Genomic DNA, 1,153,433 nt, shown 5'->3' on the forward strand with positions numbered 1-1,153,433 from the left:
AAGACCGGGAGCTGACTGTGGCTCAGATCATGAACTCCTTATTGCCCAATTCAGGCTGTAATTGAAGAAAGTGGAGAAAACCACTAGACCATTCAGGTATGACCTAAATCAAATCCCTTATGACTATAAAGTAGAAGTGACAAATAGATTTAAGGGACATAGACAGAGTGCCTGATGAACTATGGATGGAGGTTCGTGACATTGTACAGGAGACAAGAATCAAGACCATCCGCAAGAAAAAGAAATGCAAGAAAGCAAAATAGCTGTCTGGGGAGGCCTTACAAATAGCTGTGAAAAAAAGGGAAGAGAAAAGCAAAGGAGAAAAGGAAAGACATACCTATTTGAATGCAGAGTTCCAAAGAATAGCAAGGAGTAGTAAGAAAGCCTTCCTCAGTGATCAGTGGAAAGAAAACAATACAATGGATCAGTGGAAAACAATAGATGGGAAAGACTAGAGATCTCTTAAAATGAGAGATACCAAGGGAACATTTCATGCAAAGATGGGATGGACCTAACAGAAGCAGAAGATGTTAGGAAGAGGTGGCAAGAATACAAAGAAAAACTGTACAAAAAAGATCTTCACTACCCAGATAATCAGGATGGTGTTATCACTCACTTAGAGCCAGACATCCTGGAATGTGAAGTCAAGTGGGCCTTAGAAAGCATCACTACGAACAAAGCTAGTGGAGGTGATGGAATTCCAGTTGAGCTATTTCAAATCCTAAAAGACAATGCTGTGAAAGTGCTGCACTCAATAATCCAGAAAATTTGGCAAACTCAGCAGTGGCCACAGGACTGGAAAAAGTCAGTTTTCATTCCAGTCCCAAAGAAAGGTAATGCCAAAGAATGCTCAAACTACCACACAATTGCACTCATCTCACACACTAGTAAGGTAAGGCTCAAAATTCTCCAAGCCAGGCTTCAGCAATATGTGAACCATGAACTTCCAGATGTTCAAGCTGGATTTAGAAAAGGCAGAAGAACCAGAGATCAAATTGTTAACATCCACTGGATCATGGAAAAGCAAGAGAGTTCCAGAAAAACATCTATTTCTGCTTTATTGACTATGCCAAAGCCTTTAACTGTGTGGATCACAATAAACTGTGGAAAATTCTGAAAGAGATGGGAATACCAGACCACCTGACCTGCCTTTTGAGAAACTTGTATGCAGGTCAGGAAGCAACAGTTAGAACTGGACATGGAACAACAGACTGGTTCCAAATAGGAAAAGGAGTTCATCAAGGCTGTATATTGTCACCCTGCTTATTTAACTTATATGCAGAGTACATCATGAGAAACACTGGGCTGGAAGAAGCACAAGCTGGAATCAATATTGCTGGGAGAAATATCAATAATGTCAGATATGCAGATGACAGCACACTTATGGCAGAAAGTGAAGAACTAAAAAGCCTCTTGAAGAAAGTGAAAGAGGAGAGTGAAAAAGTTGGCTTAAGGCTCAACATTCAGAAAACGAAGATCATGGCATCTGGTCCCATCATTTCATGGGAAATAGATGGGGGAAACAGTGGCTGGCTTTATTTATTTTGGCTCCAAAATCACTACAGATGGTGACTGAAGCCTTGAAATTAAAAGACGCTTACTCTTTGGAAGGAAAGTTATGACCAACCTAGACAGCATTTTAAAAAGCAGAGACATTGCTTTGCCAACAAATGTCCGTCTAGTCAAGGCTGTGGTTTTTCTGGTAGTCATGTACAGATGTGAGATTTGGACTATAAAGAAAGTGAGTGCTGATGCTTTTGAACTGTGGTGTTGTAGAAGACCCTTGACAGTCCCTTGGACTGCAAGGAGATCCAACCACTCCATCCTAAAGGAGATAAGCCCTGGGTGTTCATTGGAAGGACTGATGCTGAAGCTGAAGCTCGAATACTTTGGCCAGCTTATGCAAAGAGCTGACTCATGATATTTGGCAAAACTAATACAGTTATGTAAAGTTTAAAAATAAAATAAAATTAAAAAAAAATAAAAATTAAAATTTAAAAAAAAAAAAATGAAAAGACCCTAATGCTGGGAAAGATTGAGGGCAGGAGAAGAAGGGGACGACAGAGGATGAGATGGTTGGATGGCATCACTGACTCAGTGGACATGGGTTTGGGTGAACTCCGGGAGTTGGTGATGGACAGGGAGGCCTGGCGTGCTGTGGCTCATGAGGTCGCAAAGAGTTGGACACGATGATTAACTGAACTGAACTAAGAGAAGTCGAAAGTAACGATGGAGCTGACCATTTACAAGTTGAAATCAGGAATATAGAAGTGAAATTTGGCGGGGAAAAAGCTTCTTTTAATACTAATGAATGACAACCAAAGTTAAGAAAAAGATGTTTCTCATTTAGCAGCATTTCTCAAACATCAGACTAGTGATGTTAGGGGTTCACATCCTTCATCTCATTTAAGACTATCAATAACTCTTTGAAAGAGCATAACAGAAGAATTCACACTTCCCACACCCTCCCCCCTATAATCCATGACAGTGCAGAAGGCTGTTGAATTTCTTTTTTAAATAAAGTTTTATTGCAAGTTCATTTACATATGTGCTAAAACTTCTTTCTCATTATACCTGTAGGGTTTATTTTTTAATTTTTTTTAAATTTTATTTTATTTAACTTTAAAATATTGTATTGGTTTTGCCATATATCAAAATGAATCCACCACAGCTATACATATGTTCCCCATCCTGAACCCTCCTCCCTCCTCCCTCCCCATACCATCCCTCTGAGTCATCCCATTGCACCAGTCCGAAGCATCCAGTATCATGCATCAAACCTCGACTGGTGACTCGTTTCATATATGATATTATACATATTTCAATGCCATTCTCCCAAATCATCCCACCCTCTCCCTCTCCCACAAAGTCCATAAGACTGTTCTATATATAAGTGTCTCTTTTGCTGTCTCGTATACAGGGTTATTGTTACCATCTTTCTAAATTCCATATATATGTGTTAGTACACTGTACTGGTGTTTTTCTTTCTGGCTTACTTCACTCTGTATAATAGGCTCCAGTTTCATCCACCTCATTAGAACTGATTCAAATGTATTCTTTTTAATGGCCGAGTAATACTCCATTGTGTATATGTTCCACAGCTTTCTTATCCATTCATCTGCTGATGGACATCTAGGTTGCTTCCATGTCCTGGCTATTATAAACAGTGCTGCGATGAACATTGGGGTACACGTGTCTCTTTCCCTTCTGGTTTCCTCAGTGTGTATGCCCAGCAGTGGGATTGCTGGATCATAAGGCAGTTCTCTTTCCAGTTTTTTAAGGAATCTCCACACTGTTCTCCATAGTAGCTGTACTAGTTTGTATTCCCACCAACAGTGTAAGAGGGTTCCCTTTTCTCCACACCCTCTCCAGCATTTGCTGCTTGTAGACTTTTGGATCGCAGCCATTCTGACTGGTGTGAAATGGTACCTCATAGTGGTTTTGATTTGCATTTCTCTGATAATGAGTGATGTGGAGCATCTTTTCATGTGTTTGTTAGCCATCTGTATGTCTTCTTTGGAGAAATGTCTATTTAGTTCTTTGGCCCATTTTTTGATTGGGTCATTTATTTTTCTGGAATTGAGCTGTAGGAGTTGATTGTATATTTTTGAGATTAGTTGTTTGTCAGTTGCTTCATTTGCTATTATTTTCTCCCATTCTGAAGGCTGTCTTTTCACCTTGCTTATAGTTTCCTTTGTTGTGCAGAAGCTTTTAAGTTTAATTAGGTCCCATTTGTTTATTTTTGCTTTTATTTCCAATATTTTGGGAGGTGGGTCATAGAGGATCCTGCTGTGATGTATGTCAGAGAGTGTTTTGCCTATGTTCTCCTCTAGGAGTTTCATAGTTTCTGGTCTTATGTTTAGATCTTTAATCCATTTTGAGTTTATTTTTGTGTATGGTGTTAGAAAGTGCTCTAGCTTCATTCTTTTACAAGTGGTTGATCAGTTTTCCCAGCACCACTTGAATTTAAATATCACCCTAAGGAGAAGGCAGGGAGGGAAAAACCTTCAGACTTGAAGTTTAAATAGTTAGTAACTGAATTCACCAAAATGTTACTATTTTTTTGATGCAGCAGAAGAGGAAAAGAAAAATAAAGAAATATGTCATTGTAGTACATCTGAATACTTTTCTGGTCAAATAACAGGGAGGGAACACTGTCCATTCAACAGAAAACTGGATTAGAGGTTTACTGAGCATGGCCTCGCACATCAGAACAAGACCCAGTTTCCCCCTCAGTCATTTTCTCCCTTCAGGAAGCTTCCATAAGCTTCTTATCTTTCATCAGAGGGCAGCTAGACTGAAAACGATAATCACAGAAAACTAACCAATCTGATCATATGGATCACAGCCTTGTGTAACTCAATGAAACTATGAACTATACCTTAAAATGCTGTAAATACATGTACACATAATAATACAAATGACTGTTCTATATCATAACATGATCAAGTCAATATGCTATTGACCCAAGTTAAATAAACATTTAATTAATAGTTTTCCATTTATCAGTACATGTAGTATATCTCATGTGCCAGTTTTTTTATGCTACTTTTAAGAATTAATGATTTGTACATGTAACAAATATGTTCAATGTTATTTATATTTATAGAATGGATTTTTGGAAGTAAAATTGCTGGCTCAAAAAATATGCACATCCAAAATTTTATTAGTTAGTTAGTTCAGTCGCTCAGTCATGTCTGACTCTTTGTGACCCCATGAATCGCAGCATGCCAGGCCTCCCTGTCCATCACCAACTCCCGGAGTTTACTCAGACTCACGTCCATCGAGTCAGTGATGCCATCCAGCCATCTCATCCTCTGTCGTCCCCTGTTCCTCCTGCCCCCAAAATTTTATTAGCTACTACCAAAATATCTTCCAAAGAGACAGTACAAATTTATACTTCCAACAAGAATGTGAGAATGCTTACACTGTCCATAATAAACTTGATTTTTCTAAACTAAAAGAAAAATTGATATCACAAAATTTTGATGTGCTTTTCTTTAAATAATTGTGTTGGTTATTTAAAGGTTTATGTAAGGGTATGTGTGTGTATAGATTGCTTGTTCATATCCTTAACTCATTTTAAAAATTGAGTTTATTAGCTTTTCTCATCTTAAACTTATTTATCCATATTAATGATCACCCATTTTAATAGCTGGGGTCCTTCAGAAATTCTTAGATGCTTTAGAGGATGGCATTAAGTTTTGTCAATATTGATTTTCAGATAAGGAGAATTAGAAATAAGGAACTTTGTTAAGAGATAGGGAAAGGTCACATAAAGTAATAGCTAAAAGTAATAGGGACATTTTTTTCCTTTTCATCAAATAATTAATGTCCCATTCATACAGTGGAGAATATCTGTGAAGAAATTTCATCATTTTCCCCTTAAAGTTCAACAAGATGCTCTTTTACTTATTTTTTGAGTACTTTATAGTTAAGTATTTAAAGTTTATCCTTTCCATCCATTTGTGCAGCTTCTGTGCTAAAATATACAAGGTCAGCAAAATGCATCAAAGAGATTCAAAAATGTTTAGGTTTTTGACCTCTGAATATTTGAATAGATCATTTTTATGTACCCTGGTCTTAGATAAATGTCTCTTCCAAAATAAACTTCTATATCTTTCAGATTTGGTAAAGCAGTTAATTCAAGGCTATTAGCAACTTTCAGAAAAAAAATATTATGCCTGTTCTGACTTATTCATTAGATATATTTCCTCTGGAAAATATTAAACAGTATAAACTATTTTCAGGACAATGAAATATTATGTAACTATAAATATAATGCGCAATGATAACATATGAAGGCAGATATAAATAGACATTTTAAAGTTAGGAATAATTTCATTTTAGAGTATTTGGAAGAGATTGATTTAAACAAATAATGCTAGACAAGCCACCTAGTCAGAATATAACCTTTAAAAATATATTTAGAAATTGAAATGTCATGTGAGAGATTTAACTTGACTAATTCTTTGCAGACCAGGTATTTTTGAGACAGACGTCCATTTATTGATATGATCCTCTTTATAGTGATATCAAATATAGCATTGATTTTAAGTTCTCAGAACAAATTTAATATAATCTCATATATGAATCTCCTTTTATATGAAGACATTTCTGGTCCACTCTCAGAAAGTTTATCGCAATCTTCTCCTCAAGAAATGATGATAAGTTTCAAGAAACGTATTCACATGATCCAAATATGATTCCCTTAAAGAAATAAGCCATCCTGTTTTTGAAAGGGTACCAGTTTTTTTGAGGAAGTGAGATCGTACACTAAAAATAGCTTTTTGAAGTTTAAGAGCAGTAGATTATGCATTTTATTTTCAGTATTTCTTTTAAAAATGTAAATAATGTTTCAATGCAAAGGCAGAAAAGTGCAGAAAAACCCAACACGCTTCTAAGAGATGTTGAACACAGCTGGGCTGTGCACCACACTGTGAGTGGCAAAGCTTCGGAGCACTTTTTACCTTTGGAGTCGAACTGTGCAATCTGACACTTACCCAGATGGGAAAGCAGGGTGCATGACACTATGCATCAGTCTCCTAATCTGTAAAATGGGATCTTGATGCGTTTACCTTTATAAGTTTACTGGGAGGAGTACATGAGTGAATATACCTAAAGTCCATTTAATAGTCCCTGACAAGTGGTAGAAATTCTTGACACTATCATTTTAATTATTATTTATTTCTAATTAAGCAATAATGTGCTGTGATATTATTGCACCCTTTGTGATATTACTGCACCCTTATGGCAGAAAGTGAAGAACTAAAGAGCCTCTTGATGAAAGTGAAAGAGGAGAGTGAAAAAGTTGGCTTAAAGCTCAACATTCAGAAGACAGATCATGGCATCCAGTCCCATGACTGCATGGCAAATGGATGGGGAAACAGTGGCTGGCTTTATTTTTGGGGGCTCCAAAATCACTGCAGATGGTGACTGCAGCCATGAAATTAAAAGACACTTACTCCTTGGAAGGAAAGTTATGACCAACCTAGACAGCATATTCAAAAGCAGAGACATTACTTTGCCAACAAAGGTCCATCTAGTCAAGGCTGTGGTTTTTCCAGTAGTCATGTACAGATGTGAGATTTGGGCTATAAAGGAAGTGAGTGCTGAAGAATTGATGCTTTTGAACTGTGGTGTTGGAGAAGACTCTTGAGAGTCCCTTGGACTGCAAGGAGGTCCAACCAGTCCATCCTAAAGGATATCAGTCCTGGCTGTTCATAGGAAGGACTGATGTTGAAGCTGAAACTCCAATACTTTGGCCACCTGATGTGAAGAGCTGACTCATTTGAAAAGACCCTGATGCTGGGAAAGATTGAAGGTGAGAGGAGAAAGGGGTGACAGAGGATGAGATGGTTGGATGGCATCACCGACTCAATGGACAGGAGTTTGAGTGAACTCCGGGAGTTGGTGATGGACAGGGAGGCCTGGCGTGCTGCAGTCCATGGTGTTGCAAAGCGTTGGACATGACTGAGCGACTGAACTGAACTGAATTGAAGTGGTGCTCTGATATGGATATAGAAATCACCATCAGAGACACTAGAAATAATCTAAGCAGAATCCCTTGTTTACAGTCTCAGGGTTCAGATTGGTTAAATGACAGAAGCAGCATGTATTCATCTCCTGGTATATAGACCGGTGGGCTGCCCTGGTGGCTCAGCAGGTTAAGAATCCCCCTGCCAGTTCAGGGGATGTGGATTCAGTCCCAGGGTTGGGAGGATACCCTGGAGCAGAGAATGGCTACCCACGCCAGTATTCTTTCCTGGGAAATCCTATGAACAGAAGTAGCCAAAAGAGTTGAACATGACTCTCTATAGTCTATGGAATTACAAGTCAAACATGACTTAGTGACTAAACAACAGCAACAATACATACTGTTGCTTGTTGTCTCCATTGCTGTTGCCATGTAGGGCCACCCAAGATGGACGGGTCATGCTGGAGAGTTCTGACAAAATGCGGTCCACTGGAGAAGGGAATGGTAAACCACTTCAGTATTCTTGCCCATGAACAGTATGAAAAAACAAAATTACCAAGTGGCAAATCATAGTCTCTGTCAGCTAGAAACCCAGATATTTCTTCAAAGGGACATAAGAGCAATTTGCTATTATGCTTCTATTCGCTAGAGTAGTGATACACTGCTACCCTCAAAAGTATAAGCTATATCCCTGACATTGAATTTTCTTTGAATAAGATAGAGAACTGGAAAAAAATAAGGTGGATGGGATTCTTTTCAAGCTCCTGCAGCACATGCGTTGATGGTCTTTGCTCACAAGAATGTCATTGAACATGAATGAAGCATGCATGTCATGATTGGAAAAGTGGGCTAGGAAAAATGTAACTTCTCTGAAGTCCTGGTAGCTCAGTTGGTAAAGAATCCACCTGCAATGCAGGAGACCCTGGTTCAATTCCTGGGCCAGGAAAATCTGCTGGAGAAGGGATAGGCTACCCAGTTCAGTATTCTTGGGCTTCCCTTGTGGCTTAGCTGGGAAAGAATCTGCCTGCAGTGTACAAGACCTGGGCTTGATCCCTGGGTTGGGAAGATTCCCCTGGAGAAGGGAAAGGCTACTCACTCCAGTATTCTGGCCTGGAGAATTCCATGGACTGTATATAGTCCACGGGGTCACAGGAGTTGGACACACGACATAGTGACTTTTACTTTCACTTTCTGAAGCCAGATGATGCTTCTATGGCTCAAGGATATAACATGGCACTGTTGGAAAAAGCATTTGTGTTCAAGTGCCTGCATAAATCTAAAGACCAGAAAGAACAAAAGCTGCTTCTTGTTTTTTCTTGTTCCTTTATAATAGCAACTGGTATTTACTCTCCAGAAAAAATAATTTCCGTTAAGATTGACTGGATTGATCTCCTTGCTACCCAAGGGACTCTCAGGAGTCTTCTCCAGCACAACAGTTGGAAGGCATCAATTCTTTGGCACTCTGCCTTCTTTACAGTTAAGCTCCCACAGGCATATGTGGCCACAGGAAGACCATAGCCTTGATTATACAGACCTTTGTCAGCAGAGTAATGTCTCTGCTTTTCAACACACTGTCTAGGTTTGTCATAGCTTTCCTGCCAAGAAGTAATTGTCTTATTTCATGGCTGCAATAACCGTCCGCAGTGACTTTAGAGCCCAAGAAGTGATGTCATAGCCCAAGGATAATGATTTAAGAGTTACTAAATAATTACTGGGGTCAGGTACTGTATTTACCATTGAGGAAGGTGCAGATATATAGATAAAGCAAAGTTCAGCTTCCAAGAAATTCATAAACTATAAAAGTATACAAGGCTACTCACATTTAGTTACTTCTAAGGAACAATGAGACAATTATTACAAAAGAAATATTGGTAGTATTCTGAGGTGGAAGTCACTTTTTCAGGGGAATCTTCCAGAAGGAAGGGATACTTAAACTTACCTAGAAGATAAAAAAGAATTTTAATATATAAACAGAGGGGAGCATATCAGATGGAGTGTAGATGACAAAGAGAAAGTCCTGGTTACTCAGACATTCACATTTTGACTTCAACATAAATTGTATAGCTAATGGTAGGAGAGGAGGACATTTTAACTCCAGGTCTTAAGGAAAGTTTTTTTGCTGTGCTAAAGAATTTGGAAGAGACCTTGCTGATGGGAAAGACTGAAGGCAAAAGGAGAAGGGGCAGCAGGGGATGAGATGGTTAGATAGCATCACTGACTCACTGGACATGAATTTGAGCTAATTCTTGGAGATAGGGGAGGGCAGAGGATGTGCCCATGGTGTGCTGCACAATTTATCGACTAAACAACAATGACAAAGAATTTGGACTGTTTTTCTTCTAATGGGGAAACACTAAAAGATTTTACACAACAAAGATGACATATCAGAACTGTGCTTCTTGGGCATGCCCAGATGAACTGGTGGATCTGGGACAAAGATTAGTGAAAATACAAGCAGGAAACACAGGATAATCTGTGGCTGTAGGCTTCTTCCTGCTTTATGATATGTCAGAAGGCTGAGACTATATAACCCTTAGTTACTATATAAATCTAATTTCCATGTAACCCTGATGTCATATCTATTAAACTCTATGATTAAAATCTGTTTTCCACTCTGTCAGCACAACAGAGTGAATATGTAGTGTAGAAACTGGTGTGAGCACCATCGGAAAAACAGCTTTGCTGTATTCTGAATCTAGACAGAGGCTTACCTCTTAGTCAAATCTAAGGGGAAAAGAACATCGGCTGTGACAGAAGATATTGTGTTTCTAATGGTAACAACTAGTAAGGAAATTATTTTAATCAGTCAAAGTTGATAGAAGTCAGCGGAGAGATTGAAAACAATATAGTAAGAAGTTTATAAGATTTAAGGATCAATTAGTACCTTAAAAGGCTAGCATTTTTTTTTTGTTTGCATCATGTACCTAATATTAGCCTAAATTATAGACTTTTTATTTCATTTCTATAAAGCAAAAAGATTTGTTTTAAATCCGGGGTCAGAGGAACTATATGAAATCTTGATGACTTGTCAAAAACCATTTGGGCATATCTTGCAATTAGTTCTTCAGTTTAGTTCAGTCGCTCAGTCATGTCCAACTCTTTGCAACCCCATGAATTGCAGCACACCAGGCCTCCCTGTCCATTGCCAACTCCTGGAGTTCACCCAAACTCATGTGCATTGAGTCAGTGATGCCATCCAGCCATCTCATCCTCTGTTGTCCCCTTCTCCTCCTGCCCTCAATCCCTCCCAGCATCAGGGTCTTTTCCAATGAGTCTTAACACAGTTCTATTTCATAGTTGCTGTTAACTCCTACTTCACAGATGAGGAAACAGTTTTGGAAATAAAAGCATTTTTCCATATTCATACAGTTAGCAAATAACAGAGCCAAAGCTAGAACCAGATTTATGGGCTCTAAATCCCATATTTTAAATGTTCACTCATGTTGCCTCAAGTTCCATTAATCTACTTTACAAAAGAATTATAAAGCAGGTTATTTCAGTCGTTGAATTTGAGTCTGAGTAGCCAAGTTTATGTTTGGGCTCTGCTCCTGAACTTGGTGTGATCATATATGAATTGCTAATTATTTCTGGACTTCTTTGTAAGGTCATGATATGTGTCACCTGCCTTGTGGATACTGCTAGACTAATGGAAAAACTTGATATCATCTTGATCTTGGGTGGTGTCAGCCTGAAGCAGCTAGAAGTGAAGCTTGTTCCCAGACAGAGATTGAAGTCAGGGAACACTAAATCCTAGCCATAAGACCACTGGCCCTTTGCTTTGCAGAAAAGAATCCCTACAAAGATAGAAAATAGTGAAACAAGTAGAGAATTTATTAGGAGGAAAAAAGAGTACAGCATGTGTAGATAGACACATGGGTAGATTCAGAGATAATTGCCCCCTTGCGATAGTTTAAATCACATTTATGGAGCATTTCTTCTGGATTTCCTTTAACCAATCATCTAGCTTTGCCTGGTTTGGAGTTTGTATTTGATTTATCTCAGGGTCCTTCCATGAGTGTGCGTGCATCTCTTAGCCAAGATGGATTCTAGCAAAGAGGCCTATGGGTAGGTTGACATCACTTACTATGAGGTGATGTTCCCTCTCTTTTGACCTCCAAGGAGCCTTTCTGTGCATGTGTAGTCGAAGAGGTCTCCTGATTCTGTGAATAAGAAATATACGTGGTCTCTTCTATCTGGGCAGGGCCCAGCCTCCTCCTTTGATTGTCCTGCTGTTTTTGTCTTACAGTATACAGAAAATGAACTCCAGCTCTTTGTGCAGGGAGCTCATCTACATCTTGCCTCAAACTCATCTTGCAGTGTCAGTTAAGCTTAATATTATATAAATAATATCAATGTCTAATATTTCATTAAACATTAATGATAATAATATTGATTGGGTTTTCTGAAGTTTATATATTGCTATTAGTATGTTGCTATTGGTTCTTATGTTTAAATAGAGTTATTGCTGTCTGTCCAAAATATACACAATATCATTTTAGAGGCAGAAAACCAAATGTAAATGGTAGATAAGAAGCAGCTTGGGATATTGGTAAGCATTTGGTTTATAAGTCCCATAGACTTGGTTTGATTGTCAACCTAGACAACCCTGGCTGTATGTATGAAGGTAAATTACCTAATGTGAAATATTTCCATATTTACAAAATGAGGATATTAAAACATGTGGTTAAAGTTGTTTTGAGGATCTGAGATCCTGTACATAGAAAATCTGGCAAATAGCGAAAAGCAGATACTACCATAGTCACTAAATTAATTTTCCATTTAATTTCCTTTTGTAGATGAAAATGTCACAATGATGTGGCAAAGGAGATAGCTTTGGCAAAGAATATTTTATTTTCCTTCTGAAAAATTAATGACAACTAAGATCACTAAAAATTAATAACAACTAAGGGCCAAAATTCATAACGTCCACATTTTCAAGTCGTTTCTTGACCTTTACTATCATGTCAGTCCTAAGAAATGTAAAATTATATACTGACCAAAAAAAAAAAAGGAGGTGATGTGTTCATGTGGTTGAGGTTCCTTTACTACAAAGCAGTCTTATGTTTAGCTGCATAGATTATACAAGTTTTTTGAGAACACATGTATATAGAATGTTTGTATATTAATTTATAATCTGCTACAGGACTCATACTCTCTCAGAAATAATGTAAAAGGAAGTAATCAACAATAAAATTAACCAAAGGACAACCTCTTTTGAAGATTGCTCATATATGGTCTCAAGATCATAAAATAAATAATCTCAGGTCAGACCACTTAGTTTTATTCTGGCTTTTTTCTGCTACTTACATGAGGTTCCATCTTGTCATTCTTTCTGAAGCTATTTCTCCACTGATCTCCAGTAGCATATTGGGCACCTACCGACCTGGGAAGTTCAGTGTCCTATCTTTTTGCCTTTTTATGCTGTGCATGGGGTTCTCAAGGCAAGAATACGGAAGTAGTTTGCCATTCCCTTCTCCAGTCGACCACATTTTTTCAGAACTCTTCACCATGACCAGTCTGTCTTGGGTGGCCCTATATGGCATGGCTCATAGTTTCATTGAGTTACACAAGGCTGTGGTCCATATGATCAGATTGGTTAGTTTTCTGTGATTGTGGTTTCCAGTCTGTCTGCCCTCTGATGGAGAAGGGTAAGACGCTTATGGACACTTCCTGAAGGGAGAAACTGACTAAGGGGGAAACTGGGTCTTGTTCTGATGGGCAGGGCCATGCTCAGTAAATCTCTAATCCAATTTTCTGTTGAAGAGTGGGACGGTGTTCCCTCCCTGTTATTTATTAGGCCAAACTGTGCTAGAGGTAATGAAGATAATGGTGACCTCTTTCAAAAGGTCTCATGCAGGCACTGGTACACTCAGTGCCCCAGCCCTGCAGCAGGCCAGCACCAACACACACCTCCACTGGAGACTCCTGGACCCTCATGGGCAAGTCTGGGTCAGTCTCCTGTGGGGTCACTGCTCCTTTCTCCTGTGTCCTGATGCATACAAGGTTCTTTTTGTGCTTTCCCAGAGTCTGTTTCCCAGTCCTGTGTAAGTTCTGGTGGCTCTATGGTGGGTTAATGGCAACCACCTCCAAAGAGCTTATGCCATGGCCAGGTCTACTGCACCCAGAGCCCCTACCCCCACAGCAGTCCACTGCTGACACGTACCTCCTCAAGGAAAGTGAAAGTGAAGTCACTCAGTCGTGTCTGACTCGTTGCGCCCCCATGGACTGTAGCCTACCAGGCTCCTCTGTCCATGGGATTTTCCAGGCAAGAATACTGGAGTGGTTTGCCATTTCCTTCTCCAGGAGATCTTCCCAACCCAGGGACTGAACCTGGGTCTCCGACATTGTAGGCAGACGCTTTACCATCTGAGCCACCAGGGAAGTCTAACCTCCTCAGGAGACACCCAAACACAGTTCTGTCTCAGTGTCTGTGGGGTCTCTGGGACCTGGTGTTCACAAGGTATGCTTGAGCCCTCTGAGTTTCTCTGATGGTATGGGGTTTGATTCTAAACTTGATTTTGCCCCTCCTACCATCCTTCTGGGGCTTCACCTTTGCCCTTGGACGTAGGGTATCTCCTCACAGTCGTTCCAGTGCTGCACTAGAAAACAATAGAATGGGAAAGACTAGAGATCTCTTTAAGAAAATTAGAGACTCCATGGGAATTTTTCATGCAAAGATGGGCATAATAAAGGACAGAAACAGTATGGACCTTAAAGAATCAGAAGATATTAAGAAGAGATGGCAACAATACACAGAAGAACTATATGAAAAAGATCTTCATGACCCAGATAACCGTTATGGTGTGATCACTCACCTAGAGCCAGACATTCTGGAATGCAAAATCAGTGGGAAGCATCAGGTGGGATGCTTAGGAAGCATCACTACGAACAAAGCTAGTGGAGGTAATGGAATTCCAGCTGAGCTATTTCAAATCCTAAAAGATGATGCTGTGAAAGTGTTACACTCAATATGCCAGCAAATTTGGCAAACTCAGCAGTGGCCACAGGATGGGAAAAGGTCAGTTTTCATTCCAATCCCAAAGAAAGGCAATGCCAAAGAATGCTCAAACTACCACACAATTGCACTCATCTCACACATTAGCAAAGTAATGCTCAAAATTCTCCAAGCCAGGCTTCAACAGTATGTGAACTGTGAACTTGCAGATATTCAAGCTGGATTTAGAAATGGCAGAGGAACGAGAGATCAAATGGCCAACATCTGTTGGATCAATGGAAAAGCAAGAGAATTCCAGAATAACATCTATTTCTGTTTTATTGACTGTGCTACAGCCTTTGACTGTGTGGATCACAACAAACTGTGGAAAATTCTTAAAGATATAGGAATACCAAACCACCTGGCCTGCCTTCTGAGAAATCTGTATGCAGGTCAAGAAGCAACAGTTAGAACTGGACATGGAACAATAGACTGGTTCCAGTCGGGAAAGAAGTATGTCATGGCTATATATTGTCACCCTGCTTATTTTACTTATATTCAGAGTACATGATGAGAGATGTTGTACTAGATGAAGCACAAGCTGGAATCAAGATTGCCGGGAGAAATGTCAATAGCCTCAGATATGCAGATGACACCACCCTTATGGCAGAAAGTGAAGAAGAAATAAAGAGCCTTTTGATGAGGGCGAAAGAGGAGAGTGAAAAAGTTGGCTTACAACTCAACATTCATTGTGTATATGTACCATAGCTTTCTTATCCATTCATCTGCTGATGGACATCTAGGTTGCTTCCATGCCCTGGCTATTATAAACAGTGCTGTGATGAACATTGGGGTACACGTGTCTCTTTCCCTTCTGGTTTCCTCAGTGTGTATGCCCAGCAGTGGGATTGCTGGATCATAAGGCAGTTCTATTTCCAGTTTTTAAAGGAATCTCCACACTGTTCTCCATAGTGGCTGTACTAGTTTGCATTCCCACCAACAGTGGAAGAGGGTTCCCTTTTCTCCACACCCTCTCCAGCATTTATTATTTGTAGACTTTTGGATCGCAGCCGTTCTGACTGGTGTGAAATTGTACCTCATAGTGGTTTTGATTTGCATTTCTCTGATAATGAGTGATGTTGAGCATCTTTTCATGTGTTTGTTAGCCATCTGTATGTCTTCTTTGGAGAAATGTCTATTTAGTTCTTTGGCCCATTTTTTGATTGGGTCATTTATTTTTCTGGAGTTGAGCTGTAGGAGTTGCTTGTATATTCTCAAGATTAGTTATTTGTCAGTTGCTTCATTTGCTATTATTTTCTCCCATTCTGAAGGCTGCCTTTTCACCTTGCTAATAGTTTCCTTTGATGTGCAGAAGCTTTTAAGGTTAATTAGGTCCCATTTGTTTATTTTTGCTTTTATTTCCAATATTCTGGGAGGTGGGTCATAGAGGATCCTGCTGTGATGTATGTCAGAGAGTGTTTTGCCTATGTTCTCCTCTAGGAGTTTTATAGTTTCTGGTCTTACGTTTAGATCTTTAATCCATTTTGAGTTTATTTTTGTGTATGGTGTTAGAAAGTGTTCTAGTTTCATTCTTTTACAAGTGACCAGATTTCCCAGCACCACTTGTTAAAGAGATTGTCTTTAATCCATTGTATATTCTTGCCTCCTTTGTCAAAGATAAGGTGTCCATATGTGCCTGTATTTATCTCTGGGCTTTCTATTTTGTTCCATTGATCTATATTTCTGTCTTTGTGCCAGTACCATACTGTCTTGATAACTGTGGCTTTGTAGTAGAGCCTGAAGTCAGGTAGGTTGATTCCTCCAGTTCCATTCTTCTTTCTCAAGATCACTTTGGCTATTCGAGGTTTTTTGTATTTCCATACAAATTGTGAAATCATTTGTTCTAGCTCTGTGAAGAATACTGTTGGTAGCTTGATAGGGATTGCATTGAATCTATAAATTGCTTTGGGTAGTATACTCATTTTCACTATATTGATTCTTCCAATCCATGAACATGGTATATTTCTCCATCTGTTAGTGTCCTCTTTGATTTCTTTCACCAGTGTTTTATAGTTTTCTATATATAGGTCTTTAGTTTCTTTAGGTAGATATATTCCTAAGTATTTTTTTCTTTCCGTTGCAATGGTGAATGGAATTGTTTCCTTAATTTCTCTTTCTGTTTTCTCATTATTAGTGTATAGGAATGCAAGGGATTTCTGTGTGTTCATTTTATATCCTGCAACTTTACTATAGTCATTGATTAGTTCTAGTAATTTTCTGGTGGAGTCTTTAGGGTTTTCTATGTAGAGGATCATGTCATCTGCAAATAGTGAGAGTTTTACATCTTCTTTTCCAATTTGGATTCCTTTTATTTCTTTTTCTGCCGTGATTGCTGTGGCCAGAACTTCCAAAACTATGTTGAATAGTAATGGTGAAAGTGGGCACCCTTGTCTTGTTCCTGACTTTAGAGGAAATGCTTTCAATTTTTCACCATTGAGGATAATGTTTGCTGTGGGCTTGTCATATATAGCTTTGATTATGTTGAGGTATGTTCCTTCTATTCCTGCTTTCTGGAGAGTTTTGATCATAAATGGATGTTAAATTTTGTCAAAGGCTTTCTCTGCATCTATTGAGATAATCATATGGTTTTTATTTTTTAATTTGTTAATGTGGTGTATAACATTGATTGATTTGCAGATATTGAAGAATCCTTGCATCCCTGGGATAAAGCCCGCTTGGTCATGGTGTATGATCTTTTTAATGTGTTGTTGGATTCTGATTGCTAGAATTTTGTTAAGGATTTTTGCATCTGTGTTCATCATTGATATTGGCCTGTAGTTTTCTTTTTTTGTGGGATCTTTGTCAGGTTTTGGTATTAGGGTGATGGTGGCCTCATAGAATGAGTTAGGAAGTTTACCTTCCTCTGCAATTTTCTGGAAGAGTTTGAGCAGGATAGGTGTTAGCTCCTCTCTAAATTTTTGGTAGAATTCAGCTGTGAAGCCGTCTGGACCTGGGCTTTTGTTTGCTGGAAGATTTTTTTATTACAGTTTCAATTTCCGTGCTTGTGATGGGTCTGTTAAGATTTTCTATTTCTTCCTGGTCGAGTTTTGGAAAGTTGTACTTTTCTAAGAATTTGTCCATTTCTTCCTCGTTGTCCATTTTATTGGTATATAGTTGTTGATAGTAGTCTCTTATGATCCTTTGTATTTCTGTGTTGGAGTATTACTCAGCCATTAAAAAGAATACATTTGAATCAGTTCTAATGAGGTGGATGAAACTGGAGCCTATTATACAGAGTGAAGTAAGCCAGAAAGAAAAACATCAATACAGTATACTAACGCATATAGATGAAATTTAGAAAGGTGGTAACAATAACCCTGTGTACAAGACAGCAAAAGAGACACTGATGTATAGAACAGTCTTATGGACTCTGTGGGAGAGGGAGAGGGTGGGAAGATTTGGGAGAATGGCATTGAAACATGTAAAATATCATGTATGAAATGAGTTGCCAGTCCAGGTTCGATGCACGATACTGGATGCTTGGGGCTAGTGCACTGGGACGACCCAGAGGGATGGTATGGGGAGGGAGGAGGGAGGAGGGTTCAGGATGGGGAACACATGTATACCTGTGGCGGATTCATTTTGATATTTGGCAAAACTAATACAATTATGTAAAGTTTAAAAAATAAAATAAAATTAAAAAAAAAAACAACTCAACATTCAGAAAACTAAGATCATGGCATCCAGTCCCATCACTTCATGGCAAATAGATGGGGAAACAGTGGAAACAGTGACAGACTTTATATTTTGGGGCTCCAAAAATCACTGCAGATGGTGATTGCAGCTGTGAAATTAAAAGATGTTTGCTCTTTGGAAGAAAAGCTATGCCCAACCTAGATAGCATATTAAAAAGCAGAGACATTATTTTGTCAACAAAGGTCCATCTAGTCAATGCTGTGGTTTTTCCAGTAGTCATGTATGGATGTGGAAGTTGGATTATAAAGGAAGCTGAGTGCTGAAGAATTGATGCTTTTGAACTGTGGTGTTGGAGAAGACTCTTGAGAGTCCCTTGGACAGCAGGGAGATCCAACCAGTGCCTCCTAAAGGAAATCAGTCCTGAATATTCATTGGAATGGACTGATGCTGAAGCTGAAACTCCAATACTTTGGCCACCTGATGCAAAGAACTGACTCATCTGAAAAGACCCTGATGCTGGGAAAAATTGAAGGCGGGAGGAGAAGGGATGACAGAGAATGAGATGGTTGGGGGCATCACTGACTCAATGGACATGGCTTTCAGTAAACTCTGTGAGTTGTTGATGGACAGGGAGCCTGGTGTTCTGAAGTCCATGGGATCGCAAAGAGTCTGACACAACTGAGCGACTGAACTGAATTGAATATGAGGTTAGATAATTATAGTTTCAATTTCAGCTTGTTCAGTTGTTTAAAAAATAATGTAAAAAAGGACTAACATCTGCTCTTAAGGCTGTAGAGATTAATAAGAACATTTATGCTGAGTATATTATGCAATGCCCTTCCCAAATGCCATTGTTACTACCATAGTCAGGAACATCAGCAATCATTGTGGAGCCTCTCGTCTTATAGAAAATACTGGGCATGGGGCTGCCTCTGCCCTGAGTAGAATACTCCTTTGGGTTCAGTATGTAGTCATCATTTATTTGCTTGCCATTTTTAAAATCATTCTTCCCAAAATAGGTTAGAATGCATTATGTGTATTTGAAATTTCTCTGTCTTTGATTACAGACTGATGACAGTTTTCTATTTCTATCTATAAATGTCTTAGTCTGTTTGCAGTACCAAATTTGGAATATTTTACTAATTGAAATCAATTTACAAAAGCAAAATCAACTTTTAGCTTTCGAGATAGACCCATAATTTTTCACCTCTGGTTTCTCTGCATGCCAGAGTGCACACTTCATGGGCAAATCTCATTTTCCCTTGAAAATCTGCAGGCATAAATTTGCAAGCCACTTTCAAAATGTTGCTTCATTACGCCTAATCCTTTTTGGAATCATACTAAACTATTTGCTTCAATAATTTCCTTTGGGAACTAGTTCCGTGGGTTAACTCAGCTTTATGCAGAGAAGTATTTCTTTTTATCTATTCTTAATTTCTTATCTTTTAATTCTATTGTGCCTTACTAAAATGGAACATCTAATTTATATTCTCTGTGCCACTTATTCAAACTTAAAAATCCTGTGTGTGATTGACAGGATATATGCATATACTGATAGTTTGTTAAAATATTAAGAAAACATGTAAAAACAGCACAAATAGTCTACAACTTACTCAGAAACTAGACATCCAAGTCTTGTTTGTAGTTTTGTTTTTTTGCAATAGGGAATGGATTTTCCATAATAATGATTGAAGAAATAGTAATTAGAATATAGTTAATATAAATTTATATTTATGGCACACATACTATGTATCAGGCTCTATGTCCTATTCCCTACTGGGAACATGATCTCTTACGTAACATATTCTACAACATATCTGTTTAATAATAATAATGATTGACCATTTACTGAGAACTTATGCTAAATATTATTCTACAATAAATGCTATATGTACATTATCTCATTTATCCTTCCCAAGTGCCCAATGAAGTAGATGCAAATGTTATATTCAATTTATAAATGAAGAACCAAGACTTACAGATATTTAGTGTGCCACTAGCCGTTTATGGGGTCTCACAGAGTCAGACACGACTGAAGCGACTTAGCAGCAGCAGCAGCATTCAGGAAGTGGCAGAGTCCTTATTTGAAACCAAGCCTGTCAAATGTCAAAATTCATATTCTTACCCATTAAGTGGTAGTCTCATTTACCTTATGTTACTATTTCTAAGACACACTATTCGCTGGATCTATGTAGGTTAAACTGAGTACCTATTTACCATGTATGGCACCGGTTTCGTCAAGAGTATCCCTCAGAATGTCAGTACTGGAAGTTAGCAGGGACTCCTTCCAACCTCAGGTCTAAAACTGAGTCCTGCTGGCTTTGTCTCAGCGATGATGGCAAGAGCAGGCATGCCAGCGGAGGGGAGTAGAAAGGCGTTAAGGTCCCACATGAGGTCAGTAGGTTTGCCCTGAAGAGAGGTTTGCATTCTAAATACAAATGGATGAAGAGTGATTCCCCAGACACAGACTTGTTCATCTACTTGTTCCATGTATACCTTCTTGAGTTGGTATTTTAGGAAGCAAATTGTAAATGGGAAGGAGTTTCAAGGAGAAAATGTTTAACTAATGGAATAATAAAATCTAGAGAAATTAGGAGAATATAGTGTTGTTCAGTCACTCAGTCATGTCTGACTCTTTGTGACCCCATAGACTGCAACACACCACACCAGGCTTTCATGTCCTTCACTATCTCCCAGAGTTTGCTCAAACTCATGTCCATTGAGTCAATGATGCCATCCAACCATCTCATCCACTGTCTCCCCCTTTTCCTCCTGCCCTCAATCTTTTCAGGCATCAGGGTCTTTTCCAGTGAGTTGGCTCTTCATAAAAAGTTGCCAAAGTACTGGAACTTCAGTTTTAGCATCCATCCTTCAAATGAATATTCAGGGTTGAATTCAAATCTGCTTTGGCAGGTGGTTCTTACCACTAGCACCACCTGGGAAGCCTGGAGAATACAGTGAAAGTTAAGTCACTCAGTTGTGTCTGACTCATTGCGACCCTGTGGACTGTAGCCTACCAGGCTCCTCCATCCATGGGATTTTCCAAGCAAGAGTACTGGAGTAGGTTACCAATAGTAGGAATCTCTTAACACCAAATTTTAAAACACAGCAAAGCAAAACACTTTCCTAAAATTATTTCTCAAACTTAGATATGTGTTTTTTATTGCACAGACATTTCTATTACACATGAAAATCTCATGGCTTTCTGATTTTGACTCAGATTCAAAGTATTTAAAGAGGAAAAGCCAGATATAATGGGACAGAGTCCAAGAGATTACATTATTATTCACATGCAGATAACTGCACAGTGAATGGACTGTTAACGCTGAGGAGTGCTGTAAACCTCTTCTGGAAGCTTCATGGGTTGAAATGGATGGAAGAGTTTATGAAGCAAACCTGGATGCCTGTATACATTTTAAATTGGCAGAACAAATTTGAATATTTTCCTGATGGGAGGTGAATAGGCTTATCTGTGGAACCTTTTATTTATCTCTAGATTATGCAAACCTATGATTCTGTCATTAGACATTTTCTGAATAATTACTAAAACATAAAAGCTGCATCATGATTAAAACATGAAACATAGAAGATGTTTATCAGAAAAATTATCCAGATCTCTTTGAACTTAAAATTCCACAAGAGTAGATTCTTTTGAGATTACCTCCTGGGGAAAGCATGACTATCTAATCATAATAAAAGTTTTTCTTTCTCTGTTTACAGAATTGACTGATGTGGTTTTCAGAAAATCAGACAACTCAGAAGTTGAGAAAAAGACAAAAAATAAATGATAAGTTTGTAAAATGGCCTAAACTTTTTCATTTTATTTTTTCTTTATCTTAGTGTTTGAGTTTGAAGAAGTTGCAGACATTTTGTTGTTGCTCTTGTTATAATCACACATGAATAAATTATCTAAAAGAAATAAAACAAAATTATAAAAATTTTAAAATGAATAAACCATTTGGTGAATGTATTTGAATATTGGAAACCCAGAGTTCACACCAGTTAGTTAGATTTGTCTTATCAACAATGTTCGATAGCTTAAAGCTCATGAGATTATGAAGCTGGAACATCTCGGAGATTATTCTAAGTGTCTTATTTTTACAAATGAGAAAACTGAAACAAGACATCATGGCTTACCTAGGTGACATAAATTGGTGAAATTTTACTGGAAACCAATTGTTAGAATTCTCAGTTGACCTTTTTTTTCCTATGATTTTTTCCTATGTTTATTCCATTAAATTGCCCTTAATATGAAAAAAAAAATAACTTCTCCCTGTACTCATTATTTATAAGAAATGCTAAACAGTAAACATATGGAGTAAATGCTTTATAAAAAAAAAACAGTAATACACAAATGCTATTTTTTTTTTTACTGCTTTACTTAAAGATACTATTTAACTAAATGAGAAAAACAACTGGCTTTGTTTGGACAAGTCTGCCCATATATTAAATTTATGTTCTATTGTCTGTGCCAAAGTGATGAAAAGATTAGATCTGATTTTCATGTGTCTAAAGACTCAGGTGGCTACTGGTTTAGAGGTATCTTCTAAAAAATAACAAAATTAAATATGAACTAATAATAAAGGAGACATTTAATGTGTGTGTGCTTAGTTGCTCAGTTGTGTCCAACTCTTTTTGACCTCATGGACGTAGCCCATCAGGCTCTTCTGTCCTTGGGATTCTTCAGGCAAGAATACTGGAGTGGGTAGTCATTTCCTTCTCCAGGGGAATCTTCCCAACCCAGAGATCAAACCCGGTTCTCCTGCACTGCAGGTGGATTCTTTACTGTCTGAGCTACCAGGAAATCTCTGAACATTCATAATAATGCTAGCTAAATAGGAAAATAAAAAGAGGGACTAAAAGATCTAAATGCAGATGAAAGAAATTCCCCCCTCTCCCTGTGGTCTTTCTGTGGAGAGGCAGGGCGAATGTACTTCAAGCGTGTGTGTGTTTCAGAGCCAGCTGGTCTGATGACACATCCTGGTGACTAACTCTCAGCTGATGCAGGAGGGGACCTCTGGAGATCCCCAGAGTTGTGTGTCTGTGTAGCCCTATCTTTCCTGTGCTCTACCTTGCCACTTCAAGCTGACTCAGCTTCCCTGTACTTCTAACTCAGCATACTCCATGCAAGGAGACGACGATGTTCTTTTTAGGTTTCTACTTTTGTCGTTGTAGATATGATTTTTAATCATTCCAGGCAGTACACTGGGGCTACTGTGAGGCTGATCTTGTTTGTTTTCTGTGCTTTCCAATGTCTGAACACTATTGTTTCATATTTTTGTCTGGTTTTTCAGTTGTATCAACTGAAAGGGTAAATCTAGTCTCAGTTACACCATTTTGGTTGACAGAAAAAGTCCTTTTTATGTTTTCATGCACAACTTGTGACATGATCTAATTTACCCGTCTCTGACCATCTCTCTAAGCCTAGAGGAGAGTGAGAGATGGAAATATGATTCAAGACTGAGGAGAGTTCAAGAACTGCAGAAAAGAAACCCAAGATCAGGGATATATTTTCAGCATCTTATATAATGTTGACAGATGCTTTTATATTTTGTTATTGAAAAGCAAATGAATCAAGTTGTCCAGCTCTCTGTGCTCATGGGCTCAGTCATGTCTGACTCTGTGACCCTATGGACTGTAGCCTACCAGGCTCCTCTGTCCATGGGATTTTCCAAGCAAGAACACTGGAGTGGGTTGCATTTCCTTCTCCAGAGGATCTTCCTCTGGCTCAGGAATCAAACCTACGCCTCCTGCATTGGCAGGTATATTCTTTACCACTGAGCCACCTGAGAAGCTCTCTGTTGACTTTTCTCCTGTGAATTATTAGAACTACTAGCTTGAGAGAAAAATACAGAGATTGAGTTTCACATTGTTTTGTCTCCCAAAACCATCCTCCCATATGCACACACCACACACACACCCTCTTGTTAACTTTTGCTCTGTTGAGTGTTGCACAAAATACCAGAATTGAGCATTCTATTGAAAACTGTGAACTCTCTCTCTCCTTGTGCTGTGTTGTGCTTAGTTGCTTCAGTTGTGTCTGACTGTTTGTAACCCCATGGACTATAGCCCGCTAGGCCCCCCTGTCCATGGAGATTCTCCAGGCAAGAATACTGGAGTGGGTTGCCATGCCTTCCTCCGGGGGATCTTCCCAACCCAGAGATTGAACCCAGGTCTCCTGCGTTGCCAACAAATTCTTTACCATCTAAGCCACTAGGGAAGCCCAAGAATACTGGAGTGGGTAGCCTATTCTTTCTCCAGGGGAACTTCCCAACCCAGGAATTGAACTGGGGTCTCCTCCATTGCAGGTAGATTCTTTACCAGCTGAACTACTAGGTTATACAAACACACAAACAAACAAAAAAAAAAGACATTTGACAGAACTTCTCCTTCTCCCGTGAAGTTCCTTTGTATGTTTTTATGACAAGCTCAGCATCCATTTTTATTATCTCATGGCTTTTCTTCTCCTTAACTCATTTACAAAACATTGATGAATAAATTACCTAGTTAACCTCAACTGTTTTGGCATACTTCTATATTTATTGGCTAGAAAATCACTTCTTGTCTATTTTAGCTGTAACTCACAAGGCTTTTAAAAATTTTATTAATTTTAATTGGAAGGTGATTATTTTACAATAGTGTGTGTGTGTGTGTGTGTGTGTGTGTGTGTGTTTTGCCATACATCAATGTGAGTCAGCCATAGGCATATGTGTCCCCTCTCATCCTGAAACCCCTCCCCTTTCCCTCCCCACCCTATTCCTCCAGGTTGTCACAGAGCACTGGAGTATCTTATGTTTAGAAAAATGCATCCAGATACAGTTTTTGCTTTGAAACCGATCAATTGAAAAAGTCACAGGTAGACAATAATGATTTAAATGGTTGTGTTTCACATCTTTGATTTTTAGTGAAAAAGCAGTTAATATCTTCAGAGGTAAAGGGGGATATGATAAAAGAACACTATCTCTGTCCCTCAAAGCCTACAAAAGAAAATCAAATAAATAAAAATAAAAAAAAATGATAAAAGAGAATGCATTGTTATATATTTTGAAAAGACATAGTCAAAGATAAAAGAGAAGGTTTTAAATAACTTTATTGCTTAATCAGCTCCAATTTCCTTCCTATGCACAAGTTGGGGCTTCCCAGGTGGCTCAGATGGTAAAGAATCCTCCTGCAAAGTGGGAGACCTGGGTTCTATCCTGAGTTGGGAAGATTCCCTGGAGAAGGGAAAGGCTACCCACTCCAGTATTCTGGCCTGGAGAATCCCATGGACTGTATAGTCCATTGGAGTTACAAAGAGTCAGACATGACTATAACTTTCACATTCACAAGTTGGGAAAAAAAGTTTAAGGGATATATCATGAAAAATCTCCTCATTATCTGGCCCCTGCATTCAATATGGAGACAAATAGAATGAACCAGAGGAAAAGTTCCCCTTAAAATGAAGATCAGAGCAGAATATTTTGCATTTAGAATACATCCTAAAATCTTTGCTTGGCCCATAAAGTGTTACATGGCCTGATGCCTGCCTACCTTGCTTTACTATTTCAAATCAGTTCAGCCAAACCAATCTAGGAGCTTAGTCTTTGCCAGAAATGCTCTTATGCAAGATCTCCATATAATTAGCTTCTTTTATTTTTGTTTAGATCTTTATGCCAAAGGTGATTGTTTTGGCAAAAATTCATGATAAAATAAGCAGAATTCATTTCAGTTACTAAGTCTGAATAGAGCTTTCCATTGTAAGTTTAGTGATGGAAGAGGACAATGACAAGAAGTACTTCCATGTGGAAAGGGGAGTGCCAATGTGTCAGTTTCTTGGTCTAGCATGTGGGCAAATTTTGTGTCTAGGCTTGGACATTGAATCTTTTATTTTTTTTAAATTATAAGATAATTGCTTTGCAATGTTATGTTGGTTTCTGCATAATAGAGACCAACAACATGAATCAGCCAAAATTCCCCTCCCTCTTGAATCTACCTCCTACCCCCTCGTCCTACCCCTCTAGGTCATCACAGAGTGAATGGCTGGGCACTAAGTGTTATTTAGCAGCTTCCCACTGGCTATCTATTTTACATATGGTAATGTATATATGTCAATGCTAATCTCTCAGTTCATCCAACTCTCCTTCCCCTGCTGTGTCCACAAGTCCATTCTCTACATCTGCATTACTATGTCTGCCCTGCAAATAGATTCATCAGTACTGTCTTACTAGATTCCACATATATGCATTATTATATGATATTTGTTTTTCTGACTTCACTCTGTGCAACTGGCTCTAGGTTCATCCACCTCAGCTCAACTGACTCACATGCCTTCCTTTTATGACTGAGTAATATTCCATTGTATATATATATGCCACAACTTCTTTATCCATTCATCTGTTGATGGACATCTAAATTGCTTCCAGGACATTGCTTCTTGAATATGTTTAGTTGGAAAAAAATCCATTGATCTGCACAATTATTTCTTCTAGTTCCATGGAAAATTTCACAGGCATTTTGATAGGGATTGCATTAAATCTATAGATTGCTTTGGGTATTATGGCTATTTTAACAACTTTAATTCTTTCAACCAAGAGCATGGAATATCTTTCTTTTTTTTTGTATCATCTTCAGTTTCCTTTGTTATTGTTTTGTAATTTTCAGAGCATAATTCTTTTACCTCCTTGGTTGAGTTTATTCTTAGATAATTACCTTGTTTGATATGATTTTAAATGGGATTTTCTTTTTTGCTTCTTTTCAGATAGTTTATTATTAGTATGTAGAAAAGCAACAGATTTCTGTGTATCACTCTTATATCCTACAACTAACTGTAGTGGATTTATTAGTTCTAATAATTTTTGGTGAGGATTTCAGAGTTTTTTTATATGAAGTATCATGTCATATGCAAATAGTGACATTTTATTTTTCCCTTCCAATGGAAGATTTTTATTTCTTTTTCTTATCTGATTGCAATGGCTAGAATTCTCAATAGTATCTTAAATAGAAGTGGAGAAAGTGAACATACTTGTCTTATTTCTCATTTTGGAGGAAAGGCTTTCTGTTATTCATCATGATGATAATGTTAGCTGTGGGTTTGTTATACATAGCCTTTACTATGTTGAGACATGTACCCTCTAAACCCACTTTAATGGGAGATTTTATGGATTTTGAATTTTGCCAAATGACTTTTTGGCATTTTTGAGAAGATTACTTGGCTTTTACTCTTGATTTTGTTAGTGTGATGGACCACATGGTTGATTTGTGACTATTGAACTATGTAAAGGTCCTTAGAATAAATCCCACTTGATTCCTTTTTATATGTTGTTGAATCCAGTTTGCTAACATTTTGTTGAGAATGTCTATATGTATTCATGAAAAATATTGGCCTGTAATTTTCTATGAATGTAGTGCCTTTGTCTGGTTTTTGTATCAGGGTAATAGTGGGTTTGTAGAATGAATTTGGGAGTGTTGCAGTCTCTTCAATTTTTTTTTAATAGTTTGAAAAGACTAGTTATTAGCTCTTCTTAATATGTTTGGTAAAATTTTCCTGAAGCCATCCTGTCCTGGACTTGTGTTTGCTGGGTGTTTTACTTTATTTTAAATATTATTTTATTTCTTATTTTCTTAAAATTCATGGGTAATGATTGGTTAGTTTAAATTGTCTGCTTTTTCATACTTCAGTCTCAGCAGGTTTTATGTATCTTGAAATCTGTCCATTTCTTCTAAGTTCTCTAATTTATTGGTATACATCTGCTTGCAGTATTCTCTTATGAATGTTTTTTCAACCTTTGTGGTATCCATTATTTTCCTCTTTTAATTTCTTATATTGTTTGAGGCCTCTCTTTTTTTCTTCTTGATGAACCTGGCTAAAAGTTTATCAATTTTGTTTATCTTTTAAAATTAAAACAACTCTAGGTTTCATTGATCTTTTATTGTTTTTATTTTGTTCTCTGTTTCATTCATTCTCTAATGTTTATTGCTTACTTTCTCCTGCTGCCTTTGTGCTTTGTCTCTTCTTTTTTTTTCCTTTAGGTGGTAGATTAGGTTATTTTTCTTATTTCATGGGGATGGCCTTTACCACTATAAGCTTTCTCCTTATAACTGCTTTTTTCTGAATTCCATAGGAAAAGGCAATGGCACCCAACTCCAGGACTCTTGCCTGGAAAATCCCATGGATGGAGAAGCCTGGTAGGCTGCAGTCCATGGGGTTACTAGAGTCGGACATGACTGAGCGACTTCACTTTCACTTTTCACTTTCATGTATTGGAGAAGGAAATGGCAACCCACTCCAGTGTTCTTGCCTGGAGAATCCCAGGGACGGGTAGGCCTGGTGGGCTGCTGTCTCAGGGGTCGCACAGAGTTGGACACGACTGAAGCGACTTAGCAGCAGCAGCAGCATAGATTTTGGAGTGATGTGTTTCTGCTTTCATTTTTATCAAGTAGTTCTGAGTTCCTTTTGATTTCTGCATTGACTCATTGAGTTTTTAGTAGCATGTTGTTTAGTCTTTATGTATTTGTTCTTTTCCCATTTTTCTTTCTGTGGTTGATTTTTTAGTTGCATACCTTTGTGGTCAGAGAAAAAATTAACATAATATCCATCCTCTTACATTTGGCGAGACTTCACAGATTTAGGAGAAAATCTTATGGTTGCTATGGGGAAAGATAGGGAGAAGGGATGGTTAGGGAATTTGGGGTGGACATGTACACAATGCTATATTTGAAATGGATAACCAACAAGGATCTACTATATAACACATTAAACTCTGCCCAATGTTATGTGGTAGCCTGGAAAGGAGGTGAGTTTGAGGAAGAATGAATACATATATACATTTGGCTGAGTCCCTTTGCTATTCACCTGAAATTATCACATTTTTAATCAGCTATACCCAATATAAAATAATAAGTTAAAAAAAAAATTTGGTGAGACTTATACTGTGGCGTAGTGTGTGATCAATCTTGGAGACCGTTACATGTGCACTTGAAAAAAATGTGTATTTTGCTGAGATCCTTTAAGCTGTTTTCATTTTTTATATTTGTTACCTCTTGGTTGTATGGGAGTCTTTCTGCTATTTTCCAGTTTTTTCAGTGAGAATTGTTCTATATGTAGATATATTTTTGACCTGTTCATGGTAGAGGCAAATTCAAATCTTTTACTCTGCTGTCTTGCTCAGTTTCTCTCTATGAATGTGATGAGTAATTCCATCAGAACTATCTTATGGTTGGCTGCTAGATCTCATTTGTCCTCTGAAATATTCCCTCCTGTGGCCTCCTGCTCTAAAAGCTCAAGAAGGCTCTTGCTTTAAGACAGCAGCACAGGCTCACCTTAGAGCATCAGTGATGGGGAGACGCACCTTTGGTTCCAATCACCCTTGCCTATTTTACCTAGCTGAGCTTTAAAAATCAGGAGTTATTATTATTATTTTTTTAAATGCACACATAATGGAAGGAAAATCCAAGAGGATAAGGATGGGGAAAAAAGAAGCCCCTAGGACGCCAGAGCCTATGATGAATCCAACTGAATTTGATCTATTAATTCAGTGTTTTAGGTATTCTTATTACAATATTTTAGTTTTCACTTATACTATGGAATGTATGACAGGATAGAAGGTGACTTCTATGGGATGTATTATAGGATAGAAGTCTCAAATGACAATTGTACAGAAGCCTGGCCTAGAAGTATGAGTATTTCAGAATAGAAAGTAATAAGCCATCAGAAAAAAGCAATAGAAGTGCTCTTCTTAGTTAGTGAATGTCGCTCAGTCATGTCTAACTCTTTGTGACTCCATGGACTATAGATTTCATGGAATTCTCCAGGTTAGAATACTTGAGTGGGTAGCCTTTTTCCTCTCCAGGGGATCTTCCCAACCCAGGGATAGAGCCCAGGTCTCCTGCACTGCAGGTGGATTCTTTACCAGGTGAACCACAAGCAAAGCCCAGGAATACTGGACTGAGTAGCCTTTTCTTTCTCCAGTGGATCTTCCCAAACTGGGAATCGAATCCTCCTGAATTACAGGCAGATTCTTTACCAACTGAGCTATCAGGGAAGCCCTGATAGTCAAAGAGCAGAGAAGTGGCTTAGGCATGAAACTGTGACTGTTTACTATGCATGATTGAACTGGACCATTTGGATTCAACCAGTCAAACAAGTGATATTCCAGGCCTAATATGATTTAAGGTTGCTTAGGAGATAGTCACTAAAAACAAACAAAAAAACAATCCTACTAGTTTCTTTCCCTGAAAACCTCATCACACAAGGTCTAACCCTTCTGTGTTGTATTAAAGTTTTCCTGCTTTTTCTAGCAATAAATTCAGGTGAATTTTTGTTACATATCAAAGGTTTTATTTTTTCCTTATCAACTCAAAACATAATTTGTATCTAAAGTTGTATTATTGTATTCTAAACAGAATTTTTATTTATCTCCCACATATATATGCCTTTGTGTGTTTAATTATTGAATAACCGGATAATCAGTGTTTTAAATGTATTACACAGTGAAGGAATTCTCAGTAAGTTATTATGGAAGTACTTAGGATATATAAGTAGTATTTGGGGAAAATTGGTTGAGATTTTGAAATAGATTTGGAACAAAATATTTTTCACATTTAAAATAATAGAACAAAGACTCCTGTTATTCAAAATTTAATATTCAATGACTTTTCAGAATTCATTCAGATAAAGAAATGCCTATATTAGCAAATTGAATTAAATGATGCAGAAGTATAATATGTCAGTATATCATGGCCAGTTAAAGTTCATGCCATGAATAAAATAAAAAAAAGAAAAGAAAAGATCACTCAATGGTAACAAATACAACACTTTAGAGAATGAGGCAATTGAAAAACTACTCATGATATCACCGTACCAGTTACTAAATGCTTATGTTTTGCATAGTTTTTCAGTTGATTTTATGAGGGAAATTTCTAGTAGTGCAGTCAAATTATCTGAGAGAAAGTGAACATTTTTTCTACTCTTGTATACGTTTTATATTTCTTATTTCTGTATCTTGTCAAGTTACACCATGATCTTCTAGAAGGGTAAACCACAGTGGTGACACAGTGGGGTTGACGTCTTGCTCCTGATGGTAAATATGAAGGTACTTTATGTGAGCAAGTTGCATTCATGTAAGTGGGGAAATATGAGGATTATTCTATACATAGGATAGAGAAATGACCAGCTACCTCATTTTATAGATGTCTTTCTTAATATATCCAAATACATTTCAGATGCAGTAAAGCTTTAATTGTAAAGATTTAATTTATAAACTTGTTAGAAGAAGGTAAAAATGAATTTATTTACTGGAATAAGGTAGGCTGTTTACACCAGTATTCCTGCCTGGAGAATTCCATGAACAGAGGAGCCTGATGGGTTATGGTCCATAGGGTCACAAATAGTTGGACATGACTGAAGCAACTTAGCATGCGCACGCACACACACAAACATACACACACACACATACACACACACTGTTGCTGCTAAGTCGCGTCAGTCGTGTCCGACTCTGTGTGACCCCATAGATGGAAGCCCACCAGGCTCCCCCATCCCTGGGATTCTCCAGGCAAGAACACTGGAGTGGGTTGCCATTTCCTTCTCCAGTGCATGAAAGTGAAAAGTGAAAATGAAGTCGCTCAGTCGTGTCCGACTCCTAGCGACCCCATGGACTGCAGCCTACCAGGGTCCTCCGTCCATGGGATTTTCCAGGCAAGAGTACTGGAGTGGGGTGCTCTTGCCTTCTCCGATACACACACACACACACACACACACACAGGCTATTCTGAACAATAGAGGAAACTGAGAGTCTATAAAAAGAAAGATTAGGGTAATTTTACTGCTTTTATATGATAAAAATAACCAAGAAAATATTAAATGATACATAATACATAGTGAAAAATGAGTGTATTGCAAATTTCAGGCAAAAAACAAATTTACTTGATTTACAGATCCCATGCAAGTTAATGAGAAAAAAAAAAAAACTTATAGAAAATAATATATGAGTTATATGCAGATTATTTCATTGAATAAAAACTAAAGATATTAATAAATATATTAGAAACTCAGTCTCACTTATAATTAAATAAATGTAAGGCAAAATAACAGATAATACTTTAATCCATGATATTGGCAACTATTTAAAAATCTTAATGATATTTGGTGTTGGCACATAAATTGGCAAGCAGAAACTCTTATATTTCATGAAAGAAGCCAAAATGTACACTAGGATATGCCTTGCAGCATTATTTATAATATTAAAAAGCTAGAATATTAGCTAGGAAGTGGTTAAAAATTTTAATTGTACTTATCACATGTTAAATAGAATGAAGTAAAATCTACATGTTTTGACATAGTGATATGGGATCCTTTTGATAAAAATAAATAAGTAAATACTATATATATGCCACTAGGATGGGGGAGCCTGGTGGGCTGCCGTCTGTGGGGTCGCACAGAGTCGGACACGCCTGAAGCGACTTAGCAGTAGCAGCAGCATACACTCTATCATAAAAATACATTTCTAAAAATGTCCTTACTTTTAAGGAATTACACAGAGGAAACTGGATATAGGAATTAAATAAAGGATATTAGCATTTCATATCAAAGACTTTTGTAAGTATTTTCTGACCATTTACATGCAATATGCATTTTAATGTCAACAAGGGTTCTTTGAGTAATGAGATTAATAATCTTTTTTTTTGGTGTATCTCTGTATAATATTGTTTAATAGCAGAATAAAAATATAAAGATTAAAGTAAAAGTTAGCTACCTCAAATATTTTTTCATGAATGAATATTCTTATAGACATTTTCCCCCAACTGTCCTCTAGGGTAATTTTTCTAGATATTTTAAATATCAGAATTGTAAATTAAATCATCTATTAAACAATCTGAACTTGAAGTGATATTAAACTTGAAATAGAATTATTTTTATCTCATCTCTCTTTCAAATAGTATGTATTTATGCATATCAAATCATCCTTTATCATCACTAAACCATCATACAATTTTCCTGTCAGTTTTGTTTATTTAAAAGCACAAGTAGGCCCATTTTAAACCTCTGATCCCATCTTCTTCACTCCGTCTTGACCTTGGCTTGGAGGGAACTGGGGAATGGACCATTCTTTCCATCCTCTTTCTTCTTTTTTCTGGTACTGGAGTAGGAAGGATGCATCAGAGGAAAGAAACAAAGTATTTTCCCTGAAACCGAGCATGGAAGTGTGCCATTGTTCTGAGGTGTCTGAATCCAAAATCTCCTTGGAGCACATGTGTAAATTTTTTGGAATGTCCTTCAGAAGCCTCTCCATTACCCAGTTTCTTAATATATGAAGTCTAACTCCATTATCCTTTTCCAATCCTATCCCCTTTCTTGATAGAGTGGGAAGTGGTAGGCATCTAAACCCCACTGAGGCAAAGCACACTTGATTCTCCTAACTACCCTTCACTCTCATTCTAATTTTTTCCTTCTTTGTTACAGTGATGAAGACAAGAAGTGCAGGTTATACAAACAGATGCTGTTAACCAGCTAGTTCTCCTTTGATAAGATGGAAGGACAGGGTGCTGACTTCTATTGGGTCCAGTTCCAGGACAGCAAGATTACCATCCATTCTTATTTTCCACTAAATTCTCTCATAGTATCCTAATATGCCCCAAATGCTAGCTATCTTTTTACATTTGAGTAAGTCTTTGATGCTAGGGATCTGACAGTTTATTCTAAATCTCTTGTTAGATATAAGATTTCTTGAGGATATTACTAAGTTGATAGTGCTAATAGTTATTCTGTGCCTATAAGAGATGAAATGATAAGACATAAAGGCTGAAGAGATAAACTAGAATAAGATCCTGAAAAGTATTTATTCCACCAAAAAATGAGAATTTTGCCCTGAGAAGTCTCTTAAAAATCTAAGTTTACATGGAGTTTCAGAGAAGGAAAGTCATAGGATTTGTGAAATGATAGAGTTTAAAAGAGACACAAATGATACCCCAAATACCATTTTGGGAAACAGGCAAAATGATATTGCCATGTATTTTAATAGTGAAAATTTTAGCAAATTGGAGAGGATATTATTATTTCAATTTTTAGATATTGAGTAGTTGATTAAGATTTCTCAGCCTTGACATTCTGTACATGATGACTCTTTGTTGGGGGTAATATTCTATGCATTGTACATGCTGTGCAGCATTCCTGGCCTTTTCTCTCTAGGTGTCACAGATCCTCAAGCTGTGAAAATAGACTCCAGACATTGTAGCTGTCCCCTGGAGGTCAAAATTGCCCCAAATGAGAAGCACTAACATAGAGGATATGAAAAAAAGTGAAAATAAAAGTTGCTCAGTCGTGTCTGACTCTGCGAGCCCATGGACTATACAGTCCATGGAATTCTTCAGGCCGGAATACTGGAGCGGGTAGCTGTTTCCTTCTCCAGGGGATCTTCCCCAACCCAGGGATCGAACCCAGGTCTCCTGCATTCCAGGTGGATTCTTTACCAGCTGAGCCACCAGGGAAGCCCATAGAGGATATAACCAAGGCAAAAAGTTAGTTGGGAAATTTACTAGGATAGGGAAAAATTACCAGAGTTACATCAACATTAATTGTCTATGTAAACAAAGAACCATTTTCAAAACATAGTGAAGAAAGTCTACCCCAACAAAGGAAGGAAACAGAAGAGCATGGAATCATAAAATCATGAGGAGAGTTCAAAAAAGAAGTGGTAAATTATATGGAAAACACAAAAATAAGATAAACATAATCATTTTCTATTGATATTGCTGTTGCACTACAAACTTGGTGACTTAAAACTACAGAATTTTGTTTTCCTGTGGCAGAAGCATTCAAGGAAGACAAGGGTCTTGCTGAGCAAACATCAAGGACTCTTCAGAGCTGTATTTCTTTCAGAAAGTTCTAGGGGCAATCTGTCTCTTCACCCTTCCCAGTTTCTCGAGTCTGCCAACTTTCCTCCTTGGCTTGTGTCCCCTCTTCTGCATCTCTGAAGCCGGTAGCATTGCATCTCTTTGATCCTTCTTCCTTTGTCACATATCATATCTCTATTTCTGACCACAGCTTGAAAGTTTTCTGTTTTAAGAGTTTGTGCAATTATATTGGCTACTGTAATCACAGGATTGCTATGCGTAATCCAGACTACTCCCTTTATCTTATTGTCCTTAATTTAATAGCATGTACAAAGTATCTTTTGCCCTGTTATGTAATATATTCTCTGATTCTGAAATTAGGACATGAACATCTTGAGGGGGGATTATTTTGCCTTCTGAAATCAATGAAGGACGTTCAGATTTAGAGAACCCACACTACTCATTTTCCTTTAAGTTCAGATATGTTCTTATTAATAGTCCATGCTGACCATTTTTCAAAGCAAATGCAGTGAAAATGTGTGTGTGTGTGCTCAGTTGTGTCTGACTCCTTGTGACCCCATGGACTATAGCTGACCAGGCTCCTTTGTTCATATAATTTTCCACACAAGAATATTGGGGTGGCTGCCTAGCCATGGTCAAGCACATTAAAAAAGAAATCTTAAAAAATTAGAAAACTATTTCAATTAAAAATAAATATTATATATAAAATTTTGTGAGATGCAGATAAAGCTTTGCTGTGAAAAATATAATCTGATAGGTTTGTATTAGAATAAAATACAGATTTATATTAGCATAAAATATAGATTTATATTAGAATAGTGAGCAAAGAGTACATTTCAAGTAATTAAAAAAGAAACAGAAAATAAAAGATGGTAGAAGAAGAAGCAATAAAGATTTAAAGAGAATATGGTTGAAAGCAAGAATATATGAAAGGAGATCAGAAGAAAAGAAAGCTAATTCTTTTTTTAAAAAAAGCTTTTACAATAGAAAATTTTTTGGGAGTGCTGATCAAGAAAATAAAAAGAAAAGAGGTGCAATTAAAGAAAAATAAAATGCTAAAGGAAGGGGAAGTAGGGTGTGAGAGGGAAATGGAGTAGTGTGAGTTCCCTGGGAGGTTGGGTGGTGATGAATTCTCCAGATTTTGTCGAGCAATTTGTCTTAGAAAGGAGTAAACTTCATTGTAAGAAGAGAGAATGAGGAAGCATGGGTGTGAATGCAGGACAATTTGTTAATTAGGTGACTGAAAATTTACAGAATGCATTAACTTTATCTGGGAAAAATAAAGCAAAAATAATTTTTTAAGGTGACTATCAAAGGTTGGTAGGAAGTTTTGAGGTAGGAGGCAGATGGGTCCAGGGTAAAGTAATTGGAGATTCATTCCCTATTAACCAAAACTTCAAGACAGGAACAGCAGGATAATTAAGATGAGAAGGCTGAGCCCTGCCCCGACCACATGTTTCTTGTTCCTGGTCCGGAGACCTCCTCAACCATACCTGCACAAAAAGGGCTCCTTGCAGGCCAAAGGAAGAGTGATGTCAAGGGATGCTCTACCCAGATGCTTGTGGTAGGGTCTATCTTGGCTAAGAGATGTGTGCGCAAACATGGAAGGGTCCTGTGATGTACCAAATATGGACTATGAACCAGGCAAATCAAAATGATTGGCCAAAGGAAAACTGGAAGAAATGCCCTATCTAAGCGATTTAAACCACCACACGGGCCCAACTCAGGGACTCTCCCTCTGAGCCTGCCCATGTGTCTATTCACACGTACTGTACTCTCTTTCCTCTTAATAAACACTTTACTTGCTTCACTACTTTCTGTCCTTGGGTATATTCTTTTCTGCAAAGCCGAAGAGCCAGGGCCCTTGTCACTGACCGCTGATCTAGTAGTTAGGATCTGGTGCTTTCACCACCACAGCCTGGCCTCAGTCTCCAGCTAGGACCCCAAGTCCCACTCCAAGCTGCTGCAGGCCAAGGCCACTGGATATCATATTGAGAAAAGTGGAAAGCATATGAAATATTTCACTTAGGAGATCAAACTGTGGAAACATAAGAAGGTTGATGGACATTGTTGAGTAGCTAGCGCAGTTCTCCTTGATATCTTTGTGAGCTTAGTGTATTCCTGAGTAACTTTCCATAGGCATTCACCCAAAACTGTGTTACTGAAATGACACCCTGGGTCTGCTTGTTCCAATTTTGACACCTGGTTGTTGTGCAGGAAAGAATGGTGTTTATTTGCAAGACAACAAGCCAGGAACAAAGGGCAACTCTTATTCAGAAGACTGGAACTCCCTGATAGCATTTAGGAAAGAGTTTTAAAAGATAGCACTTGGGGTGAGGATTTCAGTCATGGAATTCATTCTGATTGTGAATTCATTCTCACTGCCAAGTGAGGTAACAGGGTGACTTCAGGAATCTCAATCCTCATCCTTCTGGTTTCAACCAGTCTAGGGTCTGCATGCTTGTGGTCAGCATGTGGTCACTATCCTTCACCTGGATGGGGTGGTTATTTTCTGCAGAACAACTCAAAAATATGCATCAGACATGCCTTGAGTAGTAACTAGGACTTTGTTTGATTGCTAAACTATAGTTTCTTGATTGCTTTTCCTTTGTTTTTGCATTTCTTCATTTCCCTAATTAGTAACTCCTTGAGTCTGCTCTTTGGAACTCAGGGAAGGCCTAGGAAACTAAAGCCTTTCCTAAAAGAGCAATGAGAGACCAGAGGGGCTTTTGTACCCAGGAAGGCCCCATAGGGTCCTGCGCCGTTTCAAGTTCCCCTTTCCTTTAATACTCCTCAATACTGAGGGGAACAAGGGTAGGATAAGAAAGGAAATAAGTTTTGGATGGAGAAGTTCATCATAAACTTGGTAGGGGAACTCAGTTTTTGGGGGGCTCAATTTCAGCTGCTGTGGAACACTGGGTCTAATCTTCCTTCAAATCCTATCTAAATTATATTCTACTGCGTCTAGATATAGATCTTTGTGATGCATCCTTAATGTCCCACTCTATGCCTGTGTGGGGGAGGAAAAATAATTTTTCCTCTACGTATCATTTTAGGTTCTTAACTGAGATCCTACCTCTCCCCCAAAATAGTAAGAGGAAAACAAATAGAGGTTTAATAACATGTATAGTTTCTGGATACATGGGAGATACACAGGAAAACTGAGAAACTCCCTGAAATAGTCCAAGACTTTGTTCACTCAGTCATGTCTGACTCTTTGTGACCCCATGGACTATAGGTCGCCAGGTTCCTCTGTCCATGGATTTCTCAGGCAATAATACTGGAGTGGGTTGCCATTTCCTTCTCAGGGGATCCTCCCAACCCTGGGATTGAAGCCAGGTCTCCTGCATTGTAGGGAGATTCTTTACCATCTGTGCCATCAGGGAAACCCTGAAATGGTTTACCACCTTAAATACCATCTTAAGTTAAAGACAAAAGAAGATGTTGGGATTGGGAAGTCAGTCATGGGAGGTTACCAGGAAAAGCACAGTAAACAGAGTAAGGTTGTTATGGGGATATAAATCATTGCCTGATGCATTGATGAGTTTCTACAGATTCATAGTCAACATTCTCTTACTAGCACAAAGAGGAAGACACTCTTATAAATGGAGATTTTCTTTATGAATATAAATATCTCCTGAAAAGGGTAACTCCTACTTAGTTTACATAGCTTCACCTTCATTTGCTGTTTCTTAAAAATAATCAGCTCAAAATAATCAGTATGCCAAAGAGGTGTATTTGGGTTGTAGGTTTTGCTCCCTCTCACCTGGAACCATAGACATTTTACATCTTTTCTTCAGACAGAGAATTTCATTCTAGAAATTCTGGCAGACATTTGTGTGCCCAGTCATTTCAGTCATGTCCTCAGACTCTTAGTGACCCCAGGGACTGCAGCTCTCCAGGCTCCCTTGTCTATGGGATCCTCTAGACAAGAATACCAGAGTGGATTGCCTTGCCTTCCTCCCAGGAATCTTCCTGACCCAGAGATTGAACTCACATCTCCTGCATTGCAGGCAGATTATTTACCACTGAGTCTCTAAGTCCTGCTAGTAGGCCATGGTTACATTAAATTCAGAAATGTTTAAGGTATTCTATTTCTAAGATTTAATTTAGGATTACAATTGTTCATTTAGCCTGCACATTATTACACAGGTCTCATTTTTGAACTAAGTGCTATTTCTATTTTTAAATCATTATTGGTCTCACTGCTGCCCCAAATATCATATTCATTTTGCGTCCATGCAACTGTTTAGAATCATAACTGCTTAATTTTTTGAATTTTTAAAAATGCTTTCTATGCCTTTTTCTTGACTATGCATATACATGCTGCTGATTGAAACAGTATCCAATCATAAACACATGTTACACAATCAATGATTTCCAACTTGAAGTCTGAGACAGTTGGTCAATGTAAACATTTCTGAATAATCAAAGTATGCAGCGTATTTTATTACTGTAGTCCTCAAATGGTTTGTCTGTTTTATCCACCATATTGATGTTTTTATGCTGTTGCTCTCAAGGTAGATGATTAAGAGTGTCTGCTATAAATTGTTTTTGATGTTTTGTGATCTCTTTTGGAAATAAAGTGAGTAATGGCCCAGAACTGAGGGGTTCTCAGACTGTGAGATTTCTTAGCTTTAAAACAAGGACAATCCTGGGAAAACTGATAAAATTGGTCATCCTGTCTGAAAGCCAAGCTAGATTCAAAGTTTGTATTATTTCTTTTTCTGGTCAGAATTCAATCTGTCACCAATTTGTCATTATTTCATTTTTTCTTATACTAATAAATATGATGGGCTTCCCAGGTGGCAGAGAGATAAAAAAATCTGCCTGCCAGTGCAGGAGATGCAAATGTGGGTTCTGTCCCTGGGTTGGGAAGATCCCCTGGAGGAGGAAATGGCAACCCTGTCCACTATTCTTGCCTGGAGAATCCCCATGGACAGAGGAGCCTGGCAGGCTACAGTCAATGGGGTCACAAAGAGTCAGGCATGACTGAGCACACACATCTACAATAAATATGATAGCTGCATTCATGTTTTCTACCTTATATGTGTGACTTCAAAAGTCTTACAAAATGTGCATTTCAAATGAGGTACACACACACACAAATTTAAGAAACCGGTTTGAAGAAGTAATATGTGTTCTGTAAAACTCACGCACTTATGTGTATGAACTTTTACAGAGAGCAACATCTCAAAAAGTCTGGAAGTAATTTGAGGTTGCAGACCGTGAAACCTTTTGCCTTAGATCTGAAGTCAAATGTCAAGACACTTTACCAGATTTGTCTGACACAAAAAAGAAGTGAATACATATATGAATTGGGGAAGCAGGGTATTGTTGACTTGCAGAAAGATATGCAGCATAAGAATTGTGAATTTAAGTTTTATTCAGAGTCTTACGTGGGACTATTGCCTGAAAAGACAGCTCTGAGGAACTGCTATGAAGAGGTGGGGGAAGAACCAGTGTGTGTGTGTGTGTGTGTGTGTGTGTGTGTGTGTGCATATGTATGTATATATATATTTGGCTAGGAAATACGTGTAGTCAAGCACACATTTTGGTGAAAGTTTACTGCTAATCTCAAAGAATAGATATCTCAAGCTAATGATTTTAGTGCTTTCTTAAGTATAGGAAGATAGAAGAATCTGTGGTCACTGAAATTCTTCCCGGGATATGCATCTATCTAAAGGCATGCTTCAACAAAGCACAGAGAGTCTCACCCTGTTTTTCATCCTGAATTCCTCTCCCTCTTGGGGTGCACGCTCAGTGGGCTGCAACATTACGCTTGTGCAATTGGATGATGGTAAGGCTCTTTGTCCTTTATGTTGTTACTGGTCACAGTACTATCTAAGTTATGCGAGAAGAAATTGTAGGGGTGGAACAAATTTCCCTTATTCCTTTCTAAGTTTTTTGGCTGGTCTAATAATTAAATTGACATGAGAGATTAACTGGAGAAAAAAAACAAAATTACTTACATACAGGTGTGCCATAAAGGTATGAAGACTCCAAAGGCAGCCAGATAATTAAAGCTTACATAACATGAGCTAAAAGAAGGGTTGGGGTCTGGGAATACAAAGGAGATAAAGAACATTCCCTGGAGGGCAGAGGGGATGTTTAGAAAACAAAGGTTTCTCTGTTAGGCAGGTAAGTTTCTGAGCTCAAAAGGTGTCTCTGGTAGTGGTTCTCTTCCTGGTACAGGCCCCCTTTCCAAAGAAAATGTGGGCAGCTGAAGGCACAGTAAAGAGCTTTTCCTGAATTTGCTGGGTTTTGATTGCCTTTAGCTCAGGATAATCCTGATGCCAAAGTGACATATTTTGGGGTGACAAATTCTGCTCCTTGTGGGGAAGGATGTAACTTTGGTATTACTGCCTGAGAGCCCACCTTCTTCCTCTGTATCATCCAGCTTCCTTCACTTCCTGGGACATTCCCTAGTAAACTTTCTGCTAAATTCTGCCACTTGGTGATTTTGGTTTATGAATGGAAACACACACACACACACACACACACACACAATTATACAGAAACAGGTATATTGTGCAACAGGTGTATTTCTGAGCACTGTGGTCAGAGAGGGAAAACTTTGAAAATATGGATAAATATTTACATCACTGAAAGATAGGATAATCTATTAGAAAGAAGACAGAAGTGATATTTTTAAACATCTTTCTTTTCCTTCACGGTAATTAATGCCAAGGATAACTACTGTTCTGGGGAAGAATGTGAGGATGGTCATGCCATGATTCTGCGTGAATCATTTTTGTGTGGATGAGATCTAAAGATTTCCCAGGAAGGATTAGTGACTTTTGAGGAGACTGGCTCAAATAAAAGTACCCTTTCTTGACATAGGAGAATGAAGGAAGAGGAGAAGATCTGTAACAGCATGTAAACAAAGAAAGTAAGGTCAGAGGAGAAGATTCTTGATAACGACAAGCTTTTTTGACAAGGCCCTCAAAACCCATCAAAGAGTTGATGGAGCTCCAATAGTGGCCAGGCTTGCAGAGCGGGAGCTTTCTTTGCAGAGAACACAAGAGAAACTAGTATCACCCAGTGACTTGTTTAATTTTCACCTCTGTTCCCTGAAGCGGGTGAATGAATGGGAAGGGAGACTCAGCACTACTTGTCATTGCTCTCCTCTCCCCGCCCTCCCCATCGCCTACCTTTTCATCTGGCAGAGGGTGAAACAAGGCAGGTGAAACAGCTGGAGAGATTCACATTATATAATACAGTTTCCCTGACTTGTGGGCATGTCCACAGAGTAAGCTAGATGTATGTTGGCTGGTAAGGTTAATTCATTCTTCTAATCATAAACCAAGGACCTAGGGAATTCCTTCCCATGATCAACATTTATGAAAAAGGCTGAATTTTTATGTGTATTTCCTCCTTCCACCTGCTAATTTTTAATCAGCAAATTCACAAATGACAAGGCCAGGCCATGGTGTGGCCTTATTTCTTATTTTGCCCTGGCCTGTTCTATCCCTAAATGTGAGGGCCTCATGATATCCAGCCTGTTTTATCTAAATCCAGAGAGTGCGTCTGACCCTTTCTTGAAAGCCCAATTTTTCTTCCTTTTTTATATTGATTTGTTTACAGCACTGCCTAATGCATTGATTTATCCTCTTACCTACTGTCAAAGCAGCCCTGTTCTGATGTTGAACACGGGCCATTTCAGGTAATCTATCACGAAGTGGCTCAACAGTGCCAAGTTTTTCTAAACTCCTTTTCTGAATGTTTTCTTACTCCACAGCAACCACTTTGTGGAGTGACCCCTGCACCTGGTGTGTCAAGATTTGATAACTAATTGAATACACAGTGATTTCAGTTTTCCACCTCAGACAGTCCTGATAATCAAACTGAGGCTTATCTCTCACAGCGGGTCCCATAAATTAGTTAGTCCATCAATCCAGGCTCTGTCAAAAAAAAAAAAAAAATAAAGGAAGGAAAGGAGAGAAAGAACTGTTAGCAAAATTGCACCCTTCTACATTTGTAGTCAACAAGCAAATAATCATCAGCACACTGATGCATGTTAGGAAGTGGAATAAATATAGCCCTCTATTGAAATCCTTGGCACGTAGAAGGAAAAGAAAGCACTCATTTGGGTTGAACACGTTTTACTTAACAATGAAGGTCTAAATCCCAATTTCATCTTCACTGTCATGAGCCTTACCTATTTTTATATATAACAGGCATTATTGTTGTACAAAATATATGCTTGTTACAGTATAAAAACAAGGTGATCTAATAAATCTGGGGCTGCGGGTCAGTTCTCTGAGATTCTGAAATGAAATTTAGCAGAAAGTTTACTAGGCAATGACCCAGGAAGCGAAGGAAGCTGGATGATGCAGAGGAAGAAGGTGGGCTCCCAGGCAGTAATACCGAAGTTACATCCTTCTCCACAAGGAGCCTGATGCCCCAAGATATATAGATTTGGGGTTAGGTCCTTGTACGCTTGATCAGTCACTATATACAGGATGCTCAGGGGGAAGGGCGTGACCTTGGCCAAGGTGACTATCCTCAAGTTCAGGACAGAATTTAAATGACAGCACTCCCAGCAGATGAAGGAACAAACCTATAAATCCTGAAGGGGGATCCCGGCTGCACAGCAGAGTGTTCACTAGATCAGGCTAATGACAGCTATAACAACCCAGTTGAAGCATCCAGACAGATGCAGGAATTTTAAAAAAATCACTTGGATTTCAGGTGAAATCCAAGTAAATTAACTATTGTATTTCTTTCCAAAATAAATACTGGTGAAAATCCTTGAATACAAATGTCCCACTATTGAATTCCTGATTATTTCAATCCTTTAAGCATACTTTGGTTGAGATGAGGGTGATTTGACTCCACAAGGTATATCACAAATTTTGCCTGATGATTTAACTAACTAACAAGCCAAAAGATTTTTGATAGCATCCTCAGGAGGAAAGGGCATTTTGAGACCTAGAGAATGGGCAGCCACAGATGTCATCATTTTCCCAGAGATTTTGTTGTTGTTGTTCAAGGAATATTCTAGAAATAGGTGAGTTTCCACAGACCACAGACTCACATTATATAATTAGAAGGTAGAGAGGGCATCAGTGCCTTGCACTTCATTAAACTGGAGATAATAAGTAAGAACAAGTTATAGGTGTTAGAAGAGTTGATTTAAATTAATTGGTTCATGGATAACTAGTGCTTTGCAAGAAAAATTCTATTATAGGAGGCAAAAGTTTGCTGTGAGAAAAGACATGGAGAAGACCAGATGGGAGTGATGTGGGCTGAAGTGTCTTTTGGGCAGGTCTTCTCTACCTCAACATGATTGACATTTGGGGTTGGATGATTCCTTGTTGTGGGGGGGTGCCCTATCCATTGCAGGATATTAAGCATCATTCCTGGGCTTTAATCCTGTAAACCAAAGACTATTGCCCACTATTCATTTCTGCATGGTTTAAATCACTAGCCACTGCACTCATTGACCAACAATGCAGCATGGAAGGAATTCAGGACCAAAAAACAGAATGTGTAACTCTGGGCTTTGGGAAAAACAGTTGCCTTAGATGTTAGATGTATATCTCAGAAAGAATTTTAAGGAACCAAGGTTTGGGATCTTCTCATACAGAGGAAGGCACTAATTTCAAAAGCTTGAGATATATGTTCTTTTAGACTAGCAGCAATCTTCCACCAAGATATAAGCTTTAGTGCATGTATTCCTTAGCCCAAAATCATATATATTCTGGCTTCTCCCTCTGTCTATCCAGAAGAGCTCTTTCAGATGTTCTGGGAGGCTGTTTCCTAGGCTATTGTTGTTGTTTAGTCACTAAGTTCTGTCCAGCTCTTTGTGACCCCATGGACTGCAACATGCCAGGCCTCCCAGTCCTTCACTATCTCCCAGAATTTGTTCAAACTCATGTTCATTGAATCAGTGATGCCATCCAACCATCTTGTCCTCTGTCATCCCCTTCTCCCCCTGCCTTCAATCTTTCTCAGGGTCTTTTCCAATGAGTCAGCTCTTTGCATCAGGTGGTCAAAGTACTGGAGCTTCAGCTTCAGCACTAGTCCTTCCAATGAATATTCAGGACTGATTTCCTTTAGGATTGACTGGTTGGATCTCCTTGCAGTCCAAGGGATTCTCAAGAGTCTTTGCCAACACCATTCAGTGCTCAACTTTCTTTATAGTCCAACTCCTACATCCATACACGACTACTGGAAAAACCATAGCTTTGACTAGACAGACCTTTGTTGGCCAAGTGATGTCTGTGCTTTTTAATAAGCTTTCTAGGTTGGTCATCGGAGAAGGCAATGGCACCCCACTCCAGTACTCTTGCCTGGAAAATCCCATGGACGGAGGAGCCTGGTGGGCTGCAGTCCGTGGGATCGCTAAGAGTTGGACATGACTGAGCAACTTCACTTTCACTTTTCACTTTCCTGCATTGGAGAAGGAAATGGCAACCCACGCCAGTGTTCTTGCCTGGAGAATCCCAGGGACAGGGGAGCCTGTTGGGCTGCCGTCTATGGGGTCACACAGAGTCAGACACAACTGAAGCTACTTAGCAGCAGCAGCAGCAGCAGGTTGGTCATAGCTTTTCTTCCAAGGAGCAAGCTTCTTTTAATTTCACGGCTGCAGTCACCATCTGCAGTGATTTTAGAGCCTAAAAAAAAAATTAAGTCTCTCACTGTTTGCATTGTTTCCCATCTATTTGCCATGAAGTGATGGGACCACATGCCATGATCTTAGTTTTCTGAATGTACTCTTCATAAAAAAATTAAATAAGCATGGTGACAATATTTAGCCTTGAAGTACCCCTTTCCCAATTTTGAACCATTTCATTGTTTCACATCTGGTTCTAATTGTTGCTTCTTGACCTGCATGCAAGTGTCTCAGGAGACAGATAAGGTGGGCTGATATTTCCACCTCTAAGAATTTTCCAAGTTTGTTGTGAGCCACACAGTCAAAGAGGTAGTCAGTGAAGCAGAAGTAGATGTTTTTGCAATTCCTTTGCTACATAGTCATATATATATATAAGAATATATATATATATATATATATATATATATATATATATATATATATATTCCTCGGCTATAGACCTCTGTAAAGTCCCTGAACAAAACTGAAACTCATATCTCTTATATGAAGCCTATTCCTTTCAATCAAGATCCACTAGATTTCAGTAGTAAACCGCATCTAGAATCATGATGTTCAAAAATGTTTCCAAATTGCCATTTGTCCCCCAGAAGTAAAATTACCTTCCACTCTCATCTTCCACTAAGAACAACTGATCTCAGAGAGAAACTATATTTTAATTACCCCCTCAAATTGTTTTAATCCTATTTTGTGTTGTCGTTGGCTATGGTTTTTCCTGTGGTCATGTATGGATGTGAGAGTTGGACTGTGAAGAAGGCTGAGCACTGAAGAATTGATGCTTTTGAACTGTGGTGTTGGAGAAGACTCTTGAGAGTCCCTTGGACTGCAAGGAGATCCAACCAGTCCATTCTGAAGGAGATCAGCCCTGGGCTTTCTTTGGAAGGAATGATGCTAAAGCTGAAACTCCAGTACTTTGGCCACCTCATGCGAAGAGTTGACTCATTGGAAAAGCCTCTGATGCTTGGAGGGATTGGGAGCAGGAGGAGAAGGGGACGACAGAGGATGAGATGGCTGGATGGCATCACTGACTCGATGGACGTGAGTCTGAGTGAACTCCGGGAGTTGGTGATGGACAGGGAGTCCTGGAGTGCTGCAATTCATGGGGTAGCGAAGAGTCGGACACGACTGAGCGGCTGATCTGATCTGATCTTAATAATAGTATTGTCTGTTCATCTAATGAATGTGTTCCTCACTTAATATTTATCATTTTTTAGGTCATAGTAGCTGTGAATGTAGGAGAAACCATCTAATTAGAAAAGATGGGAATTGGGTGCAGAAAGAATGAAAAGTGTAACGGAGAGAGTAGATGGCTGTTTAATCCTCAGGAGATTTGTAAAGTATTTCAGGGGTGGTTTATCACTGGAAATATCTAATAGTTGTATTCTAGAGGCATATATGATAATCCAAGTCTTTCTTGGACTACATGATTGGAGCTCAATAATTTCATTCTTCATCTGAATTTTTAATAGTAGTTTTGAATGTTATGCATATATTAGGCATCCTTTTCTCATTTTCCAAATGTGTGAATTGGAGTAAATGCAATTCAGTGTTACCTGATTCTAAATGGCTCTATATCATGTTGCATGAGACACTAAGACAACATAATGTTACATGATATAAAGGACATGTCAAATTATGCTATCACTTTTTTCCATTTCAGGGACAGCTTTATAATATTGTTTAGATTTATAATGCTATATGAGTTCTATGAAGCAGAAGTGTCCCATTTCCTTTCACACACTTAGAAAATAAACATTGTGCCAGATTTATCTGTTCCCACAGCTGCGTGTTTGTAAATGTCAAAGTAAAACATGTTACTTTAGATCAGAATCTATTATCATTCACAAGAATAAGTTGCATTTGTATAATTACAAAAAAAGGACAGAAAGCTAAAAAAAATTAAATTCTTCTAGAACATAAAGCAATAATAAAGACAATCTATATTTTACCTGGCTGTTACAAAGACTTTGCTTTCAAATTCCTTATGGTTGTTGGTGTTGTGTTCAGTCTTTGAAAATCCAAGTAGGTTTCTATTCCATTTTCTTTTAGCCAACGGAACTATTAAATATCTTTGTAGTGTGAATTGTATTCAGCTTAGTTCTTTACAGACCCTATTCCTCCTCCCTCGTATATGACCAGTTGAAAGCAGCATTGCTGCTCATTGTGTGTGTGCATTATGTGCTAAGTTGCTTCAGTCATGTCTGACTCTGTGCGACCCCATAGACGGCAGCCCACCAAGCTCCTCTGTCCATGGGATTCTCCAGGCAAGAATACTGGAGTGGGTTGCCATGCCCTCCTCCAGGTAAACTTCCCAACCCAGAAATCGAACCCAAATGTCTTATGTCTCCTGCACTGCAGGTGGGTTCTTCACCACTGAGTCACCTGGAAAACTGCTGCCCAAACTTCCCTGGTGGCTCAGACGGTAAAGCATCTGTCTACAATGCAGGAGACCCGGATTCAATCCCTAGGTTGGGAAGATCCCCTGGAGAAGGAAATGGCAATCCATTCAAGTACTATTGCCTGGAAAATCCCATGGACAGAGGAGCCTGGTAGGCTACAGTCCATGGGGTTGCAAAGAGTTGGACACGACTGAGTGACTTCACTTTATTGGGTTGGCCAAAAGTTTGTTCAGGTTTTTCTGTAACATCATACAAAAAATTCAAACTTTTTGGCCAATCCAATACATGACCAGAGAGAGGAACAAGGATATAGTATTTTGAGAAATGAGAATTTAAAATGTTCATCAAAATAATTCTTGAATTTCCTTTCAGTGACATTGGATTCCTTTCTGTTCCCCAAACCACACCTTGATTCCCATTTTTGACTGCATATTCTCTTCCAACTGAATATGTTCAATCTCAACTCTGATCAACTCATTCTGAATTTAAATACCATATTTTTCCTGGTATCTTAGATACGTTATAATTCCTCCTTTGCTGGGTCTCTCAGACTGCAATGCCTGTGGATAAGATTATGCCTTCCCTTTTGCTAGTGGCTTCCATCCTCAGCATCTGGTTTTCCAGGGTTCATCACCCACCCCTGCCACACTGTCCTCCCTCTGCTGGATGTAAGCTGGCTCAAGGGTGCATCTGTCTCTCAGTATTTCATATCTGTGTTGGGAGACAGTTCTCCAAGAGTCTGTTGTGTTCCTGTGTGTCTTTTGAGCCTAGACACCATCTGTCTTTGTTCCAGACTACCTTTTCAAGAATATTTGTATAGGGACCACTTTTGGAAAACAGAGAATTTCTAACTCCAGGGCAAAGAGGGATTGGTTTGTTGTTCAGTATAATACAAATAATATCTGCCCCTGGTGTAAATATCATATGGAGTACTGCTAGCTATAAAGCCCTGTGTTCTTTAAGCTCAGGGTTCCTCTCTTGTGATCCAGACCAATGCCTGTGAAAGTGTCTTAGTTCTCTTGTATCACCCTGTGGGTGCTGGGGCTTGGGCAAGTAGTTCAAATGCTGATTCTCTGGCTATTACTATTTCTGTGACTAGTAAATCAGCTTTTATCTCTGACTCAGGACTCTTGTTTCTCCTATTAGTTTACCGGAAATTTGGGCAGCATGCCTTGTTAGCTCAAAAGTAGGCTGAAGTCTCAGACCCTTCACACTCTTGACATTCTTGCCCAGGGAAAATGTTAACCTCAACTTCCTCACCTGTCAGTGGGTTATTACGCCTTAGACAATGCCCTCTTTTCTCTCTTCTCTGATGCTTCCCATCTTTAGATTCATCAGGTATGTGTCAGCTCAGAGTCAAATGAAATTTCAGACTCAAGGGTATCATCTCTGACTCTCCCAAATGGTTCTTTCAAAGCCTCTTCTTTCTAAGGTCATGCTGAAGGAAGCAGCATCCCCTCCTACTGGAAGGCAGATTATATTATGGAAGTATTTCTCTCCAAAGAGTCTTTTCAAAAATTTATTTTTTCTTCTCTAATCTGTTGAATTTTTGTTTTCTTAATCTAAGAGTATCTAAGAAGGACCCCAAAATAATACAATTACTTTTTGAAAACCTACATTGAAAAATGTGCCTTTTGACATACATCCTAACTGTTGCATTGGGTATCTATCACATTAAGGCCTTCTTTGAAACTGAAGCAAGAAAAATCCCATTTTTAGTTTCTTTTTATATATAGTTTAAAACATGCAGAACTTTATTATATTATTTAATAAAATATTTCTAAATAAGTTCTTGGAGCATTCATGGGAAATATAAACATCAAATTCAGACAAGCATTCACACTTAGACATGAGCGGAGAGAGAGTGGAATGGGAGAGTTCAAGAGGAAATAACTTCAGCTGTATTTGTAAGAAATGGGGCAGAAGTGGGGAGAATAGATAAAACATGAAGATCTGTTGTAGAATGGAACTGTTAAATATGTGGTATTTGCTATTTTAATCTCTGTAATGTTCTGTATCCTAGACAGACTTTAACAAGTAATAAGTAATGTTTATGGTTTGCTTGATTATTTCAGAATTACTATTTGTTTTCCTAATAATTGTGTGACACCCTATCAAGTTATATAGTCCTTGGAGCACACTTGTTTCTCAAAGTTCCTAATTCTCTAGTGTCTTTTGAGATTAAATGTTGCCATGGTTTAAGGCTGATGTCACCCGTATCATCTTTTCCCATTTAATTACATTCCTTCTTTATTCATACAAGATTCTTCTCTAATGCCCTATTTGTTATTATCATCATCATCCTCAAAATCATCTACTATGAAGATAATAATAGTAAATGTTTTTAAATCCTTTCTTTTTGTTAAGGATGACTATAAACAAATAGCTTATATTCATTTGTTTAATTCCGCTTGTAACTCTCTGTAAGGTGTGAGTCATTGTTATTCACCATTTATATACAGATAAACAGACACACAGAGTACATTACACAAGGCCATACAGAAAGTGTTAATCTGGGTTTGAACACAGGCAATATGGCTCCAGAGCCTGTATTCTTAATCACTATGGTATGGTACCTTTTCAAGTTATATAAATTGTCCAAATGAAACATAAGTGCATGCACAATTCCTAAGCATTAGAATAATACATATACAGATAGCAAAAGCTGAAATTCCTTTGCTTACCAGTTCCACTTCCCTCTGTAGAAGCAAACAATCACTTGAGCTTGTATCCTTAATTTTTATTAATCATACAAGCATGCACTTATATATAGCAGAGATGTTTTCTGCAATCAGTAAGATCATGGCATAATGTTCTGTAATTTAAAATATGAAAATACATATTCAGTTCAGTTCAGTCGCTCAGTCATGTCCAACTCTTTGCGACCCCATGAATTGAAGCACGCCAGGCTTCCCTGTCCATCAACAACTCCCGGAGTTCACTCAAACTCACGTCCATCGAGTCGGTGATGCCATCCAGCCATCTCATCCTCTGTCATCCCCTTCTCCTGCCCCCAATCCCTCCCAGCATCAGAGTCTTTTCCAATGAGCCAACTCTTCACATGAGATGGCCAAAGTACTGGAGTTTCAGCTTTAGCATCATTCCTTCCAAAGAACACCCAGGACTGATCTCCTTTATTTATTTTTTAAAATTTAATTTTATTTTTTAACTTTACAATATTGTATTGGTTTTGGCATATATAAACATGAATCTGCCACATGTATACAGAGGGATGGTTCGGGGAGGGAGGAGGGAGGAGGGTTCAGAATGGGGAACACGTGTATACCTGATCTCCTTTAGAATGGACTGGTTGGATCTTCGTGCAGTCCAAGGGACTCTCAAGAGTGTTTTCCAACACCGCAGTTCAAAAGCATCAATTTTTTGGTGCTCAGCTTTATTCACAGTCCAACTCTCACATCCATACATGACTACTGGAAAAACCATAGCCTTGACTAGACGGAACTTTGTTGGCAAAGTAATGTCTCTGCTTTTGAATATGCTATCTAGGTTGGTCATAACTTTCCTTCCAAGGAGTAAGCGTCTCCTAATTTCATGGCTTCAGTCACCATCTGCAGTTATTTTGGAGTCCAGAAAAATAAAGTCTGACACTGTTTCCACTGTTTCCCCATTTATTTGCCATGAAGTGATGGGACCAGATGCCATGATCTTCGTCTTCTGAATGTTGAACTTTAAGCCAACTTTTTCACTCTCCTCTTTCACTTTCATCAAGAGGCTTTTGAGTTCCTCTTCACTGTCTGTCATAAGGGTGGTGTCATCTGCATATCTGAGGTTATTGATATTTCTCCCAGCAATCTTGATTCCAGCTTGTGCTTCTTCTAGCCCAGCGTTTCTCATGATGTACTCTACATATAAGTTAAATAAGCAGGGTGACAATATACAGCCTTCACGTACTCCTTTTCCTATTTGGAACCAGTTTGTTGTCAAAGCTAGTGGAGACTGCATCTTAAATACACGCATAAAATGATAATGTCTTCAATGTGACTTACAGTTATTTCATAATTGAAGCAGATATGTGTGTTAGATTCAGTTGAAGGAAATTATAGAGGGATACTAAGTGGTTCTCTCATATGCGTCTTTCTTTGATGTCAAACACATACTAGAAATACTAGAAGAAAAAATGGGATGCCTATGGATTGAGCAAACTTAGACCATGTGGGCTCTTTCCTAATTTCTTTCCTCCCAAGACTGGAATGATCAGCCCAGTGTATACATCAATAACTATTACCCAAATATGCACTTATGAGGACCATCCATTAGCTGCACTTAAGAGGTAGTCAAGCTTAAGTGCTTGTCACATTGCCTTTTCAGAATCTTCTCATACTCCGAAGTTCAGCCTTGCAGGAATTTTGTCTGAATAGTGTCACTTGCATTCTTCATTTGCAAAGGGTTAAACTTTTGGACGAAGCACAGACACTGTCTCATGGATTGTCCTTGAGTAGGGGAACTTAACCTCTACATTATTTTTTGTCTTACCACCTATCAGTCTATCGTAGCTTTGTGCCAATTCTTGGTTGTCAAGCTCTTTAATAACCTTAGATGAAAGGTGTTCTAATAAATAGATAATATTAACATAATAATGTGAATGACAATAAAGAGATAGGAAAAATGAACTCAGATAACCTTTAATTAGGTTATTTTAAAATTAAAATATCAGATGAAGATCCCTTATAAGCATTGTATTTGCATATAGAGTTATAAGGATTTAATAGTGAAGCTGAGCACAGTAAAGCCTGACAGTTTTATCCAGAGACTTTCCATGTTTAAGAAAAGCCATAATACTGAGTTCTGTTCTTTTCTGTGGCAGTGAAACATGATTTAAGTGAATTCTGAGACTGGATCTTTCTGCTAATTTCAGGAATAGGTAGCATGTCTTAAGCAATTAAATAAAAATCCATTTTCCTTTAAGCTGATGGCAGAGGACAAGAGGGAGTCTTGTTTCAAAATAAGTTAAACATTTTCATATATTTGTGCTTACCACTCTGACAATGGAAAATAAAGTTTTCACATAATACCAGCTCCTTCAAGTAGAAATACCATGAGAATTTTCTTTACTTCACTAAAACTATCAGAAGCTAAAGAAAAATGGGCAGTATACCAGCTAATGAGACCTTATATTTGAAAAGAGTTTCAGACGGCTCACCCAAAATTTTCTGAATTATCTCATTTGAATATACAAATTTGTGATGTATTTAAACCAATTTAGATTGTATATTCTACTATTTTTCAATATGATACTGTTTTTGCCAGTTTATTATCTGAATGTAAGGGTAAGTGTGTGTGCTCAGTCACTCAGACTCTTGCGACCCCAAGACTGTAGCCCTCCAGGCTCCTCTGTCCATGGGATTCCCCAGGCAAGAATGCTCAAGTGAGTTGCCATTTCCTTCTCCAGGGGATCTTCCCAACCCAGGGATCAAATCCACATCTCCTGCATTGGCAGGTGGATTATTTACCACTGAGCCACCCAGGAAGCTGTAAAAGTATATAGTAAAACACTATTTTGAATTAGTAACAGACCAGATGATGGAAAGTGTACTTGGAAATTTATCTTATGGAATTTGAAAACTTTTTAGAGTACAAAGGTTCACTATATGCTATTTAGGCTTGATTATCAATGCTTTTTTAAAAATAAGATTAAATAACTAACGCTAATGGATACCACATGGTAGTTTAACTATTCTTGGTTCCATTAGCAACTCTGTGTTATTATACAAAGAAAATAACTCTGGCTCTATTTCCACATCAGTGAAATGACAATAGCGTATTTTTTTGCACCAATTTTTCTTTATTTTTGTTCTTTACTGCAGTGTGTTTTCTGATCAAGGGAAGGTGAGTATCTTGACTGTTTGGTATTGATGTTTGCCCCTCATCTATTAGCCTTTATTTGTCTTTCAACGAACAGCCATCGTAGGGCATTTATCATACAAGTGTGGCTACAGAAACTGTAGGGATTATCATGTTCCCTCAGGATTGTTGAGGCTCTCCAGGGAAAGCTCACAACTCCCCCATTTCTTTTCTGCTACATTCTCCTAAGCATCCAGTGAGAGGAGCAAACTTCAGATTTCCTGGAGTCTCATTAATTTCATGCCTTTCCCAGAGATCATCCTCTTGTCCAAATCGTGACAATTGCCAACCTTCTTGGAGAAAGCAGTTTAGCTACTCTTCTTCTGAAGCTCTTATTTGGAACTGATTCTATGCTGTTCTAAGCACAAATAGCGGTTCTGGTAGTGGTTTTGTTTGGTTTTCTTTGCCTCCTAAATGAAATATCAAGCTCCTGCAAGTGGAAATTTAACTATCTTCAGTAAAAAAAGAGACCGTTGGCATTAAAAGAGCAATGAGTAGAAATCAAAAACATATTGACACGTGCTTGTATTTCTTGGCTTCTAAGAATTTAATTTTAATAAATAATTATCCCTGCATATTTAAAGAGAAACTATATGATTTTGAAATTACGTCAGGTGGACTCAGGGTCCTCACAGTGTTCTGTTTCTCTTTCATGTACCCCATGTTCCTAAGGCTCCTGCAAGATCCCCAAGGGTTGTACTACCAGAGCCTGAGACTGAATGTGGGTGAAGGTCACACGAGGATGTGTGGGGTTGCTCTTCAAAGAGTGCACAGACACGGCACAGCTCAAGCATAAGCTGGGATCTGTATACTGTCACAGAAAGACAACCCTCACAGAAAGCAATTAAGAACAGAGAGGGTTTTGCAAAGCAGCCCTGGGTCTTCATAGGGCAAAGCTCTGCCTCCCCTGTGCCATTTGCTCCCACATCAGACAGAGGGTTTGTGTGAAAGGAAACCTTGCCTTTCTCTCTTTGTTCCTGGGAAACTGCCTATTTAGTCTCTGTCATCATAATGGCTGTGGTGGTGAAGATTGAGGAAAGAGAACAGAAAAGTCTGTTGATGCTATTTAATTAAAAATAAGATTACAACTTAAAAAGAACTGGCAAAACTGGGTCTCAGTAAAAATGTATTGAGATTCTGAATGGTCAGGAAAAGGGAGAGCATAAAAACCTCAATACTTATTAACAAAGTCATTATCCTGTAAGAAAAGGGACTGGATATAATATACCTGGGGCAGACGTTTGAGAAAACTGCTTTTAGGTATTATTTCAACAAGTTGAAATTAAAAAAAAAAAAAGTTGAAATTCAAGAGTAAATTGGTTATATAATCAAGGAAGGTGATCGTGGGGAGACTGAAAATAAGTGCATTTTAATTTTTTTCCTTAATGCAGATGTAGAAAATAAGTCCTGACAACTGAGAATCTTGGTGCAAGTTTAACAGTCTCTGAGGTATTTATTATTGTCACTGTCCTATCAAATGACTTTCTGTTTCTTTTATCTTGAATTTGAGAACCCTTTCTTAATTCTCTATAGCCCCAGGAAATCTGTTTTTGGATCTGGTTCCATTTAACTGTGCCTAAGAGTTGGATCGGAGAAGGCAATGGCACCCCACTCCAGTACTCTTGCCTGGAAAATCCCATGGACAGAGGTGCCTGGTAGGCTGCAGTCTATGGGGTTGCTAAGAGTCAGACACAACTGAACGACTTCCCTTTCACTTTTCACTTTCACGCATTGGAGAAGGAAATGGCAACCCACGCCAGTGTTCTTGCCTGGAGAATCCCAGGGACGGGGGAGCCTGGTGGGCTGCCGTCTATGGGGTCACACAGAGTCGGACACGACTGAAGTGACTTAGCGGCAGCAGATTTGCTTAATTAGTACTTTCCTTAGCATCAACACTGTAAACTCATCCAGAACACTTTGGGTTCTGTTTCTCAGGATGCCTGCTGTCTCCTGATTATGGGTGACATGGAGGAGCATTTAGATAGTGAGATCACTTCCCAAAGATGTATAGTAGTGACAACAGTTAGTGGAAAGGTGCTCCTAAAGTTCAGACATTTGGGTGGAGGGAGTCAGGGATCAAGGATTATGCTCTGAGCACTCTACCTTATTAAGTCAAAAGTAGTTGCATTGGTGCAAAGATTCAAGCAGTGGTCACCCAGAGGATAGGAGGGTGCAGAATAGAAGCCACTGGGATTGCCTGTTAGCTGTGTTCAGTTACGGAGTTAAGGAGTTGATTCTCAGCTACAGAGCCTAGAGAGTGAGCTGAAAACACAATAGCAAGCAGAGATACCACAAGGTTCTTCTAAGAAGAACCTGGACCAAGGCAGATGATGGTCTGGGATTAAATGACTCAATCACTGAAATAGCTGCAGCTGGTTGATGGACAGGATAAGAGTGATTTTACTTAGAATGAGGTATGTTGCAGGTGGGAACAAATAAAGGCATTAGGTGCAGAGCTATTTTCAAAAAAAAATTACTCTGAAAGGGAGAAAAATTTAGATTTTAGAGAAGACTTGGGTCTTAGTGATCTTGAAATATATACTTTTGTTATCATAATACACTAAAGTTTATTATATAGGCTTTTGTGATGAAGGGCTTCCCTTGTGGCTCACCTGGCAAAGAATCCACCTGCAGTGCAGTAGACCTGGGTTCAATTCCTGGGTTGGGAAGATCCCTTGGAGAAGGGAACAAACACCCACTCCAGTATTCTGGCCTGGAGAATTCCATGGACTGTATAGTTCATGAGGTGGCAAAGAGTCAGACAGGACTGAGCGACTTTCACTTTGTGATGAAGACTGCTAAATCATTCAAATCTATTTCACTTCCCTCCTATGCTTTTAGCTACATAGGATACTACGTTTCCTAACCTCCATGGCAGTTGGTGAAGCTTTTTGACTGACGTCTGTAATTGCACCAGCAAGGATATAGAGAACGCTGGGTTTCCGTGGTGGCTCAGCAGTAAAGAATCTACCTGCCAATGCAGGAGATGCAGGTTCAACCCCTGGATCAGGAAGATCCCCTGGAGAAGGAAATGGCAACCCACTCCAGTATTCTTGCCTAAGAAATCCTGTGGGCAGAAGAGCCTGATGGGCTACAGTTTATAGGGTCACAAAGAGTAGGACATGCCTTAGTAATTAAACAACAATGTGGAAGAACTAGTAGGACAGCCGGAATCGTCTACTTTAGTAATTTCTACTTTAAAAATACATTTTCAGTAAATCGATGGAGATAGGGAAGAAAAGAATGAAATATGCATCTATGTATTATGTGTGTCAAAAGCAGGGTGGAAAGTTAATCATCAGATGCCTTTTTTAGCATTTATGGTGAGGATCACAGGTGACTCCTAATTGGGTAGGCTCATAGAAAGATAAATCAGCAGAAAGATGTAATTCAAAGTATTTTCTCAACTAGGCTGGGTCCTGTATGGTCAGGCCACTCAAGGTGACTGTTCTCTTGCTCTCTGTACATCTGCTTGACCAAGGCCTGCTTCATGTACATGCTCTTCACATGACTGATCTTACTACATACTTGCTCCAGGCCCCAGCTGGTGATTGTTTCAATCAAAAGGGCAGTAAGGGGCATGCCTCATTGCTGGTTTCCCTGGTAACTGGTGAGCCCACCTGATATCTATTCCCCCTGTAACTGGCAATCTGGCAATCTCGTCCTCACCCCAGCCAAGACAGGTGCCATGTCCTGCCTACCCTCTGCTGCACATTGTGGGGTGTTGCTCCAGGACCTTGCTTCAAACATGTAAGCTCCTCCATCCATTAAACCACTGATATTTGTTTTCTCTTCAGTTGCCTGAAACTCAGCTTCATGCCAAGTCATAATTAGCTTAATGTTTTATTGGGTCACTTTTTCAATAGCTTCTATCCATTAAAGTTATTTTGGTCTCCAAATATGTACATATGTCCTTAGAGGTTATCCTAAAATAACAGGAGATAGTTCATAAAGTTTGAGCCATTGAATCGAATTTGATGTTTTGAATAAAACAAAGATCAAAGCAAATATGTGAATATGAATTTCAGACTGGTTTAGATAGAATGCCATTGGAAACAATTAACAAGAAGCATTCATTGGTATCCCAGCTTTATCGCAGTTGAAGACGTTTACTCAGGGCTCAATGAGGTCTCTTGTTTTGGGCGATGAAGTGGAGGTAAGGGAGGAAGACATGTCAAGAGCCAAAAAAAAGAAATGTTCCTTTACCTTATGCATTTTTATAACCCATGCCATTTTTGATAGCGTTAACTGACCTCTGCTTATTACAGTAGATGAAGTTAAACTCCTTTCTTGGGGGGTAGGATGAAGTCTTAGTTTTTAGATTCTAGTACAAGTATTGAATTTGTCTGCACACTCAAGGACAGCACCCTGTGTCACCTTGCACACTCAGGCATTTACTCTGAAATCGCCCGGGTGCCTATGATTTCTGTTCTGTGTTCAGACTGCAGCTGGCTTTCTGCCACTCACTCTGAGTGTTGAGCAGGCTTGTGATTGCCTTCAATCAGAATAAATAAGGAGATTACTGTGGCACAACAAATAAATTATGGGCTAAGTCCTGTCATAATAATAGTTTTCATTTTTATAACAGATTGACTTGGGAGATCTTGAAGAATTTGCAAATATGGTTTCCCCTGTTTTGCTGATAGGAAAATAGTCCCTGGCACCAGTTTAGAATTACAAGTCTCAGGGACCAAAGTTTAAAACCAACAACTCACATTTTAGAGATTTGGACTCTGTGCATTAGAGCAAGATGATAAAACATGACCAGGATCCACATCCTTCTGTCATTGGGAGGAGGTGGATTTGCTGATTCTGCTAAAGAAATACTTGACAAAGAATTATTGTTTCCTGTGTTGAGACTCTGAAAGCGTTTAGAAAATGCAGAATGTGAATCCTAAAAACTAATGGCAGAGGGTCATACCTAACTGCCATCTCCTAGGAAAATCTGGAAGCACATTTGCCACTTTGAATAAACACTTTTATTTATGGAGTACAATCTATCTGTCAACACACCAAGAGGCTCTGCTTGGTTAAATATTCTAATACAATTAGCAAGCTAATGTAATTGGCTGGCCTTAATAGACCTCAGCTCTACGGGCAGTATCACTAAAATTAACAGTTATTCTGGAGATGGGACCAAGAAGCTGCAAATGAAGCCAGATGTGCACACAGAGGGGCTCTAGACTCATCGGGATTTCCTGAGGGAAATAGTCATTAGACTGCACATCTGGCAGAGTTCTTCAGAAACCTGTGCCTCCTAAATGATCCTTTGGTACATGTGTTTGAAAATACTCCCCACCCCCACATCCATTTGAAAGGCAAACATACATATGATCTTAAATTAATATTTTCACTAAAAGCATTGCTCAAGACGACAGATAGCTTCCTAAAAGGAAGAGGAATGGAAACCCTCCCTATCTCCTACTGTTAGAGAAATTAAAAAGACATGTACAGGAGTAGACTGAAGAGGGTCGTCCACTCCTTGACACTGTGCTTATCGAGGAATGGAGGTCTGTGTTTCTTCTCCTTAAGTATGAGGAGACCCTGTGACTGTGTTGGCCAATAAAATATCGCTAAGTGATTTTGTGTCAGTTTTCAGACTCAGGCTCTAGATGTGGTGAGTGTCCACTTGGTATCTCTCAGACAGTCACTTTTGGAACCCAGGTGTGAGGAAAGCAAAGCAATGCCATTGGACAGGCTCCTGTAGAGAGGAGCTGAGGCCCCAGATTTCAGTTCTAGATGAGTTTTTTTTTTTAATTGGAGGATAATTTCTTTACAATGTTGTGTTGGTTGCTGCCCTACAAAATGATTTAGCCATGAGTGTGTGTATATGTGTGTGTGTATTTATATATATATGTGTGTGTATGTATGTATGTATGTATGTATATCCCCTCCTTCTTGAGCCTCCCTTCCACCACTCCCTCTGAACCCACCCCTCTAGGTCTTCACAAAGCATAGGGATGAGCTCTCTGTGTTACACAGCAACTTCCCACTAGCTATCTATTTTACATCTGGTAATATATATATTTTAATACTACTCTCTCAATAGATCCCAGCCTCTCCTTCTCTCACTCACTGTGTCCACAAGTTCATTTTCTACATCTGCCTCTCTATACCTGCCTTGGAAATAGGTTCATCAGTACCATTTTTCTAGATCCCATATATATGCATTAATATACAATATTTGTTTTGTTTTTCTGACTTCACTCTGTATAACAGGCTCTGCATAACAGGTGGAGCTTCCTCCCCCTCAGTTCAGTTGACTCAAATTCATTCCTTTTTATGGCTGAGTAATTTTCTATTTTATAAGTGTACCACAACTTCTTTATCCATTCTAGATGAATTTACATTAACAGCCAGTAGGAAAGTGCCATCTTTGAAGCTGTCCCTCTACCCTGATCCAGCTGCCCTGCTGCTGCTAAGTCACATCAGAAGTGTCCAACTCTGTGTGACCCCATAGATGGCAGCCAACCAAGCTCCACCATCCCTGGGATTCTCCAGGCAAGAACACTGGAGTGGGTTGCCATTGCCTTCTCCAATGCATGAAAGTGAAAAGTGAAAGTGAACTCGCTCAGTCATGTCTGACTCTTTGCGACCTCATGGACTGTAGCCCACCAGGCTCCTCCGTCCATGGGATTTTCCAGGCAAGAGTGCTGGAGTGGGGTGCCAGCTGATTTCATATGGAGCAGAGATGAACTGTCTCTGTTGGAGCCTTGCCCACCTTGCAGAATTTTTGACTCAAATAATTTAGCATTATCATTTTAAGCCACGCGGTTTGGGGACATTGTTAAAGCAAATGGTAGATAATTGGAATGATCCACAAGGAAATGTATCAGCAAACTGATATTTTCTCTTACTTCACAATTTCTATTGCTTTTCTTGATCTAAAAGTACATTTCCCCCAATAAAATACTCACCAGCTGTTTTCTCTAGGTCTGTGTTCCTAATTGATAGCTTAGAATCTCTTTTTAGAACTTGATTGCCAAACATGTTAGATCTCTAATTCATCTGTTGCCATTCACTCTCTGGATATACATCCCTTTTTTTGGCTTTCTGAAATTCTCCTCAGGGTAAAGAAGACTGCTGACAGCACCTTTGCTCATGATCGCAGAGAATGTAGAGAGGAAAACTTCTTATAAGAATTGAAAGGGCTTTAACTATGTTATTAGTAATTGAAGTATTTTTTTTCTTTGTGTGTTTTCTTTTTTGTTGAAGTATAGTTGATTTATAATCCATTAGTTTCAGGTGTACAACAGAAAGGTTCAAGTGTTTTTAGAAATTATACTCCATTAAAAGTAATTACAAGATAATGGCTATAATTCCCTGTGCTATACAATATATCTTTGCTTCTTATTTATATTATACCTAGTAGTTACTATTTTGTAAAATCTCATACTCCTATTTTGCCCCTATACACTTCTTTCTCCTCACTGGTAAACAGTAGCTTGTTTTCTGTATGAATGAGTCTGTTTTGTCTTGCTATATACATTCATTTATTTTATTTTTTAGATTCAACACATAACTGATACCATATAACATTCGTCCTTCTGTGTCTGACATTTCACTAAGAATAATACTCTGGGTCAATCGATGTTTCTACAAATGGCAGAATTTCATTCTTTTTATGGCTGAGTAATAGGCATCACTGACTCGATGGAGTCTGAGTGGACTCTGTCTGAGTGGACTCTGGGAGTTGGTGATGGACAGTGAGGCCTGGCGTGCTGCGATTCATGGAGTCGCAGAGTCGGACACGACTGAGCGACTGAACTGAACTGAATATTCCATTGTGTGTGTGTGTGTTTGTGTGCATACTTCTCACTTTTCTGGATCCATCCTTTTGTTTATGGATACTTCAGTTGCTTCCATATCTTGACTTTTAGAAATAATGCTGCTGCGATCACTGGGGTGCATATACGTTTTCAAAAGAGTGTTGTTTTTTTCTGGCTCTATACCCAAGAGTAGAATCGCTGAATTGTATGGTAATGTTTTGTTTGTTTTGTTTTCTGAGGTACCTCTATATTGTTTTCCATAGTAACGGCACCAATTTGCATTCCCACCAACAGTGTAGGAGCTTTCCCTTTTCTGTGCATCCTCGCCAACATTTTTTACTTGTAGATTTTTTGATGATAACTATTTTGACAGGTGTGAAGTAATATCTCATTGTTTTGCATTTCTCTGATGACTAGTGATTTGAACATCTTGTCATGAGCCTGTTGGCCAGCTGTATGTCTTCTTTGGAAAAATGACTATTCAGATCTTCTGCCTATTTTTTGATTGATTGCTTGTTTTTGTTTTTTGATATTGACTTATATGAGCTGTTTATATGTTTAGGGTATTAAGCCCTGGAAGTTTGCTTTTTGTTTTTCTTTTTGCCTTGAACATAGATCAAAAAATATATATTGCTACAGTTTATATTAAATTGCCTATGTTCTCAAGTAGGCATTTTATAATTTCAGATCTTATATTTAGGTCTTTTTGTTGTTGTTAATATTTATTTACTTATTTGACTGCATTGGGTGTTAGTTGAGGTGTGCAGGCTCTTCATTGCAGTGCATGGGCTTCTCTCTTGTTGTGGCATCAGGGCTCATTAGTTGTGGTTCATGTGGGGCTTAGTTGCCATGTGGCATGTGGGATCTTAGTTCCTTGACCAGGGATCAAACTCACGTCCCTATCTTGGAAGGCAGATTCTTAACTACTGGACCACCAGGGAAGTCCCACACACTATGTCCTTTGATTAGAGCATTTAGTCCATTGATAATTAGAGTAATTATTGATCAGATCAGATCAGATCAGTCGCTCAGTCCTGTCCGACTCTTTGCGACCCCATGAACCGCAGCACGCCAGGCCTCCCTGTCCATCACCAACTCCCGGAGTTCACTGAGACTCATGTCCATCGAGTCAGTGATGCCATCCAGCCATCTCATCCTCTGTCGTCCCCTTCTCCTCTTGCCCCCAATCCCTCCCAAGTATGTACTTATTGCCATTTTATTACTTATTTTCTGTTTGTTTTTGTATTTCTTCTATGTGCCTCTTTTTCTTTTGCTTCTTCACTTTCATTGAAAGGGAAGTTTTGTTAGTTTTATTTAATAGTTTTATTTAGTAGTATGCTTGTGCTCCTGTCTTTAGTTTTCGTGTATCTGTTGTAGGTTTTTATTTGTGGTTACCATGGGAGTCATATATGTTTGGACTATAACTTTATCTTCTTGTTTGAAACTAATAGTCATTTAGTTCAAACACATTTCAGAAGATATACCTTTTTCTCCCCTCCCCCACATCATGTTCCTGATATCGTATTATATCATCTTTATGGTTACCCTTTTACTGTTTATTGTAGTCATAGTTACTTTTACAATTTTATGTTTTTTGTATCTTTATAGCTTTAAAAAACAAACAAACAAACAAACAAACCATGGTCAATCCTGAGCCCATACTATATATTTGCCTTTCCTTGTGGGATTCTACCTCTCTTATTGATTCTTTCTTCTTTGCCACTTAGATGAGAGCTGTTAACATTTCTTTTAGGATTGCTTTTGTATTGAGGAACTTTTTCAGCTTTTGCTTGTCTGACAAGGTCTTTGTCTCTCCTTTCTTCTAAAAGATAATCTTATTGGGTAGAATGCCTCATTTGCAGGTATTCCCCTACAGCACTTCAGATATCTCATACAAGTCCCTCTGGCCTGCAATTTTTCTGCAGAGAAATAAGCTAATAGTCTTCTGGTAATTTCTTTGTATGTGACTCTTTGTTTTTATCTTGCTGACTTTAGAATTCCTTATCTTTAAATTTGCCATTTTAATTATGATATATTTGGGTTTGAATCTGCTTAGGTTTATCTTGTTTGGGAACCTCTGTGCTTCCTGTACTTGGATATCTGTGTCCTTCTTTAGGTTTGGGAAATTTTCAGGCATATGTTTCTCAAGTACATTTTTGATTCTCTTCTCTCTCTCCCTCCCTCTCTTATCCTTCTGGGGCCGCTATAACACAAATATTGGTATTCTTTTTTTAACATTTATTTTTAATTGATTGATGATTGCTTTACAACATTGATTTGATTTCTGTCAAATATCAAATGAATTAACCATAGGTGTACATATGTCCCCTCCTTCTTGAATCTCTCTCCTACCTCCCACCCGGCCACCCCTCTAGGTTATTACAGATCCCCTGTTTGGTTTCCCTGAGTCATACAGCAAATTCTCATTGACTGTCTATTGACATATGTTAGTGTATATGCCTCCATGCTACTCTCTCCATTCGTCTCACCTGCTCCCTCTTCTCCCCCACTCTTGTCCATAAGTCTGTTCTGTGTATCTGCATCTCCATTGCTGCTCTGAGAACAGATTTATCACGAATATCCTTCTAGATTCCATATATATGTGTTAATATATGATATTTGTTTTTCTCTTTCTGACTTACTTCACTCTGTATAATAGGCTCTAGGTTCATCCACCTTATTAGAACTGACTCCAAAGTGCTTCATTTATGGCTGAGTAGTATTCCATATGTACCACAGCTTCTTTATCCATTCATCTGTCGATGGACATCTAGGTTGCTTCCATTTCTTGGCTATTGTAAATAGTGCTGCAATGAACAGTGGGATACATGTGTCTTTTTCAGTTTTGGTTTCTTCAGGGTATATGCCTAGGAGTGGGATTGCTGGGTCATACGGTGGTTTTATTCCTAGTTTTTTAAGGAATCTCCATACTGTCTTCCATAGTGGTTGTATCATTTTACATTCCCACCAACAGTGCAAGAGCGTTCCCTTTTCTCCACACCCTCTCCAGCATTTATTGTTTGTAGACTTTTTGATGATGGCTATTTTGACTGGTATGAGGTGATACCTCATTGTAGTTTTGATTTGCATTTCTGTAATAATGAATGATACTGAGCATCTTTTCATATGTTTATTAGCCATCTGTATGTCTTCTTTTTTTTTTTTAATTTTATTTTATTTTTAAACCTGAAACACTGTATTAGTTTTGCCAAACATCAAAACGAATCCGCCACAGGTATACATGTGCTCCCCATCCTGAACCCTCCTCCCTCCTCCCTCCCTACACCATCCCTCTGGGTCGTCCCAGTGCACCAGCCCCAAGCATCCAGTATCATGCAATGAACCTGGACTGGCAACTCGTTTCATACATGATATTACACATGTTTCAATGCCACTTTGGAGAAATGTCTGTTTAGATCTTTTCCCCACTTTTTGATTGGGTCATTTGTTTTTCTGGTATTGAGTTGTTATGAACTGTTTGTATATTTTGGAAATTAATCCTGTGTCAGTTGTTTCATTTGCTATTATTTTCTCCCATTCTGAGGGTTGTCTTTTTACCTTGTTTATAGTTTTCTTTGCTGTGCAAAAGCATTTAAGTTTAATTAGGTCCCATTTCTTTCTGTTTTTTTTCTTTTTAATTTTATTTTATTTTTAAATTTTACATAATTGTATTAGTTTTGCCAAATATTCTTTCTGTTTTATTTCCATTACTATAGGAAGTGGATCATAGAGGACCTTGTGCATCCTCGCCGCTGCCAGCCCCCTACTTATCCCTGGAATGTTTGTCATAGCTTCCATCCCCAGGTCCTGCCCTGCATTGCAGGCTTGCTGGGAAGGCGATTGTGTGGTGTACTTTTCTCAGCTACTGACCTTACCCTCTGCTTAGTGGAGACTTGTGTGTGCTTCCCTTGCCACTCTGAGTTTGCCCTCTGTGCCATGGGGCTTGTGTGCACATCTGTCGGCTCCCAGAACCCACTCTCTAGTTGGGGTCAAGGTCTGTGATCTGCTTATAAGCTGAGAAGTGCAGCTTTCTTTGTATTCTGCCCTCTGGGTCCCCGCCTTGCCCAGCTCTCAGAGATTTTAAAGCTCCCCCTTGGTCCTACCTGTGAGGGAGCTTCCCAGGGCCTGGAAACTCTTCCTCCTTAATGACTCCCTCCCTTGGGGGCACAAGCTCCTATCTAGAAGTTCCCTGTCTTTTCCCTTTTTATGTCTTTATCCTCTCTCCTATATCATTCCAGGGAGCTTACACTGCCCCCATGGAGGCCTGGGGTCTTCTGTTGTCGCCTAGAGTTTGCTTTGTAGAAGTTGTTGCATATCTTGATGAGTTTTAGATGTATTTGTGTGGAGAAGAAAAGGGCAACCCCACTCCAGTATTCTTGTCAAGAGAATCCCGTGGACAGAGGAGCCTGGTAGGCTGCTGTCCATAGGGTCACAGAGAGTTGGACATGACTTAAGCGACTTAGCATGCATGCATGCAATGGAGAAGGAACTGGCAACCCACTCCAGTATTCTTGCCTGGAGAATCCCAGGGACAGAGGATCCTGGTGGGCTGCCTGCTGTCTATGGGGTCACACAGAGTCAGGCACGACTGAAGTGACTTAGCAGCAGCAGCAGCAGCAGATGTATTTGTGAGAACCTGGAGATCTCCCTGTCTTATTCCTCTACCGTCTTCTCACAATGCTGTCAATATTGGTATTCTTAATTTATCTGAAATGCCTCATACAGGTTTCATTTTTAAAAAAATTTTAATCTTCTGATGAGATGATTTCCATTATTCTGTCTTTCAGATCACTTATGCATTCTTCTATATAAGTTAGTCTGCTATTCATTTCTTCTAGTGTGTTTTTATTTGAGGTATTAAATTCTTCATATCAGATTGGGTGTTTTTATGTTTTCTAGTTCATTGTTAAATATTCAGTGTGTATATCTCTTGTCTTCCTTCATTCAGTTCATATTTTTATTACCATTGCCTTGAATGTATTCTTTTAATCTGATTGGTCATTTATTTCTGTTTCATTATTTACTTATTAGGAGTTTGCCCTTGCTTTTTAAGTTGAGACCAGTTCCTCTGCCTTTTCATTTTGCTTAATTTTTTTTTTTGCCTATATTGCAGTCTTGAAAGGGTTTTCATGTGTCTTTGTGAGTGGGGCCTGTGTGGGGCAATTGGCCTGTGTTGGCTCCAGAGGTCTAAGTGGTCTTCAATGAGCTACTTGTGTAGATGACTGCAGCTGGTTTTCCTCATTCCACTCAGACTCAGCCTCGGGGGCAAGTCCCCTTTGTCCCTCACAGCTGATCACTGCCTCCCACCTGCGCCATCCCTGCCTGGTTGTGGGGCTACATTGCGGGGCTATGGGCACCCTCAAGGACTCTCAGCATACATTCAGTGGGTGTGTCCATGTATTCTCCCTTTTTTTCTGGGTGTCCTCCTAGGGTACAGGTCCCAGCTTGATTGCTTTTCTTCCCTTCCTACATGGTTGATTACATGTGTATCTTTCTTATAGCTTTGGTTGTACAGAAGCTCTACTGCCATTTTCCAGTTAGTTTTCAGTGAGAATTGTTGTACCTGTAGATACAGTTTGATTCATTCATGTGGGGAAGTGAGTTCCATATTCTCTTACTCTGCCATCTTTTTTTTTTTTTTCTAATTTGTTTATTTTTTGGCTATGCTGGGTCCTCATTGCTACACCAGCTTTTCTATAGTTGCAGTGCACAGGCTTCTCATTTCAGCCGCTTCTCTCGTGGAGCACAGGCTTTACATTGCATGGGCTTCAGTGGTTGTGGTTCCTGGGATCTAGATCATAGGCTCACTCAGCAATTGTGATGCATGGGCTTAGGTTGCTTCAAGGCATTTGGAATCTTCTTGGATCAGGGATTGAACCTGTGTCTCCTGCATTGGCAGGCAGATTCTTTAGCACTGAGCCACCAGGGAAGCCCTTACTCTGTCATCTTGATCAATCTGCTATATTGCTTCATGTATTTCTATAAGATGTGAGACATCTTTGAAGACTCCTTACCATCTGAGCCACCAGGGAATCCCTTTGAAGAACACAGTCACATGTATAAATTATAACAATGATAACACTCTTACTAAATTAATAGGATTCATCTCTACACTTGTACCCTGAATCTTAGCTCTTGTAGATTCTCTGTGAATTATGACTTCCTCCATGTCCAACTTCTCTATCTAATGACATGTTCAAGTCTTTACCTTATTTTAAGTAAACTGATTGCTCCCTCAGCCTAGTTTCATAGTTTTTATTATAAACATTTTTAAAAGAGTAATTTCTGCTCTTGATTTATCTCCCTTATTTCTGTCACTGTTTCACTGATATAACTCTCAATGAGTCACCAATGGCCGTTTATACTCTGAGCCTAAAGGATTCTTTAGTTCCAGTATAATCTTCTGCATAGTAGTTAACATTGATAACCATTTCTTCCTTCTTAAAATACTATTTCTTTGACCTCTGTGGCATTGCTATCACCACGTTTTCTCTTATTTCTGTGACTGCTCCTCCTTCAATTTTTTATTCCCATCATATTCTTTTCTCTTTCTAGATGGTCCTCTTTATACCTGTGGCAAAAAAAAAAAAAAAAAAAAAAAAATTGCTCTGTGGGTCAGAACTCTCTGTTGAGTTCCAAACATTTATAACTACTTTCCTACTGGATATGTCCACCTTTCCCTTATTGAACTGGCATTTTTATCTTTTCCACTTCTGACCAAGCTGTCCTATCTTTTATGTTACCAATTTCAGTGAGTGACAACATTTTTATTTGTCAAAGAAAAACCAGGAATCAAGTTTGATTCTTCGCTCTCTGTTACATCTCCCAAGTTCAATCAATCACTAAGGGCTGCTTTTCCCATGCTCTTTAACTCACCCAACTGTCCACTACTTTCCAGTTGCAGTGTTCCAGCCCTAGCTTAGGCAGTCATCACCTAATATTTCTTACCGTGTCCCTCTGACTCCTTTATTGATCACTCCAGTCCATTTTTTTTTTCATTCCACTCAAAATATTCATTCTAAAATGCCATTCCCATAGATCAAAATCTTCTCTGATACCTATCTCTGATACCTACACCCTGTTTGAATGTAGGATCTTTCACATTTTCTGCTTCCCAGAGTTCCTTTCACTTTGCTTGCTTTCATTGGCTGTGGACTTTGCACAGGTACCCTTCAAATTCCTTTTCTAAACCATCATTGAAAAATATCAGTTTGCAGTTGAAGTCACTCTGATAAATGGCAGAGGGCTAGGTTACCTTTCTTCATAGACTGCTTTTCTGTGACACGCTGGGCAAACCTCAAGCTGTACCACATATAAAATGAGACCAAAATCATTTGAACTTTGACACAACATCTCTTAAGAATCCCACCTGTTAAGTTTGGAGCACCATTTATTTTGATTAAATATCCCTTTTGAACCACATCCTTCTGTTTTTCTCTATGAGACAGTTCTTAACTACATTTTGTGAATAATAGCAGCGTGTGTCACATTAAATTTTTCTTTGTCTTGTTTCTCTTTTCAAACTAAAGTCAGTCTGTTTCTGGAGGTTGCTTGTCCATTGACAGGACATACTAGGACACTGTGATAATCTAAATCCAGTTTCATCCAAGTAAGAATGTATTAATTCATCTTCATTTTCAGTGAGAGTCAACAAATGATAGCTGTTTTGTGGGTGTAATCTGATCTTTAGAAGACAAATCTGTATGTTTATTTATATTTTTTTAGGTTTGTATAGTTCAGAATGTGTGGTGGCAAGTTAAAATATATCTTCTCACTGATTTTTTGTTTACTCTTAGAGCTCAGGGTTTTAAATCAATGTTTTTAAACAATTCTAGTTACACTCCAGTGCAATAGCAAAGCCCAAGGAAAAGCTCAAAACAACTCAGCTTTCACTTATTGATTTACAAATTGAGTAGCTGATCTCATAAACAATGCATAGAGCCATACTCTGATGCAGATTTCTCTAAGCTTAAATTTTGCTTTTAATATCCTCATAGAATGATACTGTGCTAATTATAAATGTTTAAAAAAAGTTTTAGAAGTAATTTCTCCTCACTATAGAAAGTAGGAAATACAAAAAAAGTGAAAAAATATTAAATTTTTATATATTTTGTATGTATTAAAATAAGATCTGTTAACATTTTTAGTGTTGTCTTTTAGTGAAATATAATTTCTATCACATTATAAATACTCAATAAGTATAATAAAGGTTGTTGAATGAATGGAGAAAAGTATATAAATGTAAATAATGATATTTTCTCATGTCCTAAAGGTGTTCCTTAATATCACAATAACAAAGGCATGCTCTCCATTATATTAGTGATAATTTTCCTATAGGTAACATTTTTTCTATTATTAGGAATCTAAATAATTCCATATTATAGATAAGAGTAATTATGAAATAACTTGGGCTGTAGCTTATCTGCATTTTAAAATAAAGATTTTCTTGCCTATTATGTTTGAATATGTTTAAAAAGTTGTTGATATATATTATCAAATTGCTTTTCAGAATGATTGTATTTATTTCAAACAAAAAATGGTTGAGAATATCTGCTACATAGTAATTTTATTATATTAAACATTGTTATTTTAAAATATGAATTTCACGGCACAGTCATTTTATATTATTTGAGTTACAATATTTTTTTAGTACTATAGTTAAACATTTACCAATACTTTGACTTCTGTGGGTTTTTTGTGTGAACCTATTGACAAGATTTTTTTTCTAACACTTAATAGATACCAGGGACTATTCTGAGTGTTTAACATTTATTGATTTACTTGATCCTCACAACCACCTTTTAAATTATGAGATACCCCTATAATCCCCATTTTACAGTTGAAGGAAATAGATCACTGGAATGATTTCTGATGTTGTCTAATAAAATATAAGATATTTTTTGTTACAGATTTGTAGAAACTGTTTGCATATTGAACATATTAGCCAGGATAGAGAGATGTATTTTAAATGGTTCTCTATTACATGAATTTGGTCTTTTGTTAGTTTTACCAATACATTTTATTTTGTAAATTCATTCATTATACCATCAAGTTCATTAAAAGTTTGAGTTCATAGGGTTAATTATTTATACATTATCCCTATAATTTATGGGTTTTTTTGTTTTATTTTGTCTCTTTGTTTCTTCTGTTTATTTATAACTCTTATCCATTTGGAAATTATGTGCTATGTTAAATGAGAATCTCACTATATTTTCCCTCAATAATCAATAAATTCTCTACTGATTTTTAATACTCTATGAAGTATACTGAGCATATGTACATCTCCAGCTTCAATGAAAAAATTTTTTCTCTTACCATATATGATCATTATGTACCATCTGGATATATTATGCTCTCTTACACAGTAGCATAAATATGTATCTAACATATGACATTTATTTGTTCTATTAAAAACTTCTTTAGTTGGTGCTACTTATAAGTAATTCTGAAACAAAATGAAAATTTATGATCTATATATTTACATGATTTATTCTTTAATTAGTTATAGCTCTTTCATGCTTCGGTTATGTCTTAGATGAGCCAAGTCAACATTCATTTTAAGCCCAACATCTAAATGCATATGAGAATGCATGGGGGTGTGAAAGTTTTTATATAGCAAATAGAATGTCAATAAAGACAGTATTCTTGGAAATTTCAAGACGTCTAAAAATGCCCTCCAGTATTATTTAATGGGATTTATTTGATTAGTGTCTATTTAAAATTTGTGAATTGTATTCTAATTGTCACTGTTCAAAGAGTACTTCTCATTGACAGTGTGTTTATAATATGCCATTATAGTTCAGTAAAGATAGACTTTGATCATATGTAATGTTTTTCATGAAATAATGATAAGTAATCCATTTATTGTTTGCTTTATAATAGATATTGTGCTAGATTTTTAATATATAAACTTTATATCACTTTTATCAGTTTCATTTTTCATAACTACTGTAATCCTAGGTATATTTGTAGATACAGATATTAAAACATATAGAAGTTAAATAAAGAAGTAGATTATAAAAGAGGGACTGTCTCAAACACCCTAACTTTTATATCTCAAGGAGCTAGAAAAACAAGTCACACCCAAATTTACAAGAAAGACAGAAAAAAAAAAGACAAGAGGACAAATAAATAAGATAGAAAAACAAAAGAAAAAAATAATTGAAACCGAGTTGGTGTTTTGAAAAGATAAACAAAATTAACAGAACTTGAGCTAGACTGACTAACAAAGAGAAGAGGTTAAATAAAATCCAGTGAAAGAAGAGACATTCCAACTGATGACACAGAAACTAAAATGATTATAAGAGATTTTATGCCAACAATTTGGAAATCCCAGAACAAATGAATAAATTCCTAGAAATGTATAATATGATAAAATTAAATCATAAAGAAAGAGGGCAAGCAAACAGATCCACAACTAATATGGAGATTGTATCAGTATTCAAAAACCTTCCTACAAATGAAGAAAACCCCGGGACTGGATGGCATCACTATTGAATTGTACAAAACATTCAAAGAAGAATCCTTTGAATCAAGTCAGTTCTTTTCAAACTCTTCCAAAAAAGTCACACTACTCTAAGTGAGAGTTACTTATAAAGTAGTAGTTTCTAAAGTATTAATAGCTGATTACCAAGATCACTAAAGAGTTTTTAAAAGACAGAGATTATGAAATCTCTTACCCAGAGGTTATGATTTAAGTTGAGGCCTTGAATTCAGTATTTTAAAAGTCTGACTCTGACACAGAGTTGGTTTTCACTAATGTGATCGCCTCTTATGGACTGTTGTCTCTTGCCGAGAGAATGGTGGGCAAACATCTTTCCTCATTTTCAAGCTATATTGAGATATGTCTGGATTTAGCTAAGATTCTTCCTGAAAATACATCTCAAGAATCACTTCTGGGTTTAGAGATGGCTTCCTGAGTACTTATTAGATCTTTTTGTTGTGTACCATAGGAATTGACCTGTTTCTCTAAACCATTGCTATAGAAAAACTGCAGCTCTTTCTTCTCATAACTATCCTTCTTTTACAGTCTGAAACCAAATGATATAAAATCTTCTCCTTCCCATACAGTAGCTATTTAGGAATGAACACATTTTCAAGTTTATTTGTTTCCTTTTCAGAGTTTTCACTAATAATAACATGTAGAGAACAAAAAGAATGAAACAAAGTTCACCAACACTTTAAGATCACCTATCCAAGTTGTCTTCCAAGTGTAACTGTGAAAACAATCTTCTTTCTTACCCTTTAACTCCTCCCGAGAATTAGAGATAGCCAGACAAGCCTTCTAGCTATCATTTTATTCCTTAGATTAATAGATCACCACTCTTTAACCTCTTGGATCCTCTTTTTCATTATCTTAGACATTACCATAATTCACATATGTATGCATATGCTGTATGCTAAGTTGCTTCAGTTCTATCTGACTCTTTGCAACCCTATGGAGTAAGCCACCAGGCTCCTCTGTCCATAGGATTTTCCAGGCAAGAATACTGGCGTGGGTTGCCATGTCCTCCTCCAGGGAATCTTCCCAACCTAGGGATTGAACCCACATTTCTTGTGCTTCTACATTGGCAGGTGGATTTTTTACAACTAGCATCACCTGGGAAGCCCTCAATTCACATGCAGGGGCAAGAAAATACAGCACTGTGGGCCCTTGGCTTGAAACCAAGGAAGCAAGACAGTTTATCTTAAACACTAAAATGGAAATGTTAGCATCATTTGTGGTCCAAGAAGGAATCAATTCAGGTGATTTCAGGTTAATCACTTGCAAACTCTCATGGTTCTCACATAATGGAGACGTTTAGAATAATGCACTTTAGGAGTTGGTTAGGAAGATCCCCTGGAGAGGGAAATGGAAACCCACTCCAGTATTCTTGTCTGGAAATCCCATGGACACAGGAGCCTGGTGGGCTATAGTCAAAGGGGTTGCAAAAGAGTGGGGTACAACTTAGTGACAAAACAACAACTTTTGGAGTTAATGCACAATATGCAAAAAAAGTTAATGCACAAATATTCATTTGAGGTGGTTTCTAGATAATAGTTTCCTCTTTCCTACATTTTCTGGTAATCAGTGTCAATCAAACCTCACATTCCCTATTGATGTTTGATTTTGTTAGGTAATGCTAGAAACTACTCACATAAACATAGGGCTTTACATGCAAAGGAATTTCAAGAGAGGCTGGTTGATGATGTTTGTCATGTGTCAAAATATATTATTACATGCAAATAAGCCAACCAATTTTAAATACGTATCCTCAAAGACTATCTTCCTTCCTTCCTTCCTTCCTTCCTTCCTTTTTTTTCTCTAAGTCTTTTTGAGTTTTGAGGGTTTTTATTTTGGAAAAGAATTAAAGGAGAGTTCTGGGAAGGTGCTCTAGAGAAAATGTCTGTATAATAATCTGGCTACTGGTTATGAAAATTTGAAATCTTCAAATGAAATGCCCCATAATATGCAGAATATGAAAGTATTTCCAAAGTGATTTATCAACATAAGATACTTCCCAATTCTTACAATTAGAAAATCATTTACAATGGAAACACTTTATAATTCTTTATATTTCATTTTAGTACATCTCAAATAATATGATTTATTATATACAATGTATTTCTACAAGAAAATTATGTTTATACAATACATATGATTTCCCTTTTTGTCTTGCACAGGATTCATGTATATGTTCAGTAATTTTCTGTGCTATGGGGAGTTAAAGAAGTCTCATCCTCTGAAAGCTGATATGCTTGCTGGTGCCCCTTGTTCAGAAGCTGAACACCAGAAGAGTGGATAGATGTACAACAACTCCTTTTGACTGTTTTGTTTTGTTTTGTTTCAGATCTCAGGCTGAGAAACCTGTTGTTGCTTACAGCAATGTCTCATCACCTCCGCAATAACTCAGCAACTCTGTGCACAATGAGGTACTATGACCTTTTTTTTTTTTACTCTACTCACATGTTGGGATATAAGATTGTTTTTCTGTAGAAAGATTGCATTCCAGATCAAGCCCTCAAGAGCTTTTGAAATACCATTGTCAACACCTGGGTGAAGTAAAAGGACGGCCACAAGGTACAGTCTCTGAGAAAACATCTTGTTGTTCCACATCTCCCTCTTTTAGACAAATGTGTTTGTGACTTTTCTTTAAGAGGAGGATTCAGGAAGGCTATCAGTGGTCTAAGATGTCAGAATTAGAAGTGTTGTCCATTTAGTTGATTCTGAGAATTAAGCACTGATGATGGTGATTATCTTTTTCAAAAAATTAAACATGATGTCATTGAGTAAAACTGGACAACATAGCCATAGGAAGACAAAATGACCCACTTGTTCTGTACACTTCAGTTCTTGGAGTTGATACTTCTTTCAGCCTTTCTTGTCAGCTTATGCTTTGGCTTGATTAATTCAATTTGTTCCTCAGTATTTATTTGTGCCTGTTTTGTTCTCCTAAGGTGGCAAATTTTCTGTTGCAGTTTTTAAATGTCTCATCAATAAAAAGTAGTTTGGGATGTAAATTGACTTTGGCTGGGAGTTGACTCATCAGTAAAAATTGTTTTTGGACACAAATATGGCTTGGGTATGATTTGGCTCAAGTATGAATTTTGCATTATTTTAAAATATTGTTCTACTGTGAGATACTAAAGTTATAAACTATAAAGAAAATGTTCAATTCTATAATACTAAATTGAATATGTGATTGGCAATTAATATGTGCCCAACTTCCCACTCCAGTACTCTTGCCTGGAAAATCCCATGGGCAGAGGAGCCTGGTAGGCTGCAGTCCACAGGGTTGCTAAGAGTCAGACACAACTGAGCTACTTCACTTTCACTTTCACGCACTGGAGAAGGAAATGGCAACCCATTCCAGTGTTCTTGCCTGGAGAATCCCAGGGACAGGGGAGCCTGGTGGGCTGCCGTCTATGGGGTCGCACAGAATTGGACACGACTGAAACGACTTAGCAGTAGCAACTTGTATAATACTTCAAGTTTAGTTGAATATATGTAAGAGGCGTGAATTACTTTGGAAAAAGCAAATATATGGTTGATATGTCTAAAGTTACAAATACTTAAAAGTATAGAACAGTCTTATGGACTCTGTGAGAGAGGGAGAGGGTGGGAAGATTTGGGAGAATGGCATTGAAACATGTAAAATATCATGTATGAAACGAGTTGCCAGTCCAGGTTCGATGCACGATACTGGATGCTTGGGGCTGGTGCACTGGGACGACCCAGAGGGATGGAATGGGGAGGGAGGAGGGAGGAGGGTTCAGGATGGGGAACACATGTATACCTGTGGCAGATTCATTTTGATATTTGGCAAAACTAATACAGTTATGTAAAGTTTAAAAATAAAATAAAATTTAAAAATTAAAAAAAAAACAAAAACAAAAAAAAAGTTAGAGGACTACATAATGGAGAGTAGTGTTAGTTTTCAAAGAACATGTTTATTGATTCTAATTCTTGCATGTTCTCTGAGACCAAGTCGTGACGTGTATTTGTTATATATTCATAATATCTGAACATCTTTTTTGTCCCTGTTCTTAACCTCTGACCAGCAATTTTAAAATTTATGGTTTGTTTTCTAACTGGCTGGTGTCTTATAATATGCTAGTGATAATGACAATCAATTCTATGAAATGGAAGCTGAAACAGTGAAAACTACATCATCATTAGGCAGAAAATATTGAAGGGGGAGGGTTTTCAGAAGAATCCTGGGCATGAGATACAAAGATGATTGGGACAGGGCAGAGAAGTGAGAAGCTACTCCAGGCAGGAACGGGAGCAGAAACATAAGTCTTCGGTGGTGGAATGAGCATGATAGGATTGGAAAGTGTGGAGATGGATGGTCTGCAGTAGAAAGTGACTCCATACCAGTCATGGAATTCATAGGCAGAGACGTTCTGAAAATAAAATATGGGCTTTTTAGATTGGGTGTTGAAAAGCTTGATAAGTTAAGAGAAGCTTCTGTACAGACTCTGAACAAGGAAGAAGCACTGTCAATCAGGAAGTTTCTGGGAGAAGTATCTGTTTACAAAAAAAGTGAAAGAAGATATCTTTGGGTTCATATACAAGAATAAGCAGCACAGGAGATGGAAAAAGCTGTAAGCTCTTTCTCTGACAAGACAGCTTTTGAATAGTGGGCAGGTAGTACAGAACACTGTAAATGTTGAAATAAAGGGGCAAGTACATAAAAAAGTGATACTGAGTTGAACATTCAGATAAATATAACAACTGGATGTGTGCAAATTTTAAAGAAAAGGAGATAAAGGAGAAAACAGAAAGAACAGGATTTTGGTTCAGACATGAAGACAAAGGAAGGAAAAAAGCATATCAGATTGACTCAGCGTATTTTAAGTCCATGAAGACAAACATTATTCCTTATTCCTTTTTTAAAGTCACAAAAAATACTTTGAACCTGAAGTCACTCTGTATGTACTTGTTAAATGATGAATAAATAAATAAAAGGAGCCTTACCATTAACAACTGATGATAGTAGAATTGAAACAAAAGTGGCTCCCAGATTTTGAGATGGAATGACTAAAAGATGGGAAGCATTTGAAGTGGAGTGGTACAGTAGGGAAAATAATGGCCCTCAAATTTATATACCTGTTATGAGACCTGTGAATGTGTTAGGTTATATGGCAAAGGGGAATTAAGGTTGCAGATGGAATGTAGGTTGCTAGTCAGCTGACCTTAAATTATGAAGATTATTTTGGATAATCTAGGTTGGCCTAGTGTGCTCACAAGTGTCCTTAAGTTTTGGAAGAAAGAAGCAGAAGTTTCCATATCTGAGTGATGCCATGTAAGACAGACTTGAGGGGCCTCTCCTGGCTTTGTAAATGAAAAGAGGCCACAAGCCAATGAATGTAGGCAGTTTCTAAAAGCTGGAAAAGGCAAAGGAATAGGTCCTACTCTAAAACCTCCAGAAATGAGCCAACCCTACTGAAATGTTGATTTTAGTGGAATGTGACCCCTTGTCTCTAGAATTGTAAGAGAAATACACTTAATTTTGTTAACAATAGCAAACAGAAAACTAATGGAAATTGTGAGGGAGGGGTGTGTCAGGATTTAGTAGTGCTAGATTTGATATTTGGAAGAATGACTCTGTGATTATCTAGCTGGAAAGTCTTGGGGAAATTGCTTATCTTCTTAGGATATTACTTTCCTTATTAATGATTACTTTGGTACCCAACAAGACTTGTTCTTGATTGTATTGCTGCCTTTCTGACTGATTTTTCTCTGATTTCTCCTTTCTGTCTCTTAAAACTCTTAACTTGCTTCTGGTTTCCAGTATTTGGATTTCCTCATTTCTGATTTCCTTTTTAATAAATTGACTCTTATACTCTGGTAATTCTAATTGTCACATATTTTCCCAAACATGAAGCATGTTTATTTACTCAAAACCCAATTGTTTTTTCAAATTACTTCCATATTTACAAATGACTCCCTAGTACCATTAGAAGCTCAGCTTGTATATAAAAAAAAAAAGGAAAGAAAGAAATTACCATGTTCTCTTCCCCCTGAGATTCCTTTTAAGCATTTCAGTTTCACTTAAGCAAATGACTTTTAAGCACCTAAAATATCAATGTTTTGATCTTTTTGGGTTAAATTACATACTTTTATTCTTTCTCATCATCCTCATTGAGAAGAGGTCTGGAAAGGAAATTAACATTTATTGAAGACTCAGTATATGTCAGATATTGAAATAGATCTTTTCATCTTTGAAATGGGGAATTTTAAAAAGTGTTAAACATTTACCAAGCTTTACTGTGCCTTTCCAAACATTAACATTTAAACTAAGTCATTCATAACTTCTGTAGGAGAGAAGATACCAAATAGAACAAGGGTTGGCAAACTTTATCTGTAGAAGACTCATTAAGCCAAATATCATTTTTGTCTCATATTCTTCTTTGACTTTGGGTTCTTTGGTCATTTGTTTGTTCTTTAGCAACTTCTTTATTTATTAAACTGTATTGAAGTATAGTTGATTTACACTGTCGGGTTAATTTCTGTTGCATAGCAAAGTGATAGAGTTATATATACATACTATTTTTCATATTATTTTCCATTATGGTTCATCACAGGATATTGAATATAGTTTCCTGTGCTACATGGGTAGGATCTTGTTGTTTACTCATTCTATATATAATAGCTCTAGAAACATCTGTGAAATGTAAAGTCTATTCTTAGTACATGGACCATTCAAAAACAGACTCAATTTGGCCCAGGGACTGAGTTGGGCTTGCATACTTTAGCTTGACTTCCCTGGTAGCTCAGACAGTAAAGAATCTGCCTGCACTGCAGGAGACCTGGATTCCATCTCTGGATTGAGACGATCCCCTGGAGAAGGGTATGGCAACCCACTCTAGTATTCTTGCCTGGAGAATCCCCATGCACAGAGGAACCTGGCGGGCTACAGTCCATGGGGTAGCAAAGACCTGGACACAACTGAGCAACTAAGCACAGCCCTGTAGCTTGCCTACGACAACAAATAGGGCAATGATGAATTTTATCATAGTGAAAATATTCTTGCAACTCAGATTTCATTGAGGAAAAAAGCAAGAACTAATTCTAAAGAAATGAGCATTTTTACAATTAGCTATAGAACAGAGGAATGGATTTAAGGGATATTCCTAAAAGACAAGAAAGGGAAGTAGAAAGACCTTCTGGATCTGAGAGGTGAAGCCAGAGAAAAAGAAACTGAGAGAAATGCAAGTGGACATTAGAGCTCTTGTATTTTTTTGAGGTCTTAAGTCAAATTACAAGGATGGGGTAAGAAATATCGAGGGAAAGATTTCAGGAGACTGGAAATTGTCATGGACTCCCAATGTATATCCCCCCAAATTATAGCTCATTAAAGAGGTACCTTATCCCCAAATTATTAAATGTTGTAGAGCAACTTTGGCAGAAGGTGGTGGTTGACATGGCCTGAGTATCTCTTCTGGCATACTTAGTTGCTGATGGCTTATAGGAGATTTACAATATCCTAATGCCCTGGAAGCAAGCAGCAAGGTACTGAAAGGACAGGTAGTTAAGAAGAAGCCTGGTGGTTGAGATGAAGGGGTTTCATAGCTTCATAATAGTGGAATCTGTAAGGGACCATGAACTTCAAAAACTGATACACTTTTGATGCTCTGATAGACAAATTTAGCAGTAGAGTACCAGGGACCAGATCAGAGTGACTGTCTCCCAGAGGTGTCCACAGGACAGTGTGGTGGACATGATTGCTTCTTGAGATTCAGCCAAGCAATAGTAGAATACAAACAACCAAAATTTTCTTATATTCCTCCCATCATGCAGTGGGGATTATATCACCCTCCCCTTATATCAGATCAGGTTCTGTGAATGCTCTGACCAACATAACGTAATGGAAATAACGTGCCAGTTTTCATACCCAGGCCTTCTGGGGCAGGCACACTTTTCTTCCTGTCTCCTGAAACACATGCTCTTGGGACACACCCTTTGAGAATCTCCAAACTCATTGTTTTGAGAAGCTCAGACTACAAGAGAAAGCTTCATGCAGGTGTTCAGGTCAACAGCCTCAGCTGACCTGCCAGGTGCATCCAGTGATATAAGAGAGCCAGATCGGATGCCTAACCCAGTTGCTCTCTTAGACATATCTGTAACCTCAGTTGATTTCAGATGCTTCTATATAAGGAACCTCAAGTTATAACCCTCCAACAGAGCCATTAATCCACAGAGCCATGAGAGACAGGACAATAGTACAATAGTACAATAGATAATTGAATGACAGGCCAAGAACACCTCATCCTACATGGAGAAGAATTCTCCGGGTGAATCTCCTAACCCAGGAGTGGGCATTTTTATGAGTGAGAAGTAGTCATTTGTATATTAAATCACTTAGATTTCAGGATTAATTTTTACCCCAGCCAAACATATAGTTTCTCAAAAGATGTAGGCTTTGGAGCTTAGCAGTTATCAAAGTATGGTCTGCAGAACTGGGACTCCTGAACAACACAACTGTGAGGTCATAAACTAGTGGTAATTATGGCAACAATAGAAAACTAATACATTTGGAAAACTTTTATTTGTTACCTTAAGCTTGAGAGACATTGCTCATGACATCAGTGGTATTGCTAATGGATTTTATTTTTGACTCTGTGTAATGAAATGTGTCAACCAAATGGAAGATGTGCATAAATTATTCAACCAATATTTTCCAAGAGATGTTGGGAAATCATGCATGACTAGAAGAGCTATTCAAATTACAAGGTAAACTTGAGAACAAAAAAACTAACAAAAAATTCTTGATATGGTTTCCGATTACTTAGCTATTATTTGCTTTTAAGATGTTCTCACCCATTGAGTTGAGTTTTGTTATAGTATCAAAAAATACCCAAAATCATATGAAAAAACCATTACAATACTCCTTCTTTTTCTAATAAAATATATGTATGAGGCAGGATTTTCTAAAAATACTTCAATTAAAAGAAGATATCTCAGCAGATTGAGTGAAATATTATGAAAATCCAAGTATCTTCTATTAGGTTAGTTAGCCAGACATTAAAGAGGTTTGTAAAATGTAAAGGAATGCCATTCTTACCACTACTTTTTGGAAAATTTTATTTTTCATAAGAATATTTTTATGTTAATATAATGAATTTTTAGTGTTAATTTAAAATGAATATGCATTTAACATTTTTCTGTTTTGATTTCTAATATGGTAATTATCAATGACACACATAATCATAAAAGCAATACAACCCACATAAACACATTTTTTTAGGTTTCTTTTTTTAAACTTGAAGTATAATGTACAATATTATATCAGTTACAGGTGTACAGTATAGTGAGTCACAATTTTAAAGGTTATATTCCATTTATAGTTACATATCCTTGTAGCTTGTCTTATACATCATAGTTTGTACCTCTTAGTCTGCTACTCCAGTATTGCCCCTCTGCCATCCTGTCCCACTCCCCACTGGTAGCCACTACTTTGTTCTCTATATTAGTGAGTCTGTTTCCTTTTTGTTATATTCACTAGTTTGTATGGATTTCTTAATAGTTTTTAATGTGAAGGGGATCCTTAGATCAAGACATTTAAGAAACAATGCCTTCATCAATTCCCACAAATACACATTGCATATGAACCAGAGAGACTTCCTCCTACTTCTTTAAGAGGAGATGAGCTCTTTCTTCTCTCTGTGCCTGGGACATTTTAAGCAAGAGGAAAGGGAGGAAAATGCTTTCAGAAGGGGAAGCAGATTTGGTTTTGAACCTGAGCTTTGAACTGATAGAAAAAGTAAAGCTAAAAAACTCTATCTTAAACCAGAATTAACCAAGTTGTTTTTCATTGGCCAGGTTAAGTTTATTTACCTTGTACTCTCACTTCTGTTATTAGCAAAAACAGAATCCAGGATATAATAAAATCAATTTTAAAATTGTACTTTAAATTTTATCATTTATCATTTTTATACATCACTCAATTTTATCATTTATAAAAATGGAGAGAAAATATAAATTATACTTTTGCATTAATTTTTTTTTTATTTTAAGCCATTTATTTTGTTTTGGGGCATAGATGATTAACAATGTTGTGATAGTTTCAGGTGGACAGCAAAGGGCCTTAGCCATACATCTACATATACCCATTCTCCTCCAAACTTCCCTCCCTTCCAGGATGCCACATAACATTGAGCAGAGTTCCATATGCTGTACAGTAGGTCCTTGTTGGTTATCTATTTTAAATAAAACAGTGTATATCGGTCCATTGCAAACTTGCTAACTGTCCCATCCCTCTGGCAACCATGTTTGTTCTCTAAGTCTCTTTCTGTTTTTCATTTGTATCATTTCTTTTTAGATAACACATATGAGATATCATATGATATTTCTCCTACTCTGTCTGGCTTACTTCACTCATTATGATAATCTCTAGATCCATCCATGTTGCTACAAATGGCATTATTTCATTCTTTTTAATGGCTGAGTAATGTTCCATTGTATATATGTACCACTTCTTCTTTACCCATTCCTCTGCCAATGGACACTGAAGTTGTTTCTGTACCTTGGCTATTGTAAATAGTGAGGCAATGAACACTGGGGTGCATGTATCACTTCGGATCATGTTTTTCTCCAGATATATGCCCAGGAGTGGGACTGCAGTGTCCTTTCCTGGTGGCTCAGATGGTAAAGAATCCATCTATAATGTAGGAGACACAAGTTCAATCCTTGGGTTGGGAAGATCCATTGGAGAAAGGAATGGCTACCTACTCCAGTATTCTTGCCTAGAGAATTCTATGGACAGAAGAGCCTGGTAAGCTATTGTCCATGGGGCTGTAAAGAGTTGGACATGATTGAAGAACTAACACTTTCTTTCCCTTTCACTCTCATGGTAGCTCTATTTTTAGTTTTTTGAGGAACATCCACTGTTCTCCATAGTGGCTATACTAATTTACATTCCCACCAATGGTGTAGAAGGGCTCCCTTCTCTCCACACCCACTATAGCATTTATTGTTTGTGGATTTTTTGATGATAGTCTTTCTGGCTGCTGTGAGGTGATATCTCATTGTAGTTTTGATTTATATTTCTCTAATAATTTATGATGTTGAACATCTTTTCATGTGCCTCTTGGCCATCTATATGTCTTCTTTGGAGAAATGTCTATTTAAGTCTTCTGTTATTTGTTGATTGAGTTGTTTGTTTTGATTCTGTTAAGCATGATGAACATTCTGTAAATTTTGGAGACTAATCCCTTGTCGATCACATCACTTGCAAATAATTTCTCCCAATATGTAGGTTGTTTTTTGTTTCATTTATTGTTTCCTTTGCTGTGCAAAAGCTTTTGAGTTTAAGTAGGTCCCATTTTTGTTTCCATTATTCAGGGAGACAGATCAAAAAAGATGTTACTGTGATTCATGTCAGAGAATATTCTGCCTATGTTTTCCTCTAGGAGTTTTATAGTGTCTAGTCTTACATTTAGGTCACATTTTGAGCTTATTTTTCTGTACGGTGTTAAAGAATGATCAAGTTTTATTTTCTTACATGTAGCTGTTCAGTTTTTCCCAGCACCATTTGTTGAAGACACTTTCTTTCAATATTGTGTAGTCTTACCTCCTTTTTCATAGATTAATTGACCATAGACACATGATTTATTTCTGGGTTTTCTATCCTGTCCCATTGATCTATATTTCTATTTTTGTGCCAACAATACTGTTTTGATGACTAGCTTTGTAGTATAGTCTAAAGTCAGGGAGCCCGATTCCTTCAGCTCTGTTTTTCTTTCTCAAGATTGCTTTGACTATCAGGCTCTTTTGTGTCTCCATAGATATATAAGATTTTTTTGTTCTAGTTCTGTGAAATATGCCATTGGTAATTTGATAGGGATTGCATTGACTCTGTAGATTGCCTTGGGTAGTATAGTCATTTTGACAATATTTATTCTTCACAAACATGTTTGCGGATTGGCACTTCTTGCTTAAATAGCTTCTTATTGCCTTCTGAGTGATGTATAGATCCCAGTCTGGACACTGGCTAGTATGGCTGGTTTCTTGGCAGTGTTTTCTGCCACCAAAATTTTATATCTTGTGTGTATACTTAGATTCTTGGTGACTTTCTGTTTTCTAAATACAACAGCTTTCTTTCCTCCCAGTTCAGTTCAGTCACTCAGTCGTGTCCGACTCTTTGCGACCCCATGAATCACAGCACGCCAGGCCACCCTGTCCATCACCAACTCCCGGAGTTCACTCAGACTCACGTCCATCGAGTCAGTGATGCCATCCAGCCATCTCATCCTCCGTTATCCCCTTCTCCTCCTGCCCCCAATCCCTCCAAGCATCAGAGTCTTTTCCAATGAGTCAACTCTTCGCATGAGGTGGCTAAAGTACTGGAATTTCAGCTTTAGCATCAGTCCTTCCAAAGAACACCCAGGACTGATCTCCTTCAGAATGGACTGGTTGGATCTCCTTGCAGTCCAAGGGACTCTCAAGAGTCTTCTCCAACACCATAGTTCAAAAGCATCAATTCTTCGGCCTTCAGCTTTCTTCACAGTCCAACTCTCACATCCATACATGACCACTGGAAAAACCATAGCCTTGATAGACAAACCTTTGTTGGCAAAGTAATGTCTCTGCTTTTCAATATGCTATCTAGATTGGTCATAACTTTCCTTCCAAGGAGTAAGCGTGTTTTAATTTCATGGCTGCAATCACCATCTGCAGTGATTTTCAGTTCAGTTCATTTGCTCAGTTATGTCTGTCTTTGCAACCCCAAGAATCACAGCATGCCAGGCCTCCCTGTCCATCATGAACTCCCGGAGTTCACCCAGACTCACGTCCATCGAGTCAGTGATGCCATCCAGCCATCTCATCCTCTGTCGTCCCCTTCTCCTCCTGCTCCCAATCCCTCCCAGCATCAGACTCTTTTCCAATGAGTCAGCTCTTCGCATGAGGTGGCCAAAGTACTGGAGTTTCAGCTTTAGCATCATTCCTTCCAAAGAAATCCCAGGGTTGATCTCCTTCAGAATGGACTGGTTAGATCTCCTTGCAGTCCAAGGGACTCTCAAGAGTCTTCTCCAACATCACAGTTCAAAGGCATCAATTCTTCGGCACTCAGCTTTCTTCACAGCTCAACTCTCACATCCATACGTGACCACTGGAAAAACCATAGCCTTGACTAGACAAACCTTTGTTGGCAAAGTAATGTCTCTGCTTTTGAATATGCTATCTAGGTTGGTCATAACTTTTCTTCCAAGGAGTAAGCGTCTTTTAATTTCATGGCTGCAGTTACCATCTGCAGTGATTTTGGAGCCCAGAAAAATAAAGTCTGACACTGTATCCACTGTTTCCCAATCTATTTCCCATGAAGTGATGGGACCAGATGCCATGATCTTCATTTCCTGAATATTCAGTTTTAAGCCAACTTTTTCAATCTCCTCTTTCACCTTCAGCAAGAGGCTTGTGAGTTCCTCTTCACTTTCTGCCATAAGGGTGGTGTCATCTGCATATCTGAGGTTACCGATATTTCTCCTGGCAATCTTGATTCCAGCTTGTGCTTTTTCCAGCCCAGCGTTTCTCATGATGTACTCTGCATATAAGTTAAATAAGCAGGGTGAAAATTTACAGCCTTGAGGTACTCCTTTTCCTATTTGGAACCAGTCTGTTGTTCCATGTCCAGTTCTAACTGTTGCTTCCTGACCTGCATACCAATTTCTCAAGAGGCAGGTCAGGTGGTCTGATATTCCCATTTCTTTCAGAATTTTCCACAGTTTATTGTGCAGTGATTTTGGAGCCCCCCACAAATAAAGTCTGACACTGTTTCCACTGTTTCCTCATCTATTTCCCATGAAGTGATGGGATCAGATGCCATGATCTTAGTTTTATGAATGTTGAGCTTTAAGCCAACTTTTTCACTGTCCTCTTTCACTTTCATCAAGAGGTTTTTGAGTTCCTCTTCACTTTCTGCCATAAGGGTGGTGTCATCTGCATATCTGAGGTTATTGCTATTTCTCCCAGCAATCTTGATTCCAGCTTGTGCTTCTTCCAGCCCAGCATTTCTCATGATTTACTCTGCATATAAGTTAAATAAGCAGGGTCACAATATACAGCCTTGACGTACTCCTTTTCCCATTTGGAACCAGTCTGTTGTTCCACGCCCTGTGCATTTCTTTTCTGTCTTTCGATGCACGATACTGAATGCTTGGGGTTGGTGCACTGGGATGACCCAGAGGGATGGTATGGGGAGGGAGGAGGGAGGAGGGTTCACGATGGGGAACACATGTATACCTGTGGTGGATTTATTTTGATATTTGGCAAAACTAATACAATTATGTAGAATTTAAAAATAAAATAAAATTTAAAAAAAAAGTCCTTTTCCTTCTCATACACCCAAGGTTCTTACTTTAAAAAGACAATTATTTTGTCACCTGTTATGTGAAACCTACTTTGATTAATTCCCCTAAGATTTCCACCAACAGTGATTAATTCCTTCTTTCTCTGTCTTCTTTTATATTTCACATTTATTTCTAAATGGAACTGTAAAGTGTTTAGTGGGATTTCTTAGGGGGTGAAAGATGATGTAGCATGCTATTTTCTTGGTAAATGGTAGAATTCTACTTTTCCACTTTTGACTTCTATTGTACTTTTATTTCTTGTCTGCTCATCTCATCTGGCTACTCCATTCGTGTTGGCAGCAGAACTTTTAGTCCACCTGAATATGTCAGTTAAGATGGAATTACACAGGAAACAGAAGACGTTCTGTGAAACTGGGGACAGGTGAAGGTTGTTTATTTGTTAATTGTGCCCATTGCACGATAAATCCTTAGAGTATAGTATTCTATCTTTGTGTTCTAAGTACAGTTCTTGGCACAATTAGATGCAATGCTGAGTAAATATGTGGCTGATAAATGCCTTAGTGTTACAATGTTTGACCTGGATAATCTCTCACTCTTTTGAAAGGTCCTTCCAAATCTGTATATCTTTTTCTCTGAACTGGCTTTCTCATTTTCTCCATTAATTATTCTTTTTATTTCTGGTTTTGTTTTATTTTCCTTTGTCATTTTTGTATCTGGATTTCTTTCATTTTCTCTGATTTTTTCCTACATTTTAAAACAAACAAATGTACAGACTTCTAATTTAAAATGACACTCAGCAGTTTTCCCTGTAGACTTTCCTGTTTCTATTTTCCCACCGATGCATGCAAGGAGGTAAAGAGGGAATATTGCCTTAAGTAAAGATGAGCAGAGTACCTCTTGCCATTATAGTGAAGGTATATTTTAATTAAGGTAAATTATCAGGGGCCCATTCATGGCTTAAATGATTAGGTTGATGATGAAGAGAATTATGACAACCATAACCAAAGAGAGCCATCAAATATACTTTAACTATAAACACTTAGCAGTATATAATATTTACTAAGCCTTTAGGAAACCAGGAATATGGTTTAATGCATTTACCATCTGGGTCCAATAATCCTTTTTAGGTTGTTATAAATTTTTGTCATTTTATGAAAATTTACAGCAGTAAGCATAAGGAGATAATAAAAATATCTAGATTTGTTAATGTAAACATGGCAACATTTTTGGTATCAAAGAACTGTGGTATACAACCAGATACAAGGTGAAAGAATATTGTCACATATATTTTAGCAAAATGGGATCATCTAGGTTCTTGCTGTGAAATAGTACGTGGATGGTTAGGTTAAGGTCCTACTTGTTTTATGACTAACTGGTTGGTAATATGTTTTTTCTTTATGTTCTCACAAAGACATTTTTCACTCAGAACTTCTTTAGTTTTAAGAAAATTCATCTCAGATTTCACTTCTAGGAACAATGTTGCTCTCATTATTAAAGTCTAGAGTTCTGTTCTCAGACTTGTGAGACATCTCCTTCTGTCAGTTTTCTTCCTTTGGTGGTTTGGGTAGAAATATAAAAATTCTGAATTCTCATTTGTACACAATATATGTAAAAAACAAAATATAATGAGTGTCTTCAGTTTTCTTTTATACCTTCTTGAAAGGTGGTATAAAACTTTAGACAACATAATAAGAAAACTAAGGAAGGAAATATATCATCCTTCTGGACTATTCCATCCTATTTTCTCTATTCCTGTTTCAAACATCAGTGATGATAAGTGATGCATAATGAAGATTAATGATAAAATAAACTCTAAAATGATTAATAATCTCTAAAATGACTAACAATAAACTATATGAAGATATAGAAAAATTAAGCACAAAAGTTCCACAATGTAGCATGCATATAAAGGGCTCAATGGATGGATTTGGTAATAGCAAGACTGAATATGTATTTTATGTTTTGCAAAATGAGTAAAATTTCTCTCTGATACCAGGAAAAATTTAAGCAAGAATAAAAGTTATTAAATGTTAATTCTCACAAATATTTAGACCTGATTAAAAAAATTCAAAAACTAAAATTTGATCTGATGGATTCTGATCATATACTGAGGGTTTATACATGCCAGCATAATAGTGGTGCTGAGAAGACATTACTCATCTTTGTACTTCATCTTTCTTATTCTATTCAGAACAACTAATCAAGACAGGAAATGGAGTTTGCTGGAAAGGAGAAGGGCAAGGAGGTTAGTGGAAGCACATTTTATCATAAAAATTATGTAACTATAGAGTCTATACATTCAGTGATATAGGAGGATTGGAACCTGGAGCAAACTCAGTAGCAATGTGAACTCCAGACAGCTCTTCTTTTGTCATCCTGTTCTTGGTGATCACAACCACAGAATCACATTTATACTGGACACTGAGCATTTCGCTGGGTACCATTCATATAAAGCTATTCTACTTCTCGAATCTAAGTGAAGCTTTTCATCAGAATAAGAGTATAGATCTAAGATATGAGCATAGTTCTAAGGTCCACCTGTCTGAGCAATCACTGCATCAAGAGAGTTTTTCTCCTTCAAATAAGAGAAAGAATAAGTTGTTTGTTTTTTAAAAAACTAACCAACATGGAACCTACAAACAGATACTATAATACAAAAGATAGAAACTATAATCTTAAATATTCTTAGGAAGAGTATTTCAAAAGTGATTTTTGGTATAATCCATGATTATATGGTCTATACTAAGCAGAAGCAAAAAAAAAAAAAAAAAGAAATTTGAAAAGGAATGTGCAAAATAAAGAAGAATTTCAAGGAGACTAAAAGTGGAGTATAATTCAACTTATCATAGAAGACAAAGAAGGGATCTGACATTGCAGAAAATGAATTCATGATGTGGATGATAAACTTTAAAATAGAAATAAAAGACATAAAACTAAGAAAGGAAATGAAAATGCAAAGTGCAGAAAATGGCATCCAACCTAAAACTTTTCTTCAGAAGTTCAGAAAAATTACAAGGGAAAAAAGTTTAAATCAGTAATATTTACTACAAAAGAAACAACCATATACCTTGCTCCTAGATCATGACTGGATAATATAGTCACTCAGTTAATACTTGCTAAATGGTTGAATTAAGGAAAGATTAATTGATGATAATTACCTAAATGTTGTCAAATGATAGTTTATAAGCAAATAAGACCAGCAGGTGTATTTTACTTGGCTCGTGCAATGTCACTCAAAGAGAAACAGATTTAATCCAACATGTAGACAGTGTGATTTCATACCTTCTCTTGAAAAATTAGACTGTTTGGGTACACTTAGACCCCATTTCCAAATGGCAACCATTTCTTAAGTTTGAGTAGCAACTGCTCCCTTTAGGTAGGGCCTGTATTTTCTCTCAGGATACATTTTAATGTTTACATTACTTGCCTAGACACTGGAGTTATTGGAATTTATGAACCCTGCTTTACAACAAAGAAAAAGAATCAGTAAGAGCATATTAAAATGGCTTATAACGATGTAAGTATATCTGAAGAGAGGTCAATGAGTCTAGACACATTCTGGCAAAACAATTACAGAGATTTAAAACAAATTTTTACAAGCATCTGTGCTAAAAATATGGTTTCCTTACCAAATAAGAGAAGTCAGAATGAATTCAGAGTTTTACTCTTTAGCAATAAATATAGAACAATAATGGAGCAATAACTGCACAGTTTCAAGAGAAAATTTTACAATTTATAAAATATATACTGAAATTATCTTTCTGAATGCAACATTTTATAGCAGAAACAAAGAATTAAAAACATTATCAACATGCTACTGAAATATATATATATCTCTCTCTATATATATATACACACACACACATTTTACAGTGACATTTTAGTTAAGTAAAACTCAAGAATAGTGAATGTTTTGTTTAATGAGATGGAGATGAGCTCTGAAGCCATTTAAACATACAATTGCCCATGTAGCCATGACAATTATTACGACATATAGCCACATAGTGGCAAAATAATTTAAAACACAGGAAGTAACAACACAGACACACATGCCAAACTCCAAATCCCATACTAACAAATGTTAAAAAAAAAAATAGACGCATCATCAAAGGTCAGTGAAAACCTGCTGAGTTATTAGTTTTATATAAAAGGAAGAGATTCAAGAGATACCAATTAGTTCATGACTTTGATAATCAGGTAAATTCACATGAAAGACTTTCAAAAAATTTAAAGCTGAATAGTAGTGTATATAAAACAGTAAGCAATCAAAATAGCACATAACAGTGATGATCTTGCCTTACCCAAATGGGAAAATTCACAAAAAGAGAACTGTAACCATCTATAATCACAAAGCATCTACTGCAGTTATCATGACAACAGTTAACATTTATTGAGTTCAAGATTTATTTTTGAGTGCTGCAAATTGGGTACCTCCTTTGCACTAATGGGTTCACTTCTATTTGCTAGCCCATTGAATTCTCAACCCATATAGATGCTGTTACCCACACCTTTAAAACGAAAAAAAAAAAACAGAATTTGGACAGTTTGAAACAGTCCACACATATAGTACTTGATAGCATGAAAATTCAATCCCTAGAAACATCAGGCCACTCTTTCCATTAAGTGACATTCGAATTCCCTAAAAATGACTCAGTAGGCAAACTAATTGCAGGAAGCAACAAATCCAGAACTCCACCTGAAAGAGGGGGTAAATGTTTTCAGGTGACATTTCAAAAAGAGCTTTGAAATTGCTTTTTAAGTAAAAAATGGAATTTTGTTACATTTGTTTATACTTATTTTAAAGTCTAGTGTTCTTATTTTTAAAAACATTTCAGTGTGTGTGTATGTTTTGGGAGTGGGGACTATAATTAATTCAATGCTTAGGTCATGAAAAAAAAAAAACATTTACCTGGATCACTGTTCCCTCAAATCATGGTCTGCACATCATTTATGTTGTAATCTCTAGAGGGAATGATAAAAATATGTGTCCACCTCACCCCAGCTTTGGCCTCTTGAATTGAGCTTTATAGTGATGAGACCTAAAGGCTAAGGGTTTAACATGCTCTCCAGATGCCTTTAATGTGCATTGGAATGTAAAGACATGTATTTAGATAAAATCTAAATGAAGCTAGGCTTTTTCTGGCTGGATAATACTTATTCTAGGTTTTCTGTTATCCTTTTTGGTAGATATCTTCTAAAGTAGCTGCCAACTGCACTTCACTCCTGGTAGTCACTCCCTTGTATATCTCCTTTCTCAGTGTCAGCTGAACCTCATGACTTGATTCTGTTGAATAGAATGTGACAAAATAATGGGACCTCTCTTCTGAGATTAGGTTACAGAGAGAACATAAATTAGGGCTCCAGTGTGTTCTGTTCTCTCTCCTGTTCCCTTAGACAATTACCCTGCAGGAGGCCAGCTGCTTGTTGTGAGGCTGATTTAGAGGCTCAAGAGAGTGGGTTTGGAATCAGATCCTTCAGCCCCAGGCAAGGCTTGAGATGAGGGCAGTATCCAGGCTGACAGCCTGTCTGAGGACCTTGAACCAGAGGCACCAGCTGCATTGTACCCTGACTCCTGACCCACAGAAACTATGAGATAATCAATACTTAGTGTAAGGTGCTAAATTCTGGGGTAACTTGCTACACAATATATAACTAATGCTCCTTTGAGGCATAAACCCCATAGGATTGTTCATTAGCATTATTATGATCCCGCCTGTCTTTATATCCCTCTCTTTAGACTGTTACTTCCCTAACTTGTCCTTCTTAGGATCCCCATGACCTAGTTTCCTTGCCATCTAGTGATCTCTGACTCAGATTTGTATATTCAGTCAAGTCAACTTCTGGATTAGGTCAGCCTGGACAGTAAACCTGGTCTCTCAACTTTGAGATCAAGATGGACTGGCACAAGATGCTGCTATTTACTGAAGTTCTGAATGTCATTAAAATTCAACATCAAGTGTCTCCCTTTAACTGTATCCCAAGGGACCTTTGAAAGATGCCAAAATAGTAGTCTCCTTCCAAGAGGTTGAGTTGCTCAGGCCAACTAATTTTATAAACTTAGATGTTGTTTGAGGGTTATTCACCTAGAGCTGATAGTCAAATTCAAAATAAAGGATGAACCTTCTAAATGTGGAATGTAGAGGCTAAAAAAGTTTGATGGTGTATATGTGTGTGTGTGGCAGGCAGGTATAATAGTTTTTGGACATCTAGTCTTTTTGACACCCAACCATTCTGTAACATTTGCTATCACACCTAATTTGTAACAAAAATGCATGTGAACTTCATTTTGCAAAGCTTTATTACCACTAACCTATTTAACTCTCCTAGGATTTGAAAATGTTCTTTGTGTAGCCAAACTCCTAAAGTCATTGCCTCAGAGTAAATCTGTTGAGATGGCAATAAGATGATGTAGAGGGCATGGTACATCCTCTAAATTTCCCTGAAACCCGCTGAGCTGTGAAGACTGGGGCTGATGTACTCTGCTGTGGCTTGAACCTCTGCTGGGAGTACATGATTCACAGCGTTGTGAAACAATGCTGACGGAGGCTCTGGCCAAGAACCTCCCTATAGTATGTGGTGGCTAGACAATGACTTTGCCTGCCGATGCCAAATCAACTGATGTGCCCTGTCAAAACTACTAGTCAAGCTGTTTATTTGCCACTGGGGAGAGAAAATGACCTGAAGATTGCCTGGAGTTTGCGATTTACAACTGCCTTTACTGGCACCAACAAGACAGACTTAGAGCTGGAGCTCTTTACTTCAATCTTTTCTTCCCCAAGCTAGTACTTTGTGTTAACACTGTAGAATCGAAAACTTGGGCTTTGAGGTTACGTCAAAACACGCGTCAGGATTCTGGCCCCATCACCTATCAGTTCTGTCTCCTTGCCCAGAGTATTTGAATTTTCAGTCTCAGTTTTCTCATCTGTAAATGGTTATCAAAATAGTAGTTCATACCCGAGGAGTGAAAATAAGAGAGAAATACATGGAAAAAGCTTAAAATACTAGCTGGCACGCAGCACTTAATAAATGTTAGCTATGAATACTCAATTCTATAAAATTACCCATAAGCTTCAGTGAACAATCCTTTCTATAAACAATCATTTTAAAATTCCACTTATCTCTACTTTTATAGTTAGGACATTGAGCACTTTTGGAGACTACTGTTCTGATTAATGTTGAAGCCTTTAATTTTAAAAATTTAAAATGTTTTCTTAAAGTTAAAGGCAAAATTAAATATATGATTATGAATATACTGTTAGTACTTAACTATAAACTTGGGGTGTTTTAAACTGTATATTTCTCCATGTAGTTTTTAATATAAAATGTAAAAACTTTTACATTTGTGAATTGGAAATACTTGTCTATTGAAATTAAAAAAAAAATTGGTCCCTCTTTATATTTGAAAACAGATTAAGGGATGGAATGGGGAGGGAGGAGGGAGGAGGGTTCAGGATGGGGAACACATGTATACCTGTGGCAGATTCATTTTGATATTTGGCAAAACTAATACAATTATGTAAAGTTTAAAAATAAAATAAAATTAAAAAAAAAAAAGAAAACAGATTGTCCCAACCATAACGACTTTTATGTATTTTTCTTCAAATAAATTATTCTTACAGCTTTATTCTAATGAAAAAATTTTATATTCCCCCTCTACATTTGCATAAAAAAGAAATCATGTATTCATAATGCAGGTACATACCCCAAGTGTAGATGCTTTTCTTATGAAAAATTGGCAGATGTAGCCAGATGTTCATTTTTCTGCCAGCATGATCATCGTTTAACCAGGAATCCCAACTTTGTTTCTTCTTTTTTCTTTTCTTTGTATCCTCGGAGACAGCTATAACCAAACTACCTTGCTGCACGAGGTCAATGTAGTCAAGATGTCTTTTCATTATTAACGACGTCCACACCCTATATTTAGATAAGGTAATGCAGATTGGCAAGTAAGTCTGGATCCTTAGAGGCCTTGACCAGGTCAGTCCATTAGCCACAGAGTCTGGCTGATTAAATACTACTTAGCATTCTTGATTTAGTGGCATTTATCCTAATATTGGCATAAGGTCTTTGCTTATTTAGTTCAAAAAGAATTTTTAAACTCTATTGTATTTTGAGAACATCCTATCCTAGTCTATCTTCCTTGCAAACTAATATGTACCAGAGTCGTCATTGCAGTAACTGAACCTCCTAACCTTTTCTTAAAATAGAAATATAGAACAGTCTTATGGACTCTGTGGGAGAGGGAGAGGGTGGGAAGATTTGGGAGAATGGCATTGAAACATGTAAAATATCATGTATGAAACAAGATGCCAGTCCAGGTCGATGCACGATACTGGATGCTTGGGGCTGGTGCACTGGGACGACCCAGAGGCATAGAATGGGGAGGGAGGAGGGAGGAGGGTTCAGGATGGGGAACACATGTATACCTGTGGCGGATTCATTTTGATATTTGGCAAAACTAATACAATTATGTAAAGTTTAAAAATAAAATAAAATTAAAAAAAAAGAAAAAGAAATCTAGATAAAACTTTACCATCATTTCCATATATAATGACAGCATTCAGAACAGCCCTGGAACTTAGAACTGTTCCCAAACCAAAGATGTTTGGTAATTCTTCCAATTGCCACAGTTTTGGAAAGGCATTTACTCAGAAAGGATGTCAAACAATAGGTGAGTGTTTTAGATATATTCACCTCATAAGTGTATGAGATTACTGTGGATTCACAGCATATCGTAAAATAATAGACTATAATATATTTTATACCCACTGTAGCTCTATTATCATTCCCAAGAAGATGCATTGATTCTCAGAAGTTGATTCATTCATTAATTCAGTCATTCTATGATTATTTGTTAAATTTGTGGAATTTATTGAATTATTTGCATCCTATGATTACTATAGTGAACAAACAAGTCCTTTTGCTTTATGGAACTTACTTTTTAATGGGAAGAGACAAACAACAAATCAACACTTTATGAGTCAGATGGTAAAAAAAATGCTATGGGAAAATAAAGGTACAAGAAATAGAAAAGCAAGGAGGGTAGGAAAGGATGGTATAATAAATGTAGCTAGATGAAATCACTCTACAAAGGCACTGTTAGAATATGGGAGGAAATGAGGGGGCTAGTCATATTTCAGTTCAGTTCAGTCACTCAGTCATGTCCAACTCTTTGCAAACCCATGGACTGCAGCATGCCAGGCTTCCCTGTCCATCACCAGCTCCCAGAGTTTACTCAAACTCATGTCCGTTGAGTCAGTGATGGCATCCCACCATCTCATTCTCTGTCGTCCCCTTCTCCTCCTGCCTTCAATCTTTCCCAGCATCAGGGTCTTTTCAAATGAGTCAGTTCTTCACATCAGGTGGCCAAAGTATTTTTCAACTTCAGCATCAGTTCTTCCAATGAACACTCAGGACTGATCTCCTTAGGATGGACTGGTTTGACCTCCTTGCAGTCCAAGGGATTCTCAAGAGTCTTCTCCAACACCACAGTTCAAAAGCATCCGTTCTTCGGTGCTCAGCTTTCTTTACAGTCCAACTCTCATATCCATACATGACTACTGGAAAAACCATAGTCTTGACTAGACAGACCTTTGTTTATAAAGTAATGTCTCTGCTTTTTAATATGCTGTCTAGTTTGGTCATAGGTTTTCTTCCAAGGAGTAACTGTCTTTTAATTTCATGGCTGCAATCACCATCTGCAGTGATTTTGGAGCCCATAAAAATAAAGTCTGACACCGTTTCCACTGTTTCCCCATCTATTTCCCATGAAGTGATGGGACCAGATGCCATGATCTTAGTTTTCTGAATGTTGAGCTTTAAGCCAACTTTTTCACTCTCCTCTTTCACTTTCATCAAGAGGCTTTTTAGTTCTTCTTCACTTTCTGCCATAAGGGTGGTGTCATCTGCATATCTGAGGTTATTGATATTTCTCCCAGCAATTTGATTCCATTTTGTGCCTCATACAGCTCAGCATTTCTCATGATGTACTCTGCATATACGTTGAATAAGCAGGGTGACAATATACAGCCTTGACGTACTCCTTGTCCTATTTGGAACCAGTCTGTTGTTCCATGTCCAGTTCTGACTGTTGCTTCTTGACCTGAATACAGATTTCTCAGGAGGCAGGTCAAGTAGTCTGGTATTCCCATCTCTTGAAGAATTTTCCACAGTTTGTTATGATCCACCGAGTCAAAAGCTTTGGCATTGTCAATAGAGAAGAAATAGATGTTTTTCTGGAACTCTCTTGCCTTTTCGATGATTCAACAGATGTTGGAAATTTGATCTCTTGTTCCTCTGCCTTTTCTACAACCAGCTTGAACATCTGGAAGTTCATGGTTCACATACTGTTGAAGCGTGGCTTGGAGAATTTTGAGCATTATTTTACTAGCGTGTGAGATGAGTGCAATTGTGTGGTAGTTTGAGCATTCTTTGGCATTGCCTTTCTTTGGGATTGGAAGGAAAACTGACCTTTTCCAGTCCTGTGGCCACTGCTGAGTTTTCCAAATTTGCTGGCATATTGAGTGCAGCACTTTCACAGTATCATCTTTTAAGGATTTGAAACAGCTCAACTGGAGTTCCATCACACTAGCTTTGTATTTAGGATATGCCAATAGACCGGAGTATGACTGGCATCATGATACAGCAGATCAAGGAACAATGTTAAGACTAATGTGACTGAAGCAAAATGAACAAGAGGAACAGTAGTAGGGGATGAAATCAAAGGGTTGGAGTGAAGGAGTTACTTTGTTGAACACTGGTGAGAATGGTAAAAACTGCTACTAAGATGGAGCAGGCAAACATTGGAGAGTCTTGAGCAGAGGAGAGAGATGAGTTTTCTTATGTTTTATAAGGGATTGCTCTGGTTGCTATATGTGAATAGACTGAAGAATTTAGGGCATGAGAAGAGGCCAAAAGCCAATTACTAGTCTAAGTGGATAAAAACTGAAAGTTGGTCATTAGACTTAGCAGCATGATGGCCATATTCTGACTTTGACAAGAACTTCCCAGCATGGCATTCTACATAAGCAGACACTGATATGGACCTCAGCATCCTGGATATACATTAGAGATGCACCCCTGTGGAGGGAGAATAAGAAACCAAAATAGAGTAGAGGATGAACTTGAAACATGATGCATTTGCATTTTGATGCAGGTTCTAAAAAGGATTGGACAGTTCCATGGAGTGCTAAGAACATAATTGGAGTGTCAGGGGTGTTTTCATTGGGCTTAAGTATCTGGATATTAATAACCTGGTACAATCAGTCATTGGATGCATGCCCACTGGGAGGGGCATGTGCTTGGTTGGGTAAGGCAGCTTTCTGCAACTGAAGCAAACCCTGAAGTAGCTGGTAGCTGCAGGTTTTCTGTGCAGTGATCCAGGATCAAGGGAAAATATGAACACAAGAGAGTGGGGAATTGCTGGAGTGATGTGCCTTTGAAAGTGAAAGAAACTGGCATCTAGCTGATCTTTGAACAAAGTAGTGTTAACCAGTGGTTATCAAAATGTATGCATCTAATTATAAAGTGACCTATTTCTTTTCCCCATTAAATATTTCAGTGACATTAAATTTATGCTTATTAGAGGAAAACCTAGGGAAGGAAATCTTAGGTTATTTCCTACTCATTTAAAAAAAAGTCATTTTTAGAAGGTGACTCTAGAAGAGTTTCCTTTCATAGATCTCTCATCAAATTATTGAGTTTGGCAACCTATAACAATGTCATTCTGCCATTATACTTAGAATTTGAAGAGAAGTTGGAAATCCTGTTGGAAAAAATGTTTGTTTTTCCATTTTGTGAAGTTTGGCCTGAAAGCTTCTGAAACCTGTCGTAGTGGTATCACTTTACTACCACTCCCCAACCCCAGGACCTGAAACACACATTTCAGTGGTATAAGTGAGGTGGTATAGAAATCTGGAGTAGAGGAATAGGGTGACGTTCTGTGACTCCTACCGGGATGACGTATTTTTCTTATCAACTCAATTGCTTTTCAGCATAGAGCATGCTAGTCACATGAACACACTATACTGAAGAGAAATAAAGTATGTAACATAAGTCACGTAAATTCAAATTTTGTGTGTGGTAACTTAGTTATACCTTATTTAATGTATTAAAGTCCAAAAAAGACCTCCTAAGGACTCCCCTGGTGATCCAGCAGTTAAGACTCTGAACTTCCACTGCAGGAGGCACCAGTTCAATCCCTGGTTGGGGAACTAAGATCCCACATGCCACCTGATGTGGCCAAAAAATAAAAATCCTTCCTAACTTTGTAGTGGACATGGTTTTAAAATTTACATTGGAAATGAATAAAACTGGCAAGTACTGTGCTTTATGTGCAAGCAATTAAAATACTAAGAAACACATTTGTTGGAGAGATATTCACTCTAAGTGGGCTGCAGTCAGGCAGGAGCAGTTCTAGGAGAGATAACTAACATAGACTTGTAAACTTTTGAGAGGTCAGTGAAAAAGGACACAGAAATTCCTCCTCAGGAGGGCACTGAATAACACAGTTAGCAGTCCAATGAGAATGACAGTTGATGATCTCTGACTGTTTCTTTCAGCCTTAGGATTCTCTTCCAGTCTGTCCCAGAAGCACTGTTGGCTGATGGCTGATCTACTTTATTTCTCTATGCCTCATTTCTCTTCCTAATAAATTTGTGAATGTTCTTCTAACACATCTGGTGGAATGGTTGTAAGGAAACCCACCCGTAAAGATTATTTTCACCTAAAGTTTGGATTCAACTTAGTTCTATCACCTGACATTACAATAGCCCTATACTTTGTAAGCCTCTTTTTTAAGAAGTGAGAGAGAAATATACAGATGTGTTAAGAGCTTATCATTATTGGTTAATCAAGGTTGTAACCAGAAAGAAATCATAAAAGTTAAGGACTTTTAAAGACCAATTAGAGTTTGTGTTGGATTCCATTATATCCCCCATTTTATTTTAATCCATACCTATTTGCACTTTTCTCCATAATCACCAACCACGGGAGTTAGGGCATTCCATTCCATTGCCAGTAATGCACTTCTTGCTATAACATATGCAAGCCCTATTCACTCTTCAACTCACTCTCATTACATATTCTTCTGTTACTTCAGGTCTCATTGATCTTTTTTTATTCACAAATCCAATAGGATTTATAGTTTGCAGAAGACTCTTCTAGATTTAATTACACAAGGTCATGTATTGTTCACCAGAGTTTCCATTGTCTCATTTTATTCGCAACACCTACCACAGTGTTCTGCCATTAAAAGATCCCTGGTAATTGCCCTCTTAAAACACTGATTTAGTCATGAGGTTTCTAAAGGAACACTCTGTGCATCTTTCAAGGGCATAGTCCAGGTCCAGTTAGACCTGGACTTCTAATTAATTGCATTTCTAAGGAGTGACTGCAGTTTTCATTTTTCAAAGAGCTTTGGACTAGATAATTTGGATCAATTATCATGAAAGTAAAATTGGCAGACAGTATTTATTTATCTGTGGAACCAGAGAAAAGGAATTTAAAAAAAAAAAAAAAACCTCCCACAAAGGCATGCAATTTTCCTCTTTAACACAATCGTACAAGAGTTCAGAAACAAAATATAGCAAAAATAATTATCTACTTAAGAAATATTCTTTGTTGTTTCATGGTTCAAAATGGTAAGCAAAGTCATTCATTTAGAACTAAAATCTTGACAAATATTAACATAAATGATTGAATGTACACATGGATAAATCACCTCTGAAAGAGTTTGTCATAATAGTTAACCTTAAAAACATACTACTGTGAAAATTGAAGCATAAATAAAGAGGCATACAATGTCAGGGTGGTTGTTCCTTGAGGGGAAATGAGACTGGGGAAGGTTTAAAAGGTAATCCAATAGAATATGTATGATTTATTTAAAAAGGAACGATCTGGAGCAAATATGGTAAAAGAGAATAACATTCTAATTTAGGGTTAATTGGGCTTCCTTTGTGGCTCAGCTGGTGAAGAATCTGCCTGCAATGCAGGAGACCTGGGTTCAATCCCTGGGTTGGGAAGATCCCCTAGAGAAGGGAAAAGCTATCCATTCCAGTATTTTGGCCTGTTGAATTCCACGGAGTGTATAATCCATGGGTTTGCAAACAGTCAGACACGTCTGAGTGACTTTTACTTTCACAGGTATGAAAATTACTGTCTTATTCCCAGTGTTCATTTTCTAAGTTTTTGTTAAGTAAAAAATGTTAGTATCCAGTGTCTTCATGTTTCCTATTTTCAAAGATAGCAGTCATATTTCATTGTTAATTGACACTTTGATGAGCCAATTAAATCAGCCTAATATATATTAAGCACATAACATATACTTCGGAGAAGGCAATGGCACCCCACTCCAGTACTCTTGCCTGGAAAATCCCATGGACGGAGGAGCCTGGTAGGCTCCAGTCCATGGGGTCGCTAAGAGTTGGGCACGACTGAGCAACTTCACTTTCACTTTTCACTTTCATACATTGGAGAAGGAAATGGCAATCTACTCCAGTGTTCTTGCCTGGAGAATCCCGGGGACAGAGGAGCCTAGTGGGCTGCCGTCTATGAAGTCACACAGAGTCGGACACGATTGAAGCGACTTAGCAGCAGCAGCAGCAACATATACATAGAACACACTCTCAGAAACTTAATGGGGTGGGAGAATAAATAAATGAATTATAGGAATAAAAATGACTCAATGGATACTCAGTTCAGTTCAGTCACTCAGTCATGTCCAACTCTTTGTGACCCCATGAATCACAGCACGCCAGGCGTCCCTGTCCATCACCAACTCTAGGAGTTCACTCAAACTCATGTCCATCGAGTCGGTGAAGCCATCCAGCCATTTCATCCTCTGTCATCCCCTTCTCCTCCTGCCCCCAATCCCTCCCAGCATCAGACTCTTTTCCAATGAGTCACCTCCGCATGAGGTGGCCAAAGTATTGGAGTTTCATCTTCAGCATCAGTCCTTCCAATGAACACCCAGGGCTGATCTCCTTTAGGATAGACTGGTTGGATCTCCTTGTAGTCCAAGGGACTCTCAAGAGTCTTCTCCAACACCACAGTTCAAAAGCATCAATTCTTCAGTGCTCAGCTTTCTTCACAGTCCATCTCTCACATCCATACATGACCACTGGAAAACCCATAGCCTTGACTAGATGGACATTTGTTGGCAAAGTAATATCTCTGCTTTTCAATATACTATCTATGTTGGTCATAACTTTCCTTCCAAGTAGTAAGTGTCTTTTACTTTAATGGCTGCAATCACCACCTGCAGTGATTTTGGAGCCCCCCAAAAAATAAAGTCTGACACTGTTTCCACTGTTTCCCCATCTATTTCCCATGAAGTGATGGGACCAGATGCCATGATCTTTGTTTTCTGAATGTTGAGCTTTAAGCCAACGTTTTCACTCTCCTCTTTTACTTTCATCAAGAGGCTCTTTAGTTCCTCTTCATTTTCTGCCATAAGGGTGGTGTCATCTGCATGTCTGAGGTTATTGATATTTATCCCGGCAATCTTGATTCCAGCTTGTGCTTCTTCCAGCCCAGCGTTTCTCATGATGTACTCTGCATATAAGTTAAATAAGCAGGGTGACAATATACAGGCTTGACATACTCCTTTTCCTATTTGGAACCAGTCAGTTGTTCCATGTCCAGTTCTACCTGTTGCTTCCTGATCTGCTTATAGGTTTCTCAAGAGGTCAATCAGGTAGTCTGGTATTCCCATCTCTTTCAGAATTTTTCACAGATTATTGTGATCCACACAGTCAAAGGCTTTGGCATAGTCAATAAAGCAGAAATAGATGTTTTTCTGGAACTCTCTTGCTTTTTCAATGATCCATGGATGTTGGCAATTTGATCTCTGGTTCCTCTGCCTTTTCTAAAACCAGCTTGAACATCAGGAAGTTCACGGTTCATGTATTGCTGAAGCCTGGCTTGGAGAATTTTGAGCATTACTTTACTAGCATGTGAGATGAGTGCAATTGTGCAGTAGTTTGAGCATTCTTTGGCATTGCCTTTCTTTGGGATTGGAATGAAAACTGACCTTTTCCCGTCCTGTGGCCACTGCTGAGTTTTCCAAATTTGCTGGCATATTGAGTGCAGCACTTTCACAGCATCATCTTTCAGGATTTTAAATAGCTCAACTGGCATTCCATCACCTCCACTAGCTTTGTTGGTAGTGATGCTTTCTAAGGCCCACTTGACTTCACATTCCAGGATGTCTGGCTCTAGGTGAGTGATCACACCATTGTAATTATCTGGGTTGTGAAGGTCTTTTTTGTACATTTCTTCTGTGTATTCTTGCCACCTCTTCTTAATATTTTCTGCTTCAATTAGATCCATACCATTTCTGTCCTTTTTTGAGCCTATCTTTTCATGAAATGTTCCCTTGGTATCCCTAATTTTCCCAATCGATAATTTATCCCAATGAATATTAGGAATGGTAAGATCTGCAGTAATTTTAAAGGTGGAATGGAGTGTAATGGGAATCCTGGAAAGGATACAACCTCAAAAATGCAAATAGGAAACTCAGTATATGTTTGGGAAATAGTGAATCATACATTTTAGTTTAAACCCTGGAAGCAGGAAGAAATCAGGCTTGCACTCTTCCTTAGAGTATTAAGCATACATTTTGCCCCCCCACCCCCATACACTAGGAGAATTAAAAACTAGATTATATGCAAGTCACAGTAGGAAATAAAAGAAAATAAAACATTGTTTTCCATTTTTTTTTTTTTTGCTATATATCATTGTCCTCAACCAAAAAGAGCATCATAGTCATTTTGGAATTTTTTAAAAGAGAAATAGGGCAAGGATGAATTTTTGATTAATGAAAGTTATAAGTCAATCAGAAAATATTATAGCTCTCAACTTCTAAGCAGTAAATAAATTGGCAATATAACATTTAAGGAAAGATTGTTAAACATGAAAGTGTAAATTAACAGGAACCCAATTAGTAGTAAATTTTACTGTATCATTTTCAGTTCTTGCCAGGAAAAAAGTATGCAAAAAAGTAGTAATGCTTTTTGCTACTCAACTGATAAAAATGAATATAGGTATCTTGTAAACAGATTATGGTTCATTCAAACATTCAGTTGATGTAGATAAAATCAGAATAAAAACTAGTCTGCACATTATTAGAGCCAGTCTAATAGAGAAGTGTATACTGGCTACTGTAGCCCAGCGCTGTGTAATAAAACATTCAGCAATGATGAAACACTCTGTATTTGCATAATTCATATCAGCTTTCTATACAGTATTATAACTACTAGATATATGTGGCTATTGCGTACTTCAGATGTGAACAGTGTGACTGAAGAACACAATTTTAATGCTATTTAATTTTAATTGATTTAAATTTAAATGGTCACATGGAGGTTATTGGCTTATATATTGAGTAACCTACCTTATATTTTATATGTTTATGTTTTCAAGTGATTGAATTAAAAAACTTCCCAATCTAGCATTACTGTCAGGTTTTGCTAATAGGTGAATTCAGAAGTGATGTGTATTATTTCTGACTTTTTAAATAATGAATGCTTTGTGTCCTAGGGTAGATTCCAGTTTTGTAAATGTTCTTTGATGCACATAGTTCTCTGTATATGCACTGTTGTGTATAATATCAGACAGTAATAGCTCAGTTGCTGAAAAGAGAGTAGATGTGATTTTGAAGACTCTACAGATTAGTACTGTTATATTAGAAAGTCTGTACAGACACTGTGCATTTAAGAGTGTCTTATTGTAAATAGTTTTGGTAGGTTGCAAAATGAGAAACAAATGGTGCTTAGCTAACAAAAAAAGTAAGAACTGAGAGAGGTCTTTTTTCTAAAAATCTGATTAGCAAACAAGGTAACTTAAAGCTTCCTAGTTTTCTGAGAGGTAGTGAAAATAACTTAAGGATTTAAAAATATTTTTTATTCATGTATTAAATATATCTTGTGGATATTCATGCATTTTCATATCACTTGCTGTTGCTGCTGCTGCTGCTGCTGCTAAGTCGCTTCAGTCGTGTCCGACTCTGTGAGACCCCATAGATGGCAGCCCAGCAGGCTTCCCTGTCCCTGGGATTCTCCAGGCAAGAACACTGGAGTGGGTTACCATTTCCTTCTCCAATGCATGAAAGTGAAAAGTGAAAGTGAAGTTGCTCAGTCGTGCCCAACTCTTAGTGCCCCCATGGACTGCAGCTTACCAGGTTCCTCTGTCTGTGGGATTCTCCAGGCAAGAGTATTGGAGTGGGTTGCCATTGCCTTCTCTGTCATATCACTTGACTAAACAGAAAAGCAGGCCATCATTTCCAATGCTTTGAAATTCTGAAACCTGAAATTACTCAATACCTGCACCATTTAGTTTTGATCAGTTTCAGAAAGCAGAAAGTGATTTATTATGACAGTAATTGAATGGAACTCACTTAAGATTAGTTTCCTAAACTAAATATTTAACATATTCCTCCTTGTAACACTTCTCCAATCATGTGTTCTCTTTTCAAATAAATGCAAACATAAATCTAAGCTATCAAGGAAATAAATGACCCAAATATTGCCAGTGACCCATACATGAAGAGACTATCATAACAAATGAATTTAGATCTTTGAGGAAAAACATGTACATTCAGATGTGTTCAGGAAAACAGAATATAGCTACAAATAATATTAACAAAGTAGTGTGGGGATATTTCTGAAACAGCAAGAGCAATTTGAATAGTTTCTTTGTATTAAAAATAACTATGAATATTAAGTAGTTCAGCCATAGAGATTTGAAATGCAAAAGAAAATTTCTAGAATTTTCTAAACCTGTGGACCAAGTATAAATTATAATTTTTCAATAAATCTCCTGAGGATAAGAAATTGGGAACCATCTAGTGAGACCTGAACACTCATCAAATAGGTGTCAATAATATATCACATCTGAGACTTCTCAGATAGTGAAATGGTGAAGAATCCATCTGCCAATGCATGAGACATAAGGCACGCAGGTTAGATTTGTAGGTCAGGAAGATCCAGTGGAGGAGGGAATGGCAAGCCACCCCAGTATTCTAAATGTGATAATCCCACAAGGGAGCGTTGCAGGCTAGTCTATGAGGAAGCAAAGAGTCAGATATGACTGAGCACATATACACAAACTATAAAAAAGAGAACTTAATGACCCAGGTAACCACGATGGTGTGATCACTCACCTAGAGCCAGACATTCTGGAGTGTGAAGTCTAGTGGGCCTTAGGAAGCTTCACTATGAACAAAGCTAGAGGAGGTGATAGAATTCCAGCTGAGCTATTTCAAATTCTAAAAGATGATGCTGTGAAAGTGCAGCACTTAATATTCCAGCAAATTTGGAAAACTCAGCAGTGGCCACAGGACTGGTAAAGGTCAGTTTTCATTCCAATCCAGAGAAAGGCAATCCCAAAGAATGTTCAAAGTACCGCACAATTGCACTCATTTCACAGTCTAGCAAAGTAATGCTCAAAATTCTCCAAGCTAGGCTTTAACAGTATGTGAACTGAAAACTTTCAGATGTTCAAGCTGGATTTAGAAAAGGCAGAGGATCAGAGATTAAATTGCCAACATTTGGATCCCCAAAAAAAGTGAGAGAATTCCAGAACATCTACTTCTGCTTCACTGACTACATTAAGCCTTGACTGTGTGGATCATAGCAAATGTGCAAAATTCTTAAAGATATGGGAATACCAGACCACCTGACCTGCCTCCTGAGAAACCTGTATGCAGGTCAAGAAGCAACAGTTAGAACCGGACATGGAACAATGTACTGGTTCAAAACTAGGAAAGGAGTATATCAAGGCTGTATATTGTCACCCTGCTTATTTAACTTATATGCAGAGTACATCATGTGAAATGCCAGGCTGGATGAAGCACATGCTGAAATCAAGATTGCCAGGAGAAATATCAATAGCCTCAGATATGCAGATAATACCACCCTTATGGCAGAAAGCAAAGAAGAACTAGAGAGCCTCTTGAAGAAGGTGAAAGAGGAGAGTGAAAAAGCTGACTTAAAACTCAACATTCAAAAAACGAAGATCATGGCATCTGGTCTCATCACTTCATGGAAAATAGATGGGGGAATAATAGAAACAGTGACAGACTTAATTTTCTTGAGCTCCAAAATCACTGCAGATGGAGACTGCAGCCATGAAATAAAAAAAGCTGCTCGCTCCTTGGAAGAAAACTATGACCACCTTAGGCAGCATATTAAAAAGCAGAGACATTATTTTGCTGGCAAAAGTTCGTCTAGTCAAAGCTATGGTTTTTTCCAGTAGTCAAATATGGATGTGAGAGTTGGACCATAAAGAAGGCTGAGTGCTGAAAAACTGATGCTTTTGAACTGTGGTGTTGGAGAAGACTCTTGAGAGTCCCTTGGACTGCAAGGAGATCCAACCAGTCAATATTAAAGGAAGCCAGTCCTGATATTCATTGGAAGGACTGATGCTGCTGAAGCTGAAGCTCCAATTCTTTGGCCACCTGATGTGAAGAGCCAACTCATTAGAAAAGCCCCTAATGCCGGGAAAGATTGAAGGAAGGAGGAGAAAGGGATGATAGAGGAAGTGATAGTTGGATGGTATCACCAACCATATGGACATGAGTTTGAACAAGCTCTAGGAGACAGTGCTGCAGTCCATAGGATCACAGTGACTGAACAACAATGATATACACACACACACCCAAGCACACACAATGACATCAGATATTTTTCTCAGCTTCACTTTTACTGTTTTACTTCCTTGACCAGATTAAGATTATAAAATAATGCCCCAACGTGGAAACTTATATTCACATCAGTATATGTTTGCTTATGTATGAGTATGTTTGTATGTACATATATACACATGTGCATTTTATGTGTGTATTTTAAACTGGAAAATTACACCTTTTTACTCTATACTTCCCATGTCCAGGACCTATGGTTATAAAGGTTAGAAATATAGTTTGCAAAATTCAACTATTAAAAAGTAATTTGAGGAAATTCCCTGGCAATCCAGTGGTTAGGGCATGGTGTGGCCCAAGAAAGAAAAAGTAATTTGATTTTATGAGAACTTAGAGAAGTATTTTGTTGTATTTTATATAACCCATTAATATATGTTGTATTTAACATTAAAAATAAACTTACTCTTTTGTTAAAATAACTTAATGAAAACCTGGAAATCAGGCTCAAATGGTTTTATGTTCTTTCAAGGTCATATTAAAGTGTTACCTGTCAAACGAGGTCATCTGAATTTCTAAGGGAATGTGACTTATTTGACTTTCTGTTTAGGATTAATCAGGACCCAGATTCTTTAACGTTAGAGATTAACTTGGAGAAGACAGATAATATGCAAGCTATTTTGGTACAATACTCATTTATCGATTTCTGTCTTATAAAGAAGATATGTTCCAAGATTATGATTTTTAGAATCATTAAAAACAATCTAAACACATTTTTGCAAAAGTTTTTCCCTTATTATATGTCCTTTTGCATTCTCTCTTGAACCACCTTTGTCATCCTGCTGGCCCATCATTAGTGAGTCAAACAAAATTTTGACACATGCTCACTGTGATTTTATATGACAATTAGGCTTTTAACATTTTGTTTGAGATCACGATGATATGTTGGTGATAAGATTTTTAAAAGCTAATAGAATTGCATGGAATGCTTGGCACAATGTATCATTAGGAAAAAGCCATAAGGTTGCATGATATTTGAGGCTGAGGAAACCTGAGAAGGAACATCATCTCTGTGGGAAATAGCTTACAATTCTCCACATACCATCTGTTCATCACAGTCAATGCAATGACCATCAGAAGTAAGAGGAGGCAAATCTGTAAACTTCCCATTTAGTACTGTTTTTTAAAACTCTAATTATCATTAAGGCAAAATTCATTAAGTTATCTTTTGTGCAGAATAGTGGATACATCAATTTAACAACATGTCTCTTGCCTCCTGGGAACAGATTAAGATACATAGTAGTGATAAATCTAAGGGCAAACTGACATATACATAAGATTAGCACCATGAACAGAGTAAATGCATAAGATTAATATTTGTTTTCAAAAAAGAGAAAATGTGACTCTCACTCATAAGTTACAGAATGCTGTGGTCTTTTTTCAGTCTTGTGTCTGAATTATAACTTCCAGCCCCATTGTGCGGACTTAATCATGAAAGGCCACTGGAGAAGGGAATGGCAAACCACTTCAGTATTCTTACCTTGAGAACCCCATGAACAGGATGAAAAGGCAAAAGATAGGACACTGAAAGATGAACTCCCCAGGTCAGTAGGTGCCCAATATGCAACTGGAGATCAGTGGAGAAATAACTCCAGGAAGAATGAAGAGATGGAGCCAAAGCAAAAACAATACCCAGTTGTGGATGTGATTGGTGATGGAAGGAAAGTCCAGTCCTGTAAAGAGCAATATTGCATAGGAACCTGGAATGGTAGGTCTATGAATCAAGGCAAATTGAAAGTGGTCAAACAGGAGATGGCAAGAGTGAACGTCGACATTTTAGGAATCAGTGAACGAAACTAGACTGGAATGGGTGAATTTAACTGAGATGTCCACTATATCTACTACTGTGGGCAAGAATCCCTTAGAGGAAGTGGAGTAGCCATCATAGTCAATAAAAGAGTCTGAAATGCAGTACTTGGATGCAATCTCAAAAACGACAGAATGGTCTCTGTTCGTTTCCAAGGCAAACCATTCAATATCTGGGTAATCCAAGCCTATGCCCCAACCAGTAATGCTGAAGAAGCTGAAGTTGAATGGTTCTATGAAGACCTATAACACTTTCTAGAACTAACATCCAAAAAATGTCATTTTCATTATAGGGGTCTGGAATGCAAAAGTAGGAAGTCAAGAAACACCTAAGTAATAGGCAAATTGGCCTTGGAATACAGAACGAAGCAGGGCAAAGGCTAATAGAGTTTTGCCAAGAGAACACACTGGTCATAGCAAAAAACCTCTTTCAACAACACAAGAGAAGACACTACACATGGACATCACCAGATAGTCAATACCGAAATCAGATTGATTATATTCTTTTTAGCCAAAGATAGAGAAGTTCTATAGAGTCAGCAAAAACAAGACCAGGAGCTGACTGTGGCTCAGACCATGAACTCCTTATTGCCAAATTCAGACTTGAATTGAAGAAAGTGGGGAAAGCCATTGGACCGTTCAGGTATGCTCTATATCAAATCCCTTACAATTATACAGTGGAAGTGAGAAATAGATTCAAGGGATTAGATCTGATAGACAGAGTGCCTGAAGACCTATGGACAGAGGTTTGTGACATTATACAGGATGCAGTGATCAAGAAGATCCAGAAGAAAAAGAAATGCAAAAATGCAAATGGTTGTCTGAGGGGGTCTTACAAATAGGTGTGAAAAGAAAAGAAGCAAAAGGCAAAGGAGAAAACGAAAGATATACGGATTTGAATGCAGAGTTCCAAAGAAAAGCAAGAAGAGATAAGAAACCTTCCTCAGTGATCAATGTGAAGAAATAGAGGAAAACAATATAATGGGAAAGACTAGAGATCTCTTCAAGAAAATGAGAGATACCAAGGGAACTTTTCATGCAAAGATGGGCACAATAAAGGACAGAAATGGTATGGACCTAACAGAAGCAAAAGCTTTTAAGAGGTGGCAAGAATATACAGAAGAACTATAAAAAAAAGATCTTAATGATCCAGATAACCATGATGGTGTGATCTCTCACTTAGAGCCAGACATCCTGGATTGCAAAGTCAAGTGGGCCTTAGGAAGCATCACTATGAGCAAAGCTAGTTCATGTGTTGGAATTCCAGTTGATCTATCCAAATCCTAAAAGATGATGCTGTGAAAGTGCTGCACTCAATATGCCAGCAAATTTGGAAAACTCAGCAGGGGCCACAGGACTGGAAAAGGTCAGTTTTCATTCCAATCCCAAAGAAAGACAATGCCAAAGAATGCTCAAACTACCACAAAATTGCACTCATCTCACACACTAGCAAAATAATGCTCAAAATTCTCCAAGCCAGTCTTCAACAGTACATGAACCATGAACTTCCAGATGTTCAAGCTGGATTTAGAAAAGGCAGAGGAACCAGACATCAAATTGCTAATATCCATTGGATCATCAAAAAAATGAGAGAACCAGAATAACATCTACTTCTGCTTTATTGACTATGCTAAAGCCTTTGACTGTGTGGATCACCGCAAACTGTGGAAAATGCTTAAAGGGATGGGAGCAACAAACCACCTGACCTGCCTTCTGAGAAATCTGTATTCAGGTCAAGATGCAGCAGTTAGAACTGAGCATGGAACAACAGACTAGTTCCAAATCAGGAAAGAAGCATATCAAAGCTGTGTATTGTCACCCTGCTTATTTAACTTACATGTAGAGTTCATCATGAGAAATGCTGGACAGGATGAAGCACAAGCTGCAATCAAGATTGCTCAGAGAAATATCAGTAACCTCGGATATGTAGGTGACACCACACTTATGGCAGAAAATGAAGAAGAACTAAAGAGGCTCTTGATGAAAGTGAAAGAGGAGAGTGAAAAAGTTGGCTTAAAGCTCAACATTCAGAAAACTAGGATCGTGGTATATGGTCCCATCACTTCATGGAAAATAGATGGGTAAACAGTGGAAACAGTGACAGAGTTTATTTATTTATTTGGGAGGGGATGCAAAAATCACTGCAGATGGTGACTACAGCCATGAAATAAAAAAGATACTTGCTCCTAGAAAAGTTATGACCAACCTAGACAGCATATTAAAAAGCAGAGATATTACTTTGCCAACAAAGGTTGTGTAGTAAAAGCTATGGTTTTTATGGTAGTCATGTATGGGTGTGAGAATTAGATTCTAAAGAAAGCTGAGTGCTGAAGAATTAATGCTTTTGATCTGTGGTGTTGGAGAAGACTCTTGAGAGTCCCTTGGACTGCAAGGAGATCCAACCAGTCCATCCTAAAGGAAATCAGTCCTGAACATTCATTGGAAGGACTGATGCTGAAGCTGAAGCTGAAACTCCAGTACTTTGGCCACCTGATGCGAAGAACTGACTCATTTGAGACGACCCTAATGGTAGTAAAGATTGAAGGTGGGAGGAGAAGGGGTTGACAGAGGATGAGATGGTTAGATGGCATCACTGACTCAATGGACATGAATTTGAGTAAACTCAGGGAGTTGGTGATGGACAGGGAGGCCTGGCATGCTGCAGTCCGTGAGGTCACAGAGTCGGACATGGCTGAGCTGAACTGAATCATGAGAGGTGGTTGTGGACATTTTTAAGAAAAAAAATTTTTTTTCCCCTCTAAGTCAGAGACCCAGTGGTCTTAGTTGGGAATGTAGTACTAAGAACTTTGAGGGTAGAAGGGATCACTGAAAACTATACAACTTACTTTCTGTGCTTAATGAACTTGTCCAAGTAATGTGTTCCATTAATCAGGTTTGTCTCAGTTGCATTTTTTTTTTTTTTTACTGCAGTCTGTTTGTCAGTAATTGTGAAATGCTGCAATATCTTTTGAAATAGTTATTTTGAAGCCAAAATCTGGGTGCTATGTGGCTCACTGATATTTGGATGTCATTGCTTCTAGGACCTTTCCAGGGACAGAGCTGAGAAATTTAACTATGACCTCCTACTGATAGCTCCAACTTTAGTGCAGCCCCATAGGATCCTCCTTAGTTTTCCATGATTCATATTTTTCTCTGCTATTCCACATTGAGGATGAATAGAACTTATAGTGATGTCACCTCTTTCAATTCTTATATTATTAATATACATCTTTTCTTTCATGGTTAATCTGATAAGGGATTTATAAATTTATTTCCTCTCAAAGAATCAGCTTTTGATTTTAATTTTAATTTTATATTATAATTGATGTGCTAATTTCAAGAGTATAGCCAAATGATTCAGTTATCCATATACATATGTTAGTTCTTTCTCAGTCTTCCCATAAAGCTTATTGCAGAGTATTAAATATAAATCCTTTTTCTATATGGTGGGTCCTTGTTGATTATCTTTTGTATATAGTAGTATGTATACGTTAGAATCTGCTTTTGCTTTCTACGAAGGCTCATGGCAGAGACAAGGTGGAACTGCAATATGTAAGATCATGCTCTGGTATGTTTGGAGGATTTTTCTCTTCTTAGTTATGTGTATTTTGTTGTTTTTTGTTGTGTTGTTCAGTCGCTCAGTGATGTACAACTCTTTGCAACCCCATAGACTGCAGTAGGCCAGGATCCCTGTCCTCCACTAACTCCTGGAGCTAGGTCAAACTCATGCCCACTGAATCAGTGATGCCATCCAATCATCTGTCCCTTTCTTCTCCTGCCTTCAATCTTTTGCAGCATCAGGGTCATTTGCAATGAGTCAGCTCTTTGCATCACGGGGCCAAAGTATTGGAGCTTCACCATAAGTTGTTCCAGTGAATATTCAGGGTTGATTTCCTTTAGGATTGATGGGTTTAATCTTCATGCAGACCAAGGGACTCTCAAGAGTTTTCTCCAGCACCAAAGTTCAAAAGAATCAATTCTTCAGCACTCATCTTTCTTTATGGTCCAAATCACACATCCATACATGACTAGTGGAAAAACCATTGCTTTGACTATTCAGAGCTTTGTTGGAAGAGTAATGTCTCTGCTTTTTAATACACTGTCTAGGTTGGCCATAGCTTTTCTCCCAAGGAGCAAGTGTCTTTTAATTTCTTGGCTGAAGTCACCATCCGCAGTGATTTTGGAGTCCAGGAAAATAGTCTGTCATTGTTTCCAATTTTTTTCCATCTATTTTGCCATGAAGTGACGGAACCAGATGCCATGATCTTAGTTTTTTGAGTTTTAAGCCAGATTTTTTTACTCTCTACTTTCACATTCATCAAGAAGCTCTTTAGTTCCTCTTCACTTTCTGCCATAAGGGTGGTATCACCTGCATATCTGAGGTAGTTGATATTTCTCTCCCTGCAATCTTTAGGCCAGCTTGTGCTTCATCCAGCCTGGAATTTCACATGAAGTAATCTGCATATAAGTTAAATAAGCAGGATGACAATATACAGCCTGACACACTCCTTAACCAATTTGGAACCACTCTGTTGTTCTATGTCTGGTTCTGTTGCATCTTGACTTGCATGCAGGTTTCTCAGGAGCCAGGTAATGTGGTCTGGATTTCCCACTGCTCTAAGAATTTTTCACAGTTTGTTTTAATCCACACAGTCAAAGGCATTAGTGTATTCAATGAAGCAGAAGTTGTTTTTCTGGAATTCCCTTGATTTTTCTATGATCCATCAGATGTTGGCAATTTGATCTCTGGTTCCTCTACCTTTTCTAGATACATCTTGAACATCTGGAAGTTTTCAGTTCATGTGCTGTTGAAGCCTTGCTTGGAGAATTTGGGGCATTACTTTGCTAGTGTGTGAAATGAGTGAAATTTTGTGATAGTTTGAATATTCTTTGGCATTGACCTTTTTTGGTATTGGAGTGAAATTTGACCTTTTCCAATCTTGTGGCAAATGGTGAGTTTTCCAAATTTGCTGGCATATTGATTGCAGCACTTTAACAGCATTGTCTTTTAGGATTTGAAATAGTTCAGCTGGAATTCCATCACCTCCAGTAGCTTTGTTCTAAGTAATGCTTCCTTAGACCCACTTGACTTCACCCTCCAGGATGTCTGGCTCTAGGTGAGTGATCATGCCATTGTGGTTATCCGAATCATTAAGACCTGTTTTTTAAAGTACTTCTGTGTATTCTTGCCATCTCTTCCTAATATCTTCTACTTTTGTTAGGTCCATACTGTTTCTATCATTTACTGTGCCTATGTTTGCATGATATATTCCCTTGGTATCTCTAGTTTTCTTGAAGATATCGCTAGTCTTTCCCATTCTATTGTTTTCCTGTTTCTTTGCATTATTCACTTAGGGAGGCATTCTTATCTCTCCTTGCTATTCTTTGGAACTCTGCATTCAGATGGTTATATCTTTCTTTTTCTCCTTTGCCTTTTACTTCTCTTCCTTTCTCAGCTTTTGTAAGGCCTCCTCAGGCATTCATTTTGTGTTTTTGCATTTCTTTTTCTTGGGGATGGTTTTGATCACCACCTCCTGTACAGTGTTACAAACTTCCAGGTCCATCATTCTTCAGGTTCTATCAGGTCTAATCCCTTGAATCTGTTTTGTCACTTCCACTGTATAATCATAAGGGATTTGATTTAGGTCATATCTGAATAACCCAGTGGTTTCCCCTGCTTTCTTCAATTTAAGTCTCATTTTTGCAATAGGTTCATGATCTGAGCCACAGTCAGCTCCTGACCGTGTTTTTGCTGACTGCATAGAGCTTCTCCATCTTCGGCTGCAAAGAAGACAATCAATCTGATTTCGGTATTGACCATCTTATGATATCCATGTGTAGAGTCATCTCTTGTTTGTTGGAAGACCATGTTCTATGACCCATGCATTCTCTTGGCAAAAAACTCTGTTAGCCTTTGCCCTGTTTCATTTTGTAATCCAAGGCCAAACTTGCCTGTTACTCTATGTATCTATCGACTTCCTACTTATGCATTCCAGTCCTTTATGATGGAAAGGACATCTTTTTTTAGTGTTAGTTCAGGAAGGTCTGGTAGGTCTTCATGGAACTATTCAACTTCAGCTTCTTCAGCATTAGTGGTAGGGGTGTAGGCTTGGATTACAGTGATACTGAATTGTTTGCTTGGAAACAAACCGAGATCCTTCTGTTGTTTTTGAGGTTGTACCCAAGTACTGTATGTTGGACTCTCTTGTTGATTATCAAGGCTACTCCATTTCTTCTAAGGGATCATTGCCCACAGTAGTAGATATAATAGTCATCTGAATTAAGTCTGCCTCTTGCCATCCATTTTAGTTCACAGATTGCTAAAATGTTGATCAAGTTCACTCTTGCCATCTCCTATTTGAACATTTTCAATTTATCTTGGTTCATGGAACTAACATTCCACATTCCTATGCAATATTTTTCTTTACACTATCAGACTTTACTTTTATCATAAGACACATCCACAACTCAGCTTCATTTCTGCTTTGGTTCAGCCTCTTCATTCCTTCTGAAGTTATTTTTTCACTCTTTTTGAGTAGCATACTGGACACCTACTGACCTAGGGGGTTCATTTTTCAGTGTCATATATTTTTGTCTTTTTAATATTTTGATGTTTATGTGTTTTCATATTCAGTTATGCTGAGGACATGGTTTTTGTATAGTGTTTTTTTTTCTTCTTTTTTTGTACTGTTTTTGAAGGGATTATTGAAAAATGAATATGTTGAAATCTACTATTTTTTTTTAATATCTGGAAATCCAGAATGTAAGTTTTCATCTATTAAACCAATGATAGTTTAATAGTATTTTAATATAGATTAGTTATTAGTTATATTACTACCATGATTTTATTAATGAATATTTGAAAGACATGAATTATTTTTCTTTCTTTACAAAGTCTTAATAATTTTGGAATCATGGGTATTCTTTAATGAATTTATCCCAATATTCTGTCTCTATCATACAATGATCCAAAATTGTCATTTCCATTAATATCAGTAATAAGCCAAGTACATCTGCTATGTATATTATTATTTAATATTGTTTTAGAAGTTATTAAAAACAGTAATAAGTCTCGAAGCAGTAACAGAGATATACAAGTTGTAGAAGATGAGAAAAACACATTATTTCAAATATTATTTTTATATAATTAACAATTAACCACTTACGGACTTAATGTCTAGCATAGAAAGACAAATTAAATGCAGATATTTCAGACTTAGTTAAAATAGTAACAACCTTCTGGAAAATTACTAAAAATAAAATTTTCATTCATACTTTAGCAGAATTAAATTATTTGCATTTCAAAAGAAGAGATAAATGATACCAAAATCAATTCAATTCAGTTCAGTCACTCAGTTGTGTCCGACTCTTTGTGACTCCATGAACTGCAGCACGCCAGCTCTCCCTGTCCATCACCAACTCCCGGAGTCCACCCAAACCCATATCCATTGAGTTAGTGATGCCATCCAACCATCTCATCCTCTGTCATCACCTTCTCCTCCTGCCCTCAAGCTTTCCCAGCATCAGGGTCTTTTTAAATGAGTCACCTCTTCAAATCTGATGGCCAAAGTATTGAAGTTTCAGCTTCAACATCAGTCCTACCAATGAACACCCAAGACTGATCTCCTTTAGAATGGACTGGTTGGATCTCCTTGCAGTCCAAGGGACTCTCAAGAGTCTTCTCCAACACCACAGCTCAAAAGCATCAATTCTTTGGTGCTCAGTTTCCTTTATAGTCCAACTCTCACATCCATACATGACTACTGGAAAAACCATAGCCTTGAATTGACAGACGTTTGTTGGCAAAGTAATGTCTTTGCTTTTGAATATGCTATCTAGGTTGGTCATAACTTTGCTTCCAAGGTGTAATCATCTTTTAATTTCATGGTTGCAGTCACCATCTGCAGTGATTTTGGAGCCCCCCAAAATAAAGTCTGACACTGTTTCCTCTGTTTCCCCATCTATTTCCCATGAAGTGATGGGATTGGATGCCATGATCTTCGTTTTCTGAATGTTGAGCTTTAAGCCAACTTTTTCATTCTCCTCTTTCACTTTCATCAAGAGGCTCTTTAGTTCTTATTCACTTTGTGCCATAAGGGTGGTGTCATCTGCATATCTGAGGTTACTGATATTCTCCCAGCAATCTTGATTCCAGCTTGTGCTTCTTCTAGCTCAGAGTTTCTCATGATATACTCTGCATATAAGTTAAATAAGCAGGGTGACAACTTACAGCCTTGACGTACTCCTTTTCCTATTTGGAACCAGTCTGTTGTTCCATGTCCAGTTCTACCTGTTGCTTCCTGACCTGCATATAGGTTTCTCAAGAGGCAGGTCAGGTGGTCTGGTATTCCCATCTCTTTTAGAATTTTCCACAGTTTATTGTGATCCACACAAAGGTTTTGGCATAGTCAATAAAACACAAATAGGTGTTTTTCTAGGAGAAGGCAATGGCACCCCACTCCAGTATTCTTGCCTGGAAATCCCATGGACGGAGGAGCCTGGTACGCTGCAGTCCATGGGATCACTGAGAGTCAGACATGACTGAGCGACTTCACTTTCACTTTTCACTTTCATGCATTGGAGAAGGAAATGGCAACCCACTCCAGGGTTCTTGCCTGGAGAATCCCAGGGACGGGGGAGCCTGGTGGGCTGCCATCTATGGGGTCCCACAGAGTTGGACACGACTGAAGCGACTTACCAGCAGCAGCAGGTGTTTTTCTGGAACTCTCTTGCTTTTTCGATGATCCAGCGGATATTGGCAATTTGATCTCTGGTTCCTCTGCCTTTTCTAAAACCAGCTTGAACATCTGGAAGTTTACAGTTCATGTATTGCTGAATGAATATGTCAAAACTGAAAATTTGTTGAATTAAAAAGAAATGAAGTATTTTTAAAATTTGAATACTTAGTATCATAAGGCCATAAATATTTTCCATTGAATTTGAAATCATTTTGGTAAGTTAAATTAAAAACAAAAAAATTAATTTTGCTCTATTGCTTTATCTACTGGAGAAGGGAAAGACTACCCACTCCAGTATTCTGGCCTGTAGTATTCCATGGACTTCTAGTCCATGGGGTCACAAAGAGTCAGACATGACTGAGCGACCTCACTTTTCACTTGATGTTTACATACTTCACCTATTAGAATAGCTAATATTTTGAGAAAGGGTTTTAATAGGAAATACAATGCCAAAATTTAAAACATACTAGTAAAGCATTCTGTGATTGGAGCAGGACTAGTCTAATAGTGAATGTATGAGATAAAAGTACTTGCTAAGTTAAAAAAATATTATCTTGCAGAATATTTACTATGCTATGAAATTATCAATATTTTTTTCATTCTTTACACAAAATATTTGCAATGAAATTAGCATGTATGGAAGTAATTTAAATATCTTTATAAATGATATGTGCATTCAAAAAGATCTTTCAACTAGGTATATTTAAAAAAAATCTTGTTTATTTTTATATTTTCTAAAATTTATATAGTGAAATTAAAAATGATTAAATGTTTTGAAAACCTTTACCTCATTATTTTATTGCCAGATATGAGTCCTATTAATAATGAAGGATGTTCACAAGGATTAATTATATGTATATTAATTATAGTCTTATTTACAATTAGTAAGATAATTATGTTGGAAAAACAAGAGTTGTTATTATACATGCTGACATAACATTAAGCAATGTTACCTTTTAAAGTAAAAATTCAAATTTGACTTACTAAAAATTTCAAAATATTGAGTGAAAAAGTAGTGCACATCATTACGTATCATAGATAATTACAGTAAACAAAGCTGAAAGCAAAAAAAGAGTCTTGCATACACACACTAAATGTAGGCACTTCTGCATGGTTGTATTAAAGGTGATCATAAAACAACTTTCTGTATGAAACTTTCTAAAATAAACTATTTAATGTATTATCAGAAGTAAACCAGTAGATGATAATTTATTTAATAGAGTGGTAAATCAGTAGTGTCAAATGCTACATAAATTTTAGTGAAATAGGAATGGAAGTGTATCAAGTAGAATTTAATCAAGAAAAGGCCTGGAGAACCCTTTACGCTGGAGTCTGCTGGCTCGCATCAGTAAGCAGATGAGCCAGCAGTGAATGGATATTAAAGAGGAGTCTACTCTTAAAGAACTCAGCAGTAAAGGTGAAGGGTGTTAGGGCAATGGTGGAAAACATAGAGTAGTAATAAAGAAAAGTTTTGAGTCTAGATGAAATGCTGATGAAACGACCCTTGAAAGAGGAGAAAGGAAAAGAACTAGGAAGAGGACATGTGAATCATGATACGAAGTCCTTGAGGAAAAAGAAGGAAATAATTGGGATGCAGCATATGGGTGAAATACTTAGGTAAGAGGTTGGATACCTAAAGAAAGAAATGGACACCTTATCTTTGACAAAGGAAGCAAGAATATACAATGGATTAAAGACAATCTCTTTAACAAGTGATGCTGGGAAAACTGGTCAACCACGTATAAAAGAATGAAACTAGAGCACTTTCTAACACCATAAACAAAAATAAACTCAAAATGGATTAAAGATCTAAACGTAAGACCAGATACTATAAAACTCCTAGAGGAAAACATAGGCAAAACACTCTCCGACATACATCATAGCAGGATCCTCTATGACCCACCTCCCAGAATATTGGAAATAAAAGCAAAAATAAACAAATGGGACCTAATTAAACTTAAAAGCTTCTGCACAACAAAGGAAACTATAAGCAAGGTGAAAAGACAGCCTTCAGAATGGGAGAATATAAGAGCAAATGAAGCAACTGACAAACAACTAATCTCAAAAATATACAAGCAACTCCTACAGCTCAATTCCAGAAAAATAAATGACCCAATCAAAAAATGGGCCAAAGAACTAAATAGACATTTCTCCAAAGAAGACATACAGATGGCTAACAAACACATGAAAAGATGCTCCACATCACTCATTATCAGAGAAATGCAAATCAAAACCACTATGAGGTACCATTTCACGCCAGTCAGAATGGCTGTGATCCAAAAGTCTACTAGTAATAAATGCTGGAGAGGGTGTGGAGAAAAGGGAACCCTCTTCCACTGTTGGTGGGAATGCAAACTAGTACAGCCACTATGGAGAACAGTGTGGAGATTCCTTAAAAAACTGGAAAGAGAACTGCCTTATGATCCAGCAATCCCACTGCTGGGCATACACACTGAGGAAACCAGAAGGGAAAGAGACACGTGTACCCCAATGTTCATTGCAGCACTGTTTATAATAGCCAGGACATGGAAGCAACCTTGATGTCCATCAGCAGAGGAATGGATAAGAAAGCTGTGGTACATATACACAACAGAGTATTACTCAGCCATTAAAAAGAATACATTTGAGTCAGTTCTAATGAGGTGGATGAAACTGGAGCCTATTATACAGAGTGAAGTAAGCCAGAAAGAAAAACACCAATACAGTATACTAATGCATATATATGGAATTTAGAAAGATGGTAACAATAACCCTGTACACAAGACAACAAAAGAGACATTGATGTATAGAACAGTCTTTTGGACTCTGTGGGAGAGGGAGAGGGTGGGATGATTTGAGAGAATGGCATTGAAATATGTATAATACCATATATGAAACGAGTCGCCAGTCCAGGTTCGATGCACGATACTGGATGCTTGGAGCTGGTGCAATGGGATGACTCAGAGGGATGGTATGGGGAGGGAGGAGGGAGGAGGGTTTAGGATGGGGAACACATGTATACCTGTGGCAGATTCATTTCGATATTTGGCAAAACCAATACAATATTGTAAAGTTAAAAAATAAAATTAAATTTAAAAAAAAATTAAAAAAAAAAAAGAAAGAAAGTGAAAGTGAAGTTGCTCAGTCCTATCCGACTCTTTGCAACCCTGTGGACTGTAGCCTGACAGGCTCCTCTGTCCATGGGATTCTCCAGGCAAGAATACTGGAGTGGGTTGCTATTTCCTTCTCCAGGGGATCTTCCCAACTGAGGGATCGAACCTGGGTCTCCTGCATTGCAGGCAGATGCTTTATCCTCTGAGCCACCAGGGAAACCCCTAAAGGAAGGGCTATAAGGTGGAAAAAGATCAAATATTCAGTAAATATTTAAGTTGGGGCCCAAATACAGATGACTGTCATCCAATATTTGTGACTCTCTTTATAAGAGAAAATGTGTGTTGTGGTAAGTTGCTTCAATCATGTCCAACTCTTTGTGACCCTATGGACAGTAGCCTGCCAGGATCCTCTGTCCATGAAATTCTCTTGGCAAGAATACTAGTGCCATTCCTTCTCCAGGGAATCTTCCCAACCCAGGGATTAAACCCAGGTTTCCTGCATTGCAGGCTGTTTCTTTACCATCTGAACCAGGGAAGCCCAAGGCGTGCAGAAGTTTTCTTTCTTTCTTTTTTTTTTTTTTTTTTGACCTTCAAGTTTCTTGACTACTCTGTTTAGTGCTTTGGAACTATAGATTTCTCAGTCCTCAAGTTGATAACACAATATTTGAAAATTCTAACTACTGATAAGGTTTTAAGAAAGGAGAATTGTTGCATATTGTTATTTTAAGTAAAATTAATGTAACTATTCTGGAAAATAATTTGGAATTCTGAATAAAGTTAGAGACAGCACTTTTGAATTCTGCCCCACATAAACTTTCATATGTACAAGGAAATGGATATAAAGATGGTCTTTAGAGCACTATTATATTAACAAAGAAATGAAAAAACTTCATTTCCTAAAAAGGGAATGGAGGAACTATGATTTATTTACTAAAATACAAATGAAATACAGATACAAAAATAAATTTATCACATAAAATAATTGCCAAATATATACTAAATAAAAAATCAAGTTGTAAAAGGATACATATAGTATGATATAGTCAGTATCTTACTGATGATTATAAACATCTATTGAAAAAAACATAGAAATACATAGGGATAATTTAGAGAACGTTAGGGGTAGGGTTACCAATTAGTAGAAAGGGGAAAATGATAAGGAGTGGAGTTTTTGTTGCATCTGAAAACTTTTTCACTTAGAAATTTCTTAAATTTAAAAAATAATTTAAAAGTTATTTGCATAAGTCAAATACAGTTTTTAATCACATGAACATACTCTTACTTCTGTGACCCTACGTTGAAGACAGATGAACTTTAACTAAAATTATCACTCATTAATTGGGGACTTAAAAATTAATGTATAATATCAAGTATTTTTATATTTAAGATTAAGTATTCATGAAGTAATATATTTGAGAAGGTAAATGAGGCAAATCAGCATTCAGGTGGGAGGAAAACAAACTCCACCCATGATCTTTCAAAGAACTCGACTGACCCTCACCAAAGAACTGCTACTGCTACTGCTAAGTTGCTTCAGTCGTGTCCAACTCTGTGCAGCCCCATAGACGGCAGCCCACCAGGCTCCTCCATCCCTGGGATTCTCCAGGCAACAACATTGGAGTGGGTTGCCAATTCCATCTCCAATCACCTAAGAACTAGTGTTTTGAAGTTAAAACTCAAAAAAAAAAGTTTAAAAATCTGCTTTTGAAATGTAAATTAAATGATTGTGTTGTTATAAAATATTATATTAGGATTATTTACTGGAAGTTATAGACAGTTATAAACTCAAGGAAACACTGCTTAATAATGTAGAGATAAATCTATTTGAATGAATCCCAGTGATGGAGAATTTTATACATCCTAAAAAATTAAATCAATTGAATAATACTTTAGGCTAGGGTTTAGAATTTTATGGAAAATATAAATAATTAGTTCCTCTAATTCAAAGATTTCAAGATGTTTTTCTCTGGGGTGTATGAGTATGTATACAGATTCAGTGGATATGAAGGTTGTAGTTTAATTTGTATTAAAAATAATGGAAGTGATATTAATCCCTTACCAGTCATATCATTCACAAATGAGGGGAGGAAGAATATTGGGGTCAGGGAGTGGGAGGTAAGAACTATTGTGTGTAAGATATTCTACAAGGATGTATTGTACAACATGGTGAATTTAGCCAATATTTTGTAATAACTGTAAATGTAACCTTTATATTTATAAAAATAAATTAAAAATAAAAATGAGGAGAAAGAAAAGAAGAAAAAAAAAGGATTCTTTTATGTTTAGAGAAATGATGTTCCGAGGTGTTGGTACATTCTATTTCTGGAACTGGGTGGGCTTTCACAGATATGCTTAATTGTGATAATACATTGAGCTATCTCTTAATGATCAGTGCAGTTTTTTTTTATTTGTATCATACTTCAATTAAAAAAGAAAAGACTCTGGCATTTAAATTTTGCAAGTTCAGGGTCAAATAGCAGGTCAAAATAAAGTCAATGAAGTAGATCTTTTGTATAATACTGTAGGTGTGAAAAGTACCATGACCTCAAAAGTCATTAAATCTCATTTTTACTCTTCAAGATTCACAGATGAAAATCCCAACATGGAATGAGATAATGAGTCTGTAAAGCTTCTCTGAGGGCTTAATGAACTCAAGGAGAGAAAGGACATTTTGAAATTTCTATCACTAAAATATTAATGCCAATATTTAATCAAGCACAGTGATTTTTTCATAGGTTCCAATTTATATTGATCATAGTGATGAGATGGCTGACATTTCATCATTATCTGAGTGCATCTTGTCCATGTGTTGACCAAAAGTATTTACTTCTCAAGTCTGCATAAACATGAAACAATGGAAACAAAAGCTACAATATGGAAATGAGGGCTATTGTACTTTCAAATATGTAGCTAGAATAGAGTTACAAAAGTCCACATAAAAATTTTGGATATGAACTAATAACTGCAATTACCAACTTGATGCCTTTTGTGAAAAGCTTTATGAATTTTAATTTTATCTCCTTTCAGAACCACTTACCTTAGATATAACTTAGATTACAGCCAGCTATGATGTATCACAGCCATTTTCTGGGGCACATCCCCAGCATACTTTTAATGGAGGGCAGAGGAGAAATTATTTCCTTTATAATTTACACTGACTTGTACCAGAAATATGCTTGGATAATCCTAGAAGCAACTTGTTCTATGAGTTAATACAATTAATATCTTAGCTTCTTTCTGAAGGTATTGTTTTGAGAGCACCCTGATTCCTTAGACACTTAAGCTTTTGTCTAACAAGGCCATGCATTTTTGTCAAGACTTTTTAATAGAACAAATTCAAAAAATTGGATATTTAAAATAATAAAGTAACTTTGAATGTTCTTCTCCTTTTTAATAGTTTTTCTAGTCATCCCAGGGACATGTATCTGGTCCTGCTAAAATAGTGATAAAAATAATAGTTAACATTTGCTATATACTTTACATCATCACAACAATCTTGAAAGGCAGTTAGATTCATTCATCCTTGTTTTTTATGAGCTGTAAATTGAAAGTCCAGGCAAATAAGTAACTTTAAGGCCTCTTAAACAAAGTCCATTCTAATACGGAAAGTGAAAGTGAAAGTCGGTCAGTAGTGTCTGACTCTTTGCGACCCCATGCACAATATAGTCCATGGACTTCTCCAGGCCAGAATACTGGAATGGGTAGCCGTTGCCTTCTCCAGGGGATCTTCCCAACCCAAGGATCGAACACAGGTCTTCTGCATTGCAGACAGATTCTTTACCAGCTGAGCCTCCTGGGAAGTCAAATACTGGAGTGGGTAGCCTATCCCTTCTCCAGAAGATCTTCCCAACCTAGGAATTGAACCAGGGTTGCCTGCATTGCAGGCAGATTCTTTACCAGCTGAGCTACCAAGGAAGCCCAGGGATACTGGTGAAAACTTCCTGCATGTTTTCTGTTGAGAAACAGCATATTTAGCCTCTTACTCCAAAAGTTTAATTCCTAGGGACATCTTTAATTATGTCTTCCATGATTCCACCTGTCTATTCTAGTTGTATAAAAATTATATTAAAAATAGGAAAATAAAACCAAAGAAATAATATGTCCATGTTGTTCAGTCACCAAGCCATGTCTGACTCTGTGACCCCATGGACTGTGGCATGCTAGGCTTCCCTGTCTCTTACTTTCCAGAGTTTGCCCAACTTCATGTGTATTGAATTGGTGATGCCATCCAACTGTCTCATCCTCCATCATACCCTTCTCCTCCTGCCCGCAATCTTTCCAGCATCATGTGCTTGTCCAATGAGTTGACTGTTAGGATCACATGGCCAAAATATTGGAACTTCAGCTTCAGCATCAGTCCTTCCAGTTAATATTTAGGGTTGATTTCCTTTAGGACTGACTGGTTTGATCCCCTTGCTGTCCAAGGGACTCTCAACTCTTCTCCAGCACATTTCAAAAGCATCAATTCTTTGGTACTCTGCCTTCTTTATGGTCCAATTGTCACATCCGTACATGACTACTGGAAAGACCATAGCCTTGACTAAACAAACGTTTGTCAGCAAATTGATGTCTTTTCTTTTTAATACACTGTATAGGTTTGTCGTAGCTTTCCTGCCAAAAAGCAGTTGTCTTCTAATTTCCCAGCTGCAGTTATGATCTGCAGTGATTTTAGAGACCAAGAAGAGGAAATCTGTCATTGCTTCCAACTTTTCCTCTTCTATTTACCATGAAGTTATGGGACTAGATGCCATGATCCTAGTTTTTTTAGTATTGAGATTTAAGCTGCCTTTTTCACTCTCCTCTTTCACCCTCATTAAGAGGCTCTTTAGTTCCTCTTTGCTTTCTGCCATTAAAGTGGTCAGTCAGTTCAGTCGCTTAGTCATGCCTGACTCTTTGTGACCCCATGCACTACAGCACACCAGTCTTCCCTGTCCATCACTGACTCCCAGGGCTTGCTCAAACTCATGTCCATTGAGTTGGTGATGCCATTCAACCATCTCATCCTCTGTCATCTCCATCTCCTCCTGCCTTCATTCTTTCCCAGCATCAGGGTCTTTTCCAATGAGTCAGTTCTTCGCATCAGGTGGCCAAAATATTAGAACTTCAGCATCAGTCTTTCCAATGAGTATTCAGGACTGATTTCTTTTAGGATTGACAGGTTGGATCTCCTTGCAGTCCAAGGACTCTGAAGAGTCTTTTCCAACACCACAGTTCAAAAGCATCAATTCTTCAGTGCTCAACTTTCTTTATAGTCCAACTCTCATATCCATACATGACTACTGGAAAAACCATAGCCTTGACTAGATGGACCTTTGTTGAAAAGTAATGTCTCTGCTTTTCAATATGCTGTCTATGTTGGTCATAACTTTTCTTCCAAGGAGCAAGTGTCTTTTAATTTCATGGCTACAGTCACCATCTACGATGATTTTGGAGCCCCAAAATATAAAGTCTGTCATTGTTTCCCCAACTATTTGCTATGAGGTGATGGGACCAGATGCCATGATCTTAGTTTTCTGAATGTTGAGTTTTAAGCCAATTTTTTCACTCTCCTCTTTCATTTTCATCAAGAGGCTCTTTAGTTCTTCTTCGCTTTCTGCCATAATTGTGGTGCCATCTGCATATCTGGGGTTATTGGTATTTCTCCTGGCAATCTTGATTCCAACTTGTCCTTCATCCAGCCAGGCATTTTGCGTAGTGTACTCTGCATATAAGTTAAATAAGCAGGGTGACAATATACAGCCTTGACGTACTCCTTTCCTGATTTGGAACCAGTCTGTTGTTCCATATCCAGTCCTAACTGTTGCTTTTTGACCTGCATACAGATTTCTCAGGGGGCAGGTTGGGTGTTCTGGTACTCCCATCTCTTTAAGAATTTTCTGCAATTTGTTGTGATCCACACTGTTAAAGGCTGCATATCTGAGGTTGCTGTTATTTCTCCCAGCGATCTTGATTCCAACTTGTAACTCATCCAGTTCTCATTTTGCATGATGTACTCTGCATATAAGTTAAATAAACAGAGTGACAATAAATAGCTTTGTCATATTCCTTTCTCAATCCTGAACTGGTCAGTTGTTCCATACAGGGTTCTAACTGTTTATTCTTGACCTATATACAGGTTTCTCAGGAGACAGGTAAGATGGTCTGGTATTCCCACCTCTTTAAGAGTTTTCCACAGTTTGTTATGATCCACACAGTCAAGGGCTTTAGTGTAGTCAATGAAACAGAGGTAGATGTTTTTCTGGAATTCTCTTGTTTTTTTTTTTTTTTTAAATTTTATTTTATTTTTAAACTTTACAATATTGTATTGGTTTTGCCAAATATCGAAATGAATCCGCCACAGGTATACATGAGTTCCCCATCCTGAACCCTCCTCCCTCCTCCCTCCCCATACCATCCCTCTGGGTCGTCCCAGTGCACCAGCCCCAAGCATCCAGTATCCTGCATCGAACCTGGACTGGCGACTCATTCCATATATATTATATGTATTTCAATGCCATTCTCCCAAATCATCCCACCCTCTCCCTCTCCCACAGAGTCCAAAAGACTGTTCTATACATCAGTGTCTCTTTTGCTGTCTCGTATACAGGGTTATTGTTACCATCTTTCTAAATTCCATATATATGCATTAGTATACTGTATTGGTGTTTTTCTTTCTGGCTTACTTCACTCTGTATAATAGTCTCCAGTTTCATCCACCTCATTAGAACTGATTCAAATGTATTCTTTTTAATGGCTGAGTAATACTCCGTTGTGTATATGTACCACAGCTTTCTTATCCATTCCTCTGCTGATGGACATCAAGGTTGCTTCCATGTCCTGGCTATTATAAACAGTGCTGCAATGAACATTGGGGTACACGTGTCTCTTTCCCTTCTGGTTTCCTCAGTGTGTATGCCCAGCAGTGGGATTGCTGGATCATAAGGTAGTTCTCTTTCCAGTTTTTTAAGGAATTTCCACACTGTTCTCCATAGTGGCTGTACTAGTTTGCATTCCCACCAACAGTGGAAGAGGGTTCCCTTTTCTCCACACCCTCTCCAGCATTTATTACTAGTAGACTTTTGGATCACAGCCATTCTGACTGGCGTGAAATGGTACCTCATAGTGGTTTTGATTTGCATTTCTCTGATAATGAGTGATGTGGAGCATCTTTTCATGTGTTTGTTAGCCATCTGTATGTCTTCTTTGGAGAAATGTCTATTTAGTTCTTTGGCCCATTTTTTGATTGGGTCATTTATTTTTCTGGAATTGAGCTGTAGGAGTTGCTTGTATATTTTTGAGATTAGTTGTTTGTCAGTTGCTTTATTTGCTCTTATATTCTCCCATTCTGAAGGCTGTCTTTTCACCTTGCTTATAGTTTCCTTTGTTGTGCAGAAGCTTTTAAGTTTAATTAGGTCCCATTTGTTTATTTTTGCTTTTATTTCCAATATTCTGGGAGGTGACCCAGCAAATGTTGGTAATTTGATCTCTAGTTCCTCTGTCTTTTCTAAACCCAACTTGAATGGCTAGAAATTCTCAACTCAAATAACTGCTGAAGCCTAACTTGAAGAATTTTGTGCATAACCTTACTAGCATGGGAGATGAGTGTAATTGTCTGGTAGTTTGAGCATTCTTTAGTACTGCTTTTCTTGGGAATTGGGCTGAAGACTGACCTTTTCCAGTCTTGTGGCCACTTCTGGGTTTTCCAAATTTGCTGACATAGTGAATATAGAACTTTAATTGCATCATCTTTTAAGAGTTAAATAGCTCAGCTGGAATTCCATCACCTCCACTATATCAGCAGCAGTGCTTCCTAAGGCCCACTTGATTTCACACTCCAGAATGTCTGGCTTTGGGTGAGTGACCACACCATCATGGTTATCCAGGTCATTAAGATCTTTTTTGTACAGTTCTTCTTTATGTCAATGGTTGCAAGATACTCAAAATTTCTAGGTATTTCATTGTATTCTGGGTTCTACTCTGTTTAAAGCTCTGAATGTCCTTTTTTTCTGATCTTCATCTCCCTCCCTCCTTTTTTTTCAGTTCTTTCAGTTCTTCTACTGTGCGCATTAAGAGCAAACATCAATCATTAGCCAACTCCTCTGTGATCTCAGTGTTTTCCTCTCTTCTTGTTCTAATAAAAAAGCCATCTTTTCCTAAGTTAACTCTTCCCCTGATGTCCTCTCACGCAGTGGTTCTTTCTTTTCCTTCCACATCCATCATCCTCTTGGACCTTAATTAGAAAATATATCCTCCTTGTTCCTCAATACCATTTTCAGACTATCTTCCCTCTTTTCTTGCAAAAAACCTTTAGTTTTGAATAGCATATCACCAGACCATACAATCCAAGAACACCTCAATCATCTACCAACCCCCTGGTCACAGTATCTCAGACTTTGAAGATTTTATCTCCTGGTTCACTCCAGTGCTCCTCCTTTCCTATGGTCATAGTCTAGACAGTATATAACCTGTGATACAGCTTTTGATATTGTTAATTTTAATCACCTTACTCTCTGCCTGATACCTCAAATTTTTTAAGCTCATTTATTTTTTTCCTCATTTCATCAAATTTGTGACCACACGAAGTACAGTTGCAGTTTATCCATTGAGTTCTTTGCTTGCATGGCTTAAAATCTGTAACTCTTCATTATAGTCACTTTCCTGCCTGCAACTTTCCCACTTCCCTTTCATTGAATTTGTTTAGCAGGTATCCAATTCTTGTTAAATCCAACTGCAACATTCTACAAAGCAAAACCTACAAAACAATGCTAATATGGTTTTATTTTAAATCATGGTCTTAAAAGAATTTTATTACTGTGTAGTATCCTTTCCCGATTTCCCTAGTCAGTGTCTCTCTGCTATCCTGGATTGGTAGCTTCATGTTTATATCCTGTCTTCTCAAGCATTTACCATACCTTGCTCAGGCTCACCCATGGCTCAAGAAGAGAAAGTTGAAAAAAGCTTAACCAGAATAGATCTTTGACTAGTGTCCACCACATCATCTCTGCCTTCTGGCATCCATATATTTTGATTTTATTCTTGATGATATGGGTTAATGTTCTATGTTCCTATTTGAGGCCAACCACTCCATTTGTGCAGATACAGCCCCTCTTACCTGTTACTCCAGCATTTCTCCATTCTTTTCTTCACTGTACTTTCCCCGTCTCTACCAGATCATTCCTATCAGCTTAGCAAAAAATGCTATCACTTCTACCATCTGTGAAATAATCCTCTATTGATCTCACAGTCCCTTCCAGCCACCAGTTTCTCTGCTGTACTTGATAGCAAAACCCTTCTAAAGGAAGTCTGCCCCATTTTTCTAATTCCTACTTTCTGTTATTATTTGATACCATTCTAATTATATTTTTGCCACACCATTCCTTAAAACAACTCTTATAAGGCTGTCAGTAGCTTGGTTGACCACATCACATGTATCCAAGTCTGGACATCTTTGAGGGTGAAAGGGAGCAGGAATGATTATTATACTGAGGCATAAAGGGAGACTGCCTCAGGCAACTTTGACATATGGTCACCCTATCAGTGACCACAAGTTTGCTAAATCCAGTTGCCTAACATCAGATCTCACTTTACTTGACCTTTTTGTGGCATTAAAACAATTCATTAGTACTTTCTGTATGGAGCACTGCATTCTCTTGGCTTCTAGGTCACCAACTATAGTTTCACTCTTAATTCACTCACTGATTTTTTTTTTTTTTTTGTCTTCTTTGAAGATTTTTCCTCACATATACAATCTCCAGATTGTAGTTTGCTAGTGATCAGCCCTTAGTCCTTTTTTTCTCTACTATATTCACCCAGTTGATTTTCATTTAATTCTTATCAGTTGTACATCTCTACTCTGAAGACTCCACTGAACTCCAAACTCGCCCATCTAACTTCCTATTAAGTATTTACATTTAGGTGTATAATAGACCCCTTAGCTGGTAAAGAACCTGCCTGCAATGCAGGACACCTGGGTTTGATCTTTGGGTTGGGAAGATCGCCTGGAGAAGGGAAAGGCTACCCATTGTAGTATTCTGGCCTGGAGAATTCCATGGACTGTATATTCCATGGGGTCACAAAGAGTCAAATAAACTGAACAACTTTCACTTTAAACTTGACATCAGTGGCAATTTCTTCCTCCCAAAGCCTTGGAGTCATTCTTGATTACACTTTTTCTGATATATGTCCTAATGCATTTCCACCATCTGTGCTGTTATCACCCTGGTTCAGCACATCATTTCTCTCACTTGGATTATTGTAACAGCTTCCTTACTCATTCCCTTGTTTCTCCTGCAGCCTTCCTCACCATGTCCCACATTTTCATTCTGTTCTCAACACAGTATTCAAGATGGTCACTGGACATTGTAAACCAGGGCATGCCACTCTTCTGCTCAAAACTCTGGAATGGCAAACCATTTAATACCATCGTCAAAATCCAAATGCTTTAGTGGCCTTTAAAACCCTACCTTATTACACTCCACCCCATCTCCTATACTTTTCTTCCTTACCTATGCTGTTTCTGCCACTGACTTTCTTCCGAACACGAGTGGCACTCACTTCCTGTATGCTCTGCCCCTAAATTTCTGTGTGATTTTTCTCCCTTACCTTCTTGAAGTCTTTTCAAAATACCTTTGATAGCAAGGCTTCCCTGACCAACTTATTTCCAATTGCAACCCTTCCCCACCATCTATTATTGCTTCTATATTCTCTCGAACTGCTTCATAGCACTTATCTCTTCATAGCATGTAGCACTTATCTAATGGTCTGTCAGCTACACACCCATACCCACACTTCCACACACACCCTGGTGTGCCTCCTTCCACTGGAATGTAAACACCAGAAAGATAGCTTTTCCTGCCTTCTCTACTGCTTTTTCCCCTTTCCAAGAATAGTAGAAGCATAGTAGATACTGAAAAGATCTGTGCTGAATGAATATATGAATGACTAACCCAATATGGAGTGGATCAACAGCAATGACAACTACTATCACTGCTGGGCACATTTTAAGTAATTTTCATATTTTTAAATCTCATTTGCATAAATAAGAAAGAATTACTGAGAATATAAAGTCATTAACAGAAGTCATCTTTGAGTTTGACATTATAGAATTTTTTGCCTATTTTATTTTCATGCCTATCTCTCTTTTCTAAATGTTCTACTCTACACCTATCTTATGTTCTACTGTACAGCTATACAAAAGATAGATTTTTAGTTTTTTTTTTTTTTTTTGCTTTCCTTTTTATTTTTCTTATAATCAGTATCTCTCCTAGAGACCAAGATTTATTTTGGAAAAAGATATTTAAAAAGTAACATTTCACAAACAAGGAATAGCTCTTGACCTGGATTTTAGTTGATATGACGTTTGCTTACTATATTTATTCTAAACACCTGTTGTGAGTCTTTAAGAGGAAAAAAAAAATAAATGAGACCATCTCTCCATAAAAACAGTTGTTAGATAACAAGTAAGGCCTACTTGACCAGACACTTCTAGCTTGTATAAGGCAAGAAAAAGTTAACCATAGTTTCCCTGATTTCAGCACTGAAATGAAGTCATTAAAGAGTGCAAAATCTGAAAAGGATCAAATAAAAATCTCAGTCTCCCAAATTTCCAACAATGCTATATTTGTGATTTTAAAAAATGAACTGATCTACTCCCTTAAATGCAGTAACAGTTTAAAACACAAAGCAAAATTAAAATCTCACACACTAAAATATACTGAGGCCATTTTAAAATAGGCTTATAGACTCAAGTTTTGCTTAGAATATGACTTTGAAAGAATTGAAGCTAATTGAATTTGGGAAGTGTCAGGCACTATTTATAAGCAAAACCAAATGGTATGAGCTTTTCAAGCTTAAATCTGGTTTAAGCTTCAGTGAACTCAATTTACAAATTCACTTTTTATTTGCTGAATAAAATGTATATAGGGTGTGGGGGACATGATTTCATCAGCAACTTATTGGGAGTTTATACATCCTATTCTGTTTTTTCCAAATTATAGAAATACTTTTTAACCTTGAAGTAAAGATTTGAAGGGGAGGGATATAAAAAAGCAAATCAAACATGATTCAATTTGTCTATTAGTTGGAAATATTTTTCAGGAATGTAAATAGGGGAATGAAACACTTTGACATATTTTTCTTAGGAAGCACTTTAGGCCATGACTGCCAAAATGGTTGATGCACCTCGGTTGTTAACCTATTTAAATTGCAATTAGAAGGTGTCGCTATCATGAATTGAGATAGTATAAGCAAATTCAAAGGAGTCTTATTTCTGGCCCTGGACATCTGGCTCCAAAGAGCAAAGGCTTAGGAACAACACCATTCATGAAAGGCCAGCAAAATGAAAGGATTAGCAGGAGCCCTTGGACCCACAGTATGGAATGAAATGAGGGATAATGGATCTAAAGTCTTGGATGCCAGTAAAGAGAACACAAAATGATGGAAGAGACCAGTTAAAACGGCTTCCCTGGTGGCTCAGATGATAAAGAATCTGCCTGCAATGCAGGAGACCCAGGTTCAATTCCTGGGATGGAAAGATCCTCTGGAGATGGGAATGGCAATCCACTTTAGTATTCTTGCCTGGAGAATTCCATGGACAGAGGAGCCTGGTAGGCTACAGTCCATGGGGTCGCCTAGAGTCAGACACCACTGAGTGACTAACACACACACACACACACACACACCAGTTAGAAGGGCTGAGATGACATGCTTTTCTGATGACAGTGCACAAAGGAAATATACTACATCAGCGAATCTAGAGCCCTCACTACTATAGACTCTGTGTGCATCAGTTAATGGCCTTATCAGATATAATATCTTTTCTTTATAAAGCCTCACCCTTTGGTGCCACAGGAATAGGAGAATCAGAATGAAGATATTTTATTAGCAGCCTGAAGAAGAGAGACACCCTTACAAGAACAAGAAGTAGTGAGAATGCCATGAGAAAGAGCTTCATTCATCTTCTTTCCAGGAAATTTGCATATGTTCAGTTCACCTGGTCCTATTTATTCACCTTTCCCCAAAGACCATTTGTCCTACTTGTTAATGGTTTACCTGATTTATTTTAGGATCTGTCCCCCTTTCTTCAGTTCTTTGCCACAACTGGAAAGATGACTTCTTTATGGGTTCTGCTCTGTTGTTCCATTAGTGATCTCAATTTCCAGGTTCAGGTTAGTTTCATTACACTCACTAAACTGGGATCTGTCTTGATTTCTGCCTCACGTTTTCTGGGCCCCCGTATTGGCAAAGCTGTAACATCCACAGTTACCTAGGCAGCTATTCTAACTCGGGCATGAGCTTGCAAGAATGGGAGTTAACAACTTGCCAGCCAACCTTTAATACACAGGGGACTACAGAGTCCAACAGATAAATATTTATGTCTCTTAGGTGGGCAATTCAAAAATGCATTCCCCATGAAGAGATTTTTAACGATGGGAAATTTTAGCTACATCCAATCAAATATTCTTTCCTTCCTCCCTTCCTTCCTCACTCTATTTCTTCCTCCTTCCTTCTCTTCTTACCCTCATTTCTTTGTTACTTCCTTTTTCACTTTATTCTTTCTTGTAAGACTTTATTGAGATGGAGGATAATGGCTGCACAAAATACCATCTTAGAATGAATCTGAAAAATGAAATTAATGTATCAAGGTGATATGATTTGGAGAAAGTGTTTATAGTTCCATACACCAGGATTTTTGAGACTTCTGTTTGGATGTATATGTCAGTTCATGAATTGATTATGGTTAGAAAAAAACACTTTTCCCACTTGACCAATAATTTTTTCTTTATAACTTTACCTTTTATTATAAAAGTTTCAAACATTGAGAAAAAGAGAATTATATAATGAATACCAATACACTCATTGCTTGATTTAGCAACTGTTAATATTTGGCATGTCTGCTTCATCGATTTTTTTTGAAGAAGTGATTTTACAGTAAATTTTAAAAATCATGGTTTTCATCTCTATGTACTTCAGTAAGATATTACTAATAAATAAAACTTTATGCTAAATATCACCAAATACCTTTATGTATGTATGTATTTTCTCAGAGTAAATTTATTAATAATAGCTAAAAGTTGGAAATGAGCCAAATAAACATCCCAAAGTAAATCCATTAACACACTGTGGCATATTTATACTACAGAATATTCCTCAACTATAAAAAGGAACAATCTCATATATGCTAATATCAAATTTTTCATTTAAGTGATTGTATCAATCTATATTCCTGCCAGTACTTTATGAGATCTTCCAATTCATTTGCCACTTCTGGGTTTTTAGATTTTTGTCACTCTGATAACTATAATACTTAAAACAGTATTTAAAAAATAGAACCGGTATAGGAATACACAAATTGATGGAAGAAAATAGAGAGCCAAGGATAGGCTCACACTTTGGTGGAAACTAAGTAAATGCTACCCAATACCTTTATCACACCTACCAATAATACCATCTAATACCACATATTCCATTTCATGCAAAACCTCTTGATAAAATCAAATTAAGGATCAGATGAGATCAAATTGAGGATATCATGCATATTTAATTATTTTTCATTTCTTTTCATTTCTTTTAATGACTTTCTGTGGTAGTTCAGACAGTAAAGAATCTGCCTGCAATGCAGGAGACCTGGGTTCGATCCCTGGGTCAGGAAGATCCTCTGGAGAAGGGAATGGCAACCCACTCCAGTATTCTTGCCTGGAGAATCCCATGGACAGAGGAGCCTGGAGAGCTACAGTCCATGAGGTCACAAAGAGCTGGACACTACTGAAGCGACTTAGCACACAGTGCAATGACTATTTTTGACTTTTCACAAAATTCTGCCATATGTCTTTTATAATGCTCTGCCTTGTAGATTTCTGATTGTTTCCTCTGATGCTATTGAGTTTGTTCCTCTATACCTTGGATTTTGTGTAAATCAAAAATTAGATGTAAATAATTGATTATATTCAGATTAAATATTTTCAAGAGGAAGTTTCTTAGAGGATGTAGCATTATAATATTTCATCAGATTCCCATATGAAATACTGTATTTATTGATAGTCCATTCTCTAGTGAACACTACACTCAGAATTGGCAAATATCTCGGGAAAGAAGACCCATTAAATCTTTGCTCATACAGATCTCAAGCTCTTTCACTTCCCAACTTTTCTCAGGCATAGGACACTTTCTGACTGAAAAGCGACATTTCTCTTCAAGTAGTTGTCCTGCTTCCCTTTTTGTAATTAGTTAGCAAATGTATGAGTGATTTATTTTTGATGTGTTTTATAGATAGTGTTATTTTTATTGAGTTATAATTAGCATACAACATTATATTAATTTTAGGTCTCCAGTATAGTGATTTGGTATTTTTATATATTATGTAATGATCACCACAATAAGACCACTACCATCTGTCACCATACAAAATTGTTACAATATTATTGACTTAATTACCTATGTGTACATTATGTCTCTGTGTCTTATTTGTCTTAATTACCTTTACTTATTTCTTTCTTCTCTCTACCACCCTCCTGTTTGGTAAACATCAGCTTGTTCTCTGTATCTGACTCTATTTTTGTTTTATTTTATTTGTTTTGCATTTTTAGTACAATGACTTTTTGTATCATAAAGTTTCATAATTGATGTACCTTTGCTTCTCTTTCTTAAATACATTTACAAGGATGTTATCTTCCAATTTTCTTCTTATTGAATAAGCAAGCACATTTGTTGTTTAGTTGCTAAGTCACGTCCAACTCTTTGCAACCCCATAGACTGCAGTATATCAGACTTCCTTGTCATTCGTTAACTCCGGAGGTTTGCTCAAACTCACGTTCATTGAGTCAGTGATGCCATCCAACTGTCTCATCCTCTGCCACCCCTTTCTCCTCCTGCTCTCAATCTTTCCCAGCATCAGGGTCTTTTCCAATGAGTTGGCTCTTTGCACCAGGTGGCCAAAGGATTGGAACTTCAGATTTAACATCGGTCCTTCCAATGAAGCAAGCGCATGGAGCCTGGAATTCTGGAGCCTAATGCATGTGGACAGGGTCAGGTTTAACAATTTATTGCTTAATTATTTAATTATATTCATAGTGAGAACCTTAGGCATGCTGATGGTCAGATAACTACACAATGCAGTTGTTATTTTCTTAACCAACTCATGTTAAATAATCCAACATGTTCTGCATTCCAACCAGCAGTTTTCATTTAATTTATTATTTTCTCACTATCACAATTTTCCTTCTTGGAACTGTCCCACTTATTTTTCTTTTCCCTATCAAATTTATTTTTAAATCCTTTTCCTTAACTTTATGTTTCTTCTTAATAAGGTAGTGTACTTTCTTCATAAATATTCAGTGAAAAATGAAATTTCATTCTATGGATTTATCATATAGTTGTTAATTCCCAAACCACAACCTACTCCTTCCCAAGCACCATCTCCCTGCCAATAGGGTAGAGTTGTTCTTACTTTTTATATACTAATATATGTAATTTACTTATCCACCCAAAGTTGACTTTAATGTTTATTTTAATACAAGTTGATCAAAAATGTAATGTTCAGTTTTGGACTAAAGATGATGTCTTTATTCTGCTCAGGATTCTTGAAAATGGATCTAGCTATTCGGTCAGCATTAAGGAATCTCTTTCAGTAGAAAATCTTTTATTTCCATAGAATAAGATGTAGTTTCTGCTCTCAAGGAACTTCTGGCTTAGTGGTTATCAAAATCTTAATGGAATCATCAGCGTTAGCATCACTTGGAAAACTGTTGGAAATGCAAGATTTGGGACCCCACCTTAGCCTCACTCAGTCAGAAATTTTAAGGGTGTATCCCAAGAATTTGTGTTTATACAAGCCTTCCAGGTGATTCTGCCATATGCTGAAGTTTGAAAAATACTGCTCTAGCCTAAGAGATGGGCTGTCCTGGTGACTCAGAGGTAAAGAATTCACCTGCAATGCAGATGTGGGTTCCATCCCTTGGTTGGGAGGATCCCCTGGAGAAGGAAATGGCAACCCACTCCAGTATTCTTGCCTGTGAAATCCCATGGCAAGAGGAGCCTGGTGGGCTACAGTCCATAGTGTGACAAAAGAGTAGGATAGGACTTAGTAACTAAACAAGTCTTAGAGATACTATTATGTTAATATGCAAATAGTATGTTAGGTTGCAAGCAGTCTAAATCCCTTAGTGTAATTTCACTAATCATCCTAACTAAATTGCCTCCAATTACTTCATTCATTCAAAATGCAAATCTGAGTGACTTCCTTTGTCCTTTTCTTGGATCATTTGTGAAAAATATAAAAGTGCAAAAGAAGAAAATTGAAGGAGAAGAAACATAGTTTTTCCTCAAAAATATTGAAAGTGTATTTCCTTCTAAGTCCTTAGTTGTAAGTTTTCCTCTGTGAATTACATTGTTAAAATAAGGGACAGAATGATTACTATATCCATTTTCTTGAGCTACCAGAAAAAAAGTGAAATGACTAATAATACAGATGTCAGAGATGAAGGATCTGGGACCTCATATATCATCCAGTCTGTTCACTTGCTTGAACAAAATTGTTTCTTTCAGTGTATTTTCTGGTGTTTTGTTGAGCCTAATTTTTTCAACTGGATAACATATTTGGTTGTATATGAAGCAGACTTTTATACAAAGTCTATCTTCTATATATATAGATTAAACCTGGCATTTTTCTGTTTTCAATACATTTGGATTGATGGATCATAAGCACTTGATCTGTTGTGCTTATAGGGATATTTGACTCTTTCACTCCCCGTGGCATAACTTGATTCAGTCCTACCCTAATGCTCTTCTCAAAATGAGTTTCTCAGGTTGGCCTTCCTGACATATTCTTCAGTACTTTTTTTAGATATCTAGCTTAAGCAAAACATGCAAGTAGAGAAGCTGAGAATATAAAATGTGTGAGAGTATTTGCACCATTGAGATAAAAGAAAACCAAATGAAAGCGGAGCAAAATAAAGTGCCACTTTAATGGAATTTGACAGAATATTGAATTGCTATGAAAAACTTTAAGTAGGTACTAAGTGCTTAAGGAAGCTATTCTTTTAACACTGTGAGCAGATCTGCAGTTCAAGTGTACATGCGCCCTCCTTCTTCCCCTGCTCTTTTCTCTCTCTCCTCTTGCCAGTGTCTCCCCTGTATTTCTTCCCCTTCTTTCCTTTCTTCTTTCCCTCCTTCCCTTCTCTCCCTCTCCCTCTTCTTTTTTATGTCATCATTTATTTCACAAACATTTATTAAATAACCTATAAGTCATATCAAACACCCTCTTTCAACAACCCAAGAGATGACTCTACACATGGACATCGCCAGATGGTCAAAACCAAAATCAGACTGATTATATTCTTTGCAGCTGAAGATGGAGAAGCTCGATACAGTCAGCAAAACAAGACCAGGAGCTGACTGTGGCTCAGATCATGAACTCCTCATTGCCAAATTCAGATGTAAATTGAAGATAGTAGGGAAGACCACAAGACCATTCAAGTGTGACCTAAATAAAAATCCCTTACGATTAAACAATGGAAGTGAGATACTGATCAAAGGATTAGATCTGATAGAATGTCTGAAAAACTATGGATGGAGGTTCATGGCATTATACAGGAGGAAGTGATCAAGACTATCCTCCCAAAAAAAGAAATGCAAAAAGGGAACATGGTTGTCTGAGGATTACCTTACAAATAGCTGAGACAGGAAGAGAAGCTAAAGGCAAAGGAGAAAAAGAAAGATATACCCATCTGAATGCAGATTTCCAAATAATAGCAAGGAGAAATAAGGAAGTTTCCTCAGTGATCAGTGCAGAGAAATAGAGGAAAACAATAGAATGGGAAAGACTAGAGAGCTCTTCAAGAAAATTAGAGATACCAAGGGAACATTTCATGCAAAATTGGGCACAGTATTGGGCAGAAATAGTATGGCCCTAACAAAAGCAGAAAATATTAAGAAGAGCTAGCAAGAATACACAGAACTATGCCAAAAAGGTCTTAATGACCCAGATAACAATGATGGTATGATCACACCTAGAGCCAGCCATGCTGGAGTGAAAAGTCAAGTGAGCCTTAGGAAACGTCACTAGAACAAAGCTAGTGGAGGTGATGGAATTCCAGTTGAGCTATTTCAAAACCTAAAAGATGATGTGGTGAAAGTGCTGCACTCAATATGCTAGCAAATTTGGAAAACTCAGCGGGGGCCACCGGACTGGAAAAGGTCAGCTTTCATTCCAATCCCAAAGAATGGCAATGCCAAAGGATGTTCAAACTGCCACACAATTGCACTCATCTCACATGCTAGCAAAGTAATGCTCAAAATTCTCCAAGCCAGACTTCAACAGTATATGAACTCTGAACTTCCAGATATTCAAGTTGGATTTAGAAAAGGCAGAGGAACCAGAGATCAAATTGCCAATATCTGTGGGATCATCAAAAAAGCAAGAGAGTTCCAGAAAAAAATCTACTTCTACTTTATTGAGTATACCAAAGCCTTTGACTGTGTGGATCACAACAAACTGTAGACAATTCTTAAAGAGATGGCATTATCAGACCACCTTACCTGCCTCCTGAGAAACCTGTTGTAGGTCAAGAAGCAACAGTTAGAACTGGATATGGAACAACAGACTGGTTCCAAATTGGGAAAAGGGTACTTCAAGAGTGTGTATTGTCACCCTGCTTATTTAACTTTAATGCAGAATACATCATGCAAAATGCCGGGCTGGATGAAGCACAAGCTGGAATAAAGATTGCAGGAAGAAGTATCAATAATCTCAGATATGCAAATGAAACCACCATTATGGCAGAAAATGAAGAGGAACTAAAGAGCCTCTTGATGAAAATAAAGAGGAGAGTGAAAAAGCTGGCTTAAAACTCAACATTCAAAAAAGGAAGATCATGGCGTCTGGTGTCATCACTTCATTGTAAATAGATGGAAAGACAATGCAGACAGTGAGACACTTTATTTTCTTGTCTCCAAAATCACTGCAGATGGTGACTGCAGCCATGAAATTAAAAAACACTTGCTCCTTTGAATAAAAGCTATGTTCCATCTAGACAGTATATTAAAAAGCAGAGAATTACTTCACTAACAAAGTTCTGTTAAGTCAGAGCTATGATTTTTCAGTAATCATATATGGATTGAGAGTTGAACCATAAAGAAAGCTGAGTACCAAAGAATCAATGCTTTTGAACTATGGTGTTAGAGAAGACTCTTGAGCATCCCTTGCACTACAAGGAGATCAAACCAGTCAATCCTAAAGGATATCAGTCCTTAATATTCATTGGAAGGACTGATGCTAAAGCTGAAGCTCCAATACTTTCACAACCTGATGTGAAAAATTGACTCATTGGAAAAGACCCTGATGCTGGGAAAGATTGAAGAAAGGAGGAGACGGGGACGACACAGGATGAGATGGTTGGATGGTGTCACCCACTCGATGTACATTAGTTTGAACAAGTTCTGGGGGTTGATGATGGCCAGGGAAGCCTAGCATGCTACAGTCCATGGGGTCACAAAGAGTCGGACCTGAATGAGCACCTGGACTGAACTGAACTGAAACCTGTATGTAAAAGAGGGCTTTTGGAGAAGGAAATGGCAACCAATTCCATATTCTTCCCATGGACAGAGGAGCCTGGCAGGCTACAGGCCATTGGAGTAGCAAAGAGTCAGATTTGTCTGAGCGACTAAACAACAACAGCAAAGGGCTTTATCAGCTGTGTACCTTTAGATGACACTGAACATTGCTATACTACAACTTCCTTTTCTGTAAAAAATAGTAGCAACCTCCTAGAATTGTTAAATGACACCCTGCATGTGAAAATGTTTACAAACTGCCTCAACACATGGTAAAATTTGGGTGCCATCCCTCATTTAAACATCAAAATATTGTTGTTTAATAAGAATGATGATATTCCTACTTGAGATCTAATTAATAGTCTGTAGTAAGTGTCCTACACATCCATACTGTTGCATCTTTTAAAAAATATACAGCTATGGAGAAATATGTGTCTGTCTCTGTGCACACATGCATGGATGCCTGCTTGCCTGTTTTAGGAAGATTTGGAATATCCTAGTACTAAGCAAAGCTCTGGGGAATCACTTATTGAAGCTGGTTTAGTGTGTAACCATGCATTTCTAAAAGCCTTGAAAACAGTAGATTCAATGCACAAAGAAAATGTGCACATCAGATTGCCATATTTAGTGAATTTAGAAAGTCGGGGCTTCAATTTAAATTATACACAGGAGAAATTTTTAAAAATATTTCCTACTTTCTTGTTTTAAGAAATAGCTCTTAGAATTGAATAAGTATATGGTGTGACTTGATTACACATGTTTTTGAGCTTTTGGTTTTTATATTCAATATATTTAAAATATCATGACTATAATTTAAATCTTATTAATACTATTTTTAAAATTCAATAATAAAACATTTGAAAGACTTTTGCTTTGAAATGAGAACTATGTTTGTTCCCAGTGTTTGTATTACAGACCATCGCTCATTCCATTAATAATTATCAATCTTTTTTGGTGCATCACTAATATTGCTGGCGAAATGCTAATCTGAGCACATCTGGAAACAGAATGATCCAGTTGGTCAATACCCTTCCTTGGAAAAGTAACTTGAAGCCCTCCCTTACTTTTAGAAAATTTTTGAATAATCACTTGATTGGGGGATACCTGATGACTAATTCAGGTTAACCACCACAACAAAAATTCTTTTTTTTTTTTTTTCCTGCTACTATTAGTGACCTGCAAGTGAAAGTCACTCAGTCGTGCCTGACACTTTGCAACCCCATGGACTATATCATGGAATTCTATAGGCCAGAATATTGAAGTAGGTAGCCTATCCCTTCTCCAGGGGATCTTCCCAACCCAGGGATCAAACTCAGGTCTCCCACAGTGCAGGTAGATCCTTTAGCAGCTGAGTCACAAGGGAAGCCCATATTAATATAACTGAATGTGTTTCTGTTTGTTACTTGAGCAAATCTAACATGATTTTCTAGATCTTATGCTCAGTTGTGTCCAACTCTTTGTGGCTCCATGGACTGTAGACCACCAGGCTCCTCTGCCCATGGGATTTTCTAGGCAAGAGTCCTAAAGTGGGGTGCCATTTCCTACTTCACGGAATCTTCCTGACCAAGGGATCAAACCAGCATGTCCAGTGCCTCCTGTGTTGGCAGGCAGATTTTTTTTTTTTTTAACCACTAGCACCACCTGGGACCCCCAGATTCCCAACCTGGGGATCTGTCAAAGGGACTGAGAACCCCCAGAGAATTTGACTTTGGAAGCCAGTGGGATGTGATTACAGAACTTACACAGAACTGGGGAAACAGACTCTTGGAGGGCACAAACAAAATCTTGTATGCACCAGGACCCAGGAGAAAGGAGCAGTGACCCCACAAGAGACAGACCCAGGCTTGCCTGTGAGTATCCAGGAGTCTCCGGAGGAGGCATGGGTCAGTGATGGCCTGCTTCAGGGTAGGAGGCACTTAGTGCAGCAGTGTGGGCCTGGGACCTTTTGAAGGAGATCACTATTATCTTCATTACGTCCATCTAGTTTGGTCTCAGGTCAAAAAACAGGGAGGGAACACACAGCCCCACCCATCAATGGAAAACTAGATTAAAGATTTACTAAGCATGGCCCTGCCCATCAGAACAAGACCCAGTTTCCTCCACAGTCAATCTCTCCCTTCAGAAATCTTCCATCAACCTCTGTCCTTATCCCTCAGAGGGCTGACAGAATGAAAACCACAATCACAGAAAACTAATCAAACTGATCACATGGACCACAGCCTTGTCTAACTCAATGAAACTATGAGCATTGCCATTTAGGGCCACCTAAGACACACAGGTCATGGTGGAGAGTTCTGACAAAACGTGGTCCACTGGACATGGGAATGGCAAACCACTTCAGTAGTCTAGTGCAATGAACAGTAGGAAAAGGCAAAAAGATAGGGCACTGAAAGATGAAATCTCCAGGTCAGTGGGTGCCCACTGCAATTGGAGATAAGTAGAGAAATAACACCAGAAATAATGAAGAGACAGAGCTAAAGCAAAAACAATGCCCAGTTGTGGATATGACTGGTGACTGAATTAAAGTCCAATGCTGTAAAGAGCAATATTGCATAGGAACCTGCAATGTTAGGTCCATGAATCAAAGTAAAATTGAAGTGGTCAAACAGGAGATGGCAAGAGTGAACATTGACATTTTAGAAACAGTGAACTAAAAGGGACTGGAATAGGTGGATTTAATTCAGATGCCCATTATATTTACTACTGTGGGCAAGAATCTCTTAGAAGAAATGGAGTAGCCCTCATAGTCAACAAAAGAGGCAGAAAGCAGTATTTGGGTGCAATCTCAAAAATGACAGAATGATCACTGTTCATTTCCAAGGCAAACCATTCAATATCACAGTAATCCAAGTCTAGGCCCCAACCAGTAATGCTGAAGAAATGAAATTGAATGGTTCCATGGAGACCTACAAGACCTAAAACTAACATCTAAAAAAGATGACCTTTCATCATAGGGGACAGTAATGCAAAAGTAGGAAGTCAAGAGACACCTGGAGTAACAGGCAAATTTAGCCTTGAAGTAAAATGAAGTAGGGCAAAGGTTAAGACAGTTTTGCCAAGAGAACATAATAGTCCTAGCAAACAGCCTCTTCCAATAATACAAGAGAAGACTCTCAATAGGGACATCACCAGATGGTCAATACTGAAATCAGATTATATTATTTGCAGCCAATGATGGAGAAGCTCTATACAGTCAGCAAAAACAAGACCAGGAGCTGACTGAGGCTCAGATTATGAACTTCTTATTGCCAAATTCAGACTTAAATTGAAGAAAGTAGGGAAAACCACTAGATCATTCAGATATGATCTAAATCAAATCCCTGGAGGAGCCAAGATGGCGGAGGAGTAGGACGGGGAGAACACTTTCTCCCCCACAAATTCATCAAAAGAGCATTTAAACGTCGAGTAAATTCCACAAAACAACTTCTGAATGCCGGCAGAGGACATCAGGCACCCAGAAAAGCAGCCCAACTCTTCGAAAGGAGGTAGGAAAAAATATAAAAGACAAAAAAAGAGACAAAAGAGGGAGGGACGGAGTTCTGTCCCGGGAAGGGAGTCTTAAAAAGAGAGAAGTTTCCAAACACCAGGAAACCCTCTCACTGCCGAATCTGTGCCGAGCTTTGGAAGCACAGAGGGCAACATAAAACGGAGGGGAAAAAAAAAAAAATAAACAATTAAAAATCGCGGATTGTGAGCCCTACGGGAACTCCCCCAGCGGAGAAGCAGCGCAGACGCCTGCACACGGCATTAGCAAGCGGGGGCTGGGCAGGGAAGTGCGGCACGGGCTGTGTCCCTTAGAGTAAGAATCGGGCCGAATGTCCTGAGTGCTATCTGAGCGAAATAATTTGGGCTAGCAAACCAGACTGTGGGATATCTACCACGCGAAAAGCCAGCCCTAACCTAAGACACCGCCAGGCCCGCGCACAGAACAAAGGACTGAACAGAGATAGCCGGCTGCAGACCTTCCCCCTCCGGTGACAGGCAGCCAGAGCCGGAAGGGGGCAATCGCAGCCCCAGAGAGACACTATCTATAAAACTGTAAGCAGGCTTCTTTGCTAACTAAAACTTCTTGGGGGTCTGGACGGTCAATATCTGCCTGAGAAGGTGCGCCGGTTTTACACCCAGATAACCGAGTGGCGGGGAGGCGATAAGTCGCAGCATTGGCGCCCGCCAAACACCTCATCACCTGAGCTGCTCGACCTGGGAAGAACACAAAACGCAGGCCCAACCGAGTCTGCGCCTCTGAGGACTACCCGAGTGCCTGAACCTGAGCGGCTTGGACCTGGGAGCTCAGTCCAGGGCCGGCCTCTGATTGTTCCCGGCGGAACAACCTAGAGCCCAAGCAGTGTGGGCAGGGAGGTTACACGCGCCGTGAGCGGGGGCAGACCCAGTGTGGCCGAGGCACTTCGAGCGCACGCCAGTGTTATCTGTTTGCAGCATCCCTCCCTCCCTCCCCACAGCGCGGCTGAACAAGTGAGCCTAAATTTAAAAAAAAAAAAAAAAAATAGGGTCCTCCACCGTCCCCTTTGTGTCAGGGCGGGAACCAGACACTGAAGAGACCAGCAAACAGAAGAAGCTATAACAGAGGGAAACGCCTTGGAAGCTACAGGCCATAGATTAAAACCCTGTGGTTACTACGGATTACATAGGAAGGGGCCTATAGATCTTGAGAAATATAAGTCGGACTAAGGAACTGCCAAAAATGAACTGAACCCACAATACTCACAACAAAACCAGAGAAAGACCTAGATATATTTTTACTATTTTTACGATCAATCTTTCTTTCTTTCTTTTTTTTTTAATTAAAAAAAAATTTTTTTTATGTCCTCTATTGTCCTTTAATTTTCACTTTTATAACTATTACTTTGCAAAAAAAAAAAAAAAAAAGACCCTATTTTTTTTTTTTCTTCTTCTTCAGCAAACTTCATATATATATTTTATAATTTTTTGACCGTGGTTTTTTTTTTTTTTTTTTCTTCTTTTTCTTCTTTTCTTTAACATTGCATTTTTGAAATTCCAAACTCTACTCTAGATTTTTAATTTTAGCCTTTTGATATATGTTATCAATTTTGTACCTATAGTTTTTTTCATAATTGCTGTGACTTTTTTTTTTTCCTCTGTTTCTTTCTCTTCTTCTTTTATATAACATCGTATATCTGCAATTCCAAACTCTACTCAAGATTTTTAATTTATGCTTTTTGGTATTTGATATCAATTTTGTACCTGTATTTTCTTTATAATTTTTGCGACATTGTTTTTGTTGGTTTGTTTGTTTTCTCTCTTTATTTTTCTTCTTCTTCTTCTTTTTTTTTTTTTTTTTAACGTTGTATTTTTGAAATTCCAAACTCTACTCTAGATTTTTAATTTTTGCTGTTTGGTATTAGTTATCAATTTTGTACCTGTAGTTTCTTTATTACTTTCACGACCTTGTTTGTTTTTCTTTGTTCGTTTTTTCTCTCTTTCTTTTCCTTCTCCTTTTCATTAACATCGCATTTTTGAAATTCCAAACTCTACTCTAGATTTCTAATTTTTGTTTTTATGTATTTGTTACCAATTTTGTACCTTTAAGAACCCAATCTTCAGGACCCATTTTTCACTAGTGTACGAGATTACTGGCTTGACTGCTCTCTCTCCCTTTGGACTCTCCATTTTCTCCACCAGGTCACCTGTATCTCCTCCCTAACCCCTCTCTACTCTACCCAACTCTGTGAATTTCTGTGTGTTCCAGACGGTGGAGAACACTTAAGGAACTGATTACTGGCTGGATCTGTCTCCCTCCTTTTCATTTCCCCCTTTTATCCTTCTGGCCACCTCTGTCTCCTGCCTCCTTCTTCTCTTCCCTGTATAACTCCGTGAACATCTCTGAGTGGTCCAGTTGTGGAGTGCACATAAGGAAGTGACTACTGGCTAGCCCACTCTCTCCACTATTGATTCCACCTCATCTCATTTGGGTCACCTCTAACTCCCTCCTCCCTCTTCTCTTCTCCATGTAACGCTGTGAACCTCTCTGAGTGACCCTCACAGTAGAGAAACTTTTCATCTTTAACATAGATGTTTTATCAGTGGTGCTGTATAGAAGGAGAAGTTTTGAAACTACTGTAAAATTAAGACCGATAACTGGAAGTAGGAGGCTTAAGTCCAATCCCTGACTCCAGGGAACTCCTGACTCCAAGGAACATTAATTGACAGGAGCTCATCAAACGCCTCCATACCGACACTGAAACCAAGCACCACACAAGGGCCAACAAGTTCCAGGGAAAGACATAACAAGCAAATTCTCCAGCAACAAAGGAACACAGCCCTGAGCTTCAAGATACAGGCTGCCCAAAGTCACCCCAAAACCATAGACATCTCATAACTCATTACTGGACATTTCATTACACTCCAGAGAGAAGAAATACAGCTCCATCAACCAGAACATCAACACAAGCTTCCCTAACCAGGAAACCTTGACAAGCCACCTGTACAAACCCACACACAGCGAGGAAACGCCACAATAAAGAGAACTCCACAAACTGCCAGACTACAGAAAGGACACCCCAAACTCAGCAATTTAAACAAGATGAAGAGACAGAGGAATAGCCAGCAGATAAAGGAACAGGATAAATGCCCACCAAACCAAACAAAAGAGGAAGAGATAGGGAATCTACCTGATAAAGAATTCCGAATAATGATAGTGAAATTGATCCAAAATCTTGAAATTAAAATGGAATCACAGATAAATAGCCTGGAGGCAAGGATTGAGAAGATGCAAGAAAGGTTTAACAAGGACTTAGAAGAAATAAAAAAGAGTCAATATATAATGAATAATGCAATAAGTGAAATTAAAAACACTCTGGAGGCAACAAATAGTAGAATAACAGGCAGAAGATAGGATTAGTGAATTAGAAGATAGAATGGTAGAAATAAATGAATCAGAGAGGATAAAAGAAAAACGAATTAAAAGAAATGAGGACAATCTCAGAGACCTCCAGGACAATATTAAACGCTACAACATTCGAATCATAGGGGTCCCAGAAGAAGAAGACAAAAAGAAAGACCATGAGAAAATACTTGAGGAGATAATAGTTGAAAACTTCCCTAAAATGGGGAAGGAAATAATCACCCAAGTCCAAGAAACCCAGAGAGTCCCAAACAGGATAAACCCAAGGCGAAACACCCCAAGACACATATTAATCAAATTAACAAAGATCAAACACAAAGAACAAATATTAAAAGCAGCAAGGGAAAAACAACAAATAACACACAAGGGAATTCCCATAAGGATAACAGCTGATCTTTCAATAGAAACTCTTCAAGCCAGGAGGGAATGGCAAGACATACTTAAAATGATGAAAGAAAATAACCTACAGCCCAGATTATTGTACCCAGCAAGGATCTCATTCAAGTATGAAGGAGAAATCAAAAGCTTTTCAGACAAGCAAAAGCTGAGAGAATTCTGCACCACCAAACCAGCTCTCCAACAAATACTAAAGGATATTCTCTAGACAGGAAACACAAAAATGGTGTATAAATTCGAACCCAAAACAATAAAGTAAATGGCAACGGGGTCATACTTATCAGTAATTACCTTAAACGTAAATGGGTTGAATGCCCCAACCAAAAGACAAAGACTGGCTGAATGGATACAAAAACAAGACCCCTGCATATGTTGTCTACAAGAGACCCACCTCAAAACAGGGGACACATACAGACTGAAAGTGAAGGGCTGGAAAAAGATTTTCCATGCGAATAGGGACCAAAAGAAAGCAGGAGTAGCAATACTCATATCAGATAAAATAGACTTTAAAACAAAGACTGTGAAAAGAGACAAAGATGGTCACTACATAATGATCAAAGGATCAATCCAAGAAGAAGATATAACAATTATAAATATATATGCACCCAACACGGGAGCACCGCAGTATGTAAGACAAATGCTAACAAGTATGAAAGGAGAAATTAACAATAACACAATAATAGTGGGAGACTTTAATACCCCACTCACACCTATGGATAGATCAACTAAACAGAAAATTAACAAGGAAACACAAACTTTAAACGATACAATAGACCAGTTAGACCTAATTGATATCTATAGGACATTTCATCCCAAAACAATGAATTTCACCTTCTTCTCAAGCGCACATGGAACCTTCTCCAGGATAGATCACATCCTGGGCCATAAAGCTAGCCTTGGTAAATTCAAAAAAATAGAAATCATTCCAAGCATCTTTTCTGACCACAATGCAGTAAGATTAGATCTCAATTACAGGAGAAAAACTATTAAAAAATCCAACATATGGAGGCTGAACAACACGCTGCTGAATAACCAACAAATCACAGAAGAAATCAAAAAAGAAATCAAAATTTGCATAGAAACGAATGAAAATGAAAACACAACAACCCAAAACCTGTGGGACACGGTAAAAGCAGTCCTAAGGGGAAAGTTCATAGCAATACAGGCACACCTCAAGAAACAAGAAAAAAGTCAAATAAATAACCTAACTCTACACCTAAAGCAACTAGAAAAGGAAGAAATGAAGAACCCCAGGGTTAGTAGAAGGAAAGAAATCTTAAAAATTAGAGCAGAAATAAATGCAAAAGAAACAAAAGAGACCATAGCAAAAATCAACAAAACCAAAAGCTGGTTCTTTGAAAGGATAAATAAAATTGACAAACCATTAGCCAGACTCATCAAGAAACAAAGGGAGAAAAATCAAATCAATAAAATTAGAAATGAAAATGGAGAGATCACAACAGACAACACAGAAATACAAAGGATCATAAGAGACTACTATCAACAATTATATGCCAATAAAATGGACAACGAGGAAGAAATGGACAAATTCTTAGAAAAGTACAACTTTCCAAAACTCGATCAGGAAGAAATAGAAAATCTTAACAGACCCATCACAAGCACGGAAATTGAAACTGTAATCAAAAATCTTCCAGCAAACAAAAGCCCAGGTCCAGACGGCTTCACAGCTGAATTCTACCAAAAATTTAGAGAAGAGCTAACACCTATCCTGCTCAAACTCTTCCAGAAAATTGCAGAGGATGGTAAACTTCCAAACTCATTCTATGAGGCCACCATCACCCTAATACCAAAACCTGACAAAGATCCCACAAAAAAAGAAAACTACAGGCCAATATCACTGATGAACATAGATGCAAAAATCCTTAACAAAATTCTAGCAAACAGAATCCAACAACACATTAAAAAGATCATACACCATGACCAAGCGGGCTTTATCCCAGGGATGCAAGGATTCTTCAATATCCGCAAATCAATCAATGTAATACACCACATTAACAAATTGAAAAATAAAAACCATATGATTATCTCAATAGATGCAGAGAAAGCCTTTGACAAAATTCAACATCCATTTATGATAAAAACTCTCCAGAAAGCAGGAATAGAAGGAACATACCTCAACATAATCAAAGCTATATATGACAAGCCCACAGCAAACATTATCCTCAATGGTGAAAAATTGAAAGCATTTCCTCTAAAGTCAGGAACAAGACAAGGGTGCCCACTTTCACCATTACTATTCAACATAGTTTTGGAAGTTTTGGCCACAGCAATCAGAACAGAAAAAGAAATAAAAGGAATCCAAATTGGAAAAGAAGAAGTAAAGCTCTCACTGTTTGCAGATGACATGATCCTCTACATAGAAAACCCTAAAGACTCCACCAGAAAATTACTAGAACTAATCAATGACTATAGTAAAGTTGCAGGATATAAAATCAACACACAGAAATCCCTTGCATTCCTATACACTAATAATGAGAAAACAGAAAGAGAAATTAAGGAAACAATTCCATTCACCATTGCAACGGAAAGAATAAAATACTTAGGAATATATCTACCTAAAGAAACTAAAGACCTATATATAGAAAACTATAAAACACTGGTGAAAGAAATCAAAGAGGACACTAACAGATGGAGAAATATACCATGTTCATGGATTGGAAGAATCAATGTAGTGAAAATGAGTATACTACCCAAAGCAATCTATAGATTCAATGCAATCCCTATCAAGCTACCAACAGCATTCTTCACAGAGCTAGAACAAATAATTTCACAATTTGTATGGAAAAACAAAAAACCTCGAATAGCCAAAGCGATCTTGAGAAAGAAGAATGGAACGGGAGGAATCAACCTACCTGACTTCAGGCTCTACTACAAAGCCACAGTTATCAAGACAGTATGGTACTGGCACAAAGACAGAAATATAGATCAATGGAACAAAATAGAAAGCCCAGAGATAAATCCACGCACATATGGACACCTTATCTTCGACAAAGGAGGCAAGAATATACAATGGATTAAAGACAATCTCTTTAACAAGTGGTGCTGGGAACTCTGGTCAACCACTTGTAAAAGAATGAAACTAGAACACTTTCTAACACCATACACAAAAATAAACTCAAAATGGATTAAAGATCTAAACGTAAGACCAGAAACTATAAAACTCCTAGAGGAGAACATAGGCAAAACACTCTCTGACATACATCACAGCAGGATCCTCTATGACCCACCTCCCAGAATATTGGAAATAAAAGCAAAAATAAACAAATGGGACCTAATTAACCTTAAAAGCTTCTGCACATCAAAGGAAACTATTAGCAAGGTGAAAAGACAACCTTCAGAATGGGAGAAGATAATAGCAAATGAAGCAACTGACAAACAACTAATCTCGAGAATATACAAGCAACTCCTACAGCTCAACTCCAGAAAAATAAATGACCCAATCAAAAAATGGGCCAAAGAACTAAATAGACATTTCTCCAAAGAAGACATACAGATGGCTAACAAACACATGAAAAGATGCTCAGCATCACTCATTATCAGAGAAATGCAAATCAAAACCACTATGAGATACCATTTCACGCCAGTCAGAATGGCTGCAATCCAAAAGTCTACAAGTAATAAATGCTGGAGAGGGTGTGGAGAAAAGGGAACCCTCTTACACTGTTGGTGGGAATGCAAACTAGTACAGCCACTATGGAGAACAGTGTGGAGATTCCTTAAAAAACTGGAAATAGACATGCCTTATGATCCAGCAATCCCACTGCTGGGCATACACACTGAGAAAACCAGAAGGGAAAGAGACACGTGTACCCCAATGTTCATCGCAGCACTGTTTATAATAGCCAGGACATGGAAGCAACCTAGATGCCCATCAGCAGATGAATGGATAAGAAAGCTGTGGTACATATACACAATGGAGTATTATTCAGCCATTAAAAAGAATACATTTGAAGCAGTTCTAATGAGGTGGATGAAACTGGAGCCTATTATACAGAGTGAAGTAAGCCAGAAAGAAAAACACCAATACAGTATACTAACGCATATATATGGAATTTAGAAAGATGGTAACAATAACCCTGTGTACGAGACAGCAAAAGAGACACTGATGTATAGAACAGTCTTTTGGACTCTGTGGGAGAGGGAGAGGGTAGGAAGATTTGGGAGAATGGCATTGAAACATGTGAAATATCATGTATGAAACGAGTTGCCAGTCCAGGTTCGATGCACGATACTGGATGCTTGGGGCTGGTGCACTGGGACGACCCAGAGGGATGGAATGGGGAGGGAGGAGGGAGGAGGGTTCAGGATGGGGAACACATGTAAACCTGTGGCGGATTCATTTTGATATTTGGCAAATCTAATACAGTTATGTAAAGTTTAAAAATAAAATAAAATTAAAAAAAAAAAATAAATCAAATCCCTTATGATTATACAGTAGAAATGATAAGTAGATTCAAGGGATTAGATCTAATAGAGTGCTTGAAGAACTATGGACAGAGGGTTGTGACATTGTACAGGAGGCCATGATCAAAACCATCCCCAAGAAACAGAAAAGCAAAAAGGCAAAATGGTTGTCTGAGGAGACCATACAAATAGCTGAGAAAAGAAGAGAAGTGAAAGGCAAAAGAGAAAAGGAAAGATATATCCGTTTGAATACAGAGTTCCAAAGAAGAGCAAGGAGGGATAAGAAAGCCTTCCTCAGGCATCAGTGCAAAGAAATGGAGAAAACAATAAAATGGGAAAGACTAGAGGTCTTTTCAAGAAAATTAGAGATACAAAGGGAATATTTCATGCAACAATAGACATAAAAGGACAGAACAGTATGGACCAAACAGAAGCAGAAGATATTAAGAAGAGGTGGCAAGAATACACAGAACAATTATACGAAAAAGATTTTCATAACCCAGATAACTATGAGAGTGTGATCACTCACCTAGATACAGACATCCTGTAGTGTGAAGTCAAGTGGGCCTTAGGAAGCATCACTATCAACAAAGCTAGTGGAAGTGATGGATTTCGAGTTGAGCTATTTCAAATCCCGGAAGATGATGCTGTGAAAGTGCTGCACTCACTATGCTAGCAAATTTGGAAAACTCAGCAGTGGCCACAGGACTGAAAAAGGGCAGTTTTCATTTCAATTCCAAAGAAAGGCAATGCCAAAGAATGTTTGAACTACCACAAAATTGCACTCATCTCACATGCTAGCAAAGTAATGGTCAAAATTCTCCAAGCCAGTCTTCAACAATACGTGAACCGAGAACTTCCAGACATTTGATCTTGATTTAGAAAAGACAGAAGAACCAGAGATCAAATTGCCAACATCTGCTGAATCATTGAAAAAGCAAGAGAGTTCCAGAAAAACATCTATTTCTGCTTTATTGACTACACAAAGCCTTTGAGTACGTAGATCTCCACTTAATTGTAGACAATTCTTAAAGACATGGGAATGCCAGACCACCTCCTGAGACCTGTTGTAGGTCAAGAAGCAACAGAAATGGACATGGAACAACTAACTGGTTCCAAATTGAGAAAAAAGTCTTCAAGACTGTATAATGTCACCCTGCTTATTTAACTTCAGTGCAGAGTATATCATGCAAAGTGCTGGACTGGATGAAGCACAAGCCAGAATCAAGATTGCCAGGAGAAGTATCAATAGCTTCAGATATGCAAATAAAACTACCCTTATGGCAGAAACTGACTCTCGATGAAAATGAAAGAGGTAAGTGAAAAAGCTGGCTTAAAACTCAACATTCAAAAAACTAAGATCATGGCATCTGGTCTCATCACTCCATGGCAAATAGATGGGGAAACAATGGAAACAGTGTCAGACTTTATTTTCTTGGCTCCAAAATCACTTCAGATGGTGACTGCAGGCATAAAATTAAAAGACACTTGTCCCTTGGAAGCAAAGCTATGACCAACCTAGACAGCATATTGAAAAGCAGAGAATTACTTTGCTGAAAAAGGTCTGTCTAGTCAATGCTATGGTTTTTCTAGTAGTCATGTATGAATGTGAGATTTTTACTATAAAGAAAGATGATCATCAAGGAATTGATGCTTTTGAACTGTGGTGTTGGAAAAGACTGCTGGGGTCCAGCCCCGGCTGATCCAGGGTATTCGAAGGAGAGATGGCGTAGGCGACCTATTTATTTAAATATTTATCAAAGATATAAAGAGTAATAGAATGAGGATAGCTCAGTGAGGAAATTCAGTGGAGAAAAGAGGCTGAATAATTCAGCCGGAAGGTAAGAGAAAGAACGACATGGGGAGACCAAGTTTCAGTGAACAAGGCCCGCGCTTTATTTTTCAAAGTAGTTTTTATACCTTAAGGTATGCATAGAGGATAATGGGGGAAGGGGTAGAGTCATGCAGTAAGCCAGGCTTTCTTCCTGCAAACTTATCATATGCAAAAGTTCAGGTGATTTGCATCATCTTCTGGCCAGGAGGCCTGTTAACATTTTAAGACCCTTTCTTCAGAAAACTTATTTTTCTCTAAAGGTGATTGGTCAGGAGCCACCCTCCAAAAGCATTAGATAAAGTTGCATTCCTATAGGGCAAAGGTGTTGTGGGCTATAACAAGTAAAAGAATTAACTCAAGGGTCCAAGGTTACAAACATTGAGGCTACTACTTACATTTCTATACACCCATTATATCAAACAATACACTGCCAAGGCCACAGTAGGTAAGGGGTATGGAGACTTAGCAGCAAACATTGGCCCAATAAGTGAAAAATCCTTCACCAATACAATTTCTAATCAATCTTTTAACTACTCAAAAGAATCTGTGTTTATACAGTTTAGAACATCTTCTGCCTCTCACAGTTGGGAGGCTCTGAACAATCACATGTGGCCGGAAAAACCTATTCAGGCAGGCTAGAGGATTTCCAAAGCAGTTTGTAGGTTGAAACACTGTCGCACCCAGGAATTATTAACTGGAGCTGTAAGCTAACTCAGCCCCCCGTAAAGTCAGAGGTGTAGGTGAAAGCACAAAGCAGAAAGTAGGCAGACTCTGGTTTTGGGGGTAGATGCTCGAGAATTTCCAGGGGGACTCCTGAGGCTCGATCCCGCCTTTGCGTATGCCAAGCCTCCTTCCTCATGACCTTTGCCACAGGCGGAGTTCCTCATGCTGGCTCCCGGCAGTGATAGAATTCCAGTTGAGCTATTCCAGATCCTGAAAAATGATGCTGTGGAAAGTGCTGCACTCAATATGCAATATGCACTCAATATGCAATATGCCGGCTCCTGAAAAGCATAGAATTACTTTGCTGAAAAAGGTTTGTCTAGTAAATGCTATGGTTTTTCTAGTAGTCATGTATAAATGTGAGATTTTTACTATAAAGAAAGATGATCATTGAAGAATTGATGCTTTTGAACTGTGGTGTTGGAAAAGACTCTTGAGAGTCCCTTGGACTGCAAGGATGTCCAACCAGTCAAATCTAAAGGAAATCAGTCCTGAATATTCATTGGAAGGACTGATGCTGAAGCTGAAACTCCAATACTCTGGCCACCTGATGTGAAGAATTGACACATTGGAAAAGTCCCTGATGCTGGGAAAGATTGAAGGCAAGAGGAGAAAGGAATGATAAAGGATGAGATGGTTGGATGATATTACTGACTCAGTGGATGAGTTTGAGCAAGCTCAGGGAGTGGATGATGGGCACAGGAAAGCCTGGAATGCTGCAGTCCATGGGTTTGCAAAGTGTTGGACACAGCTGAGTGAGTGAACTCATTATCAACCTATTCATTCCAATTTCATTCAACCTAGTTCTTGACAAAGTATAATAACTAAGCACAACTTAGTTCTTTGACAAAACATTCAGTCAAACTACCACCTACTGGTCTTGGATCTCACCTTCTTATCCAGGTTTCTACCTGCCTTCTGCTTTTTCCTCTTTAAAAAATAAAAAAGTTTGCCTCCAGAACTGCTATCCCAGCTTTAGAAGGTCAGAAATACATTCTTTCTTAGTTTAATGATATAAGGAACTTAAGAAGGAACTAGATAATAGCTGAAGGGAAGAGAGTGGTATTTATAAATTAAGGTATCAGTGTACTGGTAAAATAAAAAGAATATTAAAATTGTGTTAATTATTCCTTAAAATATTTACAAAAGGAGAACATATTCAGATTTAAGTGGTACCAAAATGTGAAGTGACTTATATATATTGATCCCCAAACTGAAGATGCTGTGTAAGAAATCATTGCTGGAAAATTATATAACCACATTTTATGTATTTGTACACTATCTAATCCAGCATCTTTAATTGATTTCAATATGGTTAGTCATTCACTTTTCAGAATGTGACTAAGACAAAGAAACACATAATTATATCCTTAAGAAATCTTTCTCTATAATATTCTCCCCATGATGCAAATTACATATTTATACAAGCTTGATATCACTGGGACTTGGTCACAAACTAATAACAAAGTGTATGTGTGTGAGAGAGAGAGAAAGGGAAAAGGGAGAGTGTTTGTATAGGTATATTAGGATCCAAAAGGATGATTAAATGAATTTAAAAGTTGATTAAGTAGAGATTAAAATAGTTAAGATTTAACATACATATAAAATTATGTAGAATGCAAATACACTTGTTTATGCTTGTATATTTTCCACATTTAGTTTCAATTTTTTTTCAGGTAGAATGGCGTACAAAAAAATCTAGATTAAGGCTTTACTCCTTTTTCAGCATTTTATTAACAAGTAAAAGCTACACAGGTAGGTTTATTTTTATTTAATGTGTAGATTTTTCATTAAACAGAGTAAAAGGACCAAAGATGGAAAACTTACTTCTGTTTTTTGAAGTAAACATTTTATTGAGATATAAATCTTTAGAAATGCCCAAATCACAGTGTAGAGCCCAAAGATTTTTAACAAAGTGAACATAATCTTGTAAACAATTCCCTATGAAGAAATAGCACATTATTCTCATCACTCAAGCCCCTCCCATGCCTCAACCCAGGCTCATGCCCAGTCCTCCACAGGTCTGCCAGTACCAAAGAAACCACTATTCTGACTTCCAGCACTAGACCTGTTTCTGTTTTTGAAATCCATTTATCCATAAATCAAAGTATATAATTTGGCTTTATATTTTAACATTATGTTTGTGAGAGTCATTCAGGCTGCTGCTTTAGCAATAATTTGTTCACTGACTTTCATTTTTTTTGTATTTCACCATGTGAACACATGTATCAGAAATTATTTATACAGTCTCCTGGTAAGAGACTTCACATGTTCTCAGTTTGGGGTGATTATTAACATTATTACTAATGCTGTTATAAACATTATTTTACATGCCTTTCATGTACATATGTATGTTTTTTGTTAGGTGTTTTCCAAAAATGAAATTTGTGTATCATATGATATACCTGTGTTGGATATACCAGCTTCTAACAATTATGTAGCATATGCACATTTTTCTGAGTGTGATAAACAATTTTAGAAGGCAAAAGAACATAGGATTTTATGTATTATATCCTGTTCTTATTAGAACAGTGTCTCTGCGGTGAATTTTCCATGAAAAAGATAGCTTCTGCCATTAGGTAAACTGCCACTTCCCTCAGAAAGTAAATTGACTTTTTCTTTTTTTTTGAAGCAACAACTATGCAGTAAATTCAGTATCTAATTTCCTCTGTGAAATATTAACAAATGTTCCTGGCATATAATGCAGTGAGTAGTAAACAGTGAGTATTCATTAAAAATGTGTTCTTCAACAAAGAGGATATACAGATGGCAAATAAGCATATGAAAAGATGTTCAATATCATATGTCATTAGGGAATTGCAAATTAAAACAACAATGAGATACTACTACACATTAGTAGAATGGCTAAAATTCAAAACATCAATAACACCAAATGCTGGCAAGGATGCAGAGCAATAGAAACTTTAATCTATTGCTGGTGGGAATGCAAAATGGTACAGCCACTTTGGAAGACAGTTTGGCAGTTTCTTGCAAATGAAATATTCTCTTGCCTTATGATCTAACAACCATGCTCCTTGGCATTTACCTAAATGATTTGAAAACATATGTCCACACAAAACCCTGCACATGAATGTTTATAGTAGATTTATTTACAACTGCCAAAACTTGGAAGCCAGTGAGATGTCCTTCACTAAATGAATGGATAAACAAAATATTATGCATCCAGACTATGGAATATTATATAGCAATAAAAAGAAATGAGATGTTAAGCAATGAAAAAACATGGTAGAACTTTACATACAACACAGTTTAATAAAACATCAAAAAAAAAAAAATGGGCAGAACACCTAAATAGACATTTTTCCAAAGAAGACTTACAGATGGCCAACAGGCACATGAAATGATGCTCAACAGTGCTAATTGTTAGAGAAATGCAAATCAAATCACTTCACACCTGTCAGATGGTTATTGTCAAAAAGTCCACAAATAGCATATGTTGGAGGGGATGCAGAGAAAAGGGAACCCTTGTATACTGTTGGTGGGAGTGTAAATTTGTGTAACCATTATGAACAACACTATGGAGATTCCTCAAAAAGTTAAAAATAGAGTTGGCCTATCATCCTGAAATCCCACTTCTGGGCATATATCTGAAGAAAACTATAATTCAGAAAGGTACATGTATCACAATGTTCATTGCAGCACTGTTTACAATTGCCAGGACATGAAAGCAACTTAAATGTCCATCGACAGATACATGGGTAAAGAAGATGTGGTGTGTATATATATTTATATAAACACACATACACACACACACACACACACACACACACACACATATACATACAATGGAATATTACACATCCATAAAAAAGAATGAAATGTCATTTGTAGCAACATGGATGAACCTAGACATTATCATACTAAGTGAAATAAGCCAGAGAAATGCAAATATCATATGATATTTGTTATATATGGACTCTAAAAAATAATACAAGAGAATGTGTATGCAAAATAGAAACTGACTCACAGATATAGAAAGTAAAGTAGTGGTTATCAAAGGGGGAAGGGAAGGGGCAAAAAATAGGGGTATGGGATTAAGAGATAATAACTATTATGTATAAATGAGATAAGCAAAAATGATATATAACACAGGGAATTATAGCTATTATCTGTAATTTAATGGAGTTTAATCTATAAAAAGAATGAATCACTATGTTAACACACCCAAAACTATTATAATATTGTAAATCAACTATCACTTCAGTTCAGCTGCTCAGTCATGTCTGACTCTTAGCAACCCCATGCCCTGCAGCACGCCAGGCTTCCCTGTCCGTCACCAACTCCCAGAGCTTACTCAAACTCATGTCCATCGAGTCAGTAATGCCACCCAACCATTTCATCCTCTGTCGTCCCCTTCTTCTCCTGCCTTCAATTTTTCCCAGCATCAGGGTCTTTTCAAATGAGTCAGGTCAAACAACAGGAAAGGAACACAGCCCCACCCATCAACAGAAATCAACTATACTTTCATTAAAAAAAGACATTGGGGAACTTTAAAGGCATGTTGCTAAATCAAAGAAACTGATCTGAAAAGACAACATACTATATGATTCCAAATATGACATTGTGGAAAAATTCAGTGAAAGAATCAGTGGTAGCCAGGGTTTCAGTGGAAAGGAGGGCTAGACAATGAATAGATAGAGAACTGGGAATTTTTAGGACAACAAACTCTTTTGTATGATATAGTAAAGATATAGGTGGCTCCCCAGTCCCTGGGATTCTCCAGGCAAGAACATTGGAGTGGGTTGCCATTTCCTTCTCCAATGCATGAAAGTGAAAAGTGAAAGTGAAGTAGCTTCAGTCGTGTCCGACTCTGCAGGACCCCATAGACAGCAGCCCACCAGGCTCCCCCGTCCCTGGGATTCTCCAGGCAAGAACACTGGAGTGGGTTGCCATTTCCTTCTCCAATGTATGAAAGTGAAAAGTGAAAGGGAAGTCGCTCAGTTGTGTCTGACTCTTAGCGACCCCATGGACTGCAGCCTACCAGGCTCCTCCGTCCATGGAATTTTCCAGGCAAGAGTACTGGAGTGGGGTGCTGTTGCCTTCTCCGATAGTAACATTACATATTTGTTAAAACCCATAGAAAAAATCCACAACAGAGACTGAACCCTAATGTAAACTACAGACATTAAATATAATGTGTTTATGTACTTTGATCAATCATAACTAATTAACACACAAATATACCATGTAAATAATAGAGGAAACTTGACTGGGGTCAAGAAGGAGGTATATGAAAACTATGTGCATTTTCCAATCATTTTTTTTCTGGAAACTTAAAATTGCTGTAATTAATAGATCTGTTAATTTAAAAACTGTACTCCTATGAAAGCCCCAATATTTCCTGATCCAAGAAGAAGTAGAAGTAGCTTTTTTAACCTTTATGTACAGAGTTCTGCTTATCACCTATCCCCTGAATCCACTTTTAAATGAAGGAAGTTTGAGTTATTTCAAATGTAAGACAAAAAAGCTGTAAATCTCTTTGGGATAGTATGATTATGGAATTTAAAGAACAAAATTCTCATGATGTTTGAATGAATAACAATTATCATCCAGAGTTTAATCTTTTTAAAGTCCATTTACATGGAAAATGAATCATAATAAGCTGTCAAGCCCCAGGGAATATAATAAATTGTTACCATCTCTATGCTTTTGGGTGTTTTGTCATGCTCTAGTGCTTTCCACCTAGAAAACTTGTTGGAAATGTTTCTCATATTTTAGAGAAAGTACATTTAAAAAATTGAACTCCAGACTCTCCTAGAATATCAGAAATTTCCAACCTGTTCAACATCTTCCACTTGATATATAATTTTAGGCCCTACGTGTACACTGGAATAAAAAACAACCAATAACTGGAGAGAAGAAGGTTCATAATCAATCTAATTTTTAATACATCTGATTTAAAATTTTTTTTTCTGCTTACATTCTGAAAGAACTAAGAATGTCTGTACCATTTCATTGATGTGTATATCAAAGGCACAAGTGGCCTTTTAACCATGTAACCTCAGGAAATGAGCACTCATTGGTAAAAATCAAATAGATGTGGTTTCATGAAAATGTGAATAGTAAGATATAGAATGCAGAAAAAAATGTTCTTTATGCAATTTTGCTATAATGAGGATCTTAAAAGTGGGGCTGCTGAAGGGTAATAGAAGGTCTAAGAAAGGGTGTCCTCAGATGGGAGAAATTAGAGCATGTTAGTATGCTAATAGACATGATACAGCAGAGATGGAAAATGCATGCTGAGAGGAAGGGGTAGGCCTGCTGAAGAGATATCCTTGAGTAGGTGAGAGGGTATGAAATTCAGGGGCATGAGTCTCAGGATTGGCCTCAGATGTCAGCATGGACAACTGATTGAAAGTAACAGGAGAGAACACGGAATGTGTGGCTGCATAGGCAGGAAGGTGGGGAGGGAAAGTAGTAGGAACCTGTGGATGGTCTCTAATTGCACCTCAGAAAAATAGGAAACTCAGAAATCCATTAAATTATGATGACAAAGGACTAGGAGTTGGAAATTTGCAAAGAGAGGAGAATTTAGAAAGTTTGCCATAAGCATGGGAATGTAAATGGGAAAAAATATAGCAAGAAATACATCCTGTTGTGCATATTATTGGATTTATACAGCTAATCATAGCCTAAGTACTTTGTTTTGAATTCTAAGAAATAATTCTATTAAATAATCAGTACTGAGACTGAATATACAAATAGACCATAGTGAGACGACATATGACAATAGATTTCTGATTCACGGTGTCTTCAGTAATTGACCAGGGAATCAAACAACCATCTCTGCAGAATGGTTAGGACATGATGAGTGAATGCCACCTTCCCTCATGTTTTGTTCCCAACTTCAACTCAAGCAAAGAGGAAAAGCCAAACACACTTCACAAACCAATCACAAAAGATGCCCTACTCTAGTTAGCCAGTCTCCAGCTTATCTTTCTTTTAAAACAAACAAACAAACAAACACATGTATACCTGTGGGGGATTCATTTTGATATTTGGCAAAACTAATACAATTTTGTAAAGTTTAAAAATAAAATAAAATTAAAAACAAACAAACAAAAAAAAACTATAAAAGCTTCCCTTCAACCCTTCCTGGCTTGGTTATTGTTGTTCAGTCGCTAAGTCATGTCCAACTCTTTGCAACCCCATGGACTGTAGCACGACAGGCTCCTCTGTCTTCTACTATCTCCTGAAGTGATGTCAAATTCTTGTCCATTGAGTCCATGATGCTATCTAACCATTTCATCTTCTGCCCCCTATCCTATTGCCTTCAATTTTTCCCAGCATCAAGGTGTTTTCTAATGAGTCTGCTCTTCGCATCAGGTGGCCACAGTATTGGAGCTTTAATTTCAGCATCAGTCCTTCCAATGAATATTCAGGGTTGATTTCCTTTAGGATTCACTGGTTTGATCACTTTGCAGTCCAAGGGACTCTCAATAATCTTCTCCAGCACACAGTTTGAAAGCATAAATTCTTTGACACTCAGACTTCCCTGGTGGCTCAGATGGTAAAGCGTCTGCCTACGATGCAGGAGACCTGGCTTCGATTCCTGGGTGGGGAAGAGCCCCTGGAGAAAGAAATGGCAACCCACTCCAGTACTCTCGCCTGGAAAATCCCATGGACGGAGGAGCCCGGTGGGCTACAGTCCATGGGGTCATAAAGAGTCGGACACGACTGAGCGACTTCCCTTACTTACTTACTTACAGTCTTCTTTATGGTCTAACTCTCACATCTGTACATGACTACTGGAAAAAATGGTAGCTTTGACTATAAGGACCTTTGTTGGCCAAGTGATGCCTCTGCTTTTTATACACTGTCTAGGATTGTGATAGCTTTCCTTCCAAGGAACAAGTGTCTTTTAATTTCATGGCTCCAGTAACTCTCTACAATGATTTTAGAGCCCAAGAAAATAAAATCTGTCACTGTTTCCACTTTTTCCTCTTCTATTTGCTATGAAATGATGAGACCAGATGCCATAATCTTAATTTTTTGAATGTTGAGTTTTAAGACAGCATTTTTGCTCTTCTCTTGCAACCTCATCAAGAGGCTCTTTAGTTCCTCTTCACTTTCTGCCATAAGGGTGGTGTCATCTGCATATCTGAGGTTATTGATATTTCTCCCGGCAATCTTGATTCCAGCTTGTGCTTCTTCCAGACCAGCGTTTCTCATGATGTACTCTGCATATAAGTTAAATAAGCAGGGTGACAATATACAGCCTTGATGTACTCTTTTTCCTATTTGGAACCAGTCTGTTATTCCATGTCCAGTTCCAACTCTTGCTTCCTGACCTGCATATAGGTTTCTCAAGAGGCAGGTCAGGTGGTCTGGTATTCCCATCTCTTTCAGAATTTTCCACAGTTTATTGTGATCCATACATGGACTCAAATCTTTGTTTTTCCATATATTAGCAGAATGACTTTGATAAAGTTACATACTCTGAATGTTTTTCTCATCAGTAAAATGTGGTAATAATGTCTGTCTGAGGACTTGTCAAAAGAATATATAAAGGATACATAATTTTTATAAAAAGCATAGTGTGTGTGTGCATATCTACCAAGCCACAGTTATCTGATTTTTTTTTCAGTTAGAAGATTTACATGCTTGAAAAAGTTTAAACACTTATTTATTTGTTTGTGGTTGCACTGGTTCTTTTATGCTCTATGCAGGCTTTCTCTAGTTGTGGTGAGTGGGGTCACCTCTCCAGTTGTGCTGCACAGGCTCCAGGGCATGTTGGCTTCAGTAGTTGTGGCACACGGGGGCTTAGTTGCCCAGATCAGGGATCGAACCCATGTCCCCTGCATTGGCAGGAAGACTCTTAACTGCTGAACCACTAGGGAAGGCCCACACTTGCTTTTTAACAGAGATAAATTTCTGTCTTCAATTACTAGGAAGAGGAGAGTGCCTTGTCTTATTTATTTTATAGGCTCAGTATTTGAAGTTCTGGACACAAAGTGAGTTCCAGCATATTTTGAAAGCAAACAGATGTAGAGGGATAGCTCACCTTTCCCCCATAATCCACTGAGAATCTCAAAGCAGGTTTTCAAACTTCCCTTACACTTTGAGAAAGAGTTCTATTTAATTCAATGAAGTAGGTCTAATTCTAGGAATCAAATAACTGACTGAAAAAAGAGTGTTTGATAGTGAGTGTTAAGAACAAACTTTGTTTATGGGCTTCACCCAATGCTTTAATTGTTGGCATATGAAAGTCTCTAGGACTTACAGAAACTCATTAATTTCTATCTAGCTTTCACAATTGGCTCAGCTCTGTACACGCAGCGGCCGTATTTGCAGCATCTAAAACTTCCATTTCACAGATCCAATTATACTTAATTAGATTCATGAAAAGAAAAAATTCAATTCTCATTTGTATTCCATATGTAAACCGAATTACTATTCATTATACATATTTTACTAATTTTAGTTAAAAATACTCATGGGAATGTATATTGTTACAAAATTGGTACTTTAAAAAATGATACTATGATACAGTTTATATAGTATTATTTTTTCCACAGATGCCATAGAATATGGAATATGAGGTGCTTTTATTGATGCAATAAAAAGCAAACTTTTTAAAGGGAGAGAAGGGGATTCATTTGGATTTTATTTGCAAAATGTATTTTACCGAGTTTTCACAAAATAAAATTTCTATGAACTACCAACTATGATATTGCACGTGTGCTCAGTCACTCAGTCATGTCCAGCTCTTTGTGACCCCCATGGGTTATAGCTTGCCAGGTTCTTCTGTCCATGGGATTTTACTCCAGATGAATTCTGGTCATTAATTTTTTAAAAAATGTTATACAAATCAGAGGTATATTTGTTTTTAAATTTTTGTTTCTCTGTGCTAGTGCTAAGTCGCTTCAGTTGTATCTGACTCTTTGGAGTATAGCCTGTCAGGCTTCTCTGTCCATGAGATTCTCCAGGTGAGAATACTGGAGTGAGTTGCTATGCCCTTCTCCATGGGATCTTCCCGACCCAGGGATCAAACCCATGTCTCTTGCATCTACCTGTATTGGCAAGCAGGTTCTTTACCACTAGCACCACCTGGGAAGCCCTCTAGTCTTTCCCAAAATAGTTACTGATCTATGGGAAGAGTGGAGAAATAATCTTCTTTTAGAAAATTGACAATTAGAACTACAGATGATGAATATATAAAAAAGTATAATATCATATGATCTAGAATTATTAAATGAAGAAGGATGATCATAAAATGCTTCAACATTTTAAAGGATATATCACTGTTAACTATACACAATAAGTGAAGGCTTGTTTCTCAGAACAGTACAAGTATAGCTGAGCAAGAAAAGCTGTCTAATATTAAAAATATGTATTTTGGTAGAAAGAGCTCAAGTATGCCAGATGAAAGGATCAGTGTGAGTGTTGTTTTACCTGGTAAACATGGCAGTTAATGCCTTGATTAATCTTAGCAAAATGGATTTTCAAAAGAGGAATAGTATGGGATAGATTTGAAAGTTAATCTGGTCTTCACTGTACTCTTAGTTGTGTATATCTAACATATACATATATTGTATGTACATATACTGTGCTCTAAGCTGTGTATGTCTAACATACACATATACATTGCACTGATATTACATTGGCAATGTTAAGAAAAATACAATATGAAAAATATGAAAAATGAATGTTGGTAATGTATGTCAATGCCTTGCTATGATTTGGTACTTGACCTTGTGGAAAGCTACAAATAAACAGTGAAAATTATTCTAGTCTTCAGAGTTCACCATTCAACTATAAGCAGATATAAAAAAAAATCCTAAATGTGCCATAATCATTAGGTATTGCATCTTTACATGATTTTGTAGTGTTAGACCATTGTGACTGCTTAAATAAATCAGAATTAATAGGGTTCTAGCTTATAAAGTCTTTTGGTAGATGAGTTTTGAGAAGAGAGTTAAAAAGTGAACATCTCTCTGTATGCCTCCATTTTCTTGATTGGGCAAAAGGGCCATTCTTATTCCTGTCATTCTAATGCAAGATTAGCTTATTTTCTCTCACTATTTGGATGGCTGAGAATTAAATATTCCTTTAAGTCAGTGAGGGATACTTAAATAGAGCTAGTAAGACAAATGAAATCTCTAAAAGGAAGATCTATTCAGAAAATTAGCAGCTACATGAGTAACCAAAAAATTTATATCACTTAATCTATAAATAGTAGTAAAGGAGGCAGCTGACAACATATAGATCAGATATAACAATGGCATTAACTCCTGATGGACTAACGGCAAATATTAAGAAATGTGAAACTTCTTTTTCCTTGTAAACAAGCAAATAAACCCTAACAAATTAATTTCCCCCTAGATCTTTAAGATAACTAATTTAAGCTTAGTGAATTTTGGTAAATTGGATATTTGGGATAAAATTTACCTGTATCTTAAAAAGAAAAGCAATTTTACAAAACAGATTTGTTACTGATCAAGAAGACATAGGGATTCCCTACTGGCTCAGATGGTTAAGAGCCTGCCCGCAATTCTGGAGGCACGAGTTTGATCCCTGGGTCTGGAAGACCCCTTGGAGAAAGAAATGGCAACCCATTCCAGTATTCTTGCCTGGAAAATCCCATGGATGGAGGAGCCTGGCAGGCTACAGTCCACAGGATCGCAAAGAGTTGGACACGACTGAGTGACTACACTTTCACTTTTCACTTTCAAGTAGACATAAAAAAATAGTAATAATATTGTTACCTGAAAGAAGTGAGAGCACTTTTTTCTCCCTTTGCCTCCTGTGAGGGCTGAAGATTGTTCTGTAATGAACAAGCCCCGATAGTAGGATTTAATGAAGCATTCTGAAGAGATGGGATCTAACTTCACTGCAAACTTCAATCTTATAAAACCGAGGCTATGCATTTATCAGATGTCTGGCTCTTTGGAATCTAAGCCTCCTGCAATAAAAGTGTTGCAACTTCCTTCTCATAACCTTTATTTATACCCTCCTTAGAACAGATTTTCTGACTCAATAACCACTACCATGCATGCACAGTTACTTTATTTTAAAAAAAAAATGTGTCATTTCTGTCTCAGTGAAGCACTGATGAAATATTCAGAAGTTAAGCTAAGTAATAAAATGTTCATTTGGCTAGAGATAAGCTTATTGTTCACTGCCTTTTCCTTCTCACTGCTTGATGATCTGGGCCTAGATGCCATATTTTTTTTTTTTTCCTCACATGTTTACAGAATACTTCTGTGTTGTAAAGTCAGAATCTAATGAGTAGAAAGATTAACTTTTGGAGATTTCCTTATTTTTCCAATTCATTAAAATTGCTCCATTTAATTATTCTGAAAGACTATTAATAATAAATTTTTGTGATCTTGAACACTGTCTCTTAAAACAGGTTGAATGAAGATAAAGGTTAAAAAGGCAAGAGTGCAGACTTCCCTGGTGGTCCAGTGGTTAAAACTTCATCTTCCAATGCAATAGGTACAGGTTGAATCCTTGCTCAGGGAGCTAAGATCCCACATGCCTCCTGGCCAAAAAATAAAATAGAAGCAATATTGTGATAAATTCATTGAGGACTTTAGAAATGGTCCACATAAAAAATTATCAAAAAAAAATACAATATTTTTTAAAAAGTGTGATTCACAGGCTGTGTCAGGAAAACGAGGGCCCATTGATTTTAAGGTAAATTGAAGCGATCAGTTCTACCATTCCATTCAAATACTACTTAATTGAACAATATCAAAAATTTCCTTTAAAACTCAGTAAACTGCAAAAGAGTTGGATTCTGTAATGAGCCAAGCTGATATTCATGAGAACTGTGCCTCATATTTGCACCCCATCTGCATAATAACTAATACTGGAGCCACTCAACTTCTCTCAACAATCATGGCTTAATGAGGTAGTTTTCCACTTTAACTGCACATGTTTTTTTTTTTTTTTTTTCTCTCTCTCTCCACTTTGCATGCATGCTAAATAACTTCAGTCATGTCTGACTCTTTGTGATCCTATGGACTGTAGCCACCAGATTCCTCTGTCCATGGGATTCTCCAGGCAAGAATACTGGAGTGGGTCACTCATTCAATATCTCCAAGTGTCTGCCAGGAAAGCTAACAATTATGTATAAATACAGCCCCAGTTTTCCTAACTGCTACCACAGTGACTTTAGTTGGTCTTCTTTGTAGTATCTGGGATTTGATCTGCCTTCTAGCAGCATTTTGGAGAACTGTATTAGTTTCCTAGGGTTGCCATGACAAAATATCACAAACTGGGGTGTTTAAAACAGTGGGTATTTATTTTCTCCAGCTCTGAAATCTGAAAGTCCAAAATCAGGGTCTTGGCAGGGCTCAGCTCTCTGTAGGCTCTAGAAGAAGATCCATTCCAGGCCTTTCTCTCAGCTTTTGTTGTTGCTAGCAATCTTAGTCATTCCTTAGCTTTTAGATGTGCTGCGCTGTGCTTAGTCGCTGTTGCATCCAGCTCTTTGCAACCATATGGACTGTAACCCGCCAGGCTCCTCTGTCCATGTGAATTCTCCAGGCAAGAATACTAGAGTGGGTTGCCATGCCCTCCTCCAGGGAATCTTCCCAACCCAGGGACGGAACCCAAGACTCCCACAGTGCACGTGGATTCTTTACAGTCTGAGTCACCAGGGAAGCCCAAGAATACTGGAGTGGGTAGCCTATACCCTCTCCAGGGGATCTTCCTGAACCATGAATCAAACCAGGGGCTCCTGCATTGCTGGCAGACTCTTTACCAGCTGAGTTATCATCACTCCAATCTCTGCCTATATCAACATGTGTCCTTTCTGTCACACACAGACTCACTCTGTGGCCCTTGACCTGTCTTCTCTCTGTGCATCTCTGCCTCTGTGTCTCTTCTAAGGAAAGGAGCCATATTGGATAGAAGCCTGCTTTACTCCAGAATGACCTATCTTAACTCATCACATCTGCTATGACCTCATTTCTAAATAAGGTCACATCCTAAGATACTGGAGTGAGGCCTTCAACACATCATGTTGGGGGACACAATTTAGTCCATACAGAGGGCAAGGGGAAGTGTACAAAGTTCTTAGCTGTTCATTGGTTAGTTAATTAAGGACTATTTTTGTTGTTGTTTTAATATTGTTTATATATTTCTTTACTGCCTACTTTATTTTAGAGAGGATTGCAGGCATCTTAAAGAAAAATAAATAAAATAAAATTGTGATTAAAGAAAAATATAAATAGGACCAGAAAATGCAAAATATAAGTAAAAGTAAGATGAGCAAGAAAAGAAGATAAAATAGAGGTTATGGGACAAGAATGCAGTGTAGGGGCTACTACCCAGATCTGAGTTTAAATAGTAGCTTCCTTATTTACTGCCATTTGAACATGGGAAAGTCATCCAACTTCTCTTTTTCTCATCTGTAGTAAGAATAATCTTTGCTAATCAGCCTGAAACTTTTCATTCAGGATACAAAATAATTTTAAAAGTCTATTTTTCTTATCTTAGCACCATGCCTGACAAAAGATATGTAGTAAATGATAGCAATTTCTCATATGTTACCTTAAAATACACACACACACACACACACACACACATATTAACATTTTCATCAATATTATGAGTGTTCAAATTTGCCTTTGAGCTCCCTAGAAGCCATGGCAAAGAGGATTATATAATTGAATAAGTCACCATCACATTTGGACAAGGAAAAGCTCATTAGTTCTTTAGAGGAAGCCAAATTTTTAAACATAATTTCCTAGATATTTCCATGTGAGGCTTTATAGAGATAATTCTGAATTATACAGTGAAAATGTTCTTTTAAAAAGCTATTTGAATATTTTGAATGCTTTTTTTCCTTAGAATATTTTCTGTAGAAATTTAAAGCATATAGAATGACAATACAGATTATCAAAGAACTAAGATAATAGGGCTTCCCTGGTGGCTCAGATGGTAAAGAATCTGCCTGCAATGTGGGAGATCAGGATTCAATCCCTGGATCAGGAAGATCCCCTGGAGAAGGAAATGGCTACCCACTCCAGTATTCTTGCCAGGAGAATCCCATGGACAGAGAAGCTGGAGGGCTCAGTCCATGGGGTTGCAAAGAGTTGGACATGACTGAGCAACTAACACACACAGTATTATTTTACTAGAATTGCTGTTTGGTGGGATATGTAGTTTTTTTTTGTTTTTGTTTTTGTTTTTTTTTTAATATAGCTTTTATTCATCTTCAAATACCATTTTCTTCACTCAGTTTTTTGGAAGGGATGAAATTGTAGAGTTTGCATTTAGGTGAGATGAGAGTTTGCATAATAATTACCATGTTGATTCAACAACATTAGTCTTAGATTTCTGTCACTGATTTCATTCATTCTGTCACTGATTTTCATTCATTCCATAGTTAAGATGGTAAAGAGTCTTCTTGCAATGTGGGAGACCCAGGTTTGATCCCTGGATCAGTAAGATCCCTGGAGAAGGAAATGGCAACCCACTCCAGTATCGATGTCTGGAAAATCCCATGGATGGAGGATCTTTGTGGGCTACAGTCCCTGGGGTCACAAAGAGTTGGACACGACTGAGTGACTAACACACGACAGTTAGGTACCTCCTATATTTCATCTCTTCTCTGCACAGCAAATGGAAATAAGAATTTCTGTCTTCTTTGTGCTTACCTTCTAATGAAAGGAGGCAGAGAACAAAGAATTGTGTAAGTGGTTGTACTCTTGCATGAAGTTAAATAGGTTGCACCCCTGCCAAATGTTACCACCATAACCTTCCAGAATTCATAGTGTGTTTCTTCTCAATATCCTGGTGGAAATAACTTAGAAAGAGAGAGGCAGGGGTAGGGAGCAGTGGTGTCAGACAGGGTCTCAGAACAGGATTTCTTGTAGAGTTTTCTAGGAAAGATAGCCAGGAGTCCAGATGATGTTGATATTAGAGGCCATCACAAAGGTGGCTCTAATTCCATCTCTAATATCCCAGGCTGTGTGAGTCTAGCTCCCCTACATATGATATCTCTAAACTCCTGAGATAATCAGAAGTATCCACCTTCTAGGAGGGATGAAGCCTGGGGCAGTCAGGTTTTGTGGCAGTGGGAACATCATGGTATCTTCCATGTTGCCATGAAGTTAAAAATTTTTCAGAAATCTTGAATCACATTTACAGGGAAAGATTAGTGAAATACTATACTGCTGCCCATCAGTTTTCTGGCTTCCCACATGAGATCCATGCCAGTTACAGGACTCAGTCCTGTTCCTCTGTCCCTTATCTCTTCTCCCATGTCTAGCAGCCCAGTTCAAAAGTTCATTAAAAATCTCACCAATTTTTCCATTTCATTAAAAATCAAAATTACTAATTTTATTCATAATGTGACAAAAATTAGAAAATTTCTTCTCCTTTTGGGTAGAAGTTTGGGGATATTGAGGAAGGTGAGAAAATAACTTTTTACTTTTCCACATTCAGACTGAATTTTTCAGTATAACAGGCTAGTCACTTAGGGTCAGTCACTCAGTCATGTCCAACTCTTTCTGACCCCATGCACTGCAGCACGCCAGGCCTTCATGTGCATCACCAAATCCCAGAGCCTACTCAAACTCACATCCATCGAGTCAGTGATGCCATCCAACCATCTCATCCTCTGTTACCCCCTTCTCTTCCTGCCATCAATTTTCCCCCAGCATCAGGGTCTTTTCTAATGAGTCAATTCTTCACTTCTTCACATCAGGTGATGAAAGTATTGGAGTTTCAGCTTCAGCATCATTCCTTCCAATGAATATTCAGGACTGATTTCCTTTAGATTTGACCGGTTGGATCTCCTTGCAGTCCAAGGGACTCTCAAGAGTCTCCTCCAACACCACAGCTCAAAAGTATTAATTCTTCAGTGCTCAACTTTCTTTATAGCCAACTCTCACATCTGCACATGACTACTGGAAAAACCATAGCTTTGACTAGACGGACCTTTGTCAGCAAAGGAATATCTCTGCTTTTTAATATGCTGTCTAGGTTGGTCATAGCTTTTCTTCCAAGGAGGAAGTGTCTTTTAATTTCATGGCTGCAGTCCCCATTTGTAGGATTTTGGAGTCCAAGAAAATAAAGTCTGTCACTGTTTCCACTGTTTCCCCATCTATTTGCCATGAAATGATAGGACCAGATACCATGATCATAGTTTTCTGAATGTTGAGTTTTAAGCCAACTTTTTCACTCTCCTCTTACTTTCATGAAGAGGCTCTTTAGTTCTTCTTCTATGTCTGCCATAAGAGTGGTGTCATCTGCATATCTGAGGTTGCTGATATTTCTCCCAGCAATCTTGATTCCAGCTTGTGCTTCATCCAGCCTGGCATTTTGTATGATGTACTCTCTACAGAAGTTAAATAAGCAGGGTGACAATATACAACCCTGACGTACTCCTTTCCCGATTTGGAACCAGTCTGTTGTTCCATGTCCAATTCTAACTGTTGCTTCTTGACCACCTCAGGAGGTAGATTAGGTGGTCTAGTAATCCCATCTCTTTAAGAATTTTCCACAGTTTATTGTGGTCCACACAGTCAAAGGTTTTGGAATAGTCATAAAACAGAAATTGATGTTTTTCTGGAACTTTCTTGCTTTTCTGATGATCCAACAGATATAGACAATTTGATTTCTGGTTGCTCTTCCTTTCCTAAATCCAACTTGAATATCTGGACTTTCTCTGTTTACATACTTTTGAAGGCTGGCTTGGATAATTTTGAGTATTACTTTGCTAGTGTGTGAGATAAGTGCAACTGTGTGGTAGTTTGAACATTCTTAGGCACTACCTTTCTTTGGCATTGGAATGAAAACTGACCTTTTCCAGTCCTGTGGCCGCTGCTGAATATTCCAAATTTGCTGGCATATTGAGTGCATCACTTTCACAGCATCATCTTAGGATTTGAAATAGCTGAACTGGAATTCCATTAACGCCACTAGTTTTGTTCATAGTGATGTTTCCTAAGGCCCACTTGACTTCACATTCCAGGATGTCTGGCTCTAGGTGAGTGATCACACCACTGTAGTTATCTGGGTCATTGAGATGTTTTTTGTTTAGTTCTTCTATGTATTCTTGCCACATCTTCTTAATATCTTCTGCTTCTGTTGGATCCATACCGTTTCTGTCCTTTATTGTGCCCATCTTTGCATGAAATGTTCCCTTAGTATCTCTAATTTTCTTGAAGAGCTCTGTCATCTTTCCCATTCTATTGTTTTTCTGTATTTATTTGCATTGATTACTGAGGAAGGCTTTCTTATCTCTCCTTGTTCTTTGGATTTCTGCATTCAAATGGGTATATCTTTCCTTTTCTCTTTTGCCTTTAGCTTCTCCTCTTTTGTCAGCTATTTGTAAGGTCTCCTCAGACAACCATTTTGCCTTTTTGGGTTTCTTTTTCTTGGAGATGGTTTTGATCACTCCCTCTTGTAAAATGTCACAAACCTCCATCCATAGTTCTTCAGGCATTCTGTCTATCATATCTAATTCCTTGAATTTATTTGTTACTTCCACTGTATAATCATTAAGGGATTTGATTTAGGTCATACCTGAATGATATAGTGGTTTTCCCTTTCTTTAATTTATATCTGAATTTGGCAATAAGAAGTTCATGATCTGAGCCACAGTCAGCTCCTGGTTTTGTTTTTCCTGATGTGTAGAGCCTCTCCATCTTTGGCTACAAAGAATACAATCAATCTGATTTCAGTATTGACCATCTGGTGATGTCCATGTGTAAAATCTTCTCTTCTGATGTATGAACACGGTGTTTGCTATGATCAGGGCGTTTTCTTGGCAAAACTCTATTAGTCTTTGCCCTGCTTCATTCTGTACTCCAAGGTCAAATTTACCTGTTACTCCAGGTATCTCTTGACTTCCTATTTTGCATTCCAGTCCCCTATGATGAACAGGACATCTTTTTTGGGTGTTAATTCTAGAAGGTCCTGTAGGTCTTCATAGAACCATTCAACTTCAGCTTCTTCAGCATTACTGATTGGGCATAGACTGTGATATTGAATGGTTTGCCTTGGAAACAAACAGAGATCATTCTGTCATTTTGGAGATTTCTCCCAAGTACTGCATTTTGGCCTCTTTTGTTGACTATGATGGTTACTCCATTTTTTCTAAGGGATTCCAGCCCACAGTGGTAGATATAATGGCTATCTGAGTTAAAATCACTGATCGCAGTTCATTTTATTTCACTGATTCCAAAAATGTTTACGATTGCCATCTCCTGTTTGACCACTTCCAATTTACCTTGATTCTTGGACTTAACATTCCAGGTTCCTATGCAGTATTGCTCTTTACAGCATCTGACTTTACTTCCGTCACCAGTCACATCTACCACTAGGCTTTGTTTTCACTTTGGCTCCGTCTCTTCATTCTTTCTGGAGCTATTTCTCAACTTTTCTCCAGTAGCATATTGGGCACCTTCCAACCTGGGAGTTCAAGTTTCAGTGTCCTATCTTTTGGCTTTTCATGCTGTTCATGGGGTTCTCAAGGCAAGAATACTGAAGTGATTTACCATTCCCTTCTCTAGTGGACCACATTTTGTCAAAACTCTCCACCATGCCCCGTCATCTTGGGTGGCCCTACATAGCATGGCTCATAGTTTCATTTAATTAGTCAAGGCTGTGATCCATGTGATCAGTTTGGGTAGTATTCTGTGATTGTGGTTTCCATTCCGTCTTCCCTCTGATAGATAAGGATAAGACGCCTGTGGAAGCTCCCTGATGGGAGTGACTGACTGTAGGGGAATTCAGATCTTGTTCTGATGGGCAGGGCAATGCTTAGTGAAGTTGCTCAGTCCTGTTCCACTCTTTGCAACCCCATGGATTGTAGCCTACCAAGCTTCTCCATCCATGGGATTTTACGAGCAAGAGTACTGGAGGGGGTTGCCATTTCCTTCTCCAAGGGAATCTTCACAACCCAGGGATCTAACCCAGGTCTCCCACATTGCAGGCAGATGCTTTACCTCTGAGCCACCAGCAAAGCCCAATGCAATGGGCTTGCTTGCAAAGGACAATGCTCAGTAAATCTTTAATCCAGTTGTCTGTTGATGGGCAGGGCTGTGTTCCCTCCCTTTTGTTTAGCCTGAGGTCAAACTATGGTAGGGGTAATGATGGTAATGGTGACCTCCTTCTAAAGGACTTTGGCTGGAACTGTTGTATTCAGTGCCCCTGACCCAGCAGCAGGCCGCTGTCAACCATGCTTCTGCCAGAGACTCCTGGACACTCATAGGCAAGTCTGGTTCAGACTCTTGTGAGGACACTGCCCCTTTCTCCTGGCTTCTGATGCACACAAGGTTTTGTTTGTGCCCTCTAAGAATGTGTTTCCCCAATGCTCTGAAAGTTCTGTAATCAAATCCCACAGGCCTCCAAAGTCAAATTCCCTGGGGGTTCTCAGTCTCTTTGCTGGATCCCCAGGTTGGGAAATCTGTTGTGGGTCCTAGAACTTTTTTTTTTAACAGTGGGAGAGTTTCTTTGGTATAACTGTTCTGCAGTTTGTGGGTCATCTACTTGACCCATCAGTTAAGTTCAGTCAGTCGCTCAGTCATGTCCAACTCTTTGTGACCCAATGGATTGCAGCACACCAGACTTCACTGTCCATCACCAACTCCAGGAGCTTGCTCAAACTCATGTCCATTGAGTTGGTGGTGCTATCCAACCATCTCATCCTCTGTTGTCCCTGTCTCCTCCTGCCTTCAACCTTTCCCAGCATCAGGGTATTTTCCAATGAGCCATTTCTTCGAATCAGGTGGCCAACATATTGGAGCTTCAGCATCAGTCCTTCCAATGAATATTCAGGACTGATATCCTTTAGGATTGACTGGTTGGGTCTCCTTACAGTCCAAGGACTCTAAAGAGTCTTCTCCAACACCACTGTTTAAAAGCATCAATTCTTTGGCACTCAGCTTTCTTTATAGTTCAATTCTCACACCCATACATGACTACTGGAAAAACCATAGCTTTGACTAGATGAACCTTTGTCGGCAAAGTAATGTCTCTGCTTTTTAATATGCTGTCTAGTTTGGCCATAGCCTTTCTTCCAAGGAGCAAGAATCTTTTAATTTCATGGCTACAGTCACCATCTGTAGTGATTTTGGAGCCCAAGAAAGTAAAGTCTGTCAGTGTTTCCATTGTTTTCACCATCTATTTGCCATGAAGTGATGGAACCAGATGCTATGATCTTCATTTTTTGAATGTTGATCCATATATTCCCAGAAATCAATAACAGTCAAGAAATCCCTCTGTCTCTTTTCTCTGAGATCTTCCCAACCATTTTGTGTTCTGAGAAACTTTGAACCTCAAAGAACTATTTTGCTCTTGATATTCCAAAGTAATAGCCACCCCCGCCCTTCCTTATGACTTGCCGCTTTTTAAAAAAAACAAAATTGTTCTCCTTTCTCTTTGGTATGTTCCTCATTAGTAGATATTCTCCCTATTTCAATAACCTACATGAAATAATTGCCTTAATTATCTTGTGCATTATGTGTTTGCAACCACTATCTTTTTTTCTTTTTTTTTTTACAAAGTCAACACAGACTTTGATTTAGACAATTTTTAATCAATCACTCCCTTAGAAATTTTATTTCATAAAGACATAGAATGCGTGCTATTTTTCTTTTTTAAATTTTTCTGGCTAAGTTAGAGCAATAGACATATCTTTTCATTTACAGAAAATGCACACAAATTAGAATAGATTTGCTTTTTGCAACAACTTCTGTTTTATATCAATTTGAAAAAAATTCACTTTTTTCACAACTTCTTTTATAAGAAATATGTTTTGACTGGAGGTAAAATTTTATTTACTATATGTTAAGCCAACAGTATAAAAGTTCTTTAAGTTTCTTAAAAATGTGTTCAGGATTTTTATGATGAAACTTTTAGCCTGGAGAATTCTTTTAACCTACAGGGCAGTTAATCTTCTTTACCTAAGCCTGTATCTGTGCATAAATATGTTGATAGATTCTAACATGGGTAAAGTTAGAGAACCAGAGAGTTGTAATCCTCTAAAGAAATAGCAGCATTTGTTTCCATTTAATGGAAGAGTTATTTTTTCATGCATTTTTTAAAGGAGTCTACCCTGTTTTATTACTGGAATATCCTGAAAATTGTCATTTACAGATATAGATCATTTATCCTGAGTCATATTGTCAGTTCTTTGGAGAATCAAAAACCTGCACGTGAAAAGACAAATGACAATTCTATTTTAAAGTATTCAGGTATAGCTGAAAAGTATGTGTCCATATTAGGTAATTTAAAGTTGCCCATTTTAACAGCAGTTCTTGCTGTTGCTTTCAGGGCCTAAGGCAGTCCTGGACTTATTGGATCCTTATTAACATAGAATAATTCAACTGACTTTTCTATTTGTCCAAAAAGCATGGGGAGAGTACCTAAGCAAATGATTCAAGTGTAAAAAAGTATAAGACATATTTACCTATTTAAGAAAATTAGTATTTTGAAACTCTTTAGTAGCAATTTTCTTGTGCATAATACAATTGCAATGTAAACTATATATATATATATGCATATAAATGTACACACACATATGACAATATAAAAATTTACATATAAATATATACATACATATTCCAATGTTTTGATATATTTATCAGGGCCATTCGTAACTATTCATTAAACAAGACAAAACCAAAGGAACGTTTAGCCAGTGAGTGCCCAGTGCTGAGTGCCACTTTCATGCCACCTGAAATAAAACTGCATACCTTTAGGGACATTCCATAGCATTCACAGACCACCGAGTTCCGACTTTGCATCTGTTTTTTATCAATGCATTCATTGATTAGTCATCACAATGGGCAAGTTATGTGATGATTTCTATCGCCACTTAAACACCCCAAATGAGAACATTTTTTTCAAGCACAATAGATTTACCCAAAGAAGCAAAATCCAAAGGAAGCTTCTTGTTTAATCCCAGATGAAGATTTTTCTGACTTTATTTTAATTACCATCTTTAGTCATAAATTAGAAGAGTTTCCTCTGGTTTGTATGGTTTCATGGTCTTATAATTAATGTAGCAGGGCAGGTGCTCAAATATAGTGCTTCATGAAATGGGTGATACAAGAAATTAATATGGCAATATGTTACATGGAAGGATTCTGTAGTCACTTATGTGGTAAAACACTGTACACGCAGTTCACCTAATGGAAACCCATTGTCAAGGGTCTAGTTAACTACTCCATGTTATTGGTGCTTCAACAGCTATTTTGTGTGGCCAGAGGCCTTGAACAGACACTAACTCCTCCTGAGATTTCAGGTTCTATATGACAGCCTACAGAGTCACAAGCAGATGTAAGCTCCTGGAATAACTTCCCCAGCAGTCTCTATCAGTGACAATTTCCCCTGCTTTCTGGGACTTTCTCCTTGTGCACCCCTTATAAGTCTTCTTTGGAGGTTATCAGAACCCTGGTCTTTTTTATTTGATCAATCTGGCCTTAGCCCAGGAAACCCATAATACCTCCCCACTGGAATTTAATAAAGACATGAGCCCCAGGTCCTATCATTCTCTCTGTCTGCAATCTTCCTTGACCTCCCTATGTGGCTCCTGAAGACATTTACTTCCTCTAAGACTCATGAATAATAATATTCTCTATGTCAGTTTCCCTTGTGGTCTTTTGTTGAACCATCCAACACAGCAGATCCTACATTAGTGTTAATGTAACAAAGTCAGAATTCGATTCTCATAATGCATCTTCTAAAAACCATGATAATTCTTATAGTGACAATGTTTAATTTTATTTAAATGTATTTAATGTTTAATTTTATTTAATTATGGGTCAATGAGTTTGGGGAATTCTACAATATTACACTAGGCAGTTTCAGGTATAAACTTGATATACTCATATTAGCTCTCATCTACATTGGAGCTTTTTATTTATAAACACACTCAGGAAAGCAAACGATCTTCTCAGTGGCATCACAGGTCTCATAGAGGAATTTTAAAATTGTTAAATTTATTATTTATTGTATCTAAGTACAGTTGATTTTGATGTTGTTGGTCAGTGGCTGACTTCTTGAGACCCCATGACCTGAAGCACACCAGGCTTCCCTGTCCTTCACTATCTCCCTGAGTTTGCTCAAATTCATGTCAGTTGAGTCAGAGATGCCATCTAACGATCTCAACCTCTGTCACCTCCTTCTCATCCTGCCTTCAGTCTTTCCCAGCATCAGGGTCTTTTTCAATGAGTCAGTTCTTCCCATCAGGTGGCCAAAATATTGGAGTTTCAGCTTGCATCAGTCCTTCTAATGGATAGTCAGGGTTAACTTCCTTTAGGATTGACTGGTTTGATCTCCTTGCAGTCCAAGGGACTCTCAAGAGTCTTCTCCAGCACCACAATTTGAAAGCATCAATTATATGGTGCTCAGGCTTCCTTATGGTCCGACACTCACATCTGTACATGACTACTGGAAAAACCATAGCTTTGACTAGATGGACCATTGTCAGCAAGATGATGTCTCTGCTTTTTAATATGCCATCTAGGTTGGTCATAGCTTTTCTTCCAAGGAGCAAGCATCTTTTAACTTCATGGATGTAGTCATCATCCACATTGGTTTTGGGGCCCAAGAATATGAAATCTTGACACTGTTTCCACTTTTGACCATCTATTTGCCAAGAAGTGATAGGACTGGATGCATGATCTTCATTTTTTGAATGTTGAGTTTTATGCCAGTTTTTTCATTCTCCTCTTATACCCTCATCAAGAGGCTCTTTAGTTCCTCTTTACTTTCTGCTATTAATGTGGTATCATCTGGATATCTGAGGCTGTTGATATTTCTCCTGGAAATTCCAGCTTCTGCTTCATCCAGCCTAGCATTTCATATGATGTACTCTACATATAAGTTAAATAAACAAGGTGACAATATACAGCCTTGGTGTACCCCTGTCCCAATTTTGAACCAGTCCGTTGTTCCATGTCCAGTTCTAACCATTGCTTCTTGGCCTGCATACAGGTTTCTCAGGCAGCAGGTGATGTTGTCTGGTATTCCCATCTCTTTAAGAATATTTCACAGTTTGTAGTGATTCACAGAGTCAAAAGTTTTTACCGTAGTCAATGAAGCAGAAGTTGATTTTTTTTTTTAATTCCCCGTGCTTATTCTATGATCCAATGTATGTTGGCATTTTGATCTCTGGTTCCTCTGCCTTTTCTAAATCCAGCTTGTACATCTGGAAGTTCACTGTTCACATACTACTGAAGCCTAGCTTGAAGGATTTTGAGCATAATCTTGCTAGCATATGAAATGAGTGCAACTGTATGGTAATTTGAACATTCTTTGGCATTGCCTTTCACTGGGACTGAAATGAAAACTGACCTTTTCCAGTCTTGTGGCCACTGCTGAGTTTTCCAAATTTGCTGGCATAATGAGTGCAGCACTTTAACAGCATCATCTTTTAGGATCTGAAATAGCTTAGATGGAATTCTATCACCTCCACTAGCTTTGTCCATAGTAATGTTTCCTAAGGCCCACTTGACTTCACACTCCAGGACGTCTGGCTCTAGGGGAGTGAAGTGATTCACTTTTACATATACTTCTTTTCCATTATGGTTAATCAGAGAATATTGAATACAGTTCCTTATGCTATACAGTAGTAGGACCTTATTATTTATCCATCCTATATTAAGTAGTTTTCATCTGTTAATCCAAAACCCCCAATTCATCTCCCCCACACACCCCAATCCCTGGCAGCCACAGGTCTGTTATCTCTGTCTGTGATTCTGTTTCACAGTTAAGTCTGAGTCATATTTTAGATTCCACAAGTGATATCGTTTATTATTTGCCTTTCTCTGTTTGACTTACTTCACTTACTATGATAATCTCTAGGTCCATGTTGCTGCAAATAACATTATTTCATGATTTTTTTATGGCTTAGTATTCCATTCTATACATGTACCACATTTTCTTTATCCATTCATCTGTCAGTGGATATTTCGGTTGTTTCCATGTCTTGGCTATCGTGAATAGTACTGTTATGACCATAGAAGTGCATGTGTCTTTTCAAATTAGATTTTTGTCTGAATATGTGGCCAGGTGTGGGACTGATGGATCATTTGGCACCTCTATTTTTAGTTTTTTGATGAACCTTCATACTGTTCCCCATAGTGGCTGTACCAACTTACATTCCACCAATACATAGGAGGGTTCCGTTTTCTCCCTACCCTCTCCAGCATTTGTTCTTTGTAGACCTTTTATTTATTTATTTATTTTTGTTCTTTGTAGACCTTTTAATGATGACCATTCTTGAGTGGACTGAGGTGGTACCTCACTGGATTTTCAATTTGCATTTCATCACAGTGGAATATTTTGTTACTCATGATTTAAAAGAATCCATGTTGTTCAGATGGTAAAGAATCTGCCTGCAATTCAGGAGACTTGGGTTCAATCACCAGATAGGGAAGATCTCCTGGAGAAGGGAATGGAAACCCACTCCAGTATTCTTGCCTGAGAATTCCGTGGACAGAGGAGCCTGGCAAGCTGAAGTCCATGGGATCAGAGTTGGGCACAACTTTGCAACTAACACTTTCACTCCATATGAAAATCAGGATAAGAGCATTGATATGGTGATCTGATCCTCCAGTCTCTCAGCAGAGGCATCTGATAGTGTCATGGGGAAACCTAACTGGCCATTTGTGGAAGGAGGAATGGGTGTAGTAAAAACACTGAGAAGATCTTGAATTGAAATTCAAAAGAGAGAATTGATTGGATTAATCAATCACAAGCCAGTATAGGCAGCTCTACTCCAAGACACCTCAGTGAATGAGGTGGCTAGACTGGACACTTTTAAAATTAGAGGTCATCATGCTTTTGCATCAGATGACTTATTCCTTTTTCATAGCTAATTGGGCCAAAGACTGGTAGTTGACTTGAAGTGTGTGCCTTATTCATCATATTTTAAACTGTTGTATATACAAGGGTCACTTTCTGAACATTATTGTTTAAAATTGGACTAGTAGTCTTTCTTTTAGTATCATTGAAAAAAATTGACAACTTCCTCCTATATTTTAATCACTTGATATAACTTCTGAAGCAATTTTCTGAGGCCAGTATTGGTATCCATTAGTATTTTTGAGCTAAGATTCAGCAAACTGTCCCAGTTTAGTAAAGTGTCAGAGATTCAAAGTCTGTTTGGTTCCACGCCACAGCCAAAGTGTTTTTATCTGTCACCATCTTCATTTTTTTTTTTTTTTCCTGTGAGTTATTTCTTTTATTCAGAAACAGAAGCTGTGTGAGTGTTTTGGTGTAGCAGTGGCAACCCAGGTAAAAAACAGTGCTCCTTGCAAGGGCTAAAAACATCATTAAAAATCAAAGCAGTAGTGTTGATTTGTTAAAAATCAAATCAAAGTATTGACCTTAGGTCTTGGAAAGAAAAAAAAAGAGCATTTGGAAAGGTGTTACTGTATCAAGAAGCAGCTTATTCAAGGATGGATTGTTATACTTTCAATTATTTTGAATTGTATCTTTGTTCTTACACTCTCCTAATGTAGCTGTAGAAACTGATTTTGTCTTCAAAATTTGTGGTCCTCATTGTCACTGTCTGTCTGTGTCTCTGTATATTACCCCATTTTGTTCCTTTTTATGGCTGAGTAGTATTCCATTGTATATGTGTACCACTTCTTCTTCATCCATTCATCTATCAGTGGACATCTGGGTTGTTTCCATGTCCTGGCTGTTGTAAACATTGCTGCAGTGAACACTGGGGAGCATGGGTCTTTTTGAACTATGCTTTTCTCAGGATATTTGCCCAGGAGTGGGATTGCTAGGTCATGCGGTACTTCTATTTTTAGTTTTTTGAGGAACCTCCATATTGTTCTCCATAGTGGCTTTATCAATTACATTCCCATCAATAGCGCAAGAGGATTCCCTTTTCTCCACACCCTCTCTACCATTTATCATTTGTAGATTTTTTGATGATGGCCATTCTGACTGGTGTGAGTTAATACCTCACCATCTTCCTTTCTTGATTGCTATATAGCTAAGATCAACTCAAGGATAATTCTACACCTACCCTTCATGATTCTTTTGGGAAAGGAGTTGCTTCATCAGAGAAAAGTTTTGTGAGACAGAACAGATGCCCTTGTATCCTTCTTATTTATTTATTTTTTCCTCTGTCTCACAGAATAATCACTGGCATTTATGTGAAAATCAATATTATATCTATTGAACGTGGCCTTAAATACATAAGCAGGAAAAAAGTTGTTAGGGAATTTATTGACCTCTGTCCTGTTTTAGGTTTATTGTAAAATATATTCATCCATTCAATTTAGTCGGATCCTGTTCCTGCCATAAAATTGCCTTTATGGAAATATTAGACTGATGAAGAATCCCTGTTAGGAATATAGATGACTGTGATACTTAGAAGTCTTTCACTCCTTCCTCAAGATGAGGAATGGCTCCCCAGACAAGAAAAACTAGGTGTACCCAAGTTTAACTTCTTAGCCGACATCTAAAGTAAGGTCATATTTTTTTTTGGTAAATGAATTTGCTTATTATGCCTACCTCTCTTACTCTGTAATGTAAAAATTGTCTATCATGACTGTTAGCATTTATGCATTAAGAGGGTGAATTTTTACACAGAGTCACAGAGAAGAATCCACTCATCTCAGATTTCCTGCTATATTTTAGCTTCCTAGTTTTTCCCATGCATCCCATGGACAGAGGAGCCTGGTGGGCTGCAGTCCATGGGGTCGCTAAAGAATCAGACATGACTGAGCGACTTCACTTTCACTTTTCATTTTCATGCATTGGAGAAGGAAATGGCAACCCACTCCAGTGTTCTTGCCTGGAGAATCCCAGGGACGGGGGAGCCTGGTGGGCTGCCACCTATGGGGTCACAGAGTTGGACATGACTGAAGTGACTTAGCAGCAGCAGCAGCAAACTGCTTTTAGTATTTTGTGATGGAAAGGCGGGACTTAGTCCCATCACCAATACTGCCTTGCATTTGCATAGTTTCATTCTTTTAAGTCTTATATTCAAATGAGCCTTGTTTTATTGATTTAGACCATATATTGCAAAAAGGTTCTAGGACCCTGAGTATTCCAGTCCCTTGAATTGTGAAAAAACACTAGAGAATATATTGTGCAGGTACTCAGGGGCCTGAGAAATATTTGATCTTAGATAAAGAAATAGATAAAAGTCTTATTCTTAGAACTGAGTGACATAGCTCAACTTCCAAAGGATAATGGTGATTTAACCCAGAATGAAACGAAGGATGGACAGTCAAAAATATTTTTCTGCTCCAGCAAAAGAGATTTTGATGAAGTCAGGAAAGGCTTACTCTTGAGCCCCCAAAGGTGGCATACAGTTCTCACCAGTCTGATTGTACCGTACAACAGATCTGTCTACCCATCGTGATAAGCCATTTGTAGGAACCCTCATTTCTATAACATATATTCAAGCCTTCCAGGTAACATCTCTCTTCATTTTATTTTTGTCTAACCTAACAATTTGCTTTCGTTCAACAGATTTAATTTACTGTTTGGTTCCCAGCTATATTTATGTCGCCTGCTAGCATAGCCCCCGGTTTTACCACATAGATGAGACCCGAGGAAATGTTGCCTTTCTATGGCACTTAGCTCTGACTGGTAGCTGATATGGGCTCTACTTTCTCCTGCAAGGCACTTGGGATGTTTTCCCCCTGGTGTTTTGCCTATTTTAGAGGGTAATCTATATGATCCATTGCCACCATTTTTCCTACTCTCCTTCTATGCCCTTTTTCTGTTTCTCCTTTAACTGACTTTATTACCACCAAACACCTCATTTTTCAGTCTGGCTTTACTTTCTTTCGGTGTCATAAACTCAGGGCCAAGTAAGCTTGTCAGATACTTGGTAAACAGTTTTATCTTTAAATTCTGGCCTTTCTTGGGCTTTGGAAAGTTGTCTTCTTCTTTCTTTGTTTTTTAATTAGACTTTTAAAGGGCAGTTTTATATTTCTAGGAAAATTGCGCAGATAGTAGAGAGTTTCCGATTACATCTCCTGCACACACCCCTCCTTTCCCCACACACAGTTTCACCTATTAACACTTCTATTTGTGCAAACATTATTACAATTAGTTAACATTCTAAAAATTTTGTTTTTAATTGGAGGATAATTGCTTTACAATGTTGTGTTGGTTTCTGCCATAAGTCAGCATGCATCGGGCCCCTCTCTCCTGAATCTCCTGCCACCTCCCACCCCATGCCACCCCTCTGTGTGCTGTGCTGTGCTTAGTCGCTCAGTCATGTCCGACTCTGCGACCCAATGGGCTGTAGCTCACCAGGCTCCTCTGTCCATGGGGATTCTCCAGGCAAGAATACTGGAGTGGGTTGCCATGCCCTCCTCCAGGAGATCTTCCCCACCCAGGGTTTGAACCCAGGTCTCCCGCACTGCAGGTGGGTTCTTTACCAGATGAGCCACCAGGGAAGCCCCATCCCGCTAGACTGTCAGAGCACCGGGTTGAACTCCCTGTGTCATACAGCAAATTCCCAGTGGCTGTTTTACATATGCTAATGTATATGTTTCAATGCTACTCTCTCAATTTGTCCCATCATCTCCTTCCCCTGCTGTGTCCACAAGTCTGGTCTCTATCTCTGTGTCTCTATCGCTGCCCTACAAATAGGTTCATTGGTACCATTTTTCTAGATTCCATATATATGCACTAATATTTTAAAAACAAATATGATATTTGGTTTTCTCTTTCTGACTTCACTCTGTATACCAGGCTCTAGGTTCATCCACCTCACTAGAAATGACTCAAATTTGTCCGTTTTTATGGATGAGTAATAATCCATTTATTTGTAATAACAAATTATAAATTCTTTATCCATTCATCTGTTGATGGATGTTTACGTTGCTTCCATGTCCTGGCTATGTGAATAGTGCTGCAATGAACATTCAGGTACATGCGTCTTTTTCAATTTTGGTTTTCTTAGGGTATATGCTCAGGAGTAGAATTTTTGGGTCCTATGTTAACTATAGTACTGTGCACATTTATAATTCATTTTAATTAAGTGGGATCAGATGAATAGTTTGCCATTTAAATGCTAACTTTTTAAGGAAAGGAAGTGTGTCTTCTTCATTCACAACAGAGTCCTCATAGACTAGCTCAGTGTACAATAAATATTTGAAGAAATCATCTTCCTCATCACTTTCCTTTTTCCAGTGGTCTATTCTAGTTTCACAGATGCAGTATCTCAAAATCTTGTTGAAAATACAAATAACCATGTTAAAACTCATTTTCTGTTTTGAACTATCTATTTGAGAGGCTATGTTTGCTTTGATTTCTCTGAAACATATTCTTTTTTGAGCATTATTTTTTTTCTTCTACATACTATAGTAATATTAATCTTGTTGATAAGGGTGTATAAGTTCAAATAGAAATAAAACATGTGGGCACTGGTGAAGACACCTGTCTTAAATTATAGTAGATCTATTATTGTGCCCCCAGCTTTCATCTGGATTAGAAACATTTACTGTGCAATTTCAGAGATACTGTAGCTTGAGAAGAGTGAGGAGAAAATGAGAGCAGAATTTGGAAACTGTGCATCTGCAATGGAGAGTTTCTGTTTCATGTTTCCTAAAACCCTTAGGAGTTCTGTTTGGGGCCTGCCATGACTGCTCTTGTCAAAGCTAGTCCCTGCAGGGTCCCTTTTACTGAGCAGGAGGCTTTCTGTTCAGCGCAGAGAACAGAACTTTTCTACAGGCATCAGCTGGTTTGAAATGAGTCTCCTGATTGTCCCACAAGAATCCTCACCTCTAAATCTATCCTATCTGTCATAGATGTGGACAGGACTCCACTGGGGTTTGCTTTGGTCATTTGTTATGTAGATTGAAAGAGAAAGTGAAGTCGCTCAGTCATGTCCAACTCTTTGCAACCCCATGGACTATAGTCCACCAGGCTCCTCCGTCCATGGGATTCTCCAGGCAACAATACTAGAGTGGGTTGGCATTTCCTTCCCCAGGGAATCTTCCTGACCCAGGGATCGAACCCAGGTCTCCCACACTGCAGGCGGATGCTTTAACCTCTGAGCCACCAGGGAAGCCGCTTAGGCAAACAAGAGACAGGAAGCCCAACACAAGATAGCAACATTTTGAGTAAGGCCAAAATAGCCCAGTGCAGAGGTCTTATGAAGAGAGAAAAGGGTAAACAGAATTTGGCTAACTTTCTGGCTTTCTAGACATCTCAATTGAAGAACCAGACATGTGAGTGTAGATACCCAACACAAGTGAGTCTTTAGCAAGTACTGACTAAAATAGACATAGGAAACACCAATGACGGAGAAGGCAGTGGCACCCCACTCCAGTACTCTTGCCTGGAAAATCCTATGGATGGAGGAGCCTGGTGGGCTACAGTCCATGGGGTCGCTAAGAGTCGGACACGACTGAGCGACTTCACTTTCACTTTTCACTTTCATGCATTGGAGAAGGAAATGGCAACCTACTCCAGTGTTCTTGACTGGAGAATCCCAGGGACAGGGGAGCCTAGTGGGCTGCCGTCTCTGGGGTCGCACAGAGTGGGACACGACTGAAGTGACCTGGCAGCAGCAGCAGCAAACACCAATGAATACCATGTATCTGAGCCCTGTTTTTTCTTAAACTCTTTTAACTTCATTTCATGTTCTGTAGACTTTGTTGACATTTCTCATTTTCTCTGACATGGATCCCACTTTTCTTTTATTACTCGTGTGTCTCCCTAATGTAGATCATTCCATGGAAGTGTTAGAGAGCAAAAATTGCTCCCCAGGTAGCTCATGCTCACCTTGTCCTTTCCCCTGTCTCACATCCACTTAAAATATGACTTCCTTGTGTATTACAGGCAGTTTTTGATGTGCACAAGCTGCAGTCTTCTTCTATCTCCCAGGACACTAAGATGGAAGATGAAGTAGTAGAGGTGATGGAAAGGATCCAGACCTTTTTTGAAACTGGTGGTCTCATTTGCAGACATTAGTGATGAAGGTCTAAGGGCACCGTGATGGAGAGAGGTGGTTAATCAGCTCATCTTCCATAGCAGATCCTCGGCTTTAGGTGATTAAAAGTGTCATGGGCCTTGATTCTACTTTTCTCTTTTTATGCCCAAGACATGTGTTATGTATTTCTGTCTGGGGCCATCTTTATTCTGCCAAGAACTTGCTTGATTACTGGCACTCTGCATTCTCATTCACTATGAGTTAATTAGGTTCATCTCTGCAACCTGTTGGAAGTGGAGCAATTGCTGGGGTTTAACCAGTGATAAGGATGAGAATCTGCTTCTCAATTGGCTCAAATAATAACTTTCTTTTCTTCCTAACTTGATGCTCATTGAATTTTCATTAACATCCTATACCTACTAAGTTACAGAATAGAAATTAAAATACTAACAGTGTGGCTTCAAGAATATAACAAGGCATGTGTCTACATAATAGTGTTTACATAATCTCATGAGGTAGTTTTCCATTTTTACTATTTGTACTTTGCAATGCCTTTTTTTTGGGGGGGGGAGTGGGTTGGGGGATGAATAATAGAGGGTCACCATTCAGGGATCCAGATGAGAAATAAAATAGTTCAACTGTACTGGCATTATCACTGTCAGTCACTGGGGCTCCCCTGGTGGCTCAGTGGTAAAGAATCTGCCTGCCAATGCAAGAGATGCAGGTTCTATACCTGCCTGGCTCAGGAAGGTCCCCAGGAGAAGGAAATGGCAACCCACTCCAGTGTTTTTGCCTGGGAAATCCCATGGGTAGAGGAGCCTGGCGGGCTACAGTCCATGGGGTCCAAAGGAGTAGGATAGGACTTAGTAACTAAACAACAATTGATTACTAAAACAATGGACTTATGTAATCTTTTATTTGGTTTTTTAAAAAGATCAACCTAAAAGAAAACCTAACCATCTGTCATAGACTGAATGTTTGTGTACCCTCCAACCGTATATGTTGAAATCATAACACCCAAAATGTGATGGTATTTAGAAGTGAAGCCCTTGTGACATTTAGATAAGGTGATGAGAGTAGAGCCCTGATTATGGGATTAGGGTTCTTATAAGAAGAAGATATGAGATCAGAGCCCTCCCTCTCCCTGCCCTGTAAGGACAAAGAGAAGAAGGTCATCTGCAAGCCAAGAAGAGGACCCATACCAGAACCCAACCACATCAGCACCCAGTCTCAGACTTCCCATCTCCAAAAACATAAATGTCTATTGTTTAAGCCACTCATTCTGATATTTTGTTGTTGCAGTTGAACTAAACCAGTAGTAGTGCTTAGATATTAACAATAATATTATTTTGTATTGGCCTAAATATAAAATTAGAACCATTGATTTAAAGAAAAAGCTTACTGATAGATGCATAGCTTTAGAGTTATAAACCTTTCACTCACTCCTTAATCTATAAGATGGACCTTTTTATATTTGGAGGAATTTTAAAGGCAATTTCCCAGATCTCTGGTCAAAACTTCCCCAGATACACCAAAATATCATCAAAGTGGAAATTTACTCTCACCTTAATTCCTTGCATTTCTCAACAAAGCAAAGAAATATAGAATCCCACTCAATAAATAGCCAGCCTCAGCCATCAGTGTCTGTGCTGAGATACTTTTCCTCCAGCCTGAGAATCTTTGTGTAGTAGTGTTTTCCTGATTATGGCAGAAAGAGCTCTCTAAGTGACATTGAACCCAGGTCACATATGCAGTTGGCCCAAACTTTACTGTTAATCAATTGTCTTAGCCATTTTATGTTTTTTATCTAATTGTTTATTCGTGGGCTGAGCTAATACCTCTCAGCCAAGCAAATTTTTATGGCTCTGTGTATAATTTCTGAACAAATAGGGTATATAATGGCAATAAAAGTGCTGACACACTGCTTTCTCTAGCAGCATGAGTGGCCTCAGTATTACAAAGGACACTTTTATTGCGTCCTTATACCAGGTCGTTTATATGAAGCATGGATTGAAATATAATTTAGAAGTATGATGTTGGTACTTGAACCCCGTAGCTAGAATATGAAAGCCATCAAACAAATAAACAGACAATATAAATGATCCAGAAACAGAAAACAACTGATTCACCAAGGCCTCTAATAACTTAAACATGGCTATTAGAGTCTTTTAGAGTGCATGTCTAAATCAGGCTTTTGGAAAAACAAAAAATTTCCCTTAGTTCTTATCCAAATCACCTTTGAACTGAAATGTTAAGACAGTTGGGACTATAGTACTTTTGGCTTAAATTAAAGAAAAAAACTTTTTTTGTTAATAAAAACTAATATTGTGTGGGTGTGTATTTGTGTGTGTGTGTGTGTAAGGATGTTTTCTTGGGACACTAAATTTAGGGAACAGTATTATTGACCTTATCCATCCTTTCTATAATTTAACCTCAATATTTATATTCTTTTTACAAACTAGAAAGTAAAATAAGCAAGAGAATAGGAAAATGAAGAAGGCCATTTCTCTCTTTGACAGTATTTACTAAACATCATTAAAGTAGTTACAGCAGGCTCCAGGCATTGGGTGGCTGATTAGGAGGGTTGATTCTGAAATCTCACATGTTGATAAATTCAGCAAACATTAAAATGGACGGATACTGTAGAAAGAAAAGTAGGAGATGAGTTAGTAATTGAGTATTTTTATCTTATCTAAGGTTTGATTTATCACTCTCTCTTTCCCTCTTCTCTTTCCTGACCCTACTCCTACCTCAACCTTACTGATTACAGTAGGTGGAGAAACAATATTACTCTGGAAATATAAGAAATATTCACTTAATGAATGAGAGAGTGGGTTAGTGCAAGAAAGAGAATTAACTGGATTGGGGAAATGTAGTTTTCAAAATATCTTGATGTATTAATTCAGTATTTAAGGGAACGAGACTCCACCAATGGCAACCCACTCCAGTGTTCTTGCCTGGGGAATCCCAGAGACGGGGGAGCCTGGTGGGCTGCTGTCTATGGGGTCGCACAGAGTCGGACACGACTGAAGCGACTTAGCAGCAGCAGCAGTAGCAGACTCCACCAAAATTTTATATAGACCTTCTAACTAGCGCCATTTTTTGTTGTTAGCCTTATGCATCTTTTTTGAGCTCATCTCCCACCCTAAGTTTCTTCTTCTTTGTCCTATAGGCTGTTAAGTGCCTTTCTGCTGCCTTCAGGTTACTGGAAATCTCCTATTTTATATAAGTTTATGCATCTCCCTACCCTACCCCTCCTGTTTTTTCTCCTTCCCCCTCTATCCAGTCACATTTCAGAGAAATTTCTGATCTCTCAACTAGATGCTGTTTTTATTAACATGATTCACAGTCAAGTATAATAAATAAGCAACAATTTCCATAATGATATTTTGCATTTAAAAAATACATATTTTTTGCTTAAATGACTCTCTGTGTGAAAGTATATTTCAGTTAACAACTTATACATTTTTATTCTTTTCTAGCCACCTCCTGGCTCAGGCATTCTCTGTCATTCTATTTAATCAGTGTCTCTAGCCTCAGTGAAATACTAGAATGATCATGGACATTGGAATGCAGATTAAGCCTCAAATACCAGCTCCCTCAACAACTAGCCCAGTGACCTTGAACAAGTTATCAAATAACCTTTTGGGCCCTCTGCAAGAAGTTGGTAATAACTACTTTGTTAAAGTGGTTCAAAAAGGATATACATAAAGATACTCAAAGAGTACCTCATTGCAGGCACTTGATAAATATGGTATCTATTGATTAAATAATTCAAATTTAATGGTATCATAAATGCTAAAGTAGAAAAGTACTTGAGATCATTGAGTTACATCCTCCTTATTTACGGATGAGAAAGCTGAGATTCAAGAGAAGTCAAGTGTTTTACCAAAGTTCACTACGGGTTAGAATCTAGGGCTGAGGCATGATTTAATTAATGATGGTCATATTATTTTGCACACCTGCCCCTCAAAGCCCTGCCTCACTTTGAATTTTGCTGCTTTTTATTACTATGCCCTTCTACCCACACACTATTTTAGGACAATTCTCCTTTCCCCTCTCATCTTTGTTTTTCTTCTAAAAGAGAACTTTGTCTTATTATCTCATAATCATGAAGGTAACTGGATTGTTGCTCACTGAGTACCACCCTCCCTCTCCTTCCGTGCTCCTATCAGGAAGCAGTTGCACAAGTCTCTACTTTAGATCTGCCACGTTTGATTCTGTGTTTACATTGCTAATTTCTCCTGGACAATCAGTTCTTAATTTTGCCTCTTCAATCTCTTCTAACAGTTGAAGTGACCACCCTTTTCTAGAACATTTTCTAGAACATTCTAAATATTTCCTAGTCTAGGATATAAAATGCATATATTCATTTCATGGTAAAGTTAAATTACTTTCATTAAAACTTAAAATGATTAAACAACATGTTATAGATATTTCTAATCACAGGAAGATACTGGCTTCCAATTTTTTTTTAATCTTACTGCAAAACATTCTCCAAAAAAGATTTAGGTTGAAACAGTCAGATTTAACACCCTTCGGTTTCTGGATTTCTGTTTCTCTAATTGTGGTTCTACTGATTTTATTTTTATTTTCCTCAGTAGTCCTCTAAATGTCCAAACTGCCAGAACAACAACAACAAAAATATATAAAAATGCATAATTAAATTTTTATCCATTAAATTTTTTTTGAAAATCTAGAAATTATGTGTTTATCTTTTTAAAGAAATAAAACTTAAGATAGAGCTAAAGTTTTATCCAATCCCTCCACTTTTCTTTCTCTAAGAACAACCATTAACCTGAAGTTGGCTCTTGTCAATCTAATTCATGCTTTTTCCAATTGAAATACATACAGATATACATATAAGCCGTAATTACTGCTGACTGTTTTAAACAAATTACAATATTATTTTGGATATATATTTTGCATAACTAATTTTTTCTTTTCAGTATTTTATGTTTCAATCATGTGTTAAAACATGTATTTCTAATCTATGAATGTCAACTGTTTAAAAAGGGTTTTATGAACATACCAGGGTTTATTTATTACATCCAGTTTTGCAGCTGTGGTAAGTAATGCCAGGTGACCATTCCTGGACTTGTTTCTTTTTTGTACTCGTATAAGAGCAACTCTATGGAGAATTCCTAAAAGCAGGAGTTGCTAGTTTACAGCTATGACTATCTTAAACCTAACTACATATTGATAAATTGTTTTCTACAATAATTTACATTTCTACCAGCAGTGTAACATAATTCCCATTTCATCATCTTCCTTGACAATTCCATGTGATGAAGCTCTCTTTTATTCCTATTTTACTTAGAACTTTTTTTATTATTATGAATGCCTTTTGGATTTATCAAACATCTTTTGTTCTGTAAATATTGGAATGAGAGTATTGAACTTTTCTCCTTTCATCTGTTAATGTGGTGATTCCCTTACAACATTTTTTCTAATGATAAAACATCTTTGCTTGTCTGAAATGAATTCTTATTGGTCTTGATGAATATTTTTACATTCTGAAATCACATTGACAATATTGCCTTTAAGACTTTTGAACTTACATTTACATATAAAATTACCCTATCTTTTTCCTATCTTAAACTATCTTGTTTATTACAATAGTATATTAGTCCACACATTTTTATCTTTTTCTGTAGATTTGGCAGAAGTCACTCATAAAAATATATAGCTGAAGTATTTTTAAAAAATTGTCATGTGGAACCTTAAAATTTACAAAACTAACTTGAAATAGGAATTATATAAAAGTGTAAATATTAGTATTCCCATTTTACAGTTAGAGGTGTAGAAATTAGAAGACTTTCCTTATGGTCATGTGGCATTTACATGGAGAAGAAGCTAGAATTAAAACATCCATCTCCTCACCAAGGCACCATCTTCTTTTTTTTTTTCTTTAAATTTGTTGAAATACAGTTGATTAAGCAGAGCCGAAGCCATTTTGTTTTTACTCTTTTCTTTCAAGGCCTGATATGAGTACTCTGTCATCACTGAGGCCACAAGTGGCCAACTGAGTCTGCAAGTGATACCCTTTGATAGATGATCTCCAAAGAGCATAGTTCTGCAAGCACTTAAATGAAAAGAGCATTTTGAACCTGCCAGAATGCCCACATAATAGCTGGATCACCTTGCGGTGTTTCTGTACTTTTTTTCTCTAGGGAGGAACAGTAACATCCTAAAAACCAGAGGGATTTGAATTCTTACATCTGTTGTTTTCCGAGGTCTTAATTTCATTTTGTCATCCTCTTGATAGGGACCATCAGGTGGTGGCTGTATTATATGCAGACTTCAGAGTTTTATTCTCTCTTGCCACTTGATGAAAGCTCTCTTGAGAGAACACATGCAAATATACTCACTTCAGCAGCCAGAATTTAATCTGCAGCCCTGGTGTGTGGATTCTCCATCAGAGAGCAAGATTCACTAAATCTGTCTTCTGCTATGACTCTGGGGAAGCCATCACTTGTTATCCTGCCCGGTAGAGCATGTTGTAGCACCTGCTTTATATTGTACCTTGCCACAAAGTGTCCTTTCTGGTAGAACATCAAACAACCAAGTATTCTCATTTCTTCTCAGAGGAGTAGAGGGGATATGTACTGTTTTGAATCCAACTTCAGCTGTGTGATAAGGTCCTATGTCCACTTTTCTCGTGAATAAATGTAGAGAAAAAAACTAAACCTCATACACCATCAATCATCTACCTTCAAAGTTTGAATGACATTTTTCATCATTGAGAAAATTAAGCAGAGATTAAGATAAAATAGGATTTTGCAAAAGTTTTTTTACTTAGCTTGATTTTATTTTAAATTTCTAAAATCCTTGTAACTATATTTTACTATTTTCCATTTTCTGAAACTTATCTGGCATTTTGAAAAAAGTCAACATATATAAAATATTATACTTTCATATATGCTAGAGTATTTATTATTTGTAATAGGTCTATGAAAAGGGTATTTTTATTTCTAACTTACAGATGAAGAACTTTTAACTTAGGAATTTTCCTGGTGGTCCAGTGGTTAGGATGCCAAGCTTCCACCACAGAGGGGATTAGTTTGATTCCTGGTCCGGAACTAAGATCTCACATGCAGCATGGTGCAGCCAATAAAACCAAAAAATCCTTTAAGTAATATGCCCAAGGTCATTACAAAGCTAGAGAACTGCTCTTAATTTGTAGCAGACACTGTTAGTTATATATCCCAAAACATTTGCCCCTCTTCACTGTTTCTTTCTTGTGGCTGACCTGGGGTTTACTCTGATGTCCCTGGAAGCTCAGCTGGTAAAGAATCCACCTGCAGTGCAGAAGATCCCAGTTCGATTCCTAGGTCAGGAAGATCTGCTGGAGAAGGGATAGGCTACCCACTCCAGTATTCTTGGGCTTCCCTTGTGGCTCAGCTAGTAAAGAATTTGCCTGCAGTACAGGAGACCTGAGTTCGATTCCTGGGTTGGAAAGATCCCCTGGAGAAGAGAACAGCTACCCACTCCAGTATTGTGGCCGGGAGAATTTCATAGACTGTGTAGTCCATGGGGTTGCAAAGAGTTGGTCACGACTGAGCGACTTTCACACACACACACTTTTCCCCATGCTACCTACCATGTGCTAAGGAAAGGTAGCTCAATTTCTAGCTTGGGGCAAATTTGAGTCTCTAAGCCTACCATCAGTACCCAACTCTCCCTGCCCGAACTGGGTTTAGTGTTTAGAAACAGGGTGTAGTTCTGGTTAGTATGATACTAAGGAAGCTCTGTTGGGGGGATTCTAGAAAGATTTTTTATTCTTAAGAAAGAGCAGTTGCTGTTTTTCTTCTGCTGTGTTTTGTCTCTACATGTGATACAACTGCTATGGCACTAACTTTGTATCATTGAGAGGTGTTAGTGTGAGTGAGAGCAAGTTCTCTGAGAATGACAGGAGAGAACGTTTCTAGATCTCTGAAGGTGTGCTGTGTCCCTTGAATCCACCAACCTTGGAGCCACTTCAACTCAGACCTCCTTACTTAGAGGAGAAATTCATTTAACTTTGTTGAAGCCATCTGATCTATATCCAAAGTCATCCTAATGATACAAGAGCCAGGATTTCTGACTCAAATGCCAGCAAATAATTTTTCACAGAAACAACCACAACCGGTAGCCTCCTCGTGTGTCCATTTTTCACTGAATAATTATAGCTGTCAAGTAGAATTAGCATCATCCTTTAGAAACAGAGTTCACCAATTCAAATGCTTGTTGGAGCCAGTCAGTTAACCTAACTGGGGTGGGTAGGTTTTCGGAAGCCTGGAGAAGAGAGCAGCGACCAAAATAACCTCGGGCAAATTGCTGCCCAGTATGTCCAGAGCTACTGGATGTTTTTATTTTTATTTTATTTTTTGGATGTTTTTAAAAGAAGGCTTCAAGAGCAGAATTTTGACAGGGACAGTCTTGGTTTTAAAGTTTTGGCCACTGGTTTATTTTAAAAATATGCAAGCCAAACATAGCATGCATGCACTTTACATGAGATGTTTACTTGTGAATCTGTAACATCTACCTTAAAAGACTACCATTACTATCATATCTGTAATTTAATTGTGTCATACATGTGTGTTAGTTGCTCAATTGCGTCTGACTCTCTGTGACCCCACAGACTGGGGCTCGCCAGGCATCCCTTTCCATAGGATTCTCCAGGCAAGAATAGTGGAGTGGGTTGCCATTTCCTTCTCCATATATTGATATCAAATAATTTGTGTGATTTTTACACTAGCCTTCAAAAAACAGAAACCCAGCAGTGCCAAGGAGATGGTCCTTTATCTCCGCTCTAACTGGACCTAAGGCAAACTGTGGGATTTACCCCTTGAGGATGTTCTTTCTTGACGAATTATTGTATCTGCAGAAATTCTTGGTTCTCAAAAAAATAGTGAGTTTTGTTGTTGTTGTTGTTTGTTTTAATGGAAAGTTTTCTTTTATGGCTCCAAAATGTGCCAAAGAAAATTTTTTAAAGTTTAGAACTTTGAGAAGCTTATGGTAAGATTTTGAAATTCATCTGATGTTAGATTGAAATATCGCAGACTTAAGTCTTTAAGAACAGCCAGAGCTTCAGAAAGAATGAATTCAGGAAAGGGCTTCAGAATTTTAGGATCGCAACATGACATATCTTAGCCTGGAATAACGGTAGTGCTAAAAATATTTCCCTTTCTTTTTCTTTGCTTTTAAATTGTATTTTCCCTAATTATCGTAGCACACGAGCATTCTAGAACATCTTGCAAGTAGTAAAGATTATAAAATATCAAAGTGAATGTTAAAAAAAAATTGTCACCAGAGATAAGTAATACTAATATCTTGGTATAATTTCTCTCAGTATCCTTATTTTTTCTAAATCTTTATCTTATTTATTTGGGATCACATGACATAATCACTTCTGTACCTTGTTTTCTCATTTTAACATTATTGAATCTGCTGAATTTTGAGGCCAGCTTGATTTGTGATGGTAATACAGTTTTTTTTTTTTCCTCTAGACATTAGGATTTTTTAAATTTATGTCTGAAATTCAATTATTGTGCCAGCATGTACCTTACACTAATTTTACCTGGACTGCCCTTGATTTGTGGCAATAGCTCTCTTTGTCGCCTCATGAAAATTTCTTTTAAATAGTCTGCTTCTATCTCAGTTGCTGTGTGCTCCTTGGGAAAACTTCAGTATTAAGTCATATCTCTCCTGTTTTTCCTCTCTGAGCTTTTTTAAAGAAATAATTTCAGGGTTTCATTTGCCATCTGAGACATATTCAAGGTTTTTTTTTTTTTAATTTAAAATAATAATAATTCGAACTCTAGGTTCCCTCTCTTATAATATCTTTATATAGGTCCAGTTTTATCTTTTTAATACTCTATAAAGCATAATGAAGGAATATCACTTAGAAGACTGTTTTTTAAATGACAAGGTGAAGAGAGTGTACTCAGACCTCTTATATGTCCCCAGTAGCAAAAGGAAACAGCCTTTGGATACATTCTGCTAGTATTTACCCAGCCTGTTTATCTACTTAGTCCACATTTCCACAGGCAAGTAAGAATTGAGGGTGCAATGTAAACTCTTCCCACTTCTGGCCATCTGTGGTCATATTATAGACTAGAAAGTAATTGCACCTGAATTAAAGTTAAAAATTAAGAGTTTAAACTTTACAGTCTAGCACAGTAAGTTGATTACAGGTATTTATCTTCATACTCACATGATTAATTAATATAAAATGAAGCAAGGAAAAAGTTACAAACACAAAATACTTATGTATAAGTAGGACTAGAAGAATGACAAAGGAGACAGCAGCGGAAAAGAGATTTCAACTAGTTTGGGAAAGATATAAGATAGACAGTGAAGTTGTCTTAAGAATAGCAGAGAAGGCTAAAATCAAAATACTCCTATAAAGGGATAATGGTGAGAAAGTCTACCCATTAGAGCCATCAGAGAGTCTCAGGGAACACTTAAGGTCAGGAGGAGGCCTGAGAGAGAAAAATATGGTGAAATTTAGAAGTCTCTCTCCCAGTAGGATGCACCAGGAATACTCCCTTGTCCCCAGTCACTGCAGATACAGACTTCTCACTGAAGCAGTTAAACTGAAGGATTTCTTGACTGTGTAGCCTACAGAGGAGGGTGTGATAATGAGCAGGACTAACTCTAAGGGATGATGTGGGTAAGGATGCTTATAAACCGTGAGGTCTCCATGCTTCCTCACCTGTTGGTTCTCAGAAAGCAGATAACCAGGTAAAAAATGTGTAAGCTTTTGTTTTGAAACTCTGACCAAGAAAACCTAATGTTTTCATTACCTTTACTAAACTTTAGGTTTCTTTCTAACTACAGGCATACCTTGTTTTATTGTGCTTTGCAAGTTTTTTTTCTTTCCCCCCACAAATTGAAGGTTTCTTGGCATCCCTGTATCCAGAAAATCTATTGGTACCGTTTTTTGTTTTTCCAACAGCATTTTCTCAGTTTGTATCTCTATATCACATTTTAGTAATTCTTGCAATATTTTAAACTTTTCCATTACTACTTGTTATGGTGATCTGTGATCACTGATCCTTGATATTAATATTGTTTGGGGGCACCACAAACCACTCCCATGTTAAGACCGGACAAGGTTAATTGATAAATGTGTATGTCCTGACTTCATCACCAGTCAGCCATTCATACGCCATCTCTCCCCGCTCTTTGGACCTTACTATTCTCTGAGATACAGTAGTATTGAAATTAAGCCAGTTAATAACCCGACAACATTGGCCTTTTAAGTGTTCAGTGGAAGAAAGAGTCACCTGCGCCTGTCAAAAGTTAGAAATGATTAAGTTTAGTGCGGAAAGCATCTTGAAAGCTAAGACAGGCCAAAAAGTAGGCCTCTTGTGCCAAACAGGTAGTCAAGTTGTGAATGTAAAGGAAAAGTTCTTGAATGAAGTTAAAAGTGCTATTGTAAAGAGCACACAAATGATCAGAAAGTGAAAGAACCTAATTGCTGGTGTGGAGAAAGTTTTAGTGACTTGTTACAATTTCATGACAAAACTTAGCAACTTATGACAAATTGGTTTTTAATGCATGAGCAAAGAAATTGATTTCTTGAAATGGAATTTACTGCTGGTAAAGATACTGTGCAGACTGTTGAAATAACAACAAAATATTTAGAATATTATATAAACATTTGATAAAGCAGTGGCAAAGCTTGAGAAGATTGACTCTAGTTGTGGGTAAAATTGTTTCAAACATCATTGCATGCTACAGAGAAGTTTTTGTGAAGGGACGTGTTACTCGATGGCGCACACTTTGTTTTTGCCTTATTTTAAGAAATTGCCACCACTACCCGAACCTTTAGTAACCACCACCCTGACCAGGCAAGCAGATCATGTCAACATGGAAGTAAGACGCTCCACCAGCAAAAAGAATTACAACTAGCTGAAGGGTCAGATGATGGTGAGCATAATTTAGCAATTAAGTATTTTAAAAATAATTTTATTTATGATTTATTTATTTCTGGCTGTGCTAGGTCTTTTTGCTGTGTAGGCTTGTCTCTAATTGCACCTGGTAGGTTTAGTTGCTCTGCGGCATAAGGGATGTTCCTGGATCAGGGTTGAACCTATGTCTCCTGCATTGGCTAGCAGATTATTTACCACTGAGCCACCAGGGAAGCCCCCAATAAAATATCTTTAAGTGAAGGTATATACTTTGAATTTTTAGACATAATGCTATTGCTACAGTATACAATAGATATCCAGATAGTGTAACTATATCTTTTATATGTACTAGGAAATCACACATTTGTGTGACTTGTTTTATTGCAGTATTCACCTTACTGCAGTGATCTGGAACCAAACCTGCAGCTTCTCTGAGGTGTGCCTTTACAGGACTCTAACTGCTCTTTAGAAAATTTTATAAATTATTTCTCTGCTCTTTTGGGATATAAATCTTCAACAACCCAGGAATGTCTTTCTCAAGGACCTGGGATCCCTCCCTTTGAAATGTAATCATCAAAAATGATAATGTTCCTCTCTCCCAATGTCTGTGGGAGGGTCAGAGTCTGACTTCCACGGAGCCCGTTAGGAAACTGCATTGCGGGCAGATTCTTTATTGTCTGAGCTACCAGGGAAGCCCCCATTAGGAAACACAGATGGTCTAATCACATTGACTAGCCTCCTCCCAACTTACTTCAGTAGTTGGCCAGCAGCTCACCCTGTGCTTAAAACTCTCTCATCTTTTATTTCACAGTACTTGAGTTCAATCTCTTCCCATTATTGTAATAGTCTGGAATAGAGTCTTCTTTTCCTGTTCTGTTCTGTCCATTGTAGTTTTTCTTTGACAGTTCAAAGAGCTCAGAGTAAAGACCTGCGGATACTGAAATGTGTGAGGTCATAAGTGTTTTATTTTCATACTGTAGGAAGGCTCATTAGTGGCAGGGTCTGCTCACACACATGGAGCCTCTCATGTATCTCTCTTAAGTAGGTATCAGCAGCCAAGACTCAGTAGACATTTGAGAAAAGCTTCCAGTGATAAATAAAGAGAAGGAAAGCCCATGAGAGCATTTAACTAAGTGTACAGAGAGACAGAAAGTTGTATAAAAGAGTAAGCCAGAGGGGTAATGAAATTAGAGGGCTATGATTTGATTTGTTCTGGAAGAAGAACTCCATAATTCATTAGTATGGTAAAATTTCAAAGGTTTGAATTACAAGAATAAATATGGAATGGTAGCTTTATAAAAGATGTGAGAAAATAAAAGCAAGAATGCTAAAGACAGAAAGAACACATACCCCTCCATCCCAAAACAAAAAAGAAATGGAGAAATACAGGAAGCAAGAGAAAAGAGGAAAAATAGAAGAAAGGAATAGGTGTTTTAAAAAGCCTAAAAATGCCATGAGGCAAAATACATTAGAATCTTGCTAATTAAAAGATAGAGACTGTAAGACTATACTCTGAAAAAAATTAGCTTTGTGCTGGTTACAAGAGATAAAATATATGGATACAATAAAGTCAAAAGTACAGAAAAAAGATATGCAAGCCAAATACAAACCAAAAGAAAAGTGACACATTTCTTTTCTATAGCCTGTTTATATGCTCTTAGACCGAGTTTTTTAGTGGCGTTACTTAAACATTCTATATGCTATCAATTTTGATTTGTCAATCTATTACTGACAGAAATATATTAAATCTTCTATTATCATGGTTATTTTCTTGTTGTTTTTTTGTTTTTTTTTTCTTCATATGTTTTGAGACTACATATTAGGTGCCAGAAGATTAGAGATACTATGCCTTGTTAATAAATTTCATTTAAAAAAATCGAAATGTAGTGAGTCCAATTGTCATTAGTAACACATTTTTTTCTTAAAGTTTGTTTAAGCTGGTATTAACATAGCCACCTGAGCTTTACTTTGTTCATATTCTCCTGGTATGATTATTTATTTATTTATATATCCATCTTTTCTTAGACCTTATGTTTTTGATGCTTGTATTGTTAACAGCTTAAGGCTAAAATTATTTTTAATTTTACTGGATAATCTTTTTAATACACTCAGTATATTTAGAGATATTGTTCTACAGATATGTTTATTTCTACAATTTATTTTTGCATTTTCTAATTGTCTTCTTCACTGCATTTTTTTGTGATTTCTTACTGCTTTTTATTAGTAGGCAAGTGTAACAAGATCTAAATTTAAATAATATTTATAAAAAATAATAATTCAATGATTTAGGATTGTATTCATTCTGGACAACTTTTTTAATCTTAGATATTATTATCCAAGGTTTTTGTTTCACAAATGTTACTTCCAAAATCAGTAAATTTCATTAGTATTATTTTATACATCTCTATCAGTTTAAACTCATTCTTGATAATTTTTCTTGATTTGTAGACCTTGTTAAGAGTATAATTTTTCTTCCTCTTGACATTTTTACAAATTGTATCATAAGAAAATCCTGAGGGTAAGCTCTTGTTTTTTTAAGAAAGATATATTTTTGGATAAAACTTTATCTCATCTTTATTGTTGAATTATAGTTAAATGTTTTACAAATTATAAATTGAGGATATGCTCTCTCAGGAAACTGAGCACATTTTCCCACTGTGTGTGTGTGTGTGTGGGGCGGTGGGGGGGGGGGGTCATTGATTAGTCTGGTGTCTGACAAAATGATATCCCTTTCTAGTTAATCTGTTTTTTCCTTTCAGTTGTTTTTAATATCTTCTTTTTGACTCTGTGCTCTTTTGTTTCACTATTATGTATCCAAGTATGGATCTACTATTTATCCTGTTACCCATTTGTTATGCTCTTTGAATTTGTAACTTTATGTCTTTCATAAATAGGGGGAATTTCTCAGATGTTCTTTTTGCATGATTTTTCTACCCCATTCTCTGTTTGTTTCTTCTGGAAACGATTTCTAATTTAGACATGATTCTTTCCCTATTTCTCAGCCTCTTTTCTTTAAAAAAAAAAAAAAAAAGTTTTATTTATTTATTTTTGGCTGTGCTGGCTTTTCTCTAGTCGCAGCACACGGTCTGCTCATCGTGGTGGTTTCTCTCGTTGTGGAGCACAGGCTTTAGGGCACGTGGGCTTCAGCAGCTGTGGCAGGTGGGCTCAGTCCTTGCAGCTCCTGGGCTCGAGAGCACAGGCTCAACAGTTGTGGCGCTTGGGCTTACTTGCTCTGTGGCATGTGGGATATTTCCAGATCAGAGATCAAATCTGTACCTCTTGCACTGACAGGTGGATTCTGCACCACTGAGTCACCAAGGAAGCCTGGCCTCTTTTCATTTCCATCTCTTTGTCTTTCTAGGCTCTTTTCTGAGTATTATTATTGATCATCATTATTATGATGTTCATGATGCTTGAAACATTGTTATGTTTTTGGTTTTACCTTTTTTTTAAGGTTTGATATTTAGTAAGTCAACCGTCTGAATTTTTCTGACTTTTTTTATCTATACAGTCTCAATCCATGTGACTACTTTCATTGTTTTCAAAAATTGAGTTTCAATTTTAGATTTGAAGAAATTCTTTGAGGCTCAAAGTGTTCTGTGATTTTTATTTCTCTTTAGCCAAGAACTCTAGATCATTACCAAACTTGGACTCCTCTTCAGCTCTTTTTCTGGGACTCTTTGGGCCATTCTACTGCCATATATTTGAATCTTTAATCGTGTGAACAGAATTTTATTATGATTTCTAGAGGAGACATATATCTCATCCAAATTCCAGGCCAGGCAGTCAGGTGTTTTTTTGTTTGTTTTCTTTTTTCAAACTAGCAGTGAGATAGAATCTTTTCCCAACCATCTTCACTGAGGGTAGCTTATGAAACATCTTATCTTCATTTACCTTTTCAGTTTTAAGACTGAATGTTTCCTAACTCTTCAGGAGCTACTCCATGCACTTAAAGGGGTATTTATAATTGTATCCCAGTTTTTCTTGGTCTTTGGTAACTGGGGAATTTTCAGAATATTTAGTCTGGTGTTTAATTATAAATAGAGGTCAATATAATTATTCTCTAATTTGAAAACCATTTATATTTATAAATTTACCAACACCTGGACATTCAAATGTGTTTTAAATGAAAACACAATTAAACAAAGTATAGAAATATTTTTAAGATCCTCATAGGTTTGTTCTCTGAAGATTTTGCTTGTTTTTCCATGTGTCTTTAAGAAGCTAAGACTCCTTAAATAAGTTCAAGGTTAAAGAAAATAAACTGAAAATAAATTAGGAAAAATGTCTGCAATGATTTCTATTTCACAGAATAAAAGAGCCCCTGGGAATATATCTAAATGCATGAGGTAGAGAATGAGGCTAGAAAGCTCTAACCTCAAAAGTGAAAAATTCCTAAGTTCTACAGGTAAACAAAAGCTGCTGCTGCTAAGTCGCTTCAGTCATGTCCGACTCTGTGCGACCCCAGAGACGGCAGCCCACCAGGCTCTCCTGTCCTTGGGATTCTCCAGGCAAGAACACTGGAGTGGGTTGCCGTTTCCTTCTCCAATGCATGAAAGTGAAAAGTGAAAGTGAAGTTGCTCAGTCATGTTCAAAACAAAAGCTGGTACTTCTTATATTTGACTTCTGTAGCCCCTGCATGCCCCATTAGCATTTTAGAGCCTATTATGCTCTTCCCTTCTATATTGAACCCAGATAATGAAACGTCTTGTGGGACTAACCTGTCAACAATTAAGAAAAACACTCATTTTAAATGGTAGACACTTCCTGTCCTCTATTATTGAACCAGCTTCTCTAGTCTCCAAACTTACTTTTCTTTCTAATAGCCTGGGCTTGGGTTGTTTATCTACTGTTTTGGTTGTTTATCTACTGTAATAGTTGATTAAGGGCTTCCCTGATAGCTCAGTGGTAAAGAATCTACCTGCCAAGCAAGAGATATGGGTTTGATCCCTGCCTTGCGAAGATCCCGTAGAGAAGGAAATGGCAATATACTCCAGGATTCTTGCCTGGGAAATTACATGGACAGTGGAACCTGGTGGGCTGCAGTCCATGAGGTTGCAAGAGTGGAACCAAATTAGCAACAGACTTTTACTTTTTTCCATAGTTCTCTAAGTCTGTGAGTCTGTTTTGTAAATAAGTTTATCTACTTTTATTAGTAAGTCTTCCAAAACTAAAATTGGTTAAAGCATTGATGTTTTTAGCCTCTCTTTTTCCTCCCTCCCTCCCTCTTTCTCCATTACTTCCTCTCATCCCTCTACTTCTGTCTTTCATTTTCTTGCTTACTCTCCTTTTTCCTTGGGCAGATGGTGTTTATCCAGGAAGTAGATACAATAAAGAAATGAGGAGGGCATCAGTAGAAAGCAAATGATAGCCACCGTCACTAACTATCTGATACCTTTGAAATTTTCCCCTAAACCCTAATGTTTACATAGAGCAACCATTATATTCTTGATTTTGTACAATTTAATTTTGTCTTTAATATAGTTTATTTTTTAGAGCAGTCTTAAGATCATAGCAAAATTGAGGAGAACGTACAGATATTTCCCATGGAAACACTGCCCTACAAATGCCTCCTCCATTGTCAGTATCCCCCAGCAGAAAGTTACATCTGTTACAACTGATGAACTTTTACTGTCATTGTTATCACCCATGATGCGGTATATACAAGGGTTCATTCTTGGTATTGTACAGTTTGTGAGTTTGGAGAAAACTATAATGACATGTATGCACTATTACAGCGTCATACAGTGTAATTTCACTGCCCCTCAAATCCTTGTACCCCATATGTTCTTCCTACCTTCCTCTGGCAAAACTGATCTTTTTAATGTCTCCATCACTTCACTTCAGTCAGTCAATCATGTCCAACTCTTTGCGACCCAATGGACTGCAGCACGCCAGGATTCCCTGTCTATAACCAACTGCCAGATCATGCTCAAACTCATGTCCATTGAATCGGTGATGCCATACAGCCATCTCATCCTCTGTCGTCCCCTTCTCTTCCTGCATTCAATCTTTCCCAGCATCAGGGTCTTTTCAAATAAGTCAGTTCAACGCATCAGGTCACCAAAGTATAGGAGTTTCAGCTTCAGCATCAGTGCTTCCAATGAATATCCAGGACTGATTTCCTTTAGGTTTGATTTCCTTGCAGTCCAAGGGACTCTCAAGAATCTTCTCCAACACCACAGTTCAAAATCATCAATTCTTCGGCATTCAGGTTTCTTTATGGTCTGATTCTCACATCCATACATGACTACTGGAAAAACTGTAGCTTTGACTAGACAGACATTTGTGGACTAAGTAATGTCTCTGCTTTTTAATATGCTGTCTAGGTTGGTCATAGCTTTTCTTCCAAGAAGCAAGCATCTTTTAATTTCATGGCTTCAGTCACCATCTGCAGTGATTTTGGAGCCCAAGAGAATAAAGTCTCTTACTGTTTCCATTGTTTCCCCATCTATTTGCCATGAAGTAATGGGACCAGATGCTATAATCTCAGTTTTCTGAATGTTGAATTTTAAGCCAACATTTTCACTCTCCTCTTTCACTCTCAAGAGGCTCTCTAGTTCTTCTTCCATGTCTGCTATAACAGTGGTGTCATTTGCATATCTGAGGTTATTGATATTTCTACTGTGAATCTTGATTCTAGCTTGTGCTTCATCCAGCCCAGTATTTTGCAAGATGTATTCTGCATATAAGTTAAATAAGCAGGGTGACAATATACAGCCTTGATGGACTACTTTTCCAATTTGGAACCAGTCTGTTGTCCCACAACCAGTTCTAACTGTTCCTTCTTGACCTACATGCAGATTTCTCAGGAGTCAGGTAAGGTGGTCTGGTATTCCTCTCTCTTGAAGAATTTTCCACCGTTTATTGTGAGCCACACAGTCAAAGGCTTTGGCATAGTCAATAAAGTAGATGCATATGTTTTTCTGGAACTCTCTTGCTTTTTTGATGATCCAAAGGATGCTGGCAATTTTATCTCTGGTTCCTCTGCCTTTTCTAAATCCAGCTTGAACATCTGGAAGTTCACAGTTCACATACTGTTGAAGCCTGGCTTGGAGAATTTTGAGCATTACTTTACTAGCGTGTGAGATGAGTGCAATTGTGTGGTAGTTTGAACATTTTTTGGCATTCCCTTTCTTCAGGATTAAAATGAAAACTGACCTTTTCCAGTCCTATGGCCACTGCTGAATATTCCAAATTTGCTGGCATATTAAATGCAGCATTTTAACAGCATCAACTTTTAGGATTTGTAATAGCTCAACTGGAATTCTATCACCTCCACTAGCTTTTTTTGTAGAGATACTTCCTAAGGCCCACTTGACTTCATATTCCAGGATGTCTAGCTCTAGGTGAGTGATCACACCATTGTGGTTATCTGGGTCATGAAGATCTTCTTTGTATAGTTCTTCTGTATATTCTCCCTACCTCTTCTTAATATCTTCTGATTCTGTTAGGTCCACACCATTTCTGCCCTTTATTGTGCCTATCTTTGCATGAAATGTTCCCTTTGTATCTCTAATTTTCTTGAAGAGATCTCTAGTCTTTCCCATTCTTTTGTTTTCCTCTATTTATTTGCACTGATCATTAAGGAAGGCTTTCTTATCTTTCCTTGCTATTCTTTGGAATTCTGCATTTGTGTATACCTTTCCTTTTCTTTTCCGCCTTTAGCTTCTCTTCTTTTGTCAGCTATTTGTAAGGCCTCCTTACACAACTATTTTGCCTTTTTGTATTTCTTTTTCTCAGGGATGGTCTTGATCCCTTCCTCCTGTAAAATGTCACAAACCTCCATCCATAGTTCTTCAGGCACTCTATCATATATAATTCCTTGAATCTATTTGTTACTTCCACTGTATAATTTTAAGGGATTTGATTTACATCATATCTGAATGATCTAGTGGTTTTCCCTACTTTCTTCTATTTAAGTCTGAATTTTACAATAAGATGTTTGTGATTGGAGCCACAGTCAGCTCCTGGTCTTGTTTTTGCTGACTGTATAGAATTTCTCTGTCTTTGACTGCAAAGAATATCATCAATCTGATTTCAGTATTGACCATCTGGTGATGTCCATGTGTAGAGTCTTCTCCTGTGTTGTTGGAACAGGGTGTTTGCTATGAATAGTGCATTCTCTTGGCAAAACTCTGTTAGCCTTTGCCCTGCTTCTTTTTGTACTCCGAGGCCAAATTTGCCTGTTACTCCAGGTATCTCTTGACTTCCTACTTTTCCATTCCAATCCCTTATGATGATAAGGACATCTTTTTTTGGTGTTAGTTCTAGAAGATCTTCTAGGTCTTCATGGAACTGTTCAACATCAGCTTCTTCAGCATTACTGGTTGGGCATAAACTTGGATTACTGTGATATTAAATTGTTTGCCTTGGAAACGGACAGAGATCATTCTGCCATTTTTGAGATTGCACCCAAGTACTGCATTTCAGACTCTTGTTGAGTATGAGGGCTACTCCATTTCTTCTAAGGGTTTCTTGCCCACAGTAGTAGATATAATGGTCATCTGAATTTAAATTTGCATAGTGTGGTCCATTTTATTTCACTGTTTCCTAAAATGTTGATGTTCACTCTTGTCATCTCCTGTTTGACCACTTCCAATTTACCTTGATTCATGGACCTAACATTCCAGGTTCCTATGCAATGTTGTTCTTTACAGCATCGGATTTCACTTCCATCACCAGTCACATCCACAAGTGGGCATTGTTTTTGCTTTGGTTCCATCTTTTCATTCTTTCTGGATTTATTTCTCCACTCCTCCAGTAGACCACATTTTGTCAGAACTCTCCTCCATGACTCGTCCATTCGGGTGGCCCTACACAGCATGGCTCATAGTTTCATTGAGTTTTTCAAGGCTGTAGTCCATGTGATCAGTTTGGTTAGTTTCCTGTGATTGTGGTTTTCATTCTGTCTGTGCCCTGATGGAGAAGGATAAGAGGTTTATGGAAGCTTCCTGATGGGAAAGACTGACTGTGGGGGAAAATGTGTCCATAATATTGCCTTTTCTAAATGTCATGGAGTTGGAATAACTCAGTACAGAGCCTTTTCAGATTGGCTTCTTTCACTTAGTAATATGTATTTAAATTCTTTGCAGTCTTTTCATGGCTTGATAGCTGATTTCTTTTTAGTAGTCAGTGATATTGCACTGCTGGATGTACAATAGTTGTTTTCTGTCCACCTACTGAAGGATATCTTGATTGCTTCTGAGTTTTAGAAATTATAAATAAAACTGCTATAGACATTGATGTGCAGGTTTCTTTGTCTACATAAGTTTTCAACCCCTTTGGGTAAATACCAAGAAGGACAATTACTGGATCAAATGTCAAGAGTATTATTTTTAGTTTTCTAAGAAATCACCAAACTGTCTTTCACAGGGGCTGTGCCACTTAGCATTCTCATGAGCAATGAATGAATTCCTGTTACTCCAGATTCTCACTGGAAATTGATACTGTCAGTATTGTGGCTTTTCACCACTCTAACAAGTGTGCAGTGGTATCTCATTGCTGCTTTAATTGACATTTCCCTGATAACACATGATGTTCATATGCTTATTGTCCACCTTTCCTTTTTTTTTTTTTTTTTTTGAAGAGGTATCTGTTAATTGATCTATATATTCATCAGTTTTTTTATGGTTGAGTTTTAAGAGTTCTTTATCTATTTTGGATACCACATTTTGGAAGTATTTTTCTACTAGTCTATGGATTGTTCTTTGTTCTCTTGACATTGTCTTTCAAAAAGTGGAAATCTCATTAGAACTGAAACTGGAGCCTATTATACAGAGTGAAGTAAGCCAGAAAGAAAAACACCAATACAGTATACTAACGCATATATATGGAATTTAGAAAGATGGTAACAATAACCCTGTGTACGAGACAGCAAAAGAGACACTGATGTATAGAACAGTCTTATGGACTCTGTGGGAGAGGGAGAGGGTGGGAAGATTTGGGAGAATGGCATCGAAACATGTAAAATATCATGTATGAAATGAGTTGCCAGTCCAGGTTCGATGCACGATACTGGATGCTTGGGGCTGGTGCACTGGGACGACCCAGAGGGATGGAATGGGGAGGGAGGAGGGAGGAGGGTTCAGGATGGGGAACACATGTATACCTGTGGCGGATTCATTTTGATATTTGGCAAATCTAATACAGTTATGTTAAGTTTAAAAATAAAATAAAATTAAAAAAAAAAAAAAAGTGGAAATCTTAAATTTTAAGATTTTAAGTTTAAATTTTAATTTAAATTAAATAATAATTTTAATTTAAATTTTAAGTCCAGTTTATTAAGTCTTTCTCCTTTATGGTTCATGCCTTTGGTGTTGTATCTAAAAAGTCATTGTCAAGCCTAAGGTCACTTGGATTTTCTATGTTATCTTCTAGGAGATGTATACTTTACATTTAAGTCTGTGATTCATTTTGAGTTAACCTTTGTGATGGATTTAAGGTCTGTGCTAGATCCCTTTTTTCTGAACATGTATGTCCACTTCCAACTGCAATCTATAGCTGTCCATCCTAACCCATGGACTGATGGTGTTTCTGAATTCAACTATGTTGCTACTGATTTTTCTGCACCCTGGATCTGTCCATTTCTGATAGAAGGAGGTTGAGGTCTCCACCTGTGATGGTGGATTCATGTATTTCTCTTGGTGATTCTATCAATTTTGCCCTATGTACTATATTGGGATGCCCATTGTTAGTGCACATGTACCTAAGGATTGTTATGTCTCTTTGGAGAATTGCCCTCTTTATAAGTATATAATGCTCTTATTTATTCCTGATAACATTCCTGGTTCTGAAGTCTACTCTTTCTGAAACTAATATAGTTTACTTCCACTTTCTTTTCATCAGTATCATCCATTCACTTACCTGTGTGTTTATATTTAAAGTAAATTTCTTATAAACAATGTATAGTTGGCTCTTGCTTTTTAATCCATTTTTGAGGATCTTTGTCTTAACTGATACACTTAGACTACTCATGTTCAAAGTGATTAGAGTTGAATTAATATCTACCATGTTTGTTAACTGTTTTTTATTTGTTGCTTTTATTCTTTGTTCCTTTTTTTTTTTTTTTTTTTGTCTTCCACTCTATTCCTGCCTTTTGAGGTTTTACTTGAACATTTTATATTATTTCATTTTCTCTCATTTCTTAGTATGTGGATTATGTCTTTTTCACTTTTCTCTGCTGGTTGCCCCACAGTTTGCAATAATGAATCTAAGTCCACTTTTGTATCACCCTGTATCACTGCATAAAGTGAAAGTGAAGTCATTCAGTCATGTCCGACACCTTGCGACCCCATGGACTGTAGCCTACCAGGCTTCTCCATCCGTGGGATTTTCCAGGCAAGAGTACTGGAGTGGGTTGCCATTTCCCTTCCCCAGGGGATCTTCCCGACCTAGGGATTGAACCCAGGTCTCCCACATTGCAGGCAGATGCTTCACTCTCTGAGCTACTAGGGAAGCCCTGGTATTCCTGCATAGATAGTATGAATTCCTTATACAGACATACCTCAGAGATAAAGCAGTTTCAGTTCCAGACCACTGTAATAAGGCAAATCTCATAATAAAGTAAGCCACACAAACTTTTGGTTTCTCAGTGTATATAAAAGTGATGTTTATACTGTAGTCTATTAAGTGTGCAATATTATGTCTAAAAATGTACATACCTTAATTTAAAATATTTTATTGCTAAAAATTCCAGCCATCATTTGAGCCTTCAGCACATCATAATCTTCTTGTAATACTAATATTAAAGATCACTGATCACAGATCACCATAACAAATATAATTATATTTTGAGAATTACCAAAATGGGGAGTTGGTGATGGACAGGGAGGCCTGGTGTGCTGTGATTCATGGGGTCGCAAAGAGTTGGACACGACTGAGTGACTGAACTGAACTGACAGTCAAAAAGTGAGCAAAAGTTATTGGAAGAATGCTGCTAATAGACTTGTTTAATGCACAGTTGCTAAAATTCTTCAGTTTGTAAGAAAAAAATATATATTAATGGCAAAAATGTCAAGGATGCCTGTAAGAGTAAAATACTCCTAATGTTTCCTCTTATTCCTCATATCACTGCTGTCATTCATTTTACTTTATACATTAGAATATGTAAGCAGGGATGTGTGCACACACTTATATCATACATAAGTATACGTAATCAGATATATTGTTTATTATTATTTTGCAAACATTGTTCCTTGTTATATAAACTAAGAATAAGAAAAATAACAGGTTTATTTTATCTTCACTTATTTCTTCTTTGGGGCTTCCCTGGTAGCTTGGACAGAAAAGAATCTGCTTGCAATGCAGGAGACCTGGGTTTTATCCCTGGGTTGGGAAGATCCCCTGGAGGAAGAAATAGCAACCAACTCCAGTATCTTTGCCTGGAGAATTCCATGGACAGAGGAACCTGGTGGGTTACAGTCCATGGGATCGCAAAGAGTCAGACGCGACTGAACAACTTCACATCATTCACTTCATACTTTATCACTGGAGAAGGAAATGGCAATCCACCCCAGTATTCTTGCCTGGAGAATCCCGTGCTGTGTCCAGTCTACTAACAAGCCCATCAAAGACATTCTTCATTTCTATTAAAGATTTTTGATCACTAGCATTTATATTTGGTTCTATCTTAGAATTTCTATCTCACTACTTACATAGTCTTTGTATTCTTGCAGGCTGTCTACTTTATCTCTTCAAGCTCTTCCCAAAGTAATCATAATTATTTTCAATTCCTCATTTGATATTTCCAACATTTATGCTATATTTGATTCTGAGGCTTACTTTGCCTTTTCATATTGCATTTTCTACTTTAGTGTGTCTTATAATTTTTTTCTCATAGTTAGACATCATGGACTGGGTAAAAAGTAGTATAAATAGGCCTTTAATAATATTGTGGTGAGGTGTGTGTGTGTGTGAGTAGCTGTGCATTTTATAGTTCTATGATTAGGTCTTTCAGTGAGCCTTTGCCTCTGGGCTATGAACTTCACACATGCTTCTCAGGTTTTGCCTTTTTTTTTTTTTTTTTTTTTTCCCTCCCCTTGATAGAATGGCTGGGGTTAGGTATTTCTTGTCCCATAGGTTAGTTAGGCTCTGATAAATCCCCAGCAGGTTAAACTCTAGCTAAATAGTTTCTCTTGAGGGAAGATGTTAAAAACAGAATGCTTATGAAGAGATTTCCCTCTTGAGAGTCACTGTGAAAGCCTGGTCGAGCTGCAGGAATTAAACCTGACCCCATTGTTGGGGATTCTGATGACAGAGTCCTATTAGAAATTCCACCTCTCAGGCTTGCCCACACTGAGCCCCCAGCAGTCTCAATCACAGTTCACAGGTTCCTACCTCAGCACTGGTTCCAAGAAAGGTTTCTGTTCTGGTTTGGGTTGTGATTTTTTGTATTGGCCTGTCAGTTTCTCTGATTCAGGGGGCAGCAGTTTGCTTTGTGACCTCACTTCTCTTATGGATCTAAGAAGTTTTTGACTTTCACTTTATTCAACTTTTTAGTTGTTCTTAAGATGGAGTGATGAATTCTAAACCCCTAACATTCTGTACAGAAAACTGGAACTTATCACTGATTCTTCAACATCCCCTCCATTCAAGCCCCTTTCCATGAAATGTTGCAGTTCATCCTATCAAGACTGAATATATTTCCAGGTCCCTAGACTTGTGTTCGGAGAAGGCAATGGCACCCCACTCCAGTACTTTTGCCTGGAAAATCCCATGGATGGAGGAGCCTGGTAGGCTGCAATCCATGGGGTCGCTAAGAGTCGGACACGACTGAGCGACTTCGCTTTCACTTTTCACTTTCATGCATTGGAGAAGGAGATGGCAACCCACTCCAGTGTTCTTGCCTGGAGAATCCCAGGGATGGGGGAGCCTGGTGGCTGCCGTCTATGGGGTCGCACAGAGTCGGACAAGACTGAAGTGACTTAGCATAGCATAGCATAGACTTGTGTTTGGTCGTTAAGACTGAATTTTTCACTCTAATGTGTGAAAGAAACTCAACCAAAGCATTGTTAAAATAATTCTTTATGCAAAATTGCCAGGCATGCAAAGTTTTCTTCAGAGCATTCTAACATAAGCAGGGAGAAGAAACCATTTTATGAGGCTTTAACATACAGGGACCAATCAAAGTTCAGTTAGGCTTAGAAGGAAAGAGTAGCCAAAATATAGCTAATTTTAGAAATGAGAATTGAAGAATTATTCTTGTGGATTTGTACCCATTGGTCAGGCTGTATGGAGTTTAAATAACTCTGCAGTATTTGTTTACACATGGGAAGAAGCCAGGGTCAGGGTTAGTAGTTGAAGGGGAAGTCCCACTTGGTAGTAGGCATATTTTCTCACTTAGAAGATAATTGTTAGTCTAACTCTCATGCTGGGAAAATATTTATTTGGTGAATAGCTGACATAACGTACATTTATTTTGGTCTAAACAATCATACTATTCCAATGAAGTTCATTTTACCACGAAGATATTTTTTAAATGTGTAATATGTTGAGACACTTAAAAAGACATGGTCTGTAAGTGTCCAGTAAGTCTATTTTAACTCTAATTAAAATCTAAGAAACTTAATTTATTTCACTGAATCCCACCGAATTATTGCTAACATGGAAAGTTTGCATAAATAAAAATATATTAGAAAGGCCTTTGAAAAAAAAATACATGTATCCAATCAAATACTTTAGGAAATGCAAGTCTCTGAGCTCCTGGGACTTATCCTGCTCTTTCCTTTCCACATGTGAACCCCTGCCTCATCCAGGCTCCACTCCCACCCCATTCCGTGGCGCTCTGGACCACCACCTCCTCATCTTTCAGATCTCAGACCCCACATCACTCTTGTACTCTCTGTACTCCTGATGCACCTTACGTTCTCCCATGAATGTACTTCAGGGCCTTTAAAGCTACTTCCTGTTCATTGTTATGCACATTTACATATTCAAGAGCAACTAAATTGAAGTTTAAGGTTTAACATGTCATGTTGACTATTTCTAGTGTCATAGCACTAGGATTTAGCCTTTTGGAATTCTAGCTTACTGTATTAAGTTTCCTTTATTAGATGTCACTGTTAATAGGCACTGAGTTTAATTTTTACTTCTTTTGCCTACAAGGCTTTCAAAATAGAAGTTCAAGTGGTCTAGGATGAGTGAATGTCATCCAGGTAAAAACAGCTTTAATCCTTGCTTACACCTCATGTTTCTGCTTCCATTTTAGTTTCATCTTAGAAATTTCTTTTTATCTTTTTCTGTTACTCCTGCTTTTCAGAAAAATGTAAAAAAGTATTCCATATGGTAGTTTAAATTATTTTTGGTGAGGGAAGGGCGATATGAATAACAGTGATTATCAGAATACACAAACTCCTTTACACTCTCTCTCATACCAGCAAATTTCTAAATTTACAACATTAGTACTTTATATTCAGGAAAACTAAACATAGTTAACCTTGTACGTTGAAAGGTGGATGAAGGCTTATTAGCCCATCTTACTGTTTGAGTAAGCTTCCTGCACTTAGAGCTCTTAGTGACTTCTATTTGTAGTTCTTTTGAGGATCTTGTTGAGTTTAGGTATGTTCTTACTTGTAATATTATTGCTTGAGTGATAGGAGTAATTCTGTCCCTTTTTGTATAATCAGAGCAAGTCCTACAACCCTCAGGAAATGCTGCTGACATCTCACATGTATGAGAATGTGGTTAGAGATGGGTGCATTAAAGTGGGATGCCTACAACTACGTGGAGTGAACATCATTGCAGGAAAATAGTAAATATGTATTACAGTACAGGAAGAGAATAGCATAAACTGGAATTTATAAACTCATTCTCCATTCATTCAGTACCACAGATTTCACACTAAAAAAAGATCATACTTCCTGATTTGAAGTGAAAAGGAGAATCAAAAGATTAGAGTGGCAGAGTTTGCCTGAATTTGGTATCAAAAGTGGTAAAAAAATTGAAGGTAGGGGGAAACTGTAAATCTGGCTAAGAGCACGGTTGCTACAGGGCAGCACCTGGTGGGTGTGATTCTGGCGCCCCTGGAAGACCATTCAATAATGAAGAAACAGCAAACATTTGGAGGTAGGAGGGAAGGGTAAGTGAAAATTATGGGACCAAGATGGGGGGACATATTTATCAAGAGCCTGACTTCCACAGGCCAGATATCCTACTAGATGCTACGGGTATATGGTAAGTGAAACCTGTTTCCCACCTTCATAAAATTCCAGTCCAACATAGGAGATATTCATGAAATAATTAAGGGTGAGCATGCTACAAAGGAAACATGTATTTCCTGGCATGGACTAGGAGAATTATTTAAGTAGTCTCAAACTATTTTTACTACAAAATTTCATGTCACTCTAACTTTATCATTGATTGCATGGGTTTTAATATCCTAAAGAGTATCATTTTTGATCCTTTACTAAAGATGCATTGAATGGTTGCATGTGAATTCACTTTCAGAAGGCAGCATAGTTTCTGAACTTTTGGCTCATGTCACTAAAATGAACTTAATCTATTTTCTTTTAGCACAACATATACAAACCCACAGAAAATTTACTAAATTCATTTGGAACATCCATAATCCAATTTAGGAAAGTAGTGCTTGTTTTTTACTAAGGTATCCAATCAAATTATATACTCTACCCCAGATTCAGCTCACTTGGGCTTTTTAGAATGTTTCTCTTAGAATCCATTTGTGCTATTTATGGTAGACATTTCATGCCAGGAAGTAGGGTGGAAAGAAATCAAAAGAGATGAAAGAAACATTTTTTCTTGTCTAATTAACTGAATTTACAAATAGTTTCATGATGGTCTGATGTGATCTAGTCCCTTTTGTTACCTGAGGGTAACCAATGGACACAGAATTCGCCAGTGTGATGAGGTTCTTGTCTAAGTACTGGTGATTTTCTTATCAACAGCCTGTTGACAGAACCCTAAAAGGTCTCAGGTTGCCCATGATCTATGATCTGGCTGTTATGAGAATGCAAAATGTACTTTCTAAACTCAGGAGGTCATGAGGCAATGGTGGACAGAGTTATTTTGTTGGAGTATATGGACCCATTTCTTAGAAAGCTACAGATGCTTTGGGAAAGACCCTAGATTTGCTTCCTGAAAACTTTTCTTGTGTTCGTTCAGATAGTAAGGGATATTGAGGAAAATCGGTGTGGTCAATTTTCCCATATGTCTTTTCATAAATATGACTTCTATTTTCTTGCTGTTAACTTTTACATATAAGAATTTATATGATAAGCATGCCTAGATGATACACAGAAGCACACATACATTAAAAACAAAGTCACTTCGTTTTGTTTATGGTTTCCTTTGCTATGTAAAAGCTTTTGCATTTAACTAGGTCTCATTTATTTTTGTTTTTACTTTCATTACTTTAGGAGGTGGATCCTAAAGGAGATTCCTGTGATTTACATCAATGAGCACTCTGCCTATGCTTTCCTCTAAGAGTTTTATAGTATCCAGCATTACATTTAGGCCTATGATACATTTTGAGTTTATTTTTGTGTATGGTTTTAGAGAATACTCTAGTTTGATTCTTTGCAAGTAGCTGTGCAGTTTTCCCAGCACCACATTGAAGAGACTGTCTTTTCTTGATTGTATAGTCTTGCCCTCTTTGTCATAGATTAACTGACCATAGGTGGGTGAGTTTACTTCTGGGTTTTTTATTCTGTTCCATTGATTATATTTGTTTTTGTGCAAGTACCATACTGTCTTGATTATTGTAGATTTGTAGTATAGTCTGAAATCTGGGAGCCTGATTCCTCCAGCACATTTCTCCGCCCTCCCCCACCCCAAGATGGCTGTGGCTATTCAAGGTCTTTGTGTTCCCAAACAAATTAAACTTTTTTTTTTTTTGCTTTAGTTCTGTGAAAAATGCCATTGGTAATTTGGTAGAGGTTGCACTGAATCTGTAGATTGCCTTGGAAAGTATAGTCATTTTGAAAATATTTGTTTCTTCCATTACAAGAACATGGGTATATCTCTTCATCTCTTCATTTCATCTTTGATTTCTTTTTTTAGTATCTCATAATTTTTGGAGTATAGGTTTCTTTGTCTCCATTCAGTTCAGTCACTCAGTCGTGTCCAACACTTTGCGACCCCATGGACTGTAGCACGCCAGGCCTCTCTGTCCATTACCAACTCAAAGCTTACTCAAACTCATGTCCATCGAGTCGGTGATGCCATCCAACTCTCTCATCCTCTGTCGTCTCCTCCTCCTGCCTTCAATCTTTCCCAGCATCAGGGTCTTTTCAAATGAGCCAGCTCTTCATATCAGGTGGCCAAAGTATTGGAGCTTCAGCTTCAGTATCAGTCCTTCCAATGAATATTCAGGACTGATTTCCCTTAGGATGGACTGGTTGATTCTCCTTGCAGTCCAAGGGACTCAAGAGTCTTCAACACCACAGTTCAAAAGCATAAATTCTTTAGTGCCTAGCTTTCTTTACAGTCCAACTCTCACATCCATACATGACTACTGGAAAAACCATAGCTTTGTCTAGACAGACCTTTGTTGGCAAAGTAATGTCTCTGCTTTTTAATATGCTGTCTAGGTTGGTCATTGGAGAAGGCAATGGCAACCCACTCCATTACTCTTGCCTGGAAAATCCCATGGATGGAAGAGCCTGGTAGGCTGCAGTCCATGGGGTCTCTAGGAGTCAGACATGACTGAGCGACTTCACTTTCACTTTTCACTTTCATGCATTGGAGAAGGAAATGGCAACCCACTCCAGTATTCTTGCCTGGAGGATCCCAGGGATGGGGGAGCCTGGTGGGCTGCTGTCTATGGGGTTGCATGGAGTCGGACACGACTGAAGCGACTTAGCAGCAGGTTGGTCATAGCTTTGATCAATGCAAAGAAATAGAGGAAAACAATAGAATGGGAAGATTAGAGCTCTTTTCAAGAAAATTAGAGATATCAAGGAAACATTTCATGCAAAGATGGGCACAATAACAGATAGAAATGGTGTGGACCTAACAGAAGCAGAAGATATTAAGAAGAGGTGGCAAAAATACACAGAAGAACTATACAGAAAAGATCTTCATAACCCAGATAAACATAATGATGATATGATCATTCCCCTAGAACCAGACATCCTGGAATGTGAAGTCAAGTGGGCCTTAGGAAGCATCACTACAACAAAGCTAGTGGACATGATGACATTCCAGCTGAGCTATTTCAAATCCTAGAAGATGATGCTGTTAAAGTGCTGCACTCAATATTGCCAGCAAATTTGGAAAGGACTGTAAAAGGTCAGTTTTCATTCCAATCCCAAAGAAAAGCAATGCCAAAGAAGTTCAAACTACCACACAATTGCACTCATCTCACACACTAGCACAGTAATGGTCAAAATCCTCCAAGCCAGGCTTCAACAGTATGTGAGTTGTGAACTTCCAGATGTTCAAGCTGGATTTAGAAAAGGCAGAGGAAACAGAAATCAAATTGCCATCTGTTGGATCATAGAAAAAGAGAGGTCCAGAAAAACATTTACTTCTGCTTCATTGACTATGCCAAAGTCTTTGACTGTGTGGATCACTACAAACTGTGGAAAATTCTTAAAGAGATGGTAATACCAGACCACCTTACCTGCCTCCTGAGATATCTGCATGCAGGTCAGGAAGCAACAGTAGAACTGGACGTGGAACAACAGACTGGTTCCAAATCAGGAAAGGAGTACCTCAAGGCTGTATATTGTCATCCTGCTTATTAACTTCTATGCAGAGTACATCATAGGTAATCCCGGGCTGGATGAAGCACAAGCTGGAATCAAGATTGCCGAGAGAAATATCAATAACCTCAGATATGCAGATGATACCACCCTTATGGCAGAAAGTGAAGAACTAAAGAGCCTCTTGATGAAAGTGAAAGAGGAGAGTGAAAAAGTTGGCTTAAAACTCAACATTCAGAAAACTAATATCATGGCAAGCGGTCCCATCACTTCATGGGAAATAGATAGGGAAACTGTGGAAACAGAGAGAAACTTTATTTTGGGGGGCTCCAAAATCACTGCAGATGTGACTGCAACCATGAAATTAAGAGACACTTGCTCCTTGGAAGAAAAGCTATGATCAAAGTAGACAGACCCATGTTAACTCTTCTCTATTCCCACTGCATACTCATAAGTATAAAATGTCCTTCTAACTTCCTGCATAGTAACACTCTTCTGCTGGACCACTGGAAGTGATTTTACTTTCTGCATGCTGCTGCTGCTGCTAAGTCACTTCAGTCGTGTCCGACTCTGTGCAACCCCATGGACTGCAGCCTACCAGGCTTCTCCGCCCATGGGATTCTCCAGGCAAGAACACTGGAGTGGGTTGCCATTTCCTTCTCCATCTGCATGCTAGACAAAGGCATTAAACTTAATGCAGAAAGCTAAGACTGGCATAAGTTCCACAGTCATTGGGTCAAACCTTGCCAGATCCAATGCCTCTGCAAAGCTCTGTCTTCAAGCACTCATGGAGCACAGTTAGTAGTCAAGGGAGTTAGCAGAGGGCCTAAGAGGCACCCCACACACTTCTTGTTTTCTTCCTTGTCAAATAACCAAAGAGGAAATCTACCTCTTTTCATTAGGGTTATTACATCTAATTACAACACATACTGAGGGCTGATATTTGAAACTTGTAATAAACATACCCTTAGGATATTAACACTGAGCAAGATAAAAAATATAAGTATGGCATATGTTAGTAGCATATTACAGGTCCACTCAAATAAAAGTTTGAGTACATTTAAAAATGTTCATTAGAAATTTACATAAATTTACTCTCTGCTGTGCTGTTTTAAGAAAATAACACAAATGATAACTTACTAAAAAAAAATGTGTATTAGTCAATTTTGAAATTCAGACATGTAACATAACAGGCATCCTTCATACATCAAATGCTATTATTTATCTATTTAACATCCTATAGAGACTTATTTTAAATACAAAGTAGCTCTTTAGATGCTGAATTATATATTTTTAGAGTTGTGTGATAACATGTGCTATGCTATGCTATGCTATGTTAAGTCACTTCAGTCGTGTCCGACTCTGTGCGACCCCATAGATGGCAGCCCACCAGGCTCTCCCATCCCTGGGATTCTCCAGGCAAGAACACTGGAGTGGATTGCCATTTCCTTCTCCAATGGTGTGATAACATGGATGGATATGTACTTTGCTGTAGAATATTGAGTAGTTAGAATTGAGTGACCCATCACAGAACTACATGCAGAGTATAAATATAAACTGATAGTATTTAGATATGTATCTTTTCATTGGTGAGAGTGTCTTCCAAAGAGGTCTTCTGACCGTATTATTTCCTTCATGCCTACACATGCTATTACAATACTGATTCTTGGGTTCGGAAGATCCACTGGAGAAGGAAATGGCAGCCTACTCCAGTATTCTTGCCTGGGAAATCCCATGACAGAGGATCCTGGTGGGCTACTATTCTTGGGGTTGCAAGGAGTCAGACATGACTTAGAGACTAAACAATAACAATAGAATAAAAACTGGTATTATTCAGGGAATAAGCAGCTGACTTAAGATCAAACTGTGAGTCTTGGGCCAGAAATTAGGCTTCCAAATCACTCAAATCTCAGATCACATAAATTTCCTCACTGTGTTTTGTTTATTCAATATGCACGGCCTCTGCTCAAGCCCTTTACTTTAGGCCATTTCGGTATTTCCTTCTGACGCCCTCACCATGCGCAAGAGAGAACTCAGCACACAAACTCTGCTTGCTCTTTTAGATAATTCTCAGCTGATGTGACCAAGAATTATAATCTACTTTTAATGGCTTTATACATTTTATTTAGTCTAAAATTCTTTATTGAGAATGTCATTATGAAAATGGCCAGAACATTCTAAAATAAAGGTGTGCTGCTGCTGCTGCTAAGTCTCTTCAGTTGTGTCCGACTCTGTACGACCCCATAGACGGCAGCCCACCAGGCTCCCCCGTCCCTGGGATTCTCCAGGCAAGAACACTGGAGTGGGTTGCCATTTCCTTCTCCAATGCAGGAAAGTGAAAAGTGAAAGTGAAGTCGCTCAGTCGTGTCCGACTCCTAGCAACCCCATGGACTGCAGCCTAACAGGCTCCTCCGTCCATGGGATTTTCCAAGCAAGAGTACTGGAGTGGGGTGCCACTGTAGGACACCGCAAAAACTTAGATTCTAATATATTTTATCCATTCAGGTCTTAGTTTACATGTGTAGAAATAACTGGCATGATTATCAAAGTTGTCTCTGAGGATTAAATATGAATGTGTTTATAAGTATTTGGACATTGTGGTTATTTTTAGCTCTTGATCAGAAATTGCCACTGCCACAAAATGAGCTGTTTTCTTTAGTCTGTAATTTGAGAAACTATAGACAGATGCTCAAAGTATTTTTAAAATGAATACATTTCTCAGGCCTTTACTCTAGATTAAGCTGCTCCAGCTGCTGCTCTTGTACCTGCCACTGATTTATCCAAATCCTTTCTCTTATATTTAAATATTAGGAATTTGCCTATTTTAATGGCAAATGCCAGCTGCTACAGAAAGCTTTTTTTAACCCCTCCAGCTGGATGGCATAAATTGATTCAGTATGTATGATGAGAATTTATATTGTGCCTGACCCTGTGTCAGGGCTGTGTATTCTTTTTTGGATCTCCCTTAGTATGTTTTCTGTGCCTTTTTTAGGAAACATGTCCTGCTCTTGCTCAAATTATTTACTAAAGCATGTGTCTCCTTCTTACTGTAGTGCATGAGCTTCTAAAAGCCACAGTTAGTACTTAATTTATGTTTGTATTTACAAAACATCTTTTATAGTACTTCACAATGAATCCTTAATAGGAAGCTCTTGAATGTATCAATGAATGAATAGATAAATGAATGTAATTCCTTAGCTTCTTTTTTCTTGATATTTCTGCCTCCAAGCATAGCTCTTTTTTTATTCTTTTTTCAACATATTAGAGTGACACTCTTAAAATGTAGATTAGTCATGTGCAATACAAAATTATTTGTTTACTAAGGTCATTTTTATAATTAAAATAAGTTTCCTCCCACTTTTCTGACAATGTCCTCTTTCAGGCTTTTCTTTATTAGTCTGCTCTTTAAATGTAAATGTTTCTTAGGGTTCTACTTTTTGGAATTACATTCTCTTGTTTCTCCCATACTTCTTTGAGTGGTTTCACCCATTCCCATTTTCAATTATACTTATTTAAGAATAAACTTCAAATCTCTCATTCAGATCCAGATTCTTCTCCTAAATCTTCTGTTTATCCCATTCCCTATAGCTCAAGATCACTTGGATGACCCAAGGAACATCCTATTCAATATGTCCAACTCATCATCTCTGATACCTACTGCAGCTCCACATTGGTTTTCCTTTTTGAAATTTATTCTGCAGTAAAATGATACATGGAGCTGCCAGTCAGTTGCCCACAACAGATTCCTGGGCACTGTTCCTAACTCTGGATTTTCCCTTTTCTGCTATTAACACTGATATATTACTATGTCTCTGGAATCTACTCACCTTACTCTACTCTCAATAACACTTTACTACTTGCAGCTGTTATCATTTCTTTCAAATACTGCATTAATATCTACTAACTACAGTATGGTATTCCTCTGTGATAGACCCTGATCTCCTATCATGTACCCCATTAGAGCCAAGGAAATGTTCCTCAAGATAAAATCTGATGATGAAGATCCTCTGCTTAAAAGCCTACCACAGAGCCCCTACTGTGCTTAGAATAGCATCCAAACCCATTTATGATGTTTACAAGGTCCTTTGTAATCTACTATCTATTCACTTCTCATCTTCTCTCTTCACCAGTTTCCCCTAAGTGTGCTCACAATTTAGTTCCTGGAACACATTTTGCTCTCTCCTTTCCACATGTGAACCCCTGCCTGCTCCAGCTTCACTCCCACCCAATAGGGGTGCTGGAATACCCCTCCTCGTCTTTCAGATCTTGGACCCCATGTCACTCTCACACTCTGTGTATTCCCAATAAAGTACTTCTTGTTCATTATTTTCCACATTTGTATGCTCTTTGCTGAATCTTAGCTCTGTCTTTTATATTTACATTGCAAAGTTTCTCTTAAGACACTAAACGGTACTGCATGATAGTTAACATTTCATTGCATCTGCAGATACATTTGTGTTGTTACTTGCTCAATTCATATGATTTTATATATATATATGAAATAATTTTTAAAACAGATTCTTTATGATCTCATATTGGGCTCGTGCATACTATTTAATGATTAGTTGTGGTTAGCATCAAATACATAGCTTATAATTTCAGTAGGTCACCATTTAATATTTTGGAAAAGGGCATTTTTAAAATTATGAGAGATATACCAACTAAGGAAATATCACTTCATTTCTGCCAAAATTTTCTTAGATCCTGAGAATAACGTGTGCGTGTGTGCTCAGTCGCTCAGTTGTATCCGACTCTTTGTGACCTCATGGACTGTCGCCCACCAGGCTCCTCAGCCCATGGAATTCCCCAGGCAAGAATACTGGAGTGGGTTCCCATTTCCTTCTCCAGAAGATCTTCTGGACCCAGGAGTCAAGAGTAACTTTTAATTGTAGAATAATTATAACTTTTCAAATTAACCTATTCTAGAATTTCCATCTGCGATTTTAAAATACATTTCAGCTTAAGTACTGAAAGAACCTTTGTTCACTTTCCTGAGACAAATTGATGATCTACCTCTCAGCATTTCATAACATGATCCTACACACTTTAGTAGGTTCAGAATAATTTGCACAAGTGTGCATGGTTAAAAAAAATGACTAAAGATGAAAATGTGTACATTTTTCCATTTTCTCCTTTTGTTAGAGTAAAGCTGCTCTATTGTCCTTGAATAAGTCAGATTTCTTTTTGTATAGAAGACAAATGAGAATGGTGATTTAAACTGAGGCAGACGAGGCCTTTCCAATTGACAGCTATAACCTTGTATAACTAAATCTATCAGAGGCATCCTGTTATAGATAAAGTGCTGAATGTTTTCATTTCCTTTTTTGTAAAAGAGGTCAGAATGTCCAACTGGCAGTATCTTGGAGCCCAAGGGAGGTTTGTAATGTTATTCTCCATCTAGTAAGATGTATCAGGACTGTTTATTGAAACACAGAACAAGGTCTTGACTTTTTTTGACTTTTTACAAAACTTTACATAGAGATGGAGTAGAAAAATTCCTACCAAACTAAAGTAACTAGAACATATGTCAGGCTGACACATTTTGTGTGCTGTAAATCCTAGAATATGTTTAATTGAAAATATTTACTAATATTAAGGAATGGCAAGATACTTTCACCTTTGTTCAGTAAGTTGCTAATATGTAAAAATATATAAATATCTTCTTGAATATAATTTGCATCATTAAATTATTGAATTGAATGCATATGACATCTCAACAGTACTAAGGAATTTGATTGACAGATGCTTTCTATTTTAGTCACAAAAAAGATATACAATTTCAGTAAATAACAAAAGGCTTTTTAAAGCTCCCTTTAAAGAACACAAATTAACAACACTATGGAGAAAGTTTCCAGGATTCTTTGTTATGTACACATGAACCACTCAAAGTCAAAATATTGCTTTAAACTCATGAGGAAAATCAGGACAGAAGAAATACCGTTTGGAATCTCTACCAAAAAAGGATTCAGGAGGATCAAGATCACAAGAGTAACTAAAGGCGGCATTGCTAAGATAAGAAAATCAGCATTATGCCCTGCAAAGCAGCAGTGCCCTTGAAAATATAACAGCCTGGATTAGCTACAACTACTACATGGTGAAAAACAGAGAGATCCTGAAAACAGTTTCTATTCTTTTACAGGAGCACTGGTCATAACTGAGTGTTACCAACAAGTGAGGATAGAAATTCATTTCATGGAAAAGAACATATTTTTCCCAGAAAGAAATCATCTATTTTTTTTAATAGGATAATAATTAGGAAAAACAAATGTCTAGAATTTCCTCCCCCAAAAGATCATTATATCTCTTTTAAGCTGATAATGCATGCAAAATTTCAGCAACAGTTTGTACATCTTTTATCCTCATCTTCCTTTAAAAAAACTTACAAAAGTTCCCTTTTGCATCTTAAAGAGTTAGTCACTCAGTCATGTCCTTCTCTTGGTGACCCCATGGACTCTATAGCCCGACCAGTCTCCTCTGTCCATGGAATTCTCTGGTCAAGAATGCCAGAGAGGATAGCCATACCCTTCTCCAAGGCATTTTCCTGATCTAGTGATAAAACCTGTGTTTCCTGCATTGCAGGCAGATTCTTTACCATCTAAGCGACTCTCAATTAAAATTTCAGTGCTATCATTTAGTTGCTGCTACTTCAAATGGCCTATGTTTTTTTTAATAATAAAGAGGCTTAATACCCATAAATTAATTGAATTTATCACGTTCCATACAAAATTCTAAGCATTTCACAGGCAATTTTGGTCCAGAACTCTCAACCTTAAATATGACTCTAAATGACATTGCTTGTTTGGGATGTGTGATTTCTTCTGTTTTTGTGGTATATGTTCTGATTGTTCATACTGTAAAAGTATTGTTCATGAGTGAAAGTCAATTAGCTTGGGGGTGAATCTGGAAATCCAAAAGACATTTCTGGTCTATTTTTATATTACATATATGGGAGTTCTTAAGACCAAATAAATTATTTTTCTCTTTGCATAGAATGGCTCAGAGAAGAGAAATAACTGAAATTGATGGTAACGTAAATTATTGGAAAATAAAGAGGTCAGACAGGTGATGTTTTCTATTAATAGCTAGAAAGTTCACTTTGTATTTTAAAGATAATTAACTATCTGAAGAAGTTTCATAAATTTTTGAGCACTTGTATCTTTGAATTTATGGAAGGTAAAACGAACTGTAAGTAACACTTGCACATTTTGTGAAACTTGGAGGTCCCATCAACATCAAGTTTATTTTCCCTCAAGCTATATTAATCTTTTCACTTTTGTCATATTGTTTGGATCTTCCAGTTTCCTTCAGTTTTTCAAATTTTATCCATCTTTATCCCACAGTTCTTATTTTTATTTTTCCTTTGCTCCAGGGAAAGGAGCAAAAGCTAAGTAGCTCTCTATTTTTATTACAAATATCATTCTCTAAATGATCAAAAAACAACTTTTACCAGACATGTATGTGGTGTGTACATGTGACCCTATATTGATTTCTACTTTTTTCCCCCCTTACTGTATTGTAAGCCCTTTAAGGGCAGTGTCCATATTGCATTTTTCTCTATCACTCAGGCTAAGATGCTGCTGGTAGTTTCTAAATATTTTTAATTGCTAGATTTATAAAACAAGTAGACCTTGGATTACTCATCTTAATGAATCCTACCTCAGCGCATCAGGATGAATCTCACCAGGTTCGCAGCAACTCTCACTTTAAATTCAACATGATTTTAGTATTCAACAGCAGCTTTGCCTTGACCTTTCCTTGTAATTGCCTGAAGACATCTTCAATGATTACATGGTTCACTCTGAGGCATTCTCTCTTAGTGTCCTATAAATCATTGATCTTATGACTAAAAAACCGAAAAACTTAAAAGTTTGCCACTATTTTTAAATAAAATGACTGGGTTATTCTATCCAAAATCAGGGTAGTTGTGTGGATATGATGTTTAATTTTATATGTCAACTTGTCTGGGTTATGGTGACAAGATGTTTGGTCCAATATTGTTTTGGATGCTTCTGGGAGGGTATTTTGGGAACGGATTAACATTTAAATTGGTAGACTTTGAGTAAAGTAAATGATGTGATACCTGCCTGTTTTTCAAAAATGATTACCAAAATAAGGAATCCTTCACCTCCCATAATTAACCATTTTGTTGCTGCTGTTGTTATGGTTAGATCATTAAAACACTTCTTATAACAACTTTAAAGCACTTGATACAATATTGTTAACCATGGTTACATGCTGTAATTAGATCCTCAGAACTTATATGTCTTATATCTGGAATTTTGTACCATTTAATCAATATCTTCTGTTCTGCCTACTCCTCAGGCCCAGGCAACTGATCTTCTCTATTTCTATGAGTTTAATGTTTTTAGATTCCACATATAAATGTGACCATATAGTATTTTTCAGTCTCTGACTTATTTCACTTAGGATAATGCCCTTAAAGTCCATGGTGTGGAATTTGGTGGGATTTTCTTCTTTTTTAATGATAGTTTATATATATATATGATTGCTTACTTTAAAAAATGAATGAGAAATACAGGGGGTAGGCGATGGATGGGTAAGGAAAGTGAGGATGATAGATACTCTGAAAGAAAACTGATGAATAAGAGTTGTACATGAGTAACACAGGGTTGTCATGGGCTGAAATTATGTCCACTCAAAGTTCATATGTTGAAGTCCTAATTCTAGTATATATCAGAGTGTGTCTGTATTTGGAGACAGGTCTTTAAAGAGGCAATTAAAATGAAGGCCTTAGGATGGACCCTAATCCGATCTGACCTGGTATCCTTATAGGAAGAGGAAATTTGGACATGTGAAAGGACTCCCGGTGTGCACACATGGAGGGAAGACATGTGAAGATCCAGTGAGAAGACTGGCCATTTGCAAGGTAAGCAGAGACACCTCAGAAGAATGAAACACCTCTAGAACCTTGGACTTCTAGCCTCCAGAACTGAGAGAAAATGTGTCTGTTGTTTTAGCCACCTAGTTTGTGGGACTTGGTTATGGCAATAGGAGCAGACTAAGACCAGGTTATATGATTTCTGCTCTCTTTTGACCCTCCAGATGCAGTCCACTCTATCCTTTCACCAACAAGAGACTGACCCTCCCTACCTCAGCTCTGAGTTTCTGGTTGGTGTTGAGTATCCAGCTCTCACTGCACTCCTATAATCTTTTATTTTCTTTGCTCCTTTCACTCTGATATTAGTAAAGGCCTTCTGCTTTCCCATGTTCCTTGGTGCCTCAACCTCTCGTGTTCATTTCTTTACAATATCCCACACCACCTGAGATGAAGACCGTTCCTATTAGAACCTGACTGAGAGAGGGGGGCCTTGGGTGTGTGGAGTAAGTGTTGGGCAGAGAATATAAAGATAATATGCCATTTGGGGAAAATGGGTAAAAGTATGTAGAATAATTATCCTAAATTGGTGGAACTAAAGGGGCTCTCAGTAAGGTATTTTTAAGCTGATCTGATTCATGTGGGGAAGTAATGAACTGAAAGGCAGCAAAGCAAGTTCATTTTCGCTTTCTCACCCCACTTTCACTCCTGAGATTGTCGTGAGTCATAACGTCTTACATATCATATATATGTGTGTGTGTGTATACATACACATATATATGTATATGTGAAAGTGAAAGTCTGTCAGTTGTGTCCGACTCTTTGTGACCCCATGGACTATCCAGTCCATGGATTCTCCAGGCCAGAATATTGGAGTGGGTAGCCATTCCCTTCTCCAGGAGATCTTCCCAACCCAGAGATGGAACCCAGGTGTCCCACAGTACAGGTGGATTCTTTACCAGCTGAGCCACAAGGAAAGCCCCAAATGTATATGCATGTGTGTGTATTTAGCACTCTTGTATCAGTCAGGGTTCTTAGAAAAAAAATGGCAATTATTTAGCTAGTTCAAGAAAAAAAGAATATTATAGGACACATAGTTACTCAAGGAATCATCTGTGTGACCTTAGAACTAGGCTTGGAGGCTCCCCCTAGGCCCTAAAGCAGAGACTTCTCCAGTTTGGGTAGACCACTGAAGCCAAATCTGTGCTTATACTACCATCCATGCAGGTACCGTGGGCCCTCTGGGAGCTTTCTCTGGAAGCTTCTGTCTCCTGCACAGCCCTCACTTGGATGGACCTAGTCAACATCTACCACTTTGTCATGATCAGTTCTGTGGTTTAGGGTTCTCTCTGTTTTTCTAGCCCCTAGGTTCATTTCCCCCTTACAACTACTCTTTCCTCTATCCAGAAAACCTTTCCCCTTTTCTTGATCTGACTCTCTTCTTTAAACCCCCTGGGTCTTAGGCCAAATAGTGCTGCCACAGGGAATTCTTCTCTGAACAAATATTTTAACTAATACCCAGTGATTCTCCATCCTTTTATCCTATTTTTCATAGCAGTTATGACCATCTGAAGGGCTTCCCTGGTGGCTTAGAAGGTAAAGAATCTGCCTGCAATGCAGGAGGACTGGGTTTAATCCCTGGGTGGGGAAGATCCCCTGGAGGAACATGGCAAACCACTCCAGTGTTCTTGCCTGGAGAATCCCATGGACAGAGGAGCCTGGCGGGTCACAGAGAGTCAGATATGACGGGGTGACTAACACTTTCACTTTCATCACCATTTGAAACCACATGACTTTATTTTTATCAATTATATTTTGACAATCACTCCCTTAATATTTAAATTATATTAAATCAGTTCTAAAAGACTATATTATAGTTCTTCTCTGTCTTGTTCATCTCTGTTCTCCTAGCTCTGAGAATAATGCCTGGCATGAATGGATGCTCCCAAAATTTTGCTGAATGAGTAAATGAAGTACTCTAGAGGCCCAGGTGCAGTGTCTAACTCTAAGTCAGCTGCCTAGGAGTGAGAGAAAGACTTCTTATGGGTGCTAACATTTGAATTAGACTATAAAGAATGAGGAGTGTTTCAGACAGAGACAGAAAGATATCAGGCAGAAGGTAACAGTTGCTCAGAAGCCCAGAGTGATGAAAGGCACAGTGAGATGCTTAATGAGTAGCTCAGGGTGCTGGGAGCAGAGAGTACATGTGGAATAGGAATGTTAGCTGAGTCTAAAGGCTGCTGGGGCTCCAGACTGTCAAAGTTCTGTACATCAGGTATAAAGTGTATTTATTTGACATTAGGACAGAAGACTGAAGTCTTTAAAGTAGGAGTTTGATAGGAATAGAATAGATCTGGTTTAAGGCAATGATTCTTAAAGTGTGGCCTGTGTCCTTATTAGAGTTCTTAAGACACATTCAGGGGGTCTGAAAAGTTAATACTAACATTATTTGCTTTTTTTCACTGACTTGTTATTTGTATTGATGTTTGAAATGCAACAATGAGTAAAACTAGGTGTCTTAGCCCACATCAAGTTAGGAGCATCAAACTGTACTATTAGTCTTTATATTCTTGCAGTTAAAAAGAAAGAGCCACTGTCACTTAAGAATATCCTTGGTGAAATAACACATTACTAATTTTATTAAATCATGACTTTTCATATTCTGTGTTGGGAAATGGGACGTATACATAGAGCATTTTTGATGGAAACTAATATTGTTTCAGGAAAAACTTTTTTGTTAGAATATCTAGCTGAACTAGTTCATTGAAAATAATTTTTACTTGAAAGAATAACAGATATATGGTTATAAATACTTGGATGTTTGACAGATGTACTGCAAAAACAAATGAAGTGAGGCTGTCACTTCAAGGAAAACAAAGTATTTGTTGCAAATAATATTTGTGTTTTCATAGAAATATTGGAATTTTAGAAAATTTGTATTTGCCTCTGATATTACTGTATTCCTAATACTTAAAGTCATTTCTGATGAGATCAATGGAATTAAAGAATGCTATTTATTTGTAATTTATAATGAAAAGTGTCAACATTTCAAAGATTGGCATAATTCAATGAATTAATGTTTTCCAAAACACTACTGCATGTTGCTAAAACAAATACTGCATGGTAAAGTCCTTTAAAATGCAAGATAAATCAATGGGTTTTGATGGAAAAATTACAAACAATTAATATATTTTCAAATTTGGTCATTACATCTACCCTTTAAGACTCTACAACTTGTTGAGTTTCGATGTACTATCAAAGAATATTTATAATTATTTGAAAAAAAAACCTTTTTCTCTAATTATACAGCTTGTTAATCTATGTTCTCTACATAAATTTTAACCAAACAAATCTCAAGACTGAATGCCGCTCTAGATGTAAGAATTCCAGTAGTCTTCTCTTAAGCCATATATGAAAGAAATTTGCAAAAAGGTAAGATGAGATGTTCTTGTTAACATAACTAAAGTTAACATAGGATTAATGTGTTATTGTTATTTTAAAATAAATTAGGAACTAAATATTTTATAGGTGTTTCAACTTTAATTTCTAGTAGGAGCATTCTATGCCTCACCAGGTAAAGAATCTGCCTGCAACACAGGCGACCCAGTTTGGATCCCTGGATTGGGAAGATCTCCTGGAGAAGGAAATGAGAGCCCACTCCAGTATTCTTGCCTGGAGAATTTCATGGACAGAGGAGCCTGGTGGGTTAGTCCATGGGGTCACAAAAAGTCGGACATGACTGAGCACATTACACATTCATGTATACTAACTGAAACCTAGGCACCCTAGAACAGTGTATTTGCTTTTTCAACAGCCTGTTAGGAACTGAGGTAAATCTCTCATATACTTGAAAGTGAAAGTGAAGTCGCTCAGTTGTGTCCGACTCTTGCGACCCCATGGACTGTAGCCTACTTGGCTGCTCTGTCCATGGGATTTTCCAGGCAAAAGTACTGGAGTGGATTGCCATTTTAAGTAAGTTTGAGTTAATGTGGTAAAAGGACCACCAGTAGAATAAATATTCATAGCCGACATACATACAAATTTGTTGAGAGTCCTCAGTAATTTTTAAGAATTATTATGTGGTCATATTACTGACATTCAAGAACTGGTGTTTGTAGAAAGACATTCAGGAGAACAATTAGATAAGCATAGCCTGTTTGAATTGAAATTATTAAGGAGGTTGCTGGGGTAGTGATGTCTCCCTACAGAAAGAGACAAAATCATTAACTGCTGCTGCTTCAGGGAAAAGGAGGGGCAGGATTTGAAAGACTGAAAAATTTGAAAGACTGTGAATGAATTTTTAAAGCTGAACTCTTAGGTAAATGATGAGAATGCTATGAATTCAGAGAACCCTTTTTTTTTTTTTTTTAACTTTCTTCCTACAAAATTTTAAAAATATTAAGCTTGGCAGGATTTTTTTGATCCAGTTACTGAACATGTGGAGGATTCTCTTGAAGGAATACTGGAGACCAACTCATTTGGAAGGCTCTCCTGTTGTTTGTGAGCAAGAATTTTAACCTGGTGTTATTAATTAAAGCAATTTCTATTAATGGGGAATTCTGGATATATGGCAAATGTGGAGAAAGATTTTAAAACTTAACTGTAAGTTTCATGTTTTGTTGTTGTTGTTTGTTTGTTTGTTTGTTTTGGTTTTAGGGCAAAGGGTAAGGATATCCTAAAAGGAAAAGTTTATCCTAAAAGGAAAAGTTTATCCTAAACTAGGGTGGGACATGAGGTAAAGAGTAACGTCTCTGGGGGTGTTATTTTCCTCTCTGAGTGCCTTTGATTTAGAGTCTTGGGCCCCAGTTACAGTCTGTTGCATCTATATGAATCCTTGTCCCAGAAGACTCCTCTCCTCTCTTCCTCTGGCCATCTGGAACGGCCTCTCTGCACCTAATTGACTCCATCACTCTTCTTTTCCCATTTCTGAGCTTCCTGTTTCTTTTTTTTTTTCACCTTAAATCTCTGACCTCTCACCTTCCTTCTAATAAAATAATCACATTCTCTCTTCTCTTTTCAAATGCTTAGTCATTCCCTGACTTTAATGTGGCCATTTGTAACCTTCTCAACCCTCTTCCTAGTAATAGCTTGAGATGTCACTTATGAAATACCTTCTCATCTGATTCTTATGGTTTTATGTGAATTCATGGTCACCGAGTTAAACTCAGTATAAATGATGGCATGAAAAGGTAGCAGTGTTACCAATTTTTATAACCCAATGTACAAAGCATGAAGGACTAATCCTACTTTATAATCTTAATGTACCAAACAATTTATAAGGCATGTTTATCACTAGCTTATTACTAGATTATCACTAATATCATTAGTATCTTTTTGGAACTCACAACAGCTCTACACAGAAGGGAAATATTCCAGTGCTAATACTATTTCCTTATAACAGCAAGTGAAAAATAGTTCATAATGCCTCAGATTATATTTTGCAGAGTTTCTAAGGCTCAGGTTTTCAAAGCCTCATTTTAGTGTTCTTTTCCCTAGTTCATGACATTCCCAAGAAACTCAGAAATTGTTTAAAATAAGATGGATAAAATGAGTCAACCATTTACTAAGGTACTAAAATATATTAATTAAACAAATAGAAACTCAGTACTTTAAATTTCTTCCTTTTCATTATTCTGATTAGGTCATTAGCCCAAATTGGTGGTCATCTAGTCATTTTTCAGCATCTAATAATCCCAAAGGTGAGTCAGATCTTAAGAGCAGAAATGCCAAATGTATGAGAATGGTCCAAAGGAAAATAAAGATACACAGAATGGAGAAATTTATGTATGGAAAAAGATTAAAGGAACATGTGTATTTAATTGGCTCAGTAATAAATAATAAGATGAAAAGAATGCTATGAATATTTGAAAAGTGAAAATCCTATATCTGAGCTCAAAGTTGGTAGAAATAATAAAATATAATTAAGGAATAATCCAGTCTATTTTAGTTAGGAGAAAACAATGAAATCACCAAATAATGTCCTAGGGGAAATAATAAATGTTGTTGCTCAGTCACTTAGTCATGTCCAACTCTTTGCAACCCCATGGACTGCAGTATGCCAGACTTCCCTATCCTCCTCTATCTCTCAGAGTTTATTCAAGTTCATATAAATATTGTCATGCATTTTTAAAAATAAGCTATCAAAGAATTGCATTTGAATCATAAATAATTCCCAAATTTGAACATCCTTCTGTCAGTTTTCTGGTAAGCATATTTGCCTGGTTGACATCATTCTCTTGTGAACCCTTGAGACCACAGAAAACCCTGGATAAGTGCTCTGATAATGTATTCTAATGATAAAATATGTTAAAGTTGTACAAATTCAAGATTTTACTAGTGGACACAGCATGAACTATAAGCCACTGTTACCTAGGTACCAATATAAGAAGCTCTCGTCCTTATCCATGTATTCTTGGGGTATGTTTTGGGAACTATGTCATGTCCTAGAATTAAGCATCACCTGTGGGATCACTGGGGTATTCTGAAAATATCTGTTCACTCACTGAAGACTTTTAAAGGAATGGAGTGAGTGCGTTAGGAGCACGAACTGTGGTCTGAAATGCCAGTAGTGAGGCCTCTATGCTCTACTCTATGAGCAAGTGAAATTAGATGTGGATGTGTTTGGTGGTCAAAGTAAAGTCTGATGCTGTGAAGAACACTATTGAATAGAAACCTGGAATGTTAGGTCTATGAATCAAGGTAAATTGGAAGTGGTCAAACAGGAGATGGCAAGAGTGAACAGACATTTTTGGAATCAGTTAACTAAAATGGATGGGAATGGGCGAATTTATATCTACCATCATATCTACTACTGTGTGCAGGAATCCCTTAGAAGAAATGGAGTAGTGCTCATAGTCAACAAAAGAGTGTGAAATGCAGTCCTTGTGTGCAATCTCACAAATGACAGAATGACCTCAATTCATTTCCAAAGCAAACTATTCAATATCACAGGAGTCCAAGTCTATGCCCCAGGTACTAATGCCAAAGAAGATGAAGTTGACTGGTTCTATGAAGACCTAAAGACCTTCTAGAATTAACACCAAAAAAGCTGTCCTTTTCATCATATGGGACTGGAATGCAAAAGTCAAGAGATACCTGGAGTAACAGGCAAGTTTGGCCTTGGAGTACAAAATGAAGCAGGGCAAAGGCTAACAGAGTTTTGACAAGAGAACACACTACACTGGTCATAGCAAACACCCTCGTCCATCAACACAAGGGAAGACTGTACACATGGACATCACCAGAGTGTCAATAGTGAAAACAGACTGATTATATTCTTTGCAGCTGAAGATGGTGAAGCTCTATACAGTCAGCAAAAAACAAGACCTGGAGCTCACTGTGGCTTAGATCATGAACTCCTTATTGCAAAATTTAGGCTCAAATTGAAGTAGAGAAAACTATTAAGTCATTCAGGTTCACCTAAATCAAACCCCTTATGATTATACAGTGGAAGGACAAATAGATGAAAGGGATTGGATCTAGTAGGCACAGTGCCTGAAGAACTATTGGCAGAGGTTTGTAATGGTGTACAGGAGATGGTGACTAAAACCATCCCAAAAAAGAAGGAAATGCAAGAAGGCAAAATGGTTATCTGAGGAGGCCTCACAATTAGGTAAGAAAATAAGAGAGGAGAATGGAAAAGATACACAAACTGATTGCAGAGTTCCAGAGGACAACAAGGAGAGATAGAAAAAAAAAGAAAGCCTTGTTATGTGAACAGTGCAAAGAAGCAGAATAAAATAATAGGGAAAAATAGAAATCACTTCAAGAAAATTAGAGATACCAAGGGAACATTTAATGCAAAGATGGGTATAATAAAGGACAGAAATAGTATGGACCTAACAGAAGCAGAAGATATTAAGAAGAGGTGGCAAGAATACACAGAAGAACTATACAAAAAACATCTTAATGACCCAGATAACCACAGTGGTGTGATCACTCACCTAGAGCCAGACATCCTGGAGTGTGCAGTCAAGCGGGCCCTAGGAAGCATAACTACTAACAAAGCTAGTGGAGGTGCAGAATGCCAGCTGAAGTATTTAAATTCTAAATGATGAAGCTATTAAAGTACTGCATTCAATATGCCAGCAAACTTGGAAAACTCAGCAGTGGCCAGATGACTAGAAAAGGTCAGTTTTCATCCCAATCCCAAAGAAAGTTGATGCCAAAGATGGTTCAAACTACTGCACAATTGCATTCATTTCATGTACTAGCAAGGTAATGCTCAAAATCTTCAAGCTAGGCATCAATGGTACATGAAGCAAGATGGATTTAGAAAAGGCAGAGGAACCAGAGATCAAATTTCCAACATCCATTGGATCATAGAAAAGCAAAAGAAAACCAGAAAAACAACTTCTGCTTCATTGACTACCCCTTTGACTGTGTGGATCACAACAAATTGTGGAAAATTCCTAAAGAGATGGAAATACCAGACCACCTTACCTGCCTCCTGAAAAATCTGTATGCAGGTCAAGAAGCAAAAGGTTAAACTGGATATGGAACACTGGACTGGTTCCAAACTGGGAAAGGAGTACGTCAAGGCTGTATATTGTCACCCTACTTGTTTAATGTATATGCAGAGTACATTGTGCAAAATGCCAGGCTGGATGAAGCACAAGCTGGAATCAAGATTGCCAGGAGAAATATTAACAGCCTCAGATATCCAGATGATACCACTTTAATAGCATAAAGAAGGCTGAACACCAGAGAATCGACGCTTTCAAACTGAGGTGCTAAGGAAGACTCTAGAGAGTCCCTTGGACAGTAAGGAGATCAAACCAGTCAATCCTAAAGGAAATCAAGCCTGAATATTCACTGGAAGGTCTGATGTTGAAACTCCAATACTTTGGCCACGTAATGTGAAGAGCCAACTCATTGGATAAGACTCGGATGCTGGGAAGGATTGAGGGCAGGAGGAGAAGGGGGAAACAGAGGATGAGATTGTTGGATGGCATCACTGGCTCAGTGTAAATGAGTTTGAACAAGCTCTAGGAGATAGTGAAGGACAGAGAAGCCTTGCATGTTGCTGGGATGCAAAAAGTTAGACATGACTGAGCAACTGAAGAACAACAATAACAATTTAGGAAAGGGGATAAATGAAAAGAAAAACATATTCCTACTATTAAAGTCAAATTTGGGGGAGCAGAGACAAGATGGCATGTTAGAAATACTTGAGTTCACTTCCTCTCATGAAAGCCCTCAAATCACAACTAAATGCTGAACAACATCAACAATAAAGATTCAAACCTTCCAAAAAAGATATTCTACACTCAAAGACAAAAACGAAGTCACAGTGAGACGGTAGGAGAGGTCCTTTCACGATACAATCAAATCCCATACTCTCCAGGTGAGTGAACCACACACTCAAAAATAACTGTATTGCAGAGGTTCTCCCATGGGAGTGAGAATTCTGAGCCCCTCATCAGGATCCCTAGCCTGGGGTCTGGCCTCAGTAAGAGGAAGGCCCAGAGCATTTGGCTTTGAAGACTCATGAGGCTTGATCTTATGAGCTCCACAGGAATGAGGGAAGCAGAGACTCCATTCAAGGAGGGTGCACACAAGCTGTGATGTGCACTGGGGTCCCGGACACAGCAGTGACCCCATAAGAGTTAGCCAGACCTACCTGAGGTCTTAGGAGATCTCCTCAGGAGGTGGGGGTCGATGGTGGCTCACTGTGAGCCAAGGACACTGGTGGCAGAGACCCCGGAACACTCATCAGGTGAGTTCTCCCGGAGGTCGCCATTTTAGCACTGAGATCTCGCCCCATAACAGTAGTGCAGGCTCAAGTACTGGGACATCTCAGGCTGACCAACCAACAGAGTGGGAACACAGCCCTTCCTATCAGCAGACAGGCTGACTACAGTTGTCCTGAGCCAATAGCCACCTTTAAACACACCCCTTGACACAGCCCACCCACAAGTGGGCAGGACCAGTCCCTTCTACTGGCATAAGCCAATGGACCAAAGTCACCTATTCAGCTGATTTTTTTCCAGCAGAAACTTTACAGGCCAGAAGGGAGTGGCATGATGCATTTCAAATGATGAAAGAGAACTTATAACCAAGAACACAACACAGCAAGGCTCTTGTTCAGATTCAATGGAGAAATCAAAAGCTTTACAGACAAGCAAAAGCTAAGAGAATTCATCAATACCAAAGCACTTTCCAACAAATACTAAAAGGATTTCTCTAGCAAGGAAAGAAGAGGAACAATGAGGAACAAGAAAAATACAAATAGGAAAGCTAACTGATAAAGGCAAACATAGAATAAAAGTAGAAAATCATCCATGTACAAATATGATATCAAAACCAGCAACTGTGAGAAGAGAGATCAAATGCAGGACACTGCAAATGCATTTGAAATTTAGAGATCACAATGCTATAATATTAGTAATCAACTACAAGAGAAAAAAAACTATAAAAAGACACAAACACATGGAAGTTAAGCTGCATGTTACTAAACAAAAAGTGAATCATAAAGAAATCAAAGATTAAATAAAAAATATGTAGAGGCAAATGAAAACAAAACATGATTCAAACAGCAGTTCTAAGAGTTTATAGCAATAGAAACAATAAAACAAGAAAAATCTCTAAGAAACAATTTAGCTTTACACCTAAAAAACCTAGAGAAAGAACAAGCAAAACCCAAAGTTAGTAGAAGAAAAGAAACCATAAAGATCAGAGCAGAAATAAGTGAAATAGAAATGAAGAAAACAATAGAAAAAATCAATGAAGCTAAAAGCTGGTTCTTTGAAAAAACAAACATAATTGATAAACCTTCAGCCAGACTCATAAAGAAAAAGACAGGAGGGGGCTCAAAATAATATAATTAGAAAGGAGAAGTTACAGTGGACATCACAGAAATACAAAGGATAATAAGAGACTACTCTGAGCAATTATAAGCCAACAAAATGGACATCCTAGAAGAAATGGACGAATTCTTAGAAAGCTACAATCTTCCAAGACTGAATTGGGAAGAAATAGAAAACATGAACAGAAAGATCACAAGTACTGCAACTAAAACTATGTTTAAAAGACTCCCGACAAACATAGAAGTCCAGAACCAGATGTCTTTACAAGTAATTTCTATGAAACTATTAGAGAAGAGTTAACACTATCCTTCTAAATCTTTTCCAAACAGGTGCAGAGGAAAGAACACTACCCAACTCATTCTATGAGGCCTACATCACCCTGATACCAAAACCAGACAAAGATACCACAAAAAAAGAAAATGACAGGCCAATATTACTGATTCGCATAGATACAAATATCCTCAACAAAATACTAGTAAACCAAATCCAGCTATACCTTAAAAGGCTCATAATCTTGATCAAGTAGGATTTATCCCAGGGATGCAAGTATTTTTCAATATCTATAAAACAGTGTGATAAACCACATCAACAAATTGAAGAATAAATTTCAGGTGGTCATCACAATAGATGCAGCAAAAGCTTCTGGTGGGGGATCAAGACACATTAGCGATAAAAACTCTCCAGGATATGGATGCAGAGGGAATCTTCCTCAATATAACAAAAGCCAAATATAACAAACAAATAGCTGATATCATACTCAATAGTGAAATATTGAAAGCCATTAAAAAGAACACATTTGAATCAGTTCTAATGAGGTGGATGAAACTGGAGCCTATTATACAGAGTGAAGTAAGCCAGAAAGAAAAACACCAATACAGTATACTAACGCATATATATGGAATTTAGAAAGATGGTAACAATAACCTTGTGTACGAGACAGCAAAAGAGACACTGATGAATAGAACAGTCTTATGGACTCTGTGAGAGAGGGAGAGGGTGGGAAGATTTGGGAGAATGGCATTGAAACTTGTAAAATATCATGTATGAAACGAGTTGCCAGTCCAGGTTCGAAGCACGATACTGGATGCTTGGGGCTGGTGCACTGGGACGACCCAGAGGGATGGAATGGGGAGGGAGGAGGGAGGAGGGTTCAGGATGGGGAACACATGTATACCTGTGGCGGATTCATTTTGATATTTGGCAAAACTAATACAGTTATGTAAAATTTAAAAATAAAATAAAATTAAAAATATATATATATAAAAAAATTAAAAAAAAAAGAAAAGAAAAGAAAATATTGAAAGCATTTCCTCTAAGATCAGGAACAAGACAAAGATGTCCACTCTTTCCACTTTTATTCAACACAGTTTTGGAGGTCCTAGCCATGGCAATCAGGGAAGATGAAGAAATAAAATGAATCCAAATCAGAAAAGAAGTAAAACCATCACTGTTTGCAGATGACATGATGTAGAAAATCCTAAAGATTTTACCAGAAAACTACAAGAACTCATCAATGAATTTGGGAAAGTTCCAGGATACAAAAATAATACACAGAAATCTCTTGCATTCCTTTACACTGACAATGAAAGATTAGGAAGAGAAATTATGGAAACAATCCCATTTACCATCAAAAAATTCACAAGGGATACATGTTGGAGAGGGTGTGAAGAAAAGGGATCCATTCCTTCTACACTGTTGGTGGGTATGTACATTTGGTACAGCCACTATGGAGAACATTATGAAAGTTCATTAAAAAAACTGAAAATAGAGCTACCATATGATCCAGAAATCCCACATCTGGGCATGTATCTGGCAAAAAACCATAATACAAAAAGACACAGGCAGTGTGATGGTCATTGTGGTAGTACTTATAATATCCAAGACCTGGAAGCAATCTAATGTCCATTGAGAGAGGAATGATTAAAAAAAGGAAAAAAAAAGATATGTTGTAAAGGAACTAACTAATGCCATTTGAGGTAACATGGATGGATCTAGAGATTATAATTTCAAATGAAGTAAGTCAGAGAAAGACAAATATGATATCACTCATATGTGTAATCTAAAAAAAATTATAGAAAAGAACTTATATATAAAACAGAAACAGACTCACATATTTTGAAAACAAATTTAGGTTGGTTATCAAAGGGAAAAGTGGGAAGATGAATAAACTCGGAATATGGGATTAACATATACACACTGCTATATATAAAATAATCAACAGCCTACTGTGTATAACACAGGATACTCTACTCAATCTACCATGCTGCTACTGCTAAGTCGCTTCAGTCGTGTCTGACTCTGTGCGACCCAAGATGGCAGCCCACCAGTCTCCCCCGTCCCTGGGATTCTCTAGGCAAGAACACTGGAGTGGGTTGCCATTTCCTTCTCCAATGCATGAAAGTGAAAAGAGAAAGTGAAGTCGCTCAGTCGTGTCCGACTCTTAGTGACCCCATGGACTGCAGCCCACCAGGCTCCTCAGTCCATGGGATTTTCCAGGCAAGAGTACTGGAGTGGGTTGCCATTGCCTTCTCCTCAATCTACCATAACCTAACGGAAAAAAGAATCTGAAAAAAATGGATTCATCTGAATCACTTTTCTGTACACTTGAAAGTAACAGCCCACCAGGCTCCCCCGTCTCTGGGATTCTCCAGGCAAGAGTACTGGAGTGGGGTGCCATCGCCTTCTCCCTTGAAAGTAACACAACATAGTAAATCAACTATAGTCTAAAATAAAAATTAAATTATAAAAATAAATGAATGGAACGTGAAATCAGTTTTCCTGTTCTTGAATCAGGTTCACCTTTTTGTATTTTCCTTTTATATGCATCACCTTCTCCTTTTCTCTTTGACTTTTCTTTTTCTTGTCAGAAAGCAATGTTTGAACTTTTCTGAACCTGTTCTTTCCAAATACTCAAGCAGCCCTTGTTTCAGATTACATTAGTAGGTCCTCTTGTGTTATCTATAGTAACAAACCATGGTCTTCAAGGATTATTTATGTTTGTAGTTATATGACATAGAATACGAATTTTGATTGGGATACGGGAAAGATGGAATAACCTTACCATTTCTGTTTACCTTTACGTCCAACAATTTTGATGCTGTTTATGCTTTATAAATAAGTGTACTCATATTTTATTCCAAATTAATTGTGCTTGGCCATACAGTATTATGCTCATGAATTCATGGCATGCCAATTTAGTTACATACACTATTTAAGGTACTTGAGATAGAGAAATAAATCAGATGCTTTCTCTCCTCCAGATTAGCTCATTGTCTTCAAATTTATAGAACACTTATCACATCATGTTATCATTATGTGTCTCTAAGCAGAAGCATTGTATATCACGAGAAGATACAGGATAGAGCAACTATCCCAGTCCAGGTAGCAGAGAAGTCTCTCTTGATAGAGTATACTGTTTCAGTAGTAGCTTCTCTTTATGTAACAATTTCTGGCTGACAAATGTATTCTCATTTGATCATTTTGAAAGTATCTGTGGCATAGAGATTATCCATTGCTATGCTTTGCACTTCATAAAGTAGATGTATGACAGTTTATAAAACTAGTTTAAGATCACAAAAAGGACAATGCAATGAGAATTTAGCCTACATTTTCTGTGTAGGTAGGAGTACACAACTCTTCTCTTGTGCCATGTCTAGAAGCCATGTCTCTAGGCTTTTCTAGACTCCATGCTTTTATCATGGCTAAAGATAATACTACCTCTCAGAGGCCCTTATCTAAATGAAAACTGAAGAAAAATAATTTCTACCTGTGGCTCACATTTTCACCAGAGGCTCTGCTGAGATGTTCTTAGCATTGAGGGTAGGTGCATTCTAAAGAAAGATTGGACAACTTCCACCCATTTTTCATTCATTTACTTTGTACTCACCTAAGATCATGGTCTACTTTTCTTCATATGCACCCTGACATCCACCTTAACAAAACAAACATTCTGTCCTGTGCTTCAGCATGTCCTCACTGTTATTACTTCCCCTAGTGAACTGGTAACATTATTTTTTCATTTTGGGTAAATGTATAATTCTGAAGAAAGCCTAGAGGGAGATCTACTTCCAGTATAGAATAAAGACAAAAAGACAAGCTGGCCATTATAGCTCTGTGCCTGACTAGAGAAATGCATCAATCATTTTCTAAGTAGATGAGTAAAAATATTAAAAAATTTAGTTGAAAGACATGTACTTAGTATCTGTTTATGCAACTCTTTAACCCTCTGAAGAATTCATTCCATCTTTGTTGGAGGAAGAGAGAGCCAAATAGTTGAGAGCTGTAACTGCCTGGGCAGGTGGTAGTCTTCACTTTAAGCTTTATAGACACTGGTGTTTGAAATTGGACACCAGTATTTCATATTTCTTTCTATGCAACATCCTCATGTCTGTATTCTTACTCATAATACCCAGAGATTTCAGCCATTGGAATATTCAGTTTTTCATCATGGAACCTGTCATCCTGAACTGTCACTGAACAGTTGGGTTGAATGTCACCCTGCTCTAGGAGAGAGATTAAATGGCATTTCAACACAAGTGCTAAGTGTCTGGGGCAGTACAGGTATTTCTCAGTGGCTGACAGGATGATGTGACTATAGACTGCCTAAGTGAAACAGATTTGATAGAGCAGTTTCAATTATTTACCCAAAGAAAGATTTTGGACCAAATGCAGCCTCATCAAATGCAGTTCACTGAGTTTGAAAGCAGGTGTAAATGTAGTGGAACCAAGAACTGCAGACCATGTAATTTGAAAATGTTCATCATTCAATATACTTGGAAGACTATAGACAGGGGCTAGCCTGCAGCCTTGTTGAATAAGCCATGATTAAAAATATTGTAGTTTGGGCTTAAACTCAAAGGAAGGATAAATTATCACTGTGGTGCTTTGCTTTAAAAATGAAATTAAATGCATGATGTGGCAATGTAATAAATAATTCACATATGTTCTTAGGGCAAAATTTTCTTTTTCCCTAATTTAATTAGCTGAAAAGATAAAACTAGACATAATTTCTCAAATTTATTTACCTATCTTGACTTTGATTAAAAATTATTTTCTCCTATTTCAAAAGATGCCTTTCATTATTTAATCACTCAATAGATATCTGTGAATACCCAATAGTTGTTTGTCCTCCATAGAAAATATACCAGCACAAACATAATGGTGATAATGGTAAGAACTACCTAGATTAATAAATGGTTGTCTTCCCTCCTTGAGAGTAAAATGAGCTGAGTGAACTTACCAATAAATTCTAAAATAGCAAAGACTGTGAAAGAAAACTATCTAGCATAGCCTGCTATTAGCATGAATATCAGCTAGTATCACATTATTTATCACAGGAAAATTCCTGAGTTGCTTTTCACTTCTAAATAAATAGGCTAAGTAAATATTCTTTAGGTTCCACTGAGCAAAAGTCTTTTGATTTATGAAATGATATCGATCTACAAATCCAACATTTCCCAGGATTTTCATCATTAAATGCATAGTTATAAACACTGGGACTAGGTTATGAAGGAATAATTTGAAAACAGCAAAAGAAACACTTACTTCTACTCTGACCTCTCAAAACTTAGAATAACTGTCATAGGTGAAAATTTACCATAGCCTAAGAAACAAAACAAACTCCCTAATCTTTACTACACCTATGGCTGATTCATGTGAATGTATATGGCAAAAATCACCACAATATTGTAAAGTAATTAGCCTCCAATTAAAATTAAAAAAAAAAATGTGAGAGCCCAAAGTGTACATGCATTACTATTGATAGAAAGATGGTGCCCAGCGTCACTGCCTGCACACTGTCCAGGTTCAACAAAAATAAACCTTGTTGCACTCGGGAAATAGGTGCGCTTCTATATTGCTGGTGGGGATGCAAAGGATTCTATGCCTATTGAAGAAAATGTGGTAATACCTAACAAAACCACATATGTGTTTATCTTTTGATACAATGACCCTACTTTTGGAAATTGACCTTGAAGATATATCACACCAACAATGCAAAAAATATATTTGCACAAGGCTATGGTTTTTCCAGTGGTCATGTATGGATGTGAGAGTTGGACTGTGAAGAAAGCTGAGCGCCAATGCTTTTGAACTGTGGTGTTGGAGAAGACTCTTGAGAGTCCCTTGGACTGCAAGGAGATCCAACCAGTCCATTCTGAAGGAGATCAGCCCTGGGATTTCTTTCGAAGGAATGATGCTAAAGCTGAAACCCCAGTACTCTGGCCACCTCATGCGAAGAGTTGACTCATTGGAAAAGACTCTGATGCTGGGAGGGATTGGGGGCAGGAGGAGAAGTGGAAGACAGAGGAGGAGATGGCTGGATGGCATCACTGACTCAATGGACGTGAGTCTGAGTGAACTCCGGGAGTTGGTGATGGACAGGGAGGCCTGGCATGCTGCAATTCATGGGGTTGCAGAGTCGGACACGACTGAGTGACTGAACTGAACTGATAGGCCCATAGACATAGAAAATAAACATGGTTACCAAAGGGAAGGAAGGGAAGCATAAATTAGGAGTTAGGGATTAACATATACATCCTACTATATATAAAACAGATCACCAACAAGGACTTACTATATAGCACAGGGAACTATACTCCAAAGTTTATAATAACATATAAGGATAAAGAATCTGGAAAAAATAGATATATATGTATGTGTAACAGCCTGTTGTCAGGCTTTTGAGAATAATAAACATCATTTTCCCAATGCTGGGAAAGATTGAAGGCGAGATGATAAGGCAGCAATAGAGGGTGAGATGGTCGTATAGCATCACTGACTCAGTGAACATGAGTTTGAGCAAACACTGGGAGATAGTGAAGGACAGGGAAGCCTGGCTTGCTGCAGTTTGTGTTGCTGGGAACCAGGGTTATCACTGTGAAAAGAGAGACATTCGAATATAGAATGGGAGATGGTATTTCTATAGATTGGAATTGAAGGATTGGTATGAACTCATTTCCTAAAATACACATTTGTATTTGCATATGCATATCTATATGTGCACATAAATATATGCTACTGTGTTTATATTACATATATATTAATGCATGTATTTTTTAGATAAGTCCACCGAGTTGGCCAAGAAGTAAAGATACCTAAGAGCAGTGAACATACCTCGTGCTGAGGTCTTAGTCTCTAATACTATTCCTCACTAAAAAGAATGAAGACTTCAGAGGAAAGGCTTATTTCAGTGTTGGGACAGAGTAGGTACAAGATGATAAGGCTCATTTTGCTATATCAGAGCAAAGGAAGTTCCCCCCAAAATGATCAGATAATGACACAAGGACATAGAAGCCAGCTTAAAGGGACTCCAACGAATCAGTTTAGGACAGTTTGGACATTAAAATAATTAAGAACAGTAAAATAATCACAGAAAAATAGAATTTCATGTCCTTACCACATATGAACAAGATGAATAAACACGTAAATAAACAATGTAGAATGGAGTTTTTTTGCTTACAACAGAAAGTAATGGTTTCCTGAGAAAGGCAGAATATAATCATTATTTTTAATGATTATATTTAAATATAATATATTTAAATATATATTTAAATATAATCATGATTATATTTAACAATATAATCATTATTACCCATCAGGCTAAATTAGATCAAGCAAAATTCATCAATGAATGCTAAAGCAAGGAAAAATTTTGATGATCAAGATATGTACATGGACTTTCAATATCTCCCCATGGACTGCTTATTAGTTGCAAGAAGAAAAAACTAATTATACAGTGAGAAAATCAAATAACACTTGGAGCAGGTGGGTCACAATTAACACAACTAACAAGAGACAGATGGTTATACGTGGCTCCAGAAGTGATGCCCGGAGAAGGACACCACTTAACTATTCAATATTCCAGCAGAGAATGCAGATTCTTAGTTTAATCATGAGGAGTGAAAGTCACTCAGTCATGTCCGACTCTGAGATGCCATGGACTATATAGTCCGTGGAATTCTCCAGGCCAGAATACTGGAGTGGGTAGCCTTTCTCTTCTCCAGGGGATCTTCCCAACCCAGGGATCAAACCCAGGTCTCCTGCATTGCAGGCGGATTCTTTACCAGCTGAGCCACCAAGGAAGCCCTTAATCATGAGGAAATATTAGCCAAATACACAATGAGAACCATTTTTCCCCCCAAAGGAGAGATTATCTTCTTCAAAATATGTCTATATAGATAGGGCGAATGTAATATAGTAAAATGCTAATGACAGGTACAGTACATGAAGAATATAATGCTATTATTTTTATTTTCACAAAGTTTTGTTGCCTTGATATAATTTCCAAATCAAAATATAACAAAAAATTATAGTCTGATAGTCAACACTTCCTGTTCACCAGAATAAGCAACAAGAGAGGATTTTCCTTCATTGAACGAATTTCTCTTTGTTGACAGGAGAAGAAAACCAGGATGATCTGAGATTAAAGACAAACCAATCTGCCCCAAAATAAGAAATAATAAACAAATTGAAAAATGCCACTTTAACAAAGCTATATATCTAAGCTAATTGAGAAGAATAATTTAGGAAATCTCTGATTAATACTGTGGTTAGAAATTTTTGAAAATATATTAAAATTTTCATAGATATTATATAAACAGAGTAATCAGAGGATAAGAAGGTAATTCATGGAAATCTAACATATGTTTGCCAAAATTAAACAGTTTAATAGGAGACCTGGAAGATAGACTCAAGCAAATCTTTTATATCAAACGACAAAATTTCAGAGATGAAAAACCTAAGATAAAACTTAGGACGTATGATACAATACAAGAAACATGAAATGTAACCTTCTTCTAATAGCTTTCCCAAAAGGGAGCACAGAGAAAGTTAAGATGTATGTGTGAGACTGGGAGAAGAAATAAAACAAATATCAAAAAATTTCCTCTATCTGAAAAAAGTTTCATAACCTTGAAGACATCTACTGAATGCCTAGCACAACAAGTGACAAAAGTCCATATCCAGACCTATCACAATGAAAATGTAGAACACAAGGAATAAAGAAGATAATGAAATCTTCTGAGAGATATATCGAACAAAGAATATACAGATTTCATATAACAGACATAAAATCTTTCATAAGATATTAAATTAACAAAAGATGCCAGAATATAATATAGCACTGCCTTCAATATTTCAGGAGAAATAAACTTGTATCCACTCACTCTTAAATCATCAAATAAAACATGGGACGATAGTTGTATTTTTTAACAATTTACCTCCTTTGAATCAATTTTGAAATCTCAGCTTCAGCAAAATTGAAAATGAGAATTTAAGTAAGAGTGTTTCAAGAGACTTGAATAAGAAACAACAGTTAAACTAGATGGGAAATTAAAATGAATTTCAAGATTGTTTCCATGCATAAGTTCAAGAAAATAAGTTTATGTTCAGAAACAAAGTAGATTACATTATATAGAAGTACAACTTTCTTTAACCAGTAAGAAAACATAATAAATAAATAGAAACTCTAGGTAAATGAAAAACCTATGCAGTACATTTGTGGTCTAACCTTAGAAAAACAAGACAAAAATACATAGTTTTAATACAAGAGGGCAGTTATATGAATTATAATAAATGTGCAGTTGTGCAAACCAACTCCACATTCAATATGCAGAACTGTTCCTTCACACCCAAATTACTCATCCTGTCCAGTTTTAGTCAACTACTTCCCCACTCTTAATGTCTAGAAAACACTGATCTATGCTTTTCTCTGAAAGATTTGCCTTTTTTAATTATGCTAAGTGAAGTAAGTCAGACAGAGAAAGACAAATAGTGTATGATATCACTTATGTGTGGGGGTCTAAAGTTTTTTTGTATTTTTTTTTTTAAACTCAACAAACTCATAGAAAAGTGATTAGGCTGTGGGTGGGGGGAGGGGGAATTGGAGGAAGGTGGTCAGGAGGAATACACTTCCTGTTATAAGACACATCAGTACAAGGGTTATAATGTATAACATGATGCCTATAGGTAACAAATACTACTCTATGATATGTAGGGAAGTTGTTTAGAGAGCAGATCCTAAGCGTTATTGTCACAAGGAGATTTTCCCCTTATTATTCTCTCTACCAGATGATGGACGTTAACTAAACCTATTGTGGTAATCATTTCACAATATATGTAAATCAAATCATCATGCTGTACACTTTAAACTTATACAGTGATGTGTGTCAATTATTTCTCAATAAAACTGGAAAATTTGCCTTTTCCTGGACATTGTATAAACTCAGTCATAGAATATGTAACCTTTTGGGTCTGACTTCTGTCACTAACCATAATGTATTTGAGATTTATGTCTGTTATTGCAGATAATAAGAGCCTATTCTTTTCACTGCTTTATAGGATGGACATACCACATAATTTGTCTACCCATTCACCAGCTGAAGGACTTTCTCATTGTTTTAAGTTATTAGCAATTGTCAATAAAGCTGCTAAAATATTTGCATACCAGTTTTGTGGGTATACAAATTTTATTTCCCAAATGATTAATGATGCTGAGCATTTTTTTGTGTTTATTTGCCATTTGTATGACTTTGATGAAGTGTCTGTTAAAACAGTTTGTCCATTTTTATTGGATTGTTTTTTTATTATTGAGTTTTGAGAGTTCTTTATGCTGAATACAAGTCCTTGGTCACATATGTGACACGTAAGTCTTTTCTCCTAGTATTTGGTTTATTTTTCTTTCACTTAATAGAATCTTTCAAAGAGCAAAACAAAATTTTATAAAATCCAATTTTTTTTGCATCTAATAACTGTTCCTCTAACCCAGGTATCTAAATATTTTTCCCAATCTTTTCTAAAAGTGTTAAGGCAGCACCTTTTACATTTTATTGCTGTTCAGTCACCCAGTCGTGTCCGCCTCTTTGCAACCCCATGAACTGCAACACACCAGGCCTTTCTGTCCCTCACCATCTCCTGAAATTTGTCCACATTCATGTCCATTGCATCAGTGATTTACATTTAGCTCTGTGATAAATTTCAAGCTAATCTCAGTATAAACTGGAAAGCATAGAGTTAAGGTTCACTCAGATTGAGAATATTAAGAATGATATGATATCAGACCATGAGTTCCAGAGATGACTATGGAAAAGTTTGAGAGACTGAGGAGAGATGGAGGTTTTATTTGGATTAAATAGTGGAAGAGAGTCATAGGAAAATAAGAATCCTGTGGTAAGTGACCACAGTGCATTGTATTCCTTGTATTCACTGTGTAAACTATGAGGTGAAGCAAAGGTATTGATGGTCTTTTCTAGATGTTCATGTGTAAGGTGATGAGCATTCAGATACTCTAGGATCAGTTCAGGAGAAGGCGATGGCAGTCCACTCCAGTGTTCTTTCCTGGAGAATCCCAGGGACGGGGGAGCCTGGTGGGCTGCCGTCTATGGGGTCGCACAGAGTCGGACACGACTGAAGTGACTTAGCAGCAGCAGCAGAATCAGTTCATGTGACACCCAGGTCATTTTTGCCATGCCTAAGTCCTCTGCCTGAAACATCAGTCTCTCCTTTTGCTTCCTAGCCAGAAGAGTTATAGAAAGAGCTTAAGTCATTCTTTTGGTCATTTGCCAGAAGGGCATTACCTTTATTGCCACCATTATCTGCGGAGAAGCCCTACATGATAGAGTTGGCAAAAATAGACCCATAGAGGCTCTTTGTTCCTCAGTGGTTAATTTCAGGGCATGGTCACACTCTGAAACAGCACAAGTGTTAAGCCTCTGAGAGACAGATTTTGATCAGGTGGCAGTGGAGTACAAGAGATCTAGCAGGTGAATGCATCTCCTTCCTACCCCTGATTCAGAATATTCAAACTACTATGTAACTAATAATGTTTCTTATAGCCTTTCTGAAGATATTCCATGAGGCAGTACAACGAGCTGCATTTACCTTGACTAGCTAGCTAGGTAAATATCTTCATGTATTTGCTCTCCCTTCTTCCCTGCCATACTCCCCTTTCTCCCTCACAACTGATTCTCTGGGAGTGCATTCTCTGATAAAGGGTTAGCATGTAAACATTTGCTTCATACTCTGTGTTCTAGAAAACACAGACAAAATTAGTGAATTATGGAAGAGAAGAAAGTGTTTTCATCAAGACTGAAGGAGTTCCCTAGAAATTTATTTAATCTCTTATCAAAAAGGGCTGTTGAAGGGCCTGAACCATCACCTCTGGAAATCTAAATTCAGTTCAGTCATTTAGTCATGTCCAACTCTCTGCCACTCCATGGACTGCAGCATGCCAGGCTTCCCTGTCCATCAGCAACTCCCAGAGCTTGTTCAAAATCATGTCCATAGAGTTGGTGATGCAATCCAATCATCTCATCCTCTGTCGTCCCCTTCTCCTCCTGCCTTCAATCTTTCCTAGCATCAGGATCTTTTCCAATGAGTAAGTTCTTCCCATCAGGTGGTCAAAGTATTGGAGTTTTAGCTTCAGCATCAGTCCTTCCAATTAATATTCAGGGCTGATTTCCTTTAGGATGGACTAGTTGAATCCCCTTGCAGTCCAAGGGACTCTCAAGAGTCTTCTCCAACACTGAAGTTCAAAAGCATCAATTCTTTTGAACTCAGCTTTCTTTATGGTCTAAATCTCACATTCATACATGACCATTGGAAAATCCATAGCTTTGACTAGATGGACTTCTGTTGGAAAAGTAATGTCTCTGCTTTTAAACATGCTGTCTAGGTTGGTCACAGCTTTTCTTCCAAGGAGCAAGCGTCTTTTAAATTCATGGCTTCAGTTACCATCTGCAGTGATTTTGGAGCACCCAAAATAAAGTCTCTCACTGTTTCCATTGTTTCCCCATCTATTTGCCATGAAGTGATGGGACTTGATGCCATTATCTTAGTTTTCTGACTGTTGAGTGTTAAGCCAACTTTTTCACTCTCCTCTTTCACTTTCATCAAGAGGCTCTTTGGTTTTTCTTCACTTTCTGCTATAAGGGTGGTGTCATCTACAAATCTGAGGTTATTGCTATTTCTCCCAGCAATCTTGATTTCAGTGTGTGCTTCATCCAGTCCATTTCTCATGATGTATTCTGCATACAAGTTAAACAAGCAGGGTGACAATAGACAGCTTTGATGTATTCCTTTCCTGATTTAGAACCAGTCTGTTGCTCCATGTCCAGTTCTAACTGTTGCTTCTTGACCTGCATACAGATTTCTCAGGAGGCAGGTCAGGTGGTCTGGTATTCCCATCTCTTGAAGATTTTCCACAGTTTTTTGTTATCCACAGAGTCAAAGGCTTTGGCATAGTCACTAAAGCAGAAGCAGATGTTTTTCATGAACTCTCTTGCTTTTTTGATGATCCAACAGATGTTGGCAATTTGATCTCTGGTTCCTCTGCCTTTTCTAACTCCAGCTTGAATATCTGGAAGTTCACGGTTCATGTACTGTTGAAGCCTTGCTTGGAGAATTTTGAGCATTACTTTGCTTGCATGTGAGATGAGTGAAATTGTGCAGTAGTTTGAACATTCTTTGGCATTGCCTTTCTTTGGGATTGGAATGAAAACAGACCTTTTCCAGTCCTGTGGCCACTGCTGAATATTCCAAATTTGCTGACATGTTGAGTGCAACACTTCAATAGCATCACCTTTTATGGTTTAAAATAGTTCAGCTGGAATTCTATTACCTCCACTAGCTTTGTTTGTAGTGATGCTTCCTAAGGCCCACTTGACTTCGCATTCCAGGATGTCTGTCTCTAGGTGAGTGATCACACCATCGTGGTTATCTAGGTCATGAAGATCTTTTTTGTATAGTTCTTCTGTGTATTCTTGCCACCTCTTCTTAATATCTTCTACTTCTGTTAGGTCCATACCCTTTCGGTCCATTTTTGTCCCCATCTTTGCATGAAATGTTCCCTTGGTATCTCTAATTTTCTTGAAGAGATCTCTAGTCTTTTCCATTCTATTGTTTACCTGCATTTATTTGCATTGATCACTGAGGAAGGCTTTCTTTTCTCTCCTTGCTATCCTTTGGAACTCTGCATTCAAATGCGTATATCATTCTTTTTCTCCTTTGCCTTTGGCTTCTCTCTTTTTTTTTCTAGGCTGTTTGTAAGGCCTCCTTACACAACCATTTTGCCTTTTTGCATTTCTTTTTCTTGGGGATGGTCTTGATTCCTGTCTCCTGTACAATGTCACGAACCTCCATCCACAGTTCTTCAGGCACTTTGTCTATCAGATTTAATCCCTTGAATCTATTTGTCACTTCCACTGTATAATCATAAGGGATTTGATTTAGATCTTACCTGTATGGTCTAGTGGTTTCTCTACTTTCTTCAATTTAAGCCTGAATTTTGTAATACAGATTTTATGATCTGAGCCACAGTCTGGAAACTTAGCCAATGGCTATTTAGAGACTGGCAAGCATCAAAGTAAGGGGTTCCTTGGTGGCTCATCTGGTAAAGAACCCGCCTGCAGTGTGGGAGACCTGGGTTTGATCCCTGGGTTGGGAAGATTCCCTGGAGAAGAGAAAAGCTACCCACTCCAGTATTCTGACCTGGAGAATTCCATGGACTGTATAGTCCATGGGGTTGCAAAGAGTTGGATACGAGTGAGTGATTTCACAAGCATCAAAGTGGACAACAGTATCAGTACATGTCACATGTAACCAGAGGGGAACACAATGATATGCATATATATAGCACACCTTTCTAAAAGAGCAAATAACATTTAGGGAGAAAAATATTACAAAATGGGGAAATGGGGGTAAGACTCATGTCCCACTGGAATGTAAGTTGAAATAAAGGTTCTCCCTAAAGAAAAAGAATGCAGTGTAGTTTGGTTATTATTATTTAAATTCTTTGCACATGGAACATTCTCCTGGATAGATCACATGCTGGGCCTCAAAGTATCATAAATTAAAGAAAACTGAAATCATTTCAAGCATTTTTTGCAACCATAACACTATGAGATTAGAAATCAACTACAAAAATACCCTATTAAAAAAACACAAACACATGGAGGCTAAACCATATGCTACTAAACAATCAATGGATCACTGAAGAGATCAAAGAGGAAATAAGAAAACTACCTAGAGACAAAGGAAAATAAAAACACAATGATCCAAAGTCGATGGGTCACAGCAAAAGCAGTTTTAAGAGGGAAGTTTATAGTGACACAATCTTACCTCAGGAAACAAGAGAATTCACAAATAAACAACCTAACCTTACAGGTAAAGCAACTAGACAAAGAATAAGCAAAACCCAAAGTTAATAGAAGCAAAGAAATCATAAAGATCAGAGCAGCAATAAATGAAACAGCTGAAGAAAACAACAGAAAAGATCAATTAAATTAAAAGCTGGTTCTTTAAAAAGATAAACAAAATTGAAAAACCTTTAGTCAGACTCATCAAGAAAAAAAGGGAGAGGGTTCAAACCAATAACATTAGAAATGAAAAAGAAGTTACAATGGACACCATAGAAATACAAAGGATAATAAGAGACTACTATATGCCAAAAAAAAAAACCCCATGTTCTTTGACATACTCTATTTGCTGATATGCCAAGTTTTATGTAAGAGGATAGTGATATAAAACTTGTTTCTTGGAGTAGAAGAGTCATTAGAAATAAATTTATTCAATGCTAATAATTTCCACAGAATCATGATAAATATTTTAACAAGGTGTATACTTAACCTATCTTCATCTCATTAACCCTAATACAAAAGTGACCCCTAATGCTAAAAATGTTGATACAGTTACATATTTCTAGAACTACATTCCAGTAAAATTATCATCTACTTGTCCACATTACTTTTCTATACTTGTGAGCAAGGTATGTCATATCTAGCAGTTTAATCCAATACCCACTTATCAGCTCATGGTCCTTAGGTAACAGGTCTGGACTTGAGGTAGCTGGTCTGATCCTCAGGGTCTTACAAGTGGAAATCAGGTGCCAGCAGGGCTCCGAGAAGGAATGTGCTTCCAAACTCACTCAGGCTGTTAAGAGAACCGGCTTCTCGTGGCTATAAGGCTTATAGTCCTGTTTTCTTGCTGAGTGTTGGCTGAGGTGATTTCAGATCTAAGAGGGTACTCATATTCCTTGCTACTTGTTTTCCACTCCAGCTTCAATATTTGAAGTTTCAAAGTCAGTTCGGTTCTTCAAGTGCTCACCTCATTAGGCCAGGACCAAGGGAATGGCAACCCACTCCAGTATTCCTGCATGGAGAATTCCATGGACAGAGGAGCCTGGTGAGCTATGGTGCATAGGGTCACAAAGAGGCAGACATGAATGAGTAACTACACTTTCACTTTCAAGGAGGATAATTGCTGTTGTCCAGTCACTCAGTTGGATACTCTTTGTGAGCCCATGGATTGTAGCATGCCAGGCTTTCCTGTCCTTCTCTATCTCCAGGAGTTTGCTCAAGTTCATGTCCATTGAATTGATGATGCCATCCAACCATCTCATTCTCTGTTGCCCCCTTCTCCTCCTGCTCTCAATTTTTCCCAGCATCAGGTTGTTTTCCAATGAGTGAGCTCACCGGATCATCTTCCTTCACAAATCATATCACAAGTGTGAGATGTCAACGCATTTACAGGCCCATCCACACTCAGGATGGAGGAGACTGGAAAAGAATGTGAGTCCCTGGGATCACCTTAGAATGTGACCGACTCCCCTGAGTCATATAGGTAGGGCACTGGAGCAAAAGCATTACTTTTTATAAGTTCATTTAGAGCAAAGAGAAGTTCAGTTCAACTTTTCTAAAGCCCTTTGAGAATATTGGGGGTGAATCATACCTAGTGAGATTCCACCATTGTGGGGGCACTCTCAGTGGAAGCCTAAACTGCATTGCCTTTGTAGTTCAGAGAACAAGATGGGTCATGTAAAAAGAAACAGAAGATAATTCAAGTATAAGATAAAGTATGTAAATGAAATTAGAAAAATAAAAAAGCATTGTCTTTTGTGTTTTTTCTCTCTTGATTCCTTCCATTCTACTTTTCTGAGGCTTCCTGAGATTTGACATCGCTCTCCTTCAAAAGTATGTCTTTTATTGAACCATCTATGACCAGCTTAAATTTTAATTGGATAATCACTAAACATGAGTTAAGGAGGGCTTATAAAGATGCTTCCTTTATGCCTGCCAAAATAAATATTTTGAAAAAGGCCTTGAAAAACTTAATCAGAACACACAAATTTGTAAAGATAATGGTGATGATGGAGCTGCTGGTGTTCTATGTAGATTGGAACTTTATTTATTAAATAAACTGGACTCAGCTTAATGCTGGAAGGAAGCAACATAATTCTTTTTTTATAACTTCCATTTTTAATCAGCTCTATGGGGTGTACCTTTCCACCCAGAATGAAATCTAAGACAAGCTTGTTGCTCTTTTTGACACCCTCAAATAATATATTAATGGTTCTATTTTTGAAATAATAAAAAATTCTTCCAGTCCATATAATGTAAAAACTACAAACTATCATCCATGTTAAAACATCCCTCTTGAGCTTTCAGATAATTTGTGATCCAGTTATTACTGCTGTATAACAAATTACTTCAAAACAGATCTGTCTAAAGCAACTATTTTATCTTGCTTATTGCTTTATGGATCAGTAACTTGGGAAAGACTCAGCTGGGCAGTTTTCACTTAGGTTTTCTATGCAATTATGGTTATTACTGGCTGGGATAGTAGCCTTCTAAAGGCTCATCTGGATGGATAGATGTCCAAGATGGCACACTCACACCCTGCTGGCACTTGACACTGCCTATTTTCTATGTGCCCAGCTATGGCTGTTGAAAAGGATGCCCGCATGTAGCTATTACTTGTGGCTTGAAAAGTGGGCAACTGTTTTGAGTTCAGAGCTAAAAAAAAAAAAAAAAAAGGAATAACCCAGAAGACAGCTGAAAGCTGTGTTGCACTTATCACTTATCACTTAGCCTAGGATGTCATATAGCTTCACTTCTGCCAAATTATTTTGATCAAAAAAGTCAGAAGTCACACAATTCAAAGAGACTGGATATCCTACTTATTGACTACAGGATATCAAAGAAATTTGTGGTCATAGCTTAAAACCATGACAGCTCCTTCTACAAGTAGACATCTTATCCACCAGAACAACATATATTGACCTCATGTCAGTGGAAGTTCAGCTGTTTCCCAGTGCATCCTGTCTCCTCTCTTTAGCCCCATACACCAAAGTACCAACTGAGGCTAATCTAACCATCCCATGCCTTTTAATTTTACATCTCAACAAATGTTTAGGTATCAATCTACACATTCACGGAAATTCAGAAGCTGCAATGAGAAATCCTGTAAGCATATCTCTTGACTTTAGATGATGGAAGAGCATCCTTCTCCAATGATGTATGTTGTGTGTGTGTGTGTGTGTGTGTCTGTGATTGTGTGTACACTGATGCTACTATACTAGTAATCTTCTCTGAAGAAATCTCAGTAAGAACATTTTTAACCTGCATCTTGGCCTTTACTAATTCAGGCTTGAGTGGTGATGGCTAACTGTCCCCAGATTGATTCAAAATCTCTTATCATCTTATGAACTAAATCTGGCATTTCCTTGAAATAGAAATAGTATTATATCAGTCATTTCAATATCATATAACTGAACTATACTTCAATTATCCAGCCTCCTTATTTTTTTTTATACAGAAACTTAAAAAATATCTTGTCCACCAGGCTCCTCTGTCCATGGGATTTCCCAGGCAAGAATACTGGAGTGGGTTGTTATTTCCTTCTCCAGGGGATATTCTGAACCCAGGGATCGATTCTCTGTCTCCTGCATTGCAGGCGGATTCTTTACCACTGAGCCACCTGAGAAATCCAAAGTATCTAATACTGCCTCTTAATATACAGCATTTTTGAGCTCTGCTAGTTTTCTGGTAACATCTTTAGCATTTTCTACATATCAGTTAATTCAGTAAAGTTGCAAAATACACAAAAATATCTTGCATTCTGATATAATAACAATGAAAGATCAGAAAGAGAAATTAAGGAAATAATCTCACTTAACCATCACATCAAAAAGAATAAAATACCTGGAATAAATGTACCTAAGGAGGTAAAGGGGCTTCCCTAGTGGCTCAGATGGTAAAGAATCTGCCTGCAGTACAGGAGACACAGGTTTGATCCCTGAATTGGGAAGATCCCCTGGAGAAAGGAGTGACAACCCACTCCAGTATTCTTGCCTGGAGAATTCCATGGAGGGTCTGGTGGGCTATAGCGCAGGTCACAAAGAGTTGGACATGACTGAGAAAATAACACTTTCACAAGGAGGCAAAAGACCTATACTCTGAAGACTATAAGACAATGATGAAAGAAATTGAAGACAGCACAAAGAAAATGATATAACATATTCTTGGATTGGAAGAATCAATATTGTCAAAATTACTATACTATGCAAGGCAATCTATAGATTCAATGCAATTTCTATCAAATTGCCCATGTCATTTTTCACAGAAATAGGATAAAAATCTTAAAATGTGTATAGAAGCACAAAAGACCCCAAATAGCCAAAGCAATCCTGAGAAAGAAAAACAGAGCTGAAGGAATCAGGCTGCCAAACTTCAGACTACACTACAGCCATCAAGACAGTATGGTACTGGCACAAAACAGAAGTCTGGATCAATGGAACAAGATAGAAAGCCCAGAGATAAACTAACACACCTGTGGTCAATTGATCTATGACAAATGAGTCAAGAATAAACAATGGAGAAAAGACAGCCTTTTCACTAAATAGTGCTGGGAAAACTGGATAACTACATATAAAAGAATGAAATTAGAACATTCTCAAAATCATACACAAAGATAAACTCAAAATGGATCAAAGGTCTGAGTGTAAGACTAGACACTATAAAGCTCTTACAGTAAAATATAGTCAGTGTACTCTTTAACAAAAAATCACAGCAATATCTTTTGGGATCCACCTCCTAGAGTAATGAATTTAAAATAAAAATTTAAAAAGGAGATCTGATTACACTTAAAAGCTTTTGCACAGCAAAGAAAACCATAAACAAAAAGAAAAGACAGCCCAGACAATGGGATAAAATATTAGCAAATGAAGGAATCAACAAGGGGTTAATCTTCAAAATGTACAAACAACTCATGCAGTTCAATATCAAAAACCAAACAGTCCAATCAAAAATGAGCAACAGATCTAAATAGACATCTCTTTGAAGAAGACATGCAGATGGCCAAAATGCACATGAAAAGATGCTCAATATTATTAACCATTAGAGAAATGCAAATCAAAGCTACAATGAGGTATCACCTCACATTGATTAAAGTCAGAAGGGCCATCATCAAAAAGTCTATAAACAATAAATGCTGGAGAGGGTGTGGAGAAAAGGGGCCCCTTCTACTCTGTGGATGAGTACATAAATTGGTACAGCCACTATGGAGAACAGTATGGAGGTTCCTTAAAAACCTAAAAATAGAACTATTATATGATCCAGCAATCCAACTCCTCAGAATATATCTTGAGGAAAACTTAGTTTGAAAAGATACATGCACTCCAATGTTCACTGCAGCAGTGTTTATAATAGCCAAAATGCAAAAACAGATGAATGGATTTTAAAAAAACATGGTACATATATATTATGCAATGTTGCTCAGCCATAAAAAAGAATGAAATAATTCCATTTGCAGCCACATGGATGGGCCTAGATATTATCATACTAAGCGTAGTAAGTCAGACATGGACAAATAACTTGTGATATCATTCTTATGTTGAATTTAGTTTAAAAAAATGATATAAGTGACCTAATCTGCAAAATGAAAACAGACACAGATTTTGAAAACTTGTGATTACCAAAGGGGAGAAGTTTGGGGGAGGAATAGTTTGGGAGCTTGGGATGGACATACACATACTACTATACATAAAGTAGATAATCAACAAGAAGCTACACAGAGGGAACTCTGCTCAATATTCTATAGTAACCTATATGGGAAAAGAATTGAAGAATGAATATATGTATATATATATATATACACACACACACATATATACATATATATAACTGCATGTGTGTATATATATACACATATATATACAACTTAATCATTATATTTTACACTTGAAACTAATACAACATTGTAAATCAACTACACTGCAATAAGATTTTTTAAAAATACATTTTTATATGAAGAAACCATTGCCTCCAAATTTGTTGCATTTTCTGTCCTCTTCAAAAACAGTTTAAATGTTTTATTTATGATAGAAATATGCACATGAGCTTCAGCAAGCAAAAGTGAAGCCTTTCAACCATTCAAGTTGTCCAAAGCCAGGAGTCATCTTTTGTTTTCTGCATACAATTTAATTCAAACATTTATCTCCACGAGGCATTTAAGAACACCTATTTAACAGCCTTGATTCAGGATTGGGAGGTAAAAGAGAAAGCCTCAGCCTTCCAAACAGGAACACTTCACTCTTTCTGGCAGTGTGCTATGGTCTTTTCTTTGAACTTACAATATTACTCTCTCCTAAAGGAATCTGTTTTTTAAAAAAAGACCTTTGGAAAACTTCAATCATATAGTGTTTTTAGTCGCCAAGTGGTGTCTCACTCTTGTAACCCCATTGACTGTAGCCCGCCAGGCTCTTCTGTCCATGGGATTTCCCAGGCAAGAATATTAGAGTGGGTTGCCATTTCTTTCTCCAGCCAGGAGTTTTAATAGACAGTATCTTAATAGAAGATTAGATGTACTTTTAAAAATTTTATATTAAGATAAAAGTTTATTAGAGGCCATACAGTGTAATAAATGACTCATTATATTGGAGATTTACTTGAAATTAGAATAAGCGTGGATATTCATATCACTTATTTCTTTTCTAAAAATTCAATACAGACTGCACAAGGTATGAAACAGAAAACAGTCAAAGAGCAGTTCACAGCCCCCATCTTTACAGCTCCCTAGAGGTTTAGAACATATGCCAAGGAGACTCCACAGTTTATGTTGATCACATTAGCCCCTTGATACCTAAAGTCATCCATATTTTAGAGTAGTTGGTTTAGAATAACTTGATACTAATAAATAAAAAAATGACATATGCAAGAAATATTTTTCAAACTTTAATTTATCTAGAATGTGTATCATTTAATATGCAAGAACTATGAAATGATTCCCAAAGGAATTTCCACGGAGTAACTTTAAAATTCTTGCAAAGCAATGGAAAACATATTCAAGCTAAATGACAGAACACTTTCCTCTTGGGTTTCTAAGCTCATATTAATAATGTGACATTGGACATGTATGAATAATTTTTAGTGTTGCTCCATGCAGTAAACTTTATGTAAGAGAAAAAGGTGTGATTCTATCTTCCAGAGATATGACTTTAGAGGATGACACACTATTGATAGCTCATAAAGCCGAATGCTTCTGCTGATGGTCATAGGCCTCTGGAGAACAGGCAGAAGTTGCTATTATCATCTAGCAGGCAGATTTGATCATCACCAGTCTCCTTTTCTAAGAGTGTGTCAGAATGACTGAACTGATTCCTACAGAGCAGTTCCCTTAAACCTTCAAGAGGACCACAGTTGGGAGATCCATTTGAAAAGAGAGAAATCTTGTAGCTGTTGCCATTGTGAAGTAGCTATGTATCACTTTTATTAACTTCAACCCTACTGAACACTATTATATCATGGTGTGCATATTCATGGCCATCAAAATTATTGTACCACAATATAACCATGCCAGAGTCCTTTATTATTTCATGAACAGAATTGTGCTGCACATAGATAGCAGGAAAGAAAGCAAGCTTCTATTTGCTAAGACTGGTAAAGAAAGGTTCCCAGCAGAGAGATTGCTTACTAGTCCCTCCTCATCTGGAAACTTCCAATTCAGAGACAATATTGGGGTAGGGTGATTTAGGTATGAGGGCTTCCCAGGTAGTGCTAGTGGTAAAGAATCTGCCTGTAACGTATACGGAGTAAAACATACAAAGGAGAGGAGAGTACAGAGAAGAAAATAAAAATAAAAGAAAGATAGTGTAACCAAAGCTAGATACACATGAAAGATGCATTAACTCATAATATCAATGTGTGAGTATTACACAGAACCCAAAGTCTTTATGGAAATCTGTTTCACCATGAATTGGGGGTCATGCATAATGCTGTTTGTTTCAACTGAACTTTCCTTCAGAAGATAGTAGGCAGAATTCATCTTACTGTTGCATGTAATGGTCCTAAGGGGTTTGCTCAAATGAATGGCTTCTACATTAACTTTCAGCAATTGCATTAGAAATAAAAGCTTATAAATTATCCTGTGTGCTTCATGAGTATTTGTACACTCATAAGTTGTTTAGACATCTCCCAAGTGGTCTACTTATGTAATAGTGTTTTACAGGACACATATTTCCCTTGCAGAATACTCAGAAGACATATCTGGTCCAGTTTATCTGCCCAAAGTATTATAAACAATATATAATGGGGGTCTCATGAATTATTATATGCAGTTTCATTCATTTAAAGTTAATGCATTGTGATCATTGGCCTGGGACAGTAAGAGAAGTTTAAAAGTCAGCTTCTTATGGGTATATTTGAATTGAGTGGTATGTGTACATGTATGCTTACAAGTACATATGCATGGGTGGTGACACGTGAGGACATCTATTAAGCTTAATATTTTAGCACCATATATTAGTCTTTTTTAAAACATGAGAGCAGATTTTTATTCATTATAATGTTACTTGGATTTTTCTTTTCACCTTGTATTTCAGCTTATTTTTCACATGACACCTACATGGAACTAGTAGAAGGTAAAATAATGTAGGTGGTAAGAATTTTTAATCATAAAATTCAAGTATTTAAATATGTAATTTCCTTTTATTTCTAAAACTGAACTAGATTTAGTCTGGTTTATTCATCTCTGCTTGAAGGATGTCTGACATAGTGGAATACCATAGACTATGTGGCTTATAAACAACAGCTTTTCACCTCACAATTCTGGAGTTGGGAAGTCTGAGATCAGGGTACAAATATAATTGAGTTCCAGAGAGAGCCTTCTTCTGGGTTTCCGATTGCTAACTGCTTTCTGTGTCCTCACATGGGAGAAGAGGCAAGGAAACCATCTGGGGTATCGTTTATAAAGGCATTGGTTCTATTCATGAGAGCGCTGCCTTTATGACAACCACCTTCCAAAGGCTCCTCCAAATACCATCTCACTAAGGATTAACTCAACATAAACTTTTGTGGAAACACAAATATTCAGTCTATATCAGAGGGGAAAATTTAACCTTGTATTATCAAGGTAACTCACTAATTTTTAGTTTCAAACTCTGTTTCAAAGGGGAAAGGAGGAAGAAGGTATAAATTAGGAGTCTGCAATTAAAATATGGACACTACTATATATAAAACAGATACCCAACTAGGATCTACTGTATAGCACAGTGAACTGTACTCAATATCATAATAATCTATAATCGATAAGAATCTAAAGTGATCTGAATCACTTTCCTGTACACCTGAAACTAATAACATCATTGTAAATCAGCAATTTTTTCCATTAAAAACAAAACAAAACAAAACAAAACCACCACCACCACCACCACTCATTTTGGCAGTGTAGGTTTTCTCCTCACTGTTCCAGATAGAGGTTTTCTCCTCACTGTCCCTCTCCTCCTTAGGATGGCCTAAAAGCTCTGGCAGCGTCCAGGGATAAGCATATACGTTCCACGTTGCATGGCAGCGTTGCGCCTCCACTGCCCTCTGCTGAAACGGACATTTCTGCACATGACCCTGGTTGTGTCCCAGCATCTATGGCCGGCCTCTGTGTTTCTACGAGGACCTCCAATTTCCAGATCACACAGTTTGTTCAGTTCTTGTCCCTAGGCCCTTGCTTAGCACTGCCTCACTTCCAGGAAACAATAGTTTCTAAAGAGTTCATTTTTCTCTGTATTAGATTCCTTAGATTCTTAAATATTCTAGTGAGAAATCTGATTTTCCAACAGGGGCCTATAAGATAGATTCAAAACAGATGAATCTACTTTTTTTTTTAGTACAGAGGTTTTTTTCAGACATGAGGAAATGTAGTTTCTTATAAAAATAAATGGCAGGATTTACGATTATAGAAGTGATTAATTAATGCTCTCATAATAGATTAAAAAATAAATAAATAAAATGCACTGGCAAAAATAAGTAATCAAAGGAGACAAGATCTCCTGAATGGCCAAGTAAGGAGACTGGGGGACCCTCTCCCCAAGAAAACTACAATTTAACTTGTGAAAATTATTTTAAACAACAAATCAAACCAGCAATTATTCAAAGTCTCTGGAAATTATCCTAAGGGCAAACAGAAAATGGAGAAACATTCATTATAGAAAATCTACTAAATCTCCATAAAAACATAACTGCTGACTCTGAGCCATGCTCTAATCCCTTACCACCAGCAGCATCCTCTCCCCCACCCCCACCAGTTTTGCATTACAGAAGCTCAACCCTGAGTGTTCTATATAGCTGGCAAAAGAATTAAGAATATGGGACTCTCTCTCTCCCAGTATCCAGTCTGGGGATATGATTACACCCTCAAAAAGACAGTCTGTTGGTGTGTCTTGTCCCCTCCTGTCCCATGCTGCAGAAGTTCTATCCCAGCCAGTTATGACCGAAAGGACTAGGTCTCCATCCCCTTATCCAACCCTTACCTATGGAACAGAAGTTCTACTTCAAATGTTGTGGGAGTGATCCCTACCTGAGATTGCCTGTAGTGTGGAAGTTCCAGGCTAGAAGAGTCAAACTGAGAAAACTAAAGGTGGTCACTGCTCCTACCCTATGACCACTCATACAGTAAGGATGTCACTTCAGAAAAATTTAGCTTCCTACCAACCCACCAAGCTGCAGTGCAGTAGTTCTGGTGTTCTGTCCAGAATAAAGGCAGGCCATAGAATTGATGGAATCTGAATTTATTTCAAATGGAGCATAGAAAATTTATTTCTTAAGAGTACTGGAGGGCAATTAGAGAAGGTTCATAACTCCATGATACAAGCAACACTTTAGAGCAGCCAGAAGTTTACTAAACTAGGAAAGAATAACAAACAAAACCAAACGTTGGAAGAAGAAAGAAAGGAGATAGAAAATATCAGAGCAGAAACAAAACAGGGAATAGAAAAACCATAGGGAAAAAACCAATGAAACTAGGAGTTAGTGTTTTTTTTTTTTTCTTTTAATAAAATTGGCAAAGCTTCAGCTAGACTTGGCAAGAAATAAAGAGGACTCAAATGAAATTATTAATGAAAGAAGAGAGATGTTATAATTTATACCACAGAACTACAAAGGATCATAAGAGAGTACTATGAACAAGTCCATGCCAATAAATTAGGCAACTCAGAAGAAAATGATAAATTCCTAGGAATTACAACCTGCCAAGAGTGAATCATAAAAACAGAAAATCTGATCAGCCTCACAATGAGTAAGGTGATTGAATCAGTAATCAAAATCTCTCTCCAAAAAAAAAAGCTCAGGTTTAGGTGATTTCTACTGCTTCCCTGGTGGCTCAGAGGTTAAAACGTCTGCCTGCAATGCAGAAGACCTAGGTTCGATCCCTGGGTCGGGAAGATCTCCTGGAGAAGGAAATGGCACCTCACTCCAGTATTCTTGCCTGGAGAATCCCATGGATGGAGGAGCCTGGTGGGCTACAGTCCACGGGGTCACAAAGGGTTGGACACAACTGAGCGACTTCACTTTCACTTTCACCAAATATTTAAAGGAGAAATAATGCCAGTTCTTCTCAAAATATTCTAAAAATTTGAAGAGGAAGGAAACCCCCAAACGTATTTTTACAAGGCCAGTATAACCCTGATGCTAAAGCCAAAGAAGGACACAGTAAGAAAACCACAAGATAGTGTCTCTATGAATATAGATGCAAAATCTCTCAATAAAATGCTTGCAAACTAAATTAACCAGTACATATACTATTATCATGTGCGATTTATCCCTGGATTGCAAGGATGCTTAACAGAATGAAATTAACAGAATGAATGATAAAGTCATCTCAACAGATGCAGAAAAGTAATCAACAAAATTCAACATTCTTTTATGATAGAAAATTTTACTAATAGGTGTAGATTGAATATGGTGGTGATGGTTTAATCACTAAGTCGTGTCCGATTCTTGCGACCCCATGGACTGTAGGCTGCCAGGCTCCTCTGTCCATGGGATTCTCCAGGCAAGAATACTAGAGTGGGTTGCTATTTCCTTCTCCAAGATTGAACATACTTCAACCCAATAAAGGTCATATGTGACAGTCCCATAGCTTACATCATACTCAATGGTGAAAAGTTGAAAGTTTTCCCTTTAAGATGAGAAACAAGACAAGGGTGCCCACTCTCACTTCTCCCACTCAGCATTATACCGGAAGTCCTAACCACAGCAGTCAGGTAAGCAAAAGAAATAAAAGTCATCCAAATTTGAAAGTAACTAGTGAAACTGTGTCTGTGTGCTAATGATGTGCTCTTGTATATAGAAAATCTTAAAAACTCCACCAGAACACTTAAAACACATTAATGAATTCAGTAAAGCTTCATGATACAAAATCGACATACAAAAAATACTTGCATTTCATAACTCTCACATTAAACTCAGAAAAAAAGTAAAGAAAGCTTTCCCATTTACAATAGCATCAAAATAATAAAATACTTAGGAATAAAATTAACCAAGGAAATCAATGATCCCTATACCAACAACCATAAGACAATGATGAAAAAAAAAAAGATGAAAATAAATGAACTAATCCCATGTTATTAGATCATTAGAATTAATATTGTTAAAATGTCTACACTACCCAAAGCTATCTATAGCTTCAATGCAAGCCCAGTAAAATTGGGATGGACATGCACACACTGCTATATTTAAAATGGATAACCAACAAGGACCTACTGTATAGCACATGGAACTCTACTCAATGTTATGTGGCAGCCTGACTGGGAGGGGAGTTTGGGGGAGAATGGATACATGTATATGTATGGCTGAGTCCTTTCGCTGTTCACCTGAAACTATTACAATGTTGCTTGTTAACTGGCTTTATGTACTCCAATACAAAGTTGTGTTTTTTTTTTTTTTAATGAACAGAAATTTTCACAAAAATAGAATAAACAGTTAGTGATGAGTATATAATTAAATTGAAACTTTCATGTATATTCCTGATGGTAAAGAAAATTGTACAACTACTTTGGGAAGCACATTGGCAATTCTTCAAAATGTCAAAATGTTAACATAACCTAGTAACTACATTCCTGTGCATGTAGCCAAGAGAAATGAAAAATATGTCCACAAAAAAACTTGTACCCAAATGTTCACAGCAGCATTATTCATAATATACTACAAACAGAACATCCAAAATTCCCATCAACTTATGAATATATAAATATAATATGGCCCTTCACATAATGGAATATAGATAAAGCGAAAGTCAAATTTGCTCAGTTGTGCCCAACTCTTTGTGGACAAACACCAGAATACTGGAGTGGGTAGTCTTTCCCTTCTCCACGAGATCTTCCCAACCCAGGTCTTCCACATTGCGTGTAGATTCTTTTCCAGCTGAGTCACAAGGGAAGCCCCAAAATACTGGAATGGGTAGCCTATCCCTTCTCCCATAGTTCTTCCTGACCCAGGAATCAAACAAGAGTCTCCCACACTGCAGGCAGATTCTTTATCAACTGAGCTGTTAGGGAAGCCCAGAATATAGATAGTTCAGCCATAAAAAGGAATAAAGTACTCATGCATGCTATAATATGGATGAATCTTTTTTTTTTTCATTGTTTTAAAATTTTGTTTTATTTAACTTTACAATATTGTATTGGTTTTGCCATATATCAAAATGAATCTGCCACAGGTATACATGTGTTCCCCATCCTGAACCCTCCTCCCTCCCCATACCATCCCTCTGGGTCGTCCCAGTGCACCAGCCCTAAGCATCCAGTATCGTGATTCGAACCTGGACTGGCAACTCATTTCATACATGATATTATACATGTTTCAATGCCATTCTCTCAAATCATCCCACACTCTCCCTCTCCCACAGAGTCCAAAAGACTGTTCTATACATCAGTGTCTCTTTTGCTGTCTCATATACAGGGTAATTGTTACCACCTTTCTAAATTCCATATATATGCATTAGTATACTGTATTGGTGTTTTTCTTTCTGGCTTACTTCACTCTGTATAATAGGCTCCAGTTTCATCCACCTCATTAGAACTGATTCAAATGTATTCTTTTTAATGGCTGAGTAATACTCCATTGTGTATATGTACCATAGCTTTCTTATCCATTCATCTGCTGATGGGCATCTAGGTTGCTTCCATGTCCTGGCTATTATAAACAGTGCTGCAATGAACATTGGGGTACATGTGTCTCTTTCCCTTCTGGTTTCCTCAGTGTGTATGCCCAGCAGTGGGATTGCTGGGTCATAAGGCAGTTCTATTTCCAGTTTTTTAAGGAATCTCCACACTGTTCTCCATAGTGGCTGTACTAGTTTGCATTCCCACCAACAGTGTAAGAGGGTTCCCTTTTCTCCACACCCTCTCCAGCATTTATTGCTTGTAGACTTTTGGATCGCAGCCATTCTGACTGGTGTGAAATGATACCTCATAGTGGTTTTGATTTGCATTTCTCTGATAATGAGTGACGTTGAGCATCTTTTCATGTGTTTGTTAGCCATCTGTATGTCTTCTTTGGAGAAATGTCTATTTAGTTTTTTGGCCCATTTTTTGATTGGGTCTATTTTTCTGGAATTGAGCTGTAGGAGTTGCTTGTATATTTTTGAGATTAGTTGTTTGTCAGTTGCTTCATTTGCTATTATTTTCTCCCATTCTGAAGGCTGTCTTTTCACCTTGCTTATAGTTTCCTTTGATGTGCAGAAGATTTTAAGTTTAATTAGGTCCCATTTATTTTTGTTTTTATATCCAATATTCTGGGAGGTGGGTCATAGAGGATCCTGCCTTATAGATTCAATGCAATCCCTGTCAAGCTACCAATGGTATTCTTCACAGAGCTAGAACAAATAATTTCACAATTTGTATGGAAATACAAAAAACCTCAAATAGCCAAAGCTATCTTGAGAAAGAAGAATGGAACTGGAGGAATCAACCTGCCTGACTTCAGGCTCTACTACAAAGCCACAGTCATCAAGACAGTATGGTACTGGCACAAAGACAGAAATATAGATCAATGGAACAAAATAGAAAGCCCAGAGATAAATCCTTGCACATATGGACACCTTATCTTTGACAAAAGAGGCAAGAATATACAATGGATTAAAGACAATCTCTTTAACAAGTGGTGCTGGGAAAACTGGTCAACCACGTGTAAACGAATGAAACTAGAGCACTTTCTAACACCATACACAAAAATAAACTCAAAATGGATTAAAGATCTAAATGTAAGACCAGAAACTATAAAACTCCTAGAGGCAAACATAGGCAAAATATGGATGAATCTTGAAAATACTATACTAAGAGAAAGAACTTAGACAAAAAAGACCACTTCTTTTTTTTTTTTCTTTTTTTCATCATGATTTTTGCATTAAATGTCCAAAATAGGAAAATCTTTAGAGCCAGAAATGAGATTACTTTTTACATAGACCTGGGAGATAGAAGAGTAGAAACAGAATGAAATTCAATTTGAGAGGAAGAAAATATTCTAAAATTAGATTGAATTGATAGTTGCAAAATCCTCTGAATTAACTAGAATCATTGACATATACTTTAAATGGATGAATCATATGGTATGTAAATTATAGGTCAGAAATAGAGTTAAATAAAGTGAATAATTCAAATATTTGATGCTAGCATTTATGGAAAATTCTCACAAGACTATCACCTTTCTAAGAAAATTTTAATAACTACCTAATCTGGACAATAATTTTTATGAGGTAATTACTAATATTGTCCTCAGTTTACAGGGCAGGACACTGAAGCTTACAACACTTATATAACTTGCTGAAAGTCAGACAGCATTTAGGTGTTTAGGTTGGACCCAGCCATTCTGGCTCCAAATTACTTGCTTTGAACACATACTTCTGCTGTATTATATTGCTCAGAATGTAGATTTCCATTCTGTTCCTGTTACTTAGGGAAATCATATAATTACAGTAATATTTCTGGAGAATATGTTGTCTTCCAGCCAAAGCTAATTGGGACAAGCACTAATGTGAGAACACCCTGCCCACAGGGTCTTCTGGCCTTTGCCATTACCTGAAATGTTCTTGGCCTCCTTGCCCTAATTTAAATCCTGCTCAGTCTTCAAGGCCAACCCTAAAGCAATCTCTGGGATCACTCCTAGGCCAATGTGGTTGTTCCCTTTCTTGTCCCATAATATTCTTTATATGCCTGTAGTATACCTCTTTTCCTAGTACATTGTAAAAATTTGTTTTCATATCTATTTTTTCTCATTAGATTTAAAATCTCAAGGATAGGGAACATTGCTCTTTGTATTTGCATCCCTCAGTATTGCTGTTTGGAAAGCAGCAGGACTCAATAAACACTAATTAAATGAAAGAAGGGAGGGAGACTACAGAAGAAATCAAATAGATGTTAGTTTCCCTATCCTTACAGAATTTAGGATGCAGTTGGAAAATCATACACCAAATAGCGAATAACTACTCATACAAGAGAATGTCTAGAGGAGGTGAGCAGTACAGTTTTGATGAGGAGCACTGAATTACACATTTCTAGGCCATCTTGTTCATTATCCTTGTTCAGTGGTTAAGTCGTGTCCAACTCTTTGTGGCTCCATCGACTGCAGTACATCAGGCTCCCCTGCCCTTCACTATGTCCTGGAGTCTGCCCAGATTCATGTCCATTGAGTTGGTCATGCTATCCAACCATCTCATCCTCTGCTCCCCATTCTCCTTTTGCCCTCAATCTTTCTCAGCATCAGGGTCTTATCCAATGAGTTGGCCATCTAACACACATTTAAATCACAGACTTTGTTCTGGACAACACTGTGGTTTTCTAGCAATTAAATCTCATCGTCTTTCATAATTACTATGCAGCCAGGTGTTGATGCTTCATACTAAAGAGTAAAGTCAACTTCAAACTTGTCATTGTATCTACAAGTCAAGGTCAGAATTTTAAAGTTTTTGACTTGCCAGTTCTGTTTGAAAAGTATGTTACTCATTCAAATATAGGTTGAGCAAACCAGGGTTTCAACCCATTGGCATAGAGTTTGGAAATGGATTTTCCAGATGGTGCCTGGTTTAGTATTTTGAACTAAGCCTGCTAGCCTGGGAATGTCATTGCTTCTGCAGAAAATGATTTACCTGTGTGACTGTTCAATCAACAAATTATTTTTCAAATAAATCTAAAAAAGAAAATATTGTTCTTGCCAGGATGAACAAAACATTTTCTTCTTTTATACTGTGTAACTGAAAAGATCTGCCAAATGCAAATCCTTCTTTCCAAAATATGACTAAGATATAGTCAAACCCATTTTCTTCTTGGTTTTGAAGCCATATACCTTTACAATAACTCCCAAGTCACTAGAACACATTAAGGGAACCATCAGTCAATTGCTAAACAGCATATTTGATCTGCATTTTCTCTGTACCCACCAAGAATCCAATGTATTCTAGAGATACAACTGGCATGATGATAGTATTTCAAAAGTAAGTATAATTCAATGCAGAAAAAATGCATGAGTGTGCGTGAAATATGGAGCGCATTGACATAACCCAGGTATTTTATTTTCTTTCAAATTCTCTCTCTCTCTCTCTTTTTTTTTTTTTTTTTTTTTTTGGTTGAGGGTGCATGGTAAATTTGACTTTTAGGGAAATCACAAAATTATAGCAGAAGTATTGAGGTAAGGCACCTTCCTCCCAGCCAAAACTATGTCTAGGTGATGGTTATGGATGCCAGGAATATGTTAAAGATGTTCATTAAACAATCTACATTTAGAGATTTTTAAAGCAGATGAAATAAGAGGAAGAGAGTGTGGCACACAAAATAAAAAGATCAGTGAAAGCAGGCATGACTATGTGTGGCATTAGGTGCTGACACAGAAGGAAATTAGTGGTGATCAGAGATGGGGCCGTATGGCAGGGAGGAAATGAATAAAAGGTGGATCAGCTGTCCTGGCCAACTTGTGGACACATAACATAATGTCTTTTATCCATTTCCCCCCTGCCTCAAAAAGTTTGTAAGTGGAGTAGAGATGGTGTGGTCACATTGGTATTTCAGGTAAACCATTCTGGCAACGGTGTGGAGCAAGACTGTTAGAAGGTAAGAGAAAGAGGCTAAATAAAGATTGTGAGGGTCTGAATGATGAGGAAAGTAGTGGGATGAATGGGAAAGAGTTGACCTGAGAGGCTGGAAGTACATTTATCTGATAGGAGTATATGGTAGATATGATGAAAGATTTCTGAGGCTATCCTGATGGATGGTAGTGTTTTCACTGACCCCTCCATCTGATCATGTTTATGCTCACTAGTGGGATCATTTATTTTTACACTGCAGATTTTGAAAAAAAAAATGTTTTTTTACATAATGTTGCTAGATTATTTTGAATCATAAAGAACCTCCAGAGTTTTTTGACATGTTCATTTGTTCAAAACCAAATGTTATCAAAGAATCATGGAAATTGGTATGTAATCAAAATGTTAAGGGAGCAGTGTTTTGGAGATATATAATCACTATAAATACAAGCTTGAAGATCTCACACACAAAAAAAAAGTGAAAAGAAATCTAGTTCTTTCAACACTCTGGTCATGATTTCAGAAAAATGATGTTCAGATTTTGTGCTTGTCATTGTATAATATTAAAAACCCAGCACAGAAAGCCATCACACACAAGATACCACCTTGCATCAGGCAATCTTGACTACTATACTAAATTAAAACATGATTTTCATCATCTTCAATTTATATTATCACTTAGTCTTACTTTAATCATCAACAAAAGGAAGGAATTTTCACAAAATAGTCTTAGGGTCATGTTTAATTATATAATATTATTTTAGCATTAAATTCTGAAAAGCATCACTTGAAGAAGCATTTTACTAGCTCTTTGTATACTATAGGGCTTGGGATGCTAATGTAACCTTGAAACAAATCTTTCCTTCCCTCAAATGAAGTTAGAGATATCACATTTTGTCTGTTGCAACCTCTGGTGAGAAGCATGTTTCCTGGTGATTTTTAGGGTCTAAGCAGATATGTACTGCTTTAAGTGTAATAATTATGTCTGAATAACATATCCACACTTACTCTCCTTTGTAACTGTATCCTCATTCCTGCAGGATTACAGACACACTCACACCTTGTGCAAAACAGTAGTGTTGAAACTGAGAGTCACTTTGGTTCACTGTTATTCCCCCAACCCAAGAGTTAAAAAAAAAAAAAAAAAAAAAAAAAGATTTCCAAAGACAACACCGCTGCCTAGGTATGAAATAGTTATGCCACAGGAGTGAATTTCCTCAGCAATAGATAACACTGTCCGCAATGAAGGCAAGTTTAAATGTGTGAAATGTCACAAAACTGGCTTTGAAGTAATTTTCCAAACGTTCAGAATTTGGATGTTTATTCTAAATTGGTCATGAGCCACTTTCTTTTTGCAAACGAGACCCATGGAAAGTTTCAATTTCTACAGTCACTTTCTAAGTTACACATATGTAAAAATAATCAAAGAGTAGGAGCAGCATTTTCCTTTCATCCTTTGTAACTTAAAAACAGCAATGCAAGTTTGGCTCACGCACCACGCAAACTTTCATCTTTTACTGGAGTCCATTAGATCAAAAGGATAATGTTACAGAAAGATGTGAATGGATGGAAACAGGCTGTCAAAGAGTGAGTTTGCTCTTTTTTCTTCTATTTTTTATAGAAGTAGTTTTATTAAAAAGAAAAAAAAATAATAGGTATGCTTTAAATTACCACAAGTGAAGCCAAAGGCATATCATACATGTGTAAAACTGGCAAAATTAATGATAAAATTAAAATAATTCACATTCATAAACTTAAGAGGGGGAACATTTTTAACATTTGATTTTAATATACAAGCTATAAGATTTATGCTCAAATTATTTTATTTTAGTGTCATAGAGTGTGCTTTAAAGTGAAAATGATATTTGTTAAGTTCCCCTGAAGCTTCTGTCTTCTGTTAAGAAAAGCAAGATAGCCAAAAAGTAGAGCTTCAGTCAACATCAAGTGGAATAGCTAAGCATTTTAGTAAGTTTGATATTCTTCCACATTTGGCTTATTGTGATCCTTCAAAATGGTATGCACACCATAACATGAGAATTTGGACCATGTAGAATTGAATAAAATACTCTTGTACCTGAATTAAAACAAGTAAATACCTCTGAAAATAAGCCATAGAGATAAAGCATGTTTCTCTTTAAAAGTAAACATTAACACTTAACTTATGATAAAAGTAACTGACTTATGGCCAGTTTTGCAAAGTCAAGGGGTATGGTTTATACAAAACATTATATACACTTGTTCAGTTCAGTTCAGTCGCTCAGTCGTGTCCAACTTTTTGTGACCCCATGAACTGCAGCACGCCAGGCCTCCCTGTCCATTACCAACTCGCGGAGTTCACTCAGATTCACATCCATCGAGTCAGTGATGCCATCCAGCCATCTCATCCTCTGTCTTCCACTTCTCCTCCTGCCCCCAATCCATCCAAGCATCAGAGTCTTTTCCAATGAGTCAACTCTTCGCATGAGGTGGCCAAAGTACTGGAGTTTCAGCTTTAGCATCATTCCTTCCAAAGAAATCTCAGGGCTGATCTCCTTCAGAATGGACTGGTTGGATCTCCTTGCAGTCCAAGGGACTCTCAAGAGTCTTCTCCAACACCACAGTTCAAAAGCATTAATTCTTCGGTGCTCAGCTTTCTTCACAGTCCAACTCTCACATCCATACATGACCACTGGGAAAACCATAGCCTTGACTAGACGGACCTTTGTTGGCAAAGTAATGTCTCTGCTTTTCAATATGCTATCTAGGTTGGTCATAACTTTCCTTCCAAGGAGTAAGTGTTTTTTAATTTCATGGCTTCAATCACCATCTGCAGTGATTTTGGAGTCCCCCAAAATAAAGTCAGCCACTGTTTCCACTGTTTACCCATCTATTTGCCATGAAGTGATGGGACAAGATGCCATGATCTTCGTTTTCTGAATGTTGAGTTTTAAGCCACCTTTTTCACTCTCCTCTTTCACCTTCATCAAGAGGCTTTTTAGTTCCTCTTCACTTTCTGCCATAAGGGTGGTGTCATCTGCATATCTGAGGTTATTGACAATATACAGCCTTGATGTACTCCTTTTCCTATTTGGAACCAGTCTGTTGTGCCATGGCCAGTTCTAACTGTTGCTTCCTGACCTGAATACAAATTTCTCAAGAGGCAGGTCAGGTGGTCTGGTATTCCCATCTCTTTCAGAATTTTCCACAGTTTATTGTGATCCACACAGTCAAAGGCTTTGGCATAGTTAATAAAGCAGAAATATATGTTTTTCTGGAACTCTCTTGTTTTTTCCATGATCCAGCTGACGTTGGCAATTTGATCTCTGGTTCCTCTGCCTTTTCTAAAACCAGCTTGAACATCTGGAAGTTCACGGTTCACGTATTGCTGAAGCCTGGTTTGGAGAATTTTGAGCATTACTTTACTAGCATGTGAGATGAGTGCAATTGTGCGGTAGTTTGAGCATTCTTTGGCATTGCCTTTCTTTGGGATTGGAATGAAAACTGACCTTTTCCAGTCCTGTGGCCACTGCTGAGTTTTCCAAATTTGCTGGCATATTGAGTGCAGCACTTTCACAGCATCATCTTTCAGGATTTGAAATAGCTCCATTGGAATTCCATCATCTCCACTAGCTTTGTTTGTAGTGATGCTTTCTAAGGCCCACTTGACTTCACATTCCAGGATGTCTGGCTCTACGTGAGTGATCACACCATCGTGATTATCTGGGTTGTGAAGATCTTTTTTGTACAGTTCTTCTGTGTATTCTTGCCATCTCTTCTTAATATCTTCTGCTTCTGTTAGATCCATACCATTTCTGTCCTTTATTGAGCCCATCTTTGCATGAAATGTTCCCTTTGTATCTCTAATTTTCTTGAAGAGATCTCTAGTCTTTCCCATTCTGTTGTTTTCCTCTATTTCTTTGCATTGATCACTGAGGAAGGCTCTCTTATCTTTTCTTGATATTCTTTGGGACTCCGCATTCAGATGCTTATATCTTTCCTTTTCTCCTTTGCTTTTCGCTTCTCTTCTTTTCACAGCTATTTGTAAGGCCTCCCCAGACAGCCATTTTGCTTTTTTGCATTTCTTTTCCATGGGGATGGTCTTGATCCCTGTCTCCTGTACAATGTCACAAACCTCAGTCACATGTAAATCACAGCTCTAATGACATAAAACTTATTCTTAATATAATACCATTGATGTGAATCCTACTTATTTTTAAAATATTATTTTACTGACTTGACATTGGTAAGGAATTATATTCTTCAAATAAGCTCTTGAAAAGTAATGAAGCACATCCTGGATTCTAAAGTAACATTTATATTATATTTAATATAATGTATTTAATAGAAACCTTTACAAAATTTAAATGCCCATCAGTTCAGTTCAGTCGCTCAGTTGTGTCCGACTCTTTGCGACCCCATGAATCGCAGCATGCCAGGCCTCCCTGTCCATCACCAACTCACTCAGGCTCACGTCCATTGAGTAAGTGATGTCATCTGGCCATCTCATCCTCTGTCGTCCCCTTCTCCTCCTGCCCGCAATCCCTCCCAGCATCAGGGTCTTTTCCAATGAGTCAACTCTTCGCATGAGGGGGCCAAAGTACTGGAGTTTCAGCTTTAGCATCATTCCTTCCAAAGAAATCCCGGGGCTGATCTCCTTCAGAATGGACTAGTTGGATCTCCTTGCAGTCCAAGGGACTCTCAAGAGTCTTCTCCAACACCATAGTTCAAAGGCATCAATTCTTTAGCGCTCAGCTTTCTTCATACTACTGCTCAATAAAATCTATATTCTCCTTGTTATAACAGGCACACAGCTGGACTACATTTCTCAGTCCTACTGGAAATTAAGTGGGGTTATTTGCCAGAGTTCCAGCCAGTGGCCCTTGGGCAGAAGAGACAGATGCTGTTTCTAGACCCATCTCAAAGAAAGCTCATCTTACACTCTTTCAATCTGACTAGAAGAAAGAGGACCTGCCAACTTTGGAAGTCAGGTGTTGAAGAGGGGAGACGCCTTGTTGCAGATTGAGTCCATGGGCGAAGGTCACCTCATCATCCTATGTTCCAGCCTAATACTGTTATATAGACATGAAATAGACTGCTATTGTGTTTGGACTGTTACATATTTTGGAGCCTATTTATTATTGCATTTAGCCTATCCTAAGTAATACATCAATACTTTTGAATAAATAAAAATCTTGGATATAACACTTTTTTAAGGAGTTGGGATCATCACCAAATTCTTTTACAAATCTACTTCACAGTTTTTTCTCCTGCCACTAATATCCAACACCTCGCACTCCTCCTTACTCTGTTTGTATTTTTACCACATGTTTTCTTCAGAGTATAGAAATAGACTGAAATTCCCCTGTTGACACATCATGTTAACCTGCCTCTTTGCCTACATTTGTTTTCATATGTTTCTTTCCTTCCTGTCTCAGTAATAATAATTTTTTAAGAAAGCAAAAGAAGCAATTAGATTGTGTGGATAAAGACTTAACACAATCCATTGTTTTGTGCCCGAGAACTGGAACTTTATTTAGCTCTTTAGCTGTGGCTCTGCTGCTGCTGCTAAGTCACTTCAGTCGTGTCCAACTCTGTGCGACCCCATAGACGGCAGCCCACAGGGCTCCCCCGTCTCTAGGATTCTCCAGGCAAGAACACTGGAGGGGGTTGCCATCTCCTTCTCCAATGCATGAAAGTAAAAGTGAAAGTGAAGCCGCTCAGTCGTGCCCGACACTTAGCGACCCCATAGACTGCAGCCCACCAGGCTCCTCCGTCCGTGGGATTTTACAGTTAAGAGTACTGGAGTGGGGTGCTATTGCCTTCTCCAAACTGTTGCTCTGGTAACTAATAAAAATGATATTTAATCATATTCTCAGGCAGTACTGCTTATGACCAAAAAAAAATCCCCTGATAAACTACATCTGGATTGAATGTAACTTTTACTCTTTGTGAATATGGTGGCTCTTGAAACTGGCATGTCTTCTCTGAAGACTCCTCTGGGACAGATGCATATAGCATTCTTATGAGAGATGTCAGCTTATGTGGAGCATGAATCTTTAGTTAGAGTGACTCCCGCACCTCTTGATATGAACTCACATCCTAGCCATTAAGCTGTGATCTAAGATGAGGACTCAGTGATTCTGTGAATTGCCACATGGGCTGCTGCAAGGACTTTTTTAAAGGAATGCCTGATGTTGCCCTTCTGTAGAGCTGTCATTCCCACCCGTCTCTCTCAGAGCAGTCTGGCCCTAGTGTGGTCTATGATAGTCCTGTGAATCCAAATATTCAGTTGAATCAAGAGGGTCCCTGGTGAACTTTGTGTCTCTCTAATCCAGTTCCCACTCTCTGTTCCATTAGCCAATCAGCCATCCCTCCTGTCCTTCAGCAGGTCTCTGGAGACTTGTTCCCTTGGGAAGGTAAACGGCAGAATCTCTGGGGTAGGAGAAGCTAGACAGTTGTGTGTAGGAGTGCTGTACAAAAACAGGGGCTTGGTATTTGCATACTAATTCCTGTGGCTCCTGAACTGTCTTTTGCCAGTTGGCTTGCAGAATACTGGCAGAATATTGAACCCTCCCTCTCTGGTGAATTGGACCTGGCAAAAAGAAAGCCACAGAATTACGTGCTCAGGCAGAGCACTTCATAGTGAAAGCTAGTAAGCAAAGCCTATGAGATTCCAATACTCCTTTCAGCATTCTGCTCTTAAGTATGAGCAGAAAATTATGGATTACTCAGTATCTGAAGAAAGTCCTTAACAAAAATTCAAAGAACAAAATAAAAAATCTGAGAAAAGCCCTTAGTATAAAATGTATAAGACCAACATATACACATATGTTAACATACACACAGTCACACAAAACAATGTGAAGAAAAATTATGTCAAGGGAATAATCCTTCTAATAAACTATTATTAACATCTTCTGATAAATGAGATATTGAATCCTTAAAGCAAGAATGGGTTGCTATTATAAAAGAATACTCAAAGAACCAAAAAGGAACTCTTAAAAATTAACAACAACAAAAAGTGGTATCAGAAAGTCACAGAATGCTAGAACTAAGTCAAAGAAACACCCCATGAAGAACACATTAAAAAATCATAGTTATAAAATGTGTGAGAAAAATATAAGAAAATTAAATAAAGAGTCCAAAGGAGGAGATCAAGATGGCAAAGCAGGAGGACATTAAGCTCACCTCCCCCAACAAACACAGCAAAAATTATTGAATTAATGAATGTGGAGCAGTTCTACTGAAATTATTTAAAAGGAGTTAAAAATATTCAACCAGAAACATAAAGAATGTACAATAACAGGGGAGATATTACTCGAGTAATTACATCTGATATCACAGAGTTAAAAAGTCATGTAAGTATGAATAGTTATATAATAATGAATGGAACAACCTAAAAGAAATACATTTCAAAAACATATAATCTTCTAATGTTGAGTCAAGATAAAAAAGGCAATCTGAAATTTGACCATTGATTACTAGTGGTCAAATAGAACTTGTAATTCAGAAAAATTCCAGGTAACTAATGTCCAGGACTAGATAGCTTCACAGGGGAACTCTACCAAACATATAAAGAAGAGCTAATAGATTTCCCTCTCAAACTATTTCAAAAAATGAAGAGGAGGAATACTATCAAAATTCTTTCTCTGAGGCCACCATTACCCTGATTTAAAAAACAACATCAGGAAAAGAATATGAAAGGAGAAAATTAAGGCCAATATACTTGATGAATAAAGGTACAAAAATCCTCAACAAAATGTTAGCAAACTGAATTTAACAATATATAAAAGGAGCGCATCAAGGCTGTATATTGTCACCCTGCTTGTTTAACTTATATGCAGAGTACATCATGAGAAACCCTGGGCTGGAAGAAGCACAAGCTGGAATCAAGATTGCCAAGAGAAATATCAATAACCTCAGATATGCAGATGACACCACCCTTATGGCAGAAAGTGAAGAGGAACTAAAGAGCCTCTTGATGAAAGTGAAAGAGGAGAGTGAAAAAGTTGGCTTCAAGCTCAACATTCAAAAAACGAAGATCATGGCATCTGGTTTCATCACTTCATGGCAAATACATGGGGAAACAGTGGAAACAGTGGCTGACTATTTTTCTAGGCTCCAAAATCACTGCAGATGGTGACTGCAGCCATGAAATTAAAATACGCTTACTCCTTGGAAGGAAAGTTATGACCAACCTAGATAGCATATTCAAAAGCAGAGACATTAATTTGCCAACAAAGGTCCATCTAGTCAAGGCTATGGTTTTTCCAGTAGTCATGTATGGATGTGAGTGTTGGACTGTGAAGAAAGCTGAGCACCAAAGAATTGATGCTTTTGAACTGTGGTGTTGGAGAAGATGCTTGAGAGTCTCTTGGATTGCAAGGAGATCCAACAAGTCCATTCTAAAGGAGATCAGTCCTGAGTATTCATTGGAAGGACTGATGCTAAAGCTGAAACTCCAATACTTTGGCCACATCATACAAAGAGTTGACTCATTGGAAAAGACCCTGATGTTGGGAGGGATTGGGGGCAGAAGGAGAATGGGACGACAGAGGATGAGATGGCTGGATGGCATCACCGACTCGATGGACATGAGTTTGAGTGAACTCCGAGAGTTGGTGATGGACAGGGAGGCCTGGCGTGCTGTGATTCAAGGGGTCGCAAAGAGTCGGACACGACTGAGCGACTGAACTGAACTGAAAGAAAAAGAAAGGAATCTTGAGTCATTGATTATAAGAATTAATATTGTTAAAATATCCATATTACTCAATAAATCCACAGATTTAATGCAATGCCTATCAACATATCCATGACATTGTCACAGAACTTAATAATCCTAAAATTTGTATGAATCACAAAAGACTCCAAATAGCCAAAGCAATCTTGAGAGATACAAACATATCTGCATTATCACACTCTCTGACTTCAGACTATAATACAGAGCTATAGTAATCAAAACAGTAATTGTAGTGGCATAAAACAGACACAAAGATCAATGAAACCGTATAGAGAGCCCAGAAATAAAATTGTGATCAATTAATCTATGAAAAAGGAGAGAAGATTGTATAATGGGGGGAAGATAGTCTCTTCAATAAACAGTGCTGAGACAATTGGAGAGTGATATGTAAAAGAATGAAATTAGAATGAAATTAGAAAATTTCTCATATCACATGCAAAGATGAACTCAAATGGATAGAAGTCCTATATAAAAGACTGGAAAATGTAAAACTCCAAGAAGAAAACATAAGCAGTATGCTCTTTGACAGAAATCATAGCAATACTTCTTGGAACTGTCTCCTTGGGCAAAGGAAACAGAAGCAAATATAAACAAATGGAGATCTAATTAAATGTAGAAGCCTTTATACATTGAATGAAATCATTAGCAAAATGAAAAGGCAACCTACTAAATGCGGGAAATATTTGCAAATGACCTGACCAGTAAGGGGCTAATATCCAATATACATAAACAACTCATACAACTCAATATCTAAAAATCCCAAACAACCTAATTAAAAAATGGGCAGAAACTTGAATAGATATTTTTTCCAGAAAGAACATACAAATGGCCAACAGGCACAAGGAAAAAATGGTCAACATTGCTAACTAGAGAAATGCAAATCAAAAGCACAGTGAGATAGCACCTCACATTTTTCAGAATGGCTGTCATCAGAAAGACTACAAATAGCAAATGTTGGTGAGGATGTGCAGAAAAGGGAACCTGAGTCCATTGTTGGTAATAATATAAATTGGTGCTGCTACTATGGAATACAGTATGGAGGTTCCTCAAAAATTAGAAATAGAACTAACATATGATCTAGCAATTCCAATACTGTGTATATCTATAAAAATAAAAGACGCATGCACCCCAATATTCATACCAGCATTATTTAGATAGTAAGATATGAAAGTAACCAAGTGCCAATCGAGAGATGAATGAAGAAAGAAGATGTGGTATGTATGTATGTATGTATGTGTGTATGTGTGTGTATATATATATATATATATAAAAGAAGGAAAATATATAATACACATGTATACCAGAGAGAGAAAGACAAATACTGTACATTACTGATACATGTAATCTAAAAAATAAAATAAATAGATGTACATAACAAAATAGAAACAGACTCACAGATATAAAGGACAAACTTAGTGGTTACCAGTGCAGAGAGGGGAGGGAAGAGTAGGGAGATAGGGGTAGAGGAGTAATAGGTACAAACCATTATGTATAAGGTAAATAAGCTATAAGCTTACATTGTACATCACAGCTAAATTTAATATAGCTTTAAATTTTATCTGTTGAAAGTTTATAATTAAATAAACTTTATTTATTACATAAATTTTTAAAACACTGTGTTATACACCTAAACTAATAAAATTGGTAAATCAACTGTATTTTAAAAATAAATAAATAGAAAAAATAAGTCCTCAGAAAGAATGAAGAGAGAAAAGGAAATGGACAAAATCACATGTTATCATTCAAGAACATTTCCAAGAATTGTCAGATTGAAAGCCCTTGCTGACTACCTATAGCATGATTAAAATGGATCACACTAAGCCACATCATCATGAGGCTTCAGAATACTGGAGATGGACAGAAGACCTTACAGGCTTCCATGCTGGTGGGGGAGGGGAGAGGGCGTAAAATCCCTTGTAAGCAGGATATCAGAATGGCTGGGTCCTTTTCAGCAACAAAGTCAGAAACCAGAAAACAGGGGGTCAGTTCCTTTCAAATTCTGAGATAAATTATTTCCAGTACAGCATCATTTACCTAGATAAAATATCATCATGTAAGAAAACTTCTCATGATCTCATGTATATTTTCTCAGGAAGTTATTGGCACCTGTGATCTCATAATTAGATAATAAAGCAAGTAAGGAGAAAGATTTGGGAGATAAGAAACAAAGGACGTAAGACAGGACAGAGTCAAAAGACATTTCCCCAGGATAATGGTGAAAAGAGATCCTAAGTAGGAGTAATAATAATATAAATTAATATATGTACCGGACATTGATCTAACCTAAATTAAAATATTAAGGAACATGAGAGAATGAAAACAGACAAGTAAAGTGATGATGAAGAAGGGGTAAAAAAGAACTACAGTCTCATCCACAGTGAGCAATCAAAATATAATGTTTAACATTGAAAACCAATATATTCTGAGCATGTTATTTAAATTCCAGTTAGTAAAAGTAGGAAATGAAGGGTGATATGTGTACTGTTATTTAAAATAAGCCTTGTTTAACTATTTGACTCTTTACACCACTTGCATGCAAAGATGATGAAAATAGGAACCGAAAAAGATAAAGATTAATAGCTTGTAAACATTATACTGAATTAAAAGGGCATAAATGAAAATTTTCCTTTATAGCTCAGATGGTAAAGGGTCTGCCTACAATGCAGGAGACCCGGGTTCAATCCCTGGGTCAGGAAGGTCTCCTGGAGAAGGAAATGGCAACCCACTCCAGTATTCTTGCCTGGAGAATCCCATGGGTAGAGGAGCCTGGTTGGCTATATATAGTCCACGGGGTCAAAAAGAGTCAGACACGACTTAGTGACTAAAGTGAAGTCGCTCAGTCATGTCTGACTCTTTTCGACCCCATGGACTATAGCCTGCCAGGCTCCTCCATCCAAGGGATTTGCCAGGCAAGAATACTGGATAGGGGATACCGTCTCCTCCAGAGGATCTTCCGGACCCAGAGAGCGAACCTGCATCCCCTGCACTGGCAGCAAATTCTTTACCACTGAGTCACCAAAGAAGCCCTTCCTTTATGTACATTATTTGAAACTTTTATATTGAAAGATATATTCTTTTATATTTTAAAATTAAAAACCAAAAGGCATTCTACTAGGGAAATATTAACAGGCACATATTCTAAGGAATATGCCTATTATTCCCTTAGTTACCCATTCTCCAATTCTGTTTTGTTTGGTTTTCCTGACCTTTAAAGACATGTTTGAGGTCTTTAGTTCCATTAACCTTGTACATTTTCTCTATTACTTCCTTCTACTCACTTTCCTTTTCACCTTAGAATGTATGGTATATCACTTGATCAATATTTCCAATATTCATAATTTCCTTATAATGGCATCCTTTTATCACAGTCTCCTTACAAAACACCAATATTCAATAAATTTAAGAAGTTTCATCCATACCTGTACTACAGTTGCTCAGCAGTGCTCAAGATGCAAAGTATAAAAACAAGAGAGTAGTCAACACTGAATGCTTTCTTATTTGTTCATATGTTCATTTAAAAAAGAGTATAGAGTGTCTGTCTATTTTGTGAAATATACTAGATAAGGCAAGGCTATTAAAATAGCTATAGTCTTTGCTTCGGTGGAGCTTTGAATCTCTGAGAAAAAGCAGACACTACAGAGCCCATAATTATTTGTCAACTGTGATTAATACTACAATGACAAAGATTTAGTGTCCTATGAGGGAATGCAGCTAAGCAAAATAACCTAATTGTCTCTTCTTTCTCTGAAAACGTGATATGTAGGATTAGGGAAGAAATGGGTTTATATGGGATCTGAGAAAAGGAAATTTGAAAATTGGAATAATCTGAGATGAGAAGAAATTTCAGATGGAAGAACCAGCTTGTTTGAAGTCTGGACCAATGGTAGGACTGGGAGAGAAAAAGAACCAAAAGAACTACATTCTATCACCTTTGCTGCTGCTGTTGCTGCTAAGTCGCTTCAGTCGTGTCCGACTCTGTGCGACCCCATAGATGGCAGCCCACGAGGCTCTGCCATCCCTGGGATTCTCCAGGCAAGAACATTGGAGTGGGTTGCCAAACTATCACCTTTAGTTCCTGCTTATTTAACTTATATGCAGAGTACATCATGAGAAACAAGGGACTGGAGGAAGCACAAGCTGGAATCAGATTGCCAGAAGAAATATCAATAACCTCAGATACGCAGATGACACCACCCTTATGGCAGAAAGTGAAGAAGAACTAAAAATCTTCTTGATGGAAGTGAAAGAGGAGAATGAAAAAGTTGGCTTAAAGTTCAACATTCAGAAAACGAAGATCATGGCATCTGGTCTCATCACTTTACGGCAAATACATGGGGAAACAGTGGAAACAGTGTCAGACTTTATTTTTCTGAGCTCCAAAATCACTGCAGATGGTGATTGCAGCCATGAAATTAAAAGACACTTACTCCTTGGAAGGATATGACCAACCTAGACAGATCATTAAAAAGCAGAGACATTATTTTGCCAACAAGGTCCATCTAGTCAAAGCCAAGGTTTTTCCAGTGGTCATGTATGGATGTGAGAGTTGGACTATAAAGAAAGCTGAGCACTGAAGAATTGATGCTTTTGAACAGTGGTGTTGAGGAAGACTCTTGAGAGTCCCTTGGACTGAAAGGAGATCCAACCAGTCCATCCTAAAGGATATCAGTCCTGGGTGTTCATTGGAAGTACTGATGTTGAAGCTGAAACTTCAATACTTTGTCCACCTGAAGCGAAGAGCTGACTCATTTGAAAAGACCCTCATGCTGGGAAAGATTGAGGGCAGGAGAAGGGGACAACAGAGGATGAGATGGTTGGATGGCATCACCGACTCAATGGACACGGATTTGGGTGGACTCTGGGAGTTGGTGATAGACAGGGAGGCCTGGCGTGCTGCAGTTCATGGGGTCGCAAAGAGTCAGACACGACTGAGAAACTGAACTGAACTGAAATGATGTTCTGTACCTCTACCTGAATCACCTCCTTTCTTTCCCGCCCTTCTTCCACACTGTCTTCATCTGATGTATTTTGACCCGTTTTCCAGGATTCAGCTTAGAAGCTGCTTTTCATGTAACTATGTTTCTTGTCCCTCAGTCCTGGCTTACAGTTCCCGCCGCTGGGCTAGCAAGAACTCTTCTTCCAGTGCTTCTATCAAAACCATACTGCTTTATTTATCAAAACCATTTATCCTTGTCTGTATCATCTGTCCCTAAGAGCAAGGAGGATGGGTTCACATCTGACTTCATCATAATTTTATCCCAAGCATCTCTTTGATGTAAATTGGTATTCCACAATGATTCTCCAAATTATTTGGTTAAACACATCCAAATATGTATTGCATATTGGTGAAAATATGTATTGGCTTTGGTGAAATGTCTGATGACACATCATTTTACAACCCCCTTTTAATTACCCACTTTTAAATCATGTTAATATAACTATAGTTACTTAGATAAGTAAGTTCTGGATTAATCAAAGCATTTTTATATAAGAGAAACTGTCAACATATCTCCATACTCAAGTATTCCAGGCTCTAACAGAGTGTGGATAAACTTCATGATTACATGTTCACTTTAATTTTTGTAAGATGAATTAAACTATTTTACTAATGAAGTAATTGAAAATTTCTCGGGTTGAAAAAAATCCCAGTTATATAAAATTATTATTTGTTTTACTTGGAACATTTTAAATGTTTAAGAACATTCCCCAAAAAGTTCAGGTAACTAAAGGTAACAATTCTACATTTGTTAACATTCAACCTAATTTAAATTTAAATTCTGAAAGTGTACACTGTGCCAATTATAAGAACTTTGTTCTTAAAAGACTATTTAATAAGATGGTATGTATCATATAGCCATGTAAGCAAAAGAGAGTTTGACTTATAGGATGCATGAAAATATGGATATGAAATCACATATATAAATAAACAGTATTATTTTGACTAAATAAACTCTTATCTTAAATGGTCTTCAGCCAAACAAAGTGAACTTATATAAAGAGTATTATTCTAGTTGTAAAAATAAAATGAAGGAAAAAAATATGTAATAGGACTTATAAAAGAAAGATGAGTCCCATGCTTTTTATTCATAAGAAGTCATCTAATTTAGGAATACACTTATATTTTATATAGGTGTGTGTATACATATGTGTGTGTGTGTATGTTATATGTATGGATATACGTGTATATCTATATCCATTTACCTAAATAGGCACATGAATATGCATATATTTGTATGTGGTTCATGAAATGTCAAGTCTAACATATTCCAGTTAAATAAATGGATTTTTATGTGTCTGACTGGTTTTATAATAAATCAGGATGATGTTTCTTTGGATACGAGAGTTTCAGTTTGGAAAAAAAAGCTATAGTATTTTACATCTCCAACCATCAGTGTGTAGTGTCTGTATCTCTTCCTATAAAATTGCTGCTTGGCCAGGTGATTTCAATTGGTTAGTTGACATTCACAAATGTTATTCAAGCAATATTTTGAAAAATACTATCACCTTGGGGCTTTCCCACTTTTGCTACTAAGAACCCTGGGACTATGACAGGCAGGAGCCCAGGCTAGCCCTCTGTAGAGGAGGAATCAGTGGAAAGAACTCCCAGATATTCACATTCTCCCAACTATCCAGCTGAGAAGCCAAACCACAAGAACTACCCAGAAAGTCAGAGAATGCTGAAAAAGAATAAATATAAATATATATTATTTAAAGTTACTCGGTCTTAAGGTAACTTGCTATATAGCAAAAGCTAAGATAGAACCATACCTAGAAACTCAGCATTGCCAAACAAAATATAAGACATGTGGCTTTAGATGTGGAACCCAGAGGAAGCTGGAAAAGCTGTGAATATATTGTTAGTTAAAGCTAGACAGAACAATGGGTAGGAAACACTTAGTGAAGTCTGGAAAAATGGCACAGAAATATCTACAACAGACTGGAAAAATAGCAACCCATGTTATAAAGCAACAAAACAATTGGCAAAACTATTGCCTATAATAACTTGGAAGACAGAAAGTGTACCTAATCAACTTTTGGATTTTGGCTAAGGAAATCTCCAAACAGAATCTTGAAAGTATCAGTGGATGTGCATGGTTGTGTGTGAGCTGAAGAAAGAACTATTCAGTCTGCAAGAACTTGGAGGAGAGGAGCCAGTGTTTGCACGGCTGGAAAACAAATCAGTGTCCCTAGTTTGGAAAAATAACTTTCAGCATGACACAAGATGGAGAGCCAAAGGCAAAAATCAAAGATGCCACTAAAAATTCCCTTGTTAAAGCCCTCTGAAAGACTAAGCTAGATTAAAGGTCCATGAATCTAAGGTCTGCTCCATGCCAATTTGACACCTGGCCCAGAGCAGAAAGAGGTTTGTCCTGAAAAGAAATGAAAATAGGGCTTTCAGGGCTTGAAATGGACCTGAATCAGATGCACAAGAAACCAATCTTAGGCTTAACACATAGACATAATTCAAAATGAAAACAAAAAGGCCATTTGGCTCTTAAATTTTTTACTCATACGAAGCAAAGTGAGAAGTTCTCTCAGCTGCAAATATGGATCTTTTGCATATAAAAGAATATCTCCAATTAAATAAATTTATATTAAAAAATAAAATTAAAAAAAAAACATCTCACAGTGCAGAGTAAAAGAAACCAGAGGATGGAGCCCAAAGCAGTATAGAACTGCAAGGATTGCAGGGTATTCCTGAGGACAAAATTGGTCTCTAATTAGGAGTCATATTCTGCTCTTAGGATAGGGTGGATTTCAGAATTAGTACAAATCAATGAATGCCATGCTGGTCTCTACCTTTTGAGCAGTAGTATCTATTGTAGCTAACTTCTCTGTGTGCCAACACTGTATGATGGATGTATATAATGCATATAACTTGTCTTTTTAATTCACAGATTTCTGGATCAAGAATACATCCAAGGAGCCTCATCTGAATCTAGAACTACTGACTCAATTCTTCTTGCAGATGAGCCTTTTCAGGGCACTGGGATGGGTAGAAGCTTACTATATTGACTAACTGTAGCCAAAAAGCAGAGTATGCTACACTGAAAAAAAAATGCTGATGATATTTCAGAGCCTATCCCAGGAAGCTGTCAAGTCTACACCTCCATCCCTTGAACTTCAGTTTGGCTGTGACTTGCTTTGACAGTGGAATATATGTTAAAAGGATACAAACAAAAGTTTACAGTGGGATCGCATACTAGGGCTCCCCCTCTTTTGCTGCTGGCAATCTTAGGACTACCATGCAAAGAATCCCAATATAGCCTTCTGAAGATGAGGGACAATAAAGAGAGGTCCCAGCCACTGTCATGAGAGAAACTTTTTGCCAAGGTCTTGTCCTATGAGTGAGGCCATCCGAGACCACTCAGCCCTGGGTGACCCAGCCCAAAGAATTCTGAACAATATTAAATATTGACTATTAACAATTGTTAATTAATATTGACAAAATTAATATTGACAAAATTAAATATTAACTATTTCAAGCCATTAACATTTAGGATGGTTTGTTATTCAGCAAAAGATAAATAATACAGGTAATAATCTGTAGTCTGTGTAAAGCAATTATATTTTTTCTTAATATTCACAGTGCCCTTACTACTGGATTAATAACATAGCTTCCCAATATTGCTAAAGTGTTAGTTCACTTGTCTTATTTAACTGTAATTGGAACTTCTTGAACTCACCTTTTTCACTGCTTACAGCTAATGATTTGTCACAAAGTTAGTGGTATTGGTCTCGGATAAAGGACATAGTTCTCTAAATATTTCCTACCTACACAGGCCCGGAAGAGATTCTGAGCAGAGTGAAGCAAAGAGCAAAGCCAGAGCATGTGCTAGGGTGATTCTTTCAGAGTCCAGTGATCCTAGTTCCTAGCTCTGAAACAAGGATTTCTTGGCTTTGGAAAGTAAGGCATAGCATAGACTATCCTTAGTGATTTTATTGGCTAGGAACTTCTCAGGTGGCTCAGTGGTAAAGAATCCGCCTGCCAATGCAGGAGATGCTGGTTTGATCCCTAGGTGGGGAAGATCCTCTGGAGAAGGAAATGGCAACCCACTCCAGTATTCTTGCCTGGGATATCCCATAGACAGAGGACCCTGGCAAGCTACAGTCTGTGGGGTCACAAAGAGCTGGACATGACTTAGTGACTACAAACAACAACAGGCTAGAAACAGTTGCTAGAGGTGCCAGATAATTCTTGAAGAATGGATGCTCATTGTTAATTTAAGAAGTGTTGTCTAATCCCTTGCTTCTCAAAGTATGGTTCTCAGACCATCAGCATTGGCATCACATGAGAGTTTGCTACAAATTCAGAATTGCAAGTCCTCTTCCAGATACACTAAGTCAGACTCTACATGTTAACAGAATCCCTGGGGGACTGTGTATACATTAAAGTTTGGAAAGCATTGGTCTATTTTCTGGTCAAAAGCATACAGGTCATTCCACTGCTGCTGCTGCTGCTAAGTCGCTTCAGTCGTGTCCGACGTACTCAAAATTTCCCCAAAGCTACTAACTGAAATTGTATGGTTCCTTCAACTCAGAGTCCCTCTTTTGTTGTCATGAAAAAAATGAAGTTATACATGCATCATTAAAGTACAACAACTCCAAATTCCTTAGGGTGAATCATATGTAGTCATCTATGTTCTGTTGTTTCTGACTAATTCAAAACAGCAATTTTATAGGGTTCAACCTACATTTTGAGAAGCATAATAAAGTACAAAGGACATGGGTCTTGGAGCCATGCCTGACTACGTTAAAAATAAAAATCCCAGTTTCTCTACCTATTGGTTCCATGACCTTGGGAAAAATTATTTAGTCTCCTTGAATTTCAGTTGCCTCACTTGGAAAATATGGATGATAATTATTTACTCATAAAATAATCGAATAGATTCAATAAGAAAATATATGTGATTATGCCTAATGTGGGGCTTCCCTGGTGGCTCAACTGATAACCTGCCTGCTAATGCAAGAGAGGCAAGAGATGAAGGTTCAATTCCTGGGTTGGGAAGATGCCCTGGGGGAGAAAATGGCAACCCACTCCAGTATTCTTGCCTGGAAAAGTCCATGGACAGAGGAGCTCAGAGGGCTACAATCCATGGGGATCACAAAACATCCAACATGGCTGATGATGCACACACATGCCTAATATCACGACTGGTTCACACACACTAGTGTGTCTTATCCTTGGACTGAGATTTGGCTGCCAAAAGGAAAAGCAAAGCAAGATAATTAATGCAATCTGAAAAGTGACTGTTTAGGGGACCTGATTTGCAGGTCTCTAGGTCTTAACTCGGAAAGTGATATTTTGTATACTCGAGGAGGTATTTCCTAGTTATCCCCTAATGCTTTTTTAGTTGTCACTGTGTACTTAGGAAGACCCTTCCACTCCTTTTTAGGCTATCAGGTTTCTAGCTGATTGTTTTGCCAGGTTGTACAAAAGCATGCCCCACTGATCTGAAAGAACTGAATTTCTTATTCTTTTTCTGACTTTTTTCCCCCTTCATCAATGTGACCTTCTTTTTAGAGTGTTAGCAATGAACTCAGAAAAGAGTTTACACCAGGTGTGGGTTCAGATAAACAGATTTGTATTAATCCACTGAGTAATTGGGAACATTTCATCTAATAAGGCATCTTGCTTAGCTCATGCCAGCTGACCTATGTGAAAAAAAGACTTGCTATATCATCTGCTTAGAAAAGTAAATTTGATTGTGGACATACTTCCATAGTGTCATACTATATCACTAAAGGAAAACTGGGAGGTTAGGGTCTGCCCTGAAAAATACAACAATTTCAACTGAATTAATGTCCCACTGAGATCTTCAAATGCCATTCCTTAGAGGGCAGTTTCAAGGATTACTAGAGCAATTACATTTCATATTAGACTGTTCTATATTTTTATAAATGTAATTATATGAATTACATTTCATATTAGACTGTGTAGCTTCACACAAGGAATGAAATAAAATTGTCTATTCGTTTTATAGTTTAAACAGACTTGAAATGTATCAAGAGGGACTCTTTTCCTAATCATCCATATTAACAGATCCCACAGAGTGGCATGTTGAACCAAAAGGCAAAGGAGGAAATAAAACATAAAGGAGAAATATATGAGATTTAATTTTTAAAGTCTTACTTTTTGGAAGTTATATACAGGAAAACAGAGAGTATCAGCATTAGGATCAGGCAGAAATATAGGCTGGTGAGGCTGTTCCTAATGGGAAATATTCTATTAGTGATCATCAGTTGCATTTTGCATGGGCTTCCAGGAACACAGGACCTTTATAAATATGTATTTTGAATCTATAATTCAATTATATTTACCATAATCCTTGTTTAGAGAAAATTTACTACTTTAGAGCTCATGAAAACAATATAAATCTGTGTTTATTGATGAAGCAGGGCTGTAACTGCTCAGGAAGTCCCTAATAGAAAGACATCATCATGAATAACATATAGGAGCATAAACTGGTCATATAAAATGTGTTATTTACCAAGAGAAAAGTATTATCTAAAACTCTACTTTCCACAGGTGAAAAAAAAATGTATAAAGCACGTATATTCACATACTCTGGAAGGACACTGAAACATGTTTGAGTTACTACCAGGGGAGCCACTGCATATCAAGATCTGGCTTGCCAGACCCAAAATGAAGTTTGTTCTCACATTCTGGCCTCTATAATAAAGAGACAAATCAGACTGTGGTTGGCAGCAAATTGGAGCAGAACCATGTTGAATAAATTGAGAGTGAACAGAGAGAAGTTACTTAGAGAAAAGGCAAAACAACAATGCAACCAGAAATGGTTCTTGAAAATGCACATCAGATCAGATCAGATCAGATCAGTCGCTCAGTCATGTCCAACTCTTTGCGACCCCATGAATCGCAGCACACCAGGCCTCCCTGTCCATCACCAACTCCCGGAGTTCACTGAGACTCATGTCCATCGAGTCAGTGATGCCATCCAGCCATCTCATCCTCTGTCGTCCCCTTCTCCTCCTGCCCCCAATCCCTCCCAGCATCAGAGTCTTTTCCAATGAGTCAACTCTTTGCATGAGGTGGCCAAAGTACTGGAGTTTCAGCTTTAGCATCATTCCTTCCAAAGAAATCCCAGGGCTGATCTCCTTCAGAATGGACTGGTTGGATCTCCTTGCAGTCCAAGGGACTCTCAAGAGTCTTCTCCAACACCACAGTTCAAAAGCATCAGTTCTTCGGTGCTCAGCCTTCTTCACAGACCAACTCTCATATCCATACATGACCACAGGAAAAACCATAGCCTTGACTAGACGAACCTTTGTTGACAAAGTAATGTCTCTGTTTTTGAATGTGCTATCTAGGTTGGTCATAATTTTCCTTCCAAGGAGTAAGCGTCTTTTAATTTCATGGTTGCAGTCACCATCTGTAGTGATTTGGAGCCCAGAAAAATAAAGTCTGACACTGTTTCCCCTGTTTCCCCATCTATTTCCCATGAAGTGATGGGACCGGATGCCATGATCTTCATTTTCTGAATGTTGAGCTTTAAGCCAACTTTTTCACTCTCCACTTTCACTTTCATCAAGAGGCTTTTGAGTTCCTCTTCACTTTCTGCCATAAGGGTGGTGTCATCTGCATATCTGAGGTTATTGATATTTCTCCCAGCAATCTTGATTCCAGCTTGTGTTTCTTCCAGTCCAGCGTTTCTCATGAAAATGCACATGGACTCCACTAAATACACTTGTTTGGCCCTTATATTTGGGCTTAGAGGCACAGCTGAGGCCATCCATGTTAGTCCAACCAGCTGCTTCTCTAGATGAGAAAGTCATGTTCTAGAATCATTACAGGCTCAAATTCCCAACATCATTTAAGTTTCCTAGGTTCTACTCCTCACTGTAAAATCAATTTCAGCATTTTAATTTTTCCATTAAAATTCCCTAATAATAATAATAAATACTGGAGAATTACATATCCCTTAGTTTCCTCATATCATTGCTTCTGATACACACCAGTATCACAATATTTGTCATGTTCATATAAATCCTATCTTAATATGTATTTAACATTGTTGATATTTGTTCTTTGCTTACTCTCATTTTTAATTGGTCATAAAGCCATTGTGAAAGTTATACATCTGAGGTGATATTTAGTAATAAGTATAAATAGTTACATTATTATTGAGATAAAGCAATTCATTTGGTTACAGTCTGTAATCATATTACATATCTCACTTTGGATAACACTTGTCGATTTCTGTCTCTAACAAATATTTATTGAACTATTACTTATTATAAAACACTGTGTCAGGGGCTAAGTAGTTAGATACCTAAAGATGTATAAAAATATGGTGTAGGTTTCTAAAATTTAATAGAAGATAGAGGCATGTAGACAAATGATGTAAAGGAGAAAAAGAAGAATTGGGACAAGTGCTAAGTTGAAGCAGAACTTGACAGTAAATGGGCTCAAGTTTGCATGTTTGACACCTCCCATTTCTATCCATGAATATCTTACACTCTCCAAGGTGGCACAAAAAACAGTTATGGAAGCTGGAGCGAATGGAAATCGCAATCACTTCCTAGGGAACAACTGTAAAAGAGAAGTGTCCTTTTCCATTTTTACATATACCATTTGAACTTGGGTGAAAGAGTAATTGAACCAAATTACAGCACAGATGTACAATCTTGGGGTTTCATATCAGGTAGGATATTTTACAGAGAGGTGCAAGCAGAATGAAAGAAAACTGAAAGCCCCAAACCAACAAATGTGTCTGATTTGCATGGGTCCAACCGGGAATAAGTCCCTCTGGACACCAAATCATATTTCTGGGGCCACTGATGTATTTAATTAAAAATGAGCAATCCACATCCACTAAGGCTGAAACATTTTGATCCTTTACATGTTAATTCATGAAGATGGAACTTCGATAGGCTAATTATTTTGCATCTAAATATTCTGCTCTCTGACTCAGCAGGTGCCAGATTCTGTTTTACAACTATTAGAGAAAGTGGAAGTGACATGATATATTTTTGTGGCAACAGAATATGATTTCTGGTTCATGTCTTATTATTTATGTCTTCTTATTTATTGTGTCCACAATAAATGTGGACACAAGATCAGCCCTGTTCCCATACAAACAGCATATGGGTCATAATAACCTCAGACAACTCAACTAATGCATGAGCCAGGATAACCTAGCAGGGCACCTTTCTCTCAAGTGCACATAAGTGGGAACTGATGGGAAATACTTTGTTGTTTTTGCCTCTTCTCTATCAGCAATCATTTCATTAATTCTACCAGCACTTGTGTTTGAGTAGAGCCATGAAACAAACCAAACACCAAGATACTTAAACTCTGAACATGGCTGGGAGCTGTGGTCGAATTTTATTAAGGCCCACAGAATTTAAAAGAGATCTTTTTGAGAAAATTAGAGATACCAAGGGAACATTTCATGCAAAGATAGGCTCAATAAAGTACAGAAATGGTAGGGACCTAACAGAAGCAGAAGATATTAAGAAGAGGTGGCAAGAATACACAGAAGAACTGTACAAAAAAGATCTTCTGGACCCAGATAATCACGATGGTCAGTTTTCATTCCAATCCTAAGGAAAGGCAATGCCAAAGAATACTCAAACTACCGCACAATTGCACTCATCTCACACGCTAGTAAAGTAATGCTCCATGCCAGGCTTCAGCAATATGTGAACCATGGATTTCCAGATGTTCAGGCTGGATTTAGAAAAGACAGTGGAACCAGAGATCAAATTGCCAATATCCACTGGGTCATTGAAAAAGCAAGAGAGTTCCAGAAAAACATCTATTTCTGCTTTATTAACTATGCCAAAGCCTTTGACTGTGTGGATCACAATAAACTGTGGAAAATTCTGAAGGAGATGGGAATACCAGACACCGGACCTGTCCCTTGAGAAACCTGTATGCAGGTCAGGAAGTAACAGTTAGAACTGGACATGGAACAACAGAGTGGTTCCAAATAGGAAAAGGAGTACATCAAGGCTGCATATTGTCACCCTGCTTACTTAACTTATATGCAGAGTACATCATGAGAAACAAGGGGCTGGAGGAAGCACAAGCTGGAATCAAGATTGCCGGGAGAAATATCAATAACCTCAGATATGCAGATGACACCACCCTTATGGCAGAAAGTGAAGAACTGAAGAGCCTCTTGATAAAAGTGAAAGGGGAGAGTGAAAAAGTTGGCTTAAAGCTCAACATTCAGAAAACTAAGATCATAGTATCCAGTCCCATCACTTCATGGCAAATAGATGGGGAAAGAGTGGAAACAGTGGCTGGCTTTATTTTTTTAGGCTCCAAAATCACTGCAAATAGTGATTGCAGCCATGAAATTAAAAGATGCTTACTTCTAGGAAGGAAAGTTATGACCAACCTAGACGGCATATTCAAAAGCAGAGACATTACTTTGTCAACAAAAGTCCATCTAGTCAAGGCTACGGTTTTTCCAGTAATCATGTATGGATGTGAGAGTTGGACTATAAAGAAAGCTGAATGCCAAAGAATTGATGCTTTTGAACTGTGGTGTTGGAGAAGACTCTTGAGAGTCCCTTGGACTGCAAGGAGATCCAACCAGTCCATCCTAAAGGAGATCAGTCTTGGGTATTCATTGAAGTACTGTTGAAGGTGAAACTCCAGTAATTTGGGCACCTGATGCGAAGAGCTGACTCATTTGAAAAGACTCTGATGATGGGAAAGATTGAGGGCAGGAGGAGAAGGGGATGACAGAGGATGAGATGGTTGGATGGCATCACCAACTCGATGGACATGGGTTTGGGTGGACTCCAGCAGTTGGCGATGGACAGGGAGGCCTGGCATGCTGTGGTTCATGGGGTTGCAAAGAGTTGGACACGACTGAGTGACTGAACTGAACTGAACAGAATTTAAGATGGAAATAAACTTTAACAGATACTCATGTTGGAACTAGGAGAAAGAATCTTCCAGGGAATCCCAAGCTCTCCATGAGAAGGCACTGAGACAGCAAGGTGCATGGAGAGAAAAACAGAGGTATGGCTGACTCCAGCTCTCTATCGAGCAGCTGGTTCTTTGAAATTCCTACAGCCATGCATGTCTCACAAACACAATAGAAGGCACACTTCCTGAGTACTTCTGAGTATGATTGGAAAGTATTGCATTATTCTACCAAGCAAAGATGCCACTTTCTTTTCTGAGAGATCTGCTGAATTTAGAGATCACTAGAGGAAAGTTCTATATTTGAAAAGATGTTCCAAGCCAAAGCTTTCACTCTCTGAAATACTGTTTCTACCCTGGTTCAAATGGCAGAAACTCCACTGACCTCCAGGACACTGGATATGTCTCAATAATTTGATCAGCCTGTTGACTGATGGAATTTACAAGCAACATGCATATCTTAGAGAATGTTCAGAGGAGTTTAAGTTTGGGGCACAATCTAGTTAGTGCTGTTTTTCCAGCATGCTGATTATGTTGCTGTTTTTAATTATGCAAATGTACCAAGAGGCTTTGGCAGTGGGCAAAGGCTTTGCATAAACACTAGTTGACGTGAAATCATACACACCCATGCTTCTGCTCTCTTGTCATCTCTTCGTGTCTTTTTTTCAGTTCACATTCCATTACCATAGCAATTAAATACACATTTTGCATTTTCTAAGAAGTAACCCTCCAAATAATAATGGAAAGAAAGAAAGAAAGAAAATTAAAGGAAGGAAGGAAAGAGGGGAAGGATGGGGGAAAGAGGAAGGAAGAAAAAAAGGAAGCAAGAAATACCTTTCAAATACTCTTGTTTGCTTTTATTTTTCCCACTTTAGTACTCTATCTAGGAGCCACTGTTTTCCTTTCTCAATGTTTCAAAGATATTAGGGCCTTTTGCAACCAAGGCTTTTTAGGTATAGAATTCATACGAAGGCAAGTCCTAGGTGAATCCCATCCAAGTCCCCAAAGAACTCACTAGTAAGTTGTCAGAGTAATAAGGCTGTTTCATTGCATGGGTTATAGGAACAGCCTCTTTTATGTCATATCTGGATTTTATTGTAGACACCACACTCCAGGGTGGTAGCTGCCTAGGCAAGTGTGGTATCTCTCTTAATCGGCACCTCTTCTTTGCCTTCCTCATTGGGTACTGGGGTCAGGATGCCTAGCGGGAGTAAGGTGTCTTTTCTTACATTCCCACAGCACCTCTATACTAACACATATCATACTTGAACATGAATGTTTATTACTTATTGTTCCCTCTCCCTAGATTAAGAGTCTCTTTAGGGCAAGGACCACCTTGTATATGCTCTTTATCTGCCTATAAGAAGAGTGCCTACCACACAGCCTGGTGTTTCCCTGCATTCTTTAAAGAATGTTAGTTCCCCTCATTCATTCCTATCACTCTCTCTTTCAAGGTCTTCCTCTTTCTCTCTGTCTTTTCAGACTGAAAACTAAAGATCAGGATATTAGATTTGAGATTTTGGCTTCTATTTACTATTGGTAGGAACATCTAACTTTTCTAACTGTTATTTACTGAACATAAGAGAATCTGTCCATCTGGAAAGAGAAGACCTGAAGACCCAGGAGTTCCTAAGAATTAATTTAACATTACTTCTGCAACTCTTCCTGTGGTGAATGACTACAGAAGTAAAGGCCTGGTGTGCTTTTAGATCATGAAGGTGGATATTGGCAAGGGTATGGGAAGCTGGGGCTCTTATCCACTGCTGAGGGGAGTATACGTCTTTACATTATGGAAAGGAATTTGGCAGTATCTCTTACAGCACACACACAGAGGCATAATAAGTCTACTTGCAGCTTATATGCTATAGAAACACAACACATGAGCTCAAGGAAGCTTGCTAGACATGTTACTACTGCATTGCTTATCATAGAAATTATATTAAAAAATAAAATAAGTGTCCAAAAAACAAATCGATTATGTAGGAATAAGTGTGCAAAAAACAAATGGATTATTATAGGAATAAGTATGCAATGGCTAAGATGAATAAATATCTGTGTGCTAACATGGGAAGACATTAAATTACATGTTGTGAAAAAAGCATTTTGATATTTGGCAAAACTAATACAGTTATGTAAAGTTTAAAAATAAAATAAAATTAAAAAAAAAGAAAATTTTATATATATATATATATATATATATATATATATATATGATATCATTTCTATGCTATAAAGGGAAACTCAGAAACCAAACACATATACGTAATAGAAAAAGTATGGACCACCATTGATACATAGAGGGAAAGAACTGGTTGTGGATGGTGATAAATACTTTAGTCATATCTATAATAGTTGATTTTACAAGAAGAGTATATCTGTGTATTAGAAATGTTACTAAAATAATTTGTGATATCTTTGTTTAGGGTGATTTTTACAAAAAAAAATATAAATAAACCAAACTTTAGCCCTTAGAGTTTACAATTCTGTGTCTAGAAGTAGATGAATTGATTTCTGGGTTATCCACTGATTGCCCATGCCTAGGATTAGTTTATTGATAGAAACTGCTTGTTCACTTTCCAATATGCCTGTTTTCCATTTTGAGTGACATTCACTATTCTTTTAAGTGTACAGGACATCAAGCTACCCTCTGGTTCTTCAAGATGTGTGTACTTTGTGAGACCCTCCTTAAAAGTCATTCTATGCACAGATATCTCTACTCCAAAATTATTTCCCCTGTGTCACCTTTCTTTAGTTTATTGGCCTATGACTAGCTAGCCAACTGGATGCTTATATAAATAAGAATTAAAATCATCAATGTGATTATCCCACCCAAATAGCAACTATACATTTCACTGCCCCTTTGATGGCAAATGATAAGAAAAAAGAGAATCTCAGGAATGTCAGCATGTACAGCATGTACCCTAATTTATGGTTTCTTCCAATTCTGTCCCATCTAACACCTGATATTTAAAATTCAATAGTTTGTCATCTATAAGTTTAAACATTGGAAGTAGAGTGTATAGGTTTTCACTTAATTCCGTATTCTGAGCCTTGAGTGTACAGAGTCCACAAGACTTTACAAATGGACAGCAAGGTGTAAAAATATTACATCTTTATTTGCACTAATCTTTATCTAAATCTCATATTATTTTCTATTATTAATATATACTAAATGTACAGTAGTATTAGCAGAAACTGCCACTTTGTAACCAATAGAAATTGCATGTATTTTCATACCATATTATGGTTGTTGCTAATATGGCAAAATATTGTTTACCTTCATTATTACCTAGAAATTGCATTCATTATTAGATTTGCTGCCAGAACTTTACTTAGTGTGCTTAAAGCACATATATTATATGTTGCTTGTTGTGGTTTAGTTGCAAAGTTGTGTCCTATACTTTTTGAGACCCCATGGACTAAAGATGGCCAGGCTCCTCCATCCAAGGGATTCTCCAGGTAAGAATATTGGAGTGACTTGCCATTTTGTTCTCTAGGTCATCTTCCAACCCAGGAATTGAACCTGAATCTCCTGCATTGGAAGGTAGATTTTTTTTTTTTTTTTAACCACTGAGCCACCAGGGAAGCCCATATTATACATTACAGTTTTAAAAATATTTTAGCAACTGTATTTCAATGTAAATTATTTCTTTTATAGTATTATTTTTAAATAACATGTATTTAAGAACATCATTCTGAGAAGGGGTTCCATAAGCAGCCACTACACTGTTGAAGTGGTCCATTGCACAAAAATTTAAAGAACCATGACTTTAAATCATTGTTATTCATTGGCGCCACAGTACAAAGAAAGGATCTGGAAGCAATTTCCACAGTTAGGAGGCTACTTCACACATCTGGTAGCAGAGGAAATTCATGGATGGAGAGCAAGGTTATGAGAAGTTGGGGTCATCAAAAGGCAGAGTGGTATACTTCATCATTTACATTTTCTACAGGGAAGGGCGACCCTCCCCCCAAATTAGGAGGAAACAAACCTCAAACACACACTGTAAGATAAGACTTTTACTCCAGCTTCCTTGTTTATCCTTCCCTTCCTCCTAATACTTACTTTGATTATTCTATAGCTTCTGATGCTTCCAACATAGGAATGTATAAGAAAACAAAACCAGTAAAGATTAAGCCAAAAGATTTACAATCATGAGAGTAGCATTAATGAGACACTAACACGGAAATTAGAATAAAATAGCAACCACAAAATATTTTGCCTTCTATACCTGAATCTGGAAATTGAATCAATTTTTCCACCTTCCATATACCCAGAGAACCATAACTCCATTTGTATTTTGAGGCTAGTGAGGCCTAAGAAAAGCTGGTTTCTTTAGCATGCAAAGTCTGTTAAGACTCATCTCCACATCCACTCACATAGATCCTCAATTCCCTTCTCAAATTCCCAAATTATTTACAGGCACGTCAAGGTTAATTATCTGGTGTGCTTGTATGTGAAGTCACTTCAGTTGTATCTGACTCTTTGTGACCCTATGGACTGCAGCCTGACAGGCTCCTCTGTCCGTGGGATTTTCCAGGCAAGAATACTGGAGTGAGTTGCTGTGCCCTCCTCCAGGGGATCTTCCCAACCCAGGGATCGAACTGGTGTCTCCTACGTCTCCTGCATTGGCAGGCAGCTTCTTTACCGCTAGCACCACCTGAGAAGCCCAATTATCTGGCACCCCTGTCCATAAACAGTCTACCAGTTTCAGTTACCTCTTATGTTGGAGTTAAAAAGAGGAATTGTTTTCAATTGGTAAGAGCAAAGTCTTTGGAACCAACTGACCATTTACATAATTGTTAACAAGATATTTAATCTCTGCCTCCACTTCTGAATTTGTTAAATTAAGACAATAAGAGTGCCTGCCTCACAGGGTGTTGTGCGGATTCAGGAAAGAAATAGATGTAAAGAATTGAAATACTTCTTGGCATATAGTAAATATTCAGAAAATGCTAGTCATTATCATTATTGCCTACCCTATTTTTTCACACCTTTGCTAGCTCTCTCTGCATTCTCTGGCTTTCATAAAAATTAAATGTGGAGTATCTAGTATCTAAAGCCACCTCACTTCTTCTCAAAGTATGGATCTCCCTGGTGGTCCAATGGTTGGAAATCCACTTACTAATGTAGGAATGCAGGTTCAATCCCTGGTCTGGGAAGACTGCATATATGCCACGGGGCAACTAAGCCTGTGCACCCAAATACTGAGCCCATGGGCCTACAGCTGGTACTCTGCAACAAGAGATGCCACCATGATAAGAAGCCTGTGCATTGCAACTAGAGAGTAGCCCCCACTTGCTACAACTGGAGAAAGCCCATGCAACAATAAAGACCCAGCTCTGCCAACAATACATTAATTAAATTAAATTCAGAAAAAGACAACGTAAGGCACGAGTAGGCCCGATCATGGGGTCTCAAAGAATCAGATACGACTGAGTGACTGAACTGAACTGAACTGAGGCCTGATGAGAATTCAGAAAGCATTTATGCTTTACATCAACATCAGCGTTTCTCTAAAGCAAAACAACAATTCTTTGTTATCCTGGATATTCACTTGTCCCACTGATGTGAAAGCAGGGAAGTGCAATCATCATATTCATTAGGCTGAAGATACATATTCTTTGTCACACTCCCCAGTGATTAATTTCTCATTCACTTTCTATTTGTCTCTCTTTTATAAACATGCTCTTTCTGTCTTCTGGAGCCAAAGGCACTACTATCAAGCCTATGTTCTATTTTCATGAAAACTGCAAATAAAAATGATAAATATATATTTTGGCTTAAACCAGAATATTCCAAATATTGAGTTACTGCCCAAGCAATTTCCTATTAGCTGTATTCATTTGGGAAATCATTTATCTATGGAAACAATTTTAGCATATAAAACATATTTTCTAAATTTTATTTTATTAAATATTCCTCACCTTGAAAGGTTGAGATGCAATCTGATTTGAATCTACAAGTATATTAAGTACCTAATAAATGAAAAGTTACTGGTCAGGTGCAGTGTGGGATATTCATAATAAGTATTATTTTCTGAGCATCTTATCATTTGCAAAAGTATTTTCAGGTAGATTAGCCAAGTTCTCACCACCACTTGTTTGAGGACAGATCATTATTATTGCTATTTTTCAGATGATCAGAGTGGGCCTCAAAAACATTGCAGGCCTCACTCCTCAGTCCCTCATAGAGCTTCTATGTGCCAGCTATGTTTTTCAAACCCTAGTCTTTTGATTCTGTAGTTCTTTCTCTTCCCCATAAGAGTTCCATTCTACCCATTGATGAACATAGAATACATTAGAATATATAGGTCACATTGACACCTGACGTAATACAAGAAGTTAAACGGAGGTTCATAAAAATTACTATAAAATACAGAGGAACAAAATGTTTCTAGAGGCTTTGAAAGGCATTGTGGAAAGAAGGCATTTTATCTGGATTTGAAGGATTATTTGTGATTTTTAGTGCTAGGTATAATGGGACCTTGCTGCTGCTGCTGCTGCTGCTAAGTCACTTCAGTTGGGTCCAACTCTGTACAACCCCATAGATGGCAGCCTACCAGGCTCCCCTGTCCCTGGGATTCTCCAGGCAAGAACACTGGAGTGGGTTGCCATTTCCTTCTCCAATGCATGAAAGTGAAAAAATAAAGCGAAGTCGCTCAGTCATGTCCAACTCTTAGAGACCCCACGGACTGCAGCCTACCAGGCTCTTCCCTTCATGGGATTTTCCAGGCAAGAGTACTGGAGTGGGGTGCCATTGCCTTCTCTGATGGGACCTTGCAGAGAGGAGTAATTTTTTTGGTCTAGAGTTTTTGGAACATCAAAGGCTTTCTTCAAAAATAAAGCCGACTGATACAGATTGGGAAGGGCTATTAACCATTAATAGTAGTACCCTACATTCTAGGTAGGGATTCCCATGTGGCACTAGTGGTAAAGGATGCTCCTGCCAATGCAGGAGACATAAGAGACACAGGTTCAATCCCTGGGTTGGGAAAAATCCCCTGGAGGAGGAAATGGCAACCCACTCAAGTATTCTTGCATGGAGAATCCCATGGACAGAGGAGCCTTGTGGGCTACAGTCCACAGGGTCACAAAGACACAACTGAAGTGACTGAGCACACCATTCTAGGTAGTTACTAGTAACTGACACAAAAGAGACCTGATGATATTTAGAGATGCATGAGAACATCATTCTTTATGACTTGACTCAGTACAGAAGCTTCTCAGACTCTCAGAGGCACTCCATGTCTTATCATCCCACAGACTCCTCACTTGTTTTCCCAACCTCATGTCTACAACCATAAAATTGATTCAATTCCATAATATGTACTTGAATAGTATATTCATTTTATAAGAACAGATCTATGGAATGATAAAGAGCAGAAAAGGAAGCTGTTTAGGAGAGTTATGACCTAGTTAAGGACATTATTTTTATTTTTAATATACCATAGTGAGACCTTATCATGATACCTTGATACCTTTGGTGATACCCTACCATTTATTCAGAAACCTTCAGTTATTTCATGGAAGATATCTATTACTTTTGATTCTTCCTCCAGTCTTCCTGTCATCCAATCCAATGTCATTTTAGTCTTCCTTGTGTTTCCTGCACTTTATTCAGCAAGCATTTTAAACTAAGTTACACAACTAGGGATAGCCTGACCAGAATAGGGCTTTAATGATAGTCTTCTTGCACACAATGTGGATTAAAAGAAAGAATTATAATAAGTCTTCTTACTGATATTGTTTCCAAGAGAGAGAAGAACAATTCTTAACTAAAATTTTTATTAGTGATGATAGAAAGGAAAGGGGTACATGAAAAAGAAACAAGGAAGTGTAATTTACTTCCATATGATTTACAAGACTTAGCACCATAACGCAGACCTCCCACAGGAAGAATGCTAAGGTTTTGAGCCTGTCTGACTTGAACAACAGCTTCTGTCAATGGGGATTGTGGTGAGAAATAGGGGCATATATAAGCAGAAAGCAGATGACTAGCTGTAGGCATGTTCAGTTCAAGATGACGACAGAACATTCACAGAAAGATGCTCTTTTGGTTGCGTGCAAACAGGAGTGAAATGCATGGTTGCTGACATAGGATTCTTTAGCTGAAGGAAAGAGTAAAGGAAAGAAATGGGGTTTGAAGGCAAATCTTAGGGGAGATTGATATTAAACATGAGGGACAGAAAGGAGGTAGTAAAGGAGGAGTCAGAGAGACAGGGGGATAATCCAGTGTCCTGGAATCCAGCAAAAGGACAAGTGAGCGACTAGATGCATGCTGTAGAGAGAGCAAGGGTTTGTGTCAAAGTAGTCACTGCTATTCTGAAAGAGAAAAGCAATAGGAGAGTGGTGTAGCTCAAAGCTGCTCTGCTTAGGGTAGAAAAGGAGCTGCAGTTAAAGAACAGTAGTAGACCCACAGCACATCCCTCTTACAGTGAGAACTTCAAAATATCTGATCCTGTGGTTCTTCTTGGCTATATACATGACATATTATATCAATAAGCTAATAATCACATTAAGTGAGGACCTAACACTTAAAAAGTTGCCTTTCATTGAGTAGGATTTCAGTGTTGGAAAGAAAGCATATGATGACTTATCTTGGATTTGGATTAACCAATAGCAACCTAAAAGTTCATCAACAGAGGAATGAATAAAGAGGATGTGGGGTGTGTGTGTGTGTGTGTGTGTGTGTGTGTGTGTGTGTGTGTGATGAAATATTACTCAGTCATAGAAAAGGAACTAAATTGGGTCATCTGTAGAGATGTGGGTGGACCTAGAGCTTATCATAGAGACTAAAGTAAGTCAGAAACAGAATACAATTATGTAAAGTTTAAAAATAAAATAAAAAAATTAAATCAAAAAAAAGAAAAAGAAAAAATATATCATATATTAATACATAAATGTGGAATCTAAAAAAATGATATGGATGATCTTTTGCAAAACTGAAAAAGAGACAGATGTAGAGGAAAAAATGTATGGACACCAAAGGAAGAGTGAAGGGTGGTGTTATGTATTGGGAGATTAGGGTTGAAATATATACACTATTGATACTATGTATGAAATGCACAACTACTGAGAACCTATTCTGTAGCTCAGGGAACCCTCCGCAGTGCTCTGTGGTGACCTACCTAGGAAGGAGATTCAGAAAGGAGGGGCTGTATGTGTATGCATAGCTGATTCACTTTGCTATTAGAAGAAACTAACACAATATTGTGAAGCAACTACACTCCAGTAAAAAATGTAAAAGATTTGCATTTCTCTGATAATGAGTGATGTTGAGCATCTTTTCATGTGTTTGTTAGCCATCTGCATGTCTTCTTTGGAGAAATGTCTATTTAGTTCTTTGGCCCATTTTTTGATTGGGTCATTTATTTTTCTGGAATTGAGCTGTAGGAGTTGCTTATATATTTTTGAGATTAGTTGTTTGTCAGTTGCTTCATTTGCTATTATTTTCTCCCATTCTGAAGGCTGTCTTTTCACCTTGCTTAGAGTTTCCTTTGTTGTGCAGAAGCTTTTAAGTTTAATTAGGTCCCATTTGTTTATTTTTGTTTTTATTTCCAATATTCTGGGAGGTGGGTCATAGAGGATCCTGCTGTGATGTATGTCGTAGAGTGTTTTGCCTATGTTCTCCTCTAGGAGATTTATAGTTTCTGGTCTTATGTTTAGATCTTTAATCCATTTCATGCCAGTCAGAATGGCTGAGATCCAAAAGTCTACAAGCAATAAATGCTGGAGAGGGTGTGGAGAAAAGGGAACCCTCTTCCACTGTTGGTGGGAATGCAAACTAGTAAAGCCACTATGGAGAACAGTGTGGAGATTCCTTAAAAAACTGGAAATAGAACTGCCTTATGATCCAGCAATCCCACTGCTGGGCATACACACTAAGGAAACCAGAATTGAAAGAGACACGTGTACCCCAATGTTCATTGCAGCACTGTTTATAATAGCCAGGACATGGAAGCAACCTAGATGTCCATCAGCAAATGAATGGATAACAAAGCTGTGGTATGTATACACAATGGAGAATTACTCAGCCATTAAAAAGAATACATTTGAATCAGTTCTAATGAGGTGGATGAAACTGGAGCCTATTATACAGAGTGAAGTAAGCCAGAAAGAAAAACACCAATACAGTATACTAACGCATATATATGGAATTTAGAAAGATGGTAACAATAACCCTGTATACGAGACAGCAAAAGAGACACTGATGTATAGAACAGTCTTTTGGACTCTGTGGCGAGACAGCAAAAGATACACTGATGTATAGAACAGTCTTTTGGCCCTGTGGGAGAGGGAGAGGGTGGGATGATTTGGGAGAATGGCATTGGAACATGTATAATATCATATATGAAACGAGTCCCCAGTCCAGGTTCGATGCACGATACTGGATGCTTGGGGCTGGTGCACTGGGATGACCCAGAGGGATGGTATGGGGAGGGAGGAGGGAGGAGGGTTCAGGATGGGGAACACATGTATACCTGTGGCAGATTCATTTTGATATATGGCAAAACCAATACGATATTGTAAAATTAAAAAATAAAATAAAATATAAAAATAAATAAATAAATAAAAATGTAAAAGATAGACTCACAATAGGAAAGTAGCATTTACTGTGAAGGATTCTAAGCAACTACTTAGAAGCAAAACGTGGCCTAGTGACATGGCAGCCCATGCATATATGTTGGTGGCTTATTTTCCAAGCCCTTCTTTACAACTTCTTCCACTGATTTCTTATTTTGGATCTGCCTTATGCTAGCCAGAGAAAGCCGGGTGGTCACAGACTAGACACCATCACCATATCCCAAAGCTCTGTGAACAATATGCATATTCTGAAACCAATCAAACTCTATTACAAGAAAACCTGAATGAACCTTTTCATAACCCTCAGTCCTCATACACCCCAATCTTTTGATAAAAGGTATTATTTTTCATTTTGGTTGCTGATGATCTATCAAGGATGGCAACAGTTTCCACAGTTTTCTCTTTGATCTCTGCAGAGCTAGAATTCTAGATTAATTCTACCAGGTACCATGATATAAACTCAGCATTATTGAGTCATAAGCATTACCCTTTCATTTCTAACTTGCCATATGGGGAACATATATCTTTTCTTGCAATGATTTAAAGTTTTGATCAAATGCATGCCACATTAAATGTTTGCAGCCATATAGCGAACACATTTTGGCTATTTAAAACTCAGCCAAGATTTACAGGATAATTCCATTGCTGAAGTTATCCATGACAAAGTCACAGCAAAGCCAAAACTCCTAATACATATTGTAAAGTGTAATTTATTATGGTTCATTTAGACTTTCAAATATGAGGTACAATAGGGTTCTGGGTGGCGGGTGGGTGTACAAGATTTTGTAGTTGGCAATTTCTTCTGGAGAATCTATGATCTTAATATATTAAAAAACTCCTGCTTCTGTCTGTGAATGTTGGCACAACTGTCAGGGCTTGTGCACAGGCCTGGAATGTCCCACATCTCAGACGATGCTGTAAGCAGCATCAGGAGGAAAGTCAGTTTCCTTCCGTACATTACGAGAGTACACAAGCTTTGTCTCATGCTTAGAGATAACAGAGTTTGCTCTCTTTAAATTATTTATCAACCCACTGAAGAAGGGACTAAAAATAACTTGGGGTTGTATGTTCCTGTAAAGAACAGTGACTCCTTTTATATAATAATGGCTATATTTGAAAGCTTTTCATTCATTTACACATATTTATTGAACACTAGCTATGTGCAGGGACTCTGCTAGACATTAGGAATATAAAGAAAAAATTCTTCAAGGTCTTGTTTAACTGTTTGTCTTTCTGCCTGTAACAGGCAGCCTATGCCTATTTAACTCATTTAATGTTTCCATCAAAATCAACTTCTCAATTGATTTTGTTTTCCATTCTTGAGCACTTTTGCCTTTATGGAAATGTCTCCCATGTGTAGATGCCTGGAACTTAATGTCAAAGGGCAGATGTGTTTTCTATTTTGGCCATATGCCATTCATCATATGGGCACATCCATATTTCATATTGGACATCCGTATTATACGATATGCTCATGCCTTAGTGTAACCTTGGCTCACTTCCAGTGTTGCTGCTTTCTATTTTTCAGCACAAAATCTCTGTGGTTTGGCTTATTAAGTCCCAGATGTATTCATTTGGACTCCTTCCCTCAGGAAGCGTGGGGTCCCGGGGTGGTGGTGTCTGAGACAAGTGCTCAGAATTTCCTGTAATGAGTCCTGATTCTGGCTTCATGATGCTGTCACTTACCCCTCATAGGGAGCGATTGCTGCCAGGTCATTATTTCCATGCTGAAGCTGCTCCCTGCAATTCTATTTGGGAAGCTTCATACTCCAGCTTTCTATGTGGCATCCACATGAACCCATTTGAATTTCATGGTTGGAGAAATTTATTCATGAAACCTGGATTTTTTGCCTTGATGTGGTCCATTGATCTGTAGATCTTTAAACAGATATGGTAGGCCAGAAGCTACTGCTTAATTATACTCTTTTGGGAGAAGTGAGTTGAGTGGAGAAGAGGTGCCTGTCTCAAAGATCCCAGAGAGCAGAACTTCTGGGTAGATGCTTATAGAATATCACAGTATTCACAGAAAAGTGATTTATATGGATCAAAATAAACATGATCATTATTTAGTGTAGAGAAAAATGGAACCCAGGTAATAAGCTGGGAAGTACTAACTGCCCTTTGATACAATATTGTTCTGATGTCCTAAATGTTACTCTTTCTTTATCCATCTATATTTTTTATCTTTAAAGGCAGATTGAATTTACAGAGTCTCCAGGGGCAGAGAGGAGGAATAGGAGTTACACTATTTCATAAAGGCAGGCAGACTGCCCTGCCATTCTGACTTCCTCACAAATACTGCAATCATGGCAACTTTCCCTTTTATGTAATGTGTTGAGAGACTTATCAAATTTAACACCATGAAATATTTCATAGGAGCTGCAAGTTTATACCTCAAACCAGAATTCTTAAATGAAAAAAAAAAAAAAAAGGTATGATGTCATGTCCAAGTTACTAATTGAATTAAGCCTAGAGTGAGCTTCACAGAATGAAAATATGTTTAATAGTGGGAGGAGGGAAATGCTAGCCACATCATGAATCCTGTTCCAAAGATAAATTACAGTGTTATGACAAGGCTTGTGTTAATCTAACTATGCTCTCAATAAACTATTCAGTAGGCAGGCAGCAACCATAACCTGCCAGTTGTTGCTTTAGAGCTGAAAGACCTTTATTCCCTACATATAAAATAAAATATATAAATGTATATGTTTGGGTGGACAGTTTTATGTGGAAATCACATTAAAAGAGACTGATATACAATTCAATAATCGACACAGTCTCAACTGCAGCAACCACAAATGTCCAAACTCATGCCAATGGGAAAAATAGCCCTGATTTCCTTCTACCCAGATTCCCCTATAAAATATATAGAGAGAAGTATGTATTTAAAAGAGGAATGGAGAAGGGCATGGCAAAGAGAACAGGCAAGGCTGACATGGCAAGAAATAATGCATCTGTCAAAATGCCAAACAGGAGATTCATTCAGAAGACAAAAAAGGCACGGATTTTGTTTAGACAGTCATATTTTGAAAAGAAAAGGGAAAGGGAGGGAAAGGAAAGGATGGGAAGGAGAAAAAGGAAAGGAAAGGTGAGTTTATATGGGCCCCTTGCATCTGTTTATACTGACTCCATAGAAAATGCTTGACATTTCTTGACAAAGATGAAATAGAAGGGACCCAGGGGCCACATCTGCATGATGCCATCACTGGGGCCTCATGGGGCACCGGATGCCTCCATGCAACATTTGCTGAGTGGGATCATTGCTGCCCATTTGATTTCCCTGGCTTGTATGCTTCCTTCCAAATAGGTGCTTCCACTCTAGTTCTGAACCACAGCATGTTCAACACATGCTGGCTTATTAGTTCTGTCCCCTTCACTTTCCAAATCACCTGCCCAATTATCTCTTCTCCCTTTCCTTCTTTCTTAATTTACTCCACCTCGGATAAGTCTTCACTTAGGCCATTTGAGCTTACCTGTGTATTCAATCAGAGCTCAGGGGCAATGGCAACCCACTCCAGTGCTCTTGCCTGGAAAACCCCTTGGATGGAGGATCCTGGGTAGACTGCGGTCAATGGGGTCACGAAGAGTCTGACAGGACTGAGCGACTTCGCTTTCACTTTCACTTGCAAGCATTTGAGAAGGAAATGGCAACCCACTCCAGTGTTCTTGCCTGGAGAATCCCAGGGATGGCAGAGCCTGGTGGGCAGCTGTCTAAGGGATCGCACAGAGTCGGACACGACTGAAGCGACTTAGCAGCAGCAGCAGCAGCAGCAGCAGCAGGGACCTCCCTGGTGGAACAATGGATAAGAATTCACCTGCTGGGGACACAGGTTTGCTCCCTGGTCCGGAAGATCCTACATGCCATGGAGCAACTAAACCCATGTGCCCCAACCACTGAACCTGTGTTCTGGAGCCCAGGAACCACAACTACTGAGCCTGCATGCTGAAACTACTGAACCCCACATCCTCCAGGGGCCCCCAACCACAACTACTGGAGTCCACTTGCGTCAAGTCTGCTCCGCAACAAGAGAAGCCACCGCAATGAGAAGCCTATGCACCGCAACTAGAGAGCAGCCCCCACGTGTCACAACTAGAGAAAGCTGCACAAAGTACTGAACACCCAGGGCAGCCAAAAATAAATAAATGAAATAAAGAAGAGCTCAGAAATAATTTGTCTAAAGAACACGATCACTTCAAGTTTTCTTTTTGTGATATCTGATTCATTCCAGTTGTGTGTGTGTGTGTGTATATGTATTCTTCAAATCCTATACAATTTTTCTGTAATATATTTTTCAAGACTCTTTGCTAAGTATCTGCTAAGGCATTTAAACTAGCGTGGCCAAGAGAATAGTTTCTCATCCTTTTCTGTGTGGCCCTTGATATTTTTACTCATTATTGATCTCTGGGTTTGGTGTTTTATTGTTTTAAGGCCTTGCAATTTTTTTTTTAATTTGAACTCCCAAGTACTCATATTCATGTTATATCTGAGTTCCTTTAGCACAGTCTTTGTTAGCCAATATCTGTAAGAGTTTGTTTCCTTATATATAGACCACAGAATGCAAGGAAGAATTGCATTCTGCCTCATCTCCTTCCCTGCCTCCACTCCAGAGGCTCTGTGTAATGACAAATAGTGTTTATTTTTTTGTTTGATTAGAATTTTTAAGTGAAACATATTTTCCACAATAGGAAAATTATGAACATCACGGCATTTTTTTTTCTTTTATTCTTTTCTATCTACCCAATCCACCTTTACCTTAACCAATCTACTCTTACAAGAGTTTGAGGACAGGGGATGAGAGAATGACAATGGGGAGTACAGGAGGAATGCTTTTGTTTAATGATTTTATTCCCCATGACATGCAGGCTTCAGATCCACTACTACAGCCTCATTCTCATGACCAAGACAGTTTGAGCTCTAATGTTAAGAATCCATCTGTAAGAGACTGATGTTTGTTCAAATTTCTAGAGTACCAAGCAGCATAGTAAATAAACATATGAAAAGGTGCTTAGCTTAGTCATTAGAGATATACAAGTTAGATCACCACATACCTCTATTCACCAGAAGAGTGGCTGAAATGAAGAAGCAGACAATAGCAAGTGCTGACACTATTGTAGAACAGCTGGAATTGTCAGACACTCTGAGTGGGAGTACGAATTGGAAAAATCACCTTGGAAAAGCATTTGGTAATATGTACTTAACCAGCTGATCAATGATCTCAATCCTAAGCGCATGGCCAATAGAAAGACACATTTCCTCGTGTTCTGACAATACTATTTATAATACCTCTATGGAGAAGCGAACCAGACACTACGTATTGTACTCGGACAATGGAATGCTATATACATCATTAGGATGAGCAGATTATTGCTTCAGGAAATCATAGGAGTCAATTAAAAAGTATAACAGAGAGGTGAAAAGCCAATGCTGAAAAAGTATACAATGTACTTTGAGAAACAGAAACAAACAAACAAATGTGTTAGAATTCAGATATTGTTACCTTTCAGAAGATAGTGCCTGGGAGAAGATACAAGGGGAGTACTCAGTTGCTTGTCATATTCTACAGCTTGATCCAGGTACTGGCTATATGGATGGCTCATTTTGCACATAATTATACACAACGAGATGTGTAATTACAGTTTGTGTGTTTTCCCATTGGTATAGTATACTTCAGTAAAAATACCTAAAATAAAACAAAAGAATTTTGATATTTACTAATCATGTCCATTAACTGAAAATAGCAGATAACTTGGCAAATTACAAAAAAACAATGTTTTGCATAATTTTATTGAGGCCATACATTTTTTAAACACAGAAAACTAGTGAATAAAACTAGTAACTAAATATCTTTAAAGTGATGTGTAAAGTAAACAACAGCCACAAAGATACCAAAACTAATTATATTTTACATTTTTCAGCATTTTGGAAGAAAATTATTTTCACTTCATTCTTGAAACGTGTATGTTTTTCCTATCCTGGATGGAGAAAATTGAAGCAAAATTATATTTTCTTGGCTCAGAATCCTTAGAAAGTCACTGGGATTGGAAAGTAGATTAGTCTCATAATTTTGGTAGTTTAGTAGACATTTTCAGAAGTCAAAGGGATTTAAAAAGTAAACTTTACCCACTCCCCTAATTTAACATATTTGCCTGCCCATACTCATATTGTTAGCAATGTGGCTCATTTTAAATTCTTCACACATACATGTAATGAGTAATATTAAACTCCTTTGCCTTCAAACTGTGACATTACTGTCTGATTTACCAAGGTTCAAGGAAAAGAAGAAACCACTTAGTAGTGAATAAATCAGCCAAACTAAATCTTTTAATTTAATCTGATTCTGTTGCAATCACATAGATATGACAGAAATGAACTCTTATAAAAAAAGGAAAAATGACAGTAATTTTTAAATGTTTTGTAAAACAATTATAAAACATGTAGTAAGAATCTCCGTCTAACTAAAATGGTATTTTTAAAAAATGAAGACAGCCTAGCTATTTCCACCGATGAATAACTGATTGATTGTAAATGATACATTCCTATTATTAATGAGACCTGACAATTCCATTAGAGTAATATGCAACAACTTCACTTAATTCTCTTGATGAGCTTATCATTCATTTTTCCAGAGCTGAGGAATGCTAAACGAAAGCAAGAGTATTTAGAAGGTGAAATGAAGGTACAACTGTAAGGATTAGAAAGACTGTTTCTCTTCTCCTGGATCAAATGATGAAGAAGAATGTTGAGCTTCTAATCTATCAGGAGTTATGCTGTCACTTCTCAAGTAATCCATTAAACAGTTTTTATGGTTTGAATAGCTACATTTTAGCCCATCGATTTATTGAATATTAGTCCATTCTTTCTAATTCTTTGGAGCCAGATGCTTAAACCACTCAAACAAATCAGAGACCACAAGCCCAGGAGACTAAACTCTGTTTTATCCAGCTTAAAAGAAGAGCAATGCCCCCAAATTTACGATCTTCTAAGTAATCTGGGTTTAATAGGCTGATTCTGTGAGATTCAATGACTCTCTGTCCTTGAACAAATCACTCTACCGCTAATGAGAGCTGGTTTTTGCACTCTGAATACAAAAGTGCCTTGAGACACTGAAGTAATGATACAAGGTCACACCAAATAACAACTGGTTTCCATATGGCTAGATCCGTGAGGGTCCAAACAAGAATTCTATTAAGATAATAGCAGGAAATATGAGGGAAACACACGTGCAAATGAAACTACTAGAATTTGAAGAATACCAAATTTATTTTGCAATTTATTTAGCTACAAAAAGCAAAATACAAAAATTCAATTATATTCATAAGTGACAATTCCATTCCAAATGATTACTTACATGTCAATCTCCTTTGAGCTGTATTTATGTATTTGTCATTTTGATGGAAATGTATTGAAATTTACTTAAAACGTATTTCAGGGAAACAATTATTTACTCATTCACTCTCTTGAGAAAACAATTGTTAAATACTCGTGTTTTGTGCTAACTTCTTTGGAAGGAAAAATATCAAGTGAGACTTCATTTGATTCTCAAAGAGTTTAAGAACCATTAGTGGAGAAATACTTCCAATGTTGATTTTGGTTGTATTAATAGATTGAATTTATTTCTTTGTTTTGTTGTTACTATAAAGGATGCAAGAGAAGTATTTTTTTTTAATCTACAGAAGTGCAGAGAAAGTAGCAATCTCAAATGAATGACATGATCAGAGATGTTTTGAAGTAGGAGTACACATGAATCAGGCTTTCCAGGTGGTGTCAGTGGTAAGGAACCCAGCTGCCAATGCAGGAAACATAAGAGACGCAGGTTCAATCCCTGGTTTGTGAAGATCCCCTGGTGGAGGGCATGATGACCCACTCTGGTATTTTTGCCAGGAGGTTTCTCATGGACAGAGGAGCCTGGCAGGCTATAGTCTATGGGGTCACAAAGAATCAGACATGACTGAGGCAATGTAGCATGTAGCATGCAACATGAAGCAGGGGTTACCAGCATAAAAGTTTATGGATGACAGGAGAGTGACATAAAGGAACAAAGTTGGTGAGCCATTTATAAGAAAAAGGGGGGTGGTAGAGACTAGGGCAAAAGGGAAAGTGTGTGCTCTCTTTAAAGGGAAAAAACTTTCCTTAGTTTTGGTTAATCATAACCATGTATTTGGAGAAGGAAATGGCAACCCACTCCAGTGTTCTTGCCTGGAGAATCCCAGGGACGGCGGGGCCTGGTGGGCTGCCGTCTATGGGGTTGCACAGAGTCGGACACGACTGAAGCAACTTAGCAGCAACCATGTGTTAGAATCCCTATGTGGCAAAGTCATCTGATTTCTCAAGTAGCCACAAATCTGGATTTTTTGGTACCATCTCTATCCTTCCAAATTTTGAAAAATTATATATACATAAACATGATATATATTTATATGTAATTTGTAAAATTATATATAATATACAAACTGATTATAATATTTATATAAACACACATGTTTATGTGTGTACATATATACATACAATCAATTTTTAAAATATACCTAAAGCCCATATTTGAGCTGCATACAATCAACCTTCAATCTCAACACTATATCACTGCTTCAGTAAGATGGCTGAATGTAAGAAAATGGAGAAAAAACAGTTTTCTAGGAGAGAAAGCGATATGGGGGAAAGTAAAGAAAGGTCAATTAACATTAAGAGGTCTAAACTGACTCTGTGTGTGTGTGCATGTGTGTGTGTGTGGGCGTGTGTATGTGTGTGTGTGTGCGCACACGTGTGTGTGCATGCATGTTTGTGTTTGTGTACACAACGGAGCCAGAATCAGATACTGATGGCAGATTACATGGTTACTGAGGAACCAGAGATCAAATTGCAAACATCCGCTGAATCACTGAAAAAGCAAGAGAGTTCCAAAAAAAAACATCTATTTCTGCTTTATTGACTATGCCAAAGCCTTTGACTGTGTGGATCACAATAAACTGTGGAAAATTCTGAAAGGGATAGGAATACCAGACCATCTGACCTGCCTCTGGAGACACCTGTATGCAGGTCAGGAAGCACCAGTTAGAACTGGACATGGAACAACAGACTGGTTCCAAATAGGACAAGGAGTACATCAAGGCTGTATATTGTCACCCTGCTTATTTAACTTCTATGCAGAGTACATCATGAGAAATGCTGGGCTGGATGAAGTACAAGCTGGAATCAAGATTGCTGGGAGAAATATCAATAACCTCAGCTATGCAGATGACACCACCCTTATGGCAGAAAGTGAAGATGAACTAAAGAGCCCCTTAATGAAAGTAAAAGAGGAGAATGAAAAATTTGGCTTAAAGCTCAACATTCAGAAAACTAAGATCATAGCATCTGGTCCCATCACTTCATGGCAAATAGGTGGGGAAACAGTTGAAACAGTGGCTGACTTTATTTTGGGGGGCTCCAAAATCAATGCAGATTGTGATTGCAGCCATGAAATTAAAAGATGCTTACTCCTTGGAAGGAAAGTTATAACCAACCTAGACAGCATATTAAAAAGCAGAGACATTATTTTGTCAACAAAGGTCCATCTATTCAAAGCTATGGTTTTTCTAGTGGTCATGTAAGGATGTGAGATTTAGACTATAAAGAAAGCTGATTGCAAAAGAATTGATACCTTTGAACTGTGGTGTTGGAGAAGACTCTTGCGAGTCCCTTGGACTGCAAGGAGATCCAACTAGTCCATCCTAAAGGAGATCAGTCCTGGGTGTTCATTGGAAGTACTGATGTTGAAGCTAAAACTCCAATACTTTGTCCACCTGATGCGAAGAGGTGACTCATTTGAAAAGACCCTGATGCTGGGAAGGATTGAGGGTGGGAGGAGAAGCAGACGGCAGAGGATGAGATATGGTTGGATGGCATCACTGACGCGAGGGATGTGAGTTTGAGTAACGTCCGGAAGTTGGTGATGGACAGGGAGGCCTGGCATGCTGTGGTTCATGGGGTCGCAAAGAGTCGGACACTACTGAGTGACTGAACTGAATACCATAATAATGATCTTGGAACTTTTGCAAAAGCCCTAGAAACTGACAAAAAGTTTTCAAGAAAGGAGTGACTCAATACAATTACCTTGTAAGACTTACCAGATTAGAGACTCAAAACACAGAGACCTCTCAGCTTCCTAATGTACCAGCTTAGTAATAAAGTGGCTACAGCCGAGCTGAAATCATAACTATAGCATTAGAGAGGAAGAAATGGACAGAAGAGATACTGTCATGGAGCAGGACTTGAGAGTGAATAGATATAATGAAAGGTTTATAATAAAAGATGTCAAGATTTAGTCTCAAATTTCTTCTTATTTTTTTTTTTTTGCCTGTGAAGTCATAGAGACTATGTTAAGACAAAAGACTATGAGCTGATATGAAAAGATATTTATGGATTAATTTTAAGCATGTTCAAGTGGCAGCATTTGCAAAGTCCACTAAGTGGGGAGACATTTCTAATAAGTTTTAAGCCATAACTGAGGTGGAAATAATGTGAACCCATTTTCTTTTATTTCTTATTGTTTTTAAATATATAAATCCAATTCATGTTTTCAATTAAATTGAATTTTAAAATTCTGATTGATTACCTTTTAAGAACCAAGAAATGAGCTCTATAAAAACAACCCATACTTCCAATTTGGTTTTGAGAAGGTCTCCATTATTGTAGGTAAGTCTAGTAAAATATGACCCCTAAAAATTAACTAAACATTATGCTTTGAATATTAACTTTGTAGCATACAAAAGAAGAAAAGTATCAGTTTTCATATTTATTTTGTCATAGATCTTTTGAGATAATTCCCATGGAATTAATTTTTTGGCAAATGGACTTCTCTGGATCAGTTTTGGAAACTTTAGACTTGGGACCAAGCAACTGCCAGAATGCCTCAGAGAGACAGCACTATCATTGAACATTCTAAAGTATGTGGATTGATGAGTAACTGGAGTAGTTGTGAAGCAACTATTTTGAAAAAGAATATGAGCTTGCAACAAATAACATCTATAATCAGATGACTACAACAGAAACTGGTCATATTGACCTAATTTTAGTGCTTCTTCCAAATTGTATTATACAAACTTGCTCAGTTGGGAAAGCTGAGACTTGTTGTTTAATTGGCTATTGTATCAGAGTGCTAGGCAAAATATGGAGTTTTTTTTTTTTCTTTTATATTTTGGTAAGCACTCAGTTTTTCCTCTCAATCTGGAAATAATAGTGTTTCTCTTTTAAGTTATTTTCTAGAATTAGTTATTTGATACTTTTCTTTCCTTGTTGTTCTTAGATTTTTATAAATTTTATCTTCTAGAATTTCTTCAGGTCTTTGTTGTTGTTGTATTGTTTTGTGTATTTACTTTCAAGTAAACTTTTCATATCTTAATACCCATTTTGTATAGCTCCTGTTCCTGTTTAATGAGTACAGTTTGTTTCCTAAAACTATTACCTTTTTTTTTTTTTTCCTTTTTTGGAGGGGTGTAGTTTTCCTCTGCTATCTTCAATGACTCTCTCTTTTCTGATTTCTTCCTTTTCTCTTTTTCCTAATCTTTGTATTTCACATTAAAATCTTATTTAAATATCTTCTAATCCTTGTGTGTTTCTTTCTTTAATGGTAAGTGAAGCACTACTTCTATTTGCATAGTTGGGCTTTGTCCACTGGTGGTTTTATTGTAGAATAAACTTGTTTAGCTATTTCATTTCATTTGAAAGCTCTAATGACTGGCATCTATAGATTTTTTTCTCTTGTCCCAAGAAGTTTCCTTGAAATGTCTTTAATTCAGAGATTAGCAAACATTTTATGTAAAAGGCCAGAGAGCAAATACTTTATACTTGATCAGTTAGATACTCATTGCTGTAACTATTGCATTCTGTCATGGTAGTACAGAAGCAGATATAGACAATACAACATGAAAGTTGTCTCTGTGTTGAAAAAAGACTTCATTATAAATAGTCAACAGGCCATTGTTTTCAGTCCCTGTTTGAATCTCCTGCTTTGGGCTATAAATTCAAGTTCCAGCATTACCTCTAGTGAAAAAAAAAGGGATGAAACATGGCCACTTAATATGGTCTTCTAATAAATCCTTCTGTTTTCAATATGATATCCCATCCTCATCTGTAACTTGTGTCCTTAGGATTAGAGTGTCCCTCCCAATCCCCAGAAGGTAAATCTCCACTCCTTGGCTGTGAAGGGAGGTGGGGTAGGAAACTCTACAGAGTATGGGATATAGTCTCAGAGGCATTTCAACAGTAACCTGTTTTTACCATCGCTTGTTGCCCTGCTATCCAGCTGTACCTGGTGCCTTCAATCCAGAGCTTTTCCAGGGCTCTATATCATGAATGTGCCTTAAGGCTGGCCTCCCCCACTGATGGCTTACAGTTTTCTCTGATCCTTAGCACCACCCATAATTTAATAATTATCCATCTAAATGTTGTCTGCTTTCCAACACTGTGTTGCTGTATCTGTCTCACCTATATTCTTTGTGGGGGGGAAAAAAAAACAACTTTCAGGTTTTTACTTTCCAAAAATCCTTTAACTGACATTTTAGTAGAGATTCTCATGGGATTAGCAGTGAATATGTGTGATGAGTTTTCCATGTTTAACAGGAAATCTTCACAAATCATATATAGATATTTTGATATTCTGATCTTTGATATTGTGGTCTTAATGTTATCCAATTACAGGTGTAATCCCATTATACTCAAGAGCATATTTTTATATGTAGGTTTTCTTGATACTGTACTTGATACCATCTTGAAGATATTATGTATCTCTGGAATACAAGATTGCAAACTATGGTTTAGAGTTTTTACTCTTTCAAATTCCACAATTTTCCAAGTTTAAAAAAAAAAAAAGATTGCTTTGAGGTGGGACAAACACAGTTTTATTTATGTACCCCAGCTAGGGAATTTCTACTTTTGCTCATGCTTCAGGTCATGAAAATTCTGTACTTTCCAATAGTCTTATAAAATGGAGTCTATAATTTTATATGCTTTCCCACAGGCACAGGCTATTCCCTCAAATCTGAACACTAGTCAGGTGTTCATACTCATTTAATAGTTAAATAAAACGGATAAGCACTCATTCCACTGTGGGAAACCTTGAACCCTTCTAATGCAGCTTATCCCTCTCTCTCTCCATCTCTTCTCTATTTTATTCCTCTTTTACACTCTGTCTTATGATTCTTTTTCTATGTCCATTTTTTCAGCCCATCATTATTATGAGTCCTGTTAGTTTTCTATTTCTTTGTACCACATTACCACAACCTTGGTGGCTTAACACAGTACCATTTATTAGCTCACACATGTGCATACTTGCATGAGCTAGATTGTGTTTTATGCTCAAGGCTAAAATCATGGTGCTGGCTTTGATCTCCAGGAAAGAATCCACTTTAAAAGTTCATTCATGTTGGCAGAATTCAGTGCTTTGTGGCTGTGGGAGTAAGGTCCCAGTTTCCTGGCTGGAGGTTAGCCGTGGGCCTCATTCGATTCCTGAGGGCCATCACAACCCATCTCACTTCACCCCATTCATCTTCAAACAAACAATGGTGCAAATCCTTCTCAGGTTCCATGTCTCTCTGACTTTCTTTTTTGCTATGAGCCAGAGGAAGCTCCCTTCTTTTATAGACTCATGTGATTAGATCAGACTGACCTGGATAATCTCCCCATCTCAAGGGCACTAGATGATATAACGTAAGAACAGGGGTGATATTGAGACGTGTAAGCAGGTTCTACAGATCAAGCTGGGGCATCACTGAGGGATCATTTTAGAAATTCCATCTATTACACTTCTATTCATTTTACAGAAATGCCACTGGAAGGAAAAGTATGTAATAGATTTTACTTAAAGTTAGAGTTAGCAGAGAGGACCATATCTCAACACACAGACTAGATTATAATAGACTATCAGATATCACTGTCCTGAAAAACTTACTCCTGTTTTTCCTCATATCTCTATTTCATTAAAGCACCTCCATCATTAGATCTTCCAGTCTGGATAAAAATCTAGGTTACAGTGTTCTGTGGGTGGAAGTAAACAGTACTTACAGACTCTCTCAGAAACACTTCTCAGACTGTTGGGCAAGTGAGAAAGTTCACCTTTCATATCTAAATACACCAATTAAAAATGAACATTTTCAGAGAACAAGATGGTGGAGGAGTAGGTGGACGTGGAGTATCTCTCTCTCCACAGTTACATCAGGGATACACCTTCAGACATAGAAGTGCATGAAGAACACCAGCTGAGAGCAGTCAGGAGTACCTGGCCAGAGGAAAAGAATTTATAGAACCACACAAGACTTGGTAGGATGAAGGACCTAGGGGGAAAACAGGAGTGTTAGTAGGACTGGACCTGCCCTCAGTGGGTGGGGGAACTGAAGCTGGGGTCTGATTCTCACAGTGGGGCAATTGTCTGAATCAAAGGAGAAACATTTAAGGCTGAGAGTGAAGCAGCTGATCTCTGGCAGACTAAATGGAATGAGAATCAGACAGTCCTTGCTGCAGCCATACATACCCTGGACAGGGATGCAGGTCACCAGAAGGCACAGTGACTGGGAGTTGGAATTTAGGGATTGTGGAGCAATCCCAGGGCAAGGGCTGCTTTTGACTGTGGAGAGATGGATGGAGGGGGTGTGAGGGAGGAGATTGTGGTGGGAAATGCCAGTGGAGGAAAGCCGGGCAGCCTCAGAAGCAAGATGATACTGCTGAGTCACACATGGGGATGGAGCCATCACCATAGCCTCTCTGCCCCACACACCAGCATCGGCAGCTGAACAATAGAGAGGCTGGCCCATCAAACACCTGGTGCACTGAACTACAGAGTAGGACCCCATGCAGGGTGCCTCTTTAAGTGCCTGATGCACCGATCTACAGAGTAGGACCCCACCCAGGGGGGCCCCTCTATATGCTGATGAGCCAAACAACAGAGAATAAACCCAGGTTAGGGAGCCATCTAAGTGCCTGAACAGGAAGAGCTACAGAGAAAGACTGGCCAAAGAGGCCTTCTGATTGCCAGCTACAAGAGGCTCAAAAAAAGACTCTGGTAGGGCCATAACTCCTGCAGCGGACACAGTTCGTGTCCCTGTACACTTGGAGCCTCTAGGGTCCCAGCAAGCCAAGCAGCTGTACCACTTTAACACTCAACCCTCACTGGGGCAGAGCTGCCACAGCCAAAGTCTTGAGTCTATATACACATGGTCACTTAGGCCATGTCCAAGTTTGTGACCCTGTGGACTATGGCCTGCCAGACTTCTCTGTCAGTGGGGTTCTTCAGGCAAGAATACTGGAGCATATTGGCCAATACTGTTTTCCATATGCTTCTAGAGCACAATATTTCCTGCTGCCCTAGCCGCCAACTCCCCTTGAGAACTTGGTGCTGCCAGAACCCCTGCAACCCAAGCAGCTGCACCACCTCCACACCTGGCCCTCACTGGGGTCCAAGTCCTCCAGAGCAGCCTCAGGAGCAAACCCGAGTGCACAACCCACATGCAGAGATGGAAATAAAACCACAATTGAAACCCAGGGGCAGTGTGGCTAAGGAAGAAGACCCAAAACCTTCTCACCCACTGCAGAAGCTGCAGATTAAATCCACACAATCAACTAGGCACATTCTGTGTCTACAGAATATATAAAAGGATGTTGAGAGCTCCCACACTAGTTCTGATAACTATGGACATTGGAAGCAAGAACACACAGGAGTAGGGCCAGATTAGAATCTGAGCTGCCCCCACAGCAGATCCAGAGACCAGCACAGTGTTGGAGGACATCTTAGGGAGAGATCAAGCCCTGAGCCTTTGGAATGGGAGCTCTGATTCCAAGACCCTAGACTGCCAGAGAACTTATTCTAGGGAGTATCAAACAGTGAGTACTTACACAAAGGAAACCACTTGAATACAAGACCCAGCATCATCCAAGCACCAGTAGCATCCTGTGCAGGACACCTCATCTAAACAATAAACAAAACAAAAACACAAACCCAGTCATCAGCAAACAGGATTATCATCTCACTCAGCCTTGCCCATCAGAGGAAAAACAAGCATAAAAACAAACCAACAAAACAGCTCAGCACAAATCTCACCCTGGACCAAACTTAGGAAGACATAAATCAAAAGGAAAAAAGAATTCAACCTTGAAGACTGGGAAAAGGATACCTCAAACACAATAAGTTAAAAAAAAAATGAAAAGGCAGAGAAATACTACACAAATGAAGGAACAAACTAGAAACACAGAAGTCCAAATAAATGAAGAGGAAATAGGTAAACTACCTGAAAAACAATTCAGAATGATGATAGTAAAGATGATCAAAACCTTGAAAACAAAATGGAGAAAATCCAAGAATCAATTAACAAAGACCTAGAAGAATTAAAGAATAAACATACAGAGATAAACAAAACAATTACTGAAATTAAAAATACTCTAGTAGGAATAAATAGCAGAATATCTGAGGCAGAAGAACGAATCAGTGAGCTGGAAGATAAAATGGTGGAAATAATCTTTGAAGAGCAGAATAAAGTAAAAAGAATGAAAAGAACTGAGGATAGTCTCAGAAACCTCTGGGACAATAGCAAAAGCACCAACATTTGAATTACAGGGGTCCCAGAAGAAGAAGAGAAAAAGAAAATATATGAGAAAAATTTTTAAGAGATTATAGTTGAAAATTTCCCCAACACGGAAAAGGAAATAGTCAATCAAGTCCAAGAGACATAAAGAGTCCTATACAGGGTAAACCCAAGGAGGAACATGCCAAGACACATACTAATCAAACTAACAAAGAATGAATACAAAGAAAGAATATTAAAAGCAGCAAGGGAAAATCAACAAGTAACATACAAGGGAAACCTCATATGTTTAACAGCTGGTCTTTCAGCAGAAACTCTGCAGGCCAAAAGGGAATGGCAGGATATATTTAAAGTATTGGAAAGGAAAAATCTACAACAAAGATTACTATACATGGCAAAGATCTCATTCCAAATTGATAGAGAAATAAAAAGCTTTTCAGACAAGCAAAATTTAAGAGAATTCAATACCACCAAACCAGCTTTACAACAAATGTTAAAGGGACTTATATATAGTCAAGAAATACAAGAGAAGAAAAAGGTCTACAAAATCAACCCCAAACAATTAAGAAAATGGCAATAGGAACATATATAAATAATTACTGTAAATGTAAATGGATTAAATGCTTCAATCAAAAGACACCAACTGGCCGAATGGATACAAAAACAAGACCCATATATATGCTGCCTACAAGAAACCCACTCCAGACCTCAAGACACATATAGAATGAAAATGAGAGGATGGAAAAATATATTCCATGCAAATGGGAAGCAAAAGAAAGCTGAAGTAACAATCTTCATATCAGAAAAATTAGACCTTAAAGAGGATTATAAGAGATAAGGAAGGGCACTAAACAATGATCAAGGGATAAATCCAAGAGGAAGACATAACAACTGCAAATACCTATGCATCCAACATAGGAGTACCTCAATACATAAGACAAAAACTAACAGACATAAAAGGAGAAATTGACAGTAACACAATAATAGTAGGAGACTTTAACACCACACTCACACCAATTGACAGATCATCAAAACAGAAAATTAATAAGAAAACACAAGTCTTAAAGGATACATTAGATGAGATGGATCTCATTGATATCTTCAGGACATTCCATCCAAATGCAGAAGAATAGACCTTCTTTTGAAGTGCACATGAAACATTCTCCAGGATAGACCACATCTTGGGTCACAAATCAAACTTCAGTAAATTTAAGAAAATTTAAATTGTATCAAGCATCTCCTCTGAACACAATGCTATGAGACTAGATATCAACTACAAGAAAAAAAACTCCCCCAAAAAACAAAAACATGGAGATTAAACAATATGTTTCTAAATAACCAACAAGTTACTGAAGAAATCAAAAGGGAAATCAAAAAAATTCTAGAAACAAATGACAATGAAAATATGACAACTCAATACCTATGGGATCCAGCAAAAGCAGTTCTAAGAGGGAAGTGTATAGCAATACAATCCTACCTCAATACACAAGAAAAACATCAAATAGACAACCTAACCCTAAAACAATTGGAAAAAGAAAAACAACAACAAAAGAAAATTAGAAGGAAAGAGATCATAAAGGTCAGAGCAGAAATAAATGAAAAACAAAGGGAAAAAATAGTAAAGATTAATAAAACTAAAAGCTGGTTCTTTGAGAAGATAAACAAAATCGACAAGCCTTTAGCCAGACTCATCAAGAAAAAAAGAGAGAAGAATCAAATCAACAAAATTAGAAATGAAAAAGGACAGGTTACAACAGACAATGCAGAAGTAAAAAGCATTATAAGAGACTATTATGAACAACTATATGGCAACAAAATGGATAACTTGGAAGAAATGGACAGATTCTTAGACAAGTTCAATCTTCAAAGACTGAACCGGGAAGAAATAGAAATTATGAACAATCCAATTACAGGCACTAAAATTGAAGCTGTGATCAAAAATCTCCTAAAAAAACAAAAGCCCAGAACCAGATGACTTCACAGGAGAATTGTGTCAAACATTTAAAGATCTAATGCCTATAATTCTAAAACTCTTCTAAAAAATTACAGAAAAAGGAACACTTCCAAACTCATTCTACAAAGCCACCATCACCCTGATACCAAAACCAAACAAAGGTAACATAAAAAAAGAAAACTACAGGCCAATATCACTGATGAACATAGATGCAAAAATTCTCAACAAAATTTTAGCAAACACAATTCAACAATACATCAAAAAGCTCATACACCATAATCAAATTGGGTTTATTCCAGGGATGCAAGGATTCTCCAATATAGGCAAATCAATCAATGTGATATACCATATAACAAATTGTAAGATAAAAACCATATGATAATCTCAATAGATGCAGAAAATGCCTTTGACAAAATTCAGCACCCATTTATGATTAAAACTCAAAAAAATGGGCCTAGAAGGAATGTACCTCAACATAGTAAAGGCCATTTATAATAAGCCTACAGCAAACATTATTCTCCATGGTGAAAAACTGAAAGCATTTCCCCTAATATCAGGAACAAGACAAGATGCTCACTTTCACCACTATTATTCATGATGGTTCTGGTAGTCCTACAGGAATCAGAGAAGAAAAGAAATAAAAGGAATCTAGACTGGAAAAGAAGAAGTAAAACTCTCACTGTTTGCCGATGACATGATACTATACATAGAAAACCCTAAAGATAGTATCAGAAAATTACTAAAGCTAATCACTGAATTTAGCAAAGTTGCAGGATACAAAATCAATACACAGAAATCACTTGCATTTCTACATACTAACAATGAAAAATCAGAAAGAGAAATTAAGGAATCAATCCCATTCACCACTGCAACAAAAAGAGTTAGATATCTAGGAATAAACTTACCTAAGGAGACAAAAGAACTGTACACAGAAAATTATAAGACACTAATGAAAGAAATCAAAGATGACATAAACTGATGGAGAGATATTCCATGTTCCTGGGTAGGATGAATCAGTATTGTAAAAGTGACTATACTATCAAACAGTCTACAGATTCCATGAGATCCCTATCAAATTACCAATGGCATTTTTCACAGAACTAACAAAAAATTTCACAATTCATATGGAAACACAAAGACCCTGAATAGCCAAAGCAGTCAGAAAGAAGAATGGAGCTGGAGGAATCAACCTTCCTGAGTTCAGATTATATTACAAAGCTACAATCATCAAGACAGTATGGTACTGGCACAAAAACAGAGACATAGACCAATGGAACAAGATAGAAAACCCAGAGATAAACCCATGCACCTATGGGTAACTTATTTTTGACAAAGGAGGCAAGAATATACAATGGGGCAAAGACAGCCTCTTCAACAAATAGTGCTGGGTAAACTGCACAGCTATATGTAAAAGAATGAAATTAGAACACTTCCTAACACTGTACACAAAGATAAACTCAAAGTGGATTAAAGACCTAAATGCAAGACCAGAAACTATAAAACTCTTAGGGAAGAACAACAGGCAGAACACTCAATGACATAAATCAAAGCAAGACCCTCTATGACCACCTCCTACAGTAATGGAAATAAAAACAAAAACTAAGAAGTGGGACCTGGTTAAACTTAAAAGCTGTTGCACAGCAAAGGCAACCATAAGCAAGGTAAAAAGACAACCCTCAGAATGGGAGAAAATAATAACAAATGAAACAACTGACAAAGGATCAATTTCCAAAATATAAAAACAACTCATACAACTCAATACCAAACAGCCCAATCAAAAAGTGGAGAAAAGACCTAAACAGTCATTTCTCCAAAAACAAACACATAAAACGATGCTCAATATCACTCCTTATTAGGGAAATGTAAATCAAAACTACAATGAGATATCACTTTACACCAGTCAGAACGGCCATCATCAAAAAGTTTACAAACAGTAAATGCTGGAGAGGGTGTGGAAAAAAGAGAATGCTCTTTCACTCTGGTGGGAATGTAAACTGATACAGCCACTATGGAAGATGGTATGGAGATTACTTAAAAACTAGGAATAAAACCACCACATGATCCAGCAATGCCACTCCTAGGCTTATACCCTGAGGAAACAAAAATTGAAAAAGACGTGTGTATCCCATTGTTCACTGCAGCATTATTTACAATCGCTAGAACATGGAAGCAACCTAGATATCCATTGATAGATGAATGAGTAAAGAAATTGTGGTACATATACAATGGAATATTACTCAGCCATAAAAAGGAATGCTTGTGAGTCAATTCTAATGAGTTGGATGAACCTAGAATCTATTATTGGAAAAGGCAATGGAACCCCACTCCAGTACTTTTGCCTAGAAAATCCCATGGAAGGAGGAGCCTGGTAGGCTGCAGTCCATGGGGTCGCTAAGAGTCGGACACGACTGAGCGACTTCACTTTCACTTTTCACTTTCATGCATTGGAGAAGGAAATGGCAACCCACTCCAGTGTTCTTGCCTGGAGAATCCCAGGGACGGGATGCCAGGTTGGCTGCCGTCTATGGGGTCGCACAGAGTCGGACACGAGTGAAGCGACGCAGCAGCAGCAGCAACAGAACCTATTATACAGAGTGAAGTGAGTCAGAAAGAGATAAATACTGTTTTCTAACTCATATATACAAAATCTAGAAAAATGGTACTTAAGAATTTATTTACAGGGTAGCAATGGAGAAATGGACATAGAGAATAGACTTATGGACATGGGGAGAGGGGAGAAGAGGGTGATATGTATGGAAAGAGTAACATGGAAACTTACATTACCATATATGAAGTAGATAGCCAATGGGAATTTGCTGTGTGACTCAGGAAACTCAAACAGGGGCTCTGTATCAACCTGGAGGGGTGGGATGGGGAGGGAGATGGGAGGGAGGTTCAAAAGGGAGGGGATATGTGTATACCTATGGCTGATTCATGTCGAGGTTTGACAGAAAACAACAAAATTCTGTAAAGCAATTATCCTTCAGTTAAAAAATAAATAAATTTTTAAAAATGAACATTTTCTTTCTAAAAAGCATTTTGCTTTTTTTCCCTATCTCTACCATTTCAAACTACTTATATGGTCTTACTCTTACAAACTCTCTCTTAACCCCAAGATTTTTTAAAAAAAATAAGTGAATAGTGGATAAAATAATACATGTAAACTTCAGTATAGTCTCAGAAACAACTAGAAACAAATGTTAGTAAACACTGTTATTGAAGACAGAATAACAGTGCATCGTTTAGTATTTCTCAATTAACATCACTTAAAAAGCTGCCTATATGTAAGAGCACAGAGATGCATTAAAGTCAAATAGTTGATAATGTACTGTGCTTTTGTGAGACTGAGAATCAGAATAGGCCTTTCTTAATAGGTTAGACCTAGAGATCTGAAGTCAGATATGTGTGGTGATAGCCACTATAATTATTCTGAATTGTTGATGCTGTGCTCTGAACTTCATAGCTCATCCATGCCCATTTTGTTACACTTTGCGTCACCTAGAATTAGTTTCATGCCTGAACTGCTGCATCCCAAGATGGTAAACACAGCTCCATGGTCATTCCTTGCTTCACTAATGGCAACTCTGATCATGTAACAGATGTGAAGCTTAGTTAATAAATATATAATTATTCTCCATAAGGACAAACATTCTCCCTCCCCAGCCCCCTCTATACACACACACACACACACACAAACACACAACTCATATATATGACCTCCTGACTCTAAATCCAACAACTGCAAACCCTCTTCCCCACCCACTCTTATAAAATATTGTTTTCTTAAGTCATTGTCAGAGCACTGCATTTACTGAGTCAGAAGAAAATGATGTATGTTTTCCTTTCTGGAAATTTCAATATGTAGTTCTTTCCTGCTTCTCCATACATTTCATTTGTTGAAACTAGATGAAACACTAAATTTTAAATGTTGTATGAATTGATTAGGAAGAAATCATTTTACAAAATATATATTTTATGGTTACATTGACAGTAAGATTTTTATAGTGACTGAAGTGTTTTAAAGCTAATTGCGAAAAATGAATAATTTTAAACCATTTACCTTTGGTAAAATATAAAGGAGTGATTGGTTAATTTTAAAGACAATAGCAAAAGTAGGTTTTACTTAAAACATAATGATGGTTTTAAGTCAATTCCCAAGGTCCCAGAACTATTTATTTGCTTGGCTGTATAACACTGAAAGGCTTTTCACTAGAAATTATTAATGTTTTATGTTCAACTGAAGACATTAAAGAACAAATAGGTCATACCATTTTTAACCTCTATACTTATATTAATAGGAAAATGTTAAAGCCAATTGAAGTTGGCCCATGTAGTCATTTTGTGATTGAGAAAGCCAATTCAGGGTGATTCCAATATATGTGCAATCATTCCCAGCTAATTGCCACAGATGGAATTTCCTGCACACAGAAATCAGGGCTATTTTAAATATTAATATTCCTTCCAGGATGCCTTATTAGAAACTTATGTCAATCATATCAAAACTCCAATGACTTTCCTACTGGAAAGGTCTTACTGGATCAGGGTAGCAGACCCACATCAACTCTAAACATGTACAACTTATTTCAATAAAAGAAATCCTGTAGTTAAATTTGGGTTACATAGAACCACAAAGTGTTAGAGCATTTCAGGTTCTGTGCAATTACTGAGCTGATAAATGATTTAAAAATGTTATATCCTTATATCCTGTGAACATTTTAAATACTGAGTATACATAAAAGTGGAAATAAACCCCAAAATGTTTTAACTATTTTTAAAAAGTGGATAGAAAGAGAATTATCTAGCAGCCTGGGTAAAACATAAGTGCTATGGAACAGTTCAGGAAAATATACTTGAATTGCATTCTGCAATTTTCCTATTAAAAATTGAACGATGAAATGTCATTTGACATATGAGATATGACACAAGAATGGTTTGGGGCCAAAAGCCTGGCAAAACCCCGTTATTGCTAAGAGGAAGAAAATCTCACATAATTATTGAAGCAAAAGGGTGGGCATATTGGTGTGGAATTGCTTAGACTGCCTGATATCAACTAGATCTAGATCTTGACTTGTGGCCTTAAAAATGCTAGTTAAAAGCCTGTGGTGTACCCCTGCATCTGCGAGTAGTTTTGGAGTGTTCTCCAAGGCTGGTAGGATGGACACAGCAACTCACAGCAACTTAGTTTTAAAGATGATAAATATTCTCTTGGGTAGGGGGAGTGCTGTGGAAAGAAACTAGAAGCATGCATATTTTTGTTAGAAGCCAAGGAAATCTTTCAAGCAGGGAATTTGCTGCTCTCAGTGGAGGACTAGACTAATTTATTTGTCACTGAGAATTTCCTGTTTTTAGAGGATGACCAGCTAGGGTCCTAAATAAGAGACGCTAACACAGAGCACAGGAGTAAGCATAAATCTACCCATTCCTATGAGAGCCCCTAGTTTTGCCTCTAATATGATAACTTCTTGTCAGAGGTAGGGGGAAGTGAATGTATGAGGTTAGGGAGAGAACATATTTTTCTCCTTAAAATTTAGAAAAAGTGTCACAGAAAATTATATTTTCATAGAAAATACTTTCATAGAAAAATTATAATACTTTAATCAACTACCATTTATTAAGCCAGGTGCTTTTTATTCTTCACCTATCTGAATACTTACAAGCTGTCATCAAAGTTTAGATGTTAATAGTCTCATTTTATAGATGTGGACACATGCTTAATGAAGAACAACTTGCCCAAGACCACATATACACTGAATCATGTTCAAAGCTGCAATCCCAGGCTCCAAACAGTGGCCCTTTCTCTGATCTGCACTGCTGTCTTAGCTTTCTCAAAGACTCAAGAGTATACAAGACCCTTGAGTGTACAAACTCAAGATACACTTAGAGGAACAACAAAAAAGAGGGGGTATATGCAAATGTATAGCTGATTTAATTTGCCATACAGTGTAAGTGTTAGTTATTCAGTGGTGTCCCACTCTTTGCGAGCCCATTAACTGTAGTCTTCCAGGCTCCTGTCTATGGGATAGACCAGTCAAGAATACTGAAGTGAGTTGCCATTCTCTTCTCCAGGGGATCTTACTGACCCAGCAATTGAACCCAGGTCTCCTGCATTGCAGGCAGATTCTTTACCATCTAAGTCACCAGGGAACCTATGCAGTAGAAACTAATACAATATTGTAAGGCAAATATACTCCAATAAAAATTAATTTTTAAAAAGATGTACTTGTGTTTGCCATGTGGATGGAGATCTCTCTCATTTAATACATCCATCCAGTCTCTATGTAACATGTTGGTGAAATAAGATTTCTAAATTAATAAACATTTTGGTCAAAAGTCTGAAGTTTGGTATATTTATAACTTGGTTGTTACTGTTTCCTGATCACTGTCCACCTCTGTATTGTAACCTATTGTTTTTACTACAGTCATAAAGGTTGATGGCAATCATAGAGACAGCAAAACACAACAATAAAAACATAAGATATGTGTAGGGGATTACACTTTATAGATAACTGTAAACACATCAGCTACCCATTATCTGTAGAGGTGGGGGTACACCGTGTGCCAATATCTCTCACAGGGACTGAGAATCATCTGAAACTTCAAGTGAAATGGCCTATTTTTTATCAATTCATTTAGCTGATGATCAGCACGATGACTGTCAAAAAGCATTATTACCTACTCTATATTTTTAAACATCCAATTATTCTTTTTCTCTTCTGGACTTTCAGTTTCAAATGCACTAAAGTACTAAAGTTTGACTGTATTGATTATAGCCTACATTAATCTTTCAAAATAAGCACTAGATCTCAAAAGACCTCATTTGAATCAAGTATAAAGAACAAGTATCTGCTCTTTGGCATTCATGAAACAATATTTCATGCTTTCAGTATATGCACTTTAGAAAACTGTAAAAGCCAAACACTCCCTCTTTATCATTGTGATTAGACTGGTAAATGCTGTGGCAATTAACTCCCCAAATCCTTCAGGATTTACCCTTGAAAGAAAGAGCCAAGGACTTACATGGTGGAAAGAGAGAGGTAAGGTACACATCTCATGGTATGAAAACTCATGTTATCTTTTAGTGGTTGGGAAGAGAAGAACCTGGGCCAACTTTCCTTTGGCTAATGTGACTGAAGGAAACACACGATTTATGGGAAAATCCTAGGCTAGATAAAATTCACATCAGGTGCTATGTCTAACACTAATGTCAATTCAGATGGAACATTTAGGGATTTGGGGGTGATTTAAAATCTTTCTTAAGCTTTGACATAAATGCATTCATAGGTGGAGTAGAAAATGGAAAAGAAGAGGACAAAATACTTGTGTTTTGGAATTACTCAAAATTCTGATTCAGTTCTACGGCCATAGAAATCTTCTACGCGTGAATAAAATATATTTTCTCTGACAAGGTCCTACAAGAGGGTTTTCTTTTTTTCATGAACACCCAGGCATGAAAGTTTTCATATATTTATTTGTCATTAAACATAAGTTTAGTGTTTTGGCATGGCCTTTAAATACACATAGCTTGCAATTAGGGGCTTGTTAGCTTTTTCAACTTTAGGTTACAAAATGTTACCATGAATGAGTCTCTCAAATAAGACAGTTAGTCTCTTGATTCTAGTTTGACATTTTTTAAATATAAGATTATCATGAAGATCATCATTAATCAGTTCAAAAACCTTAATGCCATGGCCCCAAGGAAAACAGTTCACAATAGGTGACAAATCTATTTCCTGCTTTTTTTACATATGCCCGTGTTAAAATGATCCTTATTTTCAAATTTTGTGATCATAAATCCTTCAATATATTCATCATGAGTAGAAATACTTCATCTCTTTTAGAGTTGGGTTCATTTAAGTCAGTTAACGGTGTCGACCTAGATGTGATAGGGAAGTGGTAGGTCTTTTCCCTTGGTGACCATGTTATCACAATGGTGTTTAGGTCAGCCCTCTCTGCACTATTAAGAAGAGAATGAGTTTGTCTTTGGTGCTTCTCCTCTGATTATTTCCATTCTTCTTCCCCCACCTCTCCCATCTGCATAAACACCTGGCTTATACCTTCCTGGCCTTTAGGATAAATAGTATGAATGGCCCCTTAAACTACAATCAGTTATTTCATTATATTGTAAACATGGAAAGGCTCCTTATCTTTGGCTAGAATTGTCTTAATTTCTGTCAGAATTGGGTTTATTGGCCTGCTATCAAAAAAGTACAAACTACAGAGCTCATCTTCTTCACTAGATCTCTGTTGGAATCTGAGAAAGAAACATTGTCTATATGTTCTCATAAATTCATTGACTTTCATCTCTGTGTTAATCCTTCCACAGAAATTATGTCCTAAATTCAATTTACAGAATATAGTTTTACCATCTGTGTAGCCATTTTATAAGCAACTCTTTAGAGATAACTGTGTTTTTAAGACCATTATCTTTAATGAATATGTTTCAGAATATTATTTTTTTTACCATTTTGTCATCAAGAAATATTAGGAATTCTCCAGGAAACACCTAGGAGTCTCCTATCTGTCTACATTCACATGGCTATGACCACATCCAGAGGTTAGTGACCATTCACTTCCACTTTCCATATCTTTCTGTATTTACCCTTACAAAGAAGCAGACTTCAGAAGATGTTACTCCAGATCTCAAAGGGAATGATAAGTGATTCCAGGATAACAGGAGCAAGTCCATTAAGGTTTTAAAATAAACTCAAAATGAATTAATGACTTAAATGAATTAAAGACCTAAATATAAGACTGGATACTATAAAACTCTTTGAGGAAAATTTAGTCAGAACACTCTTTAACACAAATGGCAGCAGTATCTTTTTTGATCCATCTCAAAAAAGAAATGGAAATAAAAATAAACAAATGGGACCTAATTAAAGTTAAAAGCTTTTGCACAGCAAAGTAGTCATAAACAAAAAGAGAAGACAAATCACAAAATGGGAGAAAATATTTGCAAACAATGTGAATGACAAGGCATTAATAGCCAAAATTTACACATATCTCATGTGGCTCAATATCTAAAAAAACAAACAACCCAATTAAAAAATGGGCGGAAGACCTAAATAGACATTTCTCCAAAGAAGACATACAGAGGACCAAGAACAAATGAAATGATGCTCAACATTGCTAATTATTAGAGAAAAGCAAATCAAAATGACAATAAGGTATCACCTCACACTAGTTAGAATGGCCCTCACCAAAAAATCTACAAACAATAAATACTGGAGAGGATGTGATGAAAAGGGACCCTCCTACACTGTTGGCAGGAATGTAAGTAAACTGGTGCAGCCACTATGGAAAACATTATGGAGATTCTTTTTTTTTTTTTAGTGATTTTTTTTAATTATTATAATTTTTTTTTTACTTTACAATATTGTATTGGTTTTGCCATACATCAACATGCATCTGCCACGGGTGTACACGTGTTCCCCATCCTGAACCCCCCTCCCACATCCCTCCCCATACCATCCCTCTGGGTCATCCCAGTGCACCAGCCCCAAGCTTCCTGTATCCTGCATTGAACCTGGACTGGTAATTCGTTTCTTATGATATTATACATGTTTTAATGCCATTCTCCCAAATCATCCCACCCTCTCCCCCTCCCACAGAGTCCAAAAGACTTTTCTATACATCTGTATCTCTTTTGCTGTCTCGCATACAGGGTTGTCGTTACCATTTTTCTAAATTCCATATATATGCGTTAGTATACTGTATTGGTGTTTTTCTTTCTGGCTTACTTCACTCTGTATGGCTCCAGTTTCATCCACCTCATATAATGTAAATACTATACGTGGCCAGAAATGCCACTCCTGGGCACATAGCTGAGAAAAATCATAATTTCAAAAGATACATGCACTCCAACATTCATTGCAGCACTATTTATGATAGCCAGGACATGGAAGAAACCTAAATGTCCACTGACCGAGGAAAGGATAAAGAGGATGCGGTACCTACCCACAATGCACTATTATTCTGCCATAAAAAGAATAAAACGATGTCATTTGCAGCAACATGGTGGATTTGGAGATTATTATACTTAGTGTAGTAAGTCTGAGAAAGACAGTGTCATATGATATCACTTATATGCAGAACCTAAAAAGGTGATACAACTGAACTTCTTTACAAAACAGAAGCAGACTCACAGACTTAGAGAAAGAATTTATGGTCACCAGGGACAGTGGTTGTGGTTTGGGAAGGCTATGCACACACTGCTATATTTGAAATAGATAATAAACAAGGACCTATTATATAGTACAGGAAACTCTGTTTAATACTCTGTAATAACCTAAATAGGAATTTCTTTTTAAAGATTGGACATATGTACATGTATACCTGAATCAACTTGCTGTACACCTGAAACTAAAACATTGTTAATCAGTGATACTCCAATATAAAATAAAAATTAGACAAATAAATTAAAATTTAAAATGTGTCTGTGTTGGGGCTTCTCTGGTAGCTCAGTGGTAAAGAATCTGCCTACCAATCCAGGAGACATGGATTTAACCGGCAGTCTGTTCACAGAGCAACTAAAGTCCATGTCCCACAACTACTGCGCCTGTGCTCTGGAGCCTGGGAGCCTTAACTACGAAGCCCACATACTACAGCTACTGAAGCTCACACACCCTAGAGCCCGTGCTCCACAACGGGAGAAGCCACTGCAATGAGAAGCTCAGGAGCTGCAACTAGAGAACAGTCCCCACATGGTGCAACCAGAGAAAAGTCTGCAAAGTAACAAAGACCCAGTACGGTCAAAAATAAATACATTTAAAAAACATCTGTGATGCGATTAGACTCACCAACAATTACTGCATACTATAACAGATATCCAACAAGAGGGATTCTAGGCTCCAACATATCCTAAACTACAACTAAAACATTGTTAATCAGTGATACTCCAATATAAAATAAAAATTAGAACAATAAATAAAAACTTAAAAATTGTCTGTGTTGGGGCTTCCTGGTAGCTCAGTGGTAAAGAATCTGCCTACCAATCCAGGAGACGTGGTTTCAACCATTGCCCTAAACTATAGGAAAATCTGATCTCCATCATACTCTGCAATTGTGGCAACACTCAAATACAGTACACTTGGATCCTCACTCTCTTTTCAAGAGCCCTTCATGTGTGGTATCGAAGAGGATCCCTTGGTGAGAAATTTTAAGCCTTTACAACAGAGTCTCAGTAGGAAATATTAGATCAGCATTTTCATCCATATATTTTATGTTTCATATATTTCAGTTCACCCACAGAGCCTGGCACCTCAAAGACACCTAGTGCATATCAAGGAATAAACATATGAATAAGAGTGTCCTTGACATTTCTTTCTTACTATGTTCTTTGTGTCTGCTCTTCCTCAGCTTGCTACTTAGCATGTGCTCTTTCCTTCAAATACTTTCTTTTCTTCCAGAAATGGATATTCTTTGTCCTAGGTATCCCCAGGTGGCCTCTCTCTGCCTCTTGTGTTTATTAATTCTCTCCCTATGCCAGCTCTAGTCACTGCAGATGACTACTCATCTCTGACTGCATTCCGTCACCGAAGTCCAAGGAGCTAGACTATAACTTGATGATTAGTTCTAGAATGAATGAATTTAGGGCTCTGCATATGCTCTGAGAAAACTACAGTTCTAAAAGACACATGTATCTCAATGTTCATTGCAGCACTACTTACAATAGCCAGGACATGGAAGCAACCTAGATGTCCCTTAACAGGTGAATGATAAAGAAGTCGTGGTACAAATATACAATGGAGTATTACTCAACCATAAAAAGGAATGCATGTGAGTAAGCTGAGCTGAACTGGATGAACCTAGAGCCTGTTATACAGAGTGAAGCAAGTCAGAAAGAGAAAAACATATAGTGTGTGTGTGTGTATATATATATATATGGAATCTATTACAGAAAGTCTATTATAGAAAATGATATTGATGAACTTATTTGTAGGGCAGCAATAGAGATGTAGACATGCAGAACAGACTTGGGCAGCATTCCAAACATTTGACTACAGACTGTTTTCTAACATTTATTTTTCCCCATTGCTATTAGAAGACTTTCTAGTCTTTAAAGCATGGCCACATAAGGGTTAAAAGACCCTTTTCCCCAAGCAGGGTAGGGGTCTTACTGGACAGAAATTTGCTACCATCTGTACATTTCGCCCAGAAGTTTTTCCCCAGTGTGTGTTCCTGAGCCCAATGCTATAATCACAGAATCTCTGAGGTTGTTGTTGAAGAAAAAATGATAGATTTTTAAAAATATCAAGCCCAATGTGAAATATGGAGATACTCAATTCATGGGAGCTCATTTTACCATAAACATTCTGGAAGCACATTGCTTCCATAAACTTATTGTGGTCCAAGGGAAAACATGATATTGTATTTATGTTCGTCCAGTATTCTTGCCTGGAGAAGGAAATGGCAACCCACTCCAGTGTTCTGACCTGGAGAATCCCAGGGACAGGGGAGCCTGGTGGGCTGCCATCTATGGGGTCATGCAGAGTCAGACATGACTGAAGTGACTTAGCAGCAGCAGCAGCAGTATTCTTGCCTGGGAAATCTCATGGACAGAGGAGCCTGGTAGGCGCCAGTCCATGGGGTCGCAAAGAGTCGGACACGACTGAGCGACTTTACTTCTCGTCACTTTGTTCTCATTGAGCAGATCCTATATTTCCTGAGAAATATTTCCAACTCTTTCCATTCCTATTGTCACTTTTTTCTCTCAGTCTATCACTGTCCTACGAATTCATTAATACCACTCCCTTATTCCAAGCTTCATGCCTTTAGTTCATTTTCCACAATGCTGGTAGAACTTGGTCCTAAAAATTAACCATATTAGCATACTTCCTCCCTTTAAATATTTTGATTGGCTCCCTCTTGCCTAGTTAAACTGCTTTATTTATTGTAAGTCTCCTTCAAGCCTTTTATTTCCTAATAAGCATTATGAATCTCTAAGAGACATATGTCACAGTTATACCAATGCATTCTCACTAAAACTTTTCTAAAACAGCAATTGATTTAGGGAATTATTACATAGGAACACACAGGGTCATGCTATTCAACAGTAGTTAAGTCCAAACCTCTAAGTACTAATACACAAAATATGCTGGCAATCCCTTCTCAAATCTCAGCTCTCTAGGCTTCATACTCTCTTCAAACCTGCTATTCTCCAATAACATTCTTTGCAGTTTTGTCCTCACGTTTGCAGGTGGTATTATTGACCTCAAGCACTCGCCCCAAATCCTAAACCCACTTCTCCATCTACTCAATCTGCTCAACTTGGTAACCTGCTTATTCTTTAAGAAACAGCTCAAATGCTATTGTCCTCTGAAGCTGTTTTATTCTTCTATCTCCTGAGCAATGTGGGTACTTTGGGAGCTTAAAAGGAAGAATGAACTGTGTTCATACTTCTCATAACTTGTTCACATCACCAAGTGAAACTCTGTCTCCCTCATTAAAAACTAATTCCATATGGCAGGCATGGCCACCCTTCATCCTTTTTGTAGCTCCTTTTCTAGTTCACTGCCTAATATACAGAGATGGTGTGCAATGAAAGTTTACCACAATATTTGCTAACTATGCCACTGATAAAAGACAGAATGGCATGAGTCACACATACACACATGTGTACACATGTACACAGAAAAACTGTCTCCAAGTGATGTAGTTAATAACTTTTATCTTTGGGAAAGCAAGCATTTACTCTGATCCATGAATCTTCAGAAACTCTGATTTCCCTGTTTCCAATCATACACATCCTATACACTAGATCCCTCAGTAACCATAAACTCTGCAAAGTCACTGTAGAATATCCTCCTTAACAAGGACATGGTTGTTCTATTTTGTGGCCAAAGTCAATGTGACAGCAACCCCAGGTGACATGTAAGTAAGTTTCTTCCTGAGCTCCCCACCTGCAGCTCCTGTGCAAAAGTGCAAGAGGAAGCTCCGATTGTTTCTGTGAAAACCCACTTTGTCATTATTCATCAATGGTCCTCAAAGCATTGCCCACTTGTATCTCAGCCCAACACTCAATAATGATTTCAACAGAAGAGCAGCTGTTTTGTATTATATGCCTCTCTGTGAACGGCACCCAGGTACTGCCATTCCAATTTCTTTATGAACGTGTGAGAAAGCTGGCCGGTTGCCAAAGACAGCATCCACATGATTGTTTGAAACAACGCCCCAGACATAAAAAGAAAGAAAAAGAACCCCTCACAGAATGCAGTGTGTACAGTTTTGGCTGTTTTGCATATCCTCTGCAGCTGTGCATTCATGATGCTATATTTAAGCAAAAATCTGTGTAAAAATCGGTCACTAGGAGATGGAAGCTTAGTGGCCATGTGCATGGTTTGGCTGCAGTGGCTGCCAAGATTCTCTGCATCTGAACAAGCTCTGCCTGTCTTATAGTCAACTGGAGATCAGATGTGACCCCTTACCAGAATTTAGTATTTTCATACATTGTAGGACTTTCTCCAAAAATTAGCAAGCCCTCATTATTTTTTTTTTTCTGAAAAGGATTACTGTCACCTTGTGCTGGTTCTTTTAGAATCACAACTGGCATAAAGTTGGAACTCTGAACAGTCATTAAAGAAAAACTTTTGAAAAGTCCTATGTGTCAACTTAGTATTAACTTCTTATGCCCCACCTTTCTCACTCTGAGGAAACTGATCGTAAAGCTGTAATTAATGAGGAGAAGGTTGCTCAGTTGGCATGAACAAGACTGACTGCTTATCTTCAGGATGCAAATAAGGCATCACCAAATTCTCATTGTCAGCCAGAATAAATACTTCAGACCAACTCTGCTTGATAAGGAAGGAAAATAAAATATCCCATGAATTCATCTATAGATGAAGAAAGAAATATGATGATTAACAAAAGGGAAATAATTAGTTGGGTTGTTATTGGGTTGCTATAACCTGCCTTGCTTTTAGGATATGTAAAAGCTGAAAAGTGAAAGTGTAAGTTGCTCAGTTGTGTCCGACTCTGTGACTCCATGGACTGTAGCCCACCAGGTTCCTTTGTCCATGGGATTCTTCAGGCAAGAATACTTGAGTTGGTTACCATGCCCTCCTCCAGGGGATTTTCCTAACCCAAGGATCAAACCCATGTCTCTTATGTCTTTTGCATTGGCAGGCGGGATCTTTACCACTGAGCCCCCAGTGAGGCCCCCAGTAAATATGAGCTATCATTAAAAGTATGTCTACAGTATGTACTCAGTAAAATTAGCTCTTTTCATTGCCTAAATGACAATTTATTTGTTGATAATTTTAGAAGCAATTTTCAAAGTGTACAGAGTTTATTGTAGAGATGCCAAATTAATTTACTAAAATTCATTTATACAGATAAAATGCCATTTTTGAATATTTACAATTTCCACTAACAGATTTCTAGATAAGTTATGAAATAGTTGCTATGACTTGCTTTGAATTTTACAAGGGATTAAATTGCATATTTCGTTTTTATATGGTTGCTTTTTCTGAATGTAGCTCTGGGCTATGATTATCTAGTGTCACAGTTGACCGACTCTGTTATTTTTGTGAAAATTTAAGAATGTTTGTTTGCTGTTGGGTAGATAAAATCATTGAAAACTGACTGAAAAATAAGGCTACAATGGATCCAGACTTTGCAAGACATCCTAAAGTAGCCAATAACATTACTAAGCGAGAGGAACAAGAAGTGGCTGGAGAAGAAAGCATGGAGTGCTGTGGTACTGACCCCATTAGGGTCAAAACACCCTCCGCAGCTCCAGAACCATCTTCCCATTTTTTAATATGAGCAATCATTTTTTTTCAAAAACTTATAAATCGTTAAACAATTTTTCTTGAAACACTCCCTTTTATTCCATTCAAAAACAGACTGCCATCCCTAGATCCCTAATGTAAATAAATTCGACAAACATCCCTGGTGTCCGTAGGAACATTTCTATACCCGTACACAAGGTTTGACTATGAGAGCCATAGACTCTTTACTGTGAATAAAGGTATTAATATATTGAATTCAAAAGTTGCGTCAATATCAGTTGCTTTGAATACTCTAGCATGATGTCAGCCCCTCACTGAGTTCATCCTCTTTCCTTTCCTAGGTAAAGCTTCTTCCTTTAAATTCAGACGAGGATGTATTTTGCCTCCTTGGAGCTGGAGAACAGAAATATTACCATGGCCTTAACTCGGAGAGGATCTCTGGAACTGGGGAGGCCATCTGATGCGCTGCTGATTTATGAATGGCCCACAGAGAAGCAAAGTCATCACTATAAATGAAGACGTGTCACACAGAGGCAGGGTGGACTCTGACCACCTTTCCATGATAATTATTCCCCCCAAGTTCTTAGTTAGCCACCAGGGAAGCCCCATCTGAGACTCCATCCTGGCTTTAATTCATGGGGTTTGAATAAAACATTGCATTCTTAATTTATTGCATAAAACTATCCTTTGTCTTAATCCATCAACTGACCTCATGCGTACTGAACTTGCCCTTGACCTACCTGAAAGCTCAATGAGGTTGAGGATCCCTGGGTGCCCTAAAATTAAACACAATGCCTACTACATGCTATATATATGTTTATATAGCATATAAACATATGCTATATGTTTAATAAGTGTATGTTGAACATTACGTAATTTCTTCAGGCATAGCTCTTGGCTAAAGATTATAAGTTGAACTTCTCTTTGCTCTGGCTTTGTATTACACTCCTTTGGGGGAAAATGTAGAAAAATCAGAGAGTAAAGGGTGTTATCTTCACCAGGACTATGATAAAGTATTAATCAATTCCGTGTCTTCTGATGATTTCAAAATACAAGCAAGCAGAAAGAAATGAGGAGTGATGAGATGTAGTCTGCACAAAGAAGAGTTTTTCTAGATTACTGGGAGAACTGGGGGATGGGGAGAAGCAGCACTGTCAATCAACTCAGTGGTGACATGTGATTCCAATCTGGGAGCACAGCATCACTGAATCTGTTCCGGAGGCTTTGCCTCTTTTGCTTAGTGTTCTATGAGGAAAAGATGATTTTGCTGCTGCAAAGGCTGATCAGGTAAGTATCTGATACATTTACCTTCACAATCAGACTTATCATATATACTTCCTGGGGAAGAGTGAACCATACATACAAGATCTGGCCCAATATTTTTAGAAGTGTGGGAAGGTTTCTAACACTTACAGAACTACAATCTTATTTATCATAAACAATTTCCAATATCATCTCACAGAGAGATCATTGCTTGAGTTTCCTGAATGGCTTCATAACATATATCTGGCCTTTCTCTAATGAATTTCTGCACATCACTGTGAAAATTCATCTTATAAAAATAAAAGTTTTTACAAAGGAGGGTTCTATCTTAAAAATATACATGCACACATAAGCACACATGCAAATAAAATTAGTCATCCTCTACTGCCTACAGAACAAAACTAATCTGCTTTGTCTGGTGTGAAAGTGGAAGTGTTATTTCCTCAGTCTTGTTCAACTCTTTGTGACCCCATGGACTGTGGCCCGCCAGGCTCCTTTGTCCATGGAATCCTCCAGGCAAGAATAATGGAGTGGGTAGCCATTCCCTTCTCCAGGAGATCTTCCCAACCCAGGGATCGAACCTAGGTCTCCCACATTGCAGGCAGATTCTTTACTGTCTAAGCCACTAGGGAAAAATGTTGTTGCTGTTCACTCACTAATGAGTGTCCAACTCTTTGTGACCCCATCGACTGCAGCACGCCAGGCTTCTCTGTCCTTCACAATCACCTGGAGTTTGCTCAAACTCAAGTCCATTGAGTTGGTGCTACCATCTAACCATCTCATCCTCCTAGACTGGGAATCAGATGGATCTTAGTTCAAATTTGGACTCTGCATTTATTAGATGGTGAAGACGGTGCAGTCACCTCTCCTAGACTCCCTATTTGTGAAATGAAAATAGTGATTCTCACCTCAGGATTACTAAAAACTTCACTAAGGTAATAATATACAAAGGTATCCAGACATGTCCAAGCCATGGTTCAGTGTCTGGCATGTAATAAGTTCTCAGTAAACTATAACCAGTTCTGCTTTTCATTGTACAATTAGTATTATTATTTTGCAGGCTCACTCATTCTTTCTTATTCTACCATTTTTATGGTTACCCCATTGAATATATTATTTCATTTTTCTACTTATTCATTGTCCATTTGACTTTCTTCACTCCTTGCTTCACTCATATTATTACATCCTAGTCATAGGTAAGTATGACTATTTCTGCATGAGCTAAGATGGGTATTGTGATATCTGGTAACATTAATCAAAGTTAATATGCTGAGGCCAAGTGAAAGAGGTGACTGACCCATGGATTCAATCTGAGCAAGATCAGGTGGAGCAGATATGAGAAAGAACTATAACTATGGAAAGGAAGGTCCTGTGAGTGCTCCCTGGCCCTTGTCTGCTAGTTGGCTTCAGCAGGCCAACTTTTCCACTCCTCCAGAACACAGACAGCCACAGGCAGCTCCAAGGTTCTCATCTTCTCAGCTTTGCCTCATGAGGAAAATGAGCTTCTATTTTTAACTTATTCAAAATATCATGGAGAAAATCTGTGATTGGCTTACATGTGCCCAGTCCCAAACGAAAGGCCACGTTCAACAGAATGGACCACAAGTTGTATCTTAACACTATTCAGGTGTTCAGGCTTCACGTGGCTGAGAGAAGTGTGTTAGTTGCTCAGTTGTGTCCAACTCTTTGGACCCCATGGACTATAGTCCACCATGGTCCTCTGTCCATGGAATTCTCCAGGCAAGAACACTGGAGTGGGTTGCCATGTCCTTCTCCAGGGGATCTTCCTGACCCAGGGATTGAACACTGGTCTCCTGCATTGCAGGTGGATGCTTCACTGGCTGAGAGAAGAGAGTGTATCTAGAAGATGGCAGTTTTCTCAGGAACTAAATATTACAGTGTGGAGAATGAGTGAACAAATCCAACAAATTAAAAAGCATGCTCTATCAGAATAAGGCTTTGGTCCTTAGGAGAGGAAAAGGCAAAACAATGACTATCTACGAGCCAACTGTAGGCTTAACCACAGCTGTCAGTCAGAGCAGATCTGCAGAGCTCTATTTTGGTAGATCACATAGATAATAAAAGAAAGTCTTATTTGAGTAGTAAGCTTACAGTATTTACACTGTGGAATTAATTTGAACCCTGGGTTATTTTTTAACCCCATAGAGTTTAAGCTTAGATTCTGGTTATGTTGCTAAATTTCTATTTTAGTCACAAGAATTATCTGGGAATGGTAAGATTATCTACAGGATCTGTTGTCTACACATTAGATTAGATTGTGTTTATGTACATGCTTTACACTTTTAGGCATTTAGTCATCAAGATACATGTTTTCAGTCTATTATATAATGATGACTGCTTTTGCTGTACTCAATACAAATTATCTCATTATCTCTTGCCTTTTTTCTTAGACCATTGCCTCCCTATGAATAGTCAAGCATTATGCCTTTCTTAGAGACCCTCAAACAACTGATGATTATCTAATATGCATTACCACAGCCTGCAACAGAGGAAAAACCACAAGAACAAAAGCTCACCAATTAATGTCAACTTAGGGATCTTTCTCTTTGAACTGCACAATTTGTAAAATTCTTACAAAATTAACATTAATCACTGCTGTTGTAATTGCTAAGTCACGTCCAGCTCCTTGCAACTCCAAGGATTTTAGCCTGCCAGGCTCCCCTGTCCATGGGATTTCCCAGACAAGAATACTGGAGTGGGTTGCCATTTCCTTCTCCAGGAGATTTTCCCAACCCAGGGATGGAAGGATTGTCTCCTGCATTGGCCCGTAGATTCTTTACCAGTGAGCCATCTGGAAAGACCTACCATTAATTAGTAGCATGAAAAAATGAAATAAAGAAAAGAAAGGACACATCCATTAACTAATTATCAGTTCTGGAACAATCAACATTATTTTATTTAAAAGTATCTTCATATTTTTGTGAATGTACTTTTGATTGTTTTTGATATAATCACATTTTATGTCTAACTTTGTGTTCTTCTGAATATGTACTAAATATACTAACATTAAGCATCTGCATGTTAATGCACAGCTTTCTTAATTTCAAACAGAGCAACATAAATCATTGATGTTATTCACAATTTTCAAAATAATTTCTCTTTGTACATTATAATGAAATTAAGATATTTCAAAATTTTTCTGCTCATTAAGTAATGCTATAAGTATTTCACATATTTTTAATCTTATTTATTTTTTCCTTATTTTAGATTTATAAAGTGAAATTCTAGGTAGAAGTGTACAACTCTTCTTTTAAGAGCTGTTACCCAAAAACATGTTTTAAGAAGTAAAGTAATCCACTTCCCCCCAGCTTTAACTTTCTATTTTCTTCATAACCCATTGAAGTGACAATATAACTTAAAAGATTATGTCTTTCAAAAAATTCCTAGGGGACCATGTAAAAAAATAAAGGTCTCACAATTATTTTAAAGACCAGTACTTTGGCCACCTCATGTGAAGAGTTGACTCATTGGAAAAGACTCTGATGCTGGGAGGGATTGGGGGCAGGAGGAGAAGGGGATGACAGAGGATGAGATGGCTGGATGGCATCACTGACTCGATGGACATGAGTGTGGGTAAACTCTGGGAGTTGGTGATGGACAGGGAGGCCTGGAGTGCTGCAATTCATGAGGTCGCAAAGAGTCAGACACGAGTGAGCAACTGAACTGAACTGAACTGATGGTAGGCAAGATGTGTTATCAAACTGCAGAGGTTCTTCCTACATGTCTGTTACCTTATTACTTCTTATTCATTGACAGCTCTCCAAAAACTATACTTTGGAGTTGTAGCTGACATCCTACTTTGCCTATTTTAAAAAATGTCAGTGAACTGATGCATCCAGGAAGTTCTCTTAATTAAGCTGAAAGAATCCCTCACAATTTTAGAAGATTTGTGCTGGGGAGACCTTATTCTATCAAAATATTTCTATCAGAGACTTCCATTCATTCCTTAATGTCTCCCAAATTATTTAAATCAAGTTTACTGAAGTATCATTTAATTCTAATAAAATTGATCTCTTTTTAGCATCCAGTTCAACCAGATTTGAATAGCCATGTTTCTACCACCACCAGGAAGATTTAGAATATCTCCATCATTCCTAGAAGTTTCCTTAGAACCCTCTGTAGACAATCCCCTGGTCCCACTCAGTCCCCGGTAGCCAGTGATCTGATGGTACACTGGCAGTATAGCATTGTCTTTTCCAGAATGTCATGTGAATAGAATCATGCAGGCTTTTGTAGCTAGTTTCTTTAACTCAGCATAATGCTTTTGAGATTCAAACATTTTGCTGCATGTATCAATAGTTTGCTCTTTTTTATTGCTGAGAGTAATTCTACTATATGGATAAACACAATTTGTATATCCATTTATCAACTAATCGACATTTTGGTTGTTTCTAGTTTGTGGATGCTGTGAATAAAGCTGTCATAAACATTCACGTATTTATCTGTGGGTGGGAGTACTTTTTGATTTCTCTTAGGTATGTCTAGGTGTAAGAATACAGAATGTTGTGTAAAGTGTTATTTGAATTCATACAAAAATCATCTGCCCAAATCTCTTTAAACATTCATTCTGCCTGGTTTTCTCTCTCTCATCCCTTTAATGCTCCAATTATTCTTGTGTTAGATTGCTTAATATTGCCTCTAAGTCAGTAAATTGATCAGATCAATAATTAAACAGCTTGTGGGGTTTTTGTTGTCGTTGTTGCTGTATTTAACTTCAGTAAATCACAGTTTAGCAATGCCCTGATGTCAACTTATTTAATTTGGATCTTGGAGTGGAGCGTCCAATGACCTTTAATCTTTGATGGTCTCATGGTAAATCATGATTTTGTAGATTATCTGGATTTTTCATTAAAATGGAACAACACAGAAGCAGAATGCTTCTTCAAATGATTTTGTTGACACATCAATGCAGCTAAAATACAGCTCTGGACTTTCCCCTTCACATTAAGGTCAGAACAGTAAGACTATACAGGAAAAAAATAAGTTCACTCATTTTATTTTCTTTTTCCAGTTTCTATTTCATTCCAGACACTTTTGTTTTCTTTTTGTGTTGTCAAATTAAGAATACCCCAAGTTAAAATATTTTTTTAAGAAGGAACAGGAAAATGGCAATGTTTGGGAAGATGTTTTAAAATTCTCCTTGGAAACCATGTGATATTATTTTTCCAGTCAGATCAAATGACTTTTTGATGTGTTAACTATGGAAATTTTCCTTATGCCTTATCCAGCCTGGGATGTTGATAAATGATCATAGAGAAAGTATGTCAAAACATATGAGGAGAGACTTCTCATTGTCTTATAAATTTCCCAGCCAACATGGAAAGAAAAATAACACTGCTTTAACTCATTCTCTCATCAATCCCCAATACTACACAAGTCAGAGAATCTCCCTCTACAACCTTTGGCATATGTTTAAAATCCTGTTTCCCTATTGATAAATTCACAGTGGGAAGCCATTAAACAAGAGAAGAATATATACATGCTTTTTCATGAGTGGTTTTCTTCTAAAATCCAGCCTTTAGCCATAAAATTCTAGAAATCCCTTTTATTACCTCACATAGAGGCAACTGGACCCAAATACTTTTGATAATTCCTTACTAAAAACTGAAATGCCAATTTTATTTAAAATAAAATCACGACTAAAATATACTTAGCTTTAAGCTTGGTATGTAGGATATACTCAATAAACATTGACTTTTTTCCTGCCATTATGATAATTGTTGTCATTACTCTTATAACAAAAGATGGACTGAAACCAAGACAAGGATCAGCTTTTGAAGAGGCAAGGCAGAGTGAACTGGCTGTCCACCAAAGCTCATGTTTCCTCTTCTGGGAGGTGGCTATCCAGTCAGTAATTATATTTCCCAGACTCCCTTGTGCCTATGTATGATCAGTAACCTAATTTTCACCATTAGGAGGAGAAAATTAAACCTGTATTTCATATGTCTTTTTAATCTCACTTTTTTGGCTTTTATTGAATTTTACATTGTTCTATGATGAATTAGTGACTGCTTTCACATGATGAATTAGAAATTTTAAGAAATAGTCCTATAATATAAATGGTTTGAGTAGCACTTCAATAAAATATTGCTATTATCCCTTGCAGAAATAGCATCTCTTTCTGTGGTATTCTCAGGCACCTGCTTCTAGCTAAATAACTTATACAAGAATCCTCTCAATGAGACCTGACAGCCTCATCCTCTTCCACTCAAAGGATGAATTGTTTTAAACAACTTAGTTTAACACAAGGACTCCTTTGCAAGGAATATTTTTGGCTATCAGTAAAAAGTTATTTTCAAGTTTTCATAGGTTTTGAATTCCTAACCTTCCTTATTCACAGTTGCTATTTCTATCTCTTAAGAGTCTATTAATTCTTATTAATCATAAACAAAATATCCTTCTTTTCTACCTTTTCCTGAATTGCCTATCACCTGGCTCCTACCTCACAGGCCCTTTTCCACTTCCTCCAAAACTCCCAGACCCTTTACCAAATATAAAATAAACAAACTGGCTCCCATGGCTTCGGGTGTCCGACTCTTGAGGCTCTGCAAAGTTTGTACATCACATGTATGTCTTTTCCCACAGAAATTCTTACTTTAACTCACTTTAAATATCTAAACATTTTGAAAATTAAACAATTTTATGTCTTCGAAGTATGGTTGATACAATTACATAACAGCTATTTCAACAACTGGACTTTTCCTTCAACAATATGAGGAATGCTTATTCAGACACTAGGTTCTATAGAAAATGCAATATTTGAGCAAGAGAGGATCTCTTTTCTTCAAGTTGCTTTTAATGCCAGTTACCATAATATAGACTGGCAAGGGTCCTTATAACATCGTTATCAACATATTGCATTGTAATTACCTTTACATTTATTTTTATCTTTGTAATAGATGCTCTTATGTTCCTCAAATGCCACAAAATGTTACCTTTCTCTATCCTTTAAAAAATAGATATATTTTTATCTATGGTTCCTTCAACTGGTATAAAACAAACATTCAATAAATGTTTATTTTTAAAGCTTCTGAACTGCTCTTTTGGGAGACAAGAATCTTCACCTGAATACAGTGATAGAATATTAGGGCTGGTTAGCTATCTCCTCTCCCATCTAAGGGCTGATAACCACAGTCTAGTAAAACTACCAGGGTTTCCAGAGCCAGAGAACACACTGAAAATCCTTGCTCCACTCTTTAGTCTTGAGTGAACTTAAGCATACCACTCAGCCTGTTGCAGCCTCAGTTTCTTTATTTGCTAAAATCTACCTCTCAGGATGTTATTGTAGAGATTAAAGAATGTGGCAATTACTAGACCACAAATACAAAAGGGCTACTTTTCATCTGGTTCAATCCCAATTGTTTCATTCAGGCTGAGACTTAGCAAAGCAATGTGATATGTCCTGAAATTTATATATTTTTAAGTTAATGTAGCAAAGCTGGCCAGAAAATACTTATATCCTCAGTTTCAGTTTCGTGATAGCTCATTTCTTTTTCTAAGGATTATTTATCCCTCAGATAATTCTCCTAAGGTTTCAGATCAGATCAGATCAGATCAGTCGCTCAGTCATGTCCGACCCTTTGCGACCCCATGAATCGCAGCACGCCAGTCCTCCCTGTCCATCACCAACTCCTGGAGTTCACTGAGACTTACATCCATCGAGTCAGTGATGCCATCCAGCCATCTCATCCTCTGTTGTCCCCTTCTCCTCTTGCCCCCAATCCCTCCCAGCATCAGAGTCTTTTCCAATGAGTTCCTAAGGTTTAGGTGCCCAAAATAAAGTTCTAAGGAAAGATGAAGGCAAATTATAAGAAACATATCTGACATTAAAAATAAAAAGTCAAAGTCCTACAAAAAATCACATTGCTTGACTTTATAGGAACTGCTTCCTAATCTAAAATGTCCTTTAAGTTCTCATAGGAAGAAGGTAGTTCATGCTTTATGGAGTGGACCAGTGGAGATCATTGAATAGTCGTCACTAGAGACACTGGCATGGAGCAAAAATTATCTTAGGTACTGTAAATGCAAGGTCCTGAAAAAGTATATATATATAACATGGAAACATTCTGAAAATGTTCAGCTCAAGCTGTCATCATTCCCTCTGCCAACTTCCCATTTCCATATCTTGCTAGCCCAGCCTCTTGTCTCTCTTACTGAACAGTGTTCTTTCATCTTTTCTTTTCATTCAAACCCACTTAGTTGTGAGGGGATCTGGGAAGTAGTCAAGAGAACCAAAAACAATGAGTGTTTCCTCTAGACATGGCACGGACTACTGAAGAAAGACATTTTGGATTTAACACTGTTAGCTTGGAATTTATTAGAATCAAAGCAGATGTAGCATTATTATACCTCAATAACCTCTGCATAATTTAGAAGGATGCGAAGTGTGCTTTTTATGAGAAGGACGATGCCAAATGCTTACAGATGCTAAGATAGCAGTATTGGAGAAATTGGAAGCAATGTTATTGTCAAATCATATAAAAATGGGTCTGTGTCTAAGTGTGTTTCCATTTTTCAGCAGCAGGAAATGATACCACAAGGGAAAGTCTGTTCAGTAGTGAGGTAAAAGAAGAAAAATAATCATATTGACTTGAAGTTATGTTGATGAAGGAAAACTAGTGAAAAGAAAATATATAAAAGGGCAATGAAACTCACAAGAGGAGGCACTGGTCATAATTTTAATGCGTAAAACTTGCTATCCTCTGTAGCCAGTTCTGTGGTCCTTTCCAATTTCCCTACACATTCTATTACTCTGGTTGTCACCCTTTGCCTTAATATTTCTAGTCTCCATATACCTGCTTCTTCTCTTTCTTTATAGGCAGTGATATCAGCACACTTCAAGTTTGCCCATTACGACAAACAGGCTGCTTCCTTTAGAAAGGGCATAATCTCACCAATATGTGAAATCTTAAAAAAATCAAATTCATAAAAGCAGACAGCAGAATGGTAGTTGCCAGGGACAAGAGGGTAGGGAAAGGCAGAAATGTTGGTCAAAGGGCACAAAGTTTTATTTGTGGAGGAAGAGTGATTTCAAGATTTCTAATGTACAGCATGGTGACTATAGTTAATAATACCATATCTGATACTTGACACTTCCTAAGAGAGCAGTTCTCAAGTATTCTCACTACAAACAAAAAATATGGTAACAATGTGAGGTGATAGATATGTTAATTAACTTGTTCATGGTAACAATTTCACTGTATACATATAATTTACAAACAAAAGTTGTATGTATTTAAGATGTATGTCATATTTATATACACGTATATAATATATTTATATTTAAAAATATATATATGTCATTGTATACCTTATATACATAAAATTTTTGATTGTAAATTATAGTTCAATAAACCTAGAAGGAAAAGAAAGAGCTATTTTCCCAATGCATCCTGACAGGCCCATCTCAGAGCTTGTCTAGTTTTGTTTTTGTTTTTTTTTCTTTGGGTAAAGACACCTATTTCTGCTTCAGCCTCACTGACTTCCCTTCCTGAAGAAATCCTATAACGCTGACAAGCTCACTTTCCTTTGCATGTCCCTATATTTTCATTGGCCCTTCTACTAAGTGGAAAGCACCCAGAGCATCTTGATGATGTCACTGTGTTAAGGTCTAACAACACCAAAACCCGGGTTTTTGATATATTGTGTAATAAATGTTGGCTTGCAGGTAACTTTTTATACAAATTAATATGTTAAGTGGTCAGAAACAGGTTAAAATAGGTAACTTCCTGCTGCCAAGTTTGAAATTCCCTTTTCAGGGGTTTACAATTTTATCCTGGGGAAGCAGCAAGTATATGTCATGTCTCACACTGTGTATACTATTTTTGTGTGCTCATATGATGGACAAAGGGGCAGATTTGAGACAAAGGCTTCACCTGGGAGTAGTTGGGAAATGTTTTATAGACATATCCTCTAAGATTGGTCTCATTATTATAAGGAGAACCATTATTTAATTATTAGACACTTTCTATATGCCAAGCACACTCTTTAAGTATGTTTTATTATCAGTGTGGAAAAGATAGCACTGTGTCCTCCAGCACTAGAAAGATGAATGAGCCTATCACTGGTGGGAAACAGATCTGCTGAACCCAGGATTCTAATCTCTCTGCTTATAACACAGTTCTAAATCCCACTTGCTATGGCTCCCTGAGGCTCTCTGCTGATGAATCAAGAAGAGTTTACCAAATACAGGAGAGAGAAAAGGTCTCTGGGAGCTCTGCTCAAGAAGGTGTCCTTCATATTCTAGAAAAGTAAGCAGGTAGTGGGAGAATACATAGAATCATAAAGCAGGCACTTTTAAATTGGGTTTGAATGGTGAATGTATTTTGGCTTTGTAGCCATTGTTGTTAGCAACCTCAGTATTTTTCTCTTTCACTTTCCTATAAGAAAGGTAAAAAATGGGTATGGAAACAAAAAAGACCCCAAATAGCCAAAGAGATCTTGAGACAGAAAAACAGAGCTGGAGGAATTAGGTTCCCTGATTTCAGACTATACTACAAAGCTACAGTCATCAAGACAGTATACTATAGGCAAAGAAACAGAAATATTGATTGATGGAACAAGACAGAAAGCTCAGAGATAAAGCCACACACCAGTGGTCAATTTATTTACAACAAAGCATACAAGACTATACAATGGCAAAAAGATGGTCTCTTCAATAAGTAGTGCTGGGATATTGTTCAGCTATACGTTAAAGAATGAAACTAGAACATCTTCTAATGCCATGTGTTCATGTCCAGTTGATCAGCTGTTTCTAACTCTTTGTGACCCTATGGGCTATAGCCCACCAGGCTCCTTTGTCCATAGGATCTCCCAGGCAAGAATACTGGAGTGGGTTGCCATTTGCTCCTCTAGGGTTCTTCCCGATCCAGGAATCAAAGTCATGTCTCTTGCTATCTCCTGCATTGGTAGGCAGATTCTTTACCACTAGGCCACCTGGGAAACCCTTGTGAAACTGAAAGTCACGCAGACTCGTCTGATTCTTTGCGATCCCCTGGGACTATACAGTCCATGGAATTCTCCAGGCCAGAATACTGGAGTGGGTAGCCTATCTCTTCTCCAGTGGATCTTTCTGACCCAGGAATCAAACTGGGGTCTCCTTCATTGCAGGTGGCTTCTTTACTAACTGAGCTATGAGGGAAGCCCCATCCGCAACAATAAATTAACATCATACACAACAATAAACTCAAAATGGATTAAAGACCTAAATATAAGACCAAATACTTTAAAACTCTTGGAGGAAAATATAGGCAGAAACTCTTTTTGACATAAATCACAAAATATCTTTTTTTTGATCTACCTCCTAGAGTAATGAAAACAAAAATAAACAAATGGAATCTAAATAGACATTTCTCCAAAGGATACATGTGTGTGCTTAGTCACTAAGTTGTGTCTGACTCTTTGTAACCTAATGGATAGTATCCCACCAAGCTCCTCAATCCATGGGATTTTCCAGGCAAGAATACTAAAGTGGGTTGCCATTTCCTCCTCCAGGGGATCCTCTCGACCCAGGGAATGAACCCATGTCTCCTGAGTCTCTGGCATTGGCTGGTGGATTCTTTACCACTGAGCCACCTGGGAAGCCCCAAAGGAGACATGCTGCAGATTGCCAAAAAGCACATGAAAAGATATTCATATCACTAATTATTAGAGAAATGCAACTCAAAATTACAATGAGGTTATCACCTCACACGTTTCAGAATGGCCATCATCAAAAAGTCTACAAACAATAAATGCTGGAGAGGGTGTGGAGAAAATGGAACCCTCCTCCACTATTGGTGGGAATGTTAATTGGTGTAGCCACTATGCAGAAGAGTATGGAGGTTCCTTAAAAATCTAAAAATAGAGCTATTATAGATCTAACAATCCCATTCCTGGGTATATATCCAGACAACACCATAATTCAAAAAGACACAGGCACTCCAGCGTTCATCGCAGCCCTATTCACAATAGCCAGGACATGGAAGCAACATAAATGTCCATCAACAGAGGAATGGATAAAGAAAATATGGTACATATGTACAACACAATATTATTAGCCATAAAAAAGGATAAAATAATGCCACATTTGGCAACATGGATAAACCTAGAGATTATCATAGTAAATGAAGTAAGTCAAAGAAAAATATCATACAATATCATTTATATGTGGATTCTAAAAAAATGATACAAATGAAATTACTTACAAAACAGAAATAGACTCACAGACTTTGAAAACAAACTATGGTTATCAAAGGGAAAAGCTGTGGGGGGGAATGGGTACGTTGGGAATAATATATGCATATATATATATATAGCAGATAATAGGGACCTCCTATATAGCACAGGTAACTCTACTCAATATTCTGTAAAAACTTAAATGGGAAAAAAATCTGGAAAAAAAATTCTGTAGACTCCTCTGATCACTAGCTTTCTATCTCTAACTTCACTCCCAATATGGGACTTTAACAAAGTGTTGTTTTGTTTTGTTTTTTAATCAACAGCCTCCAGCTTTGTATATTTCACCCTATAATAAATCTGGTCACACTGCAAGCCTTTTTCCACATCATAGCCAAGTGAGGGGGTGAATAAAATAAGGAAAAGCCATCTTTCCAGACACAAGCTGTAAAGCAACCTTTGAGACCCAAAGGTCCTGGGCACCTATGGCAACAGGCAAAAAAGCCACAACTCCAACAGTACTTGCAATGTAAAGTTAGGTTTAAAGGATCTTAAGATTGACATGCGGTGGTTGGTGTCACACTTTGAAGAAGATTTTTGAAGCTGAATAGAAAAAAAAAAATTTAACATGACACAACAAACACTTTCAAAGTATAGACTCCCTGTCTCATCTGTCAAGGGTTGTTTTTACCGATTACCAGCTATTTTTAATGTATCAAGGCAGATTACCCTATTGATCATGGAGATAGAAGCTATTTCATGAAATTTTCTTGGCCCTGATCACTATCAAGTAATTACAGGAAATTACTTCCCATTGGTGTTCGAGAGGCTTCTTTCGGGGTCTATTTGCCCATTTAGACTAGTTTTGTGTGTCACTGGATTCTTGGGAGGTAATGGATGTGTTTTAATTACATTTGAATTGCCAGGCTTTGTGTCTAAGGTGCACATTTTTGCACTGAAAGGAAAAGCAATCAGCAATTTTTAATAAGGAAAATCTTTAGCTCTGACTTTGCTGTCACTACATATCTTACCAAAATAGTTTGGGGATGGTGTGGTTGACACTTAAAACATGCAGTGAGCTGCGAAGAGGGTAAATGTAAATATATTTCTCTATTTCTTCACAGAAATTGGTTCTTTGATGGGAGAAATTTTGTGAAGTGAGACTAATGATATTAAATTGTATCTGTAATCATGACAGCTAGCATGTACTTGAGCACTTTTACATCTCAGCAGAACCCAGAAGAGATGCCATACAACCTAGATCTCATTTAAAGAAAGTAAAGTTCTGTAAAAAAAAAAAAAAAAAAAAAAAAACAGTTAAGAGCCCATTGTGAGCCTACAAGAATTAGAGTCTGGAATATATAAAGGTTCCTATATGTTAATAGGCTAGGGCTCTCACCATGGGTCCCTGACCTTGCATAAAGTGGTTGGAATGTCTTGAATAATCAAGAGAGTTCTTCCAGGAAAAAAGTTCATGAAGGAAAGCTCAAAGTTCCTCTGCATAGTGAGAAAGGAAAAATGTTCCTACTTGTCAGTTAATAGATGGTAAAAATTTCCCTATGTGGCTGCCAGGTATAACTCTGTGAATACTATTAAAGTATACAATAGATATTTATAGGACTGCCAAGTAAAGAGAGCACAGAATAGATCTATATATCCCAACATGACACAAAGCACAGTCTGTGCACAATGTTCCTGTCCATTTCCAACAACACTTTCATCTTTTTGCTCTCACCTCCCTACCTTTAAGGAAGACATGATGCAATTTAAAGACAAATTGCTACAGGCAGTGGACTGGATTTAGGGCCCCCATTCTAATAAGGGGAAAACAAAAACAGGACAGGTACAATCCTAGGGCTATTTCAGCTTTAAGGGCAACGTAGAATAGAGTGGCTTGGAGATTATCTGGATATTCAAGGAAACATTCTGGCCCAGCATGCACTGTGCCCACTGATGATAATGCTGAATTCTAAACTTGATTGTTAGAACGATGAAACTGGTAAACATTCTTGCCCTAATTTCTGGCTCAGGAACTTGACGACAACCAAATCAAGTGGGGTGGGATTTCTAGAACTTCTGATATGAAGGCTGAGTAAATCAGATTCCAACAGATTCATGGAAATATTTATAGGTTTAGAATCATGGAAATGGAAGAAATCTATGAAGTATACAGTCTAGCTTTTGTCACCAAGTTAATTTTTCTTCTACCCAGGACCAAGGAAATGTTTTACCTCAACACAGATGCAGAGTGTAACATGTCTGTACACCCCCTTCCCCAAGTTAAAGGAGAAGAAAAAAAAAAGTAGATTTTTCTTCTTTTCTAATTCTATACATTTTACTATAAATGCTGCTTTAAGTGTATCTCACATATTTTGATATGATGGGTTCAAATAACTTTTAAATGTTTTCTAAATTTCCTTGTGTTTTTTCCTTTGATTCATGAGTTATTTAGATGTGTGATGCTCAGTATTCAAATACCGGTAGCTTTTCATCATATCTTATTGCTATTGATTTCTGATTTCTCTTGCTATCAGAGATTGCATTGTGTAGGTATTCAATCATTTGTACTTTATAGCTTATTATACAGTCCATTTTTGACCAACAGTCCATGTCTATTTGAAAAGACTTTATCCTGCTGTGTTGCATGAACTAATATAGAAATGCGATTGGGTAATGTCAAGGTGGATTTTAAAGTTTTTGCAAGGCTTCTATATCTTTATTAACCTTTCTGTCTAGTTTTCTTCCAAATACTGATCTGGGATGTTAAGATCTCCAACTTTTGTCTTTTTTCCCCTTTAGTTCTTCCAATTTCTGTTTCTTATATTTCCTAGACCTGTTTTTAGGTTCATGTGCTTTCATTGATCTTTGAGTCTTTCTTTAGAATTGAACTTTTTCTTAATCACATTTTATCATTATCTCTTCTAATATTTATTTTGAAATCTATTTTGTCTGATAATAATATAAGCAGTATGACTTTATCATGCTGTTTGCAAGACAAAATTTTGAAACTGTAATGTTGCTTCAAGCTGTCTGTGTCTTCAAATCAAAGTTCATCTTTTGGCACTGCTATATTTCTCATCTTGTTTTCTTATGTTTACGCTGTTGGTGTTTGATAAAAATTATTGATATTAATTGATTTGGGCATTTTGCTATTTTCTGTCCTTGTCACCTGTTTGCTATTCCTGTGTCCTTTCTGTTCTGTCATCTTAGATTATTAGAATATTATGTTAGAATTTCAATTTTAACTTACTTATTAACATGTTGTTTCCTTACTCTTTTGGAGAAGGGGATGACAGAGGATGAGATGGTTGGATGGCATCACCGACACAATGGACATGAGTTTGAGTAAACTCCAGGAACTGGTGATGGACAGAGAGGCCTGGCATGCTGCAGTCCATGGGGGTGCAAAGAGTCGGACATGGCTGAGCAACTAAACTGAACTGAATTGTACCTCACACAGTGGTATTGCTGTCATATATCACATTCATGTGTCATCACTCAAGTCATGTCCAACTCTTTGCAACCCTATGGACTGTAGCCTGCCAGGCTCCTCTGTCCATGGGATTCCCTAGACAAGAGTACTAGAGTGGGTTACCATGTCCTCTTTCAGCATATCTTCCTGACCCAGGGATCAAATCTACATTTCCTAGGTCTCCAGCATAGCCAGATGGATTCTTCACTAAACTCTACAATACCTTGTTATAGGCTTTGATTTTAAAAGTCATTTAATTTTTAAAGAAATTAACAGAAGAGAATTCTATCCTCTTTTACTTTCACCAGTATTTATCATTTCTAGAGTTTTTCACTTCTCAGTTTGCATCTGGTAGAATTCTAAAGCTTCACCACTTTAGCATTTCTTGTAGGTCTGCAAAAAACAGATTATGCCAGTTGTCATCTATTGAAAATATCTTTAGTTTGTTTTTCTTCTTGAAGGATATTTTTTGCTGAATAGAGAATTCTGGGCTGATTCTCCTTTTTGGCACTTTAAACATGCAATTATATTGTCTTTTTGCCTCTCAAGTCTGATCAGAATTTTTACTGTTTTTCCCTTCCATGAAATTTGGTTTCTTTATCACCAGTTTTCAGTTACTTGAATTTGATATGCCTGGCTATGACTCTCTTTGCATTTTATCCTGCTTGAAATAACTAACTTTTAAAAATCTATAAGATAAAGCTTCACAATAAATAGAGGCCACAGAGCTTTTTAATTAATAAAATTATGTTTTTCACCAAATCTGTAATATTTTCAACAATTAATTTTTACATATTTTTCCTGCTTCATCCTCCTCTCCATTTAAAACTCAAAGTATACACATGTATGACAACTTTATATTGTTCTATGGGTTAATCATTTTTCTTTGCTCTTTTCACATTCAATAATTTTATATATCTTCAGTTTCACTGACTTTTATTTTTGCCATTTCCAATCTGACTCCATGTGTACATGGTGATTTTTTATTATAGCATTGACCTTTTATGTTTTAAATTTTCTATTTGGTTGAGGTTTTTAAAATACAATTTTAATTCCTTACTAAGTTTCATTATTTACTACAACTATTCTTCTGAGCCCTTGAACATATTTAGAACGACTGCTTTAAAATCTTTGACAATTCAGATGTTTATGTCACCCCAGGCTAGTTTCAATTGTTTTTTTTGTTTGTTTGTTTGTTTTCCCCTCTTGACTATGGTTCAGGAAAAGTTGGTGGTAACAGGTCACATTTTTTTTCTATTTCATTTTATGCCTGGCTTCTTTTCATTTTACACTACACATTTTGGAAGACACATTATAGAAATTCTGGATTTTTCTTACTTTCCTCTGAAGATGATTCAGTTTTATTCTAGAGGTAGTGGATCAAATTGGATTCAAACCCCAAGTTCTCTCTTCTCTGAGATGAGCAGCTGGTGAAATTTTGTCTTGGTTCATTCAGCCTTCTGTTACTTTTCTCTGGGCCCCATAATCAGTCAAATATTTGATCAGAATTCATAGATAGATTTGGGGCTTTCCTTCACCTAGTGACTCCTCTCTTTCCAGAATTTCCTCCCTCACCTTCCAGTTTCTCTGGAGCACTAAATTCCACTCCCTAACTCCTCAGGTCATTGACATGGCAGCATCTCCTGTGTTCTGCTTCACTCCATACAGACTAGGAATTTCAGGGAAAAGCTATCTTCATGTATATGACTCAGGGTAGTTTCCTTTTCTCAAGAGTCAACTCTCATCCTGTTTTTACTTTGCTCATAGAAAGTTACTCTCTGATTATTCTCTAGTACCTGTATGTATGTGTTTATTTTAAAATATGTTGCCAGTGTTTATAACTATTATCTGTGAGAGGATATGTTACAATTCATTCTGTAATTTCTGGAAGGGAAATCTCTTGTTTTCATTTCAAATCACCATCATCTTTCACCTAAAAGTATGCCTTTTATTTAATATTTCTGCTTCTTAAATTCTATTCCCTATCTAGTTTATAAAAATGATCTTTTAAAAACACATACTATATTGTCATCATTCATTTGCTCAAAAATCTCTAGTGGCTTTTCATCTTAGACTAAAATCGACATGTCTGATAATAGCATGATCTGGCTATGCCTTTCGAGTTCGTCTCTTAATACTTCCCCATTCTTCCTGTTCCAGTCATCATGTCACCATTCATCCTTGCCGTTGTTCCCTGAACATGCCCAGTTTGACAGTCTTACTTCTTATTTGGGATATTTACACTGGTTATTAATTCTATCCAAACTATACCCCTCTGTACAGATTATCACATACATGGCTTCTTCTTGACTTTCTGCTCTCAAATTAGAAGTGAATTGCCCAGAGGAGACCCTCCTAACCACCCAATCATAAATAGCCTGAATCACAATAATTAATTTCAAAGCACTGTTTTTATTCTTTGTATTAACTGTCACCAACTGAAATTACCTAATTTATGTATTTAACATATTTATTGTATTTTATTAACACTGAATATAAGCTCTGGAAATGTGAGTTTGATTCTGGGGTCCAGAAGATCCCCCAGAGAAGGAAATGGCAACCCACTCCAGTATTCTTGCCTGGAGAATTCCATAAACAGAGGAGCCTGATGGGCTACCGTCCAGATGGTCATAAAGAGTCAGACATGACTTAGAGACTAAACAAATAAGCTCTAAAACAGCAGTAACACTTTTTTCCCTTCACTTATATCCCTAGTTCTTAGCATTATGCCTGGTGCAGAGCTGACTCTCAATACAACTTTGGTGAATAAAGGAATGAGTGTATGAATTGCAAGCAATTGTTAGAAACGGACAGAGGCATGAGGTGAAGAGAGGCCTTTGGCAGGAGCACAAGCCTACCTTCGAGATGCTATATTGACTTTTAAGGTGTGGGTGCTTAATTACACTAACAATATGTCAAATCATTACACCCAATCAAGCCCCACATCAGCCCCACTCTGGAGACAGGACCTGGAATACATTTGACTAAGGCGTGTGCTCCATGGTAGGCAGATTTGGTGCATTCCCCAGAAGTTTCTCTCCTCACAGTAATTGACCTGTCAGCACTTTGCCTGCATACCTGCATTCTAGACAAGCGACAGTTTAGCAAGGAGTTCACTCCAGTACTCTAAACTGCGAGATTCCTGCTTTACTGTGTCAGCAAACAACAGATTTTAACTCAGAGAAGCAAGGGCATGCAGAGGTTGACTATCCGTAGCAAATGGACAGTTTTTAAAAGTAGGCAGAGAAAAATGATTACGCAGTGCCAAACTGGACCTTCAAAATCCCAGTGCAATGTACCCTCTCCTGTCTGGGTCTTCATCAGCTTATAAAATTACAACTTGAACAGACTTGCACTTTCTTTCAACAATTCGCATAGTTTTTTGTGCATGTGTGTGCCTGTGTCTATGCCCAGGAGACTATTTGGTGCAAACTGTCCATCTGCCCATGTTTTCCCAGATTTTAACACCATTTACCTTGGATCCCTTCTGATTGTATTTGTGCCAGGGTGAAGATTATTTATAAGCCCAGTGCTTATGTGAACTGTTGTGCAGTGGGTCTCTGAACTCTCTAACTAAAGGGATACTTTGCCAGTATTCAACTCATGAGCTGAGTTTTCCTACTGCAAACAGACATTTGCAGGAACATGGAAAATCATGTGGCAAAAAATAGCCTGTGGGGATTTGTAAATGACATCTAAGCTTCTGAAAGCTGACCTCATCTGAAATGCATGCCAATCAACTTGGCAGATTGGAAAAGTATGACTATTATTAAGAATGAGGTCAATATCTATGGATTGATTATTTACTATATAATCAAAGTTCAAGTCAATATGCATTGATTGTTTACTATATGATTAGAGAGGGAGTACAAATGGAATATGTCAGTTCTTTATTACCCACAATATTAGCAAAACAAACAAACAAAAAAAACAACAAAACAAAACAAGAAGTTTGGAATACCTGTTGCTGTAAGAAGGCTATTGTGTCCTTGTGGAGATGAAAGACTGGCCATGGACGAATGAATAAAGAAAAACAGGCATTGATTAATAATAACATGTAAACTCTGGACAATATTTGCAAACTATGAATGGGCAGCTCCTCGTCTTTACTTGGGCTATTTGGGGATTAATTCATACAACATGCACATAGACATTAGCAATGTAGAGAGGAGGAGATCCTTTTTTTTTTTTTTTTTTGGAGGTCTTTTTCATAATGATAAGTGTGAAGATGAATACGTTTGGAGTCATATTGCTTAGGTTGGCATTCTGGCTTCTGTTAACTACATGTTAACTGCATAACTTTACTATGTCTACTTGAGAGAACATTGCATCATTTTTGAAATGAGGATAATAATACTTCATAATAATAATTTATAAGTACTTACACCATTAGGTTGGGAGATAAACGTATTCAATAAGTATAAAGCACTTAGAGAAGTAAAAGATACCCAGTAACTTCATTGCTCTTGCTGTTAGCTATTCCTATTATTAAAATTATAACATTCCAGGTATGTCATCTCTCATCCGAATTATGTGTTGCATCACTATCCATCTTTGGAGACAAATTCACAAGGGCAAGGAGTGATGCAACAACTCGCCTAGGGTCACACAGCTAGGAAATGGCAGAGCCATCAAAATGGCAGAGCCAGAATTCAAACACAAGACAGTATGAGGTGGAAAATGTTTATAAAGTAACTCTTTTGTTATAATAATAAATGTATCCAATTTGTTTAATCCTGTGATGTTTTGACAGTGATGATTCCTGACAGTGGCCTGGTTCCCTTGTCCAGAAGGAAAGAAATTTCCAATGAATTCAGTTCTCTGCTTTTACTTCTAAAGGTGAAGAGCACTAAATATCATGGCAAGATTCCCCTCTGATTTTAAAGCCCATGCTATTTCTTTTTATTCCATTCTATTTTTTTTTTGCCACTACATTTTCCCAGATCAAATGCAATTACATGACCCCCAAATTTCCTTAAGTATGTTTTTTCCCTCTGCACAGTTTACAAACACTGTAGAGAGTAGTAAAAAATTCTTTGCATCAAACTAAGGAATTGCATCATGAGAATCGCTGGGCTGGAAGAAACACAAGCTGGAATCAAGATTGCCGGGAGAAATATCAATAACCTCAGATATGCAGATGACACCACCCTTATGGCAGAAAGTGAAGAGGAACTCAAAAGCCTCTTGATGAAAGTAAAAGAGGAGAGTGAAAAAGTTGGCTTAAAGCTCAACATTCAGAAAATGAAGATCATGGCATCTGGTTCCATCACTTCATGGGAAATAGATGGGGAAACAGTGGGAACAGTGTCAGACTTTATTTTTCTGGGCTCCAAAATCACTGCAGATGGTGACTGCAGCCATGAAATTTAAAGATGCTTACTCCTTGGAAGAAAAGTTATGACCAACCTAGATAGCATATTCAAAAGCAGAGACATTACTTTGCCAACAAAGGTCCATCTAGTCAAGGCTATGGTTTTTCCTGTGGTCATGTATGGATATGAGAGTTGGACTGTGAAGAAGGCTGAGCGCCAAAGAATTGATGCTTTTGAACTGTGGTGTTGGAGAAGACTCTTGAGAGTCCGTTGGACTGCAAGGAGATCCAACTACTCCATTCTGAAGGACATCAGCCCTGGGATTTCTTTGGAAGCACTGATGCTAAAGCTGAAACTCCAGCACTTTGGCCACCTCATGCGAAGAGTTGACTCATTGGAAAAGACTCTGATGCTGGGAGGGATTGGGGGCAGGAGGAGAAGGGGACGACAGAGGATGAGATGGCTGGATGGCATCGCTGACTCGATGGACGTGAGTCCGAGTGAACTCCGGGAGTTGGTGATGGACAGGAAGGCCTGGCGTGCTGCAATTCATGGGGTCACAAAGAGTCGGACATGACTAAGCGACTAAACTGATCTGAACTAAAGAAATTGCAAATGACCAAATGAATGGAAGGAAACACATCTCTCTCCTCCTAGGCACATTTCCAGACAGGGAAGCATAGCTATGACTCTAGGCCCATAATTATATCTTCTATTTTAAAAGCACTATGAACAGTCACATTTGCTATTTAAACAAATATACATATGCCATTACTCTTCCTAGAAATGCATATGGTTTTTATTTTTAATGGCTATATTTTTCCCAGCATTCTCAATAGACACTCTATTAATATAATGGAAAATTAAAACACATTTTAATCTTTTTCTCTGAATATGTACTAGTCATTATTATCAGCTCTTACTTATTATTATTCTGATATGTATCTCATTTAATTGGGAAATGTTTCTTCTCCATAAGTTGTATAAAACTTTCAAAAATTTAAATATATTTGCAGTGAGCCTGATATTTGTGTTGAATTGTTCTTTTGAAGTCTGGGAAGAATTCATTGATAGACTGATTAGAATTCATTAGTATCTGATGTCATTGTAAGTTACTACCATTAGGATGGCCCATGGGTCTATGCAGCAAGTGCCCTAACTCTTTACAAGATTTTTTTCACGCTCCTTTTAGGACAGATTGCACATTAAAATACTAGTGTCCAAGCCTCGAGTTTTCTCACAGGGCCCATATGTACACAAAGATGAACTGTTCTGCTGATGAACAGACTATTCTTATAAAGACTCAAAGCGCTTCTATCCCCCTCTTTACTAGCACCCTTTCTTGTTCCTCAACAATGCTCAAGACAGTTAAACAGAAGGTGTACATCATGGTTACACACAAGTATCAAGACTATTTTCTGAATGTCAAACAGCTGTGAAAATGCACTTGTTAAATTATATGACCAACAGTGGTTAATATTCAAGATACACAAACAGCTCAGACAATTCAATATCAAAAAACCAAACAACCCAATTAAAAATGGAGCAGAAAACCTGAGTAGACATTTTTCCAAAGAAGGTATACAGATGGCCAACAGGCATGTGGCAGGATGCTCATCATCTCTAACCATCAGAGAAATGCAAATCAAAACCACAGTGAGATATCCCCTCACATCTGTTACGATGCCTATCATCAAAAATACCCAAAACAATAAATGTTGGAGAGGATGTGGAGAAAAGATGATCCTTGTATACTGTTGAAGGAAATGTCAATGGGTACAGCCACTATGGAAAACAGTAAGGAGGTTCTTCAAAAACTTAAAATCACACCTACCAAATGATCCACCAATTCCACTTCTGGATATATTGCCGAATAAGAAACACTATTTCGAAAAGATATATGAACCCAAATTTTTACAGCAGCACAATTTACAGTAGCCAAGAAGTGGAAGCAACCCAAGTGGCCATCAACAGACAAATGGATAAAGAAGATACAATATATTCACACACACAGACAATAGAATGTTACTTGGTCATAAAAGAGGAAAATCTGCCATTTGCTGCAATTTGGATGGAGCTACAGAATATTATGTTCAGTGAAATAGGTCAGAGACTTATTGTATGATGTCACTTATATGTGGACTCTTAAAAATAAAATAAACTTGTAAATAAAACAAAAAAGGAATAGACTCAAAGATATAAAAAACAAACCAGTTATTACCAGAGGGAGAAGGAAGGGGGAGGGACAAGTTAAGGGTAGGAGACTGAGAGATAACAACTGCTATGTATAAAATGGACAAGCAACAAGAATATATTGCATAGCACAGAGAGATAGATCAACTATTGTTTAATAACTTTGATGTAAAGTCTATAAAATTGAACCATAATTTTACATACATTAAACTAATATATTATTGTAAAACAGCTATATTTCAATAGAAAATTTTTAAGAAATATAAAATATGAGATAAAAAATAAAATAACCCTACCCACCTATAACCCCAGACTTTTCAGATTAAAATAAATGTGACTATTTGATGACAGTATTTTTAGCAAAATTTATATGCTCATACATGTGTGTGTGTATATATATATATATACACACACATATATACACACATATATACAGACTCCAATTTCTTTTTACAAAAATAGATTTCTTGAATATCTCTATGCATAATGTCTAAGAGCATATTATTCCACAGTATGAGTATACTATATTTTGCTCCCTTATATGAACATTCAATTTATTTTTCCAGTCTAAAAAAATATATAATCTATAAAAATATATAATCAGTATCTTGATGAACATGTCCTTAAATACTTAAAACAGATTCTCAAAATTAAAAATTGCTAAGCTGGGGTATATGTACATTTAATTTCTAGATGAGGCCAATTTTATTTTTCAAAATTTTATAAAAATTCATTTTCACAGTAGCAATCTATGAGTATCCATTTCAAGAAATCTTTACCAGTGAGGAACTTAATATACTCCTTAATTTTCATATCTTATGAATTATAAAAATGCTATCAATTTTTATAACTTGTATTTCCCTAATTGCTCGTGAGGCTGACCATCTGTTCATGCATTTACTGGCCAATTTTATTTTTCTCTTCTATGAAATATCCATTTTTATCCTTTATCCATTTGTTTTTGGCCTGTTAATTTTTTTCTTTATTGATTTGTAATAGCTCTTCAAAAATTGGACATATTAACCCTTGGCTTGATTACACTGAGCATATTTTTCCAGTTAACCTTCAGCCCTCAATGTTTCCATGTTTTCTATGCACACTTTAATTTTTTTTTCAGGACGTGTATCCTATGACTTCCTCTGTATCTGTGCATTCTTCCTTAGTGAATTCATCTAGTCTTGTGGCTCTAGTTATTTTTATGCAGATGTTTCACAAGTGTCTCCAGCCCTGACCTCCACCTTGAGTTCCAGACCACTATATGTAACTGCTTGCTAAACATCTTCACGTGGAGATCAAATACCATTTGAAAATAACATATCCAGAAGAGAATTCTGCAATATATGCTGCCATTCTTGCCAGTCTTATATTCCTCCCCATCTCAGTAGATTATAGGCATCCTTAGTCACTCAGTCGCTCAAGCCAAAATACCTAGGCATTATTTTTCTTTCCTCTCTTTCCTTCATCCTTAAGGCTCTCTTGAGTCTTTCAGCCAATTCTGGTAATCTTTTTTTTTTTTTTTTAATTTTATTTTATTTTTAAATTTTACATAATTGTATTAGTTTTGCCAAATATCAAAATGAATTCTGGTAATCTAACTCTAAAATATGTCCTGTGTCTATCTTCTTCTCTCAGTATCTGTTATTACTCTTTTGGCCTGAAGCACCATCAGCTGTTACTTATTAGTGTAATATTCGATAAAATTTTCTTCCCTTTATCCATTTTTGTCTCATACCATGGAGAAGGCAGTGGCACCCTACTCCAGTACTCTTGCCTGGAAAATCCCATGGACAGAGGAGCCTGGTAGGCTGCAGTCCATGGGGCCGCTAAGAGTCAGACACAACTGAACGACTTCACTTTCAATTTTCACTTAAATGCATTGCAGAAGGAAATGGCAACCCACTCCAATGTTCTTGCCTGGAGAATCCCAGGGATGGGGGAGCCTGGTGGGCTTCCATCTATGGGGTCGCACAGAGTTGTACATGACTGAAGTGACTTAGCAGCAGCATGCATCCTATAAACAACAGAGTAATATAATAACATTTTAAAATAAAAATTAGAACAATTTATTTAGACTACCAATTCTGATAGCTTCCCACTGCACTTCAAATAAAATTCAAACCACTTACCAGACCTATTAGAACCTAAATGATAATGATGTCACCCTTGGCTACCTCTCCTGGCTCTTTCACCAAATTTCCTCCTCACTCACTACATTCTTGCTTAGCATGTTAGGCAGCTTTCAGTTCTTTAACATGTCATGCTTATTGCATTTGCAGAGACTTTAGCTTTATTTTCTCTTTCTGAAATGCCCTTTTATAGATTTTTCTATGGTTTTCCCTTACTACTTAGGTCCATGCTCAAATGCCATCTCCATAGAGAGGTTCCTCTGGCCATATTATCTAAAGTAGCAGCTCATTCCATTCTTATCCTATAATACAGTCCAAGGTTGCTATCTTTTTCAGCAGGCACCACTAACTGAAATTACTCTATTTGTTTGGCTTCCCTAGTGGCTCAGTGGCTAAAAAAAATCCACCTGCCAATGCAGGAGACAAGGATTTGATCCCTGATCCAGGAAGATCCCACACACTGCAGAGCAACTAAGCCCATGGGGCGTAACTATTGAGCTTTTGGTCTAGAGACTGGGAGCGTCAACTACTGAAGCTGGCGCACCCTAGAGCCTGTGCTCCACAACTAGAGAGTAGCCCCTGCTTGCTGCACCTAGAGAAAAGATTGCACAGCAACAGGCTTCTCTTGTGGCTAAAACAGTAAAGTATCTGCCTACAATGTGGAAGACCCAGGTTTGATCCCTAGGTTGGGAAGACACCCTGGAGAAGGGAATGGCAGTCTACTCCAGTATTCTTGCCTAGAGAATTCCATGGACTGAGGAGCTTGGCAGTCTGCATGAAGCAATGAAGACTCAGTACAGCCAAAAATAAGTACAGAAAATTATTTTAAAAAACAAATGAAACACTGACAAAAGATTAATTTCTAAAATATACAAACGGCTTATACCAGAAAAACAAACAACCCAATCAAAAAGTGGGAAAAAGACCTAAACAGACATTTCTCCAAAGAAGACATACAGATGGCTAACAAACACATGAAAAGATGCTCAACATTGCTCATTATTAGAGAAATGCAAATCAAAACTACAAATGAGATATCACTTTACACCAGTCAGAATGGCCATCATCAAAAAGTCTACAAACAATAAATGCTAGACATGGTGTGGAGAAAAGGGAATGCTCTTGCACTGTTGGTGGGAATGTAAATCAATATAGCCACTATGGAAAATGATATGCAGATTCCTTGAAAAACTATGAATAAAACCAAATGACCCAGCCAACTCACTACTAGATATAAATGCTGAGGAAATAAAAATTGAAAAAGACACGTGTACCCCAATATTCACTGCAGCACTATTTACAATAGCTAGAACATGGAAGAAAACTAAATGTCCATTGACAGATGAATGGATAAGAAGCTGTGGTACATAGATACAATGGAATGCTACTCAGCCATAAAAAGGAATGTATTTGAGTCAGTTCTAATGAAGTGGATGAATCTAGAGCTTATTAGTTACAGAGTGAAGTAAGTCAGAAAGAGAAAGAGAAATATCACAGACTAACACATATATGTGGAATCTAGAAAGATGGTACTGATGAATTTATTTGGAGGGCAGCAGTGGAGAAACATAGAGAACAGACCATGAACATGGCAGGTGGGGAGGAAGGAAGGCTAAGGTGAGATGTATGGATGGAGTAACATGGAAACTTACACTGCTACAGCTGCTGCTAAGTCGCTTCAGTCGTGTCCAACTCTGTGCGACCCCATAGACGGCAGCCCACCAGGCCCCACCGTCCCTGGGATTCTCCAGTCAAGAACACTGGAGTGGGTTGCCATTTCCTCCTCCAATGCATGAAAGTGAAAAGTGAAAGTGAAGTCGCTCAGTCATGTCTGATTCTTTAGCGACCCCATGGACTGCAGCCTACCAGGCTCCTCCTTCCATGGGATTTTCCAGGCAAGAGTTCTGGAGTGGGGTGCCACTGCCTTCTCCCACTACCATATGCAAAATAGATAGCCAATGGGAATTTGCTTCTATGACTCAGGGAACTCAAACAGGGGCTCTGTAACATCCAAGAGGGGTGGATCAGGGAGGGAAATAGAAGGGAGGTTCAAGAGGGAGGGGCATATATCTATGGTTGATTCATGCTGATATTTTATAAAGCAATTATCCTTCAATTAAATGATGAATAAATAAAAAACAAATGAATGCATATATTATGCTTTATGTCTTCTGAATGTTCTCTTAAAAAGCATTCCTCAAAACATATGCTTTAAATCATTTTTATTTACATTTATTTTTATATTTTGACCCAATCCATCTATAATGCATTATTACAAGTTAATCAATGTGTGATTCCAGAGGTTTCCATATGGATAAAAAATCATGCCACTACCATCATTATCTAAATTATTTTAGTGACATCTGTGTCATACATATTGGAGAAGGAAATGGCAACCCACTCCAGTGTTCTTGCCTGGAGAATCCCAGGGACAGAGGAGCCTAGTAGGCTGCTGTCTATGGGGTCACACAGAGTCGGATACGACTGAAACGACTTAGCAGCAGCAGCAGCAGTGTCATACATAATAGGCTTTCCAGATGGCTCACTGGTAAAGTATATGCCTGCCAATGTAGGAGATACAGGATATTGGGGTTCGATCCCTGGGTTGGGAAGATTACCTGGAGAAGGAAATGGTTCTTGCCTTGAAAATCCCATGGACAGAGGAGCCTGGTGGGCTAAAGTCCATGGGGTTGCAAAGAGTCAGACATGTCTTAGTGACTGAGCATGCACACTTGTCATATATAACTGCATATACATTTGGATCTACTTCTGTAACCTTTACTCTATTAATTTATTTTTCTCTTCTGTGCAATTATAACATTTTCCACTACAGCATAGTTATAGAATGCTTTCTTATATAGCATATATGAAAGCTTTCTTATGATTTACATTTAGTGTCATTTAAAAATAACTATTATAATCCTTTTTCCTAGAAATATTGTCATCGATGATTATCAATAATTGTTGGCATCCATTAAAATAATCATGACTTTGCTACTTTGGAAGCAATAGAAAAGGTGAGAGACATTATTTTTTGTGCTTCAAAATCACTGCAGATTCTGACTGCAGGCATGAAATTAAAAGACACTTGCTACTCAGAAGAAAAGCTATGACCAAGCTAGACAGCATATATAAAAGAACAAACACCACTTTGCCAACAAAGGTCCATCTAGTCAAAGCTATGGTTTTTCCAGTAGTCATGTATGGATGGGAGAGTTGGACTATAAAGAAAGCTGAGTACCAAAGAATTGATGCTTTTGAACTGTGGTGTTGGAGAAAACTCTTGAGAGTTCCTTGGACTACAAGGGGATCAAACCAGTCAATTCTAAAGGAAATCAGTCCTGAATATTCATTGGAAGGACTGATGCTGAAACTGAAACTTTGGCCACATGACGCGAAGAACTGACTCATTGGAAAAGACCCTGATGCTGAGACCGTTTGAAGGTGGGAGGAGAAGGGGACGACAGAGGATGAGATGGTTGGAGGGCATCGCCAGCTCTATGGACATGAGTTTGAGTAGGCTCCTGGAGTTGGTGATGGACAGGGAAGCTGGCGTGCTGTAGTCCATGGCGTCACAAAGTGTCAGACACGACTGAGCAACTGAACTGAACTTTCTACTTTGATGTATTTTGTAATGTAGCATGTTTTAAAATTTCCTAATCTGAAAGAAGTCCTAAGACCTGCTTTTATGACATGCTTTTAATGTCCACTTCATGTTCTCCCAGCTGATAATACATTTCCTTACTAATTCTTTCAAAACTACTGTTGAGAATGGACAAATTATTACATAATTTTAGGTCAGCATATCCTGCATTGTCTCTGTCCGTCTTTTTCAGGTAATAATAATCAGTATCGTTTCAGAATGAAATGACCTGAGTGAATGAAATTTCACCTGTTAGGTGTTTTTATTTTCTTGGTACATAAAGATGCTAAGAGATTTTTTTGAGATGTATTAAGTAATGTGAAAGATAAGAAAATACATAGATTCATTAAAAACAAACCAGAATTGTTTCATGTGGGAAATTTGGATTGTGAACATACACTTTGAAACAAAGGGTAAAGCAGACCATGAAGGATGGCTTTTCAAGCATTTTTTTCCAAGGAAAACATTATTTCTTGGTGGGAAACATTTGTTTTATTAGTTCCTTAACATTTAATATAGGTTGATTTTATATACATCATTTATGATGTTGTATATATGATTTTATATACAACATTGATCTAGAAAGTAACTTTGAATGGAAGTATGACCATCATCTACCATGAATGGTGGTGCCCATGGCTGCAGATGCTTTACCATCTGAGCCACTAGGGAAGCCCATCATTTCACTAGGGTAGTGCTAATAGGATGATACTGTAGAAAACATGACATGTGAGCTATTGGTGCCAATGTTATATCTTTGGTTCTATTAATAAAAATATTCCCTCTGTGAAGCAACTCTCCCTAAATCCTTCAATTATCATATTTGGCAGAGAAAAGAGACCTGGAGTGACTTGACTGTGGAAATCCATAGGGTCAGTTCTCCCTATCTTGTTCCAGGCCAGCTATGTTATATGGGAAAAATCCTTTGTGTAGTTAGGGACAGAGGCTTTTCAGGCTTCCTTAGTTAGTAAAGCTGTATCTTGGGGAGACACTACAAGATTTTACAGGGAGTAGGGAAGACTGTGGGGACTATCAACAATCTCACAAGAGGCCCTCACAGCATTTACAACACATGAGAGTAAACTCTCTAACTTTAACTGCAGCTACTTAATCCCCAAGAGAATCACCTGACACTTCATTCCTTAGTTTTTAATGCATGTGGTTACTCAGCTATTCTTTCTTTTGTGCCTGCGACCGTCTCCCTAGTGAATCTACATTTTACTCTCTCCTTTATTGTGATACTTGATTTCTCAAGGCTTGTGCTCATTGCATTCTCTCTACATGCTATTTTACTAAATTCAGTACCTTGTATATTTCACATTTAAAGTCCCCAAGAAAGATATGATCTGATTAGTTCAACCAGTTATTACTGAGTGTAAAGGAATAGCAGAGCTCATTCCCTGAGCCATGTGATAGTTCCTTAGTCTCAAATCAGTTGATTTCAGTTCAGTTGCTCAGTCATGTCAACTCTTTGCAGCTCCATGGACTGCAGCACGCCAGGCTTCCCTGTCCAACATCAACTCCCGAGGCTTGCTCAAACTCATGTCCATTGAGTCGGTGATGCAATCAAACCATCTTATCCTCTGTCATGCCCTTCTCTTCCTGCCTTCAACCTTTCACAGCATCAGTGTCTTTTCCATTGAGTCAGTTTTTGCATCAGGTGGCCAAAGTATTGGAGTTTCAGTTTCATCATCAGTCCTTCCAATGAATATTCAGGACTGATTTCCTTTAGGATGGACTGGTTTCATCTCCTTGTAGTCCAAGGGACACTCAAGAGTCTTCTCCAACACCACAGTTCAAAAGCATCAATTCTTTGGCACTCAGCTTTCTTTATAGTCTAACTCTCCCATCAATACATGACTACTAGAAAAAACATAACCTTGACTAGATGGACCTTTGTGGGCACAGTAATGTCTGTTCTTTTTAATATGCTGTCTAGCTTGGTCATAGCTTTTCTTCCAAGGAGCAAGCGTCTTTTAATTTCATGGATGCAATCACCATCTGCAGTGATTTTGGAGCCCCAGAAAATAAAGTCGGCCACTGTTTCCATTGTTTCCCCATCTATTTGCCATGAAGTGATGGGACCAGATGCCATGATCTCAGTTTTCTGAATGTTGAATTTTAAGCCAACTTTTTCACTCTCCTCTTTCAATTTCATCAAGAGGCTCTTTAGTTCTTCTTTGCTTTCTGCCATAAAAGTGGTATCATCTGCATATCTGAGGTTATTGATATTTCTCCCAGCAGTCTTGATTCCAGCTTGTGCTTATTCCAGCACAGTGCACACAGTCAAAGGCTTTGGTGTAGTTAATAAAGCAGAAGTAGATGTTTTTCTGAAACTCTCTTGCTTTTTCGATGATCCAAGGAATGTTGGCAATTTGATCTCTCGTTCCTCTGCCTTTTCTAAATCCAGCTTGAACATCCAGAAGTTCACGGTTCATGTACTGTTGAAGCCTGGCTTGGAGAATTTTGAGCATTAATTTGCTAGTGTGTGAGATGTGTGCAATTGTGCAGTAGTTTGAACATTCTCTGGCATTGCCTTTTTTCGGGTTGGAATGAAAGCTGACCTTTTCCAGTCCGGTGGCCACTGCAGAGTTTTCCAAATTTGCTGGCATATTGAGTACAGCACTTTCACAGCATCATCTTTTAAGATTTGAAATACCTCAACAGGAATTCCATCACCTCCACTCGCTTTGTTCATAGTGATGCTTCCTAAGACCCACTTGACTTCGCATCAGGATGTCTGGCTCTAGGTGAGTGATCACACCATTGTGATTATCTGGGTCATGAAGATCTTTTTTTGTATAGTTTTTCTGTGTATTCTTGCCACCTGTTCTTAGTATCTTCTGCTTCTGTTAGGTCCATACCATTTCTGTCCTTTATGGTACCCATCTTTGCATGAAATGTTCCTTTGGTATCCCTAATTTTCTGGAAGAGATCTCTAGTCTTTTCCATTCTATTATTTTCCTCTGTTTCTTTGCATTGATTATTGAGGAAGTCTTTCTTATCTCTCCTTGCTATTCTTTGGAACTCTGTATTCAAATGGTATATCTTTCCTTTTCTCCTTTGCTTTTCACTTCTCTTCTTTTCTCAGCTATTTGTAAGGCCTCCTAAGACAACCATTTTGCCTTTTTTCATTCTTTTTCTTGGGGATGGTCTCAATCCCTGCCTCCTGTACAGTGTCCTGAGCCTCCATCCACAGTTCTTCAGACACTCTGTCTGTCAGATCTAATCCTTGGAATCTATTTGTCACCTCTACTGTATAGTTGTAAGGGGTTTGATTCAGGTCATACTTGAATGGTCTAGTGCTTTTCCATACTTTCTTCAATGTAAGTCTGAATTTTGCAACAAGGATTTCATGGTCTAAGCCACAGTCAGCTCCCAGTATAGAGTTTCTCCATCTTAGTCTGATTTGGGTCAAATCCCATTCCTAACCTCCTCAATCTGTGTAGTGGGAGACAGTGGAATGGGACACTGAGATTCACTTAGGGAGGACCATCCAGAAGAAGGATACAGGCAAGGATTGTTTTAACGGCACCCTTAAGATTGTGCTCACATATCAGATAAATTAATAAATGCCGGAGTTTTGAGCACCGACTAAATTGTTCTGTCTAGTTAAAAAAAGATGGCCAAAGGCATCTAATTGTTCTTGGAAACTTCTTTCATGATTTCTTGGTTTGGTATTTCATTTCTCCATGTCTTATTTTAAATTCTTGTTAAGATTCCCTGTATATATCATAGGTGGCATTAGTGGTAAAGAACCTGCCTGCCAATGCAGGAAATGTAAGAGACATGGGTTCAGTCCTTGGGTCAGGAAAATTCCCTCGAGAAGGAAATGGCAACACACTCCAGTATTCTAGCCTGGAGAATCCCATGGACAGAGGAGCTTGGCCAGCTACAGTCCATGGGGTCGCAAAGAGTGGGACCTAACTGAAGTGACTTACCACGCATGCACACATAAATCACAGACTATCAGATTACGGGTATTTTCACAATGATGTGAAGAGCTGACTCATTGGGAAAGACCTTGATGCCGGGCAAGATTGAGGGAGAAGGGAGTGATAGAGGATGAGATGGTCGGGTGGTATCACTGACCTAATGGACATGAGTTTGAGCAAACTATGGGAGATAGTGAAGGACAGGGAAGGACAGGGACAGGGAAGCCTGGTGTGTTGCAGTCCATGGGGTCACAAAGAGTAAGACATGACTGACTGAACAACAACAAACAACAACACAATAATTTTCACAAACATTCAGTGATGAGTTTCAAACTAAAACTATAGTGAGCAGATTGTTGGTCTGACTAGGAAATGACTGTTTCAAATTCTACGTGTCTCTCTGTGAAATGACATATCTTACAGGGAGGGAGCAAAAATATAATATTCACCCTACCTCAAGTTGCAAGCTTTTATTTGGTTGGTTGGTTTTCTCTTTAAGTTTAGAGGAAGATTATTTATCTATGCTTATATTTCTTACTGTAGCTGCAAAGAATACCTCAACAGTAGGTCCTTAGGGAACATTTTCAAAAAGAAATAGAGAATCTAGGACATAATTAAATCTAAAAGTGAATTGTCATTATGAAATCCCATTTCAAAGGAAACTCAAAGTACTGGAAAATCTTTGTGAATTAAGTAGGATACACCCAAAATGCTACAATATGGAAAAACATGCTGGTTTTCACATTCCTTCTCTCATAAATGCATTCTAAGGTCCAAAGCAAATTTGTCTTACTGCATATTGAGACATAATAACATATTGCTATACACTTTAAAGTTCTTATCATCATTTACATTTCAAAGGGTAAAATTTTGCTTTATCAGTTCATATCATGATGATCAGTAGAATCATTAATATGAAAAATTAAATCCTCCATCAATTTTTTTGGCCTCAAGAGCTTTGCAAAATTCTAATTTCTTTAAGCTGATTCTATTTTGTGTTCTTTACCTTATCTTAAAAAAAAATCCATGCAACCAGAGAGGATGATTTATGAAACACAATGATACAATGTTTACTAAATATACTTCAAAACTAATACTGGGAAGATTCAGCACAAGTGGTGAAAGTTTAATATGAAGTTCTTTGAGACCTTAGCTATTTTTTTCTTTTTTATGCATTTTACTTGACTGGGTTTTTAATAAAGTCATGCATGGATTATTCATCTAGTCCTACTTAAAGTACTAGGTGATTCTCACACCTTCCTTTACTTCCTGCCTGTCAGGTTTAAATATAATGAAAACAAAGGTTAAGAAAATACAACTTCATGTCTTGGATAACTTTGCATTATTTCACTGGGTATAATTTTTCTGGAAAGTTGAAGGATCACACCCTATGTCTCCATGTTAGCTGATCACGTAGCCTTTTTGCTTGTCACCAGTTCATATTTTCTATAGTTCCAAAATAATTGATTTTTTAAAAATTACTCATATTATAAATAAATGCAATCTCATTATTAAAAAGATTCACACAATATTTCACTATCTAAAGCATTTCAAGATAGTGAAATATTTTAAATAATTTCTTACATTATGATATATCCCCTAACTTTATTTCTAAAACAAAACAAGAAACTCCCTCCCCATTTCATGTTAAAATTAACTGAGCCTTTTATTTCTTTTTTTCTTTTTACTTTAGGCATAAAAAATTAATTAGAAGTAAACAGAAGTTTTATTATTTTATTTAGTTTTCTTGTGTTTGTTAAATCACATTTCTGTATCTTGGATTTTTTTCTACCATTACTGAAATACATCCTCAAGCCATACTTTTCAGAGACTGAGGGGGGTAAAACCAAACCATTGCTTGTCTAATTTTTTTTTTTTTGTCTTTCCACAGAAATATAATGTGGTCGAGTATATCAATTCTGGTTCAAAACATTATTCAGCAGAAATTTGACAATAATGTTTCAATGTTTTATTGAAATCAATATTGCTATCAAAAATTGTGATTTAATATACTGCTTTCCTTCTTTTGGAAAAATCTGGATTTAAATTTTGATTACTTGTGTGTTTTTCCTACGTGAATGCATTTAGGATTTTTTCTGTTTATCCTCAGGTTTCTAAAATTTCATGACGGTGTATCTCACCCTGTCTTTCTACAATCATCCTATATGACTTTTGGTGAGTCTCTCAGTTTGAAGACTTCTATTTTTCTTCAAATCTGAGAGCTCACTTTCTCTATTTTATTGCTGTATTTCTTTCTCTTTTAAATTCTCTATTTTCTTCTAAAACTCCTGTTATACTGATGTTAAAAATTCAGGATCTATACTATTATCTAAGTTTTCTCATCTTTTATTTCTATACTATTTTGGACAGTATTCTGAGATAAGTCTCAGTTTTTATTATGTACAAATTTTAGTTCTCAACAGAGAATATAGTCAAAGAGGGTTCAAGTTGAAACATCTGTTTTCCCTGACTTAGGAACAGCCATTCATTGACTCAGTATACACTATATCTTTATCTCCAGGGTTTAATATAGTTTCCTTAACCCCGTGGGAAATAAAGACAGAAATTAAACAAGGCCTCCTCCCTCTAGAAACTTTATGGGCTATAGAAATAAAATGATGCATGTGTGCCTGATGTATAGAAGTAGAAGAAAATGAAATAAGATCTGTTAGAGATGCCAGATTTGGGATTCATTCCAATCCCAAAGAAAGGCAATGCCAAAGAACATTAAAACTACAGTACAATTGCACTGATCTCAAATGTTAGCAGAGTAATGCTCAAAATTCTCCAAGCAAGGCTTCAGTAGTATATGAACCGAGAACTTCCAGATGTTCAAATTGGATTTAGAAAAGGCAGAGGAACCAGAGATCAAATGGCCAACATCCATTGGATAATAGAAAAAAGCAAGATAATTCCAGAAAAACATGTCTGTCTGGTCAAGGCTATGGTTTTTCCAGTGGTCATGTATGGATGTGAGAGTTGGACCATAAAGAAGGCTGAGCACTGAAGACTTGATGTTTTTGAACTGTGGTGTTGGAGAAGGCTCTGGAGAGTCCCTTGGACTGCAAGGAGATCAAACCACTCAATCCTAAAGGAAGTCAGGCCTGAATTTTCAATGGAATGATTGATACTGAAGCTGAAGCTCTAGTACTTTGGTCACCTGATGCAAAGAACTGACTCATTGGAAAAGACCCTGATTCTGGGAAAAATTGAAGGCAGGAGGAGAAGGGGACAACAGAGGATGAGACTGTTAGGTGGCATCACCAACTTGATGGACGTGAGTTTGAGCAAGCTCCAGGAGTTGGTTAAGGACAGGGAAGCCTGGCGTGCTGCAGTTCATAGGGTCGCAAAGAGCCAGACATGACTGAGCAACTGAACTGAACTGAAAGATACCAGAAGAAACCAGATGATCAAGATCTTGAGTGTCATGAACAGGAATTTAATGTTATCAGAAATATAGAGGGAAGCACACACTGAGTTTTAAAAAGTGCTAATGTGAGCTAGTTCATTATTTTTAAGATTACTCTGACTGCCTTGTGAAAAACAGATTGGAGGGAAACAAGAGTAGGAGTAGAAGACTATTGCAGGAGGTCATCACGTGGACGAGCTTAGCTTTATATGTTGGCAGTGCAGATGGAGAGAAATGGACAAATGTGAGATAAATTTAGGAGGCATACATGTCATGAGTTGCTAATCAGCTGAATACGGAGCATAAGAGAGAATGAGGAATCAAAGACAATTCTGGAGATTTTGACTTACATAATGAGCTCCAAGTAGATATGAGGGTGATAGTATTATTTTTGAAGTAATTTTTAAATTACTTAAAAATTAACCCATTTGAATGGGTTTTGAAAAGTAAATAAATGGATGAAAAACAAAAGAAAGGGTGCAGGGAGACCATAATAGACAAGATGGTAGATGCAGTGGCAAAAAAAAAATTTTTTTTGAGAAAACATGATGAATTAAAAAATGAACATGACAGGAGGAGCTGGATAAATGTATGGATCATTCATTTATCATTTTTTAAATGTAGAACCCATGCCCTAAATCTCACTTTCCAATAAGGTCTTGCAATTTAGATTTTCTCAACTAAAATTGTTAATCTGAATTTATGTTAATACATATTTTCAAATGAGTATGGTTTCCATTAATGAGTGTTGCCAGTTCATAGTCATCCTTGGATTATTTTTTATTATAGTGCTTTATTTTTTATTATGTCCTGTGAAGCCAGTTTATAAACTACAGAGAAATAATGGGGGAATATGAGGTGATTTGGGGTGTTGGTCCTTCTATCATCTGCTGGTTTCCTGGATTTCATTTATGAAACAAAAAAAATGGACTTGTTTCAGAGACACATGTGAGCACACAAGAGTCCATGAAGTATCCGTGGAGTCTTTGCTCATGTCTTAGATGCACCTATGTTGTACTGTTCCCATTTCATATTTGTTGTACCTTACTTTTTCCATCTTTTTCAGATCCTGAAAATAATAACCTGTTTTTCTAAAGATAAGTCACTTAGGCTCCTCAAAATTCTATGGCTCTAAAAAATTCCCATTCTTGTCAAAGTACTTTTCGTATACTGTATATTATATATGTATGAAAGTGAAAGTGTTAATCACTCAGTCATGTCCAACTCTTTGAGACCCCATGGACTGTAGCCCACCAGACTCCTCTGTCCATGGAATTCTCCAGACAAGAATACTGGAGTGGGTTTCCATTTCCTTCTCCAGGGGATCTTTCTGACCCAGGGATCAAACCTGGATATCCGGCATTGCAGGCAGATTCTTTACTACTGAGCTACCAGAGAAGCGTTCTCTCTCTCTCTCTCTCTCTCTCTCTCTCTCTTATCCTCTCTCTCTCTCTCTCTTTCTCTCTCTCTCTCTCTATATATATATATATACACACACACATATATATATAAATACATACACATATGTACATAACATAGATACACACTCTCTTCAGCTTAACAGAGTATTTGCTGAATTCATCATCATATGGTTGAGCACCTTTTATTAAAAAATAAAATGTCTCTTTCCAAGATAATAAATTTCTCTATCACTGACTACTAATAATGGGGTAGAAACCTCTGATTCACAATGATATACAATCACAGTTGTCTAGGTAACGTCAGGACATTTCTCCTGACGGGTACACATCTTTGCTCATACATCTCCGAGGAAGATAAAAGTACATAATAAGGAACATCTAGATTAGAAACTGTATAAAGAATTAAAGTACTTTTCCATGTGTCTTAAAATACAAACATCACTGTATGTTTTTAAGCATAAAAAATCCCTGTACTGTTAAGCATGTAAGGAATGATATTAATGCTAAAATTTTATTCAATTCAAATTCTAACTTGCAACAGGAACCCTTTCAGTCCTTTTTATATAATTTGCCCACCCTTAAATTTTAAGAATTTCTCAGAGTTAAATTTGGCCATATACTAGACACTACAACTTCTGATACTGTCCACTGGAAGTTGTAAATATACTTCACAGTCTTGCCTTGAATTTATCTAAATAGCCAAGCAATGCTTAGTTGTTACTTGTAGGAACATTTGATGCATTTACAACAAATAAATGACCTCTTATATTTCAAAAAAGATTTTGTAAATGTAACTCAGAAGAGCAACATCCTGAAATATGTTTGATATCTTTAGGATTCATACTCATTGCTTTAGAAAAAAGGACATTCTTCAAAGCTACAGAGTAATATTGCATATATGTTTTTGTCAGTTAATCTCCTTCCCATCAAACACTATGGGCTTTTGACAAATGCTTTCCTGATTCATTCTTCAATCATAAGGTCTATAATAGTCCCCATCTGCCACTTTGCTATTTTCACAACAGTTTGGATATAACAAAGAATGTGGACATTTGCTTTGTCCACGCAGTTAATATGTGTATCCTATTTTCTAATAAAGCCTATAAGTTCTATTGATAGTGAACAAATTTGGTGACGAAAATACATGCATGACAGCTTGAATTGTTAAACACAAATGCACTTTCTTAAAATAACCAGGAAAATAGCAATGCCTTCTATGGACAACAGCTGGTGGGATGGAAATATTAGAAAGAGTATAGTGTTTGTAGCCAGTCAGAACTAACAGGGTCTGAATAAGATACCTAAATTTCACTTTCCTTATGAATTGGCTAAGTGAAAGCTTACTTCAGTTCACAGCAGTGTCAAGAAAAGAGAAGAGCTAAAGTAGAAGTTCCCAATTACTGCCAGTCAATGGAGCCACAAAATATCCATGGCCTGAAGTAGGAGTCTCCAACTCCAGTATAAGATTTAAGACAAAGGAGTATTAAGGGCTGGGAGGAATAGACAAGTTCAAGACTCTTTTAAAATATGTAAACTCATTAGTTTTATTTCCTAAAGTAATCTAATAAAATAGGTCTGCTGATAATTTTGAGAAGCCTAGCCCTGACCTCAGGTAGAGTGTCTGTGCTTCTCAAGTGCTCATAAGCAGGACTCTTGAATATTTCTCTTAGTTCAAGCCAGTATCATACTTCAAAGTGCCCACTTTTGCCTTTTTCACATCCAGATCAAAGATTTTAATTCAAAGAAAACAATGGCAATAAGGCTGCAATTCTCTCAGCTTGTCTCTTCCTGCAATTAATAACAATGTATCTTCCTTAATACTGACTTCTTCACCTATTCTATTTCACCTGCCAGTGGTCAATCTCTCTAATCATGTTCTGGATCTGAACTCACTTTCTTCCCCATGGCTCATCCATCTATAGTCCCCTCTCGCTTATATGTTCATTATCTTCTATTATAGAAATTCATCTGTAAACATATCAGCTTATTTAAAAACTACAATTATAAATCAACATAAGATGGTTCATAAAAGGGAAAAATCCATCAACTGGACTTCAACAAAAATGTTTTGCTCTTCAAAAGAACCTATCAAAAGGACAAAGAGTTAATGATGAGGACAAAATACTTATAAACCACATGCCTGGCAAAGGACTATTATCTAGAATATACAAAGTATTTTCAAAACTCAACAGTAAAATAAACAATCCAATTAGGAAATGGACATGGCTATAAACCATAAAGTGACATAAATAAAAGCTTGATATAATTACTATGGATGCAGATGATCTTACAACATTACAGCAATGAGAGTAGATGATAAATAAGGAGGACAATTTAATTTCATGATAATTTGTTGGCTAGAGTGGAGAAAATAAAAACTCTAGAAACAACTCAGCTTGATTTAAAAAATTAAAACAGAGAAAGAATAGAAATTGCAAATGAATATGGCTCACTACCTTCCAGGAAAGGTAGTGAAATTTAAAATTGAAAGGCAGATAGATACTCCTTGAATTATCTATATACTAACATGTGTTACATAGAGGCTTGAAACACTAGGCTACACTCTCCTTTCTTGATGGTAAAGTAGGACACTAAATGCAATGGAATGATGCCAATAAAGTTCTGAAATGGAAGCATTTTGACCCAAAGATCTTATTCCTGGCTTCACCTTGAAAGCACCTCATCTCAAGCATGATCTGAACCACTTTCACTTCCTTTATCACGTGATTCCTAACTCCATGAATTGGAATACCTCTGGGCCTGCTGGGCATTCAAAGGTTAGGCGGGCAACTCAGAAATGTGGAAATGGTAACACTCTATGGGTTTACCTTCAACTGATTAATAATGGAAGCTGATAGAAAGATTCACTCTCCTTTATCCTTCAGCTGAACAGTTTCTGAAATACTTTCTAAGGGGCCTCATAGGAAGTCCCGGAGGAACCATCCTAGTACACCACACCAGTGACTGACTCAGTTTCAGCCTCTGCAAGACCTCCATTCTATGGGATCACTGGTAATAATAAATTGCTTTATATAAGACCCTTTCCTCCCATTCTTTCTAGAGGGAACTCCAGCTGAAACATTTGATACCAGAAAAGTGTCAAATAAGGTAGAAAACAAACATGGAATGATATTCTGGAACCAGATCATTCATAAGTGAGGTATTGCTAAGAACCTCACTGTTGATGCAAGGCAGGTAATTAATCCGTGACATCCTGCAGATTTAGGATTATTAAGAGGCAGGTCGGGATGAGGTATGGGTGATAGTGAAGCATTGGCCTATTCAGCTGTTGTAACTCTTGGGCATTACAGGGTCAATGATAAGTATAAGGATTTTGCCTAGTGCTTTAACAGCCTTAAGGAAATAAAAACTATCAACTCAAAGCATTCTGTGAAATGGAGGAGGCCTCAAGATTTACACATAAAGGTAGTACAATAGAACATCAAATGAGATAGGATATGGGATTGCACATTCAGGATGATGGTGGGACCTTGATATTTGACTAGATATACCTGATATTTTTATACCCCAGACTTTCCCATACAATCTGGACTAGTAAAAGCAGGTCCTTCTGCATGTTTATAAGCAAGCAGCCTCCTAATGCCTAGAGACACTACAAAGACCTCACCTGAGGAAGGGGCCATGCAAAAATGAAGCCTGGTCTCTTCAACATGCTTCCTACATTCCCTCTCAGATTGCAGGCCAAAAACTACAGCTCAAATCAAGCACCAAATGCCTCTTCTGCTCTGAGAGAAAATAGCATTCATCCACAGAGAACTGTAATATTTGGCTTGTTGGTACTGACAGAAACCAGCAGAGTGGGTCTTGAAGGCATTGGACTGGGGAAGTACGGAATATAAGTCTGGATAGGGGAGAATTCATTAACATAGAAGCCCTATTCTGGACACAGGATGTTGTGTTTTGGCAAGGAACTATTGTTAATCAACCATTGCTATGTAGCAAATTCCCGTCAACCTAACGGATGTAATGGTACACTCTTAAAATCCTCATTTCTGTAGTTTAGGAGTCTGGGCTTCTCTTTGCTTCTGAGTCTCACAAGGTTACATTCAAGGTATTAACTTGGGCTGCAGTTTAATCTGAAGTTTTGAGTGAAGAAGGGTCCTCTCGCAAGCATATTCCATTGTTGGTAGAATTCACTCCCTATGGTCTACTGGACTGAGGGCCTCTGTTCTCAGTTGGCTATTAGCCAGCATGTCTGTCACCTTAGTTTATTTGATTATTGCCTCTCAATAGGGCAGCTCACAGTACAGTTGCTCACTTTAAGTCAACAAGGGAGAGAGAGTATATCCTAGGAGAATGTGCTATGATGTTAACTAACATGATAACAGAAATGGTATTCTACCACCTTAGGCATAATCTACGGGTAGAAACAAATCAGTTTCTGCCCACCCCAAGTGGAAGGGATTACACAAGAGCAAGAGGACCAGGAAGCAAGGGTATTTGGGGGGCATCCTAGAATCTTTCTGCCACATTAATACACCACTGGGAGGACCCAGGAAGTTTCCTCAATGGCCTCAGGTAAATAAGTAGAAGATACTGGAACTTGGGCAAGAATTGATATAAAGTTCAGAAGACTCAAGTAGATGGGGATAGTGAAATGAATTTAAGATATTTGATTGGTGACTCCACCACCTGATTGTTCCACAGAAAAACTCTCCCTTCACTAAAGAAGTAAGAAATAAGCTCCTGTAGAGGGGTGGCTGTTTCTCTCTACACATACTTGCTCAAATGAGATGCTGCTATGGAATTGGGCTAGCTGGTATGGGGAATAATCGAGTCCTGTCATGGCAAAGGCCAGATAGCAGCATTCAACAGAAAGAAGCAAGATGGAAGGCATTGCTATTAAGGCAGCCAGGCCTTCACTTATACTTTATATTCCAGAAACAGGCACATAAGTTTATGAGAAAATTTTAGTCCGATTGTATCTTTGTTTATATCTGACTCAGGATATACTCATACATTAAAGTGAACTAAAGCAATAAGAGTCAACCACATTTTGGAAATAGTTGTGATATAAGATACAGTACATGATTTTTTAAGGATTCTGACATTGGAAATGCTGGCTAAACTTGTAAAACCTCGGGTTTTTTGGGTCTGTAGAATACTTAGATGTTTCTTTTGTGCCACACATTATTCCAAAAGCTGGTGATACAAGGCTGTGACACAAATTTACCGGGTCCCTGAAACGCTGGCATACCAATAGAGGATGTAGAAACTAAAAAGAATGTAAAATAATATATAATGACCTTACTGACAATGTCCTGAGGGGGAAAAAAAAAGCATGGTGACAGGTAAAGAGTTTTGAGGACTACTGTAGGTGGAATGGTGAAGAAATCAGATCTGAACAAAATGAGGAAGGCTTATGACTTCTTGGAAACAGTAAAAAGGCCCTACCTAGAGAACATGACTGGAATATGTGAGGCATCTTGAGGAGGTCAGAGTGGTTGCTACTCAGGAAAACAGTGATAAAAGTGTTAGGAAGTAGGGGCACAGGAGATGCTAGAATTTATATCATTCAGAAAACTGTTCTGATGATTAAATCAGATAATATTTCTAAGACTTTTGGTATACAGCAGCATCCAGCTCAAAGGGTCATCTTGAGTTGTTATTTCATCTGATAACAAGCATATCATGAGAATTCTAAAGAACCAAGTTTAGGTTTCATAAATAAATCAAATTCTGTAGCTGGGGTGTCAAGACTTAGAGAAACTACAACTCTCAGATATAATGTATTGAATAATGTGTCAGGTTTATCACTCTATGTAAAGCTGGTAAAGAGACTAATGAAAGGTTTTATAATGAATATTCTCTTCAACAGAGTAAAATATATATATACATATATATATACTGGAGAAGGCAATGGCACCCCACTCCAGTACTCTTGCCTGGAAAATCCCATGGACAGAGAAGCCTGGTAGGCTGCAGACCATGGGGTTGTGAAGAGTCGGACACGACTGAGTGACTTCACTTTCACTTTTCCCTTTCATGCACTGGAGAAGGAAGTGGCAACCCACTCCAGTGTTCTTGCCTGGAGAATCCCAGCGACGGGGGAGCCTGGTGGGCTGCCGTCTATGGGGTCGCACAAAGTTGGACACGACTGAAGTGACTTAGCAGCAGCAGCATATATATATATTACTATAAACCCTGTTGTTCCCAACCAGAAGGGTCTTAGTAACCAAGGAAGCTAAAGTCAATAGAATGACCTGAAGAAGCAGCGACTGGAAATGAAGTTACTGGAGTTACTAAGCCCACTTTGCATTCAGCAAGCTTTGTGTCAGAGAAGAACTGTCATGTCACATATCAAACAAATAACAGGTCAAACAACTCAGGAACATTCGGTCTGGTGGGCTGAGTGGTCCTATGTCAACTTCCTTATCTCCGTAACCTGTGATAAGTCACTCTATATAGCCGAAGAGACTTTCCAGATATGAGTAAACCTTAGAATCTTGAAATGGATAGATGATCCTGAATTATAGCAGTGGGCCAAAATATTATATTCACATGGGTCATTGTGAGAGGGAAACAGGAAGGCTAGAGTCAGAGAGAAAAATGGGAATATGCTGCACTGCTGGCTTTGAAAATGAAAAATAAAGCCATGAGTCAAGGAATGCTGGCAGCTGGACAAGATGGAAAACACAAGGAAGGGGATTATACCTGGTGACCCTCCAGAAGGGATGCAGCACAGGCGATGCCACAATGCTTAGCCCAGTTAAAATGATACTAGACTTCTGACCCTCCAAACTGTAAGATAATAAAGGTGTGTGGTTTTAAGCCACTAAGTGTGGCTTAATTTTGTATAGTAGCCATAGGAAGCTAATATATCATGGAATAGAAGGCAACAGTTAGTATGAAAAAAAAAAATACCCAAAGAGATAATATAAAGAAAAAGCGCAAATCAGGAATTTTAAAGAAGAATCTACAAAGAATGGGAAAGATGTTGTCAAATCTCCCTAGAAAACTTGAAGTCAAGAATGACAACCCTTGTCTAATTTCATTTCTAAGTATCACTGTGTTGAAAGGCATAGATTTAGATTATTAAAGGCATGTGTATTTAGATTATGGAATACAGTAGCTGATTGCATTGCTTCATTACTGTTTATTTTAATGCTTCACTAACAGAGAACAACATGGCTTCTGAAAGTCCCACAGCCTGCATATGAATTCTGGCTCCATCATTTACTAGATCTTTGACTGAAAGAAGTCACCTGAACTTTGTGCCTCATCTCTTATCTATGAACACGTCAAGTTACTAATGTCTGATTTATAGAGTTGCTATGAGCATTAATCGGAGAAGGCGATGGCACCCCACTCCAGTACTCTTGCCTGGAAAATCCCATGGAAGGAGGAGCCTGGTAGGCTGCAGTCCATGGGGTTGCTAAAAGTTGGACACAACTGAGCGACTTCACTTTCACTTTTCACTTTCATGCATTGGAGAAGGCAATGGCAACCCACTCCAGTGTTCTTGCCTGGAGAATCCCAGGGACGGGGGAGCCTGGTGGGCTGCCATCTATGGGGTCGCACAGAGTCAGACACGACTGAAGTGACTTAGCAGCAGCAGCATGAGCATTAACAGACAGAATATGTAGAAGCATCTAGAATGGTGTCTGACATACAGTAAGTACATGCAAAATTTTTCATTTGATTCTTCAGTTCTCACATTACCAGAGTGAGAATAACACTTAATACACTAACATTTTCAAGACAAAGAGAAAAAGGTATCATGTGTCACATTCTAGCTAGCATTTCACAATGGTTTTCCTCTTTTCATAATTATTTTATATTAACTTGTCTTTCATGAAATTCACAAATGCCATGTTACTTAGACTGTTGTCAAAATTGAAAAAAAATATGCTTAGGAAAATACATCCAGGCATTAAGTTATGGGTGACAAAAATTCTGTACCAAAAAATATTCCCTAGAGGAAATATTTTCTTAATTCATTTTATATGAATTTATTGAGTTGTATTTTGGGGGAAATATTTCTGAAGAGTTTCTTCTATGCTGTCGTATAGAAGATCCACACAAAGAGGAGATCAAGATGGGGGAATAGGAGGACATTGAGCTAACCTTCCCTCATGAACATATCAAAAATATATCTATATCTGGAGCAACTCTTGCTGAAAACAAACTGGCATCTGGCAGAAAGACTGTTGTACAACCAAGGCTCTAAGAATCAGGCAGGAAGAGAAGGGAAGAGATCAGGTAGGGATAGGCACTCCTGTGAGGGCACACAGAAGAGAGGATTACATAGACTGAGTGCCCTCCCTGGGGAATGAGATGTTGAAACCACAGACCAGAGCTATAGGGTCTGCTACTGGGTGAGTCCCCATTGACTGCTCTGAAGACCAGTGGGACTGGCAGGAGCAATATGAGAAACTGGAACTGCACTCGTGAAGAGCATGCACATGCTGAAATAAGGCAGAGAAAAAGCTGAGGCAGCCTAGGGCTCTTGCTAGTTTCCTGTGACTTTCCCAGCAACTGTCCCAATCCACAGTGAGGGACAGCTCTGGCGTCTCCTGCTCTGTGGCAGAGACCCCCCACCCCCCCACTAATGGAATGCCAGCATTGACATGGAGTGTGAGCAACTATGGGGACAGAGCAGGCTTGATCCAGCACTACACTGAACAGTGCAAGAGCATCCATTAGACACACTTGTGGAGGCAGAGGACTGGGAGCAGTCTGGGGTCCCATGCCAAGACTGCCAAAACACATACCCCAGCCCATACTGAGTGCCACTCTAGTACCTTTTGTTTTAGCATTGCTGTCCTCTGGGGTGAAGGTGCCAGAGGAGAGATCACACACTTAGAGGGAAGAGAACCCGTTCAGGCCAGAAACGCAGAGTTTCCTCCAGAGCCCAGGGACCAACCCCTGCCCCTAATCCAGTGGTATCGGCCACTGAGCCTAGGACAGCCCTAACTCACATTTGGCTGTCTCTAACCTTGAAAGTCAAAGTGAAAGTTTGGTGGTGTCCAACTCTTTGCAACCCTGTGGCCAATACAGTCTATGGAATTCTCCAGGCCAAAATACTGGAGTGGGTAGCCATTCCCTTCTCCAGGGGATCTTTCCAAACCAGGGAATGAACCAAGGTCTCCCATGTTGCAGGCAGATTCTTTACCAGCTGAGCCACAAGGGAACTCTCTAACCTTACCTCTCAGGAAAAAGAGAAGGATGTTCATACTCTTCACCTCTAATTAACATAGCATTGGTAGTCCTACCTACAGCAATCAGACAAAAAAAAAAAAAAAAAGGAATAAAATGCAACCAAACTGTAAGGAAATAAATAAAACCATCACTATTTATAGATGACCTGATACTTTATGTACAAAACCCTTAGGTTTCCACCAAAAAATTAAAAAAAAATGATGAGAACTAATAAATGACTTCAGTAAAGTTTCAGGACCAGAGATCAAATGATCAAATTGTCAACATTCATTTGATCATAGAAAAAGCAACAGAATTCCAGAAAAACGTCGACTTCTGCTTTATTGACTATGCCAAAGCCTTTGACTGTGTGGATCACAACAAACTGTGGAATATTATTCAACAGATGGGAATACCAGACCACCTTATCTGCCTCAAGAGAAATCTGTATGCAGATCAAGAAATAACAGAGCCAGACATGGAACAATAGACTGGTTCCAAATTGGGAATGGAGTACGTCAAGGCTGTATATTGTCACCCTGCTTATTTAATTAGTATGCAGAGTACATTATGTGAAATGCCACGCTGGATTAATCACAAGCTGGAATCAAGATTGCTGGGAGAAATATCAATAACCTCAGATATGCAAATGACACCACCCTTATGGCAGAAAGTGAAGAGAAACTGAAGAGCCTCTTGATGAAAGTAAAAGAGGAGAGCAAAAAAGCTGGCTTAAAACTCAACATTCAGAAAACTAAGATCATGCATCTGGTCCCATCACTTCATGGGAAATAGATGGGGAAACAGTGGAAACAATGACAGACTTTATTTTCTTGGGCTCTAAAATCACTGCAGATGGAGACTGAAGCCATGAAAGTAAAAGATGTTTGCTCCTTGGAAGAAAAGTTATGACCAACGTAGACAGCACATTAAAAAGTAGAGACATTACTTTGCAGACAAAGATCTTTCTAGTCAAGGCTATGGTTTTTCCAGTGGTCGTGTATGGATGTGAGAGTTGGACTATAAGGAGAGATGAGCACCGTAGAATTGATACTTTTCAACTGTGGTGTTGGAGAAGACTCTCGAGAGTCCCTTGGACTGCAAGGATATCCAACCAGTCCATCCTAAAGGAATTCAGTCCTGAATATTGATTGGAAGGACTGATGGTGAAGCTGAAACTCCAATACTTCGGCCACCTGATGTGAAGAACTGACTCATTGGAAAGGACCCTGATGCTGGGAAAGGTTGAAGGCAGAACAAGGGGATGACAGAGGGTGAGATGGTTGTATGGCATCACCTTCTGTATGGACATGAATCTGACCAAGCTCTGGGAGTTGGTGATGGTTAGGGAAGACTGTTTTGCTGCAGACCATGGCAAAAAGTTAGACCGGGCTGAGTGACTGAACTGAACTGAACTGAAAGTTTCAGCATACAAGATTATCATACATAAACCTGCTGCTTATCCGTATACTAATAATGATCTATAAGAAAGAGAAAGGAAGAAAACAATGATATTTAAAATTGCACAAAAATTTCTTTAAAAAGTGCAAAATACATAGGAGTAAATTTAACCAAACAGGTGAAAGACCTACATTTTAAAATCTCTAATTCACTGATGAAGAAAATTGAAGATGATACAAAGACATAGAAAGACATCCCATGTTCATGGCTTTGAAGAATTAATATTGTTAAAATGTCCATACTACCAAAGAAATCTACAGATTTAACACAATCCTTATCAGATAGAACTAAAACAAATGATCCTAAAGTTTATATTAAACCACAAAAGATATCAACTAGCCAAAGCAATCTTGAGAAAAAAGAACAAAACTGGAAGTTTCAGGCTTCCTGACTTCAGACTATACCACAAAGATACAGTAATCAAAACACAGTCTGGTACTGGAACAAAAACAGACATAGATCAATGCAACAAAATAGCTCAGAAATAAAATCACATATGTTTAATCTATAGTAAAGGAAGCAGGAATGTACAATGGAGAAAAGATAGTCTCTTCTGTAAGTGGTTGCTGGACAGCTACATGTAAAATAATACAGAATCAGAATATTTCCTCACACGATATACAAAAATATAGTGGATTAAAGACTAAAGTGTAAAACTTTAGTTTTTCCATAAAACTCTTAACAGAGAAAATAGCAGAACACTTTTTGATATATACTGAAACACTATTTGGGGGGAATCTGTTTCTTTAGGAAAAGGAAACAAAAGCAAAACAAACAACTGGAACCTAATAAAATGTAAAAGCTTTTGCACAGGAGAGGAAACCATCAATAAAATGAAAAGACAACCTATGGAATGGGAGCAACTATTTGCCAATGATATGACCAATAAGGGGTTAATATCCAAAATATATAAATGGCTCATGCAAATCAATACATTTTAAAAAACTTGATTAAAACTGAGCAGATTACCTAAACTGACATTTTTCAGGACAAAACATATATATGGCCAACAAGCACACAGAAAGATGCTCGTCTCCAATCATTAGAGAAATGTAAATCAAAACCACATTGAGATATCTCCTCATACTGGGCAGAACAGCCATTATCCAAAAAGAACAAAAATAGCAAATATTGGCAAGAATGTAGAGAAAGGTGAACCCTTGAACACTGTTAATAGGAAAAGAAATTAGTGCAGGCACTATGGAAGAACAGTTGAATATTCCTCAAAACTAAAAATAGAACTACATATAATTTGGCATTTCCACTCTGTGGTATATAGCTGAAGAAAACAAAAACACTAATTCAAAAAGATGCATACATCCTAATGTTCATAGCAACACCATTTACAATAGCCATTATATAAAAGCAAACTAAATGTCCTTAAACAACTGAATGGATAAAGAAGATGTGATGCATACATTCACACACACACACCTGCAGACACACACACATACACACACAATGGAATGTTACTCAGGCACAAAAAGAAAAATATTCTGCCATGTATAAAAACATGAATGCGCATAGAGGTTATTATGCTTAGTGTGGCTAGAGAAAGACAAATCTCTATATAATCACCTATATGTGGAATCTAAAAAATAGAAAGAGAAGAAAAAAAGAATATAACAAAACAGAAAATACTGTAAGATATAGAAAACAACTTAGTGGTTACCAGGGGTGAGGGAGAAGAAAGAAGCAAGATAGGGGTACGGGATAAGAGATACAAACTACTAGGGTATAAAGTAAATAATCTGCAAGTTTACATTGTTCAGTACAGGAACTATAGCCAATATTTAACAATAATTTTAAGTGGAATACGCTCAATGAAAATATTGAATAACTGTTGTTTACCTGAAATTTATATATATATTCTAAGTCAACTACACTTAAATATATTAAAAAAAAAAAAACCCTAAAGTGTAGAAAAGACAGACAAAATCTGGAGAGCCTGGGTGAAGGAAACAATAATGTAAGCTTTGGGAGATACCAATGACTATCTGTACTGTTTACCATAATAACCCTGCTCCTGATTCAGGGCTTAAAAAAGAGTAGCCATTCAATTCATACTGTTAGATGTATGAATACACGAACTGAAACTTTGTGGTGCCAACTCTGAGTCAGATTATCAGTTAATCCTCACAACAATATTGTATTCTAGTTTTATTGGTACTCTTTATTAATAATTTTATTTCACTGATGATTAAAACTCATGCCTAGAGGATTTTACTAATTTGCTCAAGAGAGCACATTATGACATTGGGATTCAGAACCAAGTCTACACAACTCCATCATCTGAAAGCTTTACATTCTGCTTCTGCTGCTGCTAAGTCACTTCAGTCGTGTCCGACTCTGTGTGACCCCATAGACGGCAGCCCACCAGGCCCCACCGTCCCTGGGATTCTCCAGGCAAGAACACTGGAGTGGGTTGCCATTTCCTCCTCCAATGCATGAAAGTGAAAGGTGAAAGTGAAGTCGCCCAGTCGTGTCCGACTCTTAGCGACCCCCATGGACTGCAGCCTACCAGGTTCCTCCATCCATGGGATTTTCCAGGCAACAGTACTGGAGTGGGTTGCCATTGCCTTCTCCAGAAAGCTTTACATAACCACATTAAAAATGCAAACCTTTAAATAAAATGGCAGTCAGTATTCCCAGGGCACATATACATGGTCAGCCCGCACAAGGTAAGGAGAGCAGGGGGCTAAGTGACTTACCACTTTTGAAGTTGTCTGAATGGTCACTATTCCATTAACACAACTGAATGCTTTGCCTTTGAATAACAAATGGTTTCACCAATATAAGTGGTAATTTAGTTAGTATATACTAGCCAAAGGGACTTCCCAAGTGGCACAGTGGTAAAGAATCAGCCTGCCAATGCAAGAGATGCAGGGGATACCGATTTGATCCCTGGGTTGGGAAGATCCCTTAGAGTAGGAAACAGCAACCCACTCCAGTATTCTTTCCTGAGAAATCCCACAGACAGAGGAGCCTGGTGGGCTACAGTCCATGGGGTCACAAAGAGTCTGATGCAACTGAGTGCACAGACACGCACATACTACCCAAACTGTGAGCATACTTTGTATCACGTTGCCACTTATCAGCAGAGGTAGATTCATACAGATCAGAGCCTGTAAGTTCAGTCCTTTGGGACAGGCCAGTTCAGGTGAGGTAGATTCAATTAGAAAGAAAAATCTGTTTCTTAACTGCAAACTGTTGTTCATAATGAAGTCCAGGCAGACCAGCTCAGATCCATCATCCTCTGCAGCCCGTACAGCTCTGTTACCTGCCAGCCTGATGGCGGATCAATAGCATCATCATATACGAGGGCTGCTCAAACATGAGCTTATTATTTGCTGACACATTGATCGCTGCTGCCCATGCTCACTGCAGTAATTCCTCCTATGCAAAATTTATAGCTTCCATTCCTATGTAATATTTTTCAATAACACCCCTTATTTAGCTGACATCTGTGCATCTTTTTCTATGCTTTTCTTCATATCAACTCTACCCCAAGTATGGTAGAAAAGTTTTAGCTTTGATGGAGAAGATGCATCTTAATTCTACATATAATCAAGATTTTTAGCATACTAAGTGTAGACATCTTCAGGAACTGCCTTTATAATAGAGATGTAGTTTTAGATTATGTTAGATAACCAACAATGAGTCATTTTCACTGAGTTCATAAACCTGAGCTTCCAGATTAGAGTTATCTAGATTTAGTTCTGTTCAGTCATGATTATGTTTTTACATCACAATTTAAAACAGAAAATTAAAATATTGTTAAGTGTCAACTACTGAAAGATGATCCATATATTCATAAATATATGCCAAATACCAGAATATCAGGAAGCTTTTCCAAGTCCAGGGATTATGTCATATGCATCTATGTATCCCTATTTGCCAATTGTATGAGTTTTTTTGCATGTTTTAAACACCTGCTTGATGTGATTGTATTAAGAAGTACATATTGTGACATTTGAGAAGAATTAGCATAAAACTCCTGAAGGTTAAGATCTTCTTATCCAAGACACACCAGAAAACCCACATTGAATACATTTTTACATATTTGCCACCACACATTCTCACACTTAATATTCAGTTATTCCTATTAGTAAATCTTAAACAGAAATTTTTGTCTGGTGATCAGCACTGCTTATACACCCATGAAAATTTGGTGTGAAAAAATACTGGATGATGAGTTATGATTATGATAAATAATAATGATAATAGCTCTTGATTTTTTTCAATAGTCTGACTAGTTTTATTTAAATAGTGGTCAAAGCTGCACAACATTTTAAAATATGGTAAATCTATTCAAGACAAAATATGACTTTTCTAATATTCTGGTTGAGGCATATTTATGTTCAGATATTTTATGTGGACTTTTAAGATATTATCCATGATCTGCAAAGGAAGTACTTAAATTAAAAATATTCTGAACTTCCTACTGAATTTATAAAATTAGCTATTAGAACTAGATTCATACATAAGCATTAACTAAGGGAGATTTTTTTTCATAATAAATATATCTGAATTGATCATCACTTGAATTTCATGGACATATTCATATTAAATCAAAGAGAAATAAATGGATGCAAAGATATAAAAATCTATGATTTCTACATGCAGAGAAAGTGCCTATGTGAATTTTTTCCAGCTTACTTAAATGTAACTCAGAAAAAGAGCAAAGAATAAAAAAGAGCTAATCCTGAGTTATATATTTAAGTTTCCTCTATTTTCTTACAAAAAAAAACAAAAAAAAAACAAAAAACATTACCAGTCAAGGACAAAGTTGTGGCCTTCTGTTTTTATTTTCATTTGTGAAAGCCATTGGTGTGTTATCTATCAGCTCTCTTTAAATCAAACCAGTATTGGCTGATATAGATTAGCTGCAGAAACTAAGTAAGAGAGAATTGGTAAAAACTACTGTGACAACTTCACTGTGGAAAACATAAGGACTCATCCATAATGTATCTATTGATTGAACAAGTACTGAACCTGGCTGTTTCACCAATAACCTACAGCAGATTGCAAAGTAATGAACTTCCCTTTTTTTAAGTCTACATTTCAATCAAGACAGTAGACTTTACACAAAATAGGCAGATCCTACACCAGATAAGTCAAAAATCATTCTTTCCCTTCCACTCTTCCTGTATTTTCTACCCTTTCTTTTATCTAATAACCATTGTGTTGCTATCATATGGCCAGTTGGTTGTTAAATGCATACTTAGTCGCTTAGTGATGTCTAACTCTTTGCGATCCCATGGACAGTAGCCCACCAGGTTCCACTGTCCATCAGATTCTCCAGGCAAGAATAGTGGAGTGGGTTGCCATTCCCTTGTCCAGATCTTCCTGACTCAAGGATCAAACCTGGGTCTCCCACATTGCAGGCATATTCTTTAGCATCTAGCCACTAGGGAACTCCAAGTCTGCTAAACAGGACATACCTAAATAATTAGGACTCATGGTTCTTACTGATGAATGTTAGCATCTTAGTCAGTTCTTAATCAGATCTTATGCAGGTTGTTTTAACAGCTCCTTAAATACTCATCTACTCTATTCTTTTCTCAGTTGAATTTATTCTCCACTCTGTAGATAGTTTTCTCAATGACTGTGTGACTCACCTGTCTAAAACCTATTGTCTGTTAACACACACAGATAACTCCTCTCTCATGCACTTTATTTTTTAATTCAATTTTATTTATTGAAGCATAGTTGATTTACAATATTGCACCAATCTCTGCTGTACAGCTAAGTAAATCAGTTATAAACATATAGACAATCATTTTTATATTCATTTCCATTATGGTTTATCACAGGATATTGAATATAGCTCCTTCATATAGTACTTGATCTTGCTTGAATAGGTCATCAGATTGTCTGTGTTCATACATTACAGATGCATTTCCCAAGTTTAGAAGATCCTCCCTTTAACACAATCTGCTTTCCCAATTGTTCTCTATTATTTAACACTCACAAGGTATTTAAAGTTTCCTCTTCTGATTCTGAAATGAATTAGTTGTATCCTACATAGAGTTTTTATAGAATTGCATGCATGGCTCTTAATAACAGCAATATTACTAAGACTGCTATTATTTTGTATTTTATACCTTTTTTTCTCCTATGCTTCCTGAGCAAATAGATTGAGTATGGATATATTTGTGTCTCCTATCACTTACCATAACCTATACATTTTAGGTACTATATATCCTATCCTTGCAGACAGATTCTTTACCAACTGAGCCACTAGGGAAGCCCACACTATGTATCAGTTATTTTCAAACCTAACTTTGTTACACAATCCCTTGTGTGATTTTAAAAACATATTTGGAATGGTTTTCCTGGTGGCTCAGTCATGAAGAATCTGCCTGCCAATGCAGGGGATTCAGGCTTGGTCCCTGGTCTGGGATGATCCCACATGCTCCGGGACAACTAAAGTCAATGTGACATAACTACTGGGCCAGTGCTCTAGAGCCCATGAGCCACACTCAAGAGTAGCCCGTGCTTGCTGCAACTAGACAAAGTCTGCATGCAGCAACAAAGACCTGCCACAACCATAAATAAATAAATCTTCTTTACAAAATGAAGAATTAATATATATATATATATATATATATATATATATAGAGAGAGAGAGAGAGAGAGAGAGAGAGAGAGAGAGAATGGCCTGGGCTTCAGGTAAAATGTTTTAAAGTGAAATTTAAATTTATTTTAAATTGGACCCAGGTAATTGCATTTCTACTGCACTTATGAAACCAAATCATGCCCTTATAAAGATTTCTGGGAAAAACAGTTTTATCAAATTCCCACACATGACAGCAGTTAAAAATATGATTTTGATTATATGGAAGCTGAAGGAATTGCCTCAGTCCCCCATTGTGTCTGAGAATCCACTGTTTCTTGAACCTTCTACAGCTAATCTGGCTGTATAGTTGGTATTCTGTGAGCTTTGTGAGTTTTCTGTGGGAATCTTCAGAAACCACTAATACTAATAATAGTATTTATTGAATGCACATGTGTGACATGGTCCCAAACCCTCATTGAATATCTAAATGTCCACAATAATCATATCAGTTATTAACTGTATTTTATAGTTGAAAAACGTGGTACTTAGATAAAGTATGTAATCCATCCAGAGTCAAAAAGTTTGGAGTTAGGCTGAGCCAGGGTTAGAACACATGCAGTTTAAGTTCACAGCTTCTGTTTCTATACTGTCTCTTATGAAAATTCAAGTATGGAATTCATTCAGTACAAGTGAAGAGCTGAAGATCTCCAAAATAACAAAAGAACTAAAATAGATCAGGAATCATTTTTAGAGGATTTAAATTTACACCCTAAAAATTGGTTTTAAGAGTAAACAAAGTATACCTTAAACCTAGTTAATATCATGCAACATTTGCAAGGACCTTGGCACAGCAAATATACCCACATATGGATATTTTTATTTATTTAAACAATTCAGTTAAATACCCTTATCTCCATGTGAGAGAGAACATAAGTGACTTGCCCAGGTTCATACAGTTAGGAAGGAGTAGAACGGGACCCACACCAGGCCTAGAAATGCCAAGGTTCATTATTTTTGCTTATTTTATTTTTCCTCCCAATTTTGATATCTATGCCACTGATGGTTCTCTCTCTAAGACGTCAAAATTAAATAGCCATCTCTTATATACTATAAAATTCTGAAAGAGATGGGAATACCAGACCACCTGACCTGCCTCTTGAGAAACCTATATGTTGCTCAGGAAGCAACAGTTGGAACTGGACATGGACAACAGACTGGTTCCAAATAGGAAAAGGAGTACATCAAGGCTGTATATTGTCACCCAGCTTATTCAACTTCTATGCAGAGTACATCATGAGAAATGCTGGGCTGGAAGAAGCATAATTTGGCATCAAAATTTCTGGGAGAAATATCAATAACCTCAGATATGCAAATGGCACCACCCTTATGGCAGAAAGTGAAGAGGAACTAAAAACCCTCTTGATGAGAGTGAAAGAGGAGAGTGAAAAAGTTGGCTTAAAGCTCAACATTCAGAAAATGAAGATCATGGCATCTGGTCCCATCACTTCATGGGAAATAGATGGGGAAACAGTGGAAACAGTGTCAGACTTTATTTTGGGGGGCTCCAAAATCACTACAGATGGTGACTGCAGCCATGAAATTAAAAGACGCTTACTCCTTGGAAGGAAAGTTATGACCAACCTAGATAGCATATTCAAAAGCAGAGACATTACTTTGCCAACAAAGGTCCGTCTAGTCAAGGCTATGGTTTTTCCTGTGGTCATGTATGGATGTGAGAGTCGGACTGTGAAGAAAGCTGAATGCCGAAGAATTGATGGTTTTGAACTGTGGTGTTGGAGAAGACACTTGAGAGTCCCTTGGACTGCAAGGAGATCAAACCAGTCCAATCTAAAGGAGATCAGCCCTGGGCGTTCTTTGGAAGGAATGATGCTAAAGCTGAAACTCCAGCACTTTGGCCACCTCATGCGAAGAGTTGACTCATTGGAAAAGACTCTGATGCTGGGAGGGATTGGGGGCAGGAGGAGAAGGGGACAACAGAGGATGAGATGGCTGGATGGTATCACCAACTCGATGGACGTGAGTTTGAGTGAAGTCCGGGAGTTGGTGATGGACAGGGAGGCCTGGCGTGCTGCGATTCATGGGGTCACAAAGAGTCAGACACGACTGAGGGACTGAACTGAACTGATATACTATACCATCAGGCACAGGGTAGGAAGGAGAGTACTGAAAAGGAGAGGATACAACTGCCTAACTTGCTTTAATGTATATTTATGCTTCTCTCATTACTGATATTCATTGTTTTATTACATGATACTATGGCATTTTACTCATCCATTCATTTGTTTAAGGGTTTTGACCTTTTCTTGCATACAATGCACTTTTTAGGCTCCAAATATATAGAGATTTATACAGCTCAATAATTTCTTAGCTCATCCCATTGAAATACAATGCTCTTTCTCCCAGTTTTGCACAGATGTACTATAAATCAATAATTGCTTTTTACTTTATTCATTCGTATTCCCAGTATCTTGACATTCACCATAGTACTGAAACACCAATTTTCTGTGTATTTACTGATTGGTTTCTCCTTTAAAAGTAGTAAGACAAAAAAATAAATAAATAAATAAAAATAAAAGTAGTAAGACAATTTGAAAATTATTAGACTACACTAAACAGCAGTAAAAGATGATCTGAAATTGATCTGTGAGTTTAGAATTTTCATTCCTCTAGTCAATTGTCTGTATGTATATTGGTGTGTTTGCATGTATAGACACTGATGCTTCTAAGGCATCAGAATACATCTGTAGTTCCAAAAGTGTATTTTCCTTGTTAAGAAAACACTACTATGCCCTGAAGATAAGTATTAAAATGCCTGATTTATAACATAATGATGAGTTCTCTTCATTGAATGAAAGATACAATTGGAGACTGCATTAGCCTAGTAACAGCCCTTTAATGATGATGATGATGATCTCCAATAATTATCAGTGTAGCATTTCTTTCAGAATCATCTACTTCAGGTTTTCTGTCACAGTAATCTTTCTGAGGTAAATGAACATTATTCAATGTTTCCTTTTCTTAAGAAATTTATGGAAGCAAAGCTGAATATCCCTGTTGAGACGGAAAAATAGCTCTTGATTCTACCTCACATATGGTGGCATGTGCATGGTGATTTGTGGATTTTGGGTACTGACAAATACTTTGGTACAAAGTACTTTTCCACTTACTAAAAGGAACATATTTTTGAATGCTGTTCTGTTGCTTTTCATGGATGTGTAAAGTGTGAGCTCTGGTTCATGATTGTTTCCTAAATTGAATTCACTTAGTCATGTCTGACTCTCTGCAACCCCATGGACTGTAGCCTACCAGGCTCCTCCGTCCATGGGATTTTCCAGACAAGAGTACTGGAATGGATTGCCATTTCCTTCTCTCAGGGATCTTCCCAACTCAGGGATAGAACCCTATGGGCACTACAAAAACCACAACAAGATAGTTTATCTTATTAGTTTTGCTGAAAAATAATATATAAGGAACCCAATAGACCAAAGACATGCTTGTTCAATATTAAATGGATTTCAGTAAAATCTGAAGGCTTTGAGAAGTACTTCTAAATGGTTCATTTCAGTTGGAAAACCAAAGAGCATGAATTCCAAGAAAATCATTTGTTTATAAATAATTATTTCACATCTTGAGAGATAAAGAAACAACATTTTCTGGATATGATTCATATTCATGGACCTTTGTGGTTTTCCCAGGCTGAAACCCTCATGGAACAAGCCTCGGTGCTGGCAGGAAGCAAAGCAGTCACCTCTCCTTCCAGGTAGATGTTTCCCTGAGCCATGAGTACCCTGGCTCTGTAAGCCCCCCTGTCTTCAGTCCATAGGATATTTCCTATTCTCTTTCGGAACTGCCAGGCACCAACTAGCTCATATCATAGGCTAGGCTTAGCTTGTGCTGTCAAACCAAACTCATCTTCATTTCCTTTTCTTTCCTTCAAGTCTCATTCTTTGTTCTCTCTTTTTTTCTGTTTCTTCTTTTCCCCACTCATGACTCCCTGAACTAGCTAAGGATGTATGCTTCACAAGCCTCCATGCAGACCCATCTCCAATTAGTGGTGAATTTCCATGCAAGCCGGCACTTTTTCCTGTACCCTCTCATTTTTTCCCCCAGCTTTCCTCTGTCTAAATCTTGCATTCCAGGATCTGACTTTTCTGGAAGTTTCAAAATTAGGCTTTCAGGTTTATGAGTTCCCTGTCTACAGAAAATTTCATGTAAACATGTTGTGCTGAATTTCCTGAAACAATTTATTTCATTTTCACTTGAGATGTGCACCCATTTTCAAAGAAAGAACCGGATTGGATTTGCTGCCATTTAGATGATTCCCTGGTGGCTCAGATGGTGAAGAATCTGTCTGCAATGCATGAGACCTGGGTTCTATTTCTGGATTGGGAAGATCCCCTGGAGAAGAGAATGGCAACCCACTCCAGTATTCCTGCCTGGAGAATCCCAATGGACTGAGAAGCCTGGCAGGCTACAGTCCATGGATTTGCAAAGAGTCACACATGATTGAGTGACTAAGCATAGCATATAGATGATTTCCAGAAGGAATCCAAATGAGAAGCATACAGAAGGATCAGCTCATAAAAGTCTGAGACTTTCTCTGCTCTAGTGCATCAGGCGTATTTGTTTCCTTCTGTTTCAAAGGCAATTAAATTTGGCTGTCTCCAGTCTACTGGTAAATTTTGTTAAGAAGCCAAATCCAAAATGTTAAGTTTGAAACACCACAATAGGCTCTGCAGTAGATAGTATGTCTTATTCTATAACAGGTATATGAATGTAAATAATAAGCATAGTATGGGGGGCATATGAAAAATATTCACAAATTCCTCACTTCAAGTTTTCAGTGTAGTACTGCACAAAGTTCTATTCACCAATTCATAACAGAAAGCTCAAAAGTATGTGAAATAACAATGTCAAAGGTGAAATGTGTGCTAAAGTCGCTTCAGTTGTGTCTGACTCTTTACAGCCCTAAGGACTGTAATGCTCCAGGTTCCTCTGTCCATGGGATTTTCCAGGCAAGCATACTGGAGTGGGTTGCCATGCCTTCCTCCAGGGGATCTTCCTGACACAGGGATCAAACTTGCATCACTTCTGTCTCCTGCATTGCCAGGTGGGTTCTTTACCACTTATAGTACTAATAGTTTTGAGACAGTAAAATCTGTTCACCTACAAAAATTCACATCACTAATAATCATCAGTATAAAAATCAAAAACCAAAACACAGATTCAATACTAAATATATCCAAGTTGTCAATTACATGAACACCATTTTACATTCCACCATTCTTTTATACCAAAGTTAGGCTCTTCAGAAAAAATTCAAGGGGAAAGAATGGGAAGTGGAGAATACTGGCAAATAAAAGATAGTAAGTAAAATTTTGTGTTTGTAATTGTAACCATACACCACATATGTGTATACACAAATACACATACATAAATATATATATATATATATTTCATATATATATATATATCACTTATACACAAGTATATGTGTGTAGGTGTACTAGGAAGAAGAACAATAACATTTGTTTTTGCATTGCTAAACATTAGCACCTTGATCTGAATGCACTGCCCACAGCATGATAATCTAGCCGGTTAATTCCTCTTGTCTGCAGTGACATCTGTTGGTGAGGGCAGAGCTGATTAACCGCAGGTTTGGCTTTACTGGCAAAAATCAACCCACAAGCTGTTTCAGTCTCTAGCAGATGTTTCCCTTCATTCTATTCATTCTGATTTTTGTATGATTGAAAACCTTTCCAACTGAATTAATCTAGTTTTTGATGATATGAATAAAAGCAAACCTGGAACTTCATAAAAATCTCAGTAAAATGCCAATCTGGTAACTGTTGTTTTAGCAGCTCTTCCCTACCCTCAAAATATGAGGAGTAGGACTGAGGTAAAGCTGTATTCTGATGCTGTAAGTATGTTTAGAATAAGAACTGTCAGGACGTATGTTAGCAGGAATTCAGTATATTCTCTTATGATCCCATGTCTTGTACTAAGATTTGTCGGGGAAATACTGAAAATACTAAACAAGGGCAAACCACTTATAATCTGGATCTCAGGCAAAGGGATGGGGTCTGAGGGATACTTTTAATGGAAGAGTGAGGGAGCTGGGTATAGGACCCTCTCCTTACCTGACTATATGTTATTAGACATCCTAGAAGAGGTTTTTTCCAACAGTTGAACCACACTCCAGACTAAATAAATCTTTCTTTGTGTGCTATGACCATTAAAACTTCTAAAAATCCTCTCATGAGATTTTAATTTGCAGCCAGGGTTGAGGACCATTAGCATAGAGGTTTTAAGGTGGGCTTTAGAAAATGCCACGATAGTGCTGGACTTTCAGCTCTTTCCATAACCCGTCCTGAGATCCTGCCATCTCTCTGAGTCTCAGTTTACTCAACTTGAGAAAGAAGGTTATACACACACAGTTGTTTAAAGATGAAAACAGATCAAGTAAAAGACTGTATCACATATTAAATGGTTAGTACATTTAAATTTCTTCAAGTTTTCACTTCTTTGGCCAAATTTATAATTGATACATAATTAAATTTATCATATTTATTTTTCTTCTTTCACTGAGTTGTTTTCTCCTTTAAGATTTTTACAATGACTATTAATTTCTAAATTTGAAAAAATAATTTAAAAGTCCCATTAAAAGTGTTGGCTAGGCACATTAGGCTGCACAGCTAAAGATCTCCATGTTCCACTGTGATACATTTAGGTTACCTTGTTTTTCTACACAACCATTTCAGTGTGGCACTTCTGCCATCACATCAGTACACATGCTTTTAATCAACCTTGTTTATATATTATGTATACACTGAGATAAGGTCTTTTCCCCAAAGGGATGTGGCATATGCTAAGAATTGATCATTAAAACTCAGTATAGTACCATTTCATTTTTCACTCATAAGTACTCAAATTTATTTTATTCATATATTCCTATTTTATAATATTTTTCAAAAATATCAGCACAGTCATAAAAGTATACGTGTGCGTTTGTATGTTTGTGTCTGTGTGTGAATGTGTGTGTGTGTGTTGCTTCATTAGTCTGACTGATGGAGAAGTTTTAATATATGAGCATACATAAAACCTATTCCTTCAATGAGGTCCATTCAAATGAAGACTATAATGATTATTTTCACTGCTCATTTTGTTTTTGTTATAGGAAATTCTGTAAAATTTATGATGGGGAGAAGGTGTTGAGAACAAGATTTAGTATTTACAACTGAGCACAGGATTAACTTCATGGTGTTATAACAAAGTATTCATTGACTGGCAAAATAAAACTAAATGCTTTCATTGTAAAAGTGAGACCATGAGCCATGAGAAGAACAGGTCACAGTGTTTAAAAAGGACATTCTTAGCTTTTTTTTTTCTTAACTAATAATAACTTTTCTGGTAAATGCTCATTATTAGAAATTCCGGCAAAATAAGAATGAACACAAGAAATTATTCACAGATAGATATGTATCTAAAAGAGGGATTTTACAATGCATGCTATTCTTAAGTGAAATATTAATTTCTTTTTACTTGAAATCAGTAGATAAAGGAAACAATAAAAAACTAAACAAATTTAAATACACTTCAATTATTCCTATACAAGAGATAGTAGTATATAAAAATGAAATATTTGAAAGAAGAATACAAACTTGCTGAGTATAGAATTATGACCTACTTTCAATTTTATATTTCCATTTTAAATATTATCAGTTGACTTCCTGATAAGAAAGCCGATAAGGGACTGAGTTCTCCCACTTCTTCCTGGGGCTTCTGTGTTGTTTAATTACAGAGAATACCATTCACATTTTACAGCAAGGACTCCCCTTGGAGTTGTGCAATACAGCAACCATGATTCTTCTCACATTCCAAAGTGTGTTGGTTGTATGGTAAATATTTCCTTTCTCAAGGATAATAACACTTTCTGTTTTGTAACCATAACTATCACAGTTCCTTGGTCTTAGCTCTTTATTTAAATGGTTTCAATAATACTGTTTTTATTCATTTTACTGTTGGCTGGATTTCATGATCCATACATGTCTTCAGGAAATATCTGCACATTTACAGCCTCTTAAGGTTTTATTTTTATGTATATTTATCTATGCCTTCATATACTAGTGTATATTTTATAATTCAAAGAATACATGTTAAAAGGATAACGTGAAAATTAAAATAATATTTCCTTTCTACACATGAAGTACTTGTCTTTTGTGTCTCCTAGGAAAGAGCATCTCTGATGTTGGAGACTAGCCCCTATATGCTACATACCAGTAACAAGGGCTTCTTTTGGAAAGTCAGCTCATTTAAAGGCAGCCGCTACTGTGCACACAGACATTTCCATGCAGTTCTCTGTTCGCTTGCCATTTGCTGTCATTTTTTCTACACACACACATTTTCTATTTCCAAATTCATATAGTTTTTTTTTTCAGTTGCTTTTCATGAAACCATTGGACATAACTAGCCATGACAAACTTTTTATGATGGCCAATTTCATTCTATCAATTTAATTTTTCATATGCACAAGTAGCAACTCAATCAGTATTTGAGAAATAAATGCAGAACTCAGCACATAACCTTGGCACCAGAGTCCATGTGTGTTATATTTGGCCCCCTAGCCTGAGGGGCACTGCAGAAATACTATTCCTCCACACTCTAGACTGCTCTATGGACTTTGATCCATGAGTATCAGTACCTCCCCACACTAGCACTGTGGTTCTCAAAATTTGGTGAATATCAGGATTACCTGGAAAACACATTAAAAGCTAGACTCCTGGGTCCCATGCTCAAAGTTTATGATTCAATAGGTCTGGGTGGTGTGCAAAATCTTGCTCTGGTTACTAGGTGATTCTGATTCTGCTGATGGAAAGAAAAAAAAAACACATTTTTAAAAACTACAATTTTCTGGCATTCCTAATTGCTGTATCTCCATGACAATGGGAATGACAAAAGCTTCTTTTCACAGTAAGGTATTTGGGTCTGATGGGCTCTCAGACAAACAACTAAGAAGAAGATAGCAATCAGCTGAGATTTGTTTTATGATGTTTGTTGTACTTAACCGTAAGTAAGTGAAGTCACTCAGTCATGTCCGACTCTTTGCGACCCCATGGACTATAGCCCACTAGGCTCCTCTGTCCATGGAATTTTCTAGGCAAGAGTACTGGAGTGGGTTGCCATTTCCTTCTCCAGGGGATCTTCCTGACCCGGGGATTGAACCAGGGTCTTCCACATTGAGGGCAAGCACTTTACGTGTCTGAGCCACCAGGGAATCCCTGTTCTTAACCATAACAGTCTCCAAACTTTTTGGCACCAAGGATCAGTTTCATGAAAGATAGCTGGGGTGGGGGGTGGGTGATGGCAAGGAATGGTTTCAGTATCGCCCAGTACTCACCTCCTGCTATGGGGCCTGGTTCCTAATAGACCATGAACCAATGCCTGTCTGTGGCCAGGATGACAACTTGGCTGAACATGATATTTCAGGCTTATTTTAGGTTTTTCCCTCAGCACTTCACACACATTGCTTTACTGTGTTATAGAACTGATATTGCAGATGCCAGCCTGAAGGTAACTTACTCTTCTCTCTTTATACCCCTAAAAATTCATTGTTTATATCTTTTATGTTCAATAACTTAACCAGGCTATGGCTTGACATCCACTGTGGCATCATTATTCCTGCAATTAAGTGTGGTCCTTTGAAATATATATTTAGTCCAACCTTCATTACAGGAAAATCATCTGCTATTTCATTATAATGAATTACCTTTTTTCACAGAAGGTCATAATTATCCTTATTTAGAATCATCTTTGACTGTTTCCATATCAATCATCTTCCCTCTATCACTAAAGTCTCTGATATATTTTCTCTGCTTGTGATTTATTGAAGCCTTTCACTATGTTAGTAACTTGATTTTCAATAGTATTTATTCTTCTCCTAACTGGCTTCCATTTTCACCCTTTAGTCCTATAATGAATCTATTTTGCTTATTAGTTTTTTTTTTTTTTTCCTTAACTAAGCAGATCAGACTATGGTTTAATCATCTCATTTTCCACTTTTGGCTTATTTAATTCATGTTCTTACTAAGATATTCTGAAGAGTAAAGTACATAGGAACACTGAATAGGAAGTTTTTGGGTTTTTTTTTCACTCCTTGTGTTAAATTTTCTTTGGTTTGTTTTCACTTTTTTTTTAACTTTTGCATTTTGTTCTTTTCTGTTGTTCTTATTATCTGTTTGCTTGTATGCTTGACACAACTGCCATATTATGCTTTTTAATCTCTTTGATACTATATGAACAGATATGTCCAGACCTTCTTAATGTCTAACGTAATACAGTTCAACACTCTTCAGCCCCGTTTCCTGCATTTTAAAACTTCTCTTTCCTCCACTACAGCCTTTATTTATTCTGTCAACTTTTTTGAAGTTGTAAGATAATAAAGGGTTGTTGAAGAGAAGAGCTTGGCTGGTGCTCAAATCCTGAACTGGAGCTGGTGCTCCAGTCCTCTGTTGCTGGAGTCCTGAACCATGCTTTCTAATCTTAGTCTCTGCCACCTGAGACAACTTGATCCACACAGGGAAGAATCTTCTTTCTCTAATTTTAACTCTTCATCTTGAACTGTCTAGTGGTTTTCCCTAGTTTCTTCTATTTAAGTTTGAGTTTGGCAATAAGGGGTTCTTATTTTTGCTGACTGAATGGAGCTTCTCCATCTTTGGCTGCAAAGAATATAATCAATCTGATTTGGGTATTGATCATCATGGTGATGTCCATGTATTAAAAAAGGGTGTTTGCTATGACCAGTGCATTCTCTTGGCAAAATTCTGTTAGCCTTTGCCCTGCTTAATTCTGTTGTCTAAGGAGGCCTTACAAATAGCTGAGAAATAATAGAAGCTAAAGGCAAAGGAGAACAGGAAAGATATACCCATTTGAATGGAGAGTTCCAAAGAATAGCAAGGAGATTGTATTAGTTTTTTTTTTTAATTTTATTTTATTTTTAAACTTTACATAATTGTATTAGTTTTGCAAAACTAATACAATTATGTAAAGTTAAAAAAAAAAAAAGAATAGTAAGGAGAGATAAGAAAGCCTTCCTCAGTGATAAATGCAAAGAAATTGAAGAAAACAATAGAATGGGAAACACTAGAGATCACTTCAAGAAAATTAGAGATACCAAGGGAACGTTTCATGGAAAGATGGACACAATAAAGGACAGAAATGGTATGGACCTAATAGAGGCAGAAGATATTAAGAGGTGGCAAGAGTACAGAGGAGAACTAAACAAAACAGATCTTTATGACCCAGATAACCACAATGGTGTGACCACTCACCTAGAGCTAGACATCCTGGAATGAGAGGTCAAGTGGGCCTTTGGAAGCATCACTATGAACAAAGCTAGTAGAGGTGATGGAACTCCAGTTGAGCTATTTCAAATCCTAAAAGATGATGCTATTAAAGTGCTGCATTTAATATGCCAGCAAATTTGGAAAACTTAGCAGTGGCCACAGGACTGGAAAAAGTCAGTTTTCATTCCAATCCCAAAGAAAGGCAATACCAAAGCATGTTCAAACTACTGCACAATCACAATCATCTCATACGCTAGCAAAGTAATGCTCAAAATTCTCCAAGCCAAGCTTCAACACTGCGTGAACCATGAACTTTCAGATGTTCAAGCTGGATTTAGAAAAGGCAGAGGGAACAGAGATCAAATGCCAACATCTGTTGGATCAGATAAAAAAGCAAGAGAGTTCCAGAAAAACATCTACTTCTGCTTTATTGACTATGCCAAAGCCTTTGACTGTGTGAATCACAATAAATTGTGGAAAATTCTTCAGGAGATGGGAACAACAGATCACCAGACCTGCCTGCTGAGAAATCTGTATGCAGGTCAAGAAGCAACAGTTAGAACTAGACATGGAACAACAGACTAGTTCCAAATAGGGAAGGGAGTATGTCAAGACTGTATACTGTCACCCTGCTTATTTAACTTATATGCAGAGTACATCACAGAAAATGCCAGGCTGCATGAAGCACAAGCTGGAATCAAGACTGAAGTCTCTCAGTCATTTCCAACTATTTGCAACCAATGGACTGTAGCCTGTACCAAGCTTCTCTGTCCATGGAATTCTCCAGGCAAGAATACTGGAGTGTGTTGCCATTTCCTTCCCCAGGGGATCTTTCCGACCCAGGGATCGAACCCAGGTCTCACGCATTGCAGGCAGACGCTTTACCATCTGAGCCACCAGGGAAGCCTGTTTGCCGGGAGAAATACCAATAACCTCTGATACGCAGATGACACCACCCTTACGGAAGAAAGCATAGAAGAACTAAAGAACCTCTTGATGAAAGTGATAGAGGAGAGTGAAAAATTTAGCTTAAAACTCAGCATTCAGAAAACTAAAATCATGGCATCTGGTCCTATCACTTCTTGGCAAATAGATGGGGAAACAATGGAAACAGTGAGAGCCTTTGGAACTAGAGTGGGCTCCAAAATCACTGCAGATGGTCACTGCAGCCATGAAATTAAAAGATGCTTGTTCTTTGGAAGCAAAACTATGACCAACCAAGAAATCATATTAAAAAGCAGAGACATTACTTTGCCAACAAAGGTCTGTCTAGTCAAAGCTATGGTCTTTCCTGTAGCCATGTATGGATGTGAGAGTTGGACTATAAAGAAAGCTGAGCACCAAAGATTGATGCTTTTGAACTGTGGTGTTGGAGAAGACTCTTGAGAGTCCCTTGGACTGCAAGGAGATCCAACCAGTCCATCCTAAAGGAAATCAGTCCTGGATATTCATTGGAAGGACTGATGCTGAAGCTGAAACTCCAATACTTTGGCCACCGGATTTGAAGAGTTGACTTATTTGAAAAGACCCTGATGCTGGGAAAGACTGAAGGCACGATGAGAAGGGGAAGATAGAGGATGAGATGGTTGGATGGCATCACTGGCTTGATGGACATGAGTTTGAGCAAGCTCCAGGAGTTGGTGATGGACAGGGAAGCCTGGTGAGCTGCAGCCCATGGGATCTCAAAGAGTCGAAAATGACTGAGTGACTGAACTGAACTGAACTGAATTGAACTCTTCATCCAACATAATCCAAGATACTGCAAATTAGCTTGCTCTTCTGAAATCCTCCTGTGGTAAGTGGATATCCAAGAGCTCCCTTTATACCAAGTATCTATGTAATTCTCTATGTAATTGGTAGATATTACTGAATATCTTCAGTGTTTCACTTAACTCTTTCTCCGTGCCTTTTGTGGGTCAGGAAGATCCACTGGAGCAGGGATAGGCTACCCGCTCCAGTATTCTTGGGCTTCCCTTGTGGCTCAACTGGTAAAGAATCTGCCTGCAATGCGGGAGACCTGCATTCAGTCCCTGAGTTGGAAAAATCCCATGGAGAAGGGAAAGGCTACCCACTCCAGTATTCTGGCCTGGAGAATTCCATGGACTGTATAGTCTATGGGGTTCCAAAGAGTTGCACATGACTGAGCGACTTTCACTCACTCTTTCTGACTGTAGCAGTGTATTGAGAATCACACTGTGAAACATTGAAATGTCTGTTTTCCTTTATTATTTATAATTTACAATTTATGTGATGAAATTGTGTCCTTTTCCTTGCTCATTCACTCATTTTTACTCATTATTGTGAGCAATTGCTTCTATGTTCTGAGCTCACAATATATATTTAACTCCTAGAGTTCTTGATTCATGTATCTTCTCCCTCTCTAGACTACAAATCTCTTCAAAAGTAGAGACTATGCTCTTTGTTCTGGAGTCAGTAAAATTACTGATAATGGTGTCTTTATATAGAGTACAAATTTAGTTGAATTTATTAAAACATGAGTTTTAAAAAATATTTTGTATAAATTTATGAAAATCATGCAGCTATCTAATTTAGTAATAAGAAGCACCCCACTCCAGTACCCTTGCCTGGAAAATCCCATGGATGGAGGCACCTGGACAGTTGCAGTCCATGGGGTCGCAGAGAGTCGGACATGACTGAGTAACTTCACTTTCACTTTTCACTTTCATGCATCGGAGAAGGAAATGGCAACCCACTCCAGTGTTCTTGCCTGGAGAATCCCAGGGACGGCAGAGCCTGGTGGGCTGCCATCTATGGGGTCGCACAGAGTCGGACACGACTGAAGTGACTTAGCAGCAGCAGCAGGAATTTATTTTACACAAGTGGCAATAAACACATACAATTACTGTATTTGTAAATGGACTAAAGAGATGGAAAGATATACCATGTTCTTGGATTGGAAGAATCAATTTCTTGAAACGATCATACTATCCAAGGTAAACTACAAATTCAATGCAATCACTACCAAAATACCCTGGGAATTTTTCACAGAACAAAACCAAGTAATTTTAAACATTGTATAGAAACACAAAACATCCTAAATAGCCAAACAAAATCTTGAGGAAAAAAAAAATTGCTGAAGGAATCAAACTTCCTGATTTCAGACTGTAACACAAATCTACAGTAATAAAAATAGCATGTTGCCAGCATAAAAACAAATATTAATATCAATGGAATAAAATAGAGAGCCACAAAATAACTCCATGAACTTATGGCCAAATACATTATGACAAAAGAGGTAAGAATATAAAGTAGGAAAACATTTCACCAATAAGTGGTCCTGGGAAAACTGAAGAGCAGTAAGCAAAAGAATAAAATAAAAACATTTCTTCACATCACATGCAGGCACATGAAAAGATGCTCAACATGGCTGAATATCAAAGCAATGCAAATCAAAACTACAGTGAGATATCACCTCACACTGGTCAAAATGGCCATCATCAAAAAGTCTACCAATAATAAATGCTAGAGAGGGTGTGGAAAGAGGGAACCTTCCTACACTGCTGGTTGGAATGTAGATTGGTGCAGCCACTATGGAGGTTTCTTAAAAAACTAAACAGTTGAAGGTTTCTTAAAAGACTAAAAATAGAGTTACCATATGATCCAGCAATCTCGCTGTTGTACACATATCTGGAAAAGATGAAAACTCTAATTTGAAAAGATATATGCAGCCCAATTTTCAAAGCTATACTATTTACAATAGCCAGGACATGGAAGTGGACCTGAATGTCCACTGACAGATGAATGGATAAAGAAGATGCTGTGTGCACGTGCACACACACACACACACACACAGTGGCATATTACTTAACCATTAAAAATAATTAAATAATGCCATGTTAGCAACATGGATGGACCTAAGGATTATCACACTAAGCGAAGTAGGTCAAACAGAAAGACAAGCACCACATGATATCACTTATGTGTAGAAGCTAAAAATAATGATACAAATGAACTTATTTACAAAACAGAAATAGAGCCACAGATGTAGAAAACAAACTTACAATTACCAAAGGGGAAAGGTGGGGAGGGGTATATTGGAAATTTGGGATTAAAAGATACACACTAGTTTATATAAAATAAACAATAAAGACCTACTGCATAGGACAGAGAACTATATTCAATATCTTGTAATAGCCTTTAATGGAAAAGAATCTGAAAATAATATATATTATATATGTGTGTGTATACACACATATGTCAAAATATACTACCACTAAGATACTAATGAAATTATGAAATTGCTTTTGTGAGATCTGATTGCTGTTTAAGTTATTCATGTTTTCTGATAAGACCTTTAGGAAGACATTGCAAGCATGGATGTCAGAGGTTATGATTTTTAGCTTGACCTCTTACTAGTCATTACATTGGCCAAGTTACTTAATCATTCTGTGCCTCAGCTTCTTTATATGTAAAATGGAAATAACAAGTACCTAATAGATTGTGGGAATAGAATGAGTTAATACATGAAACACAGATAGTTCCTAGCATGTAGTTCATGCATTAGACACATTTGCTGCCGTCTGTTGTAACCAAATCATTGATTTACCAAGAGAAAAAAAAATAAAACTTTTTAAAGAACAGTTTTTTATTAAGTATAGACTCTGAAAGATTTTAGTGGGCTTTACTATTGCCAAGATATATTCTCCCTTCCTGTGTATCTCACCATTGAACTTGAAGAAAATATCACATTCTCTAACAAAACTATCATAAAATAATTTAAATATTCATGAGAACTACACTTGGCAGTAATTACCACCTGATACTGTGCTTTGCTGAATACACTAAATAGAAAAATTTGAAATGAAGATGAGCCTTCAAATATTACAAATTATCCATTATAGGAAATAATTGGTGAACAGAGATGGACTGGCTGGTTTCAATTGTGGCTAAGAATAAATCTGTTACTGTATTAGAGCCAAAGATTATTCACCAATGTTATATTGATACAAATAATACAATGCTTGTGTATATAGAGCTAGTGATTCTAAGATTATTACATTTCTGAAATTTATTGAATATGAAGTAAAACAAGTGAACTCTATCTACCTCTACATTTTCCAGAGTAATAAGCATAGATGAAATTAAGTCATTTATAATTGAATGATAATACAGATCTATTATTTATATAGACTTAATGGGGCATTATATTGGCTTTCATTCTCTGAGATACAAGACTCTTAAGGACTATTTCAGTGATGAAATATTTAACCAAAAGGTCTTTGGGGGAAATGAGGACATTTTAATATCATAAAGAAAAAATTCTCTAAGCTATGCAAAACTAACTTGAGGGTGGGACTGCTTTATGTTTATCAACTAAATAAGTACATTTTCAGAGATTATTATTATTACTATTTAGCCCAAAATAATATTTTGCTGTAAGTTTAAGTCCACGGGGTCACAAAGAGTTGGACACAACTGAGCGATTCAACTGAACTGAATGATTAAAACGAAAAAATTTTGTGTTGCAAGTTACTTCTAATAAAACTTGATTTGATTGCTTTTATTGAAACTGTAAAATTATTGGTGAGATTGGAGATATCTGAAGGAATATCTCAATTAGTAGCCACAATTTGGGCATATTTAAGCTTTTCCAATCATTTTTCAACAAAGATTTCAAATACACAGAAATATTGAAAGAATGGTGCAGTGAACACACATATATTGACCTCATAGATTCTATAATTAATAATTTGCTATATTTGCTTTATCACATATCTGTTTTTGCTATTATCTATATTAATATCTATCTTTGTGTAGTTCAGTGAGTCATGTCCAAGTCTTTTGAGACCCCTTGGACTATAGTCCATCAGACTCCTCTGTCCAAGGGGTTCTCCAGGCAAGAACAGTGGAGTAGGTTGTCATTTCCTTCTCCAGGGGATCTTCCTGACCCAGGGATTGAACCACAGTCTCCTGCATTGGCAGGTGGATTCTGTACCACTGAGCCACCAGGGAAACCTACATCTATCTTTATTTTGATGCATTTCAAAATAACTTGCAGAAATCAAGTTGTACACATGTACACTTTGCTTCTAAATGCTTTAGCATGCATAACATCAACCAGAGTTCAATAACTGTATGTGAATTTTTGGGGTGGGGAGGTAACAAGGAGATCCAACCAGTCCATTCTAAAGGAGACTAGTTCTGGGTGTTCACTGGAAAGACTGATGCTGAAGCTGAAATTCCAATACTGTGGCCACCTCATGTGAAGAATTGACTCATTGGAAAAGACCCTGATGCTGGGAGGGATTGGGGGCAGGAGGAGAAGGGGACGACAGAGGATGAGATGGCTGGATGGCATCACTGACTCAATGGACATGAGTTTGGGTAAACTCTGGGAGTTTGTGATGGACAAGGAGGCCTGGTGTGCTGCGATTCATGGGGTCACAAAGAGTTGGACATGACTGAGTGACTGAACTGAATTGAACTGAACTTTACATACCATGAAATATACAAATCTAAAGTATACCATTCCGTGAGTTATTGGGGGTATGTCTATTTTTGATTCACACAAATATTCAATGCACATTAAGGAAAATATATGTTGAGGGTATTTTTTCAGAGAATCAGGACTATAAACATGAACAGCACTTTATCATATAGAAAAAACTAGAACAATGTAAAAATGTCTTTAAAATGGACCTCTGGGAATGTAATTATTTGTTTATCCAATTTTACAAACAACTTTCAATTCAAAATATAAGACACATATTTTTAAGTGGCGACAAAAAGTAATCTTTACAAACAATCTAATTATATTACTCTAGCCTTTTCCTTATTCAGCTGATATAACACAGAAAGCACGATTTGACATATCATATACATGAAGCTCTATGTTATACAAAATGCACAAAGGAAAAAAAATGCCGCATATATTGATTTGCAGTATACATGTGTCAAATGCTATTACTTGACATTATACAGCGACAGTCTAAGACACTGTGAGAGTGTGTGTGTGTGTGCATGCGTGTGCACAGTCATAGTCTCAAGGAAAAAAGAGTTAGAGCATGTATAAAGTTTTATAAATACTCCAGTGTGTTCAAAGAATAATAATAGAGAGAAGACATCCTAGAAAATCATCCACATAATATATCATTGTTTAATAACCACCACAGCCATAACACTTTGATCATTAATTTTCATGTTGAAGCTAAAATTGCTGTAATTTATTTTTCCTTGTAATTTATTTCCCTGGAAAAGTTTAACTCAAAGGAGCATCTGCTCTACAGTCCTTGCCCCTACTGACCACTCTTTCCCATCATATTACAATTGGGTTCACAAAACTCAGGGTCGCCAACAATCTGGCCAATGGTCACAAGTGAATCATTGACTTAAAAGTTCTCTCCCCTGATAGACCAGTATTTAGAATAAATCATTAAAATTAACACATATCATAATATATCCCCAGGCTTTTATAAGGATATTATGTTCTTCTTAAGATATTTAAATAATGTCATTCACATAAATTTACTTGGAGATGTACTATTTCCAATTCCACATAAATCTACAACACAGACACATGTAGTTTAACCTTGAATGTCTCCTCCAATGTTAAAAATAAAAGAAGCAATCATCTTAACATTTATGAGACACTGACTATATACTTAGTAAAGGATAGTGCATATTAAACTAGAAGACTATAATACTAAGGGTTTAGCTTTTAAGTTTTATATGAAAGCTGTGTGGCCTCAGCAAAATCACTTCATTCCTCTGAGCCTCATTAATTTCACTTGTAAGAAAAACATGGTGATTGGCCAAAAGAAGTTTCCGGCTCTTTCCAACTCTGAGGTTGTCATATTCTAAGAATAATCTTTACAGGCAGACTTTCTTTGATCCTTTTTCTCTTTGGTAATTGTAATAGATTATAATGCCATCTGGCATTATAATGCAAGACATTAAGTTTGCAATTGCATTTTTTTTTTTTTTACCTAATCAGTAGATATTTAAAATGGCTCATGTTCCAGACTTAGTGCTAAGCACATCTTTGTATTGGTTTGAAGTGGTTCAAGCAGACATATTGAAGAGAACTGATATAAAATGGTGATTCCACAAGGAACATTTAAAGGAAGCAATTATAAGGTATATTCGTTTAAGAAATATTTTGCCAAGTAGCTTTTCTTTTCATATTGTCTCACTGGCTGACCAACTATTAATCAAGCTCTCCATCTCTCAGTATGGGAAAAGTCAAATGAATTTTGTCATCAGCTGAGCCATCTGTCTCCTCATAATGTTCTGCTATTTTTCTTTTTGAAACTCTTTAACTGAAAGTAGAAATGGAGGAGGAAGGAAAGGTAATCAGTGAATATAACAGCATTTCATATGCTTTGATTATTTTTTAATACTTAGGTAATATGAGGTATAAATAGCACTTCATATACATTTGCTGTTTTACATTCAAGGTCCAGTGAATTTTTCTGGGAGAAATTAGATACTGCCCTGCAGTATAGATGCAATAAAATGTGTCTGCTCTAAGCTGAGCACAGTGGTGCTAGGCCCTGCATACTAAAAGATGTGAATTCTCTTAACCAAAGCAAAAAGAAGTCTCACATCTGTGTCTCTAGTATTTATCTGTTCTGGGAGGATAGAGTGCCTGGGGCTCTCACATCAAGAGGGTTAAGGCTTCCTTTATAAAGTGTTGACAATAATTCTTACCATTCTCTTGGCCATCTATCAGAAAACAACTACTTATTTCTCTTGGCTTTATTGGGAATCTATCTGCCTGAACTTAGATATTTGAAATGAGAGTGAAAGATAGAGAGCAGAGCCAAGGAGAGCAAACAGAAATGCATTCCCAAATAAAAGTCCCCTAAACCAATCTCCCACTACTATGGGAAGCCCTACTGCAGTGCTCTTGTTAAAGCCACCTGGTTCTTAGGTGCATCCTGTGTGGACAGTTCTATTTATCTCAGGGGGCAGCCTGTCTCTTAACTGGGCAGCACCAACTGTCATGAAACTGAAAGGGTAGAAGTGCTATCCTCTGTAATCTGGCCCTATGCTGCCTCCGACAAGTCTACCTTGATTTCTGTTTGCCAACTTACAACAAGCTGAAGAGAGGAAACCATTCTCCAAGGCAGTCTCTCTTTACTTCAGGTAAATCAACAGTTCCTTTGGTGGGTCCCTATGCTTTCTTGTATCCTCAACCTTCTTGTTACTCTTTTTTGGACATTCTGAGACTTTCCCAGGAATAATTATATTTGGGAGTCCTGTCAGCTGCCTACAAATGGATCACTCTTTTTAATGAGATAGATTTTACTATATCAAGCATTGAATTGAGGAAAAATAGAATCTTTCCACTTCTATTTTGCATAGTTGAGTTGTTGAAATTTTACAATAAATATACAGCTATTTTGTGACAATGAAATAATTTAAACAAACAAACAACAACAAAAAACCAAGGCCCTGGGTTCCTTCCTACATAAAAGAAAAAGAAGATTCTTGGCATGAAAATTCTCTTTACATCTTATCTGACTCAATGGTCATTTATGAAGTGCAGATAGATTTATTATGTCATCTTCATGATTGATAGGGGCAAATCTTGCTATATATGAGGGATTTAGGTTCAGAGGCTATCAGCTTTTACACTGTATTGTATGTTTTCCAGAAAATATGCTGAGGAGTCATTCCTCTGTTCCTTTTTTTTTAAAGCCCAAACACATTTTCAGGTAGAGAGACCTCAAACTATTTGACATTAGACACATGCAAGAATATTCCATCTTGTTCTATCAAAAACAGCATAAACTTATCTTTGAACATCTAAAGCATATTAAAGTTTCAAAGCCATACCATGCCAGAAATAGAATCCTTGAAGAAGGCCATTGATAGATAGTCTGCCTCTCAAAATAGAACTATGTCTTATTCAGCTTCTGGTTTGGGGGTTCCTGCCTAGTGCCTGACCCATGAGAGGTGCTGGAGCCTAAAACCAACCTTGAGGTAAAGTAGCCTGTTATTAGTTTAGGGACAGTAGCTTGTGGCTGCTGCTTCTTTTCTCTTCTGCTTTTTGAATAAAATAGCACAGTCCTCTGAATATTACAGAGCATGGCTGGAAAAGGACATCAGTATTTCTAGATATCTTTTTCTTAGTATTTAATTACAAAATGGAGAACAAATAATAGCTGCTTGCTCTCTATAACACACATAGCAAAAGAACAGCTGCCCCTACTATGAACTCATCTTTCAGGCAGAAAAGACCTCAGAAATGTCTCTGAAATTCCTTCCTGGTTTAGGAGGAACCAATTTACAACATGGGAGAGGGGAAGTTAGGAATTGTTACCATTTGGCTGCATGGGCGCAGGAGGGCCTAGAGGAGCTATCCCACATTGAAGGTCAGGAAGGGCGGTGGTGAGGAGATACCCCTTGTCCAAGGTAAGGAGCAATGGCTGCACTTTGCTGGAGCAGCCGTTAAGAGATACCCCACGCCCAAGGTAAGAGAAACCCAAGTAAGACGGTAGGTGTTGCAAGAGGGCATCAGAGGGCAAACACACTGAAACCATACTCACAGAAAACTAGTCAACCTAATCACACTAGGACCACAGCCTTGTCTAACTCAATGAAACTAAGCCATGCCCGTGGGGCAACCCAAGATGGGCGGGTCATGGTGGAGAGATCTGACAGAATGTGGTCCACTGGAGAAGGGAATGGCAAACCACTCCAGTATTCTTGCCTTGAGAACCCCATGAACAGTATGAAAAGGCAAAATGATAGGATACTGAAAGAGGAACTCCCCAGGTCAGTAGGTGCCCAATATGCTACTGGAGATGAGTGGACTCATTGGAAAAGACTCTGATGCTGGGAGGGATTGGGGGCAAGAGGAGAAGGGGACAACAGAGGATGAGATGGCTGGATGGCATCACTGACTCAATGGACGTGAGTCTGAGTGGACTCCGGGAGTTGGTGATGGACAGGGAGGCCTGGCATGCTGCGATTCATGGGGTCGCAAAGAGTCGGACACGACTGAGTGACTGATCTGGTCTGATCTGATCTGAACTAGCTCTCCAGTGGCTCAGATGCAACTGGATGGATCTGCACCTACCTGGAGTGGCACATGTGTCAAGTGAGTAGAATTTAAACTTTTGCTTAGAGTAGGCAGTGACTTTCCTAACAGTTCCAATGTCCAGGCAATCTTTCTGAACTATCCCTGGAGTGAAGGCTTGTTGTTGGCATACCTATTTTTAAATACTACAGGCCAAGAGAAATAAGGCAATATGTGTGTGTGCTCATATAATTGTAATATAACTAGAATCTATTCAAATGTTGCTTTCAGAGTTTTATGATCTAAAATTACAGGAACGCCAGTGTTTTATCAATTTATGAGGAGCCATGATGATGGCAATGGCACCCCACTCCAGTACTCTTGCCTGGAAAATCCCATGGACAGAGGAGCCTGGTACGCTGCAGTCCATGGGGTCGCTAAGAGTTGGACACGACTAAGCGACTTCACTTTCACTTTTCAGTTTCACTCATTGGAGAAGGAAATGGCAACCCACTCCAGTGTTCTTGCCTGGAGAATCCCAGGGACGGGGGAGCCTGGTGGGCTGCCGTCTATGGGGTCGCACAGAGTCGGACACAACTGAAGCGACTTAGCAGCAGCAGCAGGCAGCAAATTAGTAAAGACATAGTTGGCCTCAACAATACCACCAATCACCTGGACAAAAAGGACACTGATAAACTACTTCCAGCATTACCAAAGACACATTTATCCAAAGCTCATGTGGAATATTCACCAAGATAGACCACACATTCTGGCCATAAGACATAACAAAGAATAGAAATCACACAATGCCTGCTCTCAGATCACAATCTGGTCTGAGACTATTAAATTAGGCATCAATAACAGAAAGATAGATGCAAAACTCTAAAATGCATAGATTAAACAATGCATTTCTAAGTAACTCATAAGTCAAAGAAGACATCTTAAGAGGAATTTTAAAATGCTTTGAACTAAATGATAAAAAAACACAATTTATTGAAATGTCTCAGAAGTAGGAAAGCAATACTTAGATGAAAATTTATAGCACTGAAAGTATATACTAGAATGTAAGAAGATCCAAAGTCAAAAATCTAAGCTCACCTTAGGAAACTAGACAAGCAAGAGCTAATAAATCCAAAGTAGATAAAATAAAATAAGTAATCAAAAGTAGAGTAGAAATCAATGAATCAAAAAGATAAATTAACAGAGAACATCAACAAAACCCAAAATGGGTTTTCTGAAAAAAATAAAATAAAATTTAAATTAATGAAAACCTCTAAGCAGGCTAAATAGGAAAACACAAGAGAGGATGCAAATTCTGATACAATAGTATCAGAAATGAAAGAGGGACAATCTCTACAGATTATATGAATGGTTAAAAGGATAACTGAGGAATACTATTGACAATTGTATGTCCACAGATTTGATAATTTAGATGAAATGGCCCAATTTTCTGAATGACACAATCTGCTGAAACTCACAAGAAACATACAAGCTAAATAGGCCTATATCTATGAAATAAATTGAATAATTAATTAATAGCATTTCAAAACAGAAAGCACCAAACCCATACAGATTCACTGACGAATTATACCAAACATTTAAGGAAGAATTTATACCAATTATTTATAGTCTCTTTTGGAAGTTAGAAGAGGGCATACTTTCTACTGCATTCTATGAGGACAGTATCATCCAAAAACCAAAACCATACACATTACAAGTAAAGAAAACCACAGACTGATCTCTCTCATGAACACAGATGCAAAAATCCTCAACAAAATAAGATATATTAAAAAAATTATATATCATGACCTAGGGGGATTTATTCTATGAATGCAAGGCTGGTTCAACTTTCAATTAATTAAGTAGCAACAGACTAAGGAAGAAATACCACATGATCTTATCAAGACATATAGGAAAAGTATCTGACAAAATCAAATACACATTCATGATAAAAATTCTCATCAAACTAGTATTAGAGGGAAGTTTACTCAACTTGATAAAAAATATTTATTAAAAAACTACAGCTAACACAATAATTAATGGTGAAGAACTATGAGTTTTCTCTATCAGATGAGGAACAAAGCAAAGATACCCTCCTTCACCATTCCCTTTCAACATCATACTCAAAATCCTAGGTAATTCATCAAGTCAAGAAAAGGAAATAAAAAATGTAATGGTTGAGAAGGAATAGATAAAATTGTCTTTGTTCACAGATGACATGATTATATACAATATGTTGAAAATCTGAAAGAACTGACAAAACTCTTGGAATTAAATGAACAATCATAGCAATGCAGCAGGAAACAAAGTTAACATACACAAAAAGCAATTACTTCCCTATATACCAGCAAGGAACAAGTGACCTTTGAAGTTAAAAACAATGTCATTTATAATACCACACCCCAAAATGAAATACTTAGGTATAAGTCTAAAAATGTGAACAAGATCCATGAGGAAAATCTGCAAAACTCTGATAAAAGGTATCAATGAAGAACTAAATAAATACGATTCTACATTCATAGATAAAAGGATTCAGTATTGGCAAGATGTCAGTTCTTCCCAAGTTGATCTTCAATACAATCTCAACCAAAATTCCAGGAAGTTATTTTGTAGATATTGATGAACTGATTCAAAAGTTTACATAAGAATCAAAATCCTCAGAATAGTCAACACAACATTGAAAGGGAAGAACACATTTGGAGAATTAATACAATCCAACTTCAAGACATTATACAGCTACAGTAATTGAGACATTGTGGTACTAACAAGAGAATAGACAAATAGATCAATGGCAGGAAAAAAAAAAATCAATGGCCGGAAATAGACCTGCATAAATACAGACAACCAATTTTTGACCAAAAAAAAAAAAAAAAGTGATGCAATGGCACAAAGTGAGTCTATTCAACAGACAACGCTGGAACAACTAGATACTTACATGCAAAACATCTAAACATAGTCCTTATACCCTTCAAAAAAATTAACTCAAAACAGAACATAGAACTAAATAAAAAATACAAAATTCTAAAACTTCTAGAAAATAACTTAAAAGAAAATGAGATGACTTTGATTTTGGTCATTACTTTTTTGATACAACACCAAAAGCACAATCCATTAGAGAAATAATTAATAACTTTGACTTTAAACATTTCTCCTCTATGAAAGATACTGTTAAGAGAATAAAAAGACAAGCCATTGACTGAGAAAAACTATTTGAAAAATATACATATGGTAAAGGATTGTTACCCAAAATATACAGAAATTCTTAAAGCTCAAGAGTAAGAAAACAAATGATTAAAAAAAAATGAGTCAAAGACCTTAACATTTCCTCCAAAGATGAAGTTAATATGGCAAACAGCTATATGAAAAGACACTGTGTGTCCTATAACATGTATCATACAATCTAGCAATCATGTTCTTTGGATTTATCCAGAGGAGCTGAAACTGATGTCCACACAAAAATTTGCATGTTTAAAAATGGATGTTTACAACTGCTTTTATCATTAACTGCTGAAACTTGGAAGCAACCAAAATGTTTTTCAGTAGGTGAATGGATAAATAAACTAGTTCACCTAGAAAAGTGAATCTTTTTCAGTTATAATTAGAAATGAGATACCAAGCCATGAAAATACATAGAGGAAACTTAAATGTGTATGATTAAGTGAAAGAAGATAATTTTAAAAGGCTACATACTGTATGACTCCACCTGTATGACATTCTGAAAGGCAAATATGTGCAATCAGTGAAAAGCTGAGTGACAGCCCATGGTTAGGAAGGAGGGAGGTGATGACAGACTGAAATAACAATGAAGCAATCACAGTTCAGGCACACAAAAATGCGGTGGGGTGTCCATTTAGTTTCTGGTCTCAGAACTGTCTCTGCACCACTGAAAACTTGAACCTTCTTTGAACTGGACCAGAGCCAAGGATACTACCAGCCCTATTCAGAATAACACCTGCCAGCTACATTATGGCTTCAAGGACTACCTCTGTAATTGTGTAACCATTTCAGAATCCAATCAATACTTACTGAACACCCTTGCTTCTTGCAAGTTCCAATCATAATTCTTGGCAAATAGCTCATGTAACTAACTGTAACCTTGCTGTTTTTGCCTTTACAGGCCTCTCCCATTTCATAGTTCAATAGATGACAATTCAAGTGCTTCTTGAATCTGTGCCTCCCAGGCTGCTGTCCTATCAAACCCCAGATAAACATCCTTTTGTTTCCATTAGACTGGCCTTATAGCTCAGTTGGTAAAGAATCCACCTGCAATGCAGGAGACCCCTGTTCGATTCCTGGGTCGGGAAGATCCCCTGGAGAAAGGACAGGTGACCCATTCCAGTATTCTTGGGTTTCCCTTGTGGCTTAGTTGGTAAAGAATCCATTTGCAGTGTGGGAGACCTGGATTCGATTTCTGGGTTAGGAAGATACCCTGTAGAAGGGAAAGGCTATCCACTTCAGTATTCTGGCCGGGAGAATTCCATGGACAGTCCATGGGATTGCAAAGAGTTGGACTCGACTGAATGACTTTCACTTTCCGTTTCTAAAATTTTGGTATGAAGACAGGTAGAACACTGGGGATCTTTTCTTTAAGTTTTTAATTGTAGGATAATTGCTTTACAATATTGTGTTGGTTTCTGCTGTACAACAATGTGAATCAGTTATAGGTGACATGTATCCCCTCCCTGTTGTGCCTCCCTCCCACCACCACCTCCATCCTACCACTCTAGGTCACTACAAACTGAACTGAGCTCCCTATGCTATACAGCAGCTTCCCACTAGCTAGCTAGCTATTTTACACATGGTAGTGTCTATAAGTCAATGCTACTCTCTCATTTTGTCCCCCACTCTCCTTCCTCCAGTGTGTCCACAAGTACATTCTCTACATCTGCATCTCTATTTCTGCTCTGCAATTAGTTTCATCAGTACCATTTATCCAGAATCCGTGTGTGTGTGTGTGTTACTGTACGATAATTGTTTTTCTCCTTCTGACTTACCTCACTCTGTATGACAGACTCTAGGTCCATCCACCTCACTGCAACTGACTCAATTTTCTTCCTGTTAATGGGTAATATTCCATTGTATATATGTACCACAACATTATCAATTCATCTGATAATGGAAATCTAGGTTGCTTCCATGTTCTGACTATTGTACATAGCTCTGCAATGAACACTGGGGTACATTGTGCTTTTTTGAATCATGGTTCTCTGAGAAGGCAATGGCACCCCACTCCAGTATTCTTGCCTGGAAAATCCCATGGATGGAGGAGCCTGGTGGGCTGCAGTCCATGGGGTCGCTAAGAGTTGGACACGACTGAGTGACTTGACTTTCACTTTTCACTTTCATGCATTGGAGAAGGAAATGGCAACCCACTCCAGTGTTCTTGCCTGGAGAATCCCAGGGATGGGGGAGCCTGGTGGGCTGCCGTCTATGGGGTCTCACAGAGTTGGACACGACTGAAGCGACTTAGCAGCAGCAGCAGCGGGTATATGGCCAGTAGTGGGATTGCTGGGTCATATGATAGTTCTATTTCTATTTTTTTAAAGGAATCTCCATACTGTTCTCCATAGTAGCTGTATAAATTTAAATTATCACCAACATTTTTTAAGGCATTGAAACTACTCTAGATGATTCTACAAGTATGAATACAAGCCATTATACATTATACAAGTATGAATACAAGCCATTATACATTTCTCCAAAGCCAAAGAATTTACAACACCAAGAGGGAACCCTAATGCATACTATGGACCTTGGATGATTACGATTTGTTAGTGTATGTTCACCAATTGTAAAAATTACACCACTCTGGTGGAAGATGTCAATAATGGGGAACACTATGCATGTGAGGAGGCAGAGGGTATATGAGAAATCTCTTTCTCTCAATTTTGCTGTGTAACCAAAAAAAGGTTCTAAAAAATAGTCTCTCTCTCTCTCTCTACATATATATATATATATCTCATATATGTATGTATACATATATGTATGTCAATGAGAATTAACTATTTTTATAGGCATCAATGTGGATGAATCAAAAACATGATACTGAGTGCAAAAAAAAGCCATATAAGTTTAAAAATCACCAAACTAATCAAATTATCATTAGAATCACAATATGGTAAATTTGGAGAGGGAAATGGCAACCCACTCCAGTATTCTTGCCTGGAGAATCTCTTGGAAAGGAGGCTGGAATGGTACAGTCCATGGGGGTCACAAAGATTCAGACACAACTGAAGTGACAGCACAGCACATGGTAAACTTTGGGGGGGTTGCCATATTTTGATAATACAAAAAGTTTTCTGGGGACTGTAAGTGCTCTATTTCTTTACCTGGGTGATGGTTTAATGTTTGCATTCACTCTGTAAGTATTTATCAATATACACACTAATGAATTATGTATTTTTATAGGTACATTATAATTTGTTTAATTAACATGATAAATATTTTTATATTTCATTGGACTTATGAGATTTTTAAATAATTTAATTTCACAAAGCATTGTATCTCTGTTTCTCCTTTCAACAGAATTCTACCACAATCTTTCTTGATTGTTTTTATTTTCAAATTTGTGGAGGACTACTCATATTAGCTTTCTTTTCAAGATTCCACTGCACTAAAATGGCAACTGTAGAGCTGTATCAATAATGAGTAGTTGAGGGGTTACTTTCTCTGTTTGGATCTTGATATTATATAAAAAAAAGTATTTAAAGAATGTACAGTTAAAAAAAAGGTAAATAAGAATTTTTCTTTTTCAATTTTTTCATTTTATTCCAGGGTATATTTTAGAAAACATAACTGTCTCTGATACTAAAGAAATCAATATAATTTACATGCATGACTTTTTAAAATAGTGAAACTGATCAAGAAAATAAAGAATGTGGTTAGTTAATATTACAAATCAGGCTTGTAAATTTTTGGATGATAATGAATTCAAAGATAAAAAATAAGAATTAATGGAAAATACAGTTTATTTTTTTTATTTTATTTTATTTTTAAACTTTACATAATTGTATTAGTTTTGCCAAATTGAAGCAAGTGGAATCATTTAAATACTTGGTTGTAGGGCAAGATAGTTCATAGTGATTACAAGTAGACTTGGAAATGCTGGAGTAAATATCACAATCTAGTAGGTAAAAAAGAAAACAGGCTAAGAAATTGATTGATACAGAAGAAAAAAGTGAAAATCATATATTGTGGTCCTTTGGTCTCACCTATATTGAAATAAAGGACCAAAATATTAACACTAGAGTAATATGCAGAAGAAAAAGAAATCTCCAAGGAAAAATATAACCAAGTTTACTCAGTTTTAAGAAGTACAAGTTTTGTGTGTTTCAGAAATGAATTTGAATGCTAAACTTACTATTGCAAAAAACTTAAAAGACAGGAAAATTTCATGATGAACTTATTTACAACCTATATATGTATAGGTTGTATATATATGTAAATGTATACATATAATATTGATTCCCCAGAGGGCTGGACAATTTAAGCCAATGGTCAAGGCTTGCAATCAACTCTCTGGAGAGAAACAATCAATAGCCCAGCTTCTACCTGGAAAACTGTAACTTCAATTAACATGATTCTGTTCATAGAAAGGAATGGATGAGAACAAACACTTCATTTAAAAAAAAAGAGTGTGGGTTTTGTTTATATCTAAGCTGACAACAAGTGTGTAACTAAGATAATATTTGTAATTCCTTTTTAATTTTCATCACTGATGTACAATTCCCTAGGTTCTTCTCCCCTCCAGAAAATAATTGACTAGTGAGAGATTATCTTCTTTCCTAACAATTCACATTTTGGGTTCTGGTTTGCTAATAAGATATGTACCATAAAGAATTCTTACTAACCTGTAAAGAGGCTTTGAGAGATATCAAGTATTAAATTTCAGGCATACTTCTGTCTTTCCAAAGCAAAAAATTAATGTTAGAGAAGATATTTCTTAGAAAATCTCAAAAAATATCTTTTATATTTTACATGAGGCAAAATTTGCATATGTAGGGACACTTATCATAGAGACATCCATGTGTTATACTTCAATATGTTTAAAATTAATTATTGGAGCTTAAATAAATAGATGTATTTATTTACATTCTGCCTTAAAAATCTTGAGGTGATTTTTTCTTTCTTTTTTTTTTGTGGGTAATGCTTTTATTTATTTATTTTTTAATTTTATTTTATTTTTAAACTTTACATAACTGTATTAGTTTTGCCAAATATCAAAATGAATCCGCCACAGGTATACATGTGTTCCCCATCCTTTTTCTGACTTATATTCTTAGAAATTACTCTTTTGCTTGTTTTAGTCTTGCAGAAAGATTTCCTTAAGTCCTCAAGTATTCTTGTATGTGTCTGATAGGAGTTTTAAGAAATGATTGTTAGTAGTTTTATCTCTCCCACATATGAATTCGTATTAACTTCAAAGGAAGCCAGTTTACATATAGAAGAGATAAGTACACAGAGGGAGCAGAAATCAGCCCCTCAGAACTCAGATAAATGGTAACTTTCAAGTTAATTCTGAACCACAAAAGCTAGGTAAGTCATGGTATATAAAATACAGAGAAGAAGAAAATCTGCAGCACATATATATATATATATATATATATATTTTTTTTCCCCTAGCTACAACTGCTACATCTGCTAGAAATTGCCATTATAGCACCTTAGAGAGGATTTATTCAACAACAGTACTAATCTTCATGGAAATTTAATAACAAGAGTCTATTTTATCTCTGTCAGGTAGCCTTCTTACTCAGCCTCTAGGTCCTTTCAAACTGACACTTTTTAGCTCATTCTTAACTATGCAAAAAAAAAAAAAAAAAAAAAAAAGCTGTTGAGTACCTACTTAGTATTAGGGCTTAAAGGGTCCTAAAGCAACATTAGCTGAATGGTGATCAAATAAATGAATGAACAAAAAGAAAGCTTTTTACTTTGACAGTGCTAATGACAAGACAAAGATCAATCAGCCAGAAATCTAACCTTCAGAGTTTATATAGTCTGGCAGACTGGATGTGAACACCTATGGCTGATTCATGTCAATGTATGGCAAAAACCACTGCAATATTGTAAAGTAATTAGCCTCCATTTAAAATAAATTAATTTTAAAAAATGACTTTGCTCTAGATAGAAACCTCAGGAAGTTCAGAGAAGAGAGAGCTCACTTGGAGTCCTGAGGTTCAAAGAAGACTTCATGGAAGATACAGAATTTAAAATCAGCTTTGCTGTTGACAAGATTCAGGCTATGTGGAAAGAGAATAAATAGAATGTTGTGCAATTAGAAGACCATGAACAAAATCAGGGAAGTCAGGAAGAATAGAAAAGAAATTCCAAATAAAAGATTCAGTTTGGCCAGAACACAGGTAGGCCATGAGAAGCAAGAGAAATAAAATCAAGGTAAATATTTATCCACAGATAAATAAGATTATGTCTTACACATTATACTGAAGGATGGAATTTTCTTATGTAATCAACAGAGAACACTCCAAATTTGAGGGTTGAGGATAGATGGAGACTGACAGAAAATTAGCTTCTATTGCTATGAGGTTTATATTTTAAGTAAGGGGTATTTTAATGCTGTAACATCTAATTGTGAATTATGAAATTTTCTTTGAGCTTTAAAAAATACTTTATTATGTTTTAATCTAAATTTATTTATTTTAATTGGAGGCTAATTACTTTACAATATTTTATCGGTTTTGCCATACATCAACATGTATGGCACGTTGACAACATCCACCACGGGTATACACGTGTTCCCTATCCTGAACCCCCCTCCCACCTCCCTCCCCGTACCATCCCTCTGGGTCATCCCAGTACAACAGCCCCAAGCATCCTGTATCATCCATCGAACCTGGACTGGCGATTCGTTTCATATATGATATTATACATGTTTCAATGCCATTCTCCCAAATCATCCCACCCTCTCCCTCTCCCACAGAGTCCAAAATACTGTTCTATACATCTGTGTCTCTTTTGCTGTCTCATATACAGGGTTATCATTACCATCTTTCTAAATTCCATATATATGCATTAGTATACTGTATTGGTGTTTTTCTTTCTGGCTTACTTCACTCTGTATAATAGGCTCCAGTTTCATCCACCTCATTAGAACTGATTCAAATGTATTCTTTTTAATGGCTGAGTAATACTCCATTGTGTATACGTACAAGGCAACTCTCAATTTACTGCCCTTTCCTAGCAAGAGGCAAGATGAAGAAAGAAGAAGGGAAAAAAAACAAAAAACAAAAAACAACTAAAAGTTAAGTGATCAGGACTCTGACTTAATCTCAGTTCTGGGACACTGAATAAGTGAATAGAATCACTCTGGACCCCAAAACAGAACTTATAAATTAAGGGATTAAGCAACAATCCCCCTTTTTTTCAAAATTCTATCGTAATTTAAAACATTTTCTTGCTTTGACTCTGACGTTTGTCAAAAGTTACTGTAGAAATTCTGAGACAAATCGTGAAATATGCCAAGGTTAACTAGGAACTTTAAGATCCTTATTTTTACGTTCTGTTTAGTTCACATTGATGGAGTTTTAAACAATATATCTTATATCTCTACTTACAATCAGATAATCTTAAACAATACCCTAAGCACTGAATGACTGATATTTTAAAATGCTGTTTAAAATTTTATACAAGTATATGTTAATAAACATATATACATTTTATGACTTCACATACATTCATTTATGCAAATATAGTTTGTTTATAGTATTGGAAGAATGTTACAGTGGACTTTTTGTCTATGGACTTTCTATGACAAAAAATAAAACTAAACAATAAATAAATAAATATACACACACATGTAACTGATCCTTGAACAGTTTTTCAATAAATAAATTGGAAAAATTGTGAAAATATGAAAAAACTCAGACTGAATAAGTATGTCATGAATGTATAAAATATATGTAAGCAAATACTAGTCTTCTCATGCATATATAAGGTGACTGATGTGTAACATAAAATCAATGATATGTTAGTTTTCTCACTGTTTTACATCTTTGTTTTCAAATAATTATATTACTATGTAACATGTCTCTCTCTTGTAATTGGAGAAAATGCCCATCAGCTTATCACCAAAGGGGAAGAGGTGTAAAAAACATAATATTGTTTCCAATACTGTATATGAATATGATTGTAACCAGTCAGTCAGGTCAGCCGCTGAGTCGTGTCCAACTCTTTGAGATCCCATGGACTGCAGTATGCCAGGCTTCCCTGTCCATCACCAATTCCTGGGGCTTACTCAAACCCGTGTCCATCGAGTTAGTGATGCCATCCAACCATCTCATCCTCTGTCGTCCCCTTCTCCATCCACTTTCAGTCTTTCCCAGCATCAGGATCTTTTCAAACGAATCAGTTCTTCACATCAAGTGGCCAAAGTATTAGACTTTCAGCTTCAGCATCAGTCCTTCTGATGAATATCCAAGAATGATTTGATTTAGGATGGACTGGTTGGATCTCCTTTCAGTCCAAGGGACTCTCATGAGTCTTCTCCAACACCACAGTTCAAAAGCATTAATTCTTCAGTGCTCAGCTTGCTTTATAGTTCAATTCTCACGTCTATACATGGCTACTGGAAAAACCATAGCCTTGACCAGAAAGATCTCTGTCAGCAAAGTAATGTCTCTGCTTTTTAATATGCTGTCTAGATTGGTCACAGCTTTTCTTCCAGGGAGCAAACATCTTTTAAATTCATTTCTGTAGTCACCATCTGCTGTGACTTTTGGAGCCTCAAAAAATAAAGTCTCTGTGATTTTGGAGCCTCAAAAAATAAAGTCTCTCACTGTTTCCATTGTTTCCCCATCTATTTCCCATGAAGTGAAGGGACCAGATGCCATGATCTTAGTTTTCTGAATGTTGAGTTTTAAGCCAGCTTTTTTACTCTCCTCTTTCACTTTCATCAAGAATCCTTCAGTTCTTAATTTTCTGCCATAAGGGTGATATGAGCTGTATATCTGAGTTTATTGATATTTCTTCCAGCAATCTTGATTCCAGCTTATACTTCATCCAGCCCAGCATTCCACATGATGTACTCTGCATATAAATTAAATAAGCAGGGTGACAATATACAGCCTTGACGTACTCCTTTCACAATTTGGGACCAATCTGTTGTTCCATGTCTAGTTCTAATGGGTTGCTTCCTGACCTGCATACAGATTTCTCAGGAGGCAGGTCAGGTGGTCTGATGCTCCCATCTCTTTAAGAATTTTCCCCAGTTTGTTGTGATCCACATAGTCAAAGGCTTTGGCATAGTCAATAAAGGAGAAGTAGATGATTTTCTGGAACTCTCTTGCTTTTTTGATAATCCAATGGATGTTGGCAATCTGATCTCTGGTTCCTCTGCCTTTTCTAAATCCAGCTTGAACATCTGGAAGTTCACAGTTCATGTACTGTTCAAGTCTGCCTTGGAGATCTTTAAACATTACTTTGCTAGCATGTAAGAGGAGTGCAATTGTGTGGTGGTTTGAACATCTTTGGCATTCTCTTTCTTTGAGATTGGAATGAAAACTGACCTTTTCAAGTCCTGTGGCCACTGCTGTATTTTCCAACTTTCCTGACATATTGAGTGCAGCACTTTAATAGCATCATCTTTTAGGATTTTAAATAGCTCAACTGGAATTCCATCACCTCCACTACCTTTGTTTGTGATGGTGCTTCCAAAGGCCTGCTTGACTTTGCATTCCAGGATGTCTGGCTCCAGGTGAATGATCACACCATCATGGTTATCTGGGTCATGAACATCTTTTTTGTATAGTTCTCCTGTGTATTCTTGCCACTTCTCCTTAATATCTTCTGCTTCTGTTAGTTCCATAACATTTCTGTCCTTTATTGTGCCCATCCTTGCATGAAATGTTCCCTTGGTATCTCTAATTTTCTTGAAGAGATCTCTAGTTTTTCCCATTCTATTGTTTTCCTCTATTTCTTTGCATTGATCACTGAGGAAGGCGTTCTTTTCTCTCGTTGCTATTCTTTGGAACTCTGCATTCAAATGGGTATATCTTTCCTTTTCTCCTTTGCCTTTAGCTTCTCATCTTTTCTCAGCTATTTGTAAGGCCTCCTCAGACAACATTATAATAATTACAATGACAGTAACACTGTATGTGATAAAAATGTTATGATATATACATGTATAAGCTAAGTTACCATGAAGCAATTAAATCAATTACAATAGGCTACCATAAACTAACCACATGGCTGATTCTTTGCTTTAAATGCATTTATTTTTATAACTACAAATAAATATAAATTTATTTTTTAATTTCTTTTTTCATGTCGAGTGTAACACATATAGTATCTATTGCTTTTTATTGTATAACATCCTACTGATATAGCTACTGAAAGAGAATTCATCTTGTAAAGAGACAAAATAAAATTATGGTGTCACTAATTACAGTACAGAACTATAAGAGCTTTTCTCTTAGGATTTTCCTAACACTTTCTCTGACTTATTTTATTGTAAGAGTATAGTATATAATATATATAACATAGAAAATATGTGTTAGCTGACTACTTATGTTATTGGTAAGGCTTCCAGACAACAACAAACTATCGTTAGTCAGTAAAAGCCGCTCAGTCATGTCCGACTCTTAGAGATGCCATGGAATTCTCCAGGCAGATTCTTTACCAGCTGAGCCACAAAGGAAGACCAAGAATACTGGACTGGGTAGCCTATCCCTTCTCCAGTGGAACTTCCCAACCCAGGAATCGAACCGGGGTCTCCAGCATTTCAGGCGGATTCTTTACCAACTGAGATTTAGGTAAATTTTGAGGGATTCAAAAATTAAAAAGCAAATGTCTGACTGCATGGCAGTCTGTGCTTTTAATCCCGCAACCCTTCTCAACGGCCAACTGTATTATGTTTAACAATGTCAGAAATCTTTTTCTTGAGATGCTTTTTATTGATTAGAAGTGATAAACTGAAAATATTTGAGAAATGGTCTTTCTCACTTGGTTACTTTTTAGAAATTAGGAGTTGTTTTTAATTACCTTGAATGTGTCTGATTATCTTCCCAGGTGGCACTAGTGGTAAAGCAACTGCCTGCCAATGCAGGAGACATAAGAGGCTCAGGTTTGACCCCTGGGTTGGGAAGATGCCCTGGAGGAGGGCATGGCAACCCACTCCAGTATATTCTTGCCTGGAGAATCCCATGCACAGAGGAGCCTGGTGGGCTACAGTCTATAGAGTCACAAAGAGTCAGACACAACTGAAGTGCCTTACCATGCACATACATGTCTGGTTACTTTGTACAGAATCTTTGGTACAGAATTTCTCATGTCAAGTTACAAAATTATTGGAAATCAGCATGAAGACGAAAAGGCCCTTAGGATGATACTTGATTGCATGTATCTCAGCAAGCCCACACATTAGTTTGTAATAACAGAACAGCTTCTTGACAGAACACTCATGACCTGAATCTTCAGGGCAATTCACCTAAAAAGTGTCATTACTCTACGGCTCTCTTAAATGCCTAATACCTACTTATGGACATCTTCAGTGTTGAAGAGTTTTCAAGGATCAAGAAGCCATCCTCCTTTGCTTCATTTACCATTTTGAGTAAAAAGTTATTTTCAGTCCTATTCTGAGACTTAAATTTCATTTAAAAACACCATATATTACATTTTTACCTTAATTTCCCCTTTCTTAACAGAATAAGTAATAACTTCTGACTGCAGAGCTCAATAAAAGGTTCAGCAATTTTTTGTTATTTCCTTCTCATGTCAGCTCAGGGACATACACTGAACAAATCCCTGAATCTCTCAGCTACTGTTTTTTAAACTGTGAAATGGGCATAGTGAGCTTGACTTGCTTCCAAAGGATCTCCTGTGGAATTCACTTATTCATTATGATTCATTAAACTTCACTTCCAAAATATAACACATCATAAAAATGCAAAATATTATTATTAAATATTCAGAGTGAGTGTTTTTCCCTCTGACATTATTACCATGCTGCTCAAACAGATGCTAATAATGTAAACTCTGTGGGAAACAATTTCAATTATTCATGGCAATAATGTCCACAATGTGTTGTTGGTGGATATGCTGGGCAACGCATTTTCACCTATTCAGTGTGATGGCTTCTGACAAAACCTCCCTCTCCAGGTAATATGTAATGAGATGCTTTAGGCAACTATTTCTTTTAACAGCTCTCTATCTGATATACAACTTTATAGGAAAGTTTCTGCAATCTGTGTCAAAGTTCTTGTCTTCAGGGAGGCAGATTCACCTACATCAAACCTTCATATTCTCAAATGAATGGGAAAGATTGGAAGGTGAGTGGGCTGTGCAGAGGAGGAAAAAGAAAGTGGCATAAATCAAGAGAGATAAGTCAAACATATTCTAACAGGGATGAACACAGAAAGCCATACCAAGGAAATGAAATACGCACTAAATTGACAATTTATTACTTCCAGAAAGAACCTTCTGAATTCTGAAATTGTGAACAAAAAACTGGCATTAGGAATATGCCATATGTTTTACATAAAAGTGAAGATGTTATGAATAATCAAAATGGGGCCGAAAATAGAAAAATGATTAATAAATGAGTAAATGTGCATATAAATACAAACTTACTATACCTGGAAAATTACTTGTGAAATTCTTCAATTTAGTGTTTCCTAGATAAGTATTGTTGATTATATGTGTGAAAACATTAACTGTACCAGAGACCCATTTTTGGTAAATATATTTCACTAGGCACAGAGATCCTTATTTGTAGAATGATCTCAGGTTTCTACTGTAATACATACATGGAAGGTCATGAGTAAGTCAGATAATCATATACTTTGGTGAAAGATCCAAGGAGTCAAAGGTGTTTACTGCTTCAACTATTTCCTAAAGGCGCGCCATTTGGAAGAACTTTTAAATGAAATCCAATATTAATACCATTCCTTTGAATAAAGACAGAGCTGTTGACTCTAAAACTCACTGTTCTTTCACAAACTGCTATTAAGAGCCACTTAGAAGATAGTGGTTATCCAGATTGATTCAGTGATCTTGCTTCTTAGAATTATTGAAAAACAAAAATTTATGTAACAAGCTATTTATAGCAAGATTATTTATCATGGTAAACTTAGGAAGTATTCAGGGTTTCAGGACAGCTAATGAGAATATTATGCAACTATAAATTCAACAACTGTGAAAACATGAATAACTACTGAAAGTAATAATTTTAAAATATATATATATATACTTTAAAATTATAAACATTCAAGTATTATAATAAAAATAATGAAGTAAAACTAGATTCTGTCTAGAAATTATAAAACTATGAATAGATTTCAGCTTCTGTGATGTTTTAGTTTTAATTCTTGTGTTTACCAGAAAATAAAATCAAAGCATTAAGGACCTACTTAAGCCATTAGTACAATGGAATAAACACATATTTATTATTTAAGATAGATGTGTTCAATAGCAGAGTAGAAAAAATAGAAAAGCTAATTATATATTGAGCACTGAGTGTGTCCCAGACACAAAACTGATTTAAATTTGTATCTCATTTAACTTTCACAACAAATTTAAAAGATAGTTGCTGGTCTTCTCCCTTACATATAAGAAAATTAATACTAAAAGACCCCAAACAACATGCTTGATGTCCCAGAAGTAGCAGAAGAGACATAAAAACTAAACCTGACTCATGTATTTTCCACATCATCCACATTTTCTCCATTCAGATATGTGGGAATGCCTGGGAAGTGTAATTTTAGTTGGCATATCAGGGGAATTCTGGCCAGATGGTCAGTTGAGGAGCAAGATGAGTCATGGAACCACCAAATCTTGGAGGGGAAGTGATAGGGTAAAGAGGTGATGCCAAAGGTACTTTTTTTACTAACTCAGAATTATATTGGTTACTATGATTTAACATCTTTTACTTACTGACACTGTGAAATAAAATATCTAATATTATGCAAAATTAAAGTAGGCATTTTAATTCACAAGTAGCTTGATTCATCTGGGACCCCTCTTCTCTCCTGGGGAGAAAAGTGCATCAAGTTCAAATTAATTATACTAGCTGGTGTCTCAAAGCGAACATTTGCTATAATATCTGCTGATATTTTAGGGCTGACTGTTTGGCAATAAGAAGGTATAGGAAATCAAAAAACAGACAAATGAAGTTGTACAAGATAGGAATATAGTCTCTAAAAATGAGGGTTTGCAGATACTTAGGACTCCACATTACACAATTGCAAAATATTATCCAGAGAGAATAATAAATATTCTCTTCACTGCATTAACAAAAAAATTAGGTACATTGGTACCATTAAAGCCCCTTTCCTGATCTCCCTGGAAATGGGAAACTTCATCCTTCCTGAGTGTAAGAAAGACAAAAGGAGAAAAATGAGAAAAAAAAAAAAAAAAAAAAAAAAAAGGAAAGGTTTGCAATACAGAGTCATCAAAATGAGCCAAAAGGTTCCCTGGTGAGAGAAAACACATATGTGAGTCAGACTATCCGGAGGTCCCCTGACCACACTGGTCATGACTGAGGCATCTGTTCATCAGGCTGGTGTAATCCCCAGATCTGGTATTCTCTGGAGACACAGGAGTGAAGGGATCCTGTGCCTGGGGACAGATTTCTCAAGTTATAGTAAACAGCTACTGCTTTGAATTGCCACCAATCAAGGCAAGACTAAGAGTTTCATCAACCTCCTCAAGGCTTCTGAGTGTTTCCTTAGCTCATTCTTTCTTCAAGGTACCTTCAAGCAGCACTATGCAGTAAGACTGGATGAACAAAAACATATCCAAATCACATCATCAACAAAAGCACCATAGTTACATAGGATACATACAGGGATAAACACGATCTTAAAAAGATATAAGTATAAATGGAAGTAGTGTCTAAAAGCAAAATAATGTTTTCAAGTACACTAATTAAGTCCTTATTTATGATTCTCTTTTGTAGGATAGCCATTTAAACCTTGCAAATACCCTATATCTTAATTTTAATTATGTGTCTTAATATATTGCTCAATTTTGTATGAATGGAGGCAATTTTTTTTTCATAAAAGAATTTGTGAAATTCAAGTATTACATGAATGTCTTGGAGATGAGAATGAAATAGGACATCTTAATTAGCAAGTATTTTTAATTGGGACAAGAGGATAATTAATCATGTGTATTCATCTTCCCTTCTTGTACAGCCTGGGTGGATTATAGCCAAGATGCATATACATAAAGGTTATATGGCATTGAGCCACTGTTTAAGAAGCACTATATACCTGTAAACCTTCTAGTTCAGCTTCCTTATAGATTGTTTTTAAACTTCTCCAAATTTCAAATCCTAAAAGATGATGCTATTAAAGTGCTGCAGTCAATATGCCAGCAAATTTGGAAAATGCAGCAGTGGCCCCAGGACTGGAAAAGGTCACTTTTCATTCCAATCCCAAAGAAAGGCAATGACAAAGAATGCTCAAGCTACTGCACAATTGCACTCATCTTACATGTTAGCAAGTAATTCTCAAAATTCTCCAAGCCAGGCTTCAAAGTATGTGAACAATGAACTTCTAGATGTTCAAGCTGGATTTAGAAAAGGCAGAGGAACTGGAGATCAACTTGCTACCATTTGTTGGATCATCAAAAAAGCAGGAGAATTCCAGAAAAGCATCTACTTCTGCTTTATTGAATATACCAAAGCCTTTGACTGTGTGGATCACAAAAAACTGTGGAAAATTCTTAAAAGAGATGGGAACACCAGACCCCCTTACCTACCTGCGGAGAAATCTGTATGCAGGTCAAGAAGCAACAGACAGAATTGGACATGGAACAACAGACTGGTTCCAAATTGGGAAAGAAGTACATCAAGGCTGTATACTGTCACTGTGTTTACTTAATTTATATGCAGAGTACACCATGCAAAATGCTAGACTGGATGAAGCACAAGCTGGAATTTAGATTGCCAGGAGAATTATAAATAACCTCAGATATACAGATGATACCACCCTTATGACAGAAAGCTAAGAACTATAGAGCCTCTTGATGAAAGTGAAAGAGGAGAATGAAAAAGTAGGTTTAAAACTCAACATTCAGAAAACTAAGATTATGGCATCTGGTCCCATCACTTCATTGCAAATAGATGGGGAAACAATGAAAACAATGACAGACTTTATTTTTGAGGACTCCAAAATCACTGAAGATGGTGACTGCAGCCATGAAATTAAAAGATGCTTGTTCCTTGGAAGGAAAGCTATGACTAAGCTAGACAGCATATTAAAAAGCAGAGACATTACTTTCACAAAAAAAGGTCCATCTAATCAAAGCTATGTTTTTTTCAGTAGCCATGTATGGATGTGAAAGTTAAACTATAAAGAAAGCTGAGTGCTCAAGAATTGATGCTTTTGAACTGTGGTGTTGGAGAAGACTCTTAAGAGTCCCTTAGACTGCAAGGAGATCCAACCAGTCCATCCTAAAGGAGATCAGTCCTGGGTGTTCATTGGAAGGATTCATGCTAAAGCTGAAACTCCAATACTTTGGCCACCTGAGCTAAAGAACTGACTCATTGGAAAAGACCCTGATGCTGGGAAAGACTGAAGGCAGGAGGAGAAGAGGATGACAGAGGATGAGATGGTTGCATGGCATCACTGACTCGATGGACATGTGTTTGAGCAAGCTCCGTGAGTTGGTGAAGGACAGGGAAGCATGGTGTGATGCAGTCCATGGGGTCACAAAGAGTCAGCCGCAACTGTACTGAACTGAAACTTCTCCAACTTTCTTCACAGTCTCAACCATGATCTGATTTCATGGGCAAGTGCATAGGTTGCTTCAGGGAAAGTATGATTGAATATATCTACCCTGTTTTGTTTTTTTTTTTAATATCACCTTGTAGACTGCAAGGAGATCCAACCAGTCCATTCTGAAGATGGACTGGGATTCTGAAGATCAGCCCTGGGATTTCTTTGGAAGGAATGATGCTAAAGCTCAAACTCCAGTACTTTGGCCACCTCACGTGAAGAGTTGACTCATTGGAAAAGACTCTGATGCTGGGAGGGATTGGGGGCAGGAGGAGAAGGGGACGACAGAGGATGAGATGGCTGGAGTTGGTGAGGGACAGGGAGGCCTGGCGTGCTGCGATTCATGGGGTCGCAAAGAGTCGGACACGACTGAGTGACTGATTTGATCTGATCTGATCTGTAGAGCGAAAGTTTTCCAGCTCTTGTTTTAATTTTTTTAACTTTTTATTTCATACTGGAGTACAGTTGATGAACAAAGTTGTGTTAGTCAGGTATACAGCAAGTGATACAGTATATATATATAAATATATATATACACATAACTGTATATACACACATGTGTATCTATTCTTTTTCAAATTATTTTCCCATTTAGGTTGTTACATAATATTGAGATTTCCCTGTGCTATACAATAGGTCCTTGTTGGTTATCCATTTTAAATATGGTAGTATGTACACTCCCTAACTATCCCTGCTTTTGTTGGTTTAATTCAGTTTAGTCTGCTCAGCAAATCCAAATATTTAAATGACTTAATTTTTCATTGTGTAGAAAATTCTAGTTACTAGCATTGAATGAGTTGTTGTTGTTGTGTTGTGCTAGTCACTCAGTTGTGTCCGACTTTTTGCAGCCCCATGGACTGTAGCCTGCCAGGCTCCTCTATTCATGGGGATTCTCCAGGAAAGAATACTGGAGTGTGTTGCTATGCCCTCTTCCAGGGGATCTTCCCAACCCAGGAATGGAACCCAGGTCTCCTGCTCTGCAGGCGGATTCTTTACCGTTTACCATCTGAGCCACCAGGGAAACCCAAGAATACTGAAGTGGGTAGCCTATCACTTCTTCAGGATATCTTCATAACCCAGGAATCAACCCAGAGTCTCCTGCATTGCAGGCAGATTCTTTACCAGCTGAGCTACCAGGGAAGGATTGAATGAGTTGAGATAAAATATGAAGTTTAGTACTTAGAAAAGATGGTCCATTAAAAAGGAGAAGAGAAACTAGTTTCTGATGGGAAGAAACATGTTCATTGCAATAAAATTTAATCATTTGTGCAAAAGAGATAATAATGAAATTCAATTAGTTCAAAAGTCTTTTTTAAAAATATTATGTTTCAAATTATTGAGGATGTGATAAGAATCATATCTACCTGAATTCATCATATTAAGTTAATTTATTTTAGCAAGAAATTTGAATTTCTATACTCTATATAGTCATTCTTGATCTTTAAAAAGTAGGCTTGAGTTGAAATTTTCTATGAAAGATTTTTTTTTGCTGAGTTTTTAGAGTATGGATAAATTTATTTACTGATTGACATAAAAGAGTTACATCAATACCTGTGGCAGATTCATTTTGATATTTGGCAAAACTAATACAATTATGTAAAGTTTAAAAAAAAAAAGAGTTACATCATTGGGAAGCTAGAAAGTGCTAGTAGCTCAGCATTATTTCACAGAAAGAATGTCAGAGGAGATGCAATTAGGTGAGCACAGGGTTTAGTCGATCATACATGTTGTGTGTGTGTGTGTGTGTGTGTGTGTGTGTGTGTACATCTATCTATCTAAATATTTAGTGTCTGTCGATCTATGTATCAATGAAATTGGCCCATCAATCATTTATCAGAATGCTGGTCTGCTTTCCTGAGAGCCAACCCTATCTTTTCAGACTGTATCATAACATGGTAGGGGACTCTAAGGCAGTAATGGACTCAGCAAAGCTAATGTCTATTTCTTATCTGGTTCTTTTAATAATTGGAGGTCTCAGTTCTTCTGTTCTTTCTCACTGAAGTCTTTTTGTCCTCTGGGACCTAGGTGTGTTAAAACTAAGGAGATGATGTAATTCATCTTTCATCTCAGGACAAGGACACAGCACTCTCTTCTTTAAGAGTGAAAGAAGACACCTTTAATAACACAACTGGGCTAATGGCATAAATCAGGAGAGACTCAGGAAAAGAGGGATCTATGGTCATGTTGTCAAAGATTCACATTTAAAATCCAACAGCGTCCTCCCATCAGACAGTTCACTTTTATTTACCAAACTTGTGACTTGTATGTTTATGGTTGTTTCCCATTTGAAAGATTAGCTAACTTTATGTTGACTTCAGGACAGCCAGTCAATGTGGCCTCTGGATTTATAAGTGTTGACTCTGAGCTCACAGGTGTCATGTTTGGTACTAAGAAATATTTATGAACTTTTCTGTCAAATGTGGCAAGTTATTACCTGCAAATGGCCAGATGCACTGTTTAAAGTTTCCAGATGGATCAGTGTTCAGCTGCTGTTACTATAATTTCATGGTGTGTGCTGTCCTTTCATTCTTGAAAATATTCTCTTCCAGGTGGCAATTTCCCTTCTCATTCCCAAATTACCAAAACATTTCAAGCAAACCAATGAATAGATTATTATAAAAGTACCTCTGTGGTACTAAAAAACTGCATGAAGAAAACACCGCACATATATTTACCATTGGACCCATTTTAGAGCTAAGAACTAAATGAACTGGATCAAAAGTTGGTATTAAAAAACCTGTTTGTCTTATTGATCTTCATCACTATAAGGCAATGCAAAAATTCGACACTGAAGTTGAATGACATAACTTTTGGCTGGTTCTTTCCATTTTCAGGTTTCAGCTCAATCAGCATCTCATCAGAGATACCTCCTTAAGCAAAATCTCTGATGTGGTTTATCCCATACAGTTTCAGAAAATTGACATCGCCTTTTAATCTCAAATATAAAATTATTTGTAGCTCCGTTGTCGTTTATTTTGTTTGATTGTATATCATTTAATTTAAGACTCACTGAAACTAGAGAATGGGGAGTAGAGGCTGGGACATTATTTGTTTTATTCATGAAATATAGTAGGAAATCAGTATGTATGAAACAAATAAATGGTTGAATGACTAAATGAACGTGCTGCTTTCAGAAATGCAGGACTTGCTTATTTAAAGAGATATTTCACTTTCTAATATGAAGGCAGTGTCATGAAAACTTTATACAGGCATTGTCTCCTTTTGATCCTTTCCTGTTTTATGTCCATTAAATGTACTATTTGAATAAGAAGATTCTGAAAGGTGAGGCTTTCAGATATGTAATCAGGGGCACCTCTCAAATATTCAGTGATTGTAGAAGCCAAACATCAGAATGGAAGCTGTTCCCATGATTCACTTGGAAGGGAATCTGTTGCTACTTTTGACCCAGGCCCCTGACCACAGTTGGACAAGTGTATCACACAGCTCAAAAAGAAATTCACGTATAGGTCTGCCAGCGGCCTTCACTGTGATATAATGGCAAAATACCAAATAAGGAAGATGGTGATTAAGTTCAAAAGAAATGGATTACCTGGCTTAAAAGGAACAGCAAACAGTATAAGCCAGTTGACAATGACAGGGAAAGATGCAAAGCGATGACTTTCTGCTGCTGAGAAGTTGACACACTAATCCCTTCGGCAAAACTTCCAAGGATACTTGGAATCTATCTTGAGGTACAGTTCTCCTGAAGCTCCTGCTCTTTCTCAGAGGCACAAGTGTTTGTCTTTCACGAGCCTTCGCAAAGGCTTGAATTGTATAATTCTGATGTGTTCTTACTGTAAACTTTCTATTGGAACAACCTGAATAAGTATCTCTCATAAAAAGAAGAGCATTTTATAACCCCAAGTATCGGGTTGGCCAAAAGATTCATTCAAGTTTTTTCCCCACAATATCTTACAGAAAAACCCAAACAAACTTTTTGGCCAATTCAATAATATAAATCTCCCCCATTCCATTTGATTTAAAATAATTATTTCTGTAGCTGGAATGTGAAAAGTGACCTGTTAGACTTTATGGGAAAGCACAATATTCTAAACGAAGTTTGTTTTTTTTTTTAATTTTATTTTATTTTTTAAACTTTACATAATTGTATTAGTTTTGCCAAATATCAAAATGAATCCGCCACAGGTATACATGTGTTCCCCATCCTGAACCCTCCTCCCTCCTAAAAGAAGTTTTGATGATGATTGTCAGTATGATGGGAAAGGCACTACCCAGTCTTAATCTCATGTTGGGGAAAGTGAAATGTCACTTTCCAGATTCAAACAGTGAACCAAGGATAGCAGTCTCCAGTGCCCTTCTACTTTCTTTTCTGCTGTTTTCTTTATTCCTTTCCCTTCCTCTTCCTCTTCTCTTCTCATACTTGTTTTTGATCTTTTCTTCCTCTTCTCCCTCCAGCTCTCCCTTTCAAATTCTACCTTATCAGAGTGCTGTTACTATTTTCTCAGTCAAATAACATAAGTGATCAGTATTACTGTGTTATGAATCTTCGGCTCTATTTGCACCAATATTTAACCTAAAAATGATGATGTAAACAAAGTGTTTTATGCAAGATTTGTTGTAGGACATTTCATATTCAGAAAAGTGATTGTGTATAATGGATATGTGTGCTTCATATATGTCCTTATATGTACCATCAATAGCTAAATAGTGAATGTTAATTATAAGGGTAATGAAAAGAATTAATAAATATTTATAACAATTGTGCCTTTGGTCTTTGATAGTAGATCAGAATTTAATGCAATAAACTTACTTGCAAAGACAGTTACCATGTATCTGATTTCTGTGCTCAGCTGCTTTCAGAGATCAGATCAGATCAGTCGCTCAGTCGTGTCCGACTCTTTGCGACCCCATGAATTGCAGCACGCCAGGCCTCCCTGTCCATCACCAACTCCGGGAGTTCACTCAGACTCAAGTCTATCGAGTCAGTGATACCATCCAGCCATCTCATCCTCTGTCGTCCCCCAATCCCTCCCAGCATCAGAGTCTTTTCCAATGAGTCAACTCTTGGCATCAGGTGGCCAAAGTACTGGAGTTTCAGCTTTAGCATCATTCCTTCAAAACAGATACCAGGGCTGATCTCCTTCAGAATGGACTGGTTGGATCTCCTTGCAGTCCAAGGGACCCTCAAGAGTCTTCCCCAACACCACAGGTCAAAAGCATCAATTCTTCGGCACTCAGCCTTCTTCACAGTCCAACTCTCACATCCATACATGACCACAGGAAAAACCATAGCCTTGACTAGACAAAGCTTTGTTGGCAAAGGAATGTCTCTGCTTTTCAATATGCTATCTAGGTTGGTCATAACTTTCCTTCCAAGGAGTAAGCGCTTTTAATTTCATGGCTGCAGTCACCATCTGTAGTGATTTGGGAGCCCAGAAAAATAAAGTCTGACACTGTTTCCACTGTTTCCCCATCTATTTCCCATGAAGTGGTGGGACCGGATGCCATGATCTTCGTTTTCTGAATTTTGGCTTGAAGCCAACTTTTTCACTCTCCACTTTCACTTTCATCAAGAGGCTTTTTAGTTCCTCTTCACTTTCTGCCATAAAGGTGGTGTCATCTGCATATCTGAGGTTATTGATATTTCTCCCTGCAATCTTGATTCCAGCTTGTGTTTCTTCCAGTCCAGTGTTTCTCATGATGTACTCTGCATAGAATCTAAATAAGCAGGGTGACAATATACAGCCTTGACGTACTCCTTTTCCTATTTGGAACCAGTCTGTTTTTCCATGTCCAGTTCTAACTGTTGCTTCCTGACCTGCATATAGGTTTCTCAAGAGGCAGATCAGGTGGTCTGGTTTTCCCATCTGTTTCAGAATTTTCCACAGTTTATTGTGATCCACAGAGTCAAAGGCTTTGGCATAGTCAATAAAGCAGAAATAGATGCTTTTCTGGAACTCTCTTGCTTTTTCCATGATCCAGCGGATGTTGGCAATTTGATCTCTGGTTCCTCTGCCTTTTCTAAAAACAGCTTGAACATCTGGAAGTTCACAGTTCACATATTGCTGAAGCCTGGCTTGATTTTGAGCATTACTTTACTAGCATTGAGATGAGTGCAATTGTGCGGTAGTTTGAGCATTCTTTGGCATTGCCTTTCTTTGGGATTGGAAGGAAAACTGACCTTTTCCAGTCCTGTGGCCACTGCTGAGTTTTCCAAATTTGCTGGCATATTGAGTGCAGCACTTTCACAGCATCATCTTTCAGTATTTGGAATAGTTCAACTGGAATTCCATCACCTCCACTAGCTTTGTTCATAGTTATGCTTTCTAAGGCCCACTTGACTTCACATTCCAGGAGGTCTGGCCCTAGGTCTGTGATCACACCATTGTGATTATCTGGGTCATGAAGATCTTTTTTGTACAGTTCTTCTGTGTATTCTTGCCATCTCTTCTTAATATCTTCTGCTTCTGTTAGGTCCATACCATTTCTGTCCTTTATCGAGCCCATCTTTGCATGAAATGTTCCTTTGGTATCTCTGATTTTCTTGAAGAGATCCCTAGTCTTTCCCATTCTGTGAGTTTCCTCTATTTCTTTGCATTGATCGCTGAAGAAGGCTTTCTTATCTCTTCTTGCTATTCTTTGGAACTCTACATTCAGATGTTTATATCTTTCCTTTTCTCCTTTGCTTTTTGCTTCTCTTCTTTTCACAGCTTTTTGTAAGGCTTCCCCAGACAGCCATTTTGCTTTTTTGCATTTCTTTTCCATGAGGATGGTCTCGATCCCTGTCTCCTGTACAATGTCACGAACCTCATTCCATAGTTCATCAGGCACTCTTATCTATCAGATCTAGGCCCTTAAATCTATTTCTCACTTCCACTGTATATTCATAAGGGATTTGATTTAGGTCATACCTGAATGGTCTAGTGGTTTTCCCTACTTTCTTCAATTTAAGTCTGAATTTGGCAATAAGGAGTTCATGATCTGAGCCACAGTCAGCTCCTGGTCTTGTTTTTGCTGACTGTATAGAGCTTCTCCATCTTTGGCTGCAAAGAATATAATCAATCTGATTTCCATGTTGACCATCTGGTGATGTCCATGTATAGAGTCTTCTCTTGTGTTGTTGGAAGAGGGTGTTTGTAATGAACAGTGCATTTTCTTGGCAAAACTCTATTAGTCTTTGCCCTGCTTCATTCAGTATTCCAAGGCCAAACTTGCCTGTTACTCCAGGTGTTTCTTGACTTCCTACTTTTGCATTCCAGTCCCCTATAATGAAAAGGACATCTTTTTGGGGGGTTAGTTCTAAAAGGTCTTGTAGGTCTTCATAGAACCGTTCAACTTCAGCTTCTTCAGCGTTACTGGTTGGGGCATAGAGCTGCTTTAGTAGTGTCCAACTCTTTGCAATCTCATGAACTACAGCCTGCCAGACTCCTCTGTCCATGGGATTTTCCAAGCAAGAATACTGGAGTGGATCACCATTTGCTTCTCCAGGGTATCTTCCCGACCCAGGGATTGAACCTGCATCTTTTCTGTCTCCTGCATTGGCAGGCAGGTTCTTTACCATTAATACCACCTGGGAAGCCCATCTCATGCATAAGAAATGTGTAAAGAGAAATACTTCAAATACGACAAGACGATAGCTATTTTATCTGTGTATTTTGTCAGTATTATGTTATCATTACAACAACATAATTGCAACATCACAACAAACAAAATTTGCAAGTATATCTCTTAATGGTAAATAACAATAATTAATTTTAAAGTCTTTGACTGTGTGGATCACAACAAACTGGAAAACTCTTAAAAGAGATGGAAATACCAGACCACCTTACCTGCCTCATGAGAAATCTGTATGTAGGTGAAGAAGCAACAGTTAGAACTGAACATGGAGCAACAGACTGGTTCCAAATTGGGAAAAGAGTACGTCAGGACTGTATATTGTCACCCTGCTTATTTAACTTATATGCAGAATACATCATGCAAACTGCTGGGCTGGATGAAGCACAAGCAGTAATCAAGATTGCTGGGAAAAGTATCAATAACCTCAGATATACAGATGATACCACCCTTATGGCAGAAAGCGAAGAGGAACTGAAGAGCCTCTTGATGAACATGAAAGAAGAGAATGAAAAATCTGGCTTAAAACTCAAAATTCAAAACCAAAGATCAATGTATCTGGTCCTATTCCTTCATAGCAAATAGATGGGGGGGGGGGGGAATGGAGACAGTGATAGACTTTATTTTCTTGGGCTCTAAAATCATGGTGACTGCAGCCATAAAATTAAAAAGATGTTTGTTTCTTGGAAGGAAAGCTATGACAAGCATAGATAGCATACTAAAAAGCAGATACATAAGTTTGTCCACAAAGGTCCGTCTAGTCAAAGGTATGGTTTTTCCATTAGTCATGTATGAATGCAAGATTTGGACCATAAAGAAAGCTGAACACTGACCAACTGATGCTTTCAAATTGTGGAGCTGGAGAAGACTCTTGAAGTCCCTTGGACTGCAAAGAGTCAAACCAGTCAGTTTTAAAGGAAATCAACCCTGAATATTCATCAGAATGACTGATGCTGAAGCTGAAGTTCCAATATTTTGACCACCTGATGAGAAGAACTGACTCATTAGAAAAGAGCCTGATGCTGGGAAAGACTGAGATCAGGAGGAGAAGGCAGCGACACAGGATGAGATTGTTGAATGGCATCACCAATTCGATGGACATAAGTTTGAGGAAACTCTGGGAGACAGTAAAGGACAACAAAGCCTGGCATGCTGTAGTCCATGGGCCACAAAGATTTGGACATGACTTAGTGAATGAATAGCAACAGTATGTGACTCAAAATTCAATCTAGAATTTTATTTATCTGTAATGAAAAGAATTAATTCATAATCATTTTAAAATTTTATAGAAAAATGAAACTCAAAGGTTTTATCTTTTAGTTCAGTTGCTCAGTCATGTCTGACTCGTTGTGATCCCATGGACCACAGACACCAGGCTACCCTGTCCATCAGCAACTCCCGGAGTTTACCCAAACTCATGTCCATTGAGTCGGTGATGCCATCCAACCATCTCATCCTATGTCATCCCCTTCGCCTCCAGTCCTCTATCTTTCCCAGCATCAGGGAACTTTCCAATGAGTCAGCTCTTTGCATCAGGTGGCCAAACTATTGGAGTTTCAGCTTCAACATCAGTCCTTCCAATGAACGCTCAGGACTGATCTCCTTTAGAATGGACTGGTTGGATCTCCTTGCAGTCCAAGGGACCCTTAAGAGTCTTCTCCAACACCACAGTTCAAAAGCATCAATTCTTTTGCACTCAGCTTTTTTTTTTTATAGTCCAACTCTCACATCCACACATGACTACTGGAAAAACCATAGCCTTGACTAGACGGACCTTTGTTGACAAAGTAATGTCTCTGCTTTTTAATAAGCTATCTAAGTTGGTCATAACTTTTCTTCCAAGGAGTAACCATCATGGCTGCAATCACCATCTGCAGTCATTTTGGAACCCCCCCAAATAAAGTCAGCCACTGTTTCCACTGTTTCCCCATCTATTTGCCATGAAGTGATGGGACTGGATGCCATGATCTTAGTTTTCTGAATGTTGAGCTTTAAGCCAACTTTTTCACTCTCCTGTTTCACTTTCATTAAGAGGCTCTTTAGTTCTTTTTCACTTTCTGCCATAAGGGTGGTATCATCTGCATATCTGAGGTTATTGATATTTTTCCCAGCAATCCTGATTCCTGCTTGTGCTTCATCCAGCCAGGCATTTCTCATGATGTACTCTGCATATAAGTTAAATAAGCACGATGACAATATACAGCGTTGATGTACTCCTTTTCCTATTTGGAACCAGTCTGTTTTTCCATGTCCAGTTCTAACTGTTACTTCCTGACCTGCATACAGGTTTCTCAAGAGTCAGGTCAGGTGGTCTGGTATTCCCATCTCTTTCAGAATTTTCCACAGTTCATTGTAATCCACACAGTCAAAGGCTTTGGCATAATCAATAAAGTTTTATCTTTAGGTTAATTAAAACTGGTTTGGTCCATTTCTGGGATAATTACTGAAACAGAATCCATAAATAAACGCAATAGAAGAAATGCTTTTGTTGTCTATTACCTTCTAAATCCATGGTTAATTCATGAAATATGTTGTCTGTACACATGAGATACACATTTCAAGTCATCACATGAAGGGCCTTATTTTTATCCAATTGAATGGAAAATGAATTGGTCCTCCTTAATTTATTTCTTTGAGGAAGATCAGATATTCACTGAATTTTATTGTTTGTACCACAGCCATTATTTGCTAAAAAGTTTCCAAGTCTCATTTTTCTGCTAGCATTTTGCTGACTAAACCAATCATTAGCAGAAGCAACTATCAATATAAAAGTTGAGGTAGGCTCCATTCCATTTAAACATTTGATTTCAAAGGTTGGACTGCAGTATGCCATTCAGTTAAACTAATAGAAACTTGTGATTCTATGTTCCTTCAATACCAAAACTGTAAGCTCCTTTTATTTATTATTATTATTTTTATTATTTTTACTGAGGCTGATAAAATTCTTTATTTTCCCTACTTTTATTTTATTTTTTTTAATTTTATTTTATTTTTAAACTTTACAATATTGTATTAGTTTTGCCAAACATTGAAATGAATCTGCCACAGGTATACCCGTGCTCCCCATCCTGAACCCTCCTCCCACGTCCCTCCCCATACCCTTCCTCTGGGTCGTCCCAGTGCACCAGCCCCAAGCATCCAGTATCGTGCATTGAACCTGGACTGGCGATTCATTTCATACATGATATTATACATGTTTCAATGCCATTCTCCCAAATCTCCCCACCCTCTCCCTCTCCCACAGAGTCCATAAGACCGATCTATACATCAGTGTCTCTTTTGCTGTCTCGTACACAGGGTTATTGTTACCATCTTTCTAAATTCCATATATATGTGTTAGTATACTGTATTGGTGTTTTTCTTTCTGGCTTACTTCACTCTGTATAATAGGTTCCAGTTTCATCCACCTCATTAGAACTGATTCAAATGTATTCTTTTTAATGGCTGAGTAATACTCCATTGTGTATATGTACCACAGCTTTCTTATCCATTCATCTGCTGATGGGCATCTAGGTTGCTTCCATGTCCTGGCTATTATAAACAGTGCTGCAATGAACATTGGGGTACATGTGTCTCTTTCCCTTCTGGTTTCCTCAGTGTGTATGCCCAGAAGTGGGATTGCTGGATCATAAGGCAGTTCTATTTCCAGTTTTTTAAGTATTTTCCCTACTTTTATATCTGTTCTATGTTTATTTTATTTTATTTTATTTTAATTTGTCAGCTTCTTTTAAAGTCAAGTCTTTGTATCTTGTTTTTCCTTCTACAAGCTCTGTCTATCTGCATATCTATGCTAGGATTATGTGATAAACAATCATAGGTATCTGCCTCTGGGTCATGCCCATCTACTCCTTTATTTCTTTGATCTCCCTCCCCACACATCCTTGTAACAAAATGGGTGATCTTAAAAAATACATACAAATCAAGAGTTACTCATTGCTATAAATCCTCCAAAGACCTCTCATTAAAATTAGAATAAGAGACTAAGTCCTTTTATGGCATACAAGACCCCACATGACATACTTCATATTTCCTTGGCCTCATCCCTTAAGAATATTTTCCATGTTCAATCAGCAAACTCCAGTGATATATAACTGTCCTTTGAGTTTACTGACTATTTTCCTGGATTAGAGTACTTTATACTTTTTGTCCCTTCTGCCTGATGGCTGACTCTGAATCTTTACTGGCTCCTTCTTATCACTCAGATCTTGGCTCAAATGTTGCTTTTTCAGAATGATCTTCTCTGAATTCCTTATTTAAGCCCCAACTATGTCATTCAATTTTATTAGCTCATTTAATTTTCTTTATTGCATAGATTGCTCTTTCTAGTTGTCTTATGAGTTTTTTTTTCTTTTGTGTACTTGTGTATTGATTTCTCCATTCCCTAAAAGAATATATGATAGATAAGGCAATGGCACCCCACTCCAGTACTCTTGCCTGGAAAATCCCATGGATGGAGGAGCCTGGTAGGCTGCAGTCCATGGGTTCGCTAAGAGTCGGACACGACTGAGAAACTTCACTTTCACTTTTCAGTTTCATGCATTGGAGGAGGTGTCAACCCACTCCAGTGTTCTTGCCTGGAGAATCCCAGGGACGGGGGAGCCTGGTGGGCTGCCGTCTACGGGGTCGCACAGAGTCGGACACGACTCTGTGTGACCCCATAGATGGCGGCCCATTGCCTTCTCCGAGTAGTAGTAGTAGTAAGGGCAATTGTTGGTTGGTGTAGAAAAAATGAAAATAAATATAAAAATGAGTTTTTTCTCTTATCATCAGTTCCTCAGGTTCCTTTCTTGGCAATTTGATTTAGGTTTGCAATCTGTGCATTTGACTTTGACACCTCTCTAGTCCATAAGCTCAGCACAGTGTATCCCAGTCAAGAGTAAGCAAATCCTTGGAATATGCCTTAGTGGTCTGGTGACCTAAACAGAAGTGTCCATTTCTTCCACCATCTCCATTCTAATGGTGAAAGAGAACTGATCTCTTTGTAATTATTTTCAATTGATCCAAAACAGTACACTAGGTTATATCAAGGTGAATTTTTTTTTTCCCACGTGGTAAATAGGCAGTTATAAACCCTCTGCTGGAGCCAGCTGATAATGGCTTGCAAGAGCCAGTTGTTCAATATTCAGAAATTTTGGGAGCCATTGTTAAACTGATATGGAAGAAGTATGAAACTATAAAAATTGGCAACTTGGACATATTAGAGTGTTTTTCTGCTCAGAGATATGGTTTATCAGCCTACCATCAAATATATTATCCTTTTTATGACTATCTGCAGGTGATTTTCAGGCTTCCCTGGTGGCTTAGTGTTAAAGAATCTGCCCGCCAATACAAGAGATGCTGGTTTGATCCCTGGGTCTGGAAGATTCCCCTGGAGAAGGAAATGGAAACCCACACCAGCATTCTTGTCTAGGAAATCCCATGGACAGAGGAACCTGGTGGGCTACAGTCCATAGGGTCGCATCAGAGTCAAACATGACTTAGTGACTCAAATCTAGTTTTTGAAGGATGTAATGAGACATGTTTGTTGAAGACATATCTAAAGATCACTCATCCTAAAATGTGATCTGTCATCCATACAAAGCTAGAATTACCCACAGGACTCACTCTTAAAAACACCTAAACATTCTTAAGCTGATGAGGGTGAGTAAAGATTCACTTTTGTGTTAATCATATAGGACTGAAATTGCTGCTCTACAGCACCATACTCTGACATGAAGGAATAGAGCAGAGAAATAGTAATCTACAATCTGAAAGTGTATGCCTTTAGCCATCAAATCCTAGAGCTCAAAGTAACAGGATGAGCAGTCATCTGTTAATCTTCCATGATAATCAGTCTCTTGGAATTTTGATAAAGCTAAGTTTTGGTTCACCCAGTTAGGGAATTTTCTTTGGTATTTCAGTGTCAGTATGCGCTGGCAATATTGGTGTGAGGGGATCATTGTGGCACACGACAGCAACAGGAAGAGCTAGAATTTCCTACCTCTTCCCAGGGAGACAGTTGTGAGTTTCAGAAGCATCAGCCCATCGTTGCTAGTGTTATGAAGAATCAAGGCCAGCTGGCTTGCCATTTCTAGCATTTCTCCTCTTCCTCAAACTGGGGCCTTATAAATCCCACTTTTAATTAAGGACCGTCACGGATTCTGACTTCCCTGGTGGCTCAGAAGGTAAAGCGTCTACCTATAATGAGGGAGACCTGGGTTGTATCCCTGGGTTGGGTAGATCCTCTGGAGAAGGAAATGGCAACCCACTCCAGTACTCTTGCCTGGAAAATCCCATGGATGGAGGAGCGTGGTAGGCTACAGTCTATGGGGTCGCAAAGAGTAGGACACGACTGAGTGACTTCACTCACTCACGGATTCTGAGGACTCCCCTGGTGGCTTGGTGGTAAAGAATCCACCTGCCCATGCAAGAGATGCAGGTTTGATCCCTTGACTGGGCAGATCCCTGTGGAGAAGGAAATGGCAACCCACTCTGGCATTCTTGCCTGGGAAATCCAGAGGAGCCTGGTGGACTATAGTCCCTGGGGTCACAAAAAGAGTTGAACATGAGTTAATGACTGAAGAACAATAGTTTCTGAACATTAATTCCTAACCTCCAATATAAGAGACCAAAATGTGCTGGGTCATCCAGCATGTAGCCTCCAGGCTAGTCTCTTACTGCGGCTGCAACTGTAACCCAGCATATCAACACAAATGATTAGGGATCTAATAATTAGGAGCTATCTGGGAAGGTGCTAACTCCACAGTAGCACAGAAGTTGGATCTTGCTTTTGCACTTCTCTTTACTGGTGACTCATAAAACATTTTTTCCCTTCCATTTTCCTGTAAGAGGATACAACCTATTCCATCCAAGAAGATGGAACAAAAAACAAAGTCTAAGGCACTTTGATTTTGAGAAGCAACAAGGCCAGTACTATGATGCATGGCTGGCTCTGAGAGCATCATCATTTCAAGCATGCAAAGCTCTCCTCTCAATCCAAATCCAAATCCATCTGTAGAAAATCCATGATGGCATGTCTGTTCACCCTTATACAAGTAAAACTTCACGTGTTCTAATCACACACTACATGCTCCATAAACTTGGTTGTGGAAATAAACAAAAGCATTTCTCAAAAGGGGAGGCGGAGACTTACCATTTCTTTGAGTAGATTATTTGCATTGTCTCTGACATAAAACAGGAAGTTAATCTCATTAGCATGGTTAGAATGAAAATGTATCTGACCTTTCACCTTGAAGTTTCTTTCTTAAAATATGGGCAGATAAAATGAATATGCTCACCACCTTGCACTCTGACCTGGATAATTGTGGACTTCTCTTCCAGCCCACAAGAATATTTGTCTGACAAAGCCTGGACATTCCCAGAGGACTGGGTAAGCTTAAATAGGGAGGAAGGACAATCAAACAAAGGACATAGGTAAAGTGGTGTAATATCCTCAGCCTAAATAAGGGTGACTACTTTAATTCTTCAGGGGAAGACTTGATTTGAAATAACTGGTAACTGGAAATTAATTTACCACACAGCATGGGCCAAAGAAATCAGTACAGGAGAAGGATACAGAACTGATTTTGGTTCCGCCTCTATCATTTACTAAACCATATGGAATTAAGTCAATTGTATAAATTATGTGGGTATCACTTGTCTCATCAGTAAAACAGGGACCTTAATACTATATTTCTTAAAGAGATTACAGAACAATTCAAAAATCACTCAGTAATGTATTTTAAGATTTTATTCATTTGTTCAAAAATTATTTACTGAGTATAAAATTTTGTAACAGATCTGCAAATGCTAATGTCAGGTATAGTCCTATGTTACTGACAGACATTGTGTGATATGATACCTATGTTACTATTACTATTGTTGCTGAGAAGTAGAAAGGAGCAGTAGAATAGTCTTGCCTCATGGTACACAGAGTTCTTTTCCTATCTGGAATTTTGAATGTCAGCAGCTAATTGTATCTACAACCCTCACTTTTCCAGTAGCCAAATATGGATGTGAGAGTTGGACTATAAAGAAAGCTGAGCGTCAAAGAATTGATGCTTTTGAACTGTGGTGTTAGAGAAGACTCTTGAGAGTTCCTTGGAGGAGATCAAACCAGTGAATCCTAAAGGAAATCAGTCCTGCATATTCATTGGAGGACTGATGCTGAAGCTGAAACTCCAATAATTTGGCCACCTAAGGCGAAGAACTGACTCATTTGAAAAGACTCTGATGTTGTGAAAGATTGAAGGCAGGAGGAGAAGAGGATAACAGAGGATAAGATGGTTGGAAGGTATCACTGACTCGATGGACATGAGTTTGAGCAAGCTCCAGAAATTGGTGATGGACAGGGAAGCTTGGCATGCTGCAGTTCATGGGGTCCCAAAGAGTCCACTGCTGCTGCTGCTGCTAAGTCGCTTCAATCGTGTCCAACTCTGTGCGACCCCATAGATGGAAGCCCACAAGGCTCCCCCGTCCCTGGGATTCTCTAGGCAAGACGACTGGAGTGGGTTGCCATTTCCTTCTCCAATGCATGAAAGTGAAAACTGAAAGGGAAGTCGCTCAGTCGTGTCCGACTCTTAGTGACCCCATGGACTGCAGCCTACCAGGCTCCACCGTCCATGGGATTTTCCACACAACTGAGAAACTGAACTGACCTGAACTGACCCTCACTTGACCTCAGGCCAGATAGGAGTTAGAAGGAGCTTCATAAAAGTAACTACGGGAAACAATTGTTTTCTTTTAAAATGTATTGACCTTGTGAACCTCAGTGTGGTTGAACTTGTGAGGAATGATAAGGATGGCAAGATTGAAGAAGGCTTCAGTTGCCCGTCTTGACAAATGAAGTCTATCTCAGCAAATGAAGAATTGTCTATCAATGTAAATATGATTCAATGATTCAGATTTTCCATTTTGAGCCCAAAGGGCAGGGGGACGTGTTTGAACACTGAAGAGATGAGACAATCATCGTTAATGATTTTTCTAAAGGTTCTAAAAGAAAGTTAAGTTGAAAGTGGTCACCACAGAGTATATAAAATTCCACACCAAACTGGGCCCACAAACTGAACTGAACTGAAGTCGCTCAGTCGTGTCCGACTCTTTGCGACCCCATGGACTGTAGCCTATCAGGCTCCTCTGTCCATGGGATTTTCTAGGCAAGAGTGCTGGAGTAGATTGCTATTTCCTTCTCCAGGGGGTCTTCCTGACCCAGGAATCGAACCCGGGTCTCCCGCATTGCAGGCAGATGCTTTACCGTCTGAGCCACCAGGGCCCACAAATTGCCTCAGCTTTTCTCTGACTTGAAGAAATCAACTCCTGCTCTACATTTGCTTGATCACCTGTCTACACAGTGAGTGCAAAACTTGTAATGTTTGATAATGCAAAGAACACAAAGGAATTTTTACATGCCTTTTTATCTGAAAACTGAGCTCTACTATGTTTTTGAACATGAACTCTTCTAAGAGGTTTTTAAGCTTAAAAAAGAAAAAAAAAAAACAACTATAATTTTAAGATCTATTTGGATGACTTGCTTCTATGGATGTGAGTGTCTGCCTTTCAGCCAGGCCTGCGTATCTTTAGAGTAAACTCAGAGACAAACAACTACAAAACTGTTCTGCCATCATTTCACACCAAAGTTTTCAAAGGGTTGCCTGAGGGAAATAAAATATGTACCTCAATTATCAATCAGTAGCCTCTTTTGGCAAAGGTGAACTGAGAGATTTCTGTATTTTAAGGGCCAATGTAGATGAAAGTGAAAAAGTGAAAGTATTAGTCATTGAGCCATGTCTAACTCTTTGTGACCCGATGGATTGTAACTTAACAGGCTTCTCTGTCCATGGAATTTTCCTGGCAAGAATACTGAAGTGGGTTGCCATTTCCTTTTCCAGGGAATATTCTCAACCCAAGGATTGAACCTGGGTCTCCCGCATTGCAGGCAGGGAATAAAAGCATACACAAATTTTTCAGCAGTATCTTACACACTTGGAGAGAGACAGACATATTTACCTTGGAACTGCATTTATCTATTGTGCCAGTAACCAGCTTATTAGAAACCACTAACCCCTTGACAGTTGTTCTGAGGATCAGAAACAGTTCTTAGCCAGGTCAGAAGTTAATATCCAAAAAATGCACCACACCCGATTTTCGAAATCTGCTTCATGACCTTCAAGATTTCTGAACCCAGAGTCTGCCTCAAAATGGACTTAATATACACAAGTCAGTACATGACAGGGATGAGCTTAGAATAACAACCTTCCTTCCTGTGGGAGTCCCAGCTCGCTATCTCTAAGAAACTTCATTACAAAGAACACAGGAACTCACTCTGGAGGACAAGCACTTTTAAAACAGTAAGAGATCTGTGTGAAGTAGTCTATAGTCAACATAATATTTCCTCTTCTCCATTCTCTACCTCACTCCTTCTCCTTGCCTCACCATTGATTCATTTTAGTTCTTGTGAAAAGTAAACAAAAAATATAAAGAATGACAGGAATTCAATCCATAATTGAAGCTTGGGATTTAGTAGAGGGTGGAGTTCAGCCACCTGTCACATCCTGGTTTCAAAACAGAATAAAAATTGATTTCTCTGCATTATGTTGTGGAGACACAATCTTCTGAACCAAAGGTTAACTTAAAATTCCTTACTTTGCATTTCCTGCTTGTTTTCTGGCTTATTTCTGGCTCTTAACTATATTCACCTCTGCCTCATCTCTGCCTCTCTTTTCTCTCAACATTTATTCCTCTTCATCCCCTACTGCCACTTTTTATACACCAAGTGACTCTGTTTAATTATTAACATGACCCACAAGTTAAAAAGCAAAAGAGATACATCTTTTAATACCAACTACTTTAAAAAAGGTCTATCTTTAAAAGTGAGTATTTTTAATAAGGTTACTTGAAGATCTAAAGAATTTATGAATACCACATATATGTTCTATATGCACATTTTATAAAATTCTAAAATTTTCCATATGTATGTATGCATGAGTATATACATATATGTATACACACGTATATATATATATATACACATATATGTACACACTCATAGGTATATATCAGTGTGTGTATATTTACCTGCTTTGCTTTGAATAATTACAGAACTCTAATTACATAATTTTTAGATTTATGGTAATCATATACATTTCACATCTCGATGGTCTACAACAAAATAGAGAATGTAAATTATACAACCTAGAATAGTGCAGCCAGACACTCTGCTCAAGACAGAGCATTTTTGACAATTTCATCACCCTCGTTATATGGGAACCTGAGGACTTAGATATCTTAATCCATAGTTTGAACATTGTCATTTTAAATGAGTTTTATGATATATCTCGGTTCCTCAAGCTCACTGCTATGGCTAATCTCTGACCCAGGACATATATATATCCAGTGATGTCATTTTACTTTCTTGTTTCTGTGTCTAGATATTAAAAAAAAAAAAAAAAGAGAGAGAGAGAGATTTGTTGTTTTTCAAAGATGAGAGAATAAATATGGGATGGAGTGTTAAGTTAAAATGTTAGTCTTCAACTCCAGCCACACCAGTATTTTCCTTTCCCCTATAGTGACTAGTGACTCTCAGCAAAGCAGATACTCTTGGGGAAAAAAGTATTGTTTATGCAAAATAAAATGAACAATTCAGAATGAAGATCTTTTAGTAGATCATACACAAATCACTAAAGTAACTAAAAGTGGGGTGTGGACCTGGCTGAATCTAAAAATGATCATCTTAGTCTTTGCAGCAATCCAATTACCATTCATTTATATCAGCAACTTCCTCCTGCCTTGCCTGCATGAATGATTAGGCCCTGCTTTATATGACTTCCTCTCCCTGAAGGTTTTGAGAATAATAGATTCCTTCCTTGTTTAAAAAAGAAAACAACAACAAATCCTCTTTATAGTGTGTCCCTGAAATATCAGTCATTTCATCTCATCTCAGATTCTGCTTTTTTTCCAGATCTTATGCCTGATTCTCTTTTGCTGACCTTCAACAGAGCTCTATCACCAAGACTGTTTTTCTATGAATGACAGTTATTGAAAATTGCTAGAATTGACTCTCATGCTGAAGCTTAAGACTAGTGAAGCCTAATTTTCACTCCTAACTTTTATAGCTCCCCCTGGTACAATTTTGATCTCAGGGTTCTCCAAGCTTCGGAAGGTCATCCTAAGGCCAGGCTACTACATGATTACACAGAATGGACCAATAATCAACTATTTCCTCTAACCATTTCACTGATTTTCTCCTCTTCAAATCCAATCAGAATGAGAACTTATAAATGTTCCCTAGACTCATCCACTAAACTCGCTCAATCAATCTCTTTTCCGAGATTTTTTTCATTTCCTTCTCTTAGGCAACACTTAATTTGATTCAACTTCCCACTTATTTGAACTCCCTCCTTTTTTTAAACAGAAGCAAATAGAATATCCTTTCTCAAATCTCCCATTATTGTATATGAATCCTATTTCAATGTTCACTCATCTTTATTCATCCTTTAGCAACTGCCATGGTCATATTATTCTCACCTCTACTACAAAGCTATAGGTAGAATGTGCTATGTTTATTTCAATATATTTTCTTGGAGTCTCTTTTCTACATGTGTTGCATAACCATAATTGTTCTCCTCCTAAACTGTAACCCAACATTTCCAAGTGTTATTTTAATATGACTAGTGATCCAATATCTCTATGAAGAAGTGGGACCATTAAGTTTTTTCTCTTGTGATTGTTTGTTCTTTGTCTTGTTTCATTGTTAATAACTATCTCTCCAAGTATTAATTAAAATTGTCAAAGTCTTTGTGATATTTTCTTTTTAACCTCATTCTTTCTTGATACCGTCTTCCATGTTTCCTTCACATATAAACACACTCAGATCGAAGCACATACATGTGCAAGTCAGTAGACAAGAAGCAATATGCTTGGGTTGTTTTTGTTTTAGTGCCAATCCATAATAATGAGAAAGTGATGGAAAAAGTGGACAAGGATAATGACAGAAACACTACATTCTAGAGCTAAGAATGAGTTTAAGAGGAACAAAATAAAGAGAAATATGACAAAGACCCAACAGAGAAAAACTGGCTGCTTGTCTTATAACAATTTAAAGAATAAGAGCTGAAGTTATAAAAAGCACACTGCAATTTGCATCTACCAACATTAGTAGACTATTATGGCTTGTCTTGCTCTGTGACCCAGCTGACCTGACAAAGATTATCTACTCTCACACTTCAACTGTAAAGACTGTACATGTACTTGCCTTACAAATTTTTGGAAGCTAGCAACCTAGAAAAATGAACCAGAAAATTACTGTATATTTCATCCTCATATTTTTATGCATTTAAATAGCTCAAGCCATTTTTCTTTATATAACTTCCTACTTATGATAATCATTTACTGGAATGACTCTTTCTTTTTCCAATATAGGAATCTATTATCTTTGAAGCTGAATCAGTATTTTGAATCTGCTTGAATACCATGAAATTGGCATCTACCAAATATTGGATCTAGGAAAAGGTTAATAAAAGTACTATAAATAATTACTATTTTGTGTATTGCCATAATGTGACTGTCACCCAAATCGTACAGAATTCAGCTTTTAAGGAAATTTGTCCCTGCACTTTATTTTGTGTCAGTATTTTCATTTTTAAGGCTTCTCATCACCTCACATCTGCATATATATTGTTTCTTTACACCCTGTGATTCTTCATTTTCCCTCTGACCAGTTTGTCTTCTTTTTCTCAATCTTGTCATTCTGGATTTTTATCTTCTCACAAGTGCCAAGCCCTGAAATGAAACTGTTATGTTGTTAAAGTGAAAAGGATCAATATCATTGTTGAAGAAAACCCTTGTAATACAGTATTGCAGTATCATTTGTTTGAACTTTTTAATATGCCAGATGCTCCCTGAAATTATGATTTTAGAATTAGGAGTGCTATATAGTTTAGAAATTTTCTCTTTTTCTTATTTCTCTCTCTTTGAAGGTCATCATATTGGAGGATATAAACATGCGGCCCTAAAAGACCTAATAAATGCAAATATTGTTGGGTCAGACAAAGATATATGCTATTCATGGTGAAAACATGAAATTTGCCAAAGAATTCAATGGCAAGAAATCAAAGTTAAAACAATATAGATTTAGGGAAGGACTTTTGGCATAGAGTAAGGCATTCTTATGTGATAAATTGTCCTGTTTATTCTAATCAGTTTCCATTTGCCTGTAGTTGGATTTAGCATCAAAGAAATTTAGCACCCCCAGCTCCCATCCTTTAATATAACTGCTAACATAATCATCAAACCAAACATAGTTTCTTAAAGAATATCTGCAACACATGAGTGGCTATGTGTTGTAGAGATGAAGAGATAAAGGCATGCTCTCCATTCAAAGTGCAGTGTACTACTGAAGATATTTTAACTACTCTTAGCTTACTCAGGAGTAGCAGATTTAAACTCTAAGATACTCTCTCGTGTTATTAATGTTGGCTGTCTGATGGGACATGAGAACTTCAAAGCTAATGTTTCATGGATACTTAAACATTTCCCTAAAATCTGCTAGTTACTTAATGTGAAAGAACATTAAATCTACCTATATACCTATCTACTTATCTACCTATCAACCTACCTACCCATCTACTATTTATCAGTCATCTGTTTCCTAATCTCTCGTCTTGTCAAACACCAGAATATACTATACTAGATGATGATGTGACAACAAATAGCATCTCGGGGGCTCCAAAGGAATATGTTTTTTTTGTCTTCTCTCATGTATGCACATTTTGGACAAATGACAGCTCTGCCCCACATCATCAAACAAGTGTCAGGCTCACGGGGAAGTCTATGATCTCTAGGTTTACAGCAGAAGGACAGAAACGAAAGGCAAATCATGTTATGGTTTTCAAGCCACCAGCTTAAGAAAGATATTCACACTTCTACTTATGAGTCAAAAAGCCACACGTGGATATAACAGGTTGGGAATAAACCCTCTTTTCTAAGGGAGGTTCACTGAATGGCTGCAGAATATGTTGCAAAAAGGAATGAATTCTATCCAACATATAATATTTTGACATGCAAGCCATGTGCATTTAGAGTACCCTTTGTATATTTTTTGTCTAATTTTATTGGGAAAAATTTCAAATATACACCCACGTTGAAAGAACTGAGCAGTGAATTCTCATACACACACCACCTATGTTCTACTATTAACATTTTATTATACTTATTTTGCGACATATTTATTCATGTATCATCCCTTTTTTCTAACCAAAGTAAACTGCAGACATAAAAATGTATTGCAGATATCAGTTCACTTTCCCCCAAATATTTCAGCCTGTACATCATTAATAAGAGTTTAGTATTCATACAGAGTTTTTCAAATAAAATTTACATACAGTGAGGTATATGAAAATAAATATTCATTTCCTAAGTTTTTATAGATGCATAAATCTATGCAACCCAAACCCCTTTTATTATAGAACATTTCTATAGCCCTAAGCATTTCCCTCAAGCCCTATCAAGTCATTCTCAGCCTCCACCCATTTCCAGAAACCAACGCTAATTTAATTCATCATACCTATTCTAACACTTTGCATAAATGAAATAATAGAGTGAGTACCTTTTGTGTAAGGCATATTTTCATTTGGCATTCTTTTTTTGATTCACCCAGTATTATATCTATAGGTTAATTGTATGAATATACACAGTTTATTCATTCTCATGTTGATGGACATCTCATCTATGCCTTTTTTGTTGTTGCTGTTTTTAATTTATTTTTGATTGGAGGATAATCACTTTACAATGTTGCGTTGGTTTTGCCCTACAACAATGTGAATCAGCCATAGGAGAAGGCAATGGCAACCCACTCCAGTACTCTTGCCTGGAATATCCCATGGACGGAGGAGCCTGGTAGGCTGCAGTCCATGGTGTCGCAAAGAGTCAGACATGACTGAGTGACTTCACTTTCACTTTTCACTTTCATGCATTGGAGAAGTAAATGGCAACCCACTCCACTGTTCTTGACTGGAGAATTCCAGGGATGGGGAGCCTGGTAGGCTGCCATCTATGGGGTTGCACAGAGTCGGACACGACTGAAGCAACTTAGCAGCAGCAGCAGCATACATATATTACTTCCTTCTTGAACCTCCCCCTCCCAAAACCCCTTCCCAATCCTATCCCTCTAAATAATCACAGAACACCTGGCTGAGCTCCCTGTGTTATACAGTAACTTTCCACTAGCTGTCTATTTCACATGTGGTAATGTACATGTTTCAATGCTACTCTTCTCAGTTCATCTCACCTCCTCCTTCCCCTGCTGTGTCCACAAGACTGTTCAGCTATTTCTAATATTTTAATTATTAATAAAATGTTGTGTACATTTATATACAAGTCTTTTGGTGGATATAAGTTGATATTTCTTTGGGGGTAAGTTCCTATGAGGGGAATCACTGCATCAAATGGTAACTATACATTTATAAGAAACAACCAAAAAGTTTCCCTAAGTGTTTACATTTTAAATCTCCTCTAGCAGTTACTCATTAATGGCCTCACTGATATTTTTAAAATTTTACTATTTTAATGTCTGTGAAGTAGCTTCTCAATGTAGTTTTAATTTGCATATCCCAACTGAACATTGTGCTGGGGATAATTTCATGTACTTATTGGCCATTTATAAGTCATTTTTTATGAAATGTCAAATCAAATATTGCACCAGTTGATTCTGATTGTGTTATTTTTCTTATTATTACTGATTGAATTCTATAAATAGATAATTTGTCAAAACATGCCTTACAAATATTGTCTTGCTGTACATGGCTTACATTTCATTTTCTTAAAGTCTTTTGGTGGTAAAAATCTTAAGTTTTGATGAGTCACACTTACCACTTTTTCTTTTAAGTTTAATGCTTTTTGTGTCATACCAACAATCTCTATCTGTCTCTAGGTTGTGAAGCTATCTTCTATATTTCCTTCTAGAAGCTTTATACTTATTGAATTTAATTTAGATTCATGATAAATGTCTTATGTTTCATTTCAAGTGATTTAATGGTTCTTTTTTTTTTTCAAACAAGTATCTAGTTTTATAAACTAACTCATTTACAAAACAAAACAAAAAATCAACTTATGGTTATCAAGGGGGTGGGAGGTGGGGGATAAATTGGGAAACTGGGATTCACATATACTCACTACTATACATAAAGTCAGAGAAGGCAATGGCACCCCACTCCAGTACTCTTGCCTGGAAAATCCCATGGACAGAGGGGCCTGGTGGGCTGCAGTCCATGGGGTTGCTAGGAGTCGGACACGACTGAGCGACTTCCCTTTCACTTTTCACTTTCATGCATTGGAGAAGGAAATGGCAACCCACTCCAGTGTTCTTGCCTGGAGAATCCCAGGGATGGGGGAGCCTGGTGGGCTGCCATCTATGGGGTCGCACAGAGTTGGACATGACTGAAGCGACTTAGCAGCAGCAGCAGCATACATAAAGTAGATAACTAGTAATATCCTAATGTACAGCACAGGGAATTCTACACAATACTCTGTAGTGATCTATATGGGAAAAGATTCTTAAAAGAGTAGATACATGTATAACTAATGTACTTTGCTTTAGAACAGAAACTAATACAACATTGTAAATCAACTGTACTCTTATAATAATTAATTTTTTAAAAACCTCCTGAAATCATCTCTGCTAAGTAAATTTTCAAAAACTCAAAAAAATAAAACAATCTAGTTTTCATAGCACTAGTTGTTAGAACACCATTTCCCTCCAGCATGGTAGTACCCTTTTGAAAATCAACTGGCCATATATATGTGAGCTCATATTTTGATTCTCTGTATTTATACCAATACTATATTGCCTTGAAATGTAGTTTTCATTTAAGTACTGAAATAAAGCGTGTGTGTGTCCTCCAAATGTGTTTTTATTTTTCAAATCTATCTGCCTATTCTAAGTTCTTTGCACTTCTAACTGAAGCCTTAAAATCAATCTTATGATTTCTACCAAATAAAACCAAAAATCTTTCTGTGATTTTGGTTGAAACTGTGCTAATACTATCAATTTGAGGAGAGAGGACAGTGTGATAGATTAAAGATAGCCACAAAATTTTTACTACTCCTCCTGTTGAGAGACAGTTTCTCCCCTTTAATTTAGGGCTGGCATAAGCAATAGAACATGGAAGCAGTGACTCGGTGACATCTGTAGTTGGGTCACAAAAATACCATGAATTCTACCTGATACCTGAGTTTCCACCTAAGGTGTCTGTCTGATCACTTTGGGAGAGTCAGCTGGACATCTTTACCTTATTCCCAATTTTAGGGTAAAAATGTTCAATATTTTTCCATAGCATAATACTAGATATAGGACTGTCATATATGTTGTTTATTGTGCTTGGATGGATGATGGCTCTCCTCGCCAAGATGTTTAAATTCTAATTCCTGTGACCTGCAAATATATTATCTACATGGTAAATGAGATTCCAAATATAAGTAAAGGTTTTGAGATGTGTAGATCATCCTGGATTATCCAAGGGGCCCAATACAATAAACAAGAGTCTTCATAATTGGGAACTAGAAGGAACAAGGATAGGAAAAGAATATACAGGGACCGAAGCAGAGGTTGAAGTGATGCACTCTTGAAATGGAAGAAAGAACCATAAGCTAAGGAATACAGGCAGCCCTTAGAAAATGGAAAAAGACTAAAGAGCCTCTGAAGTATCCAGAAAACAATGCAGCCCTATGACACCTTGATTTTAGATTTCAGACTTTCAAATCTGTAGAAGATAATATTTTACTATTTTAAGCAGATAAATTTGTGGCAATTGGTTCCATGTGCAATGAGGAAATAATTCCAGATTTAGAAATAAAAATGTTACTGCAAGAATAATATTAAAAGCAAATGGTTAAAGTGAGCATTGTCTTTTTCCAAGTTTTAGGGAGAAAGTTCTTAACATTAATGAAAGATATATATATATAGATAGATAGATAGATAGATATACACACACATCTTTTATCAAAATTGCAAGGAGAAATATCAACAACCTCAGATATGCAGATGATACCACCCTAATGGCAGAAAGCAAAGAGAAACTAAAGAGCCTCTTGATGAAGGTGAAAGAGAAGAGTGAAAAAGCTGTCTTTAAAAAGTATTCAAAAAACTAAGATCATAGCATTCAGTCCCATCACATCATAGCAAATAGATGGGGAAAAAGTGGAAACAGGGACAGATTTTATTTTCTTGGGCTCCAAAATCACTGCAGACAGTGATTGCAGCCATTAAAGTAAAAGATGCTTGTTCCCTTGGAAGAAAAGCTATGACAAACCTAGACAGGGTATTGAAAAGCAAAGGCATCACTTTGACGACAAAGGTCCATATAGTCAAAGCTATGGTTTTTCCAGTAGTCGTATACAGATGTGTGAGTTGGACTGTAAAAGGCTGAGTGCAAAAGAATTGATGCTTTCAAACTGTGGAGCTGAAGAAGACTCTTGAGAATCCATTTGGAGTGCAAGGAGATCAAACCAGTCAATCTTAAAGAAAATCAACCCTGAATATTCATTGGAAGGACTGATGCTGAAGCTCAAATACTTTGGCCACCTGATGTGAAGAGTGGACTCGTTGGAAAAGACCATGATGCTGGGAAATATTGAAGGCGGGGGGAGAAGGGGTGACAGAAGATGCAATGGATGGATGGATGGCATCATCAACTCAGTGGATATGAGTCTGAGCAAACTCTGGGAGATAGTGAAGGACAGGGAAGCCTAGCGTGCAACTTAGTGACTGAATAACAACAATATCTTTTATCAAGCTTAGAAAGTTCTCTTCTAACTGTGAGTCTTCTCATCATAAATGGATATGAATTTTACCAAGTTGTTTTTTTCCTGCATCTATTGAGATGATAACATGAATTGTATCTTTGGTTTATATAAATTTCATTCATTGATTTTTGAACTGTATTTGGGATACATGCTTACTTATATTGTAATAGTTTTCATTTCTTTTTTCTTTTCATATGGTCCTTGTTTAAATTTGCTGATATTTTCAGGATGGCTTTTACATCTATATTCAAAAAGATATTTACCTATAACTTTTTTTTTATCATCTCTTTACCTTGTTTTGGTGTTAGGTTATGCCAGTGAATAATTCAGAAATTGTTTCTTCTCCTTTATTCTGAGTTTATACAAGGGCATATATTTCTTAAATGCTAGAAGAATACATCACTTAAACCATTAATCTGTAAAAATGATTATGACTATAAATTTAAGTATAGGCCTATTCTTGTGGAGAAGGGATAGGCTACCCACTCCAGTATTCTTTGGCTTCCCTTGTGGCTCAGCTGGTAAAGAATCTGCCTGCAATGCGGGAGACCTGGGTTTGATCCCTGGGTTGGGAAGATCCCCTGGAGAAGGGAAAGGCTACCCACTCCAGTGTTCTAACCTGGAGAATTCCATGGACAGTCCATGGGGTCGCAAAGAGTCAGACACGACTGAGCGACTGAACTGAACTGAAGCGACTTTCACTTCACATAGACCTATTCAAATTTTTATTTCTGTGTGTAAATTTTAAATGTAATTCTTAAGAAATTTGCCAATTTTGATTTATTTATTAAATGTATTAGTATAAACTTTTTGGGAAACAAATGGTCCTTTCATATTTTGACATGATCAGGGCTTTCAGAAGAAAAACCTACTGGCAACCTGGGTTAAGGGATCTATGAAAGGCAAACAATCCTTGGCAGCTATTTCTAAGTAAGAGAGGTCTCCTGAGACATTCACAGGCTTAAATCCCCTTTAGCCATTTGTTTGCATTCCAAAGTGTATAGAACCTAGGAAGCTTCCCCTTCTCCCCACTAGCAGGAATTGCTTAATTCTTCTGAGTTCATTCTGCCTTTCCAGAAAGAAGAGAATTAGCTGTTGTGTCAAACATATAAGCCTCAAATTTGTATGTTTAAGCTCCTATCTTTTGTCATGGACACCTCCATACGTACAGGTGATATCTGCCCTCAGTGTACCACTTCATGTGGAGTTGGGGTATGGGGAACCTCTCCTAAGAAGCTTTCAAAGTAAATAATAGCTATTCTCTCTGATCTGAATCCCTATGTTTTGTCAGGATAAAAATACATAACAGATGCAAAAGCTTTAACAATAGTTCTTCACACCATTCTGAGTTGTATCTAGATGTGCTTTTCATTCGATGCACGATACTGGATGCTTGGGGTTGGTGCACTGAGACGACCCAAAGGGATGGTTTGGGGAGGGAGGAGGGAGGAGGGTTTAGGATGGGGAACACATGTATACCTGTGGCAGATTCATTTTGATATATGGCAAAACCAATACAATATTGTAAAGTTAAATAAATAAAATTAAAAAAAAAATAGATGTGCTTTTCTTTCTGTTCACCTTACTAAGCGCTCACTGACTTGCTTGTATATCAAAATTAATGCATTTTATTAAATGCTGCTGCTGCTAAGTCACTTCAGTCGTGTCCGACTCTGTGCAACCCCAGAGACAGCAGCCCACCAGGCTCCCTCGTCCGTGGGATTCTCCAGGCAAGAACACTGGAGTGGGTTGCCATTTCTTTCTTCAATGCATGAGAGTGAAAAGTGAAAGTGAAGTCACTCAGTCGTGTCCAACTCCTAGTGACCCCATGGACTGCAGCCCACCAGGCCCCTCCATCCATGGGATTTTCCAGGCAAGAGTACTAGCGTAGGTTGCCATTGCCTTCTCCGTTTTATTAAATGGCAAAATTCAAATACTTTTTCAATATTTGCCCAATGCCCTCCAAACACTGCCTTCTTTATTTGCCATGTTTTACAGCTGTTTACAGAAGGAGAAGTGGTTCAGAATCAGTTACTCCTTAATGGCCTGAAGGAGCATTGCAACCATGCATTTAAATACTGATGGCTCTGAAATCAATGTATTTGGCCAGATTCCCTCTTCTAATTCCCTCTTCTTTTAATACATATGGTCAATTCTCTACAGGTTAACCATATGATGTCCCACATTGAGTTATCTCAAATTCAAAATTTGAGTCCACGAATAAGCTAATTTGCTCTTCCATCAACATTCTTTCCTTTTATTCTTCGTATCAGAGAAGAGCATCACAAATTATCAATACTTCCAAGACAAATATGTGAACATCAGTTTAAAATGCATCATTGTGGGGCACAGAATAATGGCCCCCCAAAATGTTCACATCCTAATCTTTGGAACCTGTGAAACTGTTACCATGCACAGCAATAAAGAGCTTGAAGATGTGATTTATGCAAAATTTTTTGAGGTAAGAAGATTATTGTGGCTTATCCTGGTGGGTGCAGTGTACTCAAAGGGTCTTTAAATAGCAGAAGTGAGTCATAAAGCGGAGGTCAGAGAGAGGATTTTGAAGATGCTATGTAGCTGGCTTTGATGATGGAGGAAGGGTTCATGGACCAATGGATGCAGGAGTCCTCTAGAAACTGGAGAAAGCAGAAAATAGATGCTCCCTTAGAGCCTCCAGAGAAAAACAAAACAGAGCCCTCTGTCACTTTGTGTTCAGCCCAGTAAAACTGTTCCAGGCTTTGATCTCCAGAACCGTAAGATAATAAGTGTACATTAATTCACTAAGTGTGTGGTAATTTGTTACAGTATCAATAGAAAACTAATATAATCAACAATCTCCAACTCCTGTAGAAACTCTCTCGCTCTCTTCCTTCCTTATCCAATGTCACTGATTATTCAGGCTCATCCCCAGGTCTACTTCACTGGCCTTGAATCCTGTCTCCCTACTACCAGTTAACCTGCAGCGTCCATCCCCCCAGTCATCCCGTCCTAACTAAACTTTATGCTGCTGCTTGAGTAACATTCTATTATAATCCATTTTGGGCATTCTCTGTTTAAAACTCTACAATGCATTATTATACTTTCAAGATAACTTCTGATCTTGAGGTTAGCACACAGACCCTTCAGTTTCACACATTTTCCTCTTTTCTGTTACTACTGGTCCACCGGCAACAGTGTTACTCCAGCACTCTGTTCTTCATCTCTCTCTACTGCATCTCATGTACAATATATCATATCTCCTAATGTGCTCACAAATATGCTTTCCTCTCTCCTCTTCTGTCTGGGACATTCCGTAAATATCTATTATGAAAAATCTATGAATATAATATCAACATGAACAGCAAATTAATTGAATATTATGCATTTGGTATTCAGATTAAAGTATATAAATACATTTGTTTTCTTTCTGAACCACATATAATATTTCTTTACACAAGGCTAAAGCCTTTGTTTGTCCATGCTGTCCTTTACTCAGTATTCTAATGCATATTAGAAACTGGTTAAAGAGTTTATTTTAGAAATGAAACTAATGATAATATACAATTCTTTCATAGCAGTGGTCATTTTCAAACCTACTTCAGTTCAGTTCAGTCGCTCAGTCACGTCTAACTCTGCAACTCCATGAATTGCAGCACTCCAGGCCTCCCTGTCCATCACCAACTCCCGGAGTTCACTCAAACTCATGTCCATCGAGTCGGTGATGCCATCCAGCCATCTTATCCTCTGTCATCCCCTTTTCCTCCTTCCCCCAATCCCTCCCATCATCAGAGTCTTTTCCAATGAGTCAACTCTTTGCATGAGGTGGCCAAAGTACTGGAGTTTCAAGCTTTAGTATCAGTCCTTCCAAAGAAATCTCAGGGCTGATCTCCTTCAGAATGGACTGGTTGGATCTCCTTGCAGTCCAAGGGACTCTCATGAGTCTTCTCCAACACCACAATTCAAAACCATCAATTCTTCAGCACTCAGCTTTCTTCACAGTCCAACTCTCACATCCATACATGACTACTGGAAAAACCATAGCCTACTTCGGAAATATTTATTAGTTTAACTACAAGCTATCTGTTTGGAATTATGAGAACATGACTCTTCTTACTGCTTACATACTGACTTTAATTAAAGCCTTTCAGAAATATAGTTGTTTGTTCTTCATAAAATATGAAAAATTTGATAAGGTCATAGTTTTCTTTAAAACTTGAAACTTCTTATGTTGTATATATTCTAAAGGAATAAAACTGACAATTATAACAAAGTCCTATCATAAAATTATATACATAGGAGAGAGATCTATAACTCAGATAGAGACTCTGGAGTCAGGATGCCTGGACTCAAATCCCACCTCCGTTCTTTCCTAGCTGTGTGACCTTGGGATTGTTACCATTCTTCTCTGTGACTATTTCCTCATTCTGTAAAACAGGAATAGTAATAGTATCTATCTCAGAGAACAATTGTGAAAATTAAACAACATTTTTAAAGTGCTTAAACCAGTGTCTCCCCATTCTAGGGACTGCAGACATGTAAGATATTTTCTTCATATGTTTATTAGCTGTTAATCATTCTCATAGGGGCTTCCCCTGTGGCCCAGTGGTAAAGAATCTGCCTGTAATTCAGATCACTTGCAACACAGGTGGTACGAGTTCAATCCCTACATTGGGAAAATCCCCTGGAGAAGGACATGGCAAACTGCTCCAGAATTCTGTCTGAGAAGTCCCACGGACAGAGGAGCCTGGCAGGCTGTAGTCCATGGGTTGCAAGAGTCGGACATCACTTAGCGACTAAACCATCAACCACCAGCATCACCTTATACAGAATGTTTCTTTCTCTTGCAGTATCTTTCTCTTTCTGATAAAACATGAAAAAGCTTAGCTGGGAACTCAGAAGTCCCTGACATTCAGTTAATATGACAGGTTAAGAGGAAGGATTCCTTTACAAAACCAAACTTTCTATCTGATCTATACAGACCATCGTACATTTGCTGTGAGGGTATTAAAGCCTTCCCCACTTGACAAATGAAATTTCATATGCATCATAGATTTACAAGGTAAACGTTGTTGAGATTTACAACTAGAATCCTCAAAAATGTAACTTTCTCCTCCAGGAAGTTATTTTTTTCCCCCTTTACTTTATTAGAAATACCTAATAAAGAGAAACTTTTATATGCCTAAATCAAAATGTCAACACTTTCTCAAAGGTCTATGAATGCTATAGTCTGGCACAGAGGCATTCAGATAAATTTTTCAACACCTAAATATATATCTTAACTTTGAGTAACCAGAGTTGCATTAGTGAAGAGAGTTTTATGTTTTAAAAAATTATGATGGGTAGTAGTTTTAGGAGCCCTATAATTTATTGCTTCACAGAATATAATTTTTAGAGAATACCACCTACTATACTTTATGTGGAGAAATAACATATTTGAAGGTCAATTCTGTAATTTATAGTAAGAGAAAAAATGACTTACTATATTAGATTTCCCCATTTGATTCTAGGTATACCTCCTCGAGACACCTAAGACAGAATTATAGTTCAGGGAGAGCTATGCCTAATTACAGCCCTCGGTCAGAATCTCCATATTTTAACCAATAAAGTGACCTGTAATTGGGTCCATGTCCCAGCTCCTGCATTGTTGGCACCGCAACTTTCCCAAATATATCCAGTGAACCTCTCCAATTTCTCTCTAGCAGATTTTATATGTGGTATTAAATTCAATATTTTTATTATATTATCAAAATTACCACCAGTAGAACAGTTTGAAATGAGGGTTCTTACTAATGGCAGCTTCTACTTTTTAGACATTAAAAAAAGTTATCTAAAAAAACTCATGTGTGTTATGTGCAGACTAAAAGAATATCTCATTATATTTTCACAAAATCTGATTTTAGAGAAGAAATGCATTGTGAAAGATAAGGTCACTGTTTTTTCTCCTTTCCTGTGTGCCATTCTCTCTCACCCTTTGAGAGGCATCCACAACAAAAATTAGGTACAAAAACTTCTATACTGTTTTGATAATTTTGGGCCCACAAATAAGTACAGTCAATTTATTAGACTATTTTAAAAGTATCATGTAAATTCTATTAGAATGTGTATATCATTCCACAGTAGATTTTCTTTTCATGTAAATACTATGCTTCTGAAAACTATTCCGACTGAAAAATTCATCTAATCAACTCATTCTGCTTTTGCTAAAATAGAAAACAAAACAAAACCAAAAAACTTTGCATTGCTTATAGAAGATTGATAATTTGGATGACAGAATTCTCATCTGAAACCACGAATCCCAGAAGGATGTACACAACATGTGTCAAGTTACAAAAGAAAAGAACTGTCAACCACCACCACTTTATTCCATGATTTCATGATACACAAGTGTACATTTTTGAATTCTCTGTACCACTGATCCATTCATCTTCTTCTCTTTCAGTATGTCACAACTTTAATTATCCAGCTTTATAAAAAGAGTTGATGTCTGGAAATCAATTCTCCCTTGTTTGTTTTTAATATATTCTTGGCTATTTTTTTACATTTATACTTCTATATAAAGTTCTATAATCAATTTGTCAACTTCTATAAACACTTGTTGGAGCTTTGACTGGAATAGGGATAACTTCAAGATGGTGAATTTTCTCACCAATGAAAATACTATGGCTTTTCTTTAATTTAGGACATATTTTTATATCTTTTAAATAATACTTTGTTTTTTCTATAAAAATTTTACTAATCTTTCTAAAATTTATTTGTAGAAACCATAAATCTGTTGTGTCTCCAGTGAGACTCAGTTTGTAATACCTTTCATTGTATGAATATCTCTTATATACTGAACATGATTTAAACACTGATTTGTGTATGTCACACAAAACAAGCCATAAATGCATCAAGCCCACTGCTTAATCACAAAGGTAGGATTTTATTACAACACGAGACAAAATTGAGAGCATGTGAGTTACTGAGAAACAATATCTTAAATGTATTCAATATAGAAATGTTAAAAGATTATTTTGATTGTACTAACATCATTGTCCTTAGAAATGTAATATATTTTGAAGCTCGGTTGCATTTAGTGCACACACACACACATATACACACACCTAGACATATATATGGATCTTCCCTCATAGCTCAGTCAGTAAAGAATCTCCCTGCAATGCAGGAGACCCAGGTTCAATTCCTAGATCAGGAAGATGCCCTGGAGAAGGAAATGGCAACCCACTCCAGTATTCTTGCCTGGAGAATCCCACAGACAGAGGAGCCTGGCAGGCTATAGTCCATGGGGTCGCAAGAGTCAGACACGACTTACTGACTAAACCACCACCAGACATATATATTACATATACATATGTATCCACATATATTACATATATTTGTTATATTTTGATTCTAGGAATATACTCATTGATAGAGCACCTTGCTGAAGTTAAAAGTGATGGAGGAAACAGATGAAGTAAAATTTTTGATGTATATACTGCTGATACTTATGGCAACAGATGTTGTGTTTGATGGTAACCTTTGGGTAAGTACATTATACTCACATTCTTCTAACTTTCTAATACATGCAGACATCCATGTTAAAGACATCCATATCTATCCCAACTACTGGAAATAAAAGACATTTTTACCACTTGAGAATATGGAAAAACTTACTAAGAACAATCTTAAGTAAATGTTAGGCAAGCAATCAGAATTGCCTAATCAACTACTGGGGAAAAATCTGTCATTATTATACTTATGAATCAGTGTCAGATTACTGATTTGGTAATGTAAATTCTATTGGAATGTGTATATTGGAATCAGGGACAGATTTTATTTTGGGGGGCTCCAAAATCACGTGGTCAGTGACTGCAGCCATTAAATTACAAGAAGCTTGCTGCTTGGAAGGAAAGCTATGACCAACCTAGAGACTGTACAGCATATTGAAAAGCAGAAACATCACTTTGCCTACAAAGATCCATATAGTCAAAGTTATGGTTTTCCCAGTAAAGAATTGGACCATAAATTAGGCCAAGTGCTCAAGAATTGATACTTTGGAATTGTGGTGCTGAAGAAGACTCTTGAGAGTCCCTTGTATTTCCATATAAATTGTGAAATTATTTGTTCTAGCTCTGTGATGAATACCATTGGTAGCTTGATAGGGATTGCATTGAATCTATAAATTGCTTTGGGTAGTATACTCATTTTCACTATATTGATTCTTCCAATCCATGAACATGGTATATTTCTCCATCTATTAGTGTCCTCTTTGATTTCTTTCACCAGTGTTTTATAGTTTTCTATATATAGGTCTTTAGTTTCTTTAGGTAGATATATTCCTAAGTATTTTATTCTTTCTGTTGCAATGGTGAATGGAATTGTTTCCTTAATTTCTCTTTCTGTTTTCTCATTATTAGTGTATAGGAATGCAAGGGATTTCTGGGTGTTGATTTTATATCCTGCAACTTTACTATAGTCATTGATTAGTTCTAGTAATTTTCTGGTGGAGTCTTTAGGGTTTTCTATGTAGAGGATCATGTCATCTGCAAACAGTGAGAGTTTTACTTCTTCTTTTCCAATTTGGATTCCTTTCATTTCTTTTTCTGCTCTGATTGCTGTGGCCAAAACAGCAAGGAGATCAAACCAGTCAATCCTAAAGGAAATGAGACGGCTGGATGGCATCACTGAATCAATGGACATGAGTTTGAGCAAATTCTGGGAGATAGTGAAGGACAGGGAAGTCTGGCATGCTGCAGTATGTAGGGTCAAAAGAATTGGACACAACTTAGCAACTGAACAACAACAACACTTGTGATTGTTCCCATTGAAATCTGTAAATTGTTAGCAAAAGAAAATTGACTTAAAAGCTCCTTTCCTATTTCACCATTTACACACACTTTAAAACAGCTTAATGTAACCACTGCAGGTTATGTTATCTCAGCCATCTTTCTTGGGATTGTTCATTTGAAATTTTTTGCTGTATTGGTATCATCTATGTCTTGTGAAGAAATGATATTTACATGGTCTGGACCTTTGATTCAAGTACAGTGTAAAATTTAGATTAACATAGGTGAAGTTCTAGTTTACTTAAAATTTTTAAGAACTAAAGAAAGAGTTAATATATACTTATTGTAGTGACCAAATTGACTCCTTCAACTATCTGCTTTTAAAAAATTAAATATCATCAGTTTCATCCTTTCATATTTTTCCATGTGGTTGCCAAAGTCCCCTACACTGGGTTGTAGTCCAGTTTGATTTGTGTGTGTCTGACTCATTGCAACCCCATGGACAGTAGCCAACCAGGCTCCTCTGTCTGTGGAATTCTCTAGGCAAGTATACTAGAATGGGTAGCCATTTCCTTCTCCAGGGGATCTTTCTAACTCAGGGATCAAACCTGAGTCTCCTGTATCACAGGCAAATTCTTTACCATCTGAGCCACCAAGGAAGCCCTCCCTTGGTAAAGTCTCTGAGGAAATAAAGAGGCTGGAATGGGTAACTACAGCAATATAAAGAAACAAACAGGAAGAGAAGAGACAGATAAAGAAAATAACTTCTGTTGAGCAACTATTTTGTGCCCAGTAGCTGCATCAATCCTAAAAACAAGGTTGCAAAATTATTTTTCTTTTGCAAAAGAGAAAAAGAAGACCGTGAGTTAACATTATCAAGTCCATACAAGCAATGAGGAATAGGATAAGGGATTAAAACCAGATCTCTCTAACTCAAGTATCCATGTTCATTCAATTTTAAAGAGAATTTTAATAACCCTATTGCTAATGATTCTACAGGTTTTTAGAAATTTGGAAATGTGTTTAGGTTGTCCAAATGTTTGGGAATCACGAGTCATTGTTGGTATTTTAGTTAATGGGTGATGTTCTAGGATAGTGTCTAGACAGCCTGCAATATTAAGACAATCTTACAGAATAAAGAAATGACTTGTGTATTCTGTGATTTGAAAGTTTCCCTAGAGATTACCATAGAAAAAACAATCTATTAATAATTTTTACAAAACTCAAACCTACCTCTGCTTTGCATATAAACAGAAAGATTTTTTTAAAATATATATTGAATTTTCCATAAATGCACATTCTGGATAATTCAAACAGAAGATTAAAATTTATTTTGTTGAGAGGTTTCCCAAGAGCTACCTGTCATTTAAAAAATCTTTTCACTCAAGATATTGCTGGTTATGGTAATAAAGTTACCAGTATCACTTAAGTCACACATTATTAGTCTGCAACAATCATTCACATAGTCATGCCCTTATTTGGTTCTCATATTGCAATGTTAAATATAAAAAAAAAAGTCAAAATACTCTGGTTATTATTTTCCTCTTTATAAATACAACCTTATTTATTATGAAATCTTTGTAAGCATTCAGCTATACCATTATGCCAACAAGTATAGTTAATCCTTTGCATTCTAATAATGAAACACAGGGACCAGTGTTCACACGCAGTTTGCAGGCTTGGGCCAGAAAAAGTCACACACCTTGAGGAGTGGGGTGGGGTCTGTTTGAGAAACCTGTATGCAGGTCAGGAAGCAACAGTAGAACTGGACATGGAACAACAGACCGGTTTCAAATAGGAAAAGGAGTGCGCCAAGGCTGTATATTGTCACCCTGCTTATTTCACTTACATGCAGGGTACATCATGAAAATGCTGCCTGGAGGAAACAAGCTGGAATCAAGATTGCTGGGAGAAATATCAATAACCTCAGATATGCAGATGACATCACCCTTATGGCAGAAAGTGAAGAACTAAAGAGCCTCTTGATGAAAGTGAAAGAGGAGAGTGAAAAAGTTGGCTTAAATCTCAACACTCTGAAAACGAAGATCATGGCATCCAGTCCCATCACTTCATGATAAATAGATGGGAAAACAGTGGAAACAATGGCTGACTTTATTTTTCTGGGCTCCAAAATCATTGCAGATGGTGATTGCAGTTATGAAATAAAAAGACTCTTACTCCTTGGAAGGAAAGTTATGACCAACCTAAACAGCATATTAAAAAGCAGAGACATTACTTTGCCAACAAAGGTCAGTGTAGTCAAGACTGGTTTGTCCAGTGGTCATGTATGGATGTGAGAGTTGGACTATAAAGAAAGCTGAGTTATGGTACATATACACAATGGAGTATTACTCAGCCATTAAAAAGAATACATTTGAATCAGTTCTAATGAGGTGGATGAAACTGAGCCTATTATACAGAGTGAAGTAAGCCAGAAAGAAAAACACCAATACAGTATACTAACTCATATATATGGAATTTAGAAAGATGGTAACAATAACCCTGTGTACGAGACAGCAAAAGAGACACTGATGTATAGAACAGTCTTATGGACTCTGTGGGAGAGGGAGAAGGTGGGATGATTTGGGAGAATGGCATTGAAACATGTATAATATCATGTATGAAATGAGTTGCCAGTCCAGGTTCAATGCATGATACTGGATGCTTGGGGCTGGTGCACTGGGACAACCCAGAGGGATGGAATGGGGAGGGAGGAGGGAGGAGGGTTCAGGATGGGGAACACGTGTATACCTGTGGCGGATTCATTTCGACATTTGGCAAAACTAATACAATATTGTAAAGTTTAAAAATAAAATAAAAAAAAAAGAAAAAACAAAAAAAAAAAAAAAAAGAAAGAAAGAAAGAAAGCTGAGTGCCAAAGAATTGATGCTTTTGAACTGTGGTGTTGGAGAAGACTCTTAAGAGTCCCTTGGACTGCAAGGAGATCCAACCAGTCCATCCTAAAGGAGATCAGTCCTGGGTGTTCATTTGAAGGACTCATGCTGAAGCTGAACAGTACTTTGGCCACCTGATGTGAAGAGCTGACTCATTTGAAAAGACCCTGATGCTGGGAAAGATTGAGGGCAGGAGGAGAAGGGGATGACAGAGGATGACATGGTTGGATGGTATCACCGACTCAACAGATGTGGGTTTGGGTGGACTCTGGAAGTTGGTGATGGACAGAAGCCTGGCATGCTTTAGTCCATGGGGTCACAGAATCAGACACAAGTGAGTTACTGAACAACAAAAATCATGCCCTCTAACTTCTTACACTAATTTAATTTACACCAATTTAAAGTGACTTACACTAATTTACTGTAATTGTAATGGTCTTCTGTGTACACTTATGTTCCAAGCTGCTTTTTCTCAACTTTATTTTTGTAAGATGCATCTATGATTAGTATGTAGCTATGGTTCAACCTTTTTCATTGTTATGTAATATGCAATTATATTTTACTCCTTTCTACTGTTGATGGATATTTGTTGTGTTTTTCAGTTTCTGATTACTATGACTAGCTCTGTGACCATCCTGTGATGAATATATGTAAGCAGTTTGGTTCAATATATACTTAGGAAGGTAATATGTAGGGTATTCATATGCTCAATGTTTTAAAATTAATTTATTTTTTATTGAAGTATAATTACTTTACAGAATTTTGCTCTTTTCTGTCAAACCTCAACATGAATCAGCCAAAGGTATACATATTTCCTCTCCCTTTTGAACTTCCCTCCCATCTCCCTCCCCATATGCTCAGTTTCATTAAATACTGCCACATAGTTTTTCAAAATGCTGGTACAAACTTCTGTTTCTCCTAGCAGATTTTGAAAGTTCCAAATGTTCTACATCCTCACCAACATTTGGATTCATCCGTTTTTCTATTTTAGCTCCTCTGATGGATTTATATTTGTAACTCATTAATTTAATTCACATTTCTAATGGCTACTGAAGGAGAATACATTTCATATGTTCACACAAACCCCCTTTTATAATGTTCAAATCATCTATTTTCCTAATTATCTCATTTTCTATTTTTCCCTATTTATTTGTAGGGATTTTTTAATTTGTTTATTTTTTATTGAAGAATAATTGCTTTATAGAATTTTGCTGTTTTCTGTCAAACCTCAACATGGATCAACCATATGTATACTTATACAAATTCCCGTTGGCTATCTATTTTACATATGGTACTTAAGTTTTCACGTTACTCTTTCCATACATTCCACCCTCTCCTCCCCTCTCCCATGTCCACAAGTCTATTCTCTATGCCTGTTTCTCCACTGCTGCCCTGCAAGTAAATTATTTAGTAACATTTTTCTAGATTCCGTATATATGTGTTAGAATACAGTATTTATCTTTCTCTTTCTGACTTATTCCACTCTGTATAATAAGTTCTAGGTTCATCCATCTCATCAGAACTGACTCAAAGGCGTTCCTTTTTATGGATGAGTAATATTCCATTGTGTATATGTACCACAACTTCTATATCCATTCATCTGTTGATGGACATCTAGGTTGCTTCCATGTTCTAGCTATTGTAAATAGTGTTGCAATGAAAAATGGGATATGTGTATTTTTTCACTTTTGGTTTCATCAGGGAATATGCCTAGGAGTAGGATTGCTGGGTCATATGGTAGCTTTATTCCTAGTTTTTTAGGGAATCTCCATATCGTCTTCCATAGTGGCTATATCAATTTACATTCCCACCAACAGTGCAAGAGTGTTCCCTTATGTCCACACCCTCTCCAGCATTTATTGTTTGTAGAATTTTGACGATAGCCATTCTGACTAGTGTGAGGTGATATCTCATTGTAGTTTTGATTTGCATTTCTCAAGGTTGTATATTGTCATCCTGCTTATTTAACTTATATGCAGAGTACATCATGAGAAACGCTGGGCTGGAAGAAGCACAAGCTGGAATCAAGATTGCTGGGAGAAATATTAATAACCTCAGATATGCAGATGACACCACCTTTATGGCAGAAAGTGAAGAAGAACTAAAGAGCCTCTTGAATAAAGTGAAAGAAGAGAGTGAAAAGTTGGCGTAAAGCTCAACATTCAGAAACTAAGATCATGGCATCTGTTCCCATCACTTCATGGCAAATAGATGGGGAAACAGTGCAGACTTTATATTGGGGGGCTCCAAAATAACTGCAGATGGTGACTGCAGTCATGAAATTAAAAGACACTTGCTCCTTGGAAGAAAAGCTATGACCAACCTAGACTGCATAGTAAAAAGCAGAGGCATTACTTTGCCAATAAAGGTCCATCTGGTCAAAACTATGGCTTTTCCAGTAGTCTTGTATGGATGTGAGAGTTGGATTATAAAGAAAGCTAAGCACTGAAGAACTGATGGTTTTGAACTGTGGTATGGGAGAAGACTCTTGAGAGTCCATTGGACTGCAAGGAAATCAAACCAGTCCATCCTAAAGGAAATCAGTCCTGAATATTCATTGGAAGGACTGATATTGAAGATGAAATTCCAATACTTTGGCCACCTGATGCAAAGAACTGACTCATTTGAAAAGACCCTGATGCTAGGAAAGATTGAAGGCCGGAGGAGAAGGGGACAACAGAGGATGAGTTGGTTGGATGGCATCACCAACTCAATGCACATGAGTTTGAGTAAACTCCAGGAGTTGGTGATGGACAGGGAGGCCTAGTATGCTGCAGTCTATGGGGTTGCTAAGAGTAGGACATGACTGAGTGACTGAACTGAATAATGAGCAATGTTGAGCATCTTTTCATGTGTTTGTTGGCCATCTTTATGTCTTCTTTGGAGAAATATCTGTTTAGGTCTTTTTTCCACTTTTTAATTTGGGTTGTTTGTTTTTCTGGAATTGAGTTGTATTAGCTGCTCGTATATTTTGGAAATTAATCCTTTGTCAGTTGTTTCATTGGCTATTATTTTCTCCCATTCTGAGGGCTGTCTTTTCACCTTGCTTAGTGTTTCCTTTGCTGTGCAAAAGCTTTTAAGTTTAATCAGGTCCCAATTGCTTACTTTTGTTTTTATTTCTATTACTCTAGGAGATGGGTCATAGAGGATCTTGCTTTGATTTATGTCATCAAGTGTACTGCCTATGTTTTCCTCTAAGAGTTTTATAGTTTCTGGTCTTACATGTAGGTCTTTAAACCACTTTGAGTTTATCTTTGTGTATGATGTTAGGAAGTGTTCTAATTTCATTCTTTTACATGTAGCTGTCCAGTTTTCCAAGCATCATTTATTAAAGAGGCTGTCTTTGCCCCATTATATAGTCTTGCCTCCTTTGTCAAAAGTAAAGTACCCATAGGTACATGGGTTTATTTCTGGGCTTTCTATCTTGTTCCATTGGTTTATATTTCTGTTTTTGTGCCAGCGCCATACTGTCTTGATGACTGTAGCTCTGTAGTATAATCTGAAGTTAGAAGCTAAAAAATCTCCAGCTCCATTCTTTCTCAGACTGCTTTGGCTATTCGGGGTCTTTTGTGTTCCATGTGAATTGTGAAGTTGTTTGTTCTAGTTCTGTGAAAATTGTCATTAGTAATTTGAGAGGGGTTGCATTGAATCTGTAGATTGTGTTTGGTGTAGTCATTTTCACAATATTGATTCTTCCTACCCAAGAACATGGAATATCTCTCCATCTGTCTATGTCATATTTCATTTATTTCATTAGTGTCTTAGAGATTTTTGTGTACAATTCTTTTGTCTCCTTAGGTAAGTTTATTCCTAGATATTTAATTCTTTTGTTGCAATGGTGAATGAGATTGATTCCTTAATTTCTCTTTCTGAATTTTCATTGTTAGTATATAGAAATGCAAGTGATTTCTGTGTATTGATTTTGTATCCTGCAACTTTGCTAAATTCACTGATTAGCTCTAGTAATTTCCTGATACTATCTTTAGGGTACTCTATGTGCAGTATCATTTCATCTGCAAACAATGAGAGCTTTATTTCTTCTTTTCCAACCTGGATTCCTTTTATTTCTTTTTCTTCTCTGACTGCTGTAGCTAGGACTTCCAGAACTATGTTGAATAATAGTGGTGAAAGTGGACACCCTTGTTTTGTTCCTGATCTTAGTGGGAATGCTTTTGGTTTTTCACCAATGAGAATGATGTGTGCTGTAGGTTTATCTTATGTGCCCTCTGCTATGTTGAGGTAGGTTCCTTCCATGCCCATTTTTTGAAGAGTTTTAATAATAAAGGGATGCTGAATTTTTTCAAAGGCTTTTTCTGCATCTATTGCAATTATCATATGGTTTTTATCTTTCAATTTGTTAATATGGTGTTTCACATCGACTGATTTTCATATATTGAAGAATCCTTGCACCCCTGGAATAAACCCAACTTGATCATGGTGTATGAGCTTTGTGATCTGTTGCTGAATTCTGTTTACTAAAATTTTGTTGACAATTTTTGTGTCTATGTTCATCAGTAATATTGGCCTGTAGTTTTCTTTTTTTGTGTTGTGTTTGTCTGGTTTTGGTATCAGGGTGATGGTGGCCTTGTAGAATGAATTTGGAAGTGTTCCTTCCTCTGCAGTTTTTTGAAAGAGTTTTAGATAGATAGGCATTAGCTCTTTTCTAAATGTTTGATAGATTTCTCCTGTTAAGCCATCTGGTCCTGGGCTTCTGTTTTTTGGCAAATTTTTGATCACAGTTTCAATTTCAGGGCTTGTAATTGAGTTGTTCATAATTTCTATTTCTTCCTGGTTCCATCTTTGAAGATTGAACTTTTCTAAGAATCTGTCCATTTCTTCCAGGTTATCCATTTTATTGCCATATAGTTGTTCATAATAGTCTCTTATAATCCTTTGTATTTCTCCATTGTCTGTTGTAACCTCTCCTTTTTCAATTCTAATTTTGTTGATTTGATAATTCTCTCTTATTTTCTTGAAGAGTCTGGAAAAAGGTTTGTCAATTTTGTTTATCTTTCCAAGGACCAGCTTTTAGCTTTATTAATTTTTACTATTGTTGCTTTCATTTCTTTTTCATTTATTTCTGCTTCTATCTTTATGATTTCTTTCCTTCTATGAATTCTGTTTTGTTTTGGTTCTTCTTTTTCCAGTTGTTTTAGGTGTAAAGTTAGGTTGTCTATTTGATGTTTTTCTTGTTTCTTGAGGTAGGATTGTATTGCTATAAACTTCCCTTTTAGAACTGCTTTTGCCACATCCCATAGGTTTTGAGTTATCATGTTTTCATTGTCATTTGTTTCTAGAATTTTTTTTATTTCCCTTTTGATTTCTTCAGTAACCTGTTGATTATTTAGAAACATATTGTTTAATCTCCATGTGTCTGTGTTTCTTACAGTCTTTTTTTGTTGTTTTCCTTGAAATTGATATCTAGTCTCCTGGTGTTGTGGTCAGAGAAGATGCTGGATATGATTTCAATTTTCTTAAATTTACTGAAGTTTGATTCATGACCCAAGATGTGGTCTATCCTGGAGAACGCTCCATGTGCACTTGAGAAGGTGTATTCTTTCACATTTGGATGGAATGTCCTGAAGATATCAATAAGATCATCTCATTTAATATATTGTTTAAGACTTGTGGTTCCTTATTAATTTTCTGTTTTGATGATCTGTCCATTGGTGTGAGTGGGATGTTAACATCTCCTACTATTATGGTGTTACTGTCAATTCCTCCTTTTATGTCTGTTAGTGTTTGTCTTATGTATTGAGGTGCTCCTATGTTGGGTGCATAGATATTTACAATTGTTATGTCTTCCTCTAGGACTGATCCCTTGATCATTCTGTAGTGTCCTTCCTTATCTTCCTTATCTTCTTTATTTTAAGGTCTGTTTTGTCTGATATGAGGACTGCTACTCCAGCTTTCTTTTGCTTCCCATTTGCATGGAATATATTTTTCATCCTCTCACTTTCAGTCTATATGTGTCTTTAGGTCTGAAGTGGTTTTTTTGTAGACAGCATATATGGGTCTTGTTTTTATATCCATTCAGCCAGTCTGTGTCTTTTGGCTGGAGCATTTAATCCATTTACATTTACAGTAATTATCGATATATGTATGTTCCTATTGCCATTGTCTTAATTGTTTGGAGTTGATTTTGTAGATCTTTTTCCTTCTCTTGTATTTCTTGACTATATAAGCCCCTTTAACATTTATTGTAAAGCTGGTTTGGTGCTACTGAATTCTCTTAATTTTTGCTTATCTAAAAAGCTTTTTATTTCTCCATCAATTTTGAATGAGATCCTTGCTGGGTATAATAGTTTTGGTTGTAGATTTTTCCCTTCAATTACTTTAAATATACCCTGCCATTCCCTTTTGGCCTGCAGAGTTTCTGCTGAAAGGCCAGCTGTTAAATGTATGGGGTTTCCTTTGTATGTTACTTGTTTCTTCTCCCTTGCTGCTTTTAATATTCTTTCTTTGTGATTACTATTTGTTAGTTTAATTATTGTGTGTTTTGGCATGTTTCTCCTTGGGTTTACCCTGTATGGGGCTCTTTGTGACACTTGACTATTTCCTTTTCCATGTTGGGGAAATTTTCAACTATAATCTCTTCAAAATTTTTCTCATACATTTTCTTTTTCTCTTCTTCTTCTGGGACCCCTGTAATTTGAATGTTGGTGCTTTTGATATTGTCCCAGAGGTCTCTGAGACTATCCTCAGTTCTTTTCATTCTTTCTACTTTATTTTGCTCTTCAGCAGTTATTTCCACCATTTATCTTCCAGCTCACTGATTGGTTCTTCTGCTTCAGATATTCTGTTATTGATTCCTTCCAGAGTATTTTTAATTTCAGTAATTGTGTTGTTTCTCTTTGTATGTTTATTCTTTACTTCTTCTAAGTCTTTGTTAATTGATTCTTGCATTTTTTTCCATTTTGTTTTCAAGGTTTTGATCACCTTTGGTATCATTATTCTGAATTCTTTTTCAGGTAGTTTGCCTATTTCCTCTTCATTTGTTTGGACTTGTGTGTTTCTAATTTTTTCCTTTATTTGTGTAGTATTTCTCTACTTTTTCATTATTTTTTTTAACTTGCATTTGAGGTCTCCTTTTCCCAGTCTTCAAGGTGGAATTCTTTCTTCTTTTGATTTGTGCCCTCCTAAAGTTGGTTCAGTGGTTTTTGTAAGCTTCATATCTGGTTAGATTTTGTGCTGAATTTTTGTTTGTTTTTCCTCTGATGGGCAAGGCTGAGTGAGTAGGTAATCCTGTCTCCTGATAACGGGGTTTGTATTTTTGCTTTCTTTGCTGTTTAGATGAGGGGTCCTGCAAAGGGTGCTACTGGTGATTGGGTAAGCCAGGTTTTGTATTCAAGTGGTTTCTTTTGATTGAGTTCTCACTTTTTGATACTCCCTGTGGTTAGATCTCTGGTAGTCTAGGGTCTTGGAGGTGGTGCTCTCACTCCAAAGGTTCAGGGCTTGAATTCATTTTGAAAGTCAGAAGAACAATACGGTTATCACTGGGCTATAATCAACATGTTGGCAGGGCCGTGAACCTTCTGGAGGCTTCAGGAAGAAATGTTTCTTTGCCTTTTCCAACTTCTAGAGAGAGGTACCTATACTCTGTGAGGCCCCTTCCACCATCTTCAAACCTCTCTTTAACTCCCACACTCCTGTAGGGATTTTTTATATTCTGATATTAGTTAGTCCTTTGTAAACCACATGTATAATGAATATCTAACCCTTAATAACATTGTTGAAACTGGATTTAGGAGTTCTGTGCTATAAATGTATAAAGATTGGCCCTTCAGGGTAAAGAAAGTCTTGATTTACAGTATTTACTGACTCTGTGATATAAATATTCGTACCATGGCCAGTTCAAGATAATAATCTGAGGTCACTGAACAAATGTCTTAGGAACACAATATTATATAGTATTTTCACTGCAGAAATACAAAAGATGGAAATAAGCTTGAGAACAGATAATAATAAAGTAATTACCAAGCTATATATTTTGAGTAATTATATTTATTTTAATATACTTTATTTGGGTTTTAGTTTTTACAGTGGCCCAGGATCAATCCCTAGTTAGGGAACAAAGGTCTCACAAGCCACATAGTGTGGCTAAACAAACAAACAAAAAACAATGGCTGAGTTTGAAAGCCAGCTCACAAAATTCCTGAAAATTAGCTGCTGGTTCTCACAAGTTAGTTCAAGCCAGATACGATACAACACTGGAATCCCGTTACCCTGATGCACCCTTCCTATGAACTCTCTTAAGCAATCACACAATTATTATTGTATTAAATAATGTTACTGAAGCATGCCACACAACAGGGAAATGCACATATATTATGCGTACAGCTGAATGTACTGTCACAAAGTAAGCACGTTCGTGTAACTGCCTACCACCTAGATTGCGATATAGATGATTACCAGCCCCAGAGGTCGCTCTCGTAACCCTTCTCATGCAGTAACCCATGAAAGTAACCATGACTGTGATTCAGCATCATTGATTGCAGGGATCTTGAACTTTACATATGGAGCTATACATTTTTTTTTTAATGTATAAAAAAGTTACTGTCAAAATTATATATCACTCCTTAATTAGTTGAGGGAAGTTTCCTTGAGGAAGTAGGTTTCAAAAGCATTCTGACTTTTGTTCATCAGGTTTGGTGACCCTGATATGTTCGAGAAAGATTTGCAAATGGAATGCTACCTGCCCACTGTTGTCATTTGAAATATTTGACTAGGTTATATTTCCAATAAAATGTATAAAACTGCCTCATATTTTAAATGCATGTGCAGTATGCTTTACTGAGCATATCTAACAAGCATGTGGAAAATCTATTGTATTCATTTCCACAAGGAACACACATGCCAGCTTTCCCAATCCACACCATAATGACTGTCAGGATAGGATTGTGACTGTGGAGGAACGTGTGAATTGTCTGAATGTATAAGTGAATTCCTCCCAGAATGTAATCCTCTGGTGCATCTGTTACATATTTAGACTTTTTTAACATAGTTTATTGTGAGCCAAGCAGATGTGCAGTTCTCTCACCCATGATATCACATAAAATGAAAAGTTCATGACTGTCCACAAGCTCAGAACAGTGAGGATCAAGAAAGGTAGACCTCTTTGCTCCCACAAACTGAGTTTCAAATCCGTGGCTCTCATGGGGAATTTCTAAGTGGACTAGTGACCCTGGAACAAGAATGCACAATTTGGCAAAAGAATCATTTCTGCATTTTTTTCTAGTATCTTGACATCGAGGTCTCTTTCAGAGCCATAGTTTTGATTCTTGACAGTGAGAGAAAGTATAAAAATGTGACTAACACTCCCTTATTGGGCTTGAGAGTGAGAGGAGGAGAGAGAGAGAGAGCATGCATGAGCGATATGGGCTCAACCCAGCTTTTTTTAAATGAAATAGTTTCATTTCCCCTCAAATATTTGTATTTCTCCTCACTTTTACATCTCATTCTCTGTTCTAAAAATCATGCAGTACATTATCACCAGAGCTAAGCTTTTGTCTCTCCTATTTGGGTCTGCTCTGATCTCCCACTCAACAGTTTGCTTATGAATTTAGTCAATTCAATCAGCAGGAACACTCCCTCCCTAAGAGTATTGGAGTTTCAGGCCATTGGCATATAGCAAGAAGAAATTCCCCTTAAATTTCACATTGCTTTTCCTATTTTAGTAGTTCCTCTTAGTATTCTCATACAAGAAGTGAAAACTTCCAGAATAACCATATAAGAGAGAAGGGTTATGTGTCTGTGTTCCTAAGGGCATTTGTACACAGAAGATGCACCTCAGAATAGAAAATTAAACCACCAACCCTCACAGCACTCCCATCATTATAATGACCCACATAAGCAGCAGAAAGTAGCTACTAAGGGACTTAGGAGGTTTCTGTGAGAATATGGAGGAAATGAGAGGTTTCCTTCTTTGTGCCTTTGCTCTGCTCTCCTCTGTCTAGAGGCCTTTCCAGGTTGTTATCTGCTAGATACATCCTTTACATGAAATGTCTTATTTCTGCTTATAAAATGAGAGCTGTCTAAATGCTTTGAATATGTGACAACAGTCAGATACAGAACTGCTTTGTGACCTCTTAAATGCCAAACTGGATTTTAAGGCAATGGTGGGAAATGGTAAGATAGACTGTTCTGTTGCCCTACTCAGCATGATCTACTGCTGGTGTGCCTTCTTCCTAATAGCTGTGTGTGGGATGATCAACACCCCATTTGCTTTTTAGTTTGCAGTCACCATTGGCTCATTAGGCTTCCTGTGTGGGAAATAGCAGTCTCTGATTTACTGAGGCCACATACAACTAAACACCTTCCATTACACCAGCTCCCAACATACTCTCCAAACATCTATAAAGGAATTCCTTAATCAGTGACTCATGTAGCCACATCTGGGGAAGACCTCAATCAGACATTCACAGCACATAATCATCACAGGGAAAAGTCATTAGGAAATTGGGATGGAAACTAGAGATGTGGATCAGATTTCATATTTTCATAGAAATTTTTAAAAGGATACACCGCTGTTTAAAAACCAGGGTTAGTCTCCATCTTATTTTCCCAGGCAATCAAGAATCAATCATTGATTTCTGGTATCTCAAAAAAAAAGAAAAATCTGATGAAAAGAGAGCCACGATCACTAGTGATTCCAGGTTATCAGAGGTAATTTGGCTAGAAATATGTTCAAGAGGCACTCCTTGTAATTCTACCTTCAGCATCAGTATTTCAGAGTTACAGACATATTAATGTCCCACTGTTAGAGATATGTCATAAGGAAACAAAACTTCAGAGTATTCTTTCCTCCTGCCTCTCACTGTGCTAAGCATTCATTACCAAGGAAGCCAAGGAAAAAGGCAGTTAAGTTAGTTAGCATTTGATTATTTTCATTACACATCATCAAGTCTATTTGGTATAATGTTCTTTAAACATTGATTTAAACATAGTCCCTACTTTTAGAGGATTAATGACTAAGGAACAGAGGGAACTCAAACAAAGCTCTGTGACAATCTAGAATCTAGGGTGGGACGAGAGGGAGATGGAAGGGAGGTTTGGGAGGGAGGGGACACGGGTGTACCTATGGCTGATTCTTGTTGATGTATGACAGAAAACCACAAAATTCTGTAAAGCAATTATCCTTCAATTAAAAAACAAAGAGGCAAAAAAAAAAAAAAAAAAAAAAGAAAAGAAAAAGAAAAAAAGGTGAAAGGGTTGAATATGGAACTCACTTTTAAAATCGGGAGTTTGGGTTTAAAGGAAACTTTAAAAACAATCTAAACACCAAAAGCTATTAGCGCTGTGTTAATTTTGATTCACATTTTACATATTTTTCTTTTATCTCCTTCGTTCTTCCTTCTTAAATTGAGGTAGTAAGCTTGACAGTGTGTGTGCTCAATCATGTCTGACTCTTTGCAACCCCATGGACTGTAGCCCGCCAGGCTCTTCTGTCCATGAAATTCTCCAGGCAAGAATACTGGAGTGGGTTGCCATTTCCCTGTCCCTGAATTTAAAGTCTGTATTCAGTTCAGTTCAGTCGCTCAGTCATGTCCAACTCTTTGCGACCCCATGAACTGCAGCATGCCAGGCCTCCCTGTTGATTACCAACTCCCGGTGTCCACCCAAACCCATGTCCATTGAGTTGGTGATGCCATCCAGCCCTCTCATCCTCTGTCATTCCCTTCTCCTCCTGCTCTCAATCTTTTCCAGCATCAGGGTCTTTTCAAATGAGTCAGCTCTCTGCATCAGGTGGCCAAAGTACTGGAGTTTCAGCTTCAACATCAGTCCGTCCATTAGCCTGGGCTATTTATTTTTGTTTATAGCCCAGAATAATACAGGCTTTAAACTCAGATAAGAGTAGGAGAAACTTCTAGAAGAACAACAGAAAAACAAACATTTCACATAAGCAAGAAAGCAAAGCTGCATTACAGGATGGGGAACACATGTACACCCATGGCTGATTCATGTAAATATATTTCAAAAACCACAATATTGTAAAGTAATTAGCCTCCAATTAAAATTTTTTCAAAAATGCATTTTAAAAAAAGGAGGAATAGGAGTAACGGTTACAGATTAAAAGAGGCTTAAGAGATTTAGCAGCTAAATTCCTTGTGTAGACCTTGTTTGGATCCTGATCTAAATAAACCAGTGTGAAAAGTAATTTTTGAGAAAATTAGGGAAAATTGGACCTAGACTGTCTTATAAGATAGTAAGGAGTTACTGTTAATTTCCTTCAGTGCGATCATGAATTATGGTTATTTTAAGTTCTTACAGTTAGAGCTACTTACTAAGATATTTACAAAAGCAATGATATAAAATGATATGTCTGGGATTTGCTGTAAGATAGTGCTGCAAAAAACTGTGAGGGATAGTAGAATAGTAAAATAAAACTGAGTGATGAGTTCAATAGAGAAAAAAAATGAAAAGATATATCAATACATTAAAAAGTGATTTAATGCTTATGTTTTTACTTTTCATCATTAGAGACTGGAGTTCCTAATGATAGGAGACACAGACAGATACAGGAAGAAAGAGGGTGGGGTGAAAAGACTGTTGGCAAAACAGATGAGTTAAAATGTCAAGATTTGGACAGGAGAGTTTGGAAGGGGAAAAAAAGAAGAGTGCATTGCTCTTAAACCAGTCTGCTGCTGGACACTTAGGTTAGCTCTTAGAAAAGTGCTCAGTGAAAATAACAGAAGAAGGAAGACAAAGTGCCTTTTGGATCTTGCCTAGCTGACACCACCCTTATGGCAGAAAATGAAGAGGAACTAAAAAGCCCCTTGAAGAAAGTGAAAGTGGAGAGTGAAAAAGTTGGCTTAAAGCTCAACATTCAGAAAACGAAGATCATGGCATCCGGTCCCATCACTTCATGGGAAATAGACGGAGAAACAGTGGAAACAGTGTCAGACTTTATTTTTTGGGGCTCCAAAATCACTGCAGATGGTGACTGCAGCCATGAAATTAAAAGACGCTTACTCCTTGGAAGGAAAGTTATGACCAACCTAGATAGCATATTCAAAAGCAGAGACATTCCTTTGCCAACAAAGGTTTGCTAGTCAAGGCTATGGTTTTTCCTGTGGTCATGTATGGATATGAGAGTTGGACTATGAAGAAGGCTGAGCGCCGAAGAATTGATGCTTTTGAACTGTGGTGTTGGAGAAGACTCCTGAGAGTCCCTTGGACTGCAAGGAGATCCAACCAGTCCATTCTGAAGGAGAGCAGCCCTGGAATTTCTTTGGAAGGAATGATGCTAAAGTTGAAACTCCAGTACTTTGACTGATCTGATCTGATAGCTGCTGTTACTATGTAGCACTTTGGATGGAAAGCTGAGCAAATTTACTAAATAAATAAACCTTTGGCAATGTATTTAAATTGTGTTGAAAACCAAAGCACTTCAGGATGCCGAGTAGTATTGAATCAATAAAGTGAACTTTACCACATATAAATATATTCTACTCGCATAGGTCATTACCCAAAATTCACAATGATAGTCTGATTAATAGAGCATGGAGTAGATGTCCCAGATGCCAGCCAGATGTTCAAAGAAAACTAATGCTGTTTGACTTAAGAAGAAAAGTATAAATTATATGTTCTCTGACATATGTAATGGAACAAATGGAAAGCATCCCGTGTGAATTCCAGACTTATTTCATCGTTCTATTTATATTAAAGATGAGACAGAAAATGCTATATAATTTTTAGGCCTACAAGAAAAAAGTAAAGGACAAAAGTACCATTTAAATATAGTCAGAGAGCATAAATGGTTAATTACACCTGTTATAACTTAACAATAATATTTTTGTTTTTTGTTAATACTTTCATTCTAGAAGATGATCAATGATATTTTGCAACCCACCACTGTTTGCTGAAAACTTCAAAAGTATAAAGTAGCAAATTGGCAATAATAGAAAAATTCAGTCCCCAACAGATCCAGATATGAAGGGATGTCTTCTAAATTTTCAATTATCAGAGGTTTTAAGGTTCATCAGACATTGGGTACAGGAACAATGATCAAAAGATATACTTCTAATATTAAAAAGCAGTTTTTCCTTTTGCTTATAGTTACTACAAATGACTAGAAACTAAGATTTTTTTTTCAAAATAAATATATCAATTTCTACTTTGATAGACTTGTCTGATCTTATGTTCAATTACAGTTCTTAGATTATAATAAACATACAGTTGACCCTTAAACAACTTGGGAAATAGCAGCACCGACCATCTGCACTGTTTAAAATCCACAGATAACATGCAGTCAGCCCTCCGTATTTCAGATTTGTCCTTATGTGTGGCTCCTTATTCGCGATGTCAATCAACATGGATCATATATTAGTACAGTATTTATTACTGAAAAAAAAGGTCTAAGTGTAAGTGAACCCATACAGTTCAAATCTGTGTTGTTCAAGGATCAGCTGTAGTTAAAAAGCCAATAGTTAAAAAAAAAAAAAAGAAAGAAATGAGAAACCAGGTTAAAACAGATACTCTTTAAGAAAAGAGGAAAAAAAAAAACAAAAACAAAAACCAGTGGCACTCTAGGAAATTTTTAACAAATGCCATCAGAAAAAAAGGGGCTGGATTCATAGTATGTGCCAATTCCCATGGTGTAAGTATGTAGTCTATTTTTGTGATCGATTTCATGTTGCTAACATGATGTCAATGAACAAAGAAAACATGCTCCCATGAGCTCTGGCTCTAACACAAAAAGAAGCATACTATTTGCTCATTGAATAGAGCTAACAATCTATTGTTAATGGCCAAGATTTCTTCTAAGCTAGGGCGGCAGACAGCAGGGTGGGTAGGTGGCTGGAACATACTTACGTAATATACTGTGGCTTGGTTGATTCTATAACAGAGAATGTTGTGGAGTGTAGTATTTCTCCTATTGGGATGAGGAGATCTGTTATGGTATGCTAACAAAAAATGAAAGGGTGAATAAAGATATGCCTCGACAATGGAAAGTATCTATCATCTTCCCAAGAGAGTCAAATTTAGTTGCCAATGTAAGATTTGCGTTGAACTGATCAGGATCTGATCAGGACCTGTCATCCATATTTTAACCTGTATTTACATTGTTTCTCTTCCTTTTATTTCTTTTTGTTACAAAAATAATGCAAGGTGGTCTATTTTTCTATTTTATATACACAGATTTCACTGAGCAATACATAAAACATTCTCTTCTACTCTATTTCATACTATGCTGTGCTATACTATTTTATATGTATTTATCATGACCCCTAACATGTGCCTGGAGAAGGCGATGGCACCCCACTCCAGTACTCTTGCCTGGAAAATCCCATGGACGGAGGAGTCTGGTAGGCTGCAGTCCACGGGGTCGCTAGGAGTTGGACACGACTGAGTGACTTCACTTTCACTTTTCACTTTCATGCATTGGAGAAAAAAATGGCAACCCACTCCAGTGTTCTTGCCTGGAGAATCCCAGGGACAGGGGAGCCTGGTGGGCTGCCGTCTATGGGGTCACACAGAGTCGGACACAACTGAAGTGACTTAGCAGCAGCAACATGTGCCTAAATTCTTCTAAACAGTATAAAGGATAAAAATATAGGATACTATCCTGTTCTTCTGAAGAAGACTCTTGAGAGTCCCTTGGATTGCAAGGAGATCAAACCAGTCAATCCTAAAAGAAACCAAGCCTGAATATTCACTGGAAGGACTGATGCTGAAGCTGAAGCTCCAATACTTGGGCTACCTGATGTGAACAGCTTACTCATTGGAAAAGCCCCTGATACTTGGAAAGATTGAAGGCAGGAAGAGAAGAGGGCAATAGAGGATGAGATGGTTGGATGGCATAACTGATTCAATGGACATGAACTTGGGAAAACTCTGGGAGATAGTCATGGACAGGGAGGCCTGGCATGCAGTAGTCCACAGGGTTGTAAAGAGTTGGGCACAATTTAGTGACTGAACAACAACAAATCCTGTTCTTCTAAAAACTTAGAATCTTAATTATTATATAGCAACAATAAACAGATCAAGTATAGACCAAGAATTTGGAATGAGGCACCAAGAAAAGAATAAATGACCTTTTTGTATCCTAAAGAATAACTAGATGATACTTTTATATATTAGAGCACAGAGATTAACCTCATTTCTAGGAGTTTTGTCAAGCAGTTTTTATTTAAGACTAAAATATCATATAATATTTAATCTATTAAATGAAACTATTATATCTCATTCCTGTCTTCTTCATGATACCTCTATGCTCAACATGTAGGCCATAAACTGAAATACAATGTTCAAAACAGAAAATTCCAACAAGTTTTAAAATGATATATCTATTTATATTATTAAACTAAGTCTTCAAAAATATAAACTTTTCTCAGTTCCATATATTGACAAACTTGGATGTTAGACCTTTAATGACTGAGAAAAAAATATGGCTTGACCTCCCTCCAGTGATATCTTTTGACAGATATCAAGACTTTTTAGGTTAAAGTTAGACTCAATAGGCAAAAGAGAGGAAACAAGTGTTATATCTGGGATAGTCATCAATTTCTCTAACTTCAGTTTCTCTTGCATGAACTCCTTAAGCTTTGAGCCCTTTTTCTTCCTTGAGATTTATAACATTTCATAACATTGTATGAATTACAAATCAAGATGTACTATAGAAATGACAAAGTATTGATTTCATAAAACGAGAAGCCTCGATCTCGCAACAACTTTCAGAAATAACCTGATTCTTTTATTTCTGGCCTGTTTAAATGTGAATGAGCCTATGTCATGACCTGTCTTTATAACTGTTTGCATACTTTCCTTCACAATATAAAACTGTCCCTTGCTTTAACCCACCTCACCATAAGACAGTGCATTATTATGATGTTTCTTTTAGCTGCCTTTAACATTCTTGTTGGCTTGTGATCCAATATCCTTTGCCAAAGAGTACAATAAATCTTACAATAAGGGTATCTAGCTATGATATACATAATTGACATAATACTACTTGTGAATCTTATCTTCATAATAATAAATTAACCTGCAGTATTAAATGATGAAGATACAGGTCAGTAGTAAAAGAGGGTACTGTGTAGAACACCACAAGGGTATGGTTCTTCTGACTATAATGCTTTGCACTGGAAAGTCCCACTGAGAAAGTCGTGAAGGACATAATGTGCATACATCTTTTGAAAGATTTGGGGAAGACCCTAGATAGCAACTGTTTAAAACATTCATTTTTAAGTGATAGATTGAAGATTTTGTCCCTTGCTCATGTAGCCAAGGCAAAGGTCTCCAGACTTGCTGTTCCCTGAACCACAGTGACTCCTTAATATTCTCTTGGCATCATGTGAGGAGTTACGTGGGATTCAGTCTTTCCCCGTATTCTCTGAGGGGACTGAGTACCTCTTTACTCACTTCTTCCAGCAATCTTATGACTACAGAGTTCAGCTGTGCAAACCCAGTACTTCTTAGAATGGAAAACAGAAACACCACTGGGACTTTTCACTATCCTGGGGTCCTCTGCTGTTCCTTTCAGACTTGATAAGGATTCCATATGTTAACTTTGGAACTGCAGTGTACACATTTTCAGAAATGATACTGCTGACACGTTGAGCTTCTGGTATTCTTCTGTGATTATAAAAAGGAAGGACAACTTGCCACTTTCCTCTTGACATGGAAAAATAACCATAGTGCACATCCCGCCAAATGAATTGAATGGACTTTCTAATAAAAAGCAATTGTAAAAAATAAATGTTTAATATTTTTAGAGAATATGTCTAAGTTGACCACCTAATTAGTTTCTTGCTCAAACCAATGAATAGAGACTATCAAGGGACAAAGGAGGCATTCATAAAGGAAAGCCAAATTTTCCTAATTTACCTTTGGCTTTGAATCTGTCTATTGGCTATTTAATGGATACCAAAAATTATCTTGCAAACACCTTGGGAATTTTTGGAAGTTTGGCTTGTTACTGAAACCATCTAAGCCTTCGTGTTTCTCATCCATAAAAGACATCCATAAAATGATCACATCCTAGCATTACTATGAATAGCAAATGAGATAACACACATAAAGCACTTAGAATAGTTCATAGAATACATATACTCTCATATGAATCTCAATGATAATGATGATAGTGATGATGATGATTTATACGCCAATATCTGAAGTAAAATGTGTAGGCTGAAACTGTCTCAGTTCCCACAGGTAATGTGTGATCATATTTGCCAATGAACTTCCATAATTGGATTTCCTTTAGAGAATGATCAGAGTTGTACTAGCTAAGCTGCAAAGTTGCAACTCAACTTGAAAAGTTGAGATTGAGAAACTAAATGTTTATGCCAACTAGCTCTTTACCCTAACGATTATAGTGGTATATAAAAATATAAATAAAAATTTCCCTGAATTTATAAATCAATTATTTTATGTTTTTGATGGTAGAAGTGTCCTGTTGCAGGTACTGCAACTCTTTTTTCAAAACCCTAAAATGCATTAAATTCCAAATGTAAAGAGGAAAACATGCCTTAAAAGTAGCTTACGCCCTTTCAGTTCTCTGTCATTTCCTCCTCTGTAACCTGGCCCTCACCCAGTGAAAAAATTAATGAAGCAACTCAAAATTGATAGTCAAATGAGGCAAAAGACCAAATTCCTGCTCCCAGTAGGAAACTAACATTTTGAAAAGATGACAGGTGAATTATTTCATTCTCCATTGCTCTAACTTTCTGAAAATATATTTACTGTTTTCAATAGCAGTGGCCTTGGCAAGAAACTTAAAAGTTTCTTCAGGGATTTGGACAACCACACACAACCATTTCAAACCAGACCAGCAGCCTTACATTTCTCCTCAAAGGCCCAAATTATATCCCGTGAGACAGAGCAGGCTGCTTCACTAAAAGGACAGTTCTTATTTCTAGAGAAAAGTTACAGTAATGAAGCTATTTCTTCCCATTATAATACTTCCTGCTCAAAGGGACACCTTCAAGTTTGTTAGGCTAAGAAATGGTGTGCATGTGTGCTCAGTCATGTCCAACTCTGTGACCCCATGGACTTGCCTTAAATAATGGTCTCTGTGGTTTTCAGTGTACTGATTTTAGGCTATGTGTTTTATTTTAAAACTATTCTTGTCATAAAAGAGAGAAGGCAACATATGCCAGTAACATTCTCAGATCAAATAAATAGGTACTTCTAAGCAGTTATTAACTGCACAGTGTTCTACTAAGAGTTATTATCTCAAATGGAAAGAAACTGGACTCCTGTACTGCTTTCAACCCACCTAGCTGCCCAATCTGGTGTAATGCCAATGGTGTGATTTTGCTACACCTCTGATAAAAGGGAAACTGTGTTAAAGGAAACAGATCATTTGATTGCTCAATTTTTAAGCTGTTTTTCTTTAACATCATTTTCACTCTTCTTTTGCTCATTGACCAATTCTATGGCATATAATTTAAGTCTCATGTCTTTTCCTGACCAGTGTATTTAAACTTCAACTTCCTTTTAATCTTGTTGCTATCTAATTTGATTTTTTCTCAATGGAAGTTATAATTATATAAAATTATCTTGTTCAATTATTTTATCTATTTTTTTTTAATTTTCTATCATTACAATCCTTAAAATTCCATCAGCCCCACAAGAGCAGGGCATTATGTGGGTTTTTTATCTAGAAAAATGTCTAGGAGATGCTGAACAACTGTACAAAAAAGATCTTCATGACCCAGATAATCACGATGGTGTGATCACTCATCTAGAGCCAGACATCCTGGAATGCGAAGTCAAGTGGGCCGTAGAAAGCATCACTATGAACAAAGCTAGTGGAGGTGATGGAATTCCAGTTGAACTATTCCAAATCCTGAAAGATGATGCTGTGAAAGTGCTGCACTCAATATGCCAGCAAATTTGGAAAACTCAGCAGTGGCCACAGGACTGGAAAAGGTCAGTTTTCATTCCAATCCCAAAGAAAGGCAATGCCAAAGAATGCTCAAACTACCGCACAATTGCACTCATCTCACATCCTAGCAAAGTAATGCTCAAAATTCTCCAAGCCAGGCTTTAGCAATACCTGAACCGTGACCTTCCAGATGTTCAAGCTGGTTTTAGAAAAGGCAGAAGAACCAGAGATCAAATTGCCAACATCTGCTGGATCATCAAAAAAGCAAAAGAGTTCCAGAAAAACATCTATTTATGCTTTATTGACTATGCCAAAGCTTTTGACTGTGTGGATCACAATAAACTGTGGAAAATTCTGAAAAAGATGGGAATACCAGACCACCTGACCTGCCTCTTGAGAAACGTATATGCAGGTCAGGAAACAACAGTTAGAACTGGACATGGAAAAACAGACTGGTTCCAAATAGGAAAAGGAGTATGTCAAGGCTGTATATTGACACCCTGTTATTTAACTTCTATGCAGAGTACATCATGAGAAACGCTGGGCTGGAAGAAGCACAAGCTGGAATCAAGAATGCCAGGAGAAATATCAATAACCTCAGATATGCAGAAGACACCACCCTTATGGCAGAAAGCGAGGAGGAACTAAAAAGCCACTTGATGAAAGTGAAAGTGGAGAGTGAAAAGTTGGCTTAAAGCTCAACATTCAGAAAACGAAGATCATGGCATCTGGTTCCATCACTTCATGGGAAATAGATGGGGAATCAGTAGAAACAGTGTCAGACTTTATTTTTCTGGGCTCCAAAATCACTGCAGATGGTGACTGCAGCCATGAAATTAAAAGACGCTTACTCCTTGGAAGGAAAGTTATGACCAACCTAGATAGCATATTCAAAAGCAGAGACATCACTTTGCCAACAAAGGTTCGTCTAGTCAAGGCTATGGTTTTTCCAGTGGTCATGTATGGATGTGAGAGTTGGACTGTGAATAAAGCTGAGCGCTGAAGAATTGATGCTTTTGAACTGTGGTGTTGGAGAAGACTCTTGAGAGTCCCTTGGACTGCAAGGAGATCCAACCAGTCCATTCTGAAGGAGATCAGCCCTGGGATTTCTTTGGAAGGAATGATGCTAAAGCTGAAACTGCAATACTTTGGCCACCTCATGTGAAGAGTTGACTCGTTGGAAAAGACTCTGATGCTGGGAGGGATTGGGGGCAGGAGGAAAAGGGGACAATGGAGGATGAGATGGCTGGATGGCATCCCCAACTTGATGGACGTGAGTTTGACTGAACTCCGGGAGTTAGTGATAGACAGGGAGGCCTGGCGTGCTGCAATTCATGGGGTTGCAAAGAGTCGGACACGACTGAGTGACTGAACTGAACTGAACAACTATTAACAATGTACCAAAGATTATGTATGGTGTGTGTATGTGTGTGTATATATATATATATATATATATATCTCAACAATCTTACCTTTCTTCTCAAAGACCCAAATGATATTGCCTGAGACAGAACAAGCTTCTTCCTTTATTCATTATAAAGCTATTTGTTTCCATTATAATATTTCATGCTCAAAGGAACACCCAGGTGGTGCTAGTGGTAAAGAATTCACCTGCCAATGAAAGAGATCCAGGTTCCAACCCTTGGGTCAGGAAGATCCTTGGAGTCACAATCCACTCTGGTACTCCTGCCTGGAGAATCCCATGGACAGAGGAGCCTGGTGAGCTACAGTCCATAGGGTCACAAAGAGTCAGAGGTGACTGAAGTGACTTGGCATACATGTACTCACATAGATATAGATAGACAAAGACATAGACATAGATACAGACAGGGTTTCCTTGTGTTAGTCACTTATTTGTGTCTGACTCTTTGTGACCCCATAAACTGTAGCTTACCTCTGTCCATGGGATTCTTCAGGCAAGAACACTGGAGTGGGTTGACATTTCCTTCTCCAGGGGATCTTCCTGACCCAGGGATTGAACCCTCATCTTCTGTGTTGTAGGCAGACTCTTTAGTATCTGAGCTACCAGGGAAGCCAGGGGGTTGCAAAGAGTAAGAAAGACTAACACTTTCACTTTCAGGGCTTCCTGGGTAGCTCAGTGGTAAACAGTTCACCCACCAAGTAGGAGATGTAGGTTTAATCCCTGGGTCAGGAAGATCCCCTGGAAAAGGAAATGAAAACCCCCTGCAGGACTTGCCTGGGCAAGTCCATGGACAGAGGAGCCTGGCAGGCTACAGTCCATGGGGTCATAAAAAAGTCAGACATGACTTAATGACTGAAAAACAAATATATATATATATATTTTTTTTTTCAAATATATATATTTGCTATTTTTTTCTAGGATATAGAATGACTCAAGATTTTAAAAGAAAAAAAAATACATGTTTAAGGTTCTGGTAAAACTGCTACAAATTTTTATTCTAGTGCATCAAATCAGTTCAAAGGTCTCATGCCCTTTATATTCATGTTCATAGCCATAGTAAATTTAAAATCAAAGAAATAAAATGAAATAGTAGCAAGTCTCACAATAAAGAGTTTTTTTCCCATATATATTAAGTATATGTTCTGATATTCCCTTATGAAAAAGTGAACAAGAGTAGGTCTAAAGCCTTATGTAGAGAAATAAAGTTTTGTATTTTGTTTGATAAGAAATATTAATTATGTTCACAATTGATTTGTAGCAGAATTAACCATATCATATTCGTTTTTTAGATCTTATACCAATTCTAATCTGCTTTTAAAATCATAATTACTATATTAACAGACATTAACTTAAGGCATACACTATATTCCACTATGCCAAGGTTTGGAACTGTAGGTCCCTTGTAGCTAAAGAGTAATAAATAGCTCTTTAAGATAAATATAGTAACTGTGATAAGAAGAGTTAAACAAATAGTCTTTGGAAACATAAAGAGAAAGAACTAACTCTGCTTTTCATGAAAGAGAGATCACTCATTCATATATTCATTTATTTTCAAGTATCTATTGTGCCAACACTATATATTAATATCACAAGCTGTACTATCTGGTAAGGTCTATACTCAATCTTTTTTAAATTTATTTTTTACTGAAGTATAATTGAATATCTATAGACTTGAAGAAGATCTAGAAATTATAGACTAGAGAGGAAGAGAGAATTTACAATATGGTTGTAGTAAATAGTAAAACACAGAAGTACATAGAGCAGTTGAAAAGAACTCAGCTCATACTGGAAAATCAGGGAAAGCTTTAAAACATGACAAAATTTCTAATCTGAGAGGTGAAGGATGAACTGGAATTATGAAGTAATGATGAGATGTGCTGAAAAAGAAAGCCATGCAGATATGCAAACAGCATATTCAAACATGTAGAAAAGAGAATTTAAGATGTTCTAGGAACTTAAGATAGTTCAGCATGAATAGAGCTGATCATAAACTTGAGAAATAGATGAAAATTGAAGGGAAATAATCAGAGGTTATTTAATACACCACTTGGAAAAACACGTTGAGATGACTATTGAAGTCTATCTACCCAAGAAAGAAGGAACGAACATTCCCAGAAAGAGAGACTGACTGGTACAAACACACAGAACTATGAAAGCCTTATTTAGCAAAAAGCAACTAAGTCTATGGGATGGAGTTAAGTGGTTACTGAATAAGTATGAAAGGAGCAAGAGAAAATAATTAAGTCTTATCTGCCACTTTAGATCAAAAATAACCCTTTCCTTTGAATAACATTATCATTTATTGCCTTGAAAATTCATCACATATTAAAATCATAATACCCTTTTTTCTATATTTATCCATATTGTTATTTATGTGAATGTCTTATAATTTAAGGTGCATGCTGCTTAAAGACAGAGATTGCCTAGTATTCGGTCATGAAATTCTATTGATACTTGTTGATTTGTTGATAGTGGATAGGATAGGGAAAAAACAACATTTGAAGATAGCACGCTTGAATTTCTTTGTTAATTTTTTACTTTCTGGCACTTCTTAATGGCAGTAGAAAAAAAAAAAAACTTGAGAAAAGCCAAAACAGATACAAAGCAGAGGCTGTCTATATCCTTGTTATAAATACCTACATAGAGATAAATATTGAGTAAATAACAGACTCACCCTATTCCTGAATTCCCAATAATATGCAAGTAAATATTACTAAAATTTCTCCCTACCTTACTAAATTTTGATACATATTACATTATTGATTATTCATAAACTGAAGGAAGGAGAAATATACAAGACATACACTATTTGTTTCCTTTCATCTTCTAACTGCATCTAAAAAGATGTTGCTATTTCATAAGATATTTTGTACATTATGTTTCATCTTCAAACTGACTACATTCACTGTTCATATTTGTTTTAGGTGAGATCTGTATGTTTAAATGGATTATGGCTCCTTTTTGTCATTTAAATCATTTCTGATTAAGGTAAATCATTACTAGGCCAATTTGTCATAATTGATGCTATTAGTATTTGTAGAGATCACATAATCTGAATTATCAGGCTTCATTTCTAGTCTGTGACCACATACAGGAGTTCATCCTTTTTCTAATCTAAATTAAAGCTGTTTTCCTGTTCTCTGTTCTAACTTCTTAATGATATTCTAATCTAATTAGCATAAAATATTTTTCAGTTATTAAAGATACCTTAGCCAACAGATGGTGCTATGTATAACATTTTTATGTTAGTGTATAATATTTAAAAATATAAATTACAGCTGAGCTGCACTTTAATTACATTGTTAGAAGACATATGAAAGTAAATTTCTTGAAAATACATATTTCATAAAGCTTGTAAGATGAGAAAAAAATGCAAAGCCACTGAAGAATGAGTTGAGTCAGAGGTCACAGGCTTTTCAATTATGCATGTAAACATGTCACAGTTTGGGATGTTCATGTTCATAAAAAATGAAGCTTAACATTTGGTTTGATTTGGGGGGCCTGGAAGTGATCAACATGCTTCCTGTGACACCAACTGTCTGTCTGTTCCTAAAAAATCTTTCTCTGAAATCTTCTTTCTGCCTCCAATATCCTGTCTCTCCAATTCATCTTTACATGAATGACCACCACATTGACTTTTCAAGTTTTATCTTTTTGCATTTAGCAATGAGAAACCGATGATGGTCTTTGAGAAGCTGAATAAAAGAATCCTAGATTTTCAATCTTGTTCTCCTCAAAGAAATACCTAATATACTAATTTTAGCTTTTCACTTTTACATAGCTTGTATGGATAGTTGTTATAGTTATGCTCATCACTTTTTTTTTTTTTTTTTGTCTTGTAATATGTGCCAGGTGGATGATTTACTGGTTTTGAGAAGCTAAGTATTTGCGGAATGGAAGGAGAAAGAACAAAAATACTAAAAAACAAACAGACAAAAAACAAAATCTATTTTTCAAGTAAGAAAGCACCGATTTCAGCCATAATAAAGTATTTTAAAAACTACACTAGGCAAGACAAATAATGAGAAAACAAATCTTTACAATTGGCATAGGTTGCAGCATCCAGGACATTTGAAAATGCCTGAATTCTCATACGTAGAACATTTCATTGGTTATTGTAAGCTTGTTAACCAATTTGTAAGCATTTTCACTTGACTTATTTTTATACCTGTCCTTTATTTATTATTATTTGAGTCATTGTCTCTGTTCTTTGACTTCAGGTCAGTTCAGTTGCTCAGTTATGTCCGACTCTTTGCGACCCCATGGACTGCAGCACGCCAGGCCTCCCTGTCCATCACCAACTCCTGGAGTTTACTCAGACTCATATCCATTGAGTTGGTGATGCCATCCATCAATTTCATCCTCTGTCATCCCCTTCGCCTCCTGCCTTCAATCTTTCCCAGTATTAGGGTCTTTTCAAATGAGTGAACTCTTCTCATGAGGTGGCGAAAGTATTGGAATTTCAACTTTAGCATCAGTCCTTCCAAAGAACACCCAGGGCTGATCTCCTTTTTTTGTTTTTGTTTTTGTTTGCCATTTCCTTCTTCTTTTTTTTTTTTTTAATTTCTTTTTTTTTATTTTATTTTATTTTTAAACTTTACAAAATTGTATCAGTTTTGCCAAATATCAAAATGAATCTGCCACAGGTATACATGTGTTCCCCATCCTGAACTCTCCTCTCTCCTCCCTCCCCATACCATCCCTCTGGGTCGTCCCAGTGCACTAGCCCCAAGCATCCAGTATCGTGCATCGAACCTGGACTGGCAACTCGTTTCATACATGATATTTTACATGTTTCAATGCCATTCTCCCAAATCTTCCCACCCTCTCCCTCTCCCACAGAGTCCATAAGACTGTTCTATAGCATCAGTCCTTCCAAAGAACACCCAGGGCTGATCTCCTTTAGAATGGACTGGTTGGATCTCCTTGCAGTCCAAGGGACTCTCAAGAGTCTTCTCCAACACCACATTCAAAAGCATCAATTCTTCGGTTCTCAGCTTTCTTTATAGTAAAGCTCTCACATCCATACAAGACTACTGGAAAAACCATAGCTTTGAGTAGACAGACTTTTGCTGGCAAAGTAATGTCTCTGCCTTTTAATAAGCTGTCTAAGTTGGTCATAACTTTTCTCCCAAGGAGTAAGCGTCTTTTAATTTCATGGCTGCAGTCACCATCTGCAGTAATTATGGAGCCCCCCAAAATAAAGTCTGCCACTGTTTCCCCATCTATTTGCCATGAAGTGATGGGACCAGATGCCATGATATTTGTTTTCTGAATGTTGAGCTTTAAGCCAACTTTTTCACTCTCCACTTTCACTTTCACCAAGAGGCTCTTTAATTCTTCTTTGCTTTCTGCCATAAGGGTGGTATCATCTGCATATCTGAGGTTATTGATATTTCTTCCTGCAATCTTGATTCCAGCTTGTGCTTCTTCCAGCCCAGCGTTTCTCATGATGTACTCTGCATAGAAGTTAAATAAGCAGGGTGACAATATACAACCTTGACGTACTCCTTTTCCTATTTGGAACCAGTCTATTGTTCCATGTCCATTTCTAACTGTTGCTTCCTGTTAGGTAGGTAGAATAGGAAAAAGGAGTCCAGAATCGTGGTGGCTAAAAGACAAGGAAGGGAAAAGCCCGAGAAAATAGAAAAAAGGAAGGTCCCAGGACCGGGTGAGGACCTCAGGTAGAACAAACAGCACTCTTGGCTAACCCAATTTACATAGGGCAGGCCGGGGGGAGGATAAAAAAAAAAACATAAAAAGAGGAGCAATAGGGCCAAGGGACTCTCTCTCTTGGGCACTCATTCTCTCTCTCTTCTTTTCGTGTCTTTTGCGTCCGCATGCCCTCATGCCTCGAGGATGTATTTTCCTTTATTTTCTAAATAAAACTGAGCTGTAATATGGAGCTGTAATACTGATCTGTCCTAGAGTTGTGACAATTAACGTCCATTGCTTCAAATTTTTGTTGTGACAAGATAGGACCAGGGAAATTACACACTCCTCTGACACTTCCTGACCTGATTTTTTAAAATACGGATAATTTCTAATTTTCGATCTTTGTCAGATAACTGGAGATTGTTTTTTCTGAGTATGAATTATGTTTTTAAAATTTCTTTCATTGTCTTGTAAAATTTTTATAGAATATTGGTCATTTTATATAATATAATTTAGTAATTTGGATTCGGACATTTTCTTACTAAACATTGTGGTGGTTTTGATTTGATTTGCTTGCTTGCTTAGCAACTTCTCTGGATTAAATCCCTGAAATTTGTTTTTCCATCAGTGTGAATTTTTTATTGTTGCGTTTTTAAATTTTAAACCTGGATCCCTAGAAGTTTCTTCCTGTGTCTGCACAACTTGGTATTCACTAAAAGATTGATCAGAAATTCTATTCAAGCATACCCAGCCAGTACGTCTTCCACTTTCTTTTGATGGATCTCTGTGTGGCTCAAGGTACACATTAAAAGTTTAAATTATTTTCAGGTCTGCTCTGACTGTTATTTTATGCCATGCTCTCTTCCCATCTCCTCCGTATGTGTGCACAGGTTCCCTTGGACAGTGATGCATGGGTGGCTTGCCTTTCCCCCATCCCCCATCCTTGTCTCTGCAGTGCATTAGCCCAGCCTTAGGTGAAGCTGTATAGAGACCTTATCAGCTCTTTAACTCTGGCACTCCCTGGAAAACTATCTTGCTATCAGTGATTTGCTTGTCCCAAAAGGACCAAAACCTAAAACTACAAGATCTGCTGGCCCTCCCTGTTTGCTCGGTACTGACTTCACACTTTAACTGATGAGGCTTTATTTCAAGGTAACCACCTGCAATAGCAGCAGTTTGACTGTTAATTTTCATGATCTGCTTTATCCTGGTTGAACTACTTGCCACAAGAGATGAGGTGTGTTTAGGAGCACTGCCAACACAAGGGTCATATACTCCCACTGTTCCTATCCAATGTTCAGCAGTTTTCATGAATAAAAAGCCTTTGGTTTGTTGTACATATATTATCTATTTCTCTAGCATTTAAACAAGTTGCTTTGATAGTTCTGGGCAGTTTTATACTTGCTGTCTGAATAAAGAATTTTTCAACCTCTTTACTTCACCATGAAAAAAGTGAATCAGTACTTTTGTCCCCCCTAAAGACCATTCTTATCAAATTCATCAATGGGTGGTCAGTCTAATAACAAATGTGTTTTGTTTCCTCAGTTTGACATGTAATTCTACATAGATGACATACTCACCACTGAGATATAAAAGTTGACCTAGTTAATTTTGCTTATTTGTTTAAGATTTAAGGTCATTACTAGGGTTATATATTTGGTTTAATCTCAAGAAATATTCACCCAATTACCTTTGAAATGTATATTTACCTCTGATAAGCTCATTTATATGATTTATACAAAATTTTCTCATTAAAAAGAAAATAAAGCAAATCTTGTATTTCCTTCTATGATAATTTTTAAAAAGAAGTTAAAATACATTAGAAAGCAAACAGTTGTCTCTACATTAAGTGGTGCTAGAAAAACTGGGTAACTACATGTAAAAGAGTGAAATTATAACACTCCAAACTCCATACACAAACATAAGCTCAAAATGGTTTAAACCCCTAAATGTAAAGCTGTAGACTACAAACCTCTTAGAGGAAAATAAAGGCAGAACACTTTGTGACATAAATCACAGCAAGATCTTTTTTTTTTTTTTTTTTTGACTCACTTCCTAGAGTAATGAAAATAAAAACAAAAATTAATAAATGGGATCTAATTAAACTTAGAAATTTTTGAACAGCAATAGACACCATAAATGAGACTAAAAGACAACCCTCAGAATGGGGGGAAAGATTTGCAGACAAAGCAACTGAAAATGGATTAATTTCCAAAATAAACAGCTCATGCAGCTCAATATCAAAAAATCAAACAAATGGATGGACAACATAAATAGACATACAGATGTCCAAGAGGCAAATGAAAAAATGCTCAACATCACCTATTATTAGAGAAATGCAAATAAAAACTTACACAATGAGGTATCACCTCAGTCAGAATGGCCATCATCAAAAAAATCTACAAACAAAGATGTTGTAGAGGGTGTGACAAAAGAGAAATCCTCCTGCACTGTTGGTGGGGATGTAAATTGATGCAGCCATTATGGAGAACAGTATGCTGCTGCTGCTGCTGCTAAGTCACTTCAGTCGTGTCCGACTCTGTGCGACCCCACAGACGGCAGCCCACCAGGCTCCCCTGTCCCTGGGATTCTCCAGGCAAGAACACTGGAGTGGGATGCCATTTCCTTCTCCAATGCATGAAAGTGAAAACTGAAAGTGAAGTCGCTCAGTCATGTCCGACTCTTCGCGACCCCATAGACTGCAGCCTACCAGGCTCCTCCATCCATGGGATTTTCCAGGCAAGAGTATGGAAGTTCCTTAAAAAAACTAAACATGGAACTAACATATGTCCCAGCAATTCCACTCCTGGGTACATACCCAGAGAAAACTGTCATTTGAAAAGCTACATGCAAGCCAATGTTCATTACAGCACTATTTATATTAGCCAGAATATGGAAGCAACCTAAATGTTCAACAGAGGAATGGATAAAGAACATGTGGTAGATACAGACAATGGAATACTATCCCTGGGTTGGGAAGATCCCTTGGAGAAGGAAATGGCAATCCACTCCAGTATTCTTGCCTAGGAAATCCCATAGTTATTATTCAGTGATAAAAAGGAATGGAATTGTGCTATTTGCAAAAATGTGGGTGGACCTAGAGATTGTCATGCAGAGTGAAGTCAGGCAGAAAGTGATAAATAAATTTTGTATATTATTGAATATATGTGGAATCTAGAAAACTGGTACATATGAACCTATCTGCAAAGCAGAAATAGAGACACAGACATAGAAAACAAATCTATGGGCACCAAGGGGGGAAAGGGAGGGTGCGATGAATTGGGAGATTGGGACTGATGTATACACAATATCATGTATAAAATAGATAACTTATGAGAACCTACTGTATACCACAGGAAACTCTACCCAGACCTCTGTGGTGACCTAAATGGGAAGGAAATTTAAAAAAAAAAAAAAGAGAGAGAGAGAATGCCTGTATAATTACAGCTGACTCAGCACCCCACTCAAAGACTTTTGCCTGGAAAATCCCATGGATGGAGGAGCCTGGAAGGCTGGAGTCCATGGGGTCACTGAGGGTCTGACATGACTGAGTGACTTCACTTTCACTTTTCACTTTCCTGCATTGGAGAAGGAAATGGCAACCCACTCCAGTGTTCTTGCCTGGAGAATCCCAGGGACAGGGGAGCCTGGTGGGCTGCCATCTATGGGGTCTCACAGAGTTGGACACGACTGAAGTGACTTAGCAGCAGCAGCAGCAGCACTTTGCCATACAACAGAAACTAACACAACATCGTAAAGCAACTATACTACAAAAATTTTGTTTTATAAAAGAAAGCAAATAGTAGCTCAGGGTACTTTAGGGAGATTTTAATGTATTACATTGTCCTTTTTGAAGGTCCAATTTAGAAAGAGTTCTTCCACTTTCCCTGGTGGCTCAGATGGTAAAAGTGCCTGCTTACAATGTGGGAGACCCGGGTTCGATCCCGGGGTCGGGAAGATCCCCTGGAAAAGGAAATGGCAACCCACTCTAGTACTCTTGCCTGGAAAATTCCAAGGATGGAGAAGCCTGGTAGGCTACAATCCATGGGGTCACAAAAAGTCAGACATGACTGAGTGATTCCACTTTCTAAGCTGAAGAGGTGAAAGATATTAGAATATTTGTATTTATTTGTTTTAAAGTGAATTTATTCAAATATTTACATCATTTTCTTGAAACAGAAAATTGCATGATACTTTGGAGGTGACAGCTAACACTGCAGGAATCAGGGTGTCATTAGGCTGAGATCTATTGAAATTGACTTTATTGGAGTTGGATAAGTTAAACATTATTTCCATGATTTCCTATGGTCATTCAGAGCTCTAGTTACATACTTGAAATTGTGGGTATAAGCATATTTTTAAAGTGGTTAGAAAATAACTGTCTCTAGTATTTTGATATTTCATATGAAAAATAAACTATTCATTAAACAATTGTGTTTCCATTACTATTATCTGAAAACAAAATAAACCTCAGTTTTAAAAGGGGGAAGTTTGTGAATTCCTACTTAACCTATTTTATAGAAAAAGATTCAGAAAAGAAATAGAAAATGAGGGCAAAATTAAGGTACATAAAATAATAGTTATTGGCTAGGAGCAAAAAGAAAATATTTCAAAATAAGTATGTAAAAGGTCAAAATATCCTTGAAAATATTAATTTTAATTTTTTGGATCCTTTATACTACATCAAATAGAACAGGAAGAATTCTGATTTATTTCATTAAAACAGTAAATATACTGAGTCAACAGTTACCCTTTGTGCAATTAGGCTAAAGAATAGGCAGGAAAAAAAAAAAAGAATAGGCAGAAAAAAAGGCACATAAAAGTTGTATAAAAATAAATGCAAAACCCTATTTTTAATTTTGAAAATGTTTTGTGAGAAAGGCATTAATTCCACCAAAAATTTGTTCACAGTAAGTTATCTGTGCTGCTGCTGCTGCTGCTAAGTCGCTTCAGTCATGTCCAACTCCGTGAGACCCCATAGACAGCAGCCCACCAGGCTCCCCCGTCCCTGGGATTCTCCAGGCAAGAACACTGGAGTGGGTTGCCATTTCCTTCTCCAATGCAGGAAAGTGAAAAGTGAAAGTGAAGTTGCTCAGTCATGTCCTACTCTTAGCGACCCCATGGATCGTAGCCCACCAGGCTCCTCCATCCATGGGATTTTCCAGGCAAGAGTACTGGAGTGGGGTGCCATTGCCTTCACCAAAGTTATCTGTACCATATTCAAATCACATACATGTAAACTAATAGCTCACTACGAGGTTGATGTTGGCTTTATTTAATGTCAAACTGTGATTTTAGAGACAAAAAATTTTGTGTCACAGTAAATAGTTTTGTCTGAAGCGTTATCAGTGTAACCTTTTAAGTTTTATTACCTTTTTTTATTTAGAGAATATTTTATTAGTTTCTGTAATCAAACCCATGTAGATAAGACTTTACATATTTAATACAGTGCATTACCCATGTACAAATGAAAAAAATATGTTTAACTTTTCTAGACCATTATGTCTATTAATTTCTGTACAATGCCAACTTTTTATACATTAAGTTTTCACTTTTTACCATGTATTTTTGTAAATATTTTCTCTATAATATGACTTTTATAAGAAAAAAATTGCTGCCAGATATCCAGCAGATTGGAAGCATATATTTCACTACCTTAAATATCTCATTTTTAACCAAATCTGGTTTATCAATTTTTATAAATACCTCTGCAGAAATTTTCTTTCAACCTAAAACAGTGGCATTACACTCAGTTTCTTAACAGTAAATGACTCATAAGTTTACTGACACAGAAAAAAGTGGACTTAATGTTTTATAAGTGCAATTACTTATAATAAAGATTTTTTGCTCTGGATTTGGGTTCCAGAGCCCTTTGGACAACTGGAAGTATTTGATACTTAAACTGTCAACAAGGTAGTGTTTAAAAATGAAAAGACGCTTGCTATGGCTAACTTGCAATTAACAAACTACTGCTTCCATCAACCCCAAATAATTAATTGAAAACTCAGCATCAATCACAATGTTTAGAACAACACTATTTACAATAGTCAAGACATGGAAATAACCTAAATGTCCATCAGGAGATGAATGGATATGTGGTACATATATATAATGGCATACTGCTCAGTCATAAAAAATGAAATAATGTCATTTGCAGCAATATGGATGGACCTAAGGCAATGGCACCCCACTCCAGTACTCTTGCCTGGAAAATCCCATGGACGGAGGAGCCTGGTGGGCTGCAGTCCATGGGGTCACAAAGAGTCAGACACGACTGAGCGACTTCACTTTCACTTTTCACTTTCATGCATTAGAGAAGGAAATGGCAACCCACTCCAGTGTTCTTGCCTGGAGAATCCCAGGGACGTGGAAGCCTGGTGGGCTGCTGTCTATGGGGTCGCACAGAGTTGGATACGACTGAAGCGACTTAGCAGCAGCAGCAGAGATTATCTTTATCATACTCAGTGAAGTAAGTCAGACTTACTTTGATATAATACCATATCAAATATCATATGATATCACTTATATTGGGAAAACATATTTTAAAAAATACAAATGAATATATTTTCAGAATGCAACTCATAGAAAACCCATAGAAACTGACTCATAGATCTTGAAAACAAACCTATGACTACCAAAGGAGAAAGATTGGGGATTGGGATAAATTAGGAGCTTGGAATTCACATAAACTCACTACTATATATAAAACAGATAATTGGCAAGGATCTACTGTTTAGCACAGGGAACTCTACTCAGCATTCTGTAGTAACTTGTATGGGTAAAGAATCTGAAAAAAGAATGATTGATATATATATATATATATATATATATATATATATACGTATAACTGAATCACTTTCTGTACATTTGAAGCTAAAACACCTTAAACCAACTATACTCCAATAAAGTTTTTAAAATGTAATAATTTAATAAAGAAAACTGAGCATCAAGAGAAACTGAGGAAAAGATTTAAAAAGATTATTCTAAGGCCCCAGCTCTTAATTTGTCACTGTCATTCATCCCTACTAATTGTCTCTACTGCGTATTCTTATTACTAGTAAGAGTTAGAGTTTGAAATAAACTTTAAGTACCATTTTATAACCTATTAACTTAAAGTTTTGGGGGAAAACCCATAGATGAAGTAAACTAATATAAAGCAATATTGCACTCTAGCAAAACTTTTTTAAAAGGCTTCATTTTTAGGGTTGTGCTTATAAGAATTTATTAGCAAATGTTATATGCCATATGGTAACTTTGATTTATAAACTGCAGGTGTCTCGTTCCATTTTTCCAATTATTAAATGAAAATATTTTTATGCCAGGGATTTTTTTTCCTTCTTCTCTCCCAGTGCGTTTTTACTGAACAACTGCCCATTACCTCATTTAGCCACTTCTGTTCAAATGAGTTTTCACACAGTCTCTGTAGAGATTTTCCTTCAGTTCTGCTTAGAATCAGGGAAAGAGACCTAAATAGAGGATTCTCTTCAGAATATTGGTTCTATAACATAACCATTTGTGTGAATCTATACAAATACTCTTGAATGAATATATAATCAAAATTCCTTTCAGCATATCTCTCAGTGTTCTCAAAATGAACACGTGAGGAGCTGGTTGCCAAATCTCCCCTCTGCCCTCCCACTACCTTCTTCCTTCTGGCTCTGGTAAAGGCTGCTTTGTTTTCTGAGGAGGGTACTACCCATTTTTCTGTTAGATTCAACTGATACATGCTTAGTTGAGCTCAGTGAAAGAGCCTGCAGAGGTTTTTCTGTTTTGTTGTGTTTTGTTTTCAGCTATTCTTTTGTTCCACACCAAAAGCCATAAATTCTTTATTGAAATAACTATCACTTCAAGGGAGTGATTGGTCAGGAGCCAATTGTGAATGGAGGAGGTTTTTTAACTGCAACCTTGAAGCTACCCACGGAATCCTGACTTGCCACAAGCTGGAAGGGACCCAAAACAGAAGATATTTCAGTCAGTACACAGCTTCACAGAGTCCCAGGGTGGGAGTGGGGAGAATACCACTGTGTCTTTTAGAGAAGATCTTGGCCAGGCCTCTGTCAAGCTATATTTAGAGGATTTTTTTTTTAAGAGTTAGCAGTTGGATTCAAGAAATGCAATGGATAAGGAAAGAAAAACTCATATCCCTTCTGTCTACAGAAACTTAGACTAAATAGACCCGATATTCTACAGCTACCAAAACACCTGAGGCTGGACGACATGGGGGCATTTTATTGGGAAAAGGATGTAGGGTCTTAATTGGATCATTTGCATCTAAACAAGTCCATGTGATTTGTGGCTTTTTACCTTAACCTGATGATGAAATAATGACAAGCAACAATTATTGAACATTTAATATGTATCAGCCATTATGCTAACAGTTTTATGTGTTACTAAAATATATAAAATCGCCATGTAGACAGTTTTGGGCAATTTCACTTAGTTCTGTGTGATTTTACTTCAATTGATATTCACAATACTTGTGAACAGATATCATCACACCAACCCTACAGATAAAGGAACTAGTCTTTTCCCGACTTTTGTTGAGAAGGTATTGTTTTACGCATCTAATAAAAATGAACCCATTTATTTCAGTGACTTAATGAGATAGATTATATCCCGCATTAAGATTTAATTACAGATGAGAAAGCTGAGGCACAGAGTGGTAAAGCACATTGCTGAAGGCTGCACAGCTAGTAAGGGAGTAAAGAGGGAAACTGAACTGAGGCAATATGACCCCAGAGGTAAAACAGGAAAATACAAATCAGGTGACGTTTCCATTGTCACACCGTGAGGAAGGTACAGAGGCACAGTTCAACTGAGACATTTTTGATTTTACAGATTATACTCTTTAGAACTATTCTATCCTGTGGTTGAGAACTTAATAAAGGAAAGCAATGCTTGGCAACCATTCTACAGTTACTATTAATAGAGATGAAGTATTTGGATTCTGTTTTATGAAAGAAACTAACATTTTTTGGACTGGATGAAGCACAAGCTGGAATCAAGATTGCTGGGAGAAATATCAATAACTTCAGATATGCAGATGACACAACCCTTATGGCAGAAAGCAAAGAACTAAAGAGCCTCTTGGTGAAAGTGAAAGAGGAGACTGAAAAAGCTGGCTTAAAACTCAATATTCAGAGGAGGAGCCACGATGGCGGAGGAGTAGGACGGGGAGAACGCTTTCTCCCCCACAAATTCATCAAAAGAGCATTTAAACGTCGAGTAAATTCCACAAAACAACTTCTGAATGCCAGCAGAGGACATCAGGCACCCAGAAAAGCAACCCAACTCTTCGAAAGGAGGTAGGAAAAAATATAAAAGACAAAAAAAGAGACAAAAGAGGGAGGGACTGAGTTCCATCCCGGGAAGAGAGTCTTAAAAAGAGAGAAGTTTCTAAACACCAGGAAACCTTCTCACTGCCGAATCTGTGCCGAGCTTTGGAAGCACAGAGGGCAACATAAAAGGGAGAAAAAAAATAAATAAACAATTAAAAATCGCAGATTGTGAGCCCTACGGTAACTCCCCCAGCGGAGAAGCAGCGCAGACGCCTGCACAGGGCATTACCAAGTGGGGGCTGGGCAGGGAAGCGCGGCGTGGGCTGTGTCCCTTAGAGTAAGAATCGGGCCCAAATGTCCTGAGCGCTATCTGAGCGAAATAATTTGGGCTAGCAAACCAGACTGTGGTATATCTACCACGCGAAAAGCCAACCCTAACCTAAGACACCGCCAGGCCCTCGCACAGAACAAAGGACTGAACAGAGATAGCCGGTTGCAGACCTTCCCCCTCCAGTGACAGGCAGCCAGAACCGTAAGGGGGCAATCGCAGCCCAAGAGAGACACTATCTATAAAACTGTAAGCAGGCTTCTTTGCTAACTAAAACTTCTTGGGGGTCTGGACGGTCAACATCTGCCTGAGAAGGCGCACCGGTTTTACACCCAGATAACCGAGTGGCGGGGAGGCGATAAGTCGCAGCATTGGCGCCCGCCAAACACATCATCTGAGCTGCTCGGATCTGGGAAGAGCACAAAACGCAGGCCCAACTGAGTCTGCGCCTCTGAGGACTACCCGAGTGCCTGAACCTGAGCGGCTTGGACCTGGGCGCTCAGCCCAGGGCCGGCCTCCGATTGTTCCCAGCAGAACAACCTAGAGCCCGAGCAGTGTGGGCAGGGAGGCTACATGCGCCGTGAGCGGGGGCAGACCCAGTGTGGCTGAGGCACTGCGAGCGCACGCCAGTGTTACCTGTTTGCAGCATCCCTCCTTCCCTCCCCACAGCGCGGCTGAACAAGTGAGCCTAAATAAAATTAAAAAAAAATAGTGTCCTCCACTGTCCCCTTTGTGTCAGGGCAGGAACCAGATACTGAAGAGACCAGCAAACAGAAGAAGCTATAACAGGGAAACACCTTGGAAGCTACAGGCCATAGATTAAAACCCTGTGGTTACTACGGACTACATAGGAAGGGGCCTATAGATCTTGAGAAATATAAGTCAGACCAAGGAACTAGCCAAAAATGAACTGAACCCACAATACTCACAACAAAACCAGAGAAAGACCTAGATATATTTTTACTATTTTTATGATCAATCTTTCTTTCCTTTTTTTCTTTTTAATTTTTTAAAAAAAAATTTTAAGTCCTCTATTGTCCTTTAATTTTCACTTTTATAACTATTACTTTGAAAAAAAAAAAAAAAGACCCTATTTTTTTTTCTTCTTCAGCAAACTTCATATATATATTTTATAATTTTTTGACCGTGTTTTGTTTTGTTTTTTTCTTTTTCTTCTTTTCTTTAACATTGTATTTTTGAAATTCCAAACTCTACTCTAGATTTTTAATTTTAGCCTTTTGGTATATGTTATCAATTTTGTACCTATAGTTTTTTTCATAATTTCTGTGACTTTTTTTTTTTCCTCTGTTTCTTTCTCTTCTTCTTTTGTATAACATCGTATATCTGCAATTCCAAACTCTACTCAAGATTTTTAATTTATGCTTTTTGGTATTTGATATCAATTTTGTACCTGTATTTTCTTTATAATTTTTGCGACATTGTTTTTGTTGGTCTGTTTGTTTTCTCTCTTTATTTTTCTTCTTCTTTTTTTAACATTGTATTTTTGAAATTCCAAACTCTACTCTAGATTTTTAATTTTTGCTTTTTGGTATTAGTTATCAATTTTGTACCTGTAGTTTCTTTATAACTTTCACAACCTTGTTTGTTTTTCTTTGTTCGTTTTTTCTCTCTTTCTTTTCCTTCTTCTTTTCATTAACATCACATTTTTGAAATTCCAAACTCTACTCTAGATTTTTAATTTTTGCTTTTATGTATTTGTTACCAATTTTGTACCTTTAAGAACCCAATCTTCAGGACCCATTTTTCACTAGGGAACGAGATTACTGGCTTGACTGCTCTCTCTCCCTTTGGACTCTCCGTTTTCTCCACCAGGTCGCCTGTATCTCCTCCCTAACCCCTCTCTACTCTACCCAACTCTGTGAATTTCTGTGTGTTCCAGATGGTGGAGAACACTTAGGGAACTGATTACTGGCTGGATCTGTCTCCCTCCTTTTCATTTCCCCCTTTTATCCTTCTGGCCACCTCTGTCTCCTGCCTCCTTCTTCTCTTCTCTGTATAACTCCGTGAACATCTCTGAGCGGTCCAGTTGTGGAGTGCACATAAGGAAGTGACTACTGGCTAGCCCACTCTCTCCACTATTGATTCCACCTCATCTCATTTGGGTCACCTCTAACTCCCTTCTCCCACTTCTCTTCTCCATGTAACGCTGTGAACCTCTCTGAGTGATGCTCACAGTAGAGAAACTTTTCATCTTTAACGTAGATGTTTTATCAATGGTGTTGTATAGAAGGAGAAGTTTTGAAACTACTGTAAAAATAAGACCGATAACTGGAAGTAGGAGGCTTAAGCCCAAACCCTGACTCCAGGGAACTCCTGACTCCAAGGAACATTAATTGACAGGAGCTCATCAAACACCTCCATACCGACACTGAAACCAAGAACCACACAAGGGCCAACAAGTTCCAGGGAAAGACATACCAAGCAAATTCTCCAGCAACAAAGGAACACAGCCCTGAGTTTCAAGATACAGGCTGCCCAAAGTCACCCCAAAACCATACACATCTCATAACTCATTACTGGACATTTCATTGCACTCCACAGAGAAGAAATACAGCTCCATCTACCAGAACATCGACACAAGCTTCCCTAACCAGGAAACCTTGACAAGCCACCTGTACAAACCCACACACAGTGAGGAAACACCACAATAAAGAGAACTCCACAAACTGCCAGACTACAGAAAGGACACCCCAAACTCAGCAATTTAAACAAGATGAAGAGACAGAGGAATAGCCAGCAGATAAAGGAACAGGATAAATGCCCACCAAACCAAACAAAAGAGGAAGAGATAGGGAATCTACCTGATAAAGAATTCTGAATAATGATAGTGAAATTGATCCAAAATCTTGAAATTAAAATGGAATCACAGATAAATAGCCTGGAGGCAAGGATTGAGAAGATGCAAGAAAGGTTTAACAAGGACTTAGAAGAAATAAAAAAGAGTCAATATATAATGAATAATGCAATAAGTGAAATTAAAAACACTCTGGAGGCAACAAATAGTAGAATAACAGAGGCAGAAGATAGGATTAGTGAATTAGAAGATAGAATGGTAGAAATAAATGAATTAGAGAGGATAAAAGAAAAACGAATTAAAAGAAATGAGGACAACCTCAGAGACCTCCAGGACAATATTAAACGCTACAACATTCGAATCATAGGGGTCCCAGAAGAAGAAGACAAAAAGAAAGACCATGAGAAAATACTTGAGGAGATAATAGTTGAAAACTTCCCTAAAATGGGGAAGGAAATAATCACCCAAGTCCAAGAAACCCAGAGAGTCCCAAACAGGATAAACCCAAGGCAAAACACCCCAAGACACATATTAATCAAATTAACAAAGATCAAACACAAAGAACAAATATTAAAAGCAGCAAGGGAAAAACAACAAATAACACACAAGGGAATCCCCATAAGGATAACAGCTGATCTTTCAATAGAAACTCTTCAAGCCAGGAGGGAATGGCAAGACATACTTAAAATGATGAAAGAAAATAACCTACAGCCCAGATTATTGTACCAAGCAAGGATCTCATTCAAGTATGAAGGAGAAATCAAAAGCTTTTCAGACAAGCAAAAGCTGAGAGAATTCTGCACCACCAAACCAGCTCTCCAACAAATACTAAAGGATATTCTCTAGACAGGAAACACAAATATGGTGTATAAATTCGAACCCAAAACAATAAAGTAAATGGCAACGGGATCATACTTATCAGTAATTACCTTAAACGTAAATGGGTTGAATGCCCCAACCAAAAGACAAAGACTGGCTGAATGGATACAAAAACAAGACCCCTACATATGTTGTCTACAAGAGACCCACCTCAAAACAGGGGACACATACAGACTGAAAGTGAAGGGCTGGAAAAAGATTTTCCATGCAAATAGGGACCAAAAGAAAACAGGAGTAGCAATACTCATATCAGATAAAATAGACTTTAAAACAAAGGCTGTGAAAAGAGACAAAGAAGGTCACTACATAATGATCAACGGATCAATCCAAGAAGCAGATATAACAATTATAAACATATATGCACCCAACATGGGAGCACCGCAGTACGTAAGACAAATGCTAACAAGTATGAAAGGAGAAATTAACAATAACACAATAATAGTGGGAGACTTTAATACCCCACTCACACCTATGGATAGATCAACTAAACAGAAAATTAACAAGGAAACACAAACTTTAAACGATACAATAGACCAGTTAGACCTAATTGATATCTATAGGACATTTCATCCCAAAACAATGAATTTCACCTTTTTCTCAAGCGCACATGGAACCTTCTCCAGGATAGATCACATCCTGGGCCATAAAGCTAGCCTTGGTAAATTCAAAAAAATAGAAATCATTCCAAGCATCTTTTCTGACCACAATGCAGTAAGATTAGATCACAATTACAAGAGAAAAACTATTAAAAATTCCAACATATGGAGGCTGAACAACACACTGCTGAATAACCAACAAATCACAGAAGAAATCAAAAAAGAAATCAAAATTTGCATAGAAACGAATGAAAATGAAAACACAACAACCCAAAACCTGTGGGACATGGTAAAAGCAGTCCTAAGGGGAAAGTTCATAGCAATACAGGCACACCTCAAGAAACAAGAAAAAAGTCAAATAAATAACCTAACTCTACACCTAAAGCAACTAGAAAAGGAAGAAATGAAGAACCCCAGGGTTAGTAGAAGGAAAGAAATCTTAAAACTTAGAGCAGAAATAAATGCAAAAGAAACAAAAGAGACCATAGCAAAAATCAACAAAGCCAAAAGCAGGTTCTTTGAAAGGATAAATAAAATTGACAAGCCATTAGCCAGACTCATCAAGAAACAAAGGGAGAAAAATCAAATCAATAAAATTAGAAATGAAAATGGAGAGATCACAACAGACAACACAGAAATACAAAGGATCATAAGAGAGTATTATCAACAATTATATGCCAATAAAATGGACAACGTGGAAGAAATGGACAAATTCTTAGAAAAGTACAACTTTCCAAAACTTGACCAGGAAGAAATAGAAAATCTTAACAGACCCATCACAAGCACGGAAATTGAAACTGTAATCAAAAATCTTCCAGCAAACAAAAGCCCAGGTCCAGACGGCTTCACAGCTGAATTCTACCAAAAATTTAGAGAAGAGCTAACACCTATCCTGCTCAAACTCTTCCAGAAAATTACAGAGGATGGTAAACTTCCAAACTCATTCTATGAGGCCACCATCACCCTAATACCAAAACCTGACAAAGATCCCACAAAAAAAAAAAAAAAAAAAAAAAACTACAGGCCAATATCACTGATGAACATAGATGCAAAAATCCTTAACAAAATTCTAGCAATCAGAATCCAACAACACATTAAAAAGATCATACACCATGACCAAGTGGGCTTTATCCCAGGGATGCAAGGATTCTTCAATATCCGCAAATCAATCAATGTAATACACCACATTAACAAATTGAAAAATAAAAACTATATGATTATCTCAATAGATGCAGAGAAAGCCTTTGACAAGATTCAACATCCATTTATGATAAAAACTCTCCAGAAAGCAGGAATAGAAGGGACATACCTCAACATAATCAAAGCTATATATGACAAACCCACAGCAAACATTATCCTCAATGGTGAAAAATTGAAAGCATTTCCTCTAAAGTCAGGAACAAGACAAGGGTGCCCACTTTCACCATTACTATTCAACATAGTTTTGGAAGTTTTGGCCATAGCGATCAGAGCAGAAAAAGAAATAAAAGGAATCCAAATTGGAAAAGAAGAAGTCAAACTCTCACTACTTGCAGATGACATGATCCTCTACATAGAAAACCCTAAAGACTCCACCAGAAAATTACTAGAACTAATCAATGACTATAGTAAAGTTGCAGGATATAAAATCAACACACAGAAATCCCTTGCATTCCTATACACTAATAATGAGAAAACAGAAAGAGAAATTAAGGAAACAATTCCATTCACCATTGCAACGTAAAGAATAAAATACTTAGGAATATATCTACCTAAAGAAACTAAAGACCTATATATAGAAAACTATAAAACACTGGTGAAAGAAATCAAAGAGGACACTAACAGATGGAGAAATATACCATGTTCATGGATTGGAAGAATCAATATAGTGAAAATGAGTATACTACCCAAAGCAATCTATAGATTCAATGCAATCCCTATCAAGCTACCAACAGTATTCTTCACAGAGCTAGAACAAATAATTTCACAATTTGTATGGAAATACAAAAAACCTCGAATAGCCAAAGCGATCTTGAGAAAGAAGAATGGAACTGGAGGAATCAACCTACCTGACTTCAGGCTCTACTACAAAGCCACAGTTATCAAGACAGTATGGTACTGGCACAAAGACAGAACTATAGATCAATGGAACAAAATAGAAAGCCCAGAGATAAATCCATGTACATATGGACACCTTATCTTTGACAAAGGAGGCAAGAATATACAATGGATTAAAGACAATCTCTTTAACAAGTGGTGCTGGGAAATCTGGTCAACCACTTGTAAAAGAATGAAACTAGAACACTTTCTAACACCATACACAAAAATAAACTCAAAATGGATTAAAGATCTCAACGTAAGACCAGAAACTATAAAACTCCTAGAGGAGAACATAGGCAAAACACTCTCTGACATACATCACAGCAGGATCCTCTATGACCCACCTCCCAGAATATTGGAAATAAAAGCAAAAATAAACAAATGGGACCTAATTAACCTTAAAAGCTTCTGCACATCAAAGGAAACTATTAGCAAGGTGAAAAGACAGCCTTCAGAAAGGGAGAAGATAATAGCAAATGAAGCAACTGACAAACAACTAATCTTGAGAATATACAAGCAACTCCTACAGCTCAACTCCAGAAAAATAAATGACCCAATCAAAAAATGGGCCAAAGAACTAAATAGACATTTCTCCAAAGAAGACATACAGATGGCTAACAAACACATGAAAAGATGCTCAACATCACTCATTATCAGAGAAATGCAAATCAAAACCACTATGAGGTACCATTTCACACCAGTCAGAAGGGCTGTGATCCAAAAGTCTACAAGTAATAAATGCTGGAGAGGTTGTGGAGAAAAGGGAATCCTCTTACACTGTTGGTGGGAATGCAAACTAGTACAGCCACTATGGAGAACAGTGTGGAGATTCCTTAAAAAACTGGAAATAGACCTGCCTTATGATCCAGCAATCCCACTGCTGGGCATACACACTGAGGAAACCAGAAGGGAAAGAGACACGTGTACCCCAATGTTCATCGCAGCACTGTTTATAATAGCCAGGACATGGAAGCAACCTAGATGTCCATCAGCAGATGAATGGATAAGAAAGCTGTGGTACATATACACAATGGAGTATTACTCAGCCATTAAAAAGAATACATTTGAATCAGTTCTAATGAGGTGGATGAAACTGGAGCCTATTATACAGAGTGAAGTAAGCCAGAAAGAAAAACACCAATACAGTATACTAACGCATATATATGGAATTTAGAAAGATGGTAACAATAACCCTGTGTATGAGACAGCAAAAGAGACACTGATGTATAGAACAGCCTTACAAGACTCTGTGGGAGAGGGAGAGGGTGGGAAGATTTGGGAGAATGGCATTGAAACATGTAAAATATCATGTATGAAACGAGTTGCCAGTCCAGGTTCGATGCACGATACTGGATGCTTGGGGCTGGTGCACTGGGACAACCCAGAGGGATGGAATGGGGAGGGAGGAGGGAGGAGGGTTCAGGATGGGGAGCACATGTATACCTGTGGTGGATTCATTTTGATATTTGGCAAAACTAATACAATTATGTAAAGTTTAAAAATAAAATAAAATTAAAAAAAAACAAAAACTCAATATTCAGAAACTAAGATCATGGCATCCGGTCCCATCATTTCATGGCTAATAGATGGGGAAACAGTGGAACCAGTGACAGACTTTATATTTTTGGGCTCCAAAATCACTGCAGATAGTGATTGCAGCCCTGAAATTAAAAGACGCTTACTCCTTGGAAGGAAAGTTATGACCAACCTAGACAGCATATTAAGAAGCAGAGATATTACTTTGCCAACAAAGGTCCTTCTAGTCAAAGCTATGGTTTTTCCAGTAGTCATGTATGGATGTGAGAGTTGGACTATAAAGAAAGCTGAGAGCCGAAGAATTGATGCTTTTGAACTGTGGTGTTGGAGAAGACTCTTGAGAGTTCCTTGAACTGCAAGGAGAGTCAACCAGTCCATCCTAAAGGAAATAAGTCCTGAATATTCATTTGAAGGACTGATGCTGAAGCTGAAACTCCAATACTTTGGCCACCTGATGCGAAGAACTGATTCATTTGAAAAGACCCTAATAACTGGGAAAGATTGAAGGCAGGAAGCAAAGGGGACAACAGAGGATGAGATGGTTGGATGGCATCACTGACTCAATGGACATGATTTTGAGTAGGCTCCAGGAGTTGGTGATGGACAGGGAGGCCTGGCATGCTATAGTCAATGGGGTCATAAAGAATTGGACACAAGTGATCTACTGAACTGAACTGAACGTTTTTTGAATATTCATTATATTATATACACCTGACTGACAATTGACTTACCAATTTCCATCCTCCTACAGGAAATTATTATTCCCATTTTAAAGATGGAGAAAAAATAGTTTCAGAGGAGTTAAGGAACTTGTTCAAATCGGCAAACCAGGCATGCAAGCCCAAGTCTGTGTCATTACATTTGATAATGTAGTGGAAGGAGCAGAAACTCAAGAGTTGGTATTATACTGAATCTGAAATTGGGTTTCTGGGGTTGCTTAGCACCACAGGGCAGGCTGAGGTGGTCTTCAGGCTCTGCATATGCTAGAGAGCTAGGCACCCTGGTCTTTTGCAAGGTGGACCAAGGAGTAATCCAAAGCCCCCTTCGTCATACCAAGCTGTGCAAGACTCAGAGTTACAGCCTCCATCCACCTGCCAGTGTCTTTTCTTCTGCAGGAAGCTTTGCCCTGCAGGGCCAGGATCAAAACTTGGTCTCCACAGGCCTCCTCCCACAGATTGTTACCAAGAAAGTAAACAATCTAAAAAAAAAAAAAAAAAAAATCTGCCCTGGAGGAGGCAGGAAAGATAAGAGGCCTGACTACGCTTGCTTATTGCAAATAAGACAGGTTGGGACACAACTAGTGCATGGGAAACTCATTACAGCCACTTGAAGGCTTGGCAAATGCAGTGGGTAACCTGAGAGCCCAGCACAGAGCCTCCTGGCCCAGGAGTCAGTCAACCTGTTGGCAGGTCAAAGCAGACAGCTCACACCAGAGTGAGGCAGCAGATTAGGCCCCAGTAGTGTGTATGGTCAGCTAAGTAGGAAAACAGGGCTGGATCGTGATTAGCAGCGATGGCAGAAGCAGCTCAGCACAGAATGATCATCAATTTCTCTGAAGCAGAGACCAGGTTTGATGAAGTACCCATGAGAGGGGTGGCTCCATTATTAACTATAATAACAATGACAATGATAATAACAATAATAGTATCAATACAATAAGTGCTTTATGGTTATTAGTCAGGACCCTGGCAATAAACAGAACTCTGATCAGACAGATTCACCAAAAATAAAAATTATAAGGGCAGATTTAAGAGACCCTCAAAGTAATGTTGGGATGCTCAGAGTTTAGTAAGCCTGAAAGGTCAAAGGAGAAAACACCATGCTACTAGGGATCAGTGATAGCTCAGGGGAGCTATGATTGTGCAGGAAGCAGCTACTGTCAGGGCTATGATGCTCAAAGTGGGAGGGAGTGAGGAGAATATTCCCCAACTTCTTTTTCCTCCCATGGACTGAAGCAACCCAAAAGCCACAATGGAAAGAAAGTCCAGCTGATGCAATCTGTGTAGATCAGCTGCTCAGAGATGGGCATACGGTGTTTCTGAGTGAGAAAACACATTACCCATCTACCATGATAAATGGTTCAGTCTTTAGAAGAGTGGCATCAAAGGCAAGTATCTTCAGAGGATATACAGGTATGCAAACAGGAAGAGAAAGCAGCATGGGTCAGTAAAGGGCTACTGAGTGTGTGTTCATCTAAGAGTGGATGGATACCATCCACATCACTGCCTTCCAGCCTCAGGGTAATATGGACCCAGCACTGCTAGAAGATCTAAGATCTATTTTTAGAAGAGAAGCAGAAAGTCCAGATTACTGTGTGAAATTTCCCTACTTTTAAATATTGGCAGTTCATTGGGGGAAAAAAGTAGAGTTCTGGATGATCAAACAAAACATACCTGGGAGCAGTATTAATGCTACTTTTTTGGAAATGAAGCAGACTATCCTGTGAATTCTACTGATATTTTAATCATTGGAAATTCACTGAAAAAAAGATTGTGTGATGACCAAATAAAGGACATCTGTGTAGGGATCCATTCTGCAGGCCACCTATGTTGGATGACTCTTGTTCCCCAATTCACATCTTTCAGGCTCATGTTTATTCCAGACACTCATGAGGTAAAAAAGCTCCCCTTTGAGGAACATACATTTTTCAGCAGCACTTAAGAGATTTCACTTTTCTACCCCAGGACTTTTCTGGCCACCCCCCTCACCCCGACCCCCGCTGAATTCTACAGTTGAAGGACTCACATATAGTACTCAGTAACTGGGTCTGAGTAATAAGAAATTCAAGTAGGTAAAAATGATCAGTACAGTACCCAAGCTAGTTGATAATCACTCCTTGTCTCATGCTTGTCTCACGTTCAGATCTCCCTAATAGCTCAGCTGGTAAAGAATCTGCCCGTAAAATGCAGGAGACCCTGGTTTGATTCCTGGGTTGGGATGATTACCTGGAGAAGGGATAGGCTACCCACTCCAGTGTTCTTGGGCTTCCCTTGTGGCTCAGCCAGTAAAGAATCTGCCTGCAATGAAGTGTGGGAGACCTAGGTTCAATCCCTGAGTTGGGAAGATCCCCTGGAGAAGCGAAAGGCTACACACACCAGTATTCTGGATTGGAGAATTCCATGGACTGTATAGTCCAGAGGGTTGCAAAGAGTCAGACACGACTGAGCAACTTCCACTTCATATCATTTCCTTTTCTCATGCACTTGGCTGGACAATTCCAAGACTCATATACATGGCTCGTCAGAGAGTTCAGCTGCAATAACCCACAGTGGTAGACGAAGGATGAGAAAGCATCCTTATGCTGGCTTCTCTTCTCCAGTGCTTTGTTTTCCTGAGTCTCTCACTCAGGTACCTCTGGTAGAATACCAAAACAAACCACCTGCACACAACCTCTTTCTTAGGCTTAGCTTTCGGAGAGATTGTTGCTAAGACCCTATCATTTTGCAAATTCTGCATGAAAAAAAAAAAAAACATCTAAAAAGGTTTATCTGGCTTTGTCTAAAAGACATATTATGTCCATAGAATAAATACTAAATATCTGTGACAGAGGTCCCACCCAACCCTAATTCTAAAATGTTTAAATAGGTGCCTTTAAGCTGAGATAGAGAATAGAAAGACAACCTTGGTGTTTGTGGCCAGTTACTGACCCAAGTTAAGAAATATATTCTGTTATGAATAAGCATGAATGTGTGGTTACCTTTTGAGCTGTCATCCTTTAGGAAATCAGTAGGAAATCTTACCTCGAGATATTTTTTTTTTATGTTTAAATGCTGATTCCTATAGGAGTTTTTGCACTCTTCTAGGGAAGCGAATGTATAAAAATATATTAACATCCTTCACAGTAACAGTATTAGTGTGTAAAGCCTAACAAATGAGCATTTGATTAAAGAAAATAAGATAGTCTCAAGTGATTTATATTCACAAGCTATATATTGATCTGTCAATCAATTCACCCATTTATTCATATGCTCAGTGTACATGCATATGTATTTTGTGTATGTCAGGCACTGCTCTACACTCTGGGTTAGCACAGTGAAGCCAAAGCATTACCCCTGCAGGCCAGGAAGACCGTGCAATGCTTGTTAAAGAGTGTGGTCTTCACTCTGTCTGGTTTTGAGGTAGGAAGGGGCAGAAACTCTCAGGTTTCCTGAGCTTTTTATGTGGGAGGGCATGGCAAAACCCAACAGCCAAGGTGAACCCTTTTTAAAAACAGGCAGGGACTAGCTACTGGGAACAAAACACACACAAAGCATACTGAATTTGGGAAGTGGGTTGGATGGTGGGGAATTGCTACACCACCACAGTAAAAAGGGATCTGAGGCTTTCTGGGTGAAATGCTTTCATTATTCAGTAAACTCAGTACTTATCAATGTGTATGAGTCATTATAGCTACACACATTAACAAGCAAAAATTATTTTGCAGTGTTATTTAATATTACCAATGCTTTTACATTATTTAAAATTATGGATGGCTTGAGTTGGGTACAACAGAAACCAATATAATATTGTAAGGCAATTTTCTCCCCATTAAAAATAAATTTAAAAAAATTAACAAAAGATAATGTAAACTCTTCATTACACAGAATGTGTCTGTCTGGCACATTGACAGCAAAAATAGTAGCTGACACAACTTGAAAAGTTGAGATGACCACAGAATCTATAGCTTCAGAACCCAGGTCTCCCTAAAAGTTAACATTTGCTTAGCTCCCCTTCAGTGGTATTTTTCTGCCCCCATCTCCTTGGCGTTGGGTGTAAGGTTCTCTTCTGGGCTGCAACCATGGGATCCCTAACACACAAGGGAGACAAACCAGTTGCCCACCAAGTGATTTACTTAGAGCACATTTGCACTAATGCCTAGCAGTGGCCCAATGAAAACATGTTGAAGGATGTCATCTTCCTCTCTGTTTCAAACATGGTCATGCTCTCCTTACAGCTCTAATTCAGCTTTTTGCTACCATTTACAGATTGCTGTAAACTCACAAATGATTAGCCCCAGGGCTGCCATTTTTACATCTTAGGTTCAAGACAAGAAGGGCACCAAGGTACAAACACTAGGAGGTGTTCACTTTTCCATTCATGTCAATGCTAGCCCTGCCCTTGCAAAAACCTGAGAGTGAGTGTCTCCTAAAACTGTGCACCCCAAGTGCCTTCCATCTCTCACCCTAAAGAGAGCCTAGCCCTAAGGAGATTCATTCATGTAATAGCACAAAAAAGGAGGTACTTTCTCTCCACAGGTCAGAAATGGTTATCTTTCTCCTCACTCCTTTTCACATCCAGTGATGAATTTTGTATCATTAAACCATTCAAATCCAAAATGTATACACTCCAAAGAGAGAACAACACAAAACACAATCACGGCACCGTAGGCATTGTAGAAATCCGGCCAAGCTCGCATTCGAGCAGAGCACATACACATATGTAAAGGAGAAGAAAGCTTCCGTCTTCCTGTGTTGTCACACAGTAGATGAGGATGTTATACAGAGACTTTAGAAAATTACTCAGGTGTTTTTGTATCATTCCTTCATTCATTCATGTAATAAGTGTCCTGAATGCCAACTATACGCCGAACATGGAGTCCGGTGCTGGGGACACAAAGATGATGTAGATGCTGTACGGGTCTCATTTCAAGAAAGTAATTTAATCTCTCCTCCTGTCGCTGTGAAGATGACAGACCACTGTGACAGAAAGTTCATAAAAAAGTGGAAAAGGCTATTTCAGTAACATATCCCGTATTCTAACTGTCCTTTCAGCATCACAGCTCTCAGTGACTAAAGAGCAATTTTCAAGTGGCAGATTGAAAATCAGACATGGCATGTGTAGTCTGAATGCAAAAGTGCTGATAACCACGTGCTGCATTTGAATAATAACTAGTAGTAGAAGCAATTAAATCAGTTCCAGGGAGAACTGGGAGATGGGATAATAAACTTGTCTTGAAATGAACAGATTGAAAAGAATTCACTTTACTTGCACACAGGTGTTTGCTGGCCTGGGTCTGATCACTAAACTTCATTTTAAGATGAATAATTTAAATCTAAAATGTCAAAGCAAAATAAGCTCAAATTGTCAAAATGGCCAAGACTGTGGTTAGGATCAGAAGCTCTGGAACCCAACTGCCCAGAGCTGTTACTCTGCTTGGCCGCTTACCCTCTACTGCACCTTGAATGAGTTACTTAACCTTCTGTCAACCAGTTTCCTCATCTGTAAAATAGCTAAAATAATAATTTCTACTTCAAAGGGTTCTTATGAGCAATAAATGAGTTAATTGTAAAATTCTTAAATCAAGGCATGGAACATTGAAGCACTCAATAAAATGTCTTGACATAATATTACTGCCTGGAAAAGATGAGCGATGTTTGTTTTTCTTGTTTTTCTTGAGTTATATTTGTGCAGGTAGGTAAAACAGAACTAAATATATCAACAGTAAATTTTTCAAGTATTTATTATGGTAAAATGTATATGATATTAAACATTTTTTTTACCATCTAGTGTACAACTGAGTGGCATTAATTATATCCATAATGTTGTCGACCATCACCATTATTTCCAAAATGCTTTCATCACCCCAAATAGAAACTGTAACCATTAAGCAATAATTCCCTATTCCCATTTTCAATTGCCATTAACCTCAAATGCACTTTCCATTTCCATTAATTTGCCTGTCCTAGGTATTTCATGTAAATGGGATCATATGAAATTTGTCCTTTTTTGTCTTGCTTCATTGAGCATAATTTCTTTAACATATTGTAGTATGTTTTAGGACTGCCTTTCATTTTATGGTTGACTATTATTCATTGTATGGATATGCTGCATTTTGTTCCTCTGTTGATGGACACTGCATGATTTCTACTTTTGACTATTGTGAATAATGCAAGAAGAAACACCAGTGTACAAGTACCTATTTGAGATTCTGTTTTCAAGTCTAGTAGGTATATATGAGTAGAATTTCTGGGATGTGTGATAATTCTATGTAACTTTCTTTAGGGACCACCATGTTGTTTTTCCCAATAGGTCTACCATTTTCCTTTGCACTACTAAAAATTTAAAGTTCCAATTTCTTCACAATCTCACCAGAGTTTATTGTTTTCTGAAGAGGATGATGAGTGCCATGCCAGAAAGTTGAAAGCTGTATCTCATGGTACTTTTGATTTCTATTTAACTAAGGACAAATGATGCTGAGCATTTTTTCATATGCTTATTGGCCATCTGAATATCTCTATTTTTGGAAAAATGTCTATTCAAGTCCTCTGCCCATTTGTTAATTGGATTATTTGTCTTTGTTGTGAATTGTATGAGTTCTTTATATAATCTGGATATGAAGCCCTAATTAGACATATGACTTGAAAATATGCAAAAATTTGCAAAAGATTTTTCTTATTCTGTAGGATGTCCTTTTTGATGATAAGGTCTTTTGATGCACAAAAAATTTTAATTTTGATAAAGTTCCATTTATCCATTTTTCCTTTGTTGTCAAGGTCAAAGATTTAGCTGTTTGTTTTCTCCTAAATGGTTTATGATTTTAGCTTGAATTATGTACAATAAATTGTTTTTAAAACATCTATCATGTACTATTAAGTAGTACGCTTTTACCCAGATCTACCTGTAGGACATTAACACACTCCACTCTAATGATCTGTGGCAGAGATACTGCATTCATGATCAGAGCATTCTCTAGGCATTGCACATATTTGTAGTAGTTTTCATCCTCTCTTTTAGTCACATATTTGCACCTGTTGGAGAGACTCAAATAAATGTAGTAGGGCAACTGTTTGTGACATAAATCTATAACAAAGGGTTAGTGCTCCTGATCTCAAGTACTAGTGATAAGAAGGCTTTAACCCCTGAAGATGCATAAGACAAACATTAAGCTAAAACTTTGATCTATTTAAGGAAAAGTTCTATAAACCCATGGTAGATTTTACCAGATATTTCCACAACACAGGAATTTCAAAAGTTATGCAAGACCTCAAATTAGAAGTTTCCTTTGCTGAATAGCTCTTCAATTATCCTTTCAATTGCCAAAAAATCATCATAGATTCATCATAATCAAAATAATAACTTCTTTAATGTATTTTTTTAAAGTCTTGGTGTTAGTTAAAAATACTAATTAATGATGATATTAGAATCTAAAGCATTTCATAAGATCAAGAACATTTACATTAGAAAAAATATGGCAGAGGAAACAGAGATCAAAATGCCAACATCTGTTGGATCATCAAAAAATCAAGAGAGTTCCAGAAAAACATCTACTTTTGCTTTACTGATTACACCAAAGCCTTTGATGTGAGGATCACAACAAATTGTGAAAAATTCTTAGAGATGGGAATAACAGACCACCTGACCTGCCTCTTGAGAAATCTGTATGCAGGTAAAGAAGCATCAGATAGAACTGGACATGGAACAACACACTGGTTCCAAATCAGGAAAGGAGCACATCAAGGCTGTATATGGTCACCCTGTCTATTTAAATCATATGCAGGGTACATCATGCAAAATGCTGGGCTGGAGGAAGCACAAGCTGGACTCAAGATTGCTGGGAGAAATATCAATAACCTCATATACGCAGATGACACCACCCTTATTGCAGAAAGCTAAGAGGAACTGAAGAAACTTTTGATGAAAGTGAAAGAGGAGAGTGAAAAAGCTGGCTTAAAACTCAATATTCAAAAAACAAAGATCATGGCATCTTGTCCCATCACATCATGGCAAATAGATGGGGAAACTATGGAAACAGTGACAGACTTTATCTTCTTGGGCTCCAAATTCACTTCAGATGGTGACTGTAGCCATGAAATTAAAAGATTTCTGCTCCTTGGGAGAAAAACTATGACAAACCTAGACAGCATATTAAAAAGCAGAGACATTACTTTGCTGACAAAGGTCCATCTAGTCAAAGATATAGTTTTTCCAGCAGTCATGTATGGATGTCAGAGTCAGACTATGAAGAAAGTTGAGCACCAAAGAATTGATGCTTTTGAACTGTGGTTTGGAGAAGACTTGAGAGTCTCTTGGACTGCAAGGAGATCCAACCAGTCCATTCTAAAGGAGATCAGTCCTGAAGATTTATTGGAAGGAATGATGCTGAAGCTGAAGTTCCAATACTTTGGCCACTAGATGAGATGAACTGACTCCTTGGAAAAGACCCTGATGCTGGGAAAGACTGAAGGCAGGAGGAGAAGGGGATGACAGAGGATGAGATGGTTGGATGGCATCACCGACTCTATGGATATGAGTTTGAGTAAGCTCTGGGACTTGGTGATGGACAGGGAAGTCTGGCATGCTGAAATTCATGGGATAGCAAAGAAACAGACATGGCTGAGTGACTGAACTGAACTGAAAGTATTTCACAAGATAAAAAACATTTGCATTAGAAAAACTATTCAGTTCAGTTCAGTCGTTCAGTCGTGTCCAACTCCTCGCGACCCCATGAATCGCAACACGCCAGGCCTCCCTGTCCATCACCAACTTCCGGAGTTCACTCAGACTCACGTCCATGGAGTCATTGATGCCATCCAGCCATCTCATTCTCCGTCGTCCCGTTCTCCTCTTGCCCCCAATCCCTTCCAGCATCAGAGTCTTTTCCAATGAGTCAGCTCTTCCCATGAGGTGGCCAAAGTACTGGAGTTTCAGCTTCAGCATCATTCCCTCCAAAGAAATCCCAGGGCTGATCTCCTTCAGAATGGACTGGTTGGATCTCCTTGCAGTCCAGGGGACTCTCAAGAGTCTTCTCCAACACCACAGTTCAAAAGCATCAATTCTTCGGTGCTCAGCCTTATTCACAGTCCAACTCTCACATCCATACATGACCACAGGAAAAACCATAGCCTTGACTAGACGAACCTTTGTTGGCAAAGTAATGTCTCTGCTTTTGAATATGCTATCTAGGTTGACCATAACTTTTCTTCCAAGGAGTAAGCGTCTTTTAATTTCATGGCTGGAGTCACCATCTGAAACGATTTTGGAGCCCCCCAAAATAAAGTCTGACACTGTTTCCACTGTTTCCCCATCTATTTCCCATGAAGTGATGGGACCAGATGCCATGATCTTCGTTTTCTGAAAGTTGAGCTTGAAGCCAACTTTTTCACTCTCCACTTTCACTTTCATCAAGAGGCTTTTTAGTTCCTCTTCACTTTCTGCCATAAGGGTGGTGTCATCTGCATATCTGAGGTTATTGATATTTCTCCCAGCAATCTTGATTCCAGCTTGTGTTTCTTCCAGTCCAGCGTTTCTCATGATGTACTCTGCATAGAAGTTAAATAAGCAGGGTGACAATATACAGCCTTGACGAACTCCTTTTCCTATTTGGAACCAGTCTGTTGTTCCATGTCCAGTTCTAACTGTTGCTTCCTGACCTGCATACAGATTTCTCAAGAGGCAGGTCAGGTGGTCTGGTATTCCCATCTCTTGAAGAATTTTCCACAGTCTATTCTGATCCACATATTCAAAGGCTTTGGCATAGTCAATAAAGCAGAAATAGATGTTTTTCTGGAACTCTCTTGCTTTTTCCATGATCCAGCAGATGTTGGCAATTTGATCTCTGGTTCCTCTGCCTTTTATAAAACCAGCTTGAACATTAGGAAGTTCACAGTTCACGTACTGCTGAAGCCTGGCTTGGAGAATTTTGAGCATTACTTTACTAGTATGTGAGATGAGTGCAATTGTGTGGTAGTTTGAGCATTCTTGGAATTGCCTTTCTTTGGGGTTGGAATGAAAACTGACCTTTTCCAGTCCTGTGGCTACTGCTGAATTTTCCAAATTTGCTGGCATATTGAGTGCAGCACTTTCACAGCATCATCTTTCAGAATTTGAAATAGCTCAACTGGAATTCCATCGCCTCCACTAGCTTTGTTCGTAGTGATGCTTTCTAAGGCCCACTTGACTTCACATTCCAGGAGGTCTGGCTCTAGCGCAGTGATCACACCATCGTGATTATCTTGGTCGTGAAGATCTTTTTTGTACAGTTCTTCTGTGTATTCCTGCCACCTCTTCTTAATACCTTCTGCTTCTGTTAGGTCCATACCATTTCTGTCCTTTATCAAGCCCGTCTTTGCATGAAATGTCTCCTTGGTATCTCTAATTTTCTTTAAGAGATCTCTAGTCTTTCCCATTCTGTTGTTTTCCTCTATTTCTTTGCATTCATTGCTGAGGAAGGTTTTCTTATCTCTTCTTGCTATTCTTTGGAACTCTGCATTCAGATGCTTATATCTTTCCTTTTCTCCTTTGCTTTTCACTTCTCTTCTTTTCACAGCTATTTGTAAGGCCTCCCCAGACAGCCATTTTGCTTTTTTGCATTTCTTTTCCACGAGGATGGTCTCGATCCCTGTCTCCTGTACAATGTCACGAACCTCATTTCATAGTTCATCAGGCACTCTATCTATCAGATCTAGGCCCTTAAATCTATTTCTCACTTCCACTGTAGAATCATAAGGGATTTGATTTAGGTCAGACCTGAATGGTCTAGTGGTTTTCCCTACTTTCTTCAATTTAATCTGAATTTGGCAATAAGGAGTTCATGATCTGAGCCACAGTCAGCTCCTGGTCTTGTTTTTGCTGACTGTATAGAGCTTCTCCAACTTTGGCTGCAAAGAATATAATCAATCTGATTTCGGTGTTGACCATATGGTGATGTCCATGTGTAGAGTCTTCTCTGGTGGAAGAAGGTGTTTGCTATGACCAGTGCATTTTCTTGGCAAAAGTCTATTAGTCTTTGCCCTGCTTCATTCCATATTCCAAGGCCAAATTTGCCTGTTACTCCAGGTGTTTCTTGACTTCCTACTTTTGCATTCCAGTCCCCTATAATGAAAAGGACATCTCTTTTGGGTATTAGTTCTAAAAGGTCATGTAGGTCTTCATAGAACCATTCAACTTCAGCTTCTTCAGTGTTACTAGTTGGGGCATAGACTTGGATTACTGTGATATTGAATGGTTTGCCTTGGAAATGAACAGAGATTATTCTGTCATTTTTGAGATTGCATCCAAATACTGCATTTCAGACTCTTTTGTTGACCATGATGGCTACTCCATTTCTTCTGAGGGATTCCTGCCCGCAGTAGTAGATATAATGGTCATCTGAGTTTAATTCACCCATTCCAGTCCATTTTAGTTCATTGATTCCTAGAATGTCTACATTCACTCTTGCCATCTCTTGTTTGACAACTTCCAATTTGCCTTGATTCATGGACCTGACATTCCAGGTTCCTATGCAATATTGCTCTTTACAGCATCAGACCTTGCTTCTATCACCAGTCACATCCACAGCTGGGTATTCTTTTTGCTTTGGCTCCATCCCTTCATTCTTTCTGGAGTTATTTCTCCACTGATCTCCAGTAGCATATTGGGCCCCTACTGACCTGGGGAGTTCCTCTTTCAGTATCCTATCATTTTGCCTTTTCATACTGTTCATGGGGTTCTCAAGGCAAGAATACTGAAGTGGTTTGCCATTCCCTTCTCCAGTGGACCACATTCTATCAGATCTCTCCACCGAGTCCCACCCGTCTTGGGTTGCCCCACAAGCATGGCTTAGTTTCATAATTGGTTCCGGGGTCAGACTGAGTCCAACGTAAAATCTGGCTGGGTCAAAGTCAGTCCAAATTAAAGTGAACTGGTAGTAGTGTGAGGCCTCAAGTAAATTAAAATTTGTTTTAAGGCTGAACCGGCAGTTTAAATTTACCACAGATAATCTTGAATTATGGTGGCTGCAGTGCAGGAAGTTGAACAATCTCAGGCTTTACCGGCGCACTAAGCACTACGGCGGCTGCGACTGGCGCACTAAGCGCAGCCGAGAGGAGCTACCCCACGCCCGAGGTCAGGGGCAGGAGCTGGGAGGACCCCATGCCTGAAGGGCGGCGACCAAGAGGAGTTACCCCATGTCCGAGGTCAGGGGCAGGCAGCGGCCGAGAGTGCCAGGCTGCGACAACACAGGAAGGGTGAGAAGAGCTACCCAAGTCCGAGGTCAGGGGCGGTGGCTGGGAGGAGCTACCCTGCGTTGGAGGTCAGGGGCAGTGGCGGAGAGGAGATACCACTGGAACGAGGTCAGGGGCCACGGCCAGGAGGAGCTACCCCACGCCCCCATGCCTGAAGCCAGGGGCGGCGGCCGGGAGGACCAACCCCACGTCCAGGGTGCAGTGGCTGCGAGGGCTCAGGAGGGCCTAGAGGAGCTATCCCATGTTGAAGGTCAGGAAGGGCGGTGGTGAGAAGATACCGCTCGTCCAAGGTAAGGAGCAGTGGCTGCACTTTGCTGGAGCAGCCGTGAAGAGATACCCCACACCCAAGGTAAGAGAAAAATTATTAACTTATCCAATTTAAAGTAAGGTGTAACAATTATATTGTAAACGCTATCAGTAAAATTATCAAAATAAATAATGTGCTGACCATGAGATAGTAGAGCTTCTATGGTTATGTGTCCTTAGTGACTACATTGAATGGCTTAAAATTACACAGGGATTTTTAATATGGATCAGCACATGTCTCATTATTTTGTATTCCATACGTTTTTAGAGGAAAAGGCCATTAAGATCATGTATTTTTAAACTCACATCCCACCATTCCTTTCACATAGTGGGCCTTCTAGAAACATTTGGTGGACAAAATATATAGTGGTATACATAGCTTACTCCTTGGAAGGAAAGTTATGACCAACCTAGATAGCATATTGAAAAGCAGAGACATTGCCAACAAAGGTCCGTCTAGTCAAGGCTATGGTTTTTCCTGTGGTCATGTATGGATGTGAGAGTTGGACTGTGAAGAAAGCTGAGCACCGAAGAATTGATGCTTTAGAACTGTGGTGTTGGAGAAGACTCTTGAGAGTCCCTTGGACTGCAAGGAGATCCGACCAGTCCATTCTAAAGGAGATCAGTCCTGGGTGTTCTTTGGAAGGAATGATGCTGAAGCTGAGGCTCCAATACTTTGGCCACCTCATGCAAAGAGTTGATTCATTGGAAAAGACTCATGCTGGGAGGGATTGAGGGCAGGAGGAAAAGGGGACAACAGAGGATGAGATGGCTGGATGGCATCACTGACTCGATGGACGTGAGTCTCAGTGAACTCCGGGAGCTGGTGATGGACAAGGAGGCCTGGAGTGCTGCGATTCATGGGGTCACAAAGAGTCAGACATGACTGAGCGACTGAACTGAACTGATACATTACCAGGGTGGAAATTAACAAATATTTGATCATTTAAGGAAAAATAAATTAAAATAATGAACATATAAATAATATTATAATATTAATTATTTCAGTTGTGGAATACAATGTATTTTTCAATTTCCTTGTATTATTTTCAAATTCATTCATCAAGGTTTTAGAGTTTTCAGAGTATAGTTTTTAAACTTCCTTGATTAATTTTATTCCTAGATATTTTATTATTTTGATGCAGTTTTAACTGGGACTGCTTTCTTGATTTTCCTTAACAGTTATTATTGAAAAACAATACATTGCTGTATACTAATCAGTGTATTATTAATATGCTGAATCCTGAAACTTTACTGAATTCATTTGTTACTCTTTCACAGAATTAGAACAAATAATGCTAAAATTTGCATGGAAGTATATAACTTCAAACTGCCAAAGCAATCTCATTCCCTGACTTCAGATTGTATGACAAAGCTTCAGGCAACAAAAGAGCATGGTATTTTAGTCTTTTAGTTGAAATGGTAAATGGGATTTATTCCTTAATAAATAAAGAAGAACTGGACAACTATGTGTAAAAGAATAAAATTAGAACACCATACACACAGATAAAATGGATTAAATACCATTCTTAGAAGAAAACAGGCAGGACATTGTATGGCATAAATCATAGTAAGATCCTTTATGATCTTCCTCCTAGAATAATGGAAATAAAAATAAATAAATGGTATCTAATTAAACTTAAAAGCATTTGCACAGCAAAGGAAACTATAAACACAGTGATAAGACAAGCCACAGAATGGGAGAACATAATAGCAAATGAAAGAACTGACAAAGGATTAATTTCCAAAATACACAAGCATATCATATAATTCAATAACAGAAAAACAAACAACCCAATAAAAAAGTAGGCAAAAGACCTAAAAACAGACATTTCTCCAAAGAAGACACAAAGATGGCTAATAAACACATGAAGAGATGCTCAACACTACTCATTATCAGAGAAATGAAAATCAAAATGACATGAGCTATAACCTTACACCAGTCAGAAAAGCCATAATCAAACAATCCATAAACAACAAATGCTGAAGTGGGTGTAGAGAAAAGGGAACCCTCTTGCATTGCTGGTAAGAATATACATTGATACAGCCACTATGGAAGACAGTATGGAGAATCCTTAAAAAAAAAATAGGAATAAAACCACCATCAGATCAGATCAGTCGCTCAGTAGTGTCCGACTCTGCGACCCCATGAATTGCAGCACGCCAGGCCTCCCTGTACATCACCAACTCCCAGAGTTCACTGAGACTCACGTCCATCAAGTCAGTGATGCCATCCAGCCATCTCATCCTCTGTCGTCCCCTTTTCCTCCTGCCCCCAATCCCTCCCAGCATCAGAGTCTTTTCCAATGAGTCAACTCTTTGCATGAGGTGGCCAAAGTACTGGAGTTTCAGCTTCAGCATCATTCCTTCCAAACAGATACCAGGGCTGATCTCCTTCAGAATGGACTGGTTGGATCTCCTTGCAGTCCAGGGGACTCTCAAGAGTCTTCTCCAACACCACAGTTCAAAAGCATCAATTCTTCCGCACTCAGCCTTCTTGACAGTCCAACTCTCACATCCATACATGACCACAGGAAAAACCATAGCCTTGACTAGACAGACCTTTGTTGGCAAAGTAATGTCTCTGCTTTTGAATATGCTATCTAGGTTGGTCATAACTTTCCTTCCAAGGAGTAAGCATCTTTTAATTTCATGGCTGCAGTCACCATCTGCAGTGATTTTGGAGCCCAGAAAAATAAAGTCTGACACTATTTCCAGTTTCCCTATCTATTTCCCATGAAGTGATGGGACTAGATGCCACAGTCTTCATTTTCTGAATGTTGAGCTTGAAGCCAACTTTTTCACTCTCCACTTTCACTTTCATCAAGAGGCTTTTGAGTTCCTCTTCACTTTCTGCCATAAGGGTGGTGTCATCTGCATATCTGAGGTGATTGATATTTCTCCCGGCAATCTTGATTTCAGCTTGTGTTTCTTCCAGTCCAGCATTTCTCATGATGTACTCTGCATATAAGTTAAGTAGGCAGGGTGACAATATACAGCCTTGACGAACTCCTTTTCCTATTTCGAACCAGTCTGTGGTTCCATGTCCAGTTTTAACTGTTGCTTCCTGACCTGCATACAAATTTCTCAAGAGGCAGATCAGGTGGTCTGGTATTCCCATCTCTTGAAGAATTTTCCACAGTTTATTGTGATCCACACAGTCAAAGTCTTTGGCATAGTCAATAAAGCAGAAATAGATGTTTTTCTGGAACTCTCTTGCTTTTTCCATGATCCAGCAGATGTTGGCAATTTGATCTCTGGTTCCTCTGCCTTTTCTAAAACCAGCTTGAACAGCAGACAGTTCACGGTTCACATATTGCTGAAGCCTAGCTTGGAGAATTTTGAGCATTACTTTACTAGCGTGTGAGATGAGTGCCATCGTGCGGTAGTTTGAGCATTCTTTGGTATTGCCTTTCTTTGTGATTGGAATGAAAGCTGACCTTTTCCAGTCCTGTGGCCACTGCTGAGGTTTCCAAATTTGCTGGCATATTGAGTGCAGCACTTTCACAGCATCATCTTTCAAGATTTGAAAGAGCTCAACTGGAATTCCATCACCTCCACTGGCTTTGTTTGTAGTGATGCTTTCTACGGCCCACTTGACTTCACATTCCAGGATGTCTGGCTCTAGGCCAGTGATCACACCATCGTGATTATCTTGGTCATGAAGATCTTTTTTGTACAGTTATGTGTATTCTTGCCATATCTTCTTAATACCTTGTGCTTCTGTTAGGTCCATACCATTTCTGTCCTTTATCGAGCTCATCTTTGCATGAAATGTTCCTTTGGTATCTCTGATTTTCTTGAAGAGATCCCTAGTCTTTCCCATTCTGTTGTTTTCCTCTATTTCTTTGCATTGATCGCTGAAGAAGGCTTTCTTATCTCTTCTTGCTATTCTTTGGAACTCTGCATTCAGATGTTTATATCTTTCCTTTTCTCCTTTGCTTTTCGCTTCTCTTCTTTTCACAGCTTTTTGTAAGGCCTCCCCAGACAGCCATTTTGCTTTTTTGCATTTCTTTTCTATGGGAATAGTCTTGATCCCTGTCTCCTGTATGATGTCATGAACCTCATTCCATAGTTCATCAGGCACTCTATCTATCAGATCTAGTCCCTTAATCTATTTCTCATTTCCACTGTATAATCATAAGGGATTTGACTTAGGTCATACCTGAATGGTCTAGTGGTTTTCCCTACTTTCTTCAATTTAATCTGAATTTGGCAATAAGGAGTTCATGGTCTGAGCCACAGTCAACTCCTGGTCTTGTTTTTGCTGTCTGTATAGAGCTTCTCCATCTTTGGCTGCAAAGAATATAATCAATCTGATTTTGGTGTTGACCATCTGGTGATGTCCATGTATAGAGTCTTCTCTTGTGTTGTTGGAAGAGGGTGTTTGTTATGACCAGTGCATTTTCTCGGCAAAACTCTATTAGTCTTTGCCCTGCTTCATTCCATATTCCAAGGCCAAATTTTCCTGTTACTCCAGGTGTTTCTTGACTTCCTACTTTTGCAAAAGTGAATGTCGACATTCTAGGAATCAGCGAACTGAAATGGACTGGAATGGGTGAATTTAACTCAGATGACCATTATATCTACTACTGCGGGCAGGAATCCCTCAGAAGAAATGGAGTGGCCATCATGGTCAACAGAAGAGTCTGAAATGCAGTACTTGGATGCAGTCTCAAGAACAACAGAATGATCTCTGTTCATTTCCAAGGCAAACCATTCAAAACCACCATATGACCCAGCAATACCACTTCTAGGCGTGTACCTTGACAAAACCAAAACTGAAAAAGACACATATACCCCAATGTTTATTGCAGCACTTTTTACAATAGCTAGTATATGGAAGCAACCTAGATATCCATTGATGACTGGATAAAGGAACTATGGTACTTATATACAATGGAATACTACTCAGCCATAAAAAGGAACACATTTGAGTCAATTCTAACAAGGTGGATGAACCTAGACCCTATTATACAGAGTGAAGTAAGAGAAAAACAAATGTTGTATATTAATGCATATGTATGGACTCTAGAAGGAAGGTACTGATGAAACTGTTTGCAAAACAGCAATGGAGAACACAGAGATAGAGAAAACTCTTATGGACAAGGGTAGGGGAAAAGAGGGAGTGGGTGAGATGAATGGAGAGAGTAGCATGGAAGCATATACACTAACATATGTAAATAGATAGCCACTGGGAATTTACTGTATGGGGATTCAGGGAACTCAAACTGTGGCTCTGTAATAACCTAGAGAGGTGGGAATGGGTGGGAGGTAGGAGAGAGTTTCAAGAGGGAGGGGACACATGTATACCTATGATTAATACATATTGATGCATGACAAAAATAAACTAATACCATAAAGCAATCATCAATCAATTAAAAATAAATTAAAAAAATATGATACTGGCTTCAAAACAGACACAAAGAGTAACAGAATAGACAGCCCCAAAATAACCCCACACACCTATAGTCAGTTAGCCTAAACAAAGAAGGCAAGAATAGAGAATGGAGAAAAGACACTGTCTTCAATAAGTAGTGCTGATAAAACTGGGCAACTAAATGTCAAAGAATGAGATTAAAATATTTCTTCACACCTTATACCAAAAACAAACTCAAAATGGATTAAAGACCTTAATATAAGACCTGAAAAAAAAAAAAAAAACCCTCCTAGAAGAACACAGGTATAACAGTTAATGACATAAATTTTAGGAAACTTTTTTTTTTTTTTTTGCTCTGTATCCTAAGGCAAAATAAGCAAAAGCAAACATAAACAAGTGGCACCTAACTAAACTTAAATGCCTTTGCATAGCAAAGCAAATCAGCAACAAAACATAAAGAAGGCCTACTGAATGACAGAGGTGTGTGTAGTCATGTCAACTCTTTGTGACCCCATGGACTGTAGCCTGCCAGACTCCTCTGCCCATGGGATTTTCCAGGTAAGAATCCTGGAGTGGGTTACCATTTCGTTCTCCAGGGGACCTTCCTGACCCAGGGATCAAACCCACGTTGCTTATGTCTCCTGCATTGGCAGGTGGGTTCTTTCCCACTGCACCACCTGGGAAGCAGCACTCAATGAGAGAGAATATTTTCAAATAACATGATCAAAAAGGGGTTAATATCCTAAATATATGAATAGCTCATATTGACTCAATATATTAAAAAAAAAAAAAACTGATTATAAAACAGGCAGAACAGCTGAATAGCCAGTTTTCCAAGGAAGACAGACGACCAATGGGGATATGAAAAGATGTTCAACATTGGTACTCACCAGAGAAATGCAAATTAAAACCACAGTGAGTTATCACCTCACACCTTTTAAAATGGCTACTATCATCCAATAGTCTACAAATAATAAATAATGGAATAGATGTAGAGAATGCTGCTGCTAAGTTGCTTCAGTCATGTCCGACTCTGTGCTACCCCATAGACGGTAGCCCACAAGGCTCCCCCGTCCCTGGGATTCTCCAGGCAAGAACACTGGAGTGGGTTGCCATTTCCTTCTCCAATGCATGAAAGTGAAAAGTGAAAGTGAAGTCGCTCAGTCATGTCCGACTGTTAGCAACCCCATGGACTGCAGCCTACCAGGCTCCTCCATCCATGGGATATTCCAGGCAAGAATACTGGAGTGGGGTGTCATTGCCTTCTCCAGATGTAGAGAATAGAGAACCCTTATATACTATTGGTGCAGATGTAAATTGGTGTGGCCACTTTGGAAAACAGTGTGGAGGCTCTTCAAAAAACTAAAACTAGAACTACCATATGATCCAATAATTCCATTCTTGGGTATATATTCAAAGACAAGTGAAACAGTAATTTGAGAAGATACATGCACCTCAGGGTTCATAGCAGCATTATTTACAACAGTAGAGATATGGAAGCAACCTAAATGTCCTGCAACAGGTGAAGAGAAAAATGAGATGTTTGTTGTTGCTGTTGTTGTTGTTTAGTCACTAAGTTGTGTCTGATTCTTTGTGACCCCATGGGTCCTCTGTCCAGTGGGTTTCCCAGGCAAGAATACTGGAGTGAGTTGCCATTTCCTTCTCCAGAAGATCTCCCTGACCCACGGATTGAACCTGCATCTCCTGCAATGGCTGGTGGACTCTTTACCAATGAGCCACCAGGGAAATTCTATCACTTATATATGTTTTCTAAAAAATAAAACAAAGAAATGTATATAACAAAACAGAAACAGACTCATAGATACAGAGAGGAGACTACTGGTTTCCAGTGAAGAGAAAAGTGAGGAAGGGGGAAAATAGGGTTGTGGGATTAAGAGATACGAGATACTAACTACCTAACTACTATACATAAAACAGAAAAGTAATAAGGATATATTGCAAAGCACAGGAAGATATAGCCATTGTCTTGTAATAACTTAAAGTGAAAGTGAAAGTCACTCAGTTGTGTTCGACTCTTTGTGACCTCCAGGGACTATATAGTTGATGGAATTCTCCAGGCCAGAATACTGGAGTGGGTAGCCTTTCCCTTCTCCAGGGGCTCTTCCCAACCCAGGGAACGAGCCAAGGTCTCCTGCATTACAGGCGGATTCTTTACCAGCTGAGCCAAAATGGAAGCCCAAGAATACTGGAGTGGGTACCCTATCCCTTCTCCAGCAAGTCTTCCAGTCCCAGGAATCAAACCAGGGTCTCCTGCATTACAGGCAGATTCTTGACCAACTGAGCTATGAGGGAGGCACACTGTAATAAATTTAAATGGAGTATAATATATAAAAATACTGAATCACTATATTGGATACCTGAAACTAATATGATATTGTAAATCAACTCATACTTCCTTTTTTTTAAAAAAAAGAAAAAGGAGTACACTGTAGAAAACAGAAGTAACAAGCAATTCAATAGCTCAGGGAAAGAGAACTAAAAATGATTTTTTGTGTGTGAATTAGATATATATTAATACCCTATGCATTAATACAAGGTACTTTATATATACAATCTCCAGAAATGAAGATGAGTTTTCAGAAAAATAATAAAGTATGGATGCCAGTTGGATAAAAATACATCTCAGGTGTGTACTGACTTTATCATACAGTGCTCTGCATAGGGAATAGTGTACTAATATGCCTATAAAGGAAAGATAGTGTAGCTGAGTAAGAAGAAACCTTGCAGAACTAATATAATCACTTCCACTTCAGGAAACAAGCTTTCAAATCAGAGTTATTTCTAAGAAACTAGAACACATGAATCTCGAAGTTCAAACACTGGAACTGTTGTTGAGTCTCAAAAGACACTGTCTCTTTCATCCACAGATGAATATATATAAAAGAATACATATATTATTTTACTTGTGCTAAGTTCAAAATCTGACAAGTATTTTTCACTTCTTTAGGACTACTGTGGATGGCATACATCTAGGGTGACTTAATGCGGGTTTTTTTCTCCCCAAATAGTTTAACTGTGGTAAAATACATACAACGTAAGATTTATCACCTCAACCATTTTTAAGTGTATAGTTAAACTGTATACAACATTAATTTTAAAAGCACATTTTATAATATTTTGAATATTTACACCTATTTTATTTCCTGCTGCTGCTGCTACTAAGTTGCTTCAGTCATGTCCGACTCTGTGCGACCCCATAGACGGCAGCCCACCAGGCTCCCCCGTCCCTGGATAGCCCTATCTTTGCCAGGCAAGCTAAAGCAAACCTATGATTGCAGCTAGAATAAAAAAAATAAAATAAAATAAAGTCTGCTGATGAAATATTTTCCTTCACCTAGTTACCTCAGCAAAACAACAATGCATTCAATGTAATAAGTGTATTCACTTTACTGTAATCCTTTAAACAAAAGGTTGGTTGTTTCTCTGAATTGACAGATATCTCAGGATGTATACTCATGACCTTACATAGAAACCTCTAGGGCAAAAAACTGGTTCACTGGTTTGGCACCTGAGAGAAACAAGCCATCTCTTTGGGTTGATTTTATTTTTCCATGAGACAGCATATCTTAGACTTCATCTTAAATCTATCAATCTTACCCCGTCTGTAAGAACTGTGTCTTTTAAAGTGACAAAACTGTGTCTTCAACACCTTTAACTGCCTTAACCATGTTTGAAGCAGGGTCTCGGGTTACTACTATGAAAATGGAGAGGAAGTTACAGGCTGTGATGGGAATGTATATTAAATTAGATCCTTCCTGAGCTGGTAAAATATATGAAAAAAAGAAATGAAAATAAGAAATAATAGTGCCAGTCATTCATCACTTTAGAGACATATTTTAAAATACCCATAAAATTCTATACAGTTCAGAAACTCTTCTCATTTTAACAATATTATGTCTCTGAAGACCTCATAAAGGAAATAAATATTTGCAATGAAAGCTCACTTTGTACAGTACAGGGCAATTAGATTTTTTTAAACTATTCTTTCTTTATGTCACTTTTGCCTTGCCCTGGTGAGTGACGAGGATTACATTGTGTATATAGTACATACTTGAGTAATGCAATTTTCCAACAGTTTTCTTTAAAATCTTGGCATGAACTGCAACTACAAAATAATTGTGTGTGTGGCAAGTGATCTTTAAAATCATTTTCCAAGATTGGTCTGCTTTCAGCAGAACCTTTTCATTTTTGATTAATACTCTTTCCTGTTTTCTAGTTCAGAACACAGCTTCCTAGAGCTACAAATTCAGTTTATGGAGTGCCTTTGACCCGCAATCCACTGGATAAAAATAAGTGTCAATCCAGCGAAATGCAAAGATCTATTTCTTCAGCATCTTCAGGTTTTCATGGACAATGCAGGGGATCTGTAAATTTTCAGTTACTGTGTGTGCACAAAGTGCCAAGAAAGAGAGTTAAAGTAGCATTTAAAAAAAAATCTATTGTATTTCCTCTAATCTAGTCTGTCAGATGATTTTGGATGAAGTACCTATAGTGACAAGAGCTCAAGAGTTCACTCCAAGTTCTTCATAACACAGAACAAAAGGGAAGTTCATGCTGAAGGCCTTTGGATTTATATTCATTCAATAACCCTTCAGAGTTACTACTTAGATTTCAGTAGCACCAAAACTCACACTACTTTCTCTCCTTACTCCCCTCATTAATATCCACTTAACCATATTCTGATTATTCTGAAAAAACACAGTGAGAACCAAAAGGTTTCAATTCATTAGAAACAGTCATCAATATTGACAACCACTTTGTCCTCATATCCAAAGGGCATCTGCCACAAGACTTGAAGTTAGAAGGAGCCAAGTTTTTATTTCTTCAAGTCTACTACTTATATTCAGTTCCCCCATTTCTTTCCTTGTACATATGCCACCATCCCTTGCTCTGCCACCCATGCAATAATAATGCACACAATTCTTTATGACAGCTGAGGAAAGGGACAAAAAATGGGAGAGCTAGGAGTGGAGGAGCTGTGGGAAACACTGTACATTGCTTTCAAAGCTTAAAATGCATGATAGGATATAAATTGTCTAAAAATACAAAATAATGTCAGTTCATCCCTGTTTCTGATACTTTAAGAATAGTACAGCGCTTTCTGATATCCTGAAGGGTTGCAATACTCTAATGAAAAGCAGAAAAGCTACAAAGACTAATAGTGACAGTAAAACTTACTGATTAAGACATGGACTTTATTCCTGGTTCAAATAGTGACCCATCGTGTTGTTGGCTGTTTCCTTGGACAAGTCACTTAAAAGCTCTAAGTTATAATTACCGTCTTTACCTCAAAGATGAAGAAACTGAAGTTTAGAAAGTTTAAGTACAAGCTTACATGAGACGTAAATAAGACTTGAAACCAGAAACCAGATACATCTTAGTACAATAGTCCTGCTCTTTCTCATTATTATGACATGACCACCTCACCATGATTATACAGAATATTTTTTTCCTACATGTAAACCCTTCCATCTAGGGTCACATGCATGTCAAGTGCTGAGCAAATTTTGTCTATTAAAACTGTGTTCAATAATCTTAACTACGCAAGGCATTTCAGTCTGAGGTGTGGAACAGTTGGAGATGAGAAGAAAAGATCGGCACTGGTTAATGTGGACAGACCTCCTTGTGCAAAATTTGCAAAATTAATTAGCCTGATGTGATAATTTTTGAAAACTCTTAGTCAAGCTGCCATAAATATGTCCAAGAGTGTGCCTTCTCTGTATGTTTACATAATTTTACCTGAAAGATGAGCAATTACTATTCATGTACATTAGCTGTATTTAGGTGCAAATGAGGTTTCCATGATTTCACAAGTGTCCAAGATAATCATTGTTTTGGTGAACACAGGCCTGAGAGGCAGAGTCTTGGCAGCTGCAACTGAAATGAAGAAAACAGTTTCAATCTCCTGCAGCAGAACTGTCTCAGCAGGGGCTGGGCTCAGGATGATAAAAGAGAAAAGGACAAAGCAATCCATGGACCAGGAGGCTTCATGTAAATAAGAAGGACATGATTTTTATATGAAGCTGAAATCTATTTCTGTATCACTCTTTGTAACAAAACCTTTTGTCAATGACATCCCTAACTTCACATAGGGTGTATCTGCTATGACCTATGACAACTTACACTTTCCACAGCTTATTTTATTATTTTGTAGCTCTTTAGCAGTCATAGATCACTTTAATGTTGTTGCTGGATGGATAACAAGTCATGATGAGTAGATCACAATATTTTTAAAACCGCAATTTATATTCCATTTCACAATGAATAATTATGTGGGAGACAACCTAGTTAAACAGAAAAGGGTAAAGTAATTCAAGGGGCCAATTAGTAACTGCAAGCAACTGAATCACTTAAATATTATTTACGTTACCTTGGTTTTTCCAAGTAGGAAAAAAATGACCTAAATCTTTTTTAACTTCATGACCTCAACTACTAAAATTATATGAGAACTCATACACAATTTCCATGAAGTAAAGAAGAGTGGCAAACCCATAATTTTTGTCTATTTATTTTGAGTACATCCTCAAACAAATGTTGACTGACTTACTTTTGAAGGGAGTCTTATAAAATTGAATGTGGTGTGACATTTGTACAGAATGCAATCCCTTACCATCTTGACACAAAGAGCATGGATAAAGTGATGACTTTTAAGTAATTATAGATTAAGATGACTGACTTCAGATAGATAAGTTTAAAGTGATGGGTATTTTTAGATAATTGAATAAGTCAACTAGAGCAGAATAAAATAATGTAGTTAGATTGTACCACTATTATTTATGATAGTTTTGTGATGAGACTCTCTTTTTCTAGGAATCTATATAAAATGTAGACAAATGTTGATGCTGGAAATCTGCTTGTATTTTATTTTGACAGCATTTTGTCACCTCTAGTTTGATAGATGTAGGAAATCTCCTGAGACTTATTGATTCTGAATGCACTAGTAGGAAAAAATTCATTTGCAAGGGAAATACTTGACACAGTGAATAAGGTACCATTTATGCAAAATTCAAAAAAAAAAAAAAACAAATTGTGTTGACTGAAGTCTTTTATAAATATTTATGATACTAATTACAGAAATTTGTCCTAGTTTGCTAGTGAATGGGCTAACCAAATCTCATTAGAAAAATAAAAATTCAGTAAGCAGAATCTTATTACATCTATAAACTAGAATGGGCATAGTATTTGAATGTCTTCCCTTAAACGTCCTTATATACATTATTTGACAAACCGAAAAGAAAAATATAATCCTGATGCACAAAAGCAGATATAAACCATCAATCAGAATATTTTAGAGTACCAAGCCAGGCATTTCAATGATCCTGACTGAGCTATAATCATCAAATAATATGTTCTCTACCTGCTTCTGATTTATAATAAATAATCCTAGAATTGGTGTCAGTATATTTCTTTCTCTAATTGATCAGCTAATTAGTCAAGTAATGTCAGTATTTACAGAACATTTTTTTTTTTAATCAGAAATACGTCCTTTGTGCTTTGAACAACATCATCAAAAAAGTAAAAAGATTTCTCCCACAAACTGAGAGAAAACATTTACAAATCATATTATCTGATAAGGGACTTGTACTTCAGAACACACAAAGAACCCTTACAACTCACTAATAAAATAGGCAATTCACACACCTTACAAATGAGAAAGGGGGTCTTCACTGGTGGCTCAGTGGCAAAGAATCTGCCTGCTAATGCAGGGGGCACTGGTTCAATTCCTCATCCAGGAAGATCCCACATGCAATGGAGCAAATAAGCCTGTGCACCACAACTTTTGAGCCTATGCTCTAGAGCCCTGGAGTCGCAAGTACTGAGCCCATGTGCTGCAGCTACTGAAGCACACCAGCCCAGAGCTGCTGCTCCACAACAAGCACAGCCACTTCAATGAGAAGCCTGCTACTGCAACGAGAGAGGAGCCCCCACTCACCACAACTTGGGAAAAGCCCATGCACAGCAAAGAAAACTCAATGCAGCCAAAAATAAATGAATAAATAAATTATTAAAAATGAGTATCTGAATGCATATTTCCTCAAAGAAACAGTTTCTCAAAATGTTAACCACAGAATTAGAAGATAATCAATAATTCTATTCCTAGATATCTACCCTAAATAAAATGAAAAGATATATTGCACAGAGGGATGGTATGGGGAGGGAGGAGGGAGGAGGGTTCAGGATGGGGAACACATGTATACCTGTGGCAGATTCATTTTGATATTTGGCAAAACTAATACAATTATGTAAAGTTTAAAAATAAAATAAAATTAAAAAAATAAATAAAATAACATGGAATATTAAAAAAAAATAATAAATTAAAAAAAAGAAAAGATATATTGCAAAGCAATTATCCTCCAACTAAACATTTTTTAATCTAATTAATATAAAAAACATACAGTCACACAAAAGCAAATACATGAATATTCATAGTAGCATTATTCATAGTAGCTGTGAAGTAGAAACATGCTAAATGCCTACCAACTGATGAATGGATAAATATATGGTATATACATACAATGGAAAATTATCATCAGTAAAAAGGAATTAAGTACTGAGATATACTAGAACCTGGATAAACCTCAAAACACCACACTAAATGAAAGAGGCCACTTACAAATGGCTATGTACTATTTAACTCCATTAACATAAAACATCCACAACAGTCAAACCTATAGAGACAGAAATTATATTAGGAGTTGATTAGTGCTAGCCAGAGAGGTGAATGGGGAGCTCCTACTATTTGCTGCATTGTTTCTAGAGTGATGATTATGATGGTTACATTACTTTCAATATACTGGAAACCCATGAATTATATACTTAAATAGGTGAATTTTATGATGTGCAAATTCTGTCTCATAAAGCTATTTAAAAAGATTGTGTCTTTTTCTTTCTGTATTTGTATAACCCATATTCGAGATTACTTAACTACTTTTATTTTTGTTTATTGCTTAATGTTATTTTTTTAAATATAGTTTTAATTTTCATATGGAAATAGCCCATTCAAAACTCATTGTTGGATGAAAATTCACTTGAATTAGTAAAACTTAATAGAATCATATCTACAGAAAAACCTCAAACACTTTATAAGAATTATCAGTTTGGGTATTCCATGTCATGCTGCTGTTGCTGCTGCTAAGTCACTTCAGTCGTGTGCAACTCTGTGTGACCCCGTGCACAGCAGCCCAGGAGGCTCCTCCACACACAGGATTCTCTAGGCAAGAATGCTGGAGTGGGTTGCCATTTCCTTCTCCACCATGTCATGCTAGAAAATAATAAATTTCCTGATTCATATTAAATATGGGAATACCAGACCACCTGATCTGCCTCTTGAGAAATTTGTATGCAGGTCAGGAAGCAACATTTAGAACTGGACATGGAACAACAGACTGGTTCCAAATAGGAAAAGGAGTTCGTCAAGGCTGTATATTGTCACCCTGTTTATTTAACTTATATGCAGAGTACATCATGAGAAATGCTGGACTGGAAGAAACACAAGCTGGGATCAAGATTGCTGGGAGAAATATCAATAACTTCAGATATGCAGATGACACTACCCTTATGGCAGAAAGTGAAGAGGAACTCAAAAGCCTCTTGATGAAAGTGAAAGTGGAGAGTGAAAAAGTTGGCTTAAAGCTCAACATTCAGAAAATGAAGATCATGGCATCTGGTCCCATCACTTCATGGGAAATAGATGGGAAACAGTAGAAACAGTGTCAGACTTTATTTTTCTGGGCTCCAAAATCACTGCAGATGGTGACTGCGGCCATGAAATTAAAAGACACTTACTCCTTGGAAGGAAAGTTATGATCAACCTAGATAGCATATTCAAAAGCAGAGACATTACTTTGCCAACAAAGGTCCATCTAGTTAAGGCTATGGTTTTTCCAGTAGTCATGTATGGATATGAGAGTTGGACTGTGAAGAAGGCTGAGCGCTGAAGAATTGATGCTTTTGAACTGTGGTGTTGGAGAAGACTCTTGAAAGTCCCCTGGACTGCAAGGAGATCCAACCAGTCCATTCTGAAGGAGATCAGCCCTGGGATTTCTTTGGAAGGAATGATGCTAAAGCTGAAACTCCAGTACTTTGGCCACCTCATGCGAAGTGTTGACTCACTGGAAAAGACTCTGATGCTGGGAGGGATTGGGGGCAAGAGGAGAAGGGGACGACAGAGGATGAGATGGCTGGATGGCATCACTGACTCAATGGACGTGAGTCTCAGTGAACTCCAGGAGTAGGTGATGGACAGGGAGGCCTGGCGTACTGTGATTCATGGGGTCGCAAAGAGTCAGACACGACAGAGTGACTGATCTGATATGATCTGATCTGATTAAATGTGAGGCCAATGTTTTGCATCTGTCTAAAGGTTTTATTTTTTTGGTATTTTTTTTTATTTTTCTCATTCTTTTTTTTTCAGTTTTTTTTTTTTTTAACTTTACAATATTGTATTGGTTTTGCCATATATCAACATGAATCCACCACAGGTATACACGTGTTCCCCATCCTGAACCCTCCTCACTCCTTCCACCCCTTACCATCCCTCTAAATGTTTTTAAATGTGTGTGATTAGGAAAGAATATTAAACTAAGATTCTAGGCTTCAGATATTTAGAAAGAGTAGTTATTAGATGGTTCAAAATCTGATAAATTTTATAGTTAGGAATGCTAGTGAAGGAAAGGAAAGAACCTCAGGGTATCTGAAAAAACTTTTAAGTAAAGTCTATTTGTTGAAGTCACATAAAGGAATAAAAAGGTAGTGAAAAGTAGCAAATAGGAACAAATCATAGATAGTAATACATTTCAGGTATTTTTACTGAGAGAGAAAGAACAGATTTTTTAAAAAGAGAAGAATGAAATAGAACTAATGAAACAAAGCATTGGGTGATTGATTTTCCTAACTGCCTCATGGTAAAGTAATTTGGGATCAGTTTTCCATGATAAATAAAAGACTACTGGAAAAAATTTACTTTACCAATAGTCATAAGATACATATTTCAGCCTTATGGAGGCAGGAGGGCACAGAGAGGCAGCTGAAATCAGGCCACCTGTGTTGAATTGTATCCCTCTTACTGACAGCAACTTGAAGAAGTTAATTAATTTCTATTTTCTTTGTTTCCACATGCAAATATCATAGAGTGATATTTGTACATCTTAGATATATGGTTCGGTTCAGTTCAGTCCTTCAGTTGTGTCCGACTCTTTGAGACCCCATGAATCGCAGTACGCCAGGCCTCCTTGTCCATCACCAACTCCCGGAGTTCACTCAAACTCATGTCTATTGAGTCGATGATGCCATCCAGCCATCTCATCCTCTGTTGTCCCCTTTTCCTCCTGAACCCAATCCCTCCCAGTATCAGAGTCTTTTCCAGTGAGTCAACTCTTCGCATGAGGTGGCCAGAGTACTGGAGTTTCAGCTTCAGCATCATTCCTTCCAAAGAACACCCAGGACTGATCTCCTTCAGAATGGACTGGTTGGATCTCCTTGCAGTCCAAGCGACTCTCAAGAATCTTCTCCAACACCACAGTTCAAAAGCATCAATTCTTCGGCGCTCAGCTTTCTTCACAGTCCAACTCTCACATCCATACATGACTACTGGAAAAACCATAGCCTTGACTAGACAGATCTTTATTGGCAAAAGTAACGTCTCTGCTTTTGAATATGCTATCTAGGTTGATCATAACTTTCCTTCCAAGGAGTAAGCGTCTTTTAATTTCATGGCTGCAATCACCATCTGCAATGATTTTGGAGCCCCAAAAAATAAAGTCTGATGCTGTTTCCACTATTTCCCCATCTATTTCCCATGAAGTGATGGGACCAGATGCCATGATCTTTGTTTTCTGAATGTTGAGCTTGAAGGCAACTTTTCCACTCTCCTCTTTCACTTTCATCAAGAGGCTTTTTAGTTCCTCTTCACTTTCTGCCATAAGGGTGGTGTCATCTGCATATCTGAGGTTATTGATATTTCTCCCAGCAATCTTGATTCCAGCTTGTGCTTCTTCCAGTCCAGCGTTTCTCATGATGTACTCTGCATAAAAGTTAAAAAAGCAGGGTGACAATATACAGCCTTGACGTACTCCTTTTCCTATTTGGAACCAGTCTGTTGTTCCATGTCCAGTTCTAACTGTTGCTTCCTGACCTGCATATAGGTTTCTCAAGAGGCAGGTCAGGATATATGGTATGCTATAATATATGGCTGTTAGATAGGACTCTATTACTAGATGGCACTTTAACAACAGAAATATAACTTAACCTCATTGATGAATGAGCAAGTAAGCGCAGTGATGTCTAAGATTTCTTCCAGTTCAAATTTTATGCCATCCATTTTTTTAAAAATTTAGAATCTAGTATTAACAGTTTGATCTATAGGTTGGCCTGCAAGTGGTGAAGATCAGACCCATGAATTCTATCCCCACAATTTGAATAGTCAGAGAAACCTCAGGTACACTGTGAATGAGGAAAATGCCCAGTGGAAAAATCTAGAATAACACAAATCTATCTGTGATGGCCTTTTTGCTGCATCAAATTAATTACTACAGTGATGAAAAGGAGTTATAGCAGCTATTTTTGTAATACTGTATACACATTTTCTTCTGGTTCTTCAATCAAACACTAACATGGGCACTGCTGTGAGGGGACTATGCAGAAGTTATTAAAGTGCTAATTAGCTGATTTTAAGTAAGAGAGGCTACACTGGTGGACCTGACAATCAGTAGAAGCCTTTTAAAAGCAGACTTAGGCACCCCTTGAGACATATTCCAACTATTGGTGATCTACAATTTATTTTTCCTTTACTGGATTTTCCTTTCCTTATTACTTCTGAAAACAGCTTCATTCAGGGCCCATGGGGGTTTCAGTCTGCTCATGATCTTGCCTTCCTGACCATCTTTCCTCTGGATTGCAGACTTCCATTATTAGTTCCCACAACCATGTGTTCCTTGTAAGTTTTCTCTCCTTTTCCCACTGACAGATAGACTACACTTTTGATTAGACAAGACATTGACTACTTTTTTGATTAGACATTTCTAAGAGGTCCAGAAAATGTTTCTTTCTGTCCTCTCCACTTTGGTTCTTAATTCATCTGCTCATGGCAAGCACTTCCTCCATAACAATACAAAGGCCTAGGCATTGGTGTTGCTGTCCAGCTGATGAAATTCTAACTGAGAAAATAAACTTAATAAAAAAGACCAGATATCAAGGAGTAAGTAAAAGTCAACAGATATTAATTCAGACTGCCTTATAAATCTAAATTTTCACCTTTAACTATATATCCTTGATCTTTACACATAATATCACAGTTCTTGAAGTTCTCTGCAACTCATATGAATTTTAGATTGTTTTTATTCTTTCTGTAAAAAAAAAAAAAATGCCAATGGGATTCTGATGAGGACTGCAGTTAATCTGTAGATTGGATAATAAGGATATCTAAATAATATAACATCTCTAATCCAAAAACATGAGATTTCTTTCCATTTATTTGTCTTCAATTTTTATCAATATTTTATAGTCATATATATATGGATATTCCATCTTCTTAGTTAAGGTATTCCTAAATATTTTATTCTTTTTATCTTACTATAAATGGAAAAATAAATAAATTTCATCCAAATCAGAGAGGAAGAAATAAAATTATCTCTGCTTGCAGATGACATGATGTTATGTGCACAAAATCCTAATGATGCCACATATCCAAAAAAAAACAAAAAAAAATCTGTTAGCACTAATAAACTCAGTTGAGGATGCAAAATCAACATGCAAAAATCAGTTGTACCACTATACAGTAACAAGAAACTAAATATGAAAAAAACAATCTCTTGTATTTTTAATTATTTATGTTAATCATCTTTGGGACATATAGGACAGTTTCCATTAAAGAATGTTCTGGAAAATATGTGATTCTAAAGGTGTACTATACAAAAATGCAGTTTTGTTTGTGAGCAAGTTCCAAAAAACTTCGTTCTCTTAAGGAAGTCAGAGTAATGTTCAGAGAAGAGCTGCACAGATGATAAACAATTGGAATATAGGAGCCATTTCAGAAGCTAAAGAAACTGAGACTATGTCTGGAGACTGTTAAAGCAGAGGATTATAACTTCTTGTTTTCCAGAAAGTCCTGGAAAACAAGAACAAAGAAAATGGATTTACACAGAATGAGCCACATTAAAAACACATAAAATTGTCTTGGTAGTGACTATTGTTAATTACAGAAATGATTCAGGCCATAGGCTCTCCTTCTTGGCAGACTTATAAAAAGTAAATGGTTTTGGTTCAACTGGGAGAAAAGGTAATGAAAGAATGGATCTCTGATGGATCCTATCAAGGTTCATTAATAGAAAACAACTGCTTAAAGGAACTTTTGAAGAAATCATATATCTCTTCAAAATCACTTGCAAACTGAATCTGAGTGATAACAAGTGACCGGCAGGTATCTCAAGGCTACAAAGGATATTTTTTTATCCAATGTATTTTAATGAATGAAACTGCGATTTATGAACTCATGATTTGCTACATGTATAATTTTGGAAAGCTCTAAAAATGTACTGTAAATTAAAAGATATAGACACATTTAAGGGAGTAAGTGTGCAAAAGTCACATTATATATTATGGAAAGCATTCATCTCTATATATAATATCTAAAGTACTTTCAAAGCTTGAGTGTAGAAGATTGTTACAAATAGAATAAATGTTATTAGAAAAGAAATCCAATACTTAGAAAGCTTAAAAAACAGAAATGATCCTCATCCTTGAGAATTCAAAATCTAAAAGTGAATCTGATTCAGTTAAGTTCAGTTCAGTTCAGTCTCTCAGTCATGTCTGACTCTTTGTGACCCCATGAATCACAGCACGCCAGTCCTCCCTGTCCATCACCAACTCCTGGGGTTCACTCAGACTCACGTCCATCGAGTCAGTGATGCCATCCAGCCATCTCATCCTCTGTCATCCCCTTTTCCTCCAATACTTAATTGCCTAATGCACAAAAATGTGATGCTAGAACTACAAAGGGTTGTAGGTGCATAGAAGATGGAGTTGCAGCCTCTTTTAGGGAACAAAATATCCAAAATGGGTTTTATAGAATGAGCAAGAGTTTCTCAAACACATAAGGTAGTGGGTAGGCTAAGTAGAGAAAACCACAAAGGCATAGAAGAGAGAGAGAGGATGATATGCCAAAGAATGTGAAAAGTTCAGTATGCCTGGAAGGCAAAGTAACCACAGGAATAGCAGAATATTAGTTAGAACCAGACTATAAAGGTACCCTTGCCTGGAGAATTCCATGGACAGAGGAGCCTGGTGGGCTGCTGTCCATGGGGTCACACAGAGTCGGGCACAACTGAAGTGACTTAGCAGCAGCAGCAGGATAAAGGTAAAGTGTTTGGACTTAAACTGTTCAATGAAAATTCACGTGTAAATTAGTTTCCTTAGTCTCAACCCCACAGTTCTAATTGGGAAGATGACTGTGTTGCAGCTTTTCAAGGATCAAAGTTTGAGAACCTAGAATACAAGGCAATGGGGAACCAAAGAAATTCAAATTTTTGTGTTCCTGAGAAACCTAACAAACTCTTCCAGAAAATTTGTAAGACGAGTCAATTACATCACTTTTCTTGATCCACAAATGGTTTCAAAAAGTGCTCAACAGGACAATAATGTCAACTGTGCCCCTAGACTGGAGAAGAAAACAGACAAATCTACAAAAATCTCCCAGGTCTAAATTCACTGCACAGTGCATTGGAAAATGACTGGATTTTTCTTCAATTCCAAAGAAACAGAAGATGTACTTGGGCAAATAAAGTAAGGTTGATTAATTTACATACATAGCTGCCTTCCAGGGTAGCTGTCATCCATTTGACAGGATGAAGCAGCCTGCCGTTCCAAACATGACTATTTCATAGCAAAACCATGACTCTTACCAATAAATAGCATTAAGGGTTGGCAAAGAGGGCAGTGAGAGATGTTTATAGTCATGTTGCCACTGGATAAATACCCCCAACACCTGAAGTTAACCTTGAGTGACAAAGCTTTTCAGAGGAAATATATAAGATATAAGGCTTTCAGTAAGTCAAAGATATTTAAGTCCTTGACTCTCAAATAACCATTAAGTGCTTTTGTAACTTTTAAAATGTGATGTGAAAAATGGTTAAAGATAATATGAGTGATCTGCTATTGCTTATGTGATGAGAGAAACTAAAGACTGCATATTTTAGGACTTAATCCAATTGTATGGATTTGGGAAACAATGAAACCTAGGAGTAGAAATCACTTATGCGGTATACTTGTACTCAGAACATGAACTAATGAACGCTAAAAATAAATAATTATAGGAATATATGTAAGGGTAGAAATATGAATCATTTGCCTCTAAGATAAAATTTTAATCATATGCCTTATAAAGTAAATATAATGACTTTTTTGGAGCCATACATAATTGATATAAGTAATGCAATAAAAAAATACTTTGTAAACCTTTGCTGGGATTTAAAAAAAAAAAAAAAAAAAACCTTTTATAAATCAAGAGGGAGAGAGACCAGTTTAGTCAGGTCCTTTTTATTAGTCTGAAGTCAAACAAACCTTAACAGAAAGTCCAGAATACCTGAACTGAATTCAGAATTGGCATTTTCAAATTTTCCGTCTTTTTACTGCAGTTTTATTGTTTCTTACACCTACTCCTTGGAAGAAAAGTTATGGCCAACCTAGATAGCATATTGAAGAGCAGAAACATTACTTTGCCAACAAAGGTCCGTCTAGTCAAGGCTATGGTTTTTCCAGTGGTCATGTATGGATGTGAGAGTTGGACTGTGAAGAAAGCTGAATGCCGAAGAATTGATGCTTTTGAACTGTGGTGTTGGAGAAGACTCTTGAGAGTCACTTGGACTGCAAGGAGATCCAACCAGTCCAGTCTGAAGGAGATCAGCCCTGGGATTTCTTTGGAAGGAATGATGCTAAAGCTGAAACTCCAGTACTTTGGCCACCTCATGTGAAGAGTTGACTTGTTGGAAAAGACTCTGATGCTGGGAGGGATTGGGGGCAGGAGGAGAAGGGGACGACAGAGGATGAGATGGCTGGATGGCATCACTGACTCGATGGACGTGAGTCTCAGTGAACTCTGGGAGTTGGTGATGGACAGGGAGGCCTGGCGTGCTGCGATTCATGGGGTTGCAAAGAGTCGGACATGACTGAGTGACTGAACTGAACTGAACTGAAAGAATTATGAATTCCTAGTATACCATAACTTCATGTGAAAGTGTAGTCACTCAGTAATGTCTGACTCTTTGCAGCCCCATGGACTGTAGCTTACCAGGTTCCTCTGTCCATGGAATTCTCTAAGCAAGCATACTGGAGTGGATTGCCATTTCCTTCTCCAGGGAATCTTCCCAAGCAAGGGATCAAACCTGGGTCTCCCACCTTATGGGCAGATTCTTATTGTCTGAGCCACCAGGGAAGTCTAAGAATACTGGAGTAAGTTAGTTGCCATGCCCTCTTCCATGGTTACATGGAATCTTCCCAACCCAGGGACTGAACCAGTGTCTCTTGTGTCTCCCGCGTTGTCAAGCAGGTTCTTTACCACTAGCACCACCTGAGAAGCCTGTAACTTTATACTTAGGTGTCAATATAAAACCATTGAAGAATTATCTAAGTATTATATAACAGGAAAGATTCTAGTATTTATTGTGATTAAAAAATATGGGAATAACAAAAAATGGATACTTTTTAAATGAGATAAGAATACACTGGGATGACCCAGAGGGATGGTATGGGGAGGGAGGAGGGAGGAGGGTTCAGGATGGGGAACACATATATACCTGTGGCGGATTCATTTCAATATTTGGCAAAACCAATACAATATTGTTAAGTTTAAAAATAAAATAAAATTTAAAAAAAAGAAAATATTTGATCAGAAAGTCAATATTATGGATTCATATATGTACAAATAATAATTTACACTTAATTTTAGTGTGATCATTGGCACAATAAATCCAGAACATTCAATTACAATACATGTACACACTTATACTCACTTATTTTCTAACTCTCTTCTATTTTCAAAGTATGGTCAACTTACCAATTATTCTAGTCATAATGTGCTCTGTCTTCAAATTATCATTCTTATTCAGTCAGGGTGTTTGTTGTTCTGAATGTTCTAAGTAAGTACTTTAATTCAATGGTTTTCTAGGTTATGTGTAAACTGAATTCAGATGCAGAACATACTTCATATATAGAAAAAAATTTCAACAGTATCATACAAAATAAAATTTATTTATTTTTCTTATTATTATTCAGTACATGACAATTTACTTCTCATGAGTGCAATACCATTGAAAATGCTAATGCCTGTGTTTGAGAGACACAGGGCACAGCAGAAAATCAAATTTTGCCCATCTGAATTATAGAGATGCTTGCTGTTATTTCATTATCTGGGTATCAGTTTCCCATTGATCTCAACTTATTTTCAAAAACACTGGCTTGATTACATAGATAGAGAGTTTGGGCCATTAGTAAATTCTGTTAGTAGTCTTCTCTGAAGACCAGAGGATACCATCATTTGGTAAAATGTGTGTAATATCAAGAAAAAGAATATGCAATTGAAAGATATTATTCATTGTTAGATTTAGGGACAGGAATAAGTTCCAGACAAATAAATAAACTTAAAGCTATGTCTTGCAGCATTCTGTGCATGTAAGCTAAGTTGTTTTGGTCATGTCCAACTCTGTGTGACCCCATGACCTGTAGCCTGCCAGGCTCCTCTGTCCATGGGATTTTTCAGGCAAGAATACTGGAGTGGGTTGCTGTGCCCCTTCATTTTCTGCTAAAGGTTTTTCTAATGAATAATAAAGAAATTCCTGACTTGCGTTTGCTGAATTTAGAAATTTCTGGACCTCAGATAACAGAGATCCCTTTGGTATTCAGCTCTATATAGTCTGTAAACAGCAGGATAAAGAAAGTTACTTTAAAAGCTTTTTTAATGAATTAAATTATTTCAAACACAGGCTTCTCATTACTTATTATATCTGATACTGGCTCATCTCTGTTGTCTACTTTTATGTCTATCACTTCACACTGAAAATCTACAGCCTGATATAATGACAAATGGTAACAGAGTTTCTTTTTCTTACAAGCCTTACTCTGCTAGTATCAAGTAAAGATAGCATCATCTATTATTATTATTACTGAGGACATGTCATTAAGTGGAATCTTATATTTCAGAACTATTTCCATGAGGTTCCAATTTTATAAAGAGAGAAGATAAGTGAATTCACTTTAGTTTTCTTGGGAGGGATTTTAAAACCAAAAACATATAAGGAATACAGCTAACTGGACTTTGCTAGGATCAAAATAAAGCTCTTGATATATCAATGCCTATGTCCTAGCTCAGTTCCCCTCTTGTCTTCCTCAGCTCTACTGAGGACTGCCAGCCTTCCAATCATAATGATAACTGGCTACAGAAGGCTACTCTGTTCAGTTCAGTCGCTCAGTCATGTTCAACTCTGAGACCCCATGAATCGCAGCACACCAGGCCTCCCTGTCCATCACCAACTCCCGGAGTTCACTCAAACTCGTGTCCATCCAGTCAGTGATGCCATCTAGCCTTCCATCCTCTGTCGTCCCCGTCTCCTCCTGCCCCCAATCCCTCCCAGCATCAGAGTCTTTTCTAATGAGTCAACTCTTCCCCTGAGGTGGCCAAAATATTGGAGCCTCAGCTTCAGCATCATTCCTTCCAAAGAACACCCAGGGCTGATCTCCTCTAGAATGGACTGGTTGGATCTCCTTGCAGTCCAACACCACACTTCTCCAACACCACAGTTCAAAGGCATCAATTCTTCGGCGCTCAGCCTTCTTTACAGTCCAACTCTCGCATCCGTACATGACTACTGGAAAAACCATAGCCTTGACTAGACGGACCTTTGTTGGCAAAATAATGTCTCTGCTTTTCAATATGCTATCTAGGTTGGTCATAATTTTTCTTCCAAGGAGTAAGCATCCTTTAATTTCAGAAGGCTACTACCTGACCATAAAGACTAGTTGAGAAAAAGAGAACATCCCACGTACTTTTTGTATTAGAACCACCACTATGTGCAAACTGTTGTACGTGCCCTGCAAAAATCAATGCTGAGTTTTTAAGATACAAAAAGTCAATTAAGAAACCGAAGCTTCGCTTTTTTACCCAAGCCATAGCTAAACATTATAGTCAATGTTTATTGATGCTGTAAGTTTCACTGGATTCTCATTTCTACTTGAGGTATAAGCTTTTTAAAAAAATCTTTCTTTCTTAACTCTTGTTAGTGAAGACATTGGAGAAGTACTTTAGGTAGAATTACACTGTCTTAGAGGTAAGATTTTTTCTGCCATTTTGTACTTTTTGTCTTAGCCCTTCTAGACAATTATCTAACAGGAGAATTCACTTTCAGTATCTGTGCCTTCTTAAGAATGAATATTCCTGTCATCAATCCTATCCAGCCTCTTTGCGAACAGCCAAAACTGCTTTTCTGGCTCTTTCTATAACTATGGCTATTTGTAGATGTATAATTACATGTGTTTTATAAAAATAAATAAATAGAGTATGACTGTCTATATCGCATGCCTGCCCCACTCCTGCTCCTCCTGGAAATTATATCCTCCTGGAAATTATATAAAAGCAATAAAGATTTTTCCTACACACTTCATTTTCAATGAAGCTAGGAGAGGAATATACTATGCATGTAACAAATACATGTGTACTGACTGTAAGTAGGTGAGATTTGGCAGAAGGTGCACAAGAGGAAGAACAGAGGAGAGAGTGAATAGAGGCCCCGTGGTAACAGTTCTTTGAAGGCAAAAGAAAATATTTCCTGAAGGTGAGGTACTTATTCAGTACTGCAAAGATTATATACTTTGTATGCAGGTTGATTCTGAAGCTTCTTTAATAAAGTTTAGAGAAAGGTAAAAATTACATTATATAATGCAATCAATGCAGGGCCAAAAGGAGAGCATAAACAAAGTGAAAATAAACATAAGTATTTTTGTAATGTATATCTCTAATACAAACATTTGCTGTGTCATGAGCACATAGAACACTGCACAACACATAATAAATATTGGGTGAATTAATACATTAATTAAGTAGAAAAAATTTGGCAAAGACTATTGTTTGCAGAAAAGAGAATACAAATGGCTTTTATACATATTTTAAAATGTTCAAACACTAATCATAATAAGATAAATTATTCCCTTTTTATCTATAAAATTGGCAAAAATCCAAATACTTGATAAAACTTCCTGTTGGCAAAGCTGTGAAGAAACAGTTATCATCATACATAGCTGATGGGCAAAATCTGTACAAGGTTTTTAGAGAGCAAGTTAGCAATATCTGTCAAAAGTACAAAGGCATGTATCTTGTGTCACAGCAGTTCCAATTTGTGGAGTGTCCTAGAAACCTGTTCATGTGCATAATGAAGTATGGATAAGGTGAATCATTGCATCATTATTATTATTAAAAGTGAAAGAATGGAAAGAAATCAAAGTTCCATTAACAGGGGAGTAAGACTGGTTAAATTAATTACAGTGCATTTACTCAATGGGAATATGATACAGCTATAGGAAGAATCAGAGCACTCCCTTAAGATCTTCAGGATATATATGATTAAATGAAAAAAGGGTAAGTCAAGACAGTATTTATACTATGCTACTTTTTGTGTTTTAAAAAAAGGTAGAAAATAAGACTATTTATTTGTAGTTATTTGTTTATACACAGAGAACTCTGAAAGCACTCACAGGAAGCTAAAATTAGTTGTCCCCTATTTGAGTGATAGAAGTGGGAAGAAAAGAGACAGGAAAGAGATGTGGGAAAGATATATAGATATAGATATAGATAGATACACACACACACACACACACACACACACCCCTTTTAAATCTTGGAACTGTGCAAAGGATTTACCTATGAAAGATTTTTAATTTAAATTGAGAAATAAATTATGGGAGGAATAAAGCTAGGAAGTAAAATAATGTACTGATGTCCTGATTCCTCACAAAACAACAGTCTCAGATTTATAGCAGTATAAAGACTCAAGTCAATTATGCATATGCTTTCTCACTTGCTCAGTTATGTCCCTTTTTTGCCACCCCATGGACTGTAGCCTACCAGGCTTCTCTGTCAATGGAACTTTCCAGCAAGAGTACTAGAGTGTGTTGCCATTTCCTACTCTAGGAGATCTTCCCAACCCAGGGATCAAACCCACATCTGTTGCATCTCCTACACTGGCAGGCAGATGCTTTACCACTGCACCACCTGGGAAGCTCCTAAGTCAATTATGTAATGCATTTCACAAAAGCTTATTGAATTACTCCCTCTATTCAAGATGATAGAGGTGCCATGCTGATCTAAACAGAAGTAGACAAAATGACTATTTCCCTAAAACTTCTATTTCAGTAAGATAGGAAGACATAAAATTAAAGAAAATAATAAAACCAGGATTATATCAGATGGTTTTAAGTGTTATTATGGAGATAAAACAATACAATATTTCATAGTGACTTGAGAGCTTTATTTTCCAGTACAGTGGTCTGCGGAATCTCTTCGAAAATTGACTTTGAGGTGCCTATATTTGAATCATGACATGAATGACCGAAAAAAAAAAAAAAAAGGTGCATCAGGGTTCTGAGTGGCTCTTATAAGGGTTGTTATGGCTGCACATTCCCATAATCCATCATCTTTCTTGTTGGAGCATGTCTACCTAGCCTTCCCTGGGAAGTAGGGCTTTGCCCCATCCCAGCTACATTTTTGTCTATTGGAGGCTCTACCTCATTCCCCCCACAAAAAAGAGACAATGACATGGAATTCACTCCCTCCCAGGAATACATCAAAAATACATCTAAACATGAAACGATTCTCAATGAAAACTAAGTGGAAACTGTTAGAAAGACCCCTGTACAAACAAGACTGTAAAAAATGATCCACGTGGAATAAGTAGGCAGGGAAGAGAAGGGATCAGGTTGGAACCTGTGCCCCTGAGAGGGGACTCAGATGGAAAGCAAGGATATAAGGATTGAGATCCTTGCTGGGGAGTTAGCAGTTCACACTAAATATTGGGCACCTAGCTCTGATGTCCAACATAGGGAAGATGAGTCCCTTTGGCTGGATGGAGGGCCCATGTGCCCAACAGGAATCCTATTATTCTGTGGGAATCTTGAATTCTGTTTGTGAGGACTCTGTGTGCCCTAGTTAGCTCCCAAAGAAGGGTGGAGAGGGTGGAGTGAAAATGAGTGTTTGGAGGGCAGGTTTCCCACCACCAGCCCACCATGCAACCCAGCCTAAGCTGAGCTAATACCCCAGCCCCACTTACTTCACACTGCAGCACCACACTGGAGCAAGGGCTGCCACAAAAAAAGAAAGAAGTTGGCCGTGAGACACAGAGATGGCTCAGACCCAAGGCAGCATCTGGGTGGACATTACTGGCGCCTGCACAGGAAGTTCATCAGAAGCATCCCCAGACTCTGTCTGTAGTTGGACCACCACAGCCCCAACCCTACACATGCCTAGAGCCCTGCAGGGTGGGGCAGTCCTACCCCAGGGTGAAGGTGCCAGAGGAAAAGCCAAGAAATCAGATATGAGGAAAGAAGGAGACTCAGATCCAAAGAAGACTCAGATCCATGGAAGAAGGCAGGGTAGCTGCTACTGGAGTCAGAAGCAGCCCTGACCTCCACCTGGAGCCTCCACAACCCATACCACAATGCATGCCTAAAGTCTGCAGGGGCCCCTCTTACTGCAGCACTGCTCCCCTCCAGAGCAAGGGTGCTGGTGCTAGGAGGAAGGAGAGCCCAGTCTTGAAGGTAACAGAGACAGATTGGACCTAACCTCAGGGCTTCTGATTCGGTGCTTGGAGCCTGCCCTGGTAGGTTGGTGACAGCCACTGAGCAAAGGAGAAGCCCTGGCTCAAATCTGGCATCTGCCCTAGCTCCTCCTTCTCCAGGCACATGAAAAGATGACATCAGAAATAAGGGGAATGCAAGTTAAAACTATAATAAGATATCACCTTCCACTAGTCAGAATGGTGGAAGATGGCAGCTTATTGCAGTTTTAACCTGCATTTAAATTAGTATTTGATTTTTTATCATCAAAAAGTCTATGAATAAAAGTGTTGGTGAGAATGTGGGTAAAAGGGAACCTTCATACTCTGTTGGTGGGAATGTACATTGGTGCAGCCACTTTGGAAAACAGTGTGGGGATTCCTCAATAAACTAAAAATAGAATTTCAGTATTATGCAACAATTTCACTCAGGGTATCAATCCAAAGAAAATTAAAATGCTAATTTGAAAATACTCGTGTACCCCAATGTTCACATAGCACTATTTACAATAACCCAGATATGGGAGGAGTCTGTGTTCATCAAAAGATAAATACATTAAGAATATGTGTTATATATATAACAGAATATTACTCGGCCATAATCTATCTGTTTCTGCTTTATTGATTATGCCAAAGCCTTTGACTGTGTGGATCACCATAAACTGTGGAAAATTCTGAAAGAGATGGGAATACCAGACCACCTGACCTGCCTCTTGAGAAACCTATAGGCAGGTCAGGAAGCAACACTTAGAACTGGACATGGAACAACAGATTGCTTCCAAATAGGAAAAGGAGTACATCAAGGCTGTATATTGTCACCCTGCTTTTTTAACTTATATGCAGAGTACATCATGAGAAACGCTGGGTTGGAAGAACCACAAGCTGGAATCAAGATTGCCGGGAGAAATATCAATAACCTCAGATATGCAGATGACACCACCCTTATGGCAAAAATGAAGAGGAACTAAAAAGCCTTTTGATGAAAGTGAAAGAGGAGAGTGAAAAAGTTGGCTTAAAGCTTAACATTCAGAAAATGAAGATCATGGCATCTGGTCCCATCACTTCATGGGAAATAGATGGGGAAACAGTGGAAACAGTGTCAGACTTTATTTTTTGGGGCTCCAAAATCACTGCAGATGGTGATTGCAGCCATGAAATTAAAAGACGTTTACTACTTGGAAGGAAAGTTATGACCAACCCAGATAGCATATTCAAAAGCAGAGATACTACTTTGCCAACAAAGGTCCGTCTAGTCAAGGCTATGGTTTCCCAGTGGTCATGTATGGATGCGAGAGTTGGACTGTGAAGAAAGCTGAGCGCCGAAGAATTGATGCCTTTGAACTGTGGTGTTGGAGAAGACTCTTGAGAGTCCCTTGGACTGCAAGGAGATCCAACCAGTCCATTCTAAAGGAGATCAGTCCTGGGTGTTCATTGGAAGGACTGATGCTGAAGCTGAAGCTCCAATACTTTGGGCACCTCATGCAAAGAGTTGACTCATTGGAAAAGACTCTGATGCTGGGAGGGATTGGGGGCAGGAGGAGAAGGGGACGACAGAGGATGAGATGGCTGGATGGCATCACTGACTCGATGGACATGAGTCTGGGTGAACTCTGGGAGTTGGTGGTCACAGGGAGGCCTGGCGTGCTACGATTGATGGGGTCACAAGGAGTCAGACACAACTGAGCAACTGAACTGAACTGAATTGACTCAGCCATAAAAAATTAAATTCTGCCATTTGCAACCATATAGATGGTCTTGGAGAGTATCATGTTTAGTGAAATGTCAGAGTGAAAAAGGTAAACACTCTATGTTATCACATGTATGTGGAATCTAAAATATTTTATTAAATATTTTGAATAAATATAACAAAACTGAAACAGCCTCACAGATAGAACTAACGCTTACTAGTGGACAAACACATGGAGCAAGGTTCAACATAAGGGTGTGGGATTAAGAGATACAAACTATTTTGTATAAAATAGATAAGGAACATGAAATTATTGTACAGAACATGGAAAATAACCATTGTTTTGTAGTAACATTAAATGGCTTATAGTCTATAAAAATGCTATCACTATGCTTTACTTCCGAAACTAATATATTATTATAAATCAATTATACATCAAAAAAAAGAAAGGAACATGAACAAATTTCACTCAGAGACTGAAGGAGAAAAATCATGCTTGGGGTAGGCACACACCTAACTTGTTTGAGGAACATGCAAAATGTGCAGTATGAATACAGAGAAACAAAAAAGACTATAGTGGTATGAATTAAAAGAAAAAGGTGGACCTGTGATGGGGAGCCATCCAGAGCCTTGATGGTTAGGGCAAGAAGTCTAGACTGCATTCTGTGTGAGATGAAAAGCTACCGGAAGCTTTTTCGTAGATGAATCATGTGATCTGACTCATGCAAAGAAAAGGCTTATGTCTGCAAGTTGCATATTTTATGGACCGAGAGCTGAAGCAAGGGTAACAGGTATTCAACTCAGGTAGACATGTATATGAAACTTCAGAAAAACTGAGTTAGGACAAAAAGATTTGGGGAACTGCCTACATGTAAATGCTATTTAAAATAAAAAGAAAATGAGACAAATGAAATCATATATGAAAAAGACATACAAGAAATAATAAACAGAATTCATCTCATAGGCCTGCCAACTTTTAGAACTGGGGAAGAAAAGAGAGTCCAAAAATGTATAGATTAATTCATACAGTTCAGTTCAGTCGCTCAGTCATGTCCAACTCTTTGGGACCCCATGGACTGCAGCACGCCAGATTTCCTTGTCCATCACCAACTCCCAGAGTCTGCTCAAACTCATGTCCATCAAGTCAGTGATGCCATCCAACAATTTCCTTCTCTGTCATCCTCTTCTCCTCCTGCCTTCAACCTTTCCCAGCATCAGGGTCTTTTCCAATTAGTCAGTTCTTCGCATCAGGTGGCCAAAGTATTAGAGTTTCAGCTTCAGCATTAGTTCTTCCAATGAATATTCAGGACTGATTTCCTCTAGGATGGACTGGTTGGATCTCCTTGCAGTCCAAGGGACTCTCAAGAGTCCTCTCCAACACCACAGTTCAAAACCATCAATTCTTTGGCACTCAGCTTTCTTTGTAGTCCAACTCTCACATCCATACACGACTACTGGAAATACCATAGCTTTGAGTAGATGGACCATTGTTTGCAAAGTAATGTCTGTGCTTTTTAATATGCTGTCTAGGATATCATCGCTTTTCTTCCAAGGACCAAGCATCTTTTCATTTTATGGCTGCAGTTACCATCTGCAGTGATTTTGCCACTCAAAAAAATAAAGTCTCACTGTTTCCATTGCTTTCACATCTATTTGCCATGAAGCAATGGAACTGGTTGCCATGATCTTAATTTTCTGAATGTTGAGTTTTAAACCAACTTTTTCACTTTCCTCTTTTACTTTCATCAAGAGGCTCTTTAGTTCTTTGCTTTCTGCAATAATCATCTGCATATCTGAGGTTCTTGATATTTCTCCCAGCAATCTTGATTTCAGCTTGTACTTCAGCCAGCCAGGCATTTCTCAAGATGTACTCTGCATATAAGTTAAAAAAGCAGGGTGACAATATACAGCCTTGATGCACTCCTTTCCCTATTTGGAACCAGTCTCTTCTTCCATGTCTGGTTCTAACTCTTGCTTCTTGTCCTGCACACACATTTCTCAGGAGGCAGGTAAGGTGGTCCCATCTCTCTAAGAATTTTCCACAGTTTGTTTTGACCCACAAGTCAAAGGCTTTGGTATAGTCAATAAAGAAAAAGTAGATGCTTTTCTGGAACTCTCTTGCTTTTTCAATGATCCAATGGATATTGGCAATTTGATATCTGTTCCTCTGCCTTTTCTAAATCCAGCTTGACTATCTGGAAGTTCACAGTTCTGTTGAAGCCTGGCTTGGAAAATTTTGAGCATTACTTTGCTAGCATGAGATGAGTGCAGTTATGTGGTAGTTTGAGCATTCTTTGGCATTGCCTTTCTTTGGAATTGGAATGAAAACTGACCTTTTCCAGTCCTGTGACCACTGCTGAGTTTTCCAAATTTGCTGGCATATCGATTGCAGCACTTTCACAGCATCATCTTTCAGGATTTGAAATAGCTCAACCTGGAATTACATCAGCTCCATTAGCTTTGTTCGTAGTGATGCTTTCTAAGGCCCACTTGACTTTGCAGTCCAGGATCTGGCTCTAGGTGGGTGATCACACCATCATGATTACCTGGGTCATGAAAGTCTTTTTTGTATAGTTCTTCTGTGTATTCTTGCCACCTCTTCTTAATATTTTCTGTTTCTGTTAGGTCCATACCATTTCTGTCCTTTATTGTGACCATCTTGATTCATGTCATAGACCTGTTCTCTAAGAATACATACAAACTATCTCAAAAGAGTCTATCCAGAGGGAGGAAATGAGAAGAATGTATTTCCCAGTTTCTATCTCTCATTTGTCCAAATATGTATCCTTAGGGAAGCTGAGAATTCCCTAGACTTTCAGATTGCCTGTGTCCGGGCATTGAGAGGAATCCCATACTCTTTCTCTGCCTTTGGGATACAAAAGTAGGCCCTAAGACGGGAGGCATGAGGACCAAGACAGAAGCATGAGGGAAGTCACTGCCAGGTTCTAGCTGTGCAGGTTTGTTGGAGCCCACCAAGAGTGGCTGGCCCCAAGACATGATTACAACAAGGCATCCAGAGGCTAAGAGGATGTGAAGTGGGACAGAACAGTGGTTCTCAAATTGCTGCAGCATTAGAAGCATCTGGAAGCTTTTTGGAACACAGATCACTGGGTGTCTCTCCCAGAGTTTCAGATTCTATACTTCTGGGGTAGGGCCAAATAATTCTCCTTTCTAACAACTTTGTAGGTGATTCTAATTCTATTGGTCCCAGACTACATGTAAGACATACTGCATAAACCTGTATTGCATTCACCCTTCCTTCACATGTTCCTTTAGGGCTGTTAGTATACAATAGTCAACTCCTGCAGTTCCTTCTGTGTGTAATTCATTTCCTCCAGGCCATGAACTATACTTTTCTGGTCATGCTGGAAGTTGACTCTGGTTATCTTCCTAGAGGCAAGGAAAATGGTATTTTCAGAGATAAGAGCCCAGGTGGTCTTTGTATAAGCAGAAAGAACAATGAGGTTCATCTCTGGCAAGGTGAGAGAGTTGCTTGTGGCCAGTACAGATGATACAATAGATTCCAGAAGATCAACATATTACTCTCTTGAATCTTAAGCCCCCAAATTCCTTTTTTTGGTTACCTATCTTTTCTGTTCAGCTACACATTGTGCTGTTTTATGAGAAGAGGGAAATATTAAGGTAAAGTTTATTTTCAGTTTACCAAGCTCCATTTTATGTCCTTATGTATTTGTAACTGAGACTTTTAAGAATAGTAAGGGAATAGTTTATCAAAGTGCTAATTGAGCAGTAAGTCTATGGAGAGATAAGAAACCTTGATATAAAAATAGGATCTCACAATATAGATAAATTGTAAAATGCTGACTACAGTTGGAGAAGTGATTCTTTGCTTTTAATAAAGAGTATCTGTAAGGAATTTTTTGAGATCCCTTGAACCAATTAAGATAAGTATCACAAAAATCGCAACATATCATCCATTTAAGAACAAGTCTGCTAAATAAAAAATGAGGTTCAGAGGCACAGAGAAACATCCCATCACAATTATTTCCCAAGCAATTGCTCTTGCTGACCTCACTGCTGTAGAGTTCAGGTCCTTCCAGTAGCCCCAAGAGAGCATCTGTTTAATTGAATTAATAATTTAATCATACCTAGTAGAAAACCTGTGAAATCAAAAGTAAGGGATGAAACTATTCTAAAGAAAGCAGAACATTTGGACAATTTCCTTTCAGCCATTCAATATTTATTGAATATCTGTCTTACATTAAGAACTTTGCTAAGTACTGTGAAGTACAAGGATGATAAATATTACCTCTGTCTAGAAGTTCATGGTCTACTATGGGAGATGATAAATAAATAATTCCAATAATTTGCGCAAAGGACCTTTTTAAATTTAGGGCAAGTATGATAGAATATTCCTTTTATAAGTGCTATTTCAGTATTATGTAATCAAGACCATTCATTTCTGGCTTAAGTTTCTAAACCCTCTCATACTCATGCTTAGTCATTAAGTTGAGTCCAACTTTTTTGAGACCTTATGGACTATAGCCGGCTAAGCTTCTCTATCCGTGGGATATCCCAGGCAAGACTATTTGAGTGGGTTACTACTTCCTTCTCCAAGGGATCTTCTTGAACCAGGGATCGAACCCATATCTCCTGTACTGGAAGGTGAATTCTTGACCACTGAGCCACCAGGGAAGCCTGGTGTAAACCTTATCCTTATTATTTAATTTTCATTTATTGTAAAGTGAATTCAGATCAAATAATAAGATGTATTTATGATAATCTATTATGTACACATGCACACAGAATATAATTCATGAAACACAATTTATTATCAGTATACTCTCTCTGTCCACCTTTCCTGAATCTGAACTTTTTCAGCCTGCTTCATGATATAACACCGATATTGTGTGGAAATGGGGTAGAATGAAAGAGGTGAGGAGAGAAATTTTTAATAGTAAAAAATGTGATTCTATGCTGCTAAATCTAACTGCAATTACTTGTTCTCATCAATTGTCTGATTGTTCAGCGTAGTTCAAGAAGTGGGAATTCTGGAAAGGCTTCTGCTCAAACTATGTCTTGCCACTTCTTCCATAAAATACAAATTAAGTCATGGATACTGTGTGACACCTTAAGAAAAAAGGTAAATGGGATACAAAGTATAAATGGAACAGGATCCTAGAGGGGCCTTTCTTTTAGGGAATTATTTTGTTTATTTAATTTAAAAAATTGTAAAGGTTAAAGTTAATATTTTAATAATCTGCATTCTCTAAATATTAAATATAATTAGATTTTAAAAGACATATTCATTATAGCAATCATTAAATATTAATAGAATTATTAGATATGAATTAGAGCTCATGAGGGCAACCATAAGAGAAGAGGAGATACATTTTTTCTCTTTTCTTCTACTTCTCCTCATCCTTCCCCCCTTTCCCTTCTCCCTCCCTTTCCTTTCTCCTTTATTAAATACAGAGTTCTGGTTTAGCCATACAACAGCTAAGTGCTTGGGGAGCTCAGAGGCTGTGATATTGTGCTAGATGAGGTAACATTTGACCTTCATATTAAGAAGAAGAGGCGGAGTTATCCAGGAGCAAAATCACTCAGGTCAGAATTAACTAGACGTGAACTGAGGATGGATAGAGCCTGTCACTCACACTCACAGCGACCTGCATAGCTACCAGACACAGGCTCTGCCTGCATGCCACAGAACATTTGCCTTTTTGTTACACGTCTTTCAATGCAGCCAGTTACAGATCTTTTGATTAAAAAGCATTCCTTTTTAACCCTTTGAGAAAATTAAAGTGGTAATATAACAGTCAAAACCAATTAGAATTAGAGGGTTCCCTTCTTAACACCTACTTGAGAGCCTTGTGGGACCTTGGGAAACACCAGGCAGAGAAAGCAGGCCAAGAACATAGAATGAAAAAGTAATGAGAGAAGCTTCATCTTTATTTGAAATCCCTTATTTCAACATTCTCCCCCATGATTAACCATGAGCCCTTAACATGGAGAATCTCTCTTCCTCTGTTTTCTGTTTGACCCCATGTCTCTTCTCATGCTATTGCCAAAGACAATTTAAGACTCAGCAGTAAGACAGTCCCCAGTTGGTAGTCTAGCTATGCTGAAGATACACAAAGACTACTCTGGTGGCTGGATCTGGGACCCTTTTTTCAGTTTAGATACTGTTTTACTAGGAAAATGCATTTCTGATTTTCAAAGGAACAAACCCAAACCTAGTTTGTGTTGGAAAAAACTCACTGGTATGTTGGACACTTACATGTATAAAAAGTCAAAGGACATGGGATTCATTCCTGGCAGTGACAACATTCTGAGTTGGATTTTTCTTATCCAGTGGGCCTGGCAAGGACAATGGGAGGCAAGCACTGGTGAATCTTTCATTACATTGAATTTCACAGTAGATAATGCCAAAAGGTGCACGGCTATTTAAATGTCAGCTTTACCTTTTGTTGATTAGTTCATTGATACGTTTTGTATAAAGTTCTAACATAAAATAATGAAATGATATTTGACTTCATACTGAGATCAGACTGCGTAGAGTAAATAACTATGAAAGAAAGAAAAAAGTTTATAGCAATAAAAGGTCCATGAGAAACATGAAATTATAAAAGGACATTGCATTTCCTAGTTTGAATATTGTGAATCAGAAGTTTCAAGTATTGTAAACCTGAGTTAGAAGTTGGGATTGTACTGGTTTTTCTTTTACTATTTAAAACCTTCTTGACGTTGTCATGAAGATTCATCCAATTTTTGCAGTTCTATAATCCAAATCTAACCACAGCTTGCTTCCTCCACCTTTTTCTCTTACTATTTTACCTCCAGTCTCCTCACAATCATCCACTGACATCTCTTTTTATTGATATTAAATGTATTACATTTTTCTTAACACTTTGTCCATAAACCTCTTCTGAAGATTACATCCTAACATCCTTTCTAAATGACCTTTCTTATTTCATTTTCTATATATGATAAAATAAATAAAACACTAATTTAAAGAATTCATTTGGTGGAAATGTCAGTATTTTTCTTTCATTTATCTTTCAACTGGAAGTGGAAAGTATTTTAGACAACTAATAATAATGAAAAAAATGAAAGTCACTAAGTCGTGTCCAACTCTTTGCAACCCCATGGACTGTAGTCTATGGAATTCTCCAGACCAGAATATTGGAGTGTGTAGCCTTTCCCTTCTCCAGGGCATCTTCCAAACCCAGGAATCAAACCTAGGTCTCCCACATTGCAGGTGTACTCTTTACCAGCTGAGCCACCAGGGAAGCCAAAGAGATGCCATTATTGCAGAGGAAATGGATGCCTCTACGGCTTTACTTGTGTATTTGTATTGGGAAGTGAATGATGTGGAAACAACACAACTTGAAATTTAAAAATTCTTATTCAGTTCAGTCAGTTCAGTCGGTCAGTCATGTCTGACTCTTTGTGACCCCATGAATCACAGCACAGCAGGCCTCCCTTTCCATCATCAGCTCCTGGAGTTCACCCAAACTCATGTGCATTGAGTTGGTGATGCCACCCAGCCATCTCATCCTCTGTCGTCCCCTTCTCCTCCTTCCCCCAGTCCCTCCCAGCATCAGGGTCTTTTCCAACTGGTCAAAAATTTGCATGAGATGGCCAAAGTGTTGGAGTTTCAGCCTCAGCATCAGTCCTTCCAATGAACACCCAGGACTAGTCTCTTTTAGGATGGACTGGTTGGATCTCCTTGCAGCCTAAGGGACTCTCAAGAGTCTTATCCAACACAACAGTTGAAAGCATCAATTCTTCAGTGTTCAGCTTTCTTCACAGTCAACTCTCACATCCATACATGACCAATGGAAAAACCATACCCTTGACTAGATGGACCTTTGTTGGCAAAGTAATGTCTCTGCATTTCAATATGCTATCTAGGTTGGTCATAATTTTCCTTCCAAGGAGTAAGTGTCTTTTAATTTCATGGCTGCAATCACCATCTGCAGTGATTTTGGAGCCCCAAAAAATAAAGTCTGTCACTGTTTCCACTGTTTCCCCATCTATTTCCCATGAAGTGATGGGACCAGATGCCATGATCTTCATTTTCTGAATGTTGAGTTTTAAGCCAACTTTTTCACTCTCCTCTTTCACTTTCATCAAGAGGCTTTTAAGTTTCTCTTCACTTTCTGCCATAAAGGTGGTGTCATCTGGTGTCATCTGGAGTAACGGGCAAATTTGGCCTTGGAATATGGAATTAAGCAGGGCAAAGGCTAATAGAGTTTTGCCAAGAGAACACGCTGGTCATAGCAAACACCCTCTTCCAACAACACAAGAGAAGACTCTACACATGGACATCACCAGATGGTCAACACCGAAATCAGACTGATTATGTTCTTCACAGCCAAAGATGGAGAAGCTCTATACAGTCAGCAAAAACAAGACTGGGAGCTGACTGTGATTCAGATCATGAACTCCTTATTGCCAAATTTAGACTTAAATTGAAGAAAGTAGGGAAAACCATTAGACCATTTGGGTATAACCTAAATCAAATCCATTATGATTATACAGTGGAAGTGAGAAATAGATTAAAGGGACTAGATCTGATAGATAGAGTGCCTGATGAACTATGGACTGAGGTTTGTGACATTGTACAGGGACAGGGATCAAGACTATCCTCAAAGAAAAGAAATGCAAAAAAGCAAAATGGCTGTCTGAGGAGGCCTTACAGATAGCAGTGAAAAGAAGAGAAGTGAAAAGCAAAGGAGAAAAGGAAAGATATAAGCATCTGAATGCAGAGTTGCAAAGAATAGGAAGGAGAGATAAGAAAGCCTTCCTCAGTAATCAGTACAAAGAAATAGAGGAAAACAACAGAGTGGGGAAGACTAGAGATCTCTTCAAAAGAATTAGAGATACCAAGGGGACATTTCATGCAAAGATGGGCTCAATAAAGGACACAAATGGTATGGACCTAAAAGAAGCAGAAGATATTAAGAAGAGGTGGCAAGAATACACAGAAGAGCTGTACAAAAAAGATCTTTATGACCCAGATAATCACGATGGTGTGATCACTCACCTAGAGCCAGATATCCTGGAATGTGAAGTGAAGTGGGCCTTAGAAAGCATCACTACAAACAAAGCTAGTGGAGGTGATGGAATTCCAGTTGAGCTATTTCAAATCCTGAAAGATGATGCTGTGAAAGTGCTGCACTCAATATTCCAGCAAATTTGTAAAACTCAGCAGTGGCCACAGGACTGGTAAAGGTCAATTTTCATTCCAGTCCTAAAGAAAAGCAATGCCAAAGAATGCTCAAACTACTGCACAATTGCACTCATCTCAGACGTTAGTAAAGTAATGCTCAAAATTCTCCAAGCCAGGATTCAGTAATATGTGAACCGTGACCTTCCAGAAAACCAGTTTAAACTGGTTTTAGAAAAGGCAGAGGAACCAGAGATCAAATTGCCAACATCTGCTGGATCATCGAAAAAGCAAGAGAGTTCCAGAAAAACATCTATTTCTGCTTTATTGACTATGCCAAAGCCTTTGACTGTGTGGATCACAATAAACTGTGTAAAATTCCTCAAGAGATGAGAATACCAGACCTCCTGACCTGCCTCTTGAGAAACCTATATGCAGGTCAGGAAGCAACAGTTAGAACTGGACATGGAACAACAGACTGGTTCCAAATAGGAAAAGGAGTACATCAAGGCTGTATATTGTCACCCTGCTTATTTAACTTCTATGCAGAGTACATCATGAGAAGTGCTGGGCTGGAAAAAGCACAAGCTTGAATCAAGAAAGCTGGGAGAAATATCAATAAGCTCAGATATATAGATAACACCACCCTTATGGCAGAAAAATCCTTATTATGATCAGTCAAAACCCAGCACTTTGAGTGCCTGCTATGAGAATAATATGGATTTGGGTTTATTGTAATTCTGAGAAATGAAGTTTTAATGCTGCAACTCTAGCAAATGGAAGGCTACTCAAAGGCACGGAAAACCTTAGGCTACAGAGTGAAGAGAGCAAAGGAAATAGCAGAGGAAAGTGATTTTTCAAGAGTTTATGAATACAAATAGTGTTTTTCATTTCAAAGTACACTGACCTCCAAGAATTATGGTGCTCTATCTAAACAACACACTTAAAATTATGAGTTTTTTCCATGAAATAAAAATATAACGTATTAGAAAGTGTCCCACCTCAATACCCCTGTCCAGATCCTTGAACTCATTAAAAACTTACCCAGTGACTAGGCCAATTTCAGTCTTGAGTTTAGCCAGAAGTAAATAAGAATTAATAAGAAGGAAATCTCTCTATGGGTCATATAGGAAAACCATGTCTCAGATCCCAGATGGAGGGAACTCATGTCAAAGCTTCAGGAGTTCAGATAGAGTATCAAACCCTCTTGGACTTTCAAACATGCACCCTTCTCAGGGCCACCTGATTCTGTGACTAGGTTCCTGCAGGATTTGATTTAGGTTTTGTTGGCCTTACATTGGCTCAAACATGCTTCATGTAGTTTTTCTTTCAGGGCTTTCCCAATGCTGTGATAAGGTGGGGAGGTGAGAGATAGAGTGGCGTGCACACACGCACAGCTCAGAAATACAGATGTTACTGACACACCCAGGGAAGCTCCCCCACAAAAAGAAGAGGAGACAAGTTGCTTTTTCTTGGAAATGTCTAGTGGACAATTTGAGAAATATTCCATTTACTCCTCAGAAGGGCTCCTAGAGATCAAGTTTCACCAGCCATAGCCAGTGAGCCATCTGATGGTATTTTCTTATGGAGAATTGTGGTCTTTTCCTATTTACTCTCAGTGGTGCCTCAATGATGCTCCCTCAACTGATCTCCTTTCTTTCTCCAAATAAACCACCTATATGCAATTCCTTTGTTCAGGCTCTGTTTGTGGTTGGAAAACCAAGCTTCCCAAAGAGAATCTAAATCCTATTCAGAATACTCATCATGATTGTGGGGTAGAACTCTGTTTTCTCAATCTGCAGAACCATCAAGACTCATAACAGAGGTATATGCCCAGGCACAATAGAGTAGAGTTTAAGATTTTACTCAGTGCTAGCAAGGCTTTGGCAGCCCACTCCAGTACTCTTGCCTGGAAAATCCCATGGATGGAGGAGCCTGGTAGGCTGCAGTCCATGGGGTCACGAAGAGTCGGACACGACTGAGTGACTTCACTTTCACTTTTCACTTTCTTGCACTGGAGAAGGAAATGGCAACCCACTCCAGTGCTCTTGCCTGCAGAATCCCAGGGACGGCAGAGCCTGGTGGGCTACTGTCTATGGGGCCGCACAGAGTCGGACACGACTGAAGCGACTTAGCAGCAGCAGCAGCAGCAAGGCTTTATCTACAGAAGCCATCAGTCGAAGTTTCTCCTTATTCTTTTAATATTCTTTCCTTTATATTCTTTAAACTGAGTAAGTCCACAATACAGAAGAAACTAGCACACTGTTAATCAACTATACTTCAATAAAAAAAGTTTTAAGTAAACAACCAAGCTACCTCAAAGTATCTTAGTCTACAAAAATTTATTTTCCCTTTATCGAAATGTCCTCTCTGAGGTTGCACTCTTCTAGTATCTTAACCAAACCGCTTCCAGTCCAGCCATCTATTCCCCTTTTTGGCCTTCCTTATTATATTATTATATTACTTGGGAGTGACCTTAAACTTTAAACCCATGAGTCTAATGGAAAAAACGAAGGCTCAGAAATGGCAAAATTACCCAAGGTACACCAAATGGTTTATAACCTACATAAATCACTGTCTATCATCTTTATGTCAAATGGACAACCAGAACTAAAATAATTTCTAAAAAATAATTTAGCATTAAATCAATACATATTTCTTCCATGATGTATGTTCTCATTATTCTGTTTTACTCTTTTCCCCTGATTATAGTAATGCTTGTGTTCTGTTATGTTAATCAGACATTGTACTTCATGTGCCAATGATATATATAGTCACAAATATTTTCCATAATTCAAATTGGTATTTAATAAGACATTTGATAATAATAAAATGAAAATACCAAGTCTGCCTTTTACAAAAATGATATGCATGTACTGTAGCACCTTATTACAATTATTCTATATATAAGTAGAATAAGATAATGCCAAATTATCTGATTTGTGTTTGATTGTTTATTAATAGCTTCTGGGTTTCAGCTACAGGGGCTGAGTTTAGCAAAGTCATCAGTTTATTGCATGTAATCAACCTGTTTAATGAAAAAGTCCTCTCTTACTCTATTCATTAATTCTCATTTATAGTATCTTACTTCTTCTTCCTTCATCCCCAGGGAACAATTTTAATGTATTCAATGTGTTTCTGTTTATTTTAATATGCTTTTATGAAACATGAATTGTATAATGTGCAAATATTTTAATTTACTTAAATAGCAGTATGTTATGTATCTCATTATAGTTTCTACTTTTTTCATTGAAGAATTATGCTTAAAGACCCATCCAGAGGTTTTGCCTCTGCTTAGAATATAGAAAACTACAAGAGATCATTGCTCTCACCCAACAATAAAAGCTAAATACATATATATACACACACAAAGCAAGAGATTTTTTTTTTAATCCATCAGTAAGTTGAAGTCTCAAGGCAATAAGGTAAATTGAATTTCAGAGTGTGACAAACTCCCACAAAGAAAAATAGGACTTTGCCCTGACAAAGTACCAGATAGAGAAATAGCACCTATTAAAATGGGTAAGAAAAAAGAAATAACTGAAATGTTAACAGAAATGTAAAAGTAGAATATGAGCTAGTATGACAGGTTAAAAATCCCTGAAAGTTTCAGAAGCTAAAAAAGTCCCAGCCATTTGCCAAATGTTTCTGATAAACCCTCACCAGGCATCCAAGAGAAAGGGTGAAGGCAATGAAGGATCCTTGAGGAAGTCTTCCCCAGCAGTGAAGCCTGCAGAGAACAATTTACTGGCTGCTTCTGTGGAATAGACATGAAACCCAAAAGTGACTGGGACTCTTCTCTCATAGTAACCCAAAGCTCTCTTCCTCTAAGTATGGGGCAGAAAAATCTTCCAAGAAATAGTTAAGCGGTCTCTGGAGAAGGGATTAAACAGAAGCTGTCTCTTAGGGAAGAAGAGAAAAATAGCCCTTCTTCCTATCCCAGGCAAAGGTTGGCTGCTGCTGGTGGAAAGTCTCTAGTTTTAAGTACTCTACAAAAATAAAAAGTGCTACCACCACTGGAAGAGAAGTAAGAGATTTGCTTGTGTTGAAATATCTCTCAGCAAGACTCCTCATCTACAGATGGTAGTTTGGCTATTGTGTAGGGAGGGAGAAAAATGCAAAAAATGAGCCTCCTTTGTACTCCTGACAGTTCAGGGTCACAGAAACTAATGACAATATTGTCTTAATCCTTCACAAAACCTGCCAGAAGCAGGGGACACTGATTTCTAAGACTCGATGTCATCTACCTTACTCTGTACCCTTCTTTTACACAAATGTTCAAAATCTAATTAAAAAAAAAATATGAGACACAAATTGGAAAAAAAAAAAAAACACTAAAAGAGATATACTTATTAAGCTATAGGTGAAGATAAAATGGAAAAAAATTCTAATTTAAATAATAATAATTTAATTACAATAACTCCTTTAATTCTAAGGAGGGGTGAAAACATAAAATTTGAACAAAGCAAGAGTGGGATATATTGAAAACAAAAAGTAAGAAGAGACATATAAATGTATCAACATTGCTTTCATATTAACGTATCAATCCTAACATACAAATAAATGCTTTAACTGTAGTTTGTAATTTGTCTAAACACTGCTAAAACCAGGTAGAGATTTTCAGTTTAGCTAACAAAGCCATATCCAATTTTAGGCTATTTAAAAGGTAAGACAATGGAAAATGACACATCATAAAAGAGTAATGAAAAGAAAATTCTTTTGGCTATATAAATGTCAGATAAAACATGTATTTCAAAACAAGGAATTTTATCAGAGAGTAAAATCAACTAATTCACATTGAAATAACATTCAACAATAGCACAATATTTTCAAGAGACATGAATTATTCAATAAGAGAGACTATAACCTCAGAGATCAAACCTCAACAAATATAAAATAACTGATATCATACAAAATAAACTGTTTATAAAAAATGAACTATACATATATAACAATATATATGGAAAATCCTCAAGTAATCAAAGTGTACCAACACATTTCTATGTGGAATATGATTAAAAGAAATTGCAAAACAAATGAAACAATAATTGCATTGAGTGGAAATGAAAATATAACATCAATATTTATGGAAGACAGCTGAAGCAATGTTTAAAATCAAATTTTTAGCAATAAATGTTTATAATTATACAATAAGAAGCCTCAAAAAAAGACACTGATTTCTAACACAATCAAGTGAAAAGAGTCAATTAATCTGAAAGCAAACAGAAGAAAGGAAACAATACTGGTCAGGACAAAAATGAATAAAACAAAAAAGAAAAAACCAAAGAAAAAAGTAAATAAAATCAAACATTTTTTGGTAAAGATTAATGAAATTGATGAGACTCTAGGCAGACTAATCAAGAAAAATATAGCTTACTAATATCAGGAAAGTATATAGCACTACTATAGCTCTGCAGCAACAGTTAGAACTGGACATGGAACAACAGACTGGTTCCAAATAGGAAAAGGAGTACGTCAAGGCTGTATATTGTCACCCTGCTTATTTAACTTCTATGCAGAGTACATCATGAGAAATGCTGGGCTGGAAGAAGCACAAGCTGGAATCAAGATTGCCGGGAGAAATATCAATAACCTCAGATACGCAGATGACACCACCCTTATGGCAGAAAGTGAAGAGGAACTAAAAAGCCTCTTGATGAAGGTGAAAGAGAAGAGTGAAAAAGTTGGCTTAAAACTCAACGTTCAGAAAATGAAGATCATGGCATCTGGTCCCATCACTTCATGGGAAATAGATGGGGAAACAGTGGAAACAGTGACAGACTTTATTTTGTGGGGCTCCAAAATCACTGCAGATGGTGACTGCAGCCATGAAATTAAAAAACGCTTACTCCTTGGAAGGAAAGTTATGACCAACCTAGATAGCATATTGAAAAGCAGAGACATTACTTTGCCAACAAAGGTCCATCTAGTCAAGGCTATGGTTTTTCCTGTGGTCATGTATGGATGTGAGAGTTGGACTGTGAAGAAGGCTGAGCGCCGAAAAATTGATGCTTTTGAACTGTGGTGTTGGAGAAGACTCTTGAGAGTCCCTTGGACTGCAAGGAGATCCAACCAGTCCATTCTGAAGGAGATCAGCCCTGGGTGTTCTTTGGAAGGAATGATGCTAAAGCTGAAATTCCAGTACTTTGGCCACCTCATGGGAAGAGTTGACTCATTGGAAAAGACTCTGATGCTGGGAGGGATTGGGGGCAGGAGGAGAAGGGGACGACAGAGGATGAGATGGCTGGATGGCATCACTGACTCGATGGACATGAGTCTGAGTGAACCCCGGGAGTTGGTGATGGACACGGAGGCCTGGCGTGCTGCGATTCATGGGGTTGCAGAGTCCCACACGACTGAGCGACTGAACTGAACTGATAGCTCTGCATATAGGCATTAAAAGATTGGTAAGGAAAGAACATAAACAACTCTATGACAATGTATTTGATAACAAGATGAAATGGCCAATTCCTTGAAAGATATAAATAAGCAAAAGTCACACAAGAAAATTTATAATCTGAGTAGTCTCACAGTGTATGTTCAGTCACTCAGCAGTGACTGCAATCCCAGGGACAGTAGCCCACCAGGTTCCTCTATCCATGGGATTTTCCAGTCAAGAATGCTGGAGTGGGTTGCCATTTCCTACTCCAAGTCGCATAGTAAAAAACTTAAATATGTATTTCTCAAAAATAAAACTTCAAGCTCCAAAGCACAAGCATTTGTCAACACTTGAAAAATCAATCAACATGATTAACCAACTACCACAGACTGAAATGGGTGAAACGGGTCAAAAGGTACAAATTTCCAATTATACAATAAATGTGCTGAGGAAGTAATGTATAATAAGATGACTATAGCTAATTATACTCTATTGTGTATTTGAAAATAGCTAAGAGACTATATCTTAAAAGCTCTCATCATGAGAAAAAATTATAAGTATGTGATGATGTATCTTAACTAGATATATCACAAGCAATCATTTAACTATATATATATCAGATCATTATATTACACACCTGAAACTAACATACTGTTATATATCAATCATATCTCAATTTGAAGGAAAAAAATAAAAAAGAATTTCAGAAGCTCTACAGAGAAATACCAAACAATCCAATTAGAAAAACTGGCAAAAGAAACGAAGAGACATTTAACCAAAAAGGATATACAGATGGCAAATAAGAGCTTGAAAATATTTCCAACCAATGATAAATTCAAAATGCAAATAAGCAACTCTGTGAAATGCCACTACATACTCAATAGAATGAATACAACAACACAAGCAGAAAATATCAAGTGCTGATGTGTATGTGAAGCAACTTAATCTCTCAGATTCAGCATGTTAAATGGTAAAACCACCTAGGAAATGTTTAGTGGTTATTAAAAGTTAAGCACTCACCTACCAGATGATCATGCCTAGATTTCACTCCTAGGTATTTACCTAAAATAAAAAGAAATATATATTCATTCAAAGATTTTTACATGAATGTTTAGAACAGTTTTATTTATAACACTTTAAAGCTAGAAACAACCCAAATGTTCATCAACAGGTAAATTAATGAACAAATAGGTATATCCATACAATGGAATACTAATTAACACTAAAAAGGAAGGAGATATTGATACATGAAATAGAAAGGATTAATCTTAAAATAATTAGGATGAAAGGAGAGAAAAAGGAACACTGTATGCTATGATTTGATTTATGTAAAACTCTAAAATAAGTCAACAAATCTATGGCAACAGAAGTTAGTAAGGCCATTATTATATATTAAACACACAACATATAATTTATGTGTAAATAATTTTAGATATATAATTAACACACAATTAATAGCACAGATTTAAATGGATATATATATATATATTTTTTTTATTTTAATGAGTTAAGAATGTTTGAATTTCCAAAGAAAAGCAATTTGTAATTCTTTGGGTGCAACACTTTTGGATGTGATTCTAAAAGCTATTATTGAGCATTGTCAAATTTGTAAGCTTCATAGGGATGGACATCATATTTATAAATGCCCTCCTATAAGTGCTACCATAGATGTGAAATTCTTGACCTTAATATCGTCTTTGAAAATGTAAATTGAGAATTCTATTAACTTAAATCTTAAGAATAGGCGTATTGTATTACTGCAGGAGATTTGATTTTCAGCGCAGTGCAAAGTTCAATCAAATGCATATGTCTTTTTTTTTTCTAATTCCATTTTGTTTTAAAGCACATTTTAAATGTAGTTTTCTCATTAGTAAAAGTTGTCTAATTGAAAAAAAAAAAAAGAAAAGCAATTTAGAGTAACATTTCCTATTATTAAAAAAGAAAAACTTCCATCAGAAAAGAAAAGAAGTGTAGAACAGATTGAAAAAAAGAAATATAATTCTATTCTTATTTGATAATATCTACCGCATTAAACATGGTCCACTGCAGAAGAGAATGGCAAACCACTTCATTATTCTTGCCTTGAGAACCCCATGAACAGTATGAAAAGGCAAAAAGATAGGAAACTGAAGGAGGAACTCCCCAGGTAAGTAGGTGCCCAATATGCTACTAGAGCTCAGTGGAGAAATAACTCCAGAAAGAATGACGAGATGGCGCCAAAGAAAACACACACACACACACACACACACACACACACACACAGTTGTGAATGTGATGGGTGAAGGACATAAAGTCTGATGCTGTAAAGAGCAATATTGCATAGGAACCTGGAATGTTAGGTCCATGAATCAAGGCAAATTGGAAGTGGTCGAACAGGAGATGTAAAGAGTGAACATATACATTTTAGGAATCAGTGAACTAAAATGGACGGGAATGGGTGAATTTAACTCAGTTCAGTTCAGTTGTTCAGTCATATCCAATTCTTTGCGACCCCATGAATCGCAGCACACCAGGCCTCCCTGTCCATCACCAACTCCTGGAGTTCACTCAAATTCATGTCCATCGAGTCAGTGATGCCATCCAGCCATCTCATCCTCCGTCGTCCCCTTCTCCTCCTGCCCCTAGTCCCTCCCAGCATCAGGGTCTTTTCCAATGAGTCAACTCTTCGCATAAGGTGGCCAAAGTATTGGAGTTTCAGCTTCAGCATCAGTCCTTCCAAAGAACACCCAGGGCTGATCTCCTTTAGGATAGACTGGTTGGATCTCCTTGCAGTCCAAGGGACTCTTAAGAGTCTTCTCCAACACCACAGTTCAAAAGCATCAATTCTTCGGCGCTCAGCTTTCTTCACAGGCCAACTCTCACATCCATACATGACCTCTGGAAAAACCATAGCCTTGACTAGATGGACCTTTGTTGGCAAAGTAATGTCTCTGCTTTTCAATATGTTATCTAGGTTGGTCATAACTTTTCTTCCAACAAGTAAGCATCTTTTAATTTCATGGCTGCAATCACCATCTGCAGTGATTTTGGAATTTAACTCAGATGACCTTTATATCTAATACTGTGGGCAATAATCTCTTAGAAGAAATGAAGTAGCCATCATAGTCAACAAGAGTCTGAAATGCAGTACTTGTATGTAATCACAAAAACAACAAAATGATCTCGGTTGGTTTCCAAGGCAAACCATTCAGTATCACAGTACTCCGAGTTTATGCCCTGAATAATAATGTGAAGAAGCAGAAGTTGAACATTCTATGAAGACCTATAAGACCTTCTAGAACTAACACCCAAAAAAGATGTCTTTTTCATTATAGGGGACTGGAATGCAAAAATAGGAAGTCAAGAAATACCTGGAGTAATGGGCAAATTTGGCCTTGGAGTATGGAATGAACCAGGGCAAAGGCTAACAGAGTTCTGCCAAGAGAATGCATTGGTCATAGCAAACACCCTCTTCCAACAACACAAGAGAAGATTCTACACATGGACATCACCAGATAGTCAATACCAAACTCAGATCGATTATATTCTTTGCAGCCAAAGATGGAATCAAGAATACTGAAGCAGTTTGCCCTTCTCTTCTGCAGTGGACCACATTTATCTAGTAGATATTGTCAAATAAGAACAGAATTGTATTTCTTCATTTCAATCTGTTTGCTCTACATTTCTTTTGATTTTCTGATTGAATTTTTTTTTTTTTTTTTTACACAGTCAGCATAAACAAGACCAGGAGCTGACTGTGGCTCAGATCATGAACTCCTTATTGCAAATTCAGACTTAAATTGAAGAAAGTAGGGAAAACCACGAGACCATTCAGGTATGACATAAATCAAATCTTTTACAACCATACAATGGAAGTGACAAATAGATTTAAGGGATGAGATCTGATAGACAGAGTGCCTGAAGAACTATGGACTGAGGTTCATGACACTGAACAGGAGGTAGTGATCAAGACCATCACCAAGAATAAGAAAGGCCAAAAGGTGAAATGATTGTCTGAGGAGGCCTTACAAACAGCTATGAAAAGAAGAGAAGTGAAATGCAAAGGAGAAAAGGAAAGATATACCCATTTGAATGCAGAGTTCCAAAGAATAGCAAGGAGAGACAAGAAAGCCTTCCTTAGTGATCAGTGAAAAGAAATAGAGGAAAACAATAGAGTGGGAAAGACTAGAGATCTCTTCAAGAAAATTAGAGATACCAAGGGAATATTTCAGGCAAAGATGATCACAATAAAATACAGAATGGTATGTACCTGACAGAGGCAGAAGATATTAAGAAGAGGAGGCAAGAATACACAGAAGAACTATACAAAAAAGATCTTCATGACCCAGATAATCACAATGGGGTGATAATCCACCTAGAGCCAGACATCCTGGAATGCGAAGTCAAGTGGGCCTTTGGAAGCATCATTACAAACAAAGCTAGTGGAAGTGATGGAATTCCAGTTGACCTATTCCAAATCCTGAAAGATGATGCTGTGAAAGTGCTACACTCAATATGCCAGCAAATTTGGAAAACTCAGCAGTAGCCCTAGGACTTGAAAAGGTCAGCTTTCATTTCAATCCCAAAGAAGGGCAACACCAAAGAATGCTCAAACTACAGCCCAATTACACTCATCTCACATGCTAGCAAAGTAATGCTCAAAAGTCTCCAAGCAAGGCTTCAGCAATAAATTAACTGTGAACTTCCAAATGTTCAAGCTGGTTTTAGAAAAGGCAGAAGAACCAGAGATCAAATTGCCAAGATCCGTTGGATCATCAAAAAAGCGATAGAGTTCCAGAAAAACATCTATTTCTGCTTTATTGACTATGCCAAAGCCTTTGACTGTGTGGACCAAAACAAATGTGGAAAAGAGTTCAAGATAAGGGAATACCAGACCACCTTACCTGTCTCCTGAGAAAATTATATGCTGGCCAAGAAGCAACACTTGGAACTGGACATGGAACAACAGACTGGTTCCAAATTGGGAAAGGAGTACATCAAAGCTGTATATTGTCACCCTGCTTATTTAACTTATATGCAGAGTACATCATGAGAAATGCTGGGCTGAATGAAGCACAAGCTGGAATCAAGATTGCTGGGAGAAATATCAATAAACTCAGATATGCATATAACACCACCCTTATGGTAGAAAGTGAAGGAAGAACTAAAGAGCCTCTTGATTAAAGTGAAAGAGGAGAGTGGAAAAGTTGGCTTGAAACTCAACATTCAGAAAACTAAGATCATGGCATCTAGTCCCATCACTTCATGGAAAATAGATGGGGAAACAGTGGAAACAGTGACAGACTTTATTTTGTGGGGGGGCTCTAAAATGGTGACTGCAGCCATGAAATTAAAAGATGCTTACTCCTTGGAAGGAAAGTTATGACCAACCTAGGTAGCATATTGAAAAGCAGAGACATACTTTGCCAACAAAGGTCCATCTAGTCAAGGCTATGGTTTTTCCAGTGGTCATGTATGGATGTGAGAGTTCGACTGTGAAGAAAGCTGAGTGCCGAAGAATTGATGCTTTTGAACTGTGCTGTTGGAGAAGACTCTTGAGAGTCCCTTGGACTGCAAGGAGATCCAACCAGTCCATTCTGAAGGAGATCGGCCCTGGGTGTTCTTTGGAAGGAATGATGCTAAAGCTGAAATTCCACCTCATGCGAAGAGTTGACTCATTGGAAAAGACTCTGATGCTGGGAGGGATTGGGGGCAGGAGGAGAAGGGGACCACAGAGGATGAGATGGCTGGATGGCATCACTGACTCGATGGACGTGAGTCTGAGTGAACTCTGGGAGTTGGTGATGGACAGGGAGGCCTGGCGTGCAATGATTCATGGGGTCGCAAAGAGTTGGACAGGACTGAGTGACTGAACTGAACTGAAAATAACTGCAGATGGTGACTGCAGCCATGAAATTAAAAGATGCTTTCTCCTTGGAAGAAATTATGACCAACCTAGACAGCTTATTAAAAAGCAAAGACATTACTTTGCCATCAAAGTTCCATCTAGTCAAAGCTTTGGTTTTTCCAATAGTCGTGTATGGATGTGAGAGTTGGACTATAAAGTAAGCTGAGCACCGAAGAATTGATGCTTTTGAATTGTGGTGTTAGAGAAGACTCTTGAGAGTCCCTTGGACTCCACGGAGATCCAACCAGTCCATCCTGAAGGAAACTATTCCTGAATATTCCTTGGAAGGACTGATGCTGAAGCTGAAACTCCAATACTTTGGCCACTTGATGTGAAGAACTGACTCATTTGAAAAGACCGTGCTGCTGGGAAAGATTGAAGGTGGAAGCCAAATGGAATTTTAGAGAATGAGATTGTTGATGGCATCACTGATGCAATAGACATGAGTTTGAGTAGGCTCTGGAAGTTGGTGATAGACAGTGAGGCTTGGCATGCTGCAGTCCATGGGGTCTCAAAGAGTCAGACATGACTGAGAGCCTGAACTGAACTGAACTGAACTACATTAAAAAGTCTCCCAAAATCTGGGTAGACCCACTTGAACTAATAAGTGAGTTTATCAAGGACTCAGGATACCAGCCAAAATACAAAAATCAATTACATCCTACATTCCAAAAAAGAAAATTTAACCTCAAATTAAATACACACACACACACACACACATATAAATGTTCATTCCATTGAAAAGCATGAAATAATTAGTGGTCAATTTAGCAAGTACTACCAAGAACTATATACTAAAAGCTATAAGATATTGTTGAGAGAAATCAAGTAAATGAAGAAAATTACACATTTTCCTTATCAGAAGTCTTAAACTTATTTATCTGCAAATTCAAAAACATTTCAGCATAATTCTTGAAGAATTTTTGTATTAATTAAGAAGCTGAGTCTAAAACGTGTATTGCAAAGCAAAGAATATAAAATAGTAAAAGCAATTTTGAAAAAGAACAAAGTTGGAGGACTCATTGATGATAGGACTTATTATTAATATAAAGCTTGAATAATCAACAAAATATAAAGGTTTTACCTATAGGGTATGAAAGTTAAATAGACAGATCTCTCAATGGAACAGAATAGAAATACACACAGAAATATATGCATACATGTGCCAAATTAATTTAATGAAGAAAAGATATTTTCAACTCAGTATTGGAAAAATTAAGCCTTCATATACAAAATAGTTACCCTTATTCTTACCTAATGTTGCACACAAAAATTAACTGAAAAATGATCAGACATAAATTTATGTATTCAACATATAAAATATATAGAAGAAAACAGAAAACTATTTGTGACAACAAAATATGCCCTAAATATGGTTCCAAAAACATCAACCATAAAGAAAAAATTAGCTAAACTCTACTACATTGAAATTAAAAAAATAAAAGTTTTCAAAATAAAACTTTAGAAAATGAAAACACAAGCCCCCAGTTAAGGGAAAAAATGTTTGCAAATCATATATCTTACAAAAGGACTTGTAGCCACAATATAAAAAGAACACCTTATAACTGAACATAATACAAAAAAGGCAAAAATCTGGTTGGAACATGTCAGCATAGACAGTAACAAATGGCTTTAAAAGCATGTGAAATTGATGACCAAATGAATTAGCTATCAAGAAAATGTAAACTGAATCTGTAACACACGAGTAAACATATAATAGGATAGCTAAAACAAATAAAAAGATTGGCATTAGCAAATGATGATGTAAACATTTAACTGGAAATCTTATACATTGTTAGTGGAAATTCAAAAGGGTATATCAATTGGAAATGAGTTTAGCAATTTCTTATATAGTTAAATATACATTTTCCATATAAGCCAGCTATTTAATTTCTAGATATTTACCCAAGAGGAATAAAAACATATGTTCTCACAGTATCTTTATGCACATATTCATAGCAACTTATTCAAAACAGCCCAGATCTGGAAACAACCCAAATATTCATCACTTGGTGAAAGGATAAACACATTTTGGTTATAGCACAATAAGAGAATATTACTCAGCAATACAAAGAATTGTTATGTTTATAGCAGAAGAATCTCAAAAATAAAATGTTAAGGGAAAGAATAAGACTACACACAGTACAATTCAATTTTTATAATATTCTAGGATAGGCAAAATGACAAGAAAGTTAATCAGTGATTGGTTGTACATAAATATAGTAGAGGGAATTCATTGCAAAGGGGCATGAGATAATTTGGGGGTTGATGAATGAATATTTGTATATCTTGATTATGCTTGTATTTATCTGATTGTAGAGGTTTATCAAAGTGCATCAAAATGCACATTTAAAAATAATTTAATGTGCGTAAATTATTGCTCAATAAACTTAAATTAAAGTATCCATGTTGCTATGACAGTGAAATTGAAGTAGCTCAGTCATGTCTGACTCTTTGTGACCCCATAGACTGTAGCCTGTGAAGTTCCTCCATCTAAGGGATTCTCCAGGCAAGAATATTCGAGTGGGTTGCCATTTCCTTCTCTAGGGTATCTTCCTGACACAGGGATTGAACCCGGTCTCCCGGACTATAGGCAGACTCTTTACCCTCTGAGCCACCAAGCGCTCCACCAAGCCACCATCTGGCTATATGTACATCTAACTCATTGTTTTGAATCACTGACAGATTCACTATGTTACACATTTATTTACATGCATTTTACTAATGAAGATACTTAAATTGTCTCCAAATACTGCTAATCATAAACATTGCTGTAATTAATATTTCACACGTGCATATGAAAAATCTATGGAATACATATGTAGTAAGCGCCTGAGAACAGGACTGCTGGGTCATAAGATGCATGCAATTGGTACGCCTTAATATCATCAATTTGCCCACTTAAAAGACTACACCAATTTGTCTTTAGTTCTTCTATCTATGTGGAAGATTAAAAGTGTGATGCATCACATTAACACACTAAAGAATAAAAATCATAGGATCATCTCAATAGATTTAGAAGGAAGCTTTTGATAAAATTCAACATCTATTTATGATTAAAAAATAAAAACTCTCCAAAAAGTGAGCACAGAGGGAACATATCTCAACATAATAAATTCTATATATGACAAACATGCAGCAAACATCATACTCAACAGTGAAAAGATGAAAACATTCCCTTTAAGATCAGAAACTAGGAAAGAATGGCCACTCTCACCACTTTACATCAACATAGTTTTGAAAGTACTAATCATAGCAATCAGAGAAAAAAAAAAAAGAAATAAAAGGAATTCAAATTGGAGAAGAAGTAGAATTGCCACTGTCTACATGAAATGATGCTACTCACAGAAAATCCTAAAGATGCTACCAGAAGACTATTTGAGCTCATCAGTGACTTCAGTAAAGCTGCAGGATACAAAACTAATATATTGAAATCTGTTGCATTTCTATACACTAACAACAAAAAATAAAAAGGAGAGATTAAGGAACAATCCTAAGTATCATCACATCAAAAAGAATAAAATACTGAGGAATAAGCAGGTCAGGAAGCAACAGTTAGAACTGGACATGGAACAACAGACTGGTTCCAAATAGGAAAAGGAGTACGTCAAGGCTATATATTGTCACCCTGCTTATTTAACTTACATGCAGAGTACATCATGAGAAACGCTGGGCTGGAAGAAGCACAAGCTGGAATCAAGATTGTCGGGAGAAAATCAATAACCTCAGATATGCAGACGACACCACCCTTATGGCAGAAAGTGAAGAGGAACTAAAAAGTCTCTTGATGAAAGTGAAAGAGGAGAGTGAAAAGTTGGCTTAAAGCTCAACATTCAGAAAACTAGCATCATGGCATCTGGTCCCATCACTTCATGGGAAATAGATGGAGAAACAGTGTAAACAGTGTCAGACTTTATTTTTTGGGGCTTCAAAATCACTGCAGATGGTGACTTCAGCCATGAAATTAAAAGACGCTTACTCCTTGGAAGGAAAGTTATGACCAACCTAGACAGCATATTGAAAAGCAGAGGCATTACTTTACCAATAAAGATCTGTCTAGTCAAGGCTATAGTTTTTCCAGTGGTCACATATGGATGTGAGAGTTGGACTGTGAAGAAAGCTGAGCACTGAAGAATTGATGCTTTTGAACTGTGGTGTTGGAGAAGACGCTTGAGAGTCCCTTGGACTGCAAGGAGATCCAACCAGTCCTTTCTAAAGGAGATCAGTTCTAGGTGTTCATTGGAAGGACTGATGCTAAAGCTGAAACTCCAATACTTTGGCTACCTCATGCGAAGAATTGACTCATTGGGAAAGACCCTGATGCTGGGAGGGATTGGGGGCAGGAGAAGGGGACAACAGAGGATGAGATGGCTGGATGGCATCACCGACTTGATGGACATGAGTTTGGGTAAACTCCGGGAGTTGGTGATGGACAGGGAGGCCTGGTGTTCTGCGATTCATGGGGTCACAAAGAGTTGGACACAACTGAGTGACTGAATGAACTGAAGGAATTAAGAGACCTGTCCTACATACTATGACACGGGTGGAGAAAAAAAAAAATGAAGACAATATAGATAGATGGAAAGATACACCGTGCTCTTAGATTGGAAGAATTACTATTGCTAAAATGACTATACTATCCAAGGCAACCTACAAATTCAATGCAATCCTATCAAATTATCAATGACATTTATCACAGAAGTGGATTGAAAAAAAATTTAATTTGGAAACACAAATGGTTCAACTAGCCAAAACAATATTGACAAAAAGAATGTAGCTGGAGAAATCAAGCTCCCTGATTTCAGATTATAGTACAAAGCTACAGTAATTTAAACTGTGAGGGACTGACACAAAAATAAAGACAGTGATAAATGGAACAAGGTAGAAAGACTGGAAATAAATCCATGAATTTATGGTAATTTAATCTAAGACAAAGAAGGCAAGATTATATAGTGCACAAAAGACTGTATATTGTGTCTTGAATAAGTGGTGCTGAAAAAACTGGACACCTACAGGTAAAACAATGAAATTAGAACATTCTCTAACACCACATACAAAAATGAACTCAAAATGAATTAAGACCTAAGAGTAAGCCTACATACCATAAAAATTCTAGAGGAAAACATAGGGAGACATTCTTTGACATAAATCAGAGCAACATTTTTGGGGATGTGTGTCCTAGAGACAATGGAAACAAAAGCAAAAATAAACAAATGGATCCTAATAAAATTTAAAAGTTTTTGCAGAACAAAGGAAACCATAAAAAAACAACATGATGACCTATGAAACAGGAGGAAATATTTGCAAATGATGCAACTGACCGACAAGGGATTAATTTCCTAAATAGATTACTACTGTACACAGCTCAATACCAAAGAAACAAGTGGTCCAATAAAAAAAAACAATAGGTAGAAGATCTAAATAGACATTTCTCCATTGAAGACATCCAGATAGTCAATAGGAACATGAAAATATACTCCACATTCCTAATTATTAGAGAAGTGCAAGTGAAGAAAAACTAAAGAGCCTCCTGATGAAAGTGAAACAGGAGTGAAAAAGTTGGGTTAAAGCTCAACATTCAGAAAACTAAGATCATGGTATCCAGTCTCATCACTTCATGGCAAATAGATGGGGAAACACTGACAGACTTAATTTTTGGGGGCTCCAAAATCACTGCAGATGGTGACTGCAGCCATGAAATTAAAAGACACTTGCCCCTTGGAAGAAAAGTTATGACCAACTTAGACAGCTTATTAAATAGCGGAGACATTACTTTGCCAACAAAGTTCCATCTAGTCAAGGCTATGGTTTTTCCAGTAGTCATGTATGGATGTGAGAGTTGGACTATAAAGAAAGCTGAGACCCGAAAAATTGATGCTTTTGAACTGTGGTGTTGGAGAAGACTCTTGAGAGTCCCTTGAACTGCAAGGCGATCCAACCAGTCCATCCTAAAGGAAATCAGCCCTGAATATTCATTGGAAGGACTGATGTTGAAGCTGAAACTCCAATGCTTTGGCCACCAGATGCGAAGAACTGATTCATTTGAAAAGAACCTGATGCTGGGAAAGATTGAGGGCAGGAGGAGAAGGGGACAGCAGAGGATGAGATGGTTGAATGGCATTACCAACTCAATGGACATGAGTTTGAGTAGACTCCGAGAGTTGGTGATGGACAGGGAGGCCTGGCATGCTGCAGTCCATGGGGTCGCGAAGAGTCGGATATGACTGAGCAACTGAACTGAACTGAAATCAATACTATAATGAGGTACCATCTCACAGCAGTCCGAATGGCCATAAACAAAAAGGCTACAAATAATAGATGCTGGAGAGAGTATGGAGAAAGGGAACATTCATGCAGCACTGATGGAAATGTAAATTGATGAAGCCACGATGGAGAAAAAAATGGAGTTTCACTAAAAATTTAAAAATAGACTTACTGTATAATACTACAATCCCATCCCTGGACACACATTCATAAAAGAGGAAACTTCTATTAATAATTCAAAAATATACATTCACCTCAGTGTTCATAGCAGCACTATTTACAACTGCCAAGACATGTAAGCAACCTAAATGTCCCCTGACAGAAGAATGGATAAAGAAGATATAGTGTATGTGTTTATATATACATATATGTTGTTGAGTTGCTAAGCTGTGTCCAACTCTTTTGTGACCCCATGGACTATAGCTCACCAGGCTCCTCTGTCCATGGGATATCCCAGGCAAGAATACTGGAGTGGATGGCCCATTTCCTTCTCCAGGGGATCCTCCCAACCTAGAGATCGAACCCATGTCTCCTATATTAGTCAGCAGATTCTCTACCACTGACCCACAAGGGAGGTCCATAACATACATACACACATACAGTGAAATAATACTCACCCATAAGAAAGAATGCAATAATGCCATTTGCAGTAATGTGGACTGACTTAGCAGGGCTTCCCTGATTGCTCAGTTGGCAAAGAATCTGCCTGCAATGCAGGAGACCCCAGTTCAATTCTTGGGTTGGGAAGATCCACTAGAGAAGGGATAGGCTACCCACTCCAGTATTCTTGGGCTTCCCTTGTGGTTCAGCTGGTAAAGAATCCACCTGCAGTGTGGGAGACCTGGGTTTGATACCTGGGGACTGACTTAGAGATTGTCATCATAAGTGAAGTCAAAGAAAGACAAATATCATATTGGATCACTTCTATGTGAAATCTAGAAAAAAACAATGATACAAAGAAACTTTTTAACAAAACTTAGAAACACAGGAACGAACTATAGTTACTAAAGGGGAAAGGTGTAGGATAGGGATAATTTAGGGATTTGAGATTAACAGATACACATGATCATAAATAAAATAAATAAGCAACAGTGACCTACTGTATAGCACAGGGAACCATATTCAATATCTTGTAATAATTTACAGTGGAGAAGAAAGTGAAAAAGAATCTATCTATCTGTCTATCTATATGTGTGCATGTGCATGTGTAACTGAATCACTTTGCTGTACATGGGCTTCCCTGGTAGCTCAGTGGTAAAGAGCCTGCCAATGCAGGAGACGCAGGTTCCATCCTTGGTCTGAGAGGATCCCACATATCACACAGCAGTTGCATCAGTGCGACACAACCATTAAGACTGTGCTTTAGAGCCCACACGCCACAACTACTGAGCCCAAGTGCCCCAACTACTGAAGCCTGTACACTCTAGAGCCTGTGCTTCTTAACAAGAGAGTAGCTCCTGCTCACCACAACTAGAGAAAAACCTTCATAGCAATGAAGACCCAGCACAGCCAAAAAAGAAAGTAAATGACTCATAGAAAACCATCAGCTTTTTTGTAGGTGACTTTCCATGCCATTAGCCTCACAAGCTACCCAAATGTCTTAATGGAGATTACTTTTGTGCACTTCTGATTGTTCTCTGTCCATCTGGTCAATAATATTGATTTTTATCATCTTTCCTTTGCTACATTATGCTTTCTGAAATTGGCCTTCCCCAATAAAATTGTATCTCATAGCAGTTTTAAATTCGTCTTTAAATTGCTTCTTCTCTCTGATTTGTTCTGTCTTCTCCCACTCAGTCTTGCTGGCTCAGTGAGAGATTATCTCTTTTCAAATTCGAGTTTCATTTCAATATTTCTCCTGTATATTCTTGCCCATGATTCTTATTTGAAGAGAAAAATAAATAAAACTCAGCTTAGTTGCTCAGATTATCAACAGTGAGTTATCTTGAAAAGCTCTTACACTCAACTTCTACCCTAAACCTTTTCTTTGTCACATTTGGAAAGATAAATTGAATGATTAACATCTACACTGCACATATATTTGAACATGCAGTTGGGAGTTTTAAGCTCAGATTGTTGTTTATGAGCAAAACTAAAGACATTAAATTTTTTTAATTTATATTTATATAAACAATTAGAATATCTACAATATGTCCCAATCCTTGAGTTTGTGGCAATTATTTTGTGCCTTTTTCAAAGTATATATCAAATGATTCATGGATTTTTCTACCAGCTGCTTGATTTATATTCTGAGTTCTACTTCTTGCACCACATATCACAGAATAGAATAAAATTCTTCTGCTTTTCTGTAATTAAGCACAAGAATAATTCTAGTATTTACATTTGCTATACAATCTTAGGCATATCAAGGAATTTTTATTGAGGAGTTTTCAGTTCAGTTCAGTTCAGTTGCTCAGTCATATCCGACTCTTTGCGACCCCATGAATTGCAGCATGCCAGGCCTCCCTGTCCATCACCAACTCCCGGAGTTCACTCAGACTCACGTCCATCGAGTCAGTGATACCATCCAGCCATCTCATCCTCTGTCGTCCCCTTCTCCTCCTGCCCTCAATCCCTCCCAGCATCAGAGTCTTTTCCAATGAGTTAACTCTTTGCATGAGGTGGCCAAAGTACTGGAGTTTCAGCTTTAGCATCATTCCTTCCAAAGAAATCCCAGGGCTGATCTCCTTCAGAATGGACTGGTTGGATCTCCTTTCAGTCCAAGGAACTCTCAAGAGTTGAGCTTTATACCATGTATTTTTGTGATAAAGAGAAAAGACAGTTCTAGTAGTCAACATTCCACTTTAATGAAGTGAATACAGAGCAACATAGTTTAATTCATTTTATGAATTTTGTTTTACATGGTTTTGTGTGAATTAGATACTCACTTATGATTATTTTATTTCAAATAATAAATACTAGAGTAATAATCAATATATAAAGCACTGATCTACAAGGAGTAAACACAATAGCTATCTTCAAGCACTTTAGAGAAATTTTTTACTTCTGAGCAATATCATTATTATAGACAACTTTAGTAATTTGTATTTCTTAAAATTTACATTATCCTTTTTAAGTACTCTAAGTTTAATAAACTTTTACTTTTTTAGTTGTTTTTAATTTCATTAGTTTATTTCTGAACAAGTAGCATAGATAATTTAAGAAAAATTTCCTCCCTTTGACCCTGGGATAACACAACAGTCCTATTTTTCCTGGAGTTGATGGTGTGCAGAATATATGAAGCAATCAATTACTAAACTAGAAAGCATAAGCATTAAAGATTCTTTCAGCTTTGGTTAAAGCTCACGTGTTCATTAATGTGCCTATTTAAAACTGTCTCCAATAACCTGAAATATGCAAAAAGCAGAGGCAAAGCAATACAAGGAATTATCACTAGGAGCATGTTCAGTAAATAGAAACCAAACCAGTAGACAAACTTTGACCGAGTAGAGATAGATAGATGAATTGTTCAAAGTCTACATTGTAGGCACAAATGTACTCAGACACAGCCTCCTCTTCACAACCTCTGGATGCTCCCTCACTCTGGTGTGTATTTTTAAAGATACTAAATTTTAAGACACTCAGTTTAGTAGGCAACAATACATAACTTAGATCAGAAATACGAGGTCAAACAAGAATGAATTGTTTATTCAAACATAAAACAAGAAGGTATATCATTTGGGGAGTTTTACTCTCTGAGAGTAGAAACTACAAAATTGAGTAGATAAGAGAAAGAAAAAAACAAACTGCAAATTCCTAAGAATCTGATTCAACATTCAATCCTTTTTAAGTCATTAGTGCTAACAACTGTCCTTTAATTTGACTTTCACAAAACTAATTACAACCAAAATATACTATAATAAATTTTGTTAGGGTTTTTTGTTTGTTTGTTTGTTTATGTCAGAGGGTATAAACCTCCCTACTCCAACTAATTATTTTGTCTGTTCAACAGAAACTATTGTTTTGAATCATTGTTAAATTGAAATGGTCTTTCCAATACCAAATGTAGCTGAGTGCAGGAGTAATCTGACAGCGCTCTGCTCAGAGGCATCCCAAATCTCTTCCTCAACCTTGGGGTTTCTCTGCCATTACCTCCTGGAACACTCTGTAAACACCTGTTCAGGCATTCTAACGCATGCACAAGCTTAACAGTGCTTGCCAAGATGATAAAGCAAAACCTTGATGAGAGTGGATTAGCCTATCAAAAGGTGATATGGATGGACATTGAAAGCCCACTGGATTTTAAAGTTAGTTGGATAATTATTTGTTTTTCTTGGCATAAAACAATGAACAGATAAGTGAAATTTTTCTCTGACAATATTAAATCTCTTATGGTCTAAAAACTGGCATTCACTTCACTACATTTTATATGTTTCCCAAGTGGTCGTCAGAAAAACAAAAAAAAAAAAATGTAGAATCTTAATTAGAAGAATAAAATGCTACCAGTATATTTTCAACCTGAACTTGCCTTCTCATTTTAATATACACACATAAAAGGATTTATTTAATGGTTGCTAGTTCACTGTCCACCAATGAAACAAAAAAACTCTTTATCAAAGCATCAGAAACATCCTATTAATGGAAATGGAGAAGGCAATGGCACCCTACTCTAGTACCTTGCCTGGAAAATCCCATGGACGGAGGAGCCTGGAAGGCTGCAGTCCATGGGGTCGCTAAGAGTCGGGCACGACTGAGCGACTTCACTTTCACTTTTCACTTTCATGCATTGGAGAAGGAAATGGCAACCCACTCCAGTGTTCTTGCCTGGAGAATCCCAGGGACGGGGGAGCCTGGTGGGCTGCCGTCTATGGGGTCACTCAGAGTCGGACACGACTGAAGCGACTTAGCAGCAGCAGCAGCCTCTATTTTAACATTCCCACAACATTATATCCAGCAGATAAAAACTTCCCCAAAGAAGTTCATCAACTTTAGCTCTCCAAAGTAGTATATACAGTTATTTAAGTCAAAAACATGTTAACACATTCCACAACATACACACATACACGCACAGAGCTATAATGCTATTCTGCTGGTTTCATTGTCTACTTAATGAAGGGTATTACTCAGTCAGTAGATATAAAGGAGCTCTGAAGTCAATTACCATGAACTTGGACTTCACTTTCTGACAGTGAAGGAAACAGAATAGTTACTCTAAAAGACTTCCTATTACAATGCTACTAAAATTGAATAAAACTTGATTTGAAAGATATTGATGGGTTCATAACAAGGAAACTCTTCAAGATTATAAATTAAACCGAAACAACTATCAACTTCATCCAGATGATTGCTCTAAATGGTATATGATTCAGTCAGTCACTAAGTCGTGTCTGACTCTTTGTGACCCCATGGACTGTAGCCTGCAGGCTCCTCTGTCCATGGGATTTCCCAGGCAAGACTATGGGCGTGGGTTACCATGCCCTCCTCCAGGGGATCTTCCCAAACCAGGGATCGAACCCTCATCTCCTACATTGGCAGGCAGGTTCTTTACCACTAGTATCACCTGAGAAGCCCACAGACTCACAGTATTCTCACAAATCAAGTTCAACCTAATACAACAAACTTTTGTTAATCACAAAAAAATACATCTAGAAAACAGAGTAACATGAGAAATAGTAGAAACTAAAAGACAACTTTTGATTCCCAAGGACAAGAGATAATGGAACTAGAAAAAATGCATAGTAATATAAAATATTCGAGAGGAAAAAAAAAAAGCTTTTTGAGTGAATAACCAATAAGGAACTACTACAGTGGAGAGATTAATTTGGAAAAGAATTAAGCACAATTCTGGAATAAAATGTATAATTAATGAATAGGTAACAACATAGCAAAAAGGGTATTAAAGAACTGGAGGAAAGAGCTCAAGGAAGTATCCACATATTTGTTCAGAGATACAAGTTAAAAGAAAATATGAAAAGTCATTAAGACAAATAAGGGATAAATGACAAGCTCTGCCTTCTAACTGTAATTCTGGAAGAAGGGATGGCACACATCAGATGAACCTAACAGTCCTTGTGGAAAAAAGCATGAAATTTTATTGAAAGATGCAGTAATATACTATATTCATGGACTAGAAAACTCTTTATTTTCAATATATACCAGAACATGGTCTAAAATTTATCCTTTAATGTACAGTTTAAACACTCTTTTAGAAAATTCTTCCCTTTGTGCAGCTGGAAAGATGTTCAAAATAGTACTGTTCGTGGTAGCAAAAAAAAAAAAACTAGAAACAATGCATCGATAAAAATATGGATAGTATTTTGCAATAGTCACAGTGGAATATTATGGAAGATAAACTGAAATTAAATAACATAGATGAGTCTGAAAAATATTGAAGCAAATATTCAATTCACAGTAGATAACAATGTCTCATATTTTTATAAATCTGAGAAACAAGAAAACGAAGTAACATATTATTTACCATTTAAACATGTAATGGTGATGGTGGTTAGTCACTCAGTTCTGTCCAGCAATCTGCAACCCCATGGACTATAGCCGATGGGATTCTCCAGGCAAGAATACTGGAGTGGGTTACCATTCTCTTCTCAAGGGGACTTTCCTTACCCAGGGATTGAACCAGTGTCTCTTGCATCTTCTGCATTGGCAGGTGGACTCTTTACCATCTGAGACATAGTAGTATTCAAAAAAGACAACCATGAATAATATGCATAAAATTCAGAGCAGTAGTTACTTTGGTGAGGGAATCATGATAATAAATTGGGGAAAGATAAATAGTATCAATATTATTGGTATTTAACAGTTCATAAGTTTGATAGTGAGTTTATAGATAATATTTATTATTAAACTTTTAATTTTACCTGTTACATATATCACTATCAAATATTACATTAAATCATAATATGCAATGCACTTTAAAAATAAGTCTAAGTTTGCATGCTCAACTTTATTTTTATATTTGCTTCAAAATTTTATGCCAAAGTTCAATAAGTTATTTATCCAGAATCTTAGGCCACAATCAATCAGAAGCAGCAGATTGAAAGGTAGAAGAAAAGTCCTTAAGAGGCTGGTATGGACCAATATCTATAGAGTGAGTAGCAAGTTAAATAATTTACTCAGTTAGGCTCAAGAACCTCAAAATTAAATACTGGAAAGAAATTGACTAGCACCTTCTCAGTCTTGAGACTTCCCCAATGGCTCAGACAGGAAAGAATCTGCCTGCAGTGCCGGAGACCTGGATTCAGTCCCTGGGTTGGGAAGATCCCCTGCAGAAGGAAATGGCAACCCACTCCAGTATTCCTTCCTGGAGAATTCCATGGGTTGGAATTCCATAAGCCTGGTGGGCTACAGTCCATGGGGTTGAGAAAAGTTGGACACCACTGAGAGACTAACATTTTCTCGGTCGTAGTACTACTGTAGAGTACAATAACTTACTCTCCTTTAGCAACCAGGAGTCATCATGCTCAGGAGGCATGGTTAAATTGGCAAAAAAGGATGCAGCACGTTTCAGAATAAACCTCAAGTTGTTAAAGTGGATGCTGAACATTCAGTGTCTGGTGGTGATGCACCCGTTCTGTCTTCACAGAATAACACAATCTGTTTCATGTATTAGGCTACCTGCCTGCTTCCTGAGGGCATTTGTGTTTTTGAACCACAAATTAGCAGACTTTGCAAAGTCTGGTGCCAGGCTGATGACCTTTTGTTCTGATGAGGGCAAGCAAAAGAGGGCTTGCAGTGGAAGTGGGATTTGACAGGCCCAAGTAGGGAAATGGAAGGATGTTCAAAAGTTGCAGTTTCTGTTTCCCATCTCGACTCCCCATGTTCCAAACAGTTTGTTATTCATCAGGGATGTTCCCCTCTGTGTCTCTTGTACCACATGGAATCCAATGCCAGGTCCCTTGGATAAAGGAACACGTAGCTGAAATATCTGCAGTCATTTTTACATCCCTTTTGGCAGCTTTTCTAGTTTCTGACATTGCATTTACCCAGTCTCCTGGAGTTTGGGGTATCATCCTACACTATTTTTTTTTTCCTGAAGCTGATGTTCCTCCAGATTTATTCTATACAAATTGCCTGGAGTATCAAAATCAAATCTTTCCCTTCCTAAATCACTGCACTACAACATCCAAAAATTAATTAATGCAACAATTAATAGTGACCAATACATTTCTATACTTTCCATGCAATTAAACCCAGCTACATATTAAAAGGAGAATAATTGAATTATCCCACTAAAATAAACCATCCTAAACTGCAAATGACTCATTTATTATTGAGCAATTCTTTCAAGGGCTTTTCATAGATTTGGAGGAGAATATATAGGAGAAAAGTCTTTGAGCTTCCTTTTCAGCAAGAGGGCAAAATAGCAAAGTTTATGGTTAAAATAATAAAACATTAAAGGCTTTCAACTGTTTTCATATGATATCCATTATGTAAGAGCTATAAATACAGTATTATATAAGACAGAATGCACAATAACATTCCATATCCATATAAATAAATTTAATATTTTTTTCAAGTAGTAAAAATATACCAACGATTCTGAGTCAGGGGAGTCTAGTCTCAATTCTTGCTTTGCCACCAGGTTGATCAGTATCTTTAGCTTGCTGACTTTCTTGTTATTTTGTTTTCCATCATTAAACAGAAATGCAGCATAATGGTCTTTGAGAGGCAAATTTAGAAGCAAGATTTGACTCCAAGCTGTGGGGTATTTACCTAAGTTATTGAAGTCTCATTTTTCTCATTCTCAAAGTAGGAGTAATGCTGATAGCTTCAAATCCAAAGGATTTTAAGATGATTAAAATGGTATTTAAAAGCCTTTATCATGATATTTACCTCGGACATGAAAAGTGCTCAAAAAAGTTGTCTCTTCTTAACTGAAGAGACACACGGAAAAAAACATACAATCAGAAACTTATATTTTTTAAAACCTCCACTGTTTCAGTTTGATTATTCTACAGTCTTGATTTCCTCTACTTTTCATAATAGCTTCTCTAAATCTTCTCTATGACATAGATAAAGACCAAAAACAAAACAAAACAAAACAAAACCCTAAATTGTATAAAATGTGTCCTGTGACTCTGGAAACAAGATACAAGAGTTGGTAACATTTCAATACTCATATTTTAAAATAGAGATGTCTCTGGCATAAATCTGTTCAGCTTTGGCCTTATTATTTTGGGCTGAGTTACATTTGTATTGGCCAGGATAAAATGTTTGTTCTAAGATGGGTAGGATGAGCCTTGTTCCTAAAAATGATTGAATGACTTGGGAATGGAATTGAGGAAAGTAAGTAACAGTTTAAATTTAAAAGCCTACTGAGTGAATTTTGACTACCTTGGTCTTAAAAATGTTGCTAGAATTTTCATGCCATGAAGAGCTAAATGAAACGTTTCACATAATTAATATTCTAACACGAGTCCACAGACCACAAGAGCTACTTTAGGTGGAAGTACTTAGCTTTCTTTCATATATTCTATGAGGTTCACATAAATATAATTTTATGACAAGTATGTTTCTGATTACTAAGAGAAATGATAGAGCTCCCTATTTGCAGAGAGAAGAGAAGGAAATGAGCCAAGGGTATATGGCTAAGAAGGGGAAGTTTCAGAGGCGTATTAGCAAGTTTCCATCAAGATTCCAAAATTCTTGGGGGAAGCTAGAGTGATAGTGTGACCTTCAGCAAAAACATCCTCTTGCTTGTGTTTAGTGGATGTGCTTGGAGATAATTCAGAGGTATAGAAAGTAGGAGTGAATAAGGATTACAGAAGGTGAAAATGTGTCTCATTCACTGTATAAACAAAAGGCAGGGGAGTTGAAGTTAATGGAACAGAATTGTTCACAAACAAAAGGCAGTTCAGTTGGTAAAGAATCTGCCTGCAGTGCAGGAGACCCTGACTTCAATCCCTGGGTCTGTAAGATCCCCTGGGAAGGAAATGGCAACCCACTCCAGTATTCTTGCCTGGAAAATCCCATGAACAGAGGAGCCTGAAGGGCTACAGTCCATGGGGCTGCAAGAGTCAGACACGACTTAGTGAATAAACCAATACCACCAAAATATTCACAACTTTGCCCAATTCATTCATGCAAATATGTCTCTTTTCCAGTTTCTTCTGCCACTTTGAAGTCTTTCACAGACAAAATTTATATCAATATACTAAAATCAAAACAGGATCCTGTTCATTTCTCTAAATGCTGCTCAATATAATCCCTTTTTGTTAGTGCCTAGTCCATAAAGAAGTCAATACAACTTAGTAATTTATTGAGATGTCAGCTCCACAAACTTTGCTGGAGCCTAGAAAGACAGGCTACAGCATCGTTTTCCCTTTTTAAAGATGCATTGACTTCATGCAAGGAACACTTCAAGGAGTTTTGTTTGGATGATCGATACACTTCTATATTTATAAGCCTAATCAGAAGCCATCTGCTTTTCTGCTAAAGCACTGCTCAGAGAGTCACATAATCAAAATTATAAACTTTGTTGCATTGATTTTTTTTTTGTTCTACTTGTTACTCAGACCACAGAAATAATTAAATATTTTTGTTTTAATAACTGCAACTTGACACAAAATCATTTCTTCGGGAAATATTTCTCCAACATCAGGACTATGGTGTCTGATAAGCTCCATCGTGCCATTTTTTATCCTAATTATTAGACTTTAATAGGTCTAAAACTTGTTTTAAATGTTCTAGTCTCAAAATTTAACAGCTGTTCCCCAGGCCATATATAGAAAGCCAGTCAGCTGCCTTGAACTGACCTCAATGGTGCAGTCCCAGAGCCAGATCTCCACTGGAGACTCTAGCTTCACATTATAAATACTGCAGGGTCATCTATAAATATGTACATTTCACCATGTTTCACCTGCTGTTGTTTTGCTGAGGCAAGTGCCTGCTGTCCTTGTTCATGTAGCAGCAAGCACCTCTGGAGCAACATGGGGACAACAGAGCCTGTGGATGTCTCACTGGCTCCATCAAAATGTAGGGAGAGGATTCAAAGAAGAGAAATGAGGACTAACTTGGAGGAAATGTAACAAAATGAAAATGACATCTCACAATGAAAATGATAGTCCAGCCTTTCATTTGCTGTTAAGTCAATATATCTTTCTATAGTATATGGTTAATCACATCACACTGGCCTAGGCACATTTCTCACATGACTTACTACAGACAGAGTCTACATGGGGTTGTAATCAGATAATTTCTGCCTGCCACATCCAACTCATTGCCTCTGCTCCCAGAATTTTCTCCACCAAGGTGACTTTTCCATTTAAGGAGATGAACCATACCTGGAGACACCTACACGCTTAGATTTTCACTTTATATTTGAATATGCTATTTGGCTAATTTAGGGCATATGGTGTCTTTGCTGCTGCTGCTGCTAAGTCGCTTCAGTCATGTCCGATTCTGTGCGACCCCACAGATGGCAGCTCACCAGACTCCACCGTCCCTGGGATTCTCCAGGCAAGAACACTGGAGTGGGTTGCCATTTCCTTCTCCAATGCATGAAAGTGAAAAGTGAAAGGGAAGTCGCTCAGTCGTGTCCAACTCTGTGCAACCCCATGGACTGCAGCCCACCAGGCTCCTCTGTCCATGGGATTTTCCAGGCAAGAGTACTGGAGTGGGGTGCCATTGCCTTCTCCGATATGATGTCTTTACCAGGCAATAAATATGTCCTTTCAGACATTTAGGCTTCCTCAACTGTGGAATTCCTGAATCAAACTGCAGCTCCATTTGGATTTCTTAAATTCTTCAAAAGTAGAAATCAATTAACATTTGTTTTCTCATAGCCAAGCTAATTTGCATAAAATCAAGAGTATATGCTCAAAATCAGTATCTTAATTTCAATTTTTAAAAGGAAAAATTAATCATAAGTGCTTTTTGAAATATTTTGTGTCCTTGTTATCTTAGCAGAGATATAAAATATAGAAATTGTTTCTATCTCAAAAATTTAAAAAGATTATTGTGTTTATTTTACTATTCAAAATTCTTTGTGTCCTATGTTAACATATGTAAAATTTATATTTTAATGACATATAAAACACACTTGATATATTTAAATAAAATATTAAAAAATAAAATAAAGTACTCAATAAAACCTGACACCTATAAACACATACACACACACTTGATATTGTAGGTAAACTTATGAATGATGATCAATTCTATAAAGCTAAAAATGTACTATCAACTTTCCAGATACCAAAAGAATCTTGTTTTTCTTTATGGAATATGTGTGGTTTTGCAAAATCTTCCCACAAAGTCAGTCTTTGGAGCCCTAACACAGTGAAACAATATGAATTCCAATAATAGCACACCACAGTGGTGAGTTTCCTGTAAATAGAGCTAAAATTCTGATTATGAAGATAAGCATAAATCCAACTAGCATAACTTGAGGCTTAATATGCAATATTATTTTCAAAAATTAAGGAAACAATTGTTTTAGATAAAAAATCTTTTTGTAGCAAGCATTCAAGTTATGGTATTTTCTGGACATTTTTGGTGACAAAGAAAGCAGTGACCTCTGAAGAAATCACAAGTATGAATGGTCATTTAGGCCAAAACATGAATTTTACTGCAGCTACATCATCTTCACCATCCACAGCACTTGACAGCCTATAAGATAGTTCCAATATCTCCAGGACAGCCACTTTATATTGAGATAGCTTACACTGTTCAACATAACATCAACCAGGGGTCTGCCCCATTAGTACATTGCTATGGTCACAGGCACAGACATAGTTTCTTTGGAGCCAAGTTTACTCCAGTTTATTAAGAAAAGACAAAACATTTGCCTCAACTTTGTATGTCCATGAGGTTTTAGGCTCAGAGGAATTGTTGGGCTTAGAGAAATAGATTTGGGAATAGTATATTCAGTAGTAGGAGTCAAAATCCTATGAATGAAAGGGTTCCTAAAAATAAAGTAGTAAACAGGAATGGAAAATATGATACTTCCTGCTGCAGAATGTTATGTGGGGCATAAATAAATATCTTAGCATCATTTAATCATCCTGCATATACTTTCTACCTTAGAAACCCCAAAAAACCTAGGCAAACCATTTCATAAACCAAACCATCAATTTCTAGTACTATTATAACTTGGCATATCAGTGGCTATAAATGACATTATGTGACATAATCCAGAACACTGGAATAATTCTGTTTTTTTAATCTAGAAATATAGCATATGTAATTAATGATTATATATTACTTGATTGCCATATATATGTACACACACACATATATCACATGCAAACTTTTCCATTATTCCTTGGAACATTTAGGTTAATTCTAACATCTTTTACCATTATATTCATCCTAAAACTAGAAATTATATTTTTGATTAAAATGGTTATTATATGCAAACACAAATGGAAATTTTAAATGATTACAAGAACATTTTTAACAACAACAAAATGCATGCTAAAATTGAGTTATTTAGCTAAATTTTTGTGTACATCAATAACTGTGTACTTAACTTTTCCCTACAGCAAAATTCCAGAAATGCAATAAATGTGTCAAAATGAATGTTATCATCAGGCTTCTGATATCTATTATCAAAATCTCCTCCAAAACCTTGTATAAATTTATACTCCAATGGAAAGTGCACTAGGATGTGTTTGTTTCAATTTTGTGGTAAGGAGCTTGACTGAGGTGTAATTTATATACTATAAACAGCACTTTACATACTATATACTTAGTATTTATATACTATATACTTAGCATTTATATACTATATACTTAGTATTTATAGACTATATACTTAGCATTTATATACTATATACTTAGTATTTATAGACTATATACTTAGTATTATATATTTGGTATTGATATACTAAATATTATATGTATATACTATAAACTGGCATTTATATTTCAGTGACTTTTACTAGATGCATACAGCTATGTCACCAGCACCACCACCATCAGAGTAGAGCCTTTCCAGCACCCTAAAAGATTTGTTTCTGACTATCTACAGTCAACCCCTGCTACCATCCCTGAATCCAGGCAAACACTGCTTCCTGTCTCTCAGAGATTTGCCTTTTTATAAATTTCATATAAATGGAATCATCAGATACACTGTCTTTTTTTGTCTACTTTCTTTCACTATTTGTTGATACCTTTGAGATTGATCTATGTCATAGAATGTTTCTACAGTCTTCTCATTATCAATACTGAATAGTATTCCCCTGTATAAACATGATGAATGTTTTAAACCATTCCATCAGGTGATGGATATTTGGATTGTTAGTTGTTGCTGTTTTTTTCCCCAACTCTGAATCATAAATATCTGTGAACGTTTGTATCAGACACAGGTTTTTGCTGATTCTTTCAATTTCGTATAGAACCATTTTAACACGCTAGTTTTAAATGTGAGAATCTGTACATTCCCTTGTGAGGTGAAAACCAGTAATTCCAATATTTCTATAAGTAGTGGAATTTTTTTAAGGTATTTATTAATAGTGATAGGTCACACTCCAAAGTCATTTTTATACCATATTTTCCCCTAACTTTGCTCTGCTGGAAGGAAGGATACTCTATTATTTAGACTGAGAAGAAGTGAGACTGTTTTCCTAAGTCCTTAGTACACCTATGTTGTTCAAAAATATATTAGAAAACACTGCTTTCTGAGTTATACATGCAACTTGCATTTTATTTTTATATTTCAAATTCATCTATCCATTCAACAAATATTACTGATCCCCTACAATGTATCAGACATTGAAACTGAAACTAGAGAAACAAAACAAAATAAAATATGGCCCTTGTCTTTATGGAGTTTTACAAAGTAAGGAGGCAATCATAGTTCAGTGTATTAATGAAGCGTGGTATTCGCTACAAAAAAAAAAAAAAAAAAAACACCTAATTTTAAAAACCTAGATTTACAAAAAGAAAATCTAACTCAACTTTAAGAGGTTAGGAAGCATTGCCAGAAGAAGAAATATACAAGCTGAGATCTGAAGGAAAGGTGGGTTATCTAAGTAAGAGGATGAGAAAATCAGTCCGAGGGGAAACTATAACATAAACAAAAGCCTTGAGTCAAAAAGAATACCATGTCTTTGGGAAAATACAAATAAATTTTATGGCCCAAGCAAAGCTTTTGAAAGGGGAACAATAGGAGCCAGAGAAACAAACCAGGGCAAATTTATGAAAGGATTCATTAGTCACATTAAAGACGTGTTAGCCAAATCTCCTTTCACTGAAGTTTACCAATGTTCTCCTTGATAATTTCTGTCCATATTATCAGGTTCAGCTAAAACTTAACTTCCGTAAAGAAAGTATTTGGGGGCCTTAAAGTCATGAGGGCACATGATACAGTTGCACTGTTTCACAGTTCCCTAGGATTCTCCCTTAGAATTTAAGTGAATTAGATATGAATGATAGATGTCTCTTCTATTAGGACATAAGCTCTTTAAGGCAGTGTTTTGTTTGCCACAATTTTAGTATTATTCCACACAGTAACTTGCTTATAAATGGCCCTCAACAAATAAGTGTTGAGTGCTGAAAGGAAGGGGTTTGCTCTTTAACATACAGATATTTAAGCTTATTTTTGCTTTGAAAAGGTCACTGTTCTGTGGGAAATGGCCTGAAGAAAAAGGACAAGACAGAATGTAAGAGAACAAGTTAATAGGAAATATGTATTCATAGCCAGATGATGTCCTGAGTGCCTCCTATTTTTTTCCTTTCTTTTTTAGTCTCTGAAATATCACAACCCTGTAAAGTAGAACATTATTTTCGTTTAAATAAGTTTAAGATTTTAAATCTTAAGCTTAGGAAATTGCATAAGATCACAGAGTGTATGAACTGGTTACCTTAAGAGTCCACAAAGTGTCACAGGGACTAGAGACAGACAGGGCTGGAAAGGTAGACAAGCCAGAATGCACAGGCTTCTTTCTGTAAGCCAGGTTCATTCTCAAAACAATGAGAATCAACTGAAGAATTTTTACCAAGACAGCATATCAATCAAATGAGTCCTCGAACAAAACACTGTAAAAGAAAACTGGTGAATGAATTTGGGGAGAGTGGCAGAAGCCAGTGCAAGAAGACAGAAAATTGATTCAATTATCCCTGGGCGAAGGAGGTCAATATCCTGGACCATAATCATGGTAGTGCATGTGGGAAATAGTGGGTAGTCAGAAGAAATATGTAAATATCCAAGGCAATGGACAGGCCACTCTGATCTTAGACCATAATCATGGTAGTATATGTGGGAAATAGTGGATAGTCAGAGGAGATATGTAAATATCCAAGGCAATGGACAGGCCACTCTGAAGAAAGAAGAGGTGGTTATGGGAACAAAGCTTATCTCAGAAAAACAGAACATTTTTTTTTTCCTGAAAGAAAGGAGAAAAGGCTTGGTACATATTCAAGGAAGGAAGAATGTTGTGGCAGAAAAGTGAAGAAATGGTGTGGATTTTATTTACTCTGTGAAATAGGTAAGGCATCTGCTGAAAGTGAAGGACAGATAAGATTCACTGTAAACCTCAAGGGTCAAGAATGGGAGTATAACTGTTTCAAACATTTTGCTTAACTGACTTTATGATGATGAGATAAGAAAATAACAGATACATCCTAAAGGACAATAAGAGATATATCCAAGTGATTCTGTATACCATTCCTCATGGAATATGCAGTATCATGCTGCTACTAAGTCTCTTCAGTCATGTCTGACTCTTTGTGACCCTATGGACAGTAGCCTGCCAGGCTCCTCTGTCCACGGGATTTTCCAGGCAAGAATACTAGAGTGGGTTGCCATGCCCTCCTCCAGGAGATCTTCCCAACCCAGGAATCAAACCCACATCTCTTACATCCTCTGCATCGGCAGGTGAGTTCTTTACCACTAGTGCCACCTGGAAAAATATGGCAATCCTTATATTAAATTTTAATTAATAAAGTCACAATCAAAATGTCAATAGGACTATGATCTTAGATACAGGAAAACAAAAAGATCTAAATTTATATGGAAAACAAAATGTCAAAAATATAAGATAGTACTTTATTGGATTTAAAACATTATAAAGCAATATTAAGTAAAGCATGGGTAGAATAAAATATAATAAAGTGTACAGAATAGGTTATATGTGTATAGGTATATATATTATACTATTAATAATATATGTGTGTGAATTTAATATGTGTTTAAAAACAATAACACAAATGAATGTTGAAAATTGATTTTTCAATACATGGTTTTATAGTAGCTGCATTGAAAACAGGCACTTTGGAAAATAAATATATTGAACCACTATTTAATTCCTAACACTGAAATAAATTCAAAATGAATGGCCTATAGATGTATACAAAAATTATTTCTGAACAAAAAATAAAGAAAATTAAAAACATTGGGGAATGGCTAATTTTTAAAATAAGACATAAAACCTAGAAACCATAAAAAGTTTAATGAATTTTACCAGGCAAAATTAAAAACCACCTAAATGGCAAAATAAAAGCATAAACTATGTCAAAAGAAGAACAAACTTCAAAAAGTAATATTGCTGCATACATCAGAAATGAGGGGTAATCTCCTTAATATAAAAATACTCACTGAAATTAATATTTCCAAAAATAACAAACATTTTAGAAAAAAAGGATAAAGGACACCAAACAGTTCACTTAAATGAAAATATAAATAATCCTTAAATATACAAAAGGGTACATAATGTTACTCATGCCAGTCAGAATAGAAACAGAAGTTACAAATATATTACACTTTACCTACTAAATTGTATTAAAATTGTGTAGGAAAATGGAAACATTATTTATTATTGATGAGAATATAATTTAGTACATCAATGGAGAGAACACTAACAATGTCAAAATTTCAAATGTATATATTCTACTCAGGATTTATTATAAAAGTATATTTTTATGTTTGATTATTATAGATGAACACATATACACATGCAAAAATATGTTATTTTAGCATTTTTTAACAAAACAAAAATTTTTATTTTGTAGTAAGACAGTGGAAACAGGCTAACTGCCCATCAGATAATGACTAAATAAATTATGGCATATTATAGAATGGAATACCGTAAACCCCTTTTATATGAACAAGTTCTGCTCCAAGAAATTGTTCCTAAGTCCAAGTTGTTCATAAGTCCAACAAAGTTTGACTAGGTACCCAACTAACAAAATTGGTTATATAGTACTGTACTGTAATAGGCTTATAATACTTTTCACACAAATATAAAAAAAAAAAAACAAAAAAACACAAACTAAAACATTTTTTTATGTTACAACATAGTACCTTGAAAACTATAGTAAAAGAGCTGGCACACAGGGGCAGTTTCGCATCTTTGAGAATTCACAACATGAAGGTTTGTATATAGGGGACTTACTGTACCAAAAAGAGTACTGTCTCCTCAAAAATGAGATAGATACATAAAAAGCTCTAAGTAGCTTTTAAGAGAAAATTATCTTGTGTACATTGTACTCTTATTTGTGTAAAAATTTTCCACATACTTTTTATTCATTCATCTATCCATCCATCCATCCATTCACCTATCTTTGTAAAAGAATGGGTAGTCAAGAGACCCACCTCAAAACAAGGGACACATACAGAGTGAAAGTGAAGGGCTGGAAACAGGTATTTCACACAAATGGAGATCAAAAGAAAGCCGGAGTAGCAATACTCATATCAGATAAAATAGACTTTGAAATAAAGGCTGTGAAGAGAGACAAAGGACACTACATAATGATCAAAGGATCAATCCAAGAAGATAAAATAATTATAAATAGATATGCACCCAACACAGGAGCACCACAATATGTAAGGCAAATGCTAACAAGTATGAAAGGGGAAGTTAACAGTAACACAGTAATAGTGGGAGACATTAATACCCCACTCACACCTATGGATAGATCAACTAAACAAAAAATTAGCAAGGAAAAACAAACTTTAAATGATACAATGGACCAGTTAGACCTAATTGATATCTATAGGACATTTCACCCCAAAACAATGAATTTCACCTTTTTCTCAAGTGCACACATAACCTTCTCCAGGATAGATCACATCCTGGGCTATAAATCTAGCCTTGGTAAATTCAAAAAAAAAACTGAAATCATTCTGAGCATCTTTTCTGATCACAATGCAGTAAGATTAGCTGTCAACTATAGGAAAAAAAAAAAAACTATTAAAAATACAAACATATGGAGGCTAAACAACACACTTCTGAATAACCAACAAATCACAGAGAAAATCAAGAAAGAAATCAAAATATGCATAGAAACAAAGGAAAATGAAAACAGAACAACCCAAAACCTATGGGATTCAGTAAAAGCAGTGCTAAAGGGAAGGTTCATAGCAATACAAGCTTACCTCAAGAAACAAGAGAAAAATCAAATAAATAGCCTAACTCTAAAGCAACTAGAAAAAGAAGAAATGAAGAACCCCAGGGTTAGTACAAGGAAAGAAATCATAAACATTTTGGCAGAAATAAAAGAAAAAGAAACAAAGGAGACCATAGCACAAATCAACAAAGCTAAAAGCTGGTTCTTTGAGAAGATAAATAAAGTAGACAAACCATTAGCCAGACTCATCAAGGAAAAAAGGGAGAAGAATCAAATCAATAAAATTAGAAATGAAAATGGAGAAATCACAACAGACAACACAGAAATACAAAGGATCATAAGAGACTACTATTAGCAACTATATGCCAATAAAATGGACAACTTGGAAGAAATGGACAAATTCTTATAAGAGTATAACTTTCCAAAACTGAACCAGGAAGAAATAGAAAATCTTAACAGACCCATCACAAGCACAGAAATTGAAACTGTAATCAGAAATCTTTCAGCAAACAAAAGCCCAGGACCAGACAGCTTCACAGGTGAATTCTACCAAAAATTTAGAGAAGAGCTAACATCTTTTTTACTCAAACTCTTCCAGAAAATTGCAGAGGAAGGTAAACTTCCAAACTCATTCTATGAGGCCACTATCAACCTAATACCAAAACCAGACAAAGATGCCACAAAAAAAGAAAATTACAGGTCAATATTACTGATGAACATAGATGCAAAAATCCTTAACAAAATTCTATCAAAGAGAATCCAATTTAAAAAAATCATACATCATGACCAAGTGGGCTTTATCCCAGGGATGCAAGGATTCTTCAATATTTGCAAATCAATCAATGTTATTCACCACATTAATAAATGGAAATATAAAAATGATATGATTATCTCAATAGATGCAGGGAAAGCCTTTGACAATATTCAACATCCATTTATGAAAAAAAAAAAAACCCTCCAGAAAGCAGGAATAGAAGGAACATACCTCAACATAATAAAAGCCATAGATGATAAACCCACAGCAAACATTATCCTCAATGGTGAAAAATTAAAAGCATTTCCCCTAAAGACAGGAACAAGACAAGGGTGCCCAGTCTCATCACTACTATTCAACATAGTTTTGGAAGTTTTAGCCACAGCAATCAGAGAAGAAAAAGAAATAAAAGAAATCCAAATTGGAAAAGAAGAAGTAAAACTCACTGTTTGCAGATGACTGATCCTCTACATAGAAAACCCTAAAGACTCCACCAGAAAATTACTAGAGCTAATCAATGAATATAGTAAAGTTGCAGGATATAAAATCAACACACAGAAATCCCTTGCATTCCTATACACTAACAATTAGAAAACAGAAAGGGAAAATAGGAAACAATCCCATTCACCATTGCAATGAAAAGAATAAAATACTTAGGAATAAATCTACCTAAAGAAACAAAAGACCTATATTTAGAAAACTATAAAACACTGTTGAAAGAAATCAAAGATGACACAAATAGATGGAGAAATATACCATATTCATGGATCAGAAGAATCAATATAGTGAAAATTAGTATAATACCCAGGGCAATCTGTAGATTTAATGCAATCCCTATCAAGCTACCAACAGTATTTTTCAGAGAACTTGAACAAATAATTTCACAATTTGTATGGAAATACAAAAAACCTTGAATAGCCAAAGCAATCTTGAGAAAGAAGAATGGAACTGGAGGAATCAACCTGCCTGACTTGAGGCTCTACTACAAAGCCACAGTCATCAAGACAGTACTGCCACAAAGACAGAACTATAGATCAATGGAACAAAGCCCAGAGATAAATCCACACACCTATGGACACCTTATCTTTGACAAAGGAGGCAAGAATATACAATGGAGAAAAGACAATCTCTTTAACAAGTGGTGATGGGAAAACTGGTCAACCACCTGTAAAAGAATGAAACTAGAACACTTTCTAACACCATACACAAAAATAAACTCAAAATGGATTAAAGATCTAAATGTAAGACTAGAAACTATAAAGCTCCTAGAGGAAAATATAGGCAAAACACTCTCTGACATAAATCACAGCAAGATCCTCTATGACTCACCTCCCAGAATAATGGAAATAAAAGCAAAAATAAACAAATGGGGCCTAATTAAACTAAAAGCTTTTGCAAAACGAAGGAAACTATAAGCAAGGTGAAAAGACAGCCTTCAGAATGGGAGAAAATAATAGCAAATGAAGGAACTAACAATTAATTTCAAAAATATACAAGCAGCTCCTGCAGCTCAATTCCAGAAAGATAAATGACCCAATCAAAAAATGGTCCAAAGAACTAAATAGACATTTCTCCAAAGAAGACATACAGGTGGCTAACAAACACATGAAAAGATGCTCAACATCACTCGTTATCAGAGAAATGCATATCAAAACCACAGTGAGGTACCATCTCATGCCGGTCAGAATGGCTGCTATCAAAAAGTCTACAAGCAATAAATTCTGGAGAGGGTGTAGGGAAAAGGGAACCCTCTTACACTGTTGGTGGGAATACAAACTAGTACAGCAACTATGGAGAACAGTGTGGAGATTCCTTAAGAAACTGGAAACAGATTTGCCATAGGACCCAGCAATCCCACTGCTGGACATACACACTGAGGAAACCAGAATTGAAAGAGACATGAGTACCCCAATGTTCATTGCAGCACTGTTTACAATAGCCAGGACATGGAAGCAACCTAGATGTCCATCAGCAGATGAATGGATAAGAAAGCTGTAGTACATATACACAATGGAATATTACTCAGCTATTAAAAAGAATGCATTTGAATCAGTTCTAATGAGGTGGATGAAACTGGAGCCTATTATATACAAAGTGAAGTAAGTCAGAAAGAAAAATACCAATACAGTATACTAACACATATATATGGAATTTAGAAAGATGGTAACGATGACCCTATATATGAGACAGCAAAAGAGACACAGATGTAAAGAACAGACTTTTGGACTCTGCCAGAGAAGGTGAGAGTGGGATGATTTAAGAGAATAGCATTGAAACATGTATGCTATCATATGTGAAATAGATCACCAGTCCAGGTTTGACATATGAGACAGGGTGCTCAGGGCTGGTGCACTGAGATGACCCTGAGGGATGGGATGGGGAGGGAGGTGGGAGGGGGGTTCAGGATGGGGAACACATGTACACGCATAGCATGGCAAAAACCACTACAATATTGTAAAGTAATTAGACTCTGATTAAAATAAGTAAATTAATTTTTTTTAAAACCTCCCTATTATTTTCAGAATAAAATTAAGACTCCTTAAAAAAAAAAAGAATGGGTAGAGAACACAAGAAACTGTTAATATTCTTACCTACAGGGAGAAAAAAAAATGATACTTGAGAGATATAGGTGGAAGATAGTTTCATTTTCTCCTAAACTTTATTCTATTTTAGAAACATATTTTCCCAAATATCAAAGTGGACTGTGCTCTCTAGAAGGTTTTTAAAATAAACTAACTTCCAATTCAAACACATGAAATGTTTAATATTTGGCTGAAAAACTTTTGCACTTAATAATATATGGCTTAGAATATTTTGCACTATCATTTAAGCTCAAGTTCACAGAATTTTTCTTCTTTTTGCTTTGGTCAAGATGCTTGCAGAAAGAGAGGGAGCAATAAAGTAAGGAAAATTTAAAGAGTATTTTTAATAAAGACATGTTTTGAAAAGGAACTAGCAAGGTGTTGGGAAATCTTAGGACAGTGTAGTACTGTATACTAGAAATAGCAGGCTTAAGTTACCTTCCTTAGATTAAAAGTCAAGGGAAGAAAGTGTTATCAGACAGTAAAGATAGAAGACTGTCGACAGAGAGTGTTTCAGTAGGAGCTAAAAACCATTTATCAAGTAGCATAACCATATCGCAGCAACTCTTTGAGGAAAGAGCTGGGAGAATAAAGCATTCAGCATCTTTCCTTCTTCTAGTCTCTTGCTAGTAGTATTTACCAAATGGCTAGCCAACACACAAATAAATCCATTGGTACAGCAAGCCTCCTTGGCACCAAGAGAGGGAGAGATGGAAAAAGGACATAGAAAAAAAATGGATGGTATTATGCACAGAAAAACCTGCACACAATTACCTTCCCTCCATCTCGCCCTCTTTCTCTCTCCCTCTCAGTCTCCCTTTCTCTCCCTCCCAAGCAATTTCTCTCTCTCTTCCCTCCACACTCTCTGCCTCTGTCTTATATTTTCTCTTTCCCTTCCCCTTTTATTGATCATGGTATATATATCCAGGCAGCATAATCACATTTTTATATTTTAGGTATAACAACTGAATTTTCACAATAACAGAATCAGAATTGTGTTAATATTTTTTCTTTATATATATCACCTTCAAAATGTGTACAACAATAGTAATTACATTAGCATTGACTCTTGAACAATATGAGTTTTCACTGTGCAGCTCCACTTATATGTGGATTTTTTTTCTAACTAATGCTGTAAGTACTATAGTAGTATATGATCCTTGGTTGGTTGAATCCGTGTGGGGTACAATGTACAATCGTACACTGAACCTACATTGTCACACCATAATCAAATCACCCAAAGTCCGTATTTACTTTGTGGTTCATTCTTGGTTTTGTACATTCTGTGGGCTTGAACAAATGCATAATGACATATATCTGTCAGTGTAATATTAAATAGGGCATATTCACCCCTGAAAATCCTCTGCTGTGCCTGTTCATCCCTTCTCACTCCTTTGGCCAACACTGTTTTGTTTTTCGTTTTTTCCCCCTTACCTCTGTAGTTCAACCTTTTACAGAACGTCATATAGTGGAATCACAATATGCAGCCCTTTCACCTTGGCTTCTTTCACTTAGTAATATGCATTTAAGATTCCTCCTTTTCTTTCCATGGTTTGATTCCATAGCTTCATTTTAGTGCTGAATAATATTCTATTCTCTAGATTTTTCATAGTTTATGCATTTTTCTGCTGAAGGATCACTTGATTGCTTCCAAGTTCTGGCAAATATGAAAAAAAAAAAAACCCTGTTAAGTAATTGTGTGCAGGTTTTTGTGTGCATGTACTTTTTCAACTCCTTTGGATAAGTCTCAGGGAGCACAGTACTGCATCATATGTTGTTCAGTCGCTAAGTCATGTCCAACTCTTTGAGAGCCCATGAACTGCAGCACATCAGGCTTCTCTGTCCTTCACTATCTTCTGGAGTTTGCTTAAGCTCATGTCCACTGAGTCACTGATGCCATCCAACAGCCTCACCCTCTGACGCCCACTTCTCCTCCTGCTTTCAATCTTTCCCAGCATCAGGGTCTTTTCAAATGAGTCAGTTCGAATCAGATGGCCAAAGATGGGAGTTTAACTTTAGCATCAGTCCTTCCAATGTATATTCAGAGTTGATTTCCTTTAGAATTGACTGCTTTGATCTCTTGCCATCCAAGGAACTCTTAAGAATCTTCTCCAGCACCACAATTTAAAAGCATCGATTCTTCAGCTCTTATCCTTCTTTTTGCTCCAACTGTCACAAACATACATGACTACTGGAAAAACATAGCTTTGACTAACAGACCTTTGTCAACAAAGTGACATCCCTGCCTTTTAACATTGTGTCTAGGTTCATCAATAGTTTTTCTTCCAAGGAGCAAGAGGTGTTTTAATTTCATGACTGCAGTCACTGTCCAAGGTGATTTTGGAGCCAGAGAAAATAAAATCTGTCACTGTTTTCACCTTTTCCCCATCTATTTTCCATAAAGTGATTGGACCAGATGCCATGATCTTAGTTTTTGAATGTTGAGTTTTAAGCCAGCTTTTTCACTACACTCTTTCACCTCATCAAGAGGCTCTTTAGTTCCTTTTCACTTTATGCCATTAGGGTAGTATAGTCAGCATACCTGAGGTTATTGATATTTCTCCTGACAACCTTCATTCCAGTTTGGATTCATCCAGCCCAGCATTTTGCATAATGGACTCTGCATAGAAGTTAAATAGCAGTGTAACAATATACAGCTTTGATATACTCCTTTCCCTATTTTACATTGCTCCATGTCCAGTTCTAACTGTTGCTTCTTGTCCTACACACGTTTCTCAGGAGGTAGGTAAGGTGGTCTGGTATTCCCATCTCTAAGAATTTTCCAGTTTTTTGTGATACATACAGTCAAAGTTAGCATAGTCAATGAAGCAAAAGTAGATGTTATCTTGGAATTATCTTGTTTTTTCTGTGATCCAAGAGATGTTGGCAATTTGATCTTTATTTTCTCAGCCTTTTCTAAATCCACCTTGTACATCTGGAAGTTCTCAGTTCATATACTGTTTAAACCTAGCTTAAAGGATTTTGAGCATTAGCTTACTAGCATGTGAAATGAGTGCAGTTGTACAGTAGTTTGAACATTCTTTGGCATAGCCTTTTTTGGGGATTGGAATGAAAACTGACCTTTTCCAATCCTGTCGCGACTGCTGAGTTTCCCAATTTGCTTGTATATTGAGTGCAATACTTTAGCAGTATCATCTTATAATCGTATGTTTAGTTTTGTAGAAGATAGCTACTAATTGTCTTCTAATTTTACCTCTCTCACAGCAGTAAATGAGAGTTCCTCTTGCTTCACATTCTCCTCATATTTGGTGCTGTTATTATTCCACAGTTTGGCCATACTAATAGGTGTGTAGTAGTGTCTTATTCAGAGAAGGCAATGGCACCCCCACTCCAGTAGTCTTGCCTGGAAAATCCCATGGATGGAGGAGCCTGGAAGGCTGCAGTCCATGGGATAGCTGAGGGTCGGACATGACTGAGCAACTTCCCTTTCACTTTTCACTTGCATGCATTGAAGAAAGAAATGGCAACCCACTCCAGTGTTCTTGCCTTGAGAATCCCAGGGACAGGGGAGACTGGTGGGCTGCTGTCTATGGGGTCGCACAGAGTTGGACACGACTGAAGTGACTTAGCAGCAGCAGCAGTGTCTTATTGACCTGTGAATTTCCATTTCACTGATGACATATTATGTGGAACATCTTTTCATATTTGTATTTACTATAAATATATCTCCTTTTATGAGATGTCAAGATATTTTGCATATTTTTAAAACTCTTTATGAGTTTTAAAATTCATATATTTTGGATAACAGTTCTTTATCAGATGTGCCTTTTGCAAATATCTTTTCTCAGTATATGTCTTTAATGTATCATACCTTTAGTGGTGTATTTTAAAAATCCTCACTGTACTCATGGTCGTTTAGATTTTCTTCTGTGTTATATTCCAGGTGTTTTTGTACTTTTATGCTTTACATTTTGGTCTGTGATCTGTTTTGACTTAATTTATGTGAAGGGTGTAAGGTCTGTATATACATTTGTGGTTTTGCAAGTGGTTGTCCAGTTGTTTCAACACTGTTGAAGATACTATCTTTTCTCTGTTTTATTACCATTGCTCCTTTGTCAGTAATCAGTTGTCCTATTTATGTGGGTCTACTTCTGGATTCTGTATTCTATTCTTTTGGTCTATTTGTCTGTTATCTTGTCAATACCACACTGTCTTACTGTAGCATTATATTAAGTCTTCAAATCGGATAGGGTCAGTCCCCCAATTTGTTTTTCCTCTTTAATCTTGTTTTGGCAATTGTAAATTTTTTGACTCTCTATTTAAACTTAAGGATCATTTTTCAACATTTTTTCAACATCCATAGAGTAACATTCTGAGATTTTGATTGATATTATATTAAATCCTTAGATTGGGTTGGCAAGAACTGACATCTTAATAATATTGAGTGTTCTTATCCATGAGCATGGAATATCTCTTCATTTAGTTAGTTCTTTAATTTTGTTCATCAGATTTTTGTAGTTTTCTTCAAATAGATTTTATACGTAGCTTGTAAGATTAACACTAAGTATTTAAATTTTGGTACTGTGTTTTTCAAAAATAATACTAATTCCACTTGTTTATTGTTGGTATATCTTATAATTTTAGTTCCTTCACTGTTCAGATCTCTCTCAATTTCAACTTTTTGAGTCTTAGATATTTCTATATGTTATCTCAGTTGGGGTCTAGTTGAGAGACAAATCTCATCAGTTACTTGAACAAAGGAATGTGGTGTAAAGAATGGCTAACTATTAATAGCTAAAATATGAGTAACTACCAAACACAGTAAAAGAATATTCTAAAGCATGAAACACGGCAAAGCTAGAGGCAGGAGGAGAAGGGGGCGACAGAGGATGAGGCTGGTTACTCCATCTTAACTGGAATTAAAGTCACTTAGCCATTTAAAAACCAATCAATACCTTTCAAACTTTCAGATGTTAAAAAACTTAAATTAGGATTTAAAATTTTCATACGTGGTCTTGTTTTCCATTACACTTTATTTTCAAGATTTATATACTTATTTTTTATTAAAATGATGCTATTTGATTATTAATAAAGTAAAACATCCATTTATGGTTAAGTAATCTCTTTTTCTTTAGAACAAGGAAACTCCATATTAGACTTTGATCAGGACTCATGTATTTTGCCGTGATAATTTAGTCACTGAATATTTTATAGTTAAATTACAGAGAAATCTTGAGGAGTTGTCTTTTCCTTTTATAGTAGTTGCTTCTACAGGAGGGTAAATTCTATTAAAAGCCATTGGAAATATGCTGGATTAGAAAAGCAGACATGTCCTTATGAGACAGGGATAAGAAGTGTAAGAACATCAAGATTTTCTAACTTTGCCTGGTTATCATCTTGTCTTTCCTTCACCTTAATGATCAGCAGTGAAAAGCTTAAATGGGAAATTTTGAAGTAATTGTCTTCAGGAGCAGCTATATGGGTGGGCTGAAGGTTGGGTGTCTAGGTAGATTTTTGTCTATCACTGAAGCAAAACCTAGCAGGTTAAATCCCTGAAAGGCAGATGTGGGCGAGGGCAGTTCCTAAAGAAGTAGAAATCAAGCTGAGTAGTTGAAGCAAAGAAGAAAACAAAATACAAAACAATAGGCAGAGTCTGAACAGAAGACCTAGGCTTACACACTGGAAAGCTCTCCATGAGGCTTACTCATTAGTCACTAGCCCAGAAATAACTGGTTCTTTCGTAACATATTTAATTTGGGGAAATTAGAAAGAAACTTCAGCATGCATGAAGAGAATGAATGAAAGAGGGAGGAAAGAACTTCACTAATTTCAAAGATATTAGATTCTTCTAAAGCTTATTTTTTTATTACTAGATTTCTTCTACCACATTATTTGAGATTATGCATGGCTTGTCCCAAAGAAAGCTAAAGTAGTATAAAATCAAGGAGATGGTTTGGCTTTTATAAAATCTAATACATTTTACTGATACTTACAAAGACACTGTTTAAAGTAACACCTGAAACCACTGGATCAATTTATTGGTTAATATTAAAGAAAAAGAAAGACATAAACATGCGTGTTTTTCTTTTTTTTTTTTTTTCCTGAAAAACCTCCAGTCCAGATAGTAAAGTTAAAGTTGTATATTTTTTAGAGGAATGCCTTTCCTTCTGTACAATACACAAAATACTGTTCCTTGCAAGGCTCTGTAACGTTTATCTAGCTTCTCAAATCTGCCCAAGTTAACAATGGCAATTCTGCCACCCTCATCTAAGCTGCCATTTTCCTTTGTCTAGACATTGTAAATAGTGTCTTTTTTCTTCAATTACATGCCTATCACTTATTGCTTCATTTAAGAAAGGCTTATAAATTTGTACCTAATTTTCTAATCTATTACTTTACCGAAGTCTTTGTTAAACCCTCTTATGGGCTGACTTGTGTACCCTAAAATTTGTAAGTGGAAGTGTTAACCTCCAGTACTTTGGAATGTGACTGTACAAAGGGATAGTACCTTTTAAGAGATAATCAAGGTAAAATAAATTCACCTTACTGTGCTACAACCCAACACAAATGGTATCCTTATAAGAGAAGACTAGGACACAGACATAAAGGAAAGACCACATAAAACCTAGGAAGAGAATAAACCAAGGAGAGAAACTCTCAGAAGAAACAATTAGGCACACATCTTAAATTCAGACACCTATTCTCCAAAACTATGAAGAAATACATTTCTGTTTTTAAACTATCCAGTTTGCACTACTTTATTATGGCAGCCCTGGCAAACTAAAACAAATTCTTATAGTTTTTTATTGAGCTTCTTCACTGTCTAAGTTCCCATCTTATCATCTATTAGTTCAGTTCAGTTGTTCAGTCGTGTCCGACTCTGTGAACCCATGAATTGCAGCAGGCCAGGCCTACCTGTCCATCATCAACTTCCAGAGTTCACTCAGACTCATGTCCATCGAGTCAGTGATGCCATCCAGCCATCTCATCCCCTGTCGTCCCCTTCTCCTCTTGCCCCCAATCCCTCCCTGCATCAGAGTCTTTTCCAATGAGTCAACTCTTTGCATGAGGTGGCCAAAGTTCTGGAGTTTCAGCTTTAGCATCATTCCTTCCAAAGAAATCCCAGGGCTGATCTCCTTCAGAATGGACTGGTTGGATCTCCTTGCAATCCAAGGGTCTCTCAAGAGTCTTCTCCAACACCACAGTTCAAAAGCATCAATTCTTCGGCGCTCAGCCTTCTTCACAGTCCAACTCTCACATCCATACATGACCACAGAAAAAACCATAGCCCTGACTAGACGAATCTTTTTTGGCCAAGTAATGTCTCTGCTTTTCAATATGCTATCTAGGTTGGTCATAACTTTCCTTCCAAGGAGTAAGCGTCTTTTAATTTCATGGCTGCAGTCACCATCTGCAGTGATTCTGGAGCCCAAAAAAATAAAGTCTGACACTGTTTCCACTGTTTCCCCATCTATTTCCCATGAAGTGATGGGACTGGATGCCATGATCTTCATTTTCTGAATGTTGAGCTTTAAGTCAATTTTTTCACTCTCCTCTTTCACTTTCATCAAGAGGCTTTTTAGTTCCTCTTCACTTTCTGCCATAAGGGTGGTGTCATCTACATATCTGAGGTTACTGATATTTCTCCCGGCAATCTTGATTCCAGCTTGTGTTTCTTCCAGTCCAGCGTTTCTCATGTACTCTGCATATAAGTTAAATAAGCAGGGTGACAATATACAGCCTTGATGTACTCCTTTTCCTATTTGGAACCAATGTGTTGTTCCATGTCCATCCTTTCAATTTTTATACTTACTATTTATTCCACATATCCAATTGCATTGGCTAGTATTATCAGAACAATGTTAAATATAAGTAATATTATTGTCTACACTTTTATTTACTTTGTTATAATAGGATACACCTAGTACTTCATTATTGAATATTAATATTGCTGGCCTTAGACTTCTTATAGGATTTCTTCTAATATATTATGCATGCCCCCTCACTATGTTTTTTCCCTAAATCAGGAAATATATTTTATCACACATCTTTTACATTTAGGGAATGCCATTAAATTATTGTCCTTTAACCTATAAATATTATATCAATAGATTCCTAATATTAAACTACTTTTACAACTTGGAATAAACCATACTTAACATTCAACTGGCCTCTGACTTCCTGACTGGCAAAAATGTTATAACAGCAATTGTATATTATTTGAAGGAAAATTAGACACAATTGTAAAACAATATGACAGTAGGTAGGATTTGAGGGTCATAGGCTACTAAGTGACAAGCTACTACTTTTACAAAGGATGTCCTCTGGCAAATTTCTAAGTTTCATTCTTAGTGATTATCCTATTTTTATTTCATATCACTTTTAAAGTTAATTTGAATAATATTTTAATTATCAATATTCCATGCACAGAAGCACAAATATTTTCTTTCATAACTCATTTTCTTTTTCTCCTTGCCTATAATCTTTCTAAACATACTTAAGTTTGAAATAAAAAATTTGCTTGTTAGTTCACCAATTATGTTTTCTAATCTCTATTGACATATTATCTAGCTACATTTCAAATAAACAGCTCTTAAAATTAGTCATCAAGTGATAAGATAGCTCTTTTCTATTTTCCAATGTATTAACAATGTTTCATTACTTCTATTATTGAAAATAAATTTTTCAGTGGCCTAGTATATAATCAAATTTTGCAAATGTTTCATGGATTTAAAAAATTAAGTGTATTGCCCACATTTTCAAATCACCAATTTTGATATTTATCTTTTAGATTCATTTTGTGAACATACATTTCCTATCTCCTATATCCTTATTTACTTTTTTCCTTTTTGATTTCAATTAATCTACACCATACACCAAAATAAACTCAAAATGGATTAAAGATCTAAATGTAAGACCAGAAACTATAAAACTGCTAGAGGAGAACATAGGCAAAACACTCTCTGACATAAATCACAGCTTGATTCTCTATGACCCACCTCCCAGAATATTGGAAATAAAAGCAAAAATAAACAAATGGGACCTAATTAAAATTAAAAGCTTCTGCACAACAAAGGAAACTATAAGCAAGCTGAAAAGACAGCTTTCAGAATGGGAGAAAATAATAGCAAGTGAAGCAACTGACAAACAACTAATCTCAAAAATATACAAGCAACTCCTGCAGCTCAATTCCAGAAAAATAAACGACCCAATCAAAAAATGGGCCAAAGAAATAAATAGACATTTCTCCAAAGAAGACATACAGAGGGCTAACAAACACATGAAAAGATGCTCAACATCACTCGTTATCAGATAAATGTAAATCAAAACCACAATGAGGTACCATTTCACGCCAGTCAGAATGGCTGCGATCCAAAAGTCTACAAGCAATAAATGCTGGAGAGGGTGTGGAGAAAAGGGAACCCTCTTCCACTGTTGGTGGGAATGCAAACTAGTACAGCCACTATGGAGAACAGTGTGGAGATTCCTTAAAAAACTGGAAATAGAACTGCCTTATGATCCAGCAATCCCACTGCTGGGCATACACACCGAGGAAACCAGAAGGGAAAGAGACACGTGTACCCCAATGTTCATCACAGCACTGTTAATAATAGCCAGGACAGGGAAGCAACCTAGATGTCCATCAGCAGATGAATGGATAAGAAAGCTGTGGTACATATACACAATGGAGTATTACTCAGCCATTAAAGAGAATGCATTTGAATCAGTTCTAATGAGGTGGATGAAACTGAAGCCTATTATACAGAGTGAAGTAAGCCAGAAAGAAAAACACCAATACAGTATACTAACGCATATATATGGAATTTAGAAAGATGGTAACGATGGCCCTATATATGAGACAGCAAAAGAGACACAGATGTATAGAACAATCTTTTGGACTCTGTGGGAGAGGGAGAGGGTGGGATGATTTGGGAGAATGGCATTGAAACATGTATAATATCATATAAGAAACGAATTGCCAGTCCAGGTTCAATGCAGGATACAGGATGCTTGGGGCTGGTGCTCTGGGATGACCCAGAGGGATGGTACGGGGAGGGAGGTGGGAGGGATTTCAGGATGGGGAGCACATGTATACCCATGGCGGATTCATGTTGATGTATGGCAAAACCAATACAGTATTGTAAAGTAATTAACCTCCAATTAAAATAAATAAATTTTTAAAAAAGCCAAAAGACCTGTGACAACATTCTGAAAAAAAAAAAGTCTTGAAAGTTAATTTGTTGAAGCCTACAATATTATCAAATATATGGCTATCACATATTCATATACCTAAATCTAACCATATTTATTAATAGTACTCCTTCAAATAATTAAAGCTTTATTTATTTGTAAATGTGATATTCTACAATAATAAGGATTTGATTCCAAATTCAAGCTCAATTACTTAATAGCTGTATAAACCCAAGTGAGTTACCAACTTTGCTGAGCCTCAGTTTTCTCACTTATAAAATGAGATGAAACTGTAAAGCATTAAAGATAGTATACATAAAACCTTGAATCTAGTAATTAGCAGCTGCTATTACTATTCTGTCCATTTGACCTGTAATTGAATCATAGAGTGACATACTAAAATTTCCATTATCATTTTTCCTTAGTAACTACTTTATTCCTAATTGCTTGTGGTTTTGTGACTTATTGCTGCTGTAGTTTAAACAATGTTTGTGATATGTCTTTGTCAGAGACCATCGTTTTTTCAATGTAACATAATTCTGTATCATTTAAACATCTTTTTCTTACTTGTGATACTATCTGCTTTTCTTGCCTTCTTATTTATCTTATATATTAATAATTATCACAGAATTAGGACGTTTCTAGGGTCTTCTCTGATGGCTCAGTTGGTAAAGAAACAGGCTACAATGCAAGAGACCCAGGCTTGATCCCTGGGTTGGGAATGTCAACCCACTCCTATGTTCTTGCCTGGAGAATCCCTTGGACAGAGGAGCGGGTGGACTATAGTAGTCCAAGGGATGGCAGAGTCAGACACAACTGAAAGACTAACACTTTCACTTTCACTTTAGGACATTTCTAAAGATTAAAACATTCATACTAAAAATTTTTTGTGATATTACTGGAGAACTGTGCTCATTGAAATGTAGTCCATATTGCTATATTTAGTATTTTTCTTGCTTTATGCTTATAATTTTTTGCCATTGCCCTTTTATCTTTTTCCACTTATGCTAAATTTCTTTTGTTTTTTCTTAAATCATTTGAAGAAACAATTATCATTTTTAATTTCAGTGATGAATAATTTTTCTTCAAAAATTCAAATTTTAGTATTATCAAATTATTGAAGTCAAGATCAAACCCATTTAGGTTACATTCATGAGGGATGAGCAAGTCTCCAAATTGTCCTTTTATTCCTCACTTGCGTATGCATGCCTAGTCACTTAGTCATGTTTGACTTTAGCCCGTCAGGCTCCTCTGTTCATATGATTTTCCAGGCAAGAATACTGGAGTGGATAGCCATTCCCTTCTCTAAGGGATCTCCCTGTCCCAAGGATCAAACCCAGGTCTCCTGCTTTGCAGGTGGATTCTATACCATCTGAGCCACCAGAGAAGCCCTTTTATTCGACAGTGGAAAGGAAAGTATGCATGGCTTCTTCCCTGACATACAAAATAAGTGAAAAAAATAGCAAATGTAAGGCCAGAAAAAAGCCTTATCAGGACCCCCCAAACAGCTACATATCAAGAAATACAAAGAGTAACCACCCAGTTGTGTCTACAGAATAAAGCTACTTTACTCATTAGGGGTACAAAAGGAGAATTAAAAGATGACAAATATTATACTTTTATCCAACATAGCTTTTCCTGTCATCTCAGTTCAGTTCAGTTCAGTCGCTCAGTCGTGTCTGACTCTTTGTGACCCAATGAATCGCAGCACGCCAGGCCTCCCTGTCCATCACCAACTCCCGGAGTTCACCCAGACTCACATCCATTGAGTCAGTGATGCCATCCAGCCATCTCATCCTCTGTCGTCCCCTTCTCCTTCTGCCCCCAATCCTTCCCAGCATCAGAGTCTTTTCCAATGAGTCAACCCTGTCATCTAGCATGGCTTTATATCTGCTGAAACAAATTAGAAATCAACTTACTATTTGCCTGTGAAACTAATAGGCAAAACATCTTTAAACCAGTTTTACTGTGTATTACTCACAGTGACATATTTGCCTCAAGGGACTATTTTTTTTAATCCTGTGGTTTAGTTACCTGTAAAGTTATCATAGACATTGCTTATGGAAAGTGATGATTTTACTAATCATTTGAGGCCTAGTAATCAATGAAGCTTACAAAACCAAAGATAAATTTGACAAGAAAGATATTTTCTTGACAATTTTAAGAATGGATTATTTAATTTTGAAATTATTTACCACATCAAAATTGAATTTAAATTATTAAAATGCACATTGTTTTCTTATTTAGTGTTGACGGATTTGGAGTGGAAATTGGGAGTTACTTGCAATAATAGACTCAGAATACACTGGGATTCAAAGAGACACAAAGTTCATGCAGTCTGAAAATCCGCAAGATCATACACCATGCAAGAGACCTGGGTTCAATCCGTGGGTGAGGACACTCTCCTGGAGGAATGCATAGCAACCTATTCCAGTATTCTTGCCTAGAAAATCCCATAGACAGAGAAGCCTGGCGAGCTACAGTCCATAGGGTTGCAAAGAGTTGGACACAACTGAAGTGACTTAGCACACATGCAGTCACTACATTGATAAGAGGTTGCAATTAAATTTTTATTTCTTTTTGAGGTACAGAAATTTTTGTTCCAACAATAATAATTAGCAACAAGCAAATAAATATTTGAAGGAGATACTTGAAAAAATCAAAATAACATTTAAACATGGCTACAAATGCTATCACTTCATGATTGCAAATATTTGGCAAATAAAAAAAAATAATAATGGACACTAAGGAATAGATGGATGACCAACCCTGAGCATTTTTCAATCTAATGTGAACCACTCTTTCATTTGATCTTCTAAGTTAGTAAAGTGTAACTAAAATCACATTAAATTATATACTAATCAGTGTTCATATTTGTTATTCTGTATTCATTCATGATCTACCATAAAGCTGTATCATAGATACTGATTTAAAGTATTTTATAAAATGACCTTATGCATGGCATTTCTGTTAATTAAAACAAGAGAAAGTAGCTTCAAAGCTTATTACTCATTTAATCTAACAGTTCAAAATCTATTTTTATAGATGTTTGAAGGAATAGCACACAAGCTTAATTTAATTGTAGATATCTTATTTGAAGAGCCAGAAAGACACTAATGCCCTTGATAAGCTTTTAAGAAAATTCTTGTCCAAACAGATGATGCTCGACCAGATGCCTTCCTATTCTCTTCATAAATGGCTATCTGCCAGTGAAGGGCCTTGCCTTAGTCCTCCTGCTAGACTCCTTGAATAGTTTACTTCTTGAGTTTTAATATGTATATACTCTGTTTAGATAGTAATTTAATACCAATGTACTTTTTGATTAACAAGAAGCATTTGCATTTTAATATTTCACTATCACATAAGCGTTCTGAATAAAAAATAAAAGGTAAACAAATAATTTTGACTGCTATTTTTAGAACTGTTCTGTTTTGTGAGCAAAATATTGAGATGATGTTCCATGTATACCTGTGGCTGATTCATGTTGATGTATGTCAAAAACCATCACAATTATGTAAAGTAATTATCCTCCAATGTAAATGAATTAATTGAAAAAATAATTATTTCAAGGCAATGGAATAGGTTTTCTTCCATAGATTTTAGAATTGTTCATGAAGGTGGAATGCTAAGGTTCTAAGGAATTAATGTACATGAAAGTGCTAACTCTACATATGCTATATTAACATTACAATGTTTGTAGACCTTCATTAAACACTGTCGGTATTTTCAGATGTATTTTCTACAATATTTTTCCCAACAAATCAATCAAACAAAAATCACAATAAACAACCAAGAAATGAAGAGGGACAGAATCCACTTAAGTATCTTATTTTAAAAATGATATCCTAGTTCAATGCTCCACTGAAACAAGTCTTACTGAAGTCAATAATGATCTCAATTTTCCCAGATTTCATAGTCTTCATTTTACTTGAATTTTCAGCACCATCAACCCTAGAGCAATTCTTAAAACACCCTTCCCTTGGCTTTTATCATGCAATACTCTCCTTCTTTACATCTATATATCTTAGTATATATTTTACTTACTATGTGTGGGTATGTTAGTCACTCTGTCATGTCCAGCTCTTTGTGAACACATGGACTGTGGCCCATGGGGGCTTCTCTGTCCATGGAATTCTCCAGGCAAGCATAGTGGAGTGGGTTGCCATTTATCATACTATATATATTTCCTTCTATATATCTTCCCTATCATGTGCTTAATATTTACTTTGTAAGCACTTGATTTGTTTAATAAACATTAATATTTTAAAATATTTTACCTTAAAGTCTCCCCTGTCATTATCCCATTCTTTCTCCTTCTACCATGTCATTCATGCACATAAATTATCCCATGTACAGATAATTCACAAATGTATATCCAAGTCCATGCTTCTGCTTTGGATCTGAAATTCTCTATTTATTATTTTCACATTTGGACTTGGATGTCTCGGGGTGTTGATTCAAATTCAACACATCCAAAAGTGAACCCAAGAGTTCATTCAAAACACTGGTTCTCCATTCTGTGGTGGATTCATTTTGATATTTGGCAAAACTAATACAATTATGTAAAGTGTTTATTTTATCCATGAAAGGCATTGCCATTTATCTACTCATTCAATCAGGACCCAGAAGTCAAGCTGACACTTCTCTCTACTTCACCCCTATATTTAATCTATATGGGAGACCTGACAAATTCACTAAATATATAGATAAATCTCTAGTTATAGACACAGACATACAGATGTTAAATCTGACATGTTTACAGAGATGCATTCAGAAAAAAAAAATTGGGGATTTAACTCTCTCAAGAACAATTAAATTATAAAAGATCCAAGAGAACTGGAGTCAAGCTGCTAGGCTACTAAATGGGATATTTAATACTGAGGTCTCTTCCAACTTTGAAATTCTTAAATAATTTACTGATTTTGGACCACAGAGCCTTCATCTGTCAAAAAGAAACTATTCTTTTACACCTTTCAAGATAGCCTAGGTTTTGATGGGTTAAAGCACTCTCAAATCTCAGTGGCAAAAAAATGATATGGTTTATTTTCAATTTCTGCTACAAGTACATCTTAAGTGGCTGAGGCTTCTATTATGCAGAATTCATATTCTAGAGACAAGCAAATGAGGCAGCCATGATTAAGTATGATGTCTGAAAGAAACTGTGGATCCACAATGAAAACTGTATCAGTCAACAAATATAGTGGCCCAGAAGTAACACATATCACCCCTGTTCACAACTGATTTGCCAGAACATTCACATGTCCTCCTCCCCTCATAAAAGCGTATGTGCCTAGTAGGCAAAGAGCTGGAAATATTTGCTGAACAAATCTTAGTATATTACTTCTAAATATATTACTCAAAAGAACTGTTATTTTTTAAAAGATGTAATAAACAAAAGATGAAACATTTAATTCTTTGGATGTATTCATTATGAGCAAATCCTACTGATGCCCAAATCATTTTTTATACCTGAAATATTATATATGGGAGCCAATAATGTTTTACAACTTTAATTAAATTATAATTGTTAAAGATATTTCTATTTTTCAGCTCTTCAAATGTAAGCCTTCAGTCAGTTACCAACTCATCAACCATACAGGCCTGATTACTTGAGTTTCAATTACCATAACCTTGTCCTTGGGGAGATTTCATGAAAAGAAGAGCTTATCTAAAGAGAAGAACATCTCCCTAACTGGACATTACATACTTCTATATGTAAAATGCATAATCAACAAGGACCTACTGTATAGCTCATGGAACTCTATTCAATATTACGGGGCAGCCTGGATGAGAGGGGAGTTTAGAGGCGAAAGGCTACATGTATGTGTACGGCAGAGTCCCTTTGATGTTCACCTGAAACTATCATAACATTGTGTGTTAACTGGCCATTTCCCAATTCAAAAAGGTTTTTTAAAAAAATTTTGAAAAAAAAAGAAACATCTTCCTTAGGCTTTGATCATTATCTCTCCTTCAGAACAGAGAAAGTCCTACTTCTTTGGGACTAAAGTCCAATGAAATATTCTAAATCCTTACTCGTATCTGATAGAATACCTTGCTGTTCGGTGTTGAAGGACAAATAACATAAATTTTGAGATTTTCTTGGTGTTCTTTAGTTTTTAACTGTTCTGCTTTTCTTCCACTCTGTCTTGTTTTGTTTTTTGTAGGATTCATTTACTCTCTTTAGTCAGTGGCTAGAAGCAAAAGAATTGTATTTTTTCAACAAATTATCTCCTTAAAATTCAACAAGTTTGAAGGAAGAAATGATGCACAGAATTTCAAAAGTACTTGAACTTTAGTCAAATTCCCATCTCCTTTTCAGGATAACAAGAAGCAAATAAGTCAATATACGCTGCCTCTGGCAAGCTCTTTTTAAGTGAGACTAAGGTTACAATCACCTGTAACTTGGTTTCCAGACTGTGTCAGAAAAAATGTCTTTTCCATTCAGTATGAAGGACCCTTCTTCCCAGCTATGTGAGTTTCCTGAAAAGAAGATTTTTAATGCTCTCTTTCAGTGGAACATTGAGTAACTGCAATTCCATGATCAGAGAACAGTATGCCTGATTGGCCAAGACTATCAGAACGTTAGCCAAATTCTTCATCAAGGAAAAAGAGGCACTTAGATTCTTTCCCCACAGCTATAGCTAAACCATATAATATGACTTGCAAATGTAGATCACATCCCATTATAATATTTCTGGGTTATAAGTACTATTTAAAAAAATGTCATGCAACCTAGAGTGGTGAGATGGGATGGGAGGTGGAAGGGAGGTTCAAGAGGGAAGGAGCATATGTAAACTTACGGCTGATTCATGTTGATATATAGCAGAAACCAACACAACATTATAAAGCAATTATCTTCCAATTAAAAATAAATTTTAAAAAATTGTTATGAGCCCCCTCCTGTCAATCTGTAAATGTAACTTTCATAGAAATTCTTTTTAATGGAAGATATTAAGTATAACTCAAAGTGCAAAATAATAGCTGTCCACTTTTGTAAACTATTTAGCCTTATAAAAAGCACTCATTTCCAAACGCCTCTTAACTATCACTGGGGTCATCAAAAGCTTTTATAAAATAAACTTGGATGTACTTCTTTTTGAGCAGCACATTCTCACGGCATGTTATACACTTGGCTACTAAATTTCGACTGATCATCCTAACAGAACAGGGAATATTTCCTCCAGGGAATATTCCAAAATAAAATATTAGGGAAAATAAAATGTAGCCAGAAGCAATGAGTTAATAGCCGAAACATAAGTATGCATTTCCTCACCAATGATTAATCACTAATTGGTGTATATATAAACTTTATATAAGTGTTTGGGGTTTTTCTCTCTTCCTGTTTTTGATGGGTTTATAAAGAAATAGCTTGGAAATTAGTTGACAAAGGGATTTGGCTCCAGAAGAATGATAGCAAGCAGAGAAAAACATCAAAAAAGGTTTCTCTGTTATGTGCTAGTAACAACTAATCAATTGCATATTTGCTATTTGCCTTTCATGGAAAGCTGTAACAGTTATTTTATTTTTGTAGATAATTAAGATAGTTTTTATTCAAGTTATTTTCACCTCTCATGCTGATAAAATGTTAAAAAGCAGAGTGGGGAAAATCATATCTTTGAAAGCCCATGTCTCTAGTTGTGTTTGTAAAGTACATGACTCTGCAAACTGTACTGGAGATTCTGGAATAGCCTTGTTATAATTCACTGTTATTATCTGTCTAATCAAAGGGTAAAGACAGTGATTTCTGCACTTAGGCAAAACACTCCTTAGGCCCACGATTTCTGTTTCCATTTGTGGTGGGTTAGTGTACTGCCCTGGTTTCTGATTTCTTTGTTTGACAATCTCAAGCTGAAACTCATCTTTTCTGGGCCTCTGTCTGCACTATGTAAACCTACTATGCCATATAAATAGTACTCAGGGGTCTTAAATGAAAAACTTTCCTGTGTAGTAAATTCTATCACCAACCTAAACTCGGAGACCTCTCTTAGATGGCTGACCCCACAGCCAGCCACTGAATGAGCCTTGCAGGTGCTGTGCGTGATGTAAAAACAGATTTCTATTTATTATTTTCTTATGAAAATATTACCAGCTATACCATTTGAAAATGCTTATAAAAATCAAATTGCAAAGCTGAATTGAAATGAGAAATGTCACCAAGTCTTCAAGGAGAATTATTACCATGGAGAGGGTTCTTTTACATGTTTCCTTATATTTGGGGAATTGCTTAGAATGAGGTCATTATTGCTATGTTCTCAGACATAACTATCATTTAATAACAATGATAGAGATGGTAGAATTTAAAACACCATTTCTAATGTGGGACTCTATATTCAAGGAACTTGAGAATATTGGAGACTGAAATGATAAGAGAAAATGAAAAGAGACATTATTAGCAAAGTAATATTAATTATTTGGGGTTACATACTGCCCCTCCTATGGTTAAATGTTGAGTTCAATCATGCCTATAAAAATGTTATCCAATGGTGAGCAACTGTTTTCCATTTGCACTGTAATGACTCTTTAAAAAAAAAAAAGCAGGTTTATTACCTGAGTTATCTCAATAATTGCCAGAACATTGTAATTTGTCTGTGGCGCACAAGTCAAAACAAGGAAATAAAGCTAAAGTGACTATTAGACTGAGGTACATCAACCTTCTGTAAGCACTGAGGCTTCATGCCTTAGCCAATAATGGAAAGTAAAGACTAGAGTTTTTTTTTTTTTTAATTGGAATATAGTTTTTTACAATGTTAGTTTCTGCTGTATAGTGAAGTGAATCAGCTATGTGTATACAAATATCCCCTCTTTTTTAAAATTTCCTTCCCATTTAGATCACCAAAGGACATTGAGTAGAGTTCTCTGTTCTGTACAGCAGGTTCTCATTAGTTATCTCTTTTATACCTAGTACTGTATATATGTGTAAGGACTAAAGATTTTCATGAAGATGATTCAACCCACTCTTTTGAGATGACTAAGTATAATTGTGTCCAAAGGCAGGAAGATGAGCAAAGGACTTTGCCTTTGCTTCTAGCTTCATTCTTTCATTTAATCACTTCCTCATTTAACAGTTTCCTGTTCTGTACATCAAGCTTTGTACAAGGCACTAGTGATATGTAGAAAAAGATACAGATCCTGTCTCCAAGGAGATCCCAGGGATTTGGTGAGGGATGCAATACCAGTAGAAGGAGGGGCTTACTCAGAACCATGGGACATTTTGAACAAACATAATTATTATGCAACATAATTATAATCAAAGATTTAGTATAACAGGGTGTATTTTGGACAAGTGAACAGCAGGGATTGTTTGATTTATTGCCTTGCTTAGCTCTGACCTCTACCCCTTCTGTATGGCTTCTCTGGTGGCTCGGTAGTAAAGGTACATAAATTACCATAAAGAATCTGCCTCCAATGCAGGAGACCAAGCTTCAGGAAGATCCCCTGGTGAAGATCCCTTTTGGTTACTCACTCCAGTATTCTTTCCTAGAGAATTCCATGGACAGAGAAGCCTGGTGGGCTACAGTCCATGGGGTCACAAAGAGTCGGACATGAATGAGTGACTAACAGTTTCACCCTACCCCTTCTGAGTGTAACAGTACAGAAATAATTTAGAGGTTGAAAGAGTAAATAGTTAAAGAGCGGCTTTTAGAAATCTCAAAAACACAATCCTTTTATAAGTGAAAAGATATTTGAACCACAGCCATCTGAGGAAATTTGGAATTTTTTGGTTCTTCTTTTACAGAAGCCACATTCCCAGACTAAAGTTATTTTATTTGATCTGTAGAAAAAATGATAACAAGCCCTTTGAAGTTAACATTTCCTACTCTTTTATTAGGAATTAAATTTTAATGAATTATTTTATTTTTAAAACTACACTATAAATGCTGATTTTATAAAATGTTATTAGGCTGGGCAGGACAGGGAAGAAGGCCATAAGAGTGTGGCTAATTTTGGTGACAATTTTCAACTAATATATCATAATCAACATATATATATATAGTCAAAACTTATAATTTCTAACTAAAGATTACACATTTGAATATAATTTTTTTTCTACTCAAAAAATATTTAGTGAATATCTACTATGTGCCAGCAGTGATATAAAAGCTGAGGATAAAAAGTAAGAGAAACAAGAAATAAAACCCCTAGTTTTATGAGGTGCACATTTTAGAGGGGGACATACAAAATGCAAATGGATAAGTAATAGATAAAATATCTCATATTTGATTTTTATTATCATAAAAAGTGAGTGACCATTACAAAATTGAGATAGTCTCATAGATTCCTGAGGGTGCAGCAAGAAAATCTTGCTGTTAAAAACAGTTAACCAGCCTTTGTTTAGTTCATTGAGTTATATTTATACATTGTAAACTGAGATTTAAGTAGAAAATCCTAGAATGCTTCTTCCTACATGCACTTTAGACTCCAGTACCTTCAGACTAATAACTGTGTATTATAGTTGAAGGAGCTGCAAGACACAGATGTAGAGTGATTAGGGAAGGACAAAGACAAGAGGAGAGATAAAAGCAGGAATACTAGAGGAACTTGAAACTTCTGGCATCTATGCTAAAATTCCTCTCTGCGGCTGCTGCTAAGTTGCTTCAGTCGTGTCCGACTCTATGCGACCCCATAGACTGGACTATGCAGCCACCAGGCTCCCCCATCCCTGAGATGCTCCAGGCAAGAACACTGGAGTGGGTTGCCATTTCCTTCTCCAAAATTCCTCTCTAGATTAGCATAAATGCTCACCCCAAAGATTATCCTATACATCATGTTTGGCTGTCAACAAAAAAATTATAAGGCACATCAAAAGCAAGAAAAACACACTCTAAACACAAGCACCAGAACTAGACTCAGATAGGATGCAAATGTAAAAAATAATAGATAAGGAATCTGAAATAATCATACTTAATATGTTAACTACTTTAATAAACAAATTGTGTAGCATACAAAATCAAATGAGTAATATAAACAAACAGAAAGTCTAAGAACTCAATAATAAAGCACAAAAAATGCTAGGGGAAAAAAAATAGCAAAATTGAAGAATGACTACAATGGGCTCGTCAGTAGATTCAGCATGGACAAGCAAAGAATTTCTGAGCTTGAAAGCAGTTGAAGAGAAACTTCACAGTCTGAAATTCATGAAACAAAAAATAAACAAGGAGAATATAATATCAAAGAACCATGAAACAATTTCAGTAGGTAAAACATACATGTATTGGTAATTCCAGAAGAAGAAAGAGAGAACAGAATAAATATCTGAAGTAATAATGGCAATGTAGTGTCCTAGATGGGATCCTGGAATAGGAAAAGAATGATAGGTAGAACTGTGAAAATCTGAATAAAATACAGTCTTTGACGCATAGTACTTATCAATATCGGTTCATTCATTGTGATAAAAATACCATATTAACACAAGATGTTAATAAATGGGGAAACTGGATATAGAGTATACAGGGGCTATATAGTCATTGAGTAACATTAGTTTTCCAGAGAAAAAGAATACACACACACATAGTGAGGAAATCACTCACTTGATTATATAGATTGATAAGTCCCACTATCTGCCCTCTATAAGCTAGAGACTCAAGAAGCCCAGTGGTTACTTCAGTCTGAGTCTAAGGACTTGAGAATTGGGGGTAGAGGGTGGGGTGGAGGATGATTTAAATTCCAGACCAAGGGAGGGCAGGATATAAAATATCTCAGCTCCAGCAGAGAAAGTGGGGGCTGGGGGGAGAGGGTGTAGGGAAGTGATGAAATCCACATCTCTCTGCCTTTAGTTCTATTCAAGGCCTTCAAATAATTGGATGATGCTCACCACATTGGGCCAGAGAAGGCAATGGCACCCCATTCCAGTACTCTTGCCTGGAAAATCCCATGGACGGGGGAGCCTGGTGGGCTGCCGTCTCTGGGGTCGCACAGAGTCAGACACGACTGAAGTGACTTAGCAGCAGCAACAGCAGCACCACATTGGGCAGAGTAATCTACTAAGTCCACTGGTTTAAATGCTGATCAGTCTAGACACAGAGAGGAGGAGAGCACAGGAGAACTACTAATAGTCCCAGAAAGAATGACGCAGTTGGGCCAAAGTGGAAACAACTTTCAGTAGTGGATATCTGGTGGTGAAAGTAAAATTCAATGTGGCAAAGAATAGTATTGCATAGGAATCTGAAATGTTATGTCCATGAATCAAGGTAAACTGGACATGGTCAAGCAGGGAATGCTAAAAATAAACATCAACATCTTAGGTTTCAGGAACTAAAATGGACAGGAATGGGCAAATTTAATTCAGATGACCATTATATTAACTACCATGGGCAAGAATCCCATAGAAGAAATGGAGTAGCCTTCAAAGTCAACAAAAGAGCCCAAATTGCAGTAGTTGGGTGCAACATCAAAAATGACAGAATGATCTCTGTTCATTTCCAAGGCAAGCCGTTCAACATCACAGTAATTCAAGTCTATGCCCCTACCGCTAATGCTGAAGAAGCTGACCAGTTCTATGAAGACCTATAAGACTTCCTAGAACTAACACCCCCAAAAGACGCTCTATTTATCATTGGGGATTGGAATGCAAAAGTAGGAAGTCAAGAGATATCTGGAGTAACAGGCAAGTTTGGCCTTGGAGAACAAAATGAAGCGGAGCAAAAGCTAACTGAATTTCTGCCAAGAGAATGCACTGGTCATAGCAAATACCCTTTTTCAATGACACAAGAGATAGCTTTACACATGGAAATCAACAAATGGTCAATACTGAAATTAAACTAAGGGTTTTGTATTCAATATGTCAGCAAATCTGGACGACCCAGCAGTGGTCACAGGACTGGAAAAGGTCAATCCTCATCCCAATTCCTAAGAAGGGTAGCACTAAAGAATGTGCTAACCATTGAACAATTGCACTCATCTCCCATGCTAGTAAGGTCATGTTTAAAATCTTGCATGCTAGGCCTCAGCATTATGCGAACCAAGAACTTTCAGATGTCCCAGCTGGATTTATAAAAGGAAGAGGAAGTAGAGATCAAATCACCAACATTTGCTGGATCATAGAGAAAGCAAGGGAATTCCAGAAAAACATCTACCTCTGTTTCATTGACTACACTAAAGCCTTTGACTGTGTGGATCATAATAAACTGTGGAGAGTTCTTAAAGAGATGGGAATACCAGACCATCTTACCTGTCTCTTGAGAAACATATATGCAGGTCAAGAAGCAACAGTTAGAACCCTATATAGAACAACTGATTGGTTCAAGATTGAGGAAGGAGTAAGGCAGGGTTGTCTGCTGTTACCCTGTTTATTTAATCTATACCCTGAGCAAATCATGAGAAATGTGGGGCTAGATGAGTTACAATATGGAATTAAGATAGGACGGAGAAACATCAATAACCTCAGATATGCAGATAATACCACTCTAATGGCAGAAAGCAAAGAGGAACTAAATAGCTTCTTGATGAGTGTGAAGGAGGAGAGTGAAAGAGCCAGCTTAAAACTAAATAGTAAGAAAACTAAGATTATGCCATCTGGCCCTATTACTTCATGGCAAACAGAAGGGGAAAGGGTGGAAATAGTGACAGATTTCCTCTTCTTGGGCTCTAAAATCACTGTGGATGGTGACTGCAGCCAAGAAATCAGAAGATATATGCTTCTTGGTAAGAAATCTATGACATACCTAGACAGTATGTTGAAAAGCAGAGATATTACTCTGCCAACAAAGGTCGGTATAGACAAGGCTATGGTTTCCCCAGTGGTCATACACAGTTGTGAGAGCTGGACCATAAAGAAGGCGAAGTGACAAAGAACTGATGACTTCAAACTGTGGTGCTGGACAAGACTTCTGAGAGACCCTTGGACAGCAGGAGATCAAACAATTCAACCATAAGGGAAATCAGCCCTGAATACTTGTTAGAAAGACTGATGCTGAAGCTGAAACTCCGGTACTTTGGTCATCTGATGTGAATAGTTGACTCATTGGAAAAGTCCCTGATGCTGGGAATGATTGAGGGCAGAAGGAGAAGAGGGATGGCTAGATGGCATCACCAAAGCAATGGACATGAGCTTGAACAAAGTTTGGGAGCTGGTGAGGAACAGGGAGGCCTGGTGTGCTGTAATCCATGGAGTCACAAAGAATTGGACATGCCTGGGTGACTGAACACCACCACCACCACCAGCCACGTTGGGCAGCATAATCTACAAAGCCCACTGATTTAAAAGCTAATCTCTCCAGACATCATCACAGACACACCCAGAAATAATGTTTAATCCAGGCAACCCCTAGCCAGTCAACTTGACAGATAAAATTAACCATCACAGAAGTTCTCAGTAATATCTTTGCAATGTTCAATAACTTTTAATTTTAGAATAGTTTTATGTTTTTTATAAAAGAATTTAGAAATATATTAGCCAATGAAAATTTATGAATTTCAATTTGATTTTGATAATTGAAAAACTATGACATTTATGAGGTAATTAGAACTGTTAACACTGATTGGCTATTTAATATTATTAAGTACCATCGGTAAGTTTTTGGATAGTATTTTATTTTCTTAAAAAAAGAATACCTTTGCAATAGCAATGCAAACTGAAATATCCAAGGATGCTCAATGTGATGTCAGGGATTAGCTGTGGATTAAGAGTGGATTGGGGGAAGTAGATAAATTTATGGATGGAGCCAGACTTGCAAGAGTTAAAGGTTGTTTCCAACGGGTTATGGGTGCATGGGTCACACCCTGCTGTTCTGAGCTGTTCCATTTTGTATATGGTAGACATCTACCTAACAAAAGGATTTTTTAAAAAGTCTCATAAGGAAACATGCACAGCTTCTTAAACCACTATGAGGGCCTAAGAGTAAACAAAAGTTTAAAAAGACTAAACTTCTCTCAAGATTAATAAAGAGCAGTTTAGTAAAAACACTTAAAATTATACAAACTCAGATTCTTTAAATACAATAATTTCATTATCCTTGACAACAACAACAACAAAATACCCTTCATTAGCGGACCATCTGGATGCTCATCTTGCCACCATACCTTTCGTTCCTATCTGTACAGATACCAAGATAAAGAATAGCAATCCATACAGATGAAAAAGCTGGCCCTGCCCTGAGATAATACTGAATTAGACTAGAATATGGCAAGCAACAGGGAGATAAACAGCTGGAATGCCAAGTAAAACATCACAGGGCTACATATGAGTGAGACCAACCAGGGGACCTAGGGTACAGACTTTCTACCTCCTCAAAAGCATTGTAAATAATTAGCAATGGGTGTGTGTGTGTGTGTGTGCCTTTTAAAGAACATGACTTGTTCTTTGGAACTCAGAGAAGGTCTTGGAGGCTGAGGCCTGTTTCCTACAAAATGAAACAGGGGACAGAGAAAGTCTTCTGTGCTCAGGATGCCCGGTTCTTTCTATATCTTTCTATAATCCGTTAGGTTTCTTATCTTACAGATAAGATGAAAGCCTAAATTAGTACAAAAAATAAATTTTTTTATCATATCTGTTTTCCTAACTAGCAAAGCCAGTCTTTAGAGAAATATATTATACTTCTTAATGTGTCTATGAAACTACAGATGAATGGACTATACACAAATACACAGTTATTTTACATTAAAAATGAAGAATAAGACATATTAAATGTAAACCTCATGTTGAAATAAATGCAATGAAAATTTGGGAGAAAAAATAGAGCTTTTATGAAACACTATGGAGGGCTCTCGGGTGTAACTGAAACTCAACTGTATAATAAAAGAGGTTTAAAACTATTCTGGCTTAAGGCTTTTTACACATCATTAATATCTACCACTTCAAGTCACTTCAAATTAGGCATCCCAGCAGTTAAATTCATAGTTTCCTTGCTTCAAGAAAAGAATAAAAAATGTGAGACCAAAAAAAAAAAAAATTAAAAATACAGCATTTCAGTACTGAAATACAGGAATCTGGAACAAGAAACCTAACGGATTATAGAAAGATATAGAAAGAACTGGGCATCCTGAGCACAGAAGACTTTCTCTGTTCCCTGTTTCATTTTGTAGGAAACAGGCCTCAGCCTCCAAGACCTTCTCTGAGTTCCAAAGAAAGTAAGATATTGCTAAGTCGTGTCCGACTCTAGTGATCTATGGACTATAGCCTGCAAGGCTCCTCTGTCCATGGGATTCTTCAGGCAAGAATACTGGAATGGGTTGTCATTTCCTTCTCCAGGGGAACTTCCCTCCCCAAGAACTGAACCCAGGTCTCCAGCATTGAGGGAAGATGCTTTACCAACTGAGCTTTAAAACAGTTTCTATTCAGGGAAGGAAGAGGATGCAGAGAAAAGGTAGAAGCAGTCAAGAGACAACAGTGCAGGCTTGGATTCTGGTTCCCCCTCAAGGGATGCACATAACAGTATCTTTGAGCTCTTCTGCAGAGCTAAAACTTCCAACAAATGGAAGATGTTAACTACTTAATGAAACATTCTTCATTCCAGAAAGAAGGCCACAGTTTGTTAATCTCAGAATCTCCTCAGGAGACCACCTGAGGCCAGATTAAAGCAACACAGGCCCTTTGGTTCTTGACCTGCAGGTCAAGAAGCAACAGTTAGAACTGGAAATGGAACAACAGACTGGTTTCAAATTGGGAAAAGAATATGTCAATGCTGTATATTATCACCCTACTTATATAATTTATATGCAGAGTAGATCTTGTGAAATGCCTGGCTAGCTGAAGCATAAACTGGAATCAAGATTGCAGGGAGAAATATCAATAACCTCAGATATGCAAATGACATCACTCTTATGGCAGAAAATGAAGAACTAAAGAGTCTCTTGATGAAAGTGAAAGAGGAGAGTGAAAAAGCTGACTTAAAACAGCATACAAAAAACCAAGATCATGGCATCAGGCCCCATCACTTTGAGGCAAATAGATGGGAAAACAGTGAAAACAGTGAAAGACTATTTTCTTGGGCTCCAAAATCACTGCAGATGACTGAAGCCATGAAATTAAAAGATGCTTGCTCCTTGGAAGAAAAACTATGACCAACCTAGACAGCATATGAAAAAGCAGAGACATTACTTTGCTAACAAAGGTCTGCCTAGTCAAAGCTATGGTTTTTCCAGGAGTCATGTATGGATGTGAGAGTTGGACTGTGAAGAAGGCTGAGCACCAAAGAATTGATGCTTTTGAACTGTGGTGTTGGAGAAGACTCTTGAGAGTCCCTTGGACTGCAAGGAGATCCAACCAGTCAATCCTGAAGGAAATCAATCCTGAAAATTCATTGGAAGGACTGATGCTGAAGCTCCAACATTTTGGTCACCTGATGGTGTAAAGACGATTCATTAGGAAAGACCCTGATGGTGGTAAAGATTGAAAGTAGGAGAAGGAGGGGATGACAGAGGATGAGATAGTTGGATGGCATCACTGACTCAATGGACATGAGATTGAGCAAGCTCCAGGAGATGGTGAAGGACAGGGAATCCTGGCATGCTGCAGAGCATGGGGTTGGAAAAAGTCAGATAGGACTGAGTAACTGAACAGCAAGGCCCTTTATACACCCTGATCCTTATCAGCAACTGCACCCTTAAACTACAACTATAAAACTCCTCACCTGGGACTTCTTAATGGTCCAGTAGATAAGATTCAGCACTTCTTAAGGAGGAAACAGAACAGGCTCTATCTTGAAAGCAGGACTCCATCCTGGGCGGGATTGTGGACTTTGAGCTATATGCCCAGTATCTATGGAAACGACAGACCAACTGGAAAACCAGACCCCCTGAACGAAGAGCTCCAGGGCTCTCCATTGCCTAAAAGAATACCCTAATTATCTGTGTAACTGAATAGAATCATACATTCTATTATGCTTATTGGGGTATGACCACGGGCCTATTGATAATTGTCCACTGTTAACTACCTAGGCTTAAGGCATATGATCACAGGTTAACTTTGATTGTATCTTTATCTTTCCTTTGTTCAGACTAGTTTCAAGGAACCTTATACACTTAAGATATATAAGGTTTTCACAAAAACTGGTTGGGGTCCTTGGCTAAGAGGAGACTCTGCCTTGGGCCCGCCAGTGTAATAAATTGCGCTCCACTATCTGCATTGTCTTTCTGAGTTTGTTTCCCAGAACACGTAGCTATAGCACGAGGAACATGGCTTAGATCCCTGGTCAAGGAGCTAAGATTTTACACGCCATGTGGCATAGCCTATAAATAAATAAAATGTTAAAAAAATGAACGTCTCCTCACAAAAATATCCACCCAGGTTGGGACACACAATTTTTCAGGGCATGGGCCCACTGTTTCCCCTTTGCCTGGCAAAGCAATAAAGCTATTCATTTCTACTTCACTCCAGGGGATCGCACCAACCCAGGGATCTAACCCTCCTCTCTTGGGTCTCCTGCATTGGCAGGCATTTTCTTTACCACTGCGCCACCTGGAAAGCTCTTCGACATCAACACTGAATTGAAATTCTGTGGCTCTACAGATGTCGTCTCACTTCTATAATTTTCAGTTTTGTGAAGACTGGTAATGGTTGAAGATGTATAAAATTGTAAGCCATGTTGAACAAAGAGGATGAGCTTCTATATGGTGGTGACAAGACTCATGGGAGACAAGCCATCACTAGCTGACTCTGAGTTAGAGCTGTTGACTAAAAAAGATATACAATGTGAGAAGTGCAAATTAAGTTTTATTGGGGGCAAAATGAGGACTTCAGGCTGGAAGACAGCATCTCAGAGAGCTCTGAGGTGGTGGGGGAAGGTCAATATATATGATATTAGTGAAGGGGAGTTCAATGCAGTCAAGCACTTATTTTACAAAAGGTTTTCTGCTAGTCATCAGGAGCTGACATCATCATGAATGGATTTAGTGCTTTCCTAGATATAGGGAGATGCAAGGATTGGGACCATGAAATCGGTTCATGAAAATATATAAGTATTAATATCTAAAGTCCTGTTCCACCAATTTCCCTGGAGCACAAAGTGCTTCATTCTCCACCCAGAACTCCCTTCAGGGCATGTCAAAGATCAACAACTGTGGCAGCACAGAATTCAATCTCTGCAGAGGCAGATAGCAAATGCCCTTGGAAAGCACTAATTTGTAGTTGACAGGCTTTTCAAAATAAGGCATCTCCATGGTGAAAGGGAAATGGGAAACATAATAATTCATTCTACTGAGATTTGGGGGGATAGTTTATAATTTGAATTCATATGTGACATATATGTGAGACAAAATTCATATTTTATGGCAAGAAAAATTTAAACACAAAAAATTTTCTCTGCCCTTTGGCCTCCTCTCTCCCTTCAGTGTGTACTGCGTACCTACATGATGCGTGGATCAAGCCTCCTCCAATAGAGGAATACCTGCTCAACCACAAAGAGCAACATTCTTCCAGAATCTACAAGACAAAGTGAAAAACTAACCTTCCTTCTTGATCTTGTAAGGGTTCACATAATCCGCCAGGATGATCCCTAGATCTGGATTATGTAAACTGTCAATAAAATATATCCTTTAATGTACAGCTCTCTATCTTAATGGAGAAGGGAATGGGCAACCCATTCCAGTATTCTTGCCTGGAGAATCCCATGGACGGAGGAGCTTGGTGGGCTACAGTCCATGAGTCGCAAAGAGTCGGACACAACTAAGCGACTTCACTTTCACTTTCTCTATCTTAAAAAACTTACATAACTGTGCCTTGATTTTCAACTGGCACAACAGTGCCCAGAGCTTTCTGAGATGCTCTTCCCAGGTTATCATTCTCATATTTGGCTTGAATAAAATTTTACAATTTTTTCTTAGACTGACTGATTAAGTTTTGTTGATGAAGCATGTTATATTTTGGTCTGTGTTAGCATATGTCCACACAGATTTCTTTGCAATGGGCTATTATTTAAGAGTATGGAAGAAAGTTAAGCATAAGTCCTGATAACCAAAACTGTTTTCCAGAATGAATTTACCCTCTCAAAAAATGTATAGATATATGGCCCAGATTATGGCAATGGGCATAGGTCATTTTGAGCTGTGAAGCTTAAGGAAACAGAGACATTTTCAGAAACATTTGGGAGTCAAGGAAATAACCACAAACATTATTGTGGTATAAATCATGGGAATTTTTGTTTATAGCATCAGAAAGATATAGGTTAGTTTATTTGTGAACACCTGGAAGACAACCAAGAAAAATGGAAAAAGAAAATGAACAAAGACATGAAATTATTTCTTCAATGTAGATTTTGTTGCCAAGAGGTTGAATTAAGGAAGAAAATGCAATAGATGGATTTAGTGACTGTTAAAGTTTTTAATACATGGCCTCAAGGCATCTTACTGAATATTTAACTCAAATTGGCTTGAAAATGAACACTACACCTCATAGAAACTGGAAGCTTGGCTGAGAGAAGATAAACTACAAATGCTGATCAAACCAAGGTAAATGAAGTGACTAAAATTGTAGACACTTAAGTCAATATTTGGCTTATTTTCCCTGCAAATGTTTTCTCTTACAAATGTAGTGATGGTATGTTCACATGGGTGATATTCCCTGCTCCTTTAAAACAAATGTCTTACCAGAAGAGATGATACACAGACTACAGTAGATGCAATCACAGTTTCCTTTTGTTATAGCGAGGATAAAGTTCATACTAAGTAAGCAAAGAGCATGTATAGACAAGAACAGGAAGGAAAACACATCCCCAAAATGGCATATACAGTTTATCAGGATAAATACAGAAATGTGAAAGAAGAGCCAGGAGTGGAATTGGCAGCCGCTCTCTTCTCTGTAGACGTGGTCAAATCAAACCTATTTCTAAATTCAGAAGTGTAACTGAGCAGGACCCTTCCTGGGACAGCCTCTTGCCCCATATCCTCTGCTTTAGCTCCTTTCTGAAATACCTAGACAGCAGATGATGCACATTTCCTGAGTTGCTTTACAGATGGTAAAACCCCCATCAACCAAAAGACCCTAAGGGCTTGATGACCTTGAGTTCAAATCCCTAGGTCTACTAGAACCTAAGGATTAATGATGTTAACTCTGAGACCTGGTACTGTTACCTAAACACCAATCAATAAGAGGACTATTCATGAGCTGATCACAAACCCTGAAATTCCCCTTCCTCACCTTGACTTTAAAAATGCTTTCCTGAAATCCACTGGGTGGGGGTGAGGAGGGCATTGGGCTTTTTGAGCACTAGCTGTCCCAGACAACTTAAATGATGCCTTATAATAAATACTTCATTTCCTTGACTGCTACCCAGTGCCAGCAGATTGACTTTATTGGGCATGGGTGAGTAGACTTGAGTTTGGTTTGGTAACAAAAATAGCTGCATTCAAGTGTCCTTAAAATGACTTAAGAGGCCAAAAATCACAGTTGCTTAAACCACCAGGATTTTGTCCAGGGGAAAAAAATCTGTGAATAATGTGATCATAGAGGAAATAAAAATGTATTTTAAAGGAGGAGGGAGAAAGTGACATCAGCACAGCTGAAAGAGAAGCATTTTCTGGTTGAAGGATAGAGTTCTATCCCATGTACATTCATGATGCATAGCTCCAAACCCTATATTCTTCTTGCAGCCAAGCTGCCTAGAGTAAGGAAAGATTTACCTCCACTGAGAGCACCTTACTGGGGATGGTATCAAAGAGAATGCTGCAAAGTAAGCTGAAGAAGAAATAAAATTTGTATTGCCATTTGAGAAAGTTTAGTAGATATATACTGCCCTTTCTCTAATAAGGGTAAAAGGAAATTATGGTCCAGAGTTGAGCTCCCTTAAAAGAATTTTTGACACACTTATTTTTTAATATTATGAAAACAAATGAGGAAATACTAAAAGAGCTATGTGAAGTAACTCTCTAATATTTCTAATCCTAAAAGTTAGGTTAAAAATAATAATTTCATAATCTAACTCCAGTTTTCCCCACCTGCCTTTAAGATAAAGGTTATAAACTGGCAGCTCATGAATAAGTCTAGCCCATCCAATATGCCACAAAATTTTTTCAAAATAATACATTTTATATCAACATTTAAAAATTGGGTTAAAAATCTGTTTTTAATCTTTTATTTGGATTTTTTTTAAAAAAGACTAGGAATCCTAGGACACATCAGCTGAAGTTAAGTTGCTAAAGCCAGCTTTCAATAAAGCAGACCTCTTACCTCCCAACATTTCCCACCGGAGTCACTTTTTCCTTTTATTTCTACTGCATGCCCTTGCAGGCTGGAGAAGGCAATGGTACCCCACTCCAGTACTCTTGCCTGGAAAATCCCATGGATGGAGGAGCCTGGTAGGAGTCAGACATGACTGAGCGACTTCACTTTCACTTTTCACTTTTATGCCTTAGAGAAGGAAATGGCAACCCATTCCAGTATTCTTGCCTGGAGAATCCCAGAAACAGGGGAGCCTGGTGGGCTGCCATCCATGCGGTCACACAGAGTTGGACACAACTGAAGCGACTTAGCAGCAGCAGCAGCCCTTGCAGGCATCTGATATCTTCAGTAATGCAAACTCATGTGCTTATTGATACATTACATTCTTTAAGTAGAAAATAATTTTTCATTAATATTTGACATGTAATATTAAAAAAAAAAAGTTCTAGTTGCATACTATAAGGAAATAAACCACAATGAGTTTCCTGTATTTTCAATGACTGGTTGAAGACATCAAGAATGCACCCACATGAGGTGGAGATTTAGGATCCAGGAAAGATGACCTAGGTTCCACCATCTTTCCAACACTTAAAAAAGAACAAAAACACATCACTGAATCAACAAGCCAAACACTGTACTCTTCTCAAAGTAGGGTTGGATGTCAATTTCCTTTGTAACACCTGCTAGTTAACTACTCTGCTCAACCAAATTTCCGGTATTTTTTTTTAAACTTGTTAAATATAAGTTACTTTAAATCCTAAAAGGCTGAAACAACTAAGGGTTTTATAAGGGTAAGACTCTGTCAAGAAGTAAAATATATCTGGGCTTCCCTGGTGGCTCAGATGGTAAAGAATCCACCTGGATTCGATCCCTGGGTTAGGAAGATCCTCTGGAGGAGGGCATGGCAATCCACTCTAGTATTCTTGCCTGGAAAATCCCAGGGACAGAGGAGCCTGCTGGGCCACAGGCTCTTTCTATGGGATTGCAAAGAGTCAGACACGACTCAGCGACTAAGCACTATTAAAAAATATCTAGAAAACTGAAAAGCCAGGTGGAAAAATGACAACAGCTTGGAGAGTAAAGCAGGACTCTCAGAATCCATTTAGCCTAAACATTCCTCAGTGTCTGTCCTGCAATATAACCAAACACTGCTCAGTTAATCAGAAGTGATTAAAATTATGAGTGGCCCACCTGGCTACGTCCCCTTCTTAGATCTACATCATACCCTGCTATTCTGCACAGCAAGTCCTAATCAGTCTATCCCAGGTCTATGCCATGGTTGGGTTTGTAACTCTAAGCTGCTGGCATTCATTCTGCAAGTGACTTCTGAGACCACTCAAGAGAATGCAACCATGAAACAGTCCATCACTGAAGTTGCCAGAGGGCAATAAAAACTTAACTGGCCTGATTCTAGGAGCCATCCTGGCAGTTGTCCCCAAGTCAGGGTAACGGGGCAGGTGTGACAGAATCCGGAACTAGAAGCTGCCTGGAATGCTCTGGCAAGCTCCCTTCCACTCAGTTGCCTGCAGCACCCTCCTCACTGAAGGCCCAAATATCCCAATTAGGTGCTAACAAAGAGCAAGCTGAGCAAATACATCAGGCAGAGGCTCTGCTGGGAAAAGAGGTGCTTTCATATTGATGCAAGCCCTGGAGCTGTTGAAGTCAAGCACTAGGTACTCTCACAGCAAGTACGCTGAGTATGTGTGAGGACTGCCAAAGCTCTCAGGGCACCAGGTTATTCCACCAACTCCAGAAGCCTGCCGCCTCTGCTCTGCCAGAGGGCCAGGAATCACTGAGAGAATACCAATGATAGATAGGTCAGAACTCAGAGGTAGTTCAATAGCAGAGAGAATGAAATCACAAGCCACACAGTGCACGAACTCTTCCCTGCTCTGCTCAGTGGTAAAGAATCTGCTTGCCAATGCAGGAGACCTGGGTTTGATCCCTGGGTGGGGAAGATCCCCTGCAGGAGGAAATGCTAACCCACCCCAGTATTGCCTGAAAAACCGCATGGACAGAGGAGCCTGGAGGCTACAGTCCACAGGGTCACAAAGAGTAGGATACAACAGAGCATGCACACAGGCAAAATATAGTAACTATAGAAGTATGCAGTAATGTGAATGAATTCAGTTTGCTGTATTTGTGATATCATCCATTTTTGTTAGAATGAGATTTTTTTACTTTCTTTATTCTCACAACGTAGGTGCACATCTCTGGGCAAATACTGTTCTTTATTATCTATATAGAGAAAAAAAATACATCACAAAGAATAACTTCAAGGTAAATACCAGTGTTTGCCCTTGTCTACAGAATCTTTTAGCAATTACCTGATGCTGATTAGAAACCTAAAATGTGCTATATACTTATATGATGGATAAGAAGAAATATTAGGAAAACTCAAGAGATGCTTTATAGCAAAACCAACTTTAGTCAAATTTTCCTTTAGAAACTTAACTATTCGGGTAATTTTTTTCTTATGGAATTTCTACAATTAATTTGGCCATTACTTGATATTTATAGAGTACTTTAAAATTTCCTAGTGTTTTACAATTGTTGCTTATTTTTCTTTACAACATTCCCGAAAGGTGTAAGCAGTAAAACTTCTCACCAGAAACAGAACAGGAAATTCTAAACTGCCATTAGAAAAGATATTCTTATAAGGTGTTCTGGGTGGCAAACAGAGTAAGGAAGTCAGCTGCTTATATGTGTTTTACCAGGTTAATTTGGAGTAAAGTCTGCCAACATTTATTTAAACTCAGGTGCTACATTAATCTTCCCTGGTTTAATTATGATGAATTATAACAAACCCTGGCAAGGAACTAGAGTTTAATACAGGGGTCCTGAGACTGAGTCCAGAGCTAAAAGGACCTATAGAGGTCATTAACTCCAGAAGAGCTGTGAAAGGCAGGCCATCTCTGATAGATGGGAATTTATTTTAAAACTTTCCAAATAACACCCTCTCTTCAAACTTTTCCAATTTAATGTCTTTTGGTACAGAAATATTATTTTCCAATAGTCCATCCTAAAGGAAATCAGCCTTGAATATTCATCGGAAGGACTGATGCTGAAGCGGAAACTCCAATACTTTGGCCACCTGATGCAAAGAAATGACTAATTGGAAAAGATTCTGATGCTGGGAAAGATTGAAGGTGGGAGGAGAAGCGGATGGCAGAGGATGAGATGGTTGAATGGCATCACCGACTCAATGGACATGAGTTTGAGTAAACTCCGGGAGTTGGTGATGGACAGGGAGGCCTGGCTGCTGCTGTCCATGGGGTCGCAAAGAATCGGACACGACTGAATGACTGAACTGAACTGATCAGATCAGATCAGTCGCTCAGTCGTGTCCAACTCTTTGCGACCCCATGAATCGCAGCACGCCAGGCCTCCCTGTCCATCACCAACTCCCGGAGTTCATCCAGACTCACGTCCATCGAGTCAGTGATGCCATCCAGCCATCTCATCCTCTGTCGTCCCCTTCTCCTCCTGCCCCCAATCCCTCCCAGCATCAGAGTCTTTTCCAATGAGTCAACTCTTCGCATGAGGTGGCCAAAGTACTGGAGTTTCAGCTTTAGCATCATTCCTTCCAAAGAAATCCCAGGGCTGATCTCCTTAACTGAACTGATAGCCAACCATAATTCAGGCTTTAAAATAAGCCTATTTCCTCTGGTTCATACCACATAGGAAATGGAGAAATTTGGTTACAAATTTATAATAAACTTAAAAAGAAATATTAGCACATTCCACAGATACTTACTTTACAGTGGATATACTTGCTTTTTATACCACATGACCTTAACTGAGCTTTTTACTTTGCACTTCCAGGCTCAGTTGGGATTGATTAAAACAGTTTCTATATATATATATAGATATATAGATATAGATATAGATATAATATAATATATATATTATACCATAGCATAGACAGTCTTTAAAATGAGCAGCAATAGAAATTGACAAAAGTTAATTAAATGTTGAACCAAAAAAAAGGCACAATGACACCATTACAATACAATGATTTCAACAAGCATCTGATGAGTCTTTACACTTAGTACTGAGAAGTGGATGCTTCATGTAAAAGGAAAAAAAAAAGTAGTTTCTACCTAGAAGATGATTAAAATATATTATGGAAATAAAACCACATTTTAAACATTCAAACAACTGTAAACAATATAAGAAAAATGCAACCTCTGTGGTTTAGACAGAATTAAGAGAATGGCGACGTGAAGTAAGAAAGATTCTAATGAAGAGATGGGATTGAACTAAAACTTCAAAGAGGAGTTCTATATAACCAGAAAAGAAGGAAAACACATTCTCAATAAAGGAAGCAACACTTATAAAAACTACGTAATCAGAATGGTCTATTCTTAGGTTAGTGATAGAAAATACCTACATAAAATAATTCATACAGTGCAGCAAAGATTAACTTGAATAACAAAGGGAAGATTATCCTTTGATCTCATGTAAAGGACATAATTGTTCCATGTGAAAATTTTGATCTGTCTTAGAGATTAATATAAAAAGGCAAGACAATGATCTATAATGTGTAACATTAGTAATTAAATGAATAATAAAGACACAAATAGGTCCACTGAGAAAGAGAGATGAGATAATATAAAGGAGATGATTTGATGGGAAAATAAGACACAAGAGAGGAAAACAAAATTATATTTTAAAAAGTCTATTAAAGGTAAATCTCTTAATGAATAAAGAGAAATGAAGACAACTATTACCATACTCTATCACCATAAACTATTACCAATTACCCAGATTGGACATCTTTTTATAGAATAAATCTATCCTCTTTCCATCTATCATAAAATTGTCTCTTTAAGCTCCTCTGTAATATTTGCTTCTTGATTCTCTTATTTTATGAGCTTCTCTACAAACTCTCCCTGGTGTTGCTTATTCATTCACTGGATTCAACTCTTTTGAGCCTATGCACTTACAGAAAACAAACACGGGCCTCAGATTTACTTTTCTGGTATTGAACTTCTGGTTGAATGCTGTCAATAGATGTTTCACAGACCATCCCCAATATTCACTCCATCAAAGAGAGAATTCCAGGATTGCCCTTACAGCCTGGTGGTTAAGACTCCATGCCCCAAAAACAGGGGACATGGATTCAATCCCATCAGGGAAAGAAGATTCTGCATGCCCCATAGTGTGGTCAAAAATACAAATTGATTAATTAATTATTTTGAAAAGAAAGAGAAATTTCTACATTTCCCCCAAACCCAGAGCCTCTACAGCAAACCTCCATGTCTTCTAATCTGATGCCATCAAATAATTTAAGTCTACTTCTCACCCCACATTCCTTACAGCAGCCTCTCACTTTATCTCTCTGGCTCCAACTTTTCCCATCTTTATATTTAAACCATATGTTTGATCAAGTTACTTCACTGCTACAAAATTTAGTGAGTTTTTTTGGGGGGGTGGTGGTGCTCTAGAACTGGTGATTTAGATAATAAAGAATCCACCTGCAATACAGGAGATGGGAATTCAATCCCTGGGTTGGGAAGATCCATCCCCTGGAAAATGAATGGCTACCCACTCCTGTATTCTTGCTTGGAGAATTCCATGAACAGAGGAGTCTGGTGGGTTACAGTCCATGGGGTTGCAAAATGTCATACAACACTAAGCCACTAACACTTTACCTTCACTAGAACATATGTTCTAGTAACATCCAAGATTTCCTTCTCCCTTTTCCACCTTTTCTCTCCAGAGACTCTACAACCTTCATGTTTTTTCATTTCCAGAATATTATCTGGAAATCTCTCTCCAATCTGAAGGCATGGCTACAGATATTTGTCCATATCTAAAAAACTTCTTTTACCTTAGAATTTTTTCTATTATTTAAAAGGCATATTCTCCTTCAACCTCTCACACAGATTTAATGAACAACTCCTCTAAATGACTGCTACACTTCCATCTAGCTGTACTGGAAATTTGAGTGACCACCATACTGGCATATTGTTCTACTGTGACCTTATCAGACTATCAGACTGCAGGTCCACAGGTTTCAGCCATATAACTGTTCAATAAATATTATGATATTTTAATTGAGATCTTTCTGTAATCTAGAGAAAAATTTTAATTTCCTGGAAGTAATTGCCAAAGTAAAAAATTATGAGTACTTATCCAATTTTTTATGAACCTGTACATTTCTTTGCTTGTGAGATTCTTCTTACTCTTCCTATCACACTCTGAATAGTGTCAGCTCATTAGGCACCAAAAAAGATAAAAATAAGAAATAAATCAACCTAATTACATGGGAGAAGGGAATGGCAACCCACTTTGATATTGTTGTCTGGAGAATTCCATGGACAGAGGAACCTGGTGAGCTGCGGTCCATGGGGTCGCAAGAGTCAGACATGACTGAGTGACTAAGCCGTGACACCACCATCATAAAGAAAGAAAAAATAAAAATATTGAGCACAACTGCAGTGCTAGCCACACACCAGCTGCTCTATTTGTGTTGTTTATAAAGATTTCCAATATAACTAGTTAATATAACTACATTAGGAAAGAGTATTTGGTTAAAGTAGAATAACAGACTTCAACATAGTTTAGGGTTTTTATGAAAACTGAATGTTACACAGTAGCAGTTCAGACACTGGAATGAGACAGAACAACTGATATCTAACATTTCAAGATTTACATACCTCATATGGCTGTTACAAAAATTAAATGAAATAACACAGGCAGAAAAGCTCATATATAATTATCTATTTTGATCATTACAATGATTATGATTGCATTATATATAAACTGGGCAACAGAGGAAAGAGCTTGGACTGGGGAATCAGAAAGGTCCAAGTTTAAATATCTGCCTGATGTGTGACCTAGGATAGTTAATTAAGTTCACTGAATTTTCTTCTTTTTTAACTACAGCGATGACTAAAATTAGACACAACCTCATACTTTTAAAATGAGACAGACATAGCAACTAGAATGAAAAATGGCATATAGAAAATATTAAAATATTACTTATTTTCTTCTATGTAAAAGGCCAATTTTTCATTTTTATTTTTAATAGTTTAAGTCTTGAAAGATACAAAATATTCGCTACTAATTATATTAGAAATTAGTAGCCTATTAACAGAGAATAGAGATTTCTCAGTGTCACTTTGACCAGAGAGCCTTCACTAGAATAGTGTTTAGGGTTTGATTTTTCTTTCTTTTTTTTTTTTTTTTTAATTTTATTTTTAAACTTTACCTAACTATATTAGTTTTGCCAAATATCAAAATGAATCCACCACAGGTATACATGTGTTCCCCATCCTGAACCCTCCTCCCTCCTCCCTCCCCATTCCATCCCTCTGGGTCGTCCCAGTGCACCAGCCCCAAGCATCCAGTATTGTGCATCGAAACAGGACTGGCAACTCGTTTCATACATGATACTTTACATGTTTCAATGCCATTCTCCCAAATCTTCCCACCCTCTCCCTCTCTCACAGAGTCCATAGGACTGTTCTATACATCTGTGTCTCTTTTGCTGTCTCGTACACAGGGTTATTGTTACCATCTTTCTAAATTCCATATATATGCGTTAGTATACTGTATTGGTGTTTTTCTTTCTGGCTTACTTCACTCTGTATAATAGGCTCCAGTTTCATCCACCTCATTAGAACTGATTCAAATGTATTCTTTTTAATGGCTGAGTAATACTCCATTGTGTATATGTACCACTGCTTTCTTATTCATTCATCTGCTGATGGACATCTAGGTTGCTTCCATGTCCTGGCTATTATAAACAGTGCTGTGATGAACATTGGGGTACACGTGTCTCTTTCCCTTCTGGTTTCCTCAGTGTGTATGCCCAGCAGTGGGATTGCTGGGTCATAAGGCAGGTCTATTTCCAGTTTTTTAAGGAATCTCCACACTGTTCTCCATAGTGGCTGTACTAGTTTGCATTCCCACCAACAGTGTAAGAGGGTTCCCTTTTCTCCACACCCTCTCCAGCATTTATTACTTGTAGACTTTTGGATCGCAGCCATTCTGACTGGTGTGAAATGGCACCTCATAGTGGTTTTGATTTGCATTTCTCTGATAATGAGTGATGTTGAGCATCTTTTCATGTGTTTGTGAGCCATCTGTATGTCTTCTTTGGAGAAATGTCTATTTAGTTCTTTGGCCCATTTTTTGATTGGGTCATTTATTTTTCTGGAGTTGAGCTGTAGGAGTTGCTTGTATACTCTGGAGATTAGTTGTTTGTCAGTTGCTTCATTTGCTATTATCTTCTCCCATTCTGAAGGCTGTCTTTTCACATTGCTAATAGTTTCCTTTGATGTGCAGAAGCTTTTAAGGTTAATTAGGTCCCATTGTTTATTTTTGCTTTTATTTCCAGTATTCTGGGAGGTGGGTCATAGAGGATCCTGCTGTGATGTATGTCAGAGAGTGTTTTGCCTATGTTCTCCTCTAGGAGCTTTATAGTTTCTGGTCTTACGTTTAGATCTTTAATCCATTTTGAGTTTATTTTTGTGTATAGTGTTAGAAAGTGTTCTAGTTTCATTCTTTTACAAGTGGTTGACCAGATTTCCCAGCACCACTTGTTAAAGAGATTGTCTTTAATCCACTGTATATTCTTGCCTCCTTTGTCAAAGATAAGGTGTCCATATGTGCGTGGATTTATCTCTGGGCTTTCTATTTTGTTCCATTGATCTATATTTCTGTCTTTGTGCCAGTACCATACTGTCTTGAGAACTGTGGCTTTGTAGTAGAGCCTGAAGTCTGGTAGGTTGATTCCTCCAGTTCCATTCTTCTTTCTCAAGATCACTTTGGCTATTCGAGGTTTTTTGTTTTTCCATACAAATTGTGAAATTATTTGTTCTAGCTCTGTGAAGAATGCTGTTGGTAGCTTGATAGGGATTGCATTGAATCTATAGATTGCTTTGGGTAGTATACTCATTTTCACTATATTGATTCTTCCAATCCATGAACATGGTATATTTCTCCATCTGTTAGTGTCCTCTTTGATTTCTTTCACCAGTGTTTTATAGTTTTCTATATATAGGTCTTTAGTTTCTTTAGGTAGATATATTCCTAAGTATTTTATTCTTTCTGTTGCAATGGTGAATGGAATTGTTTCCTTAACTTCTCTTTCTGTTTTCTCATTATTAGTGTATAGGAATGCAAGGGATTTCTGGGTGTTGATTTTATATCCTGCAACTTTACTATAGTCATTGATTAGTTCTAGTGATTTTCTGGTGGAGTCTTTAGGGTTTTCTATGTAGAGGATCATGTCATCTGCAAACAGTGAGAGCTTTACTTCTTCTTTTCCAATTTGGATTCCTTTTATTTCTTTTTCTGCTCTGATTGCTGTGGCCAAAACTTCCAAAACTATGTTGAATAGTAATGGTGAAAGTGGGCACCCTTGTCTTGTTCCTGACTTTAGAGGAAATGCTTTCAATTTTTCACCATTGAGGATAATGTTTGCTGTGGGTTTGTCATATATAGCTTTGATTATGTTGAGGTATGTCCCTTCTATTCCTGCTTTCTGGAGAGTTTTTATCATAAATGGATGTTGAATTTTGTCAAAGGCTTTCTCTGCATCTATTGAGATAATCATATGGTTTTTATTTTTCAATTTGTTAATGTGGTGTATTACATTGATTGATTTGCAGATATTGAAGAATACTTGCATCCCTGGGATAAAGCCCACTTGGTCATGGTGTATGATCTTTTTAATGTGTTGTTGGATTCTGATTGCTAGAATTTTGTTAAGGATTTTTGCATCTATGTTCATCAGTGATATTGGCCTGTAGTTTTCTTTTTTTGTGGGATCTTTGTCAGGTTTTGGTATTAGGGTGATGGTGGCCTCATAGAATGAGTTTGGAAGTTTACCTTCCTCTGCAATTTTCTGGAAGAGTTTGAGCAGGATAGGTGTTAGCTGCTCTCTAAGTTTTTGGTAGAATTCAGCTGTGAAGCCGTCTGGACCTGGGCTTTTGTTTGCTGGAAGATTTTTGATTACAGTTTCAATTTCCGTGCTTGTGATGGGTCTGTTAAGATTTTCTATTTCTTCCTGGTCCAGTTTTGGAAAGTTGTACTTTTCTAAGAATTTGTCCATTTCTCCCACGTTGTCCATCTTATTGGCATATAATTGTTGATAGTAGTCTCTTATGATCCTTTGTATTTCTGTGTTGTCTGTTGTGATCTCTCCATTTTCGTTTCTAATTTTATTGATTTGATTTTTCTCCCTTTGTTTCTTGATGAGTCTGGCTAATGGCTTGTCAATTTTATTTATCCTTTCAAAGAACCAGCTTTTGGCTTTGTTGATTTTTGCTATGGTCTCTTTTGTTTCTTTTGCATTTATTTCTGCTCTAAGTTTTAAGATTTCTTTCCTTCTACTAACCCTGGGGTTCTTCATTTCTTCCTTTTCTAGTTGCTTTAGGTGTAGAGTTAGGTTATTTATTTGACTTTTTTCTTGTTTCTTGAGACTATGCCTGTATTGCTATGAACTTTCCCCTTAGGACTGCTTTTACAGTGTCCCACAGGTTTTGGGTTGTTGTGTTTTCATTTTCATTTGTTTCTATGCAAATTTTGATTTCTTTTTTGATTTCTTCTGTGATTTGTTGGTTATTCAGCAGCGTGTTGTTCAGCCTCCATATGTTGGAAGGGCACAAAATGCAGGCCCAACCGAGTCTGCGCCTCTGAGGACTACCGGAGTGCCTGAACCTGAGCGGCTTAAACCTGGGAGGTACAGGCTGCACAGGGCTGGCCACGGATGGTTCCCGGCAGAGCAACCTAGAGCCTGAGAAGTGTGGGCAGGGAGGCTACATGCGCCGTGAGAGGGGGCAGACCCAGTGTGGCTGAGGCACCGCAAGCGCACGCCAGTGTTATTTGCAGCATCCCTCCCTCCCTCCCAACAGCACGACTGAACAAGTGAGCCTAAAAAAAAAAAAAAAAGTATCCTCCACCATCCCCTTTGTGTCAGGGCGGAAACCAGACACTGAAGAGACCAGCAAACAGAAGAAGCTATAACAGAGGGAACTGCCTTGGAAGCTACAGGCAATAGATTAAAACCCTGTGGTTACTACCGACTACATAGGAAGGGGCCTACAGATCTTGAGAAGTATAAGTCGGACCAAGGAACTAGCCAAAAATGAACTGAACCCACAATACTCACAACAAAACCAGAGAAAGTCCTAGATATATTTTTACTATTTTTACGATCATTCTTTCTTTCTTTCTTTCTTTTTTTTAATTAAAAAAAAATTTAAGTCCTCTATTATTCCTTTAATTTTCACTTTTATAACCTATTACTTTGCAAAAAAAAAAAAAAAAAAAAAGGCCCTATTTTTTTTTTACAGCAAACTTCATATATATATTTCTTATAACTTTTTGACTTTTTTTTTCTTCTTCTTCTTCTCTTTAACATTGTATTTTTGAAATTCCAAACTCTACTCTAGATTTTTAATTTTAGCTCTTTGGTATTTGTTATCAATTTTGTACCTATAGTTTATAATTTCTGTGACTTTTTTTTTCTGTTTCTCTTCTTCTTTTATATAACATTGTATATCTGACATTCCAAACTCTACTCTAGATTTTTAACTTTTGCTTTTTGGTATTAGCCATCAATTTTGTACCTATATTCTCTTTATAATTTTCGTGACCTTGTTTGTTTTTGTTTGTTCGTTTTTTCTCTCTTTCTTTTCCTTCTTCTTTTCTTTAACATCGTATTTTTGAAATTCCAAACTCTACTCTAGATTTTTAATTTTTGCTTTCATGTATTTGTTACCAATTTTGTACCTTTAAGAACCCAATCTTCAGGACCCATTTTTCACTAGGGAGCAAGATCACTGGCTTGACTACTCTCTCTCCCTTTGGACTCTCCTTTTTCTCCACCAGGTCACCTGTGTCTCCTCCCTAACCCCTCTCTACTCTACCCAACTCTGTGAATTTCTGTGTGTTCCAGATGGGGAGAACACTTAGGGAACTGATTACTGGCTGGATCTGTCTCCCTCCTTTTCATTCCCCCCTTTTATCCTCCTGGCCACCTCTGTCTCCTTCCTCCTTCTTCTCTCCTCTGTATAACTCCGTGAACATTTCTGAGTGGTCCAGTTGTGGAGTGCACATAAGGAAGTGATTACTGGCTAGCCCACTCTCTCCTCTATTGATTCCAGAATGTCTTAAACAAGTCATATGTGTCTTCCCTCAGTGAAATCAATGCTTTGAGAGGATTAAATACTGATTTTTTTTAAACCAATTCTGAGGATACACAAATATTTAATTCCTAGACAACCTTTCTAGAGAGGCTAAAAGAGACCTCTCTCACTCTCCCTGATTTGTGTTTGTTTGTTTGTTTGTTTGTTTGTTTTAATTGAGGTCAATTTACTGGAAAAAATGGAAAAGGACAGAGAGTTTTTCATTTCTTTCACCAGAATGTACTTTCTTCAATACCTCTTCTCCTACAAATTTCATTTATAGAAGTTGGAAAAAATAATTTTGATTAATGACCTAATTTGAAGCAAAATGAGTTTGATTAATCAACATTATCCTATGAAGTATCACTTTTACAGCAAGATCCTTTCGTGACAGTTTATAGGAATTTGCAATCTTTAGGTACCTGTTAAGCTTCCTAAATACACCAACTGTAAGTTTTTCACAATTCATTGATTTAAAAGTATTTTGCACAGTTTTTGAGAAGAGTAGATTAACATGAAATTTGTCAGTAATACTGCCTTTCTCACAAGCTATGACTTTTGTAGAGTTGAGTCTGAATCTGTTTCTTCTTTGCATACTGAGTATTAGCATGAATACGATTAGATCCAACTGAAAAATTCCACTTGCTGCTTAATCACAAATTGTTATCCTCTTGCAGCTTTCAGGATATTCTGTTTGTGTTTGGATTTCAACAGTTTGATACGTTTACTTGTGATTGACTAATAATTGATCAAAAATTACCTAAAAAACCTTGAACTATTAAATCTCTCAGTCTTTGCCAAAGAGGTTATGTGTGCTTTTTGAGACACATTTTCAACGCTCTGTCAGAGACTTTCCAACTCTGCCTTAGCCTTCACTTTCTACTTGTATATAGGGCCACAAGGTAAGCCAAAGGTGAAAGATTAGTGTCTTTCTCACTCTTTCCTGGGCGTGAACATAACTCTGCCTATGGAAGTGTCCTTCTAGAGTCCCAGATACATGTCAGAAGAGTTTTCCAAAATTTTATTTTGCCAATATTTCCTTTAAGTTTTTTTTTTTTTTCTTTTTTGGTAAGCTTCTTATTAGTCCCAACTGATATAACTTCCTTAGGCAACTAGAATTTAACTATGTGCTGCTGATTGCTTCTGACAAACACCCAAAGAATAAGGCTAAGGACAGAATATGGCTGCCAAACAGACAGGTGCTAACAATGGAGATTTTTAGGAAACTGTTATGTGGGTCAAATAAGGACAATGAGGCTTTTCGTAAGCTTCAAATCTATTCTGCTCATGTAGTGACTACCACACTATTGTTTTTCACAGCTACTGGGCTTGCAATGCTTTTGTTTTCAAAGTCACTACAGGTCTGGGAAGAGGGAGCTGGGAAAAAGGCAAGTTAAAACATGAGAAATTCGCTCAATTTACTGAGATTCCATTTTTTTTCTAAATTAAGTACTCCTTATGGTATGGACATAACAGAAGAAGAAGATATTAAGAAGAGGTGGCAAGAATACACAGAAGAACTGTATAAAAAAGATCTTCACGACCCAGATAGTCATGATGGTGTAATCACTTAGAGCCAGACATCCTGGAATGTGAAGTCAAGTGGGCCTTAGGAAGCATCACTATGAACAAAGCTAGTGGAGGTGATGGAATTCCAGTTGAGCTATTTCAAATCCTGAAAGATGATGCTGTGAAAGTGCTGCACTCAGTATGTTCTCAAATTTGGAAAATTCAGCAGTGGCCACAGGACTGGAAAAGGTCAGTTTTCATTCCAATCCCAAAGAAAGGCAATGCCAAAGAATGCTCAAACTACCGCACAATTGCACTCATCTCACACACTAGTAAAGTAATGCTCAAAATTCTCCAAGCCAGGCTTCAGCAATACGTGAACCATGAACTTCCAGATGTCCAAGCTGGTTTTAGAAAAGGCAGAGGAACCAGAGATCAAATTGCCAACATCCGCTGGATCATGGAAAAAGCAAGAAAGTTCCAGGAAAACATCTATTTCTGCTTTATTGACTATGCCAAAGCCTTTGACTGTGTGGACCACAATAAACTGTGGGAAATTCTGAAAGAGATGGGAATACCAGACCACCTGACCTGCCTCTTGAGAAACCTATATGCAGATCAGGAAGCAACAGTTAGAACTGGACATGGAACAACAGACTGGTTCCAAATAGGAAAAGGAGTACGTCAAGGCTGTATATTGTCACCCTGCTTATTTAACTTATATGCAGAGTACATCATGAGAAACGCTGGGCTGGAAGAAGCACAAGCTGGAATCAAGATTGCCAGGAGAAATATCAATAACCTCAGATATGCAGATGACACCACCCTTATGGCAGAAAGTGAAGAGGAACTAAAAAGCCTCTTCATGAAAGTGAAAATGGAGAGTGAAAAAATTGGCTTAAAGCTCAACATTCAGAAAACGAAGATCATGGCATCTGGTCCCATCACTTCATGGGAAATAGATGGGGAAACAGTGGAAACAGTGGCTGAATTTATTTTTTGGGGCTCGAAAATCACTGCAGATGGTGATTGCAGCCATGAAATTAAAAGTCTCTTATTCCTTGGAAGGAAAGTTATGACCCTAGATAGCATATTCAAAAGCACAAACATTACTTTGCCAACAAAGGTCCATCTAGTCAAGGCTACGGTTTTTCCAGTGGTAATGTATGGATGTGAGAGTTGGACTGTGAAGAAAGCTGAGTGCTGAAGATTGATGCTTTTGAACTGTGGTGTTGGAGAAGACTCTTAAGAGTCCCTTGAACTGCAAGGAGATCCAACCAGTCCATCCTAAAGGAGATCAGTCCTGGGTGTTCTTTGGAAGGACTGATGCTAACGTTGAAACTCTAATACTTTGGCCGCCTCATGCGAAGAGTTGACTCATTGAAAAAGACTCTGATGCTAGGAGGGATTGAGGGCAGGAGGAGAAGGGAACGACAGAGGATGAGATGGTTGGATGGCATCACCGACTCGATGGACATGAGTTTGAGTAAACTCTGGGAGTTGGTGATGGACAGGGAGGCCTGGCATGCTGTGATTCATGAGGTCGCATAGAGTTGGACACAACTGAGTGACTGAACTGAACTGAGAGTGCTGTAAGACTTTGATTAATTTCCAGAATTCTAAAAGAGTTAATTAGAACAATATTTGTCATTCTCATAATTTCTTTCATTGGGTAATGGATTTGCAGGAGTGATTACTCTATCATTCTGGATATATCAGTTTAGATAGTAGGTTTTTTACTTTTAGTTCAATGTAATTCTTCTTATCTTCTTCAAATATTTATAGAGAGACTACTAAACTGTCCTTAGCTTTGTGATTTGAATACACAATCAGTAAAAACAAGAAGTCTCAAATTGCTTATAATGTTATCATGAATCCCTGTTTGTTGCAAAAAAATGCACTAGTAGCTATAAAAATATAGAAGTGATGGTGATCCTTATAATATTCTCAATTTTACATTTTAAATATGTAGGCACTATGGGTTCCATGATTTTGACCAAATCACAAATCCAGGAACTCTTATCAAAAAATGGAATTTCTCATTCTCAATCAAGTGATCATTCCTTTCCATCTGTCATGTCAATTTCAAAGTCACTGAGTTAATTAACACTTTTATTAAACCTTGAAGACATCTTAAATTAACTGTCTTGGAGCACAAATAAAGTAAATACAACTGAAAAACAATGTAATTTTTATTAATGAATTTATGTGCTTAATTGTTCAATCATGTCCAATTTTTTGAGACCCCATGGACTGTAGCCCGCCAGACTCCTCTACCATGGTACTTTCCAGGCAAGAGTGCTGGAGTGGGTTGCCTTTTCCTACTCTAGGAGATCTTCCTGACCCAGGGATTAAACCTGCATCTCCTGCATTGTCAGGTGGATTCTTTACCACTGACATCATCTGGGAAGCCAATGAATTTATAATCTAAGAAATAATCAGGACTTACACATAAAAAATAGAAATATGATTAAAATATTCCAGAATCTATTTATATAAGCATTTAACTGTTTAAATTAATGGGGGTTCCCCCCCAAGTGATTGGCATAATGATTGTAGCCATAATGAAATACTCAGGAAAATATATATACAGCAAACTCATGAATTTGGACTATAAAGAACACCTCAATTTAATTCAAGACAGCTATCTTGCCCAAAGCAAGTCTTTCCCAACTTCTTTAGCCAGAGTCATGCTCCCATAGCACTTAATCATAATTTTCTTATAGTATTTACCAATGTAATTCATCTTTTTATCTACCTGCCTCTTCCACTAGACATGATAACCTCTGAACACAGATGCTGCTACTGTGAACCCCCAAGATCTAAAAGATACAAAGTATATTTATTTAACAATTGCTCCTTAAATGAATGAATGAAATAATGCTTGAATTTACCTTCCACTTTGCATGGGCAAATAGAGACTCAGAATGGATAGGATAGCATAAACTTTATTCTGGAGGTGAATGTGTGCATATTTAGGTCAACGGACCGTGTCTATTGACATGCAAGAGGAAAAACAGTTCAGCTACCTGAGATACAGGGATAATTTTTTTAAAAATCTGGGAAATTCTTTCCTGAGATAAACACAAGTATCAAAACTTTGCTTCATAGAATCTGGGAATGAATAAACACTATTCACATCTGGTAACTCAGCTCCCACCTCTGCAGAAAGAGTAAGCCAGGAAAAGCCAGCATGGATTAAGAAAAATCTTCCTCCTATGCTGTCATAAGCTATGCTTTGAAGAGCTCTTAGGCCATTTGCTTTTATACCAAAAGTTAAAAAAAAAAAAAAAAGAGAGAGAGAGATAATCTCAGGGGATGGTACATAACCACTTCTACTTATTATTTTTAAATTTGGTGTTACCAGCAGTGGATGCAAAGTCTTCCCTCTTGGCAGAAATAGAGCCAAAGAATTTCATTGTTGTGAATTATTCACTGCAGAAACTATTCTGTTCATGTCCATAATTTACCATAATAAAAAAGATATGTCCCTAAGTAGCAAAAGCAGACATAAAACTTATGAAGTTATATGTAGTAGATGTAGGTACAATGAAAAGAAAGGGTCAAGAATAGAATATTCTTACAAAGAATAGAATTATTCACTCAGTTACTAAGTGAATCTCATTTTCAAAAGTAAGGATGAATTTTAAAATAAGTATTTTTACTTCTATGATAAGAGTCCTTTAAGAAATAATAGTTTGTGAAAAATCCATAAGGACTGTATGTACAGTCATAAAGCTGAATCACGTTATATTACCTATATGTTACATCCATTATTTTTTTTTTAAAACTTCAGGTTCTCTATATCGAACTCTAGGCTGTCTCATTAAAATTAGATAACTATAAATTATTTGATATTGTTTTGAGAGCACTTACCATTTCATTCTTTATTAAATACAATCAACTCTTATTATTATTATTATTATTTTATATTACTGGCATTCCATCTTCAGTCACTGACTTGTTTTTCCTTTAACTTTAATGTTATCCAGTAACTGCAACAGACAATGGGGAAAAATAAGCCCCAAAAGTGTTCTCTACTGCTCTTTATGCATATTTTGGGGAAAATAAATGAGTTTGCTGCTTTGCATTCAGTCAAAATAGCTTCAATTTTAGTCTATTTTTTAGCAGATGTGTGTATGTGTGATTCCTGAGAATGGTAAAAACAGTTGCACATATATTTATGGCCAACATTTTTACCCTGATACTGACACATGAAAGTATAAAATCAGAACACTTTCATTTCTAATGAATGTTGTTTGATGGCCAAAGGGGCCCAATAAATAAATAAATATGCAAGCAAGCAAGCAAGGCTATCTTTAATTTCCTTTAGGGCTCTGTTAGATTGCTTTGATTCATTCTTAAACTAATCCTTTTCTGAAGTTGTCTCCCAAAATCTCTGAACATAAAGAGATGCAAAGCATCATCTGATAAACCATTATCTAAAGGAAGCTTCAGCAAAACGCAATGTGGTTAGAAACATGGAACTTCAAATGAGGGACTATCAAAATTAAAGTTCCATCAACATTGAATTTGCTGCTTGAAGAAGTTTCACTCTTTCTTGAATCAAACGTCTAAGTGCTTCTTCCCTGATTCTCCTCCAAATGTTACCTGTGGCTGAAATCCTCCAGACTGCAGTAGGTCACTCTAGAGAAATACTTTTCATTAGACAAGAAGGAAGGAGGAACAGAGAGAGAGCACAAAAGGGAAGAGGGAAGGAATTAGGAGAAGCCAGGACACAAACAAGCAACAGAGGCTTCAGGAAGCTATAATAGCACCTGAGAATGGGCTGAGTTGCAGAGCAGAGCGTATTGATTCTTTATACCAGTACTGTCCCAAAGTATAGTAAATAACAATTACTCTTTCAGAACTGCAATAGATGAAACACTAAAAAGCTGGACAGACATGTTAGCTCTAATGCATTCTATTTTTTTATATATTTTTACAAGTTATATGTATGGATACAATCCTCCCAAACCACGCCCCCACCACCGCCGCCATGACCACCTGTGAGATTCTCCTGTTGATTTGGGAGCAATGAGAAGCAAAGACACAGGCCAGTGCTGGTACGACTTCATTTGCATTTTTCATATACCAGTGAACCTGATGTCAAAATGAAACCGTGCACACAACAGGGCAGTAATGACTTCGTTCAATCTCTACTTTCATTCGTCATCTAAACATCAGAGATGGGGGGTGAGGTACATGCATGTGCGTGAAGTAGAAAGAAACTGAAATTTTTGAAAGCTACAAAGAAACCTTGGTTGTTAGCAGCTTTGTGAGTTGCCTGCTCATATAGAAAGCAATAAGGAAATACACAAACTTGGAAAAACAAGATGGAATGGCTTTACTCAGATAACAGACATCTGTGGAAAGCTGAATGTTAAAAGAAGTCTTTCAGACTACAGACGGTTGTCTTGCGCTTTTACAGAAGAATTTTTCTTGTTTCCTCCTGAATTTTACTGAGAACCAAGCAATAAAATTTATGTAACTTAGCCAGAATAATTTATTTTCCCATTTCTGTTAGGTTAACATCTTTAAAAAAAACCTGTTTCCCCACTTATGTCATCTCTGCACTGATTTCTCTCATTTAAACAAGAACACACCTGATTAAGGAGCAGATGTCTTGTCCCCGGGTGGTTGGTTTATTTTTATATAACTATTACATTACAGAAGAGAGACTAAATTTCCTAATAACTGCACTTTAGTTAAATAATTCTTTGATCTGGTCTTTTCCACTTCTTAGAAGTGAACATATCATATTCCATACACAAAACCATAATACTGCCATGACCAAAATCAGCTGAGAGTTTTACAGGAAAAGACTCTGAGCTTAAACAGAGAAATTCTTAACTGATAATTAACTTGGAAAGGTCCCTTAGCTGTTCCTACTCTCAGGTTCCTAATCTGTGGACACACAAGAGTGATAATACCTTTCAGGGTTGCTACAGAGGGTAGGCTATCCTGTGCTATGGTTGCCATGAAAATATCTAAGAGAATTATAATATTATGGTTGAAAGCTTCATTATCTGAAGGAATGATTACAGTTTGGATCTAAGAAAGGTATGACTCTTTCTATCCAAAAGAATTAAAAAACTCCCTGTCTTGTTGGGAGAGAAATCACTCTGAAGAATCTAATCATGAAATCTATTATTGAATTTAGAAAGCAAAAGGGCTGTAGCACTGCAGAGCTTTTTGTTTTTAATCGATTTATTTTTTTATTGAAGGATAATTGCTTTACAGAATTTTGTTGGTTTCTGTCAAACCTCAACATGAATCAGCGATAGGTATACATATATCCCCTCCCTTCTGAAACGCCCTCCCATCTCCCTCCCATCCCATCCCTGTAGGTTGATACAGAGCCCCTATTTGAGTTTCCTGAAATGTTAGTTGCTCAGTCATACCCGACTCTTTGTGACTTCATGGACTGCAGCCCACCAGGCTCCTCTGTCCATGGGATTTTTCCAGGCAAAGATACTGGAGTGGGTGGCCATTTCCTTCCCCAGGGGATCTTCCTGACCCAGAGATTGAACCCAGGTCTCTTGCACTGCAGGCAGATTTTTTACCACCTGAGCTACGAGCCATACAGCAAATTCCCTTTGGTTATCTATTTTACATACAGTAATGTAAGTTTCCATGTCACTTTTTCCATACATTTCAGCCTCTCCTCCCTTCTCCCCATGTCCATAAGTCTATTCTCTATGTCTGTTTCTCCACTGTTGCCCTGTAAATAAATTCTTCAGTACCATTTTTCTAGATCCCATATGTATGCGTTAGAATACGATATTTATCTTTCTCTTTCTGACTTACTTCACTCTGTATAATAGGTTCTAGGTTCATCCAACTCATTAGAACTGACTCAAGTGTGTTCATATTTATGGCTGAGTAATATTCCATTGTGTATATTTACCACAACTTCTTTATCCATTCATCTGTCAAAGGACATCTAGGTTGCTTCCATGTTCTAGCTATTGTATATAATGCTACAGTGAACAATGGGATACATGTGTCTTTTTCAATTTTGGTTTCCTCAGGGTATATGACTAGGAGTGGGATTGCTGGGTCATATGGTGGTTTTATTCATAGTTTTTTAGGGAATCTCCATACCATCTTCCATAGTGGCTGTATCAATTTACATTCCCACCAACAGTGCAAGAGCGTTCCCTTTTCTCCACACCCTCTCCAGCATTTATTATTTGTAGCCTTTTTGATGATGGCCATTTTGACCAGTGTGAGGTCATATCTCATTGTAGTTTTTATTTGCATTCCTCTAATAATGAGCAATGTTGAGCATCTTTGTATATGTTTGTTAGCCATCTGTATGTTTTCTTGGAGAAATGTATGTTTAGGTCTTTTTTCGACTTTTGATTGGGTTGTTTGTTTTTCTGGTATTGTTTGTTTTTTAGTCTCTAAATTTATAAGGTCAACTGGTTTTAGGGAGAGAATGCTGTTGTTTAGTTGCTAAGTTGTGTCCGAGTCTTTTGTGACTCCATGGACTTTAGCCCACCAGGCTCCTCTGTCCATGATATCTTCCAGGCAAGGATACTGGAGTGGGCAGCCATTTCCTTCTCTAGGAGATCTTCCCCTCCTAGAGATCAAACCTGCCCCACCTGCGTGGCCAGGTGGATTCTTTACTGCTGAGCCACCAGAGAAGCTCTTAAGGAGAGAACAGTGTATGGATAAATGTCTTCTAAAAGAAGAGAAAACACTCAAGATTGACAGAATGTAAGTTAAAAACATGTGTAAGCAAAACAAGGAATTACAATTTGGATTTTTTTTTTTTTCCACAGAGCAAAAACCCAATGCCCCACAGCAAAAAATGAACAAACATGACAGAAACCTGAGGCTGTATAAACTGTATAAAACACAAATCTGGCCTTTATAAAGCTGCTTGTAGAATATCAAGGTGGCAATGGTGAAGCACCTACTCCATTATGAAAATATACAATTTGACACATATGTTGAAAGTTGAACAAAGCTAGTGGAGGTGATGGAATTCCAGTTGAGCTATTTCAAATCCTGAAAGATGATGCTGTGAAAGTGCTGCACTCAATATGCCAGCAAATTTGGAAAAGTCAGCAGTGGCCACAGGACTGGAAAAGGTCAGTTTTCATTCCATTCCCAAAGAAAGGCAATGCCAAAGAATGCTCAAACTACCGCACAATTGCACTCATCTCACATGCTAGTAAAGTAATGCTCAAAATTCTCCAAGCCAGACTTCAGCAATACGTGAACCGTGAACTTCCAGTTGTTCAAGCTGGTTTTAGAAAAGGCAGAGGAACCAGAGATCAAATTGCCAACATCCGCTGGATCATGGAAAAAGCAAGAGAGTTCCAGAAAAGTATCTATTTCTGCTTTATTGACTATGCCAAAGCCTTTGACTGTGTGGATCACAATAAACTGTGGAAAATTCTAAAAGAGATGGGAATACCAGACCACCTGACCTGCCTCTTGAGAAACCTATATGCAGGTCAGGAAGCAACAGTTAGAACTGGACATGGAAAAAACAGACTGGTTCCAAATAGGAAAAGGAGTACGTCAAGGCTGTATATTGTCACCCTGCTTATTTAACTTATATGCAGAGTACATCATGAGAAACGCTGGGCTGGAAGAAGCACAAGCTGGAATCAAGATTGCCAGGAGAAATATCAATGACCTCAGATATGCAGATGACACCACCCTTATGGCAGAAAGTGAAGAAGAACTAAAGAGCCTCTTGATGAAAGTGAAAGAGGAGAGTGAGAAAGTTGGCTTAAAGCTCAACATTCAGAAAACAAAGATCATGGCATCCGGTCCCATCACTTCATGGCAAATACATGGGGAAACGGTGGAAACAGTGGTTAAATTTATTTTGGGGGGGGCTCCAAAATCACTGCAGTTGGTGATTGCAGCCACGAAATTAAAAGACTCTTACTCCTTGGAAGGAAAGTTATGACCAATCTAGACAGCATATTAAAAAGCAGAGATACTACTTTGTCAACAAAGGTCCATTTAGTCAAGGCTATGGTTTTTCCAGTGGTCATGTTTGGATGCGAGAGTTAGACTATAAAGAAAGCTACAATTATGTAAAGTTTAAAAATAAAATTAAATTAAAAAATAATAATAATAAAAAATAAAGTACTCCAGTAAAAATAAAATAAAATAAAGAAAGCTGAGAGCTGAAGAATTATGCTTTTGAACTGTGGTGTTGGAGAAGGCTCTTGAGAGTCCCTTGGACAGCAAGGAGATCCAACCAGTCCATCCTAAATGAGATCAGTCCTAGGTGTTCATTGGAAGGACTGATGTTGAAGCTGAAACTCCAATACTTTGGCCACCTCATGAGAAGAGCTGACTCATTTGAAAAGACTGTGATGCTGCGAAAGATTGAGGGCAGGAGGAGAAGGGGATGACGGAGGATGAGATGGTTGGATGGTATCACCGACTCAATGGACATGGGTTTGGGTAGACTCTGGCAGTTCATGATGGACAGGGAGGCCTGGCATACTATGGTTCATGGGGTCACAAAGAGTTGGACATGACTGAGCAACTGAACTGAACTGAACTGATCTTCCCTCAGCAGACCCAGGACAATATGCACACTTAGAGTAATCCCCTTTTTCAATACTAAAGCTCCAATTTCTAGAGTTTCAAAGATCCTTTAGACATAATATTTTTCAGTAAAGCCTATGATAAACAGAAGAATTATCACATAGGTAAAATCACTATCCTTCATGTATAAGATTGTTGTTGTTTAGTCGAAAGTCGCATTTGACTCTTTTTTGATCACATGGACTGCAGCCCACCAGGCTCCTCTGTCCATGGGATTCCCCAGGCAAGAATACTGGTGTGGGTTGTCATTTCCTTCTTTAGGGGATCTTCCCAACCCAGGGATTGAACCCACATCTCCTGTATTGCCAGGAGCCACCTGGGAAGCACACATATATAAGATAAGGATTGATCATTTATCATTTATTTGGATTTCAAAAAGCACTGCTGATGCTTTATAAGTAAAATTTGGAGAAACTTTAATAAAAAAGTATATATAAGATAAATGATATATTTTATATAATTAAATATATGAAGATATCAAATAAAACAAATTTTACTGATTTAAAATGTAAGTATGAATGTAGCTATTGACTATATTTCTCATCCAAAGATGAGGTAGTTGGATGGTATCACTGACTTGATGGACATGAATTTGAGCAAGCTCCGTGAGTTGGTGATTGTCAGGGAACCCCAGTGTGCGGCAGTCCATGAGGTTGCAAAGAGTCAGACATGTTGGAGCGACTGAACTCACTGAACTGATACTTCTCTTAAACAATAAAAGGTTTTAAAGGTAAGGAGAAAATGTTTCAAAATATAATTTGGATTTTGCTGGACACAAAGCTTTTAAGAAATATATCTGAAACAATGAAAGCTGGGATTTTCTCAATGGTTTTTTGTTTTCCAAAATCTTTATTGAATTTGATACAATGTTGCTTCAGTTTTGTTTTATTTGGCTGTGAGGCATGTGTGATCTTAAAACCCTGCACAGGGATGGAACCCACACCCCATGCATTGGAAGGCAAAGTCTTAAGCACTGGACTCCAGGCAAGTTCACTTCTCAGTTCTTTAGAAGAAACGGCTGAGTCAAGGCTAATAGCAAGCAATCCCTTCGGAGAGCACTGTATAGACACATGTTAGTGTCTTAGAAATAATGATGTCAAATTATAAAAATGATATCATGGCCTTATCACCTGTCATCATAGCTTTCCTGTATAAAACAAGAGAAGGCATTTGAGTGTGCAAAACAGAGAGATAAGATACAAAGTAAGATGCTGTTGTCCACCTGTAGAGATTTATACTGGCAGGAGGAAATGGAGCCTAGGAGAACCAGTCCAGGAGTAGACTTGTAAAACTAACCAGACTGATTTTGGTGAGGGTTGGAAAATGATCAAAAGATTGGATAGCCAGATCTTTCTGACAGGTCTATTACCAAATGCATAAAACCATTCTTGTACTTTTGAAATTTGAGTTTCTTCATTATGCATAGCTAAAACCAAAATGCTTCATCCCAGTAGTGATTTGTTCTCTAGATCTTAAATAGTGTTGTAGAAAGAATGTCTTTACAGGTTTATGTATAATGTGTAGATGGCTGTAAAGTTATTTGTGGCTCATGAAAATACATTTTAAAACTAGTCCAGAAAGTTGACCTTTTGTAGCTCATTTTTTTTTGTTGTTCTTTTGAAATAACTTATATGTACCCTTCTTCTTTAGTTAATTGTAATGTTGATCCACTGCAGTAATAAAACAGTTATATATTGAGTATCTGGGTTGGACCACTCTGCACTGTTATATTATAACTGTTTATAACTTTTTAATGCCTTCATAAATGTGATTCATTACACTAATAAACATGCAAGACAACTGCAGCATCTTGCTGTTTCTTTGTCCACATTTCTTGGCCTTGATACTTAGACATGACTTTTACTTCCTCCTTGAACAGAACCCCAGCAAGTCTATGATTTGATTTTACATGTTTGTTTGCATTTATATTTTTCCAATATTATAGAAGCTCATCAAAAACCATACACTGTAAAAGGATGAGTTAGAAGTACTTGTAATTAAATTAAGATCTCTCTCATGGGAGAATCTAAAAATTACTGGACAGTGAGAAAACAGAACATATAGTTAAAAATTTAGGGAAAAATGGGGATTTCCCTGGTGGTGCAATGGCTAAGACTCCATGCTCCCAATGCAGGGGGCCTGGTATCAAACCCTGATCAGGAAACTAGATCCCACATGACACAACTAAAGATCCCATAAATCTCAACTAAGTTGCAGTGCAGCCAGAAGAAGTAAAATCAATAGAAACAGTTTAGAAAAAAAAAGAAAATTATTTAGACTGTAGTTAAGAAGAAGGATAGCAAATTATTTCCTTTTTCAATAAATAATGGATTTTGGGAGGGGTCAAGGGAGGACCCAGTGAGTAGTCTCACTCTATTTCTGGTGGAGATGGAGATAAAGGAAATGAAGTCAAATTGAAGACTAGCTTTTGGTGAGGGAGAGAAAGGCAGAGTTTCTGCTTCCAGTGTTTATGATTACTTGTAATATTAGAAGCACTATGTAAAGGAACATTCTGCAAATACTCAGTGGAGTTCCTTAATAACACAAATTGAACTTCATTAGCAAAGAATTACACCTAGCATTTTTTTTTTTTCCTAAAGTAGAGAATAACTGAATGGTCTGTGTCTGGCTTCAGCAGTCTGTTTTGTGCAAATTCCCATCTTTCAGATTAGATCAGTCGCTCAGTCGTGTCCGACTCTTTGCGACCCCATGAATCACAGCACGCCAGGTCTCCCTGTCCATCACCAACTCCCGGAGTTCACTGAGACTCACGTCCATCGAGTCAGTGATGCCATCCAGCCATCTCATCCTCTGTCGTCCCCTTCTCCTCTTGCCCCCAATCCCTCCCAGCATCAGGGTCTTTTCCAATGAGTCAAATCTTCACATGAGTTGGCCAAAGTACTGGAGTTTCAGCTTTAGCATCATTCCTTCCAAAGAAATCCCAGGACTGATCTCCTTCAGAATGGACTGGTTGGATCTCCTTGCAGTCCAAGGGACTCTCAAGAGTCTTCTCCAGCACCACAGTTCAAAGGCATCAGTTCTTCGGTGCTCAGCCTTCCTTACAGTCCAACTCTCACATCCATACATGACCACAGGAAAAACCATAGCCTTGACTAGATGAACCTTTGTTGGCAAAGTAATGTCTCTACTTTTGAATATGCTATCTAGGTTGGACATAACTTTCCTTCCAAGGAGTAAGCGTCTTTTAATTTCATGGCTGCATTCACCATCTGCAGTGATTTTGGAGCCCCCAAAAATAAAGTCTGACACTGTTTCCACTGTTTCCCCATCTATTTCCCATGAAGTGATGGGACCAGATGCCATGATCTTCGTTTTCTGAATGTTGAGCTTTTAGTCAACTTTTTCACTCTCCACTTTCACTTTCATCAAGAGGCTTTTGAGTTCCTCTTCACATTCTGCCATAAGGGTGGTATCATCTGCATATCTGAGGTTATTGATATTTCTCCCAGCAATCTTGATCCCAGTTGTGTTTCTTCCAGCCCAGCGTTTCTCATGATGTACTCTGCATATAAGTTAAATAAACAGGGTGACAATATACAGCCTTGACAAACTCCTTTTCCTATTTGGAACAAGTCTGTTGTTCCATGTCCAGTTCTAACTGTTGCTTCCTGACCTGCATATAAATTTCTCAAGAGGCAGATCAGGTGGTCTGGTATTCCCATCTCTTTCAGAATTTTCCACAGTTTATTGTGATCCACACAGTCAAAGGCTTTGGTGTAGTCAATAAAGCAGAAATAGATGCTTTTCTGGAACTCTCTTGCTTTTTCCATGATCCAGTGGATGTTGGCAATTTGATCTCTGGTTCCTCTGCCTTTTCTAAAACCAGCTTGAACGTCAGGAAGTTCATGGTTCACATATTGCTGAAGCCTGGCTTGGATAATTTTGAGCATTACTTTACTAGCGTGTGAGATGAGTGCAACTGTGCAGTAGTTTGAGCATTCTTTGGCATTGCCTTTATCATTAGGCACTCCTATATGTCATAGGCACTGATGTCTCTAATGAGTGCCAATGAGTTACAAATACAGATCTGAAAAATTGCACCAAGACTTTGGGAGTCTTATTCTCAACCACAGAGGAAATTAATTCACAATGTCTAGTCTTAGCCCTGGACAATTATGGCTCCTGAGCTATGGCTTTTCCCTAGCACTGACCACACCACATGCGTTCAGTTCATGTGACGGTGTTGGGTGGAATCACACTGGAATTCTTAATCAGCCTTCTGTCTAGTCTACTTGACTAAGGCCTTGATAATCTATTGTGTTCAATCTCATAATTCAGGGTTTGGATCACATTTGTTACACTCTTAATTGCCAGGTGGGGTCTTCCCTAACTGTATGTACTATCATAAGTTCAGTAGTCAGATGGTTGACTTTTTTATCCATGAAATAGCAATGATAAAACTCATTGTAGGTTTTCTGTGAACTAAATGAGATAAGACACATACATCTTGTATCTAGTTTGGGTTGGCCAAAAATTTCACTCAGGTTTTTCCATAATATCTTATGGAAAATCTCAACTGAAGTTTTTGGTCAACCCAGTTTACATATACACATCAGACACTCCAATCATTGGTTCTTTCCCTCTTATGCTTCCAAGCACTAACACTTACTATAACCTCTAGTGACATACCCTTACCAGTACAATTTACCCCACTTAGTCACTGATAACAGCTAAAATATACTACAGCCCTCTGAATCTGATGTAAAAATGGGCAAATAACATGAATAGGCATTTTTCCAAAGAAGACATTCAGATGCCCAACAGGTACTTGAAAAGATGCTCAACACTGCTAATCATTAGAGAAATGAAAATCAAAGCCACAATGAGACATCATTTCACACTTTTCAGAATGGTTATTATCAAAAAGAACACATAGAAAATGTCAGTGAGGATGTGAAAAAAAGGGAACTTGTACATACTTTTGATGAGATTGTAAATCGGTACAGCTACTATGGAAAGCAATATGGAGTTTTCCTAAAAAAACTATAAGTACCATATGATCTAACAACTCCATGTCAGGGTATACATCTGAAGAAAACAAAAAAAAAAAACTAATTCAAAAAGATATAACCACCCCAGCGTTCATAGCAGCATTATCTACAAAAGCTGAGTTATGGATGCAACCTAAGTGTCCATCAACAGATGAATGGATAAAGGAGACATGGGACACACACACACAGGAATATTATTCAGCCATAAAAAAGAATGAGATTCTGCCATTTGCAGCAATATGGGTAAACCTTTCCTAATAAAGCATCTTTTAATATTTACTATCCAAGTTACCCTTTCATAGACATACTAGACATTGTCAATGTTTCCCTTAGAGCCAGAATGATCCAGAAATGGCAGCAGCTAGAGCAGTGTATACCAGAGGGACTATTTGCCTTGGTCTGGACATTATATTTTTACCACTGCTACCCAGATTGCATTACCTCTGAGAAGCTGAATCTATAGTTCTGACTCATATTGAGTCAGATAAACTGACTCAATAATCAATCAGTTTATCTCCCTAGGATGAGCATAAGTATAATTCAGTAAATTCAGGTTTTTCTTATACACCTATATATTCATTTTAAAAATTATTTTTACATGTATAAATTTTAAAAGCTACTTCTGATTTTTTATTATAATCTTAATTAGACTCTTGGCCGTAACATTGTTTTTGTTCAGCCACTCAGTCATGTCCAACTCTTTGTGATCCCATGCACTGCAGCACACCAGGTTTCCCTGACCTTCACCTTCTCCTGGTGCTTCCTCAAACTCAAGTCCATTGAGTCAGTGATGCCATCCAATGATCTCATCCTCTGTCATTCCTTTCTCCTGCCTTCAATCTTTCCCAGCATTCGGATCTTTTCTAATGAGTTGGCCCTTCACATCAGGTGGCCAAAGTATTGGAGCTTCAACTTCAGCATATCTCCATCCAAAGAATATTCAGGATTGATTTTCTTTAGGACTGATTGATTTGATCTTCCTGCAGTCCAAGGTACTCTCAAGAGTCTTCTCCAACACCACTGTTCAAAAGCATTAGCTTTTCAGCACTCAGCTTTCTGGTCCAACTCTCACAAGCATACATGACTACTGGATAAATCATAGCTTTGACTATACAGACCTCTGTTGGCAAAGTAATGTCTGCTATTTAATATGCTGTCTAGGTTTGTCATAGCTTTTCTTCCAAGGAGTGTCTTTTAATTTCATGGCTGCCATCACCATCCACAGTGATTTTGGAGCCCAAGAAATTAAAACTGTCACTGTTTCCATTGTTTCCCCATCTACTTGCCATGAAGTGATGGGACCTTCATTTTTTGAATGTTGAGTTTTAAGTCAGCTTTTTCATTCTCCTCTTTCACATTTGTCAAGAGGCTCTTTAGTTCTTCTTCACTTTCTGCCATAAGGGTGGTGTCATCTGCATACTTGAGGTTATTGATATTTCTCCTGGCAATCTTGATTCCAGTCTGAGCTTCACCCAGCCCAGCATTTTGCATGATGTACTCTGCATATAAGTTAATAAGCAAGGTTACAATATACAGCCTTGATGTACTGCTTTCCCAATTTGGAATCAGTCCATTGTTCCATGTCTGGTTCTAATGGTTGCTTCTTGAGCTGCATATAGTTTTCTCAGGAGGCAAGTAAGGTGGTCTGGTATTCCCATCTCTTTAAAATTTTCCATAGTTTGCTGTGATCCATATAGTCAAAGGCTTTAGCATAGTCAGTGAAGCAGAAGTAGATGTTTTCCTGTAACAGAGCATTTCCTATATCTAGAAAATGAGTAAAAGATTTTACTTTTTCCATTTCATTTACTACCTTTAGTGACGTTACCCCCATATGTGTTTATTTGTTAGAAAACAGATACTCTACAAGACTAGGTTATTTGATGATCACCACAGAGAATAGAAAAGCTAGTGACTGAATCTATGCTTATCCGTGCAAAAAACACATTCTTCCAGAACATGAGACAGTCTCAGAGTGTGATACAGTAGTGAGTCTTTCTTTTAACATTACTCTTTCTGAAAGTTTGAAGACTAGGCCTTTCAGATTATTATCTTAGTTATTTATAAACAAGTTACAACAGCAGCACCAAGGACAGAGTTCTGGGACGTGCCATCAGGGAACTCTTCTCTTGTGTTGGCAATGACCCATTAGTCAATACTCTGAGAAAAAGAATTTTATCAGCCACAAGTGACCTAATTTTGCTAAAGTCCAACACATATATCAGCATTATATGTACAAGAATACCATAAAATACTTTGTCAAAATACTTGATGAAATCTGAAACATTCTATCTACCTGCAGCATTTCCAAAATCCTCTTGCACTTGAGAACAAATGTGGGTCACCTTAATTTAACAAAAGTGTACTTGGTTTTAGCCCTTAAAGATTTTTCAGAGCCCTTACATTGTTAATGACCACTGTTCACAGAATATTTATTATAATGTACTTTGCCAGAGACCCTCTTTTTTTTTTTTAACATTAATGAAAAGGACATGTTTACCTTTAGTATAAGACTGATGTCCTATGGAATATACTTTGCTAAAAAATTGATTCACAGATTAATTTCAGTCTGAAATATCTGATAGAAAGTGATTTGCCATTAGTTTGATGTAATTTTATATCATCAATGAAAAGCAAAAGTGAAAGTCGCTCAGTCGTGTCTGACTCTTTACAAGCCCATGGCCTATACAGTACTTGGAATTCTCCAGGCCAGAATACTGGAGTGGGTAGCCTTTCCCTTCTCCAGGGGATCTTCCCAACCCAGGGATCGAACCCAGGTCTCCCTTGTTGCAGGCAGATTCTTTACTAGCTGAGCTACCAGGGAAGCCCTAGAATACTGGAGTGGGTAGCCTATCCCTTCTACAGTGGATCTTCCAGACCCAGGAATTGAACTGCGGTCTCCTGCATTGCAGGCAGATTCTTTAACAACTTAGGCAGATTCTTTAACAACTTAGCTATAAGATAAGCCCTGTATCAAAATATTATATAAGCACTCACATATATAAATGTTACTTACACACACACACACACACACACACACACACACACATCACTAACAGGATTCTAGAATTCTGGTAGACATTGGCATCCAGTTAAATGATTTTGTCTCCTTTGGGCTGTTCCATATGTAGAGTGCATTTGTATATCTATCCTCATTCCTCTGTGTAGATGTCACACATAAAAAGTGATATGTTTATCTCTACTCACATCTATTTTTTTCTTGATGTTCTAACAACCCCATGAATCTCCTTAACCATGTATCAACCACAGTCTCTATGTGATGTACCCTCAGAGAGATAGTAAATTGTATTTCCACAGAATCTTCAACCTCTTGAATTAGCCAAGTCACACAATAAATAAAAGCTTGCTGGCAGAAATAGAGACATATACACAGAGAAAAATTTGTGGACACCAAGAGGGGAAAGGAGGAGGATGGGATGAATTGGGAGATTGACATATATACACTAATGTGTGTGTGTGTGTGTATATATACACACACACATATATAAATTGGTGACACTGATATATGTATACAGTAATACATATAAAATAACTTTGAGAACCTGCTGTATAGCACAAGGGACTCTACTTACTGCTCTATGGTGACCTAAATGGGAATGAAATCCAAAAAGGGAATATTTGTATCCATACAGCTGATTCACTTCATTGTATACCAGAAACTAACACAATGTTGTAAAGCTATTATACCCCAACTTAAAAAAAAAAAAAATACTAGTACCTTGCTTACTTGACTCCAAATCTTCCCAATCAGATCAGATCAGATCAGATCAGTCTCTCAGTCATGTCCGACTCTTTGCGACCCCATGAATCGCAGCACCCCAGGCCTCCCTGTCCATCACCAACTCCCGGAGTTCACTCAGACTCACATCCATCGAATCAGTGATGCCATCCAGCCATCTCATCCTCTGTCGTCCCCTTCTCCTCCTGCTCCCAATCCCTCCCAGCATCAGGGTCTTTTCCAATGAGTCAACACTTCGCATGAGGTGGCCAAAGTACTGGAGTTTCAGCTTCAGCATTATTCCTTCCAAAGAAATCCCAGGGCTTTCTTTCAGAAATCTCCTTCAGAATGGACTGGTTGGATCTCCTTGCAGTCCAAGGGACTCTCATGAGTCTTCTCCAACACCACAGTTCAAAAGCATCAATTCTTTGGCGCTCAGCCTTCTTCACAGTCCAACTCTCACATCCATACATGACCACAGGAAAAACCATAGCCTTGACTAGACGGACCTTTGTTGGCAAAATAATGTCTCTGCTTTTGAATATGCTATCTACGTTGGTCATAACTTTCCTTCCAAGGAGTAAGTGTCTTTTAATTTCATGGCTGCAGTCATGATCTGCAGTGATTTTGGAGCCCAGAAAAATAAAGTCTGACACTGTTTCCACTGTTTCCCCATCTATTTCCCATGAAGTGGTAGGACCGGATGCCATGATCTTCGTTTTCTGAATGTTGAGCTTTAAGCCAACTTTTTCACTCTCCACTTTCACTTTTATCAAGAGGCTTTTGAGTTCCTCTTCACTTTCTGCCATAAGGGTGGTGTCATCTGCATATCTGAGGTTATTGATATTTCTCCTGGCAATCTTGATTCCAGTTTGTGTTTCTTCCAGTCCAGTGTTTCTCATGATGTACTCTGCACATAAGTTAAATAAACAGGGTGATAATATACAGCCTTGACGAACTCCTTTTCCTATTTGGAACCAGTCTGTTGTTCCATGTCCAGTTCTAAATGTTGCTTCCTGACCTGCATACAAATTTCTCAAGAGGCAGATCACTTCTTCATAAAAACTTTGAGAAATATTCTGTGACCTCTTTCATTCTGTATATTTCCCCCAGTGTTTTATGTGTGTTTATGATTTATTATCTCTGCCTTAGATTCATTTTGCTTCTTTCTCCAATTTTCTCATAGTCCTCCTTTTAATTTTTTGCATTCCAAGATCACCGATATCCATGAAATATTAATCATGAGATAATGAAACAGGAATGTCTCTGAGCTACTTATCTCTTATAGAGGAGTATGATAAGATTAGTTCACAATATTGAAAAGAAAGTCTATTGGCCACTTCTTAGCCCCCACTCTGGTCCTGTCAAACCATCTTTCTCATCACTGCAGCAGTAGCTAAGCTCACATATGTGCACCCTGCCAGCACCTCACCTCTATAGTATCCTGACTCACTAGATATTTGTGGAAACTCTCATGTTACTCACATATATGGAATCTGAAAGGGCGAGTGACATACACATAGCTGACTCTTGACCTATGAGACATGACAGCCAATGGATAGAAGTGCCTCCCTATGTTTCTTTAGCAGACAATTCTGAATATGTCAGAATTGTCAATATGTCAGAAGGTCAAGCTCCAGCCACTCATCATGGCAGCAACTTGATTGTGCACCTTTGTACATCTTTAAAATTTAATTTTCCCTCTGCTGTTCTACTCTGCAGTCTCTTGATCCTGCTCTCTGGAATTGTTTCACAAGTAAACCACATGGAGGTAAACTCTGGTCTGTCACTCTGCCAACTGAGGAAACCCAGGCTAGGACAGGAAGCATTATGGCCTTCATGTTTGGTACAATGTGACATTATTTTAGCTCTTTATTTCAAGCAGGAAGTTTTCTTGCCAAAATAGGATTAAAAATTGCCATCAAGTGTCCCAGTCTCCAGTAGCCCTTGTGGTCTCACACGGAAATAGCAGCCACCAAACAGCACACAAATATAGTCGGACACGACTGAGCGACTTCACTTTCACTTTTCACTTTCCTGCATTGGAGAAGGAAATGGCAACCCACTCCAGTGTTCTTGCCTGGAGAATCCCAGGGACAGAGGAGCCTGGCGGGCTGCCGTCTATGGAGTCGCACAGAGTCGGACACGACTGAAGCAACTTAGCAGCAGCAGCAGCATAGACACAGAGGACACAGGGTACTTAGAAGAGGAAGATAAAAGTGCAGGGTCCCCGCAAGTACTGAGTTTAAGATGGGACAAGTCTTATAATGGCAAACTTGTAGCTAGAAATCAATTGATGCAGTCTGGGCTACAACGCTGGGCTTCTCGGGTGGTGCTAGTGGTAAAGATCCTTCCTGCCAATGCAGGAGATGCAAGAGACACAGGTTCAATCCCTGGGTTGGGAAGATCCCCTGGAGGAGGGCATGGTAACCCACTCCAGTATTTATGTCTGGAGAATCCCATGGACAGAGGAGCTTGGTGGGCTATAGTCCATAGGGTTGCAAAGAGTTGGACACAACTGAAGCAACTTAGCACACACACATACAGAGGCTACAATATAAGCATATCATCATCATCTTTATCAATCCAGAAGTACCTATTTCAGTGCGTCCTGGGTGGACAAACCACTGAGGAACATAGCCAGGGTATGGTGACTTGAGTCAAAATACTTTCTTTAGCTGTATGTGCTAATAGGATGAACTGATTGAAAATATTTCTTATAAATTTGTTAGATATAAAAGCATGCAATTGTCATTTAGAGTTGTTTGCAGAAGCTTTTCATACTGTTGTCCATCTTTTAAAATCTAAAATTAGAAGATGCATATTCTAATCACAATGTACAGTTCATATCACCATGGGTTCATTTAGCTGATCTACCACAATTCGGATGTTTTTTATTTTAAGCAACAGAAACATAGGCTTCAACTGCACTAAGGATTAAAAAAGTGTTTTATCTGTTGTAAAAAGAAGACTACTACAGTGGGTTTCAGGATTCATTGATCCAGCAGCTCAGGGATGGAACAAGGGCCCAAGTTCTTTCTGTCTCCAGGCCATTCTTGCTGTCAGCTGCTTCCTCAGACTGGTAACAAGGAAGCTGCAGTTATCTCCAGGGTTGTTTTCACTCTGCCAAATGTTCAGATGTGGAGCAGGTACCTGGGGCTTTTTTGTATGAGTACAGATTCTTTTATCTGGAAACTCTGATTTCTCATTAGCAAGAATTTGGTTGCATGACCCAAGTAAACTCACTGCTGTCGGTGGGAATGAAATCCCTGTGGGTGACTTAGACTAATGGTCTGAGCTGGCGTGAATGTTGAGGAGTCAGCCACAGGGTCCAGGACACACACTTTCCTTGATGTACGTGTGCATGCTCAATCACTAAGCCCTGTCTGACTCTCTTGAGACCCATGGACTAAAGCCTGCCAGGCTCCTCTATCCATGGGATTTCCCAGGCAAGAATACTGGAGTAGGTTGCCATTTTCTCCTCCAGGGGATGTTCCTGACCCAGGGATAGAAACTGCACTGCATCTCATGTGGCTCCTGCACCGGGAAATGGATTCTTTACCACTGAGCCACCTGGGAAGCCCACACTTTCCTTGATAATAAAAATCAAATGCTCTTACATCTAGAGTAAACAAAGGTGGATAAAGAACCCCTTTAACAACTGAAGTTTTACTACACCCGGCAGCAGCAGCACAAAATGATTTTTATGCCACAAAAAAACTTGGTTCAGAAAGATTTCCAGCACAGTTTCCCAGATTAAAGTCCCTTCTGCAAGATTCAGATCATTATCTGAATGCTGAGCATAATGAGGTCACTACACCAACACTTCGTTCTTGTGTTTATTGGCTTCCATGTCACAAAGTTACATGCTAGAGAAGTTCTTTGAAGTTCAAAAGTGGACAAATCAATAGCTGATGTAACAAACCTGCCTCATATCTTTTAGGTTATATCACCACATAATTTATGTATCTCATATATTCATTAGACTGTTGTGCAATTTCTGCACAACATTAGTCCAACTGCTGGCTTGAGGTCAAGCCCCACATGAATGAATACTTATTAACAAACCGGTTGCAACTCATACTGTGATGAAGTTCTGACATTTTACTGGGGGCCTCTCTGCAGCTTGAATCCTCTGTCATTTTGACAATTGAATCTCATTTGCAAGGAAAGGGTAAAAAAAAGACAAATCTACATCCTGACATCTTCTGACATGTCTCTGGAGGTGATGAATCCTGGTTTGGGGGAAGGCTGAAAATAATTGAGTAATGGAAAGTAAATGAGAGAACAGTTTTCCAGTAGCTTCACTCTTAACAGTCTGTCAAAACATCTTGACAGGTTACAAAATAATGATTTAAATCTCAAATGCAACTCATCTTGCATCCATGTGAGGGACTTACACATGCATGCTGAAGACTCATACATGCATATATCGGAAATATTCTCCAAGGCTGTGGATTGTGTTACGTCTTATTCCCGTATCAGTAAATAACATGAAAGAACACCTATATCCAAAAAATCCAAATCACTGTAACACAAAAAATACACATTTGCTGTATGTATTTTATTTGAAACTGATTTGATCAACATTTTAGAAAAACAAATATTTTGTTTTGTGTTTAAAAGACTAGTCCCAGAGTCCCAGCATTGCTGCAGGTCATACAAGATGACAGGGCATTTGTCTTAGAAGGGTTCAAATTTTTTAATCTATAATATGTGTTAATGATTTATTATATGTCTATGCCTATAGAATGATCTCTTTTTTACTTCAATTTAAAATTAAGTATATCAAGAACACATATTCCATAGATCTCTTCTGATTTATAAAATAAATAAAAATTTTATTTCTACAAAACTCCCCTGAATATTTATGTGTTCCTTGTATTTCTCCCTTGAAAGGAAAAATAAACGTACATTTTATAAATATTGGTTTTAAAAGGACAACTACATAAAGGCTGGCTGTCACTGACGTCAATCCTTCATTTAAGAAATGTTATGGATCACTGCCTTCTAAATGCTGGAAAAACCATAACAAACAAGACAGAGTTTCTTGGCCCCAGTCAATCCTGCACTCCAGTGCCTGAATTTGTCCATATAGGTCCTTGGGTGGGGATCCTGATGCAAGCATTGTCTCAATTCCCCAACCACCTCCAGTCTGGGAGGATCCGGTGTTCAGTGAGCTGGTTCTAGTTCTCCTGTCTCTAGAATAAAATACACTGAAAGTCCCAACTTTTAAAATGGGAAAGTATAGTCCAGCCTCATCTTATAATTCTTGATAACTGTCTCCTTCCCACTGTCTTTCTCTTTGAAATACACTGATTTATGTGAAGGTGAAACCTAAATTAAGGCATTTTCAAAGTACTACTTAAAGAAATTAAATACTAATATGTCACATTAAAAATTCAACTAAATTTTTTCACAAAGTAATTGTCCTCTCTTCTTCTGCCAATAAGGAAAGGCTAGACATCTCTCATCGGAGAAGGCAATGGCACCCACTCCAGGACTCTTGCCTGGAAAATCCCATGGGCGGAGGAGCCTGGTAGGCTGCAGTCCATGGGGTCACTAGGAGTCGGACATGACTGAGTGACTTCACTTTCACTTTTCACTTTCACCCATTGGAGAAGGAAATGTCAACCCACTCCAGTGTTCTTGCCTGGAGAATCCCAGGGATGGGGAAGCCTGGTGGGCTGCCATCTATGGGGTTGCACAGAGTCGGACAGGACTGAAGTGACTTAGTAATAGTAATAGTAGTAGTACTAGACATCTCTCATATACATAAAACCATCTAAAGACTATGGATGATAAGGAACCAGAACTCACAGAATCTCATATATGCCAATTTCACTACAGTACTTATTTAATTAGGAATTTGAAGCCATCCTTCTCATTTAAAGATAACTCTAAATGTGTACCATTATTATTTGGGTTGTCTAATGTGGCAAATACAATGACAATGCATTAAGAACTTTTATACTTATTCAGCAAATATTTATTGAGCAAGTACTATGTATAGATTCAGTTTTAAGAGCTTGGCATATGGAAATGAAAAACAGAAACAAAACAAACAAACAAAAATAACACCTCTCTTGCTCTGGAAAAGCTTACATTTATTTAACACCCCTTGAACCTCTTATCCTCCAGTGGCACTAGTGAAGAATTCACCTAACAATGCAGGAGAAATAAGAGATGTGGTCTCCATCCCTGGGTCAGGAAGATCCCCCAGAGAAGGAAATGGCAACCCACTCCAGTATTCTTGCCTGGAAACTCCCATAGACAGAGGAGCCTGGGGAGCTACAGTCCGTGGGATCACAAAGAGTTAGACACGAATGAAGTGACTTAGCACAAACCTCTTGAAGCGTGTGCTGTTATTAATCATATTTCTTAGAAGATGGCATAATGGGATTTAGAAGTTAATTAATTTGCCTAATTAAGTACACAGGCTTTGAATCTAAGTCTGTATCCATCTAGAGCTTGAACTCTTAAATAAAAAACCCAATGGATCATACATTCTAGTTGACCACAAACTGGTAGCAATTGCCTTAAGGTCTTTAACATATAAAAATACGGAATTAATTATGATAAAAAGAATTAACCTGGCAAATCAACTACTTCCTTTTTGAGCCCCCCTCTGTAAAGGTTAATGGCTATGGTAAAAAACATTAGAGATAGTGTGAAATAACATTAAGTACATGGGGTTATGGAGTCTGAAAAGCTTAGCATCTGTTCTTTTCCTGCTGCTTGCTAGAAAGCTAGAGAGCATGATGTTGAGCATTCACATAATGCCTCAAAGTCTTGGTTTCCTCACCTATAAAATGGATTCTACAATAGTACCCACCAAGCAAGCCACTCTGCATCTTAAGAAAGGTGGCTATGTGTAGAGAGCTCAGCATAGTGTCTGACAGGTGGTTCAATCACAACAGAAATTGGACCTAAGTCATGCTACAATTATTTCTGTGAATAACCAGCTAAGGCAGGAGAACTATCCATATTTCAGCTAAAATAACCCAGTGAGCTACCTGGGGTGAGGATAAATATTGGATTTTTATAACTCTTGGTTTCTCAGAGGCTTAGGAGTGTCTCAGGCATCTAACCCGAAGAGAAGAGAGTTGAGGTTTTCGTTTTAAAAACACATAATTTGTTGCCTCTTGCTTAATTTATATGTGCATAAGCACTCATAACGCAAAAAAGCAAACTAGCTGTCTGAGGAGGCCTTACAAATAGCTGTGAAAAGAAGAGAAATTAAAAGCAAAGGAGCAAAGAAAAGATATACCTATTAAAATGCAGAGTTCCAAAGAATAGCAAGGGGAGAAAAGAGAGCCTTCCTCAGACATCAATGCAAAGAAATAGAGGAAAACAATAGAATGGGAAAGATTAGAGATCTCTTCAAGAAAATTAGAGATACCAAGGGAATATTTCATGCAAAGATGAGCAAAATTAAGGACAGAAATGGCATGGACCTAACAGAAGCAGCAGATATTAAGAAGAGGTGGCAAGAATACACAGAATAACTGTACAAAAAAGATCATCATTACCCAGATAATCACGATGGTCTGATCACTCACTTAGAGCTAGACATCCTGGAATGTGAAGTCAAGTGGGCCTTAGGAAGCATCACTACGAACAAAGCTAGTGGAGGTGATGGGATTCCAGTTGAGCTATTTCAAATTCTGAAAGATGATGCTGAGAAAAGTGCTGCACTCAGTATGTCATCAAATTTGGAAAACTCAGCAGTGGCCACAGGACTGGAAAAGATCAGTTTTCATTCCAGTCCCAAAGAAAGGCAATGCCAAAGAATGCTCAAACTACCGCACAATTGCACTCATCTCACACGCTAGTAAAGTAATGCTCAAAATTCTCCAAGCCAGGCTTCAGCAATACATGAACCGTGAACTTCCAGATGTTCAAGCTGGTTTTAAAAAAGGCAGAGGAACCAGAGATCAAATTGCCAACATCTGTTGGATCATTGAAAAAGCAAGAGAGTTCCAGAAAAACATCTATTTCTGTTTTATTGACTATGCCAAAGCCTTTGAATGTGTGGATCACCAGAAACTGTGGAAAATTCTGAAAGAGATGGGAATACCAGACCACATGACCGGCCTCTTGAGAAACCTATATGCAGGTCAGGAAGTAACAGTTAGAACTGGACATGGAACAACAGACTGGCTCCAAATAGGAAAAGGAGTAAGTCAAGGCTGTATATTGTCACGCTGCTTATTTAACTTCTATGCAGAGTACATCATGAGAAACACTGGGCTGGAAGAAGCACAAGCTGGAATCAAGATTGCCAGGAGAAATATCAATGACCTCAGATATGCAGATGATACCACCCTTATGTCAGAAAGTGAAGAAGAACTAAAGAGCCTCTTGATGAAGGTGAAAGAGCAGAGTGAAAAAGTTGGCTTAAAGCTCAACATTCAGAAAACTAAGATCATAGCATCCAGTCCCATCAATTCATGGCAAATAGATGGGGAAACAGTGGCAGTTTTTGGTTTTTGGGGCTCCAAAATCACTGCAGATGGTGATTGCAGCCATGAAATTAAAAGACTCTTACTCCTTGGAAGGAAAGTTATGACCAATCTAGACAGCATATTAAAAAGCAGAGACATTACTTTACCAGCAAAGGTCCATCTAGTCAAGGCTATGGTCTTTTCAGTAGTCATGTATAGATGTGATAGTTGGACTATAAAGAAAGCTGAGCACCAAGGAATTGATGCTTTTGAACTGTGGTGTTAGAGATGACTTTTGAGAGTCCCTTGGACTACAAGGAGATCCAACCAGTCCATCCTAAAGGATATCAGTCCTGGGTATTCATTGGAATAACTGATGCTGAAGCTGAAACTCCAATACTTTGGCCACCTGATGTGAAGAGCTGACTCATTTGAAAAGACCCTGATGCTGAGAAAGATTGAGGGCAGGAGAAGAAGGGGACAGCAGAGGATGAGATGGTTGGACGGCATTACTGACTCAATGGACATGAGTTTGGGTAAACTCAGGGAGTTGGTGATGGACAGGGAGGCCTGGCACGCTGTGGTTCATGGGGTCACAAAGAGTCAGACAAGACAGAGTGACTGAACTGAACTGAAAGCATTCATTCATAATTTATGATACGTACCAAAACTCGTGCAGAATTACATTGAACTAAAAACTTTTATTATACCAAACCAATTATTTTTCTGATAAATCATACATTGAAAGATTTTCGAGTCATATTCCTTACATTTAAACTCAAAACTATATTGCTTTTTAGCTTTAAAAGATTGATTATCCATGTATTTGTTAGCATAAATAGATATTTATATATACATACTTGTATGTATATATCTTTAACTATATATATACATCCATATCTATATCTTTATCTACACCCATAGTGTTCTTAGAGTGTGGGCAGTCTAGAAAATCCATAATAGGCAAGATAAATGTATCTGAAATCATAGAAAATGAAAGTTCTACCCAGAAAAAAAGGCAATAAGCAACGTTTTAAAATATATTATAGACCAGAAAAACAGTAACATATATGATATGCAAAATTATTTCTACTCAATGTTCAACAGGTTACTAAAAAAATAAAAAATAAAAAATTCTTGGGCAAAAATAGGCAAATGACATAAAAGTTTATTTCACACAAAGGAAAAACAAAACCACAATGGCACTGTGTATTTGAAAAAGTTCAGATTTACTCAAAATTGAAAAAATGTAAATTAAAAGACCATTTTTTTTTTTTACAAAAGTGAACAGCATATATCAAAAGTTAAATTAATGCTCAGCATCAGAAATGCATGGGTAAATATGCTTTCCTTGTTCATAGGAATATAAATTTGTGAATCCTCTTCGGAAAACAACTTGACAAAATATTAAATATATAATAAAATACTAAAATGCAAGTATTTTTTCCTCAGTATTTCTATTTCTGGATTTTATTTATAGGCTATATATGCACAAAGATATTTACTTAAAAACTTTACCATTGTTTATGGAAACCAAGACTAAAATACATGTAAACCGCCATCAAAATTGCAAAAAAAAATTATATTAAGTCCAATGGTATAACAAAAATAGGTCTATTTATATAGGTTATAATGGAATTATGTCCAAAATATATGACAGAGAAATTTACTTACCATAATAAGCTCCCATTTGGGTAAAAAAAAGATGTATCTGAGTATTACATAAAAAGGGAGATTTATGTTTCATGTCTACATTATTTACTATCATATATTTTTATTGTTAAGCTAATAAAACATATATTAAAATATACTGTTTAAAGAAAAAGACTAATCTAAACAGCCAGAACAGATAATGCTGGGAAAGAGAGAGAGAGAAACAGCATGGAAAATAAAAGTGTAAGAGATACTGAGGACTAATTTAAGAGGTTTACAGATATCCATTTATTATGCATTCTGAAAAAATGTTCTGAAAAGAAGAAATGTGAATAATAATCATCCAATCCACAGATAAAAGTTTTCCAAAGCCAAAGGTCCTTATCTTTAGATAGGGAAAAAAAAAAAGTTAGATAAATGAAAAAGATTGCCACCTAAAAACGTAGCACTCCAGAATAGAGAGGTTAAAGAGAATGACCTAAATACTCCAGAGAAAGAGAAAAAAATGGTTCTCTCTCAAAAACGCAAATTTGGTGTAATATTAAAGATCTTATTTGCCATTCTGGTTTCTAAATACAGTAGTGAAACTTATCAAACCTCTGACAAAAAGCGAATTGTAATCTATAATTCTATACCCAGCCAAAATATCACTAAGTATGAAGGCAAATAGGGAAGTAAGGATTTTGTTGAATATGAAAAGACTAAGAAATATTATTTTCTATGAGGAACTAGAGATCAAATTGCCAACATCTGCTGGATCATGGAAAAAGCAAGAGAGTTCCAGAAAAGCATCTATTTCTGCTTTATTGACTATGCCAAAGCCTTTGACTGTGTGGATCACAATAAACTGTGGAAAATTCTGAAAGAGATGGGAATACCAGACCACCTGATCTGCCTCTTGAGAAATTTATATGCAGGTCAGGAAGCAACAGTTAGAACTGGACATGGAACAACAGACTGGCTCCAAATAGGAAAAGGAGTTCGTCAAGGCTGTATATTGTCACCCTGTTTATTTAACTTATATGCAGAGTACATCATGAGAAACTGAAAGAAACACAAGCTGGAATCAAGATTGCCAGGAGAAATATCAATGACCTCAGATATGCAGATGACACCACCCTTATGGCAGAAAGTGAAGAGGAACTAAAAAGCCTCTTGATGAAAGTGAAAGTGAAGAGTGAAAATGTTGGCTTAAAGCTCAACATTCAGAAAACGAAGATCATGGCATCCTGTCCCATCATTTCTTGGGAAATAGATGGGGAAACAATGTCAGACTTTATTTTTCTGGGCTCCAAAATCACCACAGATGGTGACTGCGGCCATGAAATTAAAAGACGCTTACTCCTTGGAAGGAAAGTTATGACCAACCTAGATAGCATATTCAAAAGCAGAGACATTACTTGGCCAACAAAGGTTCGTCTAGTCAAGGCTATGGTTTTTCCTGTGGTCATGTATGGATGTGAGAGTTGGACTGTGAAGAAGGCTGAGCGCCGAAGAACTGATGCCTTTGAACTGTGGTGTTGGAGAAGACTCTTGAGAGTCCCTTGGACTGCAAGGAGATCCAACCAGTCCATTCTGAAGGAGATCAGCCCTGGGATTTCTTTGGAAGGAATGATGCTAAAGCTGAAACTCCAGTACTTTGGCCACCTCATGCGAAGAGTTGACTCATTGGAAAAGACTCTGATGCTGGGAGGGATTGGGGGCAAGAGGTGAAGGGGACGACAGAGGATGAGATGGCTGGATGGCATCACTGACTCGATGGACGTGAGTCTGGGTGAACTCTGGGAGCTGGTGATGGACAGGGAGACCTGGCGTGCTGCGATTCATGGGGTCGCAAAGAGTCGGACACGACTGAGCAACTGATCTGATCTGATTCTTCCTTTAAAATTAACTAAAAGATATATTTCAGGAGAAAACAGTAATAATAAGAAGACATGCAATTCAAAAAGGACTAAAAGTAACATTAGAAACCAAAGAAAATAACGTCATGGATAACATCTATTTAACTAACAAAAGAGGAAATTTCCCCAAATTTGGATAGCAAATCACAGACTCTCTGGGCTTCCCTTGTGGCTCAGCTGGTAAAGAATCTGCCTGCAGCGCGGGAGACCTGATTTTGATCCCTAGGTTAGGAAGATCCCCTGGAGAAGGGAAAGGCTACCCACTCCAGTATTCTGGCCAGGGGAATTCCATGGATACAGTCTATGGGGTCGCAAAGAGTCAGACACAACTAAGCGACTTTCACTTCACTTCACAGATTCACCAGAAGTTTTTCCTTAATAAGAAGAATTTAACTGATTTCACTGAGTAGATAATGTAAGATGTTGAAATATTTTGGTAATAGAAGAGTGATTATGTATTTTATTCCTTTGAATTAAGTAATATTTAACTACTAAGATTATCCCTCCAGTATGTCTTTCTCTGCAGCTACTACTTCTTAATCTTAGTATTATGGCTTGTTTTTCACCATTATAAAGCATTTTTAAAAATCATACTATTTAATACTGGCAGTAGAATATTTATTCAATTTAGTAAGCAGTTTGCTTACGCTAATCCTAAGGGATTTGAAAGGGACAGTTTCATTTTTATAAGTGAATTCATGAAGAGTTGACCAAAACAAACAGACAACCAAACAACAACAACAACAAAACCTAATACTAAAATTTCCAAGCTGGAATAAACAGCAACAAAAATGAAGAACTGTGGATTTAGGGATGTGTCTTTAAAAAAAAAAAAAACTAACTCATTAATTCCCTAATTAGAAACTACTTGAAAGCTAAGTATTTGAGAAGACATGCTATGGCACTTTATGTGAGTTTAGTTTGAATTAAGAAAAAAAAAAAAAAACTAAAGTTTTCTTTATGGAGAGTTAAAAAGGTGAAATGACTGGGATGCTGTTACAGCCAGCCCAGCTGACACAGAGAAACTGATACAACATCACTTTGTCATCAGCTTCATGGCTTCAGCTTGAGCAATGTTTTGAGAAAGAAAATGTGCGGTGTATAATTATTTGATTATATCACACTGCTGTGCAGAAGTTCTGATATAAAGAAAATAATTTTAAGTTACTTTCTCTAGACTTATTCATTTGATTCTAATGCCCCTCTTTCATCACCAAAGACTTTTACATTTTATTAAATGCAACTTTAAAGCAAATTTAAGTTAAAATGGATTCCAAATAACACATAAGACCTAGGAAATCATAGATTAGCTGATAACACTAACTGATTATTCTATAAACTAATAGGCAGCCATATACATTAATACAAATATGAGAATTTAAAAAAAAATAATCTAGATTAATCTTTAGGCTACTTATGAGCACTAACAACTACTCCCTCAGAAAAAGGGTCATGAAATTGCATTAAGACACTAAACTATGAGTTGTGAAATCTGTTTAGATGCTTTCCCAGGCTCTGTGAGAGTACTCTTGCCTGGAAAATCCCATGGATGGAGGAGCCTGGTGGGCTGTAGTCCATGGGGTCGCTGGGAGTCGGACACGACTGAGCGACTTCACTTTCACTTTTCACTTTCATGCATTGGAGAAGGAGGTGGCAACCCACTCCAGTGTTCTTGCCTGGAGAATCCCAGGGACGGGGGAGCCTGGTGGGCTGCCGTCTATGGGGTTGCAGAGAGTCCAGTGCAATCAGAGAATGGGATTTACTAGGAGCGGAAGAAACCCTATATGCATTTGGAGAAGGAAATGGCACTTCACTCCAGTATTCTTGCCTAGAGAATTCCATGGACAAAGGAGCCTGGCAGGCTATATATAGCCCATGGGGTCACAAAGAGTCTGACATGACTGAGCAACTATCACTAATATGCATTTCTTTTCATGGGTCTTGAGGGGTAAGAAAGGTCAGAAGAATGCTTAGCCCTTTGATTTGATGAACAGTGTTTTGCAAGAGGCATGAGCTCCTCTATTCTCCCTTCCAGTGACTTCCTTTTCCCTCTCTTTCCTGTGACTGACAAGTTAAGCTGGGCCTGCAGCCATTCTCTCAAACCAAGTGGACCATGGGTGAAACACTCCAGGTCTTTTCTAGACAAAGAAGAAAACTCACTTCTTTTTACCTCAGGCAGTCTAGACTGGACATTCTTTACCACCGAAGCTATGAAACCTGAGACACGGATTTTAAAAAGGGTGTTCAACTAACATAGCTGGAAATCTAAACAAATCTGTCTTTTTATATATTCCTACCCACTGACTAGCTCTATACAGTCAGCAAAAACAAGACTGGGAGCTGACCTGGCTCATATCATGAACTCCTTATTGCCAAATTCAGACTTAAATTGAAGAAAGTAGGGAAAACCACTAGATCATTCAGGTTTGACCTAAATCAAATCCCTTATGACTCTACAATAGAAGTGAGAAATAGATTCAAGGGATTAGATCTGATAGACAGATTGCCTGAAGAACTACGGACAAAGGTCCCTGACATTTTACAGGAGGCAGTGATAAAGACCATCCCCAAGGGAAAAAAAAAAAGCAAAAAGGCAAAATGGCTGTCTGAGGAGGCCTTACAAACAGCTATGAAAAGAAGAGAAGCTAAAGGCAAAGGAGAGTTGTTTGTCAGTTGCTTCATTTGCTATTATCTTCTCCCATTCTGAAGGCTGTCTTTTCACCTTGCTAATAGTTTCCTTTGATGTGCAGAAGCTTTTAAGGTTAATTAGGTCCCATTTGTTTATTTTTGCTTTTATTTCCAATATTCTGGGAGGTGGGTCATAGAGGATCCTGCTGTGATGTATGTCAGAGAGTGTTTTGCCTATGTTCTCCTCTAGGAGTTTCATAGTTTCTGGTCTTACGTTTAGATCTTTAATCCATTTTGAGTTTATTTTTGTGTATGGTGTTAGAAAGTGTTCTAGTTTCATTCTTTTATAAGTGGTTGACCAGATTTCCCAGCACCACTTGTTAAAGAGATTGTCTTTATTTTTTTTTTTTTTTTTTTTTTTTTTTTTTTTTTTTAATTTTATTTTATTTTTAAACTTTACATAACTGTATTAGATTTGCCAAATATCAAAATGAATCCGCCACAGGTATACATGTGTTCCCCATCCTGAACCCTCCTCCCTCCTCCCTCCCCATTCCATCCCTCTGGGTCGTCCCAGTGCACCAGCCCCAAGCATCCAGTATCGTGCATCGAACCTGGACTGGCAACTCATTTCATACATGATATTTACATGTTTCAATGCCATTCTCCCAAATCTTCCCACCCTCTCCCTCTCCCACAGAGTCCATAAGACTGTTCTATACATCAGTGTCTCTTTTGCTGTCTCGTACACAGGGTTATTGTTACCATCTTTCTAAATTCCATATATATGCGTTAGTATACTGTATTGGTGTTTTTCTTTCTGGCTTACTTCACTCTGTATAATAGGCTCCAGTTTCATCCACCTCATTAGAACTGATTCAAATGTATTCTTTTTAATGGCTGAATAATACTCCATTGTGTATATGTACCACAGCTTTCTTATCCATTCATCTGCTGATGGACATCTAGGTTGCTTCCATGTCCTGGCTATTATAAACAGTGCTGCGATGAACATTGGGGTACTCGTGTCTCTTTCCCTTCTGGTTTTCTCAGTGTGTATGCCCAGCAGTGGGATTGCTGGATCATAAGGCATGTCTATTTCCAGTTTTTTAAGGAATCTCCACACTGTTCTCCATAGTGGCTGCACTAGTTTGCATTCCCACCAACAGTGTAAGAGGGTTCCCTTTTCTCCACACCCTCTCCAGCATTTATTACTTGTAGACTTTTGGATTGCAGCCATTCTGACTGGCGTGAAATGGTACCTCATAGTGGTTTTGATTTGCATTTCTCTGATAATGAGTGATGTTGAGCATCTTTTCATGTGTTTGTTAGCCATCTTTATGTCTTCTTTGGAGAAATGTCTATTTAGTTCTTTGGCCCATTTTTTGATTGGGTCATTTATTTTTCTGGAGTTGAGCTGTAGGAGTTGCTTGTATATTCTCGAGATTAGTTGTTTGTCAGTTGCTTCATTTGCTATTATCTTCTCCCATTCTGAAGGCTGTCTTTTCACCTTGCTAATAGTTTCCTTTGATGTGCAGAAGCTTTTAAGGTTAATTAGGTCCCATTTGTTTATTTTTGCTTTTATTTCCAATATTCTGGGAGGTGGGTCATAGAGGATCCTGCTGTGATGTATGTCAGAGAGTGTTTTGCCTATGTTCTCCTCTAGGAGTTTTATAGTTTCTGGTCTTACGTTTAGATCTTTAATCCATTTTGAGTTTATTTTTGTGTATGGTGTTAGAAAGTGTTCTAGTTTCATTTTTTTACAAGTGGTTGACCAGAGTTCCCAGCACCACTTGTTAAAGAGATTGTCTTTAATCCATTGTATATTCTTGCCTCCTTTGTCGAAGATAAGGTGTCCATATGTGCGTGGATTTATCTCTGGGCTTTCTATTTTGTTCCATTGATCTATATTTCTGTCTTTGTGCCAGTACCATACTGTCTTGATAACTGTGGCTTTGTAGTAGAGCCTGAAGTCAGGTAGGTTGATTCCTCCAGTTCCATTCTTCTTTCTCAAGATCGCTTTGGCTATTCGAGGTTTTTTGTTTTTCCATACAAATTGTGAAATTATTTGTTCTAGCTCTGTGAAGAATGCTGTTGGTAGCTTGATAGGGATTGCATTGAATCTATAGATTGCTTTGGGTAGTATACTCATTTTCACTACATTGATTCTTCCAATCCATGAACATGGTATATTTCTCCATCTGTTAGTGTCCTCTTTGATTTCTTTCACCAGTGTTTTATAGTTTTCTATATATAGGTCTTTAGTTTCTTTAGGTAGGTATATTCCTAAGTATTTTATTCTTTCCATTGCAATGGTGAATGGAATTGTTTCCTTAATTTCTCTTTCTGTTTTCTCATTATTAGTGTATAGGAATGCAAGGGATTTCTGTGTGTTGATTTTATATCCTGCAACTTTACTATAGTCATTGATTAGTTCTAGTAATTTTCTGGTGGAGTCTTTAGGATTTTCTATGTAGAGGATCATGTCATCTGCAAATAGTTAGAGCAAGATAATAGCAAATGAAGCAACTGACAAACAACTAATCTCGAGAATATACAAGCAACTCCTACAGCTCAACTCCAGAAAAATAAATGACCCAATCAAAAAATGGGCCAAAGAACTAAATAGACATTTCTCCAAAGAAGGCATACAGATGGCTAACAAACACATGAAAAGATGCTCAACATCACTCATTATCAGAGAAATGCAAATCAAAACCACTATGAGGTACCATTTCACACCAGTCAGAATGGCTGCGATCCAAAAGACTACAAGTAATAAATGCTGGAGAGGGTGTGGAGAAAAGGGAACCCTCTTCCACTGTTGGTGGGAATGCAAACTAGTACAGCCACTATGGAGAACAGTGTGGAGATTCCTTAAAAAACTGGAAATAGAACTGCCTTATGACCCAGCAATCCCACTGCTGGGCATACACACTGAGGAAACCAGAAGGGAAAGAGACACATGTACCCCAATGTTCATCGCAGCACTGTTTATAATAGCCAGGACATGGAAGCAACCTAGATGTCCATCAGCAGATGAATGGATAAGAAAGCTGTGGTACATATACACAATGGAGTATTACTCAGCCATTAAAAACAATACATGTGAATCAGTTCTAATGAGGTGGATGAAACTGGAGCCTATTATACAGAGTGAAGTAAGCCAGAAAGAAAAACACCAATACAGTATACTAACGCATATATATGGAATTTAGAAAGATGGTAACAATAACCCTGTGTACGAGACAGCAAAAGAGACACTGATGTATAGAACAGTCTTATGGACTCCGTGGGAGAGGGAGAGGGTGGGAAGATTCGGGAGAATGGCATTGAAACATGTAAAATATCATGTATGAAATGAGTTGCCAGTCCAGGTTCGATGCACGATACTGGATGCTTGGGGCTGGTGCACTGGGACGACCCAGAGGGATGGTATGGGGAGGGAGGAGGGAGGAGGGTTCAGGATGGGGAACACATGTAAACCTGTGGCGGATTCATTTTGATATTTGGCAAAACTAATACAATTATGTAAAGTTTAAAAATAAAATAAATAAAAAAAAAGATCTTACCTGTAACAAATAAGGACTGGTGCAGCCAAGCAAATAAAAATAAATATTTTTTTAAAGAGAAAAAAAATAAATAAAGGCAAAGGAGAAAAGGAAAGATATACCCATTTGAATGCAGAGTTCCAAAGAAGAGCAAGGTGAAATAAGAAAGCCTTCCTCAGTGATCAGTGCAAAGAAATAGAGGAAAACAATAGAATGGGAAAGACTAGAGATCTCTTCAAGAAAATTAGAGATACCAAGGGAACATTTCATGTAAAGATGGGCTCATTAAAGGACAGGAATGGTATGGACCTAACAGAAGCAGAAGATATTAAGAAGAGGTGTCAAGAATACACAGAAGAACTGTACAAATAACATCTTCACAACCCAGATAATCATGATGGTGTGACCACTCATCTATAGTCAGACAGCCTGGAAGGCAAGGTCAAGTAGGCCTTAGGACGCATCATTACAAACAAAGCTACTGGAGGTGATGGAATCCCAGTTGAGTTATTTCAAATCCTAAAAGATGATGCTGTGAAAGTGCTGCACTCAATATGCCAGCAAAATTGGAAAACTAAACAGTGACCCCAGGACTGGACAAGGTTAGCTTTCATTCCAATCCCCAAAAAAGGCAATGTCAAAGAATGCTCAAACTATCGCACAACTACACCCATCTTACATGCTAGCAAAGTAATGTTCAAAAACTTCCAAGCCAGGCTTAAACAGTACATGAACCATGAACTTCCAGATGTTCAAGCTAGATTTAGAAAAGGCAGAGGAACCAGAGATCAAATTGCCAACATCCGCTGGATCATTGAAAAAGTGAGAATGTTCCAGAAAAACATCTACTTTTGCTTTATTGACTAATCCCAAGCCTTTGACTGTGTGGATCACAACAAACTGTGGAAAATTCTTCAAGGGATGGGAATACCAGACCACCTTACCTGCCTCCTGAGAAATCTGTATGCAGGTCAGGAACAACAGTTAGAACTGGACATAGAACAACAGACTGGTTCCAAATCAGGAAAGGAGTATGTCAAAGCTGTATATTGTCAGCCTGCTTATTTAACTTATATGCAGAGTATATCATGAGAAATGCTGGGCTGGATGAAGCAGAAGCTGGAATCAAGATTGCCAGGAGAAAATCAATAACCTCAGATATACAGACAATACCACCCTTATGGCAGAAAGTGAAGAAGAACTAAAGAGCCTCTTGATGAAGGTGAAAGAGCAGAGTGAAAAAGTTGGCTTAAAACTCAACATTAAGAAAACGAAGATCATGGCATCCAGTCCCATCACGTCATGGCAAATATATGAAAACAGTGACAGACTTTATATCTTTGGGCTCCAAAATCATTGCAAGAGGTGACTGCAGCCATTAAATTAAAAGACGCTTGCTCCTTGGAAGAGAAGCTATGACCAACCTAGACAGCTTATTAAAAAAAACAGAGACATTAGTTTGCCAACAAAAGGTCCATCTAGTCAAGGCTATGGTTTTTCCAGTAGTCATGTATGGATGTGACAGTTGGACTTAAAGAAAGCTGAGTGCCAAAGAATTGATGCTTATGAACTGTGGTGTTGGAGAAGACTCTTAAGAGTCCCTTGGACTGCAAAGAGATCCAAATAGTCTATCCTAAAAGAAATCAGTCCTGAATATTCATTGCAAGGACTGATGTTGAAGCTGAAACTCCAATACTTTGGCAACCCGATGTAAAGAACTGATAAGTTAGGAAAGACCCTGATGCTGGGAAAGATTGAAGGTTAAAGAAGGGGACGACAGAGGATGAGATGGTTGGATGGCATCACTGACTCAATGGACAAGAGTTTGGTTAAACTCTGGGAGCTGGTGATGGACAGGGAGGCCTGGCATGCTGCAGTCCATGGGGTCACGAATAGTAGAACATGACTGAGTAACTGAACTGAACTGAACTGAATTGAACCTACCGGCTAAGAGACTGCATGGGGCTTGTGGACAAAGTGCTAGCTAGTGATAAGTGTTCCTTTGTCTGAACTTGTCCCCTATTCATATATCATTTTAAGAAATGTATATCATATTTCTTATGATATAAGAAATGATTCATATATCATTTTAAGGAAAGAAAGAAAAAAAACCTGGTAAAAGATAGAGCAGTCCTCATTAACAGCTTGATACTTCTGCTTCTATGAATAAACACCTCTTGAAACCACTCCGAAATTCAGAATGGAGTGAATTTTCCTTTCACATTACCCGTATTAGAATTTTAGACAATAGAGCAGAACAAGTATAAGAAGTAAATACTGCCTCTCTCAATATCATTTTCCTAGACCTGGGATTACTTTGAAATCAAAGATATTTTCACATATTTTTGTAAGAATAAAGGGTTCAAAATGTCAAATCAAAATCCAGAGTAATTATTATGCATGTGGATATAAAAACAGACTTTTGTGGTTAATATGAAACACACCCACAACTGACTTTTGTAGGATATTACAAAGTGTCAAAATAAGTTTGCTCTTGGGAGAGCAAAAGTCTGAGAGTGCTTTTCTAAAACATACACCATTTGATACATTAGAAATCTTTATTTTAACCCTTGGCCAGTCAAAAGCAAAGAAGAAATACAATGCCAATAACTATGGAAAATTAATTTGTGGGAAACAATTACCTACAAAATTAATTGTGAGGAATTTAAGGTTTACTCAAAAGCATATTTTCTCTCAAAGAATGAGCTTAAGTCACATGTATACTCATAAAAAATTCATAATTAGTATTTTAAATCATACTGTGTTTTCTTTGAAGTAGTTTATCATTTGCTTCCATCCTTTTTTTAACCAAGTCAACTTCTCGAAAAAATCTTTAGTTTCTAAATAGCTTTAAAATACCCTGGGTATTAGTTTATTCCTAATATAAAAGACACATTGATGGATTAGGAAATTACACTTCTATTTTACAAAATGCCTTCCTACAAGAGTTATATGTGGGGGTTAATGTTTTGAACTCCCTTCTGTGGTTGGTCCCCTGATAAACCCTGACTTGTCAGGGAATCCTACAAGTCACAAAGAGACCAGTGATGTTTCATGAATTATATGGCACCTCTACCTCCACAGACCCAGTTGCAGAATGAATCAAAAAGCATACAGAAAGAACACTGGTTCAGTTTCAGGGTGCCGTAACTGATAATTCCAAGTGATTTCCTTTATGCTTAAGCAGAGGGCAATGACAGTATGTTTTAGAAAACATGTGTTTCCCACTCTGAACCCTACCTGTGGCGGATTCATTTTGATGTTTGGCAAAACTAATACAATTATGTAAAATTTAAAAATAAAATAAAATTAAAAAAAAAAAAAGCTATTTTAGGCAACCAAAAAAAAAAATAATAAATAAAATGCTCATATCCTAAAATAAACTTAAATAAACCTTAAAACTTACAAAAAAAAAAAAAAAGAAAACAGAAATGCTGACCAATGAAAATATCATTCATTTTTGGTCAGCCTTAGCTTTCATACATCACATAGCATGAGACTTGCATTTGAGTCTGGAGCCAAATTACCTCTATTGATATTTCATTATTAAGAGACTCAGAATAAAACAGGATGGATGTGAAATGATCTCATATATATTAATATTTGAAATATACTAGATTGCATCTTTTATTTTCTTGTCAGATACTTCTTTTTTATACTTGTTTTATAATTTAACAAAGTTCTTTGTAGCAGAAGTACTAGTGTACCATGAGAAACATGTATTATAAGTAAGAAGAGTCATCTCACTTCCTCCATTCCTACTTGCAGCTGCTCATGAAATGCATAACTTCAGATCATAAACCATTTTAGTTCTTTGTCCTTGAGGACATAAGCAGACACAATGTCAAATTGTAACTCCTATCTGGCTTCATTTAAAATAAAGCTTTCTACTAATATTAAGGATTAAAAATGATTATTGTGTATCATGCTAATTTGGGTGAAAAAAGAAGAAACAAAGAAGATCTGTACAAAGGAAAAAGGAATTTCCAAGGTATTAAAGTCACTGTTTTCTTTTTTTTAACATTGACATTCATGGCTTTAAAGTCATACTTTTAATAACAGTAAAGAAAAAGATTTTCATTTAAGAGAGAGGCCATAGGACTGCAAAATTAACTACTAATGGATCTTTTTTAAAGATCCACCCTAAATTATGTGATTAAAGCCCTAGTTTATGTCAATTTTCAAATAATTCACATCACTACTTAAAATTCAGTATTTGCATGCATGCTTAAATAACTGTCAGTGTTCACATGACTTTATTCATATTAGCTCAAAGTTAGAGTGAACCCAAATATCTATCAACTGGTAAATGGATAACAAACACGTGGGATACTTCTGCAAGGGATACTGCTGGACAGTAAAAAGGAGTGGACTATGATATCACTACAGCACAGACGAATTCAAAACATTCTGCCCAGTGAATGAAGTCAGCTACATGTGAGTTCAAACTATCCTTGCATTCATACTACATTCAGGATAAGAAGAACTAGAGAGACAAAAAGCAGATCAGTGATTGTCAGGGGCCCAAGGTTAAGAAAAGAGAGGGGCCAACTGCAAAGAGCCAGGAAGCACTTTCTGTGTTGGTGGAAATGTTTTATATCTTAGTTGTAATGATGACACAATTCTGTACATGTATCAGAAATCAACTAGTGGTATATTTCAGTTCAGTCACTCAGTCATGTCCAACTCTTTACGACCCCATGGACTATACCACGCCAGGCTTCCCTGTCCATCACCAACTCCCGGAGCTTACTCAAACTCATGTCCATTGAGTCGGTGATGCCATCCAACCATCTCATCCTCTGTCGTCCCCTTATCCTCCCACTGTCAATCTTTCCCAGCATCAGGGTCTTTTTCAGTGAGTCAGTTCTTTACATCAGGTGGCCAAAGTATTGGAGCTTTAGCTTCAGCATCAGTCCTTCCAATGAATATTCAGGACTGATTTCCTTTAGGATGGACTGCATGGATCTCCTTGCAGTCCAAGGGACTCTCAAGAGTCTTCTCCAACACCACAGTTCAAAAGCATCAATTCTTCGGTGCTCAGCTTTCTTTATAGTCCAACTGTCACATCCATACATGACTACTGGAAAAACCATAGCTTTGGCTAAACAGACCTTTGTTGACAAAGTAAAAATTGGTATATTTAAGTTGAGTCAATTATGTTGTGCTATACTTTATTTCAATAAAGCTAATTTTAAAAAATTAGGAAATTTCTATCAAGGGGATAATAGACTAGACCATATATCACTGAAAACAAGGTTGAAAAAATTAGTAACAACATGTGTGCACTAGCTTTAAAAAGCAGTTTCTATTAAAGGTAAAGTGAAACAAGTTAATATGACCACTCCAAAACATCCAAGTTGTGCAAAACAGAGATAATAATTTTAAATAATTCTTAGGATTAAAAAATTAAATGAAATGGTTAACATGCTTAATAATATGTGTCACATAGCAAGAGCCCCAGAAAAGTAATTATTTTATTATCACTAAGGCAAATTCTTTAAGCAACTGCTTATAGCATCAATGTCTTTTCAATTAGCCTTCTTAATATTTTATGTTATGTTAGTTCCATCTCTTGCCATTAAGTTCAAATCACAAAAAGTGCTACAAAGTGGAAAACTATGGCATTATACTGAATTTAAACAAACAGAGGTCATATAGATTCGTAGTCTATTGGAGTCTTCTTTAAGAAAAGAATCCGTGAGCTGAGACCTAAAAGAAAAAGGAGTTTGAAAAAAAGCATCCTGTGTACAGAGAAGAGCAACGATTCTACCAGAGAAAGTTTGACCAACTCAAGGAAATGGAAAACAAAACAAACAAAAACAAGAGTGCTCAGTGGATAATGAGACAAGAGAAAAGCTGAAGGCGATAAGTATGGAGAGGTTAACACAGCAGATGGTGGAGAGGCTGGGGGTCCAGGTTAACACCATCTTTCAAGTATCCATCCTTTTAAGATAACAGTAATAACAGTTATCAAGTGACTTCTATATAACAAACAGTATTCCAAGTGTTTTCCAAGAGCTGTTTCATTAAGTCCTTACAGAAACTCCATATGGTAAGTGTTTACTATCATGCCCATTTGATAACACAGTCAACTAAATTTAAGAAATATGTCCAAGATCACAGATAGGATACAAACATCAAAGGTTAGCATTTCTAGCTTCAGAACCGGCCCACTTAACCACTAGCTTCTCCCTGCCTCTCAGTTTAAGATGAAAACATGTTGCAACAGGATCTACTTTGTTAATTGAAAAGTTTACCCCCATCTGCTGTGGGAAGGATGGATTATAGAGGAAGAAGAAGTGAATGAATGGAAAACAAAAATTAATTCCAGAGTTAAAGCCAGCTTCAAGGCACACAAACTGTGCCATTGCACCAGACCCCATACATAGAAGGGCACTGCTTTGGGCTTAACTCTGCTGTAGCTGTCTTGAAATTCGAAATAATTACTGAACCAGGGGCCTTGCATTTTTATTTAGGACTGAACTTCACAAATTACACAGCTAGCCCTAGCAGTAGTCTATGCAAGAGATTCAAATGGCTTAGGTTTTTAGATTAATTCACTCACATTGATGATAAGAGCTCTTAATGCCCTTACCAATATCCTTCCTTGGGGGCTGGAGAGAATTGCCATTTATTAAGTACTGAGCTAGGTAAGATCCTAGAGCTTTACATATAACATTCAATTAATCCACACAACCACTTTATAAAGTAGATTCTATTATCAGCATTTTGTTAAGTGAGAAAACTCTGCCTCAGAGATGATGAGTAATACGATATAGCTGATAGATGAAAGCTAAGGCTGTAATTTCAAAGCCATTCTTCTAAACCAAATTTTGTCCCCAAGGCCTTGGTTTCTACTACCCACCCTAGCATGCCCATGCTATCACCATGCTCAGCCCACTGATTGGGATACCTCACTACCATTTGGAGCCCAGAGGCCAACATTTTTAGCCTAACCAGTCACTGGAGGTTGCCCTCCCACATAAACCCACTGTGATGCCTGCTCCCTACTAGACTCTGGACTGAAACTGACATTTTCTCAGGTTTTAATAATCTGTGAATCAACAGACATCTTTCACTAACATTTTCTTAGAACAAATACAATACAGTGCCATCCTCCAAATCTGCAATGTTTCCTTCAAACCCTGGAATTTGTATGCTTACTGGATCCAGAGAGTTATGGAACCTCAAGGCTATTGACAACCAGTCTTTGTATGTGTGCATCTTATCTGCCCACTGAAAGTATCTGCGGATATGACAACTCTGCTTCATTGAATCATAGTCTCTCTAAACTTTAGAGATTGAGAATTGACCCACAGAGAATCTTAATTTCCATTCCAATTCTCTTTAATATCAGAAAAAATTTCATGTTTCAGCTGAGCTCTCCGAGCGGTAAGTACAGGAGAAGTGTAAGAATCAAATTCGGCTACTGATGGGGAATTTTTAAAGTTTTATTATGCACTGTAAACATTTTCACAAAGCATGAAATATATCCTATTTGCTGCCCAAGTTTTGGATTTCAGTCATGTATTAAAATGAGCAAAAAAATTATTATGTTCATATTTTCAAAAGCAAATTTTAGTTGTAGTAAAGTTACTAATTAATCAGTTCAGTTTTCCTAACAATTTCTGGTTAATCATGCAAAATCAAAATCAGTGTGGTAGCTATAATTAAATGGAACAATATTCAATATGTATTGCAATTATTCATGAGAATTTGGTTCTCAAAATCTCCATTTCCATTCTGTTACATGCCTCAAAGGAGAAAATACAATTCTATTACACTTTTTTGAATACTGGAAAGAATAAGACAAAAAAAATGCTATCTTCTGCTGAAAGGAACTTAATGATGAATCATGCCCCATTTACTGGGTATTTATTGCTTAGACCAGATATCCACTGAAAGGTGAAACATCCTATTCTTTTCAAGAATGGAAGTTTCATTCTCAGGTAGACCTGATTTGTTCATTGGAAGCAAAAATCAGGTGACTGCTAAAGATATTGTGCCTAATAGCATTCAAACTGAGCTCTAAGCCTTCTGCATTTTTTCAGAATGAAATTCAACTTGACACTTTTCACTTCCATAAAGTTGACAGTTTCAGTCTTTTGGAAAATTTTCTGGAACTTTGAGTTCCAACATAGGCATAAATGCTACCTGGATAGTCTCCCAATTACATTCAGTAGACTGCTTCACCAAAATAGAGGAGTCTTTCTTCTCAGTTTCTGGTTTATTTAGCGATTAACACAGAGTAAAAACTTTTATTTCAGACTAATATCCTTTCAGTTCATTTCAGTTCAGTTCAGTTGCTCAGTCGTGTCCGACTTTTTGTGACCCCATGAATTGCAGCACGCCAGGCCTCCCTGTCCATCACCAACTCCCGGAGTTCACCCAAACCCACGTCCATCAAGTCGGTGATGCCATCCAGCCATCTCATCCTCTGTCGTCCCCTCTTCCTCCTGCCTCCAATCCCTCCCAGCATCAGAGTCTTTTCCAATGAATCATCAATTGGGTTTTTTCAGTTTGCTGTAACAATTCTCCAAGTGAACAGAATGATGAAGATTCCCACATTCATCTCCTCATGCTTGAACTCCTGTTAGAAGAGTATGCTAAATAACCATATCAGAATCAATTGGCATCCTGTTTGAACAAATAGAAAACTACTGGGAAAAAAAAAAAAAAAACCCACAGCAAAAAAGTCAAACTGAACTTACTGAAAGGTGAACAAACTGTGAAGGTGTTTGGAACCTGTACTTGATGTGATGGAAGATTTATTAGAAAATATTAGAGTTGGCAATCTACATTATTTGCTCCATAAATGATATATCCTCCAAAGATGAAACCTTTATGTAACTGATTAAAAGTGAATAGTCAAGAAGTGTTAATTAAAATTCTAAAGATCAATGAAACTATGAGCTGGTTCTTTGAAAAGATAGACAAAATTGATAAATCTTTAGTCAGATTCATCAAGAAAAAAAGGGAGTGGGCTCAAATTTAAAAAAATAAATTAGAAATGAAAGAGAAGTTACAACTGACATCACAGAAATACAATGGATAGTAAGAGAATACTACAAGCAAAAAAAAAAAAAAAAAAAAGGACAACCTAGAAGAAATGAACAAATTTTTAGAAACGTACAATCTCCCAAGACTGAATCAAGAAGAAATAGAAAATATGAACAGACGAATCATAAGTACTGAAACTCTAATTAAAACATGCTCAGCTAACTAGAGTCCAGGACCTGGTTTCAGAGGCTAATTCAACCAAACACTTAGAGAAGAGTGAACAACTATCCTCTGAAACTACTGCAAAACATTGCAGAGAATGGAACACTCCCAAGCATATTACATGAGGCCACTGTCACCCTGATACCAAAACCAGACAGAAATACCATCAAAAAAAGAAGAAACTGATAGGTCAGTATCAGTGATGAACACCAGTGAAAAAACCCTTGACAAAGTACGAGAAAGTTGAGTTTAACAATACATTAAAAGGATCATACAGCACGACCACATGGGATTTATCCCAGGAATGAAAAGATTTTTCAATATCTACAAATCAATGTGATACACCACATTAACTAACTGAAGAATTAAAAAACATATGATTATCTCAACAGATGCAGGAAAAATTTTAATCCATTTATGATTAAGGAAAAAAAAAAAAAAACTCTCCAGAAATCAGGCATAGAGGGAATATACCTCAGTATAATTAAGATTATACATGACAAACTCATAGTTAGCATCACACTTAATGGTGAAAAGCTGAAAGCATTTCCTCTATCAGGAACAAAGATAAGAGTGTCCACTCTTACCACTTTTGTTCAACGTATTTTTGGAAGTCCTAGACATGGCAATCAGAGATGAAAAAGAAATAAAAGGAATCCAAATTGGAAAAGTAAAAGTAAAATTTTCACTGTTTGCAGATGACATGGTACCATGCATCAGTTCAGTTCAGTTCAGTCACTCAGTCATGTCCGACTCTTTGCGACCCCATGAATCGCAGAACACCAGGCCTCCCTGTCCATCACCAACTCCTGAAGTTCACTCAGACTCATGTCCATTGAGTCGGTGATGCCATCCAGCCATCTCATCCTCTGTCATCCCCTTCTCCTCCTGCCCCAAATCCCTCCCAGCATCAGACTCTTTTCCAATGAGTCAACTCTTCGCATGAGCTGGCCAAAGTACTGGAGTTTCAGCTTTAGCATCATTCCTTCCAAAGAACTCCCAGGGCTGATCTCATTCAGAATGGACTGGTTGGATCTCCTTGCTGTCCAAGGGACTCTCAAGAGTCTTCTCCAACACCACAGTTCAAAAGCATCAATTCTTCGGCACTCAGCTTTCTTCACCATCCAACTCTCACATCCATACATGACCACTGGAAAAACCATAGCCTTGACTAGATGGACCTTTGTTGGCAAAGTAATGCCCCTGTTTTGAATATGCTATCTAGGTTGGTCATAACTTTCCTTCCAAGGAGTGTCTTTTAATTTCTATACTATGCATAGAAAATCCTAAAGATGCTACAGAAAAATACTACAGCATATCAATGAATTTAGTAAATTTGCAGGATAAAAAATTAATACACAGAAATCTCCTGCATTTCTATACACTAACAATGAAAGACCAGAAAGGAAAATTAAGGAAACAATCCCATTTACCATCACGTCCAAAAGAATAACAATACCTAAGAATAAACCTACCTATAGAAGCAAAGGGCTTCCCTGGTGACTCAGTAGTAAAGAATCTGCCTGCAAATGAAGGAGATACATGTTTGATCCCTGGGTGAAGGAAATGACAACCCACTATGATATTCCTGACTGGGAAACACCATGGGAAGAGGAGCCTGGCGGGCTACAGTTCATGGGGTTGCAAAAGAGTTTGACACATCTTAGTGACTAAACCACAAGGAAGCAGTCCTGTACTCTGAAAACTATGAAGTGAGACACTAATGAAAGAAATCAAAAAGCACACAAACAGATGGAAAGATAAGCTATGTTCTTGGACTGGAGGAATAAAGAGTGTCAAAATGACTATACAGCCTAAGGAAATCTACAGATTCAAGGCAATCTCTATCAAATTGCCAAAGGCATTTTTTTTGCTATATAAAACAAACAAACAAAAAATTAAAATTTGTATGGAAACATAAAAGAACCTAAATTGTTAAAGAAATCTTGAGAAAGAAAAAGAGAGCTGGAAAATTGGGCTACCTGACTTCAGGCTACGCTATGGTATGCTGCTGCTGCTGCTAAGTCACTTCAGTCGTGTCCAACTCTGTGCGACCCCATAGATGGCAGCCCACCAGGCTCCCCCGTCCCTGGAATTCTCCAGGCAAGAACACTGGAGTGGGCTGCCATTTCTTTCTCCAATGCATGAAAGTGAAAAGTGAAAGGGAAGTTGCTCAGTCATGTCCGACTCTTAGCGACCCTATGGACTGCAGCCTACCAGGCTCCTCCGTCCATGGGACTCCCCAAGCAAGAGCACTGGAGTGGGGTGCCATTGCCTTCTCCAATGCATGCAAGTGAAAACTGAAAGTGAAGTCACTCAGTCGTGTCCAACTCTTAGCGACCCCATGGACTGCAGCCCACCAGGCTCCTCCATCCATGGGATTTTCCAGGCAAGAGTACTGGAGTGGGGTGCCATTGCCTGCTCCGACACTGTGGTATGGTACTCACTCAAAGACAGATTTATAGATCAATGGAACATAAAAGAAAGAGCCGTGAAATATACCCACACACCTACTGTCAATTTATCTATGACAAAGGAAGGAAGAATACAATGGAGAAAAGATAGTCTCTTTAACAAGTTGTGGGGGAAAAAAAGGACAACTATGTATAAAAGTATGAAATCACAACTTCCTCTAACACCACATACAAAAATTAATTGAAAATGCATTAAAGACCTAAATGTAAGACCTAATACTCTAATTCTTTAAGGAAAATATAGGCAAAATATTCTTTTGACATAAATCACAGCAATATCTTCTTGTATCCACCTCCTAGGATAATGAAAATAAAAGAAATAATAAACAAATGGAATCTAATTAAACTCAAAAGCTTCTACACAACAAAGGAAACTATAAACCAAATGATAAAACAACCTATGGAATAGGAAAAAATATTTGCAAATGATGGGAATGAGAAGGGATTAATCTCCAAAATATACAAAGAACTTGTGCAGCCTCAGTATCAAACACAAAAACTCAAACAATCAACCCAATCAAATTCTAGGAAGAAGATCTAAATAGACATTTCTCCAAAGAAGACATAGAGATAGTCAAAAAGCACATGAAAGATGTTCAGCATCACTAATTTTAGAGAAAGGCAAATCAAAACTAGAAAGAGGTATCACATCACCTCAAACCAGTCAGAATGATCATCAACAAAAATTCTACAAAATGCTGGAGAGGCTGTGGAGAAAAGAGAATGCTCCAACACTCTTGGTGGGAATATAAACTGGTAGAGCCAATATGGATAAGAGCATGGATTCTCCTTAAAAAAACTAAAAATAGAGTTACTATATGATCCAACCATCCCACTCCTGGGCATACATAAGGGGAAAAATCACAATTCAAAAAGACACATGCATCCAAATGTTCACCACAGCACTACTTACTATAGTCAATAAATGGAAGCAACCTAAATTTTAATTGATAGATGACTGAATAAAGAAGATGTAGTATGTATGTATGTATATATATATATATATATATATATGTGTGTGTGTGTGTGTGTGTGTGTGTGTGTACACATATATGCCACAGTGGACTATTACTCTGCCATAAAAAGAAAGAAATCATGCTATTCGCATTAACATGGATGGACCAAGACATTATCATACAAAGTAAAGTCAGCCAGAAAAACGTCACTTACACATGGACTCTAAAAAAAAATGGTAAAAATGAACTTATTTTCAAAACAGAAACAGACTCACAGACTTAGAGAAAAAAAACTCCTGGTTACTAAAGGGAAAAACCGGCAAGATGGAATAAATTAGGAGTTTGGGGTTAAATATACACACTACTATACATAAAATTCCAAAAAATGGCAAGGATACATAAGAAAGCCTTCCTAAGTGATTAATGCAAAGAAATAGAGGAAAACAACAGAATGGGAAAGACTAGAGATCTCTTCAAGAAAATAAAAGATACCAAGGGAACATTTCATGCAAAGATGGGCACAATAAAGGACAGAAATGGTATGGACCTAACAGAAGCAGAAGATATTAAGAAGAGGTGGCAAGAATACACAGAACTGTACAAAAAAGATCTTTAAGACCCAGATAATTGTGTGATCACTCACCTAGAGCCTGACATCCTGAAGTGAGAAGTCAAGTAGGCCTTAGGATGCATCATTACAAACAAAGCTACTGGAGGCGATGGAATCCCAGTTGAGCTATTTCAAATCCTAAAAGATGATGCTATGAAAGTGGTGCACTCAGTATGCCAGCAAATCTGGAAAACTCAGCAGTGGCCACAGGACTGTAAAAGGTCAGTTTTCATTCCAATCCCAAAGAAGGACAATGCCAAAGAATGTTCAAACTACCACACAATTGCACTCATTTCACATGCTACCAAAGTAATACTCAAAATTCTCTATACCAGGTACATGAACCGTGAACTTTCAGATGTACACGCTGTATTTAGAAAAGGCAGAGGAACAAATTGCCAACATCCTTTGAATCATAGAAAAAGCTAGAGAATTCCAGAAAAACACCTACTTCTGTTTCATTGACTACCCTAAAGCCTTTGACTGTGTGGATCACAAGAAACTGTGGAAAATTCTTAAAGAGATAGGAATACCAGACCACCTTGCCTGCCTCCTGCAAAACCTTGTATGCAGGTCAAGAAGCAACAGTTAGAATTGGACATGGAGCAATGGACTGGTTCAAAATTGGGAAAGGAATACATCAAGGCTGTATATTGTCACTCTGTTTATTTAACTTATATGCAGAGTACATCATGCAAAATGTCAGGCTGGATGAAGCACAAGTTGGAACCAAAATTTCTGGGAGAAATATCAATAATCTCAGATATACAGATGATAACACCTCATGGCAGAAAGTGAAGAGGAACTAAAGAGCCTCTTGATGAAAGTGAAAGAGGAGAGTGAAAGAGCCAGCTTAAAACTCAACATTCAGAAAATCAAAATCATGGCATCTGGTCCCATCAATTCATGGCAAATAGATGGGAAAACAACAGAAACAGGGAGAGACTTTATTTTCTTGGGCTCCAAAATCACTGCAGATGGTGACTGCAGCCATGAAATTAAAAGACACTTGCTCCTTGGAAGAAAAACTATGACCAACCTAGACAGCATATTAAAAAGCAGATATTACTTTGCCAACAAAAGTCTGTCTAGTCAAAACTATAGTTTTTCCAGTCGTCATGTATGGATGTGAGATTTGGACCAAAAAGAAAGCTTAGTGCCAAAGAATTGATGCTTTTGAACCGTGATGTTGGACAAAACTCATAAGAGTCCCTTGGACTGCAAGGAGATCAAACCTGTGAATACTAAAGGAAATTAATCCTGAATATTCACTGCAAGGACTGATGCTGAAGCTGAAACTCCAATACTTTGGCCATTTGATGTGAAGACCTGACTCATTAGAAAAGACCCTGATGCTGGGAAAGATTGAGAGAAGGAGAAGGGGACAACAGAGGATTAGATGGTTGGATGGCATCACCAATTCAGTGGACATGAGTTTGAGCAACCTCCAGGAGATGGTGATTGATAGGGAACCCTGGTGAGTTGTAGTTCACAGGTTCACAAAGAGTTGGACATGACTGAGCAACTGAACAACAATACATAAAATAATCAACAAGGACCTATGGAATAGCACAAGGAACTCTATTGAATACTCCATGATAACTTATATGGACAAAGAGTCTGAAAAAATACATATATGCATATATGTATAACTGAATCACTTTGCTGTACACTTGAAACTAACATAATATTGTAAATCAACTTACTCCAATACAAAAATATTTTAAAATAAAATAAAATTCTAAATATAGCTTATAACTAGGGTAATCATATAATTTATTATCTAAAGAGACATTTTTTAAAGTAAAATGAGGGCTTAATTATTACATTGAAGATAGCAGGAATAAAATATAATTCTCATGAGGAAACCAGGAATATACAATTTAATCATTAGATGACTTTTACCTTCAGTGCATATCCAATTTAAAGAAGATAACTTACAAACTACAAAACACAGTGGACATGCAGATAGAATACTGGATAATTTAAATCCATTAAACATAAAATTGTATATAAGCAACATATGTATTCTGTTCTTAGAAGCTATGAGAACTATGAGCCACAGTGGTAGTTTGGGAAAAGAAAAAAAAAAAGCACCATTAAGCACATAGTCTTTAACTAAAACAAAGGCCCAGAAAAAGAAAGTCAGACACAAAAGCATCTAGGAAACATGACACAAGAGAGACATTTGAAAAGCCTGTGGAGATTTAACCAGGAAAGAGAATATTTAGCAGTGGGTCATGTATTTTTGACGGAGGAGCCTGGTAGGCCTGCAGTCCATGGGGTCACAAAGTGTTGGACACGACTGAGCGACTTCCCTTTCACTTTTCACTTTCATTCATTGGAGAAGGAAATGGCAACCCACTCCAGTGTTCTTGTCTGGAGAATCCCAGGGATGGGGGAGCATGGTGGGCTCCCATCTATGGGGTCACACAGAGTCGGACACGACTGAAGTGACTTAGCAGCAGCAGCAACAAGTATTTGTAAATCCTTTGAGGACTGTCATGAGCAAGAGAATTATATGCATTTTTGTGCCATGAGAGGTCAGAGCTAGGATTTAGTGTTGAAAAAAAAAAGGGGAAGTAGGTCTTTAGTTCAACAAAAGAGATCATTTTTGAACAGCGGAGAGTGTCCAACTCACTTGAGTGATCTCTCCAGCACTAGCTGCACACAGGTAGAATGTGGACAATTATTTCTCAGGCACTTTGATAAATAGTTAATGAGCAAAATCCTATCTAAAATCACAACATTGCTATAGGTTGGTCACTATTATAATCATCTGTTTTATAAATGAGGAAACTGTATCATGTCCAACGACACAGATCTAACATATATAATGTCGAATTGAACTAAATTTGATTTCTACATTTCCTTCTATAGTCAAGAAGGAAGTTATTTTCAAGGCCTGATTGAAACTGCCTTAAATACTAAAGCAGGCATCTCAAATAAGAAGTTCAGAAAACAGCATAACTATAGGTATGCTGCTTGGGTTTCTCTCATTATCTTGCCTCTGACCTTTTCCCAGTGCTGTCTTCATCCACATGTTGTTTGCAAGATATTGCGCTAATGTCAATCATCATATGCAGAAATAAGAGCATGCAGAAGCGGAGAAGAAATCTTCTCTTGTGGAATCACATTCTTACACATGAAAAGTATTTTTTCTGTATCTAGCAGATCTCCTCTCACATGTCATTGGCCGGATTGCCACTAATACATCACTGGCAAGAATGACTGCATTTCAGCAAGTAGAAATCAGCTTTGATTCAAACGAGGAAGACATGGGCACAAATGAAACATTTCTGGCAATAAGGTGAAGAGAGTTCAGTGGGTGTTAATAGGACATGTAATAGACCTACAATCTTACTATTCAAAGTATCTATAGCACCTGGGAGCTTGGTTAGAAACGCAGAACTCCAAGCCCTACCCCAGATCCACTGAATAAAAATTCTGTGCTTAGGAATGTGATTTCTGTTTACATTAAAATTTTAGAAGGTCTTCCCCATTGTGTCTACTACAGGAAATTCCAGATTACTTCATCTTATCAAAACATCATATAAAACAGTAAAATCACAATGACAGAACTAAGTGTGAATTTGGGTTCTCAGTATGAACTATAGAGTAAAAAAATCCTCTTCTTAGAACTCAGTTCAAGCATGTGGTACTGGCTATTTTGTCTTTTTATGTTAATACATGGTGGTCATAATCAGACTAGTTCCCAAAGGGCTTCATGAAGATTAGGCATATAAGGATGTGCTGATATGCATATATTTTCATCTTTTGTTGGTGTGAACCACCAGATTGCTCTCTGAAACAGTCATACAATCACAAGTATGTCTGGCAATTCCACAGCCTCTTTCATCTGGATATTGATCAAAAGCTTTATAGATAATTGGCCTTTGGGGGGAAGGTGGAAGACTGTGGTGATTTGTAAACTTGTGTTTGAGGTTGGCTTACTAGAATATTACCATCATTTTGAGATAGCTAATATGCAAAAGACAACATGGCTCTGGGGAGTCTTTTATGGATGGCACAGTAATTAACTGGTTGTGGCCAAAGGTTATTATCTGAGCAGCTGCTTCTTTATAGAATCTACATAATCTGTAACCAAAGAGTTATTATGAAAGGAAAAAAAAAAAAAGGTTTACTTGTGATACTGTTGGCCCCTTTCAATTAGGAATTTACTGTACGCCCTGTATGCCTTTCCTATACAGGCCTTCTGCAACTCTGCCTAAGAGTAGAAGAAGCAGTTCAATCAGGTGGTTAAAATGTAAGGACAGAAGGCTATACTCTATTTAGAGTTCACTTCTCACCATGAGGGTTTCCCTGATAGCTCAGCTGGTAAAGAATCTGCCTGCGAAGCAGGAGACCCTGGTTCAATTCCTGGGTCGGGAAGATCCACTGGAGAAGGGATAGGCTACCCACTCCTGTATTCTGGCCTGGAAATTAATCCAACTGCCAAATATATCAGTTTACTATGTCCTTGGGGATTGGAGAAATGACCACAGGATGGATGTGTAGACACGGTGCACTCAATGCAAGCCAGAACTCCCCTGATTCTCTGACCCGCAAATGCCTCTGTTCCAACAAGGCAACTAGGATGACGGATGTGTCTGCAGATATCAGTGCCAACTAAATCTGTGCTCAGTAGTCTAATGATGTCTGCACTCAGCTCCTTTCTCTTATGGTGTATTCATGTGAGTAAATGGCTGGAGATCTTTGAAAAAAGTTGAGGAAATCATTAGAACATATACCTGACATAATCTTGTAAAGCCCTTCCTCCCCAAAGGGTTCTTAGTACAAAAACTGTTTTGGATTGGAAAACTTGAGCATAACTTTTTAGCACTTTTCGTGTTTTGCTCCTATATTCATGCAGATCCCCTGGAGAAGGAAATGGCAACCCACTCCAGCATTCTTGCCTAGAAAATCTCATGGATGGAGGAGCCTGAGGGGCTACAGACCATGGAGTTGCAGAGTTGGACACAACTGAGTGACTTCACTTTTTTTTTCTTTTATGCCTTTTTTAAAAATTATATTTGTTCAGCAGTACCTCAGACACTATGGCCTGTTGAGACACTATTATATATTAAACATTTCACAGCTCCTGGATAGTAAAGGCCCTTAGTTATCCCTCCTATCTTACCAGCCACTATGTTTACTGTGATCTCCTGGCTTACAGAAGTGAAGCCCTGCTACCTGTCCATTCTTACTTTAAGGCCACATCAACCCATGAATAATAATGAGTCCAATTCAGTACCACATCTATCATCCGTCTTGGCATGCCATCAAACTTCTTAGTGATGTTAGTACCCTTCCCACCACACATTAGTAGTAGCCTTGAAGAATCACATGTTCTTTGAGCCCCCTATGGAACATCATTTTGTAATGGATCCTCTAGACTTACATAATGTATCCATCCCAACATATCCACCTTTTCTGCCTCTTTATTCCTCCCTCTACTATTTTCCAGGGCAACTCAAGCATTTCTACTTCACTTGGAGTGAGCCACTGTTTATTCTAGGCATCTAAGAGCTAACCCTGTGGTAAGCTTGCCCCCTTCCCTGGGATTCTTGTGAGAACATTAAATACTAAACCCCAAGAAAATGTACTTAAAAACAATAGTTCTTGTTCATCCAGACTTACATTCTTGCCCCTTGATCAAACATCCTCAAAATCTGACCCCAGTATTAATATCCTGGCTCCTGCTGGCATATGCAAACTAGTTATTGTAATTTCTTTAGGTTGAAAAACTCTTTTCCTCCTTAGAAAGCTCAACAGATCCTTAGCCAGGTTACGTTAGGATTTAACCCTAATTATCGCATTCAGAACCAGGATAAAAAGGTGGAGGCAACTCTTGAGGGAGATACATTCTGTCTTATTTGGAAGAGACTTCTGCAGTTTTCAAGTTTTCAAAGTTTCAATTTTTCAAATGAATCATCATAGCTGCCACAGCAGTTCCTTCCACTGTGACATTTTCCTGGCCCATTACTAGGAAGTCCTTATTTATTGAGTTAAATCATCTATCTGTGTTCCATCCAATGAGTAGAGTGGCATCTTCTTCACCTGCCAGTTAGTAAGTAAGACAGCCCCACATCCCCAACATACTACTTGTTTTCTCTGACCTCTTGGTACCACATATGTTCATTGATATGAAACAAAATGGCCAAGCAGCTGGTGAGAGCCGTTAGACAAAGATGCATGACTCTAAGTGAAGGAAAGGAGAGGAAAGTCTGGGCAAAAGGGACCTAGACTGCTGAGCAGCTTGAAGAAAGTTTGATAAAACCATTTAGGAAGCCTTAAGCCAAAGTCAAAGGCTTCCTTCATGGCTCAGATGGTAATGAAGCTGCTTGCAATGCAGAAGATTTGGGTTCTGTCCTTGGGTCAGAAAGATTCCCTGGAGAAGGGAATGGCAACCTACTCCAGTATTCTTGCCTAGAAAATTCCATGGGCAGAGGAGCTTGGTGGTCTTCAGTCCAGGGGAAACAAAAAGTTGGACATGACTGAGCAACTAACACAAACCAGTCAGCAGTCAATAAACTCCCTTGTATGTCATGAACGGGCCTGCCTTTGCCCAGCCACACTCAATCCCTCTCTGGGAACATTCTTTTGGAAACATGCCCTTGACCAGAACACAGAGATGAATTTCAGACTAGAGCACCTGGGTTCAGGGTCAATGTCATGGGCATGTACGTCAGCAGTCATCCAGGGCCCTGAACTTGGAAAAAAATCTGTCCTTGCTAAAGTGCTCAGCTGTTGTCTTGACATTCTGAATGATTTCATCTTTGAACTTGTGTTTTGTAAGGGACCACGCTGCATGTGCACTAAAAGAGGAAACATAGGCAACAGGTTTGTCTGCCATTCTCTGCTCCCCATTTACATACAGGGCTCACAGTATCCCAGAGCACATGTTTCTAGTAACTCCTGATGTGTTTAAGCCAGACTCAAAGTCAGTCCAAGGTAAGTTTGTTATATCTATGACAGTCAGCATAGTTATTGACATGGACCAACAGGCCACCAGAACTCACTTCAAATCAGACAGAAGAAACACAGCATGGCTTACGTGACTATTCTGTATTCAGCAATTACTGATACTGAAAATTATGGCATAGAAAGAAAAGGGAAAAAATAGAGCAACTCATAGTTCCTGTTCCTTTCAGTCTTTCCTTGAATAAGCTGAATTACTTATTTCCTTGAATAAGTAAGCTGAAGGTAGAGAATGTTGGTAGGATGTGTGTGTATCAAAAAGTAAAATGAAAACACTCAAGCTACTTTGTGCAGCTTCCATTTTTATGGTGAGACAAAATACATATGCATGCACAAGCTACAAAACACAAAGTGAACAACTCAGCGATCCTGCATGAAGTTCAACATCCTTATATTTACATTTAAAATTGGCATTACACAACATAGAGATAAATGGTGAAACTCAAGATAGTAATTTAAAATTTTAGTATTTCTTTACTTAGAACAACATGAAGTATCAAATTAAAAAAAAAAACAAAACTGAAGAGTCAAGAGGAAGATTAAAGAAGAAGAAAACAGATTTATATTTTAGTACCTTTCATGACACTTTGCCTTTTGAACAGTGGGCTTCACATTTTTATTTTAAAACAGGTCTTGCAAAAAATATAGCCCGCTCTCCTCGAGGCCCTTGGTCAGTTATGGCCCCTATAGTTGGAGATATGCAGATTGCAATGTCATAGCTGGCAACTGGGTTTTGATGTACAGAAAAGCCACGATGCAAACCTAAGACACTTGAATCACTATTATTTATTTACTTCACCAACTCACTTGTTTTCTCAGTAAAGCTGTCTCTTTCTGTTTTTCTATCAAAATATATTTACACCTCCTAGGGTGTACTCGTCATATGTTCTACATCCTTAACCAGCATAAGTGAAAGATGGTGATGATCACGTGTATAAGTCATACCTGAAAAGGGAGTCCACTCTGTTCTTGCATCAGAGTATAGCCCACCTGCTTAAGAGACTGTTTTTCATTTCTCTTAGAGTATATGTTTAAATGTTGGGTTCTGTAGTCAGACTGTTTCGGTTACAATTCTGATTCCTTAATGTGACCTGATATTTTTCAGAGGTTCAGAAAGTTTAATTTTCTTCATCTATAAAATAAAGCTATCATTCAGATTCATAAAGAAAAAAAGGGGAAATGTTGATTCAGTAAAATTAGAAATGAAAAACAAGTTACAATTCACACCAGAGAAATACAAAGGATCATAAGATACTACTACAAGCAACTGTATGCACCAAAAATGGATGATCTAGAAGAAATTGACAAATTCTTAGAAAGGTACAATCTCCCAACACTGAAACAGGAAGAAATAGAGACTATGAACAGACCAATCACAAGTATTGACATTAAAACTGTGACTAAAAAACTCTCAGAAAACAAAAAGCCCAGAATCAGATGGCTTCACAGACTAATTCTATCAAACACTTAGAGAAGAGTTAACACTTATATTTCAGAAACTATCCCAAAAAATTGCAGAAGAAGGAACACTCTCAAACATATTCTATGAGGCCACCATCACCCTGATACCAAAACCAGAAAGATACCACACAAAAAAACAAAACCAGACAAAAAACTAAAGACCAATATCACTAATGAACATAGACACAAGAATCCTCAACAAAATATTGGCAAAGTAAATCCAATAATACAAGGATCATACACCATGATCCAAGTGGGATTTATCCCAAGGATGCAAGGATTTTTCAATATCTGTAAATCACTATGATACACCACATACACAAATTGAAGACAAAACCATACAATCATCTCAACAAATGCAGAAAAAGCTTTTGACAGAATTCAACACCATTTATTATTTTTAAAAAATAGTCTCCAGAGGCTCAGACATTAAAGTGTCTGTCTACAATGCGGAAGACCTGGGTTCGATCCCTGGGTCGGGAAGATTCCCTGGAGAAGGAAATGGTAACCCACTCCAGTACTCTTGCCTAGAAAATCCTATGGACACAGGAGCCTGGTGCAGGCTACTGTCCATGGGGTCGCAAAGAGTCGGACATGACTGAGCAACTTCACTTCACCTCAACATTATAAAGGCTATATATGACAAATCCACAGCTAACATCACACTCAATGGTAAAAAGCTGAAAGTCTTTCTTCTAACATCAGAAATAAGGATGTCCACTCTCACCACTTTAATTCAACATAGTTTATTCCCCTAAGAAAATTCATCAGAGCTTTTTTACTTTTTATATTACCAAAGTTTAAGTCAGAAGACCACTCAGGTGCCAATCCTTGGGATATGGAATCTGAACAGAATAAAACAAAGTCCATGTTGCTTCAGTCTCCTCACCTTAGCCATGATCCTGACAATAAACATATTATCATCTGGTCTTTCAGAAATGCACCCTTCTCTCTCATTTGGCATCTCTTCACTTTACAAGTGCCTCAGTTTTACTGCAGTCTTAAATCTTATTAGCATGTGTAAAAACTTTAACAGATTAGTAGTTTCAATAGTTCTTCCTTGTTGCAGTGTTAGCCCTAACTAAAACTTGCGTTGAGCTGGAATTTTGTCAGCAAACACACACAAAATAATGATCTTGGTCAATTTAATCAAGGCCCAAGGACATTGCTGAGAGTTCTAGTCTGGCACATTGTAAACACAGTGAAAGTGAAAGTCATTCAGTTGTGCCGACTCTTTGCGATCCATAGAATTTTCCAGGCTAGAATACTGGAGCAGGTAGCCATTCCCTTCTCCAGGGGATCTTCCCAACCTGGGATCAAATCTAGGTCTCCTACATTGCAGGTGCATTCTTTACCAGCTGAGCAGCCACGGAAGTCTGGCACATTGTAAACACAGTACAAATATATTTTGAAAGAATAAATAGCAGAAGGGAAGAGGAGGGAGGAAGAAATAGAAAATATGAACAGACAAATCACAAGTACAGACCAATCTCTGTACAAAGAAAATAAAAGAGACAAAGATAACAAAAGATTTGCTAAAAATTAGGTAGGAACTATTCTATCACCTGAAAGTTCAAACCTCTTTTAAAACTATCTGATGAATTCTCTTCAACTCTCTTTTTCCACATCTTACCCAAAATCACAGGCAAAAACACATGGAATGAGTGCTATAATACTTGTGATATTCTGCCTACAATTTATTGTTCTTCTCAATACTATTCAAAAACACCCAGGAACAAGGAAAGACAGTTTTAAGGTCTAACTAGCTGTGCCACTGATTAATACAATACTTTTGAATCATGGTTCTTCAATGAATTAAAGTGAGTGTCTCAGAAAGTATTGAGTATTTTCAAAAGGAAAACATCGAGAATACCTTTCCCAATAGCCAATCCCCTCTCTCCAACCCATTATATTGGGGGAAAATATACATGTACACACACACCAGAGGAAATAGTACAGAGATTATAATTTTTTGCATGTTAGGCAAAAATGCAGCAAGAAGGGCAACTTAGCAAGAACTGAACCATCGCAAGAGCAGTTCGCAATATCAGTGGGCTAAACAGCCATGAAGAATAGTAAGTAATTTAGAACAAATAATAAAATATCTTTTTAAATGTAAGAATGAGTAACCCTTCTTTATTTTTCTTCAGTGCTGAAAAGCATTAAATGTTGGAGGAAGTAATCTATTGACCGATTAGTGAATTTTTCCCACTTTCTTATGACTTTTAAAGATCCATAAATTGTCTTAAAAGTGGTAAGAGACAAATATTAGAAAAGAAGATACAGATATTTGAGCTCATCAGACAAATGTAATGGCTGAGAAAATACATAAAAGCTGTTTTGTTTTTTTTTTCCCTTGAGGGGGTAATAAATAAATCTATAATATGCCACACTATTCCTGGCTTTTAATTAATTAATGGAAGCTATTTTTCATTGGGAAGATTTGATGCTTCTCCCACAGTTTTGTTAATTATCTAGGCCACTTTAAGGGGCGTGAGTGTGTGTGTTTTCCTACTCTTTGGTCAAAGAGCTGGACTTACTCAGCTTATAAAATGTCTTCTTTTCATTAATTTCTTATCATTTTAATTTGGATGTTGACTCTAGGCAATTAATTGCTTTTTTCCATTGACTCAATATTTTTAAAAATTTCACTTGACTTTTTCTGTTTCTTTAAAAACAACTAAATCAGATTTTTAAAAATTAAAAATGAATTTTATACTTAATGATAAGTTTAAACAGCAATTAAGAAAAAAAATGCATATAGAGTTTTTACTTTTATAAGTCATACAACTGCATATTTTGACAGTGGTTAACAGGATCACAAGTAATGTAAATTTTTTTTTAAAAAAAAAATGTGTTCTCCCAAAATTCATATATTGAAGTCCTAATGCTTAATACCTCATAATGTGAGTATATTTGGAGATGAGGTCTTTAAATATTTAAGTTAAAAGGAGGTCATCAGAGCGGGCTCTAATTTAATTAGTGCCTTTTTATAAGAAGAAGAGATTAGGATATAGACACACAGAGAAGATCAGTAAAGATATAGGAAATGAGAAGACAGTCAACTACAAACCAGGGATAGAGGCCTCAGAAAAAATCAATCATGCTAACACTCTGATCTCAGACTTCTAGCCTCTGAAAAGGTGAGAAATAATATTTTGTTGCTTAAGTCAGCCAGTCAGTGGTACTTTGTTATGGTAGCCCTAGAAGACTAACACAGACTCCTGTCCTGACAGCCACCATGGGTAAGGATGAGATGTCATAGAAACCAGTAACAACTGTGTGTTCTGTACAATAGCTAGATACAGACTTTATGCTGAGAAAAGTTGCACTGTGACTTTTCTGGACAGTGAAGTCTAGTATATAATTTTTTTTTTTTTCTATTTAAGAGTCTGAAAATAAAGCTATTCATTGGGTCCAGGTGGCTCAGTGGTAAAGAATGTGCCTGCCAATGCAGGAGATGCAGGTTCAATCCCTGGGTCAGGAAGATCCCCTGGAAAAGGAAATGGCAATCTGCTCCAGTATTCTTGCCTGGAAAATTCCATGGACTGAGGAGACTGGCGGGCAGTTCATGGGGCCACAAAGAGTTGGACATGACTGAGCGACTGAGCACACATATGCAGCTCTTGAACCCATAATTATTGGAGCGTCCCATCTCACAGCCTTACCCCTTGGCCTCTCTAATAACTCATGTGTTGTACCACAACCATCAGTAAGTTTTATGCCTGCAGGAGTTGAAGGGAGCAAGATTCTTATCAAACCCCTAAGTGGCATCCTCAAGCGTCTTCAGTAAGGAGAACAAACCTCCCATAAGGAAGACTTTGATTACTTTCCTCACATTTAATTGTAAAGTCTCTGAGATATCCTGATAACTTCAAAGTATAATTTCCCTGAGTAGTTGGTCCTAATTCAAGAGCCTCAATCTTTACAGTAACTTTGAACATCATTATATTCAGGACTTAGGACAATATTTAGTTTAGGAGCTTTTACATGAGATCATTATTTACTGCTTGGAACTTAAGAGAAAATCATAGTGTTATATAAATTTATCGTTATACATTTTGAATGACAATAAAAATTGCATTGCACCTAAAATAATGTTTCAATAGAGGTACGATGAAATACTACTGCAGTTAGGGATGGCATACGTCCAGGAAAGAAGGGGATGGGATGCTGGAAAAAAATCAGCTGGCAACAAACAGGATTTTTTTTTTTTAAGTTACTACTGAAGCCCTGTAGAGAGCAAGTATATTGTATAGATTTTGTCAAATAGTTCTGTGATACTCCAAATGAACTGGGAAGAACTGAACTTTAAAAATGCCTTTGCTTGGCTAACAGAGAACCTGGAACCATTTGTCTCACGTCTGTAAGACAGTGTGGTCAGCAGGACAGAGGCAATACATGCCCCTTGGGAACTAACAGCAACAAATGTGAAGCCTGAAACCAACAGGCTGTAACTCACAAGTGTCCAAACCCTGCCCTCAGATCCTCGTGGGCAGCTCCCACTGGGGCCTTAGCTGGAGAGTCAATTGAATTTCAGGGTCTGAAAGGAACCCTTGGCCTTCTGGGAGCAACTATTCTCTACTGAAATATGGGCAAGGAGTAGTAGGTAATCATCAGACACTAACAGTAGCCATCTGGATGAAAAATACAATTGTTTTCTTTCTTTCTCTTTCTTTCTTTCTGTCTCTCTCTCTTACAATCAGTTTGAGACCCAGGATAACATATCAGAGGTAACTAAACTAAAACAACATATTCAGACTCTACTTCATATTAATTAAACATTATATATCCTGCAAATGAGCTTCATTTATGATTCCAGTAAGTGATGGGAATGTTACTAAGGCAGCGCTCTCACTCTGTAAGAATCTGAGCCCTCTGACCCTTGCTACCCAGGAGATAGGGAAGTACATATGTAAGAGACCATGATTACAAAATGAATTATTGAGAAGTCTCTCCAAAGATAATCATCACAAATTAAACAGCTTCTATGGCTGTATGGCTAGAAGTGGTCCAGGAAAATGCCATACATATGGGAATTCTTAAAAACATGGGGGTGATGGTGAACTCTTCATTATGTAAATCCATCAGGTAACACTTATGATAACCCACAATCTCCACATTTCTGTGAAAAAATATACCCTGGGAAAACTAGAAGTAAAACTAGAAGACATAGCCTTGGTATGTAAATCTCAATGAAAAACACAAATGAAATCATAAATATAGATTTCCATCCCTATGTATGAAAGGATCCTAGAACAAAGGAGAATAGGCATGAGACTATTAACATGGACAGGTTTGAAGCAAGGTAAGTTTTTTAATCAAATAGCTCTTAAAAGTGGGATATAACTCAGGGGAGAGAAAGCAAACTGGTACCCTGGGAAAAAAATGTACATGGAAAGAGATATTTCAAAGTCACAGACAATTTAACCAGTGAATTTTCTCAAAATAAAACTTCCTCCAGTGCATGAAAAGAAACAAAAACAGGCAGATAACTGTAGTTGAGGTTGTTTTTCAGTACATAATGGAATATTTAGGATTAATGAAGACAACTGAAGCCTACCGTAGACCTCTTAATATCGTTACTTGGTAAAAATAAAACTTCCTGAAATTTTTTTTTACAGAATAAAATTGTATACATATAAGCATAATATGTGGATTAACTTAAGAATTCACGTTGTTTTTGCAAGAATTGGTACAATAGACCATGTAAAGGTAATGTAAACCATCGCATCCAAATCTTTTTTCCTATTGGCCAACTTGAGTCTAAATGGAATCTTGAATCAGAATAAGGTGGCATAGCCCTTTAGTAGTTTGCTTAAGACACATATTCTGCATGTACTTTGTTTTGCTTATTAAATATTTGTCCCATAATGAGCCAAATATACAGAACATCCTGAGTAATTAGCTGTCATAATATAACTCTGCCAATAGAGATGCCCAGGTGGTGAATATCTGCTTTTGTGAACTATTTGTGGACAAAGAAATTATCCACTTACTACAAACACTATATCTGATCAAACCTTCCCCCCAAAATGATTAGATATTCATACTTGGAAGTACTTTGCATTTAGCTACAGATTGCATTTGGCAGTATCTCTGAATTCAAAATCAATTTGAAAGGAAGAAGCATTTGACATTCTTAATGAAATGTGATGTTGTGCTTTCCAGTATTTAAACTGCAAAAAAATTGTACAAAAAAAAAAAAAAAAAGGGAAGAGAATGGAAGTGAGGGAAGGAGGAAAGTGGAGAAAAGAAGTGTTTCAAAGTCATCAGAGTTCATAAAAGATTTCCAGAAAAGATAAAATGAATCTATTGCTATCTCAGTAACACAAAAGCTACCATTTGTCAATACTGGTTATGGTTATGGTGGATTCCTTTAATCAGGAGTACTTTGTACATTGGTGCAGAAAACCAAACAAGAAACTCTAAGCCAAGTTAAATGAATGAAAGGATGGTTATTCATGAAAACATAAGAAAACATTATTAGCATCTTACTGAAGGCTATATCAAGTTTGAAATTCTAAGAAAATGCAAAACTCTGGTTTTGTGATGATTTCATGGTGAACATTGGTAGAAAGAAACACTAAGAGGTTTCCTGATAACGATATACATATAGTAGAAAAAGCCTAGGAAAACCATTTTTGAAATAGTTTTACAAAAAGTATAATTATCATTTTCTAATTCCATCTTCTTCACCCAAGCCCCAAATTTAAATAATACCTTTTTCTAAATTATAGTGATTTTTTAATTGACATGAACCTGATTATGTTTTTATCTATCATGCAGGATTAAAAGCATTTTGTGAAGAAGGACCCTCACTGAATCACTTAGTTTATTTTATCAAATGTCATATATATATATATAATAGCTCTCCATAATTGTTGATAATAAAAATGACTACCTGATGATCACCTGAATTAAATCATTTTAAGATTTAAATATAATTGTGCTTAATATGGCAGTATCATAAGTACTTCCAGAAAACAGCCTATATTCAAAAGTAATATATTCATAAAATTATTAAGATTTTTAAATTTGTATCCACTACACCAAGGATTTTGTTCAATCCTAAATTCACACTCATATTAGAAAGTTCTGTCTCAGAGATAAAGAAATAACTTTTATATTTCTAGCAAAGTTTCAAATATTAATAAAGACACTTCCGGACTTCTCTGGTGGCACAGTGGATAAGAAGCTGTCAATGTAGGGAACATGGGTTCGATTCCTGGTCCGGGGAGATTCCACATGCTGCAGAGCAACGAAGCCCATGCACCACAACTACTGAGCCCATATGCTACTGAAGCCTATGTACCTCGTGCTCGTGCTGCACAGTAAGAGAAGCCAACGCAATGAGAAGAATGAGTGCCACAATGAAGAGCAGCCCCACACGCCACAACTAGAGAAAGCCTGTGCAAAGCAATGAAGACCTAGTGCAGCCAAAAATAAATAAATAAAAGTGTTTAAAAAAAAAAAACTAAAAGGAGAAAAAAGACACTTCCTCTCAGCAGTTCTAAGAAAACAATTGCTACATGAAGAAAAATATTCCTCTGGAAGACATTTGTTTCTGTTTAGTTATACACACGTTAACTATTTCACTGAAAACATCTGCACTACAAAAGTTTTACCAGGAATGAAAAAAAAAAAACACACACATTTTCAGTAATAATGTTGACTCCTATAAGTGCCGTTTATTATTCAGAGTTCTTTCAGATATGGTTTGATGCAAGTTAATTGTTCAATACTATTTAGTACAAAGAGAATGGAAGATAAGGCATCTAACTGATACATCAGCAGTCATTCCCACCTCCAACAGCCATCATTTTCTTCACAGGGGATCTGCGCTGAACAAAATGAAATATTGTACTATTTGTTCTATCTTACACTTACTTAGCAAGAGCCATTATCATCCATCCCAAGTACACACCTTTACAGAACAAGAGATGCATAAAGCAACAACGTTTTGAATAACTAGTCCTTGTTTTATAAGGTGCTTTCAGTTTTGTCTTGGAACCTGGTCAGCTTGAGCAGGTTCATCCCTGAGGTGCACAAACGGCCCTTCTGTATTCATTGGTGTGCACTGCTCATCTATAGGCATGTAGAAATCAGTGGATTCTTCCTTTTCTCCTTGCTTTAAGTAATATCCCCTCGGAGTTTGATCCTAATAATTAGTTTTGTGGAAATGAATGAATAGGATTATACTGTTACTATTTTCTGTGATTCTGTGAAGTGAAAATATGTCAGGTTTTCCATCATAAATATCTATCTCTAGAATTTTATGACACCATTGTAAAAATAATCCCTGAGTTGGAATTTACTACTTCATCTTATATGTCTTTCCTGTTTTTCTGCCTTGGAAGAAATGGAAATGTATTCTGAGGTAAAATTGGTTTTCTATTGCTAAGAATGGCAAATGGAAAAAAGACAGTACTGTTAAACTTATATCAAGGCTAATTGTATTTTTTTTTTTAAATTACCTGGAACATCATTTTATTTATTTTTTTTTTAAATTTTATTTTATTTTTAAACTTTACATAATTGTATTAGATTTGCCAAATATCAAAATGAATCCGCCACAGGTTTACATGTGTTCCCCATCCTGAACCCTCCTCCCTCCTCCCTCCCCATTCCATCCCTCTGGGTCGTCCCAGTGCACCAGCCCCAAGCATCCAGTATCATGCATCGAACCTGGACTGGCAACTCATTTCATACATGATATTTACATGTTTCAATGCCATTCTCCCAAATCTTCCCACCCTCTCCCTCTCCCACAGAGTCCATAAGACTGTTCTATACATCAGTGTCTCTTTTGCTGTCTCGTACACAGGGTTATTGTTACCATCTTTCTAAATTCCATATATATGCGTTAGTATACTGTATTGGTGTTTTTCTTTCTGGCTTACTTCACTCTGTATAATAGGCTCCAGTTTCATCCACCTCATTAGAACTGATTCAAATGTATTCTTTTTAATGGCTGAATAATACTCCATTGTGTATATGTTTAAGGCTAATTGTATTTTTAAATAATGTGCAAAAAGCTGCTTGCCCAGAAGGAGGATTTTTCCCTAACAGTAATAACAAACCAAAAAGCTATGTGTATAAAATCTAGCCTTTGCAAATATTATTACTCCCTAGGGAAATGACTGTGTTTCCCCAGGTTCTAGAATGTTCTGAAGTAAAAGCTGAGAGTAAAGTATGAGATGAGAGCTCTTTTCCCATTTAATTTTCAACGTGTAACCTTCTAATCTAAAACTTGTCCAAATTAGTACAGGGTTTCTGAAAAAGGCAAAGTCTTTGGGGATACAGTTCAAAATCTGGTCCAGCAAGGAATTCAAGGATGTTGAATACTGTGTCTGAATCTCAGGCTCCTCTTCTAGAGAAACAGTCATCTGAAAATATTTTATATTTCTATAGAGTATAGAATATACTAAACTATGTATTTTATACTATACTCTCTATATTTTTATCTAAGGTATATAGAATACTTTATATTCTACTATATAATGGATTCCTGGAGAAGGCGATGGCACCCCACTCCAGTATTCTTGCCTGGAAAATCCCATGGATGGAGGAGCCTGGTGGGCTGCAGTCCATGGGGTCGCTAAGAGTCAGACATGACTGAGTGACTTCCCTTTCACTTTTCACTTTCCTGCATTGGAGAAGGAAATGGCAACCCACTCCAGTGTTCTTGCCTGGAGAATCCCAGGGACGGGGGAGCCTGGTGGGCTGCCATCTATGGGGTCTCACAGAGTCGGACACAACTGAAGCAACTTAGCAGCAGCAGCAGCAGCAGTGGATTCTTTCTATCATAAAGACTCCATTATTATTGTAGGGGATTCTAAAAAGTTTATAGAGGGATGGAATGGGGATGGAGGAGGGAGGAAGGTTCAGGATGGGGAACACATGTATACCTGTGGCGGATTCATTTTGATATTTGGCAAAACTAATACAGTTATGTAAAGTTTAAAAATAAAATAAAATTAAAAAAAGAAGAATAAATGGTACAGACTATCTATGTACAAGCATACTCAATTATAAATATTCCTATGAATTATCAAAATATTATTGGGCAGCCCAACTCAATGATAAATTCATCAATTTATTATTTAATTCAAAATTATTTACTGTGTACTCAACTTGTGCCAGGCTACATGATGCAGCCAAAAAAAAAAAAAAAAAAAGCTAATTCCTGTCCATTTAGATTTTACAGCATAACAGAGAAGGCAGATATTAAGTAATTATCATAAAATTGGATTAATATAATGATAGGGGAAAATGTTTCCTATCATGAATACATACACGTGTACAATTGTTCAGTTACTCTAGCATCTTGCAGTAACACTGAATAATACAATACTCACTTATTTTTACGAACCTTTTTGGAAAATCAGGGGAATTCTTAGAAGGAATAATAGCCCAATTGCTTTTCCTTTCTTTCAACACCTAATATATCTAATACTTACCATGGAAAACACTCAAAACCCAGTTGCAATCTCATCTTATTGGCATTTTAGTCATTTCCTAATCAGATTTACTCGACTATACAGGAAGCAGTGAGGTTCTAGAGTATATCCATCTAAGGAAACCAAAATGATGCTTGATTGAAAAAAAGTTTCCAGAATCATTAAGATCAATCAATGCTATCCTCAATCAGAGGATTCACTTTGCTTTTCTTCACTTACTCTGTTTTATTCTACCCACCAAGTGTAATGCTGTAAACGGCAAACTACAACATGGTGAGTTGTTCGGTTCTATTTTCACTTAAGCTTTTCATATTTTATTCATATATAAATTATATTTGATTCAACATAAATTTATCCTTATGCATCACTGACTTGCCTATACTGTCTTTAAAAGATTCATGGCCTCCAGATATATTCAATAGCCCCTAAAAAATGCACAGTAAGAACAGAGTTGTCACACTCTTAAAAGAGAAAAATTAGGAAACAACCAACTAACCTATGATCCAAGAGAGAGCTTACTTAGTGTTACAACTAAGAACATTGAGAAAGTCCAGATGTATGCAGGCCCATCTGTAATTACGGATGTCACTGTTTGCTTCTTTTCTTACTCCATTATCTTTTGAATGTTGCATACCAGAGTACAGTGATGAGAAATCTGTAGAAAGATTTGCTAATAGTAGAAATACTACCTGATGCAGTTCACATGTATTTGTAATTAGCTACAAAATAAATGTATAAGAAAGGATGAAGAGGTAAAAACACACTATGGTTGTGTTTTTTGTCTTTTTTTTTTTTTTTTTTTTTTTTAGGATTCTGTTTTGATTAAATTTGTGACTTGCTAACTGAACCTATTTTGGCTTGTAGAAAGCTTCAAGTGTTAAAAGGCAATTACAGTACTAGAATTCAAAAGTAGGAAGTCAAGAGATACCTGGATGAACAGGCAAGTTTGGCCTTGGAATACAAAATGAAGCAGAGCAAAGGCTAACAGTTTCGCCAAGACAACACACTGGTCATAGCAAACATCATCTTCCAACAACACAAGAGATGACTCTGCACATGGACATCACCAGATGATCAACACTGAAATCAGATTGATTATATTCTTTACAGCCGAAGATGGAGAAGTTCTATGCAGTCAGCAAAAACAAGGCTGGGAGCTGACTGTGGCTCAATTCATAAACACCTTATTGGAAAATTCAGACTTAAAGAAAGTAGGGAAAACCACTAAGCCATTCGGGTATGAACTAAATCAAATCCCTTAGGATTATACTGTGGAAGTGACAAATAGATTCAAGGAATTAGATCTGAAAGACAGAGTGCCTGAAGAACTTTGGATGGAGGTTTGTGACACTGTACAGGAGGCAGTGATCAAAACCATTCTCAAGAAGAAGAAATGCAAAAAATCAAAACAGTTGTCTAAGGAGGCCTTACAAATAGGTGAGAAAAGAAGAGAAATGAAAGACAAAGGAGAAAAGAAAGATATATCCATCTGAACACAGAGTTCCAAATAATAGCAAGGAGAAATAAAAAAGTCTTCCTAAGTGATCAATGCAAATAAATAGAGGAAAACAATAGAATGGGAAAGACTAGAGATCTCCTCAAGAAAATTAGAGGTGCTAAGGGAATATTTTATGCAAAGATGGGCACAATAAAGGACAGAAAAAGTATGGAGCTAAAGAAGCAGAAGATATTAAGAAGAGGTGGCAAGAATACACAGAAGAACTGTACAAAAAAGATCATGACCTCAATAACCACGATGGTGTGATCACTCACCTAAAGCCAGACATTCTGGAATGTGAAATCAGGTGGGCTTTAGGAAGCATCACTACGAACAAAGCTAGCGGAGGTGATGAAATTCCAGCTTAGCTATTTCAAATCCTAAAAGATGATGCTATGCAAGTGCTACACTCAATACGCCAGCAAATTTGGAAAACTCAGCAGCGGACACAGGACTGGAAAAGGCCAGCTTTTATTTCAATACCAAGAAGTTCAATGCTGAAGGATGTTCAAACTACTGCACAATTGCACTCATCTCACATGTTAGCAAGGTAATGCTCAAAATTCTCCAAGCTAGGCTTCAACAGTACATAAACCAAAAACTATCATATGTTCAAGCTTGATTTAGAAATGGCAGGGGAACCAGAGATCAAATTGTCAATATCCGTTGGATCATAGAAAAAAGCAAGAGAATTCCAGAAAAAAACTTCTACTTCTGCTTCATTGACTAGTCTAAAGCCTTTGACAGTGTGGGCCACAACAAACTGTGGAAAATTCTTAGAGATGGGAATACTAGACCACCTTATCTGCCTCCTGCGAAACCTGTATGCAGGTCAAGAAGTAACAGTTAGAACTGGATATGAAACAACAGACTGATTCAAAATTGGGAAAGGAGTACGTCAAGAGTGTATGTTGTCACCCTGCTTTTTTAACTTATATGCAGAGTATATCATGTGAAATGCTGGGCTGGATGATGCACAAGCCGTAATCAAGATTGCCAGGAGAAATATCAATAACCTCAGATATACAGATGACACCACCCTAATGGCAGAAAGTGAAGAGGAAATAAAGAGCCTCTGATGAAGGTGAAAGAAGAGAGTGAAAAAGCTGGCTTAAATCTCAAAATTCAAAAAACTAAGATCATGGCATCCACTCACATCATTTCATGGCAAATAGATGGGAAAACAATGAATAGATGGAAACAGTGACAGACTTTATTTTCTTGGGCTCCAAAATCACTGTGGATGGTGACTGAAGCCATGAAATTAAAAGACGCTTGCACCTTAGAAGAAAAGCTATGAGAAACCTAGACAACATATTAAAAAGCAGAAACATTACTTTGCCAACAGAGGCCTAAATAGTCAAAGCTATGGTTTTTCCAGTAGACATGTATGGATGTGAGAGTTGGACAATAAAAAACGCTGAGGGCCGGAGAATTGATGCTTTTGAACTGTGGTGTTGGAGAAGACTCTTGAGTCCTTTGGACTGCAAGGAGACTAAACCAGTCAATCCTAAAGAAAATTAATCCTGAATATTCATTGGAAGGACTGATGCTGAAGCTGAAACTCCTATACTTTGGCCACCTGTGTTAAGAGCTGACTCATTAGAAAAGAACCTGATGCTGGGAAAAATCTGGGGGACGACAGAGGACTAGATGGTTGCATGGCATCACAAACTCAAGGGATGTGAGCTTGAGCAAGCTCAGGAAGACAGTGAAGGACAGGGAAGCCTGATGTGCTACAGTCCATGGGGTCACAAAGAGTTGGATACGACTGAGCCACTGAACAACAACAGTAATGGATATAGGCTTCAGCATTGTTTTTCACTCTTCCTTGATCACCCAAGCTCTCATGAACATAAAAGTAAAGGAAAGAAACTGGGTGGTAGGCATTTTTTTATTTCTCAAAAAGCTGCAAGATGTAAAAAGAATAAAAATATAAATAACACTTCCAAGTAAAACCTGAGAGGAAATCTGGTTTCTAAAAAGTCTTGTTCCATTCTTGCTTTTGTGTTCATAACATGTTCACAAAAAAATGATTCCAATTTCTAGTCAGAATTTAAATCTCAAATATTTCATGCAATGAGAAAAGAAACATATATAAAGGTACAGGAGACCTCTGTACCCAATTATGCTATGACAAAATGTTCCCCTGGAAACTAAATTAAATTATTGATATATTTTCAACTAGGTCTATTCAAACCTTTGGGAAGGGCCCAGCTTTTGCCAATATGAAGAGGATCTTTGAAATTCATTCTTTCTTCTGTCGACATAGTAAAATTTGCTGAACGTTAGCTATTAAGTGTAGAAAAAAATTTTTTACGATTCTTATATGGTCATGTTCAACAGTCTGTAATTTCAACTTAATCACCACTGCCTGTTCTCCAGGGTCCCCAACACTGACTAGGTCCTTAGACTACAAAGATAATGATATTATCACCTCAAGGATTTCTTCATTTAGTAAAAGATAAACAGATTAACAATCTGAAATTCATAAAGATCATACAAATGAAAATTTATATGATAGTTTCGAATAAGACTTTTTGTTCATTTGGAAGACAGATGTATAAATGGCATTGATAGTAATAATATTTTAATGCTGACTACTCAGGGTATCCTGGGGCCGTGGTGGCTAAGAGTTGGCCTCCCAAAACAGAGCAGGGCAGTTTACTTTGGCAGCTGGATTAGACTGATTGAGGAACCTAGACAGTGGAGGCAGCCCAGTGGGTAGGCGAGAGGGACATAGTGTCAGAAGTCTCAGAGAAAGGGGACAGACACTTAGAAATAACCAGAGCATTGCTGAGGAAGAAGAGTAGGCCTGAGGAAGAAGAGTAGGCCTGAGAAAGGTAGTGGGCAGATTCTTCTGGCCTAAGTGACAATAACACAATCTGAATGTACTTAATCAAGACATGTAATCTACTGATTTGCATAACTGAAAAGTGTAGCCAAGGCCATGCTCATGAGGTTATTATGAATCTATTTCTCACTGACTGCTATGGTCTACATTCCTGTGTTAGTTTCTTCTACAGGCAAGCTTAAGCCAGTGACAATGAGGGGCTACTAAGTCTCTAAATTTATAATCTATGAGATTAACTATCCAAGCAAAAATACAGAATTTTCTTTCCGCAAATGGTCTGGCAATTAAACATTGATAAATCAAAGCACTGCCTGTATCATCCCCATCTCAGAAACAATCTTGGTGTATCTGTTAGTAATTTTAGAAATGATGTTCATCTGCTATAATGACAATGATTAACGTAAGTCCAAGAATTGTTTCTCCCTCATATTAAAAGACCAACTGATCAGTCGCTCAGTCCTGTCCGACTCTTTGCAACACCATGAATCGCAGCACGCCAGGCCTCCCTGTCCATCACCAGCTCCCGGAGTTCACTGAGACTCAAGTCCATCGAGTCAGTGATGCCATCCAGCCATCTCATCCTCTGTTGTCCCCTTCTCCTCCTGCCCCCATTCCCTCCCAGCATCAGAGTCTTTTCCAATGAGTCAGCTCTTCACATCAGGTGGCCAAAGTACTGGAGTTTCAACAACCCTATAGTGTAAGATGTTAAGGATTAGAGAGAAAGACACAAAACTGTCATTATTTGTAATTTATAAAATTGCCTAAATAAAAAAAGATTCAGCATACTCTACACAGAAATCATTATAAGTAATATAACTGGCAAGATTGTGGCATATAAAAATAACAGACAGCAATCACCTGCATTCCTATACAGTGACCACATAGAGTAGTAACATCTTATTAAGTGAAATAAAAAATCTTATTAGATAAGTCATTTTTATAGCAATATAAGTATAACATACTAGACTAAACATTAGTGACATGAATAATATTAACAAAAATCACGGTGTTATTTAAGCAACTTTAAACACTGGAAACATATGCATGTTCACAGATAAAATGATTCAATAGCATAAAGTTATCAGTATGCCCCAAATTAACCTAAAATTAGATGGAGTTCCAATCAAAATTCCCAATGGATTTTTTTCCCCCCAAGAAACCTGAAAAGCAGAGAGCCAAGGATTTTTTTTTTCAAGAAACCTGTCAAGAAAATTTATATGAAAAAGCCAACAACCAAGAATAGGCAAGATACAAAATATTTGTCCTACAGACATCAGGCTGTTATCAAACTAAAGCAATTAAGAAACATGGCATTGTCACAGACACAGGGAAATTGACCCATGAAACAGAAAATTCATATAGGTAAGTATATTACATAAATAAACAATAAAAATCATGGACAGAGGAGACTAATTATTTAATAAATTATTATGATTAGTGAATAAGTCAGGTAGAGAAAGACAAATACTCTATGTTATCCTTTGTATGTGGAATTTTAAAAATGAATGACTATAACAGAAGAGAAACAGACTAACAGATACAGAGAACAAACTGCGGTTTCCAGTAGGGAGGGGTAGTGAGGAAGGTAAGATAATGGTAGGGAAGTAAAAGGTATCAGCTAGTATGTATAAAATAAATAAGCTACAAGGATATTTTGTACACAAAGGGAATGTAGCCAATATTTTATAACTTTAATGATCTATAAAAATATTGAATCACTATGTTGTATTCCTAAAGCTAATGTTGTAAATCAACTATACTTCAATTAAAATGAATTTTAAAAAATGACAAAATCTTTATGAATCAGCTACTGAATTTACTTAGGGATATTAAATAGGAATGCCATACATAAGGAGACAAAAGCAAAATGTAGATACAATAATCTAAATTAGAGGTCTTCAGACTGCAGCCCAAAGGCCAAACCCAGACAACCACTTGTGGTTTTTTAAATAAAGTTTTATTAGAACACAGTCTTATTTGTTTACATATTGTATTTGGCTACTTTTATGCTACAACAGCAGAGTTGAGCAGTTCTAACAGAGATGATACAGCCATCAAAACTGAGAATACTTACTATCTTTCCCGTTACAAAGAAACTTTGCCAGTTCTCTAAATGGTTACAGACTTTGCTTATTGCATATAACAAATTTTAGCTTATTGTATACCAGTATAAATTATTATTGTAAATATATCACCTAATTTTTAATATTTGAATATTAATATTATCCCCATATCAGATGAAGAAATTGAGACTGAGAGAATTTAAGTATATTTTTATATATCATATTTTTTATATATTTTTATATTTTATACATTTTTATATATCATTCTGAATAATAGCAGACAAAAATAGGTTTTTCTGACTCTAAGATATATTGATTTAAACCCCACCAGAAAAAGACAGAGATGGACTCCGGAGTTCTTTATTTTCAGACTATACTCTTTTACTCTGTCACAACAGAGGATATTAAACCAAAGATTGGAATCAAGAGAGTAAGAACTAGGATCCAATAAAAGAAATATAAATTTTACCCAAAATGATCAGCTTAAAAAATTTCCCTCAAAAAAGGAATGACACAAATATACCGTGTCCCAGTTTTTCTTTTTGTCACTCTTTATGAGATACTGAAAGATGTGTGTTAACTTAAAAGAGTCAATTATATGATATGATAGAACTCAACAATTCTGTTTCATATCTGATCCACACAAATCATTGACAAAATGTATAAAAATCACTGACATAAATTGAGCTTTTATAATTACATAGAAGAGATACAGAAAAATCTCCTCATAGACTGTAAATGGCTTAAGGATCATAACTATAAGTGTACTCAATACAAATGGCCAGGAAATTCATCATACTTAATCAAATCTATTCAAGCAGTATTTTTAAAAGTGCTTTGCCTAATACAGAGTCTTATCCTTGTTCAGAGCAAAGAAAGGATGAGAATTAGCAAAATCAAGGGATCTTAAGAAAGTGTACCACCCATCCTGACTATCCAAACAGTAAGAGAGGACATTTTAAAGCAAAACATGAGAAAGATGCAGTCTGGGGGTGATTTTAATATAACTGTGAGCCTTGAAACCTTGAAAGGGTTGCATTATGTGTATGAGTGAGGGCCATCAGTGTAAAGGAGGAAAAAAAAAAAAAAAATATATATATATATATACATGAAATCTTGACAAAGGAAATCAAAGGGATAACAGTGGTCAGATTAAAGTAAGTTTTATTTTACCCTTTCATATATGCATTCTATTTTGATTTGTTGTGAATATTTCCAAACAGGGACTTCTCACCACATGCTGAGAAGAGAGAAGAAAAATAACAAAAATCTTGAAGTTGGTCAGACATTTAAGATCACCCAACCTCTGCTGCTATATTATAAGAGAAATGGGATTTGGGAGAACCCCACATTACACTGCAGGAGAAAGTCCATGAGGGTCTCTGGACCTGTCCTGCAATAAGGACCTTCCTCATGCAAAGCCTTACCTTGCTGTTGCTATTGAAGAACAGGGAAGAACCTGCCAATCACCCTTGACTTTACTGCCTTTGACACTTGGATTCAGAAGAAACACCAAATTAGAAAATGCCATGTTATTAGTCATTTATTATTTACTGTTACAGAAGTCAATTACAAGAAGAGATCTACTTAAACTCAAACTTCAAAACAATTTCTTTAGATGGACCTTTGAAGAAGAATGTGTGGGAGACAAAACTGAGTTTGGGCGCAGCGCTCCCTGATAATGTTGGCTTTGGAAATTCTTGCGAGTTCTGCAGTGACACCCAGACCTTGGTTACTTAGCACAGTGACTTAGGCTTCTGGAATATTAGGAAATTGTGCTACTGTTACGTATCACTCACCTTCTTTGATTTTCAGAAACTCTTTTAAAAAAAAAAGAAACAAATCACACAGCAATCAGTAGCTAGGTGACTTTTCAATGGTCACTTCTCAAAACTGTCACCTTACTTTATTGGGTCCTGGTTTCTGAAACTGGAGAGTGAATGGATTAAAGATGATCTACCTTTGCAACTGTCAGTTTCTAGGAACTGAAATAGCTTGTTAATAATGCAAATACAGCTCAGCATAATTACAGAAAAGGATAAAACTTCTATAATGTAAAATCATCTCAGACGTCCCTCAGGAGCAACCGCCGGCTTGTCATTTAATTGCAATGGCACACAGAGCACAGAAATTTCAAAGCAGGATTCTGAAGGGCTGGAGGGCAATGTTGTGCTAATCTGTGCTCCAGGCATTAAAACTCTTTCAGGGATTATTTTAAAGAAATAGGAGATTTAACTAAAATGTGGAAAAAAGATTACTTGAAGTGGAAGAGGACTGAAGAAGTGGGGGGGGGGGGGGAAATACCTTAGGTGGAATTAATTTAACTGTGGGTAAAATCTGTGTGAAGGGATAAGGGAAGATGGAATGGGCGTTATGGCCTATGGGAAAGAATTAATTCTCTTGAAAGGTGAAAGAGTAGGCCAAGTACATTTTAATGAACTCTTTCCAAGAGGAAAGGGGTGAAATATATTTCCAGCAAGTCCATGTATTAAAAATATATTATGGAAAACTACATTTAGGCATAAAAGCCACCATCTTCTTTGAAATATACTTTGGGCAGTAATTATAAATTTAATAGTTAAATTTACTTTTCAATGTTTTAATTTTTATTCTAATAATCTCTAAGAGTCACTGAACTGAAGTTTTAGGAGAAGAAACAAAATTTTGTGAGTGGAGTAATAATTCAGTCATTAGACTGTGACCCAAGAATATAATGATAAGGCTTCACTCAAGGATGTATGGAGACTGCAGTTCTAGACTTGAACTAACCAGAGAATACCTGCTAATGTCCATCTTTCTCAACTGAAAGAGTGCATTAGGCCAACAATACAGACTGCTTCCCAGATGTCAATTAGAACCTTCTCAACAGGACTTGCAAAAGGCAGTATTTCAAACCAAAAGAACCAAAACATTTCCATAAGTTCTAAGACCATGGGCATATTTTACATTCTTCCAGAATTTCCACTGCTTCATTCTATCAGATAAATGCTGGGTTGCTCTCCAGGTTCACTTTGGATCATACCTTCAGTGCCTCGACCTGCCCAAGGATGCTGACTCCCGTGGGCTATGTCAGCAGGAACCACTGCTTTCAGACTCTGGTTGGATGTGGCAAAAGGGAAGCTTGGGTAGCAGAGCAGGGGTTAGGATGCCAATCTTGCTGCCTGTGTTCATTTATCATCAGTGGCTGCCCCAGCTCACACGCCATTCTCGACAGGGCACTCTCCTTCCAAGTTCTGCTGCTTACTGCCCTCCTACCTTCAAGTCTAGGGGTGGTAACCGTTTCTCTGTTGCCATCAGATCCCAATTTTTGCACTAAGTGTGGGTTCCCTACCCCACCTCCATAATTATAAATTGCCCCTTTGTAAATAAACCCCAGTGGGCGAGGACCACTGTTTCCTGCTAGAATCTTGACTGCTTCATTTCATTTGAGATGTGAATAACATTAATAATCATAACTTTGTTATGAGGGTTACATAGCCAAGTGCTGATTGTATAAAATTGTCAATTAATGTGCTGTTTTCTCTAGAGAATAGAGCTTGAGGCAAGACTGAAGTGTGAATGCTTTATTGAGGGGAGCCCAATATCAATCAGTAAAAGTAAGGGGAGGAAACTGGGTCCAGAATGGATGGGGAGAGATTAAAAGATGACGCATCACCTCCCTAGTGCTAGTTGTCCTAGTGGCTCAGTAATGTCTGGCTCTTTGCCACCCCATGGACTGCAGCCCGCTAGACCCTTCTGTCCATGGAATTCTCCATGGAGTGGGTAGCCATTCTATTCTCCGGGGGATCTTCCCAACCTAGGGAGCTAACCTGGATCTCCTGCATTACAGGCAGATTCTTTGCCATCTGAGTCACCAGGGAAACCCGATTTTCCCTAGCCATTTCAGAATAAGCTGTGAAGAAAAGAGCCAATTTTTGGCAGGTGACCCCAGGCACAAAAATCTCCTCATAGGCTATATGGAAAAGCTATCCCTTAAACCATCCTACAGAGAGAAGATGGAGAGGATGCCTTTTCTGAATGCCCCCCTCGTGTTTTCCACTGGTCCAATTTGGTCCCCCAAAGCATTAACTCTTCAGGCTTTCAGTTCACATCATTAGCCATACCAGTGGCTGCCTAGGAACCCAGATTTCAGGATGTGGGTTTTACCCATATTTAGAAAGAACAAACAAGGTGTTACCAAGAGATTTGAGGCAAGAGTTAAAGCAGAAAAATTGTTTGTGGGAGGGGAATAAAAATGAGGCATTAAGAATCTGAGAAAGTGCATAAGATCCATCTGGTTTCTAGATAAGGACATTATAATCATCATTGCTATCGTCATCCGTATCTTAGATGCTAATCGTTGCTTTCCAACCATGCCACAATGTTTACATATCACAGTCCTTACTCCTGGAGGACCCAAAGAAGCTAGTATACCATATAATTCCTAACAAGTAATGGCTAAAGGAGAAAAGAGATAAGAACAAGCATTACCAAGAGGATATAACCAGGTTTTCTTTTCTGGAAATTTTAAACTAGAATAGTGATTTTTGAAAGCGATGGTGGATACCCAGAAAATTACTGAAGAAACTAACAATGGCTACTCAAACTCAAAGTCATAGAAATCTAAGACAACAAGCTACATAGCACTTTGAGGAATGGTAGTAATCCTGTTTCTCATCCTAGGTTACAGGGTAGGTATAAGCCACTGTTAGGCAGAAGCAGAGAAGTCATATGTATACATACAGAGCAGGTTCACAGAGCAGAAGTAAATGGAAGCAATTATCAGCAACCATCAGAGGCAAGAGACCACTGACTCAACAGGAGATCAAGAAGGTAGACTTGGCTTCAGATATTCTATATCATCCAACTGTATCTTGCTTCCCATTCCTGGATTTTTTTTTTAACTTTCATGATGTCCCAAGTAAGAGTCAAAGATTTTTGAGGTTCTAGGCAACAGATTCTATTGAAACAAACTTAAACGAAAACAAAAATAAAATATTGACACCTAAGTTTGGAATAGCTATGAATGTTAATTATCAGGTTACAGCTAGATCTAGGAATTTAACAATGTTCTTGTGTGTGTGTGCACACTCAGTCGTGTCTGACTCTTTGCAACCCCATGGACTATAACCTGTCAGGCTCCTCTGTCCACAGAAATTTCGAGGCAAGAATGCTGGAGTAGGTTGCCATTTCCCTCTCCAAATGATGTCCTTAGTAAATCTAAATAATCTCTTCCCCCTTGACTCTCTTTATCCCTCATAGACTTCACTTTCCAATTGTTCTGCAGAGTAGCCCCAATGATAATCCTCAACAATCTTCAATAGTCTTTATCTCTAGAGAAAGAACTTTAAATTTCAATGTTCATGTCAATCTTTCGAAAGGAATTGACTGACTTGTCTTGAATCAATCAAATAGTCCAGAAGGATAGGGTACTATGGACAGTCTAGCATAACTGCCAAGCACTTTAGTACTTAAAGTGAAGTGATGTGATTGTCAGCTCCATCAAGTAGCAAACGGAAAATCTCTCAATGGGCAAGATTCTCAATGGAGCAAGAAGGTAAATGCTATCTACTATATTCCTCTAATTTGTTTTGGGGGGATCAGACAATCTCTTACTGAAAGATCCACACCTTCTGCAGTCTCTGACACACTTAATCCTTAAAAACAAACAAAAAAGTAAAACACAAAACGTTTCTGAACAATAAGTAGTTGCCACCTCCCCTGATGGACTAAAAAACAGGTACAAAATTAAAATACAGTGTAGTTAAGTCTGATAGCAATGTGTGTAAAGGATACAGAAAGGTTAGCCAAGACAACTAGGTTTTCTCTAATTCTCTTCATTAAACTGGCTTTCAGATATGTGTCATAAATGCCAACTTAAGTTATAAGGTTTTCTGGTTTAATGTCATTTTGAGAAGAATCAAACCTAAAATGGATGATCCTATGAACAGATACATGATGGGCATTAATTACCTGGTAAGATTGAATTTGACAAGAAACAAGTATTTATAGGAATAGAAAGGAAAGGCAAAGAGACTGTTATTGGGAATCTTCTAGATTCTTGCTAGTAGACTGTCTGCTCCTAAGTTTGGTCCTAATTTCAGTTACCAGAAATCTGTGAACAACCCTAAACATTGGGGATTCCCAGGTGGCTCAGTAGTAAAGAATATGCCTGCCAATGCAGGAGACCCAAGAGAAACAGGTTCAATCCCTGAGTTGGGAGTAGGAAATGGCAACCCACTCCAGTATTCTTGCCTGGAAAATTCCATAGACAGAAGAGTCTGGTGGGTTACTGTTCACAGGGTCACATAGGGCTGGACATGACAGGGACTGAGTAAGCATGAGAGTTCATGGTGTATGGTTTCTGTTAACTTGACTGTAGCCTCTCATGGCAGGAAGTGTTTTATTGGTTGTGCTATCCCTGACCCCCTGAATGTTTCTGGAAAAGAGCTAGAGGAATCTCCTTTGTTGTCTCAAAGCCTCTTTATTCTCTGATGCTTTTGGTTCTTTGGGTCTTCAGCTACCAAATTCAGATTTTCCAACTGATATTTAAATTCTTTTCAAAATTCTGTGACTTATTTTAGAATTTTAACTGTCTTATATATTGTAAATGTATACTGAAATTGCTTAATAAGCCTGATGTTGGGAGGCAATGATAAATCTTGTTAAATAGAAGCTAAACATAATATGCCTAATTTTGTAATCTATGATTTTATTGGCATTTAACAGGCACATAGCGGACATCCACAAAAGATAGTTTCCTTTTGTTCTTGAGACTTATTTAACTTGGAATGTGTGTGTGTGTGTATGAATGGGTTTGAGTGTTCGTATATTACAGAAGTTTTATTCTTCTAAGATAACTATTTTATTTTTCGGAAAACAAAGTACTTCTGGTATGTTTATTTTTATAATTTTTTGAGGAGAAAAAAAGTCACAGAAACTTCCATTGTCTGCTAGTATTTTGAAGAATATAACACATGCAAATCTTCCTGCTTATGTATCATGCTATACCTGATGCTGGGAGGGATTGGGGGCAGGAGGAGAAGGGGACGACAGAGGATGAGATGGGTGGATGGCATCATCAACTCGATGGACATGAGTTTGAGTGAACTCCAGGAGTTGGTGATGGACAGGGAGGCCTGGCGTGCTGCAATTCATGGGGTCTCAAAGAGTTGGACACGACTCAGAGACTGAACTGACTAACAGACTGATACCATAATTAATTTAATAACAAGTCCATTTATAATAGGATTGTTTTATATCTTTGCAGCCCAGGGTGAAATTCTATACTAAGATTTAATTTAAGCTGGTGTTTACATTTCATATCCCCAAAACTCTTGAAAGGCCCAGGAGCTATAAATCTCATTTCTCCCTTATCTTCATTTGAAAAATAATGTTTAATTTCTTCTTAGAGTCATCAACGCTATATTGAAATGCCTAAGCATAATAAAGGAAACCATTTGGTAGGAATACAAAAATTGTCAGATGAATGTCAATTTATGGCTCTATAAACATTCGATCTGTCCAGAAAGTGTGTACTGATTGAGTCAGTTTTGACAGATAGAGGGCTCACTGAAAATCCTCGCCTGAGAAGCATCCTTCATTAATATTTACATTTCTCTCGACAGCACAGTTGCTACAAGCAGAGGTTGGGTAAATATAGCCTGCATGTGACAAACATACATAGTCATAGGGCTGCATTTGTCTAAAAATTCAAATATTGGCTAAGAATTCAAATACTCTGGGTTAAAAATATGCACCTGATTGTTTCTGTGGAATTTCTGGATCCAGAACCTTAGTGGGTGCACTGATGCAAAAAAGAAAAAAAAAAAGATTCCATAACACTTATTTTGAAGCGTGGGGGCAGGGGGCACTTTCAGCCAGTTAATTCGTTATCGAAAAAGAACAAAGGATGCTTTCAATTCCCATATCCTCTCCCATTTTTTTCTCTTCATTTTTTATTCCACTGAAAGCAGTCACTAAAAATATATCTGGTCAATAGGGGCAGGTAAAATTGGAAGGGTTGCTATAGGAACACACAAAGAGATGCAGAGAGATAATCACTCTCATTTGTGCTGTGTTTTCCTGTTGTGTTTTCATTATAGTTAAACTCAACTTCAAAAAGCATTCCTTAAGAAAGATGCTACTTGAAATGCACGGGACTCTTTCTAAGAGAATTTTATATACCAACTTTAAAAATAACAAACTCTCACTCGAGTAGAGCTACAAGGAGAAAACTGGCATTGCTTCAATTTACTCCATTATACTTTCAATGCACTTTGACTAAACTCCCTTGTGCACGGTGAAAGGCCTGGGAATGCATTTCAAAGTGAGGAAAGTGTGAGTGAGGAGGACAGTGGCCTGCAGCAGCCCATAGTCCCTTCTCCCCAACTGCTCTCTCCCATTCTCGTAAGCAGCACCTCTGCTCCAATACTGAGACCCTCTTCATTCCCAATCCTGTTGGATTATCCCACTCAGAAATGATGCTCTCTTCAAATCTTGTTCTTTTCAAAAGGTGACAGACACAAGTGCCTTGTTTTTGACCTCCATTCGATAATTCCAACATAGTCACTGAAGGCTTTTCAGACAGACATGCCAAAATAGCTTCACATTCACCAGACCCATGACTAAAAGGACGGGGTCACAGCCATCACAGCTGCTTGAAAACCTTCTAGAGGGAAAGAGGGGGCTTTCTTCATGACCCAAAGCCTTGTATGTGAGAGAGTGATTAGCTCAACCAAAGCTTACTCCTATCTGTTCATTTTTATGTGTTCAACTTATAAGCTCAGCTAATTTTTTTTTTCTTTTTCTTCTCTCACACAAAAGCAGTGGGTGTAGCCCATGAACAGTAGATTCTCAAAATGTGAGTGCAGGAGCAGTTTCTAACCCAGTGATCAAAAAGTCCTACAGATCAAGACAGCTCAGGAAACAAGATCTTTTACAAAATCACAGAAATGACATAGCTAGATGCTTAGAGTATTTTCTTTCCTTCTCCACTAAGTCTGAGGCATAGGTCAAATGTTCATTCTTTTCTTGATTTTTTTTTTTAATGGAATGTTTTATGGTTGACAGGGGAAGAACTGTTGTTAATTTAACAGTCTTAACTGCTCCATCTGAGTCAGTTCAGGAAAGTGGTTTTACCTGTAGCATTTAGTTGAAGCCTAGGGTTTGAGGAGGAAGGGAGTATGAAGGAAAGCAAACTCCCAAATGATACAAGTCACAACCAGTTTGTTTAATTTTTAATGTAAATTAATTAATGGGAGAAGGATCAGTAATTAATATGTTTTCAAATTATGTTTTTGTTGTGGAACAAGCAAGCACATAATATTCACTTGTGGCAAAACACTCAAAAAGTTCAGCACTTGTTTATCCTGTCTGTTTAATGGCTATTTAAATGATGTCTTTTTAAGAACTTTTAATCATTGGTGTATAAGCATGTTTGGGGGAGTGGGTAGAAAAGATACATAAAAGTAATTTCTCTGCATGTACTCCTGACCAATCTGCAAAGCACTAAGACCAAGGTGGCACAGTGGTAAAGAATCTGCCTGCCAATGCAGGAGATGTAAGAGATGCAGGTTAGATCCCTGGGTAGAGCAGATCCGCTGGAGAAGGAAGCGGCAACCCAACTCCGGTGCTCTTGCCTAGAAAATCCCATGGACAGTGGAGCCTGCTGGGCTACAGTCCACGGGGTCACAAAGAGAGGACGGGACTGAGCATACATGCCCATAAGACCAAGGTTACGTTTGTCCAATATCCAATTCTTGCTTTACTGAAGCACCTAGTATCTATTGCAACATTGCCTCCTTTTGGTAAAATTGTACTTAGAGTTCTGGAATATCTCTTAAAGACTTTTCCAAGAACTGAAGCAAAGCATTTATCAAAAACCTTGGACTTGTAGTGTTTTCCAAAACACAAATATCTAAAGTAGAAACACTTCCCCAAATCCCACCAAAAAACTCAGTATCATAAAGGACAAATAAAACGCATCATTCCAAAAAAATATTTCTCATGTTTAGAAGATCCTGTTTTAAGGTGAATAATCTTTTCACTTCAAGTCAGTGACAGGGAGAGTTGGGGGAAGGGATGGATGAAGGAATTTGAGCCTTCAAAGGCAAAGAGGGACCAGTTTATAAATGATACCTTTCATCTCCAGAGCTGTTAGCTGGAGGGCAACACCAAGTGTTTAGTCTGAAAAATGAATTAAAATCACTCTGCAGAATAAAGTTGCAGAGTTAACTAACAGCATTAGATACTGTGCTTTCCAATACAACCTATGTTGTTTTTTTTTTTTGTTTTTAAACTATGCTCAATTTGTATAAACACGAAAGAAAAACATTCACATTTTTAACATCTATCACTGCTGCCTACACAAAGCACTAATTTTAGAATTAATGAACTGGCTTGTGTACATATACAATTATTTACTATTTGCAATTCCTCCTTGAGAGCACACTGCCCCTTCATCATCTGCGGCATGTTGCAGTTCGTGGAGCTTGCTTTTACCCAACGAGCATTTCTAGTTTCTTGGGCGTTGATATACCTTTATTGCCACAAGGAGAAAGTAAAGACAGCTCTTTTAGGGGTTGACACAGTCTAAATAGCTGCCTATTCTCTTACTTGCCTACATTCAGCACCAATATAGAGAGTCATAAGAGTCAGAAAGATGTAAGTTTTCAAATCATCTTTATTCTTAATTAGACTAATATTTGTTCCTGTTTTGTAGGTTTCCAAGGCAGGTGGGATTCACCTTTGAATTACAAAGACTCACCCATCCCAGGCCCTGGCTATTCAGACTGACCACAGACCCACCTGCAAGAGCTGGGTCTTCACATTTAGAACTTACAGCATGGAGGCTCAGAGAAGAATGTGTGCATCCTGGCACGGGTTGGCTCCCAAAGAAAGAACAGAAAAAGAGACTGCATACAGTGAGATCAACTTATCTTTAAGTCCTCAGTCAGATAAATCACTTCTTCTGAGAAGTCAGTCAGTAGCTCAAAGAGCGGAGCCCATTCCAGAAAACAGCAGGAAGCTAAGGGGAAAAAAGAACCCTACCCCCCAATGCAAATGCCTTTCCCCACCTAAAAGGCAACTGAAAAAAGTGTGCTAAACTGAAGCTCAATAGTCTGAAACAATGAATTTGCCTTGGTAAGATCCTAATTTAATATGAAGAAGTGACCTAAATATCTGAAAAGATAAGCTCATTAATTTCTAACATTAAGCCATGTTTCCATTAGCATGGATCCTTTGATATTAGCCTTATCTACATGCGAATAAAAAAAAAAACTAGTGTAGAAGTTTAAAATTTCAGACAGTTGATATCATTATTATTCTCAGTGAAAAAGCAACACACACATGTGCATGAACACACACACACACACACACACACTCACTCACACACACAAAGTGTTACATTACTCAGGTCATTGCATATGTATTAATGTTTAAATAAACCTTTCCAAGCATCCCACCCTTTCTATATTATAGCAAAACTTGCTTTGTTTAAATAGAGCTTATCTTGTCCCTAGAATATCCGCTATGCATTACCTTCTTATGTGCAAAGATCATGGAGTCTCCTTTAAGCTATGCTAATATTTTTGTGCTTAATTTTCTACTGATAAAACAAATGTTTAGATGACTTACATTTAATATGAGTTGCAGAATAAAAATGCTTACAACCTTGAAAAATTCTCCTTGTCTTTGATTTCCAAATGCTTTGGTTTAGCCAAAAACTTGGCATATAAAGAAAATATGACATAAAGAAGGAAGTGGCTTATGAGTTTTAACTAGTTTCACATTAACACAGAACAAATAACCCAACTACAGCACAACTGTACTGTCACACTCCTTCAGACATGTTATAACCAAAGAAACCTTGAGTCTGATGGGAGATGTAGCTGATCAGAAAGAGCAATTCACTCTTCCCGTGTATTATGTGCAGCTGGAAAATAAACACATCATGCAGGTGCTGTGGATATAAGATACATAACCGAGGGACTTAAAGGTATATATGAATTACCAAGAAGGTCAGCTTAGACAAAGTTATCTATAAATATTTGCCACAGGAGATACAGGCATACTGTGGTTCTCCTTGTTCAATGTAAAGATGGAGGTTTCTGAGAGAAAGAAATTACCTAAGGTCAGAGACACCATGGAAAACAACCTTGGAAGAAAGAGCAATAAAGAATAAGATTTGGATCAACAGACAGGCATATTGCAGTAACCCAACTGGGAGAGCAGAGGAGAAGTCTGTGAGCTGAAGAGTGAGACAGAGATGAACTTGGGATCTTGGTCTGGCCTCCTCACAAAGCAGAGCTTAGGAAACAGGCTACCTAGCCTAGGAAATAGGAGTAAGGATTTAGTGAAGCAGGCAAGGCAGAAGGGCCAACATAAGGATATATTTTGTAACTGGTGCCACTACATGCAACCAATCGCTCCAAAATTGGGAATATGTCCCCACAGACCCAACTTTATTTCAGAACCAGCTAAGAATGGATGGAGAAAGGAGGGAGAGTGGGAAATTTTTCATAAAGGCTTCCAAATGCCACTGTTCCAAACTCCTCTCCCTGTGACATTAACGTCCACATATTTTCAAGTTAAAAGTATGGGAGTGCGGACACCCAACGGGCTGGCACTGTAGCTCTGACGATAAAGCCCCAGGGCAACTATCTTCACTACTAAGTTCAATTTTAGAGCCCTTACTCCATGAAAATAGGAGAGTGAACTAGAAATGGAGCTGGGAGAAGAAGACTGGAAATAGAATGCATGTGGGCATGCTTTTGTAATTGATTCAGCTGAGACGGTCACACAGATGGGGACCAAGGCTGTGACAATGGGGTTGATCAAGGTGCTGGGTGGGGAGTCAGGGTACCTGGGTTCTGGCCTACTCCATATTCTGCCACTGACTCACTTTCTGACCTCAGACGTGTGAAATCACTTATCTGGTCTCAGTTTTCTTGCATACAGAATGAGATGAGTGAACCTGCCTAGCTTGTCTCAGGAAGTTGTGAGACTCAAAAGATCACATGTTCACAAAATGAGAGAGGTCATTATTATTACCAGAAGATATGAACAAGGGGAGTAGTACTGTTTTTTACTGTAACATCACATCATCTCGGCTTAGATTTGAAGTCAAACACGAGGAAGAATCTTATAGGTTCTTATGCTTATTTTTGTGTACACAGAGTCTGCTTATTGAAATAAACACAGTTGAGATAATTACCTAATTATTAGAAATTCCAGAAATTAAAACAAAAATTCACTGCACTGAAGGAACAAAACTGTTCTCAATGGAACTCTCCAGATTGCTTAAAATAAACCAATTCCCTAACTTCTAAGTTCTCAATCACAATTTGCTTTGTAAGCGCAAAAGGTCTTCATCTCTATAACTTGTAGAAATTTAGTAACCATCGCTTTGTCTCCACTAGCAAAGCTAAATTTTTCAAAACAAGATAATTATTTAGATAATAAAATCCTAAAACCCCATTCATCTTAATGTTAGGAAAAAATATGGTCCTTTTACCTAGATTATCAAGATAATTACTTCAATGTGCACTTAAGCAAGCACAGATCTCCCTGTATTTATCTCTATTATCTACCTCAAATCACTAGGGCTATTCTGGCTCGGCTCCATCATTAAACCACCACTACATCCCCTCTTCACATCCCACTTTTATCTCAGTTCATCTCCAGGTATAGGAAACAGCAAGGACAGTAAGTGGCATTTCCAAGTAATCAGTAATACCAGTACTTTCTTTCTCGGCTTTTAGCATCTAACAGATATAGAGTTTGGTCTCTGTAAAGAACATAGAACAAAGTCCTCAATGAGGACTTCTAATAACTGAGACATTTTCAGTTACTGCTCTTCCATAAACCAAATAATTTCTGTTCTAGTTCCATTCTTCCACTAATTGATTGTGACCTTGGGCAAATAACTTGTCTGAGCCCCAGTTTCAGCAATTATTATTAAACAGATTAGACTGGATGTTCTTTAAGTTATTTTCAAGCTGTAATAGTCAATGGTGATTCAAATAGCAGGACAAAATTACTTTCCCATGAATATGACCGGTTATAATTTAGGTTTAACAGGGTTTAACTAGTTAAATGTAATATTAGCAAGTATTATAGAAATAGCAGCCACCATAACTAAAGTATCACCCACGCTCAGTTGTGTCTTATTCTTTTTCTGACCCCCATGGACTCTAGCCTACCAGGCTACTCTGTGCATAGAGTTTACCAGATCAGAATACTGGAATGGATTGCCATTTCCTACTCCAGGAGACCTTCCAAACTCAGGGAAGGAACCTGCATCTTGTGTGTCTCCTGCACTGGCAGGCGAATTCTTTACTGCTGCACTGCCTGGGATGCCCATAACTAAAACATGCTAAACTATAAAACTCGCTACAGTTGGCTGTTAAATTCATATATGCCTGAGTCTGATATATTCAATTGCAGGAACAAATATTTGTGAGGAAAACGGAACAACTAATACTACAAAAATCAGATGTGGTTAAGTACCTGGTCCCATTTCTCAATGCAAAGTAATCTCTGATACATGCAGGAATACACAGCTTTGGCTTGCTTCCTGTAGTGCAAATGAAAGTTAAAGTTGCTCAGTCATGTCTGACTCTTTGAGATCCCATGGACTATAGAGTCCATGGAATTCTCTAGGCAAGAATACTGGAGTGGGTAGCCATTCCCTTCTCAGGGGATTTCTCCAGCCCACAATACTAGAGTGAATAGCCTATCCTTTCTACAGTGGATCTTCCCAACCCAGGAGTTGAACTCGAGTCTCCCGCACTGCAGGCAGATTCTTTACCTGCTGAAGTACCAGGGAAGCCCTGTTGCCTAAAACTACCTCCAATTCTTACAATTCTTTTTTCCTTCTGGTCAGTTCAGATGCTCAGACATGAGCGACTCTTTGTAACTGCATGGACTGCAGCATGCCAGGCTTCCCTGTCCATCACCAACTCCCGGAGCTTGCACAAATTCATGTGCATCGAGTCGGTGATTCCATCCAACCAACTTATCCTCTGTCATCCCCTTATCCTTCTTATACTGGCTGGTCAAAGCCAACCTTTTGATTCTCTTATTGAAATGGACCTCCACTTAAGTGCTTCAGTTCAGTTCAGTTGCTCAGTCATGTCCAACTCTTTGCAACTCCATGGACTGCAGCATGCCAGGCCTCCCTGTCCATCACCAACTCCCAGAACCTACTCAGACTCAGGTCCATCATATCAGTGAGGCCATCCAAACAGCTCATGCTCTGTCGTCCACTTCCCCTCCCACCTTCAATCTTTCCCAGCATCAGGGTCTTTTCCTGTGGGTCGGTTCTTCACATCAGGTGGCCAAGGTATTGGAGTTTCAGCTTTAGCATCAGTCTTTCCAATGAATATTTAGGACTTATCTCCTTTAGGATTGACTGGTTGGATTTCCTTGCAGTCCAAGGGACTTTCAAGAGTCTTCTCCAACACCACAGTTCAAAAGCATCAATTCTTCGGTGCTCAGCTTTCTTTATAGTCCATATCTCACATCCATACATGACTACTGGAAAAACCATAGCTTTGATTAGACAGACCTTTGTTGGTAAAATAATGTCTCTGCTTTTTATATGCTGTCTAGGTTGGTCATAGCTCTTCTTCCAAGGAACAAGTATCTTTTAATTTCATGGTTGCCGTCACCAACTGCAGCAATTTTGGAAGTGAAGTGAAAATCACTGTCATGTCCAACTCTTTGCGATCCCATGGACTATACAGTCCATGGAATTCTCCAGGTCAGAATACTGGAGTGGGTAGCCTTTCCCTTCTCCAGGGGATCTTCCCAACACAGGGATTGAACCCAGGTCTCCCGCATTGTAGATGGATTCTTTACCAGCTGAGCCATAAGGGAAGCCTTGCTATGATTTCAGAGCCCCCGCCAAAAAGGTCTTTCACTATTTCCATTGTTTCCCCATCTATTTGCCATAAAGTGATGGGACCAGATGCCATGATCTTAGTTTTCTAAATGTTGAGTTGTTTTCTTTTTTTATTTCAAATTTAATTCAATTTTAATTCAATTTTTCTTTTTTTTTATTTTATTTTTAAACTGTACAATATTGTATTAGTTTTGCCAAATATCGAAATGAATCAGCCACAGGTATACCTGTGTTCCCCATCCTGAACCCTCCTCCCTCCTCCCTCCCCATACCATCCCTCTGGGTCATCCCAGTGCACCAGCCCCAAGCATCCAGTATCATGCATCGAACCTGGACTGGCGACTCGTTTCATACATGATATTATACATGTTTCAATGCCATTCTCCCAAATCTCCCCACCATCTCCCTCTCCCACAGAGTCCATAAGACTGTTCTATACATCAGTGTCTCTTTTGCTGTCTCGTACACAGGGTTATTGTTACCATCTTTCTAAATTCCATATATATGCGTTAGTATACTGTATTGGTGTTTTTCTGGCTTACTTCACTCTGTATAATAGGCTCCAGTTTCATCCACCTCATTAGAACTGATTCAAATGTATTCTTTTTAATGGTTGAGTAATACTCCATTGTGTATATGTACCACAGCTTTCTTATCCATTCATCTGCTGATGGGCATCTAGGTTGCTTCCATGTCCTGGCTATTATAAACAGTGCTGCGATGAACACTGGGGTACACGTGTCTCTTTCCCTTCTGGTTTTAAGCCAACTTTTTCACTCTCCTCTTTCACTTTCATCAAGGGGCTCTTTAGTTCTTTCTGCCACAAGGGTGGTGGTGTGTGCGTATCTGAGGTTATTGATATTTCTCCCGGCAATCTTGATTCCAGCTTGTCTTCATCCAGCCTGGTATTTTGCATGATGTACTCGGCACATAATTGAAATAAGCAGGGTGACAATATACAGCCTTGACGTACTCCTACCCTGATCTGGAACCAGTCTGCTGTTCTGTGTTCAGTTCTAACTGTTGCTTCTTGACCTGCATGCAGATTTCTCAGGAGGCAAGTAAGGTGGTCTGGTATTCCCATCTCTTTCAGAATTTTCCACAGTTTGTTGTGATCCACAGAGTCAAAGGCTTTGGTGTAGTCAATAAAGCAGAAGTAGGTGTTTTCCTGGAACTCTTGTGCTTTTTTGATGATCCAACAGATGTTTGCAACTTGATCTCTGGTTCCTCTGGCCTTTTCTGGACTTTGCTGACATTTTCTAAGTCCAGCTTGAATATCTGGAAGTTCACAGTTTATGTACTGTTGAAGCCTGGGTTGGAGGATTTTGAGCATTACCTTGCTAGTGTATGAGATGAGTGTAATTGTGCAGTAGTTTGAGCATTATTTGGCATTGCCTTTCTTTGGGACTGGAATGAAAACTGACCTTTTCCAGTTCTGTGGCCACTGCTGAGGTTTCCAAATTTGCTGGCATATTGAGTGCAGCACTTTCACAGCATCATCTTTTAGGATTTAAAAGCTCAACTGGAATTCCATCACCTCCACTAGCTTTGTTCATAGTGATGCTTCCTAAGGCCCACCTGACTTCACATTCTGGGATGTCTGACTCTAGGTGAGTGATCACACCATCGTGCTTACCTGGATTATGAAGATGTTTTTTGTATAGTTCTTCTGTGTATTCTTGCCATCTGTTCTTAATATCTTCTGCTTCTGTTAGGTCCATACCATTTCTGTCATTTATTGTGTCCATCTTTGCATGAAATGTTCCCTTGGCATCCTAGTTTTCTTGAAGAGATCTCTGGTTGTTGCCATTCTATTGTTTTCCTCTATTTCTTAGCACTGATCATTGAGCAAGGCTTTCTTATCTCTCCTTGCTGTTCTTTGGAACTCTGCATTCAAATGGTTATAGCATTCCTTTTCTCCTTTGCCTTTTGCTTCTCTTCTCAGGGACAGGTCTTTAGATAACTATATTTTCAGGAACCGATTTCATGATTCCAATCCTTGCATCTCCTCAAATATAGAAAAGCATCGAATCTTTTCATGATGACATCAGATCCTCCTGACTAGCAGGAAACCTTTTGTAAAATGAGTCCTTAATGGAACTGAACTCCTCCTTCACCAAAACCTATATATTAAACTTCTCCCACTGCAGTCTTTGGAGCAGTCTCTCAGAGCTATATGAAGTGCTGCCTCCCAGGCTGCAGTCCTCATTTTGCCCCCAATAAAACTTAACACAACTCTCAAGTTGTACATATTTTTTAGTGAACAAAACACACAGAGTAGAAAAATAAAATGTGTTTTTAGTCAGGAAGAAAGTTGAGACAATGAAAAACTAAGGTTAATAAATGTGAAGGTACCAGGAGATTAGTCAACATTTATGCCATAAAATCTTATGCAGATAGTAGAGAGATTTCAAACTTCTCACTTTCTTTCTATTAGTCAGCAGGTAGATGAAAATACGGCTAGTGATGTAACTTACAACTTTTGTGAGATAAAGATATATTTAGCTTTATCTTGATACCAATTTCTGTGGAGAGGCACAGAGCAATCTCTCCCCTAGATCCCGATGAAAAAGATCCTCTGTCATGTGGTGAACCAGCAAGTTAATTCCTACAGGAAACACAAATGTTACAGAGCCCAGCGTGTTGTTTCTGATGACATCTTTCAATACAAGCTAATGGCAAGTCAGAGGGGCAACATAATGAAATTGACAACACACGGATGTTAATAGAATGTGGTAATCTGTTACCAAAGGTAGGTTTTACATTATTGAGAATATTTTGTCTTTCAGCCAGGTTTTCAATAGCTGTTAAGTGACACTGTACTTTAGATGATATGGTCACATATGCCCCTGACCTGCAAGGTGATTGTTAAGTGAGCAGCCAAAAATTTTATCAACTTGCCAACCCAGGAATAGAACTGCCTTTGTTTTATCAAAACTGAGGAGATTAACCTGGGATAACTGCCTGCAAGGAAAACCAAGCCATGCATGCTCTAAGTGTACTTACTGGAGACCCCATGGGCAAGGTGAAAGGTCTCCCTGGGAAGAGTGGTTACTGCGACAGAGGACAGGGAAGATAAGAGCCCTGAATTCTATGACACAAAACAGAACTGCAATTTAAGTCTGCGAACATTTTAAAGCAACTAAGACCAAACATTTCATCTTGCTCACTAACAAAAATCTCTAGAAAGCATCCATTTTAAGTCTAGACCTTTGCGCAATATAACCTCCTGATATGCCCTAGAAAGATGAAACTGTTGCAAGTTGGATTCCTAGGCATCAACTGGACAGAGATGACCTCATCATAGGTAGTATTAATATTTATACACCAGCTTGGAAGTAAAGTCCTTTTGAAACAAACCTGACATCTGAGTTTTGGAAGGGTTGATACGTGATCCTTTCTACTAAGAAAGCTGTTTCTAGTCTGGTATTAAAACCTTGCCGTCTGCCTGCAAGAAAATGCTTACCTTCTCTTATTTTGGGGGAAATGTATGGGTTGTGGGTGGTGGGTGTGGGTGGCAGAATATTTTTAATACGTATTCAGTTGTTTATTCATTTGTTGTCTGGCAACTCTCCACATTCTAAGGTTCTTAATTTTCTTTTTCAACTCTACATTCCCTACCACTAAAAGAGGTAGGCACTTAGAAAACGGTTGGCAAATACTTATTGAATGATAAATGCATGTCCAAATAAGACATTCATAATTTACTCCACTGAAAAGAGTTATTATTACATAACAGAACAGATCTCGCCTTTCTAGCTTAATGGTACAGCTTTAAAAATCCCTTGATAAACATGCATATATTCCTTGGCTTCCACTTAGAAATTACAATCTATTTAGTTTCTGGTGGGGTTCTAATGTCTGCCTTTTAACAGTAATCCCAGGTAATCTGATTCAAGAGATTCAGGAATTAAAATTTGAAAAACACTGCAGGAGATGTTCATGTAAGTTTTCCATGAACACCATCAACCCAGGTTTTTAGCCCACATTCATTTCTATTCATGATCAAGAACTACAGGGGTCAATAAGAGCTTTAAACAATCATGTTAATATTAACAATTACTTCTCAAGTTAGTACAATATAAAATAGAGGTCAATAATGCTGTACCAGTGTCAAAAATCTATGTTTCCTTTGGAAAAATTTGCCTGAAAAAACCCAGGGTTATAATTTATCAAGCAAAGCATTTTAGAAGGAATAGATGTTAAACTAGTAAGTCTATAATTTGGGATAAATAAAGGGTATACCTATCTAAAAAAGAGGCTTAATCACATTCTGAATTTATAAGCAAGTATTATCATAACCCAGCAAAAAGGATCCACAAATTTCAGAGCATTAGGAGAACTTTCAGCTAAATCCAAAGGCCTTACACAGATTTATTGTTCCCAAGACTTTATTTTGTTTTGGCTTGCATTTTAATTTAATACTCAAATATTCTCTGGGGTTATCTAGTGGTTCTAATGTAAACACTGTTAGGGAAGTAACTGAAACTTCTTTAATTTTAGGGGCCAGATACAAAAATACTGGCAATGCTAGTTATGGGTGGGCACTTACTAGAAGAATATGAATGTCTCTGGAAAAAACTCTGAGGCAATGAGTTTTCCTGTGTAACAATTAAGTGAAATTAAATTCTATGCTTGGTGACATCAAGTAAGTGTTGAGTTTCTGTTTTAGTCACTCACTAGTGGCCAACACTTTTGTGTCCCCATTGACTGTAGCTCACCAGGCTCCTCTGTTCATAAGATTTCCCTGGCAAAAATACTAGAGCAGGTTGCCATTTTTTCTCCAGGGGACCTTTCTGAACCAGGGGTCAAACCCACGTCTCCTGTTTGGCAGAAGAACGCTTTACCACTGAGCCACCTGGGAAGCCCATTGAGCTTCTATTAAATATCAAAAACTGGTTGGTGATCCAAATCAAAAAGAAAATCAACTCACTATTATATTTAAAATGATAACCAACAAGGACCTACTGTATAGCACATGGAGTTCTGCCCAATGTTATGTGATAGCCCGGATGGGATAGGAGTTTGGGGGAGAATGGATGCCTGTATATGTATTGGTGAATCCCTTCACTGTTTATTTGAAACTATCACAACATCTTTAATTGGCTATGGTTTAATTACTAAGTCATGTTCAACTCTTTGGAGCTCCATGGACTGTAGCCTGCCAGGCTCCTCCTCTGTCCAAGGGATTTTCCAGGCAAGAATACTGGAGTGGGTTGTCATTTCCTTCTCCATAAGTGGCTATACCCCCAATAAAAAATAAAAAGGTAATAAATAAATAAATAAAACTCAACTCCAATTAAAAAATAAAAATAACCCCCCCCCAAAAAGATAAGTCAACTCAAGTGTCCACTTTCAAAAGCTCACATTCTGTAACTCAGTTATAATTACAACATAATACAGGCACAGAGTGCCTAAGGCACTGTTTACCTACCTACCCAAGAATGGCACTATGTCAGGCTCAAAGAAAGGAATGTCATAAAATAACCCTAGAAGAGGTGATACTACAATTAAGCCTTAAAGGGAGAATAGGCATTAGATAGTTGGGGTTGGGGGAGACAACACAAGATATTCCAGCCAGGAACAGATGAACAGAGGCAGGAACAGCATGGAAGATTCATGGACTTACATTGATATTACATTATTGGAGAATAACGTAAGAGCAGTCAAGTGATGAGACACGAGGCTGGAAAGTCATAAAGGAACCAGGTCATGTATTTTTATCCTATATAATAAGCCTTTGAAATGTTAGTATCAGACATTGAAATTCTCAGTAGAACAGGGAATCACTGCAAGGACAATGTATTAGGAACCTATTTCAATTAGGAAAGTACAAACTATCATGAATACTCTTTACAGTTAGGAATTTTGGTTCCCAAGAAAGGAAGATAAATAAGCCAATAGATTTTATTGCTACAATGTGCAGTTATATCAGAAAAAAAACCTAATCCTTAATGGAATAAGACAGAATTATGAAGTGTGATGATCACCCTTGGTTCTCATTTCTAGTCTTTCCTCTAGAGACAAATGTATATATCAGGAATGCACTGTCATTGTCCACCTATCTTCCAGGGATTCCCAGATCAAGTGGGAAAAAAAATCAGCAACCAATATTTAAACTATTATAACTTTTTGGAAAATGATGGGGTCAACCTAGGAAAGAAGAATTATATTTTCATAATCATTGGGGGAATTTTAGTTCTTTGAAATGTTCTAGCAAAAATATTTCAGGACTATTGGATCTTCTTGACTCTTCCATTCCTGTGTCTCTGTTCTACGTATTTTAGCAACATTCTGTATTATTACTCTGCTCACTTCCCCCCCTTTTTTCATCATGAGATGAGCATTCTATTCAAATTAGAACAACTAAAAGCATCTTAAATTGAAGAATATCTTTCAACAGAACCATTCATTTTTAAAGAAAATTAGGTGGAGACAACAAACAATTAGAAAGGCAGTAGGTATGCATTAAAGGGTATTTGTCCTCCAGATTTATCTTTCACTCATGGATGACCCCATAATAAAAGGAAATTAGCATAATTTATATCAATAATTTGTTTCAATGATGTGTGAAGAAAATAATACCTCTTGGTAAATTAAAGATGCCTTTACAACTGCATTTTATTAGCTTATTTACCCTTATTTATATTTAGAGCTATAAAGTCATATTAATAGAGTTGTGAAAATGGCCTATATGAGTTGTACCCCCATGGTACAAACATACACTTGTACCCCAAATGTACCCCACATGGCCCATAGTAATTGTGAAAATGGCCCACAGGAATGTACAGGATAGTACAGGAATGGTACTATACTAACTAATAGAAAGGCTTTGCTCAATTTGACTTTCCTGATTGCTGAAAAGCTGCTTCTAATGCTCTGGTCTCCAGTCTTGAGGTCATCTAAGAGGAGTTGCTTTCTTTTGTGCAAACTGGTCAGTCACTTTGCCAAGCAGATTCATTTGATTTGTCTTTTAAAATGACCCTTTGACTTTTAATCAGTCAGATTCTCTTCATGCTTTATTTCATTTTATTTTGCTGGAGAACATTTTAGAATTTTTGTCATGAAGAGAGCTACATAAATATTAATGTATTGATAGTGTTATGGCTTTTCAAACCTATATTTTATGTCACAGGTTTTAAAAGCTACAGAATTTACTGACTGCACAGAAAATAAAAGTATAAACAGACTTACTGAAATGCCCCAAATGCGATAAAATATATAAATTATTAACCCCCTGAAAGTTAGTATGATTCTCTTTAAATGCCAAATTTTCTAAACTATTCTTGGAGATATATATATATATATATATATACACACACACACATACATACACATATATTTATTTGCTAGCAGGGTTAAAGTTTTAGACATCTAAGAAATATAACGAGCTCTCTAATATTTGAAGTTTAAATTTAATTTAGAGGTAAATACTATGAAGTAAACAAAAGCATAAATTAGGGCCTATGTAGAGTGACAAAGGCAATGGCACCCCACTCCAGTACTCTTGCCTGGAAAATCCCATGGATGGAGGAGCCTGGTGGGCTGCAGTCCATGGGGTCGCTAGGAGTCGGACAGGACTGAGCGACTTCACTTTCACTTTTCACTTTCATGCATTGGAGAAGGAAATGGCAACCCACTCCAGTGTTCTTGCCTGGAGAATCCCAGGGACAGAGGAACCTGGTGGGCTGCCGTCTACGGGGTCGCACCGAGTCGGACATGACTGAAGCGACTTAGCAGCAGCAGCAGCAGCAGAGTGACAAAAGGACTTAATCTCAGTTAGTCTGGCTCTGTGCTCTTACTCTGAACCCTACAAAGGGGCATGAGATCAAAAGTCATCAGGATGAGAATTGTCTCATGATAAGCAATTTTGAAAATAAATTTTTTTGGATAAAAAATAAAATCACACTTCATGAGCATTCAATACAGCCTAAAATGTATAAAAATAGCTCATCTGGAGATATTCTTCCTGTTGTAGCAAGGAGGAAAAGTTAAGGGAAGAAAGATTCTGTGCAACTGCTAGACTTAAATACTGAAGTTCTTATGTTTAATTGTATAAATCTGTATTAAACTGACAGTCCACTCAGTGCCTTATTATCATGTAGTAATGGCAAATCCATAGAAAAGAGAAATTAGATAAAGCAGTTATTAAATGTTCTAGAAGTTCTTGTTGCCCAGTGTTGACAATAGGGATTGCGCTGTACCAGGGACAGTAATAAATACAAAACCAGAATATGGGGCCTCTACTCTTAGTGAAATTAAATTAGTGTTCAGGGAGACAAAGCAGCCATGAAAATACACATGGAGGATAGAAACAAGTTAACATCTGCCTGCCAGGTCAGAGGATTAACTACACTGGCAAAATGCTGACTCATGAAATTTGTCTGGTATAGGGTCTTCACTTTGGTTGGATGGAGATTATATTAATGTGTTAATGAAGAATGAACTAGGTGATACACTTAACAGGAAAAATGCAGCATGGAGCAAGTCAGAAGACTAAGAAGTAGTGAGATACTTGAAATGCAGAAGTAACCCATCGCTCTTAAATGAAAGATTAAATAAGATTTTTGTTTTTGCCTCAAAGGACGGACTACACATTAGTTTTGGAGGAACAACATGCCAATATTTCAATAACAGTTTCCTCCCTACCACTTTCACATCATGGTACTAATTATAGACTATGCCCTCTAATAATAAACTAATAAATATTATCCCATGTGTCACGTCAATTCTATGAAAGACAGTTTTTTCCTCTTTTGACAGATAAAGGAACTGCATTTTATGAAAATGGCAAATGAGGTAGCAACGAGATGGGTTAGAGGTAAAGAGACTTCATCCAAATTTTCCAAAAGCTTTTCTCAAAGTGTCTTTTGAAAAATCATTAAATTTTTAACTTCAGACTCTGCTTTAAAAATTGAAAGCCTTAGGCCTGAGGCCTCAAATCTCTTCCCAGCTCCCCCTTCCCCTTTGCTTCATTTATCCCCTGTCCAAAAAAAATAGAGTAGAAGAGGTAGCAATGGACCAATTCTTTATATGTGTAAGGCAGTCAAGTAAATATCAACCTCAGTGTTTCTGGAGAATACAACTCAATGAATAAGTTAAAAAGTTACAATAGAATTTGCAAACAGAGATGAGAAGAAAACTTGCTGGAAATAAATAAAATTGCTAACTGAAAAAGAGAAAATGAAATTTTAATGTAACAGGAAAAACAAGTATACAAAATGATTGATGAGACATATTTGGCTTGAATAACATAAAATTTTTTAATATATTTTTAAAGCAGAAAAACACTAAGAAACTTCAAAAAAATGAAGTGAGAAGAGAGGGAGATGGGTAGAGTGGGGCTGCTGGTGTAATAAACTAGCTCGAACTTGTCCATAGCAATGGTCTCAACAGTACTTGGAGGGAAAAATACAGTTCTAAACAAAAATTGGTTTACACAGTTAGATATTCAAATGTAAAGAAAACCTTTTAAAAAATGAACAATATTGGAAATCATGATCCCTGTTTGAAAACAATACAACAACATAATTGATTCAGACAAATTATAAATGGAAAAGATGTGGGAAAATAAAGATTAGAATTCAGTTGAACACAGCAGGGGTAATGTATATGTGTATACACACACACACACACACACGCGTATATCTGAATACTAATTTATATGGAAAATAAGAGTTTTTAAAATTTGATGAAAAATCACTTCAACATCTGACAATAAAAAGGCATAAAATATCCTAACCTTATACAAAGACTCATTGGTTCAAAAACATAAAATTCACTTTATATGTCACACAAAACATGTAATGAAACAAGCTGCTTAAGAAAAGTTAAAAGCAAAAAGATGGGCAGATTTAGAGGAAACAAATGCTACTAGCAAGAAAGTTATAACAATATTATTGATTTCAAAGAAAGTTTAATACAGGAAAAGGTTTTAAGGCAACAAGGAGAAAATGAGACTGTAACTTTAATAAATCTTTATACAACAAATAAAGTATCATAATACCTAAGTAGTGAAATGAAAAAAAATATGCAAAAAAATCAACAGCAAGCAGATATTAATTCATATCAATAAGACTGAAAAATCTAGTAAACAAAATAAAAATATATAGTATTTTTAAAGATATGAATTTATTTATACTTATATATTTGACATTTGTTACATATCATCGATTATGTTTAAATTTACTTTCTTTGTATATGTATATGTTCCAGATCAAATTCTATGCCTTCCAAGTAAAAGATATAAATTCTTTTCTAGTATCCATAAAGCAGTTTTACACTGACCGTATTTTTGGATGTAATAGAAATGTTCTCCTACTTCCCAAAGTGTAGGTAGTGCACATGCTGTAATTATACTTCAATGTAAAAATTCTCTTTAATAATAATAAAAGGTTAAGCAAAAATAATCTGGCAAAATATATTCCAAACATTCCCCAGGTTAAAGAAGAAACCAAAATCTAAACTGCAAAGTTGCAAATGCATATCACATTATATGATAAGGGTAATGTTTTACCCCAGAAGTTAATGTGTAACTGAACCAAACAAATTAAAATCAATCAATTAAAGGTCTGAATCAAAAAGGTAGCTTTAAAATGACCTATAAAACAATAATGTATCCTGTAGAAGGAAGCTTATAAAGAAAATATCAAAAAAATTTAAAGAAATGGGAAAGGTAGAATTAATACAGGAATACTTATTTTAAAATAGACATAATGGATCATGGAAAGCACTAAGAAAGAATAAAGGGAAAAACAAAAGCAAAAAAATCAGTACATTTGTGGCAATTAAAAGGACACTAATGATAGCTCTTGAAGAAATTAAAATAATCATGATGGATCTATTTTAAAATTTTGTATTAAAAATTTTAAGCTGAATTAAATAAATTATTTTCTATGAAACAACATTACAATTGATCACTGAAGCATGTGGACAAAGATTCAAAATAAGTGGTTTATCATAAAAATTTGTTTAAGATTTCAATAATAAATAATTCTGACACTAAAATACTATAGAGAAAAATGTATGTCTTTATACTTTGCTACTGAAGCCACATAAACTCTGACAAATGATATGTGACAAATACACAATACTGACTAGTCTCAGAAATAAATGTTAGTTTTAAAGGTAACATTTTTAAATATTGGAAAAATGGAAGTCAGTGGCCTATAAGAATAACTCAGAATCATGGGAAGTTTCTTACAGAAATACAACAGTGACTAAGTAATGTCTACTAATGTAATACTCAACATTAATATGCCAAATGAAAATGAACACACAATCTTCTCAATAAGTGTCAGTCAGATATCTGTCGAAATTGAAATCCATTCCTGATTTAAAGCAAAAAAAAAAAAAAAAGGACTAAATCCTTGCTGCTGCTACTGCTGCTAAGTTGCTTCAGTCGTGTCAGACTCTGGGCGACCCCATAGACGGCAGCCCACCAGGCTCCCCTGTCCCTGGGATTCTCCAGGCAAATCCTTAGCAAGATACAGATGTCTATTTCAACCAAAGTTAACATGATTGTTCATCATGGTAAAAATGAAAATTCTCCTACTTAAGCCAAGAACAATAGCAACAAAAATAATAATAAAGAGTTCTAATGCCCCTGTATCACCACGGTTAGTTCCCCCTAACCTAGGAGTACTCATGTAATGGGCACTTGCCATTTGCTTCAGTTTCCCAACACCTGATGAAGCAGAGCTCATATCACTTAGCAGAACTAGTTTCTGCTTCCCTAGTCCTTGTGGTCAACAGAAAAAGAGATACATGACTCTGGCAGGAGTCTGCAATGCAAAAAAAAAAAAAAAAAAAAAAAAAAAAAAAAGGCAAGAAGAGTGAAAAATCAAGCAAAGTGTGGGAAATAAAGCAGGCAGTGGCAGCAAACTAGCAATTCCAGGTTCAGAAGTACTGCGTTAAGTTCTGGTAGTATTGACAGTTTAAGCCATGGCAGCAGGGCCGTCACCAAAAAGTTTGCTTTATTTTTTCTGGCAGTATTTTGCTAGTCTTTCATTTAATCTATTGTCTAAATTATTTGTCTGAGTAAATAAACCAGTATCAGTTGCTAATGCTTCACCTAAGAACCCTGATTCATACAACTAGCTGACATCAACTGATGACAGAAAATGATCAAGTAATTAATACTAAACTGGAGGACAAAACCTTGAAAGATGAGTAATTGTCTACCTAATAATCTCAAGAGTCTACTACAAATATAAGGAAAAAATAGCAGAAATCAATAGAATTATTCATATTCATATATAAAAATTAACTACATAAGTGCTATAATAGAAAAGAATATTGCATTTTCAATGGTACTCACAAAGAAAAAAATACAATACAGTGAAGTAAGCATAGCAATGTGTAAGACATATATGGAAGAAACACTAAATGACATAAAATCATATTTAAGTAAATGCAAAGATATAATGTGTCCTTGGTTAGGAAGACTGTGAAAGTACTAATTGACTCCAAACTACTATGTAATGAAATCTGATTACAATTAAACAATGAAAGGCAAAATGTTATCAAGCTCCCATTTGAGAAAAATAGGGAAATATCTAAATCAATTCTGAGAAAAGAAGACAGATGAAAAAGGAATAATCCTACTCGACAGTAAAATATCTATGTATTTTAAAACTTTTGACATATTAACATTATTAAACCCAACTTATATGAATATATTAAAGCATTCTGGAACTCTATGAATAAAAAGTAATTGAATGGAGCAGAAAAGAGGTCACAATAAATTTTAATAAGTAGGGGATTTTGGTTATCCCTAAGGATGGTGTTACAAACCAGTGGGAAAAAGATGAGGTCATGCTGGATTACTGTGGGTCCTAATCCATGACTGGTGCCCTTAAAGGAGCGAAAACAAAGACACAGAAACAAGCGAGAGTGTCATGGAGGATGGAGTCAGAGACGGCAGTGATGTTTCCATAAGCAAAGAACATCTACTTTTTTTCTTTTAAACTAATTTCATAGAGACAGAGAAAGTTCAGTGAAATGAGAACACAGAGGAATTTGTTTCAAATGAAAGACCACAACAAAGTATCAGGAAAAACAACTAATGAAACAAAATAATTCACCAGATAAAAGTTCAAAGCATTAGCAGTAAGAAAGCTAACTGAATGAAAGCAAATAATAGATGAATGCAGTGATAATTCTAACAAAGACCCAGAAAGGATAAAAAAAAGAACCAATCAAAACTGAAGAATACAAAAACTAAAATGAAAGAGGAAACAAACACTCTAGAAGGAATGAACAGCTGACTGCTAGGTGATGCAGAAGCAAGCATAAGTGATCTGGAAGACAGAATAATGAAAATTTCCCAATCAGAACAGCAAAAGGAAAACAAATATTTTTTTTTTTAAATGAGAACAGTTTAAGGGACTTCTCCCACAATCAAAAGTATCAATATTCATACTACAGGGTTCATGGAAGCAGAAGAAAAAGAGAGAAAGGGAATGAAAATGCATTTGATGAAATTACAGCTGAAAATTTCCCAAACTTGAATAAGAAAAAAGATATTCAGGGATAGGAATCAGAGGGTTCCAAACAAGATGAACCCAAACAGACTTATATCAAGACATATAAGAGGCAAAACAACAAAAGTTAGAGAATGTAAAAGCAGCATGAGAAAAACAGACTCACAAACAAGGGAACCCCCCATTAAGCTATAAGCTGATTTCTCTGCAAAAACTTTGCAGGCCAAAGGGAGTGGCATGATATATTCAAAGTGCTGAAAGGGAAAACTCCGCAATTTAGGATACTCAATCCAACAAGACTACAGTTTAGAACTGAAGGAGAGATAAAGAACTCAGACAAGCAAAAACTGAGTTGGTCAATACTAAATCAAACCAAAAAGAACTGTTAAAAGGTCTCCTTTAAGTGGGAAAGAAAAGGCTACAAAAAGTATGTCATTCGGTCACTAAGTTGTTTCCAACTCTTTGTGATTCCATAGACTGTATCACGCCAGCACTCCCTGTCCCTCACTATCTCCCAGGGTTGCCCAAGTTCATGTCCACTGAGTCAGTGATGCTATCCAACTATGTCATCCTCTGCTGCCCTGTTCTCCTTTTGCCTCCAATCTTTCCCAGTATCAGGGTCCTTTCCAATGAGCCAGCTGTTCTCATTAGGTGGCAAAAATATTGGATTATCGCTATCTATCAGGTGGCTAAAGTATTTCCTAAGCATCTATAGGAAAGGGAAAATCCTAGCAGTAAAGCAAATAAATAGTAAAGGCTGAGGATCAGTCACTCAAAAAACACAAGAAAATTAGTTTCCACCATTAATTGCATTACAAACTGTAAATATACACACACACATATGTATACACAGAGACACATACATACAAACTCTTTCAAATATAATTCTTTGAACTTATCAGCACTCTTGAGAAACCTATATGCAGGTCAGGAAGCAACAGTTAGAACTGGACATGGAACAACAGACTGGTTCCAAATAGGAAAAGGAGTACATCAAGGCTGTATATTGTCACCCTGCTTATTTAACTTATATGTAGTGTACATCATGAGAAACATCAAGATTGGCGGGAGGAATATCAATAACTTCAGATATGCAGATGATACCACCCTTATGGCAGAATGTGAAGAGGAACTCAAAAGCCTCTTGATGAAAGTGAAAGAGGAGAGTGAAAAAGTTGGCTTCAAGCTCAACATTCAGAAATGAAGATCATGGCATCTGGTCCCATCACTTCATGGGAAATAGATGGGGAAACAGTGGAAACAGTGTCAGACTTTATTTTTTTGGGCTCCAAAATCACTACAGATGGTGACTGAAGCCATGAAATTAAAAGATGCTTACTCCTTGGAAGGAAAGTTATGACCAACCTAGATAGCATATTCAAAAGCAGAGACATGACATTGCCAACCAAGGTCGGTCTAGTCAAGGCTATGGTTTTTCCAGTGGTCATGTATGGATGTGAGGGTTGGACTGTGAAGAAGGCTAAGCGCCGAAGAATTGATGCTTTTGAACTGTGGTGTTGGAGAAGACTCTTGAGAGTCCCTTGGACTGCAAGGAGATCCAACCAGTCCATTCTAAAGGAGATCAGTCCTGGGTGTTCTTTGGAAGGAATGATGCTGAAGCTGAAACTCCAGTACTTTGGCCACCTCATGCGAAGAGTTGACTCATTGGAAAAGACTCTGATGCTGGGAGGGATTGGGGGCAGGAGGAAAAGGGGACAACAGAGGATGAGATGGCTGGATGGCATCACTGTCTCGATGGACGTGAGTTTCAGTGATCTCCGGGAGATGGTGGTGGACAGGGAGGCCTGGCATGCTGCGATTCATGGGGTTGCAAATCGGACATGACTGAGCAACTGAACTGAACTGAACTGAACTGAACTGAAGGGGCTTCACCGGTGGCTCAGGCAGTAAAGCGTCTGCCTGCACTGTGGGAGACTGGGGTTCGACCCCTGGGTCAGGAAGATCCCCTGGAGGAGGAAATAGCAACCCACTTCAGTATTCTTGCCTGGAAAATTCCATGAATGGAGGAACCTTGTAGGCTACAGTCCATGGGATCACAAAGAGTCGGACATGACTGAGCAGCTTCACTGGTTGCATAAGTAAGAGTTTTAATTCAGAAGCCCTTGAGTTTTAACTCATCTTTATTTTTTTTTAATTTTATTTTATTTTTAAATTTTACATAATTGTATTAGTTTTGCCAAATATCAAAATGAATCCGCCACAGGTATACATGTGTTCCCCATCCTGAACCCTCCTCCTTAACTCATCTTTAGATTGACTTCCCTCAAGTTTTGGCATCAGTAACTAATCATTTTCTGGTGGGTCTTTCCACATCAACACTCACTGACATGAGAAGAGTTAAGTGAAAAAAGAGAACTTCTGCATAAAATTCTGGATTAAGTCACTTTATAAATCAAAGAACAAGAACTCCACATAATATCGAAAATAACAGTCACCAGTCCTTACACTGGTCTTAGAATTTGAAGAGATTTCTTTTGCAATGCTGCAGTTGGTGGTCTGTGACAGTAAACAACCATGGGGAGTTTGGATTCTTCATCTTTCAAACAGAAGTTGTCTTTGTTATTATTCACTCCAACACCTCCACAAAGCAAGGTGGGAAAATACGTGGGCGAGGAAAGATGTTTAGAAAATGCAAAACAAATAATTTTTGCCATATCACACATGACAGATGACAGCTAAGAGCTCACATTGTGGGTCAGGGGGCTCTGGCCTTTCCTCCCAGCTCCACTGTGACTCAGTGTATCGCCTGCAGCATCCCAGCATCTCTGTGTGTCTTTCCCCATCTAAATCAGAGACAATACAAGTCTCTTCATAGATTTGTTCTGAGTATTAAGTGAACTGCTGCAGGTGTTCAGCACAGGATCTGGGAGATAGCCAGCATTTGTTAAATGCTGGTCATAAAAAATTATATTAGAAATATACATAGGATCCAGCTTTTTACTCTATCAGCTATATAATAAATGAAACAGATACCATGAATAAGTCCAAGGGATCATGCATAAAAATTTCATTGTAGTTGGCTGCAGGTTTGGGATAAAAATGATTATTTTAAAAGGAACAGACATGCACATTTAAATGATGTTAGAAATAAATTGTGTTGTGTTTTCTACATAATGGTTCCACTTCCACTACATAAAGCACATTTTAACTTCTGATTCAGAGTACATGAGGCCCAAATCAATAATAGAGTTAGAAAAACTAAAAAAAATAAACATTATCCCATATTTCAACTCGGGGTTGTTCTTTTCACTTATAACTAATTCATGACTACATATTAGGCACTCTAGGAATGACCTGGATTTCAGCAACAAGATAAGGGCTGTTTGGCTTTCACAGTGCTGGTTCCCTTGCTTGTTTGCATGTTTGCTTTGTGACCCCTGGTGATACTGCACTCCTGAGGGAGGTGATGTCCTGATAATCCACTGAGTTTATAAAAGTCATCTTGTTTTTGCAGAACCAGCAGCTTGCAAGACCAAAAAAAAAAAAAAAAAATGGCCTCCTTTAACTTTTTTATACTGATAGATCTTTAAAATCAAAATGATACTTATTTAGTTTAACCTCTTCCTCGTATACATTCTTTTGCAGTTTAAAAGGACACAGTAAACTGCCTCCATGAAACTCGGGGCTGTCACCACATCTAAGTAGAATTGCAATGAGATGCTGGGTGCCTGCAAAGAGTGACCAGGCACTTACAGTGTATTCTCTAGAGTAGAGACTTTAAAGGTTGCCAGACACCCCCACCCCCAAATTGGTATGTACATTTTACGTGTATGTACATCAATTTCATCAGATATTCAGAGGGCTTGTTTACCTAAAAATGATTCAAAATTGCAGTTCTACAGAACACGCACACCGCAAAGTATTTTAGAGCGTTCAACCAAATGAAGCCCGGCAGTGCTTACCTCTGAGGTACAAAACAGATTGAGAGACCAGTAACGGATAAAGTGAGCCGAGAAAGGGTTTGTGTTTAGAATGAACAGTTTGATAATTCACTTGAGATGGGTAATGAAACCTCCATTCAATCTAGCAGGGGGCTGTTCACTGAAGAAAGAGGTCTGGGTTTTGCCCAGCTCACAGAGTATGGCAAGCTGGTCACTAAGTAAGCTTCATCATGGTGGAAGGTTAACTTACTGTTTGTTTTTAATTCTGTTTGACTTCTTAGCTTTAAGTTTAACAGACCAAGAACCATTTTGCAAACCTAAACTTTTACTTAGCCTTTCTTTTTTCTTACTTCTACTTAGGAGAATTTAAAATGAATTTTCAGTAAGGGCAGGGAAATTGAAGTATAAATATCTGTATGTTTCTAACACCTTTGCCCCTGTAGCTGGATTTATGTGATTTCACACATGGGGAGAACTGGGTGCAAAATGTTCAAAAATGTTTAAATATAAACAAATATTAAATCATAAAGAGGCATGAGATATACAAATTTAATTTGTATCCATATTTTTGAATTAAATTATAGTTAGTTTGATATAATTGGAAAAGGCAAAGAAAAATAAAAACTTTTGACCTTTTATTGCAACAGTATATCATGGGAAAAAAAAATATTTGTAGGTTAGCTTTTAAAGATTTTTTAGGGTTATGATGAATTTTTATTCTCTAGTATACGGACTTGGAATCCTCATTTGAGCTGTTATGGAATCTGATAGTAGTATATTCAAAACTTCTCTCTGAGGGTCTGTTAGGGAAAAAAGTTGGAGAACTCCATCTATTCAGGTTCAAATTATGAATGTTTTGACTCTATCTGGGGCATGTGAGACAAATTATGTATCCTGGTCAGCACACTCCTTTTGGGACGGGGCTGCCTGTTTCTATGATTGTCAATGCACTCATAAACAAAAGAGGACATCTCTTCTAATAAAAGATTTTCAGTACACAATTTACAGTCCTGAGTGTAAAATGCACCAAAATAATGTGGATAGACAAAGCAACTTAAATTCCCTTCTGATTAGAGGTCATAAAACATGAACATTTTGTTAAATAGAAAAATGGAAAACAGACTAGATTTTCTTATGGTAAAAATGCTCAGCTTTACATACATTTGTGGAGAAAAAATTAAACGCATGTAAGCCAAATGCATGCTAGGAACAGATGCCTATGAAATGAACCCATTCTTTGAACAAACATGCATGATCTTCCATTTCTCAGCTCTATGTGGATTAGAAACATTGCACATCTGATATGTCTTCCAAAGCTAGCTTCTTCTTGACTTTACCTTACCTCTTGGTGTTCACTGGACAAATTGTTTTATTGTTCTCAGCCAATCGTCACTCATATGTATATGCACAGTCTCACCACTTAAGAAAGCTTAAAAATGGTTTAAAATAATCGTCAGTGTATTGATCACCTAGCTAGTAAAGTATGAGATAAAATTCCAGTTCACTGACCACAAAGACATCAAATCTGGTATTTTTCTGTGAACAGCTAATAAATTCTGGCTCAATAGACACCTCTGCAGAATATAAGATTTTATAATCACCCCTTCCCCAAATAATCAACCTGAGTGTGCAAAATAAGAGTGTCTAGAGAATTTACACATATTACAACCTAACCAAAAGTCAATCTCCTTTCTATCATCACCGTGAACTAGACATTTTCAATAGTATCAGTGATCAGATATTTTACCTGAAAAAATATTTTATTGGTCTAAGTTCTAAGTAACTGCTTCGATTATTATTGTTTTAATAATAATTATTTAACTTTAAAAATGGCACATTGTTATTACTTGTGATCTACACAAGAGTCACTTTGGATAATTCCTCTTATGCTGTCAGCTCTGACAGATAACATTGTGGACACAGGTACTCACACGTACTGGAGAGAAGGTCTGTGATGACTCAAAATTGTTCAACCCTAAGTTGACCATAGTTCTTATCTCCACCTCTGTGATACTAAGTATTCCTGAGCTCACTTGGTTTGCAATAAATATTGAGAAAAACAAAATCTGAATATGTCAATTCTTTCTTTGAAACCATTTAGAGTTTTTAGTTGCCTTTAAAATTTAAAATAGTGAAATAAAATATGGAATGTGACATGTAAGACTTTCTTTGAGATGGATACATTTTAGTTAATTTTACTTAACTTGAATATTACCTGTAATGCTGATGTTGATTATTCTTGTATAATTTTTAATTGCAAAACTGTAAGTGAATCCAGAAATATTATAAATAATATTGGGATAATTATTGTTTAAAATATCATTTTCATACTAAAGAAGGAAATATTGGCATATATATTAACTATGACACTGGTTGTGTTTAATCTCATGTTAATTATAAAATATTTTGTGACTCTCATGATAAACCAAATATTATATTACTAAAAGTATTAAAGGAGCTACATTATATAAAATAGTTTCCCCAGCCAAAATCCTCTGTCTCCCAGAATCTGGGTTCTAGGCTTTTTTTGAGACACCCAGCTCTTTCAGGCTGCTGAATTCAGAGATAGCAACTTAATGGGAAATTATACTTAGTGGGAAAAATGAGACTCTTACTCCCCTAGGCCATGTGCACACACAGGCACACACATCCATGCACATTCACAATAACACAAGCTTCCCAGACTCCTGTTTTGGGGCTGACACCCTTGTTGCCCTTTAACACATTCAATAACAGGGTTCCATTTTATAACTCTGCTTTAACTTCCTTTAATCTGGACTACTGCCTCTTAACTCTGGATTATCTCTGTTTTTCTCCTATCCTTCATCATATATACCTTTAAAAGGATCCCAGTAGTAATTAATACTAATTTGAAGCTGAAAGCAGCTCAAGTATTGATTGCATATATATTCAGATTCCTATAGATTACCCAGAAAAATTATTTCTGAAGTAAATGGTTTGTTTTGAAGAAAAAGCTCTAGCAATCTTTCTCTATTGCAAGTGACACAAAGGTAATTTTACCTTTATAAACTATGTAATCAAAGATTGCATGCTCTTGTGCAGTTCCATCTTCATGCTACAAGTGACCAAATTTCTAGTCTACTTACAACAACTTGGGAAATAAGAAAAACAAAACGTGTCCTGATTATGACATGTAACAAGGTTAGAGCCTTTCTGATGTGATAAGTCCAACACCCCAGAGCACTCTCATGCTGCCATCTCAGTTATGTCTTATATTATGTACAATCTGTTGTTAGTAATGAGATACAGAACAAGAAGATATACTTTGTTGGCATAGCTTATCATTTCCAAAAGAGTCATCTACAGTTCTTTCCCAAAGCATGCAGATATTTTGCTAAAATGTGGACTATTTGGCCAAGGCCATTTTAAAACTGGGCATGTTAATGCCCCATAAAAAAACTTAGAAGAGAATGTGTGGCCTTCAAACCCTGTTAAAATGTCATTACTGCCAGGAATGTGATATATGGGATAATTAGTGACTGTATTCACCATGGATGCTATAAGCCTGTATTCTGGAATGTTATGGAACAAGTCTTCTCAGCATAGTTGAAATAATTTGGCAACCTTCTTTATGACCAACTCTAAAATGAGTAGGCCACAAACAAACACAATGAAAGTTAAATTAAAAATAACTTATTGTTCTCTCATTGTTCAGTTAGTTCATTCTCTGTCAGTTTTAGAGCAGGATTTTTTCTTTCTTTTTTTTTTTTTTTCAATCTTGAAGAGAATATAGTTGCTCTGTTCTCAAGAAATGGATTAGTGTCCACTCTCAATGGCTGTCAATCTGCTGAGTTTCCAGTTTTAATTGATCTAGGCAGATTGCCTCTGAGTAAGAAATACACCTCAACGAATTTTGAGGCAATCACTCCAGAAAACTAACATTTTTAATATAACCACCTCTCACCTTTATATTTTCCTTAACTAAACCTCAGTTGGCTATAAACGATCCTTTTAATGCCATTAGTATGATCTCCTCTTCTTTGTCAAAGTCAAGGAGCTGCTTTTTGGTTACTAAGAATTTATTAATTCAGACATTTATTGGTTTAGCCAAAACATTCATTTGATTTTTTCCATACCATCTTGAAGAAAAACCAAATGAATTTCTTGGCCAACCCAGTATTAGACCATCAGATGGCAAACTAGAGCTCATGGGCCAATCCAGCCCACCTCCTGTATCTACAAATGAATTTTTACCAGAATATATTCACTCCTACTCATTTATGTATTTTCTCTAGCTGCTTTCTCACTACAGAGTTGAGTGGTTGTGACAGAGATCACATAAAGCCTAAAACATTCACAAGATGGCCTTTAAAAATTAGTTTCCCAACCTGATATTAAATAGATATTTACTGAACACTGTTTTATACTAAACACGGTGCTGGACACTGAAAATATAGCTGTAATAAAAGTTCATAATTAGAGTCTGGTATATTTGGTAGCAGAAAATATGAGTAGGAAGACTAAGGACACGTGATGTAAAGTACTCAGAGTGACAGTGTAAGATCAGAAAAGGAAGGCATTCTCCATAATAAAAATATTAAGTGAAGCTATTATGTATTCCTGAGCAGAAGAAGAAAGGCTCAAAACCTTAACTACTCTTTTAGTTCTTATGACTCCTGCTCTTATTGTCATCAAGGACCACATGATTGGAGAAACTATCTATCAATATTCCACCAGAGATTATATTTCAAAGTGATATCTGACCAAGGAGAGAAAAAAATATCAATTTTTTATGTGATTCTCTAAGGCTTTTGTTCTACCTGAAAATTATTTTACATCTTTCTTTTACAGTGGTAAATCAGAATACCCAATTTTTCTTTGCACTGTGAAGGTTAAGCACAGAGATGTGGATGACATTGTCAACGTTTATGTACAATTTATTTGTATTTTGTTTCTTTGAAACAATGATTATGTGGTTATTTCAAGCTAACTGCTCTCTATGACAGTAAGCCACCCATCTTGTAACTGGTCTGACCTAACCCACTTTGAACCTTGACTTTGATGTTCACAGATATAAAAATACAAAACGATTAAGCTATGCGTAACAGTCTAGTTTTAGAAACATAAATCTGAAATACACATAAATAGTATTAATGTGTCTAAGAAGCAATGCACAAACAACTGTCGTCATCTTTTTTGACCTCCAAAGTATTAGAAGGATGGGTTCTCTTCGACCATGGGATCATCATCTTCTACACTGTAAAAATCTTCAATGTCCAAAACATAGGCAGACTTAAATTTTTTGGTCTTACTAAGACTGTTTTTGTGTTTTGTGTGCATGTCTGTGTGTGTTCTGGTTTTTGTATTTCTTTAAATCGTGATTCATTCAGGTATTCAACAGAGTTTTCAGGAAAAACTTTTGACACGTCAAGTCTATTGTCCAAATAGGTGTAAGTAATCTGATGTTAATAACAACCATTAAATAATAACATTTTGATTATAACTCTGTTATGCCTGCTTCTAGAAGTTATGTCAAGTGATGTATCATAAAAACTTGGCTACAAGATGTCTGCAAATATGAATGGAAGACTAAAAGCAGGGATTCACAAGTAATATGGAAGAGCAGGAGATAGCCAATGATTGCAAAATTAGTAAACAAATTAGTTATACATTAGTGAGTAAATGCATCAGAGGGAAACCATGGAAATGCAATTTCAGATTTAATGAAGAGATGTAGTTTCTATAATGCAAAAGTTATTTTTAATTATTTTAGAATAACATAGGTTTGTGATTGAGTTAATAATACAATGTCTAGCACAGTGGGTGGAGAAGGCAATGGCACCCACTCCAATACTCTTGCCTGGAAAATCTCATGGCCGGAGGAGCCTGGAGGGCTACAGTCCATGCGGTCGCTAAGAGTCGAACACGACTGAGCGACTTCACTTTCACTTTTCACTTTCATGCATTGGAGAAGGAAATGGCAACCCACTCCAGTGTTCTTGCCTGGAGAACCCTAGCGACGGGGGAGCCTGGTGGGCTGCCATCTATGGGATCGCACAGAGTCAGACACGACTGAAGCGACTTAGCAGCAGCCACAGCACAGTGGGTATTTAACTATGTGTTAAATAAATGGCCAGGTTAGTGTAAAGCTAGTTCTGATGGAGTTTATTGTCCAAGTTTACTGCTACTACTACTACTAAGTCACTTCAGTCGTGTCCGACTCTACGAGACCCCATACACAGCAGCCCACCAGGCTCCCCCGTCCCTGGGATTCTCCAGGCAAGAACACTGGAGTGGGTTGCCATTTCCTTCTCCAATGCATGAAAGTGAAAAGTGAAAGTGAAGTCGCTCAGTCGTGTCCGACCCTCAGCGACCCCATGGACTGCAGCCTTCCAGGCTCCTCCGTCCATGGGATTTTCCAGGCAAGAGTACTGGAGTGGGGTGCCATTGCCTTCTCCATTGTCCAAGTTTAACACTAGTTAAATTTTCTGTGGGTAGCTAATGAGGACATAACGTTGACAAGGCAATTTCATATGAATTTTAGTCCACAGAAGATTCTGTTGTCTTTTTCTCATTATCATAGTATTATACTCTCTTCACATTTTCTAAGTTATCTTATACTGATGACATTATCATAGGAAATAGTTGAATACTTTAGTTAGCTCAACATCCAGGTATAAAAGTTACTACAACTAAAATAACTATTTCATCTTAATGAAATCTGCTCAGCTATCTCTATCCAAATTTTTTGGATCCCACTCTCTTACATTATTCTCATTTTAAAATAAGATATACTGAAAGGGTAAGAATTCAATTTAGATTGTGATTCAGACACCTGCAGTATCAGACTTTGTGTTGTGATTTTCTTAAATCTTCAACATACTAAGAGGAAAAAGGCTTTGCCAGGGAATTCATAAAAGATTCTTATACAATTTGTGATGCAACTTAATCTGGATTTGCACTTAATAGCATTATACATATATATTCTCTTATAACTTATTTTGTAGCTCAGTATTACATTTTTATGAGTCATTCTTATTGATGCACATAATAGTATTTGCATCACTTTGATTGATTGATAATATTCTATTGTATATATATCTGATTTATTTATACATCTAATTATTAACAAATGGAACTCATTTGCATATACAGTGTGTCTTAGTAAAAATTTCTATAGTACAGTTGTTCAAACTGAGATTAGAGAACCATTAATGGAAGATTAAATCAAATTAGTAATATATAACAAAAACCATATGAAAATGTTACATGATAGAATTAAAAATACTAAAACACTAGACACTGTAGGAATAATCATTGTTTTATGATATTTTATCTGCATGTATGTTGTGTACATGGTTACAATGTAAAGCTCATAAAAAGAGTTGAAGAAGTTCTACATCTACTATACAGCTAGGAAAGTAATTGTACATGTTCAGCTTCAGGAAAATTAATGCACTGGTGTATACTTCCTGTATAATAATTTCCATTTCTCGACATCTTCACCAACACCTGTCAATGCAAACTTTGCTATTAAGAGGATGTATACTGCCTTCATGGATCTTCCCTGGTGGCTTGGACGGTAAAGCGTCGGCCTACAATGCGGGAGACCTGGGTTCAATCCTTGGGTAGGGAAGATCTCCTAGAGAAGGAAATGGCAACCCACTCCAGTATTCTTACCTGGAACATCCCATGGACGGAGGAGCCTGGTTAGGCTACAGTCCATGGGGTCGCAAAGAGTCGGACACGACTGAGTGACTTCACTCACTCACTCATACTGCCTTCATAGAATGCATATGGGGCATTCCCTCTGTTTATACTTTGGGTTGCTATTTTATTGAAAAGATTCTTTCTTGAGAATATCAATAATTTATCTGTAAGATCACTGGATTCTTCATTTCTTTATGGGAAGTTTTAAACAATGTATCCATTTTATGCAGGTTTCCAACCTGCTTATTTTTCATTCTTACTATTTTTTATGTATTACACTTTTTCTTTGATTCATCATTCCAGGGCTCTGTCTGTTTAATGAGCTTTAAAAAAAAAAAAAAAACTTTTGCCATATTGATTCTATCTCCTGCATTTCTGATGTCTCTTTCATTAAGCTCCTCTTTATTTTTATTGTTTGATGATTAAGTGCTCATGCCTCCACTGACATTATGACTTGGTGGTTCTGACAACATTCTCCGTATAATGAACAGTACAGCTCACGTAATAAACTGAAGGCAGATTTAAGGAATACTAGATAGTAAAAGTGTGCCTTAGAAAGCATCACTATGAACAAAGCTAGTGGAGGTGATGGAATCCCAGTTGAGCTATTTCAAATCCTGAAAGATGATGCTGTGAAAGTGCTGCACTCAATATGCCAGCAAATTTAGAAAACTCAGCAGTGGCCACAGGACTGGAAAAGGTCAGTTTTCATTCCAATCCCAAAGAAAGGCAATGCCAAAGAATGCTCAAACTACTGCACAATTGCACTCATCTCACACTCTAGTGAAGTAATGCTCAAAATTCTCCAAGCCAGGCTTCATCAATACATGAACCGCGAACTTCCAGATGTTCAAGCTGGTTTTAGAAAAGGCAGAGGAACCAGAGATCAAATTCCCAACATCCGCTGGATCATGGAAAAAGCAAGAGAGTTCCAGAAAAACATCTATTTCTGCTTTATTGACTATGCCAAAGCCTTTGTGTGGATCACAATAAACTGTGGAAAATTCTGAAAGAGATGGGAATACCAGACCACCTGACCTGCCTCTTGAGAAACCTATATGCAGGTCAGGAAGCAACAGTTAGAACTGGACATGGAACAACAGACTGGTTCCAAACAGGAAAAGGAGTACGTCAAGGCTGTATATTGTCACCTTGCTTATTTAACTTTTATGCAGAGTACATCATGAGAAACGCTGGGCTGCAAGAAGCACAAGTTGGAATCAAGATTGCTTGGAGAGATATCAATAACCTCAGATATGCAGATAGCACCACCCTTATGGAAGAAAGTGAAGAGGAACCTAAAAAGCCTCTTGATGAAAGTGAAAGAGGAGAGTGAAATAGTTGGCTTCAAGCTCAACATTCAGAAAATGAAGATCATGGCATCTGGTCCCATCACTTCATGGGAAATAGATGGGGAAACAGTGAAAACAGTGTCAGACTTACTTTTTGGGGTTCCAAAATCACTACAGATGGTGACTGAAGCCATAAAATTAAAAGATGCTTACTCCTTGGAAGGAAAGTTATGACCAACCTAGATAGCATATTGAAAAGCAGAGACTTGACTTTGCCAACCAAGGTCGGTCTAGTCAAGGCTATGGTTTTTCCAGTGGTCATGTATGGATGTGAGAGTTGGACTGTGAAGAAGGCTGAGTGCCAAAGAATTGATGCTTTTGAACTGTGGTGTTGGAGAAGACTCTTGAGAGTCCCTTGGACTGCAAGGAGATCCAACCAGTCCATTCTAAAGGAGATAAGCCCTGGGATTTCTTTGGAAGGAATGATGCTAAAGCTGAAACTCCAGTACTTTGGCCACCTCATGCAAAGAGTTGACTCATTGGAAAAGACTCTGATGCTGGGAGGGATTGGGGGCAGGAGGAAAAGGGGACAACAGAGGATGAGATGGCTGGATGGCATCACTGTCTCAATGGACATGAGTTTCAGTGATCTCTGGGAGATTGTGGTGGACAGGGAGGCCTGGTGTGCTGCAATTCCTGGGGTCACAAAGAGTCGGACACAACTGAGCAACTGAACTGAACTGAAGATAGTAAAAACAGTGATTATAATTGAGAAGCCAGAAATCAGAAGAAATATTAAAAAGAGACCATATGAGAGATACAATATTGTGTTCAAAATTTCAAAGGAAATTCAATAACTGGAGACACCATTTTCTTACAAAGCTGAACACTAATAATGATTGAATAGGTGAAGAAGTGAGGAAATGAAAGTCTCTCAGTTGTGTCCGACTCTTTGCAACCCCAAGGACTACATGGTACATGGAATTCTCTTGGACAGAATACTGGAGTGGGTAGCCTTTCCCTTCTCCAGGGGATCTTCTTAACCCAGGGAAGAAACCCATGCTTTCCTTATTTATGCTCTGTATTTTGATTCATAAAATGGAGAACAGTTTGTCTTGGAACCACATCTTCTATTAACATTAAACCAGGAAACAGGGATGACCTGTGTACTAAGGACAACTCTAAAAGTTGGGCACCATCTAAAATAGATTTTTTTAAGACTTCAGAAATACACTAAATTAAAAAAAAAAACACACACACTGGCCCTGCTCTGGGAAAGGATTCATGCTGAAGAACTTGATCCACACTTTAAGTGACTTTTGCTTCTGAGATACTGAGAGGCTGAATGTCACTTGTGAGTCACAGCTACAGAGAGCTAAGAGGAAAGGCATTTGAATCCAGGGTCAGAGAGGGATAAGGAGCTATTTAACCTTTTTCTCTCTAAGTGGGGAACCAAAACTGCTATTCCCCAGAGTAAGAATAAACCAGATGAAGACAGACTCTTGTAAGCACTGTAGTTCAGCTCAATTTCAATTTCTAAATTTTATTCATGTAATTCCCAGGATGTTAGGATTTCCAGTTAAAAGGCAGTAACAAAAAAAAAAAAAAAAAAAAAATTCTGGTGGAAGATAACATTGTCCTGAGCTTCAGATTGATTCCACAATCAATTTTGAAAATAAAATATCACACCCAAAATGATATGATACACCATGAAAGGAAAAAAAAAATTCAGCATGAGAGGCAATATAAGCAGTCCCACTGGAGAAGACAGATACAGCAACTAGGTGATAGAATTTAAAATAGTTTATTTGCTCTATGCATAAAGAGAAAAGACATTATTAAAAATTATTTGCAACAAAAACTTCTTTAAAAGATATACTAGAAACCAAATGCAGAAGGAAATGGCAACCCCTTCCAGCATTCTTGCCTGGAGAATCCCATGGACACAAGGGTTCTGATGGGCTACAGTCCATGGGGTCGCAAAGAGTCAGACACAGCTAAGCGACTAACACATGCACAGAAACAAAAAGTGCAGTAACCCAAATTAAGAATTCAGTAGATGAGTTTAACAGTGGATTAAACTCAGCTAAGAGAGAACTGGTCTAATGGAAAACTGACCAAAAAAAAACTATCTAGAATGAAGAATGAAAAGCTAAGATGATAGAAACTTCATGAGAAAGTGATAAACATAAAGAATACAGTGGGACCATTTAAACTTTATAATTTAACTCCTGGAAAAAAAGAAGAGGCAATAAGGGGGCAAAAGTTCTCCTTTAGGAGATAATGGCTGAGAACTTAATGAAACTTTGCAAAACTGGAGGTTAGATATTACTCCATCCATTTAAGAGGCCCTACGAACTCCAAACATCCAAGCACACTATATAAAATCCTTAAAATATCCACAGTAGAAAGGTATTTTTTAAACATTTTTAATGGGGCAACAAATAGCCTATTTCTCAAAAAAAAAAAAAGCAGCAGAGACAATGGAATGATATTTTGTTATAGCAATTTAAAGATAACTGCTAAGCTAAATTTTACTTTACCCAAAAAAATACCCTTTGACAATGAAGCTGCAATAACTATTTTCAGACCAGATTGTCTGAAACAATTCACGACTAGCAGTCATGCATTTAAGGAAATTTGAGATATTAATCAAGTAGAATGTAAATAATCACACATGGAATGTTAGAGATGCATTAAAGAAATAAATAAAAAGTGGTAAGAATGGATTTTGCAATGAGTAATCCGAGTTATTTGGTTAAAAAACTTCTACTTTTGGATTAATAATCATTCCTAAGTAAGTGTATAGTTTTTTGGGTTTTTTGGTTGGTTTTTGTTTGTTTGTTTGCTTTTTGTGGATGATGCTGGCTCTTGGTTAGTCACTGTCACACTTTTGCTGCTGCTGCTGCTGCTAAGTCGCTTCAGTCGTGTCCGACTCTGTGCGACCCCATAGACGGCAGCCCACCAGGCTCCCCCGTCCCTGGGATTCTCCAGGCAAGAACACTGGAGTGGGTTGCCATTTCCTTCTCCAATGCATGAAAGTGAAAAGTGAAAGTGAAGTCACTCGGTCGTGTCCAACTCTTAGTGACCCCATGGACTGCAGCCTTCCAGGCTCCTCCGTCCATGGGATTTTCCAGGCAAGAGTACTGGAGTGGGGTGCCATTTGACCTTTCCTAATTGCCTGTGTGACTTTTGTGTCACACAGAAATTGAGCATAGGAACCACTCAATTTGGGGTTGTGCATGCAGGAATCTCATAGAGTTCACCTCTCTGCAATGCATAGGAGGTCCCTAACCATTTTGGAATCAGAATTTCCAAATAGCCTGTATAATCCATAGAATAAAATCTTCCTTAATTGAAAACTAACAGAATAATTGCAAACTAAGAGAATCTGAAACATGAGAATGAAAAGAATTAGCATCTATTCTTATTCCTACCCTTTTTCCTGATCCAGAGACTATAAAAAACAGTGACTTAATTTTATTTAAAGGCTGAAGTATAATTGATTTGAGGAAGGTCTCTGGTTATAAGCCAATGCCTGTGTTCTCTAGGATTCAGAGTTACCACCTGACCTCTGAAATCTTATTTTTTCTTCTTCTTCTTTTGGTCAATATCCATATCCTGGGTCCAGGACCTACAAGTAGGCTGTATTTATGCATAACACATAAGGTTATCTATGTTTCCCTGCATTATCAATGATATAGCTGGCTTTGCTTCATCTCTGCAGGTTTATTAAAAGACCAGTCCTGCTCTTGATCACCTGCATTCATGTCATGTCTGTACGAAGGATAATAAGAATTAGAGAGGGGAATTTCAGAAAGAAGATACAAGCCACATGAAATAAAAAGAGAGAAGCATGTGAAAGTAACTATGAGGTTTCAGCCAAATTTCATCTATTTGCAAGAATTAGTATGAAAACCAAAATGATTTAGCAGAACATTTAAATCACAAAATAGTAAAATGGCATTGCTGCTGCTAAGTTGTTTCAGTCATGTCCGACTCTGTGAGACCCCATAGATGGCAGCCCACCAGGCTCCCCCATCCCTGGGATTCTCCAGGCAAGAACACTGGAGTGGGTTGCCATTGCCTTCTCCAATGCATGAAAGTGAAAAGTGAAAGTGAAGTCGCTCAGTCGTGTCCGACTCTTTGCGACCCCATGGACTGCAGCCTACCAGGCTCCTCCGCCCATGGGATTTTCCAGGCAAGAGTACTGGAGTGGGGTGCCATTGCCTTCTCCAAAAATGGCATTACTGTTCAATAAATATATAATTTTTAAAAAGCTGTCCTATAGGTATGTGGCAGTTCTCTTGAAGAAAATAACTCATCATTGATATGTAGATATAGATGGTTCATTAATCCTGAGTCCTAGACAAACTGTACATTGTATATTTTCCTGGAAATCTGTTTATACTAGCAAGTTGACTAGCAAATTGTTTTTGTTTTAAGTAACATTTTTAAATTTTGGCCCTCTCTTTCCCAATATAAATAATATTTACTGTCAGTTAAAGATAAATGAATTTATACTAAAAGTGAAAAATTGCTTTGTCTCTATGTCTAATAGGCTCTATGTTTAAGTTACAGATCAATAACTTCCTTAAATTTAGTAATCAAGTTACTTAAGTTATTTGCATTCTCTTAAAAATAGAAATACAACAAAATTTAACAGGGCTCAGATATTCTTGTATAAGATGCCTTTTTTGGTATTTTAAAAGATCTATTATTCTCTAGTGGCTTGCTATTTATCATAGGACAATGCCATCTTCTGGAATGTTGGCATGTTTTCCCAATGACTTTCTAGGCAGGTGACCAAGCTTCTTTGGAAAAAACTGCTCTTTGATTCTGGCCAACTTAGCACTATAGCAGTGCTCACCACTAACATTCATAAAGGAGTAACACTGCCAAGTATTTCAAACTTCAGAGGACGTCTGAAACTTATTGTTCAGTGCTTTCTTGAAACACCTTCAGGAACGTTTGATTCCACTGTAAAACATGCTGCCCGCAGTGTCTGAACTGGAAACAAAGGATGACTGGCCACTGCCCCATCCTGAAAGAGATTTTTATACTCATTAACTCAGCGACATTGTCATGGAGGTGCTCAGAAGGGAATCTGGGATTTTTTTTTTTTTTGCATCGTAGCCAGCAAACATCAAAATATTCCTTATTTATTATCCTCCTGAAATTATTGTCATAATGCAATTATGTAAATGAGGACTTGCAATCACACTGAGTATTTGTTCCGGTTTTGAGGCAAATACTTATTAGATCAGAGCAGTTTAAAGAAAACAAGGACTCAAGCACCAACAGAATTCAGGGAACGTGAAAGAGCATGAGAAATTCCCATTGGAACTGTTCCCAACATGTTGCATAAATAAAGGTAGGGTTTGTTGAAGATTCCCTCCCACCCCCTCCATTTTCTGAGGGGGAAAAAAAAAAAAAGCCGCTTAGTTTGAGGAATGAAGTATGGCTCAGGCAGTCATCCCCACCTCTTCTATCCTGAGTTCTGGGATGTATTGTGTGTGTGTGTGTGTGTGTTTTCTTTTTAGATCCACCATTTCTCTAGCTTTCTCCAGGGGCTACTCACACCCCTCCTCAAATCCACAAAGGATTTCCAGCAGAGAGCAGCTGGTGCCCTGTATTGGCTGCTTTCCCCAGACTCAGGGGGGCTTTCACAGGAAATCAATGGCTGCTTATTTTCCCCTCTACTGTGGTTTTCTGTGCAGACTGACATGGCCCCGACCATACCAAGCCATTCCGCAGAGCTATTTCCATTCAGATGTGCCTCTTTATAAACAGCGGAAATTAGTGGAGGGCCAGTGTCAAACTGCTTGTCACATCTTGTTTTCAATCTGTTGAAATCAGGTTTATAGTGTCCTATTGAGAAACCTAGGCTCCTTTTGAGTTGCACAATGCATTTCAGGAGTTCTATCAGGCGAGAAATGCCGAACTTCACGTTGCTATTAAAAAATAATCAAAATGATTAGGCTTTTGAATTTTTTTGGAAGGAACTTATTTGCATGGAATTTGCTGTCTTAATTGCACAACATCATTTATTCCTGGTTATTCATCTCTCTGGTGTGTAAAAGTATTCCTAGTTCATCTGTCAGTAGGAGAGCCGTGTAGTGTGAATGTGTTCTGGTGATTTAGTAGCAATGAATGAATGACTAACCGAGTACTGAGGGCATGAATACAATCAATACCACACCATACCATGCCTGTATCCCTCAAGCCATCAAACAAATAGTAATTAACATTTCTTGAATGCATGGCATGGACCTAGGCCACCAGTAAGAGCTTAACAACTCATTCAATTCTCACAACACTCTGAGGTAGTCACTATTATGATTCCCATTTTATAGATGAGGTAATTGAGGTTTAAACTGATTAAGTAATTTTCTCAAAGTGTCACAGTCAGAGGTGAGCCAGAGACCACAAAGTAACCCTTATGCAATACTGACCCCTTGTAAAATACAGTTGATTTAGCTTCAGGGTCATTTTTAATATTAAGTGTATAAATGTACCCAGAAAGCTAAGCAGTTCCTAGATTTGAACCTGACATTGGATGATCACAGTCTATGGATAAAAATGTAAAGTAAAACTTGTTTCATTTGTTTAGTGTCTTAGTTCAGAGACTTCCATGAGAAAACAGCAGGTTTCAATACAGTACCAAACTGTGATGAAAGAGAGGGTAAGGCGAGCTTAAAATAAGAAGATAAAGGGAGGGGAAAGACCTTCTCCGTAACAGGGTGAAGCAGAAGTACTTTTAGGAACAATCCACATGGGATCAAGAGTGCAGATTCACAGAAATGCTTTCTTGATGCAATGTTCCTAATAGGAATAACTGCTCCTACTAGAGAGGAACAGTGTTTCTAATATAAACAATGCAATGTTTCTAATAGGAACTGGAGACTCTTAGAGGGAATATCATCCACTGGGACACCCTCTGAGGTTTAGACAGAGCTGACTTCTTTAACATGAGGCTTGCCCTCCCATCGAATGTAAAGCAATGTTTCCTCTTTTTTTTCTAAATAAAAAATACTTAAGGAATTAGTACCCAAAAGCAAAATAATATTAAGACAAAACCTTTGCTGTTTGAAGGGTTTTGTGGGGGCAGGGGGAAAGAATAAGATGTCATAAACAAACTTGAAACCTAAGATCTTCTTTCTTTCCAGAGATAACCATCATTGTAAGTAATGTAAATAATAACTAGTACATATCTTTATACTTTTACTACCTGAATATGTATACATACTACCTGAATATGCATCCTTAATACGCATTTGTTTTGTTCTCTAACAAATTTAGTAGGCTTCACTGGTGGCTCAGACAGTAAAGAATCTGCCTGCAATGCAGGAGACCTGGGTTCAATCCCTGGGTCAGGAAGATCAGCTGGAGGAGGGCATGTCAACCCATTTCAATATTTTTGCCTGGAGAATCCCCATGGACAGAGGAGCCTGGTGGACTACAATCCATGGGGTCACAAAGAGTCGGACACGGCTGAATGACTAACACTTTATAACAAATTAATTTCATCTGTTTTGGAAAATTTCCAAATAATACCATACTATACATAAAATGTAGCTTATTCATTCCATTCTACTTTTTTTTTTGTTTTGTTTTTGTTTTTGTTTTTGGAACATTGTGTTTTTATTTTTATTTTTTTTTATTTTATTTTATTTTTAAACTTTACATAACTGTATTAGATTTGCCAAATATCAAAATTAATCCGCCACAGGCATTCTACTTTATGTTTTGAAAATCTAGGTTGAATATTATACAGTTGACCCTTGAACAACACGTGGTTCAACTGGGCAAGTGCACTTATACATGAATTTTTTAAACATTAAATACTATAGCTCTACATGGTCATAGGCTTGTTAAATCCTTAAATGTGCTGAGCTTGTGCCTAGTTGCTCCACAGTGCATGACTCTTTGTGACCCCATGGACTGTAGTCACTAGGCTCTTCTGTCCACGGGATTCTCCAAGCAAGAATACTGGAGTGGGTTGCCATGCTCTCCTCCAGGGGATCTTCCCAACCCAGGGATCAAATTCAGGTCTCCTGCATTGCAAATGGATTCTTTACCATCTGAGCCACCAGGAAAGCACAAGTATACTGGAGTGGGTAACCTATCCTTTCCCCTGGGGATCTTCCTGACCCAGGAATTGAACTGTGGCCTCCTGAATTCCAGGAGGATTCTTTGCCAGCTGAGCTACCAGAGAAGCTCAAATCCTCAGATATGAAACTGTAAATAAAGAACTGCATATTCAGGATGGGGAACACATGTATACCTGTGGTGGATTCATTTTGATATTTGGCAAAACTAATACAATTATGTAAAGTTTAAAAATAAAATTAAATTAAAAAAAAAAAAAGAACTGCATATTCAGAGGACTGGGAAATTTTTAACTTGAATTTTTCAACTTCATGTAGGGTAGGTGCCCTACCCACTCCATGCTGCTCAAAGTTCAACAGCAGATATTCTTGAACACTTAGGAATATATTATAATTTATTACTGTGTTTGCTACTAGGTATTTGTCTAGTTTCCAGTTTGTGTGGTTTCTACTACAAATAATACTACAATGTAGAACTCTCCAAATGCCCCCTTGTACAAATGTGTAGATGTTATTTTTAGGAAACATTCCTAGGAATGACAATGCTACATCATGAAGTATATGCAATTTTTAATTTCAGTACATTTGTCCATATTGTTTCCCTAAGTAGCTGTAGCAATGTATACAGCGTCCAGTAATTAAAAGTTCTTGTTTCCCAGTGGCCTCTCAACAGGTATTGTAATTGTTTTTGCAATTTGATATATGAAGAAATGGTACAGTTTACATTTTCTTTTCTAGAATTATTAGTGAAGCTGAAGTTGAGCAGAATCCTGCAGCCCGTCCCACCCCCACCTCCAATTTCCTTGGTTTCAGGGTACAAAACCAAGCAGTTAATGACTAGGACAATAGTCACAGACTCAGTATCTGATACACATTGCAGAGCTGTTTTACACATACTATAACTGCCACCAGAGGGGGAAAAAGCTAACTGCATGATGACCAGACTGCAGCCATGACATAGGCTGCTCCATCTTGAGCAGTGCTGGCTCTATGGTTCACACAATTCTAAGACTAGGCCTCAAGAGAATGGGATTAACATTATAGCTCATAATAATCTATATCTTTGTGGGCATCAAAATAATTGTACCTTGTTCTGCATGTATATGTTAGTGAAAAACTATAATTGTAGGGAAGGGCTGCTACAGATTCAGGTTGACATCTTACACTCTGAGAATATGGTACCCTATGTCAACATGAAGAAGCTACAGAAGATAGACCTTCACACATAATTCCATAGAAACTGAATGATGTTCTGAAAAGTGGGTATTTGTAAGCAGCTCTTTGCAGGAGACCGCTCTCAGTAGGAAGTTTTATTTCTTGTCACTTCGGCAAAGCTATACGTAATGAACTTTTAAATCAGGCACCCCCATACTCTACTCATCACCAGCCCAAACACACCTTTCAGATCTTTTAAGCACACAATACCTTGCCTAACTTGTCAGTTCTTTTCATAGATCAAGTAGAAATGAAAAATAAGTAAATGACAGATGACCTGATCTCCTCCTAACCTCTCCATTCAATCATCTCTTGAATAAACTGTGTAACCAAACTTTGTGAACAAGACAGTGTCTAGAAGACTGCAAGAAAGCATTGAACCTGCGTGCAGGAGAAGAGGGTATGATTCTGACCCTTCATCTCAATGATTAACTGTCATTACCTCCCTTTTTTCCTTTAAAACTTTCATGGCCACATAGAGCCTTCAGAGGTGGTTCTGTGGGGCTGCCGAGTCCACCATCTCCCTAGATAGCCAGCACCGTAATTAAAGGCACTTTTCCCTTCTATCAACATTTGTGAGTATTGATCTTCTAAGTGGTGAGCAGTGGGACCCTCGATTTGATAACAAGGTTAAAGATCTTTATTATGATCACAGCCATTCAGGTTTTCAACTTTTACCTGTTTATCTAAATTTAGTTATAATGTTGTTGTTTTACTCATTTGCATAAATTCATGATACAAATTTATACTCATAAATACATTGCATGTGTGTGTGATTTATACCTATTTCAAATATATTCTCTGGATCAGTTCTTTTTTTCCTTTTAATGTCTCAACTTTACAATAGGTTCAAATTAAAATGTAGTTTTATACATTGTTTTCTTTTTGATATAATAATTTTTCCATGTCTCACTTAATAAATTCTTGTGAAGATGAAGAAAATTAAGATCTCTTCCTATATATTGAGTAGCTCTGTAACTTTTGCATTATTGCTACATTTATCGTATAAAGCACCAAAGAATTGATGCTTCTGAACTGTGGTGTTGGAGAAGACTCTTGAGAGTCCCTTGGACAGCAAAGAGATCCAACCAGTCCATCCTAAAGGAAATCAGTCCTGGATATTCATTGGAAGGACTGATGTTGAAGTTGAAATTCCAATACTTTGGCCACCTGATGCAAAGAGCTGACTCATTTGAAAAGACCCTGATGCTGGGAAAGATTGAAGGCAGGAGGAGAAGGGGACGACAAGGATGAGATGGTTGGATGGCCTCACCGACTTGATGGACATGAGTTTGAGTAAACTCCGGAAGTTGGTGATGGACAGGAAGACCTGGCGTGCTGCAGTCCATGGGTTCGCAGAGTCAGACATGACTGAGTGACTGAACTGAACTGATGGTGTAAAATAGTGAATGGTAAAGAGGAATATAATTCTGAAGACTTCATATTGGAAAAAGAATTCTTTTAAGTCAGTCTACGCAAGATGCTCACAGAAGAGGTAGATTTCATTCTAGCCTCAGAATTCATAAAGTTGAGTAAGTGGGCTCTGAGAGGACCCGTCCTTTGCTTTCTACTAAATTTCTCCAACTGCAAAATTCAGTGCTATCATTCTCTTAGTAAGTTGTCACTGTCAAAAAAGTTGAGCTTCAAGTTGTTATATTATTATTTTATGTGAGGATGAATTATTATTTTTTTCTCTCTCCCTACTGGGGTGGGGCTGGGATCCAACAACAATTAAAACAAAATGATAAATTGGGGGCAAGTAATATGGTTTCTAGCACCAACATTTCCAATGACAAGCTATTTAACCTTGGGCAAGTTAATTAACTTCTTTTAAAAGTTCTCATCGAAGCCTGCCCTGACAGACTAACAAACTTGCCTTGAGAACAAAAACAAAACAAAAAAGTCTTGAAAAATGTTGGCCTAAAGTAAGGTATTAATAATATTACCATTTATTTCATTCATCAGTACTTTTAACGAATCATTCCTAGACTGTCAGTTATAATCACTGCATACATACACATGCATATATAAAAGTTGAAGGGCTTCTCAATTTTCTCAATCTTCCATGAATAAACACTATAGAATATATAACGGTCTGCTTATCTTTTTAACTATCAGCATTTATTTTTACATAGTCTGTTTTGGCTTTCTAACTTCCCACTTCATTTTTTTTTTACTGAATGCCATCAATATTTCTTCCATTTTTTCCCTTTAGTAGCCCACACACATACCAACTAAAAATGAATCTAATTGACTTTCCCTTTTTAAATTACTCTCAGCAACAAAAATATTAAATGCTCATTTTCTCTGGCCAAATGTGAATGTTTCAGTGAATATAATTGGGAAAAGTTCCATTTGCCTAGATTTGTATTATTTATTCCCTTACACTGACTGCAAAAATATATAAAAGAATAATGTTCAGGCTAAAAAAAAATGACCTATCAAAAGAAACCACTTGGTGATTTTCATTTAGAATTTTTAGGTATATCTAAAAGACAGCTTCCTAAAATGCTATGATTTGGTCTTGACTTAAATGACAAAATAAGCCAGATGAATTTCTTATATCATAAATTACACAACTCTGACTACCATGATGGGTTTATTGTTAAAATTTATCCCCAGAAGGTTAATACATCAATGCCTATATTTCCCCAGTAGAGAAAAGCTTTCATTGTGGGGAAGTTGGAGAGAATGTACACAGACTGAAATATTTTATGCACCATATGTTCTCATGGAATTCTGAGTGCAGAGACCTAGACAATTCTAAATGAAGACTAATGATATCAAATACTTCTAAGGAGCCCACCAAATTTCTTGGTGAGTTAAGCAGCTGACAAGTTCTGCATTGCTTTCAGGACTCACTACTGATTTAACGATCAGAGTAGAAAAAGGACATCATCTCTTTGGTCTGTCCTTATCACATCAACAGCTATACTAACTGCCAAATGATAGGGATTGTCAAATGAGATGGTACTAAAGGTTGAACATCACTTAAGGTTTATGAAAAGAAGGTTCTAGAATTGAAGCGCAAGGCAAAAGCAAGACTGGATACAAAAGAAAGTACAACCAAATTATTAAATTCTAATAAAAATGATTTGGATCTAAAATTTCCTCCATACTAATATTTAATCAACTATAAAGGAAAAATTATTAAACATACAAGGACTTGGAAAACTTACCACTCAAAGCCCTCTCTCAAACAATTTTATGAGAATATTTTAAGGCAAAATGAAAAAGAAATAAAAAACAGAAGACATGGATCGGGTTTAAAATGTTAAAATATACTCCTCAGGAGAAGGCAATGGCACCCCACTCCAGTACACTTGCCTGGAAAATCCCATGGATGGAGGAGCCTGGTAAGCTGCAGTCCATGGGGTCGCTAAGAGTCCGACACGACTGAGCGACTTCACTTTCACTTTTCACTTTCATGCATTGGAGAAGGAAATGGCAACCCACTCCAGTGTTCTTGCCTGGAGAATCCCAGGGACGGGGGAGCCTGGTGGGTTGACATCTATGGGGTCGCACAGAGTCGGACATGACTGAAGTGACTTAGCAGCAGCAGCAGCAGGAATAAAAGGGAAAGTAATTTCAGAAGGTGAGCTGTACAACACACCAGTAAATAATATCTCAATTTAGAATAGAAAGACATAGATTATCTAGAATAATATGAAGTATGGTTAAGGCACCAGATACTCCTATAAATTTATATTAATCATATTTTTCCTTATTAGGAACAGGTCCATGGCAAAGCTCTGTATCCATCACTGTAAATCTTTCTAGCTACTTGATTCAATACCTAATGTTTACACGATCATAATTTTATAAATATTAACTCAGCCTCAATTAGACTCAAACTATAGTAAAGTTTGGAAGACTAAATTGTGTCTGTATATTATAAATATAGATTATATCAAATAATACAGTGGTATATTAAGCTTGCAAGATGTTGAAAGAGAGGCAGTGGGAAGTGGAGGAGAATACATTTTATCATCATAAATAGTCAGGTGATATAATCTTGACTAATCAAAATTATTATTACATTAGAATATCATGACACATTCACAATAATATTCTTATTACATATGTTCATAATGATGACCAGTAGAAATATTTTAAATGGATCTGAGAGAAGTAATTTTGGAAATGTTTAAAGAGTGAAAAAATGTATCATATTATATGTTAAAGAGTCTGTGACTATCTAAATTTGATAAATCAAGGAAATATGTACAAGTGGATTATTTGCAATGTGGAAGCAGCAAGCCTCACCGGCAGTATCACAAATGAATGATGGTGTTAGGCAACTGAAGGAAGAGGCACCAGGATTTGTTTTCTATTACGAGTTAGTACTGCTTTGGTTTTCATCACCGACAGGCAGTTACTTTCACAATTAAAATTATGGACAGAGAAAAGAGGATATATATATATATATATATATATATTTTTTTTTTATGTTTTAATAAACTCTGGTTTATGCAAAAGTGCTGGTCTCTGGAGCTATTCAATAAAAATCTTAAGCATGCTATGTCTATGCTGTCCAGGACCATCACTACTAACCAGATATGACTATGGAGCACTTGCAACGTGGCTAGTGCAACTAACGAACAAAAGTCGTAATTCAGTCATCCTAATTCATCTAAATTGGAATGACTAGCTGTGTCTCATGTCTACCATATTGGTCAGTGCAGCTCTTGATAAGTAGTTCCCCATCTTTTACCATCAAACAATTTTTAGTGTTTATTTTCTGTGAGAGCACCCTCCCCCACGTTTTTAAGAATTTGGTCAATCACATTTCAATAAAATCTATGTACTACTCTATTCAAACCATGTAACTGCTAATTAGAGCTTTGATGAACCTGAAACTCCATCACCTCACCAAATCTAACCAAACCCAAAGCAACTTGACACCCTTGAAGGGAGGAGTTTATTCCCAATTCAGATATAATTTTCATTAGTCTTTGTGAAAGAGCAAAGTGCTTCACAGACTCTCTGTTAGTGTTGCTACTAAGTTGCTTCAGTCGTGTCCGACTCTGTGCAACCCCATAGATGGCAGCCCACCAGGCTCCACCGTCCCTGGGGTTCTCCAGGCAAGAACACTGGAGTGGGTTGCCATTTCCTTCTCCAAGGCATGAAGTGAAAAGCGAAAGTGAAGTCACTCAGTCATGTCCGACTCTTCACGACCCCATGGACTGCAGCCTACCAGGCTCCTCCATCCATGGGATTTTCCAGGCAAGAGTACTGGAGTGGGGTGCCATCACCTTACCCAAAAGGGCCTGGCAATTTCTGCTGACTCAGTGTTGTAAAATCTTATGAATCAGTTCCATTTCAGGTCTCTGATAGAATTATGAAGGATGCTGAAATCTAAAATAGACCTCTACACCATCGGTCCATCTATAAAATCCTCCGTATCCTTTGAAGAGCTCGACTGTTCTTTGGCTGGTGTCTGAGAAATCAGTGAAGCTCACTAAAGCACTGAGACTTGATCCTGCTCGAGACATACATTAGCAGATCCTAAAAGCTGCAAATAATAAGCAGCAAATATCCCTGAGGCCTGGTGTACTGCAGTCCATGTGGCAGCAAAGAGTCAGACATGACTGAGCGACTAAACTGAACTGAAAGATACTTGAGGCAGCAGTTGCTCCCTGTCCTAATCCTAAACACATGCCAAAGAGTCATCCTCCACCTTCTGTTCTACCTTAAAGGGAAAAAGTCCCTATACTGTTTTCTCTTGCAGCTATCATGGAGGGAAGAAGGCATTCTTTTAAGAAAAGTTCTGGCACTGTTCCATTTCAATTCTATTCTATCCAAGCATCAAGAGGTCATTCTGTAAAACTGATAACTTGAACACAGAACAAATAAGAGTAACCTACTCACACGGTTTTTTAGGCACCCTGGGATAGCCAGCTTAAGTAGGTCACAGATTCAAATGGTAGATTTCAAGCTGACCACATCAGTTTATGAACAACATTATTAATTATCACTATATAATGTGAGGGCTTTCCTGGTAGCTCAGTTGGTAAAGAATCTAGCTGCAATCTCCTGCAAAGCAGGAGACCCTGGTTCAATTCCTGGGTCAGGAAGATCCCCTAGAGAAGGGATAGGCTACCCATTTCAGTATTCTTAGGCTTCCTTAGTGATTCAGACAGTAAAGAATTCATCTGCAATGTGGGAGACTTGGGTTTGATCCCTGGGTTCAGAAGATCCCCTGGAGGAGGGCATGGCAACCCACTCCAGTATTCTTGCATGGAGAATCCCCATGGACAGAGGAGCCTGGCAGGATGCAGTCCATGGGGTTGCAAAGAGTTGGACATGACTAAGCAACTAAGCATGCATGTTTATTATGTGAAAAGTTAAAGGAATTGCCTGCTGTTCCAGTTTTTATGCACTGGTAGAGTCAAGAATTGTAGAACTGCTCCTATTTCAAGCAAGGTAAACAGGGTCAGCACCTTATAAAAGCTGGTTTACATGAGAGGAGAATGGGACAGGTGACAATCACACCCAATTAAGTGGGGTTGGGAGCTTGTGACTGTGGAAAGAGCATATACATACTCAGTAAGGAGTTATTTGAAATAATAAATTTTTGACTTGAAGGAATAAGTTCATTTCTCGTGATTTGGGATTTGAAATGAGGTGTCTGTTGTCAAGTCAGAGGAGGAGAAAGAAATAAGCATTGTTCTCAACACTAATGAAACACAATTTCCCTGCCAGTCAGCAGCAGCAGCAGCAAGCTACTAAGTCACTTTAGTCGTGTCCAACTCTGTGCGACCCCATAGACGGCAGCCCACCAGGCTCCCCCGTCCCTGGGATTCTCCAGGCAAGAACACTGGAGTGGGTTGCTATTTCCTTCTCCAATGCATGAAAGGGAAAAGTGAAAGTGAAGTCGCTCAGTCGTGCCCGACCCTCAGCGACCCCATGGACTGCAGCCTTCCAGGCTCCTCTGTCCATGGGATTTTCCAGGCAAGAGTACTGGAGTGGGGTGCCATTGCCTTCTCTTAAAATTTACATAGTTAAAAAAAAATAGGGGGAAATGGCACTGCCATTTCTCTATTATGACATCTGTGATATTTTATTTCAATTTTATAGTAATTATTTCCTTATATCCTTATCATTCTATTTGATAAGCAGATATTCAAAAATAGGAATTGCGTTTTCTGCTTTTTTTACATTACTAATACTTAGTTCAGTATGTGGCATTAGATAATTCCTTGTAGATTTGTTTGAAAATTTGTTAAAAGAAGTAATGAATAAATAACCCATGGCCCTTATCCTCAAATAGCTTAAAAATAAGTTATGGACATAATTTTATTATCTCTCTCTTTTACTCCTTACTATCCTTTATCACCCTCTCTTTTATCATTTATTTCATCAACTTCCACCCCAATCCAGCCCTATATACTATAGATTTTGTTCCTAAAATATCATTCTAAACTCCCTTTTCATTTTTATTCTCACAGCCACTAATTTCACACAGGTCCATTCTTTCTCAAGTGATTTACTTTTAGAATTTCTAACTGGTTTCTAGTCTGACATGACTGAGCGACTTCACTTTCACTTTTCACTTTCATGCATTGGAGAAGGAAATGGCAACCCACTCTAGTGTTTTTGCCTGGAGAATCCCAGGGACGGGGGAGCCTGGTGGGCTGCCGGCTATGGGGTTGCACAGAGTCGGACACGACTGAAGCGACTTAGCAGCAGCAGCAACTGGTTTCTATCACCAAAATTTTCTCTGTTTTCCAGCCCAACCTGTCAGGTAAGTGTCTTTCATCACTCGTTGAGATAGAGCTGATATGCCAATCTCAAACTCCCACACAGCATTGTTAATCAACTATGCTCCAATGTAAAACAAATTTTTTTTTTTTTAAAAGAGCTGACAATGAATGTTAGTGAAGTAAATGATAAAGAAGCTCATTCATAAAATGAATTGAAGGCATGCTGGCACTATTTTAACACTCAATAATTTTTAGAAATAAGTATAGAAAAAGGGAGAGTAAAAATAAATGACATATTTATTCTTATTGCATTAATATCATCATGAAAATATAGAAATTGTTTAGAATAATAATCTGACATCATTTCTGAGGTGATATAAATTTGTTTGTGTAATCTTTTGAGGTAGATAAATTATATGACTCTAAATTCATTGAACAACTCTTGAAAGTAAGAACCAACCAAGTGATTGTTTGGTTTACTTATTGTGCCTGAGCCATATTAGATGCTCATTCTATATGAGTTTTTAAAATTTATTTATAGAAAAATGCAAACTGAGCATATAAATAGGGCAAGCAAAACACTTTACTATGGCTACTGTTTGGTTTGGAATACTAGCTGTTTCATACCCCTAATACCAATGAAGTCATTTTTCTTCTAAATTAAAGATTATGTACAATATTGGAAAAGCATTTATGGTAGTCATGGGGCTAACTTTGTTTTATGATAGCTACACCTAATCCATTCTGCTCATTGTTAACATGACTAGAGCAATACCAACAATGAATACTTGTCAGAAATGTTGAGGGAGTCTGCAAATTCAGAAGGGAGCTGATTTTTATTTAGTATTTCCTCACAGAACATAAATATAATTCCCATTTGGCTCCCAAGGCTGTGAGGTCTATTTTTTATAAAAAGGAAGAAATAGCACATTTGAGAGGAGAGTGTTCAGAGGCGAATACTGAGCTGAATAACCTGCTTTGCTAAAGAGTTGTGAAAATAGATGATATTTCCAGAGAACTATTAGCATAAACAAATCTGTATATGAACCAGTATATAGATGCAGCCTGAAAATATTGAAAACAGAGAGATCAAGATGGCTGAATACGTGGATATGGATCTCCACTGTGCCCTGCAAACACATCAAAAATACTTCTACATGTAAAGCAATTCTCATTGAAAACAAACTGGAGACTGGCAAAAAGAGTCTTCTACAACCAAGATTGTAAGAAGCATCCACAGACACAGAGTTGGGTAGGAAAGGAAAAGAAAAAATCAGGTCAAGACCTGTGTCCCAAGGAGATGACAGAGAGGAGGAGGAATACCCGGGTCCGCAGATTCTACCAGGGGAGTGAGCAGTTTGACTCACAAGCGAGGCACCCCAGCTTTTGGTCCAACACCAAGACATCAAGTCTCCTTAGCTGGTTTGAAAACCAGTGAGACTGACAGAGGAGCAGTAAGAAACCTAGATGTGACTTGTGAAGAGCAGGCACATGCTTGCTTCTCCTGAAACAAGGCAGAGGAAGGAGCTGAAGCTGCCTGGGACTCTGGCAAGGTTTGCGTGGCCTCTCAGCATTCATCTCAACAGGACCTGAGCACCTGCTCCAGGCGCTCCTGTTCTGCGGTGCAGCTCTCCACTTGGGTGAAGGCTGCTGCAGTTGAGAATATGCATAGTTGCAGGAATCAGAATTAGCCAGGGCCTGGTCGGGGCTGGGGAGGTCAGGCACAGTCTGGGGTTTGACTGGTACCAGGATTGCCCAAGTGGAAGCCCAGTCCATGTCAAGCACGCACTCTGACACCTCATGCTCCAGGTCATCAAGGTAAAAGGGTCAGTACAGGAAGGTGGAGAGACTACACTTAGAAGAAAAAGACCTCCTTATACATGATACTTAGGGCTTCTGCCACCATTACCCTGATTCCAAAACCAAACAAATATACAACAGAAAATAAAAAGAAGAAAATTATAGATCATTATATCTAACAGATATAATTGCAAAATCTTCAATAAAATATTAGTGAACCAAATTCAGCAATACATAAAAAGATCATATAACATGAACCAGTGTGATTTATTCCAGGAATGCAATGGGTCAATATCTGCAAACGCATCAGCATTCTGTACCACATTAACAAAAGAAGGATTAAAAATACAGGATCATGTCAATAGATGCAGAAAAAGCATTTGACAAAATTCAACATTCATTCATGATAAAAATTCTCAACAAAGTTGGTATAAAGGAAACATATCCCAATATAATAAAAGTCTTTTATGACAAACTCACAGATAATATACTACAGGGAGAAAATATGAAAGGCAAAACTAATACAATTATGTAAAGTTTAAAAATAAAATAAAAAATAAATAAATAAATCCACAAAAAAAAAAAAAAAAAAGAAAGCTTTCCTCTAAAATCAGCAACAAGACAAGGTTGCCACTTTCACTATCTCTATTTAATGTAGTTTTGGAAGACCCAGACAGAGCAGTCAGATAAGGAAAAGAAATAAAAGACATCTAAACTGGAACTGAAGAAGTAAATGGTAACTATTTGAAGATAACATGATATTATAAATAGAAAACCCTAAAACTAAATGGATTCATTAAAGTTGCAGAATATAAGATTAATATACAGATATTGGTTGCTCTTCTATACTCTAATGAACTATCAGAAAGAAAAGGCAAGAAAACAATCCCATTTAAAATGGCAAGAAAAGGAATAAAAGGCCTAGGAATAAACTTAACCAAGGAGGTGAAAGACCTATATTCTGAAAATTATAAAACACTGATAAAGGTAATTGAAGATGAGAGGAGTAATAGAATGATATGCTGTGTTAACAGATTGGAAGAATCAATAAAGTTAAAATGGGCATACCACACACAGCAATCTACAAAATACACATGACACTTTTCCACAAAAGCAGAAAAAATAACCATAGTATTTACATGGAGCCATAAAAGATCCCAAATTGCCAAAGCAATATTCAGAAAATAAAACCAAGAAGAGGGTATCATATTCCCTAATTTCAGACTAGACTGCAAAGTTACAGCAAACAAAACAGTGTGGAACTTGTACAAAAACAGACATATAGGTCAAAGGAATGGAACAGAGCTCCTCAACATGAACTCACACACTTATGACCAATTAATCTATGACAATGGAGGCAAGAATATACAACAGAGAAAAGACATTTCAATAAGTGGTGAGGTCAATAAGTGATGAGGAGGAAACTGGACAGCAATATGTAAAAGAATAAAATTAGAACATTTTCTCAAACCATATTAAAAATAAACTCAAAATGATTTATAGACCTAAACGTAAGTAAAGTAAAAATTAACAAATAGAATCTAATTAAACTTAACAGGATTTGCATAGCAAAGGAAACTATCAATAGAACAAAAGGAAAATCTACCAAATGGGAGAAAATTGTTTCAAGTGATATGATTTATAAAGGGTTAATACCCAAAAGTAACAGTTAGAACTGGACATGGAACAACAGACTGGTTCCAAATAGGAAAAGGAGTACGTCAAGGCTGTATATTGTCACCCTGCTTATTTAACTTATGCAGAGTACATCATGAGAAACACTGGACTGGAAGAAGCACAAGCTGGAATCAAGATTGCCAGGAGAAATATCAATAACCTCAGATATGCAGATGACACCACCCTTATGGCAGAAAGTGAAGAGGAACTAAAAAGTCTCTTGATGAAAGTGAAAGAGGAGAGTGAAAAAGTTGGCTTAAAACTCAACATTCAGAAAACGAAGATCATGGCATCCGGTCCCATCACTTCATGGGAAATAGATGGGGAAACAGTGGAAACAGTGTCAGACTTTATTTTTCTGGGCTCCAAAATCACTGCAGATGGTGACTGCAGCCATGAAATTAAAAGACACTCACTCCTTGGAAGGAAAGTTATGATCAAACTAGATAGCATATTGAAAAGCAGAGACATTACTTTGCCAACAAAGGTCTGTCTAGTCAAGGCTATGGTTTTTCCTGTGGTCATGTATGGATGTGAAAGTTGGACTGTGAAGAAGGCTGAGTGCCGAAGAATTGATGCTTTTGAACTGTGGTGTTGGATAAGCCTCTTGAGAGTCCCTTGGACTGCAAGGAGATCCAACCAGTCCATTCTGAAGGAGATCAGCCCTGGGATTTCTTTGGAAGGAATGACGCTAAAGCTGAAACTCCAGTACTTTGGCCACCTCATGTGAAGAGTTGACTCATTGGAAAAGACTCTGATGCTGGGAGGGATTGGGGGTAGGAGGAGAAGGGGACGACAGAGGATGAGATGGCTGGATGGCATCACCGACTCAATGGACATGAGTCTGAGTGAACTCCAGGAGATGGTGATGGACAGGGAGGCCTGGCGTACTGCGATTCATGGGGTCCCAAAGAATCGGACATGACTGAGCGATTGAACTGAACTGAATACCCAAAATATATAAAGAGCTCATACAACTCAATATCAAAAAAAGAAAGAAAGAAACAAGAAACAGGCACAAGACCTGACTAGACATTTCTGAAAAGAATACATACAGAGGGCCAACAGGCCATGAAAAGATGCTCAGCATTGCTAATCATCAGGGAAATCAAATCAAAACAGCAATGAGATATAACTTCATATCTGTCAGAATGACTACCATCAAAAAAGACCATCATGTTAGTGAGGATGTGGAAAAAAGAGAACTTCAATATACTATTGGCAGAAATGGAAATTGGTGCAGCCCTATGGAAAACAGTATGAAGGAGCCTCAATAAACTAAAATAAAACTATTTAGTATCCAGCCATTCAACCCTTGAGTACGTAGCCAAGGAAAACAAAGCACTCATTTGAAAAGATACATGCAATATATACACAATATATACATACCAATATTCACAGCAGTATTATTTCCAGTAGCCAAGATATGGAAGCAACTGAAGTGTCCTTTGACAGATGAATGGAATTAGAAAGTGTGAGATATTTACATATATATGTGTCACATATATATATACACACACACACACACACACATGTATATATACATGCACAAATATACACACACATAAAAACACAATGGAATATTACTCTGCAATTAAAAAGAGCTGCCTGATGGTTCAGATGCTAAAGAGTCTGTCTGCAATGCATGGGACCCAGGTTCAATCCCTGGGTCAGGAAGATCCCCTGGAGAAAGGAATGCTAACCCACTCCAGTATTCTTGCCTGGAGGATTCCATGGACAGAGGAACCTGGCAGGCTACAGTCCGTGGGAGAGTCCACAGTCCATGGCTACAGTCCACAGAGAGTTGGACACAACTGAACCTCTAAAACACATAAAAAAGAACGAACTTTTGCAATATGCAACAACACTAAAGGATCTGTTTGATTACCAATCTAGTGATTACCAGTAGGGAAAGAAAAGTTGGGGAGGAGTAAGGTAGGAGTAGGGAAGTAACAGATACAATCTACTGTGCATAAAATAGATAAACTACAAGGATATATTGCACAATACATAATATATGAACAATATTATATAAAACCTTTAAATGGAGTATAATCTATAAAAATATTTAATCACTATGTTGTCTATTTCTAACTAATATAAAATAAATCAAACACACTTCAACAAAAGAAGAAGTTAAATGTAAGTACTGATAGTCAAATCAAGTTTCAACTTCTAATGAATATGGTTATACTAGTATTTTTTAATTTATTGTTTTCTTATTTTGTTTTCATGACTTTAATATAAAATTGTACAATAAAAACTCTGATTCACATCCCTGCAGCCATCTGCCTACTAACCATCTATATCTCATGTAATCTCTTCCCTTAATATTTTCAGAGTTCTTCCAGGATTTCTGTATTTAAATAATACAAATAAAACACACTTTAAAAAATTTTCTCCCTTTCTTATAAAAAGAAAACACACACTATGTCCTATTCTGCATTTTTTAATTTAAAATTTTGCAATATGCAAAAAATCTTTTCACATCAATCAATAAATAGAATCTCAATTATTTTTGTTGCCAGATAGTATTTCATTAACATGCTCATATTTAGTTGCTCAGCTGTGTCCGACCCTTTGCGACACTATGAACTGCAGCCCACCTCTCCTCTCTCTGTGGGATTTTCCAGGCAAGAATACTGGAGTGCATTGCCATTTCCTTCTCCAGAGAATCTTCCAGACCCAGGAACTGAATCCATGTCTCCTGTGTCTCCAGCACTGCAGGCAGATTGTCTACCACAGAGCCACAGGGCGAAGCCCAATCTATTGTGTGTGTATGCACGTGTGTGTATATATGTACATATATATTCATATGTATATACATGAATATACATACATATATATACATATTATATATACACATATATATATTGTGTGTATATATACACACAACTATATATATATATATATATAGAGAGAGAGAGAGAGAGAGAGAAGGCAATGGCACCCCACTCCAGTACTCTTGCCTGGAAAATCCCATGGATAGAGGAGCCTGGAAGGCTGCAGTCCATGGGGTCGCAAAGAGTTGGACACGACTGAGCGACTTGACTTTCACTTTCAGTTTCATGCATTGGAGAAGAAAATGGCAGCCCACTCCAGTGTTCTTGCCTGTAGAATCCCAGGGACGGGGGAGCCTGGTTGGCTGCCGTCTATGGGGTTGCACAGAGTCAGACACGACTGAAGTGACTTAGCAGCAGCTGCAGCAGTATGTGTGTGTGTGTGTGTGTATATATATATGGGCTTCCCTCCTAGCTCAGTTGGTAAAGAATCTGCCTGTAATGCAGGAGAACCCGGTTCAATTCCTGGGTCGGGAATATCCACAGGAGAAGGGATAGGCTACCCACTCCAGTATTCTTGGGCTTCCCTTATGGCTCAGCTGGTAAAGAATCCACCTACAATGTGGGAGACCTGGGTTTGATTCCTGGTTGGGAAGATCCTCTGGAGAAGGGAAAGGCTACCCACTCCAGTATTCTGGCCTGGAGAATTCCATGGACTACAGAGTCCATGGGGTCGCAAAGAGTCGGACACGACTGAGTGACTTTCACTTTCTTTTATATATATATATATATATATATATATATATTTTATATACAGTTGTTACTTAGTTGCTCAGTCGTGCCAGACTCCTTGTCATCCCATGGACTGTAGCCTGCCAGGCTCCTTTGTCTATGGAATTTTCCAGGTAAGAATACTGCAGTGGGCTGCCATTTCCTTATGTGTGTGTGTGTGTGTGTGTGTAAATTATTTAACTAGCCCTTACCAGGGAATATTTGGGACATATTTAACGTTTTCCAAGGAAAAGCAAGATGATTAATAATCAGGAATCTGATTATTAGCATTCTGAATAACCAGGAATCTATCTCATTTTTTTTCCTTGTGCAGGTATAAATGTGGCATATATTTTTAGGCATCTATATAGGAAATACAAAGCACTGAAAAAGGGCAGAATGTAGGCCAGTCCTCACATTTGTACACAGCAGCCATCAATGACAGCATACAGCTGAAACTGTCTTGTCTCTCATGGCAATTATACTCTGATAAATATGCTCTCCAAGTAAAGGGACACCATTTACTCATGCAGAAAACCTCAAGTATCCATAACCTTCAGTCATTCATGGAATGACCATTTGAAAATTAAATACAAGCAATGACTCAAATAAAAAAAAAAAAAGAGCTTTAATGATGAGAGTTGAATATTTTTAGACAGTAAACCAGTAGAAGCTCTAAGTATTATAGAAATCACATAGTCAACATAGCAAAATATAAATACCATGTAAATATAGTAATAAAATTAACAAAGTAAGATGAAAGAATGAAGTAGGGAGCTACTTGGGGGTTCTAATACTTACATTTGCATAGCAAGGAATCAGTCAGAATTGTTTAAAGTGTAGAAGTGAAAAAAATTAATATTCTAATCTCAGTGTTTCCTTCATAGTCTCCTTCAGTTAGAATATCTTTTAGAAAGTAAAGTCTTGTTGTAAAATGATTCTTCAAAGAACAGTATTTCTTTGAATTTTCTTTTTCTTAATGTTTAAAATGAAAAGTGAAAGTGAAAGATGCTCAATCAAGTCCAACTCTTTGCGACCCCATGGACTGCAGCCCACCAGGCTCCACTGTCCATGGGATTTCCCAGGCAAGAATACTAGAGTGGGTTGCCATTTCCTTCTCCAGGGGATCTTCCTGATCCAATGATCCAACTCAGGTCTCCTGCATTGTAGGCAAATTCTTTACCATTTGAGCCACCAGGGAAGCCCCTAATGTTTAAAATAAGTAAGAGTAAATATAATAACTTTCTTATAAATTAGATAATATTATAATTATAATATAATCAAACCACCATCAAGTATTATTTTTTAGATCTCTATGTACCTAACTTTCTATTTACATTATGCATATATACAAAAAAGATATCTGCCATTCAGTTCAGTTCAGTCGCTCAGTCATGTCCAACTCTTTGAGACCCCATGAATCGCAGCACGCCAGGCCTCCCTGTCCATCACCAACTCCTGGAGTTTACCCAAATTCATGTCCATCGAGTCAGTGGTGCCATCCAGCCATCTCATCCTCTGTCATCCCCTTCTCCTTCTGCCCCCAATGCCTCCCAGCATCAAAGTCTTTTCCAATGAGTCAACTCTTCACATGAGGTGGCCAAAGTATTAGAGTTTCAGCTTCAGCATCAGTCCATTAAGGTCTCATAATATAAGTAATGTTAAGTTATGAATTGTGACTTATTATTCTTATACTTTGTTGCCTATTTCTGATATATTCTGAGTTTCTTAAAATCTTAGCAAAAGGCAAGTATATTTTTAAAGTATGATTCCTAAATAACATGTATTAACTATTTTGCATATATAAGAGGAATGTATTTACTGTAGCTTTATCAATAATTTTCTTATTAGAAACAAAATAATTTCCCAATAATTAGGAAATTATTAACTAAATAAAGAATTATCAAGCAAACTGATTGCTGTGTAAAACATACATTGTAATTTTGAAGTATGTGGGCCAGCAAGAAATAATGTTCATTTTGTGATGTTAAATGGAAGAAAAAGTCAGAAAAATTATAGTTGCATTGTGAATCCAAGTACTTAAAATACATTAATAGACAGACAATACAAATGTATTAAATTTTTTTTTGAACTAGGGTAGTGGTGATGTTTTCAGGTGTGACTCATTTCTCTTTATCATGTTTTTGTAGTTTTCTTAATAGTCTCTTTTTGGTTTTTTTTTTACAATTAAAAAGAGTTTATATTAATATTCAAAAGACTTAACTAACCCACAGTCATTTATGGCTTTCACAGAACTAATGGTGTGCATTTAGGTAGCTACCTCTTATAGAATAGTTTTGACACAAATGAGTCCAAAAGGCTTCTCTGTAATCATTTATAATTGGTCACGGTGCTTTTTTCCCAAGGAATCTGTTAAGCTAATTCTTTATTTTTAATTTATGTCTAAATAAGAAAATATCCTAGAGAGTGATAAGAACACATTAAAAATCATAACCCAGATTCTTCTCCTGACTTAAGATAATATGGAAAACATTGGAAATGTGAGAACATATGCTTTAGATTTGGAATGGTTTCTAATTTTGGACTTTTTTTTTTTTTTTTGTAATGCCCTGAGATTTGAAAATGAATTTAATTCAAGTAGATCCATCACTCGGAGAAGGCAATGGCACCCCACTCCAGTACTCTTGCCTGGAAAGTCCCATGGACAGAGGAGCATGGTAGGCTGCAGTCCATGGGGTCCCTAAGGGTCCGACACGACTGAGCGACTTCACTTTTACTTTTCACTTTCATGCATTGGAGAAGGAAATGGCAACCCACCCCAGTGTTCTTGCCTGGAGAATCCCAGGGACAGGGGAGCCTGATGGGCTGCCGTCTATGGGGTCGCACAAAGTCAGACACGACTGAAGTGACTTAGCAGTAGCAGATCCATCACTAAAGATATTGAAAAAGCATAGCTAGTTTTAAATGACTATATATTTTTGCAGATTATAATCCGAAGGGAGGAGAGAGAAAAATGTAAGACTTTCTATCTCCTGCACAAAGCTTGCACAATATACAGCCACACAGCAGGGCATTATCTACTCAGCCTTGAATCTTGAATTCTGTTTTGTTAAAGTTGAATACAACTTATTATTTCCCACAAAACAATGAACCCGTTAGCTACAACTATGCTTTTTTTTTTTTCCTTTTAATATCTTGTATGTGGGTTCTCTCTCACAAGTTAAAACAATTCTTCCAATGGTGCCCTGTAAACAACATAAGTTATTGAATTCATTCGACCCTTGCTTGTTGCTCTACACCAAAACGTTGCTGAGACATTTACTCTGCCCTCTGTGGGCTCAACAAGGAAATGTGTTGATCTCCTTCACTATTTTTCAGGTCTTCTGGTGGGCAATTTGATACCCAAATGGACTATCAAATTGCAACTTGTAAGGTGTGAGAAGAGGGTGTTTGCTATGACCAGTGCATTCTATTGGCAAAACTCTGTTAGCCTTTGCTGTGCTTCATTTTGTACTCTAACCTTTCATTTTGTACTTATATTTTTGCAGCCAAAGATGGAGAAGGTCTATACGGTCAACAAAAACAAGACTGGGAACTGCCTGTGACTCAGATCATGAACTCCTTATTGCCAAATTCAAACTTAAATTGAAGAAAGTATGGAAAACCACTAGACCATTCAGGTATGACTTAAATCAAATCCCTTAGGATTATACAGTGGAAGAGACAAATAGATTCAAGGGATTAGATATGATAGAGTGCCTGAAGAACAATGGACGGAGGTTTGTGTCATCGTACAGGGGGCAGTGATCAAGACCAGCCCCAAGAAAAGAAATACAAAAAGGCAAAATGGTTGTCTAGAAGGCCTTACAAATAGCTTAGAAAAAAAGAGAAGCAAAAGAGAAAGGAGAAAAAGAAAGCTATACTTTTTGAATGCAGAGTTCCAAAGAATAGCAAGGAGAGATAAGAAAGCCTTCCTCAATGATCAATGCAAAGAAATACAGGGAAACAACAGAATGGGAAAGACTAGAGATCTCTTCAAGAAAATTAGAGATACCAAAGAAACATTTAATGCAAATATGGGCACAATAAAGGACATAAACAGTATGGAGCTAAAGAATCAGAAGATATTAAGAAGAGGTGGCAAGACTACACAGAAGACCTGTACAAAAAAGATTTTCACGACCTAGGTAACCAAGATGGTATGAACACTCACCTAGAGCCAGACATCCTGGAATGCAAGGGCAAATAGCCTTTGGAAGCATCATCTGGAACAAAGCTAATGCAGGTGATGGAATTCCAGCTGAGCTATTTCAAATCCTAAAAGATGATACTGTGAAAGTGGTGCGTTAATATGCTACCAAATTTGGAAAGCTCAGCAGTGGCCACAGGACTGGAAAAGCTCAGTTTTCATTCCAACCCCAAAGAAAGGCAATGCCAAAGAATGATCAAACTACTGCACAATTACACTCATCTCACATGCTAGCAAAGTAATGTTCAAAATTCTCCAAGCCAGGCTTCAACAGTATATGAACCATGAATTTCCAGGTATTCAAGCTGGATTTAGAAAAGGCAGAGGAACAAGAGATCAAATTGCCAATATCTGTTAGATCATGGAAAAAGGAAGAGAGTTCCAGAAAAACATCTACTTCTGCTTTACTGACTATGCCAAAGCCTTTGATTGTGTGGATTACAACAAACTGTGGGAAATTCTGAAAGAGATGGGAATACCAGGGCACCTGATCTGCCTCCTGAGAAATCTGTATGCAGGTCAGGAAGCAACAGTAAGAACTGAACATGGAAGAAGAGACTGGTTCCAAATAGGGAAAGGAGTACGTCAAGGGTGTATATCATCACCCTGCTTATTTAACTTATATGCAGAGTACATCATGAGAAACGCTGGGCTGGAAGAAGCACAAGCTGGAATCAAGATTGCTGGGAGAAATATCAGTAACCTCAGATATGCAGATGACACCACCCTTATGGCAAAAAGAGAAGAAGAACTAAAGAGCCTCTTGATGAAAGTGAAAGAGGAGAGTGAAAAATTTGGCTTAAAACTCAACATTCAGAAAACTAAGATCATGGCATCTGGTCCCATCAGTTCATGGCAAATAGATGGGGAAACAGTGGAAACAGTGACAGACTTTAGTTCTGGGGGCTCCGAAATCACTGCAGATGATGACTGCAGCCAAGAAATTAAAAGATGCTTGCTTCTGGGAAGTAAAGTTATGACCAACCTAGACAGCATGTTAAAAAGCAGAGACATTACTTTGCCAACAAAGTTCCATCTAGTTAAAGCTATGGTTTTTCCAGTAGTCATATATGTATGTAAGAGTTGGAGTATAAAGAAAGCTGAGCACCAAAGAATTGATGCTTTTGAACTGTGGTGTTTGAGAAGACTCTTGAGAGTCCCTTGGACTGCAAGGAGAACAAACCAGTCAATTCTAAAGAAATCAGTCCTGAATATTCATTGGAAGGACCGATGCTGAAGCTGAAATTCCAATACTTTGACCACTTGATACAAAGAACTAACTCATTAGAAAAGACCCTGACACTGGGAAAGATTGAAGGCAGGAGGAGAAGGGGGCAACAGGGGATGAAATGGTGGGATGGCATCACCAACTCAATGGACATGAGTTTGAGTAAACGCCAGGAGTTGGTGATGGACAGGGAGTCTTGGAATGCTGCAGTCCATGGGGTTGCAAAGAATCAGACATGACTGAGCAGCTGAACTGAACTGAATGGGCTTTCTACGTGACTCAGTGAGGAAAGAATCTGCCTGCAATGAAAGAGCTGTGGGTTCAATTCCTCTGTCAGGAAGATCTCCTTGAGAAAGGCATGGTAACCCACTCCATTATTCTTGCCTAGAGAATCCCATGGACAGAGGGGCCTGGCGGGCTACTCTCCATAGGGTCGCAAAGAGATGCACAAGACTGAAGTGATTGAACACATGTGCAGGCACGTGTAAATAATATCTTTCTTCCCTTCTAGAAGCATCTTGGGTGAAAAAACTGGTTTTAGTCCCAGATCAATTCTCAGCACCTAGAAGAATGTCTGTTATGTACAGTAGATGCTCAATAAACATTTGCTGAATGAATAGTCAGGGGCCACATATTCCTGAATGCTTCAAAGTAATTCTGTAATCAACTTTAGAAGTAAAAAAGGATACTAACTAAACTGGCCTTGATGTAGTATTCAAAAACTCAAGGTAGATTTTAAAAGATTGCTGGGTCTTAGAATAGGATGACAGAATGTGGTCCACTAGAGAAGGGAACGGCAAACCACTTCAGTATTCTTACCTTGAGAACCCCATGAACAGTATGAAAAGGCAAAATGATAGGATACTGAAAGAGGAACTCCCCAGGTCAGTAGGTGCCCAATATGCTACTGGAGATCAGTGGAGAAATAACTCCAGAAAGAATGAAGGGATGGAGTCAAAGCAAAAAGAATACCCAGCTGTGGATGTGACTGGTGATAGAAGCAAGGTCTGATGCTGTAAAGAGCAATATTGCATAGGAACCTGGAATGTCAGGTCCATGAATCAAGGCAAACTGGAGTGTTCAAACAAGAGATGGCAAGAGTGAATGTCGACATTCTAGGAATCAGCAAACTCAAATGGACTGGAATGGGTGAATTTAACTCAGATGACCATTATATCTACTACTGCGGGCAGGAATCCCTCAGAAGAAATGGAGTAGCCATCATGGTCAACAAAAGAGTCTGAAATGCAGTACTTGGATGCAATCTCAAAAATGACAGAATGATCTTGTTCATTTCCAAGGCAAACCATTCAATATCACAGTAATCCAAGTCTATGCCCCTACCAGTAAGGCTGAAGAAGCTGAAGTTGAACAGTTCTATGAAGACCTACAAGACCTTTTAGAACTAACACCCAAAAAAGATGTCCTTTTCATTATAGGGGACTGGAATGCAAAAGTAGGAAGTCAAGAAACACCTGGAGTAACAGGAAAATTTGGCCTTGGAATACGGAATGAAGCAGGGCAAAGACTAATAGAGTTTTGCCAAGAAAATGCACTGGTCATAACAAACACCCTCTTCCAACAACACAAGAGAAGACTCTACACATGGACATCACCAGATGGTCAACACCGAAATCAGATTGATTATATTCTTTGCAGCCAAAGATGGAGAAGCTCTATACAGTCAGCAAAAACAAGACCAGGAGCTGACTGTGGCTCAGGTCATGAACTCCTTATTGCCAAATTCAGACTTAAATTGAAGAAAGTAGGGAAAACCACTAGACCATTCAGGTATGACCTAAATCAAATCCCTTATGGTTATACAGTGGAAGTGAGAAATAGATTTAAGGGCCTAGATCTGATAGATAGAGTGCCTGATGAACTATGGAATGAGGTTCATGACATTGTACAGGAGACAGGGATCAAGACCATCCCCATGGAAAAGAAATGCAAAAAGCAAAATGGCTGTCTGGGGAGGCCTTACAAATAGCTGTGAAAAGAAGAGAAGCGAAAAGCAAAGGAGAAAAGGAAAGATATAAGCATCTGAATGCAGAGTTCCAAAGAATAGCAATAAGAGATAAGAAAGCCTTCTTCAGCAATCAGTGCAAAGAAACAGAGGAAAACAACAGAATGGGAAAGACTAGAGATCTCTTCAAGAAAATTAGAGATACCAAGGGAACATTTCACGAAAAGATGGGCTCAATAAAGGACAGAAATGGTATGGACCTAACAGAAGCAGAAGATATTAAGAAGAGATGGCAAGAATACACAGAAGAACTGTACAAAAAAGATCTTCATGATCCAGATAATCACGATGGTGTGATCACTCACCTAGAGCCAGACATCCTGGAATGTGAAGTCAAGTGGGCCTTAGAAAGCATCATTACGAACAAAGCTAGTGGAGGTGACAGAATTCCAGTTGAGCTCTTTCAAATCCTGAAAGATGATGCTGTGAAAGTGCTGCACTCAATATGCCAGCAAATTTGGAAAACTCAGCAGTGGCCACAGGACTGGAAAAGGTCAGTTTTCATTCCAATCCCAAAGAAAGGCAATGCCAAAGAATGTTCAAAGTACCACACAATTGCACTCATCTCACACTAGTAAAGTAATGCTCAAAATTCTCCAAGCCAGGCTTCAGCAATATGTGAACTGTGAACTTCCTGATGTTCAAGCTGGTTTTAGAAAAGGCAGAGGAACCAGAGATCAAATTGCCAACATCCGCTGGATCATGGAAAAAGCAAGAGAGTTCCAGAAAAGCATCAATTTCTGCTTTATTGACTATGCCAAAGCCTTTGACTGTGTGGATCACAATAAACCGTGGAAAATTCTGAAAGAGATGGGAATACCAGACCACCTGATCTGCCTCTTGAGAAATCTGTATGCAGGTCAGGAAGCAACAGTTAGAACTGGACATGGAACAACAGACTGGTTCCAAATAGGAAAAGGAGTACGTCAAGGGTGTATATCGTCACCCTGCTTATTTAACTTATATGCAGAGTACATCATGAGAAACATTGGACTGGAAGAAACACAAGCTGGAATCAAGATTGCTGGGAGAAATATCAGTAACCTCAGTTATGCAGATGATACCACCCTTATGGCAGAAAGTGAAGAGGAACTCAAAAGCCTCTTGATGAAAGTGAAAGTGGAGAGTGAAAAAGTTGGCTTAAAGCTCAACATTCAGAAAACGAAGATCATGGCATCCAGTCCCACCACTTCATGGGAAATAGATGGGGAAACAGTGGAAATAGTGTCAGACTTTATTTTTTCAGGCTCCAAAATCACTGCAGATGGTGACTGCAGCCATGAAATTAAAAGACGCTTACTCCTTGGAAGAAAAGTTATGACCAACCTAGATAGCATATTGAAAAGCAGAGACATTACTTTGCCAACAAAGGTCCATCTAGTCAAGGCTATGGTTTTCCTGTGGTTATGTATGGATGTGATAGTTGGACTGTAAAGAAGGCTGAGCGCCGAAGAATTGATGCTTTTGAACTGTGGTGTTGGAGAAGACTCTTGAGAGTCCCTTGGACTGCAAGGAGATCCAACCAGCCCATTCTGAAGGAGATCAGCCCTGGGATTTCTTTGGAAGGAATGATGCTAATGCTCAAACTCCAGTACTTTGGCCACCTCATGCGAAGAGTTGACTCATTGGAAAAGACTCTGATGCTGGGAGGGAGTAGGGGCAGGAGGAGAAGGGAACGACAGAGGATGAGATGGCTGGATGGCATCACTGACTCGATGGACATGAGTCTGGGTGAACTCCGGGAGTTGGTGATGGACAGGGAGGCCTGGCATGCTGCGATTTATGGGGTCGTAAAGAGTCGGACAGGACTGAGCGACTGAACTGAACTGAACTAAGGATAGGAAGCCATAAGGTCAGAACCAAAGTAACAGGAAAGCCAATTAGCCCAGATATCCCACACTTAACATACCTTGTAGTCTACTTTAAGCAGAAAGAGAAATACATAAAGACATATCTGATTTAAGTGAATTCCAAGCATCAACCAAAAACTATCACAACTTCCAGGGTAAGTAAGGCTCATAGTGCAGTAGTTGAAAATCATTTGACTTGAAGCCCGGACACTTGATTACTACTCAAGTGTTTGGTCATTAATGAAGTGAGTACATTTAGGTAAATAACCTGAAGCCCTGACAATGTCCATCTTAAGAGAGCGAGTGAATTGCAAGGACCTCTTATAGTGGAAACAGTATGCTTCTCTAGCTTAGCGGCTAAACACAGTTAGTAGCATCCCCACCAGGGCTATGCAGGCCAACTGCCTTGTTCTATATTTAACCAGGGCAATGTGCTTTAAAGTTCTTTGTTTTCAAACTGTGGTCCTTAGACCATCTGATATGCCACATTTGGGAGACTGTTAGAAAGGCAGAAACCCTGGCCCCATCTCAAAACTATCGAATCAGTACCTGAATTTTTACAAGCTCCCTAGATAATTCTCTGCTTGTTACAATTTGAGAAGTAACAACCTAGTTGACCAGAGGGCATACTACTTTCCATGGTATTATACCCTTCAGAGTCACATTAATTTACTTGAATGGCCCAAGGAGGCCCTTTATTTTTTGATTCCCTATGTCTTTTAATGTGCAAAGGTTACTACTAGGCTTTGAAAGCAGTCCTACTGGGTAGAAACCTAGCTCCAACACTAAGGCACTGTGTCACTGACATTTTATATAGTCTTGGTGAACTTAACCACATAGTATGGCTAATATGAAGATTCAACAAAACTATTCATGCAGAGAACCGAACACAGAATCTGGCACATGGAATATTCTCAATAAGAATTAGGCAAACATCATCACTACCATCATCACTGTTATTATTATTATGACTGCCATATGGTGATAGCCAGAATCAGCATCATTAAATAGGTAACAGGTTCCTCACCATCAAATAAAGTATGCTTACTATATTCATCTAGAATATTCCTGTCACAGTCTAGAGGATCGAGTTGTAATATCATTTGAATGTACATTCAGAAATTATTTTACTAATATATTTTACTAATATTTTTCTTATCTTCAGAGACACCACAGAGATTTGTGAGCTGAATATATAAAAGCATCTCCTAATAGAACCCAATTGTTGGAGGATATATTTAGGAACTGATAAAATGACTCTTTGTCCAGGACAGGGCAACAAGTTTGGAAAAAGTGACATCTCAACTAGATTCACATGGAAAATAGCTTTTGGTCATAAAGACAAAATTCCAAATTGAGAGAAATCCCAGTGAATTAGTCACCAAGGAAAAATTCCTCTGTGAAGAATGATTTCAGCCAGTAATTCTGGAAAAGAAAATGACAATAAGGTTCTTGATATACAATGTGATATCATTAGCTACAGTCAGCTCATGTACTGTTGATTACTTCAGTGAAACCACATACAATAACTTTACCTCCTAAAGAATATAAATAGAAAACAGATACACATGTTCAAATAATTTCTTCAAATCTGTGCATTAATGCTACTTTACCGAAATCAGTTTGCTCATGAGAATTCAAGAGTAAATGAGCTGTGCAAAGCAGGTACCTCTGTCTCAGGTTTCAGGAGGTAATAGAGATCACAATATTTAGTTCAGACACTAATGTCCATATTAATTAATTGTCATTTTAAAATCAATCACGATCAATGCCGAACCTCTTTCTTCTCATGTGACATATTATTGGCTGGCTTAGCAAAAGAACTTGTATTACATCTGCTATTGTCATTTGCAATCCCAACCAATTGTGAACTAACCATGAGATGCTCGTAAATACTTCACAATACTGACAAACACAGGAGTCTCAGGGCTGGCTAAGATAAGTTTTAAATATCAAGCAAATCAATCATGTGAAGACTCTGACCTTGAGTAAGCCATTTCTAGAAAGCCTCAGGCATATAGCAAACCAGAAAGAAGAGCAAACTAAGTGGATGTGTGCATGCTACGTCACTTTAGTCATGCCTGACTCTTTGTGACCCCATGGACTGTAGCCAGCCAGCCACCTCTGTCCATGGGATTCTCCAGGCAAAAATACTGCAGTGTGTTGCCTTACCTTCCTTCAGGGGATCTTTCTGACCCAGGGATCAAACCCACATCTCCTACAACTCTTGCATTGTCAGGATATTCTTTACCACTAGTGCCACCTGGGAAGCCCAAACTGAGTGGGGAAGGGACCCAAAGTGAAAAGCTTAAAGCAGGGAAAACACCCACCGCCTGCCACAGACACTCCAGGTCTAACCCCTCACTGAAATTATACCCTCTGGGCTCTATTTGATGGCAGGAATTTCTACGTCTTTTTGTGCTCTGCACCTTCTGGATGCCTGCTGTTTTAAAGGGAAGTTTCTTTGTCAAATCCAAAAAAGTTTAACAAGCAAAAATCTAGACTAGTTCATCTTTTTTCCTATATTCTCTTGAGTGCAAACTCCTAAGGCATTTTCCCCCTTAATTCTTCCTATTACATTAGGATACACTGAACATAAAACACTTTTTTTCCACATTCACTCTACCATATGAAAAATAATTGTTAGTGAAAAAGTTATTATGTCAATCTCTCTTTCTTTAAGTAAGAGCCCCACACAATTATAATGGCCCTTTATTTTAAGTAGTGCAGACATCATATACATATAATTTAATAGAAACCATTTCAGTTCAAGGGTACCCTGCTGCAGTTATGAAAAGAGACCACCCTTATAGAGGTCCCTTTACACTCCAATGGTTTCATTGTCAAAATTATATAATAGGATAAAAGTTGGACTGAAAGAGAGGATCAGTAGGGGGAGAAGTGGGAGGGAGTAAGGCAGGTGGCTATTCCAGGACTTCAAGTTCGTAATAAAACACTACAAAATTCTCATTTTCCTCCAGATCCTATAATTAGCAAAGCTCATAATGGTCTGCAGATTCTAGACCCTTGTAGGTAGGAAGGTTTAGAAAAGAATGCAACCAAAAAAATGGAATTCATATGCCAAGAAGCTGTTGTCACAGCTGCTTTACAAACTGCTCATTCCCTTCCTGCTTCTCTCCCACATGCCTTCTCAGCCCCTTCTCCCTGTGTCTTGTTCTTTTCCTGCAAAGTGTGGCTACAACACAGCTCCCAGTGTGTCTGCCCCTGCACACCCACATCAAATCCACTCTCCTCTGTGTCCTTTTCCCATTTCTCAAACTAGCTGTTGGGAGGGTCAGATTATGTTAGACATCAATATAAAAGTCTTTGAACTAAACCACTTGGAGGTGAGGAAAAAGTTGGAACAGTAACTTGAAAAACATTTTAAGATGGTTTCCTCTCTCTAAATACAACTATTATAATTATACTGTTTTCCATATCTTTCAGTGCTCTAAAGTAGAATGAATTTTCTTAGTTTTATTTTCTCCTCTTACTTCTTATTCTCTTCTTCCTCCTCATTCTTTTTTGCTAACTTGAATGTAACTTTTCATCTTTGGCAGGTTCTGTTTTCTAAATTATGTCTTGACTTTACATTTTTCAGACAAAAGAACTCTGTCTACATCTTTCTTTTCCCTTGCTCCAAACCGCGTTTTTACTAATTAAAGGAGAATTCTGATTACCTCTTTTCATATATATGATACATTTTACTCCTGTTAGAGTACACAGTCAACTCTTCTTATTTGCAGTTGTTATGTTCTACCAAGTCACTGTGAACAATGAATCAGTGAATAGTGAAACACCATTCTTAGGGGAAATACACAGTTAGGTTCCTGCAAGGCTCTAGTCACAGTATTTTTATCAACTAATCATTACATGTGCTGTGCTTAGTCACTCTGTCATGTCCAACTCTTTGAGACCCCATGGATTGTGGCCCTCCAGGATCCTCTGCCCATGGGGATTCTCTAGGCAAAAATACTGGTGTGAGTTGCCATATCTTCCTCCAGGGAATCTTCCCAACCCAGGGGTTGAACCCAGGTCTCCCACATTGCCAGAGGATTCTTTACCAGCTGAGCTACCGGGGAAGCCATAATCTTGTTTTGTATGTGTTTAAAGATACCTTATTTACTATATATAATTTATTCATTAGTACTGAAATCTGGAGCAACAGCAGTATAACTTACTATTGCACAAAGTGCCATTTTGTCCATAAGTGTCTCAACAGCTTTCTTGAACACTAGCATTTCAGAACCATGCATGCGCTCTTTTTAACAAAATCACCACCAAAAGCACAAAATGTGAAAATCGTTAACACTAAATAGATCAGGAAAAGGATATTTATTGACAGTAAGAGAGCTCAAATAAGAAGGCAGAGTATCCCTTTTTTCAACCTCAACTAGGAATGTGTGAATCACATTCAAATTTTTGCTGTTCTGCACATGCCCACAAATGACCACCAAAGCAGTGGCGGGGTATACATTTTGGCTTACAAGTAATTTTTAGCAAGTAAGTGAATTTACAAATACATCTTAAACAGGCATATTTCTTTTTTTTTTAATTTTATTTTATTTTTAAACTTTACATAATTGTATTAGTTTTGCCAAATATCAAAATGAATCCGCCACAGGTATACATGTTTCTATTTTTGTCTCACTTGAAATTTTGGCTCATCAACTTATGAATCAACATTGAGTTAGGGATAAATAATTGAATAATTACTTGTGTTTCATTTTCTTAGCTAAAGGCTTTTCATGAAAAATTAAGAGATATTTTAGTCTATTATTGCAAGACAGTAGCTGCCACTGAGTACTATAGAGATCTGTTGCTATTGTTTTTCTTTCAAAAGGATAAAGAGAGATGAAGAGTGTATTTCAAAACAGGGGCTACCAGAAGCAGAAGTAGGGATCTTGACATGAGAAGCACCGAAGTGTTAGTTCCAGTGGCCCAGCACCTGAGGAATATTTGTTATGGTAAGGAAAGCAAACAAATGAATTTAAACACAAGGACAAAAGGAGGGTCAAATGGAATAAAACTATTACAATGTGGTCAGGTAATAGGAAGTTCTGAGTTACGAAAAAAAAAAAATCTGCTGAGCAGACTTTTTTGCAGAGCTTTTACCTAGGACCATATGCTGAGCATAATGGTAAAGAATGTTTGCCTTGCAGGCCAGGCATATCAATTCAGGAAAGACTGGGACCAGAGAGGACCAACAGAAGCCTACTAAAGTAACCTAGAAAAATAAAGCTGAAAAAAACAAAGTATCAAAGCAATCTGTGAAAGCCATTTGGGGAATTAGTAAGTATTTTTGAAATAATTTAAGAGGTAGGCAAAAATAGATTCGTTTAAAATGATTTTTACATTTGGAATTAGTTGAATAGAGAAATGGGCACAGCACTGAAAGAAGCAGGGGAAACTGAGAGGAGCTTTGAGAACAGCTAAGGATCCAGAAGTAATCTAACTCATGGATGTATTCAATAACAGTATCCACGAGACATGATTTTTCTCCCAACTTTAATGATACAAAATATTTTCTGTTTTTACAGATGAGTATGTTTTATAGTAGATTTAAAGGGGCTAATTATTATTATTTGGTACTGTATTCAAATACTTCCTTTTAAAAATTCTATCCATTTGCATTACCCCTGTCACTTGGATCACCTCAAAAGTCTTCTGTTCTCCATACTGGTCATGTATATAGATATTTGAAGTGAATTATCAAGCACCTTTTGTCTCCTGTTCCAAAGGTAAATATTCCTTACTTCTTTAGTCTCATTAAATAAATCCCAGGCCCTTCATCATTCTAGGCCTTTTCTTCTGGATGTACCCCAGTCTAGCAGCATTAATCTATGTTGCTCAGAAATTAACATCAGTTAGGAGAAACACTATGATGAGTCTTGGGTATAGCGGAATTGTTTTGCTTTTGAAATAAAGTGATTTTTGATGCCTAAGACCCTAGACAAGTATCAAGAGGGGAAACAAAATCCACTCCCACCTGCCTGCACTTACCCTGTACTTGTGTAACTAGACCTTAGAATCTAAATCCAGAGTTTTACATAGCAGACAGAGGACCAGAAACTATGCTCTGATAATGCCTGATGTTAGACGACAAGAAAAGTAGGACACAAGAAAAGCAGAACAAGCAGAGCAAATGGAGAGATGATGGAGAGAAAGGAAGGAAAGCCAGAACTGCTCAAGGATCAAAAAGTTAAGTGAAACAAGTTTCAAAATGAAAGATGATATAAGTACATCAAAAGAAGAGTTTTTAAAAATTGGATGACTGAAGAAAAGGCTTTCATGTTTGGCAATAACATGCCTGGTCTTAGAAAGCAATCTCTGAAGCACGCTAGGGAGGGAGTTAGATTTTAGGGGTTAGGAAGAAGTTAATAAAGGAGTCACACAAAGTCCAGAAATCACACAAGGGGGAAATTAAAGAAAGTATGTAAATCCAACAGTAGCTAGACACATCATGTGTTTTCACTTAGGTCATGTTCTCTAACTTGATGTCATTTGTAATTCTCTCAGGGCATTTCAGATTCTGAATCTCCAATACAAAAATGAATCAAAAACAAAAATCTTACTCAGGCAACATTATAATTACACCTGTATACAAAAGCAAAATATTAATTATTTTTAAATAAATAACCAAGAGGACATGAACCCCCCTGCCCCCACTCTGCCAATTACCTTGTGAACTCACAATAGAGTGTGGTTTCAATTACAAAACACCACCATTCTTGGAAATGCTTAAGAAGTTGCAGAGATATATTTGGGTTAGTTATTTTTAAATGTCTCCTTAAAATATACTATTATTGTATGATGATATAACTCTAGGACTTGTGGATTTTCAAAGACAAATTAAGGAAAAAAAAAAAAAGTATTTATTTGAATACTTGGCCACAGATTCACTGTTGTTTCAATGCTTTTATATTTTGAGCACATGCTAATATCTAATGTATAATTTGTCAGAAGACACAAAAAGCTTACACTAATATTGTCAGGACCATATCCACTCCTTTTAAATACAATTCTAAAATTAAACTGGCAAAGTCATCCCTTTTCCCATAAATGACTTAAAATGAAAAATAAAAAGAATTTTTAGTGGGAACCTTAATGTACTCCTGTTAAGAATACAAACTGATAAAATTGTATTAGGGAGCAATTTGGTAGAAGGTAGGTCAATTATGCTTATATATAGCCTCTGTCCAATTATTCCACCTCTGAGTGGGTAGTTCAGAGAAATGCTCACAGTTCCATAAGTGGTGATGAATGAATGCTTTTGCTTCAGAGCTACTATGATAGTGCGGCATCGGGGGTAACCTAGATGTTCAAATCTGGGAACTAGATAAGTCAAATGAGGTGGATGTGTATAATACGCAATAACACAGAGCAGCAGGAAGCAAAGACACAGATATGTTTGTTACTATTACTAACATGAATACATTTCAACAAAATAGCTAAGTAGAAAAAAAATAGTAAAAGAATAAAATCTACACTGCAGTATCGTTTAAGAAAATAAAACACACAGATATATAAATTATTATGGTATATCTCTCCAGGCTACAGAGGGTGTGAAGGAAATACAAGAGAGGATAGGAGATGAAAGAAACAATAAAATCTAATTAAAAAAACAAGCACAATAAACTTAGAATGATACTTAAATCACTGCTGCAACTAGTTAAAACTCCAGGAATTCTGAAGTCACTGTAGGGGACAAAATGTTTAGTAATATGTTAAAATGGGAGTAAGCAGAAAAGAAAAGGATACAGCAAAATGCATTTTTTATTACCCTCTAAAATATTTCTTGTTGCTCTCAGGGAAACAGAAACAGTATATATTATGTACATGATAAGTTATGAATAAGCAAATATATCATGAATGCAAACAATGTTTACTTTGGCAAATAGCCAAAGCAGGGATTTTTCTTTATAGGAGTATGTAGCGATTGTAAACCATTTGATACTAGATTAAGTGGATTTGTAGAATCCCATATTACAAGCCTAGACCAAACACCCGACAACATTATGATGCCTTGATGAAGAGCAGCACAACTGTGGCTCCTTAGACTCCAGAATCTTGGAATCTTAAATCTTCAAATTTTGGTACATCATATCAGAAGTAGCAACCACATTTTCCCAATTTCTCAGAAAACCTTTCAACATTTATTAGTCCTGATATGTAAAGAAAACAACCAGGTTTGCGTTTCAAATAGCTGATTATGCTTAGTTATAGCTTATTATGCTGGTTAGAAAGACTAAATTGTAGGAACAAACACATATAACACCATTCGTACTCACAATCTATGCCAAGCACCATGCTTGGCAACATTAACATTTGCTCAGTAACTACTGTGAGGCACCCTTGTGTTTACAATCTCACTTTGTCTTCTTAATAATTCAATAAAAAGGTTAATATTAGAAATAATTTATAAAGAAAAAAAACGAGGCATGGGGAGATCGAGTAATTTTCAATTGTAACACAGCTAAAATTTGGCAAACTAGACCTTAACCATGGTGGGTACATATCTCCACCCTATTATATAATGCCCTGTGATTGATCACTTGAATACCAACTCAATTCCTTTTTGAATCTTTATCATTTTTGTTCCTTAATACAGTGGCCAATTGAGCCAATCCCCTAGTCCTACTCCTTTCCATTAAACCAAAAGAAGTTTAAACTCTTGAAACAGAAGAGCTTACTAACTCAAATATTTTCAACACAGAACACAACAGAAGTTAGCAAAGTTTAACTTTCTGAAAACAAATTGATGTTCTTAACACACATTGACTTCTAAAACATAGAAGCACTGCATTGTGGCCAAGACCAGGGTAACAGGATAACAGCACTTAGATTACTAGAACATATTTCATTAGCAGGGATATAAAATCAAGATTTACACAGGCTCCTTCTCTGCAATCAGGAAATTACATTTCCTTGCTTAGAACAGTTACAACTGATAAGATTCTTTTTGCTCAGTGCCTCACTCATACTCTGTTGTTCACAATCAATTAGCTGAAATCAGGTAAATCCATTTGAGATCAGTCAGGGTGAATATAGCCCTGGTTGCTATCTCTTCTTCTGTCAATTTTTAAGGGTGCTATGAATTACCTCTGGACCTAGCTTTTTAGTACCTTTCAAAAGGTTGGGAGTGAATGCATTTTTCTTACGCTACATATTATATATTTTATGACATTGATTTATTCCTTTGACAAATTCAAGAAGATTGTACCATTATAATATCTATAATATCAACTAACCTGAGTAGAACACCACACTTGGCTATGGGATTAAAACTGTGAGCATGCTGGAAAAATCCTGAGCAGAAGATGGCAATCAAATTAAAAAAAAAATATATATATATATATATATATATATATATATATGCTGCTGCTGCTAAGTCGCTTCAGTCGTGTTCAACTCTGTGCAACCCAACAGACAGCAGCCCACCAGGCTCTCCCGTCCCTGGGATTCTCCAGGCAAGAGCACTGGAGTGGGGTGCCATTTCCTTCTCCAATGCATGAAAGGGAAAAGTGAAAGTGAAGTCGCTCAGTCATGTGCCGGACTCTTAGCGACACCATGGACTGCAGCCTACCAGGCTTCTCCGCCCATGGGATTTTCCAGGCAAGAGTACTGGAGTATATATATATAAATATATATATCTCCCAGAAGGAAACCTTTGTACAAGCTCAAGTATAAAAGAACCGATCCTATGAATACATCATAAAGAATTCCCGTGAAAGGAATGGGACAAATAGCCAATATCAACACAACTGTAGTGGAATAGTTCAATCCATATCTAGAATCTGCTTGGAAAACCTTCTAAGCATCTTTTTGTATATATCTCCTAGCTATTTCATAGTCCTTTCTATGACTTGTTAACTTTTTTCAATTTAAGGTTATTTTACCAAGATCCAGGCAGTACCTTTGGAAATCAAGACAAATATCTTCTAACACTATTATATCTAGTGCTGGATCAGAGGCTATAAAAATGCAGGAGATATGTCAAATGCTGAACTCATAGAAGTTTCTTTGCCAAAATCCAAATGAAAAAGTTAGATAGAAAAATAATCCATGCCACACCCTCTGAGCAATCTCCCTTAAAGAAAAACAATTTCTTTGCATGGGAAATTTAATGCTGTCAACTTGTTTCAGAACCAGTGGACAAATATATGACCTTTTAAACTTTAATCTTCACTTTCTACTTATAGAACTGCTATTAAAATGAACAGCAACAATACAAGAATCAGGAAACTTACTCATTTAATAGATAAGCTTGCTCTGTTAAATATATATTAATTTACATCTCAACTTTTTAGTCTCTTATACACATCATTAATTAAGAAAATTAAGCAGAAACAAACTAACATTTGTAGGTGCTACAAATGATATAAACGCATTTTAATTAATGAAGTTAGCATGGATATTACCTAAGAGTTGAACAAACATCTTAATGTAGAAGCAATTGGCATTTTACCAAAATTTTGTTGTGGAAAAGAGAGCTAGGTGATGGTAAATAGACTACAAAGCTGAATCTTTAAGCAAAGAATTTAAAGTTTATAAAGTCTGGAAGTCAAACATAGGAATTAACTGACTATAAACTCCAAGGTCTGCAAGATACTATAACATTTTAAAAAATATTTTGATTAAAAAAAAAAAAACTTGGTAATAATAGGGGTTTTTTTCTGTTTGCCATCAATAAATTCTCTTTGTTGCTTTCTTTAAAAGTTAATCTTTATTTTGACTTAAAAATCATCCTTATCAAACTGATAACCTTATAAAACTTATCATACTTATCAAACTGATAACCTTGGTATGGATGTGGGAATTGGACTATAAAGAAAGCTGAGCACCAAAGAATCAATGCTTTTGAACTGTGGTGTTGGAGAAGACTCTTGAGAGTCCCTTGGACTGCAAGGAGATCCAACCAGTCCATCCTAAAGGAGATTAGTCCTAAATATTTGTTGGAAGAACTGATGCTGAAACTCCAATACTTTGGCCACCTGATGCAAAGAACCGACTCATTGGCAAAGAGCCTGATGCTGGGAAAAATTGAAAGAGGGAGGAGAAGGGGACAACAGAGGATGAGATGATTGGATGGCATCACTGACTCGATGGACATGAATTTGAGTAAGCTCTGGGAGTTGGTGATGAACAGGGAAGCCTGGTGTGCTGCAGTCTATGGGATTACAAAGAGTTGGACACGACTGAGTGACTGAACTGAACCTTGGAAAATGATTTTAAAAGTACTTTTACCAAGATTTGTGCTTAACTGACCATATATATACCAAGCGGATCCAATACAACTTAAAGATACATAGCCCTTTCTGAGTATTTTGGAGGACTGTGTTTTAATTCATGTAGGTGTATGTGTGTGTTTTAATTCATGTATCTCTGGCTCATATGGCAGAGATTAATATCATTCTCTTCTTTCTCCTTTAATCATAGCATCTCAAAACTTTAGTAGACATATGACCATTCCAATAAAAAAAAAAAAAAATTCCAATAAAAAAACATGTCTTAACCTCAAGAGTATATACTCCTTTATACCCAGACACTCAAATTCTAGAACTTGGGTCTAAAGAAATAACCATGGATATGGGGCAAAGATTTAGCTATGGGAAGAATCATTGCATGTTGTTTATAATAATGAAAAATTGGAAAAAAACCTCAACATGGAAAATGATTTTTATACAAACTATGGAACTTCAGTTCAGTGGACAACTAGCAATCCTTTAAATGTGGTAACAGAATGTTAATGACATAGAAAGATGTTGACTGTGTAAATAGTAGAAGTTGTAAAAAGCAATTAAGAAAACATGGCCTGAATCTAAAACATGGGCCTGATTTAACCTAAAGGAAATGTTGCAGAGAAGAAGGCAATTCTGACTCCATGTTGGAACTGTTTCTTTCACTTGCTTTTCGTTGCTTTTGTTATTATAATCATACACAATGGCCTGCCTCAGAGAATCCTGCCCCTCTGCCTGACTGTTCAAGTCAAGTGCCTTTGTTCAGAACCTTGGCCACCTGTAAATGGCAGGAAGGAAGAAATGAACACATCCCCTGCCTGAGGCTTGCCATTCTAGGAGATGTTTGCAAGATTAATGGCTTTTTTACTTGGCTTCCTCACCTCCCACCATTTCTGATCTATAAACAACCTGGCATCCACACCCTGAGAAGATGATTATTTTGACGTGCTAGCCTCCCATGTTCTTGGTCAGCTGCTTTCTGAATCCTTTTCTTTGCCTCAACACCTCATCTCTCAGATTCACTGACCTATTGTGCAGCGAGCAAAGTGAACCTGGATTCAGTTACAGTAGGGCTGAAGAGGACATGTGAGTGTATAGAGACATGTGAGTGTATAGAGTAAAGGCTGAAAACATGATTAAAATGTTTGAAATGTGAAAAAGAAAAAAGACGACCTTGTCCAATTTCTTTAGAGCCCAGGGTTGCCCTGTGACCAAGGTTTGGCCAACAGGTTGGAAGTGGTAATAACACAGAAGCAGTGAGTGCAATTTCTGGGGTCACCATGAAAGAAAGGGGTACACTCTTCTCTTGTTTCCCCTGATTGTGTTAACTGGACTGTAGACGGAATGGCTGCAGTTAGAGAAACCATCTATGCACAGTGGAGCAAAACGTTAAGACTGCTGGTTTACACCCCACTTTCAGTTTCTTAGTGTGAGAGAAACACAGAGTTCTGGCCTAGTGTGTCAACTGCTCACAGTGTGCTCAGCAACACAAGCTCCCTTTATCTTATTCAGCTATTGTAACTTTGACTTCTCTACTTGGATTAAAAAAAAAAAAATTCTCATTAAAACCAAAGTATGCTGATATGAGTCATCTGGAAATATCTGAATTGCAGCAAATTTATATTTTAGATCATGGGAAATAACTAGGAGATGTAGATATTTTCCATAACATCTACAAAGTTGGCACTGTTACCTTGAAGGAATTAATGATTCAAAAGACTCTGAACCTTACCATCTCTGATGCAGGCAAAATGATAAAACTGACAATTATTACCTGCCACCATGCTCACTTTCTTTACCAGCTCTATCACTCTGTCCTCAGGTCCCCAAATTCTCTCTCTATCCTTAACCCATGTATTAGGTAGACTTATAATTAAATGGTGGTGGTTGTTGATGGTGTGTTTTTTTTCCCACTTTAAATTACTGGAAGCATATAGCATAGCCCTAGCTCAGCAGTTCTTTGTCTTTCCCCAGGTTCTACTAGGCTTTCTCATTTACTCTACCTTTTCCTCCCATAATAAGGAAATGGAAGGACTTCCCTGGGGGTCCAGTGGCTAAGACTCTGAGCTCCCAATGGAGGAGGCCTAGATTCAATCCCTGGTCAGGGAACTAGATCCCACAAGCAGTAACTAAGAGTGTGCATGCCACAAATAATGATCCTGCATCCAACTAAAAAGACCACACACGCTGCAAGGATTATCAAAGATCCTGAAAGTGGCACCTAACACCTGGCACAGCCAAATGAATAAATATATACATAAATATTTTAAAAAGAAGGAAAGAAAATAGAAGAGCTATAAGGATCCACAGAGATCAAGTAGGTCATTACTGATGTAAAGTGAAACTAGAAATGTCAAATCAGCCAAAGCCAATAAGTAAATATTCAGCAACACCTGGATTAGAAGTCTTCTCTCTGGAGAACGAAAGCACTGCTATCTTACCTTTGCTGGACAGGTGCCCATTGTCCAGCTGCGTCCTGTCCTGTCCTCCTGTCAATCCTGTCCTTTCTGTGTCCTTCTGTATTTCTGTCCTGTGATAAAGACAGAGAACGTGTTTAAGGGTAGAAAGAAAGAGAGTATATTCATGAGCTAGCAGCACATCACAGAGAAGGCAATGGCGCCCCACTCCAGTACTTTTGCTTGGAAAATCCCATGGATGGAGGAGCCTTGTGGGTGCAGTCCATGGGGTCGCTAGAGTCGGACACAACTGAGCGACTTCACTTTCACTTTTCACTTTCATGCATTGGAGAAGGAAATGGCAACCCACTCCAGTGTTCTTGCCTGGAGAATCCCAGGGACGGGAAAACCTGGTGGGCTGCCGTCTATGGGGTCGCACAGAGTCGGACACAACTGAATCGACTTAGCAGCAGCAGCACATCTGTACAATGTTTTGTATTTTTTATTATCCCCTTAATTGAATCTCTTCAAATAATTCGATTTCCATTTTCAAGAGACTAACTTTGGTTAATCTGTTTTTGCAGAATCCTGAAATGTCCTACCATAGTAGAGCTCTTTCTTCCCAACCCTATCGCAAGTATCCTGTATTCTTTCACAGTAACTCATAGTATATCTAAGAGAGAAATCTGAACATCACCCTTTGCTTCCCTCTGTAGCTTACCCTTCATATTCAGTTAGTTAATGTGTGTGCATGCTAAGTCGCTTCAGCTCATGTCTGATTCTTTGCGACCCCATGGATTGTAGTCTGCCAGGCTCCCCTGTCCATGAGATTCTCCAGGCAAGAATACTGGAGTGGGTTGCCATTTCCTCCTCCAAGGGATCTTCCCAACCCAGGGATCGAACCTGCATCACTTACATCTCCTGCATTGGCAGGCAGGTTCTTTACCACTAGCGCCACCTTGGAGGCCTCATTTAGTTAACAACTACTATCAATTCTCAGTTCAGTTCAGTTGCTCAGTTGTGTCTGACTCTTTGTGACCCCATGGACTGCAGCACACCAGGCTTCCCTGGCCATCACCAATTCCTGGAACTTGCTCAAACTCATGTCCATCGCATCAGTGATGCCATCCAACCATCTCATCCTCTGTCGTCCCCTTCTCCTCCTGCTTTCAATCTTTCCCAGCATCAGGGTCTTTTCCAATGAGTCAGCTCTTCACATCAGGGCCAAACTATAGGAGTTTCAGCTTCAGCATCAGACTTTTCAATGAATATTCAGGACTGATTTTCTTTAGGATGGATTGGTTTGATCTCTTTGCTGTTCAAGGGACTCTCAAGAGTCTTCTCCAACACCACAGTTAAAAAGCATCAATTCCACCAATAGTTATTTCTTAAAGTAACTCATCTCCATCACTATCCCTGCTCACTTAGTCCTTCCTTAGGCTATAAAAGCAACTTTGAAAATGGCCTCCAAATCTCTAATTCTATCTGTATTGAATCCCTTCTGTACCTTTCAGCTAGTGGGGTCATTCTAAAAGGCAAATCTAGTCACAGCTACATTAACTCCTTCAGTTCAGTTCAGTCGCTCAGTCGTGTCCGACTCTTTGCGACCCCATGAATCACAGCACACCAGGCCTCCATGTCCATCACCAACTCCCTGAGGTCACTCAGACTCATGTCCATCGAGTCAGTGATACCATCCAGCCATCTCATCCTTTGTCGTCCCCTTCTGCTCCTGCCCCCAATCCCTCACAGCATCAGAGGCTTTTCCAATGAGTCAACTCTTCGCATGAGGTGGCCAAAGTACTGGAGTTTCAGCTTCAACATCATTCCCTTCAAACAAATCCCAGGGCTGATCTCCTTCAGAATGGACTGGTTGGATCTCCTTGCAGTCCAAGGGACTCTCAAGAGTCTTCTCCAACACCACAGTTCAAAAGCATCAATTCTTTGGTGCTCAGCTTTCTTCACAGTCCAACTCTCACATCCATACATGACCACAGGAAAAACCATAGCCTTGACTACAGATGGACCTTTGTTGGCAAAGTAATGTCTCTGCTTTTGAATATGCTATTTAGTTTGGTCATAACTTTTCTTCCAAGGAGTAAGCATCTTTTAATTTCATGGTTGCAGTCACCATCTCCAGTGATTTTGGAGCCCAGAAAAATAAAGTCTGACTGTTTCCACTGTTTCCCTATCTATTTCCCATGAAGTGATGGGACCAGATGCCATGATCTTCGTTTTCCTAATGTTGAGCTTTAAGCCAACTTTTTCACTTTCCCTTTTCACTTTCATCAAGAGGCTTTTGAGTTCCTCTTCACTTTCTGCCATAAGGGTGGTGTCATCTGCATATCTGAGGTTATTGATATTTCTCCCAGCAATCTTGATTCCAACTTGTGCTTCTTCCAGCCCAGCATTTCTCATGATGTACTCTGCATATAAGTTAAATAAGCAGGGTGACGATATACACCCTTGACGTACTCCTTTTCCTATTTGGAACCAGTCTGTTGTTTCATGTCCAGGTTTAACTGTTGCTTCCTGACCCGCGTACAAATTTCCCAAGAGGCAGGTCGAGTGGTCTGATATTCCCATCTCTTTCAGAATTTTCCACAGTTTATTGTGATCCACACAGTCAAAGGCTTTGGCATAGTCAATAAAGCAGAAATAGATGTTTTTCTGGAAAGCTCTTGCTTGTTCCATGATCCAGTGGATGTTGGCAATTTGGTCTCTGGCTCCTCTGCCTTTTCTAAAACCAGCTTGAACAATGGAAGTTCACGGTTCATGTATTGCTGAAGCCTGGCTTGGAGAATTTTGAGCATTACTTTACTAGCATGTGAGATGAGTGCAATTGTGTGGTAGTTTGAGCATTCTTTGGCATTGCCTTTCTTTGGGATTGGAATGAAAACTGATCTTTTCCAGTCCTGTGGCCACTGCTGAGTTTTCCAAATTTGCTGGCATATTGAGTGCAGCACTTTCACAGCATCATCTTTCAGGATTTGAAAGAGCTCAACTGGAATTCCATCACCTCCACTAGCTTTGTTTGTAGTGATGCTTTCTAAGGCCCACATGACTTCACATTCCAGGATGTCTGGCTATAGGTCAGTGATCACACCACCGTGATTATCTGGAGAAGGGAATGGCAAACCACTTCAGTATTCTTACCTTGAGAACCCCATGAACAGTATGAAAAGGCAAAATGATAGGATACTGAAAGAGGAACTCCTTAGGTCAGTAGGTGCCCAATATGCTACTGGAGATCAGTGGAGAAATAACTCCAGAAAGATGAAGGGATCAAGCCAAAGAAAAATCAATACCCAGCTGTGGATGTGACTGGTGATAGAAGCAAGGCCCGATGCTGTAAAGAGCAATATTGCATAGGAACCTGGAATATCAGGTCCATAAATCAAGGCAAATTGAAAGTGGTCAAACAAGAGATGGCAAGAGTGAACGTCGACATTCTAGGAATCAGCGAACTAAATAGACTGGAATGGGTGAGTTTAACTCAGATGACTACTGTGGGCAGGAATCCCTCAGAAGAAATGGAGTAGCCATCATGGTCAACAAAAGAGTCCGAAATGCAGTACATGGATGCAATCTCAAAAACAACAGAATGATCTCTGTTCACTTCCAAGGCAAACCATTCAATATCACAGTAATCCAAGTCTATGCCCCTACCAGTAATGCTGAAGAAGCTGAAGTTGAACGGTTCTATGAAGACCTTCAAGATCTTTTAGAACTAACACCCAAAAAAGATGTCCTTTTCGTTATAGGGGACTGGAATGCAAAAGTAGGAAGTCAAGAAACACCTGGAGTAACAGGAAAATTTGGTCTTGGAATACGGAATGAAGCAGGGCAAAGACTAATAGAGTTTTGCCATGAAAATGCACTGGTCATAGCAAACACCCTTTTCCAACAACACAAGAGAAGACTCTACACATGGACATCACCAGATGGTCAACACCAAAATCAGATTAATTATATTCTCTGCAGCCAAAGATGGAGAAGCTCTATACAGTCAACAAAAACAAGACCAGGAGCTGACTGTAGCTCAGACCATGAACTCCTTATTGCCAAATTCAGACTGAAATTGAAGACAGTAGGGAAAACCACTAGACCATTCAGGTATGACCTAAATCAAATCCCTTATGATTATACAGTGGAAGTGAGAAATAGATTTAAGGGCCTAGATCTGATAGATAGAGTGCCTGATGAACTATGGAATGAGGTTCGTGACATTGTACAGGAGACAGGGATCAAGACCATCCCCATGGAAAAGAAATGCAAAAAAGCAAAATGGCTTTCTGGGGAGGCCTTACAAATAGCTGTGAAAAGAAGAGAAGCAAAAAGCAAAGGAGAAAAGGAAAGATATAAGCATCTGAATGCAGAGTTCCAAAGAATAGCAAGAAGAGATAAGAAAGCCTTTCTCAGCGATCAATGCAAAGAAATAGAGGAAAACAACAGAATGGGAAAGCCTAGGGATCTCTTCAAGAAAATTAGAGATACCAAGGGAACATTTCATGCAAAGATGGGCTCGATAAAGGACAGAAATGATATGGACCTAACAGAATCAGAAGATATTAAGAATTGGTGGAAAGAATACACAGAAGAACTGTACAAAAAAGATCTTCACGACCCAGATAATCACGATGGTGTGATCACTGACCTAGAGCCAGACATCCTGGAACTCCTTCAGAGACCTCCCTAAACTTTAGGATATCAGGCCCTGTGTCATCCAGCCCTGCATGGAACTTCTCTTAAGTACCATCTTTGACTCATTTCTCTACCATTCTACTCTACAGGCTTCTCTATTACTTCAGGGTCTTAAATGTGACATGTGTTGTTCTTTTGACATATGTTGTAACTGTCAGGCTTAAAATAAATTATAATCAACGCTTTAAAATGATCTCTGTGAGTCTCCAGTTTTAGCTCAGTACATATTTCTTATATTCCAAAAGCATCTTGTTCATGCCGATATGATAGCATCACCATAATGTAACACATAAGATGCAAAGGTTCAAACTCTTTCCTTCTCTATTGGAAGCAGCTTAAAGAAGAAATTAGGTATTCATCCTTTGATTACAAGTAACTAGCAAATGGATAATACATGATAAGTATTCAATAGCAATTGCTTGAATTAATGAAAAACAAATACATTAACAAAGACCAAAATTTGTGCTTCCAGCCTGGACACAATTAAGTACTGAATATCTTAATCAACCTTGACCTTGCTATGAATTAACAACTTCAGCCTAAGCTGCCTATGCCATATATGCCACTATGAACGTATACACGCACACACACACACACACACAAGATATAAGTAAATATAACTAAACAGTAACATCTTTTCAAGAGTTTAGATTTCCTTCCTCTAATTGATATCACAGACCATTCTTTTCATGACAAATGACAATAGTAGTTCAAGAGGACGAGCTGCTCTAACATTAAAACTAACCTATCATAGTGTCCAACTTTACAGAGCTAATCTCTAGCTTTTCCAAAATAAAAAACATGATAAATTAACACCTGCCAACAAAGTTATCCAAAGTGCCCAAATAGACTGAATGCAAACATTATCTGAGATATCTCCCAACTCCACACCTAATTTAAAAGGAGGAAAATATTTGGGAATGGAGCGACAGACATGATTAGGCACTTTTTCGAGATGGCATCTGGGCATAGTATTACTATAACTACAGCAGATATAAAGGCCAATTACATTAAAATATCTCCAGTTACAAGATGAAAAAAGAAAATAGAGAAACAAGTTTGCCAATGAGAGTGAAAAATTTTAGGCTGATAATTGGATTACAGAGTTCTAAGTTTTATTATAGCAATAGAATGCTATGTGGAAATGTTCACTTTTCCCATATCTCGGCTGCTGAAATGTATGCATACCAGTGATCCTATTGAAATTACTTTGTATAGACTCCTAACTACCTATTAATCTCAACAAAAAGAAACATTAAAAAATGCCAAAAAGTCTTTAAGAATTCCAGCTGTCTCCTTTCCGCCTAGAGTAGTTTTACAATGTGCTAATGTGACCCTACTAAAAATATGTAACAAACAACTGAGCTAGAAATAAACTGCCTTTTTCTAAAAACTAATTATTTTTAAGAAGTTTGTATTACCAGTTCAAGTTGTCCTGATATCTTAATATATATTTTAAAAGAAAGAAATAAAAAGCAATATAGTCTTTCTCATGGTAAGTGGTGTTAATAGCTTGTTTCAGAGATCCTAGTTCAAGAGATTCTTGCTTGAACTTTTATGGATTGAAACTACTGTTACTTCTTTGGAGAAATGTCTATTTAGTTCTTTGGCCCATTTTTTGATTGGGTCCTTTATTTTTCTGGAGTTGAGCTGTAGGAGTTGCTTGTATACTCTGGAGATTAGTTGTTTGTCAGTTGCTTCATTTGCTATTATCTTCTCCCATTCTGAAGGCTGTCTTTTCACCTTGCTAATAGTTTCCTTTGATGTGCAGAAGCTTTTAAGGTTAATTAGGTCCCATTTGTTTATTTTTGCTTTTATTTCCAATATTCTGGGAGGTGGGTCATAGAGGATCCTGCTGTGATGTATGTCAGAGAGTGTTTTGCCTATGTTCTCCTCTAGGAGTTTTATAGTTTCTGGGCTTATGTTGAGATCTTTAATCCATTTTGAGTTTATTTTTGTGTATGGTGTTAGAAAGTGTTCTAGTTTCATTCTTTTACAAGTGGTTGACCAGATTTCCCAGCACCACTTGTTAAAGAGATTGTCTTTAATCCATTGTATATTCTTGCCTCCTTTGTCAAAGATAAGGTGGCCATATGTGTGTGGATTTATCTCTGGGCTTTCTATTTTGTTACATTGATCTATATCTCTGTCTTTGTGCCAGTACCATACTGTCTTGATAACTGTGGCTTTGTAGTAGAGCCTGAAGTCTGGTAGGTTGATTCCTCCAGTTCCATTCTTCTTTCTCAAGATCGCTTTGGCTATTCGAGGTTTTTTGTATTTCCATACAAATTGGGAAATTATTTGTTCTAGCTCTGTGAAGAATACCGTTGGTAGCTTGATAGGGATTGCATGGAATCTATAAATTGCTTTGGATAGTATACTCATTTTCACTATATTGATTCTTCCAATCCATGAACATGGTATATTTCTCCATCTATTAGTGTCCTCTGATTTCTTTCACCAGTGTTTTATAGTTTTCTATATATAGGTCTTTAGTTTCTTTAGGTAGATATATTCCTAAGTATTTTATTCTTTCTGTTGCAATGGTGAATGGAATTGTTTCCTTAATTTCACTTTCTGTTTTCTCATTATTAGTGTATAGGAATGCAAGGGATTTCTGTGTGTTGATTTTATATCCTGCAACTTTACTATAGTCATTGATTAGTTCTAGTAGTTTTCTGGTGGAGTCTTTAGGGTTTTCTATGTAGAGGATCATGTCATCTGCAAATAGACATTTCTCCAAAGAAGACATACAGATGCCTAACAAACACATGAAAAGACGCTCAACATCACTCATTATCAGAGAAAGGCAAATCAAAACCGCTATGAGGTACCATTTCACACCAGTCAGAATGGCTGCGATCCAAAAGTCTACAAGCAATAAATGCTGGAGAGGGTGTGGAGAAAAGGGAACCCTCTTACACTGTTGGTGGGAATGCAAACTAGTACAGCCACTATGGAGAACAGTGTGGAGACTCCTTAAAAAACTGGAAATAGAACTGCCTTATGACCCAGCAATCCCACTGCTGGGCATACACACTGAGGAAACCAGAAGGGAAAGAGACACATGTACCCCAATGTTCATCGCAGCACTGTTTATAATAGCCAGGACGTGGAAGCAACCTAGATGTCCATCAGCAGATGAATGGATAAGAAAGCTGTGGTACATATACACAATGGAGTATTACTCAGCCATTAAAAAGAATACATTTGAATCAGTTCTAATGAGGTGGATGAAACTGGAGCCTATTATACAGAGTGAAGTAAGCCAGAAAGAAAAACACCAATACAGTATACTAATGCATATATATGGAATTTAGAAAGATGGTAACAATAACCCTGTGTACGAGACAGCAAAAGAGACACTGATGTATAGAACAGTCTTATGGACTCTGTGGGAGAGGGAGAGGGTGGGAAGATTCGGGAGAATGGCATTGAAACATGTACAATATCATGTATGAAACGAGTTGCCAGTCCAGGTCCGATGCACAATACTGGATGCTTGGGGCTAGTGCACTGGGACGACCCAGAGGGATGGTATGGGGAGGGAGGAGGGAGGAGGGTTCAGGATGGGGAACACATGTATACCTGTGGCGGATTCATTTTGATATTTGGCAAAACTAATACAATTTTGTAAAGTTTAAAAATAAAATAAAATTTAAAAAAAAAAGGAAAAAAAAAAAGAAACTACTATTACTGTTAGAAGCAGTATTGTGAACCAGTTTTCTTTGCCTGAATCTCAACTTTACACATATTATCTCCATAAACTAATGGAGTTACCTTTTCTACTACACAGACTATTTTTAACATGTTTCCAGGCACTAGAACTATGGCAAATATCATGGAAGAATTTAAATACTGGGAAAAAGATTTTGAGTCAGAAAGATGCAGATTAGCTGACTTCACATAGAAAATTATGAAGGAAAGCTGTAACCTTAATTATGACAGTCAAGATATAATTTTTTTTTTTCATGAAACCATCAAAATTTTGTAAAAGAGGTTGGAAAGATACAGAATAAGGGAATCCACCACCATTGGGAAGTCAGTGACCATATTAGATTTATTTCCTGAGGATTTTTACTCCAGTATCTGTACCATTTTGTGAAGGTATTATGCTTAATATTTCACTACTAATGAATCAATCCTATGCCATTCATTTTACAACTTTTCTATAGACTAGTTGTTAAAGTCAGCTGGGGTTTCAAGAGCAAGTAATTCAGCTAGGCACAAAACAAAAGAACAGAGTGATGTAGTTTTACATAATTAAAAGTTTTACTTTTAAAAAGTAAATGAAAATCTAACTTAGTCAAACCATTTTTTTGTCCTATAACATTTCTTGTTCTATAACAATTTTACGGGCATAGCTCAAGCTGACCTTTAAAATCATGTTACTATTAAGATTAAATAAGGTACTCTTTGAAATTGATGGTCATGGTATTAATATAATGTGAAATGGAATATGGAATCTACCTAAATTTATCCTTTATCAGAGGCAATACAGTATTTGGACACTAATCAGATGTGTAGGCAAGAGATTCAGTTAAATGCTATTATTAAACACAATTTACTGGAATGAAATATTTCACACCAGTAACCATGGCAAATAATGGGCAGGGATCTTTTTTGCACATTCTCTGAGCAGATCAATTTTGCTACCTTTGATACATAAATGATATGTATTTTATAAAATATAGAGAGAATGTTTATGATCTGATTAGTTATTAGGCCTATTCTAATTGTTCAAGTAATATTTTTTTTCTTTTTGGCCAATGTGAGGTCATACATTTGGCACCTACATTTAAAACTGAAATAACATGTCTATGCATTTTTGAATTTTGTTATATTAGTACATCAATGGATCTCAAAAGGCCACTGACATTTAGACACCAACTGGCAGAAAGGTTAGCAAAGAATTCTCACAAATCTAATATACTTTCTTAATTATAAAACATCATCATTTTAAACAAGGTTTAGCAGTACAAACTATTTTTGGAATCATTACTTAATATTAACTGTTGTCTTAATGACTCTTCCCAAATGCAAAATGCATAAAATACATATGCATGCTTGATTTTCCATGAAAAGAGAAACTTACTAGTTATCATTAAGAATCAGAACTCAAAAATAAAGTTGATTAATTACAAATGACAATGGGTGGGCAATATAGTCTAATAAAACATTCCAATAAGTAATAACATCAGCCTGAGCAACTAATTTTTGTTTTGAAACTGACCTTGAGCAGCCCAATTTTGAGTCTTTGAGCATTACCTATAAACATATATAATATTATTTCATCTCTTTGGCTTGAAGAATAGACATAAAAATAAGAGAATACGTATTCAGTAGCACCACCTTGAGAATTTAAATTGGGAAATCTGTCAGAACTGGTTAAATGATGAATAAACCATCACAATGAAAATTTTTTAAAAATCTGAGTATGATACTAAAAAATTTCTGAATAAATTCCCATTTAATATTTAATAGTACTTTATCCTCAAAATAAATTTGAGAAACATTTCATTAATCTGAAAGAGAATTCTACAGTTGTTCCTTTAGATTTGTGGAGGAGGTCACAAATGGTGGAACTTCCCATGAAAACAGGACAAACTGAATCTCGCTTCCAAAGTTCACATATTTTTAATATTTATTCTTTAATTGAAGGATAATTGCATTACAGTATTGTGTTGGTTTCTGCCAAACATTCGCATGAATCAGCCACAGGTATACATATGTTCTCTCCCTCTTGAACCTCCCTCCCACTTCCCTCTCCATCCCACCTCTCTAGGTTGTTACAGAGTCCAGATGTGAGTTCTATGAATCATTTGCAAATTCCCATTGGCTATCTATTTTACATATGGTAATGTGTGTTTCCGTGTTACTCTCTCCATACATCCCACCTTCTCCTTCCCCCTCGCCCTCCAACCATGTCCATATTATTTCAAAGTGCTTAGAGATATACTAGAGCTCATCTAAGACTCCCATTGGGCCCAGATTAAGAAATATTACTTTATAGACAACCCTAAGAGTGGCAGAAAATACTTGCAAATGAAGCAATTGACAAGGGATTAATCTCCAAAATATACAAACAGGTCATGGAGCTCAATTTAAAAAAAAATCAAAAACTGAGCAGAAGATCTAAGTAGACATTTCTCCACAGAGAGACAAATGGCCAAAAAGCTCACCATCACTAATTATCAGAGAAATGCAATCAAAACTACAATGAGGTATCACCTCACACTGATCAAAATGACCATCACCCAAAAATATACAAACAATAATGCTGAATAGGGTATAGACAAATAGGACTCCTCTACACTGTTGGGGAAATGTAACTTGTTATAGCCACTATGGAAAACAGTATGGAGATTCCTTATAAAACTAAAAACAGAACTACCATATGACACAGCAATCCCACTCCTGGGCATATACACAGAGAAAAACAGAATTTGAAAAGATACAAGCACTCCAATGTTCATCACAACACTATTTACAATAGCCAGGACATGGCTATTGTAACAGAGGAATGGATAAAGAAGAAAAGATGTGGTGTTTGTATATATCTATATATACACACATGGAATACACATATATATACACATACAATGGAATACACATGTATATATATATACACACACACATATATATATACACAATGGAATACACATGTATATAAGGTCATTTGAAGACACATGGATGGACCTAGAGATTGTCAATCTGAGTGAAGTATGTCAGACACAAAAAGACAAATATTATATGACATAAATTATATGTGGATTCTAAAAAAAAAAGAAAGATACAAATGAACTTATTTACAAAACAGAATTAGAGTCACAGATGTAGAAAACAACCTTTAGTTACCAGGGGATAACGGGGGAAGAGGAATAAATTGGGAAATTGGGATTGACATATACACACTACTAGTATAAAGTAGATAACTAATAAACACTTACTGTATAGCACAGGGAGGTCTACTCAATACTCTGCAATGGGCTATATGGGAAAAGAATCTTAAAAAGAGTGGAGATATGTCTATATGTAACTGATTTTCTTTTCTGTACACCTGAAACTAACATGGCATTGTAAATCAACTGTACTAAAATAAAATTTTTTTAAAGAAATTATTTCACAGAAAATTCTTATGCACTTTTTGTTTAGGTAATATTTGTACATATAATTGCATATACATTATAAAGACAATATTGAGTAAGTTTTTACAAATACATACACCAAAAAAGGTCTGTCTAGTCAAGGCTATGGTTTTCCCAGTAGTCATGTATGGATGTGAGAGTTGGACTATCAAGAAGGCTGAGCACCAAAGAATTGATGCGTTTAAACTGTGGTGTTAGAGAAGACAACTGAGAGTCCCTTGGGCTGCAAGGAGATCCAACCAGTCCATCCTAAAGGAAATCAGTCCTGAATGATCATTGGAAGGACTGATGTTGAAGGTGAAACTCCAATACTTTGGCCACCTGATGAGAAGAGCTAACTCATTTGAAAAGACCCTGATGCTGGGAAAGATTGAAGGCAGGATGAGAAGGGGACAACAGAGGATGAGATGGTTGGATGGCATCACCAACTCAATGGGCATGAGTTTGAGTAAACATTGGGAGCTGGTGATGGACAGGGAGGCCTGGCATGCTGCAGTCCATGGGGTCGCAAAGAGTTGGACATGACTGAGTGACTGAACTGAACTGATGCCTAAGTAACTCAACTCACTCCAGTATTAATCATCAGCTAAAGTTACATCATGCTCCTTCCAAGTAAAGCACAGCCTCACTCCCTGCACCACCAACCAAAGGCAACCAAATTTCTTTTCTCACCAAGGTTAGTTTGGCTGATAGTAGAATTTCATATAGGTGGAAACATACAGTATGCCATTTGTATGTATGACTTTCTCTCAGCATAATGTTTTTGAGTTTCAGTCATATTCTTCCCTGTATTAATTCACTCTTCTTTCCTACTGTTCCATTGAATGAATATATCAGCCATTGATGAACTCCTGAGCTGTTTACAGATTTTGATTGTGATGAATAAAACTTCTATGAATGTCCTTATTGAATTTGTTTTGTGAGTATATGTTTTCATCTCTCTTAGAAAAATACTTTAGAATTGTTAGGTGATAAGGTAGATATATATTCAGAGGTCATTTGAAATGCTATCTTATATCTTTTATAGGATAATACCAGATCATTTTGCAAAGCTGTTGTAATATTTTTCACTCTCACCAACAACAAAGGGATTCCACTTTCTTCACATCCTCTCCACTATTTATTGTGGTCAGTCTTTTTAACTTTAGCTATTCGGTGAGTATGCAGCAGTGTCTCATCATGGATTCAATTTGCATTTCCTTGAAAATTAAGATTAATGAAGATGAATGTTTTCACGTGCTTATTGATCATTTGCACATATTGCTAGTGAAGTTCAACTTATCTGTTCATTTTTAATTGGGTTGTTTACCCTTTTATTATTCAACTGTAGGTATTTTTAGTATATCTGAACACTAATCATTTTCAGCATTGCTTTATTAATATTTTCTTCTAGCCTGTAGGGGTTGCCAAATCATTTTCTCAATTGCGTATTTTGATGAGAAGTTGTAAATTTTTCAAAATTCACAGAGATATTCTCCTAGTCTAATTTTAAATTTATTGATCAGTGTAGATCTATTCCTGAACTCTCTATTCTCTTCTATTAATTTCTGTGTCCTCTCTTTTTTGTCAGTACCATACCCTCTTGATGGCAAAGTTTTATGATGAATCTTAAAGTAGTGTGAGTCCTCAAACTTCTTTATTCTTATCAAGATTATTTTACTTATTATAGTTCCTTGGTATTTTCATATAAATTTTAGAATCAGCTTGCCAAGTTCTACAAAAAAGCCTGGCTGGAATGGTGCCAAATGTATCAATCAATTAGGAAAATGTTATAATCATTTCACCAATTTGCCTATGTAACTTTTGAAACAACAGTATTACTCAGTTGTGTCCAACTCTTTTGACCCCATGGACTGTAGCTTACCAGGCTCTTCCATCAGTCAGATTTTCCAGACAAGAACACTGAAGTGGGTTGCCATTTCCTTCTGCAGGGGATCTTCCTGACCCAGGGTCCAATTCAGGTCTTCTGCATTGCAAACTGTTTACCACCTAAGCCATGCTTTAAAACAATAGAGGCAATTTGAAATGCCATAACCACAAAGCCCCAGCTAGCATCAGCCTGCAAGGACACTTTGATCCAATCTGAATTTCCTCTTGATCTCTACTATTCTCACCTTTAATAGCATCTCTCACTATTTTTTTTTTCTAAATGGTATCAGAAGGTGAATCAAGCCTAAAACAAATGACAAGCTAGTTCTGGGATAGCTTATTGTTGAGGTTTCCCAATAGTATTTTGAAATAACCGATGACCTATGGCTGGGCTCTTTCCCCAAAATGTTCACTGCCTCTTGATAAAATTCCTTAAGAAACTAGACTGACTTTAAAAAATGTTTACTATTTTATTTTTACCATCTAATTGACAAAATTATGCTTTCTCCACTTGAGGTCTTAACTGTATTGGTCTTTCTTGAATGATCTTTAAGGAAGATTGCAGTGTGTACTCCTGAAGGTGAAATTGAATAAATACTTAATTTTACTTTAAAAAAAAAAGTTCCACTGAACTCAAATAAAAAACTACTATATGAACTGTTTCATACCTTTAAACAAAGTCAGCTTTTTAAATTATGTATACTGAAAGAAAGAAACAACATATTTTGAAAACAGACATTGCCTTAGAATTATCTTATTTACATATATTGGAGGTAGAGTGAACATAAATTTTTAGCTTCTCGGTGATCTGCTGCTCTTTAGGAAGTGACAAATGAACAAATGCCAAAAATGTATATCTATTGACTTAAAGATTCAGAGACACATCTCCAGCTAAACCTCCAGTTCGATATTACTTAGAGGAAAGAAAGAAGTTACGCAGCTGCTGCTATTCTAACACGTGACAAGGGTAACACAGGATTTTCAAATGCATTTGCCATTCCCCTTCAGCCATCTCTTTAAATATTCTGACACTATTTCTCACATTATCAAGTAATCAAAGGGACAACCTCACACATATAGAAGATATTCATCAAGTTTTCAAATGTATTAGAGCAGTTCACCTACCAGACACTGTTAAGCCCTGAGACTAAAGTTTGGGGGGAAAAAAAAAACAAAAGGCATGCTCACTGCCACTGCCCTCATGGAGTTCTTATTATTCAAAAAGAGACACACAATAAATAAACAAACAAAAGTAAACATTTGAATAACTCCCCTGAAGGAAATAGCAGTTGAGGTATAAGAAATAAGCAGGTGGGCAATTTTACATAGATTAGTCAGGGAAGGAATATTTGGGAAGAAAAATGCCATATAAGCTATACCTAAAAGATGAGAAATTTCTGGCAATGGAGGTACTTTGAAAAAGTAAATTATTGTATTTTGTACTCTTATACAAAAGGATGAGGGTAGGGGACAAGAAAGTTTTCACTAAAGCTAGCTATGAAACCCTGTGGCCTTTCTTTCAGCCACAGTCATCAATATTACCTGCATTAGACACACTGCGCTAGGTCAGTGTGAGGGAAAGTAGGTCATTTCCATTCACCTGAAGTCAGAGAGACTTGACATGGTGCTTCCAGCTCAAAAATTAGATCGTTTGAAGGTTATACAAACTGACTCCTGCTAGCAACTCAAATTAGTCTCAAGGATCCTATTCTTACCGTGCTCTTCAGTAGCTCGTGTAATGCATAGACAAAGACTGAACAGTAAAAGATGAGCTGATGATGAATCCCTTTCCATCTCTTCCAAAGAGTGATGCAAATCAAAAATCCAGAGTCACTGATCTGACTTCAGGAGTATAAAGGAATGGATTCATTTAAAAATGATAAATCTAATAACCACCATAGTAATGGGATTTTATACTTAATACACTACCAGGCTTTCATACTTTACAGAGAAATAAACTGGAGAATCATTCTCTTTGCATTTTTATTTATTTAGCTCAGAATAATGAATTTTATGTGACTGAATGTCTGCCTGTTCATATAAAAATTTTAGCCATAGAGTCATCTTGTTACAAAACTCAAGATGGCAAGATATTGAAGACAAGGAGCTGTAAAATATGCCTGCACATTCTGCTTTACATTTAGTATAGTCATAGTCCACAAACCCTGTTCTCTTTTAATCATGCTGGGTGTTAGATTTACCTTGAGTCCATCGTAACTCAGGTGTTTTTTTTTTTAACCATGATAAAATAATGCAATGCATACAAAAATAATAAATGGCATATGTTTCAGTAATTTATAAACTCAAGCTGAGATGAGAAATTTTAAGTGGGTTTTACAATACTTGTAATTTAGTAATTGCTTGACAATATTTTGGGAACAGGAAAGAGAAAAGGGAACACATAAATTTATTAATATAACCAATTTTTCCTCTATATATAAAATCTTTTTATTCTGTCCTTTGACTCTTTCATAGGATTTCATGGTTTTAAAGACATTAAATGTTAAGCTGCCAATTCAGAAGAGGTCTTGCTTCAGGGAGAAATAATGAGAAACGTTTGAGGACCTCCAAAGATTAAGAGCCTATGATTTGGCTGATATTCTTAGGTACCTGGAAAGCTGAGAAGGTCTGTGGTGTGGATGAAAGGATTTATTAATAACTAAGGAGCGAAGGTAAAAACTCAACACTGGTCTGGCTTCCCTTATGAGATAAATGATTTTCAAGCTATAAGAATGTTCTCTTAGCAGAGAGCTACACAAAGGGCTGGCCCTGAAATTCTTTGTTACCAGTCCCTGATATTACAAGGAGCTTGTGAGAGAATGTAAGTCAACTGTATCTCTAAGCATTTTGTTCAGTTCAATTGACATTTTTCTTCCCAGTAGAAAAATCTTTCCAATGAAAGAAGCAGTGTGCTCATTTACATGGTCTAGGATCCCCACCTTACCATGAAACTGTAATCTCAATTCACAGTCTAGAGTCTGTCCACGGACCACACTTTTAATAGTACCAGTCTAGAGACAATACAAGATGCTTGTGATTTAGTTTGGCGGCTACAGTTCACAAGGCCTATGAATCAGAAGAGCTCCATGTATGGACTCAACCTGTTCTACAAAGAAGTCAGTCAGCTAGTGATCATCTTTGGATCCCCTGAAGACATCATTTATAAATATCAAGAAAAGAGAAATAGAACTGTTATAACCCTGAAAGGGACAACACATAAAATGATAGGTAATTAGCAGAAGACTGATTCCCTCTCATGTTCACGGATGAACACACACACACATACACACATACACACATACACTTACATATACACAACTCCAGGCAGGTACACACACAGCCACACACTCCCACATGCAAAGAGGCTCCAAGACTCCAAGAGACCAATTCTACCAATTTTACATCATCTGCAGCAGAAAAAGTGCATCATCTATAACAAGGCATCATTGGTGGGGTTGTTAGGTGAGGTACCAGTACATTCTTATCATGCATAGAGCCAGAGCTCAGAAGCAAAGCCCAGTTCTGATGGCAGGAGCCCCGAGCCTTTTGCTGTATCCTCCTTTGAGCAGAAAGCAGCAGCATTCTTAGGATCTCCACCTAACCATGGTCCATGGCACAGGTGGTGATTTCAAGGCAAAAAGGCACAATGGAATAGTTGAAGACTCATTCCCAAAGCCAAGGTGGTGCTTCCCAGGTGGCACTAGTGGTAAAGAACCCCTGCCAATTCAGGAGACGTAAGAGACACAGGTTCGGTCCCTGGGTCGGGAAGATGCCCTGGAGAAGGCAATGGCTACTCACTCCAGTATTCTTGCCTGGAGAATCCTATGGACAGAGGAGCATGGTGGGCCATAGTCCATGGAGTCACAAAGAGTCGGACACAACTGAAGTGATTTAACAGGCATGTACACAGAGCCAAGGTGCAGCCTGATGGGATGGATGCTTTGAGGAAACCAGAAGTTCATTGAGAAGAAAAGTGGAGTTTTGCCTCACAAGAGGAAAGACAAAGGAGGTTCATAAGAAACCACAAATAGCTGACACTTGGACTGGTGGGGGTTGAGGAAGGTGACAGGTAATATGCACCCCTGCACAGAGCAGGGCACATGATCAACCTGTGGCAGTAAAACCTTTAACTTAGATCACGACCTTTTCAATAGTATTGTCAAGTAATTTAACATTGTCAGGGGGAGATGTATGTTTAGTTTAGGACCAACCACAGGAGGAAGCAATTTTGACTCTTAATTTTGTGTTTCAAACTTAATTGACTGAGGTCTGATGACTTCCCTAGTTTATACCACACATTTTCCTAGATAATTTTCTTTCTTCCCTAGGCTACTCTTTGAAGCTCTGACTATATTTTCTATCAAAGGGAAATCATAAAAGAGACCTGAGAAAGAGGGTGAGTTTAAGTGTAATCAGCTTCATAAAATTGTTTCAATTTTATTATAAACAATGGCCTCTAGGAATGAGATGGATGGGTCTTACATGGAAGAAAGCAAGCAAGAATGTTCATCCAAAATAGAATTCTGTCTTACAGAATGGGATTAGTGAAGTCATCATTCAGTTCAATTATGTAAAATTCCCAGTTATCATATGAGTAACATCAATTTATTGCACAATTTTAAAAGAAATTAGATGAAAATTTTTATTTTTCTTCTCATCCTCACTTGGTTCCGATCTTCTCCCCAGTAATAAAAATGAGAAGAATGTACCCATGTACCTTAAGCCAATTAGGATCTGGTTGTTTCCTCCATATTGCCCTTAATATTTTTCCTTTTTTATGAAAAACCTGACAAAAATTACCCTGACAATTACACTGAAGAGAGGGACAGATTCTGACAGAGTACCGGGGAGGAAATATTTTTCATAAACAATCTCACTCTGGCTTCCAACTCATCCCATTAGCTCTGAAGAATGAGACAACTAATTATACAAGAGGCTGTTTCCAGAAATTCTGACATGCTATAAACCCTTTAAATATAGAGACTGACAAACTGAGTAATAAATTCTGTTTGTACTTCACATATGGCCTGTGATCATGCTGCTGAATATTTCAAAACAATAATGTAGTAAAAATAGAGCACCAGCACAGGCATCCTCCAGGGCAAACAAAGTCAAGAATTTACAGGTACGAATGATCCAGCCATGTGTCCTTGCATTTCCTGGCATGTCTCAGGGTGGTGGTGAGAGGTGGTGCTGCCTGGATGTTATCACTGGAGGAGGCCTACAATGACATGTCTGCAAGAGCAGTCAAACGAGTGGTTTTGTCCATACACCTTACCACTCTGCTTTTCATTTTTGACCCATTTGACACTAAGGCTAAATAAATGACGGCTAAAGTATATCTATATCCTGTATATCAACTAATTTTTATAAATTTGTCACTCATCATATTTTTTTTTGGTTCACATGATGTTTTATTTTTATTTTTTTTAATTTTATTTTATTTTTAAACTTTACATAATTGTATTAGTTTTGCCAAATATCACAAAACAAATCACATTGTTCACCGTAAAAGCAGGATAGAACTCCTGGCTTTTATGAACAATTTAACCAACCAACCTACTAATTAAAAAGATCCTGAGTCATACAGACACCAGTCAAAGGTTTTGCTGAAAGAACAAATGAACTAATCATAAAAAGTATTTGCTGTGTTTGGGTCACTGTTTCTTTGAAGAAAGTACTTTCTATGATTGTGCAGAATTCTTCATACTATAGATCATAAATGGGAATTAGCAATTTGACAATAAAAGTTGTTTTCTCAAAAAGGACCCATATTTTGGATGAAAAGAATGATAAAAACATATTTGAGGGAAGTGGAATATTATTTTAAGTATATTTCAAAATACCAAGATGAGCCAAAAACAATTATAACTTAAGGGGAGTCAACATTTTTGTGAACAGCTAGTGTTTCTTAGTATTTGCAGTGATCAGCTTGAATATTTTCACTCACACTCAGTGGCCATGTTGTTGCCTGTAATGTCAGAGAGCTGGGGCCCTATTATGGTTACTCAGGCAGAGACAGTGTACCCCAGAGGAAATTGTAACAGTAAGTAAAAGTAATTGTATACTTGTCCAGGTCTGGTTTGGCTTTAACTGAGATCAACAGATTTATCCCCGTTTATATTATAACAGCCTCCTGTACTATGAAACTCTTTTGAATGCCATCAGTATCGGCAAACCCAACAGCTTACAAGGCCACTTTTATTTTAGTCAGTTATCACTCAAGTTGTCTCTAAATTAAGTAGACTCAGAAAGTGAAGTCAAAATCTCCATTTTCCTGAGGTCATCAGTTTTCCAGATTATCTGTGATTGTTTTCTATCTCTGGGGGTATATATAAGTCCCCCAAAATTTTGCGTTTTATTACAAGCAAACATCCCTCGTTCTTATATATTAAAATTCAGCTTGGTAAAAGGGAAGAGTCCTAGGAAGTCATTTTGTTTCTGGTCAGAGGTGGAGCACTGGTTTATAAAATTAATGAGCTTCATTGTAACCACCTACAAGGGTTGAAAAAGACACTTCTTAGCATGCAGCACTCTTGGAATTTAAGATCCTTACAATGACTGGATTATAGATACCCTGGGTTTTATTTTATTTTCCATTTTAAAAGCCTATCAGTTTGATTTTTTGTTCAGTTACTGCTACTTAAAATACTGTCTAAAAAGGTAATCCTTAGAACAGTGTTTTTGTTGTTTGAAACTCAGAAAAACAGCAATGTGATCTTTCAGCTTGTGTGTATCAGCAAAAGCTAGGTCACCTTCATGGGGGTCAACATCAGTTTCTCTTTATGTTAAATTTCTGCCTTTAAATGGAAAAGAAAGACACAGAAAGGGGGCTGAAGCTTTAACCTACAATTAACCAGTGGACCCACCCAGCCCTGGCTTAAATTGAGTATTCATACATCATATTTTACTCCTTTTCGAAAAGATTTTTAAGCATAATGAGTAAGCTAGGAAGGAAAGGTAACAATAGATGCGGCTACAAAGATACTCACAGACCTTGCAGGGCAGGGGCTTCTCTAAGCCAAGTTTCCCTTCCCATCCCAGGCGTTGCTTGACTATCAAAAGGGTACAAACAGAACTACATAAAGGAAGTTATCCGATAGTAACATTGCAAAGGAAGAAGAGAATTCAAATAGTGAGTGGAGAAAAAGCTGATTTAGGGGATAAAAAGGATAATCAAATAAAAACATATTTTTCAAGGGACAAGTATCAGTTGGAGAGTAGGAAATGTTGAAAATATACTGATATGAACATTACAGCTTATTGAATTGACATGTTTGTCTCAGCCAATGTTACCTTGGAGAAGCATATAATGGGTTTAGTTCAGCTAAAAAAAAAAAAAAAAAGAATCATTTGTGTGGTCACTCCTGGTGCTGAGATAAAAAGAAGAGTAAAGGGTGGTCGCTTCCCCTTTGGAAATGGTATTCTGAGAATTATCAGACTGTATACAGTTAATTTCAGTTTAATGTGATAAATGTGGAAACAGTATCAGAATGGGAATTTGGGACAGACCAGGGGATCAAGGAAGATTTCCTGGAAGAGAGAAAGCTTGAACTCTTTCTTTAGATCAAAGCTCAACATTATTTAACTCTGTGCTATCGGGCAACTCACATAATCCCTTTGAGCATGCTTCCTCATTAATTAAAAGTGGGTGCAATAATACCAATCTCACAGGTTTGTTATGAGGATTAAAAGATTAAACAAATGAAGTGCTTTGAATGTTGTAAATGTTCAATAAATGTTTTTCTTCCTGTTCCCTGTAAAATGTCAGCATTAGAAGGACTTTGAGATGTGAATGACTTATGTTGTTATTTCATAGAAGGGCATGAAGGTTGTGTAACTTGCCCAGCAGCAGACCATTCATACTAAGTAGCCACAGAATAAGGTGTCCTCATTCCTAGCCTGGTACCATCTCCACAATGTAATGAAGATTAAAGAATGACCATGATGGGAAGTGCTTCGGGAGGAAACATGCATGGTAAATGTAGAGACACTTGAAGGGAGGAGGCAGACTTTATAAAATCAGTAAATAACCATTAAAAAAAAAAAGTCTAAACAAAGACTTAAGAAGTCACAAGCGAATCAAAAATCATGCATGGGCGTAACAGGCACAAACAATACTCGAGGTGTTACCAAGAGTCATTTTAAACAAATATGGATGTGGATGGAACTAACATCAGGGGGCAAAGGATAAGTTAAAAATCTAAGCTTGTGTAGCTTCTTTAAAAATTGTTTATGTGTAAATTATGATATTAAAACGTTCACCTTTAAAATTCTCTAAAAAATGTGCAGTCGTTGAGTCTAATATATGGAAATGACTTTAGAGTTCATTCACCTCATTGGGAATTTCTTAATAGTATTAATCTCTGGGGCTGGGTAATTCTTTGAATTCTTTGTTGTGAAGGCTGTTTTGTATGTTTGGCAGCAGTATCCAGGGATTCCACTCACAAATGTCAGAGAAGCAACATCACCAACTTCAAAGTTGTGACATCTAAAAATGTTCCTAAGCATCGCCAAATGTCCCATGGGACAAAATTACCCCCAACTGAAGATCTCTGATCTAGTAAAATGTTCTACGCATTGTAGGAATTCATCCTTTCTGGTTCCTACCACATCAAGGATTAGAAAAGTTTGCTTTTCAAGTATTCATTCTTCTATCTGAACAGCCTTAATCATTTGGACAGTTATTTTACTGAGTTGAAATCTAGTCTAGTGCATTGTTGGCCCATCATGTACACTTTTCCCTCTTAAAAATGAAGAATTTTTACTCCCTCTTCTACTTTTAAATATTTGGGGGCATCTACCCTGTTTGCTTTCATATTCTTTTCTCCATCATAAATTTCCCCAATTTCCTTAGCCCACACTCTCTATATGATATTTAGATCTCTCATTATCTTTGTCTTCAGCTTGTAGGTGCTTTGATTTTGTTAACATCATTCATATCAATGTTAGTCCCCTTACCCACTCTTGGCAGGTAAGAAACTTATAAACTAGAAGGATTATTTGTTCAAGTTCACATCCATAAAGAGGAGAAGGGGTGAGACCAGGGCCAGAGCTCCTACTTCCTTTCATACCACATAGTCATTCACACCCTCACAAGCAAAGTGAGAGTTGCTGGGAGTGGGAACAGTTGTTCCTCAAAAACTAAGCAATAGTTTTTCCTAAATCAGAATTTCCTCCAAAACCAATGGGAAATTGACAGGACAGAAGCAACACACACCATCCATTAAGATTCCCTCAGAACACTACTGCCTGGGTTAGCTTGGATACCCGCCACCTGGGTCAAGCTGTTGCAAGAAATTCCATAAACCAAGTCACCTAAGTCTTCACTCAAGTTCCTCATCTCCAAATTAGATACCTTAGTATGATTTTGCTCTTACTGCGGCACCAAAAATTATCAATAATATAAATGTTCAATTAACATTATTATACTTAACTGTAATTACATGTCAAAGTATTTTTCTAGTTTCTTCTCAGTCATTACGCTATATATCGTGGATATAACATAAAGGGTGATGAGCTGGCTAAAGGAAGAAGACAAACATGTAAAGTTGAAGAACATGTATATCCAAGTAAGTCTGGGTTTACTAGATGCCAGGTTTTGTCAGAGAGCACAACTTGGATGTAACCAAAATCTTCACTTAAAGAACTTGTGAAAGAGAAGCAAAGGATTTAGAACATTTTTAAAGTACAAAGGGAGCCACATGTCAGTAAACAGCCATTTCTATTGCTGTTATCTCTTGATCTCAAGAAGGCTTTTGCTTTTGGGGTTTTGTTGGAGGTGTGTGACTGCTAAGTCAGAATCTCCTTAAGCTGAGAAAACAAGGACAAACAGCCCATGCTCAGAACCAGTTCATTTTATCTCCAAGTTGGGAATCTTAAGAGACTGATGACCAAAAGATGATACTACTTCTGAGGATCATTGATTACTATTTTAAAGCCAGTTTGCTTCATTTCAAATTTGAGCACACTGACAAAGAAGGTTCTCTGTGACACAGGCTCCTCTATAACCTTTGTCACAGGAAAATATTTTTGTTCATCAGGATTAAATTGGCCTGTGCATGCACCTCTTAAGGCAACCTGGGCCCAACTGCCTGTCCTCTTTGCTTTTTGCATGCTGCCTTATTGTAAAGCCTCCATTCTGCCATGAAGTCAACTCCTAATTACTCCAACCCAGTAGGTGATTTCCCTACAGTGACCTTCCACACAGGAAGTCCTCAAGAAAACCAGGTGTTGCTTCAAAAAGAAACATTCAAAACTCATCTGACTCCCACTCATTATTTTTCATACTGCTGAGGCCCAGGCCTTGCTGGTTCTTAATTTGGTTGCCCAGTTCTCCTCTACTGCTGGAGGCCTTTGAAGTTGCCAACAACATGCTCTTTGATGCCGTTGGAGAACAGCATTGTGAGGTATGATTTGCTGAGTGTACTCAGTATACTGCAATCAGTTCAGTTCAATTCAGTCGCTCAGTCATGTCTGACTCTTTGCGACCCCATGAATTGCAGCACGCCAGGCCTCCCTGTCCATCACCAACTCCCGGAGTTCACCCAAACCCACGTCCATCGAGTTAGTGATGCCATCCAGCCATCTCATCCTCTGTCGTCCCCTTCTCCTCCTGCCCCCAATCCCTCCCAGCATCAGGGTCTTTTCCAATGAGTCAGCTCTTCGCATGAGGTGGCCAAAGTACTGGAGTTTCAGCTTTAGCATCATTCCTTCCAAAGAACACCCAGGACTGATCTCCTTTAGAATGGATTGGAATATTCAACTCTATATTGGCACTGCAACAGTTTGTAAGCATTTGCCACAAGAGACAGAGAAGTGTATTAATATAATGGATATGTGTGAAATGTTAGCTATCCATTTTAGACTCCCTTCTGATTTGAGGGGAAGCCCCCATTTTGAGAGTCTTGGCAGGAGACAGTTTTGACTCCAACTCATCCCTAACAGTGATGGCAGTGATGGCACCAGAAGATGGTACTACTTCTGAGTAGTATCACATAGAATCCACCAATGTGCTGCTCTTGTTCAGGACTGAGGAACTTGAGAGTTTGCTGCTAGAATAGAAATCATTCACAGCATAGACAACTTGAATGGAGAAGTCAGCCATGAGAACAGACCATGCCTGGGGCAGCAAAGCCAAGAGTGACATATAATTTTTCCTGCAGCCTAATTTTGGTTGTGTTTTTCTACCGCATAGAATGGTTCAACTATGTGTCCAGGCTTTTTCTCCAGTCTTTCAATCAACTCTGGGAGTATTCCAATCCTTCCAATAAATATCCAACATGGTACCATCCTGACTAGCTGCCTGACCTTGAGCAAGTCATCAAACACTACCTGCCTCTAACATGCTTAGCAGAATGCCTGAGGCACAGTAAGTGCTAAACAGATGTTACCTATGAAAGTGAAAGTGAAGTCGCTCAGTCGTGTCTGACTCTTTGCGACCCTGTGGACTGTAGCCGGCCAGGCTCCTCCCTCCATGGGATTCTCCAGGCAACAGTACTGGAGTGGGTTGCCATTTCCTTCTCCAGGGGATCTTCCCAACGCAGGGATCGAACCCTGGTCTCCCGCATTCCAGGCAGACGCTTTAACCTCTGAGCCACCAGGGAAGCCCTCTGTAGATGTTACCTATAGTCCTTTCTAAATCATTAAAACCCTAAATTTTTAGAAAAGAAACTTTGAGCTGGAAACTAAAGGATGAATGAGTCGACTAGCAAAGATGGGCAAGAAAAGGCAAAATGAAGGTGGACACCTTTCATGGGAACTGGCCTTTTCTTTATGTTACATGGAAGAAAGCAAAAGAGGCTGGGCATATCATCCAGTCTTTTCAGAGGAATTTGGGTGATTTCAAGGTCAGTTATGAGTCTAAGAAAGAGACCTAGATGTTTCTGAGGGAACCAAGGTTACTATTTAGCCTTCCTGTCTACATGTATAATTAACTAGTGTGCTATCAGCAACACAGAGCCAGAAGCCTTGGTTCACCTAAGAGAACATTATCACCACAAATTAAACTCAACAGATCACATACAGAGCAAATGTCATCTGTGGTAGGTTTGAGTTTTTCTGTAACTACACAATGTCAACATAGGTTCCCATGTCTGTGTGGAATGGCCTTCAGAACTTCAGAGAACTTGGCAATAACTGAGTCTCAGGATAATTTCATCATTTCTAAACTTGTGGTGATTACTAATCTCAAAGGCTCTGGCACAACAATCTATCCTCTCCTGGATATAATTAATTAAAATATAAGTAAATGCCTAGCATCATCATCTCTCTTTTATATTCTTTATCTAGAAAGTTTGAGGGTACAACAACACATATAACTAAGGCGTTAAGTTTCCTTCTATTCAGAATCCAAGATTTCTAGATTTATTCATGAATGTATTTCTTCATATTTAATGAACATGTAGATACCAGGATTTATGCTGAAAACCATCTTAGGTACACAGACGAGTAAGACATTTTTGCCATCAAGGAGCTCCCAGTCTAGTGCATGAAATAGAGGCATGGAAATTGTTAATTACAAAGTAATACATTTAAAATTTTGTTTTTTTTTTCTTTTTTACTTTCTGAAATTCTGTTCCTTACCTACCTGGTAGTACTTAGTAAATAGTTAAATGAGAGTAATTTCAGCAAGGTAGTGCTCAAAGTCCTTCAAACTAGACTTCAACAGTACGTGAACAGAGAACTTCGAGATGTTCAAGCTGGATTTAGAAAAGGCAGAGGAACCACAGATCAAATTGCCAATCTGTTGAATCATAGAAAAAGCAAGGGAATTTCAGAAAAACATATACTTCTGCTTCACTGACTACACTAAAGCCTTTGACTGTGTGGATCATAATAAACTGTGGAACATTCTTAAAGAGATGGGAATACTAGAACACCTGACCTGCCTCCTAAGAAGCCTGTATGTAGGCCAAGAAGCAACAATTAGAACCCGACATGGAACAACGGACTGGTTCCAAATTGGGAAAGGAGTATGTCAAGGTTGTATATTGTCACTCTGCTAATTTAACTTATAGTCAGAGTACATCATGTGAAATGCTGGGCTGGAAGAATCACAAGCTAGAATCAACATTGCCAAGAAAAATATCAATAACCTCAGATAAGCAGATAACACCATCCCTATGGCAGAAAGTGAACAAGAACTAAAGAGCCTCTTGATGAAGGTGAAAGAGCAGAGTGAAAAAAATTGGGGCTTAAAATTCAACATTGAAAAATACTAAGACCATGAAATCTGGTCCCATCACTTCATGGCAAATATATGGGGTAACAGTAGAAACAGTAACAGACTTAATTTTGGGGGGCTCCAAAATCACTGCAGATGATGACTGTAGCCATGATATTAAAAGATGCTTGCCCTGTGGAAGAAAAGCTATGATAAACCTAGACAGCATATTAAGAAGCAGAGACATTACTTTGTCAACAAAGGTCCATCTAGTCAAAGCTATGGTCTTTCCCAGTAATCATATATGGGTGTGAGAGTTGGACCATAAAGAAGGGTGAGCACCAAAGAATTGATGGTTTTGAATTGTGGTGCTAGAGCAGACTCCTGAGAGTCCCTTGGACAGCAAGGAGATCAAACCAGTCAATCCTGAAGGAAATCAGTCCTGAATATTCACTGAAAGGACTGATGCTGAAGCTGAAGCTCCAAAACTTTGGCCACCTGATGCAAAGAGCCAACTCATTGGCAAAGACCCTGCTGCTGCTGCTAAGTCGCTTCAGTTGTGTCTGACTCTGTGCGACCCCATAGACGGCAGCCCACCAGGCTCCCCTATCCCTGGGATTCTCCAGGCAAGAACACTGGAGTGGGTTGCCATTTCCTTCTCCAATGCATGAAAGTGAAAAGTGAAAGGGAAGTCACTCAATCGTGTCCGACTCTTCGTGACCCCATGAACTGCAGCCTACAAGGCTCCTCTGCCCATGGGATTTTCCAGGCAAGAGTACTGGAGTGGGGTGCCATTGCCTTCTCCGGCAAAGACCCTAATGCTGGGTAAATGACCCTAATGCTGGGAAAGATTGAGGGGAGGAAGGGGAGGGGACAACAGAACATGAGATGTTGGATGGCATCACAGACTCAAAGGACATGAATTTGAGAACACTCTGGGAGATAGTGAAAGACAGGGAAGGCTGGTGTGTTGCAGTCCATGGAGTCACAACGAGATGTACATGCCTGAGTGACTGAACAGGAACAACATTTTTTACCTTGTCCCATAGTTTCAGATACCAGTTCTATGTATAAGGTATACAGTCTTCTGAATAAAGTCATAATAGAAGCCCTCCTCCAATCTAGAAACAGTGTAAGAGCAAGGAATATTTACTCTGCCTCTTCAAAGTTCAGAGTAAAATCCATACAGTACACACCCAGTGAAAATGTGTTGAACACACACACACATGAACAAAATATGGGAAAACTGCAGAATGGTCCTCTGCTTCAGAATCACAGGCTATAGATAGTCCAAGAAGCTTTGCCCGAGGTTACCTCAAGTATATGGGTTTGCTAGTCTGTTTCTTGGCCAAAATAACCTTCCTCTCCTATCCACCTCTAGGAAATGGGAGCCCAGATTCCCAACCACTGAGGTGTGCAGTATGACCAGCAGATTGGAGAGTTGGTTCTCTCTGGTAGCTCATGACTAAGGAAGCTGGTAGAGAAATGTCTATGGAAACTAGACAAAATGTATGATGCTAAAGAATTGACTTTTCGTATTTTATAATTCCTCTAAATAATTAAATAAAAATGAACATTTTTGTCTATATTTAGCCAATCCTAGTTTTACATCTTGAAGGAAAAAGAAAATGTTCACAATTTCATACTGAGAGAGGAAAATGGTAGGTCCAACTTTATACATCAGGTATACTATAGACATAAATGATTTATTTTTACACATTGAAAGAAAGATTAAATAAATGAATAAGCAATAATAAATGTATGAACTCTAGGCATGTGAGGGGATTTTCACAAAGGAAGTCAGTTATAATACATTATATAAGAGGAAATCTTAATTCCTGATACTACCAGATTAACTGAAATAATAAGCAGATTCTTTCTTGGTTTTCTGTGTCAAAGGAATTAGACATAAAACCACAATCTATATAGAAAAATTTCTGTTCAGAGGAGTAGATGTACCAGTTGCTTAGTCTTCCCAATATTACGATTACTAGAGAGGTATGAAGCCAACTTTGATTTTCAAACCCAATGGCAAACTTAAGTAAACTTTCTTGTGGTCCTGTGCATTTCCACCCAGATAAAACAAATCCTATCTATCAAGTTATACCAGATAGAGATGCCACTCATCCTTAACTCAGGCTATACAACATAATCACTAATTGAGACTTTAAAGACTACTATTACTCCCTGGGCCCCATCCTGACAAATTAAATCAGATTATCCATCATATGAGACTTGGTGACATATATCTTTTTAAATGCTTCTCAAGTGCTTCTAATCTGTAGTCTAGATTAAGAAGTACTGAAATTCACTCACAACTCCTGGTCAGCCAGAATACAGGGGCAGTAACCAATGCTTCTCAAACTTCAGTGTGTACACAGGCCATCCAGGGAGCTTGTCAAAATGCAGATTCTAATTCAGCAGGTCTAGGCTGGGGCTGCAAAGTCTGCCTTGCATACAAGCTCCGGGAGATGCTGCCGATGGTGTCTGTCCATACACCTGTAGTAGCAAGTGCTAAACCATTCATCAACTGTGGGCTTCCACAAGCAGCTGAGAAAGAATGGACCTCTACAGAGACATCTTCAGGGATGACAAGAGCTGGCCGTATCAGTTGTTCAAGTAGCGGAGGTCTTTTGTTCAGCTAGGTAAAATCCATGGCTTTGAGGTCCCCAACCTGGCTAGCCTAGACTTCGTCCCAGGAAGCCCCACATGCCACAATCAATCTAGCAACTACAGTGTTCAAGTCTGCCTCATTTAGCGAACCTTCAAGACTCTGCTTCAGCACTGATTTTTTTTCCCCTTTCTGATTGTTCAGAGTCTACAGAATTGGCTATTAAATCATTTAAATGTGACTCTTGAGCACCCTACAAATATATGATCTCTGGATGGGTCAAGATCTAGAAAGCTGTCTAATTGCTGTCTCGAGTTGGTACTAGGTTGAAAGATGATCTATTCCATCACTAACATAACTGAGTTTTGGTAAAAGACAACATGAAATCAGCAGGGCCTCAGGACAATAGACAATTTGGGTGAAAAAAAACATGAACTGGAGTGAAAAAAAAAGATCTAACAAAAGTGAAAATAATGATCTATTATGCAAGTTGATCATCAGCAAGGATCAGCAAAGAATGAGAGGAAAACCTCAGTTTAATTAAAGATTAGAGATTCGACAGAAGTGAAAAGAATAGGAAGCATTTGTTCTACTATCTTTGACATAAATCAGAGGCCTAGCTAAAAAATTATGACAGTTTACTGGCAACGTATTTTTATAAGGCTTTGCCATACTCTAACAAACAAGTAACTGCAATACATCATATGTATTACAATAATCAGCTCCCCTTATAGCTCAGTCAATAAAGAATCTACTTGCAATGGAGGAGACGCGAGTTCGATTCCTGGGTCAGGAAGATCCCTTGAGAAGGAAATGGCAACCCTCTCCAGTGTTCTTGCCTGAAGAATTCCATGGACAGAGGAGTCTGACAGGCTACAGTCGATGGGGTTGCAAGGGTCACACACAATTTAGTGATTAAACCACCAAAATTTAAGATAGAGTATTTGGTTTAAAACATTTTTTATATTAGTACTTATTTTTGTTCAATTATTATTTTTAAAAAAAAATATGGATAAGTAGTTTTAACTCAGTGTTTCTGGTATGTCAAGAGTTTTAAGAAAAAAACTACAAAAAGTCCTAGATCTTTATTTTTTGTATATTTCATCCCAGTCTAACTAATCAAGAAACAAAATAAGAAAAACAAGGAAACTAAAGCTAATTGAAGATGTATGCCTGGGTTCTTAGAAAACCTCTTTAGAAAAACAATTCTGAGATTACTTGACAGCAAGACAATGCTAGTTCAGAACAAATCTACAGTGGTAGTAGGTCCTCTGTTCTAATGCTGCAGTATTTTTATCAGTTTTAACTCTCTAGTCCGGGGCCACGGAGTCAGTATAACATATTAGATGCAGATAGTGTGTTTTTAAGGCATCCAAAAATCTGTCCATTAGGGTTGACTTTGTAGCCAGTCTCCCAATAAGTCTAGGTCTATGGCTTTAAGAAGCTATGGCCATCTATCATGTACATTACTCTGAATGATTTTTGTTTCCACTTACATTTATGTTAACTTGTACTTTACCTTGATCTTTTCTTAAAGCACCGCCAAATGGCTACTGTGATTTCTGACTTTATTTTTCCCTCTTTCCTGTGGATCTAAATCCAATACAGTGTTATTGGTAACATACTTGACAAAAAGAGGCTTTTGAGGCTCAGAAACATGTATGGCAAATTATCTATAACCAAGAAACTATTTCTCACAGCTTTCTCCCCTTTCCTGCAAGGGCTATCCCCCCTTGCTAGCACTTCTAATAGCAGGACATGAAAATCCTCCCACCATATGTCAGAGATATTTGATCTTTTTCTGTCTAAGCCTGTGGTAGGGCTTACAGTTCACACTGTCTGCTATGTCTGATTCTTCCTCAAGGGAGTCTGATTGCACATTCTAACTGGCCGAAATAGACTTTAGAAATAGTTCCTCCTTGCTAGATTCAGAAAAGAAAGATCATGAAGAATTAAAAGAGAAACACAAGCAGGGTCCTCATAACTAAAACGAAGCCCTCTGTATGACCAGCTCTGCTATCTGACCATGTGCAACTCTCAGAGCCACACTTGAATTGTGCAATCACCCATCTCAAATACAAACAGAAATCCAGTATCAGACTTGCCAAGCATGGAGAGATGGGACAGAGAAGCAGGCCTTTCCAACCCCCTGCTTACTGCAGACAGAACTTTATCTGAAGCCTAAAAGCTGAAGCTTTTCTAGTACACTGAATAGGAAAATGTTTTAAGAATGTAACACAGTATTTAAAAAAAAAAAAAAAAAGTTCTTTGAATTGTATAAATCCTATGTCCAGATTCAAAAGAAACAAAATGTCTCTGCGACATGCTGCTCTTAAACAGGATGCAGTTTGTGCCCTTCCTACTGTTGCTCACAAAGAATGGTCCTGTAATGGCAGATGAGATCTTTGTGGCTTCTGGGGTAAAGTTTTCTTACTATGTTTTTAACCCTAGCAAAGACTAATTTAACCACATGTTGCCATCTTGAAACTGCAGACAGCTGGGACTTCTAGTGAATAAAATTTCTTTCACACCCATTCAGAGCCCCATCTGCCTCCCTGTGCAAATTCTGAAGGGTATATTTTAATCCCCAGGCAACAGGCATAGACTGACTGAGGTGGTATTCAGGACTGAGCACAAATGCAAAAGAAAAAAGACCTCCACTTGGGCCAGGATTGCTCTCCACTAGGATCAGGATGAAATCATGTCAGAGATATTAAAGAAAATAACTGGGTTGTAAGGACACCTGACTGAGTAATATTGTACTGAAGGGAGGAATACACAGGCTGGTCACACCTGCAATCAGTGAGGCTTTGGAGGCAGGAATATTGTGCACCCCACTTCCCTCTTTCTCCCTTCCCCTTCTGCCTTCCCAGACCATCTTTCAACTTTCAGCACTGTCAGGCACAACATATATGATCCAGCCTTTTTACAGAAAACCAGGGTTCTGCAATTCTACCAGAAAGGAAGAACAAGCAAAGAAAACACACAAGTGACCTTCACGGAAAGGTCTTTTGCATTATGTATTTTTTACCAGTGTCTTAGAAAGTATCAGTTCAGTCACTCAGTCGTGTCTGACTCTTTGCAACTCCATGGACCGCAGCACGCCAGGCCTCCCTTTTCATCACCAACTCCCAGAATTTACCCCAACTCATGTCCATTGAGTCAGTGATGCCATCCAACCATCTCATCCTCTGTCATCCCCTTCTCCTCCCACCTTTAGTCTTTCCAGCATCAGGGTCTTTTCAAACGAGTTAGCTCTTCACATCAGCTGGCCAAAGTATTGGAGTTTTACCTTCAACATCAGTTCTCCAATGAACACCCAGAACTGATCTCCTTTAGGATGGACTGGTTGGATCTCCTTGCAGTCCAAGGGACTCTCAAGAGTCTTCTCCAACACCACAGTTCAAAAGCATCAGTTCTTCAGCGCTCAGCTTTCTTTATAGTCTAACTCTCACACCTATACGTTACTACTGGAGAAACCATAGCCTTGTCTAGATGGACCTTTGTTGGCAAAGTCATGTCTCTGTTATTTAATATTTAGTCTAGGTTTATCATAACTTTCCTTCCAAGGAGTAAGCGTCCTTTAATTTCATGGCTCCAGTCACCATCTGCAGTGATTTTGGAGCCAAAAAAGAATAGTCTTCCACTGTTTCTCCATCTATTTCCCATGAGGTGATGGGACCAGATGCCATAAGCTTAGCTTTCTGAATGTTGAGCTTTAAGCCAACTTTTTCACTCTCCTCTTTCACTTCATCAAGAGGCTCTTTAGTTCTTCTTCACTTTATGCCATAAGGGTGATATCATCTGCATATCTGAGGTTATTGATATTTCCCCCGGCAATTTTGATTCCAGCTTGTGCTTCATCCAGCCCAGCATTTCTCATGATGTACTCTGCATAGAAGTTAAATAAGCAGGGTGACAATATACAGCCTTGACGTACTCCTTTCCCTATTTGGAACCAGTCTGTTGTTCCATGTCCAGTTCTAGCTGCTGCTTCCCTACCTGCATACAGATTTCTCAAGAGGCAGGTCAGGTGGTCTGGTATTCCCATCTCTTTCAGAATTTTCCACAGTTGATCATGATCCACACAGTCAAAGGCTTTGGTATAATCAATAAAGCAGAAATAGATGTTTTTCTGGCACTCTCTTGCCTTTTCAATGATCCAGCAGATGTTGGCAATTTGATCTTCTTCTGCCTTTTCTAAAACCAGCTTGAACATCTGGAAGTTCACAGTTCACGTATTATTGAAGCCTGGCTTGGAGAATTTTGAGTATTACTTTACTAGCATGTGAGATGTGTGCAATTGTATGGTAGTTTGAGAATTCTTTGGCATTGTCTTTCTTTGGGATTGGAATGAAAACTGACCTTTTCCAGTCCTGTGGCCACTGCTGAGGTTTCCAAATTTGCTGGCATGTTGAATGCGGCACTTTCACTGCATCATCTTTCAGGATTTGAAATCGCTCAACTGGAATTCCATCACCTCCACTAGCTTTGTTCATAGTGATGCTTCCTAAGGCCCATTTGACTTAACATTCCCGGATGTCTGGCTCTAAGTGAGTGATCACACCATTGTGGTTATCTGGATTCTGAAGATCTTTTTTGTATAGTTCTCTGAATTCTTGCCACCTCTAATATCTTTGCTTCTGTTAGGTCCATACCATTTCTGTCCTTTATTGAGTCCATCTTTGCATGAAATGTTCCCGTGGTATCTCTAATTTCCTTGAAGAGACCTCTAGTCTTTCCCATTCTACTATTTTCCTCTTCTTTGTACTGATCACTGAGGAAGGCTTTCCTATATCTCCTTGCTATTCTCTAGAACTCTGCATTCAAATGGGTATATCTTTCCTTTTCTCTTTTGCTTTTCATTTCTCTTCTTTTCACAGCTACTTGTAAGCCCTCCTCAGACAGCCATTTTGCTTTTTTGCATTTCTTTTTCTTGGGGATGGTTTCAATCCCTGTCTCCTGTACAATGTCACAAACCTCTGCCCATAGCTAATCAGGCACTCTGTCTATCAGATCTAGTCCCTTAAACCTATTTCTCACTTCCACTGTATAATCATAAGGGATTTGATTTAGGTCATACCTGAATGGTCTAGTGGTTTTCCCTATGTTCTTCAATTTAAGTCTGAATTTAGCAATAAGGAGTTAATGATCTGAGCCACAGTCAGCTCCTGGTCTTGTTTTTGCTGACTGTATATACCTGTTTACTAAAATAAGTTTCTTTGCAATAAACAAGAAGAAATGAAATCATCAAATGGTGGAGTAGGAGGATCCTGAGCTCACCTCTTCCCAGAGACACCAAAATTACAACAACATGCAGACCAACTTCTCCAAGAATGACTGTAAGACTGGCAGATCAGCTCTTCTACAACAAAGGATATAAAGAAAAAAACAAATAAATACACACACACACACACACACACACACAAAGAGATCAGTAGGAGGGGTAGGAAGGTGATCCAGCCAGGACACACAACCCCAGCACAGCGATCAATGAGTGGGAGCGAATTTCACAAACGTAGAAGTTCTCCCCAGAGAAGGCGATGGCACCCCACTCCAGTACTCTTGCCTGGAAAATCCCATGGGCGGAGGAGCCTGGTAGGCTGCAGTCCATGGGGTCGCTAAGAGTCGGACACGACTGAAGCAACATAGCAGCAGCAGCAGCAGCAGTTCTCCCTAAGGAGTGAAAAGTACAAGCCTCTGTGTGGACTCCCCGGCCTAAGGTACTTGCTTTAGGAAGAGGAGCTCCATTAGCATCTAGCTTTGAAAACCAGCAGCAGGGTTCCCATGCAGAACAGCCAGTGGGCTATTGGAAATGGAGGATTGCTCTCCAAGGGCTAGTACACAAACTCATTCACTTTAAGTCTCAGTGCAGAGGCAATAGTTTGAAAAGCCCCTCTCTACATGAAGGACATTCATTTCACTAGCTTAAGTGTGACAGAATAAGTAGCAGAGATCTGTTGGAACTTCCACCAAAGACAGAAGCACCACCAGGCACTATTTGTCTGCTCTTCTTAAAATTCTTCTACCTAGATGGCGCAGCACTAGTGGGTGCCATGTGACATTCACCATTCACCTTGCAAACACCAGCCACCTTTCCCCAGAGTCTGCTTGCTGACCTGCCCTGCACATCTGGCCTGCCCAGGATGGCACCCCTTCAAAGTGGCTCCCAGCCCACCAACACTCAGTAGGCAGATTCAGCTGATTCTATCAACCACACAAGGTGGCTCTCACCCCCAGGTGATCAGCCTTGCCCACCAGCTCACACACAGCACACAGGATCAGGCCCCATAGTCAGCCAGTCAGGGACCAGCCCCCAAAACCAGTTCGGTTCAGGTGAGTTCAACTGCTCAGTCGTGTCCAACTCTGTACGCCACAGATGGCAGCACACCAGGCTTCCCTGAATATCACCAACATCCAGAGCTTGCTCAAACTCATGTCCATCAAGTTGGTGATGCCTTCCAACCATCACATCCTCTGTCATCCCCTCCTCCTACTGCCTTTAATCTTTCCCAACATCAGGGTCTTTTCAAATAAGTCAGTTCTTTGCATCATCTGGCCAAAGTATTAGATTTTCAACTTCAGCATCAGTCCTTCCAGTGAATAGTCAGGACTGATTTACCTTAGGATGGACTGGTTGGATCTCCTTGCAGTCCAAGGGGCTCTCAAGAGTCTTCTACACCACTGTTCAAAAGCATCAATTCTTTGGCACTCAGCTTTCTTTATAGTCCAACTCTCACATCCATACATGACTACCAGAAAAACCACAGCTTTGACTAGATAGACCTTTGTTGGTAAAATAATATCTCTGCTTTTTAATATGCTTTCTAGGTTGGTCATATCTTTTCCTCCAAGGATCAATCGTCTTTTATTTTGATGACTGCAGTCACCATCTGCAGTGAATTTGGAGTCCAAGAAAATAAAGTCTCTTACTGTTTCCATTGTTTCCCCATCTATTTGTCATGAACTGATGGGACCAGATGCCATGATCTTAGTTTTCTGAATGTTGAGTTTTAAGCCATTTTTTTCACTCTCTTCTTTCACTTTCATCAAGAGGCTTTTTTGTTCTTCTTCACTTTCTGCCATAAGGGTGGTGTCATCTGCATACCTGAAGTTATTGATATTTGTCCCAGCAATCTTGCTTCCAGCTTGTGCTTCATCCAGCCCAGCATTTCACATGATGTAGACTGCATATAAGTTAAATAAGCAGGGTGACAATATACAGTTTTGGAGTACCCTTCTCCTGATTTGGAACCAATATGTCATTCCATGGCCAGTTCTAATTGTTGCTTCTTGACATGCATACAGATTTCTCAGCAGGAAGGTAAGGTGATCTTGTATTCCCATCTCTTGTACAATTTTTCATATTTTGTTGTGATCTACACAGTCAAAGCCCTTGGCATAATCAATACAGCAAAAGTAGATGTTTTTCTGGAAGTCTCTTGCTTCTTTGATGATCTAATAGATGTTGGCAATTTGATCTCTGTTTCCTCTGCCTTTTCTAAAACCAGCTTGAACATCTGGAAGTTCACGGTTCACATATTGTTGAAGACTGATGTGGAGAATTTTGAGCATTACTTTCCTAGCATGTAAGATGAGTGCAATTGTGCAGTAGTTTGAGCATTCTTTGGCATTGCCTTTCTTTGGGATTGGAATGAAAACGGACCATTTCCAGTCCTGTGGCCACAGTTGTGTTTTCCAGATTTGCTGGCATATTGAGTGCAGCACTTTCACAGCATCATCTTTTAGAATTTGAAATAACTCAACTGGAATTCTATCAGCTCCATTAGCTTTGTTTGTGGTGATGCCTCCAAAGGTCAACTTGACTTCACATTCCAGGATGAATTTGGCAATAAGGAGTTCATGATCTGAGCCACAGTCAGCTCCCAGTCTTGTTTTTGCTGACTGTATAGAGCTTCTCCATCTTTGGCTGCAAAGAATATAATCAATCTGATTTTGGTATTGACAATCTGGTGATGTCCATGTATAGAGTCTTCTCTTGTGTTGTTGGAAGAGGGTGTTTGCTATGACCAGTGTGTTCTCTTGGCAAAACTCTATTCACCTTTGCCCTGCTTCATTCTGTACTCCAAGGCCAAATTTGCCTGTGACTCCACGTACTTCTTGACTTCCTACTTTTGCACTCCAATCCCCTATGATGAAAAGGACATCTTTTTGGGGTGTTAGTTCTAAAAGGTCTTGTAGGTCTTCATAGAACCTTTCAACTTCAGCTTCTTCAACATTTCTGTTTGGAGTACAGACTTGGATTACTATGATATTGAATGGTTTGCCTTGGAAACAAACAGAGATCGTTCTGTCATTTTTGAGGTTGCATCAAAGTACTGCATTATGGACTCTTTTGATGACTATGATGGCTACTCCATTTCTTCTAAGGGATTCTTGCCCACAGTAGTAGATATAATGGTTGTCTAAGTTAAATTCACCCATTCCAGTCCATTTTAGTTCACTGATTCCTAAAATGTTGATGTTCACTCTTGCCATCTCCTGTTTGACCACTTCCGATTTGCCTTGATTCATGAACCTAACATTCTAGGTTTTTATGCAATATTGCTCTTTACAGCATTGGACTTTACTTCTATTACCAGTCACATCCACATCTGGGTGATTTTTTGCTTCGGCTCTGTCTCTGCATTCTTTCTGGAATTATTTCTCCACTGATCTCCAGTAGCATTGGTTACCTACTGACCTGGGGAGTTCATCTTTCATTGTCTTATCTTTTTGCCTTTGCATACTGTTCATGGAGTTCTCAATGCAGGAATACTGAAGTGGTTTGTCATTCATTCCCTTCCCCAGTGGTCCTCATTTTGCCAGAACTCTCCTCCATGATGCATCTGTCTTGTTAGGCCCTACATGCCATGGCTTATAGTTTCATTAAGTTAGACAAGGCTGTGTGATCAGATTGGTCCCTGTGATCAGATTGGTTGGTTTTCTCTGACTGTGGTTTTCATCTGGTCTGCCCTCTGATGGAGAAGGATAAGAGCCTTATGGAAACTTCCTGATGGGAGAGACTGACTGAGGAGGAAACTGGGTCTTGTTCTGATAGGCAGGGCCATGCACAGTAAATCTTTCATCTAATTTTCTATTGATGGGTGGAGCTGTGTTCCCTCCTGCTATTTACCTGGGGCCAAACTATGGTGGAGGTAATGAAGGTAATGGAGACCTCCTTCAAAGGATCTGATGTATGTACTGCTAAACTCACTGCCCCCAACCCTGCAGCAGGTGACCACCGACCCATATCTCTGCTAGAGACTCCTGGACACTCCTGGGCAAGTCTGGGTCAGTCTCTTGTGGCATCACTGCTCCTTTCTCCTGGGTCCTGGTGCACACAAGGTTCTGTTTGTGCCCTCCAGGAGTTTATTTCCCAGTCCTGTGTAAGTTCTGGCTGCTCTATGATGGGGTTAATGGCGACCTCCTCCAAGAGGTATGCCATACCCAAGTCTGCTTCACCCAGAGCCCCTTTCCCTGTGGCCGTCCACTGATGACCCATACCTCCACAGGAGACTCCCAAACACAGTTCTGTCTCATTCTCTGTGGGGTCCCTGAGTCCTGGTGGGCACAAGATTTGTTTGAGCCCTCTGAGTGTCTCTGACGGGAATGGGATTTGTTTCTAAACATGAATTTGCCCTTCATACCGTCTTTCTGGGGCTTCTCCTTTGCCCTTGGACATGGGTATCTCCTCAAAGCCACTCCAGCACTGCACAGCCCCCACTCCAGTGCCTATTGTCTAGCTGGGGTTTCTCTGACCTTGGACGTGGGGTATCTCCTCATGGCTGCTCCAGTGCCATGCAGCTGGAACTCATACAGGTTAATATAAAAAAGCCAAACAATCCAATCAAAAAATAGGTAGAGAACCTGAACATTTTTTCCAGAGAAGACATATGGATGGCCAACAGGCACATCAACAGATGCTCAATATAACTAGTTATCAAGGAAATTCATATCAAAACCACAATGAGCTATTACTTCATTCTGGTCAGAATGCTATAAACAAACAGGCAAGAAAAAAACAAGAGCTGCTAAGGATGTAGAGAAGAGGGACCTCTTGTGCACTATCAGTAGGGATCCAAATTGGTACAGTCATCATGAGAAACAACATGATAGTTCCTTAAAAATTAGTGTAACTACCATACAATCTAGCAAAGCCACTCCTTGAGTATTTATTGGAAGAGAACAAAACACTAACTCAAAAGATTTATGACTACTAAGTTCATTGTTTATAATATCCAACATATGGTAGCAACTGAGATGTCCATCAATAGATGAATGGATAGAGAAATTACACACACACACACATAGGAATATTACTTAGAAAAAGGAAAGATATCTTGTTATTTGTGATAACATGGTTGGATAGCGTGTACTATATATTACGCTAATATAACTCAGAGAGAGAAAGACAAACACCATATGATTTCACATATATTTAGAATCTAAAAAGTAAAGTAAGTGAACAAACAAAACAAGATACAGAAATCAAACTGGTGATTGCCAGGGAGGAGGAGAATGGGAGGATGGAGGTAAATAAGTGGAGGAGATTAAGAGGCACAAAATTCCAGCTACAAAGTAAATAAATCATGGTGATGTAATATACAGAATATGGAATACAGTCAATAACATTATAATAACTTTAAATGGTGACAGATGGTAACTAAACTGACTGATGATCATCTTATAATGAACATAAACACTGAATCACTATGATGTACACCTGAAACTAATAACATTCTATGCCAATTACACTTCAACTTAAATAAAAGTACAAAGAAGAAATATGACTCTACAGCAAAGCTCACCTACTACTCACTCTGAATGCAGCCTATTGGGAGAAGTACATAAAAGTAACATTACTGTTCAGCATTTAAAAATTTTAAGTGATATTTAACTTTCTACAATTGTCCAAGTTACTTCTCTTGGAGAAGTGACAGACATCACAATGAATGTGCAATTTGCTTATAAATTTGGGTCAACTGGGTAAAAGTCTTCCTGGAAATTAAGAAAAGATTTTGAAAAGCATAGGGAAAGAAAAAACAAACAATATAATATATAATATACTTTTTCTCTGCCACACATGTAGATAGAAAGATCAGAACTTTATATGGACTTCCCCAGAGGAATAAGCATGCACACTTTAAGCCAGAATGCATTCATACTGTGGTACAACCTTCTTATTTAATGTATTTCTACCTTATGTCCTTCTTACATTACCCACTGAGGAACGGTGACAATGAAGGGAATTTAGTAGGGAAAGATATTACCTTTCACATAAACTTCTCCAAGTTATCCAGTTTCCATTGCTAAATATTATAAAGCAATAAATTGGCATTTGTAATATGATATGCTTCTCAAAAAACTAAGATCATGGCATCCAGTCCTATCACTTCATGGCAAATAGAAGAGGAAAAAGCGAAAGCAGTAACAGATTTTATTTTCTTGGGCTTCAAAATCACTGCAGATGGTGACTGCATCCATGAAAATAAAAGATGCGTGCTCCTTGCAAGGAAAGCTATGACAAACCTACAGTGTATTAAAAAGCAGAGACATCACTTTGCTGGCAAAGGTCCATCTAGTCAAAGCAATGGTTTTTCCAGTAGTCATGTACAGATGTGAGAGTTGGATCATAAAAAAGGCTGAGCACCAAAGAATTGATGTTTTTCAAATTGCAGTGCCAGAGAAGACTCTTGAGAGTCCCTTGGACTACAAAGAGATCAAACCAGCCAATCCCAAAGGAAATCAACCCTGAATATTCACTGGAAAGACTGATGCTGAAGTTGAAGCTCCAATACTTTGGCCACTTGATATGAAGAGCTGACTCATTGAAAAAGACCCCAATGCTGGAAAAGATTGAAGGCAATAGAAGAGGGCAACAGAGAAAGAGATGGTTAGATGGCATTACTGACACAATGGACATGAATCTCAGCAAACTCTGGGAGATAGTGAAGGGAAGGGAAGCTTGGTGTGCTGCAGTCCATGGGGTCACAAAGAGTCAAACATGACTCAGCGACTGAACAACACTGCTTCTCAAAGACCCATAAGGAGAGACTGGGTTGTCCCATAACTGAAGTGTTCTGGTTTCTTTGACAGTTATATCTCTCGTTGTATATTCACTATTTCAATTTGTTATGCACTGTACTTTAGAAAATATCATGAAAATACTGAGAGATCTACCTGCACTCAGATTCCTAGAAAACAGAATAGGTCTCTTGTTAAGACTGTGAGGATATACCAAGTCTTTTCAGCCAAGTGGTCACTCTGCAGCCTCTTGGAAAGCGTCCTTCTGGTCTTCTCCTGTTGATCACTCCTATTTTCATACTTTTTGGTCTATTAGTTCATGTGCTTTCCAAATCACAGTCTTAATATTGTATGACTGAATGTTGAAACAATGCAGAGACATACAGAGCAAGGGGCAAACTAAAATGCCTTTAGAAGCCAAGCTGGTGACATAAATGTATGAAGCAAGTCAGCTAGGAAGGGCCCTTCCACTCCTTGCAGAACATGCTCAGCCTCAAAGCTTGGCATTTCAATTCATAAAGCTCATCAATAACAACATCATTTGTGACCAAAATGTGTCTGAGGACCCACAAGCTGTCAATTTCAACAAAGTAGTAAGGGCCTCCTTCACTCCCCTGCCAGAACTACTACACATTAAATAATTTCAGAACATCATTTATGCACTCTCCTGTACATGCTTGTGTACTATGTGTGTCTATGCTTACAGGAGTGTTTGATTAAATGGTATCATATCATTTAAAAGTGCATCTGGGGGAGGGAGGAGGGAGGAGGGTTCAGGATGGGGAACACATGTATACCTGTGGCGGATTCATTTTGATATTTGGCAAAACTAATACAGTTATGTAAAGTTTAAAAATAAAATAAAATAAAAAAAAAATAAAATAAAAGTGCATCTGGTCCCATCACTTTATGGGAAATAGATGAGGAAACAGTAGCAGACTATTTTTTTGGGCTCAAAAATCACTGCAGATAGTGACTGCAGCCATGAAACTAAAAGACGCTTACTCCTTGGAAGAAAAGTTATGACCAACCTAGACAGCTTATTAAAAAGCAGAGACATTACTTTGCCAAAAAAGGTCCATCTAGTCAAGGCTATGGTTTTTCCAGTAGTCATGTATGGATGTGAGAGTTGGACTATAAAGAAAGCTGAGCGCCAAAGAATTGATGCTTTTGAACTGTGATGTTGGAGAAGACTCTTGAGAGTCCCTTGGACTGCAAGGAGATCCAATCAGTCCATCCTAAAGGAAATCAGTCCTGAATATTCATTGGAAGGACTGATGTTGAAGGTGAAACTCCAATACTTTGGCTACCTGATGGGAAGAACTGACTCATTTGCAAAGACCCTGATGCTGGAAAAGATTGAAGGTGGGAGGAGAAGGGGACAAAAGAGGATAAGATGGTTGGACGGCATCACTGACTCAATGGACATGAGTTTGAGTAAACTCAGGGAGTTGCTGATGGACAGGGAGGCCTGGTGGGCTGTGGTCCATGGGGTCACAAAGAGTTGGACACAGCTGAGTGACTGAGCTGAACTGAGGGGAAAAAAAATAAATAACAAGACAGTATGCAAGAAAGTATACCCATGTGACCAAGGCATGTTGCCTCAGATGTCTTGACAAGAAAAGAATGGACTAAATAAGATTTGCATAGGTTTGCAAATATCACAGTGACTGGTGCATTAAATATAGACTTAGGTACAAAGTAGACCCTATAAAAAGCAAAAGGATGGAAGATAAGCTATGTGCCCTCAAAGGCAGCAGGAGATTATTGAGGAAGATGGCTCAGACTCTGACATGAGTACCAGCAGGACAGAGAAATTCAGGTAGAGTCAGGTCAGTGAAAATGAACTGACCTCATTTGTAAAAGATAAAACCATAATGGCACAGAGGTCCATACAATGAAAGAACATCAACTGATACATTATTCTTAAAAAAGAAGAAGAAAAATCAAAGTAAGAGAAGGAGACAGCAAAGCAAATTCCAATGCTAAATAAAGAAGACAGAATTGAGTTTAAGAGCAAAAGGATTGGAAACTTCAGAAGTGAAGGCTTTCAGAAAAAAAGTAAATCCTAAGGGATCATCAACCATTCTAAAGCTGGTGAGCTTCAGACAATATTAGCTACTCTTTAAATCATATTCATTATGAATATTCATTTATATATTCTCCAGCCCTGTATAAAAATGTTGCATCTTTTCATTTCCAAAGTTAGTTCTTTCTCATTCTTTCCCTCTCTTGCCTAAAGAAACATGGGCTAATACCAACGAATAAAAAGAGCTAACCATGCCCCGCATATGTTAGCATTGAAGTCACAAGGCTGAACAGACATCTTCCCAGCTCTTCCCTAAGAGTAGTACTGCACCTAAAAAGATCTGAATCTGTTTCTTGCTCTGAGGACATCTACTTAGCTCTTTTAAACTGTATGCTTACTGTACGTAAGTAAACCTCACACCTGACCTGCAGTCCTCCTTTGGATATATGGCAAAAATCACTGTCTTCTTACTTCACTTTTGCCCTAACCCTCCCAAGGTTAATCTTTTAGAACATCCCTGGAAGCAAAGTGCTGGGGAGGTGTGGTCTCCAGTCACTTCCAAGCAAACCTGTTTGTAGCATATCTTCAAGCTCGGGTTAATGTGTAATTTACTCTCTAGCCTTCTATACCTTTAGAGGTTAGGCTGGCTGCCTATTTAAAGTGATCCATGAATCCATGTTCAACTATAAATTTTAAATGTACATATGCATTCTAATCAAAAGCAGCCTTCAATACAGCAGCTGGCAGCAGGCTACAGCTCACACTGCCTGCCAAGGACTCCAGTCATTGGTGTGTTCACAGCCTTGGAGTTACCGCTACTCTAACAACCAGATTCACGTTAGTTCTGAACTTCTAGCTGATTGGTTTACTTGGCTGTACTTGTGTTTATTTCTTCCAAAGCTTTTGTTGTATTCCTTTGACAGTCTCTTATTTGGCATTTTCTCCAAGGAACCAACGAGTCAACATATGTAATTTAATGGGCTCATGGACTCATTTTGACTTTCTGTGTAGCATTGATACACAAGGAAAACTGCATGCAGGCGGTATTTATAGAGCTGTTTTATGTCACCTAAGGACAGGAAATTAAGGTAATCACTCATCTCTAACAGGCTTTGTTGTACTTAGGTACTGAGGCATAAAATACTAGACTTTTTGGTCCTGGCAACTGTCTATCTTTTTTCTTCTCATTACCACATAGTTAACCATAGTTGATTCTGTGTTTTCCTCTTAGGTAAAAGCTCTCACAGACCTTCTGCCCTCTTTTCTACCTCCAATTCCTCTTGTTACAGAAATAGCTCCTCCCCCTCATTGTTACTTCTCCAGTCTACCCCACACAGTCCTGTCAAATTAATTTCTTCACACTCTGTTTTGAAATCTTGTGCTTAAAAACTTCCATGGGGTCCTGATTGGCCACTAAAGAAGAAGTTCTCTTGCAAACTTCTGATCCAACCAAACAGATCTAATTACTCTTCAGAAACATTCTGACCACACCCTGGCTCCTACTCTTGGCTCACTTTCCTCTTGTTCTTTTAGCTAAGTAAATGCAGCTTTGGAAGAGTGTGTTAGTTGCTCACTCATGTCCGACTCTTTGTGACCCCATGGACTATAGCTCTCCAGGCTCCTCTGTCCATGAGATTCTCCAGGCCAGAATACTGGAGTGGGTTGCCATGCCCTCCTCCAGGGGATCTTCCCAATCCAGGGACTGAACACAGGTCTCCCACATTGCAGGCAGATTCTTTATTGTCTGAACCACCAGGGAAACCCAAATGCAGCTTTACTTCAAGCATAAAGCTCAACTAATTTTACTCTGCAACGGCCCCTCTGTCACCCCAGATCCCCAGAGGTAAGTATGTGAGCCAGGACTCTTGTTCCTGTTCCTTCCCAATAATGTTATCTTGTGGCTCAGCTGGTAAAGAATCTGCCTCCAATGCAGGAGACCTGGGTTTGATCCCTGGGTTGGGAAGATCCCCTGGAGAAGGGAAAGGCTACCCACTCCAGTATTCTGGCCTGGAGAATTCCATGAACTCTATAGTCCGTAGAATCGCAGAGTCAGACACGACTGAGCGACTTTCACTTTCAAGGGTTAGCTATTATAAATTTTACCTCATATGATTCTCACAAAATACCTATGAGGAAAGCACCTTCTATCATCCCACTCTATGGATAAGAAAAGTGAATCATGTGTACAATGATGTCACGTGTCTATTGTTACATGGCTATGAAGTGGTAGAGCCAGTGGTCAAATCCTAATCACATCACTCAGGCACCTCCTCCAAACAACTTCTTTGAGATTTCCCTTGTTCACTAATTTGGGCGGTTTAATTTGCATAATTTGCATATAGTTTCCATAACTTTTTAAGTCATAGCCTTTTAGAGGCAGATACCCCCTTCCCAGTGCCTTATATGTAATAATTAAGTGGAATAGCTAATTGTCCTGTTGTTCAGTTGCCCAGTCGCATAGGACTCTTTGTGATCCCATTGACTGCAGCATGCCAAGGCCTCCCTGTCCCTCACCATCTCCTGGAGTTTGCCCAAATTCATGTTCATTGCAGCAGTGATGCCATCCAGCCATCTCATCTTCTGATACCCTCTTCTCCTTTTGCTTTCAATCTTTCCCAGCATCAGGGACTTTTCCAATGAATCATCTGTTCACATCAGGTGACTATTGTACTGTCCTCTCCATCAAATAGCTCTGGTTCTGCTGAACATACAAGACAACTGTACCTCACAACTTTTTTTATTTTAGCATCACTTGTGGTCAATAAAATGTGAGTAGAAGTGATTTTTTTTTTCCAGGTGGATGCTTTAAGAATGCATTTCACACCTCTTTTTTTCTCTTTGCTGTGATTTTCAAAGAAGATCCAGATAAATGCCATTCTGAGACCTTGAGTCCTAGAGTGAAGACCACACAGAGCACATGGACCATGCTAGGTCTGAGAGAAAACACACATTCCTGATTTTATCTCTGAGGTTGTTGGAAAGTCATCTGTTACTGTAGGGAAACTAATCTATCTAACTAATAACAGCATTCAACAGTTATCTGTAGAGGATTTTAATAATGATTCACATGTGTCAGCCAAGATCAAAAGACCTCACCAATTATATCTGAAACAGCCAGAATTTGTCTGCAAGAAAGGTGGGAAAGAGAAGCAGCTTTTCACCCAAAAGAATCTGGGAAAACTGGTCAACCACTTGCAAAAGAATGAAACTAGAACACTTTCTAACACCATACACAGAAATAAACTCAAAATGGATTAAAGATCTAAATGTAAGACCAGAAACTATAAAACTCCTAGAGGAGAACATAGGCAAAACACTCCCCGACATAAATCGCAGCAGGATCCTCTATGACCCACCTCCCAGAATACTGGAAATAAAAGCAAAAATAAACAAATGGGACCTAATTAAACTTAAAAGCTTCAGCACAACAAAGGAAACTATAAGCAAGGTGAAGAGACAGCCTTCAAAATGTGAGAAAATAATAGCAAATGAAGCAACTGACAAACAACTAATCTCAAATGTATACAAGCAACTCCTGCAGCTCAATTCCAGAAAAATAAACAACCCAATAAAAAAATAGGCCAAAGAACTAAATAGACATTTCTCCAAAGAAGACATACAGATGGTTAACAAACACATGAAAAGATGTTCAACATCACTCATTATCAGAGAAATGCAAATCAAAACCACTATGAGGTACCATTTCACGCCAGTCAGAATGGCTGTGATCCAAAAGTCTACAAGCAATAAATGCTGGAGAGGGTGTGGAGAAAAGGGAACCCTCTTACACTGTTGGTGGGAATGCAAACTAGTACAGCCACTATGGAGAACAGTGTGGAGACTCCTTAAAAAACTGGAAATAGAACTGCCTTATGACCCAGCAATCCCACTGCTGGGCATACACACTGAGGAAACCAGAAGGGAAAGAGACACGTGTACCCCAATGTTCATTACAGCACTGTTTATAATAGCCAGGACATGGAAGCAACCTAGATGTCCATCAGCAGATGAATGGATAAGAAAGCAGTGGTACATATACACAATGGAGTATTACTCAGCCATTAAAAAGAATTCATTTGAATCAGTTCTAATGAGGTGGATGAAACTGGAGCCTATTATACAGAGTGAAGTAAGCCAGAAAGAAAAACACCAATACAGTATACTAATGCATATATATGGAATTTAGAAAGATGGTAACAATAACCCTGTGTACAAGACAGCAAAAGAGACAATGATGTATAGAACAGTCTTATGGACTCTGTGGGAGAAGGAGAGGGTGGGAAGATTTGGGAGAATGGCATTGAATCATGTATAATATCATATAAGAAACGAATTGCCAGCCCGGGTTTGATGCAGGATACAGGAAGCTTGGGGCTGGTGCGCTGGGATGACCCAGAGGGATGGTACGGGGAGGGGGTTCAGGATGGGGAGCATGTGTACACCTGTGGCGGATTCATGTTGATGTATGGCAAAACCAATACAATATTGTAAAGTAATTAGCCTCCAATTAAAATAAATAAATTTAAATTAAAAAAAAAAGAATTTTTAGCTCCATTGTGGTCCCAGACAGGTGCTGGATCATATAAGGAGATTCCAGTCAGACCAGTTTTTATTTCACACTCTTTTTAGAAGTTTGGTATATATCACAATTCTCCTATTTGGAAACTCTATTACTTTTCTATTTTTCCTTCATACAAACAACTATTCTCCAGTCCACTCTAACCATTGTTCTTCTTACTCCTCAGGTTTTAAGAGTCTCCAAGTGTGTACAATAAATGTTCTCATCAGAGAGTATACCCAGAGCAGTCTTCTATAGATCATAGTACCATTTCCAATCTCTACAAATGTAAAAATAATAGAAAAAAGCAGGGCACTCAGCCCAGTTTAACCAGGGAGAGTAGGAGTGTCTGGGTAACTGAGTTTTCTCATAGTTAAGGATAACCCACTCTCAACTTATGTTGAAATATCCTGTTTTTACCTCCACAGTTTAGCTTACATTTTACAGTTAAGATAATGTAATCACTGCTTTCATATGTGAACCAAGTTCTCCAGACCACTGAATACTGTATAGTACTGTAGCTACAGCTGAAAACAGTATGAGCAATTATCTGAATATATATTTATTTCATGGCATTCCTGGAAGACTAAAGATAAATACTTTATTAAATATTTATTGTAATTTACAACTACAAATATGCAAATCTGTGATAAAAACATGATTGCAGAAGAGTCTTCGTTTTAAAAGTTCTATTTAATTGAGGCTACCAGGTTTTACTGTTGAGAAAGGCATTCCCTAAATATAGGTTAATCGGAATGTTCATGGAACTCTTCTTAGTAATGACTGATAAGATCAACATACAAAGAACCAGTATTCTGACTAGATATTTTAGAAGATCAGACAAATACATTCCATAGCTAAACAGCTATAGATTGCCAATGTATGGGTGAGTGGTAAGGGCGAGGAGAAGGGAATTGGAGAGATTCCTGGAGGGAAACAATGACATTGAAAGTATACTCCAGAGGCAAAAATATGATTGCCTTCACCTTTCTATTGCTAAGACCCACAGCTGATTTGAAACCTTCTCAGCCAAGGGTCATTGCAAACCAGAAACTGTGGCACTTGCTACTAACCAATTTAATTTGGACTATCTCAGCCAGCCTTATTGAATTCTCTCCAAGCCCCCAGAGGCAAAAATGTACTGCTGTACTTAGCTATTCAGTAAGGTTTACTTTTAGGCCTTCTTGGTGCACATAGGTTGTACATGCAGCATCATCTAGTTTAAACACATTGAGCAATCAATTTCAACTTGTTATTGTCACTGGGGCTTGAAAATTTAATAAGCAATTACCTGAGCACATTCCTTTATGTTTTTAATTTCTACTGAGATGTTGTTCCATTTTCAGGCCTAAAGCAATCATGCCCTCCAGAATGTTTAATTGAATGAGTCCATAATGTGAGTCTTTTTCTTGCCTATATTCTCCCAGTGTGATTTATGAATCTGAATGAAGCAGTGTCTTCCTAACGAGGGAGCCAAGAATAAGTGAAAATTCTGTGATCAGATATGGGTGGATGATGCAACTCACCTTGTTGATATGGAAGGAAGCAGTGGGCTCTCCTTAATAAAGAACACCTCTTGGGCTTCCCTTGTGGCTCAGCTGGTAAAGAATCTGCCTGCAATGCAGGAGACCTGGATTCCATCCCTGGATTGGGAAGATCCCCTGGAGAAGGGAACAGCTACCCACTCCAGTATTCTGGCCTGGAGGATTCCACGGACTGTTTAAGTCCATGGGGTCTCAAAGAGTCAGACATGACTGAGCGACTTGCACTTCACTTCAGTTTCCTACAGGTAAATATGAAATGCTTCACCCTCCTGTTTTCTGAGGCACTGCTGCAAAATTGCACATTTTACGCACATATGTATATGTGTGTGTGTATATATATATATGTAATGTATCAATACAATAACATATGCATGCATATATAGCACATATTTGTAATTACACATGTATGAAAAATGAAAGTCACTCAGCTGTGTCTGACTCTTTGCGACCCCATGGACTGTAGCCCACAAGGTTTCTCTGTCCTTGGAACTCTCCAGGCAAGAATACTGGAGTAGGTTGCCATTGCTTTCTCCAGAGATCTTCCCGAACACGGGATTGAACCCTGGTCTCCTGCATTGCACATAGACTCTTTACCAACTAAGCCACCAGGGCTTAGCTGTTGTTTTGTTGTTGTTGACCACACATGAAGTGGTAGTCTATCATTTCTAGAAGTCTTTGATTACAGAAGTATTGTACAAAATCATTCTGAAACTTTAAGCTGAAGGTTCATTTTATCTCGTTATTTGTTTTCTTTCTGTTTATATCTAGAAGCGGGGTCGGTATACTTTTTCTGGAAAGGGCCAGATGGTAAATATTTTTGGCTTTTCAGCCATAGGGTCCTTGTCTCAGCTACTCAACTCAGCTGTGTGAGTACAAGAACAGCCCTGGACAATATGTAAATGAACAGGTGTGGCTTTGTTCCAATAAAACTGCATTTAAAAAACACAGATGGCAGGCCAGATATAGTCCACTGGTCATAGTTGGCTAACCTCTGGCTTAGAATATTTAATAGAACAGATATTTCTCTATGTGTGATTTTTTTGGTTCATTTCATTGGTTAGTTGGTTTGGGCTTGTCTGATTTCGTTTTGTTTTGAAGGGATTTTTTTTTTTTTTTTTTTTTTGTGGGAGTAAGGCATGAACTTCCTTCCAGGCTTTCTCAGCAGGTCTTCCTCCATCATCTACCCAGTAAATGGCAATATTTCAAAGAAATGTTTTGTTTGGGCGTACTTTTGGGAGGATTCACTTTTTTAAATCATTCCTATGGCTTCACTCATCATTTAAGAAATGATACCTCTCAAAATGTACTTTTAATCCAGACCTTTCTCTTAAATGCCACCAGTACCATACCTAACTCTACATAAAATAAACTACCCAGTGACCCATCTATATACATCTTAAACTTGCATCACCCTAAATATGTCCAAATTAGAACTTGTTTTCTTTTTTAACCAACTTACAATGCCTCCTATTCAGCTATGAAAATATAAGTGCTCTCTGAGGTACATTTATTCTTTCCTTTCCTTCTAACCCCATATCAACTTTTGCAGATTCATCTACTAAATGACCCTCAATTTTTCATCTTCTCCATCTCCACTGTCTCTACTCAAATTTTTAAATTCTCATTGCCTCCTCTCAGACGTATAGTGAGAATATACTCATTGATCCCCCACCCCCCTAGTCTTTTTCCTTTTTCAGAAGTACACCCTACTACACTCAACTCTTTTTCTAAAATGTTACCTGTCAACTAAAAACCTTTGATTACTTTCTTTTCCTATAAAGAGATCATCATAGAATTAAAAGCCTTCTCAGCACAAATCTACCCACCTTTTCTTAATTCCCTTTGCCCCCATTTACTCCAACCCCACCTTCTCTGGAATTCCATGCTGGGATCATGCCTCATAGCACCTCTCCTTCTCCAGACAGCCCAACACTCCATGACTGCACCTTCTCTATATTCCAAAGACTATGCCATTGTCTGTGTATACAAACATGAAAAAGGTAAAAGTTTATAGCATAACTGGGATAACCAAACCAAATAAATAGATATAAAGAGACAGATAGAGAAGCAACACAGTATAATAACTTAAACACATAGTGGACTATGGATTGACATTAATTAAATTTTAATTCCATGGTGTCACTGAGCTGAGTGACTTTTGGCTGGTTACCTAGCCTCTCTGTTTTACTATTCTAATCAGTAAAAAAACTGATATAAAGTAACCTTCCTTAGAGAATTGTTATAAGGATTAAATGAGTGAATGGTTTATAAATCACAGAACAATGTCTGGCCTAGGAAAAACTAAAAAATATAAATGGCTAAATAAGCAAATTCGTATATATACCCATAAATATGTATGTGCCATGCTTAATCGCTCAGTCATGTCCAACTCTTTGCAACACCATGGACTGTAGCCCACCAGGCTCCTCTGTCCATGGGGATTCTCCAGGCAAGAATACTGGAGTGTGTTGCCATGCCCTCCTCCAGGGGATCTTCCCAAGTCAGGGATAGAACCTAGATCTGCCACATTGCAGGTGGATTCTTTACCATCTGAGCCACCAGGGAAGCCCAAGAATACTGAAGTGGTTAGCCTATCCCTTCTTCAGGGGATCTTCCAGAACCAGGAATCAAATTGGGGTCTCCTGCATTGCAGGTGGATTCTTTACCAGCTGAGCTACCAGGAGAGACCTAAATATGTATATTTATATGCATATTAAAACTCAACTTTCAGAAAACTAAGATCATGGCCTCTGGTCCCATCACTTCATGGCAAATAGATGGGGAAACAGTGGAAACAGTGACAGACTTTATTTTTGGGGGCTCCAAAATCACTGCAAATGGTGACTGCTGCCATGAAATTAAAAGACGCTTGATTCTTGGAAGAAAAGTTATGACCAACCTAGACAGCTTGTTAAAAAGCAGAGACATTACTTTGCCAACAAAGGTCCATCTAGTAAAAGCTATGGTTTTTCCAGTAGTCATGTATGGATGTGAGAGTTGGACTGTGAAGAAAGCTGAGCACTGAAGAATTGATGCTTTTGAACTGTGGTGCTGGAGAAGACTCTTGAGAGTCCCTTGGACTGCAAGGAGATCCAACCAGTCCATCCTAAAGGAAATCAGTCCTGAATACTCATTGGTAGGACTGATACTGAAGCTGAAACTCCAATACTTTGGCGACCTGATGTGAAGAACTGACTCATTGGGAAAGACCCTGATGCTTGGAAAGATTGAAGACAGGGGGAGAAGGGGATGACAGAGGATGAGATGGTTGGATGTCATCAGTGACTCACTGGACGTGAGTTTGAGTAAACTCCGGGAGTTGGTGATAGACAGGGAGGCCTGGTGTGCTGTAGTCCATGGGGTCACAAAGAGTTGGACACAACTGAGTGACTGAACTGAATTGATATATATATATATATATATATATATACATACACACACACACACACACATACATGTATGTGAAGATATATTATCATTAATCAATTAAATCCAGAGTAGGAAAATCAATGCTAAAACATGTCTTCTTAAGGTATTTCTTCCTGCTGCTGCTGCTGCTAAGTCACTTCAGTCTTGTCCGACTCTATGCGACCCCATAGACGGCAGCCCACCAGGCTCCCCCGTCCCTGGGATTCTCCAGGCAAGAACACTGGAGTGGGTTGCCATTTCCTTCTCCAATGCATGAAAGTGAAAAGTCAAAGTGAAGTCGCTCAGTCGTGTCTGACTCTTCGCAACCCCATGGACTGCAGCCTACGAGGCTCCTTCGTCCATGGGATTTTCCAGGCAAGAGTACTGGAGTGGGGTGCCATCGCCTTCTCCAATTTCTTCCTGAGGAAATACTTTAAAAAGGAGGTATTTCCCTGGAACTTGAGGGAAAACTAACAATTACAAAGCAGAACCAGGCTTTACCCATGTCAATCTTACTCCAAAGCCCATGTTCTATGCACGTGTGCTTTCAGGATTGGCTTTCTATTAAGGAGTAAATTAGTTTCTTACCCCAGAATTCTTCTCTATAAAGAGTCCACTGCAATGTTCTTTGTTTTCTGCATCATATCTAGACTTCAATAAGAACTCATTGAAATGAATCTTGGAGACTTTGTCAATTACGCTAGCCTTCATGCTACCCTTACACTGGAAGCAGTTCTAAAGGAGAGGAAAGAGTTGAGTCCCAAGTCCTGGGCTGCAGGTGCAGCTTTCTCTGTGGCTTGGGGCAAGTGACTACCTCTGGGGATAATATTCTCATATGTAAAGTGGAAGTGGGAGTACTTTCCTCACAGCACACAGGAGAGAATTAAAACAGACACTGCCTGTAAAAACACCCGTGTATTCTGAAGACTTCCGGTAGTCTTCAGAATGGCAGTGTTACTGTCCCCCAAATCCCACATATCATTCAAGACGCATTCAAGCTCCAGAACTTTCACACAAGTTTTCCTGTCTCTTCAGGCTCAAGTATCACCTGCTAGTATAAATGAATCATTGACTGTCTGTACCACTGAGGCAATTCTTAATTGCGAGCCTTTTACTTTTATTATATCACTGTTTTATTATTTAATAGTTTACTTGGGTATAATTATTTACCCAGGTAGAATCAAAACACCTGGATGATACATCCTGTGTATGTATATGTTCCTAGGGAATATCCTGCTTTTCAAAGACTGTGCTAAGCACATAATAAGTTTAATAAATACTGGTTAACCATAAAAGAATGAAATGAACACAAGGAAATAGGATCCAATGTCATCTTGAATAATGGGACACACATATCATGCCAAATTAATTCTAGATTTACTCGCTATTGTTGCAATTTATATAAGAAGCTAGATTTTGTTTGTTTGCTTATAGAAACCATTAGTCACTAGGTTAATTCCAGAAAATTGCATGAAAACCTACTGGGTGCCAGTGCTTAGGCCAACAGGAGGGAACAAGCTGACGGGAGAAAATTCAAGGAGAAAACGAGTGAGATAATTCCAGCCTTACAGCAAAGCCCATTTAGAAAAATCAAATCAACTCTCTATAGCAGCATTGAGAAACTGGCAGACTAAAGTAAGGCCTAACACTTAATATGTACCTGGTTAATGAAGGTGTTTAATATAATGTACAAGATGTAGAAAAACAGCAATTTGATGTCAGAGGACAGTAAAACAAATTAATGAATATAGAGACCAAAGTTGAGTTGCATGGGAGATTAAACATAAGCAACACACTCTTAAAGAGTATAACTCAGAGGGGACTTCCCTGGTGGTCCAGTTAAGAGTCTGCCTCCCAATGCAGGGGGTGCAGGCTGCATCCCTGGTTGGGGAGCTAAGACTCCACATGCCATGGGGCAACTAACCATGCTCGCAGCAAAGAAGACCCAGCACAGCCAGGATTTTTTAAAAAGAGTATAGCTTAGAGAAAAGACACTGACATGGCAAAGTCAGAACAAAATCAAAAGTGCAGAGCTATGCAAGACTTTTCTAGCAAAAGCTTTCACCAAATGTTTTCCATGGCATTTGTCAAGTTGTACTTAAATACTATGATTAAACATTCAAATTTTAGCTAAGTATATCCTCTCCCCCTTAGCACTTCCTTATAAAACCGCATCTTATTCTCACATTAGTATTTTGATAAAGTAGGAATTTTCATTTTCTTTCCCTTGATGCACTCTAATTTTAATGAAAGGAGAAATCACAGGCCTGAACAGAAAACATAAATATGTCATGTCATTGGAAGAAAAGAAGGAAAATGAAGATTTATTTAGTGTAATTATGAACCTAGGAGAAGGAAATGGCAATCCACTCCAGTATTCTGGCTGGGATAACCCCATGCACAGAGGAGCCTGTTGGGCTATGGTCCATGGGGTCACCAAGAGTCAGACACAATTGAGCACTCATGCTTACAAATGCGTAGATTCCATGTGGATTGACTGTTCAGAGCTGGGTTTTTAACTCATACTGTACATGGCTAAATGGCCCACAAATGGAAAGGTGACTGGGGTTTCAGGGATCTAAAAACAGTGATATTCTGCCATGCCACATAAGTATACAGAGCTTTATAAAGCCCAGGATCCTTTGGGTATTAAAAAAGCAAACCCTGTATTCCACTTATTTTTCAAATATTTACTAAAAATATTCAAAATCTAAAATATAATTAACTAAACTCTTCTTTCGGAGAAGGCAATGGCACCCCACTCCAGTACTTTGCCTGGAAAATCCCATGGATGGAGGAGCCTGGTAGGCTGCAGTCCATGGGGTCGCGAAGAGTTGGACACGACCGAGCGACTTCCCTTTCACTTTTCACTTTCATGCATTGAAGAAGGAAATGGCAACCCACTCCAGTGTTCTTGCCTGGAGAATCCCAGGGACAGGGGAGCCTGGTGGCTGCCGTCTGTGGGATCACACAGAGTTGGACACAACTGAAGTGACTTAGCAGCAGCAGCAGCAGCAAACTCTTCTTTGGCTCTTTACTCAAGGCAGCAAACTGATCCTGATTAAGTTGAACCACTTTCATTTTCAATATTCATTTGCTGTAGCAATACTAGCACAGATACTTCACAGTATAGAGAAGTTCCATTTTACCCCTTGATTTTGGAAAGATGAGAAGTAATGGGAGATGGGAAGTAAGCATCATAGCCATAAGTTGCACAAGACATTCCTTATGCAAAGACTTTACTTGAGTTCTGATAATTATAAAACAACTACAATAAACTGTGTCACAAGCTAGTACAGTAATGCTCAAAGTTCTCCAAGCCAGGCTTCAGCAATATGTGAACCGTGAACTTCCAGGTGTTCAAGCTGGTTTTAGAAAAGGCAGAGGAACCAGAGATCAAATTGCCAACATCCACTGGACCATGGAAAAAGGAAGAGAGTTCCAGAAAAACATCAATTTCTGCTCTATTGACTACGCCAAAGCCTTTGACTGTGGGGATCACAATAACTGTAGAAAATTCTGAAAAAGATGGGAATACCAGACCACCTGATCTGCCTCTTGAGAAACCTGTATGCAGGTCAAGAAGTGACAGTTAGAATTGGACATGGAACAACAGACTGGTTCCAAATAGGAAAGGAATACATCAAGGTTGCTTATTGTCACCCTGCTTATTTAACTTATATGCAGAGTACATCATGAGAAATGCTGGGCTGGATGAAGCACAAGCTGGAATCAAGATTGCCAGGGAAAATATCAATAACCTTAGATATGCAGATGATACCACCCTATGGCAGAAAGTGAAGAACCACCAAAGAGCCTCTTGATGAAAGTGAAAGTGGAGAGTGAAAAAGTTGGCTTAAAGCTCAACATTCAGAAAACGAAGATCATGGCATCTGGTCTCATCCATTCATGGAAAATAGATGGGGAAACAGTGGAAACAGTGAGAGACTTTTTATTTTTTTGGGCTCCAAAATCACTGCAGATGGTGATTGCAGCCCTGAAATTAAAAGATGCTTTCTCTTTGAAGAAAAGTTATGACCAACCTAGACAGCATATCAAAAAGCAGAGACATTAATTTGTCAACAAAGGTCGATCTAGTCAAGGCTATGGTTTTTCCAGTAGTCATGTATGGATGTACGAGTTGAACTATAAAGAAAGCTGAGAGCCAAAGAATTGATGGTTTTGAACTGTGGTGTTGGAGAAGACTCTTGAGAGTCCCTTGGACTGCAAGGAGATCCAACCAGTCCATCCTAAAGGAAATCAGTCCTGAATACTCATTGGTAGGACTGATGCTGAAGCTGAAACTCTAATACTTTGGCCACCTGATGCGAAGAGCTGACTCATTTGAAAAGACCCTGATGCTGGGAAAGATTGAAGGTGGGAGGAGAAGGGGACAACAGAGGATGAGATGGTTGGATGGCATTAGGAACTCAATGGACATGAGTTTGGGTAAACTCTGGGAGTTGGTGATGGACAGGGAGGCCTGGCATGCTGCTGTTCATGGGGTCACAAAGAGTTGGACACAACTGAGCGACTGAACTGAACTGATGCAAATTTAAGGTAAATCTCAAAGAAGAAGTTCCATGTTTCCATACTCTCTCTATCTTCCCCTCTCTCATTCTGAATTAAAGACAAGTGTGCTGAGAAATCCTCAGGGTAGAAGAATTATTGTATCTCCTAGATTTCAAAAGTGAAAAAAAAAAAAAAAAGAGTTGTCTTGAAGAAAACCTTTAATATCAACCCTTGTACCTGTTTTTTCTTAATCTAAAAGTATGCATTTCTTTAAAAATACAAATATCTTATTCACTGACTGATTTCAACAAATGCAACAGCTCTGCTCATCTTATTCAGCTCTGCATTCCTCCCATTACTTTACTGCTTTAGATATTTGTTGTGTGGAGGGGTGATCAATTAGATGAATAGGTCCCATTACTTTGTGGTTAATAAAAGGTTTTATATTCTGAGATGCACACAAAAATAAGTCAGAGTCGGTAGTGGATTTATGGAATCGGGAGCAGAAGGAAAATTGTTTATCTAACAGCTCATGGTCTTGAAAAAGCTTTTATTGTCTTGGCAGGCTCGATTTCCATTGCCTTTGCCTCTTGAGCCAGAGGGAGAACTTGTCCAGGTTACAGATGTGAAGACCAGAAAGCACTTATAAGGTGGGGCCACCTCCTCCCTGCAATACTGTCTTTGACAAGCTGGTATTCTGGCAAGGCCTCTTTTATTAACAAGAAAGATGTTATCCAGAGATCCAGACATTCACCCCAAGCCATCGCTGTTTTCCTCATGTTGTGAGTGGCCAAGCAGGTCCACACCCACAGTGTGTTCTCTTCATCTACGGCCCATCACCACGCCTTATAATAAATTTCTCTCCTCCAACACCAAGCTCCAAGACGACCAAAAGCCAGTCTTTTTACTATTTCCTCTGTGCGATCTGTTTTTTTCTCTACTTGCCCATTGAAACAGCCCCAATACTCCCGAGCACTCTTCCCATCATGCCCAGTGGTGTGTCAGTTGTGATGCCAGCAGATGAACTCAGGAGCCTGAGGCCTCAGAAAGACCCGTGATGCAAAGGAGAGAGCCGAGTGCATTTGGGAGGCAATTCTCTACAGAGGGAGCCAAAAAGTTTGAACCAACAGCAAAGGAATGGAGGAGTGGCTCCAAAGGCAAAGATGAAGCCTGGCCATGTAGCTGTCTAACTGAGAAGAGATCTGGCAGCAACCGACATATTGTCCTCAGAAGACCAGTAACGTGCTGGGGAAAACTCCCTAACTCGCTCTTCTAATAACATGGATGCAAATGAATATGGCTTTTTGTTCAACAGCACTTGAGAAAAGCTAAAGGGAAATTTCCTGCCCTGAATCTTGAAACACTTGTTCTAATAGCTTTCCAGGTAATCCAAGTTACACATGTGTGCATTAGAAACTGTGAGTGTGTATCCTTTCCAGGCATGCCTCGTGACTGGACTAATTATGCACATGTTTCAGCATCCACAGCAGACTAAAATTTCTTGCATCTCCACCTCCTCCTCACCCAATAGGAACAGCTTTTCTAACTGAAAATTAGGAGAAAATCTTGAGGTTTCTCTAACTTGTGAGGGGGGAAAAAATGCTGTACACAGTGAAGTCAAACATCTTTATGTAGAGAGAACTTCCTAGAACTAGAATGCATGCGTGCCTGTTAAGTTGCTTCAGTCATGTCTGACTCTTTGTGACCCCATGGACTGTAGCCCACCAGTCCAGGGGCCACTTGTCCAAGGGATTCTCCAGGCAAGAATACTGTGGGTTGTCATGCCCTTCTCCTGGGGATCTTCCTGACCCAGGGACTGAACCCGTGGCTTTTATGTCTCCTTCATTGGCAGGTGGGTTCTTTACCACTAGTGCCACCTGGGAAGCCCATGGTTAAAGTGAGGCCCTCCCAAATAGGAACTCTCCCAACTTATATTTAAGAAGGGGAACAGAGATGGGTGGAGGTAAGGGTAGAGAGAGGAATGGAAAAGAAGGAGAGGAGAGGGAGAGGAGAGGAGGGAAAAAAATGTTGGCTATGGGGGTGGGGAGGATTGTACAATTTTTTTTTTTTCTAAGAGAAGCCTCCAGACTGGTACTCTATGCATCTTTGAAGTTGTACATTGGCTTTACACCGCATGAGTCTGTCAAGAGACAGAATAGGAGTTGGCTCTTCAGGAGAACAAAATGCCATCTGCATTCATATCCATGCCATTCTATGTGTCAAGTAAGAAGACGATCCAACAGTCCCTGTGGTAACAGGATTCACGCTTGCCCACACAAGTCCCGCCCCCTCAACCCATAATTAGCAGGGCCAAGTTTGTGACATGACGGTCAATTTCATGTCCAAAGTGTACACACAAGTATTGTCACATTTTCTACCTACATTTTATGCCTTGAGATCCCAGCATGTCTACAGTGGTATGCTGGACCCGTGTAAATTTTCTTTCTGATTTGTTAAAGCAAACACGGGTTATGAAGGACCAGAGTTCCACTAATCTGCACTTCCTCTCAGGAATCTCATAGGAAGGTACTTTATACTGCATGAATCCTTCACTGAAAATAAAGTATTTCCTTGCTGTGTACCCCTTTAAATAAATAACCATGAAGCCATCCTTCATTTTGAAATATGACCAAAATAAATACCTGAGTTAATGTTCCCATATTAACATTCCAGACAATCAGTCTCGACCATCTCTCACAGTTGAATGCTAAGCTTTCCCATTAAAGTGTATCTAGCCCCCAGATTTTGTTTTGCAAGATCCTGAGCTGAGCCGTGAAAAACTTTCCAGGAACATCAATATTTTCTTCTTCCTGTACAGCTTTCAGCACTATGGGGGACTAACTGTAAATAATCAAAGAGGAAGCTTGCAGCCCATGCCACCCTCCCTCTAAGGCCTGGGATCCATATCTGCAAAACAGATTAGGATGAGAGGGGGTGTGTTGAGTCAGAAGTTAATGATAGAAGGCAAGTCAGTCTTTACAAACAGTATTTATTGGTACAAACTCTCCCCTGGTCACCCTGGCCCTGAGTCAGTAATAGCACAAGATTGCAAAATCGAGCAAAACACAGGAACTGAGAAGGAATAAATTAAGTCAGACTACTTGCAGTTTTTATTTTATTTCTGACTTATTTTAAATTAAGTCAGAATATTCTGCATGTTTACCATGCTAACAAGGACATGGTAAATATTATTGCATGGCCAAAGGACTGATCCTCAGCTTTTCCAACCCAGAATGGAAACCAGGATGAGAAATAAGAGAGACCGGTTAAGAGGGCTGACTGAGGCTCAGCAAAGGAAGATGTTTTCTGACAACCATGACCAATGCATGAAATTATTCACTGCTGGATGACTACCCCCACAGTGAAATTAGTAACTGGGGGTAACTTGTCATCACAAAGTTCTATGCATTGGCAGAAATCTATCACTGAGGAATACCCTTGGAGTAATTCCTGCCACCAGTAAAGTGGAATTAGCCTAAGTCTTACGAGCTTGAACCAAGAACAGCAGCAGGAGTCTCCCTGCCTCCCTTATGCCTTCATAAGGCCCTGTCTTCCACCATCCCAGCACCCACTACAACAACTCTTATAGTCACAGAATTAGATAAACTTATGTTTTCCTCAGAACTTATGTATGCATCAGGAAGGCAGCATCAGCGGGATAAATTCAACATAATTTCAATAGTTAACCCTTTCACCTATGTCAATGTGGAAAGAATCGTCAGTTCATGATATAAACTTGGATGTGGTGCTTTCTATGGAATAACAGAAAACTTTTTTTTTTTTAAAGAAAGAATTTGAGAAAATAGAGCAGCCCTCCAGTTTGGAAACCAGTGGTAACCATGTGATACACATAGACCACCAGATGTCCCAGTGTGGTGTGGTTAATGGAAAGCCATAGACCCCACAACCACAGTCAGTCTCACACATGGTCTATTAATTTGACTGTCATACTGGTTTATCCATTCATCCTGGAGCTTGGAATATTCCCTTTTACTCTACTCCAACTTTTCTTCTCCCCCAGCAACTAAACCAGATATTCTTTCTGTCTCAGGGGGCATGCAAATCTCTAGAGCCTATAGTAGGGACTTTGAATAGACTGACCTGAAAAGTTTCATAGTTTTCCATGTTTATGTTTCTTTAATTTATGAAAGATGTAGCAGACTTGAATAATTTATAAGATCATTTTGTTAAGAACAGAATCTTCCCACTTTGGTTCAGTTTAGTCGCTCAGTCGTGTGTGACTCTTTGCGACCCCATGAATCACAGCACACCAGGCCTCCCTGCCCATCACCAACTCCTGGAGTTCACTCAGATTCACGTCCATCGAGTCCGTGATACCATCCAGCCATCTCATCTTCTGTCATCCCCTTCTCCTCCTGCCCCCAATCCCTCCCAGAATCAGAGTCTTCTCCAATGAGTCAACTCTTCCCACTCAGAGAAGGTCTTATTTCTAGACCTCCAATGCAATCACTTATTAAAAATACCTGAAAGAAATGAACACATACACACATATGCAGGTATACTTGTACATACGCACGCAAGCGTACACACACACACACACACACACACACACAGCTCTGAGTACCTGGAGTTTCTGTCATGAGGACTCACAAACAAGCCATTAATGTGATGCCATGGAGAGCCTTAGTCTACCACCTAAATTGCTAAAACTCTTAAACATACAATTTCACTATGCTTGTGTACCTGGCTTCTAAGCCGTAAGCAAATTATAGGAAACATACCAAGGGGTGTGATATGACTTAGGAGGGATACTGGAGACAAAAAGGTACATAAAATAAAAACCAGAGCGAAGACAACTGACATTGCCTGACTGAAGAGAAAACCTGAACAACATGAGAACTGTAAGAATGTTACTGTGCAGAATAAGTATGAATGTTCAATAACATAATACTTTGTCTGATAAGAATGACTTTATTGAGCTGGCAAACCAATGCTTTGCCCCTTGGCCACATTAACTTTGGAACCAATGACATCCATGGTTTCAATGGCAGTAGGGCTCAGCCAAGTTCACGAGAGTCATCACTTGGCATGAAGTTTCAAAACAGAAGTCTTAGGCCAATGCGAAGCATAATATTAAAATAAGCATTTTTTTTATTTTAATGGAACTAGGTTTTATTGAAGGAGAAAAATCATCCTTAAAAATACAGAGATAGGGCTTTTGGAAATACGCCATTATGTCATGGGGGACTTCAGATCACAGACTTTCTTCTGTAAGTCATGGAATAAGAAAGGAGTAAGATACAATACAAGGGTAGCTCCATAAAAAAGAAAGGGCAAAGCCCTCTGGGTACTGGAATACACTAGAGAAGAGTAAGAGAAAGGGAGTGATGTTGTCTGATGCTTGCTTCTCTCCAAACACAGACCTGAACATCAAGGGGTGAGGAAATCTTATAAACATCTGGATTAGTTTAAAGAAATCTCAAAATATTGTGTGCTGGTACCTTATTTCTCTGGGCTTTCCTGGACGCTCAGCAGTAAAGAACCTGCTTGCCTATGCGGGTCATGCAGATGTGGTCCCTGGGTTGGACTACCCACTACAGGATTCTCGCCTGGTTAATCGCATGGACACAGGAGCCTAGTGGGCTACAGTCCATGGGGTCGCAAAGGAGTCAGACACAACTGTGCAACTGAACGACAACAACCTTGTTTCCCTAGGCTACTGTAAAACTCTCACGGGACCTGCAGTGAATATTTGGGGGGCAGCACTCCAACTCTCTAGATTGCTTTTACCGCTAAATTTATCCTTCAAACTTTGGGTGGTTTGCTCCAGTCAGTGCCCATTTGTCCCTCAGAGGGCTGCCCCACTGGAGAGGCAGAGGTGCCTGAAAATTTACAGTCCTTCCAGGATGGCTAGGAACCAATGATGACAGCCAGTGGAGATGTACAAAAGTACTCTTGTCTCAAGATGAAACAAACTCCAAGGTAAAATGTATATGCCTCGCACTCCATGGTGGCTCAGTAAAGGATCCTCCTGCCATAACAGGAGATCTGGGCTCGATCCCTGGGTCAGGAAGATGCCCTGGAGAAGGAAATGGCAACCCACTCCGTTATTCTTGTCTGGAGAATTCCATGGACAGAGAAGCCTGGCCGGGCTACTATCCATGGGTTCACAAAGAGTTGGACATGACTGAGCACAGCACAGCATGGCACAGGATTAGGCAGAGTCTGCAACTTCATGCAAAATCATAAGCTGCCTTATCTGCTTTTCCTTCAATGCCCTAATTCTCCCACTTTCTTACTGCTTTCTCCAGAGAACACTTTTTTAGTAAATCACTGGCATTCCAAATTCTTGGCTCAGAATCTGCATCACAGAAACTTAATCTCAAACAGTTGGTACATGAAGCAGTCTTAGAAGGCAGACTCTGTGGATGGGATTCTAGAGTTGAGTCACATATAGCCCAGATATCAATGAGGATCATATCATGTGGATACATGGAATGTTAACAAGCCCTAGAATGCCATAACCATGTTGTTATTGTTTAGCCATCTGAGATAAACTAGGAAAGGATACAGGTAGAAGAACTTGTACTGGCTTTTGCAAGAATCTTGGCATTTGAGAGGTGTAAGGGGGAAAGAGTACTTATAAGGACTTTGAAATTAGTGGTTGTTGCTAAGTGATGTTGATAAACTGAAAAGAGAAAATGACAGGCTAAAGTTAGCCAATTACCAACTTAAAGCAAAATGTGTAAGTCAGAGAGCCTCCACAACAGCACACAGAGAAACACTTAATGGAGTTTGGCCAAGATGGCAGAATAGGAAGACCCTGAAGCTCACCTGCTCCCACAGGCACATTGAAATTGCAACTATGTACCGAGCAACTATTGATGAGAAAGACCAGAATCTATAAGAAAAGACATTCTACAACTGAAGATACATTTTTAAAAAACATACAATGAGACACATAGGAGAGGCATGATCACAGTATAGTCAAGACCCATACCCCCATGTGGGCAACCCACAAACAGGAGAATAATTACAATTGCAGAGGGTCTCCCTAAGCAGCAATGAGTACAAGCGCCACACTGGGATTCTGTCTCAGGTCCTTCACTGGCAACATGAGCCCTAAAACATTTGGCTTTGAAGGCCAGCAGGGCTTATTTTGGGAAATCCATAGAGCTGTGGAAAATAGAGACTCTACTCTTAAAGAACTGACACAAAATATCACACATTCCAGGACCCAAGACAGAAGCATAATTTGAAACGAGTGTGGGTGAGATATATCTGTTCATCTTGGAGAGCCTCCCAGTGAGGCAGGAGGCAACTAGAGATCATCCTGGGGACATAGACAATCAGATCAGATCAGTCGCTCAGTCGTGTCCGACTCTTTGCGACCCCATGAATCGCAGCACACCAGGCCTCCCTGTCCATCACCAACTCCCGGAGTTCACTCAGACACGTCCATCGAGTCAGTGATGCCATCCAGCCGTCTCATCCTCTGTTGTCCCCTTCTCCTCCTGCCACCAATCTCTCCCAGCATCAGACTCTTTTCCAATGAGTCAACTCTTCGCATGAGGTGGCCAAAGTGCTGGAGTTTCAGCTTTAGCATCATTCCTTCCAAAGAAATCCTAGGGCTGATCTCCTTCAGAATGGACTGGTTGGATCTCCTTGCAGTCCAAGGGACTCTCAAGAGTCTTCTCCAACACCACAGTTCAAAAGCATCAATTCTTCGGCACTCAGCCTTCTTCACAGTCCAACTGTCACATCCATACATGACCACAGGAAAAACAATAGTCTTGACTAGACGAACCTTTGTTGGCAAAGAAATGTCTCTGCTTTTCAATATGCTATCTAGGTTGGTCTCAACTTTCCTTCCAAGGAGTAAGTGTCTTTTAATTTCATGGCTGCAGTCACCATCTGTAGCGATTTTGGAGCCCAAAAAAATAAAGTCTGACACTGTTTCCCCATCTATTTTCCATGAAGTGATGGGACCAGATGCCATGATCTTCATTTTCTGAATGTTGAGCTTTAAGCCAACTTTTTGTGTTTGCTTAGTCACTCAGTCATGCCTGATTCTTGCTACCCCATGGATTTTAGTCTACCAGGCTCCTCTGTCCATGGGGATTCTCCAGGCAGTAATACTGGAGTGGATTGCCATGCCCTCCTCCAAGGGATCTTCCCAACCCAGGGATCAAACCCAGGTCTCCCACATTGCAGGTGGATTCTTTACCATCTGAGCCACCAGGGAAGCCTACCAGTGAAGTGGAGATAGGCAATCTAACTAATAAAGAGTTTAAGGTAATGATCATAATGATGATCTCCCTGATCCAGGGATCAAACCTAGGTCTCCCGCATCGCAGGCAGATTCTTTACCATCTGAGCCACCAGGGAAGCCAATCATATATATGTGTGTATATAAAAATTGCTATAACAACCCTAAAATAATGAACAAAATGGTACTAAGTACGTACATAAAAATAATTACTTTATATGTAAATGTAATAAATGCTCCAATCAAAAGACACAGAGTAGCAGAATTAAGCCCACAAATCAGGACCCATATATATGCTGCCTAGAGGAGACTCATTTCAGATCTAAAGATATACACAGACTGAAAGTGAGGAGATGGAACAAGGTATTCCAAGCAAAGGTAAATAAAAAGAAATCCAGGATAGCAATACTTATACAAAATAACTTTAAATCAAAGACTGTAACAAGAAACAAAGGAGGTATACATGTGTTCCCCATCCTGAACCCTCTTCCCTCCTCCCTCCCCATTCCATCCCTCTGGGTCGTCCCAGTGCACCAGCCCCAAGCTCTGTGGCGGATTCATTTTGATATTTGGCAAATCTAATACAGTTATGTAAAGTTTAAAAATAAAATAAAATTTAAAAAAAAAAAAAAGAAACAAAGGAGGAAATACCACAGTAATAAAAGGATCAACCCAAGAAGAAGATATAACAACTATATGCAACTATCTGCACTCATGAAAGGGGTAACTAAATGCCTACAACAAATATTAGCAGACCTCAAAAGAGAAATGGACATTAGCCAAGTAACAGTAGGGGACTTTAACACCCATTTACATCCATGGACAGATCATACAGACAGAAAATTCACAAGAAAACACTGTCCTTAAATGACACATTAGCTCAAATGGACTGTATATATACATATGTGTGTGTGTGCATACACATACACACACTTACATTTACAATTACAGTGATATAAACATATCAACCAAAAGAAGTGGAATAAACACTGAAGTGCACATGCAACAGCCTCTAGGAAACATCACACAATGTCACAAACAGAAAGTCTCAGCAAATTTAAGAAAACAAATTATATCAAGCATCTTTTCCAACCACAATGCTATGAGACTAGAGATCAACTACAAGAAAAAAGAAAAAAAAAAACTGCCAAACACATAACACATGGAGGCAAACAATATGCTACTAAGCAACAAATGGATCAGAGAAGAAATTAAAAATACCTGGAGACAAAGAAAATAAAAAAACAATTCAAAATCTATGGGATGCAGCAAAAGCAGTTCTAAGAGTAAAGTTTAGAGAGTTTATTTTCTTATTTCCTAAGCCTACGTCAAGAAATAAGAAAAACCTCAAATAAAAAAAATCCTAACCTTATACCTAAAGGAACTAGAAAAAGAACAAAAACCAAAGTTAATAGAAGGAAAAAAAATCATAACTATCAGAGCAGAAATGCCATATATATATATATATATATATATATATATACTGAATTAATAGAAGGAAAAAAATCATAACTATCAGAGCAGAAATAAATGAAATAGAGACTGTATAAAAGCAATAGAAAAGATGAATGAAAACTGTTAGCTAGTTCTTTGAAAAGATAAACTTGATAAACCTTTGCCCAGATTCATCAAGAAAGAAAACAAAAAAAAAGGAGAACCTAAAACAATAAACATCAGAAATGAAACAAAAGAATAATAAATCTGCTATCACTTTATACAGGACCTAAACATAGAACAAATTAATAAACAGAAACAGTCTCACAGTTACAGAGAACAAGCTAGTGGTCACTAACAGGGAGAAGGGTTAGGAGGAGTTGCAAGATAAAAGTAATAATAGATAAAAGTGATAAACAGGTACAAACTACTGTATACAAAAAATCAATCAGCTATAAGGATCGATTGCACAGCACAGGGAACATAGCCAGCATTTTATAATATCTTTAAATGCCAGGGCACTGTGGTCAGAGAAACAGTCTCTTTTCTTTTTCAATCCTGATAAAATCGCTTCCTTTTCCAGGATGAAGGGGATCTAGTGCAATCAACTCGCCACAGAGTAGCATGTAGGGGGTTGGGTATCGAGGACTTCACCTTGGTCTCTTTTGCTGACATGCCGGACAGAATTATTTAGTGTCAAAAGCAAGATCATCCTTAATGAGAAAGAGGCCCATGAATGCCTTCTATCCCTAACACCATACCTACTCTGTTTATGAATTCATTATTCAAGCACTGTGTAATCAAGGACAGATGTCATATGATATTGATTTCGAGTCGTTCTGGTCACCTAATTATTAAATGCCCCTTCTGCAATGGATGCTTCATGGTGGGTATTAAATTGTGATACAGATGTCCTTTTCTATGGCTGCTCTTACTCTACAGATTAATACATTATTGTAAATCAACTATGTTTCAATAAAAAATAAACCATTGACACTTAAAGCCATAGGAGACAAACTAATGGCCAAGTAGATGTACTTGGCCAAGTAGATGTACTAACCCATACTGCTACTTTTGATTGTAAAGTAGCATAACTTCAGAGAAGAATGAATTTACAAGCTGGCAAGTCCCTCACTGCAAAGTCAGGTGCCTCATATAAATGGTGGGTACCTGACACTTAGGATAAAAATATCTGGTAGAGATACTTGATGTACTAGTATCCACAAATTCTATGGAACCTTCTGGATCTGTTAGAGGACAGAACACACTATCTCCCTCCCTATGCTTGCTGCTGCTGGTGCTAAGTCGCTTCAGTTGTGTCCAACTCTTCGCAGCCCCATGGACTGCAGCCTACCAGGCTCCTCCGTCCATGGGATTTTCCAGGCAAGCGTACTGGAGTGGAGTGCCATCGCCTTCTCCACTCCCTATGCTTAAGGCCATACAGATGCCTCAACCAGGTCAGAAATCATACAGGAAAATACGATTCTCCTCAAAATCTGCTATCTCCCACGCTGAACACCAAACCAAAAACTAATGACTATATTGGGCAAACTTATCCTGTTGAAAAAGGAAAGGGATTTTACACTGAATAATGTTCACTATATTAAGTGAAATGAAAATATCAGAACTGACCTGACTCAGTATGAAAGATGAGAATCAAAGGCTCAGAGAAGGTAGCATGGTAATGTCCATCTACTTTTTAATATTTCTCCCTCAAAATCACCAATTTCTTATTTTCAGTATGGCCTAAGGGGCACTCTACTTATTAAGGTAATAAAAAAACACATTGGTACAGTGGTCACCTGTACTTTTGTGAAGGATGTACAGCAGTAGGAATGAATGACCAGAAGATCTTCTGGTCTTACTACCTACCACACAATTCAGAAACTACTGGCCTGAGATATCCTTGAATAGGCTTTTAAAAGCACAGCTGAGATTCCATCTTAGAGATGACCATCTCTGAAAGTAGGAGATTGTCCCTCAAGAGGCAATATAAACCTTAAAGTGATGGTGATTATTCACTTCTGGGTTCCCCACCAGTATAACACGTGGGTCCCAGAACCAAAGGGATAGAAGCAGAATTCCCTCGCTTATTGTCACACCCACTAACATATTTGAAGAATCTATGTGCTCCATCTCTGAATTTTTGAGCTCTGTGGATCTAAAAGTCTTAGTACCCAGAAAGAAATGATTCCATCAAGGCATATAGTAAGAGCTCTACTAAATATAAAATTTTGGTTGGCACTGGGTCTCTTCAATTCCTCATACAAACAGAACAGTATGCAAAGGAAAAGACTGACCACCTTGACAGGGGCAGTTGATGCCAATCATCATAAATATTGTGTTGAATATTATGCATCAGAGCTAGGATTTGGTCCTCAGCCTCTCTTAGTGTTCCAATGACCAGTGTTATTTCAGATGCATCTTGTTTTAATTTCAGAATTTCCATTTGGTTGTTAATTATAGTTTCTAACTCTCTGCTGAGATTTCTTATTCTTTGACTCATCATAGGTATATTTTCCTATCATTATTATAATAACCATTGCAAAACCTTTGTTAATTTCAAAATCTGTTTCATCTCAGGGCCAGTCTCCATTGATTGTCTTCTTGCTAGGAAATGGGTCAGTGTGAGGAACAGTCTCTTGTTCCCCCTTATTTCAAGTTATATTGAATAGTATCATAGACATCTTAAATATTATACTGCAGACCCTCTGAATTCTGTTATACTCTTCCAAAGATCTTTCTTTATCTGTTTTACCAGGTAATTAACTTGATGGAACTAAAACTAAAACTGTCTTTGTGTGTATGTGTGTGTATGTGCACATGCTAAGTTGCTTCAGTCATGTCCAACGCTGTGTGACCTTATAGACCGTAGCCTGCCAGGCTCCTCTGTCCATGGGATTCTCCAGGCAAGAATACTGCAGTGGGTTGCTTTGCTCTCTTCCAAGGGATCTTCCCAATCCAGGGATCAAACCCATGTCTCTTACGTCTCCTGCATTGGCAAGTGGGTTCTTTACCACTAGCGCCCCTGGGAAGTTCCAGGTGTATACACATGTGCATTCTAAAGATGATCGCTTGTTCTGTCCACCTTATGTGATTCAGGAGTTATCTATAGATTTTTAGAGTTTATACACAAAATTTTCAAGGAACTTGGGGTTTCCTCTCTCTGGATGCCTCCTTTCTGTGACCCCCTCCTGGATTACCAGCTATTGTAGTTGCTGTGTGAGGGTTTCTCATTGCGGTGGTTTCTCTTGTTGGACAGAACAGATTCTAAGGCACACAGGCTTCAGTAGCTGCAGCGCATAGGCTCATTAGTTGTGGCCTCCAGAATCTAAAGTACAGGCTCAATAGCTGTGGTGCACAGGCTTAGTTGCTCCACGGCATATGGGATGTTCCTGGACCAGGGACTGAACCTGTGTCTCCTGTATTGGCAGGCAGATTCTGTACCAGGGAGGCCCTCTGGCAGTTTTATGTGCTCTGTATGGTACATAAAAAACCTGCCCACAGGCTACAAGCTATGAAAATGAGAAGATTCTTTGATCCATACCATTCCCTTCACCAAACTGCTGACTCCTCTTCAAAATTTTCCATTTTTTCAAATTTCCTCCAATTCCCTCAGGTCATTGTTCTTTTGTATTTCATCTTTTGTATTAAGTATTAGTATATAAGAGCGTATACTTCTTATCGGAGTGTCACCCAGTATCAGCTTACTGGATCATACAGGAAGTACCGATCATCCTTGACTTACAGTGGGCTATGTCCTGAAAGCCCATTGTAAGTTAAAAATACTTAGTTGAAAATGTACTAAATATACCTAACCTCATTGTGAGTTCAGAACTATACACCGCAGCTTAGCTTAACCTACATTAAATATGTTCAGAATACCTACATTAGGCTGTAGTTAGGCACAATCACCCAACACAAAGCCTATTTTATAATTAAGTGTTGAATTAGTATCTCGTGTAATGTGTTGAATACTACACTGGAGGTAAAAAAAAAAAAACAGAATGGTTGTGTGGGTTCATACTGGTTCAAAGTGTACCAGCTGTTTAGTCTCAGGACTGGATAGGTGACTGGAAGCCAATGCTCAATGCTGCTGCCCAGTATCATGAGAGACAATTGTACTGCATATCATTAATGGGGAAAAGATCAAACTTTGAATTCTGAAGTATGGTTCTTACTGAATATGTGGCGCTTTCACATCATTGTAAAGTAGAAAAATTATAGGTCAAATGACAGTAGGTCAAGCACTACTTGTATATGATAGAGACTCCTGACAAGGTTTAACTGTGACTGAGCAATCACAGCAACCTTAAGTGCAGGTAATCAGAGCATAGGCTCCTCAAATGATGGTCTGGTTTACCTCACAGTCTTCTTCTAGAACAGCAGAAGTGCTAGCTACAGGCGCGTCTGAAATGAGTCTTGAAGGAGATTGTGAGAATCAGTTTTGGCCATGGGACCAATTATACCAGAGGGGATTGAAGCGTGTCATACCAAGCCCTAAATTTTTCCATATAAATTATAGCCAATCATTTTATTAAAAAAAAAACTTTCAACTTAATGGTAAAGCACTGGAAGGTGAACATTAGAAGACATAGCTGGTCTCTTGTCCGAAAACCACCTCAGGTCTCATTAACTCTACATATCCACCTCTTAACTTCTGCTGCTCTGCCAAAAGTTTGCATCTATGGTCTTTAACAGGGGACCATCTTCAGGTTAAGAGAACACCCCTGCTGGAAGTGCCAGGGAGTTTATGATCAACCGTCACTCCATCCCAGCCTTGTGGCCAATGTAACTGATTCAATAACTGATGCAGGAGTGAAAAAGCCCAGCTCCCTTGGTACAGGATGAAACAAGCACCAGGTATAATTTATTGCTTCAGAACTCCAGCAAAATCAGGCTGATACTAGCACTTTATCTGACCCTCAACTCTTGCTTGCTTTTTTTTTTTTTTTTTTTTTTTTACCCTTCCATATCCTGCTTTCCTGCTTCGTTATCAGTTTCTTCTGGGAGTACTTCCTTAGGAATTCATATTCACTCAAATCCCTGGCTCAAGGTCTATTTCCTGGAGACCTTGTCTGAAAACACTGTAGTTCAGTGTTCTGCTGCCCGTAAGAGGGCATGAGCACAGTAGAGTGCCGAAGGCTGGGGGGAGACCCGGTGACAGCCTCAGGGAGTCTAGCCCATGCATCACAGAACGTATCACTGGCAGTGTAATGCCATCAATGACAAGGTGTGACCAGCCACATCTCAGCAGGTACGGTAACCTGTCCAAACTAACAGATGCAGGAATTTGTTCAACTGTGGCAGAGACTAGCAACACTGTGAAAGATAACTCAGGAAAAGCCCCTGACCTACTGCCCACACTGTTCTAGAAGCATCTCTTATTCAAGATGCCCCAAAAAACATAGCAAATGGAAAGGGAACAAATCTTGACAGTTGAGTATGCCTATGTTTTGAACTATAAAGTGCCTAAGATAATAATAAATATTTGTGAGTAGAAAATAGTCAGATTAGACTGAATATACCAGAATGTGAGAAAGAAGTTATTTAGTCTTTGAAGAGTTGAGTCTGCAAAGCAAAGACAAGGTCAGTTACATAAAAGTCATTACTATTTTAGATTTTTGCACATCTACATCTTAGGGTTTAAATTTTTAATCCACTTAAACTTCAATTAGATGAAATTTTAAAATTTTCAGAGTAATTTCTATTTAATGAGGAAGGTAGGAATTTGTATCCCATTAATGGAAGAGAAAAAAAAAATAGCTTTAAATGGTTAAATGACTAAGGTCACAAACAGCAGAGTTAGTGCAGGACATATATTCAAAGTAATTTTCTGACTTTGAAATCCAATTCAGTGTATTTTCAAACTTAGAAGCAGTGGATCAGTTAGTAACTTAAGCCTAGGCAAGATAGTTAATCATTCTGATTCTGACACTTCTTTTCATATCTCTAGCTTGGTCTCCACAAGGTTCAATCCATACTCCTCCTAGCAATCCTCGGAGCCAAATTGTATTATCTCAATGGCTGCGGACATACTCATGAAAGGTACTGCTCACTTCTTCAGAGAAGTACTTTAAAATTTCCCTAATATACCTGTGAGTTCTGATGCTCCAATCCAGATTTTAACAAACTTTTTTGTTCATCAGAATTACATAGAGGTTTTTAAAAAACAAAATAATGAAGTACCTATGATAGAAACCCATCTCATCCCAGAAGTTTAGACTTAGTGGATCAGAGGTAAGCTCTTGATGTCTGTATTTTTAACATTTGCTCTGGGTGATTCTCATGCGAAACAAATTCTGAAAACTCCCCCTCCTACCTAACTTTGCTTAGTTCTGAACTCTCATCTCACAATTTTCTTCTCTTTTCTTTGGCCCTGGGAACCTTGTCTGGTTTCTCCCTTGACTCCCTCCATCCTGGTTCATCATTGGATTTAATTCAGCAAACCCCCATGAGTTTTCCTTTTTAACATGAGTAATAATCTTCCTCTTTGAAAATTACTTTTAAAATACAGACAAACTCATTTAAACCCACAAAAATGGCCTCCTGATTAATGGCATCAATCTTAAAGGCACTTCCATATTTTGTCTCTTCCATTATAAGTAGTTAGAGATTTTTCTATTATCAGAAAATTAGATAATATACTGCATGAAATACCCTCTTTTCTCAAAATACCAAAGAATGGTTTGGGCAGGGGTGGGAAATCCCAAAACAACAGAAAACTATGTGACGATAACTTTAAGAAAGTCATTTATGCTTAACTGAATATTATTTCCCTTTAATCCAGTGGTCAAAGGAGGGCTCTGAGACTGGTTTTTCTTAGTGGCTTGAAGGATTCTATGTCTTGACAAAAACGGAAGCAGACAAAGGTCAGGATCCATGTTTGTAAACATGTAAAGGTCACATCAGATAGGAGGCAGGCGCCCTAGGGCACTGGGCAGAAACATAAGTCTAGTGTTGCAAACATTCAGCAATTCTGAACAAATTAACCTGTGACTCTTTCATATAATACACGTTTCTCTTACTCCTTCCATCTACAATCAACACAGTCCCTCTATATGTGTGAAATCAAGGAAAGGCCAAACTAAGCACATAAATGAATCACAGAGTAAGCCCAGAATAAGTCACAAGACCTTGTGTATCCCAACAAGGAAGACTGCATACGTAACAGCAACACTGCTGTGGATCCTGGAAAAAGGACATCAATAGGCTTAAAATAGTTTCATCCCAGGTGTCAAATTTAACCTGAAAATATCTGTAAGATATACACTTGAACAGTCCTCCATAAAACATTCCCTAAGTGATATGCAAATGAACAGACTCAGAATAATGTTTACCACACACCCAGATTCTATATGTATTGATCTCAATATCACCAATCTTATAAAACTAATAGCTCTGCCTAATTTAGAAAAGTTGCTGAAGAGATCTACATAGATATTTAACTTACATTAAATTCAAAGGCTGAAAACAAAAAGACTTTATCATAAATGCAGAGATTACCATCATAATTTTATCATAAAAAGCAGAAGATTATTTAACATACTTTTTCCTTTTGAGAGCTCAGAAGCACAACACTACTAAATCGAAGCACAATGTTGCAGATATTTCCAAATTTTATAAATTTTGTTAAAACTGACTCTTCCAAAGAAGTAAAATTAATGATAAAAGTTCCTGTTGTGCTCATTTTTACAGGTGTTGGCCAGGAGCTAGCCTGACAGAACAACAGTGGATGTGGTCCACGGTACAGGTACAGTACAGAAAATTAGGAAGAGTCATGGGCTTTTCATCTTTTAGGATTTGAAATAGCGCAACTGGCATTCCATCACCTCCACTAGCTTTGTTTATAGTGATGCTTCTTAAGGCCCACTGGACTTTGCATTTCAGGATGTCTGATTCTAGGTGAGTGATCACACCATCGTGGTTATCTGGGTCATGAAGATCTTTTTTGTATAGTTCTTCTCTATATTCTTGCCACCTCTTCTTAATATCTTCTGCTTCTGTTAGGTCCATGCCATTTCTGTCCTTTATTGTGCCCATCTTTCCATGAAAAGTTTCCTTTATAACTCTGATTTTCTTGAAGAGATCTCTAGTCTTTCCTGTTCTGTTGTTTTCCTCTATTTCTTTGCATTGATCACTGAGGAGGGCTTTCTTGTCTCTCCTTGCAATTCTTTGGAACTCTGTATTCGAATGGGTATATCTTTCCCTTTCTCCTTTAGCTTTAGCTTCTCTTCTTTTCTCAGCTATTTGTAAGGCCTTGTCAGACAACCATTTTGCCTTTTTGCATTTTTTTTTCTTATGGATAATCTTGATCACTGCCTCCTGTACAATGTCATGAACCTCCGTCCATAGTTCTTCAGGTACTCTGTCTATCAGATCTAATTCATTGAATATATTTCTCACTTCCATTGTATAATCGTAAGGGATTTTATTTAGGTCATACCTGAATGGTCTAGTGGTTTTCCCTACGTTCTTCAATTTAAGTCTGAATTTGGCAATAAGGAGTTCATGATCTGAGCCACAGTCAGCTCCTGGTCTTGTTTTTGCTGACTGTATAGAGCTTCTCCATTTTTAGCTGTAGAGAATATAATCAATCTGATTTCGGTGTTGACCATCTGGTGATGTCCACGTACATAGTCTTCTCTTGTGCTGTTGGAAGACGGTGTTTGTTATGACCAGTGCGTTCTCTTGGCAAAGCTCTATTAGCATTTGCTCTGCTTCATTCTGTACTCCAAGGCCAAATTTGCCTGCTATTCCAGCTATTTCTTGACTTTCTACTTTTGCATTCCAGTCCCCTATAATGAAAAGAATATCTTTTTGGGGTGCTAGTTCTAGAAGGTCTTGTAGGTCTTCATAGAACCTTCATAGAACCTAAAAGATGATGCTGTGAAAGTGCTGCACTCAACATGTCAGCAAATCTGATAAACTAGCAGTGGCCACAGGACTGGAAAATATAAGTTTTCATTCCAATCACAAAGAAAATCAATGTCAAAGAATGCTCAAACTACCACACAATTGCACTCATCTCACTCACTAGTAAAGTAATGCTCAAAATTTTTCAAGCCAGGCTTCAACAGAATGTGAATCATGAAATTACAGATGTTCAAGCTGGATTTAGAAAAGGCAGAGGAACCATCAATCAAATTGCCAACATCCATTAGAACATGAAAAAGCAAGAGAGTTCCAAAAAAATATATACTTCTACTTTATTGACTATGCCAAAGGCTTTGACTGTGTAGATCACAACAAACTGCAAAATTCTTCAAGAGATGGGTATACCAGACCACCTGACCTGCCCCTTGAGAAATCTGTATGCAAGTCAAGAAGTAACAGTTAGAACTGGACATGGAACAACAGACTGGTTCCAAATAGGAAAAGGAGTACGTCAAGGCTGTATACTGTCACTCTGATTATTTAACTTATATGCAGAGTACATCATGAGAAATGCTGGAATGGATGAATACAAACTGGAATCAAGATTGCCAGGAGAAATATCAATAACCTCAGATATGCCGATGACACCACCCTTATGGCAGAAAGTGAAGAAGAACTAAAGAGCCTCTTGATGACAGTAACAGAGGAGAGTGAAAAAGTTGGCTTAAAGCTCAACATTCAGAAAACTAAGATCATGGCATTCTGTCCCATCACTTCATGCAAATAGATAGGGAAACAATGGAAACAGTGATAAACTTTATTTGGGAGGGAAGGGTGCTCCAAAATCTCTGCAGATGATGACTGCAACCATGAAATTAAAAGATACTTACTCCTTGGAAGAAAAGTTATGACCAATCTAGACAGCTTATTAAAAAGGAGAGATATTACTTTGCAAACAAAGGTCCATCTAGTCAAAGCTATGGTTTTTCCAGTAGTCATGTATAAGTGTGAGAGTTGGGCTATAAAGAAAGCTGAGCACTGAAGAATCGATGCTTTTGAATTGTAGTGTTGGAGAAGACCCTTGAGATTCCTTTGGACAGCAAGGAGATCCAACCAGTCCATCCTAAAGGAAATCAATTCTGAATATTCATTACAAGGACTGACACTGAAGCTCCAATACTTTGGCCACCTGGTGTGAAGAACTGAGTCATTGGAAAGACTCTGATGCCGCAAAAGATTGAAGGCAGGAGGAGATGGGAATGACCCAGGAAGAGATGATTGGATGGCTCATAGACTCAATGGATATGAGTTTGAGTAAAATCTGGGAGTTGGTGATGGACAGGGAAGCCTGGCGTGCTGCAGTCCATGGGGTCACAAAGTTTGACATGATTGGGCGGCAAACAAAACAAGGAGACCATAGACTGTAGGCTGTGACCTATAACCTTATGCTAATACCTTTTAAACATGCTATTTACCTACCCTGTCACTAGAAATGAAAAAAATCTTTTATCTCAAACTATGTTTAACTTCCAGTATTATGTGAAATCTAAAACTGTTTCAAACACACTTCAGTACTGTTTCCATTTAATTGTGCAACTTCAAAGATAATTTGGAGACAGATTAGGGTCTTTATAATTTTATCTAAGAAAATCTAGTCTTCACCTTGTAGTGTGATGAGAATTAATATCATTCTCATCCCTAGCTTGTCTGCAATAAAGAGAGCTCTGTGGATTCTAAAGATGATCATCAATAACTAGGCCACTTGAAAGATGTTTACAACTTCCCATTTTGTACTACACATTCTGAACTTGAAATAGCTCAGAAGACAAAGAACAGCTTGCTTGCCTAATTTGTTCATTTATGTTTCCTTGTGTCAAAATGCTTGGTAGGGTCTTTTCAAACAGGTAAACTGTACCAAGTGAAATCTCTGAAGTGACAGCGTTTGTTGTGCAGTCGTGTCCAACTCTTTGTGACGCTATGGACTGTAGCCCACCATGCTCCTCTGTGCATGGGATTCTCCAAGCAGGAATACTGGAGTGGGTTGCCATTTTCTCCTCCAGGGGATCTTCCTGACCCGGGGATTGAACCCGCATCTCTTGCATTTCCTACATTGGGTAGGCAAGTTCTTTACCACTAGTGCCACCTGGGAAGCCCTTTGTCTATATAATTAGTGGTATTTCTTATGTCTATCCACAGAGAACCTTCAGGTTCTGGGGTTCTCTCTGCTAATTATCAGTGCATGAAATGCATTTCTTCCCTTCCATACCACCCTCAACTTGGAAATTTCAGTGACATTTTCTCTGTAGAATCTAGTTGGCTTATATAAAAACACACAGTCAGTACCTTCTTGATGTTTTGCTGCGGCCCTAAGGACAACCTGCAAAGCAGGCTTTATGTAGGATTTAAAAGTAAATGTGCTGAAGAAAACTCATAATTTGAAAAGATACATGCATGCCAGTGTTCATAGAAGCATTATTTACAATAGCCAAAACATGGACACAACCTAAATGTCCACTGACAGAGAATTGGATAAAGAAAATGTGGTGTGTGTATACATATACACACATATACATACCTATATATGTATATATATACATACACACACACACACGCACACACAGACACTGTAACATTACTCATCCATAAAAACTCATGAAGGAAATAATACCATCTGCAGCAACATGGTTGAACTTAGAGATTATTATACTGAGTGAAGTAAGATAGGCAAAGACAAATATCTTAAGATATCACTCATATGTGGAATCTAATAATACAGTGTTTGAGGTTTAAAAATAAAATAAAATTTTAAAAAAATATATATATATATATAAACGAACTGATATATAAAACAGAAACAAACTCACACACTTCAAAAACAAACTAATGGTTACCAAAGGGAAAATATGGTTTGGGGGAGGGATAAATTAGGAGCATACACACACTATTCTATATAAGACAGAGAAACAACAAAGACCTACTGTATAGCACAGGGAACTCTACTCAGTATTCTGTAATAACCTATATAGAAAAAGAATCTGAAAAAGAATAGATATATGTATATGTATAACTGAATCATTTGCTGCATACCTGAAACTAACACAACATTGTAAATCAACCATACTCCCATAAATTTCCTTTTTAAAATGAATGAACGTAGAAGATAAAGTGGAGAAGGCAATGGCACCCCACTCCAGTACTCTTGCCTGGAAAATCCCATGGGCGGAGGGGTCTGGTGGGCTGCAGTCCATGGGGTCTCTAAGAGTCGGAAATGACTGAGCGACTTCACTTTCACTTTTCACTTTCATGCACTGAAGAAGGAAATGGCAACCCACTCCAGTGTTCTTGCCTGGAGAATCCCAGGGACAGGGGAGCCTGGTGGGCTGCCGTCTATGGGGTCGCACAGAGTTGGACACAACTGAAGCAACTTAGCAGCAGCAGCAGCAGAAGATAAAGTCTAGGACAGTATTTGAAAGATAGTGAAAATTGGCCAAAGGAAGGAGGAGACAGAGAGCAGAAAGCACAGTAAGCAGAGGGAATAACATAAGCGCAGGAATGGGGGAGTAATGCAGGTTGGTATACAGGGAGGAGCTGTGAGCAGCAGCAGGAGAGGAAGCTGAAGGATGAAGCAAAGCCAACTCATGGAGCCGCAGCCAAAGAGTTGATATTCGGTTCCCATCAGAGCACCAGCTACTGCAAAATGGTGAACACAGAGGAGAGCAGGCTGACCAAAAATGGTGAGGAGGTATGGCAAATGCAGAGAAAGTGACTCTACTATTCCCCATCACTGTTTTCAAGACTAGCTGTGGCGATATAGCTAGTGAATGACCTGTGCAACCTTAACCTCTACATTGGCCGCACTGCCCATGACAGCAGTGAAAGATTTTCATCAAAGATCTTCACACCTTTGCAGGGAAATAGTCATAGTGATCATCAATTTTTATAGTTGTCTTGCAACTGTATCTTAAACAATCATGGCTACAAGAGCCTCAATAGTCTTTAAAAAGATAACCACTATAGATATCTTTACTAAATAAAAGCCATTTTGAATATATGAATATATATATATACATACATTTTTAACTTTTCTTTAAGCAAAAAATTACATTTATAGCACCATTACATGACAGAATGAGAAAAAGCAAGTACCATTTATAGAAATAAAGTACTAAATGATAATGCCACAACTATGCGATATTAAGGAGGCTTAGATATCATGAAATATTTTTGTTATAAAAGATTTCAAATGTACAGACAAGTACAAAAATAAAACATCTTCTTACTCACCATGCATATTTAACAACTGTTAATACGTTATCATCTTTACTTTAGATTTTTTAAGATAGTTTTCCAGATATAAGTGAACATGTTTGTAGTCCTCCCCATTCCTAGAACTAAGTGCCTCTTCAAGTTCAGGTTTATATGTTTATTTCACATTTTTTCAGCAAATGTGTGTATCTAATAACCATATATCGGAGAAAGCAATGGCACCCCACTCCAGTACTCCTGCCTGGAAAATCCCATGGACAGAGGAGCCTGGTAGGCTGCAGTCCATGGGGTTGCGAAGAGTTGATACAACTGAGCGACTTCACTTTCACTTCTCACTTTCATGCATTGGAGAAGGAAATGGCGACCCACTCCAGTGTTCTTGCCTGGAGAATCCCAGGGACAGGGGAGCCTGGTGGGCTGCCGTCTCTGGGGTCGCACAGAGTCGGACACGACTGAAGCGACTTAGCAGCAGCAGCAGCAATAACCATATATAGAGGGTTCTTTTATTTACGTACATGGTATCATACTATAACTTGCCTTTTTCCCTAAAAGTTATGTTTTGAAATTAATGCATGTCAGTACATGGAAACTGGCTATCCATTGTGCAAATAAATGACAATTTATTTATCCACTCCTCTACTAATGGGATTTGTTTCTAATTTTTTCTATTGCACACAATGCTGGAAAGCATCCAAGACTTCCCCCTAGGTCTATATGTAAAATAGCAATTGTTCAGTCATTGCTGATTCTTGCTCAGTTTTAATAAAAGTTATCAAATGGCTCTCCAAAATTATTACTGAATTCATACCTTCTTTGACATAATATACTACAATAGACAGACTTACTGTTTCTTCATGCTCTTATCAATCTTGATATTGTCAATCATTTATTTGCCAATCTTATGGATCAAACCATATCTCGCTCTGGTTAAATTTGTCCTTCCCTGAGTACTGGTGAGGCCGAGCTTATTTACATTTGTTAACCAGTCCTTCATATTTCTTCTGTGAACTGCCTATTCATACCCTTTGCCCATCTTTCTATAAGTTTTTCCTACTTTGCTTAGTTTGTGTAAATTCTTCATCAATTTTGGATTCTACCTCTTTGTTCAGTAGTACTTTTTGTACAAATATCTTCTCCAGTTCTTGGCTTAAATTTTTTATTAAAAATTTGATGTAAGCACACTATTAATATTTTATCATTGTGTTTTTTGTGACTGAATAATAGCTTACTACCCTAATATTAGAATGAAAGCCTTATGTTTTAATATTTTATAGTTTTGTTTTTCAAATTTCTGTCTTTACTCCTTCTGGAATTTACATTTGTATATACTGCCAGATAGGACTGAGATTTTTTTTTCATATGAATAACTACTTGTCTCAGTGCTGTTTAATGAATAGTCCTTTTGCCATTGCTTTGCAAAGGCATCTCTGCTGTATGCCAAAATTTCATTATATGCTTCTTTCTGGCCTCTGTCTTCTGTTTTATTGATACATTGTTCCATGAGCTAAAAACATAAATGATGATTTTTTTTTAAATAGTAGCTTAAAGGTTAATGTTCAGCTCAAATTCCACAGATAGTAATTTAGTGCCACTGAAACATACATTTAATGAATTTTCTTTAGCAGTAGCATCTAGTAAAGGGACACACATGGTTTAAACTCCAAGAGTCCTGGGCTAATCCCAGCTGGCAAGGAGCCATCAACATGTGGCTAATTATTCTCTGCCCCTCCCTACGTTCTTATCTATAAAATGGAGGGAAAAAAAGTCCCCTGCCTGCTTATGATCTATTACTCTGCTTATCTCCTTCCTTTCACAGACCTTGTCATAGGCTATAGTAATTTTCATTTGCTTACTTATCTCTCCATATAAATAAGAATATAGAAGTCCTTCCATTTACCACTGTGTTCCCAATATCTACAACAGTGATTTATACAAGATATATAGTCTGAAAATGTGTATCAAATTATGAATAAATGAACAAATTTCTGGATTTAAAGCAAGAAGCTTAAAAACAAACATAAAAAAAAAACTTGGAAATTTGCTATGAATAGCATTTTACAATTTATTTTAATGTTGGAAAATACTTTAATACTATTATAAAACCTTATGATTATCCCTTGCTAAGATGAATGTGACAGATTCTACCTCCTAAAGATATTGAGGGGCAGGAAATTGCAATATATGTTAAAATGGTCATGAAAGGTCTCAGGGACTCTGAGAAAACTTCTGAAAAAAAAAAAATGAATATAGATGAGCAGCAAAGACTTTACCAATAAAGGGGACAGCAAGACAAAAAAGTTCTCACCAGGAAATGAACATGGAATGATTGAGATGAGAATTTTACAAAACTGTCAGTAGACATTCAAAGATGTGAAGTACAGTTTTTAACATTTTACCCATTAAAACACTTCCCCTTTCACTGTTATATATATTTTTTCAGAGGCATTAATAGTATACTTAAACTATTTCTTTGTGATAAGAAAGTTAGGTGAGAATTTGAAATCCTGTATTCCTCCAGTATCAGGATACACACAGAACATTAAAATCCCGCTGACCTGCAATCTTAGAGAAACCAGCCCTTCTGTTGGATTTCCGGTACTTCCTGTTTCTTGATAGGATGTGTTCTGAGTATTCTAACAGTGTAATCAAAGGAAGGGATAATTAGATCTTTCATATTATTTTAACACTGACTTTATCAAAGTAAAATAACATTGATTTTGAGTAGTAAATTAAATCATTTCAAACAGGCAGAATTCTATTAAACCAAAAAATTATTTCTACATAGAGGGCTTCCTAAACAGAGTTTGATTTTCACACAGTTCATATTTTTAATTAAAAATGTGTCTATCCACTGTAATATCTAAGTAAATTTAGTTTGTGTTTAATATTAAGAACACTGTGATATTTCCTCAAAGTAAATGCATGAAAATTATATGAAAATCTGTCACCCAATTAATCAGAGATTTGTCAATATCATTAGCGTTTGTATTTATTGCTGTCTATAGAAATCCAGCCACTTTTCAGTTGTCCTTTTTGAGTTCTTCCTCTCTCTTTCATTAGGCTAGTGGCCCCTTGACTAATTTCTCTTGCTTATATCAAAAGCAAAAATTAGTCTGACTAAAGTTCAAGTTCTTAAAAACAACAAAACATGGAATCATAGGCAAAGACTTACTTACTTAAATAGAGGGGAAAAAATACTTGACATTATATGGGGCTAAAGATTTTGATTCTGCAAATAATTTCGAGAATCTTAAAATGTTAATAAAAGGTCAATTCTTTAAAAATCCTTCTGACCCATCAAAACACATTTAACTATTCAAATGCCATTAGGAGGCAATGAAATAGACTTTTCTTAAGCAGATGACCTAATTATGCTACAGTTCTCATCTCTGTGTGCTTAGTCACTCAGTCGTGTTGAACTCTTTGAGACTCCATGCACTACAGCCTGCCAGGATCCTTTGTTCATGAGGATTTTCCAGGCAAGAATACTGGAGTGGGTTGCCATGCCCTCCTCCACGGCATCTTCCCAAACCAGGGATGGAACTCAGGTCACCCTCATTGCAGGCAGATTCTTTACCATCTGAGCCACCAGGGAAGCAAAATTCTCATCTCTAACACACTAGAAGCATTTATCTTATCAGGTATATTTAAATAAAATTCTTATGCAATAGATATCAGTTTCCCTGTTTTAGAAAATGAAGTTGAATAAAAATAAGACTAATTTTAAATGCTATCTAAGAATAGTAAAGTTAGAGAAAATCTCAAACAACTCAAGAAAGAACTTTCTGAAAGCAATTTTACTACTCTTAAATTGATCAATATAATCAGTATATCAACTGAGCTGTCAAAGCAACTAATTTCATACTGGTTTCTACCTTTTCACTATAGAGATCTCACACAAATTTATTTTCTGATTTCTTTGTATCCTTGCCAAGCACAGCATTAATTCTGCCTCTGTAAGCACAGCATATCCAACATTCTGCCCATAAAGGTGTGTTCTAGACTCTTAGTCCTGTTATGCTCATGAACTGGTTTGGAAGGGGGATAGAAAGAGAATGGAAAATATATTTTGTCTAACACTGCTAGAGACAGGACTCTATGTTAAGGGGAGATAAAACTCCTTTCATGGCTACTTCCCCACACATACACCTTCTCACTCAGGCTATAGTAAGAGCTTAGAATCCAGTTCTGCTGACTAAATTCAATGTTCTTTGACTTTCCTAGTGGTTCAGACAGTAAAGTGTCTGTCTACAATGCAGGAGACCTAGGTCCGATCCCTGGGTCGGGAAGTCCCCTGGAGAAGGAAATGACAATCCACTCCAGTACTATTGCCTGGAAAATCCCATGGACAGAGGAGGCTGGTAGGCTACAGTCCATGGGGTCGCAAAGAGTCAGACATGACTGAGCGACTTCGACTTCACTTCTTTCTTTCACTTTTCCATTGACTAGAACTGTCACTGATTTTCCATTAGTATATCTAGAGTGGTTAAACACAGAAAGTAGCTGGGACTATACCTCAAAGATTTCTTCATGAATGCAGTATGACATTACATAGTCCATGGCCATCTAGAGTGAAAAATCTAAAATACACTGGGAATCAAATTTTAGAAGGCACTATGTGATCTTTCTTTGAATCAGATTTACTACTCTCATTAGTTTTCTATGCCTCAACCTCAGTAATTAGGGGAAATTTCAAGAAATATACGGTATAAAAGAACTCAATGGGAATTGTGATTGTCAAAATTTCCTGCTCTGTTCATTTCTTATTAATTAGCTGCTTTCTCTCTCATGGGGGTTTATTTCTTCTTAATGAGAATTATCTGAACTAATCTCAGATTAGTCATGGTTAGTCTTTGGAAAATCTTACTGTTGTCCGAGATCCTCCTTTCTCGAAACTTAAGCAAAAACAAGGAAATGGTAAAAAAGAAAGAAAAAAAGAAGGAAAAGTCAGATAATGTCAAATTTATAGAAGCATATAGAAAATGTCTATTCTATGAGAGGTATCGGAGAAGGCAATGGCAACCCACTCCAGGACTCTTGCCTGGAAAATCCCATGGATGGAGGAGCCTGGCGGGCTGCAGTCCATGGGGTCGCGAAGAGTCAGACATGACTGAGTGACTTCACTTTGACTTTTCACTTTCATGCATTGGAGAAGGAAATGGCAACCCACTCCAGTGTTCTTGCCTGGAGAATCCCAGGGATGGGGGAGTGTGGTGGGCTGCCATCTATGGGGTTGCACAGAGTCCGACATGACTGAAGCAACTTAGCAGCATGACAGGTATACAAACACTATAGGAAATCTCTCATATTCTGAAAAAACACTAATAAGCAAAAACACACCTTATAAAATGATGAAATACAAAGTTACATGAATTAAAAGATTGTGGCGCTGGCCTGTGCACAGATCAGTAGAGTAGATCAAGTGTCTCAAATTCTTTGCAACTGAAATGCTTCTTGAAAAGTATTCCATGGACAAAATTTCATCAAAAATACTCCCTTCTTTATTCACCTCTTAGAGATTTGCAACTTTAGCATATTAAAGAATCTGAGGAGTATTTCTCTATAGAGCCTGTTTAAACTTATATAACCCTAAATTCCCCAAGCTTGCATGATCATGAAACCTTTCTAAAGAGCATTTCTAAAATTACCTTCCAAACAACATCATTTGGAATATGCTGAACTAAAGAATATGTTAGTAAACCCAGTAGGCATGGAAATATAGAATGTGAAAAAAAAAAAAAAAAAAAAAAAAAAAACTTGAGTCAGTAAAAGATGATGGGATGAAAACTGATACTGGAAAAACTGACTGCATTTTTAAAATTTGAAGATGCTATTTCTCTACCTTAGATCTTATACCAAAATAAACTTCAGGCAGATAATAATGTTAAACATGAAAACTATACCTTTAAATTAAAATATATATTTATTATGTTAAGAGTATTAGGGAAAGCTTTCTAGACCTAAGGAAGAAAACTTTATAAATATCATTACATTATTTAAAACTTCTACACAGCACAAAAACAATACAGTAAGGGTAAAGTCAAAATTAAAAGTGGTTAAAACTTTTAATTTGCAATACATACAAGGGCTCTCACCCATCAACAGTAAAAAGAAACAGAAAAACGGGTACCATAGTATGATGGAGAATTCATAAAAGTGGAAATGTTGATAGAATTTAAATTCGAAAATGATGGTCAATTTAACTACTAATAAAATAATGCAAATTTATACATTTTTTCACCTTTCAGATTAACACAAATTGGAAAAAAAATTAACATTACCAAAGGTTTATTAGAAAATAGAGTGATGGAATGTTTTATCCACTGTTGGTAAGCACTCATAAAAAGTTTCTAAGGAACAATTCTCAAATAGCCACCACATTTTAAAATGCAGTTACCTTCTGCTTCAACTCCACATCTAGAACTATATTTTCAAGAATATGCAAAGATGTGTATAATAGGGCATACTGATTAAATGACTGACTTAGAATGTGATGACATGAATTTTCTTCTGTTTGGATGTATGTGTTTTTACAGATATTCATTCAGTATATACGGATACAGATTTAATCAAGATAAAAGGCTCATGATTCATGAACAACAACAACAAAAAAAAGCAAATGAGAAAGAAAACTTACCTGGAAATAGTGATCTCCAAGTAACAGAACAACTACTTTTACCCTAAATGGTCAGGAACAATAATTCCTAAGTGTCCTTTAAGCTAAAATCTGAGTGATAAGAATAATTCAGACCAGAAGGTCATGAATACAGAGTTTTTATTTTATCCTAATTATACTGAAAATTTGCTGTAGAGATGTTTAATAATGTAATTTCCATTCTAGAATCATCACTGTTAACTGCTGTGCTAAGAATATTAGACACATTAGAGGGCAACCTATATGAGGATTCCTGCTCTAGGCCCAGTGAAATACAATGAAATCTTGGTCTACAGTGGCAATACCAAAGTTGGACAAAGTGAGGGGAGTTGGAATATATTGCAGCAAAATTGATAGTGCTGACTGATCTACTAGATATGGAGATGAGAAAAATACAGGATTAAAAAAATGATAATTTTGACTTAAACAAGAGGAAGAAAGATTGTGTCTTAGATGAGAGACAGTTCTTTAGGGGCTATGGGGAATTAGTAAACAATGCTTCTGCTTTGACTAGTTATGGGGAGATGCCTTACCCATATCCAAATAGATGTTATCAATCAGGCAAGTACATGTATGATGCTAGGACTCTAAGAGAAGACAGATCTGGAAAAAATTTTAGAATCACATAATTAATTTTAGGGCAAGAACCAGAATGTGATTACCTAGGAAGCAAGGAGAAGAGGAAAGAAGTGGATCTGAGGCCAATATTAAGCACTGACCAGGTGAGGAGAAGAGAGTCTGAGTCGTATTTCTGCAACCTCCCAAGCTCTACAACTGTATCCACATTAGCTTCTCTGCTCCTCAGTTTCATCACCTATAAAATGGGGGTAATCATAATAAAAATTCCCAAGGTTTCTTGGAGGATTAATGGGGGTAACTATAAGAGAACTGCACAGCATCATCTCCATCACACAGGAAGTGCTCAATAATTGATTATTCTTTGTTGCATGGCAAAGATATCAGTAGTTTTAACAGCATAGAAGTAGAAGCAACCTAAATCATAGTAAAAGTAATAAGTTTTAACAATCAGTGAAGGCAAAATTATATGCAGATTGAAAAAAAGAAAAAAAAAACAGAAATAATTCTAAGTTGGTATGAAATTACTAGTTAGAAACAGAAACCTACTGGAAGAAATAAAATCATATTGGTTTTGTTCCAAATGAAGAATTAGAGAAAATTATAAGGAAGAAAATCCAAAAGCAGCTCAGTGGAAAAGGACCTCAGAATGTAACTGATTGGTATCTTAAAGGCTAAAACAATAGAGAAGTTAGGTTCTCTGCCCCACAGCAGCATTCTACATTAATTATTATACCTCCACCCAACATTTAGTCCATAATATATGTTAACCATGTAGCTCTAAAATTTAGGTATGAGGCTTATTTTACAATTTCCATTTCAGTTTTTAAATAAAGCATCTGTCCATTTCATCTCGGATTCATTTTGATATTTGGCAAAACTAATACAATTATGTAAAGTTTAAAAATAAAATAAAATTAAAAAAAAACTGTACAGACTGATTATCTTGAATATAGGGGGAACGATCTTACTATATTTCCATTTCTTTCATTAGGTCACTGGAGGGAAACATTAACACTTACAACTGAATATTTTCTTCAAAATGTACATGGCTTAAGGCTACTAAAAAATTAAGAATTTGAATATTCTAAATAGTGTTAATGAGGTCTAATTATTTGCATTTTGAATCAACATTTCAACAAAATGATGTCAAGAAGAAGCTCAATTCTCTTGCTCCTTTGATTTATCTAAACCTTTTTCAAAGAACATTGCTTTTCCTTCTTCCATTCAGGGGTAATATCCTACACTACCCAGAGTCACATAAGAAAAGACAAAAAAAACTCCCTATTTGTGTAGTCACTTATGTGCAGCTGCTGAACTCTCCAAACAACAGCTGGGCAATTATGACTATCACCCTTGTATTCTAGAACAGTCTGAAAATCATTTGTATTTAAGTTAGAGCTTCAGTGCTTCTGCTTTGTGTAATTCTCTCTTCTTTTTATCATCCCCCTTCACTCTTTGCATTCTGCCCACCCACTTCCCTGCCTCCTTCCTTATTTCTCAGTACAAAATTATATCAAACCCACTGAGCATCATTTTCCCTTAGGGGAAACAATGCTAAACTTTACTGCCTGTACAGTTATTTTGGCAACTTAGGATAACTTTCAGCTTGGATTTTTCTGTCAAAAAAGCATTTTGAAGGAAAAGCATACAAGTGTTAATGTGCTTCTAGGAACACTGGGGATTTAATCTCACCCTTCATTTTCACACTTTTTCCATATATATTTCTTATAAAATTAAAGTGAATGAACACTGATTCTGAATTGTGTATAATCAGGGAAATTGTAAACTTCAAGAGATATTTGAAAACTTGTATGACTGCCCATGAATTTATTCATACGAATTTTACACTCTTCCCACTTGAAATAAATCTTTAGCCTGTGCCACCCTGTCCTTTGATCTTAAGGTTGCTGCTGCTGCTGCTAAGTCACTTCAGTCCTGTCTGACTCTGTGCGACCCCATGGACTGCAGCCTACCAGGCTTCTCCATCCATGGGATTCTCCAGGCAAGAACACTGGCTGCTGCTGCTGCTGCTGCTGCTGCTGCTGCTAAGTCGCTTCAGTCGTGTCCGACTCTGTGCGACCCCAGAGACGGCAGCCCACCAGGCTCCCCTGTCCCTGGGATTCTCCAGGCAAGAACACTGGAATGGGTTGCCATTTCCTTCTCCAATGCATGAAAGTGAAAAGTGAAAGCAAAGTCACTCAGTTGTGTCCCACCCTCAGCGACCCCATGGACTGCAGCCTACCAGGCTCCTTCGTCCATGGGATTTTCCAGGCAAGAGTACTGGAGTGGGGTGCCATTGCCTTCTCTGGATCTTAAGGTTACAACCTTATAAATTAAATGAGACAAACTTCCTCTTCCTGCACACCTAGTCAATCATTACACTTCATCAAAGAAAGAAAACCATAAAGCTCCTAACGTCAAGGCATGGAAAACTTTGTGTCTGGGGCCCATCAAGTTAGACAATTGAATATTATAGTGTAACAATATTCTCACTCCCACCTCTGGCATCCCCCAATTCATTTCATTTATACATATACCTAAGCACCTTTCTATTTCTACTTCCCAACAACAGATGAGAGAGGGAGAGGGAGAGAGATGGAGGGAGGGAGAAGGAAGGAAAGAAGGGATAGAGGGAAAAGAAAAGAATAAAAAGTAAGGAGAGGAGAAAAAATATAAGAAAAGGGTAAAACTTAGGTTGTACATCTTTTTGTAGAATGAACAAGGAGATAAGAGAAGCTATAGACATTGTAATGGAATTGGAATATTATGCATCCTTTAATCCTTATACCAATCCTTATACCTGGCCTTTCTTACTCACTTGTTACAGTCAAGGAATTTAAGAAATTGATCACCAGAGGGTTTGTGCAATCTACCAAAGATTACATACCAAGAAAATAGGAGGTGGAAGGACCAGGGCTGAGGGTCAGATCTGATAGATCCCAAGCCCCAGACATTTTCAGTCCATCTTCCGTGGGATGTTTCCATTTGCAAATGGAAGGGTGAATCTTTCTCCTTCACACAACCACATAGGCACATCTCTGCAAGTTTGTGTGAGATTGCTACCTGGCAGAGGAGCAGCCAGCACTCTTATCTGGGGTCAACACTGATCACAAAACACCAAAGAAGTTATCTGCTAGTGTCTCCTTAACACCTTCCCTTCCAAACTCCCAAGAGTCTTGTCCACCAGGCAGGGGAATCCCAGGAGCCAAAAACTATTGAGTCACCTATTGCTAGGAGCCAAAAAGGGAAAGAAAGAAGTTGAATTGGAGTTAGAGAAACTGTGCAGTGGGAAGAATCTGCAGACATAGAATGGTGCATGAGTACCTAGTGAGAAAGCAAGTGTTTGAATTACGGTCACAATGAAGGCATTGATGGTGGTCAACCAGTTTTCACCAGAGAAAGAGCATGAGAAGGCTATTTCAAAGTCAAACTAATAAGTAAAATGACTTGTGTTCTTTGCCTTAGTCCTATCTCCCTGCTACCAGGCTAGATTAGTAGAAATATAGAACATTCCCCATAGCTGGCAAGCCTGAACTTGGGGATGGGGGAATTAAGACTGAAGTTTTCAACTGAATTATACTGACATCTTAATAGCTGAAAATAACCACTGAGGAGTTAAAACTGCCTCATATGTGGGGGATAAAGACTCAGCCTAACATAGCTGGGAATAGAGAATGGAGAAAAAGCATATATTTGTACTCATAAAATTTCTGCTTCTGCAAGACCCTTCATTATTACTGAACCCTCAAAAAAAAAAAAAAACTAAACTAAAATGGGCATCGAGTTTTTGCTACTTTTCAGGCTGGACAGGTAGCATTCAGAGATGTGGAAGAACAGGCAAATAACAATAAGTAACAGAATCTAGACTTAAACTTGAGACTTTCTAACTACAGACTCTGCTGCAAACCATTATGCTATACTGCTGGACAGGTTAACAACACTCACCCCCAAACCATTTTTCATTTTAACTGTGTTCACAGGAATTGAGCTCAACTATGCACTACTTAGAGAACACCAGAGAATATTTATTTACAAAGATTTTTTTTTATCTTATTTGGAAGTATATATGACACAGAAAAGAAATATATACTGTAATATCAAGCATTAAAAAACACACAAAGAATGAATTGAAGGAACTACACCAACATGTCTTAATGTTTGACAAGGGTATGGTTCAGTTTGTTTGTTTGTTTGTTTGTTTTTGCTTCTTTACATGATATGTTCTACCAATTCCCTGAAATGATCTTGACTGTTTTTATAACTACCAAAAAAAAAAAAGTAATCTAAGCAATTTAGAGGACGAGTTCTATGCTATTACACATTTTATATAGATTGTATACGAATTTTATTGATTTGGCTGATTCTGAAATGACTAAAAACAGTCCAAAAGTTTTAAAAGTTAGATGTTTATAAAGCAAGTAACTTAATCTAACAAGGAATATTTAAATGGGCAGCTGAGTGATTCTCAATTGTTTGAGAGTTTATAACTTCCATGCCACCTCCTAAAACTTGATGCCATGCTTAAGCATTGCCATGGTGCCAAACTGTGGTTACAGATGTGTATTTCAGTTACCAGCAAAGAATGTTCAGTAAATAACCTTATGGTACAGGGTTCTGTAAGAAGGCAAACTCCAAAAACGTATAAATTGCATCAGGGGGTTTTTCTAAAGTTACAAAATGTGAAGCTAAACTTAATAGTATAGAAGAGTAGTTTTCTGTGGGCACAGAGTTAACACAGATTTCAAATGCAGAATGAGGCGAAATCCATTCCCACACATCACAGCCACACAGTAAAGCTACTGGGGCCTCTTGCAGCTGTCTGGAAGGCACAGCAAAGTCAGAAATCGCTTTCAGTGAGAGGCACTGAAAGTCCTTTTGTTTCAACGCCACATTCCTTCCAGTGCCTCTCAGTTTCATTCAACTTCACACAGTATTTTGGGTAAAGTTTCCTCTGTGTATAATACCTCTCTGAGGTCAGAAAAATAATATTGTAACGACCATTTGGGCAACTGTCTTATTACAAATTCCCCATGTAATTTTGCCAACAGACAGACTGGAATGTCTGGCAAAACCATTTTAATTAGAACAGATCTAACCTGCAAAGCATACCTCAGGAAAACAGCAGGCCTGGAGGTGCATGGGTGTTCACAGAGTGCCAGGAAGAGAGCCCTCAATCACGGGCTTCCCCTTCCAGCTCCAATTCATCCTCTTGTGCCTTGGGTGCCCTGTTCATAACACGAAAAAACTAAGAGAAGCATCCCCTTCCGGGATCTGCACAGTATTTTCCTGAGCACTATTGAAAGACTTAATGTCACAGAAGGAATAGATGCAGGAAAAATATTACTATTATTATGTGTTGTAGCCTCCTCAACATTGGCTCTTATATAAAACAGTAACTACAGGTAAACTTTAAGCATATGCCCAGAAGTGGTTTTATTTAAACAGCAGTTGTCTGAAATACGATTCTTTGGGGAATTCTCTCTCCATGACCCACACTCCATTTCCCCTGACCTCTATATAATCTTTGTTCCTTGCAGTTTTATGGTTTCACTGATGACAGTATTTAGGTTTTTTTCCCTTTCTCTAAAGAATTTATAATTTAATTATTCTACTTTTTATATAACCTGTGTGTACAGATAGGAAATATGAAATGAATGTTTGCTGCAGAAATATACTATGTTATGTTTAATATGATCTAATATAATTTAGATTTGGGGGACTCGTTTTACTAATGGATAACACATCATATGTTTTCTCCTCCATTTAATATATATTTTGTTGAATTTCTGGTTTAAAAAAAAAAAGTGGTAAGGAAAGCAAAAGTCAGAGAATAGTGCGTATTTAAAAGAAGATTTACAAAAAAGATTTGGGGAGAAGGAAAGAGAGGTAGCCCATGGTTTGTAAATGGAGAAAATAAGAACATTGTAGAATCTTTGTCCTTCAGGATATGATAGCAAATGCTACTTCATTCTAAGGGTGAGGGGAAAAAAATGGACTAAGACTTTGCATTTTGGAATTTAGAGGAAAAAAACGTGAAGCAAAATGAAAAGTCAGTAGTAAAACTGTTACAACAGGATATGTTAATTGTATATAACTATTTTTTTAGACACTAAACTCAAGTACTACACACTAAATAATAAAAAATAAACATTCTTGCATCTTACAGTCTTCAGCAGATCAACAGTCATAAGAAAGACAGAGGAAAGCTGGCTGACCATGATGATGACAAGTTTTTCTACATGATTAAAGAAACATATATCCATTCAACATAAAGCATTTCTCAGAACAGCTGGGTAACATTACAGCTCTCTGTAATTCACATCTTTTAATGCCAAGACTTAGCGACTGAAGACTTATAAAAAAAAAAAAAACACGATAAATAGGCAAAATATACAATAGTGAATATGGCCTCCTCTCGAAGCAGAACAGACTGTTTATCCATAAAACACTTTATGAACCATGTAAACAGTTTAGGCTCATCCAGGCTCTTAGGTTTGCACTGAGCATGCCTTACTGAAAGCTCTAAGATGCTCCAATATTCTGACCTTGAAGCTTCAAAGATTCAGTTAAGGTTCATGTAGTATTTAAATCTCAAAATAAATCTTAAATTGTTACTACCCTTTGAATCATTTCATTTTCTAAATACTGCATAGTTCCTTGAAATTCTTTGTTTTCTAAGCATCTTTTCACCAACGAAGTAAACACCCCTAAGGACTTTGCTTCTCATTCTTTCCCCTTGAAAATAAATCAGGTTGGTGTCATAGTAAATTTCTTGATGGATGATTTCTAAAAAGTTTGTGTGCACATCCCTGCTGTATTTTAGAATTACCTGCTCTCCTCACAAATATTTTCTTCCCTCTGTAGGATAGACTGTTTGGCATGAGACTCTGCATAATAACGGGAGCACTCCAGGGCCTCAAATAAAGAAATTAAATCAGGTCAGCTAACAGCCCAATGTTTATCTATGGATCTTAAAATTACCAACACTGAAAAGCCCAGAGAAAAAAAAAAAGATGATAACTGGCATAAAAACTCCACGGTAGAAGCATCAGGGGCAGAATATGGCTTAGAATTTAGTTTACAAAGGATTAGCTAATTCTTCCATAAAAGGATATTTTTAATGTACACCTGAACAATAAGAAACTGAGGAAAGAGGATGGTGAGTGATGACAGAGTTACTGCCTCAACACTGGAAAGAAAGGGGTGGGAATTTAAGTACCAAATACCTCTGGACCACCCACCACCCACTCTATCCACCAAGAATAAAGCAGCCTCTGAGGGTGATACAAAGCCCAAGGATGATTAGGAGCTAAGAAGAGATGTTTGTTGGGACGACCCAGACTTGAACCTAGAGGCGATAAAAAGACAGCTGTGAGGGCTACTTTCAATCTATTCAAAAACTACAACTCTAGCAAACACAGCTAACAGCAAGCATCCTCAAGGTCAGGGGCTCCTGAAGAGTTTTTATAACCATATCCTTATGAACAGAGAATGATCTTTAGAATGAACGGTGGTCTCTAACCGGTTAGCTGGTAATTGGTGTCATATACTTATGCAAACTGAAAGAGAAGACAAAGTTGATGGGGGAACAGATGGAAAAGAGTACCTACATGAGAAAGGAAAGTGTGAAGTAAGAGGAAAAGTATAAGAAATAAAGAAAAAAAAAAAAGAACAAGGAGAAAATAATGATGAAAGATGGAATATCAGATCAGATCAGTCGCTCAGTCGTGTCCAACTCTTTGCGACCCCATGAATCACAGCACACCAAGCCTCCCTGTCCATCACCAACTCCCTGGAGTTCACTGAGACTCACGTCCATCAAGTCAGCGATGCCATCCAGCCATCTCATCCTCTGTCGTCGCCTTCTCCTCTTGCCCCCAATCCCTCCCAGCTTCAGAGTCTTTTCCAATGAGTCAACTCTTCACATGAGGTGGCCAAAGTACTGGAGTTTCAGCTTTAGCATCATTCCTTCCAAAGAAATCCCAGGGCTGATCTCCTTCAGAATGGACCGGTTGGATCTCCTTGCAGTCCAAGGGACTCTCAAGAGTCTTCTCCAACACCACAGTTCAAAAGCATCAATTCTTCGGCTCTCAGCCTTCTTCACAGTCCAACTCTCACATCCATACATGACCACAGGAATATAGCAGCCCAAATTTAGTTTCAAAGAAAAACTAAAGAAATATGAAATAATTTAAAACTTTTTATAAATATAAAGCAAGTTAAAAAGAAATGTCATCTTTAGTCAACTGTAACATTGATCTAACTTAATCCTAAGTATTTAATGAAAAGGGATTGTATACAATACCTTCTATTCTCATCTGATCCCATTAATATATCATAGGCCTCTTGTGGTTTGAGGAATCACCCAATTTTTATCTATATTTTTTTAGAGCTTAAGGAAAGGCATAATGAAAATCCAGGCTTCATTTACACATAGGTATTTTTAAAAATCACACAATTTCTAATGCAACAGGAACGCCATATATTTTTTAAAGTAATTGCTTCAGAGTCTGCTAGTGTTTTAACTCAGACAAAAACAAAGAATGAGATGCTAAACACACTGGGGTCACTTTTTTTATGCTTTGTGGTTACATAATGGTTTAACTCTATCATCTTCAAAATCAATTTGAGGGAATCTGAGCTCAAAAACTCAGTGGTATGTTTGTGATCTAAAAAGGTGACCTTCATTGGCTATCCACCTTCCAAACCTCCTTGCCTGTCACCTGAAGATATGGCTCAAACTCAACCAACCAAAGGAATCCCTAAGCTACTTGTTAAAGTCCAGACTCTGAGCCCCATTTAAGAATTAATACTTCTGAGTCTAGGGTGAAGGGAAATTTGCCTTTTTAGTAAAGGTCCCAGGTGATTTTAAATTCAGCCACACTTAGGAACCACTGCCATAGGGGCAGTCCTTATAGTATAAATCATGTGTGATTTTGTTTTCTCATTTTGAGTGATATATGACAGCAAAGACATTTTGTGCCATGGGAACTATTACAATAGATATAAAACTTCACGAACAGCCTTTCAAAATTGTGTACCAAACCATCATTTGATCACCTTTAAAAAATCTATATAGGAGCCAGATAGTATCCTATGGGAACAAGTAGACTTGAGGGAAAAAAAACTGCACCCCTGATTGCTTCTGAATGTAATCAAGAGTAAAGTGTTCACTCCAGCCACCTGTGAACAATCATGCTTGACATGTGACGTGGAAAGCAGTCACTTGTTTTAGTCTCCACGCCAGCACTTCTGTAGATTTACGGTGCTAGAGATAGAAATTCATTTCCTTAGCTTTTAGTCCAATAGAAGCTAAATTCTCAATTTACTACTTCATGACCTATGCCAGAAAAACCAGTTGAACACTATAAAGGGAAAATTCTTTCTTTGGTTGTGTATTATGCGGCCACAGAAGATGAAGGACTTGAAAAAACAGGAAGTGTTTTCAGCATGGTGTCTCAACTGGCGTAAGGAAATTTTAAAAAGTAAAATTTTGGCTAATCTAAGAATTGATTACAGTGTTTGCTAAATTCCTCCAGAGCTAATAGTTACTCTCTAAAGCATTTTAGATTGACACCTTGAAACTAATTGGCTTAGTTCTTTTTAAAGTTCATCACCTATAATTAATGAACTAAAAGACTGGGAACATGAAGATTTTCAGGTCTGCAGTTTATAATCCCTTGGATTTTAGATTTACGTGACTTTTAGCCTCTCCTTTCCTTTAAACATCACATTTAGGCAAAAAATGGAAGAGAAGTTGCTACTCATTGCATTGACCTCAGAATCCTAGTAAATAGCTGAAATGTATCTTTAGATATTGGAGTCTCTTGTCCCAAGCTTTCTTAATTCCTACCTAGCACTAGTATCACTCTCTTCAACAAAACATTAATTTGCATCTTCATTTTGCTGATGACAAAATGAAACAAAGATGGACTAAAGTCCTCCACCTTAATATCCTCATAAAAATCATCTGCTGTGTCCAACACAGACCCAGACGCTGAGAGGCAGTCTTAGGTTAAAGGTATCTCTTCATTTTTACAACATGACTTGATTATGTGTGTCCACATTATAACAGAAAATAGAATCTAAGCCTAAGTAGTAAGTTTTAGAACACTATGGTAATCCTAACAAATATGATGTAAAATACATTACAGTAATATTAATATCATGGGCTTCCCAGTGGCTCAGTGCTAAAGAATCGGCCTGCCAATGCAGGAGATGTGGGTTTGATCTCTGGGTTGGGAAGATCCCCTGGAGAAAGAAATGGCAACCCACTCCAATATTCTTGCCTGAGAAATTCCATGGAGGGAGGAGCCTGGTAGACTACAATCCGTGGGGTTGCAAAAGAGTCAGACACGACTTGGTGGCTCAACAGCAACAACAATATTAATATCTAGTTACAATAATATTTTTGTAAACCAGTTTGAGATTACTCTTCTAACAGTAAATAAAATATCAAATTAAAATAATGAACTTAATATAAAAATAAGAACACTGATTTATTGAGCACATGCTGTATACCAAACACTATTCTAGAACTTTATATACACATACTCTCTTTTTATACTCATTTTACAGGTGGAACACTTGTTTTGAGAGGTTCAGTAGTTTGCCCAAGTTTATCAGACTGTTTAAAAATGAAATTCAAACTTAGGTCTGTCTGACCACAAAGCTCATCTTCCTAAATATTATATCAACTCCTCTCTCCTTTCCTTAACTTTGAATACATTTTTTAAACATATCTTACTAGATTTGAATAAAGTTTCTTAAGAATTAAGCCATGCATGCTAGCTTGTCTCCATCTGTGATGAAAGAAAAAGATGCTGTTTTTTATAGTCAGAAGGTCTACTTTGTTTGGACACTGCCAGTAATTTCTTTTCAGAACCTGAACAGTCATTTGTGGACTCAGAGCTCAAGTACCTTCTCTCATAGGTGGTTAGGGTGGGATGGTACTATCACCCCTGGACTGCCTGGGTGTTCATGTTCATCCAAAGCCAACCTCAGTAGTTATAACCACCACTATCCTCCATGGAGTCCATGGCAGAACAAGTTTAACTGCTGACTTCACATTTTATAGAAGAAGAGACAGGTGTTGAGTGTACTGGCCCCCAGAACATCATAGTGTAGAATGATCTGAGATACCAGGGAAACTAGTACACAACAAATTTTGAAATTTAAGAAATTTTGTGTTACTCAGCCTTAGAATACAAACCATAAAAATTAACACAATGTTCGGTCATCATTGGGAATAAAACTTCAGCACTTCTCATTGTTTGGCAAAATTTTGCCTTTATCACCACAGATTCACTCAAATTTGTCTGTCAGTCCCATGTAATTCAGGTAGTATGTATCTATTTTGAAACTGGTATTATAGTTACATTAAATTTAGCTTGGGCTACCACTTTGACCTTAAAACACACCCTCAATTATACAACATACATGCACAGCCTAATGTGACATTAAATGAAACCTTAAAATCTGGCCAGCTGAATTTGCTATGAAAATGTCTCCAAAGGGAGAGATTGCCATTATCCTGAAAATAGGGACATTCTGAAAATGACTTAATAGGGACAGAGATTTGAATAAAATAATAATGATGTCAGTATAATCACAATTATCTACCAGAAGAAGAATGTGACAAATAGCAAATGCTCTAAGTTGTTTGTGGTTTTGTTCTGTTTGTCTTGGTTTGGTGTGATGTGATGACGTCAGGATACCCAGGGCAAATAAACGTGAGGATAGCACAAACATGGTCATGAAAGTCAAAAGCAACTACAAAGAGGAAAAATGCTTTTTTTCTTAAACTAAAGTTAGGGATAACCAGAGAGATTTTCCATTTATGTGTTAAGAGGCGAGACATAAGATAAAAGAAGGGTTTGGCCCATTGCTTGGGGTAAATGGCTTAAACACTAAAAGGAAGCAGATTGCTTTTCTCTAGTAGGCTATCAAATAGGATAATCTTTGCCCCGAAAAGTGTAAAACAGATAGGGTTAAAATTGGTGCCCAAGATAAGGAAAATGATAGTAGGTAAACACTCTGCTTAATAAAGCTCAGTCTCGAGCCCCATACAAATTACTTCTCAGCAAGCGGAGAAAACTTTGAAGATGTAATTGGTTATTCTGCTCTTATCTTTGAGGAATCAACTGACTGAGTTTCCATGGGCAAGTGTTCCAAGGGTTCAAAGGGTAAATTTCAGACTTAAGAGTCTGACTTGATACAGATACTAGCAAAGTTCCAAAATTATTCTTGAGCATTTAGAAAAGGGTATAGTAGAGGACTGCACAGGTATACTACAAAGAAAGAATGGGACTTTAAAAATAAAAATACTATGCTGACATTGCAAGGCAAAGCTGTAGACACAGTACAATATAATCAACCAGAAATCTGACAATATCTCCTACAGTATTCTTGTTTACAGGATGAAGATTATAATTGCTGAGATGAAAGCAAGGTTAGTTATACCCTCAGTCTTACTCAAGAAGCAAAAACACAAGTGATGTGCCATGTAATTCTACTGTTGACCATATCCTGATCAATGTCTATGTTAAATGGCATAAAAGGAATCTTGCAAAGTCAGCTTACTGAATTGATGACAAATCTCCTAGTTTGACCAATTGATTCAATTATAGAAGGCTAATTTCAAAAAGATAATCAGATTGGAATAATAATTAAAATGAATTCATATATACACACAAATATATACATAAATACAAATATTTATAAAACATTCATAAAATTATTTGCTTAATAGATGAAAGGGCGGAGAAGGCAATGGCACCCCACTCCAGTACTCTTGCCTGGAAAATCCCATGGATGGAGGAGCCTGGTGGGCTGCAGTCCATGGGGTCGCTAGGAGTCAGACACGACTGAGTGACTTCACTTTCACTTTTCACTTTGATGCATTGGAGAAAGAAATGGCAGCCCACTCCAGTGTTCTTGCCTGGAGAATCCCAGGGACGGGGGAGCCTGGTGGGCTGCCGTCTATGGGGTCGCAGAGTCGGACACGACTGAAGCGACTTAGCAGCAGCAGCAGCAAGGTAAAAAATAACTAGAGGACTTAGTTGACTATTAGCTCACCACCTAGACAAACGAATGCAATACTAGGAAGCGCGTTTAGGATCAATACCCTCTGTGCTCTTAGTTCATTTTTATCAGCAATAAAGCTGATACTTTTACTCCTCATTTATACCTGCATCAGTTTTTCAATTGGACCAAAAATCATGGGGTAGAAAGGTATTATCAAACTCAAACAACTGGTTTAAAAAGCTGATTGCCTTCTCCTACTCTCACTGTCATTTTACAGATGAGAACACTGAGGCTTAGAAAATGTGCCTACTTACCTCAAGTCAGCCCATAAGTAAAACCAGAACTTGAGCCTGGATCTGATCTACTCTAAAGCCTTTACCATTAACCATCGTTCTCCAGTCCTCCAGGAGGAGGGAGATTATAGTCCTTTCCACATAGAACTCTTTTTTTCAGAGAAATATGGGGCAGCTGACGTGTAGCCAAAGAAGGAAATGGGGAGAGTAGGGCTAGGGTGAAAGAGATTTGAACACTATGTAATATGAATACCAGCAAAAGGAGGCAGAAAAGGTTTACTCTGAAAGGAGGAGGAGACACAGAAAGGACAAGGGTACTTCATCATTTCAAAGGATGGAAAACCAAAGGAGGTTGCAATGTTCTCATGGTGTAAACAGAAAGCCGATCTCCACAGGTGGAATAAATGGAAACCACGGAAGGCTGATTTTCATCAATATTTAAACAAACATTGCAGCTGAAACTATTCATGGTGGTCCAGTGGTTAAGAATCTGCCTGCTAATGCAGGAGACAGAGGTTTGGTCCCTGGTCCACGAAGATGCTACATACCACGGGGCAACTAAGCCTGTGCGCTGCAACCACTGAGCTCATGCTCTGGAGTCCAGGGACTACAACTGCTGAAGCCCACACGCTCTAGATCCCATGAGCCCCAAGAGAAGCCACTGCAATGAGGAACAGCCCCCACTCCTCGCAACTAGAGAAAGCCCATGGGCAGCAATGAAAACCCACCACAGCCATAAATAAATACCAAGATAGAATTTTTAAAAAATATTCCTTGTGTCTTTGAATTCCATCTAGAACAGGGGCTGTACTGTCAACTTTTAGAAGAAATGTGTGTCCTGGATTAATTGATTTACTAGAGATGAACTGAGCATCTACTAGGAACCAGGCACTCTTTTAAATGATGAGGATGCAATGTTGAACAAGAGACATGGAATTCTAAAATTAAAAGTATGGTGTTGAACAAGAGGCAGGACCCTACTCTCATAAAGTTCCATTCTGGCAAGGGTGAAAAAAATACACAAGCAAATAATGAATAACTTATGATACCGATAAATGTCATGAAACAAACCAACAAGTCACGGTGATATAACAGGTAAGACCAAGGATAGAGGACTACTTTGTGCTTCCCTAGTGGGCTCAAACAGTAAAGAATCCACCTGCAATGCAGGAGACCTGTGAAACCTGGGTCAGGAAGATCCCCTGGATAAGGGAAGGGCAACCCACTCCAGTGTTCTTGCCTGAAGAATTCCATTGACAGAGGAGCCTAGCAGTTTACAAACAGTCACACATAAATGAGCCACTAACACTTTCACTTTCAGGGGACTGCTTTAGACAATTCTCAAGAAAGTCTTCTCTGACTCAGCCATTAAAAAGAACAAAGTAATGCATTTGCAGCAACATAGATGGACATGGAGACTGCCATATGGATAAAGCAAGTCACAGAGAACAAGAAATATTGTATGACATTCTTTGCTGATATGCATGCATGCTAAGTCAGTTTATTTGTGTCTGACTCTTTGTGACCCCAAGGATTGTAGCCTGCCAGGCTACTCTGTTCATGGGATTCTCCAGGCAAGAATAAGGGAGTGGGTTACCAAGCCTTGCTCCAGGCAATCTTCCCAACCCAGGGATCAAACTGACATCTCTTACATCTCCTGCATTGGCAAGTGAGTTCCTTGCCACTAGCTCCACCTGGAAAGCCCCATGACATTCCTTAGATGTGGAATCTAAAAAGAAATGATACAAATGAACTTATTTACAAAGCAGAAACAGAATCACAGGCAGAGAATGAACTTATGGTTGCCTGGGGAAAATAATGAGAAGAGACAGTGAGTTTGGGATCGACAGGTACACACTGCTATATTTAAAATAGATAACCAACTGTCCAACTGTATAGGTCCTGTTGTGTAGCACATGGAACTCTGCTCAATGTTATGTGGCAGCCTGATGGGAGGGGAGTTTAGGGGGGAATGGTTTTATGTATATGGATGGCTGAGTCCCTTCTCTGTCCACCTGAAACTATCACGACACTGTAAATGGACTATACTCCAATACAAAACAAAAAGTCTAAAACTTGAAGGAAAAAAAAAAAAAATAGCTCCCAATGTGTGAATGTCCAGACTTACCTTGAATGCTGCTTCAATTTTCACATTTGATTCAGCTGTATCTGAATTACATTCTTTATTGATTTTCTTGCTGTGTATTTCTGAAGTATATCTTCTGAATAAAAGAGCAAGCTGGAAAAAAAAGAAAAAAAAGTATGTGTCTAATCAATAGCTATTTAAATGGAAGAGTACCCAGGATATATTGTTAAGAGGAAAAAGAAGCTGCAATATCATCTGTACTAAATAGTCTAGTTTTTTAAACTATTTTGTATTGGGGTATAGTCAATTAACAATATTGCGATAGTTTCAGGTGAACAGTGAAGGGACTCAGCCACACACACACACACACACACACACACACACATATATATAGACACACACACATTTTGTCTCATTTTTATACATACAAATAATTACAAAAAAAAAAGTCTTCTCTAAATGACACTCTATAAAACCAAATGAAGTGTTTCATTACAAAACAGAGTTTACAAAATCTACAGGAAGAGTATTTCAGTTGGGCTAATAGCAGGGAAAAAGGTCCTTAGGCTCAAGTGGGCTTGTTGTACAGCAGGAAATTCACTATAAATAATCAGTCACAAGCTTAACTAAGAAGGTATGCTTACATCTTATTCTAATATTCTTGATTTGAAAAGATGTCCTTAGCCAGTCTAAATTTATAAATCATAGATGCAACAGAATTCAATGATATAAATGTGAAAAATTCAGGACATCAGCTGTCAATGGGAGAATAATATATTTTGCGGCAAGTTTTTAAGCTCTACTCATCAATAATTTGTCACTTATAAACCTATGGAGAGTATTAAACTTATTTTCCATTGATTGTAACACTGAATTCTTTGCTGAAAGTGCATTTTCAAAACAGATGAGAATGATGTGTTCTGGGACCCCTCTCAGCCTAGGCTCGTGGACTGAGCACCACACAGAGAGGTGGGAGCCCCCATCTAGTCCTCATGCGGCTACTGACAAAGTGTATGATGTTAAACTCAGGTCCTAATGTCTCAAGAGTCCCAAGTTTCTCCACTTGTGAAGGGAGAGGATTACAACATCTGCTTAACAAACTGACGTAAGAGGAAGATAAATCAGACGATGAAAATAAACTTGAAAATTTTCAATTATTAAACAAGACAAAGATTTTAGTGGAAATTTTACCATTATTCTGAAATAACAACAAAGAAATCCTTATAATTTTTCTATGATTTTCAGAGAATTTGAAGCGCATGCATCTAATAAAGAAGACATAAGAAAAGAAGCAAATTGAAATGTAAGGGAAATATTGAAAGAAAAGAGACAATTGAATGACAGGCATCCAGAGGAGAAGAGAAGAGAGAGTGTGTCATTTAGAGTCAATACGGGACGACCCAGAGGGATGGAATGGGGAGGGAGGAGGGAGGAGGGTTCAGGATGGAGAACACATGTATACCTGTGGCGGATTCATTTTGATATTTGGCAAAACTAATACAGTTATGTAAAGTTTAAAAATAAAATAAAATAAAATAAAAATAGAGTCAATACAGTGGCATAGAGAGAGTGATTTAGAACTCTGTAAAATGAAAAAAACTGGGGTAAAACCATGGTCATACATCAAGAGGAGTGTACGAGAGCACTAGATCCCTTAACATTTTTTTTTCTATTTTTATTAAAAGGAAAATAATATCTTGATACCTATACTTTGGGTACAACTCTGTTACAGTTCACTTTTATCTGTAGAAACAGAAAATGTATGAATTTTTAAAGGTTTCATCATATTTATTCCCTGTGTTCTCTGCCAGAATGGTATTATTAAACTTCTTTTTCCTCAAAGAAGTCAGTATTGTAATGTTGCAGATATAGACTTGGAACCCTCATTGCCTCACTAAAATAAATAAGCAGTCTTGTTTCATAAGAACATGATGATTACACAGTTTATGAAGGCACTGTATTACTTTCCAGGCTATGTACAGAAAAAAATGAAAATGATAAATTGAGGACTGCCAGGAGACAGACAAACACATAAAACCAATAAAAGATCAATACTTCAGAGGGTAACAGAGAATTAAGAAGGTTAAATGCAAACAAGGCTTTAAAATGCAACAAGTTTCCAAAGGCTGGTTAGTGATGATTTATGAGTGACTTTATGTAGCTCACATATTTCTGATATTCCTGAAGTCTTCATACAGTTCATGACTCCCAAAAGCCTAGGTAGAAAATGAGATCCGGAAAGACCTCTAATCAAATTTTCTACCCTTCCCTCATTCTCATCACCTCCATCCCTGAAACGGTCTGAAATACTATCATTTAAGAGTCTTTTGGTTTAAACTTTGTAGACTTCTAAGCATATATTACTGCTGCTGCTGCTAAGTTGCATCAGTCGTGTCCAACTCTGTGCGACCCCATAGACGGCAGCCCACCAGGCTCCCCCATCCCTGGGATTCTCCAGGCAAGAACACTGGAGTGGGTTGCCATTTCCTTCTCCAATGCATGAAAGGGAAAAGTGAAAGGGAAGCCGCTCAGTCGTGTCCGACTCTTAGCGACCCCATGGACTGCAGCCCACCAGGCTCCTCCATCTATGGGATTTCCCAGGCAAGAGTACTGGAGTGGGGTTCCATTGCCTTCTCCGAAGCATATACTAGCACAGGACAAACACCACGTTCTGAAAAGTCTAACTCACAAAATACTTCATCAACTCAGTTTCTTGTGAAATGAATAAGAACGAGAGGTACAGGGGAGTTGTGTTTTGAGGGGAGGTGGGAGAACCAGTGTTAGAAGACAAAGATTTGTTGGACAGAATAAAGGCTCCAGGAAAAGCGAGTCTGAGTAAATTGGCATTTAGACTTCACAAGTTTCATGATGATTTTGGATTAGAATGAGCAAGCAAAAAAAAAAAAAAGTATGCTGAGAGAGGGTATGAGAGCAGGTGTCAAAGAGACAAGTGTCAAAGCAGGACTTAATCTGTGTTACAATTATCCTCCAGGAGATGGTCCTGTAGTTCTGTACCATAAAGAATAATTTTTAAACTCTCATCATACAGTACTGACAACAGAGAAGAAATAAATACATGAAATTGAATGAAGAGAATCAGACTAAGAAAAATGCATGATAAATCATATGTTTTTAAAGGCCACAAAAAAAATTACCTATATGCTCACTAACTTGAGAGAGAGAGTATTAATACAGGTACCTCTTTAGTGTTGAGTCAGTTCTTTTAAATTATTATTTTTAAGATGTAAGAGGGGAAAGAAAAAGAAAGAAGAAAATGTCAAGTTGAGGATGGGTTAAGAGCGGAGGTCCCAGGAAGAGGGAGACAAAATACAATGTCAGAAGCAGGACAGACTCAGTGGGGAGAGGGGTTATACACAGAAACCAGTCCAGAGCTGTTTGACATATTATATATATGTGCCAAGGGTAGTTTAGTGATTCTGGCAAATTCCATGGTAGCCTTTGAAACTCCTCTCTAAATAGCTCTGCTTTCTCCCATCCTCACCTTCATCAACACATTTTCACTTTTTTTTTTCCTCCTGTGCTATAGAATATGGATTCATCACAGTGATGAAATAAGAAAGAATAAACACAGCACAAAATTTTTTAAATTAGACAGCAAAGTAATTAACCTTGAAAATCTATGCAGGGTGAGGGTGAGGTTTGGGAGTGGAGCCTGGGTTTCCCAGTAGGGCTGTTGACATTCATAATGCAGGAAGCCTGGGAGCATTATTACCTTTGTACCAGGGATTCAATTCCCCACTCTCTAATTCTGTGAAAAGTTTGATAAGCGTATTTTTAAACGATTTTCCAGCTTTCTCAGCCTAATTTCTTTAAAACTGATTACCATATTCTTAATTTAAACGTGCAAGTTCATTTTCTTCAAATCTTAGAAAGAAACATGTGTGTGTAATAATGCCTTTTCATCCCTAGATATTCAAGTGCAGAAATAACTTTCCAGGCCCAAGCTGAAGCCACTCCTTCCTAGGGGGCCACTTCAGTGAACCTTGCAAAACTCAGATAACTCTCCTATCTCTGTAAATGCTCTGCTTGACCAGAAGCAGCATATCCAGTCAGCCAATTGCCAAAGGCCCAACCGCCTGTGGGACCTTTCACCTCAATCATGCCCCCGGCCCAATCATGTAAGCTTCTAGTTTTCTCTTCCTGGTTCTTTCTTCTTCATCCCATAAAACCTTCCTGCCTTCTGCCCCATCTTACAGTGCTCTGAAAGGAGGCTGTCTGCTTTATGATGTGATAAATCAAGTTTGTTCGTATCACCTAAATTGTCCTATCAAGTTTTAAACAACAGCTTTGGAACATTAGTTGCTGCCTCATTTTATATAATCCTTATCACATTACTCTATTTAAAAAACTGAAAGCAGTATAAAATAATGATGCTTCTATTATTTTGCACATCATAAATAAGACATTTTATGTTCCCAGTCTCCATTTCTTGGCCCATACTAACAAATACTTAAAGAAAAAATAAATCATGTTATCTTCCTTGGATTTATAAAATAATCTTCCCTTTATTCAGGTCAGAAACTAACTTCTAATGGCATCCATTTACACTGCTGCTAATGCCAACTCCCAAACTTTGAAGGACACACAGTATGATAGCATATTCAAACAAACTTTGTGTGCTTCAGAGAATCCCTAAAGTTTGGAGATCTCCATTACTTGCCCACCACATATTTATGATTCCTCTTTTATTTCTTTCCTCTCTCTTTCAAGTTGTTTTCCCCATAGCATTCTTATAGCAGGACATCTCTGTCAGCTATAAACTTTTAGAACTATATTTTTAACCCTTGCATTTGTACCCTATTTCATTTATAGAACAGAAATCTGTCATACATAACAAGCCCCCTCTTTTAAGTTCCACGCTGCCATTTCAGACCGACCAGTTGGACAGACACTTCATTCAGTCACAGACAGTTTGTTCTGGACACAAGGGTGCAGCTGGGAGATGAGAACTTTTTCTGTCACTGAGAAATTTTTATTTGAGAAAGATTTGCTGGCTTCAAAAATGAGCTAATTTACTCCATGTATCCTTAAAGTGCTATAAGCAATCTAAGAATTGCCCAATCATACTTTATTCCTGCTACATAGGAAAAAAAAAATAAGTGGGAAGAACAAAGTGTAAGAAAAGAAAAAAGGAACTTGGGGGGAAATGTCCACAGTGATTTATGTTTGCCACATTTTTTGAAGACAGTTGCACAACTTTCACTTTGGGATAATTGCTTTAAGAGAAGCCAAATATGCTTTATTTGGCTAGAATTCATGTAACTTCAACAATGATTTATACTGGAACTAATCAATACAAATAGAAAAAGATAATGTTCCCATTCTCAATAGTCTCATGAGAAATCTGTTGACAATAGATAATTCTAATTGCAGTTTCCACCTGTGCTATGGAAGCATAGAAAAGGACTTATTCTACTTTGGGTGATGTGGTGTGGGAGGGCAGGTCAGCAAACTCTCTGCTGAAATAAATCCTGGCCTGAGTACTAGAGAATGATTAAATGTTATTAAAGTAAAGAGAAGGGAAAAAGAGTATTCCAGAGAAAGAATAATTGGCACAGAGCTCTGAGTTTGAAACAGCATAGTATTTATAGAAAACTCTACATTGATCTGTGTTTCTGGAATTCAGAGTTGTGGGGTATAAATTTCAGGCAAGCAATGGAACTGAAGACATGAGCAAGGTCTGGTAGCAAAAGTCCAGGGGCATCATGCTAAGAATTAGAACCTTGATCTGTAGATGAACAGAAATCATTGTAGAAACAAATATGCATTTTTGATAGATTATATCATTGGCAAAACAAATTTTAGAGGAGCAAGATCAAAGGCAAAGATATACAAGGAAGAAAAAATTACTTGTTTCCTCTACTCATCTTAGGTTTATTGACTGGGGCCTCAAGTTAGAAGGACAAAGGAGATTAACAAAAGAGAAATCGATGTTTAACAACACTTGCATTGTTCCTACACATGGGAGTATTCAGTGATGGGTAACTCAAAGTGGTGTTTGGAACTTGGTCTTATACAGCATCTTAGCACAGAACAAAACATCTGTAGAGAAGTAGCAAGACAAATGAGAGGGCTGAGAGCCTTTAAGGGTATAAATTGGAGGAGGAGGCAAATAGATGGAGAAAATAATGGTAGATAAGTACTGGTTGGAAAGTTTTGTTGGTGTAGACTCTTTCTTGGTGCCTCTCTGGGCTCAGAGGGCTCTAGAGCTATCTCTGAGCTGAGAAGTCTCTAGAGTTGTCCCTGGTGGTTGACTTCTGCTTTGGTGAAGAGCAGTAGAGGGACAGATCAGCTTTACAAATTTACAAAAAGGTAAAGAACAACTTTTCCTGTATCTGCTTCTCCTCAATTACCTTCAGCTCGAAAGAATCCTTTTGCCAAAGAAATATATTTTAGAGTGGCATTTACTGCTAGGTTTCAGATGCTAATGTGAGGAAGACAATAAATAACATGTCAAATGGGATAGGGTTCTAAACAAGGTAGAGACAGTAGGGATGAACAGCGGAGGACAAAGTCAATGTAAATTTATAAGACAAAAAAACATCAGTACTGTCTGATTCTATAGCAAAGAAAAGGAGGATTGTGGTGTGTATGACTATATGCATGGCAGTCCTATCAACGAAGGGGAATATTAAAAAATAATATATGGCCCTGAAAAAGATTAGTCCATCTTTAGATTACAGATGCCCAGAAGGAAGTTGGATTTCTCAATATAAATCACATGGAATGAAGCCAAGTCTAAATTAGGAGTCGGTTATGAGAGGTGATTAAAACGAAGAATGTGCCTGAGATCAAAGAGGGGTTGCTGAATAGGAGGGAAACCAGAAATCGTCACAGACAAGAGACTTCCAGACAAGCAAGGTTAAAGAATACTGAGGAAGAGTGTCAATCATGCAGACGAACAAGAGAAAGGAAAGAGTTACAGAAGTCAAGCGAAAATGGGAGTTTCAAGGACAGAGCAGGCAAAAACGTCACTGGAATGGCTATCTCCTGTCAAATACAAACTGGAACTTTTTCCTATATTCATTTATAGGTCCATGGGGATCTCTGAGGTGGATGGAGGGGGAGGGGCACTTTCACTGCAGTGTAATGGATAATAGAGACTCATTACTCATTTTTTAAATACACATGGTATCAAAAATATGTATTCCATAGTCTGAATATACAGTCAAAAAATTCCACTCCCCCTCACCTTTCCCATGAAGGGCCACACACTTTTTGTTTTGTTTTGTTCTTGAATGGGAGGGATGGAGATATTCACAAGGTGAGGGGAAAGAGCCTGTACAGAAAACACATTGATGATACAGAGGAACAAGGATAATTAAGAAGCAGTGGGAGGAGAGGCAATCGATTCTAGAGCCAATGTAGAGGAATTTTGCTTTCTAAGGAGGAAAGCCACCCAACCTTAAAACTCCAGGGAAGGAAAGACCAATGCATGCTTAGGTGGATGCAGTCATTGGATTAACCTGTTCAAATTTAGTTTGCATCTGTTGCTGCAGCTAGCAGCTAAGTCACTTCAGTCATGTCCAACTCTGTGCGACCCCATAGACAGCAGTCCACCAAGCTCCCCTGTCCCTGGGATTCTCCAGGCAAGAACACTGGAGTGGGTTGCCATTTCCTTCTCCAATGCATGAAAGTGAAAAGTGAAAGGGAAGTCACTCAGTCGTGTCTGACTCTTCATGACCCTATGGACTGCAGCCTACCAGGCTCCTCAGCCCATGGGATTTTCCAGACAAGAGTCCTGGAGTGGGGTGCCATTGCTGTTGCTAGGCACCATCAAATGAACCAAAGCTACACATCTTTACTTTACCATTCCCCAGGCTACTCTCAGGAGCTTAAGCACAGATAAATGAAATGCCAAAGTCAAAATGTGCTAATAAAGCAGAACTGCAAAAAAGTAAGCTAAAATTTCAGGCTTAGACATAGCATTAATATCAAGCAGCTAGTAATAAATATTAAGTACCTACTATGTCCAAGGGACCGTGGTAAGCATTTATAGGCATAAAGTAATTATCCTGATTCATTATTCACAATAATAAAATTAATTAGTCCTATTATTGTTCCCATATCATAGATGAGACAACTGAGTCTTGGTGAAATTAACTGACTTGCCCACTCAATGTTTCACAACCAATAAAAGCATAAAATGACAATTATTGTTCAGGTCTGTCTGACTCCAAACCTATGTTCTTAACCATTCTATCAAATCCCCACATTAAAGGTTCAACTCAACTTTCAGTCCCTTCCCTCTTAAAAGACTATCTCTCTGCAATGGATCTAATGTTTGTACATGTGTTATATTCCTAATTTTGAATGTGGTGATATTAGGAAGTGGGGCCTTTGGAAGCTAATTAGGTCATGAGGGTGGAGACTTCATGAAGAGGATTAATAGCCTGTATAAAAAGAACCCATAGAGCTCTCTAACTCTCTCGCTGCCCAGTGAGGATTCAATGAGAAGATGGCAGTCTGCTACCCAAAGAAGACTCTTTCCAGAACTCAGACATGCTGGCATCCTCATCCTTGGACTTCCAGCCTCCAGAATTGTGAAAAGTAATCTTCTGTTTATAAGCTACCCAAGTCTACAGTACTTTGTTATGACAGCCTAAACTGACTAACACACTCTCGTTATAGATATCAAGTGCAAACACCTTAAGATCCAACTTTCCTTCCTTTGGATGTATCTATAAAAGTACCTGTCATTCTCTCCTTCATTCCATCCAAAGCTGGCCTTTCATCTACTCCCTGATGCAATGACATGAGAAATCATGGAAGTCAACTTGATCTAGCTGTCATCACAGCTTTCAATGACTTACAAGTTACTCATAAGAAGAAAAGACTTAGAGACAACTGAACTGAATAAAGAGCTATGAAGCCTATACAAATTAAAATCTGAGGATCTCAAATGAGGGGACTGTGTGTTAAAAGGATTTATATATTAGAAAAGAGAAAGTGGTGCCTTCTATAGATCCACGCCATGGAAAACTATAGGATTGGAACCTAATTATTAGCTGAGGGTAGATGACAATGGAGGTGGAGAATATGATGTTTAGAATGGGTCCTTCAAACCAGGCTGCCTAGAAAGAGCTTCACAGAAAAGATCCCTGACAGAGAAAGAAGCAAAGAGGACCTGCAAACAAGGAAGCGCTCTTCTCTTTCAGAACCTATGAGCTTGGATTTAAAAACAAGTCTTCACCAGTACATTTCTCTTTACTCACTGATATTGCCAGAACTTTTTTATTTTAATTTTCTCCATCTTTCTGGTTATCTTGACACTGTTGAATTTCTAGCAAGTCTCATTTGAGAGGCCTCTTTCAAAACCTCTGTCCTCCCATATCTTGAGTTAAGTAAAAGGAGTTTTTTATCAACAATATGAGGTGTTAGACGCTTTAGTTGGCTCTGAAGGGCTCTGTGACATCTCCTTCTCAACTTTAATTTGAAAGGACAGATTCTTTTCCTAGTTTCACTGAATCTGCCCTGATGAGAAACAGAAAAACTGAGCTCTCAAGATCTTTCGATTTTTATAAATGTAAGTAGTCATCCAAGTTCAATAGTTTTTTATTCTCAGAGTCTTGAAAATAATTTTCCAGTGAACATCAGGCCTCTGCAGCTTTCATTAATGCTCTCTGCCCTTACATATACCCTTTCTATTAACTCTCTAAATTAAGGAAAGGGGAACAACTATGTCTTTCTAAACTGTCTCCCTCCCTTTTCCTTCATCACCATTTTTAAAATCACGACTCTATGGAACCACTTTTGAGAATAAGTTTCAAGGATTTATTAAGTAACTTTGGATGTTACTTTTAATCCACATACATGTATCTTTTGTTAACCACTGAGAGGAGGGTGGTTTCGACAAAATGAATGACTGCAATCTCTTATCAGACAAAGTCAATTTGAAACTTGCCCAGTGATGGAATTTTGTTAAGTTAAACAATGTAGTTCCAATAAAAATTTTGATCATACATTTCAAGAGATGGTAACCATTTATTAAATTATAAATCACCATCTCAGTGACATACACTTACATGAGACAATCTTATTTGTATGTCAGGAAAGGGTCATTGTATTTATGATATAGCCTTGAGTAATAATTCTCCTTGGAATTAGATGCTAAATGAGCTCTAATTTATTCATTTTCAGACACAATCACATTTGGTTTAGAGTCATGGATACACTTTTGCAGTGAATGAACATTAAAAAATAATGAGAGTAAATTGATTGGTTCCTATTAGTTATGTGAGGCAATGCTGTGGTTTATGAGGGGATTTCTAAGATAGCTGAACATTTGGCTATATTTATTTTCTTGATAATTGTCCTACATAGACTGATGTTTGCTATCTATTCACTTATTTCTTTCCTTTTATGCTTTTTAATAAAACAAATTTCAAAAATTTGCCTCAATCCTAAAAGATAAGACTATAGGAGAAAGAACAAAGAAACTATTAAAATGCAGAAATTATTGATTTAAGATACCAGATTAAAATAATTAAATTTCTCCCACCTGACTATATAATAAGTAAGCTACTCTCTGCATTCAAAGTGAAATAAAGGATTGTAGCAAATTAATTTTCATAAGAAAAGCCAAAAATGTCACTTTTACCTAAAATATTCCAAGTATTAATGGTAAGATGCTACTATATTGAATTATGCAAATAATTAAAGTCTGTCATTTATAATGAATATCGAAATTGTCTTCCAGTTCCACAGCTCGGTGACATTATTTGAAAACAGACATTGAGTGTGTTTTCAAGAAGGAAAACATGGTAGCCCCTAGTTGTTTAGATAAGAACATAAAAGTTAGTTTGTAAGATAAGACATTGTAACACTAGAAATAAGATTGTTAGCTAATAAAATATTTAGTTTAGCAAATTGGTTTCTTAGGGACTAGTTAAGAGTCAGGAAGATCATCCATCCATCTTTACTATGAATGAAATAGGAACTGTGCTGCTTGTTAAAATTATCCATGTAATTAATGACCTTTTTCCTAGGCTCTGTGACAAATGGATTTGACAGCATCTCCTATCTTGACAAGAGGTACATAGCCTGGGTTGGCACAAGCCATGGTCTTCTTTCTACACCTAATTCTTCTACTCCTGCTGGTCTCCTGGCTCCAAAATTGTCACTGTACTTTGGACTATTACAATTATTCATGTCTTACAGAAAAGAGCTCTATCTTCAACCTCTTGGTCTCCTCCACCTTGATTACCTAACTCAGTAGATAGGAGCCACCACATGTTATTTGTTAAATATTTATTATCTTTGAGCAGCAGCTCCAAATCTTAAAGATACTGGAGCAGCAGCTCCAGTATCTTAAATCAACAGAACTTTATGTACTGACCATCATCTAGATACACTCTTCATAATATCTACAACAGGGCTAGCCAACAGTTTCATTTGGCATACTTTCTTTTCCCAGTTGGCAATGAAAAAAGCTGTTTTTAAATATTTATACCTGACTTCAATCAGCTATTCTTGAGAGATTTTTCATACTCATTGAAAAACACGGTGTCCTATGCCGAAAACTGTTCAAAGGTATTTATCAGAATTCATGAACCAGCATTTGCATGACTTTGAGGTGTTAGATGCTCAGGCCACAGAATGCTTATTTAATGATCCTTAACAACTAAAATTGTAACTAATGGAAGTTTAAATAGGTAGGCTAGTGATTATATACCTCATTGCGCTGATAACACATTGATCTCACCATGTAAAAAAGTTGGGGTTTGAATCCTGGAGCTTCTAGAAAGGTCAGGAGAAAAACGAAATCATTCACAATTCCAAACACTCACACAGGTGGACCTGAATGAACAAAATAGGAGAAAATAATGATTGTCTCCTTCTCTCATAGAAGAGGGGACCCATATGAAAACAAAACAGAGGTAGACAAAAGATTATGGAAAGCTTTAGAGGTCTGAACAGAGTCCATTAGCAGTTCTTCATATCACACAGTAAACAAGCTGCCCTGAATCCTGCCAGTGGCAGAGGAGCTCTGCAGAAGGTCATGAGGCATGTACTGGCATTGAGAGATGCCTTAACTAGATCCCACACTTAGAGCCAGCAGATATCTAACTCTGAAGCATTATTTCATAAAAAATGATACATTGAGGGAGAATCACATTCCTAATGAAGGAATCCTGATGAATGGAATGAATATTTTTCTTAAAGAAGTTTCCAACCATGGGAACATGAGAAAATTACACTGCAAACAGGTTAAAGCTCTCAATACTTTTAGCCTTGAAACACAATCAATGGTTTCCATAAGCATAATGTCTATTTTTAAAGCTTGATTTTATTTTATAATGTGTTCCATAGCTAATGAGGAAACGCCATCACAATATATAGTTCAATATATTGTGTCACATACATTAAAAGTATAGAAGGGTTTGATTACATATAAGTGTGTGTGTGTATATAAACTTTTAATTAACTTTCTTATGTTTTACTATCTCATCACTTTAATACCAACATCAACATCTTTAGCACTATTCATAATGACAGGCTTACAGCACTTCTGTGAAATGAGCAGAGGGACTTCTGGACAAGCTTGCTGTAGCCTGAGGTACCACTCTATTCTGACATTTTCCATGCTCAAGGAACTCCAGTCATTAAATTCTTCCCATTCTACATATGCGGTGCCCTACTGAGCTGGCCCACATGTAGACCAGGTAGAAAGGTGCAGGGAGGAGTCACTCTGTGGGACCTTTGTGCAATCTCTTATGTACCATACTCCTGCCTCCTTCCCCACCAATGCTCAGCATCATTCCTGCACAGCACAGACTGGGGCTAAGGTAAACTACTCTCAAGACATCCCCAGAGGGAAAGGAGCAGATGTAGCAGTGTTTCTCAAGTGCTTGCATTTGACAATGAACACTTTCTAATCCAACCAAAATTTGTGTAGGCACTTTTGCATATGCATTTATAAGTTACATGAACGTGCAATCTATTCCAAACTGCTTGTTCCTCTAGTATTTCTCTTTCTCCCCGAGGAACAAGAGTTGTTTGGGCCTAAGAGTTGACCAGATGGACCACAAAATGGTGCGCTGATACTACTTGTGCAATGAATGGAAGGGATGATCTCAGAACTCACCTTATTCTCAAAGGAACCAGGCCTCCATCTGTTGGGAATGGCCAAATTCAATCCTAACAGTCCAGTGGAGATACTAAATTCAGTCAGTTACTTAGAGGACTCCCTGCTTGGTGCCAGTTTTTAGCTAGTTTCCAGCTTTAGGTCATGATTTACAGCCCACATTCACGAGGCAGTTAAGGTCACAATAGGAAACACGGGACACAAGTGTCCAGGTAAGGATAACACATCTGTTGTCTTAGAGAAGAAAAGGAAAAGAGGCACACGATAGAAAAAGCAAAAGCTCCAGTGGTAAATCAAGGGCAGAGCTGGGAGGAGGACTCACGCTTTCTAGTTCTCACCTACGACAATGTCGAGCCCTCACACAAGAGGAAAGTTGTATTGCTTGTGACAGCAGCCCAGTCAAGGACGAGAACGAGGACCAACAGCTTCTGTTTTTACCATTGCCAACACCCTTCCCACCATTGTTTTGAATAATATCCTTTGGTGTTAACTCCTTAAAAGCCACCCGTCAGTTTCCGTGGAGGTGACTGTCTATTATCCTCTGCAAAAAAGTCCCTGCACAGTCTGTCTGGAATTAAAAAGGAGCAGTGGATCTCGCCAGAATCTCGATTGTGCAAGTTGTCATTGAGAAGAGACAGCAGTGGACTCAGGGCCCCGCCAGCTCATTTGAAAGAGAATCTTTGCCTTGGCTGATGACCGGCTGAAGGTAGAAAAAAAGACCAGTTGGAATACACACACACAGGAGGCTTAGAATCCACAGTAAAAGAGGTTGCCTCCCCGACAGCTGGGATTTCTCCACTTCAGTAACTAGGGTGGAGTACTTAGTGTTTCTCCGCACTTCTCAAAGTTACAGGAGCATGCTGGAAAGGCAGAAAATTAGACTTTGAGGGGAGCTGCTCTCTGGTTTTGCTCAATACAGATCCTCTTGTGAAATGGAGGCAGGTGCAGAGTAATTCTTCTAGCTGGGGTTAACACTGCCATGATTCACAATCCTAATGAGAATGGAGTCAGCACAGCAGGGTAGAGATGACCTAGACACAGAGGGGGACAGAGAAAGGAATACTTTCCCCAAGCCTACCTGAGCTGCGAAGAACTTACTTTCATGCTCCTCTGAGCAGAAACACAGACTTTCTTCACTTAACAGTTCTGTTTGACTACTAACTAGGGCAACACATCTGCAGATCTAGTGCCCCTCATTCAAATGGAAGTATGTGTCTCCAGGAAAGAAGATACAGGACACAGTTAAAGAGTACAGATTCTAGAGCCATGCTGCCTGGTCCATCACTTCAGGTCCAGAATCCCTGGCACATTACTCCATCTCTGTACCACCACCACATAGGACTCTCCTGAGGTACAAATGAGCTGATATGGGCAAGCAGCTAATAGCTGTGACTTTGTGCCTCTCTCACCTCTGTCCCTATTACCAGCAGGAAAAATGTCTGAAAAGAGGCCTTCAACATAATTTTCATACAATTCTATTCACACACTGCAATCTAAATTCTAGAAATTAGTGGCTTTGGAGTCTGACAGTCTGGGTTCAAATACTGACTCAGCTATTTACTGTACATAATTTTTGTAAGTTTCAGTTCTTTTACATGTAAAATAGGGACAATAATGCCTAACTCTTCATTGTATGTGTTAAATTAAATATCAGCTATTGCATATTCTCCCTAAACCTTAGAAAGTATGAGAGAAACTGCAATAGAGCAGCCCATTTCCACATCCTCAGAGTTGAAAACAATTTCTAAGATGACAGGGAAACTGATAAGAAGAAGACATTCTTGCTCGGATCTCTTCTACCACTTGAACAATTGTTTCTAAATATGAGTTGTCACAGGTGCATTAAAAAAAAAAAAGGAGAACTTTGTGCAGTGTCTGAATCTTAGAATTTACTAAGAGCTACTAGTTATCAGTTGGAGAAGGAAATAGCAACCCACTCCAGCGTTCTTGCCTGGAGAATCCCAGGGACAGAGGAGCCTGGTGGGCTGTCGTCTATGGGGTCACATAGAGTCAGACATGACTGAAGCGACTTAGCAGCAGTAGCAGCAGCTGGTTATCAGATGGGGGCTACTGGACATATCCCAAAGCAAGTAAATTCAAACTCCACATCATACATACATATCATACCCTTGTTCTCTGACTTCCTTGTTTGTTTGGATTTTGGCTTCTTGGTTGGTTGGTTTTCACTTAATTGGTTCTCTCCTGACCCTCTTGCCCTCATCCAGATTTCAGTTTCACATCCCATAGCTGATGACTCTTTTCTGGACTGCCTTCCAAACACCAGATTCTGCAGTAACTCCCTGCTGTGACTCCCAAACTTGCCTAATCTAATCCACCATACGCTAAACATACAAATGCCTTCCCAAGCAACATCCCTCCTCTTTGGAAAAAAATTATCATTACAGAGAATTTTCAATAGAATGTTTGTCACACATTAAACCCTTACTCTATGGTAGCCATATAGAAAATGGTAAGGTTGGATATAGAAAGCTGAATAGTCTCCTGCCCACAAAAAAGTCCCACAAAAAAGACACAGTATATTAATTCCATAGTTAAAAGTTCATGAAACGATGCACCCATGTGGATAAACAGATAGCCATGTGTGCCAAGTAATCCTTTTTAATTCTTTTGATACCATATGCCATTCTGTCTTGGCAGAGGGAGAGGGAATAAAAGAAACAAAATGTTCTGCATTTTTCCAGCGCATACATTTCATTCTCAGTTGAGGTGAACTATCTTCCCAAAAATGTAATAGAAAGCACACGTAGGCTTTAACTTGACTGTTCATAACATACAGTATTAATTAATACCATTCCCTTCTTAAGCTTCCTTATGGAAAGAATACAGTATGTTTGCAAACAATCTCCTGTCCTTCCTCAAGTCACCGCTGGTATATACGCATCCACGATTTGAATCTAAAATAAAGTTGGCAAAATCTGTTCACAAATGCATTTACTCAAAAATTTAGGTAAGAATTGGCTCTCTTTGGTTTAATCCTTCAGCAAACACTTATCCAGATGCACTTACTCCACCCTGTCACAGGAAGGAACTAGTAATTGTTTCTGTGAACTGATATGCTCTTATAATTAAGGCTTTGGGGATGTGGGTAAAAAGCTGCTTGGTGTATTTAATTAAAATTAGTAGGAAATTTAAAACCAAGCAAGCATTGTCAGTAGTACTTAGTATTTAACACAAAGAAACCCAGGTGCTTTGAGATGCACACTAGAGGAAAGGAGAGACTTGCTATATTCAGAAAGAAACATCATGTACTCAGTTTTCCAATTTCTTTTTTAAAAACCTATAGACTCTTGATTAATGAGTAACTAGAACTGTAATTCTGTAAATCGATGGACTAATCAACCAAACTGGAATTGTTTGAGTACCTACTACGGGCTCAATCCTTACCTTAGATTCAATGTTTAATGTTGAAAGTAAAGAGAAATCAAAGAAATACAAGAAGTTATTTCTTGTCTGGGACATGACACTAAAGAAGAAAAAATAGGCAAGTGAAAGTAAAAGTGTTAAAATTAAGCACTGTAATGTGCTGCTAACTTCAAGGTACAAGAAGAATTCAGAAGGAACAACAAAACGAAGAGTCATCGAGAAAAGACTCATCAATCAGCATTTTGCAAGGCTTCAAGAATGACAGCCAAGTTGAAGGGGCCCCAAAGGCCAAATTTTGGACACTTTGAGCAAAAGAAATAATAATAATAATGATTTTTTAACCCATAGATAAAGATAGAAATTTATGAGTCCATGCTGCTATAAATAATGTTTAAAAATGGATAAGAGAGAAACCAAATTTGTTATGGCCGACTTCTAATTGACAAACACACAAGACATGGTGGAAATTGTATCTCATCTTCTGCAACACCGCAGCAGTACTTGCTGCAAGCAAGAATCATTTTGGATCCTAAAATTAGCCGACAAAAGGGTAAGGAGAAGCAAGATATTTGCATAATTGCAAAGTAACTCCCCTCAAAGTAGCAAAGACACAAAAATAAAAAGAGTAACTCCATTGAACTGGATAAAATCCCTCCCAGAAATTCACGTCCTACCTGACCCCAGGAGGCAGTCTTATTTTGGGTCAGTACAGATGCAATTAGTGGAATTAAAACGGGTTACCCTAGAGTAGGGTAGATCCTTAATCTAATTTGACTGGTATTTTCGAAGAAGAGAAAGATACAGAGACAGACACGAGAATGCCACATGTTCATCAAGGCAGAGATGGGATTTACATTGATAAAAGACAAAAAAATGCTGGGGCTATCAGGATTTGGAAAAGCAAGGAAGCCTCCCCACCAAGAGGCTTCCATGGGAGAATGTCCCTAAGATAACCTTCGCTTCAGATGACTAACCTCTAAAACTTGAGAGAATAAATAAGTGCAGTTTGAAGCCACCCAGCTTATAGTACTGAATACTGTTAAGGCAGTCCTGAGAAACTAATGGTAACTTTAGAGAAGGAAAACTTGGCATCTACCACTTTCAGTGACTGAAATGAACATCACTAATAAAAAGACATGTCAACAGCATGTACCTCCTGATACAATGTACTGAGAAGGGCAAAATTGCACTTTTGCATTACTCTTGATAAAAATATATAATACTAATCTAACAAGAAGAAAATCAGAGGAACTGAAGTTGAGAAACATTTTATGAAATAATTGGCCAGTACCTTTTGAAAGCACCAAGGTAGTCAAAGACCAAAAGTAACAGAGAAGAGAAAATTGTCCCAGGTTGAAGGAGACTAAAGAGATGTGACAACTGAATGGCATGTGGTATCTGGGATTCTGAACATTGGGGAAAAAAGCATAGGACTTTCCCATTCCCAGGTGGCTCAGTGGTAAAGAATTCACCTGCCAAGCAGAGGACATGGGTTTGATCCTTCAGTATGGTAGATTTCCCTGGAGAAGGAAATAGCTACCCACTCAAGTATTCTTGCCTTGGAAACCCCATGGACAATGGAGTCTGGGGGTCATAAAAGAGTCAGACACGACTTACCAACTAAATAACAACAATGACAAGGAATGACTTACGAAATTTATAGAATGTCTTTACATTAGTTTATGTCCTGGTTTAGATCTTTGTACTATGGTGCCATAAGATGTTTTCATATGGGGAAGCTAGGGAAAGGTATTCAGGGATTCAGTGTATTATTTTTTTCAGTTTATTCCAGTCAAAAAGTATTTCAAAAGAAAACAATTGTGAATAAAATCCAAGGGCAAAAATGGCCATGTCAGACAAGATGGTAAGGGAAGGGTTTCTTTGCCACTAAAGGACAGGTCTAAACAAAGGCAGGGGAGCCCAGCTGACTGGCCTGTGCTGCAAGTGACAGGAGGGTGCCAGGGAGCCTGCATATTTGCTTCTGGAATAGGAAGACCATAGAGGAAACTCACACTAATACAGAATGGAACCTGCATAGGGTTTTGAGCCGAAGAGTGATGTGATGAAAGAATTGTTAAATAACAACATGTCTGGCAGAAAAATGCAGGATTCTCCTCATCTACACTCTCTGTGTCAAATGAATCTAATCCCCTTTAGGACAATAGCTGACTGAGGAGTTTTAAGGGAGAACATGTCGATATTTCTCTCACTATTCTAGGATCCTTTTTCTCAATGGTTCTTTTTCCTCCTTTCTTAAATGCACAGTGGAGGTTTGTGATGAGGAACAAAATAGACATCAGAAATGTTGTCAGAAAAGCACTAATAGGAAAATACATGCAACAAACAATACTTAGGAAACAAAAATTAAAAATCCAAATACAAAAATATTTAGGAAATAATGTAATATTTAGTGTTTCAGTTCAGTCCAGTCACTCAGTTGTGTCTGACTCTTTGGACCCCATGGACTGCAGAACACCAGGCTTCCCTGTCCATCACCAACTCCCAGAGTTTACTCAAACTCATGTCCATCGAGTCAGTGATGCCATCTAGCCATCTCATCCTCTGTCATCCCCTTCTCCTCCCGCCTTCAATCTTTCCCAGCATCAGGGTCATTTCCAATGAGTCAGTTCTTCGCAACAGGTGGCCAAAGTATTGGAGTTTCAGTTTCAGCATCAGAACTTTCAATGAATATTCAGGACTGATTTCCTTTAGGATGGACTGGTTGGATCTCCTTGCAGTCCAAGGGACTTTCAAGAGTCTTCTCCAACACCACTGTTCAAAAGCATCAGTTCTTCCACACTCAGCTTTCTTTATAGTCCAACTCTCACATCCATACACGGCTACTGGAAAAACCATAGCTTTGACTAGATGGGCCTTTGTTGGCAAAATAATGTTTCTGCTTTTTAAAATGCTGTCTAATTTGGCCATAGCTTTTCTTCCAAGGAGCAAGCATCTTTTAATTTCATGACTGCAGTCATCATCTGCAGTGATTTTGGAGCCCAAGAAAATAAAGTCAGCCAGTTTCCACTGTATTCCCATCTATTTGTCATGAAGTGATGGAACCAGATGCCGTGATCTTAGTTTTCTGAATGTTGAGTTTTCGGCCATCTTTTTCACTCTCTTCTTTCACTTTCATCAAGAGGCTTTTTAGTTCTTCACTTTCTGCCACAAGGGTGGTTTCATCTGCATATCTGAGGTTATTGATATTTCTCCTGGCAATCTTGATTCCAGCTTGTGCTTCATCCAGTCTGGCATTTTTCATGATGTACTGTGCATATAAGTTAAATAAGCAGGCTGACAATATACAGCCTTGATGTACTCCTTTCACAATTTGGAACCAGTCTATTGTTCCATGTCCAATTCTAACTGTTGTTTCTTGAACTGCATACAGACTTCTAAAGAGGCAGGTCAGGTGGTCTTGTATTCCCATTTCTTGAAGACTTTTCCACAGTTTGCTGTGATCCACACTGTCAAAGGCTTTCGCATAGTCAATAAAGCAGAAGTAGATGTTTTTCTGGAACTGTCTCACTTTTTGGATGATCCATTGGATGTTGGCAATTTGATCTCTGGTTCCTCTGCCTTTTCTAAAACCAGCTTGAACATCTGGAAATTCTCTGTTCACATTCTGTTGAAGCCTGGCTTGGAGAATTTTGAACATTACTTTGCTAGTGTGTGAGATGAATGCAATTGTGCAGTAGTTTGAACATTCTTTGGCATTGCCTTTTTTTGGGATTGGAATGAAAATTGACCTTTTCCAGTCCTGTGGCCACTGCTGACTTTTGTGATTTCAACCCTCCTACCATCTTGTTGGGGCTTCTCCTTTGCCCTTGAACATAGGGTATCTTTTATTGGTGGGATCCAACATTCTCTAGTCAACTGTTGTTCAGCAGCGAGTTGTAGTTTTGGCTTTCTTGCAGGAGAAGATGAGTGCCCGTCCTTCTACTCTGCCATCTTATGCCACATTTAGTGTTTAGGAAACAAAAATAAATATTCCAGGTATAAAAATAATAGAAACTGTGTGGGTTAAACCAAAGGAAGAACTTAGGGTGAGAGTAGCGGCACTGTAGGTAGCAAACATGACCTAAATTCTTGCAGAATTAGTGGAACAAGAAGGAAAAATGCAAACCATTCTCTTTGTCTGTTTAGGGTTGGAGTGACTTTTTCTAGATTACATTTTAAGATCTAGGCCACAGAGTAAAGACAGGTATAAAAAACAACAAAGGATTGAAAAAGACAAGTGACCAGGAATTGAGAGGTGTCAGGAATAACTCTAAGTAACAAAAGGTCCTAAAATAATGCAGTTTAAAAAGATTAGGGAGAAAGGGGATTAAAAAGGGACACTGCCATCATAGAAGCTCATTAATTTCAGCTCAAGTAGTGGAATTGGCAATCATATACCATAGATTAGGTTAAAGTTTACCTTTGCACTATCTCAAAGAAATATTTTGTCAAGCAGATTCATATAACTAAATAAGGAACTATTTAAAAAGCTTTTGTGTAGACCTAGGATGCCCTAAAAGGGAAAGTAATAATAATGTTACAGAGTAACACTCAAATTTTGCTGCTGACTTATTAAAAAGCTAAGCTTTCACTTATTTTTAATGGTGTTTATGATGAAGCCTAAATCTCACTGTTTAAAATCTCAACTTTTTTCTCTCATTGTCTATATTGTCAGTCCATAGGGAGCTCAAAGTCATGAAGCAATAAAACCTTTGTGAACCAGCTGCAACTTTTTTCTCTTGCCCATCTGCCTCGAGGGAGTCCACTTGCCCTAAGTTAACCACAGGCAACTGAACATGCCACTATCCACAGGGATTTGTGAGATGGTGGGAGGGTAGCCAAGGGTATGGGGATCTGTACTACAGAAGAAAGCCACTGTATATAAAAAAAAAAAAAAAAACCTCAAAGTTATACAAAAGGGTTATTTTGATCTTTTCTTTCTTCAGTTCCTTAAATTAGAAAAACCCTTCCCTCCTTTCCCTCGAAATGAGCCATTGCCCACAGCCAGCCCTTTTAGGCACCCAGACTCCCCTGAGTCTTCCCACATCATAAACTTCCTTGGAGGAGAGAGTAAATCATTGCAGCTGACCCAGTCTTATGTTCCTGGAGCCCAGTTCCCTGGCAGTCCCCTCATGAGGGCTTGCACTGATGTCTGAGAGTCCCTACAAATCCCAACAACCACCCCCTACACTCTGCTCTTAAAGCTTCAGAACCTCGGGCAAGGACAACACACAGAAAATCAAGATGCCTTAAAATAATGCCACTGAAGCCTCTAAGCCTGCAGTTTGTCTCATTTTCCCAATGATCCCTAACAGGAAAAACTCTGGAGCTTGTTCAAAAATACAGTTTCTGCTCTGTAGGAGCTCTGATTCAGTTCTTTTCTTTCTGTTCCCTTAGGTGTACATGTTTGGAGTTCTTGGTGATAATGAAGGCTCAAGAGAAGGCTTAGGTTATTCTTGGCTTTTACTGTTATAAGGCAGCAGACTTGCTGACAAGGGGTCTTTGTAATTGGGTGTCCCTAGGAATTCCTGAAGTACCTAGTTGTATGAAGTGCATACTATACTTTCCCTGCCTGAGTATTAATCTGAGGGATTCTGAAAGAAATAGATACTAACACACACACACACACACACACACACATAATCACTGGCCTCTAAATAGTGGTGAAGTTAACATCACATCCTACTCTTCTCAAATTCCTAGTTTAATAATCTCTGCAGCTCTCAGGAAAACTAGTAACTGGTATATTTAAGAGGTCAAAGGCAGCTAGATCCACTTGTAACCAATGATTAATTTTATAACCTGATGCCTCAGTTGGATGAGACATAAGACTTACACATTTTTGGAAAATTAATATTAACAAATATATTTCCCAGAAAATTTTTAGTTGCAAATGGTAGAAGTTCAACCCAAACTGGCTAAGTTGCAAGAGAAGAAGAGACATGTGGAGAGGAGTGGGCTGGAAATGGGGCAAAATGTATGATAAACCCCCACTTTTGCTGTTCTTAGACATTGCCTTATATCATCAAATGGTGTTATGTAGAATCTTCTTAGATCCACCTTCTTCTTCATTGACATTATTCTCACACAGATTGCCTCAAATAATAGGAAAATGTCCTCTGAACTTCAAGATTTACATCTTCTTACTCAAGCAATCATGAAAACAAAAGAGCATCTCTTCACACAGTTCCAGCAAAAACTCTCAAGTTTAAATCTCAGGGGTAAATACATGTGTGCAAGCACACACATACACACACACACACACACACACACGCATGGGTAAACCATACTACCACCATCACCACCACCAATAACAACCATCACTAACTGGCCTATCTGCTTCCTGTGCCAATATCTGGAACTTGAAGTAGCTCACCTGCACCACGTGAATACAGAACGGGGGTGGAGTCACTCCCCAGAGGAAAATCAAGGTGGAATTACCTGAAGTAAGGGGAATGGATATTGGAGATGCAAAAACTATGATCTCTTCCAACTCAGATTTCAAGCTTCTGATCATCATAGCATAGATCAGCGTTTTTTTCTCCCAATACCACTATAAAATCCTATCTATAATAAAATACCTAGATCCATTTTTAAAAGTTTCTTCTGAAGGATACTTGTATGAAGCACTGTGATAAAGTAACACCAATTTTTACAACCAAAAGTTGTAATAACATATGTGTAGAAGAATAAATGAATAGCCATTAGGGCCTAATAGCCATTTACTGAGGGCTCTTTTATATCAATTTGTATGACTTTGAGATTTTAGAAAACTATAGAATTCCAGTTCCTCTAATGTAACAGAAAACATAAACTGAAAACTCTTCTGCTAAAAACATTGTGACATACTAGATTAAGAAGATACACTGATATGCTTCTGAAAGGGCAGTGGGAGGAAACCTATTTCTCAGAAATAACTGTAATTAAAATTAGTGGAAAAGTTACTAAAAAATATAAAACCATCCAAAGTCTTTGGAAGCTGTCCTAAGAGCATATAGCACATAGAAGGCTGGATTATGGCTATCAAAAGAGATCAAGTCCTAAATCCTCAAACCTGCAACTACTATAGGAAGTGTCCATCCAGCTGTGACTGTGTTAAAACAGGGAGTTTAACTAGATCATCCAAGTGGCCTTAAATTCAATCAAAAGTGTCCTTACAGAGTCAGAGGGATATTTAATGACAGAAGAAGAGAAGATAATTATGACCATGGCGCAGAGATTAGTGATGTGGCCACAAACCAAGGAAAGCTGGTAACCACCAGAAGTTGATGTATTCTTCCTCAGAGACCTCAGGAAGCCTAAAACTGCTGACTCCTTGATTCCAGTCCAATGACAACTGATTTAGGACTTCTGCCTCTATAACTGTAATAAAATAAGCTTTGTTGTTTTAAGTCACCAGATTTGTGGTAATTTCTTACAGCTGCAACAGGAAACAAATATACAGCAAATAAGAAAATTGACTTAATCTTAGAACAGGCAGAGTCTGGGATACTTGAGCCAAAATCCAGTGTTCTTTTGATATTCAAACCAGAAAAAGACAGCACAAGGGAAAAAAGAAAAACAAAGCTATAGAGTAATTACTCTTATAAAAATACCTGTAAAAATCCTCAAAATATCAGCAAACAAAACCCAGGAAAATGTAAAAATGATTATACACTGTGATTAAATGGAATTTATCCCAGGAATATAAGATAGTTTTAACATTTATATCATAATCAAAATAAGGATGTCTCAACACAGCAATTCTGTTTAGCATTGTACTGGAGGTTCTAATCTGGAAAATCAAGCAAAAAGAAAAAATAAAAGACATCCAGTTTGAAAAGAAAGATTTAATGCTATTTCTGTGTGTAGATAACATGATCTTATGTAAAGAAAATCCTAAGGAATTCACTAGAAATTATTAAAACTTAAAAATTAGCACAATTGAACAGCACATTTTTAATATTTTCTATTTAATTAAAATAATAAAATATTTGATTAATTAATATAGAAAAATCAACCATTTTTCTGTACTTTTGTGGTGAATAATGAAAAATATATAAGAAAAGAATTCTATTTAAAATAGTATCAAAAATGGGTGATTTAACAAAGAAAGTACAAAACGTCCACTCTAAAAACTACAAAACAATGCTGAAAGAAAGGGAAGATCTAAATAAATACAAAGACATTCCATGTTCACTGATGGAAAGACTTAATATTAAGATAACAAAATTCTAACTTAATCTAAAAATCTAGTACAATCCACATAAAAATCTCAACTGCCTTTTTTCCCAAAGCAATTGACAGGCTAATCCTAAAAGTCTTATAGTAATATAAGATATCCAAATCAAAACAACCTTGAAAAAGAACAAAAAAGCCTGGAAAACTCTTCATTTCAAAACCCTGCAAAGCCCCACTTAGTACACATCAAGACAACGTAACACTGGCATAAAGACAGAAACACAGACCAAAGTAGTAGAGACTCTAAAACCACACATTCATATTTATGGTGTTGATTTTTATCAAGGGTGCCAAGATTTTTTTCAAGGGTAAAGAATGATCTCTTCAATAAACTTACAAGGAGATTAGATATCGAAACACAAATGAATTTAGGATAGGACCCCTTACACTTCACATCATATACAAAGATAAACTCAAACCTCATCAAATACTTAAATATAAAGGTTAAACCTATAAAACTCTCAGAAGAAAACACAGGCATAACTACTTGTGACCTTAGATTAGGCAATGGTTCCTTAGATATAAGGCTTCCCTGGTGGCTCAGGGGTTAAAGCATCTGCCTGCAATGCAGGAGACCTGGGTTCAATCCCTGGGTCAGGAAGATCCCCTGGAGAAGGAAATGGCAACCCACTCCAGTATTCTTGCCTGGAGAATCCCATGGAGAGGGGAGCCTGGCGGGCAACAGTCCATGGACTCGCAAAGAGTCAGACACGACTGAGCGACTTCACTTCACTTCACTTCCTTAGATATAGAGCCAAAAATATAAGGAAAAAAAAAACGTAGGTAAATTTGACAACACCAACATTTAAAAACTGTATTTCGAAGAATAGCAAGAAAGTGAAGATTCAGTCCAAAGAATGCAGAAAATGTGTGCAAGTCAAATATTTTATAACAGATTTGTACCTGGAATATATAGGAACACTTAGAACTCATTAAGACAAATATTCTATGAAAATATGGGACAACGATGTGAATAGTTAGTTCTCCAAATAAGATCTACAAATGGCCAATAAGCATGAAAAGATGCGCTATATCATTAGCCATCAGGGAGCTGCAAATCAAATCCATGATGGGATACTAGTTCATACCCACTAAAGATGGCTATCACTCAAAAGAAAAATAACAAGTATCAGAGAAAATGTGAAGAAGTTGAAACACTTATCCCCTGCTGGTGAGACTGTAAAATGGTACAACGTCCTTTTAAAACAATCTGGCAAGTTTTCAAAAGTTAAACACAGAGTTCTCCTAAGATCCAGCAATTCTATCCCTAAGTATACCCATGGGAAATGAAAACATGTATCCACACAAAAAAACTGTTCATGACTCTATAATCAGTTCAGTCGATCAGTCGTGTCTGACTCTTTGCGACCACATGAACCGCAGCACACCAGGCCTCCCTGTCCATCACCAACTCCCAGAGTCCACCCAAACCCATGTCCATTGAGTCGGTGATGCCATCCAACCATCTCATCCTCTGTCATCCCCTTCTCCTCCTACCTTCAATCTTTCCCAGCACCAGAGTCTTTTCAAATGAGTCAGCTCTTCGCATCAGGTGGCCAAAGTATTAATAGTATTACTCATAAAATTAAAAAAGGGAAAGCTACCTAAACATTCATCAACTGAAGAATGGATAAGTGGCATGTGGTATATCTAAACTATAAAGTAGTACTTGGCAATAAAAAGAAATTAAGTACTGGACATGGGGTCTCAAAGAGTCAGACACAACTGAGCAACTGGACAACAAAACTGGATATGGCATGCATGGATGAAACCTGAAAACATTATGCTAAGTGAGAAGTCAGTTACAAATGACTACATATTATGATTCTATTTGTAGAAAACATTCAAAATAGGTAAATCAATAGAGACAGAAGGTAGATTAGTGACTTAGGCCTGCAGAAGTTGCTGGAATCAGGGAGACTCTTATGGGGTTTCTTCTTGGGGTGTTGACAGTATTCTAATTTGACAGTGGTCAAAATTGCAAAAGTCAATATACTGAAACTTGCTGAAATATTTCTTTAAGTGGGCAAATCTGTAGTAGATTAAGTATTGAAAATCCCACAGACAGAGGAACCTGGAAGGCTACAGTCCATGTGGCCATAAAAAGGGTCGGGAATGACTCAGTGAAAACAACAAAGTGCTGGGTTGGCCAAAATGTTCATTTGGGTTTAACCCAATATATCTAAAAAGCTATTTTTAAATGCTTAACTGAGCTTCCAAAGAAAGGAAAGGAAATCCATGGACCAAAACAAATAAACAAAAAAGAAAGCACTGAATTAGAAATTAGAGCAGTGAACATGTGAGAATGTAGTATCCCTTGGCAGGTCTCATTTCTAAACACTGGTGTTTAAACACCAAGAAGCAAAGACCTTGGATGTAGGAAAAGCAGAGATTTGAAAGGGAAGCATCTCTGCATTTACTTAGACCTTGCAGTGAGAGTCTCATTGGAGGTATCAGTTCAGTTCAGTTCAATCATTCAGTCGTGTCTGACTCTTTGCGACCCCATGAATCGCAGCTTGCCAGGACTCCCTGTCCATCACCAACTTCCAGAGTTCACCCAAACTCATGTGCATCAAGTTGGTGATGCCATCCAGCCATCTTATCCTCTGTCGTCCCCTTCTCCTGCCCCTAATCCCTCCCAGCATCAGGGTCTTTTCCAATGAGTTAACTCCCCACATGAGATGGCCAAAGTATTGGAGTTTCAGCCTCAGCATCAGTCCTTCCAATGAACATCCAGGACTGGTCTCCATTAGAATGGGCTAGCTGGATCTCCTTGCAGTCCAAGGGATTCGCAAGAGTCTTCTCCAACACCACAGTTCAAAAGCATCAATTCTTTGGTACTCAGCTTTCTTCACAGTCCAACTCTCACATCCATACATGACCACTGGAAAAACCATAGCCTTGACTAGATGGACCTTTGTTGGCAAAGTAATGTCTCTGCTTTTCAATATGCTATCTAGGTTGGTCTCACCTTTCCTTCCAAGGAGTAAGCGTCTTTTAATTTCATGGCTGCAGTCACCATCTGCAGTAATTTTGGAGCCCAAAAAAATAAAGTCTGATACTGTTTCCCTTGTTTCCCCATCTATTTGCCATGAAGTGATGGGACCAGATGCCATGATCTTAGTTTTCTGACTGTTGAGCTTTACACCAACTTTTTCACTCTCCTCTTTCACTTTCATCAAGAGGCTTTTTAGTTCCTCTTCACTTTCTGCTCATTGCCAAATTCAGACTTAAATTGAAGAAAGTAGGGAAAACCACTTGACCATTCAGATATGACCTCAATCAAACCCCTTATGATTATACAGTGGAAGTGAGAAACAGATTTAAGGGACTAGCTCTGATAGACAGAGTGCCTGATGAACTATGGACAGAGGTTCGTGACATTGTACAGGAGACTGGGTTAAGTTAGAGGGATTTAAAAAGAAACCAAAAAGAAATTTTAAAAAATGAAAATAATTATTAAAATTTTTTTTGTTAGTCTTATCAAGGGTCTAACAAGTATTTTTTTAATTTTATTTTATTTTTAAACTTTACATAATTGTATTAGTTTTGCCAAAATACAGTAGATGGATTAACTAGCAAATTAAACAAACCTGAAGTGAAAAATCAGTGAACTGGACGTAGATATGAGAAAATTATCAAGGATGAAGCACAGAGAAATACAGGCCAAAATATGGAAAAGTTGTTGAGAGACATGAAGTATAGCATAAGGAATTCCAAACAACTGCTAAAAGGATTCCCAAAAGCAGATAATATGAGAATGGGGAGATAAAGTATTAAAAGAGGAAATATCTGATTCTTTTAAGATAAGATTTGAGTCTGAATTTAGAAGGCAGAAAAAATTCTAAATGAGATAATATGTAGATATATTAGAGTGAAAGTGCAGAGCAATAAGGATGATGAAAATATCTTGAAAGAAACCAGAGTAAGAGTTTACCTTTACTTACAAAGACCACAAATTTTGTACCGATAGCAGAATTCTCATAAGCAAGAGTTGAATCCAGAAAACAGTATACTATTTTCCAAGAATTGAGAGAAAACTGTCAACTCTGACTTCCATAACTTATAATGAAAAATTTTAAATACTTCAAAAATTAAATTTTCTTTTAATGATGACATTTAATAAATAAATACCTCATCTCATTCTTCTTCCTCCCTCCTACCTCCTGGTAGGGCTCCTCACAGGCCAAATCCACCTAAAAGCCACAGAACAAAACATGACAGGTACAGTACATGTGGGTTGGGCTCCCAGGAAAGTAGATAAAAAGATATAAACAGATCTGGAGGAATAGATGGAAGTCCTCCAAGTCAGGTAATATCCTGTTGTGAAGTGTAAATTATTAAGTTTTGGGGTAACTATGATATATATATATATATATACATATATATATATATATACACACACACACATATATATGAAGGAAATGGCAACCCACTCCAATATCTTTGCCTGGAGAATCCCATGGACAGAGGAGCCTGGCAGGCTATATACAGTCCATAGGGTCGCAAAGAGTCAGACACAACTGAAGCAACTTAGTGTGTGTGTGTGTATATATATATGTATGTATATACACATACATATATAATGGATTATAATGGATGATACAAATAAAATAAAATCGTATACACTGATATAAACAAACACACGAAAATAAACAAAACCAGAAGGCAGCCAAGAAATGAATGTGGAAGAATGGAGTTACAAAGTCGCTGTTTGCAACCATTATCGTGATAATTGATTCAGGCAACAATCAGCATTGAACACTAAAACCAGTGGGTAAAATCTGATGTTGTCGTTTAGTTGCTAAGTTGTGTCCCACTCTTTCACAACCTCATGACCGTAGCTGCTCTATCCATAGGATTTCCCAGGCAAGAATACTGGAGTATGTTGCCATTTCTTGCTCCAGGGGCTCTTTCTGACCCAAGGATGGAACATATATCTCCTGCATTGGCAGGTGGGTTCTTCACCACTAAGCCACCCGGGAAGCCCTAAAATTTAACTAGGTGCAGGGTATTTACATAATCAAAAATATCTCTTCTCAAATAACCTTTAAATTATAAAAGAAAACATTAATGTTTGAGTAGGGAAATCTGGTGTAAACTACCTTAACCAAGTGATCAAAGTTAAAAGGAAAAGTGATATCATGAGCCTTCTAATATAACACACTAAGGACACATTGTTCAGGCAGTAAATGCATAACTTGAGTTTAAATAGAAGAAAACTTTAGACAAGTACAAACTGACAATCTATGAACTAATTTACATGTACATATCAAAAATGTCAATTTCATTGAAAACCAAATATAGCTGGGTAATTGCTTTAGGTTTAAGAAAATTAAAATGACAGGACAACAAAATGAAATGTATAATCTTGAATTACATTCTGGACTACAAAAAAAAATTCTCTAAAGGACTCTAACTGTATAATTGGTGAAATCTGTTTACATCCTCTAGCCTGCATAAGAGTACTGCATTAAACTTTGATAAATTCTCTAATCTTGATCATTGTATTGAGGATATGTAAGAAACTATCCTCTATCAAAATTATCATTGCATTGATACCAAATCTATCAAAATCTAATATCAAATCTATCAAACTCTATCAAAATATGATATCAAATCTATCAAACTCTATCAAAACTACCATTGTATTGAGGATATGTAAGAAAAAAGCAAAATGGCTGTCTGGGGAGGCCTTACAAATAGCTGTGAAAAGGAGAGAAGCGAAAAGCAAAGGAGAAAAGGAAAGATATAAGCATCTGAATGCAGAGTTCCAAAGAATAGCAAGAAGAGATAAGAAAGCCTTCCTCAGTGACCAATGCAAAGAAATAGAGGAAAAAAAACAGAATGGGAAAGACTAGAGATCTCTTCAAGAAAATTAGAGATACCAAGGGAATATTTCATGCAAAGATGAGCTCGATAAAGGACAGAAATGGTATGGACCTAACAGAAGCAGAAGATATTAAGAAGAGGTGGCAAGAACACACGGAAGAACTGTACAAAAAAGATCTTCATGACCTAGATAATCACAATGGTGTGATCACTCACCTAGAGCCAGAATCCTGGAATATGAAGTCAAGTGGACCTTAGAAAGCATCACTACGAACAAAGCTAGTGGAGGTGACGGAATTCCAGTTGAGCTATTCCAAATCCTGAAAGATGATGCTGTGAAAGTGCTGCTCTCAATATGCAAGCAAATTTGGAAAACTCAGCAGTGGCCACAGGACTGAAAAGGTCAGTTTTCATTCCAATCCCAAAGAAAGGCAATGCCAAAGAATGCTCAAACTACCGCATAATTGCATTCATCTCACATGCTAGCAAAGTAATGCTCAAAATTCTCCAAGCCAGGCTTCAGCAATATGTGAACCATGAACTTCCAGATGTTCAAGCTGGTATTAGAAAAGGCAGAGGAACCAGAGATCAAATTGTCAACATCCGCTGGATCATGGAAAAAGCAAGAGAGTTCCAGAAAAACATCTATTTCTGCTTTATTGACTATGCCAAAGCCTTTGACTGTGTGGATCACAATAAACTGTGGAAAATTCTGAAAGAGATGGGAATACCAGACCACCTGACCTGCCTCTTGAGAAACCTATATGAAGGTCAGGAAGCAACAGTTAGAACTGGACATGGAACAACAGACTGGTTCCAAATAGGAAAAGAAGTTCGTCAAGACTGTATATTGTCACCCTGCTTATTTAACTTATATGCAGAGTACATCATGATAAACACTGGGCTGGAAGAAGCACCAGCTGGAATCAAGATTGCCGGGAGAAATATCAATAACCTCAGATATGCAGATGACACCACCCTTATGGCAGAAAGTGAAGGGGAACTAAAAAGCCTCTTGATGAAAGTGAAAGAGGAGAGTGAAAAAGTTGGCGTAAAGCTCAACATTCAGAAAATGAAGATCATGGCATCTGGTCCCATCACTTCATGGAAAATAGATGGGGAAACAGTGGAAACAGTGTCAGACTTTATTTTTTGGGGGGCTCCAAAATCACTACAGATGGTGACTGCAGCCATGAAATTAAAAGACGCTTACTCCTTGGAAGGAAAGTTGAGACCAACCTAGATAGCATATTCAAAAGCAGAGACATTACTTTGCCAACAAAGTTTCGTCTAGTCAAGGCTATGGTTTTTCCAGTGGTCATGTATGGATGTGACAGCTGGACTGTGAAGAAAGCAGAGTGCTGAAGAATTGATGCTTTTGAACTGTGGTGTTGGAGAAGACTCTTGAGAGTCCCTTGGACTGCACTGCAAAGAGATCCAACCACTCCATTCTGAAGGAGATCAGCCCTGGGATTTCTTTGGAAGGAATGATGCTAAAGCTGAAACTCCAGTACTTTGGCCACCTCATGCAAAGAGTTGACTCATTGGAAAAGACTCTGATGCTGGGAGGCAGTAGGGGCAGGAGGAGAAGGGGACGAGAAAGGATCAGATGGCTGGATGGCATCACTGACTCGTGATGTTCACTGGACGTGAGTTTGAGTGAACTCCGGGAGTTGGTGATAGACAGGGAGGCCTGGCGTGCTGCAATTCATGGGGTCACAAAGAGTCAGACGCGACTGAACGACTGAACTGAACTGAAAAAACTATCCATGTGTTTGGTAAACAAAGACCAATATGTTCAAGACAGGTATGACATGTGCAACATACTATCAAATGGATTTGAAAAATATTTATACATAGAAAGAGAGAATATAATAAATAATGTGGCTGAAGTTAACAACTGAAGAATTTAGATAAACGATATATGAGGGGTTTTTTACTATTCTTAAATATTTAAATCTGAGTTATTTCAAAATAAAAAGATAATCAAAAACAAACAAAAAATCCATTTGGAAATATAAAACCTTACTAATCTACCTATGTAAATCTTAGAAATTTTCACCATCATTTAAAATAAGCTAACTTATTTTAAATAAATAAGAATCTCATGCTGGGGGGGATTGGGGGCAGGAGGAGAAGGGGACAACAGAGGATGAGAAGGCTGGATGGCATTACTGACTCAATGGACATGAGTTTGATTGAACTCCGAGAGTTGGTGATGAACAGCGGAGCCTGGCGTGCTGCGATTCATGGGGTCACAAAGAGTCGGACACGACTGAGAGACTGAACTGAACTGACACAATATCCTTTCTGTGTTGGTGCTTGTATTTAAGACTGTAAATCTCATCAGCTTTTGAACAGTTAATATCTCTATTAGACTCGTTAAAAAAGTATCTTCTATGGTTAATAAAATGTAAAGACTGCAAAAAAATAAATAAAATAAGCTTACTGACATGAGGCAAATTTTCCATGTGTAATATATATGCGGGATGAAATATGAATGATTAAAAAATCTAGTTCAAAAAGTCAGATATATAGTAGCCAAGTTTAACTAGCACACCATTTCCTTTTATAAAAAAATGTACCTTTGTTTCCCCAAATATATAATACAGCTTTGAATTAAATTGTCTTAAGACTAGTGGCTGTTTCAATCTTTTCAGCAAACCTGTAAATGTTTTCAAAATATTTTTTGTGTTAATCTCTTTCATTAAAATAGTGCCAACAATCTACCTGCAATTATTTTTCCTCTTCCAATAATATTGTGCCTTTATTATTAAAATATTTTATATATTGAGTAAAAATATTTGATGTCACTTGTCTCTTCATTTCTCAGAAATAAAACAGAAAAAAACAGTGGCACTCTCTCAGTTCATAAATGCAGCAAGCAGCCCAACATGGTGGCACTCGAGGCTCCCCAGAGCTAACTGTATCATCACAGAGGAGGAGCCGATAAGCCAGGTAGAGCCATGACCCAAGCATGCTCCCAGAGCATCTGGCTGTCCAGGCCCCGGTCACTGACTGGAGTGACACGATGCCCACTTACACACAACGCTGTTTTCTATTCATTGCCCTTGATTCTTGTTTTTATTTTCCCAGCCCAATTTAAATCCCACTGAGTACTATAAATGTCTACCACCACCTCCTTCTTACCCCATGAAGAACAGAAACAAAATATGGCCACCTGAGGTAAGCTTGGAAAGTATCATGAATAAGGAATTTTACTTCTTAGTCCATATACACACTAACCATCTTTGAACAACTGGTGGCATGAAAAATAAACTAGAACTTAAACTTTTGATATCCTAATATTAACAACCTCTTCAAACCCTGCAACAGCTAGAAACTTTACAGATTACTCACATTGATTTTGTCATCAAAAAAAATGTCGTGGTTACCTAACACCTTAGAAAGGAATCAGGTAGGATGGGATGGAAGCGAATGCAATGGATGATGACTGAAACAGAATGGAATTTATGTCCCAGGGAAGGACAAAAGGTGGCCGTCCTCAGTCATTTAAGCATGATGAAGTATATGATCTCAAGCTCTAAAGCATTTCTGTTAAATAATAAACCTTGGTATTGTGAAGAAGTACCCCTTCACCAGTGTATCTCATATAATAAGAACCCACCTTCTAAAGCTTACATTTAGCAAACGCAAAAAAATTGTTTTAGAAAGGTTAATTTGGGGTTTGAGCTAACAGATAGTTTGGATTTTGTGGAAAGATGTGGGCCAGAGAGGATGGTAATAATTTTAAAAGTCACTGTATAATAAAAATACAGTAAGTCTCCTACTTATGAACCTTCAAGTTGCAAACTCTCAAAGATGCGAATGCATGCTTGCATAGCCAATCCTGTAAATTCAGGGGTCGGGCGTACATTGTTACTTGTGTGCATCCTCTGCAAGTGGTTGTGCTTTTGTGTACTTTACTGTACACTACTATACACTATTATTTCAAGCCCAGGATGTCCAGAAGCAAGTGTACAGACAGTGATGATGCAGCTCTTATTACTGTACTATTCAAGGTATATACTGTAAAATTAAAAATGTTTTATTTTTGTGTTTGTTTTTTATGTAGTATTTCCATGAAAAGTATTATAAACCTATCATACACAGTACTGTATCAGTTCAGTTCAGTTGCTCAGTTGTGTCTGACTCTTTGCGACCCCATGGACTGCAGCACACCAGGCTCCTCTGTTTGGAGTCTGCTCAACTCACAGAACTTGCTCAAATTCATGTTCATTGAGTCCATGATGCCATCCAACCATCTCATCCTCTGTTGTTCCCTTCTCCTGTCTTCATTCTTTCCCAGCATCAGGGTCTTTTCCAATGAGTCAGCTCTTCGCACCAGGTGGCCAAAGTATTGGAGCTTTAGCTTCAGCATCAGTCCTTCCAATGAATATTCAGGACTGATTTCCTTTAGGATGGACTGGTTGGATCTCCTTGCAGTCCAAGGGACTCTCAAGAGTCTTCTCCAACACCACAGTTCAAAAGCATCAATTCTTCTGCGCTCAGCTTTCTTTATGGTCCAAATTTCACATCCATACATGACTACTGGAAAAACCATAGCTTTGACTAGACGGACATTTGTTAGCAAAGTAATGTCTCTGCTTTTTAATATGCTGTCTAGGTTGGTCATAGCCTTACTTCCAAGGAGCAGTGTCTTTTAATTTCATGGCTGCAGTCATCATCTGCAGTGATTTTGGAGCCCCAAAAAATAAAGTCTCTCACTGTTTTTATTGTTTCCCCATATCTGCCATGAAGTGATTGGACCAGATGCCATGATCTTAGTTTCCTGAATGTTGAGTTTTAAGTCAACTTTTTCACTTTCCTCTTTCAGTTTCATAAGCCTCTTTAGTTCTTCTTCACTTTCTGCCATAAGGGTGGTGTCATCTGCATATCTGAGGTTACTGATAATTCTCCTGGCAATCTTGATTCCAGCTGGTGCTTCTTCCAGCCTGGCATTTTGCATGATGCACTCTGCACATAAGTTAAATAAACACTATACTATATAGCCTAACATATACTAATAAATATATATTAATATACTATATAATATATATAGTATATATATTTATATAATAACAGTATTATATAGGCAATAGCATTAGCTGGACCTAGGCTAACTCTGTTGGACTTATGAACAAACAGGACTTAACCAACAAAAATGGACTTAATGAACATGCTCTCTGAACAGAACTCACTTGTATGTAGGGGACTTGCTGTAGACCAAAAAAGAACAATGATTTCATCCAAGCAAGAAGGAAATACATTCAGGGAAAAAAAAAGAAAAAGAGAGAAAGCAACAACAGCAGCCTGGAGTAGAAGTTTAAAGCAAAGCCAAGGGCAGTTCACAAACAACAAACACTTGCTGAGAGTCTGATGTCTACAGAAGAGCAGTTTTTATCCAATCTCACATGGCTACACCTGGAAGAGCGACAAGGGTAAGATTTCACAGAGATAGAAGACAACACAAATGATGAATGAAGAGAACCAGACTGATATATAAGATTTGTCACATCAGATTCAGGGGAAACTTTCTGAACTTATACATTGTCTACCTGGACATATTTCAACACTCATTCTCCCAACATTTAAATGCAGTGCTTTGGTTCTCTAAATGGGTAACTAGGGGTGTAATGCCAGTTGAGCTATTTCAAATTCTAAAAGATGATGCTGTTAAAGTGCTGCTCTCAATATGCAAGCAAATTTGGACAATTCAGCAGTGGCCACAGGACTGGAAAAGGTCAGTTTTCATTCCAATCCCAAAGAAAGGCAATGCCAAAGAATGCTCAAACTACCACAAAATTGCACTCATCTCACACGCTAGCAAAGTAATGCTCAAAATTCTCCAAGCCAGGCTTCAACAGTACGTGAACCATGAACTTCCAGATGTTCAAGCTGGATTTAGAAAAGGCAGAGGAATCAGAGATCAAATTGCCAACATCCAATGGATCATCAAAAAAGAGAGAGTTCCAGAAAAACATCTACTTATGCTTTATTGACTACGCCCAAGCCTTTGACTGTGTGGATCACAACAAACTGTGGAAAATTCTTTAAGGGATGGGAATACCAGACCACCTGACCTGCCTCCTGAGAAATCTGCAGGTCAAGAAGCAACAGTTAGAACTGGATATAGAGCAACAGACTGGTTCCAAATCAGGAAAGAAGTACGTCAGTCTATATTGTCAGCCTGCTTATTTAACTTATGCAGAGTACATCATGAGAAATGCCAGGCTGGATGAAGCACAAGCTGGAATCAAGATTGCCAGGAGAAATATCAATAACCTCAGATATACAGACGAAACCACCCTTATAGCAGAAAGCAAAGAAGAACTAAAGAGCCTCTTGATGAAAGTGAGAGAGGTGAGTGAAAAAGTTAGCTTAAAAACTCAAAATTCAGAAAACTAAGATCATGGCACCTGGTACCATCACTTCATGGCAAATAGATGGGGAAACAATGGAAACAGTGACAGACTTTATTTGGGGGGGCTCCAAAATCACTGCAGATGGTGAGTGCAGTCATGAAATTAAAAGATGCTTGCTCCTTGGAAGAAAAGCTATGACTAACCTAGACAGAATATTAAAAAGCAGAGACATTACTTTGATAGCAAAAGTCTGTCTAGTCAAAGCTATTATTTTTCCAGTAGTCAGTATGGATGAGAGAGTTAGACTTTAAAGAAAGCTGAGCACTGAAGAATTGGTGCTTTTGAACTGTGGTGTTGGAGAAGACTCTTGAGAGTCCCTTGGACTGCAAGGAGATCCAAACAGTCCATCCTAAAGGAAATCAGCTCTGAATATTCATTGGAAGGACTGATGCTGAAGCTGAAACTCCAATATTTGGGCCACCTGATGTGAAGAATTAACTCACTGGAAAAGACCCTGATGCTGGGAAAGATTGAAGGCACGAAGAGAAGGGGATGACAGAGGATGAGATGGTTGGATGGCATCACTGACTCGATGGACATGAGTTTGAGTAAGCTCCGGGAGTTAGTGAGGGACAGGGAAGCCTGGTGTGCTGCAGTCCATGAGGTCTCAAAGAGTTGGACAGGACTGAGAGACTGAACTAAACTGAACTGAACTGAGGAGTGTAATGTGTTCAGCATCCCTGGTGAAGAAGTCAAACAGTCATAGAAAGAGAAAGACTTCAATGTCATACCTAAGCCCTGATTTTAACATGAAACAAGAGGGAAAAGCTGGTATACCCCTGATATGAAATTCAAAATGCTTATATTTGTACATCACTCTGTAGTATAAAAGTTTCACTAACAGGATGAGCCTCATAAAACCTCTTGAGTAGAGAAGGCAAATACCTACAGATTCTGAACTGTTTGCTTTCAACAAAGGAAGAAGTCACATGACTTTACTCATGACTTTGTGGATTATTGAAGATTTTATAGTAGGTTATCTGACACTAAATCAGAAAAACAAGTCCCTGATCACATGTATCGTGGCTACACATACAAACTGGAGATAAACCCCCTAATCCCTCTTGTTTATTGCTCTTACTATCTTATTATTCATGATAGTCTATTGAACACTGACAATCTGACGTGAAGTGAAGTATTAGTCACTCAGTTGTGTCCAACTCTTTTGTGACCCCAGGGACAATAGCCCATCAGGCTGCTCTCTCCATGAACTTCTCCAGGCAAGAATACTGGAGTGGGTTGCCATTTCTACCTCCAGGGGATCTTCTCAACCCAGGTATCCAACCCAGGTCTCCTGCATTGCAGGCAGATTTTTTATCATCTGAGCCAGCAGGGAAGCCATAAATCTGAAAGTTCCTAAAAAGTTACCATAAATTAAATCATCATATTAAAGTTACCATAAATCTGAAAGTTACTATAACAAGACCTTCATTTATCCTCACATAATTCAGTAATTTAACTATCAGTGCTCTCCTTTACTTAAGAGAAAACTTAAGAATGTCTTGTTTAAGTTCTTACTACTAATAATTATCTGTCTAATAATAGACTAGGTAGCTAGTCTATTTGAATCGAGGTAGCTTTGGTTTCAAAGTTGGTATCCTTCATGACTATGGTATACTGTGGTTAACCAGTTCATTTCACTTTCAGCCCAATAAGGCTCATACCTTGTATTGTCATTCATGACAATATAGGTAATTGTACTTTACAATTGGAAAGGTTTTACTATTTCACTATGACTATATAAAAACTGTGCTATTTTGATCAACTTTCAAGTTATACTAAACTAAGCCCAGAAAGAGCACAGTCATAAAACCACAGAATTACAGTCAATCCTGAAAAAATACTCAGACAATGCCTGGCTCCTATCACCTCTGTATTCACCATTATTCACTATTTTTACTGCAATCACTTGGTACTCTGCGTGCTCAGTCAAAAGATAGGCCAAATGAATTCCCAGGGTGGTTTATGCCCCTAGGAGCAGCCCTTAGCAAATGAGACAGGACTTTATGTCTAAATATTCAATTTCCTCATAGCTAGTATGAGAGATCTCTGGAGCATGGTCTAGGCAGTGCCCCTAGGACCCCAATGGGAACAGGCTCCAGGTGCCCATAGCAGAGCCTGCCCATCAACTGATTCTTGAATTCGTTGTCTCTCTTTTTTCACTTCCTTACTGCCCTTTCTAGGGATCACCTCTCTCTAAAAAAAAATACTTGGGTTTCATTGTTCTACAACATGAAGGCATTGATTTAGGAATTAGACATGGTTTTACACATTAAAAAGAGGCAGCAACTGCATTTTCATATTCCACAGAAATATATTTTTTGCCTTTCTTCTCTTATAGTAAATATATCCTCCAAAGATAATGAAGTAAACTAGATTGTCACTTATTATTGTAAATCAACATCATGGGCTGCATTCTTTCTCCCCACTCTCCTCCCAACATCAAAATTCCAACATTGAAGTCCTAAGTACCTCAGACGGTGACCTTATTTGGAGATAGGATCTTTAAAGAGGATAAGCAAGTTAAAATGATGTCATTATGGTGGGTCCTAATACTCAAGAACCAAAGTCCTTCTAAGAAGAAATCTGGACACAAATGGGTAGAAGCAAAGTTAAATAAAGACAGAAGGAGAAGATGGCCATTCACAAACCAAGGAGCAGAAGGCGTGAGCTAAGACCTCAGAAGGAAGCAACCTGCCAACACCTTTATCTCAAATTTCCAGCCTCTAGAATTCTGAGAAAATATCTGTTTAAAGTAATTTTTAAAATAACATTTAAAGCAATGTCAGAAACATTACTCTGCCAACAAAGTTCTGCATAGTCAAGGCTATGGTCTTCCCAGTGGTCACATACAGTTGTGAGAACTGGACCGTAAAGAAGGCAGAGTGCAGAAGAAGTGATGCCTTCGAACTGAGTGGAGAAGACTTCTGAGAGTCCCTTGGACTGCAAGGAGATCAGACCAGTCAATCCTAAAGGAAATAAACCCTGAATACTCATTGGAGGGACTGATGCTGAACCTGAAACTCCAAAATTTGGTCATCTGATGTGAACAGTTGACTCACTGGAAAAGTCCCTGATGCTGGGGAAAATTGAGGGCAGAAGGAGAACAGGGTATCAGAAGATGAGATGGCTGGATGGCATCACTGATGCAATGGACATGAACATGGACAAACTTCGGGAGATGGTGAGGGATAGAGAGGCCTGGAGTGCTGCAGTCCATGGGGTCACAAAGAGTCAGCCATGACCAGACGACTGAACAACAACATCTATTTAAAACACTAAGTCTGTGATTCTTTGTTGTGGTAACCCTAAGCAAAGTAATATAGTCAGAAACTGATTATATTCAGATATTCTCATTGTATTACAAGCACCAGTTAAATATATACAATAATATTAATAACAATAAAGAAATTATCATGTATATAATACCTATTATGTGTTAGCAATGAGGCTAGGCCATTTACATGTATTATTTATAGCTATGGTAACAAATGTGTATTTCAGAAAGACGTGATTGTCCCCATTGTGCTGATGAGAAAACGAGAATTTTAGGAGGATAAATACCTTGCTAGGGTCCCACATATTCTTATAAAAGAGAGAAAGACAGTGAGATTGCAACTTAGATTTGTGTATGAGTCACTTAAAATACATCAGAGTATCTGAATCTAATCCTTATACTATTACTGATGTACAATCAAGGATTAATACTTTCATTTCTCCATGAGGTAGTTTCTTCTTCTTTAGTAAAAATTTTTTTAAAATGTATCTATTAGGACAGGAATAAACTACTGGAAAAAAAGGGTAAATTTCAGAACACAGTTAAAGATACTTGCATAAAACTGAAAAAAAAAAATGAGGTGAACCAAAAGAACTATTATTCTTCAAGCCGCTGTTACAATTACACAGCAGTGACAAAGCAGCCTTTCCATGTTCAGTTTCATCAGTGTTCTCAGTGTTACATTTTACTCTTTCACTCTGAGCAGTAAGTCATCCACGTTCAATCTCTCCATGCAAAGTCAACCTCATCAGCCAACAACAGGGAGTTCACAAGTGTACAGGGGTTTATTATTCATCATGTCTGTGAAGCAGCCACTGTAGTCCTAGTGATTAAATATTTAGTGGCGGTAATATAGGCAACAGAGAAAAGAAAATACTGCCCTTCTTAAATGCCTTGGAAAGCATATTGAAGGCAGCCAGTCAATCACATGAGTGACAGGGCTCTGAACTACTTCATTAAAGGCATAAAATACAAAATGTATTCCAGATCATTTGCACTCACTCTCTCCCCATTAGGACTACTTGGGACTCTCTTGTTTGGATTTTATATCTAGTGTGGAGTGAAACAGGGGCTTCCTTCATAGCCCAGACGCTAAAGAGTCTGCCAGGGACAAAAAAGTAGAGGTGTGTCATACATGATGAGCTTTACGACCAACCCTAGCTGAACTCGATGTATTGTCTGCTGCTGCTGCTAAGTCGCTTCAGTCGTGTCTGACTTTGTGCGACCCCATAGACGGCAGCCCACCAGGCTCCCTTGTCCCTGGGATTCTCCAGGCAAGAGTACCGGAGTGGGTTGCCATTGCCTTCTCCATGTATTGTCTGAGGGATGACAATGCTGAAGAGACTGCGAGTTGCCTGTCTCTCAGAACACCGGACAGCTGACTTGAATCCTGGGAGAGCAGAATATCCTGTGTCCACACCACTGCCTTCTTCCCAGAATAAACTAATGCATTAATGCCCTGGCCTCTAGATCTTCCTAAACTAGATACGTGCATAACTGCAGCAAGATATGGGGGAAATGCTTGCATCTTTATTCCTTGAAGCTAGTGCAGGCCATCTCAAGTATGCATATGAAATTGTGGGTTCATGTACACACATTAGACCTCTTCAGACTCCTGAAAAGGCAGAACTGATCCAGAAACGCAGAATCTGCTGGATTTGTAGATCAGGCACATGTGCTCAAGCTGGGTTATTAGACATGGGTCAGGGTCTCACACTAGGGGTTCAGGCCATATTAGGTGGGCTCACTCTGTAGTTTTGAGGGGACACTGAGTGTGCCACAGGCTAGAACTCTCTGTGTACTCATGGTGTAAAAGGATTTGGGCTCTAACTGCTGTGTCCATCTGCTACTCTATCTCACACCCTTGAACTAGCTCCTTCTCTCTACAGGGACATGTAAGCACAAGCATTAGCAGCCATAGGGAATTCCATTCTGTACTAAGCAGAGGGTTATAAACTCTGGGCCAATGTCCTTCTGCTTCACTGGGAAGCACTGATCTGAGCTCCTCTCTTGGCTATCACAGTCGTTCTTTGTCTTGTACTGCTTGTCCCTACAAGTCTCAGGGGTCCTACAAGGAAACCCCACAGAAAAGCATAATCACATAAGCATGTGTCTCAAGATCAAGGGCCCAACAATGACTATTCCTTGAACACAGTCCTCTTGAGCATCCATGCTAATCTGGGGCCCTTTACCAGCACTGGCTTAATCTCAACCATCCCACTCTGCACACCCTTCTGATAACGGGGCTTAATGATTCCTCCAGATTTCATTTAGTATCTAGTCCTACTGAAAGGACTCTTTCTCTTTCCTGACCTCTACAATCATTCCTGTCTTTTCAGAAGCAAAGAAAGAGCATTAGGTTCAGTTAAGATGACGGTACTCTTAAAAATTGATGCACACCTCTTCTACAACCTTTCCCAAGTCTTTGAACCCCTGTTCTATCATTTCCTTGAAAGTCACATGGGGAATGGTCCTGAGTTCACACATCTGTCCTCTGGGTCTCAAGGTCTTTGGTTCCCATTACACAAAATTACAAAGGAGCAGGGAGCGATTTGAAATATGGTTCCACTAACCATACAGCCACATATTTTTTTTTAAATCACACATACATTTCATTCTGAAACAGAAGGTCTAGCCCTGCACATTGGCCATGATAAATAATCAGAATCAAGCAAACAATTTTCTAATTTTTGTGTATATGAAGAATAGCTGAATCCATCAGTTTATGGTAGCATCATTAAATGCGCATTTGTCAAATAATGCCTAGAAATTCACCTTTAAAAAAAAACTGAAGACTGCAGGGAAAGATCCTTTTTTTCATTGAAGGATCATTAACACATTTACATTTTAAAATTACATCCCGAGGGAACCTGGAGAAACTAGTTATTTCTTATTTTAAGTGTCATTTGGTATTCCCTTTATTGCCATTCCTCTGTAGGTCAGGACAGTATAAAGAACTTGAGATGTAAACCACCTGATGACAAAGATATAAAAGTCAAAAAGTTCCAGTAAGGACAGAGATATTGAACTTGTATGAGAATGAAATACATTACCCACAAGTGAGCTTCAGATTCTCTTTTCTGAGCTGTGAAACAAAGGTGTTTAAGTATAAACGATGCACTTCCATCAAAAGGAAAACCCTTCACCCCTTCAAGGAAGAAGTCTCTCTAATGGTTTTTTTTGTTTGTTTTTTTTTTTCATTGTGCTGAGTTGCTTTTGCAAATGGAGCCTGCTTTGTCCCAGTGAAACAGAAGCCCTGTTTCAGAAACAGACAGTTTAAAAAAAATAAAATAAAAAAGCATTTAATGTGACCATGGCTTGGGTTGACTTGCTGTAGCCCCAGGGTCCAACTTGGGACTTGAATAGAGTCTGTGTGGCTGGTTTCCATGGTCTGCTGCATCATCATATAGCAAAACTGAATTGTTTTGATGAGAGTTGGTGAATAGGCTATGTTTGGACAGACTGGGTCTGTTTTTAGCCATTAAAAGGGGCTATTAAAACTGCTGAGCTGTCATTAGAGCACATGGTGAGGTGCCCAAGACAAAGCAGCAAGAAGTAAATTGGCTTTTCCTGCATCCAGAGGCCCCGAGTCTGGAAGGACATCGCACTGTCAGGCGACCTCTACTTAATGGCGCAGAGCAAAACCAACACTTATCCAGGTGTAAGTGAAAGGAGCTCAGCTTGAATTAGACTCTGGAAAAGTGCTTTGGGTTAAAAGAAAGAAAGAACAAGAAAAACACAGCTTCAGATTTCAAGTCCTGGTCAGCAAATTGGGCAACGGTTCTCCCGGTTCACTCTGCGTTATAGTAAAACCTCATTAGTTTGGAATAATTGGGAGAAGGAAAAATGTCAAGCTCTCCAAACTAAAATAAGGAGTTATGTAATATTTTTGGCCCACAGTCGCTGTATTACTTTATAGCCTCCAGCTAACAACTGTTATTAACCAAACAGCCTATTTAATGTCCATAGTCTAAAAGAGCAATTTGTAATTAGCACATCACTGCTGGTACACAAAGAGAATGCTTTGCTTTTTTTCTTCCAAGTCTTCAGTGGGCTAAACATTCCTTTCAAACTCTCTTTGCACTATTGATTTCATTGGTTAAACTAGGTAAAACACACTAATAAAACCTGTCACAAGATAAACTTTAGCTCTGTCCCCATCTGAACAATCTCGAATTCTGATGTGGTCTAAATTAGTAAGTCCTAATAAGCAAAATTTTTATGGTGTTTTGAAATAGAACAGATTTGATTCTGCTGAAAAATCAGAAAAGCAATGTATTCCCCTTCCTGTGTCCGTTTCCTTTCCTCCTTCTCAGAGTCCTAAGCAAACAGCATTGTTCTACTGGCTCTGTCTTATCCACATTTAAACAGATTTTAGTCTTTCCTGCCTTTAATGTTTAAGTCTCCCTAAACTGCATGCCCATCTCAAGGCATCACCTTCTCTCTTTCTTAAAACCAGATTTCTGGAAAGTGTCACCTACACTTTGGCTACACTTCCTACTCTTACACTCCATACTCTTAGGCAACAGAAATTTGACTTCCTCCGTTGTCATTCTGCTGAAATCACTCCACCTCACAGAAATACCTGACATTCAGTCCTTATCATATTTCACTTTTCTTCCTGTGCTAGAGAGGACCAAAAGACAATGTTGAATATGAATTGGAACAACAGGCCTTGTTAGAGTATTTCCAACTGAAAAGACAATACTTCTATTTTTTTTTTAAACCAATCAACTGATGTTTTTGGTTGGTTAAGACTTTTTTCAAATAATAATGAGGAGGAGATTCAGATGCTAAATTAGGAAGTTGTTGGGCTTACCTCCCTTCATGAACACTTCAAACCACAAGTACATAGAGAATAACCCTTGCTGAAATTGAATGGGAACTAGCAGAACAACTCTTCTGTAACCAAGGCTGTAAAAAAGATCCACATGGAGTCTGGTAGGATTGGATGAGAAACAATCTGGTTGGAATCCACACCCCTAGCAGGGGACACTGGAGAGAAGAAGGAATATCACAGGCTCGGGGATCCCCCGCCCTGTCCCTGAAGAGTGAGGGGTTTGAGATACATATTGGTTAACCCAGTCCTCATATCCAACACCAAGAAGATGAGCTCCCTTAGTTGGAAAACCAGTGGGGCTTACCTGACGGCTGTAAGAAATTGAGACTCTGCTTTTAAGGAGCAAGCACATAGACTTTCTCTCTTCTGGTCACAGAGGAGACATCAGACTTAAAAGTGCCTGAGGCTCTGGGCCACTGGCCAGGACCACCACAGCACAGCCCCCAGCCTACACCAGGTTTCTATTCCAACCCCTCTTTCTCTGGAACTGCTCCCCACAAATATAGAGCCTGTCACTGCCAACAAGAGTGTGCACAAGCATAGGGAATGCTGGCTCACACCCAGCCTCTGGCTGCCGTGTGGGCACACGCTTAGAAGGGAGAGAGGTCAGCTGTGAGGTGGAAGCCACGACCTCCAGAGCATGTGTCCTTGTGCATTCTCGGGAGTGAGTGAGGCTCCCTCCAGGGCACACTGCCTGAGCACACATCCTGGTGCACACTTGGGAGGGAATGAGGCTAGTTCAGTGGTGTGGCACGGTAACAACCTTTAATCAAGGTACACACACTGGTGAAAGGCTTCCCAGGTGGCGCTAGTGGTAAAGAACCCTCCTGCCGATGTAGGAGACAAAAGAGATACGGGTTTGATTCCTGGTGGGAAGATCCCCTGGAGGTATACATGGCAACCCACTCCAGTATTCTTGCCTGGAGAATCCCATGGACAGAGAAGCCTGGCAGGCTACAGTCCATGGGGTGGCAAAGAGTCAGACATGACTGAGCATGCACATGCACTGGGGAAAAAGTGAAACCAACCCAGAAAAGTAGACACAAGCCCTCAGGACCTGACCATGTCCTAAACCAAGGCAGAGACTTCCATCATACCCAGGAGAAACCCAACTCCCTCGGGGCTTCTGCTCCACCCCATGCCCCCTACTTCCCAACTGGCCAGTGATGGACATTAAGCACAGGAGAAAGCCTATGTAACTAGGTTACATAGGTTCTGGTTCTGCTCCCTCTGACTCCAGCCCTACCTCCCACCAATGTGGTTAATGCCTGCATGCCCTGGAAGAAGACCCAGCCCAAGTTCACTTCAGGTCCAGCTCTCCCAGCAAAGGCACTGGGAGTGATGCTCCCACTCAAGGATGTGCCTTCGAGGTAACTGTTTCACCTAATTTCACAGAGACAGAGAAAGATAAAATAAGAGGACGAGAGAGATATTTCAAACAAAAGAACCAGGATAAAAAAACCTGGAAAAAAAATAATGAAATCTAATGTACCTGATACAGAGTTCAAAGCAGTAAATAAGAAAGCTAATTCAACTGCGGGAAAGAACAGATGGACACAATGAGAGTTTTAATGAAAACCTAAAAATATAAAAAACAACAAGCCAGAGCTAAATAATGCAATAATTGGAATGAAAAATATACTAGAGGGACGATAAGGCCAGTATATCCCCTAGTTATTCTCATATGTCCTCTGCAATAAAATGGGTTTATCAATCCCAGACAATATTGTGTGGGACATCTGTTGATAAATCAGGTATTCTGCATGTGCTCCTTTGCAGGAAAATCCAACTCATATCCAGAACAGATACTGATTCCAGTAAAGCCATTCTTTGCCCTCCCTTTCACTTGTAAATGAAAGGAATCTCTGGTTTAATTGATTGGTCTCTGGGTAACATGTGCCAAACAAAACGACACCTCAATTTAAATTTCAGATAAACGTGAATGATTTTTGGTAGAAGTATGTCCCAAAATGCTTATACCAAAAAGTAACATTGTTTATCTGAAATTCAAATTTAACTGGGCATCCTGTAATTTTATTTGCTATGTCTGGCAACCCTACTTCAGGTAGGTATCTGATCCACCCAAAAAATGCTGCCAGATGAATTCAATATACATCTGCTGTTGTCCAGTAGGACACTTAGCAGTGGCTATAACTAAATCAACCTTGGTGCGAGGAAGCCCACATAGTTAAACACATGAACAGCCATCATTCCTGCCATCATGGCCACTGTCTCTCTGCCCATCATGACACAAGAGTGAATGAAGAGGGATGTATGACTTCCACAGAATTGGCCATCCTGCACATTTGTTCTTTGAGAGTATTCTCTAACATGAAACATGGAGATTCAGGCACTTTCATGCCAATCCAATTAGCCCAACATCAGGCTGCTTTTCTAGAATTCCTTGACCAGCTGGACAAACAACTTGCCGTTTCCCAGGACTGCAGCATATGTTGATAACTTCAGTCAATTATCTCTCCAAACAAAGTGAATGACCAACTGTTTGTCTGCATCTCGGTCTAATACGAAGATTTTAATTTCTACTCTCCTACAGTACTAGCCTTGATGGGAACTGCAGTGGTTCATTCCAGGCTGTCACCAGTCCTGAGTTTTTCCCCTATATGAGTTGGTTATAGAGGAACCCTTAAAAAGCCATAGTGTGGGCTGATAAAGAGGGGGTGGTCCAATAGAAGAGGGGAACATGCAGGTCTGGCCCAGCTATTTATGTGATTTGTTATTATCTTCTGATTCTACATCAGCTTGATCCCACATATGGCATTTCATCAGACAGTGGCTTGCCACTGCCTTGCCTGATCGCATGATTTGGTGCATCTGATGATACACAGCTCGTGATGGGTAGTTCTGGTTGCACAAACAACGGGCATCCTCTAGTTAGACCCTCAGTCTCTACTAGGGTCAAGCACACCAGGAACAGTGTTTCCAACACAGAGTACTTATTTTCTGCGGAAGGCATGAACTTGCCGCAGAATTTTCTAATACACATTTTCCAGAGATGCCTCATGACATTTTTATGCATAGTGGATACTTTGAGCTTCAGAGCCATTATATCTGCTGAGTAATAAAAACTAAACAGCAGGACAACCTGCATCTACTGCAGAAACCTTTTGATCCAGCCCCTACTCTAATCTGTTAGCTTTGAGACTCACTCAAGAATAGGTTAGAGCAGCAGTCTCAGATATGGCACAGGCTGACCACAACACTCCAAGAGGTCCAAAAGGTAGATGATCTAACAACTTGCCCTTTACCCTCGAGGGGGTGTCCCACTGGGCCCATGAGACTGGCATGAACACTATGAATGAGAATATATTAGTTTACCACTGTGGTGTAACATATTACCACAAGCTTGGTGGCTTGAAACACATATTTTTATTATCTACAGTTTCTATGGTTCAGAGTCCAGGCATGGCTTTACTGGGTTCTCTGCCCAAGGTTCTTTCCAGGCTGCAATCCAGGTGTGACTAACTGAGGTCTCCTTAAAGGCTTGATGGAAAAATCCACTCCCAACCTCCCTCAGTGGCTTGCGAGAATTCCTCTCCATATAGCTTTATGGCTAAGTCCTCGTTTTCTTACTAGCTATCAGCAGAGGCCATGGTTAAGTCCCAAGGCTGTTCATAGTTCTATGACAAATGGAAAGTGCTCACAATATGGCCATTTACCTCTAGCAGGAAAATCTCTCTGTCTTCAGGAAGGGTTTAGTTCCTCTATTATGGACTTTCACCTAATTAAGTCTGGCCCAGCTAGGATAAACTCCTTTTTCACTAACTCAAAAGCAACTGATTTGGAAAAAAAAAAAAGCAACTGATTTGGGACACAATTACAATTGAAAAGCCCATCACCTTTGTCATACAACATAACTCAATCACAGGAGTGAAGTTTCATCATATTTACTATGTCCTGTAATCATTAGCTAAGGGTATATCCGTGTGTTGCGTATAAAATGTCTAATACACTAAAGGGAACATGACTTATTTCACTAGTGATTTTTTTTTAAAGTTTGAAGTGACTGAAATATGACTGAAACTGATGTTTGCATGTTTTAAAATTTTTCAAATGTCTATTTTAATCATTTGCATAATTTAAATATTTAGAGGTTTCTCTGTTTGACAGATTTAAAATCTTAAGAGTGTTCAACATTAAACAACAGAATAGTAGTAGTAAATAACCCCTCTCCACACAGGAAAAAGTTAGTGGATAATTAAAACTTGTTACTGGAGCATTAAAAATCTTGGCAATTTAATTATCCACTAATTTTTAAAATTTTAATGCCCCTTTTTAATTCCTGGGAGTTCATTTTTTGTGTGATATTTGCCCCAAATCTTTTTTTTTTTCCTTTTTCCAGTTTTATTAACATATAACTGGGATTTATCACTATATGATTTTTAGGTGTACAACATAAAGCTTTACATCCTGGGAATTCTTTGCATATCTGTTACAAATGTATTACCCCCGCTGCCCGCCCACCCCCGCGCCCCCCCCTCCCCCCACCACCCCGCAATCATCTCTAGTTCTTTCCCTGTGGTTTCTATTTCTCTTGCTTCCCTAGTGACTTAGACAGTAAAGAATCTGCCTGCAATGAAAGAGACCCAGGTTCAATCTCTGGGGTTCCCTTAAGAAGAGAACAGCTGCCACTCCAGTATTCTTGCCTAGGGAATTCCATGGACAGAGGAGCCTGGCGGGCTATGGTCCATGGGATCCCAAACAGTCGGACACGACTGAGCGACTAACACACACCAACTAGGCACAACTGTGAAGGTATTTTGTAAATGTGATTCTAAGTTTATAGTAAGTTGACTTTAAGTAAGGAAGATTACTTGAGATCATCTGGGTGGGCCTGATCCAATCGTTGAAAAGCTTTAAGAATAGAACTGAGGCTTCCTTGAAGAAGAAATTTCACCTGTGAACTATAGATTCAGTTCATGCCTAAGAGTCTCCATGCTTTGCCCTTCCAGATAACCTGACTTGTCATCTGAGTCACCAGGGAAGCTCCAGGAAATGAAACCACAATGAAAGAACCAGAGATGATGGGGCGGGGTGAGGGGGGGTGGGGCGGTGCCCACATTTGTAAAAGATATGTAAAGAATTCTCAGGATGTAAACCTTTATGCTGTACACCTAAAAATCATACAGTGATATATGCCAATCATATTTCAATAAAACTGAAAAAAAGATCTGGAACAAATATCACACACAAAAAATGGACTCCCAGGAATTAAAAAGGGGTGTTGAAATTTTAAAAAGTAATGGATGATTAAATTGCCAAGATTTTAATGCTCCAGTGGTAAGTTTTAATTATACAGCATGTCCCTGTTGATTATCTATCACAATCACATAAGCTGACTGCTTGCCAAAAATGTCCTTATGTTTATCTCTTACTTAGTTCACTTTTGACTAATATATATGACACTTTGTACTAGATTTTATTTTACATATATACAAGTAACGTACATACAGGCATTGAAACTTGTGTTTACTTCCTTATTCAAAATAGGCTGAGACAGATTTTAAGACCCTAGAGAATCTTAGTAGAAAAACAGTATATAAAAAAGATGTTTTTACATTCAAGGAAACAACTACATGTTTTCTGGGAATGTGGATGATCAGTGTGGGTAGTACTCAAGAGCTGGGGCTGCAAAAAGACAGGGCTCTATACGCTCAATTACAGCCTCATTTTCTACCATGTCTCAGTTCCCCAGGGAACAGTCCTTTCAAAGACGAAATCAGCACAGTCTCAATTATGCACAACATTCTCTTTACTTCTCCCACCCCCAACTTATGGAAGAAACAGCAAGCTGGTAGAAAGATACAAAAAGGATTGAAAAGTAACAGAGGCTTGGAATATAAAGCAGGAGACAGAACTGCAACTCAATCTTGATGGCCTAGAAAAGAAACTCAGCAGATACCATGACTACAAATTCCGTAGAAATCTTCAAGTAACCATAACCATGAAATAGGGACTTCCTTACCATGAGAGAAAATGCTAAGGTAAGGCAAAAAAGTTTGGGAATAAACAGTTCCAAACAACAGAAGTACTCTTAAAGGTAAGAAATTAGAGAACATGAGTCACACGTTACTTAAAATGCACACAGAAATGGAGAGATGAGCTGTCAGCTAATTTGGTGAATAAGTACAAATGCTACAAACATTTTGATTGAAGTTATGTATAATTATAATAAACATGAAAACAAAGCAAAACAAAAACTCTCGATAGGATTTCAACTATTTACTTAAAACTAATGATAAATTTCCACATGTAACAATGAGAGAGACTAGCTCAAAAATGATACCCTAGAGAGCTATGACACTGTCATTTCTGGTGTGGTCCTTCTAGTGGCAGCGGTAGTAATATCCAGAGGTCATCCAAAAGTTTCATTTCTAATAAGAAATGAAGCTTTTCAAAACAGAACCCTCCTACGCTGTTCACGGGTATGTAAATTGGTACATCCACAATGGACAATAGTATGGAGGTTCCTCAGAAAACTAAGACTAGTACTACCATCATTTCAGTACAGACGCTCAGTTGTGTCCAACTCATTGTTACCCAATGGACGCAGCACGCCAGGCCTTCCTGTCCATCACCAACACCCAGAGTTTACTCAAACTCATGTCCAGTGAGATGGTGATGCCATCCAACCATCTCATCCTCTGTCGTCCCCTTCTCCTCCTGCCCTCAATCTTTCCCAGCATCAGAGTCTTTCCAATGAGTCAGTTCTTTGCATCAAGTGGCAAAAGTATAGGAGTTTCAGCTTCAGCATCAGTCCTCCCAATGAATATTCAGAACTGATTTCCTTTAGGATGGACTGGTTGAATCGCCTTGTTGTCCAAGGGACTCTCAAGAGTCTTCTCCAACATCACAGTTCAAATGCATCACTTCTTTGGTACTCAGCTTTCTTTATAATCCAACTCTCACATCCATACCTGACTACTGGAAAAATCATAGCTTTGACTAGATGGACATTTGTTGCGAAAGTAATGTCTCTGCTTTTTAATATGCTCTCTAGGTTGGTCATAACTTTTCTTCCAAGGAGCAAGCGTTTTTTAATTTCACAGCTGCAGTCACCATCTACAGTGATTTTGGAGCCCCCAAAAAGTAAAGCCTACTTCTACTTTATTGATTATGCCAAAGTCTTTGGCTATGTGGATCACAACAAACTATGGAAAATTCTTAAAGAGATGGGAATAACAGACCACCTGATCTGCTTCCTGAGAAGTCTGTATGCAGGTCAGGAAGAAACAGTTAGAACTGGACATGGAACAACAGACTGGTTCCAAATCAGGAAAGGAATACGTTAAGCCTATATATTGTCACCCTGCTTATTTAACTTACATGCAGAGTACATCATGAGAAATGCCGGGCTGGGTGAAGCACAATCTGGAATCAAGATTGCCAGGAGAAATATCAATAACCTCAGATATGTAGATGATACCACCCTTATGGCAGAAAGCAAAGAACTAAAGAGCCTCTTGATGAAAGAACTACCATATGATCCAGCAATCCCACTCCCGGGCATATATCCAGAGAAAACCACAATTCAAAAAAACACATGTACCCGAATGTTCACAGCAGCACTGTTTACCATAGTCAAGATATGGATCTATTTACAATAGCCAAGACAAATGTTCACATACTCAAACCCATGGTTTTTCAAATAGTCATGTATGGATGTGAGAATTGGTCTATGAAGAAAGCTGAGTGCCAAAGAACTGATGATGCTTTTGAACTATGGTGTTGGACAAGACTCTTGAGAGTCCCTTGGACAGCAAGGCAATCCAACCAGTCCATCCTAAAGGAAATCAGTTCTGAATATTCATTGGGAGGACTGATGCTGAAGCTGAAACTCCAATACTTTTGCCACCTGATGCAAAGAACTGACTCATTGGAAAGACCCTGATGCTGGGAAAGATTGAAGGCAGGAGAAGACGGGGATGACAGTGGAAGAGATGGTCGGATGACATCACTGACTCTATGGACATGAGTTTGAGCAAGCTCTGGGATTTGGTTATAGACAGGGAAGCCTGGTGTGCTGCAGTCCATGCGGTTGCAAAGAGTCGGATATGACTGACTCAACTGAACTGAAGACAATGAATGTCTATTGACAGAGGAATGGATATAGATGATGTGGCCCATATATTCAATGGGATATTATTCATCCATAAAAAAGAATGAAATGTGCCATTTGCAGCAACATGGATGGACCTAGAGATTATGATACTAAGTGAAGTACTCAAAGAAAAACAAATGCCATATGATATCACTTACATGTGGAATCTAAAAAATGTATACAAAATGAACTTATTTACAAAAATAGGAAAAGACTCAAAGTTTGTGAGTCAAAGTCTAACTCACAAACTTATGGTTACCAAAGGGGAAAAGTAGCAGGAAGGGATAAATTAGGAGTATGGGATTAATATACACAGCATTATACATAAAATAATCAACAGAGATCTACTGTATAGCACAGGGAACTCTATTCAATAATCCTATAATAACCTATATGGGAAAAATCTGAAAAAGAATATATGTATATGCGTAACTGAAATCCTTTGCTGTACACCTAAAGCTAACCCAATGTTGCAACATCAACTGTACTTCAATATAAAATAAAAATTACATTTTTAAAATTTAAAAATATAAAAGAAATGAAGATTCTCAGGCCCCATCTCAGATATACTCATCAGATTCATATTTAAACAAGATTCCTTGCTGATACATGCACACATTAAGGCTTGAAAACAGCTAGAAGAAAACAGTAATGCTCATATGCCTTTGCAGCCTTGAAGAAACTTAAAAGATATAAAGTAAGAAATTTCTCTAGTAGAAGATCATTTAATTGCCTTTTTGCCAAAATGATCAGTGATGATATTAATATCAGTCTTTATGTTAGTATGATTTCAATATTATATTCTGTGCAATATTAGTAAATTTAGGGTCTGTCATTGACTAACTCTGCTTTTTACTAATCACCTAATTTTTAATTTTACACTCTGCCAGTGGACACAAATGGTCAACAGTTGTCAAAAATAGTAATTTGGCTAGGAGAAATACACATGTTTTAATAAGTCAGGGTCTCTGAAGCTATGTCACTGAATGGTTTTCCTTTACATGACTTAGTAGGGATTTGGCAGAAGAGAACTGAACCACGTAAGCATGGGCCCTGCAAGAGGAGACTGGATGATTTGACGAGAAGCCCCTCAGCTTTACTAAGTCATTTCTTACCAGCCAGGCCAACTTGCTTCATCAATTCACTTTTGTGAGTTTCAGTTGACTTATTTGTAATAGATTTTTCTTGTAATTTGTAATAGAATTTCCTCTTGTAGATGAGAAACTAATAAAATGATGCACATGCAAGGATTTTATGAACCCCTATGGACAGAGTTGCCTAGCAGGCTACAGTCCATGGGGTTGCAAAAACTAAGCAACTAAGGTCACATGAGGTCACGCCTAGGTAGGTGGTTAACCTGCATCTCAGCGGAAGGTTGGCAGTCTGTGGTCACCTGGAACCTACCAAGCTCTGATTCAGACAATCAATTTCATCAGAGCTCTGTGGTCCTCAATTTCTCAAAGATTAAGAAGATTTCAAGTTTTATTCTATTTTAGGAATCTAGTGAAGGTTTATCTTGAGTAGAATATGAATCTTTAGCACCAGTGTCTGGCTTTCCCTTTGACAAAGGAAGGAGTAGTCTTTGTCCTTCAGATAATCATTGACGTCTAGGTCCTCGATTTCATCAAATATTATGTTCCCAGAAAACAGCGAACCAAGGGCACTAATGTAAGTATATCTAAAATCTTTCTTAAAATTGTATTTTACCTGGAGGATAATAAAGATGGTACTGATGGAACCTATCTACAGGGTGGCAAGGAACAAGCGGACATAGAGAACAGATTTGGACACAGTAGGGAAGAGAGAAGATGGGATGATCTGAGAGAATAGCATTAAAAAATATACATTACCATATGTAAAATAGATGGCCAGTGGGTATTTGCTGTATGACACAGGGAACCAAAAGCCACTGCTCTCTGACAACCTGGAGGGAAGGGGATGGGGAGGGAGGTGGGAAGGAGGTTTAAGAGGGAGACATGTGTATAGCCAAGGCTGATTTATGTTGATATATGGCAGAAATATCAATAACCTCAAATATGCAGATGACACCACCCTTATGGCAGAAAGTGAAGAGGAACTCAAAAGCCTCTTGATGAAAGTGAAAGCAGAGAGTGAAAAAGTTGGCTTAAAGCTCAACATTTAGAAAACGAAGATCATGGCATCTGGTCCCATCACTTCATGGGAAATAGATGGGGAAACAGTGGAAACAGTGTCCGACTTTATTTTTGGGGGCTCCAAAATCACTGCAGATGGTGACTGAAGCCATGAAATTAAAAGACGCTTACTCCTTGGAAGGAAAATTATGACCAACCTAGATAGCATATTCAAAAACAGAGACATTACTTTGCCAACAAAGGTCCGTCTAGTCAAGGCTATGGCTTTTCCAGTGGTCATGTATGGACGTTAGAGTTGGACTGTGAAAAAGGCTGAGTGCCGAAGAATTGATGCTTTTGAACTGTGGTGTTGGAAAAGACTCTTGAGAGTCCCTTGGACTGCAAGGAGATCCAACCAGTCCATTCTGAAGGAGATCAGCCCGGGGATTTCTTTGGCGGGAATGATGCTAAAGCTGAAACTCCAGTACTTTGGCCACCTCACGCGAAGAGTTGACTCATTGGAAACGACTCTGATGCTGGGAGGGATTGGGGGCAGGAGGAGAAGGGGACGACAGAGGATGAGATGGCTGGATGGCATCACGGACTCGATGGACGTGAGTCTGAGTGAACTCCGGGAGCTGGTGATGGACAGGGAGGCCTGGTGTGCTATGATTCACGGGGTCGCAAAGAGTCAGACATGACTGAGCAACTGAACTGAACTGAACCGATGGCAGACATCATCACAATATTGTAAAACCCAAGTTTTCAACCTAGCATTTCAATTGTCTATTTTATTTGTGCCACAACAGTGTATTTTTAAAAATTATGGCCAACCTCTAATAACAGAGATTATTCACATAAAAATCTGAATTGATTCTTGAATCCATGCTGAAAAATCAGATCAACAACCCTAAATCTAGTTGCCAATATAGTGGACAATACTCTACTATAAATGGACATGTGTATCTGGGCCCCAGGTACCACAATACCCATTCTCAGGCTCCACTCATTAATTTTCTATAGCTATAGCTATTTGCCTTAATTAGTTCTGACCCTTCTTTGACTTCCTAGGTTTCTCTAAGTTGCTCCCAAGTGATGGGGAGTATCTGCAGCAAGGTTAGGCTGCTCTCCTCTGAAGCGTCCCTGTCTGACTGGCTGAAATGTATGTACTCCATGATGGAGGCCAGGAGATTGAATCCCTGAGCATGAAAGTAAGACAGGCCCCTGAGCTGTGCTTGGACATCCACTCAGCTCATCAAGGCATCATGTTCTATCACGTGGATGTGTGTGGATATCCTCAGGAATATCTGAAGCACTAAATATACTTCTCTTTCTTGTATAGTTGTTCCTTTCCCTGAGCTCTTTCTTCTTTGCCCAGGTGGACAAACTGTTCTCTGATGCACATTGCTCCTCCTGGTTCAGAATTAAAGCCATTTAGGAACAACTTGGGAGAAGGCACTGGCACCCCACTCCAGTACTGTTGCCCAGAAAATCCCATGGATGGAGGAGCCTGGTAGGCTGCAGTCCATGGGGTCGCTAAGAGTCAGACACGACTGAGCAACTTCACTTTCACTTTCCACTTTCATGCATTGGAGAAGGAAATGGCAACCCACTCCAGTGTTCTTGCCTGGAGAATCCCATGGACAGAGAAGCCTGGTAGGCTGCAGTCCATGGGGTCACACAGAGTCGGACACGACTGAAGTAACTTAGCAGCAGCAGCAGCAGGAACAAACTTGAAGCAGGTATATCCAGGGAAATGGTGGTAACTCAGCCAAGGGAACAGGACCAGTGACTCATGCAGTCAGATGTTTTTCATGGCAACGCATCTCTGACAGGACAGACGTAACCACAGTCACCCATATTACTTATCAGCAATCATCATCAGAGGGGTTTAAAACTGCATCAGATACAAAATGATTTCTGCTGTGCCTCTTCATCTGCTTTTTCTCCTTCAGGTCTACTGCACAAACCAAAATCAGACAACCATCTTTTAGTTGACCAACAACAATTGTGACATCAAAACTAAAATATACCACAAAGAAAGAAGAGATTATTATGAAATTAATCACACAGATTCAGTGAAAATAAAAAAGTGCCTGAGATGGGGTATTTACACACCTTCTCACAGATTTAACAAATGTCACTGGAGTCCAGATAACTGTATGGGTATCTATTCTTAATGTAATTAAAGTCTATGAGCTGTTATCAGAGTTGACAATAACAACACCTCAGGTTGGTTCCAGTTGCTAAAATGCTGATGGGAGCACATGGCTGCATTTGACTCTTCGGGGCCACACAGAAGGGCTTATGAGGAATACATTCTGAATTAGCCACAAGCTCCATGGGTGTATGCAGGAGTTGATGAAATGTGATGAGGGGATGTGTGATCTGTGCCATCTACTATAACATTGATTGTCTTATGACTGCTAGCAAGAATCTAAATAAATCCTTATAGGCTCCTAATGAAATCAATAGTGCCTGCAGAGGGCAGTGCTGCAAGTATGTCCCAGTCATGACAGATTTGTGATGCCTAGCCCTACACCAGTATTCTTGCCTGGAGAATCCCAGGGACGGTGGAGCCTGGTGGGCTGCCGTTTATGGGGTCACACAGAGTTGGACACAACTGAAGTGACTTAGCAGCAGCAGCAGCCCTACACCAGGCACCGACCTTGTCTTCTAAGATCGGGGCAATACAGAATGAGGAAACAGAGATTCAACACTCTCTTAGCCCTAGAGTCCTTACCATTAGCATCTATGGTTCATGAAAGCAGGAACTGTTGCACTCCCAAAACTTACACAGTGCCTGACATATAGCAAATGCTTTATAACTACGTATTGGTTGAATGAATGAATAATAGATGAGTGAATGAATAAATGAGTGACTCTAAAACTACATGCTACCAAAAGATAGATGAGGAAGCTTTTTACCTAGGGGGAAAGGGTGAAACCCAAAGGAATGAATCATGCAATCGACAGGCCCTGTGACACCGACACCCTTGACTCCAAGGTTCAAGAGGCCATCCTGGACCACATCCTCATCAGCCTTGTAGCATCATCTCTTCCCTTTTGTTCATTGACTTGGATTGCAGCACCATAATCCTCATCCACTGATGAAATTATGAATTCAAAGAAAGGAAAAACAAATTCTGTTTTGAAAAAAGATGAAATTCTTAAGAGTTAGACTCACAGTGAGTCTAATATATTCAAAGCTTCTAAAAACCTACAAAAGGGACAATATTAATTAGTTTATCTCTCTCGGCAGTATGCCAGAAATTTTCTCCATGCTGTTTTAAATTTCATACTCACATAGGTGCATTACTAAAGAGAAAATCTCTTAAATGGATTTTGATACATGTAGATAGGTTAGCCATCCTGATCTGCCTGCCTTTGGCAGAAGGTATCCAACCTTTCTTTATTGTATCTGGAGAGAGTCAAACTCTGGTACAACTGAGTTGTACCAGATTATTTCTCAAATATGGTTTTGTACCAAAATAGTACCCTGATGAAGCAATTCAGGTGAGTGACATACGGCCATTAGGATCACTCTGGCCATCAAAAGCCTACAATCCACCCCGACTAACTGATTCACCTTTACCTTCTCCCAAATGACTGGCCTAACAGTTCAAACAAAGCACAATGGACCACAATGGTTCAGGGTGTTTGTGTTCCTGATGCTACGTGGTTATTAACCCAAACCTTTTAACTGAACTTTCTCTAACATGGTTTAGGAATCAGCTGTTCGGAATACAGGTTTTGTATTTATCTTATTTTCTTTTTAATACTGCAAACTAAATTCAAAAAAAATGTTTTCAACTTTCAAACATAACACTAACACAAAAATAAGCTTTGCATCTCTTCTTCAAAGTAAACATCTGTTAATTACTCCAGTGTGAGAGCTGAAAAAATTCAGATTGTGTGAAGATTGTACAGTCTAATAAAACAGGACAGAAAAACAGCCAACGTGGTGGTACCATTAGCCTAATTGTTTTCTGTAGATACATGGAATATGTGAATAGTAATGTTTCCCTTCTTAACTTGCTGACTTGAAGGCACAATCAAGTAGTATATTTCTGATTAATCCAGGGCCCAGTCCACATAGGCACATGTGCAGAGTTCTGATAAGGTGAAGAAAGATGTGTTTCCATGTCAACAATTTAAAGGTTGGAACTATTTTGAGTTGTTAATGTAAACTTTGATATTAGCTCATTGACTTTGATGGTTTTGCAAAGAATAAATTCTAACAGTTACAATAACTGCTGAAATGCATTAAATCTCTAGAGAAGGGAGAAAAATGTGTGTGCATGACAAGTTTGTCAATCATATTTTCCTCTGATTATGTGACATTACCATGTGATTTTGTTAAAATAGAAAATGACAGTATAGTATTTCATAATGGACACATACTCAAATATTCTAAGACTTTTTATATGGTCCTCCTGTGTCTTCATGTAATGACGCGCCCCCCCCCAAAAACAACAGCTACATCTTGAAGCATCATACCATCTCATCAGCTTATTAATACTCAAAAATTACATCATTACCATAGCTACCGGCAAGAATATTTTTGGCAGTAATTAAAGAGTCATGATTCCATCCCTGGATATTATCCCAATCAGCTCTTCTGTTTTTCTTCTCAGGGACTCCCTTGCTGCTAAGTCACTTCAGTCATGTTCGACTCTGTGCGACCCTGTAGACGGCAGCCCACCAGGATCCCCTGTCCCTGGGATTCTCCAGGCAAGAACACTGGAGTGGGTTGCCATTTCCTTCTCCAATGCATGAAAGTGAAAAGTGAAAATGAAGTTGCTCAGTCGTGTCCGACTCTTCGCAACCCCATGGGCTGCAGCCTACCAGGCTCCTCCATCCATGGGATTTTCCAGGCAAGAGTACCTTACTCAGAGACAAAAGAACAATGATCTCATGTCAGGACTCTTGAAATATCAAGAGGAAGAACCAAAAACAAAAGCAGAAGAGATAGTTTGTCAATGATTATGAAACACCTAACCTCACTCTCAGGGATTTATAGAACATATATAGAGCTCAAGGCATGTAAATGTGAAGAGAGGCCAGAAGAAAAGAGATTCAGGGCAAAACTATGAGCAGAGTTAAGGGTCAAGTCAGTAAAGTTTAACTAGGAAGGGAAAGTGGAGGCAGATTTGGGGAAGAATGCAGGATGCATTGGTGCATCCTGCATGCACCAAGAATGCAGTGGTGCAGGAAAGATTTTACATACAGATTAATTATTCCCCAAATTCTCATTTCAATCTTCCAAGAATAATTAGTATTATATTACCCTGGTTAATGTCTGATATTCACAAGTAGTGGCTATAATAATGTGCCTTGATGTTCTCTGAGTCCCCAGGGACTGTCTTCTGATGATCCCACCTTCCTTGCCATCTTCCAGTCCCAAGTCAACAATTAAGTTTGGCAGGAGATTCAGGCAGACAAGTTCCTGGGAGACACAGGACTCCTAAGAGGCAACCTTGGCTCCACAACTTCTGATGCCCCTGACAAACTTTCCTCAGAATTGCATGATGGTCTAAGACTGTTCCATCCAGCATTCCTTTCTTCTTTCCATCACTGAAGTCAAACCTCCACTGTGGTCTGATGATTTCACCAGCCTGTCCCCACTCCACCTCCATCTTCTCTGAGAAGCATTTCCTTAAGAAGTCTTCTATGTATTTATTCCATCTGGGCATCTATTTCTTGAAAGACCAACATTCACTCACTCTTCCAACTATCTTCTGTATTCCCAAAGATTTTGTGCTCAGACACTCAGTCGTGTCTAACTCTTTGTGATCCCATGGAAGGTAGCCTGCCAGGCTTCTCAGTCCATGGGATTTCCCAAGCAAGAATACTGGAGTGGGTTGTCATTTTCTTCACGAAATGAAGATTTTAGGATAAGCAATCAACATTTGTTCAATATCACCTATATGCCAAGTAATTTATAGATATTATCTAATTTAAATTAATTTATACATCAGTTCTGCCAGAGAGTATTATCCTACATTTAATACTTGAAAAAGCTATACTCAAAGAGCTTAGGAATTAGACTAAACCATATGAAAGTGCCAGTTTTGTAAGTCAGAAAATGTCAAATGCTGGCAGTTTCATGAGGTTTAACCCATATAATTTGCCAAGGTTGCACAGCCACTAAGTGCAAAAAGTTAAATCTGCTTCTAAAACTCAAGTTCTTTTCACTCTACCATAATGTTTCATAGTACTCAAATAAGAGGAAATATATGTGTAAACCTCCTCCATGAGATTATTCCATGTCATATTTGACATTATATATATTGAAGGTGTCAGTTCAGTCACTCAGTCGTGTCTGACTCTTTGTGAAACCATGGACTGCAGCACACCAGGCTTCCCTGTCCATCACCAACTCCCAGAGCTTTCTCAAACTCATGTCTATAGAGTTGGCAATGCCATCCAACCATCTCATCCTCTGTCGTCCCCTTCACCTCCTGCTTTCAATCTTTCCCAACATCAGGGTCTTTTCCAGTGACTCAATTCTTCATATCAGGTGGCAAAAGTATTGGAGCTTCAGGGCAGGGTCAGCATCAGTCCTTCCAATGAGTACTCAGGATTAACTTCCTTTAGGATTGACTGGTTTGATCTCCTTGCAGTCCAAGGGACTCTCAAGAGTCTTCTCCAACACCAGAGTTCAAAAGCATCAATTCTTTGGCACTCAGCTTATTGAAGGTATCAGAGAACATCAAATATACTAGGGACATAAACATGCTAGTTCTAAGTCTTTCTTCAATGGTCCTAATAACAAGAGTTGCAAAACAATGCAATTAATACATATGTGCATAGAAAAAGCCTAGAAGCCACTTGTGGTAGGGATTGGGGAATTTTTGTTATTGTTTTTGTTCATCTATAGTTTATCTTTTCCACAGTGAGCCCATATTTCTTATATAATCAACAGTTATTAGAATAAAACATAAAACTGTATTGCTAGCAAATCATTCTCCAAACACATCCATGATCCCAGTGCTATTAAGCACAGACTCTAGGCAGCAAATAGATTAGTGGATGAAGGAAAAAAATACATCCTCAGGAAATCCTTCCTGCTCTGCCTCCAATGTCTTCTGGTCATGGACCTTTTTGGCTGCACTCATCTGGGCTCATCCTGAGGACCTTGTTCTGTGCCTGGCAGAGACAGTGCACCTCAGTGAGAACAGGTCAGGAGAAGGCAATCCACCAAGTCACACAGAGCTCTGGGCTGTGATTCGCACAGCTCCCTTTGGAGTGCAGGAAACATGAGCTTTACAAAGATTCCTGGATGAACTCCTCTGATCTGCACCAAATGGAGCCTACTTGCTATCCTTTGACTATTTCCAAAGACAGAATTCCAGTTTTGCGCACAGCTGTTTGTTAACATAAGGTTAAAAAAGCAGACATTTCTGTGATGACAGCCATGCAATAGAGCCGCACTGGGTAAATATTGACTCGAGTAAAGCCCAAACCAATGTTTTATCTTAGGTAATTAATCTTGATAGTCAGAAAACCCAGATTCTGTTTCCTGCTGTAAACATTATTAATTTTAGAGGCGATAATAATCCCTTTATCCTGACCTTGAAATTTAATTGGAGAAAAGTTTAGATTTAAGATCAATTATTCTAAAAGAAGGAAAAGGCATTTTAGCAATAAAACCATTTGTCATTTTCTTCTATTTCCATACAGCTCTGTACATTCCTGTGGGGCAGCACAATGGATTAGAAAAATGTGCCCTTGCCTATGATCTGTCATTAGACTTGGTGCTGCATGATGGCAAAACCCATGAACAGTCCATTAAATAACACCTCTTTTCCTTAACTGAATATGTGATACCTAATCCACACCTGGAAAAAGCTGGCTTAAAGCTCAACATTCAAAAAAAAAAAAAAAAAAAAAAAGATCATGGCATTCAGTCCCATCACTTCATGGCAAACAGATGGGGAAACAATGGAAACAGTGTCAGACTTTATTTTTTTAGGCTCCAAAATCACTTCAGATGGTGAATGTAGCCATGAAATTAAAAGACATTTGCTCCCTGGAAGAAAAGCTGTGACCAACCTAGACAGCATATTCAAAAGCAGAGACATTACTTTGCCAACAAAAGTCCGTCTAGTGAAGGCTATGGTTTTTCCTGTGGTCATGTATGGATGTGAGAATGGGACCATAAAGAAAGCTGAGCATCAAAGAATTGATGCTTTTGAACTGTGGTGTTGGAGAAGACTCTTGCGAGTGCCTTGGACTGCAAGAAGATCAAGCCTGAAAGAAATCAATCCTGAATATTCATTAGAAGGACTGTTGCTGAAACTCCAATACTTTGGCCACCTGATGCGAAGAGTCTATCCATAAGAAAAAGCCCTGATTCTGGGAACGATTGCAGGTAGAGGGAGAAGGGGATGACCGAGGACAAGATGGTTGGATGGCATCACTGATTCAGTGGACATCAGTTTAAGCAAGCTCCAGGAGACAGTCAAGGACAGGGAAGCTGGGTGTGTGTTCATGGGGATCACAGAGTTGGACACAATTAAACACCTGAATGACAACAGCAATCCACACCTAACAGATATGTACTAAATGGGGGGAAAAAGGGGTGAATATGTAATAAAGCATTACAGGTTACTCATTTAATTCTTATGGGAAATGATGGAGAAAGGTGCAAGTAGCAAAATATCTACTAAATTCAGTTACATCTTTCAACATGCTAATGGCAAATGATTGACTGTCCTATTAATTTCATTGTAGCTTAAGGAAAGCACTTCATTTCCCTAATATTCAAAGAACACAAATACTATCACTATGTAATGTGTTATGTTGGTCACTCAGTCATATCTGACTCTTTGCAACCCCATGGACTATAGCCCATCCAGCTCCTCTCCCCATGGAATTCTCCAAGCAAGTATACTGGAGTGGGTAGCCATTCATTCCTCCAAGGGATCTTCCAAACCCAGAGATCAAATTCGTTTCTCCTGCATTGCAGAAAGATTCCTTACCATCTGCGCCACCAGGGATCATCAAATAACCGTCTAAAAGGCTCATATATTCTCTTTAGAAATTCTAATATTTTTAATATTAGATGACTTTACATTCTCTCATTTTCCACCCCATAAGGATATCTATTGAGTATGCTTCTATGTTGGATAATTACACATATTACTTTATATCATCCTTCTAATAATTCTATAAAATATGGACCATCACAGTCTCATTTTCCAGATAAGGAACCTGAGGCCACAGAACAGATATGTGCTACTCCCAAGGTCACAGAGCTGGTGTTATCACCAGGATTTAGCCCCAGACCATCTGGTATCAGAGTCCTTAAGTTTATGTGCTTCAGATCAGATCAGATCAGTTGCTCAGTCATGTCCGGCTCTTTGCAACCCCATGAATCTCAGCACACCAGGACTCCCTGTCCATCACCAACACCCAGAGTTCACTCAGACTCACGTCCATCGAGTCAGTGATGCCATCCAGCCATCTCATCCTCTGTCATCCCCTTCTCCTCCTGCCCCAAATCCCTCCCAGCATCAGAGACTTTCCAATGAGTCAACTCTTCGCATGAGGTGGCCAAAGTACTGGAGTTTCATCTTCAGCATCATTCCTTCCAAAGAAATCCCAGGGCTGATCTCCTTCAGAATGGACTGGTTGGATCTCCTTGCAGTCCAAGGGACTCTCAAGAGTCTTCTCCAACACCACAGTTCAAAAGCATCAATTCTTCAGCGCTCAGCCTTCTTCACAGTCCAACTCTCACATCCATACATGACCACAGGAAAAACCATAGCCTTGACTAGACAGACCTTTGTTGGCAAAGTAATGTCTCTGCTTTGAAATATGCTATCTAGGTTGGTCATAACTTTCCTTCCAAGGAATAAGCATCTTTTAATTTCATAGCTGCAGTCACTATCTGTAGTGATTTTGGAGCCCAGAAAAATAAAGTCTGACACTGTTTCCACTGTTTCCCCATCTATTTCCCATGAAGTGGTGGGACCGGATGCCATGATCTTCGTTTTCTGAATGTTGAGCTTTAAGCCAACTTTTTCATTCTCCACTTTCACTTTCTGAGGCCTTTGAGTTCTTCTTCACTTTCTGCCATAAGGGTGGTGTCATCTGCATATCTGAGGTGATTGATATTTCTCCCGGCAATCTTGATTCCAGTTTGTGTTTCTTCCAGTCCAGCGTTTCTCATGATGTACTCTGCATATAAGTTAAATAAACAGGGTGACAATATACAGCCTTGACCAGTCTGTTGTTCCATGTCCAGTTCTAACTGTTGCTTCCTGACCTGCATACAAATTTCTCAAGAGGCAGATCAGGTGGTCTGGTATTCCCATCTCTTTCAGAATTTTCCACAGTTTATTGTGATCCACACAGTCAAAGGCTTTGGCATAGTCAAGAAAGCAGAAATAGATGTTTTTCTGGAACTCTCTTGCTTTTTCCATGATCCAGCGGATGTTGGCAATTTGATCTCTGGTTCCTTTGCCTTTTCTAAAACTAGCTTGAACATCAGGAAGTTCACAGTTCACATATTGCTGAAGCCTGGCTTGGAGAATTTTGAGCATTACTTTACTAGCATGTGAGATGAGAACCCAATGAACAATATGAAAAGGCAAAATGATAGGATACTGAAAGAGAAACTCCCCAGGTCAGTAGGTACCCAATATGCTACTGGAGATCAGTGGAGAAATAACTCCAGAAAGAATAAAGGGATGGAGCCAAAGCAAAAACAATACCCAATGTGGATGTGACTGGTGATAGAAGCAAGGTCCGATGCTGTAAAGAGCAATATTGCATAGGAACCTGGAATGTCAGGTCCATGAATCAAGGCAAATTGGAAGTGGTCAAACAAGAGATGGCAAGAGTGAATGTCGACATTCTAGGAATCAGAGAACTAAAATGGACTGGAATGGGTGAATTTAACTCAGATGACCATTTTATCTACTACTGCAGGCAGGAACCCCTCAGAAGAAATGGAGTGGCCATCATGGTCAACAAAAGAGTCTGAAATGCAGCACTTGGATGCAATCTCAAAAACGACAGAATAATCTCTGTTCATTTCCAAGGCAAACCATTCAATATCACAGTAATCCAAGTCTATGCCCCAACCAGTAACACTGAAGAAGTTGAAGTTGAACAGTTCTATGAAGACCTACAAGACCTTTTAGAACTAACACCCAAAAAAGATGTCCTTTTCATTATAGGGGACTGGAATGCAAAAGTAGGAAGTCAAGAAACACCTGGAGTAACAGGCAAATTTGGCCTTGGAATACGGAATGAAGCAGGGCAAAAACCAATAGAGTTTTGCCAAGAAAATGCACTGGTCATAACAAACACCCTCTTCCAACAACACAAGAGAAGGCTCTATACATGGACATCACCAGATGGTCAAAACCGAAATCAGATTGATTATATTCTTTGCAGCCAAAGATGGAGAAGCTCTATACAGTCAGCAAAAACAAGACCAGGAGCTGACTGTGGCTCAGATCATGAACTCCTTATTGCCAAATTCAGACTTAAATTGAAGAAAGTAGGGAAAACCACTAGACCATTCAGGTATGACCTAAATCAAATCCCTTATGATTATACAGTGGAAGTGAGAAATAGATCTAAGGGCCTAGATCTGATAGATAGAGTGCCTGATGAACTATGGAATGAGGTTCATGACATTGTACAGGAGACAGGGATCAAGACCATTCCCATAGAAAAGAAATGCAAAAAAGCAAAATGGCTGTCTGGGGAGGCCTTACAAATAGCTGTGAAAAGAAGAGAAGCGAAAAGCAAAGGAGAAAAGGAAAGATATAAACATCTGAATGCAGAGTTCCAAAGAATAGCCAGAAGAGAGAAGAAAGCCTTCTTCAGCGATCAATGCAAAGAAATAGAGGAAAACAACAGAATGTGAAAGACTAGGGATCTCTTCAAGAAAATTAGAGACACCAAAGGAACATTTCATGCAAAGATGAGCTCGATAAAGGACAGAAATGGTATGGATCTAACAGGAGCAGAACATATTAAGAAGAGGTGGCAAAATACACAGAAGAACTGTACAAAAAAGATCTTCATGACCCAGATAATCACAATGGTGTGATCACTGATCTAGAGCCAGACATCCTGGAATGTGAAGTCAAGTGGGCCTTAGAAAGCATCACTACGAACAAAGCTAGTGGAGGTGATGGAATTCCCGTTGAACTATTCCAAATCCTGAAAGATGATAATGTGAAAGTGCTGCACTCAATATGCCAGCAAATTTGGAAAACTCAGCAGTGGCCACAGGACTGGAGAAGGGCAGTTTTCATTCCAATCCCAAAGAAAGGCAATGCCAAAGAATGCTCAAATATGCTTAGCCATTAGGTTACATTAAAATTTTCCTTTGGCTCTGCCTTTTCATTCTGTCTATGGTGGATACATAAATAGATGGTAATAACAACCATGCCAAAGAAATGTAAATACATACCATGCTACTGCTAAGTCACTTTAGTCGTGTCCGACTCTGTGCCACCCCATGGACGACAGCCCACCCGGCTCCCCCATTCCTAAGATTCTCCAGGTAAGAAGAGGGTTCTCCAGCGTTGCCATTTCCTTCTCCAATGCATGAAAGTGAAAAGTGAAAGTGAAGTCGCTCAGTCGTGCCCGACTCTTAGCAACCCCATGGACTGCAGCCTACCAGGCTCCTCCATCCATGGGATTTTCCAGGCAAGAGGACTGGGTGCCATTGCCTTCTCCAAATACATACCATAATACTTGTAAAAGTTTCTTCTAAACCTTGGTTCTTATAGGAGAAGAAAGAGCAGAGTGAGGCTCAAATATTAACCTAATTATTTGGGAGCTCACATGCAATTTACTATTTATCCTGATGTTGTTACTTTTCTTAATATCTTTCTTGAATTATTTATCTCTTCTTGAAGTATTTACCTCTAAAAACATATCTAAAAATAAGGTGCAACTTGCATGTACCAATGGCATGTTTTTATTGGAGCATAAAGAGGGGAACTGTGGTGTTGGAGAAGACCCTTGAGAGTCCCTTGGACTGCAAGGAGATCCAACCAGTCCATTCTGAAGATCAGCCCTGGGATTTCTTTGGAAGGAATGATGCTGAAGATGAAACTCCAGTACTTTGGCCACGTCATGCGAAGAGTTGACTCATTGGAAAAGACTCTGATGCTGGGAGGGATTGGGGGCAGGAGGAGAAGGGGACGACAGAGGATGAGATGGCTGGATGGCATCACTGACTTGATGGACGTGAGTCTGAGTGAACTCCGGGAGTTGGTGATGGACAGGGAGGTCTGATGTGTTGTGATTCATGGGGTCACAAAGAGTCAGACATGACTGAGCGACTGATCTGATCTGATCTGAAAGAGGGGAAAAAAGCAGCCCATTATAGAGGCAAGTCTTTGTAAACAAGGGCTTCCCAGGTAGTGTAATAGGTAAAGAACCGCTGCCAATGAAGGACACTCAAAAGATGCAGATTTGATCCCTGGGTTGGGAAGATTCCTTGGAGTAGGAAATGGCAACCCACTCTAGCATTCTTGCCTGGGGAATTTCACAGAGGAACTTAGCAGACTACACTCCATGGGGTTGCAAAGAGTCAAACACGACTGAGTGACTGAACACATACTATAAACAAAACTCTGGGACCGAGTTCTACATCACTAAGCTAAAGCTTATTGCTCTAACAAAGAAGCCCTACCTTAACTCAGAAAGAAATACCTATCTAAGCTGAGAAAGATCAGTTTTTGGAAAAGAAAGGGCAGGGTAGAAAGACTGAAAGGCTTACTTCACACAGTCATCCAAAAATCCAAAGTCAGTGCCACCATCTTCAAATCTGGCTTCCAAAGCTATCTGAAATTGAAACCCAACCAACAGGAAAGGGCAGGAATACAGACATACCAGCTTCTTAACCTCTTGTCTCTCCAATGACTGACATAATTTCCACTCACATTTCACTGGTGAGAACTGGCCAAATGGCCCCACTTTGCTAACAGAGGGGACAAACATCTTTTGCTGTGCCCTCACTTTCTGGTAGTCACTCCACCTTGTGGAAGGGAGCTGGACATCTTTGATTTACAACCAGCCATCTCTACCACACCTTGTAACTGAAGTCTCTAGGCTGTCTCACCTTATTTTTCCTTTTGTGAATTGTGGATATTGAACCAGATGATTTGTATTCTCTCCCCCAGGTCATAGAAAGTTCTATGACTCACCATTTTCAGGTCATACACATTTTTATTTTAGGATTTAATTTAATCTGGATTTCTGAGTACATATTCTTGGGATCATTAATGTCTCTCTTCATCATCAGTGACGTTAAGTGATTGAGTGCTGATGGTTCACAGCCTTTGCTTCCTCTTTAATGTCATTGTTTACTCACTGATATTTTAATAGCCTGTTATTTAGAGTTCATAGCCTTCAGTGCTGGATTGAGCATACTGTTTTTAGAGTATGTCCATGTAGAGATTCCATCCTAAAGAGAATGGGCCTTCAATGGCATGGCATATATTATCAGTCTAAGAAAAATGAGGGACTGCCAGCTGAAACTTCAACAATGAGATTGGGTCTCACTCTTGAAAAGGTAATCTGTCTGGTACCTTGTGTATATTTAACCATATTTCATCCTCACTAACAAGCCGGTGAGGTAACAGTGTCAGTCTCCATTTTAGGGAGGAAAAAAAGGAGACTGCAGGAGAAAACTGGTAAGAATCAGAGCTGATACATAAACCCAGGACTCCTGACTCTCAATGACATGTTCTCTTATTGTACTAAGAATCCTCTTACTGTACTGAGCCTCCCTGTCTCATTCACTTCTTTCCTGTTTTATCTTCTCTGACCTGATGAGCTTTCCCCTGATTCCTGTTGAGTGCCTGCTTTGCAGCTGCCTCTCAATATATGGTTAATTTCCCAGCATTTTCTGTGAGCAGATGTTCTGAAGGAGCAGAGCTGTTACCCCATCCCTGGCACTATTTCCCACAGATTACCGGATTGAACACAGTAGCTGCTGGCCATCCTTTTGATCTGAAAAGAAAGACTTCCCCACTGGGATATTCCTCATGATGATGTAATTAGTTTCCTAGACATACCTAACAAATTTCTTTCTAATCACAAGGGATGAGCAGAGAGGAGAAAGAACCATACATCTTGGATCGTGCGCAGCTATTGCCATGCACATGCATCCCCCCGTGCAATGTCTTCTTTGGTGACTGTTCAAAGATTCAGAGGCAACAAGCTGCTCTTCAAAAGCAATGGGAAACTTCACATTCATAAAGGGGGCTCAGGCACGATTAAATTGCTTTTTCAAACCTGGCAAAGACATTAGAACTGCCGGTCCTTTCAGCTCCCAACTGTCATCAGCATTAAGAACAGGTGAAGCTCTTAATAACTTTTGGAGATTGTGTTCGATTCAAAGACACAACATGGAACATTCTGTACAAACAAATCCAACTGTTCAAAATTTCCAGGCCTGTGGGTACAGCAGGAGTGTATTTTTGCCCACCATTATGTCTTAAGGTATAGTCATGGATACTGTCTTTTTAAAATCAAGTACCGCATATGAAGAAAAAAAAAAACAACTTTTAACTTACATACATCATTTTAATAATAAATCACACATGTTATCTGAGGCCTGCCTTTTATCATTAATGCAAAGGCTATTAAATGTTGAAACAGACAAAGAATGGAGATCAAGGATGGCTGTGAGTGTTGGTTCTGTGGATTGCTAGTGAAAAATACTGGTGAGTAGAAGAGGGGGAGATTGGTTAAAGACAGTCTGGCTGTTAACCTGATGACACTTCATTCAAGACCTAAATAGCATGGACCACCACCTTTTTTCAAAGGCATGCTTAAACAAGTCACAGGACTAGAAGCAAAATGCTATCAGTTGTTCCTCTTATGAATGAAGGCAATGAGAAAGAAAATGGCCTGAAGCCCATCTCCACATCTCTTCGCATATAACATTTAGCCTTTTATCAGAAATAAGAACTCACTGTGTGCACAGGGCAGCTCAAGAGGGGTGAAGAGTTTGGAGAGAGGATTAAGAAGGGTTAACTGAGACAGAAACACTGGAAGACATTTAAAAGCACTATTTCAACAAATAATATTTATATTCTGGGTTTTGAAGTTTGGAATGAGTCTTCTTGCTGAGATAAATTTTTAAAAAATGAACAGTGAAATTCAGTTATATGGTCAGCTGAGCACCCGTGGGACTGTAGGATCAGGAAAAAATAATTCATAAAACCGAACACTAAATTTTCCAGGCTACAGAAAGTCTGTCGTGTTCCTCCCCTGTCCTACAGACACTTCATCTGGGAGGCGGTGACTAATTTATGTGTCTGTTTTTCTCTTCCTAAATGACCACCGTGAGTTTTTAAGCCTTCCAACAACTGTCCCTGCTACTGCCTGAAAAGAATCATGCTGAATTTCTTATCACAGTATTTTTTAGAATCTCCAAATAGGTAGCCTTAGGTTCTTTATTTGATAATGGAGATACGGATGAAATTAATAAGATAACATACATAAACTCACTCGGGGATTTGTGTGACATATGATAGAAGCTCCATATAGAGAGCTTATGGATACAGGACTGCCCTGGTGGTCCAGTGGTTGAGACTTCCCATTTCCTCTGCAGAGGGCACAGGTTCAATCCCTGGCTGGGAACTAAGATCCCACATGCCACCTAGCATGGTCAAAATAAATAAGTAAATAATTTTAAAAGACACCTACATTTAGAATATATAGATATAATATAGACAAGCAAAATGCAAGCTTTCTTGGTTTTTTGTCATCATACACATTCATGGAGCTTCCCAGATGGTGCTAGTGGTAAAGAACCCGCCTACCAATACAGGAGATATAAGAGACACATATTCAATCCCTGTGTCAGGAAGATCTCCTAGGGGATGGCATGGCAACCCACTCCAGTATTCTTCCCAGGAAAATCCCACGGACATAGGAGCCTGGTGGGTTACAGTCTATGGGGTCACCAAAGAGTTGGACACAACTGAAGGGATTTAGCATGCATGCATACATATTCACATATACCCTAAATAGTCACGGTCAGGCTAATATGGCAAGATACCAATAAAAATCAAAGCTGGAAATGGTCTCCAAGATAGGGCTGAAGATGTTGAAAAGGAAATGGCAGTTACATCCTCTTTGGCTTAAAGTCCTCCATTTGTCTTTCCCCTTTTTCTTATTGCTTTTCTTTAGCTCAAAGAATCCTCCATATCACATGTGCTTTGGGTCCCTCAGGGGTCTCTCTGCCTTCTATGGGACGCTTTGTTACTGTTTTATTTAATACTACAGAATTATAGAATTTATGACCCATTTTTAGCATGGTTTAGTAATTACTTCCAAATGAAAAGTTTTTTCTTTGGGGCGATGGACCATACATTAATTTGATTAACAAAAATTGTCAATGTGAGAGGAGGCCCTTGGACTCAGCTGTCTGAGTCAGGAGACACCATTCTCCTTCCAGCTAGAGGAAAGATAAGCTGAAATGTTCACAAGGACTCCAGGGCATGGACACAGAGGTCAACGTGTTCGATTCTGTTTAAATCATAATCCTGTTTCCAAAATAACAAGTTTAGCCAGTGAAATATCACTGCCATAATTGCTCAGTCAGTTTTCTTCCTGACATTCAAAGAATAAATTGAATGAAAATGTATGAGATTGTTGCCACAGAATTTTCTCTGGAAAACAGACATTTTTGATTTGGATTGTCATAAAATTGTCTCAAAAAACTGGCATGTGTCCAACTTTGTGGATATATGTGGATTTAAAAAAGGAAGAAATGGTAATAAAAGAAAGAAAACAAATTAAAATTGAGTTAAGGTCTGCCTTCTAGACATTTCTCTGAATGGCATCTATAATGCAATGCAAACTTTTTCCACTTCCAGAGAAATTAGTGATTTAAAAATAAGTTCTATGTGCAAATATACTAGTCTATACCTACGTAAAATAAAATGAATTTTCAGGCAATATCTGAATAACTTGATCCAATAATCTCCTTGCTGTGCTGTGTTCAGTCACTCAGTCGTGTCTGACTCTTTGCAACCCCATGGACTGCAGCTTGCCAGGCTCCTCTGTCCATGGGAATTCCCCAGGCAAAAATACTGGAGTGGGTTGCCATGCCCTTCTCCAGGGAATCTTCCCAACCCAGGGGTCAAACTGGGGTCTCCTGCATTGCAGGCAGATTCTTTATCAGCTGAGCTACAAGAGAAGCCCATGAATACTGGAGTGGGTATCTATCCCTTCTCCAGGGGACCTTCCCCACCCAGGAATCAAACCAGGGTCTTCTGCATTGCAGGCAGATTCTTTATCAGCTGAGCTACCAGGGAAGCTCCCAGTAATCTCCTACTTCCCTTCAAAATTTAGAGTGGGGCTTCCCAATGGCTCAGCTGGTAAAGAATCCACCTGCAAGGCAGGACACACTGGAGATGTGGATTTGATTCCTAGGCTGGGAAGATTCCCTAGAGTAGGAAATGGCAACCAACTCCAGTATTCTTGCCTAAAGAATTCCATGGACAGAGGAGCCTGGTGGGCTACAGTCCACGGAGTCGCAGAGTAGGACATGACTAAGCAAGCAAGGATCCAAACTGACAAGAGTTATACTAATACATCTGGGCAGAACCCTCAACGTGAAGGCAGTGAATGGGTTTGAGGACATCAAAACCCCAGACAATGAAGCTAAATTCACTCACTCACACAAGCATTTCAGCTTTGTATAGACAGTCAAAGGTTGTTCTTTCATATAGAAATTATTTTAACACAAAAGTAAGTCCTGTCTTATTACTATCTTCATTTTTATAAGACAGTTTTCATGTCAGCACAAAGTACTCTCAAAATCTCCTGAGTCTTTGGAGACTTAGAAGAAAAGTCCTAGTATCTATACCTCAAATTCTGCAGTACATTTCTCTACCATAAATTATCTCTATGATGAATTCCTTATTAAGTAAATCCCATTTGAACTGATGCCTGGGAGCTGAGAAAGAGACTAGCAATCTAACATTCATTATTGAAGATAAATATAGTTTTCATTCTAACTACTGTGCCCAGATGCCTGCTGTGCCCATGTACCTGTGACTTTCCACTGTGAAGAGGAAATCAGATCATCTTCAAGAAAAAGGAAATAAAAATTGGGAAGATTCTCCAAAGTGTGTGTGTCATTGGCATGATTATGTTGAACAGTTGAATAGTAATAGCCTGGCATCACATCCCAGGCCCGCTAAAGACACAGTAGAGACAACATGGACACAGCTTTCCATTTGTGTGGGTTATTTTGATTTCACCACAAGTCATTACTAACTTTATAAGCAATTTCATTCTATTTAGTTTCTACTCTTAATTAAATGAAAAGTGATCAGAAGCATTACTGAGAAGTGCATTTTTAGTAAAGTTTTTCACAACACTACTGTTTAAAACTAATTCCTATGCTTTCTGCAGAATCTCCTCACTCCTTACCTTATTTATCACCTGAAATAGCTATGGAATATCCTTGTAACTTCCAGTCTTTCTCTCTAACTCATTTTTAGACTACTACCAAAGGGTCTAGCCTATACAATCTCCCTGTGACTTATTTTATAAGAAACTTATTTATAAACAAGGTACATAAATTTATTTTACAAATAAGTTTCAGGAGCTATGGTAGCTGGTAGATAGGCACAGAGAGCAAATGACCAGGGAGGGAAGCAGTAAACCAAAATAGGAGAGATATAATTAAGGAAAGGCAAGCTAGAAGCAAAACACTAAGCTAATAATTCCTAAATCTAGGAATCCAGAAGCAGAAAACAAAAGCAAGAAGGCTGAGGATCAAGGTCTGTGAGCAGTTACTGGAGAGCGGGAGGTAAGTGTAATGAATACTCAAGCCACTTACTATTTATTATACATGCCTGGGGGCTTTCTGGGTGGCTCCGACAGTAAAGAATCTTCCCGCAATGTGGGAGACCCAAGTTCGATCACTGGGTCAGGAAGATCCCCTGGAGAAAGGAATGGCTACTCACTTCAGTATCCTTGCCTAGAGAATTCCATAGACAGAGGAGCCTGTAGGACTACGAGATCAAAAGAGTTGGACAAGACTGAGTGACTAACACTTTCACTTTCTTTCATACATACCTGGCTTTATAGTACTTAGCATAATGTTGAATTAAGGAAAGTCAATTGCATATAAAGGACTAGTAGCAAGCAAGATACATTTTCTTAAATATGCCAGTAAGTACACGACTCTTCAGCTTAAAATGTTTAATATTTTGTCATTATCTACTTCTTAATCTAGCATGTAAGAATCTATCTTATCACCAAACTACCACTGCAATACTATTTTTCATTAGGATTCTTCTTGAAGTTCCATATGCTGGTTTGTGGTATTTACCCTGCCTGAAGTATAAGAAAAAATCAGGTCTTCAAATTAAAAGGGCTCATCAAGTGCCTAACAGGATGAATTTAAAAGCCCACGCCAAAACACACATTACTGAAATTTCCTGACATTCAGAAAAAAAGAAAACAATTCCAGAAGCCATCAATTTTTTCATGCTTCCCAGTAACTGTTTCATAATTTTTCATTCTTCAAAACTTCAAATCCTCTCCCTCGATCTGCATTCACAGATGACGATCTTCCTTCTTTGCCCGGAAAACTGAAGCATGTGGGAGAGGGTATGGGGTTAAGGTAACTCTCCTACACTGTGGGCGGGAATGTAAATTGGTACAGCCACTCTAGAGAGCAGTATGGAGGGTCCTTAAAAAACTAAAAACAGAATTACCATATGACATAGCAATCCCACTCCTGAGCTTATATCTGGAGAAAACCATAATTCAAAAAGATACATGCAGCTCAATGTTCACTGCAGCACTATTTTCCAAACCCAGGCCATGGAAACAACCTAAAAGTCCATCAGTGGAGGAATGGATAAAGATAAGATACATATATGCAATGGAATATTACACAGCCATAAAAAAGAATGAATTAATAGCATTTGTAGCAACATGGATGGGCCCAGAGATTATCCCTTGTCTGAGGGAAGTCAGACAAAGACAGACAAATATCCTATGATATTGTTTACATGTGGAATCTAAAGAAATAGTACAAATTAACCTATTTACAAACAGAAATAGTCACAGAGGTAGAAAACTTGTGGTTACGAAGGGCAAAAGAAGAGATAAGGATAAACTGGGAGATTGAGATTGATATATATACATTACTATATATTAATGTAAAATGGATAACTAATAAGGACCTACTGTATAGCACAGGGAGCTCTACTCAATACTCTGTAATGACATATATGGAAATAAAATCTGAAAAGGAGTGGATATATGGGCATGTATAATGGACTCACTTTGCTGTACAGCAGAAACTAACACAATATTGCAAATCTACTGTACTGCAATAAAAAATATTTTTAAAAAGTTAGAAGACAATTTTCAGACTCATTAACCACATCTACTTACTATCAGCATCTATTCCCAGAACTTTTGCTTTCTAACCTTTCAGAAAAAGAATCAATCTATTTTCTTAACTTAAACCAGTTTCTAGGTTCTTAATCCCATTCACTCCTGCATACTTAAGAATATTGTTCAAATGAGTATGCCTCTTTTTATGATCAGAATTTTCTTCTCTATTTGATCAATCCTATCAGATACAACGGAGAAGGCAATGGCACCCCACTCCAGTACTCTTGCCTGGAAAATCCCATGGACAGAGGAGCCTGGTGGGCTGCAGTCCGTGGGGTCACTAGAGTTGGACACGACTGAGCGACTTCATTTTCACTTTTCACTTTCATGCGTTGGAGAAGGAAATGGCAATCCACTCCAGTGTTCTTGCCTGGAGAATCCGAGGGACAGGGAAGCCTAGTGGGCTGCAGTCCATGGGGTCGCACAGAGTTGGACATGACTGAAGCGACTTAGCAGCAGCAGTAGCATCAGATACAAATAAGCTTATCTTTTACATCTTACACCTACAAAGCCACAGTCATCAAGACAGTATGGTACTGGCACAAAGACAGAAATATAGATCAATGGAACAAAATAGAAAGCCCAGAGATAAACCCACGCACCTATAGACACCTTATCTTTGACAAAGGAGGCAAGAATATACAATGGATTAAAGACAATCTGTTTAACAAGTGGTGCTGGGAAAACTGGTCAACCACTTGTAAAAGAATGAAACTAGAACACTTTCTAACACCATACACAAAAATAAACTCAAAATGGATTAAAGATCTAAACATAAGACCAGAAACTATAAAACTCTTAGAGGAGAACATAGGCAAAACACTCTCCAACATACATCACAGCAGGATCCTCTATGACCCACCTCCCAGAATATTGGAAATAAAAGCAAAAATAAACAAACGGGATCTAATTAAAATTACAAGCTTCTGCACAACAAAAGAAACTATAAGCAAAGTGAAAAGACAGCCTTCAGAATGGGAGAAAATAATAGCAAATGAAGCAACTGACAAACAACTAATCTCAAAAATATACAAGCAACTCCTGCAGCTCAATTCCAGAAAAATAAACGACCCAATCAAAAAATGGGCCAAAGAACTAAACAGACATTTCTCCAAAGAAGACATACAGATGGCTAACAAACACATGAAAAGATGTTCAACATCACTCATTATCAGAGAAATGTAAATCAAAACCACAATGAGGTACCATTTCACGCCAGTCAGAATGGCTGTGATCCAAAAGTCTACAAGCAATAAATGCTGGAGAAGGTGTGGAGAAAAGGAAACCCTCTTACACTCTTGGTGGGAATGCAAACTAGTACAGCCACTATGGAGAACAGTGTGGAGATTCCTTAAAAAACTGGAAATAGAACGGCCATATGACCCAGCAATCCCACTGCTGGGCATACACACTGAGGAAACCAGAATTGAAAGACACACGTGTACCCCAATGTTCATCGCAGACACACGTGTACCCCAATGTTCATCGCAGCACTGTTTATAATAGCCAGGATATGGAAGCAACCTAGATGTCCATCAGCAGATGAATGGATAAGAAAGCTGTGGTACGTATACACAATGGAGTATTACTCAGCCATTAAGATGAATACATTTGAATCAGTTCTAATGAGGTGGATGAAACTGGAGCCTATTTATACAGAGTGAAGTAAGCCAGAAAGAAAAACACCAATACAGTATACTAATACATATATATGGAATTTAGAAAGATGGTAACAATAACCGTATATATGAGACAGCAAAAGAGACACAGATGTATGGAACAGTCTTTTGGACTCTGTGGGAGAGGGAGGGGGATGATGATTTGGGAGAATAGCATTAAAACATGTATAATATCATATAAGAAACAAATCTCCAGTCCAGGTTCGATGCAGGATACAGGAAGCTTGGGGCTGGTGCACTGGGATGACCCAGAGGGATGGTATGAGGAGGGAGGTAGGAGGGGGGTTCAGGATGGGGAACACGTGTACACCCGTGGTGGATGCATGTTGATGTCTGGCAAAACCAATACAATATTGTAAAGTAAAAAAAAATAATAATAATAAAAAAATTTTTTTAAAAATCTCTTCACCCCACTTAAGCCTTGAACTATCAACATTTCTTTATTCTTTTTCTAAGCAAATTTGTTTATGCCTTGCCTCTAGTTCCCCTAATTCTTTCATTTTCCAGTTTTTCCTTCCTACACCAATGAGACTTTCACTATCAAAATCTTTCCACCAAAATTACTTTTGTCAAGGACATCAATCATGCCTAGATGCTAAGTCCAAAGGTCTAGTCTTAATTCTCTTTTTATTTGATCTGCCAGTAACATTTAACACAAATCATTAATATTTCTTTCTTCTTGTGTTTTGTTCAGTTGGCTTCAGGACACTACACATTCTTCTATTAACTTCTATTTAGATAATTGTTTCTTTAAAACTCCTTGCTCTCCTCCTTTTCTTCTAGATCTTTTATTGTTGGCATACCCTGGGACTTAGTCATTTTCTTTCCTCTCTTTTCTGTACATACTTGCCCCTTAGGAGGTCTCATTCATCTACATGAAGTAATCTCCAAATTTTTATTTTCTGTCCAGAACCTTTGGTGAATTACATTGATACATAAAACTGATGATGTGACATCTCTAAAAGTGAACTCATTTTCCATTACCTCAAACTTCTCCCATCTACTTTCTTCTCATCTCACTGAATGACACCTCTGAACTTTGAGTTGCTGAGGCCAAAAATCTTGGAGTCATCCTTGACTCCTCTCATGTCACACATCCAATCCATCTAGAGATAGTATTGTCATTACTCTCAAAATAAATCAGGAATCCAATCAGTAGACACCACCTCCTGATCTACGCTACCAAGTCTTCTTATTTTATTTTTGCAATAGCCTCCTTTCTGCCTTCCTTGCTTCTACCCTTGACCTATTTCATCCTATTCTTAATACAGCAACTTTTTAAAATGTAAGTCATATTTTGTTACTCTCCTGAAAACTTGGCAAATCATTTCTCTCAGACTAAATGCTCAAATCTTTAAAATGGCCTACAAAGCCCTCCATGGTCTAGTTCCCTGTGACCTCTCTGATCACATCACTTAATAGTCTCCCCTGGCTGACTCTAGCCACATGACATTCATGTATAAAAATATAGATGTATATACACATGCTATATAGAGTGAGATAGGATGAAATTATGCACAGTAAACAACTGGAAAAAGTTATCTCTTGGGAAAGAGATGGAAGATGAAATAAAATAAAGGCTTGATAGTTGGGCACAAGAGGGGGTAATATACTTAGATGTAATATATATGGCAATACAAAGGGTGATGATAAAGTTACTTGCACTGTGGTGAAGTTTCTATATTTTATATGAACTGATACCAATTTAACCCTAAGTAGACTAATAATTTCCCTGTGTATATTATAATTACTAGAGCAACTATGAAAACAAAACACTATATCCAAAAGCTAATAGATATTTTTAACTGAAAAACAAAAATTATTGAAAAAAAAATCTAAATTAAAGTAGAAGGGAGGGACAGAAAAAGTAGTGCAAAGCAAATTAGTTAATGAAGTAATGGATAAAAATCCTATTATAATAACAGCAAATGTTACTTGTCTAAACCCCAGTTAAAAGGCAGAGACTACCAACAAGAATGAAAAAATAAGATTTGAATCTACAAATTTGTAGGAACTAAACAACACTCTTTTGAACAACCAGTAGGTCAAGCAATCAAAGGGGAAATTTAAAAATATCTTTAAACAAATATAAAGAGAAATACAACATACCAAAACCTATGGGATACTGCAAAATTAACTGAGAGGGAAGTTTATAGCAATAAATACATATTAAGAAATTAGATCTCAAAGAACCTAACTTTACAGTGAAAAAGAAGAAGTAGAAAAAAGGACAAATTAAGCCCAAAGTTAGCAGACAGAAGACAATAATAAAGGTAAGAGCAGAAACAAATGACATAGAAACCAGAAAAACAAAGAAATGATTAACAAAATTAAGAGCTGTTTGATTTTTTTTTTTTTTAAAGAAAAACAAGACTGAGAACCATTTAGCTAGACTAACAAAGAAAAAAAGACAGAAGATTCAAAATCAGATAGGAGAGGAGACATTATAACTGATGTTGAAGAAATACATAGGGTGATAGAAACTGTCATGAACAATTACATGCCAATACATTAGATAACACAGTGGAAATGGATATATTCCTAGAAATGTAATGTACCAAGACTGAACCAGGAAAAAGTAGAAAATCTGAACAGACCAACAATCAGTTGAAGCATCACTAGTAAATTCTAGTAAATAGTTAAATGATTTGTATCAATACTTCTCAAACTAGTTCCAAAAAATGGAAAATTTAAAAAAAAAAAAGATCTAATTGTATGCCACCTACAAGAAGCACCCTTAAGTATGAAGACTGACAAACTGATTTAAAAAGAAAAGATATAAGATACAAACAGTAAGCCTAAGAACTATAAACTGGTTACTATAACACAGACCTTAGAAAAGTAGTTAAAACAAAGATAAAGAAGGATGTTTTACAATGATGAAAGGGACAATTCTTCAAGAAGAAATAAAATTTATAAATTTGCACATTTATTGGCAACTGTGAATCTATCTGGTGTGTTAGAAAATAATATGCATTAATTGTCATAAAACAATATGCCAAAAAGAATTAGAATGATATGGAGCATAGTCACTCACCACAAGAAAGTCAAATTAGAAACTGTTAATAAGAAAACATCTAAGGAAAATAGTCGTTAGGCCTCTGTACCTGCAAGGGAAGAGGCCTTGTCTTGCAAAGTCTACAGCTGGGCTGACTTGCTCAGAAAAATGCTGTCACAAAGAACAGAGAAATAAGCACAAGAACATAGTCAACAGTCTGCCACAAATGGCAACAACCAGCATATTGAGAAATAAAATAAATCAAGTATTGTCAAGGCTATGGTCTTTCCAGTAGTCATGTATGGATATGAGAGCTAGACCATAAAGAAGGCTGAATGCCAAAGAATTGATGCTTTCAAACTGTGGCGCTGGAGAAGACTCTTGAGAGTCCCGTGGAAAGCAAGATCAAACCACTTAATCTTAAAAGAAATCAACCCTGAATAATCATTGGAAGGACTGATACTGAAGCTGAAGCTCCAATACTAGGGCCACCTGATATGAAGAGCCAACTCATTGGAAAAGACCCTGATGCTGGGTAAGATTGAAGGCAGAAGAAGAGAGCATCAGAGGATGAGATGGGTGACATCACCGATTCAATGGACATGAACTTGGGCAAACTCTGGGAGATGGTGAGGGACAGGGAATCCTGGCATGCTATAGTCCATGGGATCGCAAAAAGCTGGACATGACTTGGCAACTTACCAACAACAAAGAAGATAAAATATTTAGAAGGCTATTTGTATAGTTGAAGAAAATATACGCTAACTTTAGAGCTTCAGGGGCTTCCCTGGTGGCTTAGATGGTAAAGAATCTGCCTATAATGCAGGAGACCCAGGTTCCATCCCTGGGTCGGGAAGTTACCCCTAGAGGAAATGGCAGCATACTCCATTCTTGCCTGGAGAATTCCATGGACAGAGGAGCCCCGAAGGCTACAGTCCATGGTGTTGCAGAGTCGGACACGACTGAGCAACTAACACTTTCACTTTCATAGAGCCTCAAGCAGATTTTAAGTTTTGATTCCTTTCAGTAGAAAATTTTCTATGTTGAAGCAACTTTTTGACCCCTTTCTTAATCTTTTTCAAAAAGGAAAATGTTATTAATAATAATCAAGTACATAATGGGAAGGGAAAGTTGAAACTATAAAAATTTATGCCTTTGGAATAAGCGTTCCTAATTACTCAATTTGTTTGTCACCTCAGCCTCCAAGTTCCTCAAAATAATATTCTTAAAAAATGTATTCTGTACTCAAACATAAATTTATCAAGTATCAAATTTACTCAAGTAATAAAGTTGACACTTCATGCGAACACTTCAGTTCACTTCAGTCGCTCAGTCATGTCCGACTCTGTGACTCCAGGGACCGCAGCACACAAGGCCTCTGTGTCCATCAGCAACACCCAGAGTTTACTCAAACTCATGTCCACTGAGTCAGTGATGCCATCCAACCATCTCATCATCTGTCGTCCACTTCTCCCACCGCCTTCAACCTTTTTCAGCATCAGGGTCTTTTCCAATGAGTCAGTTCTTCACATCAAGTTGCCAAAGTATTGGAGTTTCAGCTTCAGCATCAGTCCTTCCGATGAATATTCAGGACTGATTTCATTTAGGATGGACTGGTTGGATCTCCTTGCAGTCCAAGGGACTCTCAAGAGTCTTCTCCAACATCACAGTTCAAAAGCATCAATTCTTTGGCACACAGCTATCTTTATAGTCCAACTATCACATCCATACATGATTACTGCAAAAACCAAAGCTTTGACTAGATGGACCTTTGTTGGCAAAGTAATGTCTCTGCTTTTTAATATACTGTCTGGGTTGGTGATAAATTTTCTTCCAAGGAGCAAGTGTCTTTTAATTTCATGGCTGCAGTAACCATCTGCAGTGATTTTGGAGCCCAGAAAAATAAAGTCTGACACTGTTTCCACTGTTTCCCCATCTATATGCCAAGAAGTGATGGAACCCAATGCCATGATCTTCATTTTCTGAATGTTGAGCTTTAAGCCATCTTTTTCACTCTTATGTTTCACCTTCATCAAGAGGCTCTTTAGTTCTTCTTCACTTTCTGCCATAAGGGTGCTGTCATCTGCATATGTGAGGTTACTGATATTTCTCCCAGCAATCTTGATTCCAGCTTGTGCTTCCTCCAGCCCAGCGTTTCTCATGATGTACTTTGCATATAAGTTAAATAAGCATGGTGACAATAGACAGTCTTGAAGTACTCCTTTCTAGATTTGGAACCAGTCTACTGTTCCTTGTCCATTTCTAACCATTGCTTCCTGACCTGAATACAGATTTCACAAGAGTCAGGTCACATGGCTTGGTATTCCTATCTCTTTAAGAATTTTCCACAGTTTGTGGTGATCCACACAGTCAGAGGCTTTGGCATAGTCAATAAAGCAGAAATAGATACTTTACTGGAACTCTCGTGCTTTTTTGATAATCCAGCAGATGTTGACAATTTAATCTCTGGTTCCTCTGCCTTTTCTAATACCAGCTTGACCATCTGGAAGTACATGGTTCACATACTGTTGAAGCCTGGCTTGGAGAATTTTGAGCATTACTCTGCTAGCGTGTGAGATTAGTGCAACTGTATGGTAGTTTGAGCATTCTTTGGCATTGCCTTTCTTTGGGATTTGAATGAAAACTGACCTTTTCCAGTCCTGTGGCCACTGCTGAGTTTTCCAAATTTGCTGGCATATTGAATGCAGAACTTTCACAGCATCAACTTTTACGATTTGAAATAGCTCAACTGGAATTCCATCACCTCCACTAGTTTTGTTCATAGTGATGTTTCCTATGGCCCACTTGACTTCACATTCCAGGATGTCTGGTTCTAGGTGAGTGATCACACCATTGTGATTATCTGGGTTGTGAAGATCTTTTTTGTACAGTTCTTCTGTGTATTTTGCCACCTATTCTTAATATCTTCTGCTTCTGTTAGGTGCATACCATTTATGTCCTTTATTGAGCCCATCTTTGCATGAAATGTTCCCTTGGTATCTCTAATTTTCTTAAAGAGATCTCTAGTCTTTCCCGTTTTATTGTTTTCCTCTATTTCTTGGCACTGATCACTGAGGAAGGCTTTCTTATCTTTCCTTGCTATTCTCTGGAACTCTGCATTCAAATGGTTTATCTTTCCTTTTCTAATTTGCTTTTCACTTCTCTTCTTTACATGGCTATTTGTAAGACCTCCTCAGACAGCCATTTTGCTTTATTGCATTTCTTTTTCCTTAGGGATGGTCTTGGTCCCTGTCTCCTGTACAATATCATGAACCTCTGTCCACAGTTCTTTAGGCACTCTGTCTATCAGATCTAATATCTTGAATCTATTTTTCATTCCTGCTGTATAATCATAAGGGATTTGTTTTAGGTCATACCTAAATGGTCTAGTGGTTTTCCCTACGTTCTTCAATTTAAGTCTGAATTTGGCAATAAGGAGTTCATGATCTGAGCCACAGTCAGCTCCCAGTCTTGCTTTTGCTGCCTGTATAGAGCTTTTCCATCTTTGGCTGCAAAGAATGTAATCAATCTGATTTCAGTATTGACCATCTGGTGATGTCCATGTGTAGAGTCTTCTCTTGTGTTGCTGGAAGAGGGTGTTTGCTATGACCAGTGTGTTCTCTTGGCAAAACTGTATTAGCCTTTGCCCTGCTTCATTCTGTACTCCAAGGCCAAATTTGCCTGTTACTTGAGGTGTTTCTTGACTTACTACTTTTGCATTCCAGTCCCCTATAATGAAAAGGACATATTTTTGCGGTGTTAGTTCCAGAAGGTCTTGTAGGTCTTCATAGAACCATTCAAATTCAGCTTCTTCACTGTTATTGGTTGGGCATAGACTTGGATTATCATGATATTGAATGGTTTGACTTGGTAACAAACATAGATCATTCTGAGTTTTTGACATTGCATCCAAGTACTCCATTTTAGATTCTTTTGTTGACTATCATGGTTACTACATTTCTTCTGAGGGATTCTTGCCCACAGTAGTAGATATAATGGTCACTGAGTTTAATTCACCCATTCCAGTCCATTTTAGTTCGCTGATTCCTAAAATGTCGATGTTCACTCTTGTCATCTCCTGTTTGATCACGTCCAATTTGCCTTGATTCATGAACCTAACATTCTAGGTTTTTATGCAATATTGTTCTTCACAGCATTGGACTTTGCTTCTATTACCAGTCACATCCACAACTGGGTGTTTTTGCTTTGGCTCCATCTCTTCATTCTTTCCTGAGTTATTTCTCCACTGATCTCCAGTAGCATAATGGGCACCTACTGACCTGGGAAGTTCATCCTTCAGTTCACCCTTCATCCCTATCTTTTTGCCTTTTCATACTGTTCATGAGGTTCTCAAGGCAAGAATACTGAAGTGGTTTGCCATTCCCTTCTCCAGTGGACCTCATTTTGTTACAACTCTCCACAAAGACCCGTCATCTTGGGTGGCCCTACAAGGCATGGCTAATAGTTCCATTGAGTTAGACAAGGCTGTGGTCCATGTGATCAGATTGGTTAGTTTTCTGTGACTGTGGTTTTCAGTCTATCTGCCCTCTGATGGAGAAGGATAAGAGGCTTATGAAAGCTTCCTGATGGGAGAGACGGACTGAGGGGGAAACTGGGTCTTTTTCTGATGGGCAGGGCCATGCTCAATAAATCTTTAATCCAATTTTCTGTTGATGGGTGGAGCTGTGTTCCCTCTCTGTTATTTACCTGGGGCCAGACTATGGTGGAGGTAATGAAGATAATGAGGACCTTCTTCAAAAGGTCCCATGGATGTACTACTACACTCAGTGCCCCCAACCCTGCAGCAGGCCACCACCGACCCACGCCTCCCCTGGATACTCCTGGACACTCCTGGGCAAGTCTGGGTCAGTCTCTTGTGGGGCCACTGCTCCTTTCTCCTGGGTCCTGGTGCACACAAGGTTCTGTTTGAGCCCTTTAAGCACTTAGATCAGGAATAAAACTACTCATTTTGTCCTCCCTGTGACTTTCTTGGTTCTCCTAAAATCATTTCACAGTGCTCCTGACAACACACTATGGTCCAGATGAATCTGGGAAACTGACAGCTAAACAGTTTCACAGAGGCGCCAACTTGATCTAATAAATCCCAACTTGTGGACTACATCAGATATACAGTTATTAGTCAGGCATAATGCAAGCAGGATGGGTTTCTTCATTCTCTGAGATATTTTACTATGTGGATTTTACCCAGTTGGATTAATCAGAAAGGGAAAAAGAGAACCTCACAAATGTCAACATTATACAAGATCAAGTTCAGTAACAAAACCTTAGAGAAATGAAGCTAGACAGTAACTTGCATACTCATAATCCAAATACCTATTGTTTTGTTTCTGTTTTGTTTTCAGATGAGCAAATTGAGGTTCAGAGAGCTAGAATAACAAGCAAAGTCACACAGCTAACTGTATCTGAAGTGGATTCCATAGGAATTTTAGGAGGCAATTGTCTGTGCTTAAACTAACAAATCATCAGTTGGTCTTTGTTAGCGTCTTTCTCTGTTTTGGTATTGACCCACATTGCTATGTTAAGTGGATCCCCTGCACATTTTTATTTCCAGTTTTCTTCAAGCAAACAAAAATGCTCTATATTCTTTTGGGGAGTTTATTACAGTTGGCATAGGGGGAAATGTAATTTGGTCAGAGCAAAACTTACTACTTAATTAGTAATTGTGAAGTTTGAAGATTAAAAATAAATGTTCTGACTCTGGAATTTGCCCTAGACTCTGAGAACTGCCAGAAAAATTGGAACCAGGGACACCAGTGCCTGTGCATCTGTGTAACTACAGGGTATGTGTTCAGGTAGGGGGAGCTGGCTCTTATTTTCCTAAGAATTCCTCTTTCCCTGGATGCTAGGACTGCCTCATATTCTCTGCATTATCTCAGAACTGAGGTTACTGACCTTGCACCTCCTGAAAAGCAGAGACAGTGACAAAGTCTTTGTAAGCTGAAGTCCAGTTCAGCTGGCCTGTGGCACCTGCTTCTCCTGCCTACAGGGTATGACCTCTGACCTCTCCTGCAAAGATTTCCTAACCAGGGCAGTGCTCACCAATTAGCCTCTGCCTAGAATCTCTGTCTGATCTTTTTCCAGGCAATGTCCACTCTTTTTCTGGAGAGTGTCCTGGGAAATACAACACAATTCAAGTGATATCAGTCCTTTGCATTTAATTATAAATGTATCCCTAGATGTTCTTAAAGCTGAATTTAAAGGTGAAATCACAAGGAGGTCAGGGGTTTCTCCAGTGACCAGCAAGTTATCCCTCCAAGAAGGAATAAAAAGAAAAAAAAAAAAAAAGATGTTAAGGCTGAAGGGCACAATAAATAATTCTACTATTTTAAATTTAATTTTAATAATCAATAATTAAAGTAAAAATAGTAGAATAGACAGACATAAGTAGTTGTACGAAACTAATGTCTCAGTTATATACCCTTGAATCCCTGTGATTGGTTCTCTGTGTATATAATATACATTTGTTTTTGTGGGACACAGTTGAAAATTTTGCAATGTCTGAGAGATATATATAAATTAAATTTTTTTTTTTACTTTTTTGTTCTTTAGGAGTTTACTATTGCTAAAGAAAAAAACTCATTGGAAAAGACTCTGATGCTGGGAGGGATTGGGGGCAGGAGGAAAAGGGGATGACAGAGGATGAGACAGCTGGATGGCATCACTGACTCGATGGACATGAGTCTGAGTGAACTCCAGGAGTTGGTGATGGACAGGGAGGCCTGGTGTGCTGTGATTCATGGGGTCACAAAGAGTCAGACACGACTGAGCAACTGAACTGAAAGAAAAAAAATAGTTTTCTACTGTTACCTAGTGACAGATTAAGATAACCAAATGAGACTAAATTATCAAAATTTCCTAACTATTGTAGCCAGGTATACAAAACTATTAGAAGCCCTGCAGATTAACTAAGTGTTCTTAAATCAGTTATGCACAGGGGAATTAGGGTAAAGGTTTATATTAATGTGATTCAAGCATTTGGTATCATTGATTTTCTTAAAGACAGATACATCTGTATATTGCATTATATATATTATATATAGGTTAACCTTAGAAGCTTACCCTATTTAAGAATTACCACTTCAACTTCTCTTATCTCTGAGTTGAAATAGCACCTTGTTTAATTCAGTTGACTGCAATGGCCTCCCAGTTAACTTGGAGTCAAAGCCAAAGTCCCTCCTGTGGCTTACAAAATCCAGCACAAACTGGTCCCCTGTAACCTTTCACACATCTTCTCTCACTACTGCCCTGGATCACTCTGATCTAGGCGCATGGGTCAACTTGCTGTCCCTTGAATATATCACGTATGCTCCCACCCTAGAGCTTTTATTCTAATTATATCTACTTCAGGAACTCTTATTTCTACAAATGCTCTCCTGAACCAAAACCAAACAAGGACACTTCAAGAACAGAAAATGACAATATCCCTAAAGATTATAGATGCAAAAATCCTTAACAACATTTGATTTTCATAAACAAAAGAATGACAGAATAAATTTTATGTATTATGTATGGAATGTTTTGACTTTTTATAATGAATGTGTATTTTTGGAATTTTTCCCAAAGTCAATAAAAAGTGCATCTTAAAGAGAAAGAAACATAGACAAGGTAAGTATGTCTGTGTATGCGTGTGGGGGCAATAGAGAAGGATTCGCTTATATCATTAAACCACGAATAACCTTTAACACCTTAGTTTGATTTCATATCACTGCATTCATTGTGTTAATATATGAGAGTCTGATAACATTTAGATGACTTCCCGCTTTTCACTTGAATAAACACTTTGAACAAAACTCCTGCTTTCAGGGAACTTTCATACTAGTGAATGGAAGCAGATGATAAACAGGAAAATAAATACCATATTAAGAAATGATGCATATTATAAAGAAAAATGAAACAATTTAGAGGTGAGGAGAATGATAGGCAGAGGTAGAGTGGTGGGAAGGCACAATTTTATCCAGGATAGTCATGATACAGATGGTCAAAGATTTTTATAAGCGACATCAAAGCAGAGACCTGAAGGGAGTAACGAAACAAGGCATGAAGATACTGTGGGAAGAGCTTCCCAGGCAAACGGAAAAGAAAATCCTAATGCATCAGCATGGCATCGGGTGCCTATTTTTTCACATGTCCGCCAACACTGGGTGTTTGCAGTTTGACCAGTTTGTTAGCTATATCTAAGTTTTAATGGGCTTCCCTGGTGGCTCAGCTAGTAAAGAATTTTCTTGCAATGAGGGATACCTGGGTTCAAACCCTGGGTTGGAAAGAGCCCCTGGAGAAGGGAACAGCTACCCGCTCCAGTATTCTTGCCTGGAGAATTCCATGGACAGAGGTCTTATTTGCCTTCCTCTTTAATTTTCATTTGAAGTATTGAGCCGAAACTTAGAAAATTTTCCCCAAATTAAAAATAAATAAATAAACAGGGCTTCCCTCGTGGTCCAGTGTTTGGGAGCATGCCTGCCAATGCAGGGAACAAACGTTCAACCCCATGTCTGGGAGGATTCCACATGCCCATGCTGCAAGGCAGCTGAGCCCAAGCAACACAACCACTGAGCTTGCTCTCTGGAGCCCATGAGTCACAAGTACTGAAGCCAGTGTGACTAGGAGCAATGCTCCACAACAAGAAAAGTCACCGCATGAGAAACCCAGCACTACAAGGAAGAGTAGGCCCTGCTCATTGCAACTAGAGAAAGCCTACATACAACAATGAAGACCCAGTGCAGCCAAACCTAAAAAAACAGATAAAACTTAGAACATTTTCTAGATATTTTTCTTTACTGGATAAGGTAATAAATTCACTAAATGATCAAACATGCATACAACAAAATAGAAAAAAAAATTATGAACAACTTTCTAGATACATTTTGTTTTCTTTAAAAATAAAAGTATTTTTATTTTTATTTTTTCTAAAAAAATAAAAATAAAATGTATCTGCAGTGCTAAGAATCATGTGTGTGGTACATTTTGTCCAGAGAAGCTGAAAATACTTAGTACTTATTGATTATTTATCACATGTCAAGTACTGCTCTAAACCTGTAGTCAGATAAGGTAGCCACTAGCGATACATATTAAAAACTATTTAAATACAATTAAATTAAATTAAAATATGAATTCAGTTACACAGATAGATTAGCCACATTTTAAGTGTTCAATAACTGCATGTAGCTAATGGCTAAAATATAGAGCAATTTCGTCATCACAGAAAGGTCTAGAGTAACCATTTAAATTCTTTCAACATCCGTAAAGCATAGTTATTAGTTTTATTCTTAGTTTATAGATGAGAAAAATGAACCAGAAAAGTTAAATGACTTGCTCAATAATTATTACACACCCAGGGGAATTTAGACAATTAATCTACCTATCTTTTTCCAGAAATAAAATAAGCCAATACCCAAACACTCTTACTGAATTTTACATGCACATAGGAATTTTACCACCATAAAAGAGAGTAGTTAGAGTTTCTCAAATATGATACAAAATCACCTTCTAACATTGCTTCATGCTACTTCAACTCCAATCTTGAAAAACACAAATACGCAGTGGAATGTTGTCTAATAAATGGAAGAGGTGAGGATGCTTAACCATGTATTATACTGTGGCAGTAACTGGAGATTAATGTGATTTAGAACAGATTTAGAATGGCACCCCACTCCAGGACTGTTGCCTGGAAACTCCCATGGACGGAGAAGCCTGGTAGGCTGCAGTCCATGAGGTCGCTAAAGAGTCAGACACGACTGAGAGACTTCACTTTCACTTTTCACTTCCATGCATTGGAGAAGGAAATGGCAACCCACTCCAGTGTTCTTGCCTGGAGAATCCCAAGGACGGGGGAGCCTGGTGGGCTGCCATCTATGGGGTCACACAGAGTCGGACACGACTGAAGAGACTTAGCAGCAGCAGCAGCAGAATAGATAGACTGCAATGTAACAAAAATGTTACTTTGCAGATAGACTTAGGATCTGATTTTAGTAGGCAGCAATGAGGAAAAGGTATTCCATAGGGTAAGAATTCAGTGAAGGCTGGACCATAAGGAGTCAGACATGGCTATCATACAATATGGGTGAAATTTTAAGTAGTGAGAAATAAGCTCAAAGTTGATTAGACATGACACATGGAGGATCTGGAATGTATGAAGCAGATACTGTTGAGCTACCTTTCCTCATCTGCATGATTCAGTGATATTAATCCTATCCCCAACCCCAAGGTTAGTAACCCTGCTGCTGCTAAGTTGCTTCAGTCATGTCCGACTCTGTGCAACCCCATAGATGGCAGCCCACCAGGCTCTCCCATCCCTGGGGTTCTCCAGGCAAGAACACTGGAATGGGTTGCCATTTCCTTCTCCAATGCATCAAAGTGAAAAGAGATAGTGAAGTCACTCAGTCGTGTCCCACTCTTAGCGACCCCATGGACTGCAGCCCACCAGGCTCCTCCATCCATGGGATTTTCCAGGCAAGAGTACTGGAGTGGGGTGCCATTGCCTTCTCCGCATAGTAACACTGCTGCTGCTGCTGCTGCTGCTAAGTCTCTTCAGTCGTGTCCGACTCTGTGCGACCCCATAGACGGCAGCCCACCAGGCTCCCCCGTCCCTGGGATTCTCCAGGCAAGAACACTGGAGTGGGTTGCCATTTCTTTCTCCAATGCATGAAAGTGAAAAGTGAAAGAGAAGTTGCTCAGTCATGTCCGACTCTTCGTGACCCCCTGGACTGCAGCCTACCAGGCTCCTCCATCCATGGGATTTTCCAGGCACGAGTACTGGAGTGGGGTGCCATTGCCTTCTCCAATAGTAACCCTATCTTCCCTTAATTAGGAGTCGGTTTAGAAGAAGCACATGGCCCATTAGATGAAAGAGTTGTCTGCTTATGGGTCTGCTAGCAAATGTCACTTTGTTCTTAAGCTTTAGAAATGGTCCCTCTATTTTCAATGTATAAGTTTCAATGAAACTTATACAGCTGTCTTGTCATCAAACTTTAGATGAAACAAACAAGAGGAAGAATATAGAGCCAAAAGAACTGCTTAGGAACAAAGATTGGCATCTATCTCTGAATTACTTAATATTTGAGATATAATAAATCCTTATATTGCTTAATCCATTTAAATTGGATTTTGTATATTTTGCAAGTCAAAGCATTTTAATACACCAAGGCAAAGGCATTTGGACTTACTCATAATAGAGCAGACATTGAGGAACCACAGAATTTAATAAGTAAAAGATGAGTGGGAGATTCATCCAACATAGCATGCGGGGTGGATTCAGGTAGGGGGGAAGTGGTTAGAAGTTAGTTCATAGACTGTCTAGGTAAGAGGTAATGTAATTCTGAACCAGGATGGCAGCATGAGACAGAAAGCTTTGAATATATATGAAACTGTTAAAACAAGTGGACCAGCAAGAATATCTACAGGTGGTGGGGGGAGAGCCAATAAAGAAAGAGGAAACAATAGTTATACTCTAAAATAAATACATCTTGCTCATTTCTCAATTCTCTGAACTCCCAGTTTCTCCAAAATGGACTGTCAGGAACCATAGTTTGTGTGGCTTTTTGGAGAAGCATCCTACAGATTGGCCCACCCAGGGGCACTTTGCTGCAGCCAGCCCAATAAGGTGTCTTCACATTTCCCTCCTGCCCTGTTCCTCTTATACCCAATAGTAAAGCAGGAATACCCAAGCTTTAGCCTCAGGCTCTGCTTTCAAGGGGAACCCAAAGCCAAGACACTGTCCTAAAATGAAGATTGAGTCAAATAATACTAAATTACCTTCCACATTTAAAATTCTGTGATTCTAATAAACAAAATAATGTACTCTCTAAAAGCACATGCTGCACAGAGGAGGTAAGGTGATTTCCTCTCTCAGGAATGCTATTCAAAGTGAAAGCCTATTTTTACAGAGCAACACAGAGCCTCCCAAGTCCCTTTGTTTCACTGATATTTTCTTGAGTTTAATATTTTTTGATTTCCCTATGTTACTAATCTTAATTCTGAAAATGGTTTTTCCATACTGGGGCATTTATCCTGATGGTTTCATTGTGTTGGCATCTCTATCCTGTGGTAAGAATTCTGGCACATTCTCGAGAAAGTTCTCAAAAAATATATCCCAATCTCCAACTGGATTGACTAATAAAAATAAAGCAAATGAAATGGAAGGAAGGCAACAGGATCCAAATTATCAAACATGGATGTGGTGTCATGGTTCAAAGGTCAGCTAAGCAGTTTACACAGTAATCTACATGTCTGACCATTGCCATCAGTCTCATCCATTTCAGGAAGACAGTGATAACCTCTCACATGGTGGTTACTGAAGTGAACCAAGAACTCAGACTGAGAACTCCACTCACAGCAATCATCAGTTCACTGCACAAGCAAATTCCTTGCGGATGAGACTAGTTATGAGAAAGACAACTCTAGGATAACAAATACTCAGAAATAAAATATCCTTAGCATTGAAAGACTGGATCTCTAAAGGAAAAAAATAAATGAAGAATCAGCATGGATTTCCCTCCCCAAAGGTGGCAGATGGGTTTTGCCATTTAATTTTAGAGATGGCCCAGTCAGATAATGAAATCACTTGACTTAAACTGAATTGATTTCAAGGAGTTTCACCTGTTTTTGGTAGCATGGTGATTTTTGTTTATTGTTGTTCTTTGGGTTTTTTTTTGTTTGTTTGTTTGTTTGTTTTTTAAGAGTGCCTATGAAATGTGAAACATGGGCTAGATTCATTCATCCAGAATTAAGCAGTAATGTTCTTGTCTCTAACATTCAGTGAAGAGATTACTAGAGAGTAGAGACAAACCCTGGTGTATGTAACAGGACGTAAACATGCTATTCTCACATGCCCAGTACCTTGGCCACTGAAGGACATGGCTGAGCTGGTGAGAGGCATTATTAGACAGTGTAGGCATTCACTTAGATACAGAGCAAAGCTTGCCTTTTTCTCTGTAAGATTTGGTCTTGCACAAGACTCTCCTTTCTTACCTTTCTTGATCAAAGATCTGGTTTTTTCACCATAAGCATCTTTGCCACAGACATCTTTGCCCTTTGCCATAAGCATTTATGCATATAACTAAATGGGCAATTGTGTTCTAAGATATAAAAAAGGGATAGAGTATTGTATTCTTTCTTTTTTATGCTTGCTGCTTCCTCCCCTCATTCAGCATCACTATTTTTCTTTTTGGATAAAGTTTCTTCCTTTATTAAAGAGGTGTCAATTTCCAAATGATTGGATGCATAACTGTAACGGAAGTTTGCACTGGGCTATAAGAGTTTTGCATCGTTGTTTATGTCACATGACCATTGACGGACTCCCCAAAGTTCTATAGGAAATGTGGGTTCAACTCTGCTCCTTTCTCTTCCAATGTAGTGTGTTTCAAAATAAGAAACTCTCACCGAAAAAAAATTAGAAAAGATCAAGGAAACTACAAGGTGGTTCTATGAAAAGATAAACAAAAACTGATAAATCTTAAGCCATACTTATCAAGATAAAGAAGAGAGAGAGCTCAAATCAGTAAAAATCAGAAATGAAAATAGAGAAGTTACAACCAATGCCACAGAAATACAAAAGATCACAGGAGACTACTGTGAATAACTATATGCCAATAAAACGGACAACCTAGAAGAAATAAAGAAATTCCAAGGAATTCCCAGGACTGAACTAGGAAGTAATAAAAATATAAACAGACTAATTACAAGTAACTTAACTGAATGAGTAATAAAAAAGCAATTCCAACCAAAAAAAATTTTTTGAAAGTCCAGAACCAGATGTCCTCACAGCTGAATTCTACCAAATATTTAAAGAGCTAACACCTATTCTTCTCTAACTATTCCAAATAATTGCAGAAGAAAGAACACTTCTGGGCTCATTTTACAAGACTAGCACCACCCTGATACCAAAATCAGATAAAGTATCAAAAAAAGGAAGTTACAGGCCAATATCATTGATAAACATAGATGCAGAAATTCTTAACAAAATATTAGGAAACTATATGTAACAATACATCAAATAGATCATACACCATGGTCAAGTGGGATTTATCCCAGAGATATAAGGATGGCTCAATATCTGAAAATCAATCAATATGATAGACCACATTAAGAAATTGAAGAATGACAATCACACAGACCACTCAGTAGACGTAGAAAAAGCTTTTGACAAAAGTCTGTATCCATATAGGATAAAAATAATGCAAAAAGAGGTGGACATGAAGGGAACATATCTAAATATAAAAAAAGGCCACCTATGACAAATCCAAAGTTAACATAGTCAGCGAAAATTTGAAAGCATTTCCTTTATAATTAGGAACAGGACAAGATGCCCACTCTTTTCACTTTATTTCAATATAGTTTTGGACGTTCTAGCCACAGCAATCAGACAAGAAAAATAAATAAAAGGAATCCAAATTTCAAAATGAAGTAAAACTGTCACTGTCTGCAGATGACATAATGCTGCTGCTGCTGCTAAGTCGCTTCAGTCGTGTCCGACTCTGTGCGACCCCATAGACGGCAGCTCAACAAGCTCCCCCGTCCCTGAGATTCTCCAGGCAAGAACACTGGAGTGGGTTGCCATTTCCTTCTCCAATGCATGAAAGGGAAAAGTGAAAGTGAAGTCGCTCAGTCGTGTCCGACTCCTAGCGACCCCATGGACTGCAGCCCACCAGGTTCCTCCGTTCATGGAAGTTTCCAGGCAAGAGTACTGGAGTGGGGTGCCATCGCCTTCTCCAGACATAATACTATACATAGAAAATCCTAAGGATGGCACAATAAAACTACTAGAGCTCAATTAATTCTGTAAGTTTGCAAGATACAAAATTAATATTACAGAAACCTATTGCATTTTTATATATTAACAATTAAATACCTGAAAAAAAAATTAAGAAAACATCCCCATTTAAAATCACAACAAAAGAGTAAAAGAGCTAAGAATAAGCCTACCTTAAGGGATAAAAGATGAGCACTCAGAAAACTAAGACACTGACAAAAGAAAATGAAGATTACACACAGAAGGAAAGATATAACATGTTCCTTAATTGGAAGAATATTTGTAAAATGCCTATATTACCCAAGGGAATCTAGAGATTCAATACAATCCCTACCGAAATACCAGAAGAATTCCTCATAAAACTAGAACAAATAATTTTAAAATCTGTACAGAAAAAAAAGAAAGAAAAGTGAAAGTCAGTCATGTCCAGTTCCTTGCGACCCCCTGGACTTTAGCCCACCAGGCTCCTCTGTCCATGATATTTTCCAGGCAAGAATATTGAAGTGGGTTGCCATCCTCTTCTCCAGGGGATCTTCTCGACCCAGGGATTGAACCTGGGTTTCCTGCATTGCAGGCAGATTATTTACCATTTGAGCCACCAGGAAAGCCCACATAGAAATAAAAAAGACCCTAAATAGCCAAGAGAATCTTTTTTTTTTTTCAAGATTTATTTATTTTTTATTTTATTTTATTTTTAAACTTTACAATGTTGTATTAGTTTTGCCAAATATTGAAATGAATCCACCACAGGTATACATGTGTTCACCATCCTGAACCCTCCTCCCTCCTCCCTCCCCATTCCATCCCTCTGGGTCGTCCCAGTGCATCAGCCCCAAGCATCCAGTATCGTGCATCGAACCTGGACTGGTGACTCATTTCATACATGATATTGTACATGTTTCAATGCCATTCTCCCAAATCTTCCCACCCTCTCCCTCTCCCACAGAGTCCATAAGACTGATATATACATCAGTGTCTCTTTTGCTGTCTCGTACACAGGGTTATTGTTACCATCTTTCTAAATTCCATATATATACGTTAGTATACTGTATTGGTGTTTTTCTTTCTGGCTTACTTCACTCTGTATAACAGGCTCCAGTTTCATCCACCTCATTAGAACTGATTCAAATGAATTCTTTTTAATGGCTGAGTAATACTGAGATATAAGATCAGAGCTGGAGGTATTATGCCCCCTGACTTCAGACTCTACTACAGAGCTACAGTAATCCAAGCATAATTGCACAAAATAGATACAAAGATAAGTGGAACAGAATGGAGAACCCAGAAGGAAACCTATATGCTTATGATCAATTAACCTATGGCAAAGGAGACAAGAATATACAATAGAGGGGAGGGTGGTCCCAAGATGGCAGAGGAGTAGGACAGGGAGACCACTTTCTCCCCCACAAATTCATCAAAAAATCATTTGAATGCTGAGCAACTTCCACAAAACAACTTCTGAACACTGGCAGGGGACACCAGGCACCCAGAAAGGAAGCCCATTCTCTTCAAAAGAAGGTAGGACAAAATATAAAAGACAAAAAGAGTGACAAAAGAGCTAGGGACGAAGACCCATCCCTAGGGAGGGAGTCGTGAAGGAAGAGAAGTTTCCACACAGTAGGAAACCCTTTCACAGGCTTATCTGTGGGGAGTTTTGGAATCTCAAAGGGCAACATAACCAGGAGAAAAAAAAAGAAAAACCACAGAATACACACCTAACCACAACTACCAGTGGAGAAGTAGCCCAGACACTCCCATCTGTCACCAGCAAGCTGGGGCTGGGCAGTGAGGCGCGGGCTGCATCATCGGTGCTTAGAGTAAGGACAAGGCCTGAATGCCCTGAGGACAACCTGAGAGAGCAAACATGAGATAACATCCCAAACTATGGGATTGCCAGAAGAAAAAAAAAGAGAGAGAGAACTGTCCTGTAAGAGGCTCTAACACACAGCCTGGCCCGCTCACAGAACAAAGGCCTGAGTGAATACCAAAAGGACCCTGAGGCAGAGAGGCAGGCATGAGATAGCCAGAGCCAGAAAGCAAGGGGCTGCTGCAATCTCGGCCCCAGAGACAGCATCCTCCACCAAACTGTGAGCAGGCTCCCAGTTGCTAACCACGACTTCCTGGGATTCTGGATGGTTAACATTGGCCAGGAGGGTCACAGCCTGAGATCAGCTCCCCAGAGGAAACACACATCACACCTGAGAGGGTGCTCTCACAGCACACCTGGGAAACTGAGCAGCTGGGACCAGGGAGGTGATTAAGACACACAACCCACCTGGGACAATGCACTCGCCAAGCACCTAGTCTCCTGAGCTGCTCACACCAGGGAGGGGCACAAAACACATGCCCAACCGAGTCAGTGCCTTTGCAGAATAGCCAAGAACCTGAGCAGCTTAGACCTGTGAAGTGCACGAAAGGCAGGGCCCGCTTCAGACAGTACCATTGCAAAGCACCCTGGTGCCTGAGCAGTGTAGACCCAGGAAGCACACGCCATCTTGAGCTGTGGCAAACCCAGAAGTGGTCCATACACGGCGAGCACTCCCCACACATGCCAATGATATTTGTTTCCATTGTCCCTCCCCACCCACAACACAACTGAACAAGTAAGCCTAAATAAGTGAACACCTTCGCCTGCTTGTCAGGGTGGAAATTAGACACTGAAGAGATTTGCAAACAGAGGAAGCAAAATAAACAAAGAAGAGGGAACTGCTCTGGAAGTGACAGTGCAACAGATTAAAACCCTGTAGTTAACATTGACTAAGCATTGGAGGACTTCCCTGGTGGCTCAGACGGTAAAGCGTCTGTCTACAATACAGGAGACCTGGGTTCGATCCCTGAGTCAGGAAGATCCACTGGAGAAGGAAATGGCAATCCACTCCAGTACTATTGCCTGGAATCCCATGGACACAGGAGCCTGGTAGGCTACAGTCCATGGGGTCGCAAAGAGTTGGACACGACTGAGCGACTTCACTTAAGCATTGGAGGGGGCTTATAGACCTTGAGAACAAGTACAAGCTGGAACAAAGAACTATCTGAAACTGAACTGACCCCACACTGCCCACGACAGCTATATTTTTTTTTAAACTATTATCACCTTTTAATTTTTTTCAAGTTTAAGTTATTACTCCTTTAGTTTTCATTTTTATAATCTATTACCTTGCAAAAAAAAAAAGGCCCTATTTTTAAAGCAAATTTCATATATACATTTTTTTAAATTTTTGTGATTGATTTTGTTTTGTATTTTTTATATTGTATTTTTAAAAGTCTAACCTCTATTCTAGATTTTTAATCTTTGCTTTTTTGAATTTTTATCAATTTTGTACCTTTAAGAATCTAATCTTCAGTATCCATTTTCACTTAGGGATGTGATTACTAGCTTGATTGCTTTCTCCCCTTTTGACTCTCCCTTTTCTCCCCCAGGTCAACCCTATCTCCTTCCTCCCCCTTTTCTTCCCTATGTAACTCTGTTAAACTCTCTGGGTGTTCTAGGCTGTGGAGAACACTTAGGGAACTGGTTACTGGCTAGATTGGTCTCTCCCCTTTTGACTCCCCCTCTTCTCCTCCTGGTCACATCGATCTCCCTCCTCCCTCTTCTCTTCTCTATGTAACTCTGTGAACCTCTCTGAGTGTCCCTCACTGTAGAGAATGGTTTCACCATTAACTGAGATGTTCTATCATCTGTGCTGAATGGATGGAGAAGTCTTGAGGCTACTGTAAAAGAAAGACTGAGAGCCAGAGGCAGGAGGTTTAACTCCAAAACTTGAAAACATCAGAGACCTGCTGATTCCAGGGAACAGTAATAGACAAGAACTCACACAAAAGCCTCCATCTCTACACTGAAACCAAGCTCTACCCAAGAGCCAACAAGCTCCAGTGTAAGATATACCATGCTAATTCTCCAGCAAAGCAGGCACACAGCCCTGAGCATTAAAAAACAGGCTGTCCAAAGCCATGTCAAGCCCATAGACACCCCAAAACTCACTACTGGATCCTTCATTGCACTCCAGAGAGAAGAGATCCAGATCCACCAACCAGAACACAGACACAAGCCCCCCTAACCAGGAAACCTTAACAAGCCACTACTCAAACCCCACCCACAGGGATCAGGCTCCACAATAAAGAGAAAACACGAAATTCCAGCCTACAGAAAGGGCACCCCAAACACAGCAATCTAAACAAATTGAAAAGGCAGAGAAATATTCAGCAGGTAAAGGAACATGATAAATGCCCACCAAACCAGACAAAAGAGGAAGAGATAGGGAGTCTACCTGAAAAAGAATTTAGAATAATGATAGTAAAGATGATACAAAATCTTGAAAACAAAATGGAGCTAAATAGACCAGAGAAAAGGATTGAGAAGATGCAAGCAATGTTTAACAAGAAACTAAAATATAAATAAATAAAGAGTCAATCAATAATGAATAATTCAATAACTGAGATCAAAAGCACTCTGGAGGGAACCAACAGTAGAATAACTGAGGCAGAAGAGAGGATAAGTGAGGTGGAAGATAGAATGGGGGAAATAAATGAAGCAGAGAGGAAAAAAGAATTAAATGAGGACAACTTCAGAGACGCCTGGGACAATGTTAAATGCCCCAACATTTGAATCATATGTGTCCCACAAGAAGACAACAAAAGAAAGAGCATGAGAAAATACTTGAGGAGATAATAGTTGAAAACTTCCCTAATATGGAGAAATTGCCACCCAAGTCCATGAAACCCAGAGAGTCCCAAACAGGATAAACCAAGGCAAAACACCCTAAGACACATATTAATCAAACTACCAAAGAGCAAATATTAAAAGCTGCAAGGGAAAATCAACAAATAACACACAAGGGGATCCCCATAAGAGTAACAGCTGATCTTTCACTAGAAACTCTCCAGGCCAGGAGGGAATGGCAGGACATACTTAAATTGATGAAAAAGAAAAACCTACAACCCAGATTACTGTACCCAGCAAGGATCTCATTCAAACATGAAGGAGAAATCAAAAGCTTTACAGACAACAAAAGCTGAGAGAACTCAGCAGCACCAAACCAGCTATTCAACAAATGCTAAAGAATCTTCTCTAGACAGGAAACACAGAAAAGGTTTATAAACTTGAACCCAAAACAACAAAGTAAATGGCAGCAGGATCATACTTATCAATGATTACCTTAAATGTAAATGGGTTGAATGCCCCAACCAAAAGACAAAGACTGGCTGAATGGATACAAAAACAAGACCCCTATATATGCTGTCTACAAGAGACCCACCTCAAACTAAGGGACACATACAGACTGAAAGAGAAGGGCTGGAAAAAGATATTTCATGCAAATGGAGACCAAAAGAAAACAGGAGTAGCAACACTCATATCAGATAAAATAGACTTTGAAATAAAGGCCATGAAAAGATCAAAGAAGGATACTACATAATGATCAAAGGTCAATCCAAGAAGATGATATAACAATTATAAATATATATGCACCCAACACAGAGAAGGCAGTGGCACCCCACTCCAGTACTCTTGCCTGGAGAATCCCATGGACGGGGGAGCCTGGTGGGCTGCCATCTATGGGATCGCACAGAGTCGGACACGGGTGAGCGACTTCACTTTCATGCATTGGAGAAGGCAATAGCAACCCACTCCAGTGTTCTTGCCTGGAGAATCCCAGGGACGGGGGAGCCTGGTGGGCTGCCGTCTATGGGGTCGCACAGAGTCAGACACGACTGACGCGACTTAGCAGCAGCAGCAGCACCCAACATAGGAGCACTTCAATATGTAAGGCAAATGCTAACAAGTATGAAATGGGAAATTAGCGGTAACACAATAATAGTGGGAGACTTTAATACCCCACTCACACCTATGGATTGATCAACCAAACAACAAATTAGCAAGGAAACACAAGCTTTAAATGATACAAAGGACCAGTTAGACCTAACTGATATCAATAGGACATTTCACCCCAAAACAATGAATTTCACCTTTTCCTCAAGTGCACATAGAACATTCTCCAGGATAGATTACATCCTGGGACATAAATCTAGCTTTGGCAAGTTCAAAAAAATAGAACTCATCTCAACCATCTTTTCTGATATCAATGCAATTAGATATCAACTACAGAAAGAAAAAAAAAAAAAAACAACTAAAAACCCAATCATGTGGAGGCTAAACAACACACTTCTGAATAAACAACAAATCAAGGAAGAAATTAAAAAAGAAACCAAATATTCATAGAAACAAATAAAAATGAAAATACATCAACTCAAAACCTATGGGATTCAGTAAAATCAGTGCTAAGAGGAAGAGTAGAGTCATAGCGATACAAGCTTACCTCAAGAAACAAGACAAAAATCAAATAAATAACCTAACTTTACAGCTAAAGTGTCTAGAAAAAGAAGAAATGAAGAACCCTAAATTGAATAGAAGGAAAGAAATCATAAAATCAGAGCAGAAATAAATGAAAAAGAAAAAAAGGAGACTATAGCAAAAATCAACAAAACTAAAAGCTGGTTCTTTGAGAAGATAACTAAAATAGACAAACCATTAGCCAGAATCACCAAGAAAAAAAAAAGAGAGAAGAATCAAATCAACAAAATTAGAAATGAAAATGAAGAAATCACCACAGAAAACACAGAAATACAATAAGCGACTATTATCGCAATTATATGCCAATAAAGTGGACAACTCAGAAGAAATGGACAAATTCTTAGAAAAGTATAACCTTCCAAAACTGAACCAGGAAGAAATAGAAAACCTTAACAGACCCAAAACAAGCATAGAAATAGAAACTGTAATCAAAAATCTTCCAACAAACAAAAGCCCAGGACCAGATGGCTTCACAGGTGAATTCTACCAAAAATTTAGAGACAAGCTGCTGCTGCTGCTAAGTCGCTTCAGTCGTGTCCGACTCTGTGCGACCCCATAGACGGCAGCCCAACAGCCTCCCCCGTCCCTGGGGTTCTCCAGGCAAGAACACTGGAGGGGGTTGCCATTTCCTTTTCCAATGCATGAAAGTGAAAAGTGAAAGTGAAGTCGCTCAGTTGTGTCCAACTCTTAGTGACCCCATGGATCGTAGCCCACGAGGCTCCTCCATCCATGGGATTTTCCAGGCAAGAGTACTGGAGTAGGGTGCCATTGCCTTCTCCGTAGAGACAAGCTAATACCTATTTTACTCAAACTCTTCCAGAAAATTGCAGAGGGATGTAAACTCCCAAATTCATTCTATGAGGCCACCTAATACCAAAACCAGACAAAGATGCCACAAAAAAAGAAAACTACAGGCCAATATCACTGATGAACATAGATGTAAAAATCCTCAACAAAATTCTAGCAAACAGAATCTAACAACATATTAAAAAAGCTTATATACCATGATCAAGTGGGCTTTATCCCAGGGATGCAAGGATTCTTCAGTATTCACAAATCAATCAATGTGATACATCACATTAACAAACTGAAAGATAAAAACTTTATGATTATCTCAATAGATGCAGAGAAAGTCTTTGATAAAATTCAACACCCATTTATGATCAAAACTCTCTAGAAAGCAGGCACAGAAGAAACATACCTCAATATAATAAAAGTCATATATGATAAATCCACAGCAAACATTATCTTCAATGGTGAAAAATCAAAAGCATTCCCCCTAAAGTCAGGAACAAGACAAGGGTGCCCTCTCTCACCACTACTATTCAACATAGTTTTGTTAGCCCGAGAAATCAGAGAAGAAAAAGAAATAAAAGGAATACAGATTGGAAAAGAAGTAGTAAAATTCTCACTGTTCACAGATGACATGATCTTCTATATAGAAAACCCTAAAGACACCAGCGGAAAATTACTAGAGCTAATTAATGAATGTAGTAAAGTTGCAGGATGTAAAATTAATACACAGAAATCCTGTGCATTCCTATACACTAACAATGAGAAAACAGAGAAATTAAGGAGACAATCCCATTATCCATTGCAATGAAAAGAATAAAATACTCAGGAATAAATTTACCTAAAGAAACAAAAGACCTATATATTGAAAACTATAAAACACTGAGGAAAGAAATCAAAGATAACACACATAGATAAAGAAATATACCATGTTCATGTATCAGAATAAGAATCAATATAGTGAAAATGAGTATACTACCCAAAGAAATCTATAGATCCAATGCAATCCCTATCAAGCTACCAATGGTATCTTTCACAGAACTAGAACAAATAATTTCAGAATTTATATGGAAACACAAAAAACCTCAAATAGCCAAAGCAATCTTGAGAAAGAAGAATGGAACTGAAGGAATCAACCTGCTTGACTTCAGACTATATACAAAGCTACAGTCATGAAGACAGTATGGTACTGGCACAAAGACAGAGATATAGATCAATGGAACAAAACAGAAAGCTGAGAGATAAATCCACGCACCTATGGACACCTTATCTTTGACAAAGTAGGCAAAAATATACAATGGAGAAAAGACAATCTCTTTAAAAAGTGGTGCTGGGAAAACTGGTCAATCACCTATAAAAGAATGAAACTAGGACACTTTCTAACACCATACACAAAAATAAACTCAAAATGGATTAAAGATCTAAAATGTAAGACCAGTAACTATAAAACACCTAGAGGAAAACATAGGCAGAACACTCTCTGATTTAAATCACAGGATCCTCTATGACCTGCCTCGCAGAGTAATGGAAATAAAAGCAAAAACAAATGGGACCTAATTAAACTTAAAAACTTTTGCACAATGAAGGAAACTATAAGTAAGGTGAAAAGAAAGCCTTCAGAATGGGAGAAAATAATAGCAAATGAAGCAATTGACAAAGAATCTCAAAAATACACAAGCAGCTTAGGCAGCTCAATACCAGAAAAAATAAATGACCCAATCAAAAAATGGGCCAAAGAACTAAATAGACATTTCTCCAAAGAAGACATACAGATGGCTAACAAACACATGAAAAGATGCTCAACATCACTCATTATCAGAGAAATGCAAATCAAAACCACAATGAGGTACCACCTCATGCCAGTCAGAATGGCTGCTATCAAAAAGTCTACAAACAATAAATGCTGGAGAGGGTGTGGAGAAAAGGGAACCCTCTTACTTACACTGTTGGTGGGAATGCAAACTAGTACAGCCACTATGGAGAACAATGTGGAGATTCCTTAAAAAGCTGGAAATAGAACTGCCATACAACCCAGCAATCCCACTGCTGGGCATACACACCAAGGAAACCAGAACTGAAAGAGACACATGTATCCCAATGTTTATTGCAACACTGTTTACATAGCTAGGACATGGAAGCCACATAGATGTCAGTAGGCAGACGAATGGATAAGAAAGCTGTGGTACATATACACAATGGAATATTACTCAGCTATTAAAAAGAACACATTTGAGTCAGTTCTAATGAGGTGGATGAAACTGGAGCCTATTATACAGAGTGAAGTAAATCAGAAAGAAAATCACCAATACAGTATATTAAGGCATATATACGGAATTCAGAAAGATGGTAACAACGACCCTATATGCAAGACAGCAGAAAAGACACAGATGTAAAGAACAGACTTTTGGACTCTGTGGGAGAAAGTGAGGGTGGGATGATTTGAGAGAATAGCACTGAAACATGTATATTACCAAATGCAAAATAGATGACCAGTCTGTCTGATGAATGAAACAGGGCACTCAAAGCCGATGCACTGGGACAGCCTAAAGGGATGGGATGGGGAGGTAAGTAGGAGGGAGGTTTGGGACTGGGGGACACATGTTACACCCGCAGCTGATTCATGTCAATGTATGGCGAACACCACCACAATACTGTAAAGTAGTTAGCCTCCAATTAAAATAAATAATTATTTTTGAAAGAATATACAATAGAGGAAAGATAGTCACTGCAATAAATAATGCTAGGAAAACTGTCTTAAATGAAATTAGAATATTCTCTAACACCATTTACATAAATAAATTCAAAATGGATTAAAGACCCAAATCTAAGACTGGAAACCATAAAACTCCCAGAAGAAAACATAGGTAGAGTGTTCTTTAACATAAACCACATTTTTTTTTTTTTTTTTTTGCCTCCTAAGGCAAAGGAAATGAAAGCAAAACAAATAGGATCTAACTAATTAAGCTTAAAAGCTTTATACCCCAGTGGAAACCATCATCATTAAGAACAAAAGACCACCTACTAAATGGGAGAAAATATTTGCAATGATAGAACTGATGAGGGGCTGATATCCAAAATATATAAACAGCTTATATAGCTCAAAATAAAAAACAAACAACCAAGAAAAATGGGCAGAATACATGCATAGACATTTTTTCAAAGAGGACATGCAGATGGCCAATAAGCACATGAAAAAATGCTCCATATCACTAATCAAGAGAAACACAAATCAGAACTACAATGAGACATCACCTCACATCTTTCAGAATGGCTATCATCAAAGTAATTACACATAACAAAAGTTGGTGCGGATACGACCTCATACACTGTTGAAAGCAAAAGTCACTCTGTTAGTGAGGTGTAAATTGGTAAAGCCACTGTGGAAAACAGTATGGATATTACTCAAAACAAACAAACAAGAAACCTACCATATGACTTAGAAATTTCACTCTGGTTATTTATCCAAAAAGCATATAAAAAATAAGACTAATATTAAAAGATACATGCACTCCAACGTTCATAGCATTATTTAGAACTGCCAAGATATTGAAGCAACCTGAGTGTCCCTCAACAAGAAGAATGAATAAAGAAACTGTGGTGTGTATATATAATGGAATTCTACTCAGTCATAAAAAAGAATCAAAATTTGCTTTTTGTAACAACATGGATGAACTCAGAGTATTATGGTGCTTGAAGTAAGAGAAAGACAAATACCATGCAATGTCATTTATACGTGGAATCTAAAAATTAAAATAAACTGGTAAATTAGCAAAAAATAAAAAGACTCAAGATATAGAGAACAAACCAGTGGTTACCAGTAGGGAGAGGGAAGAGGGAGGGACAAAACAGAGGTAGGAGATGAAGAGATACAATCTACTATGTATAAAATAAATAAGCTACAAGGATATGCTGTACAACACAAGAAATACAGCCAATATTTTTAATAGCTATAAATGGAATATAACTTTTAAAAATGTGAATCACTATGTTGTACACCTAAAACTTACATAATATTGTACATCATTAACTAAACCTCAATAAAAATAAAACTTTGGGGGCAAACCACTGTCATCTGTCAGCTCAATAAAGCCATCAATAACATCCATAACTAAAAGAAACGCTAATGTGCTTCAATCAATTGAAACCAAACTGTCAACCAAGTTGTGTATCTTGTGTAGCAAAATTGCCTTACAGCCAATTGGTCATGCAGTGAAAATGTCTGTGGTGAAGATGTTTGTGGCAAAAATTCTATGGCCAGATGCCTAAAGTACCTAGAAATAGTAAACTGATTCATAGCAATGTGAATGATGATCACATATTCTAATGTTGTATAACCCTGAGAATGAAATACTGTAGGATGGGTAATTTAAAAGTTCTCCCAGGAATATGTGCAGTTTTTTTCCTCCATTTAATGAAAAATATATATATACCAACTGTAGAATTGTAGGCTTAACAAGTAGTAGAAGGAAGAAATCTGGGGATAATCCAGGTGCCATATTCCCCAAAATAACACCAAGAAGTCCATTGTCCTATCTGGCCTTCACATTCTACACTATTCACTTTATTATTGCCTTTTCTGAATGGCAAAGACCAACCTGACTGCAAAAGAACTACTATACAGAAGATTCAAATAAGCAGAATGGATGTTTTCACTCCTCCCTAAGAATTCTTCACAGGAGAAAGAGGGAAATGATGTGATTTGTCTGCTGCTGCTGCTAAGTCGCTTCAGTTGTGTCCGACTCTGTGTGACCCCATAAACGGCAGCCCACCAGGCTTCCCCGTCCCTGGGATTCTCCAGGCAAGAACACTGGAGTGGGTTGCCATTTCCTTCTCCAATGCATGAAAGTGAAAATATAAAGTGAAGTCGCTCAGTCATGTCCAACTCCTAGTGACTCCATGGACTGCAGCCCACCAGGCCCCTCCATCCATGGGATTTTCCAGGCAAGAGTACTGGAGTGGGGTGCCATTGCCTTCTCCGGTGATTAGTCTACTATCATGCAATTTTCCTTGTATACAGAGCCTTTCTCAGGTGTTTCTTCCTTTCTTCCCACCTCCACTTCTCTTGCGGGCCCGCAGTATATGAGTCAAGTGAGAGGGAGCCAAGCTAACAGGAGGTCAGAATCTGGGCAAGGGGCCTAAGATGAGCAGAGGGCCACTGACAGGTGTTAAAGAAAGAGTTGGGTTTGATAACAAGCCAAGTTCAAGTCTGAGAACCAGAGACTCCATATGGACTTATTAAGTCAGGGAACACTCAATACTTATTCAGTCCTTATAGACTTGACCATGGGGACCCAAAAATAAAGATAAAATTTTTTCCTGTCTTTCTGGGGATAGTGGAAAGTAAAGTAAATGTCGCTCAGTCGTGTCCGACTCTTTGTGACCCCATGGACTGTAGCCTACCAGGTTCCTCCGTCCATGGGATTTTCCAGGCAAGAATACTGGAGTGGGTTGCCATTTCCTTCTCCAGGAGATCTTCCCAACCCAGGGATCAAACCCAGGTCTCCCACATTGTAGGCAGACGCTTTACCGTCTGAGCCACCAGGGATAGTGGAATAGCTCCTCAAATCAAGGCCCAAACTCTAGAGAAGAATGGTTGGGCCCTGACAACTGCTGACTGGTACTACAAACCCAAAAGGGTAAACATTCCCTGAAAGATTTTGTTTTCTATTGTACCTTACTTTTACTGAAATGGTCTTTGATATTCCTTTAAATGTTTATCCTGTTTTATTTACAATTTCCAAGGTGTATTCAGGACATTTCTGTGTGGGTATTTGAAGCTGAGAATGATACCCTCTCTAGTATTCCTTTGGAAAGGCCATCTCTGCAACTGATTTTCAAGTCAAATGTATTCTAGTTTTTAAAGGAAAATGTGTTTTCCTCTTTTTATCCTGCAGCCTTCAACTCATTTCACAAAATGTGAACCTTCCTTCATCGTGTTGCATACTGGCTCCAAGAAATGTCATCAAAATTGCAAAGTTATTCAGTATCGTGTGACTGTTTTGCAGTATTTACCCAAGTCTCCTTGCAGATCTACCCATGAATAAATTTTGCATGCTCTATAAAGCTAACTGCATTCTCAGATATTGCCATTCATAGTTTTATGAGATACTAATTGCAAGAAGTGGATGTTTTGCCTGTCACATATATGTCCTTGTTGATTCTAGAGTATTTTACTGTGGAAAACAGCTAAATGGGCATAAAAACAGCATGGAAACCCAGCAGTTGCCAGCAGGGAATGACATGCTTAATTACCTCTGGCTGTTGTCCTTTCAACAAAAGAGATAACCTCTATATCATTAAAAACACACCTACACATATGAATTCTTCCCAACACTAATCATGTCTAAAATGCAAGGAAGTTAGCAGTCCTTCCCAGTTCTATCAAATCTATGATCCCTTTACTTCTGGTCTCGCTCTGGGAGACAGCTCAGGATTTATGTCTAAGCTCAGCATTAATACCTCTCTCATCCGCACTCTTGACTCATGGAAATGACCAGGAGCTGTTGCTATGTAAGTACAGGGCCCATCAGTGCGCCTAACTGGCTTGCTTCCCAGATGGTCCTGCCATCTGTTGGAAACACAAACCAGTAGAAACAGAAGGTAGGCTAAAAAATGCACTTTTCCTCATGTCTTCAAAAAAGTGCATTGATCATGCTTTAATAATTAGCCATGTAAACAGGTCTTAAATCATGGCCTCAAATACTATAATAAACATTGCTTATTTGTTTGTTTGTTTCCCTGCTGGAAGGAAGCTCAGCCTCGTGATATATTTAAAGAAAGCATCAATCTCTTTGTCTCCCAGCTCCATAAAATGCAACATGGTCCACTGAAAGAATAAATCATAGGAAGCAAAAGGCAAAATGAGAGAATATTTTTTGCAGAAGGAAGAGGTCAATTAAGAGAGAAGGAATGAAAGGAAAAGAAGTTTGTGAGCAAGGCAAGAACTGTTTAATTTCTCTTACCCTGTGGTACAGAGCTCTTGGTAAAAGTCACTGCTGGAATTTAGGTGTATATCACAGGATAACAGTTGATTCAGTATCATGCAGACACAATAAACAGTGTTTTTCAGCATTCATTTTCTGAACTATAGGAAAAATAAGTTGTATGAGGCTTCACTCCTCCCAAAAATATGCTAAAAGTAGATAAATAATCAGAGCCCTAGACCAGGAGTTCTCAAATTTCAGTGTGTATCAGAATCAGCAGAGATGGTCCACTGCAGAGTTTTATTCAGTACAGGGCCCAAGAATTTCGATTTCTCACAAGTTCCCAGCTGAAGCCATGTTGCTCTCCTATACTATAAAGCACAAAAAGTAAGATAGTGAGAATTCGGAGAAGGGAAAGACTTATGCAGACAGAAAGAGAAAGCCTCTGAGGATTACAGTCTTAGAGCTGAATGGGATATTAGTGTTAGTTGCTTCTAAACGCAACTCCCCCCAGTTAACAAGTTGTAAAACAGAAGCCTTTGGGATCCCCTGACTTGCTTAGAGTCGCTTATTGGTCAGTTCAAAAAAGGGGCAGGTGAAAAGCTTGGCTGCTTTTACCATAACTCTCAGGAATAAAAACAAACCAGAATTTATAGTGAAATTTATATGCTGGTTGCATGCACTATCTCTGGATGTTTTTCCTGTCAGAAAAATTTAGGACAGTGCTCAAAGCTTGGGGGTGGGGGGTGGCACGAGCCTGACCCCTGACCCCTGGAAGGTCATGTCCTTCTGGATCAGGGAAGAATAAGCACCCTAAGTGGGCCCCTTTGCCTGGTGAGGGGAGGAATTCAGAGGCGATCTGGCAGAGGAAGATGCTGATGGGTTGATTCATCTACCACTTTCAGTGTCACTCTCCATTTGGTCTTCCTTTTCACAGTGAACTGCAAAAGGGCACAGCCCTGTTCCCGTTATAAATTGCCCAGGGCCTGGTGCTCTGACTATCCCAAAGCGCTGCAGTAATTTTTCCAGCAGCAATCAATTCCCATCTGAGTGGAGGATGCTGATGCTGAGCGAGATGGCTGGGAGCACCACTGGCATCCTGCAAAAGTGCCTAGAGCATCTTCATAAATGCCATTTCCCTAAATTACCGAATACCAAGATGCTGCTGCTTTTAAGAGTAAAATGCTTGCTACCAACAAACCCTGAAGGTGTGTTATGTAGACTAGCAAAACCTTGTCCAATGTATCTAGCTTTGCAGAATAAGAAGTTCCCTTTTGTTACTAACACGAGGATTCATTTACATGGAAGGGATTCCTTAACAGTCAAGGCTCATTTTTCCACTAATCAACCATTACTTAAATTTTGGTTCTGCATGAACCACACGCCCCTCATGTAACTTTGAACAGCAAAGGTTGAGTAAATGCAGTCATAAAATTCCATCATGCTGTGCAGCTCTCAGGCGGGCCGAGCAAACCCAGGGACAAGAAACGGGCAGAACACTATGGCAGAGGCTACAGCAATTCAGCCATGCCCTACGCTGTTTCCATTTGAAAACACTTAAACGTTGGAGACATAATGAGCCCTTGTTGCTGGTTGCTATTTCTGAGTGGTTCTGAGAGGCCCAGGCTCTCCAAGGGCACATCTGGTCACACTAATGGCTCTCAAAAGGCAGGGTATTGCCCTGTCTGGCAGAGCCTGTGAAGACAGGAGGAGGGCACCTCTTGCACCCCAGGGGCATCCAGTTCATCACACAACCGTCTGTGGTCCTGGCCGTTTGCCTATGCAGAGAAGGGCATTGGAGCAGAGGCCAGGGGCTGGGGGTCAGCCCAAGGCATGGCTTTAATGAAAGGTCAGCTGGAAGCCACACCAAACAGCAGCTTGAGTCTACAAAGCCACTCAGCAAGGTAACTTGGAGGGCATCTGTCACAATCCTTTCCCCTGATGCTAAGCCCTTGATATGCCTGGAGAGAACCCTTTGAAGTATTTTAAAATATTTACTGTCTACCTCTCATGTTGCCCTTAAACAGATCTGAAACCATGACACAGGGCTCGTCTCTCTCCTCTCCTGAGTGCCCACATGACAGTTGTCCAGGCCACCCCACATACTGAAGACGGGAGAGGATTGCCTTCCCAAGCTCTGGTTGGGCAGAAACAAACAGTTCATGTGTCATCCCATGAAGTCAGGCTCTGGAGCCCAGCAATCCACTCACCTCCAGCCGCTCTCAGAATCACTCTATGGCCTGAACTGCTCAGGAGATGGAGCACTGTAACATGGGTCGACATACACTGTCAAATTCCCAGATGTCAGAATTTGCATCACATTTCATGGATAAATTGAAAGCCATTACATACTTTTAAGAAATGCATTAATGTTCCTTCTATTGGCCCAATTGTATTATTTTTTAAGTTTTTTAAAGGGAAACATTTTTAAGTGATTTTTAGACCACTGAATAAAGCATATTATATACTTGGGCAGATTTCCAATTTGCCACCAAGGAAATGAAGCTATAAAATAAAATAAATTAAATAAAAATAAGCATACTCAAAAACAATATATAAGGCACTCTCAAGACCTAAAACATACTAACCCAGACACAGCCAGAGCCTCTATTATATGGAGTGGGTTGGATGATAAACCAGCATCAAGATGAGCTAGTGAACAGAGAAAACCCGAGCTGAAACAGCTCTTCCCCACCACACTGTTCCCAAGGAGAAGAGAAGGCTCAACTTACACCAAGGATTCATCAGCCCCATAGCAGAGCTAACTAGGCTCTGAAGAAGATTCATTTAGTGTAGCCAGAATCTCCTTCTTACATATCAACCAGAAGGTCTTTGCAGCTTATTTGATTTACATTCTTATTTATATATTCTCAGTGTGCCCTACATGATTCATTCATTTTAGAAGTGAATGTTAATTGAGCACCCCTAATGGGAGTGTTACTGGACTACAGAGAGCTGCAAAGACTCATCACTTAACTGTTAGTTTCAAAGGTAGGATTATATCTTATCACATAAATAGATAAGGATGCATATGCCCACCATCTCCTGTTCAGGTCCTGCTTGCTAGAGTCATCCTGTGGCTCCCATCTCTCAACCTCCAGTGGTCCTGTGATGTTCTCTCCTCTCTTCTTCTCAGAGTACTCACAATCTCTGTGGGTTTTCCCCTCCAAGTTCCTTAGCCCCAACTGTTCTGAGAAACCAGATGTTATCAAATAAATGAAGGATAAACTAAGGCCAGGGATCCAGTGTCAGCTCAACAAATATTTGGTGGATGAATGAAAGAATAGGCAAATGAGGGGAATAGAGGCCATATTAGGAGTGATCTTATGGTCTAAATGAGATATGTAATACCAATGCATATGTTTAATAAGATAGCCAGAGATGCCATGATACTGAAAGCGGTAGAAATCAACTGATTGTGGTGTTTGGTAACTTGAGGAACTTTGGTAACTTTCCGAAACCGGGGACCAAAGCAAAACATCTTGTGAAAATAAGAACAGTGGACAACCATAAAGTCCACTGCGCTGCCTGGAGCCAGCCCATTGAGTTCCATTCCTCAGGATGCACAGATTATTCCCATCAGTTCCATAGATCAAAGATAAATTGAAGGATAACCATCAAATCGACCACAAGATCCTCTGGGAGAAGTTTATACACAAAACTGGAAAAGGTGACAAAGAAGAGGTCTTAACCATGGAAGAAGTCTCAGAAGCCCCATCGAAACTGTGAATTCCAGGTGTCTCCATACCTGGGGCTTTCTAGAAGTTACTGAGTTTGCTTTTTCTTTTTTTAATTTTTAAATGCTTCTTAAATGTTTTGTTTACTGTGTTGAATGTAGCATTTTTAAATTGTTGTGAGCATTTTTATAGCATTCTATTATTTTTTAAATAGGGCTCCCCTGGGGGCTCAATGGTAAAGAATCCACCTACCAAGACTAGAGATATAGGTTCAATCCCTGGGTTGGGAAGATTCCCTGGAGAAGGGACTAGCAACCCACTCAAGTTTTCCTGCCTGCAGAATTCCATGGACAGATGGGCTACAGTTCATGGGGTCGGAAAGAGTCATACATGACTGAAGTAACTAAACAACAAACAACAATAAGGAAAAAGTGATGCATCAAAAGGAATTATTAAGTGCAAGCAAAGTAGAAAACTGTCAGATCAAATCCAATTTAATTCATTAGTCTGGAATTACTTCAAGTAACGCTCGTTTTGAGACCTGACGCACACATCCACCATTGAGCACTTCAAACCATGAAGGCCTCATCTAGACAAGAACAGCAGAGAATTTCATGCACTCAAGCTCTTGAGTTAGAATGGCTGGATTCATACTACCTTGGTGCTTACTGGCTATAGGAGCTTGGGCAAAGTAGTAACTCCAATTTTCTGTTCCTCCAGTAAATAGCTGTACCTACTGCATAAGGACATGGTGAGGACAATGTAAGATGATTATGCAAAGCACTTAGACCAACAATTTCTCAATAAATATTAGACGTTATTATTATTGAAAAATACATGGGTGATATCTCACATAGGGAAACCAACAAATTCTTCCTGTGACTTGTTGAAGGTGTACATTCAACTTGCTTGGTTCCCTGCAGTTTTATCCTTCTCAAGTCCTTCCTGAGCAAAGACTATCTAGTTAATGAACACGATTTCACAGAGCTATGTAATAAATGTGACACAGGTACACTGAACAGCCAGTAACACACAGGTCCTAAGGGAAGGGTTCTTTGTTCAGACATAAGTTTGGGGAATGTTTTACACATATACACAAACACAAAAATACACAGTGGAATATGGAAGGAAACCCCCAGAGATCCTGTAGATATGAAACAATTAGATAGTACTTACTGAAACTGCTTTCAATCATCCACATAAGAAGCCATCACAAAGTTTTAAGTGGAAAAGTTAAAAATGTAAACTGTATATGTTAATATCTGAGTTAAGGTCTCATACTCTAGAGGGAAACCTCATCTCTCTTTTTGGGAGAAGAAATTAAGGTATGTTTGTTGAGTAGTATGATAATATAAGTTATAATCATGCCTTTCAACCCATTCCATGTGGTGATGGTGAGCAAACCTCTGTAGAGGACTGTCATTTACAACTCAATGGGTTTTACTGAGGCTAAAAGCTTTACATTAAAGTAAGCCAAGGGCAAATTCAGAAAATGGTTTTAAGGAATTTGTTTTAAAATGGGTGAAATAACAATAGATAAAGTAACAGTAATTTCATAAATCTGTCTTGAAAGAAAGCTAACATATTTTTCAAATGGGACAGAAATTAGAAAGTCTCCAGCACACGGATAGCATTTTTTGCTTCTCAAAATCAAAAATGGGGGAAGTCACTTTCATAAAAGCAGAAGAAAAAAATTTCAGACTGAGATCAAAGCCTTCAAGCTTGAATCTAGAAGGAATTTTAATTCCCAAACAAGTGAGAATGATTTTAAAATATTTTAATCATTCCTACTTTTAACAATGGGAACCTGCTCCAGTGCCAAAAGGAAAAAAAAAAGTATCTCATATGATCTTGTTCCTGTCTCCAAAGTGATCATTTTCCAAGCACTCTAGAAGAGTTAAATGACGGCTGTTACAGAATCTCACACAGGATCGTCAACAATATAAATGCAGAAAAGAATCTCAATTACTGAAGGAAACTTCCAGCTGTGGGCAATTAAATATTTACCATATTAACAATGAGAAGCTTCCAAATGTGGGAAAAAAAAAAAAAAAAGAGGCAATTCACAGAACTTACAACTTCAGTGGAAACAATAGTGTAATCAAACTTCTGACCCAGAGACTTCATGAAATAGTTGTGTTGTGTTATCAGATGCGCTTGCCTCTGGATCAAATGCTGTACAAACTCAAAGATCATTCGAGTACCAGAATGGTTTTTTGTAAGTTTTCATGACCAGGGAACATTTAGAAATGTCAACTGCTTACAGGAGTCCAGAAGTAGTGGTGGAAGTTTTTTTTTTTTTTCCCCACTCTCCCTCCCCACAATTCTCATGTAGGTGGAGGAAATAGAATTCCCTAGGTAAACAACCTCTAACTAGCCTTGCCTTAAGTGCCTCAGGCTACAATTTTCATTTCCCTTCTTTTCTTTATGGCAGTACTCCCCATTTAAGTGACTAATAAAGTAAGCACTTTCCTGAGTTCTTTTTTTTTTTTTTTACCCAGTTACTCTTGAACACTGTAAAATAAAAGCTACAGTAATTCTAAACATTTTGCAGGCTTGAGCTGCAAATAATACAAGTCTAAAATACTTGCTATGGGAACAAGTTATTTTGAAGGAACAGCCATGTATATTATGAGTAGCTTTCAGTGGACAATTCCTCTGTATATGTAAGTGTAAGGGGGTCCCAAACCTACTCACACCACAATTTATATAGGTCCCTTAATTTGTGAATGAACAATCTACTTTTCTTACTGAGCCCCTGCTGGCTAGTTAGAAAATTGAGTTCAGGAAAGCTTTTCAATTTAAAATATATTTTGGCCCATTCTTAAAAAAAAAAAAAATCCTTCAAAATAATGTTATTTTATCTTTTTCAAGTGTTCTAGATTTGGCCCCCTCATCAGCACCGCTGGGCATGTCTGAGGTACAGGGCTAGATGACGGCAATGGCTTCTAAAACCTTCTTGTGAAGAGAAGAGGCGGCTTCCCCTGGCAGAGTCCTTTGTTCCTCTCAAATCTAGCACAGTGGTGGGTAGCCATACTGCTTCCTTCTCTTGGCTTGGCAGGGGTCTGGTTTTGGTCAAGGGGACCTAACCTGGGCTCTTCTGTGCACAGACACACACAAAGGCTTGGACCAACGTCCATTTCCTCTCCCAACTGAGTGTTCATCTCTCTCCCTTGGCCATATGATCGCATTGCTCTTAACCAAGGTGGGCCCAATGACACTAATATGGCTTTCACCTCTGCTGTGGGTGTAAGAACACAGCAGTCTCTGCCACACTGTACAGAAACAGAAAGGCCTGGGAGATGGCCTCTTCAGAGCCACTTCACTTACGCATCATGAGGCAGTCTATAGACTCTCTCTCCCAGGATCCCATTGTCCCATTGCAAATGGATGGAGACTTCCTCTGTCCTGCTTCTCCTGGCCCCCAGCTCCATGGTCGGGTCTTAAGGGCCATGGTAAGGAGGGGTATTCTCCCTACCCCTTGAGTGAGATCTACAATCTCTCACTTAACCTATTCTAATCCTTTGTTTCTCTTTGTGGAAGGAACAGAGTCATACACGTTCTTTGTACACTGCACTGTCCTTGTGAGAAAAGAATGATTTCCTGGGGCTGAAAGCAATTTGTAGATGACAAATACAGGAAATGGTAAGCCTCTTTCCTCTCGAAATATAAAATCGGTCATTCTACATTGGAAACACATTAAGCCAGTTGTGTGATATAAGCATTTTTTTTTATTTTATTTTTAAACTTTACAATATTGTATTAGTTTAGCCAAATATCAAAATGAATCTGCCACAGGTATACATGTGTTCCCCATCCTGAACCCTCCTCCCTCCCCATACCATCCCTCTGGGTCGACCCAGTGCACCAGCCCCAAGCATCCAGTATCGTGCATCGAACCTGGACTGGCAACTCGTTTCATACATGATATTGTACATGTTTCAATGCCATTCTCCCAAATCTTCCCACCCTCTCCCTCTCCTAGAGTCCATAAGACTGTTCTATACATCAGTGTCTCTTTTGCTGTCTCGTACACAGGGTTATTGTTACCATCTTTCTAAATTCCATATATATGCATTAGTATACTGTATTGGTGTTTTTCTTTCTGGCTTACTTCACTCTGTATAATAGGCTCCAGTTTCATCCACCCCATTAGAACTGATTCAAATGTATTCTTTTTAATGGCTGAGTAATATTCCATTGTGTATATGTACCACAGCTTTCTTATACATTCATCTGCTGATGGGCATCTAGGTTGCTTCCATGTCCTGGCTATTATAAACAGTGCTGCGATGAACATTGGGGTACATGTGTCTCTTTCCCTTCTGGTTTCCTCAGTGTGTATGCCCAGCAGTGGGATTGCTGGATCATAAGGCAGTTCTATTTTCAGTTTTTTAAGGAATCTCCACACTGTTCTCCATAGTGGCTGTACTAGTTTGCATTCCCACCAACAGTGGAAGAGGGTTCCCTTTTCTCCACACCCTCTCCAGCATTTATTGCTTGTAGACTTTTGGATCACAGCCATTCTGACTGGCGTGAAATGGTACCTCATAGTGGTTTTGATTTGCATTTCTCTGATAATGAGTGATGTTGAGCATCTTTTCATGTGTTTGTTAGCCATCTGTATGTCTTCTTTGGAGAAATGTCTATTTAGTTCTTTGGCCCATTTTTTGATTGGGTCATTTATTTTTCTGGAGTTGAGCTGTCGGGGTTGCTTGTATATTCTCGAGATTAGTTGTTTGTCAGTTGCTTCATTTGCTATTATTTTCTCCCATTCTGAAGGCTGCCTTTTCACCTTGCTAATAGTTTCCTTTGATGTGCAGAAGCTTTTAAGTTTAATTAGGTCCCATTTGTTTATTTTTACTTTTATTTCCAATATTCTGGGAGGTGGGTCATAGAGGATCCTGCTGTGATGTATGTCAGAGAGTGTTTTGCCTCTGTTCTCCTCTAGGAGTTTTAGAGTTTCTGGTCTTACGTTGAGATCTTTAATCCATTTTGAGTTTATTTTTGTGTATGGTGTTAGAAAGTGTTCTAGTTTCATTCTTTTACAAGTGGTTGACCAGATTTCCCAGCACCACTTGTTAAAGAGATTGTCTTTAATCCATTGTATATTCTTGCCTCCTTTGTCAAAGATAAGGTGTCCATATGTGCGTGGATTTATCTCTGGGCTTTCTATTTTGTTCCATTGATCTATATTTCTGTCTTTGTGCCAGTACCATACTGTCTTGATAACTGTGGCTTTGTAGTAGAGCCTGAAGTCAGGTACGTTGATTCCTCCAGTTCCATTCTTCTTTCTCAAGATAGCTTTGGCTATTCGAGGTTTTTTGTATTTCCATACAAATTGGGAAATTATTTGTTCTAGCTCTGTGAAGAATACCGTTGGTAGCTTGATAGGGATTGCATTGAATCTATAAATTGCTTTGGGTAGTATACTCATTTTCACTATATTGATTCTTCCAATCCATGAACATGGTATATTTCTCCATCTGTTAGTGTCCTCTTTGGTTTCTTTCACCAGTGTTTTATAGTTTTCTATATATAGGTCTTTAGATTCTTTAGGTAGATATATTCCTAAGTATTTTATTCTTTCCGTTGCAATGGTGAATGGAATTGTTTCCTTAATTTCTCTTTCTGTTTTCTCATTATTAGTGTATAGGAATGCAAGGGATTTCTGTGTGTTGATTTTATATCCTGCAACTTTACTATAATCATTGATTAGTTCTAGTAATTTTCTGGTGGAGTCTTTAGGGTTTTCTATGTAGAGGATCATGTCATCTGCAAATAGCAAGAGTTTTACTTCTTCTTTTCCAATTTGGAGTCCTTTTATTTCTTTTTCTGCTCTGATTGCTGTGGCCAAAACTTCCAAAACTATGTTGAATAGTAATGGTGAAAGTGGACACCCTTGTCTTGTTCCTGACTTTAGAGGAAATGCTTTCAATTTTTCACCATTTAGGATAATGTTTGCTGTGGGTTTGTCATATATAGCTTTTATTATGCTGAGGTATGTTCCTTCTATTCCTGCTTTCTGGAGAGTTTTTTTTATCATAAATGGATGTTGGATTTTGTCAAAGGCTTTCTCTGCATCTGTTGAGATAACCATATGGTTTTTATTTTTCAATTTGTTAATGTGGTATATTACATTGATTGATTTGCAGATATTGAAGAATCCTTGCATCCCTGGGATAAAGCCCACTTGGTCATGGTGTATGATCTTTTTAATGTGTTGTTGGATTCTGATTGCTAGAATTTTGTTAAGGATTTTTGCATCTATGTTCATCAGTGATATAAGCATTTCATCTCACTCTATTTGCAGAGTTTTGTCTCCAGAATCTGTATCTTTACTTAGAGAATCTTAGACAGAGTCATCGGATCAGAGATTATCTCCCACCAGGGTGTTCTAGCATCTACTAGTTCACTAGAAAGTCAACTTCCTACAGTACATTAAAACAATTATCTTGTGCCTTCAAACCAGCACAAAAAGAGAAATGGATACCAGTTAGCACCCTTATATTTAGTGGGTTCACTGCTAAGAAACCGACATCAGGTCAGGTCCTAGTCCCCAGTGACTATGTTCTGGTAGTAATGGTCATGTGGTGTTAAAGAATGTAGGAGTAAATGATTAAAGGAATGTTATTTCAGGAGACCTATGTTTTACACAGTGGAACAAACCACAGCTCTGAGCTGGAAGATTCCCTGTTCATAAAGACAACCAAGACTTGAAACTCACCACTCTCTCTGGTCTCTCATAATAGTTTGAAACTACTATGAAAATAAAGAACATAAATTATTCAATTCTTTAGTTTCCTTCTAGTTAAGTTTCATAGCACCAATAGTACTAAATGTATCAGACATAAGGGAAATTTTTCTAATTTTTAATGCAAAAAAGTCTTTAGTTATTCTAACTTTTCTCATGTCAAAACGATTATATGATAACCAATCATAATATATAATTCACTAGGACAATTATTTCCTACCACTGATAAAGAAAAACATACCAAGATAAATACATATATCTTATATTCGCTTGTCAGAGATTCAAAAGTGAAAAGAAAAAATATTGCTTATTTCATTATCTAAGCAAAAACCTTATTGTCTAACTAAAAGTGAATTTTAGGGAAGAATAACTACCTGTCTTAAGGTAACATAGTCATCTTGTTTTATTAAAAGCAATACTTTGATCCCACATACCTACATTCTAAACTTTTTTTCAATGATTACTTAAAAACCATGATCACATTTCTTCAAGGCCCACAAGAATTTATAATTCCATCCAATTATTCCAACTAAATTTTCCCAAGTGGTTCTAATCAGTCAAGTTTAAGAACCTCTCCCCTTATCTGACTATTCCTGATTAGGTTCAAGTGTCTGCTCCCTTAGCCTACATCCCCTTCCCATGGCCCATCTCCTTGGGAGTATAATCAAGTATTGAATAATCCACCTCCCACTTCTCACTATGAGTTTGTGCTTTTAAATTTTAACTCTCCCTGAGTATTTGTGTTTTAATAGAAGACTCACTAAGAATAAAAAGGCTTTTATAATCAAAGTAATGAATCCCTGCTGTAAAAAGTTTAGACACCTCAATCAGTCAATTCTGGTCTTTTCCTTATGGCCATGTAACATGCTTTTGGGACTCTGTATTTTTACTCTGAATGTAAGGGAAATAAGACACCACCACTGACAACACTGAGAACCTCCAGACTGACATTCAGAAATTAATATTCTTTCCCAGAAAATAATCCCCAGTCAGGAGACAAACATCTGGAATAACAAAATTTGTAGTTTAATTTACAATGGAATGCAAAATATTTTTTGGTCCATTTTTATTGAGAGGGCCAGATGCAATGCATTACAAATCGTTTGCCTAATTCAAACCATAAAGAAAATTATCTCTCTTCCCATACAACATCAAATTGAGAAGAGGGAGTTTGGGTGTGGAGCAGTAATAATGCCTGCCTTTCGGACCGTGGGACTGCACATAGCAATTTCTTCAATGTTACATGAACATTCTGGAATGTTGCCCAAGATAAGCTTTTGCTTCTTCATTTCTCTAAAATAAGTTATTATATACACCACAGATTTTACTCATATGAAGACTACAGTATACATGTAGCACAAATATGACCTCTAAAATGATAGGTATTTCCATAAATTTGATTAGTAGATCTTTTTAGACAAATGAGGACCTTTGTATAATGCCTACATGATAATACCTTTTTTTTTTTCAAGGCAACCTGTATTATACATCCCCAAAAGATATTTGATGATATAAAAACTATCTTCAGTTAAAGTGCTTTAAATATATGAAAAAGGATTAAATATACAAAAAAGAAAAAATTATTCTATGAAGTTGTAGTTAATAGGCTCATCCTTTCTACCAAGTTCTTCATTGACTTGTAAATTCCTCCTCCGGATAACTTAACCATCTATGAAAAAAAAAAAAGAAAAACCTAAGTCCACATCAATCATAAAGTTTCAGTGGAACAAAGCAGCAAATGGATTAATTCACACATCGGATCTATAGTTTCCTTCAAATGTATCAGTGCAGATGCTGAAGTCCCTTTTACTGGATCTATTACTTAGTCTCTTCTTGCTAGACTAGCAAAAGAAGTCATTATTTCACTAAAATGAGAATATTATATTTTACACATCTTAACATGTTTTGCTGTATATGGCACTATGCTAAATGTTGGAGGAGCATAAAGAAGCATATAAAACCCAAGCTCTGTCACTCTCTCAATAGGGACAACTGAAAATATTGAAATAAAAATAGAAGGTTAATATGATGTGATACTGAACAATTTGGTATATGTTACTGAAATTCACATAAAAAATAATGGATATGGACAAGAGATGACAGAATATTCTATGAAATATGAATATGATTGCTGAATTGCTAATAAATAGGCAATCTGGGGGGCCTAATTTGGCTTACTCAAATTATTCTAAGACTGTGATCTACTATATTAGGTGCCATAAATGGAAGCTTAACAAGAGCTGATCTAATAAACGGTGCTTCAACTATTCACGATGAGGTAGCATTCAAAAAATATCCCTAGTAAAAACAATAGCTGTGGTTAAAGAGGATCAATAGTTTATAATCGGGGCTAAAATGAATTCTGATAAGTTTAGCTAGAGATTATAATTATTTTACATGGTAAGGTCCATGTAAAAAGGACCTTATCCAGCATAGCTCAGATTGCATTTAAATCTCCGAGGACAAGCAGACAGGTTACTTTCACCTAAGTGAAACTAACTACAGAGGTTGAAGTTCAAACACTAGTGTAGTCTTCAGTGTGCACACTCTGTGAAGTCCTGTCCCAGGTCTCAGTCTGGGCACCCTTCTAAGGTCCCCTCAGCTTGAGGCACACACAGGTCCATCTAGATCCAGAAAGATACACTCCAGCTTCATGGCCTTCGAAACATCTCCACAACCATATGGCCAATGTGACAGCTGCCACTTTGAAGTAAAGAACTGTCTGAATCAAGATGAAAAGTGCTTTGTTCCTTCCTGAGCCCATGCCTAACCCACAAATACAAATATGCAGCCATCGATACTCCATTTCAGACACTTGGGAAGGGTGATGCCATCACTCCTGCTGTGTGACAGCCAAGGAAGACACTGATGACCAATAACAGAGTTCCCTCCAACTGAACCCAGATATAGCCTGGCCTACAAGCCTCAACCCAGGGTTCCAGGCAGCCACTCTTGCTTATTCACAGTTGGCATATGACACAGCCTGTTTGCCATTTCTGGCCTAAGAACCACTCGGGGATGACTAGGGAAACCCTAGCAAAAATAGACTTGGGAACAGTCACATGGCAATCTAGGATTTTTGAGGAGCTATATTTACTGAATGTGGATCAAACTGTTAGAGAAAGCAGCTGCTATGGAGAGAATTATAAAATTTGAAAGACTAACAATAGGGGAAGAGAAAAACCAACCATTGAGCTTGGGGTTGTCATTTGTCAATTGCAGAATACAGGAAAAGCTAATCACTATTTTTTAATTTTAAGGAACCTACAGATTGATTTGACCACCCAAAGTCTGACAGCACACTTAGCTCTCAAGGAGAAAAATGACTTGTCAAGGTCATTTAAAAGAGTCAAGACTTTGAACTTGAACTTACCATCCAGAACCATAAAACAACTGAGCCTGCTGCAGTTGAGTGTTAAAACTTCCAAAGAGGAAATCAACGCCTGTCTCAGCTACCTGAGAATGCCTTCTTTAAAGGCCTCTTTCCAGAACATAATGGTGAACACAAAAATCTTCTACTTGGCAAGAAATGCTTTTTAAGGAAAGTAGAGTTGCGTACTCGGCAAAAATTCAACTGTTCTGCCTGTAAGTCGATTACAGACAGCTAAATCTCCAGCTGCAGCCGACCATCGCTTAAATGTGGTTTCCATTCTCATTGATCTCTGCAGTCTTGTCACTGTCAATGCCATGAACAGTATGAGCCCCAAGGAGGAGAGATGCAGAGAGCCCATTGCCACAGGTGTAAATAAAATCAATCTGCTCCTTTGGGCAAATGTCTTATTGATTTGAGCTGTTAAATATATGCTTCCCCCTCCCTCTTCATCCAGAAAGTGGATACTTTTATGCTTGGACATTATGGATCGAGCAGTGTGCCTGCATTCCTGTCAGAACAGTTATAAGCACCCATAATATTATGGCAGCAGATAAACTGAAGTTCAGACATGTTAAAATGAGAAATCAATGGGAAATATGGGGACAGAAATGAGCACAACATGAGGCATGATTAGTCAAAGGCTATCAATGCCAGCATTATGAATTGCATCACCATTCCCACATGCAACTTTCTCTGTCAGCTCACACAAGACAGAAGCCAAATGAGAGATTCAAGTTTAGGAAATCCCCCAGTGTTCCTGAACCTCAACTTCCACTGCCTTAAATCTAGGCGGCATAATTCTTACCTCCGAGGACTGTCTGACAAGTAAATGAGGTGATATATGCAATGTTCCTCAGAGCACCAGGCACTTAATGAACAATTTGCTCCCTTCTACTCTGAAGCCACTTTATCTGAAGAGCAGTGAGGGCCTTCCCTCCTATGCAAATGGTGCTATGATCTAAGATCTTCTAGCAGTCAGAACTTTTTAAGTTTCAAGGGAGAGAAAACCTGATGCAAACTGAAATAAATGTATGGCTCCTGTAACCACAGACTCCAGAAGCAATGTTGGTTTCAGGCAAGCTTTGAAATGTTTCTCCAGGAAACAGCTCTTTCTCTGTTTCTCCCTTCTGCTTTCCAGGATCAGTTTCATCTTCAGACTCCTGAAGGGTCACCCAGCAGCTCCGGGCTCACCCCTCATGCATCAGCTAAATGAACACAACTTCCAGGCACATACTATACTGCCCCCCACTGTCTAGAGGAAAAGCCCTCTTCTGCTTCATCACCCACCAGGCCTAACATTCATTATATGGTATGTACAGCCATCCCTGAACTAATCTCTATGGCCCAGGAATTGGAAAATATCAAATCCAAACCAAATGCAGATCCAAGAAGTAGTGAGGTATAAAAATCCAGGGGACTGGCAAAAAGTGAAACCAACTGGCAGCATTACTGTCAATTACCTACTAGAGATGCCAGGTCCTAAATGCTGACCTAACAACCTATAGTCATGAGCAAAACTGTTTGCTGTTTTAATTCATTTTGAGAACGGTATGCTGCATAGCACTACTGGGGTAATAACTAGCCAAGAAAGTACACAATAGATGACTAGTACAGGGGAAATAAAACGGTAGATGTGAGTGAAAGCCATGTAATAGACAAGATAGTACCACATTTCGGATATCTTAAAGGTAGAAACCTCAGATTTGAATTGAATTGACTGAATATGCTGTGTAAGAAAAAGAGAAGAAACAAAAAAATCCCTTCTCTGTTTTCAGCGTTAGGAGTTCAGTGAATAGTGGTGCCATTTATTATGACAGAGAACTCTGAAGATGGAACAGATTATTGGGGAAAGTGATAGTAATCAGAGATCCAGTTTTAAACTTGTTAACTTTACTTTTGAAATGCCTTTAGATTGCCCATTGGAGATGGGTAGAGGGTGTTGAATATATGTGCTATCTATAAAATGGCAGGTTAGACATACTCCAAATTCATTTCTAGTTTAACAATTTGAGAACTGTTACCACATTTACAATCTTTAGATTTTGCAAGTTTCAGCATTAGGTGATTTCTATTTCCAATGTTTTATGCTGAGGATATTGCTTTTACCTGAACTAGAAAGCCAAGAGTAGGAATCATTAGAGAATACAATGTCTCCTAGACAACAAATTGCCACGTAATTCAAATGGTAAAGAATCTGCCTGCAATGCAGGAGACCTGGGTTTGATCCCTGGATCAGGAAGATCCCCTGGAAAAATGGAATGGCAACCCACTCCAGTATTCTTGCCTGGAGAATTTCAATGGACAGAGGAGCCTGGCAGGCAACAGTTCACGGGGTCACAAAGAGTTGGACATGACTGACTAACATACACACACCATACCTTCTGGTGGCTCAGTGGTAAAGAATCCACCTGCCAATGCAGAAGATGCGAGTTGGATCCCTGGATCAGGAAGATCTCCTGGAGAAGGAAATGGCAACCCACTCCAGTATTCTTGCCTGGGAAATCCCATGGACAGAGGAGCCTGGCGGGCTACAGCCCATGGCTCACCAAGAGTCAGACACAACTTAATGACTAAATGACAACCATATCCATAGGTTATAGGTCAGCCCTCCCATGTGGCATTCAGAGGTAAAAATTCATTTTTGCCCAGTGGGCTGCCAACTTCCCTAATGGAAGATAAAATACTTACCTCTGGACCTCTCAACAGGCACAAGAAATAGAGGCACCTTTCTAAGGACTGACACTTCAGAAGTGACCATCCTTTCTTACTTCAAAACCCAAACCTGTATGATATGATGGGTTAGGCTGCCATTCAAGCTCAGGCAGTATGCAAGCTGAGTCCTGGATGATGGCTAATTCTCCATGGGCTTCAAATCCAACAGTCTTAGAAACTCCCAACATCTGGCAGCTGGAAGCTATTTTGTTCCATAACTACTACCTGCCCACATGATCCTAACCAGAGGAAACACCATCTAACAACCACAGTGTGCATGACAAATAAATCTGTGGGGTCATGCTAAGCAGCACCTTTCACACATTCCCAATTAAGAAGGAAGACAGGGAACATCCCTGGCAGTTCAATGGCTAAGATTCTGAACTCTCAATGAAGGGGGCCAGGGTTCGATCCCTGGTCAGGGAACTAGATCCCACAGGGAGCAACTAAGACTGAAGATCCTGAGCGCTCCAGCTAAGACCCGGTGCAGCCAAGTAAATATTAAAAGAAAACAGAGGGAGGACAGAAAGAACTGAAGGACAGAGAAGCAAAGTTTGAGACCGTTAACAGCAAGTTTCAGGTTAAAAGAGCCTTACAGTAAAGAAGATGCTACATTTTTTCAGTATGATTAGGACTTTCGGAACTAAGAGAGACCTGAGAGAGTTGCCTGGAGAGGTCTGAAGGTTGGAGTGTCTTGGTCTCAGTTTTCTTGCCCTATCTTCTCCATCTCCACTCTCTCTCCCTAGGTGATCTCAGCCCATTCCATTCTCTTAAATATCATCTGTGTGTCAATGACTCCCAAATTTATATCACTCTGACCTTTCCCCTGATTTATATATTAATATCAAATTGCCTACTTGACATCTCCACTTGTATGTCTAAAACCAACCTCTCTACCACCCCAGCCTTTTTCTTCCTCAACCCCAGTTAGTTCAATAAAATCTAGTAGCTCCAATAAAACTAGGCTTCATCCTTGATTCCTCCGTTCCCCTCATCTAATGTATTTACTCCATGAGCAAGCCTTGGTTAATTTATCCATAACATGTATCTAGCTTTCCTACTTCTTTGCATCCATACTGTCATCTCTGTCACCTGATTGGATCCTTGGAAAACCCTCTCTGTTTCCATTTTTCATCAACAGCTAACAGAACCAGTTCATGCAGATAGAATCATAATTCTCTGCTTGAAATGCTCAAGTGCCTCCTCATTTGTTTTTATGACAGAGTCCAAACTTGAACATGGCATAAAGCCTACAGCAAACCTAGTCCCTGAGTATGTTATTGCAAAGTTTAGCTCCACTAGCTACCCGCTCATTCATACTGGCCTTTTTCTTCCTGAAATAATCCAACCTTACTCCTCCCTTGAGGTCTTTTAGACCCAGCGTAAAAAGTCACCTCCTCAGTAACACTTTCATGCTCACCCTCACTGAGTGGTGATATCCACAGGCCTGCCAAGGGCTATCGTGGTACCCAACTCATGTTCTTATCATTAACCCATCTTCCAAGTTATGTTATTTACTTGTCTTTTCCTCTCTTTCTCTCTACTAGAATATAAACTTCAGGATATCAGTGACTTTGCTTTGGCCTATTATCCCACTATTTTTTGCTCCCAGCAAGTAGCAGCTCAATGACTATTTTTTAAATAACTCATTCATCTATTTCACTGTTTTACAAAATATCTTCTTTTGAGTTCTGGAGTTTTGCTAAAGTTATTCAGTGGCAGAGGAAAGAGGCAGAGAGTGAAACCATGCTGGTAAGCTTTTAGGCTTCAACTGATTCAACTGGAATATTCTGCTTTTATCTGTTTATGCAATGGCATCCATGTAAGAGTTTTTTGGTTCCTGGGGGAAGAGTGTGAGGAAAGGACAGTTAGAAAGTTTCAGAATGTCATGTACACACTGCTATATTTAAAATATGTAACTAACAAGGACTTACTGTACAGCACAGGGAACTCTGCTCAATATTCTGTAACAACCTAAATGTGAAAAGAATTTGTGAAAGAACAGATACATGCATACGTATAACTGAATCACTTTGCTGTATACCTAAAACTAACACAACATTGTTAGCCAACTATGCTTCAATATAAAATAAAAAGTTTTTAAAAGATCTTGTTTAAAAAATGTATGCTATTCAAAGTATTTGGCAACTAGTAATCCCTTACCATTATCTCATTTGATACATGAGCTTCTTGCCCATGACCTCAATTTATGTTGATGCAAACCCCAACCAAAATCCAGGTTCCCCTGACAAAGGTGCACAGTCTCTTCACTACATCAAGTGTGTTCCAAGTATCCCAAGTCCAGAATGCAGCTGTTATTTCTCAATGCTATTAAATAATAAAATCACACTTTCCTTGTTACTATGAAAAACAACACACTGTTCAGTCTGCTAGATTGTCTCCTACACCCACTAAAAAACTTAATTGCAAATGACAGAACTGGTGATCTGAACCAAATCCTAGTTGGCTATTTACACATGTTTTTCTAAGCAAATAGTCAAGACTAAACAAAGAAATTGAGATTTCTTTCACATGTAATGTCTTCCTCTGCAAATCAAGCTGTCAAGTAATAGAATACACCTCATAGCTACAATGTAGAATAAATGTCAGATTGTAAATTATGATATTTTCACAAACTAATATACAAAGGATTAATTCAAAAGTATTAACTTTAGCTTAATTCATAAAGGTGCCTATGAATATAAGATAATAAAATATACGTCCTCTGTTTTATAATACTCAGGAGTCTTGAAAGGGTTTATTACAATAGGAAGAGTTAATCAATCTCTCCCACCCTATTGAGGACTTAAATTTACTACATTTCCTAAAACACAACAAATTGTGTGAATGTCACAAAGTACATTCTGCATGAGGTAATTTGAAATAATGCTTAAACCTCGAAAACTCAATTTGCCGTTAAACTCAGCTTTAGGAAAATATATGCAATATTCAAATGTTGGAAGTAACTGCCAAAGAAATGTTAACAAAAACTGTAATAAATAAACAAGCTATAAGAAGAGATAATACTGAAGAGTAAAAGGAGAAATTGTGATTTACTTGAAGGAGCATCTTGGAAGTCAAAAGTCTTGCATTCAGGTACTGTCAGTAACCAACAGACAGGCCATTTCAATCGCTATGTCCCAAGTGCCCTCCCTGTAACTTAACTACATATTGACCATTTGATGGCTGCCTTCACATCATCCATTTTCACTGAGGAGCCATCCAATGCCATCTTCCACACCATCCAATGTCTAACTTCCAACCATCCTGAGGTTAAGATGTGGCAGATTCTGCCTGCACTCGAGAGGTGGATGTTTGATGACTTAGACTAATAACCATATTCCATTCCCTCATCACAACTTTTGGTCAAAAAATGAGTCCAAACCCTAATTAGAGTCAATGAGCCATGAGGAGACTTTTATTAAAGTTTCCAGTATCTTAACTCCCTCTCTGTTCCATGGTGACCAGAAGGCAAGGAAGCTCTCTCTTCTTCTAGATGGTGTGGTATTAAAATATGCAACTGGAAAACAAGACTGCTATGAAGAAAGCCTGACGACAAAGATGACGCTGACCTTCAAAACTGAGGAAAGTTCACAGACTCATATAGAGATGAGGCTGAAACCATGATGACATCCTGAGCTTCTGCATATAAATACACCTGATAACAGTCTACTACTACTACTAAGGATTCGCTCAGTGGTGTCCGACTCTTTGCGACCCTGTGGACTGTAGCCCACCAGGCTCCTCCGTCCATGGGATTCTCCAGGCAAGAGTACTGGAGTGGGTTGCCATTGATAACAGTCTACACCTCGTCTTTTTAATTATTGAGCCAATAAAATTCTTTTGCCGATTAAGCCATTTTAGGTGGGCTTTTGTTTTGCTTAAAGTATAACATATATTAGAACTACTCATATCTGAGGCCCTTTTTATCAGAAACTGCTGAATGCTACCACATAAGAGTCAGGACCCCTGTCTTGTCCCCTTCTCAGTAATGTTAGACAGAATCAAGGTTGACCCCTATCCCCAGTCTGTGCTGGAGTGGGGATGAGGACTGGTTAGTCAAAGCCAATCATTCCTTCCAATGCTTCTGGCCAAAGGTTTGCAAAAATGGAAATACATAAAGAGAATTCTACTGGAAGATGAGATTAAGATTTTAGGGAATAGCTTTTTAGGCCTTAAAAAGAGACATGAGGACACTGCTGTACCAGGCATCTACTATGGACTGAAGGTTTGCTCTCCTCCCCCAAAATCCATATGCTGATTTATATTTGCATGTGCTTGTGTTTGGAAGCAGGCCTTTTGGGAGGTGATAAGACCATGAGGGCAGAGCTCTCACAAGGGGGATTAGGATCTTCATAAAGGTGGCTGAAAGAGATCCCCTGCTTCTACCACCATGTGAAGATACAAGAAGATACCAACAGTCTGCAACCCACAAGAGGGCTCTCACCAGACACACAATCTGCTGGCATCTTAACCTTGGACTTCCCAGCCTTTGGAACTATGGGAAAGAAATTGTGTTTTTTTAAATTGCTGTTCGTGGTATCTTGTTATAGTAGACATCATAGAATAAGACAGCATCAAACTCCCAGAGAGATATTTGACCATGAGGCGAGCTAGATGGCATGCTAGAGGTGGGAAGATTTTATAAAAGGAAAGTGCCAGAATCCATGATCATGCCATTGAACTGCTGAGTTGGCCAACCCTGTAGCTGCCATACTCCTGGACTTCTTGTTAATTAAAGATGACAAATCTCCTTATCCTAAAGCCACTTGGAATTGGGGTTTCTATTACTTTCAGATGAAAGCATCTGAGTTGATATACCATGCTAGTTCCCAAATATTTATAATAATCAAACCTCACAATAGTATAGGACATTTCACTTTTTTAAATTGTTTTTAAAAACATTACCTCATTACTCTCAAACTTGTTATATAAGGATAGGATCTTCAATCCTTTTCTACAGATTAGAAAAGACCTGAAAACGTCCCTAATATTCCAAAGCTTTCTGACCCCTAATCTAGTGCTATTTTGGGCCAAAGAACTAAATAGACATTTCTCCAAAGAAGACATACAGATGGCTAACAAACACATGAAAAGATGCTCAACATCACTCATTATCAGAGAAATGCAAATCAAAACCACTATGAGATACCATTTCACACCAGTCAGAATGGCTGCGATCCAAAAGTCTACAAGCCATAAATGCTGGAGAGGGTGCGGAGAAAAAGGAACCCTCTTACACTGTTGGTGGGAATGCAAACTAGTATAGCCACTATGGAGAACAGTGTGGAGATTCCTTAAAAAACTGGAAATAGAACTGCCTTATGATCCAGCAATCCCACTGCTGGGCATACACACTGAGGAAACCAGAAGGGAAAGAGACATGTGTACCCCAATGTTCATCGCAGCACTGTTTATAATAGCCAGGACGTGGAAGCAACCTAGATGTCCATCAGCAGATGAATGGATAAGAAAGCCATGGTACATATACACAATGGAGTACTACCCAACCATTAAAAAGAACACATTTGAATCAGTTCTAATGGGGTGGATGAAACTGGAGCCTATTATACAGAGTGAAGTAAGCCAGAAAGAAAAACACCAATACAGTATACTAACTCATATATATGGAATTTAGAAAGATGGTAACAATAACCCTGTGTACGAGACAGCAAAAGAGACACTGATGTATACAACAGTCTTATGGACTCTGTTGGAGAGGGAGAGGGTGGGAAGATTTGGGAGAACGGCATTGAAACATGTGTAATATCATGTATGAAACGAGTCGCCAGTCCAGGTTCAATGCACAATACTGGATGCTTGGGGCTGGTGCACTGGGATGACCCAGAGGGATGGTGTGGGGAGGGAGGAGGGAGGAGGGTTCAGGATGGGGAGCACATGTATACCTGAGGCGGATTCGTTTTGATGTTTGGCAAAACTAATACAGTGTTTCAGGTTTAAAAATAAAATAAAATTAAAAAAAAAAAAGAAACTAAAAAAAAAAAAAAAAAACTAGTGCTATTTCCACCTTCAATTACAAAATGATAAGCACATCTTATCATAACATCAAACATTTAAATACACTTTTTTCTCACTAATAACAAATAGGGCTTCCATGGTGGCTCAGATGGTACAGAATCTGCCTACAATGTAGGAGACCCAGGTTCGATCCCTGGGTCAAGAAGATCCCCTAACCCATATTCTTGCCTGGTGAATTGCATGGACAAAGGAGGCTTTTCAACATGTGGCAAATATAAATGGTGAGATAATTGGCACAAAACTCTGAAACAGTAACAGTAATAAATATCAACTAGAAATTTAATTAAGTAATTCTAAGAAGCCCTAAGTACTAATGATCATCACCTGACATGAATTTTATGTTGGGCTTGCTAAAAGTTACAGTTACATAGAGAAAATTTGGTTCAATATTTAGCATTTAGAAAAAAGCAAGATGGATGTGCTAATCATGAATCTTATGGAATGACAACTTATTCCAAATGCTCAATTTATTTTTATAACACTGAACCCTATTTTCTTTCTTAAACTATTAACTAGTCAGCTGGTAAAGCAATGCGTCCTGAGTGTGAGAGCAAACCTATATGGACTCTTGTACAAGTGAATCCTCAGACCTCTCCTCCAGGTACATTTCCATGTGATTATCTGCTTTGCAGGCAAAAGTTGTATTAGATTTTGATCCTGCCACCCACTCATACACATGCAGAAATGAAAATAGCGCATTGTACTGGGTGGTGTGAGGAAGGTGGAGGAGTAGTTTGTCTCTGAGCTTTTAATATAGGAGGATTAAAAGAAAATGTTTCTTAGTGTTCATCACTTGCTACAATATCAAAATGTATCCCATAGTGCCCTCACCTATTACATCATCCCCATCCATCTTACAACAAACTCATCTGTTCTGTGGATGTTGTTAAGCTCTACTCCCCTTCAGAGTCCTCATTTCAATTTTCAGTCACTCAGTCATGTCCGACTCTTTGCAACCCCATGAATCGCAGCACGCCAGGCCTCCCTGTCCATCACCAACTCCCGGAGTTCATTCAAACTCATGTCCATCGAGTTGGTGATGCCATCCAACCATCTCATCCTCTGTCATCCCCTTCTCTTCCTGTCCCCAATCCCTCCCAGCATCAGAGTCTTTTCCAATGAGTCAACTCTCCGCATGAGGTGGCCAAAGTAGTGGAGTTTCAGCTTCAGCATCAGTCCTTCCAATGAACACCCAGGACTGATCTCCTTTAGGATGGACTGGTTGGATCTCCTTGCAGTCCAAGGGACTCTCAAGAGTCTTCTCCAACACCACAGTTCAAAAGCATCAATTCTTCATTGCTCAGCTTTCTTTATAGTCCAACTCTCACATGCATACATGACCACTGGAAAAACCATAGCCTTGACTAGACAGACATTTGTTGACAAAGTAATGTCTCTGCTTTTTAATATGCTATCTAAGTTGGTCATAAATTTTATTTGGGACTGTCTAAATGACCAAGTCCTTACTTTTTAGGATCCATTGGGCTGCATGTAACTCTGTCTTAATATCGTCTTATCAAATTTTGGCACTCCCAGGTTTGAGGTACCAGGGACTGCAGCAATATTAAATTTTTGTAAAAGAGTTTCTTGGTCACAGTAGTTTATAAGTTTTTACTTAAGTTACTTCTGTTCAAACTTAATTTGAAAAAAAAAAATTTTTTTTAAACAGCTGCAAAAAAAAATGTATTGTTTATCATTTATAAAACTTGGGCCCTAAATTATCAAAGAATATCTTCTGAATAAATTTCCATGAATTCATTGCCTCAAATCCCATGAGAAAGCTGAAAGGCATTTTTATTTTTCTCCTTAAAAATCCCCTTTCTTTTGGATGTTCCTTTGGGAGAAGCAGGCAGTGTTGTTTCATAGGAAGGTGGGACAACCAGAGCCAACCCACAGCAGCACATAATTCAGACAAGAGGACTGAAGCACAGTGGAAAAAAATCACTAAAAAACCTCATCGACTCCTGAGCACACTGCATTTCTTCCTTTTATTTTTGGTCTGTATCTTTTCCTTGCACATCACCTAGACTTAATCTCAAAATTTATAATTTATTCTGTCTCTCATAATTATATTCTGACATACAGTCTGAACCCAGACTATTGCCTTTTGGAAACTAACCAAATTTTCAAAATGCCTGATTGAGATTCTCTACTTCAGAATGCATTATTTCTCACCAGAAAGATGGCGAGTGCTTTAAAAGACAAATGATAAGAGATGTAGCTTCTAGTCTTTAAAAAAAATTGGAAATAAAAATATTTTAATATAAAATATGATTAGCATGGGCTTCCATGGTAGCTCAGTGGTAAAGAATCTGCCTGCCAATGTAAGAGAGTCATGTCCGATCCCTGGGTCAGGAAGATCCCCTGGAGAAGGAAATGGCAACCCACTCCAGTATTTTTGCCTGGGAAATACCATGGACAGAGTTGCCTCGTAGGCTGGGATGACAAAAGAGCCAGACACCATTTAATCATTAAACAACAACAACATGGTTAACAACATATGCTCTACATATACAAAAATGGACGTACAATCATAATTAGCTACCATATACATAGTTACACACATATTAACTGTATTGCCTATTTTCATATACATGTTTATTCATAAATGTGTACACATGTATTATCTATAAAGATATACATGTATGCTTTAAAAATGGAAAATTCCAAATCCCAGCTAATGGTATGAGTCACCAAATATTAATCGGCATCAGACATTTACACTAAGGAGAGAAAAACTGACAATCTTTTCCATCAGTTTGGAAGCTGTTTTCTGAAAGTAACCATAAACTCAGACTCCAAGTGATTTAGGCAGGAAAGACATTTATCTCACAGTAAATAGAAAACCCTGACTTTGCTGATTTAGTGACTCAGTGATGTCATCAAAACCCCAGGTTGTCTCTTGTCTCTGGTCTGCCTTTCACAGCTTCAGCTAGGCCCACTTTTGACTGAGGGATGGAGGCCAGCAGCAGCTAGACCAGCATTCAGTGAAGAGGAGGAGAGATTTCCACAGTTATGCAACTACAGCCCTTCCCTTCAAACCGACTGGGCCAAATTACACTAGAACCCATGCCTGGACTGAAAATAATGTGTTCGCCAAAAAGTTTGTTCAGGTTTTTCCATAACATCATATGGAAAAACCCAAATGAAATTTTTGGCCAAATCAGCATTTCCAGTCAGGTGATTAGCTGTTGTCTGGGTCCTGAAATGGTTTGAATTTAGCATCCTTCAAGTAAACTAAGTTGACTGAGAGGTCAAACTAAAAGAAAATGACGTTCAGTTAGAAAGGAAATGGTAACTGAATGGTTACTGAGTGGGGAACAAAGAAGGCTCTCTACAATTCCGTAACTTTAAAAAAAAAAAAAGGCCAAAAAATGTTAAATATCATGTATTTAAATATTGTCATCATGAATGGACACAATGACTGACCTGTTCACAATCAGTATTTAAACCATCATTTTCTGAACCATGACCTGGAAATTAAGAGAGACTAAGTTCCCCTCCAGTTGAGCTATTTCAAATCCTAATAGATGATGCTGTGAAACTGCTGCACTCAAAATGTCAGCAAATTTGGAAAACTCAGCAGCGGCCACAGGACTGGAAAAGGTCAGTTTTCATTCTAATCCCAAAGAAAAGCAATGCCAAAGAATGCTCAAACTACCGCACAATTGCACTCATCTCACACGCTAGTAAAGTAATGCTCAAAATTCTCCAAGCCAGGCATCAGCAATACGTGAACCGTGAACTTCCTGATGTTCAAGCTGGTTTTAGAAAAGGCAGAGGAACCAGAGATTAAATTGCCAACATCCGCTGGATCATCAAAAAACCAAGAGAGTTCCAGTAAAACATCTATTTCTGCTTTATTGAATATGCCAAAGCCTTTGACTGTGCAGATCACCACAAACTGTGGAAAATTCTGAAAGAAATGGAAATACCAGACCACCTGACCTGCCTCTTGAGAAACCTATATGCAGGTCAGGAAACAACAGTTAGAACTGGACATGGAACAACAGACTGGTTCCAAAGAGGAAATGGAGTACATCAAGCTTATATATTGTCACCCTGCTTATTTAACTTATATGCAGAGTACATGATAAGAAACGCTGGGCTGGAAGAAGCACAAGCTGGAATCAAGATTGCTGGGAGAAATATCAATAACCTCAGATATGCAGATGACACCACCCTTATGGAAAAAAGTGAAGAACTAAAGAGCCTCTTGATGAAGGTGAAACAGAAGAGTGAAATAGTTGGCTTAAAGCTCAACATTCAGAAAACGAAGATCATGGCATCTGGTCCCATCCCTTACCAGCAAATAGATGGGGAAACAGTGGCTGACTTTATTTTGGAGGGCTCCAAAATCACTGCAGATGGTGATTGCAGCCGTGAAATTAAAAAGATGCTTAATCCTTGGAAGGAAAGTTATGACCAACCTAGACAACATATTAAAAAGCAGAGACGTTACTTTGTCAACAAAGGTCCATCTAGTCAAGGCTATGGTATTTCCATTAGTCACGTATGGATGTAAAAGTTGGACTATAAAGAAAGCTGAGCACTGAAGAATTGATGCTTTAAACTGTAGTGTTGGAGAAGACTCTTGAGAGTCCCTTGGACTGCAAGGAGATCCAGGCAGTCCATCCTAAAGGAGATCAGTCCTGGGTGTTCATTGGAAGGACTGATGCTGAAGCTGAAACTCCAGTACTTTGGCTACCTGATGCAGTGAGCTGACTCATTGGAAAAGACCCTGATGCTGGGAAAGATTGAGGGCAGGAGAAAGGGATGACAGAGAATGAGATGGTTGGATGGCATCACTGACTCAATGGACATGAGTTTGGGTAAACTCTGGGTGATGGAAAGGGAGGCCTGGTGTGCTGCGGTTCATGGGGTCACAAAGAGTCGGACACAACTGAGTGACTGAACTGAACTGAAGTTCCCTTTCCCTTGGCTGGCTATATCCACCTGCTCTGTCTCCAGATGGATCTGATGCAGTGGAGTTCAATTCTCCAAGTTACCGAGATGAGATGACAAATCCATCCCATCTCAGAATGGACAGGATTGCTTTTGCAGCCACTCTGAACTGAGCTCACATCACAGATCTCAGGCTCTGTGGCCAATGCCTACCATATTGCCTTTGCATCTAAAGTCAGCCTGCCCCTTACCACCACCACCACCACCACACACTGTGCAGCAATGCTATACCAGGCAGAGCTGCAGCTCTAGTCAAATTGCCGACGCTAGGATAAAAGCCAGAACAGGAGCCCCAGTGTGCAATTCAATGAGGCACTTGTGCAATTCTAGGCGCCTCTTTTATGTCACCCCCATCCTAGCCCTGGTATGTGCCTGTTTCTCCCAAATTCACCTTCAACCACTTGCTTATCACTCAGTTTCATAAGCTTTCAATTCAGTTGAGTCATCCTTGTATTTTAAACTTTCTTACCTGAAAATACTTTCATTTTATAACTTTTAATTTCTTTTCCTGAACAAAGTGGAACACTTCACACTACTACACTTAACCCCATCCCCAACCCCAGCAAGAGGGGTTTGGGTGATTATGTGAATGTGTGACATTCTTTTTGAAGTGTTTTGAGCTTTGTGGATGAAAGGTGTTCCATGAGTTCAAAGCATTCCCATGATTATTTGTCGACTATTCAGGACAATCAGGGTAATTTGGCAACAGCCTTTCTCTCTGGCAGAAGAAAAGGCTGATTTCAGAGGTGGCATTATATTCGGTTTATGCGAGGTTAAGGTCACAGGCAATGCTCAATAATAAAGCTCTTTGTTTTATGAATAAATAAAAGATTTCTGATTTATCCCCTTATTTCAGAACACCAGCATACTCATTTTTTAAATGTTTGAAATACTTTCCCCCCTCACAGCATTATACGAAAACTTTCTTAAGTTATAAATTTATTATCCGTAGTTTTTATTTTGCAGCCATGAATCTTTACTGTCCAAGTGAACTTTGATGCAGATTTTGATATTTGATATAAATCATGTCATCCTCAGTGGTTCATTGCATTAGTATGTATTTGTTTAGAATAATATCATGACTGATATCCATAAGCATCCATATGCATCCATAATGCAGGGACACTGAACATCACTAAAAAGAGTGATCAGAGCCTCAGGACTATTTGCTTCTAGTAGAAAATTAAATAGAAATCAGTCACTGAGGAACCTGATTCATTTGACTCACATCCTAGAGATGTATCCAGTAATTCTTCAGCTTTGCAAGGATAACTGAAATGCATTGCCAGTGCAGGAAATTTAGCTCTCATCTTCCCCAGAAAAAGTTTTCTGGAAGATAAATTTCACTCACATATATCACAAGGAGATTTTTTTTGCTGTTGTTGGCTATTTGCAGGTATTTTATTATGTGTGTCTGTTATAATTAATTTTAGTCCAGACACCTTTCTTTTTGAACAACCTTCTACTTTTTAGAAGATAAGTCTTTTCTGTTAAAAACGGTGGCCACTTCACACCTGGAAAAATGCATCGATTTCACTAACATCTCATCTAAACACTAGGAGTTGTGATGATAGATATTCACACATTGGTCTGCAAGTTGTCAGTGGATTATCTCCTGCTCTGTCTACTCATGCACCAACAGGGATAATTAGAAGATGAGGGCGTTTCTAGTAAAGCTAAAACAAATCGAATTTCTACTTCGTCTAAAGGAGATCAAGTAATATTACATAAATTTAAGTGCTATTTGGTTCGATCCCTGGGCTGGGAAGATCCCTGGAGAAGGGAAAGTTTACCCACTCCAGTATTCTGGCCTGGAGAATTCCATGGACTGTCTAGTCCATGGGGTCACAAAGAGTCAGACACAATTGAGCAACTTTCACTTCACTTAAGTGATATTCATGTTATTAAATGAAGTTTTCCATTCATATATCTTGTCTCTGGAAAAAAGTATAGCAATGTACTCCTTTTATAACATTTATTTCTATACAATATAATAATTTGGCATAATCATAGAGGATTGCATTCCTTCATTCTCACTTTCACACACATACAAACATATCATATCCTGATCCATGACATTCAGGCTCAACCATATGAATATATTCTATCCCATGCTCTTAAGTATGTAAGATTCTTCCTAAAGCATAAACCATTCTGCATCTGAGTTTGAAGCAGGACTCTGTGTCCACATCTTTTGGATGCTAAAAAGCCTTCATCTTCAGCATGTCTCTTCAATTTGCTGTCTAACTGTAGAACACAGTTCTCAACCTCACAGGAGACTTCTGATGACAGTATGATTCATAAGAGATCTAGAGTTTCAAGATGAAGGATAACAGCGGTGCTTCACTTTTGCAACTCCCTGTACTCATTACAACATATTCCTTCTGATGTCATCACAATGCTGAATTAAAGACTCTGGCTGGAAATGAGGTGTGTGAATAAAAAATCCTATATTAAAGGACAGAAACTACTTCCAAGTCCATTGCTATACAGTAGTTTAATTCTTTAGTGCAAGATCTAAAGAAACTACAATACAACCACTGAAGAACTGTTATCCCAAGTTGCCCTCCACTCTCAGTACTCTGCACTCATGAGAGATGGGCTCCTGGCCTGAGATTCCAGAGACACCCACATGAAACCCAAACCCTACAGTGTCTATTCCTTTAAACCTGTGCATTATTTGATACCAATTTTGGATGTCCTCTTGCTTCCATCAAAAAAAATAAACTTTCAAGTTAACAAATGGTTTCAATCAAGAGCCGCCTTGTTTGATCACTGGTCTTGACATCTTGTAGTAGCCAAGAAGAAAACCAAGAAGAATTGCATTCAAACCAAAGTCACTACTGTTGAAATTCATGGTCCAACCTTTTACTATAAGGCTAATAGTTTTGTGATAACAAATCGCTCATTAGTCCAGTTAATTAAATATTAGAATTGTAAGGCTGGTTTTGTCAATTTACTTAATTTTCATTGTTTAAAAGTGGAGCAGGCTATTTTGTTACAGTTACTATATTTTGGTTTTCTTTTTCTCCAGGACAAATAGATGTATTCTTCCTTTGTGTTATAAAATTTGAGGCCATGATTATTATATATCTTTGCATCACAGTAAATGCAAACTCTTTTAAAGAAAGGTCCGACCAAGGATCCTAGGATTGGTTGCCTCTCTTCCCAGCACCTATCCTCATATTCACAGAAAGATGTCAACCCTACTCCAGCTTTGATGATGACTAAACCAGTAATGCTGAAGAAGCTGAAGTTGAACGGTTCTGTGAAGACCTACAAGACCTTCTAGAACTAACACCCAAAAAAGATGGCCTTTTCATTACAGGGGACTGGAATGCAAAAGTAGGAAGTCAAGAAACACCTGGAATAACAGGCAAATTTGGCCTTGGAGTACAGAATGAAGCAAGGTAAAGGTTAATAGACTTTTGCCAAGAGAATGCATTGGTCATAGCAAACGCCCTCTTCTAACAATTCAAGAGAAGATGGACATCACCAGATGGTCAACACCGAAATCAGATTGATTATATTCTTTGCAGCCAACGATGGAGAAGCGCTACACAGTCAGCAAAAACAAGACTGGGAGCTGACTGTGGCTCAGATCATGCACTCCTTATTTCCAAATTCAGAGTTAAATTGAAAAACATAGGGAAAACCACTAGATCATTCAAGTATGACCTAAATCAAATCCCTTATGATTATACAGTGGAAGTGAGAAATAGATTTAAGGGACTAGATCTGATAGAAAGAGTGCCTGATGAACTATGGACAGAGGTTTGTGACATTGTACAGGAGACAGGGACCAAGACCATCCCCAAGAAAAAGAAATACAAAAAAGCAAAATGGCTATTTGAGGAACCCTTACAAATAGCTGTGAAAAGAAGAGATACAAAAACCAAAGAAGAAAAGGAAAGATATACCCATTTGAATGCAGAGTTCCAAAGAATACCAAGGAGAGATAAGAAAGCCTTCTTCAGGGATCAGTGCAAAGAAATAGAGGAAAACAACAGAATGGGAAAGACTAGAGATCTCTTCAAGAAAATTAGAGATACCAAGGGAACATTTCATGCAAAGATGGACTCAATAAAGGACAGAAATGGTATGGACCTAACAGAAGCAGAACATATTAAGAAGAGGTGGCAAGTATACACAGAAGAACTGTACAAAAAATATCTTCATGACCCAGATAATCACGATGGTGTGATCACTCACCTAGAGCCAGACATCCTAGAATGTGAAGTCAAGTGGGCCTTAGGAAGCATCACTACGAACAAAGCTACTCGAGGTGATGGAATTCCAATTGAGTTATTTCAAATCCTAAAAGACCATGCTGTAAAAGTGCTGCACTCAACATGCCAGCAAATTTGGAAAACACAGCAGTGGCCACAGGACTGGAAAAAGTCAGTTTTCATTCCAATCCCAAAGAAAGGCAATGCCAAAGAATGCTCAAACTACTGCACAATTGCACTCATCTCACACGTTGGTAAAGTAATGCTCAAAATTCTCCAAGCCAGGCATCAGTAATACATTAACCGTGAACTTCCAGATGTTCAAACTGGTTTTAGAAAAGGCAGAGGAACCAGAGATCAAATTGCCAACATTGGCTGGATTATCAAAAAAGCAAGAGAGTTCCAGTAAAACATCTATTTCTGCATTAGTGACTTTGCCAAAGCCTTTGACTGTGTGGATCACAATAAATTGTGGAAAACTCTGAAAGAGATGGGAATACCAAACCACGGCACCTGTCTCTTGAGGAATCTGTATGCAGGTCAGGAAGCAACAGTTAGAACTAGACATAGAACAGCAGACTGGTTCCAGATAGGGAAAAGGAGTACTCAAGACTATATATTGTCACCCTGCTTATTTAACTTCTATGCAAAGTACATCATGAGAAACGCTGGGCTGGATGAGCACGAGCGTGAATCAAGATTGCCTGGAGAAATATCAATAACCTCAGATATGCAGTTGACACCACCCTTATGGCAGAAAGAGAAGAAGAACTAAAAAGCCTCTTGATGAAAGTGACAGAGGAGAGTGAAAAAGTTGGCTTAAAACTCAACATTCAGAAAATGAAGATCATGGCATCTGGCCCCATCACTTCATGGCAAATAGATGGAGAAATGGTGGAAACAGTGGCCGACTTTATTTTTGGGACTCCAAAATCACTGCAGATGGTAACTGCAGCCATGAAATTAAAAGATGCTTACTCTCTGGAAAAAAGTTATAACCAACCAAGACAGCATATTAAAAAGCAGAGACGTTACTTTACCAACAAAAGTCCATCTAATCAAGGCTATCGTTTTTCCAGTGGTCACATATGGATGTGAGAGTTGGACTATAATGAAAGCTGAGTGCCAAAGAATTAATGCTTTTGAACTACGGTATTGGAGAAGAATCTTGGGAGTCCCTTGGACTGCGAGGAGATCCAACCAGTCCATCCTAAAGGAAATCAGTCCTGAGTGTTCATTGGAAGGACTGATATTGAAGCTGAAACTCCAAATATTTGGCCACCTGATGCATAGAGCTGACTCATTGGAAAAGACCCTGATGCTGGGAGGGATTGGGGGCAGGAGGAGAAGGGGATGACAGAGGATGAGATGGCTGGATGGCATCACCGACTCAATGGGCATGAGTTTGAGTAAACTTCAGGAGCTGGTGATGGATACGGAGGCCTGGTGTGCTGGAGTCCATGGGGTTGCAAAGAGTCAGATACAACTGAGTGACTGAACTGAACTGAACTGAAAGCTCATAATTCTACATTTACCTGGCATATTAAGTATACTTGTTTTGAATATGTAGTTTTTTTATACAACAATAAGACTGATCAGAAGTTTATTTAAATTTATTAAATTCAAGCTAAAAATTTTAAATCCTCATTTCTTTCTTAGGCTTATAAATATAGGTAATCAATCCAACCATCTATTTTTATATCTAGCAGATTATATCAATTATTTATAAAAGGGTCTTCGAATACTTTGTTGTATTAACAAATCTAGCTAAAATCATTTAAGCACATTAATATGCATTTATTAAATTTGTGACTTTTCCTTATTTTTTTCTCTGACTTAATAAAAATGCCCTGTATTTAAATACCTTGTAAACATAATTAAGTTTGTAAATAGAGTGACTTTAATATTATTAATATCCCGACATTGTTTATGCACTTGGTAAAATTTCTTAAAAATCATAAGACTGAGTCAGTTACACAGTTACACATTTTTCATTACAGTTGCAGGTGCTGCCAAGTTTATGTCACTTTCTCTTACATATTTATAAACTACTAAAAATATCAAATGTACAGAACTTTTTTTTAACACAAGAAGATTAGAACTATGATTCTGGGAATGGATACCCACTCCAGGAATCTCACCTGGAGAATTCCATGCACAGAGGAGCCTGGCAGGCTATAGTCCAGGGGGTCACAAAGCATGGGACACGACTGAGCAGCTAACACTTTCACTTTCAACTTTCTAATTTTCTTAACCTTATAAAAACATCTTCGTTAATATTTTAAATCTAATATTTAATATTTTAACAGAATAGATGTAATAAATATATTAATTGTAAGGCACAGTCACAAAAATGAATACTTATGAACCTACTACTCAAGTCAAAAGTACCACATAGTGATCTCTACAGTGAAATCTACCTATGAATTCCATGCCCATTCCATCACCCTACTTCAGCCCAAAAAAACTAAGAAGTAACTTGAATATTTTAATAGGTTATTATCCCTTTGCCTGTCTCTATGTACATAATATCTTACCACATATGTATAATTTCCAAAAATATTTCACTTCTCTCTTTTGAGGTCTTGTACAATTTTTTTTTAAATCATTTGTACATAATTCTAAATTATCCTATAGTTATAAAAGGCATTTTCACAGAAGAGTCCAGAAAACTATGGCTACTCAGTCAATATTCTTTTCAAACCTAGAGAGGTTCTTATTTCTTTCAACTGCTATACCATAATCCTTTTGATATTTCCTGTATCATGGGTTTCAGAATTTTACGAGGGAACTGTAACTTACAGAAACATAATGGAATTCTCTGCTCGGAGAAGTCTGTGACTCTCACCAACATTAATCATTTGATTAGATTTTATATTTTATTTCTTAAAATGTGAAAATTTCTGTTTAAAGTCTTGTAATTTATAAGATTATGCTTTATTTCCTGTCTGAAGTATTTGAATGATATTACACTGATACTGTGAGATCTCAATTTGCTTTTGCTCATTTGGGATCATCCTCCCACACCAAAAAGAAAAACTCTCATTATGGATGCTTTTAACTTACCCTAATTTTCAATCATAAACCACTTCTACTATCTTACCGATCCAAAATAGACTTCACTGTTTTACTTAACCCTCACAAGATCAAATTAACTTCTGTACATGCCTCTAAAGTTCCGGACGTTTCCTCTTAAAATGAGGTAAGCTGAACCCTGTACTTTCATCCTACATAAGTAATTTCCACCTTTACCCTATTTAACCTAGGAATTGGACAATTTAAACAGAGAATTTTAGAAACCCAAACATCCACACCTAGACATTCCTTTCATTCCTTTTAATAAACTCAAGGGTTCTCAAATTTTAGCATGTTTAAGAATTATGAGGCTTCCCTGGTGGCTCAGACTGTAAAGCGTCTGCCTACAATGTGGGAGACCCAGGTTCGATCCCTGGGTGGGGAAGATCCTCTGGAGAAGGAAATGGCAACCCACTCCATGCTTGCACATACAAACATGGATATTTTTCTTTACAGGAGATTTAAGAGATTTTCAAAAGTCAATCTAACTGTACATGATTTTGGCTATAGGCACTGACTGTAAAACCTGGCCCCTTGATGAAAGATGCTATTTTAAGCATTTACTCTTAATTTTTAATTCAGTCTTACCAAATACTTTTCAAGGGCTCAATTCAGAGAAACAATTTTTGTGAGGAATTGCCTGAAGTCTTTCCATTCACTAAGGTAGAGATTTAACTGCAGGAGTCCATGAGTAGTTTTCAGGAGACCTAAAAACGCCCCCAAATTATATGTAACACTGGATTTCTGTGGATATTTTTCAGGAGAGACAGTTCACTGCCTTAATCAGACTTTATAAGTCAGAACTTACAAACATTTTTCATGTCCTGGTACAAAAAGAAAATTAGATTTTTTTGTATTGCACGCTGAGGGATTTTGGGCAATCTAAGCTGCAAATGACTTTAAAATTCATCATATTTTCTTATATTATGTAATTATAAGCATGAAATGCAAAGAATTAGAGAAGATAGTAATTATTAGATATGTATAATGTTTCCAAATAAAAATTTTCAAATATTTAATGAGACTCTTTAGCTTGCTTTTGAGAACCAACTTTTTAATATTCTTAAAATAGCTAGATGCAGTTCTCCATTAAATTTTTAAATAGGGATTGCATTCAAAATCCTGCGAGTCATCATCCATGAAAATATTGCTACAAATAGGTAACAAAAAGTGTGAAGCCAATCCAAGATGAAGCAAAGGAACCTGGTTTATTCGCCGACTTGAGAAAAACAATCAGTTCAGTTCAGTTGCTGAGTCATGTCCGACTTTTTGTGACCCCATGGACTGCAGCATGCCAGGCTTCTCTGTCCATCACCTACTCCCAGAGCTTAATCAAACTCATGTCCATTGAGTCAGTGATACCATCCAACCATCTCATCCTCTGTTGTCCCCTTCTCCTCCTGCCTTTAGTCTTTCCCAGCATCAGTATCTTTTCCAATGAGTCAGTTCTTCACATCAGGTGGCCAAAGTACTGGAGTTTCAGCTTCAATATCAGTCCTTCCAGTGAATATTCAGGATTGATTTCCTTCAGAATGCACTGATTTGATCCCTTTGCAGTCCTAGGGACTCTCAGGAGACTTCTTCAACACCACAGTTCAAAAAGCATCAATTCTTTGGCACTCAGCTTTCATTATAGTCCAATTCTCACATCCATACATGACTACTGGAAAAATCATAGCTTTGACTAGACATACCTTTGCTGGCAAAGTAATGTCTCTGCTTTTTATTTATTTATTTATTTATTTTTGCTTTTTAATATGCTATCTAGGTTTGTCATAGCTTTTCTTCCAAGGAGCAAGTGTCTTTTAATTTCATGACTGCAATCGCATCTGCAATGATTTTCAGATCAGATCAGATCAATCGCTCAGTCGTGTCTGACTCTTTGCGACCCCATGAATCGCAACACACCAGGCAGTGATTTTAGAGCCCCCCAAAATAAAGTCAGCCACTGTTTCCACTGTTTCTCCATCTATTTGCCATGAAGTGATGGGACCTGATGCCATGATCTTCATTTTCTGAATGTTGAGCTTTAAGCCTACTTTTTCACTCTCTCACTTTCATCAACAGGTTCTTGACTTCTTCTTCACTTTCTCCCATAAGAGTGTGTCATCTGTATATCAGAGGTTATTGATATTTCTCCCGGCAATCTTGATTCCAGCTTGTGCTTCATCCAGCCTGGCATTTCTCATGACGTACTCTGCATATAAGTTAAATAAGCAGGGTGACAATATACAGCCTTGTAGTACTCCTTTCCTGATTTGGAACCAGTCTGGTATTCCATGTCCAGCTCTAACTGTTGCTTCTTGACCTGTATACAGATTTCTCAAGAAGCAGACAAGGTGGCCTGGCATTCCCATCTCTTTAAGAATTTTCCACAGTTTGGAAAACAAGCAATAATTACACACAAAATATATTGACAAATAATATCCAAGAAGCCAGACATCAGGAAACAAGGATGGCAATCTCTGAGAAGCAGGCTTGCCTCAGTCTACAGCCTTGAAATAACTTCAGAGAGAGCTGTGGAGAGAGAAAACCCAAGTAGTACTCAGACAACTCCCTGAGTTGAGAAGATGGAGGTGATAACTCAGGAAATTAAGGCAACTGAAGTTCATGGACAGGCCACCAGAGATAAAACACAGTGTACACAGGATACACAGAGAACCCTAATGATCTGCAGACAGCCCCACACAACTACTCAGTCGGTAAAGAATCCACCTGCAATGCAGGAGACCCCAGGTCAATTTCTGGGTCAGGAAAATCTGCTGCAGAAGGGATAGTTTACCCACTCCAGTATTCTTGGGCTTCCCTTGTGGCTCAGCTGGTAAAGAATCCACCTACAATGTGGGAGACCTGGGTTCAGTCCCTGAGTTGGGAAGATCTCCTGGAAAAGGGAAAGGCTACCCACTCCAGTTTTCTGGCCTGGAGAATTCCATGGACTATACAGTCCATGGGGTTGCAGATTTGGATACGACTGAGTGACTTTCACTATCACTTTTCAAAGTACCATCAGTGTAAGCATGTGAAGAAAACTGTCCAAAGTCAGGAGAAAACCATCTGAAAGAATAAGGAAAACTAATAATTCATAGGGTATCTAGTAGAATAGTGAAAAAGACCCTGACCCAGTAATAGGGGAGAATTAGCTCTAGTGTGACCATTACCCTGGACCCACCTAACAAATCATGAAATCATGATTCAAAAGGACTAAAGACTTCCCAGAGAAAAAGCACAATTTATAGGAATATAAAAAGATTCAGCATCTCCCAATTAAAATTTACAAGATTTGGCATCTAATCCAAGATCACTGGTCATTGAAAAAGAAAAACACAGCCTAAAATGAGAAGATTAATTAGTCAAAATAGACCCAGTACTGACACATAATGCTAAAATTCATTGGCAAGAACTTTAGAATGGTTATAAAATTGTATTTATGCATTTTTAAAAAGTTAAATAGAGACATGGAAGATGCAAAAGCATTCAAATAAAACCACTAGAGACAAAAACTATAATGCCTGAGAAGAAAAATACACTGGATGGGATTAATGGCAAATTAGACATTACAGAAGAAAAGACTGGAGAACTGTAAAACACAGCAACAGAAATTAATCAAAACAAAACACAGAAAAAAAAAAAACAATTTAAAAAGTGGAAAGAACATCAGCAAAAAAAAAAGGGGAGGGGTGGATTTTAAATATCCCAATATATATGTACTTGGATTCTCTGAAACAGCAGAGGCGGTAGACAGAAAAAGTATTTAAAAAATAATGACCTTAATAAATAATGACCTAAAGAAAAAATAATTACAGGCAAAACCTGTAAACCTATAAGAACCAAAATTATCTCCAAACATATAAATCAAGAAAAAAAAATGCACCAACACAAATGACTCAGTTTTAAAATGATAATCTTAAAAGCAGCCAGAGAAAACAGATATGTTTACTACAGCAGAAAAAATTAACATGGCAGGCATTTTGTCAAAAACAATGCAAGTGAAAACACAGTGGAACAGCATCTTTACTACTAAAGGAAAAAAAAAAGAGTCAACATAGAGTCTAGAAACAATGTCTTTAAAAACAGACTAATTAAACACATGCAGACAGGAAGTTGAAATCATTATCCTCATCTCACGTCATATAAATGGAAATCCTTCAGGCAGAATGACACCAACTGAATATAAATCTAGAAAAAGAAATGGAGAATACCAGAAATGGTAACTACATGGGTAAGCATGCAAACCATTTCCTATTATTTTTCATCTGTTTAAGAGAGAATTGACTGTTTAAATATAAAAATTGTAATGGGGGATGGAATTATTCTATTATAAAGTTTACGTATAAATGAAGTAGTAGTATGAAATTATGAAACTAGTCAATGGAACTATGAGCCATGCCGTGTAGGGCCACCCAAGAAGGATGGGTCATAATAGAGAATTCTGACAAAAGGTGGTCCACTGAAGAAGGGAATGGCAATATTCCCTTGGGAATAAAGAGAAAGGCAGTATTCTTGCCTTGCTGCTGCTGCTGCTGCTAAGTCGCTTCAGTCGTGTCCGACTCTGTGCAACCCCATAGACGGCAGCCCACCAGGCTCCCCTGTCCGTGGGATTCTCCAGGCAAGAACACTGGAGTGGGTTGCCATTTCCTTCTCCAATGCATGAAAGTGAAAAGTGAAAGTGAGGTCGCTTAGTCGTGTCCAACTCTTCGAGACCCCATGGACTGCAGCCTACCAGGCTCCTCCACCCATGGGATTTTCCATTCAAGAGTACTGGAGTGGGGTGCCATTGCCTTCTCCATTCTTGCCTTGAGAATCCCATAAACAGTACGAAAAGGTAAAAAGATATGACACTGAAAGATAAACTCCCCAGGTCAGTAGGTGCCCAACATGCTACTGGAGAAGAGTGGAGAAATAACTCCAGAAACAATGAAGAGACAGAGCCAAAGTTAAAACAACACCCAGCTGTGGATGTGACCAGTCCATCCTAAAGGAAATCAGTCCTGAATATTCATTGGAAGGACTGATGTTGAAGCTAAAGCTCCAATACTTTGGCCACCTGATACGAAAAACTGACTCACTGGAAAAGACTCTGATGCTGGGAAAGATTGAAGGCAGTAGGAGAAGGGGACGACAGAGGATGAGATGGTTGGATGGCATCACCGACCCAATGAACATGAGTTTGAGTAAGCTCCGGGAGTTGGTGATGGATAGGGAGGCCTGGTGTGCTGCATTTCATACAGTCACAAAGAGTTGGACACGACTGAGCAACTGAACTAAACTGTTGTTATTATCCTGTAGTACATCCTATATTTTTCTGGCTCTATTGTTTACTTTTTCCATTGAATTGTCTAAGTCACACACCTTCAAAGAGTGTACAACTCTCATTACAATGCCCAATATCTTAAAATGTGACACCGTGCCTCATTTTACTCTTGTCCCTGTATCTACAAGGTACACATCTCATCTAAAGCAAATGATGATCAGACTGAATGCAAGCATCAATTAATCAGATCTAAACATATGTAGTGATGAAAATCACCAGCCTCTCACACATTCCAGGCCTGCTGCTGCTGCTGCTAAGTCGCTTCAGTCGTGTCCGACTCTGTGCGACCCCATAGACGGCAGCCCACCAGGCTCCCCCATCCCTGGGATTCTCCAGACAAGAACACTGGAGTGGGTTGCCATTTCCTTCTCCAATGCAGGAAAGTGAAAAGTAAAAGTGAAGTCGCTTAGTCGTGTCCGACTCTTCGAGACCCCATGGACTGCAGTCTACCAGGCTCCTCCACCCATGGGATTTTCCAGGCAAGAGTACTGGAGTGGGGTGCCATTGCCTTCTCCCATTCCAGGCCTACTTTGAATAATTTTGAATTTGGGCAGTAGAACACAATACTGAATAGTATATATGTGTCCCTGGCTAACAGGAACAGATTGTATTCAAAAGTCTAATCATATATGGGGTATTTGGGCAAAGGAGATGGGCAATGTATTTACTAGAAAGAAATAGACAATGAAAAAGGATTGTGCCTCTCCTTTCCTTTCTAGAACCTAAAAAATAAGAAAAACAAATCCTCTGACTCTACTAGAGCAGATTTCTAAACCTTTACTGCATAGAAAAATACAAAAGAACTTATTAAAACAAATTCCTGGGCATCAGGCCTATATATTCTCACTTAGTAGGTATAAAACAAGGGCCTGAAAATTAGCCTATATAACAACTTCTCCAGTGATTGCTAATACTGCCTGACCAAGAAGTGTACTTTGAGCAGTTCTGTCCCAAAGGAGACCTCTTCTACTGCTCAGTCTTTCTTTGCTGGGCTTTCTCTTCTCTCCATATCACTTTTCAGAGGTTTATCACCTATACAATTCTCTATTCTTAATCATCATCTTCTTATCCAGGCCATAACACAAACAACTTAGGCAGTGGATTAAAAAAATATATATATCATGTTGCCATTTTTTTATTTGCTTTTTCTAGTGCTTTAATAAATCATTTGCATAGGTAAATACATTTAGTTAGAGCTATAAGACAACATGAAAACTAGACAAGAAATGATGAAAACTAGAAAAAGCATTCCAGATCTTTTCAAAATAACTATATTGAGGAAATTCTTGACTAACCGTTACCTTCAGAAATACCCCTACCCCTTCTACTATAACAAATTGTGTAACAATTTCAATGAAATCATTTATTACTACAGTTTATCCTGAACATTTTCTTATACTCCTTGAAAGCCTTACTTCAAAAACAAGAAGTTTCCATATAATTCTGTAAATAAATAGTAAATGTTATTGTACCTGAGCTTAAGAATTTTGTCTCCATTGGTTTATTAATTTCTAAAGTAAAACCTGAAATTAACATTCATTTCTGGACTGTAACTACTGAGAGTCATTAGAATATTTTAATATTTGATGTAAAGAAGGTTTCTGATATCAGGGAAGAGGTGACAAAATTTTCTTCAAACTCAGAGGAAAGTGAGTTTGCTGTAACATACCGAGCTCTTAATTACCTGAGCTACTCAAGGGGAAACTTGGGCAGGTTACTCAGTTGGGAATCCCGCTTGCCTTGACTCTGAAGATGTGTGTCTGAAGATGTTGACCCCACAGGCAGCCCTTTCTCAAGATGCTCCCCACTCTCTCTGCTCATATTGCCATTTTCATCCCATTTAAAAGAAAGGTTTATATGTATTTTTTCCCCTTAATATCTAGGAAGCCTACTTTGGGACAGAGGTCTTAGCAATAGTTCTCAGCTTACCCACATTCCTGCTGTATGCCTGTTGTCCCAGTGCAACTATGAATAGTTTCTGCTTTCATTCTCACAAGTTCCCTGACTTGGCTGATAAATTACAGGGTCACCCTAACCAGAAAGGACCACAGAAAGTTGTTTTGATAATAGCTTGCCATTTCTTATGTATATAGAAACTGGGTTGAAACACTTCAGAAATCACATATCTTACTACTTACCATCAAACCCTAAAAGCTAGGAATTATTACAAGTATTTTCACACAAAGAAGCATTTTGAGAGTTGATAGTAATTACAAAGCTAGGTCTCTCTGACACCAAAGCCCATCAGTATATCTCACTGATTAGATAAAAATGTGATAAATGAGAATCTCACCTATTAACTAACTTGACTTTAAGGCAATATCAAGGTTCACGATTGACAATGAAAACGGAAGAGTTCTGTGATTTAACTGAATGTAGAAAACGAAAATCAAATCCCTTATGACATTAAAAAAAAATTATTATAGACATTGAACTTTAGATGACATCAACTTCAGCATTCTTCTGTTTATTGTTAAATTCTCAACCCTCAAGCAGATAATGAAGAATTGTTCCTTCGGTTCTGATTTCCTTGAGTTTATCATATTGGCTGAATAATAACTTTCCCAATACATTTCATTTGTTAAGAAGAAACAAAAGATTAAATAATGTAACAACCATCAGGAGATGAAAATACAATGTCATTGGGTAAAAGCCTCCCTATCCATTACCAGGATCTCATCCAGTTTTCTGTTGATTTTATTGTGCATTTTTCCTTCTGCGCCTTCACTCACTCCAAAACCATTACTGGGTGTCTCTTACATGCCAGATAAAGCCCTTTGAAAAGTACTTAAGATTGTAGAAAGCCTTTTCATTAGCATCATCCTTACTATTAAAATCTATCCAGTTCTAGGTCAGAGAAACCTCTCCTTTACAACAGAGAAATCTCAAGTAATTCTGAATGTGGAAAAGCCTGTTTCCAACTTTCTTAAAAAACATTATCCTTAATAAAGCGTAAGCTAAGACAATAGATGGCCCAATATTACCAAATTTTAAGTGCTTCCTACCATTAGATGTATCTTGGAGAAGAACCGTGTTTTTCACTGTATAATGAAGACACAAAATATCACGAAAAGGGAAAATAGCATTGGCTAGTGTGAATTTAGGTAAAAACGTATTTATGTGAGCATCCTTCTGCTAACACTGCTTCCCTTAAAACATCTAGCTATTTCTTTTTAATTGAAAGTTGTAGCAGAAAATGATATCTGATTTACATTTCAAATTTCTACATATCTATAAGCTTTTATAGTGTTGAACAGATGTTGATGTGAATTTCACAAAGCTGAGAAATACTCTTCAAATTCGTGTCAGAACAATGTCAAATTGAAGTCAGGAAAAGAAATACTAGAAGATGAGCAAAATCCAGTGTTTACTAGGATCTGCTTAGCATGACATATCTTTTTTCAACTGAAGTCCTAAGTGACTAATAATTCAAAAAATCTGCATGGATGTGAATCGAAGTTTACAGATTGAAGCTTGAAACCAAGCTTAGGGCTATTCAGTTAGTAAGTGTGTGCACACACACACATGCAAATCAAGATTACAGGTTTTGTGCACACTTTCCTGGATTTCAAAAAAAGTTTAAATGTCAATTACAAAGTTGTCAAGGATTGAGGCTTAATAAATCTTGACATTCACGTTAGCAGTCTTCAAAAAGAAACTAGCAGGAACTGGCCAGTCACAGAAGAAATGTTGCCCAATCTCACCTCTGATATGCCTGATCAAGTTTAAAAAAATGTTGACATAATAAAGCTGGTGTGAACTCAGAATTGACCCCTTAGACTCTTCCCTCCCATGGTTTGCATTCATTTGAATTAATTCTAAATTCATAAGGAGCAACTCTCAAAAAGATAGGAGTCAGGCAAACAGATAAACAAAGGAGTTTATCTGAAGAGCATTCTATGAATAGAAAAACAGTCTGTGCTAAAAATACAAAATATTTAAAGTCATTGTAAAGGTCATTTTAAAACCCCAAAAGGAAATCTAGGACACAAAGTAGCATCTAGTTCCCTGAACTTCCTTTAAGATGATGAATATATTAGTCCTTGGCCTCTTAAGTCTAAGAACTTTTGCTTGAATAACAGACCAAATTCAGGATTTTCTTTCTTCATCTGTTTCTCCCAAAGCTCAGATTGATTGTGATGTATTATTAAAGAGTATGCTGCTGTTATTTAAAGTAACAGATAAGGGTACCGGATATTGCCTGCAGAATATCATCTGTTAATTCTCAGATCAGTAAGACCTAGTAACAGGCTAGACTCTTAATTATGTTCACAGTCTGTAAGATCTGTTTTGCACCCAACTATTTTCTATAGCTGAGCAAAAGCATCCACAGGGGTCCTTGTTTAGGGTTTGTTCTTCCACCTACAATCTCCACATAAAATTCCTAATAACCAAAATCATCAAGTCGGTCGTGAACCTCCTTCACACTTTAATGCCATTTTATTAGGTTTTCTATTTTACTTCCACTTGTGGTTTAATCATTTCCTGTTCTCTCCACTCCCATCCAAGGAATCATCGCACGGTATTTACCAGGCATTCATTGGTCCTGAAGGGTTGCCATAGTCCTGACACCCAAGTCATAAAGCATCTATGCGGAAGCAAATGGTACTCCAACTGCTGTTATTTTACATACAAGCAAGAATCACCCAAGGGGCTTAGAACAAACACATCATTGTGCAACACAGGCCAGCTGGGTGGCTAAATGTGGCCCCCAGCTGTCAGCGAGACAACTGATGATAATTAATTACTAGACATTCAGAAAGATGCTGCCTGCGTGCAAGTCCCTGGTCATACGACAGGCTCTCTAGGAAGGTCTGTTTTCATTTTTTTCAGACCATAGGCGAAGTTTGGGGCATGAAGGCAGAACAGCAGATGCATCAGCAATTCAGATTTCTCTCAAGTCTTGTGGTAAAAATAAGCCTGTGGAATGTGAATTATACATTTCTTTATACGTAAGAGGATTTTTTTAATGGCAACCCAACTGAACTCATTTTTTGAAGGTGATGTCTAACAATATTCATTTCCCATGCATATACTTCTTCTTTTTTAATAAAAGTATCTTAGTACATAAAGGTACCCACGGAATGTGGGGGAAATTTTGATTTATTTCTAAAGTAGTTGTGGAATAATGAAAAAATTCTGGTAAGAAATTTAGAAAGTCTCCACCAGTAGGTAAAATTTTACACCATGCTCAGCAGAAACCTATAGTAGTGTGTCTCTGAAGAATGGCTTATTTGTAAGAGAAAGCTCTGCCCTGTGTTCTTTGATACTCTCCATGTACTTTTCAACCTTGCAGCCAAGGTTGCTGGTCTCTTGTGATTTGTCCAGAAACTTATTACACTTCTGGGAATGTTTATTTTTAGATAGGGCTGTATGGCCACCAAGAATGTAACTGGGATTTTGAACCACCATTTGTAAATTCTGGATGCAAGAAAGGATTATTTCCAGTGATCTCTATATCTGACGTTGGGGAGGTTGGTCCTGGGAACCTTTCATATGTGAATTGCTCCTTCTTTCAGCACAGATAATGCAAGACCACTTTTAAGTTTACAGGACATAAGCTTGCTCCTGTTGTTTTGACGTATGATTATGTCACACTACACTGAGTGTGTGTATCTTTTTATCTCAACTGTAAGAAACAAGATCTTTGCAAATAAATGAGTACTAGTTAGAATATAACAATATTAAAAGAAAGAAAATTACTTTTTAAATGGTACACAGTTTGGTTCTATTCTGCTTTGCTTTTTATCTTAGCTAGCTCAGATTTTGTTGAGTCATAGCAAAAAAAAAAAAAAAAATCAAAAGTCTTTCTAGTACTCCCACATGACTGTAAACTTTGTTTAATACATGTTCTGTCTCTCCCTTCTCATCTCTCCTGCCATGTCCTGCATAGACTTGGCACTTAGTAATATTAGGGTATGAAATATCTGAGACTAAGTACAGGACAATCTTCTTATGAAGCATTCTGTAATTCAGGAAAGGCTAATATCCTGTCTACAGAATGAATGCTCTCGATTCACCACCAGAACCATTACCATGGGTATCACCACAACATCACACCAGTGTATTTAGTTCCATCCCTACTTCCCTTTCATGCTGTGGGAAGAAAAATTATTTACACTTGCATTTTGTTCTCAAGATTGCCTTGACTCATTCATTTTGCTCATTTTTCTTTTATTATAGATCTGTCTTTACTATACCTTTGCAGAAAGACACATTAATATGGAACCATTTAGGAATAAAGTGTCAATTGGGTTGTGCTGGCAACTAAGAAGCTACTTACAGGTAAAATAGCTTTCTCATTTCTTTTTACTTAAAAAAAAAAAGGCCCACTGCTAATCAAAGAAGAGTGTTATGATGTAGACTTTACCAGATGAACATTCACATGAGGCAGAAAAAATCCTAAACCATTCAATTTTATTTAGATTTGCTGTAACACCAGGGAGTTTAATTTTTCAGGCCAAGATTATGTTGGTATTAACAAAGAATTCCTACTTCTTAGTTTTCCAACAAATTACACTAAAATTCAACAATTTTGCAATTATTTGAGTAAAAATTTTGCCTGGAGTAGGATTTACATAAAGGCAGTTTTTTCCCCCCCAAAATATACAAAAACTTACCACTGAAAATATCCTATTGGAAGAGTTTTATTTCATATTTACTATGAGATAAAAATTATAAAGTAGGTGCTCCTGAGAATTTATCCACTAACTTGCTTGTTTTCTCTGGATTCTGTTTCTAGAAAAAGCCTTAACTATCACTCTGCTGACAAAGGTCCCTACAATCAAGGTTATGGTCTTCCCAGTGGTCATGCACGGTTGTGAGAGCTGGACCATAAAGAAGGCAGAGTGCCAAAGGATTGATGCCTTCAAACTGTGGTGCTGGAGAAGACTTCTGGGAGTACCTTGGACAGCAAGAAGATCAAACCAGTCAATCTTAAAGGAAATAAACCCTGAATATATATATTGGAAGGACTGATGCTGAAGCACCAGTATTTTGGTCATCTGATGTGAACAGCTGACTCATTGGAAAAGTCCCTGATACTGGGAAAGATTGTGGGCAGAATGAGAAGAGGGCATCCAAGAGGATGAGATGGCTGGATGGCATCACCAACGCAACGGACAAGAACTTGGGCAAACTCCGGGAGATGGTGAGGGACAGGGAGCCCTGGTGCTGCAGTCCATGAGGTCACAAAGAGTCAGGCATGACTGAGCAACTGAACAACAATACTTATTTTCTACTTACTTACGTTGATCACAATATATCCTGGACAAAGAAAGGATGTAGGGATTCTAATAATTTTAACTCCTACCTACCTCCCAGGGGCTGGTTAAAATTTGTGTAGCTCACTAGGATTCAATTACTATACTAGTTTAACTCAAGAAATGGAGAAGAAATGCTATAAAGAGACGAATGATGAGGTAAGGACAAAAATAAAGACACAAGAAATTAAAAAAAAAGAAAAATGATAATGCAGGAGAGAAAGAGGAGGAAACAAATGACAAGTTGAGAGAAGCTGGAGTCAAGTTCAAAATGTCTGGAGTTGTACTTCATCAGCCAGGGAGATGAAACATCCCAGGGAGTGGTCCAGAATATATTTAGCCAAACACAGCATAAATGCATGTATACACAGAGAGAGAGAGAGAAATAAAGATCTTAACAGAATCAGAATCAAAATACAGGGACGAGGGGGTCTTCTACAGTATCTTCCCACAGGGAACCAGTATGCACTTCTTCCTACAAGGTTTGAGTGTTTCAATATAATCACAAAGAATTTTACTAAATGAATTCCCTAAATTCAGCCTTTCACTTTCATTGAACAGCCCAGTGGAAGGGTTAAAAAAAAATTAGTTTTCCAGTTCAATTTTAACCCATTCTGTCCATAGATTCCTATCCTTGGGCTCTGATCACTACATAAATGAAAAAAGATAGAGCTTCCACCAAAATATATAGCAACATTTACAGTTAAAAAAAAAAAAAAAACCCAAAAGATTTACCAACATGTACTTCAGGGAAATGAGCAATCTCTCAGTGCCTCCAGAATTCTGGGAGCACTTCTGACAGAAAGTCTTTCAAAGGATGGAAGGATTGGTGGGATCCAATATCGAGAGAAAGGAAACAGCAGGTAGGAAAGTGCAAATGAGAAAATCACCTCCTGCTCATGTCTGCATTACTGACTAGAGCAGAAGGACCAAGGACGATAATCATGTAAAAAATGATAGTGGACATCTGTTGTTTGTGACTGCCCGGGACTCCATTTCTCTTCCTCCCTAATAGTTTCCTGATTTTCTCGTGGACAAATACCCTTCTTCCACTTGTAATGGACATGGTTTGGGTAAGACAAAGGCTCAAACATTAGCACGTGACCCAGGCCTGGCCAATGGGAATAGTACATCTCTGGCAATACAGAGATCAGTTCAGTGACGAGCATGGGAGTGAAACCAACCCATAAGAATAATGCCAGCAAGAAGAGGAAAGTTTGAGGAGACGCACACTCTTTCATCTGGTTCTACATAAAGCTGGAGCTACTAGTGGTGAACTCTGCACTACAAGGGAAGCTGCCAAAGGAGAAGGCCAATACAAACTAAAATAACAACCATACATAGAAAGATGCAGTTTTCTAACAACTTTCCTTGGACACCCTGGATTCAACTATGCCTGAATCCCAATATCCTCTGGATCTTTCAATTATGTGAGCCAATAAACTACCTTTTCTAATTAAGCCAGTTTGAATTGATTTTCTGTTACTACTAACCCAAAAATCTTAACTGATACAGTGAAATACATGAGATGGGGGAAACCTGATAATAGAGAATTTTGAGCTCCAATCTGAGACCCTGGGCCATAAAATCCAGGAATGTAGGAAAAGCTTGTGTGTTGGTAAAACGACGATAAGTTCAAAGATTTGAACGTTTGAGTTTGGGGCAAGTTCGTACTACATTTCTCACACTTTAGTTAGCAATGTAACCATGAGCAAATAATTCAATCTTTTAAGGTCTCTATGTTCCATCTATAAATAGGGAGAATAGTACCTACCCTAAAGGGTATTTCTGACTATATAATGAGGTACCATGTACGTAAGCACATTGCCTAGTGCTAAGCACAAACTGTTTCCCTTCCTCATCCTCTTCTGGAAATGCCATGACCAATATCCTTACACAGCCTCTGGAAATTCACGTTATATTCTGAACATCCCAGTGTAACCCGTCTTTCCACAATGATACTAAAATATTACACCCTTTACCATTACAAATGTCCCTATTCCTTCTCAATATAGTCTTATTCATGAGATGTTACACATACTAAGAAAGTTTCTATTTTAAGGAAGGTCAATTAAAATAGAAGTACCTAAACCTGTAAGAATAATTTCCTAAGGTTGACATTTTAAGCATAACTGGGGCAAGTGTTTTGAAACAGGCAATGAAACTCACCTTGATGTTAAAGTGTGAAGAAACAGAAATAGGTCACCAATCAAGCCACAAACACATAAGAATTTTAAATTTAGAGAAAAACGATCAGCAGGAAGTAATTCAGCTGAATTAAATAACTAAAATTACATGTCTTAGAATTATGATGCTGTACATTCAGAAATTAAAAGAATGCCAAGAAAGTGAATGTATACTAAAACACTGGTAAACACTGAAAACAGCTAATCATTTGGACATTGCTTGTCCTGCCTCATCTTTCCCTCACCCATTCAACTCAAGACAGACTTCATGAAACTGAGCTAACGACACTGCAGTGATCCAACCTGCCTAACCAACAAGGCACTTTGGTACCACTTACTACTCCCATCTTACAACTGTGTCCAATCCCAGTTCCTCTGCTTCAGCTTTACCTAGTCCTCTTCTTTGTTCCCAGGTCTTTATTGTTCAGTTTTCTTGAATATCTTAAGAGCTAACTGAGCACTCCATTGCTATTTAGTCGCTGGCCAGTTCCAAATCATTATGCCTAGCTTCAGATTTTTGAATGGAACCAAGAACACCTCCACCGGGATTTCCCATCGATATTTTGTTTTGTGTTTTCTGTTGTTTATTTTTAACATTTTATTTTGTATTGGGTATGGCCAATTAACAAACAAGATTGAGATAGTTTCAGGTGAACAGCGAAGGCACTCAGCCACACATACACAGGTATCCATTCTCCCCCAAACTCCCCTCCCATCCAGGCTGTCGTGTTAACATTGAGCAGAGTTCCAAGTGCTATTCAGTAGGTTCCTGTTGGTTATCCATTTAAAACATAGCAGAGTGTACATGTCCATCTCAAACTTTTAAACACAGATTCCTCTAATCCTGTTCCTTCTGCTTCATTACTCTTAGTGACTAGCACTTCTATCCACCATGTGCCCTAGCACACTTAGGTGAGTTTCTCAACTTCTTTTTCTCAGCCTAACACCCACGCACTCAGTGAGCATATCTTGTAAACTCTGCCTTCTAATTCCTTTTTCATATCTTACCTCACATCTCCATTCCTGTGCGTGTCTCTTATTTTTAACATAGGCCATTAGCTCTCACCAAGAAATGGACTCTAATATGATTTGCTGCCTCTAATCTCATATTTCTCCAATTCTTTTGCCACATCACAACCACAGTATTTTGTTTTTCTAAGATGCAAAGTTGCTCATGTCCCCTATGTCCCTCTGTTTCATGTCACCATGTCTCTATCTCAAATCCCCTACCACACTTTAACCAATGGATAATCACTTATTTGCAAGCCTCATCCACTGTGATCTCCACTATTAATCTAATGGTGATCATACATCCTCCTGGATTTTGTACCAAACCAGCCTGAAATGACTTCTTCCCTCAGTGTGTTTTTATACTCCACTTTGTTTGGATATCTGTTTCCCCTACTCCATTTGCTAAATTGTAAACATTCTCAGAACATGAAATGCATTATATTCATACGCCCTTACCCAAAGACTAGATGCACGGTAGGTGCTTAATAAATATTTATTGTGTATACATGATGTACAAGAAGAAACTAGAGAGCAACCTGAGCATAAACAGTACAGTGACAGAGTAAGCAACGGTATGCAGCTCATTTTGTAGCCACAGCACAGCAGGATGGTGTGGCTAACATCTTATCAGAGTGGGGTAGAAACTTCACTACAAGAGCTGACATGTGTAACATACTATGACAGATAGTATTATCCAAAATGTTGCTAAATATCTGCCCCGGATCCCATCTGACATGGCCTTCTACATCATTACCTTGATACTCCTCCATCAAGAACTGGAATGTCTATGTCTTTGAACCTGGGTGGGTCCCCTGACTGCCTTGACCCAAAGAATACAACAGATGTAATGCAGTGCCAACTCTGGGTACAGTCCTTCACTGGCCTGGAAATTTCTGTTTCCTGCTTCTTAGAAGCTAGCTATGTTGCATGAAGTATCACCACTAGACCACCATTCTTTAAGAAGCCCAATCCACGTGAAGAGGAAATAGTATGAGGACCGAGGCAGTTGACAAGAGAAAGAAGGAGTCATCTGATGTGGTATATCACAATGGAACACTACTCAGCCATGAGAAGAACAAAATAATACCATTTGTGGCAACTTGGATGAACCTCGAGATTATCATACTTAATGGAGTAGGTCAGACAAATATCATATGATACCACTTACATGGGGAATCTACAATATGTCACAAATGAACCTACCTATGAAACAGAAACAGACGTATAGACAGAGTATAGACCTGTGGTTGACAAGAAGGGTTCGGGGAGGGATAGAGTGGAAGTCTGGGGCTAGCAGATGCAAACTACTATATACAGGATGGATAAACAGGGTCCTGATGTATAGCACAGAGAACTATATTCAATATCCTGTGATAAATCATATGCAGTTCAGTCTCTCAGTCGTGTCCGACTCTTTGCGACACCATGAATCGCAGCACGCCAGGCCTCCCTGTCCATCACCAACTCCCGGAGTTCACTCAGACTCACGTCCATCAAGTCGGTGATGCCATCCAGCCATCTCATCCTCTGTCGTCCCCTCTTCCTCCTGCCCCCAATCCCTCCCAGCATCAGAGTCTTTTCCAATGAGCCCTCCCAGCATCAGAGTCTTTTCCAATGAGTCAACTCTTCGTATGAGGTGGCCAAAGTACTGAGTATATTTAAAAAGAATGTATATAGACGTATACTTGAATCACTCTGCAGTACAGCAGAAATTAACACAATGCTGTAAATCAACTATATTTCAATTTAAAAAATTGACTTGGTGTCTCAGATGACACCAGCCCAGGTGAGCTTTCAGATGACTGCAGCCCCAGGTACCATCTACCCACACAACACGAAGGATCCCAAGTGAGAATCACCCACCAGTGCCCAGGCTACTCAGAGAACCAGAGAAAGAACAATGAACTATTGTTCAAAGCTCAGAATTTGGGGGGCGGGGTATCTATATACTACAACAGATAACTGAAACACAGAATTTCATTTTCAAACTTCTTCAGCATTTTTAGAATTTCTAAATTGGATAAATAATAACAGAGTCTACCTTTCAAGTATTAAGTCATCTAGCAAATTCATGAAAACAAAATGAGAATGCAAAGACAACAGTAATAAAAGTAGAGCAATATCTAAAGGTCTTTTTAATTGAAAATATTCATTGTCCTTAAATAACAAAAACAGAGGGGAAAAAAATCAATATCTACTTATGTTGAACTGGTCAAAATAAAATTATGATATCCCCTCAGTGGAACATTATTTACTATAAAAGGAATCCTTTAGCTTATAAAATTAAAATGGAATGATGCCAATGTAATAAATTAAGTTGTAAGACAGTATGTACAATTTGGATCTCATATTTTAAAGGAATATGTATTTATAAATTCAGAGGGAAAAACTAAACATGTGCCTACAAGGACATGATTACCTCTGCAAAATTGATTGGATACATTTACAATGAATATGTACCATAGCTTTCCTAAGAAAAACACAAATCTGAAAAGAAATGTTTATTAAGTGTCTAATTTTGTCTCTTTCCTACCCTCCCTTCAAGATGGCCTTATCTAGTTCCATCTTTAAAGTAATTTCTGTACATTTTTCATCTTTAGCTTAATAATACCATAGAATGCCAGAGTTTACATAATTTTATTATTATTAGGAGTCAAATTATTTGGCAAATTCACATCCGAACTCTTTAACCTGGAGACAGAGCCATTTACAACTTTATTCCAAACTATCAACACAATTTTTCCAATTTCTTATATGCTTGATTCCAACTGAGCAAACTTACATCTGTTCCCAAAACTCTAGTCTATTTTTTTCTGACATCTGGGCAGTTCATACTGTTCTCACAAAATGCACTTCCTCTGGCAACACCCCCACATGTCCACACACACCACCCATCCTTCAAGGCTACCCATCCAACAACGCCATGACTCTAAGTAGAGGAAAGCAATATCTTATCTGCTTTTTTATGTGCGTCACTTTCTGCCCAGTGCTTTTTGGCATCATTTTAAATTTAGCTAACATTGTAAACAATGAATTCATATGGTTCAAATTCAAAATGTATTTTTCAAGATACAGTGAATGATCTCTCCCTCCAGCCAGTTTCTAGTTCATTCCTCCATCAACCCACAATTTCTTTCCTTCTGCTCCTCCCAGGGATGTTTCATGTACACACAAGAACATCCATGTTTATTTTCCCTACCTTTCACACAACAAGTGTTGTATTGTACGTTTTGCTCTGCATTTGCGTTTTGCACCTAAACATTTACATTACAACCACACGTACAGGCAAAAGCACATACTGTTTATCAGGAACTGTTCTGGGCACTGGAGAAACAGTCATAAATGAAAAGATTCACCCTCATGCCACTAACATTCTAATGAAGGAGACAGACAAGGAACAAGACACACAATGTACAGTATATTAGATGATAAGTGCTAAATTTAGCACGTTAATATTAAAGCAAACAAGGGAAAATAAGTATTACGGGGTTGACACTTTAGATAAGGTGACAAGTAAAGGCCTCACTGAAAAGTCAGTTTTTAGATAACACCCTAAGGGAAGTTTGGATACTAAGCATGTGTTCTCTGGGAAAACAAGCATTTCAGACAGAGGGAACACAAGCAGAGGCCTTAAGTTCAACTGTACCTGGTGGGTTTGAGAAATAGAAAAGAACTTGTTGTTGTAGCAGTGTAAACAAGTGACCTACTAATATTTTAAATATCTTTCTTCATGTGTTACTTGTTTTCAAGACTAAAAGCTGATATACCTTAGAAACATTAGTATACATGGTTCACACCTTAGTTTTCTTCTAGAGCTTAGCTGAAAGCCTCATAAATACAAAGTGCTCAAGAGTTGCATAAAAATAAGTAGACATAATGAGTGAATAAACAAACAAAGGAACTAATGAATGATGCGTAATCTAAGGCCAGTGATACTTAACAGGTTCAGAGCCTTTGCACTTGCCGCTTTATTAGCCTGGAATGCTATTGACCTACATACCCACATGACCACTGCCCTGAGTTCTTTTAGGTCCTTATTTACATATCACTTCTCAGAGGTGCCTCACCGAAACTCTAAATCTATAATTAACCAAATAACAGAAATAAGCAAAGCAAGACCAAAAGGCTGACTAATAGCTTCTACTGACCCTTCTGAACCAGAAAATCTTGGCATTGTTGCACAATTTTCTAGCAAGCTGATTCTGGAGGCAGAAGGAACACTAGAAAAAGACACAGCACAAACAACTTCCTATCCTTCCACTGCGAAGGTCATGTAAACATGTCTCATCAGTTATGAGGAACTTCAGAATATTTATTAGGTGGTGGGTTTATGTCTGTAATACACTGACAGGCATGATCCAATTTTCTCAAACGCAAACCTGTCATCCCATGACAAATCAGTGGGCTTGGGGTATTTTTCAGTGTGGCTTCAAGGGATCTAAATACAAAATTTTTCATTTGTCTCTTATATGCAATATATATATATATATATATATATATATATATATATATATATATATATATATATATATATCTTCAGCCTCTCTAATGAAACTTGTATCTGCTAACCTGAGATCAACCATGTCTCTCCCTCAATAACATTTCAGAAAGAGAAACAACTACTGGATTTAACAGAAAGGGGATAGGTAAAGAATGTAAATTTCTTAATAAAATCTCAGCTGCAGTGTTCTTGTGTAAGGTCCCCACTGAAAGCAAAGTTAGCTCTCATTTGTTGAATCATTGCCACATCCGGCTCTGTTTTCATCTCATTGAAATGGAAGCTTCATGAAAGAAAGCTTTAAATTCTGAAAATTGTTTTCCTTGCAATGTGCATTAAGGAAACTTGTTCCATAAGCACATCTGGTTCCATCACAGCACGCTGTGAGAAGAATCTATACATTATCTCAATGCCCCAACATTAAAACTTTTGAGATGCTCTTCCTTCACTAAAAATATCCAAGGACAGCTCGTGTCAATATCTCCAAACCCTTTAAGCCATCGTGTTATCCTGGGATGCACACTGTATTGTTTTTCTTGTGGTTTATCATCAAGGCTTACAAGAAGGCTGAAAATGCTACTCCGCTTTCTTAAGTATGTAGAGCGAATCATTATTCAACAGATGCTACAAAGCACTCACTGATCTCCAAGGTATTTAACACATAGGAGAAAGCCAAAATCTTGCCTATAGTCATACATTATAAAATCCCTAGTTTACATCATTGTTTATAGGCTCCTCTATTTTACCACCCTGAAAAGTGTATCTCTCAATTATAAATCCACTGTAAGAAAAATCATGGGCTAGAAACTTCCATGGAATAGTTCTCTATACACTCTAATACGACAGCATATCCCTACCTTTCCAAGATCTATTTTGTGACTAAAGGTTATTTTCAATAAATCTGTTTTTACATTAAGGCAAATATACCACACATGTGAAAATTATTCATCTTTATTTTTATTCATTTCAAGTACTTAGCCCTAAAAAATTGAAATAGGTGTTGTAAATTTGAAAGAAATGTTTTAAGTGACTAAATAGGTGTACGGGTTATTTAAAACTGGAAGATAATTTCTTTTGGAAAGAAAATTGAAATGATCAGGCATATAAGAAAGTGAAATCTTATGAGGGATTTATAGAGGGATAAAGTAAAATTTTTGAGAAGAGTTAAATAGATTTTTTAGATTTGATTTTTAAAAGTTACAATAGCAAAAAACATTAAGATAAATTTTCAACTTTTATATACATTTTCATTTATCAACATTTCTTTTAAAATATTTCTACATCTCACCTTATTCCTGAAACTTTATAAGTTTAAATAACAAAATTAATTTTATCAAATATTAATTATGTAATACCAAATATTCATTCAGAGTGAAGAAATAATCATTGAATAATGCTGAAGTCTTCATAAATTTCTAACATATCCAGTTATAGAATATGGTTTTCTGATATACTATTTTTGTAAGATATCATTAAAAAGTTAATTACTAAATGAAACAGAACTAAATAAACTGAGGGTAAGTATTTCATGTCCAATTTCTATGAAATGAGGTAAGTACATTTTCCCAATGCCAATATAAAGGCAAACCCTCATGAATATTCAGGGTGAAATAAATTTTACAGATATTTACAACTTAAACCTATTTCAGGTGAGCTGCTCCGTAAGCACACTAGCCAATATATGTGATAGGTTTTTAAGCCAGGGTTTAGGTACCTTAGCAACTTCTTTCTCTTTTTACTCATTTAAAGCAATATTATTTAAGTACCTCTTAAGTACTTCTTGGAGACAGGGATCAAGATCATCCCCATGGAAAAGAAATGCAAAAAAGCAAAATGGCTGTCTGGGGAGACCTTACAAATAACTGTGAAAAGAAGAGAAGTCAAAAGCAAAGGAGAAAAGGAAAGATATAAACATCTGAAGGCAGAGTTCCAAAGAATAGCAAGAAGAGATAAGAAAGCCTTCTTCAGTGATCAATGCAAAGAAATAGAGGAAAACAACAGAATGGCAAAGACTAGAGATCTCTTTAAGAAAATCAGAGATACCAAAGGAACATTTCATGCAAAGATAGGCTCGATAAAGGACAGAAATGGTATGGACCTAACAGGAGCAGAACATATTAAGAAGAGGTGGAAGAATACACAGAAGAACTGTACAAAAAAGATCTTCATGACCCAGATAATCATGATGGTGTGATCACTGACCTAGAGCCAGACATCCTGGAATGTGAAGTCAAGTGGGCCTTAGAAAGCATCACTATGAACAAAGCTAGTGGAGGTGATGGAATTCCAGTGGAGCTATTTCAAATCCTGAAAGATGATGCTGTGAAAGTGCTGCACTCAATATGCCAGCAAACTAGGAAAACTCAGCAGTGGTCACAGGACTGGAAAAGGTCAGTTTTCATTCCAATCCCAAAGAAAGGCAATGCCAAAGAATGCTCAAACTACCACACAATTGCACTCATCTCACACGCTAGTAAAGTAATGCTCAAAATTCTCCAAGCCAGGCTTCAGCAATATGTGAACTGTGAACTTCCTGATGTTCAAGCTGGTTTTAGAAAAGGCAGAGGAACCAGAGATCAAATTCCCAACATCTGCTGGATCATGGAAAAAGCAAGAGAGTTCCAAAAAAACATCTATTTCTACTTTATTGACTATGCCAAAGCCTTTGACTGTGTGGATCACAATAAACTGTGGAAAATTCTTCAAGAAATGGGAATACCAGACCACCTGATCTGCTTCTTGAGAAATTTGTATGCAGGTCAGGAAGCAACCATTAGAACTGGACATGGAACAACAGACTGGTTCCAAATAGGAAAAGGAGTACGTCAAGGTTGTATATTGTCACCCTGTTTATTTAACTTCTATGCAGAGTACATCACGAGAAACGCTGGACTGGAAGAAACACAAGCTGGAATCAAGATTGCCCGGAGAAATATCAATAACCTCAGATATGCAGATGACACCACCCTTATGGCAAAGTGAAGGGGAACTAAAGAGCCTCTTGCTGAAGGTGAAAGTGGAGAGTGAAAAAGATGGCTTAAAGCTCAACATTCAGAAAACGAAGATCATGGCATCCGGTCCCATCACTTCATGGGAATAGGTGGGGAAACAGTGGAAACAGTGTCAGACTTTATTTTTCTGGGCTCCAAAATCACTGCAGATGGTGATTGCAGCCATGAAATTAAAAGACACTTACTCCTTGGAAGGAAAGTTATGACCAACCTAGATAGCATATTCAAAAGCAGAGACATTACTTTGCCAACAAAGGTCCATCTAGTCAAGGCTATGGTTTTTCCTCTGGTCATGTACGGATATGAGAGTTGGACTGTGAAGAAAGCTGAGCACAGAAGAATTGATGCTTTTGAAGTGTGGTGTTGGAGAAGACTCTTGAGAGTCCCTTGGACTACAAGGAGATCCAACCAGTCCATTCTGAAGGAGATCAGCCCTGGGATTTCTTTGGAAAGAAGGATGCTAGAGCTGAAACTCCAGTATTTTGGCCACTTCATGCAAAGAATTGACTCATTGGAAAAGACTCTGATGCTGGGAGGGATTGGGGGCAAGAGGAGAAGGGGATGACGGAGGATGAGATGGCTGGATGGCATCACTGACTCGATGGACATGAGTCTAAGTGAACTCCGGGAGTTGGTGATGGACAGGGAGGCCTGGTGTGCTGCGATTCATGGGGTTGCAAAGAGTCGAACACGACTGAGTGACTGATCTGATCTGATCTAAGTACTTCTTAGTACCTCTTAGTTCTAGTCACTGTGCTAACCAAGTATATTGGTAAAACTGACTAAGAAGGTCACATCCCTCAAGGAATTAACCTTTTAGTGAGAAAGGGGAGACAGTGGAAAAAACAAACAAGGCAACTGCAGGTAGTAATGAAGGCCATGAAGAAGTAAAACAGTGTTCTAAAACAGAGACTTACTAGAAGGGCTCACAGCACTTTAGAGCCAGCGATCACAGAAGATGACATTTGAAAGGAGACCTCCACAATGATAACGAGCCCCAAACTTCCCACAAAAAGAAAAAGGATATAAAAGCAAAGTGTTTTAGATACCGTTCAGTTTAGTCGCTCAGTCGTGTCCGACTCTTTGCGACCCCATGAATCACAGCACACCAGGCCTCCCTGTCCATCACCAACTCCCGGAGTCCACTCAAACTCATGTCCATCAAGTCGGTGATGCCATCCAGCCATCTCATCCTCTGTCATCCCCTTCTCCTCCTGCCCCCAATCCCTCCCAGCATCAGAGTCTTTTCCAATGTATCAACTCTTTGCATGAGGTGGCCAAAGTATTGGAGTTTCAGCCTCAGCATCGGTCCTTCCAATGAACACCCAGGACTGATCTCCTTTAGGATGGACTGGTTGGATGTCCTTGCAGTCCAAGGGACTCTCAAGAGTCTTCTCCAACACCACAGTTCAAAAGCATCAATTCTTCAGCACTCAGCTTTCTTCATAGTCCAACTCTCATATCCATACATGACCACTGGAAAAACCATAGCCTTGACTAGACAGACTTTGTTGGCAAAGTAATGCCTCTGCTTTTGAATATGCTATCTACCTTGGTCATAACTTTCCTTCCAAGGAGTAAGCGTCTTTTAATTTCATGGCTGCAATCACCATCTGCAGTGATTTTGGAGCCCAAAGAATAAAGTCTGACACTGTTTCCACCGTTTCCCCATCTATTTCCATGAAGTGATGGGAAGAGATACCATGATCTTCATTTTCTGAATATTGAGCTTTAAGCCAACTTTTTCACTCTCCTCTTTCACTTTCATCAAGAGGCTCTTTAGTTCTTCTTCACTTTCTGCCATAAGGATGGTGTCATCTTCATATCTGAGGTTATTGATATTTCTCCCGGCAGTCTTGATTCCAGCTTGTGCTTCTTCCAGCCCAGCATTTCTCATGACGTACTCTGCATAGAAGTTAAATAAACAGGGTGACAATATACAGCCTTGACGTATTCCTTTTCCTATTTGGAACAAGTCTGTTGTTCCATGTCCAGTTCTAACTGTTGCTTCCTGGCCTGCATATAGGTTTCTCAAGAGGCAGATCAGGTGGTCTGGTATTCCCATTTCTTGAAGAATTTTCCACAGTTTATTGTGATCCACACAGTCAAAGGCTTTGGCTTAGTCAATAAAGCAGAAATAGATATTTTTCTGGAACTCTCTTGCTTTTTCCGTGATCTAGCAGATGTTGGCAATTTGATCTCTGGTTCCTCTGCCTTTTCTAAAACCAGCTTGAACATCTGCAAGTTCACGGTTCACATATTGCTAAACTCTGGCTTGGAGAATTTTGAGCATTACATTACTAGCGTGTGAGATGAGTGCAAAATGTGGTGGTTTGAGCATTCTTTGGCATTGGAATGAAAACTGACCTTTTCCAGTCCTGTGACCACTGCTGAGTTTTACTAATTTAATGACATATTGAGTGCAGCACTTTCACAGCATCATCTTTCAGGATTTGAAATAGCTCCACTGGAATTCCATCACCTCCACTAGCTTTGTTCATAGTGATGCTTTCTAAGACCCACTTGACTTCACATTCCAGGATGTCTGGCTCTAGGTCAGTGATCACACCATCGTGATTATCTGGGTCATGAAGATTTTTTTGTACAGTTCTTCTGTGTATTCTTGCCACCTCTTCTTAATATCTTCTGCTCCTGTTAGGTCCATACCATTTCTGTCCTTTATCGAGCCCATCTTTGCATGAAATGTTCCCTTGGTATCTCTAATTTTTCTTAAAGAGATCTCTAGTCTTTGCCATTCTGTTGTTTTCCTCTATTTCTTTGCATTGATCACTGAGGAAGGCTTTTTGTCTCTCCTTGCTATGCTTTGGAACTCTGCATTCAGATGTTTATATCTTTCCTTTTCTCCTTTGCTTTTCACTTCTCTTCTTTTCACAGCTATTTGTAAGGCCTCCCCAGACAGCCATTTTGCTTTTTTGCATTTCTTTTCTATGGGAATGGTCTTGATCCCTGTCTCCTGTACAATGTCATGAACCTCATTCCATAGTTCATCAGGCACTCTATCTATCAGATCTAGGCCCTTAGATCTATTTCTCACTTCCACTGTATAATCATAAGGGATTTGATTTAGGTCATACCTGAATGGTCTAGTGGTTTTCCCTACTTTCTTCAATTTAAGTCTGAATTTGGCAATAAGGAGTTCATGATCTGAGCCACAGTCAGCTCCTGGTCTTGTTTTTGCTGACTGTATAGAGCTTCTCCATCTTTGGCTGCAAAGAATATAATCAATCTGATTTCGGTGTTGACCATCTGGTGATGTCCATGTGTAGAGTCTTCTCTTGTGTTGTTGGAAAAGGGTGTTTGCTATCACCAGTGTGTTTTCTTGGCAAAACTGTATTAGCCTTTGCCCTGCTTCATTCGGTACTCCAAGGTGAAATTTGCCTGTTACCCCAGGTGTTTCTTGACTTCCTACTTTTGTATTCCAGTCCCCTATAATGAAAAGGACATCTCTTTTGGGTGTTAGTTCTAAAAGGTCTTGTAGATCTTCATAGAACTGTTCAACTTCAGCTTCTTCAGTGTTACTGGTTGGGGCATAGACTTGGATTACTGTGATACTGAATGGTTTGCCTTGGAAACAAACAGAGATCATTCTGTCATTTTTGAGTAGAAAGAGACTTGATACAAATTTAGCATATTTGAAAAGATTAAATAATCAACTTCCAACATTGGCTATAAAGCTCTAATGGGTATCAGACTTAAAACTCCCATTGTAACTATAAAACTTGACAAAACTATGTAAAATAAATTTTCAGACACTGAACAATGAATAATAGCACTTGTGTATGACTCGTGAGTGCTTGTGAGTTGAGCTCCATATTTGTCTTGTTTTTCATCCAGGACACTCTCCAAATTGTAACACCCAGGAGATGGCCAATAGACAGGAGTGGTCTGGCTGTGCAAAGTGCATAGAGTTCTCAGTTCAGTGCTACTGAGAGGGCTGGAGTCTGGAAAGGAAGTTTAAAAGAAAGAAGCTGCACAGAAATCTGCCTGACTCCCCTTGAGTCTTGGGCTTAAATACTAAGCTATATATATAGGCAATATTTCATGAGGCATGTAGCTAAAACAATATGTCTACTCCTGGGGCTGAGGCACTAAAAAGAGATTCTGGAGGTTTCATACCACTAAGATGTGGGCGTTCTGACCAGCTATGGTGGAAAAACCTTGCTGAACATGTCAAGCCAGTACTTCAGACTGCAAAAAGGATTTTCCTTTTGAATAGAGTTGTTCTCATTCTAAAGTAAATGCTATTCCGCAATTGCCATAAAATAAGCCTAAAATGAAGTCTTCACAAGTACAAAGTTAAGACTCCAATAAATTTACCACTATCCAGATTAAGATCCAATCACTGCTAAACAAAGGTCACACAAGATTCTCAATAATGTAGTGTCCACAACAAAAAGCATATGATAATAAAAAAATTAAATTATTAGACAAATGAATTTGAAAACATGACCTAAAACTAGAGAGGAAATATTAGTCCATAGAAACAATTCTAGAGATGAAACAGATGTTGAAATTAGGAGATTAAAAACAATTTTTTAAAATTATTATGTCTATGCTCAAAGACAAGGGAAAAGATGGACATGCCAAGAGAACAGTTAAGGGACCTCAAAAGAAAAATAGAAATAATTTCTTAAAAAGCAAACAAATGCAAATTCTTCAGTTGAAAAATATCTCAAGGGAAAAATTCACCTGAGTGCAAATGGAAAACATCAAAAGGAAAAAAAAAATCAGTGAACTTGAAGGCAGATCAATAAAAACTATCCAAACAAATATAGAAAGAAGCAATGAACAGAGCATCAGTGATGTGTAAAACAAAGCAAAGTAGTTTAAGATACAAGCAATTGGAAATCACGAGAGAGGGAAAAATGAGATTAAAAACAAAGAAAAAAGTCAAAGCAGTCTCAATATGATTTTTAAAGTTAACAATGCAGAGATACAACCTGCCCAGTAAATCCACAAAACACACACACACACTACATATGGAAATATTTAATCTGATGTGGGAAAAAGTGGAAACAGTGACATATTTTATTTTCTTGGGCTCCAAAATCACTGCAGACAGTGACTACAGCCAGAAATTAAAAGACGCTTACTTCTTGCTATGACCAACCTAGCCAGCATATTAAAAAGCAGAGACATTACTTTGCCTACAAACATCTGTCGAGTCAAAAGTGTTTTCTCCAGTAGTCACATACAGATGTGAGAATTGGACTATAAAGAAGGCTGAACCCTGAAGAATTGATGCTTTTGAACTGTGGTGCTAGAGAAGACTCTTGAGAGTCCCTTGGACAGCAAGGAGATCAAACCAGTCAATCCTAAAAGAAATCAACCCTAAATACTCATTGGAAGGACTGATGTTGAAACTGAAGCTCTAATACTTTGGCCACATGATGCGAAGAGCCTACTCATTGGAAAAGACCCTGATGCTGGAAAGATTGGGGGAAGAAGAGGGTGACAGAGGATGAGATGGTTGGATGGCATCACCGACTCAATGGACAGAAGTTTGAGCAAACTCCAGGAGACAGAGAAGGACAGGGAAAGCTGGTATGCTACAGTCCATAGGGTCACAGAGAGTCAGACATGACTGAGCAACTGAACAACAACACTCAATTTTTTTTTTTAATTTTATTTTATTTTTAAACTTTACATAATTGTATTAGTTTTTCCAAATATCAAAATGAATTTTGATTGTTGGATTTTCTTCTTGTATTACTTTAAACAGTGTTAGAGTTTTTCTGAGACACAGTTACTAAAAATAAGTGGGATCCTTTCTAGACTTCCTTATCGTCTTTGTTTTGAGTGTGTCTGGGGTCCTCTTTAGTCCACAGCTAATATACTTCTATTTTTTAGAATAAGTTTCTGGCTCATGTTTAAATGATAAATGTTAACTGCTGTCATATAATTACTTATTCCTTCAAATTAAAATAATATGTTCCTCAGATATTTCCTATTTGAATTCAAAAAAAGTTTATTATCTGTCTCTGAAACTCTTGAGAAATAATAGGCTATATACTTAGCTATATTTTCAAGACAAGCAGAAAAAAGGCTGGAGTCCTAAAGAGGATGTGAGAAGATTTTAAAAGCACATAGTAACTTCAGCTGCAATTTTCAAACTCTGATTCAGATCAAATGTCCTTCAAGTGTGTATTTTTCTTGCATTCTGTTTGTTAATTGGTTTATAATTTAAACCCCAATTCCAAAAATATATAGCTACTTACAATTTCAAAATGCCTAACAAACAAGACAGCAAAAGCAAAACAAAGTGAATAAAATCTGCCACCTTTTATAAAAAGCCTTTAAAATATATGATTGTCTTGGGTTTATTTTTTGGTGGCTAGAAAATAGATTTAAATTGTTTCAAATATAAAATCAATATATGCTGATTACATTCAAAATTCACATAAGAATTTTGAAATACAGCTGACCCTTGAATAACACAGGTTTGAACTGCATAAGTCTAGTCATATGAGATTCTTTTTTTCAATAGTAAATACAAAGGTACTATCTGATCTACAGTTGGTTGAATCCACAGATTCAGGGGAGCCATGGATACTGTTTTCCTATGTTACATGTGAATCTCTGACTACAGAGGGCTGGTGACCCTAACCTCTGCCCCCCCGGCCACCCCATAGAGTCAAGGCTCAACTGTGGATCTATCCAAGTGCTTTTCTTTGTTCTGTTTCTCCCTCACCTCCCCCTCCTTTTTTCCTGTATGTGTATGTACTTTAAACAAAATTGTATTATACTACACAGAATAATTTTTTAAGTCAACCTAGATGGAATTAATAAAATCTCAACAATGAAACACTGCCATTAGTAGATGAATGGATAAACACATTGTGAGATCTATATATATATGAGGGAGTATTACCTAACCATGAAAAGAAAGCACTGATACATGGGACACATGGATGAACTTTGAAAACACAGAATGAAAGAAGCCAAACACAGATGTCACACACTATATAATTCCTTTCATACAAAATATCGCGAACAGGCAAATGCGTGCAAACAGAAGGCAAGTTAGTGCTGTTAGGTGCTGGGTTGGGGTGACATAGGGATTGACTGCTCTAAGGGGATGGGGTGTTGCTCTAGGGTTATGAAAAACTTTTGAAATTAGAGAGCAGTGGTGGTTACACAAATTGCAATTGCACTAAATGCCACTGAATCATATACTTTAAAATGGCTAACTGTTATTTGAATTTTACCTCAATTAAAGAAAATCGATCTATCACAGCAACAGTTCTTACTTTCACCACAGGACAACACACTAATGAATAAAGTTGTATTTTTAAAAATAATGAAATTGTACACAGGATCAAGTCACACTGAGAGTTAAGTCCACAATACTGGTCATGGCACTGGGCAAAGGCTTTTTTGGTGACTCCGAGTTTATTATACCACCTGCCATAGCCTCTGATGAACTATAGATCCATCAGAAAGGAATGCTGTCACTCAAGGGGTTTGCACACCAGTTTGAATTTTTCCATACAACGAAAGCACAATGACCTGAAAATATTTACTAGTAATGGTGGAAATTATTTTTATTATTGAGATGTATTTGAAAATAACTTTCGACGTGAAAACTTTCCATTACTGCCATCTGACTCTTGAGAAACTAACTCAAACCAGGCGAGTGTCATCTTTTTCACCACCTTAGTATTCCAGTGCCAGCCCTCCCAGAGCTGGCCAATACCTGTGAATCTTAACACTCCATGTCATACGTAATAGGAGGTCAGTGGGAATGCTGGCTTATCAAACCTGAAATTTTAACACTAGGCTTGCCCATAGAAACATTTTCAGGTTTTTTGGTTTTGTCCTCCACTCTTTATACAAATTCAATCTGACCAATTCAATCATTTTCAAAGCAAAACATGAGCCTTTGTATTTCCATTACACCATGCACAGTGCTAACCACCTGTTTCTTAATAAAAATAACTAATTAATTGTTCTTGACAATATGTGTTCCACGTGCAGTAAAAATCAAGTTCATGTTACATCTGATTTGTAATTACCTCAAATATATGATTCAATGGGTTTTTCTCAGAGAAAACATTCAGAGAAGCACCAAAAAAATGTGAGATGAGTACAAGTACAGAAATTTTGGATTTAATATATTTATGGTAATTTTTAACCAGATATAAAATTAGACTACACTTCTAAAAGGAATCAGATAATTTTCCAAGAGAACTCTCTGCATTGGGCCAAAATATGAACATAGAAAAACCCGACTGACTTTCTACTAGATGTATACTGCAAAAGAACTCATCCCCAGAGGAATGACTACTTACTTTTAAAAAGGTAAGAATACATAGAAATGTAGTAGAGACCACCGTTTCCTCCTTCCATGTTAGTAGGAGTATGTCCAGAATACATTTCTCAGTCTCTCCTGCAGTGATGAGTCAAATGACATTGTGGGCTCCCAGGGAATGAAAGTGTAAATGGTGAACATTGCTTCTGGGTAGGGACTTTTAAGAGGGAAGGTACTTGATAACTAGCTGCCAGTTTTAATCAGGTTCCAGTAGACGGCAGTGATACAAGTTGGAAGAAACTCAGATTCCTAAATCATTGTGTGGAGAAAAGCCACCTTGTAAACATCAGCATCTGCCTTGGACATGAGCAAGAATTAAAATTCTATTGTGGTGATCTATTATATAGCTGAGGATGTATTTGTTATAGCAGTTTAGCATATGCTGTTGTTGTTTAAATAGCTAAGAAAAAGTTAACAGCAGGGACTTAAGAAAGTCTCTGGATCAGACCTAAAACCTTGGGTCAAAAGGCAAGCCATTACAAAATACCATCCCATAATAAAAATTGCAACTCCCTAGTTTCCTCAAGCACTAACAACAAACTAACAGTTTACAAAGGCGGATCCATCGTTCTGTTAGCCATACCGCTGAGGACCTGGTTTCTGCAGGCTTAGTCTACATATCATGCTAAAGCCCATGTGACCACAGTGTCTCACTGCAAAGAGCTGAAGAGTCCTTGACTTCGACTAAGTAAATATTGTAATAAAGCACATTGCTCTGGATAACTTAAACGTAGTGATTTTTTTTCCAAACTGCTTTCCAAAATACTTGAGTATTATTTTCTGTTACCATACTAGGAAAAGATACAAAACAAATCTGTCTCTAGCAAGTGGCCATTCAGAAGCCAACTTACTCATTCTGATGAAATCTACATTTATCTGAAATAATCTTCATTAGAAGAAAAAATTTTTAGGAAGCTCTTTCTGAGTAGCCAAGGCTTCCTCTCAAGTAGTGCCACTTAAGTGATGTGCCATGACAATTCACTAGTCCTAATCTCCTTCTTTGCCCTTTTCCTTCTCATGTCTCTCCTTGTAACTATCAGGTCTTTTCCCCCTTGTGTCTGCTCACTGAGCACTTAATTGGGTGCAAATGTTAAGTACCAAGAAACAGGAAAACACTCAGACCTCACACATTTTCCAGAGACTACAGATACTAAAACTATAGTCTGCCAAAACATGGGAAAGGCAGAGAGAAAGCATTGCCTCTGTAATGATCTATGGCATTTGTCAAGGCTATTGTATACAGTGTTAGGGAATTGGGGGTAGGGAGGTGGTTATTGACAGGAAGCACATTAAGACACTCCCAATTCAAGGCCCCTGACTCTGCAACAAACTTAGGAGAAGCAGAATAGCTGTGTCTATTTAAAAAAATAATTTGCAACTATAAAGGAAGAATTTTTTTATGAACTTGAAAAAAGAGAAGCTGATATTAAGAAAACATGAATTAAAAAAAAAAAAACTCCTTCTGGGGAAAGTACTGATCTGCAGAGATACCAAAAGTACACAAAAGTACAATACACAGGACTAAGACAATTAATAAATACATGTGAATAGGTATGAGAAATCAAGCTACTTAGAATAAAATAAGGGCCATTGTCAACCAGAGAGGGATCTAGTTAGTGATGACAAAAAATAGCAGAAAAGAAAGAGATGGATGTTGAAGGGGAATGGGCAAGTCTAAAAGGAAAGGATGGGGTTGGAGGAAGACATATAGGTGTTAAGTTATCTTTCAAAAAAAGCAACCCAGAGATCAGAAACTTCAGTGTTTCTGCTTCAGATCTTATAGGAATATATAAGTAGTCGATTTCAGAATAATCCACAGGCTAAATGTGTGCTTGAGACTACATAGGGCAGATAATGATACCCAGATCTGCCACTTGGAAGATTCAAAAAAATCAGAAAAATTCCAACAGAAAGCACAGGAACCAAAAATCTCAGAAATCATGACAAAAATACTTGTTGGCTACTCTTCATGATGAGGTTTGAATGACTGGAAATTTGCCAGCAAGTGGCATTTTTACCTCCCATATGTCATAATCTGACCTCACAATGTTATTTTTTTGTTAATTTTTTTCCATTTAATCTTCTGGTAAGAGATACCAAAAAGAAAATTCCATACCTTGTGCCTTTTCCATGCAGAAGTTGTGCCAATATTGCTTGGGTGTAGTAGATAGAGTGTGAGGGCTTCGAGGTTTTGAAAAGATATGCCACCCCAATGATGCCTGGTGCACATCACTATTACTGTAGTTATTACATTACTGTAACCCGGTTTTGGGTTTCGGCTTATGTATTTCTTGTTCTACTAGATTCTGAGCTCCATGAGGTCTGGAAGGCGTCTTACTCTTATTCCCTCTGGGAGTCTAGTATCTGGTGTGTTTGTGTGTGTGTGTGTTTGGGTTAGTCACTCAGTCATGCCTGACTCTTTGTGACCCCACGGACTGAAGCCTGCCAGTCTCCATCATCCATGGGATGCTCCAGGCAAGAATACTAGCCTTGCCGTGCCCCTCTCCAGGGGATCTTCCCAACCCCGGGATCAAACCTGCATCTCTCAAGTCTCCTGCATTGGCAGGCAGGCTCTTTATCACTAGTGCCACCTGGGACGCCCCTAGTACCTGGTACAGACTTGCGACACAACAAATGCTTGTTAATTGGATGAATGGAAAAAAAAAAATCAATCTAGCTACCCAATGACCTTATAGAAAGTTGGAAGAACATTTGTGTTGAAAACATATGAGGGTTTTCACCTCCAGGGAAATGGAGATGTATTTTTCCTTACACCTCTCATTAAGTACAACTAAAATACCTTTATCTTTGTTAGAGAACAAACACAGCAAAATTCTGAAAAGTAGGAAGAAGATAGACAGCCTAGAGAACTCAGAATCCTAAGGAAAGTTATGGTGGTGATTTCTGAGGCTCACCCACCCTTCATACAGCCCAGACTTGGAGCTGAAGAAGCCAGATACTTGGTAATGCCAATGGGCACAGACAAGTGCCAACAAAAGTTTGGTCTTTCAAGTCAAAGGACCAGGAAGGGTACGCTTAACAATGTAGAAAACTTTCAGCCAATAACAGTGCTACTTTAGTTAGGCACAACAGTAAAGTGTGTTCTGATCCACACCAGGCTGGAGAAGGCTGAGTAGAGCACTGAGATGACACTGGCCAGGTTACCACTGAAACCAAGTGCCACGGAGGTAACAAAGCTGATGACTGACACCAACTCTTGAGTTTGTCTTGTGGAGCAACAGATAAGGGGACCAGCTTGCTAAAAAACCCCTCTGCTTGTAAAGTGCCTTCAGATTATGCTTGCTTTAGTTTTTTTGTTGTTGTTGTTCTCCCTCTCTTTAATTGTATACCTGGCTGGCTTCACATAGCACAGTTATTTTAAGGGCAACTTCCAGTCAGCTCTTGTTCAGAAGGAACTCGCTACAGCTGGCTGGGACCACCAGCCCTAAACCCGGGCCAGTGCTGACTGGCCTTCTGACGTTGGAGGGCTGGGAAAACTCCACCCTCAGATCATGCTAAGCGCCCCGCTATTGGTTACGCATATAACCCAGATACACTTGCACAGAACTCCAATTACCTTATCTTTTCCCCTGCTTCCAATCACCTTCCCCAAGCCTACATCCACCCTCACTTCTTATTCTACAAATATTCTAATGGCCTCACCTTCAGGAAGGCAGATCTAAGACATGTTCGCCCATTTTCTTACTTGGCTACTTTGTGAATCAACTTTCCCACACACAAGTCTTGGCAAGCATGTGGCTTGCTGCACATGGGGTAGATGGACCTGGTTCAGTGATATAATGAAGCACCTCCATCCCCCAGCTAGACTGGTATTAAGATTGAACCGAGAGCCTGGACTTCCGTTCCCACCCAGCATCAGTGAAGCAGCCATTCCTTTCCCTGCTAGGATGCTATCAGACTCATGTAAGGAGGACTGAAGATTTGTATCACTGGCTCAGTCAGTAAAGAATCCTCCTGTAATGCAGGAGACACAGGAGATACCAGTTCGATCCCTGGATCGGGAAGATCTCCTGGAGAGGGAAATGGCAACCTGTTCCAGTATTCTTGGGAATTCCAATGGACAGAGGAGCCTAGCGTGCTACAGTCCAAAGGGGTGCAAAAAAGTCAGGCACGATTGGGTGACTAAGCATGCAAGCAGTAGTAATGAGGCCATCCCTAACCTACCGCAGGCCCCTTGTGGTCAGGGGAGACTATGAGGGGAGCAGAAACAAGGCACTTCCATCCTTAATAGAGGAGGAGTAGCCTTAAGCAGGAGGAGTGTCAGTAGGGCCTCCTAGGGAGCCCACACTCCTAAACTAACCCCATCCAAAAGTAAAGAAGGTGGGGATGTAAAATGGCATAGCCAGTATGGAAAACAGTACGACCATTTCTTTAAAAACTCAACACACAACTACCATACAATAAAGCAATGGCACGCCTGATGATCTAATAGAAATGAGAATTTATATGCACCAGAAATTTTTACTTTTTCAGTATTTTAACAGCTTTATTTATCACAACTGAAAAGCTAGAAATGATCTAGGCAGCCCTCTGTGAGTGAACTCAACATTCTGGTTTATGTTCATACCACAGAATACTCCTCAATGATCAAAGGGAATGAACTATTGATACACAAAACAACCCTGGGTCAATTTCCCAAAATTTTTGCTTAGTTACAAAAAAACTCACTCCAGAAAGTTACATACCATATGATTCCATTCACACAGCATTCTTGAAATGACAAAATTATAGAAACAGACAAAGACTGGGGTGATTTCTAGAAGTTAAGGACGGTGTGAGGGCAGAAGGCAAAATCATTGTGTCTATAAAGGGCAATGTAAGAGGCCTCTGTGATTACGAAAATGCTTTCTGTTTTAAATGTATCCGTTACATTGCATTACAAAGTTCAACTAGTCGTGATACTAGTCTATAGGTTTTTAAGATGTCTCACTGTGGCAAACTGCGAAAAGGGTCCATAGGACTTCTCTGTACTGTGTCCTAGAACTTCATGTGAATCTCTACTTATCTCAAACTAAAAAGTTTAATGGAAAAACTGTACTTTCTTACAGAGCAGAAATAATACCTAAGGCCAAGTTACCTAGAAATGTAACGGTCAATTTTTCACGGAGCCACGTTATTCTTTTATATTCAATGTGCCCTCCACAAATCCGGTATTTCTTTTAATACCATTTTGTCCTTCACCACATGGGATATGACATTATGATTACTTCCGAATTTTTGCTTTACAAAAACTTTAAGATTATTTTTAATATGTTCTCATTTTTCACAAGAAAAAAAGGTGAAGGTTACATGTATAAAGTCTATATTAACTGAAAATGGAACTATAATCGAGATTTACAACTGTGTCAGCACAGAACAATGACAAACAGTAGGATATAAAATGCCAAAAATCTTTCACTTAGAGCATTAAAATCTACTGTAAATCAATTTTTCAATCCAAGATACAACAGCTTTCAACTAGTAAAATCTCTAGTCTATACCAGTGTTGAATGGTCTTCTGAATAAGAACTAGAGTTTCTATTGAATTTTCTCACTGAGTTCATAGGGTCATGTGAATTTTTTGACAGCTCCAGTCCTGGTTTGGGAAGCAGAAGTTATTGAAATTTTTATTCCAAGATCTGACTCAAACTTGATGGCTAACTTTGAACACGATATAGTACATTTGCTTTTCCTGAGAGGTTTATATATATATATATATATATATATGAATCACACGTGCAAAGTTTCTTTAGTGTCTTTTTTAACCTTTTTATTCTCCTCTTGGCCAGGCTTAGGAAGAATAAACTGGAGAACTCCAGCCAGAATCATGGCCATGGTTGATGCAGAAACAACACAACAGGGATCCACTGGGGGAAAATCAAGACAGCTGTCATTCAACTGGAAGATATTAATACATGCCTCCCTTCTGTCAAGTCAATTTCAACTTTTGCCTTCTCCTCTTCCTCCAGCTTCCCTTATCATTGGAAACAAGTTCCTGTGGACCTTAAAGTCCCATAGAACCTGCTCACACAAAGGAATGGATGTTCAGTGCCCATTTCTTCTGAGACATTAGGAGGACATACAAGATATTCTTGGACTAATCTCTTCATTTTTTCATTTCTTCTTCTACACGGGAAATGGAGAGAGGGGAAGGATGAGCCTGTAAAATATTAAATTTTAACCCATTGTCAGGTCTCTGACAAGAACACATCTAAGATCATTAAAAGAGAAATTGCCTACTTAGTGAAGAAATGTTCCACCTTACAGATACTCTAAGAAGTCTCAGATGATTGCATACGTCCCAGTGTGCAACATGTTTATGTTAGGAAACAATTTAGCAGCTCCCTGGAATCTACAGATGTATAGTTAGGACTTCCATGTTTGCACCACACTTGGCTGAAGGAGGTGTCAAGGCATTTCTGACCATGAACTACCCAAATCTCCCCTAATCATGGTCTCTGCTCTGCTTTCCTTTCGCGATGCAACTAAGTATAACTATCAACTATTGGGAGCTCAAGATACTATCAGATGTCCACCAAGGGTGTTTGTTTTTAAAACTAGAATCGTCATTTAAATTAGAATCATCATTTCAAAGAACCAAACTAGACCTGGCAAGAAATAAAGCTTGTAAAGACATATATCTTCCGAAGGTATTGTAATTGTGCATCAACATCTAAGGAATGGAAGGAGATAACTCCACCTCATGTGTTCTGATCTTGGGATGGAGACCAGAGATGTATTACTGAGTCTATAAAAGGTGCTAAACTTGTTTAGTTTCTCCATGAGTTCTTCCAATGGGTATGAAGGGTTGGGTGGGGAGCTCATATGTGTGTTTCTACCACATTGAGTTTGGAAAATTATCATTATCTTAGAGTGGTGTTTCCAAAGAATATTCAAGGAATCATCTCATCAGAATCACCCGAGGACAAATTAGAACTACAACTTCCTGGGCTCTGGACCAGACTCACTGAACAAGAGCTTATGAGGACCAGAACCTGGGAATCTGCATTTTAGAGAAGCTGCTGCAGTGATTGCTATGTGCACTCAAACTTGACAATGTCTTTGAAGTTGTACTTTTTAACTGATTGTGCTCGGGTCTCATCTATCAATCTTTGATGATAAATATACACTTTGCATCCTAGGGAGACAGAGCTCTCAGTTGACCAGTTCAGTTCAGTCGCTCAGTCATGTCCAACCCTTTGGCGACCCCATGGACTTCAGCACACCAGGCCACCCTGTCCATCACCAACTCCCAGAGTTTACTCAAACTCATATCCACTGAGTCAGTGATGCCATCCAACCATTTCATCCTCAGTTGTCTCCTTCTCCTCCTGCCTTCAATCTTTCCCAGCATCAGGGTCTTTTCCAATGAGTCAGTTCTTGGCATCTGGTGGCCAAAATACTGCAGTTTCAGCTTCAGCATCAGTCCTTCCAATGAATATTCAGGACTGATTTCCTTTAGGATGAACTGGTTGAATCTCCTTGCAGTCCAAGGGACTCTCAAGAGTCTTCTCCAACACCACAGTTCAAAAGCATTAATTCTTAGGCACTCAGCTTTCTTTATAGTCCAACTCTCACATCCATACATGACCACTGGAAAAACCATATCTTTGACTAGACCAACCTTTATTGGCAAAGTAATGTCTCTGCTTTTTAATATGCTGTCTAGGTTGGTCATAACTTTTCTTCCAAGGAGCAAGCATCTTTTAATTTCACGGCTGCAGTCACCATCTGCAATGATTTTGGAGCCCAAAAAATAAAGTCTGTCACTGTTTGCATTGCTTCCCCATCCATTTGCCATGAAGTGATGGGACCAGATGCCATGATCTTAGTTTTCTGAATGTTGTGTTTTATCTTGGTTAATATGCCCCAACTAATACCAATTTCAAGAATATTTAAAATAAGAACTACATTAAAATGTATTAAATTACAACATTCACACTCAAATCTTCCATAATCTTAGGCTTTCTGAGTAAACTTCAATGAAAATCTAGCAGAAAGTGCCACCTTCTAGAGTAGCATTTGTCTGTAAACATTCTTTAAAGAAAACTTGGTTTTTCTTTAGCCTTTGCTTTGTGAGTTATAACTGACTTGTCCAGTTGAAGTTGCAAAATGATATACTAATTTCTTTCCTTAAATCGCATGATTTCTCAACCTGACCATGTATATCTAGCAAAAGTCTTCATAAATGGACAAAGAAGCTTCTTTGGATCAGAACGTATTTGAAGACTCAGATTTGAAGGAAAAAAATTAGCTTTGTGAACATCATGCTGTTCCTTTCACTGCTTAAAGTGAGACAGGTGTGAGTGTCCCAGAAACATGACATGCAGGTCAAATTTCTCTTTAAATACATGGGATTTCAAATTAAAGAAAGTAATGTGGATATTACAGAACATCATGTATCCTGCCCAACCTGCAATAGTTTAAGTTGTTTCTATTTATATTATAAATTGCACTGCTATTAAAAACTCAAATGGTCAAAAACTCAGTCTCAAGTCAGTTGGTTTTGAGGTCTGTTTGAGCAGAAAGGAGGGACTCATGAAAAGTTCTCACTGGTGGTAGAGACTGAAAAGGAACAACATGACTGCTAACACTTGAGATGAGAAAATCTTTCAGGATACAAATTGTCATCGAACCCATAAGGATTTGCATCTAAAGGATTTGAATCCAAAGGTGTTCATCTCAGAAATGTTTCCCATCTAAAGTGTTAGAGGCAGGACACACTTCTATAAAGTAAAAAACTATATAAAATTCAAAAATAAATCCACACAGTAAGTAAGCATAGGTGAGAATACAGGTTAAACAAGTAAGATGACACTTTGGAAACATGAAACATGATCTTCTCCCTGCTCCTGGAATATAAAGCCACACAAGCATTTGTCACGTTTCTGATAACAATACAGAAGTTAAATCTTCCCCTGAACAGTCTCTGTCTCTTTGCTGTAAAGAGTAAATAGCTGAGATTTGAAGACAAGTTGAATTTATAGTCTAGCCAGGCTGTCTTTATGAGTGTATCAATGTTTAAGTTTGAGAAATTAATGAAAGATTGAACTGTAACTTCTGTAAACACTAAAATGCCTTTTTCATGAGTGACATCACAAACACAGTCACTACATATAGATGAGGTGGCTTGATTTATACATGCATTGTTCTACAAAAGAGTTAAGCAGATTTTTGCTTCTCAGCTTCATTCATTAGGAACAGAGCAACTAAACCTCCAGTTAATGAGTCTTGAACACTAAAAATTATTTCAGTAATTATATTAGACAAGAAAAGACATAACTTAAATGCTACAAATTGATGACCTTATTAACCATAACCAATCAAAGTTGCCAATCTTTGCATATAATGTCTTTTATCTCACTTAAAATGATGAACAAAGAATTTCATTTTTATAAACAGTGGCATCATGAGAAGGATCCATGTCATCCCAGGGCCCCAGATAGTGGGGGAAGAAAAAACCTTCCATGGATGAGTGCTTTAAAAGTGGGTCAGAGGCTGGAGTGAAGTCTGACCCACTTATTAGGGTAGTAGCAATGTTACCAACCAACATAAAGTGAGAAAATGAGTGTAGTTAAACTGGTCAAGTCCATTGCACACTCACATTTTAACTCTGAGAATTGGTTATGTTGCTCAATATGCCAGAATACACTCATTGTGATTTCACTTCTCCCCAGGGGACAGGAAAGCTTATATGAAGAGCAATATTTATGCAGAAGAATTCATGAGGGAAGCTTCCAGGGAATGAAATATGTATGTTGGCTAGTGAAAAGAAAACTGTCTTTCCAAGACTCATGAATAATCCTTGTTTACTCCGTAATAGCTATGGAAGTATCAAATGCACACTCGCGCGGGCACACACACTCACACACAGAATTTGCAGGAATCATGATTGAGGAACCAAGTACTGCCATCTTGCTGAAAAACTAAATAATATGATTTGTGTTTCAAAACACTCTTTGATAGCCTAGAATTATCAAAATTAAGGATGGTAATAATCTGGTAATTAACAGCAATTTCTTTTATCACCACAGAAATGGCATGATACAAACAGCAGTGACCTATAATTTCCCTCACATGAGATTTGCATATATTATCACTATATTTGTAATTACCCCAGCAGTCATCCAAAATACTGCTCATCATTTGCTCATAAGATGTCAGAGATGTTAAAGTAGACGGGATCTCCTTATTTTACAGAGCTATTGAACAAAAGGTCATTGCAAAAGGAAAAGTTAAACATGATGCGACAAGTACAGTGCAAAGGTAATTAGCACCATGATCTCTTTCTTGCCAACTCTTGGGTAACAGAAAAACATGCATGTGTATATATTTATGTATATAAATAAAATTTTTAAAAGCTAATTTATGTTGCCTTTTGTTGCTTCTAGTGTAATTAGAACTAGAATTAAATAGCACAGGGTTATGAAGCTAAAATAAGCAGTGACTAAATTCTAATAGAAGGGATTCCTCTCTGGATCTATGCCTGGATCTTCAATCCCTGTGGAGGCCACTTGTGAATGAACACATTGCTACCAGGGAACTTTTTATCTCAGCCCCCAGCAGTCGAATTTCTAAGTTCTCTAAGGACACTATACTCCCGGGTTTCCTATTAAGTAGCCATCCAATCTCTTCTCCTGTGGAATAACCCGGTAGAGGACTGCCGTACCTTGAAGCACAACTCATATCCTAATACTACACATCCATGTTCTATGTACATTTCTAGAGCATCCAACCTCCTGCCAAGTAGAAGGAGATCAGTACCACGTCCTTACGTTGAAATTGAACACTGTTAACAGGGAAGAACTATCTGACTCCATATTAAATTTGTTACTTTCACTTTAACCTTTGTATTCTATTGCAAAACATGTTCTCCTCAGGATTGAGGAGTATAAAAGAAAAGGGGGGATTGTAATTGAGCAGGATCCTACAGGGTCTTCCTAGGACAGGCCATCCCCCATATCTTCTGCTTTGGCTCCTCTGTAAAGTACCTAGATAACAGATGCACATTTTCTGAGTTGTTTTACAGATAAACACCCCTACCCCCAAAAAATGGAAGATATTAACTATTTAATGACCAGGAGCATATAGCCCCAGGCCTCCTGGAGCCCAAGGACTGAAAATGTTCACTCCTGTGACTTCACCATCAGCCAATCAGAGAACTGTGCAAGAGCTAATCACATACCCTGTGACCCCCGCTCCCTCACCTGGCTTTTAAAAATGCTTTGCCAAAACCCTGCAAGGAGTTGAGCTCATGGGTTTTTTAGTGCATGAGCCACCCATCTATTTTCGTGGCTCTGCAATAGACCTTTCTCTGCTCTAAACTCCCATGTTGGGTTCGTTTGGCCTCACTGTGCATTGGACACATGAACTTAGGCTAACAACATCAGTGTCTAAGATCCCTTCATATATATATTTGATAAATAGCACACCTGAATCCCACATCGCAGCATGAGTGTTACATAGCTACTTCAGAGGCAAGAGAACCTGAAATTCAACCTACATACTCTGCCTACTCTAACAGAGCCAGTGAGGGGTGGGCCTTGAATGCAAGTGGACTCCCAGGTCTACACAAACAGCCATTTTCACCATTCATGGGTTTAATTTATCCACCATATTTATGTCAAACAATTTAAAGAAAAAGAAATCTGACTGGATACAATCATTTATCATGATGAAGAGAAGAACTTCCCACACAATAAAAACATAGATGCCACTATTTACAGAAAGTTAATGAAAGGCAAGATTTCAAGAACTAACGTGCTATTTACCCTAATTTTGTTTGCTCATATGCCTAAGGTAATAAACAGAGCATAATGTGTTTCTTTGACTGCTTGATTGGTTCACATTTTTTTTTAAAAAGAAATAGTTTAGATGGCAAAACAAACCAAACAATATAAAAAAAGCAAATCAAAGGAAAATAAATCGGAGCAATGCCTCTTATAGTTAGCTTACATATCCCAGCAGAATAAGAGCCCCCCAACACACACACACACTGCCTGCCTGCATGGAGGGCATCATATTATTCCAAACAAAAAGCAGCACACCACACACTGTTTTCTTCACCTTGTTTTTCACAAAGCAATAGAGCCTAGATAGTTTTCACTTCAGTATATAAACCTGCTTCTTTCTCTTAAGCTCTACAAGGTTTCTATTGTATGGCTGTACCATGCTTCATTGAACCTAGACCGGATCAAAGAACTTTTTTGTTATTTCTGCAATTGTGCTATTACAAATGATGTATCAATAAAAATCTTTATGTAGACATCTTTGTGTAAACATGTAGATATCCTGAAATTATGGTAGTGAATTATATTTTTCTTAAATCAGTGTCTATAAGGATGCAAACCCCAAAGAAATTTGACCTTAAAATACAGCTTTTATTGAGACTTCTTGAAATTGATAAGAAATGTGGTATAAAAGAAAAAAAGTCAAATTCATATAAACAGAGAGTAGAAGAGTGGTTGCCAGGGGCTGCAGGTGAGGGAAGGGGAGATACTGATCATTATAAAAGTATGTGTTATTCATATAATAATTCACATAATTTTCTATATCTTATGCTTCCATTTAATGAGGTACTTTGAAGATATTTACATAGCAACACATACAGATCTACTTTGTTTTTTAAAGTATCTGGTACATCATTACATGAATGCTGCTGCTGCTGCTAAGTTGCTTCAGTCGTGTCCGACTCTGTGCGACCCCATAGACGGCATGCTGCTGCTGCTAAGTCGCTTCAGTCATGTCCAACCCCAGAGATGGCAGCCCGCCAGGCTCCGCCATCCCTAGGATCCTCCAGGCAAGAACACCGGAGTGGGTTGCCATTTCCTTCTCCAGTGCATGAAAGTGAAAGGTGAAAGTGAAGTCGTTCAGTCGTGTCCAACTCCTAGTGACCCCATGGACTGCAGCCCACCAGGCTCCTCCGTCCACGGGATTTTCCAAGCAAGAGTACTGGAGTGGGGTGCCATTGCCTTCTCCGCATAGACCTCATAGTGAAGTACAATTCATTCATCCAGTTCCCTCTAAATGACACTTAAATTGTATAGTCTTATTGATACACTAAATAATTCTTCAATGAACATTGTTCACTGGGATATTTTGCAAATATGTTCACAAAGTAAATTTTGTATCAATATGTATTTTTAATAAAACTTTTTTTCTTAACAAAGCCTGATAATGAAACATGAACATGCACATTTCTTCAAATCCTCACTAGTACTTGTATTATCAAATTTTACATTTATTTGGAAAGGAAAAAAATGACACTTATTCTTATTTAGATTTGCAATTAATCATGAATGACTTTAAGATTAACGTCCCTGCCTACACACACACACACACACACACACACACACACAGCAGACCGGCCAGTTCAAACCTCTCATCATTTTCTATTGGGCTGAATTTGATGTCCTGCTTTGCAAGCTCTTTTTCCCTTCTTCCTTCTCGAATCACTTCTTTTCTCTTTTTCCAGTTGGAATTTACGTTGCTATAGGAGTGAGGAAGGAATGTTGCCCAATTTCCCTCTACCTACACTACCACCTAATGCTTTCCAATCGTATCACTGCATAATGCCTTTTTTTCCTAAGGATTTGAAGTGGCACTTGTACTACACACTGTATTCCCAAACATATTTGGAACTGCATCTGAACTCTCCATCACAGACATTCCCAGTATCTATGACATTTCTAGCCAGTGCTTCTCAACTCCTTGAGGTTAGGCAAAGACATGGCTGACCGAAGGACTTCATTTTCAGGCTAATACAGGGAGAATAACTATGTGTCTTTCCCCAGACTACCTCATCCTGCTGTGAAGACCAAAGACAAGCTCTGTGTTCCAGGGAATGCTGCTAGATCCCAAAGGAATGAATACGAGATTGGTCCCTGGTAGATGATCTAGTGCTGAGCCTCCTACAGTTTGACTGACCAACAGCAACCTTGGGGCACAAACGAGAAAGGAATCTCACTATGTCAGTCCCCACGATTACAGGTTGGCTTTAGGGGTTTTTTTATTTGCTTTTACCTAGACTATTCCAATTAATACACGCTGATTTTCCTTGATTTATTTTTTTCTATGGTCAAATATTTAGTTGTAGTCATTATTTTTCTAAAGTATCTTTTAGGTTATTATCTTCTCTAGTCTTCTCAGAGTTTTTCTAGATGGTCTTATACTCTTCAAGATCAATTTTAACATTGTTTCAGGTTCTAAAAAAATCAAGTATTTTCATAGAAAGTACATGAATGCGTAATTAGACAAAGTTGACACTGTGGTCATGTATGGATGCAAGAGTTGGACTGTGAAGAAAGCTGAGCACAGAAGAATTGATGCTTCTGAACTGTGGTGTTGGAGAAGACTCTTGAGAGTCCCTTGGACTGCAAGGAGAACCAACCAGTCCATTCTGAAGGAGATCAGCCCTAGGATTTCTTTGAAAGGAATGATGCTAAAGCTGAAGCTCCAGTACTTTGGCCACCTCATGTGAAGAGTTGACTCATTGGAAAAGACTCTGATGCTGGGAGGGATTGGGGGCAGGAGAAAGGGACGACAAAGGATGAGATGGCTGGATGGCATCACTGACTTGATGAACGTGAGTCTGAGTGAACTCAGGGAGTTGGTGATGGACAGGGAGGCCTGGCATGCTGTGATTCATGGGTCACAAAGAGTCGGACATGACTGAGCGACTGAACTGAACTGAACTGACACTCTTAAGAGTTTAAAGCAGTTTTCCACAGAGCTCTACACAATTTTTGGTAAGTTTAAATCATAATATTTTAACTTTCAGGTTGCTTTCAGAAATGAGATCTTTCAATTCTATTTCCTAACTAATTATTGTTTACATATTAGAAAACAATGGATTTTTACAGGTGATTTTTAGAACTGCTCATTTACTGATTTCTCTTAATCCTATAGTGTTCTGCACAATTATCTGGGTGTGTTTCATGTAAATATTATCTCTGCAAATAATCATTTCTTTTTTCTTCATTTCAAACATTTTTACACCCTATTTTCTTCTCTAATCTAACAATATTAACTACTATTTTTTAGAACAGTAGAGAAAAACAGTGTTACTAGAAAAAAATTCAAAGGAAGACAGACAAAATGGAAAACACAAGGAAAGAAGAAGCAAATGAAATCCAAAGATGAAACGAAAAATGTGAGCATGGGAATTTGTAGAAAAGACAAGGACCAGATTTAAAACCAGAGGAAACAGCCTTCAGACTCAAATTCTTCAGGTAATGCTTTTTCTTTTAATTGACACTGAAAAAGAGGTAAAAAGGTATCAAAAGCTAGAGTACATAAAAGCAAAAAGATATATTCAGTGCTGTTAATGCTGCTAAGATTTACTGTTAAAGCATAGCCAATAAAAATGTTTAAATTCTATTTAATATGATCCACATTATTTAATTATGTATGTAATGTTTTTCTCTCAGTTCCTGAATCTCTTTATCTGTGTCCCCTTCCTTCTTTGTCCAGCTCCTTCTTAGCTTTCCCTATGAATTTTGGCGTTGTTTCTACTTGTCTCCAATTAGCAGCTGTTTCTTTAATATTACGCCTTTCTGGGGCAAAAAGAGTTCCTGCTTTTTTTTTTTTCCCCTAATGCTTACATTTTGAAACTTTCAATAATGTGGTTTTAGGCAGACTGTATACTCCCAGAGTTGCCCTTGCATCATGATAGACAGCATTTCAGCCCTAGCCAGCGGTGTGCCCATGGAAACTAGGAGTCATCGTATCCTAGGATACTATGGCAACCAACAGGGACAAAATGAAAACAGGCCCATTGTCATCATTTTTAACAAGTTAAAGATGCTGAGTATCCTCTACAATGAATCCAACTGCCATTTGCCAAAAAGAAGATGCAATTCTAGTCAGAGTCGATAATTAGAACAAGTATTTGAAAGCATACATATATGATTGTATCCCTAATGCTTTATGACAATCAACACTTATTAAGTTTGTTCCTAAAAATAACCAAGATTATTAAACAGATACGATCAGCTGTTATGAGCAACTCCTAACAGTGTTATTAAATACATTGCTCTGGCCAATGTTTTAACAGTTTATCCATGTACACAGATAAGTGGTTGTTAATGCAGTACAAAGATGCCCAAAGATAATTTTGATCTCTTCTGTGGTTCTGTATATATATAAATTACTTGAATAATGAATTTACAGTCTTACCCTTCAGTTCTGGCCTCTCCATATGCATTCAACATTTAGCCCCCAGTTTTATGTACAGTCTTCCTCAGATTCGACTCAATAGTTTAGCTGTCTAATCAAACCAAGTTAATGAGAAGCCATACAGGTCATCCATGTAGACATAGCATCTATTATTTTGACAAATGAGTTTACAGCATGAAAGGAGATCTCCCACTGCACTGCAGTTTGTTGAGTTCATTTATTTTGCATATCACAGAAAGTTTGCCTCTAAAACTTCTCTCCCCAAGAAAATCTGGGTCATATCTTTCCCTTTTCCTTACAGAACTATGAAAAATAAAGCTTATAAAAGGCCTGTGTGTGTGCATCTGTGTACATATCATTCTAACTTTACCTTTTCCTTTACACCATGTCATGTGACATTTATTAAGCTCTAGCAGCTCCCAGAAAACAAAGAGGAAAGAACAATGTCGAGTATTTGCAGTGGTGCTTTGTAAACTGGAGGGTATACCTCCACAAGTAGTGTTACACAAAGGGAAAAAACAGTCAACCCCTTAGTAGAAGCCAGTGATAGTGAATGACATTTATTGTGTACACGTATTTGAAAGCAAACACATATGATTTTAATCCCTACTGCTTGATAAAGTCAGATCTATTCCTTGGTAAATCAGAAAAAGCTGAATAGATGAGCATTCACTTAACCATGAAAAAAATAGGAATTCACAAATATCAATATGAGACCAAAGCCTCTCCTTTGATTAGAGTTCCCTATCTTCTACCTTTAGAATAATTTCATTACCTATAATCTCAAGTTTTAGTTCTTTAAGGAGCACTGAAAAACTTCATATCCTTGTAAAACAATGTGAGTATAAAATCCTTCTGGAGTTGTACTAGTTTCATCCTTTCACAATTTTCTCTCTAGTATCTACTTTGGAAGCATTATTAGCAATTTACTTTTCCAAGAATATATTTCATAGAAAATATTGTCTTTATGTCCAAACATACATATTGTTTTATATGGGGTTGCCCAAAAAGTTTGTTCAGGTTCTTCCATAAGATGTTACAGAAAAACCCAAACAAAATTTGTGGCCAACCCAATACAATATTCCATTAAATTACATAAGTTTCATCATAAACAACTAGAATAAACAGGTTTGAGAACAAGTACAATTGCTTATTGGAAAGTATAATCAGAAGGGAACAGAATCATGCAGACACACTAGGGTGTAGCCTACAGTCCGCACAGTAGAATGAAAACTAGTGTGCTTTAGAGTGGAACTCAAAAGGTGTTGAGTTGTGCTGACACCAGTGAAAACAAATTTTCTATAGCATACATTCAATTTTGGGGTGAAGGCTGTGTAGGGGGTACCTCAGTGGTATCTAGGTTCCCGTGGGAATGTAGGGGCTGGACCAGAGTTGTGCACATCAACCTGTCCTCCAGTTGATGCTTAATAAGCTTAGGAGACCATCATAAACATGAAGTAGGTATTTTGCATATCCTGTGTGTTCCACTTTTCAGTTTCACGCATTGGAGAAGGAAATGGCAACCTACTCCAGTGTTCTTGCCTGGAGAATCCCAGGGACGGGGGAGCCTGGTGGGCTGCCGTCTATGGGGTCACACAGAGTCAGACACGACTGAAGCAACTTAGCAGCAGCAGTGTGTTCTCAAACACCAAAATCTCTATTTTATTCAGTTGTAGCTCAATAAGGACAGAATAAAGAATTGAGTCTATTCAAATAAAGTACAAGCCATGAAATAAGAAATAATAGTTTGAAGATTCACAAGCGAAAAAATGGCTTTGAAAAATGGTCCACACATGTACACCCATGGCGGATGCATGCTGATGTATGGCAAAACCAATACAATATTGTAAAGTAAAAAATAATAATAATAATAAAAGAAAGAAAAAGGGCCCATAGCATGGAGATAAAATTTTCTAAAAACTGGATGGCTCACAATGATCTAAAATAAAGCTGAGGATAAAACTTTAAGATATGTAATAGATACATAAAAAATGTTTTGAGTGTGCGGCAGGCGGGGCCCTGGGGCTGCCTGGGAAGCCCTTGGTGGGGAGGCAGAGAGCTGGGCACAAGCAAGATAGTCCTGGTGTCCTATGAAGGGATGGCAAGAATAGGGCTAAAAAAAAACTTTTTTAATATGCTTTTAATGTTTTAAAATTTTTTTAAAGGAATGCTTTCCTAAGGAACTAATGTCTTACAAGAAAAATATTAAAGTTCATTTGGAGTAAACAACCAGAAAGAAGATCTTGTGAAAACTCAAATCTATGACATAAAAGGAAAACTCCAATTATGTTTCCCAAACACAGAAGGAAATAATGAGAAATAAAGTTTACAGATATAAAAGACAGAAGTAAGAATAACGGGCTAATTTGGGTTCCTAGAGAACAGAAGGGAACAAAACCAACATTCACAGGTATAACTGAAGAAATTTTTCTGAGCTGACTAAAAGATGTAGGCAAAGTGGAAGGCTCACTGCATCTTTGGGGAAAATTATGTCCATGCATATGGTTTCGCCCTTTTCCATCTCATCCTATTTCTTTTTTTTAATCTAAAAAGAAGAAACAAAGCAACACTGCCTATTATTACTAGTGTTATCTTATATAATGCTAGAAGTACTAGCCAATGAAATTAGAAACTAAGGCAAAGGAAATTATAACTTTTATAGTAATAGTACGAAATTAGTATTATTCTAAGATATGATGTATCCTTGAAAAAGTCTGAAAATTAGCTACCATCATAGTAAAATATTAGAACAAGTGACTAAAAATATAACACTAAAGTCAGACTGCTTTTTCAAATTCAACAGACAATTTAATCTTTTCAAACTTTAGTTTCTTTATATCTAAATTTCTACCCAACTCAAGAGTACTGGCAGAATTTAATTAAATAACTGCAAAATTCCTTGTCTTAGTAATTCACACCTTAAATATATTAACTCATATTAATATTAATAATTTCCTCTATACCAACAATAAATAGGTGGAAAATATGGCGAATATTGTTTATAAGTAACAAAAATTACACAAATAAAAATAAAGTGTTGTTGAAAGGCATAAAAGAAAGGGGAACAAATGTAGCACACTCCTCAATAGAAAAGACATTGTTTTAAAATGTTACTTCCTCACTAAACTGCTTTAAAATTTAACAGAATCACAATCACAATTCCAATGAGAACTTCTGAAGAACCTGAAAGATAAGATCCATGATCATCTAGAAAAAAGAAATGCAAGAATAAATTAGATTTTTTTTAAGTCTGCTGCTGCTGCTGCTAAGTTGCTTCAGTCATGTCTGACTCTGTGCAGCCCCATAGACGGCAGCCCACCAGGCTCTGCCATCCCTGGGATTCTCCAGGCAAGAACACTAGAGTGGGTTGCCATTTCCAAACAATAAATGCTGGAGAGGGTGTGGAGAAAAGGGAATCCTCTTACACTGTTGGTGGGAATGCAAACTAGCGCAGCCACTATGGAGAACAGTGTGAAGATTCCTTAAAAACCTGGAAATAGAACTGCCATACGACCCAGCAATCCCACTGCTGGGCAAACATACCAAGGAAATCAGAATTCAAAGAGACACATGTACCCCAGTGTTCATCATAGCACTGTTTGCAATAGCTAGGACATGAAAGCAACCTAAATGTCCATCAGGTGATGAATGTTGTGGTACATATGCACAATGGAATATTACTCAGATATAAAAAAAGAACGCATTTGAGTCATTTCTAATGAGGTGGATGAAACTGGAGCCTGTTACAAAGAGTGAAGTAAGCCAGAAAGAGAAACACCAATACAGTATATTAACACATATATATGGAATTTAGAAAGACAGTAACAATGACTCTATATGCAAGACAGCAAAAGAGACACAGATGTGAAGAACAGACTTTTGGACTATGTGGGAGAAGGTAAAGGTGGGAAGATATGAGAGAATAGAATTGAAAATGTATCTTACCACATGAAAAATAGATAACCAGTACAAATTTGATGCAGGAAGAGGGCACCCAAAGCTGGTGCTCTGGGACAACCCAGAACGATGGGTTGGGAAGGGAGGTGGGAAGGGGCTTCAGGACTGTGGGACATATACACATCCATGGCTGATTCATGTCAATATATGGCAAAAACCAGCACAATATTGGAAAGTAATTAGCTTCCACACACACACACACAGTCAAATAAGAAAAAAAAAGAATAAACTAGATTTTTTTTAAAGATGAGAAAGAGTGGGAAATAATCCCATTGGTTAACACATATGATTTAAAACTACAGTAATTAAAATTCAGTGACCCAGTTAAAAAAAAAAAAAAAAAAGATGACCCATAGATCAGAATGGAAAACCAATAAATAGGCTGAAAGCACTATTTCAAATAAAGAGAAAATGATGAATTATTTAATAAATTATGCTTTAAAAAAATGTCTCTAATTATTTGGGGCGGCGGGGGAGGTTATCTACTTTAAATCTTACCCTAGAGTAAACTCTAGCTAGATTAATGATCTAAATATGAAAAGAAAACTATGAAATGTTTTAAAACATACAGATAAATATTAATTTACTATTTGGTGACAAAGTTTTCTCTCTCCTAAAAATGTGACCATAAGCAGAAACCCTTAAGGACAAAGAAAAAAAAAAAAAATGGATTGCTTTGACTATGCAAAAACTAAACACACACAGAGTTCTATTTCCACTTAGAATGCATAAAGCTGTATCTGAATGTCACTCCCAATCTAACAATGAGAAAAAGATGATCTGCAAACTCATAACTTTCCTGGGTCTGAACCTGTTAGGCAAACAAATGAACAAAACTCCCAAGAGCACAAGCCCTTCTCAGGCAAAACGTTATCAACTGTTTCCCCTCTGATGGAGGAAGAGGTAGCCACCATACAAGCAGGCGAGAAGAAATCAGCTGAAATTTCTAAAAATTTATAAGGGCTAACTATGACTTAGAGTTCAGGATGGAATAGCTGGCAATTTCAGACTCGAGAAGTATGCATTCCTCAGCTAGTTCCCCCGACACGGAAGACTGGAGGCAGGGCAGGGGACACCAAGAAACTCCCACCACCGGGAAGTAGGAGGTGACCCATAGCTCCTGGGGGAGAGACACACCCAGGCCTGCTTCCCAGGGCCCTTCTCTCCCAAGAACTGAATGCTGGCAGAGGGTGCATACCTTCCTCCCTCCGCCTGCCCCCAGGGCCCAGGCAGTCATCCACTGCTTTCCTGCAGGTTCAGGAAGCTCTCCTTCCTACAGGATATAGGCAAGGATCTACTGCCACTGGATAAGGAATCCAAGTAAAATGCTTTGCCTTAGAGGAGGCATAGAGAACTCAACTCCCTCTGGTCTTTTATGTTTATATAACATAGAATTAATCATTTTAATGTATATAGTCGAGTGACATTTAGGGCATTTGCAATGTTCTTCAAAAATCACCCTTATCTTATCCCAGAATACATTTATCAACCTCCAGTGTGTGCTTAGTCACTCAGTCATGTCCAGCTCTTTGCGACACAATGGACTGTACTCCACCAGGCTCTTCTGTCCATGGGAATATCCCAGGCAAGAATACTGAAGCGGGTAGCCATTCCCTTCTCCAGGAAATCTTCCCTGCCTAGGGATCAAACCTCAGTCTCCTGCATTGCAGGCCAACTCTTTACCATCTGAGTCACCAGGGATTTGATAAATATCTTGTAAATGAGTGAATAAATAAATAAAGTAGACAATATGTCTTGCCTATCAGCTTGACAAAATTTAAAAGAGCTATTAATCTAAAGAACAAAGTGGAATATAAAGAAAAGAGCAGTGCCATATAATGCTGGAGAGAAGTTAAAATGACAAACTTTCTGGAGGGCAATTTGGCAATAAGTATTTAAAAGCTGAAAACTGCATATTCTTCCGTGCCAGCCATCTACTCCTGTATATTTATACTAAAGAACAAGATTTCAAAGATGTGGGCTGAAGGATATTTTTGCAGCATTTCAAAAATAGCAAGATGAAGAATATCTATAATATCCAACCATAGGAAAGTAGTCCTCCTACAGGGCATCAATACAAAGAACTGTACTGCCCATTAAGAAATGATGTGTACATATTTTTTGCTGTGAAAATACATTCACAGATTTCTGTCAATTAAAAAAAAACTGGTTACAAAAAAGTATACAGAGAAGAAACTAATTTTGGTAAAAGTGATGTATATGGTAATGAGAAAGGGAGAGTATGAGATCAAGATCATAAAAATTATCACTGGGTGATGTGATGGTAAGCAATTTTTTTTCTTCTGGCTCATAGCTACTTTTTTTAAGTCTTCTAAAAGTTATATTTGTATTATACTTGTAAAAAACAAATGTAAATAAATAATAACCTCAGGCATATATTAATAGTTCTTCTCTTGAAGACATGAAACAGAAATAAGGCATTTATCTGGGCATGTACATAATTTAAGAAAACACCAAACTGTGTTGGGATTTTCTGAATTTCAGAATACTTAGAGCCTCTATACTGACTCCCAGTAGTCGTGTATGGATGCGAGATCATAAAGACGGTTGAACACCAAAGAATTTATGCTTTCAAACTATGGTGCTGGAGAAGATGCTTCAGAGATCAAACCAATCAGTCAACCCTAAAAGAAGTCAACCCTGAATATTCATTGGAAGTACTAATGCTGAGGCTGAAGTTCCAATACTTTGGCCATCTGATGTGAAAAGCAGACTCATTGGAAAAGATCCCAATGCTGGGAAAGATTGAAGGCAGGAGGGGAAGGGGACAACAGAGGATGAGATGGTTGGAAGGCATCACCAACTCAATGGACATGAGTTTGAGCAAGCTCCAGGAGATAGTGAAGGACAGGGAAGCCTGGCGTGCTGCAGTCCATGGAGTCACAAAGAGTCAGACACGACTGAAAAACAACATAACTGACTCACCACCTGTATGAGTTATTACTGCTAATAATACTCACTCACATTATTAGCATCGTAAGTATGGCCAATAACTATTTTTTACTCCTAAAATTTTCCAGGTCTAAGTGGGTGAGGGAAAGATAGACTGGGAGTTTGGGGTTAGCAGATACAAACTATTACATATATAATAGATAAACAACAAGGTCATACTATATAGAACAGGGAACTATATGCAATACCCTGTAATAAACAAGAATATAAAGAAGAATGGGTGCATGCACATGTGTGTAACAATCACTTTGACGACACTGTAAATCAACTGTACTTCAATTGAAAAAGAAAAAAAAATTCCAATTCTGATAACAGCACATTATAAATCAATCCTTTTCGATTCAGTCACTAAATCATAGACACACAGAGCATCTTCAAGGCACTATGCCTGTCCTTTCTCCTGGCCAAACTCAAAACTTCCTCCAGGAAACTACAGTCTCACTTTCTGCTACACATTGCGAGCATGCTAAGTTGCTTCAGTCCTGTCCGATTCTTTTGCGACCCTATGGACTATAGCCCACCAGACTCTTCTGTCTGTGGGATTTCCCAGGCAAGAATACTGGAGTGGGTTGCCATGTCCTCCTCCAGGGGATTTTCCCAACCTAGGGATCAAACCCACATCTCTTGTAGCTCCTGCATTGCAGGTAGATTCTTTACTGATGAGCCACCAGGAAACAGGAGCAAAGTGCATGAACACCCTTGAAAAATAAAAACTCTAGAAGCCTGAAAGAGTTCAGCAACTTGCAAAGATACATCTTTCCATCAAGGTATAAATAACTTCAAAGGAAGAGCATCTCAAAACTCAATGTCTAGCTGGACCAGATCTACACAAGTCTTGTTTGTCTACAAGATCAAAGCAAGTTGACAAGGTCAAGTGTGGCAGGGCAGAGGGGGCGGCAGCAAGCTGAGAGACCTAAGGAACCTGGCGGTTCTGGGTCACCCAGTGATTCATTAGGACTCTAGGAAAGAAACCAGGCCCGCGGTCTTGGTTCGCAGCACACATCAACACTCTGGGCCTGGAGGTTTGTGGCCTGAGGCACATCTCAGTCACACCACCTGGCTGAGGGAAAGTTTCCTTCACAGCCTTGACTCAGGTAGGCTTGCAGCTGATGCTCTGCTCAAGATGAGCAAGGGCAGTGGAGGGGTTCATCTCTGGTTGGGACAGGGAAGGAGGCATCAGTGATTTCCCCCATGAGGGGGCAAGGGGAGGCCAACATTGACACTGAGAATGATGCTGCGAATGACATAAGGGTGGAGAAAAAACAGATCCCTAATAAAGTAATCACGATCTAATTGGGAAAGACAGACAGACAGAGCAGAAATTTAAAACCTCACACAGTGAAAATGGGGTAGGATGCATTTTGAAGAGGAAAAAATAGCTGTGGCAAATCTTGGAGGCCTGAATGCAGTGTTTCTATTCTATCCTACAAATTTAGGAGAAACCATTGACGTTTCTGTGTGAGTGACTTCACAAATGTAAGGTTTTACAGGGATGGGTCTGACTGTAGTGTGTAGGGAGAGACAGCCATCTTTTCTTAAAGATGTATTTCTAAAGCACAATTTGTCTTCTGTCCTTTGGGGTTTTTATATCTTTCCTTTGTTGTTTTCTTCGAGATTCCAGGTTCTGCTGTGTCCATATGCACAGCATTCTAGCATTGTAAGATCTTGATGTTCCAGAAAGAAATACAGTAATAAAACCTGCGTGTCTGATGACAGCAGTCACAAATATTTTGTAGCCATATCGAGTCATGGCGGGAAACAAATGTCGGATTCATTTAGGGATTTGCTAGAGGTAGACAGAATCTGCTACTCTCTTCTTTTTTTCTTTTTCTTTTTTTTAATTTATTTTAATTAGAGGCTAATTACTTTACAATTTGTATTGGTTTTGACATACATCAACATGAATCCGCCACGGGTGTACACGTGTTCCCAATCCTGAACCCCCCTCCCACCTCCCTCCCCATACCATCTCTCTAGGTCATCCCAGTGCACCAGCCCCAAGCATCCTGTATCCTGCATCAAACCTGGACTGGTGATTCATTTCTTATATGATATTATACATGTTTCAACGCCATTCTCCCAAATCATCACCCCCCTCCCTCTCCCACAGAGTCCAAAAGACTATTCTATACATCTGTGTCTCTTTTGCTGTCTCGCATACAGGGTTATCGTTACCATCTTTCTAAATTCCATATATATGCGTTAGTATACCGTATGATGTCAAAGTTCAACAGCCCTAGCTGCTAATGAGCAAACACCCAGAAAATGAAGTCGCTCAGTCGTGTTCAACTCTCTGTGACCCCGTGGACTGTAGCCTGCCAGGCTCCTCCGTCCATGGGATTGTCCAGGCAAGAATACTGGAGAGGGTTGCCATTTCCTCCTCCAGGGGATCTTCCCAAGCCAGGGATCAAACCCCAGTCTCCTGCATTGCAAGTGGACTCCTTACCATCTGAGCCACTGGGGAAAATCCAAATGCCCAGAAGTTAACTGCAAAACATTTTGTCCTTTGTTGAGAGAATAAGGGAAGCCAGAAAACCACAAGATTCTCTGTAGTGATGCTAACCCAACTGTGAGTTAACCACCTACCTCATTAGGATACTTCTCTAGAGAACCAAGCAATGGACCTCATGAAATGTAATGTCCTTAGCCACCCGCCTTTCCCACGTGAGTCTCCTGAGAATATATAGATTAAAAAATATATATATATCATCTTCCCTGCATTGTAGGTTGCACGTGATGGCCACCTGTTGCAATTCCCACCCAGTCTCCAGTGTCTTTCTCTCACTCTGGGATTAGGTCCATCTTTCCTTTTTATTTTAATTATCTTTCAGACTTCAGACTTGTTCCATCCCAGGCCTATGACATTCAAGGGTCTCAATGTTCTAAGAAGTAACAGTACTGTCAGGATGACAACAGAAACAGTCATCCATAATGACAACATTCTGTACCCACTATCACTATATAATTGCAAATTGATTGCAAAGCTCTTGGGCTTGAAGGAGGATAGAGAGGATGAGGTCATTGAGAGCATTCATCAGTCTCTCTAATTGCCAGTGTGCAGTTCCAAGGTTTCCAATAGAAACCCTATTTTCAGGATTTTATAACTTGGCGCTTATGTTTCACTGTCGACTTAAACTTAACATGAAAGGCCCCAGGCACAGGAACATAATCAGCTCGCTCTGAGTTATATTAAAAATATGGAGCACCAAACCTAAACTCCAGTCATTCACAAACAGCGCTGTTTAAAAATGATATTTTACAAGTGGCCGTTCCTCGAGTGACCATTCTGCCAAGGCTTCCATCACCATCACCATCCATCATCCACAGAGAATTCTAGAAGGCAGGAGCCACATACACTGTCGAAAAACCTTTGGAGCTGTTTGGGAGAACAAGTGATTTCAAACCAGATCTCTGTCTATTGTTCCAGGCATGTGAAAAAATATCTCCGTATTAAGGAGTTTATTACTGTTTAATTTTTCAAAATATGTAGTTGTACCAGTAATCCAATTTCAAGTGCATTTTGCAGAGGTCTCAGTACTTCTCCTCCCTCATCAGCGCTGGCCTCCTGGTGATGACTGGAGGCCACAATTAACCAACCAGCTGCCCTCGGCTAGCCTCTGTTTGGGGCATTCAAAGCCCATCAGATAACTCTCCACACATCATTATCATCGCTAAGCAACAACTGGCTGGAACTGACCCTGCCTGAGTGAAGCAAATGGTGTGTCAAAATTTAACAGAAAAGCATTGTCATGCAGAGACCTAGCCGACCACCTCAGGAAAGAAAAAAATAATAATAAAGCAATGCTCAGGAAAATAATAATGACAGTACAGTCTATTTCAGGATACACATATGAAAAACAAAAGTCCACCATACCCCACTACCATAGGCCACTCAAGCTAACCGGGCTAGATTTTCCTACCCTACATGCATTCATTGGTCATTTGACATGCAGGCAAAATTATCAAAAGTCAGGACAGAATTCCCATCTAAAGGGATTCATGCAGACTTCCCTAGAGATTAAGACCACTGCAGGGGGCACATGTTCAATCCCTGGTCAGGGAACTACGAGTCCTGCAAGCCCTGCAATGAGGCTAAAATGAGAGGGCTGTGCACTATGCCGCAAAGTACTATTTCTGCTGCTTTTTAAGGAGACATCTTAGAATTCTTTGGTTAACCAGAGAGAAGCAGATGTAGAAGAAATAGTAGGGGAGATGCCAGGCAATACTTCTTATCTATGTTAGGGTCCTTCCAACCACATTTTGCATCTGGGGTTATATATCAACTTCATTATCCACTTTAGATCCACAAATATGGATTAAACTCCAGGTGGCACAGCGGCAAAGAATCCACCTGCCAATGCAGGAGACTCAGGAGACCCAGGTTTGATCCCTGGGTTGGAAAGAGCCCCCTAGAGGAGGAAATGGCAACCCATCCAAGGTTCTTGCCTGGAGAAACCCATGGACAGAGGAGCCTGGAGGGCTATAGTCCATAGGGTCACAAAGAGTCAGACATGGCTAAGCATGCACACACACACACACACACACACACACACACACACAGAGTACATTCATGCCCTAGAAGAGAGTCAGCCTAAGCACAAAATATAAACAAATACACATTAAAATATGGCTGACCTAAACAGAATGACAGGGGTAAGGACATTAGGAAACCCACATGTATTGGGCACATACCAAGCATCAGGTTTGGTGCTTAACATTTTCCATGAATTGTCTCATTTAGTTTATCAGCAATCCTACAGGAAAGTACTACTATCATCATTTTAAAAGTAAGACACAAAAGCACAAAGGTCATTTTTCCCAAAATCACACAGAGAGAAAGTGATAGAGAGAGCCTTGGATCCCAAATCTTTCTCTATAAACCTTTGGCTTAGCTTCCAACTCATGCTGAGGTCAACAGACCTAACTATCAAAAGGGAGAGGTTTACAAATTTTTCTACCAATGGGGCATCATGATTGCCTCCAACAATTCTTTCTAAATCAGTGGTTCTCAAACCTAGTTGGACATAAGAACCACTTGGGGAGCCTTTGAAAATCCAGATGGCTAAGCTAAACCCCAGCCCAATTAAATGAACCTCTCTCCTCCTCTGCTAGAAGGGAACCCATATTTAGTTCTCAAAGCCCCAGGTGAAGTGATGTGGAGGCTGAAGATCTCAAAGATTAGTTTACTTTTTAAGTCAGAAAACTGCTCTAGGAAAAGCTCTGCCAGGGCCAATGACTGTATAGACAATTACCTCTGCCTTGGGGACTGGGCATACTAGCAAGACCTCACTTTTCAATCTAGTTCTTCAGATCAAAATGTCCCATTTTAAAAACATTTTCTGAGACTTCTTAATTCAAGTATAGATTTCTGGTACTTTTAACTAACCAAAGGAACACACATGAATAGGTCTGGAGCTGTTTGGCTGAACCTCACTTGAAAAGCAGGTTCAGAATGAACTGAGTTCATTCCAGCTGTTGCCACATCTGCCATGCCCTGTTTATTCCCTTGGCGGCTGCCACCAATACACATGTTCTGAGATCAAGAGGGTTTCACTGGATTCTGAAATGCCAAGGGGAGGAATCAGAAGATGATATCCTCTAACATCTGAGCACCTTCAAAGCATGGTCTGTTTATCCATCAATGCCAAGTGCAGCTTTAATTGGGACCCAAAACATCTCAGACGGATTGTGGGCAAGCCTGCAAAACAATCATTTACCCTAATGATTTGTGTTCTGTTAGGAGTACTGGTGCCACCTCCTCCTCAAGGAGGCACAGGGTTGCCAGTTCAGCCTGTGGGTTCTCCTGAATTGCTCTGATCACCACTCATTAAGCAGACTACTTTTTTTTTTTTTTTTCTTCAATTCCCAGTTCTTAATTCAGGGTTACAGAATCCAGTTTATACATCATTTTGATCACTCGTATCTACGTTTTCAACAAGAGTTCTAAGGCTTCTCATTGAATTCTATGATTAGATTTCCATTGTTTAATTCTCTAAATTTACACTGGTTTCAGTGAACCCAGCCAATCTTCTGACACTTGTGTTCCTGTGTTTTCCTTTTTGCTTGGTCAGCTGGATCCACTTTCAAGGACCCTTCCAAGAAAGGACACACAGTGCTACGTCCTTTAATACCCTCCTATCTCAGAGTCTTGGCAGAGGTAAACCACCCATCCAGATTTTAAGCAGCCTTATTCTTTAGATTCTTCCAGCTCCTGCTAGATTTATTCAAGTATCACCAGACAGTGACTTCAACTTATGGACATGGGGAGAGGGCAGGAGAGGGTGAGATGTGTGGGAAGAGTAACATGGAAGCTTACATTACCATATATAAAATAGATAACCAACAGGAATTTGCTGTATGGCTCAGGAAACTCAAACAGGGGCTCTGTATCAACCTAGAGGGGTGGGATGGGGAGGAGATGGGAGGGAAGGGGTGTATGTATACCTATGGCTGATTCATGTTGAGCCTTGACAGAAAACAACAAAATTCTGTAAAGCAATTATCCTTCAATTAAAAAAAATTAAAAATAAATAAAATAAAAATTAAAAGAAGACTTCCCAATTTCCAATAGGAGCCTCCAGAGGGGAGAGGTTAAAAATGCTTCTAAGGTGAACAATAAGTGACTGCCTCATTCAAAGAGAAGGGAACCTTCCTAGCACCAAACAAGAGGATGGGCATGATAACCTAACTCTAAAGTGTACTTCGTCCTCAGAGTGTCACAAATTACTCCTCAGAACCCCAACAGTTCAAGACCTAGCTCCAACACATGCCAGTTACATGGCCCTTGCAAGTTACTAACCATCTCCCAACTCGTTTAAGATGGGATTGTAGTAGTTCCTATCTCACTGCGGAGAAGGCAATGGCACCCCACTCCAGTATTCTTGCCTGGAAAATCCCATGGATGGAGAAGCCTGGTAGGCTGCAGTCCACGGGGTCGCTAAAAGTCGGACACGACTGAGCGACTTCACTTTCACTTTTCACTTTGCTGCATTGGAGAAGGAAATGGCAACCCACTCCAGTGTTCTTGCCTGGAGAATCCCAGGGACGGGGGAGCCTGGTGGGCTGCCATCTATGGGGTCACACAGAGTCAGACACGACTGACGTGACTTAGCAGCTATCTCATTGGGTCAGTACAAGCTAATGCTCAGAACAGGGCCTGGCAAACAGTATATTCTCAATAAATCATAGATTATTATTTCTATTAGTATGTTCCAAACAATTCATGCCCCGGGTCTCATCTACATACATGTGACAAGTTACAGCTCTGGTGGTCTTCTTATTCCCAGTTGTCCTTGGAAGCTAATGAGGCAGTGATTTTAAGAGCACTAAGTTGAATGTGGCTTTATTTGCTAAAAAGTCAGAACAAAATAAAAGAACCCAGAAAGCCAGTTGTGTGTGCACAGGTCTCTGGATACAGCCTCTGCTATGTGCTGCTAAGCAAGCAATGCAATCTCGATCCTCCCTCGCTCTTGCCACTGGTGTATGTGCTCCCCTCACTCAGTCTTCTCACTGCAAGCTGCTTTAGAATTCTGGCCAAATGGGCCAACTTGATGGGTATGTTCAAATAAAAGCATCAAGGAAAGATTAAAACCATGGCACAGACATGCTTAGGGCCAGTGACATTCATGCATTTGAGCTTTCAGAGCTTAAGCAAAGTTTGGACTTTATAAAAAGCATCTGCTGAAAAAATGGACACATGGACTGGGTCAAATGCCCCAAGTGATAAAACAAAGTCCTGATTTTCTTTTGCTTATCAAACTATTTGTGGCAATGAAATCAACTTCGTGCTAAATTAAGGACAAGGTAGTAATGGTATTAAGGAGTCAAACAGGCTCATTGATGAATATTTTGACCAAGTAATATTTTTTGTTAGTTTTTCAGGAACTTCCATAGGTAATATGCAAAGGAAGTAAGTATGTCTCAAATTGTCCTAAAAAAGTAATCTTTTAAAAAACATTTAGATAAATCCATTGCATCTTAATGAGGGATAGTAGTATACTGGTTAGTAATGGTAATATGGGTTCAAACCCCAGCTCTGCCAGTTAACTGCTGGGTGACCTCAGGCAAGGTAATGACACTCTCTGAGATTTCTCTCCAAAACTGGAATAATGATACAAGTACTACCACATAGAATTACTTTGATGTTAAGTAAATTATCTTTAAATCAGTTGATATATTTGAAGCACTTAGACTGGTACTTATTAATGCTATTTAAATATTGGCTTTCGTTTTTATTTCATAAAATACTGAGGAAGTCAGTCTTCTTTGGAGGCGATTACTGCTGCAGTATAGGCTTGGGGGGTGGTGGTGGTTTCTTCCTAAGATATGAACGACCACAGTCCCTCTTGGGTTGGAGTTCACAATAAGGATTTCTAATCTCAAGTGCTAGATCATTTAGAAGGTTTATTTTTCCATTTATCATTTAATGTTCTGTATGTTTTTTATTTCAACATTTAGATCTCAAAGACACTCCAGGCTTTTTCAAGGAAGCATGAATATTTGGTTTCCTAAACATCTAACATCACTTTGCACTCTAACATCAAGAGCAAAGTAATGCAAATCTTTGGATGACTGAATGAATGAGCCTTATTCATTGCTAACTAATATATTTGTATATAAACTGGAATCAGCCCATAGGTTCATCATCCAATTAACTGATGACCTGAGATTATTAGCTTATTGAAGACAATTTAGATTTATAGGACACAAGTCCTCAACATGCATGTAGGAACTTCCATGATCAACATTCTACTTTCTAGCCTCCCTTATCATTTTAGTCTGAGTAAAACTAAACTGGTTATATTTTCCTAAACATATCAGACTGCATATACCGCTGTACTTTTGCTCCTACCAATTCTTTTTTTTTTTCCTATAGATAACTCAAACTCATCTAACTCAATAAAAATAAGTGACCTCCATACATAATGCTTCTTATTTTAATGCTTAATATTTTAAGCAATCAACTTTTAACTGTAAGAAACCTCCCCTTGAATAAATAGACCAGTTCTCTACTTTAGCATAACCACTACCCTGAAACTTTGAGTAGTTCAAAACAAGGTTTTTTTTTTTTTTTATTATTTCTCATGTCTCTAAAGGTTGACGGGGCTAGCTGGATGGTTCACATGCAGCATTGTCCTCTAAGTTTGCAGTCAGATGTCAGTAGGACAGCAGTCATGGAAAGGTCCAACTGGGCTGGACACTGAAGATAGCTTTTCCTCATGGACAATAACTAATTCTTACTGTCAGATGAGAGTCTAGCTGTGTCTGGTAATGGAAGTACTTGCACATGGCCCCTGGGTGGACTGAGAGACTCTCATATCGTGGCAGATGGGCTACCCAGGGGGAACACTTCAAGTGTAAGTAATCCTGGAGACAGGAAATGCAAGCTCCCAGTGCCTTAGTCACCAAGTCCAACCAGAACCAAAGGCAGGGAACAAAGACACCCTCCTTTCAATGAGAGAAGCATTAAAGAATTTGTAGCTGTCTTGTCAACTGCAATAGTTCTATGTGCTCCTTTAAAACCCACCTATACCTATCTTGGGGCTTCCCTGATAGCTCAGATGGTAAAGAATCTACCTACAATGCAGGAGACCCCAGTTCAATTCCTGGGTCAGGAAGTTCCCCTGGAGAAGGGATAGACTACCCACTCCAGTATTCTTGGACTTCCCCAGTGGCTCAGATGGTAAAGAATCTGCCTACAGTACGGGAGACATGGGTTTGATTCCTGGGTTGGGAAGATCCCCTGGAGAAGGGCATGGCAACCCACTCCAGTATTCTTGTCTGGAGAATCTCATGGACAGAGGAGCCTAGAGGGCTGCAGCCCATGATGTTGCAAAGAGTCAGACATGACTGAGCAACTAAGCACCATACGGCATACCTATTTTTAACACAGATTATGTTTTAACTAGAATAGTTAGAGTATAACATAAAGGAATTTACAGTGAAAGAGTCTAAGTGGCTAGCACTGTTCTGGAAACAAATTAGATACCAAGTACATGTAAATTAACAAACTTAGAAGAAACATTATTTTGGAAGAGAGATACAGGATTCAAAAGTCTCTAGAGATTAGTATAGACCAAAACTTATTTTGAATTATAGTTCTAGAAAATTCTGTGCAGTTCCAATAATAATAAAGGATTGAAGACTTAACTATATATTTATAAAAACTATTTACTTGTATATATCACGGCAAATACAATTAAATTGACTCCCTCTTAAGTAACACATCCAATGCATTTCCCCCAGATTTCTTCTGACTCATGTCACATTAATGTCTCTGCCTGCCCAACCAGCTTTCTATAGTCAGTGTCTGCATCTCTAGGAGGGTGGTACCTGAAGGACTGCCAAGAAGTAGTCCTGACCCAGTGACTGATAGATGAGGAGATATAAATACTCCAGCTTCTTTGCAGGATAATTTTAAGGCTTATGTTTTATGCGATTTTCCCAACATTTCTCTATGCAACTGTCACCCCCCATGGGAGGCCATTTAATAGTTCACATGTATTTTCTGTCTTTCCTTCCCTATATCAGTTCCCATTTCCTGTGCCAGTGCTCCTTGACCTCCCAGGAACTTCTTGCACTCAAATTATTGGCTCAGGTCTGCTCTGGGAAAACTGAAACTGAGATAACCAGGGAACAAATTCTGGAGAAAGCAACATGTTTTATCCGTGACTAAAACTTCAGTAAGATATAAACTTAATCTAACCCAAGTCACTCTCTGCAACAGATTTAGAAACAAGATATCCCATAAATAGGCCACTACTTGTCACATCTTAGTATTAACATTTAGAAGTAACAAGCAGGATTTTTACCCTGTCGCTGAATCTTGCAGTTAGGTAGGTTGGAGTAATCACCTGAAGATCAACACAGATGAACCTAGGAAACAAAAGTTTTTGTTTGTTTTTCAATATTACAAAATCAAGCAGCAGAAAATGGCCCCCCTGGGCCTCCAAGCTTTCTCCTTACTGTCTCTACTCAGACAATATCATGTGGACCTGCACAAGACTATGTTTGTATGGGGTGATCAGGATACTCCAGAGATGGTCAGACTGTGATGAACAGAATCAAGCTGGTTTCTTTGTATGTACCAAGTAGCCAGTTCTCAGCTCAGTAAGGGTATCAGGAAAGAAAATTCAGAATAAAAAGTATGTCAGACATGATCAGTTTCTCTAGCCATTTCAAGGGGACAGTCCTATTATTTTTTTTTTCCCCCATACTTCCTGGAGAGAGGCTTGTGCTCTGATTTCCAGTACAGGAAGAGAATGAACATGAGGGTCAGGATGGGGACTTTTTGCCTACTGGCTTCCATGTACTAAATGTCCTTGCAGCCAGGTCACTCAGCTCTACCCCCAGCTTTACCTCCTATATTCATGACGCTCCACGGCCAAGGGTGAGGAGCAGGGACATGGGGAGACACCATCCTAAACCCAGCCCTGAAGCTCCAAGTGATCTGAGTAGCAAGGGGCTCGCCCCAGCTTCCACGAACACTGGGCCTGTCACCAGTCTAAGAACTGACCCTTATAGCCTGACAGTCACATTTCTAGTCTCTGACCCTTATTCCATGAGGGCCAGGTGGGCTAGCACAGCCAGGTGATCAAGAGGGAAGTTAGTTCAAGGGCCAGAAAGCCTAATGTGGAAGCCCCCTGCCTCTGCTTTATTGACAATATCACCTGATCATGTCACTGAGAAATAGAAGCTGAGGCTCAGAGTAACTAAGTTTTATATTTAAATGAATTCATACTTAACTTGATTCCAGGCACTGAAGAAGCATCTGATGAATGGTAAGCATTACCTTTTCCTGCAATGCTTAATACACTTTCTCAAGATTCAGTCCTGGTCATGTTTATTAGCTAGCCATGTCTTCACACCTATGTGAGAACACAAGCTTTCTTCAAATATTTGAAGAGCCCTAAAATAGCTGCTGCTTTATATGAAATAGTTAATCATCTTTTGCATTGCTCTGAGATGTAAAAACTATAGGTAAGCAGATTTAATCTCAAGGTAAGAACTTGTAGTCATTTCCCCTTAGAGAAAGATCCTCTAAAACATAATGAGTTTCTAATCACTAGAAATGTTTAAATCAGACCAAATGATTACCTTCAGAAAGAGCTTAGACTCGAGATCTCAAAGGTTGCTTCTAGTCTAAGGTTTTATGAATTAGGATTCAGTTCAGTTCAGTTGCTCAGTCGTGTCCGACTCTTTGCGACCCCGTGAATCGCAGCACGCCAGGCCTCCCTGTCCACCACCAACTCCCGGAGTTCACTCAGACTCCCTTTTGGAATAGAATTTCCCCCTTTTTCCATGGACCATGGTCAAAGAAACCCTTTCAAATGAAGCAGAGGGTTTTCAAAACTCATTTGAAATAAGTGAATAAAAAACAGAACTAAAAAGTATTTCTTGAACTTGACCTTAGTACTCAGATTCCTAAGACTGCATACAAAATAATAAATGAGACAGTCTTTAAAAAAAGACCAACTGTATCTCTATGGCTGAGCTCTTTAGTTGTAGATATTTTGGAAATGATTAATACATAGCTACAAAAAATCCTGTGCAACATTGTCTTTGTGAGATAATTCCCATATCACATACTTACTGATAGCATCTTCCTATTCAGAAGCTCACAAAAAGTAGACAAATGCTGGGTCAAAACCCCAAATTCACAAAAAGTTATTTAGAGGGAAGGGATTAGAAAGTCCCTGTGAGATGTCATTCAACTCTCAGAAAAACATTCAGTTCTGGTTTTTTCAATGGAAATACATCAGATACTTTCCATTTTTATTGTGCAGGGAAAGAATGTTAGATATGCATTATGAAAATGAAAGTGAAAATTGCTCAGTCATGTCTGACTCTTTGCAACCCCATAGACTAAACAGTCCACAGAATTCTCCAGACCAGAGTTCTGGAGTGGGTAGCATTTCCCTTCTCCAGGGAATCTTCCCAACCCAGGAATCAAACCAGGGTCTCCTGCATTACAGGCAAATTCTTTACCAACTGAGCTATCAGGGAAGCCCCAGATATGCATTATGATTCCTACCAAACCAGCTCTCCAATATGGTAAGAAGAATGCCATAATGGAACATTTTTAACCAGTTTGCTTTGGAGTTCACTCAGGAGCTCAGGTGGTGCTAGTGGTAAAGAACCTGCCTGCCAATGAGGGAGACATAAGAGACTCAGGTTCATTCCCTGGGTCAGGAAGGTCCCCTGGGAGAGGGCATGGCAACTCACTCCAGTATTCTTGCCTGGAGAATTGCATGGACAGAGGAGCCTGGCAGGCTACAGTCCTTGGGATTGCAGAGTCAGACACAACTGAAGTGACTTAGCACAGCGCAAGCACAGCCCATGTTGCTACATGTCACTATTGGAAAGAGCAGTAGTTACTTCTCATCTGTTAATCAGGATTTATTCCTCTTTGACAAGAGAAAATAAAATATTTCCAAAATAAACAACAATCACTTTGAGAGCCTGATGTTAAGAAGCAAAGCAATAATTTGTAGTTTCAAAAAAAGACTTCAAAAGCATCACAAGTGAAATGCACCCAATTTTTTCCCACGCATTTGACTTCAAACTTAGAGAAAAGGATAAACATGAAATGTATTTTCTCTTCTTTATGCCTAGCTTTACTTATTCATATGGATTAATTTTGATGAATGGATTAAATTTTTCTCTGAGTTGTATCTTGTCTCTTTTTCTTTGCTTAGAGCTTACTTCAGTCAAAGAATTTAGAGATGGAGATTCTGATTGTCCTCAGCACCAGAACAAATTATATTAGCTACTTATGAATAGTCAGGGAAAATACAGAAACCTGTCTTTTCATTTTGTGCATTTGCTACTCTCTCATCCATCCTGCTGTAAGTTTGTCAGTCTGGCTTTTGCCCTTTTTAGAGCCATTTCATAAGATGCCCTACTTATTTTGATAAACCTCTATAGCAATTTATATGTATACAAACATAATCAGACTTCTATTATTAATAGAACAGATTTAAATACCATTATAAGGAAGACAGTGGAATAAACACACCATTTGATTGAGGTAATTGTCTGAATGTACCTAAAATAAATTGTTATTCTTGAGAAAATAATCACTTCTCCTAAATTAAAGTCCAAAATCTTGTTATAGATGGCTGGTGTTCAAGCCTCTAGGTAAGCTGATCACAAGCCTGTCTTAGGATAAGTGTTTGGTGAATGAACCACTGAACGTATTCTCCTGGGAAGTAGTAGACAAACTCTAGATGATTCCAATACAGGACCATTTTCGTTTTCAAATTTTCTTTGCAACCCTGAAGGTACCACTAATTGGTACAGAAAATAAGACTCTTTAAAACATCTATGTTTAATTATGCTACTTTTAATACATACAATCTGTGATAAATGTATATTCAGTCCAAAATGGTTGTCAGTTACCACTATCCCTTCCAATTTACTGATATAACACCCAGAAAATCATTGAAAGAGATCAAACTCATAACACTGGGGGGGGGGGCAGTTGGAAACTAGGAAAAATTGGAAGAAAGAGCTATAAAATCTATGGAGTGATTTTGGATTAGATACTGGCAACCGACCGACACAGGCTTCCCTAACAGAAAGCACACTGATTCACCAGCTTAAAAGCGGCCAGGAAGAGTCTTTTGGTAGGGCTGTCTTTTACCCGTCCCCTAACTAGGTAAACCGGCTCTATACTAGTCAGTTTAGCCACTGCCCCACAACTAAGGGGTGGCTGGAGGAATACCATCTAATGGAAGTCCTCCTTACAGTCACTGCAGTTTCAACAACCCCCATAATAAAATAGGAAGCCAAAGAAGGAAGGGGTCATGCTCCCTTACATGTGGGCAGGTTTACACAAAAGTCAAAGAATTGGATAGTCAAGATAAAAGCCTCACAGCAGTACATTCCTGAGATGATATATTTTCATGTGTTATGCTGGATCAGATTGTCAAAGAACTGGTATTAACATGGGAAGAAAAGTTGTTCATATATCCACTGGCAAAAACAGTCTGTAGAGATTGTCCCTCATTCCAGGATGAGTAAGCAAGAAAACAGCAAAATCAAAAAGATACTTAAGAAAATATACATTAGGACAATGAGAAATATCATCCTAAAAATTTAGAAGATCATAATGGTTATTTGTTGAGCGTGACTACCAAATATTTAATTCCTCTCCCTAATAGCTCCCCTTAATATCTGAGGGACTAATACTTTCTGGGTATAGCATGTGTTTGAGGCCCTGCAGGTCCCTAGATGCAAATTATGATGCAAGTTAGATGAGATACTCTTACCTGGTATTACTGTCTTCAAGGGTGGTTTAAATTTCCATCCCCGCCATCAGTGATGGCTCCTACCACCAGTCAGACTGATACTGGGGCTCCTTCCAGTCCCACTGCTTCTTTGAGCCACTTAGAGGGTTAACTCTGTTCTCTCTCTCTCTTTTTTTTTTTTTTGAGGGAAGTGGGAGGGGGGTTCAGGATTGGGAACACATGTACACCCGTGGCAGATTCATATTGATGTATGGCAAAACCAATACAATATTGTAAAGTAAAAAAAAAAAAAATCTTACAATAAAATTAAGGCCATTAAAAAAAAAAAAAAAAAAAACCTCTGTTCTCTCTTGACTTCCCTGGTAGCTCAGATGGTAAAGTGTCTGCCTGCAATACGGGAGACCCAGGTTCGATCCCTGGGTTGGGAAGATCTCCTAGAGAAGGAAATGGCAACCCACTCCAGTTATTCTTGCCTGGAGAATCCCAGGGACGGAAGAGCCTGGTAGGCTACAGTCCATGGGGTCGCAAATAGTTGGACATGACTGAGCGACTTCACCTCACTTCACTTAGCTCTGTTGAGTTCATCAAAAGAACCAACTGACCCCAAAGAACACTAAGATTCATTTCTGAGGGCAATGAGAATAAAGTGTTATAAGTTTTTTTTTTTTTTTTAATCTACAAGCATGTAGAATAACTTCCATACATTGCTAGTGGGGATTTTAAATTGCTGTGAAAACTTCAAAACAATCTTTGGTTGTTTCTAAAAAAGTTAACATTTTCCTGCAACTCAGAATTTCACTTCTAGGTACCGACTCAAGAGAAATGAAAATCCATGCCCATAAAAATCTTGTATAAGAATGCTCACACTAGCCTTTTTATAATAGCAAAAAAACTAGAACTAACCCAAATGTTTATCAATAGAAGATTGGATAAGCACTTTGTGGTACATTTTCTTTATCCTCTCAGTGGGTACAAGGAGAACGTACTTCAACATAGTTAAGGACATATATTACAGGTCCATAGCTAACATTATACCCAAAGGGAAAAGCTGAGCTTTTCCTCTGAGACTAGAGATGAGACAAGGATGTCCACTCCAGCCACTCATATTTAATATGGTATTGGTAGTCACAACAAGTAATTAGGCAAGAAAAAGAAAAAACATCCAAATTCAAAAGGAAGAAGATGGTGCAATCTTATATAAAGGAAAACCCTAAGTGAAGTGAAGGTCCCTCAGTCATGTCTGACTCTTTGTGACCCCATGGACTATACAGTCCATGGAATTCTCCAGGCCAGAATACTGGAGTGGGTAACATTTCTCTTCTCCAGGGGATCTTCCCAACCCAGGGATCAAACCCAGGTTTCCTGCACTGCAGGTGGATTCATTACCAGCTAAGCCACAAGGGAAGCCCAAGAATATTGGAGTGGGTAGCCTATCCCTTCTCCAGCAGGTCTTCCCAACCCAGGAACTGAACCAGGGTCTCTGCATTGCAGGTGGATTCTTTAGCAACTGAGCTGTCAGGGAAGCCCCGAAAACCCTAAGGACTCCATTAAAAACTCTTAGAATAAATTCAATAAGGTTGAAAGATAGCATCAAAATCAGATTTCCATATACTATTAACTCTACAAAACAGAAATTAAGAAAAATACCTAATTTACAATAGCATCAACAAATATTCCTTAGGAATAAATTTCACTAAAGAGGTGAGAGATCTCTATACTAAAAACTCTAAATCACTGATGGGAGAAATTGAAGAAAACACAAATAAATGAAGAGATATCCCATATTTGTGGACTGAAAGAACACTGTTAAGACATCCTTGTTACCTAAAGTTATCTTTTAGATTCAGTGCAATCTCTATTAAAATCCCAGTGCATTTTTCACCAAATTAAGGAAAAATCTGAAAACTCATGTGAAACCAAAAAACTGTAAATAACCAAAGCAATCTTGAGCAAAATATGACAAAGTGAGAGGCTAATATTACACTACCTGATTTCAAAATTGACTGCAAAGCTATAATCCAAACAGCATGATACTGGCATAAAACAGACATACAGATTAATGAAACAGAATAGAAAGCTCAGAAACAAACCCATACATATATGGGTAATTAATATGACAAAGGATCCAAAAATACACAATAGGGAAAGGACAATCTCTCCAATAAACGGTGCTGCAAAAACTAGACAGTCAAGTGCAGACAAATGAATAGGATCAATAGGACACTCTCTAATACCATACAGAAAAACAAATCCAAGATGGATTAAAGACTTGAATGTAAGACCTGAACCATAAAACTTCTAGATGGAAACACAGGCAATAAATTCCTTGATTACAGTTCTGGCAAGGATTTTTTTTTTTTTTTGATACCAAACACAAACTCAACCAGTGAAACTAAATCAAACTAAAAAGCTTCTGAACAGCAAAGGAAGCCATCAATAAAATGAAAAGGCAACTCACTGAAATGGCAGAAAATATTTGCAAATCATGCGTCTGATAAAGAGTTAATATCCAAAATACATAAAGAACTCATACAACTCAATAGCAAAATAAACCAAGTAATCAAATTTTAAAATGAGCAGAGGATGTGACCAGATATTTTTTCCAAAGATGATGTAAAAATGGGCATCAGGTACGTGAAAAGACATTCAACATCATTAATTATCAGGGGGAAAATATCAAAATCACAATGCAATATCACCTCACACCTGTTATCTTTTTTTTGGTTGTTGTTCAGTCACTCAGTTGTGTACCGCATGGACTGCAGCACGCCAAGCTTCTCTGTCCTTCACCACCTCCCAGAGCTTGCTCAAACTCATGTCTATTGAGTTGGTGATGCCATCCAATCATCTCGTCCTAGTAACAGCCATTCTAACAAGTGTTGGCAAGGATGTGGCAATAAGGATACATTTATGTACTGCTGGTAGGAATGTAAATTGGTACAGCCACTACAACGGTATGGAGGTTCGTCATGATAAATATAGAACTACCATACAATTCAGTAATTCCATTTCTGGGCATTTATCCAAAGGGGGGAAAAAAACTAACACAAAAAATATATGTACACCAATGTTCATTGCAGCATTACTTACAATAACCAAAACATGAAAACAAACTATGTTTCTGGGAGGGAGGTTCAGGAGGGAGGGAGGGGACATATACATACTTATGGCTGATTCACACTGCTATATGGCAGAAACCAATACAACATTGTAAAACAAATATCCTCCAACTAAAAATGAAAAAAAAAAAAAAAACAACTAAGCTTCTATCAATGCATGAATGGATAAAGAAGTTGTGGTATACATAATGGATAATTATTTAATCATGAGAAAGAAAATCCTGCTTTTGTGACATTAAATTTAAATGTACCCTGGGGGCATCATGCTAAATGAAATGAATCAAAATGAATAAGATAAATACCACATGCTCTCACTTATATGTGAAATCTAAAAACATATAACTTACAAAGTAGAAAGTCAATTGTCAGGGGCTGAGGAAAATGGTAAAATATTGATCAAATAGCACAAATTTTCATTATATTTATGGAAATTTTAAATGGAAAACACACAACTGTTTAGTGAACCTCTTAGCCACCCAGCATATTAAAGGTGACAAACTGGGAATCAGACTAATTGTGTCTAGAATACAAAGCAATAGTTTAGTTATAATTAGCTCGAGAAAAAGGACTTATTTCAACAGTTTTTATGACACATTGGAGAAAATGCTCTTTTGGTATACATTTATAAAAATTGATGTGAATAAATGCTATGTTCTGTAGGAGTAATCATCTGCTAAAGAAATATTTCATCAGTTAAATGACCCTAACACAGTAATCAAACATTTTCAATTAAGAGCCAGATAGTAAATATTCAAGGCTCTGCAAGTAAAAGGGAATTAGCAGCAACTTTTCAACTCTGTCGTGCAAAGACACGAACTAAAGGATGTGTCATTCCAACAGAACTTCACAGAAACAAGCTGCAGGCCAAACTTGACCCAAGAAGCATCATTTTCCAATCTCTACTCTAAAATATTATATTCTCACCAGTTACTACATGTGTCTTCACACATATGTATGTACACAATGACCTATATGCGTACAGAAGCATGTACCTCTGTACTTTCCCCAGAACCACAATTACTCACTAGTTTATTTTCCTTTGAAGGCTCTTAGTTGGTATCAAAAGTGAGTATTCACCTCAATGGCCATACAGCGCATCATGTGATAATGAAACACCCCAAAATACAAATGGATGACAACGCTGGACAAGATCATGACAGTTGTGAATCAGGAAATACATCTCACACAGATGATTACCGTATCAGTTGTCCATAATGAAGGTATTTTCCTCCTTAGAACTAGACCTCAAAATTTTGGTTTTTTGTTTTATTTTCTCTTCATTTTCTTATTTCACATGCGTCCTATGATGTGAACATCATATGCAAATCAAAGAAGCCTGGTGAAATAGATTATAATTTAGTGATGATTGTATTTAATAAGAAAAGGTTGAAGTAGTACTCTAAAGATTATTTCTCAGACTTTGAGAATTCTTTTAATTACATTTTTTTTTATTTTATTTTATTTTTAAACTTTACATAATTGTATTAGTTTTGCCAAATATCAAAATGAATCCGCCACAGGTATACATGTGTTCCCCATCCTGAACCCTCCTCCCTCCTCCCTCCCCATACCATCCCTCTGGGTCGTCCCAGTGCACCAGCCCCAAGCATCCAGTATCGTGCATCGAACCTGGACTGGCAACTCATTTCATACATGATATTTTACATGTTTCAATGCCATTCTCCCAAATCTTTTAATTACATATTTACATTATATAAAGTGAATGCTTTCCCCATTTCAAACATCCTGAAAATTTTGTTAGCTCTCTTTCTCAGCTTAAGTATAATCACAAAGTGTCTCTCATCAAATCAAGGCTGAAAAGTGCTACCACGTACTTTCATTGTATTTGATTTTTCTTGTGAGTTCACTAAGTGGACACTTGAACCAAACACAGAGTAGGAGGAGACAGGGCCAGATTGGTTGTCAGCTCAACAGGGTCCCACACTTGGTTTAATGCCCTCCTATCACCATCTTAAAATTCTTAATTTGAACACTAGCTCCCAATATTCGTTTCGCACTGGGTCCTGAAAATTGTGTAGCTGGTCCTCCAGAGCAAGCTTATAACTCAAAGGTAGAAAGGCTTTCCAAATAATGAAGTTTAAGTTCACACACAAATCTCAAGGATTCATTTGCTTGACTTCAAACAAAGTTCCCTGCGAATATCAATTCTTCAAAAGGTGTAAAAGGTAAGACAGATATCGGGACAAAGGGAAAATTCTTTTTATTTCTCAAAAACAGATAACTTAGTCGTTTTGTCTCTGTTAACATGTCAGAAATAGCCAGCTTGATTATTTAAGATCAACTTTTCCTCTAAGTGTATTTTTCCCAATAAGGTGAATAGAGGACAAGTGGGCAGCATGATAAATGTAATTCATAAAATGATTAAGAGAAAAGAAGGTTGTTCTTTTCTTTTCCAAGGCTTTGGAATAATTACAATAATGGAGGTAGTAACCCAAGGACACATTATTATATTAACTTTATGGCTGAGAATTTCCCTATGTACCACATAGCCCAAATCCTGAACCCTTAGTAAGTGTTACCTCAATTCCAAAAGACTTCAGTAGGAAACCTAAAATCAGGAGCCTGGTTCCATCCTAAAACATTAAGGGTCACAGAGGAGCAGATCAAAGGACAGAGCATGCAAGATCAGCAGAGTGGGCATGAGTCAAAGTGTAATAACCTATCTAACAGAAAGCTCTAACCCATTTTCCTGCTCTATTGCACTTCACCTTCTACCGTACTTTAAGATTTGTTTTTTTGATGTGGACCATTTTTAAAGTCTCTTGAATTTGTTACAATAATGCTTCTGTTTTATGTTTCCGTTGTTTGACCATAAGACATTGGTGATCTTAGTTCCCTGATCAAGGATCGAACCAGCTACCTCTGCATGGAAAGGGCACATCTTAACCACTTAACCACCAGGGAAGTCCCCATGATACTTTTTAAAGCAAGCTCGAAAAAAGCAGGAATCTGTGCTTGGTCTTTGTTGCTGCGTGGGCTTTTCTCCAGTTGTGGTGAGCAGGGGATACTCTCGAGTTGTGGTGTGTAGGCTTCTCTTGTGGAGCATGGGCTGTAAGTGCACCGGCTTCAGGAGTTGCAGCACAAGACTCAGCAGTTGTGGCTCCTGGGCTCTAGAGTGCAGGCTCAGTAGTTGAGGCTCATGGGCTTAGCTGCTCCACGGCACGTGGGATCTTCCTGGATCAGGGATTGAACCCATGTCCCCTGCGCTAGCAGGCAGATTCTTTACCACTAAGCCACCAGGGAAGCCCCTCTATATTGTTGCATTCACCTCCTCCCAGGTCTCCCTTAATTCCATCCTAGTCACCTTCTGGTCAAGAAGCAATGGAAAAAAAAAGCAGTCATCATCAAGACAGCAGCCAAAATGTACTTTAAAAAACTGTCATTCAGGTTTGGTTGTTCCTCTGCTCAAAACCTTAAACTGGACTTTTCATCCACTTAGAAGACTGCGGTTCCTACAACGGCCTATGAGCCCTCCGTGATTTTGCCCCGGTTCCTTTCTAACGTCATCTTCCGCCATCCTCTTCCTATGTCCTGCACTCCAGCCCCATGGCCTCCCCAGTCCCTCCTGTCCACCAGGTGTGCTCCCACCCCACAAAAGACAAGTATTATTCCCTCTGCATGACTGTTTTCCCACAAGTCTCATTTCCTCACCTCATTCAGGACTTCTCTCAAATGCACTCTCTCAATCAGAACTTTCCTGCTATCCTATTTTTAAAATGACAGTTCCTTTTTCAACACTCCCCATCCTTCTTTCTTCTTTTCTTAATTTTGTACCATTATACCATGTGTTTTACTTGCTTATTTATTTTATTTACTGTGCGTCTCCTGAGTTGTCCCCCACCCCCAAAAGATAAACTCCTTCATGATAAAGAATTCTGAG

Source organism: Bubalus kerabau, chromosome 1, assembly GCF_029407905.1.
Source record: "Bubalus kerabau isolate K-KA32 ecotype Philippines breed swamp buffalo chromosome 1, PCC_UOA_SB_1v2, whole genome shotgun sequence".
Taxonomy (NCBI): Eukaryota; Metazoa; Chordata; class Mammalia; order Artiodactyla; family Bovidae; genus Bubalus; species Bubalus kerabau.